This window comes from Mobula birostris, chromosome 16 (genome assembly GCF_030028105.1).
Source record: "Mobula birostris isolate sMobBir1 chromosome 16, sMobBir1.hap1, whole genome shotgun sequence".
Taxonomy (NCBI): Eukaryota; Metazoa; Chordata; class Chondrichthyes; order Myliobatiformes; family Myliobatidae; genus Mobula; species Mobula birostris.
This window is the reverse complement of record NC_092385.1, coordinates 30,844,661-31,875,059: the sequence shown is the minus strand read 5'-3', so window position 1 is coordinate 31,875,059 and position 1,030,399 is coordinate 30,844,661. Positions and strand designations below refer to the sequence as shown.

The 1,030,399-nt window shown below is 40.1% G+C and overlaps 2 protein-coding genes, 3 long non-coding RNA genes and 1 other non-coding gene across 15 annotated transcripts; 2 read left to right on the top strand and 4 right to left on the bottom strand.

Annotated features, from left to right (window-relative positions):
- Positions 1–23,802: 23,802 nt before the first annotated feature.
- LOC140211331 (U1 spliceosomal RNA) lies at positions 23,803–23,961 on the bottom strand. The gene has a single exon (XR_011889430.1). It is a non-coding gene; the product is annotated as a U1 spliceosomal RNA (small nuclear RNA).
- A 163,923-nt stretch (positions 23,962–187,884) lies between these two features.
- LOC140211084 (uncharacterized) lies at positions 187,885–548,362 on the bottom strand. 3 transcript variants are annotated; one of them, XR_011889382.1, is made up of 6 exons: positions 548,128–548,362; positions 404,628–404,698; positions 397,226–397,360; positions 364,799–364,875; positions 205,678–205,885; positions 187,885–188,460 (listed from the first exon to the last, which is right to left on the bottom strand). It is a non-coding gene; the product is annotated as an uncharacterized lncRNA (long non-coding RNA). The 3 variants fall into 3 exon arrangements; XR_011889383.1 differs by lacking the exon at positions 364,799–364,875; XR_011889384.1 differs by lacking the exons at positions 187,885–188,460; positions 205,678–205,885; positions 364,799–364,875 and adding an exon at positions 384,000–385,781.
- On the bottom strand, positions 292,337–314,454 carry LOC140211085 (uncharacterized). 2 transcript variants are annotated; one of them, XR_011889386.1, is made up of 3 exons: positions 314,334–314,454; positions 294,226–294,282; positions 292,337–292,558 (listed from the first exon to the last, which is right to left on the bottom strand). It is a non-coding gene; the product is annotated as an uncharacterized lncRNA (long non-coding RNA). The 2 variants fall into 2 exon arrangements; XR_011889385.1 differs by lacking the exon at positions 314,334–314,454 and adding an exon at positions 300,198–300,272.
- Positions 546,507–813,605, top strand: adamts9 (ADAM metallopeptidase with thrombospondin type 1 motif, 9). 2 transcript variants are annotated; one of them, XM_072280518.1, is made up of 40 exons: positions 546,507–546,824; positions 547,008–547,363; positions 569,226–569,391; positions 587,947–588,212; positions 588,688–588,771; positions 588,870–588,994; positions 590,353–590,393; positions 593,188–593,293; positions 604,374–604,520; positions 605,935–606,076; positions 606,642–606,746; positions 621,845–621,993; positions 622,797–622,978; positions 623,697–623,833; positions 623,923–624,040; positions 628,235–628,330; positions 646,327–646,493; positions 646,601–646,730; positions 647,422–647,548; positions 649,174–649,384; positions 653,164–653,328; positions 655,407–655,571; positions 659,722–659,841; positions 660,435–660,542; positions 660,787–660,954; positions 662,040–662,291; positions 663,833–663,994; positions 666,678–666,854; positions 716,832–716,999; positions 744,212–744,382; positions 757,322–757,492; positions 760,569–760,769; positions 762,568–762,697; positions 762,843–762,937; positions 763,030–763,124; positions 763,233–763,366; positions 788,763–788,854; positions 798,816–798,920; positions 804,058–804,152; positions 811,423–813,605. In XM_072280518.1, the coding sequence occupies exons 1-39, from the start codon at positions 546,674–546,676 to the stop codon at positions 804,145–804,147; spliced, it is 5,775 nt and encodes a 1,924-aa protein (XP_072136619.1). In that variant the 5' UTR covers positions 546,507–546,673; the 3' UTR covers positions 804,148–804,152; positions 811,423–813,605. The 2 variants fall into 2 exon arrangements, with proteins under 2 accessions (XP_072136619.1, XP_072136620.1); XM_072280519.1 differs by lacking the exons at positions 716,832–716,999; positions 744,212–744,382; positions 757,322–757,492; ... (7 more) ...; positions 804,058–804,152; positions 811,423–813,605 and adding an exon at positions 712,504–712,591.
- LOC140211083 (uncharacterized) lies at positions 693,484–744,469 on the bottom strand. 2 transcript variants are annotated; one of them, XR_011889381.1, is made up of 6 exons: positions 744,195–744,469; positions 725,147–725,288; positions 724,582–724,676; positions 719,602–719,710; positions 711,293–711,378; positions 710,613–710,653 (listed from the first exon to the last, which is right to left on the bottom strand). It is a non-coding gene; the product is annotated as an uncharacterized lncRNA (long non-coding RNA). The 2 variants fall into 2 exon arrangements; XR_011889380.1 differs by lacking the exons at positions 710,613–710,653; positions 711,293–711,378 and adding an exon at positions 693,484–693,731.
- Positions 813,606–817,158: 3,553 nt separating the features above from the next.
- Positions 817,159–1,022,820, top strand: prickle2b (prickle homolog 2b). Of its 5 annotated transcripts, none has more exons than XM_072280515.1 (9): positions 817,159–817,237; positions 838,656–838,741; positions 988,748–988,931; positions 1,003,988–1,004,101; positions 1,007,292–1,007,429; positions 1,009,132–1,009,335; positions 1,012,349–1,012,535; positions 1,017,300–1,018,148; positions 1,021,385–1,022,820. In XM_072280515.1, exons 3-9 carry the CDS (start codon positions 988,800–988,802, stop codon positions 1,022,254–1,022,256), a joined length of 2,496 nt encoding a protein of 831 aa, XP_072136616.1. In that variant the 5' UTR covers positions 817,159–817,237; positions 838,656–838,741; positions 988,748–988,799; the 3' UTR covers positions 1,022,257–1,022,820. The 5 variants fall into 5 exon arrangements, with proteins under 5 accessions (XP_072136616.1, XP_072136614.1, XP_072136615.1 ...); XM_072280513.1 differs by lacking the exon at positions 817,159–817,237 and adding an exon at positions 832,773–832,901; XM_072280514.1 differs by lacking the exon at positions 817,159–817,237 and adding an exon at positions 833,166–833,230.
- Positions 1,022,821–1,030,399: the final 7,579 nt, after the last annotated feature.

The following is a 1,030,399-nucleotide window of genomic DNA, read 5'->3' as shown; positions in this document are numbered from 1 at the left end:
CTGTGTGTGTTGGTGTCTGATTTTGCAGGAATGATGTCCAAATGAACAACAATTAATATTATGGAAGGGTTACAATTCTTATTGGTCAGCCTATTCAATGGCAGGAAGATACCTCTTCCACACTAGTCAACCTCTCCCACCATGCTTCCACAAGAACAATCTTAGTTACTTAAATCCATCACATTGGAGGTGATTTGCTTTGTCTTAGTGGGAGTTTCAGCATGTCACAATAGATAAGAAAATTGAGAAAAAAATATTTTGGAACCTATGAACGTCTGTTATTACCACAAGGACTGATGTTTATACTAATTAACAACCACACAGTTGGAATGAAATCTGTCCATGATGTCTAGTATTTGTAAAATTTTAGTAAAATTCTATTGGAACTCCCTTCTCTAAAAATAAAATAGCAGTTGTGACTGAGATTATTTCATTAACCAATAATTCACTTATAATGCAATTATAATCCTCCAGTGTGTGTTTTCCAGCATATTCTGTGATTAACCGGACTTGGTTATTCATTTAACTGTTGTATCTTTATTTCATATAATTAAGCTAATTACATAGACAATTACCTGCAGAGTTGTAGAATTAATCCATAGGATTTTACAGAACTGAAGCAGGGCTTTACTGGTGTTTGTGGTTCACTTTGCCTCCAACCTTCTTATCACCATAGCAACAAATTTCTTTACTGCACTCATTTAGTTTCTTGTTAAATGGATTTATGATATTTATAGCTCATCTCCAGCCTACCCATTTTGACTATGGATAGCTGACCTGAAATATTCTGTTGCACCTGACTGAGGAAAAATGAGGGCCATAGTGTTCTACATCTCAGAAATAGGCCCTTTGGCTCAACTGGCCTGTGACAAACAGCTATTCTGTCAGGTCCCATCAACCTGTACCTGGACCATAGCCCTCAATTCCCCTCTCCTCCATTTCCCTCCGTAGATACTGCCTGACCTGCTAAATTCCTCCAGCATCTTACGTATGCTGTTCCAGATTTCCAGCTTCTGCAGGATCTCTTGAATCTCTAAAATAACAGGGGGATTGTGCAGGAGGAACTCAAAACTAATTATGGGCAGAGAGCATCATATTAAATTGGGGAGAACATTACAAATCAACAAAATGAGTAGAGGAGGGGAACACATGAGAGGTCTGCAGATAACAACTCACAACAGGAAATTATTCTCCTAATGTGTGGAATTTCATAAGGTGTTTTGTTCTGGAAACTGAACGTCCATGAGCCAGTCCTCATCAGGGATTAAAGGTGGAGAGGGTAAGCAACTTTAAATTCCTCAATGTTATCACTTCAGAGGATCTGTTCTGGGTCCAGCACATAAGTGCACTTATGAAGAAAGCACGGCAGCACCTCTAATTCCTTTAGAAGTTTGCAAAGATTCAGCATGTCATCTAAAACTTTGGCAAAATTAATAGATGTTTGATAGAGAGTTTTTTTGATTGGCTACATCACAGCCTGGTATGGAAACATCAATGCCCTTGAATGAAAAATCCTACAAGAAGTAGCGATATGGTCCATCACAGGTAAAGCCCTCCCCACCATTGAGCACATCTACACAGAGAGCTGTCACAGGAAAGCAGCATCCATCATCAGGGACTCCCACCACCCAGGACATGCTCTCTACTCGCTGCTGCCATCAGGAAGAAGGTACAGGAGCCTTGGAACTCTCACCACCAGGTTTAGAAACAATTACTACATCAGGCTCTTGAATGAACGGGGATAACTTAACTCAACTTCACTTGCTCCATCACTGAACTGTTCCCACAATCTATGGACTCACTTTCAAGGACTCTTCATCTCATTATTTTGATATTTATTGCTTATTTATTTTTGTTTATTATCATTTCTTCTTTCTTTTGTATTTACATAGTTTGCCTTTTGCACTTTGGTTGTTTGTCTGTGCATTGAGTGCAGTCTTTCATTGATTCTATTATGGTTCTTAGATTTACTGAGTATGCCCACAAGAAAATGAATCTCAGCATTGTGTATATATGCACTTTGATAATAAATTTACTTTGAACATTGGAGATCAAGGAGTATTAATGAACCTTGAAGTCTGACCTGGAATTTGTTTTCATATCTTATTTTTCCATTTTGCTGCACATTCTAAATGGTATACATGGAAACGTTTCAAAATTGCTCCTACAGAGAAAAATCAGAGCACATTTTTTTGAGGTAATTGATGGAAGAAGTAGAGGGGATTGGAAAACTCATAACTGGAAAGGCCACAAGATCATAAAACATAGGAGCAGAATTAGACCAATCAGCCCATTGAGTCTGCTCCGCCATTCAATCATGGCTGATCTGGATCCCAGTCAAGCCATACTACCTGCCTCCTCATCCTGTCCTTTGTTGCCCTGACCGATCAGGAAACTTCCGCCTTAAATATACCTACGGACTTGGCCCCCACCACAGTCTGTGGCAGAGCATGCCACAGATTCACTGCTCTCTGGCTAAAAAAATTCCCTCCTTACCTCTGTTCTAAAAGGTCACCCCTCAGTTTTGAGGCTGTGCTTTCTAGTTCTGGTTAACCCCACCATAGGAGACATCCTCTCCACATCCACCCAATCTAGGCCTTTCAACATTCAGTAGGTTTCAATGAGATCCCCATGCATTCTTCTAAATTCCAGTGAGTACAGGCCCAAGGCTGCCAAATGCTCCTTATATGTTAATCCCTTCAATCCTGGAATCATCCTCGTGAAGCTCCTCTGGACTCTCTCCAACGACAACACATCCTTTCCAAGATATGGGGCCAAAAACTGTTGACTATACTCCAAGTGCAGCCTGACTAGGGTCTTATAAAGGCACTATATATTATTTTTATATACTATATATATTTTTATATATTATTCCCCATGAAATGCCAGCATTGCATTTGCCACCTTTATCACAGACTTAACTTATAAATTAACCTTCTAGGAGTCTTGCACGAGGACTCCTAACTCCCTCTGTACCTCTGATGTTTGAACCTTCTCCCCCTTTAGATAATAGTCTAAAATAGTACTTGTTACCAACACATTATCATGCATTTCCCATCTACTAATTTTTTGCCCATTCTTCCAATGTGCCTAAGTCCTGCTGCAATTGTATTGCTTCCTCAGCACTACCTCCCCCTCCACCTACCTTTGTATCATCCGCAAACTTTGCCACAAATCCATCAATTCCATTATCAAAATCATTGACAATGTGTAAAGTAGTGGTCCCAATACTGATTCCTGAGGAACACCATTAGTCACTGGCAGCCAACCAGAAAAGGCCCCTTTTATTCCCACTCGCTGCCTCCTGCCTGCCAGCCATTCCTCTATCCATGCTGGCATTTTTCCTGTAACACCACTGGATTTTATCTTACCAAGCAGCCACATGTGTGGCACCTTATCAAATGCCTTATGAAAATCCAAGTAAGTGACATCCACTGCCTCTCCTTTGTCCACCCTGCTTGTTATTTCCTCGAAGAGCTCTTAATAGATTTGTCAGGCAAGATTTCCCTTTACAGAAACCATGACTGTGACTTATTTTATCATTAGTCTCCAAGTACCTCGAAACCTCATCCTTAATAATAGACTCCTACACTTCACCAACCACTGAAGTTAGGCTAACTGGCCTATAATTTGCTTTCTTTTGCTTTACTCCCTTCTTAAAAAAAGTGGAGTGATATTTGCAATCTTCCAGACCTTTGGGACCATGTCAGAATCAAGTGATTCTTGAAAGATCATGACCAGTGCATCCATTATCCCTTCAGCAATCTCTTTCAGGACTCTGGGATGTAGTCCATCTAGTCTAGGTGACTTGTACACCTTAAGACCTTTGAGTTTGCCTAGCATTCTTCTCTTTGTAATACCAATAGCACTCACTCCTGCTCCCTGACATTCATGGACCTCTGGCACATTGCTAGTGTCTTCCACAACAAGGACTGATGCAAAGTACCCATTAAATTCATCTGCCATTTCTTTGTCCCCCATTACTACCTCACCCGCATCATTTTTCAGTGGTCCAATATCAACTCTCACTTCCCTTTTACTCTTTATATAACCAAAAAAACTTTTGGTATCTTGCTTTATATCATTGACTAGTTTGCCCTTATATTTCATCTTATTTCTTCTTATAGCTTTTTTAGTTGCCTTTTGTTGGATTTTAAAAGCTTTCCAATCATCCAACATCCCACTCTCTTTTGCTACCTTATATGCCCTTTCCTTGGCTTTTACGCAGTCGTTAATGTCCCTTGTCCACCACGGTTATCTACCCCTGCCATCTGAGAACTACTTCTTCTGTGGGACACATCTATCCTGTGCCTTGTGAACTATTCCCAGAAACTTCAGCCATTTCTGTTCTGCGGTCATCCCCGCCAGTATCCGTCTCCAATCCACCTGAGCAAGCTCCTCTCTCAGGCCTCTGTAATTCCCTTTATTCCATTGCGATACTGACAGCTGAGGGAGAACTGCTTATAATATTTCAGGAATTATGACCGAAAATTAAGAAATTAAGGCTGTGTTCTGATAACTGAAAGATAGGTTAAACTTTCAACAGGCATGGAAATATGAAAGGCCTGATAGTTACCCCCTGTGCCGTCAATGATTGTAAACTGAGTCACCTTGGCTGATACAGTCAACAAAGACCTGTGGCATCTGCAAATAGAACATTACAAAGTAATCAGATGGAAGAATTGTCAATAAGCCTTGCAAAGTCATCCAGGAATTATAAAGGCATACAAAAAATTGATTTCAATGATGCACAGAAAGCTAAATAAATATTTGTAAACAGAAATAGGGATCAGGTAATGAGATAAAGGACACAATATGGAAATCACACCATTAGAATCACAACCATTTTCTGATGGGGAAACGTCTCCATGACTTCATAAACTACAATTTTCAAGGTTTACTATTTTTAACTGTAGTTTTCACCTGTTTCACCACAAATCTCAGTCAATACTGTACGTGTCTCCACCAACCATTGCAACCTGCCCCCCCCCCCACAGCCCCGCTCAGTTTTCTGTCTTTGCTGCATAATACGTTCAAACGTTGGCTGTTTGACATTTAGGAATGAATGAATATAAATGTACTCTAACTAAATGCTAAAAGACCAACGCCTCAGTCCTGCAACACAACTACAATTAATTCTGTCCCTCTGCCGGCAAGAATCTGGAGCCTAGACAGATTCTGAGCAAAGCAGTTCCGTGTTTCAAATTGAGAGTGAGCTCTGATTACATATCACCCCCACAATCGCAGCAACCTTCTTCCACCCACGCTTCAGCTCATCTGGTGATGCAGTCACTATCCATGCATTTTTTAACCTCTGCTCTTGACTATTCCAATTTCTCCCAATCAGCTACAATCCCCCCTCAAATAACTCCTTGAACTCACTGCCTATGCCTGAAATCATGCAGTCTCCCTTACCCGCCAGACATTTGTTCATTCATCAACATTGGCACCTGGCACAGCAGCACTTCATTGCAAATACCTGCAGCCAGTTTCTTTCATTCTTAGCTCTATAACTCATCTAACCCTCTAAATCTAGTGGGGTCAGAGTGTTCTTCCAGTTCTGACCTTTTGCTCATCTCTGGATATAATTGCTCCACCACTGGTGGCTGTGTCTTCAACTGTATAGCCACTACAGTTCATCCCCCTAAGCTCTCCACCTGCCTCCTTTCACAATAATCTCAAAACACATCTTCACATCTAAAGCGACATACACAAAATGCTGGAGGAACTCAGCAGGTCAAACAGCACCCATAGAAATGAATAAACAGTCGACATTTCAGGCTGAGACCCTTCTTCAGGACTAAGAAGGAAGAGGGGAGGACACCAGACTGAAAAGGTGAGGGGAGGGGGGAGGAGAATAACTGGAAGCTGATAGGTCAAGCTAGGTGGGTGGGAAAGGTCAACAGCTGGAGAAGAAGGAATCTGAAAGTAGAGGAGAGTAGACCCAAGGAGAAAGGGAAAGAGGAGGGGACCCAGGGGGAAGTACAGGCAGTTGAGAAGAGCTAAAAGTTCAGTGGGGAATAGAGGAAGTGGGGGTGGGGGTTGGAATTGGAATTTGTTTACTGGAAGGAGAAATCGATATTCATGCCATTAGGTTGGAGGCTACCCAGATGGAATATGAGGTGTTGTTCTTCCATCCTGAGGATGGCGTCATCTTGGCAAGAGGAGACTATGAACCAACACATCAGAATGGGAATGGAAATCGGGATTAATCTGAACTTTTTATTTACATATTCCTTAAAAACCCATGTGAACCAGAATGAGTATTTGTTTCAAAATGCCCTTGTGAAATACCCTGCAATATCTTAGAGTAAAGCTGCTGTACAAATGAAAATTGTTTTTGCAATAATGGAGCTTTTTTTTGTAGAAATAATATCGCTATAGATTTAGGAATTTACAATAATATTTAAATTAAATTTATATAGTTGGAAGTAATATTGAATTAGATGTCCTTTTTTACAATGAAGGATAAATGAAATAGAAAAATGTGTCATGTGGTTGCTATAAGAATTTTAAAGGAATTTACAATTTGGGTCAGAAAAAAGTGGAAGTATTTATAACTTTAAAATAGATGAGCTGTACATGAAGCATTGATAGGAGTCAACAATTTAGGTAACATATACTGTATGAAGCCCTAAGCTGAAATCAAATGATATCCTCATTTGGTTGTCCGTATGATCATTTAACTTGGTTTGCAGTTTGGAGTCTGGTGTAATAATCCATAATGATTTTCTCAGATGTACCAGCAGAAATCACAAAGGCTGAGAAATGAAGGGTTGTAGAGAATGGGTTCCAGTGGGGATGATATACCTAGTTATGAATTAAATGAATAACCAGCTAGAGCATTGCTATGTTACAAATTGCCACGCCTAACATTTGTCCATTTCATTATAAATATACACAGCTGTGCTTCTGGGAAAGTGCAGCAGTTGAATTAATGTGCTTTGTATGCTTGTTGCAGTAAAAAAAAATTACATCTGTTTTTTTTTAAACACTGATGAAGACAGCATTACATCACATGCATAGTCATTGATATAAGTAATAAAGCTCTGAAATAAAAATATCATAGTTGGTTTCTTTGTTCACATACAGCTCATGCAATAAGGTTCATAATTAAATGGCTATCGGCTACGGCAATTGGCAGAATGACCTTGGTGCAGATTCTTCGGTTGTCATGGGAACTGAAATAAATTCTGCTTCAGCAGCTACCTACAGATTCTTGACTATACTTCTTCCCACCCTGTCATGATAAAAATGTTATTCCTTTTTCTCAGTTCGTTCATCTCCGATGCACCTGTTCCCAGAATGAGGCTGTCTTTTCCAAGACATAAGAGATTTCCTCCTTCTTCTCTTCCTCCACCATTGAGGCTGCCTTCACCCATATCTCTTACATTTCCCGGACATCCACACGCACCACATCGCCTCGTCACCTTAACAGGGATAGAGTTCCTATTGATCTCATCTACCATTCCATGAGCCTCCACAACCAGCACGTTATTCTCCACAACTTCTGCCATCTTGAACGGGATCCTACCACCAAAGGCATCTTTAGCTCCCCATCACTCTCCGCTTTCCACTCCCCCCATGATTCCCTTGGCCATTCATCCCTCCCCACTGTGGTAACTTCTACCTTGAAAAAGGCACACTCAACAACTTCATGCCAAAGAAACAACTTTATCTCAAACTTAATTTCCGTTATGTATATACAGAAGCTTTTTTACAACCCGTACAGCATGGTAGGGACACTATATACAAAAGAACACCGGAAGTAACCCCCCCCCCATTATCCTAATTAGTATTAACTTACTTTTAATAATGCTCACGTTACAACACCCGCTACTCTTCCTCCTGACATTTATGCCTGCAAGTGACAGAAATGCTGCACCTGCCCATTCACCTCCTCCCTCACCTCCATTCAGGGTCCCAACAATCCTTCCAGGTGAGGCGACACTTCACTTGCGAATCTGTTTGGCTTGTCTATTGCGTCTGGTGCTCCCTATGCAGCCACCTTTACACTGGTGAGACTAGGCGTAAACTGGGTGACTGCTTTGTCAAGCAGCTCCACTCCATCCACAAGAAGTGGAAGTTTCCTGTGGGCAGCCATTTTAATTCTATCAACACTCCTGTTACACCATGGAATTCTTTGGCAGCAGGGAAAGAGCGGGAAAGTAATTTTCAGGGCATCAGACAGAATATTATCCAACTCTCCAAGGTGGCTTGAGAGTTGGACTAGCCTACTGTCGGTTCTGTTTTTTCTTGTGTTACATGCTTTAAGGTTGATTGTTTGTTTAACAGAGTGAACTCCCAGTGGGGACTTAGCAAGCACCAATAGGTTACTTAATCAGAAACGGAGAATTTTCACTTTTCCTCGAAATATTTGGCTAGTATCCATACAGAAAGCTTAGAGTTATAGTGTACTACAGCAAATAAATAGACTCTTCCACCCATATAATCCACGCTGACCTGATCTTCTGCATTGTTCCATCTACCTGCACTCTAAACCCCTCCCATCCAACCTGTCCAAACCTCCCTTGAATGTTACAATTGAACCACCAAATGTTTCTCAGTCTCTGCCTTGTGTTCAGTGTTCCTTCTCCTCAGCTCACTGGGGTAGAGAGTTCCAGAGTCGTGACCATTTGAGAGAAGAAAGTTCCTCCTCATTTCTGTCTTAAATGGTTGATCCCTTGTTCTGAAACTACAGTATTCCTGTTAGTTCTAGGGGAGCCCAAAGGCTTCCTCAGAGCCTTTTAAGTTTCAATAAGGTTATTCTCATACTCCAATAGAACATAAGCCCAACCTGTTAAACCTCTCATTGTAAGTTAACCCCTTTATCTCTGGAATCAACCTACTGAACCTGTTCTGCACTCTCTTCAATGCAAGTTTATCTTTCTTTAAATATGAAGACCAACACAGTACAGTCTCACCACCCTCCTTTTGCCTTGAATCTTCATTTTGCAATAAAAGCCATCAGTGCATCATCCTACAAACTTATCAAATATTGTTGTTCATGCATGAGAGTCATTGATTCTTTTGCACCACAACATTGCATCAAGAGTTGTGGGGAGGAAAGCAGATACAGGGCCAAATATGTCAACATTCATTCTTGTACAGGCCCAATAGCAGAGATTGTTGTTTTGAATTGCTCATAAAAGAAAATTGATATTTTCTTTTTAAAACTTCCTTTTTAAACCTTTTTAAAGCTCCTTCATTACAGGCCATCCCCTGGTAACAAATAGGTTCCAACTTTAGAGCTGTCCTTAAGTTAATTTTGTCTATACATTGGATAATGCACAACAGTATCTTGATATGCTAACTGTACTCTACATTATTGTAATAAATGGCATCATATACATGTAGTTCTTAAGTAAATAGTGGAGAGAGAGGAAGCAAGATCAACCACTCAAAGGGAAAACGTATGTATTGTAAATATGTCGGACTTTTGAATGTGATAATATCATGGGAACCCTGTAGGATTGTGCAGAAGCAAATCAAATGTTCAGACCTCAAGGATGGTCTATAGTCATTGAAAAGGCCTAATGCCTATTGTCAATGGTTATCTGTCCTTCATATCTTCATTTTTCACCATATCACAAGCTTGATTCTTCTGTAAAAATTGCAAAGTAAACAAGCATCAATGGGGAAACTTTGGATTCATTTAAAGGAAATAGTAGATATTGGATGAAAGCATTGGTGGGAGATGTTACATATATTCATCCATGGGCAGGTTCAGCCCTCACGTATAATTCCAAAGTGAGATTGAATTTCACCACGCAATGTTGTAGGGAATCCTTTGTTTTAAGGAAGATTTAATAATAGCCTTTAAGTGAGCTGAAGGAGTCATTGTTATTCCAGTAACTGAAATCAATGTTTCTCTGCTTCTCCTGTCTCCCAGTTCTATGTTGTCCTTTGAAGGCAATTGATAAATTCATCCGTACTGAACATAAAATAAAATGGATTACACATTTGTGTCTAATAATTTAAGCAGACTAGCAAAGTATAGTCAGTTGAGAGCTAAAAACTCTCACCTTATCATTAACAAAGGATCTTCTCTGCTATTAACACTTTAATAAAGTCCAATGACACTTATCCTACAGGTAGGCCTTACTTCAGTGTAACTTGTGATGAAACAAGGCTTCAGAACAATTCAAATAATCACCCACATTCTAATATTCCATTCCCTTCTAATGCCAACAACTTATTTTGTCCATTAGCTTTATTTTGTATTGTCATGTACCTGTATGTTCAAATTTAACAAAGATTAACTATCCATCTGCACCTTGTATATCCCCAGGCACCAAGAAAATACATTCTAATTAAACTGCTATTTTCAGTTTGGCTGAGATGCATGAGGCAGTAGCAGTAGGAGGTGAGATGAACTGATGAATAGCATGTGGTACCTGCAGGAACCATGTTAGATTATTTAAGTGGGAGATCCCAATTGAATTGGGAGCCAAGATTACAGTAATAGAGCTCAGCATAAGCAGTATGTTTGGTTTGGTAGTATTCCCTGCCTGGTGTGACACTAAGCTTTGCTGATCTGAATAGGCCCTGGTTTCTTTCTTGGTCTCTCTAGTGATATAAAACAAAATCTCAGCCAAAAAGAAAATATAAAGCTATATGTGGCTTTAGTGTGCAAGAGAAAATAATTGGCTGCGGTTTCCATTCTAAATAACTTTTCAATAACCTCAAATGGAAGGATTGGGAGGCAGATGTTGGAAAAGTGCAAAAATAACAGGTTTGTTATCATGGGTGACTTTAACTTCCCTAATATTGATTGGCACTTGATTAGTTCCAAGGGTTTAGATGGGGCAGAGTTTGTTAAGTGTGTCCAGGACGGATTCCTGTCACAGTATGTGGACAGGCCGACTAGGGGGAATGCCATACTAGATCTAGTACTAGGTAATGAACTGGGTCAGGTCACAGATCTCTCAGTGGGTGAGCATCTGGGAGACAGTGACTACCACTCCCTGGTCTTTAGCATTATCATGGAAAAGGATAGAATCAGAGAGGACAGTAAAAATTTTAATTGGGGAAAGGCAAATTATGAGGCTATAAGGCTAGAACTTGCAGGTGTGAATTGGGATGATGTTTTTGCAGGGAAATGTACTATGGACATGTGGTCGATGTTTAGAGATCTCTTGCAGGATGTTAGGGATAAATTTGTCCCGGTGAGGAAGATAAAGAATGGTAGGGTGAAGGAACCATGGGTGACAAGTGAGGTGGAAAATCTATTCAGGTGGAAGAAGGCAGCATACATGAGGTTTAGGAAGCAAGGATCAGATGGGTCTACTGAGGAATATAGGGAAGCAAGAAAGGAGCTTAAGAAGGGGCTGAGAAGAGCAAGAAGGGGGCATGAGAAGGCCTTGGCAAGTAGGGTAAAAGAAAACCCCAAGGCATTCTTCAATTATGTGAAGAACAAAAGGATGATGGGAGTGAAGGTAGGACCGATTAGAGATAAAGGTGGGAAGATGTGCCTGGAGGCTGTGGAAGTGAGTGAGGTTCTCAATGAATACTTCTCTTCGGTATTCACCAATGAGAGGGAACTTGATGATGGTGAGGACAATATGAGTGAGGTTGATGTTCTGGAGAATGTTGATATTAAGGGAGAGGAGGTGTTGGAGTTGTTAAAATACATTAGGACAGCTAAGTCCCCGGGGCCTGACGGAATGTTCCCCAGGCTGCTCCACGAGGCAAGACAAGAGATTGCTGAGCCTCTGGCTAGGATCTTTATGTCCTCGTTGTCCACGGGAATGGTACCGGAGAATTGGAGGGAGGCGAATGTTGTCCCCCTGTTCAAAAAAGGTAGTAGGGATAGTCCGGGTAATTACAGACCAGTGAGCCTTACGTCTGTGGTGGGAAAGCTGTTGGAAAAGATTCTTAGAGATAGGATCTATGGGCATTTAGAGAATCATGGTCTGATCAGGGACAGTCAGCATGGCTTTGTGAAGGGCAGATCGTGTCTAACAAACCTGATAGAGTTCTTTGAGGAGATGACCAGGCATATAGATGACGGTAGTGCAGTGGATGTGATCTATATGGATGTTAGTAAGGCATTTGACAAGGTTCCACATGGTAGGCCTATTCAGAAAGCCAGAAGGCATGGGATCCAGGGAAGTTTGACCAGGTGGATTCAGAATTGGTTTGCCTGCAGAAGGCAGAGGGTGTTGGTAGAGGGAGTTGGTAGAGGGAGTACATTCAGATTGGAGGATTGTGACTAGTGGTGTCCCACAAGGATATGTTCTGGGTCCTCTACTTTTTGTGATCTTTATTAACAACCTGGATGTGGGGATAGAAGGGTGGGTTGGCAATTTTGCAGATGGCACAAAGGTTGGTGGTGTTGTAGATAGTGTAGTAGATTGTTGAAGATTGCAGAGAGACATTGATAGGATGCAGAAGTGGGCTGAGAAGTGACAGATGGAGTTCAATGCGGAGAACTGTGAGGTGGTACACTTTGGAAGGATAAACTCCAAGGCAGAGTACAAAGTAAATGGCAGGATACTTGGTAGTGTGGAGGAGCAGAGGGATCTGGGGGTACATGTCCACAGATCCCTAAAAGTTGCCTCGCAGGTAGATAGGGTAGTTAAGAAGGCTTATGGGGTGTTAGCTTTCATAAGTTGAGGGATAGAGTTTAAGAGTCGCGATGTAATGATGCAGCTCTATAAAACTCTGGTTAGGCCACACTTGGAGTACTGTGTCCAGTTCTGATCGCCTCACTATAGGAAGAATGTGGAAGCATTGGAAAGGGTATAGAGAAGATTTACCAGGATGCTGCTTGGTTTAGAAAGTATGGATTATGATCAGAGATTAAGGGAGCTAGGGCTTTACTCTTTGGAGAGAAGGAGGATGAGAGGAGATATGATAGAGGTGTACAAGATATTAAGAGGAATAGTTAGAGTGGATAGCCAGCGCCTCTTCCCCAGGGCACCACTGCTCAATACAAGAGGATGTGGCTTTAAGCTAAGGGGTGGGAAGTTCAAGGGGGATATTAAAGGAAGGTTTTTTACTCAGAGTGGTTGGTGCGTGGAATGCACTGCCTGAGTCAGTGGTGGAGGCAGATACACTAGTGAAGTATGAGAGACTACTAGACAGGTATATGGAGGAATTTAGGGTGGAGGGGTTATATGGGAGGCAGGATTTGAGGGTCAGCACAACATTGTGGGCTGAAGGGCCTGTAATGTGCTGTACTATTCTATGTTCTAATATTTGCCTGGGTTAATGTAGGTAAGGTCATCTATTGAGAGCAGTTGCTAGAAGGCAATTGAAGGACTTTAGCTATTTATTGACCTGACCTATATACTCAGACAAAAGGTAAATTTCGAGAGACAACATGAAAAGAATTGAAAGAAAAGAAATGAAGCAATTCCTAGTCCTTAATATGATTATATGTTTTGAATAATAGATTTGAATCATTTAAGATTAGTTCAATTATTTTTGGACACCATGTAGAGTGCTTAGTTGTACTGTCTCCAGGTTTCTGTGTTTTATTATATCAAGGCACTAACTTCATGCAAATTCTTAATTTTCTCGTTTCGTGTAATTAATTTATAATACGTGGGCAAGTGGAGTTTGTTCTGATCTTTACAATTCCGGTTAGAATAATTGGCCTGGCTGCAGATCAATATCACTGTCTAGGGAATCCATTTAGAAGTAGCAGTGGCACATTATTCTGAGTTACATTTGATTAAACTTTTTGGTGTTATGTGGATACACACTTTATTCGCCTATAAAAATAAATTAATATTTTTTCTGCTCAATTTTTAATTAGATTTTTAAATATCAGATAAATACAGATTTCGTGCTATCATTGCAAGTTGCATAAGACAAGTTGACAGAGTTATGAATGGGAGCAATAATTTTCAATGTTAATAAACAAAGTTTACTAACTCCATTAATAGATCATAAATTCAACATAGTAAAGCTTAAACATAGACAAATGCAATTTTGTTGGGCTGTGTAAACTAACCTTTCCAATGAGTTTTCAGTTCTGAATTTAGTGCTTGCATTGCTGCATGCATATAGAGGCTGAGTGAATAGTTCAACAACAAGAACAAGACATTTAGCTGGACAAAAATGATTACACAGAATGAACCGCAAATGTTAGTATTAATGAATTCATTATTGGCTTAATTAAGAAAAATTTGAGTATTTGGAAACAATTTATATCATTGCCTAGGACAAGAAAATGTAAAAATTGGGCTGGAAGAAGATTTTTGTTAATACAACACTTCATCAATTCATCTTCTTTGTGCTAAGAAAGAATAGCATTTTTGTGCACAAGAAATAAAATTGAGATTAGAACAATAGCTAATCCATCATTGTAGTCATGAAAACACGAGAACTCCCCTACCCTTTCCCAAGAAATATCCCTGAGTATCTAACATTCTGTAAAGCTTCTATGCACCAATGCCTTGGATTAAACATTTTAACTGAGAAAATGCATTTCAGTCTCCTCAGACTGATAGAGGTGTATAAGATGATGAAAGGCATCGATCATGTGGATAGTCAGAAGTTTCTTCCCAGGGCTGCAATGCCTAACACGAGAGAGAACAGTTTTAAGGTGCTTGGAAGTTGGTACAGAGGAGATGCCAAGGGTATGTTTCTTATGCAAAGAGTAGTGAGTGCGTTGAATGGGCTACTGGCGATGGTGGTGGAGGCGGATACGATGGACTCTTTTAAGAGACTCCTGGATAGGTACATGGAGCTTAGAAAAATAGAGGACTATGGGTAACCCTAGGTAATTTCTAATGTAAGTATGTGTTCGGCACAGCATTGTGGGCTGAAGGGCCTGTATTGTGCTGTAGGTTTTCTATGTTTCTAAACTCTAGAATATTGGGCTCTAGGGCCCACTTCAAGCCTAAAAACTTGACCCCTGCATGTTGCGTTCAAGATCTACCCACAGCCCAATTAATTTTCAGGATAGATTTGGCCACTAGAGCCCAATATGGCAAGTGTAGTGGGGCTCTGAGCATCTATTTCATATTTCAAAAATTTGTAGATGTGCTTAGGTTATAACGCAGATAGTGCAATTGTTGGTTTTGCTCCTATTGCTTGCAAAGGTATTAATCATTATGGAAAAACTTGGATTAGCCTTGATTGCTAAAATACATTTTTATCTCATCCATAGAATAAATTACAGGGCTGAGATCTGTGAGGTTTTGAGGTAATCGTCTGGAAGCTCTGCACTGATGTGCAGAATTCTTTCAAGTCACTCATGGATGTTCTGCATACTTGATACTCCTTTCTGATCATAATATTTGAAGTACAAAATGAACCTGTTGACTTTGAGACTTTAACAGAACAATATTATCATGTCTTATTGTAACTCTGCTACCTTGGTATTCTGAATGAATTTCCTTTCTTCTCCTGTACCCATGACACAATGATATCCAGAAGGCATCCTGAATAATATTACAGCTCAAGTACTTCTTCGATTACCATCTTGGAAATGGTGCTTTTTTTTGTTGTTATTCAATTGCATGGTATTTCATAGCTGGCAATAAAGTATTTATTCCCCATCGCAAAATGCCCTCAAGTTGAGGAGGCAATTAAAAACCAACTGTAGACTATAAAATGTAGGAGCAGAATTAGGCCATTTGGCCCATCAAGTCTGCTCCGGCATTCAACCATGACTGATCCTTCATTCCCCTCCTCACCTCCACTCCCCAGCCTTCTCCCTATAACTTTTGATGATGTGTCCAATCAAAAATATAGAAATATAGAAACACAGAAAGCCTATAGCACAATACAGGCCCTTCAGCCCACAAAGCTGTGCCGAACATGTCCTTACTCTAGAAATTACCTAGGGTCATCCATAGTCCTCTATTTTTCTAAGCTCCATTTGCCTGTCCAGGAGTCTCTTAAGAGAGCCTATTGTATAGCCACCATCGCCAGCAGCCCATTCCACGCACTCACCAATCTCTGCATAAAAAACTTACCCCTGATATCTCCTCTGTACCTACTTCCAAGCACATTAAAACTGTGCCCTCTTGTGTTAAGATGTTTTCCATCAACTTACCAATCATTGAAGAAAGACTCACTGGTCTATAATTTCCTGGGCTACCTCTACTCCCTTTCTTGAATAAGGGAACAACATCCGCAACCTTCCAATCCTCCGGAACCTCTCCCATCCCCATTGATGATGCAAAGACCATTGCCTGAGGCTCAACAATCTCCTCCCTCACCTCCCACAGTAGCCTGGGGTACATCTCGGCAGTTCCTGGTGACTTATCCAACTTGATGCTTTCCAAAATCTCCAGCACATCCTTTTTCCTAATATTTATATGCTCAAGCTTTTTAGTCCACTGTAAGTCATATCCCATCAGGCTATGCCTTAAGCACACCAAACAACCTAGCCTCTGCAGCTGCCTGTAGTAATAAATTCCACAAATTCACCACCCTCTGGCGAAAGAAATCTCTCCGCACCTTAGTTTTAAATGGACAGCCCTCTATCCTGAGGCAGCGTCCTCTTGTCCTAGACTCCCCCACATCTTTTCCACATCTACTCTCTCTAGGCCTTTGAATATTGGAAAGGTTTCAATGACACCACAGCCCCCTCCCCAGCATTTTTCTAAATTCCAGCCCAGCAAGTACAGACACAGAGCTATCAAACGTTCGTCGTATGATAACCCTTTCATTCCCAGAATGATGGTATTGGTTGGTATGGAGTTAAGTAAATCCCAGATCAGTTAAGGTATCAGATTTACTTCCTTGAAAAAAATTAGAGTGAAAGCTATAATAGTTCCTTTGGAGATGTTGGATTGCATAGCAGGAGAAAGATTTCAAAAGAATCGAGCAGGAGCAGTTGAGGTATTCTGCATGCCAGCACTCTCTGGAGGCACTGGACTGGGAGAGAGAGTTCAAAAGAAGCAAGTGGGAGCAGTCAGGACTTTCTGTGCACCCCACTCCCCGTTGAGAAATTGTTTTTGCATAATTAGGCGCATGGCAATAGCCATTAAAAAGACGTTCATAAAAAGCAGAGCAGCCATTGTGAGAGTGGGCCACTGGTTAGAGGTGATTGGAAGATAGCTAATGTTGTTCTGTTGCTTGAGAAATTATCTAAAAATAAGCCAGGATATTATAGACCAGTGAACCTGACATCAGTAGTGGGTAAATTATTGGAAGGTCTTCTAAGAAACCAGATATATAAGTACTTGGATAGACAGAGACTAACTAGGGATAGTCAACATGGCTTTGTACATGGTAGGTCATATCTAACCAATTTTATAAAGAGTTTTTCAAGGTAGTTACCTGGAAAGTTGATGAACCCAAAGCAGTGGATGTTGTCCACATGGACTTTAGCAAGGCCTTTGACAAGGTCCCGCATGGGAGGTCGGTCAAGAAGATTAGTGGCTTGGCATTCTTGATGATGTATTATGCATTAGTTTCTACAGAAGAACCAGAGAGTGGTAGTAGATAGATGCCTCTCTGACTGGAGGCCTGTGACGCAGGTTGCAGTGGGTTGGGGCCGCTGTTGTTTGTCATCTACATCAGTGATCTGGATGATAATGTGGTAAACAGGATCAGCAAATCTGTGGATGACACCACGATGGAGGTGTAGTGGGCTGTGATAGAACAGGTTGGCAATGCTAATTCTCCTGCTAACATTGCCCCTTTGTCCGGTTAGTCACTCCTCCTCGTTCTGTCCCTGGTCTAGTTTCCCCAGCAGTCCACACACTTTGCCCTCATGTTCTGCAGTTCTTGGGAGTTCAGCTTTTACACACCCAAACAGTAAAACTATCGCTAGCTTGGCTAATCAAAACAATCCCTTCAGTTAATGTGCTCCATTCGTTTATAACTCAGGAAAATAAGGATTCTAGACACAGGCATTCCGAACAGTTTCATTTATTTTCACTCACACAGTTACACCAGTTTGTAGACAGCAGAATGGCCCCAAAGACCCAAAGGATAGTTTGGGGCACCCTAAATAATGCCTGGGTCAGTGGGAACAGGTGCATGACACCCTACACAGGCAACAGCACTGGTGGGGAGGCATTATTCTTTTATATTCACCTGAGCATTTGTACACTGATCTATGGTTTACCTAAGGCATATGCTGTGAAATAAAACTGTAGGATGTTAGAATTCCTGGTTCAAATGTTTCAATTCTGCATCTGAAATAATTATTACGGCCTGGTCATGTGATTCCCCTCCACCCTAGACCAACAGTAGAATTTCCTGTTCCTTCTAGGTCAGACAGAGGCAGACTTAAACACTCAGTCTGGCTTTGTTAGGGAGGTGTTGAGGTTGGAGTTGATGTTTGCTGAATAGTTATATTGGAAAGTAAAAGGCGGAGTGTGTCTTGCAGAAAGCCTCTGTATATTTGCAAATTTTTGTGCCTACGTTTGTTTTCATTTGTCGATTTGTAAATAAGACCCCTTGCACTAACGTGTCGTTGCAGTTTACCATCCCTTTTTTTCCCAACTGGTGACCCACATCGGGCATGCCTACCCACATCTGATAGCAAAGTGTGACATGGACTGTGAGGAGGACTGGCAAGGCTTGTAGCAGAATTTGGATTAGCTAGAGAAATAGGCTGCAAAATTGCAGATGGAAATTAATGCAGACTTGTGTGAGGTGTTACATTTTGGGAGGACAAACCAGGGTAGGACCAGTGAGTGGTAGGGCACGGAGGAGTGTGGTAGAAGGGAGAGATCTGGGAATACAGATCCATCATTTCTTGAAAGTGGCGTCACAGATTGCTAGGGTCGTAAAGAGTGCCTTTGGCACACTGACCTTCATAATTCAAAGTATTGAGTACAGGAGTTGGGGTGTTAGGTTGCAGTTGTATAAGGTGCTGGTGAAGTCTAATTTGGAGTATTGTGTGCAGTTTTGATCACCTACCTACAAAGTCAAAGTCAAAGTACATATACTATACACAACCAGAGGGTGGTGAAAGTGTGTATACCATATATAACCAGAAAGTATGGATCAAGATGCCAGTGAAATTGATGGAAGCGGGTTCAGTTTCAACATTTAAGAGAAATTTGGATTTTGGAGATGGGAAAAGTATGGAGGGCTATGGTTCGGGTGCAGGTCAATGGGACTAGACAGATTAATAGTTTGGCAAGGACTAGATGGGCTGAAGGGACTGTTTCTGCACTGTAGTGTTCTATCACTCTACTTGATTGTATCAGCTTACCTTACTGACACTTCTGTTTTTAAGAATAATAAAAATGATCAGACTTACATACTTCCCTAGCTATCTCAAAAATATTTATTTGGATCAATGGTTTTGTTTAGTACCTTAACTAGTGTGCTATCAAATATCATAACTACACAAATATCATTCCTACTGAGTTGCTTTCTTCCACATTATTCTTATGATGCACACTGTTATGCAGGAGATACAGTAGCCCTGCTCATTGGTTTTATCCTTACCCAGAGCTATTTACAGAATTTGATTAACAGTGCACATACAGTGCTTTATTTACCTTAATGAAGCATTAAAGTCAGTGAATTCCCATGGGTTGAAACTTGTCAGTCAGCTCTATATGACAGAGCTCACCACTGCACTTGACAACAGCAGGCCATAAGGGACAGTCATTTTCTCTGTGACACAGATTTCCCTCTTTTCCAATATTAATTTCAAGCTGCTCTCAGGTAAGTTGTGATCACTGAGTTCTAATTTGCATTAATAAGTATATTCAGGCAGCAAGCAGAAAGCATCAACTTTCAATCACGTTAAAAACATTTTACTGTGAGTTAAACAAACATTGGAAATAAAATGTGAGCCGAATGTTATGATTTCAAAATTATAATCAAACTTCAAAGTTCCAGACTTTTTAAATATACTTCTTGAATAACTTTAAAATAATTATATTCTAACTGTAAAATTTTCAGAGCATGGGATTTTGTCTCAATGTACCGTGAAAGGCTTAGTAATATCTTATTCAAGAAAGCTTAACTTGTTCATAAGTTTTTAAGATGGATTAATGCACAAAAAGTTGAAATTTTCCTCAAATTAATTATTCTGAGAAAGGATTTCTATTGTGTGGAGCTCAGAAATGCACCCTGGAGAAGATCAGAACATCACTGACACACACTTTGGATTGCCATGTTAACTGCATACATTAAGGCTTCAAACGTTTGTCAGTTTTACAGTGAAATAAAAGCAAATGCAAATCTGGCCCACGTTACTTACATTAATTACCAGATGATTTACAATGAAGCTGACTGAAAATTTCACAGCCTCTGATTTGACAGTGTGCTATCTGATATCATAATTGCTTTGTGACATAAGTGAACTTCAGGTAGAATTGTATTGCAAAGGAAACATACATTGAGATGATTTTTTGTAATAAATATTGTATATTACAGAATAATTTATCTTTGCAATTCAAACAACTTCCGTTGTTATGGGAAAAAATTCACAGCTTTCATTTAATGATATGGTATGCAGACAAGAGCAAGGGATTGCAAAGAAATTATTTCAATACACATAAGAATAGAATTGGCATATCTGTTTCTTCCTGTGAAAACTATTAAACATTTCATGGTATTTGTGCCAGTGTAGATCATCAGCTGAATAATTCCATATTGCACACATAATGCTGAGAACAGCTCATTGAGTCATTATGGAGTGACATGTCTTTGCATTACATAAATCCAGATATTTCATTCATTGACAAAATGTGACAAATAATAAGGTTTCAGATTTTGCTTTGTAACATCTTAAGCAAAGTTTCAAAACTAACTTACATCATCGGTCCAATGGAATAAAATAGATCATATGGAAGAAAAGATTCTGTGCAAGATTGACAACTTTGTTGTTATTGTATCTTTACATTAATATTTTATAGCTATTGCACAATGATACATATGATGGAATTCTTTAACCAGTGTGTGTGTTTTTCTTTTTGTTATGCAATCAAGTACAAACAGGCATTCTATAATTATAGGTTGTCATAGATACTGCTGACAAGTTATATTACTATTGGTCCTGCTTTCCTTAAGAACGGTTGAGGAGTTTTATTGGACCACAAATTGGAGTCAGCAGCAATCGACATGTGCTCTCTGATAGTCTATAGTAAAAGATCACATTTATTTTGGAGGGATCTCAAATGGTCTTGTACTTGGTGGCGAGTGCCCACACTGTAGATTGGCACTCTGCACATAAATTCTGGTTCTTTATGGTGGCCCAAACCAATAACAGCTATAAAAATCATGAGAAAACTCTGTTAAACTTTAGTTAACTATCAAAGCTATCAGAAACTATGAGTGTCTCTAGCTTTCTAATGCGAGATAACATTTAAACATGCAAAACTATTTAACTGCCATTCAAATGACTTAAGAACTTAAATGCACAATACCCACTGTTTTTCAAACATGAAAGGGAAACCTGAAAAATGAAACAAACAATTCAGGAAATCTGCAAGTTAACTTAATGTTACCCATTTGTTTGAGCTGTTCCTTTTTACTTAAATAGTGGTTCTGAAGTTCCTTTTTGCCTGACCTGACCTGACTGCACGGTCAGCCAGTTTCTCCATGCTAAGTACCAGTGAATTGTTACAATTCACATTTCACATTTCACAGCACACCATGAAGAGCCTAACCTTGAATATCCTGAATGGTGATGTTAGCTGCTAGCCTGGGAGTTGCTGGAGGCATGATTTATTGTTGTGTACCTTGAGTCCAAATTTGTATTCTGTGTTCATGACAATAGTTTAGTGATACACTAGCAGCAAGGCTGCTCTGCAAATCGGGTAAGAAATATATCGCAGAGCTGTGCGGATTGAAAAGACTACCAGTCAACAATATAGGAGAGAGGATTCCTTCATTGTTTAAATGTGCTGTGTGCCCAATCCAGCATTTTAATTGTATTTCCAAACATATGCAACTTTACCTAAAATAAAAGTAGGAAAGGCTGGAAGTGCTCGGCAGGTAGGGGAACAGAGTAAACACCTCAGATTGAAAACCCTTCATTAAAACAGGGGAAGAGCGAAAGTGGGCTGGGGAGATCTCTCTGACGGTAAAAATTGGGATGACCTTGAGGATAAGCTGCGAACAAATGTATTTGGTCAATGGGTTACTGGAAGTGAGAACAAGCACAAGAACACAGATAACACATTGTAGCAACATACACAAAATACTCAAGGAACTCAGCAGGCCAGGCAGCATCTAAAACTGCTTCATTTAGGCAACATCTATGAAGGCAGCATTTAGGCGGCATCTACTGAAAATATTGCAGATAGTGTGAAATGCAGAGTAAGAAAATGTGCTTACTTGGTCAGACTGAGCATGTCATAGTGTCAAAACAATATAGCACACATCCAGACTCTTCCGCCCAATAGGTCCACACCAACCACAGAACCCAACCATCTAGTTCCAATTTCCTGCAATCACCTATTAGTGAGGGTAGTGGCTACAGGAGAACCCTGCATTGACTGGCTATTCCCCCTACTCTTCCTGGTGGCCACTCATCTATCTGAAGCCTGTTCCATGGGTATGGCCACCTCAGTAAGCATCTCATCTGTGAGATTCTCAATCTTACATCCTGTACATCCTACTCCAGCTCTTGTGCCTTGAGTTGGTATGCAGGGGCTGTAGCCTAGGGTACTTCCCACAAATGTAGTCATCAGGGAGATTCTGATGTTCCCTGACTTCCCATATCTTGTAGGAGGAGATATCCACTACCCTCACTACCATCCTGCCTACACTAAATCAAGTACTGAGCATGAACAACAAAACTAAAAGCTTACTTGCACCTCTTCACCGAAGGTCTTGGCTCCCCAATTTCATAATTTATGCTCTATAGGGCCTTTGCACTTAACCTTTAATTGGATAAAGTGACTTCAAATTAGCCAATCAATGAGACTTGCCCTTTCAAAGTTCCCACTCTCACTCAGAACGCCTAGGCCACTTACTCAGCTTCTTCACATTAGAGCCTCCCCACTCCTACTCTGGCTCACTCTCATAATAGCCACTCTATTTGACCCAACCTTCTTTTTATTGACTGTTGATAACTAGATGTTAGGCGTTCTTTTACGTTTGCAGGGACGCTTTTGGGGACAGTGTAGGGAGTTAAGGGTCAGGTTAGAGTTTAGGAAAAGGGATGAGGGGGAGTTAGAGGTCAGGGGTGGTAAATGAAGAGTCCAGCCACAAGTTTAAGTCTATTCTCTGCGCCAGTGATCCCAGATGTCATGTCGGTAGGCACTGAGGAGACCAGTCAACCCCAAGTTGAAGACTTGTCCTGGATCAGAGGTCTGTATGGGTGGTGAATCTCGGGTACTGGCAGAGGTCATGAAGGCTGGTCACGGGGGTCAGAGGTCCATGTCAGTCGAGATGTGAGGTCGTGCGGTCCAGAAAGTCAAACAGTACAGAAGGCAAAGCCAAAGATCGAAGTCCAGAGCATGGTGACTCAAGACCGAGGGTTGAGGCCCGAAGGAGTCATGAAGAAATGAAGGAATCACTAGGGCCTGCGTCACCAGGTGGGAGGTCTATGTGAGTCCAGAAGGCGAGGCTCAAATATCAAACCCGTGACTGGTGAATTCTAAAGGTGAAGGCCCAGTGTCTGAAAGTCTGAGAACCTGGGGACAAGGAGTGATGGCCTGGAAGTGACCTGTCCTGGGGTTAGAGGACTGCATGTGTGTGAGAAGGTGGGTCTGAGAGATGCAAAAGGGGCTTGTTTTACTGTTGTTTTGCTTTGTTGCTTTTGTCATTGCTGCCTGTATTGTCAGAATACTGTGTTGATGCCAGAATGTTGGGCTAGGGTTATTAATGCAAACAATGTTTTTCACTGTATGTTTCAATGTCACGTGATAAATAGATCTTATTATTTCTTTTTTTTCCTTTAAAAAAATTTCTTAGCACGTGAACACAGTCCCCCACTACCACAAATTTTGCAGTCGAGTATCCTGCATTTGGGGACATCGCAGGCGTCAACACACCCAAAGTGCAGTGGGATAGCCTCGTCCTGGAAGAACCGCCCTAATGATCACGGTCTCTCCCCTGCCAGGTAAGTATAATAAATAAGTCTAAATCTGAATTGGTTAGTTAGCCACTGTCTTCGATCTCTAAAGGGAAAGAGAAGTGGGGGAGTACACTCACAAGCTCACGCAGACAGGGGAATCAAGTTACCTGAAGTTCTAGACTTCATTATTGAGTCCAGAAGGATGCAACGTACCTAAATGGAAAATGAGGAGCTGTATTCTGAATGAAGTGCTCGATTTCTACAAATTCAAGCAACATGATTTCTCTTTCTGTATCAGCCGTCGACATCTGATGATGGATCAGCTTGCTTGTTTTTCCCCTTTAATGTCCCCTGTAGAGGAAATGCCCAGCCTGACCTGACTCATCTTCTTGCTCTTCATTTCACACATCCTCCTTTCCTTTGACTTCGAGCTCACTCTCTAACTGCACCCATTCAACTTTACAGATTAGCCCCATGATCATGCCAGTTTTAAGCTGTCAGAGACATTTCCCCCTTCCCTCACTCTCCCTGCAGCTTTACAGGTTTCTTTTGTTGTCTCCTTCCCAGTACAAGCAAAATGTCTTCCACCTGATTCTCTTCCCAGAGATGCAGTCTGGCCTGCAGAGTATTTCTTGTATCTTTCGTTCTTATTTTAGATTTCCAGATTTTACATTTTATTTGATTTTCACTTTGTTTACCTGGGACCTGGATTTCATTTTCTCTGAGCTATCACATAAGAAATCTCTACAGAGATATCTTAGCTGTTGGCAAATGAAACAAAAATTAATGCAGTTCCCATCGCAATGATACTAACAGATGTTGATCTCCTAACCTTCTAATAAATCCAGTATAAATTCTTAAATTATTACAGCGCATTCTGTATCACTTATATTATTATGAGTTTAAACTCAAGGATAATTTCTGTGGTGGTTCCCCTGTTAATTCAGTAGAGGATCCACAAAAAGCACCGTATGTCTGGACATAATGATCAATTATTATAGCAATAATAACATTTTTAGCTCTTAAAGGAAATAATTTGTAAGTGCTGGCCATATATACCTGAATACTTCCAAAAGACCTTTGCAGCTTAGAAAGATAATTCTCTCCTTTTGGACACTCAATTTAATCGTGTGAAGTATTTTCTTTACTTATTGTTCCTCCAGTTCTAGTATATTACTTTTGTCTGGACTTGACATTGCACATACTATTTCTATGGTATTATAGGATAAATGTTCCAGTACCCTGCAGCAGCAGCTACATCTCACTTGCAAGGGTTGCCTCACTTGAAACTGGCAATACACAATTTTACCTTCACTATTGCTTTCCTTTCTACTACTAGAGGTGATGTCCCCTTGCATGTCACCTCTAGAACTTGTTCTGTTCTTTCCTCTATGCATGTGTTGCAGAAGGAAGTCAGGCGTGTGGACAAAAGTGAGTTGAATGTGGTATGTATTATACCGAGTGGAACGCAAAGCCTTTGGGGTAACTGCAAGTCTGTGTCTTTGCTACTGCTTTGCTCATGCCTCAGTGCTTGATAGCGGGTGCCAATGCGTTTTTTTTTGCCGGTGGGGGAAGGGGGGGATTGTTGCTTGCTGCCATTTACACGCAGGAGGGAGGGGAACTGGGGGAGTGTAATTTGGGGTTCTAACGTTTAACTGTCATTCATTCTTTGGGGCACTCCTCTGTTTATGTGGATGGTTACGAAGAAAAGGAATTTCAGGATGTATATTGTATACATTTCTCTGACATTGAATTGGACCTTTGAACCTTTGAAGCTGCCACAGAGTCATGGAGCACAACAGCACAGGAACACGTCCATCTAATCCATACCGAACAGTTTTTCTACCGAGTGCCATTTACCCACACCAGGACCACAGTCCATACCCCTCACATTCATGTACCTATCCAAACTTCCCTTTAATGCTGCAATTGAACTTGTACCCACCACTTTCACTGGCAGCTCATTCTATACTTGCATCAGCCTCTGAGTAAAGAAGATTACACTCAAGTTCTCCTTAAATACTGTCATTTTCGCCTTTAACCTACTACCTCTAGTCCTACTCTCATTCAACCTCTGTGAAAAAAGTCCAGCTTGCATTTACCCTATCCATGCCCCTCATAATTTTCTTTACTTTTATTAAATCTCCCCTCATTCTCCTACACTCTTGACCTACTTAAGCTATTCTTAACCTCAAGTCCTTATAAATTTTCTCTGTACTCTTTTTGATATCTTTTTTGTAGGTCATTTATCAGAACTGCATGCAGTACTCGAAATTAGGCCTCACCAACCTCTTATAAAATAAAACATATCATCCCAACTTCTGTACTCAATACACTGATTTATGAAGGCCACTATATCAATCTATCTATGATGCCCCTTTCAAAGAATTATGCAAAAGTATTTCTGGATCCCTTTGTTCTACAACACACCTTAATACCTCAGCATTCACTCTGTCAGCCCTATTTTGATTTGTCCCGCCAACGCGCAGCACCTCACACTTGTCTGCATTAAGTTCCATCTGCCATTTCTCTGCCCATTTTTCCAGCTGGTCCGGATCACACTGCAAGCTTTGATAGCCATCCTTGCTGTCCGTTATGCCCTAATCTTGGTGTCATCTGCAAATTTGCTGATCCGGTTAACATCCCAATCATTAATATAGATGATAAACAGCAATGGATCCTGCAGTGATCTCTGCAGCACATCACTAGTCACAGGACTCTAGTCAGAAAGACAACCATCTACTACTACTCTCTGTCTTCTCCTGTTAAGCTAATATTGAATCCAATTTACTACTTTATCCAGATGTAAAGTGACAGAACCTTTTGGACCAACCTCCCATGCTAGTCTTTGTCAAAGGCCTTGGTAAAGTCCACGTAGACAACATCCACTACCTTTCCTTTATCAACCTTCTTCTTAATCTCCTCAAAAATGTTATAAGATTGGTTAGACTCGACTTACTCTACACAAAGCCCTATCTATCCAAATACCTTATATACGTTGTCCCTTAGAATACCTTTCAAAGTTTACCCGCAACTGACATCAGGCTCATCGGCCTGTAATTTCCCAAATTATTCTTAAAACCTTTCTTGAACAACAGAACAACTTTTACCATTCTCCAATCCTTCGGAAACTCACCTGTGACTAGGGATGTTTTATATCATCATCTGGTCAATCCCCCTTTGTGTGCAGGCAATTTCAATAATCGGATTTTTTGAAAGCATCAGTCTTGGCTGAGAAAAAGGGAAATAACATGGGAGAAATGGAAATGCACTACAAAGTTGTCAGGTGCCAATTATTTTATTTGTATCAACAGCACGGTAGATTAATTAGTCTGGTGGTTGTAATTAGGTAGCCTGGGCCTGTTACTGTGCTGTATTTCCAAATAAATAAATATCTGTGCCAGAATACCTGCAATTTTTTCACTTTCCTCCCATAAGGTTCTTGTCAGCCTTTGGGGAGACAGCCACCCTAATTTGCGTCAAGACTGCAAGCATCCTCTTTTGTATACCGTCCATGACCTCACTCCTGTTCTGCCTCAGTCTATATACTCTGTGTCTGTCTCCTGAGTAAAAACAGTTGCAAGACATTCTTTTATGACTTTCCCCCATCTTATTTAGCTCCATGTATAGATGACCATGCAAATTAACAGGACCAATTTTGTCCCTTGGATCCTTTTGCTCTTAATATATCTGCAGAAGCCCCTGGGATTCTCATTCACCTTTCCTTTCAGGGCTACCTCATGCCTTCTTTTAGACCTCCTGATTTATTCTTTGCATGTTTTCTTGCATTTTTTATACACTTCATTCACTTCATTTGATCCTACCTACCCATATCTGATATGTGCCTCCCTCTTCTTAATCAGGGCCTCATTATCCTTCAGAAATCAAAGTTCCCTGAACTGTTAGTTCTGCATTTTATTCTAACAGGAACATTCAAATTCTATACTCTCAATATTTCATTCTTGAAGTTCTTGCACTGACCAAGCATCCCTTTGGCATCAAACAGCCTAAAAAATCTCTTCTGCTGCTAACAAAATTGGGCTTTCACCAATTTAGAATCTCAACCTGAGGATCAGACCTATCCTCCTCCATAATTATCTTGAAACTAATGAAATTATATTCACCAGATCCAAAGTGTCCCCCTAAACACACTTCTGTTACTTGCTCTGTATTATTCCCTAAGAGAAGATACAGTATCATGCCTTCTCTAAGAATTAATTAAGGAAATTTTCCTGAACGTATTTGACAAACTCTATCAATCTAGTCCTTTTACAGTATGGGAGTTCCAATAAATATGGAAAATTAAAATCACCTACTATCACAATCTTATTTTTCTTGCAACAGTCTGCTATCTCCCTACAAATTTGCTTCTCTAAATCCAGCTGACTATTGGGTGGCCTATAATATAATCCTATGAATGTGATCATCCTTTCTTATTCCTCAGTTGCACCCATATATCTTAAGTAGACAAGCCTTCCAGTCTGTCTTATCTGAGCAATGCCATAACATTTTCCCTGACTAGTAATGCCACCCTTTCCCCTCTAATATCTTCCTCTCTATCATGTCTTAAACAATAAAACCACAAAACACTGAGCTGCCATTCCTGTTCCTCCCTAACTACAGTAACTCTCACTAATGTCTGATATACCATAGATCCAAATGCTGATCCATGCTCTAAGCTCATCTGCCTTACCTACAATATTCATTGTATTGAAATAGCATGGCTCAGAACACTCTTCTCACAATGCTCACCCTTTACTAGCTCTCTCTGGATTCTATGGGACCAAATCTTTCAGATTAGTCTATCATGCAGGAATTTAAAGGCTTTGCTAGAGTCCAAATAGACAACATCCACTGTCCCACCCTCACCAACCTTTCTGGTCACTTCTTCAAAACAAAGTCTAATCAAAGAGACACCAAGCATGATTTGCTACATGAATGGCTGAGCTGACTCTTCTAATCATGCTCTGCCTATCCGAATGTAGCAGTTCTTTTCTCTCAGCATTCGCTCCAGTAACTTCCCAACTGGCCTGTCTTTCCCTTGCTTATCCTGGTTGCCATTTAAGAGAAACAGAACATCATTCATCACCTTCCAATCTTCAGGTTCTTCACCAGTAGCTAATGATGAAACAATTATCACTTCAAAGACCTCCACAGTTTTCTCTCTAGCTTCTCACAAATTCCAATGATACGCATAGCCAGGGCCTGGGAACTGAATCAATCTTAATGTACAGTAAGGCTGCAAGTAACTCCAACCTGGAAATTAGAGTGATCTCCAAAACATCTCCACATATTTCCCTTATCTTTTGAACACCATGACTTTCTTCTCAGTAAACACTGAGGAAAAATATTCAGTGAAAACCCCACCCATCTCCTGTGGCTCAAGACACAGGTGGCTCTTCTGAACCCTGAAGGGACCCATTCTCTCCCTAGTCACCCTTTTGCTATTATTATCTCGAGGATTTAACCTATTGATATTTTCATTAATCTTACCTGCCAGATCTACCTCATACCTCTTTGCCCTCTTGATTTCCCTCTTAAGAGCATTCATAACCTTTTTATAGTCATTTTGGCAGTTTCCAGTCCTGACGTTTCACCTTGGTTGGTTAACATAAACAACAATAAACTTGATTGTATGAAATAGCCTAACAAGAACAAAGCATTGTAAATGGTTATGAATCATAAAAGTATCAATGAAATTCGAACTGAACCCAAGAGGGGATTGAAAACCCATTTTTAATAAAAAGTGAGTAGTATCTTGTCAATATATTTTTTTCACACCAGTACATTTCTTTAGGTATCAACATCGCTGTAATATGAATGGACAAGGATACAAAATAATTTAAAAATCATATCTTCTGCCATAGAAATTATTAATTTCTGTCACGTCAGCATGTTTAAGGCAAGAAGCAAGAGCCTGATGCTAATGGAAATGAAGAACAATATCATTTGGATAAGACCAATAAGACCATAATACATAGGAGCAGAATTAGGTCATTCGGTTCATCAAGACTGCTCTACCATTCCACCATGGCTGATATATTATCCCTCTCAGAAACTTATCCTTTCTAAGGAAAGATGGGCTTTGGCACTTGGGCAGAAGTTTTAAAAGGATGTGCTGCTGAAATCTAGCCTCGCTCAGATCCAGTGATATATATTCATTCTACCCACTGCTGAACGGACAATATTTTATCCAAACAGTGATGTATGCCTTTGTTTAAATATAGAAGTTATTTAAAACCTTTGGATGATGAGTAAGTCAAACTGCTCGTCCCAATAACATATCGTCAGATCATTAACAAAGTGAAAATTTTTACACTAGGCATTTATGAGACGCAAACACCTTTGATATATGCCCTAGATGTGTTGGTGATGGCTGGTGATTAATTGCAGTAATGAATGCAAACAAAACCTTGGCATAAAATGCCAATGGCAGCAGTGTGAATTGTTTTTGAATACTATAGTCAAGGCCATCTCAAGTGTCCAAATGGCATTTGTAAATTGCTCAAATTACTCTCATAGGAATATCCTCCAAACCAGAAAAATTTTCTGCTGTCATGTACAGTACTCCCAGTCAATGTTTATTCTCTGACTAACAGTCAGAAGAAAATAGAAGTAATCGGCAACACTAGGAAATCTTTGCTTGGGCAAGCAATCACTTGTGTAAAATCTCCATTAAAAATCTGTTTATGCTGCTTTTCCACATAATAATTTAATTTTCTGCAGTCTTTAGAAATCAGTCCAATTCTATTTCTGGCTATGCTCCTTATAATTACAATTTATATTGCCTTTGGTCTATCACATAGCAAAATCTAACACCAACCTGGCCTTTGCTGTGTCCAGTAGATCGGACAAATGCATTCAATATTAGAGTATAAATTTCTATCCATGACAGAAATGGAAAACAAGAGAGAATGCGAATGTGGACAGAGTGAAAGCATGGTTCCCTTGGTAACAAGATGTCAATAAATTCCTTTGTACTGCTGCTTTAAAACTTGTGCCTAGTAGGAGCTGTCCCCAAAATGCACTATTAATTTTCATTTGGCATTGAAAATTCTGGCAGTTTTATTGGAGAAAAAGACAATTTGGCAGGTGATCTAAGAATGTAAAGAGAAGTGGTCAGTATAGCCGGTTGAGTGTTTCTCTATACAGGAAGACCTTGGCTGATGCTAGGCCTTAGGTCCAATTTCTGATCTGATAGTCATATTCCCCGACTCCCTTGATGTCCCTGAGTCCACTGATCTCAGTTTGGAATGTACTCAGCAACTCTAGAGCAGAGTTCCTAACGTTCACTACCCAAATCTTATGGGAATTCTTCATTATTCTGCAAAGAGCAAACAGTTCTCTACAACACCTTGAGCTTTAGGCCAGTTAAATCTGGTCCAATCAAGGAAGGTAGGAGCATGCTGCCATTGCTTAAGGGTGCAGGAGATTGGCAAAGGGATGTAACATTAAAACAGATCCCTTTGTCAAAAAGAGTGAATAAATTTTCTCCTGGAAAGGAGTCCTTTGAATACACAAGTGAAGCAGCACAGTAATGCAGTAGATAGCGATTCTGCCTAACAATCCATCAACCTAAGTTTAATCCTGACCTATGGTGTTGTCTATGTGGAGTTTACACATTCTATCTGCAACTACATGGCTTTCCTTTGGAAGGTCCAGTTTCCTTCCCTATCTCAAAGGCATGATGGCAGACATCCCACCCTGCAAAAACTCATTTCAGGGAGGTAGCACCATCAATTTGCGGGAGACTTCCGGGAGAGGTGGGATATCTGCAATAGAGTAGATCCTTAGCAGCTGGCCAGCTAGTTTAAATAACGTTAGCTTTGCTAATGAACGAATGACACCTGTTAAACTCACCTCAACATGTCTTTTACAGTCTTAACCCACCATGGGTAATAGAAAAGTCACTGTTGCAAACAGTGCAGTGAGCAACACTGTCATTATTTTTGACCCCTATTAGGCAGGGATACACTTTAGTGTAGTCTGGGATGACATACGTTTTATATTTTTTTTGGAACACTCTGCAATGGCGCACACTCGCTTCCGCTCTCTCTCTCTCTCTCTCTCTCTCTCTCATGGTTGCTCGTGTGCTCTCAAGCGCACTCGCTTGCTTTCTCTCTCGCTTGCTCTCTCTCCCTCTCTCGCTCGTGCGCTCTCGCTTGCTCTCTCTCCCTCTCTCGCTTGTTTTCGCTCTCACTCGTGCACTCTCACTTTCTCGCTCACTCGCTCTCTCTCGCTTTCTCGCTCGCGCGCTCTCGCTTGCTTCCTCTCTTGCTCTCTCTCGCGCGCGCTCTCTCTCTCTCGTGGTCACTCTCATGCTCTCCCTTGCTTTTCTCTTGCTCGTTCTCAAAAAAATTGATTTCCGTGATATTGTATATAATTTGCGGGCTTCAGGGAGCCACTATTAATATGCAGGAGACTCCCAGAAGTTCCAGGGGAGGTGGGATGTCTCTGATGGTTGCTAGATTAACGTCTGCTGTATAACGCATTGGTAAGGCCTCACTTGGAATATTGTGAGCAGTTTTGGGCCCCATATCTAAGAAAGGATGTGTTGACATTAGAGAGGGTTCAGAGGAGATTCAGGGAAGGAAAGGGTTACTGTATGAAGACCAATTGATGACTCCGGGCCTGTACTCATTGGAGTTCAGAAGAATGGAAGGGGAATCTCATTGAAACCTATCGAATATTGAAAGGCCTTGATAGAGTGGATGTGGAGAGGATGTTTCCTATGGTGGGGGAATCTAGGACCAGAGGTCACAGCCTCAGAATAGAAGGGCGTTCATTTAGAATGATGAAGAAGAATTTCTTTAGCCAGAGAGTGATGAATCTGTGGAATTCATTGCCACAGGCAACAGAGGAGTCCAAGTCATTGAGTATATTTAAGGTAGAGGTTGATAGGTTCTTGGTTAGTCAGGGCATGAAGGATTATGGGTAGAAGGTAGGAGATTGGGGATGAGGGAATTGGATCAGCCATGATGGAATGGCAGAGCAGACTCAATTGGCCAAATGGCCTAGTTTTGCTCCTATATCTTATGATCTTATGGTAAATTACCCATAGTTTAGGTGAGCATTAGGTGAATGGGAAGGGGGATTGGTGGCATCAATGGATAGTGAAAGAGAACTGATTATGGGAAACAAGTAGGTGCATGGGATTGATGGGATTGCTTTGAAACCTACTCAAACTCAATGGGTCAAATGGTCTCCTCCTATGTTTTAAAGAAATAGGAGAAATGGGTGAAGATCAAGTCTTTCAGTTCTCCAAAGACACTTTAAAGGCTGTGGTTCAAGCAGAAAGAGCATGCTGCCAATTTGTCCTTTATCTTGACTGGAATATGAGTTCCTTTTGGTAAACCAACACACTTGTTGATATTTTGAGACATATCGAATTGACATCATTTTTATTGTAGCATAAAGAGTAGCAGTGGCTACTTTTTATATGTATCGCTGTATATAGGCATTACTACTCTTTATGGAAACAACAGAAAACTGAAGATGGATCGAAAATTTTACCAAGTAGCAAAACACTAAATACTTTGATTAGTCACCCAGTGTGAGTTGAAGTAAGTACTTTAGTTTAAGCATAACCAAAATATTGAGTTAAACTCAAACTGAGAAATTGAGAATATTTGGTTTCTGATAACATTAGGCCATTGGCACCCTGTATATATCTATGTGGTGAATCTGTTGATATTACTGCCATCTAGTGGGTGAATGGAAAATAAAGCTGATTCCTGCCCATACCTCAGAGAAATTATTGGTCTCTCAATGATGACTTGTATGCTGTCTTTTCTACTCAATACTCAGATCCATTAAATGACTAATTTATGATAATTGGTTACTTGAAGATAAATTAGGGTGCTTTCACCAGTAAATATTGCATCTTTTATGTGAAATCTTGTTTTCTTTCTCTGGGGTTTGGAGTTCCAGACCATGAATTAACATGGTCATGTCGAATCTCATTGATTTATCCTTCTGTGCTTACATGAGTGGCGTAATGGCACAATAAAATCAAAATGACCGGATGAGATTTTAGGTTCCTTTCTACAGCTCAGTAGATTCAGGATTGGGTCTGTACAAATGTTGGAACACACTTTCACTCCAAATGACATTGCAATTGGAAAGAAGTCCTTTTTCTCATCTGCAGATACTTACAGATTACAAGTTGTTAGGAAACGTGTTGGCTTCAGCAAAATCTTGAGTTAGTAGACTAACCCAGTGATTGCAAAGGGGGCAGTTATGTGTTCTAAGGGGGTGTTAGGGGAAATAGAAGTTATTGGGGGGAGTATTCAAGATTCTTGGGGAGCCAGTAAACAGCACCCTGACTTGAAGCATGAGACCTGACCAACCATTAGTAGTGCAGGCACTTCCAAAAAAAAAAGAATGAGGCTCTGGAACACAGGAGGAACCATAGTTCTGCTGGCACTGAGCATTTGTCGTCACAATGAGTCTGAAACTCTGCAATATTACCAGACCTTACCAACCAAACAGACATTACTAGGATGCATAAATTAGCAACCAGGGTGCCCAACAGTTCCCCTTGACTCATGACATGGAACGAGTTCATGCAATTTAATAGCTGGTAAGTCAAGTACACTGTCTCAACTTTCTCTACAGATCTATAGAAAACAGGTCACACAACCATACAGCACTGGCTGGAACCAAATGGTGAAATAGAGCTAATCAGTGAACCTGCCAGACCCGAGGATTCCTCTTGAGGTGTTCAAAGCGACCTTGGCTTCAGATGTATGGTCAAGAACCTTCTTTGGGGATTATGAGACCTTGCGTTCAATTGCACTAACTGGAATAGTATAAAGGTAGCTTGCTGAACACCACCTCTATCCCGACTAACATTCTGATTCCAATCTGAATCCTTGTCAACATAATTTTAGCTGTCATGACCTTCTTCTGCTTCACCTCACTATTCCTTTGCGTGCCACTACTATCATTTCACTCGTGTCAACTCGCTGTCATCGTCAACATCCAATAGGCATTCCCAGTCTGTTTAAATTTTTTATTTTAACTTAGCTCCTTTAATTATGGATAGATATATATGGTGCAATCTCTGAGTCTGAAGACGGTGAAGCCTTGAATTCTCATCCTGTTAAGAAACAGAAATTATAGAAAGTGCATAAATACAATGTTACATACCTGGAGTGTGGTTTTATTCCCTTCCCATCAGATCATGAGTCTTATTTGCAATACCGTCCTGTCGACTGAAGCCATGAAACCATTAAGGTTGCAGGAACACTTCTGTAAAAGACACCCTGAAAAGGCTACTCATGGTATTACTCAGCTCCAGAAGATGAAAGAAGCATTTGAAAAGCATTGCATACTTGAGTCATTTGCCAAGAAGGCTAAAAATTACCTTGACAGTGGTCTCATTGCTTCTTAAAACATTTCCAAAATGATAGCAAAATGTGGAAAATCTCAAACAATTGCCTACTGTGCCAGAAGTGCTCACCACTGTTCTCAAAATGGATACCAGTAATTTAAAACCAATTCCTCTGAGTCATAATTCTGGAGCTCTTCATTTTGAGGAAATGAGTGAAGACATTGAATATCAATGATGCACAGAGCTACAAGAAACAAAATTTGGGATACAACTGGATGAGTCAACTGTGCGAGACAATGAGGCATTGCTAATGGCATTTGTACGGTTTATCAAAAAAGTTTATGAAGAGATTCTTTTTTGTAAAAAGTTGAAAACAAATATCAATGGAGAATCAATCTCCAACAAGCTCAAAATCTATATTGGGGATAAAGGTATTCCGATTAGGAACATGATTTCTCGTGCAGCAGGTGGAGCACCATATATGACAGGTCACCATGCTGGTTTAGTGGCATTTATGAAAAAAGAAATTCCAAGTCTGTTTGCAATCCATTGTGTAATTCATCACCAGCATCTTGCAGCCAAAAACCTCAGCCAATGACTCTTTTGAAGCATGACTCCTGTAATATCTGTTATTAGCAAATTTAAAGCTCTTCCATTAAATAGCAGAATATTTTTCTAGTTGTGCCAAGAAAACAATGAAGGGTTTGAATGCTTGCTCCTTCAAGCATGCTCCATCCAACCTTGTTGAAAGAAGCTTCAGTGCAGTGAACCACATACTCACAAAAAACAGAAACCGCTTGAACATCATTATGCATGGGGACCTGGGGACTTAAGACTTTTGCTGTCACAACTTGAAGCAGATATTTCAACTCTTGCTAAAAACCATCAAGGATCCCATTGTTATCCAGGCTGCTGTACAGTGCACAGGTACTGTGTAAGTAAAGTTTAAAGACAAATAAAAATTTAAAGCAGAAACATTTTCCTCATGTTAGCATATGGTAGACAAGTTTTTACACTATGGGGGTGCCGGAAAGTATATTGTGCTATGAGGAGCATTGGCAAGTATGAAGGTATCTTAAGGGGATGTTGGCAAGTATGAAAATGCCTTAAGGTGGATGTTGAGCTAAAAGAGGTTGGGAAACACTGAACTAACTAAACATCTTTATTGTCTCATCCTCAGTCCTCTAGTTCAGTGGTCCCCACCCTCCGGGCCGCAAAGCATGCAGGGGTGTAGTGGTAGCTGGGATGCACCCAGCCATCTTTAAGAAAAAAGCCAAAATAAACAAGTTAATTAATTAGGTGCCGCCTGGCACGTAAATGTCGGCCCAGATCAGAGGCGATTGCTGATTTCACTTGCTCTACGCAATCGGCAATCACCTCTGATCTGGGCCGACATTTATGTGCCGGGCGGCACCTAATTAATTGGCTTGTTTATTTCGGCTTTTTTCTTAAAGATGTGCTGGGTGCATCCTGGCTACCGCTGTACCCCTGCACGACTGCATGCTTCACAACCCGGTATTGATCTACAGCACGGAGGTTGGGGACCACTGCCCTAGTTTAATGATGCAAAGTTAACAAACAGAATCAGCAATTGAAATAGATGCACCTGATGAAACTGTGGTGGAACTAAAGTATGTATAGATTTGAAATGATTTTCTGGCATCCTCCCTCCCTCCTCCCCAGACCCTGTCCTCACCTACGCTTGGGTTAAATTAAAGTGACCACTTAAACTATTAACTCACCCGTCTCTAGGCTGTTTGAGGAAAATGGACCATCTGAAAACCCATATGGACCCAGAAAGAACATGAAATCGCCACATGGGCAGCTTTCAAGGTTAGAATTGAACCGAGATTGCTGGAGCTATAAGGCAGAAATGCTACTAGTAGCCTATCTAATCATTGACTCCATTTCCAAATAATTGTTTGATCCAAGCTCTACCAGGTATTGAAGGCTATTTAAATGATGTTGACTAGAAAGGGAGAAGGGATATCTAGAAAGAGTACTTTGATGAGTATGACAAGCAGGAATGCAGTCAAGGATAGAGAAATAGGTCTATGTTGCTTCCAAAATAGTTTATCTTAGTTATAAGATATGCCCAGATATTGTGGGACCATATAGTTTAAGGAATCCAAAATGTGTTGAATTAAAGGGAGCAACTTTGGATCACTCGTAAGGCAGAGGCAGAAATAGACAGGAGTTTCAGGGGGATAGTCACCCCTAAAAGTCAGGAGGCAGGTAGCTGGGTGACTGTCAGGAGAGGGAAGGGGAATAGACAGAATGAGCAGAGCACCCCTGTAGCTGTTCCCATCAATAATAAATATACCGTTTTGGATACTGTTGGTGGGGACGACCTACCAGGGACAAGTTGTAGTGGTCGCGTCTCTGGCACCGAGACTGGACCCTCAGCTCAGAAAGGAAGGAGGGAAAAGAGAAGAACAGTAGTGATAGGGGATTCGATAATTAGGGGGAGAGATGGGAGGTTCTGTGGGAGAGATCAAGAATCCCGAATGGTCTGTTGCCTCCCTGGTGCCAGGGTCCACAATATCTCGGATCGAGTTCTCAGTAATCTCAGGAGGGCGGGTGAGCAGCCAGATGTCATGGTCCATGTAGGGAACAATGACATGGATAGGAAGGAGGAGGAGGTCCTGCAAAGAGAGTATAGGGAGTTAGGTGCAAATTTGAAGGACAGGACCTCCAGTGTTGCAGATTGTGCCACGAGTTAGTGAGGCTAGAAACAGGAAGATAATGCAGCTAAATACGTGGCTAAAGAGATAGTGCAGGAGGGAGGGCTTCATGTTTCTGAACAATTGGGTTTTGTTCCAGGGAAGGTGGGACCTGTTCCAACGGGACGGTTTGCACCTGAACTGGAGGGGGATGAACATCCTTGCAGGTAGGTTTGCTAGTTCTGCTGTGGGGGGTTTAAATTAGATTTGCAGAGGGAGGGGAACCATGGTGTTAGAGCAGATAGTGAGGTGGAGGAGGATAAAGGTCATGCGAGGACTGCATGTATAGACAGAAATCAAAGGTTTGTATGTGATAGAAACGTTCTCAGGTGCATCTATTTCAATGCAAGGAGTATTGTAGGTAAGGCAGATGAGCTTAGGGTGTGGATTGGCACGTGGGATTACGGCATTATTGCTATTAGTGAGACTTGGTTGCAGGAGGGGCAGCTTAATGTTTTGGGGTTCCGTTGTTTCAGGCGTGATAGAGGAGGAGGGATGAAAGGGGGATTACTAGTCAGGGAAAATATCACTGCTTTGCGTAGACAGGACAGCCTGGAGGACTTGTCTACAGAGGACATTTGGGTGGAGCTGAGGAATGGGAAAGGTGTGACCACACTAATAGGGTTGTATTATAGACCTCCCAATAGTCAGAGAGAATTGGAGGAGCAAATCTGTTGAGAGATAGCAGACTGATGTAAGAAACAGAAAGTTGTAATAGTAGGGGATTTTAACTTTCCACATATTGACTGAGACCCCCACACTGTGAAAGGGTTAGATGGCTTGGAGTTTGTCAAATATGTTCAGGAAAGTTTTCTAAATCAATATATAAAGGTACCAACGAGAGGGGATGAAATACTTGATCTCCTATTAGGGAACCAGACAGGTCAGGTGACAAAATTTTGTGTAGGCGAACATTTTGGGTCCAGTGACCATAATGTCATTAATTTCAAGTTAATTATGGATAAGGATAGGTCTGGTCTTCGAGTTAAGTTTCTAAATTGGAGAAGGGCCAAGTTTGAGGAAATAAGAAAGGATCTAGGAAGAGTGGATTGGGATAAGTTGTTTTCTGGCAAGGATGTATTCAGTATGTGGAAAGCATTCAATGGCAAAATTTTGAGAGTGCAGAGTTTGTATGTTCCTGCCAGGATTAAAGGTAAAGTTAACAGGCATAGCGAACCTTGATTTTCAAGGGATATTGGCGATCTGGTTAAGAAAAAGAGAGAGGTGTATAGCAGGTATATGCAACGAGGGACAAATGAGGTACTTGAAGAGTACAGAAAATGTAAGAAAATACTAACTAAGGAAATCAGGAAGGCAAAAAGAAGACATAAGGTTGCTTTGGCAGATAATGTGAAGGTAAACCCAAAGGGTTTCTACAAGTATATTAAGAGTAAAAGGATAGTAAGGGGCAAAATTGGTCCCCTAGAAGATCAGAGTGGTCGTCTATGTGTGGAGCCTCATGAGATGGGGGAGATCTTAAACAATTTTTTTGCATCAGTATTTACTCAGGAAACTGGCATAGCGTATATGGAAGGAAGGGAAACAAGCAGCAGTGTCATGGAACATATAGAGATTAAAGAGGAGGAGGTGCTTGCTGCCTTACAGTGAATAAAGGTAGATAAATCCCCCAGGCCTGTCATGATATTTCCTCAGACCTTGAGAGAGACTAGTGTAGAAATTGCAGGGGCCCTGGCAGAAATATTTAAAGTGTCCTTAGCCACGGGTGTGGTGCCGGAGGATTGGAGGGTAACTCATGTTGTTCCGTTGTTTAAAAAAGGCTCCAAAAATAAACCAGGTAATTACAGGCCGGTGAGCCTGACATCAGTAGTAGGTAAATTACTGGAAGGTGTTCTGAGAGATCGGATATACAGGTATTTGGACAGCCAAGGGCTGATTAAGGACAGTCAGCATGGCTTTATGCGGGGTAGATCGTGTTTAACGAATCTTGTAGAATTTTTCAAGGAGGTTACCAAGAAAGTAGATGAAGGAAAGGCTGTGGATGTTGTCTACATGGACTTTAGTAAGGCCTTTGACAAGTCCCACATAGGAGGTTAGTTCAGAAGGTTCAGACACTAGGTATCCATGGAGAGGTTGTAAACTGGATTTGAAATTGGCTGTGTGGGAGAAGACAGAGAGTGGTAGTGGATGGTTGCTTCTCAGACTGGAGGCCTGTGTCTAGTGGTGTGCCTCAGGGATCTCTGCTGGAACCATTGTTGTTTGTTGTCTATATCAATGATCTAGATGATAATGTGGTAAATTGGATCAGCAAGTTTGCTGATGATACTAAGACTGGGAGGCGTGGACAGCGAGGAAGGCTTTCAAAGCTTGCAGAGGGATCTGGACCAACTGGAAAAATGGGCCAGAAAATGGCAGATGGAACTTAATGCAGACAAGTGTGAGGTGTTGCATTTTGGAAGGACAGACCAAGGTAGGACATACACAGTAAATGGTAGGGTACTGAGGAGTGTGGAGAAACAAAGAGATCTGGGAGTTCAGATACATTTCCTGAAAATGGCATCACAGGTAGACAGGGTTGTAAAGAAGGCTTTTGGCATCCTGGCATTCATAAATCAAGGTATTGAGTATAGGAGTTGGGATGTTATGGGAAGGTTATATAAGACACTGGTGAGACCAAATTTGGAGTATTGTGTACAGTTCTGGTCAGTTAACTATAGGAAGGATATCAGTCAGATTGAAAGAGTGCAGAGAAGATTTACTAAGATGTTGCTGGGTCTTCAGGAGTTGAGTTACAGGGAAGGAAGAATGAGGGGAGATTTGATAGAGGTTTACAAAATTATGAGGGGTATAGACAGAGTAAATGTGAATAGGCTCTTTCCACTTAGACTAGGAGTGATAAATACGAGAGGACATGGCTTTAGGATGAAAGGGGAAAGGCTTAGGGGGAACTTCTTCACCCAGAGAGTGGTGGGAGTGTGGAACGAGCTGCCATCTGACATGGTAAATGCAGCTCACTCTTAAGTTTTATGAATAAATTGGATAGGTACATGGATGGGAGAGGTCGGGAGGGTTATGGATTGGATGCAGGTCAATGGGACTAGCAGAATAATGTTTCGGCACAGACTAGAAGGGCCGAATGGCCTGCTTTCTGTGCTGTAGTGTTCTATGGTTTTAACTCAGAGAGATGAAACAGAATTTCAAATAGCTGTTTGGTTTTGTTCTGGTAAGCAACCAAACAACTGCACAATTTGTAAGGAAGAACCATCTGAAGGAAAGATCTTATCAGACAACCCATGACATTGAGCTAATAAGTGCATAATTTTCAGCACGAGAGACTCTGTAGACGCTGGAAATCTTTAGCAGCTCACACAGAGTGCTGGAGTAACTCAGCAGGTCAGATATCATTTATGGAGGTTGACGTTTTGAGCCAAGGCTCTCCAAAGGTGCTGCCTGACATGTTGAAATCCTCCTGCACTTTGAGTGGGTGCGTAATTTGCATTGTTTGCCATGATTGTGGTATCAGGGGACATCTGTTAAAAGTTGCTCAAGAACAAAGCAAGACCATACTCAAGTAACTAAGCAGTATGAACCCTATTGGGAAGAACATTAAAGGACATCATCTACGTGAACTAGATGAAGAAAGTGGTGACCTTGATAGATTGCAGAGAACCTCGCACTGTCAGAAATTTATTGGACAGTTCTGTACATAGTATATATTCAAGGAAAGAAAGAGCCAATGGAAATTGACCCTGAAGGTAAAGAAAAACTGCCAAAGGAGCTCAGTAGGTCAGGCAGCATCTGTGGAGGCAGAGAGAGAGTCGACACTTCTGGTTAAGATCCTGTATCAGGACACAGTGTTGTAATATTGGTGCTGAAAGTGTTTAAAGGGACATAGGTCAGTTAATGCAGTGAAACTTGAAGAAAATATCTGCTTTTCTTCAAAACCCTATTAAGAAAACTATCGGTTTGTTAGAGATGTAGGATATTAGAATAATGGAAATGAAGCAAATCTCCACAGCAAGTATCTAACTCAATGGGCTGGAACTTGTTATCAAAAATGAAGCTAGCTTGGAGGGTAAGGTGTGTATAGATTAAAAGCATGAGGCTGCACATAACCAGTGCCAAGAGGTGACTTGCACTGAATTTTGCAGCATTCAATGTCATCTGAAGACAAATATGCACCTCTGCTCTTAAAACCAAAATCAATCCTTCATTAAATAGGAAAAAAAATTGGGAAAAAATGAAGAGTCTACAGGAAACATATAACACTGAACTAGGGGAGTTGTCTGAAAGGACTGCTCTACTCCTTGTTGTGGTGAACACCATTACATGTTTTCCAGAAAATCAAGTTAGATAAAGATTCATACGTACCCAACAATATAAACTCCTCCTGGAACATTATTACAGAATTGGCTTTGTTTTGGGGTGGTGTCACTGCTGGTTATTTTACAAAGGATTGAGTCAGGATCAGAATCAGGTTTAATATCATTCCTGATATGGAATTTGTTGTTTTGAGATAGCAGTACATTGAAATACAAAAAAATAAAAATGATAAATTACAGTAAGTCATGTATATATATTTATTGTGATTTATAATTTTTATTTATAATTTACAGTATACACATACAAAATAAATAAGTAGTACAGAAGAGAGAGAAAAAATTCTGAGGTAGTGTTCATGGGTTCATTGTCAATCTGATGATGGAAGGGACGAGGCTGTTCCTAAGATGTTGAGTGAGTGTCTTCAGGCTCCTGTACCTCCTCCTTGATGGCAGCATTGAGAAGAGGGCATGTCCTGGGTGATGGGGGATCCTTAACGATGGATGCCGTCTTTTGGAGGCATTGCCTTTTAAAGGTGTCCTCGATGCCGGGCAGGCTAGTGCTGAGTTGAGTTCGCTGAGTTTTCAACTTTCCGCAGTTTTTTTCCAGTCCTGTGCAGTGGCTCCTTCACAGCAGATGATAATGTAATCAGTTAGAATGCTCGCCATAGTACATCTGCAGAAATTTGTGAGGTGTCTTTGGTGACACACCATTTCTCCTCAAACTCCCAATGAATTATAGCTGCAGTTGTGCCTTCTCTGTAACTGCATTTATACATTGGGCCCTGGATAGATCCTCAGAGATGTTGATGCCCAGGAACTTGAAACTGCTCACCTTTCCACCTCTGATTCCTCGATGAGGTCTGGTGTGTGTCTCGTCATCCTACCTTTCCTGAAGTTTACTATCAATTGCTTGGTTTAAGCAACATTGAGTGCAAGGTTATCGCTGGGACACCATTGAACCAGCTGACCTATCCTGCTCCTGTACGCCTCCTCGTCACAAGCTGAAATTCTGCCAACAATAGCTGTGTTGTCAGCAAATGTATAGGTGGTGTCTGGGCCACACAATCATGGATGCGGTGAGAGTAGAGCAGTGGGCTAAGCACGCATCCTTGAGGTACGCCAGTGTTGATTGTCAGCGAGGAGGAGATGTTATTTCAGATCCACAAAAACTGTGGTCTCGCAGTGAGTAAGTCAAGGATCCAGTTGCAGTGGGTGTTACAGAGGCCCTGGTTTTGGAGCTTGTTGGTTAGAACTGAGGGTATGATTGTATTGAACACTGAGCTGTAGTCAATAAACAGCAGCTTGAGTAGGTATTACTATTGTCCAGGTGCTCCGAGGCTGAGTGGAGAACTAGTGAGATTGCATCTGTTGAGATCTTTGTGGTATCCAGGTCCTTGCTGAGTCAGGAGTTGATTCTGGCCGTGACCAACCTCTCAGAGCATTTCATCACAGTGGATGTGAGCGCTACTGGGCGACAGTCATTTAGGCAGTTCACCCTGCTCCTCTTGAGCACTGGTGGGATTGTCACCCCTTTGAAGCTGGTGGGAACCTCTGAGTGCAGCAGTGAGACATTGAAATGAAATGAATTGAAATATCTTTATTGTCATTGCATAGTACAATTTGTCATGCACCAATACAGCGAAAATGAGTTTGCAACTCTCGTACTCAATGCTATAAAACAACAAATAAAATAAATAAACAATAAATAAAATCCAGTCACCAGCCAGTGCAAGCAATGTCCAGCAGTACAAAAGCACAACTCAGATGCATGACAGCCATAAAACCAGTATTAAAGTAGCAATATAACAGTTTATGGGTGATGCTTGATCGATTGGTTCAGAGCAATTATAGCTCTGGGGAAAAAGCTGTTTTTCAGTCTAGAAGTGCGGGCATAGAAAATCTTATAACGTCTGCCAAATGGAAGAAGTTGAAACAGATGATTGCATAGGTGTGCATTGTCCTTACAGATGCTTGTAGCTTTCCTTAGGCAGTGTGAGCTGTAGGTGGCCTTGAGCACTCCCACCGAATGACTGGCACAGAACTTCAGAGCCCTACCATATACACTATTAGGACCTGACAAATTGCAAGGGTTCAGCCTCTTGAAAAATGTTGTGACGTTGGCCTCTGAGACAGAGATCTCAGTGCCATCTGATACTGCAGCAATTCGCACACGTGTAGTTTGATTTCCCCTTTCATAGCGTCCATCAAGGACATTGAACTCACTTGGGAGTGAAACGTCACAGCCATTCAACATGTTACGTTTTGCTTTGTTAGAAGTAATGGCCAGCAAACCCCTGCCAGAACTGATGTGCATCCAATTCCATCTCTAACCTCAATCAGAATTGTTTCATTGCCCTTAAAATAACCTCCATAGATTGTAGCTGGACTTCCCATATAGCTCTGGATCATTGATCTTGAGGCCACAGATCTAGCCCTCAGTCGACTATGAATCTCCTGGTTAATCCATAGCTTTCGACTTAAGCATGTCCCATAAGTTTCAAAGGCACACACTGATCCACACAGGTCTTGATGAAATTGGTGACAACTGTGGCGTATTCATTCAGACTTGAAGATGAATCCCTGGATATTGTCCAGTCCACCAACTCAAAGCAGTCCTGTAAGCACTCCTCTGCCTCCCTTGACCGTACTCTCTTGGTCCTCACCAACAGTCCTGCAGTCTTTAGTCTCTGCCAGTATGCTGGGAGTAGAAGAACAGATGGGTGATCAGACTTTCTGAAGTGTGGCTGTGGGATGGCATGGTTAGCTTTCTGGATGGTGGTCAAGCGTGTTTGCTCCTCTGTTCCACAGGTGATATGTTGGCAGTAGTTGTTCAGAGACTACTTCGAGCTGGCCTCGTTGAAATCTCCCACAATGATAGGGAAGGCATCAGGGTATGCAGTTTTGTGCCTGCAGATTACGTTGGTCAGCTCGTCCAGTACCCACCTGATTTTGACCTGAGTTGGAAAATACATCACTGTCAGGATGATGGAGGAAAACTCCCTCAGCAGATAAAATGGTTGATTTTTGACTGCTAGGTTTTCCACGTTGTGCGACAGGACTGAGACAGAACTGCCATGTTTGTGAACCACAATGAGTTAATCATAAAGCATACTCCACCCCTTCTGCCTTTGTGAGCTGTCCTGTCTTTGAGGAGAAGGGTGAAGCCGTCGATCTGCTGTGCTGTGTCTGAAATTGTTGGTGTGAGCAATGTTTCTGTAAAGCAAAGTACACAGCAGTCCCTGGTACAACAATCTTGTTCTGAAGTTTTCAAGTTTATTTTCCAGAGACTACACATTCACCTGCAGAATAGTCAGGATCGGAAGTCTAAGGCCTCTGCGTTTTAATCACACCTGCATGGTGTCCCCACTTCCATTTTCTTAAATGGGAACTGCATGAGTCTGCTATCAACGTTTGTTAATTTTGAGTGTTGATAAATTTTTTAAACATCCTAAAACAAAGCTGCCTACTGAACTACCCATGGCTGTGACTGGATTTTTGCTGTAGTAGTCCTAAACAGAAAAATTTGCTGTTTCTCATCGGAGCTGTACGCAAAGAATCACCACTTAGTGGCAACATCTTATCTGACAGAGACGGATTGTTTGATCCATCCCTGCCAGGTATCGAAGGCGATGTATGACTGGAAGGAAAGCAGGAACATCTGCAAAGTGTACTTTGATGATTCTGAAAAGTTGTAGTGGAGTTAAGGGTAGACAAGTTAGTCTGTGCTACCCCCAAACCAGTTCTTAGATGCTGTTGTCAAGGTCAAAACAGATTTTCATACACTATGTCCAACCAACCTAAAAGAGTTGAATGCCAAATGTTTCTCAACCCCTCACACCTGTTTTCTCCATTATAATGCAAATATTTGGATCGCTGGTTGAGTTGTTGAGTCACATTGAGGATAATGTGGAAGTGGACGACGAAACAGAAGGCTGCCAAAAGTGGAAACAACTGCTGCTGAGTTCACAGGTGCTAAATTATTGTGAACCAGCGACGCTGTTGCTACTGCCCTGTGAAACATCACTTGTCATGTTTACAATTTGTCACACTGTGTGGAGAACAGTGATGAAGAATAAACTAGTTTTGTCTCAGGGACCGCTTAGGAAGGCAGAGCAACAACACATAAAATGAGAAATCGTTTTAGCAATCATTGAATGAGTACCAAATTTCCAAAGATATTTTCTGGCTGGAATGTTATGATTTTCATAGATTACAAGCCTAACAGAATTAATTTTGTAAGTGTAATGAGGTACCTGTCAGTTTCATCCACTGTGCAAAGACGAGCATTCGCATTGTCGACATTCCAAGACGTCAGAGTGGGCAGTAGAAACATAATACGAATGTAATGAGTAGCCTGTCAATTCATGTGCCTCCATGTCAGCTGGTGAGTTAGTTTCATTACAGGAATACAATGGAAAATCCTCCAGCAACAACTCAACCATTTGCTCACACAATGTGACATGACACCTCCAGATCACAAGTGTGCAAACACATCCTACATGGACAGGAAGACTAATATGAAAAGAGTGTTACTATTTAAAGAAAGGACTAAGCATTTGGAATAGTGTATTCTTTCAGAAACTGAAATTGTTGTATCCCAAAGAAGAAAATTATTCAGAAGTAGTTTTATGAAGGACACCCTGGTATATCTCATAGCAACCATATAACCACAGGTTTTGTTTGGTGGTCTGGAATAGAAAGTAGTTGGAGGAATTGAAAGAGTGTCAATGTTGTCAGGACTTTGTAGTTATCCATCAGTGCCTCCCCTCTACCCATGATCAGCTTAACCAGTGTGGCAGCTCCATTCCGTCTGTGGGTCGCTTACTGCTGATAGTCTTCTCTCGCCTGAACAAATGGATCTGGAATGCCACTTAATTTAATCTCAATCCCCTGTTCTTTCCATATATGCAACAAATGTCTCCCTTTCAAATACTTACCTGAGTTCAATTGCATTTCTATTGGGCAGTGCAGGGCACATCGTAACAACTTCAATGTAAAAACGTATTTGCATTTCTCCATCTTAAATCCATGTTCACTAATTATCAATTCACCTTCCAGTGCAAGCAGGTTTTACTATTTAACTAATCAAATGACATTTGAATCCATTAGATTGTGAGAACAATTCAGATAACAGAGAGAGAGTGGAAACAGATTACAAACCCAGCACCCGAGTGCCCTCATTACCAACCCGGGTGACTTCAACCAGGTTACCATGGCTAGAACACTGCCCAACTTCACCCAGTATGTGAGCTGAACAACCAGAGGGGAGAGGACTCTGGATTTGACGTATGCTAACGTTAAGGATGCATACAGCTCCTCTCCCCTCCCCCCACTGGGAAGGTCAGATCACAACCTGGTGCATCTAAAACCCTGCTACGTGCCTCTGGTGAAGAGTAAACCTGCAACCTCGAGGACAGTGAGAAAATGGTCGGAGGAGGCTTATGAGGCGCTCCAGGGTTGTTTTGAGGTGACAGACTGGCAGGCACTCTGTGAGCCACATGGAGAGGATATTGATGGGCTCACAGAGTGCATCACTGATTACATCAACTTCTGTGTGGACTGCAATGTTCTGACAAGAACAATCCTTTGTTATTCAAATAACAAGCCATGGGTATCAAAGGACATTAAGGACATCCTGAACATCCAAAAAGAGGGCGTTTAGAGATGGAAATAAGGAGGAGCTGAAGGGAATACAGAGGGACATGAAAGCCAGGATCAGGGAGGCTAAAGACAGGTACAGGAGGAAGCTTGAGTGGAAACTCCAGCAGAACAACATGAGAGAGGTCTGGAGGGGGATGAGGACCATCACTGGGTTCCGGCAAACTAGCAACAGAGGAGCTGAAGGCAGTGTGGACAGGGCCAATGAACTTAACCTGTTCTTTAACAGATTTGACATTGTGGCCCCTGTCCATCCCCCACATGAACCATCTGTTGTCGGCCCCCAGCCAACACATGTTCCACTCTCCCTTCCTACCCCTCCTCACAGTCCCCCACCCTGCTCTCAGGACTATACCCTTTCCCCACACAAAACCACCACGGTGGGCTTCACAGCTGAACAGGTGAGAAGACAGCTGAAACGTCTCAACCCAAGCAAGGCTTCAGGACCGGATGGTGTCAGTACCAGGGTGCTCAAAGCCTGTGCCCCTCAGCTATGTGGAGTACTTCGCCATGTATTCAACCTGAGCCTGAGGCTCCGGAGGGTTCCTGTACTGTGGAAGATGTCCTGCCTCATCCCTGTGCCGAAGACGCCGCGCCCCAGCGGCCTCAATGACTACAGACCGGTGGCATTGACCTCCCACATCATGAAGACCCTGGAGAGACTTGTTCTGGAGCTGCTCCAGCCTATGGTCAGGCCACACTTAGATCCCCTCCAGTTCGTCTACCAGCCCCAACTAGGAGTTGAGGATGCCATCGTCTACCTGCTGAACCGTGTCTACACCCACCTGGACAAGCCAGCGAGCACTGTGAGGGTCATGTTTTTTTGACTTCTCCAGTGCATTCAACACCATCCGCCCTGCTCGGCTGGGGGAGAAGCTGACAGCGATGCAGGTGGATGCTTCCCTGGTGTCATGGATTCTTGATTACCTGACTGGCAGACCACAGTACGTGTGCTTGCAACACTGTGTGTCCGACAGAGTGATTAGCAGCACTGGGGCTTCACGGGGGACTGTCTTGTCTCCCTTTCTCTTCACCATTTACACCTCGGCCTTCAACTACTGCACAGAGTCTTGTCATCTTCAGAAGTTTTCGGATGACTCTGCCATAGCTGGATGCATCAGCAAGGGAGATGAGGCTGAGTACAGGGCTACGGTAGGAAACTTTGTCACATGGTGTGAGCAGAATTATATGCAGCTTAATGTAAAAAAGACTAAGGAGCTGGTGGTAGACTTGAGGAGAGCTAAGGTACTGGTGACCCCTGTTTCCATCCAGGGGGTCAGTGTGGACATGGTGGAGGATTACAGATACCTGGGGATACGAATTGACAATAAACTGGACTGGTCAAAGAACACTGAGGCTGTCTACAAGAAAGGTCAGAGCCATCTCTATCTCCTGAGGAGACTGAGGTCCTTTAACATCTGTCAGACGATGCTGAGGATGTTCTACGAGTCTGTGGTGGCCAGTGCTATCATGTTTGCTGTTGTGTGCTGGGGCAGCAGGCTGAGGGTAGCAGACACCAACAGAATCAACAAACTCATTCGTAAGGCCAGTGATGTTGTGGGGATGGAACTGGACTCTCTAACGGTGGTGTCTGAAAAGAGGATGCTGTCCAAGTTGCATGTCATCTTGGACAATGTCTCCCATCCACTACATAATGTACTGGTTGTGCACAGGAGTTCATTCAGCCAGAGACTCATTCCTCCGAGATGCAGCACAGAGCGTCATAGGAAGTCATTCCTGCCTGTCGCCATCAAACTTTACAACTCCTCCCTTGGAGGGTCAGACACCCTGAGCCAATAGGCTGGTTCTGAATTTATTTCCTGGCATAATTTACATATTACTATTTAACTATTTATGGTTCTATTACTATTTATTATTTATGGTGCAACTGTAACGAAAACCAATTTCCCCCGGGATCAATAAAGTATGACTATGACTATGACTAAGATACTAGATTCTGTTCCCTGCACTCCCATCTCTGACAGTGATTGCAATGCAGGGGAAACCCATGTGGGAGATCAGATACAGAACAGTACATTACTTTAGCTGCCCAATCACAGCCAAGCCTGTTTGCAATCTCAGCATGAGTTTTAAGCTTCCATTCCAACCTCATCCATCTGACTGCTTTTAGTCCAGTATCACCTCCTGCTCTGCCTGGATCCATCTGCTGCTGGAAGCCTGATCCATGTGCTTTCTGCCTCCAATTTCAGCCATTTCTTTAGGTCAGTCATGAGTTGCAATGGACCTCTGCCTCATGATCACGCTTCTTCATAGCCTGCCAATTCACTTAATTCTCGTGGCAACCTACTATCGGCAACACTACTGTGGCCCGTTCTGTATAGTGACTACGTAGCAGATACTGGGGACCAAGACATTAGACTGTACTGTGAGAAGGTCTTTTCTCCATTTCCTAATCCCTCTGATCATCTCTGTGAAAGCAAATGGTGGCTCAGTTAGCATAATTATTAGCGCAATATAGGGGACCCGGGTCCGATTTCTGCCGCGGACTGTAGGGCGTTTGTGTGCTCTCCCCATGACCATGTGCGCTTTCTCCAGGTGCTCCAGTTTCCTTTCACATTCCCAAAGCAGACCGGTTGGTAGGGTAAATGGTCAATGTAAATTGTCCAGGGAATAGGCTAGGATTAAACTGGGGGATTGCTGGGTAGCACAGTAAGGGATGAAAGGGCCTATTCTGTGTTATATCTCAATCAACCAACAGAATAATTAAATAAATAAACATGGAGACACATAGATAGATAAATAAACAAATAAATAAATATAGTCGTAAATATTAAAACAATCAAATGTAAAAAATTATTAAATGAATTAAAACATAAGCTAAATTCATTTGAGAACTTTGTAAAGTCTCTTAGCTAATGAAAAAACATAAATATACAGCAAAATAAAGAAAACAACAAAAAAGCTTATTTAAATACATCTTAAATGAAAGTCGGTGACTGCAATTTGTATTGCATTAGACAACCCAGCTTTGACTGTCTGAGTCCTTAGCTCAGAAGTGAGTTATCGGGCAGAGCTCGAGTGCAGGGGTGTGAACCAACAACCACGTACACTGCGACTCACCATTGATTGGCTAAAGACTGGTCATTTGGCTGTCTGCAAGTTTCTGACCAATGTTTCAGGTCAATGATGTAACATCAGAAATGAGAACAGTTGGAGATATGGAAAAAAATGCTTCAGTCGGCAGAAGGGATAGAAGGCAAGGGAATAGAAACAAAATGGGGAGGTCTGTGTTAATGAGAAAGGCAGGAGAGATTAGAACTAGCACGGACATGACAGGTAAAATTCTTCCTTCCATGCTATAACCATTCTGTGACTAACAAAGGCTCATAAGGGTCATCTTAATTCATCAGCAGGTTGTCAGAATTGAGTGGAAACACATGCACCATGTTGATGTGTGATATGGAGACACGATACTCACATCTTCATGCATCTTTATGGAAGTATAACCAGACTATGTACTTGTTTTGATGGTGGCAGAAGAGAATCTTACAGATTCAATTACCCCGTCCCTTCCTGCTAATTAACCATCCTGTGAAGTTACAGAATTAGCATATCTTAGATTGGTAGACCTGATGGAGAGAAGTGCAGTTTTCGGGCCTTTTTCTTTCCTCCATAATCAGCCTTCATTTATAAAAACAATCATTTCAGAACATAATTATAAACACAGTTCAGTAAACAGCATTTACTGTACATCTGGTTGCAATATAACTTTGGAAGACACTAGCAAAAGTCAAGTTGGCAGCCTGCCTTCCATCTTTCAATCATAATTATAAAATCTTCTACACTCTTTAAAGCTACTTGAGTAATCTTGCAACAGCTTGTGATATGTCATGATTAATGAGCCTAAGCTACAACCTTGCACTGAACACTGGTGTGTTGGATTCTATCCTGATCTGGATTATACGTTATTTCAGTTGGATTCATGAGACATCTCTGGGAAGAAGCGCTCAGTTACAATAATAATGTTATGTGCCTTGAAGTAATTGGAATTTACTTTGAACATTGAATCAACTATATGTGCTTGTGTTATATCATTCTCTTCCATGTGGTCTCGATTACACTTTGAAAGGAATCATGCTAAGGATTTTGTGGCCAGTAGCAAACAGATAATATTGGTCACAAGGATTTAGTGGGCTCCAGAATTGATATTCCTAGTTCCAATATGACTTTGATTATTGTGATATCTGCAGAAAATCTGTGGTACCAGGCAATAGTGAACCCATCAGGCAGGTTAATCAGTCAATCAGGCTGCAGACTTTTACAGAAAGTAGATCAAGATGCAAAAGTATGATTGACAATTCTGATTTTTATAATTATTTTTTTGGAATATTCACATAAAGTAAAGGCGGACAATGGAATGTTGTAAGCAAAACTGCAAACAAACAAATAAAAAGAATAAACACAAGAGGTTCTGCAGATGCTGGAAATCCAAGGCAATACACACACAAAATGTTGGAGGAACTCAGCAAGTCAGACAGCATCGATGGAAGTGAATAAACAGTTGACATTTTGGGCCGAGACCCTTCATTGGGAGTGGAAAGGAAAGGGGAAGGTGCCTGAATAGGAAAGTAGGGGGAGGAGGAGGAGGACAAGCTAGAAAGCAATAGATAGGTGAAGTCAGATATATGGGGAATGGGGGCTAACGAAAGCCGGGAGGTGATAAATGGAAAAAGCCAAAGAACTGGAAAAGAAGGAACCTGACAGGAGAGGAAGATGATCCATGAGAGGATCATGGGAGAAGGGGAAGGAGGAAGGGCACCAGTAGGAGGTAATAGACAGGTGAGGAAAAGAAATAAGGGACCAGATTCAGGAAATGAAGAAGAGGGATGAGGGAGGTGAAAAATTACTGGAGGTTGGAGAAATCAATGTTCATGCCATCAGGCTGGAGGCTACCTAGATAGAATATGAGGTGTTGCTCCTCGAACCTGAGAGTGGCCTCATCATGGCAGAAAAGGAGGCCATTGACTGACATGTCAGAACAGAATTCGGTTGGAATTAAAAGGATTGGCCACTGAGAAATTCCACTTTCTGATGATGGAGCTGAGGTGATCCAGTCGATGTTAGGCCTCACTGGGAGCATCAGATGCAGTGGGTAACTCCAGCAGATTTACAGGTGAAGTATTGCCTGGCCTGGAAGGACTGTTTGCGGCCCTGAATGAGGGTGAGGGAGGAGGTGAATGGGCAGGTGTAGCACTTTTTCTGCTTTCGGGGATAACTAGGGAGGGACGAACGGACAAGGGAATCATGCACTGGATTTCCAGGATCTGTATGGGATCCCTGCAGAAAAGAAAGGGTGGGGGGGTACATGTTTGGACGCAGGGTCTCATTGAAGATGCTAGAAGTTACGGAGAATAACATGTTGGATGTGAAGGCTCATGGGGTGTTAGATGAGGACAAGAGGAACTTTGTCTCTCTTAAGACATCCGGAAGATGGGGTGAGCACAGATGTTTGGGGAATGGAGTAGATACAGGTGAGGCCATGAAAATGAAAAGAATATTTACTGTTTTAAAATATATATAGTTATATTATATAATAATGGGTGTAGGGTACTCCTTGCAAGTAAAATCAGTTTTTAGGGTTAGAAAGGATATATATTTAACTCAGAATAAATCTTCAGTTACACCACATCAAGCAATTCCTAATATTTTCAATGGTCACATCAAATATTTGGTTTTGTGTTGGTTGCACCTGCTAAAATGGTAATAGTTGCTTTATGGAGAAGGAGGGTACTACTAGCAGTAGCTGCCAGACTCCTTGTTTTACTTACACAAAAGGAGGTGTTATATAGGGTGATAACTGTGTACACTGACCATTCACTCCAAATTCATTTTACATCTTCAGCCCTGCATGAGAAAGTTCTCTGCCTTAACGTTGTTATTGCATACAGTTCTGGAAGAAAATAATTTAAAGTGTTTATACATATGTTAAACCTGAGATGAAATGGTTGTCAAATATTATCACTGATGATATGAAATGTTAAGATTTCATTGAAATATTAATACTCCACAGAGAACAAAATCTACAAGATTTCCCTGAGTATCATTTATGTGTGTGTGTGTGTGTGTGTGTGTGTGTGTGTGTGTGTATGAAGGTTTGTAAAATCATTTGACTCTGTAAATCGTCCTTCCCTTTGGCAGGAGTTGTCTGAAATCAGGTGCCCAGAGAAATACCTCTAGATCCTGCAGCTCTTACACAGTGACATGAGTGCAACAGTCATCAGCAAAAGCGGCTCTGAAAGAGCACCTTTTAAGGTTGAAACCATGGTCAAACAGGGGTGCATCATTGCCCCAGCTCTGTTTGCCATTTTCATTGCAACCATTCTTCACCTCACAGGCCAAGACCTCCCACAGGGAGTCCAGGTTCTCTGCAGGACAGATGGGGTGCTCATTAACATTAACAGGCTCAGGGCAAAGAGCAAGGTGTCAACTTCTTCCATCATGGAGCTCCAATATGCAGATGCCAACATCATCATAGTTCACTCTGAGGAGATCTGCAGTGCTTAGTGGATGCTTCTGCCAGAGCACACAAGCTCCTGGGATTTGATCTAAACATCAAAAAATCCAAGTCCTGCACCGACCTGCTCCAGATCAAGCTCCTAAAACTCTAGCCGTCCAAGTTGACAACATCCCTTTGGAGAACACTGATCGTTTCCCATATCTTGACAGCCTTCTTTCTTCAAGAGCCAACACTGACCTTGAAGTAAATCACAGAACAGGCTGTGCAAGTGGAGCTTTTGTCATGCTGAGAAAGAGAGTTTTTGAAGATCAGGATATCAAGTCTATAAAGCTATAGTCCTCCCCTCCTTGCTATATGGAGTGGAGTCATGGACAATTTACAGCAGGGACATAAAATCCCTAGAAACTTACCATTAAATATACCCCCGAAAGATTCTGAGGGTTAGCTGGAAGAACAGGCGTACTAACTCCAACATCCTGGAAGAAGCTAACATTAATTAAATAGCCACAATTGTGACTCAGCACCAACTGTGATGGGTTGGCAACATCATCTGTATGCCTGACCCCCATCTCCCTAAACAACTCGGGTTCGGCCACCTCAACAATGCAAAGCGCACTCCTGGAGGCCAGAAAAAAAGGTTCAAGGACAATCTCAAGACCCACCTGAGAAAGTGGCAAATCAACCTGAATGGATGGGAAAAATTAGCACAGGATAGGAAGAGCGGGAGAAGGATTGTTAATGTGGGGACTGACAGCTCAAAGAATATCTCCACCGTGCCACCGAGACTAAGCGTAAGAGACTGGGAAAAGCCCAACCAGCTACATCCACCTCTACGTCAATGACCTACAGTGTTAGTGACTTGTCACTAGGAAACAGTAGTTTGGCTCTGAAATTGGCTGTCAGGAGCCCTGAAGGATGTGTCTTGACTTGATTACTCACTCCTACCCATCAGAGAATTCCATGTCCTAGATTCTGATTTGTCTCTAATTGCTTCAATCTCTGCTCTGCTCTGTGCTTCCCTCAGTTGCAATGGCTACCTGCAGTGAATTATAAATAACTGTGTGTGGGATAATCTAGGTAGTTCCCACAGCAGTACCAATCTTTTTTTTAAAGAAGGCCACATGCATTATCCAGTAACTTGGAAAATCTTAATCACAGCTTTCCCTAGATCAATGGAATTTATTAAAAGTTAAGCCATATACATTAAAATTAATTGAAATCTCAAATCACTCATCAGTCAATGTGTATATCTATTTCATTGATAATTCTATTGATTTACTGCTTGATTTATAGAATGAAAAAAGTTTAGGTCTCCTCTTTCAGCATGGTTTGGAACTCCAGTATGAATTGAACAGACATGGTACATGTCAAAATAGTCACTGATCTTTCATCCAGTAGTTATAACCTCACACCGATATGCCAAGGATATTGATTTGCAAAGTGAGATGTATTTGATCCAGATTAAGTCTTCTTCCAAACCTGGTTTGGATGTTGCTTGCTCTTTGCCATGGTATGCTCTTTGGGGACTCTCTCATAAAGGTTGGGCCTGCTTTCCTTTTTTCTGATTTGGCATGGTTATTTTGACTGGTTGAACTGACATCAATGACAGTTCTACAGTCTGTCTCTATTGCTGCTCCTTCCATCTTAATAATTCCCAAAGGTATAACAATTGTAACCGGATGTACTATAGGCAAAAGGTACAGACTCTGTTCCTTATTTTACTATGTTACAAACAAACACACAAAAAGCATTTTGTTCCTTCTTGATTTCCTGGTAGTTACAAGTGACTAGTGGTTAATGCACTAGTTAACACTGATTTAGCTGGAGGTTAAACTCATCTGGAGGAAGGTTATGGATATACTTTAAGGGTAGTTATAGTCACCAAAGGAGAATGATCAGGAATAGAAATCTTTGCTAGGCTTTTCTCTTCCTCTTCAAAAATTCTAAGTAGGCCTCCCACCATTCTTCTCATCAGTCTTCTAAACAGAAATCGAAGATCAGGTCTGGTGTTGCATGGCTGAGCAGCACATTGTTTAAAACATGATATTGTCCTGGATTGTATTCCTAAGCAGCTCTCAACATTATGCATTCCAATTGTTTTGGCTTAAACACGCTTATAATAGCTTTAATTGCTTCATTGCAGGAAGATCATTTAGTGGACATTGACACAACGCACATTTCAATTGGCAATGGAAGGATGCACTGAGACTAATTATACAAGTAGTAATATGTATCAATGTGCAGAGCTTTCACCTTATTTAATACATGCTAAAAAAAACAGTGCCTCACATGTATAAAATTTAGACTTGCCCAGTTTGTTAATGCAATAAGCAAATTGACAGAACTGTTAATTGGCCAGTCTTGCTGGACAATCCTGGAGGTTTTAAATGGAACCATAAGTATTTAGCCATGATTATTGCTTTAAACATATTGTGCTGTTTCTTAAGAATACAGGTCTTTTTTTATATAGAATTTGATATAAATATAAATATATAGATTCACATATCCGGACCCACACTCTGCTTCAGAAGGTGTTGGTAATGCACCTTAAAGTTGTTTGCCAACCACCATAAAACCTCAAGGAAGAAGAAGGTTTAGCCATTCAAACAACCAAAGTCTGAGACTTCTATGCATCCTCCGTCAAATCCAGATGTCCAGACTTTATGTGCAGATTCAAAATGTGAAATCCATCACTTTGTTCTGACGCCACAGTCTCCAAGCAGCACATCACCAGATGCCAGTCCTGCTGGAAGTGTCCTTTCCGATCCTTCACCAAGCCAGACCCATATTGATTTCAAAGGCCTGCGATAAAGAGGCAATTGGCAAGGGGAGCATTTGTTCATTATTTTGCTTCCGTTATTACTTTTTAAAATTATTTATACTTGATTTTTAGAGTTTTACTTTCTTAAATTATTGTATTAATTTTTTGAAAACCTTGTTAGCCTCAAAAAATTGACAGCTGGCAAAATTGATGGTTGGTTACCACATTTTTCAAAGACCTCTGGAGGCTCTGCTGCTGGAATCCAGGATACGTTTCTAGATCAAGGCTTAGTAAGAATGGTTGTGAAGAGATAGTGAATAGGGTGACCAGGCCAGGAGCTTCTGAGGTGTGAGTGTGGTACAGTACTGCTGTTTGCATCTGGATGAGATGAACACTTCCTTAGGATCTTCAGAAAGACTGAAATTATTATTACATAAAAATGTTGTAAAAATTGCAGCTGCATTCCTTAATAAGACTTTAGACCATAAGCTGTAAGAGCGGAATTAGGTCATTTGGCCCATTGAGTCTGCTCCGCCAATTCATCATGGTAGATCCATTATTCCTCACAGCCCCAATTTCCTCCCTTCTCCCCGTATCCCTTCATGTCCTGACCAATAAAGAATCTATCAATTACTGCCTTAAATATACATAAAGATTTGGCCTCCATAGCTGCTTGTGGCAACAAATTCCACAGATTCACTACCCTCTGGCTAAAGAAATTCCTCCTCATCTCCATTCTAAAAGGATGCCCCTCTAATCTGAGGCTACATCCTCAGGACCTAGATTCTCCCACCATAAGAAATATACTCCCCACATTCACTCTATAAAGACCTTTCATCATTCGATAGGTTTCAATGGGCTCACCCCTCATTCTTCTGAATTCCAGTGAATACCGGCCCAGAGCCACCAGACGACAAGCATATGACAAGATGTTTAAACCTGGAATCATTTTTGTGAACTCAGCTGAACCCTCTCCAGTTTCAGCACATCTTTTCTAAGATAAGAGGCCCAAAATTGCTCACAATACTCCAAGTGTGGCATCATCATATTAATGATGCTGTCCAGCTCATAAAAAGCACAATGTTCATTATATGACTGCCACCCACCAACTATTAAATTGATGGTATCTAACACCATTTCCAACTCAAACCACACTGTCACATGCACTTCTGCTTAATGTTGATATAGGCTGTGGATTTTGGTCATTCACTGAGGTAAAGAGTGTGAGGTGAGAGGTAAACATCTTTCAGATCATTGAAAGGAATTCATTTCCCCTTCCTTTCATGATGTAAAGGTTTCTTTCTTAGGACAGTATCAATAGTTTTAGATAGGAGTCAAAAGGATGAATTCTGCAAGATTATTGCAATGGATATAGGTATGATACTGAGGAAAGTAGCAGCATTAATGGGCAAGGGAAACGAAATCAGTGGGAGTATAGACAAGTGAAAATTAGCATATAGCATTAGAGATAATATGAGGGAATAGGCTGAAATGGTAGAGAGGAGGGAAAATGCCAATATGAACTATAGGTGAAAAGGATAAAAATAATAACACATTCTATACTTTGTTTTCGGCAATTTTATGAGATTTTCTCTCAACAAGTTTGTAAACATTCTCTGGGGTGAATGCCTGTTAACGCTTAAAAAAGCCAACTCTGTAATGAGAGAGTCTACTTGGAAGGAATAGAAATGTAGGCAAGTTATCAGAATAGCATTTAAATAAGAACATAAGAGCATAGGAAATGGTCAATTCCAAGTGCAAAGTGCGGCACATAGATAATAAATATATATACTGTATACATAGTAAGAGCCATGGAACATATACAGCATATATACTGATTATAAATTTGAAAATGAATGTTCATCAGACTTCCAGTCATCTTTCAATAACACACATTCTAAAGTAGAATTGCAATGATATATTGAATTCAGAAGCAATAAACTTTAAATGATTTGATTTTCTTTTTCAGTTCATAACAACGTATACTAGGCTTCTTGGATGCTGAAGATTTTTTTTACAACAATAATTTTCTTTATAGTTGTTTATCATCATTACATGAAAATACAGTGCCACTCACACTTTAATTAAAATTCCTCTGCAGGCACTCTCACACCTCTCCTCCACTTGATGTTGTTCGAGGGGATTAGTCCATGACATCCTTTTTAATTTAGTGCAAGAAATCTATAGAATGCAATATACTTTCAACCTAAAAATCAAAGACGTTGTGATTCCCCAGCGCACGTTGATGTCATATCATGATTAACAAACTGCAGACTGAGCAACAACCAAATCAAGCTAATTCTCTCTTTTCTTTTGGTGTGCGCCTGCATGCGTGCAAGTCTATGTGTGTGCGTCTGCGTGTGCGTCTGCATGTCCGTGCATGCGTCCATGATGATGGATTTTTCATGGCTTTTTTACAAGGCGCGGAGCGAGCGAGAGAGAGAGAATGTGTGGCACGCCACTCCTCACGCAGACATTTTTGCAGTATTTTCCCTTTGTTTTACGAGGTCGAGTTGTGATCTCGACACTCAACCCGGCATGGATGGAAAGCATACTCGGGGGCAGACGCAACTAGTTTTGAACTCGGGAACTTCCGCTCCCGGGTACGGCACCGATGTCATTGTGCCACCAGTTGGCCCAAAATCAAGCTAATTCTCAAATAAAACCCACATGAAACCCAAAGAAATATAGACTCAGGTTATACTTACCTTAAAAACTATTCAGGTACAATACTTAATACAACATAAATGGTGATATAATGCCATCACATGACTGAACATGAATAAACCCCACCTTTACAACTTTTGTGAAATCCTAAATCCTGGATAAGCTCTCTTAGTTAACTATTGAACCTGCAAATACTTTTAATGTTTCTAAATATTCCTGATACTCAGGAGCGAAAGCAATATAAATTTGTGATTGGTATAACCGTACTGATATGTGGAGTTTTTGCGAATGCAGCTTACAGTATATGAAACTATGCACCTGTGATGCTGCAGCAAGTAAGTTTTTCTTTTATTGCACCTGTATACACATGTGGGTGTGCATATGACAGTGAACTTGACTTTGATTTTGACTAATTCCCCAGTAAATATTGCGTCAGCCACTTTCAAACTGGTGTGCCCTATTTGCTCTCATGGCCTTACTTTAACCATTGCCCAATTTGACAGACACTCAAAAATACATTTCAAATCTTTCAAGCAATCTCAACTGAAATAAATTCGATTTAAATTATGTCCTCTGTCATTCTTTTTACATATACCATAGGTTGTTTCTCTCTATGGAAATGACTTGTTGTGTCACAGGATCAGTGATAAAGTACCAACAGAAGTGTTGAGGAATTATTGTAGGTTCATATTCTGCCAGTGGACTTCCTCATGAATCCAATGAAGGAGCTCAGAAGGGAAAACTACATTCAAGAACCTTAAGTAACTCTAGACTTCCATAATCATGCAGGATCCAATACCTGGTGGAATTTTCTCTGTAATCATACTTTAACATAATATTTTGATATTTAGAATGAGTGAGGATATCTAATCTGACCACAGCTGATTAACTTACAATGCTTCCCACATGGAATAACATGTTATATTAAACCTTAACATTGACCTATTGTATCGCTAACTCCACTATTCAGCCTGTGAGCTAGTTTTTTTTAGCAAAGCTATTTTTATACGTGCATAAGAGAAGTCAATGACAATTTGAAGTCGTATAGTTGTCTCTCTTCCATTATTCGCCACGTGGAATTGTATTAAATAATATGTTATCCTGCCAATGAAACTAATACCTTGAATGTACTCAAGACAGTGATTAAGATAATTTCTGTAGGCACAGCCACATCAAAAAAAAAACAAAATATGCCTCTTTGGAATGCCTTTTGAAAATTCTAGCTTTTCTTGACTTCAACATGATATTCCATTTTAATCATGGCAGATCTATTTTAATTTCATTACAATTTATGCTAATACTATTTCTGTTTCTATCTGTTGTTCATCTATTTATATGCTCCAGTACAAGGGAATAGTGTGGATGTTTTATTCATCACCATGTACTGAAATGCAAAATGCTTTTAAGCCACTGATTTAAATTTGTTTTTTAAACACTGTACATGCCTTCAACCCAAGCTGCCAATACTTTCAAATAGTCTGGAAGCTCGGTGATTTTAGTCATGATCAGATTTGGTCAATCAAGCTCCTTAATTGCTTCTTCTAGATTTATCAACCAGATTTAAACAGACCAAAGTTTAGATGAAGAAACCGTGAGCCAGCAGCAATTTGCATTTAAATAGTATATTCAGCTTAATAAAACATCTCAAACAGCCGCATAAATCGGTTATCAAATTGAAGATGTTGGCTGTGTTATGCATCAGAGCATGTAAGTAGATAAAGTCATTAAGTCACAGAACAATACAGCACAGAAAGTGGCCCTCAGTCCAACTTGCCCATGCTAACTAAGGTACCTATCTTAGTTAGCTACATTTTCCCTGCAATTGGCCGATACCCCTCTAAACCTCTCCTGACCAATTGTCTTTTAAATATTGTATCGTACCTGCTTCAACTACTTCCTCAGGCAGCTCCTTCCACAAAAAATGATTGCGCCTTGGGTCCCTTTTAATTCTTTCCCTTAAACCTAACAGGAATAATTTTGGGAATTATAGACCAATTAGTCCTACATCAGTGCTTGGCAAACTATTGGAGAGGATTCTTAGGGATAGGATGTACAAGTATTTGGAAAGCAGGATCCCATTAGGGATCATCAGCGTAGCATTGTGAGGGCAAGTCATACCTTACGAGCCTGATTGATTTTTCATTGTACACAGAACTCAAGGTGTGACCTCACCAAAGAAAACACAACAGCACTTCTACTTCCTCAGGAGTCTGCAGAGATTTGGCATGTCATCAAAACCCTTGGCAAACTTCTATAGATGTATGGTGGAAAGTATGTTGACTGGCTGCATTACGGCCTGGTATGGCAATACTAATGTCTCTGAGTGGAAAATCCTACAAAAGGTAGTGGATTTGGCTCAGTATATCAAGGGTAAAACCCTCCCAACCATTGAGCACATATGCATGAAACGTTGCTGTAGAAAAGCAGCATCCATCATCAAAGATCCTCACCATTAGGTTGAAGGTACAAGTATCTCAGGACCCACACTACCATGTTCAAGAACAGTTACAACCCCTCAATCATCAGGCTTTTGCACAAAAGAGAATTACTACACTCATTTAATGACTCTTATTTCATGCTCGTTATTTATTGTTATTTATTTATATCTGCATTTGCAGAATTTGTTTACAGTTTACAGTTCTTGATATTTACAGCTTACAGATCCTGTTTACAGTAACTGTTCTACAGATTTGCTAAGTATACCCACAGGAAATATAATCTCAGTGTTTAATGTAGTGACATAAATGTACTCTGATAATAAATTTTACTTTGACCTTGAACTTTACAACAACATTACATCCCAACTCCGATACCCATTGCTCTTACTGTTAAAGGCCAGCGTGGCAAACACCTGCTACATCACTTTCAGCAAACTATGTACTTGTACTTCTGAGTTCCTCAGTTCAACAATATTCCCAAGGCCCTAGCCTTCATTATAAAAATTCTTTGATTTGAAATGCCCTGACTTGACTTTCCAAAATTCAACACTTCACACTTAACTGGATTGAACTCCATTTAGTATTTCTTGGCCCACTTACTTAGCTACTCTAGACCCCCTACAATTTTTGATAACCTTTTTCACTGCCTACAGCATTTTAGTGTCATCTGCAAACTTACTGATTATGCCTCATACATGCTCAGTATTTTGTCTGCAGGGTTTTAAGGACTAATGTAAAGATGTAGAGAGGAGATGAGTGTTATAATTGGGGAAAGGAATTGCAGGATCTGAAGGATGGTGAGTAAACTCACAGCTGAGCAAGAGTCTGTATCTGGAAAACTGAAGCAGATTTTGATATCTTTAACGTTTAAGGGGCAGCTGGATATTGCAACAAAAGGAGGCCCAAGGCCCAAGAGAGGTTTAAAATTAAGGATGAGATTTAAAAAATTGAGGCCTTGCTTAACTGGGCTCCATTTAAGGTTGATATATGGACAATGGGTAAATGATATGGGGGAGGTTAGAATACAGCCAGTAGTCTGTGGATGTTCAGGGATGTTGAGTTACAAGTCACAAGTGAAGGATAAAATGTTGTGAGTGAGATAGGTTTGCTAACAGTGCATTCCAAAACCAAGAGACAGGCGGTGAATATGATTTGGTTTGGCCAGGTCTTAGCCTTGAAGTCCCTTCTGGGAAGCTCGCTGTAAAGTAAGTTTCAAATTGTTTTGAAGCTATCAAGGTCCTTTCTGATGGAAAGTAAGGTCATTGTGACCCCCGGTGAGAAAATCATAAGAGAAATATAGCAATCTACACTAATATCACTTGGGATGGATTCCTGTTCAAATGATGCTCTTAGGTAATCTCAAATGAGTGCTTCAGCAACACAAATACTGAGGTGGTTGGAACCAGGTGATGTTATGGTGGCAGAAATAGTTGGTCTTAGTGATAACTTGTAATGTCACAAAGATCGCAAATCATCTGGTTCTTCATTAAACAATTTTCAAGGGAAAGGATAGAGTTGGTAGCTAGGGATTTCAATTGCGACGAAACCTATATGTAGGTTGGCGCTTCTCAATACCAAGATGGAGGAATTGTCTGATCAGCTTGACTTTCTGACAATCGAGTGACAATGGGCAGATCAAGGAAGGTGGTGGTGACATAGGTCTTCATCATGTACAAACTAACATATGTTGCAGGGAATGTTTCTGAGGATTGGCAAACAGATGAGAAATAACACTAGGCTAAACGTGGGTCTGAGAGGTTCATCAGTGTTACAGTATGGGAGTGGCAAAGAAGCCATTGTTGCTGGTTCTTTGGCTACAACCAGATTTGACAAAATAGGACCCAGACAACTCAGGTACAATCTATCTGCCACAGCTGTGGAGAGATCAACCATGTAAAACATTGCTGACTGTCCCTGAGGAGAGAAAGAATTCCTTTGACATTTGTGACTTTGATGAGAGTTCCCTTTGATGTTACGAGGAACCAGAAATATCTCCCTTTCTGTGGGAGTGAGATGCCCATGAGCTTAGAAGGTTATATATTCATTTAGTTTGGTGAGGAAGGGGAAAGGATAATGGTTTGTGAGGGCAGAAGGGCAGACGTTTTTGATTTATTAAGGTTGAGGGTGAAGTTGGCACACCTAAAGAGACAGCTAGCAGCCGAGGAAAAGAACTCTTCACAATTTCAGTGACATGGGAGCCCAAAAATGAATCATGGTAGGCAGTAGTTCCTTAGACTGAGGAAACTTTGTTACCATGGGCAACAAGAGGTTGGAGTAAGAATACGAGAAGTAAGAGAGAAAAGAGAGAGTGATTTCATGAGCTGAGTCAAAGTATGTAGTTTGCAATTAGTCTGCATATGAATGGAGGCAGATTGTGATGCCACACAATGTGACAGATGCTAAACAAGCATTCACCTCCTTCTCCGGCATATTTACATTACTTCCCACAGCACTGCCTCTACCTTCTTAGAAATCTGCAAAGAGTTGTCATGTCATCTAAAGCTTTGACAAACTTCTATAGAACCATGGTGGAGAATATGCTGTCTGGTTGCATCACAGCCTGGTAAGGAAACACCAAAACCCTTGAATGGAAAAGCCTAGAAAACATAATGGAGAGCCCAGTCCATCACAGGTAAAGCCCTCCCCACCATTGAACATATCCACAAAGGAGCACTGTTGCAGTAGAGCAGCATCCATCATCAAAGTAGAACATGGTAGCATAGTGGTTAGAGCAATACTTTACAGTACCGGCAACCTGGGTTCAATTCCTGCCACTGCCTGTAAAGAGTTTGTACATTCTCCCCATGACTGAGCGAGTTCCTTCCAGGTGCTCCAGTTTCCTCCCATATTCTAAAGACATACTAGTTGGTAGGCTAATTAGTCATTATAAATTGTCCTGTGATTAGGGTGGGGTTAAATTAGGAACAGTGTGACTTGAAGCAGTATCTCAAGAAATGAAAATTAATTAAAATAAAAGACAAAGCAGAGTAGGACTTAGGCAGTGAAAGGTAGATTACTGAGGAGTGTGGTAGAACAACGCGATTTGGGAGAACAGATCCATAATTCCTTGAAAGTGGCATCACAGGTAGATAGGGTTGTAGAAAGAGCTTTCAGCACGTTGGTCTTCATAACTCGGAGTATTGAGTACTGGAGTTGGAATGTTATGCTGAAGTTTTGGTGAGACCAAATTTGGGCTTTTGTGTGCAGTTCTCTTCACCTACCTATGCAAAAGATATCAATGACATTGAAAGAGTGCAGAGAAAACTTATGTGAAGGTTACCAGGACTTGAGGATCTGAATTATAGGGAACAGTTGGATAGGCTAGGACTTAATCCCCTGGAGCATAGGAGAATGAGATGAGATTTTATAGAGGTATTCAAAATTATGAGGGGTATAGATAGGGTAAATGCAGGCAGGCTTTTTCCACTGAGGTTGGGTGAGACTAGAACTAGAGCTCATAGGTTTAGGGTGAAAGGTGAAATATTTAATGGGAACTTGAGGGTGAACTTCTTCACTCAAGTAGGTACATGGATGTCTATGGTCCAAGTGTGGGTCACCGGGACTAGGCAGAATAACAATTTGGCATGGATTGGACGGATAAAAAAAGCCCGTTCCTGTGTTGTAGTATTCTATGACTCTATGCTGGAGAAAGCGTGGAAGAAAATTTAACAACATTTAAGAGTGATAACAGATCTAAATTTGAACAATGTAAGCTGGAGGCAGGTTGCATATCAGAAATCTATTAGAAACAGCCACAAACTTAGTACAATTTGAAATCAAGAATGGATTCTATAAAAACATCCATAGAATAAAAAGATTAGCAGTGTTTTATGAGCTGGTTCAAGGTATCAATCAGATTACAATTAGACTGTGGGCTGTATCTCGAATGCCCAGACTTAATGAATAAATGGAGTTTGTGTGTAATTCCAAACAGTTTAAGCTAGACCAGAATATTCTTTCTCTACCCATAAAGTTTGTTTCCCTGTTGTGTTGATATGGCTGAGTTTGCTTGAGATTGCAACAGCTGTCTGGGTTCTGAGAGTGAAGAGTGAAAATGAACCAGGGTTCTCCTTTGAGATTGTCATTCAGCATTGTCCTCTGGAAAACATGTGTTCTATACTTGAAGCACTATTACCCACAGTCGGGTTTGAGCTCAAGCTCCTTTTAAAACAAATGCATCATTCAGCTGCACCGTTTTACCTTCTTCAGCCATTTCTATCAATCTCACGCCTGCTGCGTGCAGATCTGCATTTCTTTCCCCTTATGGAACCCATCCCAAGAATAACAAAATTGGCCTGTTATCTAGGATTGCAAGCCTTCTGGATGTTCACTTAATCTTCAGGATGTGTTCTCAGGAATGAGAGTGCTCATGGAATCAGTTCTATAAGGTGTTATTTTATCAATATACTGTATGTCTAAAGATGTGTTGTTGATAGCACTGCTGTGTAGGGTCCTGGCATGAACCACTGGTCTGTCTGCTGCTGCTATGAATCATGTCGAGCTCAATCACAGGTGAACTTCTTTCTGCAGAGAAATCTTCCGATTGCGCAGGGTTGTGCGCCTAACAAAGAGACAACAGCATCCATCGCAGCCATCAGGAGGTGATTACAAACACTGTAGGGTGTGGGCAATGTGTCAATACATGGACCAGGGGTCACCTGACCACAGCAAGAGCTGTACTCGTTCTGTATCTTAGCACTGAGAGGCCACAGAGTCCACCCCAGCCTGCCCAACACAGGCAGCCTCAGCACGCTGCCCCCATTTCTTTCTTCACATGGAACCATGTTCCGACAACATGACTGTTTCAATGCTGTGGGAGCACCAGCAGAGAGCAGTCCTTTGTGCCAGGTTCTCAATAAGCCATCATGCTGCCTCGCCAATTTCTTTTTTGAAGTACAGCGGGACACATTCTAATAAATATTCAGTCTGTGTTTTTTAATAAACCAGTGCTCTGTAGAATACTTTAATAGTGCATTCCTTCTGTTTGAGGAGATTGTCATTTTGCATATGATATTGAAATTAATGCACATGAAGAGGCCAATCAGCCAACGTTGACTTTCATACATGACAGATATTAATATTCCTATAGCTGCAGGGTCCACCTCATGTCTTCAACTGCAATGCCACAATGACTACTGGAAGGTGGGTGTTGCCCAGTTGTCTGCTCAACGAGCCCTCAAGAGATCAGGGTAAAAGAAACAATGAAATAAAAACGATAAAAATGGCTGATGGCGAACTTTGAATGGAGGTCAAGTATTTTCAATGATCACAGGAAAAGCATAATACGTTCTACTGTTGAGGCATCAAAGAGAAGAGAAATGAGTGGTTATTGCATCAATGCTGCCGTTTATACTGAATGTCTGAAGAACAGTTTGATTGTTTCAGTGCTTCTTTTGTTAGAATGCTGTGTACAGGTAGTGACAACGAGATCACAAAGGAATTGCAAAAAACGTAGTACTCTGTAGACTGGATTTGTACACACTAGCAATGTGCACTTACTCTTGTTGACTTACTCTAGGAATTGCCTCCATAAATCCTTAATATAATTTATCAAAAATAATAATATATTGTACAATTTTCCATGAAAATCTGTATCTAGAATTGATCCTGGACTCTGGGAAGGAAGGGATTTTGAAGAAAGAAAGGTGTAAAGAAAATTGTTCATTCTGAATTCTCCACAAAAGTAAATAACTTTTTTTGAGTTGACTGCAAAGTTATCACTGTAGTGTCTATTTAACAGCCCGTAAATGTAGAAGAACAGTGCCTGGGTACTTGCCAATATTAACTTACGATCATTGAGCAACATACAAAGAACTGGAGACAGAAGTTCAAGTTTATTGGCACTCAACTGTATAACCAAAAAACGCCATAAGACCGTAAGACACAGGAGCAGAATTAGGCCATTTGGCCCATCGAGTCTGCTCCACTACTTCATCATGGCTCATCCAATTTTCCTCTCGCCCCAGTTTCCTGCCTTCCTCCCGTATCCCTTCATGCCCTGACCAATCAAGAATCTATTAACCTCTGTCTTAAATATACATAAAGACTTGGCCTCCACAGCTGCCTGTGGCAATGAATTCCACAGATTCACCACTCTCCCACTAAAGAAATTCCTCATCTCTGTTCTAAAAAGGATACCCCCTCTATTCTAAGGCTGTGTCCTCTGGTCTTAGACTCTCTCACCATCAGAAACATCCTCTTCACATCCTTTCACCATTCGATAGGTTTCAATGAGGTCACCCCTTATTCTGAATTCTAGTGAACACAGTAAACATGTATACCAACAAATGAAACTAAGTTCCTCTGGACCAAGATACACAACACAGTACATATAACTTACATATAATAGATCAAGTAATGTTATCACAAATAAATTAACAAATAGTAAAGTGCATTTCCAACAAAAGTAAATGGTATATGCCTCTAATTTTTCATGCATAATGAGACCTGGGTGGTGGCAGAGAGTTCAGTAGTGTCATGGCCTGAGGGAAGAAGCTGCTTCCCATCCTAACAATCCTTGTCGTATTGTTTTGGTACCCCCTGCCTGATTGCACACCTCTCGAAGATTGCAGAATCCGGATTTGGAGGAACTCAGTGGATGGCGGCATCTCAGTGGGAGGGAAATGGATGAATGGAGTTTCTGGATGATTCCTTTCATTAGGCTGGAGAGAGCTAAGGAAGGTTGTTGGCATGACGGGTTGGAGGCAGGACTGATAGATCCAGGTGTGGGGGTATGGTGGACAAGTGAGGGAGGGGGAGGGTATGAATCAATATTGTATTCTCCAATTTCCAATAGCCACTCACCCTCTCTTTTCTCTCTCCTCCTGATCCAAATTGTCTCATCACCCTGTTTCTTTCCTCTCCCTCATCTTCTCCATCTGCCCAAGACCCTCACATGCCTCCCACTGGTTCGGCTTCCCTTCCCTTCCCTTTGTCTTCCTGAAATATCAGGCTCCATCACCTGAATTATAGGGAAAGATTAAATAGTTTAGGACTTTATTCTCTGAACCATAGGAGAATGAGGGGATATCTTACAGGGCTTCATAAAATTAAGAAGGGTATTGATTGGATGAATGCTTGCGGGTGTTTTCCCTCAGGCTGGGTGAGGCTAGAGCTAGAGGTCATAGGTTTAGGGTGAAAAGTGCTGTGAAATAGATGCTGCTGAGGGTGAAGTTTGAGTTGCTCTCTTTTCTGAGGGATGAAGGGACAATTCTGACTGATGTTAAAAAATCTACTAAGTCCTTCAGCTGTTGGTCTAAATTCTGAGCTGGTTTCTGTTATCACATCACTGGTCAATAAATGCCAAGGTGTACCTGCTGAGATCCAAGGTTATGATAAGCTGAGAATGTTCTCTGGAGTCAAGCCCACACCGAATGGAGAAGAAGAATGTGAGGCTTGGGCTGAGCAGACATCTCAGTTATTAGATGAATGGCAGTGCTCAGACAATATAAAGAAGCAGAAACTTGTAGACAATTTAAAGGGTCCTGCTACTGATATAGCGAGGTTCCTGAAGGCAGCTAACTATTTGCAGGCTCTGGAAAATGCCATTGGCCTTGCTGAAAGTTCAGCTGATCTCATGGTGAAGTTCAAACACACATTCCAAGAGGAAGGAGAGAAGCTCTCTGCCTACCTTCTCGGTTTGGATAAACTGCTTCATTGCTTGTGCCTCAAAGGGGGCATTCAACTGTCTGAGATAAATCGCTTGAGAGTGGAGCAATTTGTGAAAGGTGCACCGTCACAAGACATGGTAGCTGTATGTATTTGAATGATCCGGAAGATGCATCATCTTTTACTGAGTTACTAAGAGAAGTTGGAGGGGAGGAAAATGATTGAGGAACGAAATTTTTCCAAAAGCTGAGTAATGTCTTTGGTTGTAGCCTCTGTTGCTAATGTGAACTCTGATGCCACAGAAGTAAGGGTTTTGAGAAGTGAGGTGAAAACCATTCAAGCTGAGGTCCCAATAGACCAGATAACTCCGTTATCGAAGCTTTTTCTCTTCTTTTTGACCCTTTGTCCACTCTGAAACGGTGTTTTCCTCCCCCGAAAACGGAGCTTCTCAAAAACGCTCTCCAGAGTGCATAAATCTGAAAACGCCTAATGGCCGGTGTAGTGTCTAAGGGGTAACCGGCTGTTTTTAAAAACGCTGTCATGACGTGCCGGAACAGATGGTGGTGGCAGTGCGGCATTTCATTGTTTTCTTGAATGCAACCTCCTACACCACAACGACAATGGCGGACGGCTTCATGCGTGTGTTATTTACTTTATTGTCTATGTTAATTTCAACCCTCCACACAACCTAACAATTTCAGAACAGACGGCAACGAGACTGAAGCCAGAAGAGTTAGAAATGTACTCACCAAATACTTGGACCCATAACTTACTGAATACTGAACAAATAAGTATACTCACTTTGCCCTGTTTTCTGTCCTTGCTTGTATGGAGGTGGTTTACCTATTTATGTAAGTACTTCTCTGACAATAGATGTGTAACAGCCTAATGTAACATTGTATGGAAATACAAGATAACACTGATGCAGATGTGTTTTATACATTTAACAAGGTGCTTTATTAATGTATTGCTTGTGCAAACATTCAATAGATGCAATTGTCACTACTTCCAAAATGTCATTTTTAAGTAGTAACTTAGTTTGGCACAGACGTGAAAATGTTAAGGCCAAAAAAGGAAAGTTGTAAGTTTCACTTTTACTCAGGTAAAAATAAAATCACTTTTGCCCAGTAACTCATTTCATTGCACATGTTAAATACAGCAAAATAATATAGAAAGACATGGCAAAAGTAAAGGCAAACAAATGAGGTAACAGCAAATTTCACTTTTGCCGAGTAACAAGCCTTATTGCATTTAGTTGTAGCTGGCGTACCTTTCATTGGTGAAGAGACTATGGCTGTAGGAAATGTTTCCAGGGTGACCCCTCTGTGGGAGTGGGGAAGATGAGGGCCTGTGTGTCCGTATGTGTAGCTATTGTAGTGGCTGTGAGGCTGGTATTGTGGTGATGAAAAGTACTGGGCGGCGGCGGGCATCATATTCCTCATCATTGCAAATCCTTCTGCAACAGTTAGTCAGTTTTTCAATGTTCGTCGTTAGCTGGGTCATACTGTCTGTGAACTCCCTGTCGGTTGCCTCCTTACACTCCAGTATTTGTTTTTTCAATTTTAAGTCCTCCTGTGTGAGAGCCAACAGCTGTCCATCGTTCGGCAATTTCCTTTTAAGTTTTTCTAGTCTGTAACTAGACAAATGCGCACCAAGTCTTTCACGGCAAGACTCCACACCAAACATGTCGCAGATGTCACCTGCTGCTTGGTCCAAACTGTCGGAGTCGGGCGTACTCGTTGAAGCGGGTGAATTCTGTAGATGTGTCCTGCGCATGTCCAGTAGGAGGAGATTTGCCCAAGTACCCGTTTTAATGTGGACTGAGGTATTTTCAAAAACGCCTGGTGTGGATGCCTATCATTTTTACACAAAACCGGCATTTTCAAAATTATCCTGTCTAGTGTGGACGTAGCCTGAGATAACTCAGTTGATGTCTGTTAATGTTGCAGCAAAACGTGACATGTCCACTGAAAAAACCAACCCTCCTGTGAAAATTACAAAGCAGAGGAATGCTGCTGCAAACATCTCTGATTGAGGATAGGCCTGGCATTTTCTGTTACAAATATGGAGAAGATGGACATTTCAAATGAGATTGCTAAGGACAGGAAAATCTTTGAAAAGTAAACCAGTGGTTAAACAAACAGAAAGAGAAAATAGGAAACCTCAGAGGAACCCAGTAAGGTAATGACCCTGATGTCCAAGAGAAAATATATTCCGATCATACTAAAATACAAAACACTATTCCTGAAGGCTTAGTGGAGCCAAATTCTGATGTATCCAAACAGATTGAAGGCATTTATACTACAGCCATACTTGACACAGGTTCTCAAGTTATTCTGCAGATCCTTTTAAAACAGGTACTTGACATATTTCCCATGACTCCCATCAGTGCCCTTGAGATTTGGGGGCTTAGTGCTGACGATTACCCTTATGATGGTTACTTGTCATTGAAACTGAAGTTTTCGGAAGCAGATGTTGAAGTAGCTGAGATATTAATACACTAGTGTTGGTCTGCTCAGATCAGATTGTAAAAGGTAAAGTTTTCATTCCTGTGGAAACAAACACTTGCATTGTGGGAAGGTTCATGGGAGTATGTAATGAAAGAAGGGGAGAGATCTTTCTGAGAACACTATCTATTCATCCTGTATTCAGAGAATGCTTTTCTTTTGAGAATGTGCAAGATTCTCCTATGCAGGATAATGAGAACAAAAGAGGAAATGTGTGGTGTACTCACTCTAACCCAATCACTTTACATCCCTGGTGGAGTAGTTAGAGTGACTGGAGCACCCGAATTTTCAGGAGTGCCCAGCACCACACTCATTTTTGTGGATGCACCTGACAATCAGAAAGAAGAGTCACACTTAACTGCAGGAGTGCTAGTGAGACCCGAACCCCAGAAATCTTCATCTGTCTATTCTAACACGATAAGTGATTGACAAGAACACCTCCGGAAGAGATATCACCATCAGACGTGGCATACAGATTGCACATCTCTTTCCTGTCGCTGTAGTTTCCAGTTTTCCAGTGGAGAAAAGGAAAGAGAGACAGTTTCCTGTATTGGAAAAGTTGACATCAAGGTCATTTAACTTTGATGACTCACCAATACCCGGAGGAAAGGTAAAAGAGACTAACTGATAAGATGTAGGAATGCAAAGATGTCTTTTCTACTGACGGGTTTGACGCTGGTTGTTCCAAGAGTACTCACCACACTATCTGAGTGACACACCTTTCCAAGAGAGGTCTCACCGGTTAGCACCAGCAGAGGTTGAAGATGTTAGGCAGCTTCTGTTGAAACTTAAGGAAGTTGGAATTATCACTGAGTTGAGGAATCCCTTAGTGTCATCTACAGTGGCTGTGAGGAAAAACAAATGGGAAAATACAAATGTGTGTTTATTATAGAACACTGACAGAACACAGACGTACAATTCCAGACCAATATACAGTTCCACAGATCAAGGGTGCTCTGGCCTGCTTAAGTGGACGCAAATGGTTCAGTGCATTGGATCTCAGAAGTAGGTATTACCAAATACCAATGAGTGACTCTGATAAAGAAAACACAGCATTCATATGTCTTCTTGAATCTTTTTTTCAGTTTGGAAGCATGTCCTAGGGCATATCAGGAGAACCGGCTACTTTCCAATGCGTCATGGAACAGACTGTCGGATTCATGAATCTGCCTGGTATACTTGTGCACTTGGATGACCTCACAGTTTCTGGGTGAGCACTTGAGGACCATGGGACAACAGTACTGAAGATGTTAAACCACCTGAAAGCTGAAGGTTTGAAACTGGCGATGGACAAGTTCCAGTTCTGTAAAATGTCAGTCAACTACGTAGGACACATAGTCTCTTAGATAGATCTTTCTAAGACTACGTCCACACTAGACTGGATAATTTTGAAAATGTACTTGAGGACCATGGGACAACACTATTGAAGATGTTAAACCACCTGAAAGCTGAAGGTTTGAAACTGGCGATGGACAAGTTCCAGTTCTGTAAAATGTCAGTCAACTATGTAGGACACATAGTCTCTTAGATAGGTCTTTCTAAGGCTACGTCCACACTAGACTGGATAATTTTGAAAATGCTGGTTTCACGTAAAAACAATAGGCATCCACACCAGGCGATTTAAAAATATCTCCGTCCGCATTAGAACGGATATTTAGGCAAATCTCCTCCTACTGGGCATGCGCAGGACACACAGAAAACAAGCGAAGAGGAAACGGTATACCTGGTGCGCGCTTGTCCAGTTACAGACTAGAAAAACTTAAAAGGAATTGCTGTTAGCTCTCGCGCAGGAGGACTTAAAACTAAAAAAAAAACAAATACTGGAGCGTATGGAGGCAACCGACAGGGAGTTCACGGACAGTATTACCCAGCTGACAACGAACATTGAAAAACTGACTAACTCTGTTGCATTAATAAAGCACCTTGTTAAATGTATAAAACATGTCTGCATCAGTGTTACTTTGTATTTCCATACAACGTTACATTAGGCTGTTACACATCTATTGTCAGAGAAGTACTTGCATAAATAGGTAAACCACCTTCATACAAGCAAGGACAGAAAACAGGGCAAAGTGAGTATACTTATTTATTTAGTAAGCTAGTGGTCACCACCTTTTTAAGCCCAAGATCCCCTACCTCGACCTTAGTGAAAGGCAAGATCTACCTACTAACAACACTCATAAAAGTTGCTGGTGAACGCAGCAGGCCAGGCAGCATCTCTAGGAAGAGGTACAGTTGACGTTTCAGGCCGAGACCCTTCTGTTCCGGCACGTCATGACAGCATTTTTAAAAATATCTGTTTACCCCATCCACACTGCTCTGCACAATCAGCATTTTCAATTTTACACTCTCTGGAGGGCGTTTTAGAAAATCTCCGTTTACGGGGGAGGAAAACGCCGTTTCAGTGTGGATGGAAGGTCAAAACGAAGAGGAGAAGCTTCAGTTACAGATTTATCCGGTCTAGTATGGACGTAGCCTAAGATAGAGGCAGTAACCACATGGCCTGGACCCAGAATTGTGAGTGCTCTGTGAACTGTGAGTACTCTGTGAATTCTGGAGTTACTACCAGAGATTTGTGAAGAACTACTCCAGAGTGAGTCACCCTTTGAATCAACTCCTGTGCAGTTATCTTCCCTCAGAGAAAAAGGGAGGAAGACAAAGGGAAATGAAGCTAAGCCTTATCTTAACCCTCTGGAGCCTTTTGGGGAAAGATGGGATACAAAATGTGAAGATGCATTTCAGACCCTGAAAGAGTCAGTGGTTAAAGCACCCGCACTTGCCTTTGCAAACTCCCAATTACTGAATGTATTACACACAGATGCTAGCCTTGAAGGTTTAGATGGCGTTTTATATCAAGACCAAGGTGAAGGCCTGAGACCTTTCAACCTTCATTAGCTGAAGTTTGTTGCCATCTGAACAAAACTACCCTGATCACGAATTGAAGTTTCCAATATTGAAATGGGTGGTGGTAGACAAACTCAATGATTATCTATATGGTGCCAAGTTTGGAGTGAGAACTGACAACAACCCACCTACTTATATTTTAACCTCAGCAAAATTAGATGCTACAGGGCACAAGCTGTTGATGGCATTGTCTGTCTATGATTTCAGCCTTAAATATAGACTGAGGAGTCGGAACATTAACACAAATGCATTATCGCAGCACTCTTATGAGATGCGGGTAACTGAAAAAGAGTGTGAGGACATTCCCGTTTCAGGTTTAAAGCAATGTGCCAGTTTTCCACAGTTAGCAAATCAGAGCAAAGACAATGGCCCAATAGCGCTGTTGATTACTTGGGTGTTTCTAGCCATGCAATTCCCCAAGCATTTTGCAACCTGACCCAGCAAGATGACCCTTGTATAGGTGAAACTTAGTCAGCTGTCTTCAAGGATGATATTCCAAAAGTTAAAAAGATGAAACATCCTGCTATACCCCTACTGATGAGATAATGGGATAAAGCTGGAGTTGAGGAACAAAGTCTTATACACAGTTACTTCTCCTCGAAACAGAACTCAATGTTCTCAATTGATTTTGCCCGACAGGAAGATTGTACTGAGGTCACCTCATGATTACTCAGATCATGTGGGATTTGACAAGACTTAAGGATAACTCCGAGACTGTTCTTATTGGCCATGAATGAAGCCTGAAGTTGAAGATGACTGTCAGTCATGCATTTGTTATATTCAGAGAAAGACACTACCTAAAAGAGTTGCTTCTTTGTCCATAAGACCAGGAGACCATAAGACATAGGAGCAGAATTAGGTCAACTGGTCCATCAGGTCTGCTCCGCCATTCAATCATGGTTGATCCTTTTTTTTCTATCTCCTCCTCAACCCCAGTTCCCGGCCTTCTCCCCGTAACCTTCAATGCCATGTCCAATCAAGAACCTATCAATCTCTGCCTTAAATACACCCAATAACCTGGCCTCCACAGCTGCATGTGGCAACAAGTTCCACAAATTCACTACGCTTCGGCTAAAGAAATTTCTCCGCATCTCTGTTTTGAAAAGATTCCCCTCTATCCTGGGGCTGTGCCCTCTTGTCCTGGACTCTCCCACCATAGGAAACATCCTTTCCACACCTACTCTGTCTAGGCCTTTCAATATTCGAAAGGTTTCAATAAGATCCTCCCTCATCCTTCTGAATTCCAGCAAGTATGGACCCAGAGCCATCAAACACTCCTCAAATGATAACTCTTTCATTCCTGGAATCATCTTTATGAACCTCCTCTGGACCCTTTCCAATGCCAGCACATCTTTTCTAAGATGAAGGGACCAAAACTGTTCACAATACTCAAGATGAGGCCTCACCAGTGCCTTATAAAGCCTCAGCATCACATCCCTGCTCTTGTATTCTAGACCTCTTGAAAGGAATGTTAACATTGTATTTGCCTTCCTCACCACCAACTTGATCTGCAAGTTAACCTTCAGGGTGTTCTGCACAAGGACTCCCAAGTCCCTTTGCATCTCAGGTTCCTGTATTTTCTCCCTGTTTAGAAAATACTCCACACATTTATTTCTACTACCAAAGTGCATGACCATGCATTTTCCAACATTATATTTCATTTGTCATTTTCTTACCCATTCTCCTAATCTGTCTAAGTTCTTCTGTATCCTACTTGTCTCCTCAGCACTACCTGCCCCTCCACCAATCTTCGTGTCATCTGCAAACTTGGCAACAAAGCCATCTATTCCATCATCTAAATCATTTATATACAGCATAAGAAGAAGTGGTCCCAACATCGACCCCTATGGAACACCACTGGTCACTGGCAGCCAACCAGAAAAGGATCCTTTTATTCCCACTCGTTGTCTCCTACCAATCAGCCAATGCTCTAACCATGTTAGTAACTTTCTTGGAATACCATGGGCCTCATGTGTGGCACCTGGTCACAGGCTTTCTGGAAGTCCAAATATGCAACATCCACTGCATTCCCTTTATCTATCCTACTTGTAATATCCTCAAAGTATTCAAACAGGTTCATCAGGCAGGATTTTCCCTGAAGGAAACCGTGCTGAATTTGTACTATCTTGTCCTGTGTCACCAAGTACTCCATCACTTTGTCTTTAATAATTGACTCTAACGACTTCTTAACCACTGAGGTTAGGCTAACTGGTCTATAATTTCCTTTTTTCTGCCTTCCTCCTTTCTTAAAGAATGGAGTAACATTTGCAATTTTCCAGTCCTCTGACACCATGACAGAGTCCACAGATTTTTGAAAGATCATTTCTAATGCCACCACAATTTCTAATGCTACCTCTTTCAGAACCCTAGGATGCAGTTCCTCTGGTCCGGGTGACTTATGTACTCTTAAGTCTTTCAGCTTTTTGAGCACCTTCTCTCTAGTAACAGTAACTGCACCCACTTCTCTTCCTTCGCACACTACAACATCAGACATAATGCTAATGTCTTCCACAGTGAAGACTGATGCAAAATACTCATTTAATTCATCAGCCTTCTCCTTGTCCCCTGTTATTATTTCTCCTACCTCATTTTCTAGAGGTCCTATATCCATTCTCATCACTATTTTATTTTTTACACACTCGAAAAAGGTTTTACTATCCACTTTGATATTATCTGCTAGCCTGCTTTCATATTTCATGTTTTCCCTTCTAATGATTCTCTCTGTAGGTTTTTAAAAACTTCCTAATCCTCTGTCTTCCTTTTTTGCTTTGTTGTATGCTCTCTCTTTTGCTTTTACAATAGCTTTGACTTCCCTTATCAGCCACGGTTGTACTATTTTACCAGTTGAGTATTTTTTCATTTTTGGAATACACTTGTCCGGCACCTTCCTCATTTTTCCCAGAAAGGCACGCCATTGCTGGTCTGCTGACATCCCTGCCAGCAGCTCTTTCCAATTTACTTTGGCCAACTCCTCTCTCATACCACTGTAATTTCCCTTACTCCACTGAAATACTGCTACATCAGACTTTACTTTCTCCCTATCAAATTTCAAGTTGAACACAATCACATTGTGATCACTGTTTCCTAAGCGTTCTTTTACCTTAAGCTCCCTAATCGCCTCTGCTTCATTACGTAACACTCAATCCAGTATAGCTGATCTCCTGGTAGGCTCAATAACAAACTGCTCTAAAAAGCTATCTCTTAAGCACTCAACAAACTCACTCTCTTGAGATCCATTACTAACCTGATTTTCCCAATTGTCCTGTTAAAATCTCCCATGACTAAAGATAGGGAGCTTGTTGCTCCAAGGATGGCTATGAGCGGGTCTGGTAATATGTATGAAAAAATGGCCGTATTATTTGGAATGGTGATTGCTAAGAAGTTAATCCTGCAAATGTGGAAAATGGGTTCTGTGCCTACGTACGATCTGTGGCTGAGAGAACTGGCAAATACTTTACATTTGGAGAGATTGAGACTATTTAATGAGGACGGAGGGGACATCTTTGAAAGGATATGTGGCCCTGTATTGGGCTTTCTTATGGGGTGAGGACTGAGGTTTTTTGGTGTGGTGCACCTCTGCTGTGTATGTTTACTTTTGCCTTTATATTTTTCTCCCTTTTGCTGCTCAATATTTAATTTGATTTTGTTATGGTTGTGGTTTTGTGGATGTGCTGTTTTTTGTGGGTTTTTTTGTTTGTTTGTAATAAATAAAAATAAAATAAGTTTAAAAAAAATCTCCCATGACTATCACAACACCGCCCATTTGACTTGCCTTTTCTATTTCCTGTTGTAACCTGTGGTCCACCTCCCAGCCACTGTTGGGATGCCTGTATATAACTGCCATCAACGTCCTTTTACCCTTGCAGTTTCTTAACTCAGCCCACAAGGATTCAACATTCTATGTCATCTTTCTACTGATTTGATGCCATTCTTTACCAATAGACCCACACCACCTCCCTCTGCCCACCTTCCTATCCTTCCAATATAATGCGTAACCTTGGACATTCAGCTCCCAACTACAACCATCCTTCAGCCACAATTCAGTGATGGCCACAACGTCATACCTGACAATCTATAATATTGCAACAAGATTATCCACCTTATTTCTTATACTATGCGCATTTAGATACAACATCTTGAGTCCTGTATTTGCTTCCCTTTCTGACTCTGCATCCCTAGTGATTTGATACTCAGCCTGTTGGCTGCAACCAAGTCCCATCACCTGCCTGCCCTTCCTGACAGTCTGACTGCACGCTATCTTAACTTTTTTTACAATCCATCCTATCCTGAGTCCCTTCACTCTGGTTCCCACCCTCCTGCCAAGTTACTTTAAACCCTCCCCAACAGCTCTAACAAACCTGCCCATGAGAATATTGGTCCCCCTCAGGTTCAGGTGCAACCTGTCACTTTTGAACAGGTCATACCTCCCCTAGAAGAGATCCCAATTATCCAAGAACGTGAAGCCTTGCCCCCTGCACCAGCTTCTCAGCTACACATTTATCTGCCATGCATTATCTTTGTCTCACATGCAAAACGCTAGACCACTTGATCTAGAGTGTATGGTTTTCTGTCCACTGCGCCTTATTCAAATAAAGGTTTCAAGGGTTTCAAAGGTACGATTTAATGTCAGAGAAATGTATACAATATACATCCCCCTCGTACCCCATCCATTATTTATTTTTATACACACATTCTTTCTCTCACTCTCCTTTTTCTCCCTCTGTCGCTCTGACTATACCCCTTGCCCAACCTCTGGTTCCCTCCCCCCTCTTGTCTTTCTCCCCAGGCCTCCTGTTCCATGATCCTCTCATATTCCCTTTGCCAATCACCTGTCCAGCTCTTGGCTCCATCCCTCCCCCTCCTGTCTTCTCCTATCATTTTGGATCTACCCCTCCTCCTCCCACTTTCAAATCTCTTACTAACTCTTCCTTCAGTTAGTCCTGATGAAGGGTCTCAGCCTGAAACGTCGATTGTACCTCTTCCTAGAGATGCTGCTTGGCCTGCTGCGTTCACCAGCAACTTTGATGTGTGTTGCTTGAATTTCCAGCATCTGCAGAATTCCTGTTGGTTGCCCATTATAGACCCGTTTACTTACTGGAAATGACCCTTTCATTGTTATTCCCCATGCATTGTGGAGCTATGTCGCCAGTAGCTTTTAATCACAGTCATAGTTAACTACAGTGAACCTACAGTGAGACAGATACAAAAGGTATTTGAACATTCAGAGGAGTCTCGTACTGCAGATATGCAATTCAAAGGAAGCATTGTCAACCCAAGGTATTGAAGTAAACAATGTCATTGTGACTATTGAATCACCAACTGTTACCATTGATCTTAAGGGTATAAAAATATGATGTACTTTGAGTTTGGGAGACTCTACCGTGAGTGTCTTCAAAATGATGCTGGCTTGTTGTGCTGAATAAAGACCTATATCACCAGTGTCTCCCTGGTGAATTTGACCACAATCACAATATTTGAGGACTCGTCTGGGATATATTCACGACCCACTGTTTGGCCAGTGACTTAAATAGTCTAAGGGGTAGTACCCAATGCTTAGATCTGTTCAGGTCAATGACCATGGGATCACAAAGTATCAATGAACACGGCAGAGAGCCAAACTAGTAGATATAGAAGTGTATGTTTATGTAAGGAACCAGCTATCAGACAGTATTGGGTAGTTTGGTGAGACAGGGCTACCAGTTGTGAAAGACGGTTACTGATTGATTGAGATGCCAGAGGGGTGTGTGAATACCAATTAAGGAGAACTGTACAGTAATATACTTGTTTGTGAGTATGTTTGTGTGTTTGTAAGAATACCTTTGAAATTCTGGGGTGACAAATTTCTTTATGGGAGGGAATACAACAGGTGTCATGAGTTCAGTAGCATATAAGTGGAGGATTGCAGAGTACGTATTCTCTGTGGTTGTATGTATGTACAGTTTAATTTTTATCCATCACTTATATTTTGCTTGCTATGGGAATTTGTGTGGAGGTATTTGAGTGAGAGTTTAAACCCAGGTATATCTGTGGAAGTCGAACAACGCAGTTCAAGAATTCTGACAACCCCAGCCAACCCTTGACCCTGACTACCACTATTTACAGACTTTTCACCCCCAGAGAGAAGTAAAACATTTTGTCTGAGTTGTCCTCACTTAAAAGATGCTTGTGGAAATTCAGAATTCTGGCATAAGGCCGAGGAAGTGATTCAAATTCACCAGATGTGCCCCAAAGATATACATGCTCTCGTAAAACAGGCAAAATCCAGAGCAGAGCCCTCTCTGTCTGATCTGATGGCTGACCAGATTATAGAGCTAGCGTCGACAGATTAACGGCTGGTGGCAGTCTCCATTGCCAGTACTGGTCACTAATGAATGTGCGCAAGGTGTTTATTAGGGGGCCAGCAATAGGATACGTTGTGGACACAGGGTCACCAGTGCTGAAAATTGATCTACCCTTGCCCACAACTGGAGAAGTGATTTACAGGGAGAAGAGTCAATGAGGGCAGAGAGAAGTACTTGAGACAGAGGGAGTGAAGCTTCCTGCAGATTTTTGGATGTGCCCAAACAATGAGGCTACTGTCCTGGGGATAGTGTTGGCGCGTGGCCAAGTGGTTAAGGTGTCGGTCTAGTGATCTGAAGGTCGGTAGTTCGAGCCTCAGCTGAGGCAGCGTGTTGTGTCCTTGAACAAGGCACTTAACCACACAATGCTCTGCGATGATACTGGTGCCAAGCTGTATCGGCCCTAGTGCCCTTCCCTTGGAAAACATCGGTGGCGTGGAGAGGGGAGGCTTGCAGCATGGGCAACCGCCCGTCTTCCATACAACTTTGCCAGGCCTGCGCCCTGGAAACCTTCCAAGGCGCAAATCCATGGTCTCACGAGGCTAACGGATGCCTATAAATATATAGGGATTAGATACATTGAGTAAGGCAAGTCTATCAAGTCTATCAGGAAAGGGAAAAATAGCATAGACAAGATAATGACAGCAAAGATAATGCCTGTAGGGGCAAGAGCAAATGAAGGCTCATTAGAAAGGGGAGAGTAAGGAGCAGAAAGAGAATGAGTTTGCAGATCATGGAGCAAAGAGAGAAACAGAAAACCATTATTTGACAGAAATTGTAGGTACAGAAGAAGAAACTGAGTGAGGCCTCTGTTGGTCAGAGTCGACCATGGATGTTGTGTCCTAGCTGTCTAGATATGCAAGCCAGGGCAGTATGATATGGAGACCAAGCTGTTGCCCATGTAGCAAGCTCCCCCTCTCCATGAATCTGATGTGCCTAAAGGAATGGCTGAGTCCGATACTCTCTGGTACCAGCAGCGTCACAGGAGTTTCCGGTCAGCATTGAACTAAATGTAGGACTGCCTTAGAAACTTCAGCTCTGGATTTCTCCCTCAGGGTTTACTCCCACAGCCTTCCCCACAAGTGGGTATAGTCGCAAGGCAGTGGAGGTTTGAGATCAGAGCATTCCCTCTCCTGGATGCACTGCCAGCCATGGCTGATGAGCCCCATCTATCCTAAGCAACTAGTTTTAAGGCACCAGTAACCAACGTTTGCCCCTTGTCCTGTCAGTAGAAATGGTTCCACTGGGCTTAGTAACTAAGCCACACGTGGAAGTCAGGAGTTAGACTTGGCTGTCAGAGGCTATTGGAGGCGCATGCCATTAGGAGCATTTAATAGGTAGTGGGAGCTTGTCCCCATTACAACCCCCGACAATAACAACCTTAATAACCTGAGGAAGAAAATACAACTTCCAATTTAGTAAGATTACTGTCACAATGGGACGTTGGGAACGGACCCAAGTGCAAGACACAGACACTGAAGTACAAGGAACAGGACTTGACTAGAGTAGGGACGTGACAGGATTCAGACCAGGAGCAGGGACAAGAATGCAGACTTGGGCTAGGGAAAGCGGGACCAGGACTAGAAGCCATGGGCTAGGTGCAAGGCTTCGACTCCGAGCCTGAGACTGGACAAGGAACCAGAACCTGTGTCTTGCCTTGGGCTTGGACCCCAGAACCAGGCAAGGACATGACATGGCTTCAGGACTGGAGGCTGGGGTCTTGAGGCTTGAGGCTTGGAGACAGGCTGGGGTCTTGGTCTTGAGGCCTGCAGGCTGGGGTCTTGGTCTATTCTTGTGTGATACTTCATTCTCTCGTCCGCTTAGAACTGTTAGTTCTAAGTTTAGTTCCAAGTTCTGCTCTAGTTTCAAGATAGTGCCTGTAGATCCCGTCTCCTTGTCAAGATTCCTCCGGTTTACTGTTCTACGTTCACGTCTACGCCAGCATCCCCAACTCAGTTGACGCGCCGGTGTCCTGCACTTGGGTTCTCCTCAGTCGCCCCGTGCAACAATTACATGGAGATGTGAAGGACCATTGTAATCAAGTTAACACATTGGGGAACAGAGCAACTCAGGCAGAGCTTGAGGGGGAGAAAATAGTCCTCCGACAGCCCGGTGACCAAATCATGGCAAGGGAGATGCCTGAAAAGGTAGGTTTCACTCCCAGGTGGATGGGACCACAGGTGATGCTTCAGACAAATGATACCCGTGTCGGTGTGCAGACCCAGCTAGGCAGCCAGTGGAAGTTCAAAGTAAATTTATTATCAAATTGCATAGATGTACCATATACATCACTGAGATGCATTTTCTTGTGGGCATACTCAATAAATCCAGAGTAGAACAATAACCATAATAGAATTAATGAAAGACCGCACTGACTTGTGTGCAAAAGACAACAAACTGTGCAAGTACAAAAAGAAAGAAGTAATAATAAATAAAAGTAAAAGAGCACCAGACCATTGGAAATTGACACTTGAGAGGGAGTAGTGAGGGACAAAGAAATGGCGGACGAATTGAATGTGTTTTGCGTTATGTCTTCACTGTGGAAGACATTAGCACTATACCAGAAATTTGGGAGTGTCGGGGCAGAAGTAAGTGTGGTTATTATTACCAAGGAGAAGCTGCTTGGGAAGTTGAAATGTGCAAAGGTAAATAGGTGACCTGGACCAAATGGATTATACTTCTGGATCCTGAAAGAGGAGGCTGAAGAGATTGTGGAGGCATAAGTAATAATCTTTCATGAAACATTATATTCTGGAAAGGTTCTGGAGGACTGGAAAATTGTAAATATCACTCGACTCTGCTAGAAGAGAGGGAGCCAGAATAAAAGAAATTATAGGCTAGTTAACCTGACTTCAGTGGTTAGGAAGATGTTGGAGCCCATTATTCAGGATGAGGTTTCAGGCTACTTGGAGGCAGATGATAAAATAGGTCAAAGTCAATATGGTTTCCTTAAGGGAAAATCTTGCCTGTCAAATCATGGAATTCTTTGAGGAAACAAAGTTCAAAGCCACCATATACACAACCCTGAGATTCATCTTCCTGTGGTCATACTCAGTAAATCCAAGAATCACAATAGAATCAATGAAAGACCACATCCAACAGAGTGGACAACTAATGTGCAAGTAAAAAAAAAAAAAGAGAAAATAAATAAATAAATAAACAATAAATATAGAGAATATGAGATGAAGATTCCTTGAAAGTGAGTGCATAGGTTGTGGGAACAGGTCGGTGTTGGGGCAAGTGAAGTTGAGTGAAGTTATCCCCTATGGTTCATGTCCCTGATGAACCAGGGGTAATAACTGTTCCTGAACCTGGTGCTGTGAATCCTGAGGCTTTTGTACATTCTTCCAGATGGTAGCAGTGAGAAGAGAGCATCACATGGGTGGTAGGGATCCCTGTTGATGGATTCTGCTTTCCTGCAACAATGCTTCATGTAGTTGTGCTCAATAGTGGGGAGGACTTTACCTGCAATGGACTGGACCGTATCCATTACTTTTTGTGGGATTTTCTGTTCAAGGACATTGGTGTTTCCATACCAAGCCTTGGTGTAGCCAGTCAATATACTCTTCACTACACATCCATAAAAAATTGTTGAAGTTTTAGATGTCATGCTGAATCTTCGCAAACTCTTAAAGTATAGGTACTGCTGTGATTTCTTCACAGTTGCCCTTATGTGCTGGGCCCAGGGCAGGTCCATTGAACTAACGTTGCTGACCCTCTCCACCTCTGATCCTCTGATGAGTACTGGTTCATGGACCTCTGGTTTCTTCCTCCTGAAGTCAATAATCAGTTCCTTGGTCTTGCTGACATTTAGTAAGTGATTGTTGTTATAGCACCACTCAGCTAAATTTTCAATCTCCTATATGCTAATTCGTCACCACCTTTGCTTTAACCTATGACAGTGGTGTCATCAGCAAACTTGAATACAGCAACAGAGCTGTGCTTAGCAACACAGTAAAGCTAGTGGAGCAGGTGGCTAAGCATACAGCCTTGAGGGGCACCTGTGCTGATGGAGACTATGGAGGAGATGTTGTTGCCAATCTGAACTGACTAGGGTCTGCAAATGAGGAAATCAAATATCCGATTACACAAAGATGTATTGAGGACAAGGTCTTGAAGCTTATTGACTACTTTTGAGGGGATGATATTATTGAGTGCCAAGCTGCGGTCAATAAAGAGCATCCTGATGTCTGCACCTTTGCTGTCCAGATGTTCCAGGGTTGAGTGAAGAGCCAAAGAGACGGAAACACTGGACTCAGGTTAAACCGTATGACTCACTCTCTTGTCGCCCTCAAAGGCGGAACAAGTGTACCCAGTAAGGACATCATTACAGAGAAAATACGTGACAAACACAAGCCTGCTGCTTCACATATGACAACTTCTGATGGAAGCAGACCTGTGGATGAAAGAGCAAATATGAGAAAATCTGCAGATGCTGGAAATCCGAGCAACACACACAAAATGCTGGAGGAACTCAGCAGGCTGGGCAGCATCTATGGAAGGGTTTCGGCCTGAAATGCCAACTGTACTTTTTCCATAGATAAAGGGATTGGTAACGCGAATGCAGAAGACATCGAGAGCATGTCAGCAAACCATAAACAGTGTATTAAAGTGTACTGGCAACTGTACATGGTAAGGAAGACAGGTTCTGGGGTTTGTGGGAGCTAGATGATTAGTTACATAGATAAGAAAAGAACAATATTGGGAAAAGAGGTGGAAAGGAATCTCAGTTATTGCAGATATTAAGTTTCTCAAAGTCAATGGCAAGGCAGTCAAGAAACAGAAGAAATTGCATACAATGTCTGAAGGCAGTCACCCCAGCCTGAATGGGAGCGGACAGAAATGATATGTTCCTTTTCAGTGGTTGGGCTAGTGATCGAAGAGACAGTCCATGAGAGGGTGCCACTGGGCTGAGGTCCTTGGAGCCATTCAAATAGAAACCACCCCAAACCCTCCAGAAGATCAAGCAAAAGGACTGGGGATTTGTCAGTTCATACTGATGATCTTTTGTCATGGCATGTTGTGTGAACTGTTGCCTGTGAATCTGAAACAAAGATACCTTGCTGGTGCCTCTGCGCGCAGAGTAACTATTGATAGTCACTGCTGAGTTTTAGCTGTCAGAGAATAAAGAGTGAAGATAAGCATGTCATTGAACTGCAATGGAAGGAGGCAACAAGCACACAAACAACAAAGCTGTATTTTAAAGACTGGTTGACATTGAGAGGACAAAGCATCCAAAAAGAGGATGTGATGAAATTTCTGGAAAGTTTGATTGCCATCTCTGTTAATGTCTTGCAGATAGCCAGTCAGGAATGAAAGTGTACATGTACCTGTAGATGCACATAGGGACATGATAGGTTGGTAATTAGGGAAGGGATCTGAAGTGAAGGGCATTTTCTGCTCTATTTTATTAGATCCTCCTTAAAGTTTGGCCATCTTGGGACAGATTTCTGTCCAGGGCCCAAGAGGAGGGTATGTTAGGGAGTATTCTGGAGTTAGGTGAATATAGCAGATGTCAATTTGAGGAAGAACCACTCTTCAGTCTTTATTGTAAATTGCAAGCAGTATTTTGAAATTAAGCATAGACTATAAAATATAGTTTGCAAAATAATGACCATGGGATGTTTGCATATGCATCAGCCGAACGTTAAAATAATGGGTTTGTGCTAAATGCCCTGCATCAACCATGTGTTTAAGGAATTTGCATCATTATAACATTGTGAACATTGTGTAAATTCAGGGAAATTTGCAATTTGTCTAAGTAAAGGTACTTGAATATTCAAAGCAGACTCCCACAGTAGATATGCAATTCGAAGGAAGCATTGTCAAACCAAAGTATGTCATGGTAACTATTGAAACTGCTATCATTGATCTTAAGGGCATGAAAATGTGATGTAATTTGAAGCAACACACACAAAATGCTGGAGGAACTCAGCAGGTCTGCAGCATCTATGGAAAAGAGTAAACAGTCGACGTCTTGAGCCAAAATTGTTCTTCAGGACGGGAAAGGAAGGGGAAAGATGCCAGAGTGAAAAAGCGAAGGTAAGGGAAGGAGACTAGCTAGAAGGTGGTAATTGAAGCCAGCAGGATAGGAATGGTGAAGAGCTGGAGAGGAGAGTGGACTATATGAGAAAGAGAAGAGGGAGGGGCACCAGGGGGAGGTGATATGCAGGTGAGAAGAGGTAAAAGGCCAGAGTGGGGAATAGAAGAAGAGGGGAGGGAAAGATTTTTTTTACCAGAAGCAGAAATTGATATTCATACCATCAGGTTGGAAACTACCCAGACAGAATATAAGGTGTTGCTCCTTCACCCTGAGGCCTTATCGTGGCACAAGAGGAAGCCATGGACCGACATGTCAGAACAGGAACAGGAATAAGATTTTGTGTGTGCACATAAAAGAACTGAAAATGATTCTGGAAGCTGGGATGGAATTAACGCAAGTCAGCAAGCATTGGATATCATGTTTTCTAGAAAATAAAAAAATATTTTTCCTTGAGCCAGAGCCAAAACTTCTCAATCAATGAATGTCAGGGTGGAAAACACCATTGCACTTTAAACTGAGATCTGCCAGTAGAAAATTACTGTGAAATATAAATAGTAACAACACTTCAGCTGGCAATGTCAACAATGCAGATGCTGAATGATGCCTTAGTGATTTTTGTATCATTCTAATAACATTTTTGACAACCTAAAGGTCATTTGTTAAGCAATATTCCTTCAGTGATTTGTGTTACATTGTCAGATCTTGAGGGCAATGTCCTGTGAAAAGGAATTGAAAATTAAGCTGTGATCTTCAGCCTTTGTATTTGTACAGCATGCGATCTCTTGCTAAAAGTGGCATATATGAATGCCAAGAAGCAAAGGGATTGTTGAACTGTGATGTTCCCCAAGGTGTATTAGTTTAGTATTGGCTCTATCTCTTTCCCTATAAACATAGTTCTCAGAATTGAATGTAATCTTTCAGTTGTTACCCGCCAATGTCTTGTATGACATCTCACCTTTGAATTAGGAGACTGAGAGCTAAAATCCTGCTCCAAATATTTTAGACCAGGATCCTATGTTGGCATCTGGGTAGATTTTGAATGTAGGCTAGATCTACTATTTCAAGTCAGGTGTAAAAGCCTTGATTCTATTGAACTCAGGAGTTCCCTCAATATTCAGTTTTCAATTCTTGTCATTTACCTTAACACTAGTAAAGGTTATAGGATCTGGCAAGGTTCAGTTTCTGTTCATAACCTGTACAGTTCATAAGCTCGCTCTCTCTTTCACTTCAGACAGTTGAAGAAGTTTGGTATGGCCTCCCAAATTCTAAGAATTTTCCACAGGGGCACAATTGAGAGCATCCTGACTGGCTGTATCACTGCCTGGTATGGGAACTGTACTTCCCTCAAGAAAGTGGTGTGGACAGCTCAGCGCATCTGTAGCTGTGAACTTCCCACTATTCAAGATATTTACAAAGACAGGTGTGTAAAAAGGGCCCGAAGGATCATTGGGGACCTGAGTCACCCCAACAACATACTGTTCCAGCTGCTACCATCCAGGAAACGGTACCGCAGCATAAAAGCCAGGACCAACAGGCTCAGGGACAGCTTCTTCCGCCAGGCCATCAGACTGATTAATTCATGCTGACGAAACTGTGTTTCTATGTTATATTGACTATCCTGTTGTACATAATATTTATTATAAATTACTATCATTGCACATTGCACATTTGAACAGAGACGTAACGTAAAGATTTTTACTCCTCACGTATATGAAGGATGTAAGTAATAACGTCAATTCAATTCAAAGTCAAAAATGGATTTGTGAACCGAGTTCCCAGGTGGTAGTAGATACCTTTAGCTCTACAGCAGCTGGGAAACCATCCTGCTGATCTTTCAAATGCTTATTTGTATGCACATGCATACATAAAATTGGGTGTCTGCAAAGGGGGGAGGACCTGTATAAGACTCCTACAAGTTTTTAATGATTCTGAGAGCTGTTGTGTGCACATTAGCTGTAAAGTTCTCGAGTACCGCAACAAGCACACTTCAAAGGGTACTTTCTTAGCTGCCGAGTACTCTGGGATGTCTGAGTTGTAAAAGGCACTGTATTAATGCAAATCGTTCTTTCTAGTTCAACATCACCTCCTTGATGATTACTTAGGCAATGAAGGGTAGATTATTGTGCAGTGTGTTTGGAGGACTATTATGTAACATGCTTGAGAATGTTAACACTTTGTCGAATAGATAATGAAGCAAAAGACTCCCAATTAATTACATTTTGCTTTTTATGACTTGCTGATAATAAACTCTAATGATGTATTTTTCAATTATGGGCATTACTGTATTCCTGGTGTTGCAGCCAGTTTCCACACACTGTCCCACAAACAAAAATGAGAGAATGACTTGAAAATGGCTTGAGTAGTGTTCAGCAAAGGATAGCCATTGGTCAGCTTTTCAGGGAGATCTCTTCTGCTCAATATCAAGAAGTCTGTGTGCTATTTTAAGTCCACTGTAAAGGGGGTTTACCTGTGCAGTAATACAAAAAATATTTGTGAATAATTATTTATGACTTTCAGTTTTAAATTCATTTCTCAATCTAGGACAAATGTGTCATGGTCAACAGATGACAACAATGTGCAATCATATATCAGCATATCAGTCTACAACACTCTATGCAAACCTTCCTTCTACCTCAGGTCCCCAAGTTCAGGCAACCTTATGGTAGATCTTCTTTGCATCTTTCAAGCTCAACAAGTTCTTCCCTATAACAGGGTGACCAAAACTGTATACAATACATCAAGTGCAGCCTCATCAATATCTTGTACTATATAACTACAACATATCTCCTTATTCCTATACTTAATGCCCTGACTGATGAAGGCCAGTTTGCCAAACTTGGAGGATGGATTGTATTATACTTGTGCTAAAACTGCTCATGAAAACTGAGGATAATGGATATACTTGGAAAATCAGATTTGCGGATTCCAAGGTATGATTATTTCTTTCAGTAATGTTTGATCAAATACAATATTTTCCCCGCAAATTTATTTCATGTTCCCTGTATATCTGAGTGGAAAATACTAATGTACAATTGCAGCATTTACAATGAAATAAATTTACCACAATATTTTATTTATTCTTCACATTTATCCCTAGATTCTATATCATACTGTATCAATCATATTTTTCAGAATAACCCTGTCAATTGCAGGATACTGGAACGTTCATAGTGAAATGCAGGTAGGATTTCGAGTCAAAGAGTCATACAGCATGGAAACAGGTCTTTGGCCAAACTGGTCCATGCTGACTGTGTTGCCCGGCAAGTTAGCCCTATCTGCCTTTAGTCTGCTGAACCTCTCCTGTCCATGAACTCACCTTAATGGTTTTTACATGTTGTGAATGTGCTCACATCCACTATTACTTCTGGCAATTCATTCCAAATATGCACCACCATTTGCACAAAGAAGTTGTGTCTGGTGTCCCTTTTAATGCTCTTGCTTCTGATCCTAATGCCCCTTGTTTTACACAACTCTCCCTGGAAAAGGACTATGTGCTTTCACCCTGTCTAGGATCTTATATACCTCTATCAGGTGGCTTCTCAATCTCCAACATTCCACAGAATAAAGTCTTACTCTATACAAACTCTCCCTCTAGTTCAGATTCCCAATTCCAGGCACCATCCTGATAAATAATCTTTGATTCTTTCAAGTTTAATAACTTCTTTCGTATAACAGGGTGACCAAAACTGTATACAATACTGTACTCTAACTGCAGCCTCAACAATCTCTTATATGGTATAACTACAACATATCTCCTTATTCCTATACTTAAAGCCTTGCATTTGCCAAACGTGGCCAATTTGCCAAATTGTAGAATGGATTGTACTAAACCAGCATATATAAGTCAGCATTCTGAGGAGATAACACCATCAACTGCACACTAATGATGGCATCTTGATTAGAGCCAAAACATCTGCAAACATTTTGTCTAGCTTGGCAATCAACCAAACTTGTGGATTGTACCAAGATTCTGCCAAAACTGTTCGGTTATTGAGAAATCATGTTTTGTATTTTGGTTCTATCTTTCGGTAAGATGGTGGTGTGACCTCTTGGGGGTCAACCAAGGTGTTTTTTTTTTCTTTTTTAAATGTCTATTTTATGATTGCAGGACAATGCTGGATATTAAGAGCTTCAGGTAACTGCAGGTCTATCCCATCAGCAAGTTGCTCATTGATGGAGAAACTGAGAAGCTGGACTTGGTCCAGACTGTGTTACTGCCTGCTACAGGAAGGCATTGGAGTCAGTATGCAGAAGTGGTATGCAGTCTAACTGCCAGCGATTGTCTTGGATGTTTCTCTTGTGATTGCAAGATCCTGTTGGACATTGATAATGTAAAACACTGCAAGTCTGTTTCCCTTGTTTACTGGCAAGACAAACGGTGGGGATTGCAGCAGACCTCGGTCATAGGCCTGAAGCTGTGAGCTTGCTTGTTGCAGCAGACCAGGAGAGGAGATGCCAGGCACTTCCATGCTGGGTTGGGGGGCTGGTCCTCCCTTTGGTACTGCCCTCCAGGGGTCGATTGGTGGAATGACAAGCTGGAATGCGTGCATGCATGCATACATTCGTCTGTGGACTGCTAAGAAATGCTTGTTATGGCCAATAACACTTTTGCATCATCAATTTACAGGAGATGTCACTCAGGGATTCTGTATATTTTTTAGTGTGACTGTATGCTTTACTGCTATCTTATATGTGCAATGTGTGCCTTGCGCTGTGTTTTGCACCTTTGTCCCAGAGGAACTCTGTTTCATTTGCCTATGTATGGTAGAATGACAATTAAACTTAAACTTGAACTTCTAGTTAACTGTTTATTTGCTTTTATCTCTGCACATGAAGTTGATGTACCATAGTTCGTGAAGTTCTGTCTGAGCTTAAAACTGGGTACAAATCAAATAAATTGCATTCTTGGATCTGGACAACTTTATTCTTATCTATGTTAACACTCACCTTTGACTACATGGGAGTATTTTGGGATGTCTTATCACCTTCTCTTCCTGTTCTCAGTAGTAGAAGTAATTGTACTTGTGTCACAAGATAGGTCAAAAAGTTGCAATTGCAGATGCAAATTACTTGCTAAAAAATGGTGGGAACATTTTTGTCAGTATCCAGGCATTTTGGATCTCCCTAGGATTTCATTTGGTAAATGATGCTAGTGAGGCTGGGGTGCACGTTTCCATCCTCCCTGGTGCAAGTTGGATTTGAGGCTCCAATCTCAGGAGCATTTTGAGTCTCCAGCAAAAATAAAAATACATTCATGCAGGCAAAACACGAACAGTATTGCTTATGTGAAATGAGTCAGTGAACACACAGCAATGCTATCATGTGTTTCACAACCTGAATGTGTTATTATATGAAGATGGCCAATTCAGAAGGTTTTAGAGAGCGCTTTTCCTCCAAAGTGAAGTAAATGTAGGCATTAAAAATAATACAAAATCAATCAATTAAAATCCAGATTGTTAGAATTTGAAAATTAAGGGTGGATTTTAAATTCTGGTTGCATATTAAAAGAAGTTCAAAATAAACAGCTTGAAAAATGGAGGGATTAATTAATCCCCGTTTGAAAAATGGAGAGATTAATTAGTCTTTTCCTCCCAGACATCCCTTGCCGCATATCACTCTTTGACCAAGAACTGTTATCCTCTCATCTTCATTTATACCTGGGCTCTCTAATGTACAGGGTACAGGGCCACACCTCTCATATTTATCTTCCTTTTGGTGGAGGTGTGTTTGGTTCACTCAGGTCATGGCACAAACTGGGAATTACTATGCAGGAACAGTGAATTTGAATCTGTATTCAGAAGAAACATGTTGGACTATCAGCACCAAACTGCTTGCATTATTGGAGTGGATTCATTAAGTGCAGGAAATTCACAATAGTCAAGAAGCAAACATGGGACTGGGACAATCTGTAAAGGGCAGTACAGATCTGGGTAATTGTGACTCTAGTTTCAGTGGTGTCACCAGTTCTCTGCAGTATTGTAAGTTCTCCAGTTTGCTAGGCTACCTTGGTAAATTATTGTATCTGCTAACAGTAAGTAATGATATGGTAAAGGCTGGAAGAAGAGTATATTCCCTATTTGCCATTTCCAGTCATTTGGGAGCTGCTGTACACGATAGGAACATACTTGTGCAAAGCAACTAGAGTGTAAAATTGAAAGAGACCAAAATGATGATTGTAAATTATTCAGACATTCCAAATTAATGTTATGTTGCTATTCACTTATTTCATTTTATTAGGTTTCTACATATTCTAAAAATATATTGGAATGTTGAATAGAAGTGCAGAAATAATTGGACACCATTGGCTTCCTGATCATGTTCACTCCAAACTAAGGGGACAATCTATCAACTTAAATGGACAAGATGTTAATACATTTGTCCCATACTGCCCCAATATGAAATTCCTATACAGTCTTCTTTTCATTTAAATAAAACTGTGATAATTTGCTAAATACTTATGCTCCAAGCTATTTGTCCATTGTGCTCAAAGGTTCAAAAATATATGGGAAGAATCAGATTATCAATGCTAAATGTATGGTGTTATAACCATATAACAATTACAGCACAGAAACAGGCCATCTCAGCCCTTCTAGTCTGTGCCGCAATGACACGAGGTGTGCTGTTACAGCCCAAGTCCGAGAAAGAGGGACACAGAAGTAGATCAACAGTTCACTGACTTTAATAGGAGCTGGCAGCAATAAAGCAAAAACAATAAACACGAGGTCAACTGGCTCTTAGCTATAACTTTCAAAATAAAGCCAACACTGATACAGGGGCTCGGTAGTAGTAGCTTAATATTAAATAAATACTGCTACTTAACAACGCCAGTCTGAATGGCAGCCCCAGAACCAGGACTACAGTAAGCAGGGAGGATCGATGCTGCTGTGCTCTTGGTCAAGTCTTGTGAATACTGAAATAAGAGGAAGGGTGTTACATACCCCCTCCCTAAGCACAGTCCCCCAGTGCATCAGAGACCTGTGCCTGCTGGAAGTCCCAGATGAGGGGCACACAGGATGCCATAGACCGGAACCCAAGAACATTCCTCAGGGCCATACCCCTCTCAGTCCACCAAATACTGGACTCCGTTCCACACCTGGTGAGATGCCAGGATGCACTGCACAGAATAGACCAGGGAACCATGCACCAAGCGATGGTGGGGGTGGGGTGGGGGCTGAGGGGGAGGTGACAGGAGCAAAGGGGAAGGAAGCCACTTGCTTGAGCTGGGAAATACGGAACACTGGATGAATCTTCATTGATGATGGTAGGCGCAATTTATATGAGGCTTCCTTGATAGCCTTCTCACTGTGAATGGTCCCACAAAGCACAGGGCCAATTTGCAGCTCTCAACTTGCAAGGGAAGATCCTTAGACCCCAGCCAGACTCTCTCTCCTGACATGAGAGATCTCACCTGTTGGCGAAGCCAATCAGTCTGCCAGGCATGTTGTTTCTGAGCATGCAACAGAGAAGCCCAGGCCTATCCTCACATATGTTGCATCAACAGTTCAGCAGCAGGAACTCCCACATCAATCTCTTCATCAGGGAAGAGTGCTGGCTGGAATCCCAAGGGGGGACATATCAGTGGAGGTTATTTGGGCAATTTCTGCCCAAACCAACTGGGAGCTCTAGGATGTGGAGTTGGAAGAGTCAAGGTAGTGTAGGGTTGTCTCAAGCTCCTGAATCACTCTCTCAATCTGGCTCTAAGAGAACAGAAGGCCTTCAGAAACAGGACGGGAACTGTGGTCCCTGATCAGACACCATGTCCTGAGGGAAGCCGTGCAGCCTGAGCTCCAGCTGAACCTTGAGGATGGCAGTCCCACGAGCCGACAGGAGCTTTGTGAGAGCAATGACATGGCAGCCTTGGGGAATAAGTCCATAACCACCAGAATGGAAGTATTTCCATCAGACAGGGGCAGACCATTGATGAAATCTACTGAGAGGCGGGGCCAGGGACAGTGAGGAACAAGCAGCGGACATAGTAGACTTTCAGGGTGCTGGAATGATGCCTTGTTCTGGGCACAAGTGAGGCAGGCAGAGATGAAGTCATGGGTGTTCTGGAACATAGACAGCCACCAAAATCATCTCTTGATAAACTCCAGGGTCCAGTGAGTTCCTGGATGTCCAACCAGACAGGAGTGTCCACGTTCTGACACAGGCACACTAGGGCAGGGAAAAACGGCTGGTGGGGAGGTCTTCCACCTAGGCCTGGATCAGACTGTTGTGCAGCCCTCACCTCCAGCTGTATTCTCCAAATCACAGAAACAGCAATGCATGAGAGATGAAGCATGGGTTCTGGCTTGGGATTGTCCTCAGACACGTAGAACTGCTGGGAGAGAGCATTGGAATTCATATTCTTACTGCCAGGATGGTAGGTGAGGGTGAAATTAAATGTGGTGAAGACAACAGCACAACAGATTTCACAGGATTTGAGTCTCTTGGCATCCCGAATGCAGGAAAGATTCTCGTGATTGGTTGACACCAAAAAGGGCTGCTAAGTTCCCTCTAGCCAGTATCCCCATACTTCCAAGGCCTCCTTGACAGCCAGAAGTTCTTGGTTCCCAACATCACAGCTACATTAGGCAGGAGTCAAGTGACAGGAAAGAAAGGCACAGAGATGCAGCAAGTTATCTGTAAAAGAACGCAATGAGAGTACAGCTCCAATGCCAAAATCTGATGCATGTGCCTTGACAATGAATGGTTGGGAAGAGTCTGGATGTTGCAGTGCTGGGGCAGAGGAGAAGTGTCACTGTAGTTCCGAGAATGCTTGGTCTGATTCAGTTGACCAAAGGAATCCACATTCCTTTGGTCAACTGGTGAGTGCATTCATGGGGGCTGCAACGGAACTAAAGTTTCTAATGAATTGTGAAAAAAGTTTGCAAACCCCATGAAGCACCGCACCTGTTTGCTAGTAGATGGTTTGAGCCACTCTATGTCTGCCTGGACTTTGCACTGGTCCACTTGAACACTGAAAAGGGTGAGTACTCTTTAGTCCAAAAATGACACTGCTCCTTATGAAACTCACACTTCTCTGGCTTAGTGTAAAGGTTATTCTCATTTAAATAGATGAAAACAAATTGATTCAACATGTCCCTGAGCGCATCGTTGACCGGGGCCTGAAAAGCAGCAGAGGTTATTGTCCAGACTAAAGGGCACCACGAGGTACTCATGATGACCAGTGGAAGTGTTGAAGGCTGTCTTCCACTTATCCTTGCCTCGAATATGAACCAGGTTGTAAGCATTGTGCAAATCTTTTTTGGAAAATACGGTTGCTCCCTGGAGCTGTTCAAATGCGGAGGTGAGCAGGGGAAGAGGGTAGCAGTTCTTCACTGTGATGCTGTTGAGGGACCAGTAATCAGTGCAGTGACAGAGTTTTCCATCCTTCTTGTTCATAAAAAAAGAAGGCCCACCCCTGCCGGATGGATAAAGCCCAAGGCCAGTCCCTCCTTGATATACTCACCCATGGCTACTGTTTCCACAGGGAAAAGAGCTGACCCCCAGAGGGGACTAGTACCGGGTAAGAGGTCAATGGTGCAGTTGTATGGCCAGTGAGGAGGCAGGGAGAATGCATCCTTTTTACTGAACACCTCAAGAAGATCAGAATATTCAGCTGGAATGCCAGACAGGTCCACACTAGCAGTTGGTACAGGAAGGCAACACTGACAGGGGCTTGAGCTGGACCCAGACAGGTAGACAGGCACGCAGGTCTCCATTCTTTAGGGACCACTCTTCATAGCACCTTTAGGGACTAATCAATCCGTGGGTCATGTCAAGATAAGCCAGGCACCAGCAGCAGCTCAGGTGAATGAGCCAGATAGGAGAGCTGTTCAGTAGTGCCATCTTTCAAATATCTGGGAAGCATTCTCTCTGAGGAAAGCAGCATTGACGACATCCAGAGCCGCATTAAACAGGCATCAGCTGCCTTTGAGAGACTTCGGCGTAGAGTCTTTCAGAACAGGAGCCTTCGTCCCTCCACAAAGGTCACCATATACCAAGAGGTCTGTGTCACCATGCTCCTTTATAGCTGTGCAGCTTGGGTAACCTACAGCCGTCACATCAAGTCCTTGAAGTGCTTCCACATAAGCTGCCTCCAGCACATCCTGGGAATTACCTGGCGTGAGCGGGTGCCTCGCACTGAAATACTTGTAAAGACCAACTGCAGAAATACGGAGGCCTTGATCACCTAGTGTCAGCTGCAGTGGCTGGGGCACGTGATAAGGATGCCCCCATGTCAGCTACCCCGCAGAGTGTTATACGGCCAGCTACATCATGGTCGACACTCAGCTGGAAGGCCGAAGAAGTGCTATAAGGATCAGATGAAGAATGCTTTAAGGATGTGCAAGATAGACCCAAGGACCTGGAGGATGTTGCTGCTGACCGTAGCACTTGGCAACAGATGTGTAGGGACGGGGTTCGTATTCTGGAGATGGAAAGAACAACCAGAAGACAGCAGAAGAGAGCCAGGAGAAATGCAGCCATGGTTGCCACCACTACCGCATATACATGTCCCACCTGCAATAGAGCTTGTGGGTCCACGATAGGACTGTATAGTCATCAAAGATGTCACCACTAAAGGAGTGGATGTCATCAATGGATTTCGATGGACAACCGAAGAAGGATATATATATGTATACCTGTGTGTGTATGTAGTTTGATTAAGCATTCTTGTTCATTTAAATAATTCATTATGGGTTACATGCAAAAGTATGTTAATTGCACACGTCATCACGCTACCACATGATATGTGTGCGCCTTGCTTAAAGTAAACTCAAACTACTCCCGTATTTAAGAAACCCCACATTTTCTTTGAATTAGTTTAATGTCTTGAAGTTACAAAACAAAACAAAGGGGTTCTGTGCATCTTGCTAGTGCCCAGGGGCCGACCATCCAGGTGATATTTTCTCTCAAATGCCGAGTCAGAACTCTCCATCTTTGAGCCAGGGAGATATCAGTGAGGTTCCCAGCTGCCCCAGAGACGTTAAAAGCCTGAAGCTCTGAGACACCCACGACAAGGAAGCTGGAAGCACCACACTTTTAGGGAAAGATGCTTGCAGCAAGAGCCAACCCATCAGAATTCCCCTTCCTGCTGACGGATATCCTCTTTTACTAGGTGCTTGGGACATGAAGCCCAGAAGTGTCCTGGATCGTCACAACAGAGACAGTAACCCGTTCTCCTGCGCTGATCTCGTTCCTCCTGAGAAAGGTGCATACGCCCCATCTGCACAGTCTCCTCTGTGAACTGTGTATGGGTAATGTGAGAGAGGGTGATCTAAGGAATACGAAACTCGCAGCATTCTTTCCCTGCGTCACTCAGTTGCCCGGTTGTGAATTTGAATGGCCAGAGTAATCGGGTCGGCCAGGCTATCCAGTTTATCACATACTTTGATCTCTTTTCCAGACCCCTGCGCTCAGTCCCGGCTGGAAGGCAGTGATTTGGAACTCCTATTCCAAACCATCCCCACCACAAGCATTCGGAGCTTCATTGTGTAGTCCCTCACTCTCCTCCCTTCCTTAGCACAAGTCCAGGAGTCAGTGGGCACCCTCCTGATCCCATAACGGAAGATCAAAAAACACTCAAGTCGCTGAAATGACCTGGCTGCAGGTTGAACAGGCTGAGATTCACCATGTACGCCAGTTTACGCGCATCATCACTGAACTGACCGGTCTGGGCTTGGAATATCAGCTTACACTGGGTAATAAAATTCCTGCAGCTGTCAGGATCACTGGAGTACCCACCTGGTGGAAGAATACGAGATTCTGGTTCAGATGTGGCAATGGGAATCGGGGCATTAGGGGCCAAAGTCGATGAGGCTGTTGAACGGGAGATGCTGGGGTGGGACTAATCTGGTTAAAGGCTGCTAAATTGTGGCAGTGAAAGTGGTAATGGATGCAACGGTTATAAACCAGGTGCCAAAGGAGACACACTGAAGCAGATCAACGGTTCAGCGACTTTAATAGTAACCGTGCAGAAATAAAGGGAAAACAATGAACACAAGGCCAACTGGCCATTAACTAGAACTTTCAAACTAAAGATAACGTTGATACAGTGGCTTGCCCACGGCAGGGTCTGTGGTTGACACAGGCGTACGTGTACAGCTTTAAGGATCCCATCAGCCTTGTCTGTGGAAGGATCTGTAAACTAGCTCATTTGTAAATAACATTGATTATCCAACCATTCATGAGCTTCCATTTTAATAGCAGACTTTTATTATCTCAGACATAAACCTACATTTGAAACACTGCTGTGCTCATATCTTTTTGTCAGATTGTACAATGACACTAAGTAGTTTTAACAAGAGCATATTGGCAACAAGAGAGTATCCAGCTGTTGCAGTAATAAAATGAATTATCTGCTTTACTTTAAGGCTTTCATCAAAATCATACTTGAATTCATAATGGTTAATGATAGCAGCTTTTTCTCAGAACGGTCATCAGTAATGGAATAGCACTGAACACTGCCAATTCTCAGTCAAAGCTAAATTTATGGGACCTTTAGTAATGTCCACAGTTTCAGTAATGTCCAGCACTTGACTCATTCTGATGAACAGAGAGACGTTTGTTCCTAACAGTGTGTCACAAAATAAATAAATCTTTTGAAGGCCATTGAACAGCAATGATGCTTGCATAGATTCTATCGAGAACCTATTTGCATTGGGTGATTTAAGATGTGAAGTACATCGCAGGTCAATGATTTAAGATAGCAATGGATAGTGGTTCTGAGAGAACTGAGGATCGCCCAGAACATTTGTTAGTAATTTTGATTACCTTTGTGGAATAGCTTCAGTGATTTCCATTCCTGCATATCTGTTTATGAATGTCTTTCATTCAAAACCACAAGACGCATTCACCAAGAGCTAGGAGGAGAAAAACACATTTACTAAACAAACCAAAAGACGGAAGACCAAATGCAAATCAAAATAAGGTGAGAGAAACTGTGAATAATGGCATATTTCTTATCAGATTTCCTTTGAATTTGAAGTAAGTGCTGCAGTTCATAGTAAGTGTTAAATACACACACACACACACACACACACACACACACACACTTGTACTGTGTTGTGTAAGAATGTTATAGTTGTAGAGTCTAAACATAAACAGTATCAGCTTTGAAATTTATTGAACTTTCCATTTGGCACAAAATATTTAATAAACATTGGCTAAATCTAAAGGAAAAGGATGATTCAATAATGAAGCCATGTAATGTGATGGTACAGCCTGTTTATGATGGGGGACAACTGCCTCTAATCTGTAAAGTATTGCCAAGTGCAGCAATCTGTTTCTGATAGTGAATACTGTCTCTGTAACATAGGGAACCTGCTGGGTGTCCAGAGGAGATTGAATGCTTTTAATGAAAAGTACAAATGGAAGCCTTGTAACAGCACCGGGACATATATGGACATGAAAGCTGTAACTAGAAATGTATGAAAAAACAGCAAAAAATATAGCAGACATTAAAGTATCCGAAGCAAAAATAACAGGTTAAGCAAATTATGTAATAAATTACAGATGTAAGGCCCCAAAAATGCACATGGCAATGCATTTCTGTGTAACTCTCTGACTGCTGTTACTGACCTCAGAAAATTCGTGTTGTCAGGAGAATACTCGTCATTGACTACGTTTCACTAGTGGTCACCAGCCGTGAGTTGCGCTGCTGTTGCACAATGCAACGTTGCTCTATAGTGTTCAAGTGCTAATTAACCCAGTAGAGCAATGTCACACGTTCTTCCACATGCTTCATAACAAACCAAGGAACATCAGTAACTCAGGAGTCATGGAGTCAGACAACATTATTTGAAAAAAACCAGCCCCGGTCAGCAGCATTAAATGCACCGTCTATTCATAGAAATTCCACGAGCTTTGGAGACAGAGCACAACCTGCTGATACGTCAATAATCGAGATGTAATGCCATTCGGGGGCTGAAATTCCTACGACTTCATTCAAAATTGATGGTATATCATAGTGGGAGGGAAAAATGTTTAAATCTGTATTCTTATTTGGTGTTAGTATTATGTTTTGTAACTTCAAAACATTAAAATGATTTAAATGAAACACGGGAGCCCAAAACTCTGGGTGTAGTTTGAGTTTACTTTAAGTGAGGCACACACGTAACGTACATGATGATGTATGTAATTAGCGTGTTTTTACTGTGACCCGTAATTAATTATTTAAATGAACAGAAATGCTTAATCAAACTACATATATATATACGCAAGATTACTCAAATATAAGTAAAATATTAAATACACAGCAGGTAGGGTAACCAGAATCTTTCGGAGATTCACTTTCAGTTAACATGTGAAGCCTTCAGCGTCATTATTGCCGTATCCAGTGTGACAGGTTACAAACAGAAGATTAAACTTGTGTCTGGTCTTGAACTCAGTTTCACAGCATCAGGATGCAAGGGTAGTGTTATTCCGATTTAGATCTTTCAGCTTGCTTTATCTTTAATATTTTATGAAGTAGCTCTCTGCATACTAAACAAGGTAACCCAGGCAATCCCTGGAAGACTGGGACTAGGTAGAAGTGCTCCTGATCCTAGCAATGGTTCAGTTCAGAATATTTTAAGCAACATTAATTCTTTGTTTTTGATAGAGCAGGTCAGAGCCGAATTCTTTAAATAATGAGGACCAGGAACATTTGTGTTTGCTGTAAGGGCACCATCCATTGCTGTTGCAACCCAGCACATTCCATTGGACTCCACAAAGAACTGTGTTAATGGAAGTCCAAGCCAGGTCATAATGCAATATGCTTCAATGAAATACTTGCATTGAATTCTTAGTGCAGGCCGACATTGATATGCAATCCATCCACACAGGCTCAATGTCACTGCATGGTACTCTATATCTGCGTTTAGGATCGATCAGCTACCGTGGAGTAGATGATGTAATATAACGCATACGCTCTCTGATGTGGCAACTGATGGACTGCCCGTGTTGTGCAAAATAATATGCAGGTGATGTTAAATTATTTGTTACCCAATTGATTAAAGAGGATATAACAGATGGATCTCCCTCCACACGGCTAACTTGGTCACTCCTAATAAGGAGATGAACGTACTTGGGCAATTGTGGCGCAGAACTTGTTTGTGGTATACTTGTGGTGTAGTATTCTAAGCTGTTTGTGTTCTCTGCTTAGCTTTAGAGCAGAAGGAGTAATATAGGCCAATGCACACCTTCCCCAGCTTACAACCACCTGATTCTTGTACAGCTTGTACATACAAATGAGTATTTGGAAGACCTGTGCTATGGGTTAGCCAGTTGCTCTGGGGCTAGAGGCTTCTATTACTGCCTGGGAACTCAGTTTACAGCTGTATTTTTATCTTGTGAACTATTTGGTTATGAATGGTTCACATTGTTGGAACCCTGTCATAACTAGGCATCAATCTCCTTCAGCATTAAGCATTAAAATTATGGAAAATTTGAAGTGATCTATTTCCATTGGTGCATTGGTGATGAAGGTAAATCCAGCTAGTCTGCACTTCAATTAATCTGTAGAATCAAAGATAAAATTACCCTCACTGCTTATCTAGAAACCAGCACACCTTCCCCTTGAGTTGGAGGATGATATAACTCTCTGCGAGCAATTAACACATTTCATGAGGAAGGATCTTTGATAAAGTATTCTAGCATGGCTCAGAGAGATGGAAGAATAAAACAAGAATAGCTCAGGTGCCATAACTTGTCAGAAGTTATGATCCTCAAAATTAACTGATTGAGGAGAATTTCAAACAAAGAGCTGTATCAGAGGACACAGAGAGGGGACAGACACATTGTACAGTTGCTAAAAGAAGATGGAGATGACTTGGGGGTGTGTGTTAAATGCTCCCAGGCACTTGGCTCATTGCTAAATACCAGATTGAGCTGTAAGATGCTTGTCCTAAGTAAAACTGGTGAGAAACAGTGGGGAACGAAATGATGTGTGGCCTGATGAAATCAACAGACTGGTGCAGAATGAGCACCAATAGTATTCTCTCATAGAAGCTTGACATCCCATCTGAGACTTGGAAAAGATTGAAAGGATTTCTACTGACCTAGTGATCATTCACTTGTCTGACAATACATACCTTTTTGTCAATGGCAAATTCAATTTAAAGTGATACTTGGCTCTAGTTGAGTTAAACTCTGTTGTTAGGGCAGCTGAACATCAGGGAACAAGGCTGAAAGTCAACCGATATCAGTTTCTAGTTATTCTATTTTCAGTAATACTGGAACAAATTAAATCTCAACAATTTAAATCTCTAACAGCATGTATTCATGCAGCAGCAAGGAGGCAGCAAAATTACAAACCCATCAGGAAAAGGAATTGTTAAAAAAATAAGTGACTCTAATTTAAAAAAATATCAATTTTTGTGATTATGCTTTAAAACACCTGGGATCAATATTGTGAAAAAAAATATTTTTGCAGATGTCATTTGAATAAGTCTATTTTTTAATAACAATAAATTGATATTTTGAAAACTGGTCACTTTATTGTAAGGATAGAATTATAAAAAATTAGGATACTGAAAGAGGCCATTTGGGCCATCACTTCCATGCAAATCACAAAGGTTTACACTATAACATCACTGTTGTTGTTGTTGTTGTTGTTGTTTGTCCTTCGTAGTCGAAGATGACCATGGCTTCAAAGTCAAATGGGAGATTGGTGGCTGTGGGTCTGGAGGTGACTGATGAGGCCAATCTGGGCCCTGAAGGCTCGCCCACATGTGGGTGGGTGCTGTCGTGGCAGTGGATGCTGCTCGGGCCTTGCGCACAGCACGCTTTCGTTGTGCCTCGATGACGCACCTGATTTCAGCTGCACGGGCTCCTGTGGTGATCTTGCTGCGCCAAGCTGGACGGTCGAGGGCAAGCATCTCCTACGTGTTGATGTCGACACCCAGGCCTTTGAGGGACGCTTTGATGCAGTCTTTGTAACATTTCTTCTGCCCCCCGACTGAGCGCTTGCCCTGACACAGTTCTCCATACAGCAGCTGCTTATGCAATTGGCTGTCTGGCATTCTGACCACATGTCCAGCCCACTTGACTTGGGCTTTCAGCAGGAGGGTGTAGACACTGCAGAGCCCAGCTCGTTCCAGGATTTCCGTGTCGGGGACTTTGTCCTGCCACCTGATGTGGAGGAGTCTGCGGAGACAGCTCAGGTGAAAGTGGTTGAGCTGTTTGGCGTGTCTGCTGTAGACAGTCCGGGTCTCGCTGGCGTAAAGGAGGGTGGTAAGGACCACTGCACAGTAGACCTTCAGGTTGGTGGTAAGGCTGAGTCCTCTCCCCTCCCAGACATTCTCACGGAGTCTCCCAAAGGCGGCGCTGGCTTTGGCAATCCTGTTGTTGACCTCAGCGTCTATATTCACTGCGCGAGAGAGTATGCTGCCCAGGTAGGTGAAGTTGTCGACTGTCTGGAGGTTCTGGCCCTTCACCGTGATGCGCGGCTGCTGGTATGGCTTTCCTAGGGCAGGCTGGTACATAACTTCGGTGAAGGGCCAGAACATAATAAGATCACTACTTGTCAGTTGTATAACTTTGTTGCTGCTTTAAAATGGAGATTTGGTTGGAATGATGCCAGATGGAAATTACTCTAAACATGTGTGAGGTAGAGCATCTTGAATTGGTCCTGCAGGCCAGACAGATAAGGAAGATCTTAGGGACCATAGAAGTGTTGATGTACAAAGGGATCTTGGGGTGCAAGTCCATAGCACTGTCAAAATGAAGATACAGGTGGATAGTGTCATGAACAAAGCATTTAGTTTGTTTGCCTTCATAGGTAGGGGTATTGAAAGTTACAGTGGGACATGATGATGTAGTGATACAGTGCAAGACAAAGGTTAGCCCCTCCTGGATATCATACCATGTTTCTGGTCAGAATGTGGTGGTGCAAGAACATTGCAGAAGAGATTCATTAGGATGTTGCCTAGAATGGGCAGCTTGAGTTACAATGGGAGATTAGATGCTTCTCATTGGAGTGCAGAAGGTTGCGAGGTGACCTATTAGACGTTTACAAAATTATATGGAGTACGGATAGGATCGATGGTCACAGTCTTTTGTGAAAGGTAAGGGAGTCTGAAATTAGAGAATGTAGGTTTAAGGTGAGAGTGAAAATAATGAAGATATGAGGGGTAAGTTTTTCACACACTGAGTGATGAGTATTTTCAATAAGCTACCAGAGGAGGTGGTATAGGCAAGTATAATCACAGCATTTGGGCAGATACATGGATAGGCAGGAATGAAAGAATATTGGATTAAAAGCAGGAAAATGTCTCTAGCATAGATGGGCATTTCACTCAGCAGGAATGAGTTGGGAAGAAGGACCTGTTTCCCTGTTTTGTGGCCTTATGGTTCAATGATACGATAACTGGTGTTTCTGAAACAAAATAATTAAAGTTGAAGCCATTTTCAATTGCCATACTGACTTTCAGTATTATTCTCTTGTTGTGTCAAAAAACCTCTAGCTGGTAGACAGAGTTTAACGCGACCGAAGGCAGAATCCATGGCTCCATCCCAGCTGACTCTGGTCTCTGTCCAGAGACTTGAGAACCAAGCCTGGCAGACATTTCACAGTGGTTTCAAGGGAGTGCTGTTCTTCAAAAGTACCACCTTTCAAATGCAAAATAAAATTAAGCCCTTTACTGTAGCTGTGAAAGATCCCTTGGCACAATTTCAAAGAAGATTTGAGATGAGGGAAGCTGCTACAAATATTTTCCCTCCACATCACCAAAACAACCCATATTATTATTATCAAGTTGGTCTTTGTGAAACTTTGCATTATGCAGCTGTCTATCACACCTCCTCCTAAAATACAACATGGACTATTTTTTGAAAGGACTTAATTGAATCCAAAATGATTTGAGACATTCTGCAGTTTCAAAAAACATTAATTTAACTGCAAGTTTTGCTTTCATTGGAAGTAACTTCCAGATGTTGATATTGCAGAACTTTTTCAGTAGGATAGACTGCTGTTCATGTTGTTATGCAGCCTTGTAGGTCAATGTGCTGTAGGCCACATTTTGTTGCATTAATTTGGGAGTCAAAAAAATGAAGTTGCAAATGTGGCAACCTTCTTTAAATGGAATAATTATTAATGACATAACCATCAATGATTCTCTCATTCAACCAAACTTCGTCCAATTTATTATCTTCACTTCTGTGAAGTGGGTACATAGGGTGTGATGGGAACCTAGTCAGTCAAGTTCACATTGGCTTCTTAAAAGCAGATACAGGTATCAATTATTCTTACATAACTGGCTATGATTACCATTTAATTTTGTTTCATAACCTCTGAAGCTCAATAAGATAATATAAAGGAACAATAGAATGGCAAATCTTTCCGTGGTGAGATAACTGAGTTAGATTCACATCCATGGAGCATATTTGAATGGATGTGACAGTCACCCTATAACACTTATGCCTTGTCTAAAGTGTTACCTTATTAACAATTTTCCCCTTTTTTTCCAGTGCCGTGAGACGCATGGTCTGGTTAACCAAGGTCTCAGAGAGCACTTGAGAGGGCAAAAGTCATTGCTGTTCGGTAGACCAGATCAGTTTCATACCACATCAGAATTCTTGAGCCTCAAATACCCTTTTCCTTTATTGATCAAAAGCTGTGCTGTTGTACTGAAGGCACTGCTAAATCTCATCACTGATCTCTGTTGCTAAAGGTGATTCCTGACATATGGAAAACAGTCCACATTTTTTATGTCTAACTATCAGCTTTTATTATCAGAGGGCTGTGACCACTGTATTTTCATTATTGGAGGGAGGTCAAAACTGCCTCCACAAAATTCTTCCTTTTCACTGGAATAATAAGCAAACTGACATCAGTAACTTCTCCCAAACCAGCATCTCTGCTATTGAGTTTCTTGTTACACGCAGTCTGGTACACTAGACAGGCCATGTCATTTGCACAACCAAAAGCACACTGACAGAGCAGTACACAAAAGCTCCATGTGACCAGCTAAAGCAAGGGACCAGCACCCATGGGCCACTGGTGATCTCAAATCTTCTTTTGCAAAATGCAAGTTATGGTGATCTATAATTAGTCACTTAGTGATGAAAGTCACTCAGAATGATAGACCATGTTGAATGACTACATTTTCAACAGTAAACTAAGAAATAATTGCTGATGAACAAACTTATCAATGTTAAACAAAATTGTACGTGAATCTCTATTCTCTCAGATTATTTCAAAATTCGACAGATGCTGAAATAATAAAACTTGTTTGTTTATGAATGTGCCGATGTGACATACCTAACCATTCTGTAAACTGCTTATAATATAAAAGCAATCTCTTCTGGTTTTGGTGCTTTGGAATATGTTTTCTTCTGATTCTGCATTTAATCAGTGAGCTGATACCATTGTTACTGAATGGTGCAGATGCCCTAAAGAAGTCATCAGACAGCAGCTCATGGTGGCTAAGGAGAAATCCACACCAAAGAAACCAATTAGGCCTTTTTAAAACTTTTCTGAAATGTCAAGAGACAGCATTGATCATTAAACCTGGCCCAGCTATTACAGATTACACTTGTGTGAGAGAAATCAGAGGATTCATGGTTAGTCAGTTCTATTTGTTAATTCTACTTCTCATTAACATAAAAGTGTTATGATGTAATGTTCTCATTTGTTCTCCACACAAGCTGAAAACTTCGTGAAGATGGTTGAGCAGCAATATGTTATAACCCTCTCATTCCTGTACAAAGAAAACATAATCTTTCTATCATTGGATGGTGCTGTTTGGGGTTCTGCAATCATTGTACATGGGGTTATCATAATGTTTAAATCTCTAAATTCACACCATTATTGTAAAGTTTACTGAAATTTTATGGTTAAAATTTAATCTTGGCCAAAATAATACCTTTGATGTTGTGTCCTACAATAACTGATACTCTAGAGGGAGCTAATAGGCAGTAGATACCACTACTTTAAATATATGCACGCGCAAAATTTATTTCCTATTTGATTTACAAACTTACCTTTGCTCAGTTTTAGTCACCATTTCAACATTATGGATTTAAAAGTTTTGCACTAAATAAATTGTCGAAGCCCCAAATGCCTTGGTGAGTTAATCTAATGAATTTCTGAAAGGAAGTGAAAAAAGGCTTTAGATTGGACATAGGACATAGTCAAACATGACATCTTGCTTTGGTCCTCTGAATTCTTGAGCGGGCAATTGGCAAGTGTGTTGGACTCTGTTTATTATTGAACAACGCTGAAAAATGTATATGCAGGGACAATAAATTGGTTGAAGGATCATATTCAACTGGGGCCACTTGCGAGAATAATTAGTTTCTGTAAAACATTAAGTTATTGCTATTCGAAGAGGAAAACATTTTTCAATAGCTAGTTCATGGATTCCATGTTTATTCTGCCAGTGGAGCTTGCAGAAGTAGATGTTTTCAGAATTACTGAAATTGTATGTCATGCTGCTTTTTATCATCATGGTTACACTAAATGTACAATCTTATAGTTGAATTTAGTATAATTCACCATGAAAATCTCTGAAGCAGCTTTTGGCAGAGTTTATTGTTGAGAATTTAAATCCATCCTGTTGGATACAATAATTCTTTATCTAAGCATTGCAAATGTAATGCATAATAACATGAACAATCAGTTCTAGAAATAAGAAACTACGTCATCTTCTCTGACCTGGGAATTGATAAGCTCTAGATTAACATGATAACTCTGACCTCTTCTTCCTAGCTGTTAGTTTGTTGACGCAGAATTCTCCTGATCAGTGTACAGTAACAAAGAAAAAATGTGTGAATCCTTTGCAATTACCTGGTTTTCTGCTTTAATTACTCATAAAATGTGATCTGATCTTCGCCTAAGTCACAATAATAGTCACAATCTGCCTAAACTAATAACACCCAACATTTGTGCTTCTTCCGATCAATACTGAGTTCACCATTTAAACAATCACAGATTAGGTGTAGGAGAGTATGTGAAGCTATTTGGAGTCAAGTGCTCCAATCAATGAGAAGAGATTGGAGGGTTAGGTTATAGAGGAGATGTCCTGCCCTATAATAAAGACACACAAAGTCAGGTTACTGACATAGCCTGCTCTTCTCAAGAAAGATCTGGTTATGTGCACCAAAATTTTCAAACAACTTTCAGAGGACCTAAGGAGAAGAATTGTAGAGATGCATGAAGCTGGAAAAGGCTACAGCAGCATTTCTAAAGACCTGAATATTCATCACTCCACACTAATAGAAATTGTCTACAAATAGAGAAAATTCAGTACTGTTGCTACTCTTCCTAGGAGTGGGTGTCCTGCAAAGATCACTCCAAGAGCACAATGTGCAATGCTAAAGGAGATGAAAAAGAACCTAAAGGTTATAGCAAAAGACCTGCAGAAATCTCTAGAACTTACTAAAGTATCTGTTCATGTGTCCATTATAAGAATAACACTGAATAAGAGTGGTGTTCATGGAAGGACAGCACGGAGGAAACAACTGCTCTCCAAAAAAAAATTGCTGCACATCTCAAGTTTGCAAGATACTGCCTGAATGTTTCATGATGCTTCTGGGACAATGTTCTGTGGACAGATGAGATAAAAGTTGAACTTTCTGGCAGAAATGCAAATTGCTATGTTTGGAGGAAAAAGGACACTTGCACACCAACACCAAAAACCTCATCCCAACTGTGAAGCGCGGTGGAAGGAGCATTATGATTTGGGGCTGCTTTACTGCCTCAGGGCCTGGAGAGCTTGCAGTCGTTAAGGGAACAATGAATTCAAAATTGTATCAATAGATTGTATAGGAGGATAACAGAATGGTTTAAAAAGAAGAAAATTCATGTTTTGGAATGGCCAAGTTGGAGTCTAGACCTCAACCCAATTGAAATGCTGTGGCATGACTTGAAGAGGGATATTCATGCAAGGTATCTCAGAAATAATGATGAACTAAAACAGTGTTGTATGGAAGAATGGTCTAAAATTCCTCCTCACTGCTGTGCAAGTCTGATCAGCAGCTACAGGAAATGTTTGGTGGAGGTTATTGACAGATACATGGATGGGAGGTGTATGGAGGGATATGGTCCGTGTGCAGGTCAGTGGGACTAAGCAGAAAATGGTTCGGCACAGCCAAGAAGGACCAAAAGGCCTGTTTCTGTGCTGTAGTTTCTATGGTTCTATTGCTGCTAAAGGAGGTTCTGCCAGGTATGAAATGGAAGGGTTGACATATTTTTCCAGCCTGTGAATGATTTCACAACGCATTCAATAAAGATGTGAAAAGTACAATTGTTTGTGTGTTATTAGTTTAGGCAGATTGTGTTTGTCTGTTGTTGTGACTATTATTATGAAGATCAGACCACATTTTATGAGTAATTAATGCAGTAAACCAGGTAACTGCAAAGAGTTCACAAGCCTTTTCTTACAACTTGTAAGTACTTACAGTATATTTTACACATCAGAAGACAGAACTGCACAGGGTCTAACTCAATCTGTATTTTCTTCATTTGTTCCCTATTTTATTGTGATCACTCCAATGCACTCATGTGCTTGCAAGAATCTGATTTCCACTCATGCAGTCTTCTACCATTGTAGCTGAGATATTTTTCAGCTTCAATTACAGTTTGCTGACTCTACTCCATAAAATAGCAGGTCAACTTGTTGGTTGTAAGTGCTATCAACTGGCTTTCAATCAGATGGACCCTTGCTGATGTTATGAATGGTGTCTTTACTGATAGCTATTATATTCACAAATACATTGAGGCACAACACATGGCTATTGCTTTCATTTTAAGGCAGCTGACTTAAAACTTCACATTGCAGAGACGTTAAACTAGCAGATTGAATTTTCAAGACTGTGACAATGTTACATTGTTGCAAAGTAGGCACACCATAACACCCGTGAAAAATAGGATCACACAGGATACAAACACACAGCGATTGCATGCTTAGAAGTCACACTGTATTGCCTCCTTTTTTTTCTCTAAGTGAACAATGAGGTAAGTAACATAAATATAATCATTTATGAATAACAAAAATAAATGCAGTCCAGTAGTTTATACATCAGGACACGACCCACCCAGCCACACACTTTTCGCCCCTCTTCCCTCCGGGAGAAGGCTCAGGAGCTTGAAGACTTGTACGGCCAGATTTGGGAACAGCTTCTTTCCAACTGTGATAAGACTGCTGAACGGATCCTGACCCAGATCTGGGCCGTACCCTCCAAATATCCGGACCTGCCTCTCGGTTTTTTTGCATGACCTTACTTTCCCTTTTCTATTTTCTATTTATTATTTATAATCTAAATTTTTAATATTTACTATCAATTTGTACTCCAGGAAGCACAAAGCGCAGAGTCAAATATCACTGTGATGATTGTATGTTCTAGTATCAATAGTTTGGCGACAATAAAGTATAAAGTACATCTTTTGAAGCATTGCATTCTGGATTTGAACCTAATGTTTTGTTTCCTTGTCAGGCAGGCTTGAATTTACCTCTTTACTTCCTTAAAGTCTAAGCCAGATAAAATTCTGATCCGACTTAATAATTAAGTGACTTAATAATTAATAATTGAAGATTTCTGCAGCTGTACTACACATTGCAGTACACAGAGTTGTCCTGTACTTCAATAAGATGCTTTTGACTACCCCTTCCAACACTTGCTTTTGACAGATTCCTTAATTATTCTGGCTGACCTTTCAGCTTGAATGATATGAAGGAAGATAATGTTTGATATCATTCCGCCTCATAAAATTTGTGAATAGAGTAAATCTAAACTGAGAGAAATTGTCAGAACTAAGCAAGTCAGAATATGCATAACTGGAACTCAACTCATTTGCTTTACATTCAGTGCTGATTCAGAAACCAGTGTCTTTCATCTCAATCCACTTTAAGGGACTATTATCAATACCAGGAAATTGTCATTCCTTTTTCCATAAAGTCCATATGTGTTCTCCGAAAATAAACATGATATGGTTACAATGATTACAGACTTCTTGTTGTAATTTTGGCAAACATTATATTTGCTGACAAATGATTTGTGGTTACTGTCTAAACTGTGCCAGTAAACAAAGCTTCTTGCAATAGTCTTCATTCTGACTGTTCCTCTGTGGTTTGGAAGAAGCTCAGCCAAAGCCTTTCCTCTCAAACCAGTGGGTATTGGCATTCCTTCACTCCACTTGATACCGCTGCTCACACAGTGACTCGCTGTAACAACCGTGGAACTGTTTCAGCTCCTTTCCTGAAGATTGGTCAAATTCTGTCCATCCTGCCAAAGCTTCGTCCATTTCACCCTTCCCAACATTGAGTGTTGCTGCTATGTCATTTCAGATATAATTACGGGGAAGCCTTCATCAACATGCAGATCGCCTGTTTATTTCCAACATCAGAGTTCTCTTGTAGCAGTTAAATCCAAAAACAAAGTACTGCATCATTACCATCATTCGGTGCTGTGTTGTATGAAGTAGCCAATCATGGTCTTTCCTCATAGGTCTTGGGAAAGTTTTCTACAGAAGTGGTTTGATTTTGCCTTTTTCTGGGCGGTGTCTTTACAAGACAGGCATCCCCAGCCATTATCAATACTCTTCAGAGATTATCTGCCTGGCGTCAGTGGTCACATAACCAGGACTTGTGTTAGCACCAGCTGCTCATACCTGTTTTATGTACCTTGATCGTGGGGGGGGGGAGGCTAAGTAGGTGCCACACCTTGTGCAAGGGTGACCTGCAGACTAGCAGAGGGAAAGAGCGCCTTACATTTTCTTTGCTAGAGACGTTCCTCCACATTGCCACCCAGAAGTACCACAGATGCTCAAAATGTGAAAGGGAGTACACAGTTGGTCAAGTAGCATCTGTTGATCTCAGACTGATTATCATACATCATATCCTCTCTTTAAAACATCCTTTGCCTTGTGTGGTCCAGATTTGTCAGTGACCCTTACAGCATCTGGCCCAATCACCATTAGCAGTATTGCTTCTTTTATCTTTGTATAACCCATTGTTTGGGTGTTTCATGACATCAACTTTTCTGTCAATGTCCAGAATTCTAATTGCTGTGTTGAATGTGTCCATTCTTTTGATGCTTAAACATACATACTGAGGATCACAATCAAGCCAGCTGGAGAAGCCACGATGCTCCGTGCCACTCTGCACTACGTTTGATAGTGCTCAGAACTCTTGTTGACACATTCCGATGTTCTTTGGCAAATGAGATTCCATTGAAGTACTCACTGGAAAATATAATCAGAAGTCAGTTTTGTGCCACAAACTCACCTAAAAGCTGCCAAGAGACAGTCATCAAAGGCCTCCAGCAATTCCAAAGATAAACTATCATCTCATCGCCTTTTGCAAAGACTTCCAGACTTCCAGATCATGAAAAAGTAATAATGATTTATATTTCAAGGCAACATGCAAAAACCATTTACACTTTAATCTGCAGACTGAATATTCCAGGCTGTATGTGCAACAATGTTATATTGCTGGAAAGCTCATGCACCAATTGACTTTCCTGCCAACTAGTGAGTGCCACCGGGATCAGTGTAGGGACTGCATCTGGTTACAATGTATATTAATGACAGGGAGGGAAGCAAATGTTCGGTAGCTGGATTTATGGATGACGCAAAGATAACTGGGAAGGCAAACTGCGAGAAGGGCACAAAACATTTACAGAGAGGTGCTTGGCAAATGGACTATAAAATGTAGAAATGTGAAGTTGTTCATTTTAGAAGGAAGAACGATATAACAGGATATTACTTAAATGGAGATGAACTGCACAGAGATACAGCACAAAAGAATTTGGGGGTCCTTGTTCGTGGTTTCCTCTTAAGGATGAGTCCAAAGACAAAGGGTTTGGTGTTAAAGATTTCTCATGTTCATCTATTTAAGATAAAGTTGAGGAAGAATGTCTTCAGTGAAAATTTTCAATTTTTAATGAAAAAAACTATACATAAACAGACAAGAGAAATTCTGCAGATGCTGGAAATCCCAGCAACACACATAAAATGCTGGAGGAACTCAGCAGGCCAGGCAGCATCTATGCAAAAAGTACAGTCGGCATTTTGGGCTGAGACCCTTCATCAGGACTGGAGAAAAGAAGCTGAGGAGTAGAGTTAAGAGGTGGGGGCAGAGAAGAGAGAAGTACAGGGTGATAGGTGAAACCTGAAGTGGGAGGGGTGAAGTAAAGAGTTGGGAAGTTGATTGGTGAAAGAGATACAGGGCTGGAGAAGGGGAAGTCTGATAGAAGAGGACTGATGACCATGGAGAAAAGACAAGGATGGGGGATTACCGGAGGGAGGTGATGGGTGGGCAAGGAGATAAGGTGAGAAAGCAAAAATGGATGGGCAAAGGTGAGGGGGGAGCATTGCTGGAAATTTGAGAAATCGACGTTCATGCCATCAAGTTGGAGGCTACCCAAACAGAATATAAGGTGTTGTTCTTCCAACCTAAGTGTGGCCTCATCACGACAGTGGAGGAAGTCAAGGATAGACTTACTGGAATGGAAGTGGGAAGTGGAATTAAAATGGGTGGCTACTGGGAGATTCTGCTTTTTCTGGCAGATGGAGCATAGGTGCTTGGCGATGTGATCTCCCAATTTAAGTCAGGTCTCGCAGGTACTTAGGAGGCCAAACCAGGAGCACCGGACACAGTATCTAACCCCAACAGACTCACAGGTGAAGTGTCGCCTCGCCTGGAATGACTGTTTAGGTCATGTACTACCAGAATCTCAGCACCTGAATTGTGTTCATGAGGGGGGAGGTGTAGGGGCAGGTGTAGCACTTGTTCCGCTCACAAGGTTAAGTGGCGGGGGGAGATGAGAGGGGAGGGACAAGGGAGTTGTCTAGGGAACAATCCCTGCGGAAGGCAGAAAGTTGGCGGGAGGGGAAGATGTGCTTGTTGGTGGGATCCCGTTGGAGATGGCGGAAGTTGCGGAGAATTATGCGCTAGATGGGGAGGCTGGTGGAGTGGTAGATGAGGACAAGAGGAACCCTGTCCCTGGTAGGGTGGCAGGAGGATGGGGTGAGAGCAGACGTGTGTGAAATGGAAGAGATGCGGTTGAGGTGAGCATTGATCATGGAGGAAGGGAAGCCCCTTTCTTTGAAGAAGGAAAACATCTCCTTCATTCTGGAATGAAAAGCCTCATCCTGAGAGCAGATATAATGGAGACGGAAGAATTGAGAGAAGGAGATGGTGTTTTTACAGGTAACAAGGTAGGAGGAGGTATAGTCCAGGTAGCTGTGAGAGTCAATGGGTTTGTAATAGACATCAGTAGATAAGCCGTCTCCAGAGATAGAGACAGAGAGATTGAGAAATTAGAGGAAGATGTCAAAAATGGACCAGGTAAATTTGAGGGCAATGTGGAAGTTAGAGGCAAAGTGAATGAAGCTGACATGTTCAGCATGGGTGCAGGAAGCAACACGGATGCAGTTGTCGATGTAGTGTAAGGAAAGTGGGGGATGGCTACCAGTGTGGGCTTGGAACATAGACTGTTCCACGTAGCCGACAAACAGGCAAGCATAGCTGGGACCCAGTGAGTGCCCATGGCTACACCTTTTGTTTGAAGGAAGTGGGAGTAGGCAAAGTGGAAATTATTTAGAGTGAGGATAAGTTCCACTAGGTGGAGGAGAGTGGTGTTGGAGGGGAACTGGTTGGATGTGGTGTCCAGAAAGAAACAGAGAGCTTTGAGGCCTTCCTGGTGGGGGATAGATGTCTTCTATAGGGACTGGAAATCTATAGTAAAAATAAGATAATAGGGACCAGGAAACCTGAAATCATTGAAAAGATCCAAATTGTGTGAAGTGTCATGGATGTAGGTAGGAAGGGACTGAACTAGGGGGGATAAGACAGAGTCAAGGTATTCAGATATGAATACAGTGGGGCAGAAGCAAGCTGAAACAAATGGGTCTACCTGGACAATCAAGCTTATGGATCTTGGGTGGGAGGTAGAAATGGGAGGTGCAGAGTGCAGAACTATGAGGTTGGTGGTGGTGAATGGGAGATCCCTGGAGTCAATAAGGTTGGTGATGGTGTAGGAGACGATGGCCTGGTGTTCCTTGGTGGGGTCCTGATTAAGGGGTAAGAAAGAGAAGTTGTCTGAGAGTTGATGCTGGGCCTCAGCAAAGAAGAGGTCAGTATGCCAGACTACTACAGCATCACCTTTATCTGCAAGTTTGATGGTGAGGTCAGGATTAGTGCAGAGGGAGTGAAGAGCAGAGCGTTTGGAAGTAGTGAGGTTGGAATTGAAGAGAGGAGTGTTGAAATCTAGACGGTTGATGTCCCATCAGCAGTTGGCAACAAAGAGGTCCAGAAAAGGCAGAAGACCAGGGTGGGGTGTCCATGCAGAGTAGGAAGGGTTGAAGACTGAAGACGAGGTCATCGGTGTGGGGTGGAGAGTCCTTACCAAAGAAATAGGCTCGGAGATGGAACTGGTGGAAGTTTTGTGGCAGACAATGACTGACAATCAATCAACGTTGACAAAACAATGCAAATCAAAAAATACTGAGAACCTGAGTTGTAAAGAGTCCTTGAAAGTGAGTCTGTAGGTCATAGAATCAGTGCAAAGTGGTGGTGATTGGAATTATCCCTGTCGGTTTCGGAGCCTGATGGTTGTAGGAACCTGGAGGTGTGGAATTGATGAATGAACACAATTCAGGTGTTGAGATTCTGGTAGTACATGACTTAATCTTTAAGAAGTGAAGCAGCCAGTAGAGATGGTATGGCAATGAATTGCAAACATATTTTAATAGCCTAGGGTAATTCCCCTTTACCAAAATAATAAGTTAGATATAAATTCATAAGAAAATTTTCCACATGAAGCATAAAGAAGTATTTGTTAATAAACAAGAATGTAATGTTAAGAAAGTCATTACAAACTTTACTATTACTACCGCAGAATGACAAGTGGGTTTGCATCAGGAAGATGAAAAGAGTTTACAAGAATTTCTAAATTTAAAATAAAATTTGTATTCATGACGCACAAGCGGGAAATACATAAGTCACACCAAATTAATACAAAAGCTGAGTTTTGTCACACATTAAACCTGGTTGTTGATCTGTAACAGAAAATCAGGACGTGATCTAAAGGTTTAACAGTGCCACTGAGCTGAATAGAACATGGCACAATAGTCATTGCTAATAATTTCTTAATGCATTAAAAGCAAAGAAAGAACATGGAAAATGGAAAACATTCTTGGAAAGGAGCCATGCATGAATGAGCAAACTGAAGCTCAGCAGGTTATGAGATAGGTATTATTGAAGGATGCTTTAATTAACTCTTCCTTATTCTTATTCTGATCATGAATTAGTAACACACAGTCATATGTGACAAAATTACTGGCAAATCCATTCAAGAAGGGAATTAATATGTCAAATGATGCTTAGTTACAGTCAATATGCTTTGCTAAGGGCACCTTTTAATTGTGAAAATACTTGCATTAGTAAAAGAAAGTTTTATGCTAATATTTGCAGTCTGTTCAATCTGCTTCACTGAAATTTGAATTTAATATATTTCAAGTGAGACCGAACACATTATTAAATAAATGAATCCTACATTTTGGAGTTCAGATCAAGAGTAGAAAAGCCAGAGAAAATCAACATGCTTTCTATATTAATTCAGATTCACATATTAACATTGAATATCATTTTGCAGGTATACACAAAATAATATCCAAGCCATCACAATATCTTATTTGCGGTAATTGTTTAGATGATATCTTATTCTCTGTTTGATTCTGTGAATAGAATGTATTGCATTTACTCAAATAAATGTTATGCTTATACGTTTAGGGGTAAAACCCTCAGTGCTACCTTATGAAATTGGGCAATCCGTTTTTCTACCACTTGCTTTCCCTGACGGGATCTGTGGAACCATGCATTGGAAAGTTCAGAATTAGACAAAGATTCACCAGTCTCATAAAGCAGAACACTTTGTTCCTAAACACAGGAAGTTGTTTGATGTAAAGTTTCAGATAAAAATCTTTCATTAATGCATACACATTCCCACAAATTACTGTGTTCTGAGGCAAGCGCACCGAAGAGCGGCTGTTTCCTTGTGTGTTGTGTCACATTTAGACTTTTGATTACACAGGACTACGAAGAGAGATAAAGGCAGTAAATTGTTTGTGCAGTGATTCCTCGTAAATAATGGGAAATGGATTTGCTTTGATGTCCAAGACTAATTCTGTGCTTTGCCAAGGACCTTATTCAACGTCTTTGACACATTAACATCTCTAAGTATTTTATGAAGCCATGACCTCCCCTATTGCTATTACATTATCTCTGAGATGAGAATTGCATTTTTACTAATTTTCAGCAAACTACCCACAGTGCAAATGCAATTAAAGAACATTTTCCAAAGCTGCTAAGAAAAGGTTAATGAGTTGATTCCAGAGTCAGAAACAAATTGAACTTAGTAATAATTTGCTTTTAGCAGAATCTTGAAACAATTTCTAAAGAAAAGCCTGTAATGGTTTTAATTCCCTTTGATTAACCCAGCTGAAATAATGTTATATATAACTGATTTCCTGCAGAAAGAGCTTGGCTATTTGGCATCCTAAAGTAATCAAAGGAAACACTAGCAGATGTGCATTTTGGGAAAGTGTTATAGGATTACAGCAAAATCAAAAGAGCCACCTCAGATACGTTTAGTTTGCTTAAAAGCACACAATATATTCTTGTTATTTTTCTTTCAGAGCAGATTAGAATCCGGTTTACTTAATGTAAGTAGAATTGTTTTTACTTTATTGAATGAGTTCTGATAGTAATCAGCAAGGGGGTGATTGTTTTCTTCATATTTTGTATTTTCTCCGCATTCTTCTCCTTTCAGGAACATTCTTCAGATTCTATCTGGCAGAACATGCAGGTGACTGTCTCCAGAAAACTTTTTACATTTATCCATAACAGTAAAGTGGCAGCTCAGGGTATGTACCTTGCACTAATTTTCCTCACAGTAGTATACCAAAACAAAAGATAGAACAGCATTTTCAATTGGACACATATCTTCTAGGCTGATGTGAACAGTTTTGTTTTAAATCTTGTTTGAACTCCAGCCCATATGCAATTTTCTCCAAATTTTCTCTTTTATAAAATTGTACACTTTCTGTTCTAATAGCACAGCGCAAATCAAGTGTTTTGGGGGATATTTTTCTTCAATATTAAAGAACCACATTCATACTGACACTCTACATGGAATATTTCAAAATCAGTGCCTTTACATCTTTTTTCCCCTGGTATTCCACAGGTGCTACCAGTAATGATGACTGTGATATGTTCTGCCAAGGGAGGAAGTTATTGGGATTTCCAGAATTGGATTTTGATTCTGCAAAGTGTATGGAATTGAAGTTAATTTGCCTATTGGAAAGAAATTTAAGAATGACATACTGATGTTAAAGATCAGAAGAGGAGTTGATGTTTCACTTGGTGTGGCTCAGAGAAGCAAAGTGATCTGTGGCCAAGAAAGGAGTCAAATTATCCTTCTGGAACTGTGCTTTGATGGAACAGCTATGTCTTGTCTACCTCCCTTCTTTTGTCAAAACTATTTCTCCATCTCAAGTCCAAAAAAGGTCCAACATTCTTTTAAAAATACTTCTAGAAGCAGCTTTCTCACCATTTTATACTGGGCTACCTCAGGACCTTTTGTTAATTATTCAGACTATTAACAGACTCACCTGGAAAAAATAGCTTTTCTGTATATCTTCTATCAATACTTTACATAAACTTAAAAATTGCAAGCCAATTCTTAATCTTCTCTCTTCCAAAGTTAAAAGTCAATTTCCTTTTATAACTGAATTTCCTCATTGCTTTCAACATCTTGCTGAAACTCCTATTTATCATTCCTGAAGTGCTGGGCCAAAAATTACCTATGATAGTCCAATAACATATAAAGTTTCAGCGGGGCTTCTCCTTTAATGTTCAATGAGTTAACTCTTGCCAGGGTCTCCAAAGGGAATCACTGGCACTCCCACTGAAGCGAGATCTAGACTTATGTGGATTCACTGTAAAATTAGAACTTACTGAGTGATCAGTCCCACTATATATGATGCTAGCTCTGTTCCTAGAACTTCAGTCCAACATTCTTAATGATATGCAAATTCTTTCATGAATAATTTTACCAAGGGCAGTCATTAAACTTCCACTCTTTAATGATTTAGTTCAGTTTAAATGTGTTTTCGATGTTCCTGAATTGTTTGAAATCTGTAACAACATCCATACAGATTTGACTGAAGTTGTTATTGACAGGAGTTATCACTGGTGTTCTGGGAACAGGGACTCATCTCTATACTACTTGAAGTCCACTTGTCATTTGGACCTTACACCAAACTCCTGAATGCTGGTAATGTGTAATTCAGATGAGAGCAATCAGTTGAATTGCACCAACAGAAATTCTGGGCAGCAGCCCCTTCCAGAAAACATTCAGGCTTAAACTTTGTAAACATATTCTCTGTTAATCATCTTATCAGTTACCAATTCTACCTTTAATGACTTTCTTTTTTGTATGGGTACCAAGAAGCTTCTGCTACTCTTTTCAAAATCATGTCAACAAAATTGCTAGTACCTCTGCACTTCCAAATTTAGAATAAGCTGGACGAAGAAGATAAGATGAAATTTATAAATTATACCAAATTAGAATGCACACAATGATTCGAAGAAGCGGTACTGACAACACATTCTTTCACTATGTTCCACTTGGCTAACTGCTTTTTTGACCTATGATTTGCTATTTGAATCCTTTATTTTCCATAACAGTCTCAACAGACAGCTAATAAATCACCTGAGACTCAGGATTCTCATAAATTTTTCGTCCATTCCAGATAAAATAGTCTTCACAGAATACTCCCACTTACTTGTCCATGCATGGCTTAAAGTACCATGGGTCCTTTTAGCTATTGAGCCTACAGGGTCAATAGAACCATAGCAACGTCCAGCCATGCACTTCTAATCACTCTACCAGTAACCATTGTTCTGACACAGTTCATTCAGCAGAGGATGTGTGGGTAATGAGATTGTCTCACTGAAATGGAACAGCATGAAACCTTCAAAATGTAAACCACCTGTGTCTGAGGATTTTCTGAACTGATGCATTATTACCATGCCTAAGCTTAGCAAGCGAGATGTAAGATAATATTAGTCATGCGAACATGTGCAGAGATAAACAAACCCACTAAAAACAGTTTTTAAAGAAAATCTTCATTGCAACAGCAGATGTTAATACAGCAGATACAGGAGACTTCACTGGAATATACTGAATCTGGGTATAGCATATGCCTTTACCCAAAACACTATTTTCTTTTGCATTTTAGACTCTTCACATAGCCTATTATCATATCAGTCTACTTGGAAAGGAATCCATATTATTTCAATGTTTATCATTATTTACGAGTTTATTGTTTGAGGGTTTGTAAGTGAAAGCTAAGGGGATTGAGTTAAATTATGCTATTGACACGTTCTTCCAATAACCACTATTTCAAGGCAGCAGCTGAAAAATCTATAGTTCCAAAATCTCATTATTGCCTTGTCAATCAGTTTTCATATCACTTGTTGTTGACTGACTTGTGAGGGCTGATAACCTGGAAGATAGAAACATGTCATTTTAAGAATGACAAAATCCTTGCAGATGTTATAGTCATTAACTTCTTGGTTAAAAAAAAGTATAGTTTTATGGTTTTGCTCTTCAGAGCTGAAATGTTCTAGTAACAATTCTGTTTTTATTTGATGACTTATTTCATTGATGTAGAACTTCATTTCAGTCATAATTTCTTGATACAACCAAAAAATACGTTAGCCTGCGTGGTGCTGCTTCTTACCAAGGAGACAAATCCAAAGTGCTTCCCTTTACCACTGCCCTTTTCCACTTACTTTTCCATTCACTTAGCATTGTTAATTTTAGACATTACGGTTTGCACAGCCATTTTGGTGTCTTAAAAGTTGTCAGTACTGGTTTCAGTGTAACAGCACAAACTAAAGGAAATGAGCTAGAGTAGAATTTTACGAACAGCTTACAACATTTCTAGATTTGCAATTAGAAATAATTAAGTTTTAGAATTAAATGCATTGCATGTGAATCGGAGACAACGTATCTTTGGAAACAGTAATACTGGAAATCCACAAAATACAAATAAATCTCCTATACTGCAATTGATTTAAATTCTAGCATCGTCTTTCCTTGAATTTAACAGGCTGTGAACTGATAATTGTTTCATTCTCTTCTCCTGTCCTGCTTCAGTTGACCACTTGTTCCATTTCAATTGATTGAAAATTAAATACATATCAGCACAGTTACAATACCTTCTGTGAGTTCAAGTTATCTCCTTTGAAAAATTTACTTCTTGATTACGTTTTATGGTAGCGATTCTGAATAGCTTTGGTTGCTTTTATCTAATTATATTTCAGTGAAGTCCCTAACATTGCTCATATTCTTCTCTGGAGGAAGTTTTTATTTTGGAACAGATATTTTCTCGATTGATTTCTGGATCTCACTGGCTGCACATTTTACCCAGATCTGAAACTGTATTTCTGTGGTAAGCAGTGGATAAGTGAAAGTTTATATTTGTGCTCCAAATTCTTTTCATAAAGGATTGGAGATCATGTCAATCAACTTTGAAGAGTTTTTATGTTTTTATTTTATCAAAACAGAGTATATTAATCTTTATTAGATACAACACGGGTATTAGTTCAGATATAATTCAGAACTTTACAGCACATGTTCTCAGTATTTTTTTATTTATTTATCAGATTTACACAGATCGTTATCTTTTGCACAGTAGTATTTGTCAGTCTTCATTTTTGCGTAGTTTTTCATTGATTCTATTGAATTTCTTTTTTCTACAATGAACCAGGATCAGAAATTGAATCAGGTTTAATATCTCTGGCATATATCATGAAATATGTTGTTTTGTGTCCGACAGAGTGGTCAGCAGCACTGGGGCTCCACAGGGGACTGTCTTGTCTCCCTTTCTCTTCACCATTTACACCTCGGACTTCAACTACTGCACAGAGTCTTGTCATCTTCAGAAGTTTTCTGATGACTCTGCCATAGTTGGATGCATCAGCAAGGGAGATGAGGCTGAGTACAGGGCTACGGTAGGAAACTTTGTCACATGGTGTGAGCAGAATTATCTGCAGCTTAATATGAAGAAGACTAAGGGGCTGGTGGTAGACCTGAGGAGGGCTAAGGCACCGGTGACCCCTGTTTCCATCCAGGGGGTCAGTGTGGACATGGTGGAGGATTACAAATACCTGGGGATATGAATTGACAATAAACTGCACTGGTCAAAGAACACTGAGGCTGTCTACAAGAAAGGTCAGAGCTGTCTCTATTTCCTGAGGAGACTGAGGCCCTTTAACATCTGCTGGACGATGCTGAGGATGTTCTACGAGTCTGTGGTGGCCAGCGCTATCATGTTTGCTGTTGTGTGCTGGGGCAGCAGGCTGAGGGTAGCAGACACCAACAGAATCAACAAACTCATTCGTAAGGCCAGTGATGTTGTGAGGATGGAACTGGACTCGCTGACGGTGGTGTCTGAAAAGAGGATGCTGTCCAAGTGGCATGCCATCTTGGACAATGTCTTCCATCCACTACATAATGGACTGGTTGGGCACAGGAATACATTCAGCCAGAGAGAGACTCATTCCACCGAGATGCAACACTGAGCGTCATAGGAAGTCATTTCTGCCTGTGGCCATCAAACTTTACAAGTCCTCCCTTGGAGGGTCAGACACCCTGAGCCAATAGGCTGGTCCTGGACTTATTTCCTGGCATAATTTACATATTATTATTTAATTATTTATGGTTTTATTTGCAATATTTATACTCTATTCTTGGTTGGTGCCACTGTAATGAAACCCAATTTCCCTCAGGATCAATAAAGTATGACTATGACTAGAACTATGACTATTGTGGCAATGGTACGATGCAATACATAGTAAAAGTACTATACATTACAATAAAGTATACATACAGCACTGTGCAAATGTCTTAGGCACATATACAGTATATAGCTAGGGTGCCTGAAGAATTTTGCACAGTACTGCAGCAATTTTATGTATTGCACTGTACTGCTGCAAAAAAAAAAACAGATTTAATGACATGTGCGAGTTATGATAAACCTGATTCTGATATGGGTCCCTACTCTGGACTGAAAGTGGGAAGGAGGAAGGAAAAAAAGGAATCATGGTTGGGAAATGGGGAAGGGAGAGGAATGAAGTGGGAAGCACAAAAGAGCCATCCTGCAGTGATCATAGAACATAGAAATCTACAGCACATTACAGGCCGTTTGGTCCACAATGTTGTGCCGACCATGTAACCTACACTAGAAATGGGCTAGAATTTCCTTATCACATAGCCCTCTATTTTTCTAAGCTCTATGTACCTATCTAAGAGGCTCTTAAAAGACTCTATTGTATCCGCTTCCACCATCATCGCTGGCAGTGCATTCCACGCACCCACCACTCTCTATGTGAGAAACCTATCCCTAACATCCTCTCGGTACCTATTTCCAAGCACCTTAAAACTATCCCCCTTCATGTTAGCCACTTCAGCCCTGGTGAAAAGCCTCTGGCTATCCACACGATCAATGCCACTCATCATCTTATTCACCTCTCTCAGGTCACCTCTCATCCTCCGTCACTCCAAGGAGAAAAGGCCAAGTTCACTCAACCTATTCTCATAAGGTGCGCCCTCCAATTCAGGCAACATCCTTGTAAATCCCCTCTGCACTCTCTCTATAGTATCCACATCCTTCCTATAGTGAGGCGACCAGAACTGAACACAGTACTCCTAGTGGGGTCTGACCAAGGTCTTATATAGCCATAACATTACCTCCTGGCTCTTGAACTCAGTCCCATGGTTGGTGAATGCCAGCACACCATACACCTTCTTAGCAACACTGTCAACCTGCGTAGCAGCTTTGAGTGCCTTATGGACGCGGACCTCAAGATTTCTCAGATCCTCCACATTGCCAAGAGTCTTACCTTTAATACTATATTCTGCCATCATATTTAACCTACCAAAATGAACCACCTCACACTTATCTGGGCTGAAGTCCATCTGCCACTCCTCAGCCCATTTCTGCATCCTATCAATGTCCCGCTGTAACCTCTGACAACCTTCCAGACTATCCACAACATCCCCAACCTTTGTGTCATCAGCAAACTTACTAACCTACCCTTCTACTTCTTCATCCAGGTCATTTATAAAAATCACAAAGAGGAGGGGTCCCAGAACAGATCCCTGAGGCACACCACCCGACACCAACCTCCATGCAGAATATGAACCATCTGCAATCACCCTTTGCCTTCTGTGGGCAAGCCTATTATGGATCCACAAAGCAAGGTCTCCTTGGATCACATGCCTCCTTACTTTCTGAAGGAGCCTTGCATGGGGAACCTTATCAAATGCCTTACTGAAATCCATATACACTATATTCACTGCTCTACCTTCTTCAATGTGCTTTGTTACATCCTCAAAGAATTCAATCAGGCTCGTAAGGCACAAACTGCTGTTGACAAAGCCATGCTGACCATCCCTAATCAGATTATGTCTCTCCAAATGTTCGTAAATCCTACCTCTCAGGATCTTCTCCAACAACTTGCCTACCACTGAGTCAGACTCACTGGTCTATAATTCCTTGGGTTATCTCTACTCCCTTTCTTGAACAAGGGAACAACATTTGCAACCCTCCAATCCTCTGGTACTTCTCCTATCCCTATTGATGACGCAAAGATCATCACAAGAGACTCAGTCATCTCCTCCCTCGCTTCCCACAGTAGCCTGGGGTACATCTCATCTGGTCCCAGTGACTTATCTAACTTAGAGCTTTTAGAAAGTTCTAGCACATCCTCTTTCTTAATGTCTATATGCTCAAGCATTTCAGTCCGCTGTAAGTCATCCCCACAATTGCCAAGGTCTCTTCCCTGGTGAATAATGAAGCGAAGTATTCTGATCAATAAATGAATTGCTTGGAATCAAATAATCTTGCCTGGTGTCTCAGAGCTGAGTGCATCAGCACCCATCTCACCACTCACTTCTGACCCTCCTTCTTTGCCACCTGTCCCACACCTCTCCCACTGCTCTCCACACTCGCCGTTCCCAACGTCCTTTGTTCCCACCAAATCCACAAACTCGCTCTCTGCCCCAAGATGACAAATATAGTGGTGTGTGAAAGTCTTAGGCAGCCTGGCTTTGCTGTGCCTAATACTTGTGCACAGTTCTGTATTTGCCAATCCCGTGCAGTGGCCCTCCACCTTCTCTTCCTGAAGACCCCAATCAATTCCTTGGTGCTACTAATGTTGAGTGCACAGTTGTTGTTGCGACACCACTTGACCAGCTGATCTATTTCACATCTGCACACCTCCTCGTCACCACCTGAAACCCTGCTGACAATAATTGTGCCATCAGAAAATTTATAGGTGGCATTTGAGTTGTGCTTGCCTAGCCACACAGTCATGGGTGTAGAGAGAGAAGAGCAGTGGGCTAAGCACACATCCTTGAGGTCCGCCAGTTTTGATCGTCAGTGAGGAGGAGATGTTATTTCCGATCTGCTCTGACTGTGGTCTCCCGATGAGAAAGTCAAGGATACAATTGCAGAGTCCCAGGTTTTTAGAGACACAGCGTGAAACAGGGCCCTCCGACCCTTTAAGCAACACCACCCAGCAACCCACCGATTTAATGCTAGCCTAATCACAGGACAATTTACAATGACCAAATTAACCTACTAACTGATAGGTCTTTGGACTGTGGAAGGGGACTGGAGCACCTGGAGGAAACCCACACGTATACAGAAAGGAACATACAAACATGTTTACAGAGAATGTCAGAACTGAGCTCTGAACTCCAATGTGCTGAGCTGTAATAGCATTGTGTTGACTGCTGTGTTGCAGTGACACCCCATGGTTTCGGAGCATGCTGATTGGTACCAAGGGTATGATGGTGTTGAACACTGGGCTGCAATAAATAAACAGCAGCCTGACGTGCGTATTGTTATTGTCCGGGTGATCTAAGGCCAAGTGGAGAGCCAGTGAGATTGCATCTGCTGCAGACATATTATGCTGATAGGCAGATTGCAGCAGCTCCTGGTCTTTGCTTAGGCAGGAGTTTGATTCTGGCCATGACCAACACCACAAAGCATTTCATCACAGTAGATGTGACTGCAGCTGGGCAATAGTCTTGAGGCAGCTCACTCTACTGTTCTTGGGCACTGGTATGATTGTCGCCCTTATGAAGCAGGAGAGAATCTCTGACTGCAGTAGAGAGAGATTGAAGATGTCCTTGATCACTCCTGCCAGTTGGTTGGCACAGGTTTCAGTGTCCTACCAGTTACACAACCAGGGTTTGATACTTTGTAAGCTTCATTCTCATGAAAGATTTTTTGATGTCAGCCTCCGAGACAGAGACTACAGGCTTATTAGATGCTGCAGGGATTTGCACAGGTATAGCTTAATTCTCCCTCTCAAAGAGTTCATCTGGAAGTGAAGCTATTCACGATGTTAGATTTCACTTTGTAGGAAGTAATGGTCTGTAAACCCTACTAGTGATGGTGTGCATCCGATTCTGTCTCTAACTTCAACAGAATTAATTTTTGCTCTTAAAATAGCTTTCTGTAGGTTGTACTTGGACTTCCTGTATATTTCTGGATCACCAGTCTTGAATAGGACAGATCCACAGAAAATGAATCTCAGTGTAGTATATGTACTTGATAATGAATCTACTTTGAACTTTGATAGTGAATTTATTTTGAACTTTGATATAATTAGGAAGAAGTGCAATTCTTTCTTTTGATGTTTCAGTGATTGAAATATCAAGAGAAAGAAGTTGAAAATTATTAGGATGCATCAATGATAGATTACTCTGGAGTAATTGACTAACTCCTGCCAGTATAGTGACCCAAGCAGAAGTCCTATATGTATGTACTGATCCACAGAAAATGCAGAAAGTTTTGAAGAGCTCTTTGGAGATACATATAAAATAAAGTGCAAGAGGTTTTGGCTTCTCAATCTTACCTCCACCCCAGAAGGGCAGAGAGATATGTTAGGTCATGAAATGCAGAGAATAGACATGTAAATACATTAAGCAATTCAGACTGAAAATTGTAGGTTCGCCTAAGGTAAGAACAGCCTATGTAATGTGAGAGCACACCTCATGTGTGTTTTGCTCTTCATATCTGATGAAAGATAGACTTTGTTGGAGACAGTACAGCTTAGATTCACTAAACTGATTCCTAGAATGACGGTCAAATGTATGTGGAGATATTAATAAAGGCCTATGCTGATTGGAATTTAGATGAATGAGGAATGATATTATTGGGGTGTATATGATCCTGAGGTAGATTGTAAGGGCAGCTTTAGAGAGATGATTCCTCAGGTTGGAGAAACTAGAAAAAGAGGAAGCTGTCTAAGCATAAAAAGTTGGTCATTTAGGACTGGGAATTTTTAAAATCTCAGTTGACGGCAAACATTTGGGAATTTCGATCTTAGAGGCTTTAGGATGCTTAGATAGTAAGACTTCAGTCTTTTAAAGCTGAGATAAATAAATTTATGGGTACAAAGTGGGGATTTGATTAAAAGGTGGATTTTTTTTCCAATGGTGGAGTAGGCTTCTTGGACCGTGTAGCCTATGAGGAATAAGTTCTTATTTCTTATTAGTTTTCAGGATATCTCCCTGCCTGATGGACAACAGCAGGAGGAGTGGGCTAATGGAAACAAGTGGTGAAGACAGACCTTCTCTGGATGTGCTCAAGGAGCACCTTAGCACTGTGTGTTTCACTTGAAGACCCAAGATAACAAATTGACAGATGCTGGCATAGAAATTGGAAAATACAGTGCCTATTTTAGAATATAAAACAGATGTGAAGCATCCAATATTCCAAACAGCATGAGCACAAGTCCATTTTGAATATAGATATTTAAAACACAAAAAAAAACATTAGTTAGTGTATTGCATGCAGTTGATTTCCTTTTCTTTACTTAAAAGTACAAATGTCTTTTTTTTTGTGACTGCAATGCATTTCTCTAAACAAACTGATTGACTTCTCAAATATTCTGTAACTGATTAAAATAAATAGATCATTTCTAGACTTTTGAACATTTCCAGACATTTAACCTAATCATATAGATACAGGTTTCCACTTAGAGAAGTGAAATTTCACATTGAGTTAAAGGCGGAACCTAAAATCTATATTTTTTGCTCTCCCTGCTTTTATCATTTTTTTTTTACCTTAGTGCCAATTTTTACAATGGAAAAAGTGCAGTAGATTGGTATCCTGGAACATGACCTCAAAGAAGAGTGAGGATAAGTTAAAAGAGCTTGTATAACTCAGCTGCAATGTTCTTCATCAGTCTCAGTGTATTCCGGAATGGTAAGTAATTACCACAACTAAAAGACCAAAATCATGCGCAAAAATGGACAATGTTACAAACTGAATCAGCAATAACCATTGCCAGAAGAAAACCACAGTTGTAGAAAATATCATGGGAGTCAATGTTAAAGGAACAAGAACACTGAGATACTAAATATAAATATGGCAAAACAAAACTGCACATAGAAAACATCAATTATTTCAACATGTATTCCAGGATTCAGTTAAGTTCCCATCTATCTATTTGCTGGAAAGATCAGGAGGGCAACCTAGCTGGATAAATGATAAAATAATGAATCTACCCTCAGTTATACGTGTTAAACAGCCGCTATACTTTATGGGAGTTTGAAGTGACCTAGCATGTCAAAAAATACACTCAAAAACTTCTATAGTTGCACCGTGGAGAGCATTCTGACAGGCTGCATCACTGTCTGGTATGGAGGGGCTACTGCACAGGACCGAAAGAAGCTGCGGAAGGTTGTAAATCTAGTCAGCTCCATCTTGGGCACTAGCCTACAAAGTACCCAGGACATCTTTAGGAAGCGGTGTCTCAGAAAGACAACGTCCATTATTAAAGACCTCCAGCACCCAGGGCATGCACTCTTCTCACTGTTACCATCAGGCAGGAGATACAGAAGCCTGAAGGCACACACTCAGTGATTCAGGAACAGCTTCTTCCCCTTCCTAAATGGACTTTGAAGCTTTGCACACTACCTCACTTTTTTAATATATGTTTGTACAATATTTCTGTTTTTGCACATTTTTAAAATAATCTATTCAATATACATAGTTGATTTACTTGTTTATTTATTATGTTTTATTTTATTTATTATTTTTTTCTCTCTGCTAGATAATGTATTGCATTGAACTGCTGCTGCTAAATTAACAAATTTCACGTCACATGCCGGTGATAATAAACCTGATTCTGATTCTGATTCTGATAATGTCTATGACTTGTACTGTTTTTAAAAACTTATTTCAAGTCCCTGATTGAAGCCTTTTAGATGGTAGAAAAACTTCATAGGGTACAGAGGCAAATCCCTCCTCAGTGTGGCATGATCAGATGTCTCAATAATTAACACATCTTCCCCATTCCTTTCCTGTCCTGAAGAAGGGCCGTGGCCTGAAACATCAACTGTTTTTTTTCATTTCCAGAGATACTGCCTGACCTGTTGAGTTCCTACTGCATTTTCTGTGTGTGGCTTTGGACTTCCAGCATCTGCAGAATTTCTCATGTCAATAATTAGCTGTTTGTTTTAGACGATTTCCTGATCAGTATTAGTTCCCAAAACATTTCTATCTGAATAATAGCACATATACTGTTTCCTATTGTCATGGGAAATAGTGAGATGTTCACATCGTGGTCACGGTCATTACCATCACCTGTATGGTGAGATGGTAACTTGCCACTTAAAATTGCAATCGCATGATGAGAACATCTTGCTGCATTCAATCTGTTCTACCTCTCTGTTTATATCCAGAGTCAAATCAAGAATAGGGAAGAAAGTACATTTACTAAAATCAGAAATAAACACAGTAAATTCTTGAAATGCTCAACAACTTGGACAGTGTGGGTGGAGAGAGAAAATGAGTTAACATTTTATGTTAATAGCCTTTCAAATTTGACATTAAAAATTATAACAATGGACGGTGTGTTGAAATTAGGTTTAACATTTTTAAGTTGTTCCCATCCCAGGCTATGAAGTTTGATTGTGGTTATACAAGTCAATTCCCTTTTAAAAGGCTTTTGGTGACCGATGGCTCTGCTATAATTGTGCTCACCTCTACCCATCTGCAACTGAGAAACCTGTCTAATCTAGTGTCTGAACTTCGCAGTTCTGCTTATTTCTGCAAACCATGGGTTGCTCCTAAGATTCGCAATGCCACTGCAACACTAACCTAACCTCTTGGCCTCTATTCTCCAAACAGAGCCACCCTGGTGGATGCGAGCAGTCTCTTGGCTTCTGATGGCATTTTAGGAAGCCAGAGTCATGCTTGGCACCCAGATGGGGTAGAATTATCAGAGTTTTGCTTTGGGTCTTCCTCTTCATTGTTGTACTTGTTCTTGTCCTCCACTTTCTCTTCCTCCTCTTCATCCTTCATCATTCCTTTCTGGTCTTCAGGCTCAGGAAAGTCTTCCATCCACTTTGGGTCACTATCCAAAAAGAGACCAAGCCGTTTATCCCTGGACACCATCCTTTGTCATTCCAGATAGGGGAGGTTGCAAACAGTATCTTAGATAGGTTTAGCCCCTTTCTGATTCCTGCCAGGACCTTCTGCTTTACTGCCAAATTAATGCAGCAATTGAATATATCACAATGAAACACTGTCTTAAAAAATACTACCTTGCCTCAGAGTTTCATCATGGATTTTCCTAGCCCTTGGCACTGCCTGGATCAACAATTGTACAAGATGTCAACCAACATAGCAGTTGAAACCTTCAGCAAGGATACTATGGAGAGTGGAAGTCATGCTAAATGAAGCATAATACCTCAGCTATGAAGCTCCCTGCAACATCTGATGACCCTGGGATCTCTATTTCGGAGGCTGACATCAGGCTGTCTTTCAAGAGGGTGTACGCCTGCAAGATGGCTGGGCTCGATGGAGTACCTGGTAAGGCTCTGAAAATATGTGCTAACCAACTGGCAGGGGTATTCAAAGGCATCTTCAATCTCTCATTGCTACAGTTGGAAGTTCCCACCTGCTTCAAAATGGCAACAATCATACCAGTGCCCAAGAAGATTCATAGAAGTCTAAGGTCTTTTAAGAGATTCCTGCACAGGTAAATGGAGCTCAGAAAAATAGAGGACTATGGGCAACCCTAGGTAATTTCTCAGGTAAGGACATGTTTGGCACAGCTTTGTGGGCCGAAGGGCCTGTATTGTGCTGTAGGGTTTTCTATGTTTTTATGTTTCTCTAAGAGCTGCCTCAACAACTATCATACAGTGGCACTCACATCTACAGTGATGAAGTGCCTTGAGAGGTTGGTGATGGCAGGAATCAACTCCTGCCTAAGCAAGGACCTGGACCCACTGCATTTGCCTATCGCCAGAATAGGTCTACAGCGGCTGTAATCTCATTGGCTCTTCATACAGCCTTGGATCATCTGAATGATATTAATACTTATGTCAGGGTGCTGTTTATTGACTACAACTCAGTGTTCAACACAGTAATTCCTACAGGCCTGATCAAAATTTCTGTACCTCGCTCTGCAACTGGATCCTTAACTTCCTTACTGGGAGACCACAGTCTGCGGGAATCAGCGATAACGCCTTCACCTCACTGACAATCAACACTGGCACATCTCAAGGATGTGTGCTTAGCCCACTGCTCTACTCTCTCTCTACAGCCATGACTGTGTGGCGAAGCACAGTGCAAATGCCATCTATAAATTTGCTGATGACACAACCATTGTCATCAGAATTTCACACGATGATGAGAAGGCATACAAGGAGCAAGATTAATCAGCTGATTGAGTGGTGTCGCAGCAACGACCTTACACTCAAGTTCAGAAAGACCTAAGAATTGATTGTGGACTTCAGAAAGCATAAGAGAATGACACACACACCAGTCCTCACAGAGGGATCAGAGATGGAGAGACAGAGCAATTTCAAATTCCTGGGTGTCAACATCTCTGAGAAGCTATCCTGAGCCCAACATATTGATGCAGTTACAAGTAAGGCACAACAGCAGCTTTATTTCATAGGAGTTTGAGGAGATTTGGTATGTTACAAAAGACACTCACAGCTTCCTACAGGTGTACTGTGGCGAACACTCTAACTTGCTGCATCACTGTCTGGTATGTGATGGGGTGGGGGACCACTGCACAAGATCGAAATAGGCTGCAGAAAGTTGTAAACTCAATCAGCTCCATCATGGCCATGAGCCTCCCCAGCATCGAGGATGTTTTCAAGGAGTAATGCCTCAAGAAGGCAGCACCCATCAATAAGGACCCCTATCACCTAGGACGTGCCTTGTTCTCATTGTTACCATCAGGGAGGAGGTACAGGAGCCCGAAGGCATACACTGAACGATTCAGAGATAGTTTCTTCTCCTCTGCCATTAGATTTCTGGATGGACATTGAACCCAAGGACCATAGTAGTCATAGTCATAGTCATAGTCATACTTGATTGATCCCGGGGGAAATTGGTTTTCGTTACAGTTGCACCATAAATAATTAAGTAGTAATAAAACCATAAATAGTTAAATAGTAATATGTAAATTATGCCAGGAAATAAGTCCAGGACCAGCCTATTGGCTCAGGGTGTCTGACCCTCCAAGGGAGGAGTTGTAAAGTTTGATGGCCACAGGCAGGAATGACTTCCTATGATGCTCTGTGTTGCATCTCGGTGAACCCTTCCTCACTATTAATTTTTTCTCTTCTGTGCTATTTATTTAACTTAAAAAAAATATATACTTACTGTAATTCACAATTTTGTATTATTATATATTGCAATGTACTGCTGCCACACAACAACAAATTTCACAACTTTGCTGGTGATATTAAACCTGGATATTAAAAGAGGGAATGCTGGTGGGGAATAGCATTGTTCTCTAAGCCAGAATCAATTCAATAGGCAGAAATGGCTATAGGATAATATGGGAGTTAGCCCAATGATATTCTATTGACTGTACAAGCTCTGTTCTGACAAAAGGAAATCTTACTTTGGGGAAATTATGTGAGTTGATCTGTGGAGAAACTTTTACACTCCAAGTATCCTAAATTAGTATTTCAAATTCAATTCTGAGCTACAGTACAGATTTAGGTGGTGAACTAAATTAGTGACAAAACACAGAATATGTACTCTAACCTTTAAAAATGTAAGAATGTACAAGACAGGAGCAGGAGTAGAGCACCTGGCCTGTCGAGCCTCTTCTGCTATTCAATAAGATCATGGCTGATCTGACCATGGACTCATCTCCACCTACCTGCCTTTTCCCCATAGCCCTTAATTCCCATACTTTACCAAAATCTATCCTACCTTGTCTTAAATATATTTACTAACCTAGCCTCCACTGCTTCATTGGGCAGAGAATTCCACAGATTCACCACTCTCTGAGAAAAGCAGTTCCTCTTCATCTCCATCCTAAATCTACTTCCCCAAACCTTGAGGCTATGTCCTCTACTTCTAATCTCACCTACCAGTGGAAACAACTTTCCTGCTGCTATCATATCTATCCCTTTCATAACTTTATATATTTCTATAAGATCACCTCTCATTCTTCTGAATTCCAGCAAGTACAGGTTTACCTGCAAGGGCAACAAATGTGTTGCATTTTCATCAATAGATCATTGCCAAGTGCATTATTGATTGAAATAGCCTTTGAATCACATATGCGAAAAAATATACAGCAGATATTTACGTTCTTTGAAGTGATTTCTATTAGTAATTTTCTGTAATATTTAAGCAGATTTATATAAAACACAACTAGACTGAAGGAAATAAATGCATAAGTACAATCACACTATACAAATTTGGTATCCTTTTTCACTTAGTTTATGATTTTCAAGAAGCCAGAAAGTGGTGTGCAATGTGGTTTCATTCTGCTATAATCCTTTGTCGCTGGCGATTCCTGCTTTAAGTTAAGTTCTTTTGGATGTGTTAGATTAAGTTCTTTTGGATGTGTTAGATTCTACTAGCTCAGCATATTTAGCTGACTTCCACTTTTGCATTCAAATAATCTACCACAAAAGCAGTTTGGAAAGATTTGATTCATAATGAGATTCCAGTTACTATATAAACCACAGATGATGAAAGAAAACCTTATTTTTGCAACCCACTGTGGACTCCTGTGGTCTTCCATATTCAGACAAATTGTTCCAAGTCTGCTCTAAAAAGAACCATCTGGTGAGGATTCTTGCGCAGTTACAGATAAGGTGGACAGCTATCAACTTCTCCCAGGATGTCATTTAGACAATCCTCTTTACACAAAGCAAGTAAATCTCCAACAAAAGAAAGAAATAACAATGAATATAACAGATTACAGTGACGTTTTGCTGAAACAACTTTTGAAATTATGGAAAGAGTGGCTTTATATTAGACTATAATTTTTTTGTTGACCATGGTTGGGGAAGTTATCCTGAGACCCAGTTTATGTTTTGACCAGAATTATTTGCTTCATTCAGGAATCAGACAATTGAAGAAAAGCGGCTAACCATGTCAACCACTCTAGATCATGAAAATAATGAGGAAAACTACTGTCATGATAATCTTGGACTCACTCTACTGCCATGAATCACCTCCTGGGATCCTTCATCAGAGCCTAGATCATCAATGTTCTGAGGAAGGACATTTAACTCGAAACAGTAACTGATTCTCCTACCACAGAGGCCACCTGAACTGGTGAGTGTTTCCAGCATTTTATATTATTGTGATTGAAAATATCATATTAAAGTAAAATAAAGAAAAATAATTCAGTCACTAACTGCACTCACCTATTGTTCAGGATCGGTGACTATTAAATGATTGCACTCACCTGGAAGTGAAGGGCTTCTCGCCCTTGTCCTTCTATCATTCAACTGTGCTGAACTCAAGAGTGCAGGCAATGGGACAATGGAAGTTAGAGAAGCTGAGTCTGAGTTGAGCTACACCGATGGCAGCTCTCAGTTTACTCAGCTCAGTCCATATAATATCCAAAATCTGCTCAACCCTTCCTTTTCAATTCACTGTTAAAAGTTACCAGATAAGTTATGCAGCTGATGCATATAAAGAGGACTTCATAGTGTAAGGGGCACTGGCATATTCCAACACAAACCAAACACATAACAAATGCATTATTTATTATTCTCAGGTCCATTTACTCATACAGAGTGGAGTGTTCTATTTGTATTCTCATATCTTACTGTCTTCCCTAAGTCTGGGCTTTCTTAAGTATAGTTTGCCATGGTCCCATGTTATTTTCCTTGTATAATTTGATGTAGAGCAAAGTATTTTTTCAGATGATGGCTATCAATGATGTCATCAACATGATGACATCAGGACATTCCAGACCGTCCATGTCATGACAACTTTCAATTTGGTAAGATGTTCTCTCTCTTTTAACTGTTGTTGTCACAACTTTTTATTAGCCAGGTGGTGGTACAAGCCCAACTCCTGTCTATCAACACCTGTCAACTTAAACCATAGCATACTCTAATTTTCTAAATTGGCAATTCACCTAACAGTTAGATATTGTCAGGAGTTGAAAATTACCTTCTAGATATGCAGGTGAGCATTTTGCACATCACTGTGTAAGCCGCCTTATATTTGTCAGCTTATCTTGTGAATGAATACCTAAAACTCCCTTGACATCTTATGCCTCATTCAGCAAAAAATGCAAATGTTGGATCAAGTTTCTAAAGTTGGTGTATCATTTTTAATTATGAATTGTTCATTACCTTGATTTCTAAATAACTTAAAAGTTACTGTATATTACTGTTAAAATATTAATTATTTGGTTCCATTATATCCAAAGAAGGACATTAAGGGTTTAAATAATTTTTAAAAAAGCACAAATGCTTCAACCAATCAATGGACTTCAATTTGAATTACCTACAATATCTTAAAGCTGTACTTTTTCCATTCTCACTACAGAAGCTCATCAATTTCTTCAAAATTAATTAAAAATGGATTATGGACTTATGGAAGAATTAGTTCTCATCTCCTGCCAAAAACAATATTGAAACAAGAAATGTCACAACAAAGAGAACTTTTGTGATTTATTTGTGTAAATTACACTGTAGCAAATTTAAAAGGCTTTGAGAAACAAGCAAAGGGGATGGACATAATGGGGAGCTTGTTTGTGGATGTAATAAATTGAATATTCTACTCTGCTGCAAAGTTCTGTGACCTGCATTCTGTTTATTGGATGATGAGTGAAAATGTTGAATTACATTTTTCCCTTTATGTTGATATATGGATTTCTGTCTTCTAATGAACCATTCTATTGTCACTGGAAAAAACAGTTTCAGTTTTTCTTCTGCTGAGGCTGCAGTTGAGGTCAAATTTGCACAATAGTAATAGTGAAGAACACTTGTTAGATTTGTTGAACATTTTCTAGTTCCTTAGTACCACTCCTTTACATTTGTAGTATTCATGAACTTATTTGTATGTGCGTAGCACTTATGTGGACCTGTGCAAAATATGTAAATAAATGTGAAATTACTGGAATTCATGCAACACACATAAATTGCAGGAGGAACTCAGCAGGCCAGGCAGCACCTATGGAAAAGGGTAAACGGGCGACGTTTTGGGCTGAAATCCTTCATCTGCTGTGGGTCCCAACCCAAAACATTATCTGTAGAGTCCTGCTGAAGGGTCTCAGCCCAGAATGTCAGCTGTTTACTCTTTTCCTTAAATGCTCTCTGGCCTTCTGAGTTCCTCCATCATTTTGTGTGTGTTGCCTTGATTTCCAGCACCTGTAAATTTTCTCATCTTTGTGACTGGTTAGATAAGGATTATTAATAGTTCTCTTCATAATGAATGGGTAATCCAATTTAACCTATATATGTTAAGGCTAGAATATGATGTAACTTGGGAAGCTCATACAGAAATCTCCTCAACATCCAAAGGTCCAGGGTACCAAAAAGAACAGAAATTCCTGCCATGCGCTATTTCTTCACTCACCTGGCAGCATTAACATCAATTGCTTAATGCTGCCAATCAGCCTGGCCTTCATAGCACAAGCCTATAATCAAAAATGTGACTATTTAAAGGTGTATTCTGAGCAAGTGGAGGAGCTAATTTGAGCTTTAACAGAATGAAAAATGTGAGATTCTATTTATGAAACAGCTGATGTTTAATAAAGCATAGATCTGAAATAATGGAGTTGGAGCTTCTATATTAAGGTGATGATGGCTCCTAAACAAAGTCTTCATTATGTATAAATGAACCAGCACTTCACTGCACCTGAAGTGATGTTAGCCAGGTCATTTCTTTCAATCTTTTTTCATTAGGATGGTGCAGCTCCTAACACTAAGCAGATCAATGCTAAGTAAACACCAAACCTTGGAATCAGTTCATAATATCACAAAGTACTATAGCTGGAGGATTATTCAACCCTCATTCTACTTTACTGACTTCTCTGACTTCTCACATGTTCATATTATTCCAAAGTGAAGATGAAACAGCAATAGCAATGATAGCCAAAATGTTGCACATCTCCTTTAGAGATAAGAAAATTATGAAGAGTTGAGTGAGTTGTGTCCTTCTAAAGACTAATTGACCTATTACCATCGTTTTTCAGTTTATTCAGTCCGCTGCATACGCTTTGCTGTCATTGGGCACCTGGTTGGCGCCATAGATTTATTATCTAGTTAACAGCTGGGATGTGATGAAGAATGACACAAACATTAATTGACCCTTTAGAGCATTTGCAACATTTGCCAAATAGTGTATTCTTAATAAAATAAGTTATATATTTTTTTCCTTTTTTTTCCATTTTGTTTTAAAAACTTGAAGGCTCTTTTTGAACACAGCTTCAATTTGACAAAGGAAAATGGATAGGAACCTGCCCTGAGGTTAAGTCAATTACGGCTGTAACAAGATATGCTTTAAATTTAACTTCAGCAACACAAATTGACTTTCTCTTGCTTTCATTCATAATGGCTTTCTTGTATTTTTTGACATAGTGAAAGGATATGATAGTAAATAAGATTCATTAAAGGCTCTTCAGTTACTGCTGCCAAATACCAATCTGGAATTTACTAATTATCTTCTGTACATTATTTTTGCTACAAATGCATGCATTCCTTTTATACTGATATGCTTTCAAACCGTTATCCACATGTGTACGGATTGCATTAATGCGTTTTTATCCAATACCAATGTGAATTTTGCAAAACATCTGAAAATAACATGTTGTTCTGATGCTGGCAAAGCCACAAGTGTCCTTTTACAAATTTTGAGGAAAGAACTATCAGTTCTTGTATGAAAGAATATCATTGTGCCCTGAAGTCTTTACTATCTGTGGTTCCTGCATTCCTTTTAGTATTGTCAAGAGACCTTCATGAGCCAATCTCGTGAATTTGAAAGGAGAAAGTAGTTTAAAGCTATTTGAGTTTGATCCTAATCTCTGAAAATTCTTAATGAGCATGTCAAAGAATAGCCATTTGGTCTGTAAACACCAAAGGATGATATTAATTAATTAATTTCTACTTACATTTTTAGTGAAATATCAATTGTTCCAGATACTGCTCATAGATATAAGGCTGGGGAAAAATGCATTGAGATAGTGTCCAAGGCATTCAGAGTATTCTGAAAGGAAGAATTCATCGTCTGAAAGAGATCTTTTATCATGGGCTGTATACGTTTGTCAGACCTATCCTGGGGAAAATCAAAAATCTGAAGACAATTTCTGAAATAGTTCTAATTCCATACAAGAATAAAGTCAGAGTAAAGAGCTGCACCTCATCAGAAAATTCTGGTGGTTCCAAAGAGAACCCCCGGCATTTAGCTTTTTAAAAGGCAGCGAGTGTGGGAAAATACCACGCTTATCTTGCCGAATTTGGAAGTCCCTAACATACTGAATGACAGATAGTGCCACATCTGTCAATACACTCTTACTGGGATATCAGAGCTCTGTGCTTCTGAAAAGCTCTAGCACTTCCTCCTTGGAATTACCTTCTGGATTATTCTGCAGGCTAGTCCTGGCTCAGGATCTGAAAGCCATTGATTTCAAAAGGGATTGTATCTGTGCAGATATCAAGCAATTCTATTTTAAAATTATTTATATTTTAATGTCTTTAATTAGTTATTATTCTTAAATTATTTTTTACCTGACCTTACTTTCTTCATTAACAATTAATGATCTTTTAATGATTTCCTTGATCTCCAATATATATACATTTATTTATCCTATTAATAAATTAAAAACTATTAAAAACTCCTCTCCATATTTTTAGGCTGTTCAAGTTGAGCTTTACAGCTGCTAAGGCTTTCAGTGACATTTCAGAGGTAAGCCTTTTGCAGGATACTAATGGAGACCCTGCCACCACTTGCAAGCCAATTGCTTGAGTCCCAGACACTTAAGGCCAACAGGGTAGGTCCTCAGTAATCATACCAAGTTGTATATAGGTGTGGAGATTGCAGGCTGTATTTCTGTGTGATGGTCTCAAAGTAGAAATATTCAGCTCTTTGATAATTGTGTTTTTACCCTTTAGAGAGATGATAGTAAAATTAAAAAATTCATTTACTGGGATAAAGACGTAACTATTGAATTTTATATGGTTCCATGACTCTGAATGAGCTTTCCACTTCCTGAAGTACAAATAACACATTTCTTAACTTTGATGGTCATATTCAGTCTTTCGTACCTTTCCATGTGTTTCTGTTGTGCCTTCGACCATTATTGGCTCAGACAGCAGTACGAGGTCAGACGAGATGACATTTTACTTGCTGACCTGAACTCTTGCAAGTGGTGTACGGGTGCTGACTGCACGTCAGGGAAAACCTCCTGCAACAGTTATCTTTTGTACATTTGAGCATTGAATTGCAAAATTTTTGCCATCTAGGAATGTCTTGAATTTGACTTTACCTCAAATTTTAACTAAAATTAAGGGTTGAAATTCACGGTAAAGGACGCCACATGCTTTAGGTAGCAATGTTGACTTACTCCAGCAAAGACCTTCCAGAGTATTAGTTCACGGCAGCTTTCAGCAGAACAATCCACCAGTCATGTTTCTTATTTTCTTTCATACTGTATGTTCATCAGCTGTCTATTCTTTTGTCACTTAACTATACTAAGGAGTCATTTATGGTAGTTAAATAGCTTACTAGCACATCTTATGGGAGGAAATAGAGGACTCAAGTGAATAGTTACTGACATAGACATGGAAGAATGTACAAACTCCACACAGAGAACATCCAAGTTTTAAGACTGAACTTTTAGATCTGGATAATCCCCCGCGTAAATTAAACTTGATGATTCTGCTGCTGCGTATTGCTGACATTAATGTACATTTTCTTCTGGGGCTATCCCTCAGTATCAAGGATGACTAGCTTTCGTTTTGGTTTTGTGACATCTGAGGTGCCTACTGAAGAGCCAAATTGAAAATTGCAGCCTCTTCCACAAAGACAGTTGAAGGTGACTGAAGGCATAGGTACGTGGGAAATTGTGAAATATAGCACTCCTTCTCCCATTTTCACTGGTTTCCTGTATGATACTGATGCATAAACAGGAGGTTCTCAATGCTCCTTCTCCACTCGGCACAGACAGGGACAGGGATTCCCAGCAGTCAGTGGAAGTGTTGCAAATTTACAATAAGGCTTGGAGCACACCCTTCAATCTTCACCTCTGTTTGCCTGATAATCCATTCCTATGACAGAACTTGGAAGAGACTGCCTTAGAAGGTGGAATGGTGGTTTGGGAGATTACATTAACATTGGTTCACTTATCCTTCCAGTGAATTTGGTGGTACTTTTCAAAAGTACTGATGTGGGGTTGTGGATAGTGCAAGTCTCAGAAACATATAAGAGGACAGGAATCACTGCTGCCCTGTAGGCTATCAGTTTTGTGCCAGGCCTGAAGTCTTGATTCTCAAATACCCCCTTTTAGTTAAACAACCAAGGGTTTTGCTGGTGCTTTGATGTTGCCAGTGAATTTCTGCAATAATGCTGTCTGCCTTCATGACAACTTTGGCTCATGAAATATGGAAATGGATTCACATCATCCTGGCTGGTTATTGTCAGAGGACAGTGTTGTGCAGCAGGGTATAGGTTGGTGGGGAACCTTTGTCTTGTTAATTGGAGTACAAGGCCCATTTTTTACAACCTTCCATGAATCTGTCAGTTATGTCTTGGACCCTCTTTGTCACTTACAACTCACTGCTTCCTTCTGGAAAAAATTGCCCTGCTTATTGATTTAGATATGGCCCTTGTGGCTACGGGGGCCAGGGGGTATGGAGGGAAGGCTGGGGCGGTGTTCTGAGTTGGATGATCAGCCATGATCATAATAAATGGCGGTGCAGGCTCGAAGGGCCGAATGGCCTACTCCTGCACCTATTTTCTATGTTTCTATGTTTATATTGGGAAACATTGTTAAATTCTATTTGCTCTGTTCTTCCACTAAACTCTATTTCCTGAATAAAGGTACTATCTTAGATATTAAGTATTCTAATTCCTCACATCTCCACCTTACTGGCTGATGCAGTTTTGTTAGTAAATATTCAGTTTCATTAGCACTGAAATAATATATTCCTGAATAAAATGCAGCAGTAAAATTAAAGTTCACAGGAGGTGCCTTAAAGAACAGGGCAAAGTTTGGAGTCAAAGGACAAGTGAGGCTGAGGCTGTTAATGGGTAAATGAAGTGTGAGAACACACACATAAAAATGAAGACAAAAGATTATAGATTTTTCTGCAAGAACTATAATTCTAAAAAAAAAGAAAATACATTTTCCTTTTTGAATTTGTTCAATTTGAATGGCATGCAAGAAGTTGTGGATCATGAATGAAGTCATGCCAGTGAAAGTCACATGCTATGTGAACGCAGGTGATCTGAAAGAGATGGATTCCTAAAAGAACTAGCTGCATCATATTGATATGAAAGGAACAAAATGGAGATTTAATCCATGAATTACTGAACAGAAAAGTATTGAGGACATAACACTTTCACAGTACACCTAAACCCTAAAGATAGACACTGAACAACATTAAAAAGAACATCATTCTGATAAAGGCTCTTTGACCTGAAGAACTAACTCTTGTCTCTCTCTTAATAAATGCTGCCTAACCAGATGACCATTTCTAGCATTTCCTATTTTAACTTGTTTTATTTTAATTATTTTAACTTATGAACAAAGTTTTTATAGTTGCCAAACCTTCATGGTGATGGATTATTTGAAAGATTTATAAAAGAGGCTTTTTCAGACTTGACAGAATTATAGAGTGGAGCATGAACGCAATTCTAAATAGGAAGAAGAAACTGAAGAGGTAGCACATGGGAAGGAGTTTGAAAGAACAAGTTATGTTATTTAAATACAGAGCAGAGAATCCAGAGATCACGATAGAGAAAAGCAAGTAAACAACATTTGATTAACATTAAAATACAAAATTATTGTGGAGAGAGTTACAATAAGATTATTCAAGATCTTGCCCGTTGAGTTGACAAATAATTTAAAAATACAGATACAAGAAAGGATGTAAAAATTAAAAATGGTAATAAAAGCAATATTGGCAAAGGTCAAGAGAAAGCTGAAGAAACAAATAATCCACAATTTTTGAGCAATGTTTGTTGTTTTTCACAGCTCTTAATATTTGACATTCAAAGGTTTTGAACTAAAAGGTTAATTAATTGGGTTGAAAAAGTTTTGGCCCTGGTGACTGGATTTGGCATGCAGGAACAGGGGGTTCAGTCAACGACGGTATGTGGTCAGATGTCGGGCTCGCAGACCAGCGAGGATGAAGGCTGGAGTCATTGGCATGTTCCAGGATCAGTATTCCGTGCTGGTAGGAGGTACGAAATTTACAAGTCCAGAGTTTTAGGCTTAGAGTTTGGGCCTCTTCATTAGCGAGTCTGAGGCTCGAGGCTTGGATTTCAGGTTGTAATCCATGATCTTCATTTGTCATCATCAGTGCGTCCTGTATCGATACTGAAGCTCAAAGATCGATTGGAAGTCTTGAGCTCTGATTTTGCGAATCTCTACAAGTCAGCTGGAGAAGTCAAAAGTGCAATGCCTGTGAATTCACAAGTTCATCTAGGGCGGAGGCCGAAGAAGATAGCTTGTCATGAGGTTAGGGGACTCTGTACATGGGTTGGTGGGTGGGTGGGAGGGATGAACGGTGCTTGTTTTGCTGCTGTTGCTTTGTCGCTTGGTATGTTCTGCTGAACACTGTGGGCATGCTATATTGGCACAGGAATATGTGGTGCAATTGCAGGTTGCCCACAGCACACCCTTGGGTGTGTTGGTTGTTAATGCAAATGACACAGTTCACTTTATCTTTCAATATACATTAGATAAATCAATCTGAATCTTGATTGCCATTGTTGATAGGCAGAGCATTTACAAGAAACAGATTTTGAGTGATGTGATTGGATTCAGGTTGGCTGTAGTACGTTCATTTGCTGAGCCAAAAGGAGAGTGTGAATCTTCGAAACATCATAACACTGTTTGTCAGAATTCAGTGTGCTGTTAGTTTGCCTACTGTCTTATTATATGACAGTCTTTGCATCAAAACAAGCAAAGTACTTGTTGTATTGAAGCTCGATCTTTGGCATAATTGACTCAATGTTTTCATCTTTTGTCGGATCCCAAAACAGTTTTTGGTCCTTTACAACACTCAACTCACTTGAAAAAAATATAATGTCATGCCATTGGTCGGAGGACCCTGTGTTCATAATCAAGCTGACACTGTTGTTACACTATAACTCTACCCTCTCAATGAGCAAGGAGAAAGAAAAGTATCCATCTGGTTGTTCAAACTGTTGTCGCATTTCTTTTTCTTCTTTGAACATGTGCAGCTTCCCCACTTGAAAGAGATTGAATGCAACCTGAAGGTTTTTTTAACTAGATTCCACTCAATGACCAAACAACTTTTCCTTTTTCCTCCTTTTATTTTTTGCAAGTGTGGCAGTTTGATAGTTCCATTAGTTCCATCAACCATTAGCCATTAGGCATTAGTCACAAGTCATTAGTCATTAGTCACTAGTCATAAGGTGAAAAAACTGGCTACCTCTCCGGACTTTGTAGACAGATTCCGACCTTGGATTTTGTTAACTTTATGAATGAATAGATTAATCTTTTTTTTACAATTAACAGTACAGAGGATATATCCATGAACATCCTTTGGGATACTTTTAAAGCTTATATTCATGGCCAGATCATTCTGTACGCTGCTGCTTTGAGGAAAAAGTTGAAGAAGGAAGAGCTGGTTCTTGGGGACAAGATTAAGGAAATAGATAAGAAATATGCTACAGCTCCATCTGAGAAGCTGTATAAACTAAGAACTGAACTTCGAATGGAACACAGTTTATTACTTTCGTCTTCTATTGTAAATCAATTAATGAAGGCAAGAAGCGAATTTTATATACATAGTGATAAAGTTGGTAAACTGTTGGCTAATCAGTTGAAGACTAATTCCATTAAATTTCAAATTAATCAAATTTATAATCAAAAAGACCAACTGACGTTTGATCAAGCTGAGATTAATCAATCCTTTTTTGATTTTTATTCCTCTTTATATCAATCAGAGTCTCCACGAGATTCTAAACATATGTGTGATTTTTTAGATAACCTAGACTTCCCTAAGATTTCATACGATACATGTTCTATGTTAGAAACTTTCTTTACCACTGATGGGATTAAGATTGTTATTTTTTCCATGAACTCAGGGAAAGCCCCTGGCCCTGATGGGTGTACCGTGGAATTTTTAAAATCTTTTGCACCCTCATTAGTTCCCTGGTTATCCAGGGTTCTGGAGGCCTCATTAAAACTTGGTAAACTACCAGAATCCTTTTATAGAGCATCAATCTCTTTAATATTAAAGAAGGATAAAGACCCGCTAAATGTGCATCTTATAGGCCAATATCTTTGTTAAATGTTGACTCTAAAATTTTTTCTAAATTATTTGCAAATAGACTAGAAAAAGCTCTTCCTTACATTATTTCGGAAGACCAAACGGGTTTTATTAAGAATCACTACTCTTTTTATAACATTCGTACATTTTTAAACATTGTCTATACCCCGTCACAAAATGATCCTGAATGCGTCATTTCCCTAGACGCCGAAAAAGCCTTTGATAGGGTCGAATGGCCCTATTTATTTAAGGTGCTTGAAATGTTTAACTTCAGCCCGAAATTTATATCCTGGGTCAAATTGTTATATCATTCTCCTATGGCTTCAGTTCGTACTAACACTCTAAACTCACCTTTTTTCCCTCTTTTTCGAGGCACCAGACAAGGTTGTCCTCTTAGCCACTTATTATTTGTTATAGCATTAGAACCTCTTGCAATTGCTATTCGAGAATCTCCTAACATTATTGGTATAACTCGTGGGTTAAAGTCTCATAAAGTATCACTTTATGCTGATGATTTACCTTTATATATTTGCAATCCTCAAAAATCTATTCCAGCAGCTTTAGATTTATTAGCATAATTTAGTCTTTTTTCAGGTTATAAATTAAATCTCAATAAGAGTGAACTTTTCCCTATTAATAAGCAAGTTCCCTTATATCAGAACCTGCTGTTTAGATTGGTTAATAATCATTTTTCATATCTTGGGATTAAAGTTACCTGTAAACATAAGGACTTATTTAAGACTAATTTCTTACCCTTAATTGACCACATTACACAACTTTCCTTTAAATGGTCTCCACTTTATTTAACTTTGACTGGTTGTATTAATGCTGTTAAGATGTTTATTCTGCCAAAATATTTATATTTATTTCAGGCATTACCGATTTTTTTTCCAAAATCCTTTTTTGATAAAGTAGACTCTAAAATCTCTTCATTTATTTGGCAAAATAAAAACCCGAGATTGGGTAGAATATATCTACAGAAAGCTAAGAGAGATGGAGGCTTGGCATTACCTAACTTTAGATTTTATTATTGGGCAATTAATATTCGATGCATGAAATTTTGGTTACTTGACCAAGATATACTATCCATTCCTAAATGGGTAGTATTGGAATTACATTCTGTTCAAGGTTATGCACTTGGCTCTATATTAGGTTCTTCTCTTCCTTCCGATTTGAAACACTATAAACAGGTACGCAACCCAATAGATAAATATACCTTATGCATCTGGTTTCCATTCCAATCTTAATCAATTTGTGTTAGCGATTCCTATTATTGGCAATATATTCTTTCTCCCTTCCTCTACGGACCATGCCTTTCAAATTTGGAAGACTAATGGTATATTACGGTTTTTGGACTTATTCTCAGATGACTCCCTTATGTCTTTTGAACAATTATCTAATAAATACAATTTGCCAAGAACACATTTTTTTAGATATTTGCAAGTTAGAAATTTCCTAAATACCACACTTGCTTCCCTTCCGGCATTACCCCCTACAAATATTTTAGATACTATCATTAACCTTAACCCGTGTCAGAAAGGTGTAACGGCTATTATTTATAATGCTATCATGAAACTTAGGATAGCTCCATTCGATAAGATCAGGACTGATTGGGAAAAGGAATTGGGCCTTACTATCTCGGCAGATGATTGGGCTCATGTTTTACAACTTGTCAATGCTTCTTCTATCTGTTCCAAACACTCCTTAATTCAATTTAAAGTTGTCCATAGAGCACATATGTCTAAAGATAAATTAGCTCATTTTTATTCTCATATTAACCCTCTTCGTGATAGATGTCATGGGGAGATAGCTTCCTTGATCCACATGTTTTGGTCTTGTCCTACTCGGGAAACTTTTTGGAAAGACATTTTTAATATTATCTCAAAGGTTTTGAATAGTGATATTTCTCCCCATCCTATTACTGCTATCTTTGGATTACCTAAAACTTCCAGTAATTTATCCCCTTCAGCGCGTAGAATGATTGCATTTCTTACTTTAATGGTGAAAAGGTGTATTCTACAACATTGGAAGGAGATTAATGCCCCAACTACGTTTTTTTGGTTTTCTCAAACAATACTATGTTTAAATTTGGAAAAAATCAGAAGTAATCTTTATGATACTTCAGTTAAATTTGAACAGACTTGGAGATCTTTTATTCAACATTTTCATTTAATGTAACTATTTTTTTTCTCTCTGATCATATATACAATCCCTTGGTGGATTTTACCTGCTATTAGTGGAGGTCCGGTTTGAGCACGTAATTGTTTAAGCTGTTTAAGTCTACTTTGTACCTAGTTAGCCCATTGCTTTGCTTTGCTTTGCGTTGTAGGTTAGTTGCATGGTGGTTTTTTTTTGGGAGATTTTTTTCTGTGTTTTTTTTTCCTTATCGATATAGATGGAAAATTAGTATATAATTATATTACCTTGTTATTTTATAACTAACTTACATCATTTGCATTTTTTTCTGTATTAATATTACTTGTATATTTATATCGTAACATTGTATTGGTTGTAATATGTTTTACCTTTCGTATATTAATTCAATAAAAAGATTTAAAAAGAAAGAAAGAAAGGATTCCGACCTGCACAATCTCCGCTCCCTAATAGACCGTTATGTTTTCAAACTGGGCGACCCTTCCCGAAGGTTCCCAAGCTCTTCTTAAACCTCGCACCATTTCCCAGAAGCACCTGGGCGCAATAATCCCCGTGACGTGAAGCTCACGCTAACCCAAAACACAGTGCCAGCAGTGCTCTTTTCCATGAAGCAGTCTCTCAAGTTATTTAAAGTTCAGCATCTTACCGCAGATTCCAACGCTGCTCCCGGACTGCCGCTGTGATGCTGCCAGGTCCCCCCAGTGTTCTGGGCAGAAGCAGCACTCAGGCAGTGAGTTCCATCCGGTCTATCAGTGGATTCTTGCTATTACTTTTAAATTTTATTTTCTTTTGCCTCGAGGTCCCAATACTTTCTAGAAACTCTAGTTTGACTTGACACAAACACTTAGACATCCTTCAATATTTCTCTTATTCTAAGTTATCGATATGTACAACCAAATTTGAGAGAATGTAAGGGAAGAACTTGGATACCTAAAAGAAGCTGACTAGGATAGCAGGTGGGAAAGTAAATTCACAAAAAAACAGTCAGCAAACTGGAGATGTGATGGAAACCCACAGGCTACCACATTTACAATTAACACATCAAGCAAAAGCTACAACAGCTACTGGAGACAACTTTCTGCAGACACCTAGACCATAAGACCATAATACCGTAAGACATTGGAACAGAATTCGACCATTTAGCCCATCAAGTATGCTCCACCATTCAATCATTGGTGATTGATTTTTCCTCTCAACCCTATCAATCTTGGCTTTAAATATACCAATGACTTGCCCTCCACAGCTATCTGTAGCATTGAATTCCATAGATTCACTACACTTTAGCCAAAAAAAAATCCTCCTCCTCTCCATTCTAAAGTGATGTCCTTCTATTCTGAGGCTGTGCCCTCTGGTCCTAGACCCTAGACTCTTAGATATCAATGAGGTTCCTCTCGGTCTTCTAAACTCCAGCGAATTCCACTCAGAGCCATCAAGCGTTCCTCATATGTCAGCAGGAATCCAAATGAAGGGTCTGGGCCTGAAATGGTGACTGTTTATTCCTCTGCATAGCTGCTGACTGACCTACTGAGTTCCTCCAGGATTTGTGTGGATTTCCAGCATCTGCAGAATCTCTTATGTTTATGATTTGCTGCTCAAATGTTAATTCTTTCATTCCCGGGATCATTCTTTTGCCAGTTCATCACACAGAAGTGGGTTGATAGTTCACAGATTTTAATGTGAACAAGATTTTAAGGGGACGGAAGTCAATAAATGTAGCCAAATAGGTCCATTAACTAAAACTCTCAAATGGAAAACTAGATGCCAACACCACGGCTGAAAGAAATATCTATATATAAAACAAATACCACTAGTTTTCAGTGGCAGTCGACTTGATAGTTCACTTTCTCAGGCAAGGCCGAATGCAAGCTGGCAGCAAAATGTTGCTGTGCTTTGCTCAAGACTCAACAAACGCTTCAAGAAAAGAAGGGAATTAAATACCACCACAATGAAATAATAATTAACTGACATGTGCATATTCACAAGCGCAATTGCCAAATTTGCTGTGCCTCTGAGTCCGTAGTTGTAACATCTTGTAAACCTCCTCTAGACCTTCCCCAATACCAGAACATCCTTTCTTAGATATGGTTCATAATACTCCAAATGTGGCTTAACTAACCCCCATAAAGCTTTAGAATTAGGTCATTGATCTTATATTCCAGTCCTCTGGAAATGAATGATAATATTGCACTTGAAACATAGAAACATAGAAAAAACCTACAGCACAATACAGGCTCTTCGGCCCACAAAGTTGTGTGGAACATGTCCCTACCTTAGAAATTACTAGGGTTACTCATAGCCCTCTATTTTTCTAAGCTCCATGTACCTATCCAAAAGTCTCTTAAAAGACCCTATCTTATCCACCTCCACCACTGTTGCCAGCAGCTCATTCCATGCACTCACCACTCTGTGTAAAAAACTTACCCCTGACATCTCCTCTGTACCTACTCCCCAGCACCTTAAACCTGTGCCCTCTTGTGGCAACCATTTCAGCCCTGGGAAAAAGCCTCTGACTATGCACATGATCAATGCCTCTCCTCATCATTCCTTACTATTGATTTAAGTTAACCTTTAGGGAACCATGTACTAGGACCCCCAAGTCCCTTTTTACCTCCGCTTTCTGAATTCACTTCCCATTGGGAAAATTATCTATGCTTCTATTCCTTCTACCAAGTGCATGTCCATATAATTCATTAAACTATATTCCATCTGCCACTTCTGTGCCCATTCTGTTGACCTGACCAAGACCTTCTGCAGACTACCTGCTTCCTCAACACTACCTGCCCCTCCACTTATCTTTGTATAGTCTGTAAACTTGGCCACAAAGCCATCAATTTTGTCATCCAAATCATTGACAATATAATGCAAAAACATTGACCCCTGCAGAATACCACTAGTCACAGGCAGCCAATCAGTAAAGGTCCCTTTTATTTCTGTGTTTTTTAAATGTGAATGTGAATTTGAAATGAGCTTTACTGCGAGAATGTGTGGAGAAAACAGATTCCAAAGTGTCTTTGAAAATGGAATTTAAAGTACATCAGAAAAGACCATAAGACGATAAGACCTAGGGGCATCATTGTCAGTCAAAGGATAAAGAAAATTACATGGCTAGGAGAAACAGACTTTGGAAGCAGTTGGTTAGGCACTCTGAGTAACAGAAGACATCTTTCAAAGAACTGGCACAGGTCATGGGGAGCTTAATAGTTTTCTTCTGTGCTCCCTCATTCTACGTAGGAGACAGTACAGAACTCTACTCTCAAAATTTGCCTTCCTCACTGATATTCCCTTATTTGCTTCAATGAATTAGCTGCTTGTTCTCTCCCTGGGTAACTCTGCAAAAAACTTTTGATGCCAAATGCTTGTACTAAAGGGTTTCTAATTTTTTTGAAATTGTAAAAATTGCCAGAGCTTAATTGACTTGTTTATTTGAGGATATCAAGGTAGTTTATTACATAGGCCTTTAGTTTAAACAACATATTGCTGTTGAGCGAACTGTCCAGATATTGTTAGATTACAAACACTAATTACCTCTAGCCTGAACTGAGTTTCCATGATCTTTAACGCTGGTACAACGAACACTGAGCTGCCTAAAGAACAAGCAATGTAAGCAGTGAAATACTGAGAGAATGACTAGTTCATTGAGGCTCTTTGATGAGCATTTCCTCAGCGGTTGGAACACGGCATGATTGCGCAGGCGCGTGGAGGCTGCCCAGTGAGAACAGCGAGAAGAGTTTGAAAAGAAGACAGCTTTACAGAGCGGGCGACAGAGTAGTGGAAGATAGAGTAGGAAGGCTTTGCTCAACGGGGATTCGGCAAAAAAGGGTCGAGGCAAGGTAGATTATCTGTTTAGAATACAGTCAGAAAGTACTGTGTGAGGCCAGTTTTCTGTGCTCGGTGTCAGATGTGGAAGGTCCTGGAGTCTCCCAGCCTCCCGGACAGCCACATTTGCACCAGCTGCGTTGAGCTGCAGCTCCTGAAGGACCGTGTTAGGGAACTAGAGATGCAGCTCGATGACTTTCGTCTGGTCCGGGAGAGTAAGGAGGTGATAGAGAGGAACTATAGGCGGGTAGTCACTCCGGGGCCGGGAGAGACAGGTAAGTGCGTAACAGTCAGGAGAGGGAAGGGCAAGAAGCAGGTGCTAGAGAGCACCCCAGTGGCTGTCCCCCTTAACAATAAGACCTTCTGTTTGAGTACCGCAGGGGGAGATGGCCTACCTGGGAGAAGCAAGTCTGGCCCTGTGGCTCAGAAGGGTAGGGAAAGGAAGAGGATGGCAGTAGTGATAGGGGACTCTATAGTTAGGGGGTCAGACAGGCGATTCTATGGACACAGGAAAGAAAGTTTGCCTTCCAGGTGCCTGGGTCTGGGATGATTCTGATCCCATGGGAAGGAGAACAGCCAGAGGTCGTGGTACAAATTGGTACCAATGTCATAGATAGGAAAAGGGAGGAGGTCCTGAAAAGAGACTACAGGGAGTCAGGAAGGAAGTTGAGAAGCAGGACTTAAGAACATAACATAAGAAATAGGAGCAGGAGTTGGCCATCTGGCCCATCGAGCCTGCTCCACCATTCAATAAGATCATGGCTGATCTGTCCGTAAACTCAGCTACATGAACCTGCCTTTTCCCCATAACCCTTAATTCCCTTACTACGTAAAAACCTATCCAACTGTTTCTTAAATATATTTGGTGAGGAAGCTTCAACTGCTTCCCTGGGCAGAGAATTCCACAGATTCACCACTCTCTGGGAAAAACAATTTCTCCTCATCTCCATCCTAAATCTTCTCCCCTGAATCTCGTGTCAAGGACCTCAAAGGTAGTAATCTCAGGATTACTGCCTGTGCCACGTGAGAGTGAGTATAGGAATAGAGTGAGGTGGAGGATAAATGCATGGCTGAGGGATTGGAGCAGGGGGCAGGGATTCATATGTCTGGATTATTGGGAGCTCTTTTGGCTCACAAATAGAGAAAGCTTGGACACAGTGTGAGAGGGAGGATAGGCAGGTGATAGAGAAGGGACGCACTCAGAACGATGGTTTGAGATGTGTCTATTTTAATGCAAGGAGTATTATGAATAAAGCAGATGAGCTTAGAGCGTGGATCAGCACTTGCAGCTATGATGTTGTGGCTAAATAGAGACTTGGATGGCTCAGGGGCAGAAATAGCTACTTAGAGTGCCAGGCTTTAGATGTTTCAGAAAGGACAGGAAGGGAAGCAAAAGAGGTGGGGGCGTGGCACTGTTGATCAAAGATAGTATCATGGCTGCAGAAAAGGAGGAAGTCATGTAGGGGTTGTCTACGGAGTCTCTAGGGGTGGAAGTTAGGAATAGGAAGGGGTCAATAACTCTACTGGGTGTTTTTATAGACCACCCAATAGTAATAGCGACATCGAAGAGCAGATAGGGAGACAGGTTCTGGACAGGAGTAATAATAACAGGGTTGTTGTGGTAGGAGATATTAATTTCCCAAATATTGATTGGCATCTCCCTAGAGTAAGAGGTTTAAATGCAGTGGAGTTTGTTAGGTGTGTTCAGGAAGGTTTCTTGACACAATATGTAGATAACCCTATAAGTGGAGAGGCTGTACTTGATCTGGTATTGGGAAATGAACCTGGTCAGGTGTCAGGTCTCTCAGTGGAAGAGCATTTTGGAGATAGTGATCACAATTCTATCTCCTTTACCATAGCATTGAAGAGGAAAAGGAACAGATAAGTTAGGAAAATGTTTAATTGGAGAAAGGGAAATATGAGGCTATCAGGCAGGAACTTGGAAGCATAAATTGGAAACAGATGTTCTCAGGGAAATGTACGGAAAAAATGTGGCAAATGTTCAAGGGATATTTGCGTGGGGTTCTGAGTAGGTAAGTTTCAATTGGACATGGAAGGGATGGTAGGGTACAGGAACCATGGTGTACAAAAGCTGTTGAAAATCTAGTCAAGAAGGAAAGAAGAGCCTACGAAAGGTTCAAAAAACTAGGTAATGATAGAGATCTAGAAGATTATAAGGTTAGCAGGAAGGGGCTTAAGAATGAAATTAGGAGAGCCAGAAGGGGCCAAGAGAAGGCCTCGGTGGACGGGATTAAGGAAAATTCCAAGGCATTCTATATGTTTGTGAGAAGCAAGAGGATAAGACGTGAGAGAATAGGACCAATCAAGTGTGACAGTAGAAAAGTGTGTATGGAACCGGAGGAGATGGCAGAGGTACTTAATGAATACATTGCTTCAGTATTCACTACAGAAAAGGGTCTTGGTGATTGTAGAGTTGACTTGCAACGGACTAAAAAGGAAGAGGATGTGTTGGAGTTTTTAGAAAGCATCAAGTTGGATAAGTCACCAGGACCGGATGGGATGTACCCCAGGCTACTGTGGGAAGTGAAGGAGGAGATTGCTGAGCCTCTGGCGATAATCTTTGCATCATCAATGGGGATGGGAGAGGTTCCAGAGGATTGGAGGGTTGCGGATGTTGTTCCCTTATTCAAGAAAGGGAGTAGGGATAACCTGGGAAATTATAGACCAGTGAGTCTTACTTCAGTGGTTGGTAGGTTGATGGAGAAGATCCTGAGAGGCAGGATTTATGAACATTTGGAGAGGTATAATATGATGAGGATTAGTCAGTATGGCTTTGTCAAAGGCAGGTCGTGCCTTACGAGCCTGATTGAATTTTTTGAGGATGTGACTAAGCACATTGATGAGGGTAGAGCCGTAGATGTAGTGTATATGGATTTCAGCAAGACATTTGATAAGGTACCCGATACAAGGCTTATTAAGAAAGTAAGGAGGCATGGCATTCAAGGAGACATTGCTTTGTGGATCCAGAATTGGCTTGCCCACAGAAGGCAAAGAGTGGTTGTAGATGGGTCATATTCTGCATGGAGGCTGGTGAACAGTGCTGTGCCTCAGGGATCTGTTCTGGGACCCCTACTCTTCGTGATTTTTATAAATGACCTAGATGAGGAAGTGGAGGGATGGGTTCGTAAATTTTGCTGATGACGCAAAGGTTGGAGGTGTTGTGGATAGTGTGGAGGGCTGTCAGGGGTTACAGTGGGACATTGATAGGATGCAAAGCTGGGCTGAGAAGTGGCAGATGGAGTTCAACCCAAATAAGTGTGAGGTGGTTCATTTAGGTAGGTCAAATATGATGGAAGATAATAGCATTAATGGCAAGACTCTTGGCTGTGTGAAGGATCAGAGGGATCTTGGGGTCAGAGTCCATAGGACACTCAAAGCTGCTGCGTAGGTTGACTCTGTGGTTAAGAAGGCATATGGAGCATTGGCTTTCATCAATCGTGGGATTGAGTTTAAGAGCCGAGAGGTAATGTTGCAGCTATATAGGACCCTGGCCAGACCCCACTTGGAGTACCGTGTTCAATACTGGTCGCCTCACTACAGGAAGGACGTGAAAACCATAGAAAGGGTGCAGAGAAGATTTACAAGGATGTTGCCTGGATTGGGGAGCATGCCTTATGAGAATAGGTTGAGTGAACTTGGCCTTTTCTCCTTGGAGCAACAGAGGATAAAAGTTGACCTGATAGAAGTATACAAGATAATGAGAGGCATTGATCGTGTGGATAGTCAGAGGCTTTTTCCCAGGGCTGAAATGGCTAGCACGAGAGGGGTAGTTTTAAGGTGCTTGGAAGTAAGTACAGAGGAGATGTCAGGAGTAAGATTTTTATGCGGAGAGTGGTGAGTGTGTGGAATGGGCTGCCGGTGGCGGTGGTGGAGGCGGAAACTATAGGGTCTTTTAAGAGACGCCTGGATAGGTACATGGAGCTCAGAAATATAGAGGGCTATGGGTAAGCTAGGTAGTTCTACGGTTCGGCACAGCTTTGTGGGCCGAAGGGCCTGTATTGTGCTGCAGGTTTTCTATGTTTCTATGTTCTATTTTTCAAGTTGTTCACACTTTTATTAGAAACAGTCGCTTTCTAGATAAGTTCACTCCCATTCTCCTAATAAAAGCATACTAAAACAACTGCTCACGTTTACTTCTCTAAAGTACATTAATGAATAAGTTTTAAAGCAATTGGGGAAAAAATAAATAAAAACATTCTGCTAAATCTTAGATACTTCTGGCAGGCTGTTACATAGATCAATATCTTCTGTTCAGCTTTTCTCTTCTCTACTTTTGCACCAATGAATTGAAATGCAGGTGAGAGGAAAATCGAGTTCAGATATTGGAACACATTACTCCAGCACTTGTACTGGAGATGAAACACAAACATAGCTAGGCCACCAGGTGCACTTTACATCTGGCCTCTCTGCATTGGAGGCAGCATTAATGTAGAGATCTGCATGGGGTCACCAACCTTTATTCAAAACATAAGCCAAGGTAATTAGTTTAAGGTAATATCAGTAGTTAAAGGTAGCTTTAAAAAATAATTATAATTTTCACAGGCATTTGAAAATATTTCACTGTCCTTCAAAAGAAATGAGCTATCAACAGCTATCAGTAGAAAGAAACCAAGCAAGTTACCAATAAATAGTATGTACAATATTATGAATTTCTGAAATAATTGACATTGAATTTAATGAAACAATAAGTGCTACCAGCAAGGTAAGTGAGTAGGCAAAGTGTGCACAGGCATTTAGCGCCAAAGGGATGGATCATCTGGATATAAGGAGTGATATTTGACACCTGCAGTGTGAATCTCATTGAGGTGAATATATATATTTCACAAATACAATATTAAAAATTTAACTCAAGCATTCTTCAAAGCCATTTGATTAATGAGCTCTGGTAACAGGTAACACAATCTCCATGCTTTTCACATTTTCTTTAAGTCATCAAAGCGTTACTGCACTAAAAGTGACATAAACATGAAAGAAGCTCTTACTGGAATTGGAGTAAAATATGAAGAAATGGGTGACGTGAAAACTGGAAATACAGAGTAAATGGTTAGAAGCTGACATCAGTCACCATCGCCACGGTAGAGCAGTGGTTAGCGCAATGTTTTTACAGCTCCGGACTTCGCAGTTTGGAGTTCAATCCCGGCGTCCTCTGTAAGGAGTCTGTACATGGAATGCATGTGCTTTTCTCTGGGTGCTCTGGTTTCCTCCCACTTTCCAAGGAGGTACTGGCTGGTTGGTTGTAAATTGTCCCGTTGATTAGGCTGTGATTAAACTGGGGGTAGTCAGGTGTTGCTGGGTAACATGGCTGGAGAGGCTGGAAGGGTGTATTCTTTAAATAAAATAAAAATAAAATTAACGATATGCATGAGGAATATTGAGAGGAAGACAGATGAAATCTTTCCATGGAACTAAATAACATGATGAATTCATGAGAAGAGTGCGGAGCTTAGTTATGATGGCGCTAAATGGCGACTCCTTTGCTTGCATCTTCGGAAACAGCTCCGTATCCATCTTTAATATTTCTATTTTTCCTTTTCAGGGTTCTTTTGAAGACCCTGACCTGGAGTTACATACTGACTTCGGTTCTTTGCAGGAATGGGACCCGCTCTCGGGGTTTTACGACTGGCCATTATCCGACATGCCAAGGATGTGGCCTAAGAGCTTAGCTTGCCTTTGGAGGCCTGGGACCTCGTGGCTCTGGAGACGGGCAGATCGAAGGTCAGTGTCCCGGCAGGAGGTCGGTGTGTTGTGGGAGTCGGAAGATCTACGGCTGTGTGCTCAGAGACCCGAGATCTTTGGGCACAGAGCTCGGAGAAAGTGACGCAACGGACTTTTAACATCATAAATCAGCAAGTTATTTGTTATGTTTCCCCTCTCGCTGTGAAATGGAGATATCTCTCTCTCCCTTATTAGGGAGAGAAAGAGCCTGTGATATGGAATCTTTGGGGTAACTGCATGTCTGTGTCTTTGCTGCACACTTCAGTGCTCAGTGGTGGATGCTGATGCTTTTTTTTTGCTGGGGGGGAAGGGGGATTGTTGCTTTGCTGCTGCTTACACCCGGGAGGGATGGGAGTGGGGAGGACCTTTGGGGTTCTAACATTTAACTGTCATTCATTCTTTGGGAGCATTCCTCTGTTTTTGTGGATGACCGTGAAGAAAAAGCATTTCAGGATGTACATTGTATACATTTCTCTGATATTAAATGTACCTTTGAAACCTTTGAATTCTATGATACAGGCCTACCAAATTTTAAAGAGCTGTGTGTGGAATGGGCTGATCCAAAGGAATGTTCTCACAGTTTGTGAGAAACATATGATTTATTCTCCATATTCATTTCTGGTTTTCCACATGAATCATCTTCTGAAGGAGAAGCATTTTATGGTATTTATGCTTGTTACTTATGAGTGTTGGTGCATGGCCAAGTAGTTAAGGCATCAGTCTAGTGATTTGAAGGTCGCTAGTTTGAGCCTCAGCTGAGACAATGTGTTGTGTCCTTGAGCAAAGCACTTAACCACACATTGCTCTGCGACGACACCGGTGCCAAGCTGAATCAGCCCTTGCCCTTCCCTTGGACAACATCGGTGTCGTGGAGAGGGGAGACATGGGCAACTGCTGGTCTTCCATACAACCTTGCCCAGGCCTGCGCCCTGCAAACCTTCCAAGGCGCAAATCCATGGTCTCACGAGACTAACGGATGCCTATGCCTATGGTTGTTAGTGTATTTGTGGAAGTAATTTATCTTTTATCTGATGAATTAGCATTTAGGAGAGAGATTGAAACTCTGGTTGAATGGTGCCATGGCAATAACATCTCACTCAATGTCAGCAAAATTAAAGAGCTGAAAATTGAGGAGGCAACCAGGGGTTCATGAGCCAGTCCTCATCAGCGGATCAGAGGTGGAGAGTGTCAGCAACTTTAAATTAAAAGTTCAAAGTTCGAAGTACAATATATTTATTATCAAAGTTGTGATTCATCTTCTTACAGGCAGCCATAAAACAAAGAAACCTCAAAAGAACCCATTAAAAAAAGACCATCAAACACCAAATGTGCAGAGAGAGAAAAAATCATGCAAACAATAAAAGCAAGCAAATCACTTCAGAACTGATGTTTTATGAATGACACAAAGCTAGGCATCATTACAGCTGGAGCAGGCCACAGCCTCAGTTCATCTCAAAGCCAAGTAAGTGTTGCAAGACCACAGATGCGAGTCCAGGCATCATTGCAATTGGAGCAGGCCACAGCCTCAGTTCATCTCAAAGCCAAGTAAATGTTGCGAGAGCACAGATGCGAATCCAGGCATCATTGGAATCAGAGCAGGCCGCAGCCTCAGTTCAGCACAGAGCTGAGTAAACGTTGCACAGCAACAAGCAGAACCAGGCATAACTGGCCATCAACTCACCTCCGTTCTGACAGCATGACCTTTTCAATCTGGCCTTGTGCATAAATCGTCCAAACACTGGGTCGTTTCTCGCCGTCCGACTGCTCATGAGACTGAACCCCATTGCCACGATTCGGTCCATACTGGACCTTTGCTATTCAGCCCGGTGCTGAAATATATCAGACGTCCGGACTTTCCTCACTCTTGAGGATGCCATAACTCTGCCTTAACTCTGCTTTGGTAATAAACTTACTTTAAACTTTGAATTTAGCAATATACAGGTTTCCCCCGCCATCCAAAGGTAGAGCGTTCCGATGAAACAGTTCGTAAGCCAAAATGTCGTAAAGCGAAGAAGCAATTACCATTTATTTATATGGGAAAATTTTGTGTGCGTTCGCAGACCCAAAAATAACCTACCAAATCATGCCAAATAACACATAAAACCTAAAATAACAGTAACATACAGTAAAAGTAGGAATGATATGATAAATACACAGCCTATATAAATACTTTCCCACAATCATTACTGCACTGTTCTCTGTAGCAGAAAATCTCATGCAAGCGCTGTTGGCAAAAACACGGCGCAAGCGCTCTCCAGTAACCTTTAAGCTATGAAGCTGCCAAGTCATACCAAATAACACGTAAAAATACACAGCCTATATAAAGTAGAAATAATGTATGTACAGTGTAGTATCACTTACCGGAATTGGTTCAGCACCGAGCACACTGATGGTGTGTTAGAGTGAGTTGTCACAGGTTGGGGTGGTGCAGTGGCCCCCATCCTCCGGGCCACCAACCGATACCGATCCGCGAAGCATGCTGGGGTGCAGCGGTAGCCGGGAGGCACACAACACATCTTTAAGAAAAAAGCTGAAACAAACATGCTAATTAATTAGGTGCTGCCCGGCACGTAAATGTCAGCCCAGATCAGTGCTGATTTCCAATTGCGTCGTCTCTGATCTGTGCCGACATTTACACGTCAGGCGGCACCTAATTAATTAGCATGTTTATTTTGGCTTTTTTCTTAAAGATGTGCCGTGTGCCTCCCAGCTACCGCTGCATTCTCAGCGAATCGGTATCTGTCCATGGCCTGAGGTTTGGGGTGGTGGGACACGGGGGTGTCATCTCATGGTCGATCAGGGCAGGCAGCTCATTTTCTCCCATGACTGCCCGCCTTGATGTCGAAGGTCGAGGTTCGTCGTCTGCTGTGGCTGATGTGGAAGGCTTGCTTGACTGCTGAGCCTCGCGCATTTTTCTATCACACAGTTTTTTGTAAGCACTCAAACCATCCTGCAAATATCCCCTAAACCTACGTACCCTTTCAAAATTAAAATCGTACTTTATCATTGCAGCGAAAATCTCATGCAGTTGCTTCACGTTCAGTTCCTGGACGACTTCACTTTTGGTCCGTTCGCTACTGCATTTAGTTTCAATTGTTAACCTTTCCTCTTCCAATTGCATTAGCTCTTCATCTATCAGTTCCTCGTAATGGGATGCCAAAACCTCTTCAACACCATCTTCATCAACTTCCACAAGCCAAACTCACTTTGTCCTTGCTTCGTTCACCACGATCAAAACGCTTAAATATGTCTAGTTTTATGCTAACCGTAACACCCTTACGAGCTCTTTTAGGCTTTTCCGATGCCGTAGAACTCATCTTGCAAACAGTTGCTCACAGGCATGTGTTTAAGCAATGCTGGTGAGAATGCCGTTCCAAATCCATGGGACAGCGGTTTTTATCACGCGCTGATTTTTTCGCACGCTGATTTTCCCCGCGTGCTGCTTTTTTTCGTAACAGTGAAAACACCTTCTGAAAGCGAAAACAGGGTACTAATGTAGGTCTTTCGTAACAGTGAGGTTTCGTAAAGCGAACGTTCGAAAAGCGGGGGACAACTGTAAAGTTATACTCTCCCAGACATCCCACCCTGCAAAAATTCATTGCAGGGAGGTAGCACCCCCCCCCGCCCCCCGTCGACCTCCAAGGGTGTATGTAATACTTTGTTTAGTGATTTTGTCTAATCTGTAAACCAAGTTGGGTATATGCAGCAAATGTGATATTAAAATATGTACTTATATTATATTATCATGTTTATTCTATTACAACTTTAAGCAAGTCTACAGGGAGTTTGGCCTCATCGCGTAGGACATCAATAGCATAGCTTCTTGGCAGCTAGCCAGCTAGTTTAAATCAGGGGTCCCCAACTTTTTTTGCACTGCGGACCGGTTTAATATTGACAATATTCTTGTGGACCGGCTATCCCAGGGGTGGGGTGGTGTTAAACGTGACCAGATTATAGGTGATAAGTCAACTATAAGTCACTTGTAAGTGGCTAATACACTCAATTTTGTTTCTAAAGGGGTTTATCTAATGAATTTAATATTAAACACACAGTGCATATTTTCCTTGCATGAATGTAGTGATAAGTCGATTATAACAGTGGTCCCAAACCATTGGGCTGTGAAGAATGCAGTGGTACAGTGGTAGCCAGAACGCACCCAGCACATCTTTAAGAAAAAAGCTTAAATAAGCAAGCTAATTGATTAGGTGCCGCCCGGCACGTAAATGTCGGCCCAGATCAGAGGCGACGTAATCGGCAATCGCCTCTGATCTGGGCTGACATTTATGTGTCGGGCAGCACCTAATCAATTAGCTTGTTCATTTCAGCCTTTTTCTTAAAGATGTGCTGGGTGCGTTCCAGCCACTACTGTATTCTTCGCGGCCCAGAGGTTGGGGACCACTGAATTATAAGTCAATAGCATCATAACATTTTAAGTAACGTTTGGCTATAAAACACACAGCGCATATTTTCCTCGTATGAACATATAAAATCATTGCAACACACCAATATCGCTGAATCAGTGGGAGCCCTGGGCTTGTTTTCCTGCAACAACACAGTCCTATCGAAGGGGGTTCCTTATGTCCAGTCTATTCTGCAATTTAGTTTTCATTGCATTCATTTCAGAAAACACCGTTTCGCAGAAATATGTTGGAAATGGACGCAACGTTTTCAGTGATTTCATGGCTATCTCAGGATATTCAGCCTTGACTTTGATCCAGAATGCCGGCAGAGGTGTTTTGTCAAACATACTTTTCAGCCCGCCATCATTTGCAAGTTCGAGGAGTTGATTTTTTTCCCGCGCTGACATGGATGATTCACCGGGAACATTCACAAATGGGTCACGGACCCATTCCTTTGCACGTCTTGGATCACTGATGACCGTGCATGCATTAAAATTCAACATTGCGTGACAGGGAATGAGGAAAGGTGCAGCTGACTCATATCGTTTCATTTCGCCAAATCATATTGTTTCGTCGCGGCCCGGTGGTTGGGAACCACTCTTAGCACGAAGAGAGACCAATCAGGATGCTCGTTCTCCCTCTCCCTCTCCCTTCCCCTCTCAAAAGAATCTATTTCCAAGATATTGTATATAATTTCCGGGCGTCAGGGAGCCACTATCGATATGCGGGAGACTCCCAGAACTTCCAGGAGAGGTGGGATGTCTGCTCTCCATCACAATTACAAGTGAAAAATACTACCTTGCACCATAGAATGAGATGATGCCCAAAATGGCGGTCGTCATCTTTTCAGCTTTGTCCAAGCCATACATTGCTGTCTGTTCCTTTGTATTCTCCCCATATCATAATCTTGCCTCACCAAACAATGCCTCTGATGTGGGGGTGGGGCTACAGACACTCTCAGCGCCCCAGGCAGTAGTGTTGGCCACCACTGGGACTCTTGCCCTTCGTTGTGAACTTTGGGGTGCCGGGGATGGCTGACCTTTCTGGTGGGGGCATTGTGGTGCTCTGAGGAAGGGGCAGCCCACTCCAACATTCCTAATGGCCAGCGCTATTTATTATTCTTGTTAGAAAATATGTTTGTGGGATTAAGGAAAGGTGTTCAAGTTCATTTATTGCTGCATTTTTGCTTGGGTTATACAGTTATTCATTTGTGTGTTTGTGGGTCACTCTGACTGTAACCGGAGTGTCTAATAATCACCTCCTCCATCGGTATGTGACTGAGTGAGTTCTCTCCCTGGGTCATAATGCCCGGTCTGTTTTTGTGCTTGTCGCAATAAAAATAGCCGTTGAGTTAAATGAGCTTTTCTCATCTGTCATCATGGATCGAAGGCTCACCACAATAGATCAGATGGGGTATTTGGTATCCGAGGGATAAAGGCATTTTCTCCAATAGCATTATACTGGACTACAATGCTTTTGCTTCCTGAATATTTTTAGGTGTATCTTATGGATTTGGGGCCGCTGGTCATGAAAATCATTATGAAATTTCCCTATCGCATGCCATTTTAAAAATTGCCTATATTTGCTATTTTATTTCATAATTCAAGACCATTAAAATGTTGCCTACTATGTGAGCTGAACAGTTTTCTATCTCGTCCAGGCATGCTTGCGTATGTTTTGGCAGGGCAGGTTTTACAAAGACTGTAAATTTCCATATTTGTCTTTTGATATTTGAGACAGACGTTTTCCAGAATAACTGATGCCAAAATTAAGGAAAGCATTTTTGTTGGTCCACAAATCAAACAGAACATCAATAAAAGGCAATTCAAAGAACTTCTAATGGGACCATAGAAAATCGCATGGACGGCATTCAAGGATGTTGTTGAAAATTTTCTTCGCAACTACAGAGCACCAAATTATGCAGCTGGTTGACAACATGCTTCAAGCAAACAAAACCATGAAGTGCAACATGTCACTAAAGATTCATTTTCTGCATTCCCATTTAGACTTCTTCCCTGCAAATCTTGGCAGTGTTCGCGACGAGCATGGTGAAACAGTATCAGCGCAATTGGGATCCATCACTGCTGGATGAAATTGTTCGACTCTTAAGTGAGAAGCTTCAGACACTGAGTGCAAATGAAAATCATCAACAAAACACTTTTAGCTTAGTTGAACTATTGCAAAGTGTCAGCACCATTATATAATTAAATATATTATATTCAATAAAGTTAATTTCTTGTTTCTCCAAATTCCTGTATGATACAAGTAGTCTGAAATTGTGTTCGGCTTAAAGCAAAAAATAATTCTGAGGAAACAACACTTTCAAAAAATTCTGTTGTCCAGAGCTATCAGTTATTATAATCGCCTAAATTACTGCAACAATATTTGTATTAGTATCTTTAGCAATTTTATGCCTGCATTGAATCTCAAAATGCTATCACCTGCAAAGTAAATTTTCTATATATTTTGGGTCTGAGTTCAACGATGCCAGTGGACTTGATCTTGTGTTTTGAAAGTGCAATTGTAACCTGGCTCTTTTATTTTATTTCTTTAGTTATTCCAAATAGTATCATTTGAAAACATCAATTACATTTTTGAATGTTTTCATGCAAATATAAAGCCTCAGGAGTGCTGCTTGTTCATAAACATGCTAATATTGGAGGAGGAGCTACAGGAAGTGGTATTTGAAAGTTCCAATACTGCAGCACACTCCAGAGGATTACACGTTCCATCTTAAAGCACAACAGTAAACACATGAAATGGATATTGATTCAATCAAAACGATTGGCTCAGATGTATATTCAACATTTGTACTAAAAGCAAAAGCAGATGGTTCCCAAAGCTGCCAAATGCAATTTCTTGCTGCAGTTTTTCTTCTACTATCAGTGAGTTAGGAATTTGCTCTTCCTTCTGCACTTTGAGCCATGCTTGCTGCAGTCAATCTTTTCTATTAGCAAGTTGAAAATTGGTTCTTTCCTCAACTGTTTGAGCCTTAGCAATATGCTGTTGATTCTGCTGAATTCAATTAGCTCCAATTTGCTCTTTCCTTGAGGCATTTTATGGCATTTATACCATTTAAATGGTAAAACTTCATTAAAATTGACACAATGCCAAAAAGCAGTGTAAATGCAGTGGTACCAGTCAAAACAATGTTTATCTTTTACAAAATATAAAACCCACAGTAATTCTTTTGTCTTATTACTGTGCTATCTTCTCATGTGAGGGCAAAAAAAAAACTGTAAGTGTAGTCTCTTATGCATTTTGGACACAATCAAGAGGCCTTGCTTCTATAAAGTATACACTTAGACCACTTTCTAAATGCACACTAAAGTAAACAGACGAAATAATGTTTAGCTTGTTAAAAATATATTTACATCACAAGTGATTCCTTAATAAACATGATCACTAATTGATCACATGATAACTGATTGAAGAGAGAAGGATCAGCTATAATTTTAACTATTTTCTTATTATTCAATGGAAAATTTCAGGAGCTTCCAAAATATTTTAGACTGAACAGTCAGTTATTTATCTTTAGACTAAATTTCCCAAACGAGATTAAATTTAAAAACTCAGCAATTTTCGATGGGTAAAGTTAAAATTAGGAGGCTTTAGAGGGCCTCCTGAGGGGTAGTTAGAAGAGTGGAACGCACAGCCTTATGTTAAACCTAACTTGCATGCAAAATTTCAGATTTTAGGTTGTTTCATTAGTGAGCTACAGTATGCCCGAGTCATATCGGCATTCTGTTTTATCCTATCTCCTGATGAGAATCTGCACACCATCTCAATAAACATAAAGATAGATGGTGAAGTGGGGCTCTGTCCTACTTGTGTCCACATGTACAAGTCTCTGAAATAACTTTAACAAGAGTTATCATTCCAAACCAACATCATGCCGTGTGATACATAATTTTGAGGATATGGTTTTGCTTTGTGCAGAGTTTTCAAATGACTTGGTTTTCACCACTTCAGAACATTTTAAAGCTGTTCAAAAAATGGCTCAAAGTTATTTCCTGGCCTCAATGGTAATTATGTACTTGTGATATCTTTAGTCATGACAGGACAGGAGTAGTTTGTGGCCAACTGTCCTATCTTGTAGTCATGCATTCTGATCATAAAAATCTGCATAGTGGTTAATTACTTGATGATTAAAGCCATAGTAGCAACCAACATTTCAGCATTTTCTGAAAGTACCTTCTGTCCAACATCAAGTTTAACTTCATCCCAAAACAATAAGCCAGGATTATCCATTATTACAAGGGTTGTTTTTGGCATTAACTAATTACAATAATATGAACAGAATACTTAATTGACGGCAGATTTCCTTGTTCTTGGAATGAGCAATGAACTTTGAATGCATTTTGTATTGTTGGATCTGGGGATTTCAGTAAAGAGTACAGAGAGTTACTGAGAAAGGCTTTCTTTGTCATCTTTTCCATTGATGATTCTTATAAATGCACCTTTGTGGCCCTTTTTTCCCTTGGCTTGTGATTGTGTCTTTATCTATGTCCTTATAGCGAGTGGAAAAGCCAGAAGTTAACTGGCTCCGAAAAGGGACAAAGCCATGTCAATGCCCCTGACTAGACACATGGAATAGCACACAACTATCCAATTGCTGGGACTACATCAGAAATATTTTAAACTATTTTCTCTTATTCAACTCTATATTACAAAATTATCAACATAAGAGCTGAACTATGGTTGGGGAACTTTATGGCAACAGCTTTATGTGACATCACCAACAGAAAACCCTTAATACTGAAAATGTAACAAATATGATGCCAATGCCCTCAAACACTGGAAGAGTTAGCCTGAAGGAATATATGATTTGTGAAGAAAATAACTTTTCCAACTCACTGGAGAATCCTTAAATATATAAGCGGAAGGAAACTGGAGGTCCTTGAGCCAGTCTTCGTCAGGAGATTGGAGGTGGAGAGGTTCGGCAACTATCATTTCAGGGGACCTGTCCGAGGCCCAGCAGGTAAGTGCAATTACAAGGAAAGCATAGCTGCACCTCTACTTAGAAGTTTGGGAAGATTCGATATCTAAAACTTTGACGAACTTTGATAGATGTGTGGTGAAGAGTTTATTGACTGGTTGTACCATGGCCTCATATGGAAACACCAAAGGCCTTAAATGGAAAATTCTACAAAAGGTAGTGTGTTCAGCCAGGTGCATCATGGGTAAAGCTCTCCCCACCATTGAGCACATCTACATGAAATGTTGTTGTGTGCAGGAAAACAGCATCCATCATCAAGGACTCCACCACCCAAGCCATGCTCTCTTCTTGTTGCTATCATCAGGAAGAAGGTACAGGAGCCTGAGGTCTCACACCATCAGGTTCAGGAACAGTTATTACCATTCAGCCATCCTGAAACAGAGGGGATAACATCACTCAACTTCATTTGTCCCATGATTAAACTGCTCCCACTACTTATGGACTCACTGTCAAGAACACTTCATCTCGTGTGCTTGACATTTATTGTTAACTTATTTATTATTATTATCATTTTTTTTTCTTTTATCCAGGTTGAGTCAGTGGTGAAGAAGGTGAATGCAATGTTGGCATTCATTTCTAGAGGAATAGAGTATAGGAGCAGGGATGTGATGTTGAGGCTCTATAAGGCACTGGTGAGACCTCACTTGGAGTACTGTGGGCAGTTTTGGTCTCCTTATTTAAGAAAGGATGTGCTGACGTTGAAGAGGGTACAGAGAAGATTCACTAGAATGATTCAGGGAATGAGCAGGTTAACATATGAGGAACATTTGTCCGCTCTTGGACTGTATTCCTTGGAGTTTCGAAAAATGAGGGGACACCTTATAGAAACATTTCGAATGTTGAAAGGCATGGACAGAGTGGATGTGGCGAAGTGTTTCCAATGATGGGGGAGTCTAGTACGAGAGGGCATGACTTAAGGATTGAAGGGCGCCCATTCAGAACAGAAATGCAAAGAAATTTTTTTAGCCAGAGGGTGGTGAATCTATGGAATTTGTTGCCACGGGCAGCAGTGGAGGCCAAGTCATTGGGTGCATTTAAGGCAGAGATTGATAGGTATCTGAGTAGCCAAGGCATCAAAGGTTATGGTGAAAAGGCGGGGGAGTGGGACTAAATGAGAATGGATCAGCTCATGATAAAATGGCGGAGCAGACTCGATGGGCCGAATGGCCTACTTCTGCTCCTTTGTCTTATGGTCTTATGGTCTAGTATTCACACAGTTTATTGATTTTTCCACATTGGCGATTTGTACCGCTGAGTGCAGTCTTTCATTGACTTATTGTGTTTAAGATGGTGCAACTGAAACACAGTGACTACTTGCTGGTAGCAAATGAAACAAGACAGTAGGAGTGGAAGGCAGCTGTAGATCCCAGGAGATCTTGGATTTGCGCCTCTGGTGGATTGTGTCCTCTCCAGGGCGCAAGCCTGGGTGGGAAGATTTGAAGAACCGGCTGTTGCCCATGCAGCAGGTTCCTGCTCTCCACGTCACTGATGTAATCCAAGGGAAGGGCAAGCGCCAATACAGCTTGGCACCAGTGTTGTCGCAGAGGTTGCCAGAGTGAAGTTGTGAACATCATCAAACTGCCTTAGGGTTTCTTCCTTGGGGTTTACTCCTGAAGCCTTTCCCGTGGGTGGGTATGGTGCAAAGGAAGCGGAGGTTTAAGATCAGAGTTTTCCTTCTCCTAGGTAATGGGAGCTTATCCCCACTTCCATCCTGGCTATGACAACCTTAAGAACCAAACAAAACAAGAAATTACGGTATTAATCACACTTTTTCTCAGATACTATCGTCAACAGAATCAACAAACTCATTCGTAAGGCCAGTGATATTGTGGGGATGGAACTGGACTCTCTCATGGTGGTGTCTGAAAAGAGGGTGCTGTCTAAGTTGCATGCCATCTTGGTCAATGTCTCCCATCCACTACATAATGTACTGGGTGGGCACAGGAGCACATTCAGCCAGAGACTCATTCCACCGGGATGCAACACAGAGTGTCATAGGAAGTCATTCCTGCCTGTGGCCAAGAAATTTTACAACTCCTCCCTTGGAGGGTCAGACACCCTGAGCCAATAGGCTGGTCCTGGACTTAATTCATAATTTACTGGCATAATTTACATATTACTATTTAACTATTTATTACTATTTTTCTATTACTATTTATTATTTCCATGACTATTACTATTTACTAATAGTAGTATTATTATTACTATTTATTATTTATGGTGCAACTGTAACAAAAACCAATTTCCCCCAGGATCAATAAAGGATGACTATGACTATGACTATGACAATCAATAGCCTGTAATTTCCCTTTCTGAGCTGAGCTGTTGAACTGTCTGTATGACCTGGCATTTTGCGGTATGAACTAAAGTCTGTAACGTGCAGAATGATTATGGAATGGTGTGTACAGGCCGAAATGAGGCAGCAGGGCCCGGGCCCATGCCCAAGAGCAAGAAGGGACGAGTCATTGTATGGCCATTGCTGGAACTGCTTCAAAGCAGCAGATGACGTGAGCCAAGGAGAAGCAAAGTCAAGGTGGTGGAGCCCGGGCCTGAGAGTGGGGAATGACCCAACAATTGGCTGTTGCTGGTGCAGACTTGGAGGTGATTTGAGGCAGCAGAAAAGAGGCGAGGCAAGCAGAGGTGATGCAGAATCAAGGCAGCAGAGCCCAGGCCTGGGCCCGAAATTGAGGAAAAAATGGGGTTTGATTGATCTCAGTGACAGGCCAGATTGAAAGGGTCAAAGTGTCGGGACCAGAGACGAGGGACAGGCCAGTTCAGCTCTCTGCCCAACAAGGTTTACCCCTCTCTGCACAAAACTGAGGTTGTGGCCTGCAACTAATGGATTCCTGGACTGGCTGCAGTGATGACTGTCTTCGTGGTTATGGACTCACTCTAGTGAACTTCAGTTCTGAATGTTACTTGCTTACTTTTATTGTTTGCATGATTTCTTTAGTGCTTGATGGCCTTTTTCCTTAAATGGGTTCGATTGGGTTTCTTTCTTTTGTGGCTGCCTGTAAGGAGCCAAATTTCAAGGTTGTATATCGTATGCATACTTTGATAATATATGTACTTTGAACTACAGAATTTCTTGAATTTACTGTGTATTCCCGCAAGAAAACAAATCTCATATATGATGACATACAGTTGAAGTCAGAAGTTTACATACACCTTAGCCAAATACATTTAAACTCAGTTTTTCACAATTCCTGATATTTAATTCTAGTAAACGTTCCCTGTCTTAAGTCAGTTAGGATCACTACTTTATTTTAAGAATGTGAAATGTCAGAATAATAGTAGACAGAATGATTTATTTCAGCTTTTATTTCTTTCATTACTTTCCCAGTTTACATACACTTTGTTAGTATTTGGTATCACTGCGTTTAAATTGTTTAGCTTGGGTCAAGCGTTTTGGGTAGCCTTCCACAAGCTTCTCACAGTAAGTTTCTGGAATTTTGTTCCATTCCTCCAGACAGAACTGGTGTAACTGAGTCAGGTTTGTAGGCCTCCTTGCTCACACATGCTTTTTCAGCTCTGCCCACAAATTTTCTTTCAGATTGAGGTCAGAAAATGATGTCAAGTCTGGTTCATCCTTGGGAGCAATTTCCAAACGGCTGAAGGTACCACGTTCATCTGTACAAACAATAGTACACAAGTATAAACACCATGGGACCATGCAACTGTCATACCGCTCAGGAAGGAAACGCATTCTGTCTCCTAGAGATGAATGTGCTTTGGCGCGAAAAGTGCAAATCAATCCCAGAACAACAGCAAAGGACCTTGTGAAGATGCTGGAGGAAACAGGTAGACAAGTATCTATATCCACAGTAAAACGAGTCCCATATCGACATAACCTGAAAGGCTGCTCAGCAAGGAAGAAGCCACTGCTCCAAAACTGCCATAAAAAAGCCAGACTACAGTTTGCAAGTGCACATGGGGACAAAGAACTTACTTTTTGGAGAAATGTCCTCTGGTCTGATGAAACAAAAATTGAACTGTTTGGCCATAATGACCATCGTTATGTTTGGAGGAAAAAGGGTGAGGCTTGCAAGCCGAAGAATACTATCCCAACCGTGAAGCATGGGGGTGGCAGCATCATGTTGTGGGGGTGCTTTGCTGTAGGAGGGACTGGTGCACTTCACAAAATAGATGGCATCACGAGGAAGGAAAATTATGAGGATATATTGAAGCAACACCTCAAGCCATCAGCCAGGAAGTTAAAGCTCGGTCATAACTGGGTCTTCCAAATGGATAATGACCCCAAGCATACCTCCAAAGTTGTGGCAAAGTTGCTTCAGGACGACAAAGTCAAGGTATTGAAGTGGCCATCACAAAGTCCTGACCTCAATCCGATAGAAAATTTGTGGGCAGAACTGAAAAAGCATGTGCGAGCAAGGAGGCCTACAAACCTGACTCAGTACACCATTTCTGTCTGGAGGAATGGAACAAAATTCCAGCAACTTACCGTGAGAAGCTTGTGGAAGGCTACCCAAAACACTTGACCCAACTTAAACAATTTAAAAGCAATGCTACCAAATACTAACAAAGTGTATGTAAACCTCTGACCCACTGGGAATGTGATGAAAGAAATAAAAGCTGAAATAAATCATTCTCTCTACTATTATTCTGACATTTCAAATTCTTAAAATAAAGTAGTGATCTAAGACAGGGAATGTTTTCTAGGATTAAATGTCAGGAATTGTGAAAAACTGAATTTAAATGTATTTGACTAAGGTGTATGTAAACTTCTGACTTCAACTGTATATATACTTCAATAATAAATTTACTTTGAACTTTGAATCTACTCGTTTTGGAAGAAAGAGTGGCAATCTTAACTGAAGAATGCTTAGATACTATGAGCCAAACAAATAAATACTGATGTTTGGAGTATGAAAGAAAAACAGAAATGTTGAAAGCACTAAGCCAGTCAAGTATCCTCACTTGGACAGACCCTATTGGTATTTTATCCTCTGTTGGCCTGATGCAACAATGACCCCTCCCCCCCAACTTTACCCCCCTCTGACCATATAAAGCTCCACTCACTTCATATCCTCAGTACAGTGACAATTTTCAATTCCCTAGTCACAACTGCCTCATCCTCATAATTGACACCTGGTCTCTATACACCTTGATCTCTCATCAGTAAGGTATTAGGTCTTTTCATTTTCTTCAGAAACAAATGCCCAATCAGTTCACTTTGAGTAACACTCTCATTCACCTCACAGGACCTGTTCTTGCTTCCAACTTCTCTTTCAATTTCTCCCATTCTTCACAGACCAAAGGTGTAGCCTTGGATGTTCATGAGGGAGGCAATCATCTCAGCCAAAGGACATCTTGGTAGGAGTTGCCCAGCACAGTGACCTAAGCCCAGCTGTTTTCAGTATACTTCAGCAGTGACGTTCCTTCAATCATCAGGTCAGAACTAGGGACATCCGCTCATGATTGTGCAATGTTTGTGACTCTACAGCACCATTTGTAACTCTACAGATTCGACACAAGTGGGACAGTATTAAGGCTCGGGCAGCTAGGTAACAAGTTACCTTCGCACCAAGTTCCACGTAATGACAATATCCAATACGGGAAAATTCCTCTCACCCTGTGATATTTAAAGGAAATATCATCTCTGCCCCCTCCCCATCTCTAATATCCTGGGGTTTACCACTGATCAGGAGTACAATATGGCTACGAAGCAGGTCAGAGGTTAAGAATTATGTAGTGAATGACTCACCTAACTCCCCAAAGTTTGTTCACCAATTACAAGACTTAAGTCAAGATGTGATTGAATACTCTCTACTTCTCTAGGTGATTGCAGTTTCTACAACACACAAGAAGCTCAACACCATATAGAACATAGCACCATGCTTTATAGGCACCCTCTCCACAACCCTTCATTCCGTCACTGATGCACAACAGTTTGTCCCTCTACAGGACCCACTGCAGCAACCCACCAAGACTCCTTAGACAGCAGCTTCCAAACCCACAACCTCTACCAGCTAGGACAAGCACAGCAAAAGTGCGGGAACACCACTACCTGGGAGTATGTTGCAATTCCTTTGCCATTGCTGGGTCAAAATCATAACCATAAGACCATAAGATATAGGAGCAGAATTAGGCCTTTTGGCCCATCGAGTCTGCTCTGCCATTTCATCATGGCTGATCCATTTCCCTCTCAGCCCCAATCTCCCGCCTTCTCCCTGTATCCCTTCATTCCCTGACTAATCAAGAGTCTATCAACCTCTGCCTTAAATATACTGAATGACTTGGCCTCCTCAGCTGCCTGTGGCAACGAATTCAACAGATACATCACTGTCTGGCTAAGGAAATTCCTCTGTTCTAAGTGGACATCCCTCTATTCTGAGCTTATGTCCTCTGGCGTTAGACACGCCCACTATAGGAAACGTCCTCTCCGAATCATGGCCTTTCAGCATTTGGTAGGTTTCAATGAGATTCCTCCCCTCCCCCTCATTCAACACACACACACAAAATGCTGGAGGAACTCAGCAGACCAGGCAGCATCTATGGAAAAGAGTACAGTCGACGTTTCGGGCCAAGACCCTTCAGGACCCCAGCCTCAATCTTCTAAATTCAAGTGAGTACAGGCCCAGAGCCATCACACACCTTTCCACCCCAGAATAATTTCCGTGAACCTCCTTTGAACCTCCTTTGAACCTTTTCCAATGTCAGCACATCCTTTTTTAGAAATGGGGCCCAAAACTGCTCACAATTTTCCAAATGAGGCCTCACCAGTGCTTTATAAAGCCTTAACATTACATCCTTGTTCTCATATTCTGGAAAATCTCTCCTTAACAGCATTGTGGATATACGCGCACCTCAAAGACTGGAGCAATTCAAGAATGATGACTGCTACCTTTTTGAGAGCAACCAGGGATGGTCAATTAAATTACGACTCAGCCTGCAAAGCCACAATATTGGAATGACAATTTTTAAAAATGACATTTGTTTTGGTTTATCAAATATTCATTATGAATATGGGGATGGCATGCACGCCACAAAAATAAGAGCAGGCAAAGGCTCAGATCCTCCTGTCACATTAATTCGCATGGAGCATTTGTCAGACATTGAAATGTGCTCCAGAAAGGATTGGATTCAGTGCAGTGTTGCTGTTAATAGAGGCTCCAATCTCTCTGAAGTAGATAAAAGGGTGGCTGGCTCCAATTGAAAGGCCAACAATAGATAAAAGGATGTTTCTGGTTCTGTTTTAAAGTATTAAGAACATTTTAATTCAATGTGGTTACAGAATTTAGAAAGAGGCAGAACTCTGCAATAGGACTGGTATTGATCCTTATCCTAAAGTAACGATATCAGGAAAACACAGGTTTTAAAACTAACATTTTTATTTTAAATCCTTTTGATCACTGCTTTAGGAGTCAAAATGTATTCCAGCTGGAGGAAAAAATTGAGTCCTTAAACAGTAAATGAGGTGCACTTGTCAAATTTACATTTTGTTCACTGACTTAGTTGTTTAAGGAGCACCAGGCTGCATTTTGACATGTTTTACTATTGGGTCCTGGACAATATCCAGGACACAATGAACTACCAATTGGAGGAGCTTGCCAAAGAGATGAAGTACTGATGCCACACCCTCAGATCTGGTCTATAGAAGGTCGTTTATAGGCAAAATGAGAATGTGACTGTAACCTTCTTCACCACAGATGGAGCAACCCAGGCAAGAATTTCAGTGATAATTTATTTCAAAACTATTACTCCCCCAAATACGTTGCTCCTCAGACATTCAAAGACAGTAGTGCAAAGCATAGAGAGATAGGTCTCCTTTGGAGTTACCCTTTCTTTCTTTGACAATTTGGCTTTGCTTTCAGCTCTGTCCTAGGAGAAGAATTTAAGAAGTAGGAGGCCATGTGACCCTTTGAGCCTTCTCCACCATTCATCATGTCATAGCTGACTTCTTACCTCAGTACAACCCTTTTGCACTATCCCCTTGATTTCATTAATATCCAGAAAACTATCAATTTCCATTTTGAAAGAACTTAATAACTGAGCCTTGACAGTTCTCCGGGCTTGAGAATTCCAAAAATCCACCACCCTTTGAAGAGATAATTCTTCACTTTAGTCCTAAGCAGCCTATTTCTTAAACTGAGGTGGTGATCCCGGTTCAGACAGTGGAAGTACCTTTCTGCATCCACCCAAGTGAGCCCAGCAAAAATGTAGTACGAATCAACTGCCTTCCATTTTTCTACTCTCAGGACAATTCAGATTTAGGTAATTCATCTCTCCTCGTACAATAAACTCATCATGAGTCTACAGATAGACTGGTGAACCTTCGCTACATTGTTCTGATACATGGGCATTGTTTTCTTAATTAAGGAAACCAAACTTACACACAATATTTGGTCTAGTATCACCAAGGTCCCATGCAAAGGCAGTAAAATTTCCTTACCTAAGTATTTAAATCTTTTTGAAATAATGTCTGACATCCATTTGCCTTCCTGATTACTTGTTGCATCTACATATTGGCTTCAGCAACTGATATAGTAGCATACCTTAGTCTCTTTTGTTCATCAGTGTTGCCCAATCTCTCTTATTTAAAAAAAAACTTTGTTCCTATTTAGCACGTCAAAGGGGATAACCTTATATTTTTCCATATCTTATTCTATCAGCCATGTTCTTGCCCGCTCCCTAAGATTGTCCCATGAAGATGCTTTACATCCTTCTCCGTACTCACAATTCCACTTAGTTCAGGATCGTCAGCAAACTTGGAAGTATGGCATTTGAACAACTAGGCTTAAGACATTAATATCATTTGTGAATAGGTAATTCCCAAACACAGATCCAGCCGTACCTCATTAGTCAGATGGTGTCAACCTGAAAAAGATCCATTCAATCTCATTACGAGAAAATCCGTGGATGCTGGAAATTCAAGCAACACACAAAATGCTGGTGGAACACAGCAGGCCAGGCAGCATCTATAGGAGGAAGTACAGTCAACGTTTCGGGTCAAGACCCTTCGTCAGGACTAACGGAAAAACGAGATAGTAATAGAGTTGAAAGTGGGAGGGGGAGGGGGAGACCCAAAATGATAGGAGAAGACAGGAGAGGGAGGGATGAAGCCAAGAGCTGGGAGGCTGATTGGCAAAAGGGATACAAGGCTGGAGAAGGGGGAATATCATGGGACGGAAGGCCTTGGAAGAAAGAAAGGGGGAGGGGAGCACCAGAGGAAGATGGAGAATAGGCAAGGAGTTATTGTGAGAGGGAAAGAAAGATTAAAAAAATAGGGATGGGGTGAGAAGGGGAGGAGGGGCATTAACAGAAGTTAGAGAAATCAATGTTCATGCCATCAGGGTGGAGGCTACCCACACAGAATATAAGGTATTGTTCCTCCAACCTGAGTGTGGCTTCATCTCGACAGTAGAGGAGGCCATGGATTGATATATCGGAATGGGAATGCGACGTGGAATTAAAATGTGTGGCCACTGGGAGATCCTGCTTCCTCTGGCAGACAGAGCATAGGTGTTCAGCAAAGCGGTCTCCCAATCTGCGTCGGGTCTCACCAATATATAGAAGACCACACCGGGAGCACCGGACACAGTATATCACACCAGCAGACTCACAGGTGAAGTGTCGCCTCACCTGGAAGGACTGTCTGGGGCCCTGAATAGTGGTGAGGGAGGAAGTGTAAGGGCAAGTGTAGAGCTCGTTCCACTTGCAAGGATAAGTGCCAGGAGGGAGATCAGTGGGAAGCGATGGGGGGCATGAATGGACAAGGGAGTCACATAGGGATCAATCCCCGCGGAAAGCACAAAGTGGGGGGGGAGGTGTGCTTAGTGGTGGGATCCCGTTGGAGGTGGCGGAAGTTATGGAGAATTATATGTTGGACATGTAATTATATGTTACAGAAGTTACGGAGAATTATATGTTGGTGGGATGGTAGGTGAGGACAAGAGGAACCCTATCCCTAGTTGGGTGGCGGGAAGATGGGGTGAGAGCAGATGTGCATGAAATGGGAGAAATGCATTTGAGGGCAGAGTTGATGGTGGAGGAAGGGAAGCCTCTCTCTTTAAAAAAGGAAGACATCTTCTTCGTCCTGGAATGAAAAGCCTCATTCTGAGAGCAGATGCGGTGGAGACGGAGGAACTGAGAGAAAAGGATGCCATTTTTTCTCTCTTTCCCTCTCACAATAACTCCTTGCCTGTTCTCCATCTTCCTCTGGTACACCCCTCCCCATTTCTTTCTTCCAAGCCCTTCTGTCCCATGATACTCCCCCTTTTCCAGCCTTGTAACCCTTTTGCCAATCAATTTCCCAGCTCTTGGCTCCATCCCTCCCCTTCCTGTCTTCTCCTATCATTCCGGGTCTCCCCCTCTCCCTCCCACTTTCAAATCTCTTACCATCTCTTCTTTCAGTTAGTCCTGACAAAGGGCCTCGGCCCGAAACGTCGACTGTACTTCTTCCTATAGATGCTGCCTGGCCTGCTGCATTCACCAGCATTTTGTGTGTGTTGCATTTAATCTCAGTATTTGCTTTCTTTTTGACAATCAGTTCTTAACCCATATCACTTTATTACTCCCAGCCTTGTGTGCTCTAACCATGATGAAAAACATTTGTGGCTTCTTACTGAAACCCTTCCAAGTGTTCAAAAATGCAGCTACACTCCAAGCCAGAGGAAAAGCTTCAGAGCTTACAGCATTTGGAAGGAAATAATCAAAGCTTCCATTATCTTTATAGCCATTTTTTTCCCAGAACTCTGGGATTTAGATCATCGGGTCCTTGGAGTTTACTTGCATTCAAGCTTGCTAATTTCTCTGGAACTTTTTTTTAAACAAAAACCTATTTTCTTCTGTTTCTCATTCTTTCAAAATAGTTGATTCTTGAACGTTTCTAGCAGATTTTTGCATCTTTAATGAAGGCAGACACAAAATAATTGTTGATTTTACCTGCCATTTCCCTGTTGTCCATTATAAATTCTCTTGTCTTTATCTGTAATGGAACCACATTTACCTCCTTTCTCTTTGCTTATTTTGCCTTTATTTTTAATTAATTTCTTGGTCTTCTTTTTCCAAACTCTTAAGTGTTCCAAAGCCTCAGACCAATTCTGGTAATTTTATAAGCATTTTCCTTTGATGTAATGCTCCTTTTAATTTATCTTATTGACATTTTGGAGGTCAAGCAAAGCAGCTACATTTTTTGACAAAAGTATGGAAGGCTTCACCTCAATAATGAACATGAAAAAATCTGCAGACGCTGGAAATCCAAAGCAACACATACAAAATGCTGGAGGAACTCAGCAGACCAGGCAGCATCTATGGAAAAGAGTAAACAGTCAACGTTTCGGGCAGAGACCATTCATCAGTACTGGAAAGGAAGGGGAAAAGAGTCAGAATAAGAAGGTGCGGGGAAGGGAGGAAGAAGTACAAGAGTGGCAGGTGGTGGGTGAAAACACAAGAGGGGGGAGGTGGTGAAGTAAAGAGCTGGGAAGTTGATTGGTGAAAGAGATAATGGGCTGGGGAAGAAAGAACCTGATAAGAGAGGACGGATGAGGTGATGAGCAAGTAAGGAAAATAGGGAGGGGGAAACAGGTATAGGGAATTGTGAAGGAGATGGGTGGGACAAATGCTGGAAGTTTGAGAAATTGATGTTCATGCCAACACGAGGAAATCTGCAGATGCTGGAAATTCAAGCCACACACATCAAAGTTGCTGGTGAACGCAACCGGCCAGGCAGCATCTCTAGGAAGAGGTACAATTGACGTTTCAGACCGAGGCCCTTCGTCAGGACCTGACTAAGGGTCTCGGCCTGAAACATCGACTGTACCTCTTCCTAGAGATGCTGCCTGGCCTGCTGCGTTCACCAGCAACTTTGACTTGATGTTCATGCCATTAGGTTGGAGGATAACCAGATGGAATATAAGGTGTTGCTCCTCCAACCTGAGTGGGGCCTCAGCTTGATAGTACAGCTGGCCATGGGCTGACATGTATAGGAAGTAGAATTGAAATGGGTGGGTACTAGGAAATCCCGCTTTTTGTGGCGGATGGAGCGAAGATGCTCAATGAAGTGGTCACCCAATCTACATTGGGTATCAGTCCAGAACAATGGAGATGTCCTCCTTCTTCTAAGAAAGGGGTTCCCCTTCCTTCACCATTAACACTGCCCTCACCTGCATCTCTGCCATTTTGTGCACATCTACCCTCGCCCCATCCTCCCATCGCCACATCAGGGATAGGGTTCCTCTTGTCCTCACCTACCAACCTACTAGCTTCCATGTCCAGCACGTAATTCTCCAAAAGTTCTGCCACTCCAAAGGGATCCTGCCACCAAGCACACCTTTCCCTCCCCCACTTTTCGCTTTCTGCAGAGATTACTCCCTACGCGACTCCCTTGTCCTCTTGTCCTTCCCCACTATCTCCCTCTTTGCAAATAGAAAATGTGCTACATTTCCTCCCTCACTATCATTCAGGGTCTCAAATAGTCCTTCCAAGTGAGGCGACACTTCACCTGTGAGTCTGTTGGGGTCATCTACTGTATCTGGTGCTCCCATGTGGCCTCCTGTATATTGGTGAGACGACATAGATTGGGAGACCATTTTGTCAAGCACCTAGGCTCCGTCTACCAGAAAAAGCATGATTTCTCAGAGGCCACCTGTTTCAATTCTGTTTCCCATTCCCAATCCAACACATCAGTCCATGGCCTCCTCCACTGCCACGATGAGGCCACACTCAGGCTAGAGGAACAACATCTTATATTCTGTCTGGGTAGCCTCCAACCAGGTGGCATGATCATCAATCTCTGGAACTTCCTGTAATTGCTCACCTCTCTCCTTAATGCTTCCCATTCCTTTCTCCCTCTCTTACCTTATCTTCTTATCTGCCCATCACCTCCCTTGAGTGATCATCCCCCTTCACTTTCTTCCATGGTCTTCTGTCCTCTCCTATCAGGTTCCCTCTTCTCCTGCCCTTTATCTCTTTCACCCATCGACTTCCCAGCTCTTTACTTCACCTCCTTCCCCCTCTCTCAGTTTCACCCATCATCTGCCACCTTGTACTTCTTCCTCTCCTCTGCCACCTTCTTAGTCTGACTCCTTCCCCCTTCCTTTCCAATCCTGATGAAGGGTCTCGGCCCAAAACGTCGCCTGTTTACTCTTTTCCATAGATGCTGCCTAGTCTGCAGAGTTTCTCCAGCATTTTGATGGTGTTACCTCAATAATGAGCAAAGACTTCTCAACACTTTGCCAATGGGATTATTGCTTTGTTTGATTGCTTTCATATTCGAATAGCTTGATTTCTATAACAAATATGAAAAACGTAATAGCAACCAACTCATGAGAAGTCAAACTGAGATCAGATTATGTGCACGTGGAACACACATGTGGTTTATAAAATGCCACACATGTAGACCTGTGTAGCAGAAGGTTATGTTGAAGCTATAGCTCCCCAAACAGGCTATTGCTACCAGTCTAAATGCCATATCAAATTTCCTTTCTCTATAGTTTCTTAGAACTGCTTTAGACGCTTCCAAATTTTCAACACCATTAACTCTCAGATTCAACCTTTATTTAGGTTATAGAACAATCCCTTTGCTCCATATTGCTCTGTTCATTAAGCCTACAGTTAATGCTTATATGACTGGAAAATCCATACGTTGCAATTGAATTTAAATAGAATATACAAATGAATGATGAGTTAACAGTTTTCAAAGAACCAAATCAGAACAAGATCTTTCAGAATTAGTGTTAAATATTTACACCAGATTTTCAAATGCTTCGATGTGGTAAACCAGTCCACAACAGTGTTTATACTGCAGGCAAGCAAGTAAATCTGCTCTGTCTACTGGGTTGTCACGGTAGTGTAGCAGTTGGCACAATGCTATTACAGCTCTGGTTGTTGAAGCTTGGAGTTTAATTCAAATAGCATTGGTAAAGAATTTTTATGTCCTCCCCATGAATGCGTGGGTTTCCTTTGCGTGCTATAGTTTCCTCCCACATTCCACAGACATGCTGTTAAATAGGTTAATGAGTCATTGTAAATTGTCCTGTGATTAGGCGTGGTGGGTTGCTGGGCTGTGTTGCTCACTGGACCAAAGGGCTCCTTCAGCACTCTATCTCAAAATTAAAAAAAATATATCTTCAATTTCCATTTTCCATCCCTATATTCCATTCTAATATTTGATCGAATGTTTTCTATCCTTTATCACATACTCCAACCTGATGAAGGGTCTCGGCCTGAAACGTCGACTGCACCTCTTCCTAGAGATGCTGCCTAGCCTGCTGAGTTCACCAGCAACTTTGATGTGTGTTGCTTCATATTTCAAACGTGATTCTACAAGAAAATATGTGATTCTGCAAGAGGTCCTTCAGAAAATCTCTACAAGGGCAGGGGTTGAAAGTAGTTGCTATAGGGCATGTACCACACATCTGTATGAAGTATCAAGGTCAATCTCACAATGATTCAAATATTATATCCCATTAAATAACAGCAGGGTCTGACATTGACCACAATTTCAGTGATCAACAGCTCCGCTGAAAATTAAGAAAATGATAGATGTTGAAAACTTTTAAGGATCAACCGTCTTGTAACATTAGCTGTTTCACTATCCACAGATCCTACCTGACCTGCTCAGTATTTGTAACAATCTCTGTTAGATATTTCTAGCCTTAATGCAGGCTCTGGTGACCAATGCCTCAGATAGTGGTGAAAGAGTTGGAGAGGGGTGCCAGAGTGGATTTGGAACATGTCAAAAGAGGTAGACGAAGCTGGGGCCTGTAATGCCACCTTCTTAAAACCTTTTTGAGGCACCACAATGGAATCAGAAAGAAGACATGGTAGCAGCTATACTTCACTAAAGCTACGTCCACACAAGACCAGATAATTATGAAAACACTGGTTTCATGTAAAAATGACAGATGTCTACACTAGGCATTTTTCAAAATACCTCCGTCCACATTAGAACGGATATTTGGGTGAATCTCCTCCTACTGGGCATGAGCAGGACACACAGAAAACAAGCGAAGAGGAAACGATATACTTGGTGCGCGTTTGTCCAGAAATATCTCCTACAGCCATTGTCTCTTCACCAATGAAAGGGACGACAGCTACAACTAAATGCAAAAAGGCTTGTTACTGGGCAAAAGTGACAATTACATCTATTGAATGTTTGCACAAGCAATACATTAATAAAGCACCTTGTTAAATGTATAAGACACGTCTGCATTAGTGTTATCTTGTATTTCCATACAATGTTACATTAGACTGTCACACATCTATTGTCAGATATTGTTGTGGTGTTGGAGGTTGCGTTCAAGAAAACAACGAAATGCCGCGTTACCGCCATGATTTGTTCCAGCACGTCATGACAGCAGTTTTAAAAATAGCCTGTTGCTCCGTACACACTACACCGGATATTAGGCTTTTTCAGATTTATTCACTCTGGAGAGCGTTTCTGAAAAGCTTTGTTTTCGGGGGAGGAAGACACCGTTTCAGTGTGGACGGAGGGTCAAAACGAAGAGAAAAAGCTTCGATTACGGATTTATCCGGTCTAGTGTGGATGTAGGATAAGAGTCTGAGAAGATTTCATATGTCTCAAATAACTCTCATAAATTCCTCTGATGTATCGTGGAGAGCATTTTGAGTGGTTGCATCGCTGCCTGGTATGGAGGTTCCAATGCACAGGATCAAAAATAGCTGTAAAAATGAGTAGACTCAGCCAGCTTTCTCATGAGCACAAGCCTCCCCACTATTGAGGACATTCAAAACACGGCAGCATCCATCATTAAGGACACTCCCCATCTGGGAAATGCCCTCTTCTTAATGCTACCACCAGGGAGGAGGTACAGGAGCCTGAAGACACACACTCAATATTTTAGTAACATCGTTTTCCATTCTGTCATCAGATTTCTGAAAGTCCATGAACCTATGGATACCACCTCACTATTCCTCTTTTGCATGATTTAATTATTTTATTGCATATTGCAATTTATAATTATTTTTATGTCTTGCACTGTACTGCTGTATTACAAACAACAAGTTTCATGACATAAACACAAGATATTTTGAAGTTGCTGGAAATCCGGAGCAAGACACAAAATGCTCGAGGAACTCAATAGGTTAGGGGGCATCTATGAGGGAGAATACACAGCTGATATATTCGACTGAGATCCTTCAGCAGGAGTGCGAAGGAAGGAGGAAGAAGCCAGATTGTGGCTTCTATCCCCTTCTTTTCCAATCCTAATGAAGGATCTTGGCCTGAAACATTGACTGTTTATTCCCCTCCATAAATTTCATGAGAAATGTCAGAGACAGTGAATCTGACTCGAATTCTGATTCTGATGGTAGGGAGGATTGCAGGGATCGAACTGGCTGAGTCTGTAACCTTCTGCAGCCTCTTGCAACCATGTGCATTGGAGGCTCCATAACAGGTTGTGATGCAAACAGTCTGAATGCTCTCCACTGTACAACTACCGAGATTTGCAGAGTTTTTGGTGACATACCAAACTTCCTCATATTCCTAATGAAGTAAGCTGCCATCATGATTGCAATGTGTTGTGCCCAGGACAGATCCTCTGTGATATCAATACATCGGAAGTCAAAGCTGTTAACCCATTCACAGCTGATCCCTCAAAGAGGACTGATGCATGTTCTCTGAATTTCCCCCTTCCTTAACTCCACAGTCGATTCATTGGCCTTGCAGACGTTGAATGCGAGGTTGTTGTTGTGACAGCACCTAACCAGCCAATCTATTTCAGTCCTGTACCCCTCCTTATGGACGTCTGAGATTTTATCAACAATAGTGGTGTCATTACAAATATACAAATGGCTCTTGAGCTGTGCTTAGCAACACAGTCATGGCTGCAGAGAGATTAGAGCAGTGGGTTAAATACGTGTTTTTGAGGTGTGCCTTCGTTGACTGCCAGTGATCAATGATCTGTAGTGGTTGTGGTTGATTGATGAGGTAGTCCGTGTTTGGGTCATGCTGTTATGAGATCAGGAGCTGAATGACTTTGGTGGGAATCCAGACAGAGCCTTTATGAGCAGATCATTGTTAAGCAAATGCTGTTTGATAACTCTATTGCCCCTTCCAGCATTTTACTGATGTCCAAAGAGCCATAATGAGGTGGCGTTTAGCTGGGTTGGACTTGACCTACTTTTTGTGAACAGAACACAGCTGGGCAATTTTCACGATATGTGTTGTAGCTATACTAGAACAACTTGACCCTGGCAACACAATTTCTTGAGCACAAGGCTTCAGTGCTACTGCTGAATGTTGTCAGGCCCATAGACTTTGCTGTATATAATGCCTTTAGACATTCCTTGATATCATGTGGAGTGATTTGAACTCATTGAATTGGCGTCTGTCACGCTGGGAGCGGCTGGAGCCAACTACGATGGCTTATCCACTCGGCACTTCTGGCTGAAGATTCTTTCAAATCCTTTAGATTTCTCTTTTGCACTAGTATGCTGGGCTCCACTATGGAGATCAGAATCAGAATCAGGTTTATTATCACTGGCATGTGTCATAAAATTTTTTAACTTAGCAGCAACAGTTCATTGCAATGCATGATGATATACAAAGAAAAAAAATTAATAAATAAGAAATTTAAATATATATATATGAGAGAGAATATATTAAAATAAAGCAAAAACAGTAATAATATACATTTTAAAGAAGTGAGGTAGTGTTAATGAGTTCAATGTCATATAGCAGCAGGGAAGAAGCTGTTCCTGAATCACTGAGTATCTGCCTTCAGGCTTCTATACCTCCTTTCTGATGGTAACAATAAGTAGAGGGCATGTCCTGGGTGATGAGGGTCCGGGTCCCACCTGAGACACTGCTCCTTGAAGATGTCTTGGATACTACCCAAGATAGAGCTGATTAATTTTATGATTTTCTGTAGCTTCTTATGATCCTGTGCCGTAGCCCCTCCGTACCAGACGGTGATGCAGCCTGTCAGGTGCATCTGTCCACAGCAATATTGGTAGGACCAACAAGATCAACCTGCTTGATCTCATCATCACAGAGTGGTTTATTGCTGGTTTCCTTGGCACCTGCTGTAGACCCAGTCTAATAGCTGTCTCTGGTCTCAACAGCTGGCCAGCTCACTCAGTGGCAGTGCCACCAAAGAAATCTTGATGAAGAACTTTGAAGGCTCCCACCTTGAGTACATTCTGTGTTTTTGCCACTGTTAGTATTTGTTCCGAGTGGTGTTTCTCCTAGAGTAATAGGCATTGAGGAGGAGGAGGAGATGGTGGCGCGACGCAGTGCGCATGGCCGCTTCGGTGGTGATGTCTGTTATTTGTCAAGTAGGGGACCGTGCACAATTCTGATTTGATGGAGACTGATCTGAGAGTACAGAGGAACATCTGGAGAAACTTCTGAAATGCCTGCTTTGCTGCTGCTGTTACTGTGTGGTCCGGAATCTCCGGAGAAGGCCCCGAATCTTCCGCTTTGCTTGTTTCGGCTGGGACGAGGTCGAAGGCGCTCAGCAGAGAATGGCGCTTGGGAGGCTGTATCGGAGGAGCTGGTCGGAGGCTCGAAGTTTTCGCATGGACGGACTGTGTCGGCTGTGGTCGGGTGCTTCCAAGGCATCGGCAGTTGTCGGTGCCTGGAGGTTTATGGCAGGGAGTTCCTCCCTTTGCCGCCTGCTATCGGGGACTCGGAACTTTGAGACTTTATTTATCGTGCCCATGGTCTGTTCTTTATCAAATTATGGTACTGCTTTGCACTGCTGTAACTATATGTTATAATTATGTGGTTCTGTCAGTGTTAGTCTTTGGTTTGTGCTGTTTTTCTGTGATATCACTCTGGAGGAACATTGTATCATTTCCTAATGCATGCATGCATTTCTAAATGACAATAAACGAGGACTGAGTGTTCTCATAATCTAATCTAATCCGTTAGTCCCATGAGACCATGGATTTGTGCCTTGGAAGGTTTCCAGGGCGCAGGCCTGGGCAAGGTTGTATGGAAGACCAGCAGTTGCCCATGCTGCAAGTCTCCCCTCTCCACGCCACCGATGTTGTCCAAGGGAAGGGCATTAGGACCCATATAGCTTGGCACCAGTGTCGTCGCAGAGCAATGTGTGGTTAAGTGCCTTGCTCAAGGACACACATGCTGCCTCAGCTAAGGCTCAAACCAGCAACCTTCAAATCACTAGACGAACACCTTAACCATTTGGCCACGCGCCAACCCTAGAGTAGGGTTAATGTATCAGTCAAGTGGGCCAGTGGATGATAATCAGTAGAAGGTTTCTTTACCCAAGTTTAGCTCTGATGCTATTAGATTTCACGGAATCCTGAGCCAATGTTAAGAATGGCTGTACACCATTGTGCCACCAGAGATGCAGATGGTGGTGTCTAGGCTGTTGACTGCAAAGAATAATTTTGTGAGCATACTATAACCATGTCAGTCTATTGCTTAATTAACCACTGAGACAGCTCCATCAATTTTGCCACCAGGCCCCAAAGACAAGACAGACTTTACAGCATCGGGAAGGCAGTTTTTTGCCATTATCATTTTTGGTGCCTAGGTCAATTCAAGTTATCTATGGTTTTCTAGCAACTTATTACAAATGAATGGCTTGCTAGGACTTTTCAGAGTCATATGTATTGCTATGGGCCTTGGGTCTGCAGGCAAATGTAGGCCAAACCAGGTAATTATGGTAATATCTGTGATATTGCTTCATTTGTGAACCAGATGGGTAATTACAATAATCACCAATGGTCATCATTAGACTTTGTAAGTCCAGAATTCCTATTTGAACTTGTCACCATCTGCTGTGGAGAGATTCAAACTCACGTCCCCAGGACTTTGCCCTGGTTGTGTAGATTGTTAACCTAGTAATACTATCACTGTTCCATCTCCTCCCCAGCCCATCAGGCTAGCATCCTTACTGAGATATATCACTCAAAGTCTATAGGAATTCTCCATTACATTCTCTCATTATTTGTTGATAAACCACAGGTAGCCAGAGATAAAATATTGAAATTTTGGTATCATTGGCAAAGGGATAATAATTGCTGCTAACTTAGAGAAATGTGTTCTTAAAATTTTAAAGGATTTATTTGAACTTATTTCCTTTTACTTTTATATGGCTTTCTGCCATTTTGAGATCATCTGTCATATAAGAACAATGTTCAGATAACCAGATTGAAGAATTACCATACACAACAAAACTAGGAAGGAAAAAAACTTTTCACTTCTTAATCATTATTGTGGAATGCAAAATAAAGGCTTGGACACGCAATTCGGGTTATGGGCAAAGCTGACATAACCAAAAGAATGTCTAGTAACACTTAATTTTTTAGTTATTTCAGAAACCTATTTTTATGATTGGAGGTAAGAAAAACACAGAATTTTTCAGAATCAGTGAACATACATTTTCAGAAGTAGTGAACATGTATTTTCAGAACCAGTGAAGTTGTTTCTTTTGCCTTTTTGTACAGAGTGTAAGAAGTTTACGAGCTGGCTATGACTTGATATTTTCAGTACTTTTTATTGTGTGAGTATTTTATATGAAAGAATGTAACATTCACTTTGCATTATTTAGTTTCAGTGATGATGACGTCAGTGAAAGTTGAACAGGTCACCCTCTGGAGAAATAAGCTATAAGTGACAACAGCTCATGGACTTTCCATGATTAACTGTAGCTGTGGAGGTCACAGATGTTGGTGTCGGGTTTATTCAATGATGACAATAGATGCTGACAGTCTGACCATCACTCGTGTGACACATTCTAGGCCAATATTTAGATAGAAAGAAATACAATGCCACTGAAACAGTACAATTATTTGACACAAATCGACTGTTTAAAAACAAGATGAAAGTCTTAAATCCATGCAGCTTTGAAAAGCAAATTTTCTGGGAGGAAAGTGGTTTCCCGTAACATTATGTGTGAGCAATTCCATATGAAGCTCCAGTAGTCTTATATTAAGTTACAAAATGTGTAGCGAATAGGAGACTCCAGGAAAGTACACAGCACCAGGCATCATCTGAAAAATAAAAAATGTAGTTTTATCTCTCACATCATATTAACAAATTTTATTAGAACAAGGAGTTCTCTGGCTGCAAATCAGATGAGGTATCTCTGAACGGCAGTCTTTTTTGTAAACGCACCATTTGGATTTTATTTTGAATGAGCTACAAGATTATATATTTATCTACATGGACAATCTTCGATCATGCATATCTTATTTGCACATGTATTTCTTCTGTCACAATCTAACCCAGCCAGGTATGATCATTTTATTGTGCTTGAAACATTAAGAAGTCTTCAAAAAGGGCTGTAATTGTTAAAATTAGCATTATTTACCTTGTGATTTTTGTATGTGTACATAAAATATTGGCTAACTAGCATTTATAGCCCATCCCAAGTTGCCCAAAGGCATTGGTGGGTCATATATAGGGCAGGACAGCGGATTTCCTTCTCTGAAGGGTATTAGTGAACCAGATGGATTTCACCACAGTTCAATAGTTTTAGTCACAATTACCAACTCCAGCGCTTTTTAAAAAAATAAACTGCACTATTAACTGAATTTGGTTTTCCCATCCCCCGATAGGATTTGAGCATGCACTTCTGGATTATTAGACCAAGTCTCTGGATACCAGTCCAAAAATTTCATTATTTCTTGTTATGCAATTTTACAAATAAATGATGCTCCCAGCCAGTTTTACTGCCTAAAACTGAAAGGAAAGAATAATATGTTTCATGCTTCAGGAAGGCAATATTAGCATGAAGGAATGATGCCACAAATAGTGTCAAATAATGTAAGTCTTTCTGTTAATTATTTCAAGCAGTATCCCGGGAAACTTGATTCAATACTCAAAATTACATATCGGCCTCATTTCAGGAAGGATCTGATTAGTTACGTCAACTTCAGAAACTCTAAGCTCTGAACAATGCTTAATTGATGGGCAGCTGTAGGTGAGGACATATTGTAGATTAATTATTATTTTCCCATTGTTAATGTTATGTCAGGGGAATCCTATCATGAGGATAATGCAGCATTTCTCCAGTTTGAAATTCCACTTGCATGTGCAAGAGAAACACATGCCTGCTAAACATAATCAGAACAGAAAAGTGGTTCAGGGCCAGTAGCCAGTACAACCTGGATGTTCTGCACTGCTCATTAGCATTTTCCTCAGAAAAAAAACGTTGATTAGGAGGCCCTTGGATTTTGGCAAAGCTGGCGTCAAATGACCTCTTAAAGAAAACACTGTTTGTGGTCACATTGCTAAAAGAAGTCATGTTAAAGCTGTCATTGGGGAATAACTCTGAATTTTGCGTTGGAATGGGTAGAGTTTTCCTTTGTCCAAAGCCAACCTTATTGTTACATAGCAAATACCATACGAAACAGTTGCTTGAGGAACCTGCCCTCCTTACTCATTAGATAATTGAAGGCCTTTTTCTTAAGCTTGAAACCTGCAATAGTTTGTTCCATCCCAAGTTCTTCCAATCGCCCCATTTTTCCCCACCTCTGCACTCCCAAGGATTAAATGAGCAGCCAGCATTGTGCCACCACTGGATGTCCATTTCACAGTGTAAATGCAAGTCTTATATTTTTAATTAATCACTTACTGGCAGATTCATACAACACCTTACTCATAATATATTGCCTCCAATTTTACATGCTTTATTTTTCTTTTGGAAAATGTAAATAATTATGCATTTGTAAAACAAAATCAATTCCATGCTGTAAATGCCCCTGTTCTTTGAAAATCCTGCTTAAAATAACAAGCATTTTTACTTATTACTTTTTCAAAAACAAACACTGTGGGAGCAAGCTGCATTCAAGTTCCTTGAAAAAAAGTAGGCAGGCCCTAAATCAAACCAGGTATGGTAGTCTTCACCCACTCCCCTTCCCTTACATTTAGATTACAGAAGAAAACCTTTGTGTAAAACACTTGCTGCCTGCTGCCATCTCTGTTGTCTAAGACAGTATTCTATGAGAACTAATTTAGTGTGAATCCCTGCTGTACAGTGGAAGAATTCTCAGTACCCTCTCCAAATAACACATTTTCCACCATTCACGGACAACGTACAACATTCAAGGAAATGTTTCTCTATTTGTTTTAAAGCAATTACAGTAAAATATGGCCATTTCTGGAAGGACCATGAAACCTTTCAGCACGAGTTCCTTTTTCAATGTAGTTCCATCTGAACTACATTGAACAGTACGTTAGGAAGTACCTTTAGTGCAGATAATTTGAAAAATTGTGCTGTCTTTAAGATGCTATCTCAGTAAATGCTGACTGATCTACTGTTCTACTCTCTCTATACCCATGACTGTGTGGCTAGGCTTAGCTCAAATACCATTTAAAATTTGCTGATGATACAATCATTGTTGGTAGAATCTCAAATGGTGACAAGAGGTGTACAGGAGCGAGATATGCCAACTAGTAGAGTGGTGTCGCTATAACAACTTGGCACTCAATGTCAGTAAGACGAAAGAACTGATTGTGGACTTCCGGAAGAGTAAGTGGAAGGAACACATACCAATCCTCATAGAGGGATCAGAAGTGGAGAGAGTGAGCAGTTTCAAGTTCCTGGGTGTCAAAATCTCTGAGGATCCAACCTGGTCCCAACATATTGATGCAGTTATAAAGAAGCCAAGAAAGCAACTATACTTCATTAGGAGTTTGAAGAGATTTGGTATGTCAACAAATACGCCTAAAAACCTCTCTAGATGTACCGTGGAGAGCATTCTGGTAGGCTGCATCACTGTCTGGTATTTGGGGGGGGGAGGGGGGAGCTACTGCACAGGATTGAAAGAAGCTGCAGAAGGTTGTAAATTTTGATGGCTCCATTTTGGGTACTAGCCTACGAAGTACCCAGAACATCTTCACGGAGCGGTGTCTCAGAAAGGCAGCATTCATTATTAAGGATCTTCAGCACCAAGGGCATACCCTTTTCTCACTGTTACCATCAGGTAGGAGGTACAGAAGCCTGAAGGCACACACTCAGTGATTCAGGAGCAGCTTCTTCCCTCTGCCATCCGATTCTTAAATAGACATTGAACCCTTGGACACTACCTCACTTTTTAAAAATATAATTATTTCTGTTTTTTGCATGATTTTTAATCTATTCAAAATACTATATATGTGTGTTGGGCACGTGGCCTAGTGGATAAGGCGTTCGTCTAGTGATTTGAAGGTCACTAATTCGAGCCTCAGCTGTGGCAGTGTGTTTGTGTCCTTGAGCAAGGCACTTAATCACACATTGCTCTAGTCTGTGCGAGGAGTGGCGCCCCACACAGACTTCCAATCTGCGCCTTGTAAGGCATGAAAATGCTGGACGCAGGCCTCTCATGGTCTGAGTCGACGTTCCCCCCTCCCAATATACGTATACTGTAATTGATTTACTTATTATTATTTTTTCGATATTATGTATTGCATTGAACAAATTTCAACAAGTAAACAAATTTCACAACACATACCAGTGATAATAAACTTGATTCTGATTCTGATTATAATCTTTCTCCATGCAGCTCATTATCAATGGGGCAGACTTTGAAGACAATTCAGAGCTATCCAATGTCAACCTGTTATCCAAGCCCATGGTAAGAATCTGCATAGTAGCAAAGCCTTGCATACAAAACAGTCATGTCAGAAAATCTATATATGAAATGATTGAAACAAACTTTCACAGCTGCCTAAGCCATCCACAAGGGCTCAAGCTAGCTGTCAAGCCAGCTACTGACTGTTCCTAACATTCAGTAAAATTTTAAAGGATTCATGTCTATTAAAAACCAAATCAGTAAATATATAAAGTTATTAAACATTTTCAAAACTGGAACTAAAATACTTGAACAACAAAAGTACTTTTAACAAACTCCATTATTTCAAAAAGTGTAAATTCGTCTAAACAGTTGTCTCCCATATTTATTCCAATCACTTGGAACAAATAGCCTGAAGATTTTTGCACCAGGTTCATCAGTTTATATGTTAAGGCTTTGCATCTTATTTTTCACTTTACCAAGTTTGCTATTGAAGTACAGTCTGTAAAACGATAGTGAAGAACCCCTAGCAAGTTTGGGACTTCCACACTTCCACATTTGTTTGTCATTTCCCTTGAGCACTGTCAGCAATTTGGCACAGAACTGCCAGCATTTCCTAGCAAATTCCTGCCATTTGTCTTTTTCAATTCCACATTTGTCAGCAAATTATTAATCTGTACCATGGGTGGTGGATTCACATGAATGAAACATTTTATGTGTAACAACATGAGATTAAGACCATATTGAAAATCTTATCTGGAGAATGAATGTTTCCCATAACAAATGCATTTTTACTTTTGGTTGATGTGTTCACTGAAAGATTAATTAATAATTTTGTTCTGTAAAGCAATTTTAGCATATAGAAATTTTATTTTCATCCACAAGCTGGGATGCAGAGGTGGCGAGCAAGGACAGGCTGGGAGATGGGGCGGGAGCCAACGTTTGAGTCTATTTTGCCAATTGAAGCAACGAAAGAGATTGAAACATCAAGGTCAGTGTGCAAGTTTGGAGATCGTTTGGGTGTTTCAGCACTCAGCAGTATCTGAGAGGATTCCAGGAGACAGAGGCAGCATGTGCGAACTTCGTGGAGAGAAAACTGCAGGACGGGACGTGAGCCGTTGCTCGACTCCATTTTGCTGATTAAAGCTTCCATTGTTTGCCGATCAAAGCAACGAGGGAAAATAAAACATAGAGGCCAATGTGGAAGGTGAGCAGTGGCTGCCTACTTTTTGATCACTGGGGATCGCTCTGTGATTGGGGGGGGGGGGGGGGAGAGACAGCCTGCCACCGTGTCCAGAGAATGTTACCTAGGTTTTTTGTGTTTTGGATACCGACTTGGACTGTAGATTTTTTTCAGTCCTATCATTTTTTATATTCTGTGTTTTTCGCCCGATCTTTATCACTTTTTGTGTGCGGGGGTGGGAGATTTGGGGGCCAATATGCCTGTTTCATTTTTGTTTGTTTTTTTGTGCAGGTGTGGGGAGGGGAGTTGATGATCATGTAGCTGTTCTTTTTCCTTCTTGGTTTCGTGGCAGCTGGAGAAGAAGAATTTCAAAGTTATACACTTAGATAATAAAGTAACCTTTGAACCTTTGAAGCCTATTTATGAAACAAACTGGATATTGATGCTTCCACAAATTACCATCAAGGTGTTACTTGGTGAATTACAATATGAAATTAGAATAATTTAAATTTCATATTATGAACAGTAATAAGCACTGGTTTCAATATAATCATTCTGAATATCCTTTTCCTGAACTCTGACCCATGATCACACCTACTTCTGCCAGGATAACTATCACTGAATAAAGATGGCATCAAAGAAAAGCAAGGAAAAATGCAAATAATGAGAGAAGGAAAAATTTATACACCCAAGAGATGCTGCAGATGCTGGAAATCCAGAGTACCATTCAAAGACGCTGGAGGAGCTCTACAGAACAGGCAGCCTCTATGGAGAGGAATAAGGAGCAGGCGCTTTGGGCTGAGACCCTTCATCAGGACCGGTGAAGTGTCTCCATCAGGGAAAATTTATGAATGTGATTGGGGAGCAGGGAAAGTGAGTGAAAAACAAAGTTGGTGAGAGTGAAAGGATTTGAAAGTATGAAAGATTTTCTCTTAAATGAGGATAATAAATTTCAGCAATAATTCAAAAATAGCTCAAGAATTAGCAGAGTCAGACTGCCTTGACTCTGTCCCAAAAGCTAAATACTATAGATACTCTAAATCAGGAATAGAAACAGAAACTTCTAGAAGTGATCAATTCTCATTAAAGTCAATTAAACATCAACTACTGTATTTCGGACCCCATTGATTGGGACTGACTCACTATGTATTCTAACACTGTAATGTAATTATTCCCACATTTTTTTTCAGAAGAATAATATTTTTTGATGTTTTGGTTGTTATATGTTTTTGAACCACCACCACCCCCCAGCATATGTAAAACCAAAACTGACAACTCTGTTATTGAATGTGAGTGAAAAACCTAGATTTATTTGTAGTCCGTGTGACTCCTCATCTGAAATTCAATCCTTTTGAAGAAAGATTCAATTTAGGATAAAAAAGACAACAAAACCTCTTGGTTGCCACATTACATTTAGTGTAGTCTATACAACTAGGAGAAGCTTACCCAAAAACCCTAGAAATAATTAGATTCAGCACTCATCTGCAAATGTTGACAAATGTGAATATAAAAATATGAAAAGTATTTATGTTACATGCCTGACCAGGCATTTTTGCTGACAATTTAATTTACCATCATGAGTATGATTTCCCAGCTTTCTGAAACTTACCGTTGAAGGAAAGTTGAGACAAATTATGAAACAGTTAACAAGATTAATTAAAGTTTATTACTCAGATCAATAAATATCGGAGTACACTTGTTGATACACAGCACAGGTGGCATTCCTCAAGTTGGGAATCTTGGGAAGTTCTGTAACACGATAGTCTCAACAGTCTCCAAACAGGTAAGATAGTGATTTCACTATTAGTTGATGTCTATGTTGTGACTTTTAATTAATTCCATGAATTACCCAATGAACCTTTCCAACTTCCTTTAGAGAGCAGGTTTCAGGAGGCCTTTAAACATATGTTTGTGAAAGAAATTTAATTGTCAGTGAAAATTTTGCTATACGTGCCTCACTTAAATATTATAAGGGTAATCTAATAGTGCAGTGGTGGTCACATGGTTGATTAGGCCTAGCAGTTTATGTATTAAAGGATTTAATTATTAATATTAAAGGATTAAAGGATTTATGTATGGACGAAGGGTCTCGGCCTGAAACGTCGACTGCACCTCTTCCTAGAGATGCTGCCTGGCCTGCTGCATTCGCCAGCAACTTTTATGTGTGTTGCTATGTATTAAAGCCAGCTTTTTCAGGCATTGATGCTATGTAGTGGATTTAGATATGAGGAGGTTTTCTTGAAGTTTACTGTTTGTAATGTCATGTAATGTAATAGGGTTGTTTAAGTCTGTGTTCTGGAGGAGTTAATTGATCCCATGCCAGCTCTAAACCATAATAACATGTACCAAGTAAATGTTTTCTTGGTACAGTATCCCTTTTCAAGAAATGTTACAAAGTAAGAAAGGTATTTGGAAATCTGACAGGGAACACATTAACTTGAGCTCATTAGATCTCAGTAATGAAAGTCATTTTGTTATAGCAACACTGGTTTTAAAAAGAATTTTGTATCTTTTAGCTTTCAAATGTGAACTTAATACACTGTTTCATTACTCTTTTGTGACTCCTGACAAAGAGCAGATTCGTACACCTCTTCACTGCACAGCATTTTCAATTTTGCACAGTTGTTAGTGCCCTATATAGAATAAACACTGCATGTACAACAAAGTGTTTCATAGTCCTATGTACAGGAAGAAAAATGCACACAACTTTCTGGCTTTTAACAACTCCTTACAGTATCAGTGCATGATGTAGAAGAACATATTTGTCAATTTTGTTGCCTCATTCTTCTTCTCCTGTAGGTTGTGACTTGATTCTATTCTAAAGCAAGCTGAATGATCCAAATGGTCATTTTTAGTCCTTCAGCTGGGCAGTGAATGCCAGACCAATACTTATGTACGAGTCTCACCACTGTTGAACTTGACCTGGTACTCAAAGGAACAATTCCAATTGAGGCTGGAGGTGGAATCGGATACATGACATCTTTGGCAGGATTGGCAGGCCATTACTTCCTACAAAGCAAAACCTAACATCGTGAATGGCAATGACGCTGCACTTCCAGATGATCTCAGTGCCTTTTATGCTCGCTTTGAAAGGGAGAATAAAATCTACAGCAGTGAGGATCCCTGCTGCACCTGGTGACACTGTGACCTCTGTCTTGGAGGCTGACTTACAAGAGGGTGAACCCTCGCAAGGTGACAGGCCGCAGCAGAGTGAGCTATTTCATGCCACTTTTGAAAAACTGTGCCAATCAACTGGCGGCTGTGCTCTAAGACATTTTCAATCTCTCATTGCTACAGCCAGAAGTTCCCACCTGCTTCAAAGGAGCATCAATTATATCAGTGGCCAAGAAGAGCAGGATAAGCTGCCTGAACGACAATTGCCCAGTGGCACTCACACTTAAGGTGATGAAGTGCTTTGAGAGGTTAGTGATGGATAGAATTAACTCCTGTCTCAGCAATTTGCCCATCACCACAACAGGTCTACAGTGGATGCGATCTCTTTGGTTCTTCATGTGGCTTTGGATCACCTGGGCAGTGCAAATCCCTATTGAGTGGTGTATGGAGGGATATGGTCCAGGTGCAGGTCAGTGGGACTAGGCAGAAAAATGGTTCGGCACAGCCAAGAAGGGCCAAAAGCCCTGTTTCTGTGCTGTAATGTTCTATGGTCCTATGTCAGGATGCTGTTTATTGACTACAGCTCAGCATTTAACACCATCATTCTTAACAGTTCTGACCAAAGAGCTCCAGAACCTGGGCCCTTGTATTTGCACTGGATCCCTGACTTCCTCACTGTGAGACTAGTCTGTGCAGATCGGAATTAACATCTCTACCTTGCTGACAATCAACACCGGCACACCTCAGGGATATGTGCTTAACTCACTGCTCTACTCTCTCTATACTCATGACTGTGTGGCTAAGCAGAGTCCATAAATTTGCTGATAATACAACCGCTGTTAGCAGCATCTCAGTTGGTGATGAGAAGGCAAACAGGAGTGAGATATATCAGCTAGTTGAGTGGTGTAGCAGCAACAACCTTGCACTCAATGTCAGTAAAACCAAGAACTGATTGTGGACTTCAGAAAGGGAAAGACAAGGGAACACACACTAGTCCTCATAGGAGGTTCAGAAATGGAGAGAGTGAGCAATTTCAAAGTTCCTGTGCGTCAATATTTCAAAGGATCTATCCCGGGCCCAACATATTGAAGAAGCTGCAAAGAAGGCACGAATGCAGCTACATTTCACTTGGAGTTTGAGGAGATTTGGTATGACACCAAAGACCCAAATTTCTACAGAAGTACCATGGAGAACAATCTAACTGGCTGCATCAGGGTCTGGTATGTGGGTGGTGGTGGAGGGGCTGCGTGTGGGGAGGGCTACTGCACAAGATCCAAAGAAGCTTTTGGAAGTTGTGAACATAGTCAACTCCATCATGGGCATTAGCCTTCGTAGTATCCAGGATATCTTTAAGGAGCGATGCCTCAAAAAGGTGGCATCCATTATTAAGGACATCTATCATTAAGGGACCCCATCACCCAGGACATGCCTTGTTCTCATTGCAACCCTGAGGCATGCACTCAATGAATTAGGAATTGCTTCTTCCACTCTGCCACCTGCTTTCTGTACAGACATTGAAGGCAAGAATACTACCTAATTTTTTATTTTTGCATTACTTACTTAATTTAACCTATATATTTACTGTAATTCACTTTTTGCTCTATTATTATGTATTGAATTGTACTGCTGCCACAAAGACAACAAATTTCATTACCTATGCCAGCAAAATTAAACCTGATTCCCAAAGTGGACTTCCCTTAAAGTCCACTGGCTTGAGACAGCTAGCAAATCTCACCTCTTTTCTGCTCCCCAGTCCAGTATATTTCCCCCTCTCCTTTCACTGTGCTCACCACGTATGAACTTTTACAAATATCTGCGACTCAGGTAAGAAAATCGATGTGATGTGAATTTCTCATGTGAACCTGATCATTAGGAAAACTTCTGTTCATGATTATTTGTCGGTGTAACTGGGTGGGTGGCATGTCGATTTTCCAAACCACTTCGTCCCCCACCAGTCAGTTGCTTTCTCTGCATAAATGGTCAGGCAGCTGGCTGACAACATCCAAATTAAATCTTAATGGCTAAAATCTGCGGGCCTCCCACTCAGGCTCCTGCACAAATTGCATTCCATTCCTGCTGGGAGTTAAAACTGCTCCTTTTGTGTTTGTGGAACCATTGCCTGCCTCCTCTTCAATAGAGGTGACAAACCGTAAACAGCTTCCAGCTTCATCCTCCCACTAATGCGATCATGTGATCCTAAAATGCTCCAATCTTTGCGGGGTGGGGGGGGGGGGTAGAAAGCTGCTTTTACCTTGTAAGTCATTTTAAAGCAGTTATATGGGTTCAGATTTAAACGTGGCTTAAAATACTGCAGGAACAAATGAGCAAAGAATGAACTTCCAACAGAGAATGGTTTTAACAGTTAAATTAAGTCCTCCTTTATATTGTTGCATTAATAAAACTGTTGTGCCACAGGTCGAATTTCCTGGAAAAAAAAATGGAGAAAGGAAAACATATGTTGCCAAATCACCTTTCCACCTGTTAAAACACCTTGAAAGTGTGAAAACATTTTTGTTGATGAATATTTCTTCTTATTAAGCATTGAGATCAACATAAGTTGATTTTAAGACATGATTTATTTGATGGCTTGAGAGTTTCAAACTTTTAAAAACTGTTGGCAGGGCCTAATGTTTGCACTGATTCTAGGTGTTAGGTTGATGTTTCAAAATAATTAAAATTCAATCAAGTATGTCACTTCTGCTCCCTCAGGTAGTTAACTAACAGAAACATTTCCAATCTTGAGCCTGTTTTTATGATTATATTTGTCCCTGTGCTCTTATTGATACAAGTAGCCCATACCATTTAAACTTGTCTACCACATGTTACACATTTCACCTCCAATACTTTTCGCAGACCAAGGTACAGAAATTGGAACCTATGCCTATCTAAAATGGTGTATGTGTACACTCTTTCCACATTTGCCTTATTAGATCACACTTCTCCAAAAGAGAACACTGTAGTATCTGATGTATTAAAAAATAACTTTATAAAATGTAAATATAGAATCCATACTTGCTTTAAAAGCACCTTGAGAAGCTTGCTTGTTCCATTTTGGGACATACTATGTGACAAACTCACTCACTCAGCTAGTCTTAAGTGTCAGCACACAGCTAGTGACCCGTGTAGTCCACACTGCTGTGGCAGTCTGCCTCTGGGACTGTAGGATACGAGGAGGACAGAATACAGCAGAAAAAGCTGCAAAATGGTGAGAGAATGAGGAGCAGGGAAGGTAGCGAACAGTTTTAGGAAGGTCGTTCTATATCCAAATTTCCTTTGCAAACATTAGTTTCACCAAGAACATTGGCATAATATCACTAACTGAAGTACCACAATAAAACAAGAATTTACCCAGGGAATGGACAGTTGCTTGTGACTGTTGAAGGCACCAGTGCCGTTGACTTCTATGAAGTGGTCTCTTTTAAGCTACAGAGGTGACAACATCAATCCGTTTAGCTGTCCACCTTTATATTAAGAAGGTCACCGACACTTTCTGCACCAAGAGGAATGGATGCAGCAGTTTCTGAAGTGACAGAGCAAATCACACGTAAAAGGACCAGGTTCCACAGAATGCTACGTTTACCCAGACTGCAAGGCAACGTGGACTGCATTCATTTTTCAGAGGATGTTCTGTAGCCTCAGCCTGCCATCCTTGTCTTTTGAAGAGGATTCCACTCATTCATCACACAGCTTATTTACATTCTCAGTCAAAACACTGCACAGGTCTGTGCTTGATTTTCTGGCAATGGATGTAACTTTTTCATCATGAAACTGTAGACAGGCAATTGAAACCAAGGGGTAATTTCTTGAGGCTCAACTCCTGGATCCTGTCAGTGCTGGCTTACAATCAATGCCATGTTAGAAATACCATCCAGCAGGCAGCTGGCATACTCCATCAACATTTCAGCTGCATACTCCATTTGGAAGGAGCTCTGCATAGCCTTGGGCTGATATCCAGATCTGGGGGTATGTTATGCAAGCTGCAGATCTTCACAGTAATAAGGAACCATCATCAGAATGGCAAAGTGAAGGAGGTAGCCAAATGTCTGTTATCTAGGTTCATAACTCTTTCAGGAGCACCCCAGGAACAATCCTTTCCAACCTCATAGTTAACAGTTCTGCAATGCTCATCAGCATTGTCTTTACTATCATGAAGCAACCATCTCATTTCAACTTGGTCTTATGTGCCTGGCCCTTACATTGATTTCACAAACATTTAAAGGAGGAAAAAGTAACTGCACATGATTAATAATTCCTGAAGGAATAATTATTGACATCCCTTAATGTGGATCTTGTGCGCTCATTAACTCTCAGTGTTCTAACGAGGTGTACTTCCCATATCTACAGCTGGGGACATGGTGTGGAGAGCTTCCATTTCAGGCCATTGCAGGTGGTCATGGAGAACAATGTCAAATTGTTTTGGCCTTGACAAGGTAGATTTTAGCGTCCATCAGTTCAATCTGGCTTAATGGAGAAGTAGGCAGAAGGAGAGTGATACCTGCTAACCTCACCATAGAGCATTCTACAGATGCATCTTCCCTGGAGCTTGAACACTTTACTTGGGCCATGCCTTTCCTGTGTAATTGACAGAGTGTGAGAACTGTTTGGAAGCTTGAATGGTGTTTGAAAGCCTCCGTCAACACCAGTCGCCAGTGCCAAGATAATGACCATTTGAGATTCTGTGCAACAATGTCAGCAGATTCAGATTTATGCATTACACAATCATCGAATACACAGTAAAATGTGTAGTTTGCATTAATGACCAAAACACCTCAGGATGTACTGGGGGCACCCCGCAAATGTCGGCCATGTTCCGGCACCCACATAGCATGCCCAAAGTGCTTGGCAAAACAACACAGAACACGCCAACAGAATAAGGCACAAAAAACAACAAAAAGAACAGCAGCAAAGCAAGCCCTTCTTCTCCCAGAGAGGAGGATGATTAAATGAGAAGCAGCACTTAGCAATTTAGCATGCCGGTGGTGCCAACCACTCACTCCATCGTGATCAAAGCATTCTTCTGGCTCTGTGTGGTGCCTTTGGCTCATTGTTTTGAATTCTTGGGACTAGCTGGCTCTGGGGTAGATTAATGGACCTGGCATTTCCTGGCACGTGGCCTTCAATCTTCTTTGTCCTTAATGTCATGATCCAGCTACTTCCCTTCAACTTGGTCTTGGGTGTCTGGCTCTCACGTTCTTACATTAATTTCACAAACATTTAAAAGAAAGAAAAAAAATAACTGCACATGATTAATAATTCATATAGAAACAACTATTGACATCCCTTGATGTAGATCCTGTGCGTCACTTACTTTCTAACAAAGCATCTACAGCTGGGGACATGGTGCTGAATTGGATTTAGTACCCTACAGCAGGACCAGTATGTGTTCATGTCCCATTGAGTGCAATGGCATTTGGGTTCCTGCACATTTATGGATAATGATTCACCAAACTGAATCCCCTCCTCCAGCTTACTCTTAAGTAGATGTGGTGACAATCTGACTTGCTGCTGCCAAGAAAATGCCACAGCAGAAACAATAGTACATTAATAAATAAATAAATAAATAGGCATTTTAAGAGAGCTGCACTCATTTTTTCTCAATGGGAAGAGGGGTGTTGACATTCTTAGGAAGCGAAATAGAAGAAAGGGATAAATTTAAATTCTTAGTGTGAGAGGAAAGCAGAGGGAGATGTTTTTCTGTTTGCCAATGTGGTGGGCAAGTGAGAAGGGAAATAGAGTATGTGAAGAAACAAAGAACTTGGAACAGTAGTGCACAGAAAAAGACCATTCGGTCCATAACTTCGTGCCAGAGCAATTAAGGTGTCTCTTCTAAACCATTGACACTGTCTCCTCTAAGCAATCACCAGCCTTTGATGCCCTTTATTGGCCTCTTCAACCAATTCCCATTGCACAATGTGCATGGTCTTTTCTTACAAGAATGAAGGAGAATGTCAGTGACAGCATTGAGAATATGCCTGTTGTGGTAGAGAAATCAGCATGTTTTATGGAAAATGTGAATTGTAATGGTGTGAGAGGATTAGGTGCAGAGTGCATGAGAGGAATGGAAGTGTAACTGCACCAGTCCAGTGAAGTAACGGCCACGCAACATACAGATGTGCTTGCAGATTTATTTTTATTTCTCTCTCTCTTTCTTCAGCAGGCACCGTGAAAACTACAAGAAAATAAAAGACATAAAGGGTTTGAAACATACATCTCTCAGTCTTTTGAAGTTTCTCAAGCTAGGGTCCGCCAATGAACAGGCCCAACGCGTCAGCACAACAGAAGTGTGCTGAAATCAAATAAAATCACTGAAAACGTATCACACTGTCCATGTAAAGGCACATTAACAACATTATACACAATATAAAACAAATAAAAACCCTCTTGGACCACAAGCAGAACAAGATTATTTTAGGGCCATATGTCTTTCTCTGCCTCCATGTTGGTTGTGACCCATAATACCACAGTCATGCTCTTATGGAACTCTGGTTATGTGACCCGTTACATTCTACATTAAATAAAACCTTACATAAAAAGCACAAGATTTTAAATTAAACACTATTTTAAGATTTTAAAAAATCATGAATTTATGACAAAAACATATAAAATAAACATCTCAATGAAACATGTTTCTAAGACAGTTACAGGAAGGGCAATAGTAGGGGAATGAAGAATCATGGGAAAGAGAAACTATGGCCTGTGATGTACAGAACTGTGCAAAAGAGTGCCAAAGACATTTGCACCGAGCTGTTGTAAATTTTATGTATTGCACGGTACTGCTACCGCAAAATAAAACCAAATTTCATGACATATGTGAGTGATGATAAACCTGATTCTGATATGGGTCTCTATTGTGGACTGAGACTGGGAAGGCGGCAGGGAGAGGGGAATTGTAGTTGGAAAAGGGGAAGGGAGAGGGGAGGGAGGGGAAAGCACAGAGAGACATTCTGTAATGATCAGTAAACCAATTGTTTGGAAAAAATGACCTTGCCTGGTGTTTCAGGGCTGGGTGTACCTGCACCCGCACCACCCCTTGCCCCTGGCACTCCTTTGTCACCTGTCCCACCTCACTCCCGCGGCACTCCACCCTCACCATTCCCAACATCCTTTGCTCCTGCCTGATTTACAAATTTGCCCTCCACTCCACGTTGACAAATATAGTGCTATGGAAGTGTCTTAATATATATATGTGTGCCTAAGACTTTGGCACAGTATTATAGCTGCTGAGGAGAGACTAATTAATTGACCTAAGACATGGAACCCTTAACCATGAAGTGATCACCATGTGCAATGGTCATTTTGCTGGCAATGACCTTCTCTGTTACATCTCCCTATTGAATGCTAAGTTACGGCCTGGGAGACTTTTCTTTCTCTGAACGGGGGAAGGAAAAGATAACAGGACTTAAAGCTCTTCTGCACCAACTAGACCTGGTGTCTGAAGCATCAGCCAAACCCCTGTGCATTCCTTGCAGCAACTTGATCACTCTGTGCATATTTCCCCGCTGCCTCCTGCTGGAGTGTATTGTCCCTTCAAAAATTGCTGACTGCCTCTACATGGTGTCAGTCAGTCAGGCAGGACTTCCCTTGCCTGCAGCCAGGCATACAACTAATAAGCAACATGGGTTTAGATGGCTGCATGCCTGACTCATCATTAGGAGCTGGCAGTGGCAATTCCATGTGGTCCCTGGGGACAGGCTCTCTCCGTCCAATGACTTCCTGTGAAAATCACCCTTCTGTAGCAGTCCACATCCACCACAGGGTCTTTCACAACTTTAATTTTTAAATGCGTCACAACAACCTACAACAACGGACAATAATCTATTTTTTATTATTTCTTATTGCTTCTGCTGTGGAATTTTCTTTGCAATGTCGATGTGTTTCCAGCTATCCGGAAGAATTTATGTATCTAGAATCAGAATCAGAATCAGGTTTATTATCACCGGCACGTGACGTGAAATTTGTTAACTGAGCAGCAGCAGTTCAATGCAATATATAATCTAGCAAAGAGAAAAAAAAATAAAATTATCATAAATAAACAAGTAAATCAATTATGTATATTGAATAGATTTTTTAAAATGTGCAAAAACAGAAATACTGTATGTTAAAAAAAGTGAGGTAGTGTCCAAAGAATCAAGGTCCATTTAGGAATCGGATGGCAGAGGGGAAGAAGCTGTTCCTGAATCGCTGAGTGCATGCCTTCAGGCTTCTGTACCTCCTACCTGATGGTAACAGTGAGAAAAAGGCATGCCCTGGGTGCTGGAGGTCCTTAATAATGGACACTGCCTTTCTGAGACACCGCTCCCTAAAGATGTCCTGGGTACTTTGTAGGCTAGTACCCAAGATGGAGCTGACTAGATTTACAACCTTCTACAGCTTCTTTTGGTCCTGTGCAGTAGCCCCTCCATACCAGACAGTGATGAAGCCTGTCAGAATGCTCTCCACGGTACGACTGTAGAAGTTTTTGAGTGTATTTGCTGACATGCCAAATCTCTTCAAACTCCTAATAAAGTACAGCCACTGTCTTGCCTTCTTTATAACTACATTGATATGTTGGGACCAGGTTAGATCCTCAGAAATCTTGACACCCAGGAACTTGAAGCTGCTCACTCTCTTCACTTCTGATCCCTCTATGAGGATTGGTATGTGTTCCTTCGTCTTACCCTTCCTGAAGTCCACAATCAGCTCTTTCGTCTTACTGACGTTGAGTGCGAGGCTGTTGCTGCAGCACCACTCCACTGGTTGGCATAGCTCACTCTTGTATGCCCTCTCGTCACCACCTGAGATTTTACCAATGGTTGTACCATCAGTAAATTTGTAGATGGTATTTGAGCTATGCCTAGTCACACAGTCATGGGTATAGACTGAGTAGAGCAGTGGGCTAAGCACACACCCCCGAGGTGCACCAGTGTTGATCGTCAGCGAGGAGGAGATGTTATCACCAAACTGCACAGATTGTGGTCTTCTGGTTAGGAAGTCAAGGATCCAATTGCAGAGGGAGGTACAGAGGCCCAGGTTCTGCAACTTCTCAATCAGGATTGTGGGAATGATGGTATTAAATGCTGAGCTATAGTCGATGAACAGCATCCTGACATAGGTGTTTGTGTTGTCCAGGTGGAGAGCCATTGAGATTGCGTCTGCCATTAACCTATTGTGGCAATAGGCAAATTGCAGTGGGTCCAGGTCCTTGCTGTGGCAGGAGTTCATTCTAGTCATGACCAACTTCTCAAAGCATTTCATCACCATAGATGTGCGTGCTACTGGGCGATAGTCATTAAGGCAGCCCACATTATTCTTCTTAGGCACTGGTCTAATTGTTACCTTTTTGAAGCAAGTGGGAACCTCCACCCATAGCAGTGAGAGGTTGAAAATGTCCTTGAATACTCCCACTAGTTGGTTGGCACAGGTTTTCAGAGACTTACCAGTTACTCCATCAGGACCTTCCGCCTTGCGAGGGTTCACTCTCTTTAAAGACAGCCTAACGTCGACCTCCGAGAGGATCTTCACAGCTGTAGTTGTGTTCTCCCTTTCAAAGCGTGCATAGAATGCATTGAGTTCATTTGGTAGTGAAGCGTCTCTTCCATTCAGGCTATTGGGTTTCGCTTTGTCGGAAGTAATGTCTTGCAGACCCTTTTAGAAAAAATGGGTTTAATTTTGAAGTGAGCCACATTACATGATTAACATATGCGCATCTTATACATATATTCTGCAAATGAAAGGTCTTAATATTTGTTAATCACAAAGAAGGAAGCTATTAAATTATGTTAATCCTGAATAAAACTTTAGCCTGATGGTTCTTGGATTATTGAGTGCGGTTCTGGTCAGCCCCTTATAGGAAGGAAGGATGTGGAGACTGCAGAGAGGGTGCAGAAGAGGTTTACCAGGATGCTGTCTTGATTATTAGAGGGTATGAGGTATTAGGAAAGGGTGGACCTATTGGGTTATTCTCCTGAGAGCATAACAATCTGAGGGGAGACTTGATAGAAGTTTTAAGAAGATGAGAGGCATACATTGGGTGGACAAACAGGGTAGAAATGTCAAATACCAGAGAGCATGACTTTTAGGTCAGAGAGGGTGGAGTTTAAAGGCAATGTGAGGGACATGAGAGTAGTAAGTGGTTGCCAGGGATAGGTTTGGTAGCTGGCTGTTTGGTGGATTTTAAGAGGCTTTTGTCTAGACACATGAGTATGAAGGGAATGGAGGGATATGGATAATTCACAGAACGAAGACGTGTAGTATGAGTTAGCATCAATATCAGTACAACATGGTGGCCCAGTGGTCTGTCCAATACAGTACTACTCTATGTTCTATGTAAAACAACTCTAAGTTACGCACTTAATAATTGGAATGCAAGCCATAATGTCAGCATGTAATATAGAGCAATGTTTATGAAGTAAACCACTGTGCTGAAATATAAATAAGAAAAGGAAAATCCTTACCAACTTCAACTATCTTTCAGGTGGATAGAAAGGCTCAGGGGGGAAAAGCCATATGCAAGCAAATGGGACTGGCCTAAGTAGGCACCTTGGTCAGCATGGACAAATTGGGTCAAAGTGTCTTTTGTTATGCTATTTGAACCTATGACTCTTTGTTCAGTACATAAAAAACAAACACTTTAACCAGAATTAGATTGCATTGGCATAATTTCTGTGAGAAATAGTACCACTCAGGAAATTTGACTGGGTTCTTAGCATGGCTAACAAATTTTTTTGGCTTTAGTCACATACTTAATGACATCACAAAACTTGCATTGAACATCTCCTCCCTCACTGTATAAAACCAGAGCTTTTGGATGCCACATCCAATCTCTATTTAATATTTACTCATAGTTAGGAAAATTCTTTTAATGGGTCTCTATTCTGGATAATGCCTTGCACACAACAATCGCCATCTTGAGTTTTCAACGTTAAGTGCTCTTGAAATATTTTCACCAGTTATTCCGTCATTGATCGCAGCCTTTTTATACTTTGCACATCAGGTTGACTTGCTGTGACTTCAGCCCTATTTACATCACATTTTTTTCCCCTGTGATTTCCCATGCTGTTATTGATTGGGGTGAGCAATCACATGGGACAGTGTCCACACATAGAAGTTGTAACCCCCTATCTGTTGCATTCTTGCAACCTGGAGGCAGACCCCTAATGCAGTTGCTTTGCAGTTAGCATGAGGAGAGATCCTTTATAATCTGCTGTCCTTCTCAGTTTTCAGGGCAGCAAAGATACCACAGGCAGTTGCTTGTCCAGCTGTCCACATCGGGACCTCACTTTGCTAAGCATCTCTATTCAAGCCTGCAAATATAAGACCATAAGACCATCAGATATTGGAGCAGAAATAGACCATTTGGCCCATCGCATCTGCTCTGCCATTTCATCATGGCTGATCCAATTTTTCTCTCAGTCCCAATCTCCTGTCTTCTCCCTGTATCCCTTCATGCCCTGACCAATCAAGAATCTATCAATATCTACCTTACATATATGTAGACCTGGCCTCCACAGCTGCCTGTGGCAGAGAATTCCACAGATTCACCACTCCCTGGCTAAAGAAATTCCTCCTCATTTCTACTCTAAAATGAAGCCCTCTATTCTGACACTGTGTCCTCTGGTCTTAGACTCTCCCACCACAGGAAGCATCCTCTCCACATCCAGTCCATCAAGGACTTTCACCACTCAATAGGTTTCAATGAGGTCACCCCTCATTCTTCTCAATTCTAATGAATACAGGCCCAGAACACTCAAACACTCTTCATGTGAAAAGCCACTCCATCCTGGAATCATTGTGAATCTCCTTTGAACCCTCTCCAGTTTCAGCACATCCTTTCTAAGTTGGGGGCCCAAACTTGTTCACAATACACCAAGAGAGGCCTCTCCAAAGTGCTTTATAAAGTCTCAACATTACATCCTTGCTTTTATATTCTAGTCCTCATATGACTCCTGTTTCTTGTCACGTTCCCTGTTAATTCTGTGCCCCAATTATCCACAGGCCTCTTTGTTTATGGGCTCCAGTAAAATTCCAATGGTTCTCAGCATAAGCTCTAATATTTAATTTGCAACTGTTGTCCATTACTTTCCAAACACGGTGGCATCCCTGTACTCATTTATACAATTTAATAGGTCACCATTAACATATACTTCAAGTAATATTTTGAATCTTTTTATAAAAAGGCATTATAAACTGCTGCACATTCTCATCCATTAATATTTCACATTTGATATAACACAGGTGAGTTGAACAAAAAAAACTGACTTGGCAAAATTAGCAAAGCTTGGCTTAATTGTGCCTGAATCAGAAACTTATGGACGTTGTCCAAGCTAAGTATTTCCAGACAGAGCTAAATAAACAAGCAACTGAAGGATGTGTGTTCAGCATACAACAATAAGGAGTCAGTTTAAGATGTAAAATAAGCCTTCAAGCAAAATAAAAGAGAATCTCAGATTGAAAGGCATTTCCTCATTCTACCATTCTCAGTAAAGAGTGTATGTCATAGTCATAGTCATACTTCATTGATCACGGGGGAAATTGGTTTTCATTACAGTTGCACGATAAATAATAAATAGTAATAGAACCATAAATAGTTAAATAGTAATATGTAAATTATGCCAGTAAGTTATGAAATAAGTCCAGGACCAGCCTGTTGGCTCAGGGTGTCTGACCCTCCAAGGGAGAACTTGTAAAGTTTGATGGCCACAGGCAGGAATGACTTCCTACGACGCTCTGTGTTGCATCTCAGTGGAATGAGTCTCTGGCTGAATGTACTCCTGTGCCCAACCAGTACATTATGTAGTGGATGGGAGACATTGACCAAGATGGCATGCAACTTGGACGGCATCCTCTTTTCAGACACCACCGTTAGAGAGTCCAGTTCCATCCCCACAACATCACTGGCCTTACAAATGAGTTTGTTGATTCTGTTGGTGTCTGCCACCCTCAGCCTGCTGCCTCAGCACACAACAGCAAACATGATAGCACTGGCCACCACAGACTTGTAGAACATCCTCAGCATCGTCCGGCAGAGGTTAAAGGACCTCAGTCTCCTCAGGAAATAGAGACGGCTCTGACCCTTCTTGTAGACAGCCTCAGTGTTCTTTGACCAGTCCAGTTTATTGTCAATTCGTATCCCCAGGTATTTGTAATCCTCCCCCATGTCCACACTGACCCCCTGGATGGAAACAGGGGTCACTGGTGCCATAGCTCTCCTCAGGTCTACCACCAGCTCCTTAGTCTTTTTCACATTAAGCTGCAGATAATTCTGCTCACACTATGTGACAAGGTTTCCTACCGTAGCCCTGTACTCAGCCTCATCTCCCTTGCTGATGCATCCAACTATGGCAGGGTCATCTGAAAACTTCTGAAGATGACAAGACTCTGTGCAGTAGTTGAAGTCCGAGGTGTAAATGGTGAAGAGAAAGGGAGACAAGACAATCCCCTGTGGGGCCCCAGTGCTGCTGATCACTCTGTCGGACACACAGTGTTGCAAGCACACGTACTGTGGTCTGCCAGTCAGGTAATCAAGAATCCATGACACCAGGGAAGCATCCACCTGCATCGCTGTCAGCTTCTCCCCCAGCAGAGCAGGGCAGATGGTGTTGAACACACTGGAGAAGTCAAAAAACGTGACCCTCACAGTGCTCGCTGGCTTGTCCAGGTGGGCGTAGACATGGTTCAGCAGGTAGACGATGGCATCCTCAACTCCTAGTCGGGGCTGGTAGGTGAACTGGAGGGGATCTAAGTGTGGCCTGACCATAGGCCGGAGCAGCTCCAGAACAAGTCTCTCCAGGGTCTTCATGATATGGGAGGTCAATGCCACCGGTCTGTAGTCATTGAGGCCGCAGGGCGCAGCGTCTTCGGCACAGGGACGAGGCAGGACATCTTCCACAGTACAGGAACCCTCCGGAGCCTCAGGCTCAGGTTGAATACATGGCGAAGTACTCCACATAGCTGAGGGGCATAGGCTTTGAGCACCCTGGTACTGACAGCATCCGGTCCTGCAGCCTTGCTTGTGGAAAGATGGAGAATATTTTATGGATTGGAATCTTGAGCGTGCTACAGGATATTGACCTCGGGATACTTTGTTTGATCCGAAAGGTGACTGGGTCTTCTAAACCCAATATAATTAACAGAAAAATGTGCATGGAGACAATGAAAGTCTTAGTTAAAGTTTAACTTGAGGTATACAATAGCTATTTTTGTATTAATGGAGGGAAAGTATAAAATTAAAATCAAAAGACTAAAGAGTTTGAAATTGTTGAGGCACCATGGTCAGATTAAGGAGCTGGGATGTGGGAGAATATGGGAATTTTGTAGCCATTTCAGTGAGGGAGGAGGGAGTTGCAAAAGGGAGCCATTGGAATGAAGGGAGAAAGAATGTTGGCAGGAGATTAGAAAGGTGAAGGGGTGATCAGTTTCCTCAAGTTTGGTGGAAATAGGCTCAAAGAGCACTTACCTCCTAAATCCAGAAACTTCTATTGCAGTTCGAGGGAGCCAGGAAATATATAGTAGATGACTGGGATTGAATTAAAAATATTAAATTGCATGCATACAACTTATTATAACAGTTAACAGTCATGCTTATCCTTTGGTGGATTGATCGCCTGCCTTGACCTTGCTTCTGTTAATGGTAACTGGAATTGGGTAGAGGCAGAATCTAGATCTTTGATAGCCCACTAACTCAACTTTATCCTTTTTTTCTGTGGAATAAAATACCAGCTATTTTGTCAAAACTACTCATATTCAATTTTCTGCCAGGGATTTCATATAAATTCAGACACAGAAACAGGAAAAAATCTGCAGAAGGTCCAGTCTAACACCAATTTGGAAGATGTTAGTTTTCACTGGGGAACAGAAAATCTCTGGCCTGTTTAGAGACTGAGCGAGGGGAACAAGTGCCTACCTGTCCACTCTGAGAGTGTGTGCACTTACACAGTACTCAGACCAAAATTTGTGCACTTTGAGCTCCAGGGTGCCACTGTGTGTGCTGGGCTCAGGCCAGGTGATATTCAGACAAAATACTGGGGTCAGTTGAGTCTGTTCTGGCCCAGCACCACCAGTGACCTGGACCAACTGCACTCACAGGGAGAGAAGAGCTGGGTCAGCTCAGTCCTCCAGAGAACCATAAAACTGACTGGAGAGGGCCAGACTCTAATCTTGCATCTACTCTACACTACGGGCACTGAATCAAATCAGACATTACAGCAAATGCATGCAATTTCACAAGCTCAACGTGCCAACAGCAGGAAGGACTCTCCAGCACCATTTGAAGAGACCTCTCTCTGGTTGCAGGTTTGTAGCTGTTGGATTTCTACCGTTCTTCTTTCAGTTCTTCAGGAAGTATTGTGATACAGTATCTGGAGATCTTGTTGAAGTTACAAATGTTTTTTTGTGAGTAGGATTGCAAATATTGCTGCGTCTTAATTTTAATGAGTTGTTACCAGATCTGAGGGCATACTGAGGATTCTTACTCTAATTAAGCAGCAATTGTTCCAGCCCCCAGTGCAACCACCAAATCAGGTGAGCATCATATTGCCAGCAACAGTCAAGGTGACCATGAACTTTCTTTTTCGTTTCTGAGAGAATTAGCTTTTTTTTTTTGCCTGCCACCCTTTCATATTTTGTCTAGTATAGTCAGACAATATTATCTCTACATTATACAGAGAGAGCAGCTTTATCTTTTTATAACTGCTCCTTTCTTTAATGCTATCAGAGAGATTTTATTTGTTATACTCATTGAAATTCTGCTTCTCTGCACCGGGATTAACTTGTTTGTCTCTTTCTCAGTTTCATTTCTTTTCCACAGATGATGTTGCCCTGCTGAGTTTTTCCAGCATTTTCTGTTTTATTTTACAGATTCTTAGCATCAGCAGTCTGTTTGACTTTCAAGTAAGAATTTTTGTGACACACGTAAAATGCTGGAGGAACCCAAGTACAGTCGACGTATCAGGCCAAGGCCCTTCAGCAGGACTGGAGAGAAAAAGATGAGTGCATTTAAAAGGTTGGGGGGAGGGGAGAGAAAAACACAAGGTGATAGGTGAAACCGGGAGTGGGAGGGTGAAGTTGACTGGTGGAAGGGCGAGAGAAGGGGGAGTCCGATAGGAGTGAACAGAAGGCCATGGAAGAAAGAAAACGGGGGAGTAACACCAGAGGGAGGTGATGGGCAGGCAAGAAGATAAGGTGAGAGAACAGAGAAGGGGGGTGGGCATTACTAGAAGTTTGAGAGATTGATGTTCACGCCATCAGGTTGAAGAGTACCTAGATGGACCGTAAGGTATTGTTCTCCAATGGAATCCCACCACCAAGCACATCTTTCCCTTCCCCAACCCCCAACCTGCATGTGGGTCTCATTGCGTCAATAGAGGAGGCCATGGATTGACATATTGGAAAGGGAATGGGAAGTGGAATTAAAATGGGTGGCCGCTGGGTGATCCCGTTTCTTCTGGCAAACGGAGCCTAGGTGCTCAACGAAATGGTCTCCCAATCTACATTGGGTCTCACCGATATACAGGAGACCACACCAGGAGCACCGGAAAGAGTATATGACCCAGACAGACTCACAGGTGAAGTGTCGCCTCACCTGGAAGGACTGTTTAGGACCCTGAATGGAAGCTGTAGCACTTGTTCCATTTGCAAGGATAAGTGGCAGGAGGGGGATAAGTGGCAGGAGGGAGATCAGTGGGGAGGGACGAATGGCCAAGGGAGTCGTGTAGACAGCGGTCGCTGTGGAAAGCAAAAAGTGGCAGGGGGGGTGGGGTAGGAAAAGATGTGCTTGGTGGTGGGATCCCTTTGAAGATGGTGGAAACTCCAGAGAATTATTTTTGTGGATTGAATTGAACAACTTGCAGCATCTGTCGGTATGCCCTCCTTTGCAGTGTAAGGGGAGTGTCTGAAACTTCTCCATTCACAAGCCAGTGACTAGAATTTATTTTATTCTGCCAGATAGAAGAAGTACGAGTGTCTATAACTGTGGTGGATTCAGTACATTTGCCAGAGTCTAGAGCATCCAACTGATGCTGCCTCTGATGTGCCTGCAATGAAGGGTCTCACTCATGTTGTTTTGCAGGTCCTGCAAAGACATACACTGAGATGTTGCAGAACCGAAAGTGACTTAACATTCTATAATACCCTGACAGTAGACATGTTAGCTTGTCTCCACACAAGTGGATTACACTACTGCACAGTGAAGCTTGATGCTTCACTGGGCAACAAGCTGACAAAATGATGTGTGTCTCAAGTGCACAACCAATGCTTGCTGCAACGAACGTCATGCTGCTGCTAAAAATGTTACAGAACTGACGGCATGCCACCACAGCAGATCCACCTGGAGACTGGATGCTCATTGTACATTGTATAGTTTTGCCAGCTAGTCTTTGCAAGGTCAGGAGTTGAGTCCAGAGCATTCAGCTGATCCTATCTCTGATATGTTCATGCAGCTGCATTGGTTAAGTGCATGTCTAAGTTAATTCTTGATCAGTAGTCATCTGGTTGATGCCCAGTGATGGAAAACGAGCAATAGAATGCCATTAATTATCAAGAGAAATATTAAGACTTCTTGTTAATGGAGATGGTCATTGCCTGGAATGCATGAGGTAGAATGGTAACTTGCCAATTACCGTTTCAAGTAACAATGATAGAAAACACTTGCTGCATTGGAGCACATGCTTTCTCTTTTTCTGAGCCCTTGAATAGTCCTGTGGCGTCATCTACCTGAATCTCAAGAAATTTGGGTGCACCCTCGCAGTACACTTAGAAAGTGTCTGCCCAGTTTTTATTTCTTCTTCAGAGAAGAAGAGATCATGCCCCCCTTTTTTTCTGAGAATATGAAGCATATTCTGACAGACTATGATAAAGTGGGAGACTGTTTTGTTGCTTTGCTGACGTGCATTGGTCAAGGCAAAGGAATACCAATTTGGGAACTGAGTGGATGGGATATCACTGGCTCCACCTGCTAGTTATTTATCTGGCATTGTGACTACAATTTGGCACGTGCATGAGGATAAGGACCATTGGCAGTGGCATGGAGGTTATGTTGATGCCAAGTTCAGAGTTCCCATGTGAAGCTCTGAGCATCACGTACTGTATATGCATTCTAGCATTCTCTGTAGCTTAAGGAAGCTAGCCATCCCATGTATTCTGTTCAAGGAGGAGATGAAATTCCCTCTTTAAGGGAATGCTGAGCTCTCACTGATGGAAATGGCAGATCTTTGCCTCTACTGCCTCTGAATGCATTTTCCTTCCAATGGAAATTTTGATTGTGATTCCCAGAAGATTCTTGGTGAACAGGCCCACCTGGTCCATGCTTACTTTCAGCTTCCTTTGCAAAGAAGGCCTTTCCTTTGGACCCTGTACTACTGATCCACAGTTTGTTACAGGCCCACTGGGACCACTGCCAAAGGTAAGATTATCTCTCAGGAAACACAAATATATACTTGATGGTTGCGGCTAAAAATGCAGCTAATAGATGACTCTAGTAAGATTTCCAGCTAAATCCCCAGCCATTCAACAAGTCTCACTGAACAACGATAGAGCTGGGTTTCTTTCAGTTTCTTGGATCTGATTTCCTTTGAGATGCTCACACTGTGCTTATTGCATATGTGAACTGGGTTTGTACATTATACAACTGGTAACACCTCCATTAAATTGTATTACATGCACATTGCAGAGGTGTTTCTACACTATGGGCAAACAAAACCACACAGATGAATCTTTCAAATGCATCAGGTGACCTATAACCTACTGACTAGGGAACATATGGGGACTCAATTAAATTAAACGTGAATTCATTCTGTGATTGCTATCTACATGCTGTTAAATGTTTAGGGCAGTAGGCCTACATGAAGGCTTACTGCATGTGCATATTGGAAAAGACAAATTTGTGTCTGTAAATCTTCTTTATTGTCTGGGTACATTGAACTCTGGCATGGTTTCATGGAATTTATTCCACACAAAACAGAAGTTAAACAGGACAAAGAAAGGCACGGGCTCTTCAAAACAGCCCAGTGAACATTGTTGTTTTTTAATTAGGGCATCAGTAAACAGGTGTCTACGCCATTTGAGAAAGGCCATTTATGCTCCTTCACTGGGCTTTGTAATCCTTTCTCTTTTCAGTTTGACCAGTTGGACAATGACTCCAAGTCTGTAGACTGGCAAAGTTCCCCTCAGTGAAGGAGCAATTGATGGAGTGCCAATGGCAAACAAAGCACTGAACGAGGATCTGCTCAATTTCACGAGTAGGAAAGACTGACTTTGATGTACGTGCAAGCAACTAATGATGTTTCTCAATTATCGGATATGGTATTGACTGCTACACTGGAATTTGTCATTTCAACATGCTTAAAGATAGCTCTAAGCTTTAGCTCAGGATGACTAATTGATGATGGGAGTTATCCCCTGCAGTCAGGGCTAACTCCAGTTACGTTTCCCTAGGCAGAGAGAAAGGGCATGTTTAATGAACTTCATGGCACAGCAAAGAGCATGACTGAGTTGTAAACACAGCCAGCTCCATCATGGGCACCAGCTTCCCCAGCATACAAGACACCTTCAAAAGACGATGCCTCAAAAAAGCAGCGTCCATTATTAAGGACCCCCATCACCCAGGACATGCCTTCAACTCATTGCTACCATTGGGGAGGAGGTACAGGAGCCTGAAGACACATACTCAATGTTTCAGGAACAGCTTGTTCCCTCTGCTGTCAGATTTCTGAATGGACAATGAATCTATGAACACTTCCTCAGCATTTTTGTTTCCTTATTTTCTGCACTACTCATTTTTTATACTGTATATACTTATTGTAATTTATTGTATTTATTTATTTATTTGTTTATAGGTTGGTTGAGATACAGTGTGGAACAGGCCCTCCTGGCCATTCGAGCTATGCTGCCCAGCAAACTGCTGATTTAATCTGACCCTCATTACAGGACAATTTACAGTGACCAATCAATCTATCAACCAGTATGCCTTTAGACTGTGGGAGGAAACTGGAGCACCTGGAGTAAACCCACATAGTCACGGGGAGAATATACAAATTCCTTACAGGCAGCAGTGGGAATTGAACCCAAGTCACTTGTACTGTAAAGCACTGTGCTAACCACCATGCTACTGTGCCATACAGTACTTTATGTATTGCAATGTACTGTTGCCACAAAACAACAAATTTCATAATGGTGATGCGCCGGTGATAATAAACCTGACTCTGATTCTGATGTTGCACAGACTATGAGGAGCAGCAAGACTTCACTGAATAATCATGACTGGTGATTCTTTTGTTCTACTCAAGGTCTCAGGATTTGATCATGTGAAAGAACAAAATACCTGAAAATCTTGTTTTCAGGAAGGTATTTTCTTATTTGCAAAGAATGCATTGGCTTCTCTTTCAAAGGATGGCATATAGGGCACTGGGTCTCATCTTGAACATAAGAAGAGACAAAGGTTCGTTATCACCTATCACTCAACCAGCCATTTATCCAGCCCTCCATAATATCACCCTTGAAAATGTAGACCACTTTCCCTACCTTGGCAGTGTTCTCTGCTCAAAATCAGATGTTGATTTAGAGATCAACTACCACCTTAGTAGTAACACACATAAAAGTTGCTGGTGAACGCAGCAGGCCAGGCAGCATCTCTAGGAAGAGGTACTAGTGCAGCCTATGCAAGATTAAGGAAAAGCGTCTTTGAAGACCATGACTTACAGGTCCAAACAAAACCTCTGGACTATGGAGTAGTCACCTTTCCTACTTTACAGTACGGAGTTGAATCACGGACCACCAACAGCAGGCACCAGAAAGACCTGGAACAAGGCTATCAAAGATACCTATAGAAGATTTTGAGATCAATTGGAAATGCAGACACACTAACGCAAGCATTTTGTAGGAAACCGACATGAACAACATCTCCACCATGATAAAGCAACACCAACTCCGATGGATAGGTCATGTGATCCAGATGTGTCTAACCCACATATCCTCAGACAGATTCTTTACTCCAGGGGTTCTCAACCTGGGGTCCACAGACCCTTCAGTCAATGTTAGGGGTCCATGGAATAAGCAAAATTGGGAACCCCTGCCTTACTCCCAGTTGAAGGAAGGTCAGTGAGCTCATGGTGGGCAAAGGAAACATTTCAAAGATAACTAATGCTCGTGCTGGTGAGGCCAGAAAAAGGAAGATCATACAGTTTAACACGTAGCTCAGGAAGGCATCAGATTTTTGGATTATTGGGCTCTCTTCCAGGAAAAGTGGGACCTGTACAGAGGAGATGGTTTCCACCTGGACTGCAGCGGGACTAATTCCTAGTGGGAAAGTTTGCTCTTGCTGCATGGAGGGGAGAGGATGGTTTTTCAACTGGAGTTGCAGAGGATTGTAGGGGGACGGGAACTAGAGTGCCAGAACAGATAGTGGAAAGCTGATGATGTTGTTAACACCTCAGGCAAAGGAATCAAAAAGTTGAGCATGGTGCGACTAATCTTCTGAACTGCATATATTTCAATGCAACGAGTATTTTATGAAAGGCAGATGAGCTCAGGGCATGGATCAACACATGGAATTATGATATTGTAGCCATTAGTGAGACTTGGTTGCAGAACAGTCAGGGGTTCTGATGTTTTCAAAGTGACAGAGCGGGAGGGATTAAAAGGGGGAGGGGTGGCATTCCTAGTCAGGGAAAATGCCATGGCAGTGTTCAGTCAGGATAAAGTGGACAATCTGTTTAGTGAGGCTTTATGGGTGGAACTGAGGAATAAGAAAGGTATGACCAAATTAATGGGGCTATATTATAGACCACCCAACAGTTCGTGGGGTTAGAGAAACAAATTTGTAGAGCAATCACAGACTATTGCAAGAATCGTAATGTTGTCATAGTAGGTGATTTTAACTTTCCACATATTGACTGGGACTCCCATACTGTAAAAAGACGAGATGGGATAGAGTTTGTCAAATGTGTTCAGGAAAGTTTCCTTAATCAGTACATAGAAGTCCCAATGAGAGAGTGTGCAATACTTGATCTCCTATTAAGGAATGAGATAGGACAGGTGACAGGAGTTTGTGTAGGGAAATACTTTGCATCTAGTGATCATAATGCCGTTGGTTTCAAATTAAATATGGAAAAAGGTAGTGATCCAATCACAAACTAGAGAAAATCTGCAGAAGCTGGAAATCCAGGTAACCCACACAAAATGCTGTTAGAATTCAGCAGTCCAGGCAGCATCTATGGAAAAAGAGTACAGTCAAGGTTTCAGGCCGAGATACCTCAGAGGGAAAAGGTAGGTCTGGTTCACGGGTTGAGATTCTAAATTGAAGAAAGGCCAATTTTGATGGTATCAGAAATTATTTAGCAAGTGTAGACTGGGACAAGCTGTTTTCTGGCATGGATGGACTTGGTAGGTAAGAGGCCTTCAAAAGTGAAATTTTGAGAGCACAAAGCTTATATGTGCTTGTCAAAATAAACAGTAAAGATAACAAATTTAGGGAATCTTGGAGGATAGCGAATGTTGTGCTACTGTTTAGGAAAGGTTCTTCAAATAAACCAGGAAATTATAGGCCGGTGAGCCTGTCATCAATAGTGGGAAAGTTACTGGAATATATTCTAAGGGACTGGATATGTGAGTATTTGGATAGATGTAGACTGATTTGGGATACTCAGCACAGCTGAGTAGGATGTCCCTAACCATTTTTTGAGGAAGTTATCAGGAAATTTGATGAAGGTAAGGCAATGGATGTTGTCTACATGGACATTAGCAAGGCATTTGACAATGTCCTGCATGGGAGGTTAGTCTGGAAGGTTCAGTTGCTTGGCATTCAGGATGAGGTAGTAAATTGAATTAGACATTGGCTTTGTGGAAAAAGCCAGAGAGTGGTAGTAGATGGTTGCCTCTCTGAATGGAGGCCTGTGACTAATGATTGCCCTAGGTATTGGTGTTGGATCCATTGTTGTTCGTCATCTACTGTATATCTTGTACAGTATATCAATGATCTGGATGATAATGTGGTGAACTCGATCAGCAAATTTGTGGATGACATGAAGATTGGGGGTGTAGTGGACAGTGAGGAAGACAATCAGAGCTTGCAGTGGGATCTAACCAGATGAAAAAAGGGGCTGAAAAATGGCAGATGGAATTTAATGCAGAAAAGTGCGAGGTGTTGAATTTCTGTAAGACCAACCACAGTGAACAGAAGTGCACTGAGGAGTGCGGTAGAGCAAAGGGATTTGGGAATACAGGTCCATAATTCATTGAAAGTGGTGGCACAGTTTGATAGGGCTGTAAAGAAATCATTTGGCACTTTGGCCTTCATAAATCAAAGTACAGGTGTTGGGATGCTATGTTACAGTTGTATAAGATATTGATGAGGCCTAATTTGGTGTGTAGTTTTGGTCACCTACCTAAAAGAAAGATTCAAATAAGATAAAAGGAGTACAGAGAAAATTTACAAGTATGTTGCCAGACTGGAGGACCTGAGTTATAAGGAGAGATTGAATAGGTTAGAAATACATTCCGTAGAACATAGAAGATTGAGGGGAGATTTGATAGATCTATACAAAATTACAAGGGGTATAGATAGAGTAAATGCAAGTAGTTTTTTTTTCTCCTGAGGTTGGGTGGGACGACAACTAGAGATCACATGTTAAGAGTGAAATGTGAAATATTTAAGGGAAACATAAGGGGAAACTTCTTCACTCAGAGGGTTGGGAGAGTGTAGAACGAGCCTGCCAATACAAGTGCAAACTTGATTTCAACACTTAACAGTACTTGAATGGATGGGAAGTCTATGGATGTCTATGGTCTGGGCGCAGTTTGATGGGACTAGGGAGTTTAGATGGTTCGGCATGGATTAGATGGGCCAAAGGGCCTGTTTCTGTGCTGTACCTTTCCATGACTCCATGACTCTACAACATCAAAATCAACCTGAAGAGCTTCAACATTACATCTAAAAGCTGGGAAGACACTGCACTCAGAAGGTGTACCCGGGGGAAATCTGTTCAAGAGAGAGCTGTACTTTATGAGAAGGACCTCTGCTGTGCTGCAGAGAAGTGGAAGCTGTGAAACCAGTAACTGAGAAACCAAATGACCCAGTCACTATCCACAGCCACCATTTACTCTTGTCCACACTGTACCAAATTATGTCGATTCTGAATCAGTCTCTACAGTCACCTGAGGACCCCCCAATAGACAACAGCAGGAGAACATCATACTCAACTCGAGTGATTGCACTTCTACTAGGTTTGTCTTTATACCAAATCTCAGCCCAGCTTACCAATTATAATCATGAGTTAACATACAGAGTAGAGGTATTCTATGTGCTTTTATATATTTGGTAGAATTGTTCCAACTGACTCAGTAACAACCTTTTCTACCATTGTATTTTGTTGTGCTAAATGACTTTGCAATAAAGAAAGTTTTACTATTTCAGGAAATAAGAAAATAATGCTGAAATTGATGATGGTGCAGTGTTAGGCGGGGTGCATGGTTGGTTGGGCATTGACTTCACTCGTATCCTGAGGAAACGGTACAGGAAGTACTGAGTGCAAAACAGGATAAGATAGCTTCTCTTGGCTGTGAGTGACTATGTGGACATATCAAATAAAACAATCTTGTACCCACTTTTGACCTATCCTTATTAAATTGCTGACAGGCCAAGGTTTTAGCTGTTACCTTCTGGAAATAAAAAGCCAAATTTCACTTGGCATTGTTCAACATCTTCTTTGGAAAATCCAATTAATTTTTGGCTTAATACTGAAATAATGCAATTTAGAAAGTAATTTTTGGAATTTTTCACTTTGTATACCATAGAGACAGAGAATTCTACAACAAGCAAACATAATATTATGCCCATCTTTTCTGAGCTGCCCAGAGTGTCTTTTTGAGCTATTCCTATGAGTGTGTTTTTGGCCTTTATCCATTTAAACCTTTCCTGTCCTATTTTAGTAAGGTGCTTGACAAGGTCTCTTGTGGGAGGCTCATCCAGAATAATAAGATGCATAGGGTCCATGGTGAATGGGCCATTTGGATTCAGAACTGGCTTGCCCATAGATGACAGAGGGTAGTGGTCAAAGGGACTTATTCTAGCAGAAGGTCTGTGATTAGTGGTGTTCTACAGAGTTCTTGTATTGGGACCTTTGCTCTTTATTATGTATATAAGTCGCCTGGATGAAAATATAGATGGGTGGGTTAGCAAATTTGCAGATGATACAAAGATTGGTGGTGCTGTAGATAGTGTAGAAGGCTGTCAATGAATACAGCAGTATATAGATCAGTTGCAGATACAGACAGAGAAATGAAAGATGGAGTTTAACTCAGCCAAATGTGAAGCATTGCGCCTTGATGCAAACAGACAGTGCACAGATAAAGGCAAGACCCTTAACAGTGTTGATAAACAGAGGTATCTTGTGGTCCAAGTATATAACTCCCTAAAAGTGGTTACAAAGGTTGATAGAATAGTTAGGAAGGTATATGACATGCTTGTCTTTATTAGTTGAGGAGCTGAGTTCAAAGGTCAGGAAGTTATGTTACAGTTTTATAAAACTCTAGTTAGGCTGCATCTGGAGTACTGCATCCAGCTCTGGTCGCCACGTTATAGAAGGATGTTGAGCCTTTGGAGAGGGTGCAGAAGAGCTTTACCACAATGCTACCTGGATTAGAGAGCACATTTTATAATGAGAGGGTGGACAAGCTTGGGTTGTTTTCTCTGGAGCAGCAGAGACTGAGAGGAGATCTGATAGAGGTTTATAAGATTATGAGAGACATAATTACAGTAGATAGACAATTTTTTTTAAAGGGCAGAAATGTCTTCTACCAAAGGGCATACATTTAAGGCAAGAGGGGGTCATTTCAAAGGTGATGTGAGGGGCAAATTTTTTACACTGAAAGTGGTGGGTACCTGAAATGCACTGCCTGGTTTGGTGATAGTGGCAAACACATTAGAGACTTTTAAAAGACATTTAGATAGACACATTAATGTGAGGAAAATGGAAGGACAATCAGAATGTGTAGTCAGAAGAAATTAGTTTAGTTAGCTATTTGAATACTAATTTAATTGGTTTGGTACAACACTGTGGGCCAAATGGCCTGTTCCTTCCTTTACTGTACTCTTCTGTGTTCTATGTGACATCTATGAAGCTGTCAAAATGTTTTTTTAAGTATTACCATTGTATCTGCCTCTAGTGGCCAATTGTTCTGTATAGTCATTACCTTCAGGTCCTCTTTCAATCTTTCTACTCTCACCTTTAGCCTATGTTGTCTAATTTTAGGCTCTACTCCCCTGAGAAAAGGACTGTGATTGTGCAACATATTGATGCAACCATGAAGAAGGCACGCTAGCAGCTGTAGTTTATTAGGAGTTTGAAGAGATATGGTATGTCACCAAAGACTCTAGCAAATTTCTACAGATGTACAGTGGAGAATGTTTTGACGTTGCATCACTGCCAGGTATGCACAAGATTGCAAACAGCTGAAGAAGGTTGTATACTCCACCAGCTCCATCATGGGAACAAGCCTCCCTACCATCGAGGATATCTTCAAGAAGTGGTGCCCCAAGTAGGCGGCATCCATCACTCGTCATCTGGGACATGCGATCTTCTCATTACTACCATCAGGAAGGAGGTTCAGGAAGCGGAAGGTCCATGCTCAATGTTTTAAGAACAGCATCTTCCCCTCTGCCATCAGCTATATGAATAGCCATGAACCCATGAACAATACCTCACTATTCCAATTTAGCATTATTTAATTATTTGTTGCAACTTATAGTGATTTTTTAATGTCTTGCACTACGCCACTGCCACAAAACAAACATTTTCACGTCATACAGTAATGTGCAAAAGTCTTAGGTACAAATATATCGCTCAGGTAATTAAGACATTTGCACAGTACTGTACTTGCCAAAGTGGGGCAGAGAGTGAGTTTGTCAATCTGGCAAGCGCAAAGGAAGCTGGGAAAGGTGAGGGTGGAGCACCGTAGGAGGGTTGTGAGACAGGTGGCAGAGAAGGATTTCCAGGGGCAGGGGCTAGTGGGGGTGCAGACACACCCAGCCCTGAGACACCAGGCAAGGTCATTTGATTCCAAACAATTGGTTTATTGATCATTACAGAATGTTTCTCGGGTGCTTCCTGCTCCCTCCCCTTTTCCCCACCATGAAACCCCTCTCCCTGCCCCTTTCCCACTCTCAGTCCACAATGGAGACCCATATTAGAATCAGATTTATCATCACTCACATGTGTATTGAAATTTGTTTTTTTTTGTGGCAGCAGCACAGGGCAATACATGAAATTCCTTCAGTACAGTGCAAAAGTCTTAGGCACCATAGATATATGAGGGATGATTGATAAGTTCATGGCCTAAGGTAGAAGGAGTCAATTTTAGAAAACCTAGCACATTTATTTTTCAACATAGTCCCCTCCTAAATTTACACACTTAGTCCAGCGGTCGTGGAGCATATGGGTCCCTTCTTTGTAGAAGTCAGCATCTTGGACCTCCAGAAAGTGGTCCACAGCAAGGGTGATTGATAAGTTCATGGCCTAAGGTAGAAGCAGATAAGTTATTAACTTCAAACTTTCTGCATAATCATTCAAGGACTTGAACTGCATGTGTATGTAACGAGAGCTGTATAACTCATCTCCTTCTACCTTAGGCCACAAACTTATCAATCACCCCTTGTATACAAGTGTCTGTGACTTCTGCGCATGAGTGATAACAAACCTGATTCTACCCCTCAGGATTTGATAAAATTCACTGCTCACCCTCTGTTGCTCCAAGGAAGACAAAACCACTCTATCCAGTCTGTCCTCAGAACTCGAGCCTCCAGTCCCAGCAGTGTCCTTGTGAATCTTTTCAGCATTAAGCTATTGTTTAATCATATCTTTTCTATTATATTGTGACTGTAATTTTACACAATATTCCAGCATACAGTCTTATCCCTGACATGTACTACTGTAGGTCTCAACTCAAATGATGTCTCAACTCTTGCACTCACAGCTTCATTTGATGAAGACATGTCTACTATAGTATATACCTTCTTCACTGGCTTATCTGATTGTGTTTCCACTTTTAGGGAAGTATGTATTCAAATTCTCTGATACCTTAACCATTGCTAAGGAAGATACAAAATCCTCTGCCAGGTCCCCTGCAATTTCTTCCCTTGTTCCCCACAACATCCTAAGATATATTTGGTCAACTCTGAGAATTTATCCAACCTTACACCTCAAAACTGCCAGCACCTCCTCTTTCAGAAGATTAATATGTCTTAGGATTTCATTATTCTCTTTTCTGAACTTCTGAACCTCCATAACCTTCCCCATAGTAAATACAGCAAAGAGGTATTCGTATAAAACCTCACCCATCTCCAATGGCTCCATGCAAGCCAATTTTCTCCCTAGTTTTCACTTTGCTCTTAATATATTTACAAAACATCTTAGGATTCTCCTTTACCCTACTTGCCAAAGATATACCATGTCCCCTTTTTGCCTCTTGATGTATTTGTTATTAGTATCAACACACTGTGATCTAATCTCGTTAATTTCATTTCTATGTCATGATAGGTATCGTTTTGAACTGAAGCAGTTAACATTTGAAATCCAATTTTCTAGTTTTAGAGTACTGTGAAGATTCTCCCCAGTGTTGTTTCAAAAATTCAAAAAGTAAACCAAGAAATTTGTTCATACCATTTCCAAATCAGAGTTAGTGTTTTCATTTGTGTAGACTACTCCGTTTCAGTAACAATGGGCATTAGAGATCAAATTTCCCATGGTAATAACATCACTTTTGCACCCTTGACCTCAGAGAGTAGCCCTTAAGAGGGATAAATGCATGATAAATGCAGCAGCTAGAAGTACATGCATATGCTGCAGTGATGGAGATGGGTATCAAAGTCCTTCAAAAGTGGCAGAGAAGCCCACCCAGGTGGCAGACTCCTTGGGTCTAGACCTGCTGGGGAGACATGCACTTTTGGGACACCTGCAATGTGCCAAATGTTCTTTCCGGTATGAATATAAAAGATTGAATATTCTTACCAGTAGAATTTTATTGGACTTGCAATAAAACTAAGAGCAACAATGCATCAAGTGTGACATTTGTAGTCACAAAGTTTTACAGCTTGGATTCAGGCTTTTTGACCCAGCTCCTGCATACTGCCCAAGAACCCTTCCTAAGCTAGTCCTATTTTCCTGCCTTTAGCCCATATCCCTCTAAATCTTTTCTCCCCACAAAGCTGTTCGAACATCTTGCACATTCCCTGTCCTGCAGCCAAGTTTCTGAGGGTGAGAGTAACCCTGACATTAGGAGTGGTGTAGCCTCTCATCTTTGTTTGTCACCTGAGGTTTAATAATGGCCTCCAAAAATCACAGGTTAAAGCAGTTTGAGGTTTGTTTTGCAGGCAACTGTGCAGAATTCTGTCTTTGACTAAAAAAAAGATGTACCTAACTGAAACACCCACTTTAAATCCTTAGCCCTATTAAAACCGGCTGCTTGTGTGATTGGATAGAACCAGTTGTGAATCAGAACACTGGGCAGAAAATCTTTCCAGGAATTAACTTTGAATAATGTATTGGTGTTGCTGAACTGTGGGTATCAGAAAGACAATGACTAGTGTTAACTTGCTTAAAAATAGGCCAACATTAACTAATGCCACCTTAATGTGTTTATTTTATTTGAGCAATGTTATTTTTGGCCATTGCTCAGACAAATTTCTACACCTTGCTGTCCATAAGCAAGTCTTGATACGTTCTTTCTCTGAACTTGACTCTTCTCTGCTTCCAATGAAGCTTTAATTTAAGTGGAGAAACACAATACTTTTAAATTATTATCTGGATTAAAAGAAGTATAAATTCTTCAACCTTTTATATGACCAAGCAAGAATGTTGTTTTCAGTAAGATGAGTGGTTTACCCATCTTAGTGCTGTGGTTTTCTTGATGTTGGTAAGACTGGTTGTTGCCTTGGTTACACTGGCAGAATACGTAGTAGAGGCAGACAGAAAAACGAGATGGTGACAATTAACTAGTCTGTGCTAGTTGGGATTTTTCATCTGAGACCCACTAAATTAAAGGGTTCTTTGTAGTCTGTAGCAGCTCTTCCATATCCAATGAATGGCTCCTTATCTGCCCAAAATTATACTTAATTTCTACTGTAAATTAATTTAATAAAAACAACAGTTTATCTATTCGTATAATTTGGCAGATTATGTGTCATGTGTATGTAACAAAATCCTTCTTTCAAAGGCATCTCATCCAGAAATTAACCCAAACTCTCATTCAATATATAAAATCCAGAATTATTCATGAAAGTTGGCTTTCTTCCACAAACTTGACATCAGCTTCTAGTGTCAGTCACATGGTGATCAGTAACTCACCCAGACATTGATGTGGTATCATGCATCTGGCCTCAGCACAGGATGAAAAAAGGACAAAGATGGGCTACTAAGGGGTCCATCCTTACCACATATGCTAGGTTTCCCAACACTTTACTGAAAATAAATGTCTAGACTTTGCTGCCACAACAGCAATAAAGAATCAGGCATGAGAATGGAAAGAGTTTTCCCTGAGGTAACCCAGGGAAAGAGAGACAGTTGTGATTACTTTTTAAGATATAAACCATAAGATATAGGAGCAAAATTAGGTGTTTTGGCCATTTGAGTCTGCTTTGCCATTTCATCATGGCTGATCTATTTTTGCACTTAGCCCCCATCCGATGTTTTCTCCTCATATCCTTTCATACCCTGACTAATGAAGAATCTATCAACCTCTGCCTTAGATATACCTAATGACTTGGCTTCCACATCTGTCTGTGGCAATGAATTCCACAGATCCACCATTCTCTGGCTAAAGAAATTCCTCCTTATCTTGATCTAAAAGGACATCCCTCTATTCTGAGGCCGTGTCCTCAAGTCTTGGACTCTTGCAACATGGGAAACATCCTCTCCACATCCACTCTATTGAGGCCTTTCAATATTCAATAGATTTCAGTGAGGTCATTCTTCATTCTTTTGAATTTCTGTACAGGGCCCAAAGCCTTCAAATGCTCCTCATATAATAAGCCTTTTAATCCTATAATCATTTTTATGAACCTCCTTTGAACCCCCTCCAATGTCAACACATCCTTTCTTAGATAAGGGGTCCAAAACAACTCACAATACTCCAAGAAAAGCCTCATCTATGCTTTATAAAGCCTCAATATTACATCCTTGCTTTTGTATTCTAGTCCTCTTGAAATGAATGTTAATATCACATTTGCCTTCTTCAACACAGTCTCAACCTACAAATTAACCTTTAGGGAATTCTGCATGAGGACATCCAAGTCCCTTTGCACCATACACTTCCCAACACTGTATTCCATCTGACACATCTTTGCCCATGATTACTTTTTATCTCAGTTTTTGGGTAAAAACTACACTTGGAGTCAATGACCCAACTGGAGCCTAACGTACACATTTAAGACCAGACATTACTCCCACTCACTGCTGTTCACATACCTCTAATAACTATGGGTTAGAATGGCATTCCACCAGAAAGCTACAGAAATGGCATTGCTAAGTCTCTGCTGTGTTTTAATTTTGAAATTTGATGAGCAGACAGTATTATAAAGTGAATATACATAAAATCTTTATTTTGTGTACAACATAATGAATGCTGAGTTTAGTGCTAAGGCTTGAGTAACTGCTCATACATTATGTGCTTCATGGCATGACGTAGGCGATCATGGTCTTTCCATGACCATGTTTGCTCTTGGAAAATATTTCTACAGAAGTGGATTAACATTGCCTTCTTCTGGGCAGTGTGTTTACAACATGGGTGACCCCAGCCAATATCAATACTCTTCAGAGATTGTTTGCCTGCCATTAGTGGTCAAATAACCAGGACTTATGATATGCACCAGTTTGACATACAGGCTTGCGGAGACTTAACACCTCCCTTGGTAGAGATGTACCTCCATCCTGCCTCCCGCCACCCTCACTTGAGCATATATGCCTAAAACTATAAAATTTGGAAAATTTATCTTTAAGAAACCATTAGAGTGAACTCCATCTGCTTATTAGAATACAAAATGACCTGCACAATTTCTGTTGAGAGATGGCTGCCAAAGTTCCCATGGGTCTAAGGAGTAGTTTGGAGCTTTAAAGAACGCATTCCGATAATATAAAAGGCTCCTATGGAGGTGAGATCCAATGCAGAGAAGGTGAGTATCTGTACTTTCACATTCCTTCATCCTGATTGTCTCACAGATTGAATGTCGCACCTGGAGTAACCTGTCACCACTGCAAGGAACAGTCTCATTACTCAGAAAAAAGATCCTAGCATATCAGTACTGTACTTAGCTTTGATATTCAGCAATATTCTGAGACCCAACCATATGTCACTTTCAAGATAGCGTTGAAATGTTTGGCATCGACACACCAATGGCTCAATTTAGGCACTTCATGTTTCTCTTCTAATTTGCTGTGAATTCTGTTCTTGTTTAAATGAGATCTTTAACTGAGGCTCTCGATTGCACACTACAGTTCAAGTTTTTGTTGCAAGCCAGCAGTGAGTGCTTGGTTGGTGGTGATGTTGTCATGTATGAGACTAACAATGGAGGGACCTCAGTCATACTGAGGTGAATTGTTCCTGCAAGAGCATGGTCTCTTTCCCAGTGGACAGCACTTCCACTGGAACTGGTTGCTGTCAAAATAAAATGTGAACAAAATGGGTTTTATGCATGATTTACATGGAGAAGAAAATTATGTGCTATGCATTCCAATATATAAGTAAAATGTACACTTTTGGCATGACCTTCCAGGATTCTGCTCCAGACTTCATCTATTTGTAGGAAAGAACACCTTGGCTTGTCTGCCAAGTTAATAAAAACACTTAATATTATGGAGAGAAATGTCTGCATTTCCATTTGTCCCCAAGAGTGAAGCAAAATACTGTGTCAAACTTGAGGTTCCCTAGAAACTTAATTTTTTTTTTAATCTTGCCATTTGACTATGGCAATCTTATGAGCTGATGACATGTCTGAACATATTGTTTCAAGTAATACTGGAAGTGCTTTGAGTTAAATGGCATTTTCTTGCCTGACATAACTTCATTTCGAATTCAAAGACGTAAAAAGAGCTTTCATCTCAATTCCTTTCTTTCCCTTAATTGGAGTAATAAGTGAAACATAAGATTTTTTTCTTCCATCTACTTCAAACAAATCACACCCTATTTTCTCCCAGGGCTTTTTAAGGTTTGGTGCCTCAAATGTAGTCCAATAGGGTTCAAATTGCTGGCACATGACATACCTTAATATGTAAGTCACTACATTTTTGCTCATTAGGATCCAACAAATCACTTGATTCATTCTCCAAAGACCACCCTGGATTCTACCCCTGGAAGGGGTAGAGTGGGAGATCATTTTGACTGATATGATTGTGATTTAGTCAGGTCATGCACAGCAACGTGAAATACTCAACAATGAACCAAGAATAAAAGTTCTCAGTTGGGATAAGCCCTGTTTATTAGGCTGAGATATGGATTAAATTGGGCTCAAAACAGCTACCTGAATGTAAATTAATGTCAGGGTAGTTGAGAGCATTCAAGGTGGAAATAATGGGAAATATTGTCTCATAGCAAGAAAGAGTGAAAGCCCACATTTAAACTGCTTGGCTGTTGATATTCATGATCAGTACCATAAGGTAAAATTTGAAAGGTCAGTACTAAAAAAAATTTATGCAGGAGTCAAATTCAGAATGCTATGTGAAAAAAAACATATTAGACAAAACTAAATGTATAAATAAGTCACAAGAAAGAGGGTTCAAAAGGGCAGAGTAAAGCCCATTTGGGATACAGAAAGTAACTTTATGTGGAGCGAAAAGACATGGTTAAGAGACGTGTGATGCTGTTAACTCAAGACTGATTCTTAATTATGTTACTGTGAATTAATAACTTTCACCCCCATTAGAATTTCTGTCATACTGTAGTATGTGAATAAAATATACCACATGTTTCATTAATGGTCTTTTTATGTCTTTGACTGTGTGGTCAAACTCACAAAAATGATGAATTTCACCAGACCAGCTTTTTCTATTTTTAAGTGATATTAATTGATCTGACTTTGTATAACTCGTACACATTAAATGCAGCATGAATTGACATTGTTAAAAATCAATATGAGATGTTAACTTTGCTACATGCCATGAATACTAGTCAGTTTTGCCAGAAAATCCAGGTGTAACATGTGGATTCTGGATTTCTCATATTGCTAATATTACATAACCTCACTCTTCCTCAAACTACTTATGAATTAAGGTACTCATTGTTCTGTTGAAGTATAATACATCACTTTTTGAGGTCATTGAGTTACCAACAGTTCAGAAAGGACACACCTTTCCTGGATTTCTTCTGTTAAAAATTCCTGCATTTATGTAAATCTATTCTCTTAGTATGAAGTCTTCACTTACGTATTACATATTCCTGCTGAACACATTATTTGTCACTAAGGAACTAGAATGCTTTTCTGGTGTTGCGTAATGCACGTGGGATGTTGGCATTTGATCCTGAATCTTCCTGAGTCCACTAAACTTCCCCTCAAAATTACATTTCCAGGATATAAGCACGCTGTTATATCCGGCCTTTATCCTTTATTGACTGCAAGTTCACACCCCATGCAATTAGTCAAGACCTGCTTTAGCTAGCTTTTTCAATGGGTAACCATATATGGAGTCTTTGTTGACAAAATTAAATTCAGAAAATTGCAATTTACTCTAGTTCATGAAAACAAATAAATTGGAATTTATCTTAAGCATTCTGAGTTCCGTCCCTGATGTTGAAAGTAACCAACATCAAAAAATGCATTGCAGATATGTCCATTTGGTAGTTAATTACTAAAACAGTTTTGTTGCTTGGAAATATCAATGCAATCATTTTTAGTGGTATTAAGTGGTACTGATTTAATAATCTGACATTGATTAAATGAATATATCAAAGTTCAAAGTCCAAACTAAATTTATTATCAAAGTACATATATGTCATTATACAACCCGGATTCATTTTCTTGAGGGCATAGTCAATAAATCCATGATAGAATAATAACCATAATAGAATCAACGAGAACTTGGGTATTCAACTAGTGTGCAAAAGACAACAAACTGCAAGTGCAAAAAGAGAAAAATCCACAAAGTGATAGCAATAAATAAATAAACAATAAATATTGAGAACATGAGATGGTGAGTCCTTGAACAGGAGTCCATAGGTTGTGGGAACATTTCAAGGACAGGGCAAATGAAGTTGAGTGAAGTTATCGCCTTTCAATAAAGAGCCTGATGGTTGAGGGGTAAGTACTGTTTCTGAACCTGGTGGTGTGAGTCTTAAGGCTTCTGTATCTTGTTCCTGATGGCAGTAGCAAGAAGAGAGCACGTCCTGGGTGGTGGAGGTCCCAGATAATGGATGCTGCTTTCCTCCAACAACAATAGATGTACTCAATGGTGGAGAGGGCTTTACCTGAGATGGATTAGGTGGTGCTCACCACTTTATGTAGGATTTTCCGTTCATGGGCATTGGTGTTTTCGTAGCAGGCTGTGATGAAGTCAGTCAATATACTCTTCATTACACACCTACAGAAGTTTGTCAGAGTTTTAGTTGTCATGCCGAATTATCACAAACTCCCAAGGTAGAGGCACTGCTGTGCTTTCTTCATAGTAACACTTATGTACTGTACCCAGAACAGGTCCTCCGAAGTAATTATGATGAGGAATTTTAAGTTGCTGACCCTCTCCACCTCTGATCCTCTGACAAGAACTGAATTATTGACCTCCTCACATCAATAATCAGCCCCTTGGTCTTGCTGACATTGAGAAGGAGGTTGTTATTGTGGCACCACTTGGCCAGATTTTGAATCTCCCTCCTATATGCTGATTCATCACCACCTTTGATTCAGCCACGACAGTGGTGTGATCAGCAAACTTGAATATGGCATTGGAACTATGCTTGATGACACAGTCAAGTGTAAAGCGAGTCGAGCGGGGGGCTAAGCACACAACCTCATTGTGCACCTGCCCTGATGGAGATTGGAGAGGAGATATTGCTGTCAATCCCAACTGGCTGGGCTCTGCAAGTGAAGAAATCAAGGATTCAGCTGCACGAGAGGTATTGAGGTCAAGGTCTTGAAGCTTATTGATTAGTTTCGGGGGGATGATGAATGCCGAGCTGTAGTTGATAGAGAGCATTCTGATGTATGCATCTTTGCTGTCCAGATGTTCCAGAGTTGAGTGAATAACTAATGAAATGGTATCTGCTGTGGACTTGTTGTGATGGTAGACAAATTAGAGCCAAACCAAGTCACTTCTCAGGCAGGAGTTGATATGTTTCATCACCAACCTCTCAAGGCATTTCATCACAGTGGATGTAAGTGCTATTGGACTGTAGTCATTGAGGCAGTTTAGTAGATTCTTCTGAGGCACCGGTATAACTGACGGCAACATAAACATATTAGGTGTCACTCTTGACTAAACTGTTGTTAAGACACAAACCTATGATATGCATACCTCTCACTTCATAGTATCAAAGGGGATTTTTCCTAAAATTATCATTTAACAAACAATCTTGAGGAAGTGTTTGGAGGCTTGTCTGCCTTAATGACCTGCTGAGCTATGTTTGCTGGAGTCAGGGCTTTCTGCTTTGGCTCTTGGTAGGGTCACCCATGGCAAACAGGTCAAAGGGTAGAGGCCAGACTCTACTGGTCCTCCAGGTTCGGGGGTTCAACTCAGGGCTAACTACCTTGACTGGGGAAACAAAACTGTTACAGAAACAACAATAAGGAATCTCTCTACATCTGAGTGTGATGGTAGCAGTGTAAAGCAAGCTAGTGATACTATGAAAGAAGTTCGTAACACTGCCGGAGATGGAGGGCTTTCATTGCTGCCCTAAATGGGCAGTAGAGTAAAGAGAAGCAATGTATGTGTGACTCAAAACTCCTGTCTAATGGCAGCATTTTCTGTACTCTATATTCTCTCTTTCTCAGTCTTGATGAAGGGTCCTGGATCTGAAAGATTACCTGTTTCTCTTTCCACACATGCCTCCTGACCTGCTGAGAGTTTCCAGCAAGTTTTGTTTCTATCTTATCCTCAGAATTGCCACAAATTATTCACTTGCTTCTGAACTGAAAAGGTACAACCTTGTGAGAAGTGTAATATAAACACATGCCTCCTCCTATTTTATAGGGAAGGGGTTGTTGCATTCCCAGAATATTGCCTGCATTGTGACTTCTTCCCACATAGACTGAAGCCATATCATCTGTGTATGTGTTAAGAAATGCGAGTCAAAAATAAATCAAATTTGATTAGCCAGGGCATCAAAGGGTATGGGCAGAAGGCAGGGGAGTGGGGATGACTGGAATAATTGGATCAGCCTATGACTGAACGGCGGAGCAGACTCGATGAGCCGAATGGCCTACTTCTGCTCCTATATCTTCTGGCCTTATGATATATAAATTCCACAAGAACTCTCTTTTATTCTGTATCTAAGAGTATATAACCACGATTTGTGAATTTCATAAGGGTGAAGTTCTATTCCCCAAACTGTTATAATGCAGGTGTCTGAATGCATGTAATATAAAAGTTATTGCTGAAGGGACTATGTTTATCCGTCAGTTTACCAGTGGCTTAGGTATAATAGTTGCTCCAAAAATGAGTTTAGACAGATTAGGAAAAATTGAGAGCAACTAGGACAAATCCTCAGTTTAACTGTGAACATCATTTTGTGGTAACAGCTAAAATTGGCCACTTGTTAAATGTTGAATCACTTACAAATCAAGTTATTGCTTTTCAGTTTGTTCCTGTTGATTAATATCATTCCAATCAAGACAGATTAGGGTGAAGGAATACAAAAGATTGGGGAGAATTGCCTTTAAATGAGTTCTATTCAAAACCATTATGCTTTCCTTTTCTGAGAACTTCCTTGCAAATCCAGGATTAAATATGCCTGGAGCAGGGTCCTACCAATAAAACTAGCCACAAATCCAGTCAGCATCATTGGGAGATCCTCCTAGCTCTATGAATTCAAGGGAAAAAAATCATTTTGTTGGCACGCAGACATCAGTGAGTTAGTCACTTAGTCCCTTCCATCAACATCCTGCAATCACCGTTGACTAACTGGATCAGACATAAGATCACTTCAGGAGTCCACTGTGCTAAAACAAGTGACCTGGTCTATGAATTCTCAAAGTCCTTCCACCATCCTCGAGCCACAAGGCAGGTACGTGAGGAAGCCTCTCTACATTCATGGATGAGTGCAGTCCTAGTAACATTCAAATAGTGCAACAGTATCCGGGACAGGTAAATCTGCCTCCAATTTCACTACGCTTGCCTGCAAACCTATTCATCTCTCTAAACATCCACCCTTTCAACCACTAGAGCACTCTATCAGTAGTTTTGCTTAGTCATTTGCAAAATAAAATTAATTTATTTTCTGAGTTATAGTGCGGAGTAGGCCCTGCCCTTTGAGCCATGTTGCCCAGCAATCTCCTGATTTAACGCTAGCTAAATCACAATTTACAATAACAAATTAACCTACCAGCTGGTACGTCTTTGGATTGTGGGATGAAACTGGAACACCTGGAGGAAACCCACTGTTTTTATTCCCTTAGGAAAATCTGATAGGACATCCCAAACCTGTGACTTCTACTATCAGGGAAGATAATTTCAGCACACACATGGGCAAGCCCTGGAAGATCTCAGTTTAATTTCTGCTCCATAGAGACAAAATGATTCTTGCACTAAGCTTGTAGTGTTCTGAGCTGACTTTACTATTCCTACATGATCTTTCAAAGCTGCTAACATTCTGATTACTAATTTTGTGACAACACTGCTAGAAATTGCAGCATCTGGAACAGTTGGGGCAGAGCTTTGATGTACTCACAGATGAATAGGTTCAGTATCAGGTTTAATATCACAGGCATATGTTGTGAAATTTGTTGTTTTGCAGCAATAGCATAGTGCAATACATAATAAAAAGTACTAAATTACGATAATAATATGTGTGTATTATATCGATAGCTATCTATCTATATATACATCTTTATCTATCTGTATCTATATTTATAGCTCAGGTGCCTCAGACTTTTGCATAGTATTGTAGTTATTTTATGTATTGCTCTATACTGCTACCACACCAAAAAATACATTTCATACGATATGTGTGTAACGATAAACCTGATTCTGACATAGATCTCCATTGTTAACTGAGAGTGGAAAGAGTGCATAGAGAGGAGAATCATGCTTGAAGGAAGAGGAAGGGAGAGGGGAGGGAGCGAGATGCACCAGAGACACTCCATAATGAGCACTAAACCTATTGCTTGGAATCAAGTGACCTTACCTAGTGTCTCAGGGCTGGCTATTCCTAAAATGTTGAGCTGCTTACTTGCCAACTCAGTTTAAGCATGGAAAATAGACCGATGATGGTGATTTGGAACACCACAGATTTCCCTCCTAGTTCACATACCAACCTGTCTGGGCAAAATATTATGGTTCCTTCAACCTCACTGATTCTATATATTATGACTTGATATTATAATTCCATAGACAACAGCACTGAGGGAATAACTGCAACAGTGGTTCAGGAAGACAGCCTCCTATCATCGTTTCAAGGGCAATTAGGGAAAACAATAAAGGCTGGTCTTGCCAACATCCAACAGAAATATTGAATGGAATTGATTTGTGGATGCATCGATAAAACGGTTAAATGATTCAGTGCTTTTCTTCAGGTTATTTTCAGAGATTTGAAGAAACACTGAAAATACATAGTTTTACTGGCAGACCCTTTTTCAACCAGGATAATAAACTGCTTCAGATTACCATTCCTAAATGAACAAATACACACAATACCAAAGCAATAAGTGGAATGAATTGTACAGTTACATTGGCTCATATGACGTGTATTCTATCCAATGTAACTTGGATCTGCTTTCCTAAAAGAGACCAAAACTGAAACGGTTTACCCTCCCCCACGTTCCACCATTCCTTGCTACATTATGTTGTCCAATCATATTTTGAACCAAATAGTGATTTTGTTGGTAACTTGGATGCATTGAACTTATTTCACAACAATTTCCATTCTATTATTCATTATGTTATTGCAAATAATACATTTACTGGAAGCTCACCTAATCAGTTGTGAATCATGGCCAGTGTTGGACAAGTATTGTTCTGACAGGATGTTGGTCTATAAATGAACTTGTAATTCTCAGAAGGTCTTATGGAAGTACAATCAGGGATACGGGAGTACAATCCAACTTTCATGAGTAGACTCCCAATCACCATTGTGGATCTATTATTCATGCTTCAGCTGACTAAGCAAGTAGTGCACGTCAAAGGTCTGTCCCCAACTTATCAATATCCTACACTTTCCAAAATTAGTAATGAGAACATTAGCAGATTTGAAAAATCATGTAGGAATAGTTAGGGCAGCTCAGAGGACTACAACACACACAAAATGCTAGAGGAACTCAGCAGATCAGGGAGCACCTATGGAAAAGAGTACAGTCGACGTTTTGAGCCGAGACCCTTCAGCAGGATTGGAGAAAAAAAAAGATCTGGAGTAGATTTAAAAGGTGGGGGAGGGGAGAGAGAAACACAAGGTGATAGTTGAAACTGGGAGAAGGAGGGATGAAGGGATGAGGGATGAGGTCGATTGGTGAAAGACACCATTTGGGGCCCCGAATTTAATTGAGGAAGGAGGTGTCGGGGCAAGTGTAGCACTTGTTCTGCTTGCAAGGATAAGTGCCAGGAGGGAGATCAGTGGGGAGGGACGAATGGACAGGGGAGTGACAATCGGAGCGATTCAGGGCCCCAAACGTCCTTCCAGGTGGGGTGACACTCCATCTGTGAGTCTGCCTGGGTCACATACTGTGTCCGGTGCTCCTGGTGTGGCCTCCTGTGTATCAGTGAGACCCGATGTAGATTGGGAGAGAGTTTCGCCGAGCACCTATGCTCCGTTCACCAGGAGAAGCGGGATCTCCCAGTGGCCACCCATTTTAATTCCGCTTCCCATTCCCATGTGTCAATCCATGGCCTCCTCTACTGTCGCAATTAGGCCACACCCATGTTGGAGGAACATCACCTTATATTCAGTCTGGGTAGTCTCCAACCTGATGGCATGAACATTGATTTCTCGAACTTCCAGTAATGGCTTACCATCCCCCTTCACCATTCCCCATCCCCTTTTCCCTTTCTCACCTTAGCTCCTTGCCTAGCCATCACCTCCATCTGGTGCTCCTCCCCCTTATGTTTCTTTCATGACCCTCTGTTCCCTCCTACTGGACTCCCACTTCTCCAGCCCTGTACCTCTTTCACCAATCAACATCCCAGCACTTTACTTCATGTCTCCCCCTCCCAGTTTTACCTATCACCCTTTCTTTCTCTCTCCCCTCCCTCACCTTTTGAAGCTACTCCTGATCTTCTCCTGAAATGTCGACCATACTATTTTCCATCGTTGCTGCCTGGCTTGCTGAGTTCCTCCAGCAGTTTGTGTGTTGTTGCTTGGATCTCCAGCATCTACAGATTTTCTCTTGTCAGCGTGCTACAATCTCACTACAGGATTGATTTTGACTGCATGGAACAGAAATTAAACTGAGGTCATCTTGAGCTTTCCCACACTATAAGACCACTAGGTAGCCAGGCAGACAAATATATCACATATGCATCTAATAAAGTAATTTGATCAGGAATCTGAAAAAGTTCTTGATATTTTTGCTTACCTTTAGGAATTTTGCTGTGAAGTTTGGTATTTACCTAATCAATGTTACAAAGTTTTGATTATCATATGACGTGCACACACTGTAATGAATTATAACCTTTATTTCCCAACTTTACTTTGAACCTGCAGTGTATTATCAGAAGGTTTGTTTTAAGTATTAACACCTTATGGCTTGTTTTGTTTCTAAACCATAAGTTGCCAAAATAACTTGTCCAAAATATACTGTCATAAAATGTTTAACAAAAAACTTGCATTTGATAGTTGATCCTAAGAAATTATTGACCTTATGGGACTTTTGGTAAATGTGCAAATTCTAATGCTATCAACAGTAGAGATTACCTTCATCAGTGATGAAGTAAGCAAGTGCATCTCAGATGATTTAAGTGAGCAGTCCTTGCAGGAATAAAAGTTGGCATATATTCAAAATATAATCTGTATTATTATAGAAAGGAATCAAGAGATATGGAGCTTTGTCAGAAAAGTGGAGCTGCTATAGAAGATCTGCAGATCTGACTGAATCAGGCCTAACCTTATTGAAAAGTGGAGCAGCTAACGAAGAGACATATGGTCTACAACTGTTCTTACATTTTCTCTTCTTAAAAACATGTCCAAATGATTTCTGGAAACAGATGGATTTTTATGATAATGTGCTGCATATTTCTAACCTCATGTAAACAAGTTAAGCATGTTCTTTTCTAAAATAAGTAATTCACACATAGCCCCATATTGATTGATTGAACCTAGAGGAGATAGTTAATGGAAATTCTGAAGGCAGTCTCCACGAACCTCCACATACTTCGTGCAAGTATGGCTCTGTAAATAATTGTTATGTGGAATAATATGTGCCTGTCACAGGTAAAACATTTTCCTTATTTCGACGTCTTTAGAGAGGTCTTCAGATTACTATAAACACAAGTAGGAATGAGCCAAATGCCATTTGGCTTCACTTTCCTGTCAATTCCATTTGTTCCTAGATGGTCCTATGGACCAAAAATCTGTCTATCACAACCTTGAATATATTCAATGACTCATTACCTGTAGCTCCCTGGGGGAGAGTGTTCGAAAAATTCATGGTCCTCTTTGTTGCTGTTCACCTCCGCCTTAAAAAAATGACCTCAAATTCTGTAAATTTTCTCAATCTTGGATGAGAAGAAGCATCTTTTCAACTTCCACTATGTCGAGACGCTACAGAATCATATATGTTTAAATAAATTCACTTCTCATTCTTCTAATCTTCTAAAAACCTCCCGGGAGGGGGGAGAAGATGGCGGCACGATGGCAGTGCGCGGCCACTTCGGTGATGATGTCTGTTATCCGTCAAGTAGGGGACTGAGCACAATTCTGATTTGATGGAGATAGACGTGAGAGCATGGAGGAACATCTGGAAAATTTCTGAAATGCCCGCTTCGCTGCCGCTGCTACTGTGTGGTAACCAGAATCTCTGGAGCTGAAGGCCTCGAAATCCTCGGCTTTGCGTGTTTCAGCGGCCGGGGAGAGGTTGAAGGCGCTTGGCAGAGGATGGCGCTCGGCAGAGGATGGCGCTCGGGAGGCTGTATTGGAGAGGCTGGTCAGAAGCTCGAAGTTTTCAGACGGATGGACTCAGTGTCGGCTGTGGTTGGGTGCTTCCAAAGTATTGGCAAGTTGATGGTGCCCGGAGGTTTATGGCAGGGAGTTTCTCCCTTTTGCCACCGCGATCAGGGACTCGGGAGTCGATCGAGTCGGGACTTTGAGACTTTTTTTTTACTGTGCCCATGGTCTGTTCTTCATCAAATTATGGTATTGCTTTGCACTGCTGTAACTATATGTTATAATTATGTGGTTCTGTCAGTGTTAATCTTTGGTCTCTCCTGTTTTGTGTGATATCACTCCAGAGAAACATTGTATCATTTCTTAATGCATGTATGCATTTCTGAATGACAATAAAAGAGGACTGAGTGTTCTCATAATCTAATCTATAGTGATGGAGGTGGTAGAATGGGATACAATCTCCATGCTTCAGTAACATTGGTGGCATTAAAGAGGCAAGCCATAGAAGAATAAGGGAAAAGAGATTTAGTGCAGATCAATAAAAAAGTTAGCATGGATGTGATGGGCTGAAGGATCTATTTCTGTGTTGTATTACTCTATGTGTAGGCGTGCCTGCTCAGCCTTTCTTCGTGGGATAACTCTTCATTTTGGGAATCAAACCAGTCAATTTTTTGTGAACTCCTGTGCCACCAGTTCACAAATAACGTGTGATCTCACCTACTTGGACTCAAATCATTCTACAATAAAAGCTGACATTCCATTTCTAATGTCATGCTGAACAGGCATAGTAACTTTTATGTTTATGAACACAATATCCTTCTGTCAACAAGCTGTAAAACCTCCTCATTTAAGAAGTCAGCATTCGATAATCTCACATTTTCCTACATTTTACTCCAACTGTCAAAATTTTACCATTTTCTTAATCCACATAAATCTCTTTGGCAAACTATTAGCATCTTTTTCACAACTTGCTTATCCATTATTCTTTGCACAATCTGCAGCAAAAGAAGTACAATGGTTTGATTCGTTTATACATGTAAATACATCCCAAAGAGGAAGAAGTATTCTAAAGGAAATGTGACACAACCATGGCTATAAACAGAAGTCAAAGCCAACATAAAAGCCTAACAGAGGGCATAAAATAACAAGAGGAAGCCAATATAAAAGCCAAAGAGAGGGCATATAAAAGAGCAAAAATTAGTGGGAAGTTAGAGGATTGGGATACTTTCAAATACCAATAGAAGTTATTAAGGTAAAGATGAAATAAATGAGTAATCTAGCCAATAATATTAAACAGGATACCAAAAGTTTCTTCAGATACATAAAGTGTAAAAGAGAGCTGGGAGTGGATATCGGACAGCTGTTAAATGATGCTGGAGAGGTAGTAACTGGGTACAATGAAATGGCAGATGAACTGAATAAGTATTTTGTGTCAGTCTTCACTGTGGAAGACACTAGCAGTATGGTAGAAGTTCCAGGTGTCACAGGTCATGAAGTGTGTGAAGTTACCATAACTAGAGAGAAAGTTCTTGGGAACTGAGAGGTCTGAAGGTAGATTAGCCACCTGGACCATACAGTGTACACCCAAGGGTTCTGAAAGAGGTGGCTGAAGAGATTGTGGAGGCGTTAGTAATGATCTTTCAAGAATCACTAGAAGCTGGAATGGTTCTGGAAGATTGGAAAATTGCAAATGTCACTCCACTCTTTAAGAAGGGAGAGAGGCAGAAGAAAGGAAACTGTAGGCCAGTTAGTCTGATGTCAGTGGTTGGGAAGATGTTGGAGTCAATTATCAAGGATGAGGTCTCAGGGTACTCGGAGGTACATGATAAAATAGACTGTACTGTATTCAGCATAGTTTCCTCTAGGGAAAATCTTGCCTGACAAATCTGTTGGAATTTTTTGAAGAAATAACAAGCAGGATAGATAAAGGAGAATCGGTTGATGTATACTTGGATTTTCAGAAGGCCTTTGACAAGGTGCCACACATGAGGCTGCTTAACAAGCTGAAAGACCATGGTATTACAGGAAAGATTCTAGCATGGGTACAACAGTGGCTGATTGGTAGGAGGCAAAGACTGGGAACAAAGGGAGACAATATGAAGAAAGGTTGAGAAGCAGGTAGTTTTGAGGAAGTAGAGAGGCAGAAGGAGGACTTGATTTGGAGAATGGGCAAAGAAATGGCAGATGGAGTACAGTGTCAGGAAGTGAATGGTCATGTACTCCGGTTGAAGAAATGAAAAAGTTGACAATTTCCTAAATGGAGAGAAAGTACAAAGATCTGCGGTGCAAAGGGACATGGAAACCCTTGTGCAGGATTCCCTAAATATTAATTGACCCACTGTTATTGTGTTAAATTGTTGAGTGTATCCAAATGTGATGTTAGCATTCCTTTCTAGAGAACTAGAATATAAAAGCAAGGCTGTAATGTTGAGATTTTATAAAGTACTGGTGAGGCCTCACTTGGAGTATTGTGAGCAGTTTTGGGCCCCTTATCATAGAAAGGATGTGCTGAAACTGGAGAGGGTCAAATGAGGTTTACGAAAGTGATTCCAGGATTGAATGGCTTGTCATACAAAGAGCATTTGATAGCTCTGGGCCTATATTCATCAGAATTTGGAAGAATTCAGGTGACCTCATTGAATCCTATTGAATGGTGAAAGGCCTTGATGGTGTGGATGTGGACAGGATGTTGTTTCCTTTGGTGGGAGAGTCTAAGACCAAAGGACACAGCCTCAGAATAGAGAGACGTCCTTTTAGAATGGGGATGAGGAGGAATTTCATGAGCCAGAGTGGTGAATTCTGTGGAATTCTGTGGAATAGCAGAGCAAACGATGGGCCAAATGGTCTAATTCTGCTCTTATATCTTATGGTCTTATTCCTAGGAAGAAGAGTTTATATCATGAAGAAAAGCTAATATATCCTTATTGCCTCGATCAACATCAAAGTTCAAAGTACATTTATTATCAAAGTATGTATATACCACATGCAATCCTTACAGGCAGCCACAAAGCAAAGAAACATTAAATACCCAATATGCAGAAAAAAAAACCAAATTGGGCATACAATACAAGTAAGCAAATAACATTCAGAACTGAAGTTCACAGAAGTGACTTCATGGCCACAAAGCCAGTTCACCACTACAGCCTATCCAGGAACATGTTAGTTACTGGCCACAGCCTCCGTTGAGTGCAGAGACGAGTAAACCTTGCGAGCAGCAGGCTGATCATTAGCCCATCCCTCTCCTTCGGTCTCAACACCCTGACCTTTTCAACCTGTCCAGGCACTTCAATCTATTGAGCTCTTCAGTAAAATTTAGTTAAGATTTGTTAACTTGAAAATAATCTATTTATCCCCGCCTTCTGTTTTCCATTAATTAACTCATGCTTCTCCCTCTGCAACTGGATCCTCGACTTCCTGACTGGGAGACCTCAGTCAGTCCAGGTTGGAAACAGCATCTCCAACACTGAGCACGGGGCGCCCTGGGGCTGTGTGCTCAGTCCACTGCTGTTCACTCTGCTGACCCATGACTGTGCTGCAACACACAGCTCGAATCACATCATCAAGTTCGCCAATGACATGACCGTGGTGGGTCCTATCAGCAAGAACGACGAGTCAGTATACAGAGAGGAGGTGCAGTGGCTAATGGACTGGTGCAGAGCCAACAACCTGTCTCTGAATGTGAACAAAACAAAAGAGATGGTTGTTGACTTCAGGAGGACATGGAACGACTACCCTCCGCTGAACATCGACAACTCCTCCGTAGAGATCAAGAGCACCAAATTTCTTGGTGCTCACCTGGCAGAGAATCTCATCTGGTCCCTCAACACCAGCTCCATAGCAAAGCCAGCCCAGCAGCGTCTCTACTTTCTGCGAAGGCTGAGAAAAGTCCATTTCCCACCCCCCATCCTCACCACATTCTACAGAGGTTGTATTGAGAGCATCCTGAGCAGCTGCATGACTATGTATGACTATAACTATCACTGCCTGGCCCGGAAATTGCACCATCTCGGATTGCAAGACCCTGCAGCAGATAGTAAGGTCAGCTGAGAAGATCATCGGGGTCTCTCTTCCTGCCATTAGAGACATTTACTCCACACGTTGCATCCGTAAAGCAAACAGCATTATGAAGGACCCCACACACCCTCATATGAACTCTCCTCCCTCCTGCCATCTGGCAAAAAGCACCAAAGGATTCTGGCTCTCACGACCAGACTACATAACAGTTCCTTCCCCCAAGTCATCAGACTCCTCAATACCCAGAGCCTGGCTTGATACCAACCTACTGCCTCCTACTGTGCATATTGTCTTGTCTGTTATTTATTGTAATGCCTGCACTGTTTTGTGCACTTTATGCAGTCCTGGGTAGGTCTGTAGTCTAGTGTAGTTTTGTGCTTTTTTTGTGTAGTTCAGTGTAGTTTTTGTATTGTTCATGTAGCACCATGGTCCTGAAAAACGTCGTCTCATTTTTACTGTGTACTGTACCAGCAGTTGTGGTCGAAATGACAATAAAAGTGACTTGACTTGACTCTGTTCATTTTAATATATTACCCAAAGCTAAAACCCCTTTTTGCAATAACCTTTTATGTGGCACCAGCTGAAAAAGGCAATGTATGACATCTAGTCATCCCCCTCTATCCAGTTGTACTTTTAGTCTTCAGGGAGTTCTGTTACATTTGTCATATACTGTATGTTTTCTCATACATATTAACTCAATTGAATTGTACGAAGACTTTTTAAATGACCCACTGTTATTGTGTTAAATAAATGATTTTGAGTTTATACCTTCCCTGTTTTCCGTCTCCCTCCCTCTTCTGGTCATTAGATTGTGAAGTAAATGATATCACTTTGGTCATCTCAATTTGATTAATTTATAACTCCTGCAAAAACCAACAGTAATACATAGTTTCCAAGAAGCATGACAACGATAAATGTTGAAAATGGGAAAAGCACAGTGGGTCAGATAAGCTGCATGAGAAAGAGAGATGGGCTCATAATTGAAGTTGCAACTTTTCATTAGCGTGATCTCTTTGGATGAAAGAGAAGTCTCTTTGCATTTAAGGGGAAAAACGAGGAACGAATAACCAACACACAGCAGTTAACCAATATAATTGTAGCAAAAATGGGGAGGTGATGAGGGAAAAATATATCTCTTGTATGGTTTATTGTAACAAATTTTGGGCATTGGCAGGGTGGGTCCATCAAATATTATTTTGTTATATAGTATAAGTTCTATGTCCCTTAACAGGGGATAAGTTCAAGATCGTATAAAAAGCATATCTGTTATTTCAGAACTGCATTGGTTTCTTCATTATGCACTTAAAACAGAAGTACTGGAAATTCACAATGGGTTTCATACTTAATGAATAGCAACATAGAAACATAGAGAACCTACCGCACAATACAGGCCCTTCGGCCCACAAAGTTGTGCCGAACATATCCCTACCTTAGAAATTACTTGGGTTACCCATAGCCCTCTATTTTTCTAAGCTCCATGTACCTATCCAAAAGTCTCTTAAAAGACCCTATTGTATCCACCTCCACCACCGCTGCCGGCAGCCCATTCCACGCACTCACCACTCTCTGCGTAAAAAAATTTACCCCTGACATCTCCTCTGTACCTACTCTGTACCTAATATCGATAATATAGAAATAAACGACAATATATTAGACTTTGAACAAAAATGGAGATGAAAGAAATATATTCAGCAATAAAGTTTTTAGTTGACTGCAGTTGAACAGTGCTTGATTTTAACAACTGTCTACTAACCAGGGCAGCAGGTCAGAAATCCTCCATTAATACCCCTGTGAGACATTAATGTCAGAGGGTTAACTCACCTTGCCAAACAGATGTTGGGGTTCAGTCACTAAATACACCCCTGACTACAAGCTGCCAGCTTCAAGTTTGCTTGACATTGGGCCACCTGTTCCTGAATAAGGAGTAACTTGTAGGGCAAAAAAAAACACACTTTTCTTGAAACTTAAACCAATCTTAGTCTTCTAAAGATTAAGAGACATTGCTGCATCACTTTAGAAGCAGATTAACCTTGCAGACATCCCCAGCTATGACTGCATTATGTTGCTTCTGGTTACTATTCCAGGACAGACAATCCATTCCTTATTGTGGTGAACAGAAGTTCAAGCTACCATATATTTTGAAATAAAAATAATGATTGAACTAGTGAGTACAAATCATATTCTCTCCTGCTGGTGACTGCAAAATTCCAAGTACAACATCAAATTATTTGCACATTCATTTTGTATCAGTGACCAATATTTACAACTTACACTGAGATTCTTTTTTATAAACCTCAACTCTTCTACTGTAGGAGTTTTGTATCAAATTTCTTGTTGATAGTGCATTAATTTATTTGGTAAAATGTTTCAAGACATTCCAATAGTGTACTTACGGGCAAAACCTAGAAGTGGTTTATTTGGCTGCATGCTTATGATTCCTGAAAATTATCTGGTTCACATTTTTGTGTTAACTTGCAGATTGAAACTAAGAAAGAGTGGAAAGCTATCATGTGAGATGGTGGGGAGGAGGTGGTGGAAATGAAGGATATAGGGATGGGTAACATGTGACATGCATGAATGGGTCTGAAGGAAGTTGGTTATTTGGGGCCTAAGAAATAGTAATATTTCAAATATTAGAGCTTCTTGGGTTCAATGTTTGAATGGACAAACTATGTTTCAGCCTCACTGCATCTGGACTAATGTAGATTGTACAGTGTCCTTCTATCAGGGGATTACAATTGGGTCCAACAACAGGCAGAATATCCCTGACAAACAAGATAAAATCTGCAGATGCTGGAAATCCAAGCAACACACACAAAATGCTGGAGGATCTCAACAGGCCAGGCAGCCTCTATGGAATAGAGTAAATGGTTGACACTTCAGGCTGAGACTCTTCATCAAGTCTGAATACATCCGCTTATGCACTCAAGCAAGTTCTTGCCTGATTCAAATTGGCTGACTGTATGGTTGGCTGCACACTAGCTCCTAATGTCACAAAAGACAGTAAAAGAAACATATTTTGGTTGTGAATTTGTCCTTTGTTGGGAATATTAAGTACACAATAGTATCAGTATGCTGTGATAAACCTCTGAAATTCTGTTCTATTTACCTCATTTACAGTCCATTGAGCTGAGCGTGATTCAAGCACTTGACATACAGATGGCAACATGAGCGCCTAGACTAGTGAATGCTGTAATGGGGCCAGTAATAGTGGAGCACATGGGCTTAACTTTGATAGCTTTGAGGGAAGATCAAAAAGCTATCTTTTTGACTATGGATTTCTCAGGTGCTCCAGCTTGCTAGTACAGAAGCAGCAATGACAAAGCCTTTGAGTGAGATAAGGTAATGGGAGTGTTAATACACAACCAGCTAGTTCCTCAGTAAAGGAGGATAACACCTCGCACATGTTCTTACCATCTTGTTGCCATGTTGTCAATGAGAATCAAGCCTGACAACTAAAGGAAGGATGGAAAAAAAGGGAAAATACCAGTTGAATTTAAGGTGAAATTTCGAAGATCATAAAAGGAATAAACACTGGATTCACAATGAGGCACAGAATATAACAATAAGACATCATTAATACCTCCAGCAAAATTTATCACACTAAAAGAAAGCACCTCCAAAATATTTTAAGTTTAATTTATTGTTTTTCTTAATTTTTTAAATCTTCTAATAATCAGTTTACCTTTCAGTAAGCAACAGATTAACAAGGTCCCTACTTCCCTAATTAGATAGCTTCCATCCAAAAATACTGGACTTCCTTCATATGGTGCAATAAAACTATCAGCATGTCTGTGAAAGATTTGGTAAGCTTCATCTTAAATTTATAGGGTCAACATGAGCCAATTGAGATTACAGATGTAGCACTGGCAAGTAGCAGCTTTAAAATCAACTGTAGGATTTATACCTTTTGGGAAATTTGATCACTAGACAATGTGATACTTGGCTCTTCAGTCACACCTCAGCTCATAACAGTGTACAAAATGCCAAGTGGGAGATGCCCATAAAAGGAAGATGGCATGTGCTTGGATTTTGGAAGCACAGCTTCACCATGAAGAGTGGCCCTCAAATCTTCTAAACACTCAAAACCTCAAGTTATGATGGATATTCACTGTCCAGGGCCAGGAGGCCTTTTTGCAAAGCTCATCCTTTCAACAGAGCATCTGACACTTCTAGAGATCAAAGAGTTGTTTTTGAGTATGTTAAACTTCCAAACAATATTCTTCGTTCAGCTTGTTGTAGTAAATGGGAGCCAGTCTTCAGTTCTTAACATAATTGCAAGCAATAATCAGTCTGAAGTTAAAAAGACAGCTTTGCAAAAAAAGCAGGACTGCCTATAGAGGACAGCTGCTGGCCCACAGCTCAGGACTAGCTGCAGTGTAAGACAAAGGGGTTAAGTTAATTAGCCTATATCAAGCCAAAAAAAAACCACTGGCTAAGTTATTTAGTTCAAGGAAGCTTGCAGATTGGATTGATACTATCACTTAGCTGAACTATCAATTGTTGGAAGATTTGTGTATTCAGAGAATCAGCTTTTACAGCATTAATTTTGGGTGTTTGGGATCTCTGTCATCAAAAGCTTTTAGACCATCTGTGTGAAAAAGTATCTGAAAAAATATCATGTGAAGTCAACAAAGTGGCGAAAAGAAAACAGTATAACTGCAAAAGAGCAGTCAGTCTTGTTAGGAATGGTAAATTAGCAGCAGGAATGACAGAAAGATGGGGTGAACTAGAATCGTTCCCCGGACTTTAATTTCTGCAATGCAAGCTCAATTGGCTGCAAGTCAATTGGTATGTCTTTTTAGCTTATAGAAATTGCACCTGTGTTTTTGAAATCCTTTGTCTTTTATAAATTGTTTGTAATTTGGAAACCTTTTATAACATGGAAAGCCTCCATAAAGTTTCAAAATGTTTTACGAATTTTATCTAAATTTAAATGTGTGTCACTAAAATAAATTAACTGTGTTTAAACTACATTGTTAGCTGGAAGTACCTCCTTCTTGGTAAGGGGTGGGGGTGGACCACAGCTCAAATCGTGCATATTGACAGCTAAACTTACTGTAAATGTAAACAGGGAAGTGATCCAGCCTTTGAAGAGTACGTAGGTGGATACAATATAATTTCCCTTTAGTGACAGTACCCATGGCTATCAATATTAGAGAGAGCTGAAGATCTTCACTTGAGTTTAGAAATTCGCAGTCAGCAAACTCAATACCATAACAAGTCTTTTAATCAAACTCTGTTATTTCTGCATTGAATCCTATGGAGCAAATATAGATGCAGTTTTATGTTTGTAGATATATATTTTTTATATAATAATATTGTATAAAACTAAAATTGCTAATGCTGATGAGTTAGTACTAAATCTGTAATATTAAATGGTAACTAAATGTATGTCAACTTGGTGTCTCTCTCCGCTCATGGCATCACATCTCTGAATCAGTTCATGAAGCCTTGGGGTTGCAGCCATATTTTTTGTCCATCTTTAAAAAAACATGCGCAGCTATAACTTTAAAAATCCCTGAGTACCTCATACTAATTTTTCAAGGGCAATTTTACTACAGATGGCTTTCCCTCTCCACGGCCTACTGCCAAGATGTAATCCAGTGCATGTGTGGCAGTCATCTCTCAATTACAGTGTAACGCACATGATCCTGCAATTCCTACGGTCCATAAGTGTTCAAGGAAAATTATTCTGTATGAAATTGCTGTCTGCAGACCAGTTAATTAGTGAAACAAGCAAACAGGAATGCAGCCCTGGAACCACTGCCACACCCTTAGTGTAGGACCTTAGCATCCTGCTGAGGTACTATGGCTTTCTGCAACCATTATGTCAGTTGTCTATGTATTCAGACAACATCTAGACAGTGGGTAGCAACTGTGGGCAATAACCTCCTTTATGATGGATTTGTTAGAGCTTTTGGTGACATGCTGAACTTCCTTAGAAGTTAAAGAAACTGGCACATTCTCCTTATATTGCATCTATAAGCTGGGCCCATACAGGCCACCTGATATGTTAATGCCCAGGAATCTTAAGCTCTGGATCCTCTTCGACACCAATGACTGGTGCATGGCACCCACCTTCCCCCTCCTGAATCGACAGTCAGCTCTGTAGCTTTACTGATGTTGATCTAGTTTGCTATTGCAGCACCACTCAACCAGGATCTAACTCAACTAACTCAACAACCACTCAAATAACTCACTCCTGTACACTGACTCATTGCTAGAAGAGAGTTGTCCAAATGCTGTCCAATATCATTGGGACAGTCATGTGTCTACAGGGAGTGGAGCAGGGAGATAATCACACCACCTTAAAATACATCCGTGTTGATGGTCAGCAAGGAGGAGCTCAGACGTTGTTACTAATCCTCTTTGACTGAAGTCAATAGGGAGCTGAGGATACAGTTGCAGAGAGTTACAGTGAAGCATGATGATGAGTTTGGATGGGAAGATTGTGTTGAGCACCACATTGCAGTCTGACTTATCCAGGTGGTCCAAACCAGAGTGAAGATCCAGAGAAATCACACCCACTGCTTACTTGTTGTGGCAGTGGAGGAACTGGGGAGTCATTTAGAGAGATATTTAAATGAGCAAGTAATAGAGAGATATGGAATGATTGCAAGCAAGTAGGATTAGTTTAGATAAACATAATTACTGACACTGATGTAGTGAGCTTATGAGCCTGCTTCTAAGCTGTACCACTCTATGACTCTAAGAAATGCTGTCTGACCCACTGAGTGATTCCAGTAACTGCAGTTTTCTGATTTTATTTCCAATTACTGGCACGTACAGATGTGTAGCTTGAATCCTGATTGACAGATACTTTTGGTAATAGACTGATAGGAATGTGATGAATTGAGTGATGCTGAATCTAACATCCAGTTGATGGGTTATGACATATGGAGATACATTCACTGATGCTGACCTATTGTACAAATTCACTGAATTTCTTGTGACTTTGTATTAAATTCTGTAGCTGTTCATAATATCTTTCCTCGTGGGTGGCCTCCTTATCAGCTGTTGACACTGCACAACATCTACAGTTCAGTCTGATTGTAGTTCAGTCATAATGTATTAACCTTTACAGAAGCAAGCTTCATGTTGTGCAGGATAGCTTTAAATGGAACTATCTGCTCCTGATTTTAGTTTCTGCTAACGCATGCAGCTAAATACCAGAGTGGTGAATGCTGGATGGATGTTGACCTTGTGTAACTAAGAAGGCGGCACAAAGTTGGCCCACAGCCTGCATTGCAATTAATGGCAGTAGGTTCTTTGCATATTGGGAATTCAGCAACATTTCTGGGGCAATCGAATTTGAGGTAATGCAGAATGGAGGTATTTTTTAATCAGCTAGTGCTATGTAAGATAAATGAAAACATGCTTTTGGGATTGGAATAATAATATTACAATAACTGCTTTATATTGAAGGATTATATCCTAGCATTTAGTAGAATGAGTTCTGAGTTTATCTACAACCCGAGTATTTTAACACTGCTTTGAAGACCAAAGTTAGATGAAGAGATCAGCTGGAAATACTCTCTGGCTTTCTAGAAAAAAAAAGTGCTGTCCCAGATTTTGTCTTGCAGATATTGGATGTAAGAACAGTTAAAGTATAAATTCCTCAAGAAGATACCGATGTTTAATCCAAGTTGCTGATCAATATTATTTCCAAATATATCAATTAATTGTGCTTTTGTGTATTTATTTACCACTGTTCATCATTTAAAGTCTCCAAGCCTCCCGGACGTCTACATCTGCGCCAAGTGCATCGAGATGCAGCTCCTAAGGGACCGCGTTACGGAACTGGAGCTGCAGCTCGATGACCTTCGTCGGATCAGGGAGAGTGAGGAGGTGATAGAGAGGAGTTGCAGGCAGGTGGTCACGCCGGGGCCACGGGAGGCAGACAAGTGGGTCACGGTTAGGAGGGGGAAGGGGAAAAGTCAGGTAATAGGGAGTACCCCAGTGGCTGTGCCCCTTAACAACAGGTACTCCTGTTTGAGTACTGTTGGGGGGGACAGCTTACCCGGGGGAAGCGACAGTGGCCGTGCCTCCGGCACAGAGTCTGGCCCTGTAGCTCAGAAGGGTAGGGCAAGGAAGAGGAGGGCAGTTGTGATAGAGGACTCGATAGTAAGGGGGTCAGATAGGCGATTCTGTGGATGCAGTCCAGAGACCCGGATGGTAGTTTGCTTCCCTGGTGCCAGGGTCCGGGATATTTCTGATCGTGTCCAAGATATCCTGAAGTGGGAGGGTGAGGAGCCAGAGGTTGTGGTACATATAGGTACCAATGACATAGGTAGGAAAAGGGATGAGGTCCTGAAAGGAGAATATAGGGAGCTAGGAAGGGAGTTGAGAAAAAGGACCACAAAGGTAGTAATCTCAGGATTACTGCCTGTGCCACGCGACAGTGAGAGTAGGAATGCGATGAGGTGGAGGATAAATGCGTGGCTGAGGGATTGGAGCAGGGGGCAGGGATTCAAGTTTTTGGATCATTGGGACCTCTTTTGGCGCAGGCGTGACCTGTACAAAAAGGACAGGTTACACTTGAATCCTAGGGGGACCAATATCCTGGCAGGGAGATTAGCGGGGGCTACTGAGGTGACTTTAAACTAGTATGGTTGGGGGGTGGGAATCAAATTAAAGAGGCTAGGTGTGAGGAGGTTAGTTCACAACAGGGGGATGGGAACCAGTGCAGAGAGACAGAGGGGTGTAAAGTGAGGGTAGAAGCAAAAAGTACTAAGGAGAAAAGTAAAAGTGGCAGGCTGACAAATCCAGGGCAAGCATTAAAAAGGGCCACTTTTCAGCATAATTGTATAAGGTCTAAGAGAGTTGTAAAAGGGCGCCTGAAGGCTTTGTGTGTCAATGCAAGGAGCATTCGTAATAAAGTGGATGAATTGAAAGTGCAGATTGTTATTAATGATTATGATATAGTTGGGATCACAGAGACATGGCTCCAGGGTGACCAGGGATGGGAGCTCAACATTCAGGGATATTCAATATTCAGGAGGGATAGACATGAAGGAAGGGGAGGTGGGGTGGCGTTGCTGGTTAAAGAAGAGATTAACGCAATAGAAAGGAAGGACATAAGCCGGGAAGATGTGGAATCAATATGGGTAGAGCTGCGTAACACTAAGGGGCAGAAGACGCTGGTGGGAGTTGTGTACAGGCCACCTAACAGTAGTAGTGAGGTCGGAGATGGTATTAAACAGGAAATTAGAAATGTGTGCAATAAAGGAACAGCAGTTATAATGGGTGACTTCAATCTACATGTAGATTGGGTGAACCAAATTGGTAAAGGTGCTGAGGAAGAGGATTTCTTGGAATGTATGCGGGATGGTTTTTTGAACCAACATGTTGAGGAACCAACGAGAGAGCAGGCTATTCTGGACTGGGTTTTGAGCAATGAGGAAGGGTTAATTAGCAATCTTGTCGTGAGAGGCCCCTTGGGTAAGAGTGACCATAATATGGTGGAATTCTTCATTAAGATGGAGAGTGACATAGTTAATTCAGAAACAAAGGTTCTTAACTTAAAGTGGGGTAACTTTGAAGGTATGAGACATGAATTAGCTAAGATAGACTGGCAAATAATACTTAAAGGATTGACGGTGGATATGCAATGGCAAGCATTTAAAGGTTGCATGGATAAACTACAACAATTGTTCATCCCAGTTTGGCAAAAGAATAAATCAAGGAAGGTAGTGCACCAGTGGCTGACAAGAGAAATTAGGGATAGTATCAATTCCAAAGAAGAAGCATACAAATTAGCCAGAGAAAGTGGCTCACCTGAGGACTGGGAGAAATTCAGAGTTCAGCAGAGGAGGACAAAGGGCTTAATTAGGAAGGGGAAAAAAGATTATGAGAGAAAACTGGCAGGGAACATAAAAACGGACTGTGAAAGCTTTTATAGATATGTAAAAAGGAAAAGATTGGTAAAGACAAATGTAGGTCCCCTGCAGACAGAAACAGGTGAATTGATTATGGGGAGCAAGGACATGGCAGACTAATTGAATAATTACTTTGGTTCTGTCTTCACTAAGGAGGACATAAATAATCTTCCAGAAATAGTAGGGGACAGAGGGTCCAGTGAGATGGAGGAACTGAGCGAAATACATGTTAGTAGGGAAGTGGTGTTAGGTAAATTGAAGGGATTGAAGGCAGATAAATCCCCAGGGCCAGATGGTCTGCATCCTAGAGTGCTTAAGGAAGTAGCCCAAGAAATAGTGGATGTATTAGTGATAATTTTTCAAAACTCGTTAGATTCTGGACTAGTTCCTGAGGATTGGAGGGTGGCTAATGTAACTCCACTTTTTAAAAAAGGAGGGAGAGAGAAACCGGGGAATTATAGACCGGTTAGCCTAACGTCGGTTGTGGGGAAATTGCTGGAGTCAGTTATCTAGGATGTGATAACAGGACATTTGGAAAGCGGTGAAATGATCGGACAAAGTCAGCATGGATTTGTGAAAGGAAAATCATGTCTGATGAATCTCATAGAATTTTTTGAGGATGTAACTAGTAGAGTGGATAGGGGAGAACCAGTTGATGTGGTATATTTGGATTTTCAAAAGGCTTTTGACAAGGTTCCACACAGGAGATTAGTGTGCAAACTTAAAGCACACGGTATTGGGGGTAAGGTATTGGTGTGGGTGGAGAATTGGTTAGCAGACAGGAAGCAAAGAGTGGGAATAAACGGGACCTTTTCAGAATGGCAGGCGGTGACTAGTGGGGTACCGCAAGGCTCAGTGCTGGGACCCCAGTTGTTTACAATATATATTAATGACTTGGATGAGGGAATTAAATGCAGCATCTCCAAGTTTGCGGATGACACGAAGCTGGGTGGCAGTGTTAGCTGTGAGGAGGATGCTAAGAGGATGCAGGGTGACTTGGATAGGTTGGGTGAGTGGGCAAATTCATGGCAGATGCAATTTAATGTGGATGAATGTGAAGTTATCCACTTTGGTGGCAAAAATAGGAAAACAGATTATTATCTGAATGGTGGCCGATTAGGAAAAGGGGAGGTGCAACGAGACCTGGGTGTCATTATACACCAGTCATTGAAAGTGGGCATGCAGGTACAGCAGGCGGTGAAAAAGGCGAATGGTATGCTGGCATTTATAGCGAGAGAATTTGAGTACAGGAACAGGGAGGTTCTACTGCAGTTGTACAAGGCCTTGGTGAGACCACACCTGGAGTATTGTGTGCAGTTTTGGTCCCCTAATCTGAGGAAAGACATCCTTGCCATAGAGGGAGTACAAAGAAGGTTCACCAGATTGATTCCTGGGATGGCAGGACTTTCATATGAAGAAAGACTGGATGAACTGGGCTTGTACTCGTTGGAATTTAGAAGATTGAGGGGGGATCTGATTGAAACGTATAAGATCCTAAAGGGATTGGACAGGCTAGATGCAGGAAGATTGTTCCCGATGTTGGGGAAGTCCAGAACGAGGGGCCACAGTTTGAGGATAGAGGGGAAGCCTTTTAGGACCGAGATTAGGGAAAACTTCTTCACACAGAGAGTGGTGAATCTGTGGAATTCTCTGCCACAGGAAACAGTTGAGGCCAGTTCATTGACTATATTTAAGAGGGAGTTAGATATGGCCCTTGTGGCTACGGGGGTCAGGGGGTATGGAGGGAAGGCTGGGGCGGGGTTCTGAGTTGGATGATCAGCCATGATCACAATAAATGGCGGTGCAGGCTCGAAGGGCCGAATGGCCTACTCCTGCACCTATTTTCTATGTTTCTATGTTAAAGCAAGGTAGCAATCTCTGCATTACTCCTGGTACCCCTGGTGTCAGGGCAGGAATAGGAAAATAGAACAAAAGAATGAGTTGTTGAGGAAGTTCAGGAGGGTTTAAACTAGTTTGACAGGATAATGGGAACACAGCATCATGTCATATTTAGGATCGAGTCCTGCCTAAGCAAGGACCTAGACCTGCTGCAATTTGCCTATTGCCACAATAGGTCAACAGTGGATGCAATCTCACTGGCTTTTCACACAGACTTGGATCACTTGGTCAATAGCAATACCTATGCCAGGCTGCTCTTTATTGACTACAGCGCAGTGTTCAACACAATCATATCTTCAGATCTAATCAACAAGCTCCAAAACCTGGGCCTCTGTACCTCTCTCTGCAAATAGATGTTTGACTTCCTCACTGGGAGATCACATTCTGTGTTAAATGGAAACAAGTGCTCGTCCTCTTTGGGAATCAACACTGATGCATCTCAAGGATGCATGTTTATCCCATTGCTCTAACGTCTCTACACCCATGATTGTGTTGCTAGGTGCAGCTGAAACGCCATTTATAAATTTGCCGATGATACAACTATTCCAAGTTCTTTGTTGTCAGCATCTCGTGGGCTAAACATTACGATGCAATAACAAATAAGGAAGGCGTGGCAGCAGCTGGACACTCACAAATTTTTACTAATGTAGCATGAAAAGCATTCGAATTGGTTGCATCACCACCTGGTATGAAGGGGCCACAGCACAGGATTAGAAAAAGCAACAGAAAGTTGTAAACTCAACCAGCCCCATCATGGGCACGAGGCTCCTCAGCATCCTGGACACATTCAAATGGTGATCCCTCAGAAAGACAGCATCCCTCATTGTGGACCCCCATCACCCAGGATGTGCACTCCTCTCATTGCTACCATCAAGGAAGAGGAGCAGGAGCATGAAGACACACACTCAATGTTTCAGGAACAGTTTCTTCCCCTCTGCCATTGGATTTATGAATGGACAATGAACGCGTGAACACTATCTCAGTATTGCCCCCTCTCTTTCTGCACTACTTAATGTGCACACGTGCTCTTATTGTAATTAATAGTGTTTATTACCATGTATTGCAATGTACTGCAGCTGAAAAGCAACAAATTTCACAACATATGCTGGTGATATTAAACCTGATCCTGATTCAAACAGTGGAGGGATTAAGAGGAAGTAGAAGTCATGACCACTAAGAACAGGTTGGAGCAAAGTAATAGGACAGACAGATTGAAGTGTGAGCATTTTAACACTAGGAATACTATGGGTGAACTTACAGCATGGATAAGTGCATGGAACTGTAATGTTGAAGTCATAACAGAAATTCAGTCGATACAGGGACAGGACTGGATTTTAGAAAAGATAGAGAAGGAAGTAAAAGAGGGGAAGAAGAGATTTGCGATTAATCAGGGAGAATATCACAGCTGCACTCAGAGGGGATATAATGGAGAAGTCACCCACTGAGTCTATATGGATAGAACTTAAAAGCAAGAAAACTGCAAACACTCTAATGGGATTATACTACAAATCCTCCAGTAGCCACTGAGGCATTGAGGAATAGATATGCAGACAGATTAGGGAAAGGTGTGACAAGAATAGAGTTGTTGTGGGTGACTAAATTCCCCAATATAGACTGGGATCTCCTTAGTGCAAGAGGTTCATAAGGGACAGAATTTGTTAGGTACATCTCAGAGGGTTTCTTAAATCAATATGCATAGTAAGGTTCCGTAAGATTGTTATAGCCGGGGGGGGGGGGGTGGAAATGGGGATAACCTCCCACTACCTATTAAATGTTCCCAATGGCGTGCATCTCTGACAACCACGTCCCGCTCCTGGCCTTGTGTGTGGCTTAGCTATGAAACCCAGCTGATCCATTTCCACTGACAGCAGAAGCTGCAAAGATGGGTTACTGGCACCTTAAAGATAGTTGCTTCAGGCAGATGAAGCTTGTCAGCCGTAGTTGGCAGTTCATCTAGGAGAAGGAAAACTCTGATCTCAAATCTCCACTGCCTTTCAGCTATACGCACTCGTGGGGAATTCTTTGGGAGTAAACCCTGAGCAAAAATTTGTTAAGCAGTCCTACGTAGAGTTCAATGCTGACAAGCAAGTCTTGCGACACAGCTGGTGCCAAACTGTATTGGTCTCTGTTATTCCTTTGAATTCATCAGTTGTGTTGACAGGGGGAGCTTGCTACATGGGCAACAACTTGCTCTCCACATCTTACCGCCCAGGCTTGTGTACTAGCTTGCACATCACATAGACAGAAGGGACACAACATCCATGGTGGTACCCAACCGAAGGAGGGCATCCATCATTGACACAGTGGGGAACAGTGATCACAATTCCTTAGGTTCTAAGATAGCTATAGATAAGGTTAAGTTGGACCTTGTGCGTGAATATTAAAGTTGAGCAGAAACTAGGCGGAGTTAATTGAAAACAGATGTTTCTGAGCAAGTCAACATTTGGGAGATTCAGTCAAGGAGAAAAAGCAAACACGTGTCAGGTTTAGGAAGGTAAAATCAAAGAGCGCCTTTTGAGAATTAAAAAGCAGCCAGAAAATAAACTCAAGAAGGTAATTAGGAAAGCCAGGAGTGGCCATACTACATTGGCAAGTAGGATTAAAGGGAATCCCAAGGCATTCTATACATACGTACATCAACAGCAAGAGGATAATTAATAAGTAGGTAAGATCACTCAAGGATAAAGGATGGAACATGTACTAGGAGATGGAGGATGTGGATGAGATCCTAAATTAGTTCTTTGCATCAGTGTTTATCAAGAATTAGGAAGTGGAGGATAGGTAGATCAATATGGAGAGTGCTAACTTGCTAGGGCATATTGAGATAAGGAATTAAGCAGTCTTAGGTCACTTAAAGAGCATTAAGACTATAAAACCATAAAACATAGGAGCAGAATTAGGCCATTTTGCTTGTTAACTCTGCTCTGCCATTCAACTATGGCTGATTTATTATCCCTCTCAACTCCATTCTCCTGCCTTCTCCCTGTAAAGATCTATAAATCCCCAGGACCTGGTTGGAATACCCCAGGTTACTTAAAGAGGCAAAAGATATAATTACTGGGGAATTGACTGTATCCTCCTGTCCTCACTAGTCACAGGAGAGGTCCCGGAGGACTGGCAAGTAGCTGATAGTGTTCTATTATTCAAGAAAAGAAATAGGGATAATTCTGGAAACTACACACCTATGAGTCTCATGTCAGTAGTAGGAAAGTGGCTGGAGTGGAGCTTTACAGAAAGGATTTATCAGCAATTGTTAAACCATGACCTAATGACAGACAAACAGCCTGGCTTTGTCAGGGATAAGTTGTGTCTCATTTACGTGATTGAGTTTTTCAAGGAGTTGACAAAGGTTATTGATGAAGGTAGAATTGTCATTACTGCAGTGTTTGTCAAGGACCCTCATGGAGGTCATCCAGAAGATTAAGGGGCATCAAATCAATTGGTGAATTGGCTATTTGGATTCAGAACTGGTTTGCCCAGGGAAGACAGATGGTAGTGGTTGATGGGATTTATTCTGGCTAGAGGTCCATGTCTGTGATGTTCCATACTGGGAACTCTGATGTTTGTAATATACATAAATGACTTGAATGAAAAATGGGAGGGTTAGTAAATTTGCAAATGATGTGAAAACTGATGGTGCTCTGGGTAGCACAGAAGACTACAAAGGATACATAGAGATATCAAGAAGGTGGAGATATGGCCAGAGAAATAGGAATAGAAATTAACCTGGCCAAATATGAAGTGTTGCACTTTGGAAAATCAAACATAAAGAGGCAGCACACTTCTAATGACAAGACCCTTAACGCTGTTGATATACAGACGGATTGTGGGGTCCACAGCTCTCTCAAAGTGGCTACACAGGTAGATAGAGTGGTAAAGAAGTCAAGTAGCATACTTGCATCCCACAGTTCAAAGACGTACTGTTTAGTACTTTAATTGGTCTTTGTTAATTGTTCTGTGATTAGGCTAGTATTAAATAGGTGGGTGGTGTGGCTCATTTGGCTGGAAGAGCCTGTTCTACCTTGTATCTCTAAAAAAAAGTAAATAAATTAGACAAGAAAGTCAAATCCAGAGTTGAGAAGTCATGCTGCAACTTTGTAAAACTTTAGTCAGACAACATCTGGAGTATTGCATTCAGTTCTGGTCTCTCCATTATATGAAGGAGTTTGCAGGGGAATGGGAGCCAGATTGATAGGTCAGTGATGGAACAATTGGTGTAAAGGAAGATGTGCAGAGAGACTGTGAGGAAACATAGGCAGTAGATAGGGTATAAATGTATTCAGTTCGATGGGTTGAAATGTGTTCACTTTAATGCGAAAAGTATCAGGCGCAAGAGTGATGAACCTAGTGCGTGAATTAGTACTTGGAGCTACAACATTGTGACCATTACAGAGTCTTGGCTGTCATAAAGGCAGGAATGAGTTTTAGATATTACATGGTTTAGATATTTCAAAAGGAACAGAGAGGCAGCTGGAAGAGGTGGGGGAATGGCATTGCTAATCGGAGATAGTATAACAGGTGCAGAAGTGGAGGACATTATGGAGAGATTGTCTACTGAGTTTGTGTGGGTGGAAGTCAGAAACAGGAAGGGAGTAATCACTCTATTGGAAGTATTCTATAGGCTTCTGAATAGCAACAAGGCCACTGAGGAGAAAATCACTAGGTAGATTTTGAAAAGGTGCAAAAAGTTTGTTACCATGAGTGACTTCAATTTTCTTACCATTGATTGGCATCTCCTTAGTGTATCAGGTTTAAATGGGCTAGACTTGATAGGTGTGTCCAGGAAAGATCCCTCACACAGTATGTGGATAGGCTGACTAGAGGAGGTGGTATACAGAATCTACTACTAGGCAATGAACCTGGTCAGGTAACAGATCTCTCAGTGAGTGAGCAGCTTATAGACAGTGATAACAAATCTCTGACCTTTACCATTTCCTTGGACAAGGATAGGTGCAGACAGTATTGGGATGTATTTAACTGAGGGAAGGCTAATTATGATGCTGTTAGGCAGGAACTTGGGAGTGTTAAATTGGGAACAGATGTTCTCAAAGAAATGTTCAACAGGAATATCGAGGTTGTTTAGGGAGAGCTCATGTGGGAATCTGGCTAAGTTTGTCCCATTGGGGCAGGGAATGGATATTAGAGTGAAGGAACCATAGTTATAAAAGAGGTGGAACATTTAGTCAAGAGGAAAGAGGAAGCAATGATCAGCTGGGGATCTTGGAAGTTATAAGGCTGCTATAAAGGAGCTTAAGATGTGACTTAGAAGGGGGCATGAGAAGGCCTTGGCGAGGAGGATTAAGGAAAATCCCAAGGTATTTTACACATATGTGAAGAACAGAAGGATGATTAGAGTGAAATTATGATTGATCAGGGACAAAAGAGGAAACATGTGCCTGAGCCAGAGAAGCAAGGAGCAGTCCTTAATGAATACTTTGCTTCAATATTCATCAGTCAGAAGGCCTCTGATGACTGTGAGGACAGAGCAGAACAGATTAATCTACTGGAACATGTCAAGGTTAAGAAAGTGACCATGCTGGAACTTCTGAAAAACATTAGGATATGTAAGTCACCAGGGCCGGACAGAATATACCTCAGGTTACCACAAGAAGTGAGGGAAGAAATTTCTGCATCTTTGCTGATGATTTTTGCATCCTCTGTGGCCTCAGGAATAGAACCAGATATTTGTATGTTGGCAAATGTAATTCCTTTGTTCAAGAAAGTTAATACAGGTCATCCTGGAAAGTAGAAATCAGTGAGTCTTACCTCAGTGCTGGGCAAACTATTGGAGAAGATTCTTAGAGGCAGGATTGACAAGCATTTGGAGGAGCTTAGTGCAATTAAGGATAAATAGCATGGCTTTGTCAGGGACAGGTTGAACCTTATGAGCCTGATTGACTTTCACAAGGAAGTTTATAAAACAAATTGATGAAGGAAGAATGGTGGATGTTGTGTACATGGATTTTAATAAGACATTCGACAACGTTCCCCATGAAAGCAGTTCAGAAAGTCAGGAGGTATGGGATTCAGGGAAGCTTGGCTGTATCGATTCTGAATTGGCTTGCCCACAGAAGGTAGAATTTGGTAGTATATGGTGGTTAGTGAGCATGGTTTACTATGTCTACAGATGACAAATAGGTTGGTGGTGTTGTCGTTACTGTAAATGGTTGCTGAGGGATCTTGGGGTCTAATTCCATTGATCTGTCGAAGTTGCCATGTACACTGATAGGGTGGTAAAAAGGTGTATAGTGTGTTGGCTTTCATTAGTCGGGGGATTGAGTTCAAGGACTACAAGGTAATGTTGCAGCTCTATAAAACTCTAGTTGGACCATACTTCGAGTACTGTGTTCAATTCCGGTCACCTCCTGAAAGGAAGGATGTTGACACTTTAGAGAGGGTGAAGAAACGATGTACCAGGAAGCTGTCAGTATTAGAGAAGATATCTTATGAGGAAAGGTTGAGTGATTTAGGGCAGAATAAGAAAAAGCTTGATAATGGTGTCTAAGATCATAAGAGGTACAGACAGGGTGGACAGACAGCTCTTTTTTCCCTGGTGGAAAAGGCTAATACAAGAGGACATTCTTTAAGAAAGTATAGGCGACATGTCAAAAGCAGGAGTGGGAAGGGCATGAAATGTGCTGCTGGGTCTTGAAGTAGAGGCAGATACATTTAAGAAACTCTTACATAGGTTAGTGGAAAATGGAGGACTATTTGCGAGAGAGGGGTTAGATTGAACCTGGAATAGGTTAAATGTTCATGCTCCAGAAGAGGTTTACCAAGATGCTGCCTGGATTAAAGACCATGTGCTATAAGAAGAAGTTTGACAAACTTGGGCTGTTTTTTTTTTCGGAGGCAGTGGAGGCTGAGGGGAGATCTGATAGAGGTTTGTAATATTGTGAGAGACATTGATAGAACAGACATCCAGTATCTTTTTCCCAGGGTTGTTTAGGCAGAAAGATTAGTTTAGTTGGGCATTTGATATCTAATTTAATTAGTTGGGCACAACATTGTTGGCCATAGGGCCTGTTACCATGCACTATTGTTCTATAGAAATGATTTTCACTTAGGTAACGCTTCTTAAAATAATGAGTTACACTGCATATTCATTCAAAACCATGTGTAAAAGATTTTGGGAGCCTGCTTGATGATGATTCTACTTGCTAACATCGGATCACTAGAAAATAAGATGGATTGTCTGCCTCCACAACTGAATCAGTGGGAGATGAGTGACTGTTCTGCACTTGCCCTGTCAGAAATGTGGCAACAGGACACCACTCCAGACTCGGTTATCCTGCTAGTAGGCCTAATCTCCTCTCAGGCAGACAGAAATGTTGCAACCTCTGGCAAGACCCACAGGGGAGGTCTGTGTGTCTACGTCAGTAAGAGCTGGTGTGTGCACGCCTCAGTAGTAATGGCCCACTGCTCACTGCAGATACAGTTTTTATTGGTGAAGTTCAGTCCCTTCTACTTAACAAAAGAGTTCACTACCATTGTGATAGATGCTTTTTACATCCCCCCTGTGCTCGTGGGGAAGCACTGCAGGAGTACCATGGTGCCATCCATGACAAAGCTATTCACCCCAATGGCATCTTCATTGTTGCTGGTGACTTCAATAATGCCAACTTAAAAACAGTCCTGCCCAAGTTCTACCAGCATGACAACCAGAGGAGAGGATATATTAGCCCTGGTTTATACCAACATTCATGGAGCCTACAAGGCTACCATCCGTCCTCTCCTGGATACTTATACTGTACCATATATCCAGTCTGTGCCTACAGACCACTGGTTTATTGAGTCAAACCAGTTTACAGAGAGATCTGGACCCGGCCACAAGCTGCCACTTTAGCACTGCAGGACCCCTTCAAAAGCAGACTGGAGCGTATTCAGGGAGGTGGCGACCTATGACCTCCACGTCAATATTGATGAAAATGTGGTCTACATAGGAAAATGCATTGAGGGCATTACCATGATTAAATACTACACTGACAGGGGAAACCTGAAACCATGGCTGACTGCTCAGGGCTTGGGACACTGCCTTCAGATTGGGGAAGGACAAACCTAAGGACAACAAGAGCTGCGCTCTCCCATGCCATCAGGAAGGCAAAACATGAGTACTCAGAGAAAATTCACGGCGGTGCATGTGGCAAATTATACAAACCATTGCAGATTACAGGTCCACCCTGCATGTCAATGACAGAAATGCCTCCCTTCCTGATAGGTTGACTGCCTTCCAAGCATGATTTAACATAATGAATGATGTGGCATCAAGGAAAGAGCCCTCTCTCCCCTAAGGAAAAAGCACCTTGTCTGGCTGGAGCCAAGGTGAGGAGGATCCTAGCCAGGGTAAACCCATGAAAAGCTGTGGGCCAAGCAACATACCTGGTCGGGTGCAGAAGGGCAGTGCAGCCCCCATCTTTAATATCTCTTTGAAACAATCCACTGTCTCTGCAGGTTTCAGAGTAGCCACCATCATTCAGGTGCCCAAGACAGTAACTGTAACTGGCCTAAACGATTACCACCCAGTAGCACTGATTTCAACAATCATGAAATGCATTGAATAGCTGGTAATGGATTATATAAAATGCACCTTCCAGCTGCATTGGAACCTTTCCAGTTCACCTACTGCTGAAACCAGTGCACTGATAATATTTTAGCCTTGGCCCTCCACAACGTTCCACCTAGAAAATGGTACCTCGTACATCAAGATGTTGTTCATTGACTTCAGCTTGACATTTAATATGATTATCTTTAGAGGCTGGTGGGTTAATTGTCTTCATTGGGACTTAACAGCTCCCTCTGTAACTGGATTTTGGACTTCTTGATGCAAAGACCCCAGTCAGTCCAAGTTGGCAGCAACATCTCAAGATTCATCACACTGAGCACTGGTGCCTCCCGGGGCTCAGCTTGCTGCTGTTCGTGTTATTGGCTCACGACTGCACTGCCAGATCCAGCTCAAACTGCATCCTCTAGTTCACTGATGATACAGCAGTGAGTTGGCATACAGAGAGGAGGGAGGGAAGCTCATTAAATGGTGTGAGAACAACAATGTTGAAAAGGCAGAAGAGATGGTTGTAGCCTTCAGAAAAGCACAGGTCACCCACTCTCCATTGTACCTCAATGGCTCTGCCGTGGAGAGAGAGAGAAGAGCACAGACTTCCTTGGTGTTTGCATTGTGGAAATCTAACCTGGACCCACAGCACCTCCTCATTATTCGAGGAGGCAAAGCAGTGTCTACACATGCTGAGGAGATTGAGGCATGCAAGGCTCCCTGCCCCTACTCTAGCAACTTCCTACAGGAGCACCATCCATTCTGTTTGCACCATTGTATAGTACATATGCTGCAAGGCATCGAACCACAGGACCTTAAAGAGGATAGTAAAAACCAGTGAAAGAATTACTGGGGTCGCCCTCCCCTCTATTTGTAACATTGACTGGGAGCATTGTAGATGAAGGCCCTGGAGAATGGTTAATGATACCTACCATTCCTCCTACAATCACTTCGACCCACTACCATCAGGCAGGAGGTACAGGAGCATCAGGGCGAGGACTGCCAGACTAGGTAACAGCTTTTTCCCTCAGAATATGAGACTAATGAATACCCTGCCACCACTGAGGTCTTGCCATTAGGACAGCAAGCTGTTTACCGTTTATTGTTCACCTTTGCTGCACACTCTGTGCATTTTATACTATATTTTATTAACTTATTTATGGTAATATTTTGTTTCATGTGCTGCGGGATATATGCTTTGTTAGTGCATTGTGGTCCGGAGGTATTTTGTTTGGTTTGGTTGTATATATGTACAGTTAAATGACAATAAACTTGGACCTGAACTTGATAAGGGTCAAAAATGTTCGCAACCGTTTTTAACCACCCTAACACAATGCTAAGTCCCAGTTTTCACTTCAATTTTTAATTTGCTTCTCTAACCAGTGGTCCAAATCTTGTTGCATTTCTGGCATGTGTATGGCACTATCTTATAGGTGTTGCATCAAACATATATTGGGAAGTGTGGAAAATAAACCTATACTACGGTTAGAAACTTTCATTGGTAGTGTTTCTATGTTACAGTGTACCTTGAGCATTTTCTTTTATCTTAACAAGAACCATATTATTCAACAAGGAATTGGTCAGAAACAGGATGATAATTATACCCTAAGTGACAGGTTCATTCCATCGTGCTGGATGTTCATTTAAACATTACTAGTACCTTGGATTGTCGTGGGCCTGCATGATTCAGCTGCTGCATTACTAAATACACTATGGAGAATTGGATCAAGATGTGCTTTTGGGATGGAGAAAAGGGAGTAGATGCTTTGTTTATGTCCCACACAGGTAATCTCATAAAGAGGGATTGGATAGATTGGCTGGACTTTTTAAATTTGACTTTAAGTGCTCTTGCGTAGGGGGTTAAAAAGAAAAAAAATGATTTTATTGAGGGATATGAATGATATTCTCTCAGAAATGAACTAAGTTCAGCAAACAATTGGTGCAAACATCTAGAGAAGAGGAATAAAGAGAGTTTACAGAATTGGGAGAGAAACCCTGCAGAACAACTTAATCAATGCATTCTTTTGAATGTTACAGCAGTCTGAAGTGCCCTGGTGTTTCTCTGTTACATACATTGGCTCTGCACGTAACTGCAGGTTTTATTCTGAATTTCAATTAATGCACGTATATTGTTTCTGCTCCATCTGAATTTACTTATATTTCAACACGTAATAAATGGAACCATATCTAATGTTTTTATCACAAATGCTTCTTGCAGTGTCATGTAGTTTTTTTTAAACATACAATCTAGGTTACATAAATACAAAGAATAATTTTCATAATACTCTGCAGCAAAATCATTGATCTGAGGCAAAACATGTTTTGGCAAGTAGTCTGAGAACACAAAAAGAATCATGTTGCCTTGGCTTTACAGTGAGTCTGCATTGAGTGCAAAGTGTAAAAGGTTTTGTGCTGTCTTTTAAAAAGATCTTTAAAAGTTTTCACATCAGCAAAAAGCTGAAGCCATGGCTACTCTTTGTTAATCTTAAATATTAGCTGGGTATTTGAATGTCAAAGAGGAGATAACACACTTGAGAGTTTTTTGTTGCTTGTGGAGAGGAAACTGTGGAGCTGTACATAAGTATTTAGTCAACAGCACACCATTTAGATTCACTGTCACAGTCTCCAATTTGTGCTTCTAGTCTGTGAGGATTTATTTGAATATCATCCTTCCAAATAGCCTTTGTAACTTTCAATAACATGGAGAAATGAGAGCCTCAATTGCAAATTGTTGGTGGGGTCTTTGATAGAGATCCTGGGTGTGTTCCATACCGGAGTATCTTTCACCTTGAGGAGTTGAACAGTTTCAAAAATATATATTCTATTGACTAAAGTAGCTATTTAAATCGAATTTCATCAGTGTTTTACCAAAATAAAATGTACCATCCAGTCAAAGAGTGAACTTAGGCTTATTTGGCAGTAGACCACACATAACTAAGTACACATTGATCAGTATAGTCTATATTTCAGGAGCCAAACGTTTTTCTAGGTTTCAGACAATAGTGAGTGTCACAAAACTACTAAAAGTCTACCACAAAATATCACAAGACAATATGCTTAAAGTCAAATGATTGCTTGAGGAAAAAAATACAGTTTGACTTACTGGTTTCCCAGCTAATAATCTAATGCATGGAAAGAAATTCCCTAAACAGCAAATGGTGGAAAACTGTGCAGATTAGACAGATTCTATGGAAGAGGAACAGAGTTAACAATCCAGTTTGATTAAGCTTATCAGAATTTTGTATGAGTCCTGACGAAAGCTTATCAACATGAAACATGAACTTTTTTCCTCTCCTCACAGATGGTTCCTGGCCTGCAGAATATTTCTTTCATTTCATGGTAGCGAAGTTGTTTGCGTGACGCTTTACAGAGCCAGTGGTTGATTGGAAGATTGGGGTTCAGCTCCTCCACTGAAGCTTGTACACCTCCCTATTAAAGCATGCTTGTAAGGAGCTTGTACACCTCCCTATTAAAGCATGTTTAAGTCTGGGTGTTCTAGTTTCCTGCCATATTCCAAACGTCCAGGTTTCAGTTAGTAAGCTATGGGCCAGATATGTTGGCATCACTTGCAGTTTGCCCCTCGTACTCAGCGTTGGTCATTGATGCAAACAATGTGTTTCACCATTTGCTTCACTGTACGTGACAAATAAAGCTCATCTTAAAATCTTAATCTTAAACTCTTAACGATTTTCAGTGTTTGCAGCTTTTTTACTTTTGGATGAAAATATCTATTATGATGAGGCCACAGTGACAGCAGCTTTCTTTTGCAGTGGTGGATCCATACATGCAGATTGAGGAAAACATTTCATGTCTGTGTCGATATGCTTTATAAGAAATGAGCTAAGAAAAATACATAGCAACTTAGAATCATAGAAAAACTACAGCACAATACAGGCCATTCAGCCCACAATGTTGTGCCAAACATGTACTTACTTAACAAATTACCTAGGGTTACCCATTGCCCTCCATTTTTCTAAGCTCCATGTACCGATCCATGAGTCACTTAAAAGACCCTATTGTATCCACCTCCACCACTACCGCCGGCAGCCCATTCCACATACTCACCACTCTCTGCGTAAAAAAACTTACATACATAAGCCTGGCATGGGGTACCTTATCAAATGCCTTGCTGAAATCCATATACACTACATCTACTGCTCTACCTTCACCAACATGTTTAGTCACATCCTCAAAAAATTCAATCAAGCTTGTAAGGCACGACCTGCCATTGACACAGCCATGCTGACTATTCCTACTCATATTATGCCTCTCCAAGTGTTCATAAATCCTGCCTCTTAGGGTCTTTTCCATCAACTCACCAACCACTGAAGTAAGACTCACCAGTCTATAATTTCCTGGGCAATCTCTACTTCCTTTCTTGAATAGGGGAACAACACCTGCAACCCACCAATCCTCTGGAACCTCCCCTGTCCCCATTGATGATGCAAAGATCATTGCCAAAGGCTCAGCAATCTCCTCCCTCACCTCCCACAGTAGCCTGGGGTACGTCTCGTCCGGTCCCGGAGACTTATCCAACTTGATGCTTTCCAAAAGCTCCAACACATCCTCTTTCTTAATGTCTATATGCTCAAACTTTTCAATCTGCTGTAAGTCATCCCTGTAATCACCAAAATCCTTTTCCGTAGTGAATACTGAATCAAAGTAGTCATTAAGTACTTCAGATATCTCCTCCGGTTCTACACACACTTTTCCACTATTACACTTGATTGGTCCTATTCTGTCACATCTTATCCTCTTGTTCTTCACATACTTGTAGAATGCCTTGGGGTCTCCTTTAATCCTGCTCACCAAAGCCTTCTAATGGCCCCTTCTGACTCTAATTTCATTCTTAAACACCTTCCTGCTAGCCTTATAATCTTTTAGATCTCTATCATTACCTAGTTTTTTTTTTTTTTTACCTAGTTGGCCTTTATTACAAAGGGAATGGAGTACAAGAGCAAGGAAATCATTTTGCATTTGTACAGGGCCCTGGTGAGACCACACCTGGAGTATTGTGTGCAGTTTTGGTCTCCAGGGTTAAGGAAGGACATCCTGGCTGTGGAGGTGGTGCAGCATAGGTTCACTAGGTTAATCCCTGGGATGTCCGGACTGTCTTACACAGAGAGGTTAGAGACACTGGGCTTGTACATGCTGGAATTAAAGAGATTGAGGGGGGGGATCTGATTGAGACATATAAGATTATTAAGGGATTGGACAAGATAGAGGCAGGAAATATGTTCCAGATGCTGGGAGAGTCCAGTACTAGAGGGCGTGGTTTAAGAATAAGGGGTAGGTCATTTAGGACAGAGTTGAGGAGGAACTTCTTCTCACAGAGGGTTGTGGAGGTGTGGAACGTGCTGCCTCAGAAGGCAGTGGAGGCCAATTCTCTGGATGCTTTCAAGAAGGAGCTAGATCGGTATCTTATGGATAGGGGAATCAAGGGTTATGGGGACAAGGCAGGAACCGGGTATTGATAGTAGATGATCAGCCACGATCTCAGAATGGCGGTGCAGGCTTGAAGGGCTGAATGGTCTACTTCTGCACCTATTGTCTTTTGTGATTTAAACCTTTCGTAAGCTCTTCTTTTCTTCTTGACTAGATTTACAACAGCCTTTGTACACCACAGTTCCTGTACCCTACCCTCCTTTCCCTTTCTCATTGGAACGTACCTATGCAGAACGTCACGCAAATATCCCCTGAGCATTTGGCACGTTTCTGCCATACATTTCCCAATTTATGCTTCCAAGTTCCTGCCTGATAGCTTCATATTTCCCCTTACTCCAATTAAACACTTTCCTAACTTGTCTGTTCCTATCCACCTCCACTGGTATAGTAAAGGAGGTAGAATTGTGATCTCAATCCCCGAAATGCTCTCCCACTGACAGACCTGACACTTGACCATTTTCATTTCCCAATTCCAGATCAAGTACAACCTCTCCTCTTGTAGGCTTATCTACACATTGTGTCAGAGAACCTTCCTGAACACAAACTCCCACCCTACCAAAACCCCTTGCTCTAGGGAGATGCCAATCAATTTTGGGAAATTAGAATCTCCCAGCACGACAAATCTGTGATTATTACAGCTTTCCAGAATCTGTCTCCCTATCTGCTCCTCGATGTCCCTGTTACTATTGGGTGGTCTATAAAAAACACCCAGTAGAGTTATTGACCCCTTTCTGTTTCTAACTTCCACCCACAGAGACTAATTGACAATCCCTCCATGACTTCCTCCTTTTCTGCAGCCGTGACACTACCTCTGATCAGCAGTGCTATGCCCCCACCTCTTTTGCCCCCCTCCCTGTCCCTTCTGAAATATCTAAAGCCTGGCACTCTAAGTAGCCATTCCTGCCCCTGAGCCATACCAGAAAGGAAAGTGCAGCAAAGGTAGGTGTGTGTGTGTGTGTGTGTGTGTGTGTGTGTGTGTGTGTGTGTGTGTGTGTGTGTGTGTGTGTGTGTGTGTGTGTGTGTGTGTGTCATAAAAGTAACTAGGATGCCAGCAGAGATTCATATCTGTGTTCAAATTGTGCTGTTTTGTTGCCTTTCATTGCCTTTCCTATTATAAGCACAAAGAAAATAAATTCTTTAAGAATCTTGTATGGTTCACCAACACTCGTATTTTGATACCTCTCTGTTTGACTTTTCAGCATTTAACCTACTGAGGAAACACAAAGGAACTTTTGTTACATCTGTTCGTTGCTAATAAGAAGCAAATGAAATGTTGAACATATGTATGTAATTAATTTTGTACTGGTATCAAACTGTTTTGGTTAGCAGGTGGGGCAACTGAGAATAATATAAAATATGCAGTAATACTTGAAGTGAGTGAGTGCTCATGATGGCAAGAGTTTAAGAATACACCTCCTGTAGAATTTGTATGCATTGTGTATACTATTGGTTCTCTAAACAGTGAGCTGTTATCTATAAAGCAAAATGTAATCATTTTTAATTATTATTCATAAAAATTATCTATAATATTCATACAGTTTGCTATTGAATGTGTAACTCCCTTATAAAAGCGTGTACTATTCCATAATGTCCTTGTTAGTGTTACTCTTAGCTACATTTTGGATTCAAGTCTCAATTAGCCCAGAAATATGGGCTGTCCCGCCACCACAGTACTGAGGGGAGGGAATGCCACTTTGCAGTTGAGATACTAAATTCTGCCTCTTCAGTTGCAGGCAAAAGATACTTTTGGTAGTGTTTTGAAGAATAAATTTGCCAATGTGATATGGGAATGTTTAAATTAGATTGGGAGGGGGCTGGGACTCTGAGCACGAACAAGAGCCTAGTCATCACAATAGCCATGGACACAGTAAATGCAGGGACAGGAATACTCAGGTAAACTGCACTTATTTCAATGTTTGGGGTTTGATAGTTAAGGTGGCTACACTCAGAGGGTGGATTGGCTCTGAGGATTGGGATGTTGTAGCCACAACAAAGCCATGGCTGAGAGAAGGGCAGGACTGGAAGCTCAATATCCCAGGGTACAGATGCTACAGGTGTGAGAGATATATGTAGGTAAGATAGGAAGTGGTATTACCATTTTAGTTATTTATTTAGAAATACAGCGCCGAGGATGCCCTTCTTCCCCTATGAGCTGCAACGTACAGCAAGCCACCTTTTATTCAATGGGTTCTTTTGGGTTTCTTATTTTGTGGCTGTCTGTTAGGAGACAAATCTCAAAATTGTATAATATATACATACTTTGATAATAAATGTACTTTGAACTTTGAACCTATTTAATGCTAGCTTTTGAACAGTACTATATTTCTGGGCCATTTTCCTGCACTACCCTGCTATCCTTTTATTCCCTTTGTGTACAGGGAGTCATGAGGAATTGTACAATCAGAAAAAAGAACAGATTTCAAAGCTCTGTACTGGAGAAATGTAGGGATAGGTTGATGCCTGGAAGCCAGAGAGAAGCAGTAGTTGTTCAGATTTGTACTCAGAGGGCTAAAGGAACAGATATATGTGGCTACCCTTGCCAACAATCAAGTTGACCTGGATGTACTGGCACGTGGATATAATTTATCTGACTAGCTTCAGGTATTGCTCAGTTCACTTTACCCCTATAATGAATTGATCAATAATTTAATATCACATGTAATAATTATGCAGGGTCTGACTTCACACAATTAGTTCTGCTACAAATCCTACCGCCACATTTTACAGTTGCTCAGCTTGCATGAACAGTTAATTATTCAGACATCACAGCTTACAGCACCAAGCAGATAGCAGGCCCCATTAGGATGTTTTCTTTCTCATACAGCCTGAACCTTAACCAAATGCCACACAACAGACCAAAAGGGAACAGATATACCAACATGTCCCTAACACTATGGGGGAGATAATACCAGCCTTTGTGATCGATACTGGAACCAGTTGCTTCAATGTGATTTGAATTGAATTGAATTGACTTTATTACATACATCCTTCACATACACGAGAAGTAAAAATCTTTACGTTACATCTCCATCTGAATGGGCAATGTGCAATTTATAGTAATTTGTAATAAATAGTACGTACAACAGGACAGTCAATATAGTATAGAAATACAATTGTATTGACGTGAATTAATCAGTCTGATGGCCTGGTGGAAGAAGCTGTCCCGGCGCCTGTTGGTCCTAGCTTTAATGCTGTAGTACCATTTCCCGGATGATAGCAGCTGGAACAGTTTGGGGTGACACGGGTCCCCAATGATCCTTCAGGCTCTTTTTACACATCTGTCTTTGTAAATGTCCTGAATAGTGGGAAGTTCACATCTACAGATGCGCTGGGCTGACCGCACCACTCTCTGCAGAATCCTGCGATTAAGGGAAGTACAGTTCCCGTACCAGGCAGTGATACAGCCAGTCAGGATGCTCTCAATTATGCCCCTGTAGAAAGCTCTTAGGATTTGGGGGACCCATACCAAACTTCCTCAACTGTCTGAGGTGAAAGAGGAGCTTTTTTCACCACACAGCTGGTCTGTACAGACTACATGAGATCCTCGATGATGTGTATGCCGAGGAACTTAAAGCTGTTCACCCTCTCAACCCCAGATCCATTGATGTTGATAGGAGTTAGCCAGTCTCCATTCCTCCTGTAGTCCACAACCAGCTCCTTTGTTTTTGCGACATTGAGGGAGAGGTTGTTTTCTTGAAACCACTGTGTCAGGGTGATGACTTCTCTGAAGGCTGCCTCATTATTATTTGAGATAAGGCCAATCAGTGTAGTGTCGTCATCAAATTTAAATAGCAGATTGGAGCTGTGGGTGACGACACAGTCATGGGTGTACAGAGATTAATGGAAGGTGATAGTACATCACCCAAACCAATTCTATGTCAGTGGCATACTTTCCTCCCTAAAAATATGTAATATTGGGATATGGTGTGTGTGTGTGTGTGTGTGTGTGTGTGTGTGTGTGTGTGTGTGTGTGTGTGTGTGTGTGTGTGTGTGTGTGTGTGTGTGTGTGTGTGTGTGTGTTGGGGTGTCCAATTTTGCGTCTAGGTTTCTTCTAGCAGAATTATTATTGCCATTGGCCCCTTGGATTTCTTTGTGCAGTTTGTTGCCTCAGCAATTATTGTTGATTGCTTGCCCGTGGAAGAAAGGAAAGTGTTAGTGTTAGCCCAGTAAGATGTTTCAGCAGCAGTTTTAGAGGAATTGTGTTGCCTACCTGGATAAGTGGGATGACCAGGAGGAGAGGTACAGAGATAGCTTAACTGTTGTAGAAAAAAAAAGAGATTAAATAAATGTGTGGAAATGATAGTCTCCAAGAACAGGCCCAGAACATGAACAAACCAATCTTTTTGCCATGATGTATCTCAAATACAAATTTAGGGTCCAGTATCTCTAAACCTATTGTGAATATAATGGGACCTGTAGTTAAAATTATCCATTATCAATTCTAATGTAGGTATTGATGTATTTATTTTTGGACAAAATGTCTCCAAAATCACAACAAATACAGGCCCACCAACCAAATGTTCTGATCGCTAGTTCACTAATATCTAATCTGTATTTTAACATCTCTCATAAGTAGCTTTATTCAATTTCATCTTTATCACAGTTTTATCAAAAGACTGTTAGAATAAGCCAAACCAATAGTCCAACATGGATTAGTTTTCAGAAATTCAAAGGTCTCGTACTAGTTCGTGAACTCTGAAATTGATTGTAAGATTACTTAGGTCACTGGTTCATTTTGAAAAATGAAGGTAATGCTGCAGTATCTACATTAAACAACCAGCCATTTCATAATTAATTTTCCTGATCTTTACAGATAGTAAAATACTTGGTGTGGGTGTGGGGAACAAAAATGGATGGAGTAATCATGACAATTGACTAACTGACCTCCATTTTAGCAAGTGCAGACAGCACAAAATTCATCTTGCTTGTTCACTGTGCTGAAGTTGGCAGCTAATGCTAACCTTGCTGATTAATTTGAAATTGTGCTAACCATTCACTAAATTCTTCATCAAGCAGAACTTAGTGAACTGTTAGCACAATTTCAAGTTAGGCAACATTGCTAAAAGCCAGCCTTCCTCTTGAAAAGGAGGGGGTTCTGAGCAGCTACACCAGTAAATGCAGGCCAGTAATCACAACCATTTCAATTTGCAGGTACAATTCTCCTTGGAATTGTAACATGTTTTCCTCATTTCTTATTCCACTCTTCTGATTTAATTATTTTATCATTTTAAGTTTTCCCTTTACTTACAAAATTTAATACTCAATAACTGACTAAATCAGTTTGTCAAAACCAAAGAATTTTTTTAAGGATTTGTTTAAAGTAATCAATGTAATACTGAACATATTGGAAACTGCTGGGCAGCTAGGCGCCAGAGGATTGTTGCAAAAAAAATATATTAGCTGAAACCTCTGGTCCACAATGGTTATAACACGCATGGAGATTTAATTATTTAGCCAGGCTGTATTATATTAAACACTAAATCTCTTAAGTAGAAACTGGGTCAATACCTGGCACTGTTTTCATTATAATATTAGCAAATTGCATAAATTCAATAGAGTGAAGTATACCAAAATAATGCAAATGTCCTTCGAAGGTTAGTTAGCAAGAAGTTTTATTTACGTTCATTTCTTTCTTCAAGGTAAACCTTATCATGTGTACAATATCATTGTACAATTTTGTACAATTTTGTTCAATTTCTATTTTATAATAAGGGTCATGTTTTCTGATTTCGGTCACTTTACATTATATAGAGACAACTGTTTCCATTATTCTTAGACTAAATGTTATTTCTGTGAATTTTCTATGATCCCTGTCTGATTTAAAAGGTACACCGTGTTACATTAAACTTGCTTCAGGCACTTCCCATGTAATGTTCTGGACAGATAAAAGTATGTATAATGGGTAATGGTACATTGTCTTCAATGAAGAACAAAGATAGCAACTGATTTTTTTAGCTGTGGATAACAGAGAGCTTTCTCTAAATGAGTTTGACCCACTGTCCTAGCATGCCATCAAAACATGAAAAGCGAGTTATCCATTCCACTTTTTCTTTTGCAAAGCTTCCCCAAGTCTAGTAAGTAATCAGTTTCTGACCAGGGTATTAGCCTTTTGGCCTGATGAAATCTCCACACAGCTTTTGTGAATTCCAGTTGGATTAATGTTTCCATTGAACTGATAACACTCCACATTGATGTATAAGAAACTGTTCATTTTTAAAGAGTTTAGACCATGAGGCCATAATACATAGGAGCAGGATTAGGCCATTCAGCCCATTGAATCCACTCTGCCATTCGATCATGATGATTTATTTACCCTTTCAACCCCAGTCTCCTGCCTTCTCTCCATAACCTTTTATATTCTTACTAATCAAGAGCCTATGAACCTCCACTTTAAATATTCTGAATGATTTGGCCTCCACAGACATATGTAGCAATGAATTCCACATATTTCTTTACCCTCTGACTAAATAAGTTCCTCCCCATCTTTGCCCTAAAAGAATGTCCCTGTGTTCTGTGACTCTGCCCTCTAGCCCTGTACTCTCCCTCCGTTGGAAACATACTCTGCACATGCACGCCATCTAGACCTTTCAACATTCAGTAAATTGCAGCAAGTACAGGGCCAAGATCATCGGATGCTCCTTACACATTAATCCTTTCATTCTTGAGATCATTTTTGTAAACTACCTTGGCAACTTCTCCAATGCTGACATATCCTTTCTTAGATAAGAGGTCCTAAACTGCTCAGCAATGCTTCGAATATGGTCTGACCAATGTCTTACAAAGCCTCAGCATTACATCCTTGCTTTCATGTTCTAGTCTTTTTGAAATGAATCCTAACATTGGATTTGCCTCCCTTATAACTGACACAACTTGTAAGTCCAGCACTAGAACTCCCAAGTCCCTCTGCACCACTGACTTCTGAATTCTCTCCTGTTTAGACAATAGTCTATGCCTTTATTCCTTCTATCAAAGTAGATGACGATAGGTTTCCCTACATTGTATTCCATCTGCCACTTCTTTGCCCATTCGACTAATCTCTCTATGTCCTTCTGCAGACTCCCTGCTCCCCCAAAACTACCTGCCCTATCACTTACCTTTCTATCATCCACAAACATGGCTACAAAGCCATCAATTCTGTCATCCAGATCATTCACATATAATGTGAAGAGTAGTGGACCCAACATTGACCCTGGCATAGCACCACTAGTCACCGGCAGCCAACCAGAAAAGGCCTCTTTATTCCCACTCTTTGCCTCCTGCCAGTCAGCCAATCTTCTGTCCATTCTAGTATATTTCCTGTAACAGCATGGGCTCTTATCTTGTTTAGCAACCTCATGCAGTACCTTGTCAAAGATTTTCTGAAAAGCCAAACAAACAACATCTACTGACTCTCCTTTGTCTATCCTACTTGTTATTTCCTCAAAGAATTCCAACAGATTTGTCAGGCAAGATTTCCCCTTCAGGAAACAAACCTGATTTCCACATATTTTATTTTGAGCCCGCAAGTACTCCAAAACCTCATCCTTAATATTTGACTATAACATTTTGGCAACAACTGAGGTCAGGCTAACTTTGCCACCCTCCTTTCTTAAAGAGGGGAATAACATTTGCAGTTTTCCAGTCCTCCAGAAGCATTTCAGCATCTGGCATTTCTTGAATGATCACTAGTAATGTCTACACAATATTTTCAACTACCTCTTCAGAACCCTGAAGTGTAGTCCATCTGATCCAAGTGACTTATCAACCTTCACCTCTTTCAGCTTCCCAAGCACTTTCTACTCAGTAAAAGCACTACACTCACTTCTGCCCACTGACACGCTCAAATTTCTGGCATGCTGTGGGTGTCTTCCATGGTGAAGACAGATGAAAAATACTTATTTAGTTTGTTCCCCATTATTACCATTTCATTGTTCCCCATTATTACCTCTCTAGCAGCATTTTTCAGTGGTTCAATAGCCACTTTCACCTCTGTTTTACTCTTTATGAAAAGGAGAAAGGCCTTGATAGAATTGATGTAGAGAGGATGTTTCCTGTGGGGAGGGGGAGACTAAAGGCTGATTTATACTTGTGCGTCAAATGGACGCCGTAGCCTACTCAAGTGGCCTACGCGCGTTGTGAGCATTTATACTTGTGTTGGTGTGTCTGCGTTGCTCTGCAATTAGCACACGTCGCGCATGCGCACACACCTGCCCATGCAAGGCTTCACGGCCAAGGCAGTCTTTCTCGGGGTAAACAAGTTTAAAGCCAGCGTCTTTTCTCATAAAAGCGAAATGTGTCCTCCATAATTTCGGAGGTCTGTAAAGCTTTATGGAAAGCATTGCAGCCAGAGTTCCTTCCCTGTCCTTCAGTCGCCCAATGGGAAGCTATTGCAGCGTAGGAGGAAATGCGATGCTACCAAGTGAACCAATCACAGCTGTTGCAGTCTGTGGTGCCACGACGCATAGTTACATTCTGGGAGAAGTGCGCGTCAGGCTACGGTGTAGGGATCCATGTAAGCTCTGCATAGGGTTCACGGCGACGCTGTACCTATAGCGTCGATTTGACGCAGAAGTATAAATCAGCCTTAAGACCAGAGGACACGCTCTCAGAATAGAGGGACATCCTTTTCAAATGGAGATGAGGAGGAGTTTCTTTAGCCAGAGAGCGGTGAACCTGTGGAATTTGTTTCCATAGGTAGCTATGGAGGCCAAGTGTTTATGTATATTTAAGGCAGAAGTTGATAGGTTCTTGATTGATCAGGGCATGAAGGGATACAGAGAGAAGGCAGGAGATTGGGGCTGAGAGGAAAAATGAATTAGCCATGATGGAATGGTGGAGCAGACTCGATGGACAAAATAGCCTAATCCTGCTCCTGTAGCTTAAGGTCTTTATATATATGGAAATCCTTTTGGCATCATATTTTATATTATTGGCTTCAGTATGGCAGTTTGTCTGGCACCTGATACGCATTGGCCAGTCATGACAGTCCTGCCATACTGAAGCATGGACCCAACTACGGCTCCATGTGCCACATTTGAAAACAGTGTTGCTGCAGTGACAAGGGCAGGCACTCTCAGTTTATTTCCTGAAATCAGCTCTTGTTTTCATAAACCGGGGCTATAATAAGGTATGAAAGCAAATACTGCTGAAACTAAACATCAGGGAAACTGCATCTGTGTTCCTTACAATACAGGCAAAAATCATAAATTAATACTTATTCTTATTAGTACTGTTGATTTTCAATAGGCATGATAGTTTATTGGATGTGGATTCATTAAGCTACATAAACACTCTTCATATCCATTTTAAAGTATTTAGATCATTAAATCATGCCTGAGAATCCTATGATACTCAGTTGTTCATTATTCCGTTCCTGGGGTAAACTTGGGTTGGGTCATGCAGTCTGCTCTAGACATGGATGAGCCTGGTTTCTGGGATTGTTTGGGCAGAAAGAAACCCCAGAAGTACCCAAGTGAAATGACTGAAGCCCTGAAAGTGCGTGAGATAAAGATCAAAACTCCTGAAAGTTGGTGAAAATTGGATAATCAGGCGTATCACAATGACCTTGATATTGCAGCATCCATTACAATTGATGCAAGGCCTTATATATAACCGCCAATTCGTCAAAAATGACATTTGTGAAAATCATTTGATTTGAAGGTTATGTTAGATTTATTCTGCTTTTGAAAAACAGCAATTACCTGAATAATTTTCCTGATGTCATGTGGAGGCCAGATATAAATAGTCTTAGAACAGCTTAGTTAAGAGCACAGATATCTATTTAGTGAAGGACTAATACCAGAATATAGTTGGGATCCATGGCAAAGAGTCAGGCTGAATGATTCATAATAAATATATTCTGCCAGCTGCAGTGGTGGAGCTCTCATGAGCTGGTTTAGAAGAAACATTTTTTACTTGGGACTACCGAGGAGATTTGCAAATGCTTTACCATTTTTGTGGCCATTTGCTAAATTCTGTTAATGTTGAGAATGGTGTGTCTAGACCCTTTTTTCTCTGAGCTGTCAAATTGTCCACCATCTTTATGGAAACCAGTCTCCCTTCCTCGGACTCTGTCTTGGTTAAGCAGCCAACATAATCAAAGACCCCATTCACCCTGGACATTTTTTCTGCTCCTCACCTTTAATGGGCAGAAGATGCAAAAGCCTGAAGTGCATACCACCAGGCTAAAGTACAGCTTCTATGGTGCTGTTATAAAACTAATGAATGGACCCTGGTGTCATGAAATAGACTCCTGACCTCTATCTACCTCATTATGGCCTTGGATCTATTGCCTGCCTGTGCTACACTTTCTCTGTAAATGTAATACTTTATTCCGCACTCTGTTATTGTTATGCATTGATGTAATGAAACAAGGCATGCAAAATAAAGTTTCCCACTATACCTTGGTATGTGTGACAATAATGAATCAATTTACCACCATTCCTGATCCCCTGATCCATTAGTTGCAGGATTAAGTCTATGGAAGAGGATTTGGGTTGCCCAAAATGCAAAAGACCATGCATATAGCCTCTAATAGATGGCTAATTTAAACTCCTACATAGTCCCCTGAATGGCTTCTTGTTCATGTGTTCTTGATTTCCAAAATATAAAATGTTGAAAATTCACTTTTTCTATGGAATGCTCCAGACAAAGAGGAATGGGGTGAAGTTTCTAATAAATGTGATATATAATTTAAAAATATATACTGTATTGCTATGTAAATCATATATTGTGAAAAAACCTCTCTCTCATTATGTTAACTTCATTAGATCGACATGAATTTTGGAAGTGGATGTCTAGAACTCTGGTGAGAAACACTTGGGGCCTTCGCTCTGCTGTGATCATTGGGACATAGGAAGGATTCTCATTCTGCACGGCCAGATTAGTTTCAAAGTTGTAACGACCCTGGTGTGTATCCGTTATATAGTTTTCTTGGGCTCTTTTGTGAATACTGCAGTACTATGGTAAAGTTCTCCCGGTGCAGAGCTGTTGAACAAAAACCCAGATACTCCACTTTCAAACAATGAATATTGAAAGACTATTCAACTCTGGAAGGGTTCACAAACCTTTATATATGTACAAACGTACATCATGGCAAGGGTTACTAGAAAGTAATGAGAAATAATTGGTTTTATCTTTTCCCTACCTAAGGGAAACTCTGGCAAATTACTGCAGCCTTTCACTGAACTGTTCAGGGGAATTGGTGAATTCAGCATAAAACGTACAATGCTCACTTTAACAAAGGCAATGCAATTACTGTTGGAATGAATGAGCCTGTTTTAATAACTGTAAATTTTGCTGTTTGACCCAGTAGAATTGCTCTAACTTCCTTCCACTGTGCCTGACTCTAATGATTCAGTTTCTTTTCTGCAGTTTGCCTTCATTATGGCAAATAGGAAAAAGCACTCCATCTTTCTATACATTTCAAAGTAATTATTGTTGCCTATAGATAGGATCACCAGGAATTTGTTAAGCTAAAGTGTATTTGCCTCTGACAAAATTTCATTTACCATTTGTCTTTTGATGGTTTTAATTTCAAAAGATTAATGTTTTCTTCTAAACACCACTTTTCTCCCTCTCGATGTGCTCAAACACTCCCAAAGATGAGCTATTTTTGTAATTTCTTTAACTTCCAAATACTTCAAAATAATATGTCCTATTGTCCTTCAGGACTTGTTTGTTTAGTGTATACAATGTAATGAGACTGAACTCCTTACTTTTTCCATAAATAAATACTCTCAGACTTCAGTGATATCCTTTTGCAGACTGAACACAGACATTATCATTTTACAGAGCTTAAGACAAATGGATGCTATGTAATTATAGTTAAAACCAGTGTCACATACTGTCACCTCCAACGGGATCCCACCAGTAAGCACATCTTTCCCTCCCCCACCCCCCCCCGCATTCCGCAGGGATAGCTCCCTACGCAACTCCCTTGTCCATTCGTCCCCTCCAACCCTCCCCACTGATCTCCCTCCTGGCACTTATCCGTGTAAGCAGAGCAAGTGCTACACATGCCCTTACACTTCCTCCCTTACCACCATTCAGGGCCCCAAACAGTCCTTCCAGGTGAGGCAACACTTCACCTGTGAGTCGAATGGGGTGATATACTGCATCCGGTGCTCCCGATGTGGCCTTTTATATATTGGCGAGACCCGACGCAGACTGGGAGACCGCTTTGCTGAACATCTACGCTCTGTCCGCCAGAGAAAGCAGGATCTCCCAGTGGCCACACATTTTAATTCCACATCCCATTCTGACATGTCTATCCATGGCCTCCTCTACTGTAAAGATGAAGCCACACTCAGGTTGGAGGAACAACACCTTATATTCCGTCTGGGTAGCCTCCAACCTGATGGCATGAACATTGACTTCTCTAACTTCCGCTAAGGCCCCACCTCCCCCTCGTACCCCATCTGTTACTTATTTTTATGCACACATTCTTTCTCTCACTCTCCTTTTTCTCCCTCTGAATATACCTCTTGCCCATCCTCTGGGTTCCCCCCCCCCCCCCCCCACTTGTCTTTCTTCCCGGACCTCCTGTCCCATGATCCTCTCGTATTCCCTTTTGCCTATCACCTGTCCAGCTCTTGGCTCTATCCCTCCCCCTCCTGTCTTTTCCTATCATTTTGGATCTCCCCCTCCAACTTTCAAATCCCTTACTCACTCTTCCTTCAGTTAGTCCTGACGAAGGGTCTCGGCCTGAAACGTCGACTGTACCTCTTCCTAGAGATGCTGCCTGGCCTGCTGCGTTCACCAGCAACTTTGATGTGTGTCACATACTGTATGTTTATATATTAGCTACCTGGCATTTTCCATAAACACTAAGGAGGTGACTTTATCATGACCCACAAAGAAACCAAATGTGTGTTTTTCCCCACCTTGAGTTACTCTAATAGAATTCTACAGGCAGTGAACTTTCTACCAGAATAACAGCGATGAAGACAAACAACACACATCAAAGTTGCTGGTGAACGCAGCAGGTCTTCATCGCGATCCAGCGATGAAGACCACTGGTCCCAAAGAAATCAATAAACAATAGGTGGTATACTTCATTTTAAATTTTAATCATGAGGCAAAACATTTTTTTGGAAGATCTACAAGGCTCTGCTGTATAATATGCCCCTCCTATCACTGATTTGAGAAGTCTCACAGATTCAGAGTGATTTTATATGAGGTTCCAAGTTGTATGATTTTCTGCCATTTCTCAGCAAGAAGGGATTATGAAGGAAAAAAACATTTGGATTGTGGAGCAGGTGCCTGGCACTTACTTCACCAATCATAAGAACATGGCTGATCGCAACCTCAAGTCTGCATTCCTGCCTGCCTCAGTAACCTTTCATCCCCTGACTTAGAGAGTCTGTAACTTAAACATATTGAAAGACACTGCCTTTTGAGGATGGGTGTTCCATGAGCTCCCAACCTTCTCTGAATAAAAAGAGACATCGAATCAGAGCCAGAATAGGATTTATTATCACTGATTTGGACATCACTACAGAATTAGGGGCCAGCCATTAAGAGATGTGTAGAAATTGCTTGCCGCAGGAGGTAATGAGTATCTGGAGTTTTCTGCTGTTGATGTTAGCAATGCCAGAACATTGGAGATATGCAAGATGAAGCTAAGTAAATGATTAACAGATTGATAAATTAAGGGTTATAGGACACTGACAAAGAGGATCTGAGGCCACCAGAGATCAGCCATGATCATGTTGAACAGTGGGGCAGCTTGAGGGACTGATTTATCTATAGCAGCCTTATATACTATCTACAAAACCATCAACCTCCATGCCAGCAGCAATCTTACAAATTCACAAACCCATCCTTCTAGTTCCACAGAAAGAGCAGGGATTCCAGAACAGTTCCCAATGGAACACAGGTAGTCACAGATTTCCAGGCAGATATGCTCAATTTACTACTACCTTCTGTGTTATGTTTTGCAACTCCAAACATAAAAACTAATTGAAAGCAAAAAAAAAGTCCATAATGTGTGTCTAACTTTGTTTTTAAGTGAGACACGCACACATGACCTGGTGTTATAATGACGTATGTCATTTATGTACTTTTACATATAACACGGAATGCATTACGTAAACAACAAAGATGCTAAATCAAACAATATATTTACAAAGATTACTCAAATGTTATTGAAATATTAAATGCACAACAGTCTGTCTTCTCTGGGCAAGCAATTTCTGAATCCATGAAGCCAAGTTTAAAATAATATATTCACAATATTACTCAAATATTAATGAAATAATTAAATACACCACACTCCTCCCTGTTGATCACATCTAGTCTTCTTTCACAAAATGCTCGTAAATCCTGTCTCTATGAATCCTCTCTAATAGTTTGCCTACCAGTGATGTAAGCCTCATTGGTCTATAATTCCCAGGATTATTCCTACTATCTTTCTAGAACAAAAGAATATTATTTGCCATCATACAATTTTCTGGTACTACCTCATAGGCCAGTGAGGACACATTGAAAAGCTACAGCAATCTCTTCCGTCAATCCTATTGGATTAGGGTGTAGAATTGTTATTTCTCTAGTACTTTCATTGCAGCTTAACTGTCAAAGTTTCAAGTTTCAAGATTTCAAAGTACATTTATTGTTGAAGTATGTATATAGAATACAACTCAGATTCGTCCTCCTGCAGGAAGCCATGAAACAAATAAACACCATGGAGCCCATTCAAGAAAACATCAAACCCACATCGCGTGATAGAAGAACAAACTGCGCACGCAGCAAATAGCAAGCGGACAACACGTAGGATGTCAAACATCAAACCAGGAGTCTAGTAGTATTCAGTTTACTTCAGTTCAGCGTCGTGCTGCTAGCCCACTGCAGGCCACAGAGCAAAGCATTCTTGGCTGAAGCGCCCCAACCACATTGATCGCCCCAATCAAACTGCTCAAAAACAGCAAAAGAAAGAGTACCCAGAATCCAGGAACACATGCAACATGAACCCCAAGGTCCTTCAAATTAGTTCACAGCCTCTCCAATCAATCCTTGGAACCTGGATCCCAAGGCTCCTCCGCCCATTTCCTGTCCCAATGAAACTGACTATTCATAGCCCCTTGCAAGTGTTTCCCCAAACAATCTCCACATTTCCACTGTGTGTTTTCCTGAGTACTTCTGTTCCCAGTTCATGCTTACCAAGATTCTGCCTACTAGCATCATTATTCTCACTACCCCAATTAAAAGTTTTCCTATAACTCTGCTCCTATCTTTGCCCAAGATTATTGTAAAGGTTGGAGAATTGTAGTCACTATTCCCGAAATGCTCATCCACAAAAAGTTCTAACACCTATCAACTCTGGAGAACTCCCACCCATAGCCACCAACTTCACAATTCCCTTACCCCACCCTCTCGTTTCTACCTCCTACCCAAGATCCACAAACCAATAGTCCAGGTAGGCCCATTACTTCTGCTTTCTCCTGCCACAAAGAACTCGTGTCAGCATACCTTGACATAATTTTAATCCCCCTTGGTTCAGTCCCTTCCAATCTACATTCATGATACTTCATATGCTCTTGATTTCATCAAAGACTGTCAATTTTCTGAATCTGCTTGCTTCATTTTCACCATAGATACCCAGACCCTATACAATCACCCATCAAGAAGGCATTAAAGTTTCCCACTTCTTTCTTGACAACAGCCCCAACCAGTTCCCCTCCACCTCCACCCTCCTGTCTGTCAGAACTGGTCCTCACCCTCAACAATTTCTCTTTTGGCTCCTCCCACTATCTCTAACTCAAGGTGTAGCCATGGACCCCTGCATGAGCCCCAGCCATGCCTGCCTTTCCATTGTCTCCCCAACTCTTTCTGTACAACATTGACTACTGCATTGACGCTACTTCATACGTACATACTGAGCTCATTAATATTATCAACTTTGCCTCCGCTTTTCACCCTGCACTTAAATTCACTTGGTCTGTTTCTGAACACCTCTCTCACCTTTTCAATTATTCTGATCTGTCACTGGAGACAAATTGTCTACTGATATCTTTTATAAACTCACCAATTCCCATGGCTACCTTGACTATACCCCTTCCGACCCTCTCTCCTGAAAAGGGAAATGCCATTCCCTTTTCTCTTCCTTCATCTTCATTGTATCTGTTCCCAGGATGAAGCTATCATTTTCAGAACATCAGAGATGTCCTCCTTCTTCAAAGAATTGGATTTCCTTTCCTCCACCATTGATGCTGCCCTCACCCATATCTTCCCCATTTCCCAGACATCCACGCCCACACCAACGTCCTGCAGCCTGAACAGGGATAGAGTTCCTCTTGTCCTCACCTAATACCCCAAGAACCTCCATATAAAGCACAATCTTCTCTGCAACCTCCGCCATCTTCAGGATGCTACCACCTACCCCCTTTACCTACCCCTCCCCCCACTCTCCACAGAGATCACACCTTCTGTGATTCCCTTGTCCATTCATCCCTACCCACTAATCTCCCTCCTGGCAATTATCCCTGAAAGTGACAGAAATGCTACACCTGCCCATTCACCTCCTCCCTCACCTCAAGTCAGGGCTCCAAACAGTCTTTTCAGGTGAGGTAACACTTCACCTGTAAATCTGTCTGAATCGTCTACTGCATCTAGCCTCCTCTATACTGATGAAACCAAACATAGATTGGGAACCATTTTGTCGAGCACCTCAGTTCCACCCACAATAGGTGGAAATTCCTGGTGGTCGAGTGACCAAATTCTGGTGGCCAAATTCTTATCCCCATTAGCAATCCCACATGTCAGTCCATGGCCTTCTATTCATCCACAACGAGGCCACTCTCAGGTCGAAGGTGCAACACCTCATATTCCATCTAGGTAGCCTCCAACCTGATGGCATGAACATTAATTTCTTCAACTTAGTCATTTTTCCCTCCTCCTTCCCTCTTCATCATTTCCCTACTCTGGCATCTTCCCTCTTCTCCTGCCTATCAACTCCCCCTGGTGGGCCTACCTCCTTCTCTTTCTACCATGATCCATGCCAATCAGATTCCTTCTTCTCCAGCCCTTTGTCTTATCCATTTATCAACTCCCAGCTTCAGAGCCCCTCTTCCCCCCACCTGGTTTCACCTATCACCTTCTAGTCTGTCCTCCCCCCTCCCACCACCTTCTTATTCTGGCATTTCCCCCCTTCCTTTCTAGTCCTGATGAAGGGTCTTGGTCTGAAATGTCAACTGTTGATTCTTTTCCATAGATGCTGCCTGATGTACTGAGTTCCTCCAGCATTTTGCATGTGTTGCTCTTGATTTCCAGCATCTGCAGGGTCTCTTGTGTTTATGATATAACATCTGACCAGGTTAATTGTCAGTACCAGATCCAATATAGTCACTCCTTTAGTTGGCCTGTCCACATACTATGTCAGGAATCCTCCGTGGATACACCTAATAAATCTGTCCCACCTAAACCTTTTGACCAAAGGAGGTGCCAGTCAGTATCTAAATATTGTTTTCTTCATTACTGATACATTACCTGCAATTTTTATGGAATTATTTCTATCATCTGAAGAATTATATAGAGGATAAAAAGAACTGAAATTTTTTGCTCAGCCAGAATCTTACTGACATGCACAGTTGCCTGTTAAATTCAAATTACTATATTAGTTGCACACAAAAGGTGTTTGTTTTGATCTCCTTTCAAAAAGGATTACATTCAGGTCAGTTAACACCTCTGTATTACCAAAAAGTGTCATCATGTTTGACAATATATAACTTAAATGTACTCTGGGAAAAAAAATATTCCCCACATTTTGACTGGGAATTTACACTGTAAAGTTACCTTTATTTTAGAACACTGTGAAGTAAAGTGAGCGAGTGTGAAGGAAGTTACTACTCACCAGAAAATAAATATGAGTTCATGAAGCTACTTCATATGCAGATCTGCTGCCTTGAAATAGCCAATCAACAGTGCCTGGGCTTCCTAAAAGGCACCTGGCTGGAAGGCTAATTCCCAGCTCATTAACATGGTCATGGACTCTGCAAAGGACTTCCTCCAGCACAGGTGGCTGTTGCTTTGACAACAACTTCAACAATTACTGAGTCCCCTGCCCCTAGGCTTGTCCTCCATCAACGCTGACATTTAAGTTGGACGCCTTTGACATTCAAAAATATTCATAATTACTCAGTCTGTTTAAAACAAATAAAATAGTGTCTAAAATAACTTTTATTTTTAAAAAAGTTTGAGACTAAAAATACCCATGGATCAATCAAACAGTTTCAGCAGATGATTAGCCCTGTCATAAACACAAATGTATGATTTATTGATATTTTGTTTTAACTGTAAAATAAATGCCACTTATTCATGAACTTGTGGCTATTAATCACATTAAGAGTAAAGAGATGAAAACATATGGGTGAATTAGATCAGCACAAAAGCCAAGCAGAGGCTTGTTGTATTGTGTGCTATATTGATGTTTTCAGCAGCCACAAATGCCCGTGATATGCTTAGACATTCAGCACAATGCCGACAGCTACTGCTCTCCAGACAGCTATTTGGTTTGTTCTCCATCTTTTGAGAAGATAGCACTTCCACGATGTTATCTCAAGTGAAAAGACACATTATTAGGCAATTAAAATTTGATGTTGTTGATGGATTAGACCCAAATGAAGATTAAAAATAACTTCAACTATGCATTGCTGATTACATTCAGTTTATGCTGAATACTTTTTGTAGGCACATTTGGCATATGAGCAAAGTCATTGAATTGAACAAATAGTCTCAGGGATTAAAAAAATGAATGCTTAGGGCTTCAGAGCTTTGAGAATATATTCAGCATAGCTCCTAAATTATTATTGCTTATTTCTCTAACTATTTCTACACATGTTTCTAATGCTAATTGAATTTGTTCATTTGACTGATTTCCTATAAGTGCTTTCATCTAGATTTTTCCATGGCAGGAAATGATCATGCACAAACATCATGAGTAAAGCTAGAGAACATATCAGCTGGGGATGTGGAGGCAGGACAGTCATGTGTGAAGAGGTTTAGCCTTGGCATTCAGCACTAATCCCTGAAGTTGAAAGAAGCCTTTTTCCATGCCACATCCTTACCAAGTAGAACCACGATACTCACATTTTGTTTGGCTATTTGTAATTTTACAGGTTTTTAATTTCAAGGAATGAAGCTGCAGTCTTTTCCCATCTCTGCCTCTCCTTTTAGGCCCAATATACTGTAAAGTTGATGGAAAATCTGCAAAAGCATCAGGCCTGAGTCATTGAACAGGCATTTGGAAAGAAATTTGTTGGAGTGGCCGACTACACTGAAACTCGGAATACCTTCACACAAAGCATATAGGCATACTGATATTCAAGAGTGACTAAAACTCCAGGCAGGGTACATAAGCAGAAAAAAATACAATAATGTTTCTGAAAATGCATTTGTATTGATCAGCGGCAGGTGATGTGACAGTACCACAAACTGCTGCCCCAGATCAGTTTCCAGTGGGTGACCTTGTATGCTCCCACATCTAAAAAGATATGTGGACAAGTTAAATGGTTTTTGTAAAATAAACTTAAGGAACATATGAGGGGAAATAGATTACAGGAATGAAGGGAAATAGGGAGAAGGTGTTTGGAACTGATGAGATTACTCTGCCAATGAACCCAATTGTGAAACTGGGCCTTATATTTTGTGAAGAATACAGATGAGGTGAATCAACAGGCTCAATTAGCATTTTGCTCCTTTGAGAAAGTGGACAATACAATTGAAATTATTGTACATGGAAAGGTCAAACAACATTTTAATTAGTTACATTTTTTTGGTTTTCTCTGACACTCGGTGATTATCTATCTCGTCTTTCACAGAGCAAATGAAAAAAGTTTTGAAAGCACCGTTGATTAAAATATGTAATCAGCTTTGCAAAGTATTAGAAAATCCCATTAGTGACATTAAATATCTATTTCAGTTTTTGCTGGTTCTGGCATCAAAATGTTTGTGTTTAGATTTGGGGATTAGTACACTTTCTTAAAATTATCTAAAGGAGAAACCCAACAGAACTTCACTTTTTTTTTTTTTTTTTTTTTTTTTTTTTTTTTTTGAGGCTGGTCTTCAAAATTTATATTTAGTAGAAATAATTTTCACCAAGGGTTTTAAATCTATGTCTAATTTTGTATTATTTGACCAAACTTATTCTAAGCTCTAGGAACAACTGCATTATCTTCTGTCTGCAGACTTGGGGCTATCATTTTTAAGAGTCAAGAGAGAGGGAGGGATTGGTGAAAAGATTATCAAATCCCACATCTTGGCACCAGACACGTTTATGAAATCCAAATATTTTAGATAAAATTCAGTTGCATTGCACAGAGTATGTTGTTCAACATGAAGGGAGTTCTTCCACCTGGTCTTTGTGTTCATTTTTTTTTGTAAAAGCTTCTATGACATTATTAGCAGATTTGGAATTGGTGTGCGGAATTCTTCCAGGTCTATTTTCAGCTTTCACACAAAATCAGATCATCAGTTGTAAAATGATGCTCTGCACAATTTAATTGTAGTTTTTGGGCAATAAAATGAAGTTATTGAAAAATATTTAACACATGAAGATATACAATAAAAATGGGAGTTCACATTTAACAATCCTTTAAAAATGTTCCTGTCCTGCTGCAAGAACTGTATCCAATCTGTCCCTAGCATGCACTCAACAGTTGGGTAAGTTGATGATCCAATTTAGGAATGCTGTTGCTGAAGCATTGAGTGTAGATCACCAAACATCCCACCCTGCAAAAACTCATTTCAGGGAGGTAGCACCATCAGTCTGCGGGAGACTTCCGGGAGAGGTGGAATGTCTGCAATAGAGTAGCTCCTTAGCAGCTGGCCAGCTAGTTTAAATAACGTTAGCTATGCTAATGAACAAATGACACCTGTTAAACTCACCTCAACATGTCTTTTACAGTCTTAACCCACCATGAGCAATAGAAAAGTCACTGTTGCAAACAGTGCAGCGAGCAACACTGTCATTATTTTGACCCCTATTAGGCAGGGGTACACTTTAGTGCAGTCTGGGGTGACGTACGTTTTATTTTCTTTGGAACGCTCTGCAATGGCACGCTCTCACTCATTCTCTCTCTCTCTCTCTCTCTCTCTCTCTGTCACTCGTGCACTCTCAAACGCTCTCGCTTGCTTTCTCTCCTGCTCGCTCTCTCTCCCGTCTTCGCTTTCTCGCTCGTGGTCGCTCTCGCGCTCTCTTGCTTTTCCCCTCACTTGCTCTCAAAAAAATTGATTTCTGTGATGTTGTATATAATTTGGGGGCATCAGGGAGCCACTATTAATATGCGGGAGACTCCCGGAGGTTCCGGGAAAGGTGGGATGTCTGGATCATTCACTTACATTTTCAGCTTTATAAAAGAGTCAGAGATCCTGGATGGTGTGAGAAGGAGCCTAGCAAATAAAAAGGAAGCATATTGACGTTAATTTTCAGAAATCTAGTTAAGCATTTACAAGGATGCAAAGACAAAGTGTATGTTATTGAACATCTCCCTTCAAGGCCATAAGCACAGTATTTCCTTGAGAAATCAAAGCTGAGGTGCAGGTTTTAAGAGATTGTACAGTATGTCAAATTGGTGTGCATAAGGAATCTTGGTAGATACAAGAAAATTCAGTGGAATTCTGTTCATAACAGTATGGTGAGGTAAAATAGAGAAAAAATGTGAATGACTCTGTGGAAAGATGGATTTTGTATCAAGTTTAGAAATGTAAAATTCATGATGCATTGCCCACCATGAGAATGCAGTTAACGTAATTATTGTTCCAAGCTGCCACTGCTCAAGCAGAGATTTGCACAACAGGACCAGGAAGTGCGAAGTCATACAAGGAGGCCTGAAAATTAGATAGATTTGTTTCCTATTTTTGGGATGACAAAATATACTGGGTTTATTCCACTGCGCCAACAAAATTCTCAACATGACCTCTTGTTGCATGACACTAAGAATATAATACTGTGTGCATTTTTTAAATAATTGTACATTATTAAAGGGAAAAATATAATCTGGTAATAATTAAAGTCCTGGCATTTCAGTTTTGATAAATTATCATCAATGTGAAATACTAACTATGTTCTCTCTTTCATAGATGTTCCTTGATTTGATGAGTATTTCTAAGATATTCTGGTTTTATTTCAGATTTTCAGCAGCTGCATTGTTTTGCTTCTGTGAAAGAAACTGTTTCCTGTACTGCAGAAGCTGTGGGAAAGATTAGGTAAAATGAGATCAAGAAGACGAATAGATTGAATAAAAACCACAGATAGGACTGTCAAAGGTAGGCGATAGTAACCATTAATTAAATGAAGCAAAAATAAACCTTACTGAATTTATTATTACAATATTATTAGATTTGGAACAGTAGTTACCCCACATAATGCAATGTTAGAAGTGCTGATTTTGCAAAATTGACTATTTGGCAGAAAAGTACGTCTATGGCTAATATTAAAGTTGATATTCTTGGTATGTATTACAGTTGGCAGAAATATAAATTGACTTTCTATTTGAATCTACTTAAAGTCCTGCTGTTCAATAAAAACTGAACATTTTATGCTAGAGGCGGATCTAAATCTGGAAGTTCAGATATGGTTGAATTTTTTTTTGCTTTCACAGAGCAGTTTACTCAAAATCTCAGTCAACACCTGTTCATAAGGACTGTCAACTAGAGGTAAATTTGACATGGGCAAACTCCATCCAGAAAGGATCATATTCCTAGCTCAAGAAAATAACTTGCATTACATCTATTACATAACACTTATTTTACCTTGGTTATTATTGCGGCCTACAATTGAAATTTAAACTCATCAACTCTAAAGTATGCATTACTTATTCTTTAAAGTGATCTAGAAAATATAATTTTAGCTGTTGACAGAAAAATTAGTTTGTGTAATTCTCTTAATTTTTTCCATTTACAATGATAATTAATGTGGTTATGATTATATTGAAATTATCTGAACATAGATTTTCCATGCAATATACACAACCTCGTATGATATTAGAATTCTCACATACAGTGATTTAATGGCCTGGTGAGAAGTAAGTAATTTTCAGTGCATAGGGTCTCTATGGCGACATATGTTGCCATTTTAGACTAAGTGCAGGGTCCTTCTTGTTAGCCCAGACCTTATTGGTCCATGCCTGCTGTTCCAAACAGAACTGGAGCATTTATTCATTTTAGTAGAAGCAAGTTTGAAACAACAATGCATATTTTGTCAAATGTAGGTATTACAATGTTACTGGCGGTTTAAGAACAATGAACCTGTTAGTTTGGCCACTTTTGATGTGGAGCTGGATCTTTCTTGTATTCACTCCCTATAGAACAATGTACATTGCGTGAGACTCCATTGATTTCAATAGGCTGCAGATAAGAAAACATTTTTAATTACTTCAGTTTAATGTTTTAAATATATTTTTCTCTTTTAGCTTTTTAAAAATGCTGATCAATTTAACTTTTTATTATATTTTTAAAAGTTATTTCATTGTTTTTAAGTGCTGAACAGTTCCCTAGTACAATAAGATGAACACTTGACCTCACAACCTACCTCTCTATAACCTTGCACCTTATTGTCTTTCTACACTTTCCCTGTAAATGTAAAACTTTACTGTGCTCTCTGGTATTGCTTTTACCTTGTACTACCCTGATCTGCATAAATGCTATGCAAGACAAATTCTTTAACAGAACCTTAGTTCATGCAACAATAAGAAACCAACTTACCAAATTTAATTTACCAAATGTTCAAATGTTAGGAGTAATCTTTGACAGTGGCAAGTAGGGGGCTGGCTATCAAGACCTTCAGAACACTTCAGGAGTTTACTTCCCTCACTTTGCTGCTGATTCTCATCCCCCTTTTACGAGTGTCTGGGTTACTGAAGGGCAGCAAACTAGATTCTCCATATCTGGACCTGATAAGTATGGCCTGGGGAGTTTTCAAGCAATGCTAATGCATGGCAGGTTGACACAGTAAGGCTTATCCATTGATGTCAGCAATAAACAATGTCTACAAATAAAGACCAGACCTATAGATCAAGAGCAGCAAGCACAAAATACTGGAGGAACTTAGAAGGTCATGCAGCACCTACGAAGAGAAATAACAGATGATGTTTTCAACTGAGGCCCTTCATCAGGATTGGAAAAGAAAGGGGAAGAAGCCAGAATAAGAAGGTGGGGCAAGGGAAAGGATTTCAAGCTGGCAAGTGATAAGTGAAACCAGGTGAAGGGGAAGATGAGTGGGTAAGGGAGGCAGATGAAGTGAAAAACTGGAAGCCGATAGGTGGAAGAGGCAAAAGGCTAAAGAAGAAGGAATCTGATAGGAGAGGAGGGTGTATCATGGAAGAAAGGGGGGGGCGGGGGGAAGAGGTGTGTCATCAGAGGAATGTGATGGGTAGGTGAGGAGAAAAGGTAAGAAGGAATGGAAAAAGAGAAAATGAGAGGGGTAGAAATTACTGGAAGTTAGACAAATTGATGTTCATGCCATCAGGGTGGAGGCTGCTCAGGTGGAATAAATATGAGATGTTGCTCTTCCAAGCTGCAAGTAGCCTCATCATGGTACTACAGGAGGCCAGGCACCAGCATGTCGAAATGAGAATGGGTAGTAGAATTAAAATAGGTGGCCACCAGGAGATTGCACTTTTTGTGGAGGACAGAAAGTCAGTGATTCAGATTATTAATATATAATAGAGCATGTATATTTACTCCTAAACACAATTAGCGTCTTACAAAGATGCAAAACACAAAAGCATTTCTGCTTTCCTATCTTATTGCTTGCTGAGAAGATTTATCAGGAATATCCAACTAAAAGGTGATTTATTGTGACTAATTAGTCTGGTACGTATAATAAAAAAATAAATATCCACTGCCTTGCTTCATCAACTTTCCTGGTAACTTACTTGAAAACATCTATTAGATTGATTAGATGCAACCTACCAGACACAAAGCCACGTTGACTATCCCTAATCAGTCCTTGTCTATCCAATTACATATATACATACACACATAGTTCCTTAGAATACCATCCAGTAACTTACCACTACTGATGTCATGCTCAATGGCCTACAATTTCTTGGCTTATTCTTGGGCTCTTTCTGAAACAACAGAACAACATTAGCTGTACTCCAATCCTCAGCACCTTACCCATGGCTAAGGATATTAAATATCTCCAATTTCTGTACCAGGCACCCAAGGGAACACTGTCAGGCCCTAGGGATTTATCCACCCTAATTTGCCTCAAGAGAGAAGACATCTCCTCATCTGTAATCTGTACACAGTGCTTGACCTCACTGCTGTTTTGGCTCACTTCTCTAGACTATGTGTCCATCTCCCACGTAAACACAGATGCAAAAATTCCATTTCTGTTCCATCTCTTTTGGCTTTTTGCATAGATGTCCAATCTGATCTTCCAGAGAACCCATTTTGTCCCTTGCTATCATTTTGCTCTTAATGTATCCATAGAAGCCCTTGGAATTCTTCTTCACCTTACCTGCCAGAGCAACTTCATGCGTTTTTTTTTTTAAAAAAGCCCTCCTGATTTCCTCCTTAAGTGTTCTCTTGCATTTCTTATAGTCCTCAAGTAGCTCATTTGCCCCTTCCAGCCATGCACCTCCTTTTTTTTTTTTAAAACCTCAGTATCTTTCAAAAATCAGGGTTCCTAAGGTTTATATTTAATATTTTCCAGTGTTGCATGTTTGCAGTTTAGTGCAGGATTTTCTTATTTCAGCAGTAACTGGAGTTTGTTGTTGTTATCAATAAGTGATGAGAGAACTAAATTCCCATTATTTAAAATTATCCATTATTTCATCTAGTAATTAGAATGTTAATTAATCATTGTTAGAAATGTAAATTATCTCATGCAGAATTAAGCACTACAGAATATAAACAATGAAAATAACAATCGATGCTTGTCCTTACTTTAATGTTAAGTTTAGCTTGAAGAATATTTATGATTTTAAAGTGTATTTGGTCATATGGTACTGTCAATGCAGACAAGGTCACATCCTTAGTTGCCCTAAGAAGCTGATGGTGGGCCTCTTTCTCCACTCCAATTGTTTTATTTGTGTACTTAGCTGGGGTGCAATTGATGTAATAGTTCCAATGTAAATCTTAATGGCTTACTCATATAATAGCAACCAAAACTGCAGCAAATATTCCTTGGCTAATTCACTTTATGATCTCAAAGTCTATTGAAGATTGTTGGAACTCAGTTATGTGGAGGCACCATGAAGCTGGTTTGGTATTATCAAGACATCCATTTATAGATTAGTTGTGTCTTTTTCTTAGTCTTCAAAGATGCTGGTGACCTGAACCAACCTCTTCTGATCAACTTAACATCAAGGAGCAGAGGACTGAAAGATAAATATTATTATTTGTTATTCCATGCCAGAGATCTCCTCCAGACTCCACAGTCTTCCTATGACAGAGTTTCCCAACCCCTTTCTCTATTACGACTCCATGCCCCGTCTGACCCATTTGTTTCTGTTGGGTCCATTCCAACATGTACTGGAGATCTTCTCCTGCTGTGCTCCCTCTGCCTACTGACTTCACATCCTTAACAACATGTTTGGGCAAAAAGTAGTTCCGGATAGTTAACTGATGTAGGACTAGCCCATGTCTCCAATCTGCATGCTGGATTTGAGTCCGGTTGTAACTCATTCACACTTGTTGAATGTCACATTTTTGTGCAAAAGTGAAAAGTGGTAACAAAATGTCAGCATACTGTATTTTAATGGGTAAAATTTGAATAAGGTAAAATTGTTGCCTTTATTAGTTTTCATCAATCCTGCCATCCAACTAGCCTGTGGGAGCTAAATTCAGAATTAAGGAAAAATAAGCAATGTCACTGTTGGGATTCAGATATGTGGAGATGCCATGACATTGGTTTGATACTGTCATGACATTATGACACTTGCTTATAAATTGGTTATGCCAGTTCTCCCGGTTGTCACCCACTTCAACTCTGCTTCACATTTCCATTCGGACATGTCCATACATGGCCTCCTCTACTGCCACGATGAGGCCAAGCTCAGGTTGGAGGAGCAATACCTCATATACCGTCTGGGTAGTCTCCAGCCCTTTGGCATGAACATTGAATTCTCCAATTTCTGGTAATTCCCTCCTCCTCCCTTCCCCCATCTCAGTTTCACTCTGCCCCCTCCTCCAGCTGCCTATCACGTCCCTTATGGTTCCGCCTCCTTCTACTACCCATTGTGTTTTCCCCATTCCTTCTTCACCTTTCCTGCCTATCACCTCCCTGCTTCCCCTCCCCTTGATCTTTCCGTTTACTGGTTTTTCACCCAGAACCTACCAGCCTTCTCCTTCCCACCCTCCCACCTTCTTTATAGGGCCCCTGCCCCCTCCCTCTTCAGTCCTGATGAAGGGTCTTGGCCCGAAACATTGACTGTTCATTTCCACGGATGCTGCCCGACCTGCTGAGTTACTCCAGAGTGTTGTGCATGTTGGTTATGCCTTTACTGTTTATACAGACATCCCACCCTGCAAAAACTCATTTCAGGGAGGTAGCACCATCAATTTGCGGGAGACTTCCGGGAGAGGTGGGATGTCTGCAATAGAGTAGCTCCTTAGCAGCTGGCCAGCTAGTTTAAATAACGTTAGCTATGCTAATGAACGAGGGACACATGTTAAACTCACCTCAACATGTCTTTTACAGTCTTAACCCACCATGGGCAATAGAAAAGTCACTGTTGCAAACAGTGCAGCGAGCAACACTGTCATTATTTTGACCCCTATTAGACAGGGGTACACTTTATTGTAGTCTGGGGTGACGTTATGTTTTATATTTTCTTTTTTTGGAACACTCTGCCATGGCGCGCTCTCTCCCTCTCTCGCTGGCTCTCAAAAAAATTGATTTCCAGGATATTGTATATAACCTGCGGGCATCAGGGAGCCACTATTAATATGCGGGAGACTCCCGGAACTTCCGGGAGAGGTGGGATGTCTGGTTTATGTATAAAAGGAATCAATCTAGAAAAACTCAATTATACTACAGTTATATGAGTCTTGCTCATATTTCTGAGTGGGAATTACTAACAGAAATACAAGTTTAACATTTTTGTAAACAATACCTGTATTAACTGAAGATCAGCTAGAAGAATTGCTATTTTGTAAGTTTTGTACACTCCACAGGGGACTGTCTTGTCTCCCTTTCTCTTCGCCATTTACACCTCAAACTTCAACTACTGCACAGAGTCTTGTCATCTTCAGAAGTTTTCTGATGACTCTGCCATAGTTGGATGCATCAGCAAGGGAGATGAGGCTGAGTACAGGGCTACGGTAGGAAACTTTGTCACATGCTGTGAGCAGAATTATCTGCAGCTTAATGTGAAAAAAGACTAAGGAGCTGGTGGTTGACCTGAGGAGAGCTAAGGTACCGGTGACCTCTGTTTCCATCCAGGGGGTCAGTGTGGACATGGTGGAGGATTACAAGTACCTGGGGATACGAATTGACAATAAACTGGACTGGTTAAAGAACACTGAGGCTATCTACAAGAAGGGTCAGAGCCGCCTCTATTTCCTGAGGAGACTGAGGTCCTTTAATATCTGCTGGACGATGCTGAGGATGTTCTACAAGTCTGTGGTGGCCAGTGCTATCATGTTTGCTGTTGTGTGCTGGGGCAGCAGGCTGAGGGTAGCAGACACCAACAGAATCAACAAACTCATTCGTAAGGCCAGTGATGTTGTGGGGATGGGAACTGGACTCTCTCATGGTGGTGTCTGAAAAGAAGATGCTGTCCAAGTTGCATGCCATCTTGGACAATGTCTCCCATCCACTACATAATGTACTGGTTGGGCACAGGAGTACATTCAGCCAGAGACTCATTCCACCGAGATGCAACACTGAGCATCATAGGAAGTTATTCCTGCCTGTGGCCATCAAACCTTACAAGTCCTCCGTTGGAGGGTCAGACACCCTGAGCCAATAGGCTGGTCCTGGACTTATTACCTGGCATAATTTACATATTACTATTTAATTATTTATGGTGCAACTGTAACAAAAACCAATTTCCCCTCAGGATCAATTAAGTATGACTATGACTTATTTGAGGCAAGCAGATCCTCACCTATAAGCATTTACTTTTGCAATGGACTTGGAAACAGTTTTTGTTACGATTTTGGCAGGGATATTTACTTGGTTGAAAATGGAGGAAAAGAAAATGAATGCAAAAAAAAAAAACCCCACCAGTTTGACATTTTTCAATCCATAAATAGGATTCAGTTGCACAGAACCTAAAGTCTGAGATTTACAAAACAAATTCTTAATGGTTACATTTTTTGTACTTGCAGTTTGGCCAAGTAGAAAATTAAGTCTCTAATAACACTGTCCAAGAGCAAAGATTTCAGATGTTGTATAATTTGCAGTTTGAACTTGCTTATGTTATCTTACGAAATCTGATGACAGTTTATTAAAAATAACTTCAGTGTACTGCTTTTGACTGAATAGTACTAGCAAGGAACTTCTTCAGAAAATCTTGTTTGCACTCTATCGTATACTGTACATTTAGTGGCAAACGCATAAGAGTTTAGTCAAAATCCATATTACCTGCTCTATTACATTAATGAATATTGGTCCATTTGGTTCTTTGCCAATTCTAGTTTATTTGTTAAATATAAAGTAGTTGCCGACATTTTGTTGATTATCTAACTCTATAAGCAATGCATTAAATTGACTAGCCCATTACTTTAATAAGTGACACAGTTACAAATGAATTGTAATACATTATTTGGTTTGTTGGCAATTCCCTCACTCCCTTCCCACCCTTTTTGGCTGATATGTAAATATGATGAGTTCTAAAGCACCATGCCATTGCAAAATGCCCTGGAGAAGTCAACCATGCAGACAGGCAAGGTCCTGCGATCAGAATGAGAATCAAATGGGAAAAGTTATTAATTTCTATTAGCAATACCAATTAGCTGCTTGTATACTAGTTTGAAAGAAACACTGTCAATATGCTAATATCCTGCATAGTAGCAAATCTGAGTGAATAAAAGTAACATGAGAAAATATACAGATGCTGTAAATCCAAGGAAAACACTTAGTGTTGGGGGAACTCAGCAGGCCAGGCAGCATCTATGAAACTGTTACTCTTTTCCATGGATGCTGCCTCACTTACTGAGTTCCTCCTGCATTTTGTGTGTGTTGGTTAAATAAAAGAATTGTCCCATCCATTATTTAAAGAGTCTTAAGAGTTGTACTCCACAGAAACAGGCCATACAGGGCACTTTGCCCATACTGAACTTTGTGTCCACCTACACCAGGGTTTCCCTACCTAGGGTCCATGGACCCCTTGCTTAATGGTCCATGGCATAAAAAGGGTTGGGAGCCCCCTGATCTACACTAATCCAAATTTTCCAGTTTTATGACCATATCCTTCTATCCTACTACCTATACCCTTTGCCAGCAACTACAGTGGAGTAATCCACCAAGCTTGCAAGTAAAACTAAGTCACTTATCCTCCGATAATGCTGACTCTGCGTAACAGAACTTGCTTCCAATTTAAAGATCATCAGTCTTTATCAAGCCATCATTTGCTTCCCTATATGAAGTGGCAGAACACATTTTAAACATTATCATAGTTAATGTCCCACTGCCAAGTAATATCTGAATTTTTTGTTAAATAATCATTTTATGATTTTGGCATGCTGGTCAAGGTTAGCAAATGCTCACTAGATCAAGTAACACGTCAAGATCATCACGTGCACACCAATAACACTGCTCAACCAAATTACAAGTGATAGTGTCATATTGTTCTCTGTAAAGATATTTGTAGTAATTATGCCAACCCTGAAGGCATTTCCTTTTATTGTTCCACTTAATAGCACAAATTGTTGAGCACACTTTCTACAATTGCATGCAATGCAAGTGGAAACTTATTTGCACCATGCAATAACAGCCAATAATACTAGACTTAATTTTCAAGCTGATGTGCAAAATGAACAAGGTAATTTGACAAATGACTAAATAAAAAATTATAATCAATAAAATTACCTTCAAGCGTTGCCTTGTCAGTGATTTCCTGTAATAATGTGGTCACCACAAGGGTGATTTTCACTGGGCTGCAACTATAAAATATATTGCATTGAATGCTTAAAATGTTACATATTTCAATTGGCACTATGTAACACTAATTTGTATTTGCATTTTGAAAGTAACATATGTTTTTCATATGGCTTTTTTGCTTCTGGACCTTGCCACATCTACCAGATGCTTTAGGATTAAGTAACCTCCAGTGTAAACTGCTCCAACACACATTCTGCTCAATATGTCAATTGTGGCTACTCCTAAACATGCTGTGGTCAGAGCTAACCACTGTTCAGACATGTTGTCAATGAACTGTATTAGAAATCTACTAGGACTGCTTATGCTGAATCAGTCTATATGGGAATCTCAGAGACTCAGCCGCAGTTCATATATAAGTTTTTAGCACAGTAAGCAGACACACAAACTTTCTTATGTGTTACCTCATGAAGACTATGTGAGGACTGACATCTGGCTCTAGACCTTACGACTGCCTTCAACTAAGTATAAAAAGTATCATTTTCTTCCCCTTTTGGGAATGTCTGCTCCTAAACATGGTATATTGAAAGATGTATTTCCTCTTTTCAGTCCCTGAATCCTACATCTTTATAAATGAGGCAAGAAAAGGTTTCCTTACAATTACATTTTCAAAATACTTAATTGACTGTGAAGTTCTTTAGGAAGTAATAAGGATGTGGAAAGTATTATTTAAATGCTGATTAATGCATCTCTCTTAAAGGCTCCAGGTCCTTTTTCTGCTCTGTAATTAGATTTAAGATAATTTACAGAGAGTAACCTCTTATTGGCAGCTGCATTCCATGAGACTGATATTTGCTATTGTCAAGTACTTTTGTCTTGAAATCAATCCATTACTTTTCAGCAAGGTTTCCTGACTTATTAATCAGGATGTTAAGAACAGTATCAAATTCACACCATTATATCGACAAATGTTTTTGGACTTGCTTACGAAGAAGTTATTTTTCAGTTGTTCAGTATTGTAATGTATTGTTCTCCATTTCTTGAATCCAGGTTACATTGAAGTCAAAGACTGTGATAAAAATAACCAGATGCCAAATAGAGCAATGTACCACACAACTGGATGCGTAGGTAGTTGTTATTTCAATGTTCACTTGAAAGTGAACTGCCAGTAGAGCAGAGCCAACTGATCTCATAAACACAGGAGTCTCTCCAAATGCCAGAAACCCAGAGTAACACACACCAAATAAGACCATAAGACCAAAAGACCAGAATTAAGCCTTTTGGCCCATCAAATCTGCTCCACTATTTTCATCATGGCTGATTCATTTTTCCTCTCAGCCCCAATCTCCTGCCCTCTCTCATATCCCTTCATGCCCTGACCAATCAAGAATCTATCAACCTCTGCCTTAAATATACATACAGAATTGACCTCCACAGCTACCTGCGGCAATGAATTCCACTCTCTGACTAAACAAGTTCCTCCTCATCTCTGGTGACTGGTCTTAGACTCTCCCACCATAGGAAACATCCTCTCCACATCCACTCTATCAAGGCCTTTCAAACATTCGATACACTTCAATGAGATTCCCCTTTCATTCTTCTGAATTCCATGAATCCAAGCCCAGAGCCACCAAACACTCTTCATATGACAAGCCTTTCAACCTGGAATCATTTTCCTGAACCTCCTTTGAACTCTCTTCAGTTTCAGTACATCCTTTCTAAGGCTACATCCACACTAGACCGTATAATTTTGAAAACACCGGTTTCACGCAAAAATGATAGGCGTCCACACCAGGTGTTTTTGAAAATACCTCCGTCCACATTAGAACAGATATTTAGGTGAATCTCCTCCTACTGAGCATGCGCAGGACGTACAGAAAATAAGCAAAGAGGAAACTGTATACCTGGTGCGCGTTTGTCCAGTTAGACTAGAAAAACTTAAAAGGAAATTGCCAAACAAAAGACTTGGTGCATGTTTGTCCAGAAACATTTCCTACAGCCATAGTCTCTTCACCAATGAAAGGGACAACAGCTACAACTAAATGCAATAAGGCTTGTTACTGGGCACAAGTGAAATTTGCTGTTACCTCATTTGTTTGCCTTTACTTTTGCTATGTCTTTGTGTATTATTTTGCTGTATTTAACATGTGCAATAAAACAAGTTACTGGGCAAAAGTGACAATTGCATCTATTGAATGTTTGCACAAGCAATACATTAATAATTTTACACAAGCAGTGGACAAATCCAAGTGCAGAACACGGGTGCAGGGGCAGAGTTGGGAGGCGTTATCACCATAGCAAGCGTGGAATTGGTTTCCAGGAGAGTCTTTACCTGAAGTCTTGGGTTTGGAGAGAATCCAGGAGCGATGCTAGACTTAGAACTAACAACCTTAAGAACAATGAACTAAGGTTACTCATACCAGAGTCAACCAACAAACTGGCAGCTCCTTGTTGTGATCATAGGGTCTTTATCCTGCATTTTCTGATGGAAAGCAGGTGTGTGTAGTTAGTGGAGTCTGGGAATGATTGAAAATTAAATGAGGGGATTGAAGCCCAATTCCTGAGGTAGGTAGTAAGGTGGGGGATTGCCCCAAGGGACCATGGCAAATAAAACGCCTTGTTAAATGTATAAAACATGTCTGCATCAGTGTTATCTTGTACTTCCATACAATGTTACATTAGACTGCGACACATCTATTGTCAGATATTGTTCTTGTGGTGTTGGAGGTTGCGTTCAAGAAAACAATGAAATGCCACGCTGCCACCACTATCTGTTCCGGCACGTCATGATGGTGTTTTTAAAATTAGCCTGTTACCCCGTACACACTACAATGCCCAACCAGCATTTTCAGATTTAAACACTCTGGAGAGTATATTAGAAAAGCTCCGTTTCAGGGGAGGAAACAGATGGAGGGTCAAAACGAAGAGAAAAAGCTTCGGTTATGGATTTATCCGGTTTAGTGTGTACGTAGCCTGAGATAAGAGGCCCAAAACTACTCACAATATTCCAACTGAGGTCTCATTACATTCGTGCTTTTATATTTTAGTCAACTTGAAATGAATGCTAACATCACATTTGCCTTACTCACCACTGACTCAACCTGCAAATTAACCTTTAGGGAATCCTGCACAAGGACTCCCAAGTCCCTTTGCACCCCAGTTGTTTTGTATTTTCTCTCAATTTAGAAAATAGTCAACCCTTTCATTTCTTCTACCAAATGCATGCTCATACACTTTCTGACACTGTATTCCAGCTGCCATTTCTTTGTCTATTCTCCTAAACTGTCTAAATCCTTCTATAGACTCTCTACTTCAACACTACCTGCCCCTCCACCTATCTTCATATCATCTGCAAACTTTGTAACAAAGCCATCAATTCCATCATCCAAATTATCGACATTCTGTCCCAAAACTGACCTCTTTGCCTCCTGCCAATCAGCCACTGCTTTATCCATACTAGAATCTTTCCTGTAATGCCATGGGCTCATAGCTTGTTACGCAGCCTCATGTGTGGCACCTTGTCAAAGGCCTTCTGGAAATCCAAATATACAACATCCACTGATTCTCTTTTGTCTATCCTGCTTATTATTTCCTCAGTAAAGTCCACCAGTCTAGGACCTATTTTATCATGTACCCCCAAATACCCTGAAGCCATAGCCTTAACAATCAACTCCAACATCCTACCCATCACTGAGGTCAGACTAACTGGCCTATAGGTTTCTTTCTTCTGCCTCTTTCCCTTCTTTGAGATTGGAGTGACGTTTGCAATTTTCCTGTCTTATTGAACTATTCCAGAGTCTAATGATTCTTGAAAGATCATTACTAATGCCCCACGATCTCTTCAGCCACCTCTTTTGGAACTCTAGGCTGCACACCATCTGGTCCAGATGGCTTCTCGACCTTCAAACCTTTCAGTTTCCCAAGAACCTTTTCTCTAGTAATAGTAACTTCACACACTTCATGACCCCTGACACCTGGAACTTCCCACATACTGCTAGAGTCTTCCATAGTGAAAACTGAAGCAAAATACTTATTCAGTTCATCCACTATTTCCCTGTCCCCATCACTACATCTACAGCATTGTCTTCCAGCAGTGTAATATTCACTCTCATCTCTCTTCTACACTTTATCTATCTGAAGAAACTTTTGGGATCCTCTTTAATATTATTGGCTGGCTTACTTTTGTGTTCCATCCTTACCTTCTTAATCACTTTTTAGTTGCCTTCTGTTGGTTTTTAAAAGCTTCCCAATTCTCTAACTTCCCACTAATTTTTGCTCTTTTATATGCCTTCTCTTTAGCTTTTATATTGGCTTTCTCTTGTTAGCCATGGTTGTGTCATCTTACCTTTAGAATACTTCTACCTCTTTGGGATGTATAAATCCTGTGCCTTATGAATTGCTTCCAGAAATCCCAGCCATTGCTGCTTTGCAATTATCCTTGCCAGTGTTCTTTTCCAATCAATTCTGGCCAACTTCTCTCTCATGCCTCTGTAATTCCCTTTACTCCATTGTAGTACCGAGACATCTGATTTTAGCTTCTCCTTCTCAAAATTCAGGGTGAATTTGATCATATTATGATCACTTGCCCCTAAGGGTTTGTTTTACCTTAAGCTCTCTAATAAATTTGGGTTCATTGCACAACACCCAATACAGAATAGCTGATCCTCTAGTGTGCTCAACCACGAACTGCTCTAAATAGTTGTCTTGCAGTCATTCTAGAACACCCGTCCCCCTTGGTATTCTACACCAACCTGATTTTCCCCATTTACCTGCATATTGAAGTCCCCCATGACTATTGTAACATTGACCTTCTGGCATGCATTTTCTATCTCCTGTTGTAATTTGTAGACCACATCCTTACTACTGTTTGGGGGTCCATATGTAACTACAATCAGGGCATTTTTACCCTTTCAGTTCCTTAACATTATCCACAACGATACACCACCTTCTGACCCCATGTCACCTCTTTCTAAAGATTCGACTTCATTTTTTACCAACAGAACAACACCATCTCCTTTGCCTTTTTGCCTGTCCTTTTGATACAATGCGTATCCTTGGACATGAAGCTCCCAGCTATAAATTTATTTCAGCCATGGTTCAGTGGTGCCTACATCATCATACATGCCGATCAATGCTGGAGGTCAGGCACCATCCATGGAGAGCAATAAACAGTCCATATTTTGGGCTGAGACCCTTCATCAGGACACTCAGAAATTTGGTTTTGGGCCATTTGGCAGAGTATATTGTCACCAAAGGTCCACAAATGCTTGAATGACTCAGATCTCCAACTATGGTCTTAAAAGCATGAATCGTCCATTAGTGAAAATATCACAAATATATTGTTCAGTCTTTTTTATTTCCTTCGCACTCAGTAAAGCATCTGAACGTACAATGTAAAAACTTACTGGTATTGTTACTCATATTTGTTAACAAATTCAGTCTTTGATCCTGTTTTTTTTTTGGTTTCCATAATTGCACTTACACACAAATTTGTGCAATTTGAGCTCTCCTGGCACGTTAATCTTTAACATTTGCATGGATCAGAGAACAGCTACAAATGAGCTATCCAAGGAGATCAGCTTTCCAAACTCCAATAAAAAGAAAGCATTTCCCTCATTTTAGCTAATGGGTACTGGTAAAACCACAAGGATGCTTCAGCTGCACCAGGTGATTTGACCTTGTCTGCATCTTTTGCGACATCCGGGCCACTCACCTCTCTACAAACCTGAAATTTGTTATCCATGACGAAGGAGATGAGATTGTTTGTACAAGTAAGGTGTTAGTCACTTGTTTAACACACGAAGGATGGCTAATGAGCAAATACTGTTCGTATTTGTAGGAAGTGATTTGATAGCAACTGCTTGAATAATACCTGTGGTATATCTTGACAACAGGCTTTCTTAGACCAAGCAGCAATACCTGGTTAGTCAATTCAAGTCAAGTTTATTGTCATTTAACTATATGCATGTATATAACCATATAATGTATATAGAAACAAGATAACGTTTCTCTGAACCAAGGTGTGAAGCACAGTAATGCACCTAACACATGATAACTTCTGAAGGTAAAGATAAAATCTGCAGATGAATCACACATAAATCTTCAGGAGAGGGAAACCAGAGGTCCATGAGCCAGTATTCATTGGGGGGGTCAGAGGTGGAGAGGGTCAGTAACTTTAAATTTCTGGGTTTGTCACTATCTCAGAGGAACTGTCCTGGATCCATCATATAAATGTAATTGCGATGAAAGCACAACAGCACCTCTAGTTCCTCAGGAGTCTGTGGAGATTCGGCATGTCATCAGAAACCTCGGCAAACTTCTGTAGGCGTGTGGTGGAAAGTGTGTTAACTGGCTGCAGTATGGCCTGGTATGGGAACACCAGTGCTTTTGAGTGGAAAATCCACAAAAGGTAGTGGATTCGGCCTAGTACACCTCGGGTAAAACCCTTTCAACCATTGAGCACATCTATACGAAACACTGCCATAGAAAAGCAGCATCCATCATCAAAGATACTCACCACCCAGGCCATGCTCTTTTCTCGCCGCTGCCATCAGGTAGGAGGTACAAATGCCTCAGGACTCACACCACCAGGTTCAAGAGCAGTTACAACCCCTCAATCATCAGGCTCTTGAACAAAAGGGGATAACTACACTCATTTAAGGACTCTTTTATCTTGATATTTCATGCTTGTTATTCATTGTTATTTATTTATTAAATGCATTTGCACAGTTTGTTTATACTTTACAGTTCCCGATGTTTACAGTTTACAGATCCTGTTTACAGATCTTGTTCTATAGATTGGCTAAGTACACCCGGAGAAAAGAAATCTCAGGGTTGGATGTGGTAACATGTGTGTACTCTGATAATAAATTATACTTAACTTCGAAATAAAAAAGTGCATTAATAGTTAAATATTGTAGAGCATGGAACAGATTAACCAGTGACACTTCGAATACGATGCAGGAGGGAGTTCAGAAGCCTAATGGCCTGGTGGACAAAACTGTTTCTCATCCTGGCCATTCTTGTGTTTTTATGCATCGTAGTCTCCTGCCTGGTGGTTGAAAGTCAAAGAGGATGCTGCATGGATGGGCGGGATCGTCAGTAATACTAAGAGTCCTGCGTATGCAGCGCTCCTGATAAATGTCCCCGCTGGATGGTAGGGGACCCCATCATCATCCTCTCAGCTGTTTTCACAGTCCTCTGTAGGGACTTTTGGTCCAATGCTCGACTGCTCCCGTACCAGATGGAGATGCAGCTTGTCGGGGCACTCTCACTGGTGCTCCTGTAACATGCAGTTAAGATAGAGGGGGAGCCTTGCTTGCTTTAATCTTCTTAGGAAATGGAGGCTCTGCTGTGCTTTCTTGTTCAGGGAGGTAAAATTAAGAGATCAGGTAAAGCCATCCGTGATATGAACTCTCAGGAACTTGGTGCACTTAACTCTCTCTATGGAGGAGCCATGTTTTCAAGGGGGGGGGGGTGGTGTTCGCCTGCACCTTCCTGAAGTCCACAATGATTTCCTTATGTCTCGGTAGTTTGCAAACCAGAAGCTTCGTAGGTACAACTGTTCAATTTAGCGCAGATTTTTTGCTTAGAAATACTGATATTTGAATGCCCAGCATATCCTTTGTGTATCTAACCTCCATGATGTTTCCATTCTTAAAAAAAAATGAAGTAAATCAAAATTTGAGGTAAGAATCCACCATACTTTTCAAGAAGCAAGGGTGAGAAAGTCAGCAATGATCACAAAGGCCCTTTGTTGCAGCCTAAAAGGAAGCAAAGAAAAAACTACGGTCTTAAAATATGTTTAAAATATGATGGTCTGGTTTCTGCTTAATTGTAGTGAGCCTGATACTAAAAGGACCACTTTCTATGGACAGTACATGCAAAATTATGAAGTGGAAAGAACTCTATGGGACTCATGTCACAAGACCCATTAACACACTCATCACACCCCAAGTTATTAACGCTTCCTCCACCGTTTAAGGTTGCCACAGATGCAAAAGGGGCAGACCTTCTGGATGACAGGTGTCCATCAGTCTCTTCCACTGAATTCACCCATTTAGAAATCATACAGTCACAGAAGGGTACAAGACATAAATAGGCACTTTCAGCCACTTCATCTATGCCAATCACAGTGCCTGTCTACACTAATCCTATTTGCCTGCATTGGACACATATCCCTCTGTAACCTCCCCATCCAATTACTTCTCCAAGTACCTTTTAAACATTGTAATTTTGTGTGCCTCCACTACATTTGCAGGCGGCTCATTCCAGATATTCACCATGCTATGAAGAAATACCCCTCAGATATCGTTTACATTTCTCTCCTCTCACCTTAAACATCTGCCCTTACACTAATCTCTTTAGCACTCTCTCTATTGCTCCAACATCCTTCCTGTAGTGTGGCAACCAGAACTGTACAGACTTTTCTCAGTGTGGTCTAAGAAATGTTTCATACAACTTCAATATGACATCCAGCTTTTGGTGTCCATGACTCAGCAAACACACCAAATGACGTTTTAATTACCCTGTCCATCTGTGTCTCCACTTTCAGGGAACTATGGACCTGGATCCCAAAGCATTTATGTAATACTATACCTGTCTCTCAAAATGCATTACTTCACATTTGTCTGGATTAAATTGGTTCTATTGCGACTCTTCAATTTTTCAGCTAATCAATGTCTTTTTTATTCCCAGACAATTTTCTTTGCTATCTATAACTATCAGTATTCATGTGATCTGCAAACTTATTCAACACACCCTTCATATTCTTCATGCAAGTCATTTATATTTATCTTGAAAACATTAGACTAGCATAATTGTACGATCAATCATGCATAGCCAATAGATATTCAACAACTGGGGAATTATTATTAACTCTATAATTGTTTTCCCACTCACACATGATTAACTGGATGGAGATTAGGTGCAGGATTATTAGCCATCCAAGGGTACTCGAGGCCAATGAACTGCACTGTCCATCATTTCATCCAAAGCCAATTACAGAACACATATCTGATCCAGCACTTTGCTTCTCTCCACTAGCACGTACCTGAGCTACATGTACTGTCCAACTCTTCTTCATGGTTGTGCTTCACAACCTAGAATAATTAAGTTTTTAAGTTTTTACCAAAAGGCAAGTAAGATAAAGAATTCTGAAAGTTTGCTTCTGGATTACTGGCAATTAGCAGGTTTGGTTCTGAACTCATTCCTGGTAATTGATACCATAAGGAATCCAGTTACAGTAGTAGCTAGACTGTGTTTAGTATAAACAAGACTGGCTCTGCATACAATGACAAGATTCCATCCACTGCTGCTTTTATTCTAAACCAGTTTATGTGCTTAAACTGTAAATCACAACATATTTGCCAGCCTAAAGCTTCTTGATTTTTAAAGCTCATTTGAGTAAGTACTCTGAACCAGAGGTACACACTGTATTATCTTCAAAGTAGAGTTGCCCCATGTGTCTGAACTCTATCAGCAGAAGTTCTCCAACATGCTAAAACAATGGCACAGATTTTGCTGAGTGCATACACTGCCCACATTCACTGTTGAAGAATATAATTGTTCCCTTCTCAATTATACCCATAAAGATGAATTTTATTCTCTAGGAGATGGATCTATATTCCTTGCGCCTAGTCTTTGCATAGCACCAGGGTTTTGCAGCATGAAATCCCAGTTTTAGTATTTAGATGTGAACACCATCTCAGATTACAATGTCTTTAATGATTTGTTTGCATCTAAATCTGATTCTTCATAATGAACTGCACTGCTACAACATTGTACTAAAATCACATTTTTAACCAGAAAGAAACTGGGTTGTTGGGAGGACGCTTTGCTTTATTGGTCTATAACGGTAAGAACAGAATGTGAATTTTGGGTTCCTTTTCTCATCCAATTGAAATAGTTTTCACTTATGCATGTCTGTGCACAGGAACATGAGTATATTGAAGAAGTACAGTCCAAAGGCCAAACAGACAGAGTAGGTACTACTAGCCAGCAACAGTTAATACAAGTTATAGAGGAAAAATACTGTGGAAGATAGAAACAAAGACAGATTGATAGATGGAACAAGGAAGGAAAGAAAAAGTAAATTAATTAATAAAGCTATTACAATAGAGTGTACAACTGTATTTTTTAATTTCTCTTTTAGTGAAATGCCATACTGTATACTCACCCATTAAAGCACAAAACATGTGCCTCCAACCTTTTTAGTACCATGGACCCTATTAACTGAGGGGTACGGGGATCCCGGGTTGGGGACTCCTGAGTCATAAAGGAACAGAGTAGATTTAGTCATGACAAAAATGTCAATTCTACTGCTGTCATCCTGTTCACTTGTAATCTTACAAACATTCCTGGGTGTAGGAATTCAGGAAGGCAATATGGATTCACTAGATTGACAAGAAAAAAATTGGCAGAAATATTCAGTGTTCAGTTACTTCCTGTTTGGTTTGAAGGATAATAGATTTTTTTTACGGTGAGATACTATAAAATGTTAATGCATTAACTATGTTTGGATGTGTTGGCACGTAGCCAAGTGGTTAAGGCGTTGGTCTAGTGATCTGAAGGTCGCTAGTTCGAGCTTCAGCTGAGGCAGCGTGTTGTGTCCTTGAGCAAGGCACATTACTTTGCGACGACACCAGTGCCAAGCTATATCTGCCCTAGTGCCCTTCCCTTGGACAACATCGGTGGCATGGAGAGGGGAGACTTGCAGCATGGGCACCTGCCAGTCTTCCATACAACCTTGCCCAGGCCTGCGCCCTGGAAACCTTCCAAGGCGCAAATCCATGGTCTCATGAGACTAACGGATGCCTATGTATATGTTTGGATGTCCATGAATACAAGACAGGAGTGGCACAGTTGTTCATCTGGTATAGTTGTTGTCTCATAGTTCCAGTTACCTAGGTACAATCTGATCATTCAGTGTTATCTGTGTGAAGTTTGCACATTCTTTGTGATCATGCAGGTTTCCTCTGAGTGTTCCAGTTTCCTCATTCATCCCAAATTGTGTACGTTAAATGTCCAATGTAAAGTGCTGTAGTGATGAAAGAGTGGGAACATTTGGGAATGCTGAGAAAGTTGATGGGAATGTGGGGAAAAATGTTTCAGGTAGGAATAATGTAAATTAATTATTGATGGTTCGCCCATTACGCCTGTTTCTATGTTGTGAAATGTTAACGTTATAGTATAACAAGGACTTGAAGGTATATGCTAAATGTTACTGCAAATAAAAGTAGCAAGGAAGCCTCAGTTGTATCAGTCTTAGACAAAGCTGTAATTGGAACTTTAGTTTCTAATGGAAGGATGTTCTCAATTTGGAGATATACAGCCTGGAATTCATGAGATTGATTCCTCAGAACAGTGAGTTCGAGGAGAGATTGTGAAGGATCAGTTTATAATCTTTGCAGTTTTTAAGAATCAGATCATTTCATTGAACCAAAAGATTCAAGGGAGGGATTAGTATGGAAGATATCAAGAGGTATTTTTAATCAATCTGGGAGTTCATGATTAGGGCATTATCTCATGGTCAGGACTGGATCTTTTGGGACTAAGGTAAGAAGAATTTGTTCACTTGTTGGATCAACTTCTTTGGAATTCCCAACAAAGATATCTGCAATTGAGTATATTGAACCCTAAGGAGGTTAAGTGAGAAAACATATGTAAGGTATAGGACTAAACTGGATATTACTGAATGGTGGAGTGGGTTTGAGGGGCTGCTTCCATTTCTTATAACTCCCACTCTGCCACTGTTATTTTCCAGATTCTATTGATTGCAATAGTTGCCAATTTCTATGGTAACAATGACATGTGTGTTGAGTATTAAAATTTTAATTTACAAAAACTAACAGTGAAGCAAATATATACGAAGTTTCATTCCCATTGAACGGAATTTTACAATTTGAGAGCGAGCTGGTATTTTGATAAATGAGCGCTGTCAAAATCTATAGCAGAAACAGTTTGTCTGCAAAGATTTAAGTTAAATCTCTTGAGTAATTAAAATATCTCTTTACAGTATTCCCAGGTATCCTGTTTTCGTCTGAGAAAAATCAACTGATAACAGCTCTTCAGAAGATGGATCAAAATTTCTGAGATCCCTGAATTCTAATCTTGTTTCCTTATCTCACAGTACATCAGAGATAACACAATCTTAGCTGACTGCAGCCAGGTGTTCTTCTCCATTTTACTGAGAATTTATCAGATATTCTGTTTAGTACGTTTGGCTTTCATTAAACCATATCCCTACCTTGTCTTGACATTATGCACTAAATTAATACTAAAACAGGAAGATATTCTACTGAGCTGTTCCTAATATTACCATAATTATTTTGATGCATGGCTACCAGTGTTTGCCAAAAAATCTATCATTGAATTGACTGGAGATTGGAATTGTATTCTAGGATTTTAAGAGTACTGTATATGCATCTGATGCTACTACTGAGTATTACGAAAAGGATCCACAAATTATACTGAGCTTAAACTCTTACTGCATGATTTAAGAATTCTGAACAACAGCTGTAAAAGTTTAAAATGAGACTGATCATTTGGTTTTATTTTACCATAATGTAGCTTTAGGCTATCCCCATGGTGCAAGGTCTTTGCAGTCTATTGAACTTCCTGCCATTTCTGTGCATCCTATTTAGAATTTTGTCATGGGAGACACTAACCACAACATCTGTGTATCTAACTTCAAAGTGTTTTAACAGTTTATTCTATTTCAAGCAAACATATCCAAAGGAATTTAGACAAAAGGATCTGCGACTTAAGTTTCTAAGGAGGTGATGTCAGGAGCTCTAATTTTCTTGGATTCCAAACATCATGATTTTTGCTTCATTTAGTTTTCATTAAGCTACACTCAAAATGGCTTTGAATGTATTTTACATAAATGTGATAAGACATTTTTATATTTGTTTAGAGCCTCCTTAAATGTAGGTTTTCATGTAGTTAAAATATATTTTCTAAGCTTACACATAATATTAGGAATATGGATATGTCAGTTATCTCAGATTTTAATAGTTTTATTTCAATCTACTGAGGAAAATGTAATGCAATTTAAAAACCATTAATACTTCTCTGTTCTTTTTTTCTGCAAAACTTATTCCATAGTTTTATTACCACCTGTATAAAGAAATACTTCTTAATTCATCACCCTTCTATCTTTCTATTTTTCTCTTTCATACTTTAATATTTTAAGTTTGATGACGAGAAGTAGGAAAATTCTCAATAGTAAAGTTATTCACACAAGACCATACACATATGTGGGTAACTGCAGCAAAGGAATTAAATGTGATGCCCTTACAATTCAACAGCCCACCAATGCTTACTATTCAACTCTCAAGAGTGAAGTAATTTGCGGCTGCCAAAACTCACTCAGCTGCATTGCCATATGCCATAGTCATCAGACGCGCACCCTGGTAAGTAATTATGAAGAGAATACTGGTTTATTTTTTTTCTTTCTGCAGCCCAGTTAAATATAATAACTAAACTGCTGCCTTGGAGGAACAGTGAGTTCAATGCAGCCTAGGTATTGTGAGGTTAGTTTATTTACAAAGCTGCTGTGTAAGAGAGGGGAAACTGATCTCAGTGACATGGTGAAAAAGGGCTTATGGCAGTCCAGAGCATTCGCTCCACTTTCCAATAAAATGTGGGGAATATGGAGACTCAAATAAACAGACATCCAAACTGTTATTAATCAACATGTGACAGGACCTTTGTATGGAATTTATAAACATCAATACCTGAAAAAAAAAGAGAACTCTGTACTTCAATTTTGCTCCTTTCTCTTCACTTTTTAGGTATTACAGCATTTCTGTCGCTGGAGAGCAGTGTACAGTTAACAAGCTTGCTATTCCACTGGGAGCTGATGGACCATAAAGAGTGGTAGGGACAAGTTTCCAGACAATACAGAGCCCATAATGGAACCCCACAGTGTAAGAACCCGGCAATGGAAAATTCAGCAGTGAAGAAGTCCCAAGTGACATGAGCTAGTGTAAAAGCATTTGACTAAAAATGTTTTTTATTCATATGCTTTTGCACTCTAGAGGAGGCAAAGGCAATCGGGTAAATGAGAGGGTGAGGGAGATACTTAAGTCCAGAGCTTCAGGGAGTGCCAGCTAAGTACGTTACCTGGTAGATACCTTCCTGATGCAAGTGGGTGAGAATGAGTGGGTGCTGGGTCCTGCACTGGTAGCTCCTTTAAGCAGTGCTCAAGGTCTCCAAAGTTCTGCCTCCACGTGAGTGAATCATACCATTTACAGTGTACCCATGCATGGATGAGACTTTCAGGACCGACCTGTAACATGCCAAGGATGTAAGTTTCAGTGCTTTCCCAAGTGCAAGGGGGTCAGAGGCATGGAGGATCCAGAGGGAAAATCAATGAAACGGAGTGAATCTCCAGAACGTCATGACATTTCATTTTTTTAACTGAAATTGGAACATGGTACCCTGACCTTGGAAAATTTTATACAGCCTACAGTCAGTTTTGCTAGGTTTTTGTTTGGCTGCCATACATGTTTCATTTTGGTGTGGTATCCTTTCCTGTCATTCTTCTCTTTACATTCCGTTTCCTTTTGTTGTTTCAAGTATTATTACAAATTTGATGACCAGATCAAAGGATCTGCAAACTGGTTTTGAAATTTGAAGCCTCAATGGACCGATTCCACCCAGGCCTGGTCATCTCAAATGGCCACTCTTCATTTAGTCTCCCAAATTTCCCTGCTCTCTCAGCCCCCACCTCCACCATTCAGCCCTATACACCACTCACCCCCTTTACTTATCTGACTTTCCCCCAGAATCAATGTTTCCATGCATCCATCCAATACATCCATCCAACACATCCATCCAACACATCCATCCAACATCTCCCCATCACCTGCATTGATTGCCGAAATATAACTGTGTGATCAGCACCCAAACCATTCCAACTGTGTTCCCACATCATCACCCTACTACCTTCCATGGCCCCCCCCACGAGTCTTCTTCCTCTGTCCACTTCTGCCTATTTAATCACCTCCAACCCCAGGTTTTCCCTGATTATCTTCCACACCTTCTTGCTTCATGTTTTTTGCTTTGTGCAATGGAGTAGGAAGACTTGAAGGAAAATGTGTCTGTGCAAACCCTGTTCATTTGAGCATGATGTATGTGCCTGGCAGAACATTACAGCCTTGACCTGCTGCATAAATCTTTTCCCCTACGTCCCTCAGCACATTGTAATGCATATTAGATTTCTAGTCCACCAAATATTGCTAATTATAGCTAAAATATGTAAATTTGGATAAATATTTAAGGAGAAAAAATAATAGAGCTTTGAGGAAAGAGCAAGTAGATAGGGTTAATCAGATCTCTCAATCAAAAATCCTACATAGAGATTGGTTTAAGCATGGTTGAATGGTTTAAGATATTCAGGAGATATGAAATTATTTCAATACACCAGACATTAATTCAAATCAGTCTTCAGTTTTTAATGTAAATTGCAAGCAGTAATTAGTTTGAAGTTAAGAGGACAGCTTTGAAAACAAACTTTACACAGTACAGGTTATTGGCCCATAGTAAGTGGCTGGCTGCTCAAGAGACCACAAGACCATAAGACCATAAGACATAGAAGCAGAATTAGGCCATTTGGCCCATTGTGTCTGCTCTGCCATTTCATCATGGCTGATCCAATTTCTCTTTCAGCCCGAATCTCCTGCCTTCTCCCCATATCCAATCATGAAGTTATCATCCTCTGCCTTAAAGATACATACAGTCTTGTCCACCACAGCTGCCTGTGACAAAGAATTCCACAGATTCACCACTCTCTTGCAAAAAAAATTGCTCATCTCCATTCTAAAAGGACACCCCTCTATTCTGAGGCTGTTTCTTCTACTCTAAGACTCTTCCACCATAGGAAACATTCTCTCCATATCCACTCTTTCACCATTCAATGGGTTTCAATAAGGTCACCGCTCATTCTTCTGACTTCCAGTGAATACAAGTCCAGAGCCATCAAACACTCTTCATGTGACAAGCTATTCAATCCTCTTCAGGAATCATTTTTGGGAACCCCCTTTGAACTGTCTCAAGATTCAGCACATCCTTTCAAACATAAGGGCCCCAAAACTGCTCACAATACTTGAAATAAGGCCTCGCCAGTGCCTTATAGAGCCTCAACATCACATCCCTGCTCTTATATTCTTGTCCTCTAGAAATGAATGCTAACATTGCATTTGCCTTCCTCATCGCAGATTCAACCTGCAAATTAATCTTTAGGGAATCCTGCACAAGAATTTCCAAGTCCCTTTGTGCCTCAGTTTTTTGTATTTTCTCTTCATTTAGAAAATAGCCAACCCTTTCATTTCTTCAACCAAAGTGCATGACCATTCCACCTGCCATTTCTTTGCCCTTTCTAATTTGTCTGTCCTTCTGTAGCCTATCTCCTTCCTCAAAACTACCTGTCCCACCGCCTATCCTCATATCGTCTACAAACTTTGCAACAAAGCCATCAATTCCATCTTCCAAATTATTGACTGATAACATAACAAGAATTAGTCCCAACAGTGACCCCTGTGGAACACCATAGTCACCGGCAGCTAACTAGAAAAGGCTCCCTTTATTCCCACACTTTACCTCCTGTCAATCAGCCACTGCTTTACCTATGCTAGAATCTTTCCTGTAATATCATGGGCTCATAGCTTGTTAAGCAGCCTCATGTGCGGCACCTTGTCAAAGGCCTTCTGGAAATCTAAGGACACAACATCAACCAATTCTCCTTTGTCTATCCTGTTTGTTATTTCTTCAAAGAATTCCAACAGATTTGTCATTTCCCTTAAGGCATTCCTGCTGTCCACAGCCTATTTTATCATGTGCCTTCAAGTACCCTGAGACCTCACCCTTACTAATCGACTCCAACATCTTCCCAAACACTGAGGTCAGACCAACTGGCTTATAGGTTCCTTTCTTCTGCCTCTCTCCCTTCTTGAAGAATGGAGTAACAATTGCAATTTTCCAGTCTTCTGGAACCATACCAGAACTTAGTGACTCTTGAAAGATTATTACTAATGTCACTATGATTTTTACAGCCACCTCTTTCAAAACTCTGGGATGTATACCATCTGGTCCAGGTGACATATCTAGCTTCAGACCTTGAGGCTCCCAAGAACCTTCTCTCAAGTAATGGTGACTTCACACACTTAATTACCCCTGACAGCTGGAACTTCTGCTATACCGCTACTGTCTTCCACAGTGGAGACTGATGAAAAATACATATTCAGTTCATTCGCCATTTTATTGTCCCCCATTTCTACCTCTCCAGCATCATTTTCCAGCAGTCAAATATCCACTCTTACCTCTCTTGTACAACGTATATGTAACCCCCAGGTTTGGCCAGCGACATTAGTCCAGGGAAGGCAGTCTCTGGCCCCGCCAAACATGCGAAATCTGAGGCATCCCTTCCGCTGGTATCCCGAGGCTTCATCAACTCCGAACCCCACTCCAATTCCACTCCTTTCTGGTGTCTATGACCTCTCCTTTCAGGCATCTTCTTTCTTCATCTTCCACTGAACAAAAGACCCAGATCACCTCAGTCGCAGGCACACAACAAGAAAAAACACTCCTTTCATTGGATGGCGCACCTTCAAAAGCCCCCATTATCTCTAGTCATAATCTAAATATTGCTGCTATAGAAAGCCATTACATTAGCAGTGAAACCTTTCCCAGTGTGTTACACTCTCCTCCTAACCAAATTTAGTCATGTCCTCATGATAATGAAATAATTTTCCAACCCCTCATGCAAAGCACAAAGTTCAACCCAGGTGTAAAAGGCAGTGACATACTCTGCAAAGCGGTAGGTGCCACACTCAGTTCCCCCGGTGCTACATAGGCCAGCCTATCTGGTGGTGCCCTGATTCTCTGAGACAGCTGCTCCACCTCGCAGGTACCTGGGAGTCACTGAAGTTGAATGACTCAGCGGTCAACTTTCCCCCCTTTGCAGAGGGTTTCTCCCCAGCTTGTCTCAAAGGGACACTAGACATTACCATCACCAAGAAAAGATGCGCTGGCATATCCCCCACTTGAAGGTGACCTCCTTCTTCATCATGTTCCTGACAATCACTGCCATCCTGTTCATCTGTACAACCTAGGGCTTCTGTAGGTCAGGCCTCATCAATACCCCAGCAGGTAATCCCGGCTCCTCCTTGTGGTCTTCTGGAGCATCCATTAAGAGGGCCTCGCTGTCAGGCATTCCAGCAAATTTGGGGGTCCCCATCACTCTCGCTATTTCCCTGGGCCGTAACACGATTGGCTTTGACTCGGTGAACCACACAGTCCCTCATCTAAACTCGTTATCCGGTGTAATGCAGCCACGCACTTCCTCAAAAGCAACTTTAAACACCAGGTGAACAGACAAAGGTCCCACCTTTCTCCTTCTAGGCCCCCCATGAGCCTTCTCATAAGAGGAATGTTGGCCCCTACCAGAACTGAATCTCCGCCCTTCATTGGATGACGCACATTCCAAAGCCAACGTTATCTCTAGCCATAACCCAAACATTGCTGCGACAGAAAAACCATTACATCAGCAGCGAAACCTTTTCCAGAGTGTTACGTATGTATCTGAAGAAACCTTTGGTATCCTCTATAATATTGTTGGCTAGCTTACCTTCATATTCCATCTTGACCTTCTTAATGACTTTTTAGGTTGCCATCTGTTGGATTTTAAAAGCTTCCCAATCCTCTAACTTCCCAATAATTTCTGCTCAAGCATATGCCCTCTCTTTGGCTTTTGTGTTGGCTTTCACTTTTCTTGTTAGCCACAGTTGTGTCATCATTCCTTTAGAAAACTTCTTCCTCTTTGGGATGAATATATCCCGTGACTTCCGAATTGCTTCCAGAAATTGCAGCCGTTGCTTCTCTGCCACCATCCCTGCCAAATGCTCTTTTCCAATCAATTCTGGTCAACTCCTCCCTCATGCCTCTGCAATTCCCTTTACCCCACTGTAATACTAGTAGATCTGACTTTAGCTTCTCCTGCTCAAATTTCAGGGTGAATTTGATCATATTATGATCACTTGCCCCAAAGGGATCTTTTACGTTAAGTTCTCTAATCAATTCAGTTTCATTCCACAACAACCAATCCAGAATAGCTGATCCTCGAGTGGACTCAACCACAAACTGCTCTAATAAGCTATCTTGTAGGCACTCTAGACAAACTCCCTACTGTAATCCAGCACTAACCTGATCTTCCCAATCCACCTGCATATTGAAGTCACGCATTACTGTTGCAATATTGCTCTCTTGGCATGCACTTTCTATCTCCAGTTGTAATTTGTAGGCCACATCTTACTAATGTTTGAGGTTCTGTATACAACTCCCATCAGGTTCTTTTTACCCTTGCAGTTCCTTAGCTCCATCCACGATGATTCAACACCTTCTAACCCAATGTCACCTCTTTCTAATGATTTGATTACATTTTTTTACGAACCAAGCAACAACCCCCACCTTCCTGCCTGTCCTTCCAATACAATGTGTATCCTTAGACATTAAGTTCCCAGCTACAATCTTTCAGCAGTAATACCTACAACATTATGCCTGCCAATCTGCAACTGTGCTGCAAGTTGATCTACCTTATTCCGTATACTGTGAGCATTCAGATACAACACCTTCAGTCCTACATTCAATCTCTTCGATTATGTCTCAGCATGCTCAACCTTTTGATTCTTAACTTTGTCTGAGGTCTTACCAATATCTGCTTCCAGAAGCTCTCCACTAATTGTCCTGGCACTCTGGTTCCCATCCCCCTGCATCTTTAATTTAAACCCCACTGTGCAACACTAACAAACTTTCTCCTAGGATACTAGTTCCCCTCCAGTTCAAGTGCAAACCATTCCTTCTGTATATAAGTCCCACCTTCCCTGGAAGACAGCCCAATAATCCAACAATCATCTGCCCTCCCTCCTACATCAACTCCTTAGCCACGTATTAAACTGTATAATTTTTCTGCTTCTAGCCTCACTAGCGTGAGGCATGGGTAACAATCCTGAGATCACAACCCCAGAGGTCTTGCTCTTTAGCTTAGTACCTAACTCCCTGAACTCCCTACGTAGAACCTCATCACTCATCCTACCCATGTCATTGGTATCGGCATGGACCACAATTTTTGGCTGTTCATCATCCCACTTAAGAATGCTGAGGTATTCTGAGATATTCGGGACCCTGCCACCTGGGAGGCAACATACCATCCAGGAATCTTGTTCTCAGCCACAAAACCTCCTATCCATTCCCCTAACTAACAAATCCCCTATCCCCTTTCCCCTCTTCCCTTCTGAATCACAGAGGCAGACTCAGTGTCAGAGAGCCAACCACTGTGACTTTCCTCTGTTAGGTCATTCACAGAATCCGAACTGATATAACTGTTGTTGAGGGGGATGGCCACGGGGGTACTCTGCACTGGCTCCTTAACCCCTTTCCCCTTCCTGACTGTTACCCAGGTTCCCATGTCCTGCACCTTTGGTGCAACTACCTCCCTATGTGTCCGATCTATCACTCCCTCAGCCTCTCAAATGATCCAGAGTTCATCCAGTTCCAGCTCCAGCTCTTTAACGGAGTTTGTTAGAAGCTGCAGCTGGATACACTTCTTGCAGTTGCAGTGGTCAGCGACACTGCAGGTCTCTCTGCCTTCCCACATCCCACAAAAGGAGCATTGCACTATCTTGCCTGTCATCTCTACTGTCTTGGCTGAGCAGATATAAAGAAGAGAAGAAAAAAACGAGCTTTTCTTTCTTTTGCTTTCTCTACTGAAGCCTCTCCTCGCGGAAGCCTTGAAGAGCTAAAGCCTCAAGATCACCACTCTGACTTTGTTCACTCAGCTGACAGCCACTGTGACGATGTCTGCTGTACTCACCACTGCCTTCCATTCACTTGCTCTTACTAATCAATCTCAAAAGCCGATTGGCCACTGGTCAAAGCTCTATTACATTGCTGCGAACCACTCCTGCCTTTTATCTGCAGGCAATTTCAAGGAAGCTTCCAGACCAGATTGATATTGCCACTGAACGTCTTAAACACAAATATCTGACTGACTAGATGTCTCTGTAATACAAATAACTCTAAACCATTCAGCCTATCACGCCTATGCAAGCTTTTTGATTGAGAGATTCGATTAATCTTATTTACTTGCTCTTTCCTCAAAGCCATGATATTTTTTTCCGCTTGAATATTTATCCAAGTTGCCATACTCTATCTATAATTAGCAACAATCACTGGGCTAGGTATCTAATGTGTTCTGTGCTGAGAGATGTAGGGGGAAAGGCTTATGTAGCAAGTCAAGGCTGTGGTATTCCACCTGGGAATTATATTGTCCCAGCGAAGGTATTTGAGCACAAAGACAAGAAAATCTGCAGTTGCTGAAATCCAAACAACACACACAAAATGCTTGAGGAACCCAGCAGGCCAGGCAACATCTATGGAAAAGAGTAAACAGCCAATATTTCAGGCTGAGACCCTTCATCACGACTGGGGAAAAAAAAAGATGAGAAGTTAGAGCAAGAAGGTGGGGGGGGGGGGCGTGGGGAAGAAGTACATGGTAGGTGATTGGTGAAACCGGGCGGGAGAGGAGGAGTGGGGAAGTAAGGAGCTGGGAAACTGATAGGTGTGTTCAGAGATGTCCCCCATTGTAGAGACATAACTCTATGAAAATAAATAATATCACCATAGCTGATGAAATTATAGAAACATAGAAATATATACAGCACAATACAGGCCCTTCAGCCCACAAAGCTGTTCCGAACATGTCCTTACCTGAGAAATTACCTAGGGTTACCCTCTATTTTCTGAGCTCCATATACCTGTCCAGGTGTCTCTTAAAAGACCATTTCGTATCCGCCTCCACCACCGTCGCCAGAAGCCCATTCCATGCACTCACCACTCTCTGCGTAAAACACTTACCCCTGATATCTCCTCTGAACCCACTTCCAAGCACCTTAAAACTGTGCCCTCTTGCAATTGCCATTTCAACTCTGGGAAAAGGCTGAATCACCTGTTTCCTTTGTTCTTAAGAGTACAGAAATATGATGTACATTGAGTTTGGCAGCCTCTACTGAGAAGGTGCCAGGAAAATGCCTGGTTGTCAGGATGAACAAAGATGTTTCTATCATGTAGTTTCAGTGTCTCTCCAGTGACTCAGTTCACCGTTACAACAGATCATCTTCTACTGTCACGTATCACTGATGGGGAAATTGCATCTGAGCCAGCCTTTGCAGAGTGATGTTCCCAGTGAAAATCTGATTGCTCTCTGCTTTGGCTCATCTCAGCAGTACCATTTCAGCAATTCAAACAACGAGGAGAAGAGACCTTTTCAGTCAGATTTCCATTCTGGATCACTTTCAGTATTTCCTGATCATCCCTAGTTTTAATGTTTCTGTCAATGCATCAGTAATTCAGTTACAGCTAAAACAGATCCATGGTAGACAACATCTACCTGACCCCATACTCAGCTCTGGAATATTTGAATAACAGGGACAGCTATGTTAAAGTCCCATGTATTGACGATAGCTGACCTTTAATGCCATAATTAGAAACAAACCTGGGCCGCTGGTGGCGCAACGACATCGGCGCTGGACCTGGAAGTGGAGGTTCCCGGGTTCGAAACTAGTTGGGTCTGCCCCCGAGTACGTTTTCCATCTGTGCAGGGTTGAGTGTCAAGATCGCAACTCAACCTCGTAAAATAAAGGGAAAATACTGCGAAAACGTCTGTGTCAGGAGTGACACGGCACACAGTTTCTCTCTCGCTCCGTGCATTGTAAAAAGCCATGAAAAAGACATCATCACAGACGCACGCACGGACATGCAGACACACAGACTTGCACGCACGCAGGCACACGCCAAAAAAAAAAGAAACGCACCTACCTCCAGACTTCCATATCTAGGACTCTGCAACTGGATCCTTGATTTCCAAACCAACAGACTGTAATTAGTAATGATCTTCAACAACATCTTGATGATTATCCTCAACACTGGTCCCTCGCAAGACTGTACTGACCTCTTAGTATTCTCCCAATACACTCATGACTGCATAGTTAGGTTCCATTCAAACTTCATTTACAACTTTACAGGTGACACCACGACAGTGGGCTGGATCTCAAAGAGCAACAAGAGAGAGTACAGGAAGGAGACAGAGGGCCTAATGGCATGGGGTCAAGATAACAACCTTCCATTCAATGTCAGCAGACAGGAGTTAGTCATTGATTTCAGGAAGCAGAGCAGATGGTGCTAAAGTAGAGATGGCTCAGAGCTTCATTTTCCTCAGTGTAAATGCCATGAACAATTTGTCCTGGACCAGCGATTTGCACACTGTGGCCAAGAAAGCACACCAATACCACCAATGCAAAGGAAACTTGGCATATCCCTGGGGACTCTTACCAATTGTTACCGATACGTCATATAAAGCATCCTAACAAGATGTAAACATGAGGAATTCTGCAGAAGCTGGAAATTCAAGCAACACACATCAAAGTTGCTGGTGAATGCAGCAGGCCAGGCAGCATCTCTAGGAAGAGGTACAGTTGATGTTTCGGGCCGAGACCCTTCGTCAGGACTAACTGAAAGAAGAGCTAGTAAGAGATTTGAAAGTGGGAGGGAGAGGGGGAGACTCAAAATGATAGGAGAAGACAGGAGGGGGAGGGATGGAGCCAAGAGCTGGATTGGAAAAAGGGATATGAGAGGATCATGGGACAGGAGGCCCAGAGAGAAAGAAAAGGGGGAGGGGGGGAAACCCAGAGGATGGGCAAGGGGCATAGTGAGAGGGACAGAGGGAGAAAAAGGAGAGAGAGAGAGAAAGAATGTGTGTACATAAATAAATAACGGATGGGGTACGAGGGGGAGGCGGGGCATTAGCGGAAGTTTGAGAAGTCAATGTTCATGCCATCAGGTTGGAGGCTACCCAGACAACAAGATGTATTAGCTTGGTCTGGCAACTGCTTTGCCCAGGACTGCAACAAATTGTAGAGAGTTATGAATGCAGCCCAGTATGTCACACATACTAACCTCCACCCCAATTACTCCATCTACACTTCCAGCTGCCTTGGGAAAGCAGCCAACAAAATTAAAGGCCTCTCCCACCACCCCTCTCCCAGTACACACATACTGCCAGGATTAATCCTACCCTCTCTTTCCTACTATTACCAGGTCTCTAGTATGCTAAAAGGTGAACTTCTGATTTTCTAATCTACCTCATCAGAGTCCTTGTACTCTTTTTGTCGACCTGCACTGCATTTTGTCTGTAACTGATTCTACTGAATCTTGGAGGTGATGAACCCTAGCCCTAGTCTCACTTCCCAGTGGAAACAAATTTATTGCCTCTATTTATCCTTTTCAAAATTTTATATCTTTCTATTAGATCCCCTTTCCATATAACATATAACCATATAACAATTACAGCACGGAAACAAGCTATCTTGGCCCTCCTAGTCCGTGCCGAACTCTTACTCTCACCTAGTCCCACCGACCTGCACTCAGCCCATAACCCTCCATTCCTTTCCCGTCCATATATCTATCCAATTTAACTTTAAATGACAACATTGAACCTGCCTCAACCACTTCTGCTGGAAGCTCGTTCCACACAGCTACCACTCTCTGAGTAAAGAAGTTCCCCCTTGTGCTATCCCTAAACTTTTGCCCTTTAATTCTCAACTCATGTCCTCTTGTTTGAATCTCCCCCACTCTCAATGGAAAAAGCCTATCCACGTCAACTCTATCTATCCCCCTCATAATTTTAAATACCTCTATCAAGTCCCCCCTCAACCTTCTACGTTCCAAAGAATAAAGACCCAACTTGTTCAACCTTTCTCTGTAACTTAGGAGATGAAACCCAAGCAAAATTCTAGCAAATCTTCTCTGTACTCTCTCAATTTCATTGACATCTTTCCTATAATTCAGTGACCAGAGCTGTACACAATACTCCAAATTTGGCCTTACCAATGCCTTATACGATTTCAACATTACATCCCAACTCCTATACTCAATGCTCTGATTTATAAAGGCCAGCATACCAAAAGCTTTCTTCACCACGCTATCATCATGAGATCCCACCTTCAAGGAACTATGCACCATTATTCCTAGATCCCTCTGTTGTACTGTATTCTTCAATGCCCTACCATTTACCATGTATGTCCTATTTTGATTAGTCCTACCAAAATGTAGCACAACACAGTTATCAGTATTAAACTCCATCTACCATCTTTCAGCCCACTCTTCTAACTGGCCTAAATCTCTCTGCAAGTTTTGAAAACCTACTTCATTATGCACAACTCCACCTATCTTGTATCATCTGCATACTTACTAATCCAATTTACCACCCCATCATCCAGATCATTATTATATATAACAAACAACATTGGACCCAGTACAGATCCCTGAGGCACACCACTAGACACCGGCCTCCAATCTGACACAGAGTTATCCACCACTACTCTCTGGCGTCTCACATACAGCCACTGCTGAATCCATTTTACTATTTCGATACTAATACCTAATGATTGCATCTTCCTAACTAACCTTCTATGTGGAATCTTGTCAAAGGCCCTACTGAAGTCCATATAGACAACATCCATCGTCAACCTTCCTAGTAACCTCTTCAAAAATTCAATGAGATTTGTCAAACGTGACCTTCCGCGCACAAATCCATGTTGACTGCTCCTAATCAGACCTTGTCTATCCAGATAATTATATATACCATCTCTAAGAATACTTTCCATCAATTTACCCACCACTGACATCAAACTCACAGGCCGATAATTGCTAGGTTTACTCTTAGAACCCTTTTAAACAATGGAGCAACATGAGCAATACGCCAATCCTCTGGCACCATCCCCGTTTCTAATGACATTTGAAATATTTCTGTCAGAGCCCCTGCTATTTCCACACTAACTTCCCTGAAGGTCCTGGGGAATATTCTGTCAGGACCCGGAGACTTATCCACTTTTATATTCCTTAAAAGTGCCAGTATTTCCTCTTCTTTAATCATCATACTTTCCATAACTACCCTTCTTGTTTCCCTTACCTTACACAATTCAATATCCTTCTCCTTAGTGAATACTGAAGAAAAGAAATTGTTCAAAATCTCCCCCATCTCTTTTGGCTCTGCACATAGCCGTCCATTCTGATTCTCTAAGGGACCAATTTTATCCCTCACTATCCTTTTGCTATTAATATAACTGTAGAAATCCTTTGGATTTATTTTCACCTTACTCGTCAAAGCAGCCTCATATCTTCTTTTAGCTTTTCTAATTTCTTTCTTAAGATTCTTTTTACATTCTTTATATTCCTTGAGCACCTCATTTACTCCAAGCTGCCTATATTTATTGTAGATGCCTCTCTTTTTCTGAACCATTTCCAATAACCCTTGAAAACCATGGCTCTCTCAAACTTTTAACCTTTCCTTTCAACCTAACAGGAAAATAAAGATCCTGTACCCTCAAAATTTCACCTTTAAATGACCTCCATTTCTTTATTACGCCCTTTCCATAAAACAAATTGTCCCAATCCACTCCTTCTAAATCCTTTCGCATCTCCTCAAAGTTAGCCTTTCTCCAATCAAAAATCTCAACCCTGAGTCCAGTCCTATCCTTCTCCATAATTCATTCTTCTGAATTCTAGCAACTATAGTCCCAGGCAACTCGGCTCTCCTCAGACCAAACCCCTCATCTTTGGAATCAACATGGTGAATCTCCTCTCCACTGCCTCCAAAGCAAGGCTATCCTTCCTCAAGTAAAGGGACCAGAACTGCATGAGTAGTCCAGGTACAGCCTCAGCAGTACCCTGCACAGTTGCAGCATAACATACCTGCTTTTCAATTCAATCCCTCAAACATTTCAACCCCCCACACATTACAAATTTCAAACACAAAAATATCTTTTTTTTAAGGTAGAGTACTTAGATTTGATTTAATACCTTCTGTATTCTGAGTCTCTATAAACTTAGTGATCACAAAGCATTACTGCCTAGAATACGTGCTCAGCTTCCTCTGACATTCATTACATGGAAATTCCTTATAACAAACAAATTAACATTTGGGAATGTAACCACTCCTATTACATACAGTAAGGTTTCATAAACACCATGTAAATAACCAGATAATCTGTGTATGTTCATGTGGTTGAGGAAGGTTTAGTCAGAGAGTAGTAGTCTTTCTCTTCAACTGGCACCACTTTATCTATTGCATCCACCAAAGCAGACAATGGGGGCCACAGTTTTTTAAAAAAAGAACAGTAGAACAGCAGCGCAGGACTGCTACAGCACTGACCTGAATGCAGTGCACAAGTGCATTGTAAGGTCTGAAGCCAAGTGTAAGGGTTCTGCTGTCTGAGCTGAGCTGACATCAGTTCGAATTGTTTTCTGGAGGTAACTAATGTCCTTTCTGGACAAATGAGAAATCATGAGCAAATGTCTTAGTTAAAAATTATGATATGTGCAAGTCAGCATTGTTGATTTAGTTTCAGAGAAAGGGAAGGTATTCTAGTTTAAAGCACAGAATAAGCATTAAGCACCATAACTGTCCCATTTTGCTTCAATTTCTTTAAAGAAGGACAAAATTCTTCTTGTACATTTCTTACCTTTGAGCCAGAAGCTCCTCTTGACAGACCATTTTCTCCAATTTTAGAGGAGGTTACTGGATTTTATTCAGTATCAGAACTGAGAAATTATTTTTACAACTGAATGAAGTATTTTCACTGCCGCAGCAAAATAAAATGACTAATTGTTGCAAGAAGATTTTACCAAAAGTGCTTGACTTTGCATCATGTATGCTCTGTTCAGAATTTGACAATGGAACTGGTAGCTGTAGGTTGAATACCTGATATAGAAGAATTTTTCTAGGGAAAAGTAAATGACTAATTTTAATGGTTTTTGTTTCTTTTGTTAATTTAAGTTTTAAGTTTACAATGATTATTTAAATCAGCTGTATCTTGTACATATTGAATAAATACATTACAGTTCATTTTCAAAATTGAATTCTAGTGAATAACGGACATTTGGAAAAACATGTTTTAAGAATTCAATCATTTAGTTATAGAAAAAAATCTATTTAAGTAGGAACTGCTGTTATCGTCTTGCATTGAAGTATGTTTTGCCTCAAATGAAATGTATGGAGATCATTTTAGTTTCAGCTTTAAATGTGCTTTTTGAATTTATTAATAATTCACCATGAAAAATATAGAATGCATTTATTACCCATTAAGTAGCGATATGAATGAGTTTGTTACCACTGTGATGGAGTATTACTGACTGATATAACACAGATGGAGGCCATTTAACCCACTATGACTGTGCCAGCTCTTTGAAAGAGCTGTCCAATTAGTCCCATAATCCTGCTCTTTTCCCAAAGCACTTCAAATCTTGCATTTCAAGTATGCATCCAATTTCCTTTTGAAATTTAGTATGGAAACTGCTTTCAAACATTTCAAATATAAGCCTTATCAGTATCTTTTTAGCTCCAAATTTCACTCTAAGGTCAAATGTTTCTATTGCATACCATTATTTTAAATCTTATTTGATGCTTCAGCAACTGGTTCTAACTAGTATTGCGGGAATGTTTCGTCCATGCGTCACACAAAATAAATGTACGTCTTTTCTGCTATCTATCTTGTAGAAAAATAAAATGCCCAGATTCCAGGTAATTCTCAGAATCAGAATAAGGTTTAATATCACCGGCATATATTGTGAAATTTGTTAATATTGTTGGTAAATTTCAATAATAGAAAGGAATGTGTGAACCAGAGTTTGCTGTAACGGAGAATATAATGTCATCAATTGTTAATTATGCTACCTTGGATTTTCTAAGTTGCTCTAAATGTGAACTTACAGCATTGCAGAGATGGAAGGTGAGTACCTGAGGACTGAGGAATGATGTGAATCAATTAGACTGAGGAACGGAGAAATTAAGAGCGAAAGGGCCAAGAAGGACCTCTAAGAGTGGAGTCACAAGAGACCGCATATAGAATCATAGAGCCATAGAAAAGTACTGCACAGTACTAGTTTAATGTAGTCCATGTTGAAACCATTTAAGCTTCCTGCTCCCATCAACCTAGACCAGGACCAGAGCCCTCCATTCCCCTACCATCCATGTACCTATCAAAACTTCGCTTAAAAGTTGAAATTGAGCTTGCATGCACCATTTGAGCTGGCAGCTCATTCCACAGTCTCAGGATCCGCTGAGTGAAGAAGTTTCTCCTCATGTTCCCCTTAAACTTTTCACCTTTCACCCTTAACCCATCACCTCTGGTTATAGTCCCACCCAACCATGGTGGAAAAAGCCTGCTTGCATTTACTCTATCTATTTCCTTTCTAATTCTGAATACCTCTATCAAGTCTCCTCTCAATCTTCTATATTCTAAGGAATAAAGTGCTAACTTATTAAATCTATCCTTATAACTCAGGTTTTCCAGACCCAGCAACATCCTTGTAAATTTTCTCTGTACTCTTTCACCTTATTTACACCTTTCCTGTAGGTAGGTGACTAAAACTGAACACAATACTCTAAATTAGGCCTCACCAATGTCTTATACAACTTCAATATAATATCCCATCTCTTGTACTTAATACCTTGATTAATGAAGGTCAATGAGCCAAAAGCTTTCTTTACAACCCTATCTACCTGTGAATTACTTTCAATGAATTATGGACCCATATTACCAGATCCATTTGTTCTACCACACACCTCAGTGCCCTACCGTTCACTGTGTAAGACCTACCCTGGTTGGTCCTACCAAAGTGCAGCACCTCACACTTGACTGCATTAAATTCTATCTGCCATTTTTCAGCCCATATTTCCAGCTGATCCAGATCCTTCTGTAAGCTATGATAGCCTTCCTCATTGTCTACTACACCTACAATCTTGGTGTCCTCCGCAAATTTGATGATCCAGTTAACCACTTTATCATCCAAATCGTTCATATGGATGACAACCAACATTGGACCCAGCAGCACTCCACTAGTCACAGGCCTCCAGTCAAGGAGGCAAGCATCTACTACCACTCTCTGGCTTTTCCCACAAAGCCAATGTCTAGTTTAATTTACCACCTCATCTCAAATGCAAAGTGACTGAACCTTCTTGACAGACCTCGCACGTGGGACTTCGTCAAAGACCTTGCTAAAATCCATGTAGAAAACATTCACTGCCTTGCCTTCCTGGTAACTTCCTCATAAAACATTATAAGATTGGTTAGACATGACCTACCATGCATGAAGCCATGCCGACTATCCTTAATCAATCCATGTCTATTCAAATATTGATAATCCAGTCCCTTAGAATACCTTCCAATAACCTTCCCATTACTGATGTCAGACTTACTAGCCTATAATTTCCTGCTTTATGTTTAGAGCCTTTTTTAAATGGTGGTACAAAACAGGCTATCCTCCAATCCTCCAGTACCTCTCCTGTCGCTAATGATTAATTAAGTATCTCTGCTAAGACCCTGGCAATTTCTACACTTGCCTCCCATGGGGTCTGAGTGAACACATGGTCAGGCTCTGGGGATTTATCCATACTAATTTGCCTCAGGACTGCAAGCACTTCCTCCTCTGTAATCTGTATAGGGTTCATGAAGTTGATGCCATTTTGCCTCCACCTCTATAGACTCTAATGATAGTCTGTATAAAGAGGTGTGAGACTGAGAAACAGATGGAGCTGGAGCCTGATGGGTGGGGTGTGGGTCAATGGCCAGAGGAAGCCAGGTATAGGAGGAGGGGGAGGAGGAGGAGGATTTGCTTATCTGGTTTAACTTATCACTTTCCAGTCTCTCTACTATCTCCTCCCCTCTCCCACCTGCCTCATCTGTTCATTTTCAAATGACTCAGATTTCTCTCTCTCTCTCTTCCTTTCTCTTCCCCTTCCCTCTCTCCCCTCTCCCCCCTCTCTCTCCCCCCCGTGTCTCCCTCTGTGTCTCTGTCTGCATGCCTCTGTCTTTCTGTCTCTCTCTCTTTTGTCTCTGTCTCTCTCTCTCTCTCTCTCTCCCCGCCGTCTGTTTGTCTCTCCCTCCCCCTCCTCTCTCTGTCTGTGTGTCTGTGTGTCTCTGTCTCTCTGTGTCTCTGTCTGTATGCCTCTGTCTTTTTGTCTCTGTCTCCGTGTCTCTCTCTCTCTCTCTCTCTCTCTCTTTGTCTACCTGTGTCTCTTTCTGTGTCTGTGTCTGTGTGTCTCCACAGAGGATTGGATAGTGGGTATAAATGTAGATGCAGTGTGTAGAAAGTCGGAAGAAGCACAGGCCGTGGATAGGACATAATTGCAGTCAATTGGATGGGCTGAAGTGTGCCTACTTCATTGCAAAAAAGTATCAGGAACAAGGGTGACAAACTTAAAGCATACGCCAGTACATGGAACTACAACGTTGTGGATATTACAGAGACTTGGCTGTCACAAGGGCAGGAATGACTGCCAAATGTTCTGGAGCTCAGATTATCAAGAGGGGCAGGGATGGACATAAAAGAGGTGAGGGAGTGACATTACTAACTAGGGATAGTATCACAACTGCAGAAAGGAATGATGTCATGGAGGGATTGTCTACTCAGTCAGTGTGGGTGGAAGTCAGAAACAGGAAGGAAGCAATCACTCTATTGGGAGTATTCCATAGTCCCCCTGAATAGCAACAGAGACACTGAGGAACAGAGCAGGAGACAGATTCTGAAAACATCCAAAAATAACAGGGTTGTTGCCATGGATAATTTCATCTTACCTCATAACAACTGACTTCTCCTTTGTGCAAAAGGGTTAGATACAAAGGAATAGGTGTGCCCAGCAAGGATTCCTGTCATAATATATAGCCAGGCCAACTAGAGGAAAAGCATACAGGAACTGGTACTGGGCAATGAATCTGGTCACGTGACAGACTCTCAGTAGGTGAGCATTTCGGATACAGTGACCACAACTCCCTGACATTTAGCTTAGCCTTGGACAGGAATAGAAGCAGATGGTATAGGAAAGTATTTAATTAGGAGAAGGGGAGTTATGATGCTATTAGATGGTAACTTGGGAGATAAACTGAGAATAATATACACAGTGGAAAAGTGAGTGTTGTTGGAACACTTACATGGGGTTCTGGACAGGTTTGTCCATTGAGGCAGAGAAAGAATGGTAATATGATGGGACCATGGTACTCCAAGAGATGTGAAACACCTAAGTCATGAATAAGAAAGAAACATACTTAAGGTTTAGGAGGCAAGGATCATACAGGGCTCCTGAGAGTTATAAGATAGCCAGGAAGGAGCTGAAGAAGGGGCTTTTGCATCTTCACTGGGCACAGGAGTAGTACCAGAAGGTTGGAAGGAGGCAAATATTTCTTTGTTTAAGAAAGGTAAAAGGGATAATCTGGGAATTTTAGACCAGTGAGTCTCACATCAGCGGTAGGCAAACTATTGGAGAGGATTCATCAAGACAGGATTTATGATCATTTGGAGAAGCATAGTCCGATTAGAGTTAGTCAGCATAGCATTGTGAGGGCCAGGTCATGCCCCAGAAGCTGGATTGAATTCTTTGACGTAGTGACAAAACAAATAAATGAAGTGGATCTGGAGTGCATGTATTTTAGTAAGCTGTTTAACAAGGTTTCAATGGTACACTCATTGAGAATGTCAGGAGACTTGGGATCCAGGGAAAATTTTCTGTGCGGATATTACCTCGTGGATAGGCTGGGTGAACTTTGAAGGAAAGGAGGATGAGAGGTGACTTGATAGAAGTGTACAAGATGATAAAAGGCATAAATTGAATGGACAGCCAGACTTGTTCCCAGGGCGGAAATGGCTAATACCAGGGAGCATAATTTTAAGGAGATGAAGGACAGTATAGGGGGAATGTCAGAGGTAAGGTTTTTTACACAGAGAGTGGCAGGAACGTGGAACATGCTGCCAAGGGTAGTGGTAATGGTAGGTACATTTAAAAAATTCTTAGGCACATGTTTGACAGAAAAATGGAGGGCTTTATGGAAGGGAAGGGTTAGATGGATCTTAGAGTAGGTTAAAATATTGACACAACAGTGTGAGTCAAAGTGGCTCACTGTACTATACTATGTAATGTTCTGTGCTTTCTCACACCCTGGTTGCTGTCATTTAATCATAGACTCTGGTCATTCTCCATTTGATTTAGTGATAAATATTTAATGATATTATGATATTTTTCTGCAGAATATCCCTCACAGCTAAACCTAACTTAGCTGGGTCAATGGGAAAGTCAAGATATACTTCGGCTTTCTCCTGTTTTGATATAAGGTCACTGAGAAACGTAACTTTTGTTTCCTTCTCCATAGTTGCTGTTTAATCACAGTGTTTCCAACACTTTGCTTTTACTTAAGTCAAGCTATAATGCAGTAAGTTCCCTTATTGGCTCCTGGCATTTTGCTCCAGGAAACTATCCTGAATGTCTCTACAAATTTGATTTTCAAATTATTAATTAATAAATTATTTGTCCACTCATACGTTCTTGCAATTATTATACCACCTCTGTTATTATTACTTTATTTGTTGTTTAATATTCTGCTTTCAGGAATCCTATGAACTGCTGTTTCCAATGATCTTCCTCCATTATGCCTCTTCTCATCTTAATTCAATTGCTGTTATGGTACAAGATCATTCCTTACAATTCTCTTTTTGCCATCTGTTATTATCAAGGCTTTTTCCCCCTTTTCCAGTTCACCATCCTTTCAAAATTGCATATCAAGCATGCAATTAATTCAAGTTCTTGGTCAGCACACAGCTACATCTCAGGAACTCTAATTAAATTAAATCTGTTTACTTCCATTCATGTCACCATTTTACCCAGTAAGCACGAATGTTTTCTGAATATCAGGGAAGCACCAATGATTTTATGTTTTATCATTTTTGCTTGACTTCACCTTCCTAGCTGCTGCATTTTGATTTTTAACCTTCCTCCCATCTAGTGCCTTTGCTTGAATTGGTATACTGTATTTCTCCAGTTGACTTACTTTCTTGAGTCTGCTTTTACACTCCTTCCATTAGCCTCTCACCCCATAACCAATATTACTAGGCTAACGCCATTCGTACAGAGCTGAATGGCAGGATATTAAGCGGAACCCTTCATATATACACTGTTGCTTAAATTGAAACTCCTGACTCTCAGACTACTTTTTCAGCTATGCATTCAAATCTCTGAATATTTTAATACTAATTAAAACAAACTATGAATACTGTGTTGGAAACATTGACATTAAACCAAATCGTTTCAGCACAAATATGCTTGATCTGTACTCCATGCAATATAATAATTCTAGCTACACTTTGTGGAGTTCTGGAGCAGCTGTCAACTTTTTCTTGCGAAAAAGGAATATTAACTGGGGTCCGACACAGAGGTGAGCAGAGATCTTTGTCAGATAACAATGCAAGATGTGACTTCATTCAAAAGGAAGTAGTAAATATTTTAAATGGGAAATACAGTAAATACATTATATGGCATGTTCGTCATCATTTACAAAATGTAAGAAAAAGAATTTCAGGATGTATATTGTATACATTTCTCTGACACTAAATGTACCTTTGAAACCTATTGATCTAGTAGGTTATCAAAATGTTTGTAAATCATAGCAGAGTCAATAAAATAGTCCAACAAACAAAATGGCATATCAAATGCTCTACTTTACTTGACTATAGAAATTTTGGCATAAACTTCTCAAACTGAACATCTTTCTCAGTATCGTGAGATATTAATGGTACATAATCAACTCCACGTCTTCCATAAACAATGTATGCTACTAAATTTAAATTCTTTGTAAATATTTTTCTACCACCCAAATACAATACACAACCCTTGGGCAGCTGTATCATTAAGTGGATTATGACAGTAAAGTACATGAAGGAATTAGTTTTTTCACCAGAAATATTTTGTGGTACATTAATTTTATACAGTATTATCATGTGATGTATTTTGTATATGTCTAGGAAGCACTTCACTCTGGCAATTATTTGTCTCTTAACTGGCTTGTTTCAGGACTATTTTATTTCCTTTAAATTTGTTTCTTGAGTTTTTTAAGACAGCAAATCCTGCAAGGGCATTGTTCTTTCAGTGCCTTTACTTCTTCGTTAAATGCGCAGTCACATTTACACTGCTTAATTCATGGATAATGTGATGATGACATCATTGTTGTTCCCTAGGGCAGGGATGAGAAATCTTTGTCATCTGTTGCTCAGCTGGTACCTTCTTTCTTCAAAGTTACCAGACTGCAGCTTCAGATCCAAATCCCACTCCAGAAACCCATGTATGAAAATCCATCCTGACGCTGGGGGAGTGCTACATGTTGTGTTTTATTTATTCAGGGTTAAAGCTTGGAACAAGGACCATACAACCCAACAACCCAAGAGACACAGGAGCAGAATTAGGCCATTCAGCTCATCGAGTCTGCTCCGGCATTCCCTCATGGCTGATCCTGGATCCAACTCAACCCCATACACTTGCCTTCTCTCCATATCCTTTGATGCCCTGCGCAATCAGGAAAGGAACAACTTCCGCCTTAAATATTTGCACAGACTTGCCCTCCACCGCAGTCTGTGGCAGAGCCATCTATTCAACACTAGCCTAATCACAGAGCAATTTACCCACCAATTATCCTACTAACTGGTTCATCTTTGGACAACGGAAGGAAACTGGAGCACCTGGAAGAAACTCAGGTGGTCACAGGGAGATCTTACAAATTTCCTACAGACGGTGCCAAAATTGAACTCCAAATTCTGCAATGCACCAGAGGGTCTTTTCACTAAGGTATTAAACCACAGCCACTCTCTCAGATTGATATAAAGGACCCTACAGTGTATCTGTATTTTGCCATAATGTCAAACAAACTCCGGAAGAGATTATCAGGCCACTATCTCATTGCTGCCTGTTAAGCTTGTGGTGCGCAGATCCATTGCTGCATGTTATTATCATGATTGCTGCATTTCATTGCCTGTAGGCAATTGTGCACGTTGAGTGACTTATTATATGAATGCAAGTCTTTATTTCAGGGCTGTTAAGGCTAATTCTAATGTTCTAACTAAAATCAACTAAATGAAGGAGGTTGTGGATATGCTCAGTTTCTTATCATGTGATGGTACATTTATCCGTAGGCCTGCACTGCCAATTAATTTTAAAAATGGGAAGCCTGCTTACCTTGGACTTGTTGTACAAATGCTTTTTAATGAAAATGAAGAACTCCTAAAGGCTGGAGTAATCACAAAATGGGTGGTCTTTTTTTAAGCAGTCCCAAGTCAACGGACTGCTACTCTCCTTTTTCTGTTGCCCTTTTCCCCCCTAGTTTTATTAATCACGTAGTGTTTCATTTCCCTTCTAGTTTCATAGCCTTTTATATAGGATTTTCTTACTCGACATTCCTATAATCTCATCATGACCAGCCTTCTGGCAGATTTCTCCTCTGCTGCCTCTCTTTCCCTCTCTGTTCTTTTGCCAGGACATCTCTGGATGGCTAAGCTTCCCCTTATTTACTGCACAACCTTCTTCATTTTGCCTGTGAGATGAACCTTGTAAAAATGATCTGTTTGTTTGTTTTAATCTGGATCCAAACAAAGAGTCTTATTTTTTCTAAATACTTGAAACTTTATGTGATACTTGTCTTAAATACTCTCCTAATTCAGCTCATTTCTTTGTCATATGGTCAGGTCTCGGTGTAAGTGTGTACCTTTTAACTTATTTTTATTATTATTTTTATTGTTTCCCTACAGAGTGTTTCTCAGGCTGCTTAGTTTCCTTGTAGATGGGGAAGATAATCCAGCCTATTTATCATTGCTGCTTTTAGATGTTACGGTAAATGTTTTTGGGAGAGCAGTGAACTCGCTCGAACTGCCTACCTACCAGTTCACCTCCTACAGCTCAAATAATAGCTGCCAGTCTCAAAGAATGAAAGCACAGGAGCAAAATGATTGGCTGGATAACTTTGATGACAATTTTATCAGGAAGTGTGGGCTAGCTACTGTGGCCATGCCAGTGCATTCACGACTTCTCCACTGGTGCAGCGCAGAAACTCACAAAACACCAACCTCCATCTCCAATGCTGCACCGGCAAGCAGACATTGTGCTCTCTGGAAAATCCCTGCACTGTTTGCAGGTGCAAAACCTGGAAGTCAGCAGAATTGGTAGATTCTGATCATTTCACCTGCCTTCAGGAAGTGATGGAAATACAGTAATCCCACCACCACTCACAATCATTAACACAGAACCATCGTAAAATTGCTAGTGGGCCCCTCCAGTCTGAAGATACCCATGTAAATTCCATCCCAATTTGACCGTTTTGGGAAGTGAAGTGTCAATGTCTGAGCTAGATGTTAAAAGTGTTAGATCAGTTGACGGAGTTCCTCATTCCTGTGTCAATCGCCTTCTAGCCAAGTAGGAGCTTGCTCCTTTCTGAGAGCAGCAAAAAAAAAATTAGGGCAGGTTTTGGTAAGGGTAGGAGCTAGGAGATATGAGTCAGCTGACATATATTACCTGCAGCTTGATAATCAGAGGAGTGAATACACTGAGGTGAGATGCTACCTAAGGAGAGAATATTAAATGATCTACATGTGATCAAAGGCTGCAGATTCTTTGACAGCTTTTCTAATGTAGGGTGATGCCCTCCTTTACAGAAGGATGAGTCATTGGAGCTGTGCACAATGTTCAATGAATTCAATGCTACCGACACTGAGTAAGTGTGACCTAGAAGATCAAACCAAAGCCATTTACAAACAAATCCTAAATATTTTAGCATTAACTTGAAGTTCCATGCAGTTTAGCTACATGTCCTTGCACAGATAAATCAGATATCTCTTCAACTACCTACCAACTGAATCTGTTGTTGTTTTTAATCTTCACGTTTCATGAATCACCTTGACTATCACCAAATCATTTTAGTGAGGATGAAATCACGAAGCAGACACACTAACCAAACAGGCACAACCAGCCTCCACGGCATTACTTGTTGGGTTCCCAAAGTGCACTGAGTTTATATGATGACAAATAGCCATTTTAAAACTAAATGCAGGAAAGGACGACCATTAGTACACCATTCCCACGATAAGGCCACAGAGCAAAGTGATTATGGAATGTAATCCAGTTGGGGTGAGAATGTGACGAGGCAGCAAGAAAACTGGTGGCCAATAAAATTTGGAAGTTTTTGAAATCAATACCCAGATAAAAGCGTCTGGGAAAATGTTAAGTTACAGCTCCTAGTTAATCAGGCTAATTTTTTCTGTCTGCAGCTGAGAGTGACCTTCATCAGAAATAATATGCTATTCTCAGCTCTTTCACAAATATGGTGCACGTCCAAGCAAATTCTGTTAATAGGTGTCAAAATTTCTGCAGCAAAATTGTCCTTATTTTTATTAAAGACAGTATAGAGATTAATTTTCAATTGCTAGTGTGAAGTGACTACTTTAGTAACAGCTGCCTGTTTACTTTCCTCCCAACATTTGGTTCCGTTAAAGTCATCCAAGGTCTGTAAGGGAGAAAAGAGAAGAATGCCAAGGTAGGATATTTTAATGCAAGGAGTATTATGAACAAAGCGGATGAGCTTAGAGTGTGGATCAGCACTTGGAGCTGTGATGTTGTGGCCATTATAGAGACTTGGATGGTGCAAGGGCAGGAATGGGTACTTCAAGTGCCAGGCTTCAGATGCTTCAGAAAGGACAGGGAGGGAGGCAAAAGAGGTGGGGCATGGTACTGTTGATCAGGGATAGTGTCACGGCTGCAGAAAAGGAGGAAGTCATGGAAGGGTTGTCTACACAGTCTCTGTAGGTGGAAGTTAGGAATAGGAAGGGGTCAATAACTTTACTGGGTGTTTTTTATGGACTGGCCAATAGTAACAGGGACATCAAAGAGCAGATAGGGAGATTGGCATCTCTCTAGAGTGAGGGGTTTAGATGGGGTGGAGTTTGTTAGGTGTGTTCAGGAAGGTTTTTGACACAATATGTAGATAAGCCTACAAGAGCAGAGGCTGTATTTGATCTGGTATTGGGAAATGAACTTGGTCAGGTGTCAGATCTCTCAGTGGGAGAGCATTATGGAGATAGTGATCACAATTCTATCTCCTTTACCATAGCACTGGAGAGGGATAGGAACAGACAAGTTATGTTTAATTGGAGTAAGGGGAAAACGAGGCTATCAGGCAGGAACTTGGAAGCAAAAATTGGAAACAGATGTTCTCAGTGAAACATACGGAAGACATGTGGCAAATGTTTAGGGGATATTTGTGTGGTGTTCTGCATAGGTACGTTCCAATGAGACAGGGAAAGGATGGTAGGGTACAAGAACCATGGTGTACAAAGGCTGTTGTAAATCTAGTCAAGATGAAAAGAAGAGCTTATGAAAGATTCAAAAAACTAGGTAATGATAGAGATCTAGAAGATTATAAGGCTAGCAGGAAGGAGTTTAAGATTGAAATTAGGAGAGCCAGAAGGGGCTATTAGAAGGCCTTGGTGGACAGGATTAAGGAAAACCCCAAGGCATTCTACAAGTATGTGAAGAGCAAGAGGATAAGACATGAGAGAATTAGACCAATCAATTGTGACAGTGGAAAAGTGTGTATGAAACTGGCAGAGATAGCTGAGGTATTAATGAATACTTTGCTTCAGTATTCACTACAGAAAAGGATCTTGGTGATTGTAGGGATGACTTTCAGCAGACTGAAAAGCTTGAGCATGTAGATATTAAGGAAGAGGATTGCTGGAGATTTTGGAAAGCATCAAGTTGGATAAGTCACTGGGACTGGATGGGATGTACCCCAAGCTACTATGGGAAGCGAGGGAGGAGATTGCTGAGCCTCTGGCAATGATCTTTGCATCATCAATGAGGACGGGAGAGGTTCTGGAGGATTGGAGGGTTGCAGATGTTGTTCCCTTATTCAAGAAAGGGAGTAGAGATAGCCCTGGAAATTATAGACCAGTGAGTCTTACTTCAGTGGTTGGTAAGTTGATGGGAAAGATCCTGAGAGGCAGGATTTATGAACATTTGGAGAGACATAGTCAGCGTGGCTTTGTCAAAGGCAGGTCATGCCTTACGAACCTGATAGAATTTTTTTGAGGATGTGACTAAACACATTGATGAATGTAGAGCCATAGATGTAGTGTAAATGATTTTAGCAAGGCATTTGATAAGGTACCCCATGCAAGGCTTATTGAGAAAGTAAGGAGGCATGGGATCCAAGGGGACATTGCTTTGTGGATCCAGAACTGGCTTGCCCACAGAAGGCAAAGAGTGGTTGTTGATGGGTCATATTCTGCATGGAAGTCAGTGACCAGTGGTGTGCCTCAGGGATCTGTTCTGGGACCCCTACTCTTCATGATTTTTATAAATGACCTGGATGAGCAAGTGGAGGGATGGGTTAGTAAATTTGCTGATGACACAAAGGCTGGGGTGTTGTGGATAATGTGGAGGGCTGTCAGACGTTTGAGTGGGACATTGATAGGATGCAACGCTGGGCTGAGAAATGGCAGTGGAGTTCAACCCAGATAAGTGTGAGGTGGTTAATTTGGTAGGTCAAATATGATAGCAAAATATAGCATTAATGATAAGACTCTTGGCAGTGTGGAGGATCAGAGGGATCTTGGGGTCCGAGTCCATAGGGCACTCAAAGCTGCTACGCAGGTTGACTCTGTAGTTAAGAAGGCATACGGTGCATTGGCCTTCATCAACTGTGGGATTGAGTTTAAGAGCTGAGAGGTAATGTTACAGCTATATAGGACCCTGGTCAGACCCCACTTGGAGTACTGTGCTCAATTCTGGTCACCTCACTACAAGAAGGACGTGGAAACCATAGAAAGGGTGCAGAGGAGGTTTACAAAGATGGTGCCTGGATTGGGGAGCATGCCTTATGAGAACATGTTGAGTGAACTCGGCCTTTTCTCCTTGGAGCGACAGAGGATGAGAGGTGACCTGATAGAGGTGTACAAGATAATGAGAGGCATTGATCGTGTGGATAGTCAGAGGCTTTTTCCCAGGGCTGAAATGCTTAGCACGAGACGGCATAGTTTTAAGGTACTTGGAAGTAGGTACAGAGGAGGTGTCAGGGGTAAGTTTTTATGCAGAGAGTGGTGAGTGCGTGGAATGGGCTGCTGGCAGTGGTGGTGGAGGCTGAAATGATAGGGCCTTTTAAGTACATGGAGCTTAGTAAAATAGAGGGCTATGGGTAAGCCTAGGTAGTTCTAAGGTAAGGACATGTTCAGCACAGCTTTGTGGGCTGAAAGGTCTGTATTGTGCCACGTTTCTTTGTTTCTATTTTAGGGCCATCATTAATTGATGATGTCTGCTTAAGTATTAGAGTGGTCAAGACTGTGCCCATATTTAACAAGAGAGACAGAGCAAATGATTATACATTTCTAATAGGCTTACATTTTTGAGTTCTTTATTATGGGTGAAATTACCATGCATCTAGATAAATGGAAAATAGGTAAAAGAAGCAAGCATGGATTTCAAAAGGGGTACCCATTCTTGACAAACCTCATGGATTTCTTTGAAGAAGGAATATCTCTCGTATTTATTACTCTCTTCTCCATGTATTCCACCTTCTAAAAATGTTTGTAGTAGGAATTTCCCAGAAATATTTTTCACATGTTTTTTCTGCGTGGTAAAATAGTCGACTTCAAAACTTTTAACAAGGCATCACATTCAAGGTTATGAAAGAGGATTAGGTGGTATTGAATTTTCAGGTAGGTGGTAAACTTCTGAAGATTGCTTAAAAGGAAAAGAACCGAGAACAGATATCAAGAGCAATTTTCAGCAGACAGAAATGGAGACAATGTTTTAATCCTCAAGCCAATTCCATTCAGATTTAGATTTGTGCAAGATATGACGTGAACATTTGTAAGCCATAGAAAAACATATTCTGACAGGTCAAAAGACATTGCAAAGTAATATTGGTAAAATGTGTGAATCAGTTAAGTATTGGCTGATGCAATTAATGGCTAGTGATTGCAAGGCAATGCAATATTGTTAAAATAGTTTTAATTATATAGTAATTAGAAGAAAGCTTAGTTCTGTGGAAAATCATCAGTATTTTGTTTACAGAATGTTAAAGGAATCATCACAGCCTTCACAAATATAAAATAATAAACATAATTGATAGCAGATTGGTTTCATTAAATAGAGATTTTTAAAGATATAAAAGTAAATGTAAAAATTACATGGAAGTTACAACATGCTATTCAGTCCCACAGTTTATGGTAGCATTTATAATCCATGAGCCGTTTACAATTCTCCATCTAATTATGTCAATACCAGCTTTCCAGGAGGTTAGCCAGCCTGTTCCAAAATTTTTCTCTGCTCTCCACACAGATGAGCCTATTTTGCAGGAAGATCCTCATTCTAGCCACCTCTCTGGATCAAGAGTTTTCTTCTGAATTCATCATCAGATTTATGAGCGATGATCTTGTATTTATTACTTGCTTCTGTCGTCCCCACGTTTGAAGGCATCCACTCCATGTTTCAATGCTATTCATATTTCTTTTCAATTATAACCTTCCACTTTCTTGAGAAACTTGCTCCAGCCTGCCTGAAGACTTAGGGTAGAAAAACTATTGCAATAGAAATTGTGAGGTTGTCAAATTGACTTCTGGAGTTGGAGACTAAGAAATGGACTGAACCAAAGCCTCAGGCTCGGACCCCAGAACCAGGCAAGGACATGACATGGGCTAGGGAGATGAGGAACATGGGAACACAGAGCCTCGGTCTCGGGGAGCAGGTACATGGAACCATGGACACATACACAGAACACAGAGTCGGAACCCCTCCTTGGGTACAGGACATAGGGCTGGGACTCACACACAGAACAGAGAGCTGGGACCCCTCCTTGGGTACAGGACATAGGGCTGGAACTCATGACCCTCCGCAGGGCAATGGCAAGACGGCCTGACTTACCCCACGGAGGCGAGGACAAGACATGACCCCCCGCGGGGCAACAGCAAGACAGCCTGACCTACCCCACGGAGGCCAGGACAAGACAAGACATGACTCCCCGTGGGCAACGGCAAGATGGGCAGACTTACCCCATGGAGGCAAGGACAAGACAAGACAAGACCAACACGAATGAACACCAGACAGTACCTATCTAGCTCTGGTGATGGAACTAGACCAAAGTGCAGGCGGGGGCTGTAGACGAGGGCTAGAGGCGAGAGGGACAGAGAAGGGATTCAGAGAAGGGGGTAGGACAGGGATCACCGACCGCCAGGGCCAGGACTTGACTCAGAACTGGGAAGCCGCCAGGGCCAGGACTCGACTTGGAGCTTGAATGCCCCTGGAGCCAGGACTTGACTTGAAGCCTCTGGGTGGTGGTGAGCTCTGGACTCGGCCCGGGAACAGTAGACAGTGGTTCTTGTTTTCCTCCGGTGGGTTAACTGACGGACCCACCTCGGTGAGGAAACTTTGCAGGCTCGCTTTGACAAGGTAACTGGACAGGGTTGCTCCGGTGAGGAGAGGCGAATTACCGGCACTCGCTTCGGCAGAGACTAGGCTTGCTCCGGCCAGATGACATTGGCACGCCGTGACTTTGCAGACGCTCCCGCACCGAACGGTTGAAAGCCGGAGACTATAAACTACCGGCTCAGCCGAGTGTTAATTGCCTCTAATCACCAAAGTCGAGGGACACGGGAAAACAGGGAATCAATGGTCTGGATTGTAACACAAACAAGCTAAATTTAAAGGGACCCCAATCCGGACCATGACACCCAGGGGGAGCAGGGGACCAAGAACCCTCTGTAACACCTTGCTGCCGGTACCTGAGGATACAGACAGGGATTTGGCCTCTGATTTGATCACTGTTTCTACACATGAACTTAGGGAGAGGACTCTGAGGTCTGTCGGATCACCCCTGCCACCAAAGAAGCCTCAGGAGTCATCCTCAAAGGAAGGTCCAGAGGAGATAGCAATGCCCAAGCTGCTTGAAATCCCTTCCGTCTGCAAGCATTTGGAAGCAGTCTTCAGCAAGGGAAAGGCCTCAACTCTTCCACCAGGAAAAGGCTATAGACCTGCTGCCCCGTACTTGTCCCCTATGGGGTCGATTGTACGTCTTCTCTGGCCCAGACAGAAGCGTAATTGAAGAGAACAGTATATAAAGGAAGCTCTTGGCACAGGATTCATTCAGCCCTCCACCCCATCAGCCAGCGCAGACTTCATACAAAAGAAAGGTGGGAGTCTGTGGCTGTGCATTGACTCTACGGGATTAAAATGCTTAGTGGCCAAGAACTGCTACTCCCTTCTACTCATGAATACGGCCTTCGAGATGCTCCAAGGGGCAAGAGTATTCACAAAACTAGACCTAAAGAGTGCATACAATCTGGTCTGTATAAGGGAAGGTGATGAGTGGTCAACTGCATTCAATACACCAATAGGGCACGACGTACTTGGTTAATTCCGTCGACACTGCGAACACTCCAGCCATTTTCCACGCCTTTATAAACAATGTACTCCAGGACAATCTCCATTAGTATGCATTTGTCTACTTGGATGATATTTGAATCTTCTCGAAGTCATGGAGGAGCATGTCACTCACGTCAGAAACATTTTAAGGAGGCTGCTAGACTACGAACCATTCCAAATTGGAAATGTCCAAGTTTCATGTGATGACTGTTTCATTTTTGAGCTTAATCATCTCCACTGGCAATCTCAAATTGGACCTCTACCAAGATCCAGGCAGTCAGATACTAGCCACCACCACCCAGTATCAAACAGATCCAACGATTCCTGGGGTTTGCAAACTTCTACTGGATTAATCAGAAACTTCAGCTTGATGGCAGCCCTGTTGATAGCACTAACTAGGAAATCCACGGGCCCTTTTGTCTGGTCTATTGAAGTGGAGGCTGTTTTTGCAGTCTTAAACAGTGGTTCACAACAGCTCCGATATTGGTTTCTCCTAATCTGGACCTTCCCTTCATCGTGGAGGTGGATGCTTCGGACATCAGAGTGGGTGCAATCTTGTCTCAACCATTACCTTTGGACAGCAAACTGCACCCTTGTGCATTCTTCTCAAGGCAGCTATCCCCAGCAGAGAGGAACGATGACACTGGGAATCGGGAGCTCCTTGTGTTTAAGATAGCTTTGAAGGAATGGTGTCATTGGCTAGAGGGGGGCCTAGAACGTTTTTATCGCTTGGACTGACCACGAGAATCTGGCTTATTTTCAGGAGGCCAAGAGGCTGAATTCCAGGCAGGCTAGCCAGTCTTTATCCTTTAACCGCTTTGAATTCATCCTGACCTATTGATTGGGGTCAAAGAACCAGAAACCAGATGCTCTGCCCTGTCAGTTTTATAAACTGGAACGAGAAGAGCAGCCTACCGTCATTTGGCCCCAGGCCAAGGTGGTAGCACCAATTCAATGGGGAATCAACGTGCTGTTCACAGGGTCCAAACGTAAGGGGATATTCCTAAGAATGGTCTCCTGGGTCGGCTGTTCGTCCCAAGTTCCTTCCGGCCCCAGGTACTCCAATGGGGACATTCGTCGAGAATGACCATACGCCCAGGGACTGCCAGGACCTTCAACCTTATCACAAGGAGGCATTGGTAGCCTGCAATTACAAAAGAGGTTCTGCAGTACATGCAGTCATGCGAGGTGTGCGCACAGAACATGGACCTCAAGGGCTCCTCCAACCCCTACCTATTCTGGAAAGACCATAGGTACACATCTCCATGGACTCTGTCACAGACCTCCTGCCATCCAAGGGGAAGACAGTCATCATGGTAATTGTCCATTGGTTTTCAACAGCCTACAACTTCATTGCCTTGGAGAAGCTGCCATCTGCGGTGGTGATGACGGCCGAAACTGTCCTGGACCAGGTCTTCAGGATCCACGGATTCCCGATGGATGTTTTCTCAGATGGTGGTCCACAGTTCACATCATGTTTCTGGAGTGTGTTCTGTAAGCTCATAGAGGCAACAGCAAGACTTTCCTCTGGGTTTCACCCGCAGTTCAATGGCCAAATGGAGAGGACCAACCAAGGGTTAGAATGTACCTTCAGATATCTGCCCTCAGAAAGACTTAAAAGAGTGCTGCGACCACTTGATGTGGGCAGGGATTGTCCACAACACCTTGCAGCTCCCCAAGACGTCGAAGATCAATCCCACCTTCCACATCTCTAAATTAAAACCTGTCGGCACCAGCCCATTAACCACATCACCATCAGCCCCACCACCACTCAAGTTTATCGCGGGATAACAGGTCTTCATGGTGAGAGGACTTTTGGACTCACATGCTGATTAAGGTGTTCGGCAATACCTTGTGGACTGGGAAGGATTTGGACCCGAGGAGAGGTGCTGGGTGCCTGAAAGGGATATCTTGGTTCTGGCTATCATCCACGATTACCATCACTGCCTCTCTGAGCAGCCAGGGCCATCAGGAGTCAGCCATAGGGAAGGTGGTCCTGCTACGCGATGCTCCCAACCATGCCAGCTTCTGGGATTTAGATGCTCTGACTCCCCAAGGATACAGAGAGCTGGCGCGGTCCCTTTCAGGGTTCAGGACGGCCCCGCTAATTGGTAATCATGTTTTGGGTGCCAAGAATTGTGTATTTAAGGAAGATCTGAACTGAGGTTCGGTGCTCAATCATAAGCCCTACTAGTGATTTCATCTAGTGTTTGTGTTGTGCTCAGTTCTCGATCCAGTTTGATAGTGAGCCCCGATCCTTGCTTCAGATACTCCAGCATTTGGGTCCAAGCCATGCTTGTCAAAGGCTCTCATCCCAGCGATTAGATAAATGAATGATGGGAAAGAGTTTGAAGGGGCATAGTGAACACAAATGGGCTTATTGGTCTCCAATGGACAGACTACATTATTACACACCTTGACACCAAGTTCCTGAAACACTATTCAAAGCTTTGTCACTGGAAGTAATTACCAGGTTGAAATGACTATCCCATCAAAACATCCATTAAAAATCCCTCCAGATGCCTGGAAATTTCTGGCACATGTTTGTTCAGAGTTGAAAATGAGCATTCTAGATGCCACAAGAACCTCAAACACATAAATGTCCAACATAATCAACAGAAGGCGGGCATCTCACTGTGCTTCCCATCTACACCACTAGTCAGCCCTTGGTCCCTGTGGTAGAGTCCAAAGGCCCCGCACTGATCTCATCGGCCGCCTCCAAACCCCCGATCTAGAATGGAAGTGAGCTGCCCTAAATCTTGGTGGTTCAACTGGAATTAAGTACAAAAAAGGCAAGTGTGTGTTTGCTGCAGTGATTACTCGTGGCTCCTGAGGTTTTGATCAGTATCAACTCTGGTATTTTCACAAAGTAACCAATCAGTGATAAAGACAGGAAAAAATATTCACAGCAATATAAAAAGAGATCAATTTTATCAATTCACCAGAACCTGAGTGTCATTCAAACTTGATAACTCACTGTCTGTGGGATTCAGTCTGTGAGAAGAAGAGAGAATAAAAGATTTGTCAAACTTTATAGCTTAAAAAAAGCCATTTTATCTTCTTATAGAACACTCTCTGTTTTTCTTCTTATGGCCCTGTAATTTTTCTATTTGAAGCATTTACTCAGTTCTAGATTAAAAGTTACAGCACATTTTCTTCTACTTTCTAGAATGCAGAACATAGAACAGTACAGCACGGGACAGGCTCTTTGCTCCACAATGTCTGTGCCAATCATGATACTAAATTAAATGATTCCTATCTGCCTATACATGTTCTATATCCCTCTATTCCCTACCTGTTTATGTGCCTGACAAAGTGCCTCTCAAATACCACAACCTCTGACTATCCACCCTATAAATCTCTCATAAATTTCTAAACTTCCATCAGGTCTCTCCTCAGGCTCTGAGGATGGAAACAATCCAAGTTTGTTTTACCTCTCCTTATAGCTTTTGCTCTCTCACCCAGGCAGCATCATCTTCTGAACCCTCTCCCACATCCTTCCTGTAACAGAGTGACAGAACTGCACACAGTACTCAAAATATGGCCTAACCAAAGTTTTATGTAGCTACAACATGGCTTCCTAACTCAATGCCCGACTGAAGAAGGCAAACATATCATACACATTCTTTGAGCAACACACACACAAAAATGCTGGTGGAACGCAGCAGGCCAGGCAGCATCTCTAGGAAGAGGTACAGTCAACATTTCAGGCCAAAACCCTTCGTCAGGACTAACTGAAAGAAGAGCTAGTATGAGATTTGAAAGTGGGAGGGGGAGGGGGAGATCCGAAATGATAGGAGAAGACAGGAGGGGGAGGGATGGAGTCAAGAGCTGGAAAGTTGATTGGCAAAAGGGATATGAGAGGATCATGGGACAGGGGGCCTAGGGAGAAAGAAAGGGGGAGGGGAAGCCCAGAGGATGGGCAAGAAGTGAGAGGGACAGAGGGAGAAAAAGGAGAGAGAATTTTTTTAAAAACAATAATAAATAAATAAATAGATAGATAGATAAGGGATGGGGTACGAAGGGGAGGTGGGGCATGAACGGAAGTTAGAGAAGTCAATGTTCATGCCATCAGGTTGGAATACACATTATTTATCAACTTACGTTGCCACTTTGAGAGCGGTGGACTAGCACCCCAAGATCCATCTGTACATTAATGTTCTTCTGCATCCTGCCATTTACCGTTACCTTCCCTTTACATTTGACCTCCCAAATGCAGCATTTCACGCTTGCACAGATCGGCCATTTTTCACCTCCATCAGTATATCCTGCCACATATTTTCTCAACTTTTTCCACTGTCCACAACTTCACCAATTTTTGTGTTGTCTGCAACCAATCTTTGTATTGTCATCTATTTTCCAAAGAAACTTATATTTTATATTAACATAAACATAAAAACATATTTAATTGTATGTTGTCTCTGTCATTAGTATTTAGATTACATTTGGTTTTCTTTTTATCCCTTGCTTTAAAATGAGTATTTGGACTATGTCCACTTTCCCACATGTGTGGTATTTGGTATTTATGACTGAGTTCTTCTTGCTGTGGGGCAGGTGACCACATCCATTACATTTGTTGGGCTTATACGGATCTTCACTTCAAAGTAATAAGATGACATTTAAAAGACCTTGGGGAATTTTAGCAAGACCTTTGATACTCGGCGTTTTACCATTAGCATAGACAGAAAGCATTCATTTTAAGAAGTATCCAAACCAGGAAATTGAAATGTTGAAACCTACTAGAAGTATACTATGACTAAACCAATGCAGCTTTATTTATTTAAAGTAAAATGTGGAATGATACAGCAGTTTAGAAGTTTCAGATTTACAACTTTAATTAACTTCAGTTCTATATTAAAACCAGTACAGGAGAAAACGTGAAATCTTGGTTTTATTATATCCTAAAATTATTGACTTTTGTGATGTAGTAACAATGAAGTTCTATCTATTTACATGTATAGATTGGGTCAAAATATTTTAATATATGTCACTATTTTAAGAATTAATTATTCTATCCATCAGGTGGTTTGCTTTACTAAACTCAAAACTCAGGTTATATATTTTTGAATTGCAGAGTTCTCACTGCCAGTGTTGAAATCAATCACTTAAAATGAGACAGAAATGCACAACCTTGAATTTATTTTATTTGTTGAGCAATTGTGTGCAGACGTGTGTACACAGGTGGTGGTTTCCAGATTATCTGTGGTCCAACATTGTTGTAAGCACAGTTTTTCTTTCACATTATGCATCAAAAGAAGATCAATTTACTGACTTGTGTCACAGCCTTCAAAATTTTATGCAACCTACACAAAGGTAGATTTTCACTGTACCTCTGTACATGGGACAATAATAAACCAATTTACTGACTTAGTGTAAAAGGCATGTGTTTTTCAGTCAAACCCAAGAAAATAATTAAGAATAGCTTGCATTCATGCTTATTTTTTAAAGTTTACTTACAAACATTCAAGTATAATAGGTACTAGCTAGGAATATTGACCTGTCAAAGCTCCCGGGACAGTAACAGGGTCATGGTCTCATAAAGGATACAGTTTCAGAACCAGCACCTACTATAGTATTCTAACAATTGGCCATTTGATAACCTATACTATAGTTGTAATTCAAGCTGCTGCTTCTTGAAATTACCAAATAAAGTGCAAGTAGATCACACAACATCAATCCTTTTGCTCCGGCACTTGTGTTCAGGAAAATGTTTTTCTAGCTGAAGGCTTCCATTTTCTCAGTTTTAGATCAACTTCAATAGTTACCTGCCAAGTTCACAGTAAGAACAGAGAACGGTTCCTATAACTATGAATATAACTTACCTCCTTGGAATAATCAGATATTATAACAATGTGATCCCACCAAATTCACTTTTATTAAATGTAAATGCTGAAAAGCAATTATTTAACCTGCATTCAAAATATATGAACTTCATGGAATAAAAGAATATTTGTGTATAGTGGAAAAAAGAACAGTACTATTGTATTGTTAACTTTGTCAAATCTTCTCAGCTGCTATTCAAAACATTTTTAAAGCAATTACTGCAATCTGGTTAAAAAAGAACTACATGAGGCAACAAGTCCTACTCCAGCTTAGTCTTTAATAAGCTCAAAGCAAATCAACTCATCTGCTTTCATCAATTACAGAATCTGTCCCAACTATTTTAATCATCTCCTTACCAGTACAGACTGAATGGGATGTAAGTCAAATGGGATGTAATAATTCTACATGATCTGCATTTGATCCTTTGTGACCTGCTCCAGATCTTTCCTGCCTCAGTTTATTATGTGTTGCCAATGTATATTTTATTTCTGTTTAGATTTGTTCCCACTAGTTTTAAAAGCAGCTTGGGACCAGTGATAAGTTAATTTAGTGGAAGTAACAGAAGTTGAATATGCCAAGCTATAAGCAATTTTAAAAGGTTTTTAGCTTGCCCACTCGGAGAATTTACGACTGTCAATTCTCGCTGTAGCCCTTATCGTTAAAACTCTGTCTCTATCTGTCTCTGGCACTAATCTGTACAAAGCATCAACTCTATAGAGAGGTACAGATGGAATAAAGCCTGGATCAGACGTACTGCCCAAAAGCAGGAAATGATTCAAGATCCAACTGCAAGGAGCCCTGGGTTTCATCAGCCTTGAAGAACATGGGTGGTTCTAATCTAAACAGCTCATTGGCGATGTGGCCATATATATTTTGTAACAGGTCAGATCTCCTGCCTGCAATAGTGGAAATACAGACCAAATAATTGACCTTATCTTCATATCCTGCCTTGATACAAGGCTAATGGAAATATCTTTGAGAGAAGTGATGTCTCTGGGGAAAAAGAGACTTAGAGCATCTTAAGAAATTCAAATTCTTTTGATTTTTAATTCATTTGCCAGTATCTGAGCATTACTGTCCTTATTTCCCTGGAGCAGGAGGTAATGAGCCAACTTCTGGAAGTGCTGTATGCTTTCTCGTGAAGATACAGCACTGTTGGTGAGGGAGTTCTAGATATCAATCCAGTATTGATAAAGAATTGTGGATAGTGCATTGCAGTTATAGTACACCAGCAGTGAAGGAATGAATGTTGAGGGTGCTGGGATGAGCACCAATTAAATGAGATACTCAGTCCAGGACTTTGTTGAACACCCAAAGTATTCATAGAGTTGCATCATTCATGCAAAGCAACTTTCGAATAGTGGAAAGGCTTCAGGATGTCAAGAGATGAGTCACTTCCCAGAGCGTACTCAGTCTCTCACTTGCATTTATCAGGCTGAACCAATTGAATTATCTGTTTAGTGGTGACGCACCCCTCCCCTACAAGGTTGATAGTGGGGGACTTAGTGATGGTATTGCCTCTAAGTGTACAGGTTAGGTGGTTAGATTCTCTATAGTTGGAAATAGCTATTGTCTCGGACTTCTCTAGCATGTTGGTTACTTGCTACTTATCATCCCATGTTTGAATGTTGTCCAGGTCTACATTACCAAGGACTGAATCACTCACTGACAAATTATAAATATATTTTACCATGATCAGCAAGCAACCCTGCATCTGGGTTTGTGATGGAAGGAAGATCATTGATGAAGCAGCTGAATATGGTTGAATATTTTGTAATGATGCCTTGGTGCTGGGATGATTGACCTCCAACAAGCAGAACCACCTTACTTTGCACAAATTTTTATCCAACCCACTGGAGGGTATTTGAAACCCAATTACTCCAGTTCAGTCTGAGCTCCATGAGTTGCACACTTAGTCAAAGGCAGTACCTTTTTTTTTGCCTCTATAATTCACCTCTTCATTCCATGTGTATCCAAGGACTTGTAAGAGCTCCGGAGCAGATTATTTTTGGTGGAACACCAACCTGGGCATTGATGAGTAAATTTTGGAGAAGAAAGTACCAGTTAACAGCAGAGAGACAAAAAAAACCTTCCATAGTGGAGAAAATTTGATCGGTGATCAGCTAGGTTGGATTTATGCTGCCTTACCACGTTGTCGCTAAGAAACATAAGACATAAGAGCAAAGTTAGGCTACTCGGCCCATTGGGTCTCCTCCACTGTTCCATCATGGCTGATTTATTATTCCTCTCAACCCCATTCTCCTGTCTCCTCCTTGTAACTTTTAATCTCTGACTAGCCGAGAACCTATTAACCTCTGCTTTAACTATACTCAATGTCTTGGCCGCCACAGCTGGCTGTGGCAATGAATTTCACAGATTCATAACCCTCTGGCTAAAGAAATTACTTCTCATCTCTGTTCTAAATGGACGTCCCTCTATTCACTTGCTGTGCCCTCCAGTCCATTATAGGAAATATCTCCTCCACGTTCACTCTGTCTCAGTCTTTCAATATTCAATAGGTTTCAGTGAGATCCCCCCTCATTCTTTTAAACTCCAGTGAGTACAGTCCCAGAGCAATCAAACGTTCTTCACATGTTAACCCTTTTATTCATGGCATCATACTGGTGAAGCTCCTCTGGACTCTCTCCAATGCCAGCACATCTTTTCTTAGATAAGGGGCCCAAAACTGCTCATAATACTCCAAGTGCGATCTGATCAATGCCTTATAAAGCCTCAGCCATTAAATCCCTGCTCTTATATTCTAGTCCACCTGAAATGAATGCTACCATAGCAGTTACCTTCCTTACCACCAACTCAGCCTGGAAGTTATTCTTTAGAAAATTCTGCACAAGGAATCCCAAGTCCATTTGCCCCAGTGATTTTTGAATTTTCTCCCCATTTAAAAAATAGGCTTCACCAAAGCGCATGACCATACACTTCCCCGCACTATATTACATCTGCCACTTCTTTGCCCAATCTCACAATCTGTCCAAGTCCTTCTGCAGATTTCCTGCTCCCTCAACACTACCTGCCACTCCACCTATCTTCATATCATCTGCAAACTTGGCCACAAAGCTATCAATTCCATCATGCAAATCGTTGACATATAACATGAAAAAAAGCGGTCCCAATACTGATCCATGCGGAACCTTACTTGTCACTTGCAGCCAACCAGAATAGATCTCCTTTATTTTGACACTTTGCCTCCTGCCAAACAGTCAACCTTCTATCCATGTTAATATCTTGCCTGCAATACCACAGGCTCTTATCTTGTTAAGTAGTCACATGTGCAGTAGTTTGTCAAAGGCCTTCTGAAGATCCAAGTAAAGTACATCCACTAACTCTCCTCTGTCTATCCTGCCTGTTATTTCCTCAAATAATTCCGACAGATTTGTCAGGCAAGACTTTCCCTTAAGGAAACCATGCTAACTTGGCCTAATTTATCATGTCCCCCAAGAACCTTGAAACATCATCCTTAATAACAGATTCCAACACATTCCCATAGGCTAACTGACCTATAATTTCCTCCCTCTGCCTTCCTCCCTTATTAAAGAGTGGAGTGACATTTGTAATTTTCCAGTCTTCTGGAACTATTCCAGAAGCTAGTGTTTCTTGAAAGGTCATTGCTGATGCCTCGACAATCTCTTCAGCTACCTCCTTCAAAACCCTGTGATGTAGTCAATATGGTCCAGGTGCCTTATTTAGCTTCAAACCTTCCAGCTTCCCAAACACATTCTCACTAATAGTGACTACACTCACTTCTGCCTCCTTACACTCTTGAATTTCTGCCCTGTTGCTAGTGTCTTCCCCAGTTAAGACTGACACAAAATACTTCTAGGATTGTCTGTAATTTCTTTGTTCCCCATTACTAACTCTCCAGTGTCATTTTCCAGCAATTCAATATCCACCATCACCTCTCTTTTATTCTTTATATATCTGAAAAACACTTTAGGTATATGTTTTGATCTTTTTGGCTAGCTTATCCTCATGTTTTATCTTTTCTCTCATTATGGTTTTTAAAGCTTCCCAGGTCCTCTAACTTCCCACTGTTTTTTTGCAATATTACCTGCCCTCTCTTTTGCTTTTATGTTGACTTTGACTTCCCTTGTCACTCATGGTTTCTTCATCCTCCACTTAGAATTATTTTTTATCTTTGGGATGTATCTATCCTATGCATTCCCAATTGGCCCCAGAAACTGCAGATATTGCTGTTCTGCCATCATCCCTGCTAGTATCCCCTTCCAATCAACTTTGGCCAGCTCCTCTCTCTTGCGTCTGTAATTTCCTGTATTCCACTGTAATACTGATACATCTGACTTTATATTCTCCCTCCCAAACTTCAGGATGAATTCTATAATATGATCACTGCCTCCCAAGGTTTCCTTTACCTTAATCTCCCTAATCATATCTGGATCATTGCCCAGCACTCAATCTAGAATTTCCTTTCCTAGTGGGCTCAACCACAAACTGCTCTAAAAAGTAATCGTGTAGGCATTCTATAAATTTGAGGCACTGGGAGTGATTCAGAGATTACCACCTTGGAGATCCTGTTCTTCAGATTTTTCCTTAATTTTCTATAGACCCTGCTGCAGGACTTCTTCCTCCTTTCTACCTATGTCATTGGTGCCAATGTGCACCACAAACTTTCACTGCTCACATTCGCTCTTGAGCCACTCTGAGGCATCGTAGACCCTAGTATCTGGGAGATAACACCCCCCCCCCCCCGGCTTCTCTTCCACAGCCACGGAATTTCCGGTCCGTCTCCTTCCTATCGAGTTGAGTCTTCTATCACTACCACTCTGCCTGACTTTACCCTTCTCTGCTGAGCCTCCGAGCTGGCCATACTGCCACTGGCTTGGCTGCTGCTGCTGTGCCCTGATCATCACCCCCAGCAGATTCCAAAGGGGTATACTTGTTGCAGAGGGGAATGGTCACAGAAGAGCCTTGCACAGACTGCTTACTCAGCTACTGAGGGAAATGAACAATCAACATTTGGGGCCGAGACTCTTCATCAAGACTGATAAAGGATCTTGGCCCCAAATACCAACTCCTCATTTCTCCAACTGACCCTGTTGAGCTCCTCCAGCATTTTGTGAGCATTGCTCAGGATTTCCAGCATCTGCAGAATCACTTGTGTCTCTGATGTGCTACAAATGATCAAATGTGTCCTGCAAAGTGATTTAAGTGTCTGAGGATTCAGAGTGTTAGAATGTTGTCACTTGTTTCATAAGACATCCTACCTAGAAAGAAATAAAATAGTCTTTTCACTGTTGAATCTCAGCATTGACTCCAGTAACCACAGATAACTTAATTTATTCTCATTCCTTTTAACCAAGCTTAAACTGCTAAGACATATAAGGTCATGTATAATTTTAAGAATTTAAAACTACACTTCCCTGCAATTGTCCAATTATTACACATTCCTCAAATAAAGACAGGAACTAGGCTGTGAAAGGCAGTTGTTACTCCATCTATTTTTAGATTATTTTTTCCTGCAGTCATGGCAAGTGCTACCACATAGTTTATACTCACTGAGTTGCATTGTTTCCCTGATGATGATCAGAGACCATTAGCAAGGGTGCAGTTTACTTTTGGAACCAATGCAGCTGGCACTTTCACCTCGGGTGCATGCATAAAGGCAATTGAACAGCCAAATGAAATGAGGTTTTTCTTGTATGTATACTTATAGGGATGGAATGAGGGGATCATGAGAATCTTAGAGATGAGGTCAAGGGAAATTGGACTATATGCTGGAAATTAGGGCCAATGGATTTTTCAAAGGCAGCCCTGAAGAACCTTTTATTTTTCTCAGACTTCTGTGCTTCTTCCTCCCAAAGAATGGAAGGCATACAATAGAAGCCTAATTTAAAAAATGACAGATAGAATATTAATAGAAAGATATGGCATCAATACAGGCCATTTGGCCCACTGGCCCTGTTCCAACCATTAGCACTACTTACAAATTTATTTTATTAATCCCAATTTTTAAATCTGCTTACATTCTCAGATTCTATCATTCACCTCCACAGCCAGGGGCAACTTACAGTGGTAATTAACCTACTAATCTGCATATCCTTGGGATATGAGAAGAGTATCTGGAGGCAATCTACATGATGACAGGGAGAACATGCAAACTCTATACCCAAAGTCAGGATTGAAGCCAATTCTCTTGTACTGTGAGGCAGTGGTTGCACTAGCTGTGTCACTGTGGCATCTTTAAAGCTACTGTGTAGGAAAATGCACAACCAGTCAAGACGTATTTTTATATTAATAAAGTCAGAAAAGACTGAAACTATTCAACAAGTCAGGCAGCATTGTTGGAGAGTGACACAGAGGTTACGTTTTAGGTCATTAGGTCATTAACGTTAAAATTAACTTGGTTTCTTTTTCCATAGATGTTTTCTGATCGGTACAGTTTTTCCAGCACTTTTTTAACTTTTATTTTGGATTTCCAGTCTCTGCTCTACTCTAATTTTGATGTAATTGTTGGGTATGCAGAAGTTGGTGTGTGCAAGGCAAAGTAAAACAATCAAGTCATAGGGTGAAGAAAAATTGCAGAGATAGGTTTCAGCAACATGGCAGTGGTTTTGATATAAGAATAACATTCTTGAGGCTGAAGCAAACCACCTGGTCTTAAAAGGAAATATTTTCAGTTATGTACGATTCAGGTTAAGTATTTTCTTTTCAAGCTGGGAAGAAGACCAAATCCAGAGATGCAAAGCTTTCTTGCACAAGGCTAACAAGTTGGTTGCAGTTCACATTGATATAATCCTGCTTCATTAACATTCTAGAGCAACTAAGAAACAAGGCTAAAAGAGTCATAGAGTTACAGAAAAGTACAGCACAGAAACAGGCCCTTTGGCCCACCTATCCCATGCCCAACTATTTAAACTGCCTACTCCTATCGACCTGCACCAGGACCGTATTCCTCCATACCCCTGCTATCCATGCACCTATCCAGACTTCTCTTAAACTTGGAAATTGAAGACACATTTACCACTTGCGGTGGCAGCTTGTTCCATGCTCTCACGGCCCTCTGAATGAATATATTTCCCCTCATGATCCCTCTAAACTTTTACCTTTCAGGCTTAACCCATGACCTCTAGTGTAGTCCCACACTACCTCAGTAAAAAGTGCCTGCTTGCATTTACCCTATCTATACCTCTCATAGTCTCCCCTCAATCTTCTACATCCCAAGGAATAAAGTCCTGACCTACTCAATCTTTCCTTATAACACAAGTCTTCCAGTCCCAGCAACATCCTTGCAAATTTTCTCTGTACTCTTTCAACCTTATTTACATAAGTACGTGACCAAATCTGCACACAATACTCCTCCAAATTAGGCTTCACCAAGATCTTATATAGCTTCAACATAACATTCCATCACCTGTAGTCAATACTTTGATTTATGAAAGCCAATGTGCCAAAAGAATTTTGCTGATCCAGTTCACCCCACTGTTTGTCATGCAGATCACTGATATAGATGACAAGCAACAACAGACCCAGCACCGATCCCTGAAGCACTCCACCAGTCACAGGCCTTCAGTCAGAGAAGCAACCATCTACTACCACTCTCTGTCTTTTCCCACAAGGCCAATGTCAAATCCAATTTACTACCTGATCTTGAATGCCAAGCGACAGAACCTTCCAGACCAATCTCCCATGCAGGACATTGTAAAATGTCTTGCTAAGTTCCATGTAGACAACATCCACTGCTTTTCCCTCATCAATTTTCCCAGTAATTTCCTTGAAAAGCTCTATAAGGTGGTCTAGGCATGTTCTACCATGCACAAAGCCAGGCTAACTATCATTAATCAATCCATATTTATCCACATATATCCAGTTCCTTAGAATACCTTCGAATAACCTTCCCACTATTGGTATCAAGCTCACTGACCTAGAACTAAATTGTTTATTTTTAGAAACTTTCTTATACAGCAGAACAATATTAGTTATCCTCCAATCATCTAGTACTTCACTTGTCGCTAAGGATGATTTAAATATTTCTGCTAGGGCCCTGGCAATTTCTACACTTGCCCCCTATAGGATCTGCGAGAACAACTTGTCAGGCCCTATGGATATATCCACCCTAATTTGCCTTAGGGTCACAAACACCTCTCCCCTGTCTGTATAGGGTCCATGACCTCACTGCTATTTTGCCTCACTTCTAAAGACTGTGCATCCATCTCCTCAGTTAATACAGATGCAAAAAATCCATTAAAGATCTCCCTCATCTCTTGTGGCTCCACTCATAGATGACCATTCTGATCTTCCAGAGGACCAATTTTGGCCTTTGCAACCCTTTTGTTCTTAAGACCATAAGACCATAAGATATAGGAGCAGAAGTAGGCCGTTCAGCCCATTAGTCTGCACTTATATTCAATTATGGGCATATCCACTTCTTCCAGTCATCCCCACTCCCCTGCATTCTTCCCATACTCTTGGATGCCCTGGCTAATCAAGAACCTATCTATCTCTGCCATAAATACACCCAATGACTTGGCCTCCACAGCCACTCATGGCAACAAATTCCACAGATTTTCCACCCTCTAAATAAAGTAATTTCTCTGCATCTCTGTTCTAAATGGATGTCTTTCAATCCTGAAGTCATGCCCTCCTGTCCTAGATTCTACTACTATGGGAAATAACTTTGCCATATCTAATTTGTTCAGCCTTTTAACATTTGGAATGTATCTATAAGATCCCCCCTCATTCTCCTGAACTCCAGGGACTACAGCCCAAGAGCTGCCAGACGTTCCTCATACGATAAGCCTTTCATTCCTGGAATCATTCTCGTGAATCTTCTCTGTACCCTCTCCAATGTCAGTATATCCTTTCTAAAACAAGGAGCACAAAACTGCACACAATACTCCAAGTGTGGTCTCATGAGTGCCTTATAGAGCCTCTACATCACATCCCTGCTCTTACATTCTACATCTCGAGAAATGAATGCCAACATTGCATTCGCCTTCTTCACCACTGACACAACCTGGAGGTTAACCTTAAGATATCCTGCACAAGGACTCCCAAGTCCCTTTGCATCTCTGCATTTTGAATTCTCTCCCCATCTAAATAATAGTTTACCCATTTATTTCTTCTACCAAAGTGCATGAACACAGACTTTCCAACATTGTATTTCATTTGCCACTTCTTTGCCATTCCCGTAGGCTATCTAAGTCTCTCTGCAGGCTCTCTGTTTCAACACTACCTGCTCCCCCACCTATCTTTACATCATCAGCAAATTTAGCCACAAATCCATTAATCCTATAAACTAAATCATTGACATACATTGTTAAAAACAGCGGTCCCAACACCATCCCTTGTGGAACTCCGCTGGTAACCGGCAGCCAATCAGAATAGGATCCCTTTATTCCCACTCTCTGTTTTCTGCCCATCAGTCAATGCTCCACCCACGCTAGTAACTTCCCTGTAATTCCATGGGCTCTTATCTTGCTAAGCAGCCTCATGTGCGGCACCTAGCAAAGGCCTTCTGAAAATCCAAGTACACCACGTCTACTGCACCTTCTTTGTCTACCCTGCTTGTAATTTCCTCAATAAACTGCAGTCCTAAAGTGTTCTTAACATATCTGTAGAATCCCTTAGGATTCTCCTTCATCTTGTTGGCTAAGGCAAACTCATGCCTTCTCTTAGCCCTCCTGATTTCTTTCACAAGTGTTCCTTGGCATTTCTTATACTCCATAAGTGCCTCATTTGTTCCTACCTGCTAGGCACCTCCTTTTTTTCTTAACCAGAATCTCAATATCTTGAAAACCAAGGTTCCCTAAACTTGTTAACTTTACCTTTTATTCTGAATATAACTGATCTTTAACTTTACCTTTTATTCAGAATATTCTGAATATTTATTCTGAATATAAATGCCTTTATATTTAGGCACATACAAACTTTATTCCCTCAAAATTTCACTTTTGAAGTCTCCCAGTCACCAAGTACACCTTTGCCAGAAAACAGCCTATCCCAATCCACACTTGCCCAATCTTTTCTGATGCCATCAAAATTGGCCTTTCTCCAATTTAGAATGTCAACCTGCAGACCAGACCTATCCTTTTCCATATTTACCTTGAAACTAATGACATTATGATTACTAGAGGCAAAGTGCTCTCCAACACAAATTTCTGTCATCTGCCCTGTCTCATTCCTAAATAGTAGATCACATACTGTTTGTGGGGACTGCTATGTACTGATTAAGGAAACTTTCCGAACACATCTAATGAACTCTATCCCATCTAGTCCTTTTACAGAATAGGTGTCCCAGTCAATATGTGGAAAGCTAAAATCATCTGCTATAACAACCTTATGTATCTTGCAACAGCCCGCAAACTCTCGACAAATTTGTTCCTCTAGATTCATGGACTGTTGGGTGGTCTATAATATAGACCCACTAACGTGGTCATACTTTTCTTAATCCTCAGTTCCACCCATAAAGCCTCAATAGACGAGTTCACCAGTCTGTTCTGACTGAGCACTGCCGTGACATATTCCCTGACCAGGATTGCTAACCCTTTAATCCCTCTCACTCTGTGTTTAAAGCAACAGAATCCCAGCTAGCCCTGTCCCTCCTGCAACCAAGTCTCACTATTGGGTCCAATGTAATAACTATATGTGTTGATCCATGCCCTGAGCTCAGCTGCCTTTCCTACAATACTTTTTGCATTGAAATATATGCAGCTTAGAACATTTGTTGCACCATGCTCAACATTTTGAATCCTGTCTGAGGTCTTTTGTGTTCGTCCATCGTCGTCAATGAGGACCTCGACACCATTATGATGGTGTCGAGACCAGCGCGTGATTTGGATTTAAGTGAGGGAGAGTTGCGCAGCATCAGCCTCACTCTCTCTTCCCAATTCCCATCTGGATCCAGTGGCAAGACAGAGTCGAGACGGCAGGAGATGGGACTAGGCGCAGTGGATGACCAGGACGTCTTCTGTGTCTTGTCCTTCTCTACACGTTCCACAACACTTGCAGAGACCGCCTTCTTAATCGTTGTACCTTCCATTGGTCTCGTCCGCTCAATCCGCCGGAGTCTGTCTTCACATGCTGGGATAGACAACACCTTATCTCACCGAGGGTCTGAGACCCGTCAACTACCCTCACCTGGTTTAGCCGGCTTGTCGAAGCTGTTGCCTGGGGTGTGGCCACTGTCGCATGCAAACAGCTACGGGGAGCCACAGGTGAGAGCTGAGTGCCAGGTGAGGACCAAAGGTGGACTAACCACCTTGAAAAGGATGCAATATGTTCCCCCACCAGAGGTTCTGCCCCTCCCTGACACCCCATACACCCCATGTGGTCTTAGCACCATCTATCTCCACAACCTCTCCACAATCTTTTCTGGCATTCTGGTTCCATCCCCCTGCAACTCTAATTTAGACCACCCCCTGCAGCACTCACAAACCTTCCCACTAGGATATTAGTTACCCCCCCCCCCAGTTCAGATGCAAACCATCTCTTCCGTACAGGTCTGCCTTCTCTGGAAGAAAGCCCAATGATCCAGAAACCTGATACCCTCCCTCCTCCACCAACTCCTCGGTGTAGTACAGAGACTATCTTCTATATATACACGGAAGATGATCTTAAACTTAAGAATGATTGAGGAAGGGGAGAAATTGGCAGTTGAAGCTGTAGACTAAAATAGTGTTGACTATGCAGAGATTTGAGGAAGAGTTATTGAATGGAGTTTCCTTGAAAACACAGTGAGCAATCCATCCTTGGAGGGGATCTGATTGTAGTACAGCACTCACTGTGTTGAAAGCTCTGCAAAGACAAGGAAGCTCAGGAGGAATCGTGTGCTTTGATGGTAGTCACACAGGATGCTGCAACTGATTAGATAGTCTTATTATTAAGAGACAGGGCAGAAAGCCAGTTGAATGGATTTGATTAGAGTGATAGGAACAGTGGGCAAATCTTGGAGGCAATTCGGACAACTAAAAATAGAAAATGCTGGAAATTTAGGCAGAAATACTATTAGAATGGATTTGGGACTTTGTTCAAAATATACTTAAAATAAACAAACACCAAAACTTTATCACGGTTCTCCAAAGGGTGTGGTATGTAATGATATTTCTCTGCAAATAAAGTTAGGCATTTTGCCTAATTGTAAGTGAATATTGTGACTGACAGCAAGGAAAAGGAAACAGAAATAATCGCCTCTGAAATGTACTGTTCCCTACAGAACTCACAAACAAAATGAATAGCACTACATAAAGTTTCATTTTGTTTTCCTGGTACTCTATTCTACTGGAGTACAGTGACATTGGACTCAGAAATGGAAACAAACATTTCAATATTAGGCCCTTTCATAGCTATTACTCTTCAGGTGCTGCAGCAACCAAGACATTAACATTTATGCATTTTAAATAAACCAACAATTACTTGTAAGTATTAAAAACTGCTAGATATTTCAGTATTTGAATTTAAAAAGGCAATTTTTATTAAAGGCATGAATCAACTGTGAATAGCTGTCTGTGGCAGATGGTGGATTGACCTTTCGTTCTGGTCATCTCAAACACTGAAGTATTGATTAGATAGGAAAGGAATAGTTGTATGTTTGATATAGCAGACTATGTTAATTGATGGTACATTATTCCTTACTTGGGTTTGAGGACCCAAGTTCAATCCTGGCCTTGGATGCTGTCTGCGTAGGGTTTGCAAGTTCTATTTGTTATCTATGGGTTTTTGCTGTGAGGTCTGGTTTGCGTCCATCTTGTAAAGAGGTGCTGGAAAGCTAATTGGCAACTGCTAGCTGTAAATTATCCTTCGTGCAGGGAGGTGACAAAACAATCAAGGGGAACAATAGGCTCATGTGAGAAAATAGCTGCAGGGGCACACGGAAAAAAGGGAGGGTGGAGGAATAGGAGTGATGAGATTGCTTTGTCAGAAGCTAGCATGGGTTCAATGGACCAAATGGCCATCCCCTGCACAGTAATAGAAAATAACAATATACAAGCAACTGCAGCAGGAGCCTGAACTTTCAACACGTATACAGGTCAAGCGTACAGGAAATAAGAGATACTTGTTTATACTATTTGCATTTTGTAAATCCTAAGAGAATGCAAGTCCCTTGCAATCAGAAACAGCAGAAATTATAATGGGGAACAAACAAACAGAAATATAATTAAACAAATACTTCGGTTCCGTCTTCAGAGAAGCTAACATAAAGAACGTATCAGATGTGCTGGAGGACATTAATTCCTTCTTTTTCTTAGCACTTAAGAAAATTGGAGAAATTAATGGCACTGAGACCCAGCAAATCCCCAGGCCCAATATATTTATCCTGGCCACTAAAAGAGGTAGCCGTGGAAATTGTACATTCATTCAATGTCTTCTGTCATAATTCTATTTAAAAAAGTGAGAAAAGGACAAAGAATTTTGGGCTTACCAGTAGTAGGGTAAATCTGTTGTTGTGGCAATATGAACCCTAACCTTGGAAAAATACAGAGGCAGAGAGGTAGAATGTGGTAGAGATTAATACAGCCACTAAAACGTGACTACCTTGTCCACTTGTCAGCAGACCTTGTTCAGCAGGCTGTAAATACCAGTCACTGTCTGAAGCCACTCCTGAGATCAAGGTGTCCTGACATTTGAGAAAGTACATCTGCCTGGATGCCCTGCTTCTTGACTTCTTGAAACTTCCTGTAAATACCATTTCTTTGCTTTGAACATCAATGTAATCTTACATGCAAAAATCTTAGTGCACTCACAGAGAATTTCACTCCACAAATTGTTTGGAAATGTCTTTGAGCTTTCTGGTTTTTGAGGAACGGTGCAAAACACCATTCCCACCCAGGAACGGCTTGCAGAGGATAACAGTCATTGATATTGCCTCCTGACTTTCCATACTTTTCTGCATGTTCTTGCTGAAAACTTCATGGTGCAACAACAATAAATACTAATGGTGTTACTGTTGAGATAACACAAAATCAGAGGCTTACTTAAAGTCCAGAGAGCCATTTTCATTACTGGTATACTGTAAGTCCTCCTCTGGCTCAGCCGTCCTGGGATTGAGACAGGATACTTATAGGAAAAGGGAAGGAATTTCTGAAGCGTAATGTATTTTTCATTACTGACTTCATAAGGTCGAAGTTAATATATAAAAAAATCTATATTTTTTTTACTTGCAAACTGTGCTGATGATTTATTCTTGATCAATGTTAATTATTGGAGGCATTTAGAACATAGAACATAGAATAGTACAGCACAGTACAGGCCCTTCGGCCCTCAATGTTGTGCCGACCCTCAAACCCTGCCTCCTCTATAACCCTCCCACGTTAAATTCCTCCATATACCTGTCTAGTAGTCTCTTAAATTTCACTAGTCTATCTGCCTCCACCACTGACTCAGGCAGTGTATTCCACGCACCAACCGCTCTCTCAGTAAAAAACCTTCCTCTAATATCCCCCTTGAACTTCCCACCCCTTACCTTAAAGCAGGGGTCCCCAACCTTTTTTCCATCGCGGACCGGTTTAATATTGACAATATTCTTGCGGACTGGCCGACCTGCAACCGGAATATAGGTTATAAGTCACTTATAAGTGGCTAATACACTCATAATCGTCTCTAAAGGGGTTTATCTAATGAATTTAACACACAGCGCATATTTTCCTCGCATGAATACAGTGATGTCAATTCTAACAGTGGTCCCAAACCTCCGGGCCACGAAGAATGCAGCAGTACAGCGGTGGCCGAAACGCACCCAGCACAACTTTAAGAAAAAAGCCAAAATAAACAAGCTAATTGATTAGGTGCTGCCCAGCACGTAAATGTCGGCCCAGATCAGAGGCGACGCAATCGGCAATGTGTTTGGATATTAAACACACAGCGCATAGTTTCCTCGTATGAACATATAAAATCATTGCAACACACCAATATCACTGAATCAGTGGGAGCCCTGGGCTTGTTTTCCTGCAACAAGACGGTCCCATCAAGGGGTGATGGGAGACAGCGATACTCGAAGGAGGTTCCTTTATGTCCAGTCTATTCTGCAATTTAGTTTTCGTTACATTCATTGTAGAAAAATCTGCTTCGCAGTGATATGATGTTGGAAATGGAAGCAACATTTTCAGTGCTTTCGTGGCTATCTCAGGATATTCAGCCTTGATTTTGATCCAGAATGCTGGCAGAGATGTTGTGTCAAACATACTTTTCAGCCCGCCGTCATTTGCAAGTTCGAGGAGTTGATCTTCTTCCCACGCTGACATGGAAGATTCACCGGAAACGTTCACAAATGGGTCACGGACCTATTCCTTTGCACTTCTTTGGTCATTTGCATCTTCGGTCACTGATGACCTCGCATGCGTTAAAGTTCAACAGTGGGCGTGACAGGGAATGAGGAAAGGTGCAGCTGACTCATATCATTTCATATCGTCAAATCATATTGTTTCCTCGTGGCCCGGTAGCACATGCTTTGCGGCCCGGTACCGGTCCGCGGTCCGGTGGTTGGGGACCGCTGCCTTAAAGCCACGTCCCCTTGTATTGACCAGTTTTGCCCTGGGGAAGAGGCGCTGGCTATCCACTCTATCTATTCCTCTTAATGTCTTGTATACCTCTATTGTGTCCCCTCTCATCCTCCTTCTCTCCAAAGAGTAAAGCCCTAGCTCCCTTAATCTCTGATCATAATCCATACTCTCTAAACCAGGCAGCATCCTGGTAAATCTCTTCTGTACCCTTTCCAATGCTTCCACATCCTTCCTATAGTGAGGTGACCAGAACTGGACACAGTACTCCAAGTGTGGCCTAACCAGAGTTTTATAGAGCTGCATCATTACCTCGCGACTCCTAAACTCTATCCCTCGACTTATGAAAGCTAACACCCCATAAGCTTTCTTAACTACCCTATCTAACTGTGAGGCAAATTTCAGGGATCTGTGGACACGTACCCCCAGATCCCTCTGCTCCTCCACACTACCAAGTATCCTGACATTTACCTTGTACTCTGCCTTGGAGTTTGTCCTTCCAAAGTGTACCACCTCACACTTCTCCAGGTTGAACTCCATCTGCCACTTCTCAGCCCACTTCTGCAACCTATCAATGTCTCTCTGCAATTTTTGATAATTCTCTACACTATCTACAACACCACCAACCTCTGTGCCATCTGCAAACTTGCCAACCCACCCTTGTACCCCAACATCCAGGTCGTTAATAAAAATCATGAAAAGTAGAGGTCCCAGAACCAATCCTTGTGGGACATCACTAGTCACAACCCTCCAATCTGAATGTACTCCCTCCACCATGACCCTCTGCCTTCTGCAGGCAAGCGAATTCTGAATCCACCTGGTCAAACTTCCCTGGATCCCATGTCTTCTGACTTTCTGAATAAGCCTACCATGTGGAACCTTGTCAAATGCCTTACTACAATCCATATAGATCACATCCACTGCACTACCCTCATCTATATGCCTGGTCACCTCCTCAAAGAACTCTATCAGGCTTGTTAGGCACGATCTGCCCTTCACAAAGCCATGGTGACTGTCCCTGATCAGACCATGATTCTCTAAATGCCCAGAGATCCTATCTCTAAGAATCTTTCCCAACAGCTTTCCCACCACAGATGTAAGGCTCACTGGTCTATAATTACCCCGACTATCCCTACTACCTTTTTTGAATAAGGGGACAACATTCGCCTCCCTCCAATCCCCTGGTACTATTCCATAGACAATAAGACAATAACCTAGCCAGCGGCTCAGCAATCTCTTCCCTCACCTCATGGAGCAGCCTGGGGAATATTCCGTCAGGCTCCGGGGACTTACCGTCCCGATGTATTTTAATAACTCCAACACCTCCTCTCCCTTAATATCAACATGCTCCAGAACATCAACCTCACTCATATTGTCCTCACTGTCATCAAGTTCCCTCTCATTGGTGAATACTGAAGAGAAGTATTCATTGAGGACCTCGCTCACTTCCACAGCCTCTAGGCACATCTTCTCACCTTTATCTCTAATCGGTCCTACCTTCACTCCTGTCATCCTTTTTTTCTTCACATAATTGAAGAATGCCTTGGGGTTTTCCTTTACCCTACTCGCCAAGGCCTTTTCATGCCCCCTTCTTGCTCTTCTCAGCCCTTTCTTATGCTCCTTTCTTGCTTCCCTGTATTCCGCAATAGACCCATCTGACCCTTGCTTCCTAAACCTCATGTATGCTGCCTTCTTCCACCTGACTAGATTTTCCAACTCACTTGTCACCCGTGGTTCCTTCACCCTACCATTCTTTATCTTCCTCACCGGGACAAATTTATCCCTAACATCCTGCAAGAGATCTCTGAACATCAACCACATGTCCATAGTACATTTCCCTGCAAAAAAATCATCCCATTTCACACCTGCAAGTTCTAGCCTTACAGCCTCATAATTTGCCCTTCTCCAATTAAAAATTTTCCTGTCCTCTCTGATTCTATCCTTTTCCATGATAATGCTGAAGGCCAGGGAGTGATGGTCACTGTCCCCCAGATGTTCACCCACTGAGAGATCTGTGACCTGACCCGGTTCATTACCTAATACTAGATCTAGTATGGCATTCCCCCTAGTCAGCCTGTCAACATACTGTGACAGGAATCTGTCCTGGACACACTTAAACTCTGCCCCATCCAAACCCTTGGAACTAATCAGGTGCCAATCAATATTAGGGAAGTTAAAGTCACTCATGATAACAACCCTGTTATTTTTGCACCTTTCCAAAATCTGCTCCTCGGTATCTCTGCTGCTACCAGGGGGCCTATAGAATACTCCCAATAGAGTAACTGCTCCCTTCCAGTTCCTGACTTCCACCCATACTGACTCAAAAGAGGATCCTGCTACATTACCCACCCTTTCTGTAGCTGTAATAGTATCCCTGACCAGTAATGCCACCTCTCCTCCCCTTTCCCCCCCTTTCTACCCCTTTTAAAGCACTGAAATCCAGGAATATTGAGAATCCATTCCTGCCCTGGTGCCAGCCAAGTCTCTGTAATGGCCACTACATCATCATTCCATGTATGTATCCAAGCACTCAGTTCATCACCTTTGTTCCTGATGCTTCTTGCATTGAAATACACGCACTTTAGCCCTTCTACCTTACTACCTTTACACCCTTTATTTTGCTTTTCTTTCCTCAAAGCCTCTTTATATGTTAGATCTGGCTTTATTCCATGCAGTTCTTTCACTGCTCTATCGCTCCAGATCCCATCCCCCTTGCAAATTAGTTTAAACCCTCCTGAACCATGCTAGCAAATCTACCTGCAAGGATATTGCTCCTCCTCGAGTTCAGGTGCAACCCATCCAATCTGTACAGGTCCCACCTTCCCCAGAAGAGATCCCAATGATCCAAAAATCTAAAACCCTGCCCCCTGCACCAACTTCTCAGCCATGCACTCAAGTGCCATCTCCCCCAATTCTTACCATCACTATCATGTAGCACTGGCAGCAATCCTGAGAACGCCACCCTTGAGGTCCTGTTCTTCAGCCTTCTGCCTAGTTCCCGAAACTCACACTTCAGGACCTCTTCCCTCTTCCTGCCTACGTCGTTGGTCCCAACATGTATCACAACTTCCGGTTGCTTTCCCTCTCATACCAGGATGTCGTGCACCCGGTCACAGACATCCAGGACCCTGGCACCTGGGAGGCAACAAACCATGCGGGTGTCCTTCTCACGTCCACAAAATCTCCTGTCTGCTCCCCTGACTATAATAGCCTCTAACTAGTTAGCATTTCCTTTTTAAATATACGGGATGCAGTAGTTCTTTTTTTTAATCTGCCTAATAATTCCTTTCATGGAAGGACCTGTAATTCCAGACTGACATTACTGGAATTAGTTGGTAGAAGAAAAAACTTTGACAGATGTTTCCTAGCTATTTTGTCAATAATCAACTTTACTCGAGGACTCTAGAGATATGGAGAGACACATGATCACAAGCCATGTGGTATTTTTTGCTGAACAAGCTGCTGAATGATTTTAATATTCATTCTGCTGACATCAGCAGATACTACAGTACTACGCAAAAGTTTTAGGCACACACATACACACACACACACACACACACACACACACACACACACACACACACATATATATATGCACAGTACTGTAGCAATTTTATATATTTCACGGTACTGCTGCTACAGAAAAAAAACAAATTTCTTGACATACCGATTCTGCTATGGGCCTTTACTGTGGGCTCAGAGTGGGAAGGGGGCAAGTAAAGGGGAATCATGGTTGGGAAAAGGGGGGAGGGAGAGAGCAGGGTGCAGAAAGCACCACAGCAACATTCTGTAATGAACAATAAACCAATTGTCTGAAATCAAATGATCTTGCCTGGTGTCTCAGGGCTGGGTGTGTTTGCACCCATGTCCCCACCGACCCATGAAACTCCTTCTCTGCTACCTGTCCCACATACCTCCCACGGCGCTCCACTCTCGCCATTCCCAACATACTTTGTTCCCACCAGATTTATAAACTCGCTCGCTCTCTGCTCCATCTTGATAAATATAGTTCTGTGCAAAGTTCTTAGGCACCCTAGCTGGGTATATGTGCCTAAGAATTTTGCACAGTACTACAGACCCCCTTATTCAAAGCTTCCATAAATAGCTGCAGAATTTTAATGATCCTTTCATGCAACACAAATAGAAAGATGAATGGATATGTTTTGGCTCTGCTTTCTTCTGCAACATCTGTACCAGTAAGTCAGAGTTTCAGAGAATAAAGAACTTGCCAAAGCCAAATCAGTCGCCCTCAAACACGGGCTTGGTCCAGTTTTTCAAGAAAGTCTCAGATAAAGGATCTTTGACCTGAAGCAAGAACCCTGTTTCCCTTCCCACTTATGCAGTCATTTTCTGTTTTTATTTTCAAGGCATTAATATTCCTTTGATGGAAAGTTGCAGTATATTTATTAATCAGAACTTCATTTTCATTTGGTGATCAATTCTATCGCGTTTCTCAATTCGTACATTTGTATCTATTTTGGAGGAGATCCCATTCAGTGCCATTATTGAAGCAATTAAAAATACTGCACGTTCCGATAATACATTCTGGTATTGTTGAAGATTACATCATCAGTCTTGTGCAACTGATGCCAGGTCAAGCGTTACATGTCAAAGCACAAGAAGAGTAGTTTCCGTGCACGTGTGTGCTGTCTGCATGAAGGATTTTTGGGGGGTGAGGGTGCAGAAGTATACTACCTGAGCACTAGTTATGTGATAGAGTTTGTAATGAAAGTTTTTGCTGAAAACAAAATACAACAGGATGTCTGGTCCAAAAGCTGCCACTGTTAAAAGTATAGATCGAATGTTTGTAGTCATCAAAATCAAATTTAGATCAAGAAAATTAAGCGATTTCTCACTTGTGAACTCCTGTTCGGAAGGGCTTGTTTTAATCAGTGTCAAACAGTGCAAACTTTTGATACCCTCCCCTTTCACTTCAGCTCCCTCCTCTCTCACTTCCCGACACTTCGGCCATTTGGAACCAGTTCAAGTTCAGGTGTGCTGTACTTAAAACTGAAAGGATGTATCCCCAGACAAGGAAATGTTTCAGTGGCAGGTATCCATAACACCCTGTGTGGTCTTTATTTTTCATTTTTGCCTTTGATGGTAATGCTTTCATCCTGTTTAGTACAATGAGAGGAGGGGTGGGATACATACACGTATCAGATACCTTGTAGTCTCTTTGTGGAAGGATTATATCTTTGATCTCAGTAGTTTATAATAGCTATATACAAGTCTGAGCTGTTGTTGGCCTAGTGACAGTACAAATCACAATATCAGGTGACCTGCTGAGTCTGTCAAAAATCATGTCTAAGGAAGCTAAATTTTGACCTTGGATTCAAGTATATACAAATTTCAGATCATGAAAGCACAAAGTGTAATTATGACCATACAATAACTGCAGATAAATGTAGAATGAATGTACAGGAAAATTGCCTGTGCATTTCCTCCTTGAATCTTGCGTAGGTCTGAAAAGCATGTGAGAAGATGAAATTTTTAAAAATCCAACAACTTTTGAAATCATGCTCAAAGTTCAAAGTAAATTTATTATCAAAGTGCGTGTACATCATCAAATTCAAGCCCGGTGTTCATTTTCTTGAGGGTATTGTGTATACACAAGAAACACAATATAATCAATGAAAGTCCACCCCCAACAAGACGGTGAAATCACCAATGTGCCAAATACAACAAACTGTAAATATAAAAAAAAACATCATCAAATAAATAAGCAATAAATAAAGAGAACACGAGAGGAAGAGTCACTGAAAGCAAGTCCGTAGGTGGTGGAACGGATCAATGATGGGGAGACTGAAACTGAGTGAAGTTATCTTCTCCAGTTCAGGAGCCTGATGGTTGCGGGGTAATAGCTGTTCCTGAGACTGATTGTGTGCCTCCTGAGGCTCCAAGACCTTCCTCCAGATGACGCCAGTGAGAAGAGTGCATGGCCTAGATGGTGGTGGTCCTTGTTAATGGATGCTGCTTTCCTGCGACAGTGCCCTGTACAGATGTGCTCAGTGGTGGAGAGGGCTTTACTCATGATGGGCTGGGCCATACCCATTACTTTTTCGTTCAATGGCATTGGTGATTCCATACCAAGCCGTGATGTAACCAGTCAATATATTCTCAACCACACATCTGTAGAAGTTTGTCAATGTTTTGGATAACACACCAAATCTTTGTAAACTTCTAAGGAAGTAGAGATGTCGTCATGCTTTCTTTGTAATGACACTTAGCGCTGGACCCAGGACAGATCCTCTGAACACTGAGGAATTTAAAGTTGCTGAACCTCTCCACCTCTGATCACCCAACGACAGCTTGCTCATGAACTTCCAGTTTCCTCCTCCTGCAGTCAATAATCAGCTCCTTGGTCTTGCAAACATTGAGTGAGAAATTTTTTTTGTGGCACCACTCAGCCAGATTTTCAATCTCACTGCTAAATATTGATTCGTCACCACTTTTGATTCAGCCAACACAGTGCTCTTGTCAGCGAATTCAAATATGGCATTGGAGCTGTGCTTAGCCTGGCAGTCATAAATAGAATGTAAGTAGACCAGGGGGCTAAGCACACAGCCTGGTGGTGCACCTGTGCTGATGGAGATTGTGGAGGAGATGTTGTTGCCAATCAGAAATGATTGGGGACTGCAAGTGGGGAAATCAAGGAGTCAGTTGCACAAGGAGGTATTGAGGCCAAGGTCAAACAATCAAAATAGATTTCTCGAGTTTTTCAAGGAATAAATTAGTCAAGAGAAATCAAAATACCAAGAAAACATCTCAAGATGAATGATTCTGGGATCTAAATAACTTTCAGAAGTGTGTTGTAGGAATGTGGCAGCTAAATTTTGTCCAGTAAGCCTTTTTTTTCTGAGGAAATTACCATGAACGCTGATGAAGGCAATGCAGGGTTCATTGTCTATATGGACTTTAGCAAGACACTTAACAAGGTCCCACATAGGTGATTGGTCAAAAAGGTTCAGTCTCTTGGCATTCATCGTGAGGGAAGTTATTGCATTTGCCATTGTATTCGAGGAAGAAGCCAGAGAATAGCAATAGATGGCTGCCTCTCTGACTGGAGGCCTGTGACTAGTGATCTGCCGTGGGGATCTGTGCTGGGTCAGTTGTTGTTTGTCATCCATATTAATGATCTGGATGATAACTAGCTCAGCAAATGTGTGGACCATATCAAGATTGGACGGGGGGTGCATAGTGGACAGTGAGGAAGGCTACAAAGCCTGCAGCAGGAGCTGGACCAGCTGGAAAAATGGCATGAAAAATAGCAGATGGAACTTAATGCAGAGAAGTCCGAGGTGTTGCACTTTGGAAGAAGAGTAGGGCTTACATGGTGAGCAGCAGGACACTGATGAGTACAGCAGAATGGAGGGATCTGGGAATATAGATCCATAATTCCTTGAAAGGGGAGTCACAGGTATATAGGTCCATAAAGAGAGCTTTTGAGATACTGGCCTTCATAAATTAAAGTACTGAGTACAGGAGTTGGGATGTTATGTTGAAGTTGTATATGATGTTGGCAAGGCCTATTTTGGATATTGTGTTCAGTTCTTGTCACCTACCTACAGGAAAGAAGTCAGTAAGACTGAAAGAGTTCAGAGGTATTTTACAAGGATGTTGTCAAGTCTCGAGGACCTGAGTTATAGGTAAAAGTTGAGTAGGTTAGGATTTCATTCCCTAGGGCATAGGAGAATTACAGGAGATTTTATAGAGGTAGACAACTTCATGAGGGCTATAGATATGGCATATGTAAGCAGGCTCTTTTCCACTGAGGTTGGGTGAGACTAGAACTAGAGGTCATGTGTTAAGGGTGAAAGGTGAAATGTTTAAGGAGAACATGAGGGGGAACCTCTTCACTCAGAGAGTGGTGAGGGTGTGGAGTGTGCTACCAGACGAAATGGTGGATGCAGGTTTGATTTCAACATTTAAGAGAAATTTGGAGAGGTGCATGGATGGGAGAGGTATGGAGCGCTGTGGTCAATGCAAATAGGCAGATTAATAATTCAGCATGGAATAGATGGGCTGAAAGGCCTGTTCCTGTGCTGTGGTGTTCTATGACTTTGCCTCCATAAGCTCTCAAACATAGTACAGTGATGAAGACTGGTTAATTTTTTCCCACATTGGCCTCATTACGCAACACAGTACCCATAAGAACAAAATGGAAGATTGTTGCCCTCTATCCTGAGTGAGTGCTAAAGGAAGGAGAAGTTTCTCACACCTTTTGTAGGCAGCTGATGGGACCGCTGTTTATCACCAATGAAATCTGCCTATTCGGAACATCTTCAGCAGAGCAATACAATTTTAGCTTTGATTTTATGCCCAACTTTCAGGAGCACGATGAATATACAAGTATTCCAGGTGAAAACCTCATTAACTGAGTCAAAGCTGACCCTGAGGCTGTTATCTATAATTCTGTTTACATACTTTAGTCAAAATATTATCTTACCTCCTCCTAGGAAGGTCTCACATTTAACTGCTTAGCTTTCCTTTCAGCTCAAGCTTCAAATTTCTCTTTGGATGAACTGTTGTCAGAGTCAATCTATAACAGTGACAGTGTATTGCAGTTTTTGCCTTAATCACCACACCTACCCTTGTAAAGAGCAGATAATCACTGCATCCTTATCCTTTGTTTTACTTTCCTTCACTCTGCCAGGCTTTGGCCAGCTGGTTATCAGTCTCTTTGTTTTCCACGACTACTTAGGTGAACCTGCAGCCTCTAACTGATAAGTCAGTGTCTGAGCCACAGACCTTTTTAAAACTTCTTTAGCTCACCTGACTATTGGCCAGTTTGGTTGGGCAGTACAGCTTAATGCACAGATGTTTCTGTGGCCATATATTTTCTTAAACGAGAGAAAACAGGCAAGATGCTGAAAACCAAAGCACTACACACAAATTGCTGAAGGGACTCAGCAGGCCAGGCAGCATCCATGGAAAAAAAAACATTCGACACTTCGGGCCGAGATCCTTCATCAGGACTCCAGCATTTTGTGTGTATTGCATACATTTTCTTAATCTGAGTGACATAGTCGAGTCAATTCCCATGATTCCTGATGTATATTCTTGGATTTTTAACTATGATAGACAACTGAACCCATCTGTCCCACTGCAACCCAACAGGTCAGAGAAACTCCATGTGCTCTATAGAAAATGTTCATGGTACTTTAGAAACACACCCTGGCCTATAGTAGACCAGTTTACCACAATATCAATGAGCATGTTTTACTTTTTCTTTCCTTAATAATGTAATCGGGAGGGGAAGATGGCGGTGCGACACAGCGCGCACGGCCTCTCCGGTGAATTATATCATATTTGTTAAATAGGGGCTGTGCACAATTCTGATTTGATGAAGACAGATGTGAGAAGCACGGAGGAACATCTGGAGAAACTTCTGTAATGCCCGGTTCGCTGCCGCTGCTACTGTGCGATCGAGAATCTCCGGAGGGAAGGCCCCAAATCCTCGGCTTTGCCTGTTGCTGACAGCCAGGGCTGGGGTCGAAGCGCTCAGCAGAGATGGTGCTCAGTGCTCGGTCTCAGAGGGCTGGTCGGAGGCTCGAAGTTTTTGGACGGACTCAGAGTTGGACTGTGGTCGGGTGCTTCCAGGGTGCTGCATCGGCAAGTTTGCGGTGCTGGAAGCTCATGGCAGGGAGAGTTTTTCTTCCTTCAACCATCTACATGAGATGATGGGACTTTTGAGAGACTTTGAGACTTTTTTTTTACATGGTCTTCTTCATCAAGTTACGGTATTGCTTGCACTGTTGTAACTATATGTTATAATTATGTGGTTTTTGTCAGTTTTTCAGTCTTGGTCTGCTTTGTGTTTCTGCGATTTCACACCGGAGGAACATTGTATCATTTCTTAATGCATGCATTACTAAATGACAATAAAAGAGGACTGCATGTCCTCATAATCTAATCTAATCTAATCATAAATGTACCTCTCTTATCATCCTCCTTGAATATGTAATAAATGCGATTCAATATTCCCATTTCCACCTCTGATGCTAATTTGTCTATGGTACCTCAGGATCATTTTCCATTCTGGCTCCTTCTTGTTACCAGGACAAGTTAGTACTTTCTCTCTGTTCTTTATACTTTTAACCATGTGCAATATACTTTGCCCTGTCTCAAAAGTAGCATCAGGCTGTCTTGAAAGGGCTCTGTGAAGGTGGATGGCTCCTGTAGTATTCATAATAAAGCTTCCATCCTTTTACACATGGGTTTTGTAGTGTGCACGTACTGTGAAGAGGACCACATTATCATTATCATTTCTGTATCTTGCTTTCTTCCTACACCTGAGACTCATATTTCACTGCCTCACATTTTAAGCATGATTCCTAAACTAGAAGCTATTCTTGATGTTTTCTTAAATGTTAACCCAGTGATCAGAGCTTTTATTTGCTACTCTTCACTTCCCAAGAGACATACATTACAATTTGCTACTGTTGAAAACCTTTGACAACATTGAAATGCCCTGTTAATGGTTTACGATATCTACTTACTGTATAAGACCATAAGACCATATGATATAGAAGCAGAATTACGCCACTTAGCCCGTTGAGGCTGCTCAGCTATTTCATCACGACTGATCCAAGTTTTCTCTCAGCCCAAAACTCCTTCCTTCTCCCTGTATCCTTTCATGCCCTGACCAATCAATAATCTATCAACCTCTGCCTTAAATATACATAAAGGTTTGATCTCCACAGCTGTCTGCGGCAAAGAATTCCACAGATTCACCACTCTGGATAATGAAAGTCTTCCTCATTCTAAAAGGACACCCCTCTATTCTGAGGCCATGTCCTTTGGTCTTAGACTCTCCCACCATAGGAAATATCCTCTCCACATCCACTCTAACAAGGACTTCCACCATTCAGTAGGTTTCAATGAGGTCACCCCTCATTCTTCGGAATTCCAGTGAATACAGGCCCAGCACCATCAAACACTCTTCTTATGACAAGCCATTCAATCCTGGATTCACTTTTGTTAACCTTCTTTGAACACTCTCCAGTTTCAGCAGATCTTTTCGAAGATACTGTAGGTGTCCAAAACTGCTCACAACACTCCAAGTGAGGCCTCACTAGTGCTTTGTAAAGTTTCAACATTACATCCTTGCTTTTATATTCTAGTCTTCTTGAAATGAATGCTAACATTGCATTTACCTTCTTCACCACAGACTCAACCTGCAAATTAACCTTTAAGGAATCCTACACAAGACTCCCAAGTCCAATTGTGCCTCAGTTTTTTGAATTTCTCTCCACTTAGAAAACAGTCAACCCTTTCATTTCTTCTACCAAAGTGCATGACCACACACTTCCCAACACTGTATCCATCTATCATTTCTTTGCCCATTCTCCTAATCTGTCTAAGTTCTTCAGTAGCCTCTCTACTTCCTCAAAATACCTGCCCCTTCACATATCTTTATATCATCTAGAAACTTTGCATCACAACCATCAATTTCATCATCCAAACCATTGACATTTGATGTAAAAAGAACTGGTCCCAACACAGACCCCTGTGGAACATCACTAGTCACTGGCAGCCAACCAGAAAAACCTCCCTTTATTCCCACTCTTTGCCTTCTACCAATCAGCCATTGCTTTATCCATGCTAGAATCCTGTAATACTGTTGACTTGTAGCTTGTTAAGCAGCCTCATGTATGGCACCTTGTCAAAGGCCTTCTGTTTATCCAAGTACACAACATCAACTGATTCACCTTCGTCTATCCTGCTTGTTATTTTTTCAACGTATTCAAACAAATTTGTCAAGCAAGATTTTCCCTTGAAGAAACTATGCTATCGGTTATTTTATCATGTGCCTCCGAGTACCCTGAGACCTCATTCTTAATAATCAACTCAAATATCTTCCCGACCACTGAGGTCAGTCTAACTGGCATATAGTTTCCTTTCTTCTGCTTCTCTACCTTTTTGAAGAGTGAAATGACATTTGCAATTTTCCAGTCTTCCAGAACCATTCCAGAATCTAGTGATTCTTGGAAGATCATTACTAATGCTTCCACAATCTCTTCAGCCACCTCATTCAGAACCCTGGGGTGTACATCATCTAGTCCAGCTGACTTACCTACCTTCAGACCTTTCAGTTTCCCAAGAATCTTCTCTCTAGTTATGGTAGCTTCACACACTTCATGTCCCCTGACACCTCGAACTTCCATGTACTGCTAGTGTCTTCCATAGTGAAGACTGATGCAAAATACTTATTCATTTTGTCTGTCATTTCCTTGTCCCCCATTACTACCCCTCCAGCGTCATTTTCAAGGGGTCCGATATCCACCCATATCGCTCTTTTACATTTTATGTATCTGAAGAAACTTTTGTTATCCTCTTGAAAATTATTGGCTAGCATATAGACTAGATAGCTGCTAGGCTCACTATGGCTTCTGTTTCCTTTGCCCTGCTACCAATAACAAAATCACCTTCTTTGTTTTTCCTATGGCTGTCTTAGCCATACTGTGTCCTTCCTTCCCCAGGATCATGGCAACATCATTTGTTTTCAGGAGCAGTTTCACTCCTGAATTTTCACTCATTTCATATTTAAGGCAAATATCTGAGACCACCCATGTAACACTCACCAACAATTCTGTCCCACCCATCAGGTTTGCTCTATCAGGAGAAACCAATTCTTTTACTTCTGTAATGGCTCTTTGCCCAGCTCAACCCTGTTGTTGGGGATAGTGTAGAATGTTGCCATAGGTTACAATTGGATAGAGACAAGATTCACAGCTGGACGGAGAAATGGCTGATGGAGTTCAATCCAAAAAGTTTGAAGTGAAATACTTTGGAAGATAGAACTTGAAAATGGAGTAGAAGATTAACAGCACAATTTTTAGCAGTGTGGGGAAACAGTGGGATCTTGGAGTCCAAGTCCATAGATTCCTCAAAGTCGCTGTGCAAGTTGATTAAGGAGGTGTATGGTGTTTTCCCTTTCATTTGATGGGGAACTGAGTTCAAGAGCTGTGAGGTAATGTTGCAGCTCAATAAAACTCTGGTTAGACCAGACTTAACAGTGTGTTCGGATCTCGTTGACTCATTATAGGAAGGATATGGAAGCTTTACAGAGGGTGCAGAAGCAATTTGTCAAGATGCTGTCTGGATTAACAGAACATGTCTTACAAGGAAAAATTGCATAAGCTAAAACATTTCCTTCAAAGCAAAGGATGATAGGTGAGTCAATAGATATGTATAAGATTATGAGAAGCATAGACTAAGTGGACAACTAGCACCTTCTTTGTAGGGTGGCAATGGCCAATTCTAGAGGACATCCATTTAAAGTGAATGGAGGAAAGAATCCTGCAGATGTCAAGGTAGATTTTTACACAGGGAATGGCGAGTGACTGAGATATACTGCCAGGGTTGTGGTAACAGCTGTCACAATAGGGACATAGCTAGGCACGTGGGTACTAGAAAAATGAAGAATTATGGGATGTGTAATTATATTGATAGTGAAGTAGGTTTATATAGTCCAGGGGTTCCCAACCTGAGATCCACAGACCTCTCAGTTAATGGTAGGATCCATAGCATAAACAAGGTTGGAATCGCCTGATATGGAATGTGCTGTAGCAGTCTATCTTCTATGTTCTGCTGTGTTATCCATTATAATATTTACATTTCTTTCTTTCTCTGTTTACACTCCCTGATCTTGGAGATTTCCAACAGCTGTTACGTATTCATTTGCTCATACCCTCTCTTAGTAACTACCCTCAATAATCATCAGCTCATCACCACAGCATTTCTGGCTCTACCACATCTCACTCACCCTCTCTGCAAGTTAAAACTAATTTGCTTTCTGTTTCCCTGTTCTGACAAAGTTTCAGAAACATTAGCATTGGTTCTCTTTCCATTGATGCTCCCTGACTTTCTAAGTGCCTCCAGCATCCTTTTCTTTATTTCATCAAATCAGTGCAATACATGAAACAACCAGCAATAGGGCACATTCACTTCTTAGAAGTAGACTTCTAAGCATTTTATTAGTGTGAGTTCTGTTGGATTCTGACTTTTTTTAATCTAATAATAATTTACTTATCTCTAGTGGTGATCATGCCCACCTGCATCTTCAATGGCTTCTGGTAACAAGCATATTAAATTTTCTGTTGTGATCCCGCTAGAAGCAGATGGTGTGTGGAGAGAATATCACAAGTGATAAGTGAAGAAAGGCTTTCAACATTAAAGATCTATTTGCTTTTTGCCTTAATCACCACAGAAGCTTTTAAATACTTGGCTGGGATCCAGCACCTCTGAAGTTCAGAAATGCATTTTTGAATTTTCTGGTTTTGAAAAAGATAGAAGGAATTGGCATATCTATGGAAACTCACACAAGATTAAGCTGTCCCCAAATGGTTTTGACATGCTTTTTTAATGCATAGCATCAGCAATCAGATAATTTGCATTCATATGTTTTGGTCACATTGGCTGGGGGATTAACATTGGTAAGAAAACCAAGACTGCTTTTTTTTTGTAAAAGAAATGGTGTCCTTGAACAATGCATCTCAGAGAATGCAGATTTGGTTGAACATCCTATCAATTAGTTGGCACTTTTGACTGCAAAATCCTCACCATCCTGCAGAAGAATACAAACTCCTAATATAATTCTGAGTTTGTGTTCTGAAGTTTCTGGTGCAAAATATTGTATGCAGTTTTGGTCACCAAATTACAGTAAGGATATTAATAAGGTTGAAAGAGTGCAGAGAAGGTTTACAAGGATGTTGCCGGGACTTGAGAAACTGAGTTACAGAGGTTTGTCAATGCACCTCAGATCCCTTGTGCCTCCACCTTCTGATCCACCCTACCATGCAGACCTTGCCAAAAGCCTGAGTGAAATCCATGTTACCTTGTTTACCACACAGCCTTCATCAATATTCTTAGTACCTCCTCAAAAGAAAATCCTATCAGATGTGTGAGACGTGATTTTCCTTGCTCAAAATCATGCTGGCTCTTTCAAATCAGTACCTGCTTTTTCAAGTAAATGAAAATCCTATTCAACAGAATCTTCTCCAATAGACTTCCTATTGCAGATGTAAGGCTAGAAGATTCCCGGCTTATCCTTATTATCCATTCAAATTCAGGGAATAACCTTAGTAATCCTTTAGCTATCTAGTACAGGTACTAACAAAGATGCAACCATCTCTGTTAGAGCCCCAGCAATATGTCCCCTCGCTTCCCTTAGCATTTTGAGATAAATTCTAAAGGCCCTGAAGATTTATTCACCTCTTATATTTCAAACCATTTCTCCCTCCAATAGGAACATGTTTCCAGATTATCAGTACACCCTTCTCTTAAATCTCCACCCTTTACTCCTCTGCAGCGAATACCATTTAGAATCTTGGCTCCACACATAGATTATCCTTTTAATCTCTGAGGAGACCTACACTTTCCTTAGCTAACCTCTTTATTCTAAGATGCTTCAAGGTTTTTAAGATTCTTCAGTTCTCCTCGCTAAGGTTATTTCATGGTCCTTTTTGCCCTCCTAACGTATTTTCTTATTTGCTCCTGCTGCATATTCCCTTTAAATTTCTAAGGACTCAGGAGATACCAATTTCCTATTTCTGACATACGCTTCCTATTTTCCCTGATCAGATCTTCAACATCCTTTGTTAACCAAAGTTAATCTTACTATCTATGCTTCTTATCCTCACAGGGACATGTTGACTCTGAAGTCTTACTATCTCGCTTTTAAATGTCTTCAACTTATCAGATGTTGTGTTCCCCTCTGCTCCTATTCTGTTTCTGCCAGGTCCTGTCTTACATCATTCAAATCTGCCATTCCCCACTTTGAGCTGATTTTATCTATGACTACCTTGAAGCTTACCGAATGATGGCCACTGTTTTTTAACGAGTTCCTGCAGACACACATACACACACACACACACACACACACACACTTGGCATTCTTCATTTTCTAAGATAAGTTTCGTACAGCCCCCTCCCCTCTCGGACTCTACATACTGCTTCAAAATGGATGCATTTGTAGCTCTCACCCCATCTAAGCCTCTAGCATTAAAGTAATCCTCGTCAATACTGGTGGGAAAGTTAAAATCCTCCACCACTGCAGTCCTATTATTTTTACAGACTTCTGTGATCTGCCTACATATCTGTTCTTTGGGAGGCCCACTGAAGTTATTGCTCCATTCTTACAGCTTAGTTCCACGTAAATAAACACATTGGTCAATTCCTGCAGGATGGCCTTCTCGCTGAAATGCTTCTGATCAGCAATGCAACACTCCCCCCATCCCCACTGAAAACCAACACTCAACTCTATAGAAACAGTTTCTTCCCCTCCACCATCCAATTTCTGAATGGTCCATTATTCCATGAACACTACCTTGCTATTCCTTTTTTGCATTTGTATTTATTTTTGTATCTGACAGTAATTTTTATGACTTGCACAGTCCACGACAACAAATTTCACGATATATATCAGTGATAATAAACCTGATTCTGATTCTTTAGCATCCATTCCTGCCCTCTGCTCACAAACAAGAGGAAATCTGCAGATGCTGGAAATCCAAGCAACGCACACAAAATGCTGGAGGAACTCAGCAGGCCAGGCAGCATCTATGGAAAAGAATACAGTCTTGGCCCGAAAAGTTGACTGTACTCTTTTCCATTGATGCTGCCTGGCCTGCTGAGTTCCTCCAGCATTTTGTGTGTGCTGTCCTTCCCTCAACAATGTTTCCATAACTGAAACAAAATCATAGTCCAATGTTCTGATCCATACCGTCAGCTCATCAATCGTACCTATGAGACTCCTTGCATTAAAGTAAATGTAGTTAAGCCTACTGACTCTTTCATGGTTCTTTTTCTGTGTCTGCTCTTCCCATTGGACTTACCTGCTTTATTTTATATGTTCAAGTCAGCCTCTCCACCTGCTACACCATCAGTCTGGATCAGACATCCACTACCTCACTATTTAACCCCTCCCAAGTACCACCAGCATACCTTCCTTTAAGCATACTGATCAACCTCTACTTCAGGTGCAATCTACCCCTTTTGTAAAGGTTACCCAAGCAGAACAGGCAGCAAATTAAAGCTGCATTAGCAAAACCATCAGAAGCACTGTGTTCTGCCGACTTACTTACGATGATACAGAAGGAGACCATTTGACCCAACAGATCCCTGATGACATTTTGTAGGCAACACCATTAATCTCATGTTTTTTCCTTATTTCCTTCGAGGTCAGTAAGATACTCCCTCTCTCACCTTTGATTCCTTTTTTACCATTTGCGTTATACTGTTTAGCACATACTACACTGCTATCCAATTTGCCCAATAGACTGAGTCAATGAAAGGTGCATTCATTATTGAAACTGGGAGGAAATAGGCATCCATATCTGCAATGAAAAACCCATGCCAATCAAGCTGATTTTGTAGATTTTTAATTAAAGATTAGTGGTAGCAGTTCTACTTGCAGTTCCGTTTAGATCAACTACTCATAGCATAAAATTTGCTGAGTTATTCAATTAATATTCTTATCATTGTCACTCTCAACAGGATACGTACTGAGCCCCATTGAAGGGGGAATTATTCAATCAATTCCACTCTGGATGACTGGAGCATTATCACAAAATGCAGCCCTACAAATAACCATCCTCGAGAAATTCTTTTTCTTGTAAAATTACCCTGCATAGGTCAGGAGGTGATTTGGGTTCTACCACAACCTCTGTTTCCTCCATAAACTGACTTTGTTGGACCTTCAGTGGACTGTTTGATATGAGACCAGTGACATGCCCCGCCCTGCATTTTACTCATTAATTGGCAGAGTTATCACTGACACTGCTTACATTCATTGCTTGGTTGGTATTCTTCCACAAGAACATTGCGTGGTCCAGGGTCCTGAGATGCCCTGCACAACGGACAGTGGCACGGGACTGAAAGCTGGTAGATTACCCACAAATTTGTCACAAGAATGATGTATTGTATTGAGGAAAAAATGTTCAAATAAAAGGGATTTGGAAAAGAAACAGCGTAATGTTTTCTCAAGCCAAATAGTTGTCTGCACATTGTCCAAGTGACACTTCAGTTTTTAAGAAGTGCAAATCAAAGCATGAAATGGAACACCATGATATGTGGAAAAAGTATAACATTACAAAGGGAATTAAAAGAAACAGTCAAAGAAAATACATAATGTAATTTATTTTTTTTGCAAATGACTTCTTTCCAGTGTGTGGCAGGGCATTCGTATTTGGTGAGCCCACTGACTTGCTGCTTCCTGTTTGCAGAAAATGCCAAAAGCACTTGTTTTCCAGACCAGCAGAAATACTGTGACCAGAACAACATTGCTGATCCTGTTTTAAAATGTGTAAGAACAGATGTTGATAAAGGAGAGAGATGGAGCATTCTGTTCAATGGTTTAACATACAGCAATATAAGAATTAAGCTAACTGGGTTATGCTTTTATGCAGCAGAATATTCTAAGAAATTTAATATTCATATTACCAATTTATTGCATCCCAGATTGCCGTTGGTTTGACGAGTTCTGACAAATGAAATCTCCCTTCTACTTTTGGAGATTGCTGCATTTCTTTATTCTTTCACTTACTAAAATCTCAATAAGTTCCATAATAGATGGTCACAGTAATTATAGTTCTATTGCATTTACAGTCTTAGGGCTAAATATTACCTCCCACTTCTGCAAATAGAGCATATAACAGAAAGTAATAATCATTTTGAGCAGAAATGAGGTCTCATGGCTGTCATCCTACCAAAAATCCAGCCCCGCACTTGTCTCTCAAAACATTTTCATATACGAACCTGTTATTTTTAATTATGTCAGACTCTTAAAATTCATCTTTGGCTGCTCTCATCAAACAGTTTTGTTTTTCCCCTTTCCATTATCTTAATTATTCCCCTCCACTTACACCCTTAAAATCTGTAAATTCAATATTTCAGTGCTTTATTTCTAGCTTTCATGTGGTTAGGGAATGGAAAGCAAGAAATTATCCCTACCTGGACAATGTAAGGTGTTAATTCAGCAAGGTTAAGCAGCACTTTGTCACTGCAAGAACCCAAAGAAGCCATCAGTGCTACTAATGGAAAAGGTTGTGACATGGTTAGAATTATAGTCATACAGCACTACAACATAGAAAGAGTCTGTGTCCAACGTTTAATCTGCCCAGCCCTATCGACCTGCACTTGGACATAGCACTCCCACCCGTCTACTTATCCAAGTTCTGAAATCGAACCCACATCCATCTGGCAGCTCATTCCATACTCTTACTACCTTCTGAGTGAAAACTTCCCCCTCAGTTTCCCCTTAAATATTTCACCTTTAACCCTGGTTCCCTGAAAGAACCATTGTTAAGCGACAGAGCCAGGGTTCAGCATGGCTTTGCAAATTTGGGAGTTAGCTGTTCTTTCACATTTTTATGACATACAGGGAGGCCATTTTGACCCTTCAAGTTTGATCCACAGAGTAATCTGATTTTCCCATATATTTTCCCTATAATCGATAGGGAATGTTCCCTAGACTGTATCTTGGGAAATCTGATCATTTGGCTATCCTTCTCCTAATAGAATACAGGCAGACGCTAAAGGGGAAGGTGCCAGAAGTGAGGACAACAAAGAGGTGGTCAGGGGAGGCAGAGGAGTGGCTAGGAGATTGCTTCCAGTCAGTAGACTGCGCCATGCTCAGGGACTCATCAAAGGATCTGAATGAACACACCATGGCTGTAACGGTTTTCATAACGTCACTCATGGATGAGTGTGTACCACAAAGTCCTTCAGAGTCTTCCCGAACCAGAAGCCTTAGACGAACCAAGAGATTTACAATCTGCTGAGGGCTAGATAGGAGGCATTTAAGTCCGATGGCCCAGGAAAGTACAAAAGATCCAAGTATGGCCTCCAGAAAGCCATCTCGCATGTGAAGATGCAAATCCAGACCAAACGTGAAGCACAGAAAGATGCTTGAAAGCTGTGGCAGTGCTTGAACGCCATCACCTCCTACAAAGCAAAACCAAGCAACATCAATGACTTTAAAGTTTTGGACGCAGGTGAGCTCAATGACTTTTATGGTTGCAATGAATAACAAAACATGGACACACCTTCATGAAGTCCCACGGCCCCTGACGACCCTGTGATTTCAGTCTCTGAGACCGATGTGAGAGCTTCAGGAAGCTGAACTCTCAAAAAGCATCTGGCCCAGATGATCTACCTGGCCGAGTACTGAAGACCTGTGTTAATCAGCTGGCTGGAGTGTTTATAACTTCACGCTTTGGCAATCTGGGGTACCCACCTGCTTCAAGCAGGTTTCATTCATACCGATGCCCAAGAAGAATGCAGTAACAAGCCTCAAAGACTATTGTCCAGTCGCACTTATGTCCACTGGGATGAAGTGCTCTGAGAGGTTGGTGATGAAACATATTATCTCCCGCATGATAAGTAACTTGGATCCACTCCAATTTGCCTACCACTACAACAGGTCAAAAGCACATTTCATTGGCTTTCCACTCAGCTCTGGAACGTCTGGACAGTGAAAATGCATGCATTGCAATGTTCTTCACTGACTACAGCTCAGTATTTAACACTACCATCCCTTCAAAACTAATCAATAAGCTTCAAGTTCTAGGCCACAATACCTCCTGCTACTGGATCGTCAATTTCCTCACTTGCAAACCCCTGTCAATTTGGATTGGTAACAACATCTCCACAATCTCCATCAGCTCAGGTGTACCATAAGGCTGTGTGCTTAGCCCCCTGCCCTACTCACTTCATACTTATGATTGTAAGGGTACATACAACTCCAATGCCCTATTTAAGTCTGGTGATGATACCACTGTTGCCGGCTGAGTCAAGGCTGGTGACAAATTGGCACATAGGAGGGAGATTGAAAATACAGTTAGGTGGTGTCACGACAACCTCCTACTCGATGTTAGCAAAACCAAACAGCTGATTAGTGATGACAGGAGGAAGAAATTGGGGTCCACTAGTCAGTCCTCATTTGGGGATCGTAGGTACAGAGGGTCAGAACTTTAAATTCCTGAACATTATCATATCAGAATATCTGTCCTGGGACCAGCACGTAATTGGCATTTCGAAGAAAGCACAGTGGTGCCTCTATTTTCTTAGTTTGCACATATTCAGCATGATATCTAAAACTCTGACAAATTTCAATAGACACACAGTATGGTTACATCATGGCCTAGTATGGACACCGGTACTCAGTAATCAAAAATTTTACAAAGGATAGTGGATACAGACCAGTTCATCACAGGAAAAGCCCTCCTCACCATTGAGCATCTACAAGAATGCTGCCACAGAAAAGCAGCATCCATTTTCAAGGACGCCCATCATCCAAGTCATAGTCTACCATCAGCAGGAAGGAGGCATAGGAGCCTTAGGTCTCATTCCACCAGGTTCAGGAACAATTATTACCATTCAACGATCAGGCTCCTGAACCTGTGTGGACAACTTCACTCACCACATCACTGAACTGATGATTCAACTCAACCTATGGACTCACTTTCAAAGACTCTACAACTCATGTTCTCAGTACTTTTTCTCACCTATTTACTTATCATTATTATTATTGGTTTCTTTTTGTATTTGCACCGTCTGTCTTCTTTTGCACACTGGTCGCTCAGCAGTCTCTGTGTGTAGTTTTCTTTATTTGATTGTATTTCTTTGTTCTACTGTGCATGGCTATAAGAAAATGAACCCCAGGGTTGTATATGTTGACATATGCATACTCTGATAATAAATTTACTTTGAACTTTGAATTTCTCTCCACATTTCCCATCAACTCTCCTTGGATTCTATCATTCAACTACACACAATGGGCACAGAGTGTCTAATGATCCTACTAAGCCTCACCACCAAGAAGGTTAATTTAGAACTCACCAGAATGGATGAGTAAATCTACAGGAGATTTTGCCTTGATTCCCACCTGCATTTCAACATGAACAGGATTAAAATCAACCTTTCAGTTTAATTTTCTCTGAAGTGTACTCATCTTCTCCCATCTCACCACCTCAAACTTCCTTCTCGCTCAATGCGTTTGGTTTCCCACCAGTATTTTCCCACCAGTCACACAGTTGTTCATCACAATAGTCTTGGCCTTCCCCACCTCTCCACTTAAAGTGTAATAAAGCTCCCAACTGTTTCCATTGTTAAATTAACGCTACTCCCAGTGGAAAGAAAATGATAATTTTTATTCTTTTCATTATTCCTGATCTCACAAAAGACTGTAAAGTAATATTTTTGAAGACATTAGGGATCACTTACTTCATATCAAATAAAAGTTCAAACCATGCATACTTTAAATTTGTATCTCTTTCTGATTTCCTTGCCTGTTGAGGCAACAAGATCCATCACCACAATCTAAAAAGAACTGTGCAATATGTCCTAGTTATTAAAATATTCCGATGCAGAAATGTTTGTTGCCTGATGTCTTTTACACTGGAATAGTATCACAATATTTTCCTTTCAATATTTGTCTTGCAGACACTGATGTGTGATGCAAAACTAACAATTTGCTTTGGTAACAGATTATGGACTGATGCTCTCTTCGAGATAACTGCTAGTAGTTGACATAGAATTCATAAAAAAATTAAAGATGGTTTCATTTGTTATATTGATTGATATGCACTCTTTCAAAAAGTCATCTGCGGGCATCAGTTCATCAGCAGTATTCAAGTAACCTCTCGACTAACTGCTGCACTGCTATTGAAGCTAATATCCTTCTCCTTTAACTTTCAGAAACTCCAGATGAGAAATGAAGAGTGACAGTAATGGTAAATACACATTTACTTAAAGATAGATTTCCCTTAGGGATTGAGACTTTCTATATCATCCTAGCCCGCATGTTCTTTCAGCTCTTTAATAAGCAATTTATCTTGGTTCACATATTTAAAACAGGACAGTGGAAAACATCAGATCTTAAGTCTTCATTGAAACATTGAAATGTGTTAATTTATGTTCTTAAATTTCAGACCACAGTTAAGACTAACTATAGATTTTATTGAAGGCACTCATAATAATTAACATTGATATAATGATTTTCTCAAACTTCAAAGTTCAGAGTGATTTTATTGTCAAAGTACATATATGTCACTATATTCATCGCTGAGATTTACTTTCTTGCGGGCATTCACAGTAAATACATTAAACACAATAGAATCAATGAAAGACCGCACAGGACACACGTGACCAATGTGCAAAAGACAGCTAATTGTGCAAATACAGAAAGAAAAATATCATAAATAAACTATAAATATTCAACTATAAATAACCAATTTCCCCCAGGATCAATAAAGTATGAATATGACTATGATTAAATATCTAGAACAGGAGATGTAGAGGCCATGAAAGTGAGTCCATAGGTTGCGGGGGTAGTTCAGTGATGGGGCGAGTGAAGTTGAGTGAAGTTATCCCTCTGGTTCAAGATCCGGATGATTAAAAGGCAACAAATGTTTCTGCAACTGGTGGTTTGGGTCCTGAGGCTCCTGTACCTTCTTCCTGATGGCTGCAGCAAGACGACAGTGGGGGTCCTTGATGATGGATGCTGATTTTCTGCGACAGCACCGAGTAGATGTCCTCAATGGTGGGGATGGCTTTACCTACATTCACTACTTTTTGCACATTTGTATATCATGGAAATGCCATTCACATAATGTTTTGATGTTATTTTTTCAAATCAGCTTTCGAAGCTTGCATTAACATATTGCCTAAACATTCTTCTCAACAGTCAAAGATGATTTGTTTCTGCTCCAATGCCCACAGGTCCTGACATAGGTGGGCGTGAAGATGCTTTTAGAAGGTTGATTGTTTTGGGGATCCTGTAGTCCTTCCATCCCTTTCGCTGATCTCCCATGTTTTCCTTTTTGGAGAGATTTGAGGGACAAAGTGCTTCCTAGATGTTCCTTCTCCATCCTGAGTGGTCACAGGCCAGGATTCCAGATTAGAATCAGGCTTATTATCTCTGTCTTATATGATGTCAAATTTGTTTTATGGCAGCAGCACAAAGGTAAATTACAAGTAAATAAATAGTGCAAACAAAAATGAATAATAAGGTAATATTCATGGATTCATGGACAATTTGATAATCTGATGGTGGAGGGAAAAGAAACTGTTGAGTGTGTATCTTCATGCTCCTGCACTTCCTCCCTGATGGTCGTAATGAAAGGGGAACAGGTCTGGTTAGTGAGGGTCCTTAGTGACGGCTGCAGCCTTTTTGAGGCCTCACCTCTTGAATATGTCCTTGATGCTTGGGGAAGGCTGTGCCCATGTTTGAGCTGGCTGGCTTTACAACCCTCTGCTGCATCTTGTGAAACTATGCACTGTATCCTTCATATCAGGCTGTGATGCAACCAGTCAAAAGTGCATTATACATGTGTGAAAGTTGCTAGAGTGTTTACTGATTTAGCAAATCTCCTCAAACCCCCAATGAAGTACCAACTCCTAAGAAAGCATAACTGCTCGTGTGCCTTCTTCATGATTGCAACAACGTGATGAGCCCAGGAGAGGTCCTTTGAGATACTGACACTCAGGAGCACTTTCACACGGAACCGCCTTTCTTGGTCTCACAATAGACCTCCATAGGTCACATCTGGATTTCATGTAGGGTTCAAGATCACCAATTTTGAACACCATAGATCTAGCCTCAGCAAACTGTGAGTCTCTTGGTTCATCCAAGGCCTCAGGTTTGGGAAAACTCGGTATGTTCTCAAAGGCACAAACTTATCCACTCAGGTCTTGATGAAGTCGGTGATGGCCGTGGCATGTTCATTCAAATTTGAAGATGAATATCTGAACATGGTTCCGTATATCAATTCAATGTATTCCCGTACATGCTGCCCTGCCTCCCTTTGTGGCCCATGCACTAATACTGTGGACCTCAGTCTCTGTCTATATGTTGAGAGTAGAAGTATAGCCAGGTGATCCATCTTGCCAAAATGCAGGCACAGTTAAATCACAAATAAGAGAGAATCTGCAGATACTGGGAATCCAAGCATCACACCCAAAATGCTGGAGGAATTCAGCAGGCTGGGCAGCATTTATGGAAAAGAGTAAACAGTCGACGTTTCAGACTTGAGACCCATCTACAGGACTCATCAGTTTACCTTCATCAGGTAAGTATTATGTTTGTTCTTAATAAAGACAAACAGCATGGGTAAAAATGCTAGAATGTATTTATTATTTACGGACATTCCAGTCATGGCTTCAGCTTGACACGAATGTGTGCGACCAGCGCCCAATGCCAGCCAAAAAAGCTTGTTGTAATATAGCATCTAAATAAAATGTCAGTTCATCCAAATCAAGCACATAGTGTTGCAACGAATTTAACAGATCTGAATGATGTCTCGACTTTGTAACTTCTAAAAACAGAAAAAAAGTTTTGTGGAAAACCACCCGACTAATTTGAAGAATTAATTGGGAAAAACATAACATTGGGAATAAAATTAACATGCCTAAATCATCTATCCACCAATCTTAAATGTAAAAGAGGTTCACAATGTCTCCAAGCTTACTTGGTAGTGCTGATAAAAGATGCCATTATTAATTATTACTGTGCTTGAAACCAGATTATCAACCTACTGTCGGTGTCCAAAGTGATCCTCTGTTGCTGTACAGTTTGTCATCTGTAAATTTTGCCTTGTGCCTTAACCTGTTCAGTCTTTCAAAAATAAGTGAGACATCAAGGAAAGCACTTAGCTTGCTAGTAATAAGTTTTCACTGAATGGATTTCCAGTAGATTATAAGAACACTGGCAAAGAAATAAGTAACATTAGAAAGTAAGAAGATTATTTCTGTCCTAATTGCTGGATAAAGTTTAGAAAGATAAATCAGCAGAACAAATAAAATCAAATTGTCAATATAAAATACAAGGCTAATCATTGCTTATCTTTCCACAGGACTCAAAACTCTTCTGCCACTAAATGGGGTGGGAGAGGGCAATAAAAGTATGCTGCATGATTTATGTACTCCTGAAACATTATGTGACAGCATGGTGATAATGTGACATGTTGTGGCTCTCTAAAGTAAGCCGCAAATTCAAATTTTGCTTTGGGCAGTGGTTGAGACTGGTGAGCATTCTCTTCAGATTTGGCCACAGCACTGCAGACAGATAGAGTGACCTGGAAAGGAACACCATGAAGATTCATTCATCATTGTGATGGCAAGCCTCAAGGGTTCATTTATGAATAGGGGTTACATAAACTTCACTAGTTTTGCTTGAGTTTAAAAGCCTAAGGAGAGGCTATAAACATCATTGCTTATAAAATTCATGGAGTTGTGATATTTTAGTACCATGTGATTGAAAATAACATAAACAGAATGCCAAATACTTCTGCATCATTTTCTGTAACAAAGGAATTGCAACCAAGTTCTCCCCAATATGTGTTGTGCCCATTCTAAGTACAATGGTCCTCTTGGAACACTGCAGGGGAAATTACTGCGTATTATCCTCAGCAGATGCTTTGCCTCGAGAACAACTATGTTTTCCTAATGTTGTTACAAGCTGGGCCCCTACTTCCTACTGCAGCAAACAATCTGCTTGGGGAACTCAATGGGTGAGCAGCATCTTTGGGAAAGCATGAGATTGACAGTGCAATTCCAGTGCTGTCTCTTCTTTTCCTGCATCAAACCTGCAGACAAGGATGGTGGCACTGTAATCTGGTGGACTGAGCTCTATTTTGCAGAATCCAGACAACAGCACTTGGATACATCCTCTTACCAACCCTTGGACCATGACCCAACCAATAAATACAGGGCCGTCATCTCTTGTACTGTTACAGATCTCAGTACCTCAGATCTGCCCTCCACAGCCTCTAATCTCATAGTGCCGGAACCCAACACTTCCCACTTCTATACCTCCTTTAATTGTACTACTTCCCATTACTTGCTTTGGACCTTCAGGCGCATATCTGAAAATACAGCACACTCATATTCATACATATTAGGACCAGATCAAGTAGCATTTATTTGTTTTTAATCCCAATATAATAACCCAATGCTTGTTACATGGGTACCTTTCAAGGCAGGGGTTGGGTGTAGATGTCTGTTTTTCACATTTTCCATTTATAAAAGGAAAAGGGAAAGAAAACAATCTTGACAATTTTGGCCATTCTATCCACCAGAAGTGGAGTGTCCTGGTGGCCAAACATTTTTGCTCGAATTCCCATTCCTATTCTGACATCTCGGTATATAGCCTCCCCTTGTGCCATGATGCAGCCACCCTCAGAGTGGATAGCAGCACTTTATTTTCTGTCTGGGTAGCCTCCAAACTGATGGCTTGTATATCAATTTCTCTTTCCAGTAAAAAAACATTTTCCTCTCCCTCCCCTCTTTTATTCCACACTCTGGCCTCTTACCCCTTCACACCTGCCTATCACCACGTTCCCCCCCTCCCTCCATGGTGCTCCTCCTCCTTCCCTGTCTCATACAGTCCACTCTTCTCTCCCATCAGATTTCTTCTTTTCTAGCCCTTGACCTTTCCCACTCACCTGGCTTCACCTTATCATCTTCCAGCTATCCTCCTTCCCCTCCCCCAACCTTTTTATTCTACCATCTTCTCCTCTTCATTTCCATTCTTCAAAAAGGGACAGCCCAAAACATCGACTGTTTATTCATTTCCATAGGTGCTGCCTGACCTGCTGAGCTCCTCCAGCATTCGTGTGTGTTGCTTTGGATTTTCAGCATCTGCAGAATCGCTCATGTTTGCAACTTTAGCAAAATGTTTGTGATCTCAACAACCCATGTGTTCCATGGCAGCTCAAAGATGATTTGAAATTCTTGGCACATCTGTGGGTTTTGTTGCCACATAGGTCTATGCAGACTAAGTTATTGGGTATATTTAAGGCAGAGGTTGATAGGTTTATGATTGGTAAAGAGGTTGAGGGTTTATGGGGTAATGGGGATTGAATAAAAAGAGGCATGATTGAATGGTGGAACAGTCATGATGAGCCAAATGGCTTAATTCTACCCCTGGTCCGGGTAGTCTTATGGTCTTATGGCATAATCAATCTGGTGTCAAACTTCCAAGAAAATGTATTATCAAAGTACATGTATGTTACCATATACAACCCCGAGATTCATTTTTGTGGACATGAATCCATAGCATAACAACTATAACAGAATCAATGAATGACTGCACCAACTTGGGAATTCAACCAGCGCACAAAAGACAACAAAACTGTGCAAATATAAAAAGAAAGAAGTAATATTAATAAAAACTAAATAAGCAATAAATATTGCTATAACATGAGATGAAGAGTGCTTGGGAGTGTCAGTTGAGAGATCAGCATTAGTGCCATCATTAAAGTTCAAAGTTCAAAGTAAATTTATTATCAAAGTATGCATATGTCACCATATACTACCCTGAGATTCATTTCCTTGCAGGCATTCAGTGTAGAACAAAGATATTCAATAGAATCAATGAGAAACTGCACATAGATAAAGAATAGCAAATAAACAATGCCCAAAAAGAGACAAACTGTGCAAATATAAAAGAACAAATAATAACAAATTGCAGACAGCATGAGTTGTAAAGTCCTTGAAAGTTGACCTAAAGCTGTCTCCATTCTTTTTTGATTCCAGTTCCATATCTTTACTGCCTCAGTGGTGGGGAAACAGCTCTAAGGGCAATGGTGTGAAAGTCTGTGGTTGTGATTTGCAGTATACAGAGACTTACTGGAGCCAAAGGTAATGAACAACGAATAGCCCAAATAAACTCCCATGGAGAAGATTTCCTCAATTTAATATTTGCAATGAAATTATAAGTGGCTTTCTTGGATGTGAATTTATGATTTCACAGCTCACAGCAGTCTGTGGAAGTTTTTCCTTTGAGAACACCATATATATAGTTCTTCCCCTTTCCTTCATGTATTTTACGCTTCAAGAACTGATGAATACATCACAACTTTGAATCATTTGAACCTCTATATCTCGTTGCCCTTGCAAACAATCAAATGTAAACAGTCTGATTAAAAAACACACTGCATCCTGGAAGTGCATTGCTAGACTCCCAGCTATTGAAAGCTTTCGTCAAAATGTTCAGATCAAATCATGTTGCGATAGTTGCAATATCTTTTTAGACTTTTACATCACAAATTAGATTGTACACTTATTTCTTTCTCCTATTTGTAAAATAATTATAATCCATTACTTGTAGATGTGGGAACTTATGAGCATTAGTTAACAAATTACCAATGTTTCTTAACTTTCACAGTACCTCAGCTCCCTGTTCCACCTTTCTCCATATCTCTTACCTAAAGTTATGTCAGAATGATGGAAATAATCCATTCTTTTTCTTAGTATTTATAGTTCCCTAAAGGGAAAAAAAATCCTTTGTGAAATGGGTTTTCAATTATTAATAATGGTGTTTTAAACTGCTGTTGAATAGACCGTATATTTTATTGCCAAAGAGTGGAAGAACCAAGTTATTTCTGGCCAGCCATGAGGATAAGATCTACAAATCTAGATATTGCCACTCATTTCTACTGTAACACTTTTATTTTCACATGCACTTTGGCCTCCTAACCTTTCTTGGGGGTTTATGCTTTGTAATGTATGTTACATTTATTATATTTAATGTCTTAAAATCAAAATTTCAGATTTATTTTTCTTTGCAGTATTTTATTGATTTATGAAGATTATAAATTATGAAAATAAAATTCAAAATTGGCCTGTGGAAGGACTGGGACTCAGTAGATGAAAATCCTGAGCATAGAGGGGAATATGTAAGGTTACACAGTCTACTGATAAGCTTCAGTAAATGATTTATTTTAAACTTAAATCAAAACTGTGAAAAACACTCAAATTTTGTACAGTTTCAGTAATTTTATACTTCACAGACTTTTTAGGGAAGCATCTTTACAGGGAAACATATTCGTAAACAGTTACAGATATGCATTCTACAATGGAATGCTACTCCCGTCCCCCACCAACATATTGTCACTTCGTACACACAGCATGCATACGTATGCACACGGATGCATGTCTACACACACACACTCACACTCACATACAGTATTACAGTTTTTATGGCATTGATGTATTATATTTCATGGTGGCAATATGGAACTCTATGAAAACATGATGGCACCGCCACATTTCCTTCAGTTCACTCATTATGGGGCCACCATACTTTGCAAGATCTGAAATAGCAATGAGACTTTTAGAGGGTATAGTTGACAGACCAGAAACCACCAGAGATGGGAACACAGGAGTGGAGTGAGCAGCACTCTGAGTGAGTTCAGATACAGGTAGCAGTGTTCTGAATTAACTCAAATTTTCAAATTGAGTGAACAAAACCAGCCACACCTCCTGACACATCATCTTCAATGACAATTGGATTTTGAAAGTCTACATGACCATGACATCCTCACCATTAACAAAGTTCAGTCAGCCTCAGTGAAGGAAATCAGAGATCAGTCATGGAAAAATGAATTGCCATAGTTTCAAACAGTCTGGTTTAGCTTCAGTGTTGTCAGGCCAATGGATGGGAATGGTAATGGGATCTGAAATTCTTCAGAATTTAATTGAGGGAATGTCTATACATTCAATGATGGATGTTGAACAAGGAGCAAGATAAAAGAGTTGTACAGTGCTCAGGAAAAGTGGTGGAGTGCTTCAAGGTACTGGAATGTTTTAGGCTAAGTAACTGAATAGCTAATTGGTATTAAGCTACCATCTCCACTCCTGGCTAATGATAATAATACAACTGAGACAAATATATTAAGATGAACATATATTACAAATATACATATAAAAGATACATATATCACAGGGCAGCATTTATTTCTACTTCTAATAAAAATTATGGAACATTGCTCCAAAATTGTTTGTTGCCTGTTGCCCATTTCACAGTTTTATCGTGGAGAAAAGAATACCACTGCTGGAGACTGTCGACAATGATAATGAAGAGGATTTGGACGGCACTAGGTGATGCACAGGAAGGAGAAAAGTGGAGGGAACATCAAGAAGGGCCTTTAACAATCACACTGCTTACTCTCCAATGAAATTGCACCACAGGTGTCTATTTTTCACACGGATTTTTTCAATGTCCCTCACTCTTGAGAAAAATGTCAGATGAATTCCTTCACAAGATGTAGGCTAACATTTCGCTATCACTATCACTCCGAAGCCTTAAGCTTGTACAGAAATCATTGGCAATGTGTACACTATTTACTTCATGCATACACATTCGAAAAATGCTAAACATTCCAAAAATCCTTTCTACCACTTCACGTTCACAGTGTGTTTACTCTTTGCATAAGTTGCTTGGTCGTGCTCCTAATCTATTAGTTATTCCTCCTGTTGGGTAAGGTTGAGAGCTGGCAAGCTGACTGTCAACCACCCATGAACCTACCCAGCCCCGCCTAACTCTGGATTAGAGACTGGTGATAACCTATGTCCCGAAAGCAAGTTTCTTGCCGGTATTCTCTCACCTTGAAAAGAAGTACCAGTCCAGTTCTCAAATTCCCTTGTGGGCAGGTGTCTGCATTACTTACATCAGCTTTATTAGTCACCTCAGAACCCATAAAAATCAGAGTGCATGCAAGTCAGCCTTGATGTTGCAGAACCTGTCCAAAAAGAGAAAGGCACATTTTAGGATCTCAAAGCCCTTTCCAGCTGCTCATACTCTATTTAAGACCAGTACTTCAGATATTCTGAGAAAATCGAGATGTTTCCTGATGACTTGCTGATCTGTTTCAGAATTGTATTTCTCTTTTCGCCAGTAAATCTTTCAAACTCAGACTAGAACTATTACATGCCCAGACTGCACGCCATATAAAAGCCTCAGAGCCACAACAAGAACCATGTGGCCAACAGGCATTCCCACTACATTGTTAACACAAAATAATCTGCAGATGCTGGGATCAAAGTAACACTCACAGTACGCTGGAGGAACTCAGCAGGTCGGGCAGCATCAGTGGAAACGAGTCGACATTTCGGGCCGGAACCCTTCGTCCTGACGTCTCATCGTTTCCATTGATGCCGCCCAACCTGCTGAGTTCCTCCAGCGTATTGTGAGTCCCATTCCATTGTTAACCTACTGGTATCTTAGAAATCTCAGCCACTTAAGGTTACATCATCTGTGAATTTAAAAGTTCTTTGTTGGAGCAATGCATAATTATCACCACTCTTTACCCTCCCCATACTGTAGAATTGATTTTCTCTGCTTCAGAAATGTATTCAATTTTTCCCCATGCACCAGATCATTTCATGCTTTAAATAACACTTTGTGTAAAAAGAAGTGTTTTCTAATCTATCTTCATAAATGTTAATCTATTTTAAAAGGCTCCTGCAATTTCTGCACTTGCCTTCCACAGGGTCCAAGGGAACACACCGTGGGGCTCTGGAAATTATCCACCCTAATGTGCCTCAAAACAGCAAATGCCTCCTCCTCTGTAATTTTTATGTGCACTTTTGCCTCACTTTCATAGGATCTGTATCCATCTCCCGAAACAACACAGATGAAAAAAAACCTATTTAAGATCTCCCCATTTCTTTCGGTTCCATGCATAGATGACCACCCTGATATTCCAGAGGACAATTTTTGTCCTTTCCTATCCTTTTGCTCTTAATATATCTTAATATTCCATCACTGTGGAAAGCAGCCAGTGAGTGAGTGGTCCAGTGAAGGAGTGGAGCTTTGAGGCTTTGACTCGAGAGATTCTGGCAGTTTTGGCAGTTGGTCTTTGCGATCAAGTCAATCAAGATTTGAATAGATCAGCAGAAAGCTGTTGATTAGACAGTCAAGATTTGAATAGCTCAGACTCAGCAGAAAGCAGCTGATTGGGCAATCAAGGTCAGGTGACCAAGCATTTTGAAAAGCTCAAACAGATAAATAGAGGGTTAGCTCAAGCAAAGCAGCCTGTGGAAAGTGGCCAGTGAGTGAGGGGGCCAGTGAAGGAGTGGAGCTTTGAGGCTTTGACTTGAGAGGCTTCGACGAGAAGAGGCGGAGGACAAGCTAGCTCGCAGTTAGTTTTTACAATGCCTCCTGAGACGGTGACGTGCCTTTCATGTGAGATGTGGCAGTCTTGGGGGAACGCCCCTCTCCTGCAAAGTCACATCTGCCAGAAGTGCATACGGCTGGGCGATCTGGAAGACTGTGTAAGGAATCTGGAGCAGCAGCTGGATGACCTTCGACTCATAAGGGAGAATGAGGCAGTCATAGATGAGAGCTACAGGGAGGTAGTCATACCTAGGCTGTTGGAAGCAGGTCATTGGGTGACAGTCAGAGGGGGGAAAGTCAAGGTGAGCAGACAGGTAGTGCAGAGCACCCCTGTGGCCATTCCCCTGAATAATAAGTTTACTGTCCTGGATACTGTTGGCGGGGATGACGGACCAGGTGTGAGCCACGGTGGCAGGGCCTCCGGCACTGAGTCTGGCCCTGTGGTGCAGAAGGGTGGGATGGAGAAGAGGAGAGCTGTCGTCATTGGAGACTCTATAGTCAGGGGAGCAGACAGGAGCTTTTGTGGACGTGAGAAGGACACCCGCATGGTTTGTTGCCTCCCAGGTGCCAGGGTCTGGGATGTCTCTGACCGGGTGCACAACATCCTGGTACGAGAGGGAAAGCAACCAGAAGTCATGATACATGTTGGAACCAACGCCATAGGCAGGAAGAGGGATGAGGTCCTGAAATGTGAGTTTTGGGAACTAGGCAGAAGGCTGAAGAACAGGACCTCAAGGGTGGCGTTCTCAGGATTGCTGCCAGTGCTACGTGACAGTGATGGTAAGAATTGGAGGAGATGGCAGTTGAATGCCTGGCTGAGGAGTTGGTGCAGGGAGCAGGGTTTTAGATTTTTGGACCATTGGGATCTCTTCTGGGGAAGGTGGGATCTGTACAGATTGGATGGATTTCACCTGAACTCGAGGGGGACCAATATCCTTGCAGGTAGGTTTGCTAGCATGGTTCGGGAGGGCTTAAACTAATTTTCAAGGGGGATGGGACCCAGGGTGATAGAGCAGTGAAAGAAGTGCATGGAGTAAAGCCAGATCTAACATATAGAGAGGCTTTCAGGAAAGAGAAGCAGAATGAACGGTGTAAAGACAGTAAGGTAGAAGGGCTGAAATGTGTGTACCTCAATGCAAGAAGCATCAGGGAACAAAGGTGATGAACTGAGTGCTTGGATACATGCATGGAATTATGATGTAGTGGCCATTACAGAGACTTGGCTGGCACCAGGGCAGGAATGGATTCTCAATATTCCTGGATTTCAGTGCTTTAAAAGGTATAGAGAGGGCGGGAAAAGGGGAGGAGGGGTGGCATTACTGGTCAGGGATACTATTACAGCTACAGAAAGGGTGGGTAATGTAGCAGGATCCTCTTTTGAGTCAATATGGGTGGAAGTCAGAAATGGGAAGGGAGCAGTTACTCTATTGGGGGTATTCTATAGGCCCCCTGGTAGCAGCAGAGATACAGAGGAGCAGATTGGGAGGCAGATTTTGGAAAGGTGCAAAAATAACAGGGTTGTTATCATGGGTGACTTTAATTTCCCTAATATTGATTGGCACCTGATTAGTTCCAAGGGTTTAGATGGGGCAGAGTTTGTTAAGTGTGTCCAGAACAGATTCCTGTCACAATATGTGGACAGGCTGACTAGGGGAAATGCCATACTAGATCTAGTACTACGTAATGAACTGGGTCAGGTCACAGATCTCCAGTGGGTGAGCATCTGAGGGACAGTGACCACCACTCCCTGGCCTTTGGCATTATCATGGAAAAGGATAGAATCAGAGAGAACAGGAAAATTTTTAATTGGGGAAGGGCAAATTATGAGGCTATAAGGCTCGAACTTGCAGGTGTGAATTGGGATGATGTTTTTGCAGGGAAATGTACTATGGACATGTGGTCGATGTTTAGAGATCTCTTGCAGGATGTTAGGGATAAATTTGTCCCAGTGAGGAAGATAAAGAATGGTAGGGTGAAGGAACCATGGGTGACAAGTGAGGTGGAAAATCTAGTCTGGTGGAAGAAGGCAGCATACATGAGGTTTAGGAAGCAAGGATCAGAAGGATCTATTGAGGAATATAGGGAAGCAAGAAAGGAGCTTAAGAAGGGACTGAGAAGAGCAAGAAAGGGGCATCAGAAGGCCTTGGCGAGTAGGGTAAAGGAAAACCCCAAGGCATTCTTCAATTATGTGAAGAAAAAAAGGATGACAGGAGTGAAAGTAGGATCAATTAGAGATAAAGGTGGGAAGATGTGCCTGGAGGCTGTGGAAGTGAGCGAGATCCTCAATGAATACTTCTCTTCGGTATTCACCAATGAGAGGGAACTTGATGATGGTGAGGACAATATGAGTGAGGTTGATGTTCTGGAGCATGTTGATATTAAAGGAGAGGAGGTGTTGGAGTTGTTAAAACACATTAGGGCGGCTAAGTCCCCGGGGCCTGACGGAATATTCCCCAGGCTGCTCCACGAGGCAAGGGAAGAGATTGCTGAACCTCTGGCTAGGATCCTTATGTCCTCGTTGTCCATGGGAATGGTACCGGAGGATTGGAGGGAGGCGAATGTTGTCCCCTTGTTCGAAAAAGGTAGTAGGGATAGTCCGGTTAATTACAGACCAGTGAGCCTTACGTCTGTGGTGGGAAAGCTGTTAGAAAAGATTCTTAGAGATAGGATCTCTGGACACTTAGAGAATAGTGGTCTGATCAGGGACAGTCAGCATGGCTTTGTGAAGGGCAGATCATGTCTAACAAGCCTGATAAGAGTTCTTTGAGGAGGTGACCAGGCAAATAGATGAGGGTAGTGCAGTGGATGTGATCTATATGGATTTTAGTAAGGCATTTGACAAGGTTCCACACTGTAGGCTTATTCAGAAAGTCAGAAGGCATGGGATCCAGGGAAGTTTGGCCAGGTGGATTCAGAATTCGCTTGCCTGCAGAAGGCAGAGGGTGGTGGTGGAGGGAGTACATTCAGATTGGAGGATTGTGATGTGTGGTGTCCCACAAGGATCGGTTCTGGGACCTGAACTTTTTGTGATTTTTATTAACGACCTGGATGTTGGGGTAGAAAGGTGGGTTGGCAAATTTGCAGACGACAAAGGTTGGTGGTGTTGTGGATAGTGTAAAGGATTGTCAAAGATTGCAGAGAGACATTGATAGGGTGCAGAAGTGGGCTGAGAAGTGGCAGATGGAGTTCAACCCGGAGAAGTGTGAGGTCGTACACTTTTGAAGGACAAACTCCAAGGCAGAGTACAAAGTAAATGGCAGGATACTTGGTAGTGTGGAGGAGCAGAGGGATCTGGAGGTACATGTCCACAGATCCCTGAAAGTTGCCTCACAGGTGGATAGAGTAGTTAAGAAAGCTTATGGAGTGTTAGCTTTTGTAAGTCGAAGGATAGAGTTTAAAAGTCGCGATGTAATGATGCAGCTCTATAAAACTCTGGTTCGGCCACACTTGGGAGTATTGTGTCCAGTTCTGGTTGCCTCACTATAGGAAGGATGTGGAAGTATTGGAAAGGGTACAGAGGAGATTTACCAGGATGCTGCCTGGTTTAGAAAGTATGCATTATGATCAGAGATTAAGGGAGCTAGGGCTTTACTCTTTGGAGAGAAGGAGGATGAGAGGAGACATGATAGAGGTGTACAAGATAATAAGAGGAATAGATAGAGTGGATAGCCAGCGCCTCTTCCCCAGGGCACCACTGCTCAATACAAGAGGACATGACTTTAACGTAAGGGGTGGGAAGTTCAAGGGGGATATTAGAGGAAGGTCTTTTACTCAGAGAGTCGTTGGTAAGTGGAATGCACTGCCTGAGTCAGTGGTGGAGGCAGATACACTAGTGAAGTTTTAGAGACTACTGGACAGGTATATGGAAGAATTTAAGTAGGGGGCTTATATGGGAGGCAGGGTTTGAGGGTCGGCACAACATTGTGGGCTGAAGGGCCTGTACTGTGCTGTACTATGTTCTATGTTCTAAAAAGCCCTTGGGATTCTCCTTCACCTTTTTTACTAGAGTAACCACATGCCTTCTTTTAGCCCTCCTGATGTTTTTCTTAAGTATTCTCTTGCATTTCTTATATTCTTCAAGTATCTCATTTGTTCTTGAAGTACCTGCTATGCACCTCCTTTTTTTCTTTAACCAGGGCCTCAATATCTCTTGAAAACCAAGCTCCCTAAACCTGTTATCCTTGCTTTTTACTCTGACAGGCATATACAAGCTTTGTACTCTCAAAATTTCACTTTTGAAGGCCTCCCATTTACGAAGCACACCTTTGCCAGAAAACAACTTGTCCCAATCCACACTTGCCAGATCCTTGCTGATTCTATCAAAATTCACATTTTTCCAAGTTAGAAGGCCAACCCAAGGACCAGACCTATCCTTCTCCATAATTATCTTGAAATCAGTAGCATTATGATCACTAGATACAAGGTATTCCCCTACAAACATCTGACCTGCACTGACTGATTCCCTAATAGGAGATCTAGTATCGCACTCCCTCTAGATGGAAACTCTATGTATTGATTGATTAAATTTTCCTGAACACATTTGCCAAACTCTACACCGTCTAGCCCTTTTACAGTATGTCAATACGTTGGAAGTAAATTTACCTATTATTACAACCTTATGCTTCTTGCAACAATCTGCCATCTTTCTACAAATTTGCTCCTCTAAAACCCACTGATTTTAGGTGGTCTATAATTTAATCCCATTAACATGGTAATTCCTTTCTTTTTCCTCAGTTCCACCCATATAGCCTCAGTAGACGAGCTCTCCAGCCTGTCCAGCTAGAACACTGCCGTGACATTTCCTCTGACTAGTAATGCCACCACTCCCCCTTTAATCCCTCCCGCTCCATCACGTCTAAAACAACGGATCCCTGGAACACTGAGCTGCCAGTCCTGCCCCTCCCACAGCCAAATCTCACTAATAGCCACAATGTCATAATTCCACATGCTGATCCATGCTCTATGTTAATCCAACTTCCCTTCAATACTATTTGTATTGAAATATACACAATTCAAGATATTAACCATGCTCAATCTTTTGATTCCCCGCACCACTCCATTATTTTCTCTGGCTCTCTGGTTCACATTCCCCTACAACTCTAGTTTAATCTACCCCTCATGCAGGACCAGCAAACCTTCCCACAAGGGTATTAGTCCCTCTCCTGTCTAGCTGCAAACTGTCCCTTCTGTAAACTCCTCACCTTTCCTATAAGAGCCCAATGATCCAAAAATCTGAAGCACACTGTCCTCCACCATTTCCTTAGCCATGTATTAAACTATATTATCTCCCTACTTCTGGCCTCACTAACACGTGGCATAATCCTGGAGATCCTATCCTTTAACTTAGCACTCACTTGGAAGAACCTTGTTACTCTTCCTACTCACTCATACAATGGCTGCTCTGCTTAAACCTAACTTTTTTCTATTGGCCCTCGTTGAGTGCCTAGTTACGCACAATCCAACATCTCCTTGGGAATTGTGGTATACAGAATATTCTGCCTTCTCCTGCTTGCTCCATTTGAAGTCTGTCTCTGGCTACACACAATCCAACATCTCCTCAGGAACTGTGGTGCATAGAATTTGCTGTTGCAAATGTTAAGATTCTATAAAATATTTGCACACATAGGGGATAACAATGAGAGAAATTCAATTAAGTGGTACTTCTTTAACATGCATTCATTTAAAATAGCAAATAAAAAAACAACTGGCACACATACAATGTTTGGAAAGATTTAATGTGATTGACATAAGAACAAAGGGATTTATACTTTTTATGACATTGAAAGAAGCCATCCTGCCCATGAAGTCTATGATGGCTGTCAGAAATCCCATCAATCCCATTCCCAAGTTATTTCTGGGAGCCTGTTCCTTTGACCTTGAGGGCAACTTGCCTGAAACAGTGTGGAAGATCACTCAGTCATCTCCATTTGAATACATGATCAAAGAAGAAAATTTTTCAGGGCTACAAAGAGTGAGAAAATAGATTAACTCAGATGCCCTTGCAGAGGGGTACTATAAATCAGTGGGCCAAATGGCCTCCTTCCTTTGCTGTAACAGCCCTATGACTCCAAATAAAGTGAAAACCAGTTAATTTACTATAAGAGTCTGTGAATGGCTTTCCTTGCAAATGCAAAGCCTTAAAATGAGGCTTTGCTAACTTGATGCTTCAATGAGATTATCAACGACTCTATAAATGAGCCATGTTTCCCATGCCCCAAGCTTCATATTGAATTAACTGATGTCATTTAAGATGCTGACAGAGACACTACAATTAGCCTCATGGCCCTCTGTTAAGGAAGGGAAATGGAAGGTCAGCTGGATCTCTTGCTTCTGATCACTAGCCAATAACCTCTCCTTGAAGTGTCTGTGTGTGCATGTCAGATAAGAACAAGATTAGGCACGGCTCAAACCCCCTACCTCAAATAGGCTGTTGTCATTCTCCATCAGGTTTCACATGCATAAAATGTTTATCAGGGTAGAACAAAACACTCAGGAATTTTTTTCCATTTATAATGCAGTACAAATTGAATTACTTCATGCAAGAAATATTAGGAAATGGACTTAGTCAGAAAGTGCAGATCTGGAGAAGAACATATCAAACAAAGTGCAAATATCATAACAGGAATAAGAAATACTTAAAGGATATAATTCCTGGTTGTAAGGAAAAATATCTATTGCTAAAAGATATTTGTAAACTCAAAGATTATTTCTGAGGAAATTGCACAATTTTCTAGAAATTTTTAATTGCATATGAAGAGATGGATTTCACCTGCCCATATTTGGACGCCCTGTATCAAAAAAAATCCAGTATCATTGCAGAGTACAGAAAGGTGAGAGACAGTTCATTAGACCAAAATCAAATGATTAAGTCTAATAAAATATGAAATCTCTACTGATGTAATAACTGGTGTAAATTAGATGTACCTGAAAGATGAATTAAACAAATACTTAAAACTTTGGAATGTGCTCAAACATATAAAATTCATTGAGTAGGTATACACAAAGGAGTAATAATTAAGTTTGTTTTTGATAATAATAGAATTGATAATATTATGATCCTTCTGCTATCATTAATTGAATACAAACAGGAGAGAGTTAAAAGGTAAATATCACAGTTACCCTTTTAGAATCTCGCTTTAATGTTCAAGAGCTCATGTCTAGTAAGATGCAAGTTCCCACACAACTTTACGCTCACCAATTAACCTCAAACAAGAGAAAATCTGCAGGTGCTGGAAATGAAAGTAGCTCAGGGACTCAGCAGCCCAGCGGCATCTATGGAAAAGAGTACACAGTCCACGTTTTGGGCCGAAATCCTTCAGCAGGACTGGAAAAAAAGAGATGAGAGATCAGAGTAAGAAGGTGAGGGGGAAGGGAGGAAGAAGTATAAAGTAGTAGGTAATAGGTGTAATCTGGAGAGGGGGAGTGGTGAAGCAAAGAGCTGGGAAGTTGATTGGTGAAAGAGGTAAAGGACTGGACAAGAGGGAACCTGATAGGACAGAAAAGAAGGCCATAGAAGAAAGGGAAGGGGGAAGACCACCACAGGAAGGGGATGGGCAGGTTAGGACATAAGGTAAGAGAAGGAAATGGAAATGGGAAATGGTGAAGGAGAAGAAAAGTGGGGGCAATTACTGGAAGTTCAAGAAATCAATGTTCATACCATCAGGTTGGAGGCTACCCAAATGGAATATAAGGTGTTGCTCCTTTAACTTGAGTGTGGGCTCATTGCGACAGCAGAGGAGGCCAGAGACTGACATGTCAGAATGGGAATGGGAAGTAGAATTGAAACTGGTGGCCATTGGGAGATCCCGCTTTTTATGGTGGATGGAGGGTAGGTGCTCAGCGAAGCAGTTTCCCAATCTTCATCAGGTCTCACTGATATACAGGAGGCCACACTGGGCGTACTAAAGGCACCGGATACAGTAGATGACCCCAACAGATTCAGAAGTGAAGTGTCACCTCACCTGGCTGTACTGTTTTAGGGCCCTGAATGGTAATGAGGGAGGAGGTGTAGGGGTAGGTGTGACCCTTGTTCCTTACATTTACCAAAGAATCACTGGAAAGCTTGAGGGGCAGGCAAAATTCCTTAAGCTTTCACTTCATGTCCATTCTCAAGCGTTCAGGCATCAGATTCACCTAATACCCAGTGTTTGTGTGTATCACCAATTAACCTACCCAGCATGCCTTTGGAAAGTGGGAGAAAACTAGAGGACCCAGAGAAAAACTACACATTCCTTAGGGAGGATGTACAGAGACTGCTTACAGAAGGGCCCCGGAATTGAACTCAGAATTCCCGAATGCCCTGAGCTGTAACGGCGCCACATAGGTGAAAGGCGAACACAATATTTAACAAGCATTTTGTTTCCATCCAGATAATGGTTGCAGGGATGGCATTATCTTCTTATGACAAAAATATATTTAGTCAATAGATTTTGCGTTTGAGTGAACAATTAAACTTGTCCCAGTGCTGCTGAAACATTGGTCCAGCATCTCAGAAAGTGGGGTTTCATACCCCAAGACGGTGCTCACCCAAAGAGAACTGCATGACTGTAGGATGGTGTCTGGGAGAAGTCAATAACTTTTTACAAAAGAGTGTTAGCCAGGGAGAGTTAGTCATTCAAAGCTGTTCCTACAAATTCAACGAAAAAGGAAATTTTAAAAAGTTTTTGCCTTTCTTCTATGAATGCAGGGGTTACACAGACCAGTAGGTGTAGATTTAAGGTGGTTTCGTGTCAGACAATGGGTGGGAGCACATTGATGGCCATGGTTCCACAGATGGCTGCTGTATTCACTGCAGAATTTCCCAGGTATATGATCCTGACACCACACCACAAAATTATGGAATGTACTGGACATCAGGTAGTGGCTCATACAACCTCTCGCTCAGTTCAACACCTTTGGAATAGTGATCGGTGTGAGACAGGTGATGGGACCGCAAGGCCTTTCTGAATGCATAGCTGTCCACATGCTTGTAGTACTGTGCTTGGCCTTGCTGAGCAGCTCAGATAGTCCTTGCTGGACGAAGCAGCTTGTTCCAGGTGCAGCTGTAGGTCAATTAAGAGTGCTCTGGGGCAGATCCATCCAGCATTAGGCATTAGGGAAATCTGATGCCTAAACTCTGAGGATGGACATGGAGTGAAAGGTTAAAGAATTTTACTTGCCACCTCACTACGAGTGATTCCTTGGTAGATGTAAGAGAATATGTTTATTCTTTCGGTTATATTGAACATGGAAATCCCCACTTACCTGGATAATTGTCATGAACTTGGACACCATTCTGGACAAAACAACCTCTGGCTCGTACCTCATCAACCAACATCAACATCTATTCATTTCACATGGTTATTGTAGCATGTTTTATCTACAATATGCCCTCTAGTTACTTACATCAACTCTTCCAGAAGCAACCTCCCAAACAATAACCAGTCGACGGTTCGGGCCAAAACCTTCAGCAGTCCTGCCAAAGGGTTTCGGCCCGAAGTGTTGACTGTACTCTTTTCCTAGATGCTGCCTGGCCTGCTGAGTTCCTCAAGCATTTTGTGTGTGTTGCTCGGATTTCCAGTGTCTGCAGATTTTCTCTTGTTTTTGACTGGATTATTACACATACTTGAGCTTTACTGGCTCCCTAAGTTATCGCAGGACTTTGAATCTCTATAAATGTGTCTGAAATTTATAAATCTTGAAAATATACAAGTAAAAATTAATCACATATCAAGCATTTCTTCTAAAACTCAGAGATTAAAGCATTAGAAAACTCTAAAAAGTAATTAAATACTTTTGAATCAACTATTATATATTTAAATTGACTCAATAAATTAAAAAAATAAATTCTTGCAACTTTCCTCAGAGGTGTTTATCTTCATTGAAATGAATGGAGGCATTGGATTTTCACCAGGTCTAACCTGACGAGGATGCAGAGCCCAGACTTCCCAGTGCAGCTGCAGGAAGTTAGCTGTCTGACACTGAAATCAAGGAACACCATCAGAATGACAGTGAGCAGGACCTCTCAGGAAGTCTGGGACTTCGAGGCTCATGCTAATGGCCTCAGGTTGTCAACGTGATCGCCTTCAAAAAGAGCTGTACACTACTGTTGAAAAACATTTAAGTGGTTTTTTAAAAAGTCAACTGCAAAAGTAGCACCTTTACAGGGTAAAGGCAGAAAAATGGAAAATTAAATAAACACACATTTTGAATTAGTTAATGCTAGGTTTCACATTGTGGCAAACATGTAAATTCAATACGGATTAAAATAAGCAAGGAGAGAATAAGTCAATTACATAATTATAAGTAATACAAGATGATTTCAAGGAGATATTTCCACAAATTTTAACTTCAGTTTGGCTATCAATTCCCAGTATTCAACGACAATAAATTTCTTCAGAACAAGTTTCCGATGAGTTTGCAAGTTATAGAAGGAACAGAAACATGGTTATGAGGTTTAATCTGCTCGATTGATCTGTTATGCTGTCATTCATTTTTCAATCAATGTCTTTTGAACCGTGAGATTGACTGAGCCGTACATCGCTGGAAAAAGATTAAATTTTGTTGCAATATTTGACAGCTGGCTTGCTCGTTTTGAAAAATAACATTGAGCCAGAAGGAAAAATTATGCATAATTTACCGGCAGAGATCACCATCACAAATGCTGTTACTCTGATAGCTACCAGTCCACATTGCTTAAGAACACTTGTACAGCTGTAGATAGCACGAGAATTTATAGGCAGGTTGTAAATTCTCAGGCCTATTTGTAGACAGGCCAATAAGCAAAATCTTTTCCCAGTGTGTTCCAGCTCAAACAGTTTGTTTGCACAACCATTTCAGTTTAAGATAGATGTTCTTTTATGCCTTGTAAAGTTGTTTGTTTTTCAAATACACTGGAAATACATATAAAGAGATTTTAAGTAATCTTAGATCTTCTGACTGAATATAGTTCAAATCAAATACTTTGCATACAATAAATCAATCACTAAATTTACTCACACAAGGTCATTTAGTAACTAAATGAATCATTGCACCTTGTTCATGTTTAATACCATAAAAAACTTACCGTCTTTAGTTCCTGGAAAATAGACGGTTCACATCCATATTAGTACATTAACAATCAACTTAAAAACATGAATGTATTACCTTTGTTTGATATAGGAAAGGAAAGGTACATTGCATCCGGAGTTTCTCCGGTTAGCGGACGATTTCCCTCCACACCTCTCTGATGTAGTAGGGATTCGCGTATGAGGCAAGTTACAGCAGTCGTTTGCCATTGCCTTCTGCCGGGTGAGTTTCCAAAGAGATCACCAGCTCGTGAGCCGGCTGGCTGGATTCGAACCCGGGACCTTTCGTCCCGAAGTCCGACGCTGATGCCACTTCGCCACCAGCCAGGTCATACTTAATTCATTTCTGTAAAATGGCTTTTGTTTCCAGGTTCCTATCTTTGTACAGATTTCCACGTGCTCCCTGTTGTATCTGATTGTTTAGTGGTGTTTTACTTTGCCTCCTACTCAAGTAGATGTCTATGCCCCCTTGGCGAGCCTCCCCCAACCAGCTCTAGCCTTTGTCCTAACCAGTTCTCTCTTCCTGACCACCTACAGCTCTAAATTTATTCTGCCAGAATGTGTTCTCTCCTGCTGCTCCACAAAATACTGAGACAGATCACACACATAGTCAAAACAGAATCAGATAAGATACAGAAGAATAGATAACAGGATATAGAAGAAGAAAGAAAAAAAAACATACATTTAAAAAGGCAAAGTTTTGCTGATTTTGAACTATTGCAATAATGCACACTTCATATAGTTATAGTGATATTTTCTTTGATTCCACCTTCATTAATGTTGACTATTAAGACTTTTCCAATTCTTATTCTCATTGCAAAAGACCCAGTGAAAATATACCCTACTGCAAACTTAATGAGATATATATTCTTATACAAGTTACTTTGCAAAATCAATGATAAATATATTCCTATGCAAGTTGCTAAGACATTTTGTGCATGCAAATAAGGAGTTGCATTTTGATGATTATAAATAAAGTAACTTAAATATTATTTATTCTACCTCACTGCTTTTGCAAAATTTATGATCACCTTCTTATGGCAAGATATATGCATCTGAAAGCCATTTTAATAAAACCTGTAGAACATATTTCACCATTGCAAATGATCAGTCATAATTATTGCCTCAGAGAGATTATGGTGTAGCTGTAGAAAAAAGAATTGGGAGAATCTCTAGTCACTTTTCAATAGCTAATAAAATCTCCCTGCACTTTCTATTCACCTTTCAAAACTAAGCTGACACATTTGCAATCATAAATGACATCTCAGTGTCACAGTATAAAAAGAACTCATATAATGAGCTCACACAAGGATATATAGTTTCCACATCTCCAAATATATTATTTCCTTTGATCCATTTAAAATTCTTGTGAGAAGATGAATTAGGAGCCTGACTCACAATACATCTAGGGCAAAAGTCATGGAGCAGAGCACATGACTAAACAACAGAAGCACAGAAATGGTCAGGGTAGTTCAGAACAAGTAGAATTCTCTCTATGGTTAAATAAAATTCACAGCGCTAATAAATCAATATATAAAATGCCTGATTACTGAATGCCTTAAAAGATTATGATATAAGAAAATATGAAGAAACTTTAGTTTTAGTCCTTTTTTTTCCATATGTAATATTCTCTTTTTTATGCATGCATTCACTCTTGTGATTGGGCATAATTTCAATCTCATTAAAAGCAAAGAATCTTGATATTTTTAGTATTTTTAGTATGGCTGAACCAGAGGATTTGTAGTCTAGTGAGGGCTAGATCTGTGGCCTTCAAGACCACTAATTCAGTAATACATAAGAGGTCCAGTTAGAACCTACAGAAAGTAGATTGAGGTTAGAGACGGAATGGGATGCACATCAGCATTGCAGCCAACTTACAAAGCAAAACCTACCATCATGACTGTCTGTGATGCTTCACTCCCAGCTGAGCTTAATACTTTTTATGCACGCTTTGAAAGGTAGAATAAAACTACACCTGTGCAAACTCCTGCAGTATTTGATGACCCTGTGACCTCTGTCATGGAGGCTGAGATCAAAACATATTTCAAGAGGGTTAACCCCTATAAGGGGTCAGAACCTGATGGAGTATCTGATGGGGCTCTGAAAGCCTGTGCCAACCAACAGCCGGGAGTGTTCAAGGACATCTGAAATCTTTCACTGTTGCAGTTGGAGGTTCCTACCTGCTTCAAAAGGGTGACAATCATACCAGTGCCCAAGAAGAGCCGGGTGAGCTGCCTCAATGACTATCACTCACACCTACTGTGATGAAGTCCTTTAGACCATAAGACCATAAGACAGAGGAGCAGAAGTTGGCCATTCGGCCCATTGAGTCTGCTCCGTCATTCTATCATGAGCTGATCCAATCTCCCATTTAGTCCCACTCTCCCGCCTTCTCACCATAACCTTTGATGCCCTGACTACGCAGATACCTATCAATCTCTGCCCTAAATACACCCAATGACTTGGCCTCCACTGCCACCCGTGGCAACAAATTCCACAGATTCACCACCCTCTGGCTGAAAATTTTCTTCGCATCCCTGTTCTGAATGGGCGCCCTTCAATCCTTAAGTCATGCCCTCTCGTACTAGACTCCCCCACCATGGGAAAACAACTTTGCCACATCCACTCTGTCCATGCCTTTCAACATTCAAAATGTTTCTACAAGGTCCCCCCTCATTCCTCTAAACTCCAAGGACTACAGTCCAACAGCAGTCAAACGTTCCTCATATGTTAACCCTCTCATTCCTGGAATCATTCTAGTGAATCTTCCCTGAACCCTCTCCAACATCAGCACATCCTTTCTTAAATAAGGAGCCCAAAACTGCACACAGTACTCCAAGTGAGGTCTTACCAGTGCATTATAGAGCCTCAACATCACATCCCTGCTCCTATACTCTATTCCTCTAGAAACGAATGCCAACATTGCATTCGCCTTCTTCACCAGCGACTCAACCTGGAGGTTAACCTTAAGGGTATCCTGCACAAGGACTCCCTTAAGGTTAACCTTTAGTCCATGGCTAGAATCAATTTCTGCCTGAGCAAGAACCTGCACCCACTGCAATTTGCCTATTGCCACAATAAATCAACAGCAGATGCAACCTCACTGTGATTGTGGACTTCAAGAAAGGGAATTTGAGGGAACACACATTGGTCCTCATCAAGGGATCAGAAGTGAAATAGGTGAGCAGTTTCATGTTGCTGGGTGTCAAAATTTCTGAGGTTCTATCCTGGGCTCAACATATTGAATATATTATGTACAAAGAAGGCATGACAGCAGCAATATTTCATTAGGAATTTGAGGAAAATTGGTATGTCATCAAAGACATACACAAATTTCTACTGTGGAGAGCATTTTAACTGGTTGCATTATTGTCTGGTATGGAGGGGCCACTGCTCAGGATCATAAAAAAGCTGCAGAAAGATGTACACTCAGCCAGCTCCATCATTGACACTAGGCTCCCCAGCATCCAGGGCACCTTCAAAAGGCAATGCTTCAAACAGACAACATCCATCATTAAGGACCCCATCACCCAGGTCGTGCCCTTTTCTCTTAACTACCATTGTATATTTAATATTTCAGTAATACTTGAGTAATATTATAAATACAGTGTTTGATTAAGCATTCTTTGTTGTTCACATAACTTATTATGTGGCTATATGTAAAAGTACATGAATGGCATACGTCCAACCACGTCTTCAGTGCATGTCTCACTAAAGTTAAAACCTAAATATACATGAGTTATCCCCAGCATAGTGTTTTTCTTTCAATTAGTTTTATAGCCATAATCATAGTCATAGTTATAGTCATATTTTATTGATCCCGGGGGAAATTGATTTTCGTTACAGTTACACCATAAATAATTAAATAATAATAAAGCCATAAATAATTAAATAGTAAAATGTAAATCATGCCAGGAAATAAGTCCAGGACCAGCCTATTGGCTCAGGGTGTCTGACCCTCCAAGGGAGGAGCTGTAAAGTTTAATGGCCACAGGCAGGAATGACTTCCTATGACGCTCTGTGTTGCATCTCGGTGGAATGAGTCTCTGGCTGAATGTATTCCTGTGCCCAACCAGTACATTATGTAGTGGATGGGAGACATTGTCCAAGATGGCATGCAACTTGGACAGCATCCTCTTTTCAGACACCACCGTCAGAGAGTCCAGTTCCATCCCCACAACATCACTGGCCTTACGAATGAGGTTGTTGATTCTTTTGGTGTCTGCTACCCTCAGCCTGCTGCCCCAGCACACAACAGCAAACATGATCACACTGGCCACCACAGACTTGTAGAACATCCTCAGCATCGTGCGACAGATGTTAAAGGACCTCATTCTCCTCAGGAAATAGAGACGGCTCTGACTCTTCTTGTAGACAGCCTCAGTGTTCTTTGACCAGTCCAGTTTATTGTCAATTCGTATCCCCAGGTATTTGTAATCCTCCACCATGTCCACACTGACCCCCTGGATGGAAACAGGGGTCACTGGTGCCATAGCTCTCCTCAGGTCTACCACCAGCTCCTTAGTCTTTTTCACATTAAGCTGCAGATAATTCTGCTCACACCATGTGACAAAGTTTCCTGCCGTAGCCCTGTACTCAGCCTCATCTCCCTTGCTGATGCATCCAACTATGGCAGAGTCATCAGAAAACTTCTGAAGATGACAAGACTCTGTCCAGTAGTTGAAGTCCGAGGTGTAAATGGTGAAGAGAAAGGGAGACAAGACAGTCCCCTGTGGAGCCCTAGTGCTGCTGATCACTCTGTCGGACACACAGTATTGCAAGCACACGTACTGTGGTCTGCCAGTCAGGTAATCAAGAATCCACGACACCAGGAAAGCATCCACCTGCATCGCTGTCAGCTTCTCCCCCAGTAGAGCAGGGCAGATGGTGTTGAATGCACTGGAGAAGTCAAAAAACACGACCCTCACAGTGCTCGCTGGCTTGTCCAGGTGGGCATAGACATGGTTTTGGAGTTTTGGAGTTACAAATATAACAGTGGTGATGAGGAAGTTTTAAAATGAATCTGAGATGACTATCTAGTGAGACATTTGAATCAAAAAGAAATGCAGAACGTTTTTTCTTCAGAGGCAGAGAAAGCAACATTTGAGTTAAAAATATATGCAGCATATTTTTTTTCTTTGGAAGGGGCAGAGAAAGACAGTTGAGCAAAAAAAGGAGTAAACCAATTAAATTCATGGGTTCATGAACAGTAAATTCCTTGTGATATTAATCATAAACTTAGAAAAGCAGAAATGGCAAGCTACATTGGAAAGTCTTTGATTGCCCACAACATAACTGGAGTAAGTACCCTGAACAAATTAAGCAGTATTTTGAAGCAAGTGAAATAGCCAATGAAAAGCGAGTTCCAGGGTGACTGAGTGTATAAGGTAGAAAAGCATATGGTTTGCTTGGAAGTTTGACTGCTTCAACCAAACCAGCCAAAATGTAAAGCAGAGACATTTAGAACCAAAACCACTGCTGATTGCAGAACGCTTTCAGTTTCATAAGTGGAATCAAAAGGCAGTGGGGTCCACTTCAATTTATGTGGCTGAAATGAAGAAATTGTCTGAGCATTGCAAGTTTAGTAATGGGCTTAGTGATGTACAGAGAGATTGTTTAGTCTGTTCAGAAATTAAATAAAATGGAATTGGGCATTGGCTCGGCTGTTTCAGTCATTCCAGAAAATGAGTTTGAATGGCATTTCAAAGACACTGAACTGAAGCCTGCAGATATCCAACTAAGAACTTATACTGGAGAAAACTGGGAATGACACTTGTAACAGTGAAATACAACAGTCAACAAGCCACATTGGACTTGTATGTGGTAAAAACAGGAGAGTCAGCATTGTGAAGACATGATTGGCTGAGACAACCACAATTTAATTGGAGATCCATCCACAATTTGCATGCCACATCCCGTGCAATAGAGTCAACTGAAAGCAAGTTAACAATGGTACAAAATGATGTCACAGTGGTGGTTAAGAATAGCATTGGAAAGCCCAAACGTACCAAGGGTACAGTAGTGTTAAATGAAAATGCCACACCCAAGTTTTACAAAGCCCGTCCAGTTCCTTATACCATCCATGACAAAGTAGCCAGTGAGCTAGATCACATAGAGGCCGAAGGAATTCTTCGCAAAGCTGAGTGGAGCCTATGGGCAATTCCAACGGTCTCAGTAGCCAAGAAGAATGGATTGGTCAGGATCTGTGGTGATCTTAAGGTCATCATCCACCCAGTACTGAAAGTAGATCAATACCTTCTGCCCTGTATAGTGGACGTCTTTGCGAACCTTTCTGGAGGAAAACACTTCAGCAAAGTGGCCTTCACTGAGGCTGACCGATAGAAGAAGATGGAAGAAGAGTCCAAAGTGTTTCTCACCATAAACACTCACGAAGGGATTTATCGCTATAATAGGCTAATGTTTGGAGCAGCATCTGCTCCTGTACTCTGGCAGAAAGCTATAAACTTGGTGTTGTAAGGTGCTCAGGCACACAGTGTTACTTGGATGCCATCATTGCTACCAGTAAGGATGACAAGGAACATTTCCAAAATCTCAAAATAAAAATCAGAAGATTATGGGCTAAGCACAACAAGTGTGAATTCTTTAAACCAAGCATTTCTTATTGTGGTCACCCCATTGACGCACAAGATTTACAAAAGTGTGCTGAGGATATTCATGCAGTGGTGGATGCCCTAAGGCCAAAGGGCATGTCACAGTTGTGGTCCTTTCTAGGATTTGTTAATTACTATAAAAGGTTCCTGCTAATTGTGGCTACTGTGCTCCACCGCTTGTACTCATTACTACAGACTGGGAAGAAATGGCAATGGGTAAAGCACTGTAAAGTAGCTTTCCAAAAGATAAAGGATATGGTGACATCAGACACTGTAATTACACACTATGACCCACATCATCCAGTGAAGTTTGTCTGTCACGCCTTGCCTTATGGTATAGGTACAGTCATGTCGCATGCTATGAGTGATGGAAGTGAGCACCCCAGAGCCTTTGTATCACGTTCCCTTACCGTTGCCGAGAAACAATACATACAGATTGACCCAGAGACTTTGAGTCTAGTTTGGGGTGTAAAACATTTAAACCAGTAATTGTTTAAGAGGCAGTTTACTCTCATTGCTGATCATCAACCACTAGTGTCCATTTTCAATCCACAGAAGGGTGTTCCACTAACAGCAGGAACACAGATGCAGAGATGACCTTGTTTCTTGGAGGACACAACTACATGATCAAATTCAAGAGTATGACTAATCACAGAAATGCCGATGGATCGTCACATTTACCCTTGGAAAGGAAATACCTGAAAAAGTTACAAAAAAGGACACTCCTCTTAACATATTCCCCCTAATGCAAATTTAAAATCTCCCTATTATGGCATAGATAATCCAAAGGGAAACCAGAAAAGACACCACACTGCCTCAGGTCTACGTGGCAACCCACAATAGGTGAAATGAAGTAGAAACTTGGATTCCCCCTTTTTCCTATCGGCGCCAGATTGAACTTGCCCTTGATGGAGGGTTGTCTTATGTGGGGATTTAGAGTTGTTATACCATCAAGGCTGAGAGCTATAGCGTTGGAGAAGCTACATGCCAGTCATCACGGTCAAAATGAAAGCATTGGCTCCAAGCTTTGTCAGGTGGCCTGGGATGGATCAGCAGATTAGACTGTTCCAGATGCCAATGCATCCAGTGAGGCCAAAAGCAGCATCTTTCCCTCACTGGGAACGACCTGCACTATTCTGGCAGAGTGATTCCCACCCCCCTCCCTCGCAGGGAAAGACATTATTCAACAAGAGTGAGAAAACTTCCACTAGGGAATACACTACATATTTGAATTGGGATGCATTCTATATTGAGTTGGTGTTTATAGCTAAGCAGGGAGGGGTGTTAGGTATTTAATATTTCAGTAATATTTGAGTAATATTGTAAATATATTGTTTGATTAAACATTTTTCATTGTTTACATAATTATGGGTTATATATAAAAGTACATGAATGGCATACGTTATTAGACCACCAGGTCATTAGTGCACGACTCACTAAATGAAAAACGAAAAGTACCTGAGTTATTCCCAGTTCCATGTTTTTCTTTCAATTAGTTTTATGTTTTGGAATTACAAAACTTAACATATACCATCAAGGAAGAGGTACAGAAGCCTGAAGACACACACTCAACATCTTATTAACAACTTCTCCTCTGCCATCAGAAATCTGATTGGACAATGAACCCATGAACACTACCTCAGTACTTTTCCCTCTGTTTTTCCACTACCTACTTAATTTAATTTTTTTATATAGACTTCTTATTGTAATTTACAGCTTTTATTATGTATTGCAATGTACCTCTGCTACAAAACAACAAATTACATGACATATGCCAGTGATATTAAACCTGGAAACTGACTCTGATTTTGAAGTGTGAATGTTACCACTAGAAAGGACAAGGTAAGCTGATTTTCAAAGTTCAAGTTAATTTATTATCAAAGTACACATTTGTTACCATATACTACCTTGAGATTCATTATCTTATAGGTACGTACAGGAAAAATAAAGGAATACAATCAAATCTACAAAAAACCAAACAAAGACTCACAATCAACCAGTGTGTAAAACAAATATAAGTAAAAAAATACAGAGAACAAACATGTCTTGTAAAGAGCCCTTGAAAGTAAACTTCTAGTTCCCAAACCTGGTAGCGTGTGGCCTACAGCTGCAGTACATGAAAAGAGCACGACTAGGGTGCTGGGGTCTTTGAAGATGAATACTGCTTCCTTGTGGCAGTGCTCCATGTAAGTGTACTCAATGACTGGGGCTTTTCCTGATGGGCTGGGCTGTATCGGTTGTTTTCTGGTGTTTTTGTTTCATTCCTGGGCATTGGCGCTTCCATACCAGCCCATGATGCATCCAATTGATATACTCTCCACTGTGTTTCTTTAGAAGTTTGTCAAATTTTTTTGATGACATGCCAAATCTATGCAAACTTCAAGAAATTACGGGCACTGTTGTGCCTTCTTTGGAATGGCACTTAAATGCTGGTCCCAGGGCAGTTCCTCTTATATATGTTAATGCCAAGGAATTGAAAGCGACTGACCCTCTTCACTTCTGATCCCTTCATGAGGATTGGTTCGGAGACCTCCAGCTCCTTCCTCCTGTATTCAATAATCAGCTCTTTGGTTTTGCTGACATTAGGTGAAAGGTTGTTGTTGTAGCTCTGTTCAACCAGATTTTCAGTCTCCCTCTTACATGCTGATATACACCATCATTAATTCGGCCAAAGACAGTGGTATCATTGCAAATTAAATACAGCAATGGAAATATTCTTAGCCAAACAATCATAGTGCTCTGGTCTCTAGAGGGGCAGGCTGTTTTGCATGAATGTCACTTTCTGTACATAAGCTTCTTTTTACACCTTTTCCTGCATGGGTTAATTTGGATTTCGACTTGAAGCACACGGTGGAAAGACATTTATCTCCGTCCACTCTTTATTTTCGCTTGAAACAGAAATATCTTTTTGAACCCTGAAGAAAACTTCCAGCTCAGGTGAGTTTTGAGAAGGTGTTTAAACCCCTGCCTAGTTTTTTTACACATGCACTGCAAGGGCAGTAGAGTGAAAAGTTAACTCATCTTTAAAAGCATCGTCAGCGCATTGGAGACACAATTAATTGCTGTACGTGACAACGTTAGCTTCCAAGCCCTGGAAGTCAGGTCAAGTGCCCTGTCATACCAAATTTAGGCAAGCTGATCTTCTGTCACTCGGAAGATGATTGTAAGCTGGCACCTTCCAGTGAAGATGAAGTCTTCCTTCGAATCATGAAGAAAGATGAGTCGAAGAGTTGGGAAGCCCCCTTTCCTTTCTACTCTCTATGACAACTCCTACGAAACAATAGAGAGAAGGCCCTTCATCAATTTATGTCTCTTAGTCGCACATTGAGAAGGAAAGCAGAAATATAAGATCATTACACATAGCTCATGGGAGACTCTTTAAGAACAATTATGCTAAGTTAGCGCCTCCATCAGATTCCCAAAAAGAACATATTCAGCAGGAAGTTTTTGATTTATCACACCCTAAGGCAGATGTAGAAATATATCAAGTTTTGACTATTATCACTCAATTATCACCATTCCAAATTGGCAGTGCACACTTACAGCATTTTTCAAGCTGGAAGTTGCCAACCAGAGCAATTGTCCAGCTCTCACATAATGTTAATTCCTTTACAGGAGTAGCCAATGACAGTTTGCAATGGCTGGCACATTTGTAAGCAACCTCTCAGTGCAGAGCAACTTAATCGGGAAAAGGTTAGAATTCTCCTTGTTGTTCAAAGAAAGGTAAATGCAGAGGAAGTGCAGTGCCTCACAAAGCAGGGACTTCTTCCAATCCAAAGTTACTCTCCCCTTTCTTGACTGAAGGGCTACTGTGAGTTAGATGATGTATTAAGAGGGCACCACTCACTTCAAAGGTAACTCACCCAGCCATCATTCCAGGTAACCAGCATTTTCACCTCTCTGTTCATTAGAAAATAGCACAAGCAAGTGTGTCATCAAGGCCAACATTTTCAAAACAAGAATGGCTGAAGGCTGAAGGCTGTATAGTAAGACCGTGTTCAAGACTAGTCTCTAAGACTACCCTTCTTTTGTCAAAAATTTAATGAAATGATCATTTGACTTTTAGTTTCGGTAGTTAATTTGATATACAGGGAGTGTTCTGGCCTCTAGAGGCACAGGTCATTTTGTATGAACATCACTTCCAGTACGAAACCTGTTTCTTACATCTTCACCTGCACAGGTTAACTTAGATTTCAACTTGAAGCACACAGTTGAAAGACATCCACTTTTATCGATCCTTGAAAAAGCAATATCATTTCACAAGTAAAATCTCATTAAGAATATGAAGGAAGCTTCTGACTCGGGTGATTTTTCAGAAGGCGTTTAACTCACTGCGTAGATTTGTATATCCATACTGCGGGGGCAGTACACATAGAAACATAGAAAACTTACAGCACAATACAGGCCCTTCAGCCCACAATGCTGTGCCAAACGTACTTTGGAAATTACCTAGAATTACCCATAGCTGTCTATTTTTCTAAGCTCCATGTAGCTATCCAGGAGTCTCTTAAAAGACCCTATCGTGTCTGCCTCCACCACTGTCACCAGCAGCCCATTCCACACACTCACCACTCTCTGTGTACAAAACTTACCCCTGACAGCTCCTCTTTACCTACTTCCAAGCACCTTAAAACTGTGTCAGTTCGTGTTAGACATTTCAGCCCTGGGAAAAAGCTCTGACTATCCACATGATCAATGCCTCTCATCATCTTATACACCTCTATCAGGTCACCTCTCATCCTCCATCGCTCCAAAGAGAAAAGACCGAGTTCACTCAATCTATTCTCATAAGACATTCTGCCCATTCTTGTAAATCTCCTCTGCACCACATCCTTCCTGTAGTGAGGTGACCAGAACTGAGCACAGTACTCCAAGTGGGGTCTGACCAGAGTCTTTATAGCTGTAACATTATCTCTCGGCTCTTAAGGTCAATCCCACGGTTGGTAAAACCAATGCATCGTGTGCGTTCTTAACCACAGAGTCAACATGCACAGCAGCTATAAGTGTCCTGTGGACTCGGACCCCAAGATCCCTCTGATCCTCCACACTGCCAAGAGTCTTACCATTAATACTATATTCTGCCATCATACTTGACCTAGCAAAATGAACCATCTCACACTTATCTGGGTTGAACTCCATCTGTAACTTCTCAGTCCAGTTTTGCATCCTATCAATGTCCTGCTGTAACCTCTGACAGCCCTCCAGACTATCTACAACACCTCCAACCCCTGTGTCATCAGCAAATTTACTAACCCATCTCTCCGCTTCCTCATCCAGGTCATTTATAAAAATCATGATGAGTAGGGACCCCAGAACAGATCCCTGAGGCACACCACTGGTCACTGAACTCCATGCAGAATATGACCCGTCTACAACCACTCTTTGCCTTCTGTGGGAAGCCAGTTCTGGATCCACAAAGCAATGTCCCCTTGGATCCCATGCCTCCTTACTTTCTCAATAAGCCTTGCATGGGGTATCTTGTTAAATGCCTTGCTGAAATCCATATACACTACATCTACTGCTCTACCTTCATCAATGTGTTTAGTCACATCCTCAAGAAATTCAATCAGGCTCGTAAGGCATGACCTGCCTTTGACAAAGCCACGTTATTCCTAATCATAGTATGCCTTTCCAGATGTTCATAAATCCTGCCTCTCATGATCTTCTCCAACAACTTGCCCACTGCTGAAGTAAGACTCACTAGTCTGTAATTTCCTGGGCTATCCCTACTCCCTTTCTTGAATAAGGGAAAAACATCTGCAACCCTCCAATCCTCCAGAACCTCTCCTGTCCCCACTGATGATGCAAACATCATTGCCAGAGGCTCAGCAATCTCCTCCCTCATCTCCCGCAGTAGTCTGGGGTAGATCTCGTCCAGTCCAGATGACATCCAACTTGTTGCTTTCCAAAAGCTCCAACACATCCTCTTTCTTAATGTCTATATGCTCAAGCTTTGCAGTCTGCTGTAAGTCATCCCTACAATCGCCAAGATCCTTTTCTGCAGTGAATACTGAAGCAAAGTATTCATTAAGTACCTCTGCTATCTCCTCTGGTTCCATACACACTTATCCACCGTCACACTTAATTGGTCCTATTCTCTCACGTCTTATCCTCTTGCTCTTCACCTACCTGTAGAATGCCTTGGGGTTTTCCTTAATCCTGCTTGCCAAGGCCATCTCATAGCCCCTTCTGGCTCTCCTAATTTCATTCGTAAGCTCCTAAGTATAAAGTAATTAAAACAGAAGACGAAGCACATACCTCCTCAATGCAATGTGCTGTGTGTGGAGATGATGTTGCAAATCTATACTATCCAGGACCTGCCAGCGAGGAAATTAAGAATCCATTTGTAAGAGACATATCAAGCCTCATGTCTTGGTGTTTAGTGATGAGTTTCAAGGAGATAATAGCGTTTGACACTGGACGGTCAGTGAAAAGCATCCTGACACGTGCACCTTCATTATCTAGTTATCCCAGAGCTGAGTGCTGTTGACCTGTTGAGATAGGAGGCAAATTGGAGAGGATCTCGGTCACTCCCCAGGCAGGAGCTGATCTGCGTCATGACCGTCCTCTCATAACACTTCATCACAGTGGATGTAATTGCTACTGGACCACAGTCATTGAGTCTTGGGAGCACCATCACCCACGGATTTCTCTTCAAGTTCAGAATCAAAATCAGAAACAGTTTATTAAAACTGACTTATATAATGTCAAATTTGTTAATTTCAAAGTCCAAAGTTCAAAATTAAATTATTATCAAAGTACGTACACAATATACAACCCTGAAATTTGCCTTGCCCATAGACAGTCATGAAGCAAAGAAGAACCATAGAACCAATCTGCCCAAAGAAAGCCATCGAACTCCCTCCCCCCACCTGAGCAAACTAAATCGCGCAAAAGGCAATGAAAATAACAAGCAAAAGTAGAGAATATAAAATACAAAATCAAAAGGCATCCTTCAGTACCGTTCATCTCAGTGTTCATTTTCTGCAGGCTTCCCTGATTCAAAAATCTCCCAAAGGTAGTAACAAAAAAAAAGAGTGGCCAGAACTAGAACACATCATAAACCTGAGAGTCCAAATCTACAATCCACATCGATTAAAACTTGCTACAGCCAACAGCATCAGGGGAGTGAGACAGATCACTCAATTGCAAGGACTCTTCCTCAGGAGCAGGGGAGTGAGAGACCATTACAAGCAGACACCTTCTGCAGAAGCAGTAAGTGAGACACTGGTAGGCAATGCTGAACACTTGCTTGCCCTCTGCACCTGCCTCAGTGATCCACACCCCATCTGCAGACTTCCTGGCCTCCACGCCACAGGCCTTGGTTGGAGCCTCGTGGGTCCACCTCGGAGACAGCAAAGCACTAGATCAACTCATCAGCCTGTAGATCGAAGCAGTCGTAGAGTGCAAGGACATTAAAATTACTATAGATTATAAAAATAAGTAGAACAAATATAAGGAATAGGTGTTCATGGATTCAGGGACTGTTTGCAAATCTGATGACGAAGGGGAAGATGCTGTTCCTAAATCATTGAGTGTAGGTCTTCAGCCCCATGCACCTTCCTAATATGGAAAGATGTTCATGTTTCTTTATTGCTGCTGGGTCTAAATTAGAACCCTCTAGTCACCAGCATTGTGGGATTATCGTCACCAGAAAGAAGACAGTTTAGCACCACCTTCTCAAAGGGGATGAAGATTTAGGCAGTCCATAAATTAACAAAGTGAAGAAGATTAAAGGCAAAAATGACTGATTTATGACACATGACTGATATACTTGTTTTGTATGTCCTACCAAAAAAGTTTACTTAACCTCTCTCAGCTTTGTGTTTCTTTTACCATTGGCTCTACTGCCATAATCTCCAGTTCCTGAGAGCAGTTCCCAAGACTGAAGGTGCTTCTGCACTCCCTCCTTTCCCACAAACCTGCTGAAAAGTGTTAAAAGCACAAAAGAGCTTGGAGACTGTGTGAGGAATGCATAAGAGGATTTTTTTCTCCACTGTTATAGACTTAAATCATATGCCTTTACCTTTTCCTAATTTTTGCAGGCATATATGGAAATAATCCTTGGGAATTTGATGGCAAGGGCACTGTGACAGAAAACTGGAAAATAACAACTTCCCTGTCTGATACTGCTGAAAGAAGCTTGCAAATCCTTTTCAGTTGCACAGCTGAAAAATAATTTTCTATTTGTCTTAGTGAAATTTTCAAGCAACACATACAAAATGCTGGGGGAACTCAGCAGGCCAGGCAGCATCTATGGAAAAGAGTACAATTGACATTTCAGGCTGAGACCCTTCATCAGGACTGGAGAAAAAAAGATGAGGGGTCAGAGTAGGAAGGAGCGGGGAGGGGAGGAAGGTAACAGGTGAAATCAAGGGTGGGATGAAGTAAAGAGCTAGGATGTTGATACATGGAGGAGATACAGGGCTGGAGAAGAGGGAATCTGATAGAAGAGAACCAAAGGCCATGGAAGAGAGAAAAGGGGGAGGAGCACCAGAGGGAGGTGATGGGCGAGCAAGGAGATAAGGTGAGAGAGGAAAAATGGGAATAAAGAATGGTGAAGTGGGGGGCATTATTGGAAGTTCAAGAAATTGATGGGCATGCCATCAGATTGAGGGCTACCCGGATGGAATATATGATGTTGCTCCTCCAATCTGAGTGTGGCCTCAGCACGACAGTAGGACTGAAATGTTGGAATGAGAATGGGAAGTGGAATGAAAATGGGTGACTATTGGGTTGCCCTCACCCCACACTTCCCTTTCTACCTCCTACCCAACACCCACAAACCCGCTTGTCCAGGTAGACCCATTGTTTTTGCTTGTTCCTTCCCCACTGAACTTACATCTGCATATCTCGACTTAGCTTTATTCCCCCAGTTCAGTCCCTTCCTACTTATATCAGTGACACTTCATAAGCTCTTGACCTTTACAATGATTTCAAGTTTCCTGGCCCCCATCATCTTATTTTCACTATGGATGTCCAGTCCCTCTTTCACCCACTAGGAAGGCTTCAAAGCTCTCCGTTTCTTTCTGGACATCAGACCAAACCATTTCCCCTCCACCACCGCTATCCTCCGCCTGGTGGAGCTTGTCCTCCTTACTCTTAATAATTTCTCCTTTGGCCCCTCCTACTTCCTTTAAACAAAAGATGTAGCCATGGGCACTCGCATGGGTCCCAGCTACACCTGCCTTTTGGCTGGCAATGTGGAACAGTCTATATTGAAATCTTACACTGGTATCACTCCCCAACGTTTCCTACATTACATCAATAACTGCACCCACGGGGAGCTCACTGACTTCATCATCTTTGCCTCCAACTTCTACTCTTTCCTCAAATTTACTTGATCTATTTCTGACATCTCTCTCTCCTTTCTCAATCTCTCTGTCTCTATCTCCGGAGACAGCATATCTACTGACATCTATTATAAACCCACTGACTCTCACAGCTACCTGGACTATACCTGTTCCCACCCTGTTACTTGTAAAAATGCCATCCCATTTTCTCAATTCCTCTGTCTCTGCCGAATCTGTTCTCAGGATGAGACGTTTCATTCTAGAACTAAGGAGATGTCCTCCTTCTTCAAGGAAAGGGGCTTCCCTTCCTCCACCATCAATGTTGCCCTTAATTGCATCTCTACTAATTCACAAACATCTGTCCTCAACCTATCTTCCCACCATCCCACCAGGGATAGTGTTCCTCTTGTCCTCACATACCACCTCACCAGCCTCTGCGTCCAGCACATAATTTTTCGTAACTTCCGCTGTCTCCAACTGGATCACACCACCAAGCACATCCTTCCCTCCATCCCCGCCCTCCACTCCACTTCCTGCTTTCCACAGGGATCACTCCCTATGCGATTCCCTTGTCCATTCATCCCTGCCCACTGATCTCCCTCCTTGCAAGCAGAACAAGTGCTGCACCTTCTCCTACACCTCCTCTTTCACTACTATCTAGGGCCCCATACAGTCCATCCAGATAAGGCAACACGTATCTGTGAGTCTTTTGGGGTCATATACAGTGCCCAGTGGTCCCAGAGTGCCTCCTGTATGTCAGTGAGACCTGACGTAGATTGGGAGACTTCTTCGCCGAGCACCCATGCTCCATCTGCCGGAAAAAGCAGGAACACCTGGTACTCACCCATTTTCATTCTGCTTCCCATTCCCATTCCGACATGTCAGTCCATGGCCTCCTCTACTGTTGTGATGAGGCCACACTCAGATTGAAGGAGCAACACCCTATATTCCATCTGGGTAGCCTCCAACTTAATGGCATGAACATCGATTTCTTGAATTTCTGTTAATTGCCCACCCGCCTCTCCTTCACCATTCCCCATCCCTTTTTTCCCCTCTCTCACCTTATCTCCTTGCCTGCCCATCGCCTCCCTCTGGTGCTCCCCCCCCACCTTTTCTCCCCCACTTCAAGTCATGCAGATAATTTACCCCTATTTAAAAGATGCTTCACATTAGTTGTTCATTTCTCAAGTAAATGGTAAAACCCCAGGCACAGTTTACCTCTAGTATGTTTGCCTCTGTTTGCAGGAGGTGCTTGTTTGTCCAGCAATCATTTCTACTCAAATTCAAGGTATTTCTTAGCATGGTGAAACTCAGCCAGCTGGTTTACAATAATATTATCCTCGCATCTGAAAAGATTTGAATCTCAAATCCTCATATTTGAAGTAAAAATGATGAAAGAGCAATTGTTGCAAAATCAAATTGACAGCATTGAGATCAGCTTGACCCTCAATGCAGTTTGAAAGAACCTGAACAGCAAACTATTTCTGTTCAAATTTAAATCCTATTTTAGTCCCAATGCTTTACATTACCTTTGTCATCAGCTTCACCAGATTTAACAGATTTCTAATTAATTTTCAACAAACATAAAGCTGTCTTAAACTGGTTAATCTATTATCTAAATAAGGTTTTCATTTTCAAACTCTAAGATAACTATGGAAAAATGAGATTTCAGCTGCAGGACATAAATAATGACCTATCCAGAAAGCCACCAAGAAAGGACAGAATAATCGGATGTGGAGATGTAAAAAGTTTAACAAATTAATTCTGCTTGTGTGTTTCAGTGCATTTCTAAAATTAGAGTAACTTTTTGAAAAGGCTGTTTAATACTCAGTACCTTCTGTTGAGAAAAATAATGTAATGGAGATAGATAATATCTAACAGTGAGGCAGCAAGATTAGAACTTTCTCTGTAGCATTGTATCAGTATATTACCAGTGACCTACTGGGCACATTCCTGTTCTATAAGAGCTCTTGGTTAAAACAAAAATAAAATCTGTCCTCTAATGGGTTATTGGCATAGATTAGGTACCGCTGTGAAAATATCATCTGCACACAGCTAAGGAAGTTGTGTCCTGCCAAGTGCATCCTATGCAATGCCAGCAGGATTGATTCCAGTACTATTCTTAAGAAGGACCTCTGACAGCAAATGAATAGCAATTGTGACCCAGAACAAAAAAGTAAACAGAATGTCATAGAACAAGCAAAGGTTTTCCACAATTGACAGAATGACAAATCAGACTCTACAACTGCAAAAAAGAACTTAGTCTTTGTATGTTGAACACATGCATGTTTCCTGCTGACAGCATTAGGCTTGTTTGTCTTTTGTACACCAGAGGTAGAAAATAAATACATCCCTCAGCTTTGTTATAATTTGGTTTCATTCCTGTTGTGTAAGCCTTCAAAATCATGTGTCATTGTGACATTTTCCTCACTGGTCCACAGATGGATGAGATGCTAGTTAAGGTTGTATAATTGATGGCATCTTGAATGGTTTAAATACTTACTGATTTACATAGTTTTAAACAATTCAGTCACATCCGTTGATCGTTATTACCATAATGTTCACTGTAAACAGCAATTAATCTTACCTGAAATTATAACCCTTTCAAGCAGGTCACCTTTAAATGCATGAAAGTGTGACACTTACATCAGACAGGGCTGCACTGCCAGCCTCTTTAAATAAATGTTACATTGAATAAGTCCTTCAGGATTTCTTCAAAGTAGACATACACTTTGGTACTAAAAATTAGCAACTTTGTTTTTGGTTATAATTATAAAATAAGTTTAACAGTTGAAGACTCATGGATTCACATTATTCAAAAACATTACCAATGTGTTATTTTATTCCACCCAATTGCTATTTAATAGGGAATGAGATATGTTTAATACTAAGCCTTTGGTAACAATGTTTTCTCTTTCATCTGCTTATCCACATTCCAAGAAGCTGCTGTTTATTTTTATATTTGCATATTAGCTGAATTCAATAAAATGTTATCAAGCATTAACTGTCCCTCAATGTTTCTCATTAGTCAAGTATACTGAACAACAGAGCTGCAGCCAGCAGTTCTAAAACTCCTTGTACTTTCAGGCGCCAGAGATTAAAACCCATACTTGTGATGGAAGTTGTGATCTCATCTTTATGACAATTGTTAAGGACAGAAAAGATGGGATTTTATTTGAAAAGGCATTATTTAATGGATAATATAACACGTCAATTTGGAGGGCTGTTTTGGTATATGTTGTTCTTGGCATGTTACAGAACAGAGACAACTAGTAAAATTCACTTTGTGCCTGAATTGTGCAGGAGTTTTTCTTAAAAGAGACAAATTGTGATCCAATTGCGTAATCTTGTACTACTCACAATCCACACACTGAAGTGCCATGATTGAGGTTTTAAAGATCAAGGAAACCTGTGCAGTTTTCTTTAGGCAAAAGTAGTATGGCTTGAAGAGAAACATATTTTTACAGCTCTTTACTTTCTAGTGCAGCTGAGAAAAGTAGCTGTACTGTTAGCAAATCTGCAAAAAATACTTAATGCTCCTCTGGTATGAGTTGCTCTTGTTTAGTCCACTCTGCACACCACACCTCATCAGCCATTATTCTTTTGCCACCTCTTAGAACAGGCATTTGATAAGTTTAAGAAAGCTGGAGTTTGACAGTAATTTTAATGGTGAGTGGGGGCAGTTAAATTGTGAGGTGGTTGGCCCTTTCCTCAAATTCCCACCAGCCAACATGGCTTCAAGCTAGGTCCGAACTTATCCTTTCACACCACTCTGTTTCCTTTGTCTTGTCTCCTGTGCTCAGAGACTTCCCTATGTCACCAAGGAATTCAGGGTACTCATCGTAGAGTTAAATAGTTTCAATAATCATGGAAATTATTCAATAATAATAAAAACACCACAAACTTTTTTCTGTAATTTGAATAATATGATTACTCTACAGTCTAATCAACATGTATTAGTCATAGTCATAGTCATACTTTATTGATCCCGGGGGGAAATTGGTTTTCATTACAGTTGCACCATAAATAATAAATAGTAATAGAACCATAAATAGTTAAATAGTAATATGTAAATTATGCCAGTAAATTATGAAATAAGTCCAGGACCAGCCTATTGGCTCAGGGTGTCTGACCCTCCAATGGAGGAGTTGTAAAATTTGATGGCCACAGGCAGGAATGACTTCCTATGACGCTCTGTGCTGCATCTCGGTGGGATGAGTCTCTGGCTGAATGTACTCCTGTGCCCACCCAATACATTATGTAGTGGATGGGAGACATTGACCAAGATGGCATGCAACTTAGACAGCATCCTCTTTTCAGACACCACCGTGAGAGAGTCCAGTCCCAACCCCACAACATCACTGGCCTTACGAATGAGTTTGTTGATTCTGTTGGTGTCTGCTACCCTCAGCCTGCTGCCCCAGCACACAGCAGCAAACATGATAGCAGTGGCCACCACAGACTCGTAGAACATCCTCAGCATCGTCCGGCAGACGTTAAAGGATTAAAGACAATATTGACAAATTCCATTCAACATAAATAAACTATGGTACTGTAGAGAGTAAGCATGTTCAGCATGAAATGCTGTGATTTTAAGAGCTTGAACCAAAAGATTTCTCAATTATAAAACTGTTTTTCAAGAATGTAAAATTACTAATGAATAATGGGACAGCAGTAATAATGGGGGATCAAAGTAAAGGTGTGATTCTTTTTCCTATTATGGTTGATTCCTTTTCAGTCCTATCTGGGTTCAAGTTATGGAAAAAAGGCCAAATGGATGGAGTTGACAGGTTAAGAAAGGTCATAAGGAGGGACACTTAGGGATCATGAGAATTCCTGTCAAAGGTGGCATAGTGCTTGTAGCTGAGGTGCAGCAAATGAGGTATATTGTACAGAGGATGCACTAGTTAAAGTTTTCCAAGCTTCCAGAGATGTTCTGCAATGGAAGGTAGGTTTACCTGAGAAGTTTTGATGTGGTCAAGGTATATCTAGCAATTGTACTCAAAAATCTGTTCGTACCTTTATAATTCAATGATTTGGCCATTACTTCCCCAGTTTTAATTAGATAGTGCATTCAGTATCTGATGGAAAAGGAAATCTAGTAATCAATAATCAGTATAATCTTAATTAATAATTAATTGGAGTAATTAATCTTTTTCTGTGATAAGAAAAGTTAAAGTATAATACACTAATGTTTTGATATCTTGTTTTTATGATTCACCCAATAATAGCTTTTAAAGTAGATTTATGATCAGATTGTCTTGACGTTCTGCAGTGCAATTCCCTCTCTGCTCTCTACGCTGTATCTCTACTTTCTGCTTTCACCTTAAATAGGCAATTCAGATTCAATTCATCTTTCTTAAAAGAGAGGGCACATTCTTCTAGAATTAATCCTGTTCCTGCAGAAGGGTTGAGTATGCATAAGCATTAGTTGGGCATTAAGGGACTTAAATCTTTTCCAATAATGGTTTAATTTTGAATTATGATGAGATGCCTTCAAAGTGACGTAAATGAAATCAATAGCACCCTGCAGCGTGCAATCCCTGACATATTGTGTGAATGCTTTTCTTACTAGTCTCTGAAAAAAATAAAACAAATGTATTCCACCTTTTTAGGTCATGAATGACAATATGTTGCAGATACCCATTGCTCCTGCCTGATAGGAATCTAATACATATAAAATTCATGGCCAGAATGCCTCTGCGAATGAGGATGCCGTAACGAGATATGGCATTTTCCAGGACAAATGTTCTTAAAGAAGTATCGTTGTTATTTATGTGGTTGCTTGCTGAGGTGCAAATACAAAACTATTCTTACAACACCCTGAGTGAGTTCCTGGTGAAATCCCTTCTGCTCCCTTTCCTCCTCCCTCTTCTAGATACTTGCCTACCCTTCATCGTCTGTCAGTCTACAGCCCAAGGAAAATTTCAGTAAAAGTATATTTGAGTAACTTTCATTCCCATACTGTAAATATAATATCAACCACTTTCTAACCAGAATGCTACACCAACCCACGTGCACCCATAACTGAGAGCAAAAGTTTATTAGAGAAGTTTTGAATGAGACAAAACCAACAACTGGCCCTTTAAACAAGTGTCAGAGAATTTTAGAAGCATTGAACTCTAATTGAATTGAAACAAAAGACAACAGAAATCAGCAATTAACCTGTTTGTCATTGATCACCTCCTAAATGGCCTTAGAGAAAATCATTCCTGATGGTAAACACATACCCAGGCATGTAGGTTAACACCGAGTATTAGTTTCAGTCCAAATATACAGAGCTGGTATCAAACTATGTTGTGTGCTGAACCATGTAGCTTGCAATCCTTCTGCAAATTGATCATAATATTGAAAGTAATTCAGCTCTCCTTACCCAAGCAAAAGCAACAAGGGAGCCGAAGTGACTGACCTTTTACTCCAGGGGTGGTGCACACTGGAACTGTAAGTACTTAAACTCCCTCTTCTCTTCTTATGATCTGTGTTTGTCTTACGGTTTTATTTGCCTTTCTTCTTTTTCCACAGCCTATAGGCTCACTCTCAAGGACTCTACAACTCATGTTCTCAGTATTATTTATTTATTTGTTTATGTATTATTGGCACAATGTGTCCTCTTTTGCTCATTGGTTGTCTTGTCATTGTTATGTATTATTTTTCCATAAATTCTATTCTACTTCTTTATATTCTTGTAAATGCCTGCAAGAAAATGAATCTCAGTATGTTGGTGATATATATGAACTTTGATAATTTTTCTCTGAACGTGATAATTGGTCCAATTTCTTAACATTTACTTCCTGCCTTTGACACTTCTGTTTTCTCTTTGCTTGGTGATTTGCACCAACTTTTTCATCATTTTTTATTTTTCGCAATATCCTGAAGACCAGAAGCCATTATGGAAATGATTACAGTAGATTCCAGTTAATTCAGACACACTGAGACCAGTATATTTTGGCCCAATTAAGTGGCTGCTCCAATTAGCTGAAGTTTGATGGAAATAGTTAAAATTGTATAAAAAGCAAACTACCATTTAACTGTGTAACAAATTACTTATTTGAATGAAATACAGAACAAATTAGAACACTATCAATACTGCTACAGTACTATAAAACTGTGTATTAGTGCCTAATTGTTATCGATGGAGAAATTCATCCCATGTACCTGTATGCTAACATGTTCTTTAGATTAAATGCAAATAAACAAAACCAGCATAGTCCCTGAGTTCAAAGTAAATTTATATGTCACCATTATCAAAGCTGAGATTCATTTTCTTGCAGGCATACTCAATAAATCCACAATAGAACAAAAACCATAATAAAATCAGCTTGGGTGTTCAGCCGTTGTCCAACTGCAAATACAAAAAGAAAGAAATAATAATAATAATAAATATCAATAACATGAGATGAAGAGTCATTGAGAGTGACCTCATAGGTTGTGGGAACATTTCAGTGATGGGGCAAGTGAAGTTATACCCTTTCGTTCAAGAGCCTGATAGCTGAGGGACAATGACTGTTCCCGAACCTGGTGGTGTGAGTCCTAAGGTTCCTGTAACTTCTTCCTGATGGCAGCAGTGAGAAGAAAGCACAGCTTGTGTAGATGTGCTCAGTGGTGGGGAGAGCTTTGCCAATGATGGACTGGGCTGAATCCACTACTTTGTGTAAGATTTTCCTTCAAGGGCATTGGTGTTTCCATACCAGGCTGTGATGCAGCCAGTTAATATACTCTCCACCATATGTCTACAGAAGTTTGTCAAAGTTTTAGATGTCAAGCTGAATCTTCAAAAACTCATAAGGAAGAAGAGGCACTGCATGCTATCTTCATAATTGGACCTTCATACAAACCTTTAGGTGATTGCATCCTCCAAATCTTCAATTATAAAATTTGAGATGATTGTCAATACCTTCAAATTCTTTATTGTTCCTAACTTGTTGAAGAAGTGAAATTGTTTCATTTTCACTCCTAGCTGTTTCTGGCATCTCCAAGCCTGAATGCCTAGATAGGTATCTTATGGATAGGGGAATCAAGGGTTATGGGGACAAGGCAGGAACCGGGTATTGATAGTAGATGATCAGCCATGATCTCAGAATGGCGGTGCAGGCTCGAAGGGCTGAATAGTCTACTTTTGCACCTATTGTCTATTGTCTATTGCTTGAAATCACAGCGAGCAAAACAATTCTGAATTGGCTACTGCTTATTTCTCACCAACTATCAGTGACAAAAATCACTGCTTTTTGAAAACAAGCACATGCAGGTGACGCTGTTTAAAATTTGTTCACTCAAAGCATAGTGTAGTGTCTAATGGCCACAGAGGTGCTTTCATTTGATGATCATTAGAAACTGTTCGGCAATAGTCTCCTACCCCGGTTAAGCAGCACTGTATCCCAAAGAAATGAAGGGAATCCCAGCTATTTTCTCAATTAGTTATCGATCTTCAGGAGCTGTCCCAGTTAACTGATGGCCCAATTAACTGGATTCCACTGTATATGTTTTTTTTTGTGTATCATGGCAACTTGCTGACCCATTTTAGAATACTTCCAGTTGGACTCCATGCAATAGCTCTTCAACTGCTGGGAAGAGGTGGATGAAAATGACTCTGGCAATCTTCCTTGTGACAAGTGGCAGGAAACACCTCTGTAGTTACTATAATGCTAATTCTCTGTTGTAACTACATACCATCCCTTTCCCAGATGAGTTTGTGGATTTGTGACAGAAGTTCTCCTTGCTGAGATTTAGAACATGTGGTGTAGTAGTTAGTGTCCCTGTGTACGACTGCAGAGACTTGGTTTTGAGCCTGATCTCAGGTGCTGTATACATGGGTTTGCATATCTTCCATATGACTGCATAGATTTCTCCCACCTCCTACCTTGTTTGGTATCAATTATCCGTAGCATAGGGGACGTGGCAGGAGAACCAGTGGGAGTTTAATCCCTTTTGAAACAGTTTATAGCGAGATAAGTGGGGGAATGGGACCAATAGGAATTTTCTACGAGCTGGTGTAAACTTAATGGGTTGAATGACCTCCATCCATATCATAAAAAGTATGAGAGATTTGCGTCATTCATCCTTTGCTTCAGAAAGGGATGGGACATGGAAATTGAAATTTTATTGCTGGTAAGAGTTTAGAATCAGGATCGGGTTTAATATCATTCGCATACATCATTAAATTTGTTGTTTTGTGGCAGCAGTACATTGCAATACATAATAAAAACTATAAATTACAATTAGAAGCATATATTTAAAAAAAAGAAAATTAAATAAGTGGTGCAAAAAGATGGGGGGGGGGGGTAAAATACTGAGGCAGCAGTCATAGGTTCATTGTCCATTTAGAAATTTCATGGCAGAGGTGAAGAAGTCGTCCCTGAAATGTTGAGTGTGTGTCTTCAGGCTCTTGTACCTCCTCCTTCACAGCAGCAATGTGAAAATAGCATGAACTGAGAGACGGAGGTCCTTAATGATGGATGCTGTCTTTTTTGAGGCATTGTCTTTTGAAGGTGTCCTGGATGCTGCGAAGGCTAGTGCCCATGATGAAGCTGGCTGAGTCTACAACTTTTTCCTGATCCTGTGCATTGGCCCCTCCACACCTGATGGTGATCTAACCAGTTAGAATGCTCTCCATGGTACATGTGTAGAAATTTGAGAGTGTCTGATGACATACCGAGTATCCTCAAACTCATAATGAAATATAGCTGCTCTTATGCCTTCTTTGTAATTGTGTCAATATGTTGGGCCCAAGGGTAGATTCTTGGAGATCCCAGAAAACCTGCAGATGCTGGAAATCCAAAGCAACACACGCAAAATGCTGGAGGAACTCAGTATGTCAGGCAGCATCTATTGAAAAGAGTAAATAGTTGACGTTTCGGGTCAAGACCCTTCTTCAGGACTGAGAGGGGATTTCAGGCATTCCCCCCCGCCACCCCCACTTGCCTCTCAGTCCTGAAAAAGGATCTTTTTTCCTAACCCTAACCATGGACTTTTTACTCTCCTCCCATCCGGTAGGCGCTACAGGAGCCTCCGCACCCGCACCAGCAGGCACAGGAAGAGCTTCTTCCCTGAGGCTGTGACACTGCTGAACCTCTCACCACAGTGCTAAGCAGTATTGCATCGATATTGTGCTGTCTCAGAACTTTTATATTTGTGTGCTGTAGCACTTTTTTATTTGCAGTTATTTTGTAAATAACACTATTCTTTGCATTTCTGGTCAGATGCTAGATGCACTTTATTGGCTTTGTATCTGTACTCGGCACAATGACAATAAAGTTGAATCTAATCTAACCTTTTTCCAAAACACCGACTCTTTACTCTTTTCCATAGATGCTGCCTGACCTGCTGAGTTCCTCCACCATTTTGTGTGTATTTCTTTAAATTTTCAGAGATGCTGACACCCAGAAACTGCTCACTCTTTCCACTTCTGATCTTTCTATGAGGGCTGGTGCGTGTTCCCTTGTCATACCCTTCCTTATGTCCACAATGAATTCCTCGATCTTACTGACATTGAGCACAAGGTTGTTGCTACGACACCACTCAACCAATTGATCTGTTTCACTCTTGCATGCCTCCTCATCACCATCTGAAATTCTGCCAGTAACAACTGAGTCTTTGGCAAGTTTATTGATGTCACACAGGGCTGTGCTTAGCCGCACATTCATGGATGGACAGAGAGTAGAACAATGAATTAAGCACACACCCTTGAGGTGTGCCAGTGTTGATCCTCAGCTAAGAGATGTTATTTCCAAAGACTATGGTTTCCCAGTCAGTAAGTCAAGGATCCAGTTGCAGCAGGAGGTACAAAGGTCCAGATTTTTAGTGTGTTGGCTAGAACAGAGAGTATGATTATGTGGAGCTGTACTCAGTAAGTAGCAGCCTGATGTAGTTATTGCTTCTGTCCAGGTGATCCAAGGCCGAGTGGAGAGCCAGTGAGGCTGCATCTGCTGTAGACCTATTGTGGCAAAAGGCAAACTGCAGTGGACGCAGGTTCCTGCTAAGGCAGGAGTTGACTCTAGCCATGACCAACCTCTCAAAGCACTTCACCACAGCAGATGTGAGTACTACTGGGTAATGGTCATTGAGGCAGCTCACTCTGCTCTTCCTGGGCACTGGTATGATTGTCACCTTTTTGACACAGGTGGATCCTCTGACTACAGCAGTAAGAGACTGAAGACGTCCTTGAACACTCCCATGAAATGGTTGGCACAGGTTTTCAGAGCCATACCAGGTACTTCATCAGGGCCTGATGCCTTGCAAGGGTTCACCCTTTTGAAAAATATTCTGGTGTCGGCCTCTAATACAGAGATCACAGGGTCACCAAATGCTGCATGGATTCGCACAGGTGTGGTTTTATTCTCCCTTTCAACATGTGTGTAGAAGGAATCGATCTCATCTGGGAGTGAAGCATCACAGCCACTGATGATAGTAGGTTTCACTTTGTAGGAGGTAATGGTCTGCAAACATCGCCAGAGCTGATGTGCATCCGACTCCATCGCTATCCTCAATCAGAATTGCTTTATCACCCTCAAAATGGCCTTCCATAGGCCATATCTGGACTTCTTGTATAGTTCTGGATCACCAGTCGAATTTCACAGATCTAGCCCTCAACAGATTATGAATTTCCTGGTTCAACCATGGCTTTTCATTTGGATATGTCTACTATGTTCTGAAAGGCACAGACTTATCCATACAGGCCTGGATAAAATTGGTGATAACTGTGGCATTCTCATTCAGACTCAAAGGTAAATCCCTGAATATTGTCCAGTCCACTGACTCAAAGTAGTCTTGTAAGCACTCCTCTGCCTCCCTTGACCAAACCTTCTTAGTCCTCACCATTGGTGCTGTGGCCTTTTAGTCACTGCCTGTACACTGAGCTTTATCAGATTTTTCGAATTGTTGGTGTAGGATTGCATGGTAAGTATTCTTGATGATGATGTCACAGTGATCAAGTGCATTGGCTCCTCTGTTTCCATAGGTGATACGCTCATGGTAGTAGTTCAGCGACTTCTTCAAGCTGGCCTGGTTGAAATCACCTGCAATGATAGGGAAGACCTTCTGATTACATTGCTCGGCTCCTCCAGTGCCTGCTGGCACTGGCCTCATGATGATGGTGGAAAACCTCCTCGGCAGATAAGCTGTATGACATTTGATCACTAGATATTCCAGGTCAGGAGAGCAGGACTTAGACAGAAATGTCACGTTAGTGTACCATAATGAGTTAATCATAAAGCATACTCCACCTCCTCTGATTCTAAACAACTGAGCTGTCCTATCATTGCAAAGAATGGTACAGCCATTGAGCTTCAGCGCTGTGTCCAAAATGGCAGAGGATAGCCATATTTCCATGAAGCAAAGTACATAACAGTCCCTGATGTCCCTCAGTACAGCAACCTTGCTCTGAAGTTTTCAATTTTATTTTCCAGAGACTGTACATTTACCAATTAGATATTTGGGAGTGGAAGTCTAGGCCTCCGCATTTCATTTTGTACCTGTAGACTGACTTGACATTCCCAGCTCCGTTTTCTTAAAGGGAAATTTCACTTGTGACCTGAGTCTGCTGTCTGAGGTTCATTGATTTTGAATATCAATAGATATTTTTTAAACTTAAAGTTCTCCTTTAAGAAAATGAAAGCAGGGACACCGTGCCAGTTGACAGGTACAAGGTTGCTTACTGAAGTACCCACGTGGATTTCAACTGCAGTAGTCCTAAATAGGAATATTTGATGATTCTCATCAAAACTGCATGCAAACAATTGCTACTTAATGGTGCCATCTTACTTTATTACCAAAACTATGAATGCAATCAATTATAATAATGTTTTGTTTAATTAATGCAACCTGATACGTGATCTATTTTCTTGTGGGTTTATCATATATTTTCTTGAAATACACACAGACTGAAACAAAGCAGCACTTGGAAAGAAACTTTTCAACTCAGAATTGGCCCCATTTAAGAGGCCTTTGCATGCTTTTCTCAGATATCGCTTTCAGTTCCAAAAACACGGTGCTTTATCCAGTAATTGCTCCACAAACCTCAAGAGAGACAATTGTTTTAAACAGCGCTTTGGAAAAGTGGTGAATGATTTCTGGAGAGATGTCAAACCAAGCTAGTAAATGCTGTGAGCTGAAATGAAACACAAACAACCTTTTTTTTTCATTTCATTAATCAATGTGACTTGAGTCTTGCAACTCAGAAAAATGCTTCAAAGAAATGTTGCTCAGATACAGGTTTAGAGATATGAAAAATATTGGTTGCATGTAATTTTAATTGGGGAATAATTTCCGAGATTAAAATACATTCAGACTGATAAATGTCTCTCATGAATTGAACCTCTTCAAGTACACAATCAAAATTATTAGAATTATTGCTAGTTATTTTAAATCTGATTTGTTCAATTAAGTTTGCATTGAGCTGAATCTTCAATGCTGCTACATCTGACCTCACGTTCCACCATTGGATTCAGCATTGAAACCAGCGACGAAGCAGTAAAATGCCGAGCTGAGGAGCTGGAATTTGAGTAGGCACATTGACCGCAAGATAAAAAATAGTGCAAGTGGGGTATTTTTCCTCATTCTTAACATTTTTAATTATTGTCTTGGATTTTGAGGTATTTTAATTAAATTTGTCATTCCTGAATAACAAATTTATAATATTTTCTGAAAAATTTAAAGTTCCATTTATTAGCTTTCAACCGCACACTTGTATACCGCCATATGTTCCTCAGGACTACGGTGCACAATACGGTAGTTATAATTAATATACATAACACATAAAGTAATATTACCACTAGTAAATTAACAAGTAACAAGGTGCATATTTAAGACCATTTGAATTGTTTTAAATGCCACTGATTATCAGAGATATTTTTAAAGCTATCTAAAAGCCTTTGAAAGCAGCAGAATGTCAAAGGGTCAGGATGGTAGTCCTGGCAGTTTGGCCACAGGATCTGTAACCTACAGCCCAATCATCATCACTGATCTTCTCCACTGTATCAGAGTCTCTCAGGTATGGGAGGTCAGGATGGTTGCCCCTCTGTGTCATAAGAAATTAGTGTGGCTGGGCAGGTAACTCCAGCACTAGACTGGGGCAGTGGTTTGGATACAGCTTTTGGCCATGTTGCATCTATTTCATTGGAATAAATGGGGCTGGTATAATGAGAGTCATTTCTGGAGATTAATAGTTTATGCTGCAACGCAAAATGAAAGATGCCTGACTGGATGGTAGATCAGACAATTTTAGTAGCTCCTGTAAGTTGTCTGAACAGGTGTTGGACTCAATATGTGAGGATAAGACTGTTTGCATCATTCCTTCGGATTAGTTGTGGTAGACAGAGGCATGAATGTGCCTCATTTGCCCGGTTTCACAGAATCACGGAACACTACAGCACACAGTCAGACCTTCCGGCCCATCTAGTCTGTCGAATCCCATCGGCCTGCAGCTGGACCACAGCCCTCCAGACTCCTCACATCCATGTACTTATCCATACATCTCCGAAATGCTGAAATTAAACTAGCACCCACCACTTCCTCTGGCAGCTCATCCTACACTCATACCACCCTCTGAGTGAAGAGGATCCTCCCATATTCCCCTTAAACATTCCACCTTTCAACTTTAACCCATGATCTCTAGTTCTAGTCTCACCCAACCTCAGTGGAAAAAGCCTGCTTGCATTTACTCTATCAATACCCCTCATAATTTTGTATACCTCTATCAAATCTCTTCTCAATCTTCTATACTCGAGGAAATAAAGTCCCTATAGTCTTTCCCTATAACTTAGGTTCTCCAGTCCTGGCAACATCCTTGTAAATGCTCTCTATACTCTGCCAATCTTATTGATATTTCCTGTGAGTAGGTAACCAAAACTGCATACAATACTTCAAATTTTGTCTCACCAACATCTTCAATACCTGGAGTATTGTGTGCAGTTTTGGTCCCCTAATCTGAGGAAAGACATTCTTGCCTTAGAGGGAGTACAAAGAAGGTTCACTAGATTGATTCCTGGGATGGCAGGACTTTCATATGATGGAAGACTGGATCAACTAGGCTTGTACTCTCTGGAATTTAGAAGATTGAGGGGGGATCTGATTGAAACATATAAAATTCTAAAGGGATTGGACAGGCTAGATGCAGGAAGATTGTTCCCGATGTTGGGGAAGTCCAGAACGAGGGGTCACAGTTTGAGGATAAAGGGGAAGCCTTTTAGGACCAAGATGAGGAAAAATTTCTTCACACAGAGAGTGGTGAATCTGTGCAATTCTCTGCCACAGGAAATAGTTGAGGCCAGTTCATTAGCTATATTTAAGAGGGAGTTAGATATGGCCCTTGTGGCTAAAGGGATCAGGGGGTATGGAAAGAAGGCAGGTACAGGGTTCTGAGTTGGATAATCAGCCATGATCGTACTGAATGGCGGTGCAGGCTGGAAGGGCCGAATGGCCTACTCCTGCACCTATTTTCTATGTTTCTATGTTTCAATATAACACCCCAACTCCTGAAATCAATACTTTGATTTCTGAAGATCTATGTGCAAAAGCTCTCTTTATGACCCTATCTACCTGTGCCGCTACTTTCAAAGAAATATGTATCTGTACTCCCAAATCCCTCTGTTCTACCTCACTCCTCAGTTCCCTACTATTCACTAAGTCCTACCCTGGTTTGCCCTTCCAAAGTGTAACACCTCACACCTGTCTGCATTAAATTCCATCCGCCACTTTTCAGTCCTTTTTCCCTGCTAGTCCAGATCCCGCTGAAAGGTTTAAAGGTCATCTGGGAAACAGTACCACAGCATAAAAGCCAGGACCAACAGGCTCCCAGACAGCTTCTTCCAGTGGGCCATCAGACTGATTAATTCAAGCTGATAGAATGGTATTTCTATGTTATATTGACTGTCCTGTTGTACATACTATCTATTACAAATTGCTATAAATTGCACATTTAGATGGAGACGTAACATAAAGATTTTTGCTCCTCATGTATATGAAGGATGTAAGTAATAAAGTCTATACAATTCAGTTCACTACACCCCTAATCTTGGTGTTATCCACAAATTTGCTGATCCAGTTTACCATATTATCACCCAGACTGCTGATATAAATGATAAGCAACTGACCCAGCACCAAACCCTGCAGTACCTCAGTAGTCACAAGCCTCCAGTCAGAAAGGCAACCATCTGCCTTCTCAAGCAACCCCAATCTTAAATCCAATTTACTTCTTCATCCTGAATGCCAAGTGACAGAAGCTTCTTGACCAATCTCCCATGTGGTTCCTCGTCAATGGACTTTCTAAAGTCCACGTACAGAACATACACTACCTTTCCTCCATCAACTTTCCTGGTTGTATCCTTCAGTGTCCTAATGCTAAATGCTTTATTTTTCTTAATTTTTTCCTTGATTCCACAACAACCAAATCACTAGCCACTTTTCGGTTTCCCCCCTCTCTTTTTCAACTCTCATGGCCACATACAGTGAAGCAAGCAACCAAATACTCATGCACAAACTGTGGAAATATGATAGGCTTTCCTGGCCTCCTCATTGACTTCATGCCTAAAAGAAATGGGATAGCAAATTTATGCTTTCTTTGTAACTGCAATCCTGCCTTCTACATTCAATCCCAAATCTGTGAAATACATCATGAAAAACAATGGGCCAGCAATTATATGTGCAGATTCACTCTACCAACAACTTTCCAAACTATGAAATGTCAATGACCTTTGATCCTGGTCAGTTAAACACTTTGGGTCCCACCTGACACTTATTCTTGGATTCATGGGCTTTTACTATTTTAATTTGAAGAATACACCTCACAATGCTCTGAACACGTAACCAGTGATGTAACCTGGGGTCGCTGGGGGCTTTTTGGTCTTTCAGTATCAGACACCTCACCCAGGCGATCCAGCCGTGGTTGATCAAGCCACAATGTGTTCAGGAGCATGTGTTGCAGATCCTCATGGACTTGCTCTCTTCATCCAGAGCCATCTTGAGGCTTTCTCTGCTGCCTTGGTGATGTTGGCAATGGCTCTCTGCTTCCCTGTGCCAGCGATGCCCAATGCAATGAGGGCTCTATGAAGAGACTCTCCAGCGAAGCCCCAGCAGCCCACTTCAACAGGCATGCACTTTGCCTTGCATCCCTGCCTCAGACAGTCGCTGACCAGTTCCTTGTATCTGACAAGCTTCCTCTCATGGGCGTCTTCCAGATGTTCCTCTCACCACACTATCATCTCCAGCAGGTCGATGCATTTTGCTGCCTCTCAGACCAGGAGCATGTCTGGTCTCCAGGTGGTCTTGATGACGTGCTGTGGGAACTTTAGCCATGATAATTTCCATCTAAACTCAAACATTCTGTTGACTCCTAGAAAATTGCATTCAATTTGGTGAGACCAATCTTCCTCAACAATTTTGGCAATATATTGCTTTCATAACAATATTATAGTGACTATAGCAAACTGAATAGAACAAATCAGATCTAAAAATAACTAGGGACTTCATTGGCTATGAGATGTTTAATAAATTTTGTACAAGTGAAAATACTTAATTTGCTTAATTTCAATATTAAGTGCAGAATTTAAGGACAAGGTAAATGGCAAATGTTTTATCAGGTAAAATTGTGCTTATAGCTCAAGAAGTAGCAAAGCTGGAGAGAGTGAAATACTGGTAATCTAAAATAAAAGCAGCAGATAGCAGCAATACTAAACGTGGGGAGAGACAAAAAGAAACTGAATTTGAGCCAATTCCTGATAAAACATTAGAAGGAAAACAGCAATAAAAGTGAACACAGTTACAATAAAAACAAATGGAAAACACTTTGAGAACAACAGTAAATGGCAGGCTTTGCTGGAAGGGGCAAGGAAGATCAGTCAATATTTAACAGGCTAACATCTAGTTTGATGACACATTTGGATTACTCTTTTCTGATACAACTCCTACATCTAATAGACCTTCACTGAATTCACTGACATTGATAGTCCAGTGAGTTATTATACATAAAAGGTATCTATTACATAAAAAAAATAAACAGTACAAATACAAATCAAATCCACCAATTAACAGATTAGACATAACTCATACTTCACTAATGAAGTGCAGTGCAAATAAATATGTAATTTTATGCACTGTCCTGGGCAAGACGTAAAACTGCACCAGGCGCAGGGGTCCACAAGGGCTATGAGGATGATGGAGTGCCTCTTAACTGTCGCTGGTACTCCCAGGTGTCCCTTAGGCAAGGACTAGCACCTGTCAGCCTCCCTTACCAGGGTTACGGTGAAGACACCAGCAGCAGGGTGTTGGATGACAGCATTAGCGGAGGAACTCAGCAGGTCAACAGCAATAATGTCAACTGCGCAGGCGGAAGAATGCCATAATGGCATCAGCGGCTGTGCAATTTGGTCAGTGAGCAACCACTGCGCTGTGAGAAGGACGTGGGGGGGGGGCACTCACAGAATCCTCTTTCCTCCAAGACAACCACTTTCACTCTATGACAGGACCAATGAATGACAAAAACCATTCCGTGGGCAGTGGGACCCGCAGGCTGTATGATGGTAACAATGCTACTGGGGAAGAGGCTGACGGCACTTCAAGTACCTCTGGTCATAATGACGGCTCTGGGGGAAATCCTCTTCCAGGAACCCCGGAATCTGACACAACCAGTGCTGGAACAAAGACCCTCGGACTTAACAAACATTATATCAATATTGGCACTTGGAATGTTCGCACTCTAAGAAGCACAGGGAAATTTCACCTGTTCATCGATGAAACCGGCAGAATCGGCTGAGATATCATTGGAGTAACAGAGATCAGATGGTCTGACAGAGATCATTTTACAACAAAGAACAGCTACGCAATGTACTACTCCGGATCTGAGAAAGGAGGAAGAGCAGGTGTTGTGTTCATCTTGAATCAAGAAATAGCTAAAGCAGTATTAGGCTCAACCCATTGAACGAACAACTAATGTCCATCCGCATACAATGCAAGCCTTTCCCAATCACACTCATTGTCAACTACTGACCAGCTAGCCATGCAGAGGAAGAGAGCTTGAGGGACACTACAACCTGAAAGGTCTCATTGATGATACTCCGAAAACTGATGTTGTACTCATTTTAGGTGATCTCAATGCAAAAGTAGGTCAAACATCTTTGAATAAGGAAGTCATGAGAAACAACGGTTTAGGAACACCAAATGAACAGGGGACATGGGCACATGGCTAGTTGAGTTCTGTCAAGAAAACCACCTCTGTATAATGAACACAATGTTTGACCAACACCCTCGGCGCAAATACACATGGACAGCTCCTGATGGTAAAACCAGGAACCAGATTGACTATATCCTCACCAATAAAAGATGGAAATCAAATACTCTGAAATGCAGGACATATCCGTGAGCTGACTGTGATACTGATCATCAACTGCTGTTGGCCAAGGTGAACCTCAGGGTTAAGAACGTAAAACGAGCAAAACCACCAGTCAGATATGCCAAATTGATGATATGCCAAACTCAGACATACCAAACTCTTTCAGCATAGAGGTTTGCAACAGTTTTGAAGCCCTGCTGAACTTACAAGAAGAGGTCGAACCAGAAGAACTTTGGAACACAACAGGCGATGCATTGACAACAGCAGCAGAGAAACACATTCCAAAGCAACGCAAGCACAAAGGCACAGGATGAATCATAAATGAAACACTGTATGCAGTAGAAAAGAAGAGACTGGTGAAAGATCAGAAAGGAACAACAAGTAAGGAATACAAGGAGCTGAAGCGTGAAATACAATGACGCTGCAGGCTTGACAAAGAGGCATACCTACAATGCATGTGCTCTAACATGGAAAATGAGGCTAACAAAGGCAACAGCAAGATAGTTTATGCTGCAGTAAAGGAACTTACCGGGACCTTCACACCAACAATAGGTGCAATCAAAAGTGACAAAGGAAAAATTCTGACAGAAGATGCAGACGTGAGGGAAAGGTGGCTCGAGTACACCAAGCAACTCTATGAAAATCACGAGAATGAAAACCATGACAAAGTCATTGACTGTACAACACTGGAACATGAACCAAAGCCACTACTGTCAGAAGTAGAAACAGCAATCGAGAAGATCAAAAAGAATAAAGCATCTGGTCTAGACAACATACCAGCAGAACTACTGAAAGCAACAGGCACCTCAATGGCCCACATCTTGCACCGCATAGTCTGTGCCATTTGGAAGACTGGCAAATGGGTATCATATTGGTGCAAATCTGTCTACATTCCAATTCCCAAGAAAGGGGACCTCCTGCAGTGCAGTAATTACAGAACAATTGCATTGATATCACACGTCTGAAAGGTTCTACTCATAATCATCTCTGAGAGACTAAAGAACTACATAGATAGAGAAATTGCACTCGAACAGGCTGGCTTCAGGAGTGGCTGAGGTAGCAGGGACTAGTTCTTCAACATGCGCCTAATAATGGAGAAAATGAGAGAGGTCAATGCCCCCTGTACATCTGCTTCATAGACTACTCAGAGGCATTTGACTGTGTTCAATACACCAAACTGTGGACGACAATCATTCAACTGGACATGGCACCACACCTAGTGGCTCTTCTAGAAATACTGTATGCTATGCAATTCTCTAGTCTTCGGACCACATCTGGCGAGACTGAAGCATTCTGCAATGGGAAAGCAGTCCGCCAAGGTTGCATCCTTTCTCCACACCTTTTTAACATCTACACTGAGATGATCATGAGACTGGCAATTCCAGACAGCACTGGCATTAAAACAGGAGGAAGAACCATCAGTAACTTGAGATACGCAGATGACACAGCCCTGCTAGCCACAACAGAAGAAGACCTACAAGCACTACTCAATAATGTTGCAAAAGTCTCTGCTGAATTTGGATTGCTGATAAATAGCAAAAAGATCAAAGTTATGGTGATAAGCAAAACTGCAATTCAAGCTGACATCTACATCAGAAACAACAAGATCGAACAAGTATCCTCCTTTATATACCTTGGTGCAGAACTAAATGACACAAATGAATGCAGCAAGGAAATAAGGTGAAGGCTAGCAATGGCATGCACAAGCACTACCAAACTCTGGAACATCTGGAAAGATAGATCTGTGAGCTCTGACACCAAGATACGCCTCCTCAGGAGTCTCGTCTGGCCAGTAACCCTATATGGCTGTGAAACACGGACCTTAAAAGCAGCTGATGAAAAGAAGTTGACAGCATTTGAGATGTGGACATACAGACGGATCCTCAGGGTATCATACATTGAAAGGAGATCCGACAACTTCATCCTAGGAAAGATTGGCACGAAACCAATACTTCTGGAAACCGTTATCCAAAAGAAACTTTGCTATTTTGGACACATTTCAAGAACTGATGACACACTGGAACACACTGTGCTTGAGGGCAGAGTAGAAGGAAGCCGCTCCTGAGGCAGACAGAGGACAACCTGGATCGACAACATCAAGAAGTGGGCCAGCCTCAGCACCAGAGATGCAAGAGGTTTCACTGCCGACAGATCACAGTGGAAGAAAGCAGTCGCCGAGGCTCTGGCTGAGTATGGCACATGATGATGAAGATGATAAATTGTATGCAAATCAATAAAAGGTAATGATAAGAAATTTAATATCAATCAAAAATATATATAGATGAGGATATGTCTGTGGCTGCTGAGTTTGCATAAAATTAAAGTTTGTAGAAAATTAATGAATTAAGACCAAGACCTATTGAAAAGTCTGTGTAAACAGAATTGGGACTGCTCTGGTTGGCAAAAGGCGGGCTGTGGGGGGGGGGGGGTTGTTAATTTGTAAACTAGGCATCTGATGCATGTGAAAACACCAAGATTGTTCAATATATCCAACCAATGCATTAAAGTGGAGACACAAGTTGCTGGAATCTGGAGTGAAAATATAAACCGCTGGAGGAAGTCAGCAGTTGAAGCAGCATCTATTGAGACTGAAAGTCTTTCTTTCTGCCTCCACAGATGCCTGTCACTAGGTTCATCCAGCATCTTGTTTTTCAGTACAGTGAATCATTTGACCTTTGGCCTGAGTAATCATAGAGCTTTTATGTACCAGTGACCCAATTAATAATTGGGAGACACATCAAATGAAGAGCACAATGTTTGCTGGATAGCTCCATCTCCTAGTTCTGAGAATACTAGAAAACAACGGGACCCTAAGCTTTCAATTGCCAGTGAGGAAATAAACATAATTTAAGTGATCAGCCCTTATCAATGTGAAATGGAGTGCATTTACTGAGTTCTCTCCTGTTGCAGATGGCTGCCACTTTGTCCACCTGGGGTCAAAACTCTCCGTGTCTCAGCTGGTAGCTAAGATATCTGGATTCCCTTCTTGCCAATCATAATTTTGTAGATTGAGGGTGAGACCGGCAGCATGAGTATTCCTCTGGATCCTGCGCAGATGGTCCAGGTGTTCTGACCATGTCTGACTGTAGGTGACCATGTAATTTAGACAGGCTGCACTGCGTGCTCACGGCCTTGGATCACCCAGTCCATCAGCCACTGGAAGGTTGTTAGGTTGTTGCTGCACCATGAAGACCAAAGGGCATCACAGTGAACTGAAACAGATCAAGGGGTATGTGAAAGGCCGTGAGGGATTTTGATTGGTCATCAGGGGAACCTGCCAGTAAGGCCCATTGTAGTAATGTAGTTTGCCTGTTAAATCCTTCCTAGTAGGGCATCAATGCAGGGCATAGGATAAGCATTTAAAAAAACAGCAATCAAATTCCGGAAATCAATGCATACCCTGAGTGCCATCCTTCTTGACGACAATAACGATAGGACTGCTCTGCCTACTACCTGAAGGCTCGATGACTCCCAGCTCCAGCATGGTCTGAATCTCATCCTTCAGGGCCCCCACTAATCACTCTGGCACTCTGTCACTCTGTAACAGTTGGCATACCGAACCCTGATCAGGCCTGATGCTGAGGGTATGTTTTAGGACCTTTGTCAGCCCTGGTCTCTGCTGGAACAGCTACAGAAAGCCAGCAGACACCATCTGCAGCTCCACTGGTTGGCAGCTAGCAAGATGGGGGAGGTCAATTTTTGCAGGCCCCTTCCTCCTCTGCAATCTGGCAGACCAGGAGAGATGTGCTGCTGGCAGGAACCCTTCTCTCCTTCCAGACCTTCACTAGTTTAATATGGTAGGTCTGACGTCCCTTCCCTTCCTCTGGGTTCAGGACCTCATAGGTATTGGGGCTCAACTTTTTCACTACTGTAAACAGGCCTTGCCACTTAGCAAGGAACTTACTGGGGGGGGATAATATTAGGAGTAGCAGGGTCTTCTGCCCCGATTCAATTCTCACTGACAGGCCTGCCGGTCATACCATATTTTCTGGGCCTTCCGGACTTCCGCAAGGTTAAGGTGGCCTCTTCTCGGTATTACTCCAGAAGGTCCCTCATGCAGGAAATAATGGATGACGCCTGCCCTTCAGAAGCACCATCTGGCCCCTCCCAGTACCACTTCAGCAGGTAAGGGGTCCCTATACAAAAGTTCAAAGGGTGAGAACCCCGTGTATGCTTGAGGAACTTCTCTATATACAAAAAGCAGAAATGGCAGCCACTTGTCCCAATCATTCCCCATGTCAGATACAAATTTGCTTAACATGAACTTCAGTGTTTGAACCTCTTAACTACGTGGGCTGTATCCAGGAGGTATGAGAGGTGTTCAAGGCCATCATCCTCAGCTCCTTATGCAGATGAACCATCAGTTGTGAGATGAAGTTTGTCCCTTGGTCAGTAAGGATCTCCTCAGGAATACCCTCATGAGTAAAGAACTGGACTCCGACTAGCTTTGGTATTGTAAAAGAGCGGAGAGGGAATGGACCTGAAGCAGCAGCTGGTGACCCTGCGATCTGTCTCAGAAGCTGACATCAGAACATTGTTCAAAAAGGTGAATCCTGCTTTTTATTGATTACAACTCAGCATTCAATATCATTATCACCTTACTTTAATCAACAAACTTCAAAACCTGAGATGATACCTCCCTCTGCAACTGGATCCTGCCTTATTTATCGGGAGACCACGGTCAGTGTGGATTGGTAATAACATCTATTCCTCGCTGATGATCAACACCAGTGCATCTCAAGGATCCCACTGTTCAGCTCTTTCTATAAATCTGCCAATGAATCCACAGTTCTTGGGTGAATCTCAGATGACGATGAGGAGATGTACAGTAGAGACCTACATCAGCTGTTTGAGTGGTGTTGCAATAACACCCTCACACAATGTCAGCAAGACCAAGGAGTTGATTCTGAACTTCAGGAACAGGAAGCTAGGGTCACAGTATAGAGAGAGAAAGCAGCTTCAGTTTCTGGGTGTTAACATCTCAGAGGACGTATCTTGGGTCCAACACATTAATGCAATCATGCAGAAGGAATCTCAGTGGCTCTACTTCATTAGGAGCCTGTGGAGATTTAGTATGTCAGCAAAGACCTACAAATGTCTACAGGTGAGAAGAGCATTCTGATTGGTTGCATCACCGCCTGGTACGTTGGCTCCGGTACACAGAATCACCAGAGGCTGCAGAGGGTTGTAAACTCAGCCACAAGTCCATCCACCATCAGGACATCTTCAAGAGGTGGTGCCTCAAACAAGACAGCATCCATCATTAAGGACCCTCATCATCTAGGACATGTCCTTTTGGCACAGTACCATCAGCAAGGAGGTACAGAGCTTGAAGACCCGCACTCAATATCATTGGAGCAGCATTTTCCCTCCTGCCACCAGATTTCTGAAAGGTCCCTGAGCACTGCCTCACTTTGTTCTTTTGTACTATTTATTTATTTTATTTTTAATGTAATGTAATTTTTTAAAGTCTTACACTGTACTACTGCCACAACAGCACAAGTTTCATGACATGTGTCAGTGATAACAAACCTGATTCTCATTTTGAATGAAAGAGGCTTCAGTGGATTGTTGACTCAGCAAACAGCATCACAGGCACAACCCTCCCCACCACCAAGGACACCTTCAGCAGGTAATGCTCCGAGAAGGTAGCATCCATCATTAATGCCCCCCACTACCCAGGACAGGAACTCTTCTCATTATCACCAACAAGGAGGACATACAGGAGCCTGAAGGCCCACAATAAATACTTTAGGAACAGTTTCTTCCATTCCGGCAACAGAAGTCTGAATGGTCCATGAATGCAATTTTGAGATTCATTTTCGCACTATTCATTTCTTTTTGTAACTGAAAGTGATTTTTATGCCTTACACTGTACAGCTGGCACAAAACACCCAATTTCACAACATGAACAGTGATAATAAACCAGTTTCTGAACACTAGAAGCAGCGTGTTTCATGTAAGATGCCAGAATGATTCCTTCCTGGTCATTGTGATAATCTAAACGTACAACAATGATGTATTGAAAACAAATGCATTTGATACTATGTGTAGATTCAATGTAAGTACTTTGCACAGAGAGAAAGCTATTGTTATTTTTTTAGATTCCCTGAAATTAATGAGGTTTGACGATTCCAATAGTCATAGTGCATTGTGTAATTCATGCTTCACGACCCACAACTGACACCATGTAGGATAATTCCCATTCCAAATCACTTGATACATACATAAATACTTCACATAATTACAAGTATAATTAAATTGAGTAGTTATGTAATTGAATTCCTGTTTGAAGCATGACAGCCAATCCAACTTTGGTTGTAGTAGACTCGAGCAATTGGGAATAATTAGGAATATGAGTGGCACAAGCAATTAAGAAAAGTGTATATGAATGTACAACCTCAGGAAATACATGAATATAGCCTGTTTTATAATGTAAATAGATCAAACAAAATATCATCAATATGAGTTGGCTAATTCACCAGAATGACTGAACAGCCCAGAGTTCTTCTATTAGAAGATAGAAGATTGATAGGTGAGAATGAAATGGACTAGTAGTAGTGGATTAAAAAGTCATCACCTGTCAGCTAAGCCAGATCCACACCCACCAATGTAATCTGATCAGTGATAATTACATTGAAAAATTTAGAAACAGTTTTTCCTCAGAATGGTGATATATGGACATGCCAACTCTATCTCCTCACCACCCGCCTAATCCAGCTGCTGCAATAATTCGTCATTACACTTGTCTGATACCAGTCTTTGATTAGCAGAATATTCAAAGTAAATTTATTATCGAAGTATATATATGTCACTATATGCAACTCTAAGATTCATTTTCTTGTGGGCATACACAGTATATCCAAAAAACATTATAGGATCAATGAAAGACTGCATCCAACAGTACAGACAGACAACCAATGTGCAAAAGACACCAAACTGTACAAGTAAAATAGTAATAATAAATAAGTAATAAATATCAAGAATATGAAATGAAGAGTCCTTGAAAGTAGGTTGTGGGAACAGTTCGGCGATGGGGTGAGTGCAGCTGAGTGAAGTTATCCCCTCTGGTTCAAGAGCCTGATGATTGAGGGCTAATTACTGTTCCTGAGCCTGGTGGTGTGTGTCCTGAGGCTCTTGTACCTTCTTCCTGATGACAGCAGTGAGAAGAGAGCATGAACTGCTTAGTGGGGGTCTTTGACGATGGATGCTGCTTTCTTCTGACAGTGCTCCAAGTTAGATGAGATATGCTCAGTCGTGGGGAGGGCTTTACTATGATGGGCTGGGCTGTATCCATTATTTTTTTATAGGCTTTTCCATTCAAGACCATGGTGCAGCCTGTCAATATACTTTCCACTACACATTATTAGAAGTTGTCAAAGCTTTAGATAACATGCCGAAACTTCGAAAACGTTTAAGAAAGTATAGGCCATGCAATACTTTCTTCGTAATGACTTACATGTGGGACCTAGGGCAAATCCTCTGAAATGAACACATCAAAAAATTTGAAGTTGCTGACCCTCTTCATCTCTGATCCCCTGATGAGGACTGAGCAACGGTTTCCTTCTCTCCTTGGTCTTCCTGACATCGACTGAGAGTTTGTTGTTGTGGCATGACTCAGCCAGATTTCCGTTGTCCCTCCTATATGCTGATTCATCACCACCTTTGATTCAGCTAATGACAGTGGTGTCATTGGCAGTTTCATGTGAGACTGGAGCTGTACTTAGCCTCAGTCATAAGTACAAAGCAAGTAGAGCAGAAGTTTAAACACACAGCTTTGTGGTGCACCTCTGCTGATGGAGATTGTGGAGGAGAAGTTGCTGCCAATCCAAACGGACTGGGGTCTGCAAGTGAGGAAATTGATGATCCTGTCGCACGAGGAGGTACTGAGGTCTTGAAGCTTATTGATTAGTTTCGAGGGGATGAGAGTATTGAAATCGAGCTGTATTCAATGAGGAGCATCCTGATGTATGCACCTTCACTGTCCAGATGTTCCAGGATTGAGTGAAGAGCCAATGAAATGGCATCTGCTACTGACCTGTTGTGATAGTTGGCAAATTGGAGCAAAGGTTGATATATTTCATCACCAACCTCGCAAGTGGATGTAAGTGCTACTGGGCAATAGTCATTGAAGCAAGTTACCATGTTCTTCTTGGGCACCAGTATGACTGAAGTCTGCTTGGAGCAGGTAGGTACCTCAGACTGCCGAAGCAGGAGATTAGAGATATCTGAGAACTCTCCAGCCAGTTTATAAGCATGTGTCTTTGGTACTCAATAAGGTGAAATCCCAAGGCCATCAGGGGCTGTGGGAGTTTGTGAAGGTGCCTCCATGTTTTGATGGTCAAACCAATCATAAAAAGTGTTGAGCTCATCTGGGATTGAAGCCTTGTTGTGACCTATGTTACTTGGTTTCATTTTGTAGATGATAGCATTCAAGCCCTGCCATTACTGTCGAGCACCCTTCAGTGACTCCAGTTGGTCTGGAATTGCCACTTTGCATGTGAGATGGCATTCCAGAGACTGTACGTGGGCCTCTTGTATTTAACTTGGTTGCCAGATGTGAATGCCACTGACCGGGCCTCCAGAAGATTACATATTTCATGGTTCATCCAGGGCTTCTGCTTGGGGAGGACTTTGAATGTTTCTGTGGGGACACACTCATCTACAACTGTTTTAATAAAGTCCTTGACAATCATGGTTCATTTGTTCACATCCTCTGATGAGTACTTGAACGTAGCCCAGTCCACCAGTTTGAAGCAGTCCCATATCCACCTCTCTGCCTCCCACGATTACCGCTTTGTTGTCCGTATTTCTGGAGCTTTGCTCTTTAGCCTCTCTTTGTATGCAAGCAGGAGGAGGCCAGCCAAGTGATCAGATTTCACAAAATGCTGTCTTGGCATGGAACAATAGGCATACCTAATAATAGTATAGGTGTGTGATCCCTAGTCCCGCTGAAGTGCATTGATGATAATTGGGCAGAGATTTCTTCAAACAAGCCCGACTGAAGTCCCTAACAATGATTTGAAAGGCTTCAGGGCAGGCGGCTTCTTGTTTGCCAAAGGCAACACTCAGTACCTTAAGTGCCTGCTTCACACCAGAATTTGGTGGTATATAAACTGACATCAGGATCATGGTGGAGAACTCTCTCGGTGAGTAAAATGGTTGGCACTTAATCCAGGTCAGAGCAGCAACAGCGTAACAAGAACACAGACACCTACATTTTACCTTCTTTCAATTAGAAGTCTGGTTCATCCGGAGTATCAAGAAGACTTCGGGTCAAACTAATGTAGCTGGTGTTTCAGGAGTGAGCCATGCCTTTGTAAAAAAACAGAGAACACAGCAATTCCTCATTTCCCTCTGATACAGTAATCTTGCCCTTGGGTCCTCCGTCTTGTTCTCCTGCAACTGTACGTCTGTTAGCAAGATGCTGGGTAGAGGAAGTTTCATGCCCCAGTGTTTTAGTCAGGCTTGCAGTGCTCCCCTTCTTCTCCTTCGGCCATGGCGAAGTACTTTTTTCTGCTTAAGGATGCTATATCTGCATCCTTGAGAGTTTAGTCTGCTGAGTCCTTTAGAAAATCACAAAATCACTAGTTTGATAAGACGGTTTGAATGAATGTTACTTAAACAGAAATTACAGGCTGCAGATTGCAGTGAGAGTAGCTCAAAAGAAGTATATTTTTAAGTTTTGTAAGCTGCCTGCAGCACATCACCATGTTTCACCAGCGCCATCTTGCTTTGTGTCACACATCCAAGTCAATATAAATCAGAAATAGCAAAGGTCTAGCATCAAAATCTGCAGTAAACCATTAAAGTCAGGCATCCAGTCATAGAATAATCTTTCCATCACTACCCTCTGTCTCCTATCTCCAAGCCAATTTTGGAAATCAATTAGTCAGCTTGCCTTGGATCCCCTGTGCTTTAACCTAATTTGTATTGATTTCCATGTAAACAAATATTTAAATATAATTAAACAAGCAGCTTGAAATGACACTTTTGGGATACTTCTAAAAGTAAAGGCTTTGTAATAGTCATCCAGGGGCCAAAACCTCCCTCCCTGGCGAAGTAGCAATTAACTTGAACTCCTTTTAAAATAGGGAAGTTGCATTCTGCACACAAAAATTCGTCACTGTTATGTTCTAAAAATCCTCGATTCAGCCTTTGGTCAATCTCTTGTTTCCCTTCTATCCAGCTCTCTCAGATCTTAGTCTCCTGTACTGTTCCACTGACACTCAACATAAGCTTGAGATGCATCTCATCTCGTGACATGGTAACACATTTAAAATGCTGGAGGCAAGGCAGTATCTATAGAAAGGAATACAGTCAACCTTTGGGCTGTGACCCTTCACGTATGTGTTACTCTGGATTTCCAGTATCTGCAGATTTCCAGTTTCTGACTAGATATATTGCTGTTTTAAGGATACAATATAGAATTTCCTTCCAGTCTTGTATTTGTACCTCCAGCATTTTTTTTCACTTTTTTTCTCTTTCCTGGTGCTTCAAATTTCATTCACACTTTCCTTTTTGCATCTCCTCCAAAGATACTTCCATGAGCTGGCACCATCATTACTTGTGTCAACCTATCTCTCCTGATCACCATTCCCTTCCTCCCCCCTGTGTTTTCCCTTTTCTCTGCCACATAACACCTGCTTCATCACTATTTTTCCTCATTTGGTTAAAGGGTTTATCAACCTACACCATTGACTCTGTTTTTCTTTACATAGATGTCCTCTGATCTGCCCAAGTAGTTTGAGAATTGTTTGTCTTTATTTCAGATGTCCAACATCTGTAGTATTATGCAATTTATTCCTCTGACCTCCCCAGAAATGCCCTCTAAACCTTCTGAAACTTTACCTTGGTCAAGCCATTACAAAACCATTGGTCAACAATTTTTCACATTAAGGATAACAGATTTCATTAAATTAAGTTGCTAAGTAAATAATTTTGGTTCATTGAAGTAACCAAATACTTCTTGATTTTATCAGTCTGAATCTGTAATGTCATTACATATCAGACCAAGTGCAGCCTTCAGCAGAGAATTGGAGTAATTAAACGAGGTTATATAAATGTCAATGACTGCTTTAAAGTATTAACATCTATCATTTTCATGTAATCCCTTGATGTACAATAATGAAAACAATTATAGCAGCAGTGGTTAAGTTATGGGTATGCAGAGAACTGGACCATGATCCAAAAACGCTAGTTCAAATCCCATTATGGCAACTGGGAATTTTAATTCAAGTAATTAAATAAATTTGGAACAAATGCTAGAATTAATAACTGTGAGCTTAAAGCAAATGAATTGTAGAAACCCATCTGGTACACTTATTTAAAGCCAGTTCTACATGTGCCTTTCTCTGTCTTTGTGCTCTTCCAAAATGATCTCCCAATGACTGCTGAATGGTTGACAGTCCCAATGATCTTGTGGGAGGATCTTGAATCTCCTGGTGATGTTGTGGTTGAATAGTTAATACATGTTCACATTGTGAAATGTAGGCATTAGACTTTCAGCATTTTAAGTCTTTAAAGATACCCTACGGCATGTTATTGATACAAGTTCTGGTTGATAAGAGATTACCAGTAAATGAGTGATGGAAGTGGCGCACTGAGCGTTTGTACGTTGTGCAGTTGGCAGTGTGCATGGCTAATGGGGCAGTTATTGGGATATGGGACTTGAAAGTTACATATACTCACCTTGACCGTAAGGTAATTTGCGCCATGTCTTCCAACATCGTATCCAGCTCCTTGAGTTTTGACTGTTTATATTTACCACAGCAGCTCTCAACTGCAACTTCCTTAATGGTTTTATAGCTTGCAGATACAGGTCACCTTTATTTTTGGGAATAATTTTTATTGCTTTCATGTAAATAGGAAAGGTATGGAAGGATACACTCACAAATGGGCCAAAAGGCCCGCATGAACATAGTGGGATACGGGACCTATTTCTGTACAGTACATTTTTATGACAATTCTCCTACTTATCACATTCTGTGGCAAGGCCTGCTTTGGAAAATTGTGTGTCCAAACCTCCCCTAAATATCTATTAGTTTAGAACAAATTTGAGAATGCCTGAAAACACTTGCAGCAGCTACAATGCATATCTCCTTTAAGAAAAGCCTTCTGGCGTCACTAACAAACCCAATTTTGGTATCCACTGAGTACATTCTCACAGAGGTCATTAGATTGCAAAATGTTGCAACAATGATAAATGTTTTTCTTCCTTAAGTCAAGCTCTACTGCCTCCTATTCTGTTGCTAACTCAGCAAAATCTAATGTTCCTGACATGAGTCAATTCTGATTTACATGGGCCAGGCCTATTTGAAATCAGAATTGTAATTCATAGCACCCCCAATAGAAACTGTGATGGTAAGTATATATTAACAATGCAAAGGGTAGATCAGTTAATGAACCAAGTAGCAGTAAAGTGGTCAACAGAAATAAAACTATTTACATACTGTTTTTACCAGGTTAATCTTGATGGTCATCTATTGTACATTTTAAAAAAAGAAATGTGTGAGAGAAATATTGAAATAAATGAATTTAACATTACAGAAAAATGTTTTTGTAGCATTATCAAATATCATTTGGAGATTGCCAAGAACATGTAGAACTCTATTTCAATATTTGCTACTGTCACTCAAAAATAGTTACTTTTGTTTTTTCCCATTAACTGCTATTTGTTATAGTAGTCTGTTACAGAGCCTTATACTTGAATAGACCTAATGATAACTCAGTTCCAATAGCCAGACATTCTTAGAATTAACCTTAATCTCTTGCACACAAATAAACATATTCACTGGAATCCAGTCTTTGATCATTTAGAGGCCACACTGAAAAGCAGCTGGACGTTGAAGAATCTGGAACTGGGCAAAGTTTTACTGCATTTAGAACTAGCTATAGGGTTTATGCAATCTTCCACAGAACCTACCATCCATTTCCTTGTCAGTTTCAGAAGCCTATTTTCATCATATTATTAAAAGATTTTAAGGGTAAATGCTAATTAAAGACCATATTGATGAAGAAATATAATTCAGTGCTGTCTAATACCATATTCAAAATATCTTGAATGAAATAATTATATTTCTGAACTGCAGATAGCAAACAAATTCAGACAATCCTCTTTCAGGAGACAATTAAAAATCAACAGTAATGAGACCTTCAAGCACTTTGAGCTCTCAGTGCTTTATATTCCTAATAGTGCAGTCATTTAAGCATGCCATAATAGGATGATATATTTTAAATACTTTATCATTAAAATACTAATGATAAAGAAACCATCTTGTTGTGTATGAAGGTGAAACAATTAAGAAATACTTTAACCAATTATTGTCTCTGCCGGAGAACTGAAATAAAAATGGAACACTTTGAAACCACTCAGCTGTTTTGTTTAACTTTAGTTCAAAAGGAAACAAGGTTTAGTATTTCAGATTAACGCACACAAAATGCTGGAGGAATACAGCAGGTTAGGCAGTATCCATGAAAATGAATAGACAGTTGACATTTTGGGCCAAGGCCCTTGATCAGTATTTCAGATTTCATGGCCTAAACAATGTTCCTTTTACAATGCTGTGTACCAGCTGAGGGCACCTTTACACCTGGACACTTTGATTAAGAGAAAATTGTTTTAAACAGGTGATCCTGTTTTAAGGATGAATAACATGAAGACAATTCTATAAAGTACAGGTTGAAATCAAAATATTATGCAATATAAGAATCAGGGATTACACAGTTAAATGTAGATGCATACTAGTTTTGTTTATGAATACTAATGTGTATACTGTACTTACAAATATTAAACTGTGCAAACTACAGCCAAATGCACCTGAAATATCTCTGGCACCTGCAGTGGATCATAAAAAGATTGCCACATGTATTAAGCTAAGTTGTAGCTTTCATCCTTAACGAAGTTAGCTATTTCCTAATCTAGCACCTCAATTTGATTTTGCCACATTAGCTGTTGATATGCATTTTAAATTATGTGTCGGATTTAATTTAGGTCTGTTCTCCATCACAAAATGTTGCTTTGCTACCCATTCTAAACTGTCTGGATTTTCCTCAAATAAAATGTTTTCTGTATCCAGTTCACTAATCTACCAAATGGATTTTGAAGTCCTAAGACTTCCTGCTGGTATTCAGTAATGATCATCCCAAGAGGTTATTTACAGCTTTCCCATAAAAGCACTCATATATCCCACCAAAATTAACTTCAAGCTCTCTTCACTGAAACAGTAAAACATCAAATTTATATTGTATTAAGCATCATCAGTATAAAAAGTGGCGTTGTTACTCGGGTAATTGCGCTTGATATCTTAACACCAGTCCTCTTCAGAACAAAAGGTTTCTGGCATTTATTTTACTAGTTGTCAGATATGAGTGTTGTGGGTCACCAGATCTCATGCCTCACGTCTACAGCTATTCTAAACAGACTTCAGAATTTGGGAGCTGCAGTAGCTTTGCTAGTAGAGCTGCTGGCTTATGACTTCAGCAACCTGGGTTCATTGCTAACCTTGCTGTCGATTTTGCGTGTTCTTCCTGAGATTGCGTGACATTCCTTCAGATACTTCATTTTCCTCACACTTCCCAATGGCATACAGATTGGCAGATTAATTGGTCTCTGTGTATTTTCCTTTGTGTGTAGGTGGCTGAAAATAATTATGTTGATTTTTATTGACTGAATATTGGCATTGTTACGTAACCGGCAACAATGAATATCAATGGAGACAGGTTATATAAAAACAACCAAACATTTGTTAAAGGATAAAAAAAAAACCTTAACCGGAAGTTAACTGCTATGCAGCCCTTCAACAAATCGTCACTCAGCACTGGTTCTTAAAGCGTTAAATGCAAAAACAGTTCTTAAAGCGGTAAAGTCTTTATACTTTATACTTCATTATCGCCAAATAATTAGTACTAGAACATACAATCATCACAGCGATATTTGAATCTGTGCTTCACACTCCCGGGATTACAAATATTAAATATTAAAAATAGTTAAAATTAGTAAATATTAAAAATTTAAATTATAAATCATAAATAGAAAATAGAAAAATAGGAAGTAAGGTAGTGCAAAAAAACTGAGAGGCAGGTCCGGATATTTGGAGGGTATGGCCCAGATCTGGGTCAGGATCCGTTCAGCAGTCTTATCACTGTTGGAAAGAAGCTGTTCCCAAATCAAAGTCAGATATAGTTCTTAAAATGGTAAATTCGAAAGTCCAACAGATTTATACGTTCAATTGGGAGAGACTTCGCTGGAGAAGGATTTCTTCATAGACGCAACTTTCATGCTGGTTCTGTCCAAAGGATTCACAATGCAGGAAATAAACAGTTTAAAACAACTGACCTTAAATTCTAGAGAGCAAACCTTGCATGAAATCTAATCTCTTTTGGTAAGAGTTATCCTCGATGCAGGTTGCTACTCCTTCAACAAAGACTCAACAAGGTCGATCCTTTGTTAAACTGCCAAACGATACCGACTCCTCTCAATCCTTTGAGTCCTGTACTTCGATAAAGTCTTCACTCTCCCGTACTACTGCTGGAATAAGGTACATCAACACATCTAGCAAAAATTTCCAGTCCAGCACGATTGTACCTTGCAACAGGACATAACAACCATTTTAAAAATGAAACTGCAGCATAAAAACAAATACGCAACAGAAATGGAGACACAGTACGCTCTAACTGGAAAGCTAAAAACTAAAAACTAACTGCGTCATCTGGGGTCTTCCCTTATATACCCGTGGTGCATCTGTCATCACGTGACCTCACATCGGCAGGAAAATTACATCAGGTGACCTCCAAAAGACCATTACATCATTCTCCCAAAAAAATCACAGATGTCCTTGAAGTATGTAACAGTATGGAAACACTAATCCCCTTCAGCAGTAAAGAAGAACTTCATCAGAGCATAAAAACATAATAAATAGGAGCAGGAGTAGGCAATCTGGCCCATCTAGCCTGCTCCATCATTCAATAAAATCATGGCTGATCTAATAAGATCACTGTTGTATGGGGCATAGGCTTAGGGTAAGAGGAAGGAATTTGAAAGGGGAGCTGAGAGGATTGTTTTTTCCTTACGAGTGTAAGGGTTTCTTTTTTCATGTTAGCTGCTAAGGCTAATAAAATGGCTTCTCTGTAATGTTAACTGCTGAGGTAAGGGGTTCTCTGTAGTAGCATGTTTGGGTTATAATTAGAGATACCGAGATTTGTATTCAGTTGCTATCCAATGGGAGAGATGTTATTCTTTCTTGTGTATCTGAAAGCTGTTGTTTGCGCGGGACTAGGGGAGAAGGCGCCATGGGGATGAAGAGCATGACTGATGTTTGGAACACACTGACAGAGGAAGTGGTGGAATCAGGTACAATTACTGCAGTTAAGAGTCATTGAGGCATTAACTTAAACAAGCAAGGTATAAAACAGGAGATCGCAACCTTTTTTATGCCATGGATCCGTACAATTATCCAAGGGTCAATGGACACCAGGTTGGGAACCCTCCGTATAGAAGGATACAATCCAATTATGGATAAATGGGATTAGAACAGATGGGCCTAGTAACTGGCATGGATGTGCTGGATGTGTTTCTGCATTTATGGCTATTCAGTGTTTAAAAATATAATTTCAGTTTAGTTTCAGAAAAAAAGGCAGAATTCTTCATTAAAACAAACTCTATATTATTCAAATGTACCATGTTGTATTACAGCTTGTATAAATTGTAATAATATACTTTTTCCAGGGATTAGCTATCTAAAAACTAAATAGTTTGGTTACTTTGAGTGCCAGGCTTTAGATGTTTCAGAAAGGACAGGGAGGGAGGCAAAAGAGGTGGGGTGTGGCACCGCTGATCAGAGATAGTTCACAGCTGCAGAAAAGAGGAGGACATGGAGGGATTGTCTATGGAGTCTCTGTGCATGGAAGTCAGGAACAGGAAGGGGTCAATAACTCTACTGGGTGTTTTTTTTATAGATGACCCAATAGCAACAGGGACATCGAGGACCAGATAGGGAGACAGATTCTGGAAAGGTGTAATAATAACACAGTTGTCGTGGTGGGAGATTTTAATTTCCCAAATATCGACTGGCATGTCCCTAGAGTGAGGGGTTTAGATGGGGTGGAGTTTGTTGGGTGTGTTCAAGAAGGTTTCTTGACACAATATGTAGATAAGCCTACAAGAGGAGAGGCTGTACTTGATCTGGTATTGGGAAACGAACCTGGTCAGGTGTCAGATCTCTCAGTGGGAGAGCATTTTGGAGATAGTGATCACAATTCTATCTCCTTTACCATATTATTGGAGAGAGAAAGGAACAGACAAGTTAGGAAAGCGTTTAATTGGAGTAAGGGGAAATATGAGACTATCAGGTAAGAACTTGGAAGCATAAATTGGGAACAGATGTTCTCAGGGAAATGTATGGAAGAAATGTGGCAAATGTTCAGGGGATATTTGCGTGGAGTTCTGCATAGGTACATTCCAATGAGACAGGGAAAGGATGGTAGGGTACAGGAACCATGTTGTACAAAGAGTACTTAAGGAAGTAGCCCAAGAAATAGTGGATGCATTAGTGATAATTTTTCAAAACTCTTTAGATTCTGGACTAGTTCCTGATGATTGGAGGGTGGCTAATGTAACTTCACTTTTTAAAAAAGGAGGGAGAGAGAAACCAGGGAATTATAGACCGGTTAGCCTGACATCGGTGGTGGGGAAAATGCTAGAGTCAGTTATCAAAGATGTGATAACAGCACATTTGGAAAGCGGTGAAATTATCAGACAAAGTCAACATGGATTTGTGAAAGAAAAATCATGTCTGACGAATCTCATAGAATTTTTTGAGGATGTAACTAGTAGAGTGGATAGGGGAGAACCAGTGGATGTGGTATATTTGGATTTTCAAAAGGCTTTTGACAAGGTCCCACACAGGAGATTAGTGTGCAAACTTAAAGCACATGGTATTGGGGGTAAGGTATTGATGTGGAGAGAGAATTGGTTGGCAGACAGGAAGCAAAGAGTGGGAATAAACGGGACCTTTTCAGAATGGCAGGCAGTGACTAGTGGGGTACTGCAAGGTTCAGTGCTGGGACCCCAGTTGTTTACAATATATATTAATGACTTGGATGAGGGAATTAAATGCAGCATCTCCAAGTTTGCGGATGACACGAAGCTGGGTGGCAGTGTTAGCTGTGAGGAGGATGCTAAGAGGATGCAGGGTGACTTGGATAGGTTAGATGAGTGGGCAAATTCATAGCAGATGCAATTTAATGTGGATAAATGTGAGGTTATCCACTTTGGTGGCAAAAACAGGAAAATAGATTATTATCTGAATGGTGGCCGATTAGGAAAAGGGGAGGTGCAACCAGACCTGGGTGTCATTATACACCAGTCATTGAAAGTGGGCATGCAGGTACAGCAGGCGGTGAAAAAGATGAATGGTATGCTGCCATTCATAGCAAGAGGATTCGAGTACAGGAGCAGGGAGGTAATACTGCAGTTGTACAAGGCCTTGGTGAGACCACACCTGGAGTATTGTGTGCAGTTTTGGTCCCCTAATCTGAGGAAAGGCATCCTTGCCATAGAGGAAGTACAAAGAAGGTTCACCAGATTGATTCCTGGGATGGCAGGACTTTCATATGATGAAAGACTGGATCGACTAGGCTTATACTCGCTGGAATTTAGAAGATTGAGGGGGGATCTTATTGAAACATATAAAATCCTAAAGGGATTGGACAGGCTAGATGCAGGAAGATTGTTCCCAATGATGGGGAAGTACAGAATGAGGGGTCACAGTTTGAGGATAAAGGGGAAGCCTTTTAGGACCGAGATTAGGAAAAACTTCTTCATACAGAGAGTGGTGAATCTGTGGAATTCCCTGCCACAGAAAACAGTTGAGGCCAGTTCATTGGCTATATTTAAGAGGGAGTTAGATATGGCCCTTGTGGCTAAAGGGATCAAGGGGTATGGGGGGAAGGCTGGTACAGGGTTCTGAGTTGGATGATCAGCCATGATCATACTGAATGGCGGTGCAGGCTCAAAGGGCCGAATAGCCTACTCCTGCACCTATTCTCTATGTTTCTATCTAAATCTAGTCAAGAAGAAAAGAGGAGCTTACGAAAGTTTCAAAAAACTAGGTAATGATAGAGATCTAGAAGATTATAAGGCTAGCAGGAAGGATCTTAAGAAAGAAATTAGGAGAGCCAGAAGGGGCCATGAGAAGGCCTTGGCGGACAGGATTAAGGAAAACCGCAAGGCATTCTACAAGTACAGTACATGAAGAGTAAGAGGGTAAGACGTGAGAGAATAGGACCAATCAGGTGTGACAGTGGAAAAATGTGTATGGAACAGGAGGAGATATCACAGGTACTTAATGAGTAATTTGCTTCAGTATTCACTACAGAAAATAATCTTGGTGATTGTAGGGATGACTGACAGCGGACTGAAAAGCTTGAGCATGTAGATACAGGTTTCCCCCGCCATCCAAATGTAGAGTGTTCCTATGAAACGGTTCATAAGCCGGAGTGTCGTAGAGCAAAGAAGCAATTACCATTAATTTATATGGGAAACATTTGTCAGCGTTTGCAGACTCAAAAATAACCTACCAAATCATGCCAAGTAACACATAAAACCTAAAATAACAGTAACGTATAGTAAAAGCAGGAATGGTATGATGAATACACATCCTATATAAAGTAGAAATACTTTTCCACAATCATTGCCACACTATCCAAATCGAAGATCTCACACAAGCGCTCTCAGCAGAAACACGGTGCAAGCGCTCTCCGGTAACCTTTAAAATATGAAGCTGCCAAATCATACCAAGTAACACGTAAACATACACAGCCGATATAAAGTAGAGATAATGTATGTACAGTGTAGTATCACTTACGGGAATTGGGAAGACATCGAGCACACTGATGATGGTGTGTTAGACTGAGTCGTCGGAGGTTGGGGTGGTGCAGTGGCCCCCACCCTCCAGGCCACTGACCGATACCGATCCGCGAAGCATGCAGGGGTACAGCGGTAGCCAGGACACACCCAGCACATCTTTAAGAAAAAAGCCGAAATAAACAAGCTATTACACAAACACGCGGGATTAGGTGCCGCCTGGCACGTAAATGTCGGCCCAGATCCGAGGCGATGCAATCGGCAATCACCTTTGATCTGGGTCAACATTTATGTGCCAGGCAACACCTACTTAATTAGCTTGTTTCGGCTTTTTTTTGTTAAAGATGTGCTGGCTGCATTCCGGCTACTGCTGCATTCTCCGCAGATCAGTATCCGTCCGCGGCCCGGGGGTTGGGGTGGTGGGACACTGGGCTGTCACCTGTTTCCATTAAGGCAGGCAGGTCATGTTCTTCTAATTCTGCCTGCCTCGATGTCGAAGGTCGAGGTTCGTCGTCTGCTGTGGCTGATGTGCAAGGCTTGCTTGACTGCTTAGCCTCGCGCAGTTTAAGGTCATACAGTTCTTTGTAAGCACTCAAACCATCCTGCAAATATGCCCTAATCCGACGTATCCTTTCAAAATTAAAGTCGTACTTTATCATTGCAGCGAAAATCTCACGCAATTGCCTTACGTTCAGTTCCTGGACGACTTCAGTTTTGGTCCATTGGCTACTGCATTCGGTTTTAATTGTTATCCTTTCCTCTTCCAATTGCATCAGCTCTTCATCTGTCAGTTCTTGGTCATGAGATGCCAAATCCTCTTCAACATAATCTTCGTCAACTTCCACAAGCCAAACTCACTTCGTTCTTGCTTCGTTCACCACAATCGAAATGCTTAACTACGTCTAGTTTTACGCTAAGTGTAACACCCTTACAAGCTCTTTCAAGCTTTTCCGATAACTTAGAATTCATCTTGCAAACGACTGCTCACAGGCACATGTTTAAGCAATGCCAGCAAGAATGCTGTTCTGAATCTGGGGGAGAGCGGCTGCTTGGAGCGCGCTGCCTTTTTTCGTACAGTGAAAACACCTTCTGTTAGCAGAAACAGGGAACTAATGTAGGTCTTTCCTAACAGTGAGGTTTCGTAAAGCGAACGTTCAAAAAGCAGGGGGCACCTGTGTTAAGAAAGAGGATGTGCTGGAGATTTTGGGTATCAAGTTGGATAAGTCACTGGGACCAGACAAGATGTAGCCCAGGCTACTGTGGGAGGCGAGGGAGGAGATTGCTAAGCCTCTGGGGATGATCTTTGCATCATCAATGGAGACAGGAGAGGTTCCGGAGGTTTAGGATGTTGTTCCATTATTCAAGAAAGGGATTAGAGATAGCCCTGGAAATTATAGAGCAGTGAGTCTTACTTCAGTGGTTGGTAAGTTGATGGAGAAGATCCTGAGAGGCAGGATTTATGAACATTTGGAGAGGCATAATATGATTAGGAATAGTCACCATAGCTTTGTCAAAGGCAGGTCATGCCTTACGAGCCTGATTGAATTTTTTGAGGATGTGCCGAAACACATCGATGAAGGTACAGCATTAGATGTAGTGTATTGGATTTCAGCAAAGTATTTGACAAGGTACCCCATGCAAGGCTTATTGAGAAAGTAAGGAGACATGGGACCCAAGGGGGACATTGCTTTGTGGATCCAGAACTGGCTTGCCCACAGGAGGCAAAGAGTGGCTGTAGACGGGTCATATTCTGCATGGAGGTTGGTCACCAGTGGCGTGCATCAGGGATCTGTTCTGGGACCCTACTTGTCGTGATTTTTATAAATGACCTGGATGAAGAAGTGGAGGGATGGATTAGTAAATTTGCTGATGACACAAAGGTTGGACGTGTTGTGGATCGTGTGGAGGGCTGTCAGAGGTTACAGCCAGAAATTGATAGGATGCAAAACTGGGCTGAGAAGTGGCAGATAGTGTTCAACCCAGATAAGTGTGAGGTGGTTCATTTTGGTAGGTCAAATATGATGGCAGAATATAGTATTAATGGTAAGACTTTTGGCAGTGTGGAGGATCAGGGGATCTTGGGGTCCGAGTCCATAGGACTCCAAAGCTGCTGCACAGGTTGACTCTGTGGTTAAGAAAGCATACGGTGCATTGGCCTTCATCAATTGTGGGATTGAGTTTAGGAACCGAGAGTTAACGTTGCAGCTATATAAGACCCTAGTAGGACCCTATTTGGAATACTGCGCTCAGTTCTGGTTGCCTCACTACAGGAAGGACGTGGAAACCATAGAAAGGGTGCGGAGGAGATTTACAGTATGTTGCCTGGATTGGGGAGTATGCCTTATGAAAATAGTTTAATTGAACTTGGCCTTTTATCCTGGCAGCAATAGAGGATGAGAGGTGACCGGATAGAGGTGAATGAGATGATGAGAGGCATTGATCGTGTGGATAGTCAGGAGGGTTTTTTCCCAGGGCTGAAATGGCTAACAAGAGAGGGCACATTTTTAAAGTGTTTGGAAGTGGGTACAGAGAAGATGTCAGAGGTAAGTTTTTTAGGCAGAGAGTGGTGAGTACGTGAAATGGGCTGCCAGTGATGGTGGTGGAGGCAGATACAATAGGGTCTTTCAAGAGACTCCAGCTTAGGTACATGGAACTCAGAAAAATAGAGGGCTATGGGTAACCCTAGATACTTTCTGAGGTAAGGACATTTTGGGCCCAGCTTTGTGGGCCGAAGGGCCTGTATTGTGCTGTAGGTTTTCTATGTTTCTATGTTTCTAATTTCAATAAGCTATAGAAGAATTGCAGCATGACTGTTTCCTTAAGCTTTCTAGGTTAGCTGTACTTAAGCCTAATGGTTTCAAATAAATCACCTTTTCAGCATAATGTCTTACCTCCCTTGTGGAAAAGTAATTAAAATAATGTAATTGAGCATTTCCTTCATCAATTACAATCCACAGTTCCATGCATAGCAATCATGTGGAATAACTGCTTCATTTGCAATAGTTTCCAATGTCAAACCAAACAAAGTTCCAATATTAATTAAAATATTCTGTTACTTGTCATGATTTTTTTATGGTTAGGAAGGAAATCTGTTGCTGTTTTTGTGCTACATAATAGGAATTGCCTTCCTCTAGCTTCCAAAGAGTTAGATGTGCTTGCACTCAGTGCTCATTAGGCACATTCTGAGACTACATTTGTGGTCTTCTGCTGTTGTAGCCCATACACTTCAAGTTTTGACATGTTGTGCATTCAGATTCCCTTCTGCACACCATTGTTATAATGCATGATGATTTGAGTTACTTTCGCCTTCCTGTCAGCTTGAAACAGTCTGCCATTCTCCTCTGATCTCTCTCATTAGCAAGGCATTTTTGCACACAAAACTGCCGCTTTTTTTGTTTTTCCACGCCACCCTCTGTAAACTTTAGAGACTGTTTTGCGTGCAAATCCCAGGAGATCTCAGTTCTGAGATACTCAAACCACCCCATCTGGCACCAACATTCATTCCATGTTCAAGGACACTTAGATCACTTTCCTTCCCCATTCGGATGTTTGGTCAGAAGAACAACAAAACTTCTTGACTGTGTCTGCATGCGTTTAGGTTTTGAGTTGCTGCCACAACTGGCTGATTAGATATCTATATTAACAAGCAGATGTACAGATGTACCTAATAAAGTGGCCACTGAGTGCATGCCATTGGATAAAGCAAATTAAATAATAATGTTCAAGAGACATTTAGACAGGCACACAAACAGGCAATGAACAGAAGATATAGATCATGTTCAGGCAGGTGCAATTAGTTTAATTTGACATGGGGTGAATGACCTGTTCTTGTACTGTATTGTTCTATGTTCTAGGTATGACTATTGAAAACCTATCAATGTCTTTTTAGATGAGTTAAGCTTTCAAAAAATAAATTAATTGTCTTGCTTCCTTTGATCAAACTGCAAACTATAAATACACACCCAATGTCTAAAACTTATCAAGAAACTAAATACAAAAGGAGTAATGAGATTGGAATATTGTACCAGGCCGCAAATGTTACTAAATCATTGTGAACTCGGTTACACCAACAATTTCCTCAAATTGCTTCAGTTGAAGAATATTGATGAATTTGCTCCAAAGCTCTCATCCAAATTTGGGCATGGAATGCACATGCACTAAATGAAGTGTTGTTATCTCGTGTGCAGTATCTGCTGTGATACGAAGAGGACTGCATTCTCTCCCCTCCCAAACCCACCCCCCCCTCCAACCTCCCCACCTCCCCACTCTGATCTTTGGCAAAGGCTTTGTAATTATGATACTTTTCCATGAGATCTATTATTACAAGAGTCACAAAGACATTTATGCAGCAAGGAAACAGCCACTTCAGCCCCACGAATATGAGCCCACTTTCAACCACTAATCTTACATCGATTTCATTTTCTTTCATTCTTCCTAACTTATCATCTCGCTCCAGGTTTTACTACTCATCACATGTAACTTACAGTGACTAATCAAGCTATCGACCTGCATGTTTTTGGAAAGTAGGAGGAAACTAGAATACATGGAGGACATGCACATGGTTACGAGGAGAACATGCAAACTCGACAACAGCATTTGAGGTTAGGATTGAACATGGGTCTATGCCACAGTGCCACCTCTACTGAAAAGAATGTGTTCTTTATATTGGTGATTCTTTTTTGTAATTGGAAATGCCTTTTCGTTGTCCCATTTATATTCCATGAAGTCTGTATGAAAATAAATTAGATATTTATTTGAAAAGTTCAGAATAGGCTTCAACAATATTGTCAAATTCAAAAGAATGAAAATTACAATAAGGCAAATAAAACATTTTTTTTTGCACAAGAAATTTGAGAAATTAAAACCCTCTAAGATGTGTTCTAGGACCAATTGGTATTGCGCATATTATTTAAGTAATGTGACTTAAAAATTGAGCCAAAATGATTACCAAAATACAAGACTTCAAAGTTTGGATGAGGCATTAAACCAAGACAGTCTGCCCTATTCAGAAGATTAAATAAGTTTAATACATCATTGGTATTTGTGAGACTTGTTACAGACAAATTAACCGCTAATATTTCAATACTGACCAGTTCAAGTGGATCTGAAGAAATTTTACATTTTCTGAAGTCATAAAATTTATTGTATGAATCAAAGCCAATGTTTTGTTCTGTCTAATTTTATGTATAAAACATTTGCTAAGGATATCGTTTTTTTTTGTTTTAATAGACTTGTAACATGGCACAATTACAACCATTAATATTTACCAAAAATGCTTGTATGGATTTAATACAGATTAGTAGAGTGAAAAACATAGAAACATAGAAAATAGGTGCAGGAGTAGGCCATTCGGCCCTTCGAGCCTGCACCGCCATTCAGTATGATCATGGCCGATCATCCAACTCGGAACCCCGGACCTGCCTTCTCTCCATACCCCCTGATCCCTTTAGCCACAAGGGCCATATTTAACTCCCTCTTAAATATAGCCAATGAACTGGCCTCAACTGTTTCCTGTGGCAGAGAATTCCATAGATTCACCACTCTCTGTGTGAAGAAGTTTTTCCTCATCTCAGACCTAAAAGGCTTCCCCTTTATCCTTAAACTGTGACCCCTCGTTCTGGACTTCCCCAACATCAGGAACAATGTTCCTGCATCTAGCCTGTCCAATCCCTTTAGAATTATATACGTTTCAATACGATCCCCCCTCAATCTTCTAAATTCCAGCAAGTATAAGCCTAGTTGATCCAGTCTTTCATCATATAAAGTCCTGCCATCCAAGGAATCAATCTCGTAACCTCATTGGACATATGATTAGGAAAGAGGAGTTAGAATGCACGGTAATTATGGGAAAGATTGAAGGGAAGAAAGCAAAAGGAAGGCAAAGATAAATGATGATGGAGACAGCAGCCAGAGAACTGGAAATGAGTATCAATGAATTGATCCACTTGACCTGAAACAAGAGTGTGTGGGCCATGGCAGTCAAGCTCAAACTGGGCATGACACCTGATGATGATGATGAGAGTGAAAAACACTACGTAAAACAGCAGCAGCATGTCCTACTCTGCTGCTGAAACTTGGAAGTAGAACAGAATGCGTAGTTATTACTATATGGTACATTTAGTATGACTGATTGAAGATTATCAGTTCTAATTTCCATATTGTTCTGCAGTTTTAAAATCATTGGAACTTATTTGCTACTTATCAAAAAGAAAATATTAAGGAAGTTTCTAGTTGAATGTAACTTATAAAACATTTGCTGAGACTAAGTTTAAGTAAATGTTAGTTTATCAGCCAGAATCTGACTTAAACAGAAACAGTTTAATTTTTCAACAGTAGCGCATTTTAATAGCACATAGTACTAAGTTCATGAAGTGAACCATGCTGCCAAAGAGAGAGAGCAGGTTTCATTTGAGAGCTTCAGTCAGCTTCTGAGTGAAAGAATGAATAATGCCAGTGCCAATAGCATGTGGAATATCAAATATCATCTCTATCACTCAATTAACCCAACTTTCATAACTCACCTGAATTTAAGGAGATCTAAGTCAGAGTACTCCTGCAAAACAACTAAAGTAAGCATTTAAAATCTAGTCAAAACTGAACAGCACATTAAAGATTTCATGTAAAATAAAAGACAATGTGATTGAGAGTAATTTATTAGCATGGGAGAAGATTGATTAAAGGACAGGAAACAGGGAATCGGAATAAATGGGTTTTATTCCAATTGGCAAATTGATGCCATAGGGATTGGTCCATGTTAATGATTAAAATGAAACTAAAGGAAGTAACAAATCCAAGTTTGCTGTCAATACAAAACTTTGTGCAAAAAGGAAAACACCCCAACGAATCTGCGAGGAATTGTATACGGGTTCACTTTGTGGACAAGGTGAAGGAAGTTGGACAATAGTATGGGGAACATGTTTAGTATAACTGTAAGAAAGCAAAAATAATACACCACCAATACATAATTAGTAAGAAATTTGTAAATAGTGGTGCAATGATATTAGTGTCTTCATATCTTTGTTCATGATAATTGAAATATTACTACGCAGGTGCAGTAAATACTTGGAAATTAAATGTTGTGTTAGTTTTTTTGAAATAGTTGGAATAGAAAAGTTAGCAATTGTGGAGGAGTGTGTTGAAATCACATCTAAACATTACGCACAATTTCCTCTCCTGACAGACTGAATGATGTACTTCCCTTGGAAATTGTAAATTGATTCCTGGGATGAGGGTTATGTTAAGTAGAAAAAGGACGGTGTACATTCAATTGAGTTTAGAAGAACAAATGGAAAATTCACTAAGATATGTAAGATTTTCATTGGTTGTATCCTCTGGTAAGAACCCAAATCTATGGGACAAAATCTCTGGTTAAGGCTTTGCAGACTGGGATGAGAATTGTTTCATTTTCTCAGAGGTTTGCAGACATTTGCTGTTCTCTATCCTGGGATATATAGATCCATGGATCTTGAACATCTTCAACATTGTTAGATTTCTGTCCGGTAAAAATATCAAGACTCATGATCTGGTGGTTAACTGGATGAGAAAAAGAATCAGCCATAATATTGTTCAGTTCCAAAATGACCATAACGAGCCAAGAAGACGACTCCTGCTTCTGGCTCTTAGGGTCCTTTTATTCTTATGGACCTAAAATCTCACATGTTAAAGGTATCTGAAATCATCATTGTGACAACTGAAAAAAAAATTACTAATGGTATCAAATGTATGTGTTTTTTGAGAATTGTTCTCAGAGGATGAAGAAAACAGAAAGAGCAGAGATGTATCTGAAGAGTTATTGAATAAAAAGAAATCTTCTCAGAAGAAACTACGCCCTCTTACCTAGAAATGGAATAAGAACCCTTGGTGCTCATGCATGAAAAGGGTTCAGGGCCCTTGCATATTTCTGATCCATTAAAAAATAAACATGCATTAAAAATTTGCGCAGAAGCATGACTGTAGATGGATCATACATACCTTTACCGATAATGATTAAAATCATAATTTAATTTCAAGGAAACCGATCCAGCAATGATGTGCATTTTTCTGATTTGGCCTAAGGCTCTGGCTCAGTAGACCCAATTGTTAGAACATTCCGTTCCTTCTGAAATTATTGTCTCAGAATTTTAAAAAACTGCACTTCCTGAAGAAGTTCATGGCAAGCAAGATGGTCATTTGATCCAATGTGAACAGGCTAGTCGGAAAAGGTGTTAAGACTAACATACTTTCCCTATTTTTGGCCTATGACATGGGGTATTGCCCATCAAGTGCTCACATTTTAAATATGATGAGAGTATTTGACTCTCTCACCCTTTCATATTCAGTAGGTTTCAGATGCCTATCATTATTGTGGAGTAAAAGTTTGTCCTCAATTACCCATGGTTGCTTTAATTCATTATATTAAAGCCATGTTCATTACTTATTGGCCTTTCTGCTGTGTAAGTTAAGCCTTTCTTATTCACTCTATCTAGGCCTTGCATATTTTATATATCTGCTAAATCTTTCCTTACCCTCTGTTCTAAAGAAAAGCAGTTACAGCCTAACCAACCTTCCCTGCAGTTTGCCAACATGCTCATAAATTTCCTCTTCCCCTTTTCTTCTGGGATCACATCCTCCATCTGCAATATGTTGAAAGCATTAATGCATAACAAGACACAGTTCTCCAGTAAACTCATGATTGCTTGTGCTGCATCTTTCAACAAAACCAGCAAGTTGCTACAAATAACAGAACACTCTTTGTTGTGGACATGCTAACTGCAAATATGAATTTTCTTGCCTACACTTCCTTCAGGGCTGCTACAAGATATAACAACACTCAGTCTGCCATACATGCCAGACATCCCACCTCTCCCAGAAGTTCCGGGAGTCTCCTGCATATTAATAGTGGCTCCCTGATGCCCGCAATTTATATACAATGTCCCGGAAATCAATTATTTTTTGAGAGACAGAGCAAGCAAGAGAGCGACCATGACACAGAGAGAGAAAGAGAGCGAGCGAGTATGGCAGTGTTCCAAAAAATGAAAATATAAAATGTGCGTCACCCTAGACTACACTGAAGTGTACCCCTGCCTAATAGGGGCCAAAATAATGACAGTGTTGCTCGCTGCATTGTTTGCAACAGTGACTTTTCTATTGCCCGTGGTGGGTTAGGACTGTAAAAGACATGTTGAGGTGAGTTTAACAGGTGTCATTCGTTCATTAGCATAGCTAACGTTATTTAAACTAGCTGGCTAGCTGCTAAGGAGCTACTCTATTGCAGATGTCCCAACTTTCCCAGAAGTTCTGGGAGTCTCCCGCAAATTGATGGTGCTACCTCCCTGAAATGAGTTTTTGCTGGGTGGGATGTCTGACATGCATCAGTGAAGCAAATGACTCTTACCACATGTAGACACAAGAGATTCTGCAGATGCTGGCAATCCAGAGTAAAGTGTGCACAAAATGCTGGAGGAACTCAGCAAGACCATGAATAAACAGTCGACATTTCAGGCTGAGGTCCTTTATCAGGACTGGAAAGGAAGGGGGAAGATGCAAGAATAAAAAAGGTGGGAGAGGGGAAGATTCAAAGATTCAAGATTCAAAAAAACTTTATTGTCATTCTAACCGTACATCAGCTCTGCAGGGCAGAATGAGACAGCGTTTCTCAGGGGCAGTGCAATCATAACATAACAAACGCAACACTAAATAATAAACATAACAATAAATAGTAAAACACAACAGCCACATGTCAGTTAAAATCAGTTATAAGTGTCCAGTGCAAGTTAAAAGTGTCCAAAGCAGAGTCAGGTAGAGCAGCTATTTAGCAGTCTGACAGCCTGTGGGATGAAGCTGTTTAGTAGCCTTGTGGTTTTAGTTTTGATGCTCCTGTAACGTTTGCCTGATGGCAGAAGAACAAACAGTTCATGGAGAGGGTGTGAGGGCTCCTTAATGATGTACCGTGTCTTCTGGAGGCATCGACTCTGAAAGAGGTCTTGGACAGAAGGTAGGGAGACCCCAATAACCTTCACTGCTCCCCTGACCACCCTCTGCAAGGCTTTTTTGTCCACAGCACTGCAGCTGGAGTACCAGGTTGTGATGCAAAAGGAAGGAGAACAAACTAGAATATGATAAAGCCTTGTGGGTGGGAAAGGTAAAGGGCTGGTAAAGAAAGAATCTGATAGGAGAGGAGAGTGGACCATGGGAGAAAGTGAAGAGGAGGGATCACCGGGGGGGGGGGGGGGGGGATTATTGGCAGTTGAGGAGAAGTGGTAAGAGGTCAGAGTGAGGAATAGAAAAAGAGGGAAGGAGGAGGGGAAAAATAGACAAGCAGCATAACCAGAAGGAGAAATCGGTATCCATGCATCAGGTTGGAGTCTACCTAGACCTAGTATGAGGTGTTGCTCCTCCACCCTGACAGTGATCTCATTGTGGACTGACAAGTCAGAACGTGAAGGGGGACAGCTCATTAAAGTTACCATATTTCCCAGAGGTATCCTGATTTTGGTTTTCAGTGCCGGAAATATATTCAGGTTTGTAGAATAACATAAAAAATGTTTTCACCTTCTGACATTTAAATAAAAATTAAAAATTGGAGGATTGCTTCACTGAGCACCTTTGCAATGACTGTTATAACAGCCAGGATCTCCCAGTGGTAGGACATTTTCATTCCACTTGCCTGTCCACAGCTTCCTCCACTAACAAGTTGAAACTAGGCAGAGAGTAGTGGAATAACACTTTATATTCTGTCTTGGGAGTCTCCAATCTGATGGCATCAACATCAATTTCTGTATCTTACAGTAACAATTCCCCTCTGTCTCCCTCTCCCTTCCCTTTCGTTTTCCATGACCTCTCTGGCCCAAATACCTGTTCTCTTTCTTCATCCCACCCTGAGGACCTGCCCATCACCAACACCTTTTTCCCTCTTTTCCAGCTATCACCTCCCAGGTTCTCACATCATTCCCACTGCTCTCCCCCTCCTCCACCTTTTTATTCTGGCTTCTAACCTCTTTCTTTTAGTCCTGATGAAATCTCGGCAGAAACATTGACTGCTCATTTCCCTCCATAGATGCTGCCTGACCTGCTGAGTTCCTCCAGCATTTTTTGTATATTGTTTCATTCCAGCATTTGCAGTCTTTCTTATGTCTCAAAGTTATCTGTTAAGCTGTTAAAAGTTTAAAATTATTTTTTGCAAGCACACATACAGGCATGATGAATAGCAGCCAACTACCTGTTTTCTAAAACAAAATCTCGGTGTGATTAGTGCAGTAACAGTGAAAGTAATTTTAAACTTTAAGATATCAAGTAATTATGCTGACAAATTACATGTTTATGAATTAAAGACAGGTGAAGAAATCAACACAGCATATTCGACTCATTTCACCAATATGATAAAAATTTCAATTTATTAGAAACAGATGTTTTTTTAGTTTTACCAAAATATTTAGATTTGTTTAATAACAGCTTGCAGTCTGAAACTTGCCAAATACTGATTATATTGCAGCTGTTCTAATGCAATCTGTTACATGAAACCAGAACATACTTTCCTGTGTCTTTGGTTACCTTTAGCATGCCATGCATTATTTAGTTTTGAGGACAGGGCACTGAAACTACAATCATTGGGGTTAGAGTTACCATAATTTTAGTCTGTTTATTCGGTTGGTACTTAAATTACCAACTGTCTCCTTATACAGTAAATATAAGCTTGGGGGCACACAGGTAACGCCTGAGCATCTCAGTCCCATTTTGCCTTTTTAAGCTCAAATTTGCTTGTTCATATGCCTGCTAAGCATTGCTTTGAACATTACATGTACTTGACAAGAAATGAATCAACAAAGATGTCCATTTATTCCTGCTATGTAGTGATCTACAAAATTAAACACTTTAAATATACAATAATACTATTTTCTGCACTACCATGCACTTTCGGCAAGTAGCTTTGTTTGTCGTGGTAGGCATTCTCATGGTCTGTCAGAATCTTGTGTTTTGTCATGTGTTCAGTTGAAAAATATTAATCTTGGAAACATGTCTGTTGCTGTATTCCGCTGAACCACTTACTATCAAGTTCAGGTAGTTCAGCACTCATACTGTTTCAACTTTTTCCTTCAGTTACTTACCACTCAAAGATGTAGAGAGCAAATATCTTGGGTTGACTAAAAAGTCAACAAAATACCATGTGCAATTTTCCTGTAGGTATCTTCATCTTAATTGGCATTTATTATTGTGATTCAATGAGATAAATATTTAATTTAATCAGCCAATCATCCCTTTATTTAAAGTCTGTAGTGTCCTATTATTTGTGAATTTACTCAAAAATCCTTCATGTGCTGGCACTGTTGATGGGATAATTTTGTCAAAAATTCTACACGTGCTGGCGTTGTTGATGAGATACTTTTACCATCTATTTTGCTTTGGTATGCCTGAGTGCTGCAGGAAAACAATCTACATTAATATATCTGCAGCGAAGTTCACCCTGAGTTCATACTTCAAGTTCATTTGTGGGACTTCCTCCGGACATAATCTCACACCTCCTGAATTTAACAGAGGCGGTAGTATAATCGTTACTGGTGAAAAGACATTCTTAATGCAATAAATGTATGTGTTCCTGCAATCTTGCATTGTTAGTAATAGCTAACATGGATTTTTTTTGTTAACATGAAAAATGTCACAGAATCTATTTGAGAAAACAAGCCCCTTAACCTTTCCAAGTCAATGTCAACTATCAAACATTTATTTACAGTAATCCCAGTTAATCACTTTACATTCCCATCAACCTGACTCATTTTCCTTGACTCAGCCAAACATAAGGGGCCAGTTAACCTACCAACCTCATGTGCTTGGGATGTGGAAGGAAAGCAGAGCACTTTGAGGAGACCCAGTCACAGGAAGAATCTGCAAACTCTATACTGAAGTTAGGACTAAGCACAGATTGCAGGAGCTGTGCGGCAGGATAAAAAAAAAATACATTTTCTTGCTGCTCTCTGTCAAGCTGTTTACTTTTCCATATGCTTAAAATTAATGCCACAAAAAATTACCACCCTAAGTAATTACAAAATATGTATGCAAATTTACTGGCAATGCCATCAAATTTTAAATTAGATTTAAAGTTAACTTTAAATTTAACTTTTAATCTATAGATACTATCATTTCAGAGGACCTGTCTTGGGCTTAGCACGTAATTGGAATTATGAAAAAGCATGGCAATGCCTCTACTTCCTCAGGAGTTTAAGAAGATTCAGCATGACATCTAAAGCTTTGACAAACTTCTATAGAGGTATGGTGCCTGCATCACAGCATGGCGTGGAAACACCAATGCCCTTGAACAGAAAATCCTACAAAAAGTAGTGGATACGGTACAGGCCACACTGGTAAAAGTCTCCACGTCTCTGACCACATCTACATGAAGTGCTATCATAGGAAAGCGGCATCTATCATCAGTGGCCCTCGCCACCCTAGGTCATGTTCTCTTCTCGCTGCTGCCATCAGGAAGAAGATACAGGAGCCTTAGGACTCACACCATCAGGTTCAGGAACAGTTATTATCCCTCAACCATCAGGTCTTTGAATGTAAGGGAATAACCTCACTCAACTTCACTTGCCCCAACACTGAAATATTCCCACAACCTACTGACTCACCTTCAAGAACTCTTCATCTCATGTTCTCGATACTCATTGCTTAATATTCTTATTTTTTTCTTTTTTTTCGTACTTGCACACTGATTGAACACCCAAGTTGTTGAGGTCTTTCACTGATTCTATCATGGTTATTATTCTATTATGGGTTTATTGAGTATGCCAGCAAGAAAATGAATCTCAGGGTTGTATGTGGTGATATATATGTACTTTGATAACAAGTTTACTTAGAACTTTTGAATTTTGAAATTTTTCAAATTTTGAATCCTGATGAGGGCAGGATCTTGAAAAATCCATGTGGGTCCAATTTAGTCTTTATTTGAAAAGAACTTTCTCATGTATATCCGGAATAGTTCATCGTAAGAAAGTGGATGTATTTACAGTTGACCAAATTTAGTAATTGATGTTATACAGCTTTAACAATATACAGTAACTGTTGATTAGTTGCAAAAATACTTTACGACCTACTTGAATGTTCTCTTTTTACCCACAGTCCCTATTACTGTAATGAAATTTGCTCCATTTTATCACTGGAGTAGGGTACTTTTTTAGTCCTTCGATTCATGCTTTGAAATTGATTTCAAGGAAGTGCTTTGAAGGAATTATGAAAGTGATGTGAAGCTGATTTGGTGTCAATAAGTGCAGTCAGTTATATCGTCATCCTAAATATACTCTTGTTAATTCAATCCCATTGAGTTGTAAGGCTTAATGGTGCCTCTAAACAATTTCCAATTTTAATATATAAAGTCAGTGGTTTAGAGAAATTTAAAAAAGTGACAGATTAAGTAAATACTGAATATAATTCCAGGTATCTGGCAGCAGTATGTTTTTAAAGCTATATTCCTGCTAAAATCACTGTGTAGATGGTTGCAAAAGAGATTCTCTTGCAAGAAGGACTTCTTAATGTGTTTAGAATTTACAAATGACTGAATGACAAAAGGCATGAAAGTACATTAAAACTTTCAGCTTTTAAAAGCACATAAAATTGAAGCATTCAATTTAACAAATTTCGGTTTAGGGCACACATAATTTTGCTTAAAAACTGCCTTTCCCCACACATAAGTGGGGTGCTTTTTTCTTGATTTGCATTTTGATATGCTACTTGTCAAAACTTTAGACCGAAGTCATTAAAGTTACATTGTCATTCAAGGAAACCTACAAGTAACACATACGGACAATTTCTATTATAAATTTGAATGATCAATCTCTGTTCAGTTGGGACAGGTGATGGCCTGGAGCATCTATACAATGATGCCAGCATGAGGTTACACTATTTCCATGATCGGGTTTCATCACAAGAATACATAGAGGTTGCCAACACTGAATGAGCATTGACAGGCAGATTGTAAGGGTGGATTGCAGGAAATCTGGCAGCTCCATTGTGCAGCTGGCAACAGGGAGTAGATTGTGCAAATTCATTCTAATGATTTTTATAAGTTACATGCAGTAGACCCTTTTAAATGGCCACTGCTTCACTTACTCAAAGCTCAGTTCTGTCAGGCGTTGCTCATGCCTCCCCGGTGGGAGATGAACATTGTGCTTTATTCAGTAACATGGTTTTGGACTCTATGCCGAAATTGATACTGTTTGCTTGCACACTTAAAACTGAGGTTGGACAGATATTGAGAGGATGGTGGAGAAATATCTGGCCCTGTGTCCAGGACTCTCTCCAACCCTTTGGAGTTTCTACTTTCACATTTTGGTCACAATGCTGGTGTATTAATCCAAGGCAACAACAGCTGTCTAGGATTCTATCCAAGCCATGCTCTCTGTACATGAGCCAAATGGCTGAGTGCCAGGAAGCTATTCATTTGAGGTGTCATCACTATCAAGACCAGTACTTTCCATACAAGCCCATAATACTGGAAACTGATCATAAATGGAAACACTGGCTGATATATATATTTTTTCCTTTCTATTCAATCCAGTCCCAGGATGCGATAAAATGTTAATCTCGCTAGTACCCAGAATGAGATGAGTTAATTGAGTACAGTCCAGAAACTGAATCTAAACTCTGACTGCTTTAAGTGGCCACTGCTGTTCAGGACAGTTCTGTTGTTCACTGGATCATAACAAGTCACCGTGAGAGTTTAAAAAGTATTTATTTTCCCAACAGTGCCTATATTTCATTTTGAATAACAGTAATTAGCTATTGCCAACAATAAGTACACATAGACTACCTATGTTCACCACAAGCCATTAGATTACAATTCTAAACCATCTGTTACTGTGGATCCTAAATGGTTTAAAAAATTGCCACATACTCAAATTGCATTTGACCCACAGCTGGAACCTTGTTCCCAAGGACTCCTGTCATTTGGGAAAATATGGGAATTGTTTAGTTTAAATGTGTAGTTGTAGCCAATCCAACAAGTCTTATCTCCAACAGTGTTTTTTTTAACTGAAAGTAAGTCACCGACTCAATCTCTTCGCTCTAAATATCTCTGTTCACCCACTCTGGTCACCATCAGATCTAGGAGGAAAATTATTCTGACAATTATTGCTATTAAGAACATCTATAAGTTACTCAAGAATTCCACCAACAAAGCAAAACATCAACCACAATATTACAGATTATTTAGTGGTTTTTTTTGCAATGTAAACTCAAATCTCTGTAACCTTGTAATGTGACAATCATACTCCTCAGTTTCTGATAGAGGCCATGCTAGCAAGATAGCCTTTGATAACTGTCTGATGTAATATTTAACGCTGAATAAACTCAACCAAAATACACATCCTGCTGGAAGAACTAAGTGCCTCTAGGAAACTTTGTTCTAGTCCACTGAGTATCTGCAGTGTTCAGAGCCAAAAGCACACATTTACCCACTAAATATTTGCTGGAAAGAAATTCTAAATACTAAGGTCTGCAGAAGTATGTTTGAGATAGTTGGATTAATTTTTAACGCACTGATTCCTTCTATTGATCTGGTAAAGGCCCAATTCTTATTTTTAACTCAAGAAATTTGAAGCAGCTATTATAAAATGCCTTTTTGTTTTTAATTAAAATTAATACATGGTGTACCTCATTTACAGAAATAGTTTAGTAGCTCTCTTTAATGTTTTCATTCTTTCTCCAAACCTATAATGTATATCTTGGTTTTGATGCTTGCCTGACTTTCCTTTTAAGCTATAATAGCTGAGAAATTGAATGGCCAAGCGATGGGTTTTTGAATGGCGTACGTAATTTTGCATGTTGCTTAAGAAGTTCAAATTGATCCTTTGGGCCCAGAGCTGTGTGCACAGATGAAACCTTTGGTGTGTGGGAAGTGGACTGAATTATGTCAGTTATCATGCCACAGTCATTTAGAGTGTCTGCAGCTGCAATTGGATCATGTTTCTTGGCTTTTGAAGCATCATTGGATAATCACAGGGAACTGGGTTTTCACAGCACTTCATTCACTATAGCTGCACTATTTAAAGGGTTACTCAGCATCTTGACACATTTCCATTTGCTTCACACATAGATTCAGCCTCACTGATATCCTCCCCCGGAGAGCACTGGGATAACACTCCTTAATGTCATACTCAGCCGAGGCTGTACCAAATGAGAAACCTGACATGAGTTATACATACAGAAGTGAACTACGCATCCTCTACATAATCTTCAACTTGTTAAGACTTACTGAGCGTTTGTGAGTACTTAAACTTCAGAGAAGGTCTACCTGGGATTAAAGAATACTATGAGAAGCCAGAGCCAGAATATGTGGTGGTCCCAAGAGCTGGCCATTGTTGGCAGACATACCCGAAAATAAGTGAACTCCATTTATTAACGCCTTGCCACATCCAAAAAGTACCAAAACACTGCACAATAAATCACTTTTGGTGTGCAATGCAGCAATGATCTGTTCTTCAACAATATTTCAAAGTACTAATCAGATGAGTGGCTAGTTTATGTTAGTGATCCAGGTTAAGCAATAAATTATTAACCTGCTTTTTTTCCTTACAAACAGATTGATCAGATTTTTGAGATCCAGTTTAAAAAGTGCAGATTGGAAGCTGATTTGTGAATGAAGACTTGAGCTCTAACAGTGGGGCAGCTTGTCAGATTATCAAGCAAAGATCAACATTCCGTTTATCCATTTGGGAAGAATCATCCATCCCGCATAACTTTGCAACCAACTATTTCTGAAACATTTTCAATATTTTTCCCCCAGAATTCCACTTTCTGACATCAGTTCAAAAATAATCTCTTACCAGTTTCATTTACACCCCTCATTCTACTAACATTATTTAAGATAGTTTTCCAGTTCTATCTTTAACTTTAAATTGTCATCCCATCTGTTTTATAAGACTGGTAATACACTGTTCAGATGCCTATAAACTATACTGTGAATGATATTCTTATCAAAGTATCACATAGAACATCAGATAGCAGGTCAGGCCTAACAAGTATTTATGCCGAGAATCAACAAAGTCTTCAGTAAGGACGCAAACATGAGGAAATCTGCAGATGCTGGAATTTCAAGCAACACACATAAAAGTTGCTGGTGAATGCAGCAGGCCAGGCAGCATCTCTAGGAAGTGGTACAGTCGACATTTCGGGCCAAGACCCTTCATCAGGACGAACTGAAAGAAGAGCTAGTAAGAGATTTGAAAGTGGGAGGGGGAGGGGGAGATCCGAAATGATAGGAGAAGACAGGAGGGGGAGGGATGGAGCCAAGAGCTGGACAGTTGATTGGCAAAAGGGATATGTATAACTTCCGCTAAAGCCCCACCTCCCCCTCGTACCCCATCCATTATTTATTTATATACATTCTTTTTCTGTCTCCCCTTTTTCTCCCTCTGTCCCTCTCACTATACCCCTTGCCCATCCTCTAGGCTTCCCCCCCCACCCTTTTCTTTCTTCCTAGGCCTCCTGTCCCATGATCCTCTCATATCCCTTTTGCCTATCACCTGTCCAGCTCTTGGCTCTGTCCCTCCCCCTCCTGTCTTCTCCTATCATTTCGGATCTCCCCCTCCCCCTCCCACTTTCAAATCTCTTACTAGCTCTTCCTTCAGTTAGTCCTGACGAGGGGTTTCAGCCCAAATCTTCGACTGTACCGCTTCCTAGAGATGCTGCCTGGCCTGCTGCGTTCACCAGCAACTTTTATGTGTGTTGCTTCAGTAAGGATCTGGTTAGTTTATTGCCCTTAACTAGGTTTGGTACACTGAACTTGCTTACATCATCCTATTCTGACTACATATAAATTTATCTTGGAAGTATCCATAAAATACAAAGTAAGTAATGCACTTCTTGTCAAGTCATCAAAGAACTAAACAGTAGGTCTTTAAATAGTATCCACATTGAGTACTAATCAGAACTGAAACTACTAAAACACAAGCAGCGAATAGGAAGAAATATTTCCAGTATTAATCAGTCATTGGAATAATAAATAATTAACAGTTACCAACAAATTGAACAATAGATTTTCAAGATAGTTAACCATAGTTTAGTATTGATTAAGTTGCTGACAGGAAAATTATAAGTGAATGACTTTCCAAATCAATGAAATTATACTGTGACTAATTTCCTTGTATAGTTGTTGAGTTAGCAGCAGAACTGAATGGATGACAGTTTGTGTAACAATACCGTAACTATGTTGTGTAGCCAACAATATTTCCAAATTTCATATCATTCTTTCTAATCAATGTGACTGAGTTATGGAGACATTGAAACAGGCCCTTTGACCCACCGTTGCCATGCCGACCATTATGCCTATCTATAGCATCCCACTTGTCTGCATTAATTCCATATCCCTCTTTGCACTGCTCAATCAAGTAAGACTCCAGATGCTTTTGTTACCATTCTGGTCTTCTCTGACAGCTTATTCCAGGTACCAATGAATCTGTCTGAAATATTTACCCCTCAGTTTTCCTTTAAATTTTCTCCCTCTCACTTTAAAGCTGTGTCTTCTAGCGTTAGTCACCGCAACTACTGGAAACCGACTCTGGCTGCCCACCATCTCTTTTATATGCCTCTTCTATCTAACCAGTCAGCCTTCTTCATGCAGGAAAATAGACGCAGCCTATCCATTCTTTCCTGATAACTAAAGCTCCCTAATTCTGATAAATTTCTTGTGAATCCTTTCTGAACTTTCTCTAGCCTTATTCACATCTTTCCTATACTGTGGTAACTAGAACTGCACACAGTAACATCCGAATCAACATCTTTACAACAGTAACATGATGCTCCATCTCTTATACTCAGTGCCTTGGCCAATGAAGGCCAGCAAGCCATTCACCTTCCTCACCCCCTTGTGAACCAGTATTCCCATTTTTATGAACTACGTAGTTGCCCTTCAAGGTCTCTCTGTTTCACACAATATATCAATGCTGCTTTGTTCACTTTACCTGCATACGGACTATTGAGAAAAGTCCCTTACAACCCATTTGAATAATATCTTGCTTTTTCACCAGAATATATCTCATAAACATAAATGTTCCTTTCCTCAGCCATGTAAAGATTATGTCAAAAGACAATCAAAGAAGACACAGAAGATCTAATGGGAAGAATCAGACATAAAACAAAGACATTGAGATCCGGACAAAAGACTTGGCAAACAATTTGCTCTATACACCAAATGATGGATCTTGGAGTCCGAGTTCATAGCTCCCTGAAAGTAGCTGTTCAAGTTGTTGGGGTGGTAAAGAAGGCAGGCATATGGTATGCTTGCCTTCATTAGTTGAAGCACTGAATTTAAGAGTTAGGAAGTTTAAGAGTCACCATGTTACAGCTTTATAAAACTCTGAATAGGCCATAGCTGGGGTATTGCATTAAGTTCATGTTGCCCAATTGTAGGGAAAATGTCGTGGCTTTAGGTTTCTTTTTGTCATTGCAAGGGGAGGTAGTGGGGATATGCTCCCACTACCTATTAAATGTTCCCAGTAGGGTGAGTCTCAACTAGCTTCTGACATCCAAGTCCAGCTCCTGGCATTCATGTGTGGCTTAGCTACTAAGCCTGGAGGAACTGTTTCTACTAACGGGAGAAAGGGCAAATGCAGGTTACTGGTACTTTAAAACCAGTCACTTCGGGCAGATTGACCATGATTCACAGCTCATCTAGTTGAAGGAAAGCTCTGATCTCAGGCCTTTGCTGCCTGGTGGCTATACTCACTCATGGGAAAGGTTTCCGGAGTAAATCCCAAGGAAAAATCCAGAACTGGAATCCCTATGTTGTGTTTAATGCTGACTGGCAACTCCTGCAATGCTGCTGCTGCCAAACTGTACTGGTCTCTGCCGTTCCATTGGATTTATCACCAGCATGGAGAGGGGGAGCCCACTGCTCCCCGCATCATACTACCCTGGCTTACGTACTGGCTCATGTATCACGTAGACAGGTAGGACACAACATCCGTGGTGGACCTTGACCAATGGATGAGGCCTCAGTGCTCAGTGGAGCTTCAGAAAAGATTCAAACGAGATTTACCTGGATTAGAAAGCACATGCTATAAGGAGAACTTAAGACAAAATCGACCTGTTTCCTCTGGAGCGTTAGAGGCTGACAAAAGTTAATAAAATTATGAGATGCATAGATAGATTAGGCAGCCAGTATCCATTACCCAGGGTCAAAATATCTAATACTAGAGGAAATGTAATTAATGTGAGAGGGGGAAAGCTCATAGGAGATGTGCAGGGCAAGTTTTTTTACACTCAGAGTGGTGGGTGCCTGGAATGCACTGCCAGGGCTGGTGGTGGTGGGAGGTAAAATGCAGCACATACTCATGAGTGAGCAGAGAATGGAGTGATATGGAGCATGTGGGGGCAAAAGGATTAGTATAAGTAGGCATCATTGGCTTAATATGTTTGGGACAACATCCTGGTCTATACCTGAGCTATACCATTCTATCTTGTATATTCTAAATCTAACAAGTTAAAAAAAAACCTTCTAAAGATTTTTTTTGTTCAATCACTTCTAACATTTGCACAAAGGTTCTGGAAGATATCAGTGTTAATTAGACATGATAACATGGCACAATGTTCTACCCTTTGCTTCTGTAACTTTTCAATCTTCTTAACAAAGGATTCTACACAATACCAGATATGGTATGACATATTTATGTCCTACTAATGAGCCGTTTCTGACTTCAGACACAATGTTCGCCTCTCATCATTGGCAAGGAATGTTCTGTTCCAATAAGCATGCATGTAGCTTTAAAACATTCTGATTTCCAAGCTACTTCCAGCTTTTAAGCTATCCACTGACCTTTTGTGTGAACAAGCAGGAAACTCCATTTTGAGAGCACATTTCAATCAATTTATTGTGCATTTTCCTGTGTGGCTCCTCTAACTATTAAACTTTGAATTCTATCCTCTCATAAATTCCTTAACCCTAAATTTCCATGGATGTAAGTATAATTTCTACCCCTTACAGTTTGTATTTTGGAGGTCAATGTAGAAATAGTACAACATTCTGGAAGGTTTATTTCATGTTGTTACTTCCTGAAGAAATCTGATGGAAGTTCATTAAGATTGTCTTGGCTTTCTAAAACGTTCTTCTCATAGTGGTAGATGCACAGGTGAAAGCCAATGCTTTGCCTTTCTAAAAACATTCTTCCCATAGTGGTTAATGGATCTTAATTAATACTAACTGATCATTCATGTTTTGTTATTGCCCTTTCTAAATATAAATATTAATCCATTTTCTGTCTAATGGAGAAACCCCAGAATCCAGTAACAAGCATTCTACTGGAGGAACTCAGCCAGTTCAACCTGAAACAATGACAGTACCTTTCCTCCCACAGATGCTGCCTGCCCCATTGAGTTCCGCCAGCAGATTGTTTGTTACTTCAGATTCCAGCAACTATAGTCTTTTTGTGTCTTTGGTATCCAGTGATGTGTTATTAGAGATTTAAATTTTTACACAGACTGTGGTGCCTCACAGCTTCCAAACTTTCTTCTGGGTTGCCCGAGCCCATGAGCTGCTTCCATCCTTCTCCTCCAACTGTTGACTAATTTGAATTCCCCAATTCATTCTCTGTCCGCCCATTTCTGGACTATATCTTTGAGAAAGCAGTATTTTTAGTGATGCAGCTAATCTTGAAATAGAACATGGATAAGTACTGCAGTGGAACAGCATCATGCCTATGTTGAACACAATGATGAATTAAACTAGATCCCTTCTGCCTGTGCATAATCCATATCATTCCGTTCCCTACATATTCATGTGTCTATCTAATAGCCTGTTCAAACCCACTATCCCATCTACTTCTCCCAATACCCCTCGCAGAACATTCCAGGCATTTGCTGTTCTCTGAGTAAACAACATATTTTGCACAACCCCTTGAATGCATGACCTCCAATACAGGCATTTCTATCCTGGGAAAAAAGGCTCAGACTGTCTACTCCCTTTATGCCTCTCAGAATTTTATAAACTTCAATGAGGTCACCAGTGCTCCTGAGTGAACAACCCAAATTTTTTCTACCTCTCCTCATAACTGATATCTTCCTAATCCAGGCTGCATTCTGGTAAACCTCTTCTGCGCCCTTTCCAAAGCCTCCATATCCTTCCTGTAATAGGACGACCAGAATTACACACAATACTCGAAATGTCTTGTAATATCATGTACTACGTTATTCCTCCTGGCTTGCATCTCATTCACCAGCACTTTTGCATCCCTCTTGTGAATTTGAAGTCTCTCTCCTCTTCTCTTTGCTGTCTGGCTGTCATGAGGAATGTGCCTTTAAGGCCTGACACCTTTTTCAAATTGCTGCACTACAAAGCATTGGCAGCTACACTAAATTTAACCAGGTCAGGGACAGCACAGGTTGCACCTTACTGCTTCTTTCTGTGGGTAATGCTTTTGGATTCTTGCTTTTGATTACCATGCTTTGAGTGGAACCTGATTTATCACTAGTGCTAAAATCAGGTACAGGTCATTGCATTGGACATAGGTGGCATCTAATTTTTTGGCATCAGATATTAATGCTATGGTGGGGGAACAAATCCAGAAAAGGCAATATGCATTTCTAAAGGGGAAGTCATGCCTGACACTTTAATAGAGTGGGAAACCAATTTAGTCCATTTATGCCTGGTAGCTCAGCCTAAGGGCAGAGGAGAAGACCAATCAAATGAAAAAGATTCAGAGATGAGGAATGAAAAGAACGCTGTATGGGAATCCAAACCCACAAGTTGCATCTATATTTTACAGAATTAACAAGAGCTAAGGCATCCATGGTCCACCTATGAGGCTATCCTGAGTTCAACCAACTATTTGAACTGGATTAAAATTAGGCGGATTTAACTTTCCACTTGATTGGAACTCCCATACTGTAAATAGACTGGTTGGGATAGAGTTTGTCAAATATGTTCAGAAAAGTTTCTTTAATCAGTACATAGAGGTTCCAACTAGAGAGAAGGTGATACTAGATCATCTGTGCGGGAACAAGACAGGGTAGATAACAAAGGTTTGTGTAGGGGAACTCTTTGCATCTAGTTTCAAAATATTTATGGAGAAGGATACATCTGGTCCTCGGGTTGAGAAAGGCCAATTTTGATGGTATCAGAAAGGATTTGGCACATTATTTTCTGGCAAAGATGTACTTGGTAAGTGAAATTTTGAGAATACAGAGTTTGTATGTTCCTGTCAAAATAAAAGACAAGGATAACATGTTTAGCAAACCTTCGTTTTCAAGAGATATTAAGGTCCTGGTTAAGAAGAAGAATGAGGTGTATCACAGGTAAAGCCAGGAAGGAGCAAATCAGGTACTTCAGGAGTATAATAAATACAAGAAGGAAATCAGGATGGCTGAAAGAAGGCATAAGGTTGCTCTAGCAGACAAGGTGAAAGAGAATCCCAAGGGCTTCTACAAATATATTAAAGAGCAAAAAGATAGCAAAGAACAAAATTGGTCCTCTGGAAGATCAGAGTTGTCATCTATGCTGGAGCCGAAAGAGATGGAGGAGCTTAAATGGATTTTTTTGCATCTGTATTTACTCAGGAGATGGACACAGAGTCTATAGAGGTGAGGCAGTGCAGCAGCAAAGTCAAGGACCCTGTACAGATTACAGAGGAGGAGTTGTTTGCTGTCTTGCGGCAAATCAGGGTGGACAACTCCCCAGAGCCTGACAAGATATTCCCTCAGACCCTAGGGGAGGCTAATGCAGAAACTGCAGTGGCCCTAGCACAGATATTTAAAACATCCTTAGTCACAGGTGAGGTGCTGGAAGATTGGAGGAAGTCAATGTTTTTCTGTTGTTTAAGGCTCTAAGAATAAGCCAGGAAATTATAGGCCGGTAAGCCTGACATCAGTAGTGGGAAAATTATTGGAAGGTATTCTAAGGCAGGGGTCCCCAACCGGACCAGTTTAATATCGACAATATTCTTGCGGACCTTGTGTGCATTCAAGTTCAACAGTGGGTGTGGGAGGGAATGAGGAAAGGTACAGCTGACTCATATCGGTTCATATCGCTAAATCATATAGTTTCCTCGCGGCCTGGTGGTTCGGGACCACTGTTCTAAGGGACTGGATATATAAGTATTCAGTTATAAAGGGACAGATTAGGGATTGTCAACATGGCTTTGTCCATAGTAGATTGTGTAAAATAGGTTTGAGAGTTTTTTTTAAGAAAGTTACCAGAAAAGTTAATGAAGGTAACTCAATGGATGTTGTCTACAAAGCCTTTGACAAGGTCCCTCATGGAAGATTGGTCAAGAAGCTTCAGTCATGATGTGGTTGTAAATTGGATTAGACACCAGATTTGCAGAAAAAGCCAGAGAGAGGTAGTAGGTGGTTGTCTCTCAAACTGGAGGCCTATGACTAGTGGTGTGCCGCAGGGATCAGAGTTGGGTCATAGGTTAAGGGTGAAAAAAGAAATGTCTAAGAGGAACATGAGGGGGAATCTCTTCAGAGTGTGGAATGAGTTGCCAGTGGAAGTGGTGAGTTCAATTTCAACTTTTAAAAGAAATTTCACTAGGTACATGGATGGGAGTGGTACAGAGGGCTATGTTCTGGGTGCAGGCTGATAGGACTAGACAGATAAATAGTTTGGCATGTTCTAGATGGGCTGAAGGGCCTGTTTCCTTGCTCTAGTGTTCTATAACTCTATTCTGTCCAATCTAGAGCATTGGCTACAATTGGTAGGTTTATTGACAGCTGAATGAACTTAACTCAGTCATGCATCTGAAAATACCAGGATACATGAAGTTGACGTGAAGGACATTTGTTACTGTACAACTATATGATAAGTTTTCCCCATGTTGCAGGGCTCATATTTATGTTGAGGGATGGCATAATAGGTAGGCTTTTGTGTTTTTTGACATTTCAAAAATATTAATAGAAGTTTGTAGCTACACTAAACATACAGTGTAAAGTCACATAATTGCAAACTGCATTTCTGGTTTGAAAAGTAATCCTAATTTGCATGCTTTGTGAACAATAATGTTTGTGGCAATGTTGTTATGGAAACCCAAATGGATAATTTCCTGGTATTAAGATGCTCATAAGAAAGCACACCTAAATGCTTAGAATTTTATGTTTGTTGTGAAATTAACTCATTCACGTAAACGGCTGATGAGAGGGCTGGCATAAGAAGCAAGTAACTGATCATGCGTAACTACTTAAATGGTAAAATTATTCCATAAATTATTTCCATTGCAATCATAGTTTAGAAAATTCATATCCTCTTAATAAATAGAAAATCAAATAGTTTTAGTAAATTTTATTTTCAGAAATTCAGGACTTATTTCATTTTAAAACTCCTGCTTTCTGTAAGTGTGTTTTGTCTGTGTTACTACTGCAAGGTTAGTCTCACTTATCACTGCGATTGAGTAAGGAAGGACAATTTTCATCTCCAAAAGATATTGTTGAAGTATCTGGAGATTGACTAAAAGTTTACATTTTCATGGTCATCTTTACTTATGTCAGCTTGAATGATATAACTAATTGAATTTATATTGCTGAGTTGCTGTGGTGGGATTTAAATGTCTCCCCAAGACTTGTCCAGACCTCCAGTTAACTTATCCAGTGACCAAACGATTGAAGCATTTAATCCAAATGAAATATGATAGTTTTTTTAAGCACTTGTGTTATTTGGAGTAAAAGCAAATTATGACAGAACTATCTTAAGAGGTTTGAGGAGCTTGACTGATCCACATCTGCAATCATCTCCTACAGCTGTGGAGTTCATGATCTTGCTTTGAAACTGAAAAAGTGAGGAAATGCACGACTTACAAAAATGAATGCAAAAAGACAATTCTTTAAAATAATTATCATTAAAATGCTTTCTTCTTCTACACCTTACATTTATGATTTATTGTGAAACCATTACAGATTTGTTTTATTTGAAAAATACATTTTGCATTGTTTTTGTTATTCCATGTATTATACAGCAGAGTCCACGCATTGTAACTTTGGTGAAGAAGGCTGCTTTACTAATGTTAATGAGAAGTTAGGTGGTTAGTTATTGAATAACGAGTTTCAAGAAGGCAGATGGTATGTCATGGATGAGATCAAATTTGAAGGCAAGAGAGAAACTCCATTCGTATGAGGAGATTAACATATGATCCAGGGCAAGATATTCAAACCAGGAATTGGGAGTACAAATAGGACAAACAAATACTGCTTGGCTTAACTTCCTTGACCTTTGGATGATCTCAAGCTCTCTAACTTTATTCTCTGCTTCTCTCATGAACATTCATGACCAAGAATTTATGTTTAAAAAAAAATTACTTAGTTCAGAGTCAGAATCAGAATCAGGTTTAATATCCATGAGACCATATGACAAAGGAGCAGAAGTCGGCCATTCGGCCCATCGAGTCTGCTCCGCCATTTTATCATGAGCTGATCCATTCTCCCATTTAGTCCCATTCCCCCACCTTCTCACCATAACCTTTGATGCCCTGGCTACGCAGATACCTATCAATCTCTGCCTTAAATACACCCAATGACTTGGCCTCCACTGCTGCCCGTGGCAACAAATTCCATAGATTCACCACCCTCTGACTAAAAAAATTTCTTCTCATTTCTGTTCTGAATGGGTGCCCTTCAATCCTTAAGTCATGCCCTCTCGTACTAGACTCCCGCATCATGGGAAACAACTTTGCCACATCCACTCTGTCCATGCCTTTCAACATTCAAAATGTTTCTATCAGGTCTCCCCTCATTCTTCTAAACTCCAAGGAATCAGTCCAAGAGTGGACAAACGTTCTCATATGTTAACCCTCTCATTCCCGGAATCATTCTAGTGAATCTTCTCTGAATCCTCTCCAACGTCAGCACATCCTTTCTTAAATAAGGAGACCAAAACTGCCCACAGTACTCCAAGTGAGGTCTCACCAGCGCCTTATAGAGCCTCAACATCACAGCCCTGCTCCTATACTCCATTCCTCCAGAAATGAATGTCAACATTGCATTCACCTTCTTCACTACCGACTCAACCTGGAGGTTAACCTTAAGGGTATCCTGTACGAGGACTCCCAAGTCCTGTTGCATCTCAGAACTTTGGATTCTTTCCCATTTAAATAATAGTCTGCCCATTTATTACTTCTGCCAAAGTACATAACCATACACTTTCCAACATTGTACTTCATTTGCCACTTCTTTGCCCATTCTTCCAATCTATCCAAGTCTCTCTGCAGACTCTCCGTTTCCTCAGCACTACCGGCCCCTCCACCTATCTTCGTATCATCAGTAAACTTAGCCACAAAGCCATCTGTTCCATAATCCAAATCGTTCATGTACAAGGTAAAAAGAAGCGGCCCCAACATGGACCCCTGTGGAACAACACTGCTAACCGGCAGCCAACCAGAATAGGATCCCTTTATTCCCACTCTCTGTTTCCTGCCAATCAGCCAACACTCTATCAACGTATGTAACTTTCCTGTAATTTCATGGACTCTTATCTTAAGTAGCCTCATGTGTGGCACCTTGTCAAAGGCCTTCTGAAAATCCAAATGTACAACATCCACTGTATCTCCCTTGTCTAGCCTACTGGTAATTTCCTCAAAAAATTGTAATAGGTTTGTCAGGCAGGATTTTCCTTTAAGGGATCCATGCTGAGTTCTGCCTATCTTGTCATATGCTTCCAGATACTCTGTAACCTCATCCTTGATAATCGACTCCAACAACTTCCCAACCACCGATGTCAAGCTAACAGGTCTATGATTTCCTTTTTGCTTCCTTGCCCCCTTCTTAAATAGCGGAGTGACATTTGCAATCTTCCAGTCCTCTGGAACCATGCCAGAATCTATCAACTTTTGAAAGATCATCGCTAATGCCTAAGCAATCTCCACAGCTACTTCCTTCAGAACATGCGGGTGCATTCCATCTGGTCCAGGAGATTTATCTACCTTTAGGCTATTCAACTTCCTGAGTACTTTCTCTGTCGTAATTGTGACTGCGCACACTTCTCTTCCCTGCCACCCCTGAGTGTCCAGTATACTGCTGATATCTTCCTCAGTGAAGACTGATGCAAGATACTCGTTCAGTTCCTCTGCCATCTCCTTATCTCCCATTACAATTTCTCCAGCATCATTTTCTATCGGTCCTATATCTACTTACGCCTGTCTTTTACTCTTTATATATTTGAAAAAGCTTTTAGTATCCTCTTTGATATTATTTGCTAACTTCCTTTCATAGTTAATCTTTTCCCTCTTAATGACCTTCTTAGTTTCCTTTTGTAAGGTTTTAAAAACTTCCCAATCCTCTGTCTTCCCACTAATTTTTGCTTCCTTGTATGCCCTCTCCTTTGCTTTAACTTTGGCTTTGACTTCTCTTGTCAACCACGGTTGCATCCTTTTTCCATTCGAAAATTTCTTCTTTTTTGGAATATACCTGTCTTGCACCTTCCTCACTTCTCGCATAAACTCCAGCCACTGCTGCTCTGCCGTCTTTCCCACTAGTGTCCCTTTCCAGTCAACTTTGGTCAGTTCCTCTCTCATGCCACTGTAATTTCCTTTACTCCACTGAAATACCGACACATCAGATTTCGGCTTCTCTTTTTCAAATTTCACAGTGAACTCAATCATGTTATGATCACTGCCTCCTAAGGGTTCCTTCACCTCAATCTCTCTAATTGCCTCCAGATCATTACACAATACCCAATCCAGTACAGCCGATCGTCTAGTGGGCTCAACAACAAGCTGTTCTAAAAAGCCATCTCGTAGATATTCTACAAATTCTCTCTATTGAGATCCAGTGCCGACCTGATTTTCCCAATCCACTCGCATGTTAAAATCCCCTACAATTATCATAACAATATCACCGGCATATGTCGTAAAGTTCATCAATTTTTGCAGCAGCAGAACAATGCAATACATAATAATAGTGAAAAAAACATGAATTACAGTATATACATACATACATATAATAGTTAAATTATGTTCTTGTTGAGTGGCTCATCGAGCTGGCTTGTTAGCTTGCAGACGTTTTGTTACCCAGCTAGGCAACTTCATCAATGCAACTTCGAATAAATTGTTGATGATCTACATTGTTCGTCTTTTATGTGTCCTGTGATTAGTCTGTTTGTGTGTGTGTGTGTGTGTGTGTGTGTGTGTGTGTGTGTGTGTGTGTGTGTGTGTGTGTTGTGGGGGGGTATATGTGCCATTTCTATTGGTTACCAACTAGCATACAAACGGACTAATCACAGGTCACATAAAAGACGAACAATGTAGATCACCCACATTTCATTCAAAGTTGCACTGATGACGTTGCCTAGCTGGGTAATGAAGCATCTGCAAGCTAACAAGCCAGCTTGGTGAGCCACTCAACAACAACATTCTCAACCCCAGCTACAATTCTTTTCCAACATCTTAAATAGTTAAATTAAATAAGCAGTGCAAAATAGTTATAAAAATATTGGAGTAAAGAGAACTATTGCATTGTATTATAACCCTTTCTCCCAATGAAACAAGGTTGTTTCTGTGGTCCATGGAGACAGGAGACACAATTATCAACCTGCATCTCAGCCTGCATCTGAAGCACTTAAAGGAAAGAGAAGTGTGCTAAAACATAAATTTAAACACACAAGAGCTTCTCGGAGCTCTTTCAACCATGAAATCATGGAAGTCACAGCGTAAGTATTTGGATCAGTAATTTGTATACTAATAAGGTGACCTGTAACCTTAAAGTCATGATATATTAATCTATTGTGGAAAAAAACTGAAATTACACCATCACATGATGGCATTCTAACTATTAAGCATTCCATGAGGAGAAGAGAAGGAGTAAATGGGGAACTGGAATGGGAAAGATGAGAAGGGCAGGGGGAGAGAAATTACCAGAGAGAGAGAAATCAATGCTCATACTGTCAGTTTGGAGGCTACCCAAACAGAAAATGCTGTGTTGCTTCTCCAGCCTGAGAGTGGCCTCATTATGGCAGCAGAGGAGGCCAGGGACTGGCCATGTGTAATGGTGAACACAGTGGACTTTGAGTCCAGTGATCTGAGTTCAAACCTCGGCGAAGCCCTAAAAAAAAGCTGCTGCTGCATTAGACTTATAATTGTTACTTTGTGGCCCAGAAGGGAAGGAGGCAGAAGAGGTGAGCTACAGTGATAGGGGATTCAATGATTAGGGGAACAGACAGGAGGTTCTGTGGATGAGAACAAGATTCCAGATGGTGTGTTGCTTCCCCGGAGCCACAGTCAAGTACATCTCAGCATCCTTAAGTGGGAGGGCGAGCAGCCAGAGGTCACGATCCACAGCAGTACAAATGACATGGGAAGGAAGGGCGACAGGGTCCTGCAAAGTACGTTCAGGGAGTTAGGTGCTAATTTAAATCACAGGACGTCCAGAGTTGTGACCTCAGGATTGCTACCCACGCCACATGCCAGCGAGGCTAGAAATAGGAAGATAATACTGGCTAAGAATTACTGTAGGAGGGAGGGCTTCAGGATTTGTCTCATTGGGCTCTCATCCAGGGAAAGTGGGACATGTAGGGGTGAGAAATTTTGCACCTGAACTGGAGAGAGACTAACATCCTTGCAGGAAAGTTTGCTAGTGCTGCACCGGGGAGGGGTGGGGTGGGTGGGTGTTAGTATTTAATATTTCAATAATATTTCAGTAATATTGTAAATATATTGCTTGAGTAGACATTCTGTGTTGTTTACATAATGCATTATTGGTTATATATAAAAGTATGTGAATGGCATACACCATCACATTGGCGCTTCATACATACACACCTCACATAAAGTTACAACAAAGTTAAGCTTCTTATTCCCAGACCATTTGTTTTCCTTTCAAATATTTTTTATGTTTTGTGCTTGATTGCACAAGTGATCACCAGATTACATACACTGAGCAAGCTGAGCGGTATTTCAAAACAAATGGAATAGCCAATGAGAAACAAGTTACAATTTTCTGAGTGCATTAGATGCCAAAGCATACAGTTTGCTTAGAAGTTTGACTGCTCCAACCAAATCAGCCAAAGTTAGCTTTGCTAATATTTTACAAGAACAATCAGAGCCAAAACCATTGTCAATTTCAGGATGCTTTAGGTTCCATAAATGAATCAAAAGGAGGGGAGTCCATTTCAGCATACGTGGCTGAATTGAAATTGAGCATGTTCAGTTCAGTGATGGGCTTAATGATGCACTGAGAGATTGTTTAATTTGTGGAATCTTACAAGAAAGCATTCAAAAACAACTCCTAACTGAAGCACAACTTACATTTTAAAGAGCAGTTGAAATAGCTGTATCAATGGAAACTGCAGAGAGAGTTGCAATTGAATTGCAATTGGTAATGAAACTGCGTGTGAACAAAACTGCAATGTCCAAACAGGAACCTGCCTGGTCAAGTAAATTATGTTACTATTGTGGCTGGAGCTCACATAAAACAAACCAATGCAAATTTAAAGGCAAAACTTGCAGAAAATGTAACAGAGTAAGATACATACAAACAGCATGTCGGGCAGACAAAGATAAAGATAGACTGCGCAGGGAAAGGAAAAGCTAAAAAGTCAAGTTGCAGTTTCAAAAAGAGCAATAATCTGCATACTGTTGAATAAATATTTGTTAATGACGAGAGTGATGCAGAGTAGCCTGGAGATTTGCAAAGTGAAATCCAACAACAGACAAGCATATCATAAACAGGAGAAATTCTGCAGGTGCTGGAAATCCAAAGCAGTGCACACAAAATGCTGGAGGAAATCAGCAGGTCAGGTAGCATCTCTAGACATGAATAAATTGTCAACATTTCAAGCCAGACCCATCTTCAGGACAGGAAAGGAAGAGGGAAGATGCCAGATAAAAAGGTGGGAGGGAAAGGAGGATAGTTAGAAGGTGATAGGTGACAGGTGAAACAGGAGGGAAGGAATGGTAAAGGGCTGGAGAGGAAGGAATCTGATAGGAGAAAGGGAAGGAGGAGGAGGCCCGGCGGGAGGTGATTTACAGGTGAGAAGAAGGTAAGAGGCCAGAGTGGGGAATAGAAGAAGAGGGGAGGGAGAAATTTTTTTTACCGGAAAGAGAAATCAATATTCATGCCATCAGGTTGGAGGCTACCTAGACAGTATATGTTGCTCATCCACCTTGAGGGAAGTCTCATCATGGCACAAGAGGAGGTCATGCATCGATATGTTGGTATAGGAATTGGGATTGGAATTAAAAGTTTTGACAAACAGGAAGTTCCGCTTTTGACGGATGGAGCAGAGATGATCAACAAAGCGGCCCCCCAATTTGCGGTAGGTCTCAATGATGTTGACGAGGCCACATCAGGAGCACTGGCCACAATAGACTACCCCAGAAGGTTCTCAGGTGAAGTGTTCCCTCACCTGGAAGGACTGTTTGTGGCCTTCGCTAGAGGTGAGGGAGGAGGGGAATGGGCAGGTGTAGCACTTTGGTCACTTGCAGGGATAAATGTTAAGAGAGAGATTAGTGTGGAGGGAAAAATGGACAAGGAAATTATGGTGGGAGTGATCCCTGCAGAAGAAGGCAGGGAGGGGGCTAAGATATGCCTGTGGTAGGATCCCTTTGGAGATGGTGGAATTTGTGGAGAATGACGTGTTGGATGTGGAGGGTCATGGGGCAGCAGGTAAGGACAAGAGGAAATCTATCCCTGTTAATGCGGCAGGAAGATAGGGTGAGCACAGACGTAAGGCAAATGGAGGAGAAGCAGGTTAGGGCAGCATCAATGATGGAGGCAGGGAAACTGAATTCTTTGAAGAAGGAGGAGAGGCAATGTGGCTTACACAGAACTGAATGCCAAATTAATTAAAATGGAATTGGACACCGGCAGGGAACTCCTCTGGGAATGATATTCTCAACAGTGAAATATAACAATCAACAAGCCATATTGGGCTTATATGTGGTAAAAACATGAGAGCCAGCGTTGTGGGGGTGCCTCATCCCATGCAATAGAGTGAATTGGGAACAGTACTGGATGATGCCACAGCAGTGTTCAAGAATAGCATTGTAAAACTCAAACATATCAAGGGTAAAATTGTGTTAAATGAAAATGCCACACCCAAGTTTTACAAAGCCCATCCGGTTCCTTATATCATCCGTGATAAAGTAGCCAGTGACCTAGGTTGCATGGAAACTGCAGGAATTCTTTCCAGGAAATTTTTGAGTAGAGCCCATGGTCAATGACAGTAGATCCAATAGCCAAGAAGAATGAGTGTGTCAGGATCTGTGGTGATTTTAAGGTCACCGTTAACTTAATACTGAAAGTAAATCAATACTCTCTGCATAAGATAGAGGACGTCTTTGCAAACCTTTCTGGAGAGAAACCCTTCAGCAAAGTGGACACAGCTGAGGCCTACCTACAGATGGAGATGGAAGAAGAGTCAAAAGTATTTCTCATCATAAACACTCACTAAGGGCTTTATCGCTATAATAGGCTTATTTCTGGAGTTGCATCCACACCTGCACTCTGGCAGAGGTGATGCAAGGTTGCCTAGGCACAGGTATTTTCCTGGATCACATCATTGTTACCAGAAAGGATGAGAAGGAACATCTCCAAAATCACAAGACAGTGTTAAACAGATCAGAAGATTATGGGCTCAGAGTCCAATGTAACAAGTGTAAATTCTTTAAACCAAGCATCAGTTACTGTGGTCACACCATCGACGCACAAGGATTACACAAGTGTACAGAGACAATTCAAGCAGTAGTAGATGCCTCAAGACCAAAGGATGTGTCACAGTTGAGGTCATTCTTAGGATTAGTCAATTATTCTAACTGGTTTCTGTCAAACCTGTCTACGATGCTCCACTCTTTGAACTCATTACTACTGATCAGGAAGAAATGGCAATGAACAAAAAGTGTAAGGTGGTAAAGGAAATGGTGATGTCAGACACTGTACTCACACATTATGATACACATCATCCAGTGAAGCTTGCCTGTGACACCTTCCCTTATGGGATAGCTGCAGTCACCTTACACATTAAGAGTGATGGAAGTGAATGTTCCAGTAGCATTTTGAGATGTCCCAGCACATTCCCTTTCCACACAGATTAGCAGAGAGGTCTTGAGTCTGGTTTGGAGTGTAAAACATTTCAAACAGTACTTGTACGTGAGAGAATTCACCCTCGTTGCGGATCATCAACCACTTGTGTTCATTTTTAATCCACAGCAGGGTGTTCCACTAACAGCAGCAGTACAACGTTGAATTCAAGTGGATGATTAATCATGGAAATGCTTATGGATTGTCCTGTTTACTCTTGGAAAAGGAAATACCTGAAAGATTTACAGAAGAGGACATTTCTTTGTTTACTCTCCCTTTACAGTAGAGATGATCCAAACGGAAACTGGAAAAGACCCCAGACTTTCTCAGGTTTATAAATATCTGGAACCTGCAACATAAACTCCAATTCCCCCATTTATACCAGTGCCAGGATAAACTTGCCCTTGAAGGAGTTTGCCTTATGTGGGGTTTGGATCATCCAAGTTCAAAGCTGAAGCGTTGGAGAAGTACATGCCAGTCAAAATGAAAGCGTTGGCTCGAAGCTTTGTCGAGTGGCCTAGGTTAGATTATCAGATTGAGCAGCTCACCATGCATTATACAGAATGCCAAAACATCCAGGAGATACCAAAAGCAGCACCTCTTCATCCCTGAGAATAGACTGTATTGCCCTAGCACAGGATTCATGTGGATTTTACTGGACTATTCACGGGCACAAATGTCTTTGTAGTAGTGGATGCAGCTACAAAGTGGCCAGAAGTGCTCCCAATAGTTGCCACTACAGCTTTGCACTCTGTTATGTGTTGAGAAACCTCTTTCCAAGGATTGCTGTTCCAGAACACTTAGTCAGTAACGATGGATCACAGTTTGTTGTAGAACAGTTTTAGGCATACCTGAAAATGAATGAATGAAACATGTTATTTTTGCACTATATCACCAAGTTATAAATGGCTTGGTGGAAAGGTTTGTCCAGAGTCTAAAAAACACACTGCGCACAATGTCAGCAGAACACACTACAGTGGCGCTGAATCAGAAACTCACCAATTTCCTCCTTGCATATCACAGTGCAGCACATTCCACAACCAACAAGTCACCAGCTATGCTGTTGTTTGGTCATCCCACACGTTCACGTTTGGATCTCCTCAAACACAATCTCAGAAGGACAAACAACTGAAGGGTCCTCAAACAAGGAGGTTTGATGTTTCGTTCCTGGACAAACAGTGAAGATTGAATCTGATAGCATGCGGAGACAACACTTTGATCAGTTGAGGAGAACCGAGTCAATTGTTGAAGAAGAAAGGTGGCCAGAACTGACAGAACCACTTCCTGCAGTCCGCAACCATCACAGAGGAGGCCCCAGAATCTGAGATTGATTCACAGTCACAAGTCTCACCTGCCAAGCAGATTGATCCCCTTTATTTGGAAAAACATTATCCCACAAGAGTAAGAAAGTCTCCACAGTGATTAAATCTTTATACCTCTGTTTTTGTCATCTATATCAATCATCTGCATGATAATGTAGTAACTCAATCAGCAAATTTACAGATGACACCAAGTTTTGGGGTGTAGTGGACAACGAGGAAGACTATCAAAGCTTGCAGTGGGAGGCGGAACAATGCAGGCAAGTGTGAAGTGTTACATTTTGGGAAGACAAACTGGGCTAGGACTTACATGGTGAGTGGTAGGGCACTGAGGAGTGTGGAAAACAGCGGGATCAGAAATAGGGACCCCTAATTCCTTGAAAGTGGTGTCATAAGTAGCTTGGGTTGTAAAGAGAGTTTCTGGCACATTGATTTTAATAAATCAATGTGTTTTGTACAGGAGTTGGGACATAAATTTGAAGCTGCATAATATGTTGGAGAAGCCAAGCTTTGAATACTGTGTGCAATTCCAGTCACCTACCTACAGGAAAGATTATCAATAAGTTTGCAAGAGTATAGAGAAAATTTACAAGGATGTTACTCGGATTTGAGGACCTGAGTTATAGGAAATGGATAAGTAGGTTAGGACTTTATTCACCAGAGCATAGAAGAATGAAAGGAGATTTGATAGAGGTAAACAAAATTATGTGTGGTATAGATAGGGTACATGTAAGTAGGCTTTTTCCACTGAGATTGGATGAGACTAAAGATCATGGGTTAATGGTGGAAAAAGAAATCTTTTTTTCAGGGTGGAAAAATTTTCTTTTTGGAAAAAGGGATACTTCCTCATTCAGGGTGTGGAATGAAATCCCAATGGAACTGTTGGATGTGGGATTGATTTCACCATTTAAGAGCTATTTGGATTGGTACGTCGATTGAAGGGGTATGATGATCTGGGTGCAGGTCAATGGGAGTAAGCAGATTAATAGTCTGGCAGGGACTAGATGGGCCTGTGGGTCTATCTTTGTGCTGTAGTGTTCTATGATTCTATGTCGGAATGGGAATGGAGAGTGGAATTGAAATGGCTGGCTATCAGGAAACCCTGCTTCTTGCAAATGGAGCAAAGGTACCCTACAAAGCAGTACTCCAATCTTTGTTGGATGTCACCGATGTAGAGGAGCTGCTCTGGGAACACCAGATACAGACGATGACCCAGAATGGTTTACAGGTGAAGTGTTGCTTCACCTGGAAGGACTGCTTGGGGCCCTGAATGATGGTGGGGGAGCAGGTACATGGGCAGGTGTGGCACTTCAGCCACTTGCAGGAATAAGCTCAAGGAGGGAGATCAGTGGGGAGGGATGAAAGAACAACAGAGTCACCAAAAGTGCGATCCCTGTGGAAAGCAGAGAACTGGTGGGTGGGGGGGGGGGGGTAGGAGAGGGAAGGAGGCAAAGATGTACTTGATGCTCGGATCCCGTTGAAGATGGAGGAAGTTGAAAAGAATGATGTGCTAGAAGCGGATGTTCATGTGGCTGTAGGTAAGAACCAGAGGAATTCAATCCCTGTTATGGCAGTGCAAAGATGGGAGGAGGACAGATGTCTGGGAAAAGAAGGAGATACGGATAAGGGCAGTAAGAAGAAAACAACAACAACTTTTCAACACAGATTGTTCCATTACAAAATGCTTAAATTACTGAACAACCCTATCAAAAAACTGTCTTTGAAAATGTTTGATAAATTAAATCTCTGCTACTCCATAATGAAACTATATCTGTTTCAATTTTAAGATAGATTGTAGGAACCCAGACATTTATCTTCAGTTTTCTGGTGTTGTCATCTATATCAACAATCTGAATACTAAAGTGGTTAGCTGGATCAGCAAATTTGTGGAATGCACCAAGATCGGGGGTGTAGCAGACAGTGAGGAAGGTTATCATGGCTGGAAGAAGGACGTGGATCAGTGGGAAAAATGGGCTGAAGAATGGCAGAAGGAATATAATGCAGACATGTGAGGTGCAGCACTTCGGTAGGACCATCTAGGGTAGGTGTTACACAGTGAATGTTAGGGCACTAAGGAGTGTGGTAGAACAAAGGGATCTGGGAAAATGAAGTCCATTATTCATTGAAAGTGGTGCCACATGTAGAGAGAGTTGTAAAGAAAGCTTTTGGCCCATTGGCCTTCATAAATCAATGTACTGAGTACAGGAGATGGGATGTTATGTTGAAGTTGTATATTGGTGAGTTGGTGAGGGCAAATTCAGAGTATTGTGTACAGTTTTGGTCACCTACCTACAGGAAATATGTAAATATGATTGAAAGAGAACAGAGAAAATTTACAAGTATGTTGCTGGGTCTGGAGGACCTGAGCTATAAGGAAAGATTGAATAGGTTAGGACTTTATTCTTCAGAATGTAGAAGATTGATAGGAGATTTGATAGAGGTGTACAAAATTAGGAGGGGTATAGATAGGGTAAATACAAGTAGGCTTTTTCCTCTGGGGCTGGGTGGGACTACAACCAGAGGTCAGAAGTTAAGGGTGAAAAGTGAGAAGTTTCAGGGGAACATGGAGAAACTTCTTCACTCAGAGAGCAATGAGAGTGTGGAATAAGCTGCCAGCACAAGTTGGTGCATGCAAGCTCAATTTCAATGTTTAAGCGAAGTTTGGATAGGTGCATGGATATTGGGGGGTAGGAAGGGCTATCATCTTAGAGCAGGCCAATGGGAATAGGCTGTTTAAATGGTTTTGACAATGATTAGATGGGCTAAAGTGCCTGTTTCTGTGCTGTACTTTTCTATGAATCTATGACTCTACTTCAATGTGACAGATCTTCTCACATCTGTCACATCAAGGTATATTTTAGATTTTGCAGACATCACAGAAGAGGGCTAGCAGAATTTTACATTGTTTTAGAAGTATTAGGATGGAAACTTTCTTAGGAATTTTTACAATCAGCTAAAATAACTTCAGTGAATATCCAGAGGGAACTTCAATTATTGCTGGACATCAGATTCTCAGTTAAGCTTCACTAGTCAATAGGAAGATCTAAGAAACTTCCAGATGTTAAATATAGGTTTGAAAGAACCTTCTATTTTCAAAACACAAACAAATATCAACCAGATTTAAATCTTTAATAAGACGGCTTTTGGATCAGCTGGATTGATCATTCAGTGAATCATGAGGGCAGTACTCAGTAACATCTTCAGACAATGAGTTCAAGTCAGAGTAAGTTATTTATTTTCATACTATCACACTGTGGACTAAGCTTTTAGACTATGTGGTGCACATTGATTTACTGTGTTTATTTGAAAGAGAAATGAACACATCCCAGATTGAAGTGGTTGGTTTCAATAATTAACTATTTATATTGATATTTAATGGACTACCATGGTGCTTGTGCTTCACGAATCAAATGGTTGGACAGAAAATTCCCAGAATTCTTCTTAAATTGGACACAGTTGTATTCTTCTGTTTGCTTTCTCCCTCAGGAAACTGCATGGTTCAGGGATGGGTAAATGATGTATGCAATTCCTTGATGAACTCATTGGTCATTTCCCAATCATTTTGCCACTTGTACATGTATCATTTATTCAAAACAGAGCCATGTTTTGAGTACATTGCAAAGGTTTCTTAGCTGCAAACCAACTGAAACAAAATGATGAACACTGAATACTTATTTGAGATCTTTATCAGAAAATGTAATATTGCCTGAGGTGACACTTAGCAATAAAGTTAATTTGGATTTAAACAACTTTAGTACTTAAACCTTTTCCAATCATTTTGAGCAAAGTAACGTTTTTTACAAACCAGCATATTATTTGGAAGATGAGGGAACATTTCTAATATTTGTATATCTGTGCACTTCTAATGCCATTGTGGCACTGTAATTTCCTTTGGAATCAATAAAGTATCTATCTATCTACCTAAAATCATAATCCAGCCTCAGACTCAGTGCCAGTTTGAGGAACCTATTTTAATCACTTCCTTCCTTTTCACATTTGCAACCATTCTCACTGTTAGCTGCATTTTGGTAAACTTCTCTGATGCAGATAACTTTCTGCTAAATCCCGGTATATCGGAAAGTGGCATTTGCATTTACAATAGCTCTGAGGTACTGAGTATTTTGCAGCTGTCCAAGCCTCACCGATTATTAAATCAAGCCTACTAATTCAGTATAAATGAGTTCAAACACTCTCTCAGAAGCCAAAGTTAAACCTAAAGTCCATTTTTGTGTTTGTCCCACATAATTTGAACATATAACATTCTATAAACAAAAATCAGGTATACTGGAGTTGAAGGAGCCAAAACTAGACATTTTAAATGACTGTGAAATTGTTGATTTAATGACACACTAATGTGTCTGCTTGATCCTAACAACATGATATCCTTACACAATTACGATTTAATTTACAATGTGGTAAATCTATTATCATTAATCGATTTATGTAAAACACATCAGACCACTTCACATTATTAACAATAACTCCTTTTTCACTTTATCAAATGATATTGCCTTGCATCTGCGGAGGCAGATGGTAATTCAGCAGTCATGACTCCAAAGTCAGTATTTAATGTTGATCTCAAATGCCCTTGAGTGGGTGGTGGTGAGCCACAGCAAAATGTTCACACTGTACTGACAAATATGGATCTCCAGTACTGTGAACCAAAAATAAAGAGAGGAATAAATGGCTTTCTGTTTCTGGATTATGTTATGTGACTTCACTGGGCAGAGAGTAGGAGTGGTGTCTCCTGCTGCCCTAATCCTCCCAAGCAGCAGAGGTTCTGTTAAAGAAGTCTTGACGAATGGCTGCAATTGCATCGTATATATCCTGCTCAATATGTGGTCCCTCTCATTCACGAGTTATCTTTTCTTGGATGATTTCAAATTTCTGGATTATTAGGGAAAGTATTCTTTCACACTTAAATCTTCTCTTATGGTAAAAAGCTTTATGAAATAAAAGGATGAATAATTAGCCAGAGAATGACCAGAGTGCAGCTAGAGTGTGTAATTGGTTATAGGGTCATACAGCATACAACAGGTCCTTTCGCCTACTAGGTCTATACCAAAAATCAAGCACAGATTTATACCGATCCCACACCAATCCCATTTTAGTGTCTTCATGTTTCCGTCAGTTTCCCCAAGATTCCACTACACATTTACACTCCCAGCATTTAGATCTGAAGCAAACTTGTGCCCAATGTAAAAATATACAAACTCCACAATTACATTCTGCAATGTCAGAACCACTGGAGCTATGAGAGAGCAGCTCTATTAATTGCACCATTGTGCTGCTCCAATTATCAGTCACATTCATTGGACTAACCTTGAAGAGTCATAGAACTTTTTCAGACCAGTTCATTCATGTTGAGCTAATCCTATTAGCCTGTGATAGGCCCATATCCCTGTCAACCTTTCTTATCCATGGCCAGATGTAATTGTACCCTCCTTTACCATGTCTTCTGGCAGCTTGTTCCACATACTCACCTTAATCTCTGTGGAAAATGAGTCCTTCATGTCCCTTTTTTACTTTTCCCTCTCACTTTAAATCTATGCCATCTCAAACTCCCCTACTCTGGAAAAAGACAGTCACCATTCACCCTATCTGTGCCTTTGTGGTTTTTATGCAGCTTTATGTCACTCCTCAGTCTCCTACAATCCACAGCATGATGGAAGAGAAGTCATTAATGAAGTAGCTGAAGATGTTTGGGCAAAGACACTGCTGTGAAAAATTCCTACACAAGGTCCTGAGGTTAATATGATTGAACTCTAGAATCACACCATTCCTTTGTGCCAAGAATGACTCTGGTTAGAGAATTCTCCCCTAGTTCCAATGACATTAGCATCACTAGGGCCTCTTGAGTTTAAACTTGGTATAGTTCCACCTTGATTTCTCATCTCAGCTCTACAGTCTGCAATTTATTTTAATAAAATCATAAGCCCATTCAGCCCATCGAGTCGGCTCTGCCATTCCATCAGGGCTGATCCTGGATCCCACTCAACCCCATACACCTGCCTTCTCACCATATCCTTTGATGCCCTGACCAAACTGGAAACTATCAACTTCCGCCTTGAATATACCCACAGACTTGGCCTCCACTGCTCTCTGTGGCAGAGCATTCCACAGATTCACTACTCTCTGACTAAAAGAATTGCTCCTCACTTCCGTTCTAAAAGGTCAGCCCTCAATTTTGAGTCTGTACCCTCTAGTTCTGGATACCCCCACCATAGGAAATGTCCTCACCACATCCATCCTATCTAGTCCCTTCAGCATTCGGTAGGTTTCAATGAGATTCCCAAATTCCAGTGACTACAGGCCTAAAGTTCCAAATGCTTCTCATATGTTAACCCCTTCGTTCCTGGATTCATCCTCATGAACCTCCTCTGGATTCTCTCTTAGATCAGGACTGCAACAAGATCCAGTGAAACTTAAGCTTACAGCAGCTGCATGCCATGTGATGTTTGTATGGGGGTCTGTACAGAATTGACTGGTTTGGATATGTTATTGACCTGTCCAGTATCTAAATCAATGCTGCACAGAGCATCTGACTTTATTCGGAACGTGTCTAATTGTCGATCTTGCTGGTCATTTCACAAGCTAAATAAAAGTCAACTGCAGGAGAGGCAACACCTGATCTTTCACCTCTTCCCTTCCCAGAACCTGAGGACCCAAACAGTTCTTTTGGGTGAAGCAGTGATTCACTTGCACTTCTTCCAATCTAATGTACACTATTCAGTGCTCTCAATGTAGTCTCCTCTACAATGGAGAAATCAAACGCAGATTGAATGACTGCTTGGTGGAGTACCAGCAATCCGTCCACAGACCCAACCCCCTAGCTTCCTGCTTTTTCTCGGTTAATTTCCCCACTCTCAACTGTCTGTGGCCTCCTTCAAGATTCAAGCGAAGTGTGAATAATGTCATCTCTCCAGACATGTTACAGTCTTCTGGACTCAATACTAAATTCAGGTAAATTGCTCTCATTATTTGTGTCAGGATGTGCAGTTCTGCATTAGCTCATGCATCTGTTATATTGAATCAATTAGTATGCCTTGACCTGCTTAGCATTCCTTATAGTCTTGCAGTTTGCAGCTTCACATTACTTTGTCTTTTCTCTCTCTAACTTCCCTGACCTCAAGTTTCTACATTTCTTTGTCCATTTTATTTCTCCAAATGCCCTCATTAAACCATCAACCAGATTAATTCATCAACATCGCTTCCTTACAGGCAACCCCAAAATCATCCCACCCGTCTTTTGTCCTATCCATCCCTACACCGCCATATGCGTAACTTGAAAATCACTTGTTTTCTCTCTTTCCCATTCTGATTACACACATTTAATCTAAATTCTGATGCTGCCAGGCCCAGCATTTTCTGTTTCACTTAAGTTATTTAAATAGGTATGAGTGGAGAGGCATATAAAAGCTCTGCCAACTACAGCCTAAAAGATATTAGGAAACTAGATCATGTTTAAAACAACTTGGTATTTTTGTGGCCTCCATTCCTGCTTCGAGATTGTTACAGCATATTTAGTTGATCGATTGAATTTATATTTTCCAAATTTTTTAATGGAATTTACATTTATATCCCCCGATCATTCATCCCAGTTTCTGGAATACTAGTCTGGTAACATAACTAGAAACACTCTCTAGAGTGCAAGTTTTCACAGTAGAACTATGAACTCTAGGGGGTGGGGGTGGTTGTTGGTGTTGTAGTTAGGAATAGAAATTATGTTGACAGACCAGTTGCCTACTCATCTTACAACATTGCTATTCTGTGGGTTCATACATTTGCTTGTATTGCCATGATTTTACAAGTTGAGAGGTGAGGTTAAATCCCACTCTTTAAAATGGATGAAAAGGGAGTTATATATCAAGTTTCTAGTTGACATTTAGGAAGCACAGCACATTATATAGATGGCAGCAGGAAGTGAAAACGGATATACAACACTCATTTAACAAGTCTGCCATTTCCTTTATGTCAATTATAGTCTTGCTTGCATCCGTCTTTCATGAGTCCACATCTCCTTTTACCACTTTTTAAAAATATACATTAAAAACATTGTTGTTCTGTTCAATATTTTGTTCAAACTTGCATTCATTCATCTCTTTGCTCTTCTTCCTTTTTGTTTCATTTACCTTGTAACTCGCACACTGGATTTCCACTTTCCAATGCAGTTTTGTAAACTTGATGCCATTACTTATTGTTGATCAGGGCCGGCAGATTCTTTGTCCCATCAAGCTACGTACTGATCTTGTATTAGACTAAATGGACTGGATCGTCCTAGATCTGGGCTGGTAGCCAGACTAGCTGCCTGCAATGCTCACCTGTTCCATGTATGGACTGCTGGTCAAGGTGACCCTGAGAAACTGAGTGATCTTCAAGAAAGTGGTATATCGTGGTCGTTGTACTCTGTTGAGAAGTCTCATTTACCAAAGGTTATGACTTTACAACCCTGTAATATCTGCTTTACTTACGCTGAAATTTTGGTTTATAATTACCAATCCAAACATTACAAAATGTGAAAACTTGCAACAATTAAAATAAATAGTTTATCATGCTAAATAATTAAAAACATCAAAATAAAACAAATAAACCATTTACGTATAGCATCTACAAACTTCAGAAATTTTTTTCATAAAATTGTCCTTGATATAGTCTGTAAATTAGTTACCTTCCTTTTAACTGTTCTGCTTCTCCTAGTTCATGTGAAATCTAACACCTTCCGTTACAAATGCACTGGCAGGAATCTGACCTGCTCTGGGTCAGACGGGAGAGGGACACCGTGTATTCAGTTTTAGGAGTATTGTGGGGAGTGGCGAGGATGAATTTGATGTATGTGGTTTGATTTCAGGAAAGATGGATTTTAGTAATGTGGATAAACTGAAGAAACTGGGGTGTCCTCCTTGGAATGGAAGAGGTTGTGAGAGAATCTGATCAAAGCATTTGAAATGGTGGAAGGCTTAGGTCCAGTACTGTTTCAGAGACATCAAAAATTAGGAAACGTAGTGTTACGGTGATGCACAAAAGAAAAGTGAAATAAGGAAAAGTGACCAGGATCTGTAATACACTGTCAGCAACATGGTGGAGGCAAATTTGATTATTACATTCACACAGGAACTGGACTATTGCTCTCACATTGAGCCAGTATAAACGAATTGGATGAATATCTTCCTACTGTGTTATAACAATTCCTTGATATTTCACAGAAACTTGCCACAAACTTCCTCATTCTCAGTTTACTCATGCGGGTGCAAATATTTGGAGGAATTGATTCAGTGGCTATAAAATGTAAATGAGACTCTGTACTTCCGACCTAATATTTGATGGAAAGGGTCCCAATCGGGTAATTCAAGGACCATGAAAACATTTTGCTGCGAGGAGGTGGGAGCTGACAGATTTAATAGCTCAGCTCCTTTCATGCTTACTGGCCTAAAGGAGTGGGAGTTCCTGATCTAAGGCCTTTCAAGCAAATCCTTTTCTCTGACCTGGCTCTTTCGCTACCACTAACTGTCAACAGCAGTGTTCCCACCCTCCAACCCACCCCTTAAGTATCCTTATCTGTAGTTCACACTTTCTCCCCTTGTTTAATTTCTTACATGGAACTATTGCAATGAAAAAGCAAATGTGTAGCAGTATTCAACAGGGAAACTGAATTATCTGGATCACCTAGGTTCTTTGATAAGTGAATGGAAGGCATAAGGGACAGAACATTTATGATCTCAGTCAACAGCTTTGCACCTGGATCGAGAAAGAGGAAACAATGAACTGGTTGTTTGGCTTTGCATGCTTATTGGGAATTTCCTTTATAGCCTACTTTAATAGATATCTCTTAAGCCTCTTCAACTCTTTTTGTCCAAGTGTTTATGCTGAAAAATTACTTCTTTATTTACAAGTTGTTGTTTGCTTTTAGAGTCAGAGCCATACAGCCCCAAGCAGGCCCATCAGCCCACCATGTCCTTGCTGACCATCAAGCTTCAATTAATTTGAATCCTATTAACCAGCATTTAGTCCACAGCTTCCTATGCTTTGATAATTCAAGTGCTTTTGCCAATACTTGAAGCATTATTAGTACCTGCCTCCACTTTCTTCTGGGGCAATCTTTTCTAGATTCCAACCACCCTCTGTGAAAAAATGTTCTTCCTCAGATCTCTTCTAAACCTCTTACACCTCACGTTAAAGGTCTTAACACCTCTGCCATGGAAAAGGTTACTTATTGTCTACACTATCTATGTTTCTCATAATTTTATTGACAATCCACCCCCAAACCTATTCTCCTGTGAGGAAAACAAGCCCAGGCTTTCCAATCTTTGCTCATTACCAAGATGTTTTGTTCTAGACAACAACCTGTTGAATTTCCTTTGTACTTTCTCCTGTGCAGTCATGTGCATAATATAGTGTGGCAGCCAGACTATAGATACCTTAGCTTCTAAAGTTACGGTATGTGATTGGAACTTAATGGTCATTTAAGACTACGTTTGGCAAGGGTCTCCAGCTACTCTTGGTGTTGGAGGGAGGACAATGTGGGACATATGTATTTTGGGGAACAATAAATGAGAGGAAATGTTCAGCAGAATCCTGCAAGATGATTACATTCATGGTTTAAATTTAAAGTCTGAACTTTACTGGACCTGTTTGGAAGTCATTGTCAAGATTTACTAACAAACATTATTTTAACCCATTAATGACAACTGGTATCCTCACTGAGGCCAGTTGTATACATCACGCCTGTATTGTGTGACTGGGGACAACCAAATCTTTCCTCAGGATTTTAAAATACTCTTCAGATTTGGTGGCCTCATGTCTCCCTCATTACCAGAAAATATATTTTTTCCAAGTAAAATTATTGATCATTTTCTGGATAAACATAGCACCTTTGTTGAAGATTTCTATGCAAGCATGGACACACCACAGAAATTACAATCTATCTGAAACATAGGTACTCCTGAATAGTACTATGCTTTAGTGACAGGGACCCATATTGATTTTCTAATTAAACACTTACAAAAGAAAAACTTCATTGAATATACTTTTTTTTTGTTTTGAATCCAGGCTGCAAAGTTAATTGCGTTCAATTCATACGCATCTGAACTAAACTAAAACTGAAATGAAAATAGATTCTTAAATGATTGACACATACCACAATACTACTGAAAATGTCAGAATTTTATGCGCATGAGTTTAAAATTAAAATTATTATTGGTGATTTTGATACTAATTCTGTTTTGTTTAAATAACAGAAAGTTTGAAAATCACAAATAATAATCTGGATTTCATTATGGGAAAGCAAGATTCATATACTATTGAAATATTATTTTGCTTTCTAAGGCAAAATTTTTAATGCAAGTTTATTCTGTAACATTATTGATATAATTATGTGCACTGATTTGTCATGGAAGGAAATAATGGGCAAAGTTAACTATTATGTAGTGAAGTTAACTATTCTGCTGACTGATCTGCAGATCATTCCTTTCCCTCAAAGAATTTTTGTAAATTACAGTCGAAAATTAGAATAGTTTGAAGAATTTAATTTACTTTTTATTCAACTACTTTAATGAATAGAAAATGTACATATTAGTATTTTAAAGGTATATTGTTATTCTAGTTGTTACTGGAGTTAGTGAATACAAAAAACAAAAAGGGGAAACGTATTTACTTACATCAACGTGAGTCTCATCATTTAAATCATAAAGACATAATGAACACGTTTTTGGCTCAGACAGAAAACCACAGGAGAAGGGCTGGTCAACAACTACTTCCTGTCTTTGCTTCCCTTAGTCTCAAAATGTGGCAGAGGTTCAAAGACTACAGAGAGGATGCTTTATTGTTCCTTCTCACTGGCCTCATTTTATAATATTTCCATGCTCCCATGATAGTAAATATATCAATTTCTTTCAAAACATGTTATAAATTAAAAGTTTTTTATAAATCCATTTCTAGGTAAAGCAGATGTTCAGTATGTTATACCACGCAAATTATCTATGCCATTCCAGCAGAGAGTCTCAAAAAAATGGAGAAATAAAAATCTCCCGCAAGTCTGCAATTCTACATAATTGCAAATCTCCACATTGCCCAAAATTCTACCCTAGATGATAGTTGTAAGCATGATATATAGTCACAGCAGCAGTTTGTATTATGAATGAATATCCGAAGCAAACTTCAACATGCTGACCCAACTATTGAGCATAGTTAGTCCCTATTTATTGGAGGTGAATTTGAGGCCAAATCAGTTTTGATTTTTGGGAACAGAAAACACCACCAAATATGGATCTAGTGAAACAAGAGAAGAAGTAAAAAAAAACTTTGAGTTGTTCTGACACTTATCAACTATTAACAAGTTACATCAATTATTTAGAAAAAATACAGCTGATCAGTTTTTAGCTCATTTTTATTTCATGAGTTTTCAGATGCAATAATTTCTGTAAAAAATATACAGACTTTTAAGTAAGTTAATCACCCATAATCCTGCCCCTGTGGACCTAACTCCATCATAAGATTGATTCACCAGAATGAAATGTAATAAGAACATGCTGACACTGCCCCAGTGCCACTCCTGACCCCAATGGGTTCCATCACATCCTGCTTCAAATTGCAATGAAAATATCCGCACTGTCCTTGAGGGTAGAGATTAGATCCAAATTCAAAATGTCAGTGATCTCATTTTGAGCCAGATATTCACAATGATAGGTGTTGCATGTTGGCTGATGTCTGTGTCCAGAATGAAAGCAGGATGAGAGTTTTAACCAAAAGAATTTCAAATCCTTTTGTGAAAATATAATGTGTCAAACAAAATTAGCCTTCGCCAATCCCCATTACCTGTGCTTGGTTTTGCACACAACCAGATGGGATCAAGCTAGCCACGACTCTCAGGACAGCACAAAACTTCTAAAAGGTTATTGAAATTAATTAACACCACAACTAATATAATGTAATATGCTACCCATAATATATTACAAGAAAATAAAAGATAATTATAAGAAGACTACAAACTGCTTTATAATAATGTACTGCTGTGACTCTAATACTTTTACAATCATTCACAGCTTTTAACTCTTAACCAATAGTAAATTGAGCTCCTGTTAACTGTGATTAACTGTAACTGGGATTGTGCATGCCACTCGCCCTAGTATTGGCCTCTGCTAAAGGTTCGCTACTGAATTGCACCCAGGATAAATGATTGACACAAACCTCTCCCTTTGTGAAGGTCCCTCGTATGCCCTGCTTATTGCGGTGAGGTTATGCAGTCTACCCAATTTAGTCCACAGTCCTACATCATCACCTCCATCATCGATTTTTATTGGAAGTGTTGTTATGATGGAGAACAGTTCTGAACTTGTTGGCATCTGTAGACATTCCGTAGACATACCGCAAACTCTTTGTGAGGAAAACAGATTATGTAAATTGGGTCCTTGGATTAATCCTGTCTGTGAAATAAAAGGGCTTTCTTTTCCAATTTTCCTGAACTCCCAGTCTGTAATTTTAAAATTTGCTTTAAACACAAGTCCCATGCTGGGTGGAATTTTGGCCAATTTTTGGTCAATTAAGTCAAGAACTAAATGTACATACTCCTGAAGGCATTGCTTTCAGATCGTGCTGTTAAATTGTAAGGTTACGTGAATACTATATAAATTTAATGTTTTCAGTTTTTAAATTTATGTTTAATTGTTAATTAATTAAATACGTCTGCATATTGAAACTTACTTACATGTTTTGTATTCCAGTTTAATAGCTGTCCCTTATTTTACAGCAGTTCCGTATCTGTTATATAACAACTGCTGTATGATAAATTCACCAGACTGCATCCAGAAATGGGGCGTGGGGGTTGTCATATGAATAGAGATTGAGTGGGCTAGGCCTGCACACTCTAACGTTTAGAAGAATGAGAGGAGATCTCAAATTCTTACAGGCTTTAACAGGCTGGATGTGAGAGAGATACTCCCCTAGCTGAAGACTCTAGAGCCAGGGCTCCCAGTTTCCAAAAAAGGGGTAAGTCACTTAAAACTGAGATGAAGAGAAATTACTTCACGCAGATGGTGTGACTGAGAAAATTTCATGACGTTGACTCAAAATAGAGATCAAAAGATTTAAGGATATCAACAACATTAAGATGGGGCTTGTGCATGGAAATGGATTTGTAACAGAAGATCAGTCATGATCTTTCTGAATGGTGGGAATGGATTTGTAACCGAAGATCGGTCATGATCTTTCTGAGTGGTGGGAATGCTTCATGCATAAACAGCTGTTTTTTACAATCTTCAGAACCATGACCTGCAACCATTTTTGAGGGAGATCAACAAAACAATCCAAATTCCTTCCAAGCTGTTGCTTGAACATGGAAGACCAAAACTTCTTGGAGGTCCTCACTGGTATTAAGCTGATGATGGATTCATCATGGTCCTGGGAAATCTATATGCTGAACATGCTCTGACTTCCAGGTAGTTTACATTTTATGACATTTACCTAAATGTTTCTGTTAACAAATCTAATTAATATTAAGCATTTACTGTTCTAAATATTTTCACATTTAAATCATTTAATTTAATATTATGATTGATTGTAATTATCTTTTGAATATCATTAATGTTTAAGATTAACAACAATCATAAAGCCCTTTTACATTTATAATAACCAGCACATCTGAGGCATAGCTTAACTATCTGTTACTTTTTAACGTCACATAATATTACGAAAAAATTCTAGTCAATCAGGAAAGTTTATATGGAATGCATGAACTGGAGGGACAGTGAGTTTAAAATGAGTGCAACAATCATTACCTGGTGATTTACACACCAAGCCATCAGCAGTTCCAAATAGCTAGATCACAGCTAGATCTAAATAGCTAGAATTTTGTATGAATTGGGATCTGTGGTGTAAGTCAGCACAGTGAGGGTACTGCCAATGGCTTGAGACTGAAGAAGTAAATAAATATAGAAATTCATTGTTAATTAGTAAAACTACTGAAAAAGGCAAGAGACTTGGACACTCGGTTTAGTATCATTGCAATTTGAGTTATGAATTTATAATTCTCCAAAAGCTAGGAAAATTTACTGTGATATGGTTCACAGAAACAGAGATTCATATAGCAAAGCTACAGGTCATCCAATCTATCATGCCTATTCTATAGTTACTTTTATGAACGTATTTATGAGACAATGATGAAAGAACTCAATAGAGTAGAAGTGGAGAGGATGGTGGGAGAGTCCAAGACCAGAGGTCACAGCCTCAGGATAGAGGGCTATCCTTTTAGTACAGAGATGAGGAGGAATACCTTTTGCCAGAGAGTGGTGAATCTGTGGAATTTGTTGCCATAGGCGACTGTGGAGGTCAAGCGATTGGGTATATTTAAGGCAGAGGTTGATAGACTAGTCAGGACATGAAGTGATATGGGGAGATCACAGGAGATTGGGGCTGAGAAGGAAAAGGGATTTGCCATGATGAAAATGGCAAAGCAGACTCCATGGGCCAATGGCATTAATTCTGCTCCTATATCTTATGGTCTTATAGTCATTTACCCATTTAGGTGCCCATTTCACAGGTCTACCTACTTCTCCTGAACTCTGCTAGAATCTTACTAGTGTCTTCTACTTTTCTGAGTTTAAAATCATAAAGGAAGTTTGGGTTTCAATGACACAAGGCTCAAAGAAAGAGCTTACATGGAGTAGGAACAATGGCTTTGAAGAGAGTCTTACATTCTTAGTGAAGGAGAAAAGGACAAATGTCAAGTGTTTGGTCAGCAAGCTAATTGAGTTCAGTGCCAGAAAGTTATCCTGAAGCTAAGTCATGTTGTTTCCTAAGTCGCTTTGACAACCTTTTAGAATAGAACATCAAAGTAGACTGCAGACATAGGTTGGAAATTATGTCATGCATGTTCTCAACTCTGAGGTTTTCTCTCAATGTTGTACAACTGTCCAACACTTTCATATTCAATCAGTTGTTTTATTTCCATTTTTTTCCGATTGATGTAATTTTTCCCCTGAACATTATTTTCCAGATGCACAGTTAAAGCAGTTTTAAGATGATGACTGGAAAGTAATATGACATATTCATTCATATTCAAATAGTGGTTTTCCCATATTAACTAGAGCAAGGCCACTGAGCCCCTCAGATCTGCTGTGCCTTATAATGTGATGACTGACTGATCTGATTTTTACTGCTCTACTTTCCTATAAATATGTGATATCCTTTTGCAACATGGTTTTTTAAGTGTCTAATTTGTTGTTAAAATACTCAATAACCTTCTTACTCAAGGAACAGTGGTAGCAGAGTTCCAAGTGCACATGATCTCTGACAGGAAAAACTATTTTATCTTATCTGTCTTAAATTGGCAACCCCTTATCCTTAAACATTGCCCCCAGTGCTAGACCCTCTCTGTGCTCATCCAGTTAAGATCCCTTTTAATTTTGCATGTTTCAAGCACTTCCATTCTTCAATGGATACAAGACTAGCCGATTCAGTCTTTCCTTATACTCCTACCCACTCATTCCAGTATGTCAAGTAAATCTTCTCTGAACTGTTTATAACACATTGACATACTTCTTTAAATAAGGAGTCCGACACTGTACACACTACTCCAGATGTGGTCTCACTACTACCCTATGGAAGTGACGCATAATCTCACATGTTTATATTCAATTCCCCTAGTAATAAACAAATACATTCTGTTAGCTTTTTAATTACTTACTTAACCTACATAATAGTCTTTTGTAAATCAAGCACTAGGGGTCATCCAGATCCTCAGTATCTCTCAACTTTGCCATCTATCACCATTTAGACATGTATTTTTATTAGTCCTACTGAAATACGATATTTCTTGTATTCCCATATTAGCCGCAGTGCAATCACTTGAGTCGAGTAAGATCTGTGCGTGATTTTGTTTAACATGAGGAAGGATAATGCATGGGCGGCCACCGCACAGTCCTTGACAGATCGGGGCCAGGGTCAGTAGCATGGAATGCAAGACAAATGGAGACCCTTCACTGCAGAAAGCTTCCCGCAGGAAGGAGGTCTGGAACCTCCTCTTTGTCCTTGCTGCCATGGGTAACCCTACCAGGAGCTAAGCACTAGACAGTCAAACTCCAGGTGACGTCACTCTTGGGAACTCAGGAAGTCACAAGACTCTCCACCACAAGGAGATGAACCTCATAAATTCCCATCTTATACTATATTTGCCTGTTTGTTATCTCTGTAGTTTCCTCATGTATTCTTCCTAATCTACTTTCCTACTTATCTTTGTGTATTCAGAAACCATCGCAACCATACCTTACGTACTTTCATCCAAGACTTGTACAAGTGGCAAAAATTTGAAGCCCTTTTAAAATTTTCCCAACCATTATAAGATCAATTTATGCCCACCCCATTTCCCATTAGCTAACCAGCCTTTGCCTCATTCCTGATTATTACTGAGTTTTCATTTTCCATAATAACTTTTCATTCAGAACCTTATCAAATGTTCACAAAAAAATCTAAGTATATTATAGTCACTCGCTCCCGTTTATTCACAGGCACGTTACTCAGCCAAGTAAATTGGTCAAACATGACTTCCTCTTTACAAAACTATATTGCCTAAATAGCTTGAATTTTCTTAGTCTCCTGCTGTTATATTTTAAATAATATGCTGTAACTGTTTTCCTATAAATATTAATCTAAGATATAAATGTAACAAATTAAAAGGAAAAGCCGCACAGAATAACTGGATAAACAGAAATTGTAGTAACATTCTTAAACTTAATCTCCAAACTATGTTACAACTACCAATTATTATACTAAATTAACAGTAGAATTCATGAAAATTATAAAAATTGACAGAACAGAATTTTCAAAGAAATGGTTGTGAACACAATGAATACATAGATATCATCTTCCAAGATAGATTCTGGAACTGACCCTACAAATTGGAGGTTACCATCTGAGAAGGAGAGGTCACAGGGAACTACTAAAATCTATAATAAAGCATGTGATATTAAGAGCCATTATGGATTTATGAAAGTGATGTTTAAGTAATTGATCAGAGTTGCTTGGACATGTTGGTAATAGAGTAAATGAGTCTATTGTCAGTGAATGTAGTGAATTTGGATTTTTGAAAAGTTTCTGATAACATGCTGTACAAACAGGCACTGAACACATTGAATGGTGGCTGATTACTGATGTGGATCAATAGTTGGTTAATAAACATAAAATAAAGCAGGAAGAACAGGCTCTTTCTCAGTTGGCATGTTGTGACAAGTCAGGTACCACAGAGATTGGGGTACATCTCCCAAATATTCACAATCTGAAGAGGCCAAATGTTTCCAAGTTTGCTGATGACACAAATCTAAATTTGAGGATTGCAAGTTTTGATAATGATACCAATTGGCTTCAAAAGGATCTGGAGAAGCTCAATGAGCATAAGAACCAGAAGAAGCAAGAAAAGGCCAATCAGCCTACTCCAAGCTTCAAGAAAACCTTGGCAAACCACCTTCCTGCTATCTTATCCTATCTCTCCACTCCCTTATAGACCAACTATTTGTCCATCTCAACCTTGAATATATTCAAGGGCTCCACCTCCGCTACTCTCTGGGATAGGGAATTTCAAAGATCCACATGTCTCTGGGAGAAATTGCTTTTCCTTCATCTCCATTGTAAATGCATGATTCCTTACTCTGAATCTATGCCCCAGTTCTAGATACCCCTCTAGGGGAAACATCCTGTCAATCCCCCTCAGAATCTTCAATGTTTCAATGAGATCACCTCATATTTTTCTATATTCCCTTCAAGTCCAACAAGCTCAAACTCTCTATCTATTCATTCATCTAAGAATCAACTTAGTGAACTTTCTTTTCACTGTCTACAAAGTAAATATATCATTCCTTCAACATAAAGGCCACAACTATACCTAGCACACCAGGTTTGATCTCACTGTGCCTTGTAAAGTTGTATCAAAACATCCCCACATTTATACTCTATACCCCTTGCAATTCCAATAGCTTTCCCAATCACTTGCTGTACCTGCAAACTGACCCTTTGCATCTCATGTATTAAGAAACCCAGATATCATTCTGTGTAACATTTGTTGTACTTTTGTAATAATTTCACTAATCATTCTTCCAAAATGAACAACCTCATATGTTTGCACATTATAATCCAACTGCCAATATTTTGCCATTTAATTAATTTATCCCTTTCGAGGCTCTTTGTGTGCTCCCCTGAATTGCTATCTCAATGTAATGCTGTCCACTTGTATTAAAAAATAGGATTGAATGTGTTTTTCAATGCTGAAAGATTGGGAATTGTTTGTGTAAAAATGAGGACTGGGCAATGTAGTACTCAAGTTATTAAATGTTAAGGTGTTGCTGCAGTTAAATGGTGATATTTTGCCTGGAGTACTCAGAGCAATGATATATGTGCAACTTTTAAGACGGGTTAATTAAGGGTGGTCAGTATGGATTTGTTATGAGTGGAGATCATGTTTTATGAACTTGATTGAGTATTTTAATTATGTGACCAAAAAAAAGAGCAAGACAGTAGATGTGTTTTATATGGACTTCAGTATAGCCATTGATAAGTTCCAAATGATAGGCTGCTCTGTAAAGTTAGATCACATGGAATCCAGGGAGAGCTGGCTAATTGATATTCAATTGGCTTGATGCAAAAGACTAATAGTAGATGACTGCTTCTTGGACTGGAGGACAATTAATGGCTGTGTACCTCAAGGGGTGGAATTGGTCTCATTGTTGTTTAATATCTTTAACAAAGACTTGGACAATAATGTAAAAGGCAAGATTAGTAAACAACACAACAAAAATTTGGAGGAATTCAGCAGGCCAGGCAGCATCTATGGAAAAGAGTAAACAATCAACATTTCAGGCAGAGACCCTTTACCAGTCCTGATGAAGGTTCTCAGCCTGAAATGTTGACTGTTTACTCTTTTCCACAGATGCTGCCTGGCTTGCTGAGTTCCTCCAACTTTTTGTTTGTGTTGCTGGATTTCCAGCATCAGCAAATTTTCCCTTGTTTGGGCATGATTAGTAAGCCTGCATGATACTAAGATAGGTGTATGATAGACAATTAAGAAGGTTATCAAAAATTACAAGAGGATCTTGATCAGCTGAGCAAGCAGTCCAACGAATGGCAAATGCAGTTTAATTGGCATAACAGCAAAGTGTATGTTGGAAATTCAAATCTAGTCAGGACTTGCACAGTGAATGGCAGAGCCCTAATAAGCGTGGTAAAGCAGAGCAACCTTGCATGCATGTACATGGTTCACTGAAAGTGGAATCACAGGGAGACAAGGTGATCAAAAAAGCTTTGGCATAAGTCATGATATGAGTAAAACAGTTGGGAGATCAAGGTGAGTGCACAGGCTGCATTTGGAGTGTTGTGTTCAGTTTTCGTAGTTTACTTTAGAAAGGATGTTATTAAACTGGAAAAAGTGCAGAAAAGATTTACAAGGATGCTGCCAGGACTTGAGGGACTGAGCTATAGGGAGGGGTTGGACAGGTTAGGATTTATTCTTTACAACATAGTACACTGAGAAGTTGACTTACAGAGGTGTATAAAAACATAGATTGAATGCTGTCACACTTTTTCCCAGAGCTGGGGAATCAAGAACTAGAAGGGCATAGATTTAACAAGACAGATTATGTGGAACTTGAGGGGCAACTTTTGTTTTAAACACAAAAGGTCATATCTCTATGAAATAATCAGCTGCCAGAGGAAGTGGCTGAGACTGGTACAATATTACCTCTTAAGAGACAGTTGGCCAGATAGAAAGTTATGGGCCAAATGCTGACCAATGGGACTAGCTTGGAGAGGGAATCTTGGACAACATGAACTAGTTGGACTCAAGGGCCTACTTTCATGCAATATAATTGGATGACTTAATAATTTTAGTCTCTTTACCTAAAAATAGAGGATATTCTTGCTAAAAGGATATGCAGTGAAACATCACCAGTGTGGTTTGTTTGAAAGCAGAGATAAAAAGTAGGATGTGTCTCAATTCTTCCTTGAAGCTTGTAAAATTATTGGCAGATAATTTTGAACTGGAAAATGGTATTGACATAGAAAAAAAAATCAGCCCTGATTTTGTTCAGGCTTGAGGGAGTGAATGGCCTAGTCCTGTCCCTATTTATGTACCTTCAAACATAACATATTGATTGTCAATTAATATACCTCTAGGTCATAAAAGGTTCAATATGAATGCAAGTCAACTTTTTATGATTTTCAGCTTGTTTCTGTAGTATAAACAATTAGAATGGACTTTTACACAACAGGAAGTTGTTATTGCTAAGGTTCCCTGTAAAGTTACAAATAAACATCTTCCTACTGCTCTGGCTCACGTATTAAGAGCTAAATTATCCTGAGAGACTGCACTGGTTTGGAAATTCTAAATTATTGGTGAAGATCACATGGAATTGCATGATTAAATCCATAATTATTATAATCCTTCAGTACAATATTGACTTCCTACCTTACTCAACTTAACTTTTTGACACCAAAAAGCTTGTTTTTTCAATGCTGTTTTGTGACATTTTTGTCTTCATATATATTGTAATTGAATGTGAATATAAGGTCACAAGAGAATGCTTAATTTTACTAGAATTACAGTGGTACAATTCGTAAATTAAATAAAAGATAATTCTGGGAAGGCTTAATCTCTGAAATGGTCTACCTAGCAAATTGCTATCACAGTGGCACCTGAGACATTTATGTGCACTGGTAATCATATTATTTGCTTCACTTTAAACTTAATATACTACATTCAAGTGGAAATTCTCTTGAATATTGTTAATCTGATCCTGAAATAGATGATCCAGTACAACTTCCTGCCTATTCCAGCGAACCTTTTGCTTGGGACAAAAATGAGACACCATCATGTCCTCTCCGCCCTAGCAGAGGGACCCTGGAACACACCCTCAGCAGCTCCCCAAAAGCCTGAGGAGAAGGCCGCTACTGCTGGCACCATGATCAGGTGCTGAAGGCATTGGCATCGGCCATTAACTGTAAGCACCTTTGCAAAGCTGGAGACCATCAACAGCCTTAGCCCAGATCATCAGCAGGCATGCTCACCATGGCATCTGACTGAAGGTTAATCTTGGCAAGAAACTGAAGTCCCCTGACTTCATTGCATCATCATCATCACTGAGGGCTGACATGGTCATTGTAAAGTTGGTCTGCAGGGTTCATGGGTTTGGTGAGTGAGACAGAAAACACTGAATGTGAGTAAGTATATTAATCATTTATTTACAAATAGTAAAACATTTGACTAAACATTTAAGTTCCCCCAAGTTACACAAACTGCTGCTGTGACTTTCTTTCTATTGCACCTCGTATTATCATTATATCGCTTATAATAACATGTAAAACTTACAAAATGACTATTATAACTTCCATTAATAACATACAAGTTTTTAAACAGTTAGTGTTATTTACTGCATTTACCTTGCTGTTTTAGCAGTAACTTTGTTTTACTTTCTTTTATCAGTAAGACTGTAATGTTTTAATAGCATGCTATTTATTTAAATACTCCCTTTTACAATCTTCTATTCAATACTAAAATTTATTTAGTCTTCTTTTCATAAATCACATATCATGGATAGTAACTGCATAGTCATACAGTATTAAGATTCAAAATGTAATTGTCTTTCAAGCTATTTAGTCTGCCCCTTCTGAAAACCCAAGTGCAATGCCTCCAATTGTACTATCACCCAACGCATTTAATGTGGAACAATCACACTCAATCCTCCAAGACGACCACAATCTCGTCGTTGGGTTTAGAGGCTTGTTTGCCTCTGTGACCCAGAGAGCTATGTTGGCTGGGATCAGGGCTTCATGCTTTGGCTCTGGTAGGGTCACACATGCCAAAAAGATCAAAGGGTAGAGGCCAGACTAGGAGTGGTCCACCAGCCCTCCAGGTTAGGGGGTTCAGCTCTGGGCTAACAATTCTGACTGGTAAAACTGAATTGTAGCAGAAACAGCAATGAAGAATCCTTCTACGTCTAGGTGTGACGGTATTCCTGAGTCTCCACCCGGGACTTGTGTGACTGATAGTCATGGAAACTGTGAGGAAGCTACTGACATGATGAAGGAAGCTCTGAACACCGCCAGGGATGGAAGATCTTCATTGTTGTCCTAAACACCAGTGGCATAATGGGCAGTAAGTAAGTAATCACACTCAATGCTTTCTTTGCGGTACAATAAGGAAAGTGCTTTTGATAAATATTTGAAGTATTTATTTGAGGAAATTAGGATCCACAATAAAAGTTCAGAGAATGTGTTATACATAAATTGCGCATGAGAATGCTATTGATAGTCACAGTCCAAGTAACAAAGCTTTATATTTCCAGGGAAATTCATAATATTTGGGGCTGAAGTAGGTCTGTGCATGAAATGAGTGTCAAAACAGTATTACATCAGGAACTGCTGTTCTGTTTACAAGCCCAAGTGTAGTGGAATAGGAATTATATAGAACACCGGTATTTTGGTCTTACTGCCATTATGGTGACTACAGCCTGCAGTGGGAGTAGATAGGTAAGTTGAAAGATGGTGGGGTGGGGGAGGGGGTCAGAGAAATACTGCCTGGAAGGCGAGGGGTTGTGTTGAGAGTGTGGTACAGGTGTGGGGAGGGAGAGCAAGCAGAGTGGTGGGGCGATTTTTTGGTGAGATGCAGAAGGGAGAGAATTGAAGAGAGGGAGGGGGACTGGGAGGTTGGCAGAATATTGTGGAGTTGGCTGGGGCAGAGCAATCAGCAACAATGAAAATGTAATGGAGAACCTCCACTGAGAAAGTTGGACGCTGCAGAATCCCTGGCAGTCATGTATTTATATTTATGCCAAAACTGGTCTCAAAATTTGTGTTTAGACCCACTTCAGAATTCATGGACCTCACACAGACAGTACAGCTTTGGACAAGTGATATCACAGCAAGTATCATATATTTATTGATGTCAATCAGCATGCCTGGCAGATTCTGACAACTGCCTGTTGTAGCCATGGAAGATCTAGATTGAAATTACAGTATCAGCATGCTCCTTTTGCAAAAAGTGTCCTTCCATGTCATGCATCAAATTGTTATGCAATACATTAGGACTTCTAGTTGCTAGTTTTAATCAATACAGCAATTTCTGAAGTTATTTTGGGGAAGACTGCAGAACTTTACACTCTGTGTGGCAACAGCGAGTGACAGCAACCAGTGGCTTTTTGATTAACTGTGTATACTGCTGAAAACGTGTATGGAAGGTAAACACTCACAATTTTTTCTGTCATAACATCAGTGAAATCTTCCTGCTAATGTTGAGTGAGCTGTCATGAAGTTAAGAATTCCTTGCTTTTATTTTGCTTCATCTCTTAGCGTTTATTCTATCCAATATGCAGTATTTAGTCCTAAGGATACTGCAATTTTCAATCAGTTAAGAATTTGAAATTTCACTTTAATCCACAGAAAATTCTTGATGTTTATGCACCCACTCAACTGGTACAATTCAATTTTGTTTAGATATTCTACATGAGACACTAATGTACATTTTTCACAATCAACAATACGCCCTTGTATCACATTTTATTATCCATTAGTGACAATTTGGAATTTTAAAACAAAATCAACACCTGGCAAAGCAGCTCAACGTGTAGAACAGAACAGATCACTGTACTTAATTGCTTTCTTATTATCCCTGACCACGAAGTCTTGTTAGCTCTTAATTGCCCCAATAATTTGTACATTATTTGGTGTTGAGGTAATCTACATTATTTTCTCAAGACATTGCTCATGGGTGGTCTGGGGTCTGCTTATTTTCAGGCATGCAAGCAGAGTATCGTAGAGAGTTAAGAAGTGCAAGCGAGTGGGACGAGAAGCGGAGCATTGTGAAGAGAGTAAAGGATAAAGATGGTCAAGGAGTGAGGTACAAACTTTTAATTTAACAGCATCTGGGCTGTGACAAGCTCTTTCTTTACTCTCTAGCAACATTCAATTTGCAAACTGGTGACATCTGTTCTGATAGAAATATAGATTCCAGTTTTGATTTCCACTCAGTAGATTGTATGAGGTGAAAAATATTTGCTTTCTGCAATTAAAAAAAAATTTGGATGCAACTTGGAACCACATTTCTATTACCTGACAGCAAGACTGATAACAACTTTAGTGAGCTCCATGAATTCAGACTACCTAAATCATTTCAAACTTGGTAAATACTGGATTTTTTAAACATATTCTGACAGACATGGTTTACAGGTATGACATGGACTAATTGACATTATTGCATTTGAATCTATGTTATATGGATAAATCTACTAAATTAAGCCAGATTTTGATACGCAAAAGAAGTTGAAAATGCAACAAAAGTGAATCAACATGTTAATAACTTCTTGAAAACATTTCTAACATGCAATTACTAACTTTTGTAGAACCGTTTTATGGAAGGCTATTCAAACACAGTGTATTTCATGTCTGTAAATATTTATTAAGTAAAAATGCAATTAGAAACCAAGATGATAGCTGAAACAAAGTTGGAAACAGTAAACTCTGACATGACTTTTTCTATTATATGTCTTTCAGATAAGGATTTCTTTTAATGAAGTGAAAGAAGTGATTAGATTTTCTTGATCTTGAATGGTAGTTTTTGTACCTTTTAATATCCTAGTTAAACTAAGTAATTATTGAGGGGGAGTAGTGGGACAAATAGATTTTTTAAAAATACAATGATGGGTACTTATTTTCCCAATACTAATGACTAGTTGTTCCTGCTTTCTATTCCACATTTACAAAGAAATATAAAAGGAGTGGTATCTTTATAGGATAGCTCCTGCCACAACCATGGATTCAGCAGCACAACAGATATGGCAATTGCGCTCGTGAATATGCACATGTCAGGTAATTATTATTCCATTGTGACAGTATTTAACTCCATTCTTCGTTGTAGTGCTTGTCGAGACCTGAGCAAAGCACAGCAATGTTTTACTGCCGGCTTGCATTCCGCCTTGCCTGAGAAATTGGACTGTCACGTTAACTGACTCTGAGGACGAGCAGTATTTGTTTTATATTTAGTTATTCCTCACAGCCGCAGTGTTGGCTTCATTTTCCATTTGAGAGCTTTAGTTAATGGCCCTCTTTGGCCTAGCGCTTATTATTTTGTTTTCCCTCTAACTCCGTTCGCATTAAAGCCTGTGAACTATCGACCTCCTTCAGTGCCTCTTGATCCGCACTTATCCGAACATAGTGACAAGTCCCTATATATTTATATATACGAAGTATCATTTAACAGCATTTTGGGCAGTCACAATTGTTTCGTATGTCTTCACCATCTATCAATAACTTACTGAAATCTTTACTGCAATTCAGTGTTGATTGTTAGCTATTTGCATCTACCTAAATTTGAACTTCAAGTTACTCACAATGAAAATAAGAATTATTATTAACCTAAAGTCCAATATATTTCATACACAAGGGTTGGAGGAAAAAAATCATCTGCAGATAAGCCATTTTGCTCACCACTAATGGCCATGAATCTTCAAATCCTGTGAAGATTCAAACATCCTTCTCCAACATCAATCCCTGAAGACTGTGAAACATTTATATATTATGAATAAAGCCCTCTCAGGCTTCCAGCCAAGTACAGGTATTCATTTTAACCACGTTTCGATGACAAACTCTACCACCTTCAGCAGGGATGATGCCTGTGCATGTCTAGTCTGGTGGTATTTATACCCCCATTGGTGGTAGCAGAACATTGCATTCGCAATGGTCATGGAATCATCTTCGAGAACACACTACCGTGCCGAGCCAATGGCTTTTGGGAAAGTCTGGTGAAGGAAGCCATTGAAATAAAACTAGAGAGAAAGAATTTTAACAAAGACAAAGGTCTTGCTCTAAATAAGAACTGGAAGTTGATTGTAAACAAAGTGGGACAGCAGAAACCTGACTGGATGAGAACTAACCAATCAGGAGGGATGGAACATGGGAGTATATATACCACCGAACTAGACATGCCCAGGCATCATCCTTGATGAAGAGGGAGAGTCTATCATTGAAACATCGGTTAAATGTGATACCTGTACCCAGCTGGAAGCCCAAGAAAAGTTTATTCATCATATATGCTGGGAAAGCACTAGATCCTTTTTCATTTATATGTTGTGTTGTATCCAGATGTGCTTTGGTTGTTATTTTTTATTTCTCCACCTGCAGTCCTGCTGATTTTTCTTCACAATTCTGTTGTCATGGTTAATTCGTAGTTCAATGTTTATTTCCCAGTTGCCATGATACGTGTTAACATTTTTACACATGTTGTGCACTATTAGACAACAGGAATCAGCTGTGGCACTGGGAGTCAGAAGGTTGGAGGTTCAATTCCCATCTCGGAAGTTTAAGAACAGAAAAATTAGGTTAACACTCCCAGTGCAGAACTGAGACAGCACTGTTCTGGCATAAGTGCTGTCTTTTACATAAGATATTAAACTGAGGTCTGTCTGGCCTCTGAGATGGATGTTGTAGATTCAATAAAATTTCTTTAAAAAAGTAAACAGAATTAGTAGCCCCAGCCAATAATTATTCCTCAACCAAATTTTAAAAATTGTTGTTGTGAGATTTTGAGGTATGAAATTAGTTGCTCTTTTTGCTTTGTCACAATGACTACTATTTAAAAGTACTTATTGACTGTAATGTAGTGTGGATATCCTACAGTCATGAAAGGAGCCATGTAAATGCAAATATTTCTTAATGCGCAGGAGAAATGTTATAATCCATCCCATTTTACCTTACTGCAGAGTATGCTAATTATGTTCATATTTTTGTATTTTTGTTAAGACATTATGTTGCCAAGGGGAAGGCTTGAATGAAAAAAAATCATTTTAAACATTCATACCTGTGAGGGAATGTTTTGCTGAATTAAAATATCCAGAGTAATTTTCTGATAATTCAAAATCAAATTGTTCAGGAAACCTGATGTTCAGCAGGTTCTGTTTTCCATACTGCCTTAAAACTGACTCAGGCTTTTGTTTTTGCACTCTCTTAAAGACCTACTGGGGCCATGTTTCTTGCATGCCCTTTAAACTTGCCAGGGCCCTGTTTCCTGTGCACACTTTAAACTCACTGGAACTCCACTCCCAGAACTCCCTTGAAAATTACCACATACTGTTTCCCATGCTCCTTTTAACTTCACAGTGCTCTCTACGAAGCTTATTACACAGTTGTGTAACATGTGAAACAAAGTGAAGTAAAATTCAAAGTGAAAAAATAATGTTAGTGTATTAAAAAGGAGTAACATCCAATAGACCATAAAATCTGCTAATCCAGCATCAAAGTTCCCAGAGTCCCTAAATTTAGGATTTTTATAGTGTCACTTTATAGTGCACGTACCTTTTATGCTTATTGCCAAAGCTAAGGAAATATTCAGCTTCAACTATCAAAAGCTCATTGGAGATCTATAACTAAAATGAAAAACTTACAAAGAAGTTAGTCAAGTCTCTAGGTGCAAAAGAATATGGAATGAATTATCAAAAGTGACTATTAGAATTACAAACGCTAAGGGCATTGGATAAACATTTTAAGTAAAAAAAAAAATCAAAGGAGAATTGGTGAAATTATAGGAACCTTAAGCAAGATATATTTCATGCGTTTTTTTGGATAGGTTAAAGTAGCCTCATTATCTACTTATAAGTCTATGATTCTCTAATAATACTTCTTCCCAGGTTTTGATTTGTTGTCGTGGAGGCATCAATTTTTAAAACAAGTTCCAATAATAGTTTCAGTACCTACTGCAAACTGTAACTTTACATAGTGTCCTCTATAGATGGTACTGAAATCAGGGCACAGCTAATTAACAATTACCATTTTTATGACCCAAAGATTACTTATCAGGCTAGTTGTAGTGTAGGATTGATTTAGCTCAGTGATTTCATTATATCACTGATATAATGAATGATTCAAAATGGAGCATTGCAACCAACTGAATGTTCATCATTGTTTATGAATCTTCATTTAATCATACACACAATAGTTCAATGCAAATTTTTAATTACTGAAAGGAATAGCGGTATTGTTAGATGAGATAATTGGCAACCCTCTGAACAGTTTTATAGGAGGTATTTTAACAAAAAGCTTTATCTACTTTCTTTGCACATTTCCTTCCTCTTAACTAAAATACAAAACACTTAAAATAAGCTAAATTAAATTATAGCTATCAGTGACGTTATAGCAAAATATACTTTCACAGTCTTGCTGGAGCTGCAAAGTTTTGTGATCACAACTGTAAGACACTTGAAGACTACATCATGCTACAGTACCAGATTGGAATGTGAGTTTGTGCATATTATCCCTTTTTGTGTAAAGTCCAGCCACAAATTCACCTCCAAGTCACACACCACCCTGACTCATTGTCAGCACTCGTTCTTCACTCCTCGGTCAAAGTTCTAAAATTTTCTAACCCACAGGCAGTACCTTGACCACAGGGACTGCAGTGGTTCATGAACCCAGCTCACTACCACCTCTTAAGGGCAATCAGGAATGATCATTAAACATTGAGCAAACCAGCAACACCCACATCCTGTGAATAAACAAAAATAAACACCACCCTTATATCCTGCCACCACCACTGAAATTTCAATGCGTAGTCCAAATCATTCTTATCGAGAGTACACCTTGTGTGACCACCTCTTTGTGGTGTTACACAGTACAAGTTTCATGCTGCTCTTATTCTGTGTGTAGATGTTAACCAACTTTGCTTCTCCCTCACTAGCACTGTTCTGAACAACAAGAAGGCAGAGATCAAATTCAAGTCAAAGTAAATTTATTATAAAACTACACGTCACCATATACAAACCCTGAGATTTGTTTTCTTGCAGGACTACTCAGTAAATCCAATAACCATAAAAGAATCAGTGAAAGGCAGCACCCAGCAGGGCGGTCGACCTGTGTGAATAAAACAACAAACTGTGCGAATACAACAGAGTAAAAATGTAAATATTAATAATAAATTAATAAGCAATAAATATCAAAAACATGAGATGAAGAGTCCATAAAGGTGAGTTCATAGATTGTGGGAACAATTCAATGACGGGGCAAGTGAAGCTGACTGGTCTGGTTCAGGAGCCTGATAGTTGAGGGGTAGTAAATGTTCCTGAACCAGGTGCTGTGGATCCTGGTGCGAGGAGAAAACATGACCTGTGTGGAGGGGGCCTCCGATGATGGATGCTGCTTTCCTGTGACAACAATCCATGTAGATGTGCTCAATGGTAGGGAGGGCTTTACTCATGCTGAACTGCACTGTATCCACTAGTTTCTGTAAGATTTTTTTATTCAAGGACATTGATGGTTCTATACTAGGCAGTGATGCAGCTAGTCAACTTACCCTGCACCACACAGCTACAGAAGTTCATAAATTAGAAATCAGACATCAGAATCAGGTTTAATATCACTGGCATTTGTTATGCAATTTGTTTACTTAGCAGCAGCAGTAAAATGCAATACATGATAAATATAAGGAAAAATCAATCAATTACAGTGAGTATATATACGGTATATATTATATGTACACACACACACACACACACATATATATTAAGTGGTTAAATTGAAAATAGTGCAAAAACAGAAATAATAAAGATGTCAAAGTTTTAGATGTCATGCCGAATTTTCGCAAACCTCTAAGGAAGCAGAGGTGCTTTGTAATTGCACTTACATACCGGGCCCAGGACAGGACCTCCCAAATAATAATACCAAAGAATTTAAAGTTGCTAACCCTCTCCATCTCTGATTCCCCCAACGATTCGGCCAACAACAGTAATGTCATCAGCAAACTTAAATATGGCATTGGAGTTGTGCTTAGCCTCACAGCCATAAGTATAGAGCGGGTAGAGCAGGGGGCTAAGCACACAGCTTTGTGGTGCATCTGTGCTGATGGAGATTGTGGAGGAGATGTTGTTGTAGCCAAGCCAGAACTTACAGCTAACAAAACACAACGGGAACTTTAATGGACTTGTAGCAGACCAGAATCAGAACTAGGTTTATTACTACTGATGTTCAGTACTGTGTAAAACTCCTATAGCTAGGAGGCCTAAGCCTTTTGCACAGTACTGTATTTGTCAATATGGAGTGGAGAGCAAGTTTGTAAATCTGGCAGAAGCAAAGAACCTTGGGAATGGCCAGCATGGAGCACTGTGGGAGGGGTGTAAAGTTTGACTTCTTATTTATTTTAATAATTCATTCTGGTCATAAAAATGCCAAATATTAAGAATGCCTTAAAAGTTGGTCATTGACTTCGGGAAGCAAGAGGACTACATACTGTACCAATAGTCTTGAGGTGCAGAAGGCTGAGAGTTGCAAGTTCCACTTGTAAATATCACCAACACCTTGACCTAGACTAGCCATGCTGATGCTCTGGCCAAGAAAGAACAGCAATGCCTCTGATTCTTCAGAACGCTATGGAGATTTCTCATACCCACAGTGACCCTCAACAATTCTGACAGATGCACCACTAAAAATATCCTATCTGAATGCATCAACACTTTGTATGGCAACTGCTCTGCCCAAGACCACAAGAAATTGCACAGAATTGTGAACATAGCCCAGTTTAGTCATAGTCATAGTTATACTTTATTGATCCCGGGGGAAACTAGATTTTCGTTACAGTTGCTCCATAAATAATAAATAGTAATAAAACCATAAATAGTTAAATAGTGATATGTAAATTATGCCAGTAAATTATGAAATAAGTCCAGGACCAGCCTATTGGCTCAGGGTGTCTGACCCTCCAACAGAGGAGTTGTAAAGTTTGATGGCCACAGGCAGGAATGACTTCCTATGACACTCTGTGCCACATCTCGGTGGAATGAGTCTCTGGCTGAATGTACTCCTGTGCCCAACCAGTACATTATGTAGTGGATGGGAGACATTGTCCAAGATGGCATGCAACTTGGACAGCATCCTCTTTTCAGACACCACCGTGAGAGAGTCCAGTTCCATCCCCACAACATCACTGGCCTTACGAATGAGTTTGTTGATTCTGTTGGTGTCTGCTACCCTCAGCCTGCTGCCCCAGCACACAACAGCAAACATGATAGCACTGGCCACCACAAAGTTGTAGAACATCCTCAGCATCGTCCGGCAGATGTTAAAGGACCTCAGTCTCCTCAGGAAATAGAGACGGCTCTGACCCTTCTTGTAGGCAGCCGCAGTGTTCTTTGACCAGTCCAGTTTATTGTCAATTCGTATCCCCAGGTATTTGTAATCCTCCACCATGTCCGCACTGACCCCCGGATAGAAACAGGGGTCACCGGTACCTTAGCTCTCCTCAGGTCTACCACCAGCTCCTTAGTCTTTTTCACATTAAGCTGCAGATAATTCTGCTCACACCATGTGACAAAGTTTCCTACCGTAGCCCTGTATTCAGCCTCATCTCCCTTGCTGATGCATCCAACTATGGCAGAGTCATCAGAAAACTTCTGAAGATGACAAGACTCTGTGCAGTAGTTGAAGTCCGAGGTGTAAATGGTGAAGAGAAAGGGAGACAAGACATTCCCCTGTGGAGCCCCAGTGCTGCTGATCACTCTGTCGGACACACAGTGTTGCAAGCACACGTACTGTGGTCTGCCAGTCAGGTAATCAAGAATCCATGACACCAGGGAAGCATCCACCTGCATCGCTGTCAGCTTCTCCCCCAGCAGAGCAGGGCAGATGGTGTTGAACGCACTGGAGAAGTCAAAAAACATGACCCTCACAGTGCTCGCTGGCTTGTCCAGGTGGGCGTAGACACGGTTCATCAGGTAGATGATGGCATCCTCAACTCCTAGTCGGGGCTGGTAGGCGAACTGGAGGGGATCTAAGGGTGGCCTGACCATAGGCCGGAGCAGCTCCGGAACAAGTCTCTCCCGGGTCTTCATGATGTGGGAGGTCAATGCCACCCATCTGTAGTCATTGAGGCCGCTGGGGCGCGGCGTTTTCGGCACAGGGATGAGGCAGGACGTCTTCCACAGGACGTTTCCATAGAAACCACCCTCCCTTCCACTAACCCTGTATATACTTCCTGTTGCCTCGGGAAAACAACCAGCAGAATAAAAGAGCCCTCCCACCTGATAATTCTCTCTTATTCCACCACCCCCAGCTCCATTGGGCAGAAGGTATAAGGGGACATGTACTACCAGATTCAAATGTAACTTCTATCCCGCTGATATAATACACTTGAATGGACCACTTGTATGCTAAGGATGAACACTTAATCTCTCAATCTATCTCATCACAGCCTTTGAACTTGAACCTTATCTGCCTGCATGTTTACACTTTCTCTGTAACTGTAACACCATATTCTGCTCTCTGTTATTCTTCCTTTTTTACTATCTCGATGTACTTAAGGGTATCATGGTTGGAGGAGGTAGTAGGGATAAGCGCCAACTGGCTATTAAGTGCTCCCAATGGTGTGCGCCTCAAATAGCCTCTGACAGCAAGTCCAGCTCCTGGCCTTCACGTGTGGCTTAGCTACTAAGCCCGGCAGAACCACTTCTACTGACAGGAGAAGGGGCAAAGGCAGGTTACTGGTGCCTTAAAATCAGTCGCTTTGGACAGACGAGGCTCATCAGCCATGCTTGGTAGCTCATCTCGGAGAAGAAAAACTCTGATCTCAAACCCCCTGCTGCCTTGCGGTTAGACCCACTCATGAGGAAGGCCTCGGAAGTAAACCCTGAGGGAAAATCCAGAGCTAGCATCCCTAAGACAGTCCTGTGTTGAGTTTAACACTGACTGGCAAGCTGCTGGTGCCATATTGTACCGGGTCTGCTGTCCCTTTGGATTAATCATCAGCCTGGAGAGGGGGAGCCCACTGCTCCCCACATCATACCACCCTGGCTTACGTACTGGCTTGTGTGTCACGTAGACAGGTAGGACACAACACCCATGGCTGACCTCAAAAAACAGAGAGGCTATCCTCAGCAGAGGCTTTGGAAAAGATCCAAAAGAGATATACCAGGCTGCTGCCTGGATTAGACAGAACATACTGTAAGGAGAACTTAGACAAACTTGTGTTGTTTCCTCTGGAGCGTCAGAGGCTGACAAAAGATTATAAAATTATACGAGGATTAGACAGCCAGTATCCTTTACCCAAAATACCTGAAACTAGAGGGAATGTAATTAATGTGAGAGGGAGAAAGCTCTTAGGAGATGTGCAGGGCAAGTTTTTTTATACTCAGAGTGGTGGGTGCCTAGAATGCACTGCCAGGGCTGGTGGTGGAAGCAGATGAAACACAGCATAGAAACATAGAAAATAGGTGCAGGAGTAGGCCATTCAGCCCTTCGAGCTTGCACCGCCATTCAGTATGATCATGGCTGATCATCCAACTCAGAATCCTGTACCTGCCTTCTCTCCATACCCCCTGATCCCTTCAGCCACAAGGGCCATATCTAACTCCCTCTTAAATATAACCAATGAACTAGCCTCAACTGTTTCCTGTGGCAGAGAATTCCACAGATTCACCACTCTCTGTGTGAAGAAGTTTTTCCTCATCTCGGTCCTAAAAGGCTTCCCCTTTATCCTTAAACTGTGACCCCTCATTCTGGACTTCCCCAACATCAGGAACAATCTTTCTGCATCTAGCCTGTCCAATCCCTTTAGGATTTTATACGTTTCAATCAGATCCCCCCTCAATCTTCTAAATTCCAGCCAGTATAAGCCTAGTCAATCCAGTCTTTCATCATAGGAAAGTCCTGCCATCCCAGGAATCAATCTGGTGAACCTTCTTTGTACTCCCTCTATGGCAAGAATGTCTTTCCGCAGATTAGGGGACCAAAACTGCACACAATTCTCCAGGTGTGGTCCCACCAAGGCCTTGTACAACTGCAGTAGTACCTCCCTGCTCCTGTATTCGAATCCTCTTGCTATGAATGCCAGCATACCATTTGCCTTTTTCACCACCTGCTGTACCTGCATGCCCACTTTCAATAACACCCAGGTCTCGTTGCACGTCCCCTTTTCCTAATCGGCCACCATTCAGATAATAATCTATTTTCCTGTTCTTGCCACCAAAGTGGATAACCTCACATTTATCCACATTAAGTTGCATCTGCCATGAATTTGCCCACTCACCTAACCTATCCAAGTCACCCTGCATCCTCTTCGCATCCTCCTCACAGCTAACACTGCCGCCCAGCTTCGTGTCATCTGCAAACTTGGAGATGCTGCATTTAATTCCCTCGTCTAAGTCATTAGTATATATTGTAAACAACTGGGGTCCCAGCACTGAGCCTTGTGGTACCCCACTAGTCACTGCCTGCCATTCTGAAAAGGTCCCATTTATTCCCACTCTTTGCTTCCTGTCTGCCAACCAATTCTCTATCCACATCAATACCTTACCCCCAATACCGTGTGCTTTAAGTTTGCACACTAATCTCCTGTGTGGGACCTTGTCAAAAGCCTTTTGAAAATCCAAATATACCCCATCCACTGGTTCTCCCCTATCCACTCTACTAGTTGCATCCTCAAAAAATTCTATGAGATTCATCAGACATGATTTTCCTTTCACAAATCCATGCTGACTTTGTCCGATGACTTCACCGCTTTCCAAATGTGCTGTTATCACATCTTTGATGACTGACTCTAGCATTTTCCCCACCAGCGACAGACCCATGAGTAAGCAGAGAATGGAGTGATATGGAGCATGTGGGGGGGCAAAAGGATTAGTATAAGTAGGCATCGTTAGCTTAATCAGTGTGGCATAACATCTTTGTCTGTACCTCAGCTGTACCATTGTCTTGTATATTCTAAATCTAAGAAGTTTTTAAAAAAAGGAGAGCCTACTCCATAACAACTGCTTGCTCTCCGTATCGTCCTGCCCTGGCTCGTTTGCGTACTGCTTGCATATCATGCAGACAGCTGGCATGCACCATCCACGGTCGACACCAACCAATGGAAAGCCTCAGAGACTATTTATGGAATGATCTGATTAGATGGGAAGCAAACAAAGATTTTCACCTTCTCAGTATATGTGACAATGTTAGATATACTACATGTTTAACTGAACAATAATGATACATATGTTCAGAGTACACTGCAAAAATTTGACTTAATCTTACTTTGGACCAAGTAATTATCTGAGTTTTAATTTGCAACTGTACTGGGAGTGGGGTGTGAGGAGGTCTTGTAATCAGACGAAAACTCCAAAGTTTGCTGCAACATGTTTAATTAAAATTCCATTAATCTATTTAGGTATTTATTTAGAGAAGCAGTGGGGATCAGGTCTTTCCAGCCCAACGAGCAGCACCAACCAGCAACCCATGTACTTACTACTAGCCTGATCACAGGACAATTTCAAATGACCAATTAACTTACTAACTGTTATGCCTTTGGACCGTGGGAAGAAACCTGCATGGTTGATGTGGAGAATGTACAATCCCCTTACAGACAGCACTGGAACTGAACTCCAAAGTCCGGAATGCCCAAGCAGTAATAGTGTCACACTAACTGCTACTCTACCGTGGTGCCCAGAATTCAGTATCACTTCTATGTTTCTCAACCAATCGTGTAAAGTGGGTGCACGGATGGAAAGAATACAACTTTACTTAAGCTCTGCCTTTGGAAACCTTGTTACAAACAGTATATGTAATGTGCACTGGATTGATGGCCTTTCACAGGAGTAAGGTAAATCGGAAATTAGGCAGACAAAGACTGCTCCAGATTAACTGATGTCAATCAACAATGTCCTCCTTTTGTCAATGCTTTGAACAGCTGGGACCTACTGAAATATTGAATTCATTGCTACTGGAAGGTGCTGCAAGAAAGCATACCCGGAAGTAATGGCAAAAGTCAAAAGGGTGACTGCAGTCCATTTGACAGAAGACACAATGATCTAACTTCATCAACAGAAATGAGGTCAATGGTGCACTCGCCCATATCTCAAAGTGTACATCAAGTTACTCCCTCATCTTCTCTTTTTAAACACTATCTCCAGTATGTCACTGGTCACATCTGCTCACCTTGCAAGTGCACTTATTGATCTCTGTCTATGCAATCTTTACCTCATGATCTGTGCAGCCACCGCTGACATTCAACTAGTCTTCACTGCACTCATGGTCACAAAACAAATGAGTACCATTACTCTCAGACACAAGTCTCACTTTCCCTCTTTGAGGAAAAGAGCACAGTCCATGCTAAGAGTCAGAAATTGAGGGGTGCCTTTCAGCCATCAAGTACAACAGCATGATCTAATCCATGGCAATGGAGATGACCAAACAAAGGATCTCACAGCTACCTGCTGCCAAAGTTCTTTCTCATCCAGCAAAACAGCACACAACATTCACTTATCTAAGCAAAGTGAGTGAAAAATAAAAGTGATTTACATGAAAGTTCTGAGCTATGTCCTTAGTAATCCATAATGTCTTCACTGGATACTGGAGAATGGCAATGACTTCTTCTCTAAGAAAGTCATTCGCACCAAGGGTTTATTACCACACAATAGTCTTACGAATCAGGATCTGAATTCTCAGAATCAAGTTTAAAATCACTGGCATATGTTGTGAAATTTGTTGTTTTGCGGCAGCAGTACATTGCAATACATAACAATAACTATAAATTCCAATAAGCATGCAGTAAGAGAGGGATGCCTCCTTTTTGAGGCATTGCCTTCTGAAGTTGTCCTCGATGCTGGTGAGGCTACTGCCCGTGGTGGAGCTGCCTTTTTCCAGTCCTGTGCAGTGGCCCCTCTAGAGCAGGTAAGGTCAGAAGTGGGGATGTTCGCAGATGACTGCACAATGCTCTGCACTACTCGTGACTCCTCAGATAGTGAAGCAGTTCATAGCCAAATGCAGCAGGACCTGGACAATATCCAGGCTTGGCCTGACAACTGGCAAGTAACATTCGAGCCACGCGAGTGCCAGGCGATGACCATCTCCAAAGAGAGAGGCTCTAATCATTGGCCCTTGACATTGAGTGGCATCATCATCACTGAATCCCCTACTATGAATATCCTGGGGGTTGCCGTTGACAGGAAACTAAACTGGTCTAGCCATATAAACATCGTGGCTACCAGACCAGGCCAAAGAGTAGGAATGCTGCAGTGTGTAACTCACATCCTGACTCCCCAAAGCCTGTCCACCAGCTACATGGCCCAGGTCAGGAGCATAATGGAATACTCACCACTTGCCTGGATGAGTGCAGCTCCATCAACACTCAAGAAGCTTGACACCATCCAGTACAAGGCAGCCATCTTGATTGCTACCCTTTCCACAAGCATCCAATCCCTCCACCATCGATGAACAGTTGCAGCAGTGTGTACTACCTACACGTTGCACTACAACAACACACCAAAGTTCCAAAGGCAACACCTTCCAGACCCATGACCACTACCATCTAGAAGGACAAGAACAGCAGATACTTGGGAACACCACCACTTGGAAATCCCCCTTCAAGTCACTCACCATCCTGACTTGGAAACATATTGCCGTTCTTTGTCAAGTGACGACTTACAAGTGACGACTTACAAGTGACGACTTACAAGTGACAGGTCAAGATCATGGAATTCCTTCCCTAACAGCACTGTAGGTGTACGTACAACTCAGGACTGCAGCGGTTCAAGAAGGCAGCTTATCACCACCTTCTCAAGGACAACTAGGGATGGGCAATAAATGCTGGCTTAGCTGGCGATGCCCACATTCCGTAAATGAATAAATTTTAAAAAAGACAGTAATGCAACTAGTTACACTGCTCCTGTTAAGATGTACCGGTATCTTTGGTGACATACCAATTATCCTCAAATTCCTAATGAAATATAGCTGCTGTCATGCCTTCTTTGTAATTGTATCAATATGTCGGTCCCAGGATAGACCCTCAGAGACTATCACACCCAGGAACTTCACTCTGTTCACCCTTTCCACTTCTGATCCCTCGAAGAGGGCTGGTGTGTGTTCCCTCAATTTCTGAAATCCACAATCAGACACAACGTTGTGGTATGACAACCAGCTGATCTATCTCTTCCTGTACGCCTCTTCATCACCATCTGAAATTCTGCCAACAATAGTGATGTCGGAAAATTTATAGACGGTTTGAGCTATGCCTAGCCATGCAATCCCTGCCAGAGCTGACATGCATCTGATTCTGTCTCTAACCTCAACCTGAATTGTTCTTCATCTTTAAAGGAGTTTTCTGTAGATCATACCTGCACATCTTGTATAGTTCTAGATCAGTAGTCTTGAATGCCACAGAGATAGCCCTTAGCAGACTACGAATCTCCTGGTTCATCCATGGCTTTTGGTTTGACTTGGTTACATCCAACTGAACAAATCTTCACACATTGATGGTCTGCTCGCTGTTCCCTCCACTAGCCTGCACACCCATGAACACCAACACGTTGGCTCATGTAATTAAGCGACAGTGTATGACAGAAAAGAGGCAAAGTGACAATACATTTTGAAGGACACAATGATATAATTGATGATGAACTCCGATCTTGAACACCATGCTATCAAAGAAGAAGATTCTACTGCAGCACTAACAAAGAACTTGGCAAATGCTAGCAAACTTATTGTATACTCATGTACAGAGCGTGGAACAGTCCATCTCAAGAACAAGTCATAGGCTTTTCCAAAGATGTCTTAGTCCATGAAAAAGTCATACCAATTACAAAAATTATCTTGAATAACAGCAAGGAATTCTATAGTAAGAAATGTTATGAAATTTTCCAGTTGCATTTGATCCATTGTGTTTAGAAAATTGTTTTAGTTACTGAGAAAAATATGGAAAAGATATTCAGGAATTGAATAGCTATATTATTGACTATAACTATCATAGTGAACACTTGATCAGAATCAAAAATTGTTTTCACTATTCATACGGAGCACAGAATACAGTGTTAGGCTGAAACAATTTTTTGGGCTTGCCAGTGAAGATTTTGACTAATCTGCATCAAGTCCAGCGTGTCACACTCTGCAGAACTATGGCAACTATGGATAAGCAGCGTCTTCCACAAATGAGAATAAAATACTCTCACAGAAACACACTGACTACAAACAAAAGGTAAAGACATTATAGGAGCTATAAGTCACACTGCACCAATGATAAAATAGTTAGTATATAAAAGGTATGTATGAAGGGAAAAAACAAAATTGTAAAAATCATTTTAAAAATTGTGTAGAAATCTCTTGAGGGAATAGAACTGTTTGATTAATTAATTTTTCAGGATAACGGCTTGTTAGCAACTATTATTGAAAACTCACTTGCTCCTGAATATACTAGTATAGAAACTTGCAACCTTTTAAAATATGAGACTAATGGACAGTTAGCCCAAGTGTGTGCTACTACAGGAATTTCTGAGAAGATTTGCATAGTGCATTTTGCAAAAACACACAGAACTTCACTGCCAGCAACTTACAGATTTCTGCCTTTAACTGCTCATACAAGTGCCAGGCATTGCTGCCAGATTTACGTGGTAATAATGGCAAGTGTAATAGCCTCCTCATAAAATCTAGGCCATTGTATGTCCATTGCTAACGTGGTTTAATACTGTAGGAAATCTTTAACAAGCACTTCACAGTGCCACCTGCAGGAGAAACGGGTATTTTAAGTATTGTATCGGCAAATATTTAACAATTTTAATTCACAACTCCTATGGAATTAAACATACAGTAGTTAGAAAGCATAACAGAATTGAGATTGGAGAAGGCATCGTATAAAACTAGTAATCTTTATTATACACCTAAATTTTAGTCCCTGTATTGTTTAAAGCTTGAGCTGCATTTGCCAGACTAATATTTTGATCATATTAAAACTTCCTTATTTTGTATGTATAGATAATATCTTCATCTATCTCATTTTGGTCAAACACACACAATCAGTTGTAGGTTTAATATCGTATGTTTTTTGCAACAGAGATGTAACTTGTGCAATGTAACCATCTGGTATCATACCTGCCCATGACTGCCATATATGACAAATGCAACATAAACAGCAAGGTACAAATAGCCTGATTCTGATGATGGGCCATTAACCCAACAAGATAAATCTGTTTTTCTGTACTTTGATGCTGCCCTATGTGTTGAGTATTCCAGTACTTTGTTTCATTACTGATAACTGTACCCTTTGAAGGTTGGCTGGCCACTATGACAGAAATGTAGCATTACAAGATCAAAATGCTCTACATGTGATACGATTCCATCTAGATAGAGAAGTTAACAGCCATTGCTTTCAGCACTGCAGATGCAGCTACATACATTTGACAGTAAGTATCCTAACTAGCAACAGCAGATTATTTATATAGATTCTCTTTGAGCATATGAGCTATGCATCCTGACATTAAGTTTGAATCCATGCTTGATTTTTATTATTTATTCAAAGTATAGGGTTTTTGCATCCTAATCCAGCAGAGCCCACATCCCGTGAAATATATGTTTTTAATTAACGGATTCAAACTTGATGTCAGGAGGAGCGGTTAAGGAAGTTCTAATGACTGCTTTCAAGCCAGTTCTTGGTGCTATGCAGGAAGACTCTGGTCCCAGGCGATAGGGATGCAGGCCGAAGAAGAAATCAACAAGTGGCAAGAAGAGGAATATCCTACTGCTATCTTCCATCGTTGCCATGCTGTTCATTCTGAGAAAATTATGTCTAAACCACGTGTAACCCAATATAAAATCTTTCACCGCAGTAAATATTTCACAGATAAATGCGCGGACAGCAGGAAGCAAACCACAAGCAGACATTCTGTAACATTAGTTTGCACAATTTGTGCAATACTTAAGTTTCAAAAGTGATTGCTTCAAGAGCTAATCTTGAATCTTAAAACTAAAGGGTTCTTTATACAAAATCTGAGAGTTGGCTTTTTTTAAGTGTGTTAGGTAATGTGATAACATGCCACATGTCTGGAGGAAACTAGAGCAATGACTATAAGGCAAAAATTCAGCCTATTTATATATTTACCTCACCTGAATAGGCTAAGTCTTGCTATAATCTAAATCCATAGATCTGATTGCTTCCAATAATGGACAAAAGAGAAAACAGTGATGTGTAATTTATGTTCTATTCATGAAGCATGTAATTGCTGCAAAGATTAATGCTTCATTATCTTGAGGCTTGACTTCTCAGATGCTCTCCTTGCCAATAGCCATCCACTGCAGACTAGTTTATCTGGAAACTAGGTTTAATGTCCAAAAGACTCTGTTGCTCTTTGTACTACAATGAATGGATTATGAAAATCTTTATTGCTTTGTTCAAATCCCCTTACGGAGTTCTTCTGCAATCTCCTTCAGTGGTACATCTGTCCGTAAACCCCTTCCGCTTGCAAGACTGACTACTGTAGTGTCTTCTCTTTACTGTTGTCATCTCTTCATGCAGCCTTGTCCTTAAAATCTTGGCAAGAGTGGTAGTTAGTCCTGTCGTCATCATCCTGTACTTCTGTTATTCGGCACTGTGCTACAGGTCTAACACGACTCTATTTCTGTTGGAATGCAACTGGTGCTTATCTTCCAACGACTCTATTCCAATAGATGCAGTTCCCTCAGGTTACTCAATGATGGTGTCCATTATATGCAAAACAACAGTTCCCTGCCACTTCTTTCAGTCTGATGATCCTTCGAGTATTGATCCACATTCCCACTCTGAACCTATACATAATTAATGCCAATACTTCCGCTTCTCTAGAATAACCCCATTAACCAACATTTTTCCATTTTACTTCACAGCTAACCATTAAAAATCTTCCCAAAATCTATCTTCTTGACTAACTACTACGCACCTCTAACTCTTACACATTGACTAATGTCTGTTCCTTTCATCCTCTTAATTTTTCTCATTGCCTTCTCTGCATGAATCCAAGTCTTTGGCATTGTATATGGAAGATTCACCCCCTATCAAATGTTCATAAACTCAAACTCTGCAATGAACATAAATGTTTTTTTCTTAATAAGCAATAAATATCTACCTGAAACTGTGACAGCTATTCAGACAATTTTTGACAACAAAAAGCTGGCCCAGGGGAAAATATCCCGATCAGTTAACAAGTCAAGAAATGAAATGATATTATATATGTAGTTAAACTCATTTTGACTGCTCTTTGCACAGTGAAGTATGCTGATATTCATTTATATTAATTGTTCTTCAAACAGTTATACTTCTCAAGAACTGGAACCACTTAATTGGGTTTTTGTTATTAACATACATATTGAAATCTGATGAGCTATTTATTATATTTGCATGTCATTCTTGCATAGTTTTTAGTAAACCAACCTTTTTATATGGAAAAACGTATCAATTTCCTTTTGATCTTAAAAAAGCCACCAGAATTGCTTTTCAGAAAGAATTACAATGAATTATGCCATAATTGAAATATTTCTGTCCAGTTCTTTGATGATTTAAAAATGACAAGGGTGACAAGTGATGGAAATATCAGGGTAAATAGCTTAAAGGGGTTTCTGACCCTAGACAATACAGGGAAACTAAATATGCACAGATGAAGTTAAGACATCCTGATTAATGACTTGTGACATTATTTCAATTCTGTCAGTGTTGTTTGGGTTCCAGAAGGGTTTGAAAGAAATGTTTGAAAGAAATGCTTCTATTGTACAATAATAAAAGAATGTTTCAATTTTAAAAAATGAAAACAATTGAATGAAATGTTGTCATTTACTGTATGATAATCTGTAAGAAATTTACTTATATCCCCAAAACCTGTACTCTCAAAGCAATAGCACAGAAATAACACAGCCTGCAAGTTTTCAAATTCACACACATTGTAATGTGGAGTATATGATTAATCTTCATTTTTATTTGGGTCACAATCCTGCAACTTGTTTAACAGCAACACGGAGACTACAGTGGTTCAGTAAAGTACCTAATCACAACCTTCACAGCAGCTAGTGCTAGGCTTTATTACCAGCATAATTTGTGAATAAATATTGTTTATAATTTTTTTAAAAATATCTTGCAATATTGTAATTATTTTATTCAAAGGGTATAACTGAAATGTATGACAGACACTGAATATGTGACAATAACTGAATATAAGAATGCTTTGCAACACACATCAAAGTTGCTGGTGAACCCAGCAGGCCAGGCAGCATCTCTAGGAAGACTGTACCTCTTCCTAGCGATGCTGCCTGGCCTGCTGCGTTCACCAGCAACTTTGATGTGTGTTGCTTGAATTTCCAGCATCTGCAGGATTCCTCGTGTTTGGGATAAGAATGCTTTATTTTACCACCTTTCACCAACTCTGCAATCTATATTTAAAACAATTTAATATCATGCACACCAGAGGTATCAACTGTAAGACAGAAAATAGGCAATTGTATCTATTATGAAGTTATGAAATTGTAATGTCTTTATTATTTTTCCAGATATCAGCAGCAGTTTTCGGTCATATTCCATATATCACTTCAGGATGTTCCGACTGTACTATAAACGGGTTACTTAATACATCTCAGAAATTAAATAACAGGATTTCGTATCTTAACCATGATTTAAACAAAGTTCATTTAACACTGAGAAAGCCGTGTTTTTCTTAAAACTATTTTTGATGCATCAATAAGCTAAACCAGCTCCCTGTATAATTGAGGAGGACAATGAATAGTAGTTCCTGTGATCACCACCCACTCTAATCGCATCAAGGTCGTGGTGCATCCTGCCGGCTGCGGTTGCAAGAGGCACTGAACTAGAGATCTCAGGCGTACAAGAGGAAATGATTATTGAGCTGGGAAGTGGTAAATTATAAGGTACCCTTGTGTCCAACAGTTGGTTCACTTAACGTATCAGCATTTCCTGAACTTCAAGACCCAAGCAGAAAAAAAGTAAGATAACAAGGAAATATTCCCGCGGATTTTCACTTTATTACCTCCGTGGAAATGGATTTGTCATCGATTTATTACGATTTATGATCGTTTAAAATCTTTTGGTTTTGTTGAACCAAGTGCACTACATTTCTCAGAACCAAAACTACATTGTAAAGAAAAAATATCTCCTTTCAAAGTGTTTTCAACATTCATTTCCGAAGTTTAAACTATTTTTTATAAAATATGCTGAAATACTAAATTTATTTTAATCTCTAATCCATTACTAGCGAAGGTGATGACGAAAAAATTCAGAGAAAAACCCTCAAAGATTCCTTTTTGGATACTTTAATTCATTAATCTACTTTAAACTGATTGTCAAAGTAGCCATAGTAGAGGTGATGCCTGTTTCAGAGAACGTGCATACTGTGATTTAATATTCTACAGTTTGCAACTGGGAAAAGAATAGTTCGTTAAAAAAAACAGTGCTTGCTTAAGTATCCGCCCGGCAGAGCCAGGAGTGCATTCCATTGGTCTCGATAAGGCAGGGGAGGCGTCTCTGGGAGACGTCAATGGTTTTCAGAATCCGTCGATTCTTCACCAACCACCCACCTCCCCCCCCCCCCAGCCACCCACCACCGCTCCCCCACCCCCCACCCCGCCCCCCTTCCTAAAAAGATCCGATCCTCGAGTTCTCGTCACCAGCACTGGAGAGTAATGTAAAAACTAGCCAGCACTGACTTCCCCCTGTACCTCCTCTAACATTATGTTTTCTTACTCAAACAATTTCGGATGCTACGTACGCAAAACACCAGCTCCCCTAGCACTGTTCAATCGAGGATAAAGTGAATGAAGGTTCCGAGTGCTAAGTTACAGTGGTTGACTGGTGTTGAGGGCTCTCTGTGCATAGTCGTAATCATGCGTCTTGTGTTTTGGGTAGGGGTAACGTTACTTCTCGTCTCCAGTATAGAAGGAACACCACAAATGTATGAAAGACAAGGTAATACTCGACTAAACCGTGAACTGTGCATTATCTACCGTTTGTTGCAAAACGTTATTTTATGTATTTTTAGAGAAAAAAATAAAATGAATATTTAACAAAACTTATTTGACATCATACACACTGGAACATAATTTTGTGACGATGTCCCATATTTTAAATGAGAATTTTATCTTGTTTCAGCAAAACTACGAGAGCAGCTGACGGTTTATGAAATTGTAACTCCCATTCGAGTGACTGAGTCCGGGGAACCTTTCCCAAACACGATGCACTTTAGAAGGAAAAAGCGAAGCGTTGATGCCGATCTCTGGGCCTTGGTAACCCATTACAGAATTAATGCTTTTGGGCAATTTTTTCATCTTAATTTAACTGCCGATTCTGGATTTATTGCACCTATATTTACCGTTATACACCTTGGAATACAAGCTAATCTCACAAACCCCCACGAAGAGGATACTGACACGAAGCACTGCTTCTACACAGGACATGTCAATGCTCAACCAGAGCACACAGCTGTGATTAGCCTCTGTTCCGGACTCGTAAGTATTTTAACCCTCTCCATACTGAATTGCATTTTGAACTTTTGGATAGAAATTGCATAATGACATAAGTTTGGAACTTCGCGTTTCTATGTTTTGTAGCCTTTTAGATATTATCACGACCCAGGGAGGGGGCGTATGTCTGAAAGTTGATCAGTTTTGTAAATCTGTATTAAGGGAGGTGAGATGCCCATTGACCTTCCCTTCTCTCGGTGAGATGGACAGCTCATCGCCACCCCCCACCCCTCACGCTCCCACCCAGTCAGCATCAGGAACACCTTCAGATGACTATCCCTAGATAAGACAGGCGAGTGGTGCAGACTGAGATTGTAGTCAGGTCAGTTCGCACGGTATGACACGGCATCTAGGGAGCCTGGGAAGAAGTTCTGGTGAAGTTTGCGTCAGCACCGCTGTGAATGGAACAGACGGGCCGCTCTTCTACGTACACTACAACGCACAGTGCCCCGATCTGGAAACATTCTGCTTGTGCACGGCGTCATCAATTCCCTAACCTTGCATCTTCCTACTTCATATCCCAAGTGACGAACTCGATCTGAACAGGAAACTTCAATACATCACAAACTTAGGTTTCGGTTTGTGAACTAAGTGAAATTTTTTTCGAAAGGGTTAGAGTTGTTCTCTTATACAGACAATATATCAATTTCTTGGTCTGGTTGTACACTTGAACAGTTGAGTTCGCGTACTGCCTTGCCTACAGTGTAAGACTAATGTGTCAATCACCAACAATGGATTCACTTACTTACCTTGCGGCGGCTATTTGCAAATGCGGTTCCCCCTGCAATTACTATCAGCGGGGCATCCTCTCAATATGACGCAGCTACCGAACTCTTACCAGTGCTGATCTCCGCTGTCAGAAACAACGACAGACTTGGGGGCAGTCTTCAGATCAGCTTCATTTTCAAGCCACCGGGGCTGAAATCGTGTCCGGGGCTCGTCGCGCTATAACAACACCTGAGCGCAGAACAAGATGTTGTTTACCAGCGTGACAATTGTTTTGCTGGGCGGTGGGTGGAGTTCCAGTTTTCTTCCTGCGGCCTCTTTTCTTAAGGCGGCAAAGTATATCTACGGTATTTTTTTTTTGTTTTATTTACTATATTTTCAATTGATCGAGTATGTTTCATGAACAAAACAACTCAAAATATATCATTGTCCGGCTACCGTGAAGAATACAAATGTCCACTCTCTATTATTTGATCCAAAGTACGAAGGGAAGCCCCAGTGTGCAGGTCCACCTTAACAGGAGGAGCAAATCCTGACGCCTTCTCACCTCTCTCATCGAACTGCACTTTACAATGGAGGCTGAGGCGATGCAAAACGCCCCCCCCCCCATCCACCCACGACCCGACTTTGTTTATGTCGATACCAGAACTCAATCTCTGCAATTGTCACCATATTGATTCCGACCGGTGGAGCGAAATCGCCCGTCATATCTCCCAAAGCTGCAGTGCAAAAGTTAGATCAATTACCTCAAGTTTCTTTCTATATTTTAAGAAGTCACATTTGTAGCCATTGTGTGTAGTTATTTCCCATACCGAAAGAAGTTATGCGCTGTCTTGAAAACGATCTGGGGAGATGTGGTGAAATCACCCATATTGGAGTTTACAAGATTAAAGGTTGATCTCAGTGAAACATTTAAGAGTTAAGAATGCAGAGAAGTGCGAGGATTTGCACTTCGGTGGGACCATCTAGAGTAGGTCTTACACAGTAGGGCACTAGGAAGTGTGGTAGAACAAAGGGATATAGGAATACAGGTCCACACTTAATTGAAAGTTGCATCACAGGTAGATGGGGTCGATAAGAAAGCTTTTGGCATATTGGCCTTCGTAAATCAATGTATTGAGTATAGGAGATGGGATGTCATGTTGAAGTTGTAAGACATTCGTGAGGTCTAACTTGGAGTATTGTGTGCAGTTTTGGTTCCCTACAGACAGGAAAGATGCGAGCAAGGTTGAAAGAGTGCAGAGAAAATTTAGAAGGATGTCGCTGGGTCTGGAGGACCTGAGTTATAAGGAAAGATTGAATAGGTTAGGACTTTATTCTTTAGAACATAGAAGACTGAAAAGAGATTTGATAGAGGTGTACAAAATTATGAGAGGTATAAATTGAGTAAACGCAAGCAGGCTTTTACCACTGAGGTTGAGTAGAACTACAACCAGAGGTCATGGGTTAAAGGTGAAAGGTGAGAGGTTAAGGGGACCATGAGAGGAAACTTCTTCACTCAGAGGGTCGTGGGAGTGTGGAATGAGCTGCCAGCACAAGAGGTGCATGTGGGCTTGATTACAATGTGTAAGAGAAGGTTGGCTAGGTGTATGAATAGTAGGAGTATGGAGGCTATGATCCAGGTGCAGGTTGACGGGAGTAGGCAGTTTAACTAATTTTGGCATGGATCAGATGGGCCAAAGGGCTTGTTTCAGTGTTGTATGTCTCTATGGTTCTTTTGCCAGGAATTGATAAGGTAGATGTTGAGAATCTGCTTCTCCTGGATGGAAAAGCCTCAGACTGATGGCATACATGGACTGAGCGGGAAAATGGACGAGATGGGGGAGGATGGTGGTGATTTGTGGGGCTTCTTATTTCTAAAACTCTCCCTTTCCCCTCACCCCCTTTCTCTGTTTTTCCAATTCATACTCATTCTACCACAGTTCTACTCTCTCTTACCCCATTCGAATGAGAATCAGGTTTATTATCACTAATATTTCATGAAATCTGTTGTTTTGCGGCAATGGTACAGTTTTAGACATAGAAATTACTATAAATTAGATTAAACAAATAGATAGACAGTGCAAAAGGGGAATAATGAGGTGATATTTCTGGTTTCATGGGCAATTCAAAAATCTGATGGTCCATGGAAGGGAAGAAGCTATTTCTGAAATGTTGAATGTGTTTCTCCATACTCTTGTACCTCCTGATGATTGAGTGTAATTTTTCTGAGGCACCATCTCTTGAAGATGTCTTTGATGATTGGCAGGGCTGTGCCCATGACAGAGCTCGCTGGGTTTGCAGCCCTTTTCAGTCCAGTGCATCGGAGTCTTCATACCAGGCTGTGCTGCAGCCAGTCAGAATGCTCTCCACTGTACACAAGACCATAAGATATAGGAGAAGTGGGACATTCGGCCCGTCAAGTCTGCTCCGCCATTCAATCATGGGCTGACCCAATTCTTCCAGTCATCCCCACTCCCCTGCCTTCTCCCCATACCCTTTGATGCCCTGGCTAATCAAGAACCTATCTATCTCTGCTTTAAATGCACCCAGTGACTTGGCCTCCACAGCCGATTATGGCAACAAATCCACAGATTTACCACCCTCTGACTTAAGTAATTTCTCCGCATCTCTGTTCTAAATGGACGTCCTTCAATCCTGAAGCCATGCCCTCTTGTCCTAGACTCCCCTACCATGGAAAATAGCTGCCTTATCCCATCTGTTCAGGCCTTTTAACATTTGGAATGTTTCTACGAGATCCCCTCTCATTCTCCTGAACTCCAGGGAATACAGCCCAAGAGCTGCCAGACGTTCCTCATATGGTAACCCTTTCTAAATCTGTAGAAATTTGCCGGAGCCTTTGGTGACATACCCAATTTCCTCAAACTTCTAGTGAACTAGAGCCACTAGTATGCCCAGGATTTGTTAGGCTCAGGATAGATCATCTCTCTTCCTCCATTTGCTCTCTCACTTCTATTCACTTTCTCTTGCCCCATTTGCACTCTCTGCACCTGACTCATTCTCTCTCTCTCCCCCCCATTCAGAGTGAAGACTTTCCAGGCGCAAATCCATGGTCTCGCTAGACTAATGGATGCCATCTTATTGTAATGTAGCTTAAGTTTATTATCATGGGCATACATACTCAGAGTATAAAAGACATAAAAGTTAGCTTTCTACAGCAGCAGTGCCACACATTACCAACATGAAAAACACATAGTTAACATAGACTTAAATTAACATAAATTAAATATAACTTACATAACAAAATATACATAACCATATTAGTGCATTTTGAGAGAAAAATGAAATGTAGTGTTTTGATTTTTCAGATCTATTCAAGAATACGCTGGCAGCGGTGAATATGCTGTTCTTGAACCTTGAGGTGTGGGTTTTTCCTGCTCCTGTACCTTTGCCTGATGGCAACATTTTGAAGAGGGCATGGCCCAGATGGTGGAGATCCTTAAGGATAAATGTCACCTACCTTAGATTTTCCCTATTATTGATGTTGTCAGTGGAGGGTAGAGCAGAGCCATGGTGCACCTGGCTAATTGACTACTTATTGTAGCCTCGTATCGCTATACATTTGAGTTTCCATACTAGGCCATGGTACAACCAGTTAGAACACTTTACACTGTACATCTTAAATTTGTCTGATCTGTCTGAGTGTTTGATGGCACACTGAATCTCCTTAAACTTCTAGGAAAATAAACATTCAGGCATGTATTCCTCATGAATTCTATGTGTTGGGCCCAGAATAGATCTTCCAAGATGTTAACACTTGGAAATTTGAAGCTGCTTGCCCAATCGGCCACAGACACTTCAATGAGGATTGGTGCACACTCGCTTGCCCTTCCCTTCTTAAGTTCCATATCCAGTCCTTTGGTTTTGCTGACAATGAAGGCAAGGTTGTTGATATGATACCACTCAACTACTGCATAGAATTAGGATCGGGTTAACTTTATAGCAGAATAATTAGCTGGAAGAATTTAACTTGTCAAAGGTAGGCATCATAGCAATGGTGCTGCTATCAAATATTGGTAATGGTAACAGCTTGGCATTTGTATGGTTAATATGTCACTTGCTGTTTATAATCTCATGCCTGAATTTTATCCAGATTTTGCTGTACACTTAATTTTCTAAGAAATAGATGGTAAGTTTAGGAAGTTGCACTGAAGGACATGTTTAGGACATGGAGACAGCGCCTTCTGTATTTCCAACCCCTGGATCATTTTTCCCTGGACATCCTTCGACTACAGTTTTATCATGACTCCTTGATATCATACATGATTGAATGCTGCATAGACAGCACGGGCAGTCAACTCTGGAGATCATCTCTTTGATCCGCACTTGGACCAACACCACGATGTAGCTCAGAACTGAATGTTTCTCATGAAACTCACACTGTTCATTGGTGAGCAGGGTACTGTTCATTTGGGTGTTGCTTGGTAGTGCTGTTGACCACAGTTTCCATCACTTTGTTGATGATTGAGTGTAATCAGAATCAGAATCAGAATCCTTTATTATTGCCAAGTATGTGGACACATACAGGGAATTTGATGCCGGTTTCCCTGAGCTCTCGCTGTACAGAATCAAAAAGCAAACAAAACAATAGTGCAAATAATCATGAACTATGTACAATGAGGTATACCTGTGTATGTACAGGTAGATTGGTTTATAATAGACTAAAATTCAAGTGTTCATAAGACTGATGGCATACGGAAAGAAACTGTTCTTGTACCTATTTGTCCTGGCATACAGTGATCTGAAGCGCCTACCAGAAGGAAGGAGTTGGAACAGGTGATGTCCAGGGTGTGATGGGTCTACAATGATGCTGCTTGCTCGCTTCCTGACTCTAGATGCATATTAGTCCTGCATATAACCTGATTAGGGACTAATTAGCCAGATTAGATTTCTCATATTTTTTGAGGATGAGCACACCTGGGCAATTTTCCACATATTCAGACAGATAACAGTAACATAGCTATACTGATGTCAGCTTTGGTTGACACAGCTTGTTCTGGAGCACAACTCTTCTGAATCAATGTCAGGGTGTTGTTTAGTCCCATGGTCTTTGCTGTCATCTCACATGGAGTGAATTGAATAGACTGGCTTCTGATAGCAGTGGTCTTAAGAGGAAACAAAAATATGTCATCTATGAATGAACATTCTTCTCCCATTTGCTATTTCAGATTTAATTAGCACATGTACTTCAAAATATGCAGTGAAATGTGTCCTTTGCATCAACAAGGATCTGTTGGGGGCAGTCCACAAGTGTAGCCACACGCTATTACATCTAGATGTGGCAGAGTTTCAGAGCTTTAATCTGATTGATTGGTTGTGGGATTGCTAACCTTTGCCTATTGCATGCTAGTTTTGCTGTCTAGCACAATTGCAGCTTCACAAGGTGGACCTCTAATTTTTAGCTATATTTAGTGATGTTCCCAATAGGGAGTAGCAGCAGGAAATCTAGAATAGTACAGTCAAGCAGAAGGAAGCTGGTTTTATAAAAGGGACATCTTGTTTGTCGAATTAATTTGGGTTTGAGATTGTAACAATAATGGGGAACTAGCAAATGGACTTCCAATAAAAACACTTGATAAGGTGCCACGTAAAAGATAAAAGTTTCTGCACAAGATAAGATCTCCTCACATTGGTGGCAATGTATTAGCATGGATGGAGAATTAATAACATAACAGAAACCAAACCTAGGAGAAATGTGTCATTGGCAAGTTGTACCTAAAGGACTGCCACAGGGATTAGTGCAGGGGCTTCAACCATTTTTAATCTATACTAATGATTTAGATGATGGGATTGAATATTGCCAGGTCTACTGATTGTACAAAGGTGTATAGGTAAACAAATTGTGAAGATAGCAAGGTAAGCCTGCAAGAAGTATAGAAGATTTAGCAAGAGGCCGAGACATTTGTCAGATGAAGTACGTATAATGTGAGGAAGTGTGGAATTATGCCCATGGAAGGACAAATAGAGAAGCAGAACATCATTGAAGTGGAAAGGGATGATAGAATGCTATAGACGGATCTGTAGGCCCTCAAATATGGACCACAGAATGGTAATCTGCAGATACAGCAAGTTATTTGGAAGGCAAATGGAATGTTGTTCTTTACTGCATTGGGAAAAGGGATAGAATATTAAGTGGAAGAGGTCTCATTGCAACTGTGTGAGTGTTGAAGAGACTATAGCTGGAGTCTTGTGTATAATTTTATTTTTGTTTAGGGAGGGAGAGCCCTGCAATGAGAACTTTATGTTTCTATTTATAAAGTTTGATTTCTAGAATGAAGGGGTTAACGTATGAGGATGGATTGATAAGTTTCACTTATGCTCATTTGATTTTTTTTTAATGAAAGGTGACTTTAGTGAAACGTATGAAACTTTTAGGGGACTTGACTTGATTAATTCCAAGCACATGTTTTCCCCTTGTAGGAAGACTAGAACTAATTTCAGAATAAGGACTACTCCACTTAATTCAGAAAATAATTCATAAGTTTCTTATCCTTGGTGGATTGTGAATCTTTAGGATGCTACGTACTGAAAATTCAAATAGACAGAACTTTGGAGCCTAAGGGAGTGGAGGTCAACGGGAACCAGCTTTATTAACAAGAAAGTGGAGGTCAGGCTAAGGTTCAATCAGCCATTACCTTATTGAATGACAGAGGCTCAGGAAGGTAGAAGGCCTTCTCCAGCTCCTGCTTTTTAATGCAATTTGCATCTGAAGAGGCATGAGAACTTTGAGTGATGTCACCAGCTGATTAACTTGCATCTATCATGAATGAACCCTCTTTTATCTCCTTCAAAGATTTCTATAATATTTGGTTCACTGGAGTAAATAGAAGCTGATTTATAGGGACTTCAAGAAAAACTAAGATAGATCTAAATTACTTAAATTTAGACACAATAATTGTGTTAAATTGGTGAGCTGCAGTTACAAATAATATGATGCCATAGCAATAACTGAATAGCTTCCTTTTGGGCTGTTACAGATCTATGCTTCCAATTATGTAAATATCTGACTAAAATCAGTTATTATCAAGTATCTTTTCAAAAAATATATTCTTGATTTAGATTTGTTGCTTCTCCAATGAATTGTTTCTTTGCCAGGGTGTGAAAATTAAGAACATTTTCTGGCCATAGAAGAACATATTGATCAGTTAATGGAGTTTGGATATTCATCTCTTGGATGACTTAGGACACTCACACAATTTCTGGTGTCTAAACTTTCCAGTAGAATTTCCCTGTCATGCAAGCAGATAACTCTATTGCCATGGAAATGCCCACTTTATGTTAATGTTAGTGTTGTATTTCTGATTACCTCTTGGTATCTTATTGAAGAACTGTAAAACAGCTTCATATTGCTGGATGTTGTGAGGTGTCAGTACACCGTTTATTTGGACAATTTTTCCCTCTGTTTTATTGGAGTGCAAGACATTACTTATTTCATTTATTATGTTTCGAGTCCGGGCCTGAAACAGATGTGTCTTTAATCAGTGTGAAGAGAAACTTATTTACTTATGTACAATGGCAAAGGAAAGCTATGTAATTTGACAGAAGTTAGTCAAGAAACATTTTTCCCATTTTTTGAAGAATTTTTTAGTCAATGATTCTTGAGATATGTGCCTTTAACCCCAACACCCTCTATTCCACTACTTGCTTTTCAGTCTGCCACACTAGAGTAAAATTTGGGACTTGCAATGAGCAACACTGTGGGAGATCAAAATGTATTAAGAAAATACTTTATTCATACGTAGACTTGGGTCATTATACTTATGTACAAACTGAATAATTGTCATGGACTAATGTTTATATTTTAATTTTGACAAATGCATAAATAAACCACATGTTTAAATCAGAAGGAATGATTATTAAAGCAAATGAATGAGTATTGATAATGTAAATCCACAATTGATATCCTTTTTGCAGCAGGAGGAAAGATGCTGAAGAGAATGATAGGAAAGACCAAGGTACCTGCTATTTCTGATAGTGATTCATATCTGTGCCTTTTGTATAGAGATAAATGTTTGTTTTGTGGTTGGAATCCCACCAGAGATGGTTAGTCTCTCTCCTGTTCTTGTGGTGGGCAACACAGCAGCGAGTAATAATTTTATTCATTTGAGCCCTGGGAAAGATTTTCAAGGAACCAATTTACCATTGTGAAAGAACGTTGCAAAGAAAATATAGGCATAATTGTGATAGAATAAGGTGTAATTTTCCAGTGACATATAGCTAACACAGGACAGTAGTAAAGGAAAAGGTCATTCGTGGCAGTGCAAGGAAAGGGTGCATGAAAGGCCTTGGGAAAAGATACACAATACTGATCAAGTCTCATTTTAGTACTGGTGAGCGAATTCAATTTATGTTGATATCAATGAAATTCTAGATAGCATTCATGCATCCTCTCATCCATATCTGTTTACCATCTGTGGCTCATTCCCTTGTTCAGTTAATTTACCAGCATCTCTATTCTGTTGGTTTCATCATGCCCTCAGACATCTCTTAGCTCCATAACATCACTACCCTCTTCATTGTGACCATTGTTGCCACTCTTTTAAGTTTCTACCAGCTTGTCACAAAAAACTGTGGGTCAATTGTTTAAGAAAAATAACAAGATGGCTTGAGTCACAAAAATAGATTGAGGTGCTTTTATTTACCTCAAAACAAGAAAAAAGCTGGGAAAAAAACAATATATATAAAGCCACCCTCAGACTAAACACAAAAGAAAAAAAACCCGAAGCCTTGGTAACCTGAGGCTTATAACTGCTAAGCCCCTCCCCCAGAACAACCAAAAGCTAATTAACTCAATTATCCAATTAAAGATGGTATCCTCCACCATCAGCACACCTGTGCAGGTTGCTGCTGCCTCTAGATGAGGCAGCTCTGTGGAGCAGCTCTGGTTCAGACCCAGTCGCTATTACTGCCGGGGATGAGTGTTTTACCGAGTGTGCCATGTGCTGTCTGTAATCAGTGACGGGCCTTCGTCACACAGCTCATGAGAACTTCCCAGTAAAGAAGAATGCTTTGGCAATATTGGATAAAGAGAAGGTACTTAAAAAGCTAGTTGTCATGAGTAGAAAAGTGATACATTGTGGCTTTCTGGTGAAAGTAAGGGTGGAAATTGCACAGACTATATTGTGGGAGAGAGAGACCATTATTTAGTTACCGAGTTCTTCTTGAACTTTCAGCAAGAATTGACTGATCCAACTTTCCTCACCATTCTTCCACCCTATCCCTATAACCTTTACTTCCCTGACTGATTAAAAGTTGATCTAATTTGGCTTTGAAAATATCTGAAGATTTAACCGCCACAGATTTTGGAAGCAAGGAATTCCAAAGGCTCGCAACTGTTTAAGACTATAAATTTTTTCTCGATTTTTTTCTTACATATGTGCCAATGTATTCTGAATCTATGTATTCTTGTGCGATCCCAGCATTTACCCTGATAAAATTCTCAGGGTAACTCCAATGAGTTCAGATTCAACCTTTCCCCATTAGACTTTCCTTCCATGCTTGGAACATCATAGTGAATTTAATGATAGTGTTTCTTTCCTTAAATATAGGGACCAAAATTGTTTGCTCTAGATATACTCTCACTAGTGCCCAGTGGTAAGAGTTCACTACTTGATACAATAACTTCCTTAAAATAAAAGCCAACATTCCATTTGTCTTCCCAATTCTGTATGAACTGCATGAACTTTTGTGTCCTATGCCCTCCAGTCCCATCATCCTGCAGCTTTCTCCATTTAAATAATAATTTGTTTTCTCATCCATCCTTGCAAACAACTTCACATTTCCCTCTTCATACTCCATTTTCCAACCTTATAGCTATTCATTTAATCTATCATCTCTCTGAAAGCAGTTTGTATTTTCTTCATCGCATGCCTTCCCCTCTACTTTTGTACCACCCATGTGTACGGTTAAAGTGTGTTTGCTTCCTTCCTCTAAGTCATTAGTGGACAATTTATTAGGTGACCACTGAACGTATGTTCGTGGACTTCTGCTGCTGTAGCTGATCTATTGAAAAGTTCATTTAGAGATACTCTTCTGCACACTAATCTTGAGCACGTGGTTATTTGAGTTACTGCTGCCTTCTTGTCAGCTTCAACCTGTTTGGCCATTATCCTCTGACCTCTCCCGTTTACAAAGTGGTTTCATCCACAGAATTATCACTCACTGATGTTTTTAGTTTTTCACACAACTCTCAAGACTGGTATGTGTGAAAATCTCAGATGATCAGCAGTTTCTGAGGAACTCAAACCACCCCGTCTGACACCAACAATCATTCCACAGTCTAAGTCACTTAGATCTTATTTTTTATCCATTCTGACATTTGGTCTGAGCAATAACAACTGAACATCTTGACCACGTCTGCATGCTTTTACGCACTGAGTTGTTGCCACATGATTGCCTGATAAGATTTTTGCATTAACAATTGTACAGTGTACATAATAAAGTGGCCACTGAAAGTACACTGTAAACAACAGTTCAAAGTCAATTTATTATCAAAGTACGTACAGGTGTATGTCATCACAAACAACCTTGAGATTCATTTCTTGTGGGCATACTCAATAAATCTAATAACCAAAATAGAATCAATGAAAGACTGTGCCAACAGGGCAGACAAGCAGAGTCCAAAAGACAACAAACTGTGAAAATATAAAAAGAAAGAAAAACTGAATGAATGAATGAATAAAGATTAAAATATTATCAAGAACATGTGATGAAGAGTCCTTGAAAGCGAGTTGATAGGTTGTGAGAACAGTTCTGTGATGGGGTGTGTGCTTCTAGTACAAAATCCCTATGACACCCCACTGGTTATAGAATGCCAATCTGAAAATGATACCCTTCTCCCCAAGCATGGCTTCCTGCTGCTTAGCCAATCCTATATCCATGTAAAAATATTACCTCCAACACCATGATCTTCTATCTTATATAGTAACTTTTTGTTACCTTGTCAAATGCCTCTTGAAAATTCGAATATATCCGTAGGTTCACCATTATATGCTCTACCTCAGAAATATATAATACTTTCGCCAGCTTGATTAAGTAACCACTAGCCAAATGTTTTTTTGCCACCTGATGAATACTTACCATTTTTCCAGCTATCAGCATATAGTTACTTTCTTTTTGCTCTCCACCCTTTTGAAAGGATATGTTACATTTCTAGTTTTCCAGCCCTTTAGTACTTTCCTAGAATCTAAAGAATTTTGGAAGATACAAGCTTTGCATTCAGATTCACTGTATCCATTTCATTCAGGATCCTTGGATGCATCAGGACCTGGAATTTATCGGAATTTACCCTGTTAATTAGCGATGCTGATGGTATTTAAGTCCTCCAAGACTATTTCCTATTAATGGGATATTCATTGTGCTACTTTTGTAGGACTTCTGCAAAACATCTGCTTTGCTTCTCTGTATTTCTTTGTTCCCCACAGCTATTTTCCTAGACTATACTTTAAGGGATCCATGTCGCCCTCTCTCTTCCTTATTATATACTTCATGAACCTGGAGATGGAAAACTCTGATTTTAAATCTCCACTGCCTTGTAGCCATACCCACCCTTGGGGAAGGCTTCGGGAGTAAACCCCGAGGAAGAAATCCGGAGCCAGAGTCCCTAAGGCAGTTTGATGTTGTTTACAACTTCACTCTTGACAACCTCTGCGATGACACTGGTACCAAGCTGTATCGGCACTTGCCCTTACCTTGGACTACATCAGTGATGTGGAGAGGGGGAATAATGGACAACAGCCGGTTCTTCAAATCTTCCTGCCCAGGCTTGCACCCTGGAGAGGACACAGTCCACCACAGCTGTAAACTCATAATCCTCTGGGATTGACGGCTGCCTACTAATACTTAATGAAACTATTATTGACGGAATTTATTTTACGTACCCTCATAGTTTCTTTTCTCCTTTTTTTTCAAACCTCCTTTGCCAGATTCTTAGAATCATTTCTCCTTAATTGGAATGTATTTTATCATGGAAAGTAAAAGGAGAGGTGATGTTAACTAACTGGTACAATTTGAAAGCTGGAAAGTGTGGTGTTCTGATAAGTGGCAAGAAAAAAAATGACCAAGGGATTTATGTTTATGAATTATTTGAGGCTGTAGGAAAACTTTAAAGAGCTTTGCTTTAAAATAATGTGGAAGGAATTCTTGGTGTCATCCTTACAGGAGCCAAGCATGAGATCAAGGAAATTATTCAACTCTTTATAAAACCAGCCAGATCTTGAATCAGGATATTACTCAATGAAGTATGTCAAAGATTCAAAGAGACTGCAGAATGGATTTGTATGTAGATCTGATACCAGAGATATGATTTTAGTCATGTTGAAGGACTCAAGAAGCTGGGGTTGCTCTCTGCAATGATGGTCAAAAGAAACCTTGATAGATGCCCCACCTCCCCCCCCCCCACCCCATCTGTTATTTATTTTTATACACACATTCTTTCTCTCACTCTCCTTTTTCTCCCTCTGTCCCTCTGAATATACCCCTTGCCCATCCTCTGGGTTCCCCCCCAGCTCTTGGCTCCATCCCTCCCCCTCCTGTCTTCTCCTATCATTTTGGATCTCCCCCTCCCCCTCCCACTTTCAAATCCCTTACTCACTCTTCCTTCAGTTAGTCCTGACGAAGGGTCTCGACCTGAAACGTCGACTGTACCTCTTCCTACAGATGCTGCCTGGCCTATTGCATTCACCAGCAACTTTGATGTGTGTTGCTTGAATTTCCAGCATCTGCAGAATTCCTGTTGTTTTAGATGCCTCAAAGGTCATGTTTGTAATTGATGGAGTAAATCAAAAGGTGATGTGTTTGTGATTTCTACAGGCTGGATAAATTGTACTTCACCTATTTCTTCTTGGGAAGCTTCACTGGTATATTGGGGAAGGGGGCATTGAAACTAATGTAGTTTAGTGAGGAGGGTGGGGGAGATGGTTGAGTACAGGGACATGCCAGGTAAAAGGAAAAAATAGTGCAAAAAAAGTTTGGGAGAGGTAATTAACTTCAGAACAAAGAAAAGATTGTTTCTAGACAGAGTCAGGTTAAGAAAGAACACAATAAGGTGTAAGATACATTTAGAATGAATGTATGTAAACAAAAAATTGTATCAAACATGAAGCATATTAGGGAAGAAGTATATTAAATAAAGTTGACTAGGTTCACAGACTAATGACCTGGGACCTTAATGTTGTGGCAATGAAACAATGTTTAAAAAAAATGGAGGGAACAAGCTATAAATATTTCTGAACTAATGATCTTCAGGAAGAAAGGGAAGTGGCAGTATTGCTAAAGGAGAATATTACAGTGCCAGAGAGAGGGAGAAGATTTCCCGGGGTGAACAGGGGTAGCATCTCCCTGTTTAGACTTAAGAAAGAAAGCAGGTGTGATTACATTATGGGAACTACTTCGTAGGTCCAGACTGGAGGAAAAGATATTAGGTAACAAATTTGCAAGGAAGTTGCAGAGATTTAAAAATAAACATAGTATAATCTTGGAAATCATTTATTATTACCACAGTTACTGAGGTACAGTGAAAGGCTTGTCTTATATATTGTTCTTACAGATCAAATCATTGCACGGTGCACTGAGGTAGAACAAGGTGAAACAATAGAAAAATGCAGAATAAAGTGCAACAGAAAGAGAAAGTGCATTGCAGGTAAAACAATAAAGTACAAAATCATAATGAGATTGATTGTGTGGTCGGGTACATTTTATTGTACTCGGGAACATTTAGTAGATTTAACAATGGGGTAGGAGCTGTCCTTGGGCCTGGTAGTTCATGCTTTCAGGCTTTTGTATATACTACTCAATGAAAGAGATGAGAAGAGCGATGAAGTCTTCAACATCCAAATATCGATTGAATTAATACAGGCATAAAGGCAAATGGAGAGAAGAATTTCCTAAGTCTGTTCAAGAGAAGGTTCTTGATTGCTATGCTGCTGGTCCAACAGAAAGACTTGGGTCTGTGAAATGAGTGAGACCAAATGGGCAAGTTTCACTGAGGAACTTAAAGGAAACAGTGATCATAATATTATCAAGGTTTAGAGCAGGGTTAGGCAACCTTAAGCACAAATTATTTTCTAGCATGCTTTATTCATTAATTTGAGGCAAAACATAACTAGATTATTTAAATGATAATTCCCATATCTCAAGTTTTTTATGGCATTTATCTGGCCCACCGTCCGCTCATTAATACCCGATCTGGCCCACAGAGGCAAAAAGGTTGCCGACCTCTGGTTTGGAGTTTCAATGGAGTGATAACAACTCTGGCCCAAGTGAATGAACGTCAGGTCTTCAAAGTGTAAATTTTGGTTCTGGTATAGTACATTCCCATTAGAGAGAACGTTAGAGAAAATAAAAATAAAACCAAACTTCCTTGAAGACCACAAAGATAGAGATCAAAATAAAGAAGGAAAACAGAGAATATGACAGACTTAACGCAAGTGAAGAACAGACTGATATGAGAAAAGGAAGTGGGAGATCATGAGAATAGATTGGCAGCAAACTTAAAAGAGAATCATGCAATATCCTATTAACATGGGACAAGAGAAGGTTTGCAAGAAAAGTGGGACAGTTTGGCGACTAGGAAGTCAGAGAATGTGGATGAAAAATAGATGTTCCGGATGGGCTGTAGTTGATAAAGTGCAAGTACTATAAAGATTAGCTTTACTTAAAGAAGTTAAATCACCCGGACTAAAAGAGATGAAATAATGTTGGAAACTATTAAGACTTTGGCCATAATTTTCCAAACATTGATAGATTCAGGGATGGTACTTAAAAATTGTAAATGTTACCATGCATTTTCATTCAATAAACATTTTAGTGTTAAGTCCATGAGCCATAGACCCATTGCTTTAGTCGTGGTGGTAGTTAAAAGTTCTAGGAGCAACAATGAAGAGTAACATAAGCAACCCTTTGGAAAAGTGTAGATGGATTAGTGAAAGCCATGTGGATTTCTTAAGGTAAATTTTAGCTTGATAGGGATTTTGGTGGAAAACCAGAGAGGGCCAGTGTAGGAAATGTGATTGAACTGGTATATATGGTCATCCAAGTGACATTTGACAAAGTGCCACATCATCACACTTCATAATACTTGAAAGCCATGGCTTAAAAGGTTTTATGTCCACATTGGTATAATATTGACAAGATAACAGGAAATGTAGAGATATAAGCAAAAGGTTGTTATTTTGAACAACAAGCAAGGGAGCAGTAGAGTTTCACAGAGGTTGATTCCAGTATCACTGCTTTTCTTGATATTAACTGCAGCTGGAATAATTCTGTTCAGTTCCAGGCAACATGCTTTTGTTTTAGAAAAGTCAGAAAAAGTTTGAAGAATGTACAAAATAGACATACCAAAATTATTTCAGGGACAAGAGAATTTAGTTATATGGAAGGAGGTGAGAAGTTGTAGTTCTTCTCAGTGGATTGGAATGGAAGACATTACTTATGATCTGAAAAGGGTATTTAAGGTTATGAAAGGCATAGACACCAATAGATAAAGTGAAACTCAAAGTTCAAACTTCATAGTAGATTTATTACCCAAGTACATGTTCCCTGAGTACATACTCTGAGCAGTGTCGTTGTTCCTACGTGCTTCAATGTCGCCACCATCGTCCCCGTGCTGAAGAAGTCTTCAGTGTCCTGCCTCAATGATTACCGTCCCGTTGCACTCACATCCATCATCATGAAGTGTTTCGAGAGGCGTTTTGAGAGGCACATCAAGTCCCTGCTGCCCCCCTCACTGGACTCCCTGCAGTTCGCGTACCGTCCCAACCGTTTAACAGACGATGCCATTGCCATCACCCTCCACCTGGCCTTAACCCACCTGGACAAAAAAAGACACATCCATTCGAATGCTGTTCATAGACTTCAGTTCAGCATTCAACACGATCATTCCTCAGAAACTGATTGGAAAGCTGAGCCTACTGGGCCTGAGCACCTCCCTCTGCAACTGGATCCTAGACTTCCTGACTGGGAGGCCTCAGTCAGTCCAGATTGGAAGCAGCATCTCCAACACCATCACACTGAGCACGGAGGCCCTCCAGGGCTGTGTGCTCAGTCCACTGCCGTTCACTCTGCTGACCCACGACTGTGCTGCAACACACAGCTCGAGCCACATCATCAAATTCACCGATGACACGACCGTGGTGGGTCTCAGCAAGAACGATGAGTCAGCATACAGAGAGGAGGTGCAGTGGCTAACGGACTGGTGCAGAGCCAACAACCTGTCTCAGAATGTAAACAAAACAAAAGAGATGGTTGTTGACTTCAGGAGGACATGGAGCGATCACTCTCCGCTGAACATCGACGACTCCTCAGTAGAGATCGTTAAGAGCACCAAATTTCTTTGTGTTCACCTGGCGGAGAATCTCACCTCATCCCTCAACACCAGCTCCATAGCAAAGAAAGCCCAGCAGCATCTCTACTTTCTGCAAAGGCTGAGAAAAGTCCATCTCCCACCCCCCATCCTCACCACATTCTACAGAGGTTGTATTGAGAGCATCCTGAGCAGCTGCATCACTGCCTGGTTCGGAAATTGCACCATCTCGGATCACAAGACCCAGCAGCGGATAATGAGGTCAGCTGAGAAGATCATCGAGGTCTCTCTTCCCGCCATCACAGACACAGACACCACACACTGCATCCACAAAGCAAACAGCATTATGAAGGACCCCACATCCCCCTCATATAAACTCTTCTCCCTCCTGCCATCTTGAAAAAGGCACCAAAGGATTCGGGCTCTGACAACCAGACTATGTAAAAGTTTCTTCCCCCAAGCAATCAGACTCCTCAATACCCAAAGCCTGGCTTGACACCAACCTACTATACCCGCTACTGTGCCTACTGTCTTATTTATTATTTATTATTGTAGTGCCTGCACTGTTTTGTGCACTTTATGCAGTCCTGGATAGGTCTGTGGTCTAGTGTAGTTCTTGTGTTTTTTTCTTATGTAGTTCAGTATAGTTTTTAACCATATAACATATAACCATATAACAATTACAGCACGGAAACAGGCCATCTCGGCCCTTCTAGTCCATGCTGAACTCTTACTCTCACCTAGTGCCATCGAGCTGCACTCAGCCCATAACCCTCCATTCCTTTCCTGTCCATATAGCTATCCAATTTAACTTTAAATGACAACATCGAACCTGCCTCAACCACTTCTGCTGGAAGCTCGTTCCACACAGCTACTACTCTCTGAGTAAAGAAGTTCCCCCTCATGTTAGCCCTAAACTTTTGCCCTTTAACTCTCAACTCATGTCCTCTTGTTCGAATCTCACCCACTCTCAATGGAAAAAGCCTATCCACGTCAACTCTATCTATCCTCCTCATAATTTTAAATACCTCTATCAAGTCCCCACTCAACCTTCTACATTCCAAAGAATAAAGACCCAACTTGTTCAACCTTTCTCTGTAACTTAGGAGATGAAACCCAGGTAACATTCTAGTAAATCTTCTCTGTACTCTCTCAATTTTGTTGACATCTTTCCTATAATTTGGTGACCAGAACTGTACACAATACTCCAAATTTGGCCTTACCAATGCCTTGTACAATTTCAACATTACATCCCAACTCCTATACTCAATGCTCTGATTTATAAAGGCCAGCATACCAAAAGCTTTCTTCACCACCCTATCCACATGAGATTCCACCTTCAGGGAACTAGGCACCATTATACCTAGATCCCTCTGTTCTACTGCATTCTTCAATGCCCTACTATTTACCATGTATGTCCTACTTTGATTAGTCCTACCAAAATGTAGCACCTTACATTTATCAGCATTAAACTCCATTTGCCATCTTTCAGCCCACTCTTCTAATTGGCCTAAATCTCTCTGCAAGCTTTGAAAACCTACTTCATTATCCACAACTCTACCTATCTTAGTATCATCTGTATACTTACTCATCCAATTTACCACCCCATCATCCAGATCATTAATATATATGACAAACAACACTGGACCCAGTACAGATCCCTGAGGCACACCACTAGACACCGGCCTCCAATCTGACAAACAGTTATCCACCACAATTCACTGGCGTCTCCCATCCAGCCACTGCTGAATCCATTTTACTACTTCAATATTAATACCTAATGATTGAATCTTCCTAACTAACCTTCCATGTGGAACCTTGTCAAAGGCCTTACTGAAGTCCATATAGACAACATCCACTGCTTTACCCTCGTCAGCTTTCCTAGTAACCTCTTCAAAAAATTCAATAAGATTTGTCAAACATGACCTTTCATGCACAAATCCATGTTGACTGTTCCTAATCAGACCCTGTCTATCCAGATAGTTATATATATCATCTGTAAGAATACTTTCCATCAATTTACCCACCACTGACGTCAAACTCACAGGCCGATAATTGCTAGATTTACTCTTAGAACCCTTTTTAAACAATGGAACAACATGAGCAATACGCCAATCCTCCGGCACCATCCCCGTTTCTAATGACATTTGAAATATTTCTATCAGAGCCCCTGCTATTTCCCCACTAACTTCCCTCAAAGTCTTAGGGAATATCCTGTCCGGACCCGGAGACTTATCCACTTTTATATTCCTTAAAAGTGCCAGTACTTCCTCTTCTTTAATCATCGTACTTTCCATAACTACCCTTCTTGTTTCCCTTACCTTACACAATTCAATATCCTTCTCCTTAGTGATTACCGAAGAAAAGGAATTTTTCAAAATCTCCCCCATCTCTTTTGGCTCCACACATAGCTGTCCACTCTGATTCTCTAAGGGACCAATTTTATCCTTCACTATCCTTTTGCTATTAATATAACTGTAGAAATCCTTTGGATTTATTTTCACCTTACTTGCCAAAGCAGCCTCATATCTTCTTTTAGCTTTTCTAATTACTTTCTTAAGATTCTTTTTACATTCTTTATATTCCTCGATTGTTGTTTCTGTAACACCATGGTCCTGGAAAACGTTGTCACATTTTTACTATATTCTGTACCAGCAAATAAAAGTGACTTGACTTGATGTATGTCTCTAAATACTGCTCTTGAGATTCATATTCTTGCAGGCATTGATAGAAATTACAATGAAACACAATAGAGGCAAACAACCAATTTGCAAAAGACAACAAACTCTGCAAACACAAAAATAATAATATTAATGAATAATTAAGAAATAAATACTGACAGCATGAATTGTAGAGTCCTTAATATGAGTCCATAGGTTGTGAAATTAGTTCAGTGTTGCGTTCAGTGAAGTTAACCCCTCCGGTGCAACAGCCTGATTGTTGAAGGGTAAGAACTGTTTCTGAACCTGGTGTTGTGGGACTTAAGGGTTCTGTGCCTTCCTCCTGATGGCAGCAGTGAGAAGAGAGCATGACCCAAATGGTGGGGGTCCTTGATGATGGATGCTGCTTTCCTGTAACGGTGCTTCTTGTAAATGTGCTCAGTAACGGGGAGGCATTTAGCTGATATGGACCGGGTTGTATCCTCTGCTTTTTGTAGGTATTTCTGTTCAAGGGCCTTGGTGTTCCCATACCAGGCTGTATACTCTCAATACATTCTTCACTGCATACCTATAGAAGTTTGTCAAAGCTTTAGATGACATCCAATCTGTGCAAACCTCTAAGTAGAGGTGCTCCAGTTGCACAAGGAGGTATTGAGGCTTAGGTTTTAGAGATTATTGATTAGTTTTGAGGGGATGATAGTGCAGTATGCAGATCTGTAATCAACAAAGAACATCCTGATGTATGTATATTCACTGTCCGGGTGATCAATTTTCAAAACCGTTCTTCTTAGAGAGGGAAAAGAATGGAGGACCATAGAATGAAACTGTCTGACTTTGTAGAGGAGATTGGCAGAGGAACAAGAATGGCATGAGGGAGTCAGTTTGTGCACGGTGAACGAATGGGAAGGATCCAGGGCCTGCTGCCCGGGTAGTAGTTGGAATAGATGCAATAGTGGTTTGTAAAAGGCTGGAGGAAAATGCAGGAGGTGACCTCGTGTTATGGCAGTTCTGAAAATGGAGATACATTTTTCGCAATTCACTGAAAAAAAATCTAGGATATGGAATAAAAATACATTCTTATGAAATTTATGTGAAAATAAAGTAACTATATAAACATACAATTTTTCCCAACTGGCATTTCTTGACTCATGCACAAGTGATGTGGTTTACATTACAGAAAATCATGATACGTATAGTTTTTTTAGAAACACAACACTTCATAAGCCAGAGTTGTCTATAGTGAGATTGCACTTGCATGGAGCCAGCGTAGATTCAATGGGACAAATTGCCTCCTTAGATGCACTAACCTTTCAGTGACTCTGTGATGAAAAGAAAGTGCTAAACATGATTGTCAAAGGAATTGGAAAAGTCAAGATTTTTTTCACAAGCTAAGCTTGTGTGATCAGAAGCAACATCTGACTAAATTAGCTTTTTAGTAACAGTCAAAGATTGTAGCCATTAAGTCAATTTGCCTAATGTACTGACCAGTTAACTTAAAGGGAAATGAATTACAGATGCTGAGGAAAGAACAAGTGAATGAGATCAGTTGTATCACTCTACCATAGAATATGTAAGGGAATGAGGAGTCCAGTAGGCTCCATGAGTCCTGTAGCATTCTATGTTTCCATAACATTGGAACTTTTGTCGTTGGTAGTCAGTGTTGCTCACATTCTCTTCAAGTTCTCCAGTTCCCTGTTGTGTGAACCAAGTGCTAAGCAGTGCCTCTCAATGCGTTGTAACTAAAAAGTTTGCTCCACAACTCCCTGCAATCAACAGTATGGTGACTCCATGCTTATTTTATAAAATACTGTGCATCAACATTTTCTGCCCATTGCACTTCAATGACACATTTAGATTTCTGCCAAATACTAAAATATTTTGACCTCCATATGTCTTTACCACTCCTGTTTTTAAAATTAGATGGTAAGTCAGGTCACTGACAGGCAGTCTGAAAACGAATTAAATCCTTGTGTTTAACAGAATATATCTCTTTTGTTGGAAAGGTACGCAGCTTAAATTGTTTTAGGAGATTAATACATGTGTAGTACATCGAATAGTATATCTATCATTAATAATCCACATATATTAAGAGTTGCTGTAAGCAATGCTATCCTAGATTTACTAGGGTTATTAACAATGTTCTTGAAACATTTCTTCATAGCTTGGCACCTTCAGGTCTCACGATGGGGAGTATTTTGTTGAACCCCTTGTTCTACCTGATGGGGAAGAATATGATGAAGAGCACAGTAAGCCTCATATTGTGTATAAACAAGATGCACTGAAGACTAAAGCAGCAAGGGAAATCACTGATATTTGTGGCAACTCAGGTATGTTTTGAGTCTACATCATGAATTATGAAGGTAGGATATATGGTGTATTAAACAACAAGAGAGAGAACTAGGAAAGTAAAGCAATTAAGTCTATTATTATTGGAAAGCAATTAGAAATGAGAAATATAATGAAGATATATTAAGATTCTGATTTTCTTCGAATAAAAATTAGTCACAAATTATGTTTAATAAGTTTTGTAACTGGAAGTCAGAGTTGGAGCTTAAGAACAATTAAGTAAAAAATAATTGCAACTTCCAAAAATTGTGTTCGTTTTCATTACTGCAATGTTTAAATGCTGCTCCAATTCTTGAATACAGATTTTATGTTTATTAACTTTTAGTTGTTTTAAAACTTGGTTGGAATGAAAAATTATTTCCTATGTTAAATCATATAGTTTTGTGAAAATATACATAATCATTTGAATTATTTAATGTTGCTTTTGTTTTTTTGTATACTTGGTTAATGTATATAGCTTGAATTAGGTCCAATATTTAAAATTAAATGATTTTACTTTATTGCAAAAAAGTTATAGTAGCATAAGATAAGATAAAAAGTTTGTGTGTGAAAGGTGATAACTTCTTTATTATTTGAGTGACTTATAGCATGAACTTAACAACAAATATATTTATAAAATTTAACATTTTTGATTGGAAACTTTTTTCAAAAGTTACTGGAAAAAACGGTGAAACACAGTAAAATTTATTGTTGATGCTCCATACTTTTTATTATCTTTGGTGAGTGCCAAAATATGCTTGCATTGATGTACGTATTTGGAAACCTGTAGACTGGTAGGAATTTATAGGGCTATTATGTTGTGTTAAATTCAAATGTTTTACAATAATTATGATGTAATTTGTGACATTGTTAGCACAACATCAGTTTTGTCATAGAGCAGACATCAATAGGGGCATGGAAGTTGTGGGAAGCTTACTATTATTCTCTTCAGAGGGCGGATCAATAACTTTTGGACCATGACCAACATCTATTAAAGTGTCATTCTACTCCCATAATGAAATGCTATCAGTGTGAGCAGATTTCAAGCAACAGAGTACGTGAGAGTAATCAAAATTTGAGCAGTTTAATTATTGCTAGTAAATTAATTAGGAGAAATGAATAAAGGTCCATGTAGAAACTTGCTAACAATAAGATTATCGACTTTTTTTGTTAATGGAGTAAATAAAAAAACAAGCTGAAAATGCAGAGGTATAGGCTAATAAACAACAAAGTGAAGGCTGGTTTAGCTCAGGGAGAAAATCACAAAACTAATGCTATGGGCGTGATTTATAGAGTTGTAGGGCATAGCAACAGGCCCTTTGGTCCACTATGTTTAAGCCAGCCATTGTGCCTATCCATACTAATCCTACTTGCCTGCATTAATTTGATATCCCACTACATCCTGCGCAATCAAGTATCTGTCCAAATGCTTCTTAAAAGTGATTACTGTTCCTGCCTCCCCATCTCCCCAGCTCAATCTAGATACCAACCTCACTTCATGTAAAAAATAAATCACCGTTTGGATCTACTTTAAATTTCCGCTTTCTGACCTTAAAGCTATGCTCTGTAGTTTTTGACACCCATACCATGGACAATTATGCCGCCGATTTTGATAGTATCTGCAAACTTGGGCACGTGGCCAAGTGGGTAAGGCACTCGACTAGCGACCTGAGGGTCGTGAGTTCGAGCTCCAGCCAAGGCAGCGTGTTGTATCCTTGAGCAAGGCACTTAACCACACAGTGCTGTGCAACGACACCGGTGCCAAGCTGCATCGGCCCTTGCCCTTCCCTTGGACAACATCGGTGGTGTGGAGAGGGGAGATTTGCAGCATGGGCAACTGCTGGTCTTCCATACAACCTTGCCCAGGCCTGCGCCCTGGAGAGTGAAGACTTTCTAGGCACAGATCCATGGTCTCGCAATACTAACGGATGCCATAATCTGCAAACTTACTAAGGTAACCAATATTCTCATACAAATCATTAATATATTTATTGAATTTCTAGAATAGCAATCTTTGCATACAGGTTTCCCCCGCCATCCGAAGGTAGAGCGTTCCTGTGAAATGATTCGTAAGCCGGAATGTCGTAAAGTGAAGAAGCAATTACCATTTATTTATATGGGAAAAATTCGTGAGCGTTCGCAGACTGAAAAATAACCTACCAAATCATGCCAAATAACACATAAAACCTAAAGTAACAGTAACATATAGTAAAAGCAGGAATAATATGATAAATACACAGCCTATATAAATTAGAAATACTTCTCTACAACAATTCCCTGCACTGTTCTCCGTAGCAAAAACCTCACGCAAGCGCTCTCGGCAGAATATCTCACGCAGGCACTCTTGGCAAAACACTCTCTCCAGTAACCTTTAAGCTATGAAGCTGCCAAATCATACCAAATAACACATAAAAATACACAGCCTACATAAAGGAGAAATAATGTATGTACAGTGTAGTATCACTTACCGTAATTGGGACAGCGCCGAGCACACTGATGATGGTGTGTTAGGCTGAGTCGTTGGAGGTTGGGGTGGTGCAGTGGCCCCCATCCTCCGGGCAGCGAACCGATACCGATCCATGAAGCATGCAGGAGTATAGCGGTAGCCGGGACGCATCCAGCACATCTTTAAGAAAAAAGCCGAAATAAACAAGCTAATTAATTAGGTGCCACCTGGCACGTAAATGTCGGCCCAGATCAGAGGCAATTGCCGATTACATAGAGCAAGTAAGATCGGCAATCGCTTCTGATCTGGGCTGACATTTACCTGCCGGGCGGCACCTAACTAATTAGCTTGTTTATTTCGGCTTTTTCCTTAAAGACGTGCTGGGTGCCTCCTGGCTACCGCTGCATTCTCCACGAATTGGTATCTGTCCGCGCCCCGGGGGTTGGGACCACTGGGCTGTCATCTCATCGTTAATCAGGGAAGGCAGGTCATCTTCTTCTATGTCTGCCTGCCTCGATGTGGAAGGTCAAGGTTCGTCGTCTGCTGTGGCTGATGTGGAAGGCTTGAAAAACGACAGTATGCTTGACTGCTAGCCTCGCACATTTTTCTATCATACAGTTCTTTGTAAACCATCTTGCAAATATGCCCTGAACCAACGTACCCTTTCAAAATTAAAGTCGTACTTTATCATTGCAGCGAAAATCTCACGCAGTCGCCTCACGTTCAGTTCCTGGATGACCTCACTTTCGGTCTGTTCGCTACTGCATTCGGTTTTGATTGTTATCCTTTCCTCTTCCAATTGCATCAGCTCTTCATCTATCAGTTCTTGGTCATGGGATGCCAAAACCTCTTCAACATCTTCTTTGTCAACTTCCACGAGCCAAGCTCACTTTGTCCTTACTTCGTTCACCACGATCGAAATGCTTAATTTAATCCCATTCCCATTCTGATGTGTCTATCCATGGCCTCCTCTACTGTAAAGATGAAGCCACACTCAGGTTGGAGGAACAACACCTTATATTCCGTCTGGGTAGCCTCCAACCTGATGGCATGAACATTGACTTCTCTAACTTCTGCTAATGCCCCACCTCTCCCTCGTACCCCATCCGTTATTTATTTATATACACACATTCTTTCTCTCTCTCCTTTTTCTCCCTCCGTCCCTCTGACTATATCCCTTGCCCATTCTCTGAGTTTTTCCCCACCCTCCCCCTTTTCCTTCTCCCTGGGCCTCCTGTCCCATGATCCTCTCATATCCCTTTTGCCAATCACCTGTCCAGCTCTTGGCTTCATCCCTCCCCCTCCTGTCTTCTCCTATCATTTTGGATATCCTCCCTCCCCCTCCCACTTTCAAATCTCTTACTAGCTCTTCCTTCAGTTAGTCCTGACGAAGGGCCTCGGCCCGAAACGTCGACTGTACCTCTTCCTAGAGATGCTGCCTGGCCTGCTGTGTTCACCAGCAACTTTGATGTGTGTTGCTTAATTATGTCTAGTTTTATGCTAAGTACAACACCCTTATGAGTTCTTTTAGAACTCATCTTGCAAACGGCTGCTCACAGGCACGTGTTTAAGCAATGCCGGCGAGAATACTGTTCCCGGGGAGGAGTGGCTGCTTGGGGCGCGCTGCCTATTATCGCGTGCTGCTTTTTTCGGAACAGTGAAAACACTTTCTGTGAGCGAAAACAGGTAACTAATGTAGGTCTTTTGTAATAGCGAGGTTTCGTAAAGCGAACATTCGAAAAGCGGGAGACACCTGTACTAAGTGAAGTTATTTGAGGAAATTCTAAATAAAAACATTTCTTGTCACCTTTTGTTCACAACCACACATACTTGTTCAATCAGCTTTATATGTCACAAGATCTTTGTAGTATAAGGAACCTTCGGCTGTAAGAAATGATTGATCTACCTAAAAACAGAAATACTCATCAAAGCATGATGCATACCACTTCATCTATGATTGAATTAAATGCAAGATAGCAAAGTGCTATTGCCCTTATTGCAAGGTAAACCAGTAAGTTTGCTAACTAATCAAATTCATCAAAAGGTATTTTCAAGAAAGATTTTTATGAAAGAAGTTTATTGTTTAAAATTTCACTATGTACGCCATCATAAAATGTAATTTTTACATAATGGTTATTGGGCAGATATAAGATTATGGAGAAATATAAGTACATATATTTTATATACTGTAGATAGATAGATATATTTCAAGTATCTTTCAATTTGCCTAATCACAATCATTGGTCAAATTTTAGTATGATTAGGATTTCTTCTACACTCCTCTACAGAAAAGTAATCAAAGAGGTTCAGATGTGGAGTTGTGGGAAATGCAGGCACTAATGTAAGAGTAGATAACACACACAAGAATTTTGGAAATGATTTCATGATTTTAAGGACATAGTTGAAGAGTTCTTCAAAAACTCAATTTAGTTATAAGCCAATTCAACGGCTAGATTTTCCCTTGTGTCCTGATAGCTAACGTGTAATTTAGTACTTGGGAAATTACTTAACCTGGATACTATAGAACATTAACATGATCACCTCTGATCTGTGCTGGACTAATCTAGCAACGTAGCTCAGTGCTTTACTAATATTGTTTAGAATCCCGCAGAATATCAAACTACATTCCACTCCCTGTTTTCTAATGATTCTTTATCCCTCCATAGAGTTCTGCCTAGGACAGTCACCAGCTCTTTTTCATGTGATAATCTTTCATGCTGCCTTTAGACTTTGGAAGACTAGGTGTAAAATCACAGGGTACCTGACATGTACCTTGGCTATGTTTTCCAATATAATTTTTCTCAACTGCATCTTCTTCCATTCTCTATTTTCTAGAATATGTTCATAAATTTCACCATTAGTTTTGTTTTTAAAGAAAAAAAGAGATAAATACATTATTGCTAAAAACTATATTTGTAGTTATCCAAGTTTAGTGCCATTTTCAAAATCAACTTTTGGTGCCGACCTTTTCTGAATAAAGATAGCAATCAACCTTGTACAAATTTAATCCTTAATTTGATAGGAAATGCTGGCATAGCTTGCATCATTTAATGTATTAAACCTGAGTCTGTCAAAGACTTCAAATGATTTAGTAACGGTGCATCATATGAAGGGAATCCTAGCACCTTACTCAGAGAACATGCTCGGAGTAATGCCACGGTTTACCTGATGCCAGTCTTCTGGATTTCTCCTTCAATTCAGATTGCTAGTTTCATTTTTCACTTTCAATAGACTTATCAATAGCTTTTTGGAATGTATCTCTGATGTTTTGCATTCCATTGATTTGTTAATATCTGTAATGCTGCTTTTGTTTATTCCATGATATCAGTTAGGATACTTGAGAAAAGAGAAGTTTTTCCAACCTCCCCCCCATAATGTGAGTGGAAGCTGAGCACGGAACATTGGAAAGCTAGTGTAAATTACAGTTTATATTATATCTTCTGCTTTACTGCTAAAATTCTGATTTTTCATTTGATTGATTAACCATGCTTAGTATTCATTTAACTTCATCAGTTAAACTTTACTATCTAATCAATGACAAATAGCTAAACTTTGCAGTCTAAAATTTGTCGTTTATGTGTTTTGATACATCTCGACTTAGCAAGCAGTGTATTCTATATTGACAACAATATCTGTGTCCTATTTTTACCTTTGACTATGAATAGTAAAGATAATCTACCACTGAAAAAAGCATATTCAACCAGAACACACTGATGGCTAGCTGATATTTGAGCAGAGAACCAACTGATAGTTGTAGAACATGTGACAGTGATGTATGACTTCTGCATCCACATGCTGTACCACAACTGGAAGTTAAATGGATGCAGACTTGGCTCCTTGTCTTTTCTTGGACTCACCATTGAGTTCTGTGGCATTTTGGAAGTTGAGGAACCAGATACTGGCCAATCTTTAATTAGCTTTTGCTGACACACGTTAATGTAATACGTTAAATGTCGTTTTTTGGATTTTGATTATTTCATTGCAGAAATAAGTTTCATTGGAAGCAAAAACTGGGATTATGATTTTTTGTGAGTTATTGTGAAATTGAATAATTAGAAAATGGAATTCTAAATTTTCAGTCATTTTCAGTATAATAGTTAATTCTCATTATATTATTGATTATTTTCTTTATCATCTGAATCAATCAAGAATTACCAAGTTAACATTTATGACAATAAGAATATGCAAAAACATCCTGTCCATTTGCTTTGATTTTTGACAGATCTTGTTCATTGATTTGAAAATAACATTGAGCAGCAATTCCACTTTGCCTATGGGGATGGTGAATGGGGTGGGGGGGGGGAAGCACTTTATAAATTAGGAGCATTTTTGGGTACAGTTTCTACTGTAATCATTGATTGCATTCAAAACAAAGACTCTATTCCATAAATGTTGCTTTATCAAAACATGATTTGGCATAATGCAAGTGAATGGTTATTGGCCCCTCTCACTAAATGCTAAGAATTTGAATACAGTCATTCCCAGAATGGATTTATTTATGCAGCTGTGAATCTGTGTTTCCTTAGCTGTAGAGGATAAAGGAAGCACTATTTACTTTCCAGGGATCAATACAAAAAGAACACAATCTTTCCAGTTTCTGTCAGGATTTTATTACAATAGTCTTTCATTGGGGAGCTGCATCTTCCCATTCCAGAACATTGTGCTATCTGACTTCCAGTGAGCAACAACAAACTGCAGAGGTGTTTTTTTTATTCAATCACTATTATCAATATTGATTGTCCATTCTCGATATTCCTAAGAAGGTAGAAAGCAGTTGTTTTTACTGGCAAGTAAGAGCTATTTTCGGGCAGTGGGGCTCGTCAGCCTTGGACGGCAGGCCACCTAGGAGAAGGAAAACTCTGATTTTAAACCTCTGCTGCTTTGCGGCCATACCCACCCATGGGAAAGGTTTTGGGAGTAAACCCCGAGATAGAAATCTGGAGCCGGGGTTCCCTAAGGCAGTTTGATGTTGTTTACAACTTCACTCTGGCAACCTCTGCAACGACACTGGTGCCAGGCTGTATTAGCGCTTGGCCTACATCAGTGACTTGGAGAGCAGGAACCCGCTGCATGGACAACAGCCGGTTCTTCAAATCTTCCCACCCAGGCTTGTGCCCTGGAGAGGACGCAGTCCACCAGAGGCACAACCCCATAATCCCCTTGGATCAACGGCAGCCAACTAGTATTACATCTGTTACTGAGGTGAGTTGATAGTGAACAGGATTGTTGTGGGTTGGAAATCTGAAGATCAGGAAAAAGCTGCAAATATCATTCCATTATTGATTCAATTAGTTGTTCTGCAACCTTGTAGTTTTGTGAGAAACATTAATCTGAAAATTAAAATGTCAGCCTGCAATACAGTACCACAGTGAAGAGAAAGGAATTAATGCCATTTATTCATCATTTATTGAACATCTTTTCAGCCAGCAATCTATGAGGTTTAGGATTTTAACAATTTATATCATGATCAGAATGTAAAAATGTTACAAAACCATCTGTATAATACCATTTTATATCCTTTAAAACTCTTTGGCGAATTTTTCCATTAGATACCCGTGCTTCCTTGAGAATGGAACTTCCCAGCTGTATGGCCTTTATGCGAAAACTCTGGAAGTTGTTCAGTGTGCATCGGCTCCAACAATTACAATAACTGCTTAGTGATTGACAAGTTGGCTGGTCACTCTGTGCACACCAAACCTGTTCTTCTTGAGTCTCGTCTCCTTTTTTTAAAATTTGTTCTTTTCTAGTCCAGTGCAAACCCTTGAAAGGGAAACAATAATGGCGACAGAGAATAAGGTGTATTTTTTATGTTAGGAAATTGCTGCTTTGATTACTTATCCGCAGGGTGTCCCAGCGGAAGTGTTACATATGGTACCATGGAGGCTTGTGTTTGGACACCTGTTCTTTCTTATCTACATAACTGGCTTGTGTGTAGAGAACAATAGTAAACTTGTTAAATGATCAATCAAAGTTAAACAGAAAGTAAAGGGATGGAAGATGTTTTTTTGTGGAATATTTTAGCTATGCAATTCTCACAAGAATAGACTATTGCAATCTGGGTGCAAAATTGAGTCTGTGAGGTAAAAATTGGAAGTATTGAGAAGTAAAATATTACTGTTTGAAACATCCATAGGAAGTGATATGGTATTTACCTTTTTTGATTGCTCTGCTTTTTGCTTATCTCTCAATAATTTGTTAACTACTCAGGATTTGGATTTTAGTCAGAATCCAGCTTCAACACAGCAGTGGAGGAGGGCTTGCCATTATAAAATTGGTTAGAATGGACTAACAGGTTTCTGCAGACATTAACTGCTGGGCTCCTTCCTACAAGCAGTCTGATTCACATGCTGGAATAACTTTCATCTGGGATGCTCACATCAGGAGGTCAAAACCCAAAGCATAAGGTGAATAGAAGCACTGTCAGCCAGCTCCTGTCCTATCTGCTGTTCACACTCTGGCCTCATTAGAGACCATGGAACCTACATCTCTGGAGTAGAGAGACTCATCATCCTTAATCCTAAGAGACTTCCAATTTATCTTGATTTCTTTCACTTTACCAATGTTTTATGATCAATTTGGGATCCATTAAAAAAAAGGCAATCTAACCTGTTGACTCATGCAGTTTAGAAATATTTATTCTCATTGATTTAGGGTTCTGTAAGCTTTACTTTTAATTCAGAGAATAATTTGTACTCCAAGTACTCCTGGTATTTTAAACCTATTTCATAACATCATTTTTTCATTTAGTTCTGGAGAGAACACATCCTAATGCATTCCAGCCTAATGTATGCGCAAGAAATTCAATCACCACAGGAATAATTTGGACATGTAGATATATATATAGATAATTTATCTTTCTTAAAGTGTGCATTTTAATTAAAAATTCTTACAGTGTTTACTTTTCCTAATATTTCTGTGTTGTCCCACAACAGTCAATGTCTATAATTTCCGCATGGACATTTATTTATTTAACAAATGCGCTTGGTGACATTTAGTCCAGATTCAAGATTCAAGACTGTTTATTTCTTTAGTACGCGAGTGTAAAGGAGAATAAAATGTTTGTTACTCTGGATCTGATGCAGCATAAAAAAACAATAAAAAACACAATAAATATACAAGTACTCATATAAAACACTATGTACAATTCCTGTTCATGTTCAGGAAATGTTTCATTCCTATTACTTCAGGTGAGGTAATTGTCACTTGAAAGCTGGCAATTAGGTAATAGAACACTGCTTTGAAAATCAAGATACGTGTCAGCATGCGTTGAGAATAAAAGATTAGAGAGCCCTGGTCTTCTGCCTGCTCTAAGATTAGAGAGTTGCTGCCTTCTTTCAATGGTAAGTGTCAGGGACAGTGGAAGAGATTATCTGCTTGTATTATCCCTTATGTGTTCATGTGAAGACCAGGTCACTGGGAAAGCATTGTAAGGATGAGTTGATGCACCACATAAACTTAACATGATTTTAGGTAAATACCATTACTCTTGAAATAATAAAACCATCTATTTGGTCAATGCAGGGAGATAAATGACCACAAAAATTGCTAGAATACTTGACAGGAGTTAGATGAAAAGAAGCACGAGTTATACAGCAATTTTAACATGAATTATTTTCTCTGAATCATGTTTGGAGGGTATTTTTTACTTTGTTCTGTCCATGTCAACTTCTTTGATATAATTAACTTTTTTGTCCGCCGTGCATTCAAAGCATTACACTTCTCAGCCCTCACACATTCTCAGTTACCAATTCAAGTAATGAAGAATGACAAGGGAAAGCAACAATCACTCCAAACTCAGCATTATCATAAAGCAATTTCGATAAATAATTTGTGGAACTGGAAATTGTTCTGCATATTTTTTTCAAATTCTGTTAATATGGCACTGCCTAGGACTTAATGCCTTTTTTGTCCAGAGCCAGGAGGAATTCCTCCTTCGAAGATTCAAAGTACATTTATTGTTAAAGAATGTATGCAGTATACAGCTCTAAGATTTGTATTCCTGTAGACATCCCTGAAACAAAGAAAGACCATGGAACCTGTTCAAAGAAAACATCAAACACCCAACGTGCAAAAAAAGAACAAATTGCACAAATGGCAAAGAATTGAGTGAACAAAGCACAGAATATTAAAGATCAGACTGCAGAGCCCTTGAAGCAGTTCAGTTCAGTTCAATTTAGTGCTTTGTCTGTCACGGTCCGGTCCGTTGACTCCTCATTTCAGTTAATTTCCTTTTTCCCCGTGTTCCACTGGGCTGTTTGATTAGGGCACCTGATCCTCATTCAAACCGGCAGCATAAAAACTCTGGCTTACATCTACTCGCTGCTGGTTCGTCACCGTAGCCAGAGTGGCTATGCTCGTCTCAGAGCCACCGAGAATCGTGAACTCTAAGTTGCTTCGGTGCCTGTAGCCGCTTAGTGAATTCAGTCGTTTTCGTGTCCAGCTGAGTTGCTGGCCACTTTGCCGCTACTCCGAGTCAAGATGCAAATTCTGTCATTTTCGTGTCCAGCTGAGATTTGCTGACCAATTGTCACCACTCCGAGTCAAGATACAAATGGACTGTCATTGTTTGGTTTTTGTCGTCTCGTTTCCAGCTGAGTAGGTCCGGCAGTTTGCCGCTACTCCGAGTTGGGAATTCTGTCTTTTCGTGTCCAGCTAAGGGATTGCCGGCCATTTGCCACTTCATGAGCTACTCCGTGTCAAGATTCGTATTGTCTGTCCAAGTCCAAGTCCACGCTCCGGGTCCAAGTCCAAGTCCAAGTCCACGCTCCGGGTCCAAGTCCGAGTCCAAGTCCACGCTCCGGGTCCAAGTCCGAGTCCAAGTCCAGGCTCCGGGTCCAAGTCCAGGCTCCAGGTCCAAGTCCAAGTCCAGGCTAAGAGTCCATATCCAAGTCCAGGCTTCGGGTCTGGGTCCAAGTCCATGCTCCAGGCCCAAATCCAGGTCAAAGTCCACACTCCCGGTCCAAGTCCAAGTCCAGGCTCTGTGTCCAAATCCAAGTCCAGGCTCCAGGTCCAAGTCCAAGTCCAGGCTCCAAGTCTGAGTCCAAGTCCAAGTCCTGGCTCCGGGTCCGAGTCCAAGTCCAGCCTCCGTGTCTGAGTCCAAGTCCGAGTCCAAGTCCAAGTCCAAGTCCAGGCTCCGTGTCCGAGCTTCTCCTGTTTGTTGTCCCGCATCTTCATCCGTGTAAGCGTTCTATGCTCGCTCCCTGGCTTTCCTGGCAACTATTAATAAACACACTTCTGTTAATGCTACTTACATGTCTGTGTCCTGCTCTTGGATCCGCTCCCTACGTCCCATTGCAACACTGTCATTGGTTGAGTGCTCTTGGATCCGCTCCCTACGCCCCATTGCAACACTGTCATTGGTTGAGTGCTCTTGGATCCGCTCCCTACGCCCCATTGCAACACTGTCATTGGTTGAATGCTCTTGGATCTGCTCCCTATGCCCCATTGCAACACTGTCATTGGTTGAGTGCTCTTGGATCTGCGCCCTACGCCCCATTGCAACACTGTCATTCGTTGTCCTGCTCTTGGATCCGCTCCCTACGCTCCATTGCAACACTGTCATTGGTTGAATGGGGGCCATAGAGCCAGTCCACTTCAAGGGCCCCAACCAAAATTGTGCAAAATAGCAAATAAAAAAGAGAAACCAGAAACACATATAGCACAAAGTGCAGAGTTCTCTAAAAATGAGACCAATCCACAAGCTGTGCCGATTGAGCCAGGACTCCTGAACCTTCCTCTGGCAGCCTTGAGCAACAGGGAGAGGAAAACCAGTCGAGTGCAAGCAGATGATACTGAACACCCGCTCACTTTCCACTCGTGACCTTGTTGATGTAAATCTTGCTCAACACGTAAATCAGTGAGATCACCCTAGTAATGGAGCCGATCATAGGTTTGTGCTCCACCATTGAGACACTCACTCCATTCGCAACCTTATTCTGAACCATGCTGAATTCACTTGGACACAGCAAAAGTGCCAGATCGCTCAGTCGGCCCAAAAACACATTATTAAAATGTAAGCTACAGACTCCAATCACACAGATTAGTAGTAGGAGTATACCTAAAAGAAGAAGAAGTAGCTTTGTGAACTGTCTACAGGACATCGGCATTAGTCACAGTGGTCGCTGGCACCATCTTGACCCAAAGCTCCTTCCACTAGGACTTGTGGCAATTTCCACTCTGTTCAGCATAGTTATGCACATCAGCTGCACACGATGTAAACCTGCCTGTTCAACCTTTTGCCACTGTAGAAGCCGTTAAAATGATAGTTCTCAAAGACATATATGGAACTAATTCAGCAGACACTTTCAGAGTAGTGGAATTTCCACACCCTGATTCTCCAATAAATGACTCCAATGGCAGACAGAGAGGTGGGATAAGGATCAGAAGCAGAGATGCTCATGAAAGATATTAGAATTCTTCAACAATGCAAAGTAAGTTAATTTGCTGCATCACAGAGGAATCCATCATTCTTCATGGCCAGCTCCATAATAGTACTTCAGGTTAAGGAAATTTATTAGCATTCCAACAGACTATCTGCCATTAAGACCTGGTTTCTTGATCGAAGTCTGCACTGTTTTCTAGTTATTCACACACACCACATTATTGAAGCAAGAACAGCAAAATTCCTTATGTGTTTATTGTTTATGCTGTTGTGTCCCTAACTGCCTATTACATACAGATGCAGATGATTCAATTTCCCTGTGTAAGGTGTGCCCTCTGAAATGTTCTGATGCCTTTATTGATTTTTATATTTGCATTCAATCACATTGCACCCCAAATGCAGGCACTTCACACTCGAATTTTCTAGCTTATGGATTTTTAAACATATTTTGAAAACGTTTTATTTCATATTTTTATTATTTAAGGCATCCGTTAGTCTTGCGAGACCATGGATCTGCACCTGGAAAGTCTTCACTCTCCAGGGTGCAGGCCTGGGCAAGGTTGTATGGAAGACCAGCAGTTGCCCATGCTGCAAGTCTCCCCTCTCCACGACACGAATGTTGTCCAAGGGAAGGGCATTAGGACCCAAACAGCTTGGCACCGGTGTCGTCGCAGAGCAACGTGTGATTAAGTGCCTTGCTCAAGGACACAACACGCTGCCTCGGCTGCGGCTCAAACTCACGACCTTCAGGTCGCTAGTCCAATGCCTTAACCACTTGGCCACGTGCTCACACTATTCATATACGTCAGTGTATATTGTAAGGTGCAACATTAATAAGAAATTTGTAAAAAGAGTTCTGGGGGAAACATAAACTTTCTGTTCAATATTATTAATGTCTATCTACAACTGAGAAATGAACTAAAATACATAAATCATAGACACTTTACAACTGAGTCCTGGGAGCTGTATTTCTCTCAATTCCTGTAGAATTAGTGTATTCAATATGTAAATAGCAGAATTCATATATGTGAAATATAAATGTTAGTGGAGTGGTGCAGCACAGCTCAGCGGGCCTTTTCCATGCTGTATCGCCAAATATGATAAAATAAATAAATAAAACCCAGCAGCATTGTTTGTCTTCATGCAACACACATAAAAGTTGCTGGTGAACGCAGCAGGCCAGGCAGCATCTCTAGGAAGAGGTGCAGTCGACGTTTCAGGCCGAGACCCTTCGTCGTTATGTGTGTTGCTTGAATTTCCAGCATCTGCAGAATTCCTGTTGTTTTTGTTTGTCCTCATTGTTGCTTGTGGGAATCTGCAGTTCTTCTAGTGTAACTAAATTAAAAATAATAAATTGTTCATGATTTTTTTGCTTAAAGTATCCAAAATAAATGCATGCTGCTTTTCAAAGTTCAAAGTAAATTTATTATCAAAGTATGTTTATGTCACCATTTGCTACTCTGAGGTTCATGATCTTGCAGGAAATCAGAGTAGAACAAAGAATTACTGCACAATAGAATCAGTGGAAAACTGCACATAAAGACTGACAACTAATGTACAAAAGGACAAATTGTGCAAATACAAAAACAAACAAATAATATAATAGCTAAATAATTAAATAAGTAATACAGAGAACATGAATTGTGGGGTCCTTGAAAGTGAATCCATAGTCAGTGTTGAGTGATCAGTGCAGTGTTGTGGTAAGTGAAGTTATCCATGCTGGTTCAGGAGCCTGATGGTTGAAGTGTAGTAACTGTTTCTGGCTCTGGTGGTGTGGGATCTACGGCTCCTGTGCCACCTTCCCGATGGAGGCAGTGAGAAGAGAGTGTAGCCCCGATGTTGGGGGTGTTTAATGATGAATTCTTTCAAACCCGTAACTGAAAACTCTGAGTTAAGGGTGAACATGTGGGTGCAAGTTTATCACTTTATCAAGGAAAGTTTAATGGCAGGTGCTTTTGGGACAAAATGCTGAACTCAAGCATTGCAGGCGGAGTCAGGTGAACTGCACAGCCTCTTCATTCTCAAAGGAAATTTAATTGCATGTTTGGGTGCAATTAGCAAACCAACTTTTGTGATAAAATCCACTGTAAGTTATAACTTTTGTATTTCATTTGGACATAGAAGGAGTCTATTCAGCCCATAAAATCCGTGCTAGCTCCTGGAGCAATCCCATTCCCTTGTGTGTTTTCCTGTAACCTATTCTTTCCCACATGTCTATCAATTCTGTTATGAGCTCTTATCTTCCACCTACTGTACACCAGGAGTAATTATTGTAGCTAATGAAACTACCAATGAGCAACTCTTTAGGATACAGGAGGGAACCAGAGCACTCGGAAGAAACACACACAGTCACAGACAGAGCCGGCAAACTCCATCCAGAAAGCACTGTCAGGATTGAACCCAAGTCACTAGAGCTGTGAGCCAGCAGCATTACCCACATCACCAGAGTGGCCTATTATTGGAATATATCTGGAGAGTGTATATGTGATCAATTTCTGTTAAGAAGATATTTCTTGTTAGAATGCAGCAACACAAACAGCCGTAGCTTATGTATAAATGCAGAGCAAAGTGGAATGAAGAGTTTGGATGGAGATTTAGTGCTGAGATGAAGACCAACCATGAAAACCCTGCTGAGCCCCAGTAGTTCTATCATGTGCCTTCAAGGGATCCATGGGCACCCTTTTGGAATTCAGTGTAGTTTTGCACTTGTAGCTTCAAAACATCAAACAAAAAACACGGCAATAGGAAATGCAACAACTCATAATGATATCAAAGGAGAAGCATACAAATAGATAAAAATCAATGCAAGAGAAAAGGAAAAAATAATTGACTGCAGATCCAAGAAATAAGGAAACAAAAACAGAAAACTTACAATTCCCATTCAGGGTAGCCTGTGAGTAGAGAAGGTGTTACTATTCCAGGATAATGAACTCAAAAAGCTTAGAAGACAAATGCCTTAAACTGCAGAGAAAAGTGAAGGGTGGATGAGATAAAGGAAAAGCTTATGGCATTTGGAAATGATCAGAGCCCAACAAGTTGTGGTTGCAGCTGAGAGGGATGGATGAAGACTCGTTGATGGCAGCTGATCTGTCAGGAAGAGATATAAAGAGAAGGACGTGGACTATGGTGATAAAGGAAAGCGCTTGAGCTATGTGATACAGAACACTTCAGTTACAGTAAATGGGAAAGTTGCAGTACCCTGAACTCCTAGTTCTTATAAACGGTATTCTCCATTTCACTCTCATTTGGCCTTTACTTATGGCCTTTTACTCTGTTCCAGTGAAGTCGATGTCAACCTATGGAACAGCTCCTAGTCTTCCAGCTAGATATGTTACAACCCTCAGGAATCAGAACTGAATGCAAGAACTACAGATAATCAACCTTTCAAATTTTTATTGTTAGCCATACCTGATGAAAGATCCTCAACATTAACTGAAATTATTTTCTCCGTACGCATGAAGTTTGAATAACCTTTTTTTCCAGCATCCTCTTTTATTTCAGATTTCCAATACCTCAAAAGTTCCAGCATTGTTGTGTTTTCTTTCTCCTCTGTCCTCACTAATTTTCTCCTAATTTACATCTGTTCCAGACAAATCAACAGCTATTAACAAACCTTCACCACCCTCTCAACTGGTACCAGTACCATCTATGTTACTCAGTCTATACCTGATCAGTCAGTCCCTTTGTGTTCTCCATCCCTTTTCTTCATTGCAGCCTAAAATAAGCTAGTTTTATAACATTTAGAATTCTGAAGAAAGGTTATCAATCTGAAATACTGTCTCTGTTTCCCTCTACACATACACTGTCTTAGCATTTCCACAGGTTTTTTAATTACTTAAGACAAATGTGAAAATTTGTTTCTTCAAACTAACTCAGAAACTAGAGGTAAAATAAAACAGGAAAATTCTTGAGGAAAATGTATGCCAGTTACTATAACAATTACTAAAATAAGACGAAATTTTATTTTAGGCTGTTATGCTGTTGGCAGAAATGCGATCAGATATAAATATCACACTGAAGTCCATTGAAGTGTTGTGGGCAGAACCCTGAAGGAAACACTGTTTTTGTTAACAATTGCTTCATATTTTTGTTTTTGACTTGAAGTAATTGATTGAGATGACATGGTTTGTATTTCACATAGGTGCCAGACCAATGTACAAAGTAGTTCATAATTCTGGTAATATTTAAAATATATCAAATATCATACTGGTGTCCAAGAAGAGCAGAATGAGATGCCTCAATGACTTTCACCTAGGAGCACCCACATCTAATGTAATGAATGTTTTGAGAGGTCGGTCATGGCTGAGCAAGGACCTGGACCTGCTGCAGTTTGCTTACTGCCACAATCAGTCTACAGTGGATACAATCTCATTGGCTCATCACTTGGCCTTGAACCACCTGGGCAATAACAATACACAAACCAGGGCCAGGCTGCTATTTATTGATTACAGCTCAGCATTCAATACCATCATGCTCTTGTTAATAATCAACAAGCTTTAAAACTGGGCCTCTGTAGCGCCCTCTGCAACTGGATCCTCAATGATGTGTGTTTAACCCACCGCTCCACTCTCTACACACTCATGACTGTGTGGCTAGGTACAGCTCAAACACCATCTAGAAATTCACCTATAATGCCACAGCAACAACCTTCCATTCAACATCCATAAGACCAAAGAATTATTGTAGAATTTAGGAAAGGATGTCAGGGGAACATATACCCATCCTCATTGAGGGGTCAACAGTGGAAGGGGTAAGCAATTTCATGTTCTTAGATGTCAACATCATTGAAGATCTATTCTGGGCCCAAGCTATTGATGCAATTATGAAGAAGGCACGCCACCGGCTATATTTCATTAGGATTTGAGGAGATATCATATGTCACCAAAGACTAGATTTTTACAGATGTACTGGAGAGAGAATTCTGACTGGCAGCATCACTGTCTGGTATGGAGGGGCCAATGCACAGGATCGGATAAAGCTGCAGAGGGATGCAAACTCAGCCAGCTTTATCATGAGTACTAACCGCCCCACCATCAAGGATATATTCAAAAGGCAATGCTTCAAAAAGGCAGCAGCTGATGTTTCAGGCTTATTACATGAACAAGTGGAACTGAGTTTTCAAAATCTTAAAGTATTAGAGCTTACCTAATATATACTGAAAGATTATGATTTATTTTAATTCCAGGAATTTGTGCACACCACTGAACCAATGTGTATATTATTTGTTTCAACACACACAAAATGCTGGAGGAACTCAACAATGGAGGGAAATGAGCAGTTGACGTTTCAGGTCAAGGCCTGTTTCTTGATTTGACTGACCTGATTTCTGATTGCATTGAGTTCTGGTGAAGGGTCTCAGTCTGAAATACTGACTGGTTATTCCCTCCATGGATGCTGCTTGAATTGCTGAGCTCCTAAAGGATTTTGTGCGTGTTGTTCAAAATTTCCAGTATTTGCAGAATCTCTTGTGTCTCTATTATTTGTTTCAGTTCTACTCTCACATCTTGAACAACTCTGTGTTCAATATCTAAAATAGAAACAGAAAATGCTGGAAATACTGAGTAGGTCAGGTGTCTGTGGAAAGTGAAGGGCTGTTATTGTTTCAGGTTGATGACCTCCATCAGAACCCATATCTACTCAGTGCACATAGAAGTTTAATATTTGGAATAAGTTTATGAAAATAAGTTTAAAATGCTTTATTCTGAAGATCTTTTTTCTTTTGGATCGAAGGTCATAAAAGTAGCCAAAATAAAACCAAGTGGAATAAAGGACTATCCAGCAATACTTTGTCTGATCTGGAAAGCCTCAGAAATAGCATTGCGATGCACAATTTAGCTGGCATGGATAACAAAACTACTGGAACAGGAAGACACAAACGAACAAAACGATTTTTGTCATATCCCCGATATGTTGAAGTAATGGTTGTTGCCGATAGCAGAATGGTTGAACATCATGGAGCAAACTTACAACATTACGTTCTCACTTTAATGTCCATTGTAAGTACCATTATGATTATATTGTACAGATGCACATTTTAACATGTCCGTAGTCTGTCTCAATGAAAGCCAGTTAAATAAGCAGGCCTCCAATGCATTAATTAGTAAGATAGCAGCATTTTATTCTATATCCTTGCTCTGCAGATTTAGTATGCCAACTCAAATAATTTTGTCTGATTTGAGTTTAAGATATTTTTAAAAAATGAATACTTTTGAAATTTTCAGAATTAATTTTATGAAATAAATAAATCAGTATTGTTGGATGAATGGCTTTTTAGGTTATAAATGTTCATCTAACCTAGCAAAAGTACAAAAAAAAAACGAAAACAGCAATATGTTACAAACATTCAACAGTTCTCTATGTACAGTAACTGGAAAATTAGTTTAATCTTTTAAATCTACACTCACTAGATTTTTTAATTTTTATTTTAGTACTATAACATGTTACTAACATTTTGACTTTTATCTATTACAGGTGGCCACTATCTATAAAGACCCAAGTATAGGAAACCTTATAAATATTGTAGTTGTGAAATTAGTTATTATAAATAGTGAACAGGTAATTTTTCAGTTAGGTATGTTTTTTCATTTAAAGTGGAATTAAAATACTGCAAATAATAACCTAGTTCTTGATACTTGTTTTCGTATAATCCTCAGGATGGTCCATTTATATCATTCAATGCTCAAACAACATTAAAAAACTTCTGTATATGGCAACAAAAACAGAATAATGCAGATGAAAATCACCATTCTCATCATGATACAGCAGTGCTTATCACAAGGTAAGTTAAAATATTGTTGCATTGCCCAGCAGATGTTACAGCCCTCAGGAATCAGCACTGAATGTAACAACTTCAGATAATCAGCCTTTAAAATTCTTATCATTGGCCATATCTGATGAAAGATCCTCAACATTAACTGAAATTATTTTCTCCGTACTCAGGAAGTTTGAATAGCTTTCTCCCCCCACCCCCAGCATCCTCTTTTATTTCAGATTTCCAATACTTCAACAGTTCTAGCATTTCTGTTTTCTCTCTCCTCTGTCCTCACTAATTTTCTCCTAATTTACATCTGTTCCAGACAAATCAACAGCTATTAAGAAACTTTCACCACCCTCTCAACTGGTACAAGTACCATCTATGTTACTCAGTCTATACCTGATCAGTCAGTCCCTTTGCAGAATCTCTTTTAGCAGGTATTTTGCAATTCTACTGACTTCAGTTACCGTTAGAATTATGGCATTCATTGAATGATCTTGCAGAAGTCACACGGAATAAGTAGACAGTGGAATCATCACACTAATTCTGTTTACCATTCAGTTCCTTTTCTATTAACGTGATTCCCTAAGTTTCTTTTATGCTTTCTTTTTTATTCCAATTTAAAAGTAATTCTCTCTTGAATTCCTTCCCAAAACTTAACTATTCTATTGACATCACATATTCATTCTACAAAACGTTTCTGCTCATTTTCAATAATTATAATTTTAATTAAAAATGTATTTTTTAAACAAAATCCAAAACAATTTCTCATTTCAGAGTCAGTACTATTGTTATCTCCAAACAGCTGATGTAACTTCCCATATGTGTACAATTGTAGGTTTGCAGTTTTAAAGTTTTTAGAACAAGTCAGAATCAGAAACAGATTTATCATTGCTGACATATTTTGTGAAATTGGTTCTTTTGCAACAGCAGTACAGTACAAAAATAAAATATACGATAAATAACAACAAGAAAAATAATTAAATAAACAAATCAATTAAACAAATAAGTAGTGCAAAATTAGAGCAAAACTAGTGAGTAGTGTTCACGGGCATTCAGAAATCTGATAGCAGAGGGGAAACTGTTCCTAAAACATGAAGCGTGTGTCTTCAGGCTTCTGATGGTTGTAATGAGAAATGATTGCTGAACAATGAGTAACTCTTCGTGGAAAGAGTTAACATGGGACTAGAAAGAAATTAGTCTGTTTAACTTTTCTTCAGGTCCATTCAAATTACCTTTGGTAAACAAATCATTTTCCACTTCTTTTCCACTTCACTCAAAATCATTATAACTTTACATGAAATTTATAAGGTATCATGCATAAATAGAAGAAAATCCTCTTCAACTTTTGAGCTTTGAATCAAATGTGTGTTTTCCTTTAGGCAAGACATTTGCAGAGCTCGCGATAAATGTGACACATTGGGTAAGTCTAGGCTTTATTATGCTCTTGGTATAAACAATATTTGCTTCCTTTCGTTATCCTGATCTGATCTAGTAAATAGTTTATTACATGAGTTCCGTGCCTCTATCTTTGTGTCAAGTTTAGAGTATTTTGGCAGGTGAAAGAGAAGAGGTTTATTTAGATTACAGAGAGTAAAATTAATCAAGATGCACGTTCATCATTGCATTTAATTTATTAAGATTCATTACTGTTCCATGCCATGCCAAGACCACATTTCAGTAAACTAGATCACTTGGCTGTACTTCTCCTCCTTGCATACAGGCAGAGGCTAAAGAGCAAAGCTCCAGAGATTAGAACAACATAGAGGTGGTCACGGGAGGCAGAGGAGTGGCTAAGTGGCTATGGGGTTACTTTGAGTCAGTGTATTGGGCCTAGTTTAAGAAATTATATGGGAATCTGAATGAATACACCATCACTGTAACGGACCTTGTTAAAATAGCTGTAGATGATAAATCATTCGGAGTCCTCACCAATCAAAACCTATGTATGAACCATGAGATCTGAAATCTACTGAGAGCCAGATCAAAGGCACTCAAGTTTGGTGACCAAGAGAGTTACAAGTGGTCCAGGTATGATCTCTGGAAAGCTATCTCATAGGCAAAGTGGCAATTATGGACAAATGCTGGATCAATGAAGGATGCTCAAAAGATGTGGCAGGGCTTGAATACTATCACCTCTTATAAAGTTTAATCTGGTGAAAGAGGAGATAGCGGGGCTTTTCTTCTAGATGAGGTCAATGCTTTCTATGCTCGCTGTGACCATCAGAACACAGAGGAAGCATCACAAACTCCCACATCCCCTATAATCCCATGATTTCAATCTCTGAAGCCGATGTGCAAACAGCCTTCGGGATGGTGAATCCATGAAAAGCATTCAGCCTGGATGGATTAGCTGGTCGAGTACCAGAGATCTATAATGATCAACTGACTGGTGCGTTCACTGAGATCTTTAACTGCTCGCTTTGGCATTGTGCGGTACATACCTGCTTCAAACAGGCTTCAGTTATACCTGTGCCAAGAAGAGCGTGGCAACCTGCCTCTGACTATTTCCCCAGTAACACTTACACCCACAGTGATGAAGTGTTTTGAGAAGTTGGTGATGAAACCTAACAACTCCTGTCTGAGAGCAACTTAGATCCACTCCAATTTGCCTACTGGAGCAACAGGTCCTCCCAGATGCCATCTCATTGGCCTGTCACTGAACCCTGGAACATCTGAACAGCAAAGATGCTCTTTATTGACTACAGCTCAGGATTTAATACTAATCAATAATCTTCAAGACTTTCTCTCCACACCTTCTTGTACAATTGGATCCTCAATTTCCTCAACTGCACACCCCTGTCAGTTCGGATTGGCAACATCTCCTCTATGATCTCCGGTAGCACAGGTGCACCACCAGTCTGTGTGCTCAGTGACCTGCTCTGCTCGCTTTGCACTTATGACTGTGTGGGTAAGCACAGCTCCAATGCCATGCTCAGGTTTGCTGATGACACCACTGTCGTAGGCCGAATCACAGGTGGTTGCAAATCAGCCTATAGGAGGGCATGAGTGGTGTCACAGGAGCAACCCCTTACTCATTGTCAGCAAGCCCAAGGTGCTGATAATAGACTTCAGGAGAAGAAAACCAAAGGTCCAGGAGCCAGCGCTCATCGGAGGATCAGAGGTAGAGAGAGTTAGCAACTTTAAATTCCTTGGTGTTACTATCCTGGGCCTAACACATAAGTGTAATTAAGAAAAATGCATGCCAGTGACTCTGCTTCCGAGAAGTTACGGAGATTCCGCATGACATCTAAAACTTTGACAAACTTCTATAAATGTGTGGTGGAGAGTATATTGACTGGCTGCATCACAGCCTGGTATGGAATAACCAATACCGTGAATGGAAAATTCCTACAAAATGTAGTGAATGAGGTCCAGTCCATCATGGGTAAAGCCCTCCCCACCATTGTGCACATCTAGATGAAATGCTGTTGCAGGAAAGCAACATATGTCATCAACGGCCCCCACCACCCAGCACTTTACTCTCTTCCCGCTGCTGCCATGAGGAAAAAGGCACAGATGCCCCAAGATTCAAACCACCAGGATCAGGAACAGTTACTACTCCTCAACCGTCAAGCTCTTAAACCAAAAGGGATAACTTCACTCAACTTCACTTGCTTTATCACTGAGATGTTCCTGCAACTGATGGACTCACATTCAAGGACTCTTCAGCTCATGTTCTCAATATTTATTGGTTATTTGTTTATTTATTATTATTTCTTTTTGTATTTGCACAGTTTGTTGTCTTGCACTTTGGTTGAGCACCCTAGTTGCATGGTCTTTCACTAATTTTGTTATTGTTATTATTTTATATATTTATTGAGTATGCCCACAAGAAAATGAATCTCAAGATTGTATATGGTGACATATATGTACTTTGACATTAAAATTTACTTTGAACTCTGTTAATGAATACAAGGACAAAATGTTTATTTACTTCTGAGAAGCACTAACCCAGAATGAAATAATGTACAGGACTGGCTGATAGGATGTAATAACTAACTGAAATTGCTTTTGATTGATTTTAAATTGAAGCAAAATTGCCTGTTTATTATTATATTATTTTCAAACCCAATTTATTCAATTATTTTTCTGTGGAAAATTAATTGAAAATCACTATGCACAATGTCAATCTAACATTTATTTGAAGTGTTTTGAAAAATGTATCTCTTTCTGAAAAGGCTGGAAAATAATCTTTCCTTTTGGATTTATTATAGGTTTGGCAGAGCTTGGAACCGTATGTGATCCTTATAGAAGTTGCTCCATCAGTGAAGATAATGGATTGAGTACTGCTTTCACAATAGCCCATGAACTTGGCCATGTGTAAGTCATTGACAAGTTATTTCAATGTTCATATTTTATATGATTTTTCACAGAAAATCATCGTGCTTTGATATTTGAATTAAATTGGACAATGTCCTAACAGGTGTATTTTCCTTTTTTAGTAATAACTACAACAGCAACTTAAATAGAGAGGTACACCCAATAGCACAGCATAATCTAAAAATAAAATTGATGGCATAAGAATTGTGCTTGGTAAAAATTTGCAGAAGCGTAAATTGAGGGTGGTGAGAAGCTGGTGGAAATAAAGAAGAGAATTTCAGAATGGGGAGCCAGGCAGCTGAAGGTCCAAGGATTACTTGAGGTGATGGGAATGTCAGGACTCACAGGAATACATTCAATAATTGGGGGGTGATAGTGATGAAGATTTGGCTTTGCTGGAGATTGCAGATAAGGAAAGGTGCAAAAATGTGAAAGAATTCAAAAATCAAAATAACATTATATTGATTTCTCCTAATCATTTTTTCCCTCCCCCTTCCTCCTCCTTCTATTTTCCACTCTGCCTTTTTACCTCTTTTCACCTGCCTTTCACCTCCCCTGAGTCCCCCTCTCCTTCCCTTTCACCTATGGTCCATTCACCTCTCCTATCAGATTTCTTCCTCTCCAGTCATTCACCTTTCTCACCCTCTTGGCTTCACCTATCACCTTCGAGCTATCTTCCTTCCGTTCCCCCCACCTTTTTATACTGGCATCTTCCCTCTTTCATTTCAGTCTCAAAGAAGGGTCTCGGCCTGAAACATCAACTGCTTATTCACTTCCATGGATGCTGCCTGACCTGCTGAGTTCCTCCAGCATTTTGTGTGTGTTGATTTATAAATTTTAAGTTTTATCCTAGAAGTCTGGGAATGATTTTAGGCCAAGGAAAATAATATGGACAATATGATTCTATCTTTCTTCAGTTCTCTCTCCAATCACACTTAATGAAAAGATTTTTTTCTTAAAAATGTTCCCCTCTCACTGATCTACAGCTGTTAGAGTCATAGTGCACTACCGCACAGAAACAGGATTTCTGGCCTCTCTAGTCCATGCTGAACTGTTTTTCTCCCTATTCCACACCTAGACCATAGCTTTCTACACACCTCTCATCAATGTTCTTATCCAAGTTTCCTTTAACTGTTAAAGTCAAACCCACAACCACCATTTCTGCTGGCAGCTCGTTCCTCACTTGTACAACTCTCTGTGTGAAGAGGTCTCTCCTACAGGTTCCCCTTAAATATTTCACTTTTCGCCCTTAACCTCTGATCTCTGGTTCTTTCTTAAGAAAAGGTATCAGAAAAGTTGTGCTGAACTGCCCCTAACCACACCCACTGCTGTGATGCAGCCTTTTGTTGAAGATATCTCTAACACATCCTTCAACCTGTCAGTCATATTATTTGTATGAAATGGTGGAAGAACTTTGTGAGGCACTTGGTGTACAAACTGCAAGACCTTTAAGCAATCCATTCTTCCAGACTTCCCAACCTTAAACACAATTATTCACGCAAACACGAGGAAATCTGCAGATGCTGGAATTTCAAGTACCACACATAGAAGTTGCTGGTGAACTTTTCAACCTTCCTATAGATGCTGCCTGGCCTGCTGCATTCACCAGCAACTTTTATGTGGTACACAATTATTCATTAGCCTTAATAATATGTTAATCTTAGGATAGATATACATAAAGAAAATGGTTATACAAAGATAGACTCAATTTCACAGCATATAGGTCTGTTTTAATTGTAAAGGAATTTTAGGCCAGACCAAGATTTTCACATACAGTATACAGCATCATTTAAGGAACTCAGTTTTCGTGCGTTGTCCATTCCAGTCTAAACATCTGACTGTCTCATGCTTTTTAAGCCCCCCCAATAATTCATTTGCATAAATCATAATGAAGCCACTGGCCCCCCTTAAAATGTATGTGCTATAATATATCCCTTGCTGAGATGCTTGCCTTCATGTGGTCCTAAGCACCAGGATAATGATAAAATACTAAGAAAGAGATTTTGGAAAACATGGATACATTAGCTATTTCTGCAACTGGGAACAATAATTTTAGTATTTCCTTCAGTATTGATATGAACATTATGGTGTCAACTTGAGTGACACCACAAGAAGATTTATCAGCACCTCCATTCATTACATCACCACCTCCTTACCACAGTCAGGATAGACCTGGAGCCAGAATACCCTAGTAAAATATGTTAACTTGCTTTATTCTACTGAAGGAGAAACAGCACTGGAGAGAACAAAAGTCTCATGTATATTAAAGGAATGAAATCTACTAAAACACCAGAAAGAATGTTTTGGGCAACTGATAGAAGTACATTTACTCAGAAAGGCAATAGGTTACCTTTGCTTCCTACTCATAAGGCTTTGCAAATACGTTTACATGGTTATGAAGGCTATTAGTGGTTATGAAGGTGATCATCACATTCAAATGACTCCAGTCATTTCAGACAGCAGGGGGAGCTTTGTAATAACAACCAGGTTGGTGAGCTGAATGTGTTTCTCAGGTGACCCGTACTTTGCAGGAGGGTTAGTGATTTCATCATCAGTGGCATCCCTGATTCATTGCAAGTTATTGCAGAAAAAATACACAGTTATTTTATCAAATGGATCTTCTAGGAAAAAATTTAAAGAATTGATATAACAAAAAGACTTCCATGTTCAAAAAATCCTCTATGAGTTTAAGTTTAGCTGGAAGCTGCATAGTTCTTGATCTTTTCTACAATTATCTTTCAAAAATTTTGCCCTCTGAATAAAGGCAGGGATATATTCTGAGTAACACATTCCATTAAGTAATGATGGCATTTAGCATTAAAATGGTCTGAGTAGCTTTGGTGAACCAATAGAAAGCAAAATACTGGTTCTCAAGCGCCACAGAAGAAAATGAAATGGGTGGTTTTACATTGTACTCCAAATAGTGTGCTGTATGTTAAAATTTTACTGTTCACAAAATTCCAAAGTGTGAGACAGCTGGGATGCAGCTGTAGTTGCATTCGGAGGAGAGCAGCTTGGGGAGAGCTGTGCTATGTCCTTCATTCAGAAGATTCAGAATATTCCTCAGAGATTGCTACATCTGAGCAAAAGTCTTCACGGATGACTGTGTAACACAGTTTACTTTTGGCACCAGCATATTTCCCTTCCCCATTTTCAAATAAAAGAACAGTTCCTGAATTCCGCAAGAGTATTACACCTCAATACATCTGCTCATTTCATTATCTAATCGAATAAATCAACCAGAAATAACACAATTCCCAGTCTGAATCCAAATGCCATAAATGACTCCGAAAAGCTAAAGCTTTATATTTATTCCAACTCCCAGACCTTCGCGGTATGTGTATCAGTTTCCCAGGTCTGTGATAGTATGCAAATACAAAGAATCTCTTTCAATCAATTGCCAAATTCTTTGTCTCAACTTCAATTTCATTTTTTTTTATCATTTCGCATTAGCCCTTGCAATTTTAAAATATGCCATAAATCTCATTCAATCTACCTGAATTTTAATCAGTCTGATGGTCTATTAAATACATAAACATATTTTGCAAGATGTGGCATACTAAGATGAATATTGAATTTTGAAAGTCTTTCATAACCTTTCCACCATTTGAAAGGAGGGCCCTCAGCTTACTGTCCCTGAAAATTAAGTCTCTGGGTATATACCCTAATCCTTTTAGTGTCAGGGTCACTGGTCTTATTTGCTATTCCTGCCAGGCTTTAAATCTCTCTACAGGCATCCACTTCCATTAATACACTGTCATATAAAGATGCCTTCATACACATTGACTTACTCTTCATCATCCTTTTTTGTCCTGTGTTCTGCTCTACCTGCTGGCTTTTAAATTGTTCTGCAAACCAATTTGTTACTCGCCACGCTGACCACACTGTTTCATCAAATTATATTTCTCTCTTCCATTTTGCTCAGTCACACTCCCCTCTCCCAGCAAAATAGCAAAGAAACATTAGGTTAAATGAAATTTTCTCATGGCACTCATACATACAGGAGATTTGTTTTTGGCAGTCTTGGCTGTACCATCTGTGACAGTAGGTCCTTCTCACACACATGGGGAGCCCACTGCGTAGTGGATCAATCATTCAAGCAGCAGCACTGACATAGTGTGCATCCTTTGGCAAGATCATATTACCGTCTCAGCCAAGGAACGGGGGAGGGGTGGCTGGACAAACCAGGGAAAGAAAAATGAGAGGGGGGTTGATGCACTTTTATCTCCTTTTGGAAAAGTGAGAAAAAGGAGAAACAATGTAAATTTGCAGTTTTGTTTGGAATTAAAGTCATAGAAAAATACATCATAGAAAGAGGTCCTTCGCCTCATTGATTTTTTAAAATTTATAAGTTGAGTGTTTCGTTCCGGAATGGCTCACCACATTTAAATACAAATTTACACTGTGTTTTAAATTCATTTAACTTACAGCTGAGTCCAGGAGCTTGATAATAGGAGGAAGTGTATACCTTACAGTCTGCTCAGACTTTCAATAAAATGCTGGCTGCTCATCTTTGAATATATCAGTTACTCAACCTACACAGCTCTCTATGGAGAGAATTGAGGAAAGTATTCTTCATCCAGGTCTCAATGTACAGCCCTTACTTTGACATGTGTCCTCTCTTTCTCAGCATCTTTCCTGTCAAATAATCTCAGACTTTTATATATTTCAATAAAGATCATTTCTTATATTTATAAACTCCATAGGGTACAGACACATTATCATGTATGGTAACACATCGTCTTTGGGATTGCCTAGTGAACCATCTCTAAAATGTCTCCAATGCAAGTAAATTCTTCCCTAAGTAAATATTACAGAAGAAGTTAAAACAATTAACAAAGAAATCAGAGGTGAATAATGGAATTAAATTCTCAAGAACCTACAAAACATTCTATAATCTTCATTAAAAGTAAAGAATGGTTTGATGGCAGTAAGGCCATTAAGGGATATATAATAGAATATCAGAGACATTGAGAAGACAGTGGGCTCATTAAATCAGTATTTTGCTTAAGTATTTACCAGAGATTTAGAGTAGGTGATCGTGATATTGGCTGATGAAATGAAGAATGAATTAAATGTATCTAAAATCAAAACAGCAAATACATTAAGACAGCCCTCTCACTGTGGAAGGAGCAATATCTGTCTCTCCCTTGCTAATGAGAGAGAGCGAGTGTGGGATGTCGAAAATGTTGGAGTGAACAGTTAGTTTTTGATGTACTGTCGACCATGTCTCTCTTTTGGAGCTTTGCTGTTGCTGGTATGGTGGGTGGTGGAAATGCTGATGCTTTATGCTTGAATAAGGGGGGGACAGGGATGGGGGGAAGGTTGATGTTGCTTGCTGCTGCTTGTGCATGGGAGGGGGCAGGGGACTTTGAGGTACTTATGTTTTTTCTGTCATTCATTCTTTGGGATTTTTCTTCTGTTTTGAGGATGCCTGTGGAAAGTAAGAATTTCAGCTTGTATATTGTATACATTCTCTGAAATGAAATGGAACCATTGAAGCATTGAATTAATCACAGTGAGGATAAAACCTCTGTTCCAGGTGGATTGTATCTATGTATTGTAGATAAATCAAAAGAAATGCTAGTAAGGGTATTGTTATACATATTCAGTAATTCCTTAGAAAAATGTGTAGTGCCAGACAACTAGCAGATAAGTAAAGCAATACAGTAAAATTCCTATAACCCTCAATCTCAACATCTGGCTCACTGGGTGCTGATTCTCATCGTTCCTATGACTCCGAAGCCCCAGATCCTGCACTCCCTTTCACTCACGTGTACCCCAGTTCCAGTGTTCACTTTAGCATTTCAGGGTCGAGTTCCTGTGCTGCCTCAGTTTTGAACGAGTAGATGCAGACAGATTGTTTCCATTTGTGGTGAAGAACATAAACAGATATCATTGCTATAAGGTGCTCACCAAGTATTCCAAGATTTGAAAGGAAATTATTTGTGCAAAGAGTAGTGGATTCCAGTGTCACTGTGGATAGTTGGGGCAAAACTGGTATCTGTGGAAGAGGGGAATAGACAATTCCAGTGATATTGCTGAGGAATATTAGGAAGAAACCTGAGAGCAACATAAATAGTGATGTGAACTCATTGGGCCGATTGAAGAAAGAAAGACAGATTGAGTAAAAACTGTTCAAAATTGCTACTTCAAACTGCCTTTCATTTGCTATTTCAATTCTCATACCCACTCTGGTTGTCTGCCTTTGCCATTTAGTTTCATTGCAGGGAATCTCAATATAAGGTTATGGAAGAAAACCTCAGTTTTCTACTGGAAAATTTGCAACTTTCGGACCTTAGAATGATGTCATCAACATCGGATCCCCTCTGCAATACCCTTTTTCCTTCCCTCGTGCTTACAGTATAGATATCTGTGCAAGGTCTCTGAAGAGAATCAGATGATAAGTGTGCTAACTCCATACTTAAATTTATGCATGAAGTGTTCTGCATCCTCAATGTCAACCTGCTGTTTTCCTTCCACTACGTGTCTCCCATTATGTTTCATTTTCTCTCCTGATAACTTTGCATCGGCCCTTTAATTATTTCTTGTTCCAAGCCTCTTGTCAACTTTTCTGCGTCTTTTAACATGTGCGTTTCTTTCCTTTATATCACAAAATATTTTTCCCCTTATAATAATTTTACTCTTGCAAATTCTATTCATCATTGGACCTCAAGTCATGGAGATGGCCTTCTGTTAATTATGTTCATGTTTTGAAGAGCAGCTTCTGTGCTTTGAAGACTGAAGCTAATTTTTGCACTTGTATTCTAACTCCTTTGTTTATTACAGCCCTTAGCAAGAAAATCAAAGGAAAACATGAAATGCCTTCGTCTGTCTTTAATTTGCACTCATTTGCCAAAAGTACCACCTTTTACTGCTGTGATTCTGAACCTGGCAGAAACTTTGTGTCCATCATTAGTGAAAGTTGGAAATTTAGTCTGGCTTTTTCAATTGGCAGAAGCACTGAAAATATCATATAACCATCAGGAAGCAATGTAGTGGACACAATGAGAAAAATCTCTAAATGAAATATCACATACACATAATTTCCGATGTAATTCAAGTACATTTCAAACTATATTTTGTGTGTAATCTGATACCACATTTTCAGGTTTCGGTGATATTGTTGGTTTTGCATATGTTGGGGCTGATTCTTACCCCATTTTTCCTCAATGACAAACTTTTTTTTATTAAATTTATTTTGGCTGCTTGGTCCAACTTGAGAAAGGACTAGCTGCCTGAGTCAAGTCCCATTTATGCTTGATTAATAAAGTTCATGTCTGTGATGTTTAGAATCACAAAGCAAAACTTTTCCAGTCAGGCAGGAGAAGCCCAAATTCTTCTTTTGGTCCCAGAAGCATCATATAACTCAAATATTGTTGCTGGATTAAGCTGGGATGGCAGGTGTGGATATGTATGGGTAATGTCTGTATAATAGAGCCTGTTCTCTAATTGCCATGAATCTCCTAGCCATCGGACAAAGAACTAGCCCCGTTAGTACCATGTGGGAGTTGGAAGGCAATGGCCACCCCACATTAAAGGAATAAATGAACAGCCATTTTCCAGTCCTTAGCATACGAGTGAGAGCAAAACATCCTTGACTTAAAGGGACTGTTTGAATCCGCGGAGAAGTCACAAGACTTTCAAAACCCTGCCCTCCAAGTCACTCTCAACCATTATCATCCAACGTCCTGGAATGGCCAGACTCTTTGTATTTGACTAAATATTGTCAACAACGTTCAGACTGTGTTAGTGAGCCCATTTTTAAAAAATCACTCTGGCCTATTAAGCACTCTGATGTTCTCCTGAAACAAAACCCCTATTTTATGTTGTTTGTGTCATGTTTTTCTTCTTTGAAAGCTATTTGAATCAAAATATGTGCATCCCATTCACAATGAACAACTTCTGATCATGATATTGATTATTAAGCAGTTCACATTTTGTGATTCCTGGAAGGCGAGGAAAATGCAATAGCTACTTTTTCCAACTTCCCTGTGATAGAAGTTTGCTGATTGAATTTTAACTGAGTATTGCAACTTGCATCCATCCAACAGTTAACCTGTTACTTTTAATGCACTTTGGGTGTGGCAGTGAAAACAAACCAAAAGGGGAGGAAACTGTGTATTAGGTCTAAAGTGCATTAACTTGGATTGATGTGTAAAGGTAAATGGTCACTTTAGGGATAATTTTTTTTCTCTATACGTGATTGCAATCCTACTTTACGTTGAACACTTTATTATTGAAACAAACTATCTAAAAATTAGATTTTGCAAATTTTGGTGTCCCAGCCGGAAGCTGGGTGAGCAGCAGAACCCAACTGGGTAATCTGCATAACAAATCAGAGAAAAAGTAGATTAAAAACATCATTATAATGGTTTTCACCTTAAATCATGTAAAACCTCCTTGTATGGTTCCTGGCTGAACTGACCAATGATATTGCAGCTGTTGTGTCATCATCAAGTTTACTACAGAGAAGTGAGTCAGCCAAAATGTAAGATTTGGGCTGAGTTGTGAACCCCCAATCCCTTCCTTTGGCTATGGTTTGGTCCAGTGGATTCAGCCATGAGTAGCCCAGACGCACTGTCAGTTACAGTCCCAGTGGGCCAATGATTCTATGCACTCCATCAAGGTGCATAACACAGGGGTGCTGCTGCCATAGTTATTGTCATTGATTCTCCTGGACAAAACTAGAATGTGGACAAATGACTTTGGCCGTGGGCATGTTAATCCATGTCCACGTGCTGCTTTGCTGCAGGGTTTGTTCTTGCCGAATTGTGAGCTGTAAGCACGGGTAGCAGATTGTGCCTTTAGCAAACTATTTCCCTTGGTACAAGGCCATGGCACACCAGTTGACATTTTTTTCTGCATTTCGTATTTCCTTGGCTGATGTCATTGTACCCAGAAAAGCTCAGGGCAAATACTCAAAAAAAAAATCACAACTTTGATCCAGCCAGTAAAATATCATTTACAAGAGGGACCAATTTCAAGGTGAAAATTGTAGGCTTTTACCGAATGTCTTCCTACTTTTTACAGATATTCACATCTGATTCATGATTCCCTACAACAAAGACTATGGCACCATTCCATAGCAAAACTGTTGGCAACAGTGAGCTCACAAGAGAGACTGCAGACGCTGGAAATCTACAAAGGTCAACACGTACAAAGTGCTGCAGGAACTCAACAGGTTGGCAGTTTCTGTGGAGGTGCTGGCTCGAAGGGCCAAATGGCCTACTCCTGCACCTATTGTCTATTGCCTATTGAAATGCAGAGTTGACATTTCAAGCTAAGACTTTCATCAGGATTAAAGAAAGGCCTTGGCCTGAAACTCTGACTGCCCATTTCCCGCCATAGATGCTGCCTGACCTGCTGAATTCCTGCAGCATTATGTGTGTGCTAGAATCAAGAATTTATAATCTTACAGAATAAACAAGTCTCAAGTTGGATCTTACCATTTATTTGGGATGACAAACTAGATTGATCCAGTTTCCCTGCAAATATTTGTGAAATTGACCAAAGAATTAACACTTTGGTAACTGGAAGGATATAGGGCAAACATGGGCAAAAGAGATTGGCTTAGCTGAAGTCCTGTTCCCAAGCTGTAGGACTCTACGACTCCTAGTATCATGGTAGATCAGAAAAGACCACATTTCATTTGCACACCAATTTTAGCCTGTGTGCCAGTGGTAGGGGAAAATTTCACTTCTACTTCAAGAACTTCGAGTACTGTGGAGTCAGCCAAGGTATCGAAGGAGGCGATCGGGATATTGGGAAAGGAGATGGTTGCGATATCAGAGGAGCCGGCTGGTGTGTTGGAGGAGCTAGTTTGGGTATGGAGGAGCTGATCTAGCTGCAGACCATGTTGCTGCTTGTTACTCAGAAGCATCAAATTTGGTGCAGTATAATCATGGGAGATTGTCTCGGACATTTCACTTGCAATCGGTAGACTCTGTTGGACGGTGATAGTGTAAGTTGTCGCAGGTCTGTTATCCTTGTCTGGTGGAGGGACAGATGATATGGGAGCTGTGCAGCCTCAGTTGTAGCAAGGACTAGGCCTCAAGCCTGTTGCTGCAGACCAGGTGAGAGAAGTAGAAGCGCTACAGCGTGGTTGAGCTCGGCTGGGGCCTGGCCTCTCCCATCGGTACTGTGCTCCCATGTTCAAGTGGTAGAATGACAGGCTGGATAGTATGTGTCCACACTGCCAGGAGACTACCATCGATTACCGCACATCATCGCTCAGGGTCTTTTTTTTTTGGAATGAATATGCTTCTTTGTTTGCTATTTTGAAAAATGTTGCTCGCTGTTTTGAATGTTACTCACAGTTTTGAAGTTTGCTTGCTACCTTGAATGTTCTGCACCTTGGCCTCAGAGGAACACTATATCATTCAGCTGCATCTCTGTATGGTTTGAATGATAATTAAATTTGATTTGTTTGCTTAAAATTATTGCAGATCTTAAAAGTTATTTGAGCAGTCTGCAGAGAGTCTGGAGGCTGTTCATTCAAGTCTTCTAATGTTAGCAATGTCTCTCTTTAAGTGGATATAAATATAGCAAATACACAACAATAGAGCACAACCAGTATAGCTGTTGCTTCAAAGCTCCTCTGACTCACTTCTGGCGCTTCCTCCTTATGACTGTATGGATTCCCTCCAGGTCCACTGGATTTTGTCCACATCCCAAAGTTAGCGCAGATTTATTAGCCTTTCCTATGTTGGAAGTAAGTATAGAATAAGCAACAAAGCTATGTGAGTATTCTAAAGTTGCATTGTGAGTGTTCAACAAAAGTTCCAATTAATATCATTTGATATGCACCTGTTGCCAGAAAAGTTACTGGTGCATTAAAATGAATTGCACTCATACCAATTTTCTAAACTTGGGGCCAATTTCCTAAATTCATTTAACTTCACCTTGGAATAATTATTGGGCAACTGAACCATGGTTAATTTGGTTTTAATGTATGCTCCGTACTTAAAGAGTACTACAAGATCCATTTTTGGGCAATTATGCGATGTGAAATTAAAAAACTTGTCCAAATGACGATTGTCAAATTAATCTTGAATGGAACATTTTTATTTTCAACTAGGTTTAATATGCCTCATGATGACAGTAATAAGTGCAAAGAAGATGGTGGCAAAAATCAACAACATGTGATGGCACCTACACTGAACTATTACACCAATCCCTGGATGTGGTCGAAATGTAGCAGAAGATACGTAACTAATTTTTTAGAGTATGTTTGAATTTCATTACATGTTCATTTGATCTGTGCATGGTCTTTGTGTGGTTTTGGAGTTTGAGTAGCTCTGTTAATTTCAACTGCAAATATTCTGAAAGTTGATCTGGTTTCCCAAAATTGCTTCCATTTAAAGGGTTTGTGATTTTCATCAAATGAGTTTTTTATGTAAAAATAGTTAGTAAAAATTAAAGATTAGCTTAACTTGTAACATGTACATTGAAACATGTGTCATTTGTATCATTGCATTGCACAGTCTGAAAATGTGCTGAGGGCAGCCCACATTTGTTGTCATGCTACCAGCACCAACATAGCATATCCGTAACTTAGGAACCCATGCATCTTTAGAATGTGGGAGGAAATCAGAGCGTCTAGAGGAAGCATACATGGTCATGGGGAGCATGCAAACTCTTTATAATAGACAATAGGTGCAGGAGTAGGCCATTCAGCCCTTCGAGCCAGCACCACCATTCACTATGATCACGGCTGATCATCCATAATCAGTACCCTTTTCTTGCCTTCTCCCCATATCCCTTCACTTCGCTATCTTTAAGAGCTCTATCTAACCCTTTTTTGAAAGAATCCAGAGAATTGGCCTCCACTGCCATCTGAGGCACAGCGTTCCACAGAACCACAACCCTCTGTGTGAAAAAGTTTTTCCTCAACTCCGTTCTAAATTGTCTACCCCTTATTCTTAAACTGTGGCCTTTGGTTCTGGACTCCCCCAACATTGGGAACATGTTTCCTGCCTCTAGTGTGTCCAATCCATGAATAATCTTATATGTTTCAATCAGATCCCCTCTCATCCTTCTAAATTCCAGTGTATACAACCCCAGTCACTCCAATCTTTCAACATATGACAGTCCGGCCATCCCGGGAATTAACCTCGTGAACCTACGCTGCACGCCCTCAGTAGCTAGAGTGTCCTTCCTCAAATTTGGAGACCAAAACTGTACACAATACTCCAGGTGTGGTCTCACCAGGGACCTGTACAACTGCAGAAGGACCTCTTTGCTCCTATACTCAACTCCCCTTGTTATGAAGGCCAACATGCCATTAGCTTTCTTCACTGCCTGCTGTACCTGCATGCTTACTTTCAGTGACTGATGAACAAGGACACCCAGATCTCATTGTACTTCCCCTTTTCCTAACTTGACACCATTCAGATAGTAATCTGCCTTCCTGTTCTTGCCACCAAAGTGGATAACCTCACATTTATCCACATTTAACTGCATCTGCCATGCATCTGCCCACTCACCCAACCTGTACAAGTTTACAAACAGCAGTGGGAATGGAACCTGATTAACGCTGGCGCTATAAAACATTATACTAGCCACTATGCTAAAATACCATCCTAGTAGTGAGAAATATAAATTCTAGGATATTTTTCTTACCCATTTTTTCCTTTTAGTACAGGATATGGTGAATGTTTACTTGATGAACCTGTGACAAGAACATATACACTCCCTCATCAGCTCCCTGGTCAAATTTATAATGTTGACAAACAATGTGAATTGATTTTTGGATCTGGTTCTCAGGTGTGCCCCTATATGGTAAGTGATGGATTAGGTGTAACCTGATGGATCAGGTGTATGTAGTTGGGATGCTGGAACTTTTAATAACAATTGTAAAATGTAATTAATGAAATTATTATAATCTTTTGATAATTTTGTAGAATTTTAAGAAGTATACAGGATATGTAACATGTTATTTATATAAGTACGTTTGTAGATTCAATATTTAATTCAACATTGAACTAAATGTTCATAACTGATTTTTTATTTCAATTTGTTTCACATGACTGGATTCTCAATTTATTGTTTAGACGTAAAACTGACTGGTTGAATGTTAAATTTAAGATTGAGATTCCATTCCATATTTTCATTTTATTTAGGCGTAAGAACCTAAAGACTTTCTTAGCCTAGTACCTTCTCATTGATAAAATGCTGTTGAGTCAATTCTTTTGCTGAAGAACAATGTATTAACTTCTGTTAATAGTCATATGCTCTAGTCCTTTTTAAAAGATGCCCATTATCTTGTAGCATTGTGAGGATATTATAGAACTGTGGAAAAAGAGACCGGCAGTAGCAGATTTTAGAGGTTTCTTTTGCTCTGTAGACACAGTGCAGACGTCTTTGGTGTACAAGTACCGAGGGTGTTCAAAGAGGCTGTAGGACTCAGCATATGCCATGGGCAGATGGAACTGAGTGTGAACCTGGGAAGGTAAGTACTCCTAATCTTTTTAAATTATTTCACTTTTTTGAAATACAAGGGGTAGTCCAGCGGTCGTGGAGCATACGAATCTTGGACCTCCAGAAAGCATTCACAGATAGGTGATTGATAAGTTTGTGGCCCAGGGTAGAAGGACATGAGTTACATGCACATGCAGATCAACTCTTTGAGTGATTATGCAGAAAGTTTGAAGTTAATAACTCATCTCCCTCTAACTTAGGCCACGAACTTATCAATCATCCCAATGAGTTATTAACTGATGAGTTATTAACTTCAAATTAGTTTAATGCAAGTTACATTTATGTCTGTAAAAAATGTTTTATAAGTGCCATGTGCAACTAGAAATTATATTTGTATGCTTCTGTTCTTAAAGCAGTTCTCAGTCATTCGGAACTAAGCTACTATTAATAAGAACTAGAAAGCATGCTTAAGCAAAAAACAAAGATTTAACAATGATCAGCATTTCTCTGGTATGCAGTATTTCATACAATTTACATAGGTTATAGTCTTCCAAATGTACGCACCTCTTCCAACAGCTAATGGATGTATAAAGGAGAAACAGACTTAAAGCAATTCTAATGACATGTTTGTGATGCATTTTACCATTCATTATCATGGTTAGTATATAATTAGTACCTTCCTAAGTTAAACTTCCTGTCTAACTTCATTTTAGTTTTGCTTTGTGTAAATTCTTCAGAAGCTTTTGAAGTACTTTGTGCCTTTGTTTAAAAAATAGAAATAAGAGGTTTGCTTACACATAACTTCAATTATTAAAAATTAGTCTTGTTTTTAATTCTCACTTTTATTACCTTCCCAGAACTGTAGGTAACCTTATTGAATTACTCCGGTGCCTTACACTTTTCAGATTTTCAACTTAATCCAAGTAGCTATCCATGTCCTGCACTCTACATATGGTGTTCTCATTTGACCATGTTCACTTCCTTTCCTCCTATTGTTAACGTCAATTATGATTGCCTATTGCCATATGAGCGAAAAAAGACCCTGGGGAGATGAGGGAGAATGGAAATATCATGAGCAGCCAAATAAAGAAAAAAGATTCTAAGAAAATTAGTCAAAAACTTCAAATGAACGTTGATTTTCCCTGGAACATTTTCAATGAGAGTAATTCATGGATTTGAGGATCTAAGTTACAAAACTGAGCTCAGAGAACGGAGTGTATATTCAAGAAGCATTGAGTAGGATATAATTGGCAGTTTGAAAATGCTGAGGGAGGGAAATATGGATTAAAGCAGGATATTTAACACTGAAGAAGAGAAAAGCACTACATAAATAAATGTTAAGCAAGACTAAACCTTACGGGATAGCTACCCTGGTATTTAATCTTTTGAGTAATTCTGAATGAAAAGAGATGAATCACTGGACAACAAAGGATTTTGCACCCTGAATACCTTTGTGGTATCTTATGGATTATGGGCTGCTGATCCTGAAAATCATCATGAGATTTCACAATCACACACCATTTTTTTGAAATTGCCTGTATTTATTATTTAAATTCATAATTCAAGTCAATTGAAATGTTGTCCACAATGTAAGCTGAAAAGTTTTCTGTCTTGTCCTGGGCATGCTTAGGCAGGGCAGATGCTGCATGGCAGGACAGATTTTAGAATGGCTATAAAAACATTGTGCATACACCATTCTATGCATTGCATTTACATCTGTATTAAGAACATAAGAACATAAGAAATAGGAGCAGGAGTAGGCCATCCGGCCCATCGAGCTTGCCCCGCCATTCAATAAGATCATAGCTGATCTGTCTCTAAACTCAGCTCCATCTACCTGCCTTTTTCCCAGAACCTTTAATTCCCTTACTATGTAAAAATCTATCCAACTGTATCTTAAATATATTTAGTGAAGATGTCTCAACTGCTTCCCTGGGCAGAGAATTCCACAGATTCACCACTCTCTGGGAAAAACAGTTCCTCCTCATCTCCGTCCTAAATCTTCTCCCCTGAATCTTGAGGCAATGTCCCCGATTGGTTTGCAATCACATTGATGCACATGCTCTGCGTGCATAGCATATAGTGTGGACTCATTATAATAAAGTAATTGCACTTTCATGAGTATTGTGATAGCAAAGTGTCTTTCCAGTGTTGCAACAGCCACGATACTTCCTGTTATATATGTGGCGTGTATACGCTTAAATTTCAGACACAGCATGACTCCTCTTATTAAGAAAGCCTATGAACTCTACTTTGGGTGTAAAATTGGCGATCAAGACAAAGCCTGGGCTCCTCACATTTGTTGTGGAACATGTGCTGTCAATATTAGAGCATGGCTCAGAGGTACTCGGAAGTCATGGCCGTTCACAGTCCCGTTGATATGGTGAGAGCAGAAGGATCATGTGATAGACTGATGCTTCTTTCTGACCAGTGTATATGGTCTTTCTGCTAAAAACAAGAAATCCATTGAATACTTCAGTCTCCCATCAGCTATGAGAACTGTGCAGCATGACAATAGTCTTCCATTACCAAAGCCAGCAGAGACATGGAGCCTATAGGAGGCAGATGAAGATGCCATGATGCACGAGCCAGGAATGGAAAATGACACTGATACTGATACAGATTTTGAGCCCTTTATGTCAAGTGAGCCTCAACTGATAACTGAGTTGCATGATCTGGTCAGAGATTTGGGTTTCTCAAAGGCAAAAGGAGAATTACTGGGTTCAAAACCATAAGGCTGGAATCTGCTGTCACCAGGCACAAAAATTTTTGTGATGGATTTTGATATTTGAGACAGATGTTTCCCAGAATAACTGATGCCAAGATTAAGGAAGGCATTTTTGTCAATCCACAAATCAAACAGGTCATCAATGACAGGCAATTCAAAGAACTTTTAGTGCAATTGAAGAAAATGGCATTGAAGACATTCAAGTATGTTGCTGGAAATTTTCTTGCAACTACAGAGCACCCAACTACATGCAGCTGGTAGACAACATGCTTCAATCATTCAAAGCTGTGTAGTGCAACATGTTACTAAAGATTAATGTTCTGTATTCCCATTCAGATTTATTTCCCTGCAAATCTTGGTGCTGTCAGTGACAAGCATGGTGAAAGGTTTCACCAGAGGGCATTGCAGTCATGGAAAACGTATCAGGGCAACTGGAATCCATCAATGCTGGCTGATTATTATTGGACACTTAAGTGAGAAGCTTCAAACACTCAGTACAAACAAAATCATCAACAAAACATTTTAGCTTAGTTGAACTATTGCAAAGCGCCAGCACCGTTATGCAGTAAACACATTATATTCAATAAAAATTAATTTCATGTTTCCCCAAATTCCAGCACGATCCAAGCAGTCTAAAATTAAATTTCAAGTGGTCCATCATAATAATAATAGTCATAGTCATACTTTATTGATTCCGGGGGAAATTGGTTTTCATTACAGTTGCACCATAAATAATTAAATGGTAATATGTAAATAATGCCAGGAAATAAGTCCAGGACCAACCTATTGGCTCAGGGTGTCTGACCCTCCAAGGGAGGAGTTGTAAAGTTTGATGGCCACAGGCAGGAATGACTTCCTATGACGCTTTGTGTTGCATCTCAGTGGAATGAGTCTCTGGCTGAATGTACTCCTGTGCCCACCCAATACATTATGTAGTGGATGGGAGACATTGTCCAAGATGGCATGCAACTTGGACAGCATCCTCTTTTCAGACACCACCGTCAGAGAGTCCAGTTCCATCCCCACAACATCACTGGCCTTACGAATGAGTCTGTTGATTCTGTTGGTGTCTGCTGCCCTCAGCCTGCTGCCCCACAACGTATTTCTGAGGAAGCAACACCTTCAAAAAATTTGCTGTCCAGTGATATTTGATTGCAATGGACTGCATGTGCAGAAGTGACAAAATACATCAATTATATTATATATCTTGTTTTGTAAGAGCAATTAAATTCTGGTAATATATTTGTAAGTTGCAGAAGGGTAACATAAGTACCTATTTTGAAATCTCTTAGAACATAGAGCATTACAGAACAGTACAGGCTCTTTAGCCCATGCTGTTTTGCCAAACTTTTAACCTACTCTAAGATCAATCTAACCTGTCTCTCCCACATAACCATCTATTTTTCTATAACCCATGTTCCTGTCTAAGAGTTTATTGAATGGTCCTGTTGTATCTGCCTCCACCTCCAACTCTATCAATCTGTTGCGTGCACCCAACACTCTCTGTGTGGGAAAAAAAACCTGTTTTACACTGCATACTTCTGTGATCAAGTAGAAATTTTGTAGTTTTCTCCCTAAAAATACTAGATGGGTATGTCATTGTTCATGACTGGCCAGTTTTTTATAGTCATTGGAAGGAGAGCAGTTTAAGAGGCAACTGTCTTTGTCTTGTTTCATGCATGCTTCTACGTAAAAACATTTACTTAGAAATTAATGGTGAATTGCTCTTCGTGCCATATCTCAAGTGTAATCACTGGAAAGTTATTGCAATAAAAGAGATCAATTTCGGAGAGTAGCTGGAGAAATAGGTGTCAATTGTGGCAGCAACTTTGTAAGTATAAATTCTAATTGCAAAGATTTCAATATCATTTGTGATCACAAGAGGAAATGGCAGCATGTATGGAGAGAAATGCCAAAATTTCCTTCCAAAGGTGTGTTTTTATTTTATACTTCATGAGATCTGGAGTAACGATCAGTTTGTTCTCCTTTATATTTGTGTATTGAAGAATGACAATAAACGACCTTGAATCTTCAATCTTGCATCAAAGTTCAGCCCATTAGTGCTTTCCTGGCGTAAACTCCGCCATCTTCATTGGGGATCCCTGATGAAGATGGCAGAGTTTGTTTTTGAAACATCAGTTATAATCGATACCTGTACCTAGCTGGAAGCCCGAGAAGAGTTTATTAGTTCAGCCTATAAGTTTCAAAGATTTCAAAGATACATTTAATGTCAGAGAACTGTATACAATATACATCCTGGAATGCTTTTTCTTCACAGCCATCCACGAAGAACAGAGGCGTGCCCCCAAAGAATGAATGACAGTTAAATGTTAGAACCTCAAAGTACCCTCCCCCCCAGCTCCCCTCCCTCCCATGTGTAAGCGGCAACAAGCAACGATCCCCCTCCCCCCCACCAGGAAAAAAAAAGCATTGGCACCCACCATCGAGCACTCAAGCATGAGCAATGACACAAGTTTACAGTACCCTAAAGACTACTCGTTCACCCGGTATTCAACATACCAGAGGCGCTCTCTCTCTCCCTAATAAGGGAGAAAGAGATGTCTCCGTTTCACAGTGAGAGGGGAGACATAACAAACGACTCACTGGCTTACGATGTTAAAAGTCTGTTGTGTCGCTGTCTTCGAGCTCTGTGCCCAAAGATCTCAAGTATGCATGCACACAGCCCTAGATCTTCTGACTCCCATGACACACCTACCCCCTGCCCGGACACTGACCTCCAATTCCACCGCCCCCCCCCCCCCCCCAGTCTCCAGAGCCACAAAATCTCAGGCCTCCAGAGGTGAGTGAAGCTCTTAGGCCGCGCCTTTGGCGTGCTGAATAACAGCCAGTCATGAAACCCCGAGAGCAGTTCCCATTCCCACAAAGAATCGTAGTCAGCATGTAACTCCAGGTCAGGGTCTTCAAAAGAACCCTGAAAGGGAAAAATAGAGATTTTAAAGATAGAAATAGAGCTGTTTCCGAAGATGCAAGCAAAGGAGTTGCTGTTAGGCACCATCGTTCTCCTAAGCTCCTCCTCCTATTCATCCTCATGCAACAAAAGATCTCTGCCATTTTTCACAAAAGATTAAATTCAGGGTTCAAATGACGCATCGCAACCATATGTGGAACTTGAACCCTACATTTTTATTTTGCTCCCATACAGAGGCTGATAGGTGCACCCAATAACACATGATTGACAACAGTCACAATTTACCACCCGCGTTTGACTGTAGAAGCGTTTTGTTTGGAGGTGAAGGCATGGTTCTCTATTAATTAAAGCATGTTTATATGTTGGCCGTTGCCAGAGAGTTTCTCTTCCTAAATTCATTCCTCCTAGTTGTCCCTACACTCCCTTTCCAGATGGCAGGCTCTTCTCTGTTTGGCAGGATAAGATCCTAACAATCACTTTCATGCTGTCCCCAGCATGATATCCCAAGTGATGTGTACTGTCTGTTCACATGTATCCCAAAATATGGTTTAGATAGTTATACCAGAAAATGCTACTTCTCACACTGCTTTGGCCTACTTGGTTTTTATGCGCTAGACCCAAGATATATGTGATTCTGATGTATATGAAACAATAGATATTGCATGCATTAGAACACTGTATCTTCACAACCTTGATGTAATCATGCACTTATATCCCATGAAGTGATGGCATCCATTGCTTTTGTTTGCATTGAAGGATTTCTAAGCCTAAGCTATTAATGCATTATAGACATAATTGTTATAGTTGATACTATAAGATTCCATAGAGTTAGTACCATAGAGGTTCAACAGTCCTGTTGTATGCTCTGCTAGCAATGTTTGGGTCAACCAATGATGTATTTTTAGTTGCAGTCTTCTGCACTCAACCACTCCATTAATATTGACAATCTCAGTGGAGTTGAGAGAAGTATCAAATGCAAACCTAATTTCTTACTAAACTCAAAACAAAACCAGAAGGTGATATCAATCATTATAACACAAAATTGAAAATCTGTATTACTGTTAATTTGACCCATATTAATCATACAGTTATTTACTGTTATGGAAGGTTCTAAATAACACTTCAAAAGTGTTTCATGCAAATTCTCAATTTTGCATAATGATAGATATCACCCTCTGGTTTTATAATTCACAACTACTTTTTTGAACTTCATAAGTAATTAGGCTTGCATTTGATCTGGCTGTTAACTCCACAGGAGCTGTCAATATACAATGGAGTGGCTGAGTGCTCAAGATTGGTTCCAAGACAGCAATTTTATTAAAATGTATAGCATACAAATTCGAACATTTTGATTTCCTGATTTCCTTAAATCATGGGATATTCATGGAAAATAAATTAGCTTTTTTGTGTTTTCAATACAATTAAAACTCAGATATAGTGTTCAGAAACTTTGACACAGCAAAATTAGTAAGAAAGTACATCCTTGGGATTACGTGACCACAATATGGAAGATTTACTGCTGAATTTTTCAAATCCTGTGCACTAATTACCTTCAGTTCACTACTTTTGAGCCAAATTCTCACATGTAAGCAAGGCATCAGGCCCTAAAGATGTACCTGGTAGGGCTCTAAAAACCTCTGCCAACCATCTGCTGTGACTGTTCAAGGACATCTTCAGTCTCCCACTGCTGTAGTCATTAGTGCCCAAGAAGAGCAGCTTGAGCTGCCTGAATGCCTACTGCCAGTGGCACTTACATCTACTGTGATAAAGTGCTTTGAGTGGTTGGCCATGGCTAGAATCAACATCCTTTCTAAGTAATGCAATTTGCCTATCGCCCAGTAGGTCTACAGATGATGCAATTTCACTGGCTCTCCACGTGACCTCCGATCTCTTGGATGATAGTAATACTTACTTCCGGCTGCTGTTTATTGACTCACTGTTCAACACAGTTCTACCATTAACAAGCTACAAAACCTGGGCCTCTGTACCTCTCTCTGCATCTAGATCCTTGAGTTCCTCACCAGCGGAACACAGTCTGTGCAGATCAAAAATAACATCTCCTCGCTGGCAATCGCTTCTCGCTTGAGGTGCTGCCTCACTTCAAGGTTGCATGTTTAGTCCATGCCCTGTTCTCTCTACACCCATGACTATGTGGTTAGGCACAGCTCAAAAGCCATCTATAAATTTGCCGATAGCACAGCTATTGTTGGCCAAATTTCAGACGGTGATGAGGAGCATACAGGATTAAGATAGATTAGCTGATTGAGTAGTTTTATAACAACCACCTTGCACTCAACATCAGTAACACCAAGGAATTGCTTGTGGACTTCAGGAACAGGAAGTCAACGTAACACCCACCAGTCCTCATCGAGGGATCAGCAGTGTAAAGTTGGTCAATTTCAAGTTCCTGGGTGTCAACAGCTCTGAAGATCTATCCTGGGCCCAACATTTCTATGCAATTACAAAGAAGGCACAACAGCGATTATATTTCATTAGAAGTTTGAGGAGACTTGGTATGTCACCAAAGGTACTCGCAAGTTTCTACAGATATTCAGTGGAGCGCATTCTCACTGTCTAGTATGGAGGAGCCATTGCACAGGATCAGAAAAGGTTGCAAAAAGTTGTAAGCTCAGCCAGCCCCATCATGGGCACTAGCCTCCCCAGCATCAAGAGCACCTTCAAAAGGCAATGCCTCAAAAGTTGGCACCCATCACCCCGGACATGCCCTCTTAACATTGCTACCATCAACGAGGAGGTACAGGGGCTTGAAGGGAGGAGGTACAGGGGCTTGAAGACAGGCATTCAATGTTTCAGGGACAGCTTCCTCCACACCACCATCAGATTTCTGAATGGGCAGTGAATCCATGAATACTACTTCACATGTTCCTTCCTTTCTTTTTGCACTAATAATTTATACATATACTTTTAATTGTAATTTATTTATTTTTTACTATTTGTTACAATGTACTGCTGCCACAAAACAACAAATTTCATGAAATTTGCCTGTGATATTAAATCTGATTCTGATCCTGAATCTGACTTTGATTGTGTTATTTGAGACCTGTGCACCTAAAAGAATGATGATGCTTTTCACCACCATACTGGACCCACATTGTTGCGTGATTTGTGACTGTGGCTCTCATTGAACTGGAAGCATCTGTTCTGCAAAACGGGCCACATGACCTTGTTGCTATACTCTACCCAGGTGGCCTCTGACAGTTTATGTCAAATGCTTCTTTCACAGTTTCTAATAGCTCAGACTGTAGAAAAGCACGTCCATTTAAAAACACATTGAGCTACTGTTAAATATGGTGAAATAAACAAAAAAAACTGAATTTAGTTTTAATAACTATACCAGCTGTGGAAGGGTTCAAAGTGTATCAGCCACTGATTGTGCCTGGACTTGATAATGGGTTCAGGGAAAGAGTGGGAGATCAGATCTGCACACTGCAGCTTGTTGTCATTAATAATGAACCATAATCCAACTCATTAATTCATACGGAATTTTCAGAGAATATTCTGATAAAGAAGATAGTAGACTGACCTAGCATTTCCTTACTGGCTGCTTTCGACAGCCAACGGGGCCCACCATTTTAGTCACCTTGATTAAGAAAGAGAAAACTGAAACCTATGAACCGTCCTTCATTACCACAGGGAAGAGCTTCACCATTAATGATGTTTTTCTGAATTGCAGATATCTCTGTTGATAAGCAGAGCTTTAAAGTAAGTTCACAAAGAGTAACGAGAGTTGGTCAGGGGATCTGCTTTAGATGTCATGCGTTCCAGGGCGAATGCATTCACATAGAAGCACGGGCCCAGCATTCCCTCACACTGAGTTTATTTTAATGTCCAGTGGGATTCGATTGTGGAGTAAAATTCTTTGGTAATAACCATCAAGACTACGTGGCAGACAGATAAAACCTAACTGCATAAATTCTGCAAAGAATTGGTGTGGGAAATGCACAAAAAATTAGGTCCTGGCCCAAGAAATGCCTGAGGTATCATTAACCACCTTTTCATTGGGGTGTCCATTATACTAGGCATCCATGATGATGATGAAACAGATTTCTGTTACTTACAAAGGTGAGGACTGCTGAAATCTTTGGGAGCTCCTGAGCACATTGATTCTTGAGGTTAAGAATTGGGTCTAGGAGAGAACTGAGCCAGGAGAGGTGTCACAAACAAATGCTGGCAGTATTCAACTACTCAAGAAAAGGTATTGGCCTGACAGCTCTACCTTGCTTACCAAGAGGACAAATGCTTTAAATTTTAACGTGGTGGGGCCTCATAATTTCATAAATCTTTGTGAATATTATGAATATTAAATATAACTATTAAAGGTAATATATTTTAAATTATAGTAGTATGATAATTAGTTATAATTATTATTTTATTCCCATATCATTTGCTATTGAACCAAAAATATAATTCAGCAATCTTTGCTTACTGTGTTGATTTCTGTCTCAAAAAAAGAAATGTCTGCTTGTAAAGATGATATGGTGGGAAATGGACCAGTTCACTCTTGGCATTGCATATTCCCAGGACAAATATAGCAAAGCTTGTTGGAGTTCAAAACATATTCTGCAGTATTTTAATAATTTGTCATAACTCCCACGAGAGAAGAGCACCCTCTAGTGTACTGGTGTGGCATTTTAATTTCTAGCATTGGCCAATGTTTTTACATCTGTCATGTCTTTGCTGATGCAGTGCCAATTCACACTTGGTGGGCATGAGCCCAGAAGGAACTGATTCTGGACTTTCCTGAACTCACAGAGATATAAAAAGAGAACAAAAAAATCATGATTAGAGAAGGCCATTGGGATTATCTTGCATGTGATTTCCTGTGCTTCACACAGCAGACGTTCTGAACTCACCTGGAGCTAATCTCCTGAAAGAGGTGAACAATCAGATAAAAACAGGCCAATTAGCAGGTGTTGGAGAATTTAGAAAATTCTTCTCATTCCATTTAGAGACAAAGACAGGGAGAGGAAAATGACTATCCACTCAGTTTGGAATACACTCAGATTGAACTGAAGCTGAAAGGATAATGTTCCAGCCCAAAACATCATCTCCCTCCTCTCCCTTTCATGAAATTCCAAATAAACATGTAATTTGCAAGGATTATACAGTACATCTTACTTGGTGAACGAGTGATTGAAAGGTAGTCAATTAATAAGACATGACTTTATTAGATTTCTCGTTATTTCTTTTGTGATTGGATTTTGGATTATAATAAATTTATTTTTCAAATTCTGTTAAATTTTATTTTACTGGTTCAGATATGATTGTGGTGGCAACTCACTTTACCTGGTTTATCAATTGAGATGTCTTCAGGCTAAGAGCCAAGCCTAAGAAGTCAGTTGATAAGAAATAAGACGTAAATAAAGGTAAAGAATTCCTCTTAGCAAACTGGGCTTATGTCAGTTGTTGTGGTAGTTCTTTGGTATGCACAAAGATCAACAAAGTTCAATACTTAAATTCTCTTGATGTATGGATTCCATGTATTGGGAGCACTCAAATGCCCTGCACAATCAGTAGAAGGAGTGAACAACCTCACAATCTATCCATCCTTTCATCCTGTTGGTAACCATCTGCCCCATCTGTGGGTACTCTGTGTTCTCACATTGGTCTCTAAAGCTGGTGAAATTGGCATGGATGTAAATCATCCTGAATCCTGTGGACCTTCCTAAGAAGGTAAGGTAAGGGCAGCCATCCTAACAGCAGATCACTGAATTCTGAATGTAGCTGCCCTTTCCCCCCTAAGATTTACTTGTAATGATGTTAGGAAATAAGATTGGTGGCATCTTGGCAGTGATGCCCAGACATACATTGTTGATTGTCACACTGTAAGTGAGGGGTATTGAAGCTACTTAGCCATTCCACCACTGATCCCTCAATGAGGAGAGGACTGGTGTATGTTCTGCTGACTTCCATTCCTGACGTTCAGTTTAGCAAATTTCTCAGCAAACAAACTACTTAAGCTAGTAGAAAAGTAAATTCATTTGTTTAGAAGACTTCATTTGATGGAAAAGACTTTTACTTTTCTAAGAAAGTTACAGCTACTACTGCAACTGACACGAAGAAAGAAAACTAACTAATGCGAGGGTGGCTAAATCAGTCTTTCATTTATGTAGTACAGTATCTGTGATTTTGTTTTAGTTCTTACTAATTGAAACATTTTTAATTTTGTGCTCCTGTAGTATTTTGCTTTTTAATTATATTTCATTTATATGGTATTGATCTTGTCTGCTCATAGCAGTTCAAAGAAACCAGTGTTCAAAGTTTAAAGTAAATTTTAATATACGTCACCATATACAACTCTGAGATTCATTATCTTGCAGGCATTCACAGTAAATGCAAAGAAATACAATAAAATCAATAAAAGCCACAATCAACAAGCCAGACAAATGCCACTGTGAAAAAACAACAAATTACAAATACAAAAAGAGAACAATTATAATAAATAAATAAACAATAAATATCAGGAATATGAGATGAAGATTTCTTGAAAGTGAATCCATAGATTGTGGGAACAGTTCAGTGTTGGGGTGAGTGAAATTGAGTGAAGTTATCCCCTCTGGTTCAAGAACCTGATGGTTCAGGAGTAATACCTATTTCAGAGCCTTGTGGTATGGGTCCTGAGGCTTCTGTACCTCCTTCCTTATGGCAGCAGTGAGAAGAGAGCATGGCCTGGATGGTGGGGGCATTTGATGATGGATGATGTGCTCAATGGTGTGAAGGGCTTTACCTGTGATGGACTGGGCTGGATCCACTACTTCTTGCAGGCCTTTCCGTTCAAGGGCATTGGTGTTTCTGTACCAGACTGTGATGCAACCGATCAATATACTTTTCACTGCACATCTGTTGAAGTTTTAGATGACATGCCAAATCTTCACAACCCTCAGAAAGTAGAGGCACTGCCGTGCTTTCATCATAATGGCATATAAGTGCGGAACTCAGGACAGATCCTCTGAAATGACAACACCGAGGAATTTAAAGTTGCTGACCCTCTCCACCTCTGATCTCCGATGAAGACTGGCTCATGGACCTCTGGTTTCCTCCTCCTCAATCAATCAATCGATCAACTTGGTTGATTGGCAGGAGGCAAAGAATCGGAATAAAATCGGAATAAATTTTGCTTGTCTGCCAGTGACAAGTGATATTCAGCAGAGGTCAATATTGGAACCACTTCTTTTCATGTTATATATCAGCGATTTCGATGACAGAATTGTTTTTGTGGCCCAGTTTGCAAACAATACAAAAATAGGCGAAGGGGCAGGTAGTGTTGAAGAGGTAGAGATTCTGCAGAAGAACTTGGACAGGTTGGGAGAATGGGCAAAGAAGTGGCAGATGGAATATATTGTAGGGAAATTTATGGTCACGCACTTTGATAGAACGATTAAAGCCAAAGTTTATTTTCTAAATGGTGAGAAAATTCAAAAATCAGAGGTGCAAAGAGTCTAGGGAGTCTTTGTGCAGGATTCCCTAAAGGCTAACTTGTAGATTGAGTTACTGGTGAAAAAGACAAATACAATTTTAGCATTCATTTTGAGAACACTAGAATATAAAAACAGGAATGTAATGCTGAGGCTTTATAAGGCTTTGGTCAGACCACACTTGGAGTATTGTGAGCAGTTTTGGGCTCCTTATCTAAGAAGACATGCGGGCATTGAAGAGGATCCAGAAAAGATTCATGAGAATGATTCTGGGAATGAAAGGCTTAACATATAAGGAGAGTTTCGTGGCTCAAGGCTTGTACTTGACGGAATTTAGAAGAATGAGGGGGGATCTTATTGAAACCTATTAAATATTGAAAGCCCTAGACAGAATGAATGTGGAGAGGATGTTTCCTGTAGTGGGTGAGTCTTGGACCAGGGAGCACAGCCTCAGAATAGAGGAATATCCATTTAGAACAGAGTTCAGAAGGAATTTCTTTAGCAAGCAGGTAGTGAATCTGTGGAATTCATTGTCACAGATGGTTGTGGAAGCCAAGTCAATAAGAGTATTTAAAGCAGTGGTTGATTGTTTCTTGGTTAATCAGGATATCAAAGGTTACAGGGAGAAGGCAGGAGAATGGTGTTGAGAGGGATAATAAATCAGCCATGATGAAATGGTGCCCCATGTCTTATGGTCTTCAATTAACTCCTTACTCATGCTGACATTGAATGAGAGGTTGTTGTTATGGCACCACTGACCCAGATTTTCAATCTCCCTCCTATATGCTGATTTGTTACCGCCTTTGATTTGGCCAATGACGGTGGTGTCATCAGCAAACTTAAATATGGCATTGGAGCTATGCTTAGCCTCACAACCATAAGCATAAAGCAAGTAGAGTGGGGGGATAAGCACAGAGCCTTTGGTGTACTTGTGCTGATGGTGATTGTGGAGGAGATGTTGTTGCCAATCTGAACTGAGTGGGGTCTGCAAGTGAGGAAGTCAAGTTTCCAGTGCACAGGGAGGTTTTGAGGCCTAGGTTTCAAAGCTTATTGATTAGTTTTGAGGGGATGATAGTATTGAATGCCAAGCTGTGGTCAATAAAGAGCATCCTGATGTATACATCTTCACTGTCCAGATGTTCCAGGGTTGAGTCTGGGTCAATTGGTTTCCAGAAGTTCACCCTCCTGAAGGATGATCTCTCATCGCCCTGAGACTGAAATCACAGGATCATCAGGGGCTGTGGGAGTAGTGTAAGTGCTTCCATGTTTTGATGGTCAAAGCAAACATGGAAGGCATTGAGCTCATCTGTGAGTGAAGCCTTGTTGTCACTGACGTATCTCACTTGGTTTCACTTTGTCAAAGGTGATAGCATTCAAATCGTTGAGCTAGAAGCGATTATTTGAGAAGTAAAGGAAGAAAGTCACCAAGGGATTTAAATATTTTCAAAGTAACGTGGAACAGTAGCTTGTCAATTATGTTCATTTTTCTTTTCTTTGGGAAGTTGACCAAGATAATAGTTGACATTGGTGTTTTCTACTCCTAAAAGCATATCAGGTTTGCAATCTATAAACTAAAATTTCCATTAAGAATAAGAATTTATGAGGAAAATATTTTACTCAAATGGATTAAATATGTTTATAAATTTAAAGGATCATTCGACTGTAAAAGAGAAATAACAATAAACTTTTGCAAGTGAGCACACATAATGAATCTTTTATGATATTGTTTGGGGGATTTAATCTGCTCCTTTCCAGATTTAGCTGTTATTTACTTCCCATTTCAATGACATGAAAGTATACTTTTCTCTCGTAAATTAAAGTTTTTGCCTGATTGCTTTTATATTCGATTTTTCGATTTATCCACTTGCATTAAGTTTGTATGCAGTTAAGTTAAACATAATCAAATACATTCATATTGTTTTTTTAATCTTTTGTAATTAAAATGGAGTATCGTGTTTTTTATTTGATGGAAACAGTCTGTGGATTTGCAGCTTTCAAGTCAAGAACTAACTTCTCTCTAATTGTTGTCTCGATAGCACTGCAAACATGGGGTCTGTATTGTGAAGGATCCCACAGAATTTGCTGCAATGGATGGATCATGGGGACCTTGGAGCCCATTTGGTTCCTGTTCCAGAACTTGTGGAGGTGGCATTAAAAATGCAGTTCGAGAATGCAATAAACCAGAGTAAGCATGTTTCATCAGTGTACAAAACACATTTAATTCTTTAGCAGATCTTGAAAGATCACTGGATTGTCTTAATTTATCCATCATTGTTTAAAATTCTGAATGGAATATAGTTACTTACAATGATGATGAAAAGTCTTCAGAATATAGAACATAGAAAGGAACAGCACAGGAATCAGCTCTTTAGCCCTCAATGTATGTGCTGACCATAATGCCTATTCCAACAAGTTCCATCTACCAACACGTGATATACTGTATATTCCTCCATTCCGGATATATTGATGTGCCTATCTAAATGCCTTTTAAACATTGTTTTTGTATCTACATTCTCCACTTATTCTGGCAATGTGTTACAAGCTCCTATCACTATTTGGGCAAAGAAAAAAAAGCCTCAAAAATCATTTTCAATATTTTCCCCTCTTGCTTTAAAGCCCCAGTATTTGATTTAAAGACTCTTGACTGTTCACCCTATCTATCCCTCTCATAATTTTAAATACTTCAATCATGTTTCCTGTGAGCTTACAGACCTCCAGGGGAAACAATCTAAGTTTGTCCACCCTCTCCCTATAGCTAATACCCTCTAATCCCGCCTTCATCCTGATGAACCTCTTCTGCGCTCTTTCAAAGTTTCCACATCCTCCTTGTAATGGAGCAACTGGAACGGCACACAGTGATCTAGATGTGGCCTGACTTGAAGATTTTTATACAGCTGCAACGTTCTGATAGCAACTGCTCAGTACTGAAAATGAACATAGTTATTGTGTTCTAGAAATGGAAACACGATTATTATTTCCTGATCTTAGGCCACGAAATGGTGGGAAATATTGTGTTGGACGAAGAATGAAGTTCCGATCATGCAATACAGAGCATTGTCCAAAGCAAGAGAAGGACTTCAGAGGAGAGCAGTGCACGCAGTTTGATGGAAAACATTTCAATATTAATGGCCTACCTCCAAATGTGCGATGGGTTCCCAAGTACAGTGGAAGTGAGTATTTCATTAGGAGAGGGAAAAATATTAGGATACAAATTCTATTGTGTAGCAGAACATTTTATGCATTATACAACTATTTAGAAACAGAAAAGCAAACACAGGCTCAAAACACTGGGTATTATGATAGTTCAAAATAATGAAATTGCTGCAAAACTAAACTATGCGAGCTTTGAAAGCAGGAGTGGGCTTTTTCTCCTTCCCCTTCTCCCAACTTCTTATTCTGGTTTCTTTCCCCCTTCCTTTCCAATCCTGATGAAGGGTCACAGCCCCAAACATCATCTGTTTAATCCTCTCCAGACCTGCTGAGTTCCTCCAGCATTTTGTGTGTGTTGAGGGCTTAATCTGGTTATCCCCCATGCATTCTTGCCAGCCACACCTACCACTGCAGTGTTTCACCATCCATCAGGTACTCTTTGATAGATAAAACAACCCAAAAGTAGCAGTTCCAATTGAGAATCTTAGCTTTAAGGGCTCTTACTAAGACAAAAGGTCACCTTTAAAGCTTGCATGTCTTGTGTAGCATTACAAGTAAACTATGGTTATTATGTCTGGGAATTGTGATGCTGGTGTGCACAATGCACGTAAGAAAACCGATACCCTCTGCCCCTGCGCAAAACTCATGTGGGTCCCCCTGCAACACTGTTTTAATGTACATTTTCCGGTGTGGAAGGTGAAAAACATCATTAAGCTAAGAATCCTGTTTCCTTTCCAGTTTTGATGAAAGATCGCTGCAAGTTGTTCTGCAGAGTGGCTGGAACCACAGTCTATTATCAACTCAGGGACAGAGTTATTGACGGCACTCTTTGTGGGCCAGATACCAACGATGTGTGTGTGCAAGGACTTTGCCGGGTACAACATTAACTTTGAAATGATGTAAATTTTTAAGTTAGAAAATTGTTTATTTGATGTCTCACGAAATTAATGTTTATTTTCTACAGCAAGCTGGATGTGATCATGTGTTGAATTCAAAAGCACGAAGAGATAAGTGTGGTGTTTGTGGTGGTGACAATTCTTCATGCAAAACATTAGCAGGCACATTTAATACCGTCCACTATGGTAAGATATTTATTTATACAGATCAGGTTATTTGCATAGTTACCTCGTTTCTTTGACCTCATATTTGCTTAATTTTAAAAAAAAACAAGCAGGTACTCTTTAGCACTATTACAAATCTAATTTATTGCTGTACATAAGAACGTAAGAAATAGGAGCAGGAGTAGGCCATCTGGCCCGTTGAGCCTGCTCTGCCATTCAATAAGATCATGGCTGATCTGGCCATGGACTCATCTCCACCAACCTGCCTTTACCCCATAAAGCTTAATTTCCCTACTATGCAAAAATCTATCCAACCTTGTCTTAAATATATTTACTGAGGTAGTCTCCACTGCTTCATTGGGCAGAGAATTCTACAGATACACCGCTCTCTGAGAGAAACAGTTCCTCCTCATCTCCGTCCCCTGAATATTGAAGCTACGTCTCCTAGTTCAAGTCTCACTACTAGTGGAAACAACTTTCTGGCCTCTATCTTATCAATGCCTTTCATGATTTTATTCCCTTTCCTATATCTTATGGTCCTATGGTCTAATAATATCTCCTCTCATTCTTCTGAATTCCGGTGAGTATAGTCCCAGGTGACTCAATCCGTCCTCATAGTCTAACCCCCTCATCTCTGGAATCAACCTGGTGAAACTCCTCTGCACCATCTCCAAAGCCAGTATATCCTTCCTCAAGTAAGGAAACCAGAGCTGCACGCAGTACTCCAGATCTCCAGATGTATGAGTCAGTGGCTGTCAACCTTTTTCTGCTCGTGGCCCACGTGTGATTTTCATTGATCTCTGGGACACCCCCCCCCCCCCCGCAACCCTCCATAGTCTGTGTTAGTTGCTAAAGTTTCTTTTTGTCATCAGTACTAATTATTCTAATATACAGACAATATTAATGTTTTAACAGGTTATTGTTATTATTATATGTTATATATAATGTTCAGGTGGCAGAGTAGAGACTCTACCAAAGGAGGTGTAAGACACTCGTCCCCGTAGCTAGCATGCAGGTCACCCTTGGGCAAGGTGCTTAGCCCCCTGATCAGGGTCATGTGAAGCCATGGGAGCAGGTAGTGGATGGTCGTACGAGCAGTTGGCACATATCAGAAGTCCTGGTTATGCGACCACTGCACCAGGCAGGCAATCTCAGAAGAGTATTGATTATGGCTGGGGTCACCCATCTTGTAAAGACAATGCCCAGAAGAAGGCAATCGCAAGCCACTTCTGTGGAAAAATTTGCCAAGGACAATCATGCTCAAAGACTTTGATCGCCCACATCATACGACATGGCACGTAATGATAATGATGAATGTTACATGTGTATGTTACATATGTATATGAAAAATAAAACTATTTCAGAGCTCTGAATAAATACTAGAATATTAGTAAACATCAAAAAAAATCTCGTGAAAAACTATCAGTGTTGAATATACATGTAAAAATTAAACTAGCTTTTTAGGCAGTATTGTTTAAATTTTTAGGCAAATATTTTAAGTGCTATTATATACAGTGGCTTGTTGGGGTATTTATCCCCCAACAATTTGTCCACATAAATAAGCATTATAGTCAGGGATTTTGATCAAGTTAATTAAGAATCTTTATTTGTGAATCACATGCTCCTTTTTTCACCACAGAGTTCAAAAAGCAGGGAAAACTAAAAATTAAAAAACTGAAATATCAGCAGTTCAAAAGTATTCAACCCCCTTTGCTCAGTACTCAATTAAATCACCTCTCGCAGCTATTACAGCCAGTAGTCTTTCTGGATAAGTAAGTCTCTATTAGTTTTGCAGAATATGGTGGAGCAAGATTTGCCCATTCCTCCTTGCAAAATTACTCCAGCTGTGCCAGGTTAGTTGGGGAGCCATGATTGCCAGAGATGTTCAGTCAGGTTAAGGTCAAGATTTGGGCCACTCAAGGAGATCAATGTTCTTTATTTGAAGCCACTCTATGATTGCTCTGGATTTGGGTTGTTGTCCTGATGAAAGATGAACTTCCTCCCCAGTTTAAGCTTTCTGGTAGAGGCTAGTAGGTTTTTATCTAGGATTTTTCTGTATTTAGCAGCATTCATCTTCCCATCAATCCTGACCATATTTCCAGTCCCTGTTGCTGAAAAGCATCCCCATAGCATGATGCTTCCTCCACCGTACCTTACTGTAGGAGTGGTGTTACCTGGCTAATGTGCAGTATTAGATTTATGCAACGTGTACCACTTAATGTTGAGGCCAAAATGTTCCACTGTAGTCTCAACAGATCATAAGACCTTCTTCCACATCTTTACAGTATCATCTAAGTGATGCTTTGCAAAGTCTTGGAGGGCAAGGATATGCTTTTTTTTTTAGCCAGGGCTTCTTCCTTGCCACTCTTCCATAAATACCCTTTTTGTGCAAGGCCTTGGGGATTGTGGAACCATGAACTTCATCTCCAGTTGCAGTCATTGACTTCTGCAGCTCACTCAGATTGACTATTTGCATCACAGTAGCCTCTCTTACAATGCCATTCTACTCAAGCAACTAAATTCAGAGGGCCAGCCTGACCTAAGCAGTGGGGCTGTGGTTTCATATGGTTTCACATTTTCACGATGGACTACACGGAGCTCTGAGGTATGTTCATTGCCTTTGAGATAGTCCCTTCTCCAGATTTCTCCTCCTCTCATTTCCATGACTTGCCTTGAAAACTCTTTTGTCTTCATTTTGGTTTGGTCTGTTGAAAATGTACCTTACTGTTGGACTTTACAGAGAGAGGGGTATCTATTTTTATGACTTAATTGAAAACAGGTGATCCTCTAATTATCTATATCATCAAATTGAGTGAGTTGGTAAGGTAATATACAGTATTGCACCTGAGGAAAATTAGCATAGTAATTATGAAGGGGATGAATATTTTTTCAGCCTCATAATTTTGGTTTTTAATTTTTAGTAAATTGTTGTCAGGTTTTAGAATTTTTCTTTTGATTTGACATGATGCATAATGTTTTGTAGATCAGCTCAAAAATCTTATTTCAATATATTTTAAATTTAGAAAATGAGACAGTAAAATGTGAAAATAATCGTGGGAGCGAAATACATTAGCAATGCAATTCATTTCATTCTGGATTCCAATTAAATGACATATGTTCATTTCATCTTTATTTATATATTTTAGTCATATTTTATTAAAACAGTAAACTTATCATGGCCCATTCAGAAACTCTGTGGGCCCCAGTTTCTTGTCTTCCATATCTGGCACGGCCCCCGGGGGCGGGGGGCGGGGGTCATATCGCCTACAATGAAAATTACTGGTATAAATTGTTTTATTTGATGAAATGCTGATTGATGAGCATCATTAATATTTGATGAAAGAGCATCAATAGTCATCCTACCCAGTGAGAAATAGCAATGCAGGAAACATTGATGATAGTTAAATGAATGAGCTAGTCATTACCAAAACAGGCAGAGCTTGGCTGTTGAGTGCTGTACACTGAATATAGTAATACAATATTTTTTATTTGAAATAGCAATCATTTCTGAACTTCTGTTCCAATTTGTATTGATTTTAAATAATTTGGCTATTTTGCTTAGAACCATGGTCTTACTAGTAGTCAAGTTCTTTTATTTTTCTGTCCATTTTGTGGGGAAGCCTGCGCAAGGCTAATGTTTTTGGATTCAAACCCCTTGCTAACTGGACAACTTCAAGGAATCCACACAATATAATTACATATTCCTTCATGGAATATCGCCGCTCCCAGCTGACAGCTAATTTTGATCAAAAACCTTTTAAGAAATTAGTAGTTATTACACAATAAATACTAATTCAAGTTATTGTGTGCAAGGTGTTGAATCGTTGTGTCATAAGACAAATCTCTACACTATCTCATAACTCTTTCCTGCAGTCTATTATACCTTCAAAGGCCCCATTTGTTCATGTTTCAGCTTTGATTTTAAAGATGAAATTGCGTATCTTCATCCAGTGCTGCTCAAAAAATGCTGACATGAAAAATTCCTGAACATTGAAATACATATAAATTCAGCAATTAACATTATCTTGTGTTTAGAAAGAGCAATTTGTTGTGATCAGAAAATCAATGTCTGTTTCCTAAAGAATAGCAGTGATTGCAACACTTCTGTAATACATGAAGACCAGTAGTTTTCAGATATGCACTTTAATACAATTTAGTACTTTACCAAGTCATTAAAATATATACTTGGAATACCTTTTTTTTAATGTTTCCTAGGATATAATGTGGTTGTACGAATACCAGTTGGTGCTACAAATATTGACGTGCGACAGCACAGCTATTCAGGGAAGCCCGAAGATGACAACTACCTTGGTAAGTTTATTTAAAGTACAGTAAATGCATATATTTTGATACTTCCTACTAAGTCCAATAAACTTATCTGCTCATGCCAATAATTCCAAACATTACAGAATTCTAAAATCCTTGACATGATACATGAAATAAACACTTCAATTATCCATTATCTACCTTCCTGATTTTCCATCAAATTTTTAGGGCATATAATTGCTAATGCTCAGCTCCCCTTGTCTGTTGCCTGTCACCCTGTGTTAATTCTGACATTCCCATTCTGACATGTCTATCCACGGCCTCCTCTACTGTAAAGATGAAGCCACACTCAGGTTGGAGGAACAACATCTTATATTCCGTCTGGGTAGCCTCCAACCTGATGGCATGAATATTGACTTCTCTAACTTCCGCTAATGCCCCACCTCCCCCTCGTACCCCATCCGTTATTTATTTTTATACACACATTCTTTCTCTCACTCTCTTTTTTCTCCCTCTGTTCCTCTGACTATGCCCCTTGCCCATCTCTGGGTTCCCCTCCCCCCACCGTCTTTCTGCCCGGACCTCCTGTCCCATGATCCTCTCATATCCCCTTTGCCAATCACCTGTCCAGCTCTTGGCTCCATCCCTCCCCCTCCTGTCTTCTCCTATCATTTTTGATCTCCCCCTCCCCGTCCCACTTTCAAATCTCTTACTAACTCTTCCTTCAGTTAGTCCTGACGAAGGGTCTCGGCCTGAAATGTCGACTGTACCTCTTCCTAGAGATGCTGCCTGGCCTGCTGCGTTCACCAGCAACTTTGATGTGTGTTGCTTGAATTTCCAGCATCTGCAGAATTCCTGTTGTTTACCCTGTGTTAATTTTGGAATTGTATGGGTCAGATCATGCTCGACCCACTCTGTCCCTATACTTACTGCTTGCCTTATTTCTATGATCACTTGATGTCCTTCCTAATGTCTGAGGTGTTTTAACTGTTTTAAATGCTCCTGATATTCAAAAACAGTTGAAATGGGGCCAAATAATTATTAAGAACTCTAAAAATGAATTTACACTCTTAAGAGGGAGAAATCAATTAAAAACGTCAAGATTAAACAAAATAAAGAAAGAGCAAATCCACCTGCACTCACTTTTTCAGCCCTTACTGGTGAGTGCACTCATCTACCCTTCTCCACTTAACGTAACTGGGCTAGTTCCAGGACTTGACCTCCAACTCATAACTGCCTTCCATGAGACAGTGTGCTTCTGTGGAAGTCAGGATCAAGGTCACCTGCACAGTTTCTCTAATGGAATTGCCAAATGAGAGTAATATGATCTTATCCAATGTATCTTGATTTTCCTACCTGGAATATTACATCCAAGATCTAGGAATCTGCCATCATTTGTCGATATCCACTCTTCTCAGTGGTGAGGTACCCATTAAGATAGAAAATAGAGGTTTCATTATAAACTAGCATGATGTTCCTTTACATGCATCCTGAGCATTTTCTTTCCATTTTGTTAAAAAAGATCCTGATTGCTGGCTGCATTATCTTTCTAGATTTTGTTAGACATAGTCCCTGAAGTCATCCCAGAGCAGATCTGGTGTGAGCATAAAGTGCATTAAATCTTGAGCTGCCTGACTCTAATTGCAGATAAGTGCACAGCTTTTGACTTTCTACAGTAGCTATTTGTCTGTTGCTGAGTGAAACTGCTAAATTAGTGCTAATTTATAAATTAATTATGCAACAAATAATTTACTATGAGAATCCCCACCAGGCAAGGGAATTAAATTTAATGTCCTTAAATTAAACATAGATTTGAATCCAGTTCGTAGGAGCTGAAATAATAAAAGACCTTAGTGACAGACTGGCAGAACTGGAAAGAATATACATATTGATTGCATGAAGTTGCTGTCAGAATTGTACTGGAGTGGTTCCTTCTCATTGAATGAACTTTAATATATTGACTAGAAAAGGCTGCAGCATAAGCTATGACCATGAAGGGCATGAACAGAGATCTCTAGATGACCAGGAAATAAAAGCAGAAAGATAGTATTAAATTTATGTGAAAATAAAGTATCATCCATATATCTAACCTGCCAAGCTGTAAGTATCTTCTGATCTTCTTAATAATATACATTTTATTTTCCTTTTATTTTTGCAGAATATTATCAATTCTTTAAGCAACTAAACAGCGAACTTAGAAATAACTAAAATGGCTTGTAACACTCTCAAATGGGAGACTGAAATTTTAATAAATTCTTGGCATGATGAAGTTGAATGGTTTGTAATATGGATTGATTTGGTAACACAATCTTTGCCTAATTTAAAAGTTCCTGCAACAGTAATAAGTATCAGCAAGCTGGGGTAGAGGCAGGAACCATAGAGGCATGAGGCACAATGGAAGCCTTCATTGCTAATATCCTGGGATATCATTCGTTCTTAAATTCAGCTTGTTACTTGGTTTAATGCCTGCCACTTAACCAATGGGATAATGTTTCTAAGATTTATCTATGAATGCCTGTTAATACAGGACCGAGAAAAATAAGCCCCTGCTGATATTCAGTTGAGTGTCACATCAACTGCTTTTTATTGCCCTTGTCATTCTCCACCAGCTAACTTTGATGTGGATGTAAAGTTGCTGGTTCCTAACTTAACGACTCATTTTAAGTATCATGTGGTAACATGATCTTTTTCCTACTTGTAGATCCTCCCCCCAAAACTTGCTTCCTTTTCAAATTAACCTGCAAATAACTAAAACAGAATAGCTTTCATCACCCCCATCTACAGGCAGAAAGGGGAAAGGGAGGACATTAGAAACTGGAGACCCATCTCTCTCCTGAATGTGGACTACAAGATCCTGTCCAAGGCTATCGCCAACAGGGTCAAGTCTTCTCTGGGACAGGTGATCCACCTGGACCAAACCTGTGCTGTACCAGGCAGGAAGATCTCAGACAGCCTCGCGCTACTGAGGGACACCATCGCCTACGTGCAGGACAGGGGGTTGAACGCCTGCCTGGTCAGCTTGGACGAGGAGAAAGCCTTCGACAGGATATCACACACGTACTTGGTGGACGTGCTCTCCAAAATGGGATTTGGGGAGGGAATCCGGAATTGGATCAGACTGCTCTACACAGACATCCGTAGTGCAGTCCAGGTCAACGGGTGGGAAACAGACAGCTTCCCCATCAGGTCTGGAGTCAGGCAGGGCTGTCCCCTCTACCCTGTCTTGTTTGTCTGATGCATAGAACCCTTTGTGGAAGCCATCAGGAGGGATGAGGGCATAAGAGGGGTGACGCTGCCAGGCAGTGGAGGGACCCAAATGAAAACCTCCCTGTACATAGACGACGTCACCGTCTTCTGCTCTGATCCGAGGTCAGTTCGCAGGTTGATTGGCATCTGCGAATAGTTCTAGCTAGCGTCGGGGGCCAGGGTCAACCGCACAAAGAGCGAAGCCATGCTCTTCGGCAACTAGCCCGACCGATCCAGTGTCCCCCTTCACCATCAGGTCTGATCACGTGAAGGTGTTGGGGATCTGGTTCGGAGGGGCCGAGGCGTGCAACAAGAACTGGCAGGAGCGGACTGCTAAGGTGAAACAGAAACTGGGACTGTGGGGAGGGTGCTCCCTGTCGATAACGGGCAAGAACCTGGTCATCAGGTGTGAGGTACTCTCAGGGCTGCTGTACTTGGCGCAGGTGTGGCCCATCCCCCACTCCTACAACTCGGAAATCACCCGAGCTGTCTTCAGATTCGTCTGGGGATCCAAGATGGAGTGGGTGAGACGGACTGCCAGGCACAAGTCCCTGGACAACGGGGGCAAGAACGTCCCCAATGTCGCCCTCACCCTGATGGCCAGCTTCGTATGTGGCTGCATCAGGTTGTGTGTAGAACCCAGGTATGTGGGCACCAAGTACCACTATGTGTCCAGGTTCTACCTGTCGCCCTGGCTACAAAGGATGGGTCTGGCCCCACTCCCGCGCAATGCCCCAGTCAGCTGGTCGTTGCTGGCATACCTGTCCTATGTAGAAAAGTTCTTCCAGGAGAACGCCTTTGACCACAGGGCCATCAGGCAGTGGTCGGCACGTAATGTCCTGCAGGCACTGCAGGAGAAGGACGTGATGGACACAGTGGGGTGGTTCCCTGAGCAGACTGTCCAGTTCATCTGGCAAAATGCCTCATCACCGGAGCTCACCAACAGGCACCAAGACCTCGCCTGGCTGGTGGTGAGAGGGGCCCTCCCAGTCAGAGCCCTCCTGTACGCCCGGAACGTCTCCTCCACACCCCACTGCCCACGGGAGGACTGCAGTGAGGAGGAATCTGTGACCCACCTCTTTGCACACGGTCAGTTCGCAAAGAGGGTGTGGAAGAGGATGGACGAGCTAGTGTCACGTTTCATCCCCAGCAGCTGCGTAACAGAGGACTATCTGATCTACGGGCTGTTCCCGGGGACGCACACGGAGACCAACATCCGTGCTGCTGGCAGATCATCAACTCGGTGAAAGACGCTCTTTGGTCGGCCCGAAACTTGATGATCTACCAGCACATGGAGATGTCCGTGGGAGAATGCTGCCGACTGGCACATTCTCAGCTGCAGGAGTACGTGCTGAGGGACGCACTGAAACTCGGTGCAGGAACCGCAAGGGCCTGGTGGGGAAGGACCACAGTATAGGTTTCTCCACCCGTGGGAGTGGGAGGGGTCGGGAGGTGGGGAGTATACCCCTCAACAAGGATGTGGTAAGGTGAACAACTGGAGTGCCACGTGGGTGGCCATAAGTATGGATAGGCACTGACTATAATGGAAACGTATGTAAAGGATGGAAAGTTATTGAATGGTTTATTGTATATAATTTTATTTTTGAATAAAGTATATTTTGAAATTAAAAAAACAATAGCTTTCTGCATTTCAGTCACAAAGTTTTGATGCTTTGCCTTATTATCCTTAATGCATTTGTACTATATGGAAACTTGATTAGGTAACTGTGAAAATATTGATCAAATCAATCCCATCAGTGAATTTTCATCTTTTAAAGCAATTTGTTCTTTTAATTATCAGAATAAAGTTGTGAAATAGAACTCATTTTATTGTTGAGTTTGCTGCTTAGTATAACCCAGGGAAAAATAGATGAAAATTAGATAGACTATATTAATGCCATCACCAATATCTGTGCAACAATCTATATTTGACAACCGTTTCAGCTCAACTTGCCTTTTGCTCCTGAAATCCTTTACAAAAGGTGGCTTCCTTTGTTCTGTGCAAATTGGAGATAATCTAACATCTCCAGTGGATCAATTTAAGATACATTAAATGCAATGAAGATTATAATCTTAGGCCTCATTTCAGAACATTCCAGGTCATGAATGGGAAATGAATTAAAATCTTCAGACAGGGCAACAAATACCCCTGTGTGCTTGGGTATTTTAGACATGAATTTAACCATGGCTGGTTGAATTACAGCTGCTTCTCTGCAAATAAACCAATTAAATGTAAAGGGATTATGTGAAGGCATCCATGTGACTTTAAGGAATGAAATTGGAATTTGTGCAAGTAACAATATTAGCAGTGATGTGCTATAAAGTACTGTTAATGAGGCAATTGCAATTGTCATTTGAAAAGATTTAACTACAACTGTATGTAAAACAAAATCTGTGAATTTGTAACATTGAAGCTGTGGCTGTCCACTAGGCCTTTTGGCCATGTATGTAGTAGATTACTAAATACATTGTTTGCTATTTAAAAATCCGAAAGAAAAAAAATGCTCATTTTTTTGTATTTCTATGTCATCTGAAAATACAGATTTTGAGATTAAAGTCCATGTACAAGATGACATAGAAATACTAAACCTGACCATTATCCCCCAAATTCCATTCTGTGATAATTCATGACTATGGTATTAGATGAGGTAGAAATTTGTGAAGGAAAATGTCAATTTCCTGCAAGATGTTCTTTTCATTGCTCTTGTTTTCGATTCAAATCAGTTTTTTTTACTTTTTACTCTGCTTTTCTTGTGTTATGTTACTTAAATGGAACAGGCATCCTGACTTCAATCCTGAATCTCACAATCAATTTTGATTTTTTTTCTCCACGTAACTTTTCTAAACCAGAAGTGGGAACTTGAGATTAGTATAAAATTTGACAGTTACAGACCAGATACTTGCATCTGTATATTTCTTCACTGGGGCTCTGGGCAACCTTTTCCACTGGAGAGTCATCTAAGGGAGAACAGAATCCACAAGTGAGAAAACTGTTAAGGAAATCTGTGCTCATATATGTCATTTTTGCTTAGTCTGCCTGGTTTTAGGTGCACAAACCTTTAATTTTATTTTTGCTTAAGTATGTAGAATTGTCACTGTTAAAGCCAATTTGGCTGGATAACTAGATTGTGGTAATACCCTGGGTTTTGTTGTCAACGTAAACGAAAGGCTGCTCATTACATACTTATCCATGCTTTGTGATCACTGGAACAAGGAGTAATTAGAAACTTCTATCAGCCTAAAAGCCTCTTAGGCAGATTTGGAACCTGTGTTAACAAAGCGTGCAACCAGACATCCCCTTAACAAATCCAAATTTTAAATTTCTCACTGAGACATTGTAAGTCTCCGTTAGAAGAGTAAATTTGGTGACAATTCAAAAAAGGAAAATTAAGTTATGATGTTTTTAGGAGACAAAAACATCAAAGAGATAACACCAAGCATTGAAATCATTAAATTCCAACTTCTGAGAGTATCCAACAATAACAATTAAAATCTTAAAGGGAATTTAAAACTTCATCAAAATTAAAATTCAATTCGAGAGGTTGTTGGGCCATCCTTAAGATTTACCAAGGTAGTAAAACTGCAACGGCAATAGAACAGAGGTGCCCTTTTTGTTTTTGGCAAATTTATTAAGAATTCATTATGTTAGTGTCACAACATCAATCCTTTCCTAGTGTTGAAATGTCAAGAGCCTCTGTGGAATATTAGTTGTGCAATTTCCAAGCAAGATGCTACTCTCACATGTAACATTAAATGAAAAATATACTATGGTTATTTATTAATTCAGATCCTGAAACAGTTATTTTTCACTACTGAACATGTCTGAAATGTAATTTTCAAAGGTGCTAAGGCCAGGTGCGCTTCTTTCCAGAGATATCCTTGGAAATGTTGTGCAGGTCAATCTCTGTGCATTAAAAAATGAAGTAAAATGTTTTCATTTATATGTATCTGATGTGATGACAAATAGAGGCTCCAAATTGTCTAGTGAAATAACATTGTACTTCCCTGTTGGCTAGTGACAAGATATTAATTTCCTTTTGTGAATAATGCTTTGTCCATGCATTGATCAAAATATTTACGACATTGATATGGTTATTTTAAATGTAGCCATGAATCATTTTAAAAAAAGAGGAAGCTAAGCAGAGTGCTGACAGCACGGCCTGGTTGAGGAACAGGAAATGTGATATGAGCTACTTGCACTTTCTTTTCATTTGGACTTGATCCAGTGATGATGTATATGACTGAAATGAAAGCTGGAAAATAATTAAATAGGTTAATTCATTGAGGCAATAAAATTAAGAGGTAATAAGTCTCTTTGCAAATGAAGTCAGCACTATGATGCTGAGGGGGAAATTTAGAAGTATAGTTAGAGTTGATTTGAACTCTTCTTACAATACAGTCACCCATCCAATCAAGTTAATATGAGAGTGGATTTTCTAGTCCATCAGACAGACTCTGTCTTGTCAGTCAAAATGAGCAATGTATTATCTCTATATTGTAGAGCTAAAAGTCTACTTTACCATGCTATAGAAAAATAAAACTAAATAAAAATTTGGACAACTTTCACAATTATAATGATGAATTCATTAAATAAGCTTCTGTTCCTATTGTATGCTGTCTTCAAAGTTTAGTTAAACTTTTGAAATTTTTGATGGACAGAGATCATATACAATTTGGTGGGAATTGTTTCTCCTCTGTGAATTAGACATGAAGTCCAATAAATGTGATCATACCTTACCAGTTTCTCTGGTTCTAAATAGGCACAAAAGGATTAAATCTGGCAGTAGGAGGGGCACACTTGTTATATGTTGGACATGTTTGTGTGGTTCACTTTGCTTGAGACTATACCATTGCCATCCAGGGTGCATAAAAGATCTAGTTGAATCAACATCTAAGGAATTAAGATTAGGATTATTGTTTGGCCATCGTGATCCAACACTTGACTCAACTAGTAGATCACTTCTCGCTCATTGGCAGGAGTGATCAGAATTCGATTTATTGTCATTGATTTATACGACATGAAATTTGTTGTTTTATGATGACAGAGCAGTCAAAGTTATAAAGTTAATAAAAATTATTATAAGTGATTACTTCAGTGCAATTTAAAGGGTTAATCCATTACTGAAAGATGAGTAACACACACAAGATGCCAGAGGAACAGCAGGCCAGCATGGCATGAAATTTATTTCTCCCTCCTGCCTTTCCTTTACGGCATGACCCAACAAGTCCACACGGTATGGAAAAGAGTACAGTCGCCGTTTCAGGCCAAGACCCTTCGGCAAGACTGGAGAAAAATGCTGAGGAGTAGATTTAAAAAGTGGGGGGAGTGGAGAGAGAAACACGTGGTGATCGGTGAACCCTGGAGGGGGAGGGGTGAATAAAGAGCTGGGAAGTTGGTTGGTGAAAGAGATACAGGGTTGGAGAAGCCCTATGAATGGCCACCCATTTTAATTCTGTTTCCCATTCCCATTCCGAAATGTCTATCCATGGCCTCCTCTACTGTCGCGATGGGGCCAACTCATGCTCAGGTTGGAGGAACAACACCTTATATTCCATCTGGGTAGCCTCCAGCCTGATGGCATGAATATCGATTTCTTGAACTTCCAATACTGGCCCCCCTCCCCCAACTTGACCATTATCCATCCCCCTTTCCCTCTCTCACCTTATCTTCTTACCTGCCCATTGCCTCCCTCTGGTGCTCCTCCCTCCTTTTCTTTCTTCCATGGTCTTCTGTCCTCTCTTATCAGACTCCCCCTTCTCCAGCCTTGTATCTCTTTCATCAATCATCTTCCCAGCACTTTACTTCACCCCTCCCCTGCCCGGTTTCACCTATCACCTTGTGTTTCTCCCTCCTCTCCCCCCACCTTGGAACTCGACTCCTCATCCTTTTCTCTCCAGTCCTGCTGAAGGGTCTTGGCCCAAAGCATTGACTGTACTCTTTTTTCATAGATGCTGCCTGAGTTCCTCCAGCATTTTATGTGTGTTGCTTAGATTTCTAGCATCTGCAGATATTCTCTTTCTTGGGACTGGAAGATGAATCACTCTTTGTCCTTTGAGGCTATTGGTCAATTTCTGGTTGCTATTCACAGTGTTGTTTCACTGAGGTTACTTAATTTTAATACTGTTGCATTATTTGTGGCTGTCTTCCATGTGTTTCTGTAAAGCATCTGGTTTCTGAAAAGCACTTGGTTGTCTGGTGAGGCTGCCTTTGATGCTTGAGGAACAGGTGAGCAGCAGAGAAAATAATGAAGTGCAGATCATGAGGGAGTCAAGACAGTGAAGAGCAAGAAGCTCGGGTTGCTATGCTATATGTTACATTCAGGGAGCATTTCAATAGATATGGGAATTACTTCAAGAGGACGAAATATAAAAGCAAAGATGTAATGTTGAAACTTCATAAAACACTGGTGAGACCTCACTTGGAGTGCTGCGAGCAGTTTTGGGCCCCTTACCTTAGAAAGGGTGAGCTGAAGCTGGAGAGGGGTTCAAAAGACGTTGATGAAACTGATTACAGGATTGAATGGCTTGTCATATGAAGACTGTTTGATGGCTCTGGGCCTGTATTCTCTAAAATTCAAAAGAATGAGGTGTGACCTCATTGAAATTTATAAGATGGTGAAAAGTCTTGATAGAGTGGATGTGGAGATGTTGTTTTCTATGGTGGGAGAGTCTAAGATCAGAGGACATACCTCAGAATAGAGGGACGTCCTTTTAGAACAGAGATGAGGACGAATTTCTTTCGCCAGAGAGTGATGAATCTATGGAATTCTTAGCCACCAGCAGCTGTGGAGGCCAAGTCTTTATTGTTAGTTAAGGCAGAGGTTGATAGATTCTTGATTGGTCAGGGCATGAAGGGATATGGGGAGAAGGTGGGAGATTGGAGCAGGAGAGGGAAATTGGATCAGCCATGATGAAATGGTGGAGCAGACTCAATGGGCCAAATGACCTAATTCTCCTCCTATATCTTATGGTCTTATTATCATTAATAAGGTTATAATCACATTGCACCACCAAGTATTGTGATAAAATGAATCAAGCACTAAGATAACTAGTGGTTATCAAAGCTATGGGTCCCTTAATCTTTATAAGTTCCTTTCAAGTAGCAGATGGTTACATTGGTAACATATCCACTGATATCCACTGCGGTTTCAGTGAGGTCTCTTAAGACTAAATCTGAAGGAAAACACACACTCAAAATTCTGGAGGACCATATGAGGGCCTTGGCCCAAAATGTTGTCTATTTATTCCCTCCATAGCTGCTTCCTGATTTGCTAAGTTCCTCCATAATTTTGTGTGTGCTGCTCAAAATTTCCAGCACCTGTAGAATCTCTTGTGTTTATGATCTAGAGGGAAATCTACTTTTCTTTTTTCTTAGAAACATGATGCAAAATAGGATAGTAGTTGGCTCTGCCTGTGTGTCAGGCCTTCCTGTGAGTGCATACCTGACATGGACTGCATTAACACTGGTGTGCACTTCACCATACCAGGCTAACAGCTTTGTCAGTTGAAAGGATTCTACATTTTCAATGTGTACCCTGGTTTGCATCTACAAGAAGCACACCATGTAAATCCATGCCCAGTTTCCACATTCAACAAGCACCAGTCTTCTATGATACCTTAATAGCTACTGGGCAGTCAGTCTGCAGCTGAGCTATTGGTTGATAAGGAGGAGCTTTACGAAGCAGAGAAGGAGTGGATGAGGCATAAATCCCACCATGTCCATTTAATAGAGCTTCCAGACAGTAGTTACTATTGACCTGAACTTCAACGTATTCACTCTCCTATACAGTCCATCCTCAAAACAACTACAGTCCCACAATTATTACTACCAACCTTGCTAATACTAACCCATTGATTCCATCAGTCTAAGCTTAGTTCATTAAGCAGACCAAATGACAGATATAGAAGAACAAATTCTTAAAACCAGAACAAAAGAAATTAAATTTATCAATATCATCTTCATCTGAATTAACAAAATTTATCATTTCTAAATATACCAACCTTCATAATTGTCCTTTATAATTGCCTATCTTCTTTCATGCTTATTTTAAGTTTTTTCCCTATTTGGGAGATGGTACTAATTTTTTTTTTGGTGATACAGTACTTTAATAGTTTCGAAGGATGACTTCAAGCTGCTATAGGCCTTGGGAGCCCAGCTGCATACTGCAGCATTATAACTATTGACCATAACACAAGAGTAATGGAAGAATGGGAGGCAGAGGTTTATGCTCAACAGACAGGTCTTTATCTATCACAGAGGCACCCATTGTTACTATTCAAGGTGAGAGTGAGCTGGAGGTGATAAGGTCGTAGATTGTGTAGGAGTCAAAGGCCTGATGCTTCTCAGTGGGGTTCAGGTTCGGGGGTAAGTATGAGGAGGTGATATTAGAGGAAATATATGTGACATTTGTACAAATTATGCGGTTCTCATATACTTGGGATAAATACTAGATATACATTCCAAGATCTGGCTATTGAACTATTACTGGTTTGAAACTTTTCATCAAAAAATTATCTTTTTTGACAAAGGAGCTCAGCTACTTGTTCCCTATTTTCAAGATCACAAAGCAAGCTTGCAAGAGATTTCTTAGCTTGGCTGTAGCAATGTAAATAGGGATAAACCCACCCTGGAATTCCAATCATGCCAAGCATATACCTGTCTGTGTTCCTCCAGGCAGACAGTCAGTCTATTCCCTGTACAGCTAGATGGCAGGACTAGAATGCTTCATATCTAACACCATTTAAAGGCAGCAGAAATATATAGAAATGCTGCCTGAAAGTAGAGAATGTGGTACATGGCTACACACATCTGTACATCCATCCCCACATAACAAATGGGTTCCAATGTATTTTTACAGACATCCATAAATTTATTTTGTCCATTAGTGGAAAATGCATAAAAGCACTCACTATGCCTAATAACACATTGGATTACAAGCCCCATATTGCCAACGAAGACATACAGCTGGCTTTTCACCAAAGGAAGGGCAAAACCTTGTTGAACCTATAAATCGTTAACCCTAAGGCTGGGAGTTTCTCAGAATTATTTGACCAATTTTCAGCTACCCATACAATACATAAATTCATCCACTGGTTTTGTTGCTACTCATTCATTGGGACCTAGTTACACATGTCTATAAAAGTCTTATTTGGGACCTATGTAATTTCACAGTCCTGACTTATTTCAGGATGAATTATTCAGTGCATTATAAATTAAGCAGTTAGCTGAATCTCCAGCAAAATGTGAAAAGATAGATTCCATCAGTGACACTAAACATTGCAAAGGTTTTAATTGTTGCAAAATGTCAAGTACATTTCCTGTTTTAACTGTTGAAAACAAATGGAAATGAACTGGAATTCTCCAACAATGTCTGAGAATGCATGACCTAACGTCAATCAGAGCTTTGCGCAAATTTATCATTTAAGTAATTTTGAATCTATTTATTGATAATTGAATACGCAAACTTGCAAACCAGATAGACATACATCTTTAAATATTTAAATATATTATAATGTTGTTGCAATGTATTTTAAAAAGTGATATAAAATAACTATAGAGTGCAGAGAGAGGTTGTCTATATAACTATAACTTTTGCATGGTTATTGAGTATTGCATGAAATATATTCGAGAAACCAGGAGCTTCAGAAGATGTGTTAAACCTTTAATAAAGACTATCTACAACATAAACTTATATTTGTTACCCTACCATTGCATCATTACATCACAATTACAAAGATTTGGTTGAGAGACGGACAGGATTGGTTGCTTGATATTCTGGTGTTTGATATTTCAGAAAAATTAGAGTAGTGGGGTGAGGTTAGTTACACTGTTAATCAGGATCAATATCACAGCTGCCCTCAGAGGGGACAAAATGGAGGGCTTAGCTACTGAGGCTTTATGGGTAGAATTCAAAACTGAGAAAGGTTCAATCACTCTGATGAGATTATAGCCACCTGGACGTTGAGAAGCAGATATGCAGGCTGATTAGGGAATGGTGTAAAAGCAACAGTTCAAAGTTCACAGTAAATTTATTATCCAAGGACATATTGTATATGTCACCATATCCTACCCTGAGATTCATTTTCTTGAGGGCATTCATATTAAATAGGAAGAAACACAATAGTATCAATGAAAAACCACACTCGACAGACAGACAAGCAACTGATGTTCAAAAGACAACAATCTGTGCAAGTACAAAAAGAAAAGAGAAAAAAAAGTAATAATAATAAATCAGCAATAAACATCAGGAACGCTGGTTCTAGAGTCCTTAAAAGTGAGCCCATAGGTTGTGGAATCAGTTCAGTGTCAGGGTGAGTGAAGTTAATCCCGCTGTGCAGTGGTCCATTGTTAAGAGTGTTCAGGCTTTGGTTTAAGAGGCTTAGGCAAGAATAGGCGGATGGTCCAAGTACAGTACTGTGCAAATGTCTTGGACTCGTGTATATATATATATATATCTAGTGTGCCTAATACTGTATTTGTCAACCTGGAGCGGAGAGCGTGTTTGTAAATCTGGCGGGAGCAAAGGATATTGCCAATGGTGAGGGTGGAGCGCTGCAGGAGGGGTGTGGTGGCACAGGTGGCAGAGATGGAGTACCAGGAATGGGGTGTGGTTTGGGTATAGACACACCCAGCCCTGAGACACCAGGCAAGTTAATTTGATTCTAAACAATTGGTTTATGATCATTACAGAATGTTTCACTAGTGCTTCCTGCTGCTTCCCCTCTCCCTTCCCCTTTTGTAACCATGGTTCCCCTCTTCTTTCCCCCTTCCCTCTCTCATCCACAACAGAGACCCATATCAAAATCAGGTTTATCATCACTCACATATGTCATTAAATTTGTTTTTTTTTGCAGCAGTATAGTGCAATACATAAAATTACTACAGTACTGTGCAAAAGTCTTAGGCATCCTAGCTATGTAATAATGGGTCCAAGGTTGGTGGTATGTTGTTTGAATGAGATGTGGGAAATCTGAGGGATCTACAGCCTCTTTGATAACTACATCTGCATGAGCTGCACCGAGCTGCAGCTCCTTAGAGACCATGTTAGAGAACTGGAGCTGCAGCTCGATGACCTTCAGCTCATATGGAAGAATGAAGAAATGATAGATGGGAGCTACAGGGAAACAATCACCCTTAAGTTGCTGGAGGCATGTAGCTGGATGACAGTCAGGAGAGAGAAAGGGAATAGGCGGCCAGTGCAGGGTACTCTTGTGGCTGTTCCCCTCAATAATAAGTATACTGCTTTGGATACTGTTGGAGAGGCAACCTACTGGAGGTTGTTATTATGGGTAACTTCAACTTCCTTAATGTAGACTTGGGAAATAGGGAGGAAGCAGAAAGAGCCTCTTGCTAGATATGGGGCAGGCGAGAGGAGTGAGTTGTAAGTCAGGAGCAGATGGGCAGTGACCTGGCTACAACTGCAGACCATCAACTGAAGAGTGTAGTGGTTAAAGGTCGAAACACTCTATGAAGGTTGGGCACCACCTGACGACATCTGCTCCTGGCCAAAGACTACGGTTACCTCATCAGGTAACTGCAGAGAGCAAGCAAGAAGTTTCAGGGCAGAATTTATTAGGTGCATCCACCTGGTTTCTTAAATCAGTATGTTGATACTTAACAGAGAAGGTGCAATACTGGATGTAATATTGGGAAATGAGCTTGGCTATGTGACTGGTCTTTCAATGGGAGAACAGTTATGTAGTGACTGACTACAACTTCATAAGCTTTAAGATAGCTATAGGGTAGAGTAAGTAGACCATAAGTCAAAGGAGCAGAAGTCGGCCATTCGGCCCATCGAGTCTGCTCCGCCATTTTATCATGAGCTGATCCATTCTCCCATTTAGTTCCACTCCCCCACCTTCTCACCATAACCTTTGATGCCCTGGCTACTCAGATACCTATCAATCTCTGCCTTAAATACACCCAATGACTTGGCCTCCACTGCTGCCCATGGCAACAAATTCCATAGATTCACCAGCCTCTGACAAAAAAAATTTCTTCGCATTTCTGTTCTGAATGGGCGCCCTTCAATCCTTAAGTCATGCCCTCTCGTACTCCCCCATCATGGGAAACAACTTTGCCACATCCACTCTGTCCATGCCTTTCAACATTCGAAATGTTTCTATGAGGTCTCCCCTCATTCTTCTAAACTCCAAGGAATACAGTCCAAGTGCGGACAAACGTTTCTCATATGTTAACCCTCTCATTCCCGGAATTATTCTAGTGAATCTTCTCTGTACCCTCTCCAACGTCAGCAACATCCTTTCTTAAATAAGGAGACCAAAACTGCCCACAGTACTCCAAGTGAGGTCTCACCAGCGCCTTATAGAGCCTCAACATCACATCCCTGCTCCTATACTCTATTCCTCTAGAAATGAATGTCAACATTGCATTCGCCGCCTTCACTACTGACTCAACCTGGAGGTTAACTTTAAGGGTATCCTGTGCGAGGATTCCCAAGTCCCGTTGCACCTCAGAACTTTGAATTCTTTCCCCATTTAGATAATAGTCTGCCCGTTTATTTTTTCTGCCAAAAAGTAGGGACATTGCCAGGAACATTAAACTGGAGAAGAGCAAATTATGAGAGTATTAGATAGCAACTAAGGAGTTTAAATTGAGAACATCTATTTTGGGCAAACGTATAATACTTATTGGTTCATTCCATTGACTGGCATCTTAAATATTCTGCCTTCTTAACCCTGTTTGGGTTTCTGGCATGTTAGTTATTTCTTGATCTGAAGAATATGTGGATTCCCAATTCAGTTCATTTGTACTCCATGTCCAACTCCGGAATAAGTTCTTCATACTTACGTTTTTCCATGTAATCATTTGGGTTGAATTATTCATATTTTCCTCCATGTAAATCAATGTTATCTTTCATTATTTCTGTAAATTGCACTATCACACATCTGTGCATTTTTCTTATTCGGTGGTATTGGACCTTTTCTCATTACTTTGCTTTTTCCCAATGAGTTGCAAGTGGGGACCTCATGTTTTTTCATCTGCTATCCCTCCATGAATATATGTCCCTCCATTGACTTAAATGCTTTCAAAGTTGGCGAAATCCTGTGGTGGGTGTGACGTTGTACAATACTCAAATAGGAAATTAGCTTGAGTTCTTTGTTAGTGTGAGTATAGTTGCATCATTGATGGCTAGATGGTTCGAGCATATTAATATATATTTAATCTGCTTCCTCTGCAAAAAAATTATAGTGATGCAAACATGATTTTGATTTGTTTTCCAGGTATGCTATAAGTTGCTGAAATCAATCCCAGCTTCTTGATTGCACATTGTGGGTGGTTACTGACATCCATTTAGAATTAGTGCAGATAAAGACTGGAAAGTCTCTTTGGGTAGAAATCACCGTGGGCCTGATGCTCTTCTTCTGCATTCTTCATAGAATATCTTCCAATACCTGACCAATATAGAGTAAAGTTTCCAAAATCCCCTATCCAACAAGTTGGAAAAACCAGTAGTCTGCTAACTGGGTGTTAAGTCTTGTGTGCTCTTTCACACACCAGAGTCCATAATGCCACACTCCTTTTCACGCACCAGGTCCTCATTTCTCGCCCTCGTTTTTATACCCTGGATCTCTGGTTCCCATATTCCCACACACCGGGACTCCATTTCCCACACTGTCTTTCATATACTGGATTTCCAGTTCCCACATTTTCTTTCATACTGCAGGGTTCCTGTTCCCTCACTCCCTTGATGTGACTGATAACAGCACTCACTCTATTGTTTCAGACACCAAATGCTTCACTGCCAATTGCTAAATCTGGTTTAAATGCCTAAGAATACTCAATCACAGAGTAAAGGGATCTGAGCAGAGCCTTTTGATTTCTTCACTTTAGCAATGGTATATGATTTATGCCAATGGTTAGATGGTGTTGGCTCTCTTTGTCCACGGTATATTGAGCATGTATATGTGATGCGTAACGTTGTGTGAGCATGGGCCAGGAAAGCTCACATTCTGAGAAATAACTTTCAAAAAGTAAACTTGGTATAACCACTTAAAGGGATAAAAGTCATGCAAAAATCTAATGTTTATCTTGCACAATATTTATTGAGCTGAGTAAACTGTGTGTATTCATTTTATGCTCTTGGTTATAAAAGATTTACAGTGCTTCTCAAAGGAATGTGACAGATCATGTCTTCCTGAGGTGAACCTCTGCTTTCTGCCCTACATATCGCATAGGCTTGATTGGTAATACAGAGTTAAACAACTGTACTTTGATTATAATGCTTAAAAACACTTGACTGCATCTAAGTAATTGCTTACTGATGTAGTCATTTAGTTTTGAGCTGCAGTTCAAAATGCTACGTTCAGATAAAGTAGCTTCTTGTCCAGAATTTTCCAATTTTCACTGTCCAAGTAAATAATAAATAATAAGTCTATTTTATTCATTATGCTCTGCTTTTTAAAATGTCAGTTGATTGATAGGGTCTAGATGAAAGAAGTGGAAATGAAATAATGAAAAAACTAACTCAGGAAATAGTGTAAATAATCACTTATGTGTGAAGTTGTGCAATAAGTTACTGGTTCACAGGCCATTATGGTTTCAAGGCATTCAGGCAAAAAGCTTTCAAATCCCACAGGCATTGTTAACTCTCTGTTCCCCGTTTTTTAATCAGGTAAAGCATCTGACTGAGGAATGGTGAAGAAGATAACAATTATATCTCAAAACTTAAACTATTAGCATCATACTCTGAATATGCTTACATAATACATGCTGGAAATAATTAGGGGACTTTTTTGCCTTTTATAGATAAACTTACTTTTTCTTTTCTCAGCTTTGGCTAACAGTCGAGGAGAATTCCTTTTAAATGGAGATTTTGTGGTGAGCATGTTTAAAAGGGAAATTAAAGTCAAAGGAGCTGTAATTGAATATAGTGGGTCAGATAATGGAGTGGAAAGAATCAACTGTACCGATCGGATTGAAGAAGAGCTAATAGTTCAGGTAACTTAATATGCATGTTTAACCTCTGCTCAAAATATTATTTCCTGTTGTAGATTTCCTTCCACAAAAGTTGATTAGTTTTTTTAATGTTGCACTTTTCATGTAAGGTTTTGTCCGTGGGAAATCTATACAATCCCGATGTGCGATATTCATTCAACATTCCAATTGAAGATAAGGCACAACGTTATTTTTGGGATCAGTTTGGTCCTTGGCAGGATTGCAACAGACTTTGCCAAGGTAAGATGCTCCATAATTCTCTTCAAAATATCTGTAAAGCAAACCAACATTCCTGCCCATTAGTAACTTATTTTGCTAATTAATAGTTTGAAATTGTGCTGATAAGATTTTTCTAAACGAGCTGTCATAAACAGTTATCATTGTAACCCTCAGGTCTGGCTAGCGGCTTAATCTAGGGGAAGACAGCCCCCGGCCTGGCCAAACTTAAGAAATCTTTTTTGGGTGGACGCTGCAAGATGTGTTCCCGTTACAAATCCGTGCCACAAAATAACAAACAGTACACAATATGCAATTTACCATTTGAGCTTTATAATTCTTAAATTGACTATATGGTTAGTAATGAAACAAAAAAGGAAAAGGGCCCCTTCTCATGAAACAGAAGCTCACGGTTCCATCACGGTGTCGCTGACCCTTGGAGCCTCGCTCATGTCCACTCCGTCTGGCGGTCTACCAACCCTCTCCATTTGCATCTTCTCTCTTTATCTCTTGCCTACAAACTACCACAAATCCCTTCTCTGAGTCTCACTAGAAAGAAACAACATGCCTCTCATTGGATGGCACACATTTCAAAGCCCCCGTTATCTCTAGTCATAACGCAAACATTACTGGTACAGAGAAACCATTACATTAGCAGTGAAACCTTACAGCACGTTACATCATTATTCTCTAACGTCAACTTGTGTTTAAACAGGTGAGAGGAAGAGAAGACCTATTTGTACCAGAGAAAGTGATCGGTTGGTTGTCTCTGATCAAAGATGCGATCAAATTCCCCGTCCAGCTCCAGTTACTGAATCATGCAATACAGAATGTGAAATACGGTACAAAATATTGATACTTTACATTTCCTGTTAAAACAGCTTAGCTTACAAAATTCACCATTTGCCTATTGTGCACACCTATCCAGATGTGTGCCACTAAAATGGCACAGGTACATAACCTATGATACAATCCTTATTGTTAGTGTCTATATGGTTGTACAGTTTCAAACTTCCCTTTATGATAGTTGCCTGGGCATTGACAACAATTGTCATCTATTTTCACACTCACAGCACTATCTCCAGGTTTCTCAAAACTCAGTTCTCTTCCCTCCCCCTATTGCCCCTGATGACATGATGAAAGGAGATTTTTATATCATACAGCGTAATTGTCCTGTGTTTTGTAATCTCCTATCGTTGAAAACTGCGTGGTCCCAGCACAATGTCCCTGAGGCATGTATAACCCATTTTTCACATGGGACTTTGAAATGTTTGGTTATCAATCCTGCACAAAGCAAGTAAAGGCCTTTGTGAAGAATTTAAATCATAAGGCCCTGCTGTAATATTCCTGTGCTGGTAGATCAATCAGCAGTAAATGCAGTATGGCAGAGTAAACTTCTTAAGGAAGAAATATCTGCATAATGTAGTATCTTTATAGATCTCTGGAGAACCCACAATTGTTCACAGCCAATTAAATGCTTTTGAATTAGTGACATTGACGTAATGTAAGAAATTTAACAGTCGATTTGCAATTAGCAAAACTGCAGCGGAGCAAGCACCGTATAGTCTACTTAGTGACGTTGGTTGTGAAAATAGGAATGTCCGGACAATCAGAGAAGCCACGTAGGTCTTAGTTTAAAGGATTTACCAGAAAGGTGGCACCTCAGAACTGTAATGAAGTAGCATGTGAGGTTTTGTGCTGAACCTCAACACACTTCAACACACAACCACAATTTAAAGTTGAGCTGCCTCTCAGCAGACTGTCCACTACTGAAAATAGCTTATATTTTCTGCACACTGTGCAGAGCCATAGGTTAACAGTATATAGCATGGGAATAGGTTCTTCAACCCTACTCATCTGTGCTGACTAAGGTGCCTACTCGAACTAGTCTCATTTTGCTTTGTTTGTCCCTTATCCAGCTAAACCTTTCAGACATTCATATGACTGTTCAAAAATCTTTTACGCGTTGTGATTGTTTTTGCCTCTGCACACTCATTTCATATACCCACCACCTTTTGTGTGAAAGGTAGTCTCTTGGATCATCTTTAAATCTTTCCCCTTTTACCTTTGCCAAGATGTGCCCTTTGCTTTTAGACTCCCTACCCTAGAGGAAAAGCCTGTCACCTTCCATTTCATTTATACCCCTCCGAATTTTAAAAACCTCCTTAGCCTCCTTTGCCCAGGGAGAACAGTTCCATCCTGTTCAGTCTTTCTTGATTGATAACTCAAACCCCTCCAGTCCTAGCCTTGTGAATCTTTCCTGCACTTTATCTAACTTAATCACGTCCTTCATACAGTATAACAACTGTGATAAATAAATACTCTAAGCAATTATTTTATCAGCTGCAAATGTACAAAAATAATAAGCAGGATACTGTTCAAAGAATGTCCAGCATATCATTTTACCCTAATGGTAATACATTCACTCCAAGCTAATTAATAAAATGCACTGCTTACTCTGGAACAGATGGCATATTGCTAGAAAAAGTGAATGTACAGCCCAGTGTGGGCCTGGCTATCGGAATTTGGACATCTACTGTGCAAAATATAGTAGATCAGATGGGAAGACAGAAAAAATAGATGAGAGGTACTGCAGCTATCAAGCAAAACCAGATAATAAGGAGGCATGCCGTGGTGATTGTAATGCAGGAGGATGGCAGTATTCATCATGGTCTGAGGTGAGTCATTTCCTAAAACACTCTTTTTGGAGAATATTGACAATATTTCTAATGAATAATTATGAGAAAAGAATCAATGACATATAGAAGCATAATTATTTTATAAAATTGTGCAAATTTTATAGAATTTTATAAGAAGGGTTCTAAGAATAAACCTAGCAATTATCAGCCTGTGAGTTTGACATCAGTGGTGGGTAAATTGATGGAAAGTATTCAAATTGATGGAATGTATATATAATTATCTGGATAGACAGGGTATGATTAGGAACAGTCAACATGGATTTGTGCGTGGAAAGTCATGTTTGACAAATCTTACCGAATTTTTTGAAGAGGTTACTATGAAAGTTGACGAGGGTAAAGCAGTGGATGTTGTCTATATGGACTTCAATAAGGCCATTGACAAGTTTCCACATGGAAGGTTAGTTAGGAAGGTTCAGTCGTTAGGCATTAATATTGAAGTAGTAAAGTGGATTCAGCAGTGGCTGGATGGGAGACACCAGAGAGTAGTGGTGGATAACTGTTTGTCAGATTGGAGGCCGGTGTCTGGTGGTGTGCCTCAGGGATCTGTACTGGGTCCAATGTTGTTTGTCATATATATTATTAATCTGGATGATGGGGTGGTAAATTGTATTAGTAAGTATGCAGATGATACTAAGATAGGTGGACTTGTGGATAATGCAGTAGGTTTTCAAAGCTTGCAGAGAGAATTAGGCCAGTTAAAAGAGTGGGCTGAAAGATGGCAGATGGAGTTTAATGCTGATAAATGTGAGGTGCAATATTTTGGTAGGACTAATCAAAATAGGACGTACATGGTAAATGGTAGGGCATTGAAGAATGCAGTAGAACAGAGGGATCTAGGAATAATGGTGCCTAGTTCCTTGAAGGTGGAATCTCATGTGGATAGAGTGGTGAAGAAAGCTTTTGGTATGCTGGTCTTTATAAATCAGGGCATTGAGTATAGGAGTTGGGATGTAATGTTGAAATTGTACAAGGCATTGGTAAGGCCAAATTTGGAGTATTGTGTACAGTTCTGGTCACCAAATTATAGGAAAGATGTCAACAAAGTTGAGAGAGTACAGAGAAGATTTACTAGAATGTTACCTGGGTTTCATCTCCTAAGTTACAGAGAAAGGTTGAACAAGTTGGGTCTTTATTCTTTGGAACGTAGAAGGTTGAGGGGGGACTTGATAGAGGTACTTAAAATTATGAGGGGGATAGATAGAGTTGACGTGGATAGGCTTTTTCCATTGAGAGTGGGGGAGATTCAAACAAGAGGATATGAGTGGGGAATTAAAGGGAAAAGTTTAGGGGTAACATGAGGGGAAACTTCTTTACTCAGACAGTGGTAGCTGTGTGGAACAAGCTTCCAGCAGAAGTGGTTGAGGCAGGTTCGATGTTGTCGTTTGAAGTTAAATTGGATAGCTATATGGACAGGAAAGGAATGGAGGGTTATGGGCTGAGTGCAGGTCAGTGGGACTGAGTGAGAGTAAGAGTTCAGCACAGACTAGAAGGGCTGAGATGGCCTGTTTCTGTGCTGTAATTGTTATATGGTTAAATGTTTTTACTTTATTTACAAATACAAAATCAAAATATATCAATTATTTGCAAAGATCACACTGTCATATCTACATGTCAGATAAAACTTGCACTTCCCCAAGGAAAATGTTGTTAAATATTATTTCATAAAGATGATGTTGTGCAAATAAAATGTATTTGTGGAAGTTGAGCTGACTTTCGTGTGTGCTGGGACAGGGGTGGTGAACCTCTGACACATTTGCTCAAGGTAGATTTCACTCACAAAAATTGTGTTGCTATGCGGCATACAGTGCCATCACTCAATTCTTTAAATCCACCACAAAAAATAGAGATATATTGATTAGCCTTATTGCCATATGAAACAGCAAATGATTATTTTATATGACCTGAGAGTAGTGAGATGTTTTCACAGAAAACGTCTCATTCCGGCTTGGTGCCAGCTAGATGATTGTGTGAACATATGATGTTGAGTGATAAGTTTTGAAAAATCACAGACCTGGTGAACACATCTGCATGTGGATAGTAGACAATTACAATAACAATACCAGTTAGAAATTCTGTTATTTTTCAGTTGTCTTTTTAAAAGATAATATAATAATTTTGATGAGTTTTCCAAAGTATTCATTTATTTCAGTCTGTATCTGTTATACTTTTATTAATAGTAAGACAATAAATACACAGAAAAGAGCAACTGGACTCATCCTTCTTCTTCCTACCTGATGGCATGAATATCAATTTCTCCTTCCAGTAAAAAAGCTTTTCCTCCCCTCCCATCTTCTTCTATTCCCCACTCTGGCCTCTTCCCTCTTCGCACCTGCCAATCACCTCCCCCTGGAGCCCCTCCTCCCTCACTTTCTCCTATGGTCCACTTTTCTCTCCAATCTGATCCCTCTTTCTCCAGCCCTTTACTCTTCCTACCTGCCTGGTTTCCCCTATCACCTAGCTATCCTGCTTCCCCTCCCTGCAAGCTTGGCATCTGGCGTCTTCCTCTTTCTTCTTTCCTGGGCCTAAAACATCAGCTGTTTGTTCATTTTCAAAGATGATGGCTGACTTGCTGAGTTCCTCCAGCTTTTTATGTGTGTTGCTCTGGATACAGAATTGACAAGATGGTAGGAAGCATAGGGTGATGGTAGAAAATAGTTTTCGAGACTGGAGATTCAAGACTAGTAATGTTTCCTAGGAGTCGGTGTTAGGCCCATTACTATTTGTCATCATATTAACAGTTTAGATGAGAATATACAAGGCATTATGGGGTCAATGTGCAGTCTTTTTCCCATGGTAGGGGAAATCAAGAACTAGACAATGTAGGTTCAAGGCGAGAAATGAGTGATTTAATAGGAACCAGTAGGGCAACCTTTACACCTGGGGGTGGTCAGTAAATGAACTGAGCTTCCAGAGGGAGTAATTGGGGCAGGGTCATTAACAACATTTATAAGTCACTTGAACAGGTACATGGGTAGGAAAGGATTAGAGGAAAATTAACTAAACATGGGCAAATAAGCAGCTTAGATAGGAATCTAGGATAGAACCAGTTGGACCAAAGGATCTACTTCTGTGCTATATGGCTCTATAACTATGTGTTAGTTATACCAAAACTGTAAGTGTACCAGATTATGATTCTGAAATACATACAAAATGAAAAAAGAAGCTGGACCAAGATTCACAGTCATTGACAAGAAGCTTTAACTCTGTACCAGGAGTAATCCAAACCACCACAGGATGTGGTAGAGAGCTGCTGGTTCCTTAATGTTTTCAGTCTTTTGCAACCTTATCAATTGTGTGTGCTTATACGCGATTGTGAAAGGGATAGAATAGACATGGGAAAAGACGATGAGAAACTTTAAAAAATGATTGCAAGCAACTCAAAGCTGAACATGAAAACTGTAAAATATTCCAAAATAGTTAAAGAGCCTCTGTAACTAATACCACTGTTATTAGCAGCGAATTAAAGTAATTTCAAGTTTCACTGCCTGTGTCAACTTGGAATCCTGTGTCAGAGTTCTTCTGGAACATAGAACACAGAAGGGAAGAGCTCAAGAAAGGGCCCTTTGACTCAATAGGATGAAAAGCAGTGATTGCAACATCAGGATTTCAACTTGGAAGCTATCATCAATTCCTTGCAAAGTACAGCCCAAAATTATTTTTAGTAGAATGCACTTTCCCTACAAAATTAAAAAATAATAGCATTATACAACATTAACAATTATAAAATAAAGTTAATTGATTTGTTTATTTGTATAAAGTGTTCCAAGAGTTGTGGTGGTGGTACGAGAAGGCGAAATGCAGTTTGCGTGAATGCTATGGGGACAGTTCTTGGAGATAACAAATGCAGTCAGCAAGAAAAGATGATAATCCAGCGATGTAATGAATATACTTGTCCAGTGTGGAAAACAGGTGAATGGTCAGAGGTTAGTTGCATTTCCTCCTTGACATTTTATTTGGAAAACAGAAAATAAAAATCTTTTTTTTTAAATATAACATTTCTGGAACTTTCGTATAAGTTGATTTCTACAAATGTACAACAAAATGTTACTGTGCTGAATTTTGCTGTGGTCACAGAGCTAGTTGCATTTATACGTTTTCTTTTGGGGCCCCCTGCTGGGCACCTGATACAGAACATATTTGATGTGTGGTGCACCTGTGGGTAAATATCCTGCCCCAACTCACCAGCTTGATCCAGATGAACCCAGCAGAGGCTCATCTTGGAAATAACGTGATATATTGCATGGCTCCAGCAGATAACTCATTACCTCTAGGCATTACCATTCTTTTTTGTATTATAATATCCATGGATGGTCTGCAGTAGATCACAGGAGTGGCAATAGAATGTTAGACAATGAATTCCATGCATTTAAAACTTATACAGGTTACAGATACCCTTGATGTGATGGTATTGGAAATCTTATTGCTGATGATACATTATTGGTATAAGATGATAGCAGTCAATAAGCTCTACAATTCAAACATCATAGTAGCAATGTTCAATAGATTTTGAAAGATATTACTGAAGAAAATGTTACACAATTTAGCAGCACAATGTGCAAAAGGTCATTTTAAAAATGTTTCCATGTTGCCTGACTCACTAAGGGATAAACAAGTTAATACATTTACTTATATATATCAGAATGCACAACTTCATTTATGCTTTCAGGAAATCAGCTCTTATGTTATACAATACTGTACAGTATTACTGTGGGAAGTTCAGCTGCCAGACAGCTCCAGTTGCCCAAATTCGATCCTGACCTCTACTGTTACCTGAGTGGAGTTCACATATTCTCCTGTGGATATTGCTGTGATGCTCCAGTTTTTTTTTCCTAAAGATGTGCTAGTTCATAGCTTAATTGTAAATTACCCCTATAATGAGTGGCTGGAGGGAGGATTAGATATGTTAATGGAAATATGCAGCAGAATAGATTGTAGGGAAATAAATGGGAGAATGTAGTTATTGCTCTGAGGGACAGCTTCAACTCAAAGGTCCAAAAGCTCTCTTTAAGAGACCTGAAGAAATATGAAAAAATATGACATGCCATATTGGTTGCTCAACTCTTTTCTGTTAAGACCATCAGCCAGCCGTATGACATCAGAACAGAATTAGGCCATTCAGTTCACTGGGTGAGCATCATCATTCCATCATGACTGATTTATTATCGCTCTCAAGGCCATTCTCCTATCTTCTCCCTGTATCCTTCAACACCTTTACTAATCAAGGACCAATCAACCTCTGCTATAAACATGCACAGTGACTTGACCTCCACAGCTGTCTGGGGCAATTGAATCCACACATTTGCCCCCTTCTGAATAAAGAAATTTCTCCTCATCTCTGTTCTAAAGGGACATTCTTCTATTCTGAGGCTGTGCTCGTTGGTCCTGGACTCGCCTACTATAGGAAATACCCTCTTGACATCTTGGCCTTTCTATATTTAATGAGGTCCACCATCCCCCCACCATACTTCTAATCTCCAGCAAGTACAGGTCCAGAGCCATTAAATGCTTCTCATACATTAGCCGTTTAATTCTGGCATTGTTCTTGTGAACCTTCTCTGGACCTTCTCCAAAGCTAACACATCCTTTCTTAGATAAGGGGCCCAAAACTACTCACACTACTTCAAGTGTGGTCTGACCAATGCCTTATAAAGCCTCACCTGTTGTTATAGTTAATTACAATTTAATGTCATGCCATTTCAGGCCTATCCATTAGCTATCCAAATGTTTTAAAGGGAAGGGGCATGATTATTTGTTATCACTTGCAACTTGAAGTTTAATATTTAGTATATTTGACACAACATTGTAATTGGAGGAGAGTAAAGGTATAACAAATTACGGATAAATATTTGGCTTGCATCTTTCACAACACTTACCTCATGATGGAAAATTATTCAGATAGAAAAAAAATCAAAAAGAACGTATTGCTTATTACTTGCCTATTCCAATATAAAGAAATTTGAGTGGGAAAAGTACATGCTGTTTAAACTCATGTCAATTGCAGTGCTTAGTGACATGTGGGAAGGGATTCAAGCATCGTCAAACTTGGTGCCAAGTTGGAGAAGAAAAATTGGATAATGGGTTTTGTAATTCTGCCACAAAACCGGAGTCGGCCCAAACTTGTCAACAACAGGAGTGTGCAGCATGGCAAGTTGGTCCATGGGGACAGGTACATTTTAATGTTATCATTTAGCTTTCATATTTTTGAGAATAATTTTTATTCATTGACTATGCTGATTGTTTGTAATTTTTTGTTTGCATAGGCAGCTATGATTATTTTACAGGAAGAAGGAGTTAGGTGGAGAATATGCAGCAGATGGAAAGTCAATATGATCAGAAAGAAAATATTATTTGCAGGGTCATGATTAATTCATGACCGTGTGCACTAAGTCTACTCTCACGAGCTTAGAATATCAATGCCATATAGCTATTTTTAACAAAAGGATTTTTGCATAAACACATATAAAAAACATTTGATCTATTACAATACAGCTGTAGTTCATTAGACCCATCAGGGCTCCACTAGAGTTCTTATGAGTGACAAGAACTCATTTTATTTCTCTTTAATGCATTTCACATAAATTAATCCATCTGAGAGGAAGTTACATACTCTTCTTAAATAGGTTTATGGTAGTGAAATGTCCCATCGTAATCCTCTCCCTCCCTTTAATTCTTTCAAAGTTACCTTAAACTTTAGATTATGAGAACACTCAGTCCTCTTTTATTGTCATTTAGAAATGCATACGTGCATTAAGAAATGATACAATGTTTCTCCGGAGTGATATCACAGAACACAGGACAAACCAAAGACTAACACTGACAGAACCACATAATTATAACATATAGTTACAGCAGTGCAAAGCAATACCATAATTTGATGAAGAACAAACCATGGGCCTGGTAAATAAAGTCTCAAAAGTCTCCGAGTCGGTCGACTCCCGAGTCCCCGATAGCAGGCGGCAAAAGGGAGAAACTCCCTGCCATAAACCTCCAGGCACCATCAACCTGCTGATGCCTTGGAAACAGCTGACACTGAGTCCATCTGTCCAAAAACTTCGAGCCTCCGACCAGCCTCTCTAATACAGCCTCCCGAGTGCCTTCGACCTCGCCCCGGCCGCTGAAACAAGCAAAGCCTAGGATTTTGGGGTCTTCTGCTCCAGAGATTCCGGTTACGCAGCAGCGAAGCGAGCATTTCAGAAGTTTTCCAGATGTTCCTCCGTACTCTCACGTCCATATCCATCAAATCAGAATTGTGCACGGTCCCCTACTTGACAGATAACAGACATCACTGCCGAAGTGGCCGCGCGCACTGCCGTCACGCCGCCATCTTCTCCTCCTCCTCCTCCTCTTTTCCTCCTCCTTCTAACCTCCTTCTGCCTTCAAATTTCTGTTGCACCAATTGGTAGAAGTAATGGATGTTTAGACTTCCATTTTCCTTCAGTAATGTTAATGAAAAGATAGTACAGGAGAAATTTAGTCAAATTTAAAGCCAATGAATTCTCAGCTTCCAGTAGTTTGCATTCCAGAGATCTAAAATTTATTGATTGACAGGAAACAGAATAGGAGTAAATGGGTCTTACTCAGGGTGACATTTGCTGTCTAGTGCAATATCATAGTAACTATTGAACGAGCTCCAGCTATTCACACAATATTTCAATAATCTGAAATAGGGAATCAAATATAATATTTCTAATGACATGAAACCTGGTGGAATAGTGACTTATGAGGAGATACCTTTGGTCAAGTTTAATAAGTGTGAAAAAAGTGGCAGATGCAAAATAACCTGAGGAAATTTTGTTACCTATTTGACCAGAAAAACAGAAAAGTAGGTTACTATTTAAATGGTGAGAGATTTTATGTTCATTTTGGGGATATGTGCATAACTGGCAAGGTTAGCATTATTGCCTGCACCAAATGCTGTCAAGAAGGTGACAGTGAGATTTCTTCTATGGGAGATGGCTTCAAAGGCAAGATGTCCCTGTCCGGCCACTATTTCTTATGTTCTTGAACCACAGTACTTCTGGGAAGGAATTACCAGCTTTTTGACCCGGCATGGATGAAGTGCCAGCAATTAATTTCAAGTCAAGTTGGTACTCGGCTTGGAGGGGAATCTGTAGGTTGGGGTTTTCCCATGTTCCTTCCCGGTTGAGGAGATGGGGAAATGTCGACAGCAGTCACTGAAAGCACACTTGCAGGCTTTGCAAGTAGTTGATTGCAAGGGGTTTTGAATACTTAGGAAAGAATGTCTAACTACAATAGGATTGGTAAAATCTGTGTGCAGTTTTGGTCTTCTACCTAAAAAATAGATATATATTGTATAGAGGGAATGCAATGAAGATTGTCCAGATTGAATTCGGGGCTAGCAGGACTGCTGTGTGAGGTGAAGTGTGGGTAAATTAGAACAGTATCTACTGGAGTTTAGAATAGTGAGTGCAGATTAAATTATAATATTCACATTCTGACAGGAATCAACAGACTGAGTGCAGGAAGGGTATTTCCTGGTGGGGTGGGGGGATTAGGGAGAGGGGAGCTGGCTTGGGGAGGGTCAAGAATAAGAGGTCACATTCTCTAGATGCCAGCAAGATATTTTGAATGAGTTGAGGGGAATAGGCCTGAAGAGGTATGGAGAGAAAGCAGGAATACGGTATTGAAATAAAAAACAGTCAAGTTTGTATTGAATGGCCTACTTTAGTTCTTACTCTTACTTTATTGTGCTTCTATATTTTATGTCCCTGTAAATCAAAGCTTAATTTTTTTAGCTCAATGACAAAGTTCCTTTTAAAATGAATTTATCTATACATAACAATACCAATCCGGTCAAAAACTGAAGTGGTTGTGCAAGCTGTTGCCCACAGAATATTTTTCTTTAAATATTGGTAGAACTTAAAGTGTTTTCTCCCTCTGCCTTATTCAAGTGACAGATGAAAAAAAAAGAGAGAAAGATATTGTGCATAATTCAAAAGGAAGAGTTAGTGGTTGTGATGGGAACATGGAATTGTAATAAAAGGAGAATGATTGATACGTTAGATAAAAGAGGAATGAATGATATATCAGATATGTTGTCTAGTGTAGTAATGAAATATAGGTATTTGGAGATGGGGAATAGAAAGGAGATTTTCAGGACAAAATTGTCTCTAAAACTCTAAACTCGCAGGCAACTGAGAACTATTATTGGCTTTCCTCCTCACCACCACAATATGGAATAGATTTTTCCGCAAAAGCAAAGTACATACATTAACTAAGACAAATCACAAGGAAACTCATAATTGTGTGCCCCTATGCAAGAAACAATATTGTTTAAAATCTTTACCTTTGAATTGTTTGAAGCATATAGAATAGCTTTTAGAAAAATATTGTAAAATTATTGAAGTAGTTCTAACCATAATATAAGATTCTGATCTCAATATTTCAATTCTTTTTTTCAGTAATATTGAAGAACAGTAAATATGAAAATTAAAACAATGTTAATATGTTTGTTGAAAAAGTATTGATGTGCAAAAGTTTTATAACTACAGACTTGTGACAGATTTGGTTTACAATCACATGCCATGTTTGCTAAACACTGGTAAAATGATTTGAAAGCATTAAATGAACCATGTACACTAGCTATTGAGCTGGCCCTTGAATTCATCTAAAAATGATCAGACAGATAACAGTAATCATTTCTTGTAGTTCTTTCAAATACATTTTATGGCTGACATTAGACATAATATTCCCAATATATCCACTGAAAGTTTTTTTTTTCAATCTTTGTAGTTTTGATTAGTCTAAGAAAGTTTAAAATAAGGTGTTCAGCTCACTTAAAAAAAAAGTTGCTCTCCACACACCTTTGTCCTCTGACCATTTTTACTTTTATCTTCCTTAGTTAAGCTCCTTTAAATTTCTAGAGCTGTGGCATCCAGTCTTTACCTTTGTTATTATGCTCAAATCCTATATTTTTTTCTATTGCGCTAAACCTTATCATATTGAACCAGCTGGAAACTTAATAGAATGGCTTCTTTGTCCTCTATGGAATCTACCTGATATCCTTTGCATTAATTTTCTCTCCAACACATTGATGTCCACATGGTGAAAGTACAAATTATTTTTCTGATTCTCTTCCTCTTCTCTTTCTGTCAATGTATTTGAAAGAAGATCACAGTCTAGGAAATTTCTCAGGTCTGAGATGGGACCATTAATATGATACAGTTAAATGAAAGTTTGCAGATTATTTTTTGACTTTTTGATTGCTTTCTTTTTGTAACCTTAATGTTACATGATACCTTTGAAAATGTGTCTTTGCTGTGACCCGGAAGAGTTAAAATGTGTTCCGTTTACAGTGCACAGCGACATGTGGGACAGGCTATCAGATGAGAGCTGTAAGATGTGTTGCAGGTTCATATGGCACAATTGTTAATGACAACGAATGTAATGCTGCCACCAGACCAAGAGACACACAGGTAATTAGTAGTGTGACCACTCGAATCAAATAAGATGTTCTCTGAAGAGGTTATCTATTGATGGGTCCTTAGATCAACATATTCTGGTGCGGTGTGGGCAAGATTTAAGTAGTGACTGAGATTAGTGGTTGGGTCTTTTGGTTGTTCAGTCTCTCCTTTCGCAGTTGCCTCTTGTTCTCTGTGGAATAGCGGAGGTCGCTCTGATGTAGTGCAGTTCCCTCTGAAACAGACTTGCTCTAGGTTTTTCTATTGAGTGCAATGTCTTTCCAGCTTTTAGATGAAATGTTGAATTCCTTCAGGCTGATTTCGATGTTATCTTTCCTTTGCCCACCAGGCTCGCTGACCTTTTTCAATTTGGAGTAAAGGATCTGTTTGGGCTAATTAGTTAAATCACCACAGTGTTATAACAATTGATATTTAAAGTCATTGTAGTCTGTGAAATTATGAAAAAATATTATCAATTGTAAATGTGAAGAGTTCTGAGCTGTTTTTAGTAGAGAGAGCTTGAAAAGATAAAGAAAAGACTTTACTTATAGATAACTACTTTTATTTGAAGGACACAAAAACATTCAGCTGACTATTTTATGTTACAGGACTGTGAAATAACTTCTTGCCCTGATGTTCATCAAGATGGAAGGGATGAAAGAATACCCAATCAAATGACCTATACTACTAAGTGGCGATTTGGATCTTGGACTCCAGTATACATATTTGATTTTACTATTAACATCAATAACTTATTCAATAAAATGACATAGGGAAGAGCTATTACTGAACAAATAATAAACAATTTATGATATTGATGACAAATTAATATCAATTACCATTCATTTATTGTCATTATAAATTAATATTACCTTGACTTTATTAAAAAGTAGTATTGCTTAATGTTATGTTGAATGGAAAACTGCCAACAAAATATTCATAAAGATTCACATTCAACAGTGCTCTACCACCTGTGGAAAAGGAACAAAAGAACGGTACGTTAGTTGTCGAGACTTCCATGGTGCTGTGGCTGATGAGTCAGCTTGCCTGCATCTTCCAAAACCACCATCTAGAGAAGAATGTATTGTCATCCCATGTGGTCGTTGGAAGACTCGTGAGTGGACGCAGGTTCGAAATATTGTTCTGAACTTTATTACAGCTGTTAAACCAAGTAGGCATTGGAGATATATTATGAGGAATGTTGTAGTGCATTCACATATGCTTTTGTAAAAAAGACTACATTTAATGTATATCCAATGTTTTACTGCATATAGTTCTAACAGTGAGAAGTTGATATATGATCTTTAAGTATATTCATTTATCTTTGTGTACTTTCAGCACAATTAATGTTGAGATTACATTTTCTTCAAAAATCTACTTTGCTGTTTTATAATGCAGTGCTCTGAACCATAAGCAAGTAATAAAATGGCATGACTTTTGTTGGTAAATAATATAAGAGCTGCTAAACCTTGTAATGTTCCAAGAACAATTTCAATGAGCTGATTTGTTTCCCTATTTTGCCTGTGTTACTTTTCTGTGTTTGGTTTTCCCAATCTCAAATTTAATCATGAAATATTTCTTCCGATAACAAACATTCTTCGTTTATATGCTTTAAGTGATTAATGAGTGCAAACCTCAATGACCACTGTGCAGAGAGTTCCATCTAGCTTTCCACAATGAAAGGATTGTACACATAATGTACACTTTATAAATATAACTAGGAAGCATCACAGTGAGGATAGTATATATTGTTTTTGCACAAAACATCGTAGTTAAGAAGTCAAAAGCTCTTTTCAGCTCTTGAAGATGCATGTTATGTTAAAGACAAGTTGAGTACAGAGCAGACCACCTGGCTTATCATGACCTTGTCTGTTTCACAAGGTAACAATTCTTTTTCCAATGTCCATCTTCCCTTTTACAGTAATTCATGGACTGCTCTCTCTAATAGTCATTTTGTAGTAAATTAGCAATTTACTTCAAATGTATAAATGAAAGATAGCAATACTGATTGGCCTGCAGATAACCCTTCCTTTATCTGTTTGAATATTTGAAGTTTCAAGCAAAGGTATTATACCACATTTGTGAATTTAGGCTCATCTGCTCCATGCTTCCTTACACAATGTAACTTGCTTAGTTTAAGTTTTTTTTTGCTACTCCTGTTTATTTCAGAAATAAGGGTGACATTGGTTCTTATCTTTCTTTATTCAACCTAGTGTTCAGTGACCTGTGGCCAAGGTAAAGCAACACGTCATGTGATTTGCATGAATTACAATAATCAGATTGTTAGTGAGAGTGAGTGTGACCCTGATGATCAGCCACAAACTGAGCAAGAGTGTTCCATGCCATCTTGCGTTCAGCGACATAACAGCCAACTATTTCCTCGGCCCAAGATGTTGCCCACCCATGGTGACCCAGATTATACCCAACTCCGAGGAAGTCAGTGGAGAACTGGACCTTGGGGAGCAGTAAGTATCTGTTGGTTGATATTGACTTCTTTGGACTTGTGTACCAATTGCTCTGTTTTATACTTCCTACTTGCTCTCATTAAAAGTTACTTTTTCCTTCTCTACTGTATTTCCTTTCTTGTCCCTTCTTTAACTTTAACCTTTACCCCAATCTACCCAAATGCCTACTGTCTGATCCTTGCCATCTCATATATCCCTACCACAGGACTACAGCCATTTCCTTATCTCCTTGACTACTCCTTTCCCATTCTAGTTCCACTGCTATAATCTTTTTCTCTCCTTTCTGGCCTCTCAGTGTATCATGAAATCACTATAGCCTTTGGTCTTTCCAATTTGGCGTGCAACATAATCATCCACTTCTTAGTCCTTTACCTTTTCTGCCTATCTCCTCTCATCTTCTCACTACATAGCCCCTCTACCACCCACCTACTTTTCTCCTCAGCTTGTTTCTCCTATCACCTGCTAGCAGGTACTCCTTCCCTATCCTCCACCTTCTTGTTCTGGTTTCTTCCCTCTCCTTTTCCAATTCTGATGAAGAGTCTTGGCTCGAAAACGCCGAGTGTTTATTCCTCTGCATAGATGCTGTCAGTCCTGCTGAGTTCTTCCAGCATTTGCTTTCCTTTTCTTACATTTTCATTCATGCTCTTGACACTCATACATCATTATGTCTGAGATCGGCAGATAGGAATAGATAAGGCACAAACTGCGAATGCAGTTGACCTCCATATTTGGCAGGGCCACATCAAGCAAGAATGATCCCAGCTGTTGCTGGTGTAGTAACCCTATTACTCTTGGATTATCCTTGAGGCAACTGTAGTCGCTTCTGTAATGACAAATCAACTCTTCAAAACTTGTTCTTTGATCTTTCAACCTTCACCCGTCACAGCCAGCAGGAGAAAGAGGTTCTGTGCTTCAGAACTTGAGATAATCCATGCAGCATTTACAGTACTGCTGGAGGTAAATTTTTATTCATCTGGCATCTGCCCCCTTCACCCCCCACTTGCTCTAATCACTCATCTATAATACTTCATTTCTTATTTTAATGTCTTATTTTATTTGGGCACTCTTTTTGATCCCTTCAAAATGACCAGATGATTACCCTCTTCTCAAGAAACTTTTCTTTGCTGCCTTATCTTTCCCATTTTACAAATGCACAAATGTCTAATTTCGACTTCTTCTCCAAGGCTACTGAAAATGTTGAAGATGACCTGCCATGTGGCTATCAACCATCTCTTTCAATTCTCTTGTATGTATTCCATAAATATTAATGATAACTATTGCACATATCGAACACTATGCTAGAATTTGCCCCTCAATGTTTTAAAGAAAGGCTTTAAATTTTATATTCCTTGTTAGACATTTTGAGGACCAGCAAAAGAGAATATGTAGCAGCTGTGGAAAGAGAAGATCAAAGTTAATTATTCAAGGCAATGGCACTGTTGTTATAATTTAAAGCCTGTGTATTGTTTAGTTCTGGGAGTCTTAGGCAGAGAATGTTTTTTTAAAATTATACTGCAATTTCTGTTGTGTTCCTTTTGTAGTGTTCTAGTACTTGTGCTGGAGGTTTCCAACGGCGTGTTGTGGTTTGCCAGAATGAAGATGGTTATGATGCCAGAAATTGTGCTGAACAGGCCAAGCCTGTTGAAATGAGGTCCTGTGAATCTGGTCCTTGTCCTCAGTGGATCTATGGCAACTGGGGAGAGGTGCGTTTTATTATAGTTTCATTATTCTTCACCATTCGGCATTTATTTCCTAGTTTTAAGGTCTCTAATTTACTAATTCAATATTGACTTTGTATGCTATAAAGCCACAAATACGTCATCTTCAATAAGTAGTTTGCAGAAAAGGCAAAGAGATTGAGGTTAGCTACATAATTATAGTTTAGTTAATATAAATATGAGGTTCAAATGTTAGCCTATGAGATCCCAATTTTACATTTTGCAATAATAACTCCTGCAAGGGAATTGCCTTCCATTCTAAGGAAAGATTGAGCAAGTGAGGGAAATTAGGGAAATAGAATTACCCATTGATTGATGAACTTCTCAAACTCAACTAAAGCATTTTGACAATAAACTACAGCTTTCCCAAGTCCACAATGAGCATAAAACATATTTGTTTTCTAATGCCTTGTGGTAATATATACTTAATTGGAATTACTTAATAAACATAAAATCAGAGATTTGGAATGATTAGATTAGATTAGATTATGAGGACACACAGTCCTCTTTTATTGTCATTTAGTAATGCACGCAGTAAGAAATTTTGTGAATGGATCACTTTCAGGTTGGCAGTCCATGTCAGAGTGTCTCATATAGTTACATTCTATATTACAGACTTGAACAATGCAATCTATTGTATTGCAGCCACATTTGATGATAATGTTAAGACAAGTGGGTTTGCACATTATGAGAAAGACACAAAGAACCTGCAAAGAAGGTTAAAAGAAGTTTCAGAATGTGACAAATGTGAGGTTATCCACTTTAGAAGGAAGAATGAAAAAGCAAATTATTATTTAAATAGATTGAGACTACAAAACATTGTAATGCTAATGAATCAGGTGTAGGCAAATCATTAGGAAGGCTAATGGAATGTCAATGTTTACCACAAATAATGCAGAGTATCAAAGCAGGAAATGTGTTCTGCATCTTTACAGGGAGCTGCAAAGAGCACACCTGGGGTACTGTATACAATCTGGGGTACCATATTTAAGGAATGATAAACTTGCCCTTTAGATAGTGCAAAGAAAGTTCACTAGGTTGATTCTTAGGATGAAGTGATTGATGTTTCAAAAGAGGTTAAGCAGGTTGCATCTAAATTTAATGGGATATACAGCAGAAGATTTCTGAGGGCTGGTCTTGTCAAAACATGTCAGGTCCTGAGCAGGTTTAAAAGGAAGGGTGGTAAGAGAATGTTATTCTGATGGGGTTATTTAGAACCATGGGCCATAGCTTCAGAATGGAAAGCTGCCCATTTAAGATGGAGATAAGCAGGATTGGAATTCCCTGCTCCGGATCCTGCAGCTGCAAAGGCAGAATCATTGAATATATTCAGGTGGAGATTGAAAACAATTAAAATACAAGGGGTGTCAAAGGGTATGGAGAAAGAGCAGAAAAATGGTGTTGTAGCCAAAACTGGATCAAGTGTAATCTTACAGAATGGCTGAGCATGCTTGAGAGGCCAACTGGCTTTATCCTGCTCCTTTTTATCTGTGCTTGTTATTACAACAGTCTTAAGTTGAAGAAGTTCTGCTATAATTGCATAGACACTTAGCATACTCTGCATTCATTTCTATGCACTGAGTCTCTGAATGTATATTTATTGTGGTTAACATTTACCATTGATTAACAAGAATGGCTTGCTGAGCTAAATTTTGAGGATGGGCTTTCTAAGTTTGACACGTGTTCTTTTTAATTTAGTAAGGTTCAGATATGATCTAAAGAAGATGTCTAGACACATCTTTGCAGGGTGTGGTGTAATCGAAAAAAGATCACAGTCTTAAAATTGTAACTAATTTAAATAGATGTGGCTTCAGGAACTATGATATGCTAAGGATAATGAAAACCTTGAACTCACTCCTTTAATTACTATCAATATAGATCTTATTGGGAGTGATCAATAGTAGGATCATCTTGTTCTGTCTAATTGTTGAAGTTGAAGAGTGTGTGAAATGAGTTGAGAAGCTCACACATAATATATCCAAATTACAAATTAGCCTCAGGAATGAATAATAGGCACTCACTCCTTTCCTGTGTACTTACATAGGTCATTCTTAATAGTGAGAGATAAACTATATTCCCTAATGTTTCACTGCATGTTTAATAGTCAGAGGATTAAGCACTTGACTGCAGCTGTTATTTTCTTTTCTTACTGAAAAGGTATTAATGCGTAAATTGCTACATAAACTATTTCACAATTATTGCTTTATGAGTTCATTAATTACCCAAATTTAGCAGCAGTGAAAAGTTCATTACGCATAAGGCAGTTTATAAAGCCTAGGTTCTGCAACCCATATTGTGAACTCTATGTTCATTCAAAAAAAATGATCTGCAACCAAGTAAATTAGAAAAAAAATTGAAATTCTCAACAAGCTTCCTAATTTTCTTTTATTTCAAATTCTGCTTTTACCTGGTCTGGTTAGAATGATTTATAATTCTGCGTGTTCATATTAATCAGTCAGAAAATAGCATGTGAGATAATGTTCTAGATGCTTTAAAGTTCCAAAAATCTTTTTCTTCATTCACACAAATGATTTATTTGATTTCAGTTATTTCCAAGATGCTTGTTTAGGTTTCTGAACATAATTACTGTTGTTCAACCTTCCTCTCCTCTCTTTTGTTGCAAAATTGTCACTTTTTAATGGATATGTTGTTGGCATTAAATTTATAGTGCACCCAGGTCTGTGGTGGGGGAGCAAGAACAAGACTAGTTATTTGTCAGCTTCCAAACGGCCAAAGACTAAATGATCAGAACTGTGAAATTCTTGACAAACCTCCCGACCGTGAGCAATGCAATACTCGAGCTTGTCCTACAGATGATGCCTGGCATAGAGGTCGTTGGAGCTCGGTACGATAATCCTTCTATTTATATAACTTAGTTCATCACTCTGTGGATGCATTAGTTTATAAAAGTTCTGCTTAATGCCAGGGTATAGTTCTGTAAATGTACACCTTTGTGAGTTTACATTTATTATTTCCTAATTGAATTCATGCTGCTGTTAATAATAATGAAGGCCAGTAATAGACAGTACACAGTTATGTACCTCAAGTCACAGGCAATTGGTGCAAAAATGTCTTTTCATATATAAAAACATAGCTGGGAGCTTGTGGTTGCTCTCTTTTGAGGTCTCTAGGTTTTCAACACTTTATTAGCCTTTTTAAATTCAGCAATGGTATTGGATTTGTGTAATGCTATGTAAAGCCATTTTACCTCACTAAACTGTTACCTGTCAGGAGGGGTGAACTTTGGCTGTAGGGACAAATTGACCATTCATTATGTTCACTTGCTGAGTTTCATTTCCATTAACTTAGATGGAATTGAAAATCAGGTGGGATTTGCAACTTGCCAAAGCAGCATTAAATTTTGACACATGACCTAAATGCATGATAACCCAGTTTTGATCCACTCATCTCTTAAAAAGACCAGATTATCTTTCAGCATGTGTCATTTTATGAACTGTACATTGTCACAATGAAAGATATCTTCGTTCATTGTCTCAAAAACCTGACTCATAGTCAGTACTTTCTACTGTTCCTATCTTCATGTCTATAAGAAGTAGTATATCAGTTCAGAAATTTAAAAATTAATTTTTGAATTGTCACATGACTTCTCCGGTAATTTATTACGATCATCCTGTAGCTTCTTATCAAAAGCAAGACATGCAAGAAAGGGTCAATGCATTAAATCACTCTCTACTTGAACACCAACTTCTCACCTCAGAAATTTATAAACAGCTTGTTAATAAGGGAATTTACTGATTCAGTTCTTGGGCACACCTTCTCCTCCATATTTTTAGGTTTTCCTTGTGAAAACATAATATGTGCAGTGCTCCTCAATTTGCCTATATTTAAATTCCTGGCCTGGTATACAGTTAAATTACTGCAGCAGTTAAAATGTTACTGATTGATGTGATGTACATACAGATTTTCAAAGTTCAGATTAAGTGCATATATGTTACCGTATACTATGTTGCAGGTAAGTGACTGTGCTTCGGCAATTACGTTTCGTATTGTGATCCAAGGTTTCAAATGTATGTTCTTATCTGTATTGTCACATCTTTTCTTGATCACATTCCCAGTCTTTGTAGTTTTCTTACTGCTAATAAATCAGAAAAATGCCATTTTGCACATGTACATAAGAAATAGCAAGGGAACATACCTATGAGCTCATAAACATTAACCAGTGTCCTCATTAATATGGAGTTTGCTGGATTCTGACCAAACTCATAACTGCCTTGCCACCATCAGATACACTTATTAAGAACATTAATAGAGTGGAAATGCTTATTAAAGTAAGACAAATCTGTGGCAAAACACTTGGGAATAATTTAACGAACCTGATTTGCCAATGAGCCAGATTCTCTGTCAGCAGTGTAGACACATCCTTTTATGTAAAATATACTTAAACAAAGATTTAGAGGCAGAAAAGAATGAACTTATTCTGTATTAAAACAACTTTGTTAAATACTTACAAACAGGCTATTATTGGCTTGGATTCTCTCCTTCATAATATACTTCATTCACTGCCATATATACATCAGAGATAATCATATGTTTAGATTTTTTAAAATTCTATTCACGGTTTATAAATTTGTGTTAAAAGTAGTATCAACAGTTTTGTCTAAGTAACTGCTTTTATACGTTAGATACCCTGGCAATTTAAGCATTTATATAAAAATTGTACATATTGCTAAAGAGCTTAATTTATTAATGAAGTATTTGCTCCCATTTAAATGTGTAAATATTTTATAGTGCGCAATTAAAATTATGATTGTCACATTTTCTAAGCAGATGAAATGTTTAATTATGTTTTTGCTCTTGGAGAATCCTGGTGCTAATTTGCCAACATCATAGAAATGTATCTTCTATATATTTACTTTAACAATGTGTACAAAAGAGTTCTGTACAGTTGACAGGTTTATATTAAACCTAAAAATTAAATGTTGTTTTTGAACTGTTTTTACAGTGTAAATTTAATCATAAGTGAAAAAATATTTGCATTTGTTCCTAGAGATACGACTTAATTTAACAAAATCGATTCTGACTTGAAAAGTTTTAGCCATTGAACAACCAGTGCGAAGGTGCTCATTTTCATAGTGGATTTTGTTAACTTTTTTGTATCGTGCAGTTTCTACATTAATAGAGCTAGCTTTGTCATTCAATTTTCAACATAAACTAATTAAAGAGAAACACCTTGCACCACAAAAATAAAGATTTGTAACCACAGAGAAATATATTTGTTTTTTATGCATGTTTAATGATCAAAGCTTGACCTAATTATTGTAAAGTAATTCCTTCTGAAAACACATTTAATGGAATCCTATGTTGCTTTATTTTGGGTTGGGTTCAGTGAATATATTCATAATTTAGTAGAGACTTTGCATGTTTTGGAGGATTGCTTGCACGTTATCATAATTGCCAGGAGCAATATTTATAGTATATTTACATAAACTATGAGAAATAAAGGATGGTTCCCATCCTACTGTCTCAAACTCAGTCAAATGTGAAGGTAAGCATTTTATGAAAGCTTCAGAAAAAAATTATAATGCTTCTATTTCTACTTCATGTGGCACAGTGGTACAGCTGTCTGTGTTGCTACCTCATGACTCTGGGAATCTGGATTCAGTCCTGAACTTGATGCTGCCTGTGAGGAGTTTCCCTGTTCTGTTTTCAACCATGTGGGTTTCCTTTAGTTTCTTTCATCATGAAAAATAAAAGTAGGTTAATTGATTTAGTGTTATCTGTAGTATAAGTTAATTAGCAAAAAGAATCAAGGGAGAATTGATGGACTTGTGTGAGAGGGAATGAGTTGTGGGGTAATGGGATTAATGAGATTGCTCTTCTGAGAGATGGTATGAACCCAATAGATCGAATATCCTTCTTCTTTGCTGTTATTGGTATAAGATTCTAAGAAATGTGGTGGCTGTTTTATTGCATAGCATATACTTTGTGAATGAATTTCATAGCTCTTCGAGTTTTGCAATGGAGCTATTTTTATATGCATTTGTTTTACATATACAATACCACATTTAAAATTTGATTCCATACATTGGAACAATGAAAGTATGCTGTCAGAATTAAATGGTTTGATGGTATTTTAAATAGAACTTCCCACTATGAGCAAATGGGCTCACCTACCACCCCACCAGCCTCCGGGTCCAACATATTATTCTCCGTAACTTCCGCCACCTCCAACAGGACCCCACCACTAAGCACATCTTTCCCTCCCCCCCCTCTCTGCATTCCGCAGGGATCGCTCCCTACACAACTCCCTTGTCCATTCGTCCCCCCCATCCCTCCCCACTGATCTCCCTCCTGGCACTTAACCGTGTAAGCGGAACAAGTGCTACACATGCCCTTACACTTCCTCCCTTACCACCATTCAGGGCCCCAAACAGTCCTTCCAGGTGAGGCAAAACTTCACCTGTGAGTCGACTGGGGTGATATACTGCGTCCGGTGCTCCCGATGTGGGCTTTTATATATTGGCGAGACCCGACGCAGACTGGGAGACCGCTTTGCTGAACATCTATGCTCTGTCCGCCAGAGAAAGCAGGATCTCCCAGTGGCCACACGTTTTAATTCCACATCCCATTCCCATTCTGACATGTCTATCCACGGCCTCCTCTACTGTAAAGATGAAGCCACACTCAGGTTGGAGGAACAACACCTTATATTCCGTCTGGGTAGCCTCCAACCTGATGGCATGAACATCGACTTCCCTAACTTCTACTAGGCCCCACCTCCCCCTGTTACTTATTTTTATGCACACATTCTTTCTCTCACTCTCCTTTTTCTCCCTCTGTCCCTCTGAATATACCTCTTGCCCATCCTCTGGGTCCCCCCCCCCCCTTGTTTTTCTTCCCGGACCTCCTGTCCCATGATCCTCTCATATCCCCTTTTGCCTATCACCTGTCTAGCTCTTGGCTCTATCCCTCCCCCTCCTGCCTTCTCCTATCATTTTGGATCTCCCCCTCCCCCTCCAACTTTCAAATCCCTTACTCACTCTTCCTTCAGTTAGTCCTGACGAAGGGTCTCGGCCTGAAACGTCGACTGTACCTCTTCCTAGAGATGCTGCCTGGCATGCTGCGTTCACCAGCAACTTTGATGTGTGTTGCTTGAATTTCCAGCATCTGCAGAATTCCTGTTGTTTGTGAGCAAATGGGCTCCATTCTTTTCAAACATTGTTGCTTGTGATTTTTTGTTGCCATAGCAATGCCTCTTTTATTCGGGAAATTACATGTTACAAGAATCATTTATTTGAATCAAAGGTAACTTGATATTTATAGAATTCACAGTGAGCTATAAATTATGAGTTTAGTCAACTGAAAGTTATTTTTAGTAGTTATACAGAATGCCAAATGCAAGAGTTTTTAAATGACAACAGATTGCTGTAATAACACTGCTAGACAAGGTTGAAAAGCTCCTATCACAATGGAACTAGTGACAAGCACTAAATGGGTTTTCTATAAATAGGTTTTCTTTTCAATCACTTGGCGATAATCTAGCAGAGTATATCAAATTCCTCTACGGGAACCCATATTGAGATTAGTGGAATGAAATTTAAGCAGGTTTTACTGTTAGTATGGAATGATCACCAGATCACAATCCAGACAACGATGAAAATCAACCCTATGTTTGTTTTTCTTTTATCAACTCAATATTAGTAACCCTTGTGGGTTGCATTTTTCTATGATGCATGTTGGAATGATGAGTATCAATGTGGTAGCAATGTTTTATAATTTATTGCAAAATATGCTGAAAAAATTAAATAAATGCTTCTCTATTTGGTTTAGAGTTAATGAGAAACTGGAACATTAGTTCAATGGAAGAAGTATAGGGGCAGATATAACTGGGTATAATCAGTTGATTTTTCTCAGCAGGTAGGTAGGATCACAGGGCAACAATAGGGAGTGCCTGAATTAACTGATTCTTAAGTCCACCAGACATCTGTTTTCTGTGATATAAAACTACCTGTTAACCATTAACTTATTTCTGAGAAGTTTTGAAAGTTCCCTGCTAAATACCATTACTGGAATACAAGATTATATTCATCATTAAGTGGCTTTAACAATGGACATGTGTACTGCTTAGGATTGCTAGTTATTGGGAGGAACTATAAATATAAAATGTTATGTATCTATATGTGACACATAAACATAAAAAAGTAACGTTCAGTGTTTCCTATAATGGAATAGAGCTTTCTTTTCTCCTCTTTGGCATCCTTACATTCTTAGACTCTCCCACCATAGGATGTTTTCTTTTATGGTCTAAGACCAGAGAACACAGCCTCAGAATAGAGGGGCATCCTTTGAGAACAAAGATGAGGAGGAACTTGTTGAGCCAGAGGTTGGTGCATCTGTGGAGGCCAACTCATTGGGTTTTTTGGTAGATTTCTCATTAGTCAAGTCATGACTGGATACAAGGAGAAGGCAGAAGATTGGGGCTGAGAGGAAGAATGGATCAGTCATGATGAAATGGCAGAGCAGACACAATGGGTCAAATGGGCTGATTCTGCTCCTATATCTTATGGTCATCGTCTCAGCCCAATCTATATTTATAAAGCATTACAGTAGGTTACGTTCAAAACTTCCCAGAAATAAATTCGGCATAAACATGCATGAGACATTCTACACAGCCTTTGCAAAATTTGTTTTTGTTTATCTCAGCATGCTCTTAACTTAAAGTTATGCCGCAGACGAAGAGAAGATAAGAATCTCCCCCCTCCCCCCGTCTTCTCGTATCATTTTGGATCTCCCCCTCCCCCTTTCAAATCTCTTACTATCTCCTCTTTCAGTTAGTCCTGACGAAGGGTCTCAGCCCGAAATGTCGACTGTACCTCTTCCTATAGATGCCGCCTGGCCTGCTGTGTTCACCAGCAACTTTTATGTGTGTTGCATGACAATTCTTTATGTAGGGAAGGGTTAAAACTATTAAACATTTCTATGTTGCAAAGGCTGAACTTGTTTACTAAGAGGTCATTATAGTCAGAAGGACTTAAGAACAAAATTAACTGCCAATTATTTTAGATTCTGGATAAATTGATATGTGGGCATCCCTGTATGCTGTATTGACACTCATTGTGAAGGCCTGTTGAAAGAATCATTCTGCTGCCATCAAATTTTGATTTTCCTGACAGATTTCAAGCCATCAACAGAAATTGCAGACCTTATATAGAAAGCAATCTCCAGTACACCATAAGTGGTGTGACTTATTCCATCACAGCAGTCTCATTTGCACTTTAATCCAGCTCTTGAGCACATAATCCAGTTGTAATATTTCAATTCTGAGCAATTGGAACAGCAGTAGCAGCATCAGTCTATAGAAGAGACTTTAAAATGAAGCACCTTTTTCCGATCCTTTTTCTTGGTAAAATTTTAGAATCAAGGATATTAGTTTTAAGGAAGAGGAGGGAGTTGATATCCTGGCAAATATTTTACCAAAATAAAGCAAATGGTGATTGTTTAACTCATTCCGGGTTGCCATATTATTCCAAATAAACATATTGTAAATGTAATTAGACTATAAATAGCTGTATTCGGTTAAAACTCCTTGAAACATTGTCCATGGCTAAAGCAGCCTTCCTAGTTATCCAGATTCAAATCCATAATGTAAGCATAAAAGAGTTACCTTTTCAAGATTTAAAAGTTACTCATATTGACATTAAGTAGTAAGCACGTAAGTCTGGAAAATTAAACACCAAGCAAAGCATAGCAGAAAAAATGGATTTGAGTCCACTGGAATCGAATAAAAACCTCTATATTTGTAACTATATTCAAATACAAATGTCACATGGACTTCCTTGATCTTACTGGAAATGCTCAATAAATATGACAATCTGCAAGTTGGGTCAAATAAAGAGTGCAGAAGACAATAACTTTTCAGGCTTATTTTCAGCAACATCATGTTTCACATAATTCTGTGTGTGTTGCCGCACAAATATGATCATGGGTTGTCATATATGTATACAGATGAAGCATTTAGAATTCTGAGGAACTGAATGGGCGATCACACTTAATATTATTAGTCCATAATCCTTAGCATATTGTCTAAGGATATATTTACAGTTAATCCTTATGATACTTTACAACAAATTATTACTGAAACTAAGTTCTGTTCAAAAACCTTCCATGCAGCAAAACTGACAATCTTTAATATCCTTGTGGATATTGATATGTAAAATCTATATACAAAGTCAGTCAACCAATATTACTTTTTTCTCTTCATGAGGTGACATCCTTCTGGTGAAAACATCAGAAGGCATTGCACATAAACTGTATAGACTGGATGTCCAGTCCTTATATACTTCCATCCCCATCAGGAAGGTCTTAAAGCTCTATGCTTCTTTTTGGATTCCAGACCTAATCAGTTCCCCTTTACCACCACTCTGCTCCGTCTAGCGGAATTAGTCCTTACTCTTAATAATTTCTCCTTTGGCTCCTCCCAATTCCTCCAAACTAAAGGTGTAGCTATGGGCACCCGTATGGGTCCTAGCTATGCCTGCCTTTTTGTTGGGTTTGTGGAAAAATCGATGTTCCGTGCCTATTCTGGTATCTGTCCCCCACTTTTCCTTCGCTACATCGATGACTGCATTGGCGCTGCTTCCTGCACGCATGCAGAACTCGTTGACTTTATTAACTTTGCCTCCAACTTTTACCCTGCCCTCAAGCTTACCTGGTCCATTTCCGACACCTCCCTCCCCTTTCTAGATCTTTCTGTCTCTGTCTCTGGAGACAGCTTATCCACTGATGTCTACTATAAGCCTACTGACTCTCACAGCTATCTGGACTATTCCTCTTCTCACCCTGTCTCTTGCAAAAACGCCATCCCCTTCTCACAATTCCTCTGTCTCTGCCGCATCTGCTCTCAGGGTGAGGCTTTTCATTCTAGGACGAGGGAGATGTCTTCCTTTTTTAAAGAAAGGGGCTTCCCTTCCTCCACTATCAACTCTGCTCTTAAACGCATCTCCCCCATTTCACGTACATCTGCTCTCACTCCATCCTCTCGCCACCCCACTAGGGATAGAGTTCCCCTGGTCCTCACCTACCACCCCACCAGCCTCCGGGTCCAACATATTATCCTCTGTAACTTCGGCCACCTCCAACGGGATCCCACCACTAAGCACATCTTTCCCTCCCCCCCCCTCTGCATTCCGCAGGGATCGCTCCCTACACAACTCCCTTGTCCATTCGTCCCCCCCATCCCTCCCCACTGATCTCCCTCCTGGCACTTATCCGTGTAAGCGGAACAAGTGCTACACATGCCCTTACACTTCCTCCCTTACCACCAATCAGGGCCCAAAACAGTCCTTCCAGGTGAGGCAACACTTCACCTGTGAGTCGACTGGGGTGATATACTGCGTCCGGTGCTCCCGATGTGGCCTTTTATATATTGGCGAGACCCGACGCAGGCTGGGAGACCGCTTTGCTGAACATCTACGCTCTGTCCGTCAGAGAAAGCAGGATCTCCCAGTGGCCACACATTTTAATTCCACATCCCATTCCCATTCTGACATGTCCATCCACGGCCTCCTCTACTGTAAAGATGAAGCCACACTCAGGTTGGAGGAACAACACCTTATATTCCGTCTGGGTAGCCTCCAACCTGATGGCATGAACATCGACTTCTCTAACTTCCGCTAAGGCCCCACCTCCCCCTCGTATCCCATCCGTTACTCATTTTTATGCACACATTCTTTCTCTCACTCTCCTTTTTCTCCCTCTGTCCCTCTGAATATACCTGTTGCCCATCCTCTGGGTCCCCCCCCCCCTGTCTTTCTTCCCGGACCTCCTGTCCCATGATCCTCTCGTATCCCCTTTTGCCTATCACCTGTCTAGCTCTTGGCTCTATCCCTCCCCCTCCTGTCTTCTCCTATCATTTTGGATCTCCCCCTCCCCCTCCAACTTTCAAATCCCTTACTCACTCTTCCTTCAGTTAGTCCTGACGAAGGGTCTCGGCCTGAAACGTCGACTGCACCTCTTCCTACAGATGCTGCCTGGCCTGCTGCGTTCACCAGCAACTTTGATGTGTGTTGCTTAGACTTCCTTTATAATTTGTCATGTATTGCATCAGAATCCCATTTTATGACATTTTTGAATGTATTGACATCTTGTCCTTTTTCCATTGGTCTATGGTGCTGAGCAATTTTAAAGCACTAAATGGATATAGGGAGTGTTCCTTCCATATGAAGCTGGCAGATCACATGAAATTATTACATGGCTTCATTTGCAGGTTCAAGGTGAGCATTTTGTCTCCATGATCAGTGTTGCCAGTGGAGTATGAAAATTTCAGCCCTCTATCATCAACATTATTTATTGGACAAGTCCTGAGTGTGGGGAAGCATTCCTGAATTAGTTCTCCTCTTGGCTCCATTGACAATTTCTTTCAACAAGTTAATTTCTTAGCATTTGATGGTGGCTTGACCACAACCAAAAATACAGCTTGAAGTTTGCCTTATTCAAGGCAAGCCACTTCCTATTGAAATTCCTAGTATTGGCGTTAGTATCCCCATTAGCGTTATTTAAGACCTAGATGGGTTTGGATGGTGACCTCAGATGTCTGATGAATGGCTTGGATCAATTTTGGGTGAATTGGCCATTTTCCTGGCATCCATAGGTGAAAGATGTTGCAATTCAAAATAGGTACAATTTGGACTTAAACCAATGAGATGCTGAGAGTTAAAGAGAGAGAAACAGAACTGAAAGACAGAAGGATAGACGAAAGGAGTGATCAGGGGAAAACAGTTGATGGACATCAGTAATAGGTAAGCAAACGATTATTTTCTCTGAGTTAACATTTGAAAATGCTACAGCATATCAATTAGTCATCTTTTTAAACTGATAGGTCTCCACAGTGTTCTTAATTTACATATCTGCCACTTCAAAGTGTGATGCCATCTTAACACACTTGAGTTCGATTCCCCTTTTACAGTTGGAGATATTGAACCAAAATAAATTGAATTAGGATGCTAAGAAAATAAACAAAATCAGATTTGTGTTGAAGATTTAATGGAGGTGAATTATTGCACTAATTGGTGTACTTTGGAAAATTAATCATGTTTGTGCAACAAAAATACAATCCACTTAAATTATTAGTTTGACAAGGAAAATGTCATTACACAAAACATTCCATATCTCATTATGAAATTTATGAAGTATTTCATTATTCTTTGCTGATGACTTTGGAGTAAATTCTTGAGAGGTTTTCACTGCCAAGTGATTTTCCTGATATGAACCAGGCTTCATTATTTCTTCATTTTGATAACTGTTGTCACCTGTAGTAGAGAAATGATCATGTTATTAGTCTTAAACCATGTTTATAGCCCTGTTCTTATCATAATCAAATACACCAATAATAAATTCATTATGATAGGATTTATTTTCAGTATATGTTGATATATCCACAAGTGCAATTTTGAAAATAGTAATGGTTTTGTCTTTACTGCGGATTGTGAGGAATCGGTTAATTTGATTGGAAGTTGTTGAAGAAGCAACAGTTTGCTTTCTGAAGTTCTGTAGTTTAATATTGTTGAATGGAACTGCCCATCTGCAACAAGAGTGATTGCTAGATTGCTTTGTGCATCTTACCGAGCAGTGACCTCTGTCATTAACAACAATCTATAGATTTGCATTATATCAGTTATTAGTGTGGAATTCTTAGAAAACAAAAATGCAAATTAATATTGCAAAGCAAATTTTCCATTAATACAGTTGATGGATTCCCAGGGTATATATCGTCTGCTCATTGTCATTCAATTCATACATCCTAACATTCTGATGAGCCTGGTTTAGGCACTCTTGTAGCAGCAAACAAAATGGTGTCACATATACAGTGGCATGCAAAAGTCTGGGCACCCCTGGTCAAAATTTCTGTTACTGTGAATAGTTAAGTGAGTAAAAGATGAACTGATCTCCAAAAGTTATAAAGTTAAAGATGAAACATTCTTTTCAACATTTTAAGCAAGATTAGTGTATTATTTCTGTTTTGTACAATTTTAGAGTGAAAAAAAGGAAAGGAGTACCATGCAAAAGTTTGGGAACCCCAAGAGATGTGAGCTCTCAGATAACTTTTACCAAGGTCTCAGACCTTAATTAGCTTGTTAGGGCTATGGTTTGTTCACAGTCATCATTAGGAAAGGCCAGGTGATGCAAATTTCAAAGCTTTATAAATACCCTGACTCCTCAAACCTTGTCCCAACAATCAGCAGCCATGGGCTCCTCTAAGCAGCTGCCTGGCACTCTGAAAATTAAAATAAGTGATGCCCACAAAGCAGGAGAAGGCTATAAGAAAATAGCAAAGCGTTTTCAGATAGCCATTTCCTCAGTTCATAATGTAATTAAGAAAGGGCAGTTAACAGGAATGGTGGAGGTCAAGTTGAGGTCTGGAAGACCAAGAAAACTTTCCAAGAGAACTGCTCATAGGATTGCTAGAAAGCCAAATGAAAACCCTTGTTTGACTGCAAAAGACCTTCAGGAAGATTTAGCACACTCTGGAGTGGTGGTGCACTGTTCTACTGTGCAGCGACACCTGCACAAATATGACCTTCATGGAAGAGTCATCAGAAGAAAACCTTTCCTACGTCCTCACCACAAAATTCAGCGTCAGAAGTTTGCAAAGGAACATCTAAACAAGCCTGATGCATTTTGGAAACAAGTCCTGTGGACTGATGAAGTTAAAATAGAACTTTTTGGCCACAATGAGCAAAGGTACGTTTGGAGAAAAAAGGGTGCAGAATTTCATGAAAAGAACACCTCTCCAACTGTTAAGCACGGGGGTGGATCGATCATACTTTGGGCTTGTGTTGCAGCCAGTGGCACGGGGAACATTTCACTAGTAGAGGGAAGAATGAATTCAATTAAATACCAGCAAATTCTGGAAGCAAACATCTCACCATCTGTGAAAAAGCTGAAGATGAAAAGAGGATGGCTTCCACAACAGGATAATGAACCTAAACACACCTCAAAATCCACAATGGACTACCTCAAGAGGTGCAAGCTGAAGGTTTTGCCATGGCCCTCACAGTCCTCCGACCTAAACTTCATCGAGAATCTGTGGATAGACCTCAAAAGAGCAATGCATGCAAGACGACCTAAGAATCTCACAGAACTAGAAGCCTTCTGCAAGGAAAAATGGGCAAAAATCCCCCAAACAAGAATTGAAAGACTCTTAGCTGACTACAGAAAGTGTTTACAAGCCGTGATACTTGCCAAAGGAGGTGATACTAAGTACTGACCATGCAGGGTGCCCTAACTTTTGTTTTAGGCCCTTTTCCTTTTTTGTTATTTTGAAACTGTAAAAGATGAAAATAAAAAAAGTAATCTTCTTTAAAATATTAAAGAAATGTGTCATCTTTAACTTTATGTCTTTTGGAAATCAGGTCATCTTTTACTCATTTAGCTATTCACGGTAACAGAAATTTTGACCAGGTGTGCCCAGACTTTTGCATGCCACTGTATTTAGCAGTAAACATAAGGCTGGAAGACTGGAACTTCAATGCAGGTATTGTCAAATACTAAAGTTTCAGACTTACTGACAGATTTAGGAGATGGTTGCTCTTCCCAGTAGATTGCGAGTATAAGGCCTAAGATCAGGAAGGAAAGTTATTTATCTGAAAAATATTTCATTTTAATTTAGTGTTTTAATTATGTTTGTATTTCAGTAAGCAGCTTATTTAAAGAAAGCTAATCTTTAAATTTGAATTCTGCAATTTTAGTGTATTTAAGTGTTCTTGTTGGACACATAGCCAAGTGGTTAAGTCATTCGTCTAGTGATCTGAAGGTCGCTAGTTCAAGCCTCAGCTGTGGCAGCGTGTTTGTGTCCTTGAGCAAGGCACTTAACCACACATTGCTCTAGTGTCTGTGCGAGGAGTGGCACCCCACACAGACTTCCAATCTGTGCCTTGTAAGGTCTGAGTCGACATTCCCTCCCCCTGAATGAAGACAATTGGAACACTAATAAAAATCCCCTTACTGCTTTTACAGGCAGTGTTGCTGGGGCGGGACTTTATTAGCTGTCAGATCTTTTGGAGTATTTTGAGGGTATGGGCCTACCGGTGTTCAGAATTTGAGATGCTTTGTGCCAGTAATATTGGCCTTCCATATCCAGAACTCAGTAAGTGGGGAGGTGGAACATGGAACGTACTGTAGATGCGATTCCAGATGTGAATATGTGTGTGTGCGCGTGTGTGTGTGTGTGTGTGTGCGTGCGTGTGTGTGCGTGCGTGTGTGTGCATGCGCACACGCATGCCATTGGGAAGGGATGTCACCAGGGCTTGCGCCTGCAAGCTCCAGTCTTGTCAATTTTTCAGAATTTTTATTAAGTGAAAGGTGCTGAACAGTACATGAAGCAAAGAGAGCAGTAGCAAAATACATAGGAATGGAAACCAAGGGCTAGAGTTTGTAAAGACGTTTGATCTTACTACTATAGTGAACTTTAAAAATATCTAAAAATGTTTCTTCTTTTATGGAAAGCTCATCAACTTATTAATAATATGCTTTCACGTCCCTTTAAACTAAAGAGCAAATTTTAGCTGCTGATGATCTTTGAAAGTACACACACAGAATTATCTACAGTCCAATACTTTATCTGCTTTTGTGCTCCATCATTAGCATTCTTAGTCTAGCCAACTGCTTTGATCTGCTGAAACCCTCACATCTCCTCTAAAGAAGGCTGTCTTCAAAAAGCTCAACTTCCTTTTCGTCATTTTAAAAGATCCGCTCAAATACCTGAGAACTGCAAAAGCAATGTACATCTTCATGATAAAATTAATAAAATTATCATACTGTCATGCATTACAAATTGTTTCAATAATGATATCATAATATACGGTTAACATAATTGGAGCTGTATACTGAAAATAACATTTTGTACTGAATACTTAAGTACTGTAATGTAATATTGATTGGATCCATTTACCAGTTTTGAAAAGTAAATTTTAAATCGGTCAGTGATCAGCATTTACATCAGTTAAGCTACATGAGCATATGGAAAGTAAAGTCTTTTTAATTGTTATATCTTGTCTCTCTTGGGAAAGTCCATTAAAGAGACTTTTATCCTGAAGCAACATAACATTTCTCCCCTCTAACATGGCCCCCTTCTGGAATTTTTCCTGCTGCCCTCATTACTCGCATTGCAAGCTAATCTGCCAACAAGAGTTAGTAATCTCCTCTTTGGAGAATTTGTTGAGGTTGGATTTAATAGCACTGATAAACGGATGCAGAGATCATGATGCATGATTACGCCACACCCTTTCAAACCAATGTAAGCAGTAAGCCGTCTGTGTGCTGCCTGATCATTAAAGTGATTGTAGCTCACTAACCATTCTTTTAAGTTAGCTGTTCTCTCAGCAAGAGTGGCTTAATTTGAAGAGTGACCACCAACAATTGCAGCTGGCCTAGTCTACTTAATGCAAGCCTGCAAATGCTAAATGTCTTTGAAAGAGTAGTGGGGGTGACTGTACAGTAAACGTGACTCAGTCAGCAGACAGCATGCCACACAGCTGAAAGTTGGAATCAGTATTATAATGTTGATCTGGTTACTCGCTGGAGTAGTGCTGCATTCTGTACGTGGAAGGTGAAGAGACTCGGTGGGAATAAAGTGCAAATGCCTAGAGCCAAGTGCAGTGAGGCCTGATGCAGTGCTACTCAATGACATCGCAAGTAGGGTTAGGATTAGTGAGTGATCTTCAAATTTTATATCCCACCAGCTACACTAATGGTTTTAAACTCAAGAGATCCTGCAGATTCTAGAAGTCAGGCAGCATCTATGAAAAGAAATAAACAGTCAACAGTTTTGTCTGAGACCCTTCTTCAGGACTGGAAAGGAGGATTTCTTCCCCCTTTCTTTCTGGTCCTAAAGAAAAATCACAGCCCAAAATGCTACCTGTTTATTCCTTTCCATAGATGCTGCCTGATCTGCTGAGTTCCTCGAGCATTTTGTATGTGTTATACTAATAGTCTCCAGCACTGTTTATTGCACGTCACTATCATTACACATCTCCCAGCAATCTTGTATCATAAAATGCATACTCTGGTATGTACTTCGTTTTCATAAGCTTTGCAACCATAATTAAACCTTACACACACTGTCTATTCAAGGGAGAATATATTGCAGGACTGCAGGGAAATAAGACGAAGAGAAATAGACTAATGGATTCATAAACCCAATGGGCCAAATGGTTTCCTTCTGTGATGCAACAGGTATAAGAGTGCGTAAGTGGAAATTCTTCTGATGCCGTTATATGTGGTTTCAAAGCAATGTGCATACAATCTGCGGCACCCATTGGGAAGCATGGAATTCTGTGCAAGCCATGTACTCTGTTTGCCATTTTGTCTTGCAAGAGGGAATTTAATGTTTTCAGTTTTCTCTTAGCTTGGAGAGGAACTCTGAGCTGCCTTCTGCCATGGTGTGCTAAGGCTGGGACATGCTATAGTCCTACACCTTAGCAGACGTTGGAGAAGTTTCCCTTATAGTTATAGATGTAGCTGTGAGATATTTTAATGAATGGAGAAAAAGAATATCTTATTGACCCTAGTGGCTATGCTCCATGGTTATTGCCCTTCTTACCCCTCCCCCACCCAACTCCCTTGACCCACTCTGTGGCTGTGCCCCTTTCTTTCTCATCATGTTGTATACTGAGAGACTTGCTGCTGAAGCAGGTGAAAATGGCAGAGCCCTGATGCCAACAAAAACTCCTTGATCTCCTTCTACATCTGAGTGTACATCAATATTTCAGAAGCACTGAACAAGAACAGCGAGCTGAAACCAATGCTTCCTTGTTATCAACCACCAACTATTGATGATCTCTTTGAATAGAGCAGAAGATTGTGTGAGTTTGTTGTGGGGTTGATATTCTTATTGATCCTTTTCCTCATGATGTACAAGACCCAGTTCCACATGCTCAACCCTTTTAATGTAAACTGAAAGAAAACTTGGAAATGCCCAGCAGGTCAGGCAGAATGTTAATGGAAAGAAATAGCATTACCTTTTCAGATCAATGGCCTTTCAGCTGAATGTATGATGAAAGGTTATTGCTCTGAAACATCAGCACTGTTTCTCTCTGGGAGCTGCTTACTTTGCTGAGAGCTTCTTGCATTTTAGGTTTCTTCTTCTGATGTCCCCCAAATGCAGCATATCACTTTTTAATCTCATACCTTTGCCTAGGAAACTTCTAATCAATTTAAAATTTTAAGTAATTAATTAAACTGACATCAGTGTTTTTTTTCTGTGGGTGTGAGAACTAAGAACTGCACCCTAAGCCTCATATTTCCTAGATTCTCACTGAATGGCCTGGTATTGGTTTCAAGGTTACGTCCACCAATAGCAGAAAAAATATCTTTCCACTTATCTGAACTTTCCTTTTCCTTTTTTGCCTCCATAAAGTCCTCAACATTCTATGTTGCAGGGAAAATATAAGAGTTTTCTAGTCACAGGAACATTCCAATGAATTGGAGCTGCACTCCCTGCAAGCCTACATGTGGCATAGTCATCGTGTTGATTGGAATTAGGATCTGCCTACTCAGCATATTTTGAAAAGGAGACAATAGGACAAATGCAATAGATTCCTTCCTGTAGCTCTTACATAGCACAGAGATGTGATAACCAGGACGGAGTAGCCCTCCCATATGGATTTAATCAGTCCTTTGAATAACAGTGCAAAATCTCCTTCCCTTTATATTCCAGCCTTGAATTATTTTAAAAATGCCTCTATTCCCTGTACTTGTTATCCAAAATGGATCACCTCTTGCTTTCTTACACTGGAATTGATTTCCCTGTATTTCTGACAGTTAATCTGTCAATGTCTACTGTAATTTATGCTCACATTAGCACTACCTTCTATGCACAAACCTTTCTGGCAGAAATCTGAAGCCTAAAGCATTGATCTCAGGTACTCTTGGTAAATTGTTGAATGATGCGCGTGGGTATATTTATGGAGCATTTGTGCTGGGTTATTGGTGAAGTTAATAGTCCACCAAGTAAAGTAAACCGATCAAGAAGGTAATCGTATGCTGTGCATTTGGTGTCAGTTTACCGTACACTTGTCTTTTTCATGAGCAATTAACAGCAGGAAGGACCTCCACCAGTGCATCTTATAGTGGTCCTCAACAACTTTCAGATTCGTTCTGACTGGACTCTGTTATGGTTCTACAAATGTTTTAAGCTTTTTGTGCACTGAAGGACTTTAAGACTCTAGCATGAAACAATTGCTCCTAGTCATCATCATTTAAGAAAACCTTCCCCTTGGAGCAGAGATTGACTGGGAGAGTGAGTAGCATTTACGCAAAGCAGGTAAACTGCTCAGAGGAGGAGTATGAGGAGGAAGAGAAGGAATCTTAACAGGAAGTCATATGTATCTACAGGGCTTCAGGAGCAATTCTCCTATATGAGCTTTTGTGTAGGATATAAAGATAATCACAAAAATCTAATTTATTCCGTCAAAATCATCTCCACTTAATGCACTGCAGGCTGTATTAAGTATTGCATGCTAGCTCAAAATAGAGTTTGTGCTTCACAAAGTCCAATTACTCAATTGCACAAGAAGGTGTGACAGTTAACTGGCAAGCAGGGAATGACAAGCACAACCTAATATAACTTAATGATCCCCATTCACCTTTTCAGGGCAATCAATGTTACCCCCAATCTATTATAAGCAAGCTTGGATATATAGAGCTGATTAACTTTTTATATTATCAATAAAAATGCTGAAGAACTTAGGATTCAAGCACATTATACAACTCTACTTGGTTTGAGAATATACTGATTATACCAATAATTTTGTTTTAGCCTCTTTTTTTGAAGAATACACCTCAGAATACTCACTCTGAGCACATCATCAGTGATGTAACCTGGGGTCATTGGGGGTTTTGGGTCTTTCAGCATCAGACACCCTCACCCAGGTGACCCAGCTGTGATTGGTCAAGCCATGACTTGTGTTCAGGAGCATGTGCTGTAGATCCCCATGGACTTGCTCTCTTCATCCAGAGCCATCCTGAGCTATTTTCTGCTGCCTTGGTGATGTTGCCAATGGCTCTCTGCCTCCTTGTACCAGTGATGCCCACTGGGATGAGGGTTCTGTGAAGAGACTATCCAGTGAAGCCCCGGCAGCCCACTCAACAGGCATGCACTTTGCCATCCATCCCTGGCCCTGATAGTCATTGATCAGCTCCTCATATCTGGCAAGCTTCCTTTCGTGGGCCTTCTCCAGACACTCCTTCCATGGCATTGTCAGCTCCAGCAGGGTGGTGTATTTTGCTGCCTCTGAGGCCAGCAGGATGCCTGGTCTCGCGGTGCTCTTGACGATGTGCTGTGGGGACTGTAGTTGTTTCTCCTGGTCAGTCATGAGCTGCCAGTCGTGGGCGGGTGCCAGAACCCCTGTGGGTGGCTTTACTCTTGCTTCTGGTCGCTCTCCAGCTCTCACAAAGGCGACAAGTCGATTGCAGGGTTGAGCTCATTTGCTGTTACTGATTCTTAAGAAGATTACTTTCAGGCCAACACCCGTCTTTGGGACTGAAGAAACGTCTCGCCCCGAATCATCAGCAGTTAACTCTTTTCCATAGATGCCACACGGCCTGCCAAGTTCCTCCAGCATTTTGTGTGTGTACATTACACCTGTTCTTTTTTTTTCTGGTATAATTCCAAAACATTTTGCATTGATCTAGTTATCTCTCATATTTCTAATCATACTTAATTATTGTTATATTTACTTTATTTTTTGCCCATTTTGCTGTTTTAATATCTATCTGAATCCCCAGAATCTAAACAATTTTGAACTTTGAAGTTAAGATTCTACTACCTAAGTAATATAATTGGTAGACTGCAGCATAATTCATATATACTGATATATAAATTGTAAAAATATTAATGTGATGACTTGGCATCCAACAAATATAGGCTTTTATTTCATTTAGGTTTTGAATCAATTTCTATAAGACATATCAGCTACTGCCTTCAAATCTGTTACATAATTATACCATGTCATTGAAAATATAGCTATTCCATTAAATCTAAAAGTTGTAACATTTTGTTAGATAAAATTGAACGAATGCATGTAAGGCAGTATACCTGTGTTAAGAGCAGTAGAATAAGGCGATGTCATATTTAATTCTGTTCTTCCCAGTCATCACAGGATTGTGAATAAAAAGACTAACTTAAATTTAGCTGTGTGCAGAGACATTGTCTTCAAAAATTTGCAAAATTCAAAAAGTGGAATTAAGCAGGCTGACAGTAAGTCGAAATGAACCATGGGGTTTACCAAATTGGGCTATATTTCATGCATGACTATGTGCAGTTATTTTAAATGGAGACTTATGACATAGAATGTTTTTCAAAGTAATCTGGAAAATGCACACCCCTTTTATGATAAAGATTTCTGGTTGGGATGTGAAAGAACCATTCTACCAGTGTTCATTCTACTGTGTTCATTCTACCAGTAAATGTTAGTAGAAACCATAAAAGGAAGACCTTGCACTTATAGATACCTTCATTGGCAAACTCATACAGTTAATTAATATTTTTTTGAAATGTGGTTACTATTGCAGCACAATGTTTGCTCAATTGACATCCCATACGTAGCAAGGAGATGGTGGCCTATTTTAACAATATTGGTGGAGGGATAAATGTTTTCAGGACAACAGGAAAATATTTACGATGAAGCCACACTGACATTTACCTACACTTCAGAAAGACAGCATCCTCTTTATTAATCAATTTCTTCTTTCTCTATCTAAATCTGATCAAAAAGTTATCTTCTGCGTTTCCAACTTAAATTTTTCTCTCAGTACTTTTGAAGTTGCTTTCAGAATCTTCAATGGTTGAGGAAACTATGATGTTCGGAAATGGATAAGTACGATAAATGAGCTAACCAATTTTTTAAAATTTCATTTTGCTATCCCTAGTGCTGTTTATTTCAAATAATTGCCTGATTTAAATAAATCTCTAAAATTGTCTTCTGTTTTAAATGGTGTACACCAATTATTTCAAGGCTCTTCTTTTCCCTAGCATTTTTTATTATTTTAATGATTTTCCTTATATGTCCTGACTCATTAGTTTAGATAAGATTTGAAATAATATCTTTGATTCCTACTTTTTATGCTGTAATTGCTTTTAAATGAAATACTTCCTTCATGCGCAGTTGATTTATTCCAACTATTAACTATTGGTGTGATGTGAGCTTTGTTTCCAATAAGGAAGTTTGAGTGTGGAAGACAGTAATGTGCAAACTGAAAAGATCATGTAATATTCCTCAAGCTTGTATCAAGCTTAATTCAGACATCATAGGAGGCAAGGGACAGACAGATCAGAAAGAAAAGCAGAATGTTTAGGGAAAACTCAGCAGGTCAAGCAGCATAAATGGAGACACTGACAGAGTCAATGACCTGTAATTCACTATTCTCTCTCCCAGTTGCTGGATGAGTTCTGTATTTCCAACATTTTCTGTTATATTAAAGGTGAAATGTTAATGGGGAACATGAGGGGAAACTTCTTCACTCAGAGGGTAGTGAGAGTGTGGAATGAGATGCCTGTACAAGTAATGGATGGGACTTCAATTTCAAAGTTTAAGGGAAGTTTAGATAGGTATATGGATGATGGGGGTATCGAGGGCTACGGTCCTGGTGCAGGTCGATGGGACTAAGCAGTTTAGATCTTTCAGCACGGACTAGCTAGGCTGAACGGCTTGTTTCTGTGCTGTAGTTGTCTTGATTCTATGACTCTAAAAGTACTACTGTTGCATCTCTTGTACTTGCACAGGACAGTGATGTAGGGAGGTAGAAAGGTCAAATAGAGCATGGACGGAACAGTTCTTTTTGATTACCAAAGGGGAAGATAATAGGTTGGTAAAATAATTCAATTCTGAAGGCTGTTGAAGTGAAAACTGACAAGAATAAGAAGTATTTCAACCCCTCCCTTTTCCTTACATGGGCCAGCTGCAAGCCTTCCCATGGACACGGTCTTATGTGAGTATTTAAATATGCTCATTTTTTTTATTTCTGATTTCTTGCATAAACATTATTTTGCTTTTGCACTGTCAGAAGTATGCCTGCTTTTATTTTATTATGTCAGGCATAATTTAGCAGGACTATGCTGTGCTGCCCAGTTACTGCAAGCACTCAATCTTTGCAGCTGCTACTGACATATAAATTGTGACGAAGAATTTGAGCACACTGTGTTGTGGGGGTTGGGGTTGAGATTCAGCTTTAATCAAGGACTAACTCTGTATTATGCAGGTATAAAGATGTACTCCAGGCATAAGTGATGGCTCACTCTGACATTGCTTTGGGCTGTCGAGTCCAAGAGAAGAAAATCTAGATCAAAGATCATACACCATTACATTGAATTGTGCAACTTGATGCTGGGTTACTCTGCTTTAAGATATTTGTAACTGTGTTCTGCATCTCAGACTATGCTGTATGCAAGGTATTGGCAGTACGGTTCATGTTAAAGATGATTACATCAAAGAGAATGAATGAGAAATTAGCTATGTGGATTTAAAGCTGACCTGGAAAATTAAAGGGTTTGTGGAGCTAAGATTAGAGAATTTTTGCGATGGCTCTTTGAGGATACACCAGGATTACTGTGCTTGTGCTGGTCTAAACTAGCATGAGTTCAGCAGGTGGATTTCCCAGCTCGAGAGGTGGGAAATTTGCAGAAATTCTCCTTGCCTATTTGGACTCTGTGGATGTCCCATGGTAGATGGTCTGCAAAGTGGAAGACTGCTTTACAATTGCCCAGTAATGTGGATATAGACTGGCAGTTCTGACATGAGTCTCACTGGAAGATTTTTTTGCCCCAAAGATTTTTAAGGTATTACAGTGGTCTTTGGGCTGTTCATGTATTTAGCTGGCTTGAGTAATTGGGTAATTTACAAATGGATTTGACAAATTAACCGGGACTGGTCAGGATGAATTTGTAGACTTTAGTAAGATAATATTAATTAATTTAAAAAATGAAGCATTATACAGCCATCCATTTACAGGAAAAAGGAATGTCAATTTGGTTTTAATTTTTAATGATTTCCTGAACATACTTAACCAAATGGAGTCATTACTTCCATACCTAGTCAAGTACCAAGTTGCATATAGGAAGTCTTTAATTGTTAGAATATATCAATTAATCCTGCAATGGTCAGTAAACCAGTTGATGTTCTGAGCTCTTCCTACACCTTTGTATATATTAGAATTTAATGACTATTTATGCATCGTCCAAATCTCAAGAGAATAATGAATAATCACAACATAAATCTCAGAACTATTGAAGAGATTTTATATTGTTTTGGAAAAGAAAGACTAGAAATAATATAATTAGTTCTATGAGCTGCTGAGAGGGTACTATATTATGTGGTTGGAAGCAAGTTATTAATCTGAACTGGAGGATATTGTACAAAATTCATGAATTACAGTGAAAACAAGATCAGAGGAATTTTCTCCTCATATATTTCCAGCAACAATTGTGCAAAAATTGGTGTAAAAATTATTTCATGAAATATATGACTAAAGGTTATGCAGATATTAATCTTGCTTCACTCATGGTGAATGAAAACAAGGCCATCAGCTGCAGGTTAGACTCACCTGTAGATGGTCAATTCCATTGGAATCAAAGGCTGAGTGGTGAGTGCAGCTGACTCTCTCACAGGAGTTCAGTGATCAGAAACGAATTTGTCCTCCCACATTTTACATTGATATTCCCTCTAAGCCATGCCATATCTGAAATGCTCCCACACATATAGCCTTTGTTGCCCTGCAGCTGGAATTGGATGCAGGTAGAAAATGTTTATAAAACATGAAAGATTTTCTTTGTTGCATTGTATTTCATTATACCCTTCAGTTAATAAATAAAATTGATGTTTTGTGATTTTTCAATTTGCATTCTAAGTATTCATAGTATAACAAAAAAACACTTAAAGTGCCACACAGTTTTCAGGCCATGTAAAAATATCCTGCTCAGGGCAATGGTTGGTTCGTATAGCTGTAAAAAGAATTAGAGGGAACGTTGCTGATATTATTACTGGACCCCTGACACCTAGCTGAACCTATGGAAGAAGTTATCATTACTTTTTAATGTTAGCTTCTTGACCTGCACTTCCACTCAGGCACTTTTGGAGGCTGAAAAGAAAAACTAATTCTGTTTTAATGTCCTCAATTTTTGTCCTTTGTGATTATTTGAATAAAGTCTATCGTGACATAAACTATCCTAATAGAAATGAACTTGAACATGTATTTATGTATTTCCACGCATATTCTTTTAAAACATTTGTATCATAAGTCATTGTCATTTTCTGATCACAGATAACCCACTGCTCAGAGATCTGTTTCTGCAAAACTTGCTCTTTTCTTTAACAACAATAGATTTTCCAAATTGATAGCTCTTCTAAAGTTTTATTAGCTTAAATAATTTAAACTATAAATCTTGTAACTCATAACTAAGAGGCAATGATGGATTCTTGGCTCACTTCCTCTAAGACAGATCACAAATTCAAGTTGCAGCCCAAAGATCCAAATACTGTACTGAGAAGGTTGTCAGAGACCTTTATCTTTCAGATGCAACAAGAAATGGAAGATTGGTTCTCAGAAAATGTTAACCTGAGTTACCATCCGTTCTCTTGAGATGACAGCATGAGATTTCATTAAGAGATTCAGTGAAGAAGAGTTCTGTTGGCATTCTGGCCAATATTTATTCCCGTTCAACATTGGGAGTACAGATTGTCAGATCAGTATTTGTCTACATCTGCAAAAATCTCTTTTTCCTTTATTATGTGTGTGGCCACCATTCATAAGTACCTCATTAACTACAAAATACATTGGGATATTTTCCTCAGGGTAACAACATTGTGGTCCACTTATGCAATGAGCTAGCTGAGAAAGGTATGTTAACACTATTTAAAGGACACTGGAACAAGGAAGTGGGTGGATAAGACTTCAAGGGATATGAGCCCAAATGGAGCTAGCTTATGTGGGTGTCTTGGTTGGCATGCACCATTTGGTCCAAAGGCCCTGTCTCTGTGCTTTATAACTCTATAACTGTAGAGTGATAAAACACTGTATGGCATCTTGAAGTCATAAAAGATGCCATGGAAAGATGCGTTATAAGTGTAACATGTTTCATTTACAGACAGTTGTTAGTGTAGTAGGTGCTCTGATATTCTGCTCTCATGATTGTATTTTTCTACGGGTGGTAGAAGGAAAACTGGTTCAAAAATGATATCGTTATTTAAGTTTCTTATTATTTTTTTCATTTTTACCTTTGCTGAAGCATACTTTATTGACTGAACAATATTGACCTATGTATTCATCTGCCTAAAGCTGGATCAAAGTTGTAAAAGATTCAGGTGTGTAATGACGAACAGTGCTCAGTCCTTCAAGGAAATAATCTCGTGCAATAACATTAATTCCAGAAACACAATCATGAGATTTCCTATTTACAGAATATGAATCTGTTGTGTTGGCAACACCTACAAATATGGATATTTGGCAAACCTGTGGAATTCTCTGCCCAATGAAGCAGTGGAGGCTACCTCAGTAAATATAGTTAAGACAAAGTTGGATAGATTTTTGCATAGTAGTGGAATTAGGGGTTATGGGGAAAAGGTAGGTAGGTGGAGATGAATCCATGGTCAGATCAGCCATCATCTTATTAAATGGCAGAGCAGGCTTGACGGGCCATATGACCAACTCCTGCTCCTGTTTCTTATGTTCTTATGTTCTTAGTTCCTTACAAAACACCTTGGATCGTTTTAGTACATTAGAAAGCATTTTATAGATGTAAGATGTGTTAATAAAAAGTGTTCATTATTTCACCTCATTGTTTATCCTTACTTTTATTTTCTTAACGCTCCCTGACAAATCTGTCAATCCATTTCCAGTTTAAAAGAAATCTGTGAAGTCAGCTTCACCGGAAAAGAATTCATTCCAAAATATCATTAAATGACACTTGGCAAAGAAATGTTGAATTGGTTCAAAAGAACAGAAGTTTCTAAAACAGAGGAATTTCAAATTAGTAGAAGCAACAAAACATCGTGTAACATACATCAAAGTTGCTGCCTGGCCTGCTGCGTTCACCGGCAACTTTGATGTGTGTTGCTTGAATTTCCAGCATCTGCAGAATTCCTCATGTTTGCGTTTTTAAACATCGTGTAAAACTGGGGACAATTTCTTAAAGTGCTCTGTGCTTAAGGAATGGAAGCAAACACTGGGGAGTGTTCAGGTGAACAGTACTCAGTAGTTGATGCAGAATCATTGAGTAGATTGAGGTGCTATTATGATAACTGAAAATGATATTTTATCCGTAAAAGTATATCAGTAATCTGCTGGGTAGAGTTTCTCCAATTAGTATCTAAATGAAAGCAAAATGTGTCTGAACGGTTTAACAGAATGAAGATTCTTGTGATTGAATAACTAGGTTAAGTAAAGTTTTCGATTAAGTAATTGGTTTCTGGACCATGTAATTGGATGATTCCCCTTAGTAGGACGAGGAACATTTTTGAGTTCTAGGAATTGGCCGTGGCCCATTTTGGTGCATTGCCAGTTGCACATGCCACCGGTCCAAACCAGAAACTAGCTTGAAGTTGTGCCTTAGGGCTTATTAACATGGTCATTATTCAGTGTATGTTGGAGCATTTGTGCACACAGTAGCAAATAATTTGTTTCTGGTATGTCTGCTGCTAAAGAAACTGGAATTCAATATGCAGTTCTCTAGAGTGGGTTCAATGGGTATGACTTCTTCTCACTTATAAATGTAAGGAAACCAACACCTGTTGCAATCAGCTATCATTCATGCCTACAAATGGCTCATCCTGAAATTATAATGGGTATCTTTCAGGCATCAACTGGAGAACAGTAATTGGGCCAAAAGTGGCCATGATTGTGCCTGTTTCGTAGCAGAGAGTACAATAGAGGTCAATTTCTCTGTTACTCTATAATGCTACATCTCAGTATGTTTGTCTATGATTTTATTCTTAATGAGGTAAGTGTAGAAACTAACTTGATATTTTATATTAAAATATGGTGCATTTTCATCTTTTTCTTTTTCTTAGCAATAAGATTTGACTGAGCTTTAAATATTAAAATAGTTTGAAGATCTGGTACCATTTGTGTTTGTCATCATTGAATTTTTCCAACTATGTCCACACAGGTACATTAATCAACCAGATAAAATTAGGCTTTGAACGTTAAATTTTATCTCTCGGCATGTTATAGCCAGATGAGTAGAGATGTTAAAAATGTAAGTATTCATTTAAATCTGATCAGTTCCAACAGGAAAGCGACAGTCCACTTAAAAACTGCTGAGTGAACAATAAATTGTGGGATTAATTGTTGGTGATTGTAATCAGGGGTCTTCTGATCATAATATGATGAGGGCTTGCAACAAAGAAAATGTTGAACTCCTTCTGAACATGGGTACCTGCATAAGCATTCTTGGCATGGTTTTACTGGCAGGAAGGCCACCAATGCTTTCATCCATGTAATAATTCCACTTGTACCAAGGCACGTATAAAATAAACCTTGCCAGCTTTTATTGGATAATCTTGCTCAGTTGAAGACTGAAATCCACATACTGCAGTATCAGGAAGATTAAATAACAAGGGTGAATTTAACAGCCCACCCACTCAGTTTCTGCTCAGTTGGTGGTGCCAAATTCTCTCCCCCAACTTCCTCTCTCACTCTTGTTTCAAGCTGTTTAGTATTTGAAGCATCTGCTGCTAATTGTTTGGAGTCTGGGACTTTGAGATGAAGTAAACTAGAAGCAAGGAAAAACAACATTACTACATGATAATCTTAGAGCTCTACATAAATAGGACATAATTCATTTAAACAAAACCTCATCATTCAGAGAGAAAGGAATTGTAGAAGTAACCAATGTAGAAGGGAATATAGGGAGAAAAGTTGTAAAGTGTATTCCCCCTCCGCCCCCAAAATTATATATATAATTGAGAGTAGATCATGCACCATCTGAAAGGCACAGATGTTCAAGGGGTCACATGATTAATTTTTGCTCCTATTTCTCATTTTCTTTTGACATCATTTTTATACTCTGCTGAGAAGGGCAAGGGTAAAGGGTGGTGTATCTCCTTGTCAAAGGTACAGGTTTACAAGTGCAACTCTTCCAAATGATGGCTGTCTTGACGTTTGTGACCCAAGTGGAAACAATGTATGTCAGGTGAAATTTCTTAGATGGAAAGAAACCAAATGTAAGGGTATTTTTCTATCTAAAGGTCAGGGTAGAATAGTTTACTGACTTATTTTCCCAGATTTGTATATCTACACAATAAGTACAATCCATTGAATTTCCTAGGACAGAAGGTGATTGTATTGTGCTTATGGTCTTTCACTAACTAACTTACAATTATGAGCAGCGTAGCAGACCTATAAGTATTATCCTCACTTAATGCAACATACTGTATTTGTAGAAGTATCGGAAGTTCAGTGGTGAGGGGTGGCCAAAACACGTTGTAAGGGCAATACAATGCTCATGACTGTATCAATCCTAAAAAAGTCTGTAGTGACACCAGACTCGGTAAGTGCATGGGTACTTATTGTTTCTATACAAGGTTCGCACATCTCTTGGCAAAAGGGTTTGATCTGTTGGTCTCGTTTAGGTTAATGTTACTTCAAGTAAAAATGTCTGCCATACAAAAGTGATGAGATGCTGTATTCAATTGTGCCACAGAATCTTTAAGTAAAACCTTGAGGCTTTCGCTACAAATCTTATTTATAAAATCCTGTGACTATGGTGTAGGAATAATAATATATTTTAATGCTGCATATTTGCAATAGTTTTTAAGCATAACGTTTTTGCCGGTGTAATAAAGTGATGGGATGGGTGGATGGTGACACAGGAAGGAAAAGCTTTGCAGATTTTTACAAAGCTTATTTTTAATTTTCAGAAATCAGTAATACATTCCTTGATCAACACATTCAGAACAAACTGATTGAATAATCATAAATAGGAGAAAACATCCGAGTCATATCTTCTATTATTAATTAAGTAGATACATAACTCAGACACTCTTAGCAAAATTCTATATTTAATTACTACTTAATTGAAAAGGTATTTAAGACAATGTGAAGTGCAGAATTATTTTCTGTCTCCAGACAGTCAGCCGGATGCATTGTAGCATGAATTGTAAATCCTACAACCAATGTTTTCATTGTATTTCACCAGACAAGATTAACTAATGTAAGCTCTGTTCCTTTTTCATAATGTTCACACCCATCCCCTGCTGAGATGCATCACTGAAGTGCTAACTCTTCGCTTTCCCATTGGAGTCTTGATCTCTTCCCACCAACAAGATGACAATTATTCTCTGATTGCCAAACCGAAGCCCTATCCAAGGGTGCAACAGACCCAACGACTGATTCCATTCTACTCCTCCTCCCCCACTTGACTCAGACCCAGACCCAGACCCAGACCCAATATGTGCATCTGCTTCACAGTCCATCAATGTATAATGTACGATACTGAAGTTTTCTCTGGACGATCACAATTCAAATGTTTATTGTCTATCTGATTGCAATTACAAAACATGTAATGGCACTCCACAATTTCTAAGCCTTTGTTTCCACTCTATGTAGGAATATTACATAATGGAATCAAACATTTTGAGTAAGTTGAAGCAGCTATATTCAACTGTCTTAGGAAAATATAATATTTAAATGTTTGACCAGGAAAAAAATGAAATAGAAGAAATTTGTACAAACCACAGCAAAGACGACATATCTATAGCACATTAAAATATGTTAAAGAGATTGATCCTCAAAATCCATCCGTAAGTGGAAACCCATGGTTTTTATTCTGTGTCAGAAACTACAAAGAATTAAGCAGCTTTTGTCTGTATTTATTAATTCACTCCTAGCATAGAGTACATCTTATATGTTTTCATAGAGAGGATATCCGGAGGCATACAACAGCTGCTTTGTAAACTTTTATGTTTCTTTATGTGTATTAGATGATAAATTTTCCATGGACATCCAGCAAGGCATGATCATTATTATTAGTGGAACTTAGTAACCTGTAAATTGGGTTCATATGGTCCTAACAGGCCACACAGACTATCAGTCGTTGTTTCTGTACAAAGTATTAGAAGCATTGAGAACTTTGAGAAGAACCCAGTCAGAGAGCAGCCAGCGTAGCTTTGGAAGAACTTAGTCTCCATCTGATCACACTCTGTTTCCTTTAAGCAAGTGTTAGGCCAGGTAAACGTTAAACGTTAAACCTTAGAATTCAGACTTTCGTAGGGGAAGAAGCAAAACTTGTTCCATGAAGTTCTACAAAAAATACACTAATTTATTCTCTCTTACTTCTCTTCTAATATTAGTATATCTGTGCACTTGTAAAGCTACTGTGACTATAATTTCCTTTGGGATCAATAAATTATCTATCTCTCTAAAATTAAAACCAGTGATAACTTTACTTAGCAATTGTCTGATTAAATATCCATTTTACACACACACACAATTTATTTACTAAGATATATAGTCTATTACAGAATGAATTATACTGTGTTATTTTTTACAATTGCACCAAGAGTTGAACTTCACAGAAATGAAATGAGAAAGTAATGATGTGAAAGTTCACAAGAGGGCAGCGTTCATAATAGTTCACCCTCCTCTTATGTTTGTAGGTCAAAGGCAGTTCTTCAATGAGCAAGTTCAGTTTATGTGGGAGGAAAATGCCTTACAGTATTCAGAGTGGGAAAGGCATTATTTTCCATTAAGTAATTCCAATTGCCATATCTATAATGCATAAAAATGCACAGACCAATTTCATTTAGAAATGCTTCATTAAATTCTTGCAAAAATAACTAGCCTTTCTAATTGATGTGGATATTCCTCACATCCCATTCTGTAATACTGGTCAAACATCTTTTAAATTACTGGCTGACATGTTTGAGGTTACTGCAGATAATATGAGTATATGTAACAAACGAGAAGCAGCTCCTTTATTTGAAGCAGCTTAAGTTGTAAATTAAGAATATAAATCATGTAAATATAAATATAAATGTACTTTATTACACTCAAAAATAAAATATAGTGTTGTAGGTTAGCATATATTCTGAACCTCTCTTTTGGAATTGTACTTTGCAATATTCCCATGGAATGCATCTGTGAATAAAGCAGATACCATGTTCTACAGAACGGATGCAGTTGTTATTACAAGTATCAGATTTTGCAGCGTTGCTATGCTTAATGATTATAACTTCTGGTCATTTCTAAAGATGATTTCCTGTTTAACCAAATAATTCAAATCTAATTGTTTTAAAATGTTATTTAGTTGAAATTGCTCACAAGTCAATATTTTTTATAATTACCCCACTGCACAAAAAAGTAAGAAAACGTGGTTCTTTATGATGTAGGTTTAAACTGTTTAAAGAGATGTTCCTGATATGAGAATATTATAGCAAGATATAATTAACTTGGTTTACTGAAGATTATTTTAGATTTACACAAGCATTTAGGGGCTTGGGAATAACTGTCTTCTAATCTTACGAGTGGGAAAGGACATAATGCCAAATTAACTAAAGGAAAAATGAAGTAAAATTGGGAAGTGGCTAAGTGACATTTGTTAACCTGAAGCATTTTTTTGTTTTAATGTCACAATAGATAGTCTTTTATAATTGAAGTATACTGTTTCTTTATAACCACCATCCTCCCCGCCTCACCCACTTTTGTATTTTACAGACCAGAGAAAGAGCAGTATGTTCTGCACTTCATCATCCACCTATTTAAGGTTTCACAGTATAATTCAATTCATGTTCTTGGCAGAAATTTAGCCATTTATATTTTAAAACATTAATATCAAACATTGAAATGATTTTAGCTGATAAATAATCTACAGTATCGGGGCACAGCAGCAGCAACCAGGCAGTGGCACTGTGGCAGGTCCTAAAGCACAGCAAGGAAGGGTAAAGTCAGCTAGATCAATAGAGATTGGAGACTCATTAGTTAAGGGTACAGGAGATGTTTTGGCCACAAAAAAAGATGCCAGGATGATGTGTTGCCTCCCAGGTGCTGGGGTCAACAATGTTTCAGTGCGGCTGCCGAATATTCTCAAGAAGGAGGGTGAGCAACCAGAGGTCAATGGCACCAATGACAAAGGTAGAACGGGGCAAAAGTGTCCAGAGCAGTGAGTAAAGGGAGTTGGGCTGAAGAGCAAGTCCTCCAAGGTTGTAATCGCTGGATATTCCCTGTACCACATGCTAGTCAGGACAGGAATGGGGTGATAGTACAGATGATGAGTGGCTGAGGAACTGGTGCAGGGGGAAGGGTTTCTGGATCATTGGGATTTCTTCTGGGGAAGGTACAACCTGTAAAAAGAGGATGGGTTACCCTGAATCCAAAGGAGACCAATATCCTTGTGGGCAGGTTTACTGGAGCTGTTGTTGAGTTTAAGCTAACTTGGCAAGGGTATGGGAACCAGACTGATAGGGCTGAGGATGGGGAAGTTGGTATCAAGCAGCTGCTGTGAGGAAGGATAGGCAGATGATAGGACAAAATTGCAGTCAGTGGGATGAGTTGAATTGGAACACAGGTAATAAATCAAAAGGGTGACAAGTGTAGGAATGAAGGTATTATATTTGACTGCACACAGTATACAGAATAAGGTAGATGATGTTGCAGCACAGTTAGAAATTGGCAGGAATTACATCGTGGGCATCACTGAGTCATGGCTGAAAGACGATCATAGTTGACAGCTTAACATCCAAGGATACACATTGTATTGAAAGGACAGGCAGGGAGGCAGAGAGGATTAGTGGCTCTGGTAAAAAATGAAATTAAATTCTTAGAAAAAGGTGACATAGCATCAGTAGATGTAGGTCCTTTTGGGCAGAGTTAAGAAACTGCAAGGGTAAAACGACCATGATGGGAGTTATATGTATATACAGTATATGGGGAATTTCAATATGCAGATAGATTTGGAAAATTAGGTTGGTGTTGGGTCCCAAGAGAGGGAATTTGTAGAATGCTTACAAGATGGGCTTTTAGAGCAGCTTGTAGTTGAGCAAACTAGGGGAAAGGTATTTCTGGATTGAGTGTTGTATAACGAGCCTGATTTGATTAGGGAGCTTAAGGTAAAGGGAACTTCAGGAGGCAGTGATCAAAATAGGAGAGAAAAGATTAAATGTGAAGGTAAGCTAGCCAATAATATAAAAAGGGATACCAAAAGATATTTCAGATATATAAAGAGTGACGAGAATTGGACTGCTGCAAAATGACACTGAAGGGTAGTAATAGGCAACAAAGAAAGGGCAGATGAACTTAATGAGTACTTTGCATCAGTGTTCACTATGTAAGACACTAGTAGTATGCCAGAATTTCAAGAGGGTCAGTGGGCAGAGGTGAGTGTAGTTGCTATTACTATGGAGAAGGTGCCTGGAAAGCTGCAAATTCCTAAGTCACCTGGACCAGATGGGCTACACCCCAGGGTTCTGAAAGAGGTAACTGAAGAGGTTGTAGAAGTATTAATAATGATCTTACAAGAATCACTCAATCCTGGAATAGTTTCAGAGAACTGGAAACTGCAGATGTCACTCCACTCTTTAAGAAGGGAGGGAGGCAGATGAGAGGAAATTATAGGCTAGTTAAGCTGATTTCAGTGGTTGAGAAGATGTTGAAGACCATTATTAAAGATAGCATTTCAGGATACTTGGAGGCATATGATAAAAGAGACTAAAGTCAGCATTGTTTCCTTAAGGGGAAATCTTTCCTAACAACTTTGTTGGAATTCTTTGAGGAAGTAACCATGATTGTCAAAGAAAAGTCAGTGGATGTTATTTATTTGGATTTTCAGAAGGGCTTTGACAAGGTGCCAGACATGAGGCCTCTTAAGATTAGAGTCCATGATAGTACAGGGAAGATATTAGCAGATTGGATGACTGGCAGGAGGCAAAGACTAGGAATAAAGTGAGCCTTTTCTGGTTGTCTGCCAGTGGCTGGTGGTTCTTCCTTAATATTGCTTACCATGTCACTTATTCTTATTCCAACAGCAAACTTGAAATCACACATCTGACAAGTTCTTGCAGGACTCTGAGTCAAATCTTGATCATTAGCTCATTATTTAACACTGTTGAATTCAATAATAATCAACATTCAAATCTTATTTCACAGATGCAATTTCTTTTCCTCTCTCCCCTCCTCTTCCTACATTTAGATTTTATTCACCTCTTCCTTTTTATATTTTTTAATCATACCCTAACAACCCTCTTTCACCTGGCACCAGTACTTCTGTCATTCAGATTCCCTGATCTCTATCCTATCATAGATCCTTCCCTCAATTCTTACCATTCCCCTGCACAACACATCCTACCCAGCGCTTTCTCTTCATATAAAATTTGCTTTACTTCTCATTGTTTCCAGTTCTGATGAAAGGTCATTAACCTGAAATGTTACTTGTGCTTCTTGCTCCACAAGTGCAGTCTGATCTGTCAAGTATTCCCAGAAATTTCTGTTTGTATTTCAAATTTCAAACTCTATAGTATTTTGCGTTTTGATTTCTCCCCTCACTCAGTCAGTCTGAATTTCCCAGTCAGATCAATAATTTACTTTTGTTTCCAACACTGCACCTACTCTGTGCAATAGTACACCATCTGTAGTTGGAGGTCCAAAATTACACATGGTATTACCATCTGCCACTGAAATAAAATCGTATGCAAATTCTTTATTACTTGTTTGCATTTGTGTTCAAAACCTGAATGCATTAAACTTAAAATCATGCTGCTCTTTTCTTCGTAGATCATTCAGCCCAGCATCTTGTATTCCAGAGTGGAGGTGATGTTTACTAGGTTATTACAATGAAGCTGATTGTAACTTCAGTCTCTGCCAAGGTCATGGATCTGAATTACTTTGTTTTTGTTTTAACTTCATAGTGATAGTTTTTGGGTCAAAGAGGGGAGCTAGGGGGTCAGGTTAGGGTTTATGGACCTGGATGTGATGTCAGGCCAACGTCTAGGCCATGGGTCCGCACTCCACTTTTGAAGGCTAGTGACATGATATGTGGCGGAGGACCTCCGTGGCTGGATGTCAGGCTAGGAAGTGCTGTGGATAAAGACCAGCAAGGACAAAAGTTGGTACACCACCCTCCCCCAGGTCGACAGGTCCTGGATCAACGGTCCTTGCGGGCAGGAGGCATAAGGGCCAGTGACCCCCTGGATACACAAGTCAGTGAGTCCAGAGTTCGTGGCCTGCAGTACATGGTTCTGAATCAGCGAGTCTGGAGTTCGAGGCTGGGAGTTCAGGGTCACTGGTAATCCTGCATTGATACCGAGGATAAAAATGCAAAGGTCAATTGGAAGCCTGCAAACTGAGGCCCCTTGACCAAAGTCCTGGTTCTGTGAGTCTATGAGTCCACTTGGGGAGTCGAAGCCCCTATGTAAGAGAATTTATGAGTCCACTTGAGGCCCAAAGGCAGTCTGTCCTGGGCTGTGTGTGTGTGTGTGAGAGAGAGAGTAGGTATGTGCGTGGGTGTTTCTGTTCTGTTGCTGTTGCTTGTGTTATTCTGCTAAACATTGGGGACATACTATGCTGGCGCTGGAATGTGTGGTGACTCTTACGGGCAGCCCCCTCACATCCTTAGATTGTGTTGGTTGTTAACGCAAATGACACATTTCACTGTATGTTTCGATGTACATGTGATTCCATTGAGTTTTTTACTTTAGTCCATTGTAAACCAAGGCCTTCAGATGCTGACTGATTAGCACTACTCATTTGCTTCTCAGTAATTCTCAGACCTCTGCACTTGTAGAGTGATAGGCAAAAGCATGAGATATGTTGGAGATCAGCTGCGAGCATATAGACTGTCTTCTCTGTTTCTTCTGTTCAGCCGAGCAGCAGAATATTATTGTGCCGACAAGGGAATGTGAGCGCCTTTCACATCCAGCCATTTGCTTTATCCCAGGAAGTGCTGCCAATGAAATAGTGACTCAATAGTGAATTTATATTTTACTTTTAAACACTTTTTAAACTATTTGTATCTACTTGATCTGTTTTGGAATGTTAGTCAGGACATTCTGGGAGTGGGGCTTCAATGCCCTGTTGGATGCTACAGCTCAGCTTGACTGTCCTTCTGTATGCAGAAAATGTATAGGTGCTTGAATTGAATTGACTTTATTTCCTACATCCTTCACATACATGAGGAGTAAAATCTTTATGTTACACCTCCGTCTAAATGTGCAATGTGCGATCATAGTAATTTATAATAAATTGAACAGTCAATGTAATATAGAGTACACTCAAGTCAGTGTGAGTTCATCAGTCTGATGGCCTGGTGGAAGAAGCTGTCTGGAACCTGTTGGTCCTGGATTTTATCCTGTGGTACCGCTTCCTGGAAGGTAGCAGCTGGAATAGATTGTGGTTGGGATGACTCAGGTCCCCAAAGATCCTATGGGCCCTTTTTACACACCTGTCCTTGTAAACGTCCTGAATCATGGCAAGTTCACAACTACAGATGCGCTGGGCTGTCCGCACTACTCTCTGCAGAGTCCTGCGGTTAAGGGAGGTACAGTTCCCACACCAGGCAGTGATGCAGCCAGTCAGGATGCTCTCAACTGTGCCCCAGTAGAAAGTTCTTAGGAATTGGGGGCCCATATCAAACTTCTTCAACCGTCTGAGGTGAAAGAGGCGCTGCTGTGCCTTTTTCACCACACAGCTGGTGTGTACAGACCATGTGAGGTCCTCGGTGATGTGAATGCCAAGGAACTTGAAGCTGTTTATCCTCTCAACCCCAGATCCATTGATGTCAAAAGGGGCTAGCTCATCTCCATTCCTCCTGTAACACACAACCAGCTCCTTTGTTTTCATGACATTGAGAGAGAGGTTGTTTTCTTGCACCACTGTGTCAGAAAGATGACTTCTTCCCTGTAGGCCACCTCGTTATTGTTTGAGATAAGGCCAATCAATGTAGTGTTGTTGGCAAACTTAATTAGCAGATTGGAACTGCGGGTGGCGATACAGTCATGGGTACACAGGGAGTAAAGGAGGAGACTCAGTATGCTGCCCTGAGGGGCTCCTGTATTGAGAGTCAGAGGGCTGGAGGTGAGGGAGCCCACACTTACAACCTGCTAGCAATCTGACAGGAAGTCCAGGATCCAGCTGCACAAGGCAGGGTCTGCTTGTGGACAGCAGAGAGTGTAACAAGGCTTGCCTGATCTGGTCCTTTATACGGCAACATTTTGAAAGAGCTCATCACTTTTGTTATATTCTGTGAACATGTGGTGTTGGAGGAATTTTCCAGCACGAGTTTCCGAGTGCCAGCAGAACATCTCCCGATCCTGGGATGATCTCTTTGCTTTCACAAATGACTAGTAGAAACCAAAGACTGAAGCTGTAAGAACTTTCTGTCAGTGAAACCAAGCAGTTAATTGAAATTAAAATTAAAAAATGGCTGAGAAAAGGCCATTTTAAACGGGAACAGATTGAGTTGTATTTTTTATTTTATAATATTCTTTATTAAAAAAATAGATGGCTTATAAGTGAGTTTGCTGACTACAGCTAATGGAACCGGATTAACAATTGTTTGAATCCAAGCCATCTGGGCTTTTGACTCACTACATCTATCATAATACTAGCAAACCAAACTAATGAAAAATACAATTGGATCTCAAAGTGCTGCAGCCCCCAGACTGAATCAGTTTTCCTTCAGTATTGTATGGATGCAGGCTGCCATTTTCTGTATACACATTGATTAAATTGTTTGGTGGTTCAAAAGCAAAATACTGTACTTAATGTGAATTGGGAAAAAAAACAGAAAATGCTAGATATACACAAAAGATTAAACAGCATCTGTGGTGAAAGAAATGATTTACATTTCAGATCAACAACATTTTTTTTAGAAAACTCTTAACAAGTTCTGTTCAAGTTTAGTCCCCTTGATATTTGCTTCAGTACACATAAAACACGGAACAGCACAGTACCGTAGCCAGTGGTCACTGATCAGGGTTCAACCCCTGCCACTTTCTGTAAAGAGTTTGTACATTCTCCCTGTGACCAGGTTGGTTTCCTCCGAGTGCTCCAGATCTCTCCTACATTCCAAAGACATTTGGTTAGGGTTAGTGAGTTGTGGCCTTGCCATGTTGGTTCCAGAAGTGTGGTGATACTTGGGTGTTGCTCAGCATGATCTTTGCTGCAAACAACACATTTCACTTTCAATATTTCAATGTACATGTGACAAATAAAACTAATCTTCATTTAAAAAGTTACGGCAGGATTGATTGCACATTTTAGTGATCTAATTTCAGAGGAAACGTCATACTGCTGATTACATTTTGAGCAACAAACATTCTCAGCTTTTTTCCTGAGGTAAAGTTAACATAATTACATGAAAGATAAAGATTGTTTAGCCAAACTGTTGTTTTTTTAAAGAAGAAACACCCACCTATCACCCGGTAGCATTCAGATTGACAGTGATGAAATGCTTTGAGAGGTTGGTCATAACTAGACTGAACTCCTGCCTCAGCAAGGACCTGAACCCATTGCAATTTGCCTATCGCCACAATAGGTCAATGGCAGATACAATCTTAATGGTTCTTCACACGGCTTTAGACCACCTGGACAACACAAACACCTATGTCAGGATACTGTTCATCAACTGTAGCTCAGCATTTAATACCATCATTCCTATAATCCTGATTGAGAAGTCACAGAACCTGGGCCTCTGTGCTTCCCTCTGCAATTGGATCCTCGACTTCCTAACCGGAAGACCACAATCTGTATGGATTGGTGATAACATCCCCTCCCCGCTGATGATCAACACTGGTGCACCTCAGGGGTGTGTGCTTAGCCCACTGCTCTACTCTATATACCCATGACTGTGTGGCCAGGCATAGCTCAAATACCATCTATAAATTTGCTGATGATACAACCATTATTGGTGGAATCTCAGATGGTGACGAGAGGGCATACAGGAGCAAGATATGCCAACTAATGGAGTGATGTCACAGCGACGACCTGGCACTCAAAATTAGTATGATGAAAGGGCTATTGTGGACTTCAGGAAGGGTAAGACGAAGGCACACATACCAATCCTCATCAAGGTATCAGAAATGGAGAGAGTGAGCAGTTTCAAGTTCCTTGGTGTCAAGATCTCTGAGGACCTAACCTGGTCCCAACATATCGATGCAGCTATAAAGAAGCAAAACAGCGACGATACTTAATTAGGAGTCTGAAAAGATTTGGTCAACAAAAACTTCTATAGATGTACTGCGGTGAGCATTCACAGGCTGAATCACTGTCTGGTATTGGGGTGGGGGGAGGTACTGCACGGGACTGGAAGAAGCTACAAAGGGTTGTAAATTTAGTCAGCTCCATCTTGGGTACTAGCCTGCAAAGTACCCAGGGCATCTTCAAGGAGCGGTGTCTCAAAAAGGCAGCGTCCATTATTAAGGACCTCTAGCACCCAGGTCATGCCCTTTCTTCATCATTATCATCAGGTAGGAGGTACAGAAGCCTGAAGATACACACTGAACAATTCAGGAACAGCTTCTTCCCCTCTGCCATCTGATTCCTAAATGGACATTGAATCTTTGGACACTACCTCACTTTTTTAATATATATTATTTCTGTTTTTTGCACGATTTATAATCTATTCAACATACATATTCTACAATTGATTTATTGATTTACTTATTCCATATTATATTATTTTGTTTTTTCCTTCTATATTATGTATTGCATTGAACTGCTGCAGCTAAGTTAACAAATTTCAGGACACATGCACATGATAATAAACCTGATTCTGATTCAGATAAAAGGGACTGCTGAATTTGCTTGACTTTGTTTCCCCGAAGATCTTTAATACAATGCTCTATCAAATAATGTTGTTGTAGGAAGTGATGTGTTGGAATAGATAGATGAATGCTGTCTAACAGGAAGCCGAGAGTAACAAGAAATTGTCATTTTCTTTTTGGGAAGTTGGAACAAGTCATGTATCACAAGGCACTGATTTAATGAGAAGCTACTAGATCAAAGCCATGAAGATACTGTTGCTAAATTTGCTGATGACAGTGTAAGTTAGTAATGTGCATAAAGGACACAAGGAGGTATAACAGGGATGATATAGTGATCATGTGAGTTAGGCAAGCATGTAAAGATATGGCTTATGGAGTATAGCATGGGAAAATAAATTCTCCATTTTATCTGGAAAACTATTATCTAATTGACAAGAGGTTGCAGAGCTTTGAGATGCAGAGGTATCTGGGTGTCCTTAGCATGATTCACCAAAGGCAATTATGCAGGAAAGCCAGCTGAATGTTGTTGTTTATTGCAAGGGGGAATTGGATATTAAAGCAGAGAGGTTTTGCTTTGATTGTAAAGGGTACTGGTGAGATCAGATTTAGATTATGATGAACACTTGGTTTCCTAATTTCAGGAAAATATAAAAGCATGAAAAGTTCAGAGGAGACTTTTTATATATCCTAATAACGTGAAGACATTCAGCCCATCAAGTAATGTCAGCTTTCCCATTCTTATTTTGCTCTGAATTACTCTCTCCCTTGTATATCCATTTCTACCCCATGATTCTTGTTCCAATATGTATTAGCTAATTAACATTAAGGGAAGAAAATTGAGCACTCAGTGGAAATCCACATAATCACAGGAAGAAGATGCAAATTCCACACAGATGGCACTGGAGGTCGGAATTGAACCCAGGTCACAGGTCACTGGTCACTGGTGCTGCAAGACTGCTGCACTAAAATGCAGTGCCCATTTACTGAACTGATACATTTACTCAATGTTCAGGTAAAATTTATTATCAGAGTACATACGTACATGTCACCACATACAACCCTGAGATTCTTTTTCCTGCGGGCATACTCAGCAAATCTATAGAATTGCAACAGTATACAGGATCAATGAACAACAAACTGTGCAAATACAAATGTGAATAAATAGCAATAAATAACGAGAATATCAAATAAGATAAAGAGTCCTTAAAGTGAGATCATTGGTGTGGGAACACCGGAAATAGAATGAGTGTAGTTACCCTCTTTTGTTCAAGAGCCCGATGGCTGAGGGGTAATAACTGTTCTCGAATCTAGTAGTGCAAGTCCTGAGGTACTTATACCTTCTACCTAATGGCAGCAGCGAGAAAGAGGAAGGCCTGGGTGGTGATGGATGATGGTTGCTGCTTTTCTATGGCACTGTTTCATGTAGATGTGCTCAATGGTTGGGTGGGCTTTGCCCATGATGAACTGCACCAAATCCACTCCCTTTTGTAGGATTTTCCACTCAGAGACATTGGAAATGACATTGTGAAGTTGAGTTTACTATTAGATCAGTGATGATTGTACGAAGTGGTGTAGAATACTCAAAGGTCAAATGTCTCCTAATTCATTTGTTTGAATTACTCCAAATGGTCTCTGAGAAGAATGAGACTATCAGGGAGGCATGTTTGGAGGAATCCAAGCATGAACCTCAGTGGAAGACATAATTTGATCTGAAGTCTTAAAAGTTGACACATCCAGAATTCAATAAGGAAGCAGCTCAATCCTAGCCTCCTAATATTTGATGCTGTTTGAACAAGCATCAAATAATGTTAAAATTCCAAATTACAGTCATAGCTCTGATGTTACAACTGGTCTACTGTGTAACATATGCAGACCACACAAATATACAACAAACTTCAAAGGTGTCCTATTTTTACAGCTTGCTCTCTTTTATCATTCTATAATTTGTTTAGTCTTCCTTAAACTATAATTATTTTTAATATCTTATCCTGCTTGCTAAATCACTCACGTGAATCCAATCGTAAGCTTTAACATTTACAATCATATGATCTAAAATATAATATTTAACTCACTCACAAAATGTTATTGCAACATAACAAAGATATGAGGTAGGAATGGCCCAGATAATATTTTGTATCACTACTGAATAGCCAGACAGACATTATACCTGTACTAGTTACGAAACTTAGCTAACTTTTCTAGTAATCAAGAAAATATTGGCGATTACATTCTCCGATTTATCAAAAAGTAAATATAATGCAGTATAGTACCTATAACTAGAAATTAAAAGGTGAAATAATAGTTCTACATGGGAGCTGTTAACCTTAATCCAATGAAAAATTAAAATTAACAACTTACCTACTTTCTGAAGTATTTTCCTTGGACAATATTACTGGAAATTATGATGATACTCACCTTCCTGTTGTGCTGTTGAGGAAGGTGGATTTGTGCACTGATTTTTTTTTCAGTTTTCTCTCTTCCAGATGTTGTAAGTTCTTTGTTTCCCAAAAGTCTGTTTACATCTTGAATGGATTGAGAGCTTTTAATGAGAGATGTGGTTATGTTTACCTTGCACTAAGTCTGGGGTGCCAAATTAGCTGCATAAGACAGTGCAGCTCTGTGTGTAATTTCCATTTTAATCAAGGAAAATACTCCTTGTATTGTGTAGAAATGCTTTTTAAAAAAACTTGAAAACTTTCTATAACAGAAGGAGATGGTCAGATATGTCAATGTAAAGCAGATCATAAAAATGGAAAGACTGGGTGGGTCAGATTTTGACATCCGGAGAAGGTTGTAGAACAAGTAACTTTCTAGTCATAAAGAAATTCAAATGCAATAATGTGCATTTTATCTGAGGTCCTCTGGAACTAGGAACCAATGTATGTTAGTCAGGACTGAGATTTTGGTTGACCATGATCTCATAGAGGATGGGATTTGGGCACAAGCATTCAGAATTGGGTGTCATTATAGGGTGTAAAGTTGGAAATAGAACGTCTACATGTTTGTATAAGATGCAGATGATATGGGGTTTGGAACTTAGCTCGGTAGAAAATGAACTGAAACAAGAGTTTGAGCTGTCTTCCTCAGACAAAGTCAAAGACAATTACACAGGTTTGGTGCAAAGGATCAGTTAATCTAACCTAATTACTGTAACATCTGTAAATTGTGGCTGGTTGGATGATTAGCACCACAAATGAAGAGGGAATGCCAAGAAAACTGAAGGAGAGATAATGCTGAGTGCCTTCAGGAAGTATACAGGAACAAGGCCATTTCAGTAGATGCCGTTGCCCAAGGGCATGCTGTGGGTAAGGAAGAGAAGAGGCCCAATGGAAGAGTACTTGGGAAAATCCCCGTGGTGGGATGTGAAGGGAAGCTGTGGCTGGAGTGGAGCTGTCTGTAATAATTGTGAAAGAATACTAGTTAAGATTCACAGAGCTGCACTGCGCAGGAGAGTGGCAGAGGCACAAGATGTGGTTATCTGTGTTGAAGATACATTACGTAGATAATAGTCTATCACTTCAGTCAGAGAGGCTCTTATTCATAATTTTCCTTGGGGTCATTTCAGGTCTGCGGGAGGAGTAGCGGACTGATTAGAGGGATTCTGTGTGTGGCAAGATTTTATATCTAGCTGTTGAAGAAAGATAACAGTTGGCATTCAAACAATCTTAAATTCATTTAAGGCAACATTAATGGGGAGATACAGATCTGTTGGGTGCGCATTAAAGCTGCCTTCCATCATGTGTGGTAATTAACTTTAAACCCTTGTGTGCTGCCCAGAGTACGCTAGCAGGATTCCCTTCAAGTGTAAGATTACCTTCTGCCTCCCATTTTTTCCTAATAAGTTCAAAACAATTATAAAAACTGAAATTCATTCACCCGCTGGGAGAACTGTTACAATATCACATTTAATTCTCATTTAATATGTAGCTGCTCTCCACCAGCATGTAATGTATGCTCTTGGCAAAGGATAAGTGACAATGGTATTTCATATAAATGGAAGACATTATCATTTTATCTTAGAATTGACCGAAGAATAGGTATTTGAGAATCACAAAATATTGAAGTTCCCAAATAAATACTACAGGTTACATTTAAAAGGGGAGGATGATACTAAACCCAACCGATATCTGTAGATATAATGTCCTTCTTTGTTGGGTTTGGCTAATTCAGGTTAGTTCCTCATCACTAAAGCCAGAATATTGTGTGGTCCCATAGTCTTTGCTTCTGGCATTCCACACCCTCCTCCTACGTTTAGTTGTCCAACACTATTCCCGTCACATAATTCCAATACAAATAGTCCCTCCATTGAACATTGATTCTTGGATTACGACCCCTAGTGCTTTTTAGAAGCAGCTTAATGATAAGAATTCAGTAAGAATCATAGAGTTCCACAACACCGAGGCAAATCCTTCAGCCTACCAAGCCCTTGCTGATCATTAAGAACATATCTATAGTGATCCATTTGCCGGCACTTAATCTGTAGCTTACTATGGCTTGGCAATTCACATTTTTATCCACATACTTCTTAAATGTTTTAAGAGTAGAGCATAGGAAAAAGAGGGGAGATTTGATAGTGGTATACTAAATTATGAGAGGTACAAATAGGGTAAACACATGTAGGCCTTTACCACCTAGTTTGGGTCATGGCTTAAGGGGAACATGAGGGGGAACTTCCTCACTCAAAGGGTGATGAGAGTGTGGACGGAGCTGCTGGCGGATGTGGTGGATGTGGGTTTGATTTCAACATTTATGAGGAATTTGGATATATGAATAAGAAGAGCATGGATGGTACTGGTGCAATTCAATGCCACTGGACAGATTAATAGTTTGGCACATACTAAATGGGCCGGCAGACTTGTTTCTGTGCTGTAGTGTTCTATGACTCTATTCTAGTACTTGCCTCCGCTATGTTCTCATGTGGTGCAAACCATTCTGCATTCATCTAAAGAATGAAAAAAAAATCATCAGAATTATATTATTATCCCCTCTAAATCACTTATCCTCATCTTAAACCTACATCCTTTGATCATGACATCTTTGCTTCTGGGAACTAGCTGCCTTCATACTTTTATATACCTCTCAGCTGCTTTGCTCCATGTAATTGTCTGTCCAGTCTCTATTTATAACTAAAGCATTCCTTCATAAGCAAAATCCTGATGAATCTCATCTGCACCCTCTCCAGTACAATTGCATCCTTCCTGTAGTATTATGGCCAAAACTGAAAAGCTTATTTCAGAAATAGCCTAACCTATATTTTATAAAGCCATACCGCGACTCCCTGTTCTGGCCAATGAAGGCAAGCACTCCACTTGCCTTCTTCACCACTCTAAGTACCTGTACTGCCGCCTAGAGATCCTTGGACTTCTACATGAAGGTCCTTTTGTTTCAAAATACTACCTGCAAATCATAGTATCTCTCTGTCTCTTATTATTGTTTCAGTTTTGGATCTTATTTGTCAGATTGCCTTAGGTCCATGGCTCTAGCCTTTTGGATCTCTGCCCTATTAGCAGTTAACTCCAACTACCACTCACTCCTACACCTTCCTCGCCAGCATGTGGTGCCTCACCTTGTGTTTACTTACCTCACACTGTGTTACTGCTAATGCTTGCTCTGACAAGGGGTCTGATGGTCAATGCTCCGTTGTTATTGAATTTCAGCTGTTGGCCTCTTAAAAAGAATCAGGATGTTAAGTATGTAAGTAAGAAGGTTTTTATCCATTCAGATGGCATGTAATTGCATGCTGATGAACAGTGCACGATCTTTATCATACTTAGTCTCATTAATGGTATTTACCATTAAGGTTAAGGCCTTCAAAGCTTCCTCTTTGTGAAACCTCCCTTCTTTAGTATCAGAACATTCAGTTCTTTCCCCTTCTTAGATCCATTAGTTGTCAGCAGGCTGGAATACATTTTCAGTACTGCTCCTTCCGGCATTTTCAAAATACAGAGTCACTTCACCAGTTTCTTGGGATTTGTCTATGGCCCCTTTAAAACTCATCGCTAAGGTCATGTATACTCTATAAAGAGGTAAATAAGGCATATCAAGTGCTCTGGCTATCGGAACTTGAAGGTCCAATAATCACTGTAGATCTATCTGCAAATATTGAGCAGGATCGAGCCACTAAAGGTTGCGCAGCCTAAAAAAATGTATCAGACTGGCCTTTGGAATCAAAGGGGTGGGTGTCCTGAATATGCCCCACACCCTCCCCCTCCTTGTCCCCACCACACCAAACCTAGTTGTCTACTGCCATTAAAATATTTATTTTAGCCACGCCACATGTTGCAAAATAGATTTCAGAAAATACCTTTGTATATACATTTTAAAAATTTAAAGGAAATTATGAAATAATGTTTGATTTATGTTTATTATAATTGGTATCTTTTCCTATGTTTTGATTGGAGTTATCTTGTTAGCTGTTGTAAAATAATTGAAGTAGAGCCAGATTAATGTGCAACTCTTTCTGTTGCATTTTCCCTAATAGCCCAAGGTCTAACTTGTTATCTGATAACCATATTGTTTCAAAGATCATTTCCTGTAGATTTGACTTGCACTGAAATGTCAACATTTTGAACAATCATTGTCAACGTAAAGATCTTCCAACAGATATGACTGTGCATTTCCTACTACAAAGTTAACTTGGCAAAACATTTCTTTGACATAAAAGCAAGATTCATATCAATGTAGAGAGGAAGGACTTTCTGCAAGGCTCTCAGAGTTAAGTTATTCAAGCAGTACGTCAAATAAATAACTTTTTTTCCTCTGAAACCTAATATTTTCTCTTATGCATTTTAGGTGGTTGAAATATGGAAACGCAACTTCAGTCAAAAGGAGACACCTACATTTTTGTTGATAGGTTAAATATGAAAAAAATCTTAGCACAGGACAAGATAAAGTACAATCGTAATGGTAATACAGCTCTGCACTAAGCTAATAACAAAGAACATTTTCTGATACTTTTTCTTCAAGGACAGCCTGTGTAACATTTTTACATTCAATCTTATCATAAGTATGCATGATGTTGTGTAATGATATGAAGAGACAAGTATGTTACTAATTAAAGGCTCAAAGTATGGAGTTGATATTGTAAATTCTGCAATCAAATGTTTTTAATATTACTGTTCCACACTAAATAAAACATCAATCAGACATCAGATATTTGATCAATTAGTGGCTAGTTAGATAATGATTATACATTAAACTTATGAATTTTCATATTTTATAGTCTCTAAAAGGACCTACTTTTCTGTGCCAGTAAATGTTATAATGCAGACATCAACATATTATTAGTGACTTCAAACATCAATGTTATTTTCATTTATACAGCCTTAGAGTTATCACACAGCATCTGCTTTAAAACATTACAAACTAGAGAAATTTTGTTCAGCACAAGGTTATTGGGTTGCAGCTTTTATCTTCTGCATGCTCTTTATATTGTTGTTCTCTTGTCACACCCTGTGATGCATCAGGCAGCATTTTGCGTGGCTGAGTTGCTAGTCCGGTGCTGATGCCACTACACCACCAGCAAGCTATCTTTAAATTGAATTGGTATATTTAAGGTTTTGCAAGAATCATATGTGGCTGATTGTTTTTTTTACAATTAATTTTAGCTAAGCTACTTTATGGCTTGAAAAATGTTAAGGGTTATCCTTTGCTAAAGCAGGTTAAGACTGGCTTATCACTTATCCACTTTTCCCAAGGAGAGAGAAAGAGAGAGACCTTTATGGCAAACATTCTTTAGCATGGAGCTTTGTCTTGCATGTGTTATTCCCAGAAGACTGACAACAGTGTGATTTAATTAGCATTTGGAATGTGTGGTCATTTGACAATGATATTATTAAATAAAGCTTACTTTTGGGAATTTTTAAAGTTTCAATGGTAGATGTTACATTGAAAGTTAAACAATATTTATGTAATTTATCTGAAGATCATTTTATTTAGTTGTTGGGTTACCACAGTAGTGGACAAGTCTTTTGATTGCAAATAAATGCAAACTGGAAGGATTAAGAAATTATTAAAGCAATTGGAACTGAATATGATTGAAAGAACTTTGCAGCTCTCGTTGCTCTGTCTGTCCAAATAAAGTTGGAACAAATAGTGGGAGCCCTGTTGCTTAGATTGTACATGAAACGTCAAATCATATTCACTTTCTGGATAATTTATGTTCTGTGTGTTGTCTGTACCTACATGTCTATGATGGTGCTGCAAGCCGGGTTTTCAGTGTACCTATGATGCAGTCTTCACTGGATTATTGAAAGGGTAGCAGTTGAGTGACCCAGATCTTACCTATTGATCTGTTCCTAAGTCAGGCTGGCAGATGAAACAGCATTTTATTTTGGCAAGGTATGCCATATCTGCAAGCTAAAAGGAGAATGAGACTAACAATAGGATACCGTCTTATCTTCCCATCCATCCAACCTCATCTAACCTTGTCTACATTGATTGATTGTGCTTGATAGTTATAGGCAGTGTTTCTCTCACATTCGTTACATTGATGAATGTGATGCAAGTCCACTCTGCCAATACACTAATTTTAATTATTGTCATGCATGGATATGTACAATGACATGTAAACCTAGGTGCTTTCCACAAGCCACACATATAAGTAAATTCTAGGAAGAGGTACAGTCGACTGTACCTCTTCCTAGAGATGCTGCCTGGCCTGCTACGTTCACCGGCAACTTTGATGTGTGTTGCTTGAATTTCCAGCATCTGCAGAATTCCTCGTGTTTGCGCATATAAGTAAATTGTCTTGATGAATATCAGAAACTCAGACTACATTGCCTGTGAGAAACCTGAGTGATTTCCCTTTCTTTAATGAAAGTAGATATCACAATCCACTTTAATGGAAATACAGGAAAATCTATCCTTTTTGATGATTAGCATGCTGATGTCGGTTGTAATTAAGTTTTGCCTTGTTCCCCAAGAAGCTAACCAGTATTCCTGCTGGTATTCATTGACAGGTTTAGGTTACCCTCATTAATTAAATTTTCTTTCTTCATCTCATGGTCCCTTTGAATTTTTTGGGAGTAGGTATTTACTGGAAAGAGAAAACAATCTCTTTCTGATTATTGAAAATATTAACTTACTATTTAGTTATGATGTCTGCATTTTTATATCACCTGGGTTCCAGCAAAATGAAGGTTTCTTATCTCTGTAAGCAGATTCTTTTAAATGCATTTTAAGTTGAATTGCATCATATTTGCAATACTGCTTCTGTATATTGCCTCGGAATATCTAAATATTGGTAATGATATTGTGAGATTTTGCTACTGTCAATGTCATTATTTTTATTTATTTCTTTGGAGATACAACACAGTAGCAGGCCCCTCCTGCTCACTTGCACCCACATAACCCATGAACCTACTAACCCAAATGTCTTTGGAATGTGGGAGGAAACCAGAGCCCCCACAGGAAACCCACACAGTCTCAAAGTGTCCATAAATCTCCTTACAGAAAGCAGCATAGCTGAACCCAGTCTTCTGGCACTGTATTGGTGTATTGCGAACAACGATCCTACTGTGCTCCGCATTCTATTTGAACATAATTTTTTTCTCGGCATTGTGAATATTTTATCTGCATCCATGCACATTTACATAATTAAATATTTTATTTGATGTTGTGGGGATGGAACTGGACTCTCTCACGGTGGTGACTGAAAAGAGGATGCTGGCTAAGTTGCATGCCACCTTGGTCAATGTCTCCCATCCACTACATAACGTACTGGGTGGGCATGGGAGTACATTCAGCCAGAGACTCATTCCACCGAGATGCAACACAGAGCGTCATAGGAAGTCATTCCTGCCTGTGGACGTCAAACTTTACAACCCCTCCCTTGGAGGGTCAGACATCCTGAGCCAATAGGCTGGTCCTGGACTTATTTCATAATTTACTGGCATAATATACATATTACTATTTAGCTATTTATGGTTCTATTACTATTTATTATTTATGGAGCAACTGTAACAAAAACCAATTTCCCCTGGGATTAATAAAGTATGACTATGACTATGACTATGAGCCGTATGAAAATGTAATGCAATCAGCCTAAAAAAATTATTACCCAAATTAATAAATGAAATTTGAGCAAGCTGAGTTTATTATTCGATTTATACTATTTGAGTTTAACAAAATTCTTATCAAATTTAAAGCTCAGGAGATTTAATTAAGTTGTGAGCTGCAAGTTTCAACATATTTCAGGCTTGTTTTTCTATAGTTCTAGGTAACGTAAAAGAAGGTAAATCTTTTGTATCTGTCTCCAATCCACTGCACTAACATGATATTTCTTGGGATTTGCCCACTATTTCACACTAAGCATGTGCCTGCAGATATCACCTGCCAGGAATATAACCTGCCAGCTTGTACACCTCCTCTCCCCTACCTCCTTATTCTGGCTTCCTTTCCAGTCGTAATGAAGGGCCTCAGCTTGAAACATTGACTGTATATTCCTCTCTATAGATGCTGCCTGACCTACCAAGATGCTCCAGCATTTCGTGTGCATTGCTCTGGAGTCTTGATTGTTCAGTGGATGCTGTTACAAATTAATGTTGGTAGTGTAGGATTTACTTCATGTTGAGTTTTAATGTCATTTCTCCGCCTACTCTGATCTGAATAATTGGAATGTTTGAGTCTCCCCAGCTACTTTCTTCAGATGTATTTCCTTTAAAGAGATATAAAGAGATTTTTCATGCATCAGGCCTCTGCCGCTGTTCACAAGTGTTTTCATGCTTTGAAAAAATTAATTTTCTTTGATTTTAATGTATCTACTAACCATTCTTGAAGACAGTAATTGCATATGTTTGTAGTCAAATAATTGGTTAGAAAGGGGGGTCATGAGAGAACAACAGTGTGTTATTTATGATCTGAGTAATCGCTCAGCATCCCAGGTACATCAGATTCCTTAGGAGCTCTGATTACTGGAGCCAGCTATAAAAGCACATGGCTTCCATTAAAATGAACAGAGTAAAAGCTGATCTGTCTGTTCCTTTACAATTGTGGTATTTGCACTCCTTCTTCCTAGTTGATGTATTATGCTTAAGAGAGGACTAAAGAAGATGTTCTCTTTAGAACTATAAGGAATACTGAACAAGTAAAATTAAATTTTATAATTAATTTATTTTCAGTGTTCCATTTCCTGTGGGAAAGGAAGTAAATATCGTACTGTTTACTGCATGAATAAAGAAGGAAAGGAAATAGAGGAAGAAAATTGTAAACATCTGGAGAAACCTAAATCACAAAAACGATGTCGAGGGGGTAGATGTCCTAAGTGGAAAACTGGAGAATGGTCAGAGGTAAATTATAAGACTTACTACAAATTATTGAAATTATTTATTCTATGGTTTCCCTTTAAATTCTATGTTACTGAACAGTAAAGGAAGTGTAAAAATATCTGCTTTTGAGTAAAGGAGATTTTTGTTTGCATTTTTCCCACCATCGTAGTACCAGCCAAGACTACATGTCTCGCTTAACCCAGGACTGTGGTTCTGTTTTGAGATCAGACTTCAGGGTTTCCTGGCTGCCTGTGGAGATAGCTAATTTGAGGTCTTAGCTGAATAGCTAATTATTAGTTCTATAGGGTACTTAACAGCCAGCTGAGGGAGCAACCAGAGCCCTGAAAATGCAGCATTTCATCAGTATTGGTCTGGAGCACAGGCCAAAATTATATGCTCAGATTTGTAGAAAGAGACTCCTGCTCATAATCTTTTGTTTCAAGTGAGGCTGTTATCATGATTCTTGTATGCAATGGTATAGAGAACTGGTATTTTATTAAAAGGTTGGTGTATTGATAAGTCCTCTCCAGGTCCAGCAGTCTACTGTCATGAAACCAGCAGAACTACTTATATCAGGATACTGTGATCCTTATAGACCTTGTAAGTTGAACGGCTTTTGCCCATTACTTAAGAAACACGGCAGATCAGAGGAGTTAGGGTCAGGGAAAATGCTCCCTATGCTGAAGATCTATTGTGATCTACTATGTCTCATCTTCAAAGCACATAAGTTATCTGACAAAATACAGAAAGCGGGGCAGTTTGGCCCATTCTATGAACCAAACGTCATTATGCAAGCCAGTTAAAGGAATCAGAATCAGATTTAATATCACTGGTAAATGTCGCAAAATGTGTTGTTTGATAAAACTATAAATTAGAGTTTTATATATATATATATTATTGTATAATGTATTATATAGTATATAAATTAAATAAGTAGTGTAAAAAGGGAGCAAAAAAACCAAAAATAAATAGAGAGGTAGTGTATTTGGGTTCATTGTCCACTCAGAAATCTGATGGTGGAAAGGTAAAAGCTCTTTCTACTATATTGAGTGTGTGTCTTCAGGCTCCTCTACTTCCTCCTTGATGGTGGCAATGAGAAGAGAGCGTGTCCTGGGTGATGGGGATCCTTAATGATGGATGCCGCCTGTTTGAGGTATTATTTTGAAGGCGTCCTGGATGCTGAGAAGGCTAGTGCCCATGATGGAGCTGGCTGAGTTTTTAACTTTCTGCAGCTTTTTTTGATCCTGTGTAGTGACCCTCCCATACCAGGTGCTGATGCAACCAACTAGAATGCTCTCCATGGCATGTCTGTAGAACTTCGTGAGAGTCCTTTCAAATTCCTAATGAAATATAGCTGCCGTTGTGCCTAGATCCAGAGTCAGGTAAAAAAAATCATACTACTTTGAAGTTGTTCCTTCACACAAAATTGAAAGAAGGCCAATATGTGTGACTGTGGTGACCACACCACAAGTGGTAACCATGAAGTAGATTAACGCCCATCTTGGGCTGACACAGAACTGCGTTCCACAGATACAGCTAACCTCCTCAAGGTAAACGCTGAAGCCACATATCCAAAAAAAAATGGGCTGGAAAGCTGAATGGCTACAGTCTGTAAGGAGGCCATTCCATTTGTTGAGTCTGCAATAGTTCCAATTAAGATCACGCTAGCTGGTTCCACTTGGCTGTTCTTATAGCCCTGCAGATTCATTGCCTTCAAAATACTTATCCGGGTCTGTTTTGAATGATACAATTGAATCTGCTTCCACTACAATGCATGGCAGCCACTTGCTGAGTAAAGCGCTTTTTCCAATACTTTCAACAATTTCTTTCACTCTTCGTCCCCTTATTATTGACCATTCTGCCAATGAACACAAGTTTCAACTGTATCAATTCTGTTTGTAACTTTCATGATTTAGATACTTTCTTTAGATTGCCTCAAGACATTTTCCATTCCAAGAAAAACAATTCCAGCTCTCCAATCTATCCAAGAAAAATAAATAAACACTGTCATCTCTGGAAGCATTTTAATAACTTTTTTCTGCACCCTCTCTGAACCTTTCTTTCTTAAAGCATGGCACTCAAAACTCATCGCAGTACAAAACTGCCTTGCACTTCCATTCAACAGAACCCTGTTACTTTTGTAACCACTTTCTTAGTCTATCCTGCCTATTTCACCTACAATGTACGTAAAACAAAAAATCCTAGTTCTTTTGTCCTTTTTAATATTGTGCTCCTTCCTTTGTCTATTCCTCCTCACAGTTCTCCTTGCCTCAGAGTTTTATTCCATCTGCAGAAACGTGCGCAGCATACTCAAATGTATTTTATTATTACGTAGAGAGAGAAGTAGAGTTCTTGTACTGATCCTTCAGGGACTCCACTGCACACAGTTCCCAGTCTAAAAATAAATTTTGCTTTTACTTTTTCCAAACCTTAAACCTGCTGCTACAACTCCTATTTTCCAATGGAATTCAATCTTGCTCAAAAATTTTCAGGTGGTACTTCATATAAATACAAGATCAAACACAATTCTTTATAAACCTTCTTAGTAATTTATACAAAATTTATGTTAAGTTGGTTAACACAAAAGATTCTGCAGATGCAGGAAATCCAGAGTAACACTCACAACACGCTGGAGGAACTCAGCAGATCGGGCAGTCAGGCAGCATCCGTGGAAACGATGTTCAGAGTAACACATGTAATAGGCTGGAGGACCTCAGAAGGTCAGGCAGCATCTATGAGGAGGAATAAATTGATGTTTCAGTCCTTAGGCACTACCATCAGGCAGTATCATTTGTTAGGCACTATCCCTGCATCTTCAGATATTAGGAAGATTATTGATGGGATGTCTATAGTTTCCTCCTTTACACCCTTCTGCAACCTAGGATAGTGCAGAAGGTTGCCGTAGGTTACGATGGGACATTGATAGGAAGCAGGGCTGAGCTGAGAAGTGACATATGGAGCTCAGTCTGGAAAAATGTGAAGTGATAAAATTTGGAAGGTTGAACTTGAAGACAGAATACAAGGTTAATAGCAGATTTCTTAGCAGTATGGAGGAACAGAAGGATCTTGGGGTCCAAGCCTATAGACCCACTAGGTTGCTGTGCATTGATAGTACGGTTAAGAAGGTGTAGGGTTTGCTGTCTTTCACTAGTCAGGGGAATGATTTCAAGAGCCACAAACTAATGTTGCAGACCTATAAAAGTCTAGGTAGACCACACTTAGAGTATTGTGTTCTGTTCTGATTGCCTCATTATAGGAAGGATGTAGAAGCATTAGACAGGGTGCAGAGGGCAACTAACAGAGTGCGGCCTGGACTTGATATTATGTCTTATGAGGAAAGGTTGAACAAGCAGGCGCTTTCCTTTGTATAGTGAAGAAGCATGAGATGTGATATAATAGAGGTTTTTAAGATTATAGAGGGCATAGAGAGAGTGGACAACCAGCACCTTTTTCGCAGGACAGCAATGGCTAACAGTAGAGGACATGCTTTTAACGTGAGTGGAGGAAAGCATACAGGGCTGTCAGTGGTAGGTTTTTTACGCAGAGAGTGGTAAGTGCCTCGAATAGACTGCCAGGGCTGGAGTAGAGGCAGATACATCAGGGACATTTAGTTAGGGACTTGATACCTTTGAAATCTAAAAATCTATGCTTTTATTCAGTAATACTGTTTCCACCTTTAGTTTATGTTTTTAAGTGTGTTTGGAAGGAAGGTGATATGGATGGCAATTGTGCTGAGAAGCAAGGGCAAGGTGAGTATGTCCTTGAAACTCTACCAATCTTGTGATGACAATGCTCTCCCACAGTGGTCTTGAATAGTAATTTCGGGGATCCTGCCTGGTTAATTATGTATGCTGTGTGTGACTGTGGTTCTGTGTTTTGCACCTTGCCCCAGAGCAACACTGTTTTGTTTGGCTGCACTCATGTGTATGGTTGAATGACAATTAAAGCTGAACTTGAACTTGAACTCATATTAAAGGAAAACTAAAGTCCAAGCCAAAATTGTGCATGATTCAAATTAGTGCTTAGATGAGGTGATTTTCTCATGGCACTTCTAAACATCTTCTTGGCAATGATGTTGCAAGGTAGGAAGATCCCATTAAAGAGAACTGCTGGTAAGGGATTTCTAGCACTAAGCAAAATCAAGCCAACTACTTAATTGTACATAATGCTGATGTCTTGAAAACTGTTTTGGCTTAACATTTAGTCAAGTTGTGAGTATTCTTTACAGTCCTGATCAGATCTTATCGAGCACAGATAGCTCTTAAAAGATGTGGACATTGAAAATTATCTAGCCCCTCCACTGTTCTCATCATTAATGGTTTTGGCGTGGCTGATCATTCACAATTTTGAGTAATCATGACCTTCTCAACCTCTATTATAGAGATTCTCACTCTGTAATATTATTTATAATGAAGGGACAGTAGGTGGGCTTTGTCATTACCCAACAAATGTATGACATCATGGACTCCAGAGTATTGTCTCAGTGTGGCTGGGCTTCGCTTTAACCCGCCCTGAAAACTCTTGACAGTTGGTGAATCCTGCTCTTAACCTTGCTAATCATAAGAGCATTAGGTATTTTTAATGCTGTTAAAAAAATGTTATGTTTTAAATTAAAATAACAACTCATTTTAAAATATTGTCAATCTTTAATAAAAAGCAAACTGAAATTATTTAAACCATTGTGAATTATTAAAACATGAAACCTAAAGCAAAATATTTTTTCTAAAACTACCTGAATTTTTCCTTCTGTCTCCTGACCCATATCCTTCACTGGAATGCAATTTCTGTGCTAGGTCTAGCCCAGTGTTATGGTGAATTTGTAAAAGACATTAATGAGGCCAAATTTGGATTATTGTGTACAGTTCTGGCCACCTACCTACGGGAAAGATATCAATAAGATAGAAAAAGTACAGAGAAATTACAAGGATGTTGCAGAGATTTGAAGACCTGAGTTATAGGGAAAAGATGAATAGGTTAGAACCTTATTACTTGGAGTGTAGGAGATTGAGGGAAGATTTGAAAGAGGTCTATAGATAGAGAAAATGGAAGGAGAATTTTTCACAGGTTGTGTAGACTAGAACTAGGGTCATAGGTTATGGGTGAAAAAAATGAAATATTTAAGAGGAACCTGAGGGAAAACTTCACTCAGAGGCTGGTGCAAGTGTAGAATGAGCTGTCAGTGGAAGTGACAGATGCAGACTCAGTTGCAACTTCTCAGAGAAGTTTGAATAAGTACATAGATGGGAGAGTTATGGAGGGCTATGGTGCAGGTGCAAGTCAATGGAACCAGGCAGAATAATAATTTGGCACAGACTAAATAGACTGAAGAGCCTGTTTCTGTGCTGTAGTGCTGTATGGCTGTGGAGACCAAGTCATTCAGTATATTTAAAGCTGAGGTTGATAAGTTCTTGATTAGTCAAGGTGCCAAAGGTTATGGGTAGAATGCAGGAGAATGGGGTTGAGAGGGATAATAAATCAACCACGATGGAATAACAGAGCAGGTTTGATAGGTCAAATGGGCTAATTCTGCTCTTAGGTCTTATGGATTCTAATACTAGATTTGATATCCTCAGTATAATGTTGGCCTTACATAAGCACTGGCCATTTCTGATAACTTTGAAAAGTTAAGTGAACCAGTTGAATTCATTGAGTCCTCAGAACTGTAAGGTGCCAAATCAAAAATTAAAACATTAACTCTGGACATTGTTAGAACAATTTAAGAGCCCTTGGTAGAATGGAGAAACGAAACAAGTAGAAGATGACATTGTCAGCACTGAATGCAGTACACCAAACTGGAATAAGTAGAAGGGAGCCATCCCTACACTTGAACGTTGCATTTGTGTTCCTAGACAAGGGAAGAGAAGAAGGTGTTGTGCATCCTATGGTTGAATGGGGAGTGTCATGCAAAAGGAGTTCTGTTAAGATGATGACACGTTTGCACAAAGCAGCCTTTGGGTCTAACAAGTGGTGCAAACGTGTGTCTTAAACATTTTTTTGTGATCACAAGACCCTGTTGGACATTGGTAATATAAAATACAGTCAGTCCATCTCATAGGTTCCTTGGCACAACCAACAGTGGGGGAGCTGCACGGCTTCAACTGTTGCACAGACCAAGCCCCCGTGCCGTGCGTCACTTGTTACACCCACCCAGGGGAGGAGGTGCCAAAGGCAGTGTGGGATAGAAAAGAGACACAGCAGGCCCACTGGAATCCGTGCTGGGCTGGGGTCTGGCCCCTTCTGTCAGAGCTGCTCGCCAGAGTTTGCTCCATGAAAGGCAAACTTGCGACTGACCAAGTGCGAGCCAAGTTGACTTGCCTTTATCTGCTGAATGAGCACGAGATGAGGAACTGCTGTATACTTGTTCTTGCAGAAACATGGCTCCAGGACACCATTCCATGCACTATCAATCTTCAGACCATGCCTTTCAGGAACTTGTGCTGATATGATTTTGTGTGCCATATGTTGGATCATAACTATATGTGCAGTGTGTGACGTATGTACTGTGTTTCGCACCTTGACCCCAGTGGAATGCTGTTTCATTTTGCCGTATAAATGTGTATGATTGAATGACAATTAAACCTGAATGAGAACCACAAGGGGACGGGGGTGTTGGTAGAGGTGGAAGATTGATCCAAGCAGTGATGGGAGGAGTAGTCCTTTAGAATCAGAAGTAAATGTATCTTACAGCTCCACGTTAAAGGAGGTGGAAATTATGAAGATTGATCCATTGATGGAAGTTGAACATAAAGGGAAATCTATCATTGATCTGGGTGGGTGCAGACAGAATGAGAAGTATTCCATGAAAGGGAGAGCAGGCGTAGTTGAGAGCCACAGCAGACAACTACCATTAAGGAAAGTGAAATCTGTCTCAGAAGCATGTGGGTGGCATCATAGCAGCTAGTGAAATTGGGAGAATGGAATGGCATCCTTACAGGGAGTAGGATAAGAGGAGCTGCAATAGGATAAGATGAGTGTGACCTTCTCTTGGATAAAGAGCAGATAGCACTGAGAATCTAGATCTTCAAGCCTGCTCTATGTACGATGAGGTTATGGCTGACCCAATGCTAGCCTTAAGACTACTTTTCCTCCCTCTCCTCATCCCATAACTTCCTTATGTTTCAAATGCCTGTCTAAATCCACCTTTAATATATTCAGTGACTCCACCTCCTCCACTCTCTGAACAAAGAATTCCGAAAACTTGTGACCTGCTGAGAGAATGATGGTTTAAAAGGGCAACACTTCGTCTGAAACTGTGCCTCCTTGTTGTGAATATCCCCACAAAGAGAAGTATCCTCTTACTACTCATCCTGTCAATCCCCATGGAATTTTAGATGTTTAATAACCAAGTTTTCTACTAATCATTCTGAGCAGAGGCCCATTGTTCACAATCATTCTGCATGTATCAACTCTTTCATCCCAGGAATCAGCCTAGTGATCCTTCTCCAAACAAAACTGCTTCCAGTTGCGGTTTACTCATATCCTCAAACAGTTCATTCATAGTTTCTGGCACTATGGCTAGACAATGGAGCATTTAAGAGATTACAAAAATATCTGTACATGATCTACTTATTCAGAAATCACACACTAAAAAAGTTGTACTCACCTTCCTTGCATCATTACAGTTGAGAGTCTGTCCCCAATTGCTGTCTCCAAGCTCAAAACTTTCTGCTTGTAAATCCCGTTACATCACCACAAAGCCTTTGAAAAAATTCTTTGTTATTAAGCTAAGGCACTCCCCAGGTTTAGTTATTGTCAAAGCTGTCGGAAAAGTTTCTGAATATTGAGATTCAAAATTTAAGAAATATTTTCAAAGTTAAGCAGGACCTTGCTCAAAAAGTATGCAGCATCAATCAATTGAAGCTAAAATGTTGAGCTCCTTCTTCAATCCATACATATGTTAAGTGTCATTTTGTACTCGTAGTGATAAATGAAAAGAAATATGTTATAATACATGCCATGAGAGCCGAAGAAAATGCGTTTGAAAGCAAGATCAAAATACGGTATTGGATGTAAGAGGTATATTAGGTGCAAACTGTTTTATAAATGCATTCCTTCACAATAAATTATCCTGAATTTGTTATAGTACATCCTTTTAATGCTGTGAGCAGTACATTACAATTCTCTAGTTTGCATTATAGTTTTTTTTTCTGTCAGTCATAAACACCTACCTAAGGAGCTTTGTTTTGTTCATCATAAAATGCTACCAGAGGCCAACTCTTTTCATTCATGAATCAGGCACATAAAGATGAGTCATAAAGATGTTTACCACCCAGGTAACCTTGCTTCGAGTATTACCTGGTGATACTAAACCTAGAAAAGCAAAATATATCATTAGATAACGTTTCAAATGTTATTTTACAGTGCAACTATTCATTCATTGATTTTGCATTGATGCACACAATGCTAAAACTATCAATGTGGAAGCATGTTGCATCTTTAGGGCAAGTGTTCTTTATGTTTTCTGTTCTGGGTATGAAGTGCATGCCATGTGATAACTGATTATGATTAGATCAAATGACCCCACAAGTTTTGTGAGTTGTAATAGACAAGAAACTATCAAATACTTAATAGTTTCCATGTTTAAAACTGAAATTAAACTGGACACTTTTCCTTCATTGTTTCTATGTGCAATAGTAACTTTACATTATAAATTTATGATTTTTAATGTATAGAAATTTAAAAATATAATTGACTAAATCATTCTTCTCTTCTTGCAACTCATTTGTTCAAAGGGCAAGTTTGGAGAATTATGAAGAATGAAAATAGGATTTATTTGTGCAATAGGTTTTTAATCAATGTAAATGTGGGGCCCAATGCCTGTTTTAGGCCCTGTGGGAGAGTGGATATCACAGACTGGAGCAGCAGTCAGATCAGATCTAATCTGTTTTTTTGTTTTCACAGTGCAACGATTTAAAGGAAAAGAGGAAGCAAAAAATAAATTTGATTTTTTTAAGACTATTATAGAGCCAGAAAGTTCTACCATATGTTCTTCTTCACATCAACCCTTCCCCTACCCAGCAAGGCAGAAGGCACTATAGATGTCTCCTTCCTTCAACTGCTAATCCTTGATACTAATGAGGTCGAAAGCCCAGTATGGACAAGAGTTAGAGTTTCCAGTTCTGGCTTTTATTCCCATCATCATACTTATAATTGGGCAATGACAAATTCCATTTCTTTCGCATTGAGTCATATTAGGTTAAGAATACACTCCTAAATGTTAAATTAACTCTATTTCAAAAGATATAAGAGAACTGCATGTCAAAAACATACAATATGATCCAATTAATTAATTTAGCTTTGGTCATTCTGCTGGTCACAAACTATGATAAGTTATTTATGCTTAATTTCATTCTAACATAAATAAGCAAAGACTTTCATGGCTGGAACTTACAGAGAGGGTCATAGTACAGAAGTAGGCTCAACTTGTCCATTATGTCTATCTATGTTAGACCTATTAGCTCACAAGGCAATTAATTCTGAGATAAACTGTTATGAGCAAGTCAGGATTCTTAACTAAGTACAGGAGACCCAAAATTGTCGGTTCATCTTCACCAGCAACTTCCCATTTGCAGTACTTTGTTGTACTTCACCGGGTGACCAGCAGCAGTGTGTGAACTTGCAGCAGTTTACCTGTTGCTTTGCTGGTCAGTATGCTTTATGAACATAGTTTAATATCATATCCTATTGGTTGGAATTGATGTCCCAACAGTATGGATCAGGTAGAACTGTGAATTTGAGAACAATTATTAGATTAGGAGCCAGGAAGACCACTGTGCATATAGGAGCCTGGTTTAAATAAAGATGAATGACATGGGATATGTACACGTCTCACAACCTGTTGGTGAGATTGTGACGTATTCCCAGTTTATAGTTTTAGCAGCCTCTCCCTCAACCCTCTTCCATTTGAAAAAAGGGTGGTTCTTCAACATTGACACCAATATATTGAATCTGTTTTAATATTAGCTAAATCCAGAAAGTTTATTTCTTTTAAGTTCACTGTGAACATAAAAAGTAGGTATTGCAATCTAAATGTCACAGCATTTGAAGTGTAATTATGATAGTATCAAGATTGTTACAGATTGCTGCTTTCTGTAAACTTTCACATGTATAATTGACCTCAATGTTGTGGCAGTACTTCAGAAATAAGGCACCAGTTCCTCTGAGGACAATGGCAAGTCACAAACCTTTGTTTGACCCAAGTTAAAATTTTTGGTCACTGATGACCCTGTAGAATATTTATATGGGGGCATACGGGACAATGTCAAGGGATAATGATTAGACATTTAAATGAATCATATTGTAATTTTAGAGAATCAGCATGTTTTTAAAGTTGGGAGAACCATATTTGACAAAGTTAAGCAGCTTCTTCTGATGGATACAACAGGGTTAAATAAAGAGGAATCAGAACTTGCTGTGTAACTAGTTTTAAATAAACCATTTGCTATTTTGCCACATTAAAAAAGTAAGTGTCCATGGAGGTAGTGGTAATACATGAATCCACGAGTCAGAAAACAAAGTCTGGATATTACTGAGAATTTTTCATGTTGGCTGACTATCACTAGTGGTTTCCAAGCAAGATCTGTATTTTACACTTGGATATTTATACATAATTAATTACTGAGGTGAAAGAACAGACTGAAGAGCATGCAGTTGCTGATGATGTGAAGCTAAGTGGGGAAGGGAGGTGTAAGGTGAATGCAGAGAGTCTGTAAAAGGACATAGACAGGAATCGCTAAGCATATGAGGTAACATTGTGGTAAAATGTGAAGTTGTGCAGCTGTGCATAGTTGAAGAGAAGATATGCAGAATGTTAATTAGCTGGTGAGAGACTAGTACATATTTATGTCCAGGGGTCCTGGGCATGTTGGATTAGGAGATGCAGGCAGTTAAACATCAAATGTGCCATGCAATAATTTTACATTTTCCATGGTTCCTGAGGAGAAAAAGGATTGCATAGAGGGAGAGTGAGTTTCAAAGAAGTGAGTGAGGTGTATCGGCACATTCTGTGCACCTCAGTTCCCAAGGAGACATTGGGTTGTGCATAATTAGGCACTTGGCAAGGTCCAGTAAAAAGGAGTTAGGATTAAGCAGGGCAACCATTGTGTGAATGGGCCAGTGTTAGAGTGGAGTATTGAGACTTTGGCTCATCAACGCTTCAGCTCATCAAGGGTTTCACAAGAAGAGGCGTAGACCATAGGTAGATTTTTTTGTGTTATTTATTCTTTCTTATTGCACATTTAGAGCAGTAGGCATGCCAGGCAGCATAATGGAATACTCCTCTTGCAGAATGTGGGAAGGCAGAGAGACCTCCAGTGTCCATCATGACTACACCTGCAAGAAGTGCATCCAGCTGCAGCTTTTTAAGGACCACGTTAAGGAGTTGGAGCTAGGACTGGATGAACACTAGATCATTCAGGAGGCTGAGGATTTGATAGACAGAATGTGTTCGTCCATCGTCGACGTTGATGAGGACCTCGACACCATTATGATGGTGTCGAGACCAGTGCATGATTTGGATTTAAATGAAGGAGAGTTGCGCAGCATCTGCCTCACTCTCTCTTCCCAATTCCCATCTGGATCCAGTGGCAAGACAGAGTCGAGATGGCTGGTGATGGGACTAGGAGCAGTGGATGACCAGGACATCTTCTGTGTCTTGTCGTGCTCTACATGTTACATGACGCTTGCAGAGACCGCCCTCTTGACCGTTGGACCTTCCACTGGTCTCGTCCGCTCAATCTGCCAGAGTCTGTCTTCACATGCTGGGATAGACAACTCCCTATCTCACTGAGGGTTTGAGACCCGTCAGCTACCCTCACCTGGTTTAGCCGGCTTGTCAAAGCCGTTGCCCGGGGTGTAGCTGCTGTCGCATGCAAACAGCTACGGGGAGCCACAGGTGAGAGCTGAATGCCAGGTGGGGACCAAAGGTGGATAAACCACCTTGAAAGGACGCAACATGTTCCCCCACCAGAGGTGTTACCCCTCCCTGACACCCCAGACAGAACGTACAGGGAGGTAGTTACACCAACGGTACAGGACAGAGGTAACTGAGTGACAGGAGAGGAAAGAGGATAGACAGCCAGTTCAGAGTCCATTCCCTCCAACAACTGATATACCACATCAGATACTGTTGGCGGGGGCTGGGAATGGATGACCTAACTGAGGAAATGCATCGTGGTCAGATATCTGGTACTCAGTCTGGCTCCAAGGCTCAGAAGGGAGGAGATCAGAAGGGGTGAGGTGCAGTGACAGCAGATTCATTGGTTAGGGGGACAAAAAGGAGTTTCTGTGGATGAGAACAAGGTTTATGGATGACACATTGCCTTCCGGGCGCCAGGGTCAGGGACCTCCTGGATACAGACATGGAATGATGATATAGTGGCCATGACAGAGACTTGGCTGGCACCAGGGCAGGAATGGATTCTCAATATTCCTGGATTTCAGTGCTTTAAAAGGGATAGGGAGGGCGGAAAAAGGTGAGGAGGGGTGGCATTACTGGTCAGGGATACTATTACAGAAAGGGTGGGTTATGTAGCAGGATCCTCTTTTGAGTCCATATGGGTGGAAGTCAGGAACAGGAAGGGAACAGTTACTCTACTGGGGGTATGCTATAGGCCCCCTGGTAGCAGCAGAGATACAGAGGAGCAGATTGGGAGGCAGATTTTGGAAAGGTGCAAAAATAACAGGGTTGTTATCATGGGTGACTTTAACTTCCGTAATATTGATTGAAACCTGATTAGTTCCAAGGGTTTAGATGGGGCAGAGTTTGTTAAGTGTGTCCAGGACAGATTCCTGTCACAGTATGTGGACAGGTCGACCAGGGGGAATGCCATACTAGATCTAGTACTAGGTAATGAACCGGGTCAGGTCAGAGATCTCTCAGTGGGTGAGCATCTGGGGGACAGTGACCACCGCTCCCTGGCGTTTAGCATTATCATGGAAAAGGATAGAATCAGAGAGCACAGGAAAATTTTTAATTGGGGAAAGGCAAATTATGAGGCTATAAGGCTAGAACTTGTGGGTGTGAATTGGGATGATGTTTTTGCAGGGAAATGTACTATGGACATGTGGTCGATGTTTAGAGATCTCTTGCGGGATGTTAGGGATAAACTTATCCCGGTGAGGAAGATAAAGAATGGTAGGGTGAAGGAACCATGGGTGACAAGTGAGGTGGAAAATCTAGTCAGGTGGAAGAAGGCAGCATACGTAAGTTTTAGGAAGCAAGGATCAGATGGGTCTATTGAGGAATATAGGGAAGCAAGAAAGGAGCTTAAGAAGGGGCTGAGAAGAGCAAGAAGGGGGCATGAGAAGGCCTTGGCAAGTAGGGTAAAAGAAAACCCCAAGGCATTCTTCAGTTATGTGAAGAAAAAAAGGATGACAGGAGTGAAGGTAGGACCGATTAGAGATAAAGGTGGGAAGATGTGCCTGGAGGCTGTGGAAGTGAGTGAGGTCCTCAATGAATACTTCTCTTCGGTATTCACCAATGAGAGGGAACTCGATGATGGTGAGGACAATATGAGTGAAGTTGATGTTCTGGAGCATGTTGATATTAAGGGAGAGGAGGTGTTGGAGTTGTTAAAATACATTAGGACAGATAAGTCCCCGGGGCCTGACGGAATATTCCCCAGGCTGCTCCACAAGGCAAGACAAGAGATTTCTGAGCCTCTGGCTACGATCTTTATGTCCTCATTGTCCACGGGAATGGTACCGGAGGATTGGAGGGAGGCGAATGTTGTCCCCTTGTTCAAAAAAGGTAGTAGGGATAGTCCGGGTAATTATAGACCAGTGAGTCTTACGTCTGTGGTGGGAAAGCTGTTGGAAAAGATTCTTAGAGATAGGATCTATAGGCATTTAGAGAATCATGGTCTGATCAGGGACAGTCAGCATGGTTTTGTGAAGGGCAGATCGTGTCTAACAAGCCTGATAGAGTTCTTTGAGGAGGTGACCAGGCATATAGATGAGGGTAGTGCAGTGGATGTGATCTATATGGATTTTAGTAAGGCATTTGACAAGGTTCCACATGGTAGGCTTATTCAGAAAGTTAGAAGGCATGGGATCCAGGGAAGTTTGGCCAGGTGGATTCAGAATTGGCTTGCCTGCAGAAGGTAGAGGGTGGTGGTGGAGGGAGTACATTCAGATTGGAGGATTGTGACTACTGGTGTCCCACAAGGATCTGTTCTGGGACCTCTACTTTTTGTGATTTTTATTAACGACCTGGATGTGGGGGTAGAAGGGTGGGTTGGCAAGTTTGCAGATGACACAAAGGTTGGTGGTGTTGTTGATAATGTAGAGGATTGTCAAAGATTGCAGAGAGACTTTGATAGGATGCAGAAGTGGGCTGAGAAGTGGCAGATGGAGTTCAACCCAAAGAAGTGTGAGGTGGTACACTTTGGAAGGACAAGCTCCAAGGCAGAGTACAAAGTAAATGGCAGGATACTTGGTAGTGTGGAGGAGCAGAGGGATCTGGGGGTACATGTCCACAGATCCCTGAAAGTTGCCTCACAGGTGGATAGGGTAGTTAAGAAAGCTTATGGGGTGTTAGCTTTCATAAGTCGAGGGATAGAGTTTAAGAGTCGCGATGTAATGATGCAGCTCTATAAAACTCTGGTTAGGCCACACTTGGAGTACTGTGTCCAGTTCTGGTCACCTCACTATAGGAAGGATGTGGAAGCACTGGAAAGGGTACAGAGGGGATTTACCAGGATGCTGCCTGGTTTAGAAAGTATGCATTATGATCAGAGATTAAGGGAGCTAGGGCTTTACTCTTTGGAGAGGAGGAGGATGAGAGGAGACATGATAGAGGTGTACAAGATAATAAGAGGAATAGATAGAGTGGATAGCCAGCACCTCTTCCCCAGGGCACCACTGCTCAATACAAGAGGACATGGCTTTAAGGTAAGGGGTGGGAAATTCAAGGGGGATATTAGAGGAAGGTTTTTCACTCAGAGAGTGGTTGGTGCGTGGAATGCACTGCCTGAGTCAGTGGTGGAGGCAGATACCAATAGTGAAGTTTAAGAGACTACTAGACAGGTATATGGAGGAATTTAAGGTGGGGGCTTATATGGGAGGCAGGGCTTGAGGGTCGGCACAACATTGTGGGCCGAAGGGCCTGTACTGTGCTGTACTATTCTATGTTCTATGTTCTAAATCCGCAGCATTCTTAAGCGGGAGGGTGAATAGCCAGAGGTCGTGGTTCATGTAGGTACCAAAGACACAGGTAACAGGGGTGACGAGGTCCTGCAAAGTGAATTCAGGGGGTTAGGTGCTGAGTTAACAAACACTATCTCCAGGGCTGTGATCTCATGATTGTTACCCGTGCCACATGCTAGTGAGATCAGAAATAGGAAGACATACAGTTTAACACGTGGCTAAGGAGATGCTGCAGGAGGGAGGTCTTCATATCTTTGGATCATTTGGCTCTCTTCCAGGAAAGGTGGGACCTGTACAAAAGGGACAGTTTGCACCTGAACTGGATGGGGACTAATATCCTCATGGGAGGGTTTGCTATTGCTACACCGTAGGATTTAAACTAGAGTTTCAGGGGGATGGGAGCCTAAGCACCAGAACAGATAGTGGAATGGTTGTGGAGATAGATGCTGTTAAACCCACATAAGAAATCAGAAATCAAAAGATTGACCATGGTGGGACTAATGCTGTGAGCTGTGTATATTTCAATGCAAGGAGTATTGTAGGGAAGTGGATGAGCTTGAGGTGTAGATCAGCATATGGAATTATGACACTGTAACCCCAATAGTGAGACTTGGTTGTAGAATGGGTAAGATGAACAGCTCAATGTTCTGAGGTTCCATTGTTTTAGACATGATGGAACGGAAGGGATTAAAGGGGAAGGAGTTGTATTACTAGTCAGGCAAATTGTCACAGCACTGCTCAGACAGGAGAGCTCATCTGGTGAGGCTTTATGGGTAGAAATGAGGAATAGAAAAGTAAGACCACGTTAATGTCATTATGTTATAGACCACCAACAGTCTGCGGGATTTAGAGAACCGAATTTGTAGAGATCATAGACTTGCAAGAGACATAAGGTTGTGATAGTTGGTGATTTTAACTTTCCACATATTGACTTGGACTCCCATACTATAAAAGGATGGGAAAGAGTTTGTCAAATGTGTTTAGGAAAGTTTCCTTAATCAGTACATAGAAGTCCCGACTAGACAGAGTGTGATACTAAATCTCCTATTAGGAAATGAGACGGGGCAGCCGACCAGAGGTTTGTGTAGGGGAACACTTCGCTTCTAGTGATCATAACACCATTATGTACAAGATAATTATGGTTTGGTCCTCAGGGGGTTGAGATTCTAAATTGGAAAAAGGCCAAATTTGCTTGTGTCAGAAAGGATCTGGAAGGTGCAGATTAGGAGGGGTTGTTGTCTGGCAAAGATGTACTTGGTAAGTGGGAAGCCTTCAAATTTTGAGTGGACAGACTTTGTGTGTTCCTGTCAGAATAAAAGGCAAGGATAAAAGGTTGAGGGAACCTTGGTTCTTAAGAATTATAGAGGCCTTGGTTAAGAAATAGATGCATAGCAGGTATAGGCAGACAGGAACACACGAAGTACTTGAAGAGTATAAAAAATGTAAGAGAACACTTCAGATAGAAATCAGGAGGGCTAAAAGAAGGCATGAGGTTGCTCTAACAGAGAAGGTGAAGGAGAATCCTAAGGGCTTTTACTGATATAGTAAGAGCAGAAGTATAGCAAGGTACAAAATCAGCCCTCCGAAAGGTCAGAGTGGTAACCTATGCATGTAGCTGAAAGAGATGAGGGAAACCTTAAGTGGATATTTTGCATCTATATTTACTTGGGAGATGGACTAGAGTGTATAAAAATGGCGGGCAGAATTTAATACAGACAAGTGTGAAGTGATGCACTTTGGAAGGACCAGTTAGGATACAGAGCCCTTACATGGTTATCAGTAGAGCACTGAGGAGTGAGGTCGAACAGAGGGATCTGGAATGCGGATCCATAATTCCTTGCAAGTGGCATTGCAGATCGATAGGGTTGTAAAGAAATCCTTTGGCACATTGGCCTTCATAAATTAATGCATTGAGTACAGGATTTGGAATTTTATGTTGAAATTGTATAAGACGTTGGTGAGGCTTAATTTGGAGTATTTTGTGCAGTTTTCATTACCTACCTAAACGAAAGATATCAATAAGTTTGAAAGAGTACAGAGAAAATTTACAAGCATGTTGCTGGCACTTGGGGACCTGAGTTGTAGGGAAAGGTTGAATAGGTTAGGAATTTATTCCCTAGAACGTAGAAGATTAAGATGTGATTTGATAGTTATACAAAATTATGAGGAGTATAGATAGGGTAAATGCAAGCAGGCTTTATCCACCGAGTTTTGGGTTTGACTACAACTAGAGGTCATGGGTTAAGGGTGAAAGATGAAATGTCTAAGGGGAACATGAGGGGGACCTTTTTGTCATGGGGGTGTGGTGAGTGTGTTGAATGAGCTGCCAGCAGAAATGGAAGACAGGGGTTTGAGTGCAACATTTAAGAAAAATTTGGATAGGTACATGGCTGGGAGAAGTATGGAGGGCTATGATCTGGGTGTACATCGATGAGATTAGGCAGATTAGTTATTTGGCATGGACTAGAAGGGCTGAAGGACCTATTTCTGTACTGTAGTGTTCTATGACTCTATAATGAGGAAAGGGTGTGTTAGAATTGTGAGGGTTGGAGAATAAATTAAGAAAATTTGTCAGCCATTGTGTAGGACTTTGAAGAGGCCATATTGAAATAATGTATACAGTTTTGTTCTTAATGATTGAGTAAGTGTATACTGGCCTTGGAGGTAGTGTAGAATAGATTTATAAGAAGGAGTCCTGTCATGAGAAGATTGTTCTCTGAAGAGTGTAAAGGCTTGTAAACCCTTGAAATTTAAATTGTGGAAGGCTGTTGATTTTCAATCAATGACTCCATTCGAAGTTGGGTTGTGAGACTTTTGGAAACTAACATAACTGGTTGACATAGAAAATGAGTGCAAAAGTGGAATATAGACACAGGAAAGCTGTGACATAACTGAAAGATAGAGCTGGCTTAAAGGGGCATTTGTCTGTTCTTGTTTCTTTTTTTAAATCTTCCTCTTCCTTCACCCTTATTCTTGAATTGAATTGACTTTATTACTTACACCCTTCATATACATGAGGAATAAAAATCTTTACATTACATCTCCGTTTAAATGTGCAATATGCAATTTATAGTAATTTATAATAAATAGTTTGTACAACATAGAACAATATAACATAGAAATACAGTTGTGTCAGCATGAGTTAAGCAGTCAGACGGCCTAGTGGAAGCTGTCCTGGAGCTTGTTGGTCCTGGCTTTTATGCTGCAGTACCGTTTCCTGGATGGTAGCAGCTGGAACAGTTTGTGGTTGGGGTGATTTGGGTCCCCAGTGATCCTTCGGGCCCTTTTTACACACCTGTCTTTGTAAATGTCCTGAATAGTGGGAAGTTCACATCTACAGATCTGGAGGCAATCATTACTAGTACTCATGCTAAGTGTTCTGTAAAATCTCAGACCTAATTATTACCCAGATATTTTTGCACACGGATACAGACTTTGGAAGTTCCTGGTGAAACAACTGAAAATGGTTAAACATAGAAACATAGAAAACCTACAGCACAATACAGGCCCTTTGGCCCACTAGGTTATGCTAAACATGTCCCTACCTTAGAAATTACTAGGGTTACCCATAGCCCTCTATTTTTCTAAACTCCATGTACCTATCCAAAAGTCTCTTAAAAGACCTTATCGTATCCGCCTCCACCATCATTACCGGCAGCCCATTCCACGCACTCACTACTCTCTGCATAAAAAACTTACCCCTGACATCTGCTCTGTACCTACTCCCGAGCACCTTAAACCTGTGCACTCTTGTGTCAGCCATTTCAGCCCTGGGAAAAAGCCTCCGACTATCCACATGATCAATGCCTCTCATCATCTTATACACCTCTATCAGGTCATCTCTCATCCTCCATCGCTCCAAGAAGAAAAGGCCAAGTTCACTCAACCTATTCTCATAAGGCTTGCTCCCCGATCCAGGCAACATCCTTGTAAATCTCCTCTGCACCCTTTCTATGGTTTCCACATCCTTCCTGTAGTGAGGTGACCAGAACTGAGCTCAGTACTCCAAGTGGGGACTGACCAGGGTCCTATATAGCAGCAACATTACCTCTCAGCTCCTAAATTCAATTCCATGATTGATGAAGGCCAATACACCGTATGCTTCTTAACCACAGAGTCAACTTGCGCAGCAGCCTTGAGTGTCCTGTGGACTTGGACCCCAAGATCCCTCTGATCCTCCACACTGCCAAGAGTCTTACCATTAATACTATATTCTGCCATCATATTTGACCTACCAAAATGAACCACTTCATACTTATCTGGGTTGAACTCCATCTGCCACTTCTCAGCCCAGACAGCCCTCCACACTATCCACAACACCCCCAACCTTTGTGTCATCAGCAAACTTACTAACCCATCCCTCCACTTCCTATTCCAGGTCATTTACAGAAATCATGAAGAGTAAGGGTCCCAGAACAGATCCCTGAAGCACACCACTGGTCACCGACCTCCATGCAGAATATGACCCATCTACAACCACTCTTTGCCTTCTGTGGGCAAGCCAGTTCTGGATCCACAAGGCAATGACCCCTTGGATCCCATGCCTCCTTACTTTCTCAATAAGCCTTGCATGGGGTACCTTATCAAATGCCTTGCTGAAATCCACATACACTACATCTACTGCTCTTCCTTCATCAATGTGTTTAGGTTGTTCCTAAAGAAGTTCTGTAATAGCAATGTCCAGGGACTGAGATGATTAGCTACCGATAATGAGAACTTTTCAAACCTGCACTACCTTTCAGTAAGGTCATAGTTCAGAATCAGAATCAGGTTTAATATCACCAGCATACAGTGTGTCGTGAAATTTCTCGTCTTTGCAGCAGCATCACATTGCAATACATAATAATAGAGAAAAAAACTGAAGTATATACATACAGTGTATATTAAATAGTTAAATTAGTCAGGCAAAAAGAGAAGTGATGCAGTGTTCATGGTTTGAATATCCTTTCAGAAATCGGATGGCAGAGGGGAAGGATCTAGTTCTGAATCGCTGAGTGTATGAGTTTTTGCCTTGACTCCAAATTCTCCCTCAATTCCCATTCCACCAATTCCCTTAGTTTTTAAAAAGTCTTGACTTAATACTATGCTTTTAAAATAATAATGAAGGACAAAGAGCATCAGGAGGGGGAAAATGGCCTGGAGTGAAGTTCAGTACATTAGAGGCAGACGCACACCCTCTAGGTCCTTATAACTAATGCAACAGTTGCATCATTTTATACTGATCTCCATATTCCAGCATTACTAAATTAGCTCTGGAAGAAATTTCAATGGGAGTTCCCACTGAAATTGCTGCTGCTCAAACCAATGCTAACTTTTGCATTATTAACATGCTGCCGCGCTTTCTCATTTTTAATCTCTTAGAGTTTTCCATATTTATGTCCATCTTAATTCATGTAGAGTGAAATTTGAGTTCAATCCCACATAAAACTATAGAGTTAGATGGTATTTGGAAGGCCATTCAGCCCATTAAGCTTGCACCTACACTGTGAAATTGTACTCTAGTTAATCTCATTCTCCAGTTCTTTTACCATGTCATGGCAATTTAATTTCTCACGCAAAGATTAATCTATCATTTATAAAGCAGTAGATTATAATGCTAATCATTTGTTGCATAAAACCTCATGTCTCCTGTGACTCATGCTATTCATCTCATATCAGTACTTCAGCCCTTCAGCTGTTTCTATTTTTGTATTCCACCCAAACTTCTTGTGATTTTAAACAAATCTGTAAAAGAACCACAGCTTCTCAAATCATTGTGTAGCTACAGTCCCTCATCCTTGGAAACAATCCAAGAAATTGTCTCTGTACCCACTCCAAAACTTTCAACACTCTCCTGAAGTTAAGTGCAAAGAACTGGACACAGATTTAGCTGTGGCTAAACTGTTGTTTTATACAGCGTTGGCTAAACTTATTAGTTTTTGTACTCTGCATTTAATGACAAAGCCCAGGGTGACATTACCAAAAGATTGTTGCTCATCTAAAATGTGAAAGATTCAGCTGCACATTTTCTTAATTCTGGGTACTTTTGGGGCATTGGGTCATCTGGAAGCCTGACTAGTATATGCTTGTTCTAGGAAAACACAGGGGCTTCAGAGACTTGTGCCAAGGTAAAGGGGTGAGGAAAATGTATCAGAGGTGAAGCAGTGGAGTGTTTTGATCTGCTAGGTGTTGAAATGCAGAGGGTTTGTGACCTTGCTCCTCAAGACATTTACATGAGATTGATCTTGGGTTTTGCTGTTTGTATGGAGGCTGGTATTGAGGTAAGTGGCAGGGGATTGCAGATTCAGTGAATGGGTTTTGAATACTGGGAATTAGTGGGTGTGCTTCAGAGATCAAGGCCCTTTTTGATGCAAGAAATGGTCCTTCCTATTCAGCAATTCAGTAATTGGAGCAGGAGCAGGTTATATGACCTTTGAACCTATTAATTAAGAATGTCATTTTCCTGCACTGTTTCCACATCCCATTCATTAATATTGAGAAATATATTGAATCCCTGTTTTGAATTAACTCAGTGGTAAAGTCTCAAAAGCTCTTTGGGGTAGAGAATCCCAAAGGTTCCCCAACCTCTATGTGAAGAAATTGCTCTTCATTTTAGATCTAATTATAGTTTTTATCCATTATTCAGAGATGCTGATCCCTGGTTCTCCATAATGCTAGGGAAACATCCTTCAATCCCTGAAAGAGTTCTATAAGTATCTGTCACACTCCACTCTCTAGACAAAGCAGGCCCAGTTTGACCAAACATCACTAGAATCAACATGGTGAATCTTCACCTTACCTTCTCTATGGCAAGTATATTTATTTTTGATGTAAGGAGACCAAAGCAGCCACACCAAGGGTTAATTGCAATAAGACATCATTACTCCTGTACTTAAAACCTCTTCTAATAAAGTCCAACATACTATTTGCCTTCCAAGTTGCTTGCCTCGCCTGTATGTTGGCATACAGTGATCTGTGTCCAAGAACTCCCAGGTGCCTTTGATAATCAACATTTTCTCACCATAATAAAAGTGCTCTGCATTTCTGTTTTGTGCAGCAAAGTGGATCTGCACATATTTTGCTACATTTTGTTGCGTCTGCTCTGTTCTTGCCCACTCACTCAGCTAGTTTGTATTCCCATGAATCCTCCTCCCAGCTCACAATCTATATTTTGTATTATCTGCATACATAAAATATGATATTTAGCCCCCTCAGCAAAATCATGATGTCATTTGTGAATACCTAGGGCCAAAGCACCAATTCTTGCAGTATCCCACCAGTAACAGCTTGCCAACATGAGAAAGATTTATTTATCCCCATTCTTTGCTCTTAATATGCTTGTCTACCAACCTCCTGTGTGGAACTTAATTGAAAACTGACTGAAAATACAAAGTCCATTGGTTCTCTCTGATCTTATTTACTATTCATATCCTCAAAGAAACACATTAGGTTAGTCAAACTTGATTTTCCTTTCATCACGCAATATTTATTCTGGAACAACCTACTTGCCAATGCCCAGATTCCCCATGATCACTCAACTCCAGAACTCATTACAAACCAAAAGAGTTGAATTCTAGAGATGAGAATGCCTGTCCTTGATGTGAAGGCAATACTTGGCCAAATGTGGCATCTGGATGCCCCTGCTAAAGCTGCAATTCATGGGTATGAGCACCCGAGGGAGAACACTCCAATAGCTGGAATCATATGTCACACAAGACAGATAATTGAGGTTGTCAAGTTCAAATAATCTGGCTGTAGGACATCACAAGAAGTGTTTCTCTAGGCAATGTCCTATGCTCAACCATCTTCAACCACTTCAACAATCAGTTTTCTCCTTTCCATCAAGTCAGGTGTGGGATGTTCATTGATGCTTGTGCCACGTTAAGTTACATTTGCAACTCCTTGGCAAATGAAGGTGTCCATGACTCATGGAGCAAGACATGGAAAATGCAGAGGCAAGGATAGATAAGTGGCAAATACTTATCGCACAACTAAAGTGCCAGGGAGGGTAAATTTTTAATTCAGTGTTATTTTCATCAAGAAAATCTCATAATTGATCAAAACTTCAACCAGACCAGCCACATAAATTGGTCGGAATTCAGATATTTGCAACAAATAGTATACTATCCTCTTGCCTACTTGATTGAAGCTCCACTCCATCCAGGTCAAAGCCATCTGCTTGAATGGTGCCCTTTTAGCCGCCTGAAGTGTTCATTCCCTCCATCATCATCACGCAGTGACGGCAGCGTGTACCGTTTACAAAATGCACTGCACTTATTCCCTAGGCTACTCTGACAGCTCTTTGCAAGCTCACAACCTCTACTACCAAAAACAACAGGGACAACAGTTACTTTAGATCACTTTCAATAGCAGTATCCTAATTAAGTCATGCACTCCCTTAACTTGGAAATACATTACATCACCATTCCTTCATTATCACTCTGTCTGAATTATGGAACTCTCTTGCTGACAGGTCTGTGGAAGTATCTTCATCAGAAAACGGCAATGGTTTAAGGAGGCAGACTTACTACCTTTTCAAAGGCAATTACGGATGGGCAATTAATGCTAACCTTGACAGGAACACCCATGTCCCCAAACGGGGAAAAAATCTTTCTCTGAAACATCCTGTTATTCTTTAAAAGATTTTTTATTACATGCATCATTATTATATTCTAGCATTTACCCTATTACTGATATTAGCCAACATGACCCTGTGACAATAGCGCACTCCAACCCAATCTGCCCCATGTTGCTCTTTTAACACTTCAGATACATGGGAAATATTACTCCACATGTGGCTACTGCAGAGATCACATCAAGATGCAACAAAATTGAGCTCGGAGGTGTGCTCAGATTTCCAGAACGACACTAAACAAAACACCGTGAAATCAGAATCCACTGAATACTTTTCCAGACTACGAAATGACAGTCATTTCAACTCGTATTCCATCCCTCGGTCGCTTTATATCCTGTCATCTCAGTTTTGCTGACAGCACCTGTACCTACAGTGGAATCCATGAATATAAATGCACAATATCAATAGTTCTCATATACCTCTTCAAAAACTTCAATCAACTGTATCAAAAACTACTTGCTGTTAAATCCATGATGTTATTCTTTATTATTCTGTTCTCCCAAATTATCGTTTCAAGGTATACTCCCATTGCCAGCACTAAATTGACCTGTATTTTTCAGCTTTATTTTTCTCCCCTTTATTTTGACGAGATTGTATTGTTTGCAGTTTTCTGGCTCCAGCCCTACATCTCAAAAACACCAAAAGAATGTGGGCAACACCTTATACTTACTTCCCTCAGTAACTTGGGATATGGCCCGTCCAGATTAAGTGACCAAACATCTTTTAAGTTGTGCTACTCTTAATGAATACTTCCCCATTATTTTCATTAATTTCATCTGTTGTCCCAAAACTTCCAACATTTACTATGATACTGATATAGTACACATATAGTACTCTCAATCGTGCCTTCTGTCTGCATAAAAAAATCATTTTTGATCATTTTTAAACCTCTGCACCTCTAATAAACATTTACTTTAATGGGTCTGCAGAACATCATTAATTTCCTTTTCTAAAACAACAGGAATTCTGCAGATGCTGAAAATTCAAGCAACACACATCAAAGTTGCTGGCGAACGCAGCAGGCCAGGCAGCATCTCTAGGAAGAGGTACAGTCGACGTTTCAGGCCAAGACCCTTCGTCAGGACTAACTGAAGGAAGAGTTAGTAAGAGATTTGAAAGTGGGAAGGGGAGGGGGAGATCCAAAATGATAGGAGAAGACAGGGGGGAGAGGGATGGAGCCAAGAGCTGGACAGGTGATTGGCAAAGGGGATATGAGAGGATCATGGGACAGGAGGCAAAGGAGGGGGGGGAACCCAGAGGATGGGCAAGGGAACCCAGAGGATGGGCAAGGGGTATAGTCAGAGGGACAGAGGGAGAAAAAGGAGAGTGAGAGAAAGAATGTGTGTATAAAAATAAATAACAGATGGGGTACGAGGGGGAGGTGGGGCATTAGCGGAAGTTAGAGAAGTCGATGTTCATGCCATCAGGTTGGAGGCTACCCAGATGGAATATAAGGTGTTGTTCCTCCAACCTGAGTGTGGCTTCATCTTTACAGTAGAGGAGGCCGTGGATAGACATGTCAGAATGGGAATGGGATGTGGAATTGAACTGTGTGGCCACTGGGAGATCCTGCTTTCTCTGGCGGACAGAGCGTAGGTGTTCAGCAAAGCGGTCTCCCAGTCTGCGTCGGGTCTCGCCAATATATAGAAGGCCACATCGAGAGCACCGGACGCAGTATATCACCCCAGCCTTTAGAACTTTTTTATGATACAATTTCTCTGATGACCAGCACACTAAAATGTATCACTTTCCCATTTTCTGCTTAAGCGCATGAATTGAGCAAAGTGCACATACTGGAAAACTGCAGGCCTACTGGGTATGCTATTTTTTGCTCTGCACTAAAATAGTTGATGTATGTTTCAAAAGGCATGGGCTAGTTCAGAATGGCCTTGTATGTTCATAATCGCTGTGAATGGAACTGCACTCCCCATTGAACAAAACTCATTCTGGCATAGTATTGCTTATTTTCAAAATTGTCAACATATGTTTCAATAGTGAAACATAGAAACCGGAGAATGGAATCAGCCCCTCATATGTGTTCAATTTCTGCCACACACAGTTTGTGTGCCTTTAGTTCAATATTTCTTTAAGACTTAATTGAACAATCAAGAGCTGGTGTTAGTTTTGCAAATTTCAGTGATTTTCATTTTTTCAAATGTTATTCATCAACTTCATCCAAAAACAGGCACCTCATACTTGGATCATTAAATATTCTAAAAATGTATTTTTCATGAATATTCAAAGTAATTAGCTGCTATTTTATCTTGGACAATATTAAGAACGTATTTTTAGAAAATACTTACTTCAGAGTTGTACATTGACATGATTTTGATAGCAGATTTCAAATTGAAGTGGATTATGAAGATAAAAATGGAAACAGGTTCTCGTGTGAATAGTTAAATATCTGTTCCACTTTGAATTGGATGAGGTGTTTCAAATCTGGTTCTGATCAAATCAGTAATGTTATACTTCTATAATGCATTATGTTAACCTTTCTAAAAGAATGTGTTGCTCAGGCGTTTGAGAAAAAATGAGCACTTTATTTTCCGATGTGCGGTTCATATAGTTTTAAGGCAAAGTTACTAATAAAGCTAATCTGTTATTAAAACCAAGCTATTGCTATACTTTTCATCAGACCACATTGCATTCAATTGATTTTAACCAAATTAGAGAGTTTATAGTTGTGACCTACTTGTAGATTTAGGAACAATTTGCTATCATTTGAATTCTTCAAAACAGTTATAAAGTATATATATTTATGATGCTTAAAAGACTTTTACTTCAGAAATATTTTTCACTGCCATGGCTGAAAGATCATGAAGTATTTTTACCCTACCCCCAAGCTTTGGGCAAAGTTCCCAGATTCCAGCCAGCTATAAATTACAGCACTGTTTGCAAGTTGCTGATGTAATTTAAATAAGTGCTCTTAAAATATTGATGCAAGTTATGCTAATATTCATTAGTTTAATTCATTTTGAAGTATATAGTTAACATCACAGAGTCTGCTTTGTTGCTTTTTACAAATTGTACTCTATGCATAGCTCAAAAGCCCGTTTCCAATTAAGACAAAATATTATAAATAATGAACTTCGTAATGTAAAATAATGAGATTGTATTGTGTATGTGTGCATAAGATGAGAAAATATAGTTAATTAATCAGAAATTTCTTCAAGATACAATTTAGTTCTTTGTAGATAAATTATGGTCAGGCGTTTCATGTAATTTGCTTTTGTGAATAATGCATGAATTTTGTTAGTTATATTTTCCAGACAGTGGTGACTATGTCAGGCTGTGGGGACTATGGTTTAGTTGTTCAGATGTGAAATGTCAGTACACTCAAGAAACATAAGTGAAAATTTTAGTTTCTAAAAGGACATAATCTAGATATTATATTCATCAAAAAAGTTAAAATTAAACTTGTACAGAAATACAAGAAGTTTCAAACACCTACTTACCTCTGCCAATCCTACAGTGTTCGGCCTTATGTGGAAGTGGAATTCAGCAACGAGCCGTCTTGTGCCAGATCTCAAATCAAAGCATTGAAGATTCGCAGTGCAGTCAATCCACTAAACCTGCTTCAGTTCAACCCTGTCAAAGTGGAGTATGTTTGCTTTACAGCTGGCAAGTTGAAGAATGGGAGAAAGTAAGTACAACAGCTGCAGCAGACAGCAAAGGCACTGTTCAGAGTAAACAAGAGAAAGGAACTCTTCCTGGCATGCACCAGTCTTACTTGAGGTGTGATTTGTAAGCTCGGATCAGATGGCTGGCTTCATGTGGTTAAGGAGGATGTTTGACGTATGGCCAAAGAGCGGATAAGTAAGAGGAAACAAAATCTCTGCAGCATAGAATTAGGATGTCCAATTCAATAGCACTTTAGATACCATGTAACTGAAAGAGAAGGAGTTTAATGACTTTTTCAGTTTAAATTAATAATTAACCTACCATTGATGTATATTATAATCCTATAGTAACATGATTCATTCTTTCTATCAAAAGTCAAACTCCTCTATTTATCTAGTTTAATACAAACATATTTGTTTAAAAGACTTCAAATTGTACAACTGAGTGGCATAATTGACTTAATAGCAATGAAAAATTTAAATTGTACAGTTAGCTACTCTGTAATTTTGAAGGTTTTTTTCAGATTTTTCTTCTCATTTATCATGTTGATTAACAGTAAGAATCTTGTGATTCAATTTAAAGTGATCCCAAAGCTATCAAAACTTTGCAAGGTAAATTTGTTTATTTTTTAAGGAAATCTGTTCTCTCAACCAGCCTTTTCTCAATTCCAGCACCTGGAATTAATTAGAGAGCCCACTGTAGTAAGTTAAGTTAGATCTGTCATGATGCTTTGATAAAGAATTCCAGACTGCAAGCAATTCGTGCATGCTCTGGAAACGTACAACATTTTACAGACATATTTCCAAGAAAAGTCTTCAAACAGCCATGGCGCAAATTAATTTTTTTTGCCGGACATTTGTACTAATGTAGTGCCGATATGCAATGTGCTTCTGTCAGCCTTCAATTATCGCCCTATTCGTCTGAAGACATTATATTTGTATCTTAGTATTTTTAACCTTAAGATGATTAAATTTTAAAAAATTCATATTTAGCCAATTTCAAAAGAGAAACAGAATAGAACCAAACTCCATTTAGGCCACTAAAGCATTCTCCTGTAGATTTATGCTGAATCTGTAAGAACTTAATTTATGGGGGGCCTTGTATTAACAATTTTGGAAATTGCATCAAGGTCAGAGTACACTGGCATGCAATTTAATCCACTGACTGCTCTTAATTCCTTATACTTACCATTTCTTAAGAAACAAATCAATTGGGGAATCTTAGGTATTCGTAAGGAATAATCAAAAGAGCTCAAAACTAAAAGATTGCTGAAATTCTTTAATATAAAAATCAGAAATATTTTTTCTTTCTAAAGCATCTTCATTTATTTTTGATCTGAATAAAAAATAAAATTTCTCAATAACAATTAATTTATTTTTTGAAGTTTCAATAGACCCATATACATATATATATGTAAAACAAAAACATGAGAATAAAGCAATTAAATGTTTGAAAACAATATTGCTTTGATACAAAAATTTGCATTACTAGCTATTACTGGAGAAATATATACCCAAGGTTGAAAGTAAAAGGTTAAAAACCATGTGAGCTGACGACACCCTCTCCAAATTTTCCTTGCCTCTCTCAGTCCCTCAATCCATCTGGGGAGCTTTTCGTGCTGTTGCTATCTTCATGCTTTTTCCAAATTCTGCATGACATTAACAAGCATGGATTATCAGCTGAGGAAAGCTGTTAACTACTGAAATTGTATTTCAGTACAATTTCCTTTCCACTCTATACCAGTATCGAGCTTTTGCATTACTGGACAGTTCTCCTAATCTTGGCACGTCACCAGATGCTAGCCAGAAGAACTCCTGGCATGCATTTGTCCTTATTGTATCAGGGTAGTCCATCTAGTTTCATTTTTATTTTAGATTTTTTGTCACATCTTAGTATACTTTGTTGGCTTGCTGCACAGTTTCAGAGTGTTAATTAAGAGTTACACTGTGATAGTCCATATCACACACAGGGTAAAATCAAAAATTGTGCTTCCCTAAAGGACATAATTGAACCAGGTAAGTTTTAAGGCAAACTGGTGCTTTCATCACCATTTATGTTACTAATTTTATATTTAAGATGTATTTAACTAACTGAGCTTACAAACGTAAATTCCTGTGGTGGGATATGAAAACGTTTCTCCAAATCATTCGTCCCAAATCCTGGAATAGTTCTATTATTATTTAGTGTGAGGATCATGCCCATCATCAGCTGATTCAAGTCAAGATTGTAATATCCTTCCACTTTCAGAAAGTTATCCGCCAAGACTTCTTTTTAGGTGGCCCTCAGGACTGAGGATAACTTGCATCCATTCCCTTTCTGTGGCAACATTGGAACAGTTAACCCACCCAGTCCTAGTGAGTGCAGTGCTGCTTTAGTATGCGTTTGTATGTGTATGTGATACCATGTTCGTCTTCATTTCACATGTCTATTGACGTGGCTGGTGATCGTAAAGTTTGGCATAAAATTGCGTAATTTTATTGCTTCATTTTGTGAAGGCATTATAGCACTTCCTGGAAAGCAACGATTGCCAGTTCTGTTTTTGTATGCCAATTATACTCTACCACAATAGTTATCCTTCTGTTGTGGTATTAATTCATAGGAATGTGTATAGGCTAAAAAAATTGCCATTTGCAAATAGGATAGTCTTTTTTTCAGTTCTGTAAGAAACAAAATATAATCTAAAGCAACTGTGTTGATGATCCTTTCCAAGTGATAGGCAAGATAGCACAGTCAATATGCTTCCATTTGAAGATACACATCGGATGACATTGGTCATTGGGCAACTCATGTTTGAAGCCTTCTCAGCATACAGTGAAACTCGCATTTTCTCAAAGCTGTTGTTTGGCTGTCATTACTACAAAGAGCACAAGACAACTGAGTTTTATGTTTAGGTGCTATTTCAAGTGTTGCTTGGTTATCAGCTAAAGTTAACTCCATGTTCAGTGGAGACAGCATTCACACTACCCAAAGACCTCAGATTATGCTCAGTTTAGCAAAGAGTGCTTTTTGGAGAACTTTGTGAAGAAATCTCATCTTTATGGATGCCTATACAAAGCCCTCCCATGCCAGTGAAAGGCTAGGCCTGTGAGAAACCTTTCATGTACAAGTAGACTCTGTCCTAATTAGCATCACTCCATTCTATTTGACTTCTCCTCCTGACATCTCATTTATTCAGCTCTTCAGTAGACCAAATCAGAGTTAACCCTGATGGTTCATAGTGAACTGCCAAAGATATTCTCCTTGCAGGTCAGTTAAACTCTGACTGCCTTTGTAGAGCATTCCAACATAGAAAGGCGATGAGCTTTTGACCACTTGCTCTGCCACTAAACCCATCCAATTCAAAGAAAATGTTTCACGCTGTTCTGAATGCTGAGTCCCATCATCTTGTAGAACCTGCTATATTTTACAGGATGCTTGTGGAATTCAAACCTACAATTGGATTGATTGGGCTATATAATATAAGCACAACTGAGGGAATAGCACAGGCACTGAATGTAGATAGTGCGCCAGTTTAAACACAATCCAGCCCCAAAGTCTCTCTGATAGAACCTTGATGGTCTATCCCCATCTTTTCACCTCCATTTCTCCTCCAGGACTGTTATGATGTATTGATATTCTTTGATTGATGTGTACCATAGTGGCAATAGCTGTGATAAATTATGAGTGTTTTGCAGGAAGCTACACTGGTTAAGAGTTAATGTGTTAATTTGGTTGGAAGTCACACTAAATTTTGCTTACCTGTTTAGAGTAAATCTTGAGACCTATTTAAGAAGAGACCAGATTTGGCTTTAATACTACAGACAATGAATAATATCATAGTAAACTAAAATAAAATTGCTAAACAGTATACTTTGGAAAAGCTATCAATTTAAAGCCAGTTTAGAACTGTCTGTGCAGTAGTTGCTCCAGTCACCAACTTAATAAACAGTGCAGAAAAATTGACTGATGATTATGATCCTTGAAACTGCCAAGGGCGACTAAATTCAGAGATTGCAGATGCTCTCTACTGCTGAAGGGCGAAACAAATGAGGGAATGTTCAGGTCATTTATTTATTTATTGTGATTCTGCGCAGAATAGGCCCTCGGGCTCTTCCAGCCACACAGACCAGCAATCCTCCAATTTAATGTTAGCGTAACTGCGGGACAATTTACAATGACCAACGAATTTACCAACCAGTACGTCTTTGGACTGTGGGAGATGTAGCATGGCAGCTGAGTTGGCACTGATCACCAAACATCCAATTCCAGTAATCCTATATCAATTTCACCTTTTATCCTCTCCATATTCTTAAGATAAGGCATGGTAATCGGCTCTTCCAGCCCAATGAGCCTGTGCCAGCCATATGACCAGCTAACCTACTAACCCATGGGAATATGGAAGCACCTGAAGGAAGCCGACATGTTCATGGGCGAACGTACAAACTCCTTACAAACAGCGGCAGAATGGAACCCAGGCACTGGCACTGCAATAGCGTTTTTAATAACAATGACGTTACCATGCCACCCACAAATTCTTATTTCCTCCCTCCAGGTTCTTTCAGTCACCTATATTCTAGGGGTAATTTACCCCTATGAACCTAATGAACTGGAAGCTTGAGGCAGGTACAGTGTTCTCATTTGAGAGCACTTGGACAGGGACATGGATGGATGGGCCTTGGAGGCATAAGGGCCAAACAGAGGAAATTGACACTGGTTGAGTGAACTCTATGGTCAGCTGGTTGGGCCTGTATTCCTCCATGCCTCTCTGACTCGCTGTGACCCTACTGTACCAAGCTGTATGTCTTTGAGAAATGGCAATCCAAACTCCACACACAGTGCCAAACCTTAGGAAGGACCCTGTGCCTTTGGTACAGTGAGACAGCAGATATGCCAGCTATAATTCTGTACCACCTTGTACATTTCTTGCAGAACGTCTTGTTGGACATTCACACCACAATTACAGCAGCTCTAAGACACGTTGCTCAGACTTGGGTAATGATAGAAAGCAAGCTTCCATCTTTAGAACTTTGCCAAAACATGCAGGATGTTGCAGAGGATAATAACTGAAGAAAAATCTGTGGCTGAGCCATATAGAGAGATATTATTGTGAGTTCCAGTGCTCTTCTCATGGTCTATGTAGGATACAAAGCTTAGAGCATATAAATGGACCATGTGGGCTTTGTCCCCTCATTCATTCTGCCTGTCCTGAGCATTTTCCAATATCTTTGCTTCACCTTTTTCCCCTATGTGCCATCTTTTTGAAAGATCTAGGCCTCAATCACATACTTCGAATTGAGTTCCAGATTTTAACTTCTTTCAGAGTTAAGAATTTTCTCCATATTTTCTAATAAATTCAATTAGGAAAGAACATTTACTTGTTGCCTTTAATTTTGAATAATGTCACACTTGAAGTATTTTCTGCACCTCTGCCCAGTCAACAAATCACGAAGTCATATGGCAGGTTTTCTGAAGATCAAAGCCCATCTTGTTTTTTTCTTGGCTGGTAGATGTAATCTTTCTGATCTGGTGTAATCCTTGCAAATTTCTGTTATACTTTCTGTGTTGTTGTTTGGTATAGACATTCAAACTTCACAGAACTCAGGGCGTGGCCCAGATTAGGTTTACTGTCATTTCTTTTAAAATCTATCTCTCTATAATAACTCCCTGTGTGATGTTAGAATTTTTAATTGTTTTTCTAACCTCTGCTACTGCTTTTAATGGTCTGTTCATTTATAAATCTACTGCTGTTACAGGGTTTCATTCCGAACTTTCATCCCATGGATGCACTTGACCTGCTGGGATTCTCCAGCAGATTTTTTGGTATATAAATCTACCACTGAATTGCATTTCTTTCATTTCAATTTAGTTCAGTTTTTACTTTTTTTTAAACCAAAATGCATCATGCCAGATCTCTTTGTATTAAAGATAATTTCTCAGTTAACTGCCCAGTTTGCATTTTCTATTACTCTTTATTCGGTTATTTTTTTTTCTTAGTGTTAAATATATCCTTCAGATTTGTATCCTCTGCATATTTTTCTTATTTGTTCCTTAACCCAAGTCATTAATGTAAACTACAAATAATTGTAACTTTGAAGAGTTCCCTGTAAAAGACCACTTTCTAGCATCCTGAAGTATGATGCCCATCTTGAATCACTGCATTATTATATGGCTCACACAGTGATATCAGAGAGTAGCAGGTTAGAGCAGGACAGCGTTAGATTTAAAAGGGAACTTAGGGCCATTGAGATTCCAATGATATTATTGCTCTTGTTCTTGGCAGTGGAGAGGAAATTGCAGACTAATTCATGAGTGTTGCAGGGCACATTGTAAATTGTCAATACTGACTCCACTGTGAGTGAAAAGCAAAGGGAGTGACCATTTTGAAATATAGTTCCTATGTGGACAATTTGGCCCACAATATGTAACTTTTATATTCCTCGTTAACTTTTGTATGAATTGATATTTAGAAAATGGCTACCTCATCTGAAAACTCTTCATGCCTGACTAACCCTGGTCATGACCTGGAGCTCAGTGCTCAGTTTTCTTTAAATCCTCTGTGTAATTCAACAGTTCTTTTTTCAGAATTGACATTCAATAAACAATAATCTGTGACTTTTGGTCATTTGCAGCAGCCCCTTTACTACAACAGCAGTTCTCAGGGGAGCATAGCATGATTCTGTAGCTTATGATTATTGTGCCAACGTTAATCTGACTTTCATAAACACTAAACATATGTAACCAGATAAAACTATGGCCCTTAAGCTTACTGATAGAATGCACTCAATTTCCTTACACTTACTCACTTGGTTTAAGGGCCCCTTATGCACCCCACTGACTGAACAGCAATTACTCCAGATTAGTTTTGCACAGATTTTATCTAAATTGACTTTCTTTCATCATTGAGAGCAGCACAGAAATAAGGAGCTTAGCAGCTCAGCATGCTCATTAACCAGACTTACACATGGAAGAGATTTGTTGGCAGTTTATAGACACAGATTCATTCACATACACGAACTTGAACTACATTCTGAAATATCAAAAATAGGTGAACTTATTTTAACCCAGAGTCATTTAACAGTACAACATTATACCTTATAATTCATGTAATGAGAAAAGTTCCCATTAAGCTTAAAATTTAATCTTTGAATTCATTTAGTATGGTCTGCATGAATGAAAATCTCCTTTGTATTTATTATTAATTCACAGGTAAATATTCCTATCAAATTATGTTGCATAAGTAAATGCAACAATCATTAAATGAAAGGAATCTATTACTGTACTCTAAAAAAGGTCCTGCAGATGCAACTATCGTCGTTTTATAGATTGTACAAATCATATATAACATTTTATAACCGCTACCTGGATTAAAATAAAGCCAACTGATAGATTAAAATTAACGATCATATATGTGTAACAGTTTTGATCAAATAATTTGAAGAGGATCCTAATGTTGTTGAATATTATGTGTTGATCCAATTAGTTACTTAACTGCTAATAATAACTTTGACTTCAAAACCAGAACCCAAATAAAGGGTGTAGCAAGAGGATAGAGGATGAATAGAGGATATTCTTAATGCCCAGTCTCAGGCTATGTCCACGCTACACCGGATAATTTTGAAAACGAAGGTTTTCTCTTCGTTTTGACCTTCCGTCCACATTGAAACGGCGTTTTCAGCCCCCGAAAACGAAGATTTTCAGAAACGGTCTCCAGAGTGAATAAATCTGAAAACGCCTAATATCCGTTGCAGTGTGTACAGGGTAACCGGAGCTTTTTAAAACCGCTGTCATGACGTGCCAGAACAGATGGCAGCAGCACAGCATTTCATTGTTTTATTATTATTATTATTATTATTACTTTATTGTCGCCAAGCAGTTTGTACAATCATCACAGCGATATTTGATTCTGCACTTCGCAGAACCTAACAATTTCAGAACAGACAGCAACAAGACAAGCCAGAAGAGTTAGAAATGTACTCACCAAATACTTTGACCCATAGCTTACTGAATAAGTAAGTATACTCACTTTGCCGTTTTCTGTCCTTGCTTGTATGAAGGTAAGGACAGAAAACACCCTCCGCCACCTCCAGTTTAAATTCCATGCGGAATATTTTGGAAGATCAAGAACCAAGAACCAAGAACCAAGGCGGTTTACCTATTTATGCAAGTACTTCTCTGACAATAGATGTGTAACAGCCTAATGTAGCATTCTATGGAAATACAAGATAACACTGATGCAGACACGTTTTATACATTTAACAAGGTACTTTATTAATGCAACAGAGTTAGTCAGTTTTTCAATGTTCGTCGTCAGCCGGGTCATACTGTCCGTGAACTCCCTGTCGGTTGCCTCCATACACTCCAGTAATTGTGTTTTTTTTAAGTTTTAAGTCCTCCTGCGCGAGAGCCAAGAGCAATTTCCTTTCAACTTTTTCTAATCCGTATCTGGACAAACACGCACCAAGTATACCGTTTCCACTTCGCTTGTTTTCTGTGTGTCCTGCGCATGCCCAGTAGGAGGAGATTCGCCCAAATATCCGTCTAATGTGGACAGAGATATTTTGAAAAACGCTTAGTGTGGACGCCTGTCGTTTTTACCTGAAACCAACGTTTTCAAAATTATCCGGCGTAGTGTGGACATAGCATCATAATGAATACAGGTGTTACATCATTAGGGAGCTTATGCACTCGTTGTGGGCAGCAGAGATCTGGAAATTTGGTGGGGGGGGGGGTGACAAGTGTAAAGTCACTACCATTGTAGAACCAGAAAAGCAAATACTTTCCTCATAGCTACAAAACTTTAAAAAATACAATTTTGGTTGGTGGTTCTTCTAAGCAGTCAATGCTTTTCATACAGTTTCTAAAAGATGGGCCCCATTTATTTGGCAATGGAAGCAAATTGTAGGGGGAAGAAGGTAATGAGCAATGGGTACAGAATGGGCGCAGGCAATCTGCTGTTAAATCCGTGAGTTTTTTATTTAGTGGGAAATCAGAGGATTGGGAAGCTTTTAAAAACCAAAGAAGGCAACTAAAAAAGCCATAAGGAGAGAAGGGATGAAATTTGAAGGTAAGCTAGCCAGTAATGTAGAAGCGGATACCAAAAGATTTTGCAGTTATATAAAGAATAAAAGAGCTGAGAATGGATACTGGACCACTGCAGAATGACATAGGAGAGGTAGTAATAAAGGACAAAGAAATGGCGGACAAAATTAATAAGTATTTTGCATCAGTCTTCACTGTGGAAGACACTAGCTGTATGCCAGAAATTCAAAGGTGTCAGGGGGCAGATGTAAGTGTAGTTGCTGTTTCTACGGAGAAGGTGATTGGGAAGCTGAAGATCTGAAGGGAGATTACTCACCTGGACCAGTTGGACTACACACCAGGGTTCTGAAAGAGGTAGTTAAAGAGATGATAGAGGAATTATTAATGATCTTCAAAGAATCACTAGACTCTGGAATGGTTGCGGAGGATTGGAAAATTACAAATGTCACTCCACTCTTTCAGAAGGAACGGAGGCATAAGATAGGAAATTGTAGGCCAGTTAGCTTGACTTCAGTGGTTTGGAAGCTATTAGAGCCTATTATTATGGATGAGGTTTTGGGGTACCTGGAGATAATTAATAAAGTAGGCCAAAGTTAGCATGCTTTCAATACGGGGAAATCTTGCCAGACAAATCTGTTGGAATTCTTTGAAGAATAATAGGCAGAATAGACAAAGGAGAGTCAGTGGATGTTGTTTACTTGGATTTTCAAAAGATCTTTGACAAGGTGCCACACATGAGTCTGTTTGCCAGGATAAGAGCCCATGGTATTATAGGAAATACACTGGCATGGATAGAAGATTGGCTGACTCACATTAGGTAAAGTGTGGGAATAAAATGGGAGTGTGCTGGTTAGCTGCCAGTGACTAGTGTCGTTCCACAGGGGTCTGTGTTGGGACTGCTTTTCATGTTAAAAATCAACAATTTGGATGACAAAATTGATGGCTTTTTGGCCAAGTATGTAGATGATACAAAGATACGTGGGGTGTAGTAGTACTGAACAAGCAGGTAGACTGCAGAGTTCCTAGACAGATTAGGAGAATGGACAAAGTGGCTAATGGAATTTAGTCTAGGGAAGTGTATGGTTATGCAGTTCGGTAGAAGGAATAAAGGTGTTGACTATTTTCTAAAGGGTAAGAAAATTCAAAAATCAGAGATGCAAGGGAACTTGGGAGTCCTAGTGCAGGATTCCTCAAAGGTTAATTTGTAGGTGAGTCAGTGATAAGAAAGGCAAATGCAATATTGTCATTAATTGTGAGTGGACTGGAATACAAGAGCAAGGATGTGATGACAAAGCTTTATAAAGGTTTGGTCAGACTGCACTTGGAGTATTGTGAGCAGTTTCGGCCCCTCATCTAAGAAAAGATGTGCAGGTATTGGTGAGGGTCCAGAGGAGGTTCATGAGAATTATTCCAGAAATGAAAGGGTTAATGTATGAGGAGCATTTTGATGGCTCTGGGCCTGTACTCAATGGAGTTTAGAAGAATCAGGAGGGATCTCACTGAAACCTATTGAATATTGAAATGCCTAGATAAACTGGATGTGGAGAGGATATTTTCTATAGTGAGTAAGTCTAGGACCAGAGGGCATGGCCTCAGAATAGAGGAACATCCATTTACAGCAGTGATGTGAAGGAATTTCGTTAGCCAGAGGGTGGAGTATCTGTTGAATTCATTGCCCTGAACAGCTGTGGAGGCTAAGTCATTGCTTATATTTAAAGTGGAGGTTGCTAAGTACTATGTACTGCATCAAAGGTTATGGGAAGAAGACAGAAAAATGAGGTTAATAAATCAGCCATGATGGGATATCAGAGCAGGCTGAGTGGCCTAATTATGCCTCTGTATCTTATGAGTAATAGATAGATGGAGGATGTGAAAGTGGAAATGTTTAGAAAAGAAAAAAGCTTGCATTCATTTTTCCTTCTGGCAAGCCTGAATTCCTAATCAAAATAATTCAGCTCATGGTTGCTAAGTCAGATCTAAACTGCTGCATAATTTGAGAGTTGATTCCTTCATGGAAACTTGGCAAGGCAGAGCATCAGTGCTGGAATCTGTGCTTGTATTTAGCAATGGGCAGATTTAAAGTCCAAACCACCAAACAATGCCAAGTAAATTTGAGAGTCGAGCATTTAATTATGGATACACTACAATCCCAGAATTACTTACATTTTACAACAAAATGTAGGCCAATATTTATGAGAACATTTGTTCATCTTAATAATTTTCTGTACAAAACCATTAGCTTATATCAGCTATAAGCTCTATAAACCTTACCTTTTATATAAGGTTTATTTCAGAAAACTAAAGCCTTGTTGAACTGACATAGGAATGTATCAAAAGTTTCCTTGTAAGCCAGTCTTGTAAATTTACAATGAAAAGATTGCAGCATAGAAATTGCCATTCTACATGGAGAGCCATGTTTGTAGCTCACATGTGCCTCCCCCAGTCCTTTCCCTCCTTACCATACCCCATCTTCATCCCATGCTGTTCTCCATCACATACTTAGCTTGTTTCCCTCTCTGACGTACCTCAACTATTCCCATTGCTAGAGTTTTCAATGTCAAAATTGAAGTAAATTTATTATCAAAGCATGTATGTTTTATCATATGCTACAGTGAGATTTGTTTTCTTGCAGGCAATTTTAGGGACATAATGAAATACCATAAAATTTGTGAAATACTATATATAAGAAAAGACTAACAAACAAGCAATGTTCAAAATAAGATGAATTCTGCAAATAAAAAGTAATAATACTGAGAACATGATTTGTAGAAAGTGAGTCTGTTGAATCTATTCAGAGTTATGATGAGTGAAGTTATCCACGTCAGTTCAGCAGGTTGATTGTTCAAATATAAAAACTGTTTTTGAGTTTTAAGACCATAAGACCACAAGATATAACCATATAACAATTACAGCATGGAAACAGGCCATCTCAGCGCTTCTAGTCCGTGCCGAACTCTTACTCTCACCTAGTCCCACCGACCTGCACTCAGCCCATAACCCTCCATTCCTTTCCTGTCCATATAGCTGTCTACTTTAACTTTAAACGACAACATCGAACCTGCCTCAACCACTTCTGCTGGAAGCTCGTTCCACACAGCCACCACTCTCTGAGTAAAAAAGTTCCCCCTCATGTTACCCCTAAACTTTTGCCCTTTAACTCTCAACTCATGTCCTCTTGTTTGAATCTCCCCCACTCTCAATGGAAAAAGCCTATCTATGTCAACTCTATCTATCCCCCTCATAATTTTAAATACCTCTATCAAGTCCCCCCCCCACCAACCTTCTACGTTCTAAAGAATAAAGACCCGACTTGTTCAACCTTTCTTTGTAACTTAGATGATGAAACCCAGGTAACATTCTAGTAAGTCTTCTCTGTACTCTCTCTATTTTGTTGACATCTTTCCTATAATTCGGTGACCAAAACTGTACACAAAGCTCCCAATATGGCCTCACCAATGCCTTGTACAGGATCAGAAGTAGGCTATTCGGGCCATCAAGTCTGCTCTGCCATTCAATCATGGACTGATCCAATTCTTCCAGTCATCCCCACTCCTCTGCCTTCACCCCATAACACTTTGATGCACTGGCTAATCAAGAACCTATTTCTCTCTGCCTTAAATACACCCAATGATTTGGCCTCCACAGCCGTTCTTGGCAACAAAGTCCACAGATTTAATACCCTCTGACTTTTTACAATTATATTTTACAATTTAATCTCTGTTCAAAGCAGCTTCCCTGGGTTCCCTATTGGCTTAATTGCTATTATTCTTATATTTAAGTCTTATAATTTAAATTTTACTTGCAAGTAGAGTCTGTATTTCCTAATCAAGCTATTTCATAATCTGAAATCCCTCTGTCAAGTCCTCCCTAATTAATTTCTGCAGTTGATATTAAAATGTTGAAATTTAGCAAAGTAAAGTGTTTTCTTATGCTTCCTTTGCAGTGCAGTGCAACCTGTGATACCGGAACAAGACATCGTAAAGTAACATGTATCAACCAGAATTCAGAAGAAGTGCATAGTATTAAATGTGATGCAAGCAAAAGACCATTAAGTGTGGAGCCATGCAATAATCAACCTTGTGAATACATCTGGATTACAGGAGAGTGGTCTGAGGTAGAAAAATATTTAAATTAGTTTGCAAAATAGTAAAGAATGCTTGACCCTATTTGGCTTTAAATGCAATATCTTCTGCATCAGAAAATGCATAACTTTCTAAAAAATCAATATCTCTCATGGCAGAGTGCACTAAGTTTCTAAAATTGTGTTGAGGGTTTTTACCCTGAAAATGTAATAGTATCTAGATTGCTCTCAGTATCCAAAATCAAATAAGAAATACCTGTTTTTATCTTGGAATCAGTCTGGACACTAATTTCTTGAGGCTTCAATTCTTAAAGTACTTCATTTCTTTACTCACTTGTCATTTAAAACGAATTTACCTTCTGATTTAGCAGTGGCTTTCTTAATGCCATAAGTCAGTTTTGTTTTTCACTTAGGAATATCACTGTGCTACCAAATGCACCTTTAGCCACTGTGTAATAGGAAAGCAGGGAAATCCTTACTTTGATTGCCGGTGGAAGTGGAAAGTATATGATCAGCCATCTTTTTCATTCTATTGAAGTCATAGATAGGATATGTCTTAATTTACTTAGGTACAAAAGCATAAAACTACCTGTTAAACAATAAAGCCAAAGAAACTGAATGACACCAATTCACTAAAGTCGTGCTATTGATGGGGAGTACATTTTTGAAGATGGACTGGGATACTGGGACTATTTTCACTGGTGTTCTAATGGAGTTCGAGAAAAGATGATACATCAAGTTGGTGAGTCAGGGAACTGCTTAGTTAGAATTTTCCAAAGAGCCAAGAGGATCTTTGGAAGTGGGAAAACACTCACTGCAAACAAAGTTCAACTTCCAACCTTGCTTACATACAGTATATAAAGCATATGAATAAATAGTAAGGGTGTTCTCACAATAAGGAAAGTCAAGTTCTGCTTACTTATCAGTTTCTCAAAAAAAAATCAGAACACTCCTTACTAACAATGCAAATGGACCAATTTCACTTCCACACTTTTAATGGCACAATTAGCCTCCTGCTGCCTCTACAAGTTCTGTGTTGATCTTGAATGTGGTGGGTTGTGGGACAAGATTCTTCATGTTTGCATGCATGTGTGTGTCTGTGTCTGTGCCTGTATATTTGTTTGCCTTGTCTGTGCTTCTCTGTATAAGAGCAAGAAAATATAGAGGGGCAAAAATAGACGTCTGAGAGATTGAGAGTATTATTCTAATAAAAAGGCTAATGAATGGGTGCTCTTGATGTGTCAGCAGGAAACTGCTACGTGGCTGCCTTAGCTAAGCCTCCTGTTGGTAAGTTTTGGAATGTAATGCTGGCCTTATTACATTCCTGCAATAAATGTAATTGGCAGTTTCAAGTTTCCTTTATGAACTTAAATGAACTTTAAGACTACTGGGCTATCGTTGAACATAAATGTAGATTTTGCATTACCAAATTCATTTCAGTAATAGCTTCATCTCACACTTTACAAACATTTGTTTAAATAAACAAGTGTTGTATTGAAGAGAGGAGGCGGGTGGGCCATGGAAACCTTTGTTCTTTGTTCCTGTGTTTACGTGCTGGTTTCTGTATAGTAACAACACCCTAAGGTGCTTGGTAAGGATATTAGCTTGTCAAACATTCATATCGGAACAAAAGCAAAAAAAAATCAATAAAGAGGTGCAGTTAAAGGAGCATCTTAACTAATGACATGTAGTGATGATTAGGGAGTGTATTCCAAAATTCAAATGCAGCAATTAATTTTAGGATGTTCGAGACGGTGCTGTTGGGGTGTACAGGTATTTTAAGTGATTGGAAGGCACAGAGTCATAGAGTTATACAGCATAGAATGACATCCTAACTCAGGTAGACCACCATGAGAATGATTGTAGGGTCAATGAAGTGGTAACAAAGGTTTCAACAGCCGATCAGCTAAGTGCAGAATAATGTTAAGGAGATGCATGTAAATATTATTTGTGCTATTATTATGCAGGTCTGTTAAGAGTCAAACAAAACCACAAATATACAGACAGCCATGTTCAGCCCCAGGTACAAAACATATAGTCAGTAGGAAGAAAACAGATTTTGGTTGGAACTTAAGAAAAAACGTTTTAAAAAAACTTAACTCAACACATAGAAAATGTCTGTTCTTTCACTCTTATTTCAAGGGGCTACATTTAGATGATAAACAGTTTATAGTTAACAATAGATTATTAGCAGATGTCCGGAAATAATGGTGATGACATAGGAGAGATGCCTTTACAAGGTACTCTGTGGCTACAACACAGTGGAAGACAATAAAACAAGAAGAATATGACTTTATAGATGTGACTGCCCCCTGGACCTAGTTGGATTGTGGTTATGAGAGACTGAGGATGATCTGATCAGCACTTTCAAAGACTAACTTTAAGTTGAGAAAATTAAGGGAAGTTAATTTCTGAAATTAAAAAGTAATCAAAGATAGTCTTATCTGTGATTCCATGAGTGGAATAATGAGGTGACATTAGATACCAAAATCAAAGTGTAATTGTGAAATGTGAGCTGGAAATGTATACATAGGTAGAGATGAAGGGAATAGAAGAGAGCATATGATGAATACAAATTGAAATCATTGATGAGAAATCACTCAGTGCAAAGGCTGAGACAGTAGCCAGCATTTTCATTTCCACAAGGTGGGTACTTTAACTGAATTTCTTCAAAGTAAAGTTCTTATCAATGACCAAGCCTTCTAGCATATTCCTGCTGAAGCATTTATAATTCAAAGCTGTAATAATGTTTCAGAGATGCAGATCAGAAATTCAATATGCTAAAAATCTTTAAAGTGAGCCTATAAGCTGTGTCGGCATGAGATGGTGCACCTGATGACCAAAACACTCTGCTGCCATACTGCCCTTTAACTGTAATTTCATATCTAGTCCCTGGATGAACTTGTGTTCGGAGGACCGAAGCACTCTGCCAGTATATGACATTTTAATAGCAATTTCAACATTCTGATTTTAGTGCCTCACAAAGGCTGTAGTCAAATACAATTAATTTATATGAGATTAACAGCAGAGTGAACCAGAGCTCAGCAGCTTTCATTCCATTACGTTGTCACAATAGAAAATTAGTTTAACAGTATAACTTTATTTCCAGTGCTCAGTTACTTGTGGAAATGGCTACCAACAAAGACTTGTTTCCTGCAGTGAGGTTTACAATGGTAAGGACCTCTACGAATATGGCTACTATCACCAGATTACAACTAACTGCCCTGGGACACAGCCGCCAAACATCCGAGCCTGCTCTGTCGGTGAATGCCCTGTTACTGCTTCATGGCGGGTTGGAAACTGGGGAAGCGTAAGTTCATTTCAAAAATTTTCAGGACACAAGTTCAGACCTTAGTGTTGATGCAAATTTAACAGTTTTTTTGCTTTGTGAAAGGATTTTATATGGTATGTTATTTGAATTATAGTGAGGACATATGGGTTTTGCTTAAAATATATCCAGCAAAACAGTGAATTTGATTAGAACAAGAACTATAAGCAGGAGGGTGCTATACAACCTCTTGAGCTGCTGTACCTTTCAAAATGATCATAGCTGGATCTCTACCTCATCCACGCATGCATAGGAGCAAAGTCTTCTCCAATAAACATAAGTACATGTGTCTATGTATAAATGTGTATAGTTTATAAATGTTTAGAATTTCTGTCCTAAAGCAACCACATTTTAATTCTTGCACAAGTGCTCCTCCAAGTCCATTTCCTTGTCCAGTCCTTAAGACCATAAGATATAAGAGCAGAATGAGGCCACATGACCCATCGCGTCTGCTCAGATATTTCAGCATGGCTGATCCAATTCCTTCTGAACCCCAGTGTCCAGCCCTCTCCCCATATCCCTTCACACCCTGACTAATCAAGAATCTATCAGCTCGGTCTTAAATATACCCAACGATTTGGCCTCCACACCCGCCTGTGGCAACGATCTCCACAAATTCACGCCTCTCTGGCTAAAGAAGTTTCTCCTCATTTCCATTCTAAATTGATATCCCTTTATTGTGAGGCTGTGTCTTCCGGTCTTAGGCTCGCCCCGCTCAAGGAAACATCCTCTCCATATCCTCTCTGTCAAGGCCTTTCAACATTTTCAATGAGATCCCATCCCCCTCATCCTTCTGAATTCCAGTGAGTACAGGCCAGGAGCCATCAAACACTCCTCATATGATAAGCCATTCAATCCTGGACTTATTTTCATGAACCTCCTTTGAACTCTCTCCAAAATGTCAGCAGGTCCTTTATTATCCTAGATAGGGGCCCAAAACAGCTCACAATGCTCCAAGTGAGGCCTCACTAGTGCCTTAAAAAGCCTCAACATTACATCCTTGCTTCTATATTCTAATAATATCCATCCTTAGTATCCAACGTTTATATTGCATGCTTAAGGTTTCATAGCTACATATATTTTTTGTACCTAATAATCTTTGGAGATTTTCTCACACCAAAAAACTAGTGAGGTAATATACATTTAGAGATAGAGCATTCTGGCCCAATGAGTCCATGCCCCCCAATTACACATATGTGATCAATTAACCTACTAACTTGTACATCTTTGGAACTTGGGAGGAAACCAGAGCATTCGAAGGAAACCCACATGGTCATAGGGAGAAAGTACCAACCGTTTGTAGACAGCAGCGGAATCGAACCCAGGTCACTGGCGCTCTAATAGCGTTTTGCTAACCACCATGCCATCGCATCACCCTACTGCATATTGCCACGGGAGAATCCTCTATACAAGTGGATGAGAAATCCCACATTATGATGCTTCTATGTGCCTATCATCAATTTCTCCAAACCAAATTTTATCTCTGATGCTTTCTGAAAGATTATTCTGATTCCTTTTTAAAAAAGAATTGTGCACTAAAGCTTCATAGATTTGAATGCCGGTCAAATGATTTGCTCTCCTAAACCTTGATATGACAGCAAAAAAGCCTCTTGCCAGCAGTATTAAACATGTTAAAGTATTAACTGGAGATAAATATCAGACTGGAATATTTATACAGTTTCTATTGCATGAAAATACTTGTTTAATCATTATACTTAGTGATTTACATTGATTTTATATTTAGTGCTATTTAATTCCTTTTTTAAAATTTTCTTGTAAGTGTTCAGCAACTTGTGGAATAGGAATCATGCAACGCTCAGTTTACTGCTTAACAATTGATGGACATTTAAGCAATTCATGTAGTTCAGACGTTAAGCCGGAAGAGAGGAGAACATGCCAGAATGGAAAATGTAAGCATCTGGATTATTAAGTCCATTTTCACATCACCATCTGTTTTCTGTTTGTACTGATGAAAATTATCATGTATAGAGTCTGTTTTTGCTTGTTCTGAAGTACTTGTTCTAAAGTATAATTAAAACCATATTTTGCATGTAGGTGAATTTCCAGAAAGCTGTAGAGATGTGCAGCGATTAAAAGGATTCATCGAAGACGGTGATTATGTTCTTAATATTCAAGGGAAGCAAGTAAAGGTATTCCAGTTGAACTGAGTTAATAGAGAAACTATGAGTATTCAATTTTTTAATCCATTTATTTTTGCTTCATTGTGCATTTCTGGTTTCAGATATACTGTGCCGATATGCTGTCAGACAGCCCCAGGGAGTACATTACACTGACAACGGGTGATTTGGAAAATTTTTCAGAAGTTTACGGCTACAGGTACAGAAAAGCAAAATATAGCTGTTCAAACCTCAAGTTCACCTCGTGAAAAATAAAATAATTTTCTATCATAAGTGACATATACATTTAAAATTCTGTTTGGCTTAGATTGCATAATCCTGCTGAGTGCCCATATAATGGAAGTAGAAGGGATGACTGTCAGTGCAGAAGAGATTATCTAGCCGCTGGGTATTCGACTTTTAGAAAAGTTAGACTGGACATCAACACACTGCAAATAATAAGTGAGTAAATTTCCATGAGGATTTTATTGTATGAAGCCATGTCAATGATAAAACTTCCTGTTTTACAGAAATACTTACTAACCAAAGAAGGAATGAAATAGATAACCTAATGTGAATAAATAGTTATTTTTTATTAAACTTTTAATCTGGCCCCTCACCACCACCTTCAACAGGTAATAAGAATCCACAGGAGATGTAAAACAACATTCCATTTCTGTAAACACGAGGAAATCTACAGTTGCTGGAATTTCAAGCAACACACATAAAAGATGCTGGTGAATGCAGCAGGCCAGGCAGCATCTATAGGAAGAGGTACAGTCGACGATTCGGGCCGAGTTACATTTCTGTAACTCTCTTTTTATTTTTAATGCAACCTCGTGCAGGATTTTGACCCAAAACGTGATCAATTTCTTCCCTCCCACTGAGTTCTTCCAGCACATTGTTTGTTCGCCACCATGTTTCCCATGTTATTGAGTGGTGAATCTGTGGAATTCTTTGCCACAAGCAGCTGTGGAGGCCAGGTCTTTATGTATATTTAAAACAGAGGTTGATAGGTTCTTGATTGGTCAGGGCATGAAGGGATATGGGGATCGGGGCTGTGAGAAAAATTGGATCAGCCATGATGAAATGGTAGAGCAGACTCAAAGACCAAATGGGCTAATTCTCCCTCCTGTATCTTATGCCTTTATGTTACGACCAGGACTTTATACAAATATATTTCATTGCCAATTGTGTGGCTTTGAATAGAGTTTCTGGCTGCCCTTGGATCACTCTGCATTTCTTCCCTGCCTGCTTCCAGTCCCTTTAAACATATGCCTATATTCTGCCTGCTTCTCTCATGCTGAAGTTTCAGTAACATTTCAGTAACCTTGGATCAGAATCATCATGCCAGAATTAACTGGCTAAATGCCCAGTCATGCTTTGCAGATAGTTAGATAAGTTCCTTCGAGTTTCTCATGATCCTGAGATTCACTCCATTATTCTGCATTTTACAAATGTGATCTGAAATTTGCTATATAAATAAAATCAAAACCTGAGAAACTGTATCAGAACTGAGATGTTATATTTGATAGATGAAAGACTAGATTGGGACTACATTGATGGATTTGCACCTCACTGCTCTCAGTGTGTGGTTGATATAAGCTAAAGACTAGATCTAAAACACTAGTACCACATTTGATTACAGAAATCAAATATTTTTTCTTACAAGGAGGGAGTTGATTATCTGTTTACTTTAGGGAGTGGACATCGTTGGCATGACAAACACTGAAAATAAGAGCATAAGAACATAAGACCATAACACATAGGAGCAGAATTAGGCCATTCAGCCATTCGAGTTTGCTCTGCTACTTCATTATGGCTAATGCCGGATCCTATTCAACTGCATACACCTGCCCTATCACCATATCCCTTGATGCCTCGACTAATCAGAATCTATCAACTTCCGCTTTGAATATACCCATGGACGTGGCCTCCGCTGCTGTCTGTGGCAGAGCATTCCACAGATTCACCATTCTTGGGCTAAAAAAAAATCCTCTTTATTTCTGTTCTAAAAGGTTGCCCCTTAATTTTGAGACTGTGCCCTCTAGTTCTAGATACACCCACTAGAGGAACATAAGAACTAGGAGCAGGAGCTTGATGATTCTGGGCCTGTACCCACTGGAATTTAGAAGAATGAGGAGGGATCTCATTGAAACTTATTGACTGTTGAAAGGCCCAGATAGTGTGGATGTAGAGAGGATGTTTCCTATGGTGTGGGACTCTATGACCTGAGGCACAGTCTCAGAACAGAGGAACATCCATTTAGAATGGAGATGAGGAGGAATTTCTTTAGCCAGAAGGTGTTAAATCAATGGAATTTGTTACTACAGCTGGCTGAGGAGGCCAGGTCATTTGGTGTATTTGAGACAGAGATTGATAAGTTCTCATTTAGTCAGGGCATGAAAGGTTATGGGGTGAAGGCAAGAGAATGTGGTTGAGAGAGAAAATGGATGAGCCACAATGAAATGGCAGAGCAGACTCAATTGGCCAAATGACTGAATTTTGCTCCTATGTCTTATGGTCTTGTGGCCTTATGGAGTAGGTCATTTGGCCTGTCAAGCCTGCTCTGCCATGGCTGATCTGGATGAACCCACCTGCCTTTTCCCCGTATCCCTTAATTCCCTGACTATGCAAAGATCCATGTAACTGCCTCTTAAATATATTTAATGAGGTAGACCCTACTGCTTCCTTGGCCAGATAATTCTACAGATTCACTACTCTCTGTTAAAAGCAGTTCCTCCTTATCTCCATCCAAAATCTACTCCCCAGAATCTTGAGGCTATGTCTTCTCATTCTAGTCTCACCTACCAGTGGAAGAAACTTTCCTGCCTCCATCTTATCTATCCCTTTCATAATTTTTGTATTATTCTTTAACATCCCCACTCATTCTTTTGAATTCCGGTGAGTATGCTCCCAGGTGACTCGATCCACCCCCCCCCCCCCCCCGGCTAACCCCCGCCAGAATCAACCTTGCAAACCACCTCCAAAGCCCAGATGTCTTTCCTCAAGAAGGGAGATCAGAACTCCAAGTGTGACCTCACTCGTACCAGTACTCTGAAATGAATATCTTGAGCCACATATAGGCCAGACAAGGATACATTTCCTTTCCTGAAAGGCATTATTAGTTTAGAGTTGCCTTTGTAGCAATCCAATGTTGCTAACTTCTTCAACTCCACTTAAAATCTGAAGCTCCCTAAATAGTTAATCCATGCTGGTATTAGTCTGTTCACTTAACCATAGTCTCAAGATCATAATTGTGATTTTACTGCCCCTCATGGGGCAGGAGCTGAGTGGATAGACCATCATAGAATAACTCCATGTCTTAGGTCCTGGGCAGGAAAAGCATCATTGAAGTTTAATTATAAGGTTTGCATTTTAAGCCAATTCTGTGCTTTGAGAGTCTAATAGTAGAGTCTCTTAAATTTTCTCTTAATCAATGAGCACAGTCAGGAACAATGAATTAATCACTGTTAGTGCTCCAGTTAGCAGACTTAAATCATATGTTTTTCCCTAATAGCACCATTTCATTCAGTTTATCTCCATTCTTCATAATTGGAATTGTTTTTAATTTTGCTGTCAACAGAGAAACATTAATGTATATATCTGAGTAGAAAGTAGGTAATTATTCTCTCCCCTCTCTACATTTGCTTAAATGCTGATGTGCAGTGCACCAAAACTGTGAAGTGTCTATTCAAATTCAAACTGCCAGAGTTCATCAGCTGCGTCATTTATCTTTCGTCACAAATAAGTAAGAGAATTTTAACCTTAAAGACACGCAAATTTTTATTGTTTGAGATGTAGATATTTTAAGAATCTTAAACACAAATTCATCTCATCTCATTATGCCCCCTTCCTGTTTTGCTGGGGATGTTGGTTGCAGATAATGTACAATCAATCAGTTTCTCGAAAGAGGTAACTTGCGTTAAGTATTTCACTGAGGTTTGATGCTCAGATTTTATCTTTCTTCCAAGGTTAGTTGTAAAGGTTGTTGAGGTGAGGTGAAACAGGCACCACGGTTAGCATAGTGGTTAGCACAACACCATTACAGCTTGGGGCATTTTAGAGTTCAGAGTTCAATTCAACTCCGTTTTGTACAGAGTCTCTCTACATCCTCTCCATGGGTTTCACCCAAGTGCTCCAGTTTCCTTTAACAGTCCAAAGATCTACCTGGTAGGCTAATTGGTCATTGTAAATTGTCCTGTGATTAGGTTGGGATTAACTGGGGTTGTGGAGTTGCTGGGACGGTGTGGCTTGAAGAGCTGGAAGCGCCTATTCCATGCTGTTTTGCAAAATAAAATTAATTAATTAATTATGGTGTTGAAGGCCATTTGTATCTTTCTGGGGCTGCTGAGGCACTGCGGAGCAGGACTGCTTTCTTCCAGCCTCCCTGGTTTAATCAGCTTTCTTCTCATAATTATTTTCCATTATGAGTAGATCACCTCCCACTAAAATCAAGAACACCTTCCCAGGTCACGAACTTGTTCCCTCCTTTCACACCCTTGGAATTCCACACAGTGCCAACTGTCTAGTGATGAGTCACAAAAAAAGATGAACTCTTTGTTTATTAAATAAATGGATGGGCAAATTAGTACACTGTAGTACTCTGGAATACATGAAAGCCTTTTTTCTACTTTTAAACCTACCTCCATTTCACTTCTTTTTGTATGGGCATTGCTAAATTTGGCAAGAATTTATTTGAATCATTCAGCTATTTCGGATATGCCTTTGGCTCATTTTCCTTAGATAGGAGGCTGCATTGGTGTTGGTTTATACCTTCTCTTGAAATAGGCACATCTCTTTAACATTTGCACTTTAACACCCACGTTCTGTATTTCGTTCACTGAGAAACTAAGCATATTTCTGCTTGTTACCAGTCTGTTGAGCACTTCTTTCACATTCTGTGCTGTTTACCTCTCAATGTTTCTGCAGATAGAATATCATCCTAGCACCCAGCAAGCCCTTTCAGTTTGCTCGAACTTCACTCCAACCACAGGGAGAATTTCTCAGTGGCCAACCAAATTAAGTCGTCAAGTTTATTGTCATTTCATTATATACATGTGTACCGTCAAATGAGACAGTGTTTCTCCAGACTGGGTGTAAACCACCATAGTATACGTAGCACACATATAACACACAATAACTTAGGAAAATAATAAATAAATCTACAGATGAATTAATATGAATAAACAAAGTAAAGTGCATAAATTAAATACTGTAGCGTATAGAACAAATTCCAGTGACATTTTGAATGCGATGTGGCAGGGAGTTCAGAAACCTAATGGCCTGAGGGAAGAAGCTGTTTCTCATCCTGGCCATTCTTGACTTTATTTCACTCCCCATTCCCATCCCAATATGTTGATCCATGGCCTCCTTTACTGCCATGATAAGGCCACACAAAGGCTTGAGGGGCAACACCTGATATTTGGTCTGGGTAGCCTCCAAATTGATAGGATGAACATCAGTTTTTCTCCCCTTCCCCCCACTACACTCCTTCTTCATTCCCCACTCCTCTCCTACCCCTTCTCCTCTTCTTAACTTCCTATCACCTCTTTCTCGCCTTCCTATCACCTCCTTCTCGTGTCCCTACTCCTTCCCTTTCTCATTTTCTGTCCGATTTCTTCTTCTTTACCTTTTCCACCCATCACCTGCCAGCTTCTCATTTCATTCTCCCCTTCCCCAGTCACCTACCTTGCTCCTCACCTGGCTTCACCTATCATCTTCTTGCTCATACACCTTCCCCTCACCTTACTTTCTTATACTGGTTTCTTCATTCTTCCTTTCCAGTCCTGATAAAGGATCTCAGCCCAAAACATTGACTCTTTATTCCTCTCTATAGATGCTGGCTGACCTGCTGAGTTCCTCCACTATTTGCAAAATGGCTTGTGTCTATATCCTCCCACTCCATGCACATTTATGTGCCTCTTTTGTATTTGCCTCCACTACCACCCCAAGCAGCATATTACAGGTAACCACCAATCTCTGTAAATAAATAAAGAATTGCCTTGCACATCTCATTTAAGCTTACCCCACGCATCTTAAAGGCTATCTATACTATCTATATCTCTCATACTCTTATAAATCTCTATCAGATCTCCTCTCAGCCTCCACTGCTCCAGAGAAAACAATCCAAATTTATCCAAAATTTCCATAAAGAACATGGCCCCTAATCCAGGCAACATCCTGGTAAACCTGCCCGGTGCCCTCTCCAAATCCTTGAACACCTTCCAGAACTCCAGATATGGCTAATAATCCGGATCCTTGATTAATAAGAATAACATTGCCACGTGCCTCCTTTACCACCCTATCAATGTGTGCAGGGACTTTCAGGGAGCTATGGCTGTCATGGTCCCCTCTGACAATTCCCCATCTTGCTATTATCTCACTGATAGTGCCTTAATTCCTGTTGGCTGATTCCCAATTATTGCTAGTTCCATTAATTACAGCACACCTGGTTCCCATTAGCAAACACAGGATAAGAACTCTGGCATCACAGCCATGCTTTGCCAGTTCGTTGGTCAATTCTAGTATGTGTAAGTGTAACCTCGTTTCCTGATTCCTTAGGACTGTCAGTTCTAAGCTCCACACCATTTCCTGGATAATCTACGTAAACCTTGTCTCCGTGTAAAGACTCTCCTGGATACCTGTTCCACGTTCACGACTGTGCTAGCGCCTTTAACAATAAACTGTTTCTTTACATTTGATCTCCCAAAGTGCAATACCTGACATTTGGCAGGTTAAACTCCTTGCCATTTCTCCAACCTTATCTCCAACCTGATCTATGCTATATCCAGCTGTATTGTTTGTTGACCTTCTACGCTGTCTGTGTTGCTTAGCCTTTGATGTCGGCTGTGTTTGTGCAGCTCATCTGATGTATGTTTGAAGGTGGCTGTAGAGGCAAGTCTTGAAAGGCATAGATGTTCATAGTGGAGACAAGGGAGTTGTCCTGATTCCATAGGCACCACGGTTGCTGCTGCTTTCCTCTTTCATTGGGTCGTCTCCAGGTCTGCGTGACACCTATCTTCTAAATTGCTCTTTAGCCAAGCAAGCTTAACCAAGGCCGGCTAACCAGTTCTATCTCATGCCCTATATTCCAGATGCTGGAGAGCAAGCCGCAATAAGCAATACTGACTTTGTCCGCGGTCTATCATGGTTTCTGCTTCCCCGTGATAAATGGCCATCGAGCATCTGCCCAGGGAGTCTGGAGTCCTCCATGTGTACAACATGTCTGGTCCAACAGAACTGTGCCTTCACGATCATGGCTTCAATACTAGTAATCTTTGCCCCATTGAGGGCTTCCAGTTTTGTGATACTATCTTGTCAGTGGATACTTGTAATGGATCTCAGGCTGTGGAAGTGTTCCAGCAGTTTGAGTTGCCTTTTGTATACAGCCCATGTATCACAATCATACAAGAGGCTAGTGAGGACAACAGCCTTGTACACGTTGATCTTAGTGGACATCTGGATGTTGTGCTCCCTAAGCATTCACGATCGCAGGCAGCCCAGGCTCTGAGTAGCCTTGTGAATTCTGCCGTTGATACCTTATCCAGGGAACCATCACTGAAGATGACCCTGCACTATCTACAACACTATTATTCTTCATATCATCTGCAAATTTATTATACATCCATCTACATTTTCATCCAGGTCATTTATATGTATCAAAAACAGCAGGGTCCCAGTGCATATCCCTTAAGGACACCACTAGTCACAGACCTCTAGTCAGCACAAGCCCCACTGACCACTACTCTCTGTCTCCTAAGGCCAAGCCAATTCTGAATCCAAATGGCCAATTCACTGTTGATTCCATACATGTTATTAAAGACAGCATTCCTATAATTGGACTAACTTCTGGGAACGGTTCATATTTTTAAAAAAGCACACATGCTATAAAACTCCAAAACATTCCTAAATTTCCCATCAAAACTCTGCTTCCACATGAAAATCTCACCCCTGTAATGATCAAGGCTATAATCTCAGAATTCCTCCACTTTAGAGTATCAGATCAACAAAATTCTGCCAGGAAAATTTCAAATCAGCTACATGTCAAAAAACTAGCATGGTTTAGCATGTAAGTTTGCATAAGTTTAGATAGAACATGAAATTGGACAGAATATTGAGTAGAATAGTTATCCTGCCAGTTGGCTTTAGGTTGTGGCAGCTCGCCCACGCAGCAAGCGAACCAGCTCCAGCAGTCGCGGGCGAGTCCATAGCCAGCGGAAACCGAGAGGGCTCTGAGTGTGGGGCAGACCTCGGCCCGGAAGCTGATGTTGCTTCCACCCTGCAAGGGGCGGGGTTGCTGGGAGCAGGTTACTTAAGCGTGCACCGATTCAGACAGTAAACGGTTCAACCAGACCCTGCTCGACTCAGTGTGTGGCTTTCACTCGTCGCATATCAGCTTGACTACATTGGTGATCCCAACAGTCCAATGGCATTTAGACCCAACATGAACGACTCGGCTCTGCAGAATACAGTTTCCCTTAAATAGCCAACCTTCTGGACCACTCAACCCTTGGTCTGGTTCGAGCAAGCAGAGGCCCAGTTCCAGGTCAGGCAAATTGTCTCAGACGCCTCCAGGTATTACTACGTGATGAGTGCCCTCGACCAGGAGACAGAGGGCTGCGTTATCGACTTTCTGCATCAGCCCCCTGCAACAGACAGGTACGAGGCATCCAAGGCCCTGTTAATTTGCACATTTGGTCTCTCCCGCCGTGAATGAGCCACATGGTTACTGCATATGGACGGCCTGGGCAACCATGCGCCATCAGCCCAGATGAGTGACATGCTAGCACTGGCAGATGCCCATAAGCCTTGCTTGCTGTTTGAACAGATCTTCTTGGAGCAAATGCCAGAAGATATCTGCCTCCTGCTAGCAGATGAAGACTTCAGAGACCCGCACGGACGTGCTTTGGCGCGCCAAACAAATTGGTGGAATCACCATCAAGATTAGTGTTGCGGCACGGCCAGAAGTCCAGCCCTCCCACACCCCAGCAGCGGAACACATAACACCCACACCAAGGGACGGCACCATTTCTGAGTGTTGGTGTTTTTATCATCAAAGGTTGGGTTCCAGGGCCCGCCGCTGCCGACCGCCATGCTCACTCCAGGGAAACGCCAGGACAGCCATCGCTGATGGCTACAGTGGCTGGTCACCATGATAGCCTCCTCTACGTTTGGGACAAGCACTCTGGGCGTAGATTCCTGGTGGACACGGGGGCAGAATTCAGTGTCCTACCCCCCTCGAGCCATGATACCTGAACTAGAAGAACAGGACTGGAACTTATGGCAGCCAACAGCAGCACCATCTGCACCTATGGCACAAGAACCATCCCCTTGCAGTTCGGTTCCAAACACTTTACATGGACATTTACGCTGGCCACAGTATCACAGCCATTGCTGGGTGCGGACTTCCTCCGCGCACTGCCTGCTCGTGGACTTGAAGGGACGACGATTGGTCGATGCGAAGACGTTCCAGACTTTCACCCTCGGTGAGGCCAGGTTACCGGCCCCGTACCTGAACTCCGTCACTTATTCCGACAACGAGTTCGCCAGAGTGTTTTCGAGTTCCCACCTATCATCACGCCGCAGTTTTCCCCAACAGACCCCAAGCACGGCATGATGCACCACATCCCCACACAGAGACCTCCCCTTCATGCCCAGGCCCACAGGCTACCGCCCGACAAGCTCTGAATTCAAGAAGATGGAGGAGATGGGGATTGTGCGGCGTTCTGACAGCCCGTGGGCCTCCCCACTCCATATTGTCCCCAAGTCCGTGGGAGGGTGGAGACCGTTCGGTGACTATCGGAGGCTGAACGATGCCACCACGTCCAATTCCTATCCGATACCACACATCCGGAACTTTACGGCCAACCTGCACGGGGCGCGCATCTTTTTGAAGATTGGCCTGGTCCGAAGGTATCATCAGATCCCAGTCCACCCGGACGATGTACGCAAGACGGCCCTCGTTATTCCCTTTGGCCTGTTCGAGTTCCTCAGGATGCTGTTCGTGCTCAAAAGCATGGCGCAGACTTTCCAGTGCTTGATGGACGCAGTAGGGCGAGATCTGGACTTTCTCTTCATCTACCTGGATGACATACTTATCGCCAGCTGCTCCCGCCAGGAACATCTAGCACATCTACGCCTGCTCCGCCGCCGCCTAAGCGACTACAGCCTGACTATCAACCCCACCAAGTGCCAGTTCGGCCTACCCACCATTGACTTCTTGGGACACCAGATCAACCGCCATGGAGCTGTTCCTCTGCCGGCAAAAGTTGAAGCCATCTGCCAATTCGCCAGAACCAGCACTGTTAAAGGCTTGCAGGAATTTGTTGGGATGGTTAACTTTTATCACCGTTTCCTGCCCTCAGCGGCCTGGATCATGCGGCCCCTTTTCGGCTTGATGTCCGGCAAGTTCAAAGAGATCACCTGGACAGAGGAGGCGAAGGCAGCTTTCGAACAAGCCAAGAACGTGCTAGCAAACGCCAATCTCCTAGTCCACCCCCGGGTCAACGTCCCCACTGCCCTCACTGTGGATGCCTCCGACGTGGCAGCTGGCGGCGTGCTCGAGCAGCTCATCAAAGGTAAGTGGAAGCTGCTCGTCTTCTTCAGCCGGCACCTACGACCCCCGGAACTTAAGTACAGCGCTTTTGACAGGGAGCTGCTGGCCCTGTACCTTGCTATCTGGCACTTCAGGTGCTTCCTGGAAGGGAGGGAGTTCACGGTCTTCACAGACCACAAGCCCCACACTTTCGCGTTTGCCAAAGTGTCGGGCCCGTGGTCGGCCGCCAGCAACGCCATCTGTCATACATCTCGGAGTTTACCACCACAATCAAGCACATCTCCGGGAAGAACAACGTGGTGGCCGACGCGCTGCCATGCACCTCCATCCAATCAGTGCACTCTCTGTCTCCGGGGGGTGGATTATTCGGCGTTAGCTGAGGCACAACGACTGGACAGCGAGATGCCGGCGTACCGAACCGCAGTCTCAGGACCCCGCCTCGAAGACATACCCATTGGGCCCGAAGGTAATGAGCTCTTTTGCGATGTGTCCACCAGGCAACCTCGGCCCATTGTCCCGACGGCTTGGAGGCGCCGCGTTTTCGACGCCTTGCATGGTTTAGCCCACCCTTCCATCCAGGCGACCATCCGGCTGATCGCAGACAGGTTTGTGTGGCATGGCCTACGCAAGCAGGTCGGGCACTGGGCAAGGACATGCACGCACTGTCAAACTCCAAAATCCAGAGGCACATGAGGGCCCCACTGCAACCCTTCCAGCCGACACATAGGAAGTTTGAACATGTCCACGTGGACATCATCGGCCCACTGCCGGTTTTGAGAGGAGCGAGATACCTGTTCACCATGGTGGGCAGGTTCATGAGGTGGCCGGAAGCTATCCCATTCGCAGACACGGCCACGGAGACATGCGCCAGAGCCCTGATTACCACCCAGGTGGCACGGTCCGGACTCCCAGCCCACGTCACTTCAGACAGGGGTGCAGTTCACATCAGCTTTGTGGTCAGTGCTGGCACAACTCCTTGGAACCCAGCTCCACTGAACGACTGCTTACCACCCGCAGTCCAATGGCCTGGTGGAAGGTTTCCACAGGCATTTGAAGTCAGCCCTGATGGCACGCCTCTGAGGGCCAGACTGGGTTGACGAACTCCCCTGGGTGCTGCTTGGCATCCGCACGGCACCCAAGGAGGACCTGGCCGCATCATCAGCTGAACTTGTTTACGGTGCCCCGCCCACAGTTCCCGGTGAGTTTGTGCCAGCACCCCGTGGCCGGGAGGACACACCTACGGTGGTCCTAACTAAACTCCGGGAGCAGCTTGGAACACTTGCTTCAGTCCCAATGTCCCATCACGGAACAACACCCTCTTTCGTGCCCAAGGACCTACAACAGAGCAAGTATGTACTCATTCGCCAAGGCACACACAGACCACCCCTGCAGCGACCATACGAAGGACCCTAAAGGGGGTGCACCATAATGGGACGACCTGCGTTCTCGATATTGGTGGTCGTGAAGAGACTTTTTACCATTGACCGTCTCAAACTGGTGCATCTAGACCTTGAACACCTGGTTGCGGTGCCACCCCCACGACAACGAGGCCGGCCACCTAAAAGAACTGACAGTGTGCAGGCTGTGGACTCTGCACCTCTTATTGCTAGTTCGGGGGGAGGGGGTTCATGTGGCAGCTCGCCCACGCAGCAAGTGAACCGGCTCCAGCAGTCGCTGGCGAGCCCACAGACAGCGGCAACCGAACAGGTTCTGAGTGTGGGGCAGACCTCGGCCCGGAAGCCGACGTCGCTTCCACCCTGCAAAGGGCAGGGGTTGCTGGGAGCAGGTTACTTAAGCGCGCACCGATTCAGACAGCGAACAGTTCAACCAGACCCTGCTCAACTCAGTGTGTTGCTTTCGCTCGTCGCGTATCAGCGCAACTACAAGATATTTTTTATCTGGAGGAACAAGAACTAACAACATCTGTTGCCTATTAATGAAACATTTTGGCATGTAATTAAGACGTCCAGAACTGAGATAAACTGAATTAGTTCAGTGTATTGTCATGAACAGGACTCGTGTTGAATTAAAGATAAGTAATTTCTGACTCTCATAATGAATCAAATCACAGCATACAGTGGTAATGAATTGTCTAATGCAGGATTATCTAATGTAGATTTGGTTGATACAATCTGTTAGTGGTTCCAGAACCGTGTAACTGAAATACAGACTTCATAGTGAAACTTTAAAGATTGCAGATAGATCTGCATTTGCTAAAAGTTGTGTATTCTAATGGTATATAGTTTAGGTAAAAAAAAATCCAGTGTTGTGTTTTACAAGAACAGGCACACTGAGTTTCAAGCAAATATTCCCCCATTTGTGCAATGCTTTTTGAGTCGTTGAGTAAACAGTCAATGAAATATGTCGGATGTGGGGAGATGATGAATAGAGACAAGGAATAGTTTGGAATAAATCTCCCTTTATTATGCATCATCATCATTTTTTTTTTCACTTTCTCCACCAAGCTTTCTCTATAACCTCAAGAGTGTGGTTGGTATCAATGGCCAAATTTGTCCCAGTGCTTTACAGAAATCCTCTGTTTTCAATAAATTTTCAAGTGAGCTGAAACTACTTATTAAATTCTTACTATACACATATCAATCACAACCAGTCTGTAGTATCAGCATTTTGAGAATCCCTGTCAGTATGTAAACACTTGATGGCAAAATTATGTGATAGCTAAGCCCTCTGCCTTCAGCGCTGACCCCTTGCTTTCAAGTCAAACATTTGTGCTTCCATCTCTATTCCAGCTGATGAAGTGTTGGGCTGAACTTGCCCTGTTTTAATATTACTAACGATTATGACTCCTAACTCTGTATTGAAGACAGGAACACCACATATGAAGAAGCTCCAGCCCTAAGCCAGAAAATTTTTTTGAGAGTGTGTACTCAAATTCGCGATAACCTTCTTTAAAAAAAATTCTCCCGTGATTATTCTGAGCAGAGATTATCATTGATTAATGACTTGTTAACAATAATTATGGACCTTTTTATGGAAATAGGATGAGACCTGTTGCTTAGTTACATGTATTCATTATTTTATATTGATAAAGGTATAACAGAGGCAGATTGAAATAAATGAAGCTTTAGAAAACCTGTCAAGAATTATTAATATTACTCTTTTAAAATATAGTTGAAAAATGACATCATACTAGTATTATACTTGTACCTCATTCAGTATATACAACATAAAAAACGTGAAGTTACAAGTTTTGATACATATTCATAAAAGATCAAGGAAAGAAAAATAACCACACTTTACTCTCAGGGAGACTTTTCTTGCTCCACTAACAGTGACAAATATTTCATGTCTGGCTCACATTTGATTGTTTTCATGGAGCACTAGTCTCATCAATAAGTCTATTCCTTTAGTTTTTTAGCACTGAAAACAAAGACACATATGAATATGTCAATGATTCAAATAGTTATGGAAACTATTTCCGAAAGGTCCTCTTATTGACTAGGCAATTCTTTTACTACTGCCTTACATATTTCAAACCTTGTGGTACATTCAGAAAATTTTCCCAAGTTAACCAGTTCTTCACATATTTTATCCCCCCCCCCACACACACACAAAATTGAGCAATAATTGCTAGCTTAGCTACTAACTTAATATCAATGCTCTCATCATGACAAACAGAAAGAAATTTACATCAGCTAATATCTTTTGTTAGTTGTTCTGCTATGTTTGTTCCCATCATTCATATTCTATCTTTTACTGTGGTTCTTGTGCTCATGGACAAAGCATTAATGTGCTGAATAATTTATTCTTTTTCTGGAAAACTATCAAAAAAGGAAAGGAGCACACTGTGTTCTTTAACATATTCTCCATCACTGGGTGGTTTTCCCTGTTGAACAATAATCATTGAAACTAGCACTAACTAAGTTGAAACTACTGAAATAAATGTCATCAAAATATTTCACTGCATTTTTTGTTGCTGATTTTTCAAGAAATTTATTATATTATTTTCTTGCTACTTTTAGTGCAAAATTTATGAACATTTTCATAATTCACAATTAACACTTCAACACCTCCACCCACTAACTCCAACACAACTTTATTATTTCCTGTCAGTCACCAGTGGTACCTTATGGACATATAATCAATCTATGCTTATAAGCAATCTTAAGTATTTATATTTATTGTTTTTGTAGTTATTATTGTGTTCTTTATCTTTTGTATGTTTCTTTGCACAGCATCGTATCTGAAGTAACAATTATTTAATTTTCCTTTACACTTGTGTGCAGGAAATGACATTGAACAATCTTGAATCTTGAAGTAATGTTGTTTTACTAATATATTTATTGTGAAAAATTAAATACGCATGGCGGTCCTAAACTACATATCAAATTTACCACTTTTATCACTGAATATCCGGTGTTCACTCACAAATGACAGAAGAGAAAATATAGACAGAACTGGTCCAACCATTTGCTATACAAATACTGATGTGTGTACACCATGTCTGCAAGGATTTCAAAATGTATCATCCAATGTCATGTGCTATCACAATCATCTAGCTGTTGCCAAGATGGAGTGAGGTGTTTCTTGTGATAACATTTCGCTGTTCTTGGGTTGTAAAAAATTTGGCAGTAACATTAATAATTATCACAAGAGATTCTGCATTTGCTGCAAATCCAGAGCAACACACACAAAACGCTGGAGGAACTCAGCAGGTCAGGCAGCATCTATGGAAATGAATAAACAATGACATTTCGGTCCAAGACCCTTCTTCAGGACCTATTCTTCAGATAATTATGATGTACTTTTTTAATATGAGTGGGGTTCAAAGAAACTAGGGGGAGCACTGCATGCCAGGTGCCAGCAAAATTTTTGCGTGTGCCTTTTTGGGCACCTGTGCCATAGGTTCAACACCCCTGGTAGCCTATGCTTTACCGAAATCAGAATCACAATTCTATGTGAATATAGTAGCAGTGAGGAGACAGGAGTCCTTCAATGATGGAAAGGTATATTTAGAAATGACATAATAGAGAAGAGATAATGATAAGGGAAGAGGAAAGTAGGTAAACTTGGGGAAAGCAGTGTGAAGGGAAATGAAGAACTAAACATAAATTGATGGGAAGTGAAGAGGATAATGATCACTAATGGAGCTAAGGAAAATAAGGAACGAAAGATTGGAAAACTGAGGAAGGAAACAGGAGTAACATGAATTCAGAGAGTAGGAGTAGTGAACTGTGGGTTTCAAATAACAACATAAGCCAAGTAGGATGGAGATGGGAAATTAATGGCAGTGCTGGTGGTGGAAGGGCAGTGGGAGCAGAAGGTTGAGGTAGAGGAGATTCCATCAAGAGAAGTGTTATAAGAATTGCAAGTCTTGCAAAGAGTTTCTCTGTGAAATAGTGAGAAACTGGATAGAGTGCAGTGTCTTCAAGTGCTACATCATGAATCTGGAGCAGGTCAGATCTGGGAAAATGACTAGAAGAGAAAAGGTGGTTTAAATGGTCAATTTAAAATAGTGATGGAGGCACATGAGACTGCAGGTGCTGGAAACTGGAGCAAAAATATAAGCTGCTGTGGGTACAGCAGCATCTATGGAAGCAGAAGGGATGGTTGATGTTTTGATATGAAACCCTGCATCAGTTCTGTGAGTGGAGAGTGAAGGCAGCCAGTAGATAGAAGTGAGAGGGAGCAATAAGATAAAGGCTGGTAGGTGACAGGTGGACCCAGATGAGATAGAGTGATGTTGGGCAGTTCATTTTGTTTGAAGTAGTCATAGCACCATAGAGAAATGCAGCACAGAGTCAGGCCTTTTGGCCTAATGAACCCATGTTGACCATAGTGACCACCCACCTGGTCCCAATTTCCTGCATTCGGCCCGTATTCCTCTAAGTCTCGGCCTTCCATCTACCTATCCAAGTGCTTCTTAAATAATACTATTGTACTTCCAGCTTGCCTTCTTCTGGCAGCTTGTCACCACCCTCTGCATAAAAATGTTGCCTCTCAAGTCCCTTTTCAATATTTCCCCTCTCACCTTAAATCTGTATCTGCTAGTTTAGGGCTCCCTATCCTAGGGAAAAATCTGTTATCAGCCTCATTAACTATGCCTTTTATAATTTAAAATAATCACTACAAGATCACTCTCATTGTCCTACGTTCCAAGGAATAAAGATCTAGTCAACAGCTAGCCTGGCCAATCTCTCCCTATAACTCGGGCACTGTAGTCATGGCAACATCCTTGTAATTCTTTGCTGAACCCTAAGCAGAACAAGGTGACCAAAACTGTACATAGTACTACAAATGCGACCTCACCAAAGCCTTATATAACTGCAACAATATGCCCAATTTCCTACCTCAGTGCTTTGACAGATGAAGGTCAGCATGCTAAATGTTCTTTTTTACCACCCTGTCTGCCTGTGAAACCACTTTCAGTTAACTATGTACTTGTACTCCTAAGTCTCTCTGTTCCATAACACTTCCTGGTACCCTACATTTCACAGTACATGTCTTACACTAGTTTGACTATCCAAAGTACAAACCTCGCTCTTATCTATATTGATATCCATTTGCCTCTCCTCGCCTCACTTTCCTAGCTTCCTCAAAAAACCTCTAAAGAGTTCATGAAGCATGATTTTCCATTCTGAATCTCCTAATCAGATTCTGCCTATCCAGTGCTGGTAGATCCTGCCCTTTTGAATTACCCACTACTGATGTCAGGTTGACTAGACAATAGTTTCTTGACTTGACTTTGCTACCCTCCTTAAACAATAGCACAACATTAGCCACCTTCCAGTCTTCAGGAACTTTACCAGTGGCCAACGATGAAGTAAGTATCTCTGAATTCCTCTGCAATTGCCTCCCTAGCCTCCAGCAAAGCCTAAGGATGGATTTGATCAGGTCCTGGGGAGCCATTCACCTCAATACACTGTAAAAAATGCCCTTGTTTAATTTGATTAAAAAGTCCATAAATTTGTGAAGTATAAATAAACCAAGTTTTCATGGATACAAAGCGAAAGTGTAAAGTAAAGATAATCGATGGAAAAGTGTATTTGAATTTTCCAGCTGTTTTTCTGAGTTTACTTGTTCTCCACCCAACCTCCTACCAACACCCCCACCCAATCTTAATTTACATGCAATTGCCAAGTTGTTTTCATCTCAGTGATGTCAAGTTTTCTGAATATTGTTCCTTCTACTGAAAGCTTTTTAAATTACCTGATGTCAGAACTTTGAAAAAAATGAATCTATATAATGGAAAAATGTTGTACACTGATCTGTTAAGATAGTCATATGAAGAGCAGCTAATGTAATTTGATTGAAGGGCTACCACTTTCAGAGTTATTTTCATGTCTATTCTTTGGCTCTTATCTCAAACATCAACTTTGCAATGTAGCAATTGTATAATAACAAAATAAATTTGCAACTAAACATACATGAGGCACAAAAAGAGAAGATTATCAACCCTGTACATCCAGGTAGGTTGTAAGTGCATTCCTCATTGGCCTAACCACACACAAATACAGAAAGAATAATGGGAAATTTCCTCTACTTCTTCAATGATACTCAAGCAAAGCTGTAACAATCACACCCTATAACTTCAGCAGTAAAAGCAATTAGAGATTAATTTTCTATAAGTAGGAATGCAACTTTGTGTTCAGAAATTTATCACATTTCTTCTTAACATTGTTGAGAATTTATTCCCATCTCTGGGTGAAGTTTTCCTTAGAATGAAAGGGTGGGTCTTATGCAGTGAACAGTAGACACTGAGGAATGTGATAGAACAAAGGGATCTGGGAATACAGGTCCATAATTCATTGAAGGTGGCATCACAGGTAGATAGGGTCATTAGCCTTCACAAATCAAAGTATTGAGTATAGTAGGACAGATGTTACGTTGAAGATGTATAAGGTGTTGGTGAATTTGGAGTATTGTGTGCAGTTTTGGTCTCCTACCTACAGGGAAAGTGTAAATAAGGTTGAACGAGTACAGAGAAAGGGTGTTGCCAGGTCTGGAGGACCTGAGTTATAAGGAAAGATTGAATAGGTTTGGACTTTATTCCTTGGAACATAGAATATGGAGAGGAGATATGATAGAGGTAAACAAAATTACGAGAGGTATAGATGGCATAAATGAAAGCAGGCTTTTCCACTGGTTAGGTGACTGGAAGACCATAAGACTTAGGAGCAGAATTAGGCCATCCTGTCCATCGAGTATGCTCCGCTGTTCCATCATAGCTGATCCCGGATCCTTCTCAACCCCATATACCCGTCTTCTCACCATGTCATTTGATGCCATAACCAATCAGAAAACTATCAACTTCCACCTTAAATATATCCACAGTCTTGGCCCCCACCACAGTCTGTGACAGAACATTCCACAGATTCACTACTCTCTGGCTATAATATTCCTCTCTACCTCTGTTCTAAAGGATCACCCCTCTATTTTGAGGCTGTGCCCTCTAGTTCTGGATATCGCCACCACAGGAAATATCCTCTCCTCATCCACTCTATCTCATCCTTTCAACATTTGGTAGGTTTCAATGAGATTCCCCCACATTCTTCTAAATTCCAGTGATACAACTCCAAAGCTGCCAAATGCTCCTCATATGTTAACCTTTTCATTCCCGGAATCATCCTCATAAACCTCCTCTGGACTCTCTCCAATGACAGCACATCCTTTCTGAGATATGGGGCCCAAAACTGTTGACAATACTCCAAGTGCGGCCTGACTAGTGTCTTATAAAGACTCAGCATTATCTCCTTGTTCTTATATTCAATTCCCCTTGAAATAAATTCCAACATTGCATTTGTTTTCTTTACCACAAACTCAACCTGTAAATTAACCTTCGGGGAGACTTGCATGAGGATTCCTAAGAGCCTCTGCACCTCTGATGTTTGAACCTTTTCCACATTTAGATAATAGTATGCAGTATTGTTCCTTTTGCCAAAATGCATTATTGTACACTTCCCAACACTGTATTCCATCTGCCCTTCTTTTGTCCATTCTTCCAATTTGTCTAAGTCCTGCTGCAATCATATTGCTTCCTCAGCACTACCTACCACCCCACCTATCTTCATATCATCTGCAAACTTTACCACAAAGTCATCTTCCATTATCCAAATGATTGACAGACAATGTGAAAAGTAGTGGTGCCAATACGGACCCCTGAAGAACACCTAATCACTGGCCAACCAGAAAAGGCCCCTTTTATTCCCACTCACTGCCTCCTCGCTGTCAGCCATTCCTCTAACCATGCCAGTATCTTTTCTGTATTGCCATAGGATTTTATCTTGTTAAGTAGCCTCATGCGTGGCACCTTATCAGATGCCTTATGAAAATCCAAGTAAATGACATCCACCACCTCTCCTTTGTCCACCCTGCATGTTACTTCCAAAAAGAACTCTTAACAGATTTGTCAGGTAAGATTTCACTTTACAAGAACCATGCTGACTTTGGCTTATTTTAGTATTGGTCTCCAAGTAGTTCGAAACCACATCCTTAATAATAGACTGCAACACTTTCCCAACCACTGAAATTAGACTAACTGGCCTAAAATTCTTTTCTTTTGCCTTCCTCCCTTCTTAAAGAGTGGAGTGATATTTGCAATCTTCCAGACCTCTGGGACCATGCCAGAATCAAGTGATTCTTGAAAGATCATGACCAATGCATCCGTTATCTCTTCAGCAACTTCTTTCAGGATTCTGGGATGTACTCCATCTAGTCCAGGTGACTTATCCATCTTTAGCCGTTTGAGTTTGCCTAGAACTTCCTCCTTTGTAATAGCAATGGCACTTACTCCTGCTCCCTGACATACACGGACCTCTGGCATACAACTGGTTTCTTCCACAGTGAAGACTAATGCAAAGTACCCATTAAGTTCACCTGCCATTTCTTTGTCTCCCCATTACTACCTCGCCACCATCATTTTCCAATGGTCCAATATTAACCTTCACCTCTCTTTTACTCTGTATATAACTGAAAACACTTTTATTATCCTGCTTTATATTATTGGCTAGTTTGCCCTCATATTTCATCTTTTCCCTTCCTATAGCCTTTTTAGTTGCCTTTTGTTGGAATTTAGAAGTTTCCCAGTCATCCAGCTTCCCATTCACTTTTGTGACTTATATGTCCTTTCCTTGGCCTTTATGCAGTCCTTATCTTCCCTACAACCAGACATCATGGATTAAGGGTGAAAGGTGAAAATTTTAATGGGAATATGTGGGGAAATGTCTTCACTCAAAGGGTCATGAGAGTGTGGAATGAGCTGCCAGCACTAGTGGTGTATGCAAGCTCGATTTCAATGTCTAAGTGAAGTTTGGATAGGTACAAGGATAGTAGGTATATGGAGGGCTATGGTCTCGGTGCAGGTCAATGGGAGTAGGCAATTGAAATAATTTTGACATCGACTAGATGGGCCAAAGTGCCTTTTCCTGTGTTTACTTCTCTATGACTATGAAATTTGCTGTTTTGTGGCAGTAATACAGAAAAAAATTATGTTACATTAAAACTTATGTAAGCTTAAAGCTTAAAACTTATCAGCTTAAAGTATGGATTGATACCTGGAAGTATGATGTGGTAGCTATTAGTGCAACATGGTTACCGGAAGGGTGCGATTGGCAACTAAATATTCCTGGATTTAATTGCTTCAGATGTGTTAGAATTGGAGGGACAAGAGGGGGAGGTGTTGCATTGTTTGTCAGAGAAAATATTACCGCGGTGCTCTGGCAGGGCTCGTCTAGGGAGGCTATTTGGGTGGAATTGAGGAATGGGAAAGGTGTAGTAACACTTATGGGGGAGTATTATAGACCACCAAATGGGGAGCGAGAACTGGAGGATGGATGCCACCTTCTTGAGGCCTTAATCATGGCGAGGCTTGTGCTTATGATGGAGCTTACTGAATCTACAATCCTCTGCAACCATCAGAATACTCTCCGTTGTACATCTGTAGAAATTTGCTAGAGTCGTTGGTGACACACGAAATATCGTTACACTCCTAATGAAGTATACCTCCTGGCATGCCGTTACCATGATTACCTAAATATGTTGGGCCCAGGATAGATCCTCTGAGATGTTGATGCCCAGACACTTGAAGCTTCTTACCCTTTCCACCACTGTGCCCTCAATGAGGACTTAGGTGTGCTCTCCTGATTTCCTTTTCTGAACTCCACAAGCAATTCCTTGATCTTACTGGTGTTGAGTGCAAGGTTGGTGACATGCCACCACTTAGCCAGCTTCTCGGTGTCTTCTTGTTGCCGTCTGAAATTCTGCCAAAAACAGTGGGTTCATCATTAAGTTTATGGATGGCATTTGAGTTGTGCCTAACTTCACAGTCATGAGTGTGGAGGGAGAAGAGCAATGGCTAAGAACACATCCTTGAAGTGAGCCTGTATGATTGTCTTCAAGGAGGAGATGTTATTACCCATCCACAATAACTGTGGTTTCCTGATGAGGAAGTCAAGAATCCAGTTGCAGATAGAGGTACAGAGATTTTGAAGCTTGTTGATTAGTACTGAAGGAGTAGTGGTGTTGATATTTCACTTTATAGCAAATCGTATTTATGTGTTTAGTTATTTTCTATTGAATTTTTAAATCATCTAGCTTAAAGTTATTTTTGCTTCTGGGTTTTACATCTGTGAGAATTCATCATTCAACATGAGCTGTTAGTTAAGAGGTTACCTCTTAAAATAGTACCTGATAGGAAATGACATCAGAAGACTACTGGATCTTTATAGGCAGATTTCTCTGAGGTAGTAAGCTCTGTCACTTATCTCTGACTGTAAAATCCATATCAAGATACATTTTTTGATTAACAATGAAGTTACTAAAATTACAACAACACACATCAAAGTTGTTGGTGAACGCAGCAGGCTATGCAGCATCTCTAGGAAGAGGTACAGTCGACGTTTCGGGCTGAGACCCTTCATCAGGACTAACTGAAGGAAGAGCTAGTGAGAGATTTGAAAGTGGGAGGAGACAGGAGGGGGAGGGATGGAGCCAAGAGCTGGACAGTTGATTGGCAAAGAGGATATGAGAGGATCATGGGATAGGAGGCCCAGGGAGAAGGAAAGCAGGGGGGGAACCCAGAGGATGGGCAAAGGGTATAGTCAGAGGGACAGAGGGAGAAAAAGGAGAGAGAGAGAAAGAATGTGTGTAAATCAATAACGGATGGGGTACGAGGGGGAGGTGGGGCATTAGCGGAAGTTAGATAAGTCAATGTTCATGCCATCAGGTTGGAGGCTACCCAAATGGAATATAAGGTGTTATTCCTCCAACCTGAGTGTGGCTTCATCTTTACAGTGGAGGAGGCCGTGGATAGACATATCAGAATGGGAATGGGATGTGGAATTAAAATGTGTGGCCACTGGGAGATCCTGCTTTCTCTGGTGGACAGAGAGTAAGTGTTCAGCAAAACTCTTCCTAGAGATGCTGCCTGGCCTGCTGCGTTCACCAGCAACTTTGATGTGTGTTACTAAAATTATAATCAAATTTCATTAAACCTTAAAGATTATGAACTGTTCAATGTACTTTGCATGTTGAAACCAGCAGCAGCAAAGTAATGATTTCTTATATATATTTTAACTACCATGCAGGAAGTAACTTAGTTAACTCTTAAAGAAAACTGAATATTTTCTATGCGTTAACTATATATGAATGTCAGGGTTAAAGCTGCTCAATATTAACTTGAAGGTGTTCAATTTTCAATAAAAGCAAACAGAATTTACTATGAAGGATAATTTGAAGAACTTATTAATCACTATTTTCATAAGATGGTGTTTTCTGTAGTTACCTGAGAAACGCTGATGTCTTTTATGAATAATTGAATTTTATTATACACAAAAGTAAGCGATAACATTTGATTTGCATATAGAGACCATCTTCTCATTGCAACTGAACTAGACTGAAGAAACTTTTCTTTATAATGTTGAGAATGATGTATATATCAAGGTGATATTTCAGCTTGACCACAAGCATGCTTATGAATGATTAAATCTAAAATATTTACCAATTCATATTTTCTCCCATAGACACTAACCTACCTGCTTAGCTTTACTTGAATTATCATTGCTATTTGTATGTCTGACTGCACTGACAATAGAAAGATAATTTGTCAGTATCATAAAGACGAGCTGCATGAGTTACACTTCAGAGAAGAAGATTAATTTAGGAACTATCATTCCAGAATTGCATGAGATCTTGACGTTGTCTTTAATAATAAATGATAACCAAAATGAATTTTGAGTATGTCTCTACACTGCCAAATAAAAGTTAAGATTTATCATATTATGCATTGATGCATGACTCAAGAGGATAATTGATAGTTTCTTTCCCTCTTCTCCATTTTTCTTTATATTTGTCATTTTACCCCCTCCTGAATGTACTAGTGGATGCTCCAGTGCAGTCACACACAGCGATGATTGGCAAATTAGTCAATAATGGAGACAGTTTCCCTGAGTCCAACAATTGTCTTGATATTCACTTGTGCAATACTTTTTAATTCAGCATTACACAATTAAAATATTTGTCCGTGAGTGAACCATGATAATATCATTTCCATGGTATTTTGTTACATTTGGACAGTTTAACTAAGCATCCCCAAATATTTCAGGGTAACTTGTCCTTCCTTGTCCTGAGTGCACCCGTTGTTATGTATTCATGGGAGAACCTACTCAAAGTCCTGAAGATCCAACTTAGATCACACTATCTCTAGAGTTCTGCCCAAAATTATCCTGAAGCAAAACCAATCTCCCAATCCCACCTCCGCTCCAAAGAAATCCACTTCCCAATTATTACATGTGGCATATTCACAGCTATTTCATCCTCTCCTTACCTTAGGGCCTTTCACTGAAACTCCTCAATGATGACCAAACTGCCAGCTCAATATGTTTAATCTTCAGCATCACAGCATCTAACTGTTAATCAGGTTCAGTCACACCTGTGACTAATTTCATAAGGCATGTCGAGGTTGTACACAATTACGAACGAATAAAGTTCAATGCCTAGTCACATAGGACCAGAACCTCATGCTCTGCTCTAACTCAACTTCAGTGAAGTGGGATAACAGCCAGATATGTATCTTAAAATATCTACACGATGAGGTGACATGATACCATAGCAAAGGCACCATGTTTGATGCAATAGTTAATGCTGCTGTCTCACAGCCCGAGTGACTTAGGTTCAATCCAGATCTTCATACGTGGGATTTATCTGGGTGCTCTGTTTTCTTCCTACATTGTTGTTTGGTTAATTGGATGCTGTAAATGATTCTTTAGTATAAGTTAATGGTATAAAGAGAAGATGGTAACATTGCGTGGGAGAGAATAAATTACAGGAGAACAAGGAGATGAGAGTGGAATGGGGCAAATGGAATTGCTCCATAGAAGCCAGGGTTGACCGAAAAGGCTGATTGATGTCGTTCTATGTCATTTGCATATTGAGTGAAAGCAATGTCTTTGTTGCAGCCAATTCTAGCAAACCAATTGCCGCTGCTGGCAACCTAGCACTGGTTGTTATCCTTGTATGACGTACCCTTTAATGATAATGTTCCACAAATTCAAAGAAATGTGTTTGATCCTTTATTAGCAGCTATCAAAACATACAATCATGAAGCAATGAAACATGAGCATAGTTTAGCATGGCTAAGCAGTTAATGAAAGATCTAACACCTGGTGGTCCCAGCTCCATACAGCCCAGAGCAAAGCCCAAATACGTAACTTATTCCCTTCACTTTTATCACACCACCCCTCCCCCACACTTCACTAGCTACCATAATAAATGCACAAAACAGAATACAATGCAAATAGAAAATGGTTGCCTGGCTCCTACAGTCTTCATCTGCTGTGTAAACATGCATAGATCTCCACAAAGTTTTCTTAGGTCTATCCCAGGAGTGGGAACTTGACTCAATACATCTTCTGTATGTTGAGTTCAAACGTGTCATCTTTCACCAAAGTCAACAACAAGAAGATTTGATTAGTTTACTGATTTGGTATCTTTAAAATTGGTATAAAATATATTTAATTCATGAAGTTCAAACCCAGTGTCCTCTGTAAGGGGTCTGTATGTTCTCCCCGTGGAATGTGTGGGTTTTCTCCAGGTGCTCTGGTTTCCTCCCACAGTCCAAAGACGTACCGGTTAGTAGGTTAATTGGTCATTGTAAATCGCCCCTTGACTACCTTAGGGTAAAATCAGGGGTTGTTGGGCAGTGTGGCTTGAAGCACCAGAAAGGCCTATTCCACGCTGTGCCTCTAAATAAATATAATATAATATAATATTCACAATGACAAATTTATTTTGAATATTGTTTCTTAACCTTAATAGCTTTGCATGTTTCTGCTGACTTTATAGCAACAGACTTGTACTTTGCACGAACGCTTGAAGGACGATCAGTTCCATTTGCCACAGCTGGAGACTGTTACAGTGCTGCCAGATGTCCACAGGTAATATAATTATTTTGCAAAATATATATCTTTAAAAATTTACAACATCCTAAAACATGACAAACGAACAAATAGAGAACTAAACTGAGAGACATTGGACCAGGGATGAATTGCCATACTTTCATAAACATATTGTTTAGATTATGAGAACACGCAGTCCTCGTCTATTGTCATTTAGAAATGCATGCATACATTAAGAAATGATACAATGTTCCTCCAGAGTGATATCACAGAAAAACAGGACAAACCAAAGACTAACACTGACAGAACCACATAATTATAACATATAGTTACAGCAGTGCAAAGCAATTTGATAAAGAACAGATGATGGGCATGGTAAAAAAAAAGTCTCAAAGTCCCGATTGTCTCCCGAGTCCCCGATAGCAGGCAGCAAAAGGGAGAAACTCCTTGCCATAAACCTCCAGGCACCGACAACTGCCGATGCATTGGAAGCACCCGACCACAGCCGACACTGAGTCCGTCCATCCAAAAACTTCGAGCCTCTGACCAGCCCCTCCGATACAGTCTCCTGAACACCATCCTCTGCCGAGCGCCTTTGACCTCGCCCCAGCTGCCGAAACAAGCAAAGCTGAGGATTCGGGGCTTTCTCCTCCGGAGATTCCGGACCACACAGTACCAGCAGCAGCGAAGCGGGCATTGCAGAAGTTTCACCAGGTGTTCCTCCGTACTCTCACGTCTGTCTCCATCAAATCAGAATTGTGCACAGTACCCTACTTGACACATAACAAATATTATTCACCTGAGTGGCTGCGCACGCTGCATCGCGTTGCCATCTTCTCCTCCTCCCTACTTTACAATCATAAGCAAATGAGAATTCATAAGATTTTTATCAAATTATTTTCACATCAAAAAAATCTGACTGTTATAACTTACAAGCATAATTTACAGAAATAGAATTTAGGATGCTGAGGTATTGGTTATATATTCTAAACAAACTGACTGCATTTGAAATAATAATGTGTTAACCTGAAAGAAAATCATGAGAAGTGTAGAACTATCAAAATGTTTTTGAGTAATGCTGGTATGAGGCTAGTTTAAAATATGATTTTGTGCTTCCATACTGTTATACATTTATTTTGCTGTAGGTATAGTAATAGATGTAAATTTTAAAATATTAAAATGGAAAGGTTTTTAAAAATTCATTAAGGTTTTAAGTTAATTTATCTTATCCTTTTTTTTTAATGAAATACTAGAGCAATTTTGAAACTAAGTTGCACAATGACATGGTGTTAAAATCAGACAGTAAAGTTCAAGGCTTAAAGTAAAGAAAAATTTATTATCAGAGTACATATGTCACCACATACAACACTGAATGGAATTATGAAGTTTGTATGCAGTTAGTACACTTTCTTATTTCCAAACTGGGTCCACCATGTGCGTGTGATGTGAAACAGTGTACAATGTTCACTTTGGCATTACTTGTGTGAAAATCTGCTATGAAGCTGGTCCTCAGATCCTGAGGATGGCCTCCTTTGGTGGTAAGGTTAAGGACCTGACCGCTTGTTGGATACGTCAGATAATCTCAAGATGTCTGTCATCTTCTGTATGGGTAATTTTATGATCAGCCCACATATCTACTCTATCACAAAAGATCCTACTTCACATTTCTGGGCAACCAGCCTTCTACCATCTCCTCTCTGATCACCCCTCCAACAATTGTGCTCCCTCTCTGAATGTCACCTCCTCCAGGGTTTCCCAATATCTGTATTCCCTCACCCCAATTGCTGCCCAATGCAATTCTTCATTGTTTTGAGCACATTCTGATCTCCGTCTCACACAAAGTGGGAGATGAATGCCTGTGAGTATATTCCTGTACGTGAGGCCTGTTCTACCAAATATGACGCATTGGGAAGTGGCAGTGGAAAACCAGAACCTGGGGCCTCACAGTAAACCATCCCTAGTACCCTTGTATTTCCACGTTAGCACACATTGTTTCAATTTCTTGCCCACAAATTGGTTAAACGACTTTGAATAGAATAAAACAAAACTTCTGCTTTCATTTTCAAGAAAACCATTTATCTTTGTAGCAACATATAAATTATTTTCTTCATACTGATTGCTAGGTATAATACTTAGCCCCGCCTAGCAGTGCTAAAATACATGTTGATGCAAAATGACCTAATGAAATAGCTATAACCAGACAAGGAAGTGTAAATGGTTTGCAAAGAGTACCATTATTAAATTGTACAATTTCAATATTCATGAAAATTTGGCAGGTAATTATTTATGCCAAATGTGCAGTATGTGCATTAAAGTTGAAATTTAATTGATAAATCTTACTGACGTTACAAGCTGACCAACGAAAAACTTCAAGGTTTTAATGAGAAATCTGATCATGTATTGAGATCTGACCTAGAAGAATATCAGAGTTGTAGCATGCAGTTCAAAATACTGACTGACTCTTAAGCTAGATCTTTTTTTATTATTAATTTTTATGCACTTCTGCAAGAAACAACAGAAAGAGAACCCAACAACAAAATGGAGATTTATACAGTGCAAAACAAACAAATCCAATATGTAATTCATAACAATAAGAAAATAAAGCACCCAAAAGAGAATTATGTAAAATTAGTATCCACCCCAAACTCGCACTGAAAAAAGAAAAACCCAGGCCAACCATTGTGCATATAAAAGAAAAAATAAATCAAACAGAGCATTCAACCCCAGAGAATTGTAAATATATATAGGAAAAAAGAAAATATAATGCTGACTACCAAAAGTATAATGTAATTCACAGCAAAAAAACTGTATAACTTACAAAAAAAAGCTGGAAGTAAGGGATTGTAGCATACAAAAAAAAGGATAAACTTACCCTAAAGAAGAATGGTGAAAGTATTCAAGGAAAGGTCCCCACACCTTGTGAAACTTAGTGTTTGAATTGAGAAGTGAATAGTTAATCTTTTTGAGGTCTAAACAGGCCATAAGTTAGATCTTAACTAATCCTATTTCTTAATTCCTCATTTTCTCCATAAGTCGTAATACTCATATCTAATAAAATCTGTCTTGCTTCCTTGGCTGCAAAAGGGTTCTTGAGAAAGAGTACCAAACTGTCTCTAATCAAATCATTAGAAAGAGATGTCATGGGGTCGGAAGGTATTGAATCATTATGGATCGAACTAAGGAACTGCAAGAGTAAAAGACCCTGGTGGGAGGTTCTAGAATGGTTCCAGAAGAATGGAAAATTGCAAATGTCACTCCACTATTCAAGAAGGGAGAGAGGAAAAAGAAAAGAAACTACAGACCAGTTAGTCTGACTTCAGTGTTTGGGAAGTTGTTAGAGTTGATTATTAAGGATGAGGTCTCAGGGTACTTGGAGGCACATGATAAAATAGCCATAGTCAGTGTGGTTTTCTCCAGACAAAACCTTGCCTGACAAATCTGTTGGAATTCTTTGAAGAAATAACAATCAGGATAGACAAAAGTGAATTGTTTCATGTTGTGTACTTGGATTTTCAGGAGGCCTTTGACAAGGTGCCACACACGAGGCTGCTTAACAAGCTACGAGCCCATTGTATTACAGGAAAGATTCTAGCATGGATAAAACAGAGGATGATTGGCAGGAGGCAAAGAGTGGAAATAAAGAGAGCCTTTTCTGGTTGGCTAGAGGTTTCTTCCACAGGGGTCTGTGCTGAGACCAATTCCTCTTACGTTATATGCCAATGATTTGGATGATGGAATTAATGGTAAACACAAAATAATCTGCAGATGCTGGGGTCAAAGCAACACTCACAACACGCTGGAGGAACTCAACAAGTCGGACAGCATCCGTGGAAAAGATCGGTCAACGTTTCGGGCCGGAACCCTTCGTCAGGACCCAAAATATCGACCAATCTTTTCCATGGATGCTGTCCAACCTGCTGAGTTCCTCCAGCCTGTCGTGAGTGTTGCATGGAATTAATGGCTTAGTTGCAAAGTTTGCAGATGATATGAAGATAGGTGGAGGGGCAGGTATTTTTGGGGAAGTGGAGAGGCTACAGAAGAATTTAGACAGGTTAGGAGAATGGGCAAAGAAATGGCAGATAGAATACAGTGTCAGGAAGTGTCTGGTCATGCACTTCGATAGAAGAAGTGAAAGGCTTGACTACTTTTTAAATGGAGAGAAAATACAAAAAAACGGGACACGAGGAACTTGGGAGTCCTTGTGCAGGATTCCCTAAACTTTTATTGAGTCTGTGTTGAGGAAGGCAAATGCAATGTTAGCATTCATTTCAATAGGATTAGAACATAAAAGCAATGATGTAATATTGAGACTTTTTAAAGCGCTGGAGAGGCTTCACTCGGAGTATTGTGAGTAGTCCTGGGCCCCTTATCTTAGAAAAGATGTGCTGAAGCTGGAGAATGTTCAAAGGAAGTTCATGAAAATGATTTCAGGATTGAATAGCTTGTCATATGAAGTGTGTTTGCTGGCTCTGGGCCTGTATTCACTAGAATTCAGAAGAATGAGGGGTGACCTCATTGAAACCTATCAAATGGTGAAAGGCCTGACAGAGTGGATGTGGAGAGGATGTTTCCCATGGTGGGAGAAACTAAGATCAGAGGATACAGTCTCAGAATAGAGGGGTGTCCTTTTAGAACAGAGATGAGGAAGAATTTCTTTAGCCAGAGAGTGGTGAATCTGGAGTTCTTTGCCACAGGCTGCTGTGGAGGCCTAGACTTATGTATATTTAAGGTAGAGTGATAGACTGGTCAAAGTATGAAGGGATATGAGGAGAAGGCAGGAGATTGGGGCTGAGAGAAAAATTCGATCAGCCATGATGAAATGGCAGAGTAGACTTGATTAAGCCAAATGGCCTAATTCTGCTCCTATATCTTATGGTTTTATGGTCACAATGTATTGTGTGAAGATTTACTTGTTACCATTACATTGGAGAAATGCATAAGAGACATAACTTCAAAATAAGATTAAAATGTTCACTAAAATTAAGAAAAACATCATAAAAGGAAAGAGAGAGATGAGGAATGTCTTATAAGTAATTCAGGAAGAGCTAGGGCAACAAACAAATAATAGAATGACCACTTGTATGGGTACCAAGCAATAGACAATAGACAATAGGTGCAGGAGTAGGCCATTCCGCCCTTCGAGCCAGCACCACCATTCACTGTGATCATGGCTGATCATCCACAATCAGTTCCCTGTTCCTACCTTCTCCCCATATCCTTTGACTCCGCTATCTTTAAGAGCTCTATCTAACTCTTTCTTGAAAGAATCCAGAGAATTGGCCTCCACTGCCTTCTGAGGCAGAGCATTCCACAGATCCTCAACCCTCTGTGTGAAAAAGTTTTTCCTCAACTCCGTTCTAAATGGCCTACCCCTTATTCTTAAACTGTGGCCTCTGGTTCTTGACTCCCCCAACATCGGGAACATCTTTCCTGCCTCTAGGGTGTCCAGTCCCTTAATAATCTTACATGTTTCAATCAGATTCCCTCTCGTCCTTCTAAATTCCAGTGTATACAAGCCCAGTTGTTCCAATCTTTCAACATACGACAGTCCGGCCATCCCAGGAATTAACCTCATGAACCTATGCTGCACTCCCTCAATAGCAAGAATGTCCTTCCTCAAATTTGGAGACCAAAACTACACACAATACTCCAGGTATGGTCTCACCAGGGCCTTGTACAACTGCAGAAGGACCTTTTTGCTCCTATACTCAACTCCCCTTGTTATGAAGGCCAACATGCCATTAGCTTTCTTCACTGCCTGCTGTACCTGTATGCTTACTTTCAGTGACTGATGAACAAGGACACCCAGATCTCGTTGTACTTCCCCTTTTCCTAACTTGACACCATTCAGATAGTAATCTGCCTTCCTGTTCTTGCCACCAAAGTGCATAACCTCACATTTATCCACATTAAACTGTATCTTCCATGCATCTGTCCAAGTCACCCTGCATTCTCATAACATCCTCCTCACATTTCACACTGTCACCCAGTTTTGTGTCATCTTCAAATTTACTAATGTTACTTTTAATCCCTTCATCTAAATCATTAATGTATATTGTAAATAGCTGCAGTTTCAGCACCGAGCCTTGCAGTACCCCACTAGTCACTACCTGCCATTCTGAAAAGGACCCATTAATCCCTACTCTTTGTTTCCTGTCTGCCAACCAATTTTCTATCCATGTCAGTACCCTACCCCCAATACCATGTGCTCTAATTTTGCCCACTAACCTCCTATGTGGGACCTTATCAAAGGCTTTCTGAAAGTCCAGGTACACTACATCCACTGGCTTTCCCATATCCATTTTCATAGTCACATCCTCAAAAAATTCCAGAAGATTAGTCAAGAATGATTTCCCCTTCGTAAATCCGTGCTGTCTCGGACCTATCCTGCTACTGCTATCCAAATATGCCGCTATTTCATCTTTTATAATTGACTCCAGCATCTTCCCCACCACTGATGTCAGACTAACTGGTCTGTAATTGCCTGTTTTCTCTCTCCCTCCTTTCTTAAAAAGTGGGATAACATTAGCTACCCTCCAATCCGCAGGAACTGATCCTGAGTCTATAGAACATTGGAAAATGATTACCAATGTGTCCACGATTTCTAGAGCCACCTCCTTAAGTACCCTGGGATGCAGACCATCAGGCCCTGGGGACTTATCAGCCTTCAGTCCCATCAGTTTACCCAACACCATTTTCTGCCTAATGAGAATTTCCTTCAGTTCCTCCATTACCCTAGGTCCTCTGGCCACTATTACATCTGGGAGATTGTTTGTGTCTTCCCTAGTGAAGACAGATCCAAAGTACCTGTTCAGCTCATCTGCCATTTCCTTGTTCTCCGTAATAATTTCACCCATTTCTGTCTTCAAGGGCCCAACTTTGTTCTTAACTAATTCTTTCCTCTTCATATACCTAAATAAACTTTTACTATCCTTTATATTCTTGGCTAGCTTACCTCCGTACCTCATCTTTTCCCCCATATTGCCTTTTTAGTTATCTTCCGGTGCTCCTTAAAAGTCGCCCAATCCTCTAGCTTCCCGCTCATCCTTGCTATGTTATACTTCCTCTCTTTTATTTTTATACTGTCCTTGACTTCCCTTGTCATCCACGGTCACCCTTTACTCCCCTTAGAATCTTTCTTCCTCTTTGGAATGAACTAATCCTGCACCTTCTGTTTTATTCCCAGAAATACCTGCCATTGTTGTTCCACTGTCATCCCTGCTCTACCCTTGATCTTTCCAGTCAACTTTGGCCAGCTCCTGCCTCATGGGTCCATAGACCCCTTTGTTCAACTGTAATAGTGACTCTTCCGATTTTCCCTTCTCCCTCTCAAATTGTAGATGAAAACTTATCATATTATGGTCACTACCTCCTAATGGCTCCTTTCCCTCTAGTTCCCTTATCAAATCTGGCTGATTACCCAACACTAAATCCAGAATTGCCTTCTCCCTGGTAGGTTCTAATACAAGCTGCTCTAAGAATCCATCTCTGAGACATTCCACAAACTCCCTTTTTTGGGGTCCAGTACCAACCTGATTTTCCCAGTCTACCTGCATGTTGAAATCCCCCATAACAACCGTAGTATTACCTTTGCGACATGCCAATTTTAACTCATGATTTAACTTGCACCCTATATCCAGGCTACTGTTTGGGGGCCTGTAGATAACTCCCATTAGGGTCTTTTTGCCCTTACAGTTTCTCAGTTCTATCCATACTGACTCTACATCTCCTGATTCTATGTCCCCCTTCGCAAGTGACTGAATTTCATTCCTCACCAACAGAGCCACCCCACCCCCTCTGCCAACCTGTCTGTCCTTTTGATAGGATATATATCCCTGAGTATTCATTTCCCAGCCCTGGTCCTCTTGCAGCCATGTCTCTGTTATTCCCACAACATTATACTTGTCAATTTCCAACTGAGCCTCAAGCTCGTCCACTTTATTTCTTATACTCCATGCATTCATATATAATACTTTTAATCCATTTAAAGTAATACTTTTACTCCCCTCACCTTTCGTATCGATTCCTATTGCACTTGGCCATACTCTCCGATCCCTTCCTGAGCTTTCTGCCCCGTTAATTCTGTTGTCTTTCTTAACTTTTCTTATTCTTTCTTTCCCTTTAATTTCATCCTTATATTTCCAGTTCGCCCCCTCCCCACCACTACTTAGTTTAAACACACCCGTGTAGCAGTGCCAAACCTGCCTTCCAGAACGCTGGTCCCCCATCTGTTAAGATGCAACCCGTCCCTTCTGTACAATTCATCCTTACCCCAAAACAGATCCCAGTGGTCCAAGAATCTAAATCCCTGCCTCCCGCAGCAGCTCCTCAGCCACACATTCAGATCCCCTATCTCCCTGTTCCTGCCCTCACCAGCACAAGGAACTGGAAACAAACTAGAGATAACCACCCTGGAGGTCCTGCTTTTTAGCCTTCTTCCGAGTTCTCTGAAGTCACACTGCAGAATTTCTTTCCTCTTCCTCCCGACGTCATTTATCAACCACCAGCTGTTCATCTTCACCCTTGAGGATGCCCTGCAATCGGTCTGTGACGTCCTGGATCCTGGCACCAGGGAGGCAACACACCATCCTTAAATCCCGCCTGTTGCCACAGAAACCCCTTTCTGTACCTCTCACTATGGAGTCCCCTACTACCATGGTTCTGCCTGACTTCTGTCTCCTCAGCTTTGATTCAGTGCCAATTTTTGACTTGCAGACCTGTCGGCCTCTCAGACTGGCAATGTCTTCTGTCCCGACAGCTTCCAAGAGGGTGAACCTGTTTACAAGTCTGGAGATGCCAAACAAAAATATGTCTTGAACAACTATTTTGAGTGTTTTTTTATTGAACTAAGCTAATGAAAGTTCTGAGAGAAGGAATGCAAAAAGGCTCCTTCTGGAAGATTCAAGGAAAAGTTCAAATTCTGAAAACACTTAATTAAGCAGAGTGGCAGTGTTCATTTTTTAAAATATACAGTAAGTGAATAGTACAAAAAGTCTAACAAACATATTCATTTCAATGATTACTTAATTGCACTAGTGCTAACTTTCTGTCAAATAACTGCTATGCTATCTGGTGAAGTGCATTTGAATAATTGCACTGCCAGACAACTGCATACAACATTTCTAATCATTCTGCTGTCACTACAGAAGTATAAGCTAAGGATTATATTGCCATTGTTAACTGTATAAAATGGTTGAAAATGGCTAGTTGAAGTTTATTTATGCAATTCACATCACAATTTTACTCAACTTTCTCTCATTTCAGTACTCTAGTCCTTGCCACCTTGAACATTGCACAGTGTTGTTTTCCAAGCTATAATGAGTTAATAATGTAGAGATCTATTACTAATTAACAAATGTATGTTTATATCGTATATCGAGGTTAGTATTTTCAGTTTTAATATTTCTAGAAAGTGACTAATGATCTGTGAATTCCAATTTTACTATGATGAGATTAAATTAAAATAACTGAATCAGATATGTTTCTTTTATATGTCAATAAGTTCTGGTAAGTTGTGCTCAATATTTTCTTCTGGACTAATGTGTTGTTTTATCTATAATTTACAGTAAAATTAAAATCTGCATAGTTTGCAATATATTTCAATATATATGTACTTTTTATACACATGTAATATATATATAATTTATTTTAACTTGCAGTATAAGTTGAAACTATTATCCAAACCACATCTTATATATTTGCAAACCTAACAATAGAAAAACAGCAGTGCCCCCTAGAGCTGATTCTGACACAATGCCTCTGAAAATCTGTTGTCTTTAAAATAACATTCTGTACAATTGAGTGATCAGCATTGAATTAAATAGCTGCTTAGTTATGATCATGCCCTAACATATCTTACCAATATATTAATGAGATTTTGTTTATCATTAAACAATTATAACATGGTTACTTTGAATTTTATAGCTAAATGTAAGACTTTTTTTTATAAATGACTATTTATCTGGACTTTGTAAAAATTGGAGAGCATTTTCTCTTTCAGGGTCAATTTAGTATTAATCTCTCTGGAACAGGACTCCGAGTTTCTGAATCCACTAGGTGGATATCACAAGGAAATTATGCTGTTGTAGAAATACAACGATTGATGGTAAGAATCTAGTAGGAAATGTGATTAAGTTTAGCAAATAGTAACATACTTATGTAAAATATTATTTTTTCAATACCTAATACACAAAAAGCAATGATACCCAAATTATGTGTATTTGGGACATTGTGCCAGGTGCCATTTAACTTTTTTTTCTGTATTGCACCAATCCATATTGCTTATGATACTAATTTTGTGCTGCGAGTTTCCAACTTAAACTGGCAGAAGATGTATCTGCTGTGTCATTTAATCTTAGCCAAAGAAGTCCATCTCTACCTTTGTCATTTAACCTGGTACCAAAATACAAAATGAATTATTATGTGCAATCCAAAATTAGCTTGAAAAATATCATTAGTGGAAGCAAAGATTCAGAACACTCTATTTGGGCATCTAAACTTTCAAGTAAAATGAAATATTTGGAATAATTTTCACATAGTGTGCATATTGCAAAATTAATTTCAATATAAAATAGAAGTCAAATAGGCACAAATTTGTCTTTCAAAATTCTGCTGCTGCAGGTAGAAGAGTTCCAGTCCAAATTCCATGGAAACAAACCATATTCTGATAATAGATAAACTACAATCTGGTGCAAGATTTTGACAAAAATTAATATAATTTTTAGAAATTGTAGAGTATTTCTATTCAAAATGAACACCCATTCCTTACTTTTCTCCCAAAATACAAAAGATTATTTAATACATCTAATAAATATTATAAGCTACCAACTGGCCTTCCCCATGAACACTTCAATCTCAGTGATTCCAGGTCTTTTCCACTACCCCATGTCAATCAAATCATATCCCATAGGCATCAAATTGTGTACTTCCTGTTCTCCAACATCCTTGAAGTTATTCCTCAGATTATCTGGGAAACTGAATTCAATAATAATAGTAATAATTAGAAATAGGTGGCAGGGTTATATGCAAACATTTCAGCTATAGAAGATACTGCAACTGAAAAGAATTCTGGTAAGAAGAGAGCTTTGATGAGAGAGTTCATAGGGGCTTTTGATAAGAGAAATATTTTCCTGCATGTAGAGATAAATAACACTAAAAAATCTGGATATTGTTTTGAAGAAGATTCCATCTGCAAATTTTGTTCAAGATTTGAAACAGGAAATAAATGTAGAGAAATGCAACCTAACAGAACTGGATAAATGACTTGCTTTATAACCTGCATGACTGTACTTCCAAAGAATTAAGTCTAAAATAAAAGTCAAGTAGGCTTATAGTAGTGTTGGATCGTGTTTCAAGAAGGACCTTTCAACAAAGTTGTATCACATATCATGCATTGACATTGTATTATGCATTAAAAAATACCTAGGCATTGAGCAAACAACAGTATGGTAGCATTTTCAAGGACTCATCTGAAGTCTAAATAGCAAGATATAGTTCAAAGAAATGGTGCTAACTCTATCTGAATCCTTGACCTCAGCTGAACTTAGTTGTATAACTCCTTTCAATAGGCTGGGCAAACACCAGGTGGGACTACTCCGTGGGAATCAATACTCAAACCAGACTGAGCAAAGACGTTTGTGTACTAATAGAAAACTGGAATGCCTCTAGCAATGTAAATTCCTAATAATTGTTAGGTCTGCAAGAGCCTGTCAGAAACAGCAGAGGGCCTCTCATCCTGCAGCACCTTTGAATCTATCGACACAAAGACTGCTGTCTGGTATTTGGAATTCATAATATTGCCTCACCTGTCTCAGAAAGACTTCAATATGTAATCCCGACAACATTGTGGAAGATGTTATGATATCCATCCAACATCATTGCAACAAACCTGAATATCCCACCAACCTTAACCAGAGGATTCCACCATAGTAGCAATACAATTCATGCACAAAGATACAACCCAAGTCTAGCCTGTGAACCTGGTTCATTGATGCATAGGTAGAAAGTTAGGAAAGTTAATGCATCTGTGTTCCAAATAGAAATTATTTTAAGTAATTTGAAGAAGTTCTAGTATGATAAAGTCTGACATTAATGTGATTAAATAATTAGTGAAATTTACATTGCAAAGATGTAGGTGTATAAATTAATTAGATCTCAAAAACAGCTTCTGGAAGTGTAATCGATGTGATGTGGTTTAATGCCATCTGCTGATGTCCATTATGGCAGAATCTAGCTAGTCCTAATAATAATTGTCACAGCATAGAAGGTCCCAAAATTATTTGCTGGTACTACTGAACACAACACTACACATTTAAAGCCAGTCTGCACCTCTTCTTTCCAATATTTTCATTATTAATTTTACATATAAAAATACAGAGTACAAGAAAAAGTATATATCAATACATTATACTAAATCACATATAAAGACTCCTTCCCCTATATTCATACAGATTAATTAATTCGTAACATTGAAATATAGTAATTTTATTATGTAAAAAAAACTAACCCACTACCAAGACCGAAGCTGATTAGTAAAGAAGAAAGAAAACAAAATTAGTCATCATCTGTGCTTTAACAGCAAATCAAAGGTTTTGAAAATAATTCAAAAAAGGTCCCCACCATGTTTGAAAGTCTTGGCTAGATTCAGAGATTGAACAGCGAATCTTCTCTAAGTTTAAGCATGACATGACATCATGTAACCATTGAACAGGAATAAGAGGGGCCGCATCTTTCTATTTAAGCAAGAGCATCCTTCTGGCCGTAAGAGAAATAAAAGCCAAAATGAGCAAGTCAGATGACTCCAAAATAATATTCTTTCTTCCAACAATACCAAATAAAGTGGTCAAAGGATTAGGCTTAGAGTTTACTTTGAAAAGTATCAAGAAAGTTTGGGAAATGCTTCTTTCCAATATTTTCCAAGACTCGGACATGTCCAAAACATATGAATGAGTGAAGCTTCTCCATTATTACATCTATCACAAAACAGAGGTATATCTAAATAAAAATGAGACAACTTATCCTTGGTCATATGGCCCTATGGACCACCTTAAATTGTAGGAGAGAGTGGTGGGCAGATAACGATGAAGTGTTAACTAATTTAAAATTTTGATTCCAAGTTTCCTCAGAACTTGAAGTCCGTAAATCTTGTTCCCAAAGATTTTTAATTTTATCTAAAGGAACACTTCTCATTCCCAACAGCATATTATAAATATTAGATATAGATCCATTATAAAAAGGTTTCAAATAGTCTGCACCTCTTAAAAGGAAATTACACATTGATTGCTGGGTATGCTGAGATCATGTCTGCACAGGAGTGAGCAAGATCAATGAATGGATATTCCAATACTATATCATTAAAAATGCGTCACTATTAGTCAATTTTAATTTCACCACATCCCAATACTCACCTGCCAATATCTCAAGATATATCTATCATTCAAATACTTAATCTCAGCTTCTTACGTAGAAGAGTGTTGTAACCCTTACTGCTTACATATAGTTTAAACAGTGAGACTTTGAGAGCCACTTTGAGTACACATGAACCTTACCTAAATCTTCTAACCCCCCCCCCCAATCATTTGGAAGTGGAACTGAACATTACGATAATGGCCATAGTAAAGTTCCTGATCACCTCTGAAACTGAAACCATTTTAGTATTGTAATACATAATACTGCTATCCACTTTTTCTTATCCCTCATCCTTCAATCTCTTCTCATTTACAAGGTCCAAGCAGTGTTGATTTGCACCTCTGATTTCCAAAGCCTCCCTTACCACAAACCCTTTCTTTCCTGTATCAAATATCTAAGAACTGCACATCATTCTCAAACATTGATAAAAAGGCTAAATGACAATTGAGATAAACTATCACAACATTTCATATTCCTATCCACCAGCTTAGAAATCAGCATTGTGGTTTCCTCAGAAGATCGTCCAGGGATAGCTGTTGAGAGAAAAAGGCTTAAGTGAAGTGAGGCCTGGGTAAGGATGGTTCAGGCTACTGGAGGCTTTCTAAGGCCTTTAGAAAGGCCTAGAGTAATAGAGAAGTACAGACAGGCCCTTCACCCCATCTAGTCCATGCCAAAACCATTTAAGCTGCCTACTCCCAACAACTTGCACCAGGAACGATAACCTTCATATCATTACTATCAATGCCTATCCAAGCTTCCCTTAAACATTGAAATTGTGTTTGTTTTTTTTCAGTAGGCTTCTTTTCCAGAGCATGAAACCCAACCTCTTGAGCCTTGAGCTGATAAGAAATCCACATAAAGCTGAAGTGTCATTGAGTGATACAGCACAGGGAGAAATTCCTTACCTACAGTGGGGTTGGCATAAGGCTCGTGCAAAGCAATGGGGATGTAATTGCTGACAACTTGTAGTATGGTAAAGCATACAAACATTTTACCCCCTTGGCACGCAATGCCGATTTTCCATCTGGCAAAGCCAAAAGAAATGAAGTTACCTCTTAATGAACAGAGTATCCCTTCTGTGACAGTACACCACAACTATGAGATTTCGTCAGACTTTATGGTAACGATCTGAAGTAAGTCAAATGTACAAGTGATAACTGTCTCAGCCACTGGGAATGTGATCCTTACCTTACAGTGGAGCTGCAAGTGGTGTAGTTGGCAGTTTTCTATGAGGACCGTGTTAGTCATAACATCATTGAACATTTTTAAGGAAGCTAGTTGGTCTACCACAATGAAGTGCAGATGTATCATGTGTTGTTTATCACTGATGTTCAAATAGAAGGAATTCCTCCTGATCAAACTGCAATGACATTGCCTCCTGTTAAGACACTTTCTTCCCCTCCACTACCTCATTCTAGTAGTTCTGTTTGACCTCTGCCCATTCTCTAAGGTTTGCAAGTCAAACACTTGAAGATGTAACAAACTAGTTAGAAGCCTTGAAATTTGCAGAAAGTACTTAAGCACCTTGCTGCAAAGTCTGAAACTTCAAAAGCATACAGAATTATAACAGGATGTCTGCATCTGACTATATATTTTGATGTACATGAGATAAATAAATGAATAAGTAAATGAAAAGAAGGAATAAGCCATTTGCTAATCTGTGAATAGATAATGATCTATTTAATTAGTGTGCTCTGTTTTTGAGTATGTGTGTTAGATATATTGAATATGTCATTCTGCCAAACAATATGTTAATAAATTTATTAATGTTATATAAAAACAGAAGTTTATATATGGCAAGACTTATAGTCATGCAAATCCTATTTTACCCACAGAATGGCGCCAAAGTGATTGGGAAATGTGGAGGTTACTGTGGCAAGTGCGTCCCATATTCTGGAACAGGACTACATGTACAATTGCTTTAACTCAGGTATTCCCTTTTCTAAATGTTTATGCTAAAAGCTAATTCATATTTTCAATACAACTGCAATATTGCTTCAGATTCTACAACTTCCAGTCTTGGAAGGATATTACGATATTGCAGAGGAGCACTCGACCTCAGCTAGCGACACATCTAGGCTGAGACCAACCTTGCTGTCATTGGGCCTATTCTGGAGTCTTCCCTCTTCCTTTTCCAACCCTGATGAAGGGCCTCAGCCCAAAACGTCAACTATTTATTCATTTTCATAGATGCTGCCTGACCTGCTGAGTTCCTACAGCATTTGTGTAAGTTGATGTTGCAAAATTAACTTTCAAGGGTAAACCCTCAGCATCATTGTCTTGTAATTCACCTTTCTCCAGGAGCTGTGACAAGGGAAATGCCAGTAAGTAAGTATTATGAAGGGAACCGTTTGACAATACTTCACACAAAATGTTCTTTTGGTTAATAGGCCAGAGTTTGTTGAGCTTGTCTTATTTTCATTGTAGCTTGTCTGCGTCTGTCCCAGACCCTGTAGCCGTGGTTATCAGCATAAAATATACTAACTGAAGAGTCATTTATTTTATATTTTCAACATTATGGATGATTTATCTTGAATGATTGATTACCTCTCAGAGATCATGATAAACCTGGTTGCTTTGGGTTTCCAACATCTGCAGAACTTCTCATGTTGATGTTCTATGCTGATAAGCCTGGCAAAGGTAGCAGTCCCTGTCTATGTCCAGCATAAACAGGGCAACATGGCAGATTAATGAGAGATGATATCTTCACAACAAAGATGTCAAATAGTAACCAACTTTAACAGGAGAATCAGACCACTTACCTCTGAGGTTCGACGGTAGTGCCATTGCCAGGCCCTTCATTATCAACATCCTTTGAATTATTACTGAACAGAAACTCACCTGAACCAGCTACAGACAGTAAATTCATTACAATGAAAACAAATTAGAGTGTGTATATTGTGTAGCAAAAGGTTCATCCCCTGTCTCCAGAAAGCCTTTTCAACATCTACAATGTATAAGTCAGAAGCACAATGGAATTCTCTCCAATTGCCTGAGGTTAATACTAAGATAAAGCTATCCACTTGATCAGTACCCCACCCATGTCTTTTCTTTCTTTGTTTTTTCCACTAGCAGTACAGAATGGCTGTATCTACAAAAGCTGCTGGTTGCCTCAACTGCACCTCTATAACCTGTAACTTCTGTTGCTCAGAAGAACAGGGCTTTAGGTGCATGAAAATGTCCCACTGGTTCATTTCCTACCACATCACACACTCTTCTAATTTGAAATATATTCCAATTCCTTCCTTGTCTCTAAGGCTAAATCCTGGAAATTTTCCCATGCTTCTGGTAAGAATGCAAACTCATATATCCCTGTGCAAACAAGTGACCCACATCACCCTGCATTTGTTACCACTGATGTGGAATACCAATAATTTGGGAGAGCACAAATACTGCACAATATTCCCTCGTATCCTGTGTTTCTGCATTTCATGATGAATGGCACCTCATTTAAAGAATACTGAACTGTAGACAAACTGCATTTTTCTCAGAGGAACTGAAGTCCACAGTTGTTAAACAGTGATCAGGAGTATGAATGCTTTGATCTGCTAGTCAAAACCATAGGCAGCTAGTCTCCTCAGTGGCCAACAAATCTGAGTGGAGTGATGTATTGATCAGCTTGGCATTCAGTGGTTGGGAAGATCCACTGAAGATCTAACACTTAAAGCCAGTGAAGTCTACACATCAGCAAAGATAAATCTGTGATGGGCAGATTCATTTTCAGTCATTGCACTTAGTTCAAGGTAGATGATGGGAAAGAACTAATGAAGTCTCAGTGACAGAATTCCAAACTACTATACTCACACCAAATAGATATGATCAACCCAAGATCACTCAACTTAGCTATTGCTGTCCCGTCTGTTTCTTGACAATTTCAATCCTGCACATAAAGCAGAGCTTCTAGAGAATGGGCAACATAGAGCACATATTTCATTTCATTCCTGCACCCTTCCTAATTTTTCCTAGCTTCTTCCTGTGAGAGATTGCTGGTACATATTATAAGAGTGGAGTAAACAAGCGGAAATAATCTCTGGTTGGAGTTTAATTTTATGATAGATCTTATGCACAATTACCTGAATAACACGGTGCTCTTGTCTCAATTGAATTATGTCATAATCATGTGGTCTGTGATAGTGAGGGAACATATATACTAGAAAAAAAAATCCATCACTGATGATCAGCATCCATTAACATGAGAATGCCCTTCAGTAATGCCAGCAGCTGCCACACCAGTCTGACATATCTGCACACTGAAGGTTGTGCAGTAAATACGAACACATGTCAATGTTACTGGTATCTTGAGTATCTGACTTTTATCTCTAAATTTACTGGCTATCCTTGGTGACAATCTTCCAAGTGAATTTTGATGTTCCAGTGCTGTGTAGCAGCATCCTCTCTGGGTCTGCATACTGCCCAGCTGGTGAACTCCAATCAAGATACCCCTCTAATTTAATTCCATTTGCCAGTTTTTGGCCCCTATGCATCTAATGTAAGGGTTCCCAACCTAGGGTCCACAGACCCCTTGCTTAATGGTATTGGTCCATGACATATAAAAAGTTGGCAACCCCTGTTCTAAAGCCTTCCTATCCATGTACCTGTTGAACTGTCTTTTCTCATACCTGCCTCAACCACTTCCTCTGGCAGCTCATTGCTATTGCATACCATCCTCTGTGTCAGAAATATGCTTCTCCAATTCTCATTAAATCATTCACCTCTCACTTTAAACGCTAGCAAAAATATTGTGTGCATTCCCCCTATTTAACCAATTGATTTTATAGCTTCTATTAGATCCCGCCTTGGTCTCCTGCACTGCAAGGAATAATGTTCTAATCTGTCCAATGTCCCTCCAGTTCTGGCAAGATCCTTGTAAGTCCTTTCTGCAGTCAATGACCCACAAGAAGCTCTTGCCCAAAATGGACCAATTGCAGGAGCATCTATTATGGCTGACTGAGCACAGTCCCTGAAAGATACTGGGGCATATGACTTGGTCATCTTATGTTGGGGGAGATCATTGGCCTGAATTTGCACAGTAGGTAGGCCATCAGGAGACTGAATAGACAATGGTATTACACCAGTCGATATTATAATATATTTGGAATTGCAGAAGTCTCTTGACAGGGGGCCACAGAAAGGTTATTTTGTGAGATAATAGGCAGCGGTGTAGGAGGTAATATGTTAGCATGGATGGAAGATTAGTAAACAAGGAGGAAGCATCAGGTACAGATAAGGCAATCATTTTTCAGTTTGGAACCTGTAGCCAATGGGATGCTGCAGGGATCTGTGTGGTTGTTTGTATTAAATATTAATGACTTAAATATTAATGATTTAAAGGAATAAAGCAAATATACTGCAGCCAAATTTGCAGATGATGTAAAAGTAGGTGGGAAGGCAAGCTGTGAACAGGATGCAAACAGTTTACAGAGTGATATATTGATTGGTTAAATGAGTGGGCAAAAAGCTGGCAAATGTGCACAATGTAGGAAATGTATAGTTGTTCACTTTGGAAGAAAGAAACAGCAGAAAAGCATTTGGATGTCCTTGTACATGAAACAGAGAAAACTGGTGTACAGATGCAGGAAGAGGTGGAGAAGAACACTGGCCTTTATTTCAAGATGGTTGGAAAATAGTAGGAAAGCCTTAGTGTAGCTGTACAAAGTGCAAATGGCACGACACCCAGAGTACTGAGCATAGTTTTGGTACTCTTATTTAAAGAAAAATATGTTTTGATTGGAGGCATTTTAGAGAAGGTTCACTAGGATGATCCCCGATATGAAAGAACTGTGATGTGTTAGTACAGAGAGCATGTCTCTTTTCCTGCCGGAGAAAAAAAGATCACATATGCCATATCTCTGCTCCCATAGGAGAGCAATCCATTGACATGTGGCATCTCTCTACTCATGCAGGTGAACAATCTGCTCACATGCCACATTTCCCTGCTTGTGTAGTACAGATAGCTCTTACATTCTCCTGCTCCTGGAATCTATTCACAAAAGGCATATTGCTGCTGGAAAATGACTGCAATTAACTCATGTGTGACAACTCTCTATGTTATGACAACACCAATGATGACATATCAGTGTTCCTAAAGTGCTTCAACATGTCCCCATGCAGTGGAAAACAGACATTCGTTTGGATTGGTTTGAGTGGCATAGAAGCAGAAAAATATTCAGGTTGTCATCTGTCCTGTGGATAATATGTGATGGGATGGTTACTGATCCCTTGCAAAGGAGCGCACATGATCTCCTGGAAAAAATATGCCAGGTTCTTCCTTGTCATGTCGTACATTCAACTAGGCAGGCTTGACAACACACTCATCTCCTTCTCAAGCATTTGCATCAGTCTCACCATGAAACCATTCCAATTGCAGTCCACACCTGAATCTGTTTTATAGCAGTATAAATGTGTGAATCTAAGGTCACAGTGAGAGAAAATGATTTTTTATGATGTGTTGCTTGCCTTATGAAATCAAGGTAGTTTATTGATCTCTCTCTCTCTCCCTCTCTCTCTCTCTCTCTCTCTCTCTCTCTCTCTCTCCCCCTTTCCCTAACTCTATCTCTCTCTCACACCCTCTCTCCCCCTCTTTCCCTCCCTCTCCACTCTCCCTCCCATCCTCCTCTCTCTCTCTCTCTCCCTCCCATCCTCCTCTTTCTCCCCCCCCACCCCACCCTCCTCCCTCTCCCCCCTCTCCCCCCTCTCTCCTTCTCTCTCCCTTCTCTTTCTGAGCTTTTCAATTATTTCTGGATAACAAACACCCATCTCTCTTGAAGCATTGTTTTTCACTAATTTCACATGGTTTAATGTGGAATGAATTTTGTACTAATGCTAATTGCAACAATTGCTGAAGTTCAATTTTGAGGTTTTAGGGCCAAGTTAAAGCACAGGATAGGTTTTAATAATTTTATTTTGTACATTAGTAGAAGCAATATGCTTAAATGTATCATCTAGACGATAAAATCATTGTTGCATAGATAATAGTAGAAAAAGTGTCTTGATAAGATTATTAAGCAGATCATCACGTTCTTATTCTTTCCAGTTATCTAATTGCTAGAGTTTTAGCTTTTATTTCCCAAGTATCTGCCTCATCTGCTCTTCTTTGTAAGGTGTTTTATGCCATATCATGACTACAACTGCACTTGGCAAAACATTAGTAGGTGTGTCATAAGATATTCCAAGGACTCACTGAAGTATCTAAAGTGCTATTCCAACTTTTGGTTTGATTTCTCTGATGGCAATGTCAATTTTGCCCACATGTTGTGAAGAAAGAATCGTGATTGTCCAGAAACCTTCAATTTCTGTTAAGGTTGACGAATAATGTAACAGATTGCCTTTAAAAAAACACATCCATGCAGTTGCCTGGGAAATAAGCATTGATTGCAATGAAGGTGCTATGCATTCATTCAGCAAAGGCCTTTCATAAAGATTGTGACATTCAAGGAAGCTCTTGGTTGCTACCCAAAATTTGCTGCTTAGGAATTTTTCCTTGTAATGAAAATGTAGTTATTGAGAAAGAGTATGTGGATACGCACCACTAATAGACAATTCAGTCAGGTTTACCATTAGTATTGTAGTATTTTGGTGTTGCTGATTCGATTTTTGGGTCATATGAGCTTATAATATTAAAGTCAGCCCTGGTGGTCAACTATCTAAATTATAGTCTGCATAATTTCCTTTTGTTAGTTTCAATGGAAATAAAGTGCCTTCTGCAAACTGGAGGTCTAATCTTGGAAATGAAATTGATTAATTATTGTCATAATTACCAAGGTACAGTGAAAAGCTTATCCTGCACACTGTTCATACAGATCAAATCATTAAACGGTGCATTGAGGTGGAATAAGATAAAGTAATAACAATACAAATAAAGTGCAACAGCTACAAAAATAGGTCTAGTGCAGATAAACACGAGTTGCAAGATTATATAAGGTAGATTGTGGGGTCAAGAGTGCAATTTATTGTATTAGAAAATTATTTAGTAGTCTTATAACAGTGAGGTAAAAGCTGTTCTTGAACCTGGGAGTATGTGCTTTCAGTCTTTTGTATTTTCTGCCTGATAGAAGAGGGGGAAAGAGAGAATGTTTAGGGTGGGTGGAGTCTTTGATTATACTGGCTGTTCTTCTGAGGCAGCGAGAAGTATAGACAGAGTCAATGGAGGGAAGATAGGTTTCCATGATGTGCTGTGTCCGCAACTCTGCAGTTTCTTGCAGTCATGTGCAGAGTAGTTGCCATACCAAGCCATTATGCTTTCAGATAGGATGCATTCTATGGCACATCAATAAAAATAAGGTTGACAGAAACATGCCAAATTTCCTTAGCCTCCTGAGGAAGTAAAGGCATTGGTGAGCTCCCTTGACCGTGATGTCTACATGGTTGGACCAGGACAGGCCATTGCTAAGGTTCACTCCTGGGAAATTCATACTGATTTCTGCCTCATAGCTTATGCCATATTATATCCTACTTTTAAAAGCTGTGTCGAAAATTATTGAACTTGCCTGAAGGCTTTCTTAAAGACCTTGTCTTAGAGTCTCAAAGCAGGGAGTTGGATAGGCAAAGAAACATATTTGGAATTTGTTTTAAAATTTACTGTAAATATTATAAATGTTCACTTCCAAGGACTCCTCATCTCATGTTCTCAATATTTTTGTCTTATTGATTTATTTTGCCCTATTTTGTTTGCTTTTTTCTTTTTGTATTTGCAGTTTTTTTGTCTTTTGCACATTAGTTGTTTATTTTGTGTAAACTTTGAAATGCATTACAATGCAAATTTTCTGAATATAAAGTCAATAAATCAAGTGACGTATGTTTACTTTTGCACTATGCTTGAATTTTCCCATTCCCTTGTATTGTTTCTACGAAACTTTCATCAATACTCAATGCCAGTATTATTACATTGCTCTTCCTGTGTGCAAAGATTCATAAGTTTCTGACAAATCTGAACAGCGAATTTATGAACTGTAAACCTACTGCAATAAACACAAATGCATGTTTTTGTTCCTATATGAAGGTTGTAAAGATATTCAACTCCCAATTAACGGCAGCTTGCTGGTTGCAGGTTAAGCAGTTGTGTATATACAGACCCACACTGTTATCTACATGTTGAGGCTTTTCCAGCAGACAGCTGACTTTTAATGTATAATCATTAGCAAATTTTTTTACATTGTTTCTCCCTTAATGATTTGGCTTTGACTGAGTCATTATTTTTTTAGTTGGTGCTCCAGGTTTGTGGTCTGTTACAACAGTGAAGCATTATGTGACACAAGCTGGAACAAGATGAAGGACAAACCCATACATACCTCTGTGTTCTATGTCTGTAGATAAATCTGGTCAGTTTGATGTATAGTATTGTATTTATAATTCCTGTTTATATTTATTTCTCTCAAAATTGTTTTGTGAAAGGATCCTTAAATGTTTTCAAGATTCCAACAGTGAAAAGCACCATTTGTACATAAAGTACACAATATGTAGCCTTGTAAGATAAGGACATTTTATTGACACTGTTTTATAATTGTTTACTTATCACAACACAACCAATAAACCAAAAATAGGTTGATATGCCTAATTGAAATGGTGGTGCTATGTATTATATTGTGAGCGTTTTTAACTTTGAATTTACCTCTGCACTTTTAATCAGGAAACAGATGAATATGTACTGTTATCATATAAGTAATTTTGATAAAAGTTTTGTAAATATGTGGGTATTTGCAGCTATATGTTATTGCACTGGTTAACTTCTTTTGATCTTAATAACCAAGATGAGTACACTAGTAGCCATTTGCAAAATAGAAGGACTTCCACAAGATAAAGAGAATGAAGAATTGGTTTTACATTAAGAATATTTTTATTCCACAATGATTTGTGCATTAATGTGCAGTTATTGGTAATTGTATGCCAAATATTATTGCATACTCTTACCTCTTGACACACTGAGATTTATGTAAAATGTAAGGATTTGGTATTAAAAGTTTAAAATACCATATTCATTGTTAATTAAAATAGAAAATCAAATTGTTAAATATAGAACTACAAAGAAGCTTTATGCAGTATGTGTGAAAATATATTTGCAAATTGGCTGATGGTGTATTGTCTAGTACTGTTAAGGCATCTTATTAAATTGTTTGAGTGGAGAGGGAATGTTAGAAATTGCACTGATGTTTTCGGGGCATAAAGAAGTTATGGTGCTATTCATGGTGCATTCAAATGGCAGTGCAGGATTTAGTCATAGTATAGCCAAGAAACATTGATCCTGTAAACATCTACATATTCTTCTCAGTTTGCAGTACGTTCTATCCCACTGTGTAACATTTGTATTAAATGATGAATAGTTATTATAAACTGTACATTGTTGTATTATTCAAAGCAGTTTTGAATATCATGTTCAGAAATAATTTCAAGTAAATGAGACACAGGTAACATTAGAACTGTGCTAATGTTTTTTTTACTATTCTGACCGAATGTATGTACTTTGATATTCTTTGAACATACATCCAAAAGCTCTGCTGTAAGAAGGGCATATTGGTGAGTGTTAATTAATAAACATTGTTAGGTTTTTTAATGCTATGCATCAAAACAATTATCTAACTACTGTTGTTTCAGTCATTGTGATTTTATTTTGTTAATAATGCAATGACAGACCATTGTTGTTAGCCTGTAAACGAATCAGTAAGTTTAAACTTAATTGAATGCAATGTCAAATAAAATGCCTCTAAAAGCTATCAAAAATAGTTACTGATATCTTATATTAATGCTTGATTGGATTTTAAAGTAGGTAAGTAATTTTTTAGTCAAAATACTAATCACCTAATTATAATAGTTTCACAGTTTAAATAGTTTAGCTTTACTTTCCATAACTAAAATTAGGGAAAAGTACTCTTATTTTAAATTAGGCAATATCTTTTTGCAGTTATGTTTGATTTTTCTAACCACTGTGTTTGCAGTATGTTTCATTAATGTGTTCCCCAAAATCAAAACTCAGTTTACAGGTATCAAATGTTTTTTACATCAAAGGGAATTTCTGAAGTTATGCATCAGATCCAGGGGCAAATCTTGCACTCTTAAGTGCATGGCACATTTTAATTTCATGGTATTCAATACATCTTGATTATATAGCATCTGGAAAAGCTTTTAAGTTGTAAGCAATTATGCCACTCCAGCATAAGGAACATAGCAAGAAATGCAAATTCTGTCAGACAATTGAATATTTTAAATTTGTTGGGTATTCCAGCAGTTGTACTCGTTGTTATAATAAAGGAATTGATGTCATAATTTAGTAGTGTTACACTGTGCACTACAATATAGAAAACATTATTAAAGATGTTATTCATAGCTAAAATGTATTTATGACAAGTATTAAAATATGCACTGGTAACTTTCAAAAATTGTTCACTCTATAACAAATAAATTATTTTGCCATATGTTATGAAGTTTGATTTTTTATAAATGCAATCTCAATTAACTGCACACAAATGGAATGGTAATTCTTCAAAAGGGTCCAAAGAGTGTTAAGACCTGACAGTGATGGAAATCTACAGCCCAATATTCAGCTGGAAGTACACAATATCTATCTATCGATTGGCATCTGATTTAGAAAACTCATGAATCCTAGGATGGCAATTTTCATTCCTGTATTGGAGTGTGAATAGGCCATTGGCACACTGAAATTCAAAGCCTTTAATATCTCATTCCTGATTTTATCTGAATCAATGACATTTCAGAAATGAAGAGTAAGCAATCTACCAGAAATGAGAAGGCATTTCAAGAGTACATTCAAATGGCTTTTGATGATGGATTTCACACCCTTATTGCATTTTTAAGTGCTGATGATTAGAGCTTGCTTATGCAAGAGTCATACTTCCATCTACACCCACCCTCTCTTTGTATTAAATAGAAACTTGAAGTTTTCAGCAGTGGCTAGGATACAGATAAATCAATAGGAATAGTACAATATGTGGAGTGGGCGGAGGACAATAGTTTTTGTATTCATAGTACTTGGCTGGAAGTAAAGGTAGCCCATGCATGATTGGATGTCAGATCAAGCAGAAGGAACACTAAGAGAAGGTGGAGAAGTTCTACTAAGAATAGGCCCAATTACAATTAATAATCCAGACACTAACAAAAATATACCTGATTTTGTTCTGACAATGGATATTGGTTAAACATGAAATTATCACAAAGGTAGAACACTGATTCTAAACTATTTCCACAAAATCTTTTCCCCAATGAACACCTTCATGTAGGAAAAAATTTAAGTGTATATATTTTTAAACGCAAAAAAAATCTTGTTAAACTGGATTCTCTAATAGGATCATCTCAGTGTAACAGCAATGATCACAAGCATGAAATATGTTTTATAAACCTAATCAGCTAGTAATTATAATCACATTCATAGTAAGTTTCATAGTAAAATTATTTACGGATAAGAAGACAATTGTTCACATTAACTACACCATACTTTATCTCTCCTAGCAAAAACCATTATTCTTTCTAGAGTGACTAGATATTATATGGTCTCATTCTGGTGATACCTTCATGAATCAACTGTTCAGATACTTTGAATCAGAATCGTGTTTAATATCATCAGCATATGTCGTGAAATTTGTTGACTTTGCAGCAGCAGTGGAATGAAATACATAATAATAGAAAAAACTGAATTACAGTCTATATATTATATTAAATATGCAAAGTAGAAATAAAAAAAGTAGAGAGGTACTGTTCATGGGTTCAATGTCCATCTAGAAAATGGGTGGCAGATGGGAAGAAGCTGTTGCTGAACCATTGAGTGTGTGCCTTCGTGCTTCTGTACCTCCTTCCTGATAGTAGCAATGAGAATAAGCCATGACCAGGGTGATGGGGGTCCTTAATAATGGACAGCTCTGTTTTGGGGTACAGTATCGCTCCTTGAAGATGTCCTGGATGCTATGGAGGCTGGTGCCGGTGATGGAGTGGACTAAGTTTACAACTCTCTGCAGCTTACTTTGATCCTGTGCAGTAGTCCCTCACCCCCATCCCCCACAGCAGACACTGATGCAGCCGGTTAGAATGCTCTCCACGATACATCAGTAGACATTTTCTTTGAAAGTCATGCCAATTTTCTCTGATAATTTTATCTGAACACACTATAATATAGTACGTATTCAATTACTTCACTTTTATCATTTAAGCAGGTGGAAAGATTCTCCATCCTCCGTGTAAGAAAGCTCCTTGGTAATACTCTGAAAACACCATGCTAACACATGCAAACAAACGTATGTTTCCTTGTATAAAAGTAGATTACTGTAAAGGAGAAATGAAGCCTGTAAGTCGACAAAACTGCACAGTAATTACCAGAAGTTACCAAAATAATTTGAAAGGAATAGTGGAAATTTATTAGAAACTTTTGGAAATAGTCATTACTCAATTTTGTTTTAAACTCCATAGAAGGCAGGAGTCAGAGAAGTCAGAATGAAGGTGAGAAAACTAGTGACGAGCAACTGGTACCTCCGTCAGAGCACAAAGAGTCATAGAATACCACAGCACAGAAACATGGCGGATTATTATTCTGTCTAGTTCCATCAATCTGCACCTGACCCTAGCCGTCCATATCCCTCCCATCCATGTATTTTTCCTAACTTCTCTTGAATGTTGAAATGGAACCCGCATCCACCACTTCCACTGGAAGCTTGTTCCACACATCCACCACCCCGAGTGAAAACGTTTCCCCTTATGTTCCCTTTAAAGATGGAATATTTAGGGGGAACATGAAAGGTATCTTTTGCACTGAAGAAGCTCCCCTTCGTGAAGATGGAACAAAGCTACCTCCAGTCTGGTTAGTTTCTCCAAAGACGGAACGGCACACTTTGAGCTGTAAATGTGTTGGATAAGTCTCCCCTTCAAATGAAAGGTGTAGGACGCTGGATGATCGGGCGGCAGTAAAATAACAAATGTTACACGTCCTGCAGTTCCAGAGAAAAGTACAGTTGGAAAGGGATTGGGTATTGTAGAAACACACAGTGTCCTAGAGGGAATTATCCCTTCAAACTGTTGGCATTGGAAGAAAAGGCGAGGTAGAAGTGATAGTGACGGCAACCTGACAGAGTCCTCTGAAATTGCATAGCTGGTGGGTGGAAGTGATGACGCTTTTGGTTTATTGATTTTTTTAAAAAAATTCTTGTGGCACTGTTACGTAAATACATTTGAAACTGGCATGTTGATAAATTTCATATGGCCATTTGATATCCCAATATTTTCACAGGATTAAAATCCTACTTAAATCGCCTTCGTTTATTCTGTTTTGGGGGAATTAATCTACCCACAAACAGCTTCCGCCTTGTTTGCCTCACATAGGGGGTGAATCGGACCATTAATTTTCACGTTGCTCAAACTGAAAGTAAGGTGAGGCATTTCGACACAGTGTCACAATTTGTGACTGAAACAGGGCGCAACTTCAGGGTGGGGAGTACAGTAGAACCTTTGGCAACCGTGACAAATCAGTCAGTTTCCATAGCACCCGACCCAGGACTTTAACGCAATAGAATATCTGTCTCCAGAGTGTTTTGAACGTTGCATTAGTGGGTGGGGGGGGGTAATAGTGTGTTCGGGTGAAGAAGGACGGGCGGACGGGTTGGCACAGCTTCCCCTGCAGTGCTCTGAGCAGGCTGCTCCGGACACCGGTTATGCAACTGGAAGCAGCAGCGTTGCGCTGACTCAGGTGCCGCTCAGTGCGCGCGCCTTCACTGTCATGACGCGCGGTTCCAGCACGTGGTGCAAGCGCGTGCCGCCGCGCCAAGCCTCGCTCACGCCGTGGCTCGAGCGTCCTTCAGCCGGTGGCAGGCAGGTGCTGGCGAGAGCAGCGGCTGCCGCGGCGTAACATCCGTCTCCCGGCCGGTGTCCAGCCCAGCGGCTGCCCATCGGCAGAGAGGCAGCGAGAGCGTGTTTCAGCAACAGCTGTTCCGATCCCTTTGGAGGGAGAAATAATATTTTCTCCAAAAAAATAAATCCGGTGGGAGACTGAGGAACCGCGACTCGCGCTGAACTCGGCGGATTCAGGTTTGTCTTGACGTTGATCGAGCTGCGGAGGCGAATCTCGGGCTCGGAACGACGATCGGCAGCGGCGGCTCGTAGAGCGGTGCGGTGACACCGACCTCGGGCACTTCCAGCACCTTGCATCCTTACAGCACCATCCACTGTCCATCTCCCCTGCACCGGCAATCCCTCCGGCCTCACTTCCCAGCACCATCCGCCATGAATCGTAAACAAGCAAAACATCCACCGCTCATCCTTACATCTCTACAGCACCTTACATCCCCACCCAGCAACATTCGTCCCTCCAGCACCATCACATCCACTGCCCATCCCCACCTGCTCCGTTCACCTTCTGTCTCTTCAACGCCGTCCGTCGTCCGTCCATCCCTCCAGCACCGCACATCCGGACAGCACCGCTTACCCCTGTCTCTCAGGCACCGACCATTCCTCCATCAACATCCGACTTCCCTGCACCCTCGCACAATCTTCCAACACATCCGCTCTCTCTCCCCCGGCACCCACCATCTCTCCCCAGCACTTTCCACCCAGCACCTCCTACCCTCTCTCCCCAGCACCTTTCATCCTCTCTCCCCAACCCCTTCCACCTACTCTCACTCCTGCACCTTCCACCCTCTCTGATCCTGGCACCATCCACCATCCACCCTTTCTCCCTTGGCACCCACCTCTCTCCCCTGGCTACCACCCTGTCTGCTCCAGACCCACCTTCCCTCCCTGGCACCATCCGCCTTCCCTCCTTCCCTCCTTCCCTCAGCACCCACCTTCCCTCCCCACTACCATCCGCCTTCCCTCCCTCCCTCAGCACCCACCCTATCCGCCCTCCCTCCCCCAGACCCACATTCCCTCCCCGGTACCATCCGCCCTCACTCCCTCCCTTAGCACCCACCTTCCCTCACCAGTACCATCCGCCTTCCCTCCCTCCCTCAGCACCCACCCTATCCGGCCTCCCTCCCCCAGACCCACATTCCCTCCCCGGTACCATCCGCCCTCACTCCCTCCCTTAGCACCCACCTTCCCTCCCCAGTACCATCCGCCTTCCCTCCCTCCCTCAGCACTTTCCACCCTCTCTCCCCCAGCACTTTCCACCCTCTGTCCCCCCAGCACCTTCCACCCTCTGTCCCCCAGCACCTTCCACCCTCTCTCCCCCAGCACCTTCCACCCTCTCTCCCCAGCACCTTCCACCCTCTCTCTCCCCAGCACCTTCCACCCTCTCCCCCAGAACCTTCCACCCTCTCTCCCCCAGCACTTGACACCCTCTCTCCCCCAGCACTTTCCACCCTCTCTCTCCCCAGCACCTTCCACCCACTCTCTCCCCAGCACCTTCCACCCTCTCTCCCCAACACCTTCCTCCCTCTCTTCCCCCAGCACTTTCCACCCTCTCTCCCCCAGCACTTTCCACCCTCTGTCCCCCCAGCACCTTCCACCCTCTGTCCCCCAGCACCTTCCACCCTCTCTCCCCAGCACCTTCCACCCTCTCTCTCCCCAAGCACCTTCCACCCTCTCTCTCCCCCAGCACCTTCCACCCTCTCTCCCCCAGCACCTTTCACCCTCTCCCCAGCACCTTCCTCCCTCTCCCCAGCACCTTCCACCCTCTGTCCCCCCAGCACCTTCCACCCTTTCTCCCCCGGCACCTTCCACCCTCTCTCCCCAGCACCTTCCACCCTCTCTCTCCCCAGCACCTTCCACCCTCTCTCCCCAACACCTTCCACCCTCTCTCCCCCAGCACCTTCCACCCTCTCTCTCCCCAGCACCTTCCACCCTCTCCCCAGCACCTTCCACCCTCTGTCCCCCCAGCACCTTCCACCCTCTCTCCCCAACTCCTTCCACCCTCTCTCCCCAGTACCTTCCACCCTCTTTCCCCAGTACCTTCCACCCTCTCTCCCCAGCACCTTCCACCCTTTCTCCCCAACTCCTTCCACCCTCTCTCCCCCAGCACCTTCCACCCTCTCTCCCCCGGCACCTTCCACCCTCTCCCCAGCACCTTCCACCCTCTCCCCAGCACCTTCCACCCTCTCTCTCTCCCCCAGCACCTTCCACCCTCTCTCTCCCCCAGCACCTTGCACCCTCTCTCCCCAGCACCTTCCACCCTCTCTCTCCCCCAGCACCTTCCACCCTCTCTCCCCAGCACCTTCCACCCTCTCTCTCCCCCAGCACCTTCCACCCTCTCTCCCCAGCACCTTACACCCTCTCTCTCTCCCCAGCACCTTCCACCCTTTCTCCCCACCATCCGGTACATCCACCCTCTCTCCCCCTCAGGACCAACCAGCCTTTCCTCCCAGCACCATCCGCCTTCTGTCCCTCAGTGCTGACCACCCTCTGTCCTTCAGCACCTTCAACGTCCTCTCCCTTAGCACCTTCCGCCCTTTCTTTCCCAACACCTTCCACCCTCTCTCCCCTGGCCCCATCTGCCCTCTCTGCCCCAGCACCATCCGCTCTCTCCCGCCCAGCACCTTCAACCCTCCCTCCACTGCACCTTCTGCCCTTGCTCCTCTGGCACTTCCATCACTTTTCTTTCCTACTCCAACAACCTTCATTCTTATTCTCTCTCGCTCTCTCTCTATCTATCTATCTCTCCCCCTCCCCCTTCCCTCCCTCCCTCCCTTTTTTCTCTCTCTCTATCTCTCTCCCCCTCCCCCTCCCTCCCTTGCTCACTTCTCTCTCTCTCTATCTCTCTCTCTCTCTCTCACACCATCTTCTCTTCTACCCAACCACTTCCGCCTGTCCCAATCTACCTTCTTTCTCCCACATCATTCACCTTGTACCATTTGTCCCCCAGTGCCTAGTACCCTCTATCCCCTGGCACCTTGCTCCTTCTCAGCTCCATTCGCTGTTCTCTCTCACAGCACCATCTGGCATTCTCTTTCCACCCCCCCCCCCCCCTTCCCTGGCTCTTCTGTCTACCTTTCTCCTGGATTTCTTTTGCTTCCCACTCGATCTTAAATTTTCCTTTGGCTTCTTTTCATGATCCTTATTACTATATATTACTCATTCTCATTCCTGTTCTTCCTTTGCACTATTGTGTATCTGCTCACCTTCATCACCATACTTCCCTTTCCATTCTCCTGTCCATTGTAATTGATGTTAGTCAATTGACATTTACTGGCATTTATTTTTTCTCTTTTTCTCTGCGCTTCCCATGCTGTTGAAGTCAGTGCATTCATTATCTGGCAAATCACCAATGGCTCTGTGCTTTTCCTCTTCGTGGTTCTTGCTTAACATGTGTCCCATTAGCACAATCTGTTTATGTATGGGAGTAAAACATACATAAACAGGGTCTTCCATCCCTTTCCTATAGAATAGAGGTAGCCAACATATCTAGTGTGATAATCAAATGGAAGCTGTTTTCAATGAGATCAGTTGGAGATTCAGCAAGTTTACAATTAGGAGGTGGGTAATGCAATAGCATGACACACCAGGGGAAATATGTGCATCCTGATCCAAAAACATGTGTGCCTAGCACTGAGTTTTGTCCAAGAAGAGTATTCTGAAATATTCCAAAAAACTATTGTAAAGATGAATTTGAAGTGTTTACCTTGGTGGTATAGATAGAGACTGGAGGTAGTTATGATTTGCAGAAGCATTCTGAAGATATAGCAAAATTTTCCTCATTTCATTTCTCCACTCCCTGTACGAGTGGGTGGTTTATTATCCTGCTGAAAAAAAACTGGAGAAAGTGACCTGCATTTTTATAAAGCTCCATTTATTTATTGTTGCAGCATCTTCAGCCCATTGCAACTATCCCTTTTCCCTGCCAACATTATCTCCCTCATATGCCTATCAACTTCTTTTGGTTTTTCAGCCACCTACAGATATTAAGCAGTTGCTATTTAAGCATCTAGTGTACCTTTGGGAAATGGGAAGAAACTGGAGCAGCCAATGGAAACCCACCCAGTCTCAGGAAAATATATAAATTACATCCTTTTCAGAGCCTGGCATCCTATTCAAACCTAGGCCCCAGAAGCTGTGAGAAAGCAGCATTAACCACTGTGCCAGTGTTGCTCAAGCTTTGTTAATGTTTATCCATGTAAGTAGAATTGTTTACCTTCTTTGACGTTCACATTAATTTCAGAATAGAGCACTGGTGATATTCCTCTAACTGTCCATCCAGCTAAATGGAACCAGTTGTTAGGAATCCTCCTTCTGAGAGTCAGACCCATCCATCTAGCTTCCATAACGGAACCTGATTAGGTGCCTGATGTACTCTGTACTTAACTAACTCAGAATTGACTCAGTTCCAATTTTCTCATGTCAGGTACATTCTTGTGAAGCAACAATGATCTATATTTATAGCTTCCACAGACACACCTTCCCCTGATGTCTTTCATAACATACACAAAAGGTCAGCAAGAATGTCAGAGAAACAGTGCAAAAGGCCTTGTCCTGCTATTTCTATTTGATTTCTATTGATCCGTTGAAGTCACAGGATTTAACCAGGAAACTTCGACGAAAATTTGTGTTCTTGTATGTTTTAATATATTTACAAGGATGTTGTCGGGACTTGAGAAATTGAGTTACAGAGAAAGGTTGAATAGATTAGGACTTTATTCCCTGGAGCGTAGAAGAATGAGGGAAGATTTGATAGAGGTATATAAAATTATGATGGGTATAGATACAGTGAATGCAAGCAGGCTTTTTCCACTGAGGCAAGGGGAGAAAAAAAACCAGAGGACATGGGTTAAGGGTGAAGGGGGAAAAGTTTAAAGGGAACATGGGGGGGGGGCTTCTTCACACAGAGTGGTGGGAGTGTGGAATGAGCTGCCAGATGAAGTGGTAAATGCGTGCCCACTTTTAACATTTAAGAAAAACTTGGACAGGTACATGGATGAGAGGTGTATGGAGGGATATGGTCCAGGTGCAGGTCAGTGGGACTAGGAAGAAAAATGGTTTGGCACAGCCAAGAAGGGCCAAAAGGCCTGTTTCTGTGCTGTAATGTTCTATGGTTCTGTGGTTCTATTTCATCATTCATGTTGACATAGAAAGAGGCTATTTGGCACATCAAGTATATGTTAGACCTCATGCAGTCCTATCAGTCCAATTTCCTATTGCTAATTCCCTCACACAAGTTTTGATTACACCAGGTTAATTTAGAATGGGCAATTATATAATAGCCAGCATGTCTTTGGGACATGGGAGGAAGCCAGAGCACCTAGAAAAACGCAGTCGCAAGGAAACCATGCATTTTTCACAGACACCACATGCAATGAGGATAGAAGCAGTCACTGGAACTGTGAGATCTCTGCACTTTCTGCAGCACCGCTGTGCCAACCCTTGTGATAACTATAATGTAGGAATTGTAGATTCTCTAAATAGTGTAAATATTTTCCAGGGTAGTTTTGTTGGAAGGGAAATGTATCATTATCCTGCCATTTGGTGAGATTATGGTTGATTAATAATCTAACTCCTTTGGCTCATATCCTTAAATCACTTTAGTTAACAAATTCTGAACTAGACTAGCAATGATTGCTATTTCCAGAAAATTGTTCTGCACTGCTATTTTTCGTTCCTATATGAGTATTTCCAAACTTGACACCTGGAAGACTAGGGTCTCATTTTAGATCATCTCCTATTTCTAGGTTTCCAACCAGTAGGAAAAAGATTTTAAAAGAGAACTTGACAGATGCTTTTCATATTCATGAAAAGTTCAGTCTAATTCCCCATCCTCCATTTTGAGTACTGTGTCACATTAGAAATTCATCGCAATTCAGTAGTGCAAAATATGCTGGATTATATTGGTCCAGCAATTTGTACTTGTGCAACAAATCATGATTGACTTTTGAATTCTGTGTCACTTTCTGATCCTACCCAATACTCTTAGTGACTAGGAAGTTACTAATTTTGAGCTTGAGCTTTTAATATCCTCTGATTTGGAGAATTCCAAAGATGAACCACCAACTCGGTGAAGGAATTTCATTCTTAACTCTAGAATTTAATTCTTAGACTAAAACACCTTAGCTCTAGATTTTGCAGCTGTGGGAAGCATCTCCTTGTTTTTCTCCTATCATCCTTTTAAAGATCATCTCTCATCTAAATGCTAGAGAATATTGGACATATGCTACAAAAAAAAGGATATTTAATCATGGAAACAAAAGTACAGAAAGGATTAAAGAACACAGGAATTGAAATGATTAAGCTATCTGAAGAAGCTGGAGTTTTTTTGCTTTAAAAATAAATGGTTTAAAAGGATGTGAAACATATTTCTATTTAATAGTTAAGTCCAGAGTAGGGTATAACTTTAAAAAGACCACTAATAAAATTAGCTATTTTTGTTGAGTACAGATAGTGGTTTGAATGTGGGATATTCTGTCATAGGATATTTGAAACAAATAAACATTATCGCATTTAAGGGAGGGGGTGGTGTAAATATAAGAAAAATAGGGAGAAATAAGAGAAAATAATTACAGAATAGACGGTTTTCTTGATACATACTAATTGAGCTGCATATTCTGTTTAAGTACTGTGGATTCTATGTAATTCTGTGACAGTTTTGATCAAAGTATTCCAGAGGGTCCTTCAATCCTATGCACAAACAAATATTGAAGTCAGGGAATTCAATTAGCAGGGAATCTGCTACAGGTGTTGACCACTGTTCTAAAAGTGGTATGATTTTGTCACAGTTCAACCTTTTCATTCTAAACTTGAGTCCTTCAGCCTTCAGTTTTGTTTTAAAAAAACAAAATCTCAAATGTGAATGCATTTGAACCATTTATGCCTTATAATATTTGAAAGTTCTGGAAATTTTATTCTTGAGCTTTCTATTCTACTCACTATAATTTCACAATTTTTTTCTAATAAGGTTTTTTTAAGTAAATCTTAGGTTTCCATCCAATCCATTCCATCTTCTGCATAGAAAATTGATACTGTAAATTTAGTTTGCAAATTTAAACTTCAAATTTACAAATAAACAAAAAAGATCTTTCAGTTATTGCTACTAAGATAATTCAGTAAATACTCTGATATCAGGTGCCCTAAATTGTCATGATTTTTAAAATTTCAGATAAAAGTATGTCAAATGATCATCGAATTATCTGCCTTAAATTGTTTCATTATCTTACCTTTTTTTTAGAGAATTTCTCAGAGGCAATCATTTATTTCAATTTCCATCATGTTTCACTGTACACAGACCAGCAGTTTCTCTATCCTCTTGACTTATATAATGGTTTTTTTTCTTACTGTCATTTTTTTCTGTATCATGTTGGCTACTTTTTATGTTGGGACCATTGGAATTATTTCTATTACAATAGAAAAATTACTTTTGCTTCTCCAGTTATTAATTCCTGGCAATTCTTCACATAAAGAAATTGCTATTTGAAATCTATGTAAGTTCAGTAACAAAGCATCCAAATTAATATTATTGCTGGTATAAAATTTGTGTCGTTTGAGTTCTAATGCAGAGATTTAACTATCATATGTAGGTATCAATGCTGTGCTGTAAAATTAGAAAAATATAAGAATTTAATGCAAATTATACTTTTTTAAGAAAGATTCATAGAAGAAAATTTCAAATCATGAGAATTTCTGGAGCAGCTTTTGTGTTGTATTCATCACAGGTGTCTTTTGTAGATGGCTCAAAGAAATAAAAGTGGTTGTGTTCAGTTCAGTAAAGAAATCAGAACAGTTTGCTCTTAACTCATATAATTTCAATTTTATATGTTCACGTTGGCCTTAGTTGTTAGAAATATCACCTTAATACATATGTTAATGTAATCAGCTTTGATTAAAGGAATATAATATGTATTACATTTATTTAGTTTAAGACAGACAGTAACTATTTAAAATAGCTATAATTTTTTATAAGCTTTAACTAATATGGGTCAGTTTCTCTCCTGTTATTAAGTACTACAACCTTGGGTGTTTCCTTATTACCTTGTCATCAGATATATAGCTTAATGATATTTAAAGGACATTATTCATGAAATTTAACTCCAGTACATTTTGAAAATTGTTTTGAACTTTATCCTCATGATTTAGCTGGGCACATTATCAAGCAGTTGCAATTTCATAGGACTGAATTATAAAGTTTGGCTAAAGAAATCTTCGTCTTATAAAGGGAAGCCTACTAAAGACTGTAATGTTAAGTTGAAGAGATATAATGATGTAAGCAATATTATAATAAAAGTACTTCAATCAAAGTAAATATAAAATATTTCAAAAAAACAATATGATGTAAAATTCAAGCAAATAAAAGACAAATATACTACTGGTGCACTAAAAATAATATTTGGGCAGCAACTGAAAACGACCTTCCTGGGGCAAATTTTGATTGTTTCTGCAACTGAATTCAGGGATCATAATGTGTGATTACCAAACCCATTATTTACTGTGCTGCCAGCACTGTAACTTAGTGTTATATGCTCATTATAATTGTTTTATGTCCATTTATACTTCTCATTGGCTGAAAACATTAGCAGAGACTTAATTCCATGTCAGCCTTAATCAACCAAAGCTGGCCTGCAGCTCCTGGAAGGATGGTCAAATTTAAAAGACTGATGTCCAAAGATTCAATGCCAAGACTCATGCCTTGGGGACCCTGATAAGTACCAGAGGAAGTTCAATAACTTTCTCCATCAGGTGGCCCATTAACCTTAGTCATTACTGAATTCATTCACCTAGCCAATGACATCTATTGATTAAGAATTGCATCCAATTTTAAAGTGTTTTGTCACATTAAAGATTGGCAGGAGATACAAGAGACAGCAATAGACTGAATGCTGGAGGATCACAGCAGGCCAGGCAGCATCTGTGGAGGGAATAGAGAGTCAATGTTTCAGGTTGAGACCCTTCATTAATATATGAGATGTCAGCCGTCCACTTCCCTCTACAGTTGCTGCCTGACCTGTTGAGCTTTTCCAACATCTTGTTGTAACTATTTCACCCATATAGATTCCATGATGTACTCTGGCACACTTCCCTACATTTTTTAGATCACCAGATGAAAATTTGCAAGGGGGCAAATGAGCTTTCACATGTCAATCTTCATGGAGAAGACACTGGTGACCTTTAGTGGAATGGTGGCTGTTGAACTTGTGCTCAATTAACCCAAAACATCATTTAATTGCATAATTTTTATGCTTTCTTGGATGTGTGCTCACTCACAAGTGGTTAAATTGTAAATTTTCTATAAAATAACTGTGAGGACATTGAGCAGGTAAGCATGTAGCTCATTAAGAAGTCTGCCTTCATTGTGAAGGAGCTGAAGGCATCTTGCAGTGGTGCTTTTTTTTTGTACTGCTTAGTGCTCATCCTTTCCAACGTGATTTTTCCCAGCTTTGTTTATACACTTGTAACCCAGCCAGCTGCCATACCAAAACAACCTTCTGCTTTGCGAGCTCAGGCTTATCACAATGGCAGTGAATTACTGGTATTATAATACAGATATTATAATTTTATCACTAAAACAAAATATCAAAAACTAGTTAGCTAATCTTTCTCAATATAGTATTGGTGGGGAGGTCCTTATTACTGTTGAACATTCCTGTATGCCTCAAGAGGTTCATTGAGATATTGTCTGGAGTGTTAAAATGGCAGCATCACATGACCAGGCTGCATTTGATACAGCATCCATACCACTTTGTAGTTACTAACAATCTGCTGGATGAAATCTGTGGGTTGACCAGCATCTGTTGGGGGAAGGGGTGGGTGGGGAAGGAATTGTTGATGTTTCTGTTTAAAACTCTGCATCACTGAGAAAGGAGATGGCCAATGTAAGGGGATAAGAGGATAAGGGGAATTGTGTGACAGGAGCCCAAGGAGATTGATAGACTCTGGAGAGGTGTAAAATGATGGGCAGGTTGTGCCAGGGAGGGGAAGGGTACTTAATCTGAATTTCTCCAACAGATTGTTGCTTTAGATTGCAGCATACACACTGTCTTGTGTCTCCACTACTTAGTTTGATCTTTTATGTATCAACTATATTAACTACCTCAGAGTTTGAGATATACATTCAATGCTGCATTATTCACCCTCTTAGTGTTTCCAAATTTCAAAATTGCCTACAAAGTTTATTGTGGCACATTAACCATTTTTTCCTATTCCTATTGATTTTTTTTCTTGTAGAAGTGTAAAAATTAGCAAGGTGATGTCGAAGAGCCTGGAGTTCTTGTTTTCTAGCTATACAGTTTCTATTTGCATTTTCATTCAATTTGGAAGCTCAGTGTGAAAGAATTAATTAACTCAAAATACATTGCAAGCTTGGGAGTTGAATCTGAGGCAAAATATCACATTGATAGAATTACATATATGGAAGGAGCAGATCATTCTGCTGGAGTATTACTGACTGTTGATGCCCCTAAACCTCTTGTCCTTATCCATTTAACTATTAGAATAATCTTGTATTCCCTTGTGTTATGCTTAACAAGCTTTCCTTTAAATACTTGAAACATCTGTAGATAAAGTAACTGCAGGTGAAACGTGGGGCAAAAGTAGTTTTGAACATTAAATGGTAGCAGTTAATATAGCCAAAATTTATGTATGTTAAATGAGATTGGGGTAAATCATTGTAAAGCAGTAATCAGGTAAGTAAACAAATGCCGAACTTCACATTATAGAGAAAATCACATCAAATTGCAGTGTTCTTCTAAAACCACATCTTGAGTACTGCATATGGTCCTTATCACCAAGAAATGAAACGGTGGAAGAATTTAAGTGGAAAACTACATGACTAATACCAAAACTATTCATAATTTATTTGGTAAATACAATTGGGGTATAATTTTTCTAAGTTCATTGTACCATCTATTAAGTATATGCTCTAACAACACATGAACCACTCCTGATTCCTGCTGGTCTATGAGGTGTTTGAGAAGGTTTGGCACAGTCCTCTGTGTCCAGTGGTAGCAGAAGCCGAGTCTGTAGAGATGCATAGTGTGCAGCCTTTATGGTAGCTGTAGCAATCGTTAGTATATATTTCTACACCAGCTGCCAACATACGCTTGCAGATACCTCCTCACACTGCATCTTTCGCTCGGTGGATGACCATCCAGCTGCAAATGATGTTTCTGACATTGCACATAGAATTCAGAATCCTTTGCTATGCAGGTCCTCAGGGCAAACATCAACAAAGACCACTGCATCCTTTTTGAGACATTCTTAGCTATTGCACAGTCCAGGAGGAGGATGATTGTCTCATCTGCACCACAACCCATTCATGGTAGGATGGAGGCTAAAACTCTGCAAGAAGGATGTGATAGGAAGGGTCTCCCTCACCGCTATCCAAGTGAAGTCTCTGTGATTGTGAGTTCCAGATAGAAGATGTTCTGCCAAAAAACTATGAGAGTCTGCTTAGGGAACCTTCTCACAGAATCAAGGACAACTTCCCCTGCAGAGTCTTGAAGATACCCACTGTCTAATGAATGTGGTCAAAGGTATTTACCTGCAGCTTTTCCTGTAAGGACAGATGGTATGGCTTGGTTCAGCTGCCTGGAATAGGACAACCTCAGATCATGTTGGGACATGGTAATTGTGTACTCCAGTTCCTCGCTAAGCTTGATTTAGCCACACAATAAGATGGCTATCTTTTCATACCTCTTTCTGTGGAGACACATATCATTCCTTGATAGACATGATCCATTATGGATCTCCAGATGAAATGGGTGATTACTGCAGCATAGAAGTGGGAGATAGGCCATAACTATACCAGTACAGCGACATTGAATGCTGTTTCCACCTGATGACCAGGTTCTTTTCCATCATTGAGAGCATTGCGTCCACATTGCTAACTTCATGTTCACCTTGGGTAGCTGTTCTAACCAATTCTTATCACACAATTTAGTTTCTCCAGCCGAATTACCTTCAGACAGTTGGATCTGATGGTGAAGGGAACTGAGAATCAATTGGGCCAGTTGTTTGGCCTTATTCTTGTTGCAATTGGCACTGGATACTATAATCATTGTAAACTAGTTGTAGATGCTGATCAATCTGTTGACAAACTGTGACCTTAAGCAGAAGACAGTAACATCATGTATGTACATGGAGTCTTTGCCCCCACTGCCTGCTATTGTTACTCATCACCCCCCATGTTCTCCTTAAAGGATATGGCTGAAGGGTAAAGGCAACCCACAAACAAGACAGAGGAAATAGGGCAGCCATGCCTAACTCCAGATTTGATGGGGAAGCTTTCTGTTTTGCACCTATTAATTTACAGAGTGTAATGGTTTTGTTTTGTTTCATAAATATACTTTATTCATAACATGTACATTAAAAACATCGGTAACATCTTTCTCTACATTCATTGTATCATCAATTCTAAGTGTTATCTCACAATGCATCAACACCACTCAAGTTTCCTCATTAAAATGTGTACACATGAAGGATTAAAGAGGTTGTGAAACTGGGTCGAGCCCCTCACTTTCCAGTTGTGGCAAGGCCTTCCTAAGGAGTCCTTATGGTGACTTATCAAATTTGTGCATACCACAACAAGTACTTCTTGGCATACTGCAGTTCATAACATTTGTTTGTAACTTTTCTCCTTACACTGGAAGAAAAGTTACCAACTCTACTGAAGTAACACATAAAAGTTGCTGGTGAATGCAGCAGGCCAGGCAGCATCTCTAGGAAGAGGTACAGTTGAGCTACTCCTGGGCCCTCAGAGGCTCCTTCTTCCTCTCCAGGAAGAAGGAGCCTCTGAGGGCCCAGGAGTAGCTCAACTGTACCTCTTCCTAGAGATGCTGCCTGGCCTGCTACATTCACCAGCAACTTTTATGTGTGTTGCTTGAAATACCAGCATCTGCAGATTTCCTCATGTTTGCGAACTAACTGAAGTGTGTCTTTTACTGATTTGAGAATATTTCACAGCAGTCGATGCTTCTATATGTATTCCTGGGGAAAGACCATTGATCACAGTATTCTGTTAACAAGCTACTCAAGGTGAACTTTGACAAGGATCATTTCATCCTTTTCCAGACCTTGGTAAATGAACAACTCACAGAGAGGTGGAAAATGATCTAATCTGCAGTAAAACCATCTCGAGAACAGTGGGCATTGGGAGTGAGAAAGATCTGACAGGGAAGACTCCGGAAACTATCAAGTCAAGCGAGGTGTCAATACTTGTTTGTGAGTTCTGGAGATGAGGCATCCTGCAAAATCATTTTGACAGCTTGAGAAACTATCCCATAGGTTTCTTCTCTGACGGGGCTTGCAAGATGTTCTGTGCTCACCTCTGCTTGCTGAACTTGTGGTTAAAAGTGCTTTTCCACATACATTTTTCTTGGTCAGACAGGTAATGTGGTAGGTGAATTAAACATTGTATGGCAGTAAGATTAAGGTTTTTCTTGTAGAACTGGAACTGAACACCTCCTGACACTTGTCAGTATACTTCAGTTCTACACAGCTTGATGCAAGTATCTGAAACTTTGTAAGATATGTTTTCTTCTCTTCCTTTGGAGATTTGTACATCATTTCCTGACAGCCAAAGAAACTTTATTCCAAAAATATGCCAGAAATACAAAATAATCCATGACTTTCTTTACATTTATAAGTGCCCATTCTAAGCATTCTTAGTGTTGTCAAATCTATGCAGAGTTGAGAACTGGGGATAATTATAATTTTGCAGCGAAGGTGGCTTGGCTGCAACCAATATAATTTACTCAAGGGACGACATTATAAAACTGCACGCAATATTGATAAACTAATTAGAGGGAAATAATTGTAAAACAAGACATCACGCTATTAAAAGAATGGTTTTAAAGGGCCGTGTGAATAATACGTTTTAGAAATTTGAAGCTACCGTTCTGTAAAAAGTAATTTAGAACCAGCCATCTGGTGCACTGTGAAACCGAATGATACCTAACTCGAAGGAAAATGGATGAGTTTAGGCCTGATGAATGGTGGCTTCGCAAAGATTTTAGCATGGTATCACCAAAATTTACTTTTGTAGTCTGACCTGAATTTTCATTACCTTAAACATTTATGCAGAATTATATATTGCGGGTTAAAACATATTTCTATGTATTCGCTGGCACTGGGGCGAAGAGTCGCCAATAAAAAATACAATAGGTGACTATAAATCTTTTCCGTCACCTAGCAACTGATACAATGAATCGAAAGTAAAAAGGAGTCAGTATCATTTATTGCAATGGTTCACAGCTGTCAACTTAGCATTCGCAAAAACATATAACTGGGCATTAGAAGGGAGGTCTTTACATTCTTAGCAGTTACCCTTGCGTGATACCGTAATATTATTCGTTAGAGTTAAATAGAAACTGAATGTATTTTTTTCCTGTTAAATGCCGTCAAGTTATTTGTGACAATTAGCCTGGATAATGTTATGAGGAAAATACTCTTAAGTAATGATTACAAATTACTTAAAATAAGCAATTGTCAAAAAATGGCACTTATTTTGGTCTTGTTCGTCCGGTTAATTTGGTCTAGTCCCGCGGTCCGATACAGATGACGACCAACACACGTGATAACTTTTTTTGTGTTCCGTCTATTACCCTAATACAGTATAAATATTTTAAAATAAACGTAAAAGTCGCATACCTAATAAAGCGATAAAGAGGGTGTATTTATACAATTTGATTTTCAACAAATCATCAACTTGATTTTTGAAATTTGATGCATTCTTTCAATTATACAGTAAAGAATAGGGAGAGCATTGGAAGTGTATAATTAACTTTTTCATATGCAAATCTCCAGCAGCAACATTTACACAACAAATGCACTTTCAATCTGAAGGGAAATATTCTCTGTACATGAATGTGGTCCTCTCACTTATTTCTTCAGATTTAAACTCCAGTTTTTTAACACATAATATAATTTACCGGACTTGAAATTGAACTGCAGTTTCTTGTATTCTTAACTTTGCCTCCAAGAGCTTTGCTTTCCTTTTTTTAGTTTCTCAATAATGTAGCTCTTTAAATCTAAGTTTCTTCGTGAAAGAAAACTGCTTCCTTATCAGGGAAAAGGAAGTTACTAATTCTTTTCCTCTCAGGTATTATTCGTTTCTTGATAACGTTGCTCATAATTCACCCATAATTTCTGCGTTTCCTTCTCGTATTCTTTCTTGAGTACTTCTTTGCGCGTTTGTTCCTGGTAGAAAATCATTGGAGAGTGTCATTTGGCAGGCAGTTCTCACCTCTAACCATACTTGTCTTTGCTGCCTCTCAAATTGTTGTCTTATTTCCCCCCAAAAAACTGTCTTTCGCTCCAGTTATTTACCACCTCTTCCGCAACCGATCATTCCCATGAATTTCCCCATCCTGTATTAAAATGCAGTATGAGTAAAAATTATTTCTAATTGTACATTTTGAATATCTTATGATTTATTTCTTCAGTATTCAGTTCACTAAAATAATTTCGATGGCCTTTTGGTATTAAAATGAAAACGCAACTGCCTATTTCATTTTTATTTACTGTGATTAAAATATTTTACAAAATCTAACTATTTTTAAAGCAACAGGAATACAAAATATTAGTTTATGTGCCCATTCTGGTAGGTTGTGAGCCGCTATTTGTTGCAGGGGCGGAGTAAGTGACCGGAAGAGGGGAAATTTCCATTCACAATATTGTTGCGAGCCGGTGAGAACTCGAGCGCCGCTCTCAGGAGCTGTAGTTACGGAGTCGGCTAATTTCTCTTTTTCTAGACTCTGTCCTAAAAAGGCTCTCCGACCAAGCGGCACTGATCTACTTTGATATGTTCAGCCGTAGCTCGAAAAAGCGAAACTCGGGCAAATGGGTGAGTATTGTGTGCCAAGTTCGAGGCATGTATTTAGGAGCATAGTTTCACCTTACGAGTTACATTTTGGAGAGCAATTTGAGCTGCCCATCCCCCCTCTACCGTGCGCACGACCGAGGCAGGAATATACTGCAAAGGTTAAGATTTTTTTCCCGGTTTTGGTGTAGTGTCATTATTGCTGCGTTAGACTGTCTTTTTCGGGAAGCATTAAGGCTGTCAGTTTGTGTTTCATTACCCAGTACCCGTATTGGTTGTGTAGAGAACGACTGCTCAGACCTGCGCTGCTCTACCTTTTTATTCTGCTTGCGCTAGCAAGTTTTAACGCCATGGTATTCACCTTTCTTATGCTCTCCCTTGAATCGTAGGCTTTTCTTTTGTGTATCGGGTTAATAGGCATGAAATGCGAGTCCAAGTTCTTTTAAGAACTGGCAGTTGCGTAGGAAGTAGTACAGTATGTCAATCGGATACGGCTGTCGAAGACTCTTCAGCTGAGGATAGGAATGATCCCTTGCATTAAGACCGGGAAGCAGAAGGAAACCTCATTGCGTATTTTGAAAGTGGGATTACATGCAATGCAATTTTGTTAAACCGTACAGTTGCAGACACTATACTTCGCAAAAGGGAACATTTTTTACATTGTTTTGAATGTAAGATGATAAAGCAGTACTTTTCCCAATATCAAGCTACTTTTGGTTGTACACTGGACGTCACGGTGAGTTTGTAAAAGAGTTTTGAATATTTAGATCTGTTTGAATATTTAGCTTTCATTCATTTTTGGATGTTGCCTACCGGCTGGAGATCATTGTTCTTTTTTATGCTTTTTAATGTCAATTATCTGTCTGTTTGTATCAAAGGTGAAGCGAAAGTTCTATATAGTCCGAATTATGGAGAGGAACTAAAAGTAAAGACTGAAATGTTAGAATCTCATCAGTGAAATAGACCTATAATTCATGTAAATTGATCACGTTTACAGCAATTGACCTCAAATGAGCTGATACACTTGGTTTGTTTGTAAAAACTTTTGTAATCAATTATATTCTGAAAAATAATTATAACTGGTAGGTTTAATAGTCAAATCACTTTCATAGTAATGTAAATATCATGAGTGAAAAGCTGAAATAAATTATTTATTCACTTGTATGTTCTTGAAACTGATCTCTCCTGCTACATGACTATTTTGATTTTATTCTGAAGCCAAAGTATGGGCACATTGAAAATTTATATTAAGTGAGAGAAGTCTTAAATATTTTCCCTAAAATTCCATCAGATTATCTACTTAAGTACTTTAAATTTCAATTTTATTAATTATATTTTAATAATGTTCATAATATAATCTTGAATCAAATATTTTGATTTGTAAGTTCATATCTTGTCCAAGGAAAAACTTGACTTTATTTCCACTGTCCTGTTTATGGAAGTGCAGCTAAATAATTTCAAGAGGATGTTTTCCTTTAGAGTATCAAGCTGATTGCTTCATTGACTTAAAGTGAATGGTAAGAAATTCTGTCCATTTGTGGTCTTTAGAGAGAACATACTTTAACACTTAATATACATTAAAATAAGCCTTTTTTTTACAACTTCAGGATGCCAGCAAAAATGAAACCCATGCCACAAAACCCCCAAGTACTTGAGATTATGCAGTATCTGTAGGTTGCCGGAAAATATCAAAGAGCAGGTTAATTGAACAGAGACATAGTACATGGAATTCAGTCCAAAGATGGCAATTGGATTTCCATACAGATATTGTGATGTGTTGCATTGTGGGAAGTCAAACCAGTGTAGGATTTATATTATTAATGGTAGGGCACAATGAAGTGTAATGAAACAGAGAGACATGAGTGTTTAGAAAGCAGCATCACAAGTAGAAAATGGGGTGAAAAGGGCATTTAGCATGCAGGTCTTCATCTAGCAGAGCACTGATTTTAGGTTGTAGTTGTATAACTCATTGGTGAGGCCACACTTGGACTACTGTCTACAATTTTGGTTACTCTGTTATAGGAAAGATGTGCAGAAAAGATTTATAAGGATGTTGTCAGGGTTACAAGGCTTAAGTTATATGGAGAAGTTGGCTAGGCTTGGTCTTTAGTCATTGGATGTAGGAAATCTGGGGGGGAGATGTAACCTTATTGAAAAGTTTGAAATACTGAGAGGTATAGATAAGGTGGATGGCAATAGTCTTTTCCTCGGGATAGGGGCAACAAAGCTAGAGTTGATGCAGTTACTTTCGTATCATTTTAAAAAGATTTAGACAAGTACATTGAGAGGCAGGGTTTATAGGAATGCAGGAAATTGGGACTGGGTGGTCACCATAGTCAGCATGGACTTTTAGGACCAAACAGCCTGTATCTATACTGTATTGCTATGTGACTCTAAGAGTCTATATAGGAGATTGTGCGATCAGGGGAAATAAGGCACAAATGGTATAATACTAGGTGTAGTGAAACAGATGGATGGATCATGGAGTAAATGTCTACATAGGTCGTGTTGGAAGATGGAGCTCATACAGCTGAATGTCTTTTGGTTGATGTGGACATGATTGCCTGTTTCTGTGTTGTGTGACTATAATGATACCTAAAAGTAGCATGGCTGGTAGGCAAGGTAGTTAAGAAACATGGATACTTGCCTTATTGAGCTGAGGCATCGATTACATGAGAGGGGAGGCCTTGCGGGAGCCATCAACTCTACTCTCAAATGCATCTCTCCCATTTCACGTACATCTGCTCTCACCCTATCCTCCCGCCACCCCACTAGGAATAAGGTTCCCCTTGTCCTTACTTACCACTCCACCAGCCTCCGGGTCCAACATATAATTCTCTGTAACTTCCACCACCTCCAACGGGATCCCAAGCACATCTTTCCCTCCCCCCCACTTCTGCTTTCCGCAGGGATCGCTCCCTATGCGACTCCCTTGTCCATTCGTTCCCCCCCCCCCATCCCTTCCCACCGATCTCCCTCGCAGCACTTATCCTTGTAAGCGGAACAAGTGCTACTCTACACATGCCCTTACACTTCCTCCCTCACCACCGTTCAGGGCCCCAGACAGTCCTTCCAGGTGAGGCGACACTTCACCTGTGAGTCGGCTGGGGTGATCCGGTGCGACCTTCTATATATTGGTGAGACCCCATGCAGGCTGGGAGACTGTTTCACTGAACACCTATGCTCTGTCCGCCAGAGAAAGCAAGATCTCCCAGTGGCCACACATTTTAATTCCATGTCCCATTCCCATTCTGATTTGTCTATCCATGGCCTCCTCGACTGTCAAGATGAAGCCACACTCAGGTTGGAGGAACAGCACCTTATATTCCATCTGGGTAGCCTCCATCCTGATGGCATGAATATTGACTTCTCCAACTTCCGTTAATTCTCCTCCTCCCCTTCACACCCCATCCCTTATTTATTTATTTAATATATTTCCCCTCCCCCCCCCCTTTTTCTCCCTCTCTTTTTTTCTCCCTCTGTCCCTCTCACTATAACTCCTTGCCTGCTCTCCACCCTCCGGGCTCCCCTCCCCCCTTCTCTCTCTCCCCAGGCTCCCCATCCCCTGATCCTCTCCCTTCTCCAGTCTGGTATCCCTTTTGCCAATCAGCTCTTAGATCCACCCCTCCCCTCCTGTCTTCTCCTATCATTTTGGATCTCCCCTCCCCCTCCTACTTTCAAATCTCTTACTATCTCTTCTTTCAGTTAGTCCTGAGGAAGGGTCCCGGCCCGAAACGTTGACTGTACCTCTTCCTATAGATCAAAGTTGCTGGTGAACACAGCAGGCCAGGCAGCATCTGTCCCATGATCCTCTCGTATCCCCTTTTGCCAATCACCTGTCCAGCTCTTGGCTCCATCCCTTCCCCTCCTGTCTTCTCCTATCATTTTCGATCTCCCCCTCCCCCTCCAACTTTCAAATCCCTTACTCACTCTTCCTTCAGTTAGTCCTGACGAAGGGTCTCGGCCTGAAACGTCGACTGCACCTCTTCCTACAGATGCTGCCTGGCCTGCTGAGTTCACCAGCAACTTTGATGTGTGTTGCTTGAATTTCCAGCATCTGCAGAATTCCTGTTGTTCTCTTCCTATAGATGTTGCCTGGCCTGCTGCATCTCACCGGCATTCTTTGTGCGTGTTAGCTGAATAAAGCACTATTTTGGTAACAATTAGAGTGCAGTACTGGTCAACAAAGTACAGGAGAAATGTGAGTACACCAGGAAAAACTGCAAATGAAGTTTATTGGTAAGTGGCAGAGCCTGGAAATTTTCTGAACAGATGAGATAGTGACTATCATGGTAAAACAAATAATGAGACTGAGAGGAAATCTAATTGAAGTCCATAAAATCAAAGGAACCTAACATGGTGAACCTGAAGGGCCTATTGTTCCTGATAGAGCTAAGTACCAGAGGATATGGATCTAAGTTAATTAGGTAGTTTTATAAAACTCTGGTTAGGTCACACCTGCCACATTGCATTAATTTCTGGTTGCTTCGTTATAGGAAGGTTTTCCCGGATGCTTCCGGAATTAGAGGTTGTGTGTTATGAGAAGAGGTTGGATAAACTTGTGTTATTTTCTCTCGAGCAGCAGAGGCTGAGCGAAGACCTGACAGAGGTTCATAAGATTATGAAAGGCATAGATAGACAGTTGGTATTATTTTCCCAAAATCATTTTTAATATTAGACAGGCTGTACTTAAAGTGAGAGGGTGTAAATTTAAAGGGGATGTGTGGGGCAAGTTTTTACAGAGTGGTGGGTACCTGTAGTGTGCTGCCAGGTGTAGTAACGGAGGTAAATACAAAAAAAAACATTTAAGAGGCTGTTAGATAGGCATCTAAATAAATAAAAATGGAGGGATATAGACATTGTGTATGTGGAAGGAATTAGTTTAGTTAGGTATTTAATTACTAGTTTAATTAGTTTGGCTGAAGGGTCTGTTCCTGTGATGTACTGTTCTATGTTCCAAATGGAAGAAAAGATCAGTGAGAAGTTCTTGAGAAAATTCACTTCCTAAGAGAATGGTAGAGGCGGAAACTCACATTTCACTTAAACCATAATTGGATAACCGTTTGCAAATTTGTAAAATACAGAGTTAAGAACAGAGAGCTGAGAAATTGGATTAACCTAAGTAGATGCATTTTTATTGTCTTGTCTCTTTTATTCCATAAGATTAATTCTAGAACATTTACAATCATTGATCTTTCATAATAATGGTTATCTAAAAATCCACTGTGTTGCTCTGTCTATCTGATGGTTCCTAATTTGCTGAGTATCTCCAGTGTTTTTTTATGTTTCACAGTTACAACATTTGTAATATTTTACTGTTCAGAATGGGTGTCACAATACCCATTCAGAAGCACAGTGAACAATATCCAATCAGACCTGTGTGTGACTTCAGATTCCAATGTAATTGACTCTTAGATGCCTCCTCAATATAGGGGCAGTTAGATGGACATTAAGTGACAGCAATGCTAGCAGCATCCACGTTCCATGAACAGAAAAAAATGTTTTCTTCCTGAACTGGTAAATTTGTTTTTGCTCATGTGATGCACATTTGTCTAGCATGTTCTGTTTTTATTTTTAAAAATGTTGCTTTTGCGAAGTAGAAAATGAACATTATTACTTGAATCCCATGGTATTTAGTTTCAAGGGGTGTTTAATGCCTTCAAAGGGGCTCCTTTGCTGATGAAGATTTCTATTTGGTATTTTGGCTTTTGTCTTTCTAAGTTGCTTAATATATTGTAAAACTTCTCACAAACCATATTAATGCATCATGTTTTACAGCTCTCTACAGTGGATGATGCAGAAAAAGGGCAGCCATGTAATGTATGTGGAGACCAGTGCCCAGGGTTGACATTACATAATTGGAGGTATTAATATTTTGGTGCTTTTGGAATGTTGATTATAAATAACCTAGTTATTATCTTTACATAATTGTTTAAATCTGCTTCTATTATAACGTAATTTTAATACTGATTTTTCTAAGTCAGCTTAGTATAAACTGAAATCATCTTAAAAAAATGCTCTGTTATTTTTACCCTTCCTTCAATGTACACGGCATTAGATTGTATCGTTGCTGCCTCTCTGTATCTATAGTGGTCATATTCACTGTGACAAAATAATCTTGAGTAAAGTGTTTATGATTAGTGAGCTGTAATGATGTTCTAGAGATAGTTGCCAATTTATGTAAAAAAACAGCACTTTGGGGTAATGCATGAGAATTATAAATCTAAAAATAACTTAGTAGCTTCATAAATCAGGTAGACAAAATTGAGTTAGCTTACCACTGAACTTGTATCATTAAAATAAATTAAAAACTTGATGATGTTTTCATATTTGTCATAGTATTCATAAAGTCCCAAAAGTTTGTGAATCATGAACACTGTAGTGGATAGCTCCAGTTCATTCTTTTGCAAGTTACATGAAATTTGGTGTTCTTTATATAAAAAAAGTAAATATTTTGGAGAATTATTATCTCAAGAAGAACTAATTGTATGTTCTTATTGAGTTGCTTTTTCGTGTTAATTCACTGTAACTATAGTGTCGTAGTCAGATGTTTGTTAAATTTCTTTAAATTATATTTGTACAATTTAAATAAAACATAAGGTGGGGGAGGAAAGAGAATAAACAGCCAAGCTCTTACCCTAGAGTTGCCATAGCTTTTAGAGGCACAGCAGGCTCTCCTTTATACTTAGGGAAACATACAAACACAGAAGAATGCTTTAATGGATTCTGCATTTCTGAGAGAACTATAAACATTTTTAAGTCAGAAGACGTTGCATATCAAAGTGTGTTGTAAATGCTTCTACTTTGTCCTAAAAACATTTAATCATGAAAGCAATTTATACCCTCTGACTCCTTAGTATATATTTGCAAACGTAATCATTTTCCAACAGTTACAAATTGAGAGGCAATTATTTCAATTTAATATGTAACTCGCAAAGGGCAAAGAGCAGCATGGTGCCAAAATATTCAGTGCTAGTAGACAAATAAAGAAACTTTCAATTTTTTTATTATTTACGTGGCATAATAATGTCTCCTGTTTCATCAAATAATATAATCATCTGAGTGTGTTTGGGGATATTTGATCCTTCAACACAACACTTCCTCATACAATGTGTAACTTTCCTCAATAACTTTCTGATGTCATATAAAAGTTGTTAAATGTATTTACAAATAAATTAAAGCAAAATCTTGGTTCGCGTTGACAGTTTCTATTGTGATGACTTTTATTGATACTCTGAAAAAGATTCTTCAATAAACCTTTGATACTTGCCTTAACATGAAGGGTTGTACGTGGTGACATGTATGTACTCTGATAATTTTTGGTAATAAATTTTACTTTGAATTTTGAACCTTACTTTGAGGAGTTCCTGAAAGTACTTAAGGTAATATCTGTGTATTTATAATATAATTTGTCCTTTTCATGTCATAAAAATATAGTTTGCAAAAGGATTTTAGGTTATTCAAACTTTTTAACGGTTGTATAATATGCAAGAAACTTAAATGATACACGGTTCATGAAAATAGCTGAGAAGCTTTAGGAAATGTATATTTGCTTTACTGAAAGATAAATAGCTTTTTAAAGACCTCTAGGGAGAGAAGGTTAGTGAATCATTAAAAATAGTTAAAATTCTGTACATTGTTGTGTTGATTTGTATTGTTAGTGAAGCTAGGTGTAGTTAGTAAGACTGGAGGATAATTTCTAATTGACTTAAATTTTAACTGTATTACAATACAGTATTTTAAATGTTACAGTATCTTAAATTAACTTTTCAGTTCAGTATATTTAGGAAATACTAGTGAAATGTAGAAACATTTTCATTGGCACCACGCTTCCCCTACTGCAAAGGTAGGACTTGAAAAACTGAATGTGTACTGAAGTAAGTGTCAGATGTTCTCCAAATCATTGCTTATTATTTTTGAACTGTGATTATTTCATCCATATCAAATGTGAATTATTTGAAAACCTTCTGTGAATACACATATTCTATGATAAATGTAACAGTAGAAGTTCAATGCAAAGTGAAATGATTTTGCTCATTTTTTTGGCAGATAAAGGGCTATAATGGTTCTGTAATATAATTCAAAGTCAAAATCTCTGCATGGTGGAAATATATACTAAAGGAAATGCTAGAAATGCACAGCAGGGCTAGCAGCATCTGTGGAGAGAAACAAAGTTAAATTCTCATGCTGATATTTTTAAAAGTAGCTTGTTTGATTGCTTCAGTGTAGGAGGCCATTCATCCCATCCAACTTATGTTGCCCCAACAGAGTAATCTCATTGTTTCCCTTCTCTCTTTCGATTTTTCTCTGTAGGATTGCAATTTACTTTCTGCTCCAGCTTCCCATATCTGCAGTTTCTCATGTCTGGTTATTTTGAATCACATCAACTCATTGTTCCCCCCCCCCCCCCCCCCCGTTATCTACAGTAGCAATTAATCAACCAGGATGTTGTTGGGAGCAAACTAAAGCATCTAACACAGAATGTGCAAACCACATAGATAGCAACCAAGAACTAAACCCAAGTTCCTCTGGCATTAATCCAGCAGCACTGACTGCTGCACCATTCTGTCCTTTCATGAGAACTGAAAAAGGGAAGTATTACATGTTTTCGGAAGATACAGAAGCAATGAAAAGTAGGGGGGGAAGAAGTGATCGAGAGATTTTGGTATGTGGTTAGACGGGATGACAAAGGAGTGTACAAAAGGGTGGTGGTTTAAATTGGGATAGTCAAATACATTTTTCTGAAGTTGTCGAATTCACCATTGAATCTGAAACATTGCTGTCTTGAGACAAAAAAGTAGCTCATTTCCCTTAACCATCATGTAGGTATCATAATGGCAATATACTAGAGATTGAAAGTGACAGGCAACTCATGTTTGAGGGACACTCTTACAGAGGAAATGAATCAGATTTGTTATTACTGACATGTGATGTAAAAATTGTTGTTAAACTACTATAAATCACAGAAATAAAAAAGTAGTGCAAAGAAAAAGAATAATGAGGTAGTGTTCATGGGTTCGTGGACCATTCAGAAATTTGATGTTGTTGAGCATGGGTCTTCAATCTTCTGTTCCTCTTCCCTGATGGTAGTATTGAGAAGAGGGCATGTCCCAGATACTGAGAGTCCGTAATGAAGGATGATGCATTTTTGAGGCAGCACTTAAAGGTGTCCTTTATAGTGAGAGGGAGGGTGGGTTGTACCCATGGAGCAACAAGCTGAGTCTATAACCCTTTTCAGCCTCTTGCAATCCTCTGCATTGGAGCCTTCATACCAGACTGTGATGTAACCAGTCAGAACGTTCTCCATCATACATCTATAGAAACTTATTTGCTTATTGCCAGTTATACCAGTGGCATTTAGGGCAACAATGAAGGTCCTCCATTTCTGTTTGTCCATACTATCGCACACAAATGTAGAAGGATTCTTCATTGCTATTTCTGTAACAGTTTTATTTGATCAGTCAGTGTTGTTAGCCCTGAGCTGAACCCCTGAACCTGGAGGACCAGTGGACTAGTTTGGCCTCTCCCCCTTGACCTGTTTGGTATGGGTGACCCTACCAGAGCCAAAGTTTAAGGCACTGACTCCAGCCAGCATAGCTCTATGGGTCATTGAGGTACGCAAGCCTCCAAACCATGACAACTTTGTGGTCCTCTTGGAAGACATCCATAGAAAGCTTTAAGAATATCTGGTGACATACCAAAACTCTTAACAAAGTAGAATTGCTGGCATACTTTCTTTGAGATTGCATCAATGTGTTGGACACAGGATAGATCGCCTGAAATGTTGATGCCCAGGAACATGACGGTATTTCGCAGAGCAATTAGCTAGTGTGTTAATATAAAATAGATGGCATCTACTGTTCCATGCAAAATAGTAAACAGAAAGTACAAGTATATCTCCTTTTTGTTTTTGGAAACAATATTAGAACATGTTAGGACAGTGGAAGAAGAGAAGATAAAAATCTTCTGCATTGGTATGAGATGAGAAGGATTGTGAAAGAAAAGGATCATGATGCCACAGAAAGAACTGTTCCTATTCTATAAATGTTCAGCAGAAACAATGCAGATAGCACTTAAAATGAGTTAATATGATTCAAGCCTTTGTACAATTGCATGGCTGATACCAAAAGCACTGTAGGTAAGAAATACATTAAGATTTTGTATCAGAAAACTGTACAAATTGAGGATTATACTTGTGAGCAATCATGGTGCTGATTCTACAGTTATGTGACTTTTGATTGCAAAGCCAATATCTGGTTTACCTCTGCTTTTGTTTTTGAGTATAATAGCAACCTACTTTAATAATATTACTGTGAGAAGCTTAACAGTGTGTATTCTTTTGATTTGACTAAAAAAAGAAGTTCCTTTAATATTAACTTCAAGTCATTAGCATTAATTTTGGCACAGAAGTTGGTATTTAATTTGTATGGTGATACAATGAGTATAATTTAATTATTTTTGTTTCTTAGCCCAATATGCTGCTTGAAGCAGCAGTTAGTTCTTGTGTACTTGGAACATGAATAACAACTGTCAGAAATGTTTCATACTGTGATTTGAAGTAAATATGCAGAACTACTATGCAAAAAAAATGATATTATACATGTGTTTTATGTTGAAACTTAGGAATGATTATTTATGCTGTCATTTGCTTTAGCATTTTCTTTAAAAAGAGTTATGTTTAGTAATTTTATTTGGGAAAACCTAGAATTTTGGTTCTGGTCTGCAGTTTTCCTAAGAAAACACTGTGGTAGATTTCAAAGTGTCCAGAAAAAATGGTATAGCTTGTGTTAACATAATTAATTACTATTTCCTAATTATGTGATGATTCAGGAACAGGATTCCAAGAGGTTTTGAAAAGGCAGATGTAGAGAGAATATTTGAAGGAAAATCTAGAACCAGGGATCGCTGTTTAAAAATAACAGGTCATGCATTTAAAACAGATGAGTTGTGATTCATTGGAATCCTACTCTTCAAAGAGCAGTAGTTTGTATGTTCTTATGGTAGAAATAGATTTAACATGTGATAAGCAAGGAGGTGAAGTAATAAAATAGGGCAATTTTGTGGCCATAATGTAAAGAGCTAAATTCTCAGTTGAGGTGAGAGTGGCAACCTTTGACATTAAAGCTGTATCTGATCTAGTACTTCATCAAGGAGCCTTGGTAAAAATGCTGTTAAAAGGATTAAGGGGAGAACACTTAAATGATTGCAATCACATCTTGCACAAAGAAAGCTGGTTGTTGTTTAAAGTCAATCACCATGGCATTGTTGCAGAAGTTTCTCAGGGCCATATCGTAGGCACAATTACTTTCAGTTGCTTTATCAATGTCCTTTTATCTGAACACCAGAGGTGGGGAAGTTTGCTGATGATCACACAATAAGACAATGACCATTTCCTCCAAGAGGAGTCTGACCACCTAACAAATCACTGAGTTCTTTACCAACAATATTTGGGGTTATCATTGATCAGAAACTCAGTTGGAATACTCAGAATCTGAACCAGGTTTAGTATCACTGGCACATGTTGTGAAATGTGTTGTTTTGTGGCAGGAGTACAGTGCAATACATAAAATATACTATACATTATAAGATATAATAAAGTAATATTCATGGACCATTCAGAAATCTAATTTCAGAGATGAAGAAGCTGCCCCTGAAATGTAGAGTACCTTGCTCTACCTCAGGCTCTTGCACCTTCTTCCTGATATTAGTAATGAGAAGAGGGCATGTCCTGGGAGATGGGGATCCTCATTGATGGGTATCTCCTTTTGAAAATATCGTTTATGTTAGGATACGAATACCCATGATGGAGCTGGCTAAGTTTACAATCTTCTGCGTTTTTTTTTTCTGATTGTGTGCATTGGAACTTGAAATTTCTCATCATTTCCACTGCTACTGCTTCGATGAGGATTGGTGTGTATTCCCTCAACTTCCCCTTTTGGAATTCCATAATCAATTCCTTGATCTTGTTGTCGAGTGCCAGATTGTTGTTGCGACACTACTTAACCAGCCAATCTAGCTAACTCCTGTACACCTCATCACCATCTGATATTCTGTCAATAACAACTGTGTCTTTGGCAAAATTATAGCTAACTTTTGTGCTGTGTCTGGCCAGACAGTCATGGGTGTAGAGAGAGTAGTAGGCTAAGTATGCATCCTTGAGGTGTGCTTGTGCTGATCAGTGTTCCTATCCACACTGACTATGGTCTCCCAATGGGGAAGTTAGTTTTAGTTGCAGAAAGAGGTTTTAAAGTTATTGATTAGCACTGAAAGGATGATGGTGTTGAATGCTGAGTTGTAATCAATAAACAGCAGCCTGAAGTAGGTATTGCTGTTGTCGAGATGGTCCAACGCCGAGTGGATAGCCAGTGAAATTGCAACAGTTGTAGCCTATTGTGGCAGTAGGCAAATTGCAGTGAGTCCAGATCCTTGCTTATTCCTTGATCTAACCATAATCTATCTTTTAAAGCAATTCATCACAGTAGATATAAGTGCAAATGGCTGATAGTCATAGAGACAGCTCACCCTTGGGCACTGGAATAATGGCCTTTTGAAGCAGGTGGGAACCTCCAGCTGTAGCAGTGAGAGATTGAAGATGTCTTTGAATGCTCCAGCCAGTTGGTTGGCACAGGTTTTCAGTACCCTACCAGCTATATTGTGGCCTGACATCTTGCAAGGGTTCACCCTCTTGAAAGGTGTTCTGATCTCAGCCTCTTGACTGATATCACAGGGTCGTCAGATACTGCAGGGATTTGCACAGCCATAGATTTATTCTCCTTTTCAAAGTGTGCATAAAAGGCATTTAGCTTTTTGGAGAATGAAGCATCATGATGTTAGTTTTTACCTTGTATGAAGTAATGGCCTGCAAATCATGCTGTAGCTGAAGTGCATCCAATTCCATCTCAAGCCTCACTCTGAATTGCTTTTTTGCTTTTAAGATAGCCTTCCATATCTTGTACTTAGACTTTTTGTTGCGTTCTGGACTACCAGTCTTGATGAGCAGCACAGAGCTACTCCTTAGCAGACTGTGAATCCCACAGTTCATCCACAGCTTCTGGTTTGGTTATGTCTAGTATGTTCTCAAGGGTCCTCAGTTGTCCACACAACAAGGATTTCTTAAGCATGCTGCCATACTATTATCCTTATAATCTTTAGTATGTTGGAAATTAAATAAATATGCCTATTTGTTGTATGAATACACTTATGGGGGCTACAACGGTCTTTGACAAATATATATTAAATGCAACATTAAGGCAAAAGTCATGTTTTTATTTTCATAAAAAGTTTGGAGTACTCAGGAATAAGTGGTGAAATAAATGATTTTAATAAATACCCAACAGTTAGTTAAGAAATATGGCAAGATAAATGTGCTTTGTTTCAAACAGTGAAGCAAGTAAGCACAGTGACTGCTGATTTTGTAACCTTTAATGAAAGTGGTTGGTGTTTTAAAATAAATAGTCTTTAAAAGGAGTCATTATTTAACAACTTAGTCAATGGTAACAAAAGAGAAAGCTACATTAACACAATAGGTATTAATATGCAGATTACGTTACTGAAAGGCAATAAATGAGAATGTCAATTACAGATTAGCTGTTTTATCCAGTGAAAACTTTTTTCAATGAGTAAACTGTGTGTGTGTGTATGTGTGTGTGTGTATATGCGCGTGCGTGTGCGCGTGTGTGTGTGTGTTTTTAAGTTTCAGGTATACTCTGGCTGTAACCACCGCCTTTTTCCTACTTGAAGACTTTAACAGAGAATCTTGTATTTGTTAAAGAAAGGCCTAGAACAGCAAACATTCAGAAGTATTCATTTCCATGATTCACAGCATTTGGAATAGTGCCCTTTTAAATGCTCAAATGTTTTTGGTTTATGGCATAGCTAAGGGTTTTCATTTTAACTGCTTCAGTGCTTCAAATATATGCATTCATAGGTTATGAGCTGAATATTTTGTTAATGGCATTTTTTTACTCAAATGTAATTGTTTAATATCTTAACACTAATTTTAAGCATTTGTGTTCTGCACTGATTTTTGTTTTGGAAAGAGAAAATAAAATGCCTGGTAATTGGTAGCTCTACAAAATCAGTTTCTTTGCACATCTTTGCACAAGTACATACACAACTACACATATACTCCTTTAATGAGGTTTTTGATTCAGTATTTGAATTAAATTTCTGATCAGGGAGTGTATGTTAAGCATTTGATCAAAAACTTTGCTCTTTTCACTCATTAGATCTTATGGAAGATGCAATTTTTTTACCTAATTTTAATGTTTCACTTTTGTTTTGCAATTTGTGTGATTATTATTATGATATTCTGCCATTCAACGATTGTTCTTTAGTTGAGTGACCCACATTTTAATTTTCTGATGTATTCTGAGTCAAAGAATGGAGTTCATTTACACACTTCAGATGGCTTATATTGCAGCATATTCTCAACAAGAGAAATCCTGGATTCTTAGATTGTCCTTTTGGAAAAAAAACCTTTTTGAATGTGAATACAAAGATGTGGATCATGATAGCATTCACACTGACTGTTGAACCATACAGTAACTCTCAAGGAGTAAATTCATAGTTTCTAGGACATTCAATAAAGAATGATCCTTTAACTAGATCTCCAAGTGGATTTGTTGACCAGCATATACAATTGTGGTATTCAAGTCAGGAATTTAGCTTTGGGTTTAAAATGCCTATTTAATGTTAACTCCTTCTTCAATTGGCCCTCAGGAATGTGGATTACTTGCTTCTAATCCAGTTTTGTGGGTTCTGAGGTAGTTAATGAAGGCTTTGTGAGAATCTTGGACTCTTCCAAAGATGGGGCAGGATGTAATGGTATTAGCTGTGAGGTACTTGTAAGATGGTACAATTCTTCTGCCACAATGTGGAGTGGTTTTGCTTTTGTTAACTCCCAATATATATGCTCACAGCTTATTCCACTCCAGTAGAGAGCTTCGTAGAACTGAACTGAAAAATTGTATATTGGAAAATGGACAGGAGGGTTAAGTTAATGACACAGCAGAGATGAGTTTTGCAGGAGTTTGTTGGGATGTTGCACTTCAATTTTCTTCCATCGATTTAGTAATCTCCTCCCTCAGCAGAGCTTGCCTTTTTTTATGCTTCTGAGATCTGGACCAGGCATCACAAGACACTGGTAAAATGCCATCAACACTGTTATGTAAAATTCTCTCAATTCATGGGATCTTCAGTGTCATAGTATTTCTTCTAATTTGTAGAATGTCTTATTTTCAGAATTTCTTAGTGATTTTTGTTTTTTGTTCCCTTTCAAAGTTCTTAAACTTGACAAAAAATAACATCTGGTAAAAATTTAAGGCCTATTCTCCCTCATCTACAAAGATGAGGCCCTGCTAAGGAATGTTGAGATGCTGCAGTTAAGACCATCTTCAATAAAGGAAACATTATGATAAAAAATAGAGATTTCCCTCTCTGCCTTCCACAATGTAAGTCACTGTAAAGGACCTCAGTCACCTCCTCCTAGAAGTTGTAGAGCTCTTCCTTGAGTTGCAGAGTCAATTGTTATCAGATGAACTTTCAATATGTTGCACCACAGAGCAACTCTAAGAAAATTGTGCAGAACCAAGATTTATCATAGATAATCTTTCTTATTCCCTCAAAAATATTTGGTGGTGTTAGAGAGAGTCTGTGCAGGAACCACAAATTTATGAGAAATTCTTTGTCATTCTAAATCTGTTGCATAATGACAGGCAAGTCATGTTCTTACCAATGGGTCCACCACAGTGTAGTCGAGGGTCAATTAGGGCTATGTCATTAACTTAACCCTCTTGTCCATTTTTCTATGCAGCGATTTTGCACTTCAATTCCACTAAGCTGTATATTGCAGTGGAGTGAATCTGTAGCATGAGTAAAAAATTGTTGAAACTTGTTGCTTTCAATCCAGAATCGAGTTCCCAGAAAAGGAGATCACCTATGCAGTTGAGGTGTTTCAATTGATTGTAGTAAAAATACACCTGTATCTGGAAGGTCCAACTGCTGGTGAGACAGTATCCTGGCAAAAACTACACCATGAAGACAAAAGAACACTCCAAGCATCTCCATGAAAAAGTGATTGAAAAGCACCCACCAGGAGATGAATATAAAACTGAATATCCCTTGGAATACAGTTAAGTCAGTCATAAAGAAATGGAAAGAATATGGCACAGTTGTAAATCTGCCTAGAGCAGGCTGTCCTCAAAAGCTGAGTGATCATGCAAGAAGGGGACTTGTGAGGGAGGCCACCAGAGACTTACGACAACTCTGGATGAGTTACGAGCTTCAGTGGCTGAGATGGGAGAGGCTGCGCATACAACAACTGCTGCCCAGGTACTTAACCAGTCGCAGCTTTATGGGAGAGTGACAAAGAGAAAGCCACTGTTGAAAAAAACTTACATGAAATCTCAGCTAGAGTTAGCCAGAAGGCACATGGGAGACTCTGAAGTCAGCTGGAAGAAGGTTCTAAGGTCTGATGAAACGTAAATTGAGCATTTTGGCCATCAGACTTATTATGTTTGGCATAAGCAAAACACTGCACATTATCAAAAGCAGACCATCTCTACCGTGAAGCCTGGTGGTGGCTGCATCATGCTGTGGGGATGCTTCACTGTAGGAGGCCCTGAAAGGCTTGTGAAAGTGGAGGGAAATAGAAAGCAGCAAAATACAGGGAAATCCTGGAGAAAACCTGATGCCATCTGCAAGAGAATTGCGCCTTGGGAGAAGATTTGTAAACTACAAAGTTAATATCCTGGAGTGGCCAAGTCAAAGTCCATACCTCAATCTAACTGGATTTGAAAAGGGCTGTTCACTCACGGTCCCCATGCAATCTGACAGAGCTTGAGCAGTTTTGTAAAGAAGAATGAGGAAAAATTGCATTATCCACATGTGCAAAGCTGATAGAGTCCTATCCATACAGACTCAAGGTTGTAATTGTTGCCAAAGGCGCATCTACTAAATACTGACTTGAAGGGTGTAATTATGCAATCAATTATTTAGTGTTCAATAATTTTCATAAATTTAGACCAATCTGTAGAACTTTGTTTTCACTTTGACACAAGAGTCTTTTCTGTTGGTCAGTGTCAAAAAAGTCAAATTAAATCCACTGTGACTCAATGTTATATAAAAAATAAAGCATGAAAACTTCCAAGATGGGTGAATACTTTTTATGGGCACTGTATCTGATACTAGACAGACATTCTACACTGAGCTCCACCATGGCAATAGGTTTCACAGAAAATACCTGGAGAACATTCTCAAGTCTTGAAATATGTAACATCTTTATCGTTTCATGACCAACACTGGCCAGTAACTGCTCAAATTGGAGAAGCATTTCAGATGTCTTTATAGCAGTGGTTCCCAATCTTTTTATGCTATGGACCAAAACCATTAACTAAGGGGTCTATGGACCCCGGGTTGGGAACTCCTGCTTTAGAGCATACAGAGCCAAGTGAAATCAGCTCAAGTAGTGCAGAGTCTCTTAAATAGTCCACCGTTCCATCCCCCAAGCACCTCTAGGCTGTAAATCTAGATAAACCTTATCATCTATCACAGAATCGATTAAACTGGACTGGAAGCAAGGTATCCTTAATCCCAAAAGTCTACCTTGGGTGATAAACTTATTTTTGTCAGTGCAAAGATTTAACTAGAAGGGTTCTAGTGACTTCTATATGATTGCAAGGTGCCCATGTACACCTTGAAAATATCACTGTTTTTGGACCTGTCTTTTGGCTGATTCAAGTAAGCTATGATTGTAATGTGGTAATCTACTGAAAGTAATTTCATAACTCAATTCCTGTTCATTAAGTCCATCAGCTTCCACTTCAAAATTCACTTTCCATTAAAGTTAGTAAAGCTATTTTAAAATATATATAGGATTAATCCATTGTAAAATGTATTAATGTCTTCATCTAGCATCTGCAAGCATATTACAAAGACTCCGGACGGTTTATATATTTCTATTTCCTTTTCGAAATTTATGTTGGAAAATCTATTAAAGCAAATCTTTTTCCTCTTTTATATGTGTACCTGTCTGTAAATCAGAATTAATTCCAGGCCCTCTGGTAGAAATGCACTTTATTTCTCATTTTTCATGACTATCTCATAGTTCTAACTTCCAAATCAGGTGCTACTGCATTTTCTTGTCTCAAACATTTTGTGTTTCAGCGCCAGGAAAGAACATGTCAAGAAATTCCTTGCTAACCGGTCATGCAGTTGGAATTTGTCCAACTGATAACAACTATCCCAAACAGGTTTTGAAGAAAGGCAGAGCAGTGGGAATCTAATTAAACCTTTTCTAGATTGCTAGCATTGCATTTGCAATTTTTGTGCATGTGTTGATTTTATATTCCACCATGTAAAATTAAGTTAATTAAATAATGAACTAGATTCTGCTGGATTGCAAAATTAAATATGACTTCTCTTGGGAGTATCCACCACACAAACATACCATAACTATGTCATAAAAGCTTTGAATAGTGAAAAATGCTGGGGAAATTACAGTGCAAGTGACTTAATTCTTTTAGTTAGGCAGGTCTGATTACCTGCAACTTTTCATAGCTTAGTTTATATTTTCATTAAAAATAATTTCAGCGGTATTAATCATAGTTCTGTCAAAGTCAATGACAATAATATTTTTTTCTATTGCTAAGAATCTTATACTTAAAATTGTGATCTGTGTTGCCTAATTGAATAAAAGTCTATTAAGGTTGCTAACATTCAAAAATAATAAATATAGTACTACTCTTAACAAAACAGTTCAATTTTAATATATTGGCATCCCATATTCCTAAATCCAATTAATGAATGGTTTGTTTTAAAAATTTAGATGTTCCTCTTCTGTTTTCCCTCAATCCTGACTTTGATATAACCACAAGCACAACATTTGTTCATTCTTGGGAAATGTCATTACTGGCAGTGCTAACCTTTATTCCAATTACTCATGAGCTGAGGCAGCTAAAAGTCAATAGTACTGGTGAGCACTGAGTTACATGTAAGCCAGACTGAGTAGGGTTGCAGATTTCCTTCTCTGAAGACAGGAGTGAACTAGATGAACTTTTACAATAGTCTAGTAATTCCTTAGTTAACTGTGAATTTAAATTGTCTGATTGTCTTGATGTAATTCAGAATAATCCCACTGGAACAAAATCCTGAACTCTGGTTTATACTCCAGTAACTTTGTCACTATATGTAGAGTCGTGGAGCACTACTGCACAGAAACAATCCACGTCAGACTATTGTTCTGCCTAGTCCCATATAAACAGACAGAAAGATGAGCATGTACACTAAAAACAGAATACTGCAATGCTACATTTATTCTATCCTGATTTATGGAAGTGAATGCTGGACCATTTCCCCAGCAATGAAAAAGAGGCTAGAAGCAGCTGAATTATGATTCTACAGGAGAATGTTAAAAATATCATGGACCACACACACATCAAATGAAGTTCTCAGAAGAGCCCAAGCAGTTTGATCACTCGTACCAACAATAAGAGAAAAACAACTCAGATTCCTAGGACACATCATGCAGAAAGATGAACTCGAAAAACTCATACTCATACTCGCTGGAAAGATTGAGGGGAGCAAACCTAGAGGAAGACCTCGGCTTATGTACATCAAAAGCATAGCCAGGTGGCTACACATGAAGGAAATGGAAGTCATCCAAAGAACGAGGGATAGATCTATATGGAAAACCATGGTCACCAACATCTACATCAGATATGGTACCTAGACAGACAGTCCCATCAACCTGCACCTGGACCATCGCCCTCCATAACCCTCCCATCCGTGTACTTAACCAAACTTCCCTATAACACAGGTCCTCAAGTTCTTGCAACATCTTTGTAAACTTTCTCTGTATCCTTCAATCTTATTGATATCTTTCCTGGAGGTAGGTGATCAGAACTACACAAATTAGGGCTCTCCAACATTGTTTACAATTTCAACATAATATCCCAACTCTTGTACTCAATACTTTGATTTATGAAGGCCAATGTGCCAAAACTGTCTTTATGACTCTATCTACCTGTGACATGACTTTCAAGGAATTATGGATCTGTATTCCCTGATCACCTACCTCCAGGAAAGATATAAATAAAATTGAAGGATACAGGGCCCTTCTGTTCACTGTGCAATTCCCACTTTTTTTTCCTCTCAAAGTACAACACCTCTCATTTGTCTCCATTAAATTTCATCTGCCATTTTTCAGCCCATTTTTCCAGCTGGTCCAGATCCCACTGCAAGCTTTGATAGCCTTCCTTATTCACTGAAACCCTAATCTTGGTGTAATCCACAAATTTGCTGATCTAATTTACCAGATTATCATCCAGATTGCTGATATAGATGATAAACAACAATGAACTCAGCAATAATCCTTGCCCCTCACCACTAGTGAGGACCCAATAAGAGAGGCAACCATCTACTACCACTGTCTGACTTCTCTCTCAAAGCCAATGTCAAATCCATTTTACTACCTCATCATGAATACCAAGCAACTGAACATTCTTGATCAATCTTCCATGTCAAAGGCCTTGCTAAAATTCACGTGGACAACATCCACTGCCTTTCCTTGCTCAAAAAACTCTAAAAGATTGGCTAGAAACAACCTACAATCCACAAAGACATTTTGACTATCCCTAATTATTCCCTGGTTGTCCAAATATTTATATGTCTGGTCCTTTACAATACCTTACAGTAATTTACCCACTACTGACATTAGGCTCACCAGCCTATAATTTCTGACTTACTATTCTTAAAGCCTTTCTTAAACAATAGAATATGAATTATCTTCTGGCACCTTAACCGTGGCTCTGGACTTTTTGAATACCACTTCTAGGGTCCCTGTAATTTCTGCACTAGCCTTCCACAAGGTCCCAGGGAATACCTTGTCAGGACCTGCAGGATTATCCACTCTTTATATTTGCCCTCAGCCAATATGCACCTCCTCCCCTATAATCAATATATTGTCCATGACCTAACTGCTGTTTTACCTCAGTGCAATAGAGGCTGTGTCCATCTCCCAAGTAAATACAAATGCAAAAAAAAACATTTAAAATCTCCCTCATCTCTTTTGGCTCCATGCAAAGGTCACCTTCAAGAGGACCAATTTTGTCATTTGCTATACTTTTGCTCAAGATATCTGTAGAAGCCCTTGGAATTCTCTTTCATCTTGTCTGCTAAAGCAACATCATGCTAATTGTACATTTATTTAAAATAAACGATGACCATCTGCTTGGAGGAAAATTGAGTTATAACTAATAGATTTGAAACCTTCACACATTTTCAAATGTCAAATATTTCATTATATTTTAAAACATTCTGTAAAAATTTTAACTTGTTTTGTTGTGCTCGTATAATCCAGGCAAAGAAAGAACAAATTATTAATTTACGAAGAGGTGTATTGGAATGGCCATGATTTCATAGATTATATATACCTTTGAAACTCAAAAGGGATATGCCATTTTAAAATAGTTAATGAATTATCATTCAATGACTTTGTTCTAGGAATACTGGTATAAAATATAGTTGCATGTCTATGAATGGCTAATTTGTTATTATGCCTTCTCCAGAACACTTGATTTGGAAAAGGTGTGAAATTCATTGTGAATTACTATTCCTGTGAATAGTGTACTTCACCAGTCTTGCCTTTCTGGAGAAAAATTAGATTCATGATACCACACCTCAATACTGCAGCAATCACATTTATACTCCTTTTAAAGATGTGGTATTTTCATTACATATTATTTGTAAATATAAATATAATGGAATCGCACAAAGAATCCAGGGAGGTATTAACTGCCTTTTAAACAGGGCATGTTTTACAATTGCAATATTTTAATTTTGCTGATGTTTACTTTCTGAATATTTAACAAAATCTAGCATGATTGTATAGCTTAGCAGGTGTAATGTTGTACTGTATATGCAAAAGGTTTTTTTTTAGTCAAGGTAGTAGTCTGGCTTTAAACCTAGTGCCTGTTCTGTGCTTCATTGAAAAGAGTGGGTGGGTTCATAGCATTAGCCAGGGTAAAGTACAAGGGAGCTTTGTGTTCAAATATCTGTTTTGAAATACAAGCATGACAAGATGATCAAGTTCAGGACTTTACTGTACAGTTAAACTGCATGTGATGCAACACAGTTGTACATAATTGACGCGAGTTTCAAAACACTAGCCTTTATATCTTTGAGCTTAGTGTAGACTTATTAATATTCCCATGATTATATTTTGTGATTTTGATGACATGTCACATATTTTATTACCAGTAAGTATTGATGTTAAAAATTAGCTTATATAAAAAAGAGATTGTTGTAGTTACCATTTTAAGAAGGGAGGAGTGGGCAATGATCTCATAATGTATTTCTTCAATCTGGTTACTGTTTCAGATTACAAGAAACATTTTCCAATTAATGTTTTGCCTCCAAAAAATATATATAATGGGGTCAATAATACAATATTTTGGAATTTTTCTTGGTTACCTCATTGATAATTGTTATTATCTGATTGGTTTTGTATGTGATGAATCTCTCTTATAATATTAATATGCTTCTGTTTACTTAGGGGTATGTGCTGGAATGTCTATGGGTGATTGCAGGGCTTTGGGAATGCCAAATCCTCATCAGAATATTTGATAAAACAGATAATGAGCAACAATTACTACAGCTAAAGTTTACTAACTGGTTTATTTTTAATAACTAAACAGTTGCATAAAATGTTATGACAGTAGTCAATCTGATGCTATTTCACCACTGGGCCTATGTTATGGCAGTGATGTTGTACCGTTAAAAATGCAATGCATGATCCAAAAATCATTTTGTCATTGCATTCACCTGGTGTGGGAATAGATTATTCCATCTCAGGTGCATTTTACTTCCTTTTAATGTAATTCTACAATGCATAGAACAGCGATATCTGCAGCACATTACAAGGCCCTTGGGCCCACAATGTTGTGCCGACCATGTAACCTACTCTAGAAGCTACCTAGAGTTACCCTACCACATAGCCCTCTATTTTTCTAAGCTCCGTGTTCCTACCTAAGAGTCTCTTAAAAGACCCTGTTGTATCCACCTCTACCACCGTCAACGGCAGTGCATTCCATGCACCCACTGCTCCCTGTGTGAAAAACTTACCCCTGGCATCCCCTCTGTACCTACTTCCAAGCACCTTAAAACTATTCACCACTCACGTTAGCCATTTCAGTTCTGGGAAAAATCTTCTGGCTATTCACAGGAACAGTACCTCTCATCATCTTATACATCTCTATTAGGTCACCTGTCATCCTCCATAGCTCCAAGGAGAAAAGGCCAAGTTCACTCAACCTGTTCCCAGAAGGCGCACTCTCCAATCCAGGCAACATCATTGTAAATTTCCTTTGCACTCTTTCTATAGCATCCACATCCTTCCTGTAGTGAGGTGACCTGAACTGAACACACTACTTCAAGTGGGGTCTGACCAAGGTCTTGTATAGCTGTAACATTACCTCATGGCTCTTGAACTCAATCCCATGGTTGATGAATGCCAACACACCGTGCGTCCTCTTAACAACACTGTCAATCTGCACAGCAGTTTTAAGTGGCCTTTGGACACGGACCCCAAGATCTCTATGATCTTCCATACTGCCAAAAGTCTTACCATTAATACTATATTTTGTCTTCAAGTTTGACCTACCAAGATAGATCACTTCGCACTTACCTGGGTTGAACTCCATCTGTCAATTCTCAGCCCAGTTCTGCATCCTGCTGTAACCCCTGACAACCCTGCAGGCTATCCACAACACCCCCAACCTTTGTGTCATCAGAAAACTTACTAACCCACCCTTCTACTTTTTCATCCAGGTCATTTATAAAAATCACAAAGAGGAGGGATCCCAGAACAGATCCCTGCGAACATCACTGGTCACTGACCTCCATGCAGAATCCAAACCATCTATATCCATCCTTGGCCTTATGTGGGCAAGCCAATTCTGGATCCACAAAGCAAGCTCTCCTTGGATCCCATGCCTCCTTACTTTCTGAATGAGTCTGGCATGGGGAACCTTATCAAATGCCTTACTGAAATCCATATACACTACATCCACTGCTCTACTTTCATCAATGTGTTTTGTTACATCCTCAAGGAATTCAATCAGGCTTGTAGGGCATGACCTGCTCTCGACAAAGCCATGCTGATTATCCTTAATCAGATTATGTTTCTCCAAATGCTCATAAATCCTGCCTCTCAGAATTCTCTCCAACATCTTGCCCACCACTGAAGTAAGACTCACTGGTCTATAATTTCGTAGGTTATCTCTACTCCCTTTCTTGAGCAAGGCAACAACATTTTCAACCCTCTAATCCTCCAGTATTTCTCTCATCCCTATCGATGATGCAAAGATCATCGCTAGAGACTCAGCAGTCTCCTCCCTCGCTTTCCACAGTAGCCTGGGGTATATCTCGTCCAGTTCTGGTGACTTACCTAACTTAATGCTTTTCAAAAGCTCTAACACATCCTCTTTCTTAATGTCAATATGCTCAAGCATTTCAGTCTGCTGTATGTCATCCCCACAATTGCCAAGGTCCTTTTCCCTGGTGAATACTGAAGCAAGGTATTCATTAAGTACCTCCGCTACCACCACCTACTCCATACACACTTTTCCACTATTGCACCTGATTGATCCTATTCTCACTCGGCTCATCCTCTTGTTCTTCATATATTTGTAGAATGCTTTGGGGTTTTCCTTAATCCTGCTCAGCAAGGCGTTCTCATGGCCCCTTCTAGCTCTCCTAATTTCATTCTTCAGCTCTTTCTTGGCAACCTTAATGCATTCAGTCCATTAGAATTTTGCTCCACATTTTTCTCTCTGATTTGAAGGATAGTTTTTGGTTTCTGGGTTCTGCAGAGCTTGAAATTATTTGGAATATTAGGTTTCTGGCATTGTTAATAAAAAGTAGTTACGTTTAATTGGAGTGGCCATATTATTTATTGATCCAGTGTTAGAGTGGGGAGCTATAGCTTTGGCTCAAGAGGCAAGGAAAGTGGAGGCTAGTTTGAGGTTTTTGTCAAGTTTCTCTTTCTTTCTTTGTTGGAGCCTAGCTAGATTAATGAGAATGGATCCCAGGCTAGGGGTATGAGTCAGTCTCCCTGACTGCTATGTCTGTAAGAAATGCATCTGTGTGCAACTCCTTACAGACCATGTTAGAGAACTGAAGCTGGATGACATTGAGGTCATGAGGAGATGATAGATGAGAGCTACAGGAAGGTAGTCACGGCTAAGTTGCAGGAGGTAGGTAGTTAGCTGATTATCAGGAGGGGGAAAGGGAAAAGACAGTTAATGCTGAGTACCCTTGTGGTTGTTCCCCTCTGTAACAATTATTTGCGTACTTTTGGGTGGAAAGACCTGCAGGGGAACGTTGCAGGGACTAAGTCTCTGGTACAGAAGCTTAGCTCTGTGACTCAGAAAGGAAGGGAGGAGAAGATGAGAGTGGTGGTGGTAGCATATTCAATAGTTAGGGGATCAATCAAGAGAATCTGTGGATGTAAAAGAGATTCCCAGATGGTATGTTACTTCCGGGATGCCAGGCTCAGGAACAACATACCATTCCACAGCAGTCTTAAGGAAGAGTGTGATCAGCCAGAAGTTGTGGTGTATATTGGTACCAGTGACAAAGGTAGGAAACAAAATTAGGTCCTGAAGAGAGAATATAAGGAGCTAGATATAAGAAGCTGAAAAGCAGGAGCTCAAAGGGTAGTAATCTCTGAGTTGCTCCCTGTGCAATTGCCAGTGAGGGTAAGAATAGGATGATTTGGCAGATGAATGTGTGGCTGAAGAATTGATGCAGGGGGCAGTGATTCAGATTTGTGGATCATTGGAATCTCTTCTAGAATAGTATGGTCTGTACAAAAGAGATGGGTTAACCAGAACTGAAAGGGGCTAATATCCTTGTGGGCAGTTTTGCTAGAGCTGTTGAGGAGCGTTTACACTAGTTTGGCAGGGGGATAGGAACCGAGTGATATGTCAAAGAATGAAGCAGTTGGTGTAAAGGAAGATGTGCCATGTTGAGAGACTGAGGAAGGATAGGTCATAATTTCAGAAAGTTGGATGGGTTCAAGTCTGTCTGTTTAATGCAAGAAATATCAGGAAAAAGGATGATGAACTTGGAGCACAAGTCAGTACATAGAGCTCTGACTTTGTGGCTATTACAGAGATTGGCTGTCACAAGGGCAGGAATGGCACCTGGATGTTCCAGGCTTTCGATGCTTCAAAAGGGTCAGGGAGTGAAGTGAAAGAGATGGGGGAGTAGCTTTGCTGATCAGGGATAGTCACTGCTGCAGAAAGGGAGGACATCATAGAGAGATTGTCTTCTGAGTCAGTGTAGGGTGGAAGTCAAACAAAAAGAGAGCAGTCACTCTATTGGGAGTTTTCTAAAGACTTTCCAATATCATTAAAGATACTGAGTTGCAGATCAGGAGGCAGATTTTGGAAAAGTACAAAAATAACAGGGATGTTGTATGGATAATTTTACCTTCCCTAATTGTACCTCAGTGCAAAAGATTTACATAGGGCAGAATTTGTTAGATATGTGTCCAGGAAAGGTTATTTTCAGAATTGTAGACAGGATGACAAGAGGAGAGGCTATACTAAATCTGGTACTTGGCAATGAACCTGATCAGATGACACACCTCTAGATGGTTGAGCATTTAAACGACAATGACCACAGCTCCCAGACCTTTACCACAGATTTGGACACGGATAAAGGCAGGCAGTAAAGGAATGTATTTAATTGGAGGAGGACAAAAAATGATACTATTGTTCTGAAACTTGAGAACAAATATACTCAGGGAATTACACAACAGAAATGTGGAGGATGTTTAGGGAGCAATTACATGGGGTTCTGGATACAATTGTCCCTTTGAAGCAAGAAAAGGATGGCATGGAGCAGGGACCATGGTTGTTAAGAGATGTGAACATCTATATGCATCCGTTAGTCTGTAAAACCATGGATTTGCGCCTTGGAAGGTTTCCAAGGTTTCCATCCTGGGCGAGGTTGTATGGAAGACCAGCAGTTGCCCATGCTGCAAGTCTCCCCTCTCCATGCCACCAATGTTGTCCAAGGGAAGGGCATTAGGACCCATACAGCTTGGCACCAGTGTCGTCGCAGAGCAACATGCTGCCTCAGCCAAGGCTCGAACTAGCGACCTTCGGGTTACTAGACAAACGCCTTAACCACTTGGCCACGTGCATCTACTCTAGAGGAAAAAAGAATCATACTTAAGGTTTAAGAAACAAGGATCAGATAGGGCTCTAGAGAGTTACAAGGAAGCCAGGAAGGAGCTTAAGAATTGAAGAGCTGGAACAAGACAATGAGAAGGCCTTGGTGGATAGGATTAAAGGGAATCCAAAGTCATTCTACACACACATGAAGAACAGGAGAACAGGATCAGGGTTGGAAGAGAAATGTGCCTAGTGTCAAAGGAGCCAGGGAAGGTTCTTAGTGAATACTTTGCTTCAATATCCACCAGTGAGAGGGACCTTGATGAATGTGAGGACAGCATAAAACAGGCTGATATGCTGGAACATGTCAAAGTTAAGAAAGGATATGCTGGAACTTTTGAAGATCCTTAGCATAGACATAGTGCCAACCCTTTATTCGCATGAATGAGTATGGCAGGCTGGGATTTTGATCAATTTAACTGAGAATTTTTATTTGTGAATTACATGTTCTTTTTTCCCAACAATAGAGCCCTAAGACTCTATTGTTGGGAAATTATGAAGTATGAAAACTAAAAATTCAAAAACTGAAATGTCAGCAGTTCAAGAGTACTCATTCCCCTTTGCTCATACTTATTTGAACCACCTCTCGAAGCTATTACAGCCAGTGGTTCTTTTTGGATAAGTCTCTGTTGGTTTGCACAATGTGATGGAGCAGGTTTTGTTCTTTCCTCCTTACATAATTGTTTGTGGTGTGCCAGGTAAGTTGGGGAATGGTATTAGATTGCAATCTTGAGGTCTTGCCAGAGATATTCAATCAGGTTAAGGTTGGGACTCTCACTCGGCCACTCAGGGACATCAATTTTCTTCATTTGAATCCAATCCATGGTTGCTCTGGCAGTGTGCTTTGGGTTGTTCTCCTCATGAGAGATGAGCTTCCTCCTCTGTTTAAGTTTTCTGGCAGAGGATAGCAAGTTTTTATTCAGGATCTCTCTGTATTTAGCAGCATTCATCTTCCCATCAATCCCGACCTGATTTCCAGTACCTGCTGCTGAAAAGCATCCCTGTAGCATGACACTACCTTCACCATATTTTACAGTAGGAATGGTTTTTCCAGGCTGATGTGCATTGTTAGATTTATGCCAAATGTACCACTTGGTGTAGAGACCAAAAAGTTCCACTATAGTCTCATTCAACCACATGCCCTTCTTCCACGTCTTTAAAATATTTTCTAAATGATGCTTTGCAAAGTTTTTACAGGCAAGGATATGTGTTTTTAAGCCAGGGCTTCTTACATAAGTACCCTTTTTGTGCGAGACCTTGGAGATTGAATTTCATCTCCTCTTATGGCCACTGACTTCTGCAGCTCACTCAGATTAATTATTGGCATCACAGTAGCCTGTTTTACAAGTGCCATTCTTCTCTGGCAACTAAGTATAGAGGGGTGGCCTGACCTAGGCAGCGTGGCTGCGGTTTCATATTTTTTCCACTTTTGCACGATGGACTGTACTGAGCTCTGAGGTACATTCAGTGTCTTTGAGATGGTCCTATACCCTTCCCCAGATTTGTGCTTATCTTTTATGTCCCTGACTTGTCTTGAATGCTCTTTTGGTTTGGTTTGATGAAAATCTACCATACTGTTGGATCTTACAGAGGAAGGGAGTATTTATTCTTATGAATTCATTGCAAACAGGTGATCCTCCAATTTTGTATATCAACAAATTGGGTGAGTTGGTAAGGTAATAATATATTGCAGCTGAAGAAAGTTAATGTAGTTATTACAAAGAGGATGAATACTTTTTCAGCTTCACAATTTTGGATTTTAATTTTTAGTAAATTATTCACAGGTTTTGGATTTCTTTCTTTTGATTTGACATGATGCAGAATGTTTTGTAGATTAGCACAAAAATTCAACTTCAATATATTTTAAATATAGAAAATGAGACAGTCAAATGTGAAAAAAATTGAGGGGGCTGAATACTTTTACAAGACACTAAGTCCCTGGGGCTGCACCCCAGGTCTGCCTCCTTGGCAATTGAACTACTGGATAGAAGAGTAGTATCAGAAGATTGGAAAGTGGCAAGTGTTATTCTTTTATTTAAGATAGGTAATAGGGATAACCCTGAGAATTATAGACCAGCAAATCTAATGTTTGTGGTGGAGTGGTGAGTAAATTATAATGTACCCATCACTCCAGGATGGGTTAGTAAATTTGCAGATGACACCACAGTTAGTGGTGTTGAGGATGGTGTGAAAGTTTTTTGCAGATTACAATGGAAAATTGATAGAATGCAGAGTTGGTTTGATGTGGTAGATAGAGTTCAATCCAGAAAATTGTGAAGCGATTAGGACAGAATACAGGTTTAATGGCCGAATTCTTAGCAGTGTGTAGGAACAGGGATATCTTAGGGTGCACATGCATTGATCCCTCGAAGTTACTGTACATATTGATAAGATGGTTAAGAAGGCATATGGTGTGTTGGCCATTCGTGAGGTGACTGAGTTCCAAGAACCATGAGGTAATATTGCAGCTCTATAAAACTCTGGTTGGACTACACTTGGAGTATTATGTTCAGTCTGTGATCACTGTGGAACACACCAGTAGTATGGTGAAAGTTCCAGGTGTCAGGGGTCATGAAGTGTGTGAAGTTACTATTACTAGAAAGAAGGTTCTTGGGAAACTGAAAAGTCTGAAGGTAGATAAGTCACCTTGCCTAGATGGTGTACACCCAAGAGTTCTGAAATAGGTTGCTGAAGAGATCGTGGAGACATTAGTAATGATCTTTTAAGAATCACTAGAATCTAGAATGGTTTTGGAAAACTGGAAAATTGCAAACATCACCCCACTCTTCGAAAAGGGAGAGAGGCAGAAGAAAGGAAACTACAAGGGATGATTGATAAGTTCATGGCCAAATGTAGAAGGAGTCAATTTTAGAAAACGGAGCACATTTATTTTTCAACATAGTCCCCTCCTACATGTACACACTTAGTCCAGCGGTCGTGGAGCATACGAATCCCTTCTTTGTAGCTGTCGGCGTCTTGGACCTCCAGAAGTTGTCCACAGCGGTGTGATTGATAAGTTCGTGGCCTAAGGTAGAAGGAGATGTGTTATTAATTTCAAACTTTCTGCATAATCACTCAAAGAGTTGAACTGCATGTGCATATAATGAGAGCTATATAACTTTCTCCTTCTACATTAGGCCACAAACTTATCAATCACCCCTGCTATGGACCACTTTCTGGAGGTCCAAGATGCCGACTTCTACAAAGAAAGGATCCGTATGCTTCATGATCGCTGGACGAAGTGTATAAATGTAGAAGGGGACTATGTTGAAAAATAAATATGCTAGATTCTTTAAAATTGACTCCGGCTACCTTAGGCCACAAACTTATCAATCACCCCTCGTAGAGGCTTGTTAGTCTGACCTCAGTGGTTGGGAAGATGTTGGAGTAGATTATTAAGGTTGAGGTCTCAGAGTACTTGGAGGCACATGATAAAATAAGCTGTAGTCAGTCTGGTTTACTCAAAGGAAAATCTTGCCTGACAAATATGTTTGAATTCTTTGAAGAAATAACAAGAGGGATAGACAAAGGAGAATCGGTTGATGTTGTGTACTTGGATTTTCAGAAGGCCTTTGACGAGGTGCCGCCGTTGAGGCTGCTTAACAAGCTACGAGCCCATGGTATTACAGGAGAGATTCTAGCATGGATAAAGCAGTGGCTGATTGGCAGGAAACAAATGGAAACATTTAGCTCATCTTTTCTAAGATAAGCTCTCAAAACCCTCTCCTGTTTCAGCAAATCCTTTCTAAGATAAGCTCCCAAAACTGCTCTCAAGAGTCCAAGTGAGGCTTCACCAGTGCTTTATGGTTGGCTGCTGGTGACTTGTGGCTTTCCACAGGGGTCTGTGTTGGGACTGATTCATTTTATGTTGTATGTCAGTGATTGGGATGATGGGATTGATGGCTTTGTTGCAAAGTTTACAGATAATATGAAGATAGGTGGAGGGGCAGGTAATGCAGGTAATTATGAGGAAGTAGGGAGACTACAGAAGGACTTAGACAGATTAGCAGAATGGCCAAAGAAATGGCAAATGAAATACAGTGTTGGGAAGTGTATGGTCATGAACTTTGGTAGAAGAAATGAAAGAGTTGACTAATTTTTAAATGGAGAGAAAATACAAAAGACTGGGGTGCAAGGGGACTTGGGAGTCCTTGTGTGTTATCCCCTTAAGGTTAATTTGTAGTTGAGTCTTGGTGAGGAAGATAAGTGCAATGTTAGTCATAGTCATACTTTATTGATCCCGGGGGAAATTGGTTTTCGTTAACAGTTGCACCATAAATAATAAATAGTAATAACACCATAAATAGTTAAATAGTAATATGTAAATTATGCCAGGAAATAAGTCCGGGACCAGCCTATTGGCTCAGGGTGTCTGACCCTCCAAGGGAGGAGTTGTAAAGATTGATGGCCACAGGCAGGAATGACTTCCTATGACGCTCTGTGTTGTATCTCGGTGGAATGAGTCTCTGGCTGAATGTACTCTTGTGCCCAACCAATACATTATGTAGTGGATGGGAGACATTGTCCAAGATGGCATGCAACTTGGACAGCATCCTCTTTTCAGACACCACCATCAGAGAGTCCTAGAATATAAAACTAAAAGCAAGGATGTAATGTTGAAACTTTATAAAGCACTGGTGAGGCCTCACTTGGACTCTTGAGAGCAGTTTTGGGAGCTTATCTTAGAAAGGATTTGCTGAAACAGGAGAGGGTTTTGAGAGCTTATCTTAGAAAAGATGAGCTAAAACTGGAGAGGGTTTAAAGGCGGTTCATGAAGATGATCCCAGGATTGAATGGTTTGTCATATGAAGTGCATTTGATGGCTCTGGACCTGTATTTGCTAGAATTCAGAAGAATGTGGAGAGGGGGGTGGTGACCCATTGAAACCTATCAAATGGTGAAAGGCCTCGATAGAGTGGATATAGAGAGGATGTTTCCTGTGGTGGGTGAATCTAAGTCCAGAGGACACAGCCTCAGAATAGAGGGGCATCCTTTTAGAATGGAGATGAAGAGGAATTCCTTTTGCCAGAGAGTGGTGAATCTGTGGAATTCTTAGCCACAGGCAGCTGTGAAGGCCAAGTATTTACATATGTCTAAGGCAGAAATTGATAGATTCTTAATTTGTCAGGGCATAAAGGGATACGGAGAGAAGGCAGGAGATTGGGGCTGAGAGGAAAATTGAATCACCCGTGATGAAATGGCAGAGCAGACTCGATGAGCCAAATGGCTTAATTCTGTTCCTATGTCTTGCGGTCTTATGGTCTACTCACCCCATTATAGGAAAGATGAGGAAGCTTTCGAGAGGGTACAGAGCAGATTTACCAGAATGCTATCTGGATTGGAGAGCATGTCTTACAAGGATACTTGAGTGGAGTATGGCTTTTCTATTCAGAATGAAGGAGAATGAGAGGTGACTTGATAGAGGAGTACAAGATGATAAGAGGCATAGTGTGTGGAACATGCTGCCTGGGGTAATGGAAGAGGCAGATACATACATTAGGGACATTTAAGAGACTCTTAGATAGGTACATGGATGAAAGGAAGTGGAGTGCTATGTGGGAGGGAAGGGTTAGATTGATCTTAGAGTAGATTGAAAGGTCAGTACAACATGGTGGTTGAAGGGCCTGTACTGCACTCCCAGAGGCCACACATTTTAATTCCACATCCCATTCCCATTCTGATAGGTCCATCCACGGCCTCCTCTACTGTAAAGATGTAGCCACGCTCAGGTTGGAGGAATAACACCTTATATTCCGTCTGAGTAGCCTCCAACCTGATGGCATGAACATTGACTTCTCTAACTTCCACTAATGCCCCACCCATCCATTATTTATTTATATACACACATTCTTTCTCTCTCTTTCCTTTTTCTCCCTCTGTCCCTCTGACTATACCCCTTGCCCATCCTCTCGGTTTTCCCCTCCCCTCCCCCTTTTCCTTCTTCCTGGGCCTCCTGTCCCAGGATCCTCTCATATCCCTTTTGCCAATCACCTGTCCAGCTCTTGGCTCCATCCCTCCCCCTCCTGTCTCCTCCTACCATGTTGGATCTCCCCCCTCCCCCTCCCACTTTCAAATCTCTCACTAGCTCTTCCTTCAGTTAGTCCTGATGAAGGGTCTTGGCCCGAAACATCAACTGTACCTCTTCCTAGAGATGCTGCCTGGCCTGCTGCGTTCACCAGCAACTTTGATGTGTGTTGACTGTAGGCTGGTCCTTTGTTCTGTGTTCTGTTTAACAGTGTTTATTGTGTTGACTCTTACATTCTTTTGAGGCTGGAGATCTTCCCTATTGTTCTGTTCTAAGCAGAGTCACACAGCACAGAAACAGGCCTTTGGGACCCATCTGGTCCTTGCCAACCAAGCCACCAATCCAAACTAGTCTCATTTGCCAGCATTTGGCCTATATCCGTCAAATTTTCTAATCCATCTATCTGTTGAAATGTCTTTTAAATATTGTTATTGTACTTACCTTAGCTATTTCCTCTGACAACTCATTCCACATACATACCACCGTTTGGGTAAAAAAAAGCAAGTTGCCCCTCAAGTTTCTATTAAGTCTTTCCCTTTCTTGATACCCCTACTCTGGGGTGGGGGGAGACTGATGACATTCACCTGATCCATGTCTCTTATGATTGCATACACACTTATTTGATCACCTTTTAGTCTCCTACACTTCAAGGAATAAAGTCCTAACTTGTCCAACCTCTCTCTAAAACTCTGTCTGTGAAGTCCTGGCAATGTCCTTGTAAATCCTTCCTGCACTCTTTCTAATTTAGTAACATTTTTCCTCTAGCAAGATGATGAAAACTGATCTTGGGTAAGTGACAAAAATCATAAATTCTTTTAGATTTGAATGGATTTAAGCAATGAAGGTAGAGACACCAAAAGGTGGACAAGATCTATAGCTGTATATAAATACAACTGAAGTTAGTATGAAGAAATAATTTACAAATATACAGACAATTTAGAAGTGGAATACTAAAATGGAGAATTGTAAAAACATCTTGAAGTCTGGCACCATGTATAGAGAGACAAAAGGATTTTGGTGGTGCATTTTTGTTAAAGTATTAAAAAAGTTGTAAAATCTACAAATGTTGGTAAACTTGTTGGGCCTAGGGCATTGCTCAGAGGATGCTTGCAGTGATGTCTTGAAGCTGAATGCTTGATTTCCAAAAGCCTTAACTGTCTTCCATTCCATGAGATATGATTCAGGTCATTGGAGTACCTTTAGTCTTCATTGACTTCACTTCTACCAGATAAATAAAGGGCACTTAGTCGAATTTATGGTGAGAAGGTAGTGATGACTGATTGACTATTTTTGTTATCTCATCACAAAGTACAACAGATAACCAGGGTCTACCTACCCTCTACTTGTGACATATACCAGAGCACTATATACAAAAGGGCCAAAGCATTGCTGAGAGTCCCTACCACAATCTCTTTAACCCACTACTATCAGGAAGGAGGTACAGGTGCATCAGGACTAGGATTGCCAGAGTGGGTAAGAGCTTCTTTCCCCAGGCTGTGAGACGTACGATTGCCCTGCCACCACCAAGGTCTCGTCATTAGGATGGCAGGCTATTTGCTGTACTGTGCACTTCACATGCATTTTGAATTATATTGTATTAATTTATTTGTGGTAATACTTTGCTTTATGTGCTGTGCATGATATATGTAATGTGGGTGCATTGTGGTCCAGAGGTACGGTCAGATGATAATAAACTTGAACTTGAACATGAACTTATGAGCTGGGCTAAATGGATTTCAGCAAGATCCTACATTTACAGGCTGGCTTTTTAAAAAGCCCATTAGATCTATTGGAGAGTGGCAAATTGGATCTGAAGTTGGTTTAGTGGTAAGGAGCAAAGGGCAGGTGAATGCAAATCAAAAACGGTAATGGTAGCTGAAACTTTAGTGACTGGAGGTGTTCCTAATAGGATTCCACAGTAGACCATTGTGCATTTTGTAATTACTAACTTAGATTTAAACATAAGGAATGTAATAAAGAACTCTGTAGCTCATTGTTGGCTATGTAGTTGACAGTGATAATCAAACCTGTGGACTGCATGAAGTTATAAATGGTCTGCTAAATGGCAAATGAACTTCATTCCAGAGGAGTGTAAGAGAAATGCATATAGGGAGGTACATCAGGAAATGTGAATGTCAATAAACAAGAGGATATTAAGAAGTGAGGAGGTATCTTTGAAATCTATGTGCACAGTTCCTTATGGTAGAACAAATTGATAAACACTGACAATAGGTTTAAATATTTGACTTTGAATCTTGACCTTTGGTAAACAAGAAGAAAGGATAGAAGAGGGAACTTGATATTTTATGAGCTGGTCATGATTACTCTAAACTATTGAGCAAAGCAGTTTTTTTTACTTTTGCTGATTACTATTAAGTGATGTAGCATGGCATTTCAAACTATTCATATTCATTGAGAATATGAAGCTACATGATCAGAGAGTTGGATACAAATTGGAGGACCATTCCTCCTTTCCCATATATAATTTATAAATGCAAATTAATGTGTTATTGTTTAGGAGCTGATTTTATGTAAAGACATAGTGAACAGTCATACATTTTTACTTTAGTAAGCAGTGATCTGTTTCATTTTAAGAGTTTTAAAGCCCAAAGTGAAATAAATGTAAATTGTTAATACAAGCTTTAGCTTTAACTTCAGTGTGATTGAAATACATTAGATTCTAAATGTCAATGTTCTTTCAAATAGTTCTGCATAAATATTGGTGGAGTCATGCTTGAAAACTTTGAGTGAAATTGACTGTTGTGGAAAGATTGAAAGTGCTCTAAGGATTTTCATATTAACTATTCATTTGCAATATTCATAGGCTGGGTTTCTTGACTTTAAAATGCCGAAGACTAGAGTTTATAAAGTAGAATTCTTTTGTCAAATTTATCTTGGTTATGGAAAAAGGATCCAATTAGGTGGAGTGGTAATTTCACACTTTGCTTAATCAGAAATGCAGTTTGTAACCTAACAGATATTTTAAAGTAAATCTATCCAAGCTTGTCCCTTATAACAGATATTGGCTGCATGTTAATTATGAGAAGTGCGAGGAGTGTGAGAGTGGAGTATTTTTAATGAAAATTTCGGAGCTTCATTTGTAGCTTCCAAAAGCTAGATGTTTCTCATATTTCACCCTCATATCATTGCTTCCTGACTTACACAGTTCTCTGTGCTTTACTAATTTGTATTCCTCAAATACTATACTTGATCCTTGGGTATTACCTCACAGACATGGGATCAACTTAAACATGGCTCTTCCTCCCCATCACCTGTGTTAACCATATAACCATATAACAATTACAGCACAGAAACAGGCCATCTTGGTCCTTCTAGTCCGTGCTGAACTCTTGGTCCCACGGACCTGCACTCAGCCCATAACCCTCCATTCCTTTCCTGTCCATATAGCTATCCAATTTAACTTTAAATAACAACATCAAACTTGCCTCAGCCACTTCTGCTGGAAGCTCATTCCACACAGCTACCACTCTCTGAGTAAGGAAGTTCCCCCTCATGTTACCCCTAAACTTTTGCCCTTCAACTCTCAACTCATGTCCTCTTGTTTGAATGTCCCCCACTCTCAATGGAAAAAGCCTATCCACGTCAACTCTATCTATCCCCCTCATAATTTTAAATACCTCTATGAAGTCCCCCCTCAACCTTCTACGCTCCAAAGAATAAAGACCCAACTTGTTCAACTTTTCTTTGTAACTTAGGAGATGAAACCCAAGTAACATTCTAGTAAATCTTCTCTGTACTCTCTCAATTTTGTTGACATCTTTCCTATAATTTGGTGACCAGAACTGTACACAATGCTCCAAATTTGGCCTTACCAATGCCTTGTACAATTTCAACATTACATCCCAACTCCTATACTCAATGCTCTGATATATAAAGGCCAGCATACCAAAAGCTTTCTTCACCACCCTATCCACATGAGATTCCACCTTCAGGGAACTATGCACCATTATTCCTGGATCCCTCTGTTCTACTGCATTCTTCAATGCCCTACCATTTACCATGTATGCACTATTTTGATTAATCCTACCAAAACGTAGCACCTCACAGTTATCAGTATTAAACTCCATCTACCATCTTTCAGCCCACTCTTCTAACTGGCCTAAATCTCTCTGCAAGCTTTGAAAACGTACTTCATTATCCACAACTCTTAGTATCATCTGCATGCTTACTAATCCAATTTACCACCCCATCATCCAGATCATTAATATATATAACAAACAACATTGAACCCAGTACAGATCCCTGAGGCACACCACTAGACACTGGCCTCCAGTCTGACAAACAGTTATCTACCACTACTCTCTGGCGTCTCCCAACCAGCCACTGCTGAATCCATTTTACTACTTCAATATTAACACCTAACAATTGAACCTTCCTAACTAACCTTCCATGTAGAACCTTGTCAAAGGCAAAATTGATGCCTGCACTTTTTCTTTGGTGTCAGGTTGCTTATCCAGCATCCCATTTTAGAGAGATTCAAATTTCATTCATGATGCATGATCATTATATGATGCATGTCTACATTTTCAAACAGAATAAGAAAAGTTAATACATAAAATATTGTTACATACAGTAAAGCCTTGCAGGGTGTGGTTTGGTTAAAGGGTAGACAGAAAGGATTTTTTCATGTTGATAGTATGAAACTTGTGCTGTAACATCTGGATCAGTTTTGGGTTCTTGGGTATTCATGATTTACATTAACAGTTTACAGTATATGAAGGAATACATTGTAGAGTGTCCAATTGTGCCTCTAATTTGCTGTTAGGAAAAGAATGTTCTGCAAAAGGATATTGATAATAAAGTGGGAAGGAAGGTGGCCAATGAAGTATAATGTGAGAAAGGGTAGAAAGAATAGAAAAGAGTGAGAAACTGGTAAATGTTTTATGTACCAAATTTGAGTAAACTGGTTCAAAATGAACAAAACACACACACAACTACAGAAAGCTCTTAAGCTGACATTGCATGTTTTTTTTAAATTCTAGAACAATTGGAGCACAAAAGTTAAAAAAAAATCTTATTGAGGTTGTACAGGGATTTAACAAGGCCACATGGAGTGCTGTGTGCATTTCTGTTCCCAGTCCTTGGAGAAAGGATATACAACACTTTCAGTCAATATTCTAAGATTTATAAGATTTGTTTCAATGTGAGGGTGTTTCAAAAAGAAGATAGTTGGCATATGTTTTCCATTGTTTAGACAAAGTAGGTGTGATATCATTGGAACATGCAGGATTCTGAGCGAGGTAGATAGAGATGATGCTGAAAGGCTACATTTTTCTTGGCAGAGAGCCCAGGACTACAGAGCCAAGTTTTTAGTGATTAACCTTTTAAGAATGAAATGAGAATTTTTTTACATGGGCTCATAAATCTTCCAGAGTTCTCTTTCTCTGTGGTCTCTTTATTCTCAAATAATTGAGTGTATTATGGGCTGAAATTGAGAAATTTTAGGGCTAAGAGGATCAGGCAATTATAGTGATTACAAGAATAAGTGGACTTGAGACACAGGATCAGCCATGACCTCATATAATACTGGGACATGCTTGAAGGATCTGTTACTTTTGTTCCTATGATCTACAGATAGGGAAGATTGAAATCATAAGTGTTTTGGCCTAGCACGCATTCTGTACCCTTGCCACCAACTTCTTCCTGCTTAGCTCAGATTGAACCAAACATTCTAGACCAATGGTTCTTGATCTATATGCGATTGTGGGCTGAACTGATGTATCATGTGGACCACACCCTTATTGAATTGAATTGCATTGACTTTATTTCTTACATCCTTCACATACATGAGGAGTAAAAATCATTACGTTACGTCTCCATCTAAATGTGCAATGTACAATTATAGTAATTTATAATAAATAGAACAATCAATGTAACATAGGAATACACTCAAATCAGTCTTATAATACTTCTGAACAGAGATCATCAGTGTAGCGATTGAGCCATGGTATGAAGGGCCCACAGTTGAAATGTTAACTGTTCCTCTCTACAAATGCCACCTGCTGAGTGTTTCCAGGACTTCCTGATTTTATTTTAAAATTTTCACATCTGCGATTAGTTTGATTTTCATGGAAAATCACTGCTTCACACTAACCTTTTACCTGAGTTTTCAGTTCCACATCACCACTATCACCACACTTAAGACTGTAGTACCATAGTCTAACTATCAGTAAAATTCTAATACATGCCTTTGTCCCATTCAAACTTAGCTGTTCTAATCAGCATTTACCCTCCACACAATGTATCCAAGGTTTTCCTAAAAACCTCTTGTCTAGTTTCCCATCACACCATTCTTTCTTCAGCTTTTGATGTCTCCAGCAATTAGATGAACGTGCTTAAATATCGAAAAGCCCTTGTATTTCCCTATCAGAGCTTGCTTACTTGTATGCATTCTGATATGTCTTCTTGAATATACTTCTCTTTGTTTTTCTATGCTATAGAATTCTCTCACGAAAGCATACCATTTCTCTGTTCTTTAAAGGATATTGATAAAGCTTGCTTCTTGAGCAAACTTTTGACTAATTTAATTTCTCCTTTGTTTTGACAGTAGTTCCTTCTCATGTATCTCCACTGGGTTTCAGAAATAAATAATACAGGACTGGGAATAACTCTTGTCTTTGCGTTTTGAATGGCACAATTGGATCTCGTAAGAATATAGGATCCTGTATGTGCAATAATTACTTTTCAAATGAAAAATGGAGGGCTATGTGGAAGGGAAGGGTTAGATTTATCTTGGAGCAGGTTAAAAAGTCAGCAAAATACCGTGGTCCAAAGAGCGTCTACTATGCTGTAATGTTCTGTGTTCTGAGAGCATGAGAATCAGCAAGGTACATAAAATATTTGTAATGAAAATCTTTTGATACTTTAATTGATGACAGAGTTTTATGTAACCTCTCTCACTCGCTTTGATATCCCAGTCAAGTCTTTTGATGTTTACTCATTTTATCTATGCTAAATCATTATACTTCCGAACATTGGTAATTTATTTGAAATAATCCCCGTAACTGCTTTCTCCATGTTGCCCAGCTGCCAGTGCAGATTGTTTCCAGGTTGGAAGAAAAGTAATCATCAGGGATTTTTTGAAATAGTCAAATTATTTTGAATGTTGAAGAGACAGATGATGACTGACTTTCAGCAGAAGGAAGGAACAAGAAAGATTCATTCATTGGAATATAGAAAAAAGGCTTTGAGTGAAATAAAATCCCTAGTAGAAGGGGTAGGAAGTGGACCTCTAAGGTGGAGTGGGAAGAAAAGAAATATGTATCCTATGTATGGGTAATAGAAAGGAAGGCATCTCTGGCTGTGCTAGTAGTAAGACAAAATGGCCCTCTAGTTGAGTGATTCAGTGTTATCCTTTAACTCACTGCAGAAGAGGTCAAGGATTGATACAAAAATACCTAATTTTGTGGCAAGTCATTCAAAAATTCTAGAATTTCGCAGTACATCTTTCAGGCTAATAACTGTTAATGTTGCATTATGTTTTGTTTCTAAGCTTTTTGCTAAAGGAATTGTTTGTTGCCTTCTAGGAATACAAACTGGCAAGATGCTTTGGTTTGATTTAAACTTTTTTTTTAGACAAAGTTGTTTGCTTTACATCTTCACATTTTACATAGGAAAAACAAATTGAATTGAATAAGATTAGCTGCTTGTTGCCAGGATGAAGCTGTTTTCACATAGTACAGCAGAGGGCGCTACTCAACAACGTGAATAGGCTATTAATCATAAACTAGTAAATCGTGATTTGAATACAGGCATTATCTGTTAAGATACCAAGTTCCTTCATCAAGGCATTATTATTCATTTTTACTGACATTACTAGTGTAGTTAGTTTAATTTACTTCAGATTGGGGAAAGTCTGCCTGCGTGGTTTCAGTGGTTAAGTGTTGTTGAACAGTTTGAGGGTACTGCACGCTAACTAATACTTTGTGTACTGTTCAAAATACTCTTGTTTCTATTTTTTTTAAATATTCACATCAATAGTAAAGAAATCAAAAGATATGGAATTGTAGAAGAAAGACCAGCTATGATTTCACCGAATGCTAGACCAGGTATGAGGGATCATTTGGTCTGCTTACTACAACTGGGTCTAACCTTGTTGACAAGGGAAACTGTCTGCAAACATCTCTCAAATCGCTAGTCTCCAGTAGCATGCCCTGAGTCATAGCAGGGCCTCAAATATTGAAGGAAATCTGCCCTGAAAATCCTCAAAAACTTTGACAGCTAGCAAAATCTTGCCCATCCTTTGCCAGTTGTCAAAAACTTTAAATAGTCATCCATCTTTTATATTTGTTAAAAATGGAGCCAATATTTTAAAAATTTTAATTATTATTTTATTAAAATAATAAATTGCCAAAAATGCTTTCTTTTAAGCACTTGGATTTAAAAATTAATTTAATTGCAAAGGGGATTGTCTTTTCATTTGCTTTTATCTCCATTGTCCTATACTTTTCATTGCAATCTGTGCTGTCACGAGACCTGTATTATATCTTAACATTGTTCTTAGCATTAACTTTGGTGAATCTCAGCAAGATTGAGTTCTACAGCCATATTCCATGGGGAATTGAGCAGCAGAGTCTTGGAAGATTTGCCACTCAATAGTACTTGATAGTTTCAGGGTTTCCACATTTGAATCTGAACACATAGAAGTCATAGACTTGTTTCCATCTTAAAAAGGTAAATGTAAGAAGGTACATCGGAACTGCGAGTATTTATAAGCAAAATTTAGACCAATAAGCTTATACCACACTCGGCAAGAGAGGAGTAGCTGTATTTGTCGTTAAGGGATGTCCAAAATTGAGTGAATTCTTCTGAAGTGCTAATGATACCAGAAACAAAATAAATACATTTTCAAAGATTTATGAGAATATTTTGTGAATTCTTTCAGAAAATCAACTCCTTAAACTTGACATCCAATCAAATTGTTTTTTTTTCTTTTATAATCTCAGACATCCCACCCTGCAAAAACTCATTTCAGGGAGGTAGCATCATCAATTTGCGGGAGACTCCCAGGAGAGGTGGGATGTCTGCAATAGAGTAGCTCCTTAGCAGCTGGCCAGCAAGTTTAAATAACGTTAGCTATGCTAATGAAGGAATGACACCTATTAAACTCACCTCAACACATCTTTTACAATCTTAACCCACCATGGGCAATAGAAAAGTCACTGTTGCAAACAGTGCAGTGAGCAACACTGTCATTATTTTGACCCCTATTAGGCAGGGGTACACTTTAGTGTAGTCTGGGGTGACATACATTTTTTTATTTTTTTGGAACACTCTGCCATGGCGCACTGTCACTCGTGCTCTCTCTCTCTCTCTCTCTCTCTCGTGGTCACTCGCGCGGTCTCAAGTGCTCTCGCTTGCTTTCTCACTCGCTCTCTCGCTCACGCGCTCGCTTGCCTTCGCTCTCGCTCGCGCACGTGCTGTCTCTCATGGTCGCTCTCGCGCTCTCTCTTGCTTTTCTCTCGATCGCTGTCAAAAAAATTGATTTCTGTGATATTGTATATAATTTGCGGGCATCAGGGAGCCGCTATTAATATGCGGGAGACTCCCGGAAGTTCCGGGAGAGGTGGGATGTCTGTAATCTGATTTTGTATCTTGTCATGACATGAAAGAATGTCAGTTGGCTCATCATCCTTCAAGTCTACTGTTTGGAGGTTATGTATAACCCACATGAGTATCCTCTGCTGCTTGCAGAACTCTTCTACCTCCCTTGCATTTGATTCCTATTTGTTCGTCTGTCTCTGTTGTGATGGAATTCCCTCCTTTACACTCTGCTCCCCTTTTGCCTCTTTGCATGACAGCCTTCTGCAGCAGCAGCGCTGAGTGCCTGTTAGTTTCAGTCTTGTTCATTGGTAGGACAGGATAGAAATGAAACATCTTGCTGTTTTTACTCTTGCTAAATGCATGATTGGTGGGGTAACAGAAAGCATTTGTGGCAGCAATCTAGTTAGTAGGGAAATGAAATCTAAGGCAATTTGTCAGGGAGTGAACACTATCTGAGACTACCACATGGTGGATCCCTTAGAGATGGACCCCAAGGATCACAGGTTGAAAATTAGGCTTACCCTTCAGTGCATTACTAAGTACTTGCAGTGTTGTAAGACTATTATATATTGCCCTCGTTTGATAATTTGGACTCTTGACCTCACAATCTACCTTGTATCTATCTAGCACTATATTTGATAACTTGTAATGCACTTTCTCTGTAGCTGTTACATGATATGCAAGGCAAACTTTTCACTGTATCTTGGCACATATGACATGATAATAATAAGCAATTCCAATTCAATCTTGATGTCTGTCCTGGGATCAGTGCATAAGTATCATCATAAGCATAAGGCACAATAGCAACTCTACATTCTTAGAAGTTTGGGTAGACTTGGCATGTCACCAAAATTTTGAACGAACTTCTTTAGATGCACAGGGGAGAGTGTCCTATCTGGTTATACCATGACCGGGTATGGAAAGACCAAAGCCCAGGAATCCAAAAAGCTACAGAAAGTAGCGGAATCTGCATAGTTCATCACAGGCAAGCATATCTACATTATTGAGTACATTTACATGGAGCACTGCCAAAAAGGACCATCCATCATCAAAGACTCCCAACATCCAGGTATGTCTTCTTCTCACTACTACCACTGGGCAGGAGATAAAGAGCCTCAGGTTCCACATCACCAGGTATGGGAACGGTTATTATCCTTCATTCACCACTAATATGATATAATTAAATAGGTATGATAATTAATTTATTTCTTTGCAGTTCTTGGAACCTTGCACAAAAAGATTTGTATTTTACCAAGAGGAAATTGGTTCAAGATAAAAATTCTAAAGGTTGTTTAAATTATCATACTTATCCTTTGACACCATACACAAAATACCGGTGGAACTCAGGAGACCAGGCAGCATCTATGGAAAAGAGTAGACAGATGACATTTTGGGCCGTGACCATTCATCATGACTGGAAAAAGAGAGGAAAAGTCGAAGTAAGAAGGTTGGGGGTTTGAGGGGTGGAGGGGAGGAAGTGCAAGATGGTAGTTGAAACCAGGGGAGGGGGTGAAGTAAAGAGCTGGGAAGTTGATTGATGAAAGAGATAAAAGGCTGGAATCTGATAGGAGAGGATAGGAGATCATGGAAGAAAGGGAAGGAGGAGGAGCACCAGAGGGAAGTGATGGGTGGGTAAGGAGATAAGGTGAAAAAAAGAAACAGGAATGGGGAATGATGAAGGATGAAAGGGGTGAACAATTACTGGAAGTTCAGGAAATTGGTGTTCATGCCACCAGGTTGGAGGCTACCCAGATGGAATATAAGGTGTTAATCCTCCAACCTGAATATGACATCATCGCGACAATATCCTCTGGCAGATGCACCTTTATTCTATGAGAAATCTTAGTTGGTCCTGAAAACTGTATGCTTTTATTTTTAAGATCCATTCAAGCACAGGTCAGAACTACTTATTTCTCGCTGTAGACTTATTATTTTGCAGCTATGAATTATAAAATTAGTAAATAGACCTGTTGTCCACAATGGACCACAATTATATTTGAACAAGGATTAGAATGTTAATGATTTGAGAAGTTAGGTACAGGAATACTAAGGGAGATTGTTAATATATCTTGATGAAGATTGTGTGTGAAGCAAGATATCAGACTATAACTCATTTCAGAGAAGAGCATAATGAAAGTTTGGCAGTTTAATTATAAATTTATTGCACAATCAGAAATGTAGTTAAGCTTTTTTGATCTTCCTGTAAGCATAAGAAATTAATAGCACAGCACAGCGAAAACATTTGGAATATTATAGATCACCAGTGAATTTTCCATAGATAATGCAGTCTTTGCATTTTATTTAGGACTTTTAAAATATTTTGTGAAAATGTGATAAAGGAAATGTGTGTTAATTAAAATTTCATAACAAGTAACTGACCTGTAATGTTTATATTGACTTTGAATCCCTCATTACATTATAAGGTAGTGAATGTAGTCTTGGGATAAGAAATTCTGATGGGGGCAGGGGGGAGATTTCTTCAGATCATTGCATGAAAGTTGCTGCGTGAGGACTTCAGATGAGGAAGAAAATTAGATCCCTACAGAACAAATTCTGTGAACAGTAAATAATTTCTGAGAAACAGTAAGTACTCTGAGGTTGTAAATCTAGTCGGCTCCATCTTGGGTACTAGCCTACAAAGTACCCAGGACATCTCTAGGGAGCGGTGTCTCAGAAAGGTGGCATCCATTATTAAGGATCTCCAGCACCCAGGACATGCTCTTTTCTCACTGTTACCATCAGGTAGGAGATACAGAAGCCTGAAAGCACACACTCAGCGATTCAGGAACAGCTTCTTCCCCTCTGCCATCCGATTCCTAAATGGACATCAAAGCTTTGGACATGACCTCATTTTTTAAAAAAAATATACATTATTTCTGTTTTTGCGCATTTTTTTTAATCTATTCAATTTACGTAATTGATTTGTTTATTATTATGTATTTTATTTATTATATTTGTCTCTCTCTGCTAGATTACGTATTGCATTGAACTGCTGCTGCTAATTGAACAAATTTCACGTCACATGCTGGTGATAATAAACCTGATTCTGATTCTAAGACGCAGCGTTATTGATGTTGAGTACTGAGTAATTAATAGAGGTACAGTGAGCAGGTCAAGCTGGCTGAAGTCTGGGAAATAAGATTCAGAAATGGATGTGGAATAATCCAGATGAAAGATAAGAGCTCACTTACATTTAGCTAGAACTGTAACTATTTTATATAGCCCTTTTTACTGCAACAACTTCCTTACAACATTCCTAGAAGTGAAACTGATATTAAACTAGTTGGTAGAGATTAGAATGAATATGCTGGTTAAAGAACTAGACAGTGTGTTGTGTGGAAGGACATGGAGGAAGCCAAGCAGACTTGATGACTTAATGGATCTATTTTCAGAAGAGCAAAGTACATTGGTTGTGGTTGGATAAGGTACCAATGACGAGGAATGTGGTTCCAATGTGAATTATTCAAAAACAAGATGAAAATTTTAAACCTGAGGCCTTGAGGAACTAGAAACCAAAATAAGCTTGAAAACTACAGTTGAAATGTACAACAACACGACTATTGGAATCATAAGGTTTAGAACTTGTTGAATGGAGCTCATAGAGCTAATTTGGCATGAGCATGGGAACTGGAGTAATAGGACTGAGGAGGAGGCAGTTGGTATGCAAATAGATGCCATGTGTACTGATGTTGTGAGGAAGGATAGGTAGATAAGGGGACAAAATTGCAGTCAGTGGAATGAGTTGAAGTGTAACATGGGGGAAAAAATTAAAAAAGGTGATGAATATAGGACTGAAGGTGTTATATTTTAATAAACACTGTATGCGGAACTGGTTGTGGATTACAGGAGGAACGGAGACAGGCTATCCCCTATTGACATCAGTGGATCTGGAGCTGAGAGGGTAAACATCTTTAAGTTCCTCGGCACTGAGAACCTCACATGGTCTGTACACACCAACTGTGAGGTGAAAAGGCACAACAGTGCCTCTTACACCTCAGATGGTTGAGAAGGTTTGGTATGGGCCCCTAAATCCTAAGAACTTTCTACAGGAGCACAATTGAGAGCATCCTGACTGGTTGCATCACTGCCTGGTATGGGAACTGTACCCCTCTTTTCCATAGGATTCTGCAGAGAGTGGCGCGGACATCCCAGCGGATTTGTAGTTGTGATTCTGGACATTTACAAAGGCAGGTGTGGGAAAAAGGCCCGAAGGATCATTGGGGACCTGAGTCATTCCAACCACATTCTATTCCAGCTGCTACCATCTGGGAAACGGTACCGCAGCATAAAAGCCAGGACCAGCAGGCTCTGGGACAGCTTCTTCCACCAGGCCATCAAACAGATTAACTCACGCTGATTTGAGTGTATTTCTATGTTACATTGACTGTTCTATTTATTATAAATTACTGTGATTGCACATTGCACATTTAGACAGAGACGTAACGTAAAGATTTTTACTCCTTATGATTGTGAAGGATGTAAGAAATAAAGTCAATTCAATTCAATATGGAATAATGTTGATGATCTGAGAGTGCAGTTAGAAATTGGCAGGTATGACATTATGGGTATCATTGATTTGTGGCTGAAAGAAGATCATAGTCGGGAGCTTAACATCCAATGATATACATTGTATTGAAAGGGCAAAGGGCAGGCAGGTAGACAAGAGGGGTTGGGGTTGCTCTGTTCGTAAAAAATGATATCAAATTCTTAGAGGTGAAATAGGATAGAGCTAAGGAACTGCAAGCATAAAAAGACCCTGATGGGAGTTATGTACAGGCCTCTGAACAGTAGCCAGTTTGTGGGATACAAATTACAATGGGAGTTAGGAAGGCATATATAAAAAAATACAATGTTACGGTAGTCATGGGGATTTCAATATGCAGGTAGCTTGGGAAATTCAGGCTGGTGCCAGATCGCAAGAGAGGATATTTGTAGAATGCCTATGAGATGGCTTTTTTGTGCAGCTTGTGATTGAACCCACGAGGAAAAGATCAGGGTGTTGTGATAGGATGTTGTGTAATGAACAAGAATTGGTTAGTGAGCTTAAGGTAAAGGGGCCGTTAGGAAGCAGTGATTATAATATGATAGCGTTCACTCTGCAGATTGAGAGGGAGAAAGTAAGATCAGATGTATCAGTATTACGGTGGAGTAAAGGAAATTACAGAGGCATGAAAGAGGGAGGATGAGACAACCGTAGCTAATGGAGGAAGTCGAAGACAGCACAAAAAAAAAAGCGAGGACTGATAATATTTCAAAAATTAGTAGGAAATTGAGGACTGGGAAGCTTTTAAAAGCAAACAGAAGGCAACTAAAAAAGCAGTAAGAAGAGAAAAGATAAACTATGAAGGTAATAAATGTTAAGGGAGATATCAAAAGTTTTTTCAGATACATTAACTGTAAAAAAGAGGCGAGAGTGAATATCGGAATGCAAGAAAAAATTGCTGGGTAGGTACTACTATTTTTTATATGTCAATGATTTTTATGATGGAATTGATGGCTTTGTGGCCAAGTTTGCTGACAATACAAAGATAGGTGGAGGGCCAGGTAGTGAGAAAGCAGCGAGTCTGCAAAAGGACTTAGACCAATTATGGCAGGTGGAATATAGTGTAGAGACATGTACAGTCATGCACTTTGATAGAAGGAATAAAGGCATAGACTATTTTCTAAGTGGGCAGAAAATTCAGAAATCAAAAGTGCAAAGGGACTTGTGAGTCCTCGTGTCGACTTCCTTTAAGGTAAACTTGCAGTTTGAGTCCGTGTCAGGAAGGCAAATGCAATGTTAAAGACATGAGGAAGTTTGCAGATGTTGGAAATCCAAAGCAACAGACAAAATGTGGAGGAACTTAACAGGTCAGGCAACATCTATGGAAAAGAGTAAACAGTCGATATTTTGGGCCAGGACCCATGCAATGTTAGCGTTCATTTCAAGAGAATTAAAATATAATAGGAAGGATTAATACTGAGGCTTTATAAGGTACTGGATCATCCCAGGAAAGAAAGGGTTAATGTATGAAGAACATTTTGATGGCTCTGAGCCTTTACTCACAAGGGTTTAGAAGAATGAGAGGGGATTTCATTGAAACCTATCAAATATTGAAAGGCTTAGAAGGAGTGGATGTGGAGAGAGTGTTTACTATAATGAGGGAGTCTAGTACCAAAGCAGTCTCAGAACAGAAGGACATCCCTTTAGAACAGATAAGAGGAAGGATTTCTTTAGCCAGAGAGTGGTGAATCTGTGGAACTCATTAGCATGGACGGTTGTGGATTCATTGGGTATATTTAAGTAGAGGTTGATAGATTCTTGATTAGTAAGCATGTTACTGATTATAGAAGGCAGGAGAATGGGGTTGAGAGGGATACTAAATCAGCCATGATGGAATGGTGAAAGAGGTTCAATGGGCCAAATAGCCGGATTCTACTTTTATATATTCTGGTCTTATGGTCTAGAATTATATCTTATATGGATTATATTACATTTTTATGCATGAAATACATATGTTATTGTAATAAAACAGAACAGTACTGCACTTGTCAAGCCATACATCCATGATGTTGAGCTGGCCTTAATGCAAATTTTCACTAAATGTTCTCTTCCTGTGCGTTATCCATATTCCTCCAATCCCTTCATATCTATGTGTATAACTAAAAGTCTCTTGAACTCCCCTACTTCCACGCCTACCAGTGGTAACCTGTTTCAGTTACCTCCCACTTTCTGAGTAAAAAATCTTGACCCTCACCTCCCCTTTGAACTTCCTTCCTTCAAACTTAAAAGCATCCTCTGGTGTTTAACATTTCTACCCTGAGGAAACCATTCTGACTGTCTACTGTGCATCTCATAGTTTTAAAAACGACTCATCAGATCTCCCCTCAACCTCTGATTCTACGGGGAGAACACCCCAAGTCTGTCCAACCTTTCCTCATAACTCATACCTTCTAATCCAGACAGCATCCTGGTAAACCTCTTCTGCATCCTCTCCACAATCTCTAACCCTTCCCATCATGAGCTTATCTTATCAAATGCTTTACTAGAATCCATGTACATAATGTCTGCTGCCTTACCCTCATCAGGCTCTTTTGTCATCTGCTCAGAAAAAAACTTTGATCAAGTTTGCAAGGTATGAGCAGCCCTGCACAAAGTCATGTGAACTGGGCATGCCTTACGAAGTTGTTCAAAAAGATTCTATCTCTCAGTATCCTCTCAATAGATTTCCACCACTAACATGAGGCTCACTGACCTTTAGTTACCTGGATTATCCCAATTTTCTTTCTTGAATGAAGGCACAACATTTGCTATTCTCCAGTCCTCTGGGACCTCTAGTGAGGACACAAAGGTATTTGTCAAAGCTCCAGCAATTTTCTCACTCACTACTGGGATAAATGTCATCAGGCCCTGGTGACTTATTTACCTTAATGTTTTAGAGAAGACCTTGTGCTGCCTTCACTTTAATCTCAAGATATCCCAGCACACTGGATTGCCCCATTTGGCCTTCACTATCCTCCAAATCCTTCTCCTCTGTAAATACTGACATAAAGTACTCATTTAGTAACTCTGCCACTTGCTCTAACTCCAAGCATAAATAAATAAATAAAATCCCCTCCAACTTTCAAATCCCTTACTCACTCTTCCTTCAGTTAGTCCTGACGAAGGGTCTCGGCCTGAAACGTCGACTGCACCTCTTCCTACAGGTGCTGCCTGGCCTGCTGCGTTCACCAGCAACTTTGATGTGTGTTGCTTGAATTTCCAGCATCTGCAGAATTCCTGTTGTCCAAGCATAAATTCCCTCCTTTATCTTTCAGTGGACCTCCCCTCTCTTTAGTTATCCTTTTTTTCTTAATACAAGAATTAAAATGCCTTGGGATGTTCCTTGATCCTACAAGCCAAGGAGATTTCATGATCTCTTTTGGCCTTCCTAATTGTGTTATCTTTGTATTCTACAAGGGTCTAGTCTGATTTTAGCTTTCTGTTTCCTTTTCCTTCCTGGCTAAATTTAGGACCTCTTGGATCATTCTCACCTTACTATCCTTGTCCTTACTCGTTACAGGAGCATGCTAAACCTAAAGTCTGATCAGCTGGCATTTAAACAACTCTGGTGTAGATTTGTCTAACGACTGCTGGTCGCAATCAATGACCTTTAGCTCCTCACTTATCCTGTCATATTTTGTCCTCTCTCAATTTAGTACCTTCTTGCAGGGATCTAATTTTATCCTTACTCTTGACCATCTTAAAACATAATGTGTTGTGGTCACTATTCTCAAAATGTTCAACCACTATCAGGTCTGTCACCTGGCCTGGCTCATTTCCCAAAGTCATGTCCATTATGTTTTGTGTTTTAGTTGAACTATCCACATGCTGTTTTAAGAACCTCTTATGGACGCACTGAAGAAATCCCATCCCAAGTTCAAATCAATGCTGGGGATTGATACTGGGGTTAAAGTTCTCCACTATACAATCCTATTGTTTCTGCACCTTTCTCTAAACTGTTTAAATATCGGTTGCTCCACCTCCCAGTGGCTATTGTATAATCCCATTAGTGTAATTGCACCTTTCTTATTTCAGAACTCCACCCAATTTGCCTCTGTGGGTGAGCCTTCCATTGTGTTCTCTCTGAATACCACTGCGACATTCTCCCTAATCCTGTGCAACCCCTCCACTTGTTTTACAACCCCCCCCCATCACATCTAAAACAATGAAATCCAGGAAAGTTGAGTTGCCAGTCCTGTCTCTCATATAACCGGGTCTCTGTAATGGCAGGAACACCGTAATTCCATGTATTGATCCAGGCTCTAATTTCATCCTCCTAACCTAGAATACTCCTAGCTATTTCACCCCATGAATTTCACCATATTTATTAGCTTGCCCTTAGCTATCCTTCTTTCCAGTCTAACTTGTCATACCATCTTTCCTGCCCTCAGTCCTACCATCTGTTGTCTTGCTGCTGTGTTACCCATCTTCCACCTCTTGAGTTTAGACCCTTCTGGGTCACACTAGCAAATCTCCCTGCAAGGATATTGGTTCTCCTTTCATTCAGGTCTTGGAAGAGAGCCCAATGCTCCATAAATCTAAAGCCCTCCTTTTTATCAGCTGCTTAGCCATGAGGTCAACAGTACTATGTATATACTGTATTTCTTATCCCACCAATAAGGTAAGAAAATAATCTTGAGATTGCAACTCTGGAAGTTGTGCTTTATAACTCCCTACCTAGATCTCTAAAATCACTTTGCAGGACCACATCCTTGTCCCTGTCTACGTCATTGGTACTCCTTCCACTCTCAGAATGCCCTGTAGCTACTGCAAGACTTCCTTGACTCTAGCACCAGGGAGGCGACACACCATCCAGAGGTCTCAATTGTGGCCACAGAGAGGGCCTACTTGCGCCACTTACTGTTTTGTTTTGGAATATTAATATATTTTAAAATGTACACACCCTCTTAAAATATTTAATCATTTTAGTTCTCTGGACCTTATATTCATATTCATTTTTTCTCTGTCCTCTAGGAAAAATATCCACCTATCCAGATTATTATTCTATTCAATTGTATTGTAATAACTACCAGAATTTTAAGTGAACTTAAGTTAGAGTTACTTTTTTTACAAAAAAATTCAGCTTTGCTTGTATTTTGTGCTGGTCCCATTTTGGGATTAAGGAACAAGGGCTTTATGTAGTGGCAGACAGTGATTATGGGTTGAACAATTCTTGCAAAATGTGACCTAATCATAATATAATTGTCCCAACAATACCACTACTTGAAGCAGTGAGTTGCCAACAAGCAGTGTAATGAATTTGTTAATCATTTTAGAAGTAGTTAAGTCACAGTTGCTATTTTAAACTTGTTTGAACAAACCACACTTTGTATTTAGCTTTTGTAATAGAGAAATTGTCATAAAACAACACAGCATTCAATAGAGAAATTGTCATAAAACAACACAGCAGTAATTGCAATGAAACTATTTAGAAAATATCAAATTCTACAGTTGGTAATACAGCTAAATATAGGAAATGTTTATCAGATGTTAAATACGTGAACTGTGAAATGAAATTTAATTATTTCATTGTACCTTCATAATCTTATTAGATGTCATTTAATATTCCAATACTAGAAGGCTTTCTTTATTTGCTACATCAGGTGGTGATGAGCATTTATTTGAGAAGGTTCATTTATCAAGTCTAAAGCTTCCACTGTAAAGTAATTTTGTCCACTTTTTCCTAAGTTCATGTGCAAGATATGGAAGATGTCACAATGTGCACTTCATAACAACATTTAATATTACATTTTACCTTTGTGATGCTGTGAATTCTTTTAAGTCTGTAGCAACAGCATAAAGATGCACATGTTCTATTTCAGCTATTCAATCATGCTTAGTTATCTTGTTGGACAATAAGTATCCAACAAGTATCGTCAGAGTGGGATTCTGTTTGCCCTTGTGTTTTCTAATAATCTTAGAATGTACAGAATGCCGAGGATGTACAGTCTGGACTGCCAATAAAACCACCCCTGGAAGTTTTAAAATTAGTATTTTTTTGCCAATTAAATTTTAAATCTGATGTATAAGCTCCCTCAGTTTCCAATTTAATAATCTCTCTACAGTATCTTTGTGCTTTTATTTTAACCCATTGTCTTTCCCTGCTGTACATTTGGGTTAAACAAACTCTTGTTAGCCTTTTTATCCCTAAATTGCAGAACAAAGAAGGGATTTCCTTGATGCTAACTCAATTGTAAGCTTTTAACCCAGCTGGCCACAGTCAGTTGTCAAATGACCTCCGAAAATGAATTGAAATCTTACATATAAATACACACATAGTGGTGCACATTAATTTCGGGTCCCACAGCACCAAAAAGTTTTCCCCTCAGCTGTTGCATTCTCTGCCATTCTCCACTTATTCAGCCTCTAAGATGAACGTACATATGCAGCTGAGTAGGAGTGATAACATAAAGAACATAACACAAGAAATAGGAGCAGGAGTAGGCCATCTGGCCCATCGAGCCTGCTCCACCATTCCATAAGATCATGGCAGATCTGACCATGGACTCATCTCCACCTACCTGTCTTTTCCCCATAATGCTCAATCCCCCTATGCACAAATCTATCCAACCTTGTCTTAAATATATTTATACAGCCATTCCCATTCCAATGTCAGTCTATGGCCTCCTCTTCTACTACAAGTGAGGGTGAAGGAGCAATACCTCATATTCCATCTAGGTAGTTGCCAGCCTGATGGCATGAACACAGATTTCTCCTTCCAGTATTATTAATGTTGAATTAAGTAAAATTGAAGAAGTTGTGCTGGAGCAACCCTGGGTACATCATAGTCCAGGGATATATAGGACCCCCGTTGTCATTATAATCATGTTCTTTGTTTCCTGCATTCTGTAAAGTACTGTAAAAGATGTTGGAAGAAGGATTTACTATAATTGTTGGACTGGACAAATTTAGAGTAGGGAGCTAAGGCTTTGGCTCAAGAGGCTTCGGGGAGAAGAGGCAGAGACTAAGATGAGGTTCTGGATAGTTATTGCACAGGCTAGAATGGGGAAATGACAGTTAGGGAAATGGAATGCTCCTCTTACAGAATGTCAGAAGTCAGGGAAACCTCTAGTGTCCTTAATGACTATGGCTATGGGAAGTGCATGAAGTTCATGTTTAATTGTCATTCAGCCATATGTGAATACCCATGAATACAACCAAACAAAACAGCAGGATAACCTTTGCATCATTCATGAGAGTGAGGCACTAATAGACGAGCTATGGGGAGGCAGGCACACACACGTTTCACAAGGCAGGTAGCTGGATGACTGTCAGGAGAGGGAAAGGGAATAGGCAAACAGTGCAGAGTATCCTTGTGGCTGTTCCCTTCAATGACAAGTCTACCATTTTGGATACTGTTGGGGGGAGGGGGGTTGGTGGGAATACAACTTCTCAGGAGAAGCCACAGAAGTCAAGTCCCTGGCACCGAGTGAGAGGGTGGGGTTAGCAGAGGAGAGTTGTAGTGTAACGAATTCATTGGTTAGGAGAACACACAGGAGGACCTGTGGACATGATATGTTACCTCCTGGTTGCCAGGGTAAGAGATATCTCGGAGAGAGTCCATATGAGGGAGGATGAACAGCCATAAGTTATGGTACACATTGGTATCAAATGAGTAGCTAATATAGTGGATGAAGTCTTGAAGAGAAAATATATGGACATAGGAAGGAAGTTAAAAGCCAGGACCTCAAGGGTAATAATCTCTGTACCATGTGCCTATGAGGGTAAAAATAGAATGACATGGAAGATGAATGTGTGGCTGAAGAACTGATGCCGGGGGCAAGATTTCAGATCTGTGGAGCATTGGGATCTCTTCTGGGGAAGGTATGACCTGTACACAGGTTACAGTTTACCCCTGAGCTTGAGAGAGACGAATGTCCTTGCAGGCAGATTTGCTATAGCAGTTAAGGAGGGTTTAAACTCGGCAGGGGGATGGAAACCAAAGTGTAAGGTCAGATAAAGGGTCAATTGGTGTAAAGGTAGATATAATGAATAGAGAGACTGTGAGGAAGGAAATGCTGTGGGTATGGCATAAAAGCAGTCAGTTGATTAGGCTGAAATGTGTTTATTGTAATATGAGAAGTATTAAGAACAAGTGTGATGATCAAGAGCAGTGGATGCGGTGTAAATAGATTTTAGTAAGGTGTTTGACAAGTTTCCTTGTGGAAAACTGATTTAGAAAGTCAGGAAGTGTGGTGAATTCAGATTTGGCTTGCCCTGGAAGGTAGAGGGTGGTAGTAGATGGAGTGTATTCTTGCCTTCAGGTTGGTGACTAGTAGTGTTCCGCAGGGATCTGTTCTGGGACCACTACACTTGGTGATTTTTTTTAATATAAATGACTTGGATGAGGAAATGGAAGGATGGGTTAGTAAGTTTTCAGGTGAAATGAATGTTGGTGATGTTGTGGATAGTGTAAAATGTTGCCATAGGCTAGAACAGGACATAGACAGAATGCAGAGTTGGACTGGGAAGTGGTAGATGGGTTTTAATCTGGTAAAGTATGAAGTAATACACTTTGGAAGATCAAACTTGAGGGTAGATTATATGGTTAGTGGCAGGATTCTTAGCAGTGTGGAGGAAGAAGGAGATCTTAGGGTCCACATCCAGAAATCTCTACAAGTTACTGTGCAAGTTGACAGGGTGGTTAAGAAGGTATATGGTGTGTTGCCCTTTTAGTCAGGTTTGAGTTTAAGAGCCATGAGGTAATGTTGCAGCTTTGTAAAACTGATTAGATCACACTTGAAGTATTGTATTCAGTTCTGGTCACCTCAATATAGGAAGGTTCTAGAATCTTTAGAGAGGGCACTGAGGATATTTACCAGGATGTTGTCTGGATTAAGGAGCATATTTTATGAGGAAAGGTCAAATAAGTTAGGATTTTTCTCTTTGGAGAGAAAGAGGATGCGATGTGACTTAATAGAGGTGTATAAGATGATAAGAGGCATTGATAAAGTAGATTGCCAGCACCTTTTTCCCATAGCAGAAATTGCTAAAACAAGAGGGCATAACTTTAAGGTGTTTGGAGCAAAGTACAGGGAGATGTCAGGTGGGCTTCTTTTTTACAGTGGTGGTTATGTGGAACATACTTCCAGGTGCATTGGTAGAGGCAGATATTAGGGATATTTAGGAGACAGGCACATGGATGAAAGAAAATTTTAGGACTACGTGGGAGAGAAGCATTAGGTGTATCTTGGAATAGATTAAAAGGTTGGTACAATATTGTGGGCCCGTACAATGATATGCTGTTGTATGCTTTAGGTAACCTAATCACATATACAAAACTTTTCATCCACTCTCTAAAGAGCACTGACTCTTATTGGTGACAGAAATTCTTGAAGGCAGAACTCCAGCCATTTGCCTATTCTTGAATTGTTCAGTATGTGTTACTGACACCCTGAACTACTTAGCCTCGAGACAATTCCGGCCACTGACTGATGCCATAAATCCCAGATGGATGATGTATTCTTAAGAAGGAAAAGATACTTGGCTTCTGCTGAATGGAAAGGAGGCAACCAGCCCCATCAGGCAAATGTTAGACGCAAGACATTGTGCAGATGTTGGAAATCCAGAGCGACACACACAAATGCTGGAGGAACTCAGCAGGTCCGGCAGCATCTATGGAAAATTTTGGGGCCAAGAACCTTAATCAGGTCCTAGCATTTAATGTATACTCCTAATTGTCTTAAAGATAATAGTGAGCTGCCATCTTGGATTTGTTGCAGACCTGGAAATGAAACCACTCTTGCAATCCTTTTGGGTCAGGAGTTTCAGTATTTTAACCCAGCTAATTATTATTCTTTATCTTCTAACTTGAATGCTAGTATAATGTTTGGAATCAAAGTTCAAAGTAAAATGTATTATCAGAGTGCAAACATGTCACCACATACAACCCTGAGGTTCTTTTTTTGCGGTCATACTTAGCAAATCTGTAGAACAGTAACTGTAAACAGGATCAATGGACAGCAGATTGTGCAAATGCAGATATAAATAAATTAATAAATAACGAGCATGAAACAACAAGATAAAAGAGTCTTTAAATGAGGGTAGTTATCCTCTTTTGTTCAAGAGCCTGATGGAGTGAGGGGTAGTACCTGTTCTTGAACCTTGTGATGAGAGTCCTGAGGCACCTGTACCTTCCACCCGATGACAGCAGTGAGAAAAGAGCATGGCCTGGGCAATGATGGATGATGCTTTTCTACGTCAATGCTTCATGCAGATGTGCTGAAAGCTTGGGAGGGTTTTACCCGTACAACGCCAAATCCACTACATTTTGTAGGATTTTCCGCTTAAAGGCAGTGATATTCTCATACTAGGCCATAATGCAGCCAGTCAGCACACTTTCCACCATACATCTATAGAGGCTTGCCAAGGTATTTGATGACATGCCAAATCTCCGCACACTCCTGAGGAAGAAGAGGTGCTGTCATGCTTTCTTCACAATTATATTTATATGATGGGTCCAGGACAGGTCCTCTGAGGTAGTGACACAGGGATTTAAAGTTACTGACCCTCTCCACCTCTGATCCTCCAATGATAACTGGCTTATGGACCTCTAGTATCCCTCTCCTGAAGTCTACAATCAGTTCCTTTCTCTTATTGACATTCAGTGAGGCAGGGTTGTTATTACACCTTTCAGCCAAATTTTCAGTCTCCCTCCTGTATGCTGATTAATCACCACCTTTGATACAGCCTATCTTTTGAGCATAGAAAGTTCTAGAAAATTCAGCACGTATCCTGAGAGATCAGAGGAGAAACAGCCACCAGGAAGGTTCTGGAAAATTGCAGCTAGAATTTACTCTTGAGGTTTGGATAGGACAGCAGGCACTCTGCAAGTCAATAAGGTAGGATTTTTAGCTTATAGGAGTCTGTGTGGTTTGTGCAAACATGGATCATGACCCAGTTTCTCCAGCTGCAGTGTAATTTGTTCCTTTCAAACTGTGTTGTTTAGTCTTAGGCCTCATTAGACCTGTCAGCGGGCTCCTATGAAACTGAGATTTGATGCACATGCTGCTATATAAGGAAACAGTTTCATATGTTGAAGAATCTCCAGAGGTACCAGTAGATCCATACATAACATAATTTTGTCAGAATGACAATTGAAGTTTTTTTTTAATTAACTGAGTCCCTTAATGATTTTGTTGCCTGATCTTGTCTGATAATTTCAGTACAGGAGATTGCATTTTTAAGTCATCTTTGATGCACTGCTCATTGTGTTAATTTGAAATAGTTTAACCAATCAAATTGTAGTGATTTAATAAAGTAGAAAATAAATCCTGAGATGTTTCCTTAGAGTTAATGGAGCAAGGGTTCAGTTGGCTTCTTTTGGTCAAAAGTTTACCAGTTTCATTAATTACCCTTTTTTAATAATACCAACTCACTTACAAGTATGAACACTTCAGGGTGGAAAAATATTCACACTAACAGAAAGAGATATTGAACATACTAGCATGTACTAAATATGCATTGAAATTCGGTGAAATTTGTTTTCCTCTTAATATACTTTACTGTTAACAGGTTGTGTGCAGTACCAGCAGTCCAAATGCAGATCTTACAATTACAATTGTAAAAAACAGGGAAACCAAGGAGAGGAAGAATCCCCAGATCCCTCTCCTTGGTTTCCCTCTTTTGGGCAGTATAGAGGAGAGCGAGGAAGCTTATCAAAGCTTGCAGCAGGACCTGGACCAGCTGAAAAATAGGCTAAGGAATGGCAGATGGAACTTAATGCAGACGATTATGACGTGTTGCAGTATGGGAGGACAAACCAAGGTACAGCATACACAGTGAGCAGTCGGGCACTGAGGAGCATGACAGAACAGAGGGATCTGGGAATACAAATCCATAGTTCCTGAATATGGCGTCATAGGTATAGAGGGTTGTAACGGGACCTTTGTAAATCAAATTATTGAATATATGAGTTGAAATGTTATGTTGAAATTGTATAAGACTTTGATGAGGCCTAATATGGAGTATTGTGTGCAGTTCTGGTCACCTACCTACAAGTAAGATTGACAGAGTGCAGAGGAAACTTGCATGAATATTACTGTGGTTTGAGGACCAGAGTTATAGAGGAAGGTTGAATAGGTTTGTTCTTTATTCCCCAGAGTGAAGAAGAATGAGGAGAGATTTAATAGAGGTACACAAAATTATGAGGGGTAAAAGCTTGCTTCCATTTACCCTACGGCTGGGTGAATTGAGAACTAGATGTCACAGGTTAAGGGCAAAAGGTAAAATATTTAAGGAGATCCTGAAGTCAAACTTCTTCACTCAGAAGTGACATAAGTGTGGAAAGAGCTGACAGGAAGATGGAGGATGTGGGTTTGATTACAGCATTTAAGGGAAATTTGTATGAGTACATGGAATGGAGGGCAACGGTCCTGGTGCAGGTTGATGGGAATAGGCAGGATAATAGTTTGGCACAGGATAGTCTGAGGGCCCTTTCTGTGCTATAGTGCTGTATGACTGATTCATTGACAAAGTATGTACTGGATGGTACATATTATAATACTGCATTGAGAGGAGGGAAAATGGATTGTGGCAAATCAGTGCTCAAACTTGTTTTGTTTTGCTCATTTTACACTACTGTTTAAGATAAATTTGTATTCCATGATGTTTAAATGAAAAACATAGAAATGACAGATAAGGATTCATTGCAAACTATTTTGCTGTTTTGTTAGTTTATCCTCATCTAATAGCTGCTGTGCATTGTAATCATCCAAAAGAAAGCTTTTGGCACTTTGGCTTTCATAACTCAATGTACTGAGTACAGACAATGGGATGTTACGTTGAAGTTGTTTAAGAGGTTGGTGAGCCCTAAAATAGAGTATTGTGTGCAGTTTTGGTCACTGACCTACAGGAAAGACGTAAACAAATTTGAAAGAGTGCAGAGAAAATTTAGAAGGATGTTGCCAGGTCTAGAGGACTTGAGTTGTAAGGAAAGATTGAATAGGTTAGGACTATATTCTTTAGAACATAGAAGATTGAGAGGAGATTTGATAGAGGTATAGGAAATTGATGGGTATAGATATGGTAAATGCAAGCTGGCTTTTTCCACTGAAGTTGAAAGAGTCTACAACCAGAGGTCATGGGTTAAGGGTGAAAGGTGAGAAGTTTAAGAGGAACATGAGGGGAAACTTCTTCACTCAGAGGGTCCTGAGAGTGTGGAATGAGCTGCCAGCACAAGAGGTGCATGCGAGCTTGATTTCAACATTTAAGAGAAGTTTGGATAGGTACATGGATAGTAGAGATATGGAGGGCTATGGTCCGAGTGCAAGTCGATAGGAGTAGGCAGTTTAAATGGTTTTGGCATGGACTAGCTGAGCCGAAGGGCCTGTTTCTGTGCTGTACTTCTCTATGACTCTAGAATGTAGTATATTGTGCCTTGAACTATTGTTTGCACACCTTTTCCAGGAAATTTAATTTTCTGTACATTTCAACTTTCATTGTTCAGCACTCCATATATCTGTTCATTGAAGTTTTACTATATCAAGATAATTTAGTTATTAAATGTTTATACTAAGTTGTGTCACATGATCATCAGCTACTGATACAACAGATGGACAATAATTCACGGATGTCAGTCATTTACCTTTACTTTTTCTTAAAAGCGCAGAACATTACGACACAGAACAGGCACTTGAGTCCACAGTGTTAATCTAACCTTTCTCTCCTAAGTACTCTTCCATTTTTCTATGTTATGTTTCCTTTCAACTTTGCATCACAATTGGTTACATACTGTTCATGAGTTTCTGGAACATTTTTGCACTTTTTGTAAAGGATACATCAATTTCTTTTTTAAGTTATTGATACTTTACAGCACTTGTGTTGTAGATCAGTTTATATAAATGTGGAGGGCCTCAATATATTGCACTAGAGCATAGGAGATTGAGGGCTGACATTGAAGTATGTAAAATCAAAAAGGCATAAATAAGGTGGAAGATCACAGTCTTTTTCCCCCTGGGTGGGGGAAACTAAAGAGCATAGATTTATGGTTAGAGGGTAAAGATTTAAAAGGATCTGAGTGGTAACCTTTTCACAGAGAGGATGATTAGTATATCAAGATGGAGGAAGTGTTTGAGTCCCTTGAAGGACATTAAGGTGGATAAGTCCCCAGGACCTGATGGGATCTGTCCTAGGATATTGAAAGAGACAAGGGGAGACTGTTAGGGCTTTGACAGAAATCTTTATGTCTTTTTTAGCCAGAGGCAAGGTCCTAGATAGAGGATTGGAGAATAACTACTGTTGTTCCTTTATTTAAGAAGGGCAATGTGAACAGACCAGAAGATTATAGGCTAGTGAGCCATGCGTCAGTGTAGGGAGATGATTTGAGAAGGTTGTAAGGCATATACGTACAGTAATATGCTCATATCTGGAAAAGACATAGAATTATTAGGGATAGTCTGCATGGCTTTGTGCAGAGGAGGTTATGTCTTGGTGTTCTTTGAGAAAGTGACCAAGATCGTTGGGGGTAAGGCAATGGTTGTTACTTCATGAAAGATTTCGACAAGCTCTCTTATGATTGACATTCCAAAAGATTAATGTGCATGGGTTTTATGGTGACAAAGGGTACTGCTAGAGGGGTGTTATTTTGACAGGAGATCTGTGACCAGTGGTGTTTCGTAAGTTAAATGTTGTTTGTATGAAATGATCTGGACAAAAATGCAAAGTGAGCTGGTTATTAAATTTGCAGTTTATACAAAAATTGGTGGACTTGGGGACAGTGAGAAAGATTTTCAACGAATACGGCAAGACACAGACCAGTTGGAAATATGGACAAAGAAATGGTAGGTGGAGATTAATCTGGAAAAGTAAAGGATGTTGCATGTTGGGAGGTCAAGTGAAAAAGGAAGGTGTACAGTAAATGGCAGAGCTCTTGGGAGCAAGTCCATTGCTCCCTGAAAGTGACAACAAAGTAGATAAGGTAGAAGGCAGATGGCACACTTGTCTTCATCAGTTGAGGCACAGAGTAAATAATTGGGAAGTCATATTGTAGTTACATAGAATTTTGCTTAGGACACATTTGGAATATTATATGTTGTTATGGTCACCATATGAGCATGTGGAGGCTTGAGAAGGGTGCAGAGGAGAAGCACCGGGATGCGCCTGGATTAGAGAGTATTAGTTCTATGGAAAAGTTGGGAAAAATTGGATTGTTTCCTTGGGAGTGTTGGAGGCTGAGGTGCAAACTGATAGAAGTATGAGAAGCATTAATAAGGTATATAGTCAGACATATTTCCCAAGGAGGAAAAGTCAATACTAAAGGGCATAGGTTTAAGTTGTGAACGAGAAGATTTAAGGAATTGCTTTTTTTACATAATGAGTGGTAGATACTGGAATGCACTGCCAGTGGAAGGAGACAACATTTAAAGAGGCATGTAGATAGACACTTGAACAAATATGAAATGGAGGAATATGGACCATGTGCAGTTTAAATTGGTGTGGTTGGTACAGAAATTGTGGGCCAAAGGGTGTGTTATACAGTCTTATATGTTCTCTAATCATAAATATTTTATCAATGCTCATTGTTAATGTTTGGCATAATCTTTGATCCTGGTGTAGAGATCATCATTAGTAACATAACCCTTCAGCATTTGTTGTTACCAAAAGGTCCATCACTGCAAATGTAGTTAACTTTCTTAATTTATTTGTGGTCATTTTGTTTTACACGACTTGCAATGAAAATACTAAACCAGATGCCATTCTGCTCATTGACTTCACTATGGAATCTATCTCTTTCAACTTGAGCAGTTAACATATTAGATAGAGTGGAGTCCTGAATATTCATGGTTTAAAAATGCCAACACAAATGTGTGGAGTGTGAGTTGCTTGTTTTTGTACTCTCAGTAGTTGAATCGGGGTGTGGGGTGGGGTTGATCAGGTGTTCTGTGTTTAGGTGTTTTTTCCCCCCCTTGATTCTGCAAATACACACAGAGATCGATAAGATCCTTTTGTGAGAAGTTGTTCTTGAAATCAAGCATTTTCTGAATACTTGCAATTTGCATGGATTTGATTCTCTGGTCGATTTATCATATTCTACATACAGGTGTCATCTGATCTCAAATGAATCAAAGGAGGGAAAACTTCATAATCTTTCCTGTCTTTCTGTTCACCCCAAACATTCTGGTTTATGCAGAACAGAGAAAGATTCAGTCTTTGCATGATGTGCTGCAAAGCTCCTGATCTATCAGAGAGCAGGAACAATAAGGTCTTTCCTATTTTCAAGTGGCTTTAGCTAGAATTGCCAAGAAATTGATGGGTGCATGGTAGATTCTTGTGACTAAGATGCTGGCTACTGGCAAAAGGCACATTTGAAGTGCAAAATAACCCACTATATTTTAACTTTATAGATGTCTTTCAGTTATTTCTTGATTACACCACAAAGATGAAACAAATACATAGTATGGAATATCGCATAACTTTAAGTGTTTGAGAAACTAAATATTTTTATAAGATGCCCCTTGATAGGAAGTAGCTTTATATTCTGTTGGATACCTTAATTCTAAATGACTTTTTAATATTTTGGAATTACCTGAATCTACAATCATGCTGCTTAGTTGCTGGTTTGTGTTGCAGAAAGTTAATTTTGTACATTGTGAATCTTCATTGTATTCTTTTCATTAATTCTGTCTGTGGTATACGTGTTTTTAAACTGGTGACTGATCTGGGCATGGTTGATAATGGAAAAGCTTCTATCTGACATCTGCTCAAGCTAAATTAAATTTGCTTTGTTTTTGTGGTCTCTTGTGGCATTAAATATTTAGCCACCCATCTTTATTTCTCTGTAATTCTATGAATTGGAGCAATCAGTTCAATTTTAGTTCTTTCATAGAGTAGATATATCTAATTGTCCATCCTCATTGATCACAGTTTGAAAGACTAACAGAGAACTGATAAGATTTATTATCATAACTCCCATTATAACTATTTAGACCAATGGCAGCTGAGATCATTGCTGCTCTTTGTATTAATGTTTTATTTTATATTAATGTTTGTCCTTGCAGTAATCTGAAATGCTTGTTATTAGATCTCTGACCTTTCAAAAATGGTAGCTACTTTGGCATTTTTTGATCAATATTGAATAAATTAAGAAACAGCTGCAGATTTGTGTGTAAACTGTCAGTAGTGGTGATAAAAGGTAATTGAAAGAGGCAACACATTGGTAGCACTGTTCTTGATCATTGGTTGTAGGATTATAAAATCACTGTATGAAAGAATAGTTTAAATCACAAGTTACAAGTTTTCATAAATGCATTTGCCCAAAGTGCTGGTCTATGTTTCTGCTTGACATGTTACCAGATGGGCCTTCCTTGCATCGAAAGGGAAAAAAAGATCTTGCTTTATAATTTGTTTCGCCTTTTGTTTGTCTTTTGTTATTTGGTGAATGCAAAATCAAATCAGTGTCTGATGAGCGCAACATGGTCTTATATTGCTTCTCATGATCTACCATTGCCCACGTTCAGTTGTATTGTTGTGTTTCAATAAATGACAACTTGTCACACTGAAACAGGGATTGTAGAGCTGATTTAGGCTTGGGTCACAGGTTTATTAGGTTTTTGTTCTGGTCCTTTTTTGTTTTCTTTTTGTCTCTTGTGTTTTCCCCTTAGTTACTCTAGTTACATTTGTTATTCATATTTATAGGCACAGGATTTAAGTAAGCTTTCCAACTAGAATTTAATCATGGGGGATAGTATTTCCAGATTTATATCAATAGAGGAAATTATTTTAATTGGAGTGTTACATTGAAGGATGAAAGAAAGTATAGTCACTGCTGGTGGAACAGTAAGTTTCAAAAAGGAATTAAGTAGATTCTTCATAATAAAAAAACACAAGAAATTTTGCAGATGCTGGAAGTCCAAAGTAACACAACAAAATACTGGAGGAACTCAGCAGGTCAGGCAGTATCAATAGAAATAAATAGATAGTCAACATTTCAAGCCGAGACCACCTTCAGAATTAGAAAGGAAGGGGGAAGACCCTGTATGAAATCAGTGGGGGAAGGGGAAGGAGGATAGTTACAAAGTTTAATAATAAGTAAGATGCAAATGTACCATGTTTGTCCATAGTTAGGTTGGCTAGTTAAGTCTAAAAAATTCTCAGGTGTAAAGCTGTTGGTATAGTTCATTTAAAGTATTTAGGCTTCATTTTTTTTCTACTTGGCAAAATTGTTTGTTTCCAGAAATAAAATTCAGTGCCAACAATAAGTAGCATCCACACAGAACTTACAGTTTGCTTTCAGATTGTTCAATGTGGTTTTCAAAATGCACATACAGTTTATTGACCAATCCCATTTTCTCAGAAACACAAGAGATTCTGCAGATGATGGAAATCTTGAGCAACAAACACGAAGTGCTGAGTTCCTCCAGCACTTTGTGTGTGTTGCTCCTTTTTCTCAGATATACTGATTAATTTTGTGATATTGTTGGGGAAAAGGTGGTAATGGAGCAAAAGTTAAAGTTCAAGATGAGTTTATTGTCATTCAACTGTACATACGTATAGCACCAAACAAATCTATGTTCCTCTAGACCAAGGTGCACAACACAGTACATATAACTTACACACAGAACACATAAAGTAATATTACCACTAGAAAATTAACAAATAATAAGATACATTTACAACACGTTTATAAAATAAATGGTATAACACTACTGGCATTTCATGAGTGATGAGACCTGGATGATGGCAGGGAGCTTAATAGTTTTACAGCCTGGGGAAAGAAGCTGTTTCCTATCCTAACAGTTCTTGTCTTAGTGTTGTGCTACCTCCTGCCTGATGGTAGGGGGTCAAATAGATTGTTGAACAAATGGGAGGGATCATTGACAATGCTAAGGGCCCAGCATATGCAGCGCTCTGATGGGTGGAAGAGAGATCCCAGTGATCTTCTCAGGAATCTTCAGTCCTTTGTAGGGACTTGAATTAGATACTTTGTGATACAGCTGGTCAGGACACACTTGATACTGCTCCTGTAAAAATTGGTTAGAATGGAGGTGGGGGGGTAGTTTCACTCACCTCAATCTCCTCAGGAGGTGGAGACGCTGCTCTACTTCCTTGACCAAAGAGATGCTGTTGAGGGACTGGGTGAGATCATCCGTTATGTGCACTCCCACCCACAAGCAATCATAATTCAGAGAAAGAAAATCTAGATTTCTATGAAGTTGTTCAGTTTGAAAGATTTAGCTCCAGAGGCCGTGCCATCTAGCAGTAATTTGCTGAATGGTCTCTATTCAGCCAAGTAGTGAATAGTCTTGAAAAGGGGAAAGCAAGTGAGACATTGTGACTGACAGGCTTGCTTTTAGTCCTAAACCCATTTCTTAGCAGACTGCAAAATGGGTTTGCTTCAGCTCCAGTTGTATGTTTGAATAATATATCAGAATCAATGACAAAATTTATTATCGCGTCAAAGGATATAGAATTAAGACCTGACTTGATCAGCGTTTCTAACAGGTCAGTGCTTATATCCTTCTGAAATCCTTGTAAATAGATTTAATAGCATGAAACAGCTTCACTATGCAGTTTGTAGAATCATTGCATGGACATCATATCAGCCTGTGACTTTCCTGTTATTTTTATTTACTGTGGTTGCTCGTGAAACTAAAATTGATACATTTTATTAAGCAAAGATTTTGTAGTTTCAATTAACTGATTTTGCCAACATTAATAAAATTAGAAAATTATCTTTGAAGGTCTACGTAAAAAAAATATATTTATTTTACAACAATAATCTTCCATGCCAAAAATACACTTTGCTTTCAGAATTCTAGATGTGGATGTTAAGAAACAATCATTTGTCAATGGCCAATCCCATTTGTCTGCAATGTGCCTATCATTAGGTTAATGATGGAACAAAAAGGGCAGAAACTGGGCAAAAAAACATTCAGAGAAAGAAGTTACCAGTGAAAAACAAATTGTTCAAACTGCAATGTTTTAACCTACATTAATGAAATGGGCGATTCAACTTCTCAGGGTGTGGTAGACTACAGATTGAGGCCATTAATCTCTTTAAGAACAATCCTGTCAGTTCTGATTCTTTTCCCATATCTCCAGCTTTATTTCCCTAAGTAATTATCCAGTCATTTTGATTGCAATAATCAATTTCAAATCACCAGCCTATCAGACAGTGTATTGCAAATGACCGTCATCGTGGTACAGAAAATAGAGCTGGTGTCTCACATGTCCAGTGAGCTAGATTCAGTTCTTCACTGTGGTGCTATCTTTGCAGAATCTATGTAGATTTCTTTTAGGTACTCCATTTTACTCCCACATCCCAAGGATGGAAGGCAATGTGGGAGGTAAGTGGCCTGTACTCTTCTCTGTACAGGTTGGTAGTGTGCTGCTGTAAATGTCCCTGTTGTACAGATGAGTAGTAGAATCTGGGGGAGAGTTGATGAGACTGTGGGAAATACTTTAAAAAATGATACTTGTATGGGAGGTGTTTAATGATCAATGTGGGTCCAGTGGGCCAAAGGTCTTGTTTCTCTGCTGTATGATTCTGACTCTTAAATCCCAAACATTTATGGACTGATTACAAGAATGCCATTCAGTCCATCGGTCCTGAGCCAGCCATAAATGTGAAGTCCAGTTTATATTGTAGTGCAATTTATTTTTACCTTGTGTCTCAATTCCTTCCCCCTTTTGGAAGTGATAGTTGAATCTGCTTCTACTGCACCCCCCTTTCAGGAAGTGGATTCCAGATTATGATTTCACTCTTGTTCATTTTTGTCAGTTACCTTAAATCTATTTCTTCTGGTCGTGACACTTCCATCAGTGTACTTTGTCTGGATTCCTAATGATTTTTAATACTTCTGTCAAATCGTCACTTAACAACTTCTGGTCTGCAAATTTTGACATTAATTAATCTTAGTGATGCACTGCCCTCATCTCTCCTCTGGTAGCCTGATTTAAAAAAACATCTCAATGAAGTTAGTGAAACACTATTTTCTCTTAAATCCATTTTGGTGATCCTGTATTAATTCGTGCATGAGCATCTGGTTAATAATTTTCTTCGGAATTATTGTTTCTGAGAACACGCCAAACATTGACTGTGAAATGTCTGGTCTGTAATTGACAGGGTTATCTTTTTTTTTAAACAAGGATAAAGCTTTTTTTTCAATGTTCTAGTCCTGAGAAATGACTCTGTAGTGCCTACCCTGACTTAGGATGCATTCCTTTTAGCTGGATAGTTCACTCTTTCAAACACTGCCAGTCTTCCTGCTGCCTTCACTTTATATTTCTCTCATTCATTGTCCCAGCAACTTCTTTATTTTCATTAAGTGGTTCAGTGCATTAGTGCTTTAACCAGTTCTTTTCCACCAACAAACCTGCATTTGAGTCTTTAATTGGCAATGCTGTTGTCAGTTATAGTCATGAGATGTACAACATAGAAATGGACCCTTCAGCCTTCTGAGTCCATCAAGTCAAGTCAAGTCACTTGCCAACTATCAAACACCAATTTACTCTAATTGGTCATATTTTAAACTCCTCACATTTCCATCTACTCTACTTATCATGATACAATTCAGCTACATTTCAGCCAATTTCAAGAGCAGCCAAGTAATCTACCAACAGGAAGAATGTGCAAACTCCACCAAGACAGCACCATAGATCTGGACTGAACCAGGTCACTACTATAACAGCTGCTGTGTCACAGTTCCTATGACTTTCATCACATCTTGGAATCCACATCCAAGATGTACTGAATAGCTGTGGGCAGGACATAGTCCATTAAGCAACAGGCTAGCACTGAAAGAATTAAATGAATCAAAGTGAGAGAAAAGGGCTACATGTACTAGATGTGCTTTGTTTCCAGTCCCTCAAGGTCTGCTTGCAAAACATATCAGGAACCCCTGAGGGTACCCCCATTTTTCTGCTTTATCCTCCTTGCTATCTCAAGGGTGTTCTAGTGTTGGTTGCCTTTCTTTCCCCTCAAAGTTCTGCATAACTTATCTAAACATCAAGAGTACCATGAAAACTATTCCCAAGATGTTTCTTGACTGTAACATTTTATACTTGAACAGTTTGTCTTTCAGGAAGTATGTTCAATAATAAAATTAGCATTCCATGTTTCCAAAAGTTCTTCTTTCTCTGTTATTCATTACTGGACCAATTAAAGCTTTGCATTATCATTGGTGTGTAGTTTTTAACACTTTTCATTCTTTGCAATTTGACCATGAGAAACTGCACTGTGTGTCATTGTGCACACTGAATAAAATCATGCCTGTCCTTCTACATCTGTTTCAATTATCAGATATATTCCTTGATTCCTAGATAACTTTGGTGCCCTGAAAATTGTCTTATTGATAGGGCAGGGTGCAGGAATTACTATATTACTCTCCGTCCCCAAGGCCTTCCTCTGACAGCATGATTTCATTGGGTGTTGGAGAATCAACACTCCCTCCATGATTCCTTTGGCCATTCATCCCTTCCCATTAAGCTCCTTCCTGGCCCTTATCCCTGCAAGCGGCAGAAGTGCTACACCAGCCCAATCACCTCCTCCCTCACCTTCATTCAGGACTCACACCACCAGATTCAGGAATAGTTATTACCCCTCAACCATCAGGCTCTTGAACCAAAGGGGATAACTTCATTTCATTATTGAAATGTTCCACAACCTATGGACTCACTTTCAAGGACTCTTCATCTCATGTTCTCAAGATTTATTGCTTATCTAATTATTATTTTTTTCTTTTTGTATTTGCACAGTTTGTGTCTTTTGCATACTGGTTGAATGCCCAAGTTTGTGCAGTTTTTCATTGATTCTATTAGGGTTATTATTCTATAATGGATTTATTGACTATACCAACAAGAAAATGAATCTCAGGGTTCTATATAGTGACATATATGTACTTTGGTAATAAATTTATTTTGAATTTTGAACAAACATTGTAAGCTTCCACAGGGAGTGTACAGATCAAAATGCAAGTTGAGCCATAGTGGACGAAGCTTTGATTAAAAGCAAGATGGATTTGAAGAGACTTCTGAATGTTATCATTACTTAAACAGTTACTCATGGTAACTTTATTCAATTTTCCGTGATTCTGAAGTTACTGGTGGGGTCAACATGGTACATGCAGTCTCTGGCACAGGTGGCATTTAACTGGGCAGGCAGTTAGCTAGTTTAGAAGATTGGGCTGGTCTTTTGATCTCTCAACACAAGAATTCAGCCTTAATGCCATCCCAAATCTCACAATGTTCTGAGCAGTTGTAAATTAGGAATTCCTTTAAGCCATGGTGATGTTTTTCAGTGAAACTTTTAAGAATATTCTTGAATAATTTTGTCTGCCCACAATTTAATCCTCTAATAGAGTTTAGAGTAGTTTGTTGCTCTTGGGAGTCTGGTAGTGGGCAATGAAAGTAAAATGGCATGCTCTTGAGTCTGACTGAGTGTAATTAGATCTTCATTGGCCGAGGACATGATATTGATATTAGTTTGCTTATCTTGCAAGTAGTTTTGAAGTATTTTGTGAAGTCAGCATTAGAGATGCTTCAGTGATTTTAGGTACCTGCTGTAGATAGTCCATGTCTCAGAAGAGTAGAGAAAGCAGAGATCACTGCTATTCAGCTTATTATAGGATTAGTGGCAGGTTTGAGATCTTGATCTTTAACCATTCTTTATGTCAGGCAGAAAATGTTTATGCTGACACATTGAGGGCAAGGATAACTTTTACCATTAAAGTCTGATCTTTCTGGCACGTGGCTTATGAGGTATAAGAAGGGGTCCATGTCCATGCTTTCCAGGGGCTGTTTGTGGACTGTTTGTCTTCAGGATTATCATTATATAGCAAAGGGCGTAGGTAGAGGAACTATACTTTCCAATCATTTGTTGGAAGTAATATTGCCTTGAATAGTTCAATGAACAGGTTGACAATGACATGATATTTGGCTTATGAATGTGCACATTGACATATCTTCTCAGTACCACATCTCTAAGAATGAGGTTGGAGTAATTTTGATTTTGGAAAAGGGTTGAAGCATATTGGGTAGTTTCCCATTTGAGCTTTACTCCAACTGGAGGCAAGGTGCAGAGTTTCAGCCAAGAAGATCATGGTGTAGCAAAAATAAGACAGATAAATTTCAAAGGGCACCAACATTTTAAGTTCTCCTCTATTGATTCGGTCATTTGGTTTGAGTAAGATCAGAAAGGCCATGGTAAGTGAATGATATATTCAATAAATTATTTGCACAAATGTTAGTCTATTTTAATGTATGGAGAATGGGTTGACAGTATTCTTGGTGCATTATTTGATAGACATTTACACTATTTTGAAATATTTGCTTTTGAACAGTTTAACTTAAAGTTCTGCATTGTTTGATAGATGATTTTGTGGAATATTAGTGATATCTTGAATTAATCGTTTTAAATGCAATGTGGAGAAGGATTTTACCCAAACTGCTAAGTATTCCGTAAGTTCAGAAATGAATAAGGTTTTAAGTATGCACAGTAGATGTCAGAAACAAGTAGTAAGGAGCAAGATTTTTGATATGTAATAACATGCTCAATTCTATTTCAAAGAAAATTTCACCACAGTTTTGATACAGAAGTACTGTTAAATCCATCTAGGCATAATCTTTGACAGTTTATCTATATTTTAGCTGTAATTAAGTTTATTTGAGAAAAGAAATTAATGAGTTATCTGTTTGATATGTGAGCCTGATAATCCCTCTCCTTCCCAGGGTAGTGCTAAGGCCACTAAAGGCACTGTTGCTCAGCTATCTAGACTTGTCATGAAATAAGTTTATTGAAAATCATTAGATTCTGCCGCTTAATCTGGTAACCCTCTTATGTAAACGTCTTTAAATAGTTTGCAGTAAATCAGTGCAGTAGCACTTTGGAGTATCTGTAGTAGGCCTTTTATTTCAACAAGAAAATACAGTTACTGTGGAAACAAAATAAAGAAACTTAATAAATAAGACTAGCTGTAACAGCTGGCTTTCACAATGCAGTTGTTGCCCCTTTTTTGTGTATAAAGCTTTAATTATAATGTCTGAATCAGCATTGCTTTTAAAGTATTATTTAATTATATCTTGTCATTTGTTTAAAGATTTATCAGAGATGAGAATTGCTTTGAGAAAGTACAATTTTTAATCTCACAAAAAAAGCATTGTCAGTTCGGTGATGGGCTTAATGATTCACTGATAGATCCTGAATAAAATTGCAACGACTAAACAGAAACTTGCCTGGCCAAACATATTGTAATACCATTGTGGCAAGGACTCACATACACCAGACCAATGCAGGTTTAAAGGTGAAATTTATAGAAAACGCCACACAGTAGGACACATACAAAGAGTATGTTTGGCAGACAAAAATAGACTTCACAGAGAAGAGAAAAAGATAAAAAATCAAGATGCTGTTTCAAAAAGAGCATTAATCTGCATGCTGTGAATGATGATAATGAGAGTGATATAGGAGTGAGTAGCCTTAAGGTTTACAGTGTGATAACTAACAATAGACAAGCAATGTGGTTTACACCAGAAGTGAACAGAAAATTAATTAAAATGGAATTGGACGCTAAATTGGCTGTATCAATCATTCTATCAAATGAGTTTGAACAGCATTTCAAAGATACTGAACTGAAGTCTGCAGATATCCAGCTAAGAACGTATACTGGAGAAAAGATAACTCCTGTGGGAATGACATTCGTAACAGTGAAATACAACAACCAACAAGCCACATTGGACTTGTATGTGGTAAAGCCATGAGGGCCAGCATTGTGAAGTCATGATTGGCTGAGACAGCTACAACTTATTGGAGATCCACCCACTATTTGCATGCCATATCCCCTGCAATAGAGGCAACTGGAAGTGAATTAAGAAATGTACTGGAGTGTTCAAGGATGACACTGGGAAACTCAAACATATCAAGGGTAAAATAGTGTTAAATGAAAATGCTACATCTAAAACCAGTCTGGTTCCTTATGCCATCTGTGAAAAAGTAGCAAATGCACTAGATTGCATGGAGGCTGAAGGAACTCTTTCGAATGTTAAGTGGAGCCCATGGCAACACCAGTGGTCCTAGTAGCTGAGAAGAATAGGTCTGTCAGCATCTGTGGTGATTTTAAGATGAATGTCAACCCAGTACTGAAAGTAGAACAATACCCTGTACCCAAGGTAGAGGATATCTTTGCAAGTCTTTCTGGAGGAAAGCACTTCAGTAAAGTGGACTTAGCTGAGGCCTACCTACAGATGGAGATGGAAGAAAAGTCCAAAGTGCTTCTCACCGTAAACACTCACAAAGGGCTTTATTGCTATAATAGGCTTTTTTTTTGGAGTAGCATCTGCACTCATAGTCTGACAGAAAGCTATGGACCGGGTGCTGCAAGGTTGCCCAAGCACTCAATGTTACCTGGTAAGGATGACGAGGAACATCTCCAAAATCTAAAGATGGTGTTAAAAAGATTAGAAAATCATGGTCATCAAGTGTGAATTATTTAAACCAAGCATCACTTACTTGGTCACACTATTGACACACAAGGATTTCACAAGCGTGCTGAGAAAATTCAAACAGTAGTGGATGCCCCAAGGCCAAGGGACATGTCACAGTTGCGGTCCTCTTTAGGATTCATCAAATACTGTAACAGATTCCTGCCAAACCTGGCTACTATGCTCCGTCCCTTGAACTCATTACCGTAGATTGGGAAGAAATAACAATGGACAAGGCAGTGTCAGGTGGCTTTCTAAAAGACAAAGGAAATGGTGACATAAGGCACTATACTCACACATTATGATTCACATCATCCAATGAAACTTCACTGTATGGTACAGGTGCAATTATGTCACATGCTATGAGTGATGGCTGTGAATACCCCTTTGCCTTTGCATCACGTTCCCTTGTATGGGAGACAGTTTGCACTCATTACTGATTAGCGAGCACTAGTACTCTAACAGTAGCAGCACAAAGCAGAGATAGGCTCTGTTTCTTGGAGAACACAATTACCAGATCAAATTCAATAAGACTCCTAATCATGGACATGCTGACGGATTGTCCCATTTCCCCTTGGAAAAGGATATACCTGAAAAATGTATAAAAGAGGACACTTCTCTGCACATATTCTCCCTAATGCAAATCGAGAGGCTCCCTATTATGGCAGAGATGATCCACAGGGATACCAGAAAAGACCCTGTTGTGTACCTAATATTTCAGTAATATTTGTGTAATCTTGTATATGCATTGTGTAGTTAAGCATTCTTGTTTGTTTAACTGATTCATTACAGATTATATGTATAAATACATGAATTTCATATGTCATCACACTACCCCGTGATATATGCACACCTCGCTTAAAGTAAAAATAAAGTTTGACTCACATTTCGGACTCCCGTGTCTGCCTTTGGATTGGTTTAATGTTTTGAAGTTACAAAACAAAACAGACTCCACACTGCCCACCTAACATGGCTGGAATGTGCAGCAGTATCTCCAGTTTCCCCATTTTCACCAGTGTTGGAATGAACTTGCCCTTGACGTGAGTTGGCTTTTGTGGAGATTGAGAGTTTCTGTACCATACAAGATGAAAGCTAAATTGTTGGAGGAGGTACATGTCGGTCATCCAAGCATGGTCAAAATGAAAGCATTGGCTCAAAGCTTTGGTGGCCTGGGGTAAATCAGCAGAACAAATAGCTTCCCATGTACTGTTTGGGATGCTAACATGTCAAGAAGAAAGGTGTCCAGAGCTGCCAGAACCACTTCCTGCAGTCCCAGAATCAACTCCTACAACCATCACAAAGGAAGCTCCAGAACCCAAGATTATTTCACTGTGCCTCACTTAAAGTAAACTCAAATTTAGACTCACATTTTGGATTCCTTTAAATTAGTTTAATGTTTTGATGTTACGAAATATAACACACCCCACACTGCCCACCTAAAATGGCTGGAATGTGCAGCAGAATCTCCACTCTGCCAGCAAAGTGACCATTCCTCTCCCTTGTCTGGAAAGACAGTATCTCACAAGAATAAGAAATCCTCCACAGCAATTAAATCTTTAGGCCTGAATAGGACAATTTAAAATGTACACTGATGTGGATGTCTATATGATAGTTGTATTATATAGTATACTGTGTATGTAATAGTTCAGTAATATTTTGAGTAATATTGTTTGATTAAGCATTCTTTGCTTACACAATCCATTACAGGATTTATCTAAAAGTACTTCTGAATGGCACACATCATCACGCTATCATGTCGTAAGTGCGCGTTTCACTAAAGTGAAACTAAATAAAAACGAAGTACACACATGCTCCCCTGGCTCCATTTTTTTCTTTCAATTAGTTTTGTGTTTTTGAGTCACAAAGCATAACAGGGACCTCTTTGGATGATCAGGATGGGTCTTCCTTTTCTGAAGTATGCGCCCTGTGCACTTAGCAATTGCCAACTTTAAGTTAACTGAATTAACTTATTCTTTACTGAGTCCTGATGAAGTATTTCAACCTGAAACATTGATAATTCCTTTTCTCCCAAAGATGCTCCTCAACCCACTGAGTTCCTCCAGATTGTAGTTCCACTTTCCAGCATCGGCCTTCTCTTGTGTCTCTGTTGTAATCTTTCTCTCTATTCCACAATCTGGAATTGTTCCTCATAAGCTCGTTTTTGGCAAAAAGTAATATCAGTTTATTTTAATTATGTAAATTCAAACATTATTATTATTATTAACAATAAAAATAAGTAGTTGACAGAAATATAATTTCTGAATTCGATTCTCCAGCTATATCTTACTAAAGTTGCATTTAATATCATCATAACCACTTTTATTTAGTTTTAACCATATCAGCTCAAATGATATTTACCCTTTCTCCCTACCAAAACAGACTCTCTAGGAGCAATCCATATACCATAAAAATTAGACCAGCAAAAATATCTGTGCCAGAATGCAGCCTCGCAACAGCTCAATACACACAGACATGGTCATGTAATATGTTTCTCTCAGAGCAAGCACAGTAGGTGTTTATGTTTTCAACAGACCACACTAGTTTAAAGCCAGTAATCTAATTCTATGCTGGTTTTCATGGACTGATGCAGCTTCTTTGCCTGTGGAAAATCATATACAACCCTTGAAGTGAAGGGCTTCATAAATAAATAATTGGAGTACAGTTACAAGTTTTTAGCACCTTGACTGAAATATTAAGCACAGTGCCATGGTTGAAGTTTTATTTCTTTGTGATCCCTGCCATCAGACCTTTCCAACACAAGGTTTAAATGTAATGGTCGCATAATATGCTTTGATTGGCCTATGCAATGAGTGGGGGCACTTGAGCCAGTGTGCTATCAATATTATTTTGCTGCACCAAGGCCCATAACAGTTTGTTGCCAGAGCCTCAATCTAGTCAATGGATCTATGTGCAGGCAGAAGCAATTAGGTGTCATTGGCTTAAGTAGTTCAACACATCATTGTGGGCTTTAAGGCCTGGTCTTTTACTGTACTGTTATCCGTAAAGTGAAATTTGTTAGATTTCCACAAGATAACTTATAGTTAATCAATATCTCCACTACTTTATCATTTCCTGTCAGAGTCACCTTATGTACAGACACCCCTGTGCCTAATGTCACTTTTTGGACATATAATTATATAAAGGCATCCGTTAGTCTTGCAAAACCATGGATCTGCGCCTGGAAAGTCTTCACTCTCTAGGGCGCAGGCCTGGGCAAGGTTGTGTGGAAGACCAGCAGTTGCCCATGCTGCAAGTCTCACCTCTCCATGACACCAATGTTGTCAAAGGGAAGAGCATTAGGACCCATACAGCTTGGCACCAGTGTTGTCGCAGAGCAATGTGTGATTAAGTGCCTTGCTCAAGGATACAACATGTTCCCTCGGCTGGGGCTCGAACTCACAACCTTCAGGTCGCTAGTCCAATGCCTTAACCACTTGGCCACGTGCCCACATGTGGACATATAGTTATTCTATGTATATATGCTGTCTTATGTATTTATATTTATTATGTTTTTTTTAATTATTGGGTTCGTTATTATGTTTTTTGTGCTGCATCGGATCTGGAGTAACAATTATTTCACTCACCTTTACAACTATGTACTGGAAATGACATTAGACATTTTGAATCTTCAGTTAGATTACAAATAGTGAAGTTTGATGAAAATAAGAATCTTTTGCTCAGATGTGTGCTGCAGATTTGGAGAGCTTTGGGGACTTGATAAAGGTGTACAAGATGATAAGAGGCATAGATAGAGTGGGCGGCCAGAGTCTTTTTCCCTGGACAGAAATGGTTAATACAGAGTTTTTGGAGGAAAGAATAGGGGGATATCAGATGTAGGTTTTTACACAAAGAGTGGTAAGTGTGTGGAACACACTGTCGAGATCGTAGTAGAAGCAGGTGCATTCAGGCAACTTAAGAGACTGTTAGAATGGCACACAAATGAAAGAAAAATGAAGGGCTATGTGGGAGGGTAGGCTTAGATTGATCTTGGAGCAGGTAAAGGGTTGGTGCAACATTGTAGGCCGAAGAACCTGAACTGTGTTGAATGGTCAATGCTCTATGTTCTAGTATATCTTGCCTATCTCATGTTTCTGTTTGGAAGTTGAATTTGTGTATCAAGAATTCTTTAACAGCTAATAACAGATTAACCTAGTTCTGGTCATGGGAGATGGCAGAATTTCATCATTTTTATTCATTTCAAAGACGTAGGCATCATGGGCAAATCTACCATTTATTGCCCATCCTTGACTGTCATTTAAAAGATGGCAGTGAGCCTCTTTCTTGAAGCAGTGGTGGAGCCAGTGTCTTTAGATTTCCACACTACCTGAGAGTCATGTCAACACTCTATAGATACAACAGACTTCGTTGCTAGATGATTAGAATGAATGTCTACTTCTTGCTTGAAGTCTTTGGAGCCAACAACTGAAAAATATGAGTGTTTTGGAGTTTCCAATGGGCTAGCACTGCATTCTTTCTGCTATGCTTCTATAAGGGTTTTTTTTATAAGGGTACAAAAATAGTGTGTCATCCTGCTAAAAATGGCAAGCAAGTTAGCACCCAGAGTTTATGTGGCTGAAATCATTGAATGCAAGCAGCAAAGATGCTTTCTGTGTGGCAGACATTCTTTTATTTCCTTGTGTCTCCAATTAATCTGTGATTGAGTTGGAGTCCTCCAGTGACCATTATAGAGAATGTATGTGACATTTCTGCCAGAATCTCTTTGAAAAAAATGTTTATAGATCCTTTATTCTCATGTCACAAGAAATCATTTTTACGAAAGTTCTAAATATTGATTTGGTCATTGTGAAGACCTAATCTTAAAAATAGCTACACAGAAGTATTCTTGTGGTTCATTTATTGGTTAAGTAAAGTCAGTACATGCCAAAGATTCTTAAAACCTATTAATTTATTCATCAGTTCTCTGTAATGTTATTTTTCCATCTCTAATTGTGAGGGGTTCAACTATTCCAGTTATCTCTACGGCTTTGTCTTCTGATTTCTTGAGCTGTACTATTTGTGGTAACTCACTTGCCTTTTCTTCTTTCTGCTAAATATAGCACACACTTCTACAAGAGGCATAAGTGGAAATAATGATTAGATGAGAATGACTGTGAAAAACAGTAAAATGCATCTTGTTCTATAAGGATTGTGATGAACCCAGAAGGGATGCAATTAAATGGATGAAAGTTGAAGGAAGGGTGATGAAGAGTTGAGTAAAGATTGAGAAGAACACTTAGCAAAATGGTAGTGTAGCGGTCAGCGTGACGCTATTACAGCTCGGGACATCGGACTTTGAATTTCAATTCCATCATCCTCTGTAAGCAAGTTTGTATGTTCCTTCCTATATGCACATGGGTTTCATTTGAGTGCTTCACTTTCCTCCCGCAGTCCAAAGACATACCATTTAGTAGTATTTTGTAAAATTGTCTCATAAATCAGTGGGTTGCTGGGCAGCTTGGCTCAAAGGGCCAGAAGGGGTGTTTCACATAATATCCCTAAATAAAATAAAATTTTAAAAAGCAGAGCAAATTAAAATAGGACAACCCTTCAGTCAGTCAATATGTATTTTTAAATCTAGTTAGAATATTATACAGTTTCTATATTGCATTTATGATCTGGGCACAAAACTTAAAATTCAACAGGTGAAGCAGTGTATATGGAAGGAGAAACAGTACATGTTTTGGGACAAAAGTGTTTTGTTAGAACTGATGAAGGGTCTTCAGCCTGAAACACTGCCTCTATTTATCTTTGCACAGTGGTTGCATGACAGCTGAGTGTTCCGTGCATTTTCTATTTTTATTTTGAATTTCCAGCACCTGTAATTTTTGAATATCAGAACACTTGTACTGCTTACATCCAAACACATTGCCTTATTCAGGACAGGGATGACCGAGAGAAAAGTATGCACATACCTTGTATGCATTTCTCATTCTAGTGAGGATCAAATCTGTCATGTCCTGTGCTGGTTTGTGCCCACCCGCAGTTTTGATTCGAGGACTTTCCTTTTAAACTGAACTAAACATCATGGCTATTGCATGGCCTAAAGACGCAAAACACAGAAGCTGGAGTATTCTGAGTGGTTTTGGGCCCCTTATATAAGAAAGGAAGTGCTGACATTGGAGAGGGTTCAAAGGAGGTTCAAAAATGATTCTGGGATTGAATAGCTTGTCATATGAAGAGTATTGATGGCTCTGTGCCTGTATTTACTAGAATTCAGAAGAATGAGGGGTGATCTCATTGAAACATATCAAATGTTGAAAGGCCTCGATAGATGTGGAAAGGATGTTTCCTATGGTGGGGGAGTATAAGACCAGAGCACACAGTCTCAGAATAGAGGGGCATCCTTTTAGAACAGACATGAGGAGGAATTTCTTTAGCCAGAGGGTGGTGAATCTGTGGAATTTGTCACCACAGGCAGCTGTAGAGGCCAAGTCACTGGATATATTTAAGGCAGAAGTTGATATATTCTTGATTTAGTCAGGGCATGAAGCAATCCCGTAGTTGCTGCTCTCCATTCTGTGAAAGAATGAAGGAAGTAGGCAGGAGATTGGGACTGAATCAGCCATGATGAAATGACGAAGTAGACTCAATAGGCTAAATAGCCTAACTCTGCTCCTGTTTCTTATGGTCTAAGTTAAAACCAGTTGGTGCAATTGGGTTGCTTTCCAGATTAATTAATGCAAGCTAATTAAATTGGCTAAATGCACTGGTGAACTTTTTTTTATTCACACTTATCTAAATGGGTAACTTTTCACATCAAAAGTGTGAATGCCTTCTCATTATTATATACTTGCGTGTCTTCTATGACATTCCTTAGACCACATTTTGGAAAATTTAGTTGTCCTTCTCCTAGCTGCATACAGGCAGAGGCTAAAGAGCAAGGCTGCAGAGGTAAGGACAACAAAGAGGTGTCGTAAAATGGAGAGGAGCAGCTCAGGATTACTTCAGCCATGTTTAAGGACTCATCAGATTATTTGAATGAATATGCCACAATTGTCACAGACTTTATAGAGACAATCGTCGACAAGTGTATCCCCAAAAAACCATTCAGAGTCTACCCTGAGAGGCTCTGGATGAACTAACGAAGTTGTAATCTGTTGAGGGTCAGTTCAGTGTTGTTCAGACATGGCGATCAAGTGAAATACAGGAGGTTCAGGAAAGACCTCTAGAAAGCCATCTTGCCTGTGAAGGGGCAATTCTGGACCTAACTGGAATCACAAAAGGATGGTCGACAGCTGTGGCAGAGTTTGAATGCTATCACCTACTACAAAGTAAACCCAAACGACATATGTAACAACAAGGTTTTGCTCCCAGATGAGCTCAATGCCTCTCATGTTCACTTTGACTGCCAAAAACATGAAGTCAACTTCACAAGCTCCTGCTGCCCCTAATGACCCTGTGATTTCTGTCTCTGAGGTCAACATGAGAACATCCTTCAAGAGGCTGAACCCATGAAAAGCATCTAACCCAGACAAGGTACCTAGCCGAATACTGAAGATCTGTGCTATTCAACTGGCTGGTGTGTTCACGGATATATTTAACCTTTTGCTTCAGCAGTCTAGGATACCTATCTGCTCCAAACAAGCTTTAACTGTACTGGTACCCAAGAAGAACATGGTAACCTGTCTCAATGACTATCATCCAGTAGCACTTACATCCACTGTGATGAAGTGCTTTGAGAGATCGGTGATGAAGCATATCAACTTCTGTCTGAGGAGCTACTTGGATCCAGTCCAATTTGCCTTCTGTCACAATAGGTCAATAGCAGATGCAATTTCATTGGCTCTTCACTCAATCTTGGAACATCTGGACAGTGAAGATGCATAGATCAGGATGCTCTTCATTGACTACAGGTCTATATTCATCCCCTCAAAACTAATTTAAAAAGCTCCAAGACCTAGGCCTCAAATCTTCCTTGTGTGACTGGATCTTCGATTTCCTCACTTGTAGGCCCAGTCAGTTTGAATTGGCAACAGCATCTCTACCACAGTCACCATCACCACAGATGCATCCACACAGCTGCATGCTTATCCCCTGCTCTATTCACTTTATGCTTATGACTGGAAGGCTAAGTACAGCTCCAATACCATATTTACTGTAAGTTTGCTGATGACTCCACTATTGATCGAATCAAAGTTGGTGACATATATCAACATAAAGGAGGGAGATTGAGAAGTTGGCTGAATGGTACCACAACAACAACCTCTCACTCAATGTCAGAAAAACCAAAGAGTTAATTGTTGACTACAGGAGGAAGAACATCGGGATCAGAGGTGGAGAGAGTCAACAACTTTAAATTCCTTGGTGTTATCATTTCAGAGAATCTGTCCTGGGTACAGCATGTAAGTACCATTACAAAGAAAATGTGACTGTACCTTTCTTAGAAGTTAGCGTAGATTTAGCATGTCATCTAAAACATTGACAAACTTCTAGTTTGTGTGGTGGGGAGTACACTGATTGGTTGCATCATGGCCTGGTATGGGAAAACCTATGCTGTTCAGTGGAAAAGCCTACAAAAAGTGGTTAATACACCCCAGTCTATCACAGTAAAGCCCTCCCCACCACTGAGCGCATTTACAAGGAGCTCTTTTGCAGGAAAGCAGCATCCATAATCAAAGACCCCACCCCCATCATCCAAGCCATGTTCTCTTCTCACTGCTACCATCAGAAAGCAGATACAGGAGCCTCAAATCCCACTCCACCAGATTCAGGAACAGTTATTACCTCTCAACCATCAGGCTCTTGAACCAGAGGGTAAAACTACACTCACCCCAACACTAAACAGATTCAACAACCTGTGCACTCATTTTTAAGGACTCTACAAGTTATGTTCTTGATACTTACTGCTTATGTATTTATTATTTTTACTTTTATTCTCTTTTTTGTATTTGCACAGTTTTTTTTACACATTGTTTGTATTTGTTTGCATTTTTATTGATTAAATTGTGTTTCTTTGTATTTACTGTGAATGCCTGCAAGAAAACAAGTCAGGGTGGTATATGGTGACATATATGTATTTTGATAATAAATCTATTTTGAAATTTGTAATTTGAACTTTGACATTACTATAGATGGTAGGGAACACTATCTATTAATGTCTTTGATTTTTCATTGTGATGGTCTTCATTCCCTCTGTAAATGAACATCTTTACTTGCCAATTGGAAAACAATAGACATTTAAGATATAGGGGAAAAATCATAGCCAGCAGCTTTATTGTATATTACTGTGTATTATTTTCAGCACCATTCATAGTTTTCTCCTTTCTATTGCATTATCTCATTGCCTACCCTCCATCCTCTATGCTCTATCAAACCTCAATGCATCTGAGTTACTGCTGCACACATTTTCCACCAAGTAGTAGGGCCTGGAGGCGAAGGGTGCTGTGCCAATTTATCTCCAAGGCAACAATGTTACAATAACAATCTTAAAATTATTTGAATTTCAGACCTCTGTAGGGCCCATCAATCTTAACTTTAGTGCTTAGCCCCCACCCCAAGAGTTCTGTATGTCCACATTGTGCTCAGTGACTAACATTCCTTTCCTTGTTCCTATAATGTAACAATCCTCTGTTTGTGTTTAAACATTAAGTGGGCTTACTTCTCCTTATCTTTCTAGCTTTCTGTAATCACTCCCATCTTTCCACTCCCAGAAGATTTTGATCCTCTTAGATTTGGCATCTGTTTCTGACATAGCACTAGGCATCATGTTGCTGCACTAAAGATGTTATAAATGTAGGCTGTTACTTCCTCACTTGAACAATATGGCAGAAGATGACTGAAGGCTGCACATAATAATGAAGAATTGAGGGGAAAATATGCTTAAGAATTCCATCTTTTGCCTTTCCTTCAGCCACTATGCATTCCCCACTCTATCATATTCACATGTCCTCTTCTCATTTACCTTCCCTCTACCTTATTCTCATCAATCTGCCTTTTCAACTCCATTACTTGTTCCACTGCCATCTGCTTCACTATTATTCACCCTTTTGCTCTACGGTTGTATAATGTGAATCTTCATGTTTCCCCCATTTTCTTTTCATCACTATCTGCTCATCTATCCAACCCATCCTCCCTGCATATTCTTTTTCATGGAATCATTCTTTACATTCAAAATTATTTTTATAGAAATCAAGTGAGAAAGTGGAAAGAAGAAAATGGCTCACTTTTTCTCTCCAGGTTTATGTTTCAAACATGCATGTGATTAAAATTGAGCTTATGTAATTGATCACAAAACATGTCCTGTATGTTTCCTGACCTTTACCACCTCCCGTGAATACCACCTAAAAGATAGAATGGACCGAGTTTTCTAGTCTACATTTTCAATTGAAAGCACTGCTGAGAGCTGTGATTCAAAGCAATAAAAAGGCACTTTATAATTAAGAGATGCAGACTTCCTATAAATGGTATAATAATATGAAATTTCCTGCTCCTGCCAATTTTTGAACTGCCAATAAATATCAAACTACATTTGATAGATTGCCAGTCAGAAAAACAGTCACATTCATTGCCTGAGATTATCACTTGCTGTCCTCACCGGGTACTCACATTGGACATCTTGGCTATTTTGAGTGTGCAGAATTTCTCCTCCAGTTCAGCATCTGTTAAGATTAGTGAACTGTAAAAGAATGAAGCTGACTAGTTATGCTTCCAGATTTCTTGGCCTGTATTTTATATGTATTGGTGGTAACACTTTATTCCATCAGTATATGAACTTCCCGACAAGGGAAAAGAACACCTTGGATCAAGTCTACTGCAATCTTCTTCATGCATATAAAGCCAGCCCTCTGCCACATTTGGGACTCTCAGACCATCTGTCTCTGTCCCTGACCCCAGCATATAAACCACTCAGCTGCAGACAAAGACCATATATGAAGACAGTCAAAGTATGGACTAAGGAGGCTACCTGTGCCCTACAAGACTGCTTCGATAACACAGACTGGGAAGTTTTTGATGAAGGAGGAGATCTGGAAGGGCATACATCAGCTGTTCTTTCATATATAAACTTTTGTGCTGAGAATGTCATGGACACAAAGTCTGTTAAGGTGTTCCCCAACCAAAAACCTTGGTTCAATAGCATGGTGAGGATCTTGCTAAGAACACGGGATGCTGCTTTTAAATCTGGGGATCTACAGGCCTATGGGCAGGCAAGAAGAGCCCTGAAAAGTGGCATCAGAGAGGCCAAGTGCAGATAGAAACAGGGTATACAGGAGTACTTTACCAATAACAACTCCAGATGTATGTGGCAGGGGATAAAGACTCTTACTGGCTACAAGGACAGCTATACAGTCACAAACTCCTCAGATAGGACACTGCCAGACACTCTGAACCAGTTCTTTTCTCACTTTGATAGTCAGAATGGAGAAGTTGGCATCCAGTCAGCACTTACAGAGAAGGATGACCCTATACAATTACACCAACACCAGTTCAGATCCGCCCTGCACGGAGTCAATGCGAGGAAAGCAGCTGGCCCAAATGGAGTCACCGGAAGGATTCTTAAGGACTGCGCAGATCAACTAGCAGGAGTATTTACTACCATCTTCAACCTCTCGCTACTACAGTCTGTAGTCCCCACCTGCCTTAAGTCAGCCACAATAATACCCATACCAAAGAAAAGTACAGTGAACTGCCTTAATGACTATCGCCCAGTTGCTCTAACTCCTATCATCATGAAATGTTTTGAGAGACTCATACTGTCTTATATTAAGTCTGCCATACCTGCTGACCTTGATAAATACCAGTTTGCGTATCGTGCAAACAGATCGACAGAGGATGCAGTCATCACAGCTCTCCACACAGCCCTTACAAACCTGGATCAGGGTAACACCTATGTAAGAATGCTGTTTGTGGACTTCAGCTCAGCTTTTAATACAGTCATCCCCTACAAACTGGTGCAGAAATTGAGCAACCTGGGCCTTGGCAGTTCACTGTGCTCATGGATACTGGATTTTCTGAGTAACAGACCCCAAAGTGTCAAAATGGGAGAACACACATCATCTACTCTCATCCTGAATACCGGTACACCACAGGGGTGTGTTCACAGCTCCATCCTCTATTCTCTTTTCACCCATGACTGCTCTACCATTCACTCCACCAACACCATTGTCAAATTTGCTGATGATACCACCCTAATAGGTATCATATCAGACTGTGATGAGACAGCCTATAGGGAGGAGGTACAGCATTTGACAGAATGGTGTTGTCATAATAACCTGGACTTGAACATCACAAACACCAAGGAGTTGATAGTAGACTTCAGGAAATCAAAGCACGTCGAGCACTCTGCTCTGCACATATACGGGAAAGAGGTGGAGAGAGTAGAGAGTTTCAAGTTCCTCGGCATCCACATCTTGGCTGACCTCACCTGGACTGCCCATATCTCTTATCAGGTGAGGAAGGCCCAACAGAGGCTCTACTTCCTAAGGAAGCTAAAGCACGCTCTCCTCCCTCATCACCTGCTGATCAACTTCTATCGGACAACTATAGAGAGCCTCCTGATGTATTGCTGTGCAGTGTGGTTTGCCAGCGGCACAGAACAGAACAGGAAGGACTTGCAGTGGGTGGTGAGGGTAGCAGAGCGGGTTATTGGCACAACATTACCCTCCCTCAGAGACATTTATACTGGCAGACTTCAAAAGAAGGCTACTTGTATTTCAAAGGATCCCACTCACCCTGGACATCACCTGTTTTCCCCTCTACCTTCTGGGAAGAGATACAGAGCATTAAGGACGAAAACAAAGAGACTCCTTAACAGCTTCTACCCACAAGCAGTGAAATGTATAACACCCCCTTCCCTTCTCCTGCCCCCCTCCTAAGACGGCGGCAGCTAAATGCATCACACTTCCAGGAGTGGCAGGTGTGCAATAGTCCTACCCCCCCATCCATATATTATTAATTTTGGACTGCACTCCTGAGGTTTTAGAGTTTATTTTATGTATATATTCTTTGTCATGCTGCAAAGCATTGAGCTGCTAAACTGTGTTTCATTGCTCCACAACAATGACTATAAAGATATCCTTCTTCTTCTTCTTCTTCTTCTTCTTCTTTAACCCCATTCTGTGTGGAATTGTAGATCAAGCTATATTAACGCATGAACTACACTTACATTTTGCCATTCTGCAAGTCAAGAAAAAGAATCTTGATAGAGATCAAGATAAGCAATCTGGAAAAAACTTAATTTTCCAACAGCTTATGGCTTTTTACTGTTGGAGGAGAATCCACAGTCTTTTTTTTAACATTGGCCTAACAAAATTCCAAGAGGATATTTTTAGACCCTGATTTATTTCTTAACAACTGCCACCTTTGGCTTTATTCACACAGCTTAGCTTTGATCCATGTTGGTAGTGAGATTTCATAGTGGCAATTAAACTGATGGATTTTAACTGCTCTTGAAGACAGCTTTCATATCCATGGTTCCCATTTTGCACAGTCTGATTTTTTTATATATCCATTCATTTACCAAAATGGATGTAACTAGCAAAGCTAACAGTTGTTGTCCAGCCCTCGTTGGTTTTCGTGTCATGTTAAAGGGCACTAGTCAGTTACCTTGGAGAGAGTGGAGAAATGTATAGGCCAGATGTATTAGATTGAAACTGAACCTGAAGGAAACTTGTTCACAGTTCATCTCTTTTTCATGATAGGGAAAGATACAAGTGATCCACATGAGTTTTTAAAATAATCTGTTATCTTAATAGCCGTTTAATAACCATCACAGGAGTTTCTTGGTCCAAATTTAGTGTAATTGGTTTTAAATACTCCAGTTTATTTGGTGGAATTTGTACTCTTGTTCCTGGATTAATAATCTGGGTTCCATCAATACTAGCGTAACCACTCTATCACTCTGCCACTGTTGTTGCCAAGAGCGCCCATTATTAAGAATTGAAAATATTTGAGTCCTAGAGAAGTACAGCGCAGAAACAGGCCATTCAGCCCATCTAGTCAATGCCAAAAACATATAAAATGCCGACTCCTATCAACCTACACCGGGATCATAGCTCTTCATATTCCCACTATCTATGTACCTATCTAAATTTTTCTTAAATGTTGAAATCAAGCTCTCACAACCCGCTGTGTGAGGTATCCCCTCATGTTCCCCTTAAACTTTTCACCTTTTATCCTTGACTCATGACCTCTGGTTGTAGTCCCACTCGGCCTTAGTGGAAAAAGCCTGCTTGCATGTACCCTATCTATATCTCTCATAATTTTGTATATCTCTATCAAATCTCCTTTCACTTTTCTAAGTTCTAAAGAATACAGTCCTACCCTGTTCAATCTTTCCTTTTAACTCAGCTCTTCCAGACCCAGCAACATCCTTGTAAATTTTCTCTGCATTCTTTCAACCTTGTTTACATCTTTCCTATAGGTAGGTGACCAAAACTGCACACAATACTCCAAAATAGGCCTCACCAGCATCTTGTACAACTTGCACATAACATTGAATTATGAAGGCCAATGTGCCAAAAGTTTTCTTTATGATCCTATTTACCTATGGCAGCACTTTCAATGGATTATGTACCTGTATTCCCAGATCCCTTTGTTGTACCACACTCCTCAGTGCCCTGCCATTCACTGTGTAAGACCTACCCTGGTTGGTCCTACTGAAGTGTAAAACCTTGCACTTGTCTGCATTAAATTCCACCTGCTATTTTTCAGCCTATTTTTCCAGCTGATGTGTATCCCTCTGCAATCCACAATAACCTTCCTTACTGTCCACTACACCCCCAATCTTGGTGTCATCTGCAAATTTTCTGACGTAGTTAACCACATTATCATCCAGATCATTGATTTAGATGTCAAACAACAAAAGACCCAGCACCAATCCCTGTAGAGCACAGTATTCGGAGGCCTCCAGTCAGAGAGGCAAACCTCTACTACCAATCTCTGGCTTCTTGCACAAACCCAATGTCTAATCTAATTTACTATATCATCCTGAATGCTGAGCGACTGAACCTTCTTGACCAGCCTCCCAAGCAGGACCTTGTCAAATGTCTAACTGAAGTCCATGCAGACAACATCCACTGCCTTGCCTTCATCCACTTTGTTGGTAACTTCCTCAAAAAGCTCTACAAGATTGCTTAGAAATGATCTACCACGTACAAAGCCATGCTGACTATCCTTAATCAGTCCATGTCTATCCAAATACTTGTATATCCCATCCCTCAGAATACCTTCCAATAAATTTACTAAAACTGATGTCAGACTCACAGGCCTATAATTTCTTGGTTTCTGTTTAGAACATTTTTCAAACAGTGGAGCAACATTGGCTATACTCCAAACCTCTGGTACCTCTCCTGTTGTGAAGGATGTTTTAAATATCTCTGCTTGGGCCCGGGCAATTTCTGCACTTGCTTCCCGTAGGGTCCAAGGAAATGCCCTGTCAGGCCCTGGGGATTTAATCCATCCCAATTTACCTCTGGGTAATGAGGTTTACTCTCACGAACCCACAGATTCTTGCCAAATTGGGAGCCAAATATTAAAGAACATAAACATAGAACAGTACAACACAAAAAAGGCCCTTCAGCCCACAAAATTGTGCCAAACTAATTAAATTATAATCAAATTGCCAGCTAAACTAATCTCTTCTGTCTACACAATGTCCATATTCTTCCACTTTCCTCACATTCATGTGTCTATCTAAATGTCTCTTAAAATTTTCTAATGTATCTAACTCTACCACCACTTCAGGCAGTACTTTCTAGGCATCCACCTATCTCTGTTTTTTTTTAAATTTGCCTGTTACATCTCCTTTGAAATTACCCCCTCTCACCTTAAATGTGTGCTCTCTTGTATTAGACATTACAACCCTGTATAAAAGAAACTGTCTGTAATAATCTTATAAACCTCTATCAGATCTCTCTTCAACCTCTGTTGCTCCAGAGAAAAGAACCCAAGTTTGTCAAACCTCTAATCCAAGCAGCACCCTGGTAACTCTCTTCTACACCCTGTCCTAAGCCTTAACATCTTTCCTGGGGTGACCAGAACATATCTGGAAGTGGTATAAATAGAGTTTTGTAAAGCTGTAACATAACTTCCTGACTTTTGAACTTAATGCCTCAACAAATAATGGCAAGCGTGCCATATGCCTTCTTAACCACCCTATCTAGCTGTGTAGCCACTTTCAGGGAGCTATGAACTTGGACCCCAAGATCCCTCTGCTCGGAAACACTGTTAAGGGTTTCACCTTAAGGCCAATTTTTAACTTAACTGACACATTTATGTGGATTCTAATGCTGTTTTTATGTTTCAGTTGATTTTGTACTATATTATCTGGGCAAATTAGGTTATAATTACTCTCAAAGTATCAGTATAGAAAATGCTTTTGAAGAAGTGTTTTCACTAAACTTCAATTTCTTCATCAATTTTGACTCCTTTATATTGTTCTTTCCTTTTAAACAGAAAGTAATCCTTGAGATAATTATGGATTCCAGATTTTGAATGTTTCAAAGCATATTTTAACAAATGAAGTAAATACTTAGATTTTAGAAATAAATCAAATTAATTTATGCACAGTGATCTAATAAGTGTATTCCTACAGTAGCTGAGTATACTATAGCCCAGTCTTTGCAAGGAGGTTTGAATACAATTGCAGCACTTTGCAAGAGCAGCATTTCTTTAAAACTGAGTCATATGGAAAGGTACTGATAGTTCATCTTGTCCTCATGGTATAGTATTTAGAGTAGAGCAGCTCAGCAAAAATTGCAGGAACTGCATTCATTCTGCTGTGGAAATAAAAAAAAATGTCTGTACGCAATATTGCATGCTAGTTGTATTACAACAATTAGTACCATATGTGGAGAGCTGATCACTTTGAATTCAGGGTCAGCAAATTATGTACAGCTGTCATAATCAAAAGTGCTCACTATATAGATTTATATACTTTCAATATTTGTTAAAAATGAAAAATAAACTATACTAATGAGATTGAAGTACTAGAAAATAAATATCAAAACGGTTCTAACCCCTATTTTGCAGGCACATAGGGAAAACAATGTACTATTTTTGCCATTCCTGGTTGATTTATGCAGAGTAGAACTTTTTCTAGCAGCAACCCCCTCTAGAGCAAAAGGAATGGAGTTGTGGCTGAAGCAGTGGGTTTGGCTTAGGCTGATGACTTTTGCCAATAGGCTGGAGGTTAGCTGGTTTTTTCGACAAGTCAGAGGGAATCTGAGAGAGCTGCCTACCAAGTGATCTGGCATTCTTTATTACACAGCCCTTGAATACCTAAGCCATTCCAAACGGCTGTTCTGCAGTGTATGAGAATGCTTCTCCACCTCTTGCTGAGTACCCCACAGGGCCTCGCCAAGCAGTTTCTATTTAATGTAGAAGCCAGACTTTTCTCATTAAAAGGACATTGGAAGTGCTTCTCTGTTTCTTCTACAGTGGATATTAGAAAGACACAGAAACAATTCCAGTAAAGGTAAATGTTACACTTTTTAAATTTTATGGCCTGTCATAAAAATATTTGTACAATATTACTTTAAATATTTAATTTTGCTACAATGTTACGAGGCTTTTTTTCTGAAGCCAGTTGATCCTGAGCTTGTGTGGTGCTGCAGATTATAACAGGCATTGTTTTTATTAAACACTTTCTATTAAGATGTAATCTCTTCTGCTTTTTAATTTCACAGTCATCATTGCTTTTTGATATATTAAATTACTAAGGCTGTAGAATTTTGAAATGGCAATTTTATTATCATTTCAAGTGGGCTTGTGTAAATAATTGAATCATATTAAAACTGATTAGTGTTATGTTAAATTTTTGGTTACTATACATATGTTAATTGGAAGTAGTTATGAACATAAGGCTTTTATATTTATCTCAATTTTCTTAAACCAAGAAAATATGATAAGCGTATGTGTAGCATTCTAGACATAAATAACCTTTTTCTTTTTTGGGTCAATATGGGTCTTGAATGGGAAGCTGAATCTGTGGGAGTCTAAGGTTTATTTAAGCTTCTGAGTAGAGCTGTATGTGTCATTTCAGCTGTTGTTAGGATTTAAGAGGAATGACAGAATGCAAATGGTGAACCCTCTGACACCTGGTATTGCAGTAAGTTTAAAAATTTTAAGTCAGTTTCACAAAATATCTAATATATTCAGTTCTGTCTCTTTAACTATATAATCTCCAAATTTTTTCTTAGTTGTATAATGTTGAATCCCCAGGATTAAACTTTAGGTACCTTTCATTGAAGAAAACAGAAACATTACCACTGTATTATTAGTTTCTTTTATTTGTCCTATTACTTGAACTGATTAATGTACACCACATTAATGATTTCAACATTGGTCTATATTCATGTGGTTTAATTTTATCCATTGTTAATGATTATCAATGTGGTTTGCTTATAGGAAATAGTGTTGTCTATTTGTGAACAGCTGTTTTGTCCGAATGTTTGGCAGTTAGATAGAGTATTATTGTCCCCATATATTTAATGTATAACCTGTAGTCTTTGTGCAATAATTTGTTATTCTGATCATTGAAACTTTCTTAAATCTCTGGAAAAAATAAAGAGCTAAATAAGAATTGTGAACATGGCAACAAGTTATTTTGAGGCAAGGTTAATCAGTATGTGCTTGAGAATTTTGCACTTAAACTACAAGCACATAGAGAATAATATTTTGATTGTGAATTGTATTGATTTTAATGCTTCTCCAATGATCATTATGTTTCTGTAAATGTAAAATTAATAAGGTAATGGAGCTTTCTAATGACATGTGAATGGTTTATTCAAGTCTGGCATTTAGTTTTTATTGCCATAGATTTATTGGTTGTTCAGGAAACCAGCATCATTTGAATTTAATTATACATCAACTGTTAAAAAGAAACAAAAATAATGTGGTTTCATTGTTGCGATTATGAATTATCATATTTGTACTGGGTTTGATTAATTAGAATATTTCTGCTGCATGATTTGTTTTGCCTTCAGCCATGGCCATATGAGTTAAACCAATTGCTGTGAATTCAGATATATGGTAATGTTATTGGTCTCAACAGTAATTTAACTCTTGGAGATCTGAAAGATATTTTACAGCATTTGAAAAGCGATAAAGTGACCAAATAATTATCTACTACTAGCTTGAAATGTTTTTGCAGCAAGTGAAAAGTACAAGAATCTTATGATAAGTACTCTATTCCTTTCAAAAATGCAGAGCATTTTTTGTAATGTTTAGTTACTGATAATTAACTTTGTATACCTTAAGGCCATTGTTCTGCTTTTCTGATTATGGGCTCAGAAAACACATGTCCTTGAACTATACAAGGGAGAATAGTGTACAGGATGCACTGCTTTACATTTTAGAATTCTGGAGGCAATTAGCTTCAGTTTAAAATGATGATAATCACATCTTAAATGTATGTATGTTTAAGAAATGTATTTAAAATTTGTTCAAAAATGAATTTCAACATAGTGCATTGAGGAGGCTTTTACTAAATTTCATTTGTCTTTTTGAAAGCACAAACTAACTCAAGGTGTAAGACATCTTGAAAGTAGTTTGTCATGAAAATAGTTTCACAAATTTTGACTTATTAAACAAAAAAAGGAGAATATGGTAGCCACTATAAAGATAGATTTTCATATTTTGTGGAATAATTCCTTTATGTTGTGTGAAGGTCTGAATTTCAAGTTGTAAAGGAAACTGAATATGTATTTGACATAATACATTCCTAATTAGTGAATAATTCATGATTCTACTATCACTGAAGTCTTTGTCAGCATACTTCCAGTGTAAGTGATAGTGTAGTAAAGGCAGTAGACAATTATCAGTAACTTACTGAGCTGGAACAATCACATTAGCACGAAGAAGCTTGTGATGAACAGTGACCATCTTTAGCAGACGAAAGGCTGGAGGCAGCATTTATGGGTAGCAGGAGAAGCAGTCCTGTTCCTCATGGCTCACAAAGGAGATCATTACTTCCAAATTTTCTGAGCTCTGGGAATCCCAGCTAGTGAGAGGTTACATTAAAAATGGGTTTTCAGTTGCACCATGGAATTGTGATTTAAATTATGATGAAAATTCCCATTTTCCAAAATAGTATGTATGTATGTAAATTATTTCTGTAAACCATGGCAATTGGCTGATGAACAGATAGGTCAAGATACCAATCCAATTTTGATTCCTTCCCTCCCTATCAAGGGGATGGGAGGTTAATATTTCAATCCATGCATATACTTTATTATGATGATTATGAAGATTTTGTTAACTGTATAACTAAACCATATTTTAATAACAAAAATCACTATACCATACCTGGATGTACAAGTTGATTTACCCTTGTACCAGTTTTGGTAGGTTAATTGTCTACAGTAAGTGGTAACAAATTGGAGAGGTAGCGGGGAGATGGGTGAAATGTTGATATGAGAGGAAATGAATGGATTATAGTACAATAATTGCAGAATGGGATTACTCTGAGAGCAGGAAGAGAGTCATTGAGCCAAATATCTTTCTTCAATGTCATTAGGAAATAAATGGAAATGCCTTTCCTTCTCAATGCCATTGCAAGTAGTGGAAACTGCAGAGAATGCGAGTTGTGGTCTGGATTGGAAGTCAGGAGGGAAAAGAACAACAGTAGATTGAGGGGGTAATGATAGGGAATAAGAAGTCGGGACATAGATCTCACTGATGAGGTGATCAGTGTGGGTAGGGAATCTCAGCATGTAATGAATTAGATGCTAGAAAGCACTTGGGGTGTAGGTGAGAATAATCAGAAACAAAAAAACCTGGAAAAAGATTTAAGCTCTCCATCAGTAGCACAAATAGCACTTGAACTAATAGTGAAACATGTCTCAGTTCTCCAATTAAGATTTTCTACATTGTGCTTTGCCTGTATTTACATCATCCTTGTCTCCTAGGTACAATCTTGTGCATCAAAAAGATATTTGATGTCATTGTGCATGTAATATGCCCTCACTATGTGCACACTTCATTTCTGGTGAAAACTCCATGTCTAATTTTTGGTTCAGTACCAACTTATAATTCGCTTGATCACATTTTGTGATTTTTTTTTTAAAAATGCAGCACCATGTAACAGAAGATTTGGCCCAACATCTTCCCAAGTCTAGTTGGCTAACTCTCCAGTTAAATACTATGCTGCTGACAAATTTCTTCCTGTTTAGGGAAATTGTTTCTATATGTGTGTTCTTCGTGTCATTTGTGGCTCAGTTGCTGAACTCTTGTCTGAGTTAGAAATTTGTGAGATCAAGTTCCACTCTAGAGAGATGAACATATAATCCAAAGTGACACTGCCATTGTTGGGTGCATTGAGTAAATGCTGTGCTGTCAGAAGTGCTGTCTTTCAGATGATAGGTTAAGTCAAAAACCTATAACTCTTCCAAGTAGATGTAAACACTCTCTTCCACAGATCCAAGGGGATTTATCCTTGGAGTTTTGCACAATATCAATTCCTTCTTCTGTTTCACAATAATAAATTATTTGGCCTTTAACACTGTTGAATGCCGTAATTTGTTCTGCACCAATTGGCTGCCATTTTTCCAAATTACAAGAGCGAGTACTGAAAGTATTCAAGTGAGTATTTGGTGACAACCCAAAGACACGAAAGATGCAGTGTAAATTCATGTCTTCCTTGTTCTTTGTTTTGTAATCTGCTGTATACATTGTGCAGTCCTGTTGATCAAGTTTTTATGACATATAAATTGACTCTCAGAATTTTGATTTCTTCACAACGTAAAATGCAGCTGATGGAGGGAGTATTGCAATTGGTTATACTCCAGTATACTATTACCGCTCTTGAATCATAGGGGATAACTTCACTTGCCCCATCATTGAAATGTTCCCACAACCTAAGGACTCACTTTCAAGGACACTTCATCTCATGTTCTGATATTATTGCTCATTTATTGTTATTATTTCTTTCATTTTCTATTTGCACAGCTTATTGTCTTTTTCACATTGGTTGAACACCCAAGTTGGTGCGGTCTCTTATTGATTTTATTATGGTTATTATTCTATTATGGATTTATTGAGTATGCCCATACATAAGTCACCTGGGCCAGATGAAGTGCACCCTAGGATTCTGAAAGAGGTAGCGGTACAAGTTATGGAGGCATTAGTAATGATCTTTCAAAAATCATTGGACTCTGGCATGGTGCCAGAGGACTGGTAAATTGCAAATGTCATTCCACTCCTTAAGAAAGCAGTAAGGCAACAGAAAGGAACCTGTATTCCGGTTAGCCTGACCTCAGTGGTTGGGAAGGTGTTAATGATGAGGTTTTGGAGTATTCAGTGACCCAGGACAAGATAGGACAAAGTCAGCATGGTTTCCTTAAGGGAAAGTCATGCCTGATGAGCCTTTTGGAATTATTTGAGGAGATTACCCATAGGATAGATAAAGGGAATGCAGTAGATGTTGTATATGTGGACCTTCAGAAGACCTTCGACAAGGTGCCACACATGAGGCTGCTTACTACATTAAGAACCCATGGCATTCCAGGAAAGTTACTGGCATAGTTAGAGCATTGGCTTATTGGTAGGAGGCTACAAGTGGGAATAAAAGAATCCTTTTTTGTTTGGTTACCAGTGACTAGAGACATTCCACAGGAGTCATTATTGTGACCGCTGCTTTTTATGCTGTATATCAATGATTCAGATGATGGAATAGATGCCTTTGTTGCCATGTTTGCAGATGATACGAAGATAGGTGGAGGGGCAGGTCGTGTCGAGGAAACAGGCTGCTGAAGGACTTAGACAGATTAGAAGAATGGGCTAGGGAGTGGCAAATGAAATGCACTGTTGGAAAATGCATGGTCATGCATTTTGGTAACAGAAATAAGTGTGCAGACTATTTTCTAAATGGGGAGAAAATCCAAAACCCTGAGATGCAAAGGGACTTGGGAATCCTTGTGCAGGAACACTCACAATGCGCTGGAGGAACTCAGCAGGTTATTCAGCATCAGTTGAAAAGATTAGTCAACGTTTTGGGCTGAAACCCTTCGTCAGGACTGAAGGAAGAACTTTGGGGAGGGTTTGAAGAATGCTGGTAGTTGAAAAAACCAGTAATTTGAAAGACAAAGGGGTGGGGGAGGGGAAGCAGGGAGGCAATTGGCAGGAGAACAATGCGCAGTAGTAGAAGGAGGCGGAACTATGAGGGAGGTGATGTGAAATAGGGATAGAGGAAGGGAGGGGGAGGGAATTATCGGAAGTTGGAAAATTCTATGTTCATACCAAGGGGCTGGAGACTACCTAGACGTTATATGATGTGTTGCTCCTCCAACCTGAGTTTAGCCTCATCATGGCAGTAGAGGAGGCCATGTATGGACATATCTGAATGGGAATGGGAAGCAGAGTTAAAGTGGGTGGCTACTGGGAGATCCTGTCTGTTGTGGCGGTTGGAGTGGAGGTGCTCGATGAAGCAGTCCCCCAATCTGCGTCGGGCTTCACCGATGTAGAGGAGGCCGCACCGGGAGCACCGGATGCAATAGATGACCCCAACAGATTCGCATGTGAAGTGAAGTGTTGCCTCACCTCTCCCGCACAATCACCGCCCCTATCAACTCTGGAGACCTTCCATCCCCAGCCGCTAAACTCATTATTCCCACACCCCGTACCGCTCGGTTTTACCTCCTCCCAAAGATACACAAGCCTGACTGTCCCGGTAGACCCATAGTTTCTGCCTGCTCCTGTCCAACCAAACTTGTATCTGCCTACCTGGACTCCATTTTGTCACCCATAGTTCAGTCCCTCCCCACCTACATCTGCGATACATCCCATGCCCTCCACCTCTTCAATAACTTCCAGTTCCCCGGTCCCAACCGCTTCATTTTTACTATGGATGTCCAATCCTTATACACCTCCATTCCCCATCAAAAAGGCCTCAAAGCCCTCCGCTACTTCCTGGATAATAGACTTCACCACTTCCCCACCACCACTACCCTCCTCCAGTTAGTGGAACTGGTTCTCAGACATAATAACTTCTCTTTTGGCTCTTCCCACTTTCTTCAGACTAAGGGTGTAGCTATGGGAACTCGCATGGGACCCAGCTACGCCTTGCTCTTCGTTGGCTATGTGGAACAGTCTGTACTCCAAACCTATTCTGGTACTGCTCCCCAACTTTTCCTTCGATACATTGACAACTATATTGGTGCTGCTTCCTGCACCCATGCTGAGCTCGTCAATTTCACCGACTTTACTTCAAACTTCCACCCAGCCCTCAAGTTCACGTGGTCTATCTCTGACACTTCTCTCCCCTTTCTCGATGTCTTGGTCTCCATCTCTGGAGACAGACTGTCCACTGACATCTTCTACAAACCCACTGACTCTCATAACTACCTCGACTATACCTCTTCCCACCCCACCACATGCAAAAATGCTATTCCCTATTCCAGTTCCTCCGTCTCCGCCGCATCTGCTCCCAGGATGAGGCTTTCCATTCCAGGACATCTCAAATGTCCTCTTTCTTTAAGGATCGTGGTTTCCCTTCTATGGTGATCAATGATGCCCTCACCAGCATCTCCTCCATTTCCTGCACTTCGGCCCTCACCCCATCTTCCCGCCACCACAACAGGGACAGAGTACCCCTTGTCCTCACCTACCACCCCACCAGACTCCGGATCCAGCACATTATCCTCCGCAACTTCCGCCACCTTCACCAGGACCCCACCACTAAGCATATCTTTCCCTCTCCGCTTTCCGCAGGGATCGATCCCTCCGCGACTCACTTATCTGCTCGTCCATCCCCACAGATCTCCCACCCGGCACTTATCCCTGTAAGCGTAACTGCTACACCTGTCCCTACACCTCCTCTCTTGCCACCATTCAGGGCCCCAAACAGTCCTTCCAGGTGAGGCAACACTTCACCTGCGAATCTCTTGGGGTCATCTATTGCATTCGGTGCTCCCGGTGCGGCCTCCTCTACATCGGTGAAACCCGACGCAGATTGGGGGACTGCTTCGTCGAGCACCTCCACTCCATCCGCCACAACAGACAGGATCTCCCGGTAGCCACCCACTTCAACTCTGTTTCCCATTCCCATTCAGATATGTCCATACATGGCCTCCTCTACTGCCATGATGAGGCTAAACTCAGGTTGGAGGAGCAACACATCATATACCGTCTAGGTCGTCTCCAGCCCCTTGGTATGGACATAGAATTCTCCAACTTCCGGTAATTCTCTCCTCCTCCCTTCCTCTATCCCTATTTCACATCACCTCCCTCATAGTTCCGCCTCCTTCTACTACTGCGCATTGTTCTCCTGCCAATCACCTCCCTGCTTCCCCTCCCTCACCCCTTTGTCTTTCAAATTACTGTTTTTTTCAACTACCAGCATTCTTCAAACCCTCCCCAAAGTTCTTCCTTCAGTCCTGACGAAGGGTTTCGGCCCGTAACGTTGACTAATCTTTTCAACTGATGCTGACTGACCTGCTGAGATCCCCCAGCGCATTGTGAGTGTTCCTATGACAACAGCATCTGCAGATTATTTTGTGTTTAATCCTTGCGCAGAACACCCTAAAAGTTAACTTGCAGGTAGAGTTGGTGGTGAGGAAGGCAAATGCAATGTTAACATTCATTTCAAGAGGTCTGGAATACAAGAGCAGGGATGTGATGCTAAAGCTTTATAAGGCACTGGTCAGGCCTCACCTTGAGTATTGTGAACCGTTTTGGGCCCCCTCATCTACGAAAAGATGTGCTGTCATTGGAGAGGGTCCAGAGGAGGTTCACAAAGATAATTCCAGGAATGAAGGGGTTATCATATGAAGAATGTTTGATGACTCCTGAGTCTATACTCGCTGGAATTTAGAACGATGAGGGGGGATCTCATTGAAATCTTTCAAATGTTGAAAGGTCTAAGCAAAGTCGATGTGGAAAGGATGTTTCCCATGGTGGAGGAGTCTAGGACAAGAGTGGACAGCCTCAGGATAGAGGGGCATCCATTTAAAGCAGAGATGTGGAGGAATTTCTTTTGCCAGAGGGTGGTGAATCTGTGGAATTTATTACCACAGGCAGCTGTGGAGGTCGGGTCAATGTGTGTATTTAAGGCAGAGCTTAATAGGTTTTTGATTGGACATGACATCAAAGGTTACGGGGAGTGGGGCTGAGGAGGGAAAAAAGAGAATCAGCCATGATTGAATGGCGGAGCTGACTAGATGGGCCAAATGGCCTAATTCTGCTTCTATGTCTTATGATCATATGGTCTAAAATGAATCTGTAATGTATATGTGATAAATATGTGTTTTGATAATATATTAACTTTGAACTTTGAGATAACTGATTTATTGGTGATGAGGAAATAACTATTATTGTGTGGAAGCTCCACAGTCTAGGGTCCTGCAGCCCCTCAACATTAAGTCCTGCAGCCCCTCAGTGTAAGTCCTCTCCAACACTTGGAGGTTGTATCGCCCCAGGAGGCCACACAAATGGCAGTAGTGCCTTGTACATAGAATGTGCTAATATTACCAATGTATAGAAGTTATAAATATACACACAGTAGCCACTTTATTAGGTACATCCTGTACCTAATTAAGTGGCCACTGAGTGTATGTTCATGGTCTTCTGCTGCTGTAGCCCTTCCACTTTAAGGTTTGACATATTGCGCATTCAGAGATGCTCTTCTGCACACCACTGTTGTCAGGCATGGTTATTTGAGTTACTGTCACCTTCCTGTCAGCTTAAACTAATCTGGCCATTCTTCTCTGATCCCTCTTGATCCCTCTCATTAACAAGGTGTTTTTGCCCCCAGAACTACTACTCACTGGATTTTTTTTTGTTCTCGCACCATTCTCTGTAAACTCCAGAGACTGTTGTGTGTGAAAATCCCAGGAGATCAGCAATTTGAGATACTCAAACCACCCCATCTAGCACCAGCAATCATTCTGCAGTCAAACTCAATTAGATCACATTTCTTCCCCTTTCTGATATTTGGTCTGAACAACAACTGAACCCCTTGACCATGTCTGCATATGTTTATGCATTGAGTTGCTGCTACATTATTGGCTGATTAGATATTTACATCATCGAGCAGGTATACCTAATAAAGTAGCCACTGAGTGAATAGACACATTGACACCATAAGTGTAGAAAAGACCATGCACTGTTGTTCTATAACTTTATTGAACCTCATTTATGTCATTGAACCTCCCCTTTCTAAAGGAGAAACCAGTGAACCACTGACAAAGTTAATCTACCATCATTATTTGAGAAGTTGTTGGAATCTATTTTTCTTGAAATGGTACCAGGGTGTTGAAGATTGGCAGAATCAGTATGGTTTTATTACAAGGAAATGACATTTGATTAATCTGTTTTATTTTGAGGTTGTAACTAGCACGATATGTTAGGGTGAACCGTTGATGTGATGCATTTGGACTTTTACTAAGATGTCCCATAAAAGATGATCAAACCAAATTAAAGCACGTAGTATGAGTAACAACATACTGACTGGCATTGAAGCTTCATTGACAGGTAGAATTCAGAGAGCTGAATTGAGTGGATCACTTTTATGTTGAAGCTTTGACTAATGGGGTGCTCCAGGAATCAATGTACAGTTGCTCTTCACTATACTGTATATAGATCAGTGATTTAGATGATGGGAATCAAGTGTAATGTATATAAACATTTTATAATTTTGGTGGCAGTGTGATCCATAATCTTATTGAATGATGAAACTGGCACATGGTACTGTAGACTATCTCCAATTCTTATGTCCTTTCTATTACAGTTGTCATTAGTCCAATCTTTCACCATAAGACTAATTATAAAAATAATATCACAAATAAACACACAAGCTAGTTTAGAAAATGGCTTCCCAAAGTTTGCAATCTACCAACAGAATTGCAGTCACTGTCTGTTGTCCACCACTTAAAAAAAACTTTATTATTGGCCTTAGGAAAGGAACATGTGTATAAGATTAAAGACATTTTTTTAACTCTCCAAGCTTAGATGCAGGCAAATATTAATGCACATATCAAATAACAGGCCACATGTTAGTGCAAAATCAAGGTACTGACAAAGCTAGAAATATGAAATTAAAACACAAAAAGCTGCAGATTATAGAGTAATTTTTTGTGTAAGAAACATGGAAGGATAGTGGAGTGGAGAGGAGAAGGATGATGAGGAAGTTCAGTTAACCAGCAGATCTGTTCAGTTTTAGTTGCTTAATTATGTGTGTCATTCATGCTTCTGAGAATGGGGTGAAATTTACATTTTCACTCCACTTTTAGTTCATTGAGGAAGCACAGACTTCCTCAAGATGCTCAATATTAATTTCAGTAGGAAGAAATGACTGCAGGGATAATGGTAAGTGCAAATCAAAATATTTTTTATTTGACTGACTTGATTTAATTGTGTTCTGTTGACTTTTTTACTGTAGTGTACTCTTAATCAAATCACTTCCCTTATTTCAAAACAATCTAATAAGCACAGGTATATATTTTTTAAATCTTGTATAATCATAGCAGCCATCTTAGAGTATAATATTTCTTATTTCAATAATGATTTATGAAACTAGAAATTTCTATCTTAATGATTCTAGCAACAAGTTTTAATATCTTTTCAAATTTAGTTTGCCTTTCATACAAAAAAATTCATTCTTGCCTCCTCATTTCTATACAACAAACTATAATTTTACTGCTGTGGAAATGCCTGAATAGGGCAGAAGAATACTTATGTACATCTCATGGGGAAATAATTACCAGTATGCTGGCTGGTGACGTGGCAACTAGAAATCTGATTTTCATTTCCACAGTTAGTATACCATACAGAATTATACACCTTTTATCACCTACACTTGGATGCAGCCTTAGAATCTTTTGAAAGCTATCTGTCAATTGCAAGTGTTAAAATGTGGTCATTTTGTATTTGTAAGGTATTAATAAGCTTATCCTTTATAATATTTCAGCTGACTGCTTAATCAATGGATCCTGTTTTCAGGAAATTGCAATATTTGTTGCTGGTCTATCTGTAGCTGAAATTGATTTTGTTGTATGCTGTAATATTTTAGATATGTTATTTAAACCAGAGTTTGTTGATTTTACATATTCTTAATTTATTGCACGTCACATAGCTATGAAGTTGTTGCATTAAAAAAAAGAAACAATAAGCAGAACTACAAAGCTCAAAGACAGTTTGCAGCAATCTACAGTATGTGCTAATTTCTGCCAAAAATAGCTTGCAGGAGTTAAGATGTAAATCTAACTTCTTACAGACGTGAAAGGTATCCAGCATCTTAACTATTTTAAGGACAAAAATTAAAATAAAATTAAGCTGATAGTTGCAATCAACAGTTAAACACTTTTCAAAAATCATGCCTTTTTATTGTGCTGAGATTTTATTTAAAGTAAAGCACAGATGGGTTGTCTTTCAGAAGGATGATTGCTTTTGTTATATTTGCTTAATTCTTGAACTAAACAATGTGGCTATTTTGTTTGGGGAAAGGAGAATGGAAAGAGTTAGCTGATTCCACTGGAAATGTGAAACAGATTTTTTAAAAATACATATTTGACAACCTGTTGCAAATATATCAAATCAGACAAAACCTGAGCCCATTATAATGCTTTAAGCAGCATTATTGGCCAAATGAATGTAATATGGTGGATTCCAGTTAATTGGGACACATCAGGACCAGTACATTTTGACCTAATAAGATGGCTACGCCAATTAGCCGAAGTTTCATGGAAATATTTTAAAAGCTATAAAAAATGACCATTTAACTGAGTAGCCAATTATGTTTTTAAATGAAAATAGAACAGATTAGAACACTATCAATACAACTACAGTACTATAATACTATGTATTAGTTCTTAATAGTTATTGACAGAGAAATTAATCCCGTGTATGCTGCCGTGTGCTTTTCATTAACTGTAAATGAACAAAATCAGCACAAACACTTAGTGTAGATATATCGTCTGCCTTCATACATTCCATTCGACAGATGCATCCTCAAAATCTTCACGGTGTAGTGTTTAACAGTCACGCAAGTGCACACAAGTGACGCTAGTTAGAAATTTTCAGCAACAGACTCCTATCCCAATTAAATGGCATAGTGTCCCAACTAAATGAAGAGAATCCCAGCCATTTTCTCAATTTAGTGTTTGTTATTTAAGAATCGGCCCAAATAAGTCACTGCCTCGATTAACTGATGGTCCAATTAACTAGAATCCTCTGTATTTATAAGCACGCTACTTTTCCCTAAGCAAAATACATACTACAGTTATATATTTGTGCTTAATTCTTGAGGTGCTGTACTTATAAATTTCTGAGGAATAATTAATAAAGCATGGAGGGAGAGAATTTGATCTTCTTTACTAATAAATAGCTACATATAATTTTGCATAATTCTGAAGAGACGTTACTGTCTATCATGAAACATAAACAACAGGAATTCTATCTTCTTTGTCCTCTAAGTGAAAACTCTGAAACAGTTGAGCATACAGAATAAGAAGATAGATGGATTATCTCTGGTCATTGTTGAGCTTGGGTAGCAGGAAGGTTGCCAGAATGGACTATAGCACTGTTGAATTAGTGAAGGGAAAATTAGTCACAGTTTCTGCTCTTGATTGCTATCCAGCAATCCTGTTGGATGTGTGTGGGTGTACTCGATTAGTACAGCACTTGGTTTATCTTTGTAATTCTCTCTAATCAAATGACCTATGGTTACTGCTGAGCCTTGTGCATGCACAATGATTATTTGCATGAAGGGAGAGTGGGCAGTCAGTGACTGTGGAAACACATGAAGAGATGAAATTGGAAGAGAAAGAAAACATGGGAAAGGCTCAATTATTTCATCTGGAACAAACATTAAACAGTATTGCATAAAATAGTCATAATTATATCACTTTTAAGATGATTCTAATAACAAAATGTATGATCATTAAGCTAATATATACAAACTTTAATTTTTTTGTCTATACTTTTCAAATGTAATTTTAGGTGGCAGTGGTTTTAAATGAAGTGGTTACAGCAGAAAGGAAATAATGTTGCGATCTGGTTTTGTAAGAATCACAACAGTAATTAGCAAGTCTGCCTTTCACACATAAGGCAAGTATGATGGTATGTTAATGACCTTGTGGGAAGCCTGCTGAAAGGAAAATAGAGGCACAGATGCAAAGCAGAATGTTCCAAATCATTCTTAAATATATTTGGTGCAAAGGACTGCATCACTGATGATGCAGGCATTCGAAATCCAAACAAACGTTATGTAAATCAAAACCATTTAAAGCTAGCACAGCAGGAAGAAAAATAAGAATTCCGATAACAAAGTGGAATACATTTTTTCATTTGCTTTCATATTGTGCTTAAGCTTTGATAAAGCTATAATTACAAGAATCTACATAGTTAAAAATTGCTGTCCCCAATGATTTCTTTCTCAGCCTGCAGAAATTCAGAAACATAGAAAGACCTATTGAGTAAGTGATTCAGTAATCTTTCTGGCACTGTTCTCCGTCTCGTGGTCATGCATTTATTCCAGACGTCTTGATATTTAAAGTTTCTTCGTATTTTATGTTTTATGGTTTTCACTTTACAGTTAGTCTTTCTGATGAATAATAGCTATTTGCATAATTGATCTTGTTTTTCATAATGAAGCATTGATTATTATTCATACTAGAAGCTATTTTATCTCTTGAACTAAATGCACTGGATTAAATATTATCTTTTATTCATTTTAATTAATGTTCAAATTACATGAAAGTGTAGTTATTTCATTCATTGAATGCTTAGATATGTTAAATATTTTGATTTAAGGTATTAACTTAAGTAGTCTGTTTTCTGATTTCTCCTTTGCATTACGGTTATAGAGCATTATTTTAACTAACCTTGACTGAATTTAGCATTAAAATGTAGTAAGCACTGACTATTCTATGCAAAGGAGCAGAAGTGTTGTAAATGCTATATATGAAATCACCACCATGTTGTAGAAGGGCAACCATGTTATTCACAGCACTGTGTAGTTGCATGATTAATTCTCGTAAATAAGCAGTTAGTTACAACATTTAGTTTTAAATCTTAAAGTGGTCATGTGGAAATAATGGAGTTTTAATTTGTAACATTACTGACCTTTCAATTTATGTAGTAATTTTACATTATTTTAGCAAATAGTTCATATTTAAATGCATATATTTTTGTACAGTGATAAATGAATACTTTAATAGTACAAATCAGTGGGTTTTATTGATTTATAAACTGTTCAGATATGGGCAAGGAATAACCTTGAAAATCAAAATGACTGCAGATTCTGGAAATCTGAAATAATGACAAAAAGTTCTGGAAAAAGTCAGCAGGTCAGGCAGCATCTGTGGGAAGAGAAATAGTCAACATTTTAGGTCTGTGACCCTTTGTCAGAATTTGTCATGTCTCTGAGGTGGATGTTCTCTTATTTGTCATCCAAAGTGTAAATTTCTTCAATGCTAGAATTCTTTTAGAGTGATCCTGTTTTCCTATTTCTTAACAACTTGCTTATTAGTCTGCTGTTTATTACTTGACAGAACAGTGGACTACAGATAAACGGGCCTTTGGTTAATTGGAGTAGCCACTTATTTGGGACAACTCTTAAAATGCAAAACCAAATTGAGAAAATATCTGGGATTCCCTTCTTTTATTTGGGACATTATGCTGTTAATGGGGCAGGAAACTTCCCAGACATGATCAGTTGAGCATACTTGTGTGGCCACTTAACGCTACACCATACTTAGAGCAAACAGTTTTTAAATAGCGTCATTTGTGTGTGTTTGTGTTTAAAAGAAAATAGTGATTGTCACTGATAGTTGGCGAGAAATAAGCAGTAAGACAATTCTGACCTGTTTTGCTCACTGCAGTTTCAAACATTCAGGCTTGGAGATGCCAGAAGCAGCCAGGAGTGAAATTGAAACCATTTCACTACTTCAGCTACGAAGAATTTGAAGGTATCGATAAGCATCTGAATGTTACGATGAAAATAAAGATTTGGAGGATCCAGTTATTAACAGCATTGTGTGAAGGCAGTCCATCATCTGCACTAGATGACTGTGCTGATGTTGTTCATATACAGTCAAAAGAATGCGTGTGAATGAATTCCTCTGTCGATAAGTATTAGGAATTAATACACAGTCTTATAGTACTGTAGTGGTATCGGCAGTGTTCTAATTTGTTCTGTATTTCATTTAAATACATAATTTGTTACTCCTTTCAGTTAGTCCTGATGAAGGGTCTCGGCCCAAAACGTCGACTGTACCTGTTCCTAGAGATGCTGCCTGGCCTGCTGCGTTCACCAGCAACTTTCATGTGTGTTGCTTGTTACTCATTTGTCTTTTTTATACCTTTTTAATTATTTCCATAAAACTTTGGCTAATTGGGCAAAAATGTACTGGTCCCAATGTGTCCGAATTAACCGGAACCCACTATATATGGTGCCTCACACACAGTCATCTCAATTTTCTAGTTTGCTAAATCATATTCTTTATCTCATCAGGAAATCTGATTGTTAAATAGACAAAGCTTTACTTTAAATGGATTTCAGTTACTTCTGTTTTAATGGGCCAGATTGTTGAATCCACTGACCCATTGGTTGTCAGCTTTTACTTTCTTTTCAGCTCAGCAAGTGGCTAAGCACAAGAAAATGTACAGTAGGTGCTGAAGTCTGGAGCAAGAATCAAACTGCTGGAGGAACTTAGCGTGTCAAGCACCACAACTTTGCTTCTACAATACTTGACCTGCTAAGTTCCTTCAGCAGTTTGTTTGTTTGTTGAGCTAGGTTGTTGGAGATGCTTGACATGCCATAGCCTCCTATATCCCCTCCCCCTCAGATTTCACAGTCCCTTGATGGTGCAAGAAACAAGGAATCTTCCTACCTTTCTGTTGACCTACAATCTCCACTGGCAGCAATCCAAAGTCCCTTGGGAATTTTCACTGCTTATGGACTTCTAAACGATGTGAGGCCTCATGCAAGTGAGATATAGCATTTCTGGGAGGGGAGGGGTGAATCTGCATTTAATTTAATATTTTACTTTTGGCTTCTTGTATTAGAGCTTAGCATAATATAAGATCCATCCACCTGGATGGTCTGTGCAGATCAGGGCATGCAAGAAGACAAGAGCTGTATGTGTTTGTTTAATATTTAGTGAATTGGAATTGGTTTATTGCTGTCACATGTACTGAGATATAAAGAAATGCTGGTCTTGCATACTCATCATACAGATCAAATCATTACACAGAGCATTGAGTAGAACTATAACAATACAGAATAAAATGTAACAGCTACATAGAAAGGGAAGTGCAATTAAACAAGCTGCCAGATCATAGCAAGGCATCACAATGAGGTAGATTGTGAGGTCGAGAGTCCAACTTATTGCACCATTCCATATTCTTATTACTGTGGGTTAGAAGCTGTCCTTCAGACTGGTGATGCATGATTGCAGGCTTTTGTATCTTCTGCCTTATAGGAGAGGGGAGAAGAGAAACTCTCTGATGGGATCTTTGATTTTTCTGGCTGCTTTACAAACAGAGTCCATTGAGGGGAGGCTGGTTTCTATTATGTGCTGATCTGTGAGTACAATAAGGAACAGCATTGAGCAACAGACAGAGGGAAAGTAAATCATATGTTGACAAAGCTCAGTCCTTTTCTTCCATCTGGAGTCCATCTGATATATGGAGTTTACTGAATCCTTACACAGTTCATTTCTAACATTACCATCACTCATTGTGAACAATTTCTGCCATTTTGTATTGATGCCCTATAATCTTCCTTACATATCACTGTCTATTACATTGAAGATCATGTGGTGATTTCACATTCCACCAAGCAAAGCTAGCATATTAGACAAATTGATTTGATCAAGATATTGGCAGTTTTGAGCTAGATTATTTAAAGCCCTTTATGAGTCACAGATCATTAATTGTAATTGAGCTAGCCACCACTGCTGCCTGAAAAAGTAGTTCATTTTAGTAATACCAAGGTACTAGTGTCCAAAATTCTGATACTGAACATAATGATATGAAATGCTTGAATGGAAACATAGAAACATAGAAAATAGGTGCAGGGGTAGGCCATTCGGCCCTTCGAGCCTGCACCGCCATTCAGTATGATCATCCAACCCTGTACCTGCCTTCTCTCCATACCCCCTGATTCCTTTAGCCACAAGGGCCATATCTAACTCCCTCTTAAATATAGCCAATGAACTGGCCTCAACTGTTTCCTGTGGCAGATATTTCCACAGGTTCACCACTCTCTGTGTGAAGAAGTTTTTCCTCATCTCGGTCCTAAAAGGCTTCCCCTTTATCCTTAAACTGTGACCCTTCGTTCTGGACTTCCCCAACATCGGGAACAATCTTCCTGCACCTAGCCTGTCCAATCCCTTTAGAATTTTATACGTTTCAATAAGGTCCCCCCTCAATCTTCTAAATTCCAGCGAGTATAAGCCTAGTCGATCCAGTCTTTCATCATATGAAAGTCCTGCCATCCCAGGAATCAATCTGGTGAACCTTCTTTGTACTCCCTCTATGGCAAGAATGTCTTTCCTCAGATTGGGGACCAAAACTGCATGCAATACTCCAGGTGTGGTCTCACCAAGGCCTTGTACAACTGCAGTGGTACCTCCCTGCTCCTTTACTTGAATCCTCTTGTTATGAATGCCAGCATACCATTCGCCTTTTTCACCGCCTGCTGTACCTGCATGCCCACTTTCAATGACTGGTGTATAATGATACCCAGCTCTCGTTGCATTTCTCCCTTTCCTAATTGGCCACCATTCAGATAATAATCTGCTTTCCTGTTTTTGCCACCAAAGTGGATAACCTCACATTTATCCATATTAAATTGCATCTGCCATGAATTTGCCCACTCGCCTAACCTATCCAAGTCACCCTGCATCCTCTTAGCATCCTCCTCACAACTAACACTGCCGCCCAGCTTCGTGTCATTCGCAAACTTGGAGATGCTGCATTTAATTCCCTCGTCTAAGTCATTAATATATATTGTAAACAACTGGGGTCCCAGCACTGAGCCTTGCGGTACTCCATTAGTCACTGCCTGCCATTCTGAAAAGGTCCCATTTATTCCCACTCTTTGCTTCCTGTCTGCCAACCAATTCTCTATCCACATCAATACTATACCCCCAATACCGTGTGCTTTAAGTTTGCACTAATCTCCTGTGTGGGACCTTGTCTAAAGCCTTTTGAAAATCCAAATATACCACATCCACTGGTTCTCCCCTATCCACTCTACTAGTAACATCCTCAAAAATTCTATGAGATTCGTCAGACATGATTTTCCTTTCACAAGTCCATGCTGACTTTGTCCGATGATTTCACCGCTTTTCAAATGTGTTGTTATCACATCTTTGATAACTGACTCTAGCATTTTCTCCACCACCGATGTTAGGCTAACCGGTCTATAATTCCCCGGTTTCTCTCTCCCTCCTTTTTTAAAAAGCGGGGTTACATTAGCCACCCTCCAATCTAATGCATCCACTATTTCTTGAGCTACTTCCTTAAGCACTCTGGAATGCAGACCATCTGGCCCTGGGGATTTATCTGCCTTTAATCCCTTCAATTTACCTAACACCACTTCCCTACTAGCATGTATTTCCCTCAGTTCCTCCATCTCACTAGACCCTCTGTCCCCTACTATTTCCGAAAGATTATTTATGTCCTCCTTAGTGAAGACAGAACCAAAGTAGTTATTCAATGGTCTGCCAAGTCCTTGTTCCCCATGATCAATTCACCTGTTTCTGACTGTAAGGGACCTACATTTGTCTTAACCAATTTTTTTCTTTTCACATTTCTTTAAAAGCTTTTACAGTCGGTTTTTATGTTCCCTGCCAGTTTTCTCTCATAATCTTTTTTCCCTTTCCTAATTAAGCCCTTGTCCTCCTCTGCTGGACTCTGAATTTCTCCCAGTCCTCAGATGCGCCGCTTTTTCTGGCTAATTTGTATATTTCTTCTTTGGAATTGACACTATCCCTAATTTCCCTTGTTAGCCACAGGTGCACTACCTTCCCTGGTTTATTCTTTTGCCAAACTGGGATGAACGATTGTTGTAGTTCATCCATGCGATCTTTAAATGCTTGCCATTGCATATCCACCATCAACCCTTTAAGTATTATTTGCCAGTCTATCTTAGCTAATTCACATCTCATACCTTCAAAGTTACCCTTCTTTAAGTTCAGAACCTTTGTTTCTGAATTAACTATCTTAATGAAGAATTCCACCATATTATGGTCACTCATAATATATGCTTAACAGAATAAATGCTTAACAGTATATTTTTACTTCAATTGCTCCTCACTGAACAAAGGATACCATTTGGTGTATCTGCATTTAACTACTACTTTTTATAAAGTAGCACCCTTTATTTAAGAATAGTACTTTGATTGTGTTCAATTGTTAAATCATAAATCATTAAATAAATATAACATTATCCATTGTGATACAAAGTTTTCTGTCATCAAAGTGAACAATTCTGCTGCCATTGATGTGCAGAAACTCACATGATCTTCCACATGCTAATTCAAGCCAATGTGGCTTCGAATTCTGTAGTGAGCACTTCTGCATCAGGAGTTCAGCAGGAACAGTGAGGCTTTGCCAAGTGATACAAAGTTTGGCTATTACTGTTAAATAAGTCAGTGTACAGTGAGTCTGATGATGCAGCCTAAATTTAAAGTTCATTTGACATAGAACAACATGAATACTACTTATGAAATAAATTAACACAATTTTGAGGAAACATTTTGACAATTTAAATATTGATCGTTGGTATCACAATTAATCAATAATTGAACTATAATTCAATTCAATCACTTTCTATGAGTAAAGCTCAATATATTTGCCCAGTGATTCTGAAATAAGCAATCTGAATGTCCAATGATGAAATATAATTCAGAGAAATTATAATTTTGGTATAAATTTTACTTGTAGTTGTTTTTAAATGAGTTTTAAAAAACCTGATTGGATGAGGACTAACCAATCAGGAGGGACAGATGACAATGGTATAAATACCACCAGACTAGACATGCCCAGGTATCATCCCTGATAAAGATGGCAGAGTGTATCATCAAAATGTTGGTTAAAATCAATGCCTGTACCCGGCTGGAAGCTCAAGAAGGGTTTATTCGTAATATATGCCTGGAAAGCACTAAATCCTTTTACCAGTTTAAAAATTGTCCATTAAAATATTTTTAAATTCTTTGTTGCAGAAAGGAAACACATAGAAAACATTGAATATTAGAGGAAATATGCTTGCTTTTTCAACTGAAAAGCTCAATAGTTTTAAAGTAAATTACTTGACAAATATGTCATATTTCACAAGATATCGTTCTTGTGCATGTTTCTAGGCATTTTGTCCTAGATGTTCAACTCCACAACATGCAAAATTGTGAAGAAGAAAATTGTTTTGAAGTGATAATAGCCAATTTTATACACATTCTTGAGTGAATTAATGGCAATAGCCATGGACTTATGGTGGATGTTTTTCCAGCATCCAGGTTGTCTAAATAGTGCAACACCCAGTGAGATATTCTGAAACAGAACTGCATATTCTGTACAATGCCAGATAAACCAAATTCTAACTGTGCTGGACATTCATCTGAATGTGATTTAAAAGATCATGCACATCTGTCCTGAAATCAGGAAGAGCATTGCACAGCATTCCAGAAAATAAAGGAGATAAGCTAACCCAAATTAAGATCCTAGTCAAAATATCTCCAGATGGTTTCTGCAGATTCCCACTCAAAACTGAGCAGTGTAAATTTCCAGAAGAAATTCTACAAAAGAGAAATGACTTCCTATCTTTCTCATCAAAAATATGTAAAAGGCACCTGAATAAAGAAATGATACCTAAGTTTTAACTTCACCTCTCTGATCTCAGGAAGTCACTGCGAGGTCACGATACATCCGTACTCAATCAGCTATCAGAGTTTGGCAAACAATGAGTGCATGCTGCAATAATAAAGCATTGGTAGTGTCTCTACGGGGAATGGGAGTTGGAATAGAGAGAATTAAGGAGAAAGAATCCTGATAAATGTTCTGAAGAATATGCACATTCCTTACACAAAGACACTTGTAGCAGTCTGTTGTCAGGAAATAGTCATAAAGAAATATGACATGGAAACAGGCTTCTTGGGCAAACGAGTCCACATTGATCATCAAACATCCATCTATACTAATGCTACATTAATTTCTTTTTGATTCACCCCACATTGTTTTTAACTCTACTCGGATTCTACCATTCATCTAAGTACTAAGACAATTTACTGTTGCCAATTAATCTACCAACCCGCACAACTTTGGGAGATGAGAGGAAACTGGAATGTCTGGGGGGAATCCATCGGGTCACTGAGAGAATGTACAGACTCCACACACCCATGAACAGGATTGAACTCAGAGATATGGAAATGTAATGCAGTGAATCTACTAGCTGAGCCACATAATGTGTGTAAGGGCACAATTGTCTATGAATGCCTGCACTATTGAAAACCCAGCAATGGCATCAAATATCCTTTCCAGCTGTAAATACAAAATATGTATTCACCTGAAATCAAGGGTTCACCATTTTTCCAGTAGAACTTTGGACTTCTGCAAAATAACAGTAATCGGCAAAGTGTTATTGATGGAATGTGCATCCTGAAAGCTCTCATAATTGCCTTCAGTCTTATATGAGATTCTACCTCCACTAGCTCCTCAGGTGGTATTTCAGCCATCCTGAAGGTGAAAATCTTCAAATGCCCTTACCTTAAACCTATGGCCTTTTATTTATTTATTGATATCTATACTAAGGGGAAAAGTTCATCCCTCCATCCATCCATCATTTCTTCTCATAATTTTATATACTTTAAACAAGTCTTCTGTCTAGCCTTAAATGCACCCAATGACCCAAGTACAAGGCTGAAATTCCCGTAAGATTCCTTTAACTATAAATTGATCATAGACTCAGTTAAAGAGTTCAGAATAATTAAAATAAGCATAAAGTTGCAGAACATGATAGTTGAAAAATAAAATTCAATACTGTAAATCATTGACCTGCCTGATAAATTTTTTTATCATGAATAAGATGATACCAGAGAATTGAAGTAATGAAGTAATGTTGCAGCTGTACAAAACCCTGGTTAGTCCACACTTGCATTATTGTGTTCAGTTCTGGTCACCTCATTATAGAAAGGATGTTGAATCTTTAGGGATGAAATTTATCAGTATGCTGCCTGGATTGGAGAGCATGTCTTGTGAGGATAGGTTGAATGACCTGGGGCTTTTCTCTTTGGTGTGAAGGAGGATGAGAAGAGACTTGATAGGGGTGTACAGGCATATATCAAGTGGACAGCCAGAGACTTTTTTCCCAGGGCAGAAATAGCTAATACAAGGGGCATAATGTTAAGGCGTTTGGCAAAAAGTAAAAGGGGATGTCAGAGGTAAGGTTTTTATGCAGAAAGTGGTGAGTGTGTGGAATGCACTACCAGGGAAGGTGGTAGAGGCAGATACATTAGCGACATTTAAGAGACCCTTATATAGGCACAAGAATAATAGAGAAATGAAGGGTTGTGTGGGAGGAAGGGGTTTGATTGGTGCTAAAGTAGGGTAAAAGGTTGGCACATCATCGTGGCCAAAGGGCCTGTACTATGCTATAATGTTCTATATCTTATGTTCTAAGATGAGGTAAGATTAGCTTTATTTATCACATGTACAGTACATGGAAACATGGTGAAATGTGTTGTTTGCGATGTTAGGCTGTACACATACCATAAAATCTCCCAGCAGAGAGGGAGGCTATTACATCCCTTGCACCTTTGCCAAAACTAGAAAAAGATTCCATGTTTGAATGATCAAAAAATTCATCATGGATGATAATGCTCTGATGCGTACTAATTTCAGTACAGTAATTTCAACACTCAGGTGTTATGAGGGCCATTCTGTTTTCTTTGACAATAGTTGAAAAGTTTCTATGTGGGCAGTAGGGAAGCATATTAAGTTCCTATCAAAACTTAGTTAAAAATATATCCAAAATGTAATGGGATTCTACAAATAGTTGATCCCACTGATATCATTGATGTTGGAAATCTACCCACATTGTTCCTCATGTAATATTACAAAGTTTATCATTAGATTTCAGGGTTATGTATTTATTAACCTTTATGTAAATGATTTGTATAAACCATTCATTGCATTAATTTTTAATAGAGAAAAAAAATTGTTGGCATCATTAAGTTCCAGATTATTTGATGAAAGAAACCTAAAGTAGAAATAAATTATGTTGAAGCACAGAAAGCAATTTTCAAGATAATTTTGCAAGTAGTGTATATAAATGGAATAGATTTTGTGTTGAAATTAATACTTAAAAAGGGAAACAAAAGCTTACAAAAATATACCTTTGACTTATAATTAAAATTGCATGTATAATCCTTTCATGCTCTTTCTAGGGTTATATAAAGCTGATCCTTCAAAAGAAAGTAAAGAACAATAGGCTCTTTAAAATGCCACTTCCAGCTCACTAGGAGCCCACCAGCTTCATTCTTTTAAAATGTAGGAAACAGCAGCAATCCAGTTGGCTTTAATTCAGAAAATTAGCAATTGCCATTCATTTTACAAGGAGCAGAGCTTACTTGGCAGTGTTAAAAAGCATCATAAAGCCGTGCAAAAGTCATAAGAAATTAAAAATGGCATAAATAATAGTGTTAGTCTCTGATGGATGTACGGTAATATACCATTACCAAGGTGAAGGTTTGCCAGAAAGTTTGGATGATATCTAGTATTAAGTGTAATTGCTGGATCCAGTTTACTATCATATCTCTGTTTCCATCTATTTACCACCTTCCACTCAAGCATCAAACCATACTTTGAGAGGGGCAGTACATATTTCACACTGAATATTTCCACCCTGGATGGCGAATTGGTCAGTCAGTCTTTATTGAATACAATACCACATCTGATCACATTCCTGTAGCAAATAGATGCCAGATTATATCAAACCTATTCAAATTAACACAAAAGCTATTAAAAATAATTTAAATATTTTGTAACACACACAAAATGCTGGTGGAATGCAGCAGGCCAGGCAGCATCCTGACGAAGGGTCTTGGCCTGAAACGTCGACTGTACTTCTTCCTATAGATGCTGCCTGGCCTGCTGTGTTCCACCAGCATTTTGTGTGTGTTGCTTGAATTTCCAGCATCTGCAGATCTTCTCGTGTTTGCGTTTTTAAATATTTTGTATATTTGTTAGTCAAATTTGAAAATTTAGGGTAGAGAAAATCTATCTAGTGATTTCTGTGCCAAGGAGGTGAGAATTATCAAATTTGAATTCTTACTCTGGCTCAATCGTAGATCTGAGCTAGCCATGGTATATTGATGATTGAATATGTAGGCCAAAAATCTCTTAAAATGACAACAATACTAATGGCACCCGCTGTCATTTATATACAATAAGCATAATATCCCAAGGTGACAGGATGATGTGTAGTTAATTATAAATGTCAACAAATTATTGTTGCACATTGGGCCATTTGACCATTTATTTAGCATCTCACAGTATGTCTCACTGAATGTAGCAATGAGTATTGCTCATTGAGGGACACCTTTTTCATGCAGAGAGTAGTGCTTATATAGAATGAGCTGCAAAAGGAGTGATTGAGGCAGGTACAACAGCAACATTTCAAAGACACCTGAACAGGTACATGGATAGGAAAGGTTTACAGGGATATAGGCATTGTGGTCAGCATGGACAAATTACGTCAAAAGACTTGTCCCTGTGCTTTATTACTCTATAACATTATGAGGGAAAAGAACAAGATTATTTCCTTTAGAATTGAGTTTAATAATGAGGGAAACAGATTCCCGATAATTTATAACAAAATTCCAGAGTTGAAGGGAAGAATTTTCATCGAAGTGAGGTATTAGTCTGGATGTTTTGCTTGAAAGAGGTGGAGACAAACATCTAACTGCCCCTATGAATTTCTGAACCTTCAGGACAATAGACTAAGTGCTGGGAAGAATGATAAGATAATATTATTCTTCTTTTTAAAGCTTTACATGGGATGGATGTGTGTCTCCTCTGTCATAGATTTCTATTATTCTCTGATAAAATTAGCACCGATGTTTCAGCAAGTTATAGCCTGGGGTAATTTTGGCCCACTCAACAAACTGGAAAATAGCTTGTAGCTAGGACTGCTGGTTTTACATCTGGCTAATTTTAATATTGAGGAAGGCATAAAACCAATGATCCATCTGATGTCAAAGGATTTCTATCGGAGGATTGGATTAAAATCATCCACATTGTTCTGGCAAAAGTTAATAGAAAGTAAGAGGGGGGAAAGCCACACATATTGGTCAGAATGTTTCTGGAAAATAACTCTTGATCTACTAGTGGAATCAGCAAATTCCTGGAGACCTCAAAATCAAAATTAACTAGCAATTTATGGGATTCTTTTAATGGGAATATGCATGGTATAAACATTTTAAGTTTTCAAACTCCATTCATAGATAAATACATTTGTTCTCAATCAGTTATTCTATATACTTGTCACAAATTCAGCAGCCAGCTTATTTGTCTTTAATCTATTATAAATTCTGTCACATATTAACAAATAGAACAGTACTGATTAAATCTTCCTTTAGATTAATAAAGACCATTATCAAAGGTGATGTATCTTATAGAAAACCTTAAAGAACTCCACTCATAATGAAACTGCAAGCATATTTGATTGCAGACTAGAGAAAATCTGCAGATGCTTTAAATCCAACAGGCACTCACAAAATGCTGGAGGATTCCTTCTGTATATCGGTGGGACCTGATATAGATTGGGAGGCCGCTTTGCTGAAGAGCGGGATCTCCCAGTGGCCACCCATTTTAATTCTACTTCCCATTTCCATTCTGACATTTCAGTTTATGGCCTCCTCTACTGCCGTGATAAGGCCACACTCAAGTTGAAGGAACAACACCTTATATTCTGTCAGGGTAGCCACCAACTTGATGGCATGAACATCGATTTCTCGACTTCCGGTAATACTCCCTCTCACCATTCCCCAGTCCCTTTTCCCTCTCTCACCTTATCTCCATGCCTACCCATCGCTTCCCTCTGGTGCTCCTCCCCCCTTTTATTTCTTCCATGGCCTTCTATCCTCTCCTCATAGATTCCCCCTTCTCCAGCCCTGTATCTCTTTCACCAATCTACTTCCCAGTTCTTTACTTCACCCCTCCCAATTTCACCTGCACCCTTGTGTTTCTCCTTCTCCTTCCTCCTCATTTTAAATCTACTCCATCTTATTATTTCTCCAGTCCTGCTGAAGGGTCTCAGCTTGAAATGTCGACTGTACTCTTTTCCATTGATGCTCCCTGGCCTGTTGAGTTCCTCAGCATTTTGTGTGTGCTGCATATTTGATTATATTAGCAAAAACTTGTCTGTTGTTCATATTATCTGGTAACCACATAGTAACTAAATATTTCTATTTGTCATTTTCAAGGCATGTTATTAATTGTTTTTCAGAAATAAAGTCCACAGTAGTTTCATTAATGCAGGGTTCTGGAGAGTTGAGGGAATTACTGACCTGTTAGCCTAATGTCAGTCTCAGTGAAATACTGGAATGTATAATGAAATGTGTGATATTAAAATTCTTGGGAATGAATAATAGGATTGAACAGAAACGGTGAATTTATGAAATGGGATTATGATTGACTAATCTGATGAATTTCTTTGAAGAAGTGAGTTGCAGAACAAATAAGCACAAACCAGTGGATATACTGTATTCAGATTTTTAGAAAGCTTTCAATAAGTTCCGAGGAGGAGGTTGGTCAACATGGTTAGAGCACATGAAACTGGAAATAATGCACTCACTAATTGCAAAGAATTGAAACAAGCAGATGTTTCCCTGTGTTGGCAGCCTCTAATCATAGATATCAGTGCTTAGACCCTAGCTATTCATTAACCATATCAATGATTTGGTTGAGGGAACCACATGTCATATTACCAAATTTTCTGATGGTACAAAATTAAGTGGCATTGTGTGTTGTGAAGAAGCCTTCAAGGAGAAGGTAAGCAAAGGAGTGTAAGAATGGCAGATGGTATAAAATGGAGAAACATATTAGATGTGCAAAAAGAAAAGCAAAGTACTTCTTAAATAGTGGTAGATTTGGAAATATTAATGTTTAAATGGAGATAGATGTTTTTGTGCATGTCACTGAAAGCTGCTATGCAGGTACAACAATCAGGAAGGCAGATGATATGTTGGCCTTTATCACAGGAGAATTTGAGTGCCACACTAAAAATGTCTTTCTGCAATTATATAGACTTTGATGAGACCACATCAGGAATATTGTGTACATCTTTGGTTTCCTTATTAGAAGAATAGATATGGTTGCTATGGGAGCATAACAAAGATACACCATCCTGATTCCTGAGATGGTGAACCTGATGTTCAAAGAAAGATTGAGTAGGATAAGATTGTATTCTCTGAAGTTCAGAAAGATTAAAGAATATTTCATTGAAACTTAGAAAAAAATCTTAGAGTTTAACATGGTGTATGTAATGTGTGTGTTTCTCCTGGGAGAGGAATCTTGGACTAGGAATCATAAAGGACTAAGGCATTTAAGACAGACAGGAAGTAAAATTTCTTCACACAGGAGTGGTGAATCTTTGGAATTTTCTACCCTGGAGGATCATAGAGATTCAGTCAATATGTTCTACCAAAATTCCAGTTGATTGGTTGATGGGATTCTAAGAGATTAAAAGGATATGGGGATAGTGGGAAAAATGTAGCTGAGGATGAATATCATCCATCATCTTCGTGAATGATGATAGCTGGATCCGATGACCAAATTGCCTAATCTGCTTCCAGTTCTTATATTTGTGATACTGGATATATTCTCAATCCAATTAACGAGGTAGAGCCAGCACTTTCAAATCCACACTGATTATTTTTATTAATCTTTGTTTGCTAAATGTCTGTCCACCATTGTACAAAATACTTTCCAGGTGATTTTCTGCTACTTAGATCACATTGATCTTTGAGGTAATTAGCTTTTTTTTCCCCCTCAAATAAGATTATTGTACAAGCTTGTCTCTGAGCCACAGGTTTGCATATACCCCTTTATTTTCTTAAGCATCTGTAAATAAATGTTGTGGAATCCTGTAGTATAATATTAGATGAAAGTATTGGTTTATTAATTTGCAAAGAAGCAACTTTAGTTTTATACCAATCCTGAAAAATTGTTCAAGGTAGTATCTTACTGATGAAACTAGCTACAAAGTGTTAATTGACACAGGCTATTTAAATCTGGTAGTGGTAGAAGTAACAGAGTACCTTGCCCACAAAGCAGATTCCTGCAGAAAGTGAATGTCTATAAGTTAAAATAGAATGCTCAGAGCCTATTGCTATGAACCTGCAGGAGTTTTGTTCAACAAGCACAAAGTCCAAAGTTTGCTTTTGCTGGCAAAGCTATTGTTACTAGAGTCATGGATAAAATTAGTTGCACCCAGATTTTCCTCTTTGGTAGTTCCTCAGGAACAAGGCTGGCGTGTTCCTGTGTACTGAGTTGAAGCAGAGAACAGTACAGCACAGGAATAGGCTGATAAGCCCATTGTGTTTGCACTAACCATGATGTCATTCTACCACCTCCCTTGCAATGTATTCCAAGTTATTACACCTCAGCCATTAGTCTCATGAACAAGAGGGGATGGCTTCACTTGCCCCATCACTGAACTGTTCCCACAATTTGTGGACTCACTTTCAAGGACTCTTTATCTTATGTTCTCGATATTTGTTGCTTATGTATTTCTTATTATTATTATTACTATTATTTTTTTTCTTTCTATTTGTACTTGCCGTTTCTTGTCTTTTGCACATTGCTTATCCACTCTGTTGGTGCAGTCTTTCATTGATTCTATTGATATTATTTTCACTGATTCTGTTATGTTATTGGATTTATTGAGTATGCCCATAAATAAATGAATCTCAGGGTTGTATATGGTGACATATATTTACTTTGGTGACAAATTTACTTAGAACTGAGTAAAAAGGAAAATGCTTGGTTTACACGTCTCCTTTAAGCTTGCCCCTTGTCTTAAACTATGTCCTCTAGTTTTTGACATTTTCACCTTGGGATGAAGATTTTTACCTATCCCATCCATGCCTTGTAATCTGTGCTGCCAGTTCACTCCTCAGCCTCTGATGCAAGTTTGTTCAGCTTCTTGTTATAGTTAATACTCTCTAATTCAGGCAACATCCTGATTAACCTCTTCTGTACCCTCTCTAAATCCTCCACATTCTTCCTATAGTATGGGAACTAGAACAGCATGTAATATTCCAGATGTGGCCTGTCCAAAATTTTATACAGATTTGTATTTCCCAAATTTTCTACTCAATGCCCTGAACATGTGGTGGCATCCGTTAGTCTCGCGAGACCATGGATCTGTGCCTGGAAAGTCTGAGTGTCCTCTCCAGGGCACAGGCTGGGCAAGATTGTATGGAAGACCAGCAGTTGCCAATGCTGCAAGCCTCCCCTCTCCACAACACCGATGTTGTCCAAGGGAAGGGTAACAGTCGATACAACTTGGCACCAGTGTCGTCGCAGGAGTTGCCAGAACGAAGTTGAAGGCAACATCAGACTGCCTTAGGGACTCCAGCTCCAGATTTGTCCACAGGGTTTACTCCTGCACAGTGAAGGCCAATATGCCGTATGTCTTGTGTACCATGCTATCTGCTTGCATTCCAAGATCCCCATTTACTTCAATGCTCTTAAGTGTCCTGTCATTTACCGTATAGCTTCCTTTTGCATTTGATCTCCCAAAATGTATCGCCATACTTGTCCAGATCAAATTTCATTTTTGCCATTTCCCCACACAAATTTTCTCATGATCTATATCCTGCAGAATTCTTTTGACAACCTTCTCACTATCCACAGCTCCACCAAATGTTGGGTCATCTGCAGACTTACTAATCAGACCATCTACATTTTTATCCTCATCATTTATGGGTCCTTGCAGAACACCATTTGTCACAAATCTTCAACCTTCACCATTACCCTCAGTCACTGTGACCAAGCCACTTAGACTGAGTAGACCAATGTGATAACCTGCAGACTTTTATACAGACAGGTTAGGAGGTTTTTGACTAGCCAGATGGATGAATATTTTGTTAGGACATGCACTCTTTCTGCCATTTACACCAGTCTTCTGCATGCTTGCGGATACTGTCCTGAATGTTGCTTCTCCACTTTGAAAGGTGAATTGTAAGTGAACCCATAGAAGGTGTTGCACTTTATTTCAAGGAAGTTCCTTTCCATGGCAGCTCAGAATAGTGCTCTTTCCAGCAGTCTGATGTCACAGGTGAGGGTAATGTGACCTTTGAACTAAGTATAATTATTCTTAGTGCTGGGGCAGTTGGGCTGAGAGAGGGGACTAAGATTGGTTAGTTTGTTCCTATAGTGGATTTAACTATATTGCAGAGACATTGTTGGTATTTTTTTGGTGCCGAAGGCCATGCCCAACCTTGCTCAAAGATTCAAAGTATGTATGCAGTATACAATCCTGAGATTTGTCTTCCCACAGACAGTTATGAAACAAAGAAACACCTTGGAACCCGTTCAAAGAAAACATCAAATACCCAATGCGCAAATGGCAAAAAACAAGTGAGAAACTTGAATATAAAACATCAAACCACGGTTCAGTTCAACTTAGTGCTATGTCGTTCATTGACTGCAGGCCACAGAGCCAGTCTGCTCCGGTCAAAATCGCACAAAATAGCAGTAAAAAAAGGGGGTAGCAGAAACACTTCATAACATAGAGTCCAATCCATAAATCATTTGGATTAAACCTTGCCCAAGATCTAAGACTCCATCACCTTCCTCTGGCAGCAGTGAACAAGAGGGAAAGAGAGAGACAAGTCAAATACAAGCACTTTCCTCCATCAGCACTGTGAGGGAAAGAGAGACTGGCCAGCAGCATTGGCTGAAGGGGGGGGGGGAAGGGGGAGAGGGGGAGACACAGGCAGATGGCACTGAACACCTGCTCACCCTCCACTCTCGTCCTATTTGATTTCAATCTTGCATGCACTTTAATCAGTGAGATTGATGAGAAATGCAGTCGATCGTGGTCTTGCATCCTGTCTTCAGGTTCCTTGGCCTCCTGGCTGCTCGCACTGCTTGAAACCTCACTGAACACCCTCAGAGACAGCAAAGCACCAGATCGCTCAATCAGCCCAAAATCACACCTTCAAAATGCAAGTCACAGGTTCAATAATAGCAGAATCATGTTTGAAAGAAGTAGTAAAAGTTGTAAAAGGCATAGTTACGTTAACTGTCAGAACGATATCGCCTTTGGTTGCATTGTTCTCTGGCGCCATCTTCTTCAGCCCTCACATGATTTCGTCACATCGGTATCTTTACAGAACAGTAGTATGTTTCAGTGTTCTAGATCAAACAGGAATGAAGAGTTTAACTGGAGTAATTTTAACCCAAAGTTGCAGGGAAGTTAAAATCTGACACTAAGGTCTATTTATCTCAGCAGGCATTTCCTAACCTTCCTGCACAACTTGCCATGATAACACATTAAGATGATTAATGTTGCTTTGATGTCTCTCTTGAGATTTCTGTCATATCTTTTCATGATCTCAGGGCATGTATTGTTTTTGTAATACGCTCACTAGTTTCAACTGTCAAAGATTTCTAGATAATAGCTCCAACTTTTTCTTAAGCACTAAATATAATATGTCCTCAATCCTTCTGAAGTATTGAGCAAGCAATAAATAATCCCCATATCATCCTTTCCATTTAATAGCAGTGTTTGCAATTGCAGTTTAGAACTACAGTGTATAATGCAAAACTCTTTAGTCATTCTTTAAATTTGATTTCAATAATCATGGTCCTACTTGGAAACTAACAATAGTGGAACATACTTGAACATGAGGCTAGAAAATTCAATACTTGGTAAATGCTATAGAAATAAAGATTAATTTTTCTAACGTTACTTGTCATAAGATTAATTGCATAAGTCCAGTATGAAGTAATTAATCTGATAATGTTTAACTTTTTCACAAAGGTGGAAAGTGATGCAGCAAAATTTAAGTGCCAGTCAAAAGAAGTTCTTAAACCTCAATATGATTTTGTACTTACAAAGCAAAAATTAATATTAGGTTTTAACCAAGACTACAACATTTCTACAAAGTGAGAAGACAATTTACAGTGTGTACTATTATCTGATAAATGTGGTGCTTCTTACACCTTTAAGTTTATTTTTCCATCATTTTGTTAGTTATATTTGTTATTGGAGAATTGTCTTAAGTTTGTGAAAGTTCAAGTTTAGAGTCGATCATTGATTAAGATCACCCAGATTTCATTAGTTGTCCATATAATAAATCCGAGAGGGTACATTTTTTCACTGTAATGACAGTCATACTAAAAATAATTTTTAAAATAAATGCAAGTTCTCAAGGCTATTAAATTTTTACACTCAATCACTATACTTTTTAATTATTGCTCAGCATGGAATACTTTCTGCACTTCTTTCACCAAGTCTAAAGAAATTTAACCACAGTGACCCTCCCAGGTAACAATGAAACTTTGCAAAGAAAGCAGCTTAATTAATCCCAGATTTAGTACTATTGACTAGAACATGGAATATTCTTCAGAAACAGCTCACAGTACAGAGAAAAGGGAAGTATTATGATTTCTCTGGATGATATACAGTGTAATTAACCTTAATTATCTGTAATTGGGAATCAGTGTCCCAATAGATATAATTTAATTTTCATAGAATCATACATCACAGAAGCGCACACTTTCCATAAATACTGCTCATGCTGGCCATGATGCTACCTATGCTGGTTGTATTTGTTTGCATTAGCCTCATACTCCTTTTGTCATAAGGGGAGTGGCGCTGGTGGTGGACCCAAATGCAAGACACAGACACTGAAGTACTAGGAACACGACTAGGAGTGTCAAGCAAGCAAGGAAAGCGGGGAAGAAATGACGCTGGACAAGACACAGGCCCTGGACGAGGCTAGGATACAGGGCCTGGACTAGGACTAGACTAGGAAACAGCGAGCCAGAGACTGGACTGGGACCAGGAAGCTGGGTCTTGGCTTGGGCTCGGACCCCGGATCTAGGTTAGGGCAAGACGTGGCTACAGGATGAGGAGTGGCAACAGGACTGGACGTGAGACTCCTGGACAGGACGAGGGAACCCCGGCATCAGGCTGGGCAAGGTACTCCTGGGCTGAGTGAGGCAAATGGACGGGACGAGAACACGAAGCCTTGACTTGACTTGGTCGAGGGAGAACAGGAACGCAGAGCCTTGGTCGAGGGAGAACAGGACTTGGGGCCAGGGCTTTACACAGAGTCAGGAGCCCTCCTATGGAGAAGGACGTAGGGCCGGGACTCATACACAGAACACTGAGAGACAGAACTCCACTCAAGCAGCAAAGGGCCGGACCTACCCAGCGGAGGCGAGGACACAGAGACAGTTCCCAACTCAAGGTAGCAGCAAACGGCCGGACCTACCTAGCAAAGGCAAGGACTCAAAGAGACAGTTCCAAACAACGAAAGACAGTTCCTTATCTAGACACAGCAAGGCCCCGATCTTGTCCTGGTGGTTGAACCTGACGGCATTACAGGCGAAGGTAGCAGGCGAGGCTTCAGAAGGAAGGGAAGGGAAGGGAACAGTCTAGCAACTGAAGCTGAACCCAGGAGCTGTTTATGTAGCCAACCCAAAATGAGAATCATGTGCCTCAAGGCATCGACAAAACAAGGGAAAACCAGAAAACCTGGAATAAGGATTGATGGACCGGTCTGTGAACCGGAGTGCAGACTTCACGGACCCGACCATGACACCTTTAAGTCTTTTCTAACTAATACCTGTCTAAGTTCCTTTTAAAACCGCAAACACGAGGAAATCTGCAGATGCTGGAAATTCAAGCAACACACACAAATGTTTTTCTTCTAAGAACCTTAATTTTGCTCAAGGTTAGTGCTGCACTGAATGGTTATGTCTAAGATATCATGTATCCCATTCAAGATGATATTCATCTTATGCAGGTTCTCACTTTTTCCATTGATGAAATTATGTAAGATAGGTTGCTATGCACTCAGGTTGGTTTCTGCCAATCTGTTGATCATTTAACTAGCACACATAATCCATCTGAGGTACAGTATCTAGCAGCAACAAGCATATCCTTTACTGCTATTTCAATGGACCTCTGTTTCTGTACACAGACTTTGGACATCTTTGAGGGACTTTTTCCATTCTTAGTAAAATGTTGAGTAATGTGTTAGGGTGGACCTTGGGAAGTAAGGTACTGAAGGATGTAGGTAAGTGTCCATTGTTCTCATCTTCTTGATTTGATGAAATCATTAAACAGTGCAAGACAATGCATTCAAAACAAGAAACATTATCCAACCAATTGCCTTAAACAGCCACTTTCGTGACATCCCAGTGCCACAAGCAGGCAACTGCATCTTTTTACTAGAGAATACCCCTTAGTTTCTCATTAGTCTTTAAGTGCTTTAATTTACTTCCTGCCTCTAGTGCCAACATTAGTGAAAGCCTTAAAAGTAAGATATTTGAATAATGGAGGAATACTCAGTAAGTTGGGATTTATGACGAGTGCTTGGGTGTCTATTTGACTGCTGCAAACTCGATTTAGCAGTTGTCAGTGAAGGCAGAAGGTGCTAGAACCACAATTTATGAATAGCTCAGAATAAGCACATTTTCCATTTCTTTAGTATTTCTATTACAGTTTTGTATACCATTTCACTAATGGAATGATCACCAATATGGCACCCTGATTCGTGGCAATTGTCAAAATGTTGTCATACATATCTGTATATGTAAGACACCCATATGGCAGTGTCTAGAGATCTTAAAGGCATCTAGATAAGTGAGATTCCCACAGTGCCAGGATAAACAGGTTGCAGGTTATCTATGAAGTGCAATGTTATCACATTGATTTAAGAACTAAAGTATTTCTAGCTCAGTATGTTTTGGGATGTCATTGGAATGGTTTCACTATAGCAGTTAGTGTGAGGAATCAAAGTTGAACAGCTTGGCAATAGTGTAAAAGCATAAAACTTGAAACATCTGTGTGAGTGTTGCTGCTAATTTCGGATTTATTCATTTACTTTGTTAAGTGGATGAAGAAAGGAAAAAAGTCATGTGTAAAATTTTATATTACATTTGAGCTTCTGATTCTAAACTTGTAATTGATATCTAATGTTCTTAAAATTCAGTTTTTCTGCCTCTTTCTAACTTAGCAGCTTAAGACAGAATGCTGTCCATTTTTTTTAGTGCCTATATCTACAATACTTTTTTGTGTGCTAGGGTAATGCAGCTGGATTGTTTGAATATAACACAATATTTAACTTCATCTGTGTTTTAATTAGTGTTAAGTTCCCCTCATATACTTTGCAGCCATAATACTGTCTGCTCTAGGAATTAGCCCTTATATAATTGCCAAGGATTCATATGAGGGAGAGCTTTTAACTGTTTAGGTACTGCAATCAAAACTGTTAATGCAAGCTATTTAACTAGTCAGCCACTGAATCTATCATTTTGCTTCAACATACCCCCATACAAGTAATCCATGAGCTTTGATGAATCCAATTTTAGCTTATAATACTTGTACTCTACAAAACCTATAGTAACATACTGTATGAATTGTAGACTACGTTCACAGCTCTGTTTAAACATTTGGCTGAAGAATCAATAAACTGGCCAAAAATATATTTCTGTCTGGTTGCAGAATTTCAAAATTGTAATTTTTAGTAGCCCTCCGAATACAAGTCAAGAACGCTGTATCGAACACGTAATTTAGCAAATGTTTCATTAATTCATAGAGAATTACAGGCATTGCAGAGCCCATTTATTTTATTATGTCAGTTTGTTTATATGATCTTAAAACTGGAAGCCAAGTACAACACCTAAGACCTATATAGGGGTACATTATATTTCAGTCTGTACTTTGCAAATTCTTTGGAGAACCTTTCTTTATTACTGCAGGCTGAATGTGGAAGTAATATCCATGACATGAACAAATACAAATTTGTAGCTCACAGACATGACAAGCAAAACAATGTTGATGGAAGCAGTCGTATTCTATATGGGAACTTTTGCAGATCACCCAAGTTACTGTGCCACCATATAAGGTGTGTCACCATATTGATTTTTCATATTGGTATTTCTGATAGATTGTACTGTATAACAGTCCAGTAACTTCATGTGTACTTTGTTTTTATTTTTATAGTTCTGTAAGTAACTGAATTTAAATTACTTTGTAACATGGTAGCGTTCGATCTTGTGTTTCTAAATATTTAGTCTAGGCCTCCAAGTTGCTACTCCAACCTCGCTCCACAATCATTGATGTTTTGTTTTAATTTGAACACCAAGTATGGCATTAACTATAAGATTTTAAATGTTTTAATCATAGCAAAGATTGTGCTTTGTCACAATTTGAAGTGGTGAAAATAAAATGCATTTTTTACCTCAGTTGATTACCTGAAACATTCCATCTTTTTCTCTCTGTTTGCAAATCTCTGCACATAAGAGGGTTTCCTGAAATAGGTTTAAGTCCTAGGTCCTCTACCTGTGGAAATAGATTCTCTTTATTTACCCCACAGCTACACTAAATGTTTTGAAAACTGCAATAAAACTACCTCTTTAATCCTTTAGCTTCCAAAAAGAGCAATCCTAATTTCGTATGAATATCTTCTCTGAACACATCGTATGTCTTTTCAACACTGTGGTGTCCAAAGTTGTTCACAGTACTCTAGGTGTAGATGTAGGCAAATGGAACATTTCTGCCTATAACATTTCTACTTCCTTACATTAAAGTTCTCTAAACATAACAGCAACTTTGTTGACTATTTTCTATATGAATCCTGTTGATTGTTTTCTCTATGCGTCCATATGTGTGTCCAAAATGCATCCAAAATATCAATTTTCTATCTGCTTCCATACATTTATGGGTGATTTAATACGTTGCAGAGGATACAAAGAATCGTATGAGTTATGACTCGTAGAAGATTGTCAGAGGATATTGTGGGCTATATCAATTGCAGATATGGGCAGAGAAATGGCAGATGGAGTTTAATCCAGCCAAATGTGAGGTGTTGCACCTTAGGAGATCAAATGACAAGATCTTTACCAGTGCTGATGTACAGAAAGATCTTGGAATCCAAGTCCATAACTCCCTGAAAGTGGTGGCAGAGATTGAGGTTGATAAGTGGTGAAGAAGGCAAAAAATGGCATGCTTGCCTTTATTAAATGAAGAATTTAATTCAAAAAATTATGTTGCAGCTTTAAGAAACTCCAGTTAGGCCACATCTGGAGTTTGTTCAGTCATTTAAGTGGAGACCGCCTCTTCGTGACCTCATGGACTCCTGCACACCAAGCCTTCTTGTTGGAAACTGCCTCTGTAAGATCCCCCAAGGTCATACGTATTGTCTGAGTAATATCATCTATCCATCATAGCCTCTGCCGTCCTCTCCTTCTTTTACCTTGGGTTTTACCTAACATGAGAGTCTTCTCCAAGGAAGCCTTTCTTCTTATGATGTGACCAAAATATTTGAGTTTTTGTCTCATAATCAAGCCTCCTAGTGAGCAGTCTGGCTGTATTTCTTCAAGTATTGACCTGTTGGATCTTCTTGCTGTCCAATGAACTCTTAACCCTTTCCTCCAGCATCCAAGTTCAAAGGCGTCAATTCTTTTGTATTCAGTCCAGCTCTCACAGCTGTACATCACAACTGGAAATACCATAGACTTGACTATATGCATCTTTGTAAACAATGCTGTGTCTCTGCTCTTCAGTATTTTATCTAAATTTACCATTGGAGTATTGCATTACTGCACTCAATTCTGGTCACCTATGATAAAGGCTTTAGAGAGAGTACAGAAGAGGCTTACCAGGATGCTGGCTGGACTAGAATGGGATATGCTATAAGAAGAAATTGGAAAATCTTGGGTTGGAAATTGGAAAAATTTAACCAATTTCCCCCGGGATCAGTAAAGTATGACTATGACTATTTGTTTTCTCTGGAGCAGTGGAGGCTGTTGGAAGACATGACAGAAGTTTATAAGATTATGAGAAGTATAGATAGAGTAGAGAGCTAGTATCTTTTTCTCCGGGTCAAAATGTCTTACACTAGCTAATAGGGGTAAGTTGAAAATTGATTTTCAGACTGAGATTTATTTATCACATGTACATCAAATCGTACAGTGAAATGCGTCATTTGCATGAAGAACCAACACACCCAGGAATACACTGGGACGACCTGCAAGTGTCACCACACATTCCAGCTGCAACATGGCATGCCCATTAGGCTCGGCAGAACAGCACAGAACACAACAAACAACAAAACAACAGCAAAGAAAAAAGCCCAGTCCCTCCCTCCCACCCATATGCACCCACCCAACCCATGGACGTACACAGTGATCTGACCCCAGGGCAGGTATTCTTCTTCAGTCTCCAGAACTCAGCAGGTCATGGATTCACAAACACTGGGCCTTTGACTTGTGCAGCGGACTCGCATAGGTTTGCAGACTTGGCACTTCAGTCATTAGGCCTCAACTTTTGACTGAACTTCAGGCTTTGATATGGACTTCTAACCAATCTTTGGTATCAACCAAGACTCGTATGTGCGGAGCAAGATTTTTTACAGAGTGTGGGGCATTTAAGAGGCTCTTTGACAAGCATATGGATGTGCAGACAATGGAGGTATATGGGCATTGTGTAAATACAAAGGATAAGTTTAGTTGGGTATCTAATTACTAGCTTAATTAGTTCAGCACATCATCATGGGCCAGAAGGTTATTTCCTGCACTGTGCAGTACAATTCTATATTCTATGTTTGTCCATGATATTTTATTGAAGTTTCTATTTTATCAAAGTTTCTAAGGTTTGTAAGTTGCTCTGGTTTTTCATCATTTGAAAATCGTCTGCTCTCTCTGTCAGTTTTCTAACGTAATATCTGTTTGCCTTAATTTTTTCTAGCTTTCATTTGGACTTGTAAAGTGCCACCTATCATTGTGTTGTTGTATATGATTTTCTATTTCGCAATCTTAGAAAAATTGCTGAATGGTTGCAACTCCAAATCATATCCTTTCCATTTGTTATGTCCTTGTATCACTGAGTTTAGTTTATTTTACAATTTATGAAGTGTACTCATCATAGAGCAGCCATAGTCAAGTATGACCTAACATTTTCTAAGGTCCGGCACCCTTGCAGAATAATTATCATAAGGACATAAGATTATTTTCACAAACTGACGGTACGGAGACAGGACTCGCTGTCACTGATCTCGGCACATGAAGACCAAGAAGGACATCACTTTAACTGGGGCACAGGCAAACATGAAACAGGCACAAGAATTTTTAGAATCGTGGTTCTCTTCTGATAGGAATAGACAACATCTACGACCCCCCTAAGAGCCAAAGAAATGTTAGCCGATAGAATTCAAAGGTCAACTGAAGGGATAGTCAATCAGGACTGAGGCAAAGGGCTCAGGGGCTGTATAAATGCAAGCACTCCCTGAGAGAAACACCAACAACTGTGCACTGAGGAAGTCACCTCGACTGGTGATGAAATATCTGCAAGCTAGTTTCCAAGCTTGATGAACACTGCAACATCAAACACCTCAACCCGAACTGCCAATATTCACCACCGTCCTGAACATAAGATTATATTGAAAAACACCAGGACACCCAAGTAGCGAGTTTAAGAAGATGATGCATTTGCTTCTGTTTGCAAATTATTTGTGTAGAAATATTTTGCTTGTAGAAAACAAACAAGTATTGATTATTCATAACATTACTTTCATGGAATCATTTTCAACATTTTTTGGATATTTCTGTGTTCATCTACTTTGAAACTTATGTTGATTATTGAATATTACAAGCCCTTCAGCCTACAGTCTCTGTGCCAAAAATGTCTTTTTTATTCATCTATAATCTTGCCAGGTGACTTCACATGTGGAGGTTGAAGCAGGGAGTATGCAGATTTAATTTAGCATAATGTGGATAATAAATGTATGCAAAAAACATGTAATCAATTTTAACTTGTGAAAAGAAATGGAATCGGAATTTCAAAGTAATTCTTGATTCTGTTGGAATATATGTTGGGCGGATTAATACAGAGATGCTAATGGCTCAGGTAGGGATCTACCTACTGCCCATTACACCACTGGCGTTTAGGGCAGCAATGAAGGTCCTACATCTCTGACGGTGTTCATCGTGTCAGTAGCTCGGTTTTCATGACTGTCAGTCATGCAAGTTCTGGGTGGAGGCTCAGCGGTACTGTTGCACTCAGATATAGAAGGATTCTTCATTGCTGTTTCCATAACAATTTTGCTTTTTCTGCCAGGGTTGTTAGCCCTGAGCTGAATCCCCGAAACTGGAGGATGGTGGACCACTCTTAGTCTGGCCTCTACCCTTTGACCTATTTGGCATAGGTGACCCTGCTAACAGCCCTGACTCCAGCCAACATAGCTCTCTGGGTCATTAATAGTTCAATTTAATATCAGAGAATGTATACAATATGCAACCTGAAATTCTTACTCTCCGCAGACATCCTCAAAACAGAAACCTTCAAAGAATGAATGACAGAAAAAAACATAAAAACCGCAAAACCCTCTGCCCCCCTTCCATGCTCAAGCAGCAGCAAAAACATCAATCCTCCCCCCCAACTCCTCCCACTTATTCTAGCATAAAGCATCAGCACTCCCACCACCCGCCATGTCAGCAACAGCAAAGCCCCCAAAAAGAGACCATGGTCTATAGCACATCAAAAATTAACTGTTCACTCGAACATTTTGGCATCGCACAGACGCCGTCTCTCACTAACAAGGGAGAGAGATATATATCGCTGCTTGCATAAACAGTCGCTATTTCTATGTTACAGCCAGTCTAAAGCATTGCTTTTTATTTTGAGTTCCCCAACTCAAAAAACAGCTGCAAACTCTCCCTCACCATCGAGAGAGAGAGACAGCAACCGATCCTTAGTGCAGAGTCCTCCAACAGCCACTCTCTCTGTCTTTGATGATCCAGCTCCTCCCCGCTTCAGTTCATGACACCAAGAATTTGTGTCCACAGTGAAAGGCTCCAGAGATGCCCGACTTCAGGCTGCACCTGGACATACCGAAATGCAGCCGATTGGCGAGCTCCAAGAACGGGAATATGCCATTGTGCAGAACCGCAGTTTTTGAGCGCTGTTGTGGTTCAAAGATCCTGATAGGACCCCAACCACCCTGAAAAGGGAAATAGAGACATTAGAACAGGAAGAACTTAACTGTTTCACTGATGAGCCAGGAGAAGTCACCCACTGGTGCCATATTTAGCTCCGTCCAAACCTAGTTTGCGAGCCTGCAAGCCATGACAAGGTTGTAGTCCTCCTGGAGGAAGGTAAGGATATATGCATCTTAAATTCTATTCACGTCATTGTCCCCTTGAAGGTGATGGAGAAAGTTCCCATGAAGCAGTGCTGTATCACTGAAACTTGTATCAGGAATTCAGTTTTAAAATAGACATGTATTTAGAGTTTACAACAGAAAACCCACATAGCTATTCCTGCTTCAAAATCCTGTCCAATGAATCCTTTAGAAAATTTGAACTTAAGCAGTGGCATTTGTCAAAAGTCTGCAGTTGTTGAGTGTTTTTATGTAGCTCAAATTATAAACAGTGGAACCATGAGGCTGCTTATGATAATAATATAATTGGATTGACTTGCTGAATCATTATCTGCATTAGAATTCAGGAAGTAGATGGATTGTAAGGCCAAGCACTTTGTCTGGATGACAACTCAGATTTGTCAAGGATAGCATACTTCTTTGTCAATGGTTTGTTCTAAAAGAGTAAAATTGGTGTCCTGTGGGGATTTACCATTGGTACAAAGAATGAGAGCCCCTTTTTTCATTTTCATCAGCTGAATGTAAAGTGGAAAATAAACCACAGAGGTCTTTCTGTGTGTAACTATTTGACATATTCTTTGCTCTATTTAAACAGATCACAATCTTCTGTGTCCTGTTGATCCTTGTCTCTGTAGGAAAACATGGTGCAAGTTTATTTCAATTGAAGCATGTCAAAAAGATTGCTATTAAATCTACTTAAGTAACTACCACTGTCAAATCTTACATATGGAGTTGAACAGAATGGTTATCACAAAGCAGCTTGCTATTTAAAATGCTTGATGTGGGGGAGTGAATTGTGAAAACTATCAAACTGCAAAAGAAATACCAATTGACTGCTTGCTATAGAAATCGAATTAATATAGTTCCTTTCATTTTAACCTGTGAAGTAAAGAAATAAACCTTGTAAGTATTTGGATAGATTGTAAAATATGTAGAGTCAGACAGGGAAGGATAATTGATTTCATTTTTAAAATTAAAATCTAGAAAATCTGCTTGCACTGAAATTAGGTGATATCTTTTTAGATCATTTACATAAAAAACATGAAACAGGAGGAGATACATTGAGAAAAATCAGTTTTTTACCTGAGGTAAAGAAGCAAGTTGTTCATTAGAGTGAGGGGAGCTCTTTCAAATCCCTTCCTCACAATCCTATACAAAACAACAGTTGACCCTTCATCAACCAGCAGACTGCTTGACTGCTGAAATTGCCATCAGATTTTAAACTTCTTACTTAACCAATTCTCACTAATTGTCAAATGCTAAGAATCTTTTATATGTCAGTTTATACCTTTTAGATCTCTAATTTTGGCCATTTTTGTCTTCTGCACTAACAATTTTTGCATTTGATCATTTTCATCAACTCCCATTTGAATTGTGGGTCTTATGTTTTTTTTCTTGTGTGTGATTTATTTTTGTTTCAAAGTTCAAAGTAAGTATATAATCAAAAATGTATATGTCCACCATATGCAACCTTGAGATTCGTTTTCTTGTGGGCATACACAAAAAATCCAACAAACAATAGAATCAATGAAACACCGCTCCCTATAGGGCAATAGACCAATGTGCAAAAGGCAACGGACTGTGCAAGTACAAAAGAGGAGGCAAAATAATAAATAAATAATAAAAATCGAGAATATGAGATGAAGAGTCCTTGAAAATGAATCAGTAGGGTGTGAGAACAGCTCAGCGATGGGGCAAGTAAAGTTGAGTGAAGTTATCTGCTCTGGTTCAGGAGCGTGATGGTTGAGAGGTAATAACTGTTTCTGAACCTGGTGGTGTGGGTCCTAAGATTCCTGTACCACCTTCCTGCTGGCAGCAGTGAGAAGAGAGCATGTCCTGAATGGTGGTGGTTCTTGATGATGGATGATGCTTTCCTGCAACAGTACTCAATATAGATGTGCTCAATGGTGGGGAGGGCTTTAACCATGATGGACTGGGCCATATCCACTACTTTTTTCAGGCTTTTCCTTTCATGGGCTTTGCTATTTCCATACTAGGCCATGATACAACCAGTTAATATACTGTCCACCACACATCAATAGAAGTTTGTCAACATTTGAGATGATATGCCAAATTTTTGCAAACTTTTAAGAAAGTGTAGGCACTTCTGTGTTTTCTTCATGATAGGACTTAGGAGCAGGTCTCAGAATGGGTCCTCCAAAAATAATAACACTAAGAAATTTAAATGGCCTGATGCTCTCAGAGATGTTATCAAAGTTCTGAGATTGATGGATTAGTAGTTCAAACTAATTGTAGTTCATATTGGGCTCTTTCAGTTCAATTTTCTTTTTTGTGTTCTGGCCCTTTCTTTCTTGTTGCTGACTGGTGAGCTGGGGGTTTGGGTGATCTGTTAGTTTTTATGCAAAAGAGGGATTGGGTGTGTTTGGGGTTTACGAGTTTCTGTTTCTTTTTTCTTTTCATGTGGTGGGGGGAATTGATGTCTTTCTTTCAACTATTTATATGGTTTTCTGTATTCTATGGCTATCTGAAGAAGAGACATATTTCAGAGTTGTATTCTGCATACATACTTCGATAATAAAATGAATCTTTGAAACTTTAAAATTTCTGATCCCCTGATAAGAAATACCTCATACACCTCTGCTTTCCATCTCTTGAAGTCAATACTCAGTTCCTTGGTCTTGCAGACATTGAGTGAGAGGTTGTTGTGGTACCACTCAGCCAGATTTTCAATCTCCCTCCTATATGCTGATTCGTCACCACCTTTGACTCAGCCAATGACAATGGTGTCAACAGCAAACTTGAACAGGGGATTGGAGCTGTGCTTAGCCACACAGTAATCAGTATAAAATGAGCAGAGCAGAGGGCCAAGCACACAGCTTTGTGGCACATCTGCGCTGATGGAGATTATGGAGGAGACGGTTTTGCCAATCAGAACTGACTGGGGTCTGCAAATAAAGAATCTGTTTGCTCAAGGTGGTATTGAGGCCAAAGTCTTGATGCTTATTGATTAGTATTGAATGCTGAGATGTAGTCAATGAAGAGCATCCTGATGTATGCATCTTCACTGTCCAGATGTTCCAGTGTTGAGTAAAGAGCCAATGAAATGACATCTGCTGTTGACCTGTTGTGCTGGTAAGGAAATTGGAGTGGATCCAAGTCACTTCTCAGGCAGGAGTTAATCCGTTTCATCACCTACCTCTCAAAGCACATCATCACAGTGGATGTGTGTGCTACTGGATGATGGTTATTGAGGCAAGTTACCATGTTCTTCTGAGGCACCAGTATAATTGAAGCCTTCTTGAAGCAGGTGACCTCAGACTACCGAAGTGAGAGGTTAAAGATATTGGTGATCACTCGATCCAGTTTCACTGTTTCATTTTCCTTGTTCTTTTTCTACTAAATTCTGTTTGACTATAATAAAATAAATCTGAGGAATCAGCAGTATTTCACTTTTGTTCTTAAAGCTGTGTTGGGTAGAATGCTGTGTCTACAAATTTACTCTATAAGCATACTTGGAAAAAAACTCTGAATGGCTAGGTTACTGACCAATGCTGGAAGATGCCATTATGATGGAGCTCAGGTTTCTTTTGATTCCCCTTTAGTGACCAAGTCAGCAATGAAAGATACAACTACACAAGTAGGTGTAGTTTTATTAGGTAATTTTATTTAGCCATTAACTAAAAGAATAAAGAAATTAGCAACTCAAGTAACTACAGTTAATTCTTAGCTACAGATCTGATTTTGTGAACCACAGCTTTGCAAAGCAGAATGGCTTCATATATTTTTCCTGGCAGAAAAAACAGGAATATGTACCCTTGTAGGAGAGGAGTGTTGTACCTATATTCCTGACAAATTTGAAAATATTGCAAACTTTGGCAGCATGTATCAAAAAATGGTACATTATGAACTTGGCAACTCGTATCAAATGAGCTATACAGTGCCCTTGTACTTCATTGTGGTTGGTCTTAAAGCCCCATGCCATTCCAATTCCTAAGGGACTCTGTAATTTCCGTGTACTGTTTTTTTCAAAAGTCACCAAATCGGGTTGGGGTGTATGCAAGTGCTCTTACTTGGTCTTTCCCACTGAAAAGACAGTGATGTTCAGAACCCAAACATGAATTTTAGTCATTAGTTTGAGCACATTCATTCCCAAAATAATTCCTAGCAGCTAGCGCACTTCTACCTGAACTCAACATTCTGGGTCTCTTTTTCACTATTAACCTCATCTGCACCTCCATGTTCCTCCAAGTTCCTCTATTTCTTTTTGTTTTCCCTTATGGCCCTCTGGGTGCCTAATATCAAGTAGTACTCAGCACCAGTGTCTAATAATGCTATCATTTATTATTGGTTTCCATTTCCCTCAAAATTTGTAACTGGGGCATATGTATTTGAGAAATCCTTTACGATGACCATTCCCCTAGGACAGGCCTTTCATTCACTTTTTGACCCAATTACAGCTGTTCCCAGCTTTAGTTTCTGAATAATCTGTTCCAGCTTCTCCAGGGAGGGATATAGTCACATGTCTTAGTGGGGGCCACAGGGAGTTCTAAGTACATTTATGATCAAAGTATGTAAGCTATATATAACCTTGAGATTTGTCTCCTTACAAGCAGCCACAAAACAAAGAATCCCAATAGAACACATTAAAAAAGACATCATCAAACACTTAAAATGCAAAAATAGAAACAAATCATGCAAACAATAAAACATAAGCAAATTACATTCAGAACTAAAGTTCACAAAAATGAGTTCACAGACTTGAAGCCAGTCATCACTACAGCTGGTCCAGGAACCCCTAGGTTGCAGACCGTAGCCTCAGTTGAGTGCAGAGAGGAGAAAACCTTGCCAAGCAGCGAGCTCAAAACCGTCCCATCTCTTGCTTCTGGCCCAGCGCTTCAGTTGGCCAAACATTGGCTTGTTCCTTGCTCTCGGACACAAGCCCTGCTGCTTTGATATGCTCTTGGGCCCGGGCTCCACCACCTAGACTTTGCCTCGCCTTGGATCTGCCACTTCAAATCGTAGAGTTGGAGGGTGTTACCCTAGTACCTAAGCCCGCACTTTTCCTTCCACATGGCTTGCATTGCCTTGTAGGAATGCCATCTGACTTCTCTCTTGGCACCTCTGCCTTCATCAAGTCTAGATGTGTTTCTTTGCTTTAGAGGTGGTTTGGTGGTTGCCCACTCATCTTTCTCTACAGCCTTTCCCAAAACACCATTAGGGGCTCTTTCTTGCTGATTGCACCTTGCTCTTCCCCTCTATTGCATTTTCCAAGGTTTCCATGATCAGTACCACTTCCCCTTTGATTTTGCTAGCATGAAGGTAGTCAATGCAAACTAGCAATTAATTGTAACACACATAAAAGTTGCTGGTGAACGCAGCAGGCCAGGCAGCATCTCTAGGAAGAGGTGCTGTCGACGTTTCAGGCCGAGACCCTTGGCCTGAAACGTCGACTGCACCTCTTCCTAGAGATGCTGCCTGGCCTGCTGCGTTCACCAGCAACTTTTATGTGTGTTGCTTGAATTTCCAGCATCTGCAGAATTCCTGTTGTTAGCAATTAATTGTACTAGCCTTGCTTGGAATCCATGGTTAAAAGGGGCTCCACCTGGGTCTGTTGGTTCATCTTCATATATGATTCCTTGAATGCCCATTCCCTGCTGCTGCTGCACACCTTGTTCAAGTGTGTTCCACTCTGCAGACTAAATATGCCAGCTTTTGGGACAGGTGTAATGCTGTTAAATAGTGTGCACTACCTGGCTGAACAAGAAACCTGTTGAAGTTCAAGTTTAATCGTCATTCAACCATACATGAATACTGCCAAACAAAACAGCTTTACTCCGAGGTCAAGGTGCAAAACACAATATCAACAGTCTGTGACACATGCACAAAGCACATGTAAGATAGCAGTAAAATACAGTCACAAAAAAATATAGTCCAAGTCGCTGAGTCCATGAATTTTGCAGCAGTCTGCAGTCGAACACAATGCAATTTGTCATCTGCTGAGCAAACATTGGGAGTGCAGCACCAACTCCAGCATGGATGCCACGCAACACCACTTCCAGTGGAGTGCACCGACTTTTGATGCCTCCTCCTGGGAGGCTGCAAACAGGTGACACTGCAGCTTAACACCTAGTCCTCACTTACAACTGAAGCCACGGAGCACCTGTGTCCACCTTTGCCTTTCGCCAATAAATCCATCAATTGGACTTCTGCGTTCCATGCCACCAATGTCCAACTGAGTCTTGCAATCACAAGAAAAGTGACTAAGATGATCAGTCACTGTTAGATTGTGCACCTCCTTTGCACTTCAATGCCTCACTGCCACAGGCAGCATCATGGTCCACTCCAAGTCCAGTCCTTCAGTTTATCCACCAACAAGCAACTTGCTGAGGGGTAGACCTCCAGTACCTTAAGCTTTTAATGTCTAGCAAGGTCTTGTGATCATAAAAAAAAATTTTAAAAAGTCAATAACACTTTTGGTTGACCCCGTTGAAGCCGCTATGTCCGAGTGTGCTGTTACCTTACCAGAACCAAATGGTTCCAGCTCCATATGACTGCTTGATCCAATGATGAGGGCTTATGGATTCTAGCACAGCCTACTCAATGGTGAACGATTACACTTAGATTCCAGATATAGGTTAGCCAGGCATTGGGTGACTCCCCTCACAATGACTATACCTATCCCACAAATCCCTCAGCTCCATTCCACTATAGTCCAGAGTGATGATCTGTCACTGCTGAGCACATCACTCCTGGTTCTGCTATGTCTGATCATCAGCTTCCTCATACTGCCCCCATTTGTCTACTACAGTTTTGAAAGTATGGGTTGCTAAGGATGTTTCTTGTTCCTTCACCCCTCCCCGCCCCCATTGTCATGCGGCCAATCAATAGGTTGATCCACTTTTCCAGTGACAGGGTCAGACCAGATATCCCCATCCCGTGTGTACTGGTCCCAACCGTTCACCATCGTAGCCCGTAGCTTTATTGGATTGGCAATTTTCACAACATTTCTCTTTGGCCAGCGTGGCTCCTGACTGTCCAGCTCTCTCTGCCCATTCTTGGGCTGAGTTTATTGGTTTGTGTGCAACATTCAACTGTCTCCATTTCTCTGCTTCATCTTTCAATCTAGAATCTTTCTAAAACAAGAGAAAATCTGCAGCTGCTGAAAATCTAAGTAACACACACAAAATGCTTTAGGAACTCAGCAGGCCAGGCAGCATCTATGGAAAAGAGAAAACAGTAGTCATTTTGGGCTAAGACCCTTCATCAGAACTGGTGAAAAAAGATGAGGTCAGAATAAGAAGGTGGGGGAGGGAGGAAGAAATACAAGGTAGCAGGTGATAGGTCAAACTGGGAGAGGGGAAGAGGTGAAGTAAAGAACTGGGAGGTCGATTGGTGAAGCAGATAAAGGGCTGGAGAAGAGGGAATCTGATAGGGGAGGACAGAAGGTCATGGAAGAAAGGGAAGGGGAGGAGCGCCAGAAAGAGATGATGGGAAGGTAAGAAGATAAGGTGAGAGAGGGAAATGGGAATGGGGAATGGTGAAGGGGGGAGGGGTTGCCATTACTGGAAGTTCAGAAAATCGATGTTTGTTCCATCAGGTTGGAGGCTACCCAGACGCAACATGAGGTGTTACTCCTCCAACCTGAGTGTGGCTTCATCATGGCAGTAGAGGAGGCTGTGGATTGACATGTCAGAATGGGAATGAGAAGTGGAATTAAAATGGGTGGCCACCAGGAAATCCCACTTTTTCTGGCAGACAATGTGTAGGTACTCAACAGAGTGGTCCCCAATCTATGTTAGGTCTCACTGATATACAGGAAACCACACCAGGAGCACTGGATATAGTAGATGACTCCAACAGGCTCATGGGTGAAGTGTTGCCTCACCTGGAGGGACTGTTTAGACCCAGAATGATACTGAGGGAGGAGGTGTAGGGGCAGGTGTAGAACTTGTTTCACGTGCAAGGATAAGTGCTGGAGGGGGATCAGTGGGGAGAGACTTCTTTTCATAATGTGTTTATTTCTTTTTCTTTCTCCTTAAGTACATCCATAAGTATCAAAGTGCAATTCCAGTGGTGTCCTTCTTAAAGTGGAGAGCCTGCTTCCTGTAACATCTGGGCCATCTGATGAACTATTTTATCTGGCCCTTGTAACAGTTGAGTTCCCCAGGTCTTTGATTCATGCTTTTTTTTTGCTGTTAAATTAGCCTTAGTACCGAGACCTTCAGAGACCTGCCCACCCTGGAATATAAAACTCCTGTGGCCTATTCTTGTCTTTCTTTCCAGGAAACATAGTTTAAAGTGGAATCCTGATGATTATGCCAATTTGTCTCAAACAGAGCTCAGTTTTCTTTTTATTCGTCTCGAGCAACTGAGACATAACTACACAATTAATTAAGTAACTTTATTTAATTCTTAACTAAAAGAACAAAGAAATTAGTAACTCAGGTAACTTTGTTGAACTCTTAGCTACAGCTATAACTTAACTTTTGGCTACAGCTATAAATCTATTCTAACTCAAAAAAAACAAAATTTGTATTTCTTCAGTTGATCCTCTACGAATTATTTAAATGGGGAAAGAATTCAAAGTTCGGAGATGCAACGGGACTTGGGAGTCCTCGTACAGGATACCCTTAAGGTTAACCTCCAGGTTGAGTCAGTAGTGAAGAAGGCGAATGCAATGTTGGCATTCATTTCTAGAGGAATAGAGTATAGGAGCAGGGATGTGATGTTGAGGCTCTATAAGGTGCTGGTGAGACCTCACTTGGAGTACTGTGGGCAGTTTTGGTCTCCTTATTTAAGAAAAGATGTGCTGACGTTGGAGAGGGTACAGAGAAGATTCGCTAGAATGATTCTGGGAATGAGAGGGTTAACATATGAGGAACGTTTGTCTGCTCTTGGACTGTATTCCTTGGAGCTTAGAAGAATGAGGGGAGACCTCATAGAAACATTTCGAATGTTGAAAGGCATGGACAGAATGGATGTGGCAAAGTTGTTTCCCATGATGGGGGAGTCTAGTACGAGAGGGCATGACTTAAGGATTGAAGGGCACCCATTCAGAACAGAAATGCGAAGAAATTTTTTTAGTCAGAGGGTGGTGAATCTTTGGAATTTGTTGCCACGGGCAGCAGTGGAGGCCAAGTCATTTGGTGTTTTTAAGGCAGAGATTGATAGGTATCTGAGTAGCCAGGGCATCAAAGGTTATGGTGAGAAGGCGGGGGAGTGGGACTAAATGGGTGAATGGATCAGCTCATGATAAAATGGCGGAGCCGACTCAATGGGCCGAATGGCTGACTTCTGCTCCTTTGTCTTATGGTCTAATAACTCAAGTTCAAGGTTGCATCTAATTCATTGTGCTGTAATACTATTCAGCAATCGATAATAAGGAGTGCTGCTTATTTATTCTTAACCACTTAGTCTTTGACTGCTGTGGAGCTTCAATACTTCAATGAGCCATGAAGAAGTATCAAAGTCACCAGATAATGTTCATATTTCAGCCTCTGAAAAAGCTGTAAAAATACCTAGAAAAGTCATTACTATTAAACTGTTCAGGGTCTCCTTTATCTCTCCGGAGTGAATAATAACTCCAAATGAGGCAAGACCAGCAATGTGTAATTTACTAGAAACTATGACATGATTTCCAGTAAATCCTGTTACAAGCCTACAGATGTAACCAGAGCCTAAAATGAAACTTCATTCAGCCATACTGTTAAAATATTCAGCCATTTTATAGCTATTGCAGCAGGAAAATCATTAATTCTACTTCATCTTACCACAGTTGGCTATTTTTTTTTGTTGACTAGCACCAATCATGATTTGAATTATTTTTTGTGGTTCTACAGTAATGAATAATGATTATTGATTAATTTTACCCCAAAAAGCAATGCGTTGTAAACTGGCTTTAAAATTGAGTTCAGACTAATAAATTAGAACATTTTACCTTCCAAGTTATACATAGAGTAATGTCAATAATCCAACGTCCAGTTGTTCAGAAATCCTGATTGATTGACATCTGGTTTATCAATTGATCTGGTGGTCTGGGTACAAATGAGGTGTGGAGCCAGGGTTAGAGAATTGGCAGCTGAGGCAGGCATTCAGACCTTGAGTGTGTGGCTGGTGCCAGAGCTGATGTCCAGGACATCAGAGGAAAGGAATGTGAGAGTTAAGGTCTTCAGTGCATATACATTTTTGTGCTCCCTTTAAACTCATTGGGTTTATTGGATACTACTGTGTAGCGTGCAAAATAATGAAATGAAAGTGTGTTGACACATCCAGAAATCTATATCCACAGTCCTGGTCCCACCAAGCCCTTAAAAGTGCAAGGTTATTAATTTTATTGAAATTGGAAATTCAATAGTTGAAATAGAACATGGAAATGATGTCAAATATATAAAGGGTGTTCAAGAATAAAGAGAGTAACAAAAACATATTTTAATACATATCCCCATATTCCCTAAATCAGAGGGAAAACAATTCAATATTGGTAAGTTGGGGTGTACTTCAAAAGGAAAGCACTATAAAAGAATGAGAGTGAGGCAACAGAGGTTGATGTGCTACTGTATACTCTCATCGAAAATTGAATGAAAAGATTATTCATATTCAGTGAATAATCTTATCATGTCGTTATTCATATTCAGTGAATAATCATAGATATAACCACTGCATATTCAGTGTGGGAGTGAGGTAAAGCATTGCAGTGGTAATGCCTACACAAAATTCTGCATTATATGCACAAAGATTTTGCTCAAACACAGTATCATCAAACTGCAACTGCCATGTATCTCTTGTAGCTCCCCTGAGCAGGCTATAAGATCCTGGAGGCAGCTGCAGTTAGAGAGGTCCCAGGGGTCGCAGAGGGAAAATGATTAGGGCGTTGTCTACAGTACAAGCAGGGTCGCTGCAGCAGCTGCAGTGGGAAATTGGCCCCAGAGTGCCACAGGGGGTGTAGTGACAGAAACAGGAACCTGCTCCCCCTGCTGTCTGAAATAACCGGAGCGGCTGGAGTGTGAGAATAACCACTACAACTCACACGAAATCTGAGAGGAGATTCATCTATCTCCTCTCTTCTTCTCACTAACCTATCACTACTCTCTGGTGCCCCTCCTCCTTCCCTTTCTCTCATGGTCCTCTCTGTTCTCCTATCAAATTGCTTCTTTAGCCATTTACTTTTCCCACCTATCACCTCCCAGCTTCTCACTTCACCCTTCACCTCCCCCACCCCCTTCACCTGGCTTCACATATCACCTGCCAGTTTGTACTCCTTTTTCTCCGCCCATCTTCTTATGGCTTCTTCTCCCTTCCTTACCAGTCCTGATGAATGCCCTCGGACCAGAATGTTGACTGTTCATTCCTCTCCATAGATGCCGTCTGGCCTGCTGGGTTCCTCCAGCATTTTGTGTGTGTTACTCTGGGTTTCCAGCATCTGCAGAATCTCTTAATAAATGTGTGTTGTTGGTTGTAGGGAAAGACTCTAAAAGTGAGGTTTCAGCAGAGATTTATGGGAAATTTGAGAATTAATGGAAGGTTGAAAGAGAATGAATAGTGAAAGGGTGAATCCCCTGCTTGGGAAATTAATACTAAAAGGTAAAAACACAAGAAAATAATTTGAAAATTGAGGAATCATGCAGATATGATTTTCCACTAGGTTAATGGAACAAGGAAAGCCTTTCCTCAACTATCTTTTGCAGTAGAGACCACATTTCAACAGTAAGTAGGAATAAATTGGAAAATTAGCTGAAGGGTAGGACCGGCATTGGCACAATGGCCCTAATGGCAGCCTCTTGAACTTAACTTTTTATTTAAAATGCTCCAAATGCCATGTCATTCTTTATTTTATTTGATTAGGCTACTTATGAAAATTTAGCAGTGTTGGCATTATCTTTGCTAATACTACTCATCTATTATTTTTCTTTCTTGGGAAGAGAAAAAAATTAAATAGGAATGCAAATATTCTGTAGCTATGTATTCTAAAGTGGGTGCCTGAAACCAATTCTAAAAAGCCAGAGAGCTTCTTAAAGCTATTGGCTTTTGAAATATCTGCAACAGATGTCAGGTTATTTTTACATCACCCTTCTTGAATTATTTTGTACAGGTGGCACATAGTTCTAGTTCTCTTTGTTACATTTATATTAATTCAAGCCAGAATGATTTCTCACCTATATTTATGCACACATTTGTAATATAACTTAAATAAGAACTTTATTTTTAAAAGCAGCTCAGTTTCTATGAAATGCGTCATTTCCTCTAATGAAAGTAAATTTTGTGTTAAATTTTTTATTTGAACAGAAAACCGACATGTATTTCCATGATTTTATCATTTTTATATCTTTTTGACTTTAAAATTTGAAGAGCTTTTAAAATGTTACCACGGTTATTTGATAGGTGGCTGTCAAGCAAATAAAAGTTACTGTGATTAATCACGAAAGTTAACTCTCTCTTCCCCACATATTCCTCCTCTGTCTCTCTTCACATTCTTCTCCTCAACTCCACCTCTCTCTTGACTCCTCTACCTGTCTCTCCTCTACACTGCTTCCCTCCTCTTTCTATTCCCCTCCACATCCCCTCACACCACTTCATTCGTCCACATTTCCACTCTTTCTTTCCTCCTCACCCCCAACGTCACTGGGTATTGGTACAATACCTAAGTTTTCACTCCAGTGACTTAAAGCAGGAGCTAGGAGGTTTTCATGATCCAAAATCATGACAGATGGTGGAAGAGAAGTGTTGTTCAATGATGGCAGTAGAATGGGATAGAGAATTTAAGAAGTAGAAGCAGGAATCCAGCTATTCATCTGTTCATGCTTGTACCGCCATTCAGTAAGAATCCACAGCTCCACGTTCTTGCACTAACCTCATTTCCCTTGATTTGCTTAATATCTGAAAATCTGTTAGCAGACGGCAGTGTGGTGGAGTAGTGGTAGGAGATATGATGTAAGATCTAAAGCACATAGGCTGCTTTAGCTGTATGCTGGTATTGTCCTATAGTGTTTTTTTTAAACTCTAGTTCAACCTTCTTCCAGTTGAAAAAACATGATCATTTGTAGTTTCATTGCTCACACACAGTTAAAGATGACTTATTGGCATTCACAACTTTTTATTCAGCAAGCATAAGTCTGCTTAATCAGAAAATGACAAAAAATACTAGTTTTAATAATTATTTTTAAGTTTGAAGAAGATGGATAGCTAATTAGTCAGCACTCGTTGGAGAACAGAAAAGAATGGATCTGTGTAATGTATCTTGCATCTCCACATAATCAGTTTGTAGATGTAATTGCCAGTTTACATGTTTGAACTGCTCATGAGCTTGTGTAATGAGTGTAGAGGATTAAAGCTGCTGTTATTGTGATCAGCAGTTACAAGTTTAAATGTGTCTCCAATTCAGCGTGGGAGGTAAAATATACACAAAGAAGTATCTGTTCAGATGCATAATTTAGTGGTCCTAAAACAGGCAGTATTCCAACATTTAAAAAAGGAAGCATCAGTTGGCAAAATTGTTCTCTTGTCCTGCACTCTTAGTTATTCATTTTGAGATTAAGTGAAATAGATGAATTAGGATTCAGATGGTGAAAGAAGTTTCATGCTTTTATTGGAGTAGTTGGAGTAAAGCAAGATAATTTGTGGAGAAGAAGGAGGTATTGTAAAATTTGACCAATGAAAGCCCTCTTGATTCTTATACCTTAAACTAGCCAAATCACATCTATTTATCACACTACTCCATCAATGTATGAACTTTCCCAGGGTGTTGACCCTGAGATCCTTCTCATGACGTTCCAATTAGCGCAGGAACTGTTCTTTGGCATCAGGTCTGCATTTGCACTTGAAGCCTACAGATAGTGTGCATTAAATTAGAGGTTCAAAAATGCCTGAACAGCCCAGGATCAGGTGTTTTGGAATTGGTGAAAAGCTTCGAGAAATAGTAATTTCTTATATTTTATTAGATGATCCATGTCACTCTGATGAGCACTTGGTTGTAGCCATCTACCTATCCCTTCTATAACATTTGGAAACCAGATGGGCTATTCTGTATCTAGGTTCTCAGGCTTGAGCTGGAGGTGAGCAACTCAGCTGGTAGCAACTGTCTGCTCTCCACTCTGAAACTGTTGGGTGAGGATTCCTTAAAAAAGGCGTAATTTGCAAAATTAATGAAACATTGGTTAAAATATTGTCTGATGTCAATTTTTAGTTGCCAACTGATGTTAGTCAGTTACTGGGTTAATTACATGAACAAACTGAGCCAGCTCGAACATCATTTACTTAAAAATAACCCACCTTTTTTTGCCCAGGTTGGTTTGTACCTAGATATACTGGGCCCCTGGCCTCATTGCAGGCTTGGTCCAAACATGGTCAAGAGAGTTGAATTCCAGAGGTGAGGTGGGGGTGACAACAAGGCTGCATTTGATCAAGCTTATTATGTCACAACTCTTCTTAGCTGCTTCAACAATGGCTTTCCTTCCACAATGCCAGAAGTGGGGATGTTTTCAGATGAGTTCAGAAAGCTTAATTATACAAATGAAGCTGCTCCTCCCTGTGTACAGCAAGACCCAGACAACATCCAGGTATGGGCTGATAGCAGGTCAATAACATTCACGCCACAAAATTGCCAGTCCATCAAGAGGGAGCTTAGCCACCTAACTCTGACATTCGGTAGCATAATCATAATGAAGTCCCTCTCCTTCAGCATTGTGAAGATCATGATTAATCAAGATCTCAATGTGTCAAAACTATATGAATACCATGCTAGAAAATCAGATCTGCTTTTTGGATTTCTTGTAGTTACTGACTTAACTCATGATGCCCAAAGCCATTCCACTATTTCAAAGCACAAGTCAGGAGGAATACTGTTTACTTGCCTTGATGAATGCAGAGCCAACAACTTTCAAGAAGCTTGATACAATACAAGGAAAAGCATCCCACTTGTTTACCACTGCATTAACTGCCCTGAATATTTATTAATGAACAAGGCTATGGTGTTTACACATTACAAAATGTACAACAGTTCTGCATCGAGTTTCTCCCAAACAGTGCCTCTCAAATTTATGACCACTGCTACCACTAAAGGTAACAGTAATATATGCGTGGGAGTATCGTCACCTGAGGTTCCATTCCAACTTGTACACCCACCCTGACTGAGAAATGTTCTTGTGGTTCTTCATCATTACTAGATCTTAATACTGGAATTTCCTTTCCAACATCATTATTGGAACAATTTTTAGCATATGGTCTGCAGTCATTTAAGAAAGTCTCGAAAACAAATAGATGGACGCAATAAACGTCAACTTAACCAGTGATGTAGAAGTTCTCAAAATTAATGCTGCATATAAAGCAAACAGTCTGACCATTTTGAAGAGCAGTAGTCAGGTGATAATGGGTGAAAGTTGGTATCATATTTGAATATTGCTCTTCTGAAGTCTTTGAGTTTCAGCTGCACTGAATCTAAATTCTTGACAATCTCAAATACCTCTCTCTCTCCATGTCTGGTGTCATCCTTCTTGTGTCTTTTAATTCACTTTGCAGGATCTGGTGTTGCTGGCAAGGCTGGAATGTGTAAGTATTCTTTGAGAAATGTGTGGTGAACCACTGAGAGCTGAGTGGCTTGTTTAGCTTTTCGGAGAGAGTGAGAAGGCATGGATCTAGAATTACGTATAGGTTAACCTTGGTAAGCTTGGCAGAAGGATGTTAATAAAGCAGATGGATCTTAATAACAACTCTACAGTTGGCAAGCAGCTGGCCCTGGCTCTAGATTGCTAGTCCATAATTATACCACTGCTGAACTTTCATCCTGTTTTCTTCCAAGTGGACCTCCAAAAAACTTCAGATTATCTATAATTTACCTTTTGAATTATAATTCCTCACTGATACCATTGTAAAGTGCAACCTGTAGAAGGCTATGCAACTTTGCTGCCCCTCTGGAAATTGTACTGACAAATTAGATAGGCTTAATATTCAACTGGCAAACTATTAAAATATTCCAACCCTTTATATTAGCATGGTGAGGAAATGTCAAATTCACTGCACTTCCCATCCACTCACAGTCAGGCAATGGTCAAAGTGTTGGTAAGAAGTCTTGACAGAGTAATATATAAAAAAAAAGTAACCTGTCGACGATACGCATGAGTTTGTAGGGTTCTCAGCATTCACTAATAAATATTCATCTTCCAGTTTGTTAAGCTGTTTCATTGCGTGAAGGTGCTTTAAATAGAATATCAATCAAGTCTTCATATCTTGGGTTGGAAGATGTTAAAGTGTTTTGGATTTAGCAATAGAGCTGAAAGAATCATGGATAATGTAATGGTTAATGAAAGTATGGCTTTGATTTGCTAATTAGCTGCATATTGTAGAATTAACAAATATAAAGTTAAAGATTGTGTACATGGAACATCGAAACATACAGTGAAGTTTGTCGATCACGTCAGCAAGCAATACAGTCCAACGATGTGCTGCGGCAGCCCTAAAGTGTTGCCATAATTCCAGTGCCAACATAGCAAAGCCACAAATGATTAGCCCATACGTCTTTGGAATGTGGGAGGAATCCGGATCACTTGAGCAAACCCATGAATTCATGGGGCGAACGTACAAACTCCATTCGGACAGCAGTAGGAATTGTACCCTGATTGCTGGCAATGGTAAAGCATTACGCTAACTGCTCTATCCGGCATAAGTGATACAAGAGGCAAATGCTACAGACATTTAATTGGAAAAATAAACCTTTGATACAAAGAGCCTTCATGCTATTTTCCACACAGATAATGGATAATAAATTCTACTCTGTGACAGAGTACAATTTGTCATTTCTGCCTTGCAGATTGGAAGGCTTTTAGCTAGCTTTGACCTGCCCTGCTAAGAACAAATCCAGAATAAAAGCAGAAAATGCTGGAAATACTCCGTCATGTAGAAATCAAAGTGAATTTATTATCAAAGTACATAAATGTCACCATATGTAACCCTGAGATTCGCTTTTGTGCATACACAATAAATCTAAGAAACAAGATAGAATCAATGAAAGGCCACACTCAACAGGATAAACATCCAATGTGTAAAAGACAATGAACTGTGGAAATACAACATTTTTAAAAAATAATAATAGTAAATAAATAAGCAATAAATATCTAGAACATGAGATGAAGAGTCCTTGAAAGTGAGTCCATAGGTTGTGGAACAGTTCTGTGATGGGACAAATGATGGATGCTGCTTTCCTGTGACAATACTCCATGTAGATGTGCTCAATGGTAAAGAGGGCTTTACCCATGATGGACTGGGCCATATCCGCTGCTTTTTGCAAGATTTTCCGTTCTAGGACGTTGGTGTTTCCATACCAGGCTGCGATGGAACCAGTCAATCTACTCTCCACCACACATCTATAGAAGTTTTCAATGTTTTAGATGTCATGCTGAATCTTTGCAATCTCCTAAGGAAGTAGAGGCACTGCATGCTTCCTTTGTAATTGCACGTACTGTACATGCTGGGCCCAAGAAAGATAACACCTAGGAATCTAAAGTTGCTGACCCTCTCCACCTCTGATCCTCTGATGAGGACTGCCTCATAGACCTCTGGTTTCCTCCTCCTGAAGTCAATAATTAACTCCTGGTCTTGCTGACATTGAGTAAGAGATTGTGGTTGTTACCCAGATTTTCAATCTCCCTCCTATACGCTGATTCATCACCACCTATGATTTGGCCAATGACAATGGTGTCATCAGAAAATTTAAATATGGATTTGGAGCTGTGCTTAGTCCCACAGTCATAAGTATAAAGTGAGTAGAACACACAGCTTTGTGGTGCACCTGTGCTGATGGAGATTGTGGAGGAGATGTTGTTGCCAATCCTAATTGGGGTCTGCAAGTGAGAGGGAAATTGTTAATTTCTAGTGGATGGTCTTTCATCAAAAACAGAGATAAAATTAAATATCAGCCTTTTTTAATCTGCAAAGAAGGGAAAAGGGCAGAGAGAACAAAATGAAGGCCTCTGATGTCAGCTGAGAGTGAGTGGTGACAGCTTGTTAACTGCAACTGATCTGTCAGGAGAAGATGTAAATAGAATGAAAGAGATGAGAGATGAAGCTGTGGTTGTATACTTATTATGTTAGTAGGCCAGTAATGTCTGGATGAATAATCTCAAACACATCTGTTTAAATCCTTCAATGACAGTTGAAGTATTTGTATTCAATTACTAAAACTTAAACATCAAAACAGTAAAAGAGACTTGAAGCATGTCATAAAATCCAGAGGAAATTTCTGGTATATATTTGAGGTTATGATTGTGATTAATTGATAGCAACGGAGTCCTACATTTGACCTCACTGCGGCTGGAATACTATGGGAATCTACTCTTCCATCTTGGTTTGTGGCCAGTATCAAGAACTTAAAGTAGAATTGTGGGCATAATTAGACATAATGAGAACATAGTTTGCCAAATGTTTTTATTTTTGAGGGATTATTGTTCTGTCATGTTTTAACTGTTTTAGTCTCGACATCTCTAAATTGGTTTTCCTAATAAATAGTTTTTCAAATAGATATTATCTTAATAAATATTAACTAACTAAGTGGAATGTTTAATATTTCCCATTTTCCCAGTTTTTCTTTAGTTGCAAGAACAATGTGGACTGCTAAATATTATTTTGCTCTATAAAAATTCCTTCCTGCAGTCCATTCTTCATTAATGATGTTTCCATGTGGCAAAAGGAATAGCAGCCTACTCATAGTTTATCAGTGTATAATTCTATATATGTACATCAGTGACAACAGAGAAGAAAATTAGTAATGCCACTAATCTATAATAATGGCCTAAAACCTGCTGTCAAAGTAGTTTGCAAGGCGAATAATAGATGCTGTTTTTAAATTTCATTTCCTACAGAAACTTCAAATAAAGTCAGATCCACAATGATCCACAGAAACTGGAAAGTTACCCTATTGTTCCACCAAGTCTGAAACTGGCACCACACTACTTGCTCCTAATTCAAATCCATAGAGCTGCATGAAATTCCTGAATTTCCGGAGTAGATAGGAAGCAAATTTGGCACAGAATCTTAAAGTATCTAACCTAAGTCCTACTTTAAAAATGCCTTGTGTTAATTCCTGATATATAAACAGAAATAGCTGGTATCACTTACTATCAGATGTGAAAAAAGAAACAGAATATAAATTTAACATTTATTTAAAATGAATGCCCCTTTCTGTTAATTACTGCTTGTCAACCTGAATGCTGTTAAAAGTTTAACTTTAACCAATGTGAAATCTAACTTCTTAAGGTTTTAACATGTAACTCTTTATTAAACTTCTGTCTTTCATGACAGTCTGTTCCTCTGCAGCTGATTTGAGCATAAATTCTTCATTGTGGCTTATACTTCCTCTTAGTCCTAGTGTTTTTTTTGAATTCATTCACAGGTTATGTAGGTCACTGCCAATGCCAGCATTAATTGTGCAGCCCTAATTATTCTTAAACTGTCATCTTGAATCACTGCAGTCCTATTAGTGAGCACACCATTAGCATGATTGTTTCAGCATTTTCATGCAACTGTAATGAACAAAATGCTAAGTAACTCCAAATGTGACAGTTCTTGATCTGGTGTGAGAGGAGCAGGCGATGTTGTTTCCCCGTTGTCCATCTGGATGCTAGAGTTTGAAAGTGCTGTCAAAGAAGCCTGGCAAGTTGGTACAATTCCTCTTGTGCCTGGTAAATACTACAGTAAAGAGTGCTAGTTACAGACAGGTTGAAGGGACTGCTTTTCCTTGGCACATTCCTTGTGTCGTTGGAGCTGCCCTCATCAGTTTTCAATCCAAATATTTTGTAAGCTTTTTTTACCCCTTTACAGGCACTGAACTTGTAGTTGTAAATAATGGAGACATTTTGGTGAGTCTGGATACGAGTAGCATACTAGTACTAAAGATAGTGCTAGTGCCTCAGCTCCACAAATTTGGGTTTGATGACATTTGCATGTTTTTGACTACGTGGGTTTCTTTTCACACCCCAAAGTTATGTTGATTGATGGGTGAATTAGTAACTTCTAAGTTAATACCCAGTGTGGGTAGCTGGTTTGATTGGATTAATGAGATTTCTCTGCAAACCAGCATGGATTTGATGAACTAAATACCCTCCTACTGCGTCAGAGGAAAATAAAAATACAATATAAGTGTCTAAGTTGTATTTGAGGCAAATACAGATAGGTTTCTAAACTGTGCTGATCCCCAGGATGTTGATAGTCAAAGTTTATGACTAGTACTGCTGTTATTTTCATAATCCTTCATTGCGACAGGTCACATTAACATACCATTGCTCAGAGCCAAAATGAACTGCAGAATAGAATGTGGTGTTTTAAATGATCATGTTTAGCATCTTATCACACAAGCAAATAGAAACTCTTGGACTGGATTTCTCGCCAAAATGTGGAGGTTTTTTGTTGTGCTGTCAAAACAAGTTTATGGTTGCCATCACCATTATTTTTATTTTACGGTACTATCCATCCCATGGCATTTTGCTTTATGCAGCTCCTTTCTTTAAGACTATTTCTGAATTATTAGGTGATACAGATCTTGAAGTGGTGATAAACATCTAAACTCTGCAAAGCCTAAACCTGAGACACAAAGTGAGATGAGAGTCGTCATAACTGTTGTTGACTAAGTTCAAAACTTTTAGTAAAAATGCTGTCTGTGATTCACATATACTGCCACATCTCCTGATTCAGCAGGAAGAACTCTGCGTCAATTGCCTCAATTACAGCAGTGCTTGGCTAAGTACCCAGTGGTGTAGGAGATCACACTGCTTTTCATTACTCCACCTGATTTTTATTACATCACCTTTTCTGTTATGTCCAATGCATGGACACATTGTAGGCAACAAACTCTGCAATGAAGAGACCCAGATCTTACACAACCCTTTCGAGTCTCATGCATCTCCACTGTTTTACTTTGCCATTCCTTCTGCACCAGGCAGGCTGCCAGCTTCTTTGGAAGGTGTGCTAGGGGGTGAGAACATGAGGTACGGGCACGATATCACCAGAAATTTAATTTGTATCTCATTTTGTCATCTTTGAAACGGTCACAGTTATCTCCAGTTTCTTCCTCGTGACTTGTAACATACTACCATGTTTCATCCTTTTTTGTTTTGGTGAGGCTATCCTTTTCATCCAAATAATATTTGTTTGGTCAATAATTATCTATTTCAACAAATGGCAAAATTGATTGGCTGGTTGAACTCTATATTTTATTATCTTCCATTATTTGTTCCAATAATTGAGTATTCCACGGCTAGATTTTCAAGTTTATTGAAAATTTTAGTGGATAACTGTTATTGTATTATTATATTGACATTAACTGATACTTTTTAATTGCATTTGTAATACAGTATATTTTATTCTTTTATGCATTTCAAAGTGATAAATCTCAAATATTTGCTCTTTCTCCCTTTGAGTTAAACAAAATTGTCCTACTGGTAAAATTTGCCATTTAAGAGGCTTCTACTTACATGAAGCCAGCTTTGGTCAGGATTCCTATTCCCGATCAGCTTAATATGAAGTTGAGCCACAATAATTTTTAAAACTACATTCTCACATTACAGAAATTACTATACCAGTTAATAAGTAACATTCCATAAAGTACAATATATATATTTCATAATGTGATTTGATGAGTACAATGTGGCAATAATTAAGTCTGCTCACTTAATGCCTTTTGCAGTTTTAAAAGCAGATTTTACCATTCATTGTTGATTTTTCTTTTCTTTCCAATGCAGATTTTGCTCAGTATCATCATATAAATTCTTGGAAACATTAAAATGAATATTAGATATTCTCTGAATTTTCAGAATAGTTTACTGTAAAACTATTCTCACAGTATTTTGCAGAAGATCTAATTAGTTTTAAGAAATGTTTCATGTGACACATGCATTTGGTTCTCCTTTTAATTTTAAGGCAATCCAAAATACTACTGTCTGCACATATGTAGAACTCATGTCTTAGGAATTGCCATCTTAACCCTTATCTCTTCCAATAAAATAGGAACTTTGTACAGTTAACAAATATGATTTGACTCTTTCTTCAGGGTCTTTAATTAGTTTTGGTAATTATTCTCAGTAACTGGGCTTTGTTTTCAAAGGCAGGAACTGTGTGCTAAAATGTGTCCTCACGCTGAGTGGATGCAAACCAGATGCCCATTGTCTGTTTGGGTCAATATGCATTCTTGATCTAACAAATAACAGGAAATTGAGAAAATCTGGCAAAAGGCCATGGTCTAAGATAAACTGTTCTTTGTATGGAAATCTTTAGTAAAAGTAACATTAAAGAAGGAATCTTGTTTTTCTCAGATTGCTTTGACATACCCACTCAGATTGTCTGTATTTAATCAATACCAGTTGATAAAATATTCATTAAAAGAATTGATTATTTCTTTAAAAGCTATTTAAATTAATTCATGAAGAAGATTGTTTTAGAACTGAAACATACTGGAAATGTCTGTTCCAGCACAGTTTTGAAATCTAATAGCCTTTATGGCATGTCGCTTGATTCATACACTGTAATAGCAAGTCATTTCACATTTATACATATACTAGCTATTCAGGGTTTTCCTAATTGAATTGATTGTTCCTGGCAGCCTGTTTCCCTGACAGCAGAAGCAACTTGGCTCTAACAGATTTAACAACCTGATGAGCCTTAGAGTCCCTGACCTTCCTGGGTTGTACAACATGTATAGGACTGTAAACTACAAAAGGCATACATGCTAGACTATAAAACTGGCTTGAATGCACTCAGCTACTGCCAGAGGCTGTTTGCCAAGTATGTGTTTATATTTAAGTATCCAAGCTTTTAAGCTTCACAGTGAGCACTTCAGTTGTTCCTCCACTGCAGTGAACTTACAAATGGCTATTTTATTTTCGCAGAAAAATCTGTCTTCACTGCAAGTGCCCACGTGAGGAACACATAGTGACAGTGATGCCTTTAGAAATGGAGAAGACTGTGAACAAGCTCATGTATGATTTTCAGAGAAACTCCACATCTGATGATGATTCTGGCTGTGCTTTGGAAGAATATGCCTGGGTTCCTCCTGGACTGAAGCCTGAACAGGTAATGTCAATTTGCCGTTACTATTCGTCATTAGAATCTTTTCTACAATGTTGAATAAACTTTGGTCCCTTTAGCTAATTACAGCACGCATTACTTCCAAACAGATTTTGATCTTTTTTTTGTGAATTCATGCTAATTGAATTTCATTTTATTGAAGTAAAACTTTTTGATGTACCCATTTAGAAATAATCCAATACAGTCTTGGGCTCTGGACCAGAAAACATGTGTAAAAGTAGTACGGAGCTTAAGAAGCTGCAATCACCATTATCTTCAACCAGTCTCTGAAGCTGGTTTTTTTGCAGTGCTTAAACATACTATTTAATAAAGTTCAGGAAGCAGTAACTGTGCTTGTGCATGTCAGCTAGTGTTTAAATTGTTATTTTTATTTTTATATTGTGTGTAATATTTTTATTTAATATTGCTTTACTACACAATGACCAAGATGTGAAAGAAAAAGACATCTTTTACATCTGTGAATGAGAGAGAGAGAGAGAGAGAGAGAGAGAGAGAGTGTGTGTGTGTGTGTGTGTGTGTGTGTGTTGGGATGATTGAAGTAGTCTTTATTTACTTATTAAGATACTGCACGGAATAGGCCTTCTGACCCTTTGAGTCGCACCACCCAACAACTCCCAATTTAACCCTATTGTAATCGCGGGACAATTTACAATGACCTACTAACCGATATGTCTTTGGACTGTGGGAGGAAACCGGAGCACCTGGAGAAAATCCACACATTACACAGGGAGACTCCTTACAATGACGTCAGAAATGAACTCTGAATTCCAACCATCCAAGGTGTAATAGCATCAAATTAACCACTAAGCTACCATGACACCTTCACCTTGAAGAAATGTAATATCCATATTTTTAAGTTTTACCTTTTTAGTTCCATGGTGGGAATGAATCTGATGCCTTTTACACAGATTTGACATCCATGCCCGATAAAAGGTAAAATTCCTTGCAAATTCATTCTTGTGATGCCTTGTATCATACTAAACAAATATTGACCCGGATTTTAAATCAAATTTCCCATTCTCTTAAGTACATTGTGGATTAAATCTTTCTTAATTCTTCTGTAACAAATCAATAAAAGCAAAGCTTTGGGAGTCTGAGTCATTACATGGAAAAGGATCAAGGACAGAAGGTTTTCTCATCCATTCAGTGACAAAACACTGAAAGATTTTAATGCCTGTGAAACAAAATAGCTCAGTTATCCTGAAGTAGAATATTTTATATATAAGTTTAAATGTGATGGTCTCTAGGCTTTTAATGCCCAGCCTCTGTTCAATATACATTTTGAATTTCTTACGATATCTTTGATGTATCTTGAAAATCATTTCAAATATTTACTCTCTTTAGAGTATAGAATTAGATTCTTAGACTGGCTACAAATTTGCATTTCAATTAATACTGAACATAAGAGATCATCTTGGCTAAAGACATTTTGATTTATAAGAAGTCCTTCTGCTGAGCTCTTTATAAATCTTGTTTATAAAACTTACTGTGAAGCATTCTTGTAAGATTGATATCAAGCAGAGATAAAATGCAGTCATTGTTGGGAGCTATAGAAGAAGCATGGTTTCAAAGCATTCAGTGAAACACAAAGAATTTTAGAAAAAATTCCAGGGAATGCTGCATAGTCATAATTGGTTGTCAGTAGTGAAGTAGAGGTTAGAAGAATGCAAAGTAGCTCAAAGACAGAACATGATGGAGGTATTCTCAGAAGTGAATTGGTGACTTTTGAAAGATTGGAAACAAAAGCTGGGGTCTGAAAATGGTTCCTAAGCACCACCAAACTTCAACAATGGCAAGTTTAATACTACGATATTCAAAAATCTTTAAATATCTTTCTCAACACCAGATTGAGAGCTATTTTCCTTGTGTTTTTCTCTTGCATCCTAATTTTATTACTTTATGGCATAAAATCAAAAATAAACATTAATAGAATGTGCAGTGCTTTAGAAGCTATATTATGGGACTAATAATCCAAAATCTTAAAGGGTCCATCAACTTTTGTAAAATCTTGCCCCAGTGCTGAGGCATTTAAGTTGTTGCTTAAATAAATCTGGAATTAGAAAAGCTAGTATCAAAAATGACAATGTAAATTCCTGAGTTATTGTAAAATCCACTTGGTTCACTAATTTCCCATAGAGAAGGAAATCTTTTACTGTAACACTCTCTATTCTGAACATGATTCTAGACCCAACCAATGTGGTTGACTGTGAAAGTTCCAACAAGGAACCCAGTGCCAAAAGGTGATTTACCACTACTGTATTTCCATAGGTACTTAATGATGGACAATAAACACTGACCTTCCTTTTGTTGCCTAAACCCTTAAAGAATAAAAATTAAAATTGAACATTTATTTACAAATATAATTTCCCCAATAATATTTAAACACCATACTCCAACTGTGCCCTGACCTATATATCTATCCAGTCCTGAAAGAAATTATAACCCTATTGCCATTCCTTAGTTTCCTTCCCGAACTATTGCACTTAAATGGATATGCAAAGTGGACATTGTAACAAGGCATTGTCTACCATTTTAATCAGGGAGCTGCTTTCTGCTAGTGTTAGAACTGAAGGAGAGATATAGCGGCCAATTCTAACCAAACAATTGCTGCTGCTGGTGGCCCCCATGGATTTATTATACTTGTATAACCCACCCACGGCTCCAATAATGATTGTTCCAAAGTCGAAGATATGTATTTGATCCTTTATTAGCAATTAGCAAACATACAATCTTGAAGCGATGAAACTAAGCGTACCCAAGTGTAAGTTAAGCATAATTGAGCAGTCAGCAAAAGGTACAACATCCATCGGCTCCCAGTACAAACAAGACTGCCGAGAACAAAGCACAACTACGTATCTAAACCCTACCCTACACCCCACCCATGTGTCTAGTTACCATGATAAATGCAAAACGTAGAATACAATGCAGATAGAAAACAGATGCAGGGCTCCTACAAGAGAGAAACGGTGCCTTATTTAGCGGCGTTTCGTGGTAGAAAACAATCCTGGCCTGTGCTGTGACTTGGTTACAGAGAAAGAAGGATGTTCAGGCCCATGGCAGCAGTCAGGGCTAGGTCAGAGTAATTGGGGTTAGGTGGTGGTTGATGGAAGAGATTTAGGACCAGTGCTGCAGTCTGGAATGGATATAGTGTGGATGCTGTAGAAGGATGAAAGAAAGCTAGAAACCTTAATCTGACATGCATCCTGAATTAATGTTGTGATGGTAGGAGTGATTGATGATGTTCATCTCACCCCACCCCCTCCCTCCCCCAGATAAAGTAGACTAGCTGGATACCTATAACACTGCAAAAGGAGCATTACTCATTCCTGACCGGTCCTCTGTGCCTGAACATTCTTCCCTCCCCCAACCAAGTTACAGCACCACACATGATTATTCTTTAACAATCTTTACCACCACTGATGATTTGCAGGAGGGTGGGCAAATCCTTGAAAGTAACAGGTCAAGTTTCCAGAACAAAACAAAACAACCCCAAGAAATGGTCATTATCACATTTCACTCTGTGGGGAGAAATGGATTTTCAATTGTTTAATGCTGAAAGAAATCAGCATTATAAGATTGAATTTCCAAGCTATTATCTCACAATCTAGCCACATGAAATGCTGTCTGTTTATCTGCCTGCCCAGACTGCTAATATTGTCTGCCTTCCTGAAGTCTTTTATAGACCTTTTTACCAAGTTGGCTATTTTCTGTCAGAAAATTTGAAAATCAAACACATTCCCATAGCAACCCATGCAATGTTCAGTACAGTTTCACACTTTCACCATTCCACCCACTTACTGTCTTGTACATTTGAACATGGAAATCAAAAGTGCTCTGGAGGTCAGCCAGAGGCCAGAGCATTTGATTCCTTCTCTGCCATTACATTCAGCACTTACTGCGGGATTGTAGTTCAATCATGCTGAGCTGGGGAGTTGGATACCTTTTAAATCTGGCTGTCTTTCTTGCATAGCATTGTTCATTTCAATGGGTCACTAGAGTCTGGATTCAAAATATAAGTGTAGGTAAGAGAATTATCTTTGTTTATTTGAGTTATAATTAAAGTATTAATATTATCAGTTAAATGTTATTAAGTCATAGAGAAACAGCATGGAGACAGGCCTGGAGAAGTCTGAAGATGCTGAAAATCCAGAGCAGCACACTGTCCACATGATCATCAGAACCCTCTTTGACATTAATCCTACTCTAAATCCATTTTGTTCTCCCCATATTCTCATCAATGTCTCTAGATTCTGCTACTCATCTACACCGTTTGGCCAAATTACAGTTGCCAATTAACCTACCAACATGCACTTTCTTGTGATATGGGAGGGAATAGAACACCCAGAGGAATCCCAAGGAGACCATGCAACTTCCACACGGATAGCATGAGAGGTCAGACTTGAACCCAGGTTAGAACTCTGCTCACTATAGCACTGTGTCACAATAAAAATATGTTGTAGGTGTTTTTTTGCCAATAATAATTTCTATTTTGTTTAATTGGTTTTATACCTGGTGATTGTACACATTCAGAAGCAGTTCAATGGCTGAAAGCAGACAAGTGACCATTGATAGGATGGTAGTCATGAGGTAGTACCAGGAATTACCTCCTGCCCTGGTTCTTGTAGATTGCCATGCCAACATGACCTGGCAATTAATCTAAAGACAAAGACACAAAACATCCAGAGACACAAAACATCAGTAAACTAGTACTACTCCATCCTTCTCCATGTCCTTTATCATAGGTTTGCAATTTTTTATCCAATTCTCTCCGAAAGGCCACAGTGAACCCTGCCTCTATCTCACCTGCTTTCCTTATATCATTATCAAGTTCCCATTAAGCAGAGTGTTACAATTCACCCATTTCTTTAGTGTCTTTAATTATCCAACCCACCCCTATTCTAAACCTCATCTTTATCACTCACTTAAACTTACACTGTTTGAGCCAAGCCCAAAGTAATCTCAAGGCACACCTTATCTTCTGACTAGACAATTAATCAGCCCCATCCAGAACTCCTGGATGAACCATGAGACCTGCAATCTGCTGAGGGTAGGTCAGAGGCATTCAAGTCCGGTGACCAGGAAAGTTCCAAGAGATTCAGGTACAATATCCAGAAAGCCATCTCACAGGCAAAGTGGCAATTCCAGACTAAACTTGAAACGGCAAAGGATGTTCAACAGTTGAGGCAGGGCTTGGATGCTACCATCTCTTGTAAAGTAAAATCAAGTGACACAGGTGACGACAGGTCTTTGCTTCCAGATGAGCTCAATGCCTTCTATGCTCACTTTGACCATCAAAACATGGAGAAACCATCATGAACTCCGCAGCCCCCGATGATCCTATGATTTCAATCTCTGAGGTTGATGAGTGAGCAGCCTTTAGGAGGGTGAACCCATGGAAAGCATCCGGCCCAGACAGGGTAACTGACAAAGTACTAAAGACTTGGACTGATCGACTAGCTGGAATGTTCACTAAGATCTTTTACTTTCACTTCGGCAGTGTAACCTGCCTCAATGGCTATCATTGATGTAGCACTTACATCCACAGTGATGAAGTGTTTTGAGAGGTTGGGGATGAAGCATATGAACTCCTACCTGAGAAGTGACTTCTATCAGCTCCAATTTGCCTACTGAAGCAACGTGTCCACAGTAGACACCATCTCGTTGGCTCTTCACTCAACCCTGGAGCATATCATTAAGCTTCAAAACCTTGACCACAATACCTCTTTGTGCAATTGGATCACTGAGTTCTTTTTCACCCAGAGAGTGGTGGATATGTAGAATGCTCTGCCCCAGAAGGCAGTGGAGGCCAAGTCTCTGGATGCTTTCAAGAAAGAGATGGATAGAGCTCTTAAAGATAGTGGAATCAAAGGTTGTGGGGATAAGACAGGAACTGGATACTGATTGTGGATGATCAGCCATGATCACAGTGAATGGCGGTGCTGGCTCGAAGGGCCGAATGGCCTACTCCTGCACCTATTGTCTATTGTCTATTCACTTGCAGACCCCAGTCAGTTCAAATTGGCAACAACATCTCCTTCACAATCTCCATCAGCACAGGTCCACCACAAGGCTGTGTGCATAGTCCCCTGCTCTACTTGCTTTACACTTTTGACTGTGTGGCTAAGCACAGCTCCAATACAATATTCGTTTGCTGATGACACCACTGTCATAGGCTGAATCAAAGATAGTGTTATAGGAGGGAGACTGAAAACCTGGCTGAGTGATGCCCCAGAAACTACCTCTTACTCAATGTCAGTAAGAACAGGAGCTAATTATTGACTTCAGGAGGAAGAAACCAGAGGTCCATGAGCCATTCCTCATTGGAGGATCAGAGGTAGAATGGATCAACAACTTTAAATTTCTTGATGTTATCATTTTAGAAAACCTGTCCTGGGTCCAACATGTAAATGGCAATTATAAAGAAAGCACAGCAGCGCCTCTGCTTAGGAGTTTGCAAAAATTCAGCATGACACCTAAAACTTTGACAAACCTATAGATGTATGGTTGAGAATATATTGACTGGCTACAGCTTGGTATGAACACACCAATGCCCTTGAATGGAAAATCCTACAAAAAGTAGTGGATATGGCCCAGTCCACTATAGGTACAGCCCTCCCGCCATTGAGCACATCTACAGAGAGCGCGGTTGCAGGAAAGCAGCATCCATCGTCAAACCCCCACCACCCAGGTCATGCCCTCTTCTTGTACTGCCATCAGGAAGAAGGTACAGGGGCCTTAGGAGTCACACCACCATGTACAGGAACAGTTATTACCCCTCATCCAACAGGCTCTTGAACAAAAGGGGATGACTTCATTCAACTTCACTTTCCCTATCATTGAAATGTTTCCACAACCTATGGACTCACATTCAATCACTCATCATCTCATGTTCTCGATATTTATTGTTTATTATAATATTATTATTATTTCTTTAATTTTGTATTTGCACAGATTGTTGTCTTTTGCACACTGGTTGAATGCCCCAGTTGGTGTAGTCTTTCATTGATTCTATTATGGCTATTATTCTATTACAGATTTATTAAGTATGCCTGCAAGAAATTGAATTTCAGGGTTGTATATGGTGACATATATGTACTTTGATAATAAATTTACTTTGAACACTGAGCTAAACAATTTCAGGTAATCAACAACTCCAGCCTTTGAATCCCTTGTTTCTAGACAACTTTGCTTATTCACAAATTCCTGTACCACCTCCTTTCACTTGTCTCTGCTGTCCCTTTTTTGTTATTTAATCTCTCTGACCTTCCATTCTAATACAAGCCTTCACCTTTATTTAAGCTCCCTCACCTCACTTTTTCCATTCCAAATGATAGGTCATCAAGCTGAGTTATTATCATTAAACCTCTTCCTCCGTCTGCAGTTTCTGTCTGATTTGCTCAATATTTCCTTTTGTGTCTTTATTTTCTACCAAACACTTGACAGTGTTAAGGGAATCAAGACACACAAGCGGGACACTGATTGGTGTACTGCTGCTTCTGTGCCTTATGTTCTTATTGTCAAAAACTATTTTTTACTGAAATGATCTTTGGGATATCTGGATTTCTTTCCTTTTTGTAATGAAATTTCTCTGTTACAGCAGTGGCTCGTCTTAAATGGCATTCAGTTTGAGTTCTGTTTTTTATATGCAACACAACTGAATTGAAAATGCAGCCACAAAAGAAATCAATCCCATTGGATATGGCATAGTGCACAAACTAAGAGTAAAATTGATTCACTGTCCCCATGTGCACAGCTCTTGAAAACATCGATGTGCTGGGTGCACAGTCATGATTTCATTTGACAGGCATTGCTCTTTTGTCAACAGTACTGCATTGATGGGGAACACACTGAAGAAACTGTGTGGATCTGAAGGAAGAATACAGGCCTTAGCAGGAGGATTAAAGTTTGCATTACTTTTAAAGTTATAAGACTGTTCTTAGCTGAACTATTTACAAAGAGAATGCTATTGAAAACAACCATAAAATATTCTCTGATCGCCTGCTCCGGGAAAGGTAACTGCCTTTCCTTGAATGAGCCTTGACTCTGATCCTTCCACTGGATGTCTAATTTGTCAATATGATATGAAATCCAACCATCAATCAGAGACGTGGGGTACATGCCACAATCTCCATCATATGTGGGTTAAAAGGATAACATTTGAACTGACTTCAGTACACTGGCAGCAAATTTCAAATAAGTGCAAATATGTTGGGTGGAAAATGGAAGAACAGTCAAGATAGGACTGGAATAGTCTAATCTGGTGGTAATAAAGGGACATACATCCACTGCATTTAACCCTGAGATTTTTCTTGTGGTGACATGTATGTACTCTGATAATAAATTTTACTTTGAACTGTGGATAGATGAAAGCTTTCAACCACAGATGAGCTAAAGTATAAGTTCAACAAGGTGATTCTCCAAAGTTCTATTGTAATGGTGATAAAAGGGATGAAAACACATTGTAATCAAAAATCACACCAAAAATGTAAGTGTTTCAAAGTACTTCCTGGGATGAGAAAAGTGAGCGAAGTGCAAGTAGACATTTTCTTTTATTTTTCAATACTTAGTCATAGTTCCAATATTTTAGTCATTTTTGTTCAAAATATAATTTGACAGATCTGAGACGGTAAAATTCACCAAATTGTGTTGGATAGAACCAAGAATTGATAGCTCATGTGCAAAAGATTTGAATAAGATTGCTAGGTGGTAACGTTAGATAAGAAATAAGAGAGATTCAGGATAGATCCTTGAGGATCTTGGAAGGCAACCTTGTGAGAGTGAGCACAAAAACAATTGCTGGTGTGATAAACAAGACTAGAACTAAGGAAGAGTGGTTACCCTCACATAAAAATATGGGAAGGACTTGATAGGAAAGGGAATTGTTGGGGGAGGCAGTAAATAGAAAGAGCTTAGAATTTTTAATAGATTAGGATTGGCAATGGACCTTAAAGTGCAGAACAGTATTCAGGATAAAAAGACATTAGTAATGTTAGCCAGCATTGAGTCCCAGAAACAAAGCAGAATTTTCAGTGGTGTTTATATATACCATGAGTGGCCACTTTATGAGGAATAGCTGTACACCTGCTCGTGAATGCAAATATCTAATTGGCCAATCATGTGGCAGCAACTCAGTACATAAAAGCATACAGGCATAGACAAGAGGTTCAGTTGTTGTTCAGACCAAACTTTAGAATGAGGAAGAAATGTGATCTACATTATTTTGACCATGGAATGATTGCCAGTGCCAGACGAGGTGGTTTGAGTAACTCAGAAACTGCTTATTATCTTGAGATTTTCACACACAACAGTCTTCAGAGTTTACAGAGAATGATGTGCAAAACAAAAAGAAATCCATTGACTGGCGGGTTTATGGGCAAAAATGCTTTGTCAGAGCAGAATAGTTAAGTCTGTTTCAATCTGACAGGAAGGTGACACATAACCAAACATGCAAACTAGAGGTCATGGGTTAAAGGTGAAAGGTGAGATGTTTAAGGGGAACAAAGAGTGAACTTCATCATTCAGAAGGTGGTGAGACTGTGGAACAAGCAGCCAATGGAAGTAATGGATGCAGGTTCCATTTCAACGTTCAAGAGAAATTTAAATATGTATATGGATGGGAGAAATATGGAGGGCTATGGTCCAGGTGCAGGTCGATGGGACTGGGCAAGTTAATAATTCAGCGTGGATTAGATAGGCTGAAGAACCTACTTGTGTGCTGTCTTTATGACTCTATAAAGTGGCCACTGTGTGTATATAAAAAATAGAGACTGACGATCTACAACTTCACCGTTACTTTAATAGCAGTTGTTTATTCTCAGGCTGTCTCAGAAAGATATGATCTTACATTCACTAAATTAATAATCCAAATTTTGGATTTTCTTTTCAGCCATGCTCTCATAACACCCTTATTTGCAAGATTCTATTTTACCTGCAATACAAGTATATGCCCATTTCATATTTTCATGGTATTTAGTCACACCTGTAGCTTTCCAAGCAGCTGGTATTTGTGAAAATCACAGAGTCATGTATAATATTTGGATCTTGGATTTAATAATAGAATGCTCATGACCAGAATCAAGTATCTTGCTGTTGTACAAATATTTCTTTAATCTGCTCAAAACGTCGACTCTACTCTTTTCCATAGATGCTGCCTGGCCCGCTGAGTTCCTCCAGCATTTTGTGTGAGTTGCTCGGATTTCCAGCATCTGCAGATTTTCTCTTGTTTGAAATTGGAAATATGCTGTACCCTTACCTCTTTGCCAGCATGCCCATCATCTGTCCTATTGTTCACAACAAAAAACAAAGATAATGTGTTTTGGAAAACAATGAATCTAAGGTTTTTCTTTTAGATTTCCAAGACCAGTTATTTACTTGAATATTTATAGTTACCAACATCACAGCTAACTCATTGACACATTGACATTTCAAATTTTTAGTTTATTGTCTAGATACCAAATGGTTTTAGAAACGCAGCTTCAATATTAGTCCTTTTCCTCAGCCTTTTCAATGGAATTTTCTAAACATGTCTACCCCAACATACTGGTTCTATACTGTATTCATGCATCCTTCCTGAGCAGCAGTAGTTGACTTTATGTTGAGCTCATGGGTTATCCTCCACAAAACAAGAACTGAGGGTCCATTCTGCCATTAGCATGCTAATGAGCACTATAATCAGACACAATTACTTCAGTAGTACTTTTAACTACTTCTGTATTGTGACTGTGATCAAGTTATGACACTGAAGCTGGTGATATAGAAATCTTTATTCAGCACAACATGCCAGCATCATTCTGGATATACTGTCAGCCAAGGCTCACAAACCCAAAGGTACATCACATTTTTATGCCCTTAAGGTCAAAGGTAACAGGTGATTCAATACAATTTCAATAGTTACAATGATATTGTTTACTTCAATACTTTGGGTTAACAAATGGTTGCTTTGAGATACATAGTGGAAGCACATTGTAATTAATAAGACACCTCTGAAGGTCCAAGTACCTTTGGGAGAAACTAATTCTAAAGCCTTTTGATGACAGAGAGCCAGACGCCTGAAATTAATGTTGTCAGGGCTATCTGATTACACAAAAACTATTGATTGCCTATACTTGTGACCATGTTTGATATGCTAAGTGACAACATCCATCTGGTCTGCCAGTTTGCACTCAATAATCTGGCCTTGTTGCCTGGTTTGATGCAAGCCAATTAACTCAAACCCATTGTCTTAATGTTGGTTCTTGCATACGCAATCTCTTAGTTTGTGGGGCAACCTGCACTTTTAACTTCAATTTACTGCTTCCAATTTACGAAAAAAACCTGAGGGATAATTGCAAACTTCCTGAACTTATTTACATTTACAATAAGAACTGAAGACTGGTTCTTGTTTGAATTAATATCTGCTATATTCATATAATTTCAGAATTATGCACTTACAAAATTAACACATGCAAGGTCATGTTTCCAGAAATATTCCCAAAATAATTGCACTTGAAGCATTGTCATGCTAACGATGCAGATATGAGTGAGAAGTTGGGCATATAGGTGAGACACCTAGACATTTTTACCATGCAGAACTCCCAATTCATCATGTGTAGGAGAATGGGTTTTCCATGAACATTCATACTCAAGATATCTTCATCCACATTCTCCCACAATTGCGGGCAGTATTGTGTGGATCTGAGCTTGGAACTGGTGAGGAGGTGTTTTGTGGTAAAGGCAAATGTAGGGGTGACACAGGTGAATAGATGTTTGCAAGAAAGGTGGAAGGAATACTAAGGGGATAAGCAAGATGAAGGGAGAAGTGCTTCTGAAGAAAATGTTCGAAGATTCTATTAGAGGATTGGCAGAATGTTGTGGAAGCATACTGCTCTTCCTGTGAGTGAAGTAGGAGGGACACAAATCAGCAGTAAGCCAAACTCCACTCAACCAAACATGTGAGTTAGGATATAGTGTTCAAGTTCCAGGTGCTGTAGTTGGGCAACACACACACACACACACACACACACACATATTGAGTCAGAGTAAAACAGAGAACGAACCAGAAAGATACCGTATGTACTTAATGAGGCAAACTCATGACAATTAAGTACACATTCATAGGAAATTATGAGTATATGAAGCTAGACTTACATGTAAAATATCCAAAATTATACACAACATGAGTAAGCAATTTTAAAGTACATGAGAAGATTAATATCATGTAAGCATTTATTAAATTACCAAGCCTGGTCAACACTATACCAATATTTGGGATTAAATTTTTACATAATATTAACACAAAATGTTATTCAGATAGTGTTCTCCTTTGTGAACTAAGCCAAAACTTACAGATGATGACTTACGATGGTACAGACAACGGAAAGGCAACACAAGAATGTGTAAATGTGCTTTAGTCTGACTGAAAAACCGCACCAAAACAAAATGGCTGCTCTCCTCATGTGGTCCAACTGAATTTCAAATTTGAAGTCAACAGAGCTATCAGAATCATAAAAGGGGGCAGGGTTATATTTTAAAATAAAAGCCTGAACAGCAGTGTACTGAATATATGGGGCTAATCACTATAGATGGGAACATAGAGAAGACTTCTGACCTACTAGTACCATGAATAGGGTCAGGCCCTTAACCAGACTAGAGTAGGCCTTTGTTCATGAACTCAGCAGCTGCATCAGAATTTCATACAGCTGTCTATTATGCACTGAGAGAGATGCATGTGGAATTTCCAGAAGTGTACTACACACTCACCTATATCATGTGCAAGTCAGGTTTACGTTCAATTTGCAGCCTCAGCACAAAACAATGAGAGAATTAGCCAGCCCTTCTCATTAATCTGAATCTTAATTTTTCATTGGGCAATTTGTGGGATTCTAATTCTATCCTTTCCAAAACAGTTCCTTTCAATTTAAACTACACAATCTTGGATTTGCTCAATCCAATATTAAATCTGATCCTTGAATATTTCCATAATCATATGCCCATTGCCCGAACTATGGGAACACCTGTCAATTGCCACTCTGTCATCTAGCAATCATGTTATTTATAGTGCTATGTTTCTTATGGTTGCTGCATAGTCCAGCAGTGTCAAGCTGAAAGCACGAGGGACATAGAAGTAAATTGTAGCCTTAGGTGGATCTTTGTCAAACAGGACTAAAGGTAGTTTGAAAGATATCTGTAGATCTTTGTCGTAAATCTGATGTCACCTGTTGAAGAAATCACAATAATTCTTAAGGCATAACATTAAGAAATGCTGCTGGCTATATAAATGCTTCCAGAAAGTGGTAAATGGAAGACACGTAATGTGCGTCATCTTTAATCACAGCAAATGTCACTTGGAGAAATATTCCCACCTTGAATAGTGCTGCTTGATTTAATTATAGCCATTGTCAGTAGAAGAACAATTACACATTGCAATCCTGCCTGCAGTTCTCAGTTAAACTCTCTGTGGACTAGAATAAAATGATTTTCTTCCCCAGTTAAACATATTGTTGAGGATATGTTACATGTTACCATTTATATTTCTACAAAGCTGCACCTTTTAAATATAATCTGCAAAATACACAAGATCATGGGTAAGAATTCGGAAATGTTTGTAAAGCAATAATTTAACTGAAGCTGGTCCTATTGAAAGAAAGCATTTTTCTGTATCAAACTTCATTTGACATTATCCATAGGGAAAGGCGCAGTTTCTTTGCCACGTTAATTACAAATCACCTTTGTTTCATCAATTCCCACTTTCAATCAAGCAATTGTTATTTCAGCTGAGAGAAATAGGGGGAAAATATTTTGTGGCGATGGCATAGATCTGTCAAAGAGCAGATGCAGTTATGATCATGTCCTGGAATTTTGAAAATATCACATTTTTGTCCTATATTAAGTCATGAAATTATATACAATTTCCAGTCAGTATTTTGAGAGCAATAGAAAGTATCATACAAGCAAATAAAATGTTTTTTTAATTAGCTAGTTTCTCCAAATGACAGTACTAAAACCAACCCAACCCAACCCAAATCCAAATTGGTTATAAACCAACCCCATCCAAAATTTAAATTGTGCCGAAAGATTTACTTTAAAATTACAAAGTATGCAAAGTTTGATCTAGATGACTGTACTCTTAAATGCTCAAAGGAAGAGAAAAAGCAGCCTATAGTCATTGTTAACAGTGCAAAAGAGAAAAAAAATGCAAAAGCTGGAAATGAAATGAAATGGGGAAAATATTTGAAATGTGTGTTGTATTTAAGCCTTGAAATGAATCTGGGATTTATTACACAAACACAAGAAAATCTGTAGATGCTGGAGATCCAAAGAAATGCACACAAAATGCTGCAGGAACTCAGCAGGCCAGGCAGCATTTATGGAAAAAAGTAAACAGTCGACATTTCGGTCTGAGACCCTTCATCAGGACTAGAAAGGACGGGGGAAGAAGCCAGAATAAGGAGGTGGGAGAAGTGGAGGAAGAAATACAAGGTGGCAGGTGTCAGGTGAAATAGGGAGGTGGGGTTGAAGTAAAGAGCTGAGAAGCTGATTGGCAAAAGAGGCAAAGGGCTGGAGAAGGGGGATTCGGATGGGAGAGAACAGAAGACCATGGAAGAAAGGGAATGTGAGAGGAGCTCCAAAGGGAGATGATGGACAGATAAGAAGAGAAGGTGTGAGAGGGAAACAAGAATGGGGACTGGTGAAGGAGAAGATGGGAGGCAGTTACTGGAAGTTAGAGAAATCGATGTTCATGTTTGGAGGCTACCCAGATGGAATATAAATTGTTGCTCCTCCAACCTGAGTGTGGCCTCATCATGGCAGTAGAGGAGGCCATGGACTGACATGTCAGAATAGGAATGGGAGATACAATTAAGATGGGTGGCCATTGGAAAATCCCACTTTTATGGGATATAATGCTTCATTTCAGGTTTTTTCTCTTTGGATTCCACCATAATTCCTCATTTTACGCACTGTAAGTAGATTATAATTATTTTTACCCACAGTTGTATTCTACTAGAATGACAAGAATGATGTTAAGTATTACTTCTAACCATAAACTATACTCTCATGTACAGGTACACCAATACTACAACTGCCTCCCAGAAGATAAAATTCCTTATGTTAACAGCCCTGGAGAGAAGTATAGAATTAAACAGCTGTTACATCAACTACCACCACATGACAATGAGGTAATTGTAATATTATATAACCTGTTGTATGCACGGTTTGCAATAGACTCAGAATGCCATAAAGTCTTCTACAACATAATAAAAGAAATCCAACGCATCGACATCCAACCTTTGCACTTCTAGATATTTGTGCTTCTCAGTTTCTCAGTTCCTGTCTCATAGTTGTAACAGTGTTAAACTTGTATCTTTTTAAAAACCTTAAATTGAAAATTGACTACATCAAAAACTCTAGCAATAATCATTGTTAACTAGCTCAGTATCATTGATGGAATCACTTTTAACTACATAATTATAAAAGTGCTTAGAGAATCTCTTATGGCTATACAAATATAAAAGTACTTACACGTATATTAAACAACAACTGCACTACTTTCGTAAAGTTAATGTTTTTTTCTGGACTACTTCTGCAGTTATTGCCATTTTATGCTGAGTGCCTGCTTATTGAAAATTATGTTGTGTTGTTGATAAATGTGGCCCGATGAATCTTTAACTCTCCTTTAAAACTTAAAGAATACCATGCAGTTTTATAATTTAAGGATGTAGTAATCTCACTATCCCTAAATATATAATCCACATAGAAGTCACACATAGTTAAACTGTCCAAGAATGTGATGACTAGGTTCATTTGTCAGAGTGACAAGCCGGCAGGATGTTTTTGGGGTGTGGTCTTTCATTGCTTCACTGCTGAGTCACATTCTTCCTTTCAATTGAAAGTGCTCTATTCCTAATTTTTCCAAACAAAATCTCCATATGTTCTGATGCTCCATTGCAGATCAGACTGTACCAACACATCATTTTTCAGAGTGTTTTCATATTTGATAAACTATATATCTATATAACTGTATAAATTATACAACTGAGAGCATCCTGACTGGCTGCATCACTGCCTGGTATGGGAACTGTACCTCCCTTTATCGCAGGACACAGCAGAGAGTGGTGCGGACAGCCCAGCACATCTGTAGTTGTGAATTTCCCATGATTCAGGACATCTACAAAGACAGATGTGAGAGACGGGCCTGAAGGATCACTGGGGACCCAAGCCACCCCAACCATAATCTATTCCAGCTGCTACCATCCAGGAAACAGTACCGCATCATAAAAGCCAGGACTAACAGGCTCCGGGACAGCTTCTTCCACCAGGCCATCAGACTGATTAGCTCACGCTGATCTGAGTGTTTTTCTATGTTACACTGACTGTTCTATTTATTATAAATTATTATAAACTACTGTGATTGCACATTGCACATTTAGACAGAAACGTAAAGATTTTTACTCATGTACGTGAAGAATGTAAGAAATAAAGTCAATCCAATTCAATCATTTTCCTTTGTTATTTTGAATTCTTGGATTAATCAAGGAATCAATTTTAATAGAGCACAGGAAACTGTGGCTTTGTTTAATCTATACATCTACACTAATGATGTGCAGACACAGCTAATATCCCACAACAACAGATGGGGAATTTGAATTAACCAATGTAAGTTTTGTTTAAAAAAAACTATGCCTCTGTAATGATGACCATGAAACTAACTGGTTGTTGTGGAAATTCATGTGGTTCATCAATATCCCTTGGAAAGAAAACTGGCACTCTTCCTGATATCCTCTGTAGGTCCCCTTAAATAGCGAGGCAACAGACTAGGCTGACTCTTAGTGTCAAAGTACAGTAAAAATACACCAAATGGACAATGAAACTTCAAGGTACAAATATGGCAAACATTTCCAAATCTGTCTGACCTTGCACAGACCTCGTGAACATCTGAACTTCACTGTCTAAGATTAGAAAGCTGTTCCATCAACAATAAAGGGACATCCTGGTGCAGCTGAATTTGTGGAATCATATCTTTGATATAACTTCTGAGATTCTTTTGTATGTCCAATCAACTGACATGACAAGCCCACCAAAAATGGCAACGCTTCCGTTTTTACAGTGAGGTGGGATAAGCCCCGAGAATCCTCAACGTTTAATAATTTCAGGATTTCAGACCAAAGCTAGGACTTATTATCATCTCTTACCTTCAAATGATTAATTAGCTCTCCTCCATATTAATCAGCTCTTGGAAAAAGTACTTGGAATAGAAAAGACGCAATGTACTCTGGGTCAGAGACATCTGTGTCTATCACAAAGAGTATCTTCATAACAAAATCACTAACCAAACCTTGAAACAAATAACGTGAGAGAACTAAGGTGGGTGCTAAATATACTTGGCCTTGACTAAACCATCCTACCCAATAACGATTCATTTGTCTGTAAAAGGATTGGCAGTTATCAGCATAGCACAATCCTTATAGAGGCAAACCTCTTCTCAATATTATGCTTATGGAAAGAAATTCAGAACTGATATAGAAACTTAAAGCTGGGCATCCATGAGGACATCTTTGCAAGTGTATTTTACTGTAATTTATAATCACATGGTCTGTTCTATCTATGTTTTACTAAATAGAGAAAGCTTTTGGCATATTGGCCTTCATAAATCATTGAATACAGAAGTTGGAATGTTATGTTGGAGTTGTTTAAGACATGGTGAGACTTAATATGGAGTACTGTGTGCAGTTTTGGTCACCTACCTACAGGAAAGATATCATAAGGTTTAAAGAGTGCAGGGAGGTTTTACAAGGATGTTGCCAGGACTTGAGGACCTGAGTTAAAGAGAAAGGTTGAATAGGTTAGGACTTTATTCTCCCAGAGCGTAAAAGAATGAAGGGAGATTTGATAGAGGTCTACAAAATTATGAGGGGTATAGATAGAGTAAATGCAAACAGGCTTTTTCAACTGAGGCTGGGTGAAACTCAAACAAGAGGTCATAGGTTAAGGGTGAAAGATTTAAGGGGAACATGAGAGGGAATTTCTTCACTCAGGATGGTGAGTGTGTGGAATGAATTGCAAACAAAAGTGGTGGGTGAAGGTTCAATTTCAACATTTAATAGAAATTTGGAGAGGTACTTGGATGGCAGGTGTATGGAGGGATATGGTCTGGGTGCAGGTCCATGGACTAGGCAGATCAATAGTTCAGCATGGACTGGTTGGGTCAAAGGACCTGTTTCTATGCTGTAGTGTTCTAGGACTCTAGGAAAAGGTAGATGTTTTCTTCTCACCCAATTTCATACATCATTTCAATGAGAAAAAAATCTTCTAGCTGAGCACATTGTTTTATATTTAAAACATTTCTGTGATTATGTGGTGCATTTTCAGGTTCGGTATTGCAATTCACTTGATGAAGAAGAAAAGAAAGAACTACGACTTTTCAGCAGTCAAAGAAAAAGGGAAAGTTTGGGAAGAGGTACTGTTAGACCTTTCCCTATAACTATGACTGGTGCAATTTGTGAACAGGTAAGCAGTCATATCTTAAATAAAAGTCATTGTTAACTACCCCAGAATTTGAAGTGACCAGTGAACCAATTCATCTTACTTTAAAAGGTACAGTTTGGGGAAAGAGGGCAGAGGTTTCACAGGAGTAGGCTTTTGTGAAACACAGTTGCTTCAACCTGCTTCCATATTCCATAACTTTATGTAGTTATCATCTAAAAATTAATCATAACTTTTGACAGCATTGTCATTTCTTTTTTTATTTAACTTCCTTTCCAATAAAATGCACTGACTGTTTATTGTGATGAAGTTCCACTTAAACTGGGAGTCAACCAGGAACCAATTTTCATCCCACCTAACATGATGCTGTATGTCTTAATTACTTGTCTAGTCTACCACAGAACACATCCCAATCCCTTGACCTCTAACACCAAGAAAGGAGTGCTTCAATCATGTGGGAATGCTACTTATTTGCATCTGCCCTCCATTCATATTTATTCCTTCAGTGTTGCTGGGTCCAAATCTTACCAAACCCTACTGAAAACACTTCTCCAGAAGTATAATTGATGCATAAAGGGAGCTCACCTCCTCCATCACAGGGGCAATTTTGAATGGTTTTAAACGCTGATCTTGCTAACAAAGACCAGATCCCATAAAATGAATTATTACAAAATAAATGCCATTCTCCATGCTGCTACAGAGGAATAGGTTTCTTCAGTTGGTAAAACTTGCAGCCTAACCCACTTTGATGTTCCTTTCTGCTCTCTCTTATTTCATTGCTCTAGTGGTATCCTAATTCTATCATTTCAAACCAGAATTAAGTGATGACAAATTGCATACTGTAGTACAAAAACAACTTCTGATCAAAGTGACTAGATTCTAACTCTTCTCCCCCTTCATCCCCCACCCACACATCTCTGAGTTGATTGATGATTCTATTTATTCAGGATTGCAGTCCCTGTTAATAATTGGGAAAAATCTACAAGTGGAGAATAATATATAATTTAGCCACCATTTGCAGATTTTTCCAACTGTTAACAGATATTTTGGGCTTCTTCATGTGCTTTACATCTTCTAGTGTTACATACTCCTCAAATGAAAAGAGTAAAAAATACTCTGCTTTCCTGTGATTGCTTATTCTCTTTGAGACATGTTATCAGTATAATCTCATTAGTGACATTTATCTGAACAATACAGGAAGCCCTCGACCAAATCATTACATTTATTTATTTCCTTGTGTTAAGTCCCTGAGCCTCGAGTGACTTAGCTGTTACTCATTGTTATCAAATCTGGGTGCAATGTCTGGATTTGAAGCTTCATCATGCAATGTTTATTTGAAGTTCAGCTCAAAGATTGCAAGTGGAGAGCAAGTAACAAGAGAAAAAATGTAGAAAGGAGCCTTGAAAATGTGCTTGGAAGAGGAGCAACAAAGAAAAATTATATAAGCGTTATTGGTCTTTGCCTCTAAAATGATCCTACGAGTAATGAATTCTCTTATTCTGTGCACACTCTAAATGACAAATCAAGTTAAAAAGTGAGCTTTTCATAAATTGGAGAAGCAACTAAGGTTTATGATTTTAAAATTTGCATAACAATTGGAGCTGTGATCACTAATCTGGATATTGTCTAAAAATTATTTTCTTTATAGTTACGTAGTTGCTGATATTTACCAGGTATCTTTTAAAATGTGAAATGGGCCCTAATGTTATCTTTAATTGTAAATTAGTGTGGAGGACAAATCAGTGGAGGAGATATTGCTGTATTTGCCTCACGAGCAGGCCATGGAATTTGCTGGCATCCCCGCTGCTTTGTCTGTGCAACGTGCAATGAACTGTTGGTGGACCTTATTTATTTTTATCAAAATGGAAAGATATATTGTGGGAGACACCATGCTGAGCGTTTGAAGCCCAGATGTGCAGCATGTGATGAGGTAAGTCAGCTAAAAAGCATTAATTTAAAAGAATAGTTTGTAATATTAAAAAGGTTACTTTTAAGCCTGAATATGATTATGTATGACTAATAAATTAAAACACAGTATTTATCATAATTATGAATCTTTTCCTATTCTGCACAATATCAGAATTCACATTCCTTAAATTATGATCTTATAAGATTCTAAAGGGGAATGGCAAGATATTAAGATATTTTGTCTAATCAAAAATTCTGTAAAAAGGGACATAGTTCCAAGATTAGGAAGCAGTAATTTAAAACTAAGAAGCATTGGAACAACTCACAGAAGGTGATAAATCTCTGCAATTCTCTAACCCAGAGGATTGTGGAGGCTAGATCACCGGGCATATTTAAAGTGTTAGCAGATGCATTTTTGAAAAATTATGGAAGAGATGAGGCTTGCGTCAGATCGGCTGTGATCATGTAGAATGATTAGGCAAGTTTGAGGGACTGAGTGACCTACTCATGCCCCTTGTTTCTTATGTCTTGGGAATGTTCTTGTGCAAGCTAGGCGATACTGAGCTTGCGAGACTTCGGCATTTAACATATACAAACATTCTTTATATTAAAAAAATGAATTCAGTAACTCAAAGTGATTCACAGAAAAAAAATCTATTTCCTGAGCTGGCATTTGTTTTTCAAAGTGTCATCTGATGAAAAAACATATTATTATTGGATTCACCCTGTAAACAGGGCAAAACAACTTGCTTCACTGAGATGCATTATGGACACCAGCACTTCAGTGTACATGCCACTCTCACGTAAAAGACACATAGAATATGCATGGATGATTTAAATTGCCTTATAATACTTCTCATGAATCACCTCACTGAAAATGTAGCATCTACTTCTAAATAAGAAACCTGGTGGCAAAGGTGGGGGACATTCACAGGAAACATAGCTTTAGCGCCTTCACAAAGCACAGTACTTGCTCCATTTAAAGGAGTAGTTATCTGTTGTAGTTTTGCTGAGGAGTGAGGTACTGTTTGATACATCTAAAGGCCACAAGATTCCAGCAGCAACTGTTGTGAGAACTTTGGTAAGCTCAGACGAACACTTAAATTTCATATCACTTTTCCTTGGATATTCGGATGGTGGACACATCTCTGGGTGTGCAGCACAACCATGAGAAAAAGGAGTGGGCCTACAGGCAAAGCAGACATGGCGGGAGACCCCAAAGAACTATAAGCAAACAGTTCACTAATATTTGAGGAGAAATATTAGTAGTCAGTAAGCTTTGCTAAAGCAGTAGTGAGCAAGATCCATTCCCTGCAGAAGAGCACCAGTTCCACACCACTGTCTAAATTGTGCTGACTGTACATATGAAAGTTACCCTGAACTCCTAAATCAGAGGTTTAAGGACCAAATAAATTCCACTTTAACAATCCAAGCAACCCATGTGAAAATGGAGCTCTTACATGCAGGAAGTTGCAAGTGCAGTTATCGTGTGAATGTGTAACTCATGCCATGAAAACCCTTATTGAATTGCAACTGGTGAGTTTATCCACAGAGAATCAGTGATAACTCCAACTTTCAGCTACAACACCACACAGGAGAGTTAGTTCCTTTGATAAAAGAGCTATCTCTCTTTCTGTGGCTTCTCACTCTACTTGGTCAGACTATCTGTTGCTGGTATAACTGGACTAAAGGTCCCTCAGAGCCTGATGAAGAGCATCTCCATATCCTCATACCTGGAGTGATCTGGGAGTACTTGGTGTGGGTTTATATTCTTGTCATTTGTGCTTGCTCGCTATGTATTCACTTTGGGGCACATCTTCTTCGCATGATATCTTGCCAAGGAGGAAGAGCAGACAGGTGAAAAGCTCTCTCGGTTAAGCTGTTAGGGTGCACCTCTTGTGTGGTAGATTTTGCTAAACTTGTGCGTATAGAAGTTATTAGCACTGCAGGTCAATTTAGCATTTAATAATGTTAATGCCATTTAATCGTACTAATGGCATTTAATAATATTAATATAGTACTACTCTAGTACACCAATGAATGCATGCATTATGCTCTCTGTTTCAAGACTAAACAACTATTTTGGGGGCTAGTGTTTGGCAAAATAGTTTCATGGAAGTTCATATTCAAAAGTAAAAATGGTCTCCAACATCTGTTCAGAGTTTCTTGCCTACCACCTGCTATTCTCATTGACTCAGTAAAGTACTTCATCTTGGGCACAAGCCAGTTATACATTGAAGGATCTGTCTCTTGATAGTACCTCTCCCATGAGTATGTTCAGAAGAAAAGTTTACTGTGAAGAAAACTATCTTATATTGTGTTTTATATCATCATAATTTCTAGTCCTATGAAGTTGTGAATTATGCCAAAAGATTTTATCATTGAAACCCCGGTTTCCTTGGGCTGCATACGTCTAGGGAATATACACTCCAGTGAAATCCATGAGATTAGGATGGCTCTTTCATCCCAAACCCCAGTTTGTGTGAATGCTGTGTAATTTGCTACCATTACAACTTGGTGCCAAGAAATAACAGGCAGCACACTGCATACAATTAAAGGAATTATATTTATGAATGTTAACGTAAATAAAGGGTTAGTAAAAAGAAAGAAAAAAACAAAAAGGACCCATTATAATTAAATAGTCAAATGTGCACAAGTTGGAGCTCAACTCTTCCAAAAGTCAAATTCACCAATCTTCAGTAGACCTCCGCTTGCTCTGTCGAATCACAGTTCCACCACCAAGTTCAATCCTATGACCGTTCTCTCCAGTATCTTCTTTCTGCATCTCCTGCCGAACAAAGACCCCAGCTCACACCACAAAAAAAACGCTCCCCTGATTGGATCGCTCATCCATAATCTCTAACGATAACCCAAGCACTGCTTCTACAGAAAGACCATTATGTTAGCAGTGAAATCTTTACTAGGGTACTAGTTACGTCATTGTTGATCAATGCAGGTTTGAAAATGTAACTACCTCTGTGCAACGGTATGTTTTGTTCGGCTGAATAATATCAAATATATATTTATTTTTATAGATAATATTTGCTGATGAGTGCACAGAGGCTGAAAGTAGGCATTGGCATATGAAACATTTCTGCTGTTTTGAGTGTGAAACTGCCCTGGGAGGCCAAAGATACATAATGAAAGAAGGTCGGCCCTATTGTTGTAACTGCTTTGAGTCTCTATATGCAGAATATTGTGATACATGTGGTGAACATATAGGTAAGTCTGACTTTTATATTTATAGAGCATTTAGAACCTCTATGTATTAGTTAGCAAATTCAATGATGCTGCCATAGCTGGCATTTATTGTTCATCCCTAATTAGAATTCCAAATGCATTCCACTTCATTGATTGATCTGGAGTCACAAATGGACCAAAACAGGTATGCAAGGCAGATTTTCTTGTCCGAAAAACATAAGTGCACCATTCCTTAAAAACCAACAGTTTAGTGGTTTCATGGTCATTGGTCATTATTACTGATTCTAGCTTGTTGCAGATGTTTTTTTTAAATTTCCCAACTACTGATACAGGATTCAAACTTCTACCTCTTTAGTCTGTCATCCACGCATCCAGGTGTTAATTTTGTAATTTAACCATTATCCTACTATTCTCTGTTTCAGCAAAGAATTACTCCTGCGCATTTTGACATTTAGACTTATATAGTATGTTAAATGGGAGTTTAGAGACAGAAATAAATCAGTTTTTTGCTTTTGATTTTTTTTAGTTATTAGGTCAGAGACCAATGATTTCCTATAAGGGAAATCTGTAAATATTGTGGAAAAAGTCACAAGGTAAATGGAGATGACAGTATGCAGAGGGTTTTTATCTTCAATTGCTCTAGATGGAGCATTCTAGATTCTTTAAATCCTCTTTAAGTAAATTTCACAATTTCTCTCCTTTCTTCAGTAATGATTTCAAATTGATGGTTCCACAGTCAGAAAAAAAGTCTTCCTAGTCACTCTCATAAATTTCTGTAAATTGATTTGTTTTAATTCAATAGCCTTTTAATTGCCCTGTAGTGGAAGTAATACCAGTAGATGGCAAATATATTCCCTGATTATCTTCATTCTGGTGAATCTCTGCTGAATGGTTAGATATCAATTTATAACGTACACAACGATACATACAGTTTCTATTTGCAGCAAGCCAATGCTTTGTACAAATTTGCCCCTATTTTTTTTCTAAGCCCCAACTAATAAAATATAACCCCATCTTTATATAATGGTATAAACTATTTGGACTTTTTCTAAACTTTTCTCTCTTCCTTCCAATACCTCAATGACTCTTCATTGTCTTTCGTTGTTCTTACTTCAAGTATAGTGTGGTTTCACTGTGAGATGTTGGTTAAGTAATCCAGTAACCTGCACTTAAACAACAGGAATTCTCCAGATGCTGGAAATTCAAGCAACACACATCAAAGTTGCTGGTGAACGCAGCAGGCCAGGCAGCATCTCAACTCTTCCTTCAGTTAGCCCTAACAAAGGGTCTCGGCCTGAAACGTCGACTGTACCTCTTCCTAGAGATGCTGCCTGGCCTGCTGCGTTCACCAGCAACCTTGATGTGTGTAATCTGCACTTAAAATTCAGAGATGAGACTTCCCAGCCCTTACACAATTGAAAGATTTGCACTAATAAATTAAATTTGCATTTTTTTAAGTACCTGGTCACATCTAGTTTATTAGCTTGCTTTAGGAAATGAAATCTGTCGTTATCCAGTCTTGGTGAGATATCTTCAGATTCGTGGCAATGTGTATGCCTCTTAAATATCCTCCAGTGTAATTTGGCAAGCTGTTCACTTGCATCAAAGCTGTAACTTGGAAACTTAAGAATAAATTCTGACAGTTCACCTGGTATTCGCATTGGCACTGAATTCAGAAACTGTAAGCTCAAGCCCAGCCCTGTCAATCTTGCACAATTCTCTACATGAACATGTTGGACTGGTGTCTTAAGTGAGCAGAGTAGTTCCACAGACTAGTCAGGTGACATCCTGGCAGAGTTGTACTCTCAATCCTGACTACATTCTGTTCTTAGAGCCCTGAAATTTCACTGATCTCGTTAGCAGGAAGTTATAATTAGGGAGGTAAAAATAGGGCATGTAGAAAACACTAAAATGCAGATTCAACATAGATTTTATAAAGAAACATCAGAATTTTTTAAGGTTTTTTGAGGTTGCAATTTGCAGAATGGATACAGTCAATATTAGAATATGAGTTAATGTCATGTATTTGGATAGATAATATTTGATACAGTCCCACACAAGAGTAATAAACAAAATTAGAGTGCAAAGCTTTGGGGTAATATACTGGCATTGTCTGAGGATTGGTTAAGAGATAGAAAACAGACATAAATTGAGATGCTGGGAGAGTTGGGGTGTCATAGGGATCAGTGATGAAGCTCCAGCTCTTCCCAACCTTATATTCATGATTTGAATTAATATGATTAAAGCTGATCATGCAAATCCAGGCAGAAGTGTGGGCTGTGAGGAGGATGCAGAGGGGTTTCAGGGTGATTTAAACAAGCTAAGTAAATAGTCAATTATATGGCAGAGGGAATATACTGTGGAAGTACGTGAATGCTGAGAGGTAGAAAGGTGTTAGTGTTCACAAGGTGTCTTTTTACATAAATCACTGAGAGTTAACCTGCAGATTTAACAAGTAATTAGGAAGGCAAAAGGAAGTTACTCTTCACTGCAAGACAATATGAGTACAGGAGTAGTTATACAGAGTTCTAATGAGATTATATCTGAAAGTTGATACATCTCATCTCTTATCTCTGATTTGCTGATGGTACAAAGATAGGTCAAAAAGTACGTTGCTAAAGGGACAATAGTGGGCTTCTAATATATATGGATAAGTTAAGTGAGTTGATAAAGATCAGGAAAATAGCGAATAACGTGGAAAAATTGAAATTGGCCATTTTGGGAGAAAGATTTTAAAAGGAACTTCTTATCTAAATGGTGAGAAATGGAGGAGGTCTGTGATGCAAAGGGATCTGTGTGTTCTAGTGCATGATTCATAAAAGCTAATATGCAGGTAAAGCAAGAAATTGGAAAGCTAATAGAATGTTATCACTTCTATCAGGGAAAATTAACTACATAGTAGGGAGGTTTGCTTCAATTACATAGGACATATCTGTTTGGAGACTGAAAATCTGTATACTGTATTGACCTTATTTAAAGAAAGTGGTTAAAATGTAATTGAAACAAGTTAGAGAAGGTAAGTTTACAGGACTAATACTTGGAATGGATGACTTGCCTTGAGAGGAAATGGTGGAGAGGCTAGACTTGTATCTTTAAGAATTAGGTTTTCGAATAGCAAGGGGTGACTTGATCGAATATATTTGATTCTGAGAGTCCTAACAGAGTGGATGTGAAGATGTTTCCTCTTGTGGAAGAATCTAAAAATAGACCTCACCATTCTAAAAATATTTTTAATGCCTATTTAAAAAGGATGTGAGGTGATTTTCGTTATTTCCTCTGAGTCTTTGAAATTCTTTTCCTGATGTGCAGTGGAATCAGTCCTTTGTATACTTCTAAGGTATAGGGAGAGGTATTCTTGATAAGCAAGAATAGGGAAGGCTACCACAAATGGATGGGAATGCAAAGTTAAAATTCACCATGATTTTACAAATGGCAATAGAGCTTGATGGGCTTATTCCTGCACTTGGTATATTGGATTACAAATCTGTCATGTGCTAGTGAATAAACTGTCTGGTGTGTGTTGTCAAGTGAAACAGAGGCAGATTTCCTACATGTATGCTTTCTGAATTGTTCTGTCAATTTGTTTAAATCACTTAATGTTACCCAGTTTAGCCGGGCCAAATCTGCAACAACTGATGTGCTTTTCTTCTAAAATGTAGAAAATGAGATGGTAAAATATTTAGTATCCCAAATATTTGAAAAATTATGCTTTATCCTGAATACAAAACAAATAGGGTGCAGATTTTTTTTGCTTTTAATAGATACAGTAAATAAAAAATAAATTGTATATGGTAGTTTCAAAATAAGTAGCAAGCCAGCAAATGGTAATGGAGTAACAAGTTCCAAGACAAGAGGTGGTAGAGATACAAAGGGGAATCCAGCCTTTATTCTAGAAAGTGGTCATTATTTTGAAACTGGCTGTTGTGTTTCATCTGAGTGCTCCAGTTTCCTCCCACATCCCAAAAATGCGCAGGCTGATTGGTTAATTGAGCACTTTAATTTATCCCTGGTGCCCAGAATCTGGGAGGGATCGATGAGAATGTGGAGAGAGAATAACATGACATTAGTGTACAAATAATGAAAACTGTGCTTAATGGACAGAAGGGATTGTTCCTTTTCTGTACGATTCTGAGGTTTGTACAGGTATTTACAATTAAAACAAATCTATGTGTCTCGTAAGTGGTTAACTATATATTGGCTGAAAACATTGTCCTTGTATAAGTGAAAGCAAAACCATCCAAGATTGCCACTCTGTCAACATCTTTTCTGGAAATCTGAATGTAACTATAGGTACGATCTTGATTTCCGCAGAAACAATGGTAATGATCAGTTGAACAATATTTATTTTATTTGTGCACTTTAGCTCAGTCCCAGAATATGTTTGCAAGCTTTTGGGAGAGCAGTAGGTTGATGGATTAGAATTACTATGGGAAACATAATTGAATATTGATCATCATAGTGTGTGATCTTTAGAGACCATGATTTGTTTTTTGCTGTCAGTTATAGCATTCATATGAAATTAGCCTGATATGTTTGAATATTGATTTTCCTCTGAAGAGAGTGGAACATTGTATGGCTTATTATTTTAAAGTGATCAACTTAATACTTTGTTAACAGTTTATTATTTTCACCACGTGAACTTTTGTCCATGTGATGTCAGTTGTATTTTTTATATGGTACAGATGAAAATAGGACAAAAGCAAGTAAGCAGGCTAAGGTATTTTTCTTTCTGACTACTCTATACAGTGAACTAATATATAAAAAATTAAACTTCATTTTATTAAGGTATTGACCAAGGGCAGATGACATATGATGGTCAACACTGGCACGCTACCGAGTTGTGTTTCTGCTGTGCACGCTGCAAGAAGTCATTACTTGGACGACCTTTCCTACCCAAGCAAGGACAGATATTTTGTTCCAGATCATGCAGCCTTGGAGAGGATGCTAATGGCTCTGATTCTTCAGACTCTGCCTTTCAAAGTGCACGATCAAGAGAGTCCCGGCGTAGTGCTAGAATAGGCAGAAACAGCAGTAAAGTAGAAGATAAAAGACAAACACTTTCACAACCTTCAATGAGTAGGTATTCCACAGATATTGATCCTCTTTCTCAGCAAATGGACATGCTTAGTCTTGCTGGCCAAGCTGCCAGCTTAAACAAAGAGGCACTATGGAAAACCAGAGATACCTATCAATTCGATGATAATTCTACTGAGAGGACTACATTTTCAGAAAGACCTTCTCAGCCTCTCAGCCAATACAGTGTAAGGACTGAATTTAATCCAACACAATGTATAACTAATCAAACTGAAATGTGGGGAAAAGAATTTAATACAAAGAGAAGTTCAACTGCTGCCTTGAAAGATCGTAGTGATAGTTTTATTCAAGAAAAGAAAGATGATTATTATCCTGCAACAGTCAGAACTCAAGAAAGTTTCAGTAGTGCTTCAACCCATAGTATTCCTGAATCTCGATCAAATCCAACTGTGCAAGGATATGAGATGGAAAGAGAATTGATTTCTCATCAGTGTCGAACCAGACATCCAATCAGTGCACTGAGTTTCACCGATCAGCTGACACTTCTGGAACAAACCCCAAGGGAGTCAATCGAATCTCTTGCACTTTCAAACGCAACAGGTACAGTATTAGATCTGATTAATTATTAGTTAAAAGAATTGTATTGGCTAACACCATTACTGAGTTGTAAGGAGGCCACCTTAGAAATAGAATAAAAACTGCATGTTCAATTCCTGATGTGTGCTGAGTCATCTGATCACTGCTAAAAAAACAAGTTCTATTAAGCATGTCCCACATCCATTTTGGCAATGACAAGATGACTGAACACTTACTATCACCACCATTCTCAAAGTTATCAAAGCTTTTGGATGTGGCAAACAAAACTGAGAGAAGGCTATAGACAATAAGGGAAAAATAAACTCTGGGTAATTAGTCCTCCACCCAACTTAGGAGATCAAGATTTGTCCTGAAGATCAACCAACCCATTCTTAGCCCATTGTTTATTTACTTGCCTCTTATTTTGGACAATTTCTGGTCCAGTCAAGAACCTATCTACCTGTCCCTTGAAAGGAATTGTAATTTTAATAATGACTATTCCCCATTCCTTTCCTATCAGTAAAATTAATATTCAATCTTCTCATTATTGTAGAAATTTATGCTGATACTTCTATTCCTGTGAGTCCTGAGTAAATTGGCCAACATGCTAAGCCTCTCTGCATAACAATGTATTTGTTCTTAATGAATCAATGACTGAGTGTTCCAAAACTAGATATAATCCCACCAGGTGTCATTTTACTGACAATGTGTAAAATAGGAGAAAGGTGTCCATTACTTTACGCTCAATATGGATTCTGATTACTTTCAAGTCAAGTTTATTGACATTGAATTATATACATGTATTCTGTCAAACGAGCCATATAATACACAATAACATAGGAAAGTAAGAACTAAATCTACAAATGAATTACGCATAGATAAACTAAGTAAAGTACATACTAACGTTTATAAATTAAATATTGTACTTTGGTTGTAGCCTTTTATAAAGTAGCCTGCTATTGATGAAAATGCATTTATCTAAATTCTACGTAACAAGTTTTGAGTATACTTATATTCATTCACAGTTCAACCTTCACCAAGATAGGATTGTTACTTCCATTCTGTGGAAAATAGGAAATACTCTAGTTATCATAATTATTTGGACTATGATTTAATAATTTTCATTTAACCCTAAGTAGCTTTGTAGTGAGAATTAACAAAATGACCGATGCAAGCAGTGCTGAAATATCTCAAATGTGGAAAGTGAAAGTTAGCCAAAGCAGAGACGTATACGTGGCTCAATCAAGTGGGAATATTGATTTCACTGTAAACATCAAAGTAACAATGGAGCCGTTTTTTCACTATGCTAACTTCATCTGTGCCATCAACAGGTCATTTCACTGGCACACACTCCAGGCGCAAAAGGTCTGGACCCTTCTTCAGTGAATTGAAACATTGTTTCTGGGTCAAACTAGCCTAGAGTATTCAGGAAGAGATCAGACTCAGAGTCTGAAGAGTCAATGCTGTCAGTATCCATGTGGAAGGAGTCAACCTGGTGGACAACTGGGCCTGCACTGGCTGCAGTCTCAGCTGACCTGATCGCCAGTCTGATTTCATCCACCTTGGCCTTTTCTGAATTCAGAACTTCCATCCCATCCTTGCTGGAGCTTTGGTACTCCATCAGTGGGCTGTGGATCCCATTTGCTGTCTTATACTGGCCACTGGTCCTCAAGACACAGATCTTTGATTTTCCCAAACTTTTTAAATTATTCAGGATCTATGTGTCAAAAATGTTTTAAATATTACCAGAATTATTTAAATGTTAAGAGTAAATGCCCACATATGCAGTGTACAAGGACAGTGCACATGTACAGAAGATAATTAAAACATTTCAAATAACTTTCATTTTTACTTGGCAGCTAACGTCTCCTCCCGATTTCGGTGATAGACTTATCCTAATGAATTAAAAATAAGTTTAAAGATCTTTAACAATTAGCTTTATTTGTCACATGTATATTAGACCATAAGATATAGGAGCAGAATTAGGCCATTTCGTCCATCAAGTCTGCTCCACCATTTCATCATGGCTGATCCATTTTTCCTTTCAGCACCAATCTCCTGTTTTCTCCCTGTATCCCTTCATGCCCTGACCAATCAAGACTCTTATCAACCTCTGCCTTAAATATACATAAAGATGGCCTCCACAGCTGCATCTGGCAACGAATTCCATAGATTCACTATTCTCCTGCTAAAGAAATTCCTCCTCATCTCTGTTCTAAATGGACACCTCTCTATTCTGAGGCTGTGTTCTGTGGTCCTAGACTCTCCTACCATCGGAAACAACCTCTCCACATCCACTCCATCAAGGCCTTTCACCATTCGATAGGTTTCAATTAGGTCACCCCTCATTCTTCTCAATTCTAATGAATACAGTCCCAGAGTCATCAAATGCTCTTCATATGTCAAGCCAATCATTTTGAAACATATCATAATATGTGTCATTTGCATCAACGACCATGATTGTGTGCTGGGTGCAGCAATGCTTCCGACTCCAATGTAGCATGCCCACAACTTACTAACTCTTATTAACCCATACATCTTTGGAACATGGAGGAAACCAGAGCACCCAGAGGAAACCCATACAGTCAGGGGAAGAATGTACAATCTCTTTTAGACAACAGTGAAACTGAACTCTGGTCGATTGCGCTGTATAGTGTTACACTAATCACTGTGCTACAAATTACAGTGTAATATTCTGAATAGATACAGTAAACAGATCAGTTGATGGTAACACACAGAATGCTGGAGGAACTCAACAGGTCAGGCAGCATCATTGGAAGTGAATGAACAGTCAGTGTTTCAGGACCTGATGAATGAGCTCAGCCTCAAAACATGCCAACATACTGAATCAGAAGTCCATTTCTTTTAAAACACTAATAGTGACAAAATTTTCCATGATTATTCATGTTTAGGAAGCAATTTTTGAAAACGAATTTCAAACACTGTTAAAGCCATGCTTAGCTTATTTTGAAAAGCTGTTTTAAATTAGGGTTCTATAGACAACAAACTTAATGAAACTCTTTCCTATACATCAGCTGATTTTTAGTATTCTTCGATGGCTGATTATATTTACACAAAATTTAAAAAGCCAAGAAAAATTCATTTTAGAGATTCAGATTCAAAAATTTGAAACTAATTTTAATTTGATTTTGATTATTTTCAGAAGAAATTTAATTCTATTCTTGTATATAAGATGTAGTACTTTATTCTAAACCAATTGGTCAGTCTTTAATGTTACAAATAAATAATTATATTTTCAGCGGCTTCAACGGAAGGTGGTGCCAGGCGCCAAGAGCATTTGTCCAGGTTCTCAATGCCAGATTTGAGCAAAGACTCTGGTATGAATGGATCGGAAAAACTTAGCAACATGGGTACACTCAATTCTTCTGCGAGATTTAGAAGCACAGAGTCCATTCGAAGCCTGAACTCTGCTCAGCAGTACCAGGATCTGCAGCCACCCTTGGACAGACTAAGGCACCCTTTGCAGTATAGACAATCATCTACTCAAGGAAGAATGCCACCAGGGTTTGACTGCCCAGATGGTGCCATAAGCAACCGGATGCAAACTGGCATGAGTGCCAGAATCACACCCATGAGTGAACGGACGCAGAGACGTATGCATAATCAGGAGAACAACTCTCGTCAGCATCGCCACAGGTCAAGGAGATCCAGACGGTCTCGTTCTGATAATGCTCTTCACCTTGCTTCTGACAGACCCTATCAAATGAGGGACAGGTCACACATGTTTTCAGGTGAAGATTATGGTCAGTTACTGATGCGAAGAAACAGCAGGGATGCATTCGGAAATGGTCAGTTGAGGGATCCATACAGTCGGTATCCTAGAACAGCGTCTGATTTGACACTGCAGAACCAAGTAGGTGAAAAGTTGCGCAGACCTTATTTTAACGACCATGATGATTGGTGTTCCACCTGTTCCTCCTCCTCAGAATCTGAGGAAGAAGGATACTTTCTAGGCCAACCCATTCCACGTCCTGTTCAGCTTCGTCCCATCACTAGTGATGAATTTATGTATGGTTATAATTCACCTATCCCTTTATCATCCTCCCTGAGTGGCAGATACCAATCACATTATAGGAAGAGACAAAAAAGCAAGAACTGTGTTATCTCATAACTTTTTGCACAACTTATTTCTAGCAAGAATGTAAACTAAAAAGTTGCACTCGCATTAATTATTAAGAAGTAACATTGGCCAAGGCAATATGACTTATCAGTATTTAAAAGCTACTACAATATTACTGTGGTTAAATGAAGGAGTTTTTTGCTTGCTTTTTCGGTTTGTCTTTTTTTTGTAATATAATATCTAATATACATTCTACAGTTATAGTCTATCAAATGCATAGTAATCATTACTAGAATTCCATTGCCTGCATAGCTGTGAGCATGTTTACAACTTAAGATATTTGTCAATGATCTAATTGTGCACTGTATTTTCCTTTCACTGCCAGTGTTATAGATCAAGTTTAACAATCAATATACCAAACAATGTTACAGAACTGCTTAACCTATTGTGTTTAAAATGCAATGTGATAATTAAAGTTAAAATTTCACTAAGTTAATTATATCTTCTGTACATATCATGCAAACAAGGATTTCTAAAGAAATATTTTTATATTTTGTAATGTAAAAAGTGTTTTGAGGTAGTAGTTCATGCATGTTCACTTTATTTGTGCTGTTTTCAATGGAAATTTATTAAAAAGTTGCATCCTTTAGCTAGTTTTTTTTTGTTTTTTTTAACTTGCAATTTTCAACTAGTTATCTTCAAAAGGGTCATACATTGTATGGCTATTATTTCCATATAATTTTAAAAATTGGTCCAGATACACAATTCATAATTACCCAGTTGGTTTAAGTTTACCTCATGAGAATTTTGTAGTAATGGTTATGTGAATAGTTGTGTTGCCTTCCTTCTCTCTCTTCACCAAACTTTGTAACTTTATTTTGAAAATACCTTCCAAAGACTGGATAAAGGACAAGTAATTTGTAATATTACGGGTACAGAATTCTGCAAACAGAACATTTAACTGATTTCAAATAGGCCATACATTCAAGTAGTGTTTATTATGTCTAAACACTAAATAAAGTAATCTATGCATACCATTTCTCATTTTGGTGAGGAAACCATCTTTGGGAATGGCTGTCTAGATTTCCTGTGCCTCACAGGCCCTGAAGACAACTGCACATGTATTCTTTGCAAAGACAAACCCAAAATGTAAACCTTCAACTTTTCCAGAATGACAAGGATAGCAATATAGTAAAGTTACTGGACTAGCATCTATTGATACAGATACAAATTTAAATCCCATTGTGGTAGTTGAGGAATTAACATTCAAGCAAGTCATTAAAATTGGAATTTTAAAAGCTCAAATTTTATACAAACCCATCTAGCTCACTAATGTCTCTGAGGGAAGTAACATTTGAAGATCTAGCTGATAGAATTGAGAAGGTGGTACCTGTGGATGTGGTGGCTCTTGGTATGCCAGGGTTTAGTCAGAAAGGTTAGGGCACATCTAATTGACATGCACTGGCATAATTTAAGATTTGTTAAAAGAAAGGAAGCAAATAGTGGCAAATAATGTGCCTTTCCCAGTTTGACTGATGATAACTAGTGGAATACAGCAGGCTGTTGACTTTGCATATCAACAAATGACTGAGGCGATCAAATGTCGTACTTTCAAATTTGCTGAATATACTGACTAGATACAATTGTGAGTACATGGAACATAGAAGAGTAAAGCACAGGAACAGGCCATTCAGCCCACAATGCTGTGCTAAACCAGCTAAAAAGCAAATCAAAAAAACCCAAACACTAACCCCTCCTTACCTACACCATGTCCATATCCCTCCATCTTGTATACATCCATGTACCTATCTAAACATGCTTAAAAGTCTCTGATATATTTGCCTCTACCACCATACCAGGCAGTGCATTCCAGGCATCCATGACTCTCTGAGTAAAAAAAACTTACCCCTCACAACCCCCTTGAACCATCCCCCTCTCTCCTTAAATGCACATCCTCTGGTATTAGACATTTCAGCCCTGGGAAACAGTTACTTTCTGTCCACTCTATCTATGTCTCTCATAGTCTTATAAACCTCTATCCGATCTACCCTCAGTCTCGAACCCTCTAGAGAAAACTACCAAAGTTTATGCAACCTCTCGTGATAGCACGTGCCCTCTAAACCAGGCAGCATCCTGCTAGAAAAGTGAATGTAAACAGGCTTTGAGGGAACTTAGACAAGCTAAGTGGGTGTGTCAAAACAAGGGCTATGGAAGAATTGGGAGGTGCACAAAGCAGAAAAGCACTTTTTAAAAAATAACAGATTGGCAAAGGTTAATGCTTAAGGGAAGAGGTTTCCACATTCAGTTTCTCCTGGCTGAGAACCTGGGTCACAGTCTCAGAACAAGAGGAGACCTATTTAGAATTGAGATGAGCAGGAATTTCTTCACTAAGGGAGTGGTGAATCGTAAGAATTTTCCACCCCGCAGGCTGTAGAAGCTGAGTCATCAAATTAATTCAGAACAGATTTCTGGATAATAAGGGAATCAAGGGATACAGGGACAGCGAAATACAACATATGCCACGAACTTGATGAATGGCAGAGCAGAGTTAAAAGTCCAGATGGCCTGCTCCAAAATCTCCAGTTCTTAACTGTACTCTTTACCCTATCTGGCCCATATTTGAGTCCAGACACACCAATGTTGACTTTAACTCCTTAATCAGCTTTGGGAGCAAGTAGAAATAGGCAATATCAACATCTTCTATATGAATAAATAAAAAATATATCTACTCCTAATTCAGACATCCTGTAACCTTTAGGTGATAAACGATTTCTCCTATAGAATATGGGCTTCGCAGGCTGAGTCAACATCCTGTGCTAAATGCTCTTGAGAAGGCGTTGGAGAGCTTAACTCCTTGAACCACTGCAGTCATTGAAGTGTGGCTATTACCACCACGTTTATAGGGAGAGAGTTCCAGGAATCTGACTCACTGACAGTGAAGTAACAGTGTGGCTTGGTGGTGTTCCCATTCTTTTGCTGCTCTTATCCAAGCTGGTAGATGTCCTGGGTTTGGAAACCTTTGTCTAAGGAATATTGGGAGTTGCTGGAGTCCATCCTGCATGAAGTCCAAACTGTTGCTGCTGTGTGTCAGTAGTACGAAATTCAAAGTAAATTTATTATCAAAGTACATACACGTTACCATATACAACCCTGAGATTCATTTTCTTGTGGGCATACTAAATAAATCCATAATAGAATAATAACCATAATGAATCAATAAAATTTAAGTGAGTGAATGGATGTGGATAGGAAGCCTTTCAAGCAGGTTACTATATCCTGTATGGTGTTGAGCTTCCTGACTGTTGTTGAAGCTGCACACTCCAGAAAACAATTATGGAAGTAGAATAACAGTGAATGCTACAAAATACATTGCTATTTCTTAATGCTTTTCTTTGTAAGTCCTTTCTACACTCAGATTTATGTGTGTTAGCAACCAAACCAAAAAATTTGGTTTTCATTAACATTACCTAAATTATTTCAATATCAAGTGAAATAATTGCATTTTGGGATCTTTCCAATCCTAGTCACAACAGCTCGTGAGAATATGCCTTCAGTCAAAGATGTACAAGGTGACTCCGGGAGCATAAATAGCTGAAGATTCGCTTGCACTGATAACATAAGTAAATGGTTTAAAATCCACTGATATTGCTGAAATCAGTGTGCTAAATATTATTTGTTATCTGTAGGGGATAACCACATTGATAATCCGAATTACTTCTGAAGGACACTTGCACAAACATGGAGATCCTGAACTAACCAAGAAGTCCTTGCTGCTAATAACCTGATTGTGCTCGGTGGACTTGCAGTGCAGGACAAACTCACTGAAGACTTGCAACATACTGAATTCAAGTCACTTAAGGCTTGTCATAGTTCAGCAACCACTATAAATGGAGAGGACTGGCTTTGAGGGAGATCGTTGAAATTAAGGTGATTTACATTCTTATAACTGAAGTCACTACAACCTAGTAATTAAATGAATTGTATTATTACAGCAATTTTATTTTTTTAATATTACATTTTTTACAATTTTTAGTATGATTTATAGTTTCTGTGACACTGTCTGCAGTCATAAAAGCCAGGCATTTTTAGCTGTTGAGGTAAATGTAGGGTAGGAGCTGCATTTTTTTGGCTGGAAGGCATAGCATTGTGTTTGGTCTCACCAGTCAAGAACCAAGGTTGATACCTGGGGAGCAGTAGACACAAACAGCCTGCCACCAACCTAGGGAGGCAAGGTTGAAAATTTCAATAGAGAAGAGATTGTACACCACTGATATAAAGCTTTTCTCTACTCCCTTTCTGCTTCTGCCAGGTCATGAACATCAAAACTGACTGTGCAGTATTCAAGACTGTGTAATCAAATATTTCTCCCTAGGTTACCAAAACATAAACTTTGCTCGAAGAGACCAGGAGTGGGCCTGCCAAATCCCTGAAGAGATGGGAGAACTGAAAGGTTGAGAGTGGTGAAGTATGGAGAGAGAGAGAGAAGAAAGAATTGAATGAGTATGTTGAGAAGGTACTGTGGTGAGATGAATAAAGCAAATATGAGGAGCAAACTGGGAACTGTGACTTTAGGGGCATTGAGACTAGGGCAGTCAGGAGATGAAGAAATTTGGGACCTAAATCAAAATCAGAAGTGAAAGGGAACACGATCAAGATATTTAGTGATTTATTGGGGAATCTGCTTGCAACATATTTTCAGGGACAATATTAGGAGTTATAGTAATTCATTAATTAAAGGCATCAGTTAGTCTTGCAAGACCATGGATCTGCGCCTGGGAAGTCTTCACTCTCCAGGGCGCAGGCCTGGACAAGGTTGTATGGAAGACCAGCATTTGCCCATGCCGCAAGTCTCCCCTCTCCATGACACCAATGTTGTCCAAGGGAAGGGCATTAAGACCCATACAGCTTGGCACCAGTGTCATCGCAGAGCAATGTGTGATTACCTTGCTCAAGGACACAACACGTTGCCTCGGCTGGGGCTCGAACTCACGACCTTCAGGTCGCTAGTCCAATGCCTTAACGCTTAACTACTTGGCCACGTACCCACACGTAATTCATTAAACACTACACCTATTATAATCAGTTAATGTGATGGATTAGCGAGTCAAAACTAGTTGGAAGATGCCATGTGAGTTCAGGTTTTACCTTTCTTGGGAAAAGAGTAATTAATTTCATTGGAAAACTTTCTGCAGGGTTCACTCCTTGATTCCCTTGTCCACTTGTCCTTCCCCACTAAACTCCCTCCCGGCATTTATCCCTGCATGTGGCCAAAGTGCTACATCTGCCCATACACCTCCTCCCACACCTCCATTCAGGGCGCTAAACAATCCTTCCAGGTGAGGCAACACTTAACCTGCAAATCTGCTGGGATTGTCCATTGTATCCACTGCTCCCAGTGTGGCACACTACATTGGTGAGACCCATCCTAAATTGGAGGACGGCTTCATTGAACACCTCTGCTCCATCTGCCAAAAGCAGAACTTCCAGTGGCCAAACACTTTAGTTCTGATTCCCATTCCCATTTCAACATGTTGGTCCATGGCCTCCTCTTGTGCCAAGATGAAGCTACACTCAGTGCAGGAACAACACCTTATATTCCATCTGGGTAGCCTCCAACCTGATGGCATAAACATTGATTTCTCCTTCCAGTAAAAAAAACCCTCCCCCTCTCCTCTTCTTCTATTACCCACTCTGGTATCTTATCTCTTCTCACCTGCCTATCACCTCCCCCTGAGTTCCCACCTCCTTCCCTTTCTTCTATTTCTCCTATCAGTTCCTTCCTCTCTGGCCCTGTTCATTCATTTCCATAAATGCTGCCTCTCCTGCTGAGTTCCTCCAGCATTCTATATGTGTTGCTTTGGATTTCCAGTATCTGCAGATTTAATCATGTATAAGAAAGGGTTAATTGTCCAAGCAAAATGGTCAACAAAGTAAGAGTTGAAATGGAGTTGGTAAAAATTCTAGCTTATTGTGCAGAAATATTAAATCTATTAAAAAGATATCATTACAGAAGTATATTAAAACATAAAATGAAACATATTTAAATAATTAAAAACAGTACCCCAAACAAAAAAAAAAAGCATTTCTTGGAACTTCAACTCTTTTAATATTTTTCAGTACTTCACAGATGCAAATCAATTTTCTCCAGTGTAAAACAGTAGTAACCATTTCTTGATCCTTTTGCATCACTTCAAACTTTAAACTTGTACTTTGATCAATTACTCTTGCACCCCTGACAGGATTTCAATGCCATGGCCATGACATAATGATATAATTCCTTATGCAAAGCAGAGTAAACATGTTCTTTATGCACAGAGCCAAACTCGTAGATAATAAAGTTATTTAACATCTTACTTAGATGTCTTTCCACTACATCCCCCGCCCATTTCCATGAGTGCAAGGTGATGTATTTTGGGAAGTCAGATAGGGGTTGGCCGTAAACAAGGTGTCAGGAATATTGATGGACAAAGGGACCTTGGAGTTCAAGTCCATAGGTGCCTGAAAGTAGCAACAAAAATAGATCAGGTTGTGAGAAGGCAAATGTCATGCCTGCTTTTGGACATTGGAGCATAGAGTATGATGTTGAGACATTATATTGCAGCTTCACAAAACATTGGTTAGAACACATTTGGTGCCTGGATTAGAATACTCATAGGTAAGGGCACAGGAGCAGAATTAAGCCATTAGTCCCATCAAGTCTGCTCCACCATTCCATCATGGCTGATTTATTAACCCCCTCAACCCCATGCTCTTGCTTTCTCCCTGTGACCTTTGACACCCCTACTAATCAAGAATCGATCAAACTATGCTTTAAATATACCGGGTAACTTGGCCTCAACAGCCATCTGTGGCAATGAATTCCACAGATTCAAAATTCAAAGTAAAAGTATTATCAAAGTTCACATAGTTCATCATAAACAACCTTGAGATTCATTTCCTTGCAAGCATTCAGAGCAAATACACGAAGCACAATAGAATCAATGTACAGACGAGAAAATCTGCAGATGCTGGAAATCCAAGCAAGACATTCAAAATGCTAGAGGAACTCAGTGTCTATGGAAAAGAGTAGAGTCAACGCTTTGGGCCGAGACCCTTCTTCAGGACTGGAGAAAAAAAGATGAGGAGTCAGAGTAAGAAGGTGGAGGGAGGGGAGGAAGAAACAAGGTGATAGGTGAAACCAGGAAGCAGGGGAGGGATGAAGTAAAGAGCTGGGAATTTGATTGGTGAAAGAGATACAGGGCTGGAGAAGGGGGAATCTGATAGGTGGGTTAGAAGGCCATGGGAGGAGCACCAGAGGAAGATGATGGGCAGGTAAGGATATAGTGTGAGAGAAAACTGGGAATGGGGAATGGTGAAGGGGTGGGGGCAGTATCAGAAGTTCAAGATATTCATACCATCTGGCTGGAAGCTATCCAGATGGAATATAAGGTGTTGCTCCTCCAACCTGAGTTGCAGCAGTAGAGGAGGTCATGGATTGACATGACAGAATAGGAATGGGAAGTGGAATTAAAATAGGTGGCCACTGGGAGATCCTGCTTTTTCTGACGGGTGGAGTGTAGGAGCTCAGCGAAGTAGTCTCACGGTCTACATCGGGTCTCACCAGGCCACACCAGGAGTACCGGATGCAGAAAATGACCCCAACAGACTCAAAGGTGAAGTGTCACCTCACTTGGAAGGGCTGTTTGGGGCCCTGAATTGTAGTGAGGGAGGAGGTGTCGGGGCAGGTGTAGCACTTGCTCTGCTCGCAAGGATAAGTGCATTGAAACACATCACCCAACAGGACAGACAAACAACCGATGAGTAAAAGGCAAATACAAAAAGAAAACAACAAACTGCAAATACAAAAAGGAAAATAATAATAAATAAGCAATAGATATCGAGAATATGAGAGCAAGAGTCCTTGAAAGTGAGTCTATAGGTTGTGGGAACAGTTCAGTGATGAGGTGAGTGAAGCTATCCCCTTTGGTTCAAGAACCTAATGGTTGAGGGGTAATAACTGTTCCTGAACCTGGTGATATGGGTCTTGAGGCTCCTGCACCTCCTTCCTAATGGCGGCAGTGAGAAGCGAGGATGGCCTGGGTGGTGGGGATCCTTGATGATGGATGCTGCTTTCCTGCGACAGCACTCCATGTAGGTGTGCTCAATGGTGGGCAGGGTTTTACCCTCGATGGAGTGGGCTGTATCCACTACTTTT

What these genes read in the sequence shown, in the direction of transcription:
- adamts9 (XM_072280518.1), top strand. Translation starts at nt 546,674, where the DNA reads ATGAAGGTTCCGAGTGCTAAGTTACAGTGGTTGACTGGTGTTGAGGGC. An exon ending in CTGAGTGTGAACCTGGGAAG is followed by an intron (nt 606,747 to 621,844) that starts GTAAGTACTCCT and finishes TTGTCTCGATAG; the next exon opens with CACTGCAAACATGGGGTCTG. An exon ending in TCAGAAGTTTACGGCTACAG is followed by an intron (nt 763,125 to 763,232) that starts GTACAGAAAAGC and finishes TGTTTGGCTTAG; the next exon opens with ATTGCATAATCCTGCTGAGT.
- prickle2b (XM_072280513.1), top strand. Translation starts at nt 832,860, where the DNA reads ATGTTCAGCCGTAGCTCGAAAAAGCGAAACTCGGGCAAATGG. An exon ending in TTGACATTACATAATTGGAG is followed by an intron (nt 838,742 to 988,747) that starts GTATTAATATTT and finishes TTATTTTCGCAG; the next exon opens with AAAAATCTGTCTTCACTGCA. An exon ending in TGCACTTTCAAACGCAACAG is followed by an intron (nt 1,018,149 to 1,021,384) that starts GTACAGTATTAG and finishes TTATATTTTCAG; the next exon opens with CGGCTTCAACGGAAGGTGGT.